The sequence below is a fragment of the Acartia tonsa genome, chromosome 4, assembly GCF_053477335.1.
Source record: "Acartia tonsa isolate MP-2025a chromosome 4, ASM5347733v1, whole genome shotgun sequence".
NCBI lineage: Eukaryota > Metazoa > Arthropoda > Copepoda > Calanoida > Acartiidae > Acartia > Acartia tonsa.
This window is the reverse complement of record NC_137263.1, coordinates 13513643-14508581: the sequence shown is the minus strand read 5'-3', so window position 1 is coordinate 14508581 and position 994939 is coordinate 13513643. Positions and strand designations below refer to the sequence as shown.

Here is a 994939-nt window from a genome sequence, read left to right as displayed (position 1 = left end):
GTGAAAATCTAGGAATAAATTCAGCCCCCCAACCAATAAGCAAATCTCAATGAAATTTAGTGGAAGTATTAAGAATGAAAACTAATACAATCCCTGAAAATTACAACCGTCTATCAGGAATATGAGTTGTGAAAATCACAAAAACCTATACATCTAGGAATCGATCTAGCACTGCAACAAATAGACAAACCTTAAAGAAACTTTTTGAAAATATGTAGAATGTGAATTTATTTATTCCCTGAAAATTTCAGCCGTCTATCTTGAATAGAAGTCGAGAAAACCATGAAAAAAAGAAAATCTAGGAATAGATCTAGCACCCAACTAAAAGGCAAATCTCAATGAAAATATGTAGAATGTGAACTTATTCAATCAAAAAACAGGAGCCGAGAAAATCACGTTTCTCCGATAGCATAACGGACTGACAAAGTGATTATAGAGTAGCTTCGCTAATAATTTTTTTAGTGAGGGAAGGGGGAGTAGACCACCCCCATTTCTGATTTCAATTTTAAAAAGAAAGAAAAAATAGGGGAAGGGTTGTGATTTTTTTCTAAGAGTAGTTTCTCTTGGGAGGGTGGTTGTACCCTCTCCTAGGACCTATGAGAAGCTACCCTGTAAAAGAGAACCATATCGGATTAGCGGTTAGCGAGAAACTTCGGTACAAATAAACTGACAGAGAGACATACATCCTGTTATTACGTACTAAGTATATTCTATTACATAAAGTAGTAAGTTTTTTGTCTGATGCTTAAGATTTTCATAACTACTTCACACAGTTACCGAGATGGTTTTAGGCTATTTTTCTACCATTTTGAATACAGGTTCTTGAAGGGATATGGAAGGACAGAGAAAATAGCCTACAACCTCACAAAGATCATGTCGGTTCAGCAGTTAGCGAGATTCTTTGTTACAGAAAAAAAAGGATTTATAGGATAAACATATAATAGAATATAGGGTTATTTTGTCTATTGCTAAAGATCTCAGAAAATACTAGTCTTTAATACAAAGTAAATCAATGCCTGTCTGTCTAAAGCTTAAGATCTTGGTAACCGCTGAACAGATTGGGTTCTAAATTCTAATCTTCAGGGAATATATCTACTAGTCCTGTGGTAGTTTTAGGCTATTTTCTTAGAGTGTGGGAACCCCCCCCCAAAAAAAAAAAAATCAACCACCCCTCAATTTATTTTTTGTAAACTAATGCAAATCAGCGGGGTGGGGGAACCCCCACCGCACCCTGGGGCGAAGCCTAAATGAAAAAAATAATCACAATCTTTTTTTATATTTTTTTTGACAAATTTCCAACAAACGATTCTATTAAAGAGGGATACGAAGCCTCTAATCCTAGTAGAAAGTAAAAAGCTTTAAGTGTCCCTCCCCCAAAGAAAATAGCAAAAACCATCACAGGACTATTAGGTATATTCCATGAAGAGTAGAGCACAATAGGTTCAGTGGTTACTGAGATATTAAGCTTCTGATATACAGACGGACAAGCAGACGGACAGACATCATTCTACTTTGCATTATAGATAATATACTATTTTTGTAATACTTTTTGTACAAATACAAATAAATATACAAATACTTTTATACTTATATTTGATTCTTATTCTTTAAAAACTGAAGATACCAAAAAAATAAGACTTCTTAATCCTACACTGTGCACCATATGATATCTCGGAAAATTTACCCAAGTATATAAAGAATTTAAAAAAAATTATCGTAAAATCTATTAAAGGGGTAGTAGCATGAAATGCATTTAAACTTGAATATAGTCAACTGCATATCTCTTTCTGTTCAATAGTTTAAACTATATCTATAGGACATATATTTCAAATCCATAAATTTAAACTGTAAGTTCTAATAACATATAAATTTACATACATATTTTTGTTCTATGAAAATTGAAGATATTATTGAATTTATTTAAATAATACACCTATTGTTTTTGCAAAAATTTCCGTACAAAACATACAAATTACTTTTCTGCTAATATTTGATTCTTATTATTTTTTAAAAAAACGTAAAACGTACAAAAATAAAAATTTCAAAATACGTTACGTACACATATCAAAATAACGTTCAGAACGTACACAGATTCGATGCGTAACGTACAAAACGTACAAAACGTACACTCTGGCCAGTCTGTCATTGTTAATTCATTTTGAATACTAATTCATATTTTTTTATGGTTTAGAACTAAACAATGAATTATTGAAATTCTCTCCTGTGATACCTGTCTGGGTCATAATAACTGGTGACAACAACACGGTTGGCAAACTTTCTGCCAGTGAGTGCGTGCTGTGCCCGCTGACACTCGAGGCTGCTGCCAAATTCAATGAAGACCTTGCCAAGCCCCGGGACCTCAACACCAGGTACAGGACGTGGAATTTCAATGCTTCTGACCTCACCGAACCTCGTACACTCCTCACGGATGTCCTCAAGAATATCTTCGTATTCCTCTTCGTCTGTGAGCTCCTCGGCCACCACCATGTTGAGAAGACAGAGTACTTCGGTTGGTTGTCCGGTGCCTATGCCACCAGTAATACCCGGTACCTGTAGCTGAGCAGGGCCACCAGTAGCAGCAATCATTGTTTTGGCTCCCTTGCTAGCACGCTGAATGACCAATCTCTTTTCGCCAAGCTGCATACCATTTAAACCAGCAATAGCCTAAAAATTTTATCAATCAGAATAGAAGTGTACATTGAAATAGGTTCTTAGTTATGATTTCATGATAATATTTATACCTAGTAAAAATACAAACAACGAAAATGGCTTTAACTAAATACAAAGTAAACATATTGATCTATTTAATAAAGATTAAGGGGTATATAATATATCATAAATCCTAGTTGAATTTCTTTCACCCAACTTAATTTCTTTATCTATATCCTAGTAAATATAAAAGATATTTCCTTATTTTGAAACTCTATCCCCTCCTTCCCACCATTCCACCCGGGGTGGAGAAAATTTCGGAGAATAATAAACACCACTGTAAAGATTTAAAAAATTGTAAACTTCAGGTAAATTGTCATTACCTGATCTGTGACTGCAACATCTTGATATTCCGCAAACGCGTATCCTTTGGAGAGTCCAGTGTTATAATCTTTCACCAAATTAAACGACTTCAACTGACCGAACGAGGTGAGCAGCTCTTGTACTTGCTCCTCGTTCAGATAATTTGGCAGACATCCGATAAAAAGTTTATCATCTGATTCTGCTACAACTGTACTGATAACATTGGGCAGGGTGCCTGGCACCACACCGCCCAGTGTTTCCAAACCGCTGTTGCTTGGCAACGGCTGATAGTCGCGAGGGCGACGTAGTTTTAATGACTGTCCCTTAAAGTTAATACCATCAAAGGCCATACACGTCGTGGTCTCGTCAATAGATCTGCATTCCAGGAACGCAAAGTTTTTGTCTCTGTTGATGTGACACGCGAGGATTGGATTTCCTTCAGCCTGGGCCAGACCGTTCAAATGCATTTGTTGATTGAAGAAGTCAATCATTTCCTGCTCATTGAAACCAAATGGAAGATTTCCAACGTAGATTCTTCTAGCTTGACGTGTAATAGAGCTTCCCACGACTGCTACGGCAGCCTAAAATAAAACAAACATTTGATGATATAGATGCCTAATCTTTGAGAAATTGACTAAGCATATTAGAGTATATATCTTAGGTATATTTTTTAAGTATAGGGATAAAATCAAATTTAAGATCGATGCTTAAACAATTAAAATGCATTTAATAATTGAAATGGCAGGGAGTTCTATACTTGATGAATTTAGCTAAATTAGATTTGCAAACTAGAAATTGTTCCTGAAATTTAGATATACTTCAGTTCTTAGTGAAATATTAAGCAGTTAAGAAAACAATTATAACATTATTTTTATTTTAATTAAATTGCCTGCAAGAAACAAAACTTTAAGAAGTTTTTGCAACTTCTGCAGTTTGTTTAACGGGGAAAATTAAAACAATCAAATTTGATCTTTTACATTAAAATACATCCTAGGAAAACTCAAGATCAAAATTATTTTGATCATATTATATAATAATATTGTTTTGGACCTCACCTGGGGTGTTTCAGGATTAATTGTGGCTGGTACTTGTCCATTACTCTGCATGCTCTTGTACTGCATGGGGGTGATGTGCTCGAACCCGGGTGGGGGCACATCCCAGTACAGGGAAGGCTTTCTGCGTCTGGTTGTCCTTTTGCGGTCGCGGGATCGTGAGCGGCGCCGATCACGCGGAGATCTGTCGCGAGATTTTGATCGTCTTGTCATGCTGAGTTAAGATTCTGAAATCAAAATCAAATTTATATGTTATGTTTACGTTACATTTTTGTTAACATTCATTTCCTATTTTTGTTATTTGAACTCAAACTTTATTTTTAGAATTAAACGCACCATGTGGGGGGTAAATTTTTAAATATAATGTAAAAATTCAAGATTCTCACTGTAAAAACCTTATTGAAAAAGTGATTTTTGCATAAAAACTAAAAGAAATAATTAAACTACCTCATGACATAAAGACATTTAAGGTTTAAATTGAGCTGAACCAAATAAACACGCAAATACAAACAACCAAAACAAATTTTCCAGGCCTGTGCGCAAATATTGAAGAGATGCCGCGTTCAATGTTTTATTAGTGAATAAGGTTTTGGGGGCCTCAATATTATAAAAGATTAATTAAATTTGATAAAGTTTGTATTATCAAATCGCGCTAAAACTGTATAAAATGGTTTGCTTCATAATTATAATTTTGTTTTTCTAACCGTAACCATATGTTGAAATCCGTGTAGAAAAGTAATGCGTCATCTGTCTGTGTAGCGATCTCGCTAACCGCTAAACCGATATAGTTCTTAATTAAAGTGAAGCCTCTTATAGGATCAAGTAAGATTAATAACTATTTTATGTATACTATCAAAATCTTACCTAGATTTTATCTCACCAAAACACCAAGATCCAATCTTGTCACTACCAGAAATTTGTCTCAAAACAACAACCAGAAATAAACAACCGAATTTAACCAGCGAACAGAGTAGGCTCCGTTCTAGCTTGCCTCCTTCCAATCTTGTCACTACCAGAAATTTGTCTGTCCCTATAGAAGCTTCTAAAAAATACTGATTACTTCCTAAACAAAATAATTTGAAACAAACAATCAAAACTAAATTTTCTCAAATAAGCCTTCAACAAAAATCAAATTATTTTAAAAAACAATAAATTAAAACGTATTTACCCGGAACCAGAAGGCAAACTGAGAAAGAATTAAACATTACAACCCCTTTATATACTTTTGCTAGCCACACAAAATCTAAATTTCGTTTGCGCGGCTGCGCCGCGAACGAAATACCAATTTTATGTATACTATCAAAATCTTACCTAGATTTTATCTCACCAAAACACCAAGATCCAATCTTGTCACTACCAGAAATTTGTCTCAAAACAACAACCAGAAATAAACAACCGAATTTAACCAGCGAGGTTCTAAGAAACAGAAGTGGCCATTCTAAACCATTTAACCTGTAAAAGTCCAAAATATTAAAACATTCAAGTCAAAAATTATAAAAACAACATATTACAAAGAATTTAATAAATGAGAAACATTTCTTTTCTGTTGCATTGAACGCTTAATGTACAACCTCGGAGTTTTATCAGATTTCATCCTAGCATGAATCTGAATCACTGATTCTGACACACCAGCATTCGCAGCATCAGAAATACCACCACACCTATCGCTATGTTCTCCAAAATTTTTCCAATTAGGAATACCCAAATCCTTTAAAGTTAATCTTAATTGATCTAAAAAATAGCGATAGGATGCTGGCTCATCTAAATAAACTAAACCATTTTTAACTTGAGGCATAAACAAATGATCTTCTTTAACACCAAAACGAAGAAAATACTTAAATAAAATATTTACAGGACAATAAGGAGAATCTTTAATACAAGCAATAATGTTTTCATTTGCATCATGAATTTGATTTGTCTTACCTTTTAAAAATAATACTTTACAATCTCCATTATCTAAAAATTCAAAACTAGATTTTTTTTAAATCAACAGCTTCTTCAAATCTTGCCATACAATTAAATTTTAAAACAGTTTTAGCTACAATCTGCCATTTGTCAATACTAATTAAAAAATTACTGTCCCTCAACTGATCACCCTGTAAAACTTTGTCAATCATAGTATTCAAAACTTCCTTACTCATAGGAGCACTTTTCTTGACAGGTTTTGAAAACCTTTTCTCAATACTCTTGACACAACTAACAACATCAGGATGATCAGTTGGGGAAGGTAAGTCAGCTCTAAATAATTTATTTACATGATTAATCGCAGCCCTAGCCATCAAAACCGTACTCAAACTATTTTTCTCTTCCGAAATTTTAATAAAATAAGTCATAATAACTTCTGGATGCGATGGCAAAGCTACTAAATTATTATCAACACAAAATTTTTCAAATCTAGAAAAAGCTGACAAATATTGTTCCCTAGAACCATGAGCTAATTTTGTAGAAATACAAACATCAATTTTCTTGTGATACATTTTAAATTCCTCAGAAACACCAATTAAATTTAAAGAACTCGTTCTTACAGATTTCACCAAATTCAACATCTCATTGTCAATTCTTAGTTTTTTAGCCTCCATTATCTGTAAAATATAAAAGATTAAAACATTCCAATAAAATCCATAAAAATAAAATATTTAAAATCAACAAAAATCTTTACATTTAACACATCCTCCCAAAATACAAAATTTTGAATGTACTTGACTAGAAAAAGCATTACTAATATTAAAATTAAATTTCAAAGCTAAAGTATCAAACTTTTTAACCCCTTTAAACATTGAATTTAAAACAAATTCTCCAGAAACAAATTTAGGGCTAAAAACTAAAACAGATTTAATAAATCTATTAAAATGACAACCATCATCACAAATAAAAGTCCAAAAATATGACGAAATCCATTTTGGTACAATTAAAACACCATAACTATTACATTTTTGCAAATGATACAAAGCTGGTATTATTAAATGTATAGGAGGAAAAACAAATAAATTACAATTGGGAACTTTCTGCGCAAAAAAATTCATTCCTAAAGAATCAATATCTTGAAATTTAGAATAATAATTTACACATTTCTTATTTGCCTTTGACGCAAAACAATCAATTTCAAATTCTCCAAATAAAGAAGAAACTAAATAAAAATTATCATAATCTAAAGAAAAATCATGTAAATCAAACGTTCTTGACTCATAATCAGCAAATTCAATTATTGGATCATTTCTAGAAATATAAACTACATTTACAGTCAAATTCAATTCTTTCCATCTTATAAAAATATCTAAAATCATCTGCTGCAAAACAACATTTCTAGAACCATTAGTAAGAATAATTTCACAATTTTTATTATCAGTATAATGTAAAATGCTCAAATTTTTAAATTTTAAAACTTTGTCACTCATATAAAAATCATAAAAAGCTGTTAATTCTCTATAAGTTGAAGATTTCCTTGCTTCACAATCATTAAACAATCTTTTAAATAAAAGCTCTCTGTTATCATCCACATTATATACACAAAAACCAATATCACTGGCATCACTTCCAACAGTGATATCTAATCTAGTTTGAGAAAGACTTGGTCTTAACGGCTGACCATTCAAATTTCTAAAATTATCAGCCAAAAATGAAAGTTCTTTAATTGCTCCATCAGATAACAAAATCATACTATTCCAAGATTTAGCCTTAGAAATTAAATGATAAGAAGATATCTACACAAAAGCCTCACACAAGGACCCATTGCTTTTTGACAAAATTGAATTTTGCCTAAAATTCTAGCCAACTTTTTTATGTGAACTTTCTTTCTTTTTGAATTAATTAAAGTTTTAATAGAATCACAAATATCATTAATTTTCTCATCAGGTACAAAATATTTCATACTAACCGAATCACTTATTAAACCCAAAAAGTTTAGAGACTGCTTTGGGTCACCTGAAGACTTCTTCTCATTTACTGTCCATCCAGCTCTCTCCAAAGTCTCTCTAGCAAACTTCGTGTCTTTAACACATTGATCATAAGAAACAGAAAAAATTCTCTGGTCATCTATAAAAATATGAAGTCTAACACCCTTAGACCTCAAATAAGTTTTATGAGGAATCAGCAACTTTGTGAATATAAATACAGCATCCTTCAGCCCCAAAAACAACACATTCCAATGCCAGTATATAACTTCTCCAGAATCTAAAACAAAATGACAGCCAACATATTTTTTGTGCTCTTCATGCATCTTTAAGTGCCAGTATCCTGAATCCAAATCATCACTTGTCTGATAGTCACCCTGCTTCATCATTTTCTCCCCAACCTCTAAATCCTCCAACTTCACCTTCCTATCCTCAATAAAAGGATTTAAATGTCTAGAAGCATCCACTACCAACCTCTGCTTCTTACTAAAAACAACAGATAGAGGAAGAACAATATATGGCCTCTCCTTCACTCTAGAAATACAGCCTAAACTTTCCAAACGTAATAGCTCTTGATAGGCAAAATCTTTCTCCTTCAACATACTTTTATTATTATCACAAAAACTAGGAGGAGGAATACTTTTAAACGGAATTTTATAACCATTTTTTATAACATCTAAAATATAATCACTAGCTTTCAGCTCATCCTTCCAAAAACTAAAAAATTCAGGATTATTTATTCTTCCTGGCACTCTCGAGTCAGTGCTTAACTTTTTTCCAACATAATTAGAATTGTTGACCAACATTTTTGCAACATCCTCCTCCAAATCCTCAAACACAAAAGGTCTGAAATCTATATTTTCACAATCCATCTTTTCTAAAATTAAATAAAATTATCCATAAAAATAAAATTCTAAAATTAGCATAAAAAATCTATAATAAAACTTCACAGGTACCTAGTTTAAAAATATATAAATATATCTATATATAAATAAAATAAAATATTTTACAAAATCCATAAAAAACTTATTATAAATAAAATAATCTTCAATAAACAAATAAAATAAAAAAATCTTTCTTGAATTAGAAACTTGCATTTTAGTTTTTTAATTTTGGACAATCTTTTTTATGATGCCCTAACATATTACAATTAAAACATACATTATTAGCAATTCTATCAGCAGAAAATTTATTAAAATTATTAAATTGTCTACCACTATACACTAGTCGCCGGAAGGAAAAAGCAGTTTTTTGAAACAGGCTCTCTGAGATTATTACAGATTCTGATATATACATATATAGACAAATGAAAAATGCAAAAAACGAAATCAAAAGCGTTCCTTCTTGGGAGAAAATCCGGGGAAAAGATTTTAGCTATTTTTAACCCAAAAATTCACATTGGCAAGCCTGCAAAAAATATACAGACATTTTAAACATGTCATTGCTCAGCATCTAGAAGTGGTAGAAAAATGCTACGCATACCATTGGAAAGCTTATAACCTCTAGTTTTCAAATTGGTATATAACGTTTTTGTACTATTATTAGTTTTTGAGCTATCCTCTAAAGTATACACAAGTTTTAAAAATGCAGTTTTTTCTTAACATTTAAGTTTGATACTTGTTACACATACCTTTTTCAAATTATATTACTTAGCATCTAGGAGTTATAATTATTATTAGTTATATAATTATTTTATACAGGTAAAATTGTATATTTTGGGTACTTTCAATTTTAGCTTAATTAAAAATTGTCTTTGAAATGTGTATAGTTTGTAGTAAGAACCAAGGAAGTTTTTAATCTCTTATATGAATAAATCTACCAGTAAAACTTTAAAAATTGAATTTTGGCACTTTTCTTCTAGGGGCAAGTGGGTTTAAACAGCCCCCAAAACACTAAAATCTAAGGTCTGAGCTTATTTTTAGAGATAACAAGCTGATTTTTAATGTAAACTTTTTCACATAATAGCATAAGTAGCAACTAAGATTTTTATTTTTAACACTTTTTTTCTAGGGGATAGTGGGGTGAAACACCACCCCAAGGTGAGAAGGAGTGTTTATACACTTATAGGCAATGAAATTCAGTATAAGATTTTGCTCTGGATGTTTGGGCTTGATGTTATAGTTATAAACCTGATCATTGTAAAATCTCTTATATGATTAAATCTACCAGTAAAACATAAGTTTGGCACTTTCCTTCTATGGACTAGTGGGGTAAAACTGCCCCCAAAACTACTAAAACTTTAAGTTCTGGGCTTATTTTTAAAAATATTGGGCTGATTTTGTTAATGAATATTTTTTTTCCAAATCACTATAGATTTCAATTAGGCACTCTCTTTCAAGGACTAAAGTATTTTTTTTATTATGTGAAATAAGTTTTAATTAAAATTCAACATGATATCTTTGAAAATAAGCTCAGAACTCATAATATTTGTATTTTAGGGGGTGTTTTACCCCACTAGACTCTAGAAGGAAAGTGCCAGAATGAAATTAGTTCAATTATGTGAAAAATATTTACATTAAAAAATTAGCTTGATATCTTTAAAAATAATCTCATTACTTACAATTTTAATTTTTTTAGGGGCTTTTTTACCCCAAAAGCCCCTAAAGAAAAGTGCCAAAATTCAATTTTTAAAGCTTAAAAGGTAGATCCAATCATATAAGAAAATATTTAAAAAGAATCATTTGAACACTATAACAACAAGTCCAAACAGCCAGGGCAAAATATGATACTGAGATATAATTTTAAATTTTAAGGGGTTGTTTTACCCCACTAGCCCAAGAAGGAAAGTGCCAAAATGAAATCTTTAGTTGCTACTTATCTCAATTATGAGAATAAATTTTAAATTAAAAAAATCATATTGATATTTCTAAAAATACGCTCAAGACTTAAATTTTAGTTTTTTAGGGGGTGTTATATCCCACTAACCCCAAGAAGGAAAGTGACAAAATGAAATCTTTAGTGACTACTTAGCCTAATTATGTAAAAAAAGGCTTTAAGAAGGAAAGTGCCAAAATGAAATCTTTAGTTGCTACTTATCTCAATTATGAGAATAAATTTTAAATTGAAAAAATCATCTTGATATCTCAAAAAATAAGTTCAGACCTTAGATTTTAGTTTTTTGGGGACTGTTTTAACCCACTAGCCCCTAGAAGAAAAGTGCCAAAATTCAATTTTTTAAGTTTTACTGGTAGATTTATTCATATAAGAGATTTTACAAAAAGGTTAATAACTATAACAACAAGCTTAAAAACATCCAGGGCAAAACTTTATACCGAATTTCATTTCCTATAAGTGTATAAACTCCCCCTCCCTCCTTGGTTCTTACTACAAACTATACACATTTCAAAGACAATTTTTAATTAAGCTAAAATTGAAAGTACCCAAAATATACAATTTTACCTATATAAAATAATTATATAACTAATAATAATTATAACTAGGTGCTAAGTAATATAATTTGAAAAAGGTTTGTGTAACAAGTATCAAACTTAAAATTCTCAAGAAAAAACTGCATTTTTAAAACTTGTGTATACTTCAGAGGATAGCTCAAAAACTAATAATAGTACAAAAACGTTATATACCAATATGAAAACTAGAGGTTATGAGCTTTCCAATGGTATGTGTAGCATTTTTCTACCACTTCTAGGTGCTGAGCAATGACATGTTTAAAATGTGTGTATATTTTTTTACAGGCTTGCCAATGTGAATTTTAGGTTAAAAATAGCTAAAATCTTTTCCCCGGATTTTCTCCCAAGAAGGAACGCTTTTGATTTCGTTTTTTGCATTTTTTATTAGTCTATATATGTATATATCAGAATCTGTAATAATCTCAGAGAGCCTGTTTCAAAAAACTGCTTTTCCCTTCCGGCGACCAGTGTATATCCAGCACCACTATCCCCCTCATTTCCCCCACGGCCCCTACCATTCTGTCCACTACCCCCTGCACCACCAAAACCACCCCTCTTATTTCCATGATTTTCTCTCCTTTTATTTAAAATAAAAAGAGCTGACCTCTCCGCTGCCCTAAACTTCTTAGTTTTGCTCTCCGCATCCTCATCTTCCTCAAATAAAGTCTCCTCTTCATACATCTGCACAGTCTTCCACCCTGCCTTACTCCTACTAGCCATTTGATTCATCAAAATCTCATAATCTACCGACTGCATACTACATTCAATCTTCTCCACAACAATACCCAATTTATCAACTACATCATTACTTTCCACACTATTAGCAATCTTGCCAATACCTTCTTTAACATCCTCTAAATCATGTTTTAAATTCATAAGAACACCAATAGATCGTTTAATTTGTGGCGATCTATGCCTCGCTTTTTCCGCCAACACTTTAGATTTTCTATTTTCATTTTTTAACTCCTGCATTTTTATTTTAACATTATTAAACTCTAACAAATCTTGTTTACTCAAAATTTGGAAAGTCACTGAAGGACCTGCCGCCGGCAACGTTCCCGACGCATCCGATCCAGCTGGCAAATTTGCCGGAACTTCACTATCATTATTTACTACACGACTCATTTTCAAATTTTTCTATAAAAAAAAAATAAAAATATAAAAACCTAACGAAAATTTATAAAACACACCTTCCTAACCAAATTTAAAAAACCTTAAAATAAAACAAATAAATAAATTATAAAATATTAACACTATAAATATAAATATTCACTTGAATCAACATCCATCACGTCCGTTCGCGGAAATAATTCTAAAATAAAGTAAAAAACCAAACGCGGCAAAATGCGCTTTACCAAAACAGGGATTCCAACTTTTTCTCACTGCATCAACAAAACTGAAAAAATTACTAAACAAAGGGCATTAACCATCCTTTATAAATGAAGATGTTCCTCTCCCCTCATTTCGTCAGGGATTTATTTTATAAAATAAATGAGGTTTCTTCTTTAGCGAGGACTTTATAAAACAATAAATTAAAACGTATTTACCCGGAACCAGAAGGCAAACTGAGAAAGAATTAAACATTACAACCCCTTTATATACTTTTGCTAGCCACACAAAATCTAAATTTCGTTTGCGCGGCTGCGCCGCGAACGAAATACCAATTTTGGATGGAGAAGGGTACCACCTCCCTCCCAAGAGGACCCCCCCCCCACCCCCTTTCAATTAGGTGCCCCTAGAGGCCTTTATATGGACGTAGAAACTAGTACCATTCATTTACTGAAATGTTCAAATGATCTTAGAAGTTTTATCTATTTTGTTATTGTTAAAGCTACTCATTTATTACATTGAACATATTGAGAATGGCAGATGTTTAAATTTACAAGAAAAGGAAGGAATAAGGAGCATGAATAAGTTTCATAGGTTAGGTCCTATTTTTCTACAAATTTTGTTTTCAACGTAGGTTGCGTGATCTTTCACCTTTTGAAACTTGGAATGGTTATTTATCGCATCGTATGAAAAATTTTAAGATTAAAACATGTTTTGTGATTTTTTTCGAAGCCATACTGGAAAATTCTATGAGGGAGAAAGATACAAAGTCTGATTTATTGCGGGTACGGACTATTATTTGTTTTAATTAAGATGGTTTAAAAAAGAATAGGTAATTGAGAATCAAATTAAAATAATTTTAAAAATTTTATTAGGGTGGAATGAATAATAATATGTATATTTTACATAATAAAAATGATAACTTATTAATAATATGTAAAAAAAAAACACGAATTATTACATCATAAATGCTTGTAATAATACTCATCACAGATTTTGGCAGGTATTTATAATATATCAAAAGCGTATAAGTTACTTTAATGCATGTTTTTAATTAAAAGTTATTTGAGTTATCTCCTTAGAGGCTTCTTTAGCTTCAATACAAAACTTTTCAAATTCCTCTAAATGTTCTTTATTAATAAATACTTTGAACCCAGTAAGCAGATAAGGCCTGGCCTCCATGTACTTCAACAAAACAATCTCGAGTGTATTTGTCACGTTCTTCAACTTGTTGTCCACCTTGTACTGCTTGATAGCGCCTTTTTAAATGGATATATCATTACTTGGATGTTACACTAGATATTTTTCTCTTCTCTTATAAAGTGAAACTTGCAACGGGTTAAAATAACAATACCCCCATCTCCTACCCTCCTACAGGATGATCAAACTGACCAATAAATGACTTCCATTTCAGCAACTTAAATTGGCGACAAAATTCCCCCTATCATAATATCCACGTATATCATATATCCATTGCCTTTAAAGAGGATATATTCTGCCGAGGTGATGGTTTTCTTTAGTAGACACACATAGTCCCTTACACGGTCAGCGGTCAGCGCCTCTCCGTCCGCAAGATCTACAGGTTTGTCAGGTGGTTGGTCCACAGGTCTTGGCACTAGTTGACGTGGTTTCTTCTTTTTAGATACTGCCAGAAAAGGGTTATGCGAGTCTGGAGGCAATGCTGCTGAAGGTTGAGGTTTTGCACAGACACCTTAAATGTTAAATTCAATGGATAACTAATTTATTTAAAATATCTACATATCAATTTTGCCAAAAAAATTTCTTTAGCACAAATTTTGTAAAATCTTTTCAGCATACTTCTTTCATTGATTTTAAAATGCCTAATCTTTTTATAATTTGTTCTCCGATATTAGAATATTTACCTGATGACCCAGGCTTTGAGTTAGAAACAGATTGGAGTACTTTAGCGCCAGTATTAGGCAACCCCTTTACAATCTTCAACTTCTTTTTCGGTAATCCTTTGGGATCTCTTTTCGCCGGAGGTGGGAGGGGCTTTCTAAACTCCCACTCCTGACCTGAGGAGGTTGAAATAGTTTGGCTGAAGGTAATTCCACTTGTGCTCTCATCATAAATACTTTTGGGGGCTTTGTTCTCAATTCCTTCGCCCTTGTACATTTCTGCAACATTTTGAAGACTCGTATCTGCCGATCCTCCGGCCCCTTCGTGTTCAAACTTGACATCCACTCTTTTCCTTTTCTTATTGGCGTTGTTTTTGTGAATGAGTGCAGTCTGAGCTGCCACAACTTCCTCCCTTTGTCTGCCAATCAGGCTGTCCGTCTTGAAGAAGCTTGCCAGCCCCTTGATTGCTGTACCCATTTGTGTGTGCTTCTGTAAAAACGGCTTTAGCCAACTGGACAGGTTATTTCTGGCTTGATCTTCACAAAATCTGTTGTCAAGGAAAACGATTGCTCCATGGTCCCTAAAAATACATTTAAAAATAATAAGTTCAGGATATTTTTATTGTTAGGCTAGTTTAAAAACAAAGACAATTATGCTCATAACAAGCGCCTATTATCTAAATATATTATTGATAGAAAATCAAATAATGTACTATGAAAAGTTTCAATGTTTTAAAATTCGTAAAAAATTAAGATTGATATAATTAAACTTTCCTAGCGTTCTTTTATTTTTCAAGTTACATACTAATTTCAATTGAAAGAAAAAAAACAATAAAATTGTACCTGGAGTGCCGAATAACTCTACCAATAGCCTGATTTGTTGCCCTGAAAGCCTCCAAACCATACCATTTAGTTCCGGTCATACTGTTTGTACCAGAGCCCTTGTTTTTCTTCAATTCATCATCCAAAAATTGACGCTTAAGTTCCACCCTAAAAAAAAATATTTTCTATACTGATATTTACACAGAGAGAAAGGGAACAATGGCCTGTTTATTACACTACTCCCCAAAGTTTTATAATTACGTTTTCTTATTCGTTGGCTTAACAACTTTGGGGACTTTAGGGAATTTTGATTGTTTGGTTTATTATGTTAAGTGTTCAGACGTTTCAACCACTAATTTTAGGCTACAGAAGGGGTAATTTTGTCTATCATTCATCATTGGTGATGTACATAAATTTATCGTCTATGTATTGTCTTATCCCTCTTAATCCCTGCATTTCACACACGTTTCAAGATGTATATTTAACAAAGTATCATGAGTAAGTGCATCTATAGAACACAATTAGCGTGTTATAAACATACCTGGCATCCTTAAGTGGAGGATATGGTAAGCCAGTGATAATACAGGCTCTGCCATTGTCATCAGCAAAATCCAACCCCTCGGCAACTTTACCACGACACACGGCAAGGAAACAAGCACCTTTCTTGTCTTTAGCAGCGGCGTAATACTCTAAAATATTTTTGGTTTAAGTATGTAGTTTACCACAAAACCGAACTTCAAAATCCAATAAGTGATTTAATGTATGATTTATATTACCTAATGTTTGTTTAAGAATCTTTTAGTGATATTTTCATATGAATGATTCAACATCTCTACCTAAAAAACCCTTCATAGCTTTGTTATTAAGGAAATGAATTTTATGCATAGTTACCTCTCATAACTGTCGGCAGAGCATCCTTTCTTTGTGGCTCCAGAAATATAGGTTTAATCCCTTCCATCTTGACCCAGAGTCCACACCCTTGCCAGAACTCTCTTGTAGAATTCATGAGGCTGTAGGATGGAAAGAATATCAATACACCATGCGGCACTACGCGGATAATGTTGATGATCGATTGACCCAGAGAGCTTAAATATCTTTGGTCAGATCTGCATTTGAATGATGAATTGAGCTGGACTCCATCTGGACCATTGGTTACAACTCCACACCATACCTGGAGTTAAATAGTTAAATATTCATTGGGAGCAGGGATAAGGAGTCTCATAAAAATACCTAGTTTGCCTTGGACTTTCTGATAATAAAATAATTTCCATTATTGTATGTACAAAGTACCTAATTAAGAGAGAACCAAAGAACCCAATGAATTGTCCCCTCCATCAATGGCTATAACTGGAAATTGAATTAATCATCTTCTCTTTTAATGGATGTAGAATATTTATACGTGAATATTATGCCATAGAAAAATTATCGTCAATTTAGCTTGCTATTTAACCTCTCAATTTCTTGGTCGGACCCCTCCTACTGGAACGAATTGGCTAATAAATGAGGTCCATATTAGCCAGCTAAATTGACAAAAAAAATTTCCCTGTCAACATCTCCACGTATATCCTATATTCATTGATTTAATACACTCACCTGACTAGATGAGATGATGTGTTTGTTTTCTAGCTGAACTGGAAATGGAATTCCAATTTCTTCCTGAAAGGCTGGCAAAGGAGACAGAGTTCCACTTGTCAAAATAATTGACCTAAAAGGACAAATATGTTCATATGCAGTGATAAGGATCAAAATGTACATCCGCAATGATACACAAAATTACCCCTTTTGTAGATCAAAATTAGTGGTTGAAACGTATGGACACTAATCTTAATGAACCAACCAATCAAATTTAAATATAATTACCTATAGTTGTCTGGACAACAAATAAGAAAACGTTATCATAAAACTTTGGGGACTAGTGTAATAAACAACCCAATGTCCCCTCCCTCCTTGGGATTAAATAGTTACCTGGCACCCAACTTGGAAAGATTTCTCATGCTAAATCCAGGACTAAAGCACCAGAGGTTGAAGACAATAGTTTCACTTTTAGATTTCAAGAATCCTTTTCCTGTCTCACTCTTTTCTTCTTTAATAATGAAAACCTGAAATAGTTTTTTTTATCGTATTATGGACAGCTCTCCGCAGATATTAAAATGATAAGATTTAAACCAGTTTTGTTAGCAATAAAATAAAATTAAAGGGTGGCCGGGTGGGGGGTAGTTTTTCGTTTGTTTGTTTATTGATATAGATCAGGTTGGATATATTATATTGGGGTTTATGAAGCCCAATGCAGGTATAGGCCCCGCAAGATTGGGCATGTTAACCCTCCTCCCCTCATTCAATTAAATAAAAAAATTAGGGGGGGGGGGGGTTATCAATGATCAACAGGCACTTTGTGTTAAAGTACCGTAACACCTGTATATAAAACTTTATTACAGTGTATAATAAAAAGTTAATTTTCATATTTCCCATTAAAAATATTTGTAATAACCTTGTAAAGTTTCTCCAGGTCTTCTTCGGTTACATTGGCATTAAAAGCGGTTGTGAGAAGGTCCCAAATTTTAGAGAGACCCCGCCCTTTGTTGGAGATACCTCCTTCGTTCTTGCTGGTAGCGTAATTCATCATTAAATCTAGAAAGAAAAAAAACTAAAGTGTGCTCATACAAACTATTTTTATTTGCGCGAAAGTTTTAAAAATACTTACTGACAACATCATAACTTTCAATAGAAAACTAGCGGATGCACCCTTACCACCTAAGGGAGGGTGGGGTAGGTCAGATAAATAGCCTAAAACCACCCATAAGACAATTATAATGCTTCCCTAAAAAGTACTTCTAATTCGGAGCAGTATAGTTTTGATCCTTAGCTTAAGCCAAAAAAAAACTTTCTGCTTAATATTTTAGTAGTCATTAAAATTTACCTACCATTTAAAGCTTTTTTATTTTAACATGATTACTTGCAATACTCACCCATCGTGTGCTGAACATTTCCATATTTGAACTGTGAGAATAGTTGTGATATAAATGTTCCTGTGTAGGTTATCTGTTTCTTATCTGCCATCAAACTTGTCAATTGAGTTTCTATGTCCAGTAAGAAACCTGTAAAACAATAAATACTATTGTTTAGATTTTAGCATATTTATCAGGTTACCTAAGTATAACGTACAAGGAGATTTAAATAGTGTCTGTTAAAATCAAGAATAGATTTATCGGAGAAAAAACACGAAACCTTTCTCATTTATTTTTATATTTTTAATATCTATGTTTCGAAGCATGACTGACCGACCGACGAACAAAGTAAATTACATATCTTAAATAGCAGCTGTGAAAATCATATTTCCCCCATTGCGTTACAGACAGACTGACAGACAAAGCTAATTATAGAGTAGCTTTACTACTATTAAACTCTTTAACGTTTTTTATTTAATTTGTTTATAGTATATGAGATGATTGGACACTACGAGTTAATGGTCATCTTTAAAATTAATAATTCATAATTTTAACTCAAGCTTACCTTTAATAGCAAGCATTTCTGATTCACTGATATCTTTAAGTCCCCCAGCTGCTAAATCAGCTCGATCTTCAAATCCTTGCATCGTAGGCTGCTCTTTTACACCTTCACTAGGAAAATACAGTGATCTTAAGGGACAAGAAATACATCAATGATGATAAAAACATGAGTGAGGGGGAAGTTAAACCTCCCCCCCTCCCAATTATCAATCGAAGTTTCTATTTCACTTGGGAAATGGTGAAACCCTTCCAAAATAGTATTTATAAAACTTCCCAGGACCAAAAGTTACATTGTAAAGGTGAATCATTATGGTTAAGCGGTTAACGAACAAACACACATATCATACTACTTTTTTGCAAGGATAGTTTTATCACGTCTAGCCCAATTGACAAAATAAAAAATTAATAGATTCTGAATTGGTCTTTATTAAGCCGATTCACTATGAAACGAGTACATTAATATATCCGCTAAAATTAAAAATATACATAGAAGTAAATTTTGTTAACACAAATTCCTACCTTATCCAATCAATATCCTGTATGGCAAGAGCAATATCAGAGAGGTTGATTGACACAGAGGCAGCTTCCTCACAAAGCTTCTGGATGTTGTGAGCCTCGTCAAATATAATTACGCTCTCGTTCAGGTCCAGGTCAAGTGTTTTACGGGTTCTGGCATCTAAATTTCATGTATTGTATGCAAAAAAACAATGAAGTAAAAACCAGATCTATAGTATAGTTGTATATACAGACAACCACCTCCCCCTTTTCTAATGACGTTTTTCGTCTGCTAGCAAAATGTTTTCTACAACTTGGCTGTGTTAACATTCCCGACACAGTTAGTTGGTTTTCAGACCCAGTTGAGAGTCGTCACAAGGTCATTGGGATTGGGACATACAGTGTTTTACTATAATATAATATTTTTATATATAATATATTTTCTACACCCTTTTCTAATTCCTCCTTATACTTGAAGACCCTTTTTAGTAGAATGCCCTAAGGAATTAACATCCCAACTATTGTTTGTCCTAACAGTCCATGGAAATGAGTTATGCCTGTTTTGGACCTGGGCATTCCCCTAATCTTAATTTTGATGTCGCGCATCTGACTTAACAGCAATAGGTATAACTCTTTATCCATTCTAACCAATCACAGCAGATGCGCTACGTGTTACGCCGCGCTACGGTGACGGCTTTAGAGTTAGACCCTTCTTTATTAAATTGTTACCTAATCTAATAAAAGTCTTCCCAATGTAAAAATAAAATATTAACTATTACCTACCTAGCAAATAATTATAAGGAAGAAAAATGACGTCGGCAGTCTGATAAAGTTCTTTCGACATATAATATGGACAGAAGCTGTGCTTCTTTCCTAGCTTATGCAGGTCTTCAATATCCATTATTTTACCATCACGAAACTCCTGTCTTAATAAAAAAAATTAATACATTTAGATATATCTTCCTAGGAACAAAACTTTTAGTCAACACAACTTGTTATTTTTATATTATTTTGCTTCTATAATTGCCAAGCTATTTTGTAACAAAACATTTGCACTGTAAAAAATACCATGTATTTGTTATTTTAATTTGTAATAAAAAACAAACCTTTCTTTATTTTTTTCAACATTTTGATGGTATGTACACGTTTTGGCTTTAACCCTAGCCTAAAATTATAAAAAAAATTATTAAATATCATTTTCTATACCTATCTACAATATGTGTCCTTTATTGAAAATCTATCACAAAAGATTAAAATTTCAACATGTTGGCTGTTCACGGGTTAGGGACCCTTTGTCGACTTTCCAATGGGTCTTTAAATATCAGCCAATAGCGACGGAAATATGAACACAGCCAAGTCGATACAAAAGGGCAAAAAGGAATTAATTTACAGACAAAACGGTACCCACCACTTGAACTAGGTAGTTGTCTGGGCTATAAATATATGCTTTATTGCTTTTACATTTATTTACCTGGCACATATTAATTTTGTCCCTTCCAGATGGTGCCTCCATGACAGCCTGGTTTACACACAACTGGTCTCTGGAACCAAGAATGGAAACTTTCATGTAGCGGTAGGTCGTACCTGCAAAAAATACCATACATATAATCCAGTAAAATATCAGGACTTAGTTCGACCCAGCTCTAACCAACAACTGAATTATTTTGGAAAAAAATATTTTGTAATTTTTGGGAAAGTCTCTTTTCCTTTCAATTTTTGAAAGTGATGTATCCTCCAATTTTGTCCTTTTTTATTTTTGTGACTTTCTTATATAGTTCTTTTTCCCATGTATGAAAAAACTTGGCAAATGTTGAAAAGAATTGTATTGTACAATAGCCTCGGATAGCCTTGAGGACGAAATCATACTTTAGTGAATCACTGAAACAAAACTTGCTTAATGAAATGGTAATAAGGTCGTACGTCCGGTCCTTCGAAAAAACAACCCTTTGATTGCACGACCTTTGATAAGAAGTCCTATCTGTGCATGGTATTGAGTTGCGCCTGTTTTGAGGCCAAGGCATCCCTCTACTCAAATTACCTAAGTTGCAAACCTGACATTGCAGCAATAGGAACCATTTTAACATCACAGTTTTGACGCGGTATCGGATCGAGATACAAACCTATTAACTTCCCGACAACGAGCGGATGCGCTATGTGTTAAGCCACAGTCGTGGGTCTAGTATTGTACAATACCTGCAAGCTCTGACATAGCCTGACTCAACTGAGAATGTGTTCTACTCGAGTAAATAATCTTATTCCTAACTGTTAAAACTCCATTCACATCTAAAATTAAATTATTAGTTTGAGTTCAATCTTAATTTTGAACCCTACACTAGTCCAATTTAACTGTTTTAGAATTTAAAAATCTTAGTTTATATGAATTTCAAAACATGATTACAAAAACCATACAAGGCAGTAAAAAGGTTAAGTTTATGAAATCAATGTTTCCACAGTATGAATGTTGCTATAAAAAAGTGATACCAATATTTTTAAAAGCGAAGCTTTTCTATAATTATTAAAAGCGAAGCTTTTCTATAATTAGGGTCGGTCCGTCCGTCCGTCTGAGATAGATAGCTTTTATTCGTTAATTTAGGCATGTTAGAATTGTCCTATCGATTTCAAACTTTGCATGATGATTCCTCTAGTAGTTAGGTACGATTTAGAAAGCGTAGCAACTATATAATCATTACCAGAATGTCCGTACGTCCCTTATAAACATGTTGATTTTTCTACTTTTTTAACAAAACAATTTTATGTGATCTAATTATCCGATTGATCTGATTTTTAGTATACTGATTCCTGGGACAATAAAGTACAATATTAAAAGCGAAGTCCTAAAAATGTAACTATGTCCATAAACTTGAAAATCGTCTTTTTAAATTGCATTTATATCACAAAAAGACAATTTTCAAGTCTTAATATTTTAAAAACTTCGTGGTAAAAAGTTGAATTTATTTCAAATATATGCTATATAAATGTAGTTTAACCCATTAACTAGGAAAAATATGCGGTTCACTAAATTAAGTTCAAATGCATTTCGTGAAACTAGCCCTTTACTTACAATTTTGCATCGACTCTTATACATTTATATTCTGATTATTCAGTCCTGACACTAAACAAGTGTTATGTCTGTTTGTCCTACTGTTTCAGCGCTTCGCTTTTATGGATGTTGTCATCCTTGTTTATTACTCATTGACAATAACTTCCTTTTAATTTCAATACCTTTAAAATGTGTACTAAATCAGCATGACCAATGTCAGATATTTATTGCAATAAGAATTAATGCTAACTATATCTCTCTAAAATAGTAACTTTACAAAATGAATTATCCCTTCAATACGAGAAATATCTTGTATCCTTATATAAAAGTACCAGGATCTCTGTGTGTACCAAATGATCTCGCTGACCGCTGTACCAATATGGTTCTCATCCTATTATATATTGTACGAGATTTTTTTGTCTGAAGCTTAAGATCTCAAAAACTACTTAACCGATTAAGTTTTTTAGGTAAGCTACACAAGGCTCCTGTGCTGATTTTGGACTATTCTATTTTCAGATTTAAGTCTTTGGATGTTTTTAGGCTATAATATCTAGCCCTTCTCTGCCTTTTCTAGTACAGAGGCCCTAGGGGCGTATACGCTAGTTTAAGTAAAACCTGCCGTTTGTTACAACCCTAATTTACCTGAAGCCTGATCAAGCGTCTGTGCAGCCGTGATTCTGGCCAGCTGTCTCTTGGCCTTGGCCTCCTCCAGCCACGCCAAGGACGAGCACAGTAGGGATAACGTTTTACCAGTTCCAGTTGGAGATTCTAACAAACCATTTTTACCATCGCGAACACACTCCAACACCTTAATTTTTGTATTACATTTAGTTTTTGGTTTAGATCTTAAGAGAATCAAATGGAATTAAAATGTGTAACTCTATTCGAAAATATACCTATGTATTTGCTTCCCATTTTAAAGTTTGCTTTCATGAAAAAGGATAAATCTCAGGGAAGAAAGGGACATTAGAATGTAAATAATACTGGTACCTAAAGTTCTATAAAAAATATATTTCTCACTCACTGGCTCAAAAACTTTGTATCGTTTAATTGAATTTTGATTAGTTAGTTTTAACTAGCAGCAGTGTTAAACTTTTCAACCTACAATTATAATCTACATAGTATGTGATATTTTTTATCATAATTGGGCATGAACATCAATGTATCGTCCATTATCCCTTGAGGTTAACTGGAAAGAATAGCATTAAAATAAAGAATAGAGAGGGGACATGGGTTAAACAACTGTACGTTCACTGTCTGGGGACCCTGAGCCGACTTCCTATTGGGTCTTTGAACATTAGCCAATAAGATCGCAAATATTAACACAGCCAAGTCGATATAAAAGAGCAGAAAACTATTTGCTAGCAGACGAAAGAGGTCCCCACCACTGGAACCAGGTAGTTGACTGGGTTATACATCTATACTTATATAATACATTTATAAAAATTGTAATAGTTAGTTCTGTATTTTTTATGTAGGTATACCTTTTCCATGTATGCCACCTGGAGATCATATGGCTCAAACGGAAAATTAACTTTCGTCCCTTTCACATCCACTGTGTGATATTCAATTGTCTTCTCGTTCGAAGCCATTTTTACTATTTTTCTGTCTTTTTATTGGATCATTTCTTTATCTGAAAGTTATGCTTATAAAAAGTCACATCTTATTATAAACAGCTTTCTGCGGATGTTAAAATGAAAATTATAAGATTGAATCTAGATTTTGTTGGACCCGAGGGGCCTAAAGCACAGGCTAACAAAACTGGTAACAATTTCATGACTTCTATTTAAATATTCGTGGAAAATTGTCTGTTATACAATGCTGTTAATGATTTTTCAGTATGGCTGAGAACCGGTTCTAATCCACTGGATATTAATCGATTTCGAAGCCATACTGGAAAAGAAAATTAATATTTAATAAAATGATAAGAAAAGAAGAACTTAGTACAGGATAGTTTATTTTTGGTTGAAGCATGGTATGTGCCACCATTCTAGATTTGTTTCATATAAACAATACATACAAATAATAGGTAATAAATTACAACTAATTAGTAAATGCGGTACAAAGTATAAAATCACAATGTTGTTAGCTTTACAAGCCCTATAATATACCTTAATTTATCTTTAACACCTATTTATGAAGGAAATATTTGCTATTCTTAATTTTTAAATCAATTTATCTATAATTTCTTTGTTATTTTGTTGGAATGTTATTACAATATAGAACTAAAGAAGTTTTTTAGTTATTCCTTTTTTCGAATTATGTAAATAAAAAGATTCTTAATTTTATATGAACAAATAAAAATAAAGAACAAATTGGAAGATAAATTTCAAAACTAGATTGTTTATTGGTTCAATCTTGATTAAAAATGCTAAAAAAGTATAAAAATAATGAATATAAAGAAATAAAATATTAACACAAGGATTTGATCTCTGTCATGCTTTCAAGTTGTATCACATTAATATCATGAAATAACTGCGAGTGATGAAAATAAAAAATTATCTGATTTATAGTAGTTCACGGTGAAATATTCCTGGTAACGATTATCTTTAAAAATCGTTACCAGAAATATTTCACCATGAACTGCACTAGATCCAAATTATCATATTATTGGTAAATACAAAAATGTTTTGGTTTAATAGCTCACAAAGTAGTTTTGGATATTTTTATGATTTTATTCAATAAACAAAATATAAAGGAAACAATTGGATTGCTGAATTCATGAAAAATGCACAATTAAAATAATAAGCCAGCTAGGTGTCCACGATCTTTATCCAGCAAAAAAAAGCTGAATAAATCCAAACAGAGCACTTTGATAAAGATATTAAAAAGTTTTCCTATGGATGGCCCTCAGACCCTCCTCATCATACTCCTTCTTCGACACCCACATCTTCTTGAAGGTGTCCAGGGAGGCCAGGATGGAGCCGCCTATCCAGGTAGAGTATAACCGCTCCTGTGGGGCACTGATCCTAATCTTAATATCTTTGGGGGCTAGCTTCTTTACCTCTGATAACAAACGATCTCCGAAACCTAGTTTAACGATTTGCTAACATTAGTTACTATAGCTTTCTTTGTTATCAAAAATGTTTTATTATATTCTAAAGCCAATAAATATAGTAATATTACCAATTTATTTCCCAAATGAAATTTTTTTAGAGTAAAAATATTAAAGACAATATTTATGCAGGTAGTTAAAATAGAAGTAATGGAAAAGAAAAAGAAATTACATCTATTTTTACTAGGGTTGGGCCGGATATCGGATAGGGAAACTATTCAGATACCGGATATCCGGCTGATATCCGGTAATCTGTCGGATATCGAACGTTGGCCAGATATCCGGACCAACTAATTTCTACTACAAACAGTCAAAATTTATTATTTGTCAAATACTACAATATCTAACATGAAATGTTCAATTTGGCTGGCGAAAAAGGTAAATTATCATTGACATAACGAGAATTTTTCTTTTAATAAAATAAATGTTAGCTAAATTCCTTTGAAAAGAGTGGATCCACCAGAAAGAACAATATTCTGGAAGAGAACCTTCCTGAGATCCATGTCAGATTTCTGTATAGAAAGAACAAGAACCTCGTGAAGCCCCTCATACTCCTCGCCAATAAGGTCTGGCCGGAACAAAACTTCTGGAGCACGGAACCTTAAAATAGAAATTTTGAATGAAAATAATTTTAAGATAAAAGTGTTTTATTTTTTAGTAAATAAAAAATAAATGCTTATTAGACCCAACAGAGAGATTTTAATAATCAAGGTTTCTTTTTTTATTATGTTAGGGAGTTTTAAAATACGCAGTTCAATAAACAAAATCCTCGTGTTTTTACCTCTTTCGCTCAGAAAGTCAGTGTAATTCCAAATACCAAAAAAATGAATTGAATTAGAAGAAAAATTCAAATTATTAACAACATAAAAAAGGGTAGGTAAGAATATGTAAAGTAAAACAAAATAAATTCTACTATCAACGATAGGGTATGTCAATCTTATTGTGCTTAATGAATAATATCATGAAAAACTCTTGGTACCTTTACAAAAAGGAAAGATTATGACAAATATTTAAGTTGCATATAAATATACAAATGTACTGTTTTAATTTACCTGGCCGGACCAATATCCAGACTGGAGCCATCAGGTAGAGTGTATGTTACTCTTTCTGTTTCTAAACTTTCCTCTTTAGCAGGGTTACTCGCCAGATAACAAGCTCTTTCCTAAATTTAATTTTTTTTTATTAAGTAAGAATTTTAACTACCGGGGTAAATAGACAATAATCTCAAGTAACAGATGGTATATCTGTCAATACGCAGAGATCTCGTAAATGCACGGACGCATCATTCCACAATTTTATTGAAGTTTCCCATTGGTAAAGGGAATGTTATTGGAGGGAATTTTTCATCCTAGGATTAAATTCAATAATGAAATTCATTTAAGTCAATTCATAACGCATACTTAAAAGTTATGAGAAGCTTTAAATATTACATAAAATAGTCATAGATAAGATGTCAGCGATTAAAAAAAAATCAAGTACCTACCTTGATTGTCCTCACAATTTCAAACTCTGCTGTAGTCCTAAAGTTAGCTCCCTCCTTTCTCAGCAACAGCTTAAGGTATCTTGTTATGTCCCTACCGGCCACGTCAACCCGCATGATGCTGTGCGGCATAGCAAATCCCTCGTATATTGGCACAGCATGCGTGACTCCGTCCCCAGCGTCCAGTACAACACCCGTTGTCCGGCCAGTAGCGTACAGGCTGAGCACGGCCTGCAGGGATACAAACAAGGCGGGCACGTTGAAGGTATCAAAGAAAATCTCGGCAGCTTTTTCTCTGTTTCTGCGAGGGTTGAGTGGAGCCTCTGTGAGCAAGACTGGATGTTCTTCAGAGAATGTTTGTAGCTGGTCTTTACTGTAGATGTACTGCCATATTCTCTCCATGTCATTCCAATCCTAAACAACAAGTTTTATTGTAAAATAGTTGGAAATAAATAAAATGGGCAAAGCTAACAATAATGAGTAACACTAAATAATATATCCAATAAAAGTATTAAAAACTTAAAATTTTTTAATTTGAATGCAAAATTAATTTCGCAGATACTTAACCTTATAACGCAGAAAAAATATGTTTCAATTTTTTTTTACATTTTAAATGAAGAATTCAATTTTGTGATTTTAGGGTGTATTAAGAACTTATGATTGTTCACCAGGTTCCAATGCCAGCATAAATGTAATCCCAGCCTACCAATTCAATATGTTCCATTTAAAAACAACTTATTTTAATTTTTAGGTAAGTTGTTTTATTGTCCTATATTTTACAAATTTTGCCTTTGGAAATATAGGTATATTATAATTATTTAAACTAGGAAATTAATAAGTCAAGTTCAGTTTGATTTAAACTGTTAAAACATATTTGAACAGGATATGGAATAGTTGTTTATCGCATTTTATATCAAGACAGCTTTCCGCGGATATTAAAAAGAAAAATTACTAGATTAAAACCGTTTTTGTAAACTCCGAGTGGCCAAAAGCCCGGACTAACAAAACTGGTATTATTTTTAGTATTTTTATTTAATATTTGTAGAAAATTGTCTGTAACACAATGCTATCCATGATTTTTCAGTATAGCTGAGAACCGGTATTAATCCTGCGGATATTAATCGGCTTTAAAGCGGCTAGATATCATATGTATCAACTTATCTACAATTCACTGACCTGGAAAATGACTTAAATTCATGGTTTACTAGTAGCAATATTATATATAAGTTTCAGAAGGAGAAATAGACAAACATGGTACTACTTTATTTAATAGGCTTTAGAGTATCCTGATACTCACATTGACAATACCATGCTCCATGGGATATTTAATACTAAGCAGTCCTCTGTGCTCCTGTGCCTTTGGACCAACAAAAAGTTCTCCCTCCAAGGCTCCTGCCATCACTCTGGTATGTTTCGGCCTTCCAATATAATTTGGAAAGTGGCATTTTGGTATTTGGTCACCAGCAAAACCTGCTTTGATGACACCTGATCCATTGTCTATTACAACCGGTTGATTTACAATTACATCATAGGTCTCCATTTTGAGGATTTTTTTTATTTATATCTGAAACAATACATAGCGAGCTAAATATTTTTATTAGAGCCTAGCCAATATTATTTCTTGATGCAAATGATGTGTATGTGTCTGTGTATTTTTTGTTATGAGGCGAACATATTTTATTTTTTTTATATATAATTTTGATATGGTGCTACGGTGTAGACTAAGAAACCAAGATAATTATTGCAACTTTATTTGCATAGGTACTGATATTCAGACTTAACAAATTTATATATAAAGGGTTTAACCCGTTTTTAAATGTTTAACTAAAACATTTCTATCACACTAGTGGAATAATAATTTTTCCCCTTAATTTGCCATTTTTGGGCATGAGTAAATTAAAAGAATATTTTCCATTTCTTTAAATATTCGCCTTACAAATTTCGTTCTTTTAGGGAATAATTTTCAATGCTTTTTTTCCTTCTTATTTTTTGTGTATAGGAAAAACATTTTTATTATAAAGAAAATAAACTTCAGTCTACTCGTACCTGGAAAATTTAACATGGAAAAAAGAAATAAAAATAGGCGAAGCAATTAACATTCAGACTATGATTGACTAAAAATAATTTTGTAATCATAAATAATGTAAAGCAAACACCGTTCAGCAAATTCCATACATATTTATTTTTATGTTGATATTTTTTTCTGAATGAATTAATTGCATATATTTACTCTCTTTTTTTTCAAAAACAATAATTTGCAGATCTAATAACTATATAACAATACAATTTGGAAAGACATAATCTTATTTCCTCTTCGTTTCAATTGCTTTCTTGAGTAGTTGATCAAATCCGAGCTGTCCTGCCACAGGCGTGTCCTCAACATCGTCCAGATCACAATAATCCTCGCGGCAGAAGTTTCTCCTGCCCCCGAAACACAGGTCGTATTGTGGCAGACTTATGTCCTTGTTGCCGTGCTCGATGGCCTTCTTGGCGTCGTCCGTGTTTTTAAAGGTGAGAAATCCATAGTTTTCTCCTCTCTCTCTGAAGTGCATGCTGATGTCAAGAATGGGACCGAAGACTTCAAATCTACTTCTGAGATCAGACTTGAGTGTCCCCTCCTCAATCTTGCCGACATACACAATCCGCCGCTCCTCGGACAGAGACTTGGGGTCCAGCAACTGCTGCTGCTGTTGCTGTGGTTGTAATTGTTGTTTTTGAAGCTGGCTGTGGATTTTTTTGTCGTTTTGATAATATCTGTGTCTTCTAGAAGATCTCTCCTTATCTTTATTGCTCCAGTCTGATCTGCTACTGCTGAAACAAAATAGGAATTAATTTGATTTATTTGAAGAAGGAAAAATGAATATAAAGCATTTGATCCCTCATAAGTAAACTAGTTGCCTAGCCCCTAGATTCTAAGGGAGGGCGAATGTGGAAGAAAATAGTCTAAAGCCACCCAAAGACATTTATAAATCTTGCCTGAAAATACAATCAATTCGTACTGCCAATTTCTGAGGTCTTTAGCTTCAAACAAAAAACTTTACTACTTTATACTATAGAATTTATAGTTATAACACAATGGTAGATAAAATAATGATTCTCGAAATTCAGCGTTTGCAAGATTAACAATAATGGAGGAAAAATTGGAGAAAACTATTTTATTATACTTAGTCCACATCTCCATGTAAAAAAATGTTTTTAAAGGAAAACATGAGAATTCTGTGAATTATTCAATACAATTCAATCCAACAAATCCAAAAGCAAGGGTGTATATTCTGCACAAAATTCATTTTTTTACCCAGCTGCAAAATTTTTTATTTTTTTTTCCCTCCTAGTTTTTTCCAGGAAGGAAGGGGACAAAATGGAAAAATACTTTTAAAACTCTTTTATTTTATTTATATTATCCTCCTTCCCACATATTCTTTTAGTATTTTTTTTCACCAAAGAGGGGAGAAAAATGGGAAAAAATGCTTTCGGTTCTATTAATTTTTACATTTTTAAAAAACATCTTGACCACACTTAGCAAGGTCTTCAAAGCTTCATAATATGGTATTGGGGTGGGGGTCTGAAAAACACATGACATCCTGGTGTATGAAATGTCAAAATATGTGGGGGGGAAGTTTTGACACATTTGCGTAAACAGTGAGTATAGGCATTATCTTTGGGCTGAAAGGATAGGTTATTAAAGATAAAATCATTCTTATATAATGAATTTTCCCAAGTTTTAAGAATTTTTGAATAGGCCTCCAGGTTCAGGAGCTGCAGGCCTCCAGTTAGTCTCTGGACAGGTAAAAATAAAAAATAAATTTTTTTAGAGATAGAGGTCAACTTCATAAACAAAATATGCATCTTTTTTGTTCAAATATGTAAATAATATTTAAAAATATGCATATTTTGTTATATAAAATGACCTCTAACTTTTCAAAAAAAAAATTTTATTTCGGTTTTTACCTGTCCAGAGACCACATGAGGCCTTCAGCTCCTGAACCTGGAGGCCTATCCAAAAAATCTTAAAACTTGGGAAAATTCATCATATAAGAATGATTTTATCTCTAACAACCTATCCTCTCAGTTTAAAGATAAAGCCTATTCTCACTGTTTACGCAAATGTGTCAAAACTTCCCCCCCCCCCCCCCCCCTCTTGTTTAGAATGCATACCTAGGTTAGTTATTAATATGAGGGAAGAGGTAAATCTTATGTTATAGATTTTTTTTTAATTTTAGGGAAAGGAGGAGATTTTAACCCCAATAACTCCTCACCTCCCCACCTCTTTGGACATTACAACCTTACCACTGAGTTAATATTTTCAGAATTTGTAAAAAGAAAATACTTTATCCATGTGTACATTAATAGTTGCTAAGTATACAATTTTCAAATTTTTGAGAAAGCGAACATTATGTAAGCTAAACCTATTCCTTTACTTAAAATATTTTCGAGACAGAGAAAACAATACAAAAATATTTTTAATTTTTTAGTTCTTAAAATTAAAAAGTTTAGGCAATAATTTTACCTTCTCTACCACAAACTAATGAAATACTAAATGCACTTAAACAGTAAACACACAAGATCAGACACTAGACAAAAATTTTCTTTTTACGCATAACTAACCCACCTACTAAAATGCATTTCTAAAGAGAAAAAAAAACTCGAGGCTGAGTTGACTTTAGTTTTAAGATGTTTAGCTTATCACATGATGTCTCAAGAATGTACTATACTTTAAGCTTTAGGTATACATATGTATATGTTTTAACATATATGCATATGTACAAAGAAATTGTATAAAAAACAAGTCTTGTTTTCTTGAAAACTTCAGTTTTTTTTGAAATAATACCTAGGTACCTAATAATTATAAGTACCAGCTGAAAATTGAATCTCCGAACATAAGGTCAAAGGAACGTCTATTTCAATACTCACATACATCCAACTACTTAAGAAGGTTTTAAATCTAAACACTTTTTTCAAAAGCAAAATAAACTAGTTTTGTAGACCCTGTGTTGATTATTAATTGAATAGCGAAAAAATTGCCCTAAAATGTAAAAGATAGGTACCTTCTTTCTGTAGATGAACTACGGCTACGAGACCTTCCTCTGTATCTTCTCCTTCTCTCGCGTGACGATGTTCTGATCCTACCATCACGAGTGAAAAGTAACCGCTTCCTTTTCACTGATCTTCTGTAAGATGAGTCAGTCTCATCGGAGCTGCTGTCAATACTTCCCCTGCGCCGCTTAATGCCGTGGCCCGGCAGTTGTCGGGGCGGTGATAACCTCTCTGAAGACAGTTTTGTTAACGTGGACGTTGAGGAGGTTGTAGTGGTGGACGTGCTGGATGTGTCCGCCAGTCCAGAGTTGCCCAGGGATACCCGTGAGATGACATTGTTCTCGTTATCAATATGAACATCTGTGGTAATCTTGGCGTCAACCTGGATAGCAGTACTCACAGCGGTTGGTGATTCAGCTAGGCTAATGACTGGCTGCTTTTCATCAAGCTTTAAATCTGTACTGCTAGCATTGACAGGCGACACAACTATGTTATGTTTTTCTACAACACTTTTGCAGACATTACTTTTTAACAAGGACTGCTGGGGTTTAAACAAATATGCGGGCAGGCGGTTATATCCGCCTTGGTCGTCTGGAACAGCCGCCACTACTGTCGGAGGCCGGCTGTCTGTCTGCACAGATGCATTAGTCAGGTACCTGGGCAAGCGATCATAAGTTCCATCTTCACTGGCATCACTCATTTCACATGACTCCAATCCCGAGTCTTTTTTAGTCTCTCCCTCATCCACAACATTCTGAGGACTAGTTACACGAACATTATTACTAACAGTAACTACTCCAGTATTTGCTGTAAGTTTATTTTTCATCTCTTCCATTTGACGCATGACTTTCGTCTGTGCATTTAAATATTTTCTGCTGAACCTGCTGAAACCAGTAGGACTGCAATAATCATGGTCAGACACATTGTTACACAAACTATGCTGTATGGCACTTGTTGACGTTTTCCAGCTGTTTAAGTTATGCACAGCCGCCTGTCTTGCCTGCTGTTGTTGCTGATGTTGTTGCTTTTGTCTTTGAATCATTTCATTGCTCACTTGAGCCGGATCTTTTCTATTAATTGGCTCAATTATAGCGATTGTTTTCCTACCCTGACTAGCTGCTCGTATTTTATCAATCAGTTCTTTAGGCAATGAATCACGTATGCTGCTGTTAGATGAGAAAATTTTGGTGCACGACGTGCCATCACTACGGGGTGATACAGCTGCAATTATTTTCACCGGTGAAGAACTCCTGGAGGACGAGGAGTTGTGTTGTTGGTAACTGCTGCTGCTTATGCAGTTACCTACACTATATCTGTTGGTTGTTGTCTGAGTGTCATGATTTGAAGCACCATAAATAGAATTACGGGAATTATGAACACTGCTTATTAATCTGTTGTAATTAGAACTTGTTGACCTCATCACCTCGGCTGTGGGACGTGTTGAGGCAATAAAAAAGTCTGGAGCGTTAGAGCCTGAGGTGGTGCCGGAACTTTTTATTGGACTTAGAGGAGTAAAAAATAGGGGCGGTGCCAGGTTACCTTCATCTTGTCTCACTGTTGACGCAGATGATATTGAAAATTGGTTGGAAATGGTTACTTTAGGATTGCTGCTGACAATACCAGTGCTCTGTACTGCACGTGACATACCGAGACCACCAGTTCTTGTTGTGTAACAGAACCCTCTGGTCACAACCGGTGTCCTCAGGGTTGTACTCAGTGGCAACTGTTTGGTCTGACTCAGCATCCCGTTGCCACAATTATTACGTGTGGCCAGGCCAAAGTTAGCCGGCCGTTTTAATGTCACCGTTTGGGGAGAAACCTGTTGCTGAATTTCCTTTGGCTGTTCAATAACAGATTCTTGTTTCACTGTTGCAATTGAGCACATGGCATTTGTTGAAGCTATAACTTTTTTCACAATATCAGGTTCTGTTGATGGTGACACGCTTGGTGTCACAGATTCATCTATGCTTGTTGGTGAATAAGCAAATGACGAGTCAACACTATTACTGTTGCTGCAGCTCACTGGGAGTAGATCATCAACCTCATCTGTGTTCAGTGGCTCTCCCAGCTGGCTCCAATCATTCAACATCTGGTTAAACTCATCCTCCAGGCTAAAGTTTTCCTCAGGTTTAAGATTCAAGTCTAGATCCTCGTTAACACTACTATTGGAATTAACAGACGCGTCCGGCGTATTCCAGATATCCAGGGGAAGGTCAACATTGCCCAGCTCAAGACTGTTGCAAAAGTCAAAATCAACGCCGAGGCCGGGAAATTCCTGGTCGAGGATTCTGTCAAGCCCGGCCTCGTCATCCAGCTGGTCGCACATGCTGTTGTAGCAAATGTTGTTGCTGTTGTCAACGGTGGCGGAAAGTTCCTCGCCTAGCGAAGGGAACTCTGTCACCAGGCTTGCTGCCATTTGTTCATTTAGTTTATCTGAAATATTTTAAATTTAATCGCCTGACAACACAGTGAACGCCTTCTAATATTCATTGTTAGTATTTAAATTAAAAGGCTAAATAAGTAGCAACATGGAAACAGAGCTGTAACTGTCATGCAATAGAGAGGGTTAGGTAACTGACACAAAGTCACTAGTCAAGACTTTCCCTCGTAACTCTGTCAGCCCCGTTGTTTGTCCCCTAATTTCCCCCCTGAACAATATACTGCTCGGCAACTCATAAAAAAGACAGGCCAGCGCGCTATCAACCTCTTAAAAGTCTTTCATCCAGGGACAAGATTAACCTATTCACGTGGGAATTTTAGTACAAGTGCCAAGTCTAGGGAAAGCATGAAAGTCAGCTGACACACACACACACACTCTTCACTTTACACAAAAATTCACCTCAAAAATTTTGCTGAATTGTGTGTTTTTTTTTATCCAACTATACACGATCACAACTCACTCGAGAAAAAAACTCTCTCAGCGAAAGAAACTTTTTGATTAATTAAATATCTCGAACGTTATTTTGTATCACTGCGCAAGTTTAAAAAATAAAAACTAGAAATTCAGGACGCCAATTGGAGGGAAGAATCTAATAGAATAGACACAACTAAGCTAAACTAAGAGTACAAACTCCTCTGTAAATTCTCCCTTTTCCCGTCCCTACTCCCATTAATCCCACTCCCCCCTCCACTTGTTTACCTCTTTGTCCCACTACCCTTCCGTTTCCCTGTTTAGACTAAAGTAAGTTTTACACAAGTTCTCTGGTTCATATAAACAGGGCACACAACACAATCACTCCTTACTCATGCAAATTCAACAAACTTAGTTTTTAAAAAGAAATATTACTTATATTTTAATTGGCAATTAATTTACTAACATTAATAGTCTTCATATATATATATATATATATGTATACACCTTAACTGTTATCAGTATAACTTAAGAAATTTGTGGCTTTGTATTACTAAAATGATAAATATAATTCGATTAAATTGCGTCCTCTTAACAAAACATGTTTCATAACATTTTAAAGAGATCAAAGTACATGGTGCATAATATTCTAAATATTTAAACAAAAATTTTCTCGTGCTTTATAGTTAAAAAATACTTTTACTTCGAAAAAAAAACGCCTCTGTCACTTTAATTTTCAAGCCTAGGAAACTAACTTTGTCTATCCGATATTGATGAATCATTTTTTATCAGGGATCTAAAGGGATAGGACAATTGATACACATCCCCAATGAAGATACACAAAATTATCCATTCGGTAGATTACAATCAGGGGTTGAAACGTTTGGACACTTAACTTTATGAACCAACTAATCAAAATTCAATAATAGTCCCCAAAGTTCTTAAGCCAACGAACATGAAAACATTATTATAAAACTATGGAGGACTAGTGTAATAAACAGCCCAATGTCCCCTTCCTCCCTGCATTTTTTATGAACAAGAGCAGGAAGGGAGGAGCGGGGGGGGGATATTGTCAGGGAATATAATTGTGAAAAAGGGGGGGAAAGGAATCTATATTTGAACATAAACCCGGAAAGAAAAGAGCCCCCTCGCTCAAATTACGATGCACCGGAGTGAGAAAGGATTCAAATGAAAACAAGACTTAATGGAATTTTCCTCAAGGAAGGGAGGGTACATTGGGCTTTTTATTTCACTAGTCTCAAAATTTTAAAAATAACGTTTACTTCTTCGTTAGCTCAACAACTTTGGGGAAGATTATTAAATTTCGCTTGGTTGGTTCTTTCTTTAAGTTGAGTGTCCAACCGTTACAACCACTTATTGCAATACAGAGGATAATTTTGTTCACCATTATTGGGGATGTACATCAATTGATCGGCCATTGAGTTATCTTTAAAATCTCTAAATTTTCCTGGTTCTAATAATAAAAATATTCGTTCATTGATACACATAACTCAAGAACAACGGTTAAGTCTAAAAAAAATTGCAGAAAATATCTTTTAAATCTTAAGTAAATTTTTAATCTAATTTTTCGCAATTTAAAAGAAAATTACAGTATATGTAACAATTACAATTCAGGGTTATCTGTTTATTCGCCTAAAGCATATTCTATAGTGTCATCATATACATTTGAGTTAGTTTTCTAAAAAAATTTAAGACATCTATCTTTTATAGCGTCAAGATTAAATAATTTCTTACAGAATCCCCAATCATTAACTTACATTGCATTTATTTTACGGACATAGCTAAATTTTTGGTTGTGGAAATCATAGAAAACATTTCAGGCAGATATCTTTAAAAGTAGCTTATAAATTTCGACATAGTCAATGGACACAACAGACATCTGTAATTATAGAGTAACCTTTTTTTACAAGTTGAAAATCTAATTATGGATCATTTAGATTCTCAATCCTTTTAGTAATAGGATGAATTTCTTTAGTATGTCTGCTTAGATCACGTAAACAGTTGGACTGTAAGTTCCAACATTTTCAAGAAAGCTTTTAATGGTCAATGGCAGGTTTATAGGTTTTTGTCACCCTAATTTAAGACCCTAAAAAAAAATATCTCCCACCCCACCAAGACAAAAACAGTGGGGATTTACAACCACCCCTTATCTTCTCTTTGGGTCTTTGTATATATATAAAAGACTTATATAACCTACTGATACTTTGTCAGACTAATGACTTACCAAGAATTCATGCGGCTGCAGTGTAATAATAGTGACGTTCATTATACAGAGTATAACCTTGCGGTCATATTTAAAGCAGGGCTGGTCAGCCGCGCCTCGCCCTCAAATTTAATCCCGATTGTGTAGAAAAAAAGTAAAATTCTGAAAAGATGGATTATCTATAGCGGAAAAATTTTAGACATCCAGATAGATTTTAAAGATATAATAATATGACAATTATAATAAACACGCGGCTGAAGCGCGACTGCCGGGCTCTGATTTCAAGTTATCCAGCTCAGAAATTTATTTTTTATGAATCCAGATATGTTGTATGTGATGTTTGAAATGAGTGTGCTTCAGAGCGCAGGGACTGGTATTCAGTAAATTTCAATCAACTTTCTGGCTAATTTACCTAGAGGCGGGATTTGACGCAAACAGAATGTGCAACTTAATTTTTTGATTAAAGGGGATTATTAAATAATAACAATATATAAATACGGCATGAAAAGATTATTAGGATAAAAAGTGGCGAAAAAAACGAAAAGCATTTTCATAAGTTAAAAATCTGCCTTAATAGTTTGTGTATTATAAGGGATGAAAAATTTGAATATTTGGTATAATTTGTCTTTGTGCTCTCACCATCTCTCTAAATCCTTATAATAAAGTAACAGAAGTTTGCCTATCTGTACCGAAGGATCTCGCTGACCGCTAGAAGCCTCTAGAGACGTATCAACTAGTAGTAAATTAAGAAAGCATGAAGTATGAAATAACAGAAATAGCTAAAAAGAAACGTATCTAAATTTATGAAATTATGTTCCTATCCGTGGCGTAAAAGTATTAAGACTCCGCGCTATGTTAAGTTCTGGGGACATTTTGACACAGTTCAACACAGAATTGTTAAGATTTTGGCAACATATGAACATACAGTGTAAAATTGTTAAAAAATATAACCCTAGAACCCAGAAAGAGTTGTGCTGTGCTGGTCACATTTCATGTCATTTTACTTCTCTGCTTACGTAACTCGAATGAAAAAGAGAGTTTATATGTTTTAAAGTTTTAAGATCTGTAGATATTCTCGTGCATTTACAATACACATTTGTATGTAGTTTCAGAAAATTTATACAATATTATATTAAGTACTTTTCGCAGTAAAGCTACAATATGTTTCAAGTACGTCTGTATATTAGAAAAGGTATGCGAAAAAGAGCACTTAGAGCTACAATTAGCGACATTCGACGATTTTTTCTTGATTAAGGAGGTGGAATATACAGGTCAGTGGAAAAAATCAAATGTAACCGCTTAATTTAAAAGAAAATTAAAACTATCATATCATAATAATAACTCATTTTCTAGGAAGGCTTCGAAACCGATTGATAGCCGCTGGACCAGATTCGGTTCTCAGCCATATTAAAAAATCATGTAAAGCTCGGGGCTAACAAAAGGGGATTAAATCTTATAATTTTTAATTTTAATATCTGCGGAAAGTTATCTATAATACGATGCGATAAATAACTATTATCTGGTCAAATAGAAAACTGTTTTATTAATAGGAATTAAAGGGTAGATGATTGACGTGGTTTATTATCTAAGGTTCTATCCCCCAGGATCAATTTATTTTATTTTTTTTTGGGGGGGGGGGGATTTTTTCTAGGAGTAATTTATTCTATAAATTATAACCCTCACATACAAAAATTATAATCCTTCACTGAAGCTTTAAGATGATTTACTGTAAAGGGTAACCAAATAGGTCCACCGGTAAGACATATCTTAAGCTACACACAGACAGAAAAACAGACATCCTGTTTCTTTTATATGAGGATAAAATCAAATAAAACAAAATTAAGACAGTCTTTTGAACCTAAGCACGTCATTATTACTAGCCCTTTATATTCTGTCCAATAGCCTGACCCGAAATAAGAATAACTAGATATTTCCAACTTTGAAATAAGTAATATTTGTTAATTTCGTAGCAAGAAATTAAAACTATAAAAAATATTTACGGCAGTAATATTGATCCTTCTGTTGGTGTGTAATGATCTTCTACAAACGCCCTCAATAATCAGATTCGATAAAATCTGAGTGGATAGCTTTGTATTTTTCTATCTTCTAATAAAGAAACTATACATAAGGATATTGCAAATTTTTTTGCGGGGGGGGGGGGGTTATGTGGTAAAAAAATCCAATGAAAAGGGTAATTCAAATAAAATTTCAGAGAATAAACTTTTATGTCAGTCTACTACTGTGTCCACTAGAATTTAGAAATTCATTGATACAAAGTCATATGTTTTAATTTTACACATCAATTTGTACTCTTGTTCATCAATGACCTACAAACTTACGAATGCTAAAAAATGCTGCATGGTAACAAGACTATTTTTTTCGTATTTACAATTTTTTTCTAAAATGGCTTCGCTACTTTTGAAAAAATTAATATCGTTTTTCTTTTAAGAAAATAAAAAAATCTTGGATAGAAAATTTTAATAATAAATATAAACAAAAGCAGAGTCGTGCAGAAGATGGATGTATCTAATCCCCTGGCAAAATTTTTAAGAGGTGGGTACACACACCCTTGATATGAGTCTGCACCCCTCAGATAACACCCCCCTAAAATGCCCCTAAAGCCAAATGGGGTAAACAGATGAAGAAATAAATTGCGGGCTAAGCGCGTCATTTTAGCAATTCATGGAAGCTTGTTTAACTTTTCTGTGGATGGGTCGACACCTAACACTTAAAACACAACCCTAATCTTGTGTGTAATACACCCTCTTGATTCTGATATAAGGGGGGTTGCAAAATTTTCGTAGCACCCCCCTGGTAAAACCCTGTGGACGCCAACGAACAGAAGAAACAATAATAGGAAAATCTACTTTCTTGCATTGTTCTACAGATAGTTTCCGCGGAATTGAAAATACAAAAAGTAAACTTTAGGGAGTAGTCTCATATAATCTGACATAGTCATACTTTGTATATGGAATTTATTTATAAGATCCACACATCGTCGATAAACTTAATATTAAAATAAATAGTCTTGAATGAAAGAGGACTATCCACGAACAAGAGCAAGTGATTCTAAGCATCTTCCAGCATTGACCCATAGTATTTTTTTAGTAAATATACTAGGTTTATGTTTAATATTTGCTTTATCGACTAAAAAGTTAGGTTTCACCACGGTTTTATATAAAAAAAACTTTAAAATGTTAAGAATTGTTTGGTGCAATATCATCAAATGTTTTGATGAGTTCAAACTGTTGTTTAAAAGCTTTGACAAAAAATAAATTATTGTGATTAAAAATGTATATTTAGAAAAGGGGTTGGTAACTTGTAAACAGTTTGATTAATGTACTTTTGCAATTTACAACATTTGATGCTTTTCTGCAGTGTTATTTTTTTGTCCTTTGAACTCAACAAAGCATTTGATGATATTGCTTTAAAAATTGCTTTACATTTCAAAGTTTTTTTTTCAAAAAAAACATGGTGAAACCTAACTTTTGTCGATAAAGCAAATATTAAACATAAACCTAGTATATTCACTTAAAAATACTATGGGTCAATGGAAGATGCTTAGAATCACTTGCTCTTGTTCGTGGATAGTCCCCATTTATTACTGGAACTTAATCAATTTATTGAAAGCCATTTTCATCTGGACATAATCGTCCTTACTATATTCTATATTTAAATTGAACAATGTGGTGTGCAATCATTTACGCCAAATATATCAACAGATTGTGGTAACAACAATGGTCATATAGGATATACGTGGATGTATTGACAGGCGAAAATTTGGGGGTTGATGGGGATTTCGTTTCTTTAGCAGAAACAGGTATTACTTTATCTGAGTACATGGAAACCTCGTACATCATCCAGGTAATAATTTATAAATCAATTGTAACCGAACAGATAATATATATTTTCTATTGCTTTACTTTCACCATCCAAAACTATGAAACTGTGTCAATTTGGCGGATAAAAACTCCTAACATGTATAACAACAATATGTGGAATTGATGAAACATCTCACAGTGTACATCCGTTCCGAGTAGGATTAATACTACCTTGTGTAGGTTAAACTATTGATAGGGGGATAATGGATATATTATAACTTGGATCTTACACCAGATTATCACGTATTCTAATAAAGTAACACTTGTAGCTGGCTAAAATAACGATCCCCCCATACCCTCCACTCCTACTGAATAAACAAACAGACAAATAAGTGATGTCCATGTTAGCAACCTAAATTGGAGACAATTTTTCCCCTGTCATAATATCCACGTATATTCTATATCCATTATAGGGGAATACAATAATAATATGTACAGATAAATGGAATGCTGGAATATTATAAAGTGAGGTTAAACTTTTACCAACAAATGTCACGTACGTCGTTCATATACAAGAAAATTTTAAATTTCCCTAAAAGAAACCGTCTGAAGAAAATTTTAGTAATAAAGTAGAAATTTTAATACTTGAATTATTTAATAATATATTTAAGTCTAATAGTTCTATAAAAGAATTGTTATTTATGACATAGTATTATTGACAGCTTTCCGGGCTAACAAAACAAATGGTTTTAATTTTATGATTTTATCTTAATATTCGTGGAAAATTGTCTGCAGTACAATGCTTTAAATGTTGTTTTTTTCAGTATGGCTGATCCAGCGGGTATCAATCGGTTTCGAAGCCATACTGGAAATTTCATTATTACGACTTCTACTTATAAAATAAGTCTTAACAAATTCTTTATCTTACTGATAAATTATAAATAAGATAATAGTTATTATCTACTTAGTATTTGCACTGTGTTCTACATATCTTTGTGATCATGCACGAAATTGGTGCTCCAAATATAAATATAATGAAACGAAACAATTAAGGGAAAATAATTTGAACTATGTAGGTAGAAACTGCAAAGTTGTACTCTAAGAATGCACATTGAAATATTTGTTTATCAGCTCTCTAGACCTGTGACTGCTGCAGCGCATTGACTTGCAGGCGGTATTGAGACTGTATTTAGGTAAAGGAAATGGATGTAGAATATACGTGGGTATTATGACTGGGAAAAAATTATAGTCAATTCAGGTTGCTGACATGCATCATTTATTGGTCAGTTCGTTCATCCAGTAGGGAGGCAGGGAATGGGGTAAAGGGGGTGGATGGAGGATATCGTTATTTTAGCCAGCTACGATTTTTTACTTTATTTGAGTGTAAGATCCAAGTAATAACAAATCCATTGTTAAGGAATATTATCGCTCATGGTCATCAGGAATAAAAAATCTCGTAATGAGTTCTGTAGATTGCAATTAGTGGTTGAAACTTTTGGACACTCAACTTAATAAACATCAATCAATCAAAATTCAATTTAGGTCCCCAAAGTGGCTAAGCCAACAAATAATTAAACTTTGGGGACTAGTGTATTAAGCAGCCCAATGTCCCCTCCCTCACTGATATCATTAATAACACATGATACCTTTCTCTCACTTCCTGGCACAAAATAATTTGATACTCATTACCTCAAAAACAGCAAAAAATTCACAATAAAAGTTCTCTAATGCACTAAAAAACTGTGTAAAAATAAGTCAGATATAATCAGTTTCACCTCTGTTACTGAGCTGTGGCGTAATATTATAAGATGAGTTGAGTATTTGCAGGGACCTAAAGGTATAAGACAATGGCCGATAAATTGATGTACATCCCTAAAGCTGATACAAAAAATTACCCATTTGTAGATACAATTAGAATAATTGAAAAGTTTGAACACTCAAATGAATAAACCAACCAATCCAAATTCAATAAGTCTCCAGGGCTATTAAGCCAACGAGTAAGAAAACTTTATAAGTGTTATGAAAGTTTGGGGACTTGTAATAAACAGCCTAATGTCCCCTTCCTCCCTTAAGTATATGTATTATTTAGATATAACTGGAATAAAAACTTGAAATTTGTAATTTCAGATACAAGAAAGCGTAATCTTCTTACTATTTGTACTACCAAAATACTAATAATAAAATGACAGGAGGTCTATGTGTCTGTCTTTCTGTACCGAAGGATCTCACTAACCGCTGAACCGATATGGTTCTCATAGGTTCTGGAAAGAATTATAACTATTTCGGAAGAGGGTACCACCACCCTCCGAAGAGATATCGCTCGTAGAAAAAAATAACCCCCCCCCCCCCCCCCCCAAGTACATGTAGACTGTAGAGGCATAGCCGCTTTCAATTAATTAACAAACCAACGTTTTTTCATGCATAGAGTTGTACATAGGGAAGACGAGGTTTTACAGCCCCTTATGTTTTAGTCAAAAAATTGTTAACACTACGACCACTGCAACCCCCCCCCCCCCATAGACGCCCCTATTAGTAAATAATTCATTCAATAAATCATATAAATGTGATCAAAATTATTTATGAATATTAGAGGTCAAGGGTGGGATAAATATGACAAATTAAGATTAAGCATGCCACGTGAAGTACATTTATAATTCATAAATATTATCAATGACTAAAAAATTCAATTATACTCTTTAATATACTAATTTCTATGACAGTTAGTAAAAAAACATAGACAGATTTTTAAAAATTAATACATATAAATTGCTTCAAAATAAGCATTGTATTTAAAGCCAATCATAGTCTTTGATAAATAAAACAAAAAAACTTAGGGCATACAAAAAAGCCCAAGAAAATCTTTAGTTTAAAATAAATAACTAAAACTTGAACACACCTCATTTAAAAGATTATCAATGTACATTATGTACTGGAAATACTTGTACACGAGAAGTAAAATAGAAAGTTAGACAATTGAAGCATATAAAGGAAAGGGAATAGAAACTGCTTTTGTTAAGAAAATTAAGGAATTTCGGGAGAAGGAAATAGAAGCCTAGTGATAAGCCAATCGGTAGTACAAGAACGATTTTGTACATTTTAGGATAGGGCTAAGGCAAAAAAACGTGATAAATATGATACAAATACTAAAACAAAAAATGTAAATTTCTGCAAAAAATGTTTGAATTTTTCCTTTCAACGTTGTTCTGTCCTGTTGACTTCTAAACAGCGTGTCGGAGCCGTTTAATTTTGATGTGGCTCCGGCTTTTAGAACTATTTTTAGGGAGAGTAAGAGTACCTTTCCAAGAGAAATTTGGCCCCAAAAAAATGACCCAAACCCCACAATTTTTTTTTTAATTTTTAATTTTAAAACTAAAAATGAATGGTGGACCCCCCTCCCCCTCTCTAATGCCCATGGAGGACTCTAGAGGCGTAGCTGCTAGTATATTAATTAGAAATATAATAAGGAAAACATTAAAACTTAACGTTGTGAGTGGGGGGGGGGGGGGAAGTGCCTAAACGAAAATTCTTTTTCAAACATGCACAAATTTTGTCAGCTCTCTAGCTTTAATAGGAGCTGGGTATATGGGAGCGTTGAACGCCCCCCCCCCCATTCATGCGAACTATTAAGGTGCGGAAAAGGGGTCCGACTTTTAAGGGTTGACCCAATGGGAAAATTCTTAACTTTTTAAATTCACTAAAAGTTTTAATTCAAGTTAAATGAAAATTATCTGTATAAAAAACTAGCACAATATAAACACGAAGTCAATGATATTTGATAAGAGCATGCTCTAAAACTGCTAACACAAATAATATATTACTGCTGCAACAATGGATTTATTATTAATTGGATCTTACACCAGATTATCATGTACTCTAATAAGAGGAAACTTGTAACTGCCTAAATTAACGATCTTCCCCATCCACCCAGTTTAACCTATCCCCCCTTACTGGATGAACAAAAATAAAATTGTCCATGTTAGCAACCTAAATTGACGCGACAATTTTTCCCATGTCATAATATCCACATATATTCTACATACATTGTTGCAACTAAAACAAGTTATTATATTGATATTTATCATTAAAAATATCAGTGCGGAATGATTATGTTTAAGAAAATATCCTTCGCCAAAAGATGTATATTTTTTTTTGGCTAGAGAACTTTATCTTTTTATTATTTTCTGAAACTGTTGATTAAAATAAAGAGTTTTTTAAGTTTTAATATAATCTACTTTAATTTGATTTTGGAAACAAATAAAAAGGAAACAGTTATGGTGGAATTTAATAATAAGTATTGTAATTAATACATAATTAAAAATTTACACACATTTTGTTTTTCTAAAAAAAATTCAAAATTGATACTTAAATCAATTGCAGATATTAAAATAATCCTAAGTAACATACAAACGAAGCAATACTTTGACAACTTAGCATACAAACGAACCACTTGTTTACTGTTTCAATTAGTGTCACGTTAATGGATTTAGTATATACGTGGATATATTGACACGGAAAATTTGCCGTCAATTTAGGTTGCTAACATGTAACTCACTTATTGGTTAGTTCGTTCATCCGGTAGGGGCGGAGAAGAGGGGATAAAGGAGTTATCATTATTTAACCAGCTGCGATTAAAACTTTATTTGAGTAGGTAAATGAAAAAATATATGCATATATTTTCCAAGTAACAATATTTCAATTGTTACGTTATTAAGCTGGTTGATCCTACTTCAATATTTTGACACCCTTCTCACGGATAACTACAAAAATGCATCAACAAAAGGGAAAATAGATATAGAATACGTGGATATTGTGACATATTCATGTTTACCTTGATGAATTGTTTCTTCTAGCTGGCTAATAATTCGATTCGATACCTCTCCATTCACCTTTTTAATCTAACCTTTCCCTCCTACTGGATGAACGTACTGCCCTCTTAATGAGGACTATAGAAGAAACCTAAATTGACGACGAATTTCCCTTGTCATAGCATCCATGTATTTTATATCAGTAATGGGTATCATTGTTTAATGCCCTCAAAGTCAAGATCTCATGCATTTTTGTCAAGTTTTTAAAGGAAGCGTGAAATTTGTTTGCCTCAAATGAAGTTGATTGAGTATGGTAATGGTTCAAAGTATTTTGATAAATAATTTTTCATTCCTTATCAAACAAAGTTAAGTTAAACTGAGGATGACAACATTCATAATTGGAAAGCTCAGATTATTTTAATTCCAATAAATAATCTTAGTCTTATAGTCGGAAGGACGGACGGACAGACAGATGAACAAATTGTGTTGTAGAGCAAATACTAACATATAACATACGAGTAAATCATATTTTCAATATCGCGTTGCGATTTTACATTATGCGTTAAAGATTAGCTTCGCTTCTTATCTAAAGATAAATTTTAGACAGCAAAGTTGAATTTCTATATGCAAATATTTTGAATGTCAAAGCAACGGTTGTTTAAAAATGTATTTAAATTAAAATAAAGACCATAAAAACGTCCTAATTATAACCCCACTCCCCCTTAATTCAGTGCACAGGAAAATGTGCAAGTTTTCCATGTCCACCCAGAAGTGGCGCAAGACAAGCAACACCACTGTTGTAACTTTATCGCGACGTAAAGGAAGTAATTTGAGGAAATCAAATGTCGTCTTCAATTTATGTTTTTTTGGACACGTCGTCTTCTATTAAAAAATAATTCAAATATTTTAAAAAAAGGACACTCCTCTTTATATTTTTATTTCAACAAGGATAACAACATCCATAGAAGCAAAGCTCTACAATCAGAAGGAAGGACAAACAAACAATAACTCTTATAGTGTGACAGAATGAAATATGTACTTAATTCTTTTTGCAAAATTAATTCAAATAGCAATCAATAAAAGGATAGCAATCAATCAATAACGAATTATTCACATTATATGTATATATGAATGATATATATTAAGGATTAAAAACTAATAGGGAAATTTTGCGGGCATGGAGGGGATAATTACTTTAGTCACCAAAGTTTTATAATAAGGTTTTTCTTAAAAATTTGCATTAATATATCAAATTGATATAATAAAGTATCTTATTTATTGGCTTAAATGTCCTATTCTACTAAGCAGGTTTTTTTTGTATATTAAGATCTCAAAACTACTTAACTGTGTTTTCTCTTTTAGGTAAGCTTATAAACTTCGTTTTAAGCGATTTTTCTAGCCCCTTGATTATACAGAGCTCCATTATGCTTGGGGTATAACCGCTAGTATAAAATACAGCATGATTAAATTTGCATTAATGTTGTGGGAATGTCATTAGGATTACGACATAGTTGAATACTTAATAAAAAATAAGGTAAAACTAAATGTTCATTTATGTTCTAACTTAATTATCAGCAGCCTCTATAACCTATCAAACTAAATAAAAACATAGCTTTAGCATTTTTCCTCTTTCATTTTGAATGCCACGCAATATTACTTACTTATAAATAATATTGCGCAAATTATTTAACAGAAATTGAAAGAAATTGTACTCTATCCCTTTCAATATGAATTTTTATTGAAATTGTATGATTTAAAACATATTAAGAATTTAAATTCTGGGTATGTATTAAGTAATAAAAACTAATTTATGATAAGAAACTAAGAGTAGTAAATATTTGGAGTGTCCTTTCAATCTCCTTTCTTTTAGGAATTTTTATGTCTGTTTTTATGATTATTAACCAAAACAAAACTAAAAAAAAGACAATAATGTCGTCTTCAACTTGGGAATTGAAGACGACATTTGATTTCCTCAAATTACTTCCTTTACGTCGCGATAAAGTTACAACACCACCACCACAACAGTGTTAAATAGGTGCCATGGTAAGCCCAGGGATCTAAGGGGATAAGAATATTGACAATAAACTGATGTACATCCCAATGATGTTAAACGAAATTATCCAATCTATATATTACATGTAGTGGTTGAAAAGTTTGGACACTAAACTTAAAGAACCAACTAATCAAAATGCATTAAAAGCTCCCAAAGTTGTTAAGCCAACAAATAGAAAAACTTTATCATAAAACTTTGGGGACTAGACAGGGGCGTCCAAGCTTTTTATTTTGGGGGGGGTAAAATTTTTTTAAGGGGGGGGTAATTCGGTTTTTGGGGGGGTAAAATGAAAAAAATTTTGGGGGTGCCTACGGCACCCCCAAATTCGTTTGGGGGGGTAATCGCCCCATTACCCCCCCCCCCCCTTGGACGCCTATGGGACTAGAGTGTAATAAACAGCCCAATGTCCCCTATCTCCCTGGACAAGACAGCTTTTATTATCACGTGACCATTTTCCTTCTCTTTATTAAAAAAATGTGCAACTTCTGTCACCCCCTCCCCCCTTTTCGTAACACCACTGTTGCCTACCTTTTTACCCCTCCGCAAACTCGAAACAGTTTGTTTAATGAGTTGATCGTTATATACTTTAATGGCTATTATGATCTGCTCTAGTCGACGGGGACTTTTTAGATATACTAGCTAATGTGCCCATAGCATTTAGGAGCTCTGTATATGAAGGGCAATGAAGAGCAGAAAAAAAAAGACTAAAACCATATTAAAACTTCTATAAATAAGAGCCTTAATCCACCCCTGGACATATTTATGTGAACCCCAAAATGATGAACTCAATCAATTAACAATTTAGAAGTAATAGAAATTTTAAGGTACAGAGAAAATAACCTTAATACTTTACATAACAGGGTATGAATAAAAAATAATCAAATTAAGATTTCAATTTAATGGTTATGAAAAAAATAAGTTTTATTTTTATAGAAATTTTACTATAAGAAGTTCCATATGCTTAGCATTTTTATATTATTTGCTCGCTATCCTATTAACACACGCACGTTTAACAGGTATAAAATGTGTTTGCGACTAAATTAATTCAAGTAAAAGAAATTAATTAATATTCATATATTTGGCTCTGATATCTGTCAAAACTTAGTGTTTATATAAGAAAGAGCTATCTAATATACTCTTAATTTTACCGCTTAAGAAAACAATAATAAATTCATATCCACCCCACTGTTAAAAAGACCAACTAAGAACTCAAGATATATGCATGATAGGCCTGGTTTTTAAGAATGGGGGAGGGGGATGGGGGGAGGTAAGGCACTCATATTGACATTGGGTTGCTTTGTGTAGCGCGACTCATAAAATTACTAGCTCTCTGTACTGTAGCTAGCGCAGCAGCTAGGCACAACAACCAAACAGAGAGAACTCAGTTGTTGAGCATGCCATAGCGGGGCACACCTGTTAGCACTCATACATCATCATGTAGTTCATTCAACCAGAAACACAAAGTTTTAATAAATATTATAAGGTGATATTTTTAGTTAGGTTGTAAATAAAGAGGATGTGATGTATTTTTAGTGAAAATACGGCAATTCTTCGTGTAAATGGTTGATTTGTAGCAGTGAAAAAATATAAATTTGGTCATGACGTCACAAAAAGCTGATCTAATAACAAAAGCGTAACAAATGGACATATGTTAAATAAAAGATAAATACATTTATTCTCGAGTAACAATCATTTTTAGAATATTGAACATTTTTTATGTCTTTTTGCAGTTTTTAATCTAATTGTAAAATCAAATAAAAATAATCCCTACATCGAATGATAATCTTGATTTTATCATTAAAATTAAAAGAATAAGTTTTAGTGAGAAAATAGAATTGATAAAGATGACAACATCTATAAAAACGAAAATTTAACAAAAGAATAAGAGAATAGTTGAAATGTTTCATTTTGATTCCAATTCAATTAATTCATACTAGTTGCTTAACCCCTGGCCTCTAGAAGAGATCGGGGGAGGCTAGGAAAAAAGGCTAAAACCATCTAAACATTTATATAGCTTTCCGGAAAAGTACAACCAATTCCGACCACAAATTTCAGATTTTTATATTCAGACCAATAACTGATTACTTTATATTACAATAACAGACATTTTTTTAGTAAAATAGATGCTAACTTGTAAGATTATAATAATCCAATATCAAGATACAAGTCAAATGTTTACATAAAATCTTATTTAGAAAACCAGAATTGTTCACCGATTAATCCAGTGAGTGTACTGAATTGTCTGTGTGAGTAATGGCTCGGCCCAGCCGGCCAGCCAGACGGACAGAGTCCATGCGTGGGCTCAACAACACTGGCTACTCTGCACACTACGCAGAGTCTCCTGTGATTCCCGACACGGGTGGCGGCGACGACGATGGTCCGGCTCCGCCGCGGGCATCCCGACGGTCAATTCATTCCCGCAGCTCGACGTTACCAAGAGGAGGGGATGTGGTGAGATCTCCGTCAAGACACAGTAGACCTGGCACTCAGGTGAGTAGTTCATATTTATTATTTTTATAAAAATAGTTAGGAATATAGTAGCATCTAAAAATACAGAAATACACTAATGCCTAAACAATTTTACTTTGAAATGATACTATGCAAGAAATTATAACAAATCAGTAAGACAATTGCGAAAGGGCATAAATAAAGGCACTGACACCCCTTTTAATTTTCAAAATTTAATGCAAATAAGGGAGGAGTAAGTTTTTTCCCTTTGCCTCCCCACCGAGCTACCAAGGGGGGGGGAAGTTTTGCCACTTTCGCTTACTCCGTGATTATTGGGCTAGGTATTAAAGTTAGACTATAGGTTATTTGGGATAAAAGTTTACTTTTGGGTAGTAGCTCACGTATTTTTAATCATTTTTTGGATAACCCCACCCCCTAGCCCCCCGGGGCTCAAAAACCCCCTAAAAATGAACCTAACCTTAATTTTCTCAGGAACAATTTGACCAATAGAGATGATTTTTTAAACTTAAGCTATTTTGCTTATAAACTAACTTCTAGTTTAGAAGTCACCCCCCTGCCGCCAACCCCTAGCCCTCCGGGGCTCCAAAAACCCTAAAAATGAACCTAACCCTAATTTTCTCAGGAACCATTTGACCAATAGAGACGATTTTTTAAACTTAAGCTTTTATGCTTATAAACTAACTTCTATTTTAGAAGTCACCCCCCTGCTGCCAACCCCTAGCCCTCCGGGGCTCCAAAAAAACCTAAAAATGAACCTAACCTTAATTTTCTCAGGAACCATTTGACCAATAGACATGATTTTTTAAACTTAAGCTTTTATGCTTATAAACTAACTTCTAGTTAAGAAGTCACCCCCCTGCCGCCAACCCTTAGTCCTCCAGGGCTCCAAAAAACCTAAATATGAACCTAACCTTAATTTTCTCAGGAACCATTTGACCAATAGAGATGATTTTTAAAACTTAAGCTTTTATGCTTATAAACTAACTTCTAGTTTAGAAGTCATCCCCCTGCCGCCAACCCCTAGCCCTCCGGGGCTCAAAAAAACCCTAAAAATGAACCTAACCTTATTTTTTTCAGGAACCACTTGACTAATAGAGATGATTTCTTAAACTTAAGCTTTTATGGTTATAAACTAACTTTAAGTTTAGAAGTCGCCGCCAACCTCTAGCCCCCCAGGGCTCAAAAAAAACCCTAAAAATGAACCTAACCTTAATTAAAATTTCTTATTTGAAGAGTTAGAGGTACATTTATTAAACCGAATATGCTTATTTTTGGATGTCATTGACATATTTGCTGAAAAAATTAGAATCGGCCTCCAGGTTCAGGGGCTGCAGGCCTCCAGGTCCACTCTGGAGACAGGTAAAATTAAAACTTTTTATTTGAAGAGTTAGAGGTACACTTATTAAACAAAATATGCATCTTTTTGGATGTTATTGACATATCTGCTGAAAAAATTAGAATCGGCCTCTAGGTTCAGATGCTGCAGGCCTCCAGGTCCACTCTGGAGACAGGTAAAATTAAAATTTCTTATTTGAAGAGTTAGAGGTACACTTATTAAACCAAATATGCATCTTTTTGGATTTTATTGACATATCTGATGTAAAAATTAGAATTGGCCTCCAGGTTCAGGTGCTGAAGGCCTCCAGGTCCACTCTCGACAGGTGAAAATTAAAATTTCTTATTTGAAGAGTTAGAGGTACACTTATTTAACCAAATATGCTTCTTTTTGGATGTTATTGACATATCTGCTTAAAAAAATTTAAATCGGCCTCCAGGTTTGGGTCCTACAGGCCTCCAGGTAGACACTGGATAGGTATAAATAAAATTTCTTATTTAGAGAGTTAGAGGTTAACTTATAAAACAAACTATGCATTGTTTTTGATGTTAATAACATACTTGAAGATAAAATTTAAATTGGCCTCCAAGTTCAGGTGCTGCAGGCCTCCAGGTCCACTCCTGAGACAGGTAAAAATTAAAATTTCTTATTTGAAGAGTTAGAGGGCAACTTATAAAACAGAATATGGATCTTTTGGCTGTTATTACTATTTCTGGAGAAAAATATTAATTTGGCTCCAAGTTCAGATATTCACCTGGCCAGCTGCAACCAGCAAGACACAGGTAAAAGTGTCCATATCAAAAAGTATCAATGAATATGATACCTAACATGTCTTAAAAAACTGAGAAAAAAACAGCAAAATATCTGAAAATACCCCCAAAAAGCCATCTGGAAGCCTGCAGTACCTTGAGGCCAATTTTATTTTTTTCTTTAAATATGGTAATATTATCCAACAAGATGCTTATTTTCTTGTGAATTGACCTCTAACTCTTAAATTAAGAATTTAAATTTTTTCATGTCTATTGTTGAACTGGAGGCCTGCAGCACCTGAACTTGGAGGCCGATTTAAATTTTATCTTCAAGTATGTTATTAACATCAAAAACAATGCATAGTTTGTTTTATAAGTTAACCTCTAACTCTCCAAATAAGAAAATTTATTTTTACCTATCCAGTGTCCACCTGGAGGCCTGTAGGACCCGAACCTGGAGGCCGATTTAAATTGTTTCAGCAGATATGTCAATAACATCCAAAAAGAAGCATATTTGGTTAAATAAGTATACCTCTAACTCTTCAAATAAGAAATTTTAATTTTCACCTGTCGAGAGTGGACCTGGAGGCCTGCAGCACCTGAACCTGGAGGCCGATTCTAATTTTTTCATCAGATATGTCAATAAAATCCAAAAAGATGCATATTTGGTTTAATAAGTGTACCTCTAACTCTTCAAATAAGAAATTTTAATTTTTACCTGTCTCTGGAGTGGACCTGGAGGCCTGCAGCACCTGAACCTGGCGGCCGATTCTTATTTTTTCAGCAGATATGTCAATAACATCCAACAAGATGCATATTTTGTTTAATAAGTGTACCTCTAACTCTTCAAATAAGAAATTTTAATTAAGGTTAGGTTCATTTTTAGGTTTTTTGGTATTATCCTCTTAGAAATTTTTTTTTCAATATTGAAAATTTGAGTACCCCCCCCCCCCCCCCCCCCCCCCCCGACAGCGAACTATGAACTCTGGCCGCAGCGCTCGGCTCCCTAGCCTGCCTAGCCGCAGCGCTCGGCCCCCTTGCCTGCCTAGCCGCAGCGCTCGGCCCCCTTGCCTGCCTAGCCGCAGCGCTCGGCTTCCTAGCCTAAAACCTAACCTAACCTAAAATAGTTGTTCGTCGGTAGTCGGGGGGGGGGGGGGGGGGGGGGGGGTACAAAATTGAAAAAAATTGAAAAAAAAATAACGCCGGCTAGAGGTTCGCGGCAGGGGGCGTCTTCTAAACTTAAAGTTAGTTTATAATCATAAAAGCTTAAGTTCAAGAAATCATCTCTATTAGTCAAGTGGTTCCTGAGAAAATTAAGGTTAGGTTCATTTTTAGGGTTTTTTGGAGCCCCGGAGGGCTACGGGTTGGCGGCAGGGGGATGACTTCTAAACTAGAAGTTAGTTTATAAGCATAAAAGCTTAAGTTTTAAAAATCATCTCTATTGGTCAAATGGTTCCTGAGGAAATTAAGGTTAGGTTCATATTTAGGTTTTTTGGAGCCCCGGAGGACTTAGGGTTGGCGGCAGGGGGGTGACTTCTTAACTGGAAGTTAGTTTATAAGCATAAAAGCTTAAGTTTAAAAAATCATGTCTATTGGTCAAATGGTTCCTGAGAAAATTAAGGTTAGGTTCATTTTTAGGGTTTTTTGGAGCCCCGGAGGGCTAGGGGTTGGCAGCAGGGGGTTACTTCTAAACTAGAAGTTAGTTTATAAGCATAAAAGCTTAAGTTTAAAAAATCGTCTCTATTGGTCAAATGGTTCCTGAGAAAATTAGGGTTAGGTTTATTTTTAGGGTTTTTTGGAGCCCCGGAGGGCTAGGGGTTGGCGGCAGGGGGGTGACTTCTAAACTAGAAGTTAGTTTATAAGCATAATAGCTTAAGTTTAAAAAATCATCTCTATTGGTCAAATTGTTCCTGAGAAAATTAAGGTTAGGTTCATTTTTAGGGGGTTTTTGAGCCCCGGGGGGCTAGGGGGTGGTGTTATCCAAAAAATGATTAAAAATACGTGAGCTACTACCCAAAAGTAAACTTTTATCCCAAATAACCTATAGTCTAACTTTAATACCCAGCCCAATAATCACGGAGTAAGCGAAAGTGGCAAAACTTCCCCCCCCCCTTACCCAATATAACCTGACCTAAAGTAATAAACAAACTAAAATCTTTCCCCTTTCTAATTTTAAAGGAACTACCTAAAACGCTTTAAAATGTTGTATTTATATAGAAAAGGGACATTCCACGTTTTATGACTAACAAGCGAACATTATGATTAAGTTTAAGCTTAAAGGAGCAATATGTGACTATGTTAAAATAATAATAAAACTATTCCTAGATGAGCAAGGTTGTAAGATCAAGATCTTGGGGTGCCAGACCACCAGGAGTTGTTGTCTATAACAGACACGGAGAACCCATAGGTCTGGATGGCCAGATGCAGGCACCATCTAAGCCAGCATCCACTATTGGGGTTGGCTACAGGCCCAACACTGCCCTCAGGTATCATTCATACATTTTTTATTAGTTTTATCTGCAATTATCATAAAAATAAGAAAAAAATTTGTCACATTTTACAACAAAAAGATAAATACATATTATCTTAGATTAACTAAACATGTGAGAACAGCGAATACTCTAGTTTAATATGTCTAGTGGAATTATGAGTATAGAATGAGAACAGTTAATACTCTAGTTTTATTTGTCTTGTGGAAAGAGTATAGAGATTACTGGAAGTAACAGGACAGAAGTGAGAACAGCTATTGCTCTAGTTTTAAATTTCTAGTCGTAAGCGTATGAAAAGTACTGGAACTATGAGGACAGAAGTGAGAACAACTTTACTCTAGTTTTATTTGTCTAGTGGTAAGAGTATGAAAAGTACTGGAACTATGAGGACAGGAGAGAGAACAGCTAATACTGTAGTTTTATTTGTCTAGTGGTAAGATTATGGAGATTACTGGGATTATGAGGACTGGAGTGGGAACAGCTAGTACTCTATTTTGATTTGTCTTATGGTAATAGTATGAAGAGTACTGGAACTATAACTTAAGGGCATAAGTTAGAACAGCTAATACTCTAGTTTTATTTGTCTAGTGGTAAGAGTATGAAGAGTACTGGAACTATGAGGACAGGAGTGAGTGGAGCAAGTACATCCAAATCCAAGAATACAATGAAAGCTGGCCTGGCTGTTGAAACTATGTCAGCTCCCAATCCCTTTTGTCCAAATACAAAGGTAGGACCTTTGTAATTATTTTAAGCATGTATGTCTTATCCGACTAGCGTCATTGTATTTTCTTTGGTTATAGTATCTTTTTAAAAACACCTTCCTGTAATGCAATATATAAATATTCCATTTCTATTAATAAAAAAAACCTGAATTTTAAGAAACTTTGATCTTCTTTAACTTATATTAAGAAAGTCTACTTATTAAAATTAATAATTTTGCTGAAAAACAATAAATTCAGGGTGTGTGCTGTCTGATGGTGCTGACTAATCTGGCTCTAATTCTTATTTGCATTGGTTTCATAATAGTCCTGCAACTTACAGAACCCTCAGAAATTTGGTGAGATTTTTTAATAAAATGCTTAAAACTATTCCTTCATGAAAAGATTGGTATATTATTTTCATGGGGGGTGATTGAGACTTGAGTCCGTTTAAAAATAATCTAGAAAATAAATAATGTGAACCACCATGCCATCCCAAATCTTCCAGATCAAAATAATTTAAATTATAAATATAAAATATGTGCATACCTTTATTGAATATTCCAAGCTTTTAAACTTCAGTTTTAATGTGTTCAATATTTCCTATTAATCATTAAGAAAGATAATTTTATTTCTTATTTTTAGGAACATTGGTATTGTAATTCTAGTTGCTGGGTTTCTGACCCTGTTTGTAACATTAATTTACTGTATGTGTATCTGTCAAGAAACAAATATCAGAAGACCCGGTTATCCACCCACGGTTAGTTCAATTTAATAGCCATCTTTATTCATTATTAAAGAAGACAAAAATATCAAAGCTGATTGGCAAAAATTAAATGGGAAATGACAGGGAAATATCAATGGCAAATTATAATTATGAACGAAGATTCCAAAAACAAAGAAATTTTACTTTAGAATTCTTTCATCATATCTTTAATCATATAATTTTTCATTTCAATATCCACGGAATGCTGTCTATAATACGATGCGAAAATAACTATTAAAATTTTCAGGGTGAATTATACTGGACCCATCACTGGCAGAAGAATTTTACTATCCCTGAGCTTGGAGCCAGCAAGTCTGTGGAGAAATGGCAGGACCAGGACAAATTTCCAGAGGATGTCAGCGATACCTCCAGCAGGTAAAAATCTTGGAAGAACTGTCTAGAGACTTGAGAAAAACTTTCTACCTATTTAAACGATAAATAGAAATAAAAAATTTACCAAAATCTTTCTATTTCGAAGAAAGTATAATAAGTATTTATCAGAGGTTGCGCGATTTTTATCAGAAATTGAAAAAGATATTTTCACTGGACGTACAGTTAAAAGTAATCAAAATTCGTATCAGAAGCCGTGTCTGTATATTCATATCTTTTTATTTAATGGATATATTATTGATTGGATGTCACACCATATTTCAATGTTTTTTAATAAAATGATACTCACAGCTGGCTAAAATGCCGATACCTCTATTCCAACTCCTTTACCCACATCCCCTCCTACTGGATGAACGAATTGGCTAATAACTGATGTCCATATTCGCAACCTAATTAAAACAATTTTTCCCCTGCCACTATATCCACGTACATTCTATATCCATTATATTTAGGGACTATCCCCGCCTGTACCTGGATTCTGATTATGGTCAAAGAACTGACAGAGAAAATGACCTGGATACAGATCTAGAGAGAGCGGAAAAGTCACAGAAAAAGTAGGTTTCATTTCTTAAATAGTAAAAAGATTAAATCAAAACAAAGACTTGGTAACCGCAAATAAGCAGTTTTTCAACTTTTTAATAAACATCCCTATCAAATATGAGTTTTTTGAGGGATAAAAAAAGTTGAATTAATTGTATTTTTGGCTTGTAGTTGAAATCCTCTTCTAAAATACTAAAATATAAGTTTTTTGGACTTTTTAATAAGTTTGGCGAGACTTTGATAATAATAGCTGTCATAACATGTCTATTCCTATGTATCAATATATTTCTGTTCGTTTCAGGTATAGGGAAAGAGACGAGTCACCAGTCCAACGCTATTGATTGATTGATTAGCGAATTAGCGAATCAATCAATCAACGCTCTACATATTGTTTATACTAGTTAAACAAATTAATATATCTTAAATTATTAACAAACATTGCTATTATTAACTCATCCTTGTGATACAACTAAATTTTTCATCTATTTATTAACAAATAAACTTCATAATCATATTTTGTGTCACAGTTTATAATTAATAAGTGTGGTGTCTAGAGTTAATATAATAGATAATATCACCTCAAAAATGTAGACATGTAAAATAAAAAACTTTGTGTGATAATACCATAGCAATCAACTATAGATACCACCCTGAATAAAGCGTATTCAAAAGGTTTATTACAAAAGCCAAATAATAAATTTCGCAAAGATTTGGCAACAATGGAATTAATAATCTTTGATAAATCATGCAGAAAATGTAAAGGAAAACAAATAAGAGGCTAATGTAAAATAATATGGTAAACAAGTAAGACAGAGAATTAATATGCAGTTTCCCAAATTCTATTACATTTAGAAAGCAAAAATTTTTAACCTTTCTTCCTATTTTAAGATGAAACAATTTTATTTAATACAATGCAATAGGAATTAATTTCAAAATGAGATCTTAAATGTGGTTAATTTTGGTCAAGACAAATGCAAGAATTAATAAGAACATTGAAAACCTAGCAAATATAGATAGTTGATAGTATATCCAATGGCTTTAAATGAGTACATTCTCAATAATATTACATAATTTATTCATCTTTCAAAATCAACTATATGCTTGCATTTGCCCTCATAATTCAAAGGCAGTATCTTCAAAAATATAATGATCATGCACAGAATCTGATTTAGAACGAGTTTGTAAACAATTCAGGTTGCGTGTAGAGGTCCAGTTTAGAGTCGCTAATTCCGTAGGGTGAATATGAGAGTGGACAGTATTGCAGCCTGCCAGAGGACCATCCTATTGTAAGTACACTTCCGCCGCTGCTTTTGTTGTCCGCCTAAAATAAAATATTAAGTTTAATAAACTTTAGGTAAAGGAATATGGAATTTGTATATAAAAGAGAATTTATCCGTCTATGTAAAAGTCGGTTCAACACCTTCCTCTTTTAATATCAAGAGTGACAACTCTCATAAATAAAATAGCAAGACTCTCAAAATATGTATTGGTCTTTTATAGCCTGAACGACTGACCAATAGACCACGTAATTCATATATCTTATAGTTATAAGAATTATCACCAAAAAAATCAGCCGTCTATCTTAAATAGCAGCCGAGAAATTCATATTTTTCCTTCTATTACGTACATTTCAAATTATAGAGTAGCTGCAATACTTAAAACTGAGATATAAGTAAAGCACGTAAATAAAATGAGCTTAGATAATCACCTGAAATTCCATGCAAGAAGGAAATTCATCTTTAGCACCCCTAATCCATCCACAAGGTGTAATAGCCAGCGTGCTACCAGTTCGCGTTGAAAATATAGAAATAAGTGACGTGTGGCGATAAGATATGGCCAGCCGTAGACCCTCAGCGTCCCAGACAATATTCTGAACAAGTCCTCCACCCAGGACCTGGTGTTCCTCGTCGACAATGACTTCACAGAGGTCAACTACAGGCACAGCACTGTCAGAGTTGGATACAAAGGAGACAGCGTATAACAAGGGTTCATTCTCTGTGGCAAATACAAGAAATCTGTTGTCAGGAGACCATGCTGCACATATCACTGTGTCCTACAATTTAAAAAAATAATAATACTTAGAAAAAAAAGGTGGATAAAAAATTCACATTATATTCTAGAAGAAAAAAACTTGATATTTTTCAAAGAATAAAATAAAAATATAGTTGCCTTATATTACTTAGGGATGGTCAAACTTTCACTTTTTGAGACACATATCAATATCTTATGAAAATTACCTTGGCTCCAGGTACACTCCATCTCTCTGGCATCCAACACTTTGTATCCCAGACACGGAAAGTTCGTCCAGGGGTGGCAGCAAACAATTTGCCTCCATCTGCTGACCACCTGAGTAGGCTGACACCACCCCCACTCACCCTCTTTACGGGCAAGCACTGTTCACTGGCAACACTCCAAATAAGCATGTTTGAGTCTGATGGAGAAGCGGAGGCCAACAAACGGCCAGAACTGTGCCAGGCTAGTGAGGTGACCGGGGAGTGGCCGGGTTGGCTCAAGGCTCGGACACAGCTGGTACTTGGACGCGATACAACACTGGCAGGATCAAGGGTCCACAGCATGATGCCCATTTTACACCCAACTGCAAGTTCAGCTGTGCCACAAGGTCTCCAGGTTAGACATGATATTCCTCTTTGTCCTACAAAAAAAAACCTTAAAACAAATCTGTCTTGGTCAACATTAAAAAAAGTTTTTTTTTTAAATTGAGTAGTAAGCATCTTTTTCTGAAGGGTTAATTTAAATTTGATTAAATATTTAGTATTAAATACCCACTCCTAAATGGTTGGGGGTGCCTACGTCACCCCCAGGGTAGGGGTAAATTTTAAATGAGGGGGGGGGGGTAATCCCCACTTTACCCCCTCCCCCCCCTTGGACGTCTATGGCATATTAATATGCTTATTCTAACCATGTCAACTAAAAATTTTACCTGTGTGTCTAAGGATAGGTTTGGTTGCAGCTCCATTTCCAGAAATTCTAACACAATCATCTCTTGACACAACAGCCAGTTTTCTAAGACAAGAATTTGATCTACATATGAACACAAAAACGTATTGATTCAGGATTAATTTTAGTATCGTTCGGACTGAAGAAAACCTAAAATATTTTTTGCCCTCTTTTTAAAAGTTCTAAATAAATGTCAAATGTTTTAAATAGGATAAATTTATAAGTTAGGTACCAATCCAAAGAAAAGCGGATATATTTTCAATGAATCTAAGCGTTCCATCACAAGGTTGGGGTTATTTATAATATATATATTTATTTTTGTTTGAGTGGAGGATTCTGGGGAAGGCGCATCCGTCTCCATATTGCATGAAAGGCTAAAACCTGCCCTAGAGCGACACTAAACTTCCTTGAAAATTGAAATCGATCGGTCCTGACTATTTCAAGACACACAACTTAACTCTACATTTTTTTGTATAAAACTTCGGCCCTTATTCTCAATCAGGGTTACTGAATATAACAGCCATGTTTTTATCCACATGTAATAATTATTTATCGCATCGCTTTCTGTGGATATGAATCCACGGGATAACAGAACAGGTTTTAATCATATGATTGTCCAATGTACATTTCTATATTTGTAAAAAAAACTGGATATGATACGATGCCACACATGATATTTTAGTATGGCTGAGAACCGGTTCTAATCCACCGGATATTAATCTAATTTCCTACCTAGTGTGTGGATGCCAGGCAATACATTTTAAAGGGGCATCAGACCAATCTCTCGTCGTTGTATATTTCTCAAGCATCTCCTGAAAAAAATATTTTTAAAATTATGTTCTGTTGACGATAAAGCTTATTTCATTGTGAAAAGACCCATCAAGAGTTGTCAGCATCCCAAAAAGTAACCTTAAGAAATAATATTTTATAATAACAAACAAATAAAAAAATACTGAAATTTAAAAAATAACGAAGAATTACAAGCTATAATGAACAGTTTAAAAATCAAATTATCAAGCTAATCACCAGAAAAGAATCCAAACAAGAGAAATTTTGCCAGTCTTAAACCAACCACGATCGAGTGAAGGTGAGATAGTGATTTTTATAATCAGTTTAAATATTACTATATGCATGAATTTTGGCAATTTACATATATGTTTTAGAGAATTTGTTGTAAAACTCTAAATAAATTCATTTTTTCTCTAAAGTCAAGCTTGATTAAAATAGGCACAAATCTACAGATTTTTTTCTCCCATTCGTTAATATAAAGAAACAGGACCATTGAAATTAAGTGCAGTATGCTTAAAAATCCATGTATTGTGATTTATTGACAATTCTGTCTAATTAGTGAATTTAATTTAGTTTGGACTCGCTGTAAGAGACCTAAGAATATTGAAACAAGAGGTAAAAATCTTATTTATATCTATTTACACTTATAAAGTAGCTACGCTCCTTAATTCACTCATAGAGTAGCTACCCCTTAATTCACTAATACAGTACCTACGGTCTTAATTCACTTATAGAGTAGCTACGGTATTAAACAAGCTGTAGAGTAGCTGTGCTATAAACCCCTTATAGAGTTACTTCGCTCCTTAAACGTCTAACAATAGGCTGCGCCCCTAAGGAAGCCTTGAAATAACCATATATTAATTATTTTCTAATCTAGATTTGTTTGTAGAAGGCCGTTCCTTATTTAAACTATTTATAGAGTGGCTGCGCCCCCAAAGAAGGCCTAAAATAACTGAATATTAATTCTATTCTAATCTAGATTTATTTGTAGAAGGCCGTTCCTTATTTAAACTATTTATAGAGTGGCTGCGCCCCCAAAGAAGGCCTAAAATAACTGTATATTAATCTATTCTAATCTAGATTTGTTTGTAGAAGGCCGGGCCTCATTTAAACTATTTATAGAGTGGCTGCGCCCCCCCAAAGAAGGCTTAAAATAACTATATTATTTTTTTAAAATCTAGAATTGTCTGTAGAGAGCCGGACCTTGTTTTATTGAGTAGCTGCGCCCTAAGGAAAGACTTAAGAGGCCAAGCATTAATCTTCTTTTTTTCATTAAGATATATCTGTATGAGAGGCGGACTAAATATCTGTTGAGTAGCTGCGCTCTCAAATACAGGCCTATAAAGAAAAGTATCTAATGAAATTAATAGTTTTTTTTATGTATCTAGAAATTCGTTGATGATGCACTGTTGTATGGCTTAGGCGGACCTGTTCATCAGACTTCTGGGACAAGACAAGAAGCCTCATATTGGTCCACCCCAACAGAGCTGTCCCTGCAGTGTGCACTGTTTTACTCTACTTATTCTTAGGTAAGAAAAGGTAGCTATAGATACTGATAGAGTAAAGGGGAGCTTCCATGAATAGGGTTTCATCAGTTTAGTAATCTAAATAAACCCGAAGCTGTACCTATACCTAAGACAGCCAGTACCTAATTACCCCTACAGGGATGTAATGAATAGATAACCCTAATCTAAATAAGAGGTTCCTAGACGGGTTTGTGTTAAAAAAAATCATCCTAACTTACCTATACATTAAACTCTATAATTCGTTGATAACAACTACAGCTTATGTTACATTAGAGTAATCATTTAAAAGAGTAAACCTTACCCTAAAGGGTCAAGCCAATGAAAGGTATTTAAAGGATTAAACCAGCTTATTTAATTGTACCAATAAGCCTTCCAGATTTGTCCGGCTATTGGTTTCTCTGACTTATAATAGTTTATTGTTTCAGTATTCAACACAGTTGATGCAACCGTAGAGAGACACTGCTTACATGTAAATTAATTCATATCCAGAGTCCTACAAACAATTAATACCTATAATTTTAACCACCATTTTATCTACATGTCTTATTTATTTGTTACCTATAAAATTGTGTGCTATTATAAATAAATTGTCGTTTTTAATTTATTGTTAATTTCTGGTGGAGAATATAAGATCCATACGTAGCTATGTAGCATTGAATACTAAGAATAAAATTAACGATGAATAGACGACAAAATCAAAATCCCATTGATTACAATGAGGATCGTGCTCAGCAAAGATTATTGAAGGGTTACCCCCCTTTCTTAGCTGTAACACCCGCGTCCCCCGAGTGGGATAATATAGGAACAGAGTTCTACAGGACTAATGATGAAAATGGAGCGGGACCTAGATCCAGAACCCCAGGAATGGGGGTAAACATGATAGGCACTAGAAGGACCCCTATTGGGGACAATACTGAAACTCACGCTGAGTGTCAGACCACCAGACGGACTAAGCTAAACAGACGTACACCATTGTTAAATAGAATAACTAGTAGGGATGGGAATCCGTCGAATTTTTGGGCCGGATTCGGATTCCGGATTCTGAAGGAATCCGTCAAAAAAAGTGACGGATTCTTGCGGATTCCGGATTCTTATTTTTGGCGGATTCCGGATTCGGATTCCGGATTCTAGCAGTATTTTAAAAGGCCGTCCGTCACAGAGGGATAGCTTTTTCGTTAATTTATCACTATGTTACTTGGTTGAAGCCTTGATTTGTTTAAAGTGTTGACTTCCAGCATAACTAAAACATTTACATCACATAAGTAAATTTAAAAATTTAAGTGCTACGTATGTCCTAAAAATGTGCTTGGTATTTTCTAACCTATTTAAATTAAATTTAGCCTACCAATTTAGAATCCGGAATCCGCTATAAAAAACGGATTCCGGATCCGGATTCGGATTCCAAAATTGGCCGAAAATTGGGCGGATTCCGGATTCGGATTCCGGATCCGGATTCCCATCACTAATAACTAGTGCAAACAATGGTACAGTACCTAACCTAGCAGGTAACATCCATGATATTCCTTAAGGGATCCAATCATTGGAAATAGGTACGAAAGAAAAAACGCACTCAGATAGACATAGACAAATAGACTTAGTTGAAACAGAGTCTGATAGTGCAGATGATATTGATGATATCAATGGTGTATTAAGGCAAGAACAGCCTGATAACCAACAGGTACAACCTGCACATGTAGATTACGACTTAGTAAGTCAACTTTTACAGACTAACTTTCATACAGCTGAACGTCTGTTAGCCAACCGTTATGCCATAAACGCATGTATTCCGGTCGCGGAATCGGTTGAAGCTATAATAAGCGACATTAAAGAACTTGAAGATTCCTCTAACTTAATGTCAATAAAAACAACATATAATGAGAGTCTAAGAAATTTATCGATATTAGTCGAAGTGATTCACAAGAAAAGCGCTAGTCAACCTGAATTGAATCAAATAAAGACTAGATTGAATGTAACGAGAGATAAGTTAGATATCGAAATACGAAATATAAATGAAAAGATGATGGCTGAAGAACGAGTTAGAGAACAAGGTCTTTCTAGAATAAAGGCAATAATGATGAAAATTATAAGACCTAAAGATGTCCCTTCATGTCCAAGCACCCTTTCAAAAGAGATTAGGGAAAAAGTAAGGATTAAGAACCTGGGCCATAATGTAGATTATGGTACGAGCGAAATACGAGAACCTGAGAGAATGGTAAATAGCAGTTCAGGGTTCCCAAACCAAATTCCTAAGAGGAGCAGTTGTGAAAACAGAAACAGGAACAGTAACTTGAGTTATAACACATTAGGAAAACAATATGCTAATATCCAACCAGTAAACCCTAACAATATCTCGATGCAAAATGAATCTTTTACCCCATTCAACTCCTTTGAAACCAATAATTATTGGCAGGAGACTGAGTACAATGGTACTGACCCTGATGCACATGCAGCAGTACAAGCTATTCAACAAATCGCTGATATTACTATGGTAGAAGTAGATGAGAATGAAGACAAGGTAACATTACAGGCACTCGATCGACGTGATACACCTCGACTTGACAAACTGAAGAGCATAATAGTTGATTCTCTGAGGAAAATATCTGACAATGAACCTTTTAAAGAACATATTAAAATAGCAGGGTATGCAGCTATGAATAGCGCAACCAAACATACTAGAAAACTAGATAGACTCATAAGATCACAGGGCATACATATTACGTCAGATAATAGAACCACGCTTCCATTGAAATTGGATCCCTTTTCAGGATTTGAATCGGAATCCAATATTTACGACTTCTTTCAGCTGTTTCATTCAGTTTGTCGTGGAATAAAACCAGCACTATTAGGTGAATATCTATACCTGAATTACCTAACTGCAGATGTGAAATCTGATTGTACTCACCTGAAAAATGATTTCAATGCTATGAAGAAATTGTTGATTGGTAAATATGGAAATATTTCTCGCATTCTCAGAGAAAAACGACGTTTGATTAAAGCATTAGCTCAACCAACATTCAAAACTCAAAGAAAAGCAAAGCTCTTGTATATTAGAAAGGTATTAGAGATAGTATTACAAATATCATCTATTGCTAAGATAAGTGAGACCGCTAACCGTGAAGTTAACAACTCAAACAACGTGTTTGACATTGTGGGGATGTTGCCAGAGTACTACAGAACTCAATTTAACACATATTACGTGACATCTCTACAGATGAAGAACATTGGTGATGATATGACAGGGGAAGAAACATTCCAATGCCTGTTAAATTTCCTACATGCTCAGATAAAAGCAATAGAAATGATGTATATGAGCGAAACACCTGTTGACAGCACACAACCTGCCCCAGCTCCCAAGAAGAATCCAAAACAGAGCTGTCAATACAGCTACCAAAGTTGTTAAGAATGACACAAAAAAGGAACAACCTGACAGGTGGGGTTGGGCGACATGCTTCATGCATGAAGAATTTAAGAAAAGAGTGAAAGATTGCAATACAGGTACATGCCCTTTATTCCTGAATGCAGAACCTAGTGAAAGACTGAAACTTGCACAAAAGTTTAAAAGGTGCAATTTATGTTTGTTAAGAAGATGCTATAACAAAGATAATAACAAGTGTTCATACAGAACACAGGTACCCAGAGGAGTTGCTTGCCAACCATACATGCAGTAGTTGGGTTCTTGGAACCCAACTGGAACCCAACTTTTTTCCTCCTTATGAAGGGCCACCCTAGTAAAAGGAGGAGCCATCCTCCTCACAAGGAGGGGCTAACCCCAAAAAAGGAGGGGCCACTCCTCTAAAAAGGAGGGGCCACCCCCCTAAAAAGGAGGGGCCACCCCCTAAAATGAGGGGCCAACCTCTGAAAAAGAGGAGCAACCTCTATAATTTTAGTTCTTTAACCTATGATTCTTTATAAATAATCAAAATTATTTTCTCTTTAATGGTGATACTACCCTAAAAAGGAGGGGCCAACCTCTTATTTTAGTTCTTTATCCTATGATTCTTTATGAAACAATCAAAATTATGTTCTCTTTTATTGTGTTACTTTCCTAAAAAGGAGGGGCCACCCCCTAAAAGTAAAGGGCCAACCTCTAAAAAAGAGGAGCAACCTCTTTAATTTTAGTTCTTTACACTATGATTCTTAATTACATGATCAAAATTATGTTCTATTTTGTGTTACCCTCCTATAAAGGAGGGGCCAACATCTAAAAAAGAGGAGCAACCTCTTTTATTTTAGTTCTTTGTACTATGAATGATTCTTTATTTACTTTTCAGCTCTTCAGTACCGTTAGGTGGCCCCTCTCCTCCTTATGGTCATATATCCTCTTGAATTTAATCAATTATGAAGAGCAAAAAAAATTTCGCGCTTCGCGCACAAATCTAATGCTGTAAATCATTTTTGGTGCCAACAGAAATTATTTCAAATTCTATAAACTGATATTTTGCAAACAAAACCAGCATAACATTTACAAAACTAGGGTGACAATCCTGAATCTCACCTAATTTTTGGACAACTTTTGAATGCAGAATCCAAATCCGCAATCCGTTATTTTAAAAGCGGTTTCGGAATGTTAATTGTAAGGCTAAAATTAGCGTCTTTATTTTTTTTTATCTAAATATATATTTTAATTTTTAACAAAGTTAGGTTAGGTTGAGTAAGGGTTAGAAAATGGCCGTTGTAGGGTCTAGAAATAGGAGAAAGGCTAATTGAAAATTAATAAAAACCCGATAAAATTTAATCCCTTAATTTATTTTTAAAAATCTGAAATACGAAAATCCGGAATTAGACGGATTGCCAACCCTAGACATAACATTCAAATTTTTAAACTTTTTGCAATGTAATTTTAAGGAAAACTAGTACTACAGATGGTAATTTATAACGTAAGTCCTGTGTGGGAAAAAAATAAGGGCACTTCATACATACATTTGAACACACGAAATCTGAAGTTTGTAATCAGAATATGAGTATTTTTTTTATATGTTATATCTCCCCCTACGCTTTTGATTTGAGAGACTTAATAAATACAATCTTTCTAGAAAGAACAGTTGTTCCTAAATTTGCACCTTGAGTAATATTTTTTCAATGTTTTTAAGTAACGATTAGCTCTTTTAGGCATGTGAAAATCTTCCTATAGATTTCAAACTTTGTATGATGATTCTTACAACAGTCAGGTACAATTTAGAAAGCGTAGAAATTGTTACCAGAAAGTCCATACGTCCATTTAAAAAGAGGGAGGGGCGTAATGACATTTATTCGTAATCCGTGAGCAAAATGGTCTAAATACTTAGCAAGACCCTTCAAACGTGGTATATAATCCTAGTCCTATAAGTATTACATCTAAATGGCAAAAAAATCCAAATTTTTTTATTTTAAGGTTAGGCTAGGTAAGAAAAACCCTGCGGAAATGGGGTTTTTAGGCTTTTTTGGTCTATTTTGATGTGGAAACTTACCTTAAATTGTTTTTTCTTAGGGTTTTAACTTAAATACACTGTATCTATTCATATGGACATTATTTAAGATGATTCAGCAAGTCAGGGACCTACCAAAGGGGGCTAGGTGGGTTGCCCGCAGGGGTTAAGTGCATTTTTCCCAATACATCTAATTATAGGTTTTTTAGGTCAAAGAACTCCAATTCAGAGTTAATATAAGCATTAGACTAATCTGAAGCTAGCCCCATTGGGCTAGGATGGTGGCCCGCAGGGTTTAAGTTCATTTTTTCCAATATATATCTTGTTATATATCAAAATATAGGTTTTTTAGGTCAAGAAACAAAAATTCTGAGCGAAAATAACATTAGACTAACCTGAAGCTAACCCCCACGGGCTAGGTTGGTTTTCTGCAGGGCTTAAGAGCATTTACCTAACCTAACCTAGAAACTTACTTATATTTTTACATGTTTTTTCTTGAATAAACTTTGTCTATTAATGAGAACTTTATTTAAGATAATCCAGCAAGTCAGAGCTAGAATTAGCATAAGACTAATCTGAAGCTAGCCCCAGCGGGCTAGGTCGGTGGCCCGCAGGGGTTAAATAAATGCATTATTTTCCAATATAAATCTTGTTATTTATCAAAATATAGGTTTTTAAGGTCAAGAAACTCAAATTCAGAGCTAAAAAAAAGATTCTAGGTTAGGTTTGGTAAAATGCATTTAAGCCTTGCAGGCAACCCACCTAGCCCGTAGGGGCTAGCTTCAGATTAGTCAATTCTATTATTAGCTCTAAATTTGAATTTCTGGACCTAAAAAACCTATAATTTTATGTATGACAGCACATACTTTTTAAAAATGCACTTAACCCCTGTGGGCCACCCACCTAGCCTGCTGGGGTCGGTCCCCGACTTGCTTGATCATCTTAAATAATATTCTCATAAATAGACAGTTTAATCCAGAAAAAAACCTAAAAAAACAAGTAAGGTTCCAGGTTAGGTTAGGTAAAATGCACTTAAGACTTGCAGGCAACCCACCTAGCCCGCTGGGGCTAACTTCAGATTAGTCTGATACTTTTATTAGTTGTAAATTTGAGTTTCTTGACCTAAAAAACCTATAATTTGATGTATGATAACAAATACTTTTTCTAAAAAATGCATTTAACCCCTGCGGGCCACCTACCTAGCCCGCTGGGGTCGGTCTTCGACTTGCTGGATCATCTGAAATAAGATCATTATGAATGGGCAGTTTATTTGAGAAACAAAACCCCCAAAAAAATTTTAAATGTAAGTTTCTAGGTTAGGTTAGGTAAAATGCACTTAAGCCCTGTTGGCAACCCACCTAGCTCGCTGGGGTTAGCTTCAGATTATTCTAATGCTTATTTCAGCTCTGAATTTGAGTTCTTGGACCTTAAAAAAAACTATAATTGGATGTATCACAACATATATATTGGGAAAATGCACTTAACCCCTGCAGGCCACCCTTCTAGCCCGTTGGGGTCGGTCTTTGACTTGCTGGATCATCTGAAATAAGGTCCTCATGAATGGACAGTTTATTCGAGAAAAAAAACCTAAAAAAAAATATTGAATGTAAGTTTCTAGGTTAGGTTAGGTTAGGTAAAATGCACTTAAGCCCTGTGGGCAACCCAACTAGCCCGCTGGGGTTAGCTTTAGATTATTCTAATGCTTATTTTAGCTCTGAATTTGAGTTCTTGACCTTAAAAACCTATATTTTGATATATCACAAGATGTATTTTGGAAAATAATGCACCCCTGCAGGCCACCAACCTAGCCCGCTGGGGCTAGCTTCAGATTAGTCGGTCCCCGACTTGCTGGATCATTTTAAATAAAGTCCTCATTAATAGACACAGTTTATTCAAGAAAAAAATCTGTAAAAATACAAGTAAGTTTCTAGGTTAGGTTAGGTAAATGCTCTTAAGCCCTGCAGAAAACCAACCTATCCTAGGGGGGGGGGGGGGTGTAGCTTCAGGTTAGTCTAATGCTAATTTTTGCTCAGAATTTGAGTTTCTTGACCTAAAAAACCTAAATTTTGATATATAACAAGTTATATATTGGAAAAAATGCACTTAACCCCTATGGGCCAAAAACCTAGCCCGCTGGGGCTAGCTTCAGATTAGTCTAATGCTTCTTTTAGCTCTTATCTTGCTGGATCATTTAAAATAAAGTCCTCATTAATAGAAAAAGTTTATTAAAAAAAAACATATAAAAATATAAGTAAGTTTCTAGGTTAGGTTAGGTAAATGCTCTTAAGCCCTGCAGAAAACCAACCTAGCCCGTGGGGGGGGGGGGGTTAGCTTCAGGTTAGTCTAATACTAATTTTCGCTCAGAATTTGAATTTCTTAACCTAAAAAACCTATATTTTGATATATAACAAGATATATATTGGAAAAAATGCACTTAACCCTTGCGGGCCACCAACCTAGCCCGCTGGGGCTAGCTTCAGATTAGTCTAATGCTTATTTTAGCTCTAAATTTGAGTTCTTTGACCTAAAAAAACCTATAATTAGATGTATCACAACATATGTATTGGGAAAAAGGCACTTAACCCCTGCGGGCCACCCACCTAGCCCCCTAGGGTCAGTCCCCGACTTGCTGAATTATATCAAATAATGTCCATATGAATAGATACAATGTATTTAAGTTAAAACCCTAAGAAAAAACAATTTAAGGTAAGTTTCCACATCACAATAGACCAAAAAAGCCTAAAAACCCCATTTCCGCAGGGTTTTTCTTACCTAACCTAACCTTTAAATAAAAATTTTTAGATTTTTTTGCCATTTAGATGTAATACCTATAGGACTAGGTTTATATACCAAGTTTGAAGGGCCTAGCTAAATTTTTAGACCATTTTGCTCACGGATTACGAATAAATGTCATTACCCCCCCCCCCTTTTTTTAAAATATATTTTACCTTTTTAACAACATGTTTTGTATAATATAATTATCAAAATAGACATGTTAGAATTTTCATATCGATTTTAAACTTTGCATGATAATTCCTATAACAAGTTGGGCACAATTTTGAAAGCATAGGAACTATATAATCGTTACCAGAAAGTCCGTACGTTCATTTAAAACATACTGATTTTTTATCATTTTGACAACTTTTTTGTATGATTAGATTAGGTATCCTATTCATATGATTTTTGGAACAATGATTCTTAGGACAACAGGTTTAAGTAGTATAGGCCAGGCAACTCTATAATCAAATCCTAAATATGAAAGTATGTTCTTTTAATGTATCCTATATTTGCAACAAATTTATTTACAATTTTGTTTAGACATAAACTTAGAGTTCTTTAACTCTACAAGACTTATTGTTCGTTTGTCCTTTCTTCTGATTTGAGAGCTTCGCTTTTATGAATTGTTGTCATCCTTGTTTTATTGTGTTATTCTATAATTGTAATAACTCTCTTTGAAATAGCATTAATAGCATAAAATTTGAATTAGTGCAAATTTTTTATGCCATGATAAAAACTAGGGGAGGTCGGGAGTTTGTACAGTACACTTATAGGAAATGAAATTAAGTATCAAATTTTGCCCTGGATGGTTTGGCTTGTTTTTATTGTTATCAACCTAAATATTTCTTATATGATTGATCTACCTGTAAAACTTTAAAAATTGAATTTTGGTACTTTCCTTCTAGGGGCTAGTGGGGCAAAAGACCCACTAAAGCACTAAAATTACAAGTTCTGAGCTTATTTTTAACGATATCAAGCTGATTTTTTTTAATGAAAACTTTTTTCAGATAACTGAACTAAGTAAACATTACATATTTCATTTTGGGACTTTCCTTCTAGGGGCTAGTGAGGCAAAAGACCCCCCCCCCCAAAAAAAATATTAGATCTGAGCTTTTTTAAAAATTATTAAGCTGATTTTTATAATGAAAACATGTTTCACATCAGGGAAAAGGGAATGTGATTATGACAAACAATTCTAAGTAAAACTTTCCCCCTAACCCCCTTCCCTTTTTTTGTCTCCCTTCTTACCCACTTCCCTTTATATCGACAGAAAGAAAAAATCATGACATCAAAGTTGTTCGTTATTAAATTGCCTACAAAATAGTAAATAATGACAATTTTGTGAGATGAATTTTTAGGGTACTTATTGGGTCTCAAAGTCGGACGAATTTTTTTTTCCTTCTTGATTTTAAGGTCAGAGAAAGATTGGGTTTTACTAAAACTGGTAAGAGCTAGAGCTTAGACGTCTTTAGGGGACTTAGTAGGTATCCATTTCCGTTGAAAACTTTAAAAATGCTTGTATAGTTTTTTTCAGAAATTGATCTCTTCTGAAGCGGGGGGGGAAGTCAGTTTTTCAATTTTATACAATTCTATACAAAAAAGTAAAATTTCTCATACTTTGGAAAAATTTATTTTTTTGGAGAAAAAATTGACCGATCTTTATAAAAATTTTGTGCATGTTCTTTATTACATTTAGCCATTTAGCAACTTTAACCTTTTGGGCATGCTGTAATTAAATCAATATGTCATAGCTTTTTAGAAGCTTGAAAATCGACCACAAATTTTGCCAAACTTTCCTTTTTCAACTTGAATTTTTCCGGTAATTTTTATAATAAAATTAATTTTTTTTGGCCAAAAAAGTCAAATTTCTAGTAGTTAGGAAAAATAAATTACATTTACATTAGGTACTTTAACCTTTTGGGCATGCTGTAATAAAATCAATGTCATAGGTTTTTTGAAGCTTGAAAATGGACCACAGACTTCGCCTCGAGGCGGGGCAAAGTCGGTCCGTTTTTTTAGTCCAATTTTGACAAACTTTCCAAAAACCTAGAATAACGTCCTTTGAGGATCTGTTAGACTTTATTGAGACTTAACCCCTCCTTACCCTAATCATTACAGATTTCGATTTGGCACTTTCCATCTAGGGGCCAGTGGGGTTTAACACACCCCTAAAACTAAAAATATGAGTTCTTATAACATTTTTAAAGATATCAGGCTGCTTTTTATGCTAAATCTTTTTTACATAACTGAACTGAATAACCATTTTGAATTGGCACTTTCCTCCTGGAGGGGTCAGTAAGGTAATCCCCCCCCCCCAAAAAAAACCCCCAAAAAATATGAGTTCTGAGCTAATTTTTAACAATAAAACACCAGGAGAATGTTTTATTGTTCCTAGATATTAGGTGCCCAAATTAGTTTTCTAAGTTATACATGAAGAGTCTATCACACAAGAGATTTTACAAAGGCCCCTAGAAGGAAAGTGCCCAATTGAAATTTGTAATGATTATTTAGTTCAGTTATGTAAAAAAGTTTACATTACAAAAATCAGCTTTTTATCTTAAAAAATAGGCTTAGAGCTCCTATTTTTAGTTTTTTTGGGGGGGTAGGGTTGTTTTACCCCACAAGCCCCAAGAAGGAAAGTGCCATAATGAAATCTGTCCCAAAAAGAAAACCGTAATCATTAGGGTAAGGCAGAGCGAACTCTGTCGAGGCGAAGTCGGTAATTTTCGACACACTTTAATTAAATGACATTTTTCTCCATGTTCTAATCGACTGACAGAAAAAAAACATAAAATCAAAGTTGTTCCCAAATTGCCTACAAAAAAAGTATTAAATGAAAATTTTGTGAGATGAATTTTTAGGGTACTTATTTGGTCTCAAAGTCGTACGAAAAAAAAATGAGGCGGGGCGAAGTCTGTGTCGTTTTGAGATCAATTTTGACAAACTTCCCAAAGTCCTAGGATAACGTCCTTTTTGGACCTGTAAAACTTTTCCGAGATCTTTCTAATGGTCTTGGTCCAATTTAAAAATGATATTTTTTCCCATCATTTTTTCCAAAAAACCGAAAAAACACCTGAGTTCAGTTATGTGAAAAAAGTTTTTATTAAAAAGTCCCTAGAAGGAAAATCCCAAAATTCATTTTTTATGTAGATCTAATTATATAAGAGATTTTATACTGAATTTCTTTTGAAGTATACAAACTCCCCCCCCCCCCCCTCCTTAATTTTAATGAAATATCGAGATTTCAATTCTTTATCGAGTATCTAATTCCAGTTTTTCACTAGAGTCTTCTTAAAAAATCCGCCATATATCTTAAAGTTCAATCACATTTCCCCTGTAAAGATAACATGACTTTAATTACACTACCGGTGACACACGGACAAAACATATGTAGAACAAATGTACATACAAATATAAATTTCAGCTTTGTAGCTTGAATAAAAGCCAAGATTATAAAGTTTCCCCCGAAAACAATAATTGAATCTAAAAGCGCTACTGACAGACCAACGGACAAAAATTATTGCTTTTCTATCTTAATAATTGTCAAGAAATTCAAGTTTCATCTTTTGGGTACAGACAGACAGATGGACGGACAGACATAAATGTGAGTTATAGAGTATCTTTGCTAATAAAACAAAAACAAAACTTGAATATTTTTTATGAAAACTGATGCCTTTTTGACTGAAATAATAAGGTTTTCGCTTTTAAAGCATTACCGATAGGCCAAAAATGTATAGAACAGATGGGCATAAATTATAGGAATATTTACTAAAAATTTCAGGTGCCTATCTAAAAAATCTGATGAGAAAATCACATTACCACATCACTAAAGTTTTTGTCTTTAAAGTATGGCCGACTGACAGATGGACAAAATAATGTATAGAGTAGATGGACATATATGATAGGAATCTTCACTAAAAATTTAAATATAAAAATGTAAGCTCTTTTATATGATTGGATCTACCTGTAAAACTTTAAAAATTGAATTTTGGGACTTTCCTTCTAGTAATTTTGACATAAGTTAAATAAGTAGTAACTACAGATTTTATTTATGCACTATCCTTCTAGGGGCTTTTGGGATAAAACATCCCCCCAGACACAAAGTTTTGAGCTTACAAGCCCCTAGAAGTAAAGTGCAAAAATGAAATATGGGTTGGCTAATCAACTCATTTATGTAATAAAAGGTTCCATTTAAAAAATCAGCTCGATATCTTAAAAAATAACCTCATAACTTAAAATTTTAGTGTTTGGGGGGGGGGGTCATTTGCCCCACTAGCCCCTAGAAGGAAAGTCCCCAAATTCAATTTTCAAAGTTTTACAGGTAGATCCAACCATATAAGAGAGTTTACAAATAGAAATAGGTTGATAACTATAAAAACAAGCACAAAAATCCAGGGCCAAATTTGATATTGAATTTATTATGCGCGAAGCGGAAAAAATTGGAGAGAGGTTAATTTGGCGCGGAGCGCCAAAAAAATATTTAGTCGTTTTTTGGCGCATAGCGCCAAAAAATTTTTTGCAACACCTAAATGCAGACCTATAAGAGAATATATGCCTATAAGGAGGAGAGGGGCCACCTAGTGGAACTGAGGAGCTGAAAAGTACTGCATGTATGTTGCCAACAATGTGCAAACAACATGATAGATAGGAATGTCTTATTGTGTCCAGATCACAAATGTGACAAAGAACAGATCAAAGAAGGTCTCACAAAATTCCTACCGAAATATGAAACTGATGTTGACATCAAACTGATGATGATTGAAATTTTGAAAATAAAGAATGAACCATTGAAGAAAAGAGACTTGCAAGTTGGCGAAGCCTTCAATGTTGAAAAGGGAACAGTTTTCCCTAGTTCTGAAATAGCCCACAAGATACAACCTGAGCAAGAATTGGATCCTATATACCCAATGCAACTGCTAAAGGTTGGAGATGAATCCATCCTCACGATGTACGATACCGGAGCTACAAACCCGGTCATTAAGGTAGACATAGCAAAGAAACTCAACCTGAAAGTCATTGATGATAGACCCCAATATATCCAAGTAGCGTCTGGCTCTGTGATATCAACAGGGGGAGGAGTCTACTCGATTATCCTTGGTCCAGATATTTCAGGACAATATCACGAACTTCGTTTAACTTCAATGTCGCAGATAACTGGACAAGTACCCAATTATGACCTTAGGAAAGCTTGTAAAGAATTTCAAGCAAACCAATCTTCAACTCCATTGTCTAAGGAATGCCTTCCCACAGATATTGGGGAATAGGACATTGGATTACTATTAGGTATAAAACACTCGAGACTTGTACCGACATTACTATTAGTGCTGCCATCTGGTCTTCAAGTATGGAAAAGTAGATTGCCAGACATAAACAACTCCTATTTAATGTTTGCTGGAACACACCAATCATTTGACAAACAAGATATGGAAGCTGGTAGATCGAATCTTAACATGAGAATATTATTCACATCACTGTATAAATCATACCTTAACTCACCCTTCCAGGATCAGTTAATCTCACCTAAATATGAGAATGAGTGTATGTGTATTGAACCCCAAATAACAATCAACAATGACACACCTGTTGCAATCAACAAAGTTGTGTTATGAACAGATGAACAAGAACTGCTTGAGCAAGAAGATGCAGGATTTCGCATCGATTTCAGGTGTGATTGTTGCACAGGGTGCACAGTGAGCCCAGGAATCCAACTTTGTGGAAAAAATTATTTATGCCCAAAATCGAACTTTAGAAAATCAATTATTTTAAAAGTCCATGTTAAAATTCATCATATTAGAGGAGGTTTGCCATTTTAAATTATTGAAAAATTTAAAAAATTAAAGTTTTTATGGCCTTCTGAAGTTGTTACCCTGGAATTCACGAAATTTAGATACAAAAATCTCCCCAAAAAAATATTTTTAAATTTTTTTTTGTTTTACTTGCCATTTAATCAAATATTAACTTAGGACGTAATGTAATACCATTTTAGAAATGTTGTGCAATTATCTAATGCTGGATAACAAGAAACTAAATAGTTTTGTATAAAAAAAACCTCTTGAATCCATATTAAAGAAAGTTGGTGAAAATGCAAAAAAAAGCACGTTGAATATTTTTTTAAGCTCTGATTCAAATACCTTGATCTTTTTAGCAACGAGGTGAAAATTTTTAGGATGAAGTTCTAGCATTAATTAGGCAATATATAAGAGGATCCCATTGGTCTTATCAACTTTCACCTAGTTGCTTAACCTCTATAGATATTTTTGTAAAGGTCGTTTTAAGCTATTTTTAGTGTATAATCCTTATATAATTTGTTGCCGGATTTCATTATAGAGAAAAATCCTTTTACAGGGTAAAAATCTGGCAAAATGCCTTTCCGAAAAATCATGGCATAAAATTTTCCCACCAGTGGTGGAAAAGTTAGAGCACCTCAAAATAAAATTTTACTATGCCCTTGTGTATTGGACCCTGAGGGCCCCCTGGAGGGGCTACCAGAAATCTAAAGGTATCTTTAGAACCACAATGGCCGGCTCTAACTGCAATCAGAAGAAGTCAGAGATAATTGCCAGCCGCCTTCCGTCCTTTAATTGGCGGCAAAGTAAGCACACCAAAAAAATTACAAATTTTTGTCGTGTTTTTTGCACACAGGGCGGCGTGTGTTTGTGGCACAGCCACGTGTATTACCACTTTTTTGTAGGTCATTCCAAGCCGGATTGGCAGGTGTGCGGCCGGAGGTGGTCTGACCGGCCGTTTGGCCGACAGCCGCAGTTAAAGGTTGCAAAAATTGTCAAAAATTGAAGTTTTTGAGGATTTTTGGCATGCCAGTGCGGCCAGACTGCTTGGCTGACAGGCCTGGGACACATGTCACCTGACACACTGGGCTATTGCCCATCTTTGCTATTTTGCACAATTTTTTTCCCATCACTTCCCTGGCCGTGATGGCCATTCAAAGTGGCCTGGGTCAAAATCGACCAAGAACCAATTTTTGGGGGTGATATTTTGACCCCCTAATCATCTAGAGAGGGAGGAAGGGGTAATCTTGTTAATTCTGTAAAAGGTACTATAAAAACCTTTTAATTAAAAAAAAAATTGTTTGATTTGGTTGAAAAATAAGGAAGTTATTAATTTTTTCCACAAAATTGGATTCCTGGGCTCACTGTGGGGTGTGAAAATTGTAAACAATCTATTCAGACAAGGAGCATTTCACTGAAAGACCAGTATGAACAAGGAATCATAAACAAATCCTTCAAACTGGATACAAAAAGACAAACCACTACCTGTGAATTTCCCTTCATTCGTAACCCTGTTGAGTTTTTATCAGCAAGATGGCATCGGAATGATAACTTCAAGATGGCGTACAAAGTGCTACAGACACAATTAAAAAAGCCACAAGATGAAAGAAATTCAGTTGTGAAATTTCACGACGAAATGCTTGCAAAAGGATTTGCATGTAAACTAAGTAGTTTACCATTAGCAATTCAGCAAGAGATTGAAAATGCCCCAATTAGGCATTTTTTTGTATGGAGATCAGTATTTAAACCTGGATCAACATCAACACCATCAAGAATGGTAGTTGATCCAGCAAGTACTGGCCTCAATGACTGCCTTCCTAAAGGGCAAAATTGCTTGAACTCATTATTTCAAGTAACCATCAAATGGCGAAGTCACAAGTTTACCGCGACTTGTGACCTCTCCAAAATGTATAACAGTATTAGGATGGAATCATCCCAACTTAACTACTGTTTATACCTATTTACCCCAGATCTGAATCCTATGGCACACGTATGTATTTATGTCATGCTCACGTTATTCTATGGACTACGCTTTGCAGGAAACGTAGCCACACAAGCATTGCGCCAGCTTGTCCTTGAGCACAAGGAAGATTACCCACTTGCATATGCCACCATTTGCGAGTCTACCTACATGGACGACTCCAATATGGGTGGGGAAACTCAAGATGACCTAGAGAAAGTGATAACTGAGTTTATTACTGTTGTACCCAAAGGAGGATTCAGGATTAAGACAATTAACAGATGTTTTGAAAAACCATCAGAAGAATCCTCAAATGATGGAGAATCCACTGCATATAGTGGATATAAGTGGTACCAAGAAAGGGATGAAATGGGGCTAGGGCTTGAAGAAATAAACTTTAATACCAAACGGAGAGGAGCAAAGAAACCTAACCCCTTCGAAGTCAAGACAGAAGAAGACCTGTTAAGACTTCTAGATGGCCAGAAGTTTACTTGAGCTAACATCTTAGGAAAGTGTCTTGAGGTCTTTGACCTCCTAGGGTCATTTGAACCCCTGAAAAGTAGACTGAAGCTGGACCTTAAAAATCTCCAGAACCTTGAATTTGACCAGGAAATACCTGAATATTTTAGAGCCACATGGATCAATAATCTGGTATTGATAAGGAATGCGATGCAGATTAGAATACCAAGATCAGTTGTCCCCTTAGATGCAATAACTCCATCAAAGTTGACACTGATTGTAGCCTGTGATGCAGCAAAACTTATGTGTGGAATTGGTGTTTATGCACGCACTAAACTTTCAGATGGGAGTTATTCATGTCAGCTACTGGCAGGGCGCTCAAAGTCTGTTTGTGATACAATACCCCGCAATGAATTAAGCGCGGTGGTATTGGGTGCACACACATTTCACATTATTAGCAAAGCACTTGGTGAGAAGATTGAGGATTATTTCTTTGTCACCGATTCTGAGATAGTTGTTGCATGGTTAGGCAACAATGACCTTAAACTCAAACCATTCGTTTATAACCGTGTTCGTGCTATAAAACGATTAATAAACACGGATAATGTGTACCATATTGCCTCTGAAGAAAATTGTGCAGACATTATCACAAGAGGAAAAGCTGAGATAAGGGATTTTGATAGTAAGAGCCATTGGCAAATGGGTAAGCCATGGATGAAGAAAGAATTCAAGGATATGCCTATTAGAGACTATACCAAGGTGTGTAAAGATATGTCAAAGAATCAGCTCGATTCTATTGTAGCAGAGTCATATAGCAAAGGACAGAAACAGCATCCTGACATAACAAACGATCCGGCTGAACATGCCCGAAACCTGGCTGAACATGCCGCTAATCTGGCTGAAGATGCCTCAAATCTGGCTGAAGATGCCTCAAATCTGGCTGAAGATGCCCCAAATCTGGCTGAAGATGCCCCAAATCTGGCTGAAGATGCCCCAAATCTGGCTGAAGATGCCCCAAATCTGGCTGAAGATGCCCCAAATCTGGCTGAAGATGTCCCAAATCTGGCTGAAGATGCCCCAAATCTGGCTGAAGATGCCCCAAATCTGGCTGAAGATGCCCCAAATCTGGCTGAAGATGCCCCAAATCTGGCTGAAGATGCCCCAAATCTGGCTGAAGATGCCCCAAATCTGGCTGAAGATGCCCCAAATCTGGCTGAAGATGCCCCAAATCTGGCTGAAGATGCCCCAAATCTGGCTGAAGATGCCCCAAATCTGGCTGAAGATGCCGCCATCACGGCTGAAGATGCCGCCATCACGGCTGAAGATGCCGCCATCATGGCTTAAGATGCCGCCATCACGGCTGAAGATGCCGCCATCACGGCTGAAGATGCCGCCATCACGGCTGAAGATGCCACCATCACGGCTGAAGATGCCGCCATCACGGCTGAAGATGCCGCCATCATGGCTGAAAATGCCACCATCACGGCTGAAGATGCCGCCATCACAGCTGAAGTTGCTGCCATCACGGCTGAAGATGCTAATGCTCTGGCTGAACAGGCCACCTTTATGGCTGAACATGCTGCTACTATGTCTAGTCATGAAATACAAGAATTTCAGGAATGTATTGAAAACACAAACATGATAATGCATGTACAAAAACAACCTAGTTGTCCCCTTGTAAATTTTGCCTACCGGGGATTTAAAAGCTCATTATTAGTTATTGCAAATCTATTCAGATTTGTGTTGAGAATAAAACACAGTTTGCACATGAAAGGTGTGCACATAAATTGTCCTGATTGCAAACCAGAAATATACAAAATAGACCGATCATATATCACTAGATTTGAAGTTCTCTGTGGGAAAGCAAATTCCTCACCATCCCTCGGCCCCTCTTCATTTGAAATGTGGATGGCGTGGAGATACCTGTGCATTCAAATGAGCTTAGACGTCAAACTAAGGTCTACAAAATCAAAGCAGGAGACCTATATAGAAGACCAATCAGGAATTTTGAAATGTGGAGGGAGACTTACCTACCCAACCACGGAAATTGATGATACAGATTACTCAAGCTATGAGTATTCTAGTTTTGTAGCCCCAGTGGGACTAGTAGATAATGATATTGTAATTGCATTAGCAATTTATCTGCATTGGGAAATACTACCCCACTCTGGTGTTGAACAACTTCTTAACTATATGCTGAGATTAGTCCATGTTGAAAGACTAAGAACACTGATTAAGAATATCAGAAACTCATGTATACGATGTAGAATATTACTGAAGAAACCAGTGTTCTGGAGCCGGAGCCGGGAGCAGCAACATTTTTGGTGGAGCCGGAGCCGGATCCGGAGCCGTATTTTTCGTTAAAAACGGCTCCGGCTCCGGACTAGCTAAAAATGATTTTTTAAAGTAATATTATAATTTGGCAACGGTCTATTTCCATATAATAAACTGAAAAACTATTGTTACTTAACAAATAGACACACATCCTTCTACTTTTATATAGCTTTAATCAAATAAAAGCAAAATATTTTATATTATTTATTTTATTTCATCAAATTCAATAATGAAAAAAAATTGATATATTAATTTTAAGGTAGGAGCCGGAGCCGGAGCTGGAGCCGTATTTCCAAATACGGCTCCGCGGAGCCGGAGCCGCATCAAAATTATACGGCTCTGGCACACTGGAAGAAACGATACTTGGGTACAACAGGCAATCAATCTAAGACTTGCCTTGTAAGGGCACCACCGTATTACTCCATTCAAATGGATATTTGCGGTCCCTTTCCTGCACATGACTCTATCAAAAAGAGAGTAAAAGGTAAGGCATATATGTTATGCCTAGTATGTATGCTAACAAGTGCAATAAACATTGTATGCTTAGAAGGTTTAAGCACAGATATGATTATTACATCACTTGTTAGACATATGGGTAGACACGGATATTCTAAGATTATATTTTGTGATAGTCAATCTTCATTTCTTACTTTGAAATCAGCTGAGATAACAGCTTTAGATCTCCAGAGCCAACTTTGGAGTAAGGAGAGAATAGTCTTGGAAGTCAGTACACCCCACTCACATCAAGAAAGGGGTAAGATAGAAAACAGAATAGGAGCAGTAAGAAATATGCTTGAAAAATCCAGAGAATTATCCACTAAAAAGAGTTATTTAGAATGGGAATCTGTAGGTGTTTGCATTGCTAACACACTAAATAACCTTCCCATTGCTAGAAATGGAGATGATGAAACAGAATCATCACTATCATTTATATCCCCTAATCATTTGTTATTAGGACGAAACAATAAGCGATCTATGGAACTTCCAGTTGTAATTGAAGGATCAACACTCTCACGATTAGAAGATGTCCAAAACACAGTTGATAATATGCTTGACTATATTGTCAATGACATACACAAATTTGTTCCAGGGAAGAGACTTGTTCAAGGTGAGATTCCCCAACCTGGTGAAATTGTGTTGTTCATTTCTGAGGAGAATCCCAGGAAAAGGTATGAGAAGTTTAAGTATGGGAAGATCAAAGAAAACTTTGTTCAAGGAAGGTCCAACAAAGTTAGAATTATCTACAAGAACTCAGGAGAGAGTGTTATCCGTGAAACTACTAGAAATGTAAGAGACATTGTGATAATAATGAAGATTGAAGATCTGGATTTTAATTCAGCAGAACAACAGTTAATCAACAGGATTAATAGTCAATACCTACTTGTAAAACATGTAAAATGTTGAATAATAAATGTATGTCAAAAAGAAAAATGTTTTTTTCAATCAGATAGTAGATAGTGATATGCTAAATGAACTTACTAGAATTTGCTAAGTATTACATAATTATTACATACTTATTTTTTTTAGGTATGATGGATCCCTCACATCCTTCTTAATCACCCAGCAGAATTAAGGATATTGTCATGTGACTTAATGAAACATTTCTGCCCAGATAACTTGGATTGCTATGGAGACACCAAAGAATGTTGGAACTACTTCTATGAAAAGTCAAGTGCAGACAAAGTTTACTGCCAAGATTTTTATATGTCCCAAGATCCCAGGTTCCCAGACCCATATATTGATACAGCAATAAGTAAACTTAAGTCATTAGGTGAAGCTGGTTGGTATCCTGAACTGAGACAAATAGCTGATACATTAACAAAAAATAGAAACCCAAACCATCAGCTCTTAGATGAAATTCGGAGATTTGGTAAAATCAAGTTTGGGATAATAAACATTGGAACAACCTGTGATGACAATGTTTATGCAGTAACAATGCTATTAGAAAACGAACTGCTAAAGGCCCATAAAGATGGTCATATTATCCCTGCCCTTGCCCTTAGAGTGTTTGGTTTATCAGAGTCTAATGGCTGGTTTCATAGCCAGAAAATCCCTCATAAGATTGTTATTTCTGATGGATGTAGCATCTACATAGAAATAAATCTTCCAACCCGTGAAACTGAAGGAGGAACCATATTACACAAGGCAGACTTCCCTAAAAGGTTAAATGAACTATTTGAACTCTTAAAACCTGAAAAAGGATTGGCAATTCTTTTAACCCATGAGCAAACAGCTGATATTGAAGCAGCTATTGCTGCACTAAGATCTCTGACTAATGGAGATCAGCTGGAGTTCCCTGGATACCTAGATGTTACTTCATTGTGGATTTACCTAGGAAAATATACTGTTAATACAGACCTATCATACATGTTTCGTCTTATTGTTGGTGGAACACTTATAATGCATCATAAGATGGAGGAACCAAATACATTTATGTTCAAGTTTGATGACATGCATCAATGGGCCAAGATTCATCTACTAGCAATACCAAGAGCAATAGTCCAATTATTTTTCGCCTTTGTTTTGATCAATTTTGATAGGATACTACCTGATCCAGGTTTTGTTCAAAGAAATCTCTCTTTTGGACAGGTAGGGGCAGTAGTTAACAGCTTTATAGGAATCATTGCAGAAAGCATGGCGTATGTACAATTTGATGCAGAGAACTACTACAAGGAAGACCCAAATGTAAGGTATAGGTGCATTCAACCTGCACAATCAATCAATCAGGATGAAATTTCAATTGCTTGGTTAGAGTATTGCAACGTACACACATCTAAAATCTTTTACTGTCTCGAACAATACTGGCCATGGAACAGACCATTGATTGTAAGTGATTCTTGGCAACCTAACACACATATGGATACAAGATGGTTGCGGATTATACTGGATAAGGATCTGTGGTACTCTAGTCAAGTACTGTTGACATCTGATTGTACAGAGGACAGTGATCACATGGATGAAAGTTATCAATTACAGACTGTGGATGAAAATAGTTTTACTGACAGTGAAATTATTGATGATGACATGATAACTAGACTGATAATACAAAGCAGACATCTTCAGACTGTCCTCAAAACTTTATCTGCAGATAACAACACAGCTTGGTTTCGGTTTGAGAGGTACCTAAGAGATAATGTATCTATGTTCAGGGAGATAAGGAAAAGGAAAGACAATGGAACATTGCTGTTGAACACAAGAAAGAACTACAAAAGATTAACAAGACTGTGCTGGGACATTTGTAGGAAAAGATTTTAAGTAGGGATCTGCCAATTCCCTGCTCTGGAGTGTGAAAAGACCCATCAAGAGTTGTCAGCATCCCAAAAATTAACCTTAAGAAATAATATTTTATAATAACAAACAAATAAAAAAATACTGAAATTTAAAAAATAACGAAGAATTACAAGCTATAATGAACAGTTTAAAAATCAAATTATCAAGCTAATCACCAGAAAAGAATCCAAACAAGAGAAATTTTGCCAGTCTTAAACCAACCACGATCGAGTGAAGGTGAGATAGTGATTTTTATAATCAGTTTAAATATTACTATATGCATGAATTTTGGCAATTTACATATATGTTTTAGAGAATTTGTTGTAAAACTCTAAATTAATTCATTTTTTCTCTAAAGTCAAGCTTGATTAAAATAGGCACAAATCTACAGATTTTTTTCTCCCATTCGTTAATATAAAGAAACAGGACCATTGAAATTAAGTGCAGTATGCTTAAAAATCCATGTATTGTGATTTATTGACAATTCTGTCTAATTAGTGAATTTAATTTAGTTTGGACTCGCTGTAAGAGACCTAAGAATATTGAAACAAGAGGTAAAAATCTTATTTATATCTATTTACACTTATAAAGTAGCTACGCTCCTTAATTCACTCATAGAGTAGCTACCCCTTAATTCACTAATACAGTACCTACGGTCTTAATTCACTTATAGAGTAGCTACGGTATTAAACAAGCTGTAGAGTAGCTGTGCTATAAACCCCTTATAGAGTTACTTCGCTCCTTAAACGTCTAACAATAGGCTGCGCCCCTAAGGAAGCCTTGAAATAACCATATATTAATTATTTTCTAATCTAGATTTGTTTGTAGAAGGCCGTTCCTTATTTAAACTATTTATAGAGTGGCTGCGCCCCCAAAGAAGGCCTAAAATAACTGAATATTAATTCTATTCTAATCTAGATTTATTTGTAGAAGGCCGTTCCTTATTTAAACTATTTATAGAGTGGCTGCGCCCCCAAAGAAGGCCTAAAATAACTGTATATTAATCTATTCTAATCTAGATTTGTTTGTAGAAGGCCGGGCCTCATTTAAACTATTTATAGAGTGGCTGCGCCCCCCCAAAGAAGGCTTAAAATAACTATATTATTTTTTTAAAATCTAGAATTGTCTGTAGAGAGCCGGACCTTGTTTTATTGAGTAGCTGCGCCCTAAGGAAAGACTTAAGAGGCCAAGCATTAATCTTCTTTTTTTCATTAAGATATATCTGTATGAGAGGCGGACTAAATATCTGTTGAGTAGCTGCGCTCTCAAATACAGGCCTATAAAGAAAAGTATCTAATGAAATTAATAGTTTTTTTTATGTATCTAGAAATTCGTTGATGATGCACTGTTGTATGGCTTAGGCGGACCTGTTCATCAGACTTCTGGGACAAGACAAGAAGCCTCATATTGGTCCACCCCAACAGAGCTGTCCCTGCAGTGTGCACTGTTTTACTCTACTTATTCTTAGGTAAGAAAAGGTAGCTATAGATACTGATAGAGTAAAGGGGAGCTTCCATGAATAGGGTTTCATCAGTTTAGTAATCTAAATAAACCCGAAGCTGTACCTATACCTAAGACAGCCAGTACCTAATTACCCCTACAGGGATGTAATGAATAGATAACCCTAATCTAAATAAGAGGTTCCTAGACGGGTTTGTGTTAAAAAAAATCATCCTAACTTACCTATACATTAAACTCTATAATTCGTTGATAACAACTACAGCTTATGTTACATTAGAGTAATCATTTAAAAGAGTAAACCTTACCCTAAAGGGTCAAGCCAATGAAAGGTATTTAAAGGATTAAACCAGCTTATTTAATTGTACCAATAAGCCTTCCAGATTTGTCCGGCTATTGGTTTCTCTGACTTATAATAGTTTATTGTTTCAGTATTCAACACAGTTGATGCAAAATTGTCAAGCTAACGAATAAGAAATAATTATAAAAAAAAACTTTGGGGACTAGTGTAATAAATTGTCCCCTCCCTCCCTGTATAAAAACCTGACCTGGTGAGAGAGTCTGAGGTGAGGATAGAAGAAAGTATTAATTGTGGATGGAAACCTCCAGAGTGACAGCAGGATGCCAGATAACTTAGCTATAGAAGCAGGCGTGTTTTCTTGTAATCTGGTAACATATAATAATGAATATATAGAATATATGTGGATATGACTGGGGAAAAATTGTCGTCAAAATAGCTTGCTAACATGGACCTCTTAATTGGGAAGTTCGTTCATCCAGTAGGAGGGGTTGGGATGGGGCAAAGGGGGTGATATCGTTATTTTAGCCAGCTTTGAAATTCACTTAATCAGAGTACATGAAAATCTGGTGCAACATCTAAGTAATAATATATCCATTTAAATAAAAATGTAAGAGAATAGAACATAAAATTGCCTATTTCAAGTAATATGAGTTTGTTTAATATATTTATTATTCAATTCAAACTTAGTTGATATACTTAGTATAGCAATATTTCTTTTAAATTTCAATTCCCACGTGTGACCCATTTTAGATGGTGGATACTTGCAGTAGAGGAGTTTGGGGGAAAGGGAAGGGAAACGAGTTACCAAACCTAGAACTTTACTGAATAAGATTTAAATAAATATTGATATTCGTAATATTTGGTTCTCCTTATGTATTACAAAAGAAAAGTTTTACTGCCTAATTCAATTTCACATATTAAAAATAACATCATATTATTATTCATTGATTTTTGTATTATTATATGCCTGGTTAGTACTCCTGTAACTCCACTTTCTCTCCATGTGGATACAAGTGCCAGACCCAGGCTGTCATGCACTGGAAGGAAGGCTGATTTGATTGTGTCTCTGAAAGTAAATAAAATAAGTCAGTCAGGGTAATGATTCAATACTAAAGTCACGAGTAAATTAGATATAAGTAAAATCTGGCATTTTGAATTTGCCAATGCATGTTTTAATATTATCATTTAAATTCCTTCTGATATCTGATTGAGTCTCGATAGGGACGGTTTATAACAACGTAGGGTCAGACTTTATAGTAGGTCCCATGTCACAATAACATCAGCAGACAACATTTAATTGAACGGCCTTTGTCAGGAAGTCCTAGCTGTGTATGGTAATAAATTGTTCCTATTCTGGGCCTAGACATTCCTTATAATCTTACAATTAATTTCGCGCTTCTGACATAGCAGCAGGAAGTCCAACATTTTACGTCTTTGTTAATTCATTTTGATGTACCTAACTATAATATCAAAACAAAAGTTTAGGTGGTTAAGTTCCAGTTATGAATTGAAAAGAAAGATAATTCAAACTTGTAATGTAGAGGTTATAGTATATTACCTACCTACTATAGTTGTAGAATAAAATACATAAAAAGAGGTAATATTTTTTACCTGCTATATGAAGGTCTTATAGAATCTGGTTGAATATTGAGGTCAGGATACTGCTCAAGGAGACTTTCCAAGGCTCGAGGAAGTATATCACTAAAAAATTTAATTTATACCTATTTTCATTCAATAACAAAAAGATAATATAAGAAACATGGTAATTTAACTGTTCCACTTAAGGGTGATAGCTTTACAATGCAGAAAGGTCATAGTAGTTGCAAAAGAGCACAGCCTATACCATGTATAGTTTTTAGTATATATATTTATTAGTACTACGAAAAAAGATCTAATATATTAGAGAACTATTTTGATAGCTAGAGAAATACCCTTTATGGAAATATATAATGAAATTTGTCTATCTACTGAATTAAAACTCTTTACCTGAATTTGGCATCAAGTTCACACAGAGTTGGTTCCCGGGTGGCCGGGTGCATATTCTGTAAACTTGGATATTCCGTCATTTTTAGGCTGCAAAATTATTACAAATAAATAAGAATTATTCAACGTATCAAATCATTACCGGGTTCAGATGTACGTGTAAAAAATAATAAAAAGAATACAATTGGAAATATTATTATTTTTTTGCTAGCTTAGCCGCTGCCTTGGCCTGGCTCAACTGCACAGTTTTATCCTTGGCCTTTTCATACACCGAGTGCAATTGTCCTCGCTGGGCTAACAGCTTCAACATCTCCATTATGATGGGCAGATAGTTGTGACGTCTTCGGATATTTTCAATCCTCCATCTGTTCCTACGAGATTCCTCGTCGACCAGCTGCATCTTAATCTGACTGGACTCGTCCTGGCTGATGTCAGGTTTGCTCAACAGCTTCGTGAACTTCTGTATCTTGTCCTCAACAACAGCCATCAGGTTGAAGTGTATCTCGCCCTCTTTGTAGCGCTGCATGCGCTCCTCAATGATAGGGCGCACTGTTTCTGTCCAGTTAGCGCCAGCGGCACCGTGGTCGATGGGACCTTCCTTCAGGCCATCCAGCTCATAGATACGACCATTGATTGGAATGTAACTGACAAAATGAAAAACATCATCGTCTTTATCCGCCTTCTTTGAATCAAACTCAAACAAAGTCTGGTGGGAGAATGAATTGTGAACTGTACGAATTGATTCAGAATTTGAAAGTGCCAGACCCTTCATGACAGCATCAAAGGAGGAGCAGAAATCTTTGAAGTCCTTGAGAGTTGCTCCAAGCTTGACGTCTGGGCTGGCAATATTCATGAGTACCGAGAGAATGGCCTGAGTGGCACACGCATTGTTTATCACTTGCTTGGCAAAGAATATTTCATCCAACCTAAATAAATATTTCAAAATTAACATAAAGTTCTCTAAAAATATATATTAGGGAACACGATTTTTAAATTTTTTTCAATAAACTTTCTTAGTGATAATCCTCAATAAATCAGATGATTTGCTGCTGCCAATATCGTACCTGGAATCAATAACAAGAGATCCAGAGGTGTCATCCTCTCCTGTCCACTTGAAAAGGAAAATCAAACCATAAACAGGATTTACTGCCTCAAACTGATCCTGGTCCAGTGACCAGAGCTCTTCAACCTGTCAGAAAAAAATATTTTAATAGTAATAAATATTTGACTTGCTTAATTTTTTTAACTAGATACCTGCTTATTTTTTTTTTAAAGACCGATTTATTTTAGGGGACTACGTCCAGTGGTTGGTTGGGAATATCTTAAGGAAATGAGAAGGACGTGTGTACTCTTACCTGAACACCTGACACGCCAAATTTCTGGACCAGCTCTGTGAAGACTCCAGGATCAGATTCAATGAGACACCAGTTTCCTGCCTCAGACATCTTTTACTGTGTCTGAAATATTTTAGTATCACACCATTGCGTTTGATCAATCATATTATCTCGATAATATTTAAAATGCATTAAAACATGAACAAAATTTAAATTAAACAATGATTAAAATATGTATGTTTAAAACAAAAATTCATTAAAAAATTTTAGATGGAGGGGGAAGAAATGACCGAAACTCCCAAAACCTAAACTAAAAATTTTTTTGGATGTTAGTATTTTTGAAGTAGTACAATATAAAAATGTTAACATGAATTTTTTTCCCTGAAAAAAATTTGTAAAGGGGGGGGGGGAAAATGTGGTGACTCGTCACACGACATACCAGCAATTTTATTTTGGATGCTACTCCCTTAGTTTTAGAGATAATTGGATGAAATCTTTTGGGCTGGGTCACTAATTACCCCAACTAGTGGTATCTTTAAAAAAAAACGGCGGCGGGACCGCCGCTCCCGCCGTCCGCCGCCGTTTTCCGCCGCCACCAAAAAAAAATTTTTTATTGCATTTCTCGCCGAATTAGGCAATTTGGAATCATTTGAGACCATGTTATTTTTTTCAAAAATTTTCCCCTTACAAGCATTTTTTTTCAAATTCTCGTTTATGAAGGTATATCTTAAATACAGTATGCTATTCCTTTAGTTTTAGAGATAATTGGATGAAATCTTTTTGATTGTGTCACTAATTACCCCAAGTTTTGGTATCTTTCAAAAAAAAACAGCGGCGGGACCGCCGCTCCCGCCGGCCGCCGCCGTTTTCCGCCGCCACCATAAAAAAAATTTTTATTGCATTTCTCGCCGAATTAGGCAATTTGGAATCATTTGAGACCATGTTATTTTTTTCAAAAATTTTTCCCCTTACAAGCAACCCTGACTTAGTCATTTTTTTTCAAATTCTCGTTTATGAAGGTATATCTTAAATACAGTATGCTATTCCTTTAGTTTTAGAGATAATTGGATGAAATCTTTTTGATTGTGTCACTAATTACCCCAAGTTTTGGTATCTTTAAAAAAAAACGGCAGCAGCACCGCCGCTCCCGCCGTCCGCCGCCGTTTTCCGCCGCCACGAAATTTTTTTTTTTATTGCATTTCTCGCTGAATTAGGCAATTTTGAATCATATGAGACCATGTTATTTTTTCAAATTTTTTGGGGGCGGTGGCGGAAAACGACGGCGGCGGATGGCGGGAGCAAGGTTGCTTGTAAGGGGAAATTTTTGAAAAAAATAACTTGGTCTCATATAATTCCAAATTGCCTAATTCGGCGAGAAATGCAATAAAATTTTTTTTTGGTGGCGGCGGAAAACGGCGGCGGACGGCGGGAGCGGCGGTCCCGCCGCCATTTTTTATTTAAATATTTACAAAAAAATTTTTTACTGACCTACCTAAAAAGATTTTGTTTCAATATCTTTAAAAGCACAGGAGTAGCACTGAATTTAAGATGTACCTTGATAAACGAGAATTTGAAAAAAGTCCCCCCGCAGGGGTGCTTGTAAGGGAAAATTTTTTTGAAAAAAATAACATGGTCTCAAATGATTCCAAATTGCCTAATTCGGCGAGAAATGCAATAAAAAATTTTTTATGGTTGCGGCGGAAAACGGCGGCGGCCGGCGGGAGCGGCGGTCCCGCCGCCGTTTTTTTTAAAAGATACCAATAGTTGGGGTAATTAGTGACCCAGCCCAAAAGATTTCATCCAATTATCTCTAAAACTAAGGGAGTAGCATACTGTATATAAGATATACCTTCATAAACGAGAATTTGAAAAAAATGACTAAGTCCCCCCGCAGGGTTGCTTGTAAGGGGAAAAATTTTTGAAAAAAATAACATGGTCTCAAATGATTCCAAATTGCCTAATTCGGCGAGAAATGCAATAAAAAAATTTTTTTTGGTGGCGGCGGAAAATGGCGGCGGACGGCGGGAGCGGCGGTCCCGCCGCCGTTTTTTTTAAAGATACCACTAGTTGGGGTAATTAGTGACCCAGCCCAAAAGATTTCATCCAATTATCTCTAAAACTAAGGGAGTAGCATCCAAAATAAAATTGCTGGTATGTCGTGTGACGAGTCACCACATTTCCCCCCCCCCCTTTTTGCACTTAACAATCATATTGTTGTATCCCTTTTATTGGGCAGTTTTTTTGAATTTTATTTTATGATTCAGATTATAAAAATGTCACATCCACCTCATCTCTAGTTTATAATATAATACAACTATGTTTCAGAAATGAATAATGTGTGAAGTGCCATGAGAACACAAGAAACAGAAACCCAAGGGCTCAACCTCTCTCCTATCCGAGCCAGCTTCCAGAAAGTTCCCAAGGGTCCAGTTTTTTGCCTAAGAAAATTAAAAATACATTACACTAGAATTAACTTTAATCAGTTGAAATAGATTTGTAGGAAGTTGGACTTCTATTAACCATTCATTTAACTTAATAAATCAAGTATGCCCTGGTACATCTCTTCATTCATGAGAATGCCATATCATGGTGACTAAATGTGAAACATCATCCAAAACTCTAGGCCAGGGCGATTTGATTATCGAGTAGCTGCCAATAATGTTAGGGGTCAGCATGAAATGTATCATAAAACTCAGGCGTGCGCGAAGCTAACCAATCTAAGATTGGCCAAAAGATTCTCCCATTTCTTAAAAATTCAAATAAAATACGGGCAATTTTGCCCATAACACAACAAACTAATAAAAAAAGAAACTCGACAAAAAAATCTATCAAAATATATAAAACAAATCTTCAGATATATTAAGTAAATGTCATGATTTACCTGTCCAAAATACTCGGCCAGAAAGATCTGATGTAGGCACATGTGCAAATTAATAACAAGATTACTGTTAACAAGCTTTGAAAGTTGAATAGGGCTGACATTTTGATATCTGGAAAAAAACTTTAATTACAAACAAATATATCTTTTCAATAAATGTATATTGGGAACTATATGAGAAGCTAGGTTAGGAAAGACTTTTTTTTCCCCTTCCATGCTGGAAAAAACTAGGAGTAAAACATAATTTGCAGCAGGGGAAAAATGAATCGTGTGCAGAATATACAACCCTGTAAATAACACATTAGAAGTTACTTTAATGAAGAACACGAACACGGGGTTGATTAAGAGGCGGTGGGGATCTACTTAGAGATTCAATAAACAAGGTTTTTTGATACGTAAACCTTAACATTACATTGCAAAGGGGAACCATATGAAATGAATCTTTTGCTATTGACATTCTGTTATTTTTATATAAGGATTTAACTGATTGTTCATCAATTAAATATAAAAAATAATAAAAATCTATAAATACTTTGGCATACATACTAAATCGAGATTATTAAATGTTTACAAGAAAAATATAGATTAGGAGGTAGTTTAAAAAAATTTTCTTAACAGATATGTGTATAACCAACATGCGAAAAAATTGAAAATTTCAGCTCAGATACATGGTACAAGCAATTGGTAATTATCATAAACTGGCTATTTTTCTTAAATTTCCGCACAATTTAAAATAAAAACTTGACAACTATTTTTACCCCTTTAAACAATTCTACCCACAAATAATTTCGCTTATTGGCTACAACTGCTTTAATGAAATTATATTTTGCATTGATAAATAATATCATACATTTTAATAATATGAATATGAATAAGATAAAATGATGAAAGATGAACTTTGAATAGGTATTCATTAATAAATATCCTAAAAACACAAATATAACTTTTAGACTTTTACTCTAAAAGACAAAGAAAAGAATTAGATAGATACATAAAATATGAGAAGATTATAATTGAGAGAAAATAATATAAACTACAAATTAATATCTAATACTAACATTATTTATAACTAATAGGAACAGATTATCTATACAATATATAATAATACATAAATAACATAATTTTTATCAGGTACATTTGCTAATGACTTTTGTAAGCGTAATTAAAAAATATAATATTTTTTATTCTATTTTATCTTTAAAAACTAAAACCTCTTACTATGAAATTGAGAATATCTTATGATTGATCAAAATAGTTGTTAGTATAAAAAAAACATGCCATTTTAAATATAAATATAAAACTTGAAAAATCATTGACTACAAGTCCCATTCTGTTATTTTCTTAAGAAAATATACTTTAACCATTAATTGTCATACAAATAGAACGTTCAATTTATATCACAAAACTGTTTTAAAAAATTCCGACCGTTATTTTTAAAATATTAGAAATAAAAGTTACCCAGCCATCAATGTGTAAAGTTAATGCAGAAGGGGGGTTAGAACTAGATACTTAACTACCCCTTAATAATTTCCTTTTTTATACATATCTACATCCCTAAGGAAATTATTTGTGCAAGCCCTAGAGAAAGAAACATTAAATACCTAGGCAAATGAAAAAGGTGTATTATTTAGTCCTAATGTGTTGTATCTCGACAAAAGATTTTCAGTGTGTTTTAATAATGAAGAGATGTATACACCCTACAAGGAGTCCAAAAGAGTGATGTCAAAACTTTTGGGAGCTCTAGTCAAACCCTCTGCTCGCCACTGTTTAAGAAAATACTGATATTACAGCAAAATCCAAATTTTTAAATTCTTTTTAATAACCTAACTAATCAAGCGCAATTTTAAGATCCACCGGTCTTATCTGTCTCTCTCCTTCCTGTAGAAAAATCTTGAAAGCCCTGTACAGCAGGAAAGTACCAAGTTTCAGCTGATCTTCTTTATCCCATTCTTTAGCAGGTCCATAATAGTCTCCTGGCTTTACATTTGTCAGATTCTTAAGACCTAAATAAGTCAACAAGATTAGTTATGATGAAATCTTACGGCTTTTAAATTTAAACATAAATAAGCCTTTATGTAACGACTGTTAAAACTTTGATAGAAAACGACTAATTTGAAAGTAAGAAAGCCAGACAAAGAGGCATCCTATTACTTCTTGCTAAAACTTTAAGCCAAGAAATATTTTAAATTCTAATTTAACAGCACAATCTGTTCTTATGTATAGGGATGAGAGAAAACGCTAAGTTAAAGGTGAGAAATCTTATAAGCTCCATGTTGTCATCTATTAATAGACACTAAAAAAAACTTTTATAGAAATAAAATTAATTTTTCCTTAGTACCTAGTGTTAAAATAGAACACAATTTAAGAAGTATTTAGAAAAATTTAAGAAAGATAAAGTTTACCTAATGCATCAATCATAGCCGCCTCTCTGGTAAATCCTTCAACAGCAATACTATTATTGAATAACTGCAGAGATACCACGCCGTGGCCAGTTTTCCAGATGTCAAGAATCCGCGCAACTTTTTTGGCATGCTTCTTTGTAACTTTCTTCTTGCTAGCCGCATCATATAAATGCTGAAAGGGGCGAGAGCGGGTTCCTTTCCCGATATAGAAAATGGAATCTATAAAAGTTTTCCAAAGATCTTGGTCACCCCAGCTAAATATTTTAAACGGCAAGTTTTGACTTTTTCTTGGGTCTAGGAGGAGGTAGTTGAACGAGGACTTGCACACACTTTCACGCGTTAAATAATTTATACTGGCGGCTAGCTTTGCATCAACATGGTTAAATTTCTCTAACATCTGTTCTTCTAACTTCCATAACGTTTCCCAATTCTTTGTAATACTAGAAATATTTCTAATAGACTCAGCCAGCGGCGCAGGAAATCTATGATTAAGCTGGTTGGCGGGCACAACAAGTCCAAGCTTGAGTTTACGCAGACGTATCAGATATGCTCGTCTTGTTTCAGTGGTCACCGGACCTTTCGGGGGTTCTCCAAATTTTTCAAGTTCTGTGTGAATTCGTCCATAGGAATAATCAGATAAAGAGCCTTTATAAGAGTTTATTTCAATCCTTTATTTAACAAATCAAAATGATGAAAAATGTTATTTGTGAATTATACAAAACTTATCAAGAAGACAAATAGTTCCTACTGTTAAGTAGCAAAGCTACTCAATAAATCATTCGTTTGTTAGTTAGAATAAATGGTATTAATAATCATCTACTCTTATAAGTAAAATTGTCCGTTTTAAGGGAAATAGGATTCAATTAAAATAACATTATGTTTAATATTTGTTTTAATTTCTATACTAATGTTAATGTCGTTTGGGTGAGTTGCACCTGGACTGAACAGTCAACTTGTCAACTCAAGGCCAGACTCTTGATCCTTCACCTCATACCCGTAGTACAGTACATTACAGACAACCAACTCTCTGTGATGCACGACCTTTGTCTGAGAAGTCCTAACTGTGCATGGTAACGAGTTGCGCCTGTTTTGGGCCAAGGCATTCCCCTCACTCTAACTATTTACGTCGCGCATTTGACATAGTAGCAGTGGGAACCATTTTTAACGTCTTTAGCTATGACGCGGTGTCGGACCGAGATTCGAACCTATCACCTTCCCGACGACGAGCGAATGCGCTACGTGTTGAGCCACGGTCGCGGGTTAATTTCTATACTATAAAGTACAAATAAATATTAAATATTTGGTATATTTAAGAAGCATGTATTTTTTATTATTTTGCCAGGATTAGATGTAAACTTTCCTAGTGTAAAATTTGAGGTATCAAGTGGCGCAACTTCCCCATCTTCCTCAAGTTTTCTCAGCAATTCTTCGTCCTAAATTAATTTATTATGTAAAAATTTGCAGAATTATTATCTAAGTTAATTTTTGTATTAGACAATTTACTTAAAAGTCGTACTTATAGACAAAACATATATAAAGAATTTTTTTTACCTGTCTTGCGAGGCTATGAAGTGATGGAATTCTTTTTTCTATCAGCTCAATACCACAATAGTCGTCTTTTATTATATATTCTTCAGAGTAAGTCATACAGTTACTACTAGCTAAGCTTATAGCAAGGGATATTCCTGTTTCATTTGTCTTTTGAGAAGTGTATGTCCCGTACCTATATAAAAATAGATAAATATTAAAGAAGACAAAGTTTAAAAGAGTTCAATTAAAATATTTTTACAAAAAAACAAAATAGCAAATAGAGAAAACTTACTTAGTTTGGATTAAATCATTTGATTCCACTGTTTCTTTATTTCTTTTACTTGGTGTTAAATCATATTTTTGCTCTCTCACTTTTCTCTTCTCACCAAAGAGTGTTTTGGGAATCTTCTTTTTAGCAGAGCTCGATACTGTTGGTCTTAGATAAGACTTTTCTGGCACTCTAGGAGTTGTGAATACACTAGTTATATTCTGGGATGTATCAGTTTCTTTATCATTGTTATTTTTAGTGCTATTTGTTGAAATATCTCCAAAACTACTAATATTCTCTATGGACTGTAAATATTTGTCAACTTTCTCCTGGTAACCTGCATTTGGTTGGTTGGGCAATGGAGAGCTGAATTCTGTCAAGTTTTTTGTCGATAGAACACTAATAGGTTTCTTAGAATAGGATCTTGGCGTTCTAAAACCTACACCTTGCAGCAGATCAGCAACTTCATCAAGGTCACGCTTAACAGGACTAACATCTTGTCTGGAGAGTGTAGCCCCGGACGGGGTGCCAATAATATCACTTCCAAATATTTTTTCGACCTCGAGAAGAAAATCAGTTGGGGCCTTGGCTTTAATTGGTGTAGCAGCTTCTTCGATTTGAACAATTTCATTGTTTTCTTTTTCAATTTCTTTGTTATTCTGATTTTCCATGTCCTCAAAGACGTATCCGTTAAAGGTTATGCTAACTTTGGTTTCCTGTCCGAGTAGAAGAGAGATTATGTCTTCAAAGTTACCTTCCTGCGCATAGTACAAAGCATCTTTTCCCTAAAATTTTAGCCGTTATTATGTTGATAATGTGTTCTATTATATAAATATCAATTACACTAATAATATTAATACATATTTACAAAAATTACCTTATTATCTCGAGCTGATGATTTGACTCCAGCCTCCAACAGAAGTCTGACGATTTCCAACCTGTCAAGCCTAACAGCCTCCAGCAGGGGTAACCGGCCATCAACATTGAGATCTGGGTCCGCTCCATGAAGCAATAATATTTGGGCTATTGAATGGGCTAATTTAGGGCTTGATTTTAAACATATTGCTTGAATAAGTGGTGTTGTTAATATTTCATTGTCACCATCGTCTGAAAATGCTACAGGAACATTCAAGCACGCCCCTGAAACAAGAAAAAAATTAACTTAAAAATAAAATATTTTAAAGTGTAAGAGTCAAATTTGAAACGGTTGATAGCTTGTTTATAAGTAATATGTGAATAAATTTTAAAAATGCAGATGTGTTCAATTTTTTTTAAATTCTCCCAACCCAGCCCGAGGTAGGGGGGGGGGGGGGGGTGCGGGAATTTAAATAGTGTTCGAATAGAATTTAATAGAATTCGAATTACGATCTGAAATTTTACATGAATAATCCTTGGTAGATCTATTTTCCCTAAATCGAACAAAAAATTGGAAAAGTAACGGCTAATGGCTGGCGGCTCAGCCGTTTTGCCATTTTTTGGCTATCTTAAGAGCAAATCTCCACCAAATCAAACGGTTCTAGCCGGTAGCTGTTGGTACAAGAAATTTTAAAAATGGTTATTGCTATCATTTAACATGAATCAAACCAAAAATATGTTTTAAAAAGTTGATTCCTACGTAATTAATGATGAATTTGCCCTGAAAATAGACAAAAAAAAACGACTGAGCTGCCAACCGTTACCTTTCCAACCTTTTGTTCGATTTAGGGAAAATAGAACTACCAAGGATTACTCATAAAAAAATTCAGATCGAAATTCGAATTCCAAGTGCTATTTAATCGTTGATTACTAGATGGTTGAATTACCCCCCCCCCCCCCCTACAAACAATAAAATTCCATCTTACCCCTATAAATTGTATCAAATACTTTTTGAACATTGCCTTCATTTACAAACTCCACAAGTTCGGTATCCAAATCCATTCTACAAAAATTAAATATCATATTTGCACAAAACTAAATAAGTTAATGATACTTAGTTCTGTAATAGTTCCATCATAAGAAAACAAATCGTTTACAACGTGGATTTGGCGACATCCACCCCCCCCCCAAAAAAAAAAAAATAAAAAAGAAATTGTTACAAGCCTTAAAATTTTAAAACCTATGATGTACCTAGAGATATGCAATTGTTCAAAATAAACCTTGTTAATGCAGTTCTGATCTTTAAACTGGGTGAAATATCTGAATCAACAAATTTAGGTTCGATTACATTTCGTATATGCTTTTATCTCTTTCAAGATTTAGTAATATATACAAATTTAAGGTAATTTTCCATTGGTAATTTGTAAACGGACCCGGCTTTTTAAATCTGTAAATATCATACCGCAACCTATTGTAAATATAAAAAATATGAAACTATGCAGATAAAGTACTTCTAATATAAATTTTACCTGTATCAAAGTTATAAAATTAGCTGCTTCTTCTATCTATTTAAGCGTTACATTGTTAAACATTTTAATCAAAATATCTAAACTAAAAAAATATAATCAGATACAACTAAAAGAGGAATTAAGAAGGAAAATATTTGAATTATATAAATAAATTTTCGATAACATTATTTATTTTAAAACATAATTAGACATAATTACTGTAATTAATTGAAGAAATTTACAAAATAACAAAATTTGAATTTTCATAAAGTGTGGAGCGCGGAATTGTTGTTAAAGCGCAAATGCCGCAATTTTTTGATAATATAAAATTGGTCGAAAACTATTTAACAATATTTTCCCAAATTTAACGGACAAAAACAATAGTGATCCAACAATTGGCGAGATCTTTCGGTACAACAAATAGTACAGAGAGATATCCTGCAGTCTCTTTAAAATAAGAATATTAATATAAAAGATATATAAATTGCAGAAAAAAAGGGAATCATATTTATTGTGCCAGAAAACTAAATGTTAAGAGAACTATTGGTAAATACTTTAAATCTTTTACTATAATGTTTTTAAAAAGTGCATAAATAAAGCAACAATTATATAGCAAACTATTTACTTTAAAAATTGACAATTTTTACACACAAAAAAACACATCACAGAACTCACATTTATATAACAATAATAGGGCCTAAAACCATCCCGGAACCTACATGAAGCTCCCCTAAATCGAAGATTATTTTCTTCTCGTATAATTCCTAATTCATCTTATTGTACGAGATTTGATTTTCGGATCTAAAATAGTATATAAACCTTCTCTGGATCATCTATGACAAGCTATATTTTAGAGAACCATATCGGTTCAGCGGTCAGCAAAATCCTTCAGTAGACAGACACATACACAGATAGACATCATGTTGTTTTTTTGGGTTACTTTTATATAAGGACTAGCGGTAAGGCCCGTAGATAGACATACATCCTGTTTTTTACGTAAGGATTACACTATATATAATTACCGTGAAGGCTTGAAGGGAAGCCATAATATTATAAATATTGTGTGGGATCAAACCAATTAACCCTGCAGGTGGTATCTCATTTTACCATGTACATGTGTGTATATGGAAGGACAGAGATATGGCATCTGGAAAAACAACTAAGTCTTTTCCCCTTCTTTAATTGTCATAAATAAAATAATAACAGATTATTTATTTGAAATCACAAAACTTTTTGTAACTTCCTCAAAATTAATCATAATGATATTGTATATAAGTATTTTTTTTATTTCTCCAAAGAAGTTAAAATTGACCTGGACAAGTATAATATACATGTTGAATTTTATGCAATTTACCACAAGCCACAAACAAACTTTCTGACAAGTAAGGTTAAAGAATAAGTGTTTCGCGAGCCCCACAGAGTTAGGACTTGACAAAAAAATTCTCATGAATTAAAAATTTGGTTGCTATTTGTGATACAGACCAAATTAACAAAATGCATTTTAATTCCAATGTTTTCTTGAGAATGAAGCAGCAAAGTTATAAAACTTCTTTCTAAAGATAATCATATTTCACATAAAATTTTTAGAAGTGCCTATCTCAATAAGTTTACATTTCCCTCACAGATTAAATCACTTTATTAAAATTCTCTTTAAAATATATGTATGTATCTATACATTTTGTTCAAAACTAAACAACATTGAAAGATTGCCTTTTTTCTGACACACAATATATTGACAGGCCTCCCACAGTTATTTGAAAGAATGTTTAACCCAGGATACACTTGGCTTTAGCTGCAGCCATAAAGTTATGAATCTCATATTCTGATACATTCTCAAATAGAAACTTTGAAGAGAAATTAGGATATGCATACATGTAAATCCAACAAACATCCTTATCTTCACAAAATTCAAAATTTATTCAATCCACTTTCGTTTCATTTATGACAGATTTACAGGCAGTCCCTTTTTATTTCCTTACACACGTCAATTCCTTTAAAAAAATGGATTTAGGATATACGTGGATATATTGAAAAGGGAAAATTTTCTTCAATTTATCTTGCTATCTACCTTAATTATTGGTCAGTTCGTTCATCCCGTAGGAGGGGAGGGAATGTATTAAAGTAGGGGTATGGGTGAGGGTATTGTTTTTTTAGCTAGCTTCGAGCATAAATTTATCAGAGTACATGAAAATCTGGTGCAACATCCAAATAATAATACATCGATTTTTTTAGATGATCCAGCATCAAAGCACTCAGCCGCTGAAACTGAAGTCACCCACCCAATTCTTAGGCAATGCACTTTTGCTGTCAGAAACATTGTCTTGTCATATCTGTCTCGCAGACGTAAACCAGCCGCTCTGAAGACAGATCCCCCAAGAAAATGGTCACTGGCGGCTCGTGCAAGATGGATACGAAAAATGCTGCCGAAGACCTGGGCTAACAAAACTGTTAATGGCTTAGCCCTAGTTCTAATCCAGCGGATATTAATCGGTTTCAGAGAATAATGGAAAAATATTAAGATAAAGTCTTAGGTTGGTGTTTTGAACGAACACTAGTTCAATTCATATGCTTTTCAGATATTCCCAGAGGTAAAAACATAAACTAGATTCAAATAACTCACAAAGTTAGAAATAGAAAATGAGAGAGAGAGAGAGAAAGATAAGGACAAAGAAAAGAAATAGGAAGAAAAAGAGAAAATATTAAGAAAGAAAGGCTTGAGGCAAATTACAATAAGGAAGAGATTTTTTTACGGAAGAAAAACTATTTTGGCCATAATTATTGCATTATTGAAAATGATAATTATAATTAAAATGTATTGATTTTTACATGTAAGTTACAGATCATAATATGATTATGAAAACTAAGAAAAGTTTTTCTTTAGATAAAATATCCTCTGCCCCGCGACTATGTAATACAAATGTTTAAAGTAAACGGTTATGCTCGAGTTAAAACTAATTATAAATATAATTTTGTAATTTGATAAGGTTAACCAGGGGTAGGCAAAATATAACAAGAACAATACGGTTTGAACATAGCGCAGCTAGGAATACGAACATACATTCAAAATATAGCAAGAACAATACGGTTTTAATAAAGCGCAGCTAGTAGTACGAAGATACATTCAAAATATAACAAGAACAATACGGTTTGAACATAGCGCAGCTAGTAGTACGAACATACATTCAAAATATAACAAGAACAATACGGTTTGAACATAGCGCAGCTAGTAGTGCGAACATATATTTAATTACATGATCATTATCCTATTACGTAAAGTTGTAGGTTTTTTGTCTGATTGAGTTCTTTATTTTAGGAAAATATATAAGTCCCAGGATTGATTTAGGCCATTTTATAATTTAAATTTAGGAATTGAGATGGTTTCAGACTATTTTACTGCCATTCGTTCCCTAGGTGCTTTGGGCGCAGCTGCTAGTTATAACTAAAGCAGTTTTAAATTCTTATATTTTATTCATGCATAAATATACCTCAGATTTTTAATAATCTTCTACATAACTTATCCCCTATAGGATAGGGGCGCATCCACTAGTAGAGATATATTAGAGAAGTAGCTGCGCTCACTAAGTCTAATCTAATATAGAGGTGATTTGAATTTGATATTCTGTGAGTATCAGTAAAATTGATTGATGGCTTATTCAATTCAAAAAACTTTATCAGCTTATTTAACAATTTGTTTTTTAAGAATCTAATTTGAAATATAAGAACATCTAAAGTTTCAGTTACAGAGCTACTATATAATCACTAAACATTTTGTCCGTCTGTGAACTGCTTTCAGACTACTGACTGCTTCGCCTCTAGCCTCTAGGGAAGGATGTCGGAGGTCACGAAAATAGTTTAAAACCACTTCAAGATATTTTTAAATCTTACCTAAAAAATATAGTGAATTCGGAACAGGAATTTCTGAATTTCTGTAGCTTCAGACAAATAAATATTTTGAGATAAATTACTTGTTTGTGGATGGTTTTTATATTATTAATCAAGTCACAAATGAATTGTACTTTACCCACAAAAAAAATTTCTTCAAATTTTTATTTAAATATAATGGTGGAAAAAATTGAGTTCAACTAGTTTTCTTCCTTAATGCAGCATCTCTTTCCCTGTCAAATTGGCTGCAATTTGTTTTCTATATATCTTTTTCTTCAACTTATGTTATTGTTAAAAGCGAAGCTTTTTTATAACTAAAGTCGGTCCTTCCATGACAGCTCTTTTCTTTAGCTCTAGTTATAGATTTCAAACTTTGCATGATTATTTCACTGCTAGGTACAATTTAGGAATCATTACTAGAAAGTCTGTACGTCCATTTAAAACATGTTGTTTTTTTAACTTTTTTACAACAAATTTGCACGCGATATAATTATGCTATTCATCTGATTTTTGGAATACTGATTCCTCGTACAACAATGTATAATGTTATAAGCGAAGCTTCTTTATAATCAAGTCCTAAAAATGTAAGTATGTCCTGAAATAGTAGGCTGTATTTAAGCAGTGTGGTAACAAATTTACTTATAATTTTGTTTAGTTTTATACATTTATTATTCTGCTTTTTCAGTTCTGATACTCAACAAGTGTTAATGTTCGCTTGTCCTACCGTATCAGAGCTTCGCTTTTGTGGATGTTGTCATCCTTGTTTTCTATATATCTTTTTCTTCAGCCTATGTTGTTGAGTGAACCTAAGTGGAAAATACAGAAACAAAATTGTTCTTCGTAAAATGTATTGGCCATGAACCCAATATAAAATTCTCCCCATAGTATATTTCAATAAAAATATACCCAATAATTGATCTAAGAATCAATTCTCTATTTTACAGTATAACGTAGGGTAGAAAATATTGTGTGTGTTTATTATGTGCAGAGTGACTTCGTAAAAGACATCCAAGGGGGATGGTGGAAGATTAAAATTGAATTATCATACCTTCCCCCCCCCCTCCACTCCCCAAAAAAAAAGAATAAAAAGCTTGGAAGTCCTTGCTTAGACCGATCCATATTTCTAAAAACTTTCTCCATAAAGGGACACCTCCCCCAACCATCAAAGTAGGAAAAAATGTGTTTATTTCTTGAAAGTTATTTATCCATTTTGAAAAGGTTGTAGGGCAGAATGAATTGTATGATTAATGGTATCCAGATACAGGATTTCAATATTTCTGTACCATCTGATACAAACTCCAGCAGAATCCCTTTTTTCGCCTGTTGACCTGTCCCCCCCCCCCCCTCCCTCCATCAAGCCCAGGTTAGATTGCATGATGTTCGAAAAAGTATTGGTGGCTAGTTCAAAAGATATGTATAAAAAATGGTTTATTTAGCGCTATCGCTCCATTTGGAAGAATTTCTTTTTAAAAAGCAGACATGGGGGAATGGATGTAGAATATATGTGGACATTATTACAGGGGAAATTTTTTGTCAATTTAGATTGCTATTTCTTCTGTCATTTATTGGTTTGTACTTTAATCTAATAGGAGGGGAGGGGATGGGGTTAAAGGAGACTGGGAATGATAATTATTTTAGCCAGCTACAAAATTCACTTTATTGGAGTATATGATAATCTGGTGAATGATTCAAGTAATAATAAATCCATTTGTAAGAGGGTTATGGATGGTCTACAAGTAAATTAAGTGATTCTACCTAAAACTCTGATACAACTTACAAAAACATACATAACATACTAGAGCACAACATTATAAAGTAGCGTATCTATCTACTCTACTAGAACAGTCTGTAGGTTATGCATTGTATCTTCAGGTATGAAATTCATTAAATAGTAAGTATCTTTATTATTTTAAATAGCATACAAGACTGATTCTGTAATGTGATTAAACTGTTTTAACCTATTTTAAAACGTATATAAAAAATATACTATGACACCAGTAGAATCAGACTGCAGAGCCTAAAATTGAATTAAGTCCCCAATAAACTTTTTTGGGGGGATTTAAATATTGATTTTTACTGTTGCCGTGGTCATTTTGACCAGAGCAAAAGGTCTTTTTTTATTTGGGTAAAATTCGTAGCTTTTAGAGTGTTTTGCTTCATAAATATTGTATTCTGGTATAGAGTAAAATTAGGCCTTATGATTTTACTATAAAAATTCACTAAAAAGTTAAATCTTTACAATATACCAATGAATTAACATTAACATGTTTGTGTTCTTTCACCTATTTTAAACACATAAAAATTGGCTGTAAAGGGTTAAATTTGATGTCAACAAATGTTTATGCAATATAATAAAATTATTTTTGACACATATACAAATATGATATAAAATAAGATTATTCAAACTTATTTTTAAAAAATATTTTTAAAAAGTATGTATCTTTTACGTGTATAGTTTTCATTCTTTTCATTTTAATTAAATAAAATTATTTAACTACATTGTAAATAAGTCACTTTGTGAAAACACTCTTTCGGAAATTATAAATAATTGAAATGAAACAAGAAATCTTATTGGTTTGACTTTAGCATTATGTGTTTTATTGTATTATGTTAAATTTTTCACTGAAATTAATTGTTTTAGAAAAAAAATTATTTCCATCGAACAGAGTAGAGTTTTTTTTATTATTGTATTGATATAAACTTAATCATATCAAATTGTTCTGTAAGAAACAATTTAACCCCAAACTAAAAGTTGCTTTTGATCCCGTCAAAATGATCACAGCAACATATAAAATTAATTTTTAAATCCCCCCAAAAAAGTTTATTGGGGACTTGATTCAAATTTGGGCTCTGCAGTCTGATTCTACTGGTGTCATAGTATATTTTTGATATATGATTAAAAAATAGGTTAAAAACAGTTTAAAAGAATTAATTAAACAAAAAATGAAGCTATAAAAACTGTAACTTAAACGTTAGTATCTGTAAATCCACGGTTATGTCATAAAAAGACATTTACAAGCAATACACAACCAGAGAAGGACATTTTATCTGAAGAAAATAAATTTTGCCTCCGGCAGTCAAAAGTATCACACTGTAATATCACACATTAATGAACAAAAAAACCATTAAACAAAATAATAATTTTAGAATATTTATTTATCGCAGCGTATTATAGACAGTTTTCTGCTGATATCAAAATAAAAAAAAATATAATATTAAAACCATCTTTTTAGCCATTAAGGCTTAGGGGACAATGTCCAGGCCTAACAAAACTGGTCGCCTTACTAGAAAAAGTTTACCACTAGCCATATCTTGATGATATTGCGAATGTAACGTACTTAAACAGTTTGACCTATTGTTTCTCTGAAAAGATGGTTACTAGTCTAGGGTAAGTTTTAGGCTATTTGATAGGGGTTTTATGACCCCCTCCCCTCCCTAAAAAAAAGGATTTAGGGTAAATTTCTCACTTCCTTTCAAAGCAAGACCTTTTAGAGGCTAGGAGCGCAGCCACTTGTGTAAAGTAACTGATTTCCAGTAAAACCTCATTTGAAAAATAATAAATCCTTGATTTTCAGAGAAACCTAATATTAGTCATTGATAGATTTATGGCTGCTCTGTGGGGCTGTATGATGAAGATTAATTTTAATGCTTAGAATAAATTATCTTCAGATGATTTATCCCTCCCTGATAAATATGATGTAACACGTGTGTGTTTATTATCAGGGAGTAAGGGAGGGGACAATGGATCGAATTTCAATTTTTAGGAGTCTCAGACTTTGGGTACTGGCTTAAAGGGAATGTGCAAGAATTTAGCAGTTTCTGACTGAGTTTGGGTACTTGCGCATGAAATGCCGCTACTCGTTGTGTATGTTTTGAATATTGCAGACGGGGAGAAGGGATAAGGGAAGTGGGGGCAAGGGAAATAACTACTCGTTGTGTTAGTTTGGAATGTAGCAGACGGGGAGAATGGAGAAGGGAGGTGGGGTCAAGGGGCAAGGGAAATAAACAGAATAAAAAGGGGCAGTCATATTCTTGCTAGCAGCTGGCCGGGTCCAATAATCTTGTAATATAAAAATCACACCATAAAACCTCAATATATTTCATCAAAAACAAGTTGTGATATCACTTTACATGACGCTATGGAAATCTATTATTCAATTAACAATCCCTTTATAATTTCCTACAAATTTATTGGATTAAACTGGATTCCATGCTCTTTCTTTGATAACTCTTATATTGAATTAATTGCCCATTGTCCCCTCCCTTACTCCCTGGTTTATTATAGCAGGGAGGGAAAAGACAATAATTGATATAAATTTCCCCCAAAATATTCAACCTCTAATAGCTCAAAGGTCACAAAAATTTCCTATTTCTTTCCATTTCAAAATTAAACAATATGGGGAAGATTAATTGACCGTCCATTGTCAAATCCCTACATCCCTGGTACTATAAAGTTGTACATCCATAATACATGTTGTAGATTATCTAATAACATGTTTCCTTAAGAAATATAGTTGAGAGGTGTCATTTACATTCTCTTTACTTAATAGATATATTATCACATGGATGTAGAAGCACAATTTGAAGCACTCTGATAATGTTATGCTCGCAGCTGGCTAAAATAACGATACACCCCATCCCCTCATCTCCTACAAGTTGAACAAAATGAACAATAAATAAGGTCCACATTAGCAAGCTAAATTGACGACAAATTTTGCCCTGTCAACATATCCACGTATATCCTATATCCATTCTTTCCCTCTTCTACCAAGAGTAGCAACTACAAAGCAACCAACCATAGAAATATTTAATAGCTAATATTTCCTGCGTTAATTCTTGTCTCGTACTTTTATCTAGAGATCTAGAGATAAGACAATGGGCAATAATATTATGTACAATCCCAATTATGATAAGCAATATTAGCCCCTGTTAGTAGATCAAAATGATTTAGAAAATTTTGGACACTGCTAAAGTCCAACCAAGATTTAATTAGAACCCCAAAGGTTTTTACCCAGCAAATGGGAGGTTATTAATTATGACCTGAAACCAGTAAAATTCACATTTAAATGTTTAAGATTCTTATTTTTTTAGTGGACTGTGTCGCATCCTCCATAAAGTATCATGAACCACCACAGGACCACTAGGCATATCCTATTTTAGAAAGTAGTAAAGTTTTTTTTCAAGATTAAGATCTCAATATTTACTGAACCTATTGGGTTCTCCTTTTGTGGTAAGCTTCATATTGGTCCTGTGAAAGTTCCAGGCTATTTATTTTCAGTTTTAAGACAGAAAGATAGTTTACCACTATTTAACTTCAGAAGAGAAACGTTGTGGCCTAAATCCTGCAAAAGACAATTACAATGCTTCTAAAAAACCAGTCCAGCTCTTTTAGGGATCTTTAAAACATGCCATCAAACATCAAATACGGCAGACTCTTCAATTTAATTCCAATCCTCTAAAAAGCTGCACTAAAAAGGACTGATTTGTACAAAAATAAAATTCATCTTAAAGTATTTGAATTTTAAAATACATTCATGATTTACTCAAAGGAACCAGTGCACAGTATGACACAATATATTAATGTATCTTATGTTGTTATGCTTACATATTGTAATACATTAAGCTGAGAATAAATAAGGAAAAGGTTAAATTGTTCTCGCCCTCTGTTTCCGGAATAAATTGCCCTTCTTCCCTTCTAATCGATTTATCATTACTTGGATGTTACACCAGATTATCATGTTCTTTAATAAAGTTATACTCGCAGTTGGTAAAAAAACGATACCCCCCATCCACCCACTTTACCCCATCCTATCCTCTAATACTGGATGAACGAACTGCCCAACAAATATTGTCAATATTAGCAACCTAAAGTGACGACAAATTTTTCCTGTCATAATATCCACGTATGTTATATATCCATTTTCCCTCCTCTTTCATCTTTTACAGATTTTCTCAGGAGATCTATTCTTGTAGTTCTTTAGAAATTTGCTTATCCATTCATGTTACATTAAGTTATTGGGAAAAAGTTGCACAGCTAACAGATAAGGAGAAAGTCATCATTAAAAATCGAGGTATATTTGAGAATCTGCCCCCTGTTTACACTCAGCAATACAGCCAATACAATATCTTAGCTGTAATATTATATTTGAGAATCATCCCCCTGATGGTCTGTTTACACTCAGGAATACAGCCAATACAATATCTTGGCTGTAATATTATATTTGAGAATCATCCCCCTGATGGTCTGTTTACACTCAGCAATACAGCCAATACAATATCTTGGCTGTAATATTATATTTGAGAATCATCCCCCTGATGGTCTGTTTACACTCAGCAATACAGCCAATACAATATCTTGGCTGTAATATTATATTTGAGAATCATCCCCCTGATGGTCTGTTTACACTCAACAATACAGCCAATACAATATCTTAGCTATAATATTATATTTGAGAATCATCCCCCTGATGGTCTGTTTACACTCAGCAATACAGCCAATACAATATCTTGGCTGTAATATCATATTTGAGAATCATCCCCCTGATGGTCTGTTTACACTCAGCAATACAGCCAATACAATATCTTGGCTGTAATATTATATTTGAGAATCATCCCCCTGATGGTCTGTTTACACTCAACAATACAGCCAATACAATATCTTAGCTATAATATTATATTTGAGAATCATCCCCCTGATGGTCTGTTTACACTCAGCAATACAGCCAATACAATATCTTAGCTGTAATATTATATTTGAGAATCATCCCCCTGATGGTCTGTTAACACTAAGCAATACACCCAATACAATATCTTAGCTGTAATATTATATTTGAGAATCATCCCCCTGATGGTCTGTTTACACTCAGCAATACAGCCAATACAATATCTTGGCTGTAATATTATATTTGAGAATCATCCCTCTGATGGTCTGTTTACACTCAGCAATACAGCCAATACAATATCTTGGCTGTAATATTATATTTGAGAATCATCCCCCTGATGGTCTGTTTACACTCAGCAATACAGCCAATACAATATCTTGGCTGTAATATTATATTTGAGAATCATCCCCCTGATGGTCTGTTTACACTCAGCAATACAGCCAATACAATATCTTGGCTGTAATATTATATTTGAGAATCATCCCCCTGATGGTCTGTTTACACTCAACAATACAGCCAATACAATATCTTAGCTATAATATTATATTTGAGAATCATCCCCCTGATGGTCTGTTTACACTCAGCAATACAGCCAATACAATATCTTAGCTGTAATATTATATTTGAGAATCATCCCCCTGATGGTCTGTTAACACTAAGCAATACACCCAATACAATATCTTAGCTGTAATATTATATTTGAGAATCATCCCCCTGATGGTCTGTTTACACTCAGCAACACAGCCAATACAATATCTTGGCTGTAATATTATATTTGAGAATCATCCCCCTGATGGTCTGTTTACACTCAACAATACAGCCAATACAATATCTTAGCTATAATATTATATTTGAGAATCATCCCCCTGATGGTCTGTTTACACTCAGCAATACAGCCAATACAATATCTTAGCTGTAATATTATATTTGAGAATCATCCCCCTGATGGTCTGTTAACACTAAGCAATACACCCAATACAATATCTTAGCTGTAATATTATATTTGAGAATCATCCCCCTGATGGTCTGTTTACACTCAGCAATACAGCCAATACAATATCTTGGCTGTAATATTATATTTGAGAATCATCCCCCTGATGGTCTGTTTACACTCAGCAATACAGCCAATACAATATCTTAGCTGTAATATTATATTTGAGAATCATCCCCCTGATGGTCTGTTAACACTAAGCAATACACCCAATACAATATCTTAGCTGTAATATTATATTTGAGAATCATCCCCCTGATGGTCTGTTTACACTCAGCAATACAGCCAATACAATATCTTGGCTGTAATATTATATTTGAGAATCATCCCCCTGATGGTCTGTTTACACTCAGCAATACAGCCAATACAATATCTTGGCTGTAATATTATATTTGAGAATCATCCCCCTGATGGTCTGTTTACACTCAGCAATACAGCCAATACAATATCTTGGCTGAAATATTATATTTGAGAATCATCCCCCTGATGGTCTGTTTACACTCAACAATACAGCCAATACAATATCTTAGCTATAATATTATATTTGAGAATCATCCCCCTGATGGTCTGTTTACACTCAGCAATACAGCCAATACAATATCTTAGCTGTAATATTATATTTGAGAATCATCCCCCTGATGGTCTGTTTACACTCAGCAATACAGCCAATACAATATCTTGGCTGTAATATTATATTTGAGAATCATCCCCCTGATGGTCTGTTTACACTCAACAATACAGCCAATACAATATCTTAGCTGTAATATTATATTTGAGAATCATCCCCCTGATGGTCTGTTAACACTAAGCAATACACCCAATACAATATCTTAGCTGTAATATTATATTTGAGAATCATCCCCCTGATGGTCTGTTTACACTCAGCAATACAGCCAATACAATATCTTGGCTGTAATATTATATTTGAGAATCATCCCCCTGATGGTCTGTTTACACTCAGCAATACAGCCAATACAATATCTTAGCTGTAATATTATATTTGAGAATCATCCCCCTGATGGTCTGTTAACACTAAGCAATACACCCAATACAATATCTTAGCTGTAATATTATATTTGAGAATCATCCCCCTGATGGTCTGTTTACACTCAGCAATACAGCCAATACAATATCTTGGCTGTAATATTATATTTGAGAATCATCCCCCTGATGGTCTGTTTACACTCAGGAATACAGCCAATACAATATCTTGGCTGTAATATTATATTTGAGAATCATCCCCCTGATGGTCTGTTTACACTCAGCAATACAGCCAATACAATATCTTGGCTGTAATATTATATTTGAGAATCATCCCCCTGATGGTCTGTTTACACTCAGCAATACAGCCAATACAATATCTTGGCTGTAATATTATATTTGAGAATCATCCCCCTGATGGTCTGTTTACACTCAACAATACAGCCAATACAATATCTTAGCTATAATATTATATTTGAGAATCATCCCCCTGATGGTCTGTTTACACTCAGCAATACAGCCAATACAATATCTTGGCTGTAATATCATATTTGAGAATCATCCCCCTGATGGTCTGTTTACACTCAGCAATACAGCCAATACAATATCTTGGCTGTAATATTATATTTGAGAATCATCCCCCTGATGGTCTGTTTACACTCAGCAATACAGCCAATACAATATCTTGGCTGTAATATTATATTTGAGAATCATCCCCCTGATGGTCTGTTTACACTCAACAATACAGCCAATACAATATCTTAGCTATAATATTATATTTGAGAATCATCCCCCTGATGGTCTGTTTACACTCAGCAATACAGCCAATACAATATCTTAGCTGTAATATTATATTTGAGAATCATCCCCCTGATGGTCTGTTAACACTAAGCAATACACCCAATACAATATCTTAGCTGTAATATTATATTTGAGAATCATCCCCCTGATGGTCTGTTTACACTCAGCAACACAGCCAATACAATATCTTGGCTGTAATATTATATTTGAGAATCATCCCCCTGATGGTCTGTTTACACTCAACAATACAGCCAATACAATATCTTAGCTATAATATTATATTTGAGAATCATCCCCCTGATGGTCTGTTTACACTCAGCAATACAGCCAATACAATATCTTAGCTGTAATATTATATTTGAGAATCATCCCCCTGATGGTCTGTTAACACTAAGCAATACACCCAATACAATATCTTAGCTGTAATATTATATTTGAGAATCATCCCCCTGATGGTCTGTTTACACTCAGCAATACAGCCAATACAATATCTTGGCTGTAATATTATATTTGAGAATCATCCCCCTGATGGTCTGTTTACACTCAGCAATACAGCCAATACAATATCTTAGCTGTAATATTATATTTGAGAATCATCCCCCTGATGGTCTGTTAACACTAAGCAATACACCCAATACAATATCTTAGCTGTAATATTATATTTGAGAATCATCCCCCTGATGGTCTGTTTACACTCAGCAATACAGCCAATACAATATCTTGGCTGTAATATTATATTTGAGAATCATCCCCCTGATGGTCTGTTTACACTCAGCAATACAGCCAATACAATATCTTGGCTGTAATATTATATTTGAGAATCATCCCCCTGATGGTCTGTTTACACTCAGCAATACAGCCAATACAATATCTTGGCTGAAATATTATATTTGAGAATCATCCCCCTGATGGTCTGTTTACACTCAACAATACAGCCAATACAATATCTTAGCTATAATATTATATTTGAGAATCATCCCCCTGATGGTCTGTTTACACTCAGCAATACAGCCAATACAATATCTTAGCTGTAATATTATATTTGAGAATCATCCCCCTGATGGTCTGTTTACACTCAGCAATACAGCCAATACAATATCTTGGCTGTAATATTATATTTGAGAATCATCCCCCTGATGGTCTGTTTACACTCAGCAATACAGCCAATACAATATCTTAGCTGTAATATTATATTTGAGAATCATCCCCCTGATGGTCTGTTAACACTAAGCAATACACCCAATACAATATCTTAGCTGTAATATTATATTTGAGAATCATCCCCCTGATGGTCTGTTTACACTCAGCAATACAGCCAATACAATATCTTAGCTGTAATATTATATTTAAGAATCATCCCCCTGATGGTCTGTTTACACTCAGCAATACAGCCAATACAATATCTTAGCTGTAATATTATATTTAAGAATCATCCCCCTTATGGTATGTTTACACCCAACAATACAGCCAATATAATATCTTAGCTGTAATATTATATTTGAGAATCATCCCCCTGATGGTCTGTTTACACTCAGCAATACAGCCAATACAATATCTTAGCTTTAATATTATATTTGAGAATCATCCCCCTGATGGTCTGTTTACACTCAGCAATACAGCTAATACAATATCTTAGCTGTAATATTATATTTAAGAATCATACCCCTGATGGTCTGTTTACACTCAGCAATACAGCCAATACAATATCTTAGCTGTAGTTTTATATTTGAGAATCATCCCCCTGATGGTCTGTTTACACTCAGCAATACAGCCAATACAATATCTTAGCTGTAATATTATATTTGAGAATCATCCCCCTGATGGTCTGTTTACACTCAGCAATACAGCCAATACAATATCTTAGCTGTAATATTATATTTGAGAATCATCCCCCTGATGGTCTGTTTACACTCAGCAATACAGCCAATACAATATCTTAGCTGTAATATTATATTTGAGAATCATCCCCCTGATGGTCTGTTTACACTCAGCAATACAGCCAATACAATATCTTAGCTGTAATATTATATTTGAGAATCATCCCCTTGATGGTCTGTTTACACTCAGCAATACAGCCAATACAATATCTTAGCTGCAATATTACATACACACACAGGGAATAATCTTTACAGGGATCAACAGCCGCAAATTTTGAGGACGATTGGGCGGCAGCTGAATGTTGTTAGAAAATGCGATGATCTATAGAAGCATATGAAGATTGTTGCGGCTAGGTAAAACTCATGAAAAACATGGATGACACAATCCATAAAAGCAAAGCTCTGAAATAAAATTAAAGGGCATGCTTACATTTTTAGGTCATCATTATGCTTTACTTATGATATTGTACCTTGTTGTTCGAGGAATCACAATTAAAAAATCAAATAAAGAGGATAATTATTACATAAAAATAATTTTGTTTAAAGAGTTAAAAATCAGCATTTTTTCAATGGACGTACAGACTATCTGGTAACGATTATAGAGTTGCTACGCCATTCTGACAGCTTCAGGTTATACATAAATATTACAGCTGTCTTGCGGCTGATTTTATTGGTGAAGTGTATAGCTGCGATATTATTTTAAATTTAACAATAGGCTGCTGATGTAGCTTGCTAAAAAAAGCGGCTTAATATAGATGCGGCTGAAGGACTGAACAATCTTTACATGAACTAACAATTTTCTTATATTATCAGAGATTATAGTCATAAACAGAGAATCATTTAGTTCACCTAATTACACAACTATAATTCAATAGATACAACATTCTTAATTATATCATACAAATTGATTTTGCAGCTTAGGTAAATATATCTTTATTAATGTAAAATTTTCTAAAAATATGTAAAGGTATAAAAATGCCCATATTTGCAATGGATCGATGATAATTAAGAGGGAGTTGAGTAGCATACCATACCCCCCCCCTGCCTCCCTCCTGAGAAAAATATTTGAACGCGTGGGACATAAAATGGGACATCAAATAGCCTAAAACCTGAAAGCTATCGAACATATGCCGGTATAACCGTAAAGGAGACTCTATTAAACTTGGTCAATGAAAACAGAAATACATTCTATTGCTTTATGAAATAGGAAATAATGAAATTATCAATTAGGCATTTTAGTTTCAGAACTAAAACTAATTTGAGAAAAGACGAAAAAATCACAAGGAGGGGGGGGGGGGGTTCGGCTTATTTTTTTTTTAAGTAAGAAAAATATTTAAATAATTTTTGAGATTTTACACTTTCATATAAATTTGTGATAATGAAACCAAAATTTCTATCAAAATTATTAGTCTATTTTCTGTTGATAATTTAAATTTTGTGAAAACAAAATCACCAAACCTCTCCATGTGTCTTTCACGTCAACCAGTATTTCTACATTAAAAAATCAGCAAATTTAAAATAAAGACAGTAGATCCAATTTTTTTCTGAATTCATACAAATGGATTAATTGTGACATAGAATTCACTAGATTATTTTAGATTAATTCTGATGAATTTTCATTATTATCATTTTTTTCCTTTTTTCGTGATTTAGTCTAATTTACACTTTTTTATTTTACATAAACTAAAACTTTTCATAAATTTGATTCGACAATTTAAAACATTTTTTTATATAATTTTAGACAACTTAGCATGATTTGTCAGATTTGTACTTTATTTTTTACAATCATTTTAAAGAGTAAAACAAAAAACAAGTTTTTATGCTAATTGTTTGAAGGTAAAAAACTGAAACTTTGTAATATTAATAGACTTCGGTCCTCTCTTTGTAATGTGATAACACAATAATGATTAAACATTTAATAAACAAATTAAGTTTATGATAAACAGGGATGGCACCATCCATAAAAGCGAAGATAAAAAAATACACAGAAACATTAACATTTGTAGAGTAAAAATTCATTTCACAAAAATAAACTTCATTATTTAGAAGTCTCAACGAAAAAAAGTCGTTAAATTTACCCTAAAATTTCTCAAATACAATATGCTTAATTAGGACGTACTTATATTTTCAGGCTCCGTTCTAGAGATGCTTTGCAAAATTCTAACTTATTGTCATAGGCCGAAATCCACATTTTTAAAATGGACATACGGTTTTTCTGGTAATGATTATATGATTAAAGAGTTTCTATGCTATCCTATTTGTACCTTACTGTTACAGGAATCATCATAATAAATTTAAAACAGAAAGGACAACTTTTACATGCCTGAATTACATTTAGGGACGGACGACATACCTTAAATATAGAAAGCTTCGTTTTTAACAAAGATTTTTGATATGTAGCATATAGAATTCAAATTTGTTTCAAATTGCTCCAATCTGTCAAAAAAAGTGACAAACAATTTTTTGTTATACATACAGATGGACAGACCGACCCACGTTACATGGTAGCTACACTATCAAAAATTAAAACAACACTTTTTATGACTGTTGAAACTTTGTATTTCAAAGAAAAACTTTATTGATTGATTGATAATATTGATATTAACAATAATATGCCGAAGATAATACAATTTAAGAATTGTCTACAACTTTAATCTAACTCAAAAACAATTCATATCTTTTTTATAATGATTTTTAACACTTATTTTAATATTAGACAATAAATATAAACAAAAAATATTAACATACGAATGAAAAATCGATGTGTATAAAGTATATTTGCACATAAGAGTTTTTTTTAAAGGCGCAATAGGCGCTTATTAATTATCACTAAAAATTATCCAATTATAATTATTAATTAGAAGAAATTACATATAAAAGTTTTACATAATGTTTATTTATTTTCATATAATTGCATTGATCTATTTTTGAAATAATTAAAATTAATTGCTTCATTTTCTTAAATATTCCAAATGTTCAGAAAGTGTGGTCATGACCGCGGGAGTTTTTAAAAATTTATTTAGGATTGTTGTTGTGAGCTGACAGATCTTATTCCCTGAGATGTTGAGGAATAATATCCTCCTCATCTTCCTCGTCCTCATCCTCCTCCACATCAATATCCTCCGTGTCTGATGCCTCAATAGAACTATTCTTGTCCACCACCTTGCCCATGAAGCTGCGGATCTCATCAAAGTATCCGAGGTCGTCTTCCATGCGGACACTCTCCGGACTGTCCACAATCTCGGATGGATCTGAGCAGGTCTCGTGCTTCTTGATGTGCCTCTCCAGGTTGGTCTGCTGGCCGAAGCAGCGCTCGCACAGCGGACATTTGAATGGCTTCTCCTTGTTGTGGATGTTTCTCACATGACGCTGCAGGTTTGAGGAGATGGAAAATGATCGTTCACAATACTTGCATTTGTATGGTTGCTCGCCTGTGTGGGTGCGCAAATGCCGGGTTAGATTTGCAGATCTTGGGAAGATTTTACCACAAAATTTGCAAGAATACCGGTCTTTTGTCTTGGATTGTGAACCGTTCAAGACATCCTGGTAGCAGCTAAGTCTCCCTAGCAAAGGAAACGCACTAGGGTTTGGAAGAAAAGCCGGGTTGTGAAGACCCGACATGAATGGCGAAGAAAACGGAAGCGGCGGCCGCGGTGCTATATGCGGCAAAGCCCCGGCGGGTGATAGCGATGGTGGGAACGGCGAGTAGGGCGGCTGTTGCATTCTGTACATTGCACCTAGCAGAAAGGGATTAACAGGCTTAGGAAAAGGAAGGTTTGAGTCAGAGCCCATACCTGGAGCACCTAGGCCCTGAAGCTTTGAAAAGGTACTTGTTGGTGTAGATACTGGTGGTGGATTGGGCTCCTCACTGCTGTGCCGGGGACTAGGAAACGGTGAACTCTGTGACAAAGGTTTGAAAGATTTATTGCTTGGAAAGACTGGTTTAAACCCTCGAGGCTCCTCTTCCTTCCCCTCCCTGTCCCTTGGGAACTCCACCTTTTCAGAATATTCTATTGTTGAAATATTTCCCTGGTCGGGTTGAACTTTACTGCATTGTATGGAATCCATTTCTGTATCAGATTGAGAACCATTGTCCAGGCATTCATCTCTTCTTGAATTGCTAAGATCCAGCGGTCTCTCCTTTCCCTTTTTGTTTTTGTTCACCTCTTCTCCCCCCGCTAATTGTCCCCCCTCCTTGTTCAGGCCTGATGAGGGGGTATCGCTGTCAGACTTATTCCTATTAACGTCAAATCCCTGGTTTATTTCTTGCTGGGGTTGGGTATTATTGTCCTCAACTTCTTGCTTTATTTCAACTTTTTGCTGGCTGTTTTGTGCATCATTGTTAACAACTTGCCTCTCATTTATTTCTGTGTTTCTATTAAGAGAACCATTTATTAGTCGTTGGCGAAATTCTTCAATACTTTTAAAATCAGAAATATTAGTTTTTACATTGTCTAATTTTGCTGCAGTAAGAAACGAGTTTTCTGGAGATGGGGTTGGTCTCATGGATGGTTTAATATCCTCTTTGAGTAATCTGTCAGGACTGCTGGCGGGCGGCAAAGGGGGCAGCAAGGACTTGCCATTCAGCTGGTTTAACGCCATCCTGGTCAACATGCTCGGGAACATCATATTTGGGTTCTGTAGGAAGGGGAAGCCCGGGGCTCCTGGACCGTTGGGACCAAGTAGACTGTGGAGATGACTAGAGAAGGGTGATGGAAAATATGGCGGTCCCGGCAGAAATTTGTTGTTTAAGTTTAGGGGTGGCGAAGGAAAGTGGCCGTTGCTAGGGCCCATTGATTCCGACCCAACAGGATGATCCATGTGTGACAGCTTGTGATGGCCGAGGTGAAAGGGCACTGGACTAGAATCACAGAACCTGCGGTGCTTAGACAGGGAGGTGACGGTGCTGAAGGCCTGGCCGCACTTATGGCACTTGATCTGCATCCTGCAGTTGGCGTGCATGCGCTTGTGCCGACACAGGTTGGAAAATTGGGTGTAACTTTTGAAGCAAACCTCGCAGCGAAACGGCTTGACTGAGCTGTGTATGTGAGTGTGCTGTTTCAATCCGCTGGAGGTTGCGAATGTCTTGCCGCACTCTGGACACGCATGACACCTGGCACCCACGTGTGAGGTGCGGATGTGGCGCTGCAGGTTGCTGGGATCTGTAAACACTTTATCACAGTTCTCACACGGAAATCTGCGGAATTCTCCGTGTATCATTTTGTGTCGCAGCAAGTTGGGTCTCCATGCAAATCCTTTGTTGCAGTGCTCACAAATATATTTATCTGGCTCGTATCTGTGTGTCTCGATCATGTGTTTGTCCAATCTGAAATTATGGAAAATGTTAATTAAATTATAGAATTTTAAATTAAAAAATCAAACAATAAAGTATAATAAAGTAAAATTATTGGGTTATTGTGGGAACTGACAATTAATCGGTAACTTATCATCATCATAAGATTTAAAGCAGTAAACAATTTTACATTTTCAGATGTTTTGCTAATAGTGTCATTAGACAAGAACATGTCTTAATGAAAAAGTATCTGCGCTGATAAATATGGATTAGTGTTTTTTTTTAATTAAATGAAACTTACATATATACATCCGGATATAGTTTGTCACACACCAAGCACTTGACTCCATTATCCTCAATATCAACACTTTCCTCTTCATCAATCCTGTCATCATCTTTTCCCGCCAGCTTATTCTCATCTCCGGCGGCCAACCCGCCGGATCCTTGTCCGCCATCCCCGCCATCCAGCTGGATAGGATCCCGACCGCCCAGGCAGAGCTCCTCGTCGGGTTGAATTGTGCGCAGTGACTCGTAGAAAATTTGTCCTGCAAGCAGGATATGCTTCAGGTTCTGCTTGGATTTGTCCCGCCGGATAAACTTGAGCCAGGTGCCAAATTCTGATGCGTCCAGGAAGCCACGCATACCTGCGCTGGGTACTAGAACCTGAAATAAGACAATTCTTAATCATAGGAAAAAAGCATTTAAGCGAACTAGTAAGTCGCAAACTAGAAGTAATTTAGAATTGTAAAAAAATTATTCGTTTTAAAAATAGAGAGGGAAGCTGAGCTTTATAAAACACACTTTCCGTGATAAAAAAATTATAATTGAGTTATCTGACTTTTTGTGTGGTTTCAATGTATTCAGGGATGCAGCAAAGATGATTTTGTGTGTGTGTGTGTATGTGTGTTTCAGTGTATGTGTGGGTGTGTGTGTGACTGGATAATGTGAGTAATTGTTTCCAACCAATTTGGCGTATATATATGTGTGTGGGCGTGGTAAGGGGGCGGATACACACACACACAGAACTATAGCTACAGCTCTGGATATATATGAAGCTGTAATGGATACAAAAATAGATTACTTTATAGGACGAGGTTAGGGGGGGGGGGGTTAACTGATGGTTCCTTAACACAATGTGCCGCATCTGCTAACTGAATTATATTATGCTATCACTAGATTTTTTTATTTTCACGGTGTTAATATTTTTTACTTACATATTTATTATGTAATAATGTTTCCATTAAGATATATAGAATTTCTGTAAAATGTTAAATATCAAATTCTTAATGAAAATAAATAAATAAAATAAAAATCATATTCAAATGACACAGAACCTTTTATCCATAGTGTAGCTATAGCCTTAAACAACTTAATTACATATATCATAAACTATTTTTAAAGGCGAAGCTATTCTATAGCTAGGGTAGGTCTGTCAGCCCGTAACGAATAGCTCTTATCATTAATTTATACATGTTAAAATTATCCTATCGATTTCAAACTAAGCATGATGATTCATGTAACAATTTTGAAAGTCAAAAAAACTTTATATATAATCATATTGATAAGATATATTTTTGTTTGGAGTTTTGAATTAATAATAGCAACCATATTAGATAGATTTGTATTTGTATAAAATCATGTTGATTGTACATGAAGGAACATAAAAAGACCAATTAAGTTCATATGTTGACTTCTTATTCATTTACTAGAGAGAATATAGATCACCTAATTTTAGACTAATTGGTCAGTCAGGGAGAGGACTATAGCAGATAAATTAACCTTCAACCAAATATTTTTACAAGCAGCTAAAGGCAAAATATGACAAATATGACAACTTTTATCTATTGTCTTATCCCTGAATAATTTGTCATATGACCACGCAGGGCCAAGTGTAATAGATTACAAAATATAGAAATATTATAGACAGCTTTCCGCGGATATTAAAATGAAAATTTATGAGATTAAAACCAGCAAAATGGTTAAAAACCTTCCCAGGATCTAAATAAAAATTTCCTAAAATAAATATGAAAAAGGTACAGCGCTTATCGAGATCTTAACAGACAGACATAAAAACTAACTTTGTATTAAAGAGATATATCAATATTGTAGACATGTCAGACATAATACATATATGAGAATTATCCAAAATAAAAATTCCATTTGTCCCCCCCTGAAATCAATTCATCATTTGTCTCGGCCGCCAAATTGTATTGTCCATGTGAATCCATTTGAAAAAGAAAAAAACTACTCATTGCTTTCAGATCGATCTGATTGACACTAGGGATATGCTCTCTCCAGTGATATTAAGGGATAAGGCAATGAAAGATAAATTAAGGTATATTCCCGTTGTCTACCCCATCTGTAGATTTAAATCATTTGTGGAAAATCTTTAAAACTGTTAGTTCAAACCAACCTATGAAGATTATATAAAAGTGACCAACATTTTTAAGTCAAAGAATTATATATTGTATTTATGGATATTTTAGGTACCAATTTAATTTACAGTCCCAAATCCTATCCCTCCCTGGTTTTCTCAAACAAATGGATGGGTTCCAGAGTCGCTTAGTCACTATTATTCATTTGCCTAAACTAATCTATAATTTTTACAGTGTCCTAATGTGACAGAACAACCTAAGAAGCCAACTAAACATTTCTTTATCATTACCCCCCAAGATTACTTTATTTTGAAAAAATGAATCATGATTTAAAATAAATACTAAGCTTAATGACATGAAACATGTATGTATGTATATACACACTGAGCCTCTAGTGCAAAGATTTATATACTTTTATTTAGTGTGCTAAATAGAGTTGTCTGGTTAAAAAAGGAATATATATATATATTTACTATTCAACGATGCCCTCGCATATTTCAGCACAATAGTTCACAACCCCCCCCCCCCCCCTCCCCCTTCCACACATTTTCATACTCCTCTTATTATTATGATAAACCCTCCCAAATGCATTAACTAAATAGCTCGAAAAATCATTACCCCCGCCCGCCCCCGACCGCTACTGACAATAAATTGGACCCAATTTCATTGAGCAACCATCTACACCCACCCCATCCCCCCAAATCCTCCTCTCAAATGATTTTAGTGTCCATATTACCACAATTGATTCTTAGTTTGTATGGTTGTGTCACGAATATTCGCTTACATACTAAAAACCCACAAAAATTATCTTTTTTAGACGATTATAAAATTGTAACTAAAAGTAAAACCATAAAACCTTAAAATAATTTTTAACATATAAATATCCTAATCATCTAATTGTTATAATAATGATTTCTAGGACAATTAGGCACTATGTCATGAACAAAGCATCCTCATAATCAAGTCTTAAAGTGATAGGCGTATTAAGCATCTTTTTATTCATATGATTTATAGAATAGATTTATTTAGAATTTTTATCTACACTTCTAGGAAATGTTGAATTAGTGGATAGTTACTTTTTATATATTCGTTTATCTATCTTTTTTGTGCTTCACTTTTATGTATGTATATTATCTTCCTTGCTTAGGTTTTATTTCTGGGATGGTTGTGGCGCTACTTAAATATTATCATCCTTGCTATAGTTAAAATTTCTAGGATGGTTGTGGCTCTACTTAAATATTATCATCCTTGTCATGGTTATAATTTCTGGGATGGTTGTGGCGCTACTTAAATGCTACTTAGCGCTAAAATATTATAACTCACACCCCCTTCATTAACCATTATTTTTTCCTTACCCCCTTTTTAACATTTAAACCTAATTCCCCTTTCTAACTAACCCATCTAACTATTTGAGTAGCATTGTATTCTTTTTGCTAGTAGCGTAGCTACTCGTAAACTAGTATACGTCCATATTTCCTCCCCTGTGTCACAAGAAAGTATTTTCCACAGTATGGTTTGGAAACCGATTACTATCCGCTGGATTAGAACTGATTCTCAGCCATACTGAAAAATCATGTATAGCATCGAATTAGAGACAATTTCCACATATATAAAAATAAAAATAAAAACTGGATTTAATCTTATAATTTTTCATTTTAATATTTGTGAAAAGCTATGTTTAATACGAAGCGATAATAGTTATTTAATACGATGCTAGACATTCGTTTTAGTTTTTTTCGTATGGATGAGAACCAGTTCCTATCCACAGGATTCGAATAAATACGAGAAATAACTATTATATGCATCCACGTCTTTTTCATGCTTACTTTTTTCTTTATATTTTTTCTTAAACTCATAACGCTACTCATGTCCAAAACTGTCCTTGTTGGAAAAAGTTTGAAACCATTTTAACACAATATTTGAGGCAAAATCTTTTTTTAAGCTCATAATAAAGAATACTCGAAAGGTATTTAACCGCGAAATCATATTTGTTAAAAAGATTCATAAAGTGGCAAAAAACATGTCCGGTGATTTCACGCTCATGAATAAAAAAAAAACAGACGCAGTTTTTAAATTTTGAGGAACAATACGGGGATGGGATACAAGAACAATCATCTATAATACAAAGTAGAACGATGTCTGTCTGTTTGTCTGTCTGTCTGTCTGTTTGTTTGTCTGTCTGTTTGTAGCGAAGGATCTCGCTAACCGCTGAACCGATCAGGTTCTCCTTTATAGGGTAGCTTCTCATAGGTCTCGGAAAGGTTTATAACTATTTTCTGTGGGGGTGGGACACCTCTAACCCCCCCCCCCTCCAAAAAATAAAAAATACCCCCCCCCCCTCAAAAAATAAATTTTCTAAAAAATTTCAAAAAATATAAAACACGAAATTTTAGTTTAATAAAACCTCTTGGGGCAAAGCCCCTAGAGGCTAGGGGCGAAGCCGCTAGTATTATATAAAGAAGTAAGGTTTTTTTTGTCTGATAAGATCTCGTTAACCAATGGACCGATTATTTTTTATATCCTTGGATGGCTTTAGGCTATATTACAGCACTCTCTGTGCTACATGGTACGGGCGGAGCAACTAATTATGAATATAAAACATAAATATAATTCCAAAAGTATAGATAAGTAATTTTTGCAATGGTCGCCCATACAAAAAGGTCCTATTTATGAGAAGCTTCGCTTAAAGAAAATGCGCCTCTATATAAAATCTGCGTGCCGCAAAATGGTATGAAAATCAATATTTCCAACACTTGAATTAAAAAGTAGAATATTTATATTCGTGGAAGAGAGGATTGACAAGGAGGGGGCAAAATTGAGTTTACGTCGAGTTTAATCCGATTTAGTCTCGTTAAATCATTTCAGTTTTTTTTGCAAGGGTTTATCCCATAGCGAAATAATAAACAAACATTTCTTAAAATTGCAGTCAATTTAAAAATAATGGAACATGTCTCATGTTCGACATTAAAGGAGGCAAAGATTAAAACCAAACACTGTTTAGGCTTTGAATATGAAAAATATCAATTAAGCTTAAGCCTAGATAACGTTAACAATGCATACTAACTACCAGTTAAATACACGAATAGATTACTGTGTACTGGAAGAGACATTGTACTGATAAATGTTCTAGTCCTAATTTTGTTAATTTATAATAGAAGTTTCGTTGTTTACTAGCATGTTATAGGAATGGATGTATCGATTTTTTTTTAAAAAGTATGTTTATTTTTTACACCAATAAAAAGTTTTTTTTTTTATGAAAAAAGTCTTATTTTATCAGTTGGTGAAAATTTACAAAACCAAGATCTTAAAAATTTTTTTATCATTAGCTCTTCTTTTGCACACTGATCCATTCAAATATCTAGCTGATATAACGCCTTTGCTGTCAGTAGCACCACATATCTCTATTCAAAAATAAATTTGGTGCCCAAAATTTCCCTTAAAATTGTGGGGTCATATATTGACAAAAAAGGACAAGGAAGACTGAAAATTGCAAGGTTCAAATATTTCGGGTTACTACCAAATATTTCAATTTATTAAACAATTTGACACTTTGGTTTTAGACTATTAATAAAATAAGTTTTGTTTATAATAGGGACACAAGAATGCTGATATCCACTATAAACATAGCACATGGCATAGACCTTCAGAAAAAAATTAATCTGGTATAAATATACAAAAGTGTAAGACCTTTTATATATATAAAACTACATTAACAGAAGCTTTTTATTTCATTTTCTAGATCCATATTATTATATATTTAAAAAGTTTTATGAAGCTTAATCTTTATCTGATACATATGCAATTTAAAAACCTTGAGACCTATAAATCCAAAAGGATACATCCGATACAATCTTTTCAAAACTGATTTCTTTTCTATACCATTATATTCTATTCTAGGCTAGACTTTTGCTTCGTTTGCATTTTGGTTTCACATACAATTAGACAACTTCCCCCTTCACCTCACCCCCAATTTTAGTAGCGCAGCTACTCTATAATTAACAGTAAATAAAATTTACTATCATTATTTTGGAAAAAAGTGTGAAGAAAATCTTTCAAATTAAATTATCAAATGTCTTATTTATTTACAAAGTCTGCCAAAGTTTGTAAAAAAAAAGATATTCATTTACTATCTGACTATACTTATAATTATTGGCGGCTACCTCCCTCCCCTTTTCAATGACCTTATTCGTCTGCTAGCAAATTGTTTTCTGCTACCTGGCTGTGTTAATACACACCACACGATTGGTTGATTTTCAAAGACCCAATTGAGGGTCGGCACAAGTAATACACACCAAACCATTGGTTGATTTTCAAAGACCCAATTGAGAGTCGGCACACGGATATTGCGATGGGGAGATACAGTTATTTAACCCTTTCCTTTTTACTCTAATATGCCATTCATGAACAGGTTCGTCCTTGTTATTCTATATTTTCAAGACGCTATGCTGGTATTATATCTCTAACAAGACTTGACATCCCAATTCGGACAATTTCTTTCCACTTTACATTTAAATTGAAAGGATTTCCTGTTCCTTTTCATTGAGATGTTAAATAACCAAGTTTCTCACAACCAAATATCACAAAATACGTTGAGAAAAAGAAAATGGTTTGGAAAAATTGAGCATTGCAACCATTTGATACAAAATTTTATTTTCCATGAGAAGTGCAACAATAAAATTTTATGTAAAAAAGGATAAAAAAGAACAGTAAACTCTTACAAAGTAATTACAAAATCGCGAGGCATTTCAGAAAATTTTATTTTTACTGTTTGTTCACGTTAAGAACAATATTTTATAAGGCATGATACAAACATAAGTTAAAGAAAACCTACGCTGTCACTTAAAATAAAATTTGTATATTGTAAAATATTTGTAGTTTATTCGGACAAAGTTTTTGGAGAACAACGTTTTTAAAGTCCCAAGGGTCATACTAAAAGACGAGAAAATATTTTTCTAAAAATTCACTTGGCGTAGGAAGTAAAACTATATGCTTTGTTTAATAAATTAAAAAAAGAAGAAAAAAAGAAAACAAATTTCTATAATTTCATTTGAATCAAATAATTAGTCTTACAGTACCAATTATTAATGGCGTGCACATGGTCTTGCCAGGGGGAGAGTTTGAACCTTGTTGGGGTAAAAAAGATGAAGACAAACTCCAAATACCAATTAGACGACCCCTACAACACGCCTCTGGATATAATCGTTCTTGTTTCACAAAAGCTTAAATTTTGTTTGTGTATCGGTTTCACTTTTTGGGGCTGGCAAGAATTGGTTGCTAATAGATTAATACACGTATACAGGGATAGCATAATCAACAAGAATTTATTCTTCCCTCAAAAATCTAAATAGTTAAATTTGTTGGGTAGGTATTAATATATCGGGGTAGAAATTGATGTAAATTTATTGTCATTGTCCTTTACTTCCCTAAGATTAATGTAAGCTTGTGATATATAGATATCATAGTATTCAATTCCATCTCTCTCTCTCTCTCTCTCTCTCTCTCTCTCTCTCTCTCTCTCTCTCTCTCTCTCTCTCTCTCTCTCTCACTCTCACACACACACACACCTTCTCTTTCTCGCCCTCTCTCTCTCTAAGAAAGGAGGAGAGAGAAAGGTGTAAAGCTACTGTGAAAAGTTGATAAGCAGAATCATTTAAAACAAGGACAACAATACCTTAAGTATGGCACATGAAATACAAGTGGCTAAAACCAGCTCGACTGTAATATTGAAAATGGATTACTTTTCCTTAAAAAAGAAAATCTACATGAAGAAAGAAGCCTATTTCCTTTAGCAAAAAAAAAAAATTAATCATTAACAGTGTTACACTTATAAACTGGCATGCTCATAATTTTATAGTAGCTGCGCTACTTGTAAGAGAAAAATTTTGAGAGAGGTGAGAAGGGGAGGGAGGGGGGAAAGAGTGGACAAAAAGTGACAACAAGAAGCAGAATAGGTATTCACACTGAATAAAGTGGGGATCCGACAAGAGAGAAAGAGAGAGGTTAGGTAAATAATAGAAAAATAGAGGGGGGGGGGGAGATGTAGCCTAAGGGTTGGTTGAGGTGTTATAGAGCAAACAAAGAGATCAGTGGCTATTGTGTTTAGGCAGTTCCACCACCCTGTCATACATTTCTCAACTCTACATGCCTCACGGGTACAGGGATAGGACAATGGACTAGAAATTTATCTTCTAAGTATGCTTTCCTAGCAATTTTATCTTTCGAAATATTTAATATTAAATATAGATGTCTTCTATCCTGTAAATAACCTACATCAACTTTCCACCATTTTATATTACATTTAATCTATTTTATCTATGTCTCTCATGTCATTTATTTCACACCCTCTATCTCTCTCTCTCTCTATTCTCTTTCACAAGCCTACTCCCTCTTTATTTTCCACAAAGTTTGAACCAAATACTTTAAAAGGACAACTTTTAATTTTTTTGCTCGTTTTAAGCTACGATATATTTAAAGAATCAAAAGTATGTTGAACAGGAACTCGAACTCACATAAGATCTCAACTCATTAGGTTAGGTTAAGTTGGCTTTTAAAATTGCAATGCTCGTTTAAGGTTAAGGCTTATCCTTGGGGTAAGGAGAGCTTTTGCAGTTAGCAGGCTAGATCTTGCCAACCCACAAATCAGTGGGAAACATGTTTGAAAAAAAACCTAAAACCAGACAGTCCTTTTAACCTTCGTAAATGATCTTTTGAAATGATTCCATCCAGGTCCACCTTCCCCTCCCCCCCCCCCCTACTCTGCTCCTAATTCTGTTGACAGATCCTATTTTGAAAACCAATAAAGATGTCACTTTTTGGCTTCTAGCCATAGTTTAAGTAACCATTGAAGGAATACATACATATTATACAAACTCTAATGTTTTTTGTTTTTGTTTGAAAACAATGTAGTTTGTTAGATTTGCTTGTGTCTTTAAATTAAGGTGTTTGTGTCAATTCATTATGTAATGTTATCAAGATAATTTCAGGGATAAGACAATGGACAATAATTAATGTACATCCCTGAAAAGTTTAAACACTAGAAAATTAAGGCGATACTCTAGCTTTAACAAAAACAATTATATCCACATAGAGCGCAGCAAAACCACCAAAGATATTTTGAACACATTTTCCATTTCTTGCAGGTTTTTTCAATAAGATTTTTAAATTTATTCATAAACAAGGATGAAAATGGTTCATTACTTTAGAATTTTTCGATTACTGACCGTAGGCCGTAGGATGACCTTAGCTATAGAGTGGCTGCTTTACTTAAATCTACTACTTTTTAAAAATATATAAAACCTTATATAAATGAGTACAAAGGATTTAAATAAAACATTTACAAATTTAAGATCTAGCGGATTAAGAAAATTATTTATAGTCAAATATATTTGTAGAAGAATTTAGCAAATTTGACAAAGTTAAGCATTGGTTAGGTTGAGAATACATAAGTTAGTGAAAAACATAAATCAAGACATAGTCGCACCTCGGGCTTTAGCTTCCCACACTCACGCAATCTTATTATACACAACTTAGAGACATTTGTTATAAACGATTAGCTTCATATTGAGTATCAAGATCCTTAGTCCAACAATTAAGGTAGGGAATAAAGAAAAAAATCGTAGATCGGCTGCCGCGCGGCTGCGGCCGCACCTGACTGTGATTGAATATGTCTGCGGCTGAAGGTAGCCTAGGTTAATTGGGCGTTTTAGAGATAACAAGAAACAACACACATACACATTTAAAAACTTTTTCATCATATTTTAAAAATAATCCTTTTAGTTATGTATTTGCTTTAATATTTAAAAAATAAAAATCAATTAATATCTATTCCTCATTCCTAGTTTCCTCCAGGGATCTTAGGGGATAAGACAATGGACGAAAAATTTATAGTCGTCCCCAATGATGTTTAACAAAATTAACCTGTAATCTGAAGATTAAAATTATTGGTTGAAAAGATTCGACACTGCTAGTTTGGAACCAAAAAATATAATTCAATAAAAGTTACCAAAGTTTTTAAGCCAAAGAATAAGATAACGTGGTTATAAAACTTTGGGTACCAATGTAATAACTAGGGTTGGGCCGGATACTTTTTTGGCCGGATACCGGATATCCGGCTGATTTCTTATGCCGGATATCCGGTTTCAGCCGGAAATCTGGCCAACGTTCGATATCCGGCCGGATTACCGGATATCCGGCGTCAAAAATCAGCCGGATATCATGTAACCGGATGATAACCGGCCAAACCGGATATCCGGCCCAACCCTATAATAAACAGCCCAATGTTCCATCCATCCCTGGGGTTTCTCAGCTCATATTGTCCCATCTATCATTCCATTTCTTTGTACTCTTGCCTATTCAATGCTTTAAGTATGGAAAAACTGACATGATGAAAGGGACATTATGAATTTATCAAAACATTTCAACAATTAGGTTATACAGCAGGAGAATATCATCAAAATTATAAAATAAAACTTTAAGTTATGTTGTTAAAATTTTCAGAAATCTTTTAAGAAATAAAATTTTTGAAAGTAATTAATATTTTTAGACATTTCTCAATTTTGTAAAATTGAGAAATAAATTTAAAACTGTCTTGATAATAATTAATTTTTAAAAGATAATTTCTAATTGTTTAAAGTAGTGTCCCTTGAAGCATCCTTTTTTATATATAAAAAAGTTGACACTAATGTAGTCTTTATTCATCATAATTATCAATATTTTAAACTCCGCTAAAAAGTCCAAAAAAATTTTAATAATAAAAATTTCTAATTTCTAAAATATGTAATACACAGTGATTGGGATATGGTATCTAAAAAACTATTACAATCTATTCTTGTAAAAAAAGAGATCGAGTTGGGGGAGGGGGGGGGGGGAGGTTGTGGAATAAATTTATTCTCAAGTATTATATTTTTGACCAGCAGAAAAGTTTAAGGAAGTTTTTCTTCAGATGCCACAACTCTGCCCCTTGCAGGGAGGGAGGGGACATTGGGATGTTTGTTATACAAGTTTTATAATAACTTTTCCTTATTCGCTGGCTTAACAACTTTTGAGATTTTTTATTGAATTTTGATTGGATGGTTCATTTAGTTGAGTGTCCAAACCTTTCAACCCGTTATTGTAATCTACAGAAGGGTTAATTTTGTGTATCATCATTGAGGATGTACATTATTTATTGGCCATTGTCTTATCCCCCTACTTCCCTTGGTGATAAGTATGCGTATTTATATTTTTTCTATGGAATGAGGAGTACTTCAGGATTGAGCGTAATTTTCAAGTGTCCGCTCAACAACAATGTGTCCTTATTTTTATATTTATATAAATTCCAGGGATTGGCAGCAGCACAATTTTGGCTCTGCTGCAGTTTTGTTGTAAAATAAGGCGAATCGAACGCTAATTTTAAATTTACTATCTGCTGCAGATTTTAAACGCACTGTTATTGCGGTTGCAAAACAAAAAAAATAAAAAAAGTGCAGATGAGGCTGCGGCTGCCGAGCCCATATGAATTGAATGTATAAAGAAATTGCCACTTCAAATATATTTTTCCGTATAAATAAATATTTCACAGCTAAGCATTGTCTATAAAATTTTTAATTCTTTTTAAAATTGAGTTTTGTTAAATAATTTTTTAAAAAGCACATCAGGCAAAAACAAAAATGTCTTACTGACCTCCCAGGCATAGTCCTCGTTTCTAGGTTCAGGCACCCATTTTCCAAGGAAGGGGCCGAACCTGGTGCCCGCTGGAACAATTGCCCGCGCCCACACTCCTCCTTTTCTCAATTCCAGCTGTGGTGGCGGTGTGATGAAATGGGCGGATAGACCGCCGTCTTCTAGGTTCCGCCAAACATTAAGGTTATCCTGCTCGCCGCTGGATTCAGAGCCGGACCTGCTGTCCTCGCCTAAAATTAGATTACGTGTTTAAAATTTCTCTTGTTCATTTATTTTTGAAGTACCTTAAAATAACAACATCTGTAATAATTATTTATCGCATCGAATTGTTATTAATTTTATGATTTTTATTTTAATATTCGTGAAAAAATGTCTGTAATACAATTTTAGGCTATAAATACTTTTTTAAAACAAGAAATACTTTTTCATTTAACTATTTTAAAAATAAATGTGAGGAATGAAGTATTTTTTTTCAGGTTCAATATCTCAATTCCCTAAAAATATGCAAATCAAAACAATCCAAATTTAATTTACAGACATGTATCTAAACAAAATTAAAAGGTCAGATTTCTTTTGATTGAGTTGCAATCTTGGCGTGAAAACATAAAAGAAACTGAGAATAGAATACTATTGAGAATGGGGGGGAGGGTGTGTGTGGGGGGGGGGGGAGTAAGTCAAAATATATATTTTGCACAAATCTTTATCAATCATTTGTTTGACATCCATCTAATAGCAGAAGCCAATTATTTACCACCCTCAAGGGAGCAGAGAAGGCAGTGAGAAATTGGAAGTAGGAGGGGGTTGGGGGGTTAATTTTGAGGGCCAAATGTGAGAAAAAAATTGGTAATTTAACACTTAATGTCGGATTGTGTTATGATTTAAGAAAACTGTTAACGCTGAGCACAGCGGCGTAGCAGGAGTAGGAGGAGAGGTATTTATATGTTACATGAAACCAACACTTACAATCCTATTAACCTTCAATAATTAAAAATTCATTGTTTGTCAAAATCCGTTAATATTCAATAAATTGGAAATACTGAAAAAACCTTGTTTCAATAAAATAGAAATTTAATAATCTTTGATTGTTTAGAAACCTTTACTATTTTTTCACAATTATTATATTAGGGAGAAGACATTGGGCTGTTTATTACAGTAGCCCCCAAAGTTTTATAATAACTTTTTCTTATTTGTTTGCTTTAAATAAACTATGATTTGTTGGTTCATTAAGTTTATAGTTCAAACGTTTTGACCACTAATTGTAATCTACAGAAGCTCTAATTGCATGTATCATCTATGGGGATGAACATCAATTTATTGTCTAATCACTTTAGATCCCTGGTTGCATTCTCTTTCTATTGCTGTGCTACTCATGGATATAATAATCATTGTCTTTGTTTTTTAAACGAAACTTTTCTGCAATTCCAAAGCAATATTTTGTTTCTTTTATAATAACTAGCGGCTTCGCCCCTAGCCTCTAGGGGCTTCGCCCTATATAGTTTTGGGAAGTCAACCCTCCTTAATAGAAATATTCAAAAAAATATTCTTTGTTTAATTACTCTGTGGTAAAATTAAACCCAGGTTGAACGCTTTATGCAAAAAAATTTTAATTTGTACAAATTAAACCCAGGTTGTTTGCCGTATACACAAAAATTTCAATTCGTAAAAATTAGACCTAGGTTGTTCGCATACACAGAAATTAAAATTAAAAAAAAATATTTTAATTTTTTTTTTCGGGGGGGGGGGGGGGGGTATTCATGGGGGCTTCGCCCCATGTTGCAGTGGGGTTCCCCCACCCCAATTACTGGTTTTTGTTTAAAAAAAAAAAAAATTTTGGAAGTGGGGATTTTTTTATTTTTGGGGGGGTTTGGGTGTCCCACCCCCCAAGAAAATAGCTTAAAACCACCAGAGGACCAGTAGGTATATTCCCAGAAGGGTAGAGCCCAATTTGATCAGCAGTTACTGAGATTTTACAAAAAATGTAAAAAAAAAATTTGGGGGGTGGGATTTTTTAAATTTTTGGGGGGTTGGGGGTGTCCCACCCCCCAAGAAAATAGCCTAAAACCACCACAGGACCAGTAGGTATATTCCCTGAAGAGTAGAATCCGATCGGTTCAGTGGTTACCGAGATCTTAAGGGACAGACAGACAGACGGACAGACAGACGGACAGACGGTCAGACGGACAGACATCAAGCTACTTTGTATTATAGATAGGAAAGTTACTCAATATGTTCTGCTTATCTTTTATGGATGATGTCATCCTTGTTTCCCCTAAAAATTGCATTATTTTTGTACAAAAAAAAACTTGCAAAGAGCAAAATGCTCATCAAATAAGATATTAAAGTGTTTAATCGATTGTAATGTTTATACCGTGACAAATGTAATCAGAAAAATCTTGGATCAAGTCCATTTCATGACCAAATTGCTTAAACTAAAGAAATTGTAACAAATGGAGGGTTTGTCATTGTAAACATCTCGTAATCAATGTGTGAAGTAATAAAGGTAATATTTTATTATAGCTTAAAAAAAATAGCACTAATATTCTTGAATGACAAAAACGCCATTCGCCTTTAATTTACATTACAATAAAACACTTTATATACCCATCACTTTAATATTAAATGTATGGCCTCAAAAAATAACAAATTCTTATTAAATCTTGTTCTTTACTAATGTACTTGAGACTTCGATCCCAGAAAAAAACGCCTGAAATCAACCCAAAACTGGAATTTAAAAGTATAATAGTATAAAAACCATCCTGGGACCTATGTAAAGCCTCCTTCAAATGAAGAACGTAATTGCTTTAGTGGATTGCAGGATCTTGAAGCTTATTTAAAAGAACTTACTACTTTATATTGTAGATTTCGTTGAATTTTCAATAAATCCAGGAAAATGAACATGAGCTAGACTTGAATTATTATCTGATTCCCCTGTAACCACATTGTGACCACATGCTTAACTTCCTTATATGTAACTAAACCATACTTCAAAACTAACTTGGAAAAGTTTTAATTCGTTTATTATGTCTTATGCCATTACTTATATTTAAGGTTATGATATTTTTAAAAGAATCTTTTTAAAATGCTTTAGTTTGTTAAGTACCTAAATTTAATCCAGTTTACCTCACACTTTTAATTTTTTATTTTAAAAACTTTCCTTTTTTTCCTAGCAAATAATCTTTTAAATGGATGTGCAGTGCAAATTTGATTTGGAAGCCAGATTTCTACAGGTCCTTAGTTTAAAGCTCGAATATTGTATGAATAAGACTACCATTTAATAAGTATTTTCTATATCCTTTTCTATATAGCAAAAAATATGATTTCTGTAATATTGTCATGGTAAAAATGTAAACTGTTTTATTGCATGCGATGTTAACCTAATTGTTTTCAGCAATATTTTTATTCTCCTCAGAGTATTTAAAGATAATTTGAAGGTTGTAATATACAGGGAATAAAAACCAGGTTTAATCAATAATACAAAAAACTGCATTATTTTTTTTTGCATTTTGCAGACTGATTATCTTTTTAGTGAAAATGAAAAAATCGTACATTTTAAGCTAAAAAGTTACAATGTAAGAAAAATTCCCTTTTTTGTAGTATTGACTGTTGTAATATTGTCCTATGTTATCATTATAACATTGTCAATCATCAAAAATTATAGGGTGATCAGGTGAGGGCAGAGGGAGGGTGGGGAGGGGGGATACTTGATAACAATTATGGTTGTGGTGATAGGGGGGGGGGGGATATCTAACCTCCTATATGCAGGAATATCAGGTATCTAAAGGGATAAGACAATGGATTATGAATTGATAATTATCCTATTGCCCTATCTGTAGATTAAAATTATTGGTGGAAAAGTTTTAACATTGCTAGTTTGAAACAACCAATGAGAGGACATACTTTAAAAACTTTTGGCACCAGAGCTTGACCTTTAAATCATTTCAATGGTGCGCCAAATCGGGGTTCACCGAATTTCAGCCAACCACAGCGCGGCATTTCGTAGAATGCTGTGCTCTCATTGGTGGAAAGTTGGCTCACCCCTATTTAGCGCATCATTGAAATGATTTAAAGATCCAGCTCAGAGGTGGATTATTAAAAAAAATTTGCCCCACTAATCGCTTAGTGGGGCAAAATTGTTTTCGTGAAAAATCCACCAAAATCACATTAAAAATCTACAAAAATTAAACAAAATCATATGTTAATAACCCTTCTATGATTTTGTTTAATTTTTGTAGATTTTTAATATGATTTTGGTGGATTTTTGACGAAAACAATTTTGCCTCACTAAGCGATTAGTTGGGCAAATTTCTTTTAAGAATCCACCTCAGTATGATTAACAGTCCAATGTCCTCTCCCTCCCTGAGATTAGGGAATATCAATGATAATAAATCGGTAAATAAAATGACTTTTCGATACTAGAATATAAGGCTTCATAAAAAAAACTATACACTTCAAAATAAAATATTTTCATAAATTGCTTTAAATTTTTCGAGGGTTTAACATAAAAAGGCATTTATTTAGTATTAAGTAAAGCAAGACAAAAGACAAACCACGTTTTATCACAAAAAAATATGTTAAAGTAGATTTAAAATACTGTGTTAGATACTGGTTATTTTTAAAGACAGTCAAACGAAATGATATAGTTATAGAAAAGCTTAGCTTAATATTAAGCATAAATCTTTTATTGTCTATATATAGTGTAAACCAAATCATTCTTTCATATATAATTATGTACTATTACTGTATACATATAATATAGAATTAAATATATTGTGTGAAATGTCTCCCTATGAAAGGTAATTATTCCCATGAAAGACTGTAGAGTCCAATATAAAATGATTGTTTGCATAACATTGGCATAATCATTGTCTCACCCCCCCCCCCCCCCCCATCATCCTAATTATTGTCCTATACACCTTTACCTTCCATTAATAACTGTCTCTGGGAGAGTCCCCCCCCCCCCCCTCCACCTCCTGCAGTCAATACACCCATGAGACTTTCTCTCATAGGGTGTAAATAAGAGTCAGCCATATTTCAAATAAAAAAGTACATTGCTCATGAAAAAAAAGATATAGAAACCCTGATTTGATTGAGTTTTTTCGTTTTTTCTGTGCTTTTAATAGAATATTTTTAGATCGTTGGTTAATATTTTGATAATCTAAGGTCAGGAAAAGCCTAAAAAAAAGAAGTTCAATTTTCTTTTGTTATATTCTTTTAATATATTATGAAAACTTTGCATAAAATGCAAATTACGAAGGACTTTTTTCGCAAAACAAAGCAGTTTTTATCGCACACCAATAATGTAAGCAACAATCAAAGGTATTCTTTCAAATTTCCCTTCTTAATTGTGCTTCCCTTTCTCCCCTTTTTACCAATACTTCATTTAGTCTTATTCCTATATTCGAACAGTGGACCGGACATACCCCTCTCTGTTTACAACATATTTTGAAAACTATTTTTCTGAACCATGCTCAAAGATTTTACCCTTCAGTTAATCTTAGAAGGCAATATCCTTGCAGGGCTCTCATAAACCTCAATGTAACCTAACCTAACAAATTACAAAGCAAATTTTCATACAAAATATTTAGCGGGAATGGATGGTCCATTGACAATTCTAGGGATATTACCCTATATTTTGATTACATTAACCATTATTCTTGTCTCTATAGGAATTTATATAAAACAATTGATCCTGCTATACACACACACACACATACAAACATTGGAAATCATATTAAATATTAATTTTGGGAACAAATTCGATATTTCTACTACTCCCCTTTTTGGTAGTACTGCCACTCTACAACAATACAAATAAAAACTGCTTTAATCAAAATAATAAGTTTATTATTTGTTGCAATACTCCACAGATTTTTGCCTTTTTTTAAACAGAATAATTTTGATATTAAAATTTTGAAAGTGACATTGCTTAAGGCAAACCTTTTAAAGCATACAATATAGGCATTTGCATGTAAATAGTATAAGCATAAAAAAATCAAAAACATTTTGTTAAAAAGTCCGAAAATATAATTTAACAAAAATATGAGAAAAAGAATAGCTACAAGAAAATTATAAAGATAAAATATTTTGCCTACAGCTTATTTTAGAATAATATTTAATATGATAAATGCAGCTGGGTAAAATTTATAATATTTGAAAAACTGATTAATTTCCAACAAGGCTGGTAGAGTTGTAGCTTAACAAATGTAAGGTCAATAGTCTAATGTTGCAATGGATATAGAATGTATGGATATATTGACAGGAAATTATTTGTCGTCAATTTAGGTTGTTAACATAAACCTCATTTATTTGTCAGAACGTTAATCCATTATGAGAGGAGGGGATATGGTTAAGGGGCTTGATTAGGGGTATTGTTAATTAAGTCAGCTATGAGCATTACTTTAACAGAGTTCATGCAAATGTGGTGCAACATCCAAAAAATAAAAGATCCATTGTAGTGGCATGGAGTGGCGTGAAGTAGGAAGGTTCACGGGTTAAATACTGTTCAGCATGCCACAACAGGACCTACAACTTTTTTACATATTAAAGATGCTTGAAAACTTTATAAATTATGCTAGTATTCATTAGAAACAAATTGGAATTAAGTAAAAATAAGATAGGCCTACAAATTAAGATATTTATACCTAAATTGTAGAAATAAACACCTATAGATATGGTATCAATATACCCAAATCTTCATGAATGCCAAGCACCAATAAGAGGCTTTCCTAAACATATCAACTCGCTGCAACATTATACACACATACAATTCAAGAGAACAAAAAATTTTGTTATTTTAAAAATCCAAGTTGTTAAAAAGTTAAAAAGAACATAATCTCCCTGTTTTTTTGTTTTTCTTTTTAATTTCCATTATGCTCCCCGAAGTATTCTGTTTGATGGTTGGAAAAGTTAAATTAGCGCCCCCTCTCTGAAAAACAAGACAAAATATTAATTTAGGATGAAACACAAGAGCGGAAACCAATTATTAATGAAACTCTGACAACTTTACACAAAGTTTGACAAGGAAGGGAATATTTTATGCATTTCTAATTTTTGAGAAACAGAAAAAAGTTTGTTGTTTTCAAGAGTTAATTCCCAGAGTTTTATTTTTATTTAGATGGATTTATTTCGTAACGCAGCTCATGGAGGGAGGAGACATTGGGCTGTTTATCACACTAGTCCACAAAGTTTTATAATAACGTTTTTATATTCCTTGGCTTAACAGCTTTGGGGACTTCTATAGAATTTTATTTGGTTGGTTCATAAAGTTTAATGTCAAAACGTTTCAACCACTAATTGTAATCTACAGAAGGGGTGTCATCATTGGGAATATACACTAATTTATCGGCCATTGTCTTATCCCTATAGATCTCTGATAGGATTCTATCATTGAAAAAATGTGACCAGAAAGAACAAAATAAAAATAACCTTTCTCATAATTAACTTTAAAGTTTCCAACTTTTTTATTTAAAAACTAAATTATGGAAATTTCAAAATATAATTTTGTACCCTTTTACATTAAAATTTTAGATGTTGTTTTTTACTTTAAGTGCAAGTGTTAGTTTTTATAACTTATATTAGATTGTTTAAAGTCAAGTGATTCACTTTTAAGTAAATATCCAAACATAGAATTTTTTTCAAAATTGTATAGGATTAAGTAAAACACAAAAAATAATAAAGAAACAAAAAATTATTAACATTTTTAAGAAAAAGTAATTTTTAAAATGTGTTTTAATTAGAAATGATTCAAATTATTAAACTTCCATACTAATAAAAATACTAAAAACAAAGCTTGCAATTTGTCTTGGGTGAACAAACAAACTTTTAAAAGTTTACTAGGCTAAACAAATTAACTTGTAATACTATGTAGGTAATATGTTTAGCTTTTAGTTTTGATTATTAAAAGTGAGTTTTAATTTTAGGGATATTACACCTAATAGTTAAATATAAATAGAAATAATTTTTAATTAGAAAATCGTCGAAATAATAGATTTTGCAAGAATTATTTTTTTTGGTTTATAGAACAGATATTATCGTTAATACAAGGCAACTATGTGTATAAGAAATAGACATTGAACAAAAATGACAAAAAGTATAGTATTGTGTAATATACATAGTTAAAAACTTAAGTAAACAAAAACCTTGTTTTACTATAATTGAACATGACAAATTTTTGTAATTGTTTTGCTACAATGAAATTCAGGCATGGAGCTAGCTTGACACCATTACTCCAGATATTAAACCTAGGCATGGAGCTAGCAGTACAGCCTTGACATGACTCCATTGCTCCAGATATTGAGTCAGAGAATGATTTTATGATTGTGTGAAATATCTAGTCTATCAGAGAAACACCGTAGACAAATAGTTTCCTTCCTGTCATGCAAACGTGAAAAAAATCAATGTTTTTATAACAAGGATGGCAAAATTCATTGGTTGGAAGTCAATTTCAGTAACTTTAATAAGAACACGAGAAAAAAATTTTTTTACAGAAATTTTCGATATCTAGACTAAAAAGTCTTGTGTCCTCTAAACTATCTCTTATAGACGGACATATGTTTAAATGAAATTATTGAGTAGATTCTTTATTATTGTATTTTATTTTCAATACATTTATAGAGTAGCTTCGCTTTAGACAATGTCCTTCTATGTCTATAATTTTGAACAAATTAATTATTTATATTTTAGATAATTTTGATGTAATCATAATTTAATTATGAAATATTTTTTCAACTATCATTGCTAATTCTAATTGCCAAAGATCGCTCATTAAAAATTAGTAAAGATGAATGTTTATCAAGATGGACCATTTTAAACTGTTTCTCTCAATCATTGTTTGTTGTAAAATCTGCTTTATCAATTTTAAATAATATGGGTATAAATTCTGATTGATTTTCTTGAGTTTCTATTAAAACAAAAAAATAATATCTCATACTTCAAATGTACATGATTTATATTCCGTAATTCGTAATTTATCTATTATAAACATTTAAAAATACATAAATTCATAGTTTGTTTCATGTTTAACTCGAAATAAATTATATAAAAACAACAATTATGATCATATTGATGAATTTGTCGGTTAAAAACAAAAAAAATCAACGAACATTTGTTTTCGATTTTAATAAAACAAGGATGACAAATGTCCATTCCCCCCCCCCCTTTCAAATGAGGAATAATGTAATGTTGCCTTTCCATTAAAATCTCTGCAACCACTGGATCGGTTATATTCTCCTTTGGCAGGAAGCAAAAATCTTCCAAACTTTTAATAGTCCCCCCCCCAAAAAAAAAAAAATTAAGGTGGTGGGGGTGACTACTTTAAGCAATGCCCCAAAGGGCTAGGAGCGAGGCCACTCAGCATATCATAAACTAATAAAAGTTTGTATGTGTGTGATGTTATCAAATATGTAAATAATAATTCAGTTCTATTGTAAAATGAAACATGCAACATTGTAAAAAAAGGTTTTTTTTCTGATTCATCGTTCTATCAAAGTTTATCTATAGAAAGTTTAATTAAGGTTCAATTTTTAAACTATTGACACTAGATTTAAAAGTGGAACAACCTGATTTACAGAGTTATCATTTTTATGGGAGCTTCGTATTGGCCTTATTAAATGGGATAAAGCGTTTCTACGAGGATTGTTTCATATACAAGAAAAAAAATTATACCAAGATTTAAATACTTTGATTACTCAAAAACTACTGATAATAAAACAAAACATTGATCTTTCACATTTTTTGGCCGTTGATGTTCATTTATCGACCTTATTTTTTTAAAACGAGAATTACAATATCCACAAATGCAAAGCTAAACCTATCGGACAGACAAACGAAATATTGACGAAATCCATCACTTTTGATATCAAAGAAACAAATTAATTCAAATAGAAATGAACTGACGGGCGGACGGACGAACGCAATAGTGTATTTGAGTCAAAATTTTAAAAATAATTTTAGGGGCGTGCAGGAAGTTTAAAAACCCCAAAATTGCCTTTTTTATCATTTTGAATGCACGTGACAGTATAATTTACTGACACCAGCCATAGTAAAAGTTTTAAATTTAAATTTTATACGTTATAGTTTCTTTTATAGAAATTTGAATATATTGATTGTGAAGAATGAAGATATAACTGCTCACATCAGGAGGGGATTAAAAGTTTAGCTTCGAGTAGTTTATTTAATACATACATACCATCAATTCGATATAGAACAGAAACAAAGACAAATATGTTCGTAGGAAGCGCAGCAATAAAAAGCTAACAAAACTTTGATGGAAAATAGTAAATATTAAGCTTTTAACAGTAGATATTAAATTTTGCATTTCCTCCCTCACCTACTGAGATTTTTCACCCCCCCCCCCCCTCCCCCTAAAAACCTTGGACGTTCTTCGAACATCAAAATTAAAATAAATAATTCTCTTTGGTGTGTGTGAGTGTGTGTATGTGTTTAATTTTTTTTTGAAAATTTTAAAGATTAATTATTTCATGAACCAAAGATAAAAATAAACAATTAAGACATTTTACTAGATAATAAGAAAACATTGCCAAAATTGAAAAGAAACCTAAATGGCTTTTGTATATAAAGAACACTCTAAATTTCCTCTGATTTTCACATATTGAAAATATTGTCCAAAATCTCATAAAGGTTCCTAAAGCTGTCCATTAACTTAAAAATACAGAAGAGTCCAGCTGATTTGTGAATAAAATATTACTGCTATATCAAGTAATGATATGTTTGTAGAACCAAGCCCTAGTCTCATATGTGTATGTAAAGCTATTCATCTCATGGTTTGACCTGAGGGAGCTCAACTTTTTCAATAGATCATAGTCATACACTATTCTTTTTATCTTTTCATATTTGGACTAGTTTTATTCTATTCAAATTCATTTTTTAACATTCTTTTTTCATACACTTTATCTCAATTAATTACTAAAGTAATTCACAGTTTGTTTAACTGTGAAAATGTGTTTCCTAAGATCCTAAAAACTATTGAAATGTCAGAAATAAATTTTCTACGGATACATAAATTTATTCTGGACGGGTTTTATGCTACTTTACGCCCCTAAAGAAAAGAAAAGTTACCATACTTTAAATCGAAAAAAATAAGAGGGTTTTTAAAGAAGTTACCTATGATTCTAGGGGCGCAGCATCTATTCAATTGTAGCTTTTGTTAATATACATTCTAGCATTGTATTCTTTGATGACGATATCATGACAACGGTCACCCTTAATCCAGATTTAACTTTCTATTTTTATACAATACACTTAGATAAATAAGGCCTTTTCAAGCTTAAAAATCAAAAGCTTTTCGTATTAAAATATCAAATCAAGGTGTTTCGGTAAGTTTTTCTTGTATTCCCTGGCAAGTTCGAACCCATTAATCCCTGTTTCCTTACACCAAATTTCCTAGAGAATGAGTGTGTTACGCGGCATTCCTAACTATCTCCGCGCGGCGCGTGGCTTGTAAACGGACAAAAGAAACGCGCACTTTTCCTTTGATTAGTCCCACGTGAGGAGCTAAGTGAATAAAAATAATGTATTGCTTTAATATACATGTGCTCTGATGTGTGGAATATCTCAAATAAGCCTTCCTGCTTAGTTTGACATCATATGTGGTAAGAATTTATCTTTAATTCTTGAAATTAAGTGTAAAATGGTATGATTTTATGAAGAAATTTTAAAACATTAATTTTTCAATAAATAGACCATTTAACTGCTAAGTTTTGACATACGAATATTCTCCTTTATATTATTGATCATTTTATTCTAAAATTATCAATTTCTGATGCTATTTAATATGATTCGTGCCAATTTAAAGTTTTTTATAAATTTCATATTTTTCATTAAATTGAAATCACGCAACCTCGATGTTACAAAAATAATAACCATTAATTTTATGATATTAATTCTTATATTTTTGTTTTAGACTCACTGTTTTCATGGTAATAAATACACATTTGTAAACTTCACATGTTGGTCATTCGGAGGGCTTGAGATTAAGATTTCGAGAACGGCTAGGATTGCGTTCCGAAACAATGAAAACAAGACAGAACAGATGCGGCTAAGAATAATCTGTGAAGTTTTGTGAATGTGTTGGTTGTGATACCTTACCACACATTATTATTATAGTCATAATCAGTACAGTTAACTTTAGTGACAATTATGGGTCCTAAAAAGAATAAAGGTGAACAATTGAGTAAGCGGCTGCGTCCAGCCGTTGATGCCCTAACCAGTGAGCTAAATAGAGTGATGAAGTTGGTCAGTGATACTTCAGAACTTAATGTTAGACATCTCACTAAGGAGTCAATCCTTGTCCACGACAAGTTCGAAACGTTCGACAGCATCATGGGCGGTTTTAGCAAGCTTGGTTTGAGAATCCAAGAACTTGATGAGTTTAGTGACATTTATTCTGATATAGTTACTGTACAAAAAGACTATAGTGCCTTGAAAGATGCTCTTGATGCTATAGAAGAGCTTAGTGACATTCAAAGTGTTGTTGATGTTGTTGGTGATAATTTGCCTAACCATCAGGCTGAACTTTATGATCGATGTTTGAAGATTGTGAAAGTTATTAAAGGGCCATATTTTCCCTTACCTGATGCAATTATAAACACTTTGTCTGCATTGATGAAAAAATTGGCTGAGGTTAAGCTTGAACCTGTGAAGCCACCCACAACGACGGCGGGTGCCTCGACAGCATCGCCATTTGTGTCACCGTTTGGCACATCACAGTTCGCCGCCGGTTCTATGTTCACGCCAGGATATATGAATCGTGTCGACGAACGTCTTCTTCCATCTTTCGACGGCCTGGAAGCATCCTACGTAAGTTTTAAAGACACTTTTAAAAAGCTTACTGTAGGACAAGACCCGTCGTATTTACAGTTATTGTTGAGCAGTGAAAAGGTCTGTAAAAATAAAGAGTTGAGACTTCAGTTAATTCAGATTCAATCACATGAATCTCAATGGGCTTACCTTGATGCGCGTTTTAAGTCCAAAACACGTCAGATGCTCTGCCTTTTCAACCAATGGGAGAAGAAGTCTAAACCGTCGGACTCCAACCAGATTGTGACAGTCTTAGCAGAGTTTGGTGGTGCAGTTAGCCAGCTGGAGCAGTTGACTAAAGATGATGAAGATGATGAGGTCACCACCAGCCAGTGGTTGACCGTGATACTTCTTGTGATGTTATCCAAGAAGTTGCCACGTGATTTTCAAGATAAGCTCAATTTATCATTGGGCTCGATGGATGTCCCAAACGTCCCAAAGCTGTTAAAGATTATTGAAGAACAGCGTGGCGCCATTTTAATGAGGTGTTCGACTGATATGGACACCCCCTCTAAGAAGAAAGGTAACCCTGCGACAGCCGCTACCGCCGTAGGTAAACCTGGTAAATCTAAGATGAAGCAGTCATGTTTTGTAAATGGCTGTAATGATATGCACTTTCTTTACAAGTGCCCAAAATTTCATGACCTGTCAGTGTCAGACAGGAAGAGTATTGTGGAGAGTGCTGGATGCTGTTGGACTTGTTTGCAAAAAGGGCATAAATCTGTGGATTGCCCGAAGGCAGATGTAATAGGCGGCTGCAAAGTGGACAATTGTGGTCAGGCCCATAACAACCTTTTGCATGAGAGTGTTGATATGGCTGCCGCCGTCTATGAAGTACATACTTCCCCTGAGGCGAATCTAATGTTAATGTTACAACAGTTAGACGTCGTTGACATTAATCGCCAGAAGGTCCCAGTGAACGCCATGTGGGACACTGGTTTAACTACTTCAATGGTAACCCAGTCACTTGTTAATAAACTTCAGTTACCTTTTACTGGACGTTCAGCAAGAATTTCTCTAGCTGACGGTGAAGTTAAATGTTTCCCGACGGTCAAGCTATGTTTAATTGATCGACACAAGAATTATCACATGTTAGAACCTGTGGTAGTGCCTCTCATTGGTCCTGAGGAGGCGATCTGCTCCATAAATCCTGTGGAGGCAGCTGTTTTATTTGATATGAAACCTGAAGATTTTACTTTGGTTAATGGGCAGGTTGATTTGCTCGTAGGGCACCTGCACCCATCGATGTTTCCCTACTCTGAACGTTCAGTAGGAGAAACCATGCTTTACTCCAGCCTGTTTGGATCTGGATATTTTGCTGTTAGTGCTAATGGTTTAGCAAAGAGTAGGTATGTTGTCTGCTCAGATTTCGAGTTGGAAAGTGAAGCTATAGGGTTTTTAAAACCAGAAAGCTCAGATGTTCAGCCGCAGCCGACTGTTGGTACTGCTTGTGATGCTATTATTGCACCTTTTGGTTCTGCTAGTGCTGCAGCCGTTGACAACCTGGCTACGGCGGGTGTTGCCGTGGTTATTACTGATAATGATGTTAGTTGTGCTGCAGTTATTCCTGATGATATTGGTGACGATACTGTCGCCGTTGATGACATTGTTACGGCGGGTGTTGAGCCGCTGAATGATTCGGTTCCAGCTGGACAAGAGCCGACGGGAGTTTCGGTTCCGGCTGGACAAGAGCCGATCAGAGTTTCAGTTCCAGCTGGACAAGAGCCGACGGGAGTTTCGGTTCCAGCTGGGCAAGAGCCGATAAGATATTCGGTCTCGGCCGGACAAGAGCCGACGGGAGTTTCGGTTCCGGCCGGACAAAAGCCAGTAGATGATTCTAAGTCTTATGACAGCCACACTTTTATTACGTGCCCTGGTGGTGTTATGAATCAAGAATCGACTTGGTTGCTGCCAAGCTGGCCGCCCGACGCAGGGTAAGAGGCCTGCCAATGGCGGTTGGAAATATGGCGGGTGTTGCCGCCAGAAAGTCATTGAAAATATTCAAACCACACATATCTAATCTACAACATAAACTATTATGTGAAAATGATCTTTAAAGAAAAAATATTACAAGTTATATATTAGGCTTGCGAAGGGAACCAAAATGGGTTCTGTAAAGAATAAGTATTCATTATTCAACTAGTTTTATTGTTCATACCTAAGCACAAAAATTCTACAAAACTGTTTAGACTTTTAAAGCAGATTTTAAAAGATTTTGTTTCTTTAAGTATGATTTTGAAAAGCAAAAGTTCGTATGTATTAACTACCAAATGATTTTTGCAGAATTAAAATACCTCGAAAAATGTATTTTTTATGGTTCACGTTTACTTAAAAAATGTTATTTCTCAGATTCTCATATGAAATAATGCATTAAAGTAAAGAACACAACATGTAATATTATTATGATAATGTTTAAGATATTCCTCGTTATTATTTTAAAAGATTATCGCAAAAAATCAAGATATTTGTTTAAATTTGTAAGCAAATCAAAGATTTTCTTTCATTCCGGAGGCAGAGATTCTTAACAATTCATGTACAAAAGTTTTTTTTTGGTCACTCCGGGAGCTGGGATTCCTATTAATCCACGCGTAAAGATTTTTTTCATTCCGAGAGCAGAGATTCGTAGTAATATACGTACCTAGCGATTTCGGACAATTTTAAACCTTGAGAAAATACTTTTAGCAATTATTTTCCTAGGTATATGTATTTTCGTTCATGTTTAAGCATTTATAATAATGAACACGATGTATAATATTATTAAAATATTGATTAATATTTTATCTGAATGCCACAGAATTAATTTAAGATAAACTATGCATATTTTAAATTAACTCTACCTTCATTTTTATCGCATATATTAAAATACTGCTTCAATAGTATTTTTGTAAAAAGAAATTAACCATTTCTTAAGATTTGTAAGTAACGCAAATTTCGATACATTTTCGTTTAAACTTTCAAATCGACGCAAGATTTTTTCATTTGAAATGCAAACTTAAGTTTTTCATACGTTTTCGCAAGTTTTTTCAATGATTTAAGTCTTTCCGGGACCAGGGATTTTTTCGCGGAAATTTTCCTAGGTGCCTACGCAAATACAAACATTTTATCCTTGTTTGATTGAAATTCGATATGATAAAAAATTAACACAATAGATTTTTTTTACATCATACAAATATTTCTTTAAGATTTATTACAATCACATAAATAATTTAATATTACATGCATATTAAAATTATTACTATTTACCTTTTAACCGATGTACCTAAAGAAAAAATGCAGATTTTTTTTCGCCTTGAATTAAGTAGATTCTTTGAGTTTCGAAGATTTAAGCTTAATAAGACCGCTCTACGGTGTATCTTAGCTCTGTTTCCTCGGCCAGACATACCGCAGAACGGCAAAACTAAAGCATAAGATAATTTATTTAATTTCGATTGCTTTGATTGATGATTTTAAAAGTTTCTTTGAATTATTCATGATTCTTTTATTTTTGATTTGATTCAAACATCACTAATTATGTTTGTTCAGTTGATGTAGCCCTGCGCCAGAAATCCTGTTAGAAATTATGCAGTATCAAAAGTTGTGATGGAAAGTCATAACGTCCGACAGGATAGCTGGAACATGGCATTATTTAATATTGATGGATTTGTTAGTTTGTATCTTGAGGGGTTCATTCTAACTGAGGCCCCAAATTGCCTTAATTATGACTGTTTGAATATGTATAAGTTGCTTTCTTCTTAAAACAGAGAGAAATTGCAAATTCAGCATTTAGAGAAGTTCTTTTCTTATATTGAGCTTTTGTTTTATTTGGTAATTTTAATTTGCATATTAATTGCATTTTTAATTTTACGCAAATTTGATTCACGAAGATTTAAAATTATGAAATTTTAATTTTCCGAAGTTTGATGATTTTTTACAGTCATATTTTATTTAGATTTAAGTATCTATTTTATAAAACATGTTTAGATTTAAGGATCTTACCTATCTTATCTGAGAAATGTTTAGATGTAAGCACGAGTATTTTTCCGCCGGAGAAAAATGCTAAATATTGAGAAGTTTTTTATGAAATTTTACTTTTCTTTTCTAGCAAAAAGATTTAGTAGAAAAAAATGTCATTATTTAATCTTTCTTTCTTTTGATGAAAAAAGTTTGAGTTGATTATTTAATTATTGATGCGATTTTTAATATAAAAATCATTTGCCTATTATTATGTAGATACCTAATCAAAGTTTAGGTACTATTGATTATTAATTCATGTATTCGCAATTACATGGTCTGTAATTCTAATTTTAATTGAGATTATGAGGCCATGATATAATGAGATGTGTGAGTGGTAAATGTGCAATTCATGAATGTTGAATGCTTTTCCCATTCCTTATTCCTATCCTTATGTGGTAGTGGACTCGGTTTGAGTTATTGTGGTATTCGCGAGTTACCATAATTAATTTTAGGCCTTATGGCCATAACATTTTAAACTCTTGTGGTTTATGTGTTGTGAGATTGTGATTTCGTGGACACTGTCTGCACGCATATTGCAAAGATGAGGTATTGTGTTCGATTCCCAGTGAATAGACGGGTGTGTTTCGGTATGTTTTTCTTGTATTCCCTGGCAAGTTCGAACCCATTAATCCCTGTTTCCTTACACCAAATTTTCTAGAGAATGAGTGTGTTACGCGGCATTCCTAACTATCTCCGCGCGGCGCGTGGCTTGTAAACGGACAAAAGAAACGCGCACTTTTCCTTTGATTAGTCCCACGTGAGGAGCTAAGTGAATAAAAATAATGTATTGCTTTAATATACATGTGCTCTGATGTGTGGAATATCTCAAATAAGCCTTCCTGCTTAGTTTGACATCATATGTGGTAAGAATTTATCTTTAATTCTTGAAATTAAGTGTAAAATGGTATGATTTTATGAAGAAATTTTAAAACATTAATTTTTCAATAAATAGACCATTTAACTGCTAAGTTTTGACATACGAATATTCTCCTTTATATTATTGATCATTTTATTCTAAAATTATCAATTTCTGATGCTATTTAATATGATTCGTGCCAATTTAAAGTTTTTTATAAATTTCATATTTTTCATTAAATTGAAATCACGCAACCTCGATGTTACAAAAATAATAACCATTAATTTTATGATATTAATTCTTATATTTTTGTTTTAGACTCACTGTTTTCATGGTAATAAATACACATTTGTAAACTTCACATGTTGGTCATTCGGAGGGCTTGAGATTAAGATTTCGAGAACGGCTAGGATTGCGTTCCGAAACACAAGGAAAAAAAATCATAGGGGACAGTTTTTATATCAAGTCTATTTATATTCTTGTATTGTGCTTATTGTTATTGTTAATACACATCAAAAGGTTTCAAAGGGACGGACTGACCAATTAATGATAATTAAAGAATTGCTACGTTTCCAGGGTTATACCTTATCACCTTATCATTACACAAATCTTCATTCTACAATATACAATCAGAACAATAACCCTAATTGAAGAAAATCTTCGCTTTTAACAAATATTCGTTAGATAATAAAATTGGTATAAACAAGGATGACAACATCCATAAAAGCGAAGCACTGAAACGGTAGGACAAACGGACATTAACACTTGTATAGTGTTAGAACTTAATTATCATAATATAAATTTATAAGAGTCAAAGCAAAATTGTAAGTAAATTTGTTGTAAAACTGCTTGATACAGGATAATTTTTATGGACATACTTACATTTTTAGGGCTTGATTATAGAGTTGCTTCGCTTATTACATTATACTTTGTTGTCCTAGGAATCAATATACCAAAAATCAGATCAATCCGATGATTTGATCACATAAAAATTTGTTGGTAAAAAGTAAAAAAATCAACATGTTTAAAATGGACGTACGGACATTTTGGTAATGATTATAGAGTTGCTACGCTTTCTAAATCGTACCTAACTACTAAAGGAATCACCATGCAAAATTTGAAATCGATAGGACAATTCTAACATGCCTAAATTAACGGAAAAAGCTATCCGTTACGGACGGACGGACGGACGTACGGACGTACGGACGGACCGACCCTAATTATAGAAAAGCTTCGCTTTTAACAAAGTAAGTAAGTAAGTATGTACATAAAATGATAAGTTGCTAAAGTTGATGTATATAAACTTATCTATTTGGTCGGTGAAGGTAATAAAATTGTTATCTATGCTACAAGTTATGGAGCTGCTAATCCATAATAATTAATCACAATGGATTAATACAAATATTTTTGTGCATTTTTTCATTCCAACAATTTAACATTTAATTTTTTCTGCATTTTTAACTTACGGCGTACATAATTAAATCTTAAGATGGTGAAAAAATATGAAGGGGAGTAGTAAGTTCGATACCCCCCTTCCGCACAACCATAAGTATATAACTAATAGATAAACATATATCTCATACATACAAATTTTATTATTACTCTATGTAAATAAACACTTATATGGAGGATTTTAATAAACATTAAATATAACATTAATAGTAAAGAAATTTTGATTAAAGTAAACTTTTTAAATGTTGAAGGTCTGAGCTACTTTCTTATTTTACCCCCCATCCCACCTCCCACTTCCAACATTCCCTCAATTCTTTTATCTGTGAATGGTGAGTAAAAATGTCATCCTAGGATTATCGGATTCTGTGTGACTAGCTTACATTTTTATTTCATTTTTATCATGGATTATAACGATCCTTTGAGACTCATGGCGTAACAAGAAAAGTTCTTTGTGAATCATTTTCTTATTGTTAATAAAGTATTATATATATAAATGGATATAGAATATACGTGGATATTATGACAGGGGAAAAAATGTCGTCAGTTTAGGTTGCTAACAAAAAACTCATTAATTGGTCAGTTCGTCCATATATTAGGAGGGGAGTGGATGGGTTAAAGGAGGGGCTGTCGTTATATTAGCCAGCTTCGAGCATCACTTTATCAGATTACAAGAAAATCTGTTGCAATATCCAAGTAATAATATATCCATTTATATAGCTTCTGGACGAGACACATTCATCATTTTATAAGAACAGAATATACTCATTCTCTAAATATTATGACTTCATTCTGATTTGTTTTAATACAGGCTAAAAATGATATTTTATGTTTCTGAATGCTTATTAACATACAAATAACTAGCGGTTGCGCCCTAGCATATAGGGGATATGTAGTGAGGAAGAGAAAGGGGCAGAAAAATAGCCCAAAACCATCCCAAAACCTATGGAAAGCTTTGTTTAAATGAAGAACTCAATCGGTTCAGTAGTTATTAAAATATTAAATTACAGACAAACAAGTTTACTACTTTCTATAATAGGATGGCTTTAACATTAGGGATTTCATTTTCAAGGAGGCTTTGTATAGTTTCTAATCTTGTCTTGGGCTAATTACAATGGGAAGAAAGAGGACGTTCTGAAATCAATTTTAAAGTGATTTTAACTACATATATTAAATTTTTTTGTTAATTATTGAGTATCTATGATTATATCTTCTGAGAATAAATTTGTAATATAGCTAAATGTAACCAGGGAGTGAGGGGACATTGGGTTTTTATAGTCCTCAAAGTTTTATAATTCTTATTCGTTGGCTCAACAACATTTGGGACTATTATCAAATTTTGATGGTTGGTGCATCAAGTTGAGTGTCCAAACGTTTCAACCAATAATCTAATTGTAATTTACGAAAGTATAATTTTATGTATCATCATTGGGAATGTACATCCATTTATCACCATTGTCCTATCCCTCTTAATCCCTGAAATATAACTATATAAGATAATACAGCACTAATCTGCTGACAATATTAAGCCAACAATCCTTAAAAGAAATTCTGTGGCCAGCAGAAATTGTTATAATCTTATCTAAATGCTCAATTACAGTTCTATTTTTGTATATAGTTTATTGATGTAAGATAATATTATTTATAACTTTATGAAGATAAAAATTTGATCATAAATTGTTTGGATTTTAACGATTTTATTAGTAAAAGGTTCATTAAGAAAATAAATTTAAATTTAAGAAATTAATTAACGAGCATTCAAAATTATTTTTTCTTTTCAATAAAAATATGAAACGAACAAGGATGATTTTAATGGCTTCGAAATTAATTAATATCCGCTGGAATAGAACCAGTTTTCAGCCATACTGAAAAATAATGCATCGTATTACAGACAATTTTCCACAAATATCAAAATAAAAATCATAAAACTGGTTTTAATATCATATCTTTAATTCATTTCCGCGAAAAGCTGTTTATAATACGATGCGAATATAACTAAAAACTTACAAACGGACATACAGCCATACCTTAGTTATATTGTAGCTGCGCTACCGCAAAAATAGGACGTAAAGCCATACCTAAGTTATAGAGTAGCTGCGCTGTCGCCAAAGATGAGATAAGATTTTATTGTTTATTAACCAATTTTAAATTGTTATCTCACTTATCCCAACAAATTTAATAATAATCATAAAACTATCCAAAAAAATATTTACTTTTTTATCCAATTTTACAATTAAATTAGAATGATTCCAAAGGTTAGCAAGCTTAAGACAGGATAATATCAGGGAGGAGGGGGGGGGGGGGGGTAATTGAGCTGTTTACTTCCTAGTCCCCAAAGTTCTATAATTTTTAAATTAAATTTTGATTTGTTGGTTCATTAAGTTGAGTGTCCAAACTTTTTAACCGCTAGTTGTTCTACATATATCTACAGAATAGGTATATTTGAGTATCATTATTGGTGATGTACGTTAATTTATGAGCCATTTTCTTATCCCTTTAGATCCCTGGGATGATGTAGATAACAGGGAAGTTTATATCCAGAAGCTGTGCAGCTTGTACAAAATTAAACATGATCGATTGCGTTGTGTGATCAAGTGAGTAAAAGTGATATTTAAAGGGGTGTTGATGCCATCCTTCAGCACGCTTATGGATTAGATTGGAGAGGAGTATACTTACTTTAAGCGATCAGAATGACGTAAGGACATGTCCTAGTTATAGAGTAGCTTCGCTTCTTGCAAAGAGAACGGTGGATGGAGGGATCGGGGGAGGAGGCTTTGTAATGGAATGAAAAGACACACAGATAGAGAGAGTCATAAAAATTATTAAAGTCCGTTTATCAGTGATTTATTACAACTAATGCTTTTCAGATTAGAATGATGTTTGTCACCTTTTATTGCGCAAATTAATTAGGCCCGTCTTGTGACGTTAACACATTCCCAGGATATCTTCACAATTTTTATTTACTTTTTTAAGTATTGGACCTTTAATCCAGAAAAACACAAAAAGCAAAAAATGATGTGTCTTAGAATTAGAAAAATATTTGGATCTTACAAATATAAGAAAATGTCTTTTTTGAAGAAAATTTTAAAAAAAGAAGAGACGAACAGACAGACGTTACAAAGGACAAAAATATCTTTTTTATTATAATTTTAGATTAAATATTACAAAAAATACACAAAGAAAATAACTTATATAAATATATAGATACAAGCTGATAATGTTAATATTTAATTATCGAGGCCAGAGCAATAAAATATTTAATTTGAAAATTTTGAAATATAAAATTATTACTTTTACATGATAACAGACCTTGATACATTTATCTTTTAATTTACAATTTATTTAAATAAATTGTTTTACTAATTAAATACCTAAATTTAGCAAAATGTCAGTAATTTGACAACAAAATAGACATAAAAGAACTAACGATTTAATGTTCCTATATAAAAGAATAACATATCTAAAGAAAAAATAGTTAAAAACCTGTCCTAGCATTATTTACCCTGATATGAATAACTCAATCAGTCATTCGCGAGATTTTAACAGACATACATAGAATGACTATTTATATTTTTCCATAAATAATTTTTTCCTTAAGTAGAAATCACACGAAATTTTAAAAGAATTCCAACTAAAAGATATTTCCCTCCATAAAAAGAGTTTCATGACAAATTTGGCAGCAGAGGCACAAGTTTGAAACCAGTAATTAATCCATTATGAGGAGTACTCGCAACTAGCGGTGTGCAAAAGTTTTCGCAAAAATCATAATTGCCAATGTGTCATGAACGCACAAAATAAATTAAAAAGTAAAGAAAAGGGGTTTAATAGAGAAAATTAGGCAACCAAAACGGGACAGTCTGTACTTTAGCGTTAATTGGCAAAACTGTTGATAACTTTTGATGAAAAACAAGACTTTTGCTGAAATGATAGGACACCGCAGAGTAACACAGATATGATAATGCAAATCCAAACTTTTGCAAACTTTATTATTTTTGCAATTTTTAATGGAGCTGGCATTACTACCTCGCCCGGTCAGGGTTTATTTCTAGAAATATTTTAGTTCAAGAAAGTTTAATAAGGTTCATTTTTAACTTATAAATATAAATTATAGATAAATGTAATAAAAATCTGCATACTTTAATTGTATACCTTATAATTAAATTATTTTGTGTCACATTTTTATTTTTATTTTGTAATTTAATAAATTACAGTATTTACTTGAATAAAAAATATGCTTTAAATCTTATGTCAGATTATCACTTAATCATGAAAATTTTTTTTATAAAAGCAAAAGAACTTAAACCTATTAATATTTCATTATTAAAATTTAAAATACCACTGAATAAAGACCAAAAAGTTTCCTATTAAATCTCAATTCGTATGTCATAGTACGTTTTCATATAAACATCACCCCTATTTTTTACATTTCTTATAATGTTTTTTATTCACTGATTGTTTAATTGTTTTTAATAGCACGATATCATAGACAGCTTTCTGCGGATAATAAAATAAAAATATAAAATTCTAATCCAGCGGATATCAATCGGTTTTAAAGCCATACTGGAACAAAATTAACCTACCTTCAAATTGTCTAACCGTCAGCATAATCACTTTTTAAATATTTTCTTTAAAACATAAACAATTTTGTTCAATGTCTATAGCTGTATCATATAAAGTTTTTATTTTTTATATTGATATATGTTCATAAGTGTGTCATACTCGTAGTTAACTTTGTATGTTAGTCCATGATGATATGACAGTAGTGTGTAAATGACTGCACAAGACAAGCATTTGCCAGGGAGGTGGAGAGAGGATGGTATACAGAGCGGAGGAGACTATACTCACACATACACACACACACACACACACACACCACCTGCTTTGTAGCATGGGATAGGATGAGCCCGGAGTGTAAGGGAGGATGAGCAGGCCGCAGGCCGCAGCCATGATAACCATCATCATCTTCTACCCACTCCCTTTCAATACAATGCAACCTTCCCCTATTTACGCGTTACACCGGCCCAACTTCCCCTTCCTAATCTGTTATACGGCGCTGGCGAGCCAATCACGGGCCGATGATGAGTGGACAGCGACCAATGGGAGACGGCGGATGGGGTCGGTTGGGCAGTTTAGCGGTAGAATCTTGTTCCATCCTAGCTGTCTCTTATACATGTCCTTAATCCCCCCTTTTTTTTATCTGTCCCCCCTTCTTCCCCCCATGTTTTGTGTGTAGTTATATCTTTTCTATGTCACTCTGACTCTAACTCTCTTTCTCTCTCTCATTATTTTGCCTCTCTCTCTTTTAACATAACCTTTATGCTTCTTGCAACCACACAAACACACATACACACACAAGCATAGACAGACACACACACACAAACCTACACAGATTCCTTCCATATTCTGTTGTTTACACAATTACAAGAGATACACACAGTATGTGTATATAATATATATGTGTATGGGGGGGGGGGGGGAGTTGGTTGCGCTGAGCTAACATTTTAGCGGCAGTATTAATGCCCTTTCTACACTAAGAGAATGTACGTTTGTTCGTTTTGTCATTGCCAGAAGGTCCTTACTTCAATTATTATCATATAGATTTTTTAGATTTTGGATAATAATTTTTATAGTATAACAGTATAATAATATGATTTACCCGATTTATAAAAAACGAACTAATCAAATAATAAATATTAAGTTTCTTCAAATTAAAACAATTTTATAAAATGTTGAGCCTTTTCAAGTATCTAGTAGGTTTTTTTAACAGCTAGAAAAAATTAATCAGAAATTTCAGAAAGCTTTGTATAATTTTTGGTGGCTTTGAAACCTTCTCAAAAAAAGATATAGCACCAAACAATATCTTAAGGCCCTCTTTCCCTAAAATAAAGCCAAAAATTCGTTCCAAGAATTAAGTATGAAAATAATATAGCTTAGAACCTTCCCAGGACCTTTGTAAAGCTTCTTTAAACTGAAAACTAGGCAAGATCTAAACGGACAAACAGAAATAACCTACTACTTTATATAATAAGAAAACTATAACAATAATCTTTTTAATAGTACTGGAGAGGAAACGTATTACATAAAGCTTTTTTTTTATTATATCTATATTTCTAAACATTGCATTGTAAACCTTTGTTTTACTAAACTAGAAAACGCATAAAAAATAAGTTAGGAAAAGGTAAAGTCTTCAATTTCATTTTATTTAATAAGCTTCTTCTTTTATTCTTGATTCAGCCAAAAAATTGAATTTAAAAAGATTCCCTAAAACTCATTATAACTTACTAGCGGATGCACCCTTAGCATCTAGGAGCTTTAGGAATCCAACAGAGACAGAAAAAGCCTAAAACCATTCCAAGAATTAAATTTGTAATTAAAAATCCAACAAACAAAGAACCTTACTACTTTTATATTAGGATTGCGAAACTGTAAAGGCGTCCCTTTAAATAAGAATGATATTGCTCAAGTTTACATCTACAGAATTTGAGAATTAAACAATCAACAAGAGAGAGAGAGAGAGAGAGGTTGAGAGAGAGAGAGAGAGAGAGAGAGAGAGAGAGAGAGAGAGAGAGAGAGAGAGAGAGAGAGAGAGAAATACAGAGATATAAAAAAGAAAAGGTAAATAGAGATAGAGAGATAAAAATAGAAAAATAAAGAGAAAAGAGAGACCAATAGAAAAAAGAGAGAAATCTCAGGTTTCATAAAAGTGTTTGGAAAACAATTTTCATCTAAAATGTTTACGAGGTCTTTACATTTTGCAGAGAATAAAAACAACTTTTACATCATCTCTCTCTCTCACCCGCTCTCTCTCTTTCTCTTTCTCTCTCTCGTATTATTTACGAAGCTACTTTTAGAATTCACTTCGTCTGTAAGTCGGTCCGTGTGTCCATCTGTACGACAGTCAATCCGTCCGTTTGTCCGACTGCTTTTAAGTTAGACTGAGCACCCAGAATGTAACTCATTTGGTCCGTCGGTCTGTCGGTCATGCTAGAAAATATAAATTATGTTTTATCAAGGTTTCGTGGTTTTTTAATGTTGTATTATATGCTACTTTCTTTTCTCTCTCCCTTTCTTGTGACTTGTGACTTGTAACATCTGGTCTAAAAATTACCTTATCCTCATGTCTATTAATGATGTTTGTGCTTCGCTACTTATAGATGTTGTCATCCTTGTTCTCATTTGCTTAGATATCAGTGGTCCATGAAAACATTTAATTTAAGTTGCAAAGCTAATTTTGACTCACTTTTTCTACCCATGATTAAAATATTTATGGTAAATTTTAATTAAAAACATAATAATGGATTAAATATTACTTGGATCTTACACCGGATTATCATGTACTTTAATATAGGTAAACTTTTAGCTTGTTAAAATAACGATCCCCCTCATCCACCTCCTTAAATGCACCCCCCCCCCCCTCCCCTCCTTCTGGAACTGACGAACTGACCGATAAGTGACCAATTTTTCCCCTGTCAAAATATCTACGTATAATATACATATATTTATTAATTAACATAAAACTGTTGCTAGTGGGGCTTATATCTCCTTCCCCCCTAAAAAAAAAAGACGAATTACCTTATGAAATCCTATGCGACTTTTTACTCCCCCGACCAAAAAAAGGTAGAACGTTTTTGAAAGAATTAAAATTTTTCATTTTTTACCTCAATTGTTTTCGCTTTTATGGATATGAAAATTAGTGGGGAATATAGAGTGAGACCTTTTCCTGCATTTTTATTCAATTTTTTACAATTAAATTGTAAACAAACTCATAAAAGTTCAATATTAAAATTTTGTTTATTACATATGATATTTGTTTCACAAATTATATCAATTAAAATAAGGTTGACTAATACATGATATTTAAAAGAGCATTTGAAACAGTTTTAATTTTAAAAATAAAAAAAAAGAAATCTAAAGATTTTCAAAACAAGGATGACAACATCTAAAAGCGAAGCGAAGCTCTAAAATCAGGCGTTGGGACAAACGAATATCAGTTGGGATTGCTTATAGAGTGGCTGCGATACTAGAATAGTTACATATTGCATTGTATTAAAGACAGCTTTCCGCAGACAGTAAAATAAAAAAAATTATAAGATCAATCCCAGTTTTGCTAGACCATGCCTTCGGTATCAATATTATGATTTTTATTAAATTATTCGCGGAAAATTGTCTACAATACAAAACGATACATGATTTTTCCATCGGATATTATTCGGTTTGAAGACCATACTGAAAAAGTTATTCTATCATTTGTTAGTAATGTTCTACTTTTTCTGCGCACGTACTCCGATTATATTAAATAGCACAGCTACTTCATAAATAGCTTTCTTTCTTTCAACAGAATTAAAACTTGTAAATTTCTAATATAACCCTGGGAGGAAGGGGACATTGGACTGTTTATTACACTAGTCCCCAAAGTTTTATTATAACGTTTTCTTATTCGTTACTTAACAACTTTGGCAACTTTTAATGAATTTTGATTGGTTGGCTCATTAAGTTGAGTGTCCAAACGTTTTAACCACTTATTGTAAATTACAGAAGGGGTAATATTGTGTATCATAAAGGTGATGTACATCAATTAATCAGCCATTGTTTTTTCCCATTAGATCCTTGATTTAATCAGCAATCTTAAGACAATGTAATACTTAGTGAAAATAAAATGACCTTATTGTTTTTATCTTTAATTTTTTTATTTGCGGCGCTATTCATTATCTTGATTATCCTTGTTATGATATGTGTAAATGTTGTAATATTCTGCTAATTACAGACTGTAAAACATTTTTCTGTCATCTAAACAGTTTTCCCAGTCACTAGGGATCAGACACACCTAAAAAGTCATAAGGTTTTTTGTCTTAATATTAAAAGCTTAAAATATTAATAACTACTGAATCAATTGGGTTCTCTATTTTAGGTAAGCTTCACATAGGTTCTGATTTTAGACTATTTTATTTTTAGATTTAAGTTTTTAGATGGTTTTAAGCTATTTTTCTAGCCCCTCGAATGTAGTGCTCATAGAGTCTGAGGCAAAACCATTCCATTGAGCAAAAGAAATAATTTTATCTCAATGATTTAATATTTTTGTGTTAGAAAGATATTTTTATTATGAAGGATTATCCCTTGTTCTTAAGTTTTACATAATGTTATTAATTTATTAGGTGTCAAGTCTATTTCTCGCTCACTATCCTAAAGCTAAGAGTTCGGCTGGTTCATCCAGCCACCTGGCTTCCTCAGCTACGGCCTTTGTAACGCAGCTATGTGGCATCAATCCCAACCGTAAGCAACACTCAGACACAACCACCATCAGCAGCAGCTGTGCAGCTAAAGACACGACTGGCAACCCTTGATAAATGTTCTGATGTATTTGCAAATAGTATTAGACTTTTGTTAATTTTTGATTAAAACAGAATTAAATTTCAAAAAATAATAAAGCAAGAAATTGAACTAAAGAAAAATAGTACAAAACCACCCTAATATATTTTTAAATCTCAAAAGAAAAGTACAACTAATTCGGACCACCAATTTATTAATTTGAGTTTACCAGCTTCAGACAAACACCCTACTAGTATTATATGATTGTATGTAAATATCTATAATACAAAGTAGAACGATGTCTGTCTGTCTGTTTGTTTGTAGCGAAGGATCTCGCTAACCGCTGAACCGATCGGGTTCTCTTTTACAGGGTAGCTTCTCATAGGTCCCGGAAAGGTTTATAACTATTTTCTTGGGGGGTGGGACACCCCCAACCCCTCCAAAAAAACTGAAAAATACCCCCCCCCCAAAAGAAAAATAATTTTTTTTCTTTTTAAAACTAAAATTAAAATAGTGGGTTCGACTACCCCCCCCCCCCCAAAATTTTTTTAAAAATTTTTCTTTTAAATCTAAAATACGAAAAAATTGGTTTGATTAAACCTCTTGGGGCAAAGCCCCTAGAGGCTAGGGGCGAAGCCGCTAGTAATTTATAAGCTTTTATAGAATGATGATTAAATTATAAGGTTTATAACCCTAATAATATTGAAGAGCAATAAAGTTTTTTTTTTAATGTAGCTCAGCTGCTCTGCAAGTCATATCTGCTTGTTTGCTGTTACTCAAGAAGATTATGACTTATATAACTTTCTGTATTTTCATTCTTTTTCATGCCTTAAAAGTTACTATAGTAGCCTTGGAATAAATGTGAACTCAGTGATTGTCGGGCACAGAAACCCCTCCCCCTACTTTTCACAAAAAAAAATATACGAGACTGGGGGTGGTAATTTTTAAAATTATTCCTAACACACTGTGGGGATGGGTCTAATCCTGCGGCTGGACTACCAAGTACCAAATAAAACCTTACCTAACCTGACTTAAAATACTAAAGACGAAATAACGGAAAACTACTACAACTCCTCCCCTAATTTGATTTTATTTAAAAAACAATGGGGTGTATTAATAGATGATTATTACATCGTATTATAGACAGCTTTCTGCAGATATAAAAATGAAAAAGAAATTGATTATAAAAACCAGTTTTTTAGCACCGAGGGGCCGAAGGCCCTGGGGAAACAAACTGGTTTAAATTTTATGATTTTTATTTTTTGTTTTCGTGGAAAGTTGTGTATAATACGATGCTATACTTGAATTTTTTAGTATGGCTGAGAGCCAGTTCTAATCTAGCAGAAATTGTTCATACTGGAAAACCTTTCCTTTGGTTCAACTACAGTTTAACATCCCTAGTTATTAAATCTAGAAATGCTCTTGAATTTGTATACTATGAAAACAATGATATGTGTTGGTATATGTTTCCCGCGATCAAAAAGAAAAGTTGTCCTCGTTTTAATATTTTGATGATAACAATAATGTAATAAAATAATTGAACTAAAACACATAAATGTTTTAACAGGTTTAATGATTTTTTTTGTCAGTTAAGATCTTGTTAATCACTGAACTGATTGAGTTCTCCATTTTAGGCTAATTTTAAATACATACAGGTATGTTTCATGCCATTTTACTGCCTTCCTGCTACTCTTTTAAAGAAACGTTTAAGGTATGAAGCTATATGGTGAGCAAACAATAGAAATGTTCCAGATGCACTTATCCTAAATAATAAAAAGCTTCACTTTTATAAATAAGAAAGGTATAAAAAATCAGTTAAACACATATTTTATTAATTTGATTTTTGGTGCATAGTTTTTTAATAATTGAATGTAAAAAAAAACAATAATTACTTTGAAGAAGCGAACTAAAAATATGTCAAATATAGATTAAACAAGGATGACAACATCCATAAAAGCGAAGCACTGAAACTTTAGGACAAACGGACATTAACACTTATATAGTGTCAGAACTGAATAATCAGAATAGAAATGTATAAGAGATGAAGCAAAATTGTAAGTGTAAATTTGTTGAAAAACTGCTTGATACAGGATAATGTTTATGGACATACTTATATTTTTAGGACTTGATTATAGAGTTGCTTTGCTTGAAACATTATACTTTGTTGTCCCAGGAATCAACATATCAAAAATCAGATCAATCACATAAAAATTAGTTGTTAAAAAAGTAAAAAAATCAGCATGTTTATAATGGACGTACGGACATTCTTGTAATGATTATAGAGTTGCTACGCTTTCTAAATTGTACCTAACTACTACAGGAATCATCATGCAAAGTTTGGAACCGATAGGACAATTCTAACCTGTTTAAATTAACGAAAAAAGCTATCTGTTTGTGACGGACGGACGGACGGACCGACCCTAATTATAGAAAAGCTTCGCTTTTAAAAAACAATAGAATAAAATCAATTATCTAAAATTGTTATCTATTCAGTAAATATTATGTTTAGCTAATAATGAGTCAATCCTAATGAACCATTTATAGATTATCTAAAAAGTTCTGGGTGTTTTTTTGTTTGTTTGTTCCAATGAATTGGGTGAGAAGCTGCGTAGAGCCTTTGCACTTTATTTGGCGCAACCTGGATCTTGTCTCTATGGGCATTATAAAATCTGGTGTAACAGACGTACGGATATAGCCTTTCTACAAAAAAAAGCTGCGCTGATAAAAATTATTTCGTGAACATATTTGATAGCGAAGCTTTTCTATAAATAGGATCTGTCCGTCAGTCCGTCAATTATGTGATATTATTATCCTATTCATCTTATTTTTGGAATACTGATTCCTAGGACAACAGAATACAACTTATTAAGCGAAGCATCTCTATAAACATCTCAAATCCTAAATGTGTACGTGTTCCTTAAACTGTAGCTTGTATTTTACAGGTTTGCAACACATATACTTACACTTTTGTTTAGACTTATACATTTATATTCATTCTGCTTATTTAGTTCTGACACACTCTACAAGTGTTAATGTTTGTTCTACCATTCCAGAGCTCCGCTTTTATGGATGTGGTTATCCTTGTTTTAATGAAATGCCTGAATATTTTGATTAAAACAAACAACTGAAATATTGATTGTTTAATATTACTCATGCACGTTGTTGTAATGAATTATTACCAATAACATGATCAATTAATTGTACACATGAATATCTATTTACTAAGTATATTTGCAATAACTTTTAATTAATGAAATCTTCCAATTTTTAACATGTACAAAACGGCCTGCTTAATTGCTTCAAGATCCATGTCAGATCTATATAGGAATTAAATGTCTATAAACGAGCTTAAGTTTTCCAAGGAATATTTGTTTAATACTCATAGTGCTCCAATAATCCATAATAAACTCTCATTGCCCAGAACGATAAGACCCATTATTTTACTTTATTAAAAATAAATTCCTTTGTTTAATTTCATGTTGCTATTTACCTTATATCAATGTATTTAATTTCTAATCACAAAAAAGAAAATTTAGATTTATAATATAATAAATTTAAGAAAACTCTGTTTTAAAAGAATTCGATAGTGGCCTTTGTGTGTTCAAATATTAAACTAAAATTGTAATCATCATCATTAACCCTTTGGTGATGGTAATGTAAAGAAAAAAATATAATTTAAAAAATCTCTTTAAAATCATTTAGATTATTAAATATTTACTTTCTTTTAGATAGTAATGCCGGGTGAGGAAAATAGATTTATTGAGAAATAGATATGCATATAGAAAACTAGCCAATAGGGAGATAATTATATCGAGCCAAATCTAGTATATAATAGTAGCGACTACGCCCCTAGATGCCTCTAGATCCCTCACTTGAGGTGGGGGGGGGGGTGGAGATGTTGAGTTCGACCCTCCCATTTTTTATTTTATTTTCAAACCTTATCTTGATCTATAAGAAGCTAAATTGTAAAAGAAATTTATATCGGTTACAAACAGACAGACAACATTTTACTTTTATATAAGGATTACACCAAGGACGTCCAAGGGGGGGGGGGTAAAGTGGTGATTACCCCCCCCCCCAAATAAAAAAGCTTGGACGCCCCTAGATTACACTATTTAGTAAGATGTGTGAATTTTTGTGTTTATGTCTGATAAGATCTCTCAAACGGCTAGAGCGCCCCTCTGCACCCCAAAGAAAAACGATAATAGAAATAATTATACATTCAAAACATTTTATTATTTAGTCTAGAAAAATTAAAAATAAAATTTGAAAGTCTTGGAAAATTTAGTAAAGAAATTGATTAGTGGTTACACGAAACTTTGCAATTACACATAAATTTCAACAACTTCAAACTTGAGGTATAATTTGTGGAAAATAAACAAGGGTGACAACATCCATTAAAGCATTAAATTCATAAGTAAAGGTGTATAACAAAGACAACTACCTGGTTCCAGTGGTGGGGATCTTTTTAGTCTGCTAACAAATCGATTTCTGCTCTTTTGTAGGGACTTGGCTGTGTTAATATTTCCTACGCTATTGAATGATATTCAAAGACTTAATTGAAAGGGTCCCCACCTCGTGAACATACAGTTATTGCACCCCCAGCCCTGTTTATTCTTTTACTTTTATATCAAAGCTAACCTTAACAATTCAGACTGTCGAACATATTTTTTATATTATATATAAATCTGATGGAAAAAATCGAAGATAATCTGTTGTAAAGTGGCTCCCAAAATCAACTTATTTCAATTGTACGTACGGACTTTCTAGTATTGATTAGAGGATTACTCCACATTCAAAAACATTCCTAATAGTTACAGAAATCTTTAAGCAAAATTTCAAATCGACACGAGAAGATGGACAGACACGCTCTAACTGTAGAAACGCTTCGCTTATAATCGTTGGTGTAATTTAATTTTAGAGCCTCAATATGCCTTCTACATAAATATTTGATATTGTAATAAAAGGTGATTATGGTTACATTGTATAATATATTACATACTGATTATGCATTAATTGGACCTGAATAAAAATCATTAATCAGTTCAAAATTACTTGAAATAAAAAAAATTAGACTAATATATTACAAAATGGCAAATTTCCTATATACATACTTACTAATACCTTTATTTACTTACTATATTGGAATGTTTAATCATTTATAATTGTTTGTTTTATAGTTTTGATATAAATTTTTGTAAAATGATATTTGTTCAACCAAGTAATCTTCACCTTTTAGACTTTTCCAGTTGCAAATTTAGGTTATTTTTATTATTTATTCATCGCATCGTATTATTGACAGCTCTCCGCGGATATAAAATGAAAAATTATAAGATTTAAAACAGTTTTGTTAGGCCCCGGGGGCCACAGCTCTACACTAACAAAGCTAGTATTAATTTTATGATTTTTATTTTTATATTCGTGGAAAACTGGCTTTAATACAATACTAAACATGATTTTTGAGTATGAGTATGAGAACCGGTTCTTAACCAGCGGATATTAATCGATTTCGAAGCCATACTGTAAATGTATTTATGCTTTTTAGTTCTAAAATGATCAGTTCAGCCGTTTATGAGATCTTGAAGAACATACACAGCTCACTACTTACTACCATAGTATAGGATAAACATGAAAAATCTTTGTTTCTTATTTGTGTTTTACTGCTTATGTGCAATGTTATCCTTGTTGTTGGCTATAGCTCTAGCATTGGATATAGAATATATATGGATATATTGACAGGGGAATGTTTATCGTCAATTTAGCTTGCTAATATGAACCTCCTTTATAGGTCAGTTCGTTCATACAGTCAGAGGGAAGGGGATAAGATAAAGCGAGTTTAGCCATCTACCTGCAACCCTTTATCAGAGTCACGAAAATCTAGTGCAACATCCATGTAATAATATATCGATTGACATATCAAACCACAAGACTTGTGCCTAAATATCCTCTTGTATGACGTATCACCATCTACATATATATAATAACATTATAAATATAATAATTCTGGTTATCTATCATCCTGATAACCACCAGGATAACATGATAATTAGGGGGTAGAAATTAATAATAACTGCACATGGCACATGTGTGCAGATCACGAAATGGCAGATTTTCACGGTTTGATATAAGGGGTTAGCAAAAGCGGAACTATTCTACATTTAGAGTCAATAAGGGGTTAACAAAACCGGGACTTTTTAGTAGCGAAGCTACTCTATAATTCACTTTGTCCGTCCGTCCGTCAGTCAGTCCGTAACGCTATGGGGGAAATGGGATTTACTCAGCTCCTATAAAAGATAGAATGCTGAAATTTTTTGACAACATTCCCATCATTAAGGAGCACAATTGACTATAAAACATCATTGGCGTTCGGACCGACTTTTAGCAGGTTTTAGGCTATTTTTATATTTTTCACATTTTTCTCCATATCTTCAGTGTTTATGGTCCGATTTTCAAAATTTTTTCAGTTACAGATATCAAAATTAAATTTCCCGTCGTTTAAAGGAACACCAACGAAGGTCAGACTGCCTTTTTAGCAGGTTTTAGGCTATTTTTATATTTTTCACATTTTTCTTCATATCTTCAGTGTTTATGGTCCGATTTTCAAAATTTTTTCAGTTATAGATATCAAAATTAAATTTTCCGTCTTTTAAAGAAAACAACCATGACGGCCAGACTGCCTTTTTAGCAGGTTTAAGGCTGTTTTTTTTATATATTTAACATTTTTCTCCATATCTTCAGTGTTTATAGTCTGATTTTCAAAATTTTTCAGTTATAGATATCAAAATTAAATTTCCCGCCTTTTAAACAAAATAACCATGACGGCCAGACTGCCTTTTTAGCAGGTTTTAGGCTATTTTTATATATTTAACACTTTTTTCCATATCGTCAGTGTATATGGTCCGATTTTCCAATTTTTTTAAGTTAAGGATTTAAAAATTAAATTTTTTGTCGTTTTAATAAAACAACCATGACGGCCAGACTGCCTTTTATCAGGTTTTTGGCTATTTTTATAAGTTTTACATATTTCCCCATATCTTTGTATATTTTGATGCAATTTTCAAACTTTTATGGGATATCTGTATCGAAATAATTTTTCCCATTGTTATGAGCATCTTTAATATAATTTACTTTGACCATCGTCATCATACAAAATAAAACAAGGTTTCATGTTTATTTTATCCAATAAATCTATTCTTGATTTTAGTAAAAACCTTTTAAATCTACGTATTCCAATCAACAATTTTTTGTGCTTCGCTACTTATGGATGTTGTCATCCTTGTTTACATTTAGGGTGGATAAGTACTTTACGGATAGCTCTTTTATTGTGTGTTTAATATGTTCTATTTGATTTCTGTTACGATTAGATAGAATCGTAAATGCGGAGCCTGTCTATTATAGATCTTTTATTTATATATCTATAATACAAAGTAGCTTGATGTCTGTCCGTCCGTCTGTCTGTCTGTCCGTCTGTCCGTCCGTCCGTCCCTTAAGATCTCGGTAACCACTGAAATGATTGGATTCTACTCTTCAGGGAATATACCTACTAGTCCTGTGGTGGTTTTAGGCTATTTCTTGGTGGGTGGGACATCCCCAACCCCCCCAAAAAAACAAAAAAAAATCCCCTTAATTTTTTTAGGCAGTTAATTTAAATGTGGTGGTTGCAGCACCAGAGGTACTTATTCTTTTTTAATTACCTCTTGTGGCACAGCCCCTAGAGGCTTTGGTTTTTTTCTACTTAAATGTTAACTCGAGAAGTAAAATATGAATAGGCTTAAAAATAATTACTCCTAATTAATTGATAATTGATTGCTCTTTATTATTGATTTACTATTATTATATTTTTAAAACTTTTCTATTTAACAAAGGGTTAAACTGTTAGAGAATCTATGGCTGCCAAGCCCTTCTCGAAACAAAACTAAAATGAATATACTTTTTAATGTTTCAATAACGTATTTTTTTCAACTCTCCTATAGTATAAAGTAGCAAGGTTTTTTTTCTGAAGCTTCAGATCTCATTAACTGCTGAACATATTAAGTTTTCTATTTAAGGTAACTTCACATAAGTCCTGTGATGGTTTTAGGCGTTTTTTATTTTCAGATTTAAGTTTTTTTTCTTGCACTTCTCTGGCCCTTTGTATACAGAGTCCCTAAATGCTAGGGACAGAGCCGCTAGGTATCTATAAACAAGTAAGGTTTCTTCTAAAGGAAGCAGAGCTTTTCAAAGACAGGTGAAAGTAAAAGGGATGGAAGAGAAGCAATGCAGGCAGGCAAAACAGCTGTTAGGGAAGTGAATCGTACAAACACATTTATTCGTTGGTGAACTTTTTTGATTGGTTGGTTCAAACTAGCTGTGTCCAAACTTATCAACCAAAAATATTAATAAACAAAAGGATAATTTTGTTTATCATTTAATTTAGGGTGTATATCAATAAATCGTCCATTGTCTTATCCCTTTAAATCCCTGGACCATAAAACATTTTTGAACAGAATTACATGGATTACTTGAAGAAAAGATTGGCTGGAAGAAACAAATGAATGCGTATGTAATTATTATATCCAAAGAAACAAATAAATGTGTATGTAATTATTATATCCAAAGTTTCCCTTAATTTGTATCAAAGTTTTCGTGTCATAAATGCTTCATTTTACATAAAATGTGTTGGATTATCCTTTTTGATGCTGATTTATTAACATGCTTACCTAACCAATGCATGACCAATCACGGGAACTTATTCAATGGGGTATTCCTGTCCAGTTTTTTGTTTAGGAATGAATATTTCTTACCCGAGGGAATAAATGATGGACCGATAGGTCATCATTTAATCACGAGGGTAAGAAATATTCATTCCTAAACAAAAAACTGGACAGGAATATCATTCTCATTTAAACATAAAACTCATTTTTTTATGCTAAAATGTGGTTTAATTTTGGTTTTCTGTTCAAAAAAATATTATAAATATGAAAAAAGGAGATTATTTTCTTTCTTTTAGTAATTAATAAAAATTATAAAATCTTCCAAAAAAATTAAAAATCTTCTAAAATCATACCAGGGATATAAATGAGATACCAGGGAAATAAATGAATATTTACATCCACTATTTAAGGGGTTGTTTATATGGGAATGTACTTTTATTTTCATATTCAAATTATGATCTATGATTATACGATGACTGATAAATTGATGTACATCCCCAATGATGACACACAAAATTAACCTTTCTGTAGATTACAATTGGTAGTTTGGTGGTTGAAACGCTTGGATACTCAATTTGATAAACCAACGAATTATACAAAATTTGGGACTAGTGTAATAAACGGCCCAATGTCCCCTACATTACTGGATTTTTTAGATTGTACAAATAGTCTTTTGTTGAAGGATGGTAGGATTTTTGCACAAAAACAAGGACAATTATGGCCAGAAAAGCGATTGCAGAAACAGACATTATTAAATTGACGAACATGCCATTTTTGTAAGCACATTTGATTAAAACATTTTCTATTTTAAATTTCATAACATCCTTTAAAAACTAAAGAAGGAGTAGCAATTTTCTGTAACAGATGGTAATTGTCAGAATAACAGTTTGAAATTAAGTACGCACATACATAAAAAGCCTAGTTATAGAGTATCTATGCTACTAAGAAGTTCAAATAATTAATACTAGTGTAGATCACCAAGGAAAGGGACTATCATAAGTAGATCGTAAGGGTAATAATAAATTGTTCGGGAAGTGTGGTAGCGGTAAGGGGTTAGTAAGATTGCATGACAGTAGCCATGTGTGGCACGGGGATCCTCAATTAGATGGGGAGGGGGGGGGGGGTGGGTTCTCCCCACTATTGCTCCTCATTCATGACCATAATAATAGCATAGCAAGCAACCAAACCAACAACCATTAACTACTACTCAGGGATCTTAAGGGATACGGCAAAAATAATGTAAAGAATTGAGGTGGATTCTTAAAAAAAATTGCCCCACTAATCGCTTAGTGGGGCAAAATTGTTTTCGTGAAAAATCCACCAAAATAACATTAAAAATCTACAAAAATTAAACAAAATCATATATTAATAACCCTTCTATGATTTTCTTTAATTTTTGTAGATTTTTAGTGTTATTTTGGTGGATTTTTCACAAAACAATTTTGCCCCACTAAGCGATTAGTGGGGCAAATTTTTTTAAAAAGAATCCACCTCTGATAAACGAAATACCTCCCATTATTGGTGGAAAAGATTTGACATGGTACTACCAATACTCAATTTAGATTTAAGAAAAGACCGAAATTTGTAAAGCAATAAAACGAGAGAACGTGTTCCTAAAACTTTGGAGACCTTTATAATGCAAAGTCTAATGTCCCCACCCTACCTGCAACCACTATACTCGTAAACATTATCATAAACATGAAATCTTTATCAAAATAAACATCATAAAATTCCATACAGTATTCATATTGTATTTTTATCCAGGGAGAGAGGGAACATTGGGCTGTTACAATAGTCCCCAAAGTTCTATAATAACGTTTTCTTATTTGTTGGCTTTACAACTTTGATTTTGTTAATTTTGATTGGATGGTTTATTAAGTTGAGTTCAACAACTAATTGTAATCTAGAGAAGGAGTAATTTTGTGTATCATTATTGGAGAAGTATATAAATTTGTATGCCATTGTCCTATCCCTTTAGACCATTGATTTTTATCATTTATAACAGTGCAGCTACTCTAAAACTAGGGTCTATTCTCTTCACTTTAATATTATCTTTAATATTACATTTTACATTATGGACATGACTGTCCCTGTTCCATTTGTTTTGGTGATAATTTTAATTTTAAATTATTTCAAACCTAATATTTTCTTTAATAGAATTAATATTAATGAATTATAATTATAAAATATTTGAATAAAGCGCCTGCAAGATATTTACTTTGTTCAAATATATTGTACATTTTCAAAAAGTTTTTTTTCTCACCGCTAAATAAGCAAGCAATTATTCACAATATCGGTCATATATATTTGTCCATAGGGACATCACTAATCTGTGACCTGTTCTAAATAATAGACATACAAGTTTAGTCCCTATTATTTTAGTGGTGCATCTAGGATATACGGAAAGAGTTGTGTGTGACGTCATAAAAATAGGTCTAAAAAGAAGGATGAGAGAAGTGGGAAAGGAAACCCCTTAAAAAGAAATGGATTTTTATGACGTCACACTCGACACTTTCGGCATATCCTTGCATCTACTCTAAAACATAGTAGTATAAAAGCATACTGATACTTTTAAACTAGGTATAGAGACACTAATAATCTGTAACATGTTCATACAAAAATTGCTAAAAGATTACACTTTTACTTGACACTTATGCTACACCCCACCCCCTAGCCCCCAACATTATATTTCCTTCAATTTTTGAAGATAAAAACACATTTAGAGCTCCTGAGTGGGACTCTATTACTGCTGGGCCCTTTAACCCTCATATAAAGGTAAATAATAAGGGTTTTTCTTTTAAAAAGTTTGTTAGTGGTTTATATGCAATATTATGCACACCGCCAAATTTTCGCACCATTTTTGAAAGTCTGAAGAAATGAAAATTTAGAATAATTTAAGACAATTTGTTGTTGTCATATGTCTATTGTGAACCCATATTCTCTAAACATTGACTCCGACATAGTTGAGTTAATAGAAATAGAAGAATAGAAGCATATTCTGAACCCTTTTTTCGTCAAATGTAAGAAGGAACATTTCTAGCAGACAAACGTATTGTTTACTTTCGACTCAAGCTGATGTGGATTCTTAAGAAATTATAGACTCGCTACTCGATAGTGAGGCAAAATTATTTTTGTGAAAAATCATCCAAAAGCACATTAATAATCTACAAAAATTAAACAAAATCATATGTTAATAACCCTTTTAAGATTTTATTTAGTTTTTGTAAATTTTTTTATTCGATTTTGGAGGATTTTTCACAAAATAAATTTTGCCTCACCAGCGAGTAGCCAGCCTAACTTTTTTTTTAAGAATCCACCTCGTTACTAAGCTTTCAAATTTAAACGAAATTTTTGGGCAATTAATTCTGATTCCGCAAAGCTTTCTACTATGAAAATATATCTTCACACGGTTGGACCCTCAGATGTCAAAACTTTATTTTAGTGTTTGGCCAAAATGACTTTGCAATTGTATCTGTAAGTACGTCTAATAACACCCTTTGCTATTTTTAAAATCCTAGAAAATTTTTTTTGCAAGAAAATTGCATAAATTCGCAACCTTTTTTAGAACCACTACATAACTCGAGTTTTAAAACTTTTTATATAAAATCCTTTTTACAAAAAATATCAATAATTACTTAAAATTAAACCTGAAAGAAAAAAAATCTCATTACACGTGTTAATTTGCATGTTTTAGGTCTTTTTTTGAGGAAAGTATAACTTCCACATTTTTGACAATAATTATATTTTTTTAACATTTCAAAGTAAAATATAATAAAACTTAAACAATTTTTCTTGAACTATCAGTTGAAAATTTCATCAAACATGCAATTTAAGTGATGAAAATTTAATAAAATCATTTTTTGAATGTTTAGAATTACCAATTTTCTACATTTAAAACAAAATGTTAACAAAATTTAAAAACATTTTAACATATAACTTCAAAAATCAATAACATTTTATAAAAAGATGTTTCAAAAAATAAATCATTAGAAGGTATTAAAATGCATTTCAAATTACTTAAAATTAAAATGAGAACATCTTTTTACAATGTATTCTGTGTAATAGAGTTTAAATGACATGATTAGTGAATGAAATATTTCCTAAACTCATTAAGCCTTTTTGTGACTATATTAAAAATAATTTATTTTGTTTTATAGTGTTTTTTTATTCAAATATTTGACAAAATTTTCCCTACGTCAATAAAATAAAGTCAGTTTTTTACTGTTTCCAGGTTTTTCTTTATAATTATAACAATTAAATATAATATAAATCTTCATTATCTTTTATTTGAATTATCATACACATTAAAATGTAAAGTATAAGCTAGAATAGCACTTTTTTTAACGAATATTTTAATGACATTATATCAAAATAATTCCTCTTAAATATCACACAACATATGATTGGGAAGTATAGCCATTTCTTGGAGGTATAATATTTACAAAAATACCATTAATTCTGTTTTTATCAGAAGTTAAAAAAATTGAACAATTCTAAAACAATGGTTGGCTGTCTAGATATTGAGTACACTAAGACTACGGCTCTGTTCTATTGAAATAACGTTGCAAAAAGAGGGGTTCTGAAAGTAATCTACCTAATTATTTTTAAAGAACCAACAAGTACTGTCAGTATCTTTTTTCTTGTAATCTAGCAGACAATCAAATCATAACACAATTTTCATGATAAAATATTCAGGTTTCTACTTCACATTTTAAAAAATATACTGATCAATAAAATGTTCAAAATTTTACTTTGTACTAATTGAAAAAATATGTTGTAATTCTTATTTTAAAGTTACATTTTTATCCCTGACAAAATCATAGACGACTTTTAAAGGCATCTTATCTAAACTTTTTGAAGAAAAACTTAAAAACGTTAATTAAGTATTAAAACTATTTTCTTCGATTTTTCTGAAGTTATTATCGCATTCTATGGGTTTTTTATTATCATTTACTTATATCGAAAGTGCCAAACATTGTACCCTAACTTATTCATTTAATAAAAAACCAAGCGTGTTCAGTCTAACGTTATATACTGTTTACAGCTGACTTTTATCTAAGTGTGAAATGAAAAAAAACATGCATTTGTAACAAGATGTGTACAAAATTTCAACCAATGAAATTAAATGTATGTACCGATGCGATTCTCCTATTGGCTCAATCAGACATTCCCTCTCTTTCTTAGTACCTTTATTGTTGAGTTAAACTAATATAATGGATGTAGAATATTTGTGGATATGTTGTCAGGGGAAATTTGTCGTTAAATTAGCTTGCAAATATGCACCTTATGTATTGGTCAGTTCATTCATCTAGTAGGAGAGGAGTTAATGGAATAAAGGTGATGGATGAGGGGGGTATCGTTATCATAGCAATCTGCGAGCCTTACTTCATGAAGTAAGCGAGTACATGAAAATCTGGTGCAACATCCAAGCAATAATATATTGGTTTCTGTGACATAGTTAAGTTAAACTAATATTGCAGCATTCAAGCCAAACACCTCAATTTGAAAAACTACCCTGAGAAAATAGCCGTTCTTCTATGCACAAGGATCACACATCCAAAGTAACAAAGAACAGTTTGTGTAAAACGATTTTTTGCCTAAATTTTGCAGAAAAATTAATCTTTTAATTGTGAAAATCAAACAGGGAGTAATATAACAAACTTAAGGAAAAACTATTTTGTCTACAACCTTTCCGCCAGTCAAAATATAATCACAAAATGTTGGTTTTCTGCATGTTTTGCTAAAGTTGTTATACAAAAAAAACATTATGAGATGGTTATGAAAAATTCTATAAATTTTAACTGACAGAAAACTTAGAAACATTATACTTTTTATCAAAAACATTTATAGAAAAGCATATTGGATTTAACAGAATAGTTTTTCACTAGATAAATGTAATACTTTTAAAACTTACTGACGGACGTGCCAAGCTTTTCTGCAAGACTCGTCCCTATGTGTGTATTTCTTGTCTGACCAAGCTTTTGTAAACTTGAACATAATTCACTTGTGACATATGTATCCTTAGGATACGCAGATTTGTCTCTTTGTAGGAGCAAAGCTTTTTATACTTAGGATCTGTCCGTCCATCCGTAGCGGATAGCTATGATTGTTAAATTAGGCATGTTAGAAGCTTTTTATAGTGCCTGAAATGACGTCATACAATACAAATGACCAATGATAGGCCAGTATGACGTCAGTTTTTATAGGCACTGTAAATAGCTTCAGCATGTTAAAATTGTTCTAATTATTTGAAAGATAAAAACAGGTGATATTTGGATGTAAATTACCATGGTTACGGTACCTAAAGTATTATAATCATGTTCTCTTATTCGCAAGATCTCTGTAATCTTTTTTATGATACACGTTGTCTATTCTTAAGTTTTATCATTTTTCTAGTTGTATAGTGCTTCGCTTCTAACTTTTGTTGTCATCCTTGTTTTTTCATCCCTTTTCCCTACATTATTTCCTAAAACATTTACATATGTAGTTACATATTTGTAAAATGTAATTTTTTAGAAATATTGATAAAAAACAATAATTTTAAGTATTTTTCATTTACATAAATAAAAAGAAGATCCTAATCAGTCCAACCGTTTCTGGGATATTTTGCTCCTCGAGAGGAGTTTATTATATGATTTTTGTTTTTCATTTAAAATATTAGAGATACCTTGCTTAAAATATTGTACATTGATGTCTTAGGAATCATTATACCAAAAATCAGATAAATAGGATTATTATATCATACATATTTTGTTCTCAATAAGTTAAAAATCAACATGTCTTTAAATGAACCTATGGACTTTCTGGTAACGATTACAGAAAGGTTTCGATTGCGACAGTGAATTGCGATAAATATCTATAATAGACAATTTTATTGTATGTTATAAAAATTGCTTGAGTAAAATTAAAGTCTTTTGAACATATATCTTATTATGCTTTTTAAACACACAAAACATAAACATAAACATAAACGCTAAACGTACGGAATGCTCTAGTTTCAGAGTAGCTGCCATTAAACAAAATTCTCACATTCTACAAGTATGTCCCCTATAGACAGAAAATAATAAAAACATGATTTTATTAATGATGCGACAATCTGACTCGCTAATCCCCTAACCATGATAAATGATGACTAGTGTAAAGCCTACCTTGCCTAGCCGGGGAAATTAAAATGATTAGATGGAATGATTAGCAATCTTCAAGGTAACCAGACACATACACACACACTCACACACACACACAAACACACACAAACACATACATACACCTATTTACATTGTTGACACATGTAGCTTGCACAAAAATCTTTAACACAAACACAATCCAAAAATTTAACTCAAATTAAAATTACAAGAATAATTTTTTTACAGCAATGTCTTTAAATTTAAGTGAAAGTTTCCTTTAAAACTACAATAAGCATCCTACCTACACTACTTTTTTTGCAGTAAAAATACATGAAATATAAATGAAATTAAACTGAAAGCATATCTAAATTATCTATATATTGTAATAGATATATTACCAAAAGGAAAAGACTATTAGTGAGATGTTAAATTGTGTAAATTGTATAAGAAGAACTATTAATCAAAGTATTTGAAAGGATTTATCTGAGTTTTCTGAGACCAATCCTTAAAAAAAGATTTGGTTGTACAAGCGAGGGTTTAAGTATTTTTTAAAAAATAATCATAAAATTTGAAGAAAAATTGTAATAAGGTTGTCAATGTATTTAAAACTTTTACAATTTTTGGTGATTTTATTAAGAACATTAAGATTATTTACAAAATATGACCATTCGCCAAAATTCAGAACTTTTTAAAGGATTGGGCTGAGAGCCGTAATACTGACAGCTCAAGTATTACAATTAGCCACCAGCTAAATCTCACAAAATTTCTGTTCTCAACTTTTTGGTGGCGCAGCTTCTCTATAACTAGGACAAGTCAGTACAACAATTAACCTGCTTATCCCTACCCCCTCGAAGACCCCTACATGTAATGAAAACTTCAAAACAATGACGACAACATCCATAAAAGCGAAGCTCTGAAACGGTATGACAAACGAACATTAACTCTTGTAGAGTGTTAAAACTGAATAATCAAATTACAAATATATAAAAGTCGAAACAAAAATGTGAGCAAATTTGTTGAAAACTGCTTAAATACAGCACTTTTGGACTTGATTTTAGAGATGATTCGCTTATGACATTGTACTTTGTTGTCCTAGGAATCAGTATTCCAAAAATCAGACCAATCGGATGATTTAGTCACAAAAAAATGTTAAATGTTTAAATTGGACGTACGGACATTCTGGTAACGATTATGGAGTTTCTGCGCTTTCTAAATCGTACCTAACTATTACAGGAATCACCATGCAAGTTTGAAATCTATTCTAACATGCCTAAATTTATGCAAAAAGCTATCCGTTCCAGACGAACGGAGGGACGGTCTGTCGGACGGACGGACCTGTCCTAATAATAGAAAAGGTTCCTTTTTAAAAATGTGCAATTATTTGATCACAAAACTTTACAGTTACTGAACTAAATATTCTTCTTTAAATTATATTTACTTAATGTAACGATTTTCTATATTATCGCTTTTTAAAAATCAAATGTTGTTATTATTTCGCTTCTTTTGAACACTTAAGTACTTGTTCAAAATTATTTTATGTTCTTGGGTCAACATAGGATAAGCTTCTGAATTATTATTTCTAATTTCAATTTTAAGTTATGATGAAAATTGTGACACTTTAAAGAACAAGGGCAACGTTCCTTTCAAAAGTAGCACAGCTTAGATAAGTTCTTTTTGCATAGAAATATAACATTATCTATAATACAAAGTTTCTTTCCGTCTGTCCCTTAAGATCTCGGTAACCACTGAACTGATTGGATTCTACTCTTCAGGGAATGTACCTAAGGTCCTGTGGTAGTTTTAGGCTATTTTCTTGGGGAATGGGACATGTTAAATAGTAAAAGTATAGTAAATTAGGTGTGTTACTTATGACAGAGAATAGAGAAAATATACAGACAAGAGCTAAGGAAATAGATAGAGTAATAGGGAGCTGAAATGTGTGTGAACGAGCATACCCTAGTCAAAGAGTAGCTGCGCTACTTAAAAGAAAAAAGCCGACTTTGTTCAGTGTTGGGAATTATTTTTAATGATCTAAAATTTTAAACTTAAGTATTTTAAATTTTTTAAAAAGCTTTTTTATAATAAAGGTCCTTTCGTCAATTTAAACATGTTAAAATTTTACTGTCGATATCAAACTTTGCATGATGATTCCTATAGCATTTGCTACATTTACATTCTGCTGGTTCAGTTGTAAAGTGTTAATGTTCGCTTGTCCTAACGTTTCAGAGCTTCGCTTTTATGGATGATGATGGACGTAGAACTACTTTTTAAAAAAAAGCTTTTCTACATTTAGGGTCGATTGTCCAGTATATTTCTTTGCTTGATGTTTCCTGTTCTGTAAGGTACAATCATAACCACAAAGTAACATGCTGAGTTTTTGACAACATTTTTTATAATATGATTATCATATATACTCATCTGGTTTTTGGAATAAGGATTCTTAGGTCAACAAGGTAAGATATTCTAAGCGAGTAAACTTTATAAACAAATCCTAAAAATGAGAGTATGTATTTTTACTGTATCCTATATTTATCCAACTTTCGCAAATTTATGTACATTTTCGTTTCGACTGAGAAATTAGTGATCTGCTTATTATTTTCTGACACTCTACAAGAGTTATTGTTCGTTTGTCCTTCCTTCTGATTTTGGAGCTACGCTTTTATGGATGTTGTCATCCTTGTTTTTTTAACAAATTGATTTTAAAAGAAAAACTATAAAATTAAAAGAATTTTAGCATTTTAAACAAAAATTAGCTTTATTTTAATACATATTGGCATGCTGTAACATTTCTGATTTGATAAACAGTTGAAATATGCAAATTTTTTCAAATTTTAAAACAATTTTTGCAAAGTTGTAAACCAGATTTTTGGCATATCTTTCAAATATTCTGGTTATGCTTCATTTAAATCTGTGTGTAAAGGAAATAGGAATCATTGTAAAATTATTAGTTGCGTAGATGCTCTTAAGTTTAGGGCTCGGCAGCCACAGCCACCCTCAGCTGCGAGGTTTGCAGATGCCTTACAATATACTGCATTGATAACTAAGTCCCCCAATAAGCATCAGCCGCAGTCACCAAGTCTCAAATAAGCCACCCAAAAATCGCAGCTTGCTAAGCTACCAAGTAAGCCTTACTGTCAGCCATCCGGCTTACTAATTCCCCCTATAATTTGCAACCAGCCGCAGAAACTCTTAATCACGCGGCTGGCTTTGTCCACCTTTTTTTAGGCTATTCTACTTCGTAACTTATGGATTTTGTCATCCTTGTTCAATAAATGAAATTTAGAAATAATGCAAAAGACCACCTTGCTTTAAATGTTGTTTATGTCGAGCATGAATTAACAAGAATGATAAAAAATCATGGAAGCGTTGCTTAACAAAACAGAAAAAAACCAGAAATATTCAATTAACTATGATGGAAAAGTCTTTTAATATTGAGGCTAATGAAAAACTAAAATTTTTTGTATATTTGCAAAAATATGCTGTTAAATGAAATTTAAAATTGGCAAAAAGTATGTTGCTTTTGAATTAAATATACATACATACATACTTACTAGTAAAAACTAGTAGAAAATAAAATTAATATAATACCCTACAGTACCTTATTATATCAGGAATCTTCATGCAAGTATTGAAATCGATGGAGCGTTTTATGATAATCCGTTATGGACGTACGGACGGATAAAATGTAGGACAGCTTCGATTTTTAAAAAGCCCGAGTTAAAAGTTAAAAGCTTGTTAAAGCCCGCCACTTTGTCAATAATGATAAGTTTATCAGATGAAGATTAGAAGGGAATAACTCCAACCATTACACAGAAACTCACTTCCAACAAGAGTATCATTTCAAAGAATGGACAATTGTATAACAGCTTTATTCTAGACTTGGTACTTCGCCCCTAGAGGCACCTGATGGAAAGGGAAGGTGGGGCGTCCAAAATTTAGGAGGTTATGTTATTTTTCAAGGGTCTATTTCTTTTGGGGTGGCGTACCCTCCCCCAAAATAGTCATAAACCTTCCCAAGAGGAGAACCATATCAGTACATCGGTTAGTGAGATCCTTTGGTACATCAGACAGACTGACATTCAGTAACTTTTATGTAATTATATGCGAATCTTAATTATTAAATTTTTAGTGTAGATCTGGGAGATAAAACTTTTGTGGAAGAAGGTCCATTTGATTGCTCAACTTCTTTGCCAAACTTTCAACAAACTACTGGTGTACTGTCCAGCCGCAGCCGCGAAACAGTCGACTTTAGCCAGCACCAACTGCCATAAAAAGAATGTGTTTAATCGCTACCAAAATTGCACTGTCTTATCTTTTTCTAAAATTTCAGCTTCCAGTGATCAACAATCTGTAGCTGAGTCTAACTTTAAACAAATACATCCATGTTATTGTAAATATGATTTTATTCGTGACTTTTCTTATAAGAATTAATCTGTAATATAGTTGATTATAGCTGCAGAGAATGTATAAAAATATAAATATATCATATAGTAGTTGTGACTCTGTAACTCAGGGATCTTAAGGGATAAGACAATAGACGATAAATTTATATACTTTCCCAATCGCGATAAGAATTATTTCTTCTGTGGAATGAAATTATTGGTTAAAAAGTTTGGTCACTACTAGTTTTGAATTAGCCTTTAAAAAATCAATGTTAACATAAAAAAAAAGAAAACTTGGGTACCAGTGTAAATTACAGTCCAATGTCCCCTCCCTCCCTGCTAAAACCACAGCCTCGCACATGCCAACTCTGCAGGCATGCTCGCACACACACACACCCAGACACACACACACACGCACACACATACAGATAGAGAGTAAGATTATCTTGATGTATAATCAGAACTAACCATACAAAGTCTAAATAATCAATATTTACATCAGTTATTATGACTAACAAAGCATTTTTTACATTTCCTGCTAGCAATAAGTAACCCTTTATTAAATTTTTCGTAGAAAATCTAAGATTAGGAACAGACCGATGGACCAAGTGAGTTGTAGACAGGATGCTTAGTAGCCATAGGAATCTTCACAAAAAAATTCATCCTTTTTTCTTAAATAACAGCCGAGAAATTAAAATGTCTTAAAATATCAGTAAATTTGAATTTGATGATTTTTTTTATAACTAATTACATAAGAAAGAATATTTTTGGATATGCTTTAATGCAATCATAGCTTAGATAAAAACGTTCTTATAAATTTCCAATTAGCAAAATTTTGCATTTTAATAATGTTTACATTAAAGAATAGTTAAGTATTTATCGCACCGTATTATAGACAGCTTTCCGTGGATATCAAAATGAAAAATTATAACATTTAAGCAATTTTGATAGCACGGGCATTCGGTATTAATTTCTTTAAAAATTCACTGTAATACGATGCTATACATGATTTCTCATTATGGCTAAGAACTGGTTCTAATCCATCAGATATTAATCGGTTTAGAAGCTAAACTGGAACACACTTTTATTATTTCTTTTTTATTTCTTTCAACTAACCTTACTTCCTACAAATTTATGGAAAATATTATATTAAAGTATTAAAAAAACCTTGTTAGACTTCATTGCTGTTATTATATCAACCTAAATATTATCTTAATAAATTGTTAATATGTAGATTATGATTTCCAGTAACCGATCAATATCCGCTGAATTAGATCCGGTTCTCTACCATACTGAAAAATCATGTATAGCATTGTATTACAAACAATTTTCATCAAATATAAAAATCATGGAATTAATTAAATTAATACTATAATTTTTCATTTTAATATCCGCGGGAAGTTGTCTGTAATACGATGTAATATATATTCTAATACTTATACTATAGGGCTGGGAAGTCTCAGCTGCATTTAGTTGTATTGCTAACAGCAGCCGCCAATTAAGCCCTTGACTCAGCTGCAACCAGCATAAGCCACATACAAATTGTCAACGGAAACATAAATAAAATCATACGTATAGTTGATTTTTTCCAACTAAAAATAAAATTTAAACTAGAATATGAAATTTTATGTAAAAGTGCTCGGCAGCCGCAGAAAAGTACATAAAAACTTTTGCGAGAAGCCAATAACGGCCCTTCTATCTTTATTATCAGGCGAAAAAAAATTACATACGCCAAACCCCCTTATTTGTTAATCAGCCGCCATATACGTAGACAACCGCGCTTTTTTACAAGAAACCGGTGGCGAACCCTGTATTTGTTTGAAGTTATTGTTTGTATGAGGTGGAAATATGAGTTATAGTGTGGCAAATTTCTGTTTCCTTTACTAACTTCTTCAGAATAGATTATTCACCTCATAGTTGTATACTCCCAATTTTCTTTCTTTTTCTCTTTCTCACACACACGCACATACACACTCTCTCTCTCTCTCTCTCTCTCTCTCTGTCTCTCTCTCTCTGTCTCTCTCTCTCTCTGTCTCACTCTCTCTTACTCTCCCTCTCTCTCTCTCTCTCTCTGTCTCTCTCTATTTATCTATATCTTTCTCTCTCTCTTCCTCGCTCTCTTTCTCATTCTCTTTTTATCTCTCTCTCCCCCTCGCTCTATATATACATATCTCTATGACTATCTCTCTCTCTCTCTCTCTCTCTCTCTCTCTCTATCTCTCTATCTCTCTCATCCTCTCCCTCTCTCTCTCTCTCTCTCTATCTCTCACTCTCTCTCTCTTCCATAATATGTATCTATCTATCTCCCTCTCCCAAGTTAGAGAACCTTCACTAAATTAATGATTTTCTTTGCTCTGAAGGAGTTTCCGTTCTCCACCCATTTTACATTCAACAGTTAACTTTTCTTTTTAGTAGCGAAGCTTTTCTATAGTTAGGGTTGGTCCGTCCGTCCATAATTTTACATTTAACAGTTAACTTTTCTTATTAGTGGCGGGGCATTTCTATGTATAGTTAGGGTAAGTCCGTCCGTTCGTGATTTTACATTCAACAGTTAACTTTTCTTTTTAGTAGCGAAGCTTTTCTATAGTTAGGGTCAGTCCGTCCGTTCGTGATTTTACATTCAACAGTTAATTTTTCTCATTAGTAGCGGGGCATTTCTATAGTTAGGGTCAGTCCGTCCGTTCGTGATTTTACATTCAACAGTTAACTTTTCTTTTTAGTAGCGAAGCTTTTTCTATAGTTAGGCTCGTCCGTCCGTCCGTAACGAAAAGCTCTTTTCGCTAGTTTATGTATCTTAGAATTTTCCTATCTTTTTCAAACTTTGCATGGTGATTTCTCTCCTAGTTTGGTAAAATTTAGAAATCGTAGCAACTCTATGATCTTTACAAGAAAGTCCATTTTTGCATCATAATTTTTGCTTTTTTAAATACAATATTTTATATGATATAATAATTCTATTCATTAAATTTTTGAAATATTGTTTCCTATGACAATTTGGTATAATATCAAATGTAAAGCATACACATATAATCGAGTCTGTGTTTGTTTTGTAAATGAACTTCTTGATCCAACCAAAAAATTAATAAAAGTACCCAACGTTTTTAAGTAGCGGAATGAGAGAATACGTTTACAAAATTTTGGGTAACAGTACAATTTTCAGTCCATGTCCCCAACCTCGCTGATTTGACATTTTGTTCAGGCCTTTCTAAAAAAAATGTGCTTCCGACCAACTTTCAGTAACTTTTAGTGTATACATTGAAAATTACATTTTTCTTCATTATTTCCCATGTTTTTCAAGCTTATATTAACGTTTTATTACGAATAATAGGTTTTGCCTTTTTTTCTTTATAGTACCCCTGCCCCTCTTTAAAAAGATCCCCCCTTCAGATATCCTTTATCATGTTTCCCCCACCCATCCCCCATTTGGCCCAAAGTTCCCAAGATTCATTGTCTTCTATTCTTCATTGGATAACCCGAGTCCCATCCCTCTTCTCCTATTGGCTGACTGTGGCTCATCACTTGTCTCTGATTGGCGGAAGAAAGCTCATCCCTGTGTTCTCATTGGTCGGAGCTTGTCTCTATTATCATTGGACAGATCTCATACACATAAAACATACTCACAAAGAATATATAAAGAATATCATATTTTAGACGTTTTCTTCATAATTATGCTATTTAATCTATGTCTTTTTATAGTTCATAGCATTAAAATATATCAAAAATCTTGTTTTTGAATGTAATAATCAAAATTAACATCATTTATATTGAAAAACAAAGCTGTTTAAAGCTGCTTTAGTTTCAAATATATATTCTTTTTTATTGTATCATATGAACTACTTAAAATCATTGATTTTAAAGCAAGATATTTATTTCCAGTATGGCTGCAAAACTGATTAATATCCGCTAAATTAGAATTTGTTCTCAGCCATACTAAAATAACATATATAGCATCGTATTACAGACAATTTTCCACGAATATCAAAATAAAAATGGTATTATTTATAAATTTTTATTTATTTTAATATCCGGGGAAAGCTGTCTATACTACTATGCGACAAATAACTATGTTATTCAAACTTAATCCTAAGACTTATCAATCTCTAAGTATGAGATACTCATCGAAAATCTTACAAATAATGACCTTACTATACTAACTTTGATTCTACTATTTGCGTCGTCCTTAGCGGGATGGTTCTATGCCATTTTTCTTACCACAAATATCTATTTTAGGAGTAAACAAAATTGTGATATTGAAAGATTGTATTTGGTTAGTATGACGTCTGACTGATTTGAAAATATAGAATCTGACAGATTGTCTACAGTCAGTTTTTTTTTCTTGTAGGACAGAATTCCGTCGTGTAAAATCCCACCCTCCGCCCCCCGCCAAAAAAATGAAATATTTTTGTTAAGCAATAAGGAAAGTGTTAAAATGACTTTTCAGTAAAATCAAAAAATATTTTTCATATATATATGTATATATTAAATATTGTAGTGACCATGATGACATTAGAAGTCCAACAGTCAGTTTTTTTTTATCAATGCCTATCGTTTCAAATACACACACACACATACACAAATACACACACACACACACACACACACACACACACTTGGACTGTCAGTTTTGAATGAATCCTGATTACTGTGAGAACTGTCAACTGCCCCCCCCTCCACCCCCTTCCCTCACTTGTATTCTTTTTCTATCTTTTTTTTTCACTGCCTTTCCTCTTCTATTCATCCTTTTCTAACCCCTCTCCCCCATTTTAATGAAGCTACTATATAATTCAATATGACTGGAAAAATGGGAACCTAGTAATAGTGTCTAACTTTTTATCTTTGTGACGTAACAAAAATCCATCTCTTTTTTAGGGGTTTCCTTTCCCACCTCCCCTCTCATCCTTCGATTTTTGTTACGTCACAAAGATAAAAAGTTAGACACTATTACTAGGTTCGAAAAATGGAAAAGTGTTTTTTTAGGACTCTATTTTGTTGAATACTCCAATGACCAATAAACATATACTCTTTTGTCTGTAATTTAATTTTCATACTAAAATCATTTTTCTTTTTATTGAGGTTGTTTTTTTGTTGTTCATGACAAATATTATTCGCATTTTATTTAGTCAACTGTTATATTTATTAGCTTCGTTACTTATGGATGTTGTCATCATTGGTTTTGGTAGGTTTTCTTTAAATTGACACCTTCCACCTTTTATATTTGTTATCACTACTCCCCCCCCCCCCCTCTAACTGTCATTATACTTCTTTTTTTGCCTGGACAGATTGAAAGTAACATATCAACTATTTAACAATAAAAGTTTTGGCTGTCACCAGGGGGCGAGGGAGGAGGAGGGAGTGGAAGTGGAGGAGTGGGGGGGGGGGATACATTACAATAGATAAAAACCATCTTTCACGCATTGCAATTCAATGACTCTAGTTTATATTATCGCTGGTCACAACTTTTTTTTTAGAACCTTTGGTTACTTATTTCTTTTTTTTTCAGATTAACAAAGATTGACAGCTGAATTTTTTCTGAGGATTCCTTTTATCAATGAGCATCTTATACTTTCCTTGATTTGACGGTCAATTACTAATGCTATATGATTCATGCAATTTCTCAGCTGCATAAAATGTACGAAACTCCAATTTTTTTTGTTTATATATGATTCGCTACTTAAGGATGATGTCATTCTTGTTTTAGTTGTAAAAAAAACTTTTCCAGTATGGCTTCAAAACCGATTAATATCCGGTAGATTAAAATCAGTTTCAGTCATACTGAAAATTCATGTACAGCATCGAATTGCAGACAACTTTCCACGAATATTAAAATAGAAATCATAAAATAAATACCAGTTTTGTTAGATCGGTCCCTTAGCCACTCTTTCTTGCAAAACTACTTTTAATCTTATATTTTTTTTTTAATATCTATATAAAGCTGTCTATAATACGATGCGATAAATAAATAACTTTTATATAAATAATATGAAATCCCTTGAAATGATAAAATTGTTTCTTGTCACAAACAGATATTATCAAATAAATCAAAAATATTTTGATGAAACAAATTTATTTTTCTCTCCTCCCTTAACACGAACCTATTGATTTTTTTTACAAGTCTTGTAGAAATAAATCTATCTTCTAAAGTGGGGAAGCTACTCTATGAATCGGAAAGTCCGTACGTCCGTAAGCAACGCTAAATGGTAAACGTGATTTTCTCAGCAGCTATTTAAGATTGAAGATATTTTTTTGTGTGAAGATTACATGTAATGCGCATTCAGAAACTAATTCACTTGGTCAGCTGATCTATCTGTAATGCTAAATTTGATTTACCCAGCTCCTATTTGAGATAGACGGCTGAAATTTTAATGAATCTTTTGTAAAAATAGATAATAGTCAAAAACCTTAGTATGACCATTGTGAAGCTTTACAGAAATTTGAAGACCTCATTGTTGTTTGGCTCAGCCATTTTATAGATCTTTAGTAGAATATTTTGATCTTCATAAAACATAGACATTTCATTACTCCTTAAAGATACATTTTAAGTAGCAAATCTTCTCAAAAATAGGAACTTTATACATCCGAAAATATCTAAATATTGTAGAGTCAAGTATTTGCTTGCAGTCCAAGTTTTATTAGTTATTATCATTATGGAAATATAATTTTGTTTTTCCTAAGACTTTTATGGGTTCCAGGAAAAACATCGGAGTGGAAAACGCAGGAGTGTTAAAATATTAGTTTAATTAGATATTTCTATATGTAATTGTACAAATAAGCCCCCCGCAGTGGCTAGGCATTTAAAAAACCTACAAGATGGTATAAAATAAGTGTCCACTCCTGCGTTTGTCCACTTCGACATTTGGGACTCCTGCGTTTGTCCTATAGCACCTTTTTATGTTGTTATTGGTTTTGCTTCTGCGCTGTTTATGGGCGGTATGGTTCTTGTTTGTATATTTGTATTCAGTTAGTTACATACAGAGAGAGCTTATAGGTTAGATATTCACAAAAAGGTCGAGCTTGTAGTTTGGAATTTAGATCAAGTTTTGGCAGAATAACTTATTTTCTAAAAGGACTACCACCCCCCCCCCTCACCTCTCCTATCCTCCGTATTTTTGACAAACCTTGCCTAATTCTACTTATTAAATGGATATAGAATATATGTGGATTTTATGACAGGGGAAAATTTGTCGTCAATTTCGCTTGCTAATTTTGACCTCATATATTGGTCATTTCGTTCAAGCGGGTAAATGGGGGATATCGTTAATTTAGCCAGCTGCGAGTATCACTTTATAAAATTTAAAATCTGTTTCAACATCCAAGTAATAATATATCGATTGAAATAATGATCCATTATCTTAAATCCCTTGCGGGGCTCGAATCATCATTTCTTGACCAAACCTAACTATACATCCAAATATTAAAATGCTTTTAAACGGACAGAGAAGGGGGGTATAAGAATGACCGACGGACAAAATAAGAGATTTTGAAATATTTTGAATAGAAAACCGTTGTAAGAATCTATTAACAGCTTCTCAACCTTGAAATTAGAAAGAAAGTGTCAATTCTTAAATCAGCTCAGCTAAAAATATACACTAATAAAGATTTTTACATTTTTGGTATCTAGAAAGTAGGGTTTTTTTTTGTAACTGAAAACCCAGCGTGGGAGGGAATATTGAGCTGTTTATTACACTAGTCCCTAAAATTTTATAATAACGTTTTCTTATTCGCTGGCTTAACAACTTTGTTGACTTTTATTGGCATTTGATTGGTTGGGTAATTAAGTACAGTGTCCAAACGTTTCAACCACTACAGTTGGGGTAATTTTGTGTTATCAATTAGGATGTACATCAATTTATCGCAAATTGTCTTATCCCTGTAGACCCCTACTAACAACTATTTGAATTAGACCATTAAGAAATAGATTCAAATTATATTACGTCATTTTGAAAATTAAAAATCCATATATATGTAATCAGCATTTTAAAAAGATTATTTTGCCTGACATTTACGTCGTTATGACAACTTTACTGCAAGAAAACTCCATTTTTCAATTGAAATTTAATCAATTTAACTTTTATTAGATACAAAGAATCACAAAGATACACAACCAAGTACTTGGCATTTTTAAATATTTTTCTATAAAAACTTTGACAATCCTAACTAGGGCAAACACAAACTTTTTACACAAATCTTTTTTATACAATAATATCAGAAAAATCTTCAGGATTTTTTTAAAGGTGAGCATTTAAACATTTTGGCTGGGGTCAGTAAGGTTTTTATAATTGGTAGAATTGAAATTAATCTATGCATATATCTAGCCAATAATATAAACATTTTAATATATAATTGATATAGATTATAAGTGGATATTATGACAGTGGAATAATTGTCGTCAATTTAGCTTGCTAACATGGACATCAATTATTGGTAAGTTTGTTCATCCAGTAGGAGGGGAGTGGATGGGGTAAAGAGGGTTGATGGGGTATCGTTATTTTAGTCATCTACAAGTTTCACTACATATGATTACATGATAATCTGGTGTAAGATCTAAGTAATAATAAATCCATTATACTAAAGAAATAGAATTTGTGTCTATTTGTCAAGTAATATCCCATAAACGGCTTGTCTTATTGTTATTTTCAGGGAGGTTTTACATTGGTTTCGAGGCTGGTTTTAAGTCTATTTGTCTTGAACGCTTGGCCTAGAGGGACAGAACTAATTTTACATAAAAAAGTAAAATGTTTAATTAGAACTAAAATTTTAATTGCTTTTATAAGAATCTTAAATCTTATTTTTAAAAAGATGTTTAAAAACAAAAAATTAGTAATCCCTTATTTGTTAAAATAATTGATTTAAAAATGTTTTCTAAAACTAACTAAAGGATAACTATAAAGATCCTGCAAACTTGATAGAAGAAAAGAAAATCATACAACTGAAAGGGAAGCCATTTATTTTTCATTGACAAATCCATAGATATTTGAAAAGAATTGAACAAAAATCAAATTGAAAATCGATAGAGCAAACAAAGGCACAAGAACCATCAATTTTGTTGCTGAGAATCAGGGCTCGGCAGTAGCGCATCAGCCGCGACTAAGCCTCAAATTTAAACCCGTTTGGATACTTTAAAGATTTCTTTTGAAAGAGGGAGTGCTATAATTTGCTGAGGTTTAGACTTCCAGCTGAGTTTTAAAGTTGTAAAAGGTTGATTTCTGTGAGGCTTACTGTCGGCTGCAGAGCGGCTGACGCACGGCTGCCGAGACCTGCTGAGAATCAGAGTTCCTTCAGCTTTCCTTAATTTATATTTCATTTATATTTAATCATAAATGTGTATGTATGTAACTTCTAGTTCACATAACTCTACATTTAATGATAATAATTTTCATCAAATTTTCTGGTGTCAATTAAAAATGAACGTAGAATATACGTGGATATTATGACAGGGGAAAAATTGTCGCCAATTTAGGTTGCTAACATGAACATATTTATTGGTCAGCTAGTTAATCCAATGGGAGATAAGGGTATGGGGAGATCGTTATTTTAGCCAGGTACAAGTTTCACTTTATTGTAGTATAAATGATGATCTGGTGTAACATCAAAGTAATGATAAATCAATTTTATTAAAACAATTAATATATAGCAAACTTCTATTAATGTTAAGATGTGTTTTAAATTAAGATAGACCATTTCATTATACTACTCTTTTCTAGATTCAAGCTATAATTATTGATGGTACCTCATTTGAGCTGAAGCATTTTCCTAGCAAGAATGTGATTAGCATAATACAGTCTTAGCGCTGAATTAAACCCCACAAATCCTCGACTACAAGCGGAATGTGGCGACTTAACACGTAGCGCATCTGCTTGGTGTCAGGTAGGTGATGAGTTCGAATCTCGGTTCAACATCTAGTCATAACTAAAGACGTTAACAATGGTTCCTACTGCATCAATGTCAGAGTTGCGACTTTAATACTGAAAGTAGAGAGAAAGCCTTGGCTTAAAACAGGCGCAACTCATGACTATGCACAGTTAGGACTTCCAGACAAAGGTCGTGCAAAGATTTGGTTGTCTGATGGGTGTTACTGACTGTGGCGGCTGTAGATATTGTAAAACAAATAAAAATACAAAAATAAATACTTGAGCTGCCCCAAACAATGTAATGGTTTACTGTATTCTAAATCTGTGAATTCTGCCATTAATTTTCATGTTTTCACGCGCTGTGGGATATTTCATTGTAAGCTGTAAACAGTGAGAGAGCTGGATGTTAAGTCCTTGTCCCCACCTATATATTAGAACTACAGAATCCGAAGCAATTATTCAACAATGACGATAACGTACAAAAGCCGGAGTCCGACGTAGGATATACAAATTTTTGTTTTGATTGATTTCATTGTAGTCAATTGACACTTTAAAAACTTTCATTCTTCTGACGACAAAAAGGAAAAGGACATCTAATATTCTAAAAACGGATTTTGATGATTAATAACAAAAGATAAAATAGACTGAAAAAAATAATACTAGAATGTAAACTTAAAATTAATGTATTTTGAATAATACAGGACGATTTTCAAGAAAATTTAGGAGTCTATCAATAAAGTTTTTAAAAACTATGAAAAGTTTAATTAAATACTCAGTTCAATTTGTTTCTTTTTGGTTCGTTTATAAGCCATTATGATTCAAATATTTATTTGTTAGACATTAATAGATAACTTTTGCATGAGAATTGAGAAATTTTAAATGATTAACATAACATTAAAAATATGTATTAGTTAACTAGTGGCTGCGACACTAGCATCCAGAGGCTTTGTATTTGCCTAAAATAGCCTAAAAACATCCCAAAACTTACACCCAAAAAAAGTAACCTAAAACCACCCCAAGTCCTGTGTGAAGCTTACCTAAATTGGAGAACTCAATCGGTTTAGTAGTTATGGAAATTTCAAGCTACAGACAGAAAAAAACCATTCTACTTCATATTAGGGGATTAATTGCTTGGATATTGGACCCTGTCGTGGTTGTGCCATACCTAGAATATAAAACATGGAGAGGTGATGTAAGAGAGAAAAATCTTAGTGTTATGTGCATTTGTGCATTTGTCACGGGTAGTGGGGGGTCTTGCCCCCTCATTCTTATAACCTAAAGCTTGCGGGGGGTCATAGCTTCCTTCCAAACACCCCCCTTAAAAACCAATTCAGTTCCACCTTTTATTTTCTTGTTATAACTCCTTAGCATATGATGCAAGGACAGATATAGGTTTTAGGTAATTTCAATGAATTTTAACTATATAATGTTTGTGATGAATCTATACATGGTTTCGGTTATAAATTATCTTTATATAAAAGTAACAAAATGTCTGAGAGTATGTCTGTTTGTCTGTGTGTATAAAGGATCACGACAACGATCAGAAACGATATGGTTCTCCTTTACAATGTATCTTCTTATGCCCCCCCCCCTTTAACCTCAAGTATCCCTAGAGGCCTCTAGGATCGTAGCCGATAGTAATTAACTAAAGTATTACATGTTATAAATAAATTAAATCGCTGTTTGCCTATCCCTGTCCATTTGGAGAAGAGTTAAGAATATGAATTCAAGAATTCTTAATATTCATTCTTCCTATGATTCATTCTATTTGGTTTGTAAGTGGAGCATTATATATCCTATGAAAAAATTCTGTTTTACCCTGCGGGGCTCTCATATGACTAAAAAAAACGATCCTTACCCAAACAAAACGAAATAATTAAATTAATGAAAATAGGCAAGTTTTAAAAAGTTGGTGTTACAATAACGACTTTTTAATATCTTAGTGACTTCGCCCTTAGCCCTTTATTATTAATCTGCATATATACATTATACATACATAATATATATAATATATATATCTATGAGGGATAACACACACACACATAATTCCAGCTACATTTGTACGAAAATAAACTATTAAAACAATCTTCATATTTTTGTAAAAAAGAAAAAAACCGTAAGTACGTTCATGGATAAAAATTATGTGTAAATAAATTTAACATCTAATGTATTATCCTTTATTAGACACAAACACCTACACATTAACAACCACCCACACACACCCATACATTAATCAGCACACACACACAGAGGGTCTAAAGTGGTTTAGTTCCTGGACCGGAAACCGTGGAAATCGGAGAATGTGTGAGAGGAGTGAATAATGTTGACGGCAAGAAAGAAGATGAACTGCGCGCCCCAACCAAATACCACAGATGATGAAACAACAAAAAGCAATGATTTTATATGATTAGGGTCTTTACGTCCGTCCGTACATAACGGTTGGTTATCTTCGTTAATTTAGGCATATTAAAGTTTTTCAATCGATTTCAAACTTTATGTGATGATTCCTGTAACAATTAGGAAAGATTTACAAAGCACAGCAACTTTATAATATTAATCGTTACCAGTAAGTCCTTCCGTTCATTTAAAACATGCTGTTTTTTCACATTATTCATCTGATTTTTAAAAGAAAATAATGAAAAACTAGGAATAAGAAAATTATCATCGTTTTAGAGTTAATATTGATAAGATTAAAAAACGTCAAATTTAAGAAATGTAGAAATATTTGTGATGTTTTGTTGGGGATTTTTAAAAGTATCCCTTTGATTCCTTTAGCTCACACAGGATGTTCAGGATATAATGTGTATGGATGGTTCTAGGATAAATCCCAAAAAGAAAATTTACATCATATACTCCTTATTTTAAAACATTTTAATGCATAATATCTGTATCAAGCTTTCTGCAGGTATTTAAATGAAAAATTATTAGATTAAAACCAATTTTGTTAGCCCTGAGTGGCCTAAGACCAAGGCCAACAAACTGATATTGATTTTATGATTTTCATCTTAAAATTCTTGGAAAATTGTCTGTAATGCAATGCTATACATTATTTTTCAGTATAGCTAAGAACCTAATCTAGTCAACTGGAAATTAAGCGATTTCGCAACTACACTGAAAATGCTTTCCATTATGGCTTTGGGTCCTATAAATAGTTTGAGTAAGTAGACAGACAACAAAATCTAATTTACCATATGAAAAATACTTTGAGAAATATTTGAGTAGTAGATGTTGAAAAGAATTCTATTTACCATAGGATAATACTTTGAGGAATTCTTGTCCTATATCTGAAATTATGATAGTCCACAAAATAAATTTTTTGTAAGTATAATATTTAAGGAATATTGCCATACAAAGTAAACAGAATATGAACTCTGCTGGAATTTTACATAAAGGAATATAGTTTCAATAATAAACTATGAGTTTAATAAATATTCAACATAAAAAGGTTGGGTAAAAAGAATGTCAACAAAATCTTATTTTCAGTAGGGATAGTCTGGGGAACATTTGTCCTATACAAATTTTGAGTTTAACATAATATAAATTATTCTGTAGAAAAATACTGTAAGGAACAATTGTTCTATTGTTCTATTTTCTGTAGGATAATACTTTGTGGAATTCTTGTCCTATATCAGTTTAATAAATATATTTAACATAATTTTCCTCACAGGAGGAAAAATACTTAGAGTTATATTTGTCCTATAAAAAGGTTGAGTAAGTAAATGTTCAACAGATGCTACCAACAATAGATTATTAGCTTCATCAAATCATACTCATGTACATTAATAATAAACAATTTTTGTAGCACTGCTTCTATACTAATAATCTTTGTCAGTCGGTCTGTCATAGGATTGTAACCAATGTATATAGGATAATAGGAGAAATATGGATAAATTACAGGGTATAATTGGTCTTCAATTTGGCTTACTAATTTGGAACTCACTTATTAGTCAATTCGTTCATCAAGTGCAAGCATCACTTTATCTGAGTACATGCAACATCCAAGAAATAATATACCGATTCTGTAACCTATTTATTTCATTTTCTTCTCCTTGCATTATCTTTATATGATTATACTTAATTGAACTTTTTTCTTAAAAAGCTTCCCTGCAAATGGACAAAATTGTAATTGCCACACACACATACATACTCATACACACACAACATCTCGGAGTAAGTGATCAATTTTGATAAGGGATTAATTCTCTACAGTTCAAAGTCATTTACAAGGATTAATCTTGCAATATATAGCGGAATACTTGTAAAAAATATTGAATATATGTTATTAGTATATTAAAAGATGTTAGTGAGTCAGTGATTTTTTTAAGTACCAGAAGATCTCTCTAACTAAAAAATTCTCCCTTTAAAAAACAGTAACCTTTATAGGAAAGTCTTTAATTCTTATTTTTAAGTATTGATTATAAGTTTTTGCATTGTTAATGAAAAAATAACTTAAACATTTTAGGGTTGAATCGAAAAATTTAACAGTCAAAATTATAGGAGCAATGCAATGAATATGAAATTGTTTAAATTTGAATAATTTGTCCAGGTAATTTTGAGTGATAAGCAAAAAAGGATTATTTAAAGAGAGTGGCCAAAACATATTGTTAAAAACCCATAATAGTTATATATTGCATCGTATGATAAACAGCTGTCTGCGTATTGTAAAATTAAAAATTGAAAAATTTAATCCAGTTGTGTTAGCCCCGAGTGGCCCAAGTCCCGAGCTAACAAAATTATAATTAATTTTTTGAAATTTATTTTTATTTTGTATGTAATACTATACTATACATGATTTTTTAATATGGCTGACAACTTGTTTTAATCCAGTGGATATAAATCGGTTTTGAAGCTATACAGAAAAAAAATTTAAATCCTATCCCTGTAATCAACCAAAAATATTTATTTTCTAAGCATTTAACAAAGACAAGATTATTTTGTTGATTTTGTATAAAAATGTAACATATGCATAACTAGGAATAAACAAACTAAAACCTGTGTTATCACTGATGATAAAAAGAATACAACAATAGCAAATATTACTCTTAATAGACCGTCTAAACTCCAGATGGACGAGAATATATGAGTTAGATACTTGAAAAGATTATTGTGTATTGGTAAAATTCTGGTTTTTATACATTAGTTGGATTGTCTTAATAATTAATATGACCCTAAATCTAAATAATACTAAATTAAAACTAAATAAGCTATATTATAGTGTATACGAATTATCTTAGTTACCCTCTATAAATATATCTTATTTTAATGAAATTTTACTGGGAGGGAGAGGAAATTAGACTGAAAATTACAGTGGTCCCCAAAGTCCCCAAACACGTTATCCTATTCTTTTGCCTATAAACTTTGGGTACTTTAATTGAATTTGATATGTCAGTTCAAGACTAGTAGAGTCTAATGTTTTCCACCGATAATTTTATTCTACAGAATACTTGATTTAGTTGATCATCATTGGGGATAAATACCAATTTATCGTCCATTGTCTTATCCCTTAAGATTCTGCGTACTGTACTAAGATTTAGTATATTATCTCTTCTAATACACTGCCACCCGTTCGTGTATCTTACTAACTAAGAGATAAAAATTCCTATCATTATGCACAATTCTTTATATAGATTTCATCAACAATAAAGGAGTTTGCACAGGGAGGGAAGGGAACATTGGACTGTAAATTACACTACTACCATGTTTGGCCATAAAACTTTGGGTTCTTTGGTTGGTTATTTCCAAACTCTTAGTGCCCAAACTTTTCAGTCAATAATTTAAATCTACAGAAGGAGTAATTTTGTTTATTATCATGGTGGATGTACATAATTTTATCGTCCTTTATCTTATCCCTTTATATCCCTGAGTGAGGTGCTACCATATTTTTGTCTATTTACCACTACTATCATACAAGAGTTTAAGTTATGTTGCCACATCATATTTTTTGTAGTGAAACTTTAACAAAAGGGTCTTTTCGTTGGTCGGTCCGTTTTTTCATCTTATACGCAAACTGAACCTTCCTTTGTTTATCAGCTCATGCATACTATATTCTAATCGGATCCGAACGCACTCGCACATCTTAACAGACGGGTACACAAACATACACAAACTTTTATTAACTTATATGTCAGATATTACTTTTTCATTTCAGTCTATTGCCTGTGTTATGATTAAGTTGTATTTCTCTTTTCATTTTTACTCAAATAAATGTTGCTGCGCTACTTATGGAGATAACTGTCCTAGTTTATTATTGTGTTGATTATTGATTTATAATGTGCAAATGGACCAAACATATTTTAGCATAAAGAAGGTCAAACTATATCAAATATTTCTAAAATTCTTTATACTCAGTGTTACAATTAACAAGGATGACAACACCCATAAAAGCGAAGATCAACAAAAGATTAAAAACAAAAATACTAACTTTAATGTTGGCATTCAATTAATGTAAAAAAGTCTAATTATAATTTCAATATATATCTGTCTTAAAAATGGATTCATAAAAACTCACCAAGGCAGAATTTCACATTTATACTTATAGGAGAATATTTTACCGTTCAATGCCCAATCAATTTAGATATTTATAAAACATTCTATTTCTTTTGTGGTTAGGCAGGGACGTTGGACTGTAAATTTTCCTGGTAACCAAAGATTTATAGCAACGTTATCTTATTCGTAGGCTAAAAATCTTTGGGTATCTTTATCAAATTTCGATTTGTTAGTTTAACATTAATTCACCAAAATATATGTATAAGAATTAAAATTGATAACTGTGATATTTATTAAAACAATTTAGTTCATTATCAGCGTTGCAATTATATTATTATTTAGAGTATATATGTCACAGTGGGATCTTTTGACAAATATCGGGACATTAAGAGTAGGCAAAAGTAAACTTCAATAAATAAGCTTGTATTTGAAGAAATTATGTAATTTCTTTTGCTTTAACTCAGAAATAACTTAAATTTTGCTCCTGTTAACTTCTAATGTGCATTTGGTAAGTACGTCTTGCTGTTTTGGAGGAGCGAAGCTACCCTATTTTTAAAAAATCTATAAACCTTCATAACTTTAGCTAGGATAGGAATATTTTAACAAAATCAACGTCTATGTAAATATTTTTTCAATGCAAACAATGTTTGTGAACATGAATATAGCGTCAGGTGCACCCAGTTCGAGTCCCGGCTTTTTTAGGTAGGCCCAGAATAAGTAAAATAGGACACTTATAAGGCATATTTTAAAATATTTTTTTTACAGATATAAACAACAATAACATAATTTTCAAAACACTTTTGATTTTGTGTTAATAGCTTTACTCTGAGTCGAGCTATCTTCATTTAAAGTTTGTATAAGAATATAAACATAATTACTTATAATATTTTCTCTCTCAAACGTATAGTTTTCTCTCTCTCTGATGCGTATATAATGTTTTTGCAATATTATAATTAATCTCCAAATTTGAATTTCTGCTGGGCCAAAACCAGTTAGAACTACAAATTTTTTCAGAACACATGAAATTTAGCAAATTCAATTGCTAAAATAAAAGTATTTATAAGTCATCTTTATTTAACGACTCCTTTATCCCTTAAATGTCCATTAAAACCGCGAGAACGGCAAAAATTGTTAAAAATCACGCCAACGGCGGCAAATAACGGCGTAACGGTTGGCCGGAGGCAAATGATACATAAGTCAAGAATGATCCGCCTTAAAAAGTTTGAAAATATTGCAGAGATGACTTTGGGCTCTAAAATGACTCCTTCCCCCTCTAACAGGGGAAAATTTGAAATTAACAAGAACGAAATTGTTTAAACCATGCAATGTAAAATGCTCAATTACTCAAAAACGGACAAGAGGCCCCAGGTTGTGAAAACTGTTTTATACACAATACATGTTGTATATTGATATTATTATTGCAAAACCCGGGGCCTCCTGTCCGTTTTTGGGTAAAATGGAGAAAACTGATTTTTTGGGGTTAAAAATCTTAATATTTTTGGTGAAATTTTCTCACAAAATGTCAATTTACACCACCAAAAAACTATTTTTTTAAATTTTTTCTTTAATTAGACATTGGTACAGGTATCTGAAAAGTACCTCAATAAATTTTTTTTTTCATAAGATGAACATAAATGTATTTTTTGTTGCTTTGAAAAAATTGTGTAAAAAAATCTGGAAAATCATCAAAACTGAAAAGAAATTTTTCACTACCTTTTTTAAAAATAGCATAAATCCGCCAAAAATTTATATTTTTTAAAAATTTCTTTTCTAGCTGTCTACTTACAGCCATTATTAATTCCTAGGATAGATAAAAGTCTATTTTAGATTTTTTGGATGTCCCGATTTTTTTCAAAAGATCCCACTGTGTATGTATATCAATTAATCTTCTATTGTCTTATACTTAAGATCACTGTTGATACTGAAAATTCAATCTAAATTTGTAAAGTGTAAGTATACTGTCTCTGAAAATCGATATGTAACTACTTGGATGTTGCACCAGATTTTCATGTTCTTATAAGGAATACTCACAGCTGGCTAAAATAACGATAACCTCAATTCACCCTCTTTACCCGAAGCTCTATATAGTGCTTATAAAAAAGGGGGATAAATTGAATAACTTTTGGCCGAAGTATCCTAAATGATGTCATATTCCTTAGTCCATTATTTATCCCCTTTTTTAAAAGTACTATAAAGAGGGTCTCTTTACCCAATCCCCTCCCCTTATACTGGATGAAAGATCTTTCCAATAAATGAGTTCCAAATTAGCAACCTAATTTGACGACATACTTTCCCCTGTCAATATATCCACGTATACTATATCCATTATCTGAAGAACGTGACCAACAGTGGAGAGATAAGTATCAAGTCAAGTTCTGATTGAGACATAAATACAAGGATATTCTTACCAAATATTCAGTGAACAATCCTAGGCACTAATATTTCAATTTTGTATCACACAAAGATTAACATGAAGAATATGTTTTTTTGGCCAATATAGAAATTTTTTTTTTGCATTACTGCCAAAAATTTGTGACATAAAAATTTAAATAATACCTCTGTTTGATAAGATAGCATTTTCCAATATTTTTTTAGCTAAAAGTATTAAAAAACATTTAATTATTTTGTTCCCAATGTTGGTCATCAAGATTTTACTCAAATCAATTTATTTTTCTCACTGATATATTTTAGTTATTTAATCTAAAGGTATAAAGAATCAATTATTAATTTGAAATTTATCTAATTGGAAAGATTAATTTAAATTTATTTTTTTAACTTAAACTTTTTAAAATTAAAATTTAGATAATTTTCAGAAGGTATATTTATCATTTTAAAATAAAATTGTCAAAAAATTTGGTTTTTAAATCTTATTTACTTTGGAGGATAAAGACCTTTTAAGCTATGACAAAATGTTGTCATAAATTACTTTAACCAAATTGGGGGATTTTTAAATGCAATGTTACTCTATAATTCACTTGGTATGTCTATCCGTCAGTCCGTAACTCTATGGGGGAAATTTGATTTTCTCGACTGCTATTGAAGGTAAACTGCTGAAATATTTAGTAAAGATTTCTATGACATTTGTGCATCTAATCTATACAGAGTTTTGTCTGTCTGTCTGCCGGTCATGCTTCAAAGTATGTGAACATTATTTCTTAATGTTTCGTGATTTTCTTTGAGATTTTCCATATTTTCTCTTCATTTTTATGAGAACTGAACATCTGCTCTATATCTCACTTTGTCTGTTTGTTTATTTCACGATTTTTTGGTGCTTTGCTACTTATGGATGTTATTATTCTTTTTTTTCCACGATTTTTTGGTGCTTTGCTACTTATGAATCTTATTATTCTTGTTTTTCCACGATTTTTTGTGCTTTGCTACTTATGGATGATTTTATTCTTGTTTTCCATTATATTTCAGTAATGTAGTTTTCTAAAATAAAATGTATAGTCTTTTTTCATCAAATTTGTAGTTTAGGTATATTTTTAAAACAATTATATGCTCCTGTAAGAACAATTAGAAGCACAGAAATTTATCATTTTAATGTTTGATTTAATAATTAATTTTAACTGTAGAAATATAGGCTAAAACAGTGGATTTATTATTACTTGGATGTTATACCAGATTTTTATGTTCTCTAATAAAATGAAACGCGCTTCGCGCTAAAATATCGATAGCCCCAATCCACAACCTTTACCCCATCCCCTTCTCTCTCACTGGATGAACGAGCTGGCCAAAAATGAGTTTTGCAACATAAATTGACATAAATATTCTATATCCATTGCTAAAATATATTTTCTTCTGGTTTTATACCCTTGTCTCTGATTGCTATCCTTTGTGTTTCATATTACAGATATCTTAAATAGCACAGATACTCTATAGACTAGGGTTTTCAGTACGTCCGTAAACGCAACTCTCTTTCAAGGATGTACATAGAGTTATTATCACCCTCCTCCCCCATAGTTTTCCAATAAAAAGCTTAGATGTCCTTAGTACACACACACTCACAGACAAATACACTTGCAGATGAGATAATTTGTTATTTGTGTAAACTTAAAAATTTATGGACAAAACCTAAGCAATGGACATAGAAAAATATATATAGATATTATGATACTGGAAAAGCATTATTTATTGGTCAGTTCGTTCATCTATTAGGAGGGTAGGGGATGGGGGGGAATTATTATTTTATTGCCAGCTATAAGTTTCACTGTATTAGAGTACATGAAAATCTGGTGTAAGATCCAAATAGTAATAAATAAATTTCCTGAGCATAAAGTTGCTGCGCGACTGACGGAAAAAACTATCCTAGTTTTTGTAGTTAATGAAGTAAATGTAAGAACCATCTGCAAGTGTACTATCTGTACCATTTATCAGAATTGAAAACTCTTGGAATCCCATGGTGTTTAATGTTTATACTGTTGTGCTCTGATTGTCAGGGTTGCACCAGAAATTTAAAATAAATAATTTAGAAAATTAGAAGTATATCGCATCGCATTATAGACAGCTTTTCGTGCATATCAAATGAAAAATTATAGGATTAAAACCAGTTTTTTAAGCCCCAAAGGGCCGAAGTTTCGGTCTAACACACCTGGTATTAATTCTATGATTTTTAATTCAATATTCCTGTCTGTAATATGATGCTTTACATGATTTTTCAGTATGGCTGAGAACCTGTTAAAAGTAGCCGAGGAAGTTCCCTCAAGCCGCTATGTCTACTTTAAATTTTCGCAGCTATATGTTTATCTTTAATGCACATAAAATTTTATTGAGAAATCTTTTTAAAATCATCCTTACACAATATAAAAAGATTTATTATACATATATTCGTGTATCAAATTGATAATTAAAGTCTTTTAAGTACTTTTGTGAACTATAGTTAAAAGATTACAAAATATTAGGATAAAATCCGCTTCAACCCTAAACCTAAAGTAGTAAAGAGAAAAATGTGTGAATACTGAATAGTTAACAAGACAGTTTTCACGTATTTGTCAATGTTCAACAAATTTGTACCATCGGAATTTTTTAGCGTATTAGAATCAAATCATTGGCATTTTGGGCTTTCCCTCATGCGAGCCCAGAACCCAATACCCCCCCCCCTCCCCCCCACCAATGATAAATTGAAATCAAGGGGGGAGGGGGGTAATCCTAACCACTTCGGTGGGCCCGAACCCTGCAGTGCCCTAACCATGTAAGGCTACCAATCATAAATAGTGATACTTCGAGCTAAACAAAATTCTTATTAAAATTTCCAAAGTAGAATATGGGCATTTTCCCTCAAAGTTCCTTCTGAGCACTGCAACCCTCCCGCCCTTATTTTAAAAATGAATTAAAATTAAGTGTGGGGAGTTGGGTAGTTTGCAGGGTGAGGGCATCGCAAATATAGGACTACTAGAGGTGAAACTTTTCATAAAGTCCATCCATACGTATGTCTGTTTTAATCTTTTATTACTTGATGCTATTCTAATGGATGTAGAATATACGTGGATATTATGACAGGGGAAAATTGTCGTCAATTTAGGTTGCTAATAGTAACATAATTTATTGGTCAGTATGTTCATCCAGTAGGAGGGGAGGGGATGGGGGAAATCATTATTTTAGCCAGCTACAAGTTCCACTTCATCAGAGTACATGATAATCTGGTGTCAGATCCAAGTAATAATAAATCCATTGCTATTCTTATTGGTCTAAATTTCTTACTATTAAAAAAGTTTTACTATTCAAAATAGTAAAATTATTTCTTTCTGATCGATATTTTTTAGATGAAACTAAATTTTTATAAAGTTATCATTGAAATATGCATTATACATTATAGTTGCATAGATAAAGTGATCACTCTCCACACAAATAACAATGATAACAATGCGGAAAAAAATAAATAAATCAGAGCTTGGGAAAATATCGATAACATTTTGAAAATGTTGAACCATTTCAAAGTTTGACGTGTAAATGAAAGGGTGTTCTTTAAACTACGCAAGTGATTTAAAACAGCAAATTATTATTCTGCTAATATAAAAAAAGTTAGTTGCCCGAAAAACAAGAATTATTTCCATACCGAAGCTCATATCCACTTACTAAAGTAACAGGATGTCTGTGTGTCTGTGTATCTGTGTGTCTGTGTGTTTGTACCGAAGGATCTCGCTAACCGCTGAACCGATTGGGTTCTCCTTAACAGGGTAGATTGTCATATGTCCTGGGAAGGTTTTTAACTATTTTGGGGGAGGGTACCACCACCCTCCCAAGAGAAATCACAATAAAATCGAAAAAAGTTGAAATATTTCCGCCGCATAGTGTCGCTAGCATAGTCTCGCTAGCTTAGTCGCGCTGCGTAGAGTCATGAATTTAACAATTGATAACATAGACAAGTTATTTCTCAAATTAGATATTTAAAATAAAAAAAAACATTTAAAGGCCACTGGAGGCCTCTAGGGGCGTAGCCGCTAGTATAATTAATAGAGCTTATTAGCAAAGAAAAATTTACAAGATTTTTTAGAAATCTTTCTGTCTTACGTTTCCTTCTTAAGTCATGTTCAGATGTTCATTTATTTAGGGAATCTTCACAAGCAATGTCACAAATAACTCAACAACAGCTGAGTAAACCACGATTTTCACCCAAACATTTCTAACATACGGACGAACGTTTATTTGGAATTGTCAAGTGTTTTTTTAATCATAGAAAAGTATAAGAATTTGGCAATCTATTTTAAACAGCTGTTTCTTGTTTTGCTATTGTGATAACCATTTTTTAGTTGAGCTACTGGAACACCGCATAATAGAATTGTGTCGGGTCAGAACAAAGATATTTCTCTTTTTCATAAACAACATTATTTTCAATGGTTGCAACTTGGGGAAATATGGATAGAACCTTGGACAAAAATTATAATTTTTTCTCAATTTCCATGTTTAAAATTCAGCTTTTAATAGCTATATAATAATAGGTGGGGGAAGGGTGGATGGGCTGTAAATTAATCAATCACATTGTCCTCTCCCTAATGTTTGTTTTCAAGGTATTCTATTAAATTGAACTAAATTAAATTAATAATAAAGAGTTCTGCAGATATTACAATGAAAAAATATAAGATTTAAACAAGGTTTGTTAGCCCCGAGGGGCCGCATGCCAAGGTAAAAAGAAGCAATTTTTTAAATTTAGACAAGCTGCGCGCTTCAAAAGTACCAGATACATATATTCCATGTCTACGGTAGTTAAATTAAAATCAAAGAATGTTTATTATAATAAAAAAAAATTTTATTTAAGAAAGATTAGATGTTATTTATAAAGTAAATTTTTACAAGCTATACATTAAATAAAATTAATTAATGTAATAAACATTGAATATTAAAACAATGTTTCATGTTCACATAATAGAATTCTGATAACTTAGTCATACAAACATATGTTTTGTTCATATTTAATTTTTATTTAATTTAGTACATAATTTGTGATTAAAAGTAAATAAAAAACCAATCAGTGCATGCATGACATACAAACATATCATGGTATTGACTATTTATTAATTTCGTGTAAATTATTTTCACAACTTATGGACTGTCTGTATGTCTGTCTGTCACTAACGATATGGTAAAATTGAACAAAATTTAGAGGTCTTGCTCTAATAGCAGCCGAGTAATTTTTCCATACCGTAAATCGCTGAGAGATAGACGAGATGATCGGATGGACAAAGAGTTGTATAGAGTAGATTTTTTTTGGAAATCTACACAAGAAAATTCTAAAGCCTATCTCATGTAGAATCCATTTAAATCAAATTTCCCCAAATGTCATTCAGTCAAACAAGGAATTAACAATCTTGTGATAGACTTTGCAGCCGGGCTCCATGGGTAAACATCGCTTTAATGGAATTTGTCCCAATCAACAAAATTATTGTAAGGATAACATATAAATAATCTATAATACAAAGTAGAACGATGTCTGTCCGTCTGTCTGTCCGTCTGAAGCTTAAGATCTCAGTAACCACTGAACCGATTGGGCTCTACTCTTCAGGGAATATACCTACTGGTCCTGTGATGGTTTTAAGCTATTTTCTTGGGGGGTGGGACACCCCCAACCCCCCCAAAAAAATGAAAATACCCCCCCCCCCCCAAAAAAAAAAAAATTTTTTTTTTTTACTTTTTCTTTTTAAATCTAAAATACGAAAAATTAAGTTGATCAAACCTCTTGGGGCAAAGCCCCTAGAGGCTAGGGGCGAAGCCGCTAGTTAATAATAAAGGACAAAAATACTAAAATGTATGTATACATTTTATTTGGATGTTACACCAGATTTTCATGTTCTCTGATAAAGTGAAACTCGTAGCGGGCTAAGATAACGATAACCATAATCCATCCCGTTACCCCATCCCCTCCCCTTCTACTGGATGATCGAACTGACCAATAAATGAGGATCATATTAGGGCTAAATTGCTAAAAAATTTTCCCCTGTCATAATATCCACATATATTCTATATCCATTTAAACAATGTAGTTTTGAACCCAATTAATAAATATGGGAAAAACTTTGATAAAAGTATGCTCAACATTCGAGAAACACAAAATGAAATTCATTTTTCTCTAGTCATGAAACTATGTGTCATGCAATGTTTACAGCTAATTTTCAACAAACTTTCCAAGTTTGTCATTGACTCACCTTTAAAGGGATAGGACAATGGGCGACGAACAAAATATTCTTCCATTGGTAGCTTTACAAGAAACTCAGCTGTAACCAACAACTATATTGATTTTGAAAAAATATAATGTATCTTTAAGGTTTATTGAATTTAGTTTTTTGGGGGGGTCTAGCACCATTACACCAGATTTTCATATTCTCTAATAAAGTGAAACTCGCAGCGTGCTAAATAACGATAGAACATAACAACATTACGGATATCTCTCTCCATCTCTATCTCTTTGCTCTCTCTCTCTCTCTCTCTCTCTCTCTCTCTCTCTCTCTCTCTCTCTCTCTCTCTCTCTCTCTCTCTCTCTCTCTCTCTCTCTCTCTCTCTCTACCTCTCTCTCTACCTCTCTACCTCTCTATCTCTCTCTCTCTCTCTCTCTCTCTCTCTCTCTCTCTCTCTCTCTCTCTCTCTCTCTCTACCTCTCTATCTCATTGCTCTCTCTTTCTCAAATGCTTGATCAAATAAATAAGTTTTGAGTCATGTTAAAGGCTTCGTTGTTTAAACTAATTTTAGAAGCGTAGCTACTTTGTAAAAGGACTAGCGGCTGCGCCCCTAGCATCTAGGGGCTATATATTCGAAGGAATTTGGAAGGGTAGAAAAATAGAATTAAACCACACCTACCTAGACTTTTTGTAAAAATAGAATAGCCTAAAACCATCCCGAGACCTATAGGTAGCTCCGCTGTAAATGAGGACCATATCAATTTAGCGGTTAGCGAGATTCTTCGCTACAGACAAAAAGCTTACTACTTTATATATTAGGATATGACCAACCTACTGACCAACTGTCTGGCGGGAATAATAGAAATGTAAAATGATTCTAACTACCTTGTTTAATGACGGATTTAAAAATTAATATAAATCGACCATAAGAAAATGAGCTATTTATTGAAACTATTATATTCATTAATTTATTGAAAATAAGTGGGTAAGCCCCTAGCGTTAGGGGCTTTGTATTCAGAGGGGAAGAGAAGGGGGAGAAAAATAGACTTGGAATATCCAAGGATTAAAAATGAAATAGCTTAAAACCTTCCAAGGACCATATGAAGCTTCCCTAAAATGGAGAACCCAATCGGATCGGTAGTGATCCAATTCTTAAGCTACAAACAAAATAAACGTTACTACTTTATATTATAGAATACGTGTGTAGAACTGATTTGGTTGTGTATTTTTGTGAGAAGAAAATTTGTTAGCTGGTTTTTGTTGTGCTACTAGTACTTATGGATAGTATTGTCTTTGTTGGTTATACGAATTACAACAAAGTAAAACACACACATATTCACACACACACACACCTCCAAACACACACACGAACAAAACAAATAAACACTACAGTCAAAAGATAAATGGATTGTCTTTTTATTTGTTCAATCGATTTTCAATTTAGATTTTATACCATTACCAACTAATTTATAGCTATATGGTTGTTTGACCTATAATTAAAAAAATTTATGTTTGTATTTCTTGAAGAACTTGCAGTTAAAACTAAACAAAATATAAGGTAAAAATTGAAATATGTAAAGCGCGAAGCGAACACAAATTATTATTTTATACTATGACATATAGAAAACGCTTTGAGTGATAACAAAACTACTTTCTACTTTTTTCACAACTTCAAATTGAAAAATAACGGAATATTTAGTAATTTAAAAAAATTATCTATAAAGAAGGGGGATGTATACACCACTTTATAAGGCATACACCTCCCTAAAGCAGTCAAGAGGAATTTCAAGGTAAAAATTTAAGGATGTTTTGAAAAAAGATTAGGCGCTTCGTGCGTCAATTTACCAGTTAAAGGTAGCTTTTTTATATTTAAGTTTGTTAATTTTTTAGTTGGGTTGGCACCCATTGGGATGTATACCCCGACTAACCCTAACTAACCCCCTCTTGTCTGTTCTAAAGCTCACACCCCATCGATTTAAGTTTAATGGGGGTTTCGAAATTTTAAGGTATGCTTCGTGTGTACGCCATCATATCAATGTCTGTGTATCCTAGACATTTTGAAGGATTTCTTCTTTCAAGGGATTACTATTAAGTCTGTGTATTTGTGTGTGTATGTGTTTTTGTTTGTATGTGTGTTTATGTATCCTTGATCCCATGAGAATATGAAAAGATTGAATTTTCAGAATACCGAGAAATTATAAAAATTATGAAATTTGACTCGTTTTCTGCTGAGCTTTTCAATTTAACAATTTTTAGTAATTTTGACTGTTTTTAACAGGGCTCGACAGCCGCGTTGAAGCCTCAAATTGAAACCCTTTAGGGTGTTTTGAAAATGTTTTGATAAGAGGGATTGCCATATTTGGGTCAGGTTTAGCTGAGTTTTAACATTGTAAAAGGTTGATTTCCTTGAGGCTTACAGGCGCCTGACGCGCGGCTGCCGAGCCTTGATTTTTAAAGCAAATATATTCTTCAACGAGGATGGCAACTTCCATAAGTAGCGAAGCTCAAAAATGATATAAGTAAGAAGGTCATCCAATCAGATGCATGGAAAAGGTGAGCAACAAACAGGCAGACAGTCATCATTAGTTGAAGAGTAGATGGTCATGTGAATAACCAAAATTGTAATACACAATTCTTTGAGAATTTTTTTTTATGTATTCAAAAGCTATAAAGATAGACTTGTTTTAAAAATCAAAATCTATCATTAATAGCAGAAAAGAAAAATACTTTTCACTTGATCATTAATTAGGATAGTTTCACAAAGAATTAAGCCGTCTATCTATAATAGCAGCTAAGTAAATTCAACAATTCTTTCAGAAACTTTTCGTTTAAAATATGACAAATGTTCAGAGGTTTGCAAGATCCTTCAGTACAGACAGACAAACATCCTGTTACATTATTATAAGGATTACTTAAAAAAAAGAATATTTAGTTCATGATAGAATAATTTATGAAAATATAGAGGAACACTACCTACTGTTACCATTTTTTTGGTAAAAAAAAATTTTCTCACGATTTCCTGTATTTTTTGTCATTATTTGTTACATGCATAATTAATGAGTTTTGTCTTTCTAAAACATTCTTATATTTACATAAGAGTATTAAATATCAGGGATCTAAAGGGATAAGATAATGGCCAATAAATTAATGTAAATCTCCTATGATGATACACAAATTACCGGTACTGTTAATTAGCGGTTGAAACGTTTGGACACTTATCTAAATTAATCAACCATTTAAAATTCCCAAAGTTATTAAGCCAAGGAATAAGAAAATGTTATTATAAAACTTTGGGGACTAGTGTAATAAACAGCCCAATTTCTTCTCCCTCCTTGGTTGAATATATTCTTTATGTGAAAATAAAGTTTTGAAATGTGACAAAAAAAAACTGAGAAAAGAAACTAAAATTGCAGTTTGAAGAAAATTTGTTGTCAAGTGTCAACTTTTGTTTATCCCCAGAGAGATACAAACTTGAATTTTTAAAAGCGAAGCTTTTCTATAATTAGGGTCGGTCCGTACGTCCGGAACTGTTAGCTTTTTTCGTTAATTTATGCATGTTAGAATGGTCCTATCGGTTAACTTTGCTAGATGATTCCTATAACAGTTAGGTATCATTTATCATTTATAATCGTTACCAGAAAGTCCGTACGCCCATTTAAAAAGTGCTGATTTTTAAATTTATTTAACATTACTTTTTACATGATATAATTATCCAATTCATCTATTTCCTTGAACCAAAATGGTCCAATATAAAGAATCTCAATAATTAAATCCTAAAAATGGAAGTATGTCCATATATAGTTTTCATATTATACTGTATTTACGCAATTTTACAACAAATTTAGTTGGGACAAATTAATGTTCTGCTTTATAAGTTCTGGCAAGTCTGAACACTATATAAGATTTATTATTCGTTTGCCCTTCCTTGTTATTTTAGAGCTTCGCTTTTATGGATATTGTCATAATTGTTTTTTTTTTAACATTTTCGTGTCCTACTTTACAAAACAGTTTTAAACAATATTATTATAACTTGTATTGCTATTGTATCATCAACCCCCCCCCCCCCCACCTTTTTTTCTTATTTATATTGTTTCTGGACCATGGGGGTTTTTTAATCAAAATTAAATTAACCTAACCTAAAAAAACTAAAAGGACTGGAGGAAGTTTTGGGGTCCACTTTTGTTATGGGGGATTTTATTCATATTTAAATAGTGTGGTATCTATAAAAGTTTTTTTTTATTCTACAAAGTATCTTTGCGTCTCCATTTTTGTTAAAATTCAAAAAGTTTCATCCTATTACAAAGAGTAGCAAGATTTTTTTGTCTGTAGCTAAGGATCTCGTTAACCGCTGAACATATATGGTTCTCCGTAACAGAAAAGCTACTTTTTTTTGGCGAGGGTACCTTCACCATTTAAAGAGAAATCGCCCCTAGAAAAAAATAGCCAACCGAGTTTAAAAAAAAAAATTCTTTTTAAAATTGATAATTTGGGGTAGGGTCTTCTTCACCCCCCCCCCCCTTAAATGCCATTAGAGGCATCTAGAGGCGTAGCTGCTAGTTATAAATAAATTGTTTACTAGACCAACTTATCTAGCCTTTTTTTAAATGTCCAACTTGCGACGGTATGTTTTTTTCTTTCTTTAGATAATCGTTTTAATAGAATCTGGTTTGTTTGGAATACTAAATAAGGTTAAAACAAGGGCGTGCAGTAGAGAGGGATAAAATTTAAATTTGGAGGGCCAGCCTTACCTAAATTTCACCCTTTTAAAGTTTACACTCTCCTAGCAAAACCTTGTACACGCCCCTAGTTAAAAATTAGACTTGTAGATTGCAGAACTCTCTGTTTCCAGGTTTGTGAAGCTAGGGGCGAAGCCACAAGGATTTGTGTCAGCATGTGGTTCACCATTAGTGACAAAAGATAATCGATATATTATTACTTGGATATTGCACCAGATTTTCAGGTACTCTGATAAAGTAATACTCTCAGCTGGCTAAAATAAAAGAACATACCATCCACCCCCTTTACCTACTTTCCTCCCCTCCTACTGGATTAACGAACTGACCAATTAATGAGGTTCATATTAACAAGCTAATTGACCACAATTTTTCCCCTTTCATTATATCCACGTATATTCTATATCCATTGAAAAGATACATTATGACAACAGTGAATAGAAATAGGAAATTGATAGTATACCACTCACTTACACTTCTCTCTTTCTCTCTATTTCTCTTTCCCTCTCTTCCCGTCTCTCTCTCTTTCTTCATCTATTTTTCTCTTTTTTTTTGTCTCTCTATCTTTCTTATCCTCTCTCACATTTTATTTTGACAATTGACCTATGATATAAAAATTTTGTTGTAATTTACAACGGATCCCTCACTCTGAGTGAATTTCTGCCATGTGGGTATATTTGTCTTAAAGGGAGTAAAATTCCATATATTTTTGAATTTTTTTTTGGATGTCTCATAACTATTGCTCTCCAACACCCAAATTTTTTGGGAGGACAAAATTTCACCTTTCTTACCCTTCCCCCCTTGATTGCATAAATTAGGACTGATTAAATGTTTTTTGACTTTTGCACAGCTTTCGATAAATATTATTATAACCTGTTGGTCTAAAGTATAAGTCTTATGATATTAAGATTGCAATATATTTTCTCTTCACTTATCACTCCCCCCCCCCTCCCCCCCATCTCTTCACGAAATCTCTTTCAGCCTCTAATTGCTTTCTTCCATTTGGCAAACACCATTTTCCATTTATAGTGGTAAAGATATTTATGAGATAGAACTCCAGCACATTTATCATTAATAGGTTCTGCAAAAATAGATGGATTATATTATTATACTTACATTAAAAAAAAAAAATATTAGTTATTTAACGTATCGTATTATATACAGCTTTCCGAGAATATTAAAATGAAAAATTAAAAGATTAAAACCAGTTTTATTACCCCGAAGGATCTCAGGCCCTTGCTAACAAAACTGGTGCTAATTTTATAGTTTTATTTTAATTTTTGTGGAAAGCTGTCTGTAATGCGATGCTATACATGTTTTTAGTATGTCTGAGAACCGGTTCTAATCCAGTGTATATCAATATGTTTTGATGCCATACTGGAAAAAAAAAATATATTCTGCAGTGTTTTAGGACTGGAAAGCCACTAGATCTAAACATTTAAAATCTGTTTAAAAGGCATTCCTAAAAATTATCCATATTTTTACTCATTTGATTATGTAACCAAGGGTAAGATCATTTTTAATAGGAAATGTATGATTCTAGTTTTAGTTTTCCTCAGTCAGTATGTCTGGCTGTATGTTAACGCATTTTATATTGAAATATATTTGTTATTCCTTGATGAAAATGTGATATTTATGAAACCTAGCTACATAAGCAAAATTGTGTTTCATACTGATAAAGACCTAAAAACTTATAAGATCTTTAAATTATTTGTAAAGAATTGCTTTGTTCTTACTTTTGTATTACATCTTTGCATGTAAGCCGTTTTCGGTCTTGTTAAATATCTAAATAGTAAAGAATTTTAAAAAATAATGGGAAACTTAATCAAATAGTTTTTTTACCTTAATGTAAAAACCCTCATATATATAGATTTTTTCCATTTATTTTTATAAATTAGGTGAACACTTTAATGTAAAGCATTCTTTATTATTAATAAAATATTTATGAACATCATTTATATTTTGTTGTGATAATGCAAGACATAGGTGCTAAAATATTACTGTGAATATTCCCACACTTTAGCTAATGATATGTCCATAGATATTTACATAATGGGACGTTTTTACCTAAACTTTTAAGGTTCTGGTACCAAATTGTCATTTTTAAAACCTATTCTATGTAAAACATGTTAGAACCAGAAAAATGCTTTTTCAACAAGCAGCACTGAATCTGTTCAGCCATTGCCGAGATCTTTAACTCATAGCAACAAACATCCTATTACTAATTACAGCTGTAACCCTAGCCTCCGGGTGCTCTGTATTGGAAGGAAGAGGGGAGAGGATAATAGCCTAAAATCATTACAAGACAAATTTAAAAATTAAAAATCCTAAAACAAAATCACCACAGGACATGTATTTCCTAAAATTGATAACTTAATAATTTTAGGGGTTAGCGAGATCATAACGGACAAACAAACAAAAAAACCTTACCATTTGCCACTTAATGTAATATACATTTTACACTTTAAAAAAATTGGTTATATCAGAAAATAATTGTCTTATTTATATACAAATTCCAATCAGTCAAGCAATTACTGAGATCTTTTAGTCTTCGGAATAAACTAGTACCAAAATTTTATTATTTCAAGAAATACATTTCTCACTTCTAGACTAAGTAAGATTTAGAGGGCTTTACTTATGATGTAAAACTAGAGACTAGGGGATCAAGACCTGTATTAGTTCAATATTAGTTCTCATCTCCCAGAAACAATTAGTGCTGAAATTCCCTGAAGTGAATGTAAACATTACAGCAAATTAGAATTATACCGGGGGATTTTTCTTCATGTTCTGTGTTTACATACCATACCATTTAATGATAGCACTTAATGTTTGTGTAGGGGCGGCGTCTCCAAAAAATCTTTTAAAACCCCTCAAAATTTGTTTTTTAAAGCTCCCTGATAACTTAAAAAATAAAAATAATTGTGGTGGGCAGGTATTTTTTGGCGAGCATTTAACCCATCCCCCCCCCCAAAAAAAAAACTTCCACAAAAATACTTGTATTAACCGTCTCTTAACAAAAAAAAACTTTGACGTCCTTGTGTGTGTGTGAGAGCATTATATCTTAAAAATTACCTTAATTTTTCTCATCTTAAACAAGGATGACAACAATCATGTGGTGGAGCTGGACATTTAGCATCAATGAGAAGCAGCGCTTTAAAAATAAAATCTTAATGTAAAAGCTTCAATATTCAATAAAAACAAGAATAAAAACAACATGAATAAGTAGCGAAGCACAAAAAAATCATGTATAAGAATATGGATATATAGATCTAAAAAGCATTTGTTAAAGAAGAATAGATTTATTGGAGAAAAAGATCACGAAACTTTTAACCCGTAGTTATTTATATTTTGAATGATGGCTTGAGGACAGTCAAAGTAAATTACATACTGGATGCTCAGAACAACGGGCAATTTCATTTTGATACTTTGTATCCATTTTTAAAAATAACAATTATTTTTTCTTCAACTCAGTTTTGTTAATTTTTAGTTTTCTATTTATTTTAAATGAAAATTTGAAAGTCTAATTATTAGATTGTTCTAAATTATTTAATTTTGTGTGGGAAGTTCCTATAATACTCGTCTTTCGAGTTAGCTAGTATAATCCCTAATACAGAAAAATGGACCACAAAACCCCCACCCTCCCTTATTTATTTCTTCTTAAAGTATTCCAATTTGCTTTTAGTACCGAAGCTACTTTATTGATGTCTGTCTGTCCTTCTGTCTGTCTTTCTGTCGTTAAGGAGAAAATTGTTCAATTTGTATTTCTAATACTTAAACCCAAATATGACATTTTTAAAATTTCTTCTTTCTCTAAATCTCTCAATGATTGTCCGTATATTTTGCTTGTTATTTCAAACTGTTATTCAATTCGTTCATTTAGTAGGAGAGGAGGGATATGGTAAAGGGGGTGGATTTTAGGGGGTCCATTTAAAATTATACATATATTACCAGTAAACTTTATATTCTCTTTGACAAGATTAAAGTAAAAGGTAAAACAATGGCGAGGATATCAAGACTCTACAACGTAGAATGGAAGGGATAATACATCTGTAGAAAACTATTTCTCTTTGGAATAAATGTACCCATACAACTACCTGGTTCCAGTGGTGGGACCTTTTTCGTTTGCTAGCAAATTGCTTTCTGCTCTATTGTAGCGACTGGCTGTGTTAATATTTCTGACGCTATTGGCTGATATTCAAAGACCCAATTGATAGTTGGCACAGAGTCCCCACTCTGTGAACATACAGTTATTTAACCCATGCCCCCTCTATTCTTTTACAATTTTACAATAAACGAGGAAAAACACTCTTGCTATTTTAAATTAAAAAATAGCCTTAAACTGGACCAATAAACGTTGCCCTTAAAAGTCAATATATGCAGCGGTTGATCAAATCTAATCAACATATATCGTAGTCATTTCTAATGCGAAACAAGGATGACAACATCCATAAAAGCGAAGACCTGAAACGGTAGGACAAACGGACATTAACACCTATTTAGTGTCAGAACTGAATAATCAGAATATAAAAGTATAAGAGTCGAAGCAAAATTGTAAGTAAATTTGTTAAAAAACTGCTTTATACAGAATAATGTTTATGGACATACTTACATTTTTATGACTTGATTATAGAACTGCTTCGCTTAAAACATTATACTTTGTTGTTCCAGATATCACTATACCAAAAATCAGATAAATCGGATGATTAGATCACATAAAAATTTGTTGTTAAAAAAGTAAAAAAATCAACATGTTTAAAATGGACGTACGGACATTTTGAGTAATGATTATAAAGTTGCTACGCTTTCTACATCGTAACTAACTACTAAAGGAATCAATTATAACATGCCTAAATTAACGAAAAAAGCTATCCGTGACGGACGGACGTACAGACGGACCGACCCTAATTATAGAAAAGCTTCGCTTTTAAAAAGATAGGAACAATATTTTTTCCTGATAACATATCCCTTCTTTAACCAGAAGCTTAGAGAACATTCTATTGTTCTTCTCCCTAAATATTAGAAAAGTTACAGGGAGGGAGGGGGACATTGGGCTGATTATTACACTAGTCCCCAAAGTTTTATAATGATGTTTTCTTATGCTTTGGCTTATCAACTGTGAGGATATTTATTGAATTTGGATTGGTTGGCTCATTAAGATAAATGTCCAAACGTTTTAACTACTATATGTAATCTACAGAAGGGGTAATTTTGTGTATTATCTTTGGAGATGTATATAAATTTATCGGCCATTGTCTTATCCCTGTAAATCCCTGGAAAAGTTGACCAAACTTTACCTGGAACTTTATTCTCCTGATTAAAAGTTGAAAATAAATTTGTATCTATTCAAAACGATATTAAAAAATTAATGTTGGCTTTACATTATCTATGTTACAACTAAAACATACTATCACTAGCGGCTACGCCCCTTTAGGAGGGGGGGGGGGAGGGTCTACCCCACCACTTTCAAATGTATTTTTTAAAGAAAAATTAATTTTTTTCTAGAGGCGATTATAAACATTCACATGACATATCAGAAGCTTTTAAGGAGAACCATATAGGTTCAGTGTTTAATCCATAATAATTTGTAAAATGCTTTAAATGCCCTTAATGCATGTAACTCTATGTCCAATCGTCCCAGGACTCTCATCAAAATTTTAATTAATGAGACAATTTATTATGTAAAATTTAGTGTAAAAATTGCTTTAAAATCATCCAAAAATGGACGAAAATTTTGAAATTAAGATTATTTTGTAAAGCTTAAAATCGATGGGACAATTCTAAAATTGTTATTAACATACATTACACCCTTTTTCATATACAACTACAGGCTGCGTCTCTAACATCTAAGGGATCTGTATTCCAATGGGAAAGGATTGAACAGAAAAATAGCCTAAAACTATTTTGAGACTCTTATCCAAAACAAAATAGTATAAGCAATCATAGGATAGGACCTATAAAAAGCTTCCCTAACATGAAGATCTCAATTGGTTCAGTAGTTAGCGAACAAATAAATACTTGCTACTTTACAAAATAGAATTGAAATGATCAATAAATATAATTGTAGGAATTATAAAAAGGTCTTATCCTTGATTTACTCATTCATACATGTCATAGTGTCACCAGCCATGGTGTCTCATCACTGCACCAAATGACATGTCTAAAACAACCGCCAAAATTCATATAACAAATGATAATAAAACCACAAAAAGATAATTATCCAATTTTCCTTAAGCAATAATATATTATTAGCCAGTTTGATAATAGACTTAAATGATAATTAATAAATATGGTTTATTAGAATAAAATATCATAGTTTAAAATTTAAAAATTATACAATTTTAACATTGTTTTAGATATTTTGCTTTATATAGTTGTTTAATCATTGATGCTATAAAAAACTGGTTTAGACAACATTTTATTTTTATTATTTGTCTGTAATAAAAATTTGCACTGATGGACATGGTTATTTGGTGGAACTGATGGCACACCACCATCATCCCCATCTTTCAAATAATGCTTGAAATCAATCATGCAAACACACTCTCACACATTCACACACACGCACACATACACACACATTCACACACACAAGCACACACACACATACACAATGTGTCAGTCGACCTTTATGCAGGAATCATCGTTGACAGCCGATTGATGTCATTGTTAACATCAAATAAAAAAAATATATATTTTTGATTTTTTGGCTTTAAAGTTTTATTCATATGCTAAAAGGTGAATTGATATAATGTATCCTGTTTGATTACATCTATAGATGGTTTGTCCTTGTTCTTAAGACTAGTGGTGAAGACTAGGGCGTCCAAGCTTCTTTTTTTTTGGGGGGGGGGGGGGTGGTGGTGGTAAAAAATAGAAAATGAAAAACTTTGGGGGGGGGGGGGGAGGGTAATCTTTATATCATAGAGGCAAGGACGTCCAAGCTTTTTTTTTATTTAGGGGGGGGAGGGTAAAAAAGAAATAGCATGACGATCAGCAATGAACATTTTTTAAAGCTATGTAAGTCAATATAAATGAAATTGCATATCAAAAGAAAATCTCAAGTTCTGACAGGGAAAATTTAGCCTATAATATGCCGTAGGCTAATAATAGGCTTCCCTGAAACTATTAACTGCAAGTAAAAGGTAAACAAATTTTAAATTCTTTCAAAATCTAAAGTAACATTTTAGAATAGGAGATTTCGTGATTATACATGTCTTTATTATATATTTCGATTAATTTAAGAAAAGAAGGAGGTAGGATCATTATGGATTATGAATTAAAATGTTGGTGGTCAAAATTTTAATATACAATAGGCGTGCAGGAGGGAAGATTCATCACTTGCTAAGAAAAAAATTACTGATATGACAAAAAATGCAAAAAAAAACCTGACTTAATCAACCTTATGAAACCCCTTATGTTTTTTAAAAATATTTTTCATAGCAAATATTGTGTCAAGTCAAATTGAATTGAATACAATAATCTCTATGTTCTTATTGGCCGCGTAATACCAAAGACGTTTAATTAGGTATACCTATACTCTGTTCACCACACAACCTTAAAACTAAATCTACATGTGGGGAATGCCTCAAAGGCATAAATAGGCTGAGTGCATTGCCAGGCATAGTTAAAATGTCGTACAATCAAAATTCAAAGGGTTGGTTATCTATCAAGTACTTTTAAATAATCAATCATGAGATAATGTTGACAAGTTGGCTGTTACATAAAGTAGGCTATTTTTAGATTTAAGTCATTGGATGGTTTTTGGCCCCTTCCATACCCCTTCGAATACAGAGTCCCTAGATATTAGGGGCGCAGCCGCTAGTAAATATATATATCACTTAAGAGGTTTAGTGAAGATTTACTTAAAAAATTAAACTTTTAACTTTTAGGATATATTTGGAGATTTTATATGGCTTAGGATACTATCAGCAAAGATGAAAATACCAAAAGAAGCCCAACAAATCAGAAGAACAGTACTTAATTCAGAGAAGCAACCTGGTCTTGGCAGCCGCCCAGCTAACGCGACAAAGCCTAAAAGTTAAATTCGTTTAGATGCTTTACATTTTTTTTTTTTTTTGAAAAGAGGGATTGTCATATTTTGGCCAGATTTAGACTTCCAGTTAGTTTTTAAAATTGTATTAGGTTGATTTCCCTGAGGCTTACAGGTGGTCAACTTGAGGCTAACGAACCCTGGAAGCAACGCTTTTATAAAAAAAAACAATAATAAAATGTCTTTAAAATATTCGCCATGGATTTGTTTAAATTAAAAAAATGAGATAGAATAGGTAAGCGAGAGAAAGAAAATAGAAAGGACAATGCAACAAGAAGAAACAAGGATGCAAACATAAATAAGTAGCGTAGCACAAAAAATAAACAATCAAGGAAATTATCAAGGACTGACAAAATTAGTTAAACAGAAAGCTGCTTATTAATCAAAGAAATTTCAGAAAACCTATTTCAGAATCGAATTTCATTGCAAAGCCAAGACAAATTAGATTTCCTAACAGCTCCGCAGCATTATGACAGACAGACCAAAAAAGTGAGTTATAGAAAAGTTACAATAAATATCGTTTCAAGTAAAACTCATTTTCTCTACCAAAATTGACTCTTATAGCATTACCGACAGACCATTAAAGTTAAAAAAAAGAGAAGGCATGAACTATATGCAACTTTCCCCTCAGGGCAGGGACCCGATTGTATATTGGGTCTCAGCTAATAGAGTAGGAAATAAGAACAAAAAGCAATTTGCTAGCAAGGGTCTCTGCATGTTGGGCCAGGTAGTTGTCTGGATTATCCATCTATGCCTATACTTTTATTTGACAGACCGACCAATAAAACAATGTAGAGACGAGAAAATCACGTTTTCTTTAAGCCATACAGATAGTCGGACAATTTGTGTTTTAGAGAAATTTCGCTACTAAAACTAAGAGATAGAGAGAAATGTGAAAACAGAAAGATTTTAATCTTTTCAGCAAATAATCCGAGAAACCATTTATCACTTGTTGGATAAAGATTTAAGAATAGTTTACGCAACATTTACCAATAATATCTATTGGATTTGGACATAACATACATCAGATGTTTAGAATATAGGTGGATATTATGACAGGGGAAAATTGCATTAATTTATGTTGCTAACATGAAACTCATTTATTGGGCAACAATTTAGAGGGGAGGGCGATGGGATGAATTGGTAAATGGGGTTCATAGATATTTTAGCCCGCTGCGAGTAACACTTTATCAGAGAACATTAAAATCTGATGTAACATCCAAGTAATAATATATCCATTCAACAAACACACAAGCCTACACGAACTAATACACAGCATACACAGAAAAATACACACACACATACACAAATTCGTACACAGAATTACAAACACAATTAAGTTATCAGAATGTTGATGGATCTAGTTGCAATTCACGGTAAATTGTTTCTTGTAATGATTAATTCCAAAAGTCTATGAACATTAAAGGCTTCCAGCTGCCAAACGACTAAACGTACATGTCGTGACCGCTTACCGTGTTAAGTGGCATAAGAAGGCCTTTAATAATATGCAATAGCAAATTAAGCACAGGGAAAGCCTCTTTGAAGAAAAAGCGCGTTAAAATTTTTTTTTGCGCATTTATGTTTACTGCGAAATTACTGTGCATAATTCAAAATACTCCAGATTATTTTTAGGCCTTCTTTTCCGGTTGTTACAATTTTGTAAGAGCATAATCTATACTTTCCAACAACGTACGTTTGCAGCAGCCTTTATAAAGATCATATAAGCTTCAACTGGACAGATAGACTGCCAGACATGATGATAAAAAGCCTGCCCCTTAAATAAAGATCTTATAAAAAAAAAGCGAAGCTCTAAAACAAAAAGGAAGGACAAGCAAACAATAATTCTTGTAGATTGTCAGAACAAAGCAGAACATTAATACGTAAGTCCAAAAAAATGGACATAAATTTGTTGCAAAAATGTGTAAATACAAGATGCAATAAAATTGGACTTTGGAGTAATAATTTACCTTGTTGTCCTAAGAATCATTATTCCAAAAATTAGATGAATAGGATAATTTTTCATACAAATAAATGTTGTCAAAATGTTAAAAAATAAACATATTTTAAATGAACGTACGGACTTTCTGTTAACCCTTACAAATCGGGGGGGGGGGGGGGGGGTCAAAGAGCCCCCCCCCTCTAGTTTTTTCAATGTATTTTTTTTTGTAGGTAAGATAGAGAGTTGTGACTTCATGACTTTTTAAAGTTTAGTAACTATACGTAAGCAAAAGTTGATCTTATAAGGATATCTGGTCTGTGTCGGTCGTGGCGTCCGGTCAAAGTCGGTTTGGTGGCACCTTTAGAAAAAATTCTAAATAAATCTTTATTTCTACATTTTGACCTATGTGTATAAGGTAGAAACCTAAATTTTATTTGGTGAATACTTAGATATCAATGACCTTCTGAGAAAAGTGGTGTTATGACCGTTTGACCGCTCCCTGACCGACTTTATGATCGATTTTACTACAGACATATATCATGAATATCGTGGCTTCTATTACAGCTAGAGACCTATACATTTTTTTGGTAAATCCTTGAGCAACAATAAACAGATAAAAATATTAATTAGCGCCGCCATCCGCCGTTTTACCGCCGTAACCGCCGAAAATGGGGGTTTCCGTTATTTGCCGTTTTTCGGCGATGAACAGAAAAAGTAATTTTTTTGTTATGAAAAATAAAAGTTCGTCCTAAAACTTGGTCATCCTAGCTGCAAAATTGGCCGCTCTACAGCTGTCTTAATATTTAGCGGCTGGCCGCTAAAAAGCGGCTAAGGAGCGGTCTGACCGCTATGACTAGAAAAAGTAATTTTCTCTAAAAATACACATGAACCACCAGAAAAAATTTTATGTCTCTAACTGTAACAGGAGCCGAGAGAGAGAGGGGGGGGTCAATATGACCCCCCCCCCCCCCCCCCCGATCTATTAAGGTGGGAATTGGGGCCCGATCTTTAAGGGTTAACGATTTAGAGTTGCTTTGCTTCTAAATCGTACCCATAACTGTTATCATCATGCAATTAAAGTTTAAAATCTAGGAAAATTCTAACATGTCTAAATCAACGAAAAGAGCTGACCGTTATATATACAGACGTCAGGGCCCTCATTATGGAAAAGCTTCACCTTTAAAAAATACCTATTACTTTATAGTATAAGTTTTGTAGATAAATTAAGTTTAGCTCTAATCCTGAGAAAAGAATGGAACTTTTAAATTTTCTTTTAGTGAAGACGTCATTTTAAAGCGCAGACTTGAGAATCAATTATGTGAACAGATGGTATGGTCCGACATGCTCTGTTGTGACGTGAGTATCGTACGATACTTTTCCCCGAACCGTTCCGTCTGTTTTGCCACTTTCCTTTTTCTCTTTTTCCCCAGTGTCCCTTTGGATTTTTGATATAAAATGCGCGGAAGTACAGCAACTGTTTTTTTAGAATTTTTTAGAACTTTCTGTTTTTTTTTTATTTTCCTCATTGCTTAAATGTTATTTTGATCAATGCTTCCCTGGCACCTTCCAGTTCTAAATTGATCTATAATACAAAGTAGCTTGATGTCTCTGTCCGTCCGTCTCTTAAGATCTCGGTAACCACTGAACCGATCGGATTCTACTCTTCAGGGTATATACTTATTGATCCTGTGGTGGTTTTAAGCTATTTTCTTGGTGGGTGGGAAAATTCCCCCCGCCTTAAAAAATATTGTTATCTGGGGGAAAGTACTTCAAAATAAATGATAGTGTGGTAGCGGCCGCAGTTTATCAGCTGCTTCCCGAGTCCGGGTATTACAGCAGTGTGAACAGACGTGGACAAGTGTAATTATAAAGAAGCTGTGCTTCTCTATATATCACCAAATAACAAACAGAATATAAATTGGATGTTACTTTATTCAGAGCTCACAAGATACTAATTTATAATACAACAAAAGGGTCAATGCATAAATGGGAATAATTGTTGCATAATCTATATGATTATTCCAAAAGCTTATGTGTTGTTTAAAAAAACGAACATTTTTTTTATTCTTATTTTATACTTTAATCTTTATACTTTAATTTCATTTTTTAATAAAAGCCGTAGAAAAATGCAAAGAGTATTATTTGATAATATTGCAAAAAGTTTAATTCTTAATTAATTCTATTTTTAGTAGAAAGATGCAAAGAGAAACAGGTAATTTTATTGCAAAGAGCCTATTTTTTATTTTATTTAATTTTACTTTTTATTTCACTTATAGATGGTTTAAAATTCAAACGATTTTTTAGAAGTTTTAAACATATATTTTTACATATTTTAAGCCTGTTTTATGAATTTTTAAGTCATTTTTTATGTTAATTAAAACAGCTGATATAACTGGAAAAAGGTAAACAATAGCCAGTATAAATACAGTGTACAGCAGTAATAGTTTATCATTCTCATTTATTGTCATTATTTTAGATCATTTTTAACTTTATCTTGATTAGTATTAATTGAATAGACATAAAAGTTATTTTTATATGTAAATATTGGTTTTAACAATTTAATTTCCTAGAAAAATAGTACCCATTTTTGGTGTCAATTTTCTAGCTAAGTTATTTGGTTTGAAACTTTTTATTTATATTTTATCTGTGACTTTTTACTCTATTCATATTGTAATTTTATGCTTTTTATCTTGTTTAGTGATACTGTAAAAAAAGATTCCAGATAGTGAGATAAAGGAGATTGATCAGTGATTTTTTATCTTGAGAAATTTCAGTTAAAGGTAGGAATTATCAAGTTATTTGTTTAGTTATGTTCTAAGTCTGTCTTTAATGCTTTTCTAAGCAAATTACTATTTATTTGTCTATGGTAAAATTAACTTGATGTTTACTTTGGTTTGAGAATAATAAGTCAATCTTAATCCATATTTTAAAGTAATTTTATCTGAATTGATTAATAGTTATTGACAAAAGTCTTAGTACATAGTTTTATAGTATATTATTGAATTTTTATCTATTTTATTGATTTAACCAATTTATTGATCTATAACTATAAATAGATTCTTGTTATTAAGAATCATGGTTGGTACACTGTTTTTTGCTGTACAATTTTAGTTGTAGATGTTTCAAATCTTTTTGTTGGATCAATTATTGAAATGTTTTAGTTATTAGTGCAATTTTATTTATACTGAATATTTTTTCAGTTTCAACATGAGTTAGAAGCCTGAGTTTCTAGTTTTTTAATTTTAATTATGTTTGATTATAGTATTTGACTATATGTGTGTGATATCTATGTTTTTTTTTAACTTAATGAATAAATGTATTAATTTTTAATGGTTATTCTTTAGTAAATAGTCAACAATTTATTTTTTTTGTCACCTAGCAGTGTGATACTGCAACATTGAAACTTTAACTGAAATTTCTCAAGATAAAAAATCACTGATCAATCTCCTTTATCTCACTATCTGGAATCTTTTTTTACAGTATCACTAAACAAGATAAAAAGCATAAAATTACAATATGAATAGAGTAAAAAGTCACAGATAAAATATAAATAAAAAGTTTCAAACCAAATAACTTAGCTAGAAAATTGACACCAAAAATGGGTACTATTTTTCTAGGAAATTAAATTGTTAAAACCAATATTTACATATAAAAATAACTTTTATGTCTATTATGTCATTGAAACTTTAAATCGAAATGTAGATTTGAATCTAATTGTTGACTATTAAATTAAAGAATACATTTCAGATATGGATGACCTTTTAGGATTAAAACTTGACCAAAATAAATCTCTTGACAGAGAAGGTCAACAAACTCCTAATTTAAGTCATGATGATTTAAATATGAGTTACATGTCTGCTATTCTAGATGAGGAAAAATTGACTTCCCATCTTGAGAAAATCTATAGACATGATCCTAAAAAGTTGATAGAATTTATGAAAAAGTCTATTAGAAGATATACAGCTAAAGCATCTCTGTTTGATCATAGTAAAATAAAATCTGCATCTGAAGCATTTGTTCTGGAGAAGAAAGTCAATCTTGAATCTTATAAACAGAGGCTATCTAGTTACTATGAGTTCATGTGGAACATTGATACTTATGAGAGCTGGCAAGATTTGAGTGTAAGTGAAGAAGTTGGCGACATAATTCATCAGCTTGAAACACTCAAAGAACAATATGCTGAATTTGTGGATCTTCTTCAAGTGCAAATCAATGGGTGTTCTCCAATTGCTACATCAGAGAGATTAGAAGATGGAAACAACAAACTTGGTGGATCTAGTGCTGATAATATTACACTCAGGAAGCGTCTACCACAACTTATTGATGATGAAGAAGAACTGGGACAGGTAGCAGTTGCTGAAAGGACCAAACAGAAGAATGTTGTATCAATGAGTAGCTCAACCTCTAATCAATACAATATTGAAGAGGTTATAAATGATGATCAAGATGAATCAAATAAGGTAAGTCAATTTCAGGTTAGGTATTCTTCCATACCAGAAGTAAGAAGAAAATCAATTCCTATTGCTGGAAATCTTTCAAACAACATCGATCCATCAAGATCAAACTTTTCAAGAATGACAAACTCATTACACTCTAATCAGAAATCAGTCATCACCAATTTACATAATACAACTCAACCATCTTTCATTACAAGCAGTGGCTTTGATAAGAATGTAAGATTTACTGGTCTTGATGAAAGTGAACCGCACAATGAAGAGTCCTGGAGAACATTCAATCTCGAATCTCGCAATATATCTGAGCTGGCATTGGCAAAGATCATCAAGTCAATTGCAAAAATAACTCAAATCAGGATTAGTAACAAACTTTGTGATGTTGATATTATGGCCCTCAATAAGAGTAGGAAACCTGAACTGAAAGATCTAAATGAAAAATTAGAGAAGAAAGTACAGAATGTTTCTGATAATTGTGTGGAATTGAAGAATTATGCTGTGGATGCTTTCTCCGAATCTAATTCTTGGCTTGATAGGCTTGAAGATTTGATGCATGAAAAAAACCTTCATATGACTTCAGACAGAAAATATTCAGAACCTCTCAAACTTGCTAAGTTCACTGGTTACAAGGATGTAAAGAGTAATGTCTATGAATTCTTCAAGATGTTTACAATAATCTCTAGAGGATTTACTACTGAAGAAAAATAACATTATCTCTTTAGTAACTATCTTGATGACGAAGTTAAAAGAGCTGTCAGACATATCAATGATGACTTCGCAAAGATGAAGATATGTCTTGTAACTAAATATGGTGATGTTAATAGACTATTAGCCATAAAAAAGTCACAAGTAAGATCTCTTCCCAACATTAATTTCAAGTCTAGTCCACAACAAAAGCTAGAGTTTATCAGAGGTTATGTGGAAGTTCTAGAGCAAGTACAATCTCTTGTTGATTTAAATGTAGAAGACTACCCTAGTATGGAAAATGAAATATTTTCCCATTCCAATGTTATGGACTTGTCTGCCTTGCTTCCCAGATTCCTACAGGAAGAGTTTGCCGAAAAATATGTTCAGGACAGAGATACTAATGGCTTGGAAACTGTGTCAGGTAAAAGAGCATTTCAACTTCTTCTGAATATTATGAAGATTAATCTGAGTTCACTTGAATTTTCAATTGAAAATTATCAAGAGAGAAAGGATCCTTTCCATAACAAAAAGGATACTGATCGAAAAGAAAAGGAGAAGAATGAAACTACTAATTCAGTCATGATAGTTGCTAATGATCAGCCTAAGGAGCAAGCAGTTAAATCTACTAAGTCAATAATGATGACCAAACCCCTTAAGAAGGAAAAGTTTATAAAGACAGTCTGTTTTGTACATGAAGATATGAAGAAAAAGGTATCGGAGTGTGAAACTGGAAAGTGTCCTATATTCTTAAACATGAAACCTGAGGATAGGTTAAAGTTTGCTGATCAAAGAGGTTTGTGCAATCTTTGTTTCTTGTATGTGTGTAAGAAAAAGTCCCCAGGTCAGTGCAAGTACAAAGGGGAAATACCTACCTTACTTTCTTGTAGCTTTTGTGCATCTCAAGGAATTGAGCGGAATGTCCTCTTGTGTGGAGAACACAAGAACACAAATCCCAAGATCCTTGAATCTTTAAAGAACTTCTTGGCTGGTTATGAGTGTGGAACAGCTGTCACTATGATGTTTATCTCTACAAACAATGAGTCAGCTGAACGCTTAACAGTAATTAATAAGTCTTCAACAGTTGAAACTAGAGACAATACTAATGTTTTTGATATAACAAATGGATGCCTGATCCCCAAGAGTGATGTTGCCTTCAAGATAAACAAGGATTCAAAGGATGCCGCGATCTACCCAATGCAACTACTTAATATTTGTGGTAAACAAACCTTGGTTATGTTTGACAGTGGTGCAAGTGGAGAAGCTGTAAATGCTGAACTTGCTGAACAAGTAGAAATGAGTATAATAGATACAAGACCACAAAGTTTCAGGGTTGCTGGTGGTGGAATAGTATCAACCAACAATCCATTGTATGAATGTACACTTGGTCCTGACATCAAAGGTAATTATCATACATTTTCCTTACTTGGAATGGAAAATATATCTGAGAAATTGCCTACTGTGGATCTACATGAAATGGGTAAAGAGTTCAAACATCATCAGAATTCATCCCCATTATCTAAGGAATCACTACCTGTTTCAATTGGTGGCTCCGACATTAAATTAATAATTGGGATACGGCAAAGCTTAATATTTCCTACACTGGTGATGGTGCTTGATTCAGGATTACAAGTGTGGCGATCTCAATTTCAAGATATTTTTGGATCAAGCATAATATTTGCTGGTCCTCATTGGAGTATCAAGAATGCCTACAATAGTCTAAATCTATCTAAGATTGAGGAGCCATTCTCCTCTTTCTTCCATACTAGTTACGATGTCTATAGGGACATGAAGATGTTTGTGAATCCTGTTACTAACAAGACTCTTCCAAAAAGAGAATGTTTTAAACAGAAATTAAGTAGTCTTCAATGTAATACCATTACCCCAATAGATAAATTCAACATACCTGCTTCAAATGATATTGATAATATAACTGAGGCTGCAATGCAAGTTGGAGAATTAGAGCCTGAGTTTATTCATGATACTCCTAAATCAAATATTTTCAATCATGCTCCTAGTCCAATTAAGGAAGGTAGTGACGAGTTTGATACATGCTTCAATGTTCTAATGTCAACACTAGAGTCAGATACTGCTTCATCAAATATCAAATCCTCTATAGAAACATCAGTAGAAGAAAACTTCTCATTTTATAAAACTTCAATAGGATTGGAAAAGGCTTATTTAGAGGATGAGATGACTGGCTGCACTGTGGATTTCAGATGTGGAGATTGTTTTGACTGTTTGAAATGTCTTCAAAGTGAAAAACTCAGAGCAGTATCTGTTAAGGATGCAGCTGAGGACTTGTTAATTGCTAAGAGTGTTGATATTAATATCACCAAGAAAGAATCTGTTTGTGTATACCCATTTATCAGTAATCCAGATGATTACCTGTGTAAAAAATGGAACAATCAGACTGATAATTTTAAAATGGCAGAAAATGTATACAAAGCTCAAACCAAGAAGTCTCAAGATGTCAAGGACAGTGTTATCAGATTCAACAAAGAACTGCATGAGAAAGGTTATGTCATTCCTCTCAAAGATCTACCAACTGATATACAAAATCAAATATTAGGTGCAAACTTCCGCCACTATTTCTGTTGGCGTTCTGTCTTCAAAGCGGGGTCCTTATCCACCCCTGCACGCCTGGTGGTTGACCCCACCGTCTCTTCCTTCAATGATGTCTTGGCTAAAGGATCTTGCTGCTTGACCAATCTTTATCAAATCATGATAAACTGGAGAAGTCACTCACATGTTTTTGTGAGTGATATCTCAAAAATGTTTAACAGTCTTAAGTTAAAACCTGAAATGTATAGATATTCCTTATATCTTTTCAGTGAAGCATTAAACAAGAATGATCCTGTAGAGGTGTGGGTAATACTGACTCTGATGTATGGACTCAGAAGCGCTGCCAATCAGTGTACTTATGCACTAAAAGAGATAGCAAGTAGGTTGAAAGATAAATATCCATTAGCCTACAAAATCTTGACCTCCTATACCTACATGGATGACTCAAGTAATGGATCAAATGACTTGCATGAACGTGATAGGATGATCGATGAGTTAAGAGAATTGTTACCTTTGGGTGGTTTTGTTCTTAAGGTTGTAGTCAAGTCAGGAGAATCACCTTCTGAAAAAGCATCCGCTGATGGTGTATATACTACTTTCTGTGGTTACAAATGGAACTCTCTTGATGATTATCTGATGCTTAACAGTGGTGACATGAACTTCAATCCAAAGAGACGTGGAATCAAGAAACCTAATGAATTCAATATTGAGACAGAAGAAGATGTTGAAAGGCTTATTGATGGTAAGATATTAACCAGGAAGATCTTGCTCGGAAAGACCTTGGAGATGTACGACCTTATTGGTCTATTGGAGCCACTGAAAGCAAGATTAAAGCTTGACCTCCAACTACTTAAGGATCTTGATTATGATGCTGCAATTCCAACAGAGCATAGAGAAAGATGGTTAAGTAACCTTAAGATGATTCACAATGCAAGATATGTCAAATGTGCTCGTGCATTCATTCCAGTTAATGCAGTAGATCCAAATGACATGGAGCTGATTGCTTGTAGTGATGCTGCAGAGAGAATGTCAGGATGTTGTATATACGCAAGGTTCAAGCTAACTGATGGTTCATATAGTTGTCAGCTAATCACTGGAAGATCCAGGACAACGAACTTCTCGATACCGAGGAATGAACTTGAAGGTATTGCCTTATCAGCACAAACTGCTTTTACATTATCCAAAGTTCTAGGTTCAAGAATTTCAAGAATCCTCTTTGTAAGTGATTCCACTATCTCCATATGTTGGATTTGTAATCCAAATAACAAACTTAAGCAATTTGTTTATGCTAGAGTTAGGCTCATTCACAGGTTATTTGGAGCAGACTGCTTTTATCATGTTTCTGGTACAAACAATCCTAGTGATCTTCTAACCCGTGGTAATGTCACATGTGATGAAGTTGGGATTGGAACAAGATGGCATGATGGTGATCCTTGGATGAGACTTGAAGTAGATGAAATGCCTATCAAAACATACAAGGAAATATGTGAGAGTCTCTCAAAGGATGAACAAACAATCATAGACAAAGAATCTCATCCAATAGCACCTGCTGAAGCAGACCTTTTTTTTACAGATGCTTCTGGTGGGGTGGAAGGGTATTCTGCCGAATCAGAATTGTTTCATTCATACTTCTTTGATGATATTGATGAACAGGCGATGCCATGCAAAGATTCTAATGATTGTGAGTGCAAAAAGCTTCTAGAAGATGATGATATGAATACTCCTGCAATCTACAAAATTGCTCCCAAGGTAAAAAGGAAATACCAAAACTCAAGATTGAATGTAGTGAGAAGAAAGAATGAAAGTCCATACCCTATTGACCTTGTATACTTTGGTTTCAAGAAATCCTTTCTCATCATTGCTATAATTTTCAGATTCATCATTAGAGTAAAACATAAAGTCCATGTGAGTAAGGGTCAATCCAGTATAAACTGCAAATTATGCTCTGTCATTAACTCATTCAAAACTACTGGATTAAACAAAATACAGCCTTATGACAGCACCAAAGGTTTTCACCTAAACTCCAGAGTTGTCTGCTCTCCTTTAGACTTTTATCTTGCCTGGCATCATATGTGCAAATTAGGCACTTTAGAAGTAAAGACTCAATTCAATGAAAGACAGCTTGATGATTACATTGAGAAAGATGGTGTATTGTTTGGTGGTGGCAGATTATCACACCCAGAAATCAAAATAAACAATCCGGTACAGAATCCCTTAATTGATGGTTTAGATTTTGTGCAACCAGTATTTCTGAATACAAGTTCTTTGACATATGCATTATGTATGTATGTTCACTGGGAGTTGGCACCCCATTCTGGTACTGAAAGAACTATGTCAAATATTCTTAGAATCATAAGTGTAGAAAAATTGAGAAAGCTGGTGAAATACATCCGAGAAAGCTGTCCCAGATGTAGATATCTTCTGAAAAAGCACTTTGTTCCTGTTACAGGTAATCAAGCTACCTATTCATTGATGAGAGCCCCACCATTCTTTTGTACGACTATTGATATCGCAGGTAACTTTCAAGCTTTTGATACTGTCAAGAAGAGATCAGTTCTGAAATGTTACTTTCTTATACAGTGTTGTCTTATCACTGGAGGTGTTGCAGTAGGAGTTCTTGAAGACTTGTCAGTGACTTCCATAGTGCAAGCCTTGACAAGATCTGCATCAAGATATGGCTGGTTCAAGTATCTGGTATTAGATAATCAATCTGCCTTTCACAAGCTTAAAGACCTTAGAATATCATTTAGAGATTTACAAAATCAGTTGTGGCATAATCAGAAAGTGATACTTGATTTCAATACACCATTAGCCCATCAAGAACATGGCCGTATTGAGTCAAAATGTAAAGCTCTGAAGGAGCTATTAGAGAAAGCAGGTGAGACTGGAAGAAAACACAGCTTTATTGCATGGGAGACAATTGGAATGAATATTGCAGCTACAATTAACGGTCTGCCTATATGTGTAAATCAGGACGATAGAACAAGCTCAGGTGAGTATAGTTTGATATCCCCAAACAACTTCTTGATAGGTAGAAATAATTCCAGAAGTCCAGACTCCTTTGTGCATTTTGAGGGAGATCCTGTTAAAGCTCTGGATGATCTTGCTGAAACAGATAAGAAACTTCAAGATCTACTTGCTGAATTTGTGCATCGCTTCATCCCTGGAGTTAGATACACAAAGGAGAACTCTCCAACTGTAGAAGATGTTGTGTTATTTGTCAGTAAAGAAGCAGATCGTGCAAGAAATATAAAATATCATTATGGAAGAGTAGTAGAGACCAGTGTTGAAGGTCGGACCAATAAAGTCAGAATTCTTTATCGTAATGCTACTGAAGCTGTCAACAGGATCATTGACAGAAATGTCAAAGATATTGTATTGATCAAAGGCATAGATGAAATTGATTTCAACACTGAATCTCATTATTTGGCTGCTTCTGATCAAAGAAAGTTTTTGTAAATATTTTTTGTAAATAGTAATATAAATGTAAGCGCTAAAAGATTTTTTTATTTTATTTTTAAAATCAAATCAACCTTCATGTTTTGTAATTTAATATTTTTATTTATTTTGGTATGTACAGCAAAAAACAGTTACTCCATGTAACATTTAATAGGGTTTTACAACTGTGGATTGATAATTTCTGGTTATCTATCAATTGAAAGATTTAACTTTATTCAATAACTATTATTTTTATGACCTTCTTTACCAGCACTTTCTTGCGTGATTTTTAAACATCAATTTCATCACCGTTATTGTGTGATAATTGTCACTTTTTTTTGTGACTAAAATTGATTCGTAATAAGCTATCATTGTTTTTTATGATAGATAAGTCAATGTTTTTTTTGACTTTATTGAAGTTCAGGTATCTTAAAGGTCAGGTTAGAGAATAAGTGTTTTTTTCATTGGAATGGTTAACAGAATTATCTATCTTCAGGTGAGTCAGAGTGGTACCAGAATAAATAAAAATGTTTGCAAGTAACAATTTTCCATCCTATCTATCTTCTGGTGAGCCAGAGAAGTACCAGAATGAAAAAATATTTGAAAGTACCAATCCCATCAACTTTCCATCTAATGATGATTTATCAATTGACTATCTAACTATGGAGAAAATAAGTACTGTTTTGAATAAGAAAAATGTATTAGAGAAAGTCTGTAAGAAATCAGGAATAGAGCTTCAAGTCAGAGATCTCTTAACACTAAAACCCATGGAGAAATTGAATGGGGAAATAATAGAATGTTTTTTAAAGGAAAAAGCTTCAACTGTAGAAGTAGAGGTTGATATATTTTCAACGTTTTTTAGTACTGTTATTATGAGAGAGGATGGTGTGGCAGCAGCAAAAAAGACCTTTAGGAAACAGCTGTCCAAGTTAGAAAGCAAGAAGATTATTCTCTTTCCAATTCATTATGCAAAGAAAGATCATTGGACCTTGGCAGTAAAATATTCTAGTAGTGATATACTGTTTTATTATGATAGTCTGTTTATGGAGGAGCCAAAGGAAATGTTAGATAAAATTATAGAGGTTCTCCAAAGTTCCAAGATCGATGTATCCAGCACTAGGTATGTTGAAGATGCTCCAAAGCAACTTAATGGGGTAGACTGTGGGATGTTTGTGTGTTGTACTGGTTATCATCTGCTGAAAGAAGAGAATCTTACTTATCACCAGGGAATGATTTTAGAATATAGAAAATTTGTTCTAGCAAGACTTCTTGATGATAGAGCAGATATGCAGATACCAAATGTCAATAGATTCAGGGAACCATTCTTATTCGCAGAGTTATTTGAAATTGATGATGATGATGATGTAGTTGATGCTGAAGAGATAGGTGATGATGTTATAGTTGATGATGCTGATCATGAAACAAGTAAAGATCCAGGTGTTTGTACAGTGAGGAATAAGATGGAGTCTCTGAATATGGTTGATGAATGTTCCAATAATAATAACATCACTACAAAGATTCCAATGAAATCAATTCCAGTAGTGAATGAGGTAGTTATAGGCTGTGTACAGAATGGTTTCTCTAACCTATGTTTGAAAGATCCTGTAATGAAGAGAATGAAAGTTACTGAAATTGAGTTAATGAAGCTTCGTGAAGGTCAAGAGCCATTTGTTGATGTTGATGTTGATGGTAATGAATTCACTCAAAACTTATTCAATGATTGGAGAAGGTCTTTAAAATTGAGGGAAATTCTGACTATATTAGGTGGTAATGCTTGGGATATAATTGAAAATGAAGCCAAGTCAAATCCAAACCTGATACTTGGTTGGATAAACAAAGTCAGTGTCATTCCCAAGGATAGGTCTCCAAGACATTTCTCATTTGGATCCAAGATAAACTATCAAAAAATCAAGGCCATCATGGAGAAGATATACTACCCAATGAAAATTCAGGATCCACATCTAACCTTCCATCATGCTCATCAAAAAAGGAGAAGACAGAGAAAACAACCTTACTAGGTAGGTATTTCTATTAATTTTATTCATTTTTTTTAATTTTTACCAGGTAGGTATGTTTATTCTTATAAATTTTTACCAGGTAGGTATGTTTATTCTTATAAATTTTTACCAGGTAGGTATGTTTATTTTTCTAAATTTTTACCAGGTAGGTATATTTATTATTATAAATTTTTATCAAGTAGGTAAGTTATTTTATAAATTTTTACTAGGTAGGTATTTTTTACCTTTATTTATTTTTATCGATTTTCTTTCATCTAAATATTTTTTTTTCTTTGTTTGGCGGCCAGTGTTGCATAATCTATATGATTATTCCAAAAGCTTATGTGTTGTTTAAAAAAACGAACATTTTTTTATTCTTATTTTATACTTTAATCTTTATACTTTAATTTCATTTTTTAATAAAAGCCGTAGAAAAATGCAAAGAGTATTATTTGATAATATTGCAAAAAGTTTAATTCTTAATTAATTCTATTTTTAGTAGAAAGATGCAAAGAGAAACAGGTAATTTTATTGCAAAGAGCCTATTTTTTATTTTATTTAATTTTACTTTTTATTTCACTTATAGATGGTTTAAAATTCAAATGATTTTTTAGAAGTTTTAAACATATATTTTTACATATTTTAAGCCTGTTTTATGAATTTTTAAGTCATTTTTTATGTTAATTAAAACAGCTGATATAACTGGAAAAAGGTAAACAATAGCCAGTATAAATACAGTGTACAGCAGTAATAGTTTATCATTCTCATTTATTGTCATTATTTTAGATCATTTTTAACTTTATCTTGATTAGTATTAATTGAATAGACATAAAAGTTATTTTTATATGTAAATATTGGTTTTAACAATTTAATTTCCTAGAAAAATAGTACCCATTTTTGGTGTCAATTTTCTAGCTAAGTTATTTGGTTTGAAACTTTTTATTTATATTTTATCTGTGACTTTTTACTCTATTCATATTGTAATTTTATGCTTTTTATCTTGTTTAGTGATACTGTAAAAAAAGATTCCAGATAGTGAGATAAAGGAGATTGATCAGTGATTTTTTATCTTGAGAAATTTCAGTTAAAGGTAGGAATTATCAAGTTATTTGTTTAGTTATGTTCTAAGTCTGTCTTTAATGCTTTTCTAAACAAATTACTATTTATTTGTCTATGGTAAAATTAACTTGATGTTTACTTTGGTTTGAGAATAATAAGTCAATCTTAATCCATATTTTAAAGTAATTTTATCTGAATTGATTAATAGTTATTGACAAAAGTCTTAGTACATAGTTTTATAGTATATTATTGAATTTTTATCTATTTTATTGATTTAACCAATTTATTGATCTATAACTATAAATAGATTCTTGTTATTAAGAATCATGGTTGGTACACTGTTTTTTGCTGTACAATTTTAGTTGTAGATGTTTCAAATCTTTTTGTTGGATCAATTATTGAAATGTTTTAGTTATTAGTGCAATTTTATTTATACTGAATATTTTTTCAGTTTCAACATGAGTTAGAAGCCTGAGTTTCTAGTTTTTTAATTTTAATTATGTTTGATTATAGTATTTGACTATATGTGTGTGATATCTATGTTTTTTTTTAACTTAATGAATAAATGTATTAATTTTTAATGGTTATTCTTTAGTAAATAGTCAACAATTTATTTTTTTTGTCACCTAGCAGTGTGATACTGCAACAATAATTAATACTAAAATCAGAGGTTAAAGATATATACATACAATAAACATAATAGGCAACATTTATCCCCCATCCCTGAAAGGGGTGGGTAAAAGCAAGATAATCAGATTAAACATAATAGGGTTGTCAAACTATAAATACTTTAATACATGGGGGGGGGGGCGGTTCAAATGGCCCCACCTCCTACTCAGGGGAGGTCCCTCGGACCGCCCACAAGTTGGGAGCAAGGTTGCCATAAAATCAGGGCCGAGGGGTGCCGAATACCACAATAGCACCCGAAATACTTAATTTTTTAAAAATTACCTCTTGAGGTTAAGCCCCTAAAGACTAGGGGCGAATCTGCTATTTTGTAATACAAATTAGCTTAATATGTCCGTCTGTCTGTCTGTCCGTCTTTCCCTTAAGAACTTGGTAACCACTGAGCCAATTGGATTCTACTCTTCAGGGAATATACCTACTGGTCCTGTGGTGGTTTTAGGCTATTTTCTTTGGGGGTAGGATGGGACATCCCCAACCCCCCCAAAAAATTAAAAAATACCTCCCCAACCTCAAAAAAATTTCTTTTTTAACTAAAATTAAAATAGTGGGATCAACTGACCCCCCCCCCCCCCCCAAAAAAAAAAAATATTTTTAAAAAATTCTCTCAAATCTGAAATACAAAAAATTAGGTTGATTAAGCCTCTTGAGGCAAAGCCCCTAGAGACTAGGGGCAAATCTGCTAGTTAATTAAATGCTGATGGATGCACAACCTTTGTCTGAAAGTCCTAAACTGGCCATGGTAATTAGTTATAGTCTGATATTCCCCCTAATCATAAACTTTTGTTGTTGTATATGGTACAGCTGTAGTTGGTTGAGACACGATTTGAACTGAGCTGGATCTTTAAATCATTTTAGTGGTGAACTGGATCGGGGTGCACTAGAGGTGGGCTGGAGATGGCTACAGCCACTGCTAAAAAACATTGATTTTTAAAAGATTTTTGGTTGGGTCTGATCCGCGCCAGTACAACTTTATAACTTTAGCTGTGTCAGTACAATATCTTATATAAAAAATCGTACTCACATGGCTAAAGTTATATATTGTTTTATAATAAAACAATATATAATTTATTTTTAAAAAAATTATAGAAATGTTTTTACAATTGTTTTGCAATAAAATATTAAACTAATTGAAAAAAAGATTTATTTATTAAATACGGTTCACCCCGATCTGGCATGGTGGTTACACTAAGCGAGTGTAACTGCCGCGCAAGAGGCCCGCCACTGCACTGGGTGCGCTGGTTCGCCTATGTCATTAAGATTTAAAAATTGATATAAGGTGCGCCGATCTGGCGCTTCACTAGATGATTTAAAGATCCAGCTCTGAGCTTTGAACCCGTCAAATCCCCAACAAAAATGGTTTTGACCTAGGTTTAATAATCACTTCGTTTAACTGCTAAAATTTTCAAAAATTGCAATAACTTTGTCTTTAAAAATTTAAAACAGTGGTTTTATATTCATTTTATATATCTTTGATCTTGCAAAATACGGAATAATTTGACTTTGTCAAAAAAGTGTCGGTTTTAAAATGAGTGTTGTTAATTTGCTGTCTACCCCCCTTTTGACCTTCTCCCATGACTCTATCCCCTCCTACCCGCCCAACTTGCCTTCCCTTTTTATACTCTATACAAAATGATTCCCCCCCCAAAGTGCAGCTTCATATAACGTCTGGGATTTTTTAAAATTTCACTTAATTATTAACAATTTATAACCATTATATGGTTTTAGACAAAAGGCAATAACTTAAAATTATCAGAATAGTGTCATTAAATTGTCTGTAATGCACATTTTAAGTAAACTTATTATAATTGGTTTTAGTTGAAGAATCCTTATATGATGAAATGTGAGGGTGCTACGTCACCAAAAGCCGGTTATTTTCAAATTTAACAGCAGACGCATTCTTTTCAAATAAATGGTGTTGGAAGCAACCAAAGAAAAACTACTATATTAAGTTATAAAAAATACTAAATGATATGGTATATATGATTATATTTTGTGATAAATAATTATTTTTGTATTTTCATAGACAAAATCTACTATGGTACGATGAGAAATAAATAAGAGTTGTATATTTGCTTGTAAGCAGAATATAATACACACGGAGGCTCTGAGAGGGGACAAGACACACACGCACAAACACACATCATTTTTACACAGACACACAGCGTGAGGTGATGTGACAATACTTTTAGTTTAAATCAAGACACAGCAAGAGAAAGTGACATTATAATTAAACTAAAAAAAAATAATAAAATTACAGTTTGATTATTACAAAGTGAAATTAACAACTTATAATAATATATAAGTAAAGTTTTAAGACTTGAAGACAAAGTTTGTGAAAGAAATGCGGTTGTCAATATTTTGGAAGGACTTGCTGCTACTAGCAACTTTATTCTGTTATTCATTGGCTGAAAATGGTAAGAATTTACATTTTTCTAGTTTTTTAAAATGATAATTTGACATGTTTGTTAAAAATTGAGTTTGTAAAATATTATGGTAGAGAGATGTCTGTCCGTCCGTTTCTTTACCCCTTAAATTTGCCCCTAACCACTGAACCGATACGATTGTTCTCTTCGGGGAATGTAACTAGTGGTTGGAGATGGTTTTAAGCTATTTTCCAGGGTTATGGGGTAGTGACTTTCGAAAGTTTTTTTTAAGGAGTATTAATTGTATGAGGGGAGGGGAGGGGGTTTGCCAGCCACTACAATCCATTGAGGGACAAAGCCCCCTTGAGGCACGGAGCGTAGCCTTTAGCAGTAAGTGACATGGCCCTAGTTGTCTAAACACAATCGGATAAATTACAGTGTATGAAAATTAAAATTAGGTATGTATTTTAGAATACAAACATATTCTTTATCAGATAGAATAATAATTTAATTTTTTTAGGGGGGAAGGGGGTATTTTGCCACACCAACCATAATTTTAGTTTTAAAAAGACTAATGGAACTTTTTTGGGGGTCGATTTTTTCTAGGGTTTATTTTTCTTTGGAGGGTGTAGGTAACCTCACTCTAAAATATCACTGAAAAGGAGAGCCTTATCGGTCTAGCGGTTAGACTAAAAATAACATGTTAGCATAAATAAATAGATTAGTCATGTTAGTTTGGTTAGTTTTCATAATGATTTAACAATTTCTTTTGCTTTTTCAAGCTTCCATTTTGGATTATCTTTTAGGTAAGCTTTTAAATTTGTTTTTATTCATATTCTAATTAAACAAATTTGTTATTTACCCCTGAAGGAAGAGGACACTAGTCCCCAAAGTATTTTAATAACGTTTTCTTATTCGTTGGCTTAACAACCTTGGATATTGATATTCGGTTTTTAAAAGGGGTAGTTTCACGAAATGCATTTAAACTTCATTTAGTGAACCGCACATTTTTTGCTAGTTAATGGGTTAAACTATATTTATATGGCATATATTTGAAAGAATTTCAATTTTCTACTACGTAGTTTTGAAAATATCAAGACTTGAAAATCGTCTTTTTGTGATATATGCAATTTAAAAAGACGATTTTCAGTCTTGATATTTTAAAAACTACGTGGTAGAAAATTGAAATTCTTTCAAATATATGCCATATATATGTAGTTTAACCAATTAACCAGGAAAAAATATGCGGTTCACTAAATTAAGTTCAAATGCATTTCGTGAAACTACCCCTTTAATTTAAAGCTTATAAAAAATATTTATTTTTATTTTTATATTGTTAGCATTTTATTTTTCATTAATTTTCTATTTTGATGATAACATATTTCTTAATTTAAACAAAACAAAGTAAGTAAACATCCATAAAAGCAAAGATAAACAGTTTATGATTTATATAATGCTAAAAGCTATAGGTTATTAACCAAGTTCTTTCTCCCTTTATATTAATTCTGAAGACCTACTATTGAGCCATTGAGAAAGAGTTTATTTGCTATTAAGAACATTGTTGTCAAAGTCATATCATTTTTTTGGATACAACGAGAAACTAGCGGACACGCTTACTTATAGAAAATTATAAGTTCAAATCCTTAGGAACACATTACAAGTTTTTAGATAAATTGATAAGATGCTTGATAACATTTTTTGTTAAAATTTTTGCATGTTTAAGCATGACAATTTATCATACCTATACAAAGCAAAGCTTATCTAATTTTGAAATATTACCATATTTTCATGACGGATAACTTTTATCGCTGATTTACGAACGTTAGATTTGTCTAAGCGATTTCATCTTTTGCATGGAGATTCCTTTAACAATCTGATATTTTATGGTACACGTAGAAACTATTCATTGTTTTAAGTCCAATTTAAAAATGTTTTGTAGCTTTTTATTCAATAAATAACATATTTGGGGACTTCTATTGAATTTTGATTAGTTGATTCATTGAGTTGAATGTCCAAACGTTTCAACTTCTAATTGTAATCTACAGAAGGGGTTATTTAGTGTAACATCATTGGGGATGTACACCAATTTATCGGCCATTGTCTTATCCTTTTAGATCCCTGGTTATAATGATATTAAGAGATAATTTTATGTTGTTACATTATTATTAATCATGAAAATAATATGTTTCACTTCTATATATATATCTATTTAATATATTTTTATCAAAAAATATTATTCCTGTTAAACCTTGAAAAATACTAATTCGTAAAAATTATTACACCTCTTAAATTGAGCTAATAATTAGCTGCTTTTGACGTTAATAGTAGGCTAAAACGCATTTTCTTGACTTTTTGACGAAAAATACTCAACAATTCATGCCCTACTTAAAAAAAGTTGTTCGTCAAGAAAATAAGTCATGCAACTAGCTTTGCGGTCATGCGGTAAGTTGAGCGGTTATTTGAGCAGGTGATGTTAACATTAACTTCACACATATGATTTAAGTATGGATTACTATGAATTGTGTATTCATTTTACTGACGTTCAATTTATTAAGACAAAGAATTTATACAGAAGTAAAACTTTTGCAATTATATGTCTAGATTTAACTTAATAGAAAGTAAAATTTCATATGACAACAAGGATGACATAACATTATAATTAAAATAACAATAATCAGTATTACAAAAATGATTACAGAGTTGCTACGCTTCCTAAATCGAACCTTACTGTTAAAGCCAAAGGAGTCATCGATAAGACAATTCTAGTAGGTTTATACTAACGAAAAAAGCTTACCGCATAGCTTAAGATGTTTATACTGGTTTAAATCACATGTCATAACTTTACCTGAAAATATCCTTCATTTTCCAAGGAATTTCTAATTTCATCATCATTGTTTTTTTGTTGATTTAATAAATAGTCATATTTAATAATAAACAATAAAAAAACGTTTGTTTTTATTGTCAAATTCCTTCAGCTGCATCTTTTAACTAGAATATTGAAATGTATTTGGAAAAACAATTACTTGTAAACGGGTGTGCGGATGTGTTGACACCCTCCAAGAGAAATGTATTTGGGAAGACTGCCACCATTTTTTTATTTCTTGCATCAAGACCCAAACACCCTTGGTAAAATCTGTGCATAGTACATACAGTGTGTTTTTTTTATGAGAACTTTTTTGAAAGCAATTTTACCCCACTTATAGTTATCAGAATTTAATGATTAATGGCTTATTTTCTTCGTTTTTAAGGCAATTAATAGAACAACAAAAAAATATTTCAGTTTTTATTTAAAAAGTACAGTAAAATCTAAAATTCAAAACTTAGGTGTCAACATCTAAAAATGGTTTTAGCGCATTTTTCTTATGCTCAAATAATCAACCATTTGCAAGAATGGCTGCTAAACACTTCAAAGTTGAGATATAGAGCTAAAAATGTATACAGATACTATTAGGGACATGTACTAGAACATATCAAAGTTTGAAGGTCATATCTCAACCAGGGAGGGAGTACTGGCCCCCCAAAGTCGACTACAGAAAATCCATTTTTTTAAGAAAAATGCGCTAAAACCATTTTTATATGTTGACACCTAAGTTTTGAAATTTAGATTTTACTGTACTTTTTAAATAAAAACTGAAATATTTTTTGTTGTTGTTCTATTAATTGCCTTAAAAAACGAAGAAAATAAGCCATTAATCATTAAATTCTGATAACTATAAGTGGGGTAAAATTGCTTTCAAAAAAGTTCTCATAAAAAAAACACACTGTATAATAGTAATGAACAAAAAGAATCTAGAAACGTTTTTTTTTGATTATTAAGAATACCTTTATACAAAATATATGCAAGCAGCTGCGTCATAAGCCTCTAGGGGCATCTCTGAGTCATATGCCCTATTTTAAGAAAAAAAGGTTGTGGGTTCGGGTTTACATTATCTTTCAGGGGGTTAACCTGGGCCCTAAAAAAATAGATGAAACTGGCAGCTTTTCTAAACTAAAGAACCTCCTTTGATCCAGAGGTTAGCGAAGAGATCTAAGCGGCCTGACAGAAAGACATGCATACATCCTACTTCTTTCTATGAGAATTTACATATAACAGAAATATTTGCCTTCCATGTTCATTTTTGTCTTTACTAGAAAGGTTTCTATTACGCAATGAATGCACATACATAGATCTAACTTAGAATATTCCATTCCAGCCTCTTACATTATTTATTTCCAAAGAATTGGTTTCTGTTGGAAAATGCCAGTAGTAATAGTATATAGAAAAAATATATGTATTAGTATTTTATGGTTCGATTTTGTTAATATCCCTTAAATTGTCATGTAGACCATATTACACACTTGACTCCCCATTTATTTTAGTAGAATAGTCTTGAAAGTCCCATAGGGCTCTCCTGAATTTTATTTAACCCAACCTAATTCAAAGAAGTCCCTGAAATTATTCAACATATTGTGTGAGACGGGAAGGGGGGGGGGGAGGTTGTGATTCAGAGTCGAGATGAAGGATATTACCCGAGTTTTGTAATGAAAGTAAAAACTTTCTTGTCTGACATTGAGCTGGCTTTCTCAGCTTTCTGTGTTGATCTCTCTGAATGGGGTGCTCCCACTACTCCCGGGAGCTAACAACTTTTGGTGGGAGAGGGGGAATGTATTGAATAGGGAAAGGTTAATTGAGTGTTGGAGTGATGGTGTCTTTACTCAGCTAGTGCACACACACACACTTCAAACTTCTGTGTATTTGTTCTACATTTTGTAATTACTAAAATTCAAGTGTTATCAAAACATTTATCATAGTTAATTATATAAAACAGTGCTGTATGAAGTTTTACCATGTATCCTTTGCTTTTATACATGCTTATAGCTCTTGTTAGAGCTGTGGACTATGACGATACGGTAGAACAAGTGAATAAAGAATCAAATGCTGTGGAAGTCACTTCAATCCCTCACCAACATCACCATCAAGCCCACGGTGACGTACGCTGCAAGTGCGTGTGTCCCAACCCATCAATAGTAAATGCTAGCCACACTGAACGCAAGCTGTACATAAAAAATGTGCCACCAACTATGTGTGACTGTCCCAATGTGGTGATCACCAGCCTGTACGAGACTTTGTCGCTGGACCCGGCCCATAAGGTCCAGCTGCCACAAGCATTTTGTCCCAGGTGTGTCTGCAAGTATGAACAGCGGAATACTGCGGTTATTAAGTTTGTCGTGATGATGGTCATGTCCATCATCGGCTTGTTGGGTCTCTACCTTCTGTTCCTGGTGCTGGAGCCGAAGGTGCGCCGCAGGCTGCGGCTCAACTACTCAATCCAAGAGGAAGAGGAACAGATGTCGTTGCGCCAATATGATGATTCCTGTTGCATCGGCCCGGAAGATGATCATCATTTGCCTGATGTTGCAGTCACGTCACGGACCTCACGGGAGTGGAGCAGCGGCGGTGGCCCAGGCGGAGTCGGCGGCGGCGGCTCTGGATCTAACATTCGTCCTGGCACATTGTTGAACCAGGTGACCAGCAAGCAGGACAGGTGGAAGCATCAGGTGGCTGTTCAACGAAGGAACATCTATGAAGACAGATCTATATTGAATTAAACTATTTTACAAAGTGGCCAAGAGTTAATACTATTTGTTCAGACTATACATATTAGTTTTATTGTGATTTTCTATAGTTGTTACTTATTAATATTTCATATTTTATCTTTATATGATTGTGTGTCATAATGTAAAATCCATAATTAATTTTAAACATAATGCTCATAATAGAATATTATCATATTTATTCATCGACTTTTTATCATCTTCCCTTTTACTTAAAACCTATTTGGACTTCATTAATCATGGTAAAACTTTATTTTAAAATTTTTTTGTAGACTAAAAACGAAATCTTGTATTTAATCCTCTTTCAAAACTTGTGATATTCTTCATTTTTGTCATCTAGTTATAACAAATAAATCATTAATATCATAATTTGTTGGTTTTTAACTATTTTATTTTACTTAGCATGCAATTGATCTAGGTTCTTTTTACATGAAATTTAAATTTCTTTTCTTTTTAAATTAGTTCAGCATGATGTTGAGTTTTACCATTTCACTACATTTAGTTGGAATCAGAATAAACACAAGTTTTTTTTAACAAGGATGATATGGTCCAATGGTAGCGAATTTCTTGTTAAAGTTTTGTCATTACTTGATGTTTTTGAGTTATGATATGTTGAAATAGGGGTAATTTTGTTTTAAGAAAAGGTAAAAAAGAGAAGAAAACGAAAAAGAAACTTGAAAATAAATCCCTTTAATATTTACAATAGTTCATGCCCATGGTTAATAACAAGAAGTATTAGGAAGATTTGAAATAAATGAATAATAAAGTTCTAGGACATATTATATTGAAAAGATTGACTTGAAGAGTAGATTTGCTATTAAGATTTTAGTGTACATAAGTACACTTACATTTGGGTTTTTATAGTTTTGGTGGTGACTTCCATGATGGGTGTTGTGTCCCATAGATATTTAACTGGAAGGACACAGGTATTATGTAAATTATGCTTAGTAAAATGTAGATGATATAGGTTGAAATTTAATAGCTGTAAAGTAAAGGTCTACTGATGGATTTTGGTTTGGGTGGATTTTCATGACTTTATTAGAATAAGGTGTGTAGAAAAAAGCAACATGATTTACATTTTATGCAATTTAACATTTAATTACTTTGAATTAAAGCTTTTAAATTGCACTTTAAATATAAAGGTGGTGTTCAAGTAAAGGATTTTGTAATCTGAGCTGGAGTATTATTTTGTATGTATTCTTTATATGCTGAATCAGTTTAGTCTGGTTGTAGCATTTATGCAGTACTGATCCACAATAGTTTATTAAGATAAATGGTTTTAATTTGCAAGTTATATAGAAATGTAAATACAACATTAAAGTTTTTCATTAACTTTGCTTTAAACTCACCGTTGACATTGAAGTTTTTATTTATATATCCTGTTAATAATTAAAAGGATCTCAGTCTGTCTTTCTGTGTATGTGTACTGAGGATCTCCTTTAAAGTGTAGCTTTTCATAGGTCCTAGTAAGGTTTATAGCTATTTTTGAGGAGGTTTCCGCCACCCTCCAAAGAGAAATCACAAAAAATATAACAATCCCATTTAGGGGCCGAAAAAATATTTGAAAACAGCTGATCTTAACATAGATTAAAAAAAAAACATTTTACATGCCCCTAAAGGCCTATAGTGACATAACCGCTAGTATATTTTATTTTAGCAAAACTACTTTACAAATCACAAATTCTGTTTGTCGTTCTACAATGCTGTTGAGTATCTCATCCTAATTGTGTATTAAGTGCTTTCCTCATTTTCTGACCCTTTCGACTCCTTTTTAACTTTCACTTTTTGTGACATATTCTTCAAAATCTTTGCTACTATCAAACTTTTTCGTTCTTGTTCCTGTGATATTTTTAGTATTGAGAAGCTACTCTATAATTCACTTTGTTCGTCTGTCATTCAGTCCGTATTGCTATGGGGGAAGTGTGATTGTCTAGGCTGCTATCAAAGATAAACAGCTTAAACTTTTAGTGAAGATTTCTATGAAATGCGCATCCAATCCATAAATGTTATGTCAGTCTGTCTGTGATGCTTTAAAGATGTAAACAATATTTTTTAAGGCTTCATTAATTTTTTAAGGTTTTTTCCATTCTCTCTCTTCAGTCTTCATCATTGTTATGAGAACCGAAATCTGCTCTATAATTCACATTGTCTGTTTGTCCACTCCATTTTTTAGCTACTTATGGATGTTGTCATCCTAATTGTTTTGCTACGCATTTTCCTTAAAACATGAAAATTATTATTAACATGTGTATGAGCAAGTACAAATATTATTTTGTGTTGTTCACGTGCAATTTTCAAGTGCAAAAATACTTTGCACGAGTATATTAAACTTTTAAAAAATTGTTGAAAATATTTTACAATATTTAGTAAGTATCTTGATAAGAAAACTTTTTCATTTTACCTAATTTTTCGATAAATATCAAAGTTAAAAACAAAAAAATTATTGTTCTCTGGGAAGCTTTTTATGCTAATATTTTTAATTTTTAAAAGAATGCATCAAATAGGAATAGCAAATCCATCAGTTGCAAGCTCAGAGCGAGACAAATTTTTGTACCTAAGTTAATGAATATTATCAAACAAAATATATTATTGTTTTTCAAGAAATAACAGTAAATGTAACATATTAAAACAGAGACGATGTGATTAGATGTGTTATAGAATTGCTATTCCATAAAAAAGTTTCACCATCAAAGTGCATTTTGGTCATATTATTGATTTTACTAGAAAGAATGTTGACCCTACCAAAATTATATCAAGTAGCCAATATTCTTGATCATTTATATCAAATCTATAAACTACCTGGTGAGAATGAAATGTTATCAGGGATCTAAAGGTATAAGCAAATGGCCGATAAATCGATGTATATCCCCAACGATGATACAGCAAATTACCCCTTCTGTAGATTACAATTGGTGGTTGAAACAACTCAACCTAATGAACAAACCAATCAAAATTCAATAAAAGTACTCAAAGCTGTCAAGCCAACGAATAAGGAAACGTTATAATAAAACTTTGGAGACTAGTGTAATTAACAGCCCAATGTCCCTTCCCTCCTTGAAATGTTATGCATTAAAACATGCCAGTAAACACATACCAGCATTACCTCTAAAACAATTGTACCTCTACTATGCTAAAGGTGGTGATAGCACAACCTTTGTTAAAACCCGTTAATGTCAATGAGTTGCCCCTGTTTATCGGTCTAGGCATTCCCTCCTCTTTTAGCACTAATGTCAGGTTCTTATCAGAGCCGCATTAAATATCGTGTTAACGTCTCTATAGCATTTCACTGGACAAGGCTCGAACCGTATACTTCATTGACAACAAGCGAGTGAGTTAACATTTTTTCAAGTGCTTCGTATTTAAAGGATTATGATAACTTGATTGAGACAGAAATGAATTTAAGCTTGTGTAAGTGTAATTGTTTGATTATAGATTTGACATGTGAATATTTGCGTTGTCTTTTTTAAAAGCGAAGCTTTTCTATAATTAGGGTCCGTCCGTCCGTAACGATTAGCTATTTTAATTAATTAAAACAAATTTATGTTCTGCCTATTAAGTTCTGACCATATGTAAGAGTTAATATTCGTTTGTCCTTCCTTCATATTTTAGAGCTTCGCTACTTATTGATGTTGTCATTCTTATTTTTTTCTATCTTATACAAGTGTTTGTTTATCGCCGCGTAATTCAGAAATATTTTCTACATAGGCATTTACTGCATTATTATTTTTCTAGGAGAAAAGGAGGTGTGTGCTACTACAGAATTTCAGTGCTACGAATCAAGTAAGTCTTTTGATTTTAATGATATTGATTAAAGTTTAGAAAAAATATATGGTGTTAAAATTCAAACAAGGATGATTACCTTCAGTCGAGGAATCTTTCAAAAACAACCAATTGGCGAAGCTCAAAAATACTACGTTGCAAAATTGCTTAAATGTAAGATTTCACCGTTCATTAGGTCATTGAATATCAGCCAATAGCGTCGGAAATATTAACACAGCAAAGTCGCTACTAAAGAGCAGAATGCAATTTGCTAGCAGACGAAAAAGGTCCCCACCACTTGGGCCAGGTAGTTGTCTGGGTTATACATCTAAACTTATACTTTAATTATTGCAGAAATAGCCCAGTGTATTCCTAAAAAGTGGAGATGTGATGGCAAGTCTGACTGTCAATTTGATGAAGATGAGAAACACTGTGAAAATAATGAAGGTAAATTGATATAGGGATACAAGGATACCACAATCGTTGAAAAATTAATATTCCCCATTCTGCAATATAATAATTTTGCATCTATCATCTAGGAGATTTGAATTGAAAGTGACTAGAGAGGGGCTACATATTTCTATTAAATTTTCCCAAGACTTAAATCTGAAAATATAATAGCCTAAAACCATCACAGGACCTATGTGAAGCTTGCCATGGATTTAAAGGAATAATACAATGGACGACAAATTGTTGTACATACCCGATGATAAACAAAATTACCCCGACTGTAGATTAAAACTTTTGGCTGAACCGTTTGGACGCTAACCAACCAATAAAAATTTTATAAAAGTTTTTAAGTTTGAAGCCAACAAATCAGAAAACATTATTAAAAGAATATAAGTACTTGTGTTATTTACAGTCAGATGCCCCCTTCCTTCCTGCTAACAAAATTTGCCACATAAAAATGCAAGAACGTATAATGACCTTATTTTATAATGGCTTTTAGTCCAAATTGGTGAATGAAACCAATTTGTCTGTCTGTCCCATTCTCCAAACTCTCTCACAATGTCCTCCGAGAGTAATTTATTTCATGACCTTGGCCTCTGCCAACTTGAAATAATCCTTATATAAAAGTAACAGGATCTCTGTGTGTGTGTCTGTCTGTTTGCACCGAAGGATCTTGCTAACTGCTGAACCGTTATGGTTCTCCTTAACAATATAGGTTTTCTTAGGTCCTGGGAAGGGGTATAACTATTTTTTTTGGAGGGTACTACCAACCTCCCAAGAGAAATCACCCATAGAAAAAATTACCCCTCTCAAAAAAAATTGGTATGAAGGACGACTTCCTTATTTAATCAATTTAAACTTCAGAGCCAATTTTGAATAATTTCATTGTGGGAGCATAACTGTCTACTCCTAAGCTAGTAGACATGCACAAGAGAGAGTAGGACCAAAACTTTTAATAACCAATTGCTTTTTAAGGGGGGGGGGGTTTTAATGCAACCATCTCGTAATCAATGATGAAATGGCACTTAGAATTGAATTTCTATCTGAAATTGTGCATGAATAATCCTTGGTATGTCTATTTTCCCTAAATCGAACAAAAAGTTGGAAAAGTAACGGCTGGCGGCTCAGCCGTTTAGCCGCTTTTTGCCTATTTTCAGGGCAAATTCATCATTAATTACGTAGAAATCAACTTTTTAAAACATATTTTTGGTTTAATTCATGTTAAATGATAGCAATAACAGTTTTCAAAATTTCTAGTACCAGCAGCTACCGGCTAGAACCGTTTGATAAGGTTTTTGAGCGAGATAAAGTATTATGTGGAGATAGGTTTCGTGACTAATGTGCTCTTAAGATAGCAAAAAAATGGGTAAACGGCTAAGCCGCCAGCCGTTAGCCGTTACTTTTCCAACTTTTTGTTTGATTTAGGGAAAATAGACCTACCAAGGATTACTTATGCACAATTTCAGATCGAAATTCGAATTCTAAGTGCCATTTAATCATTGATTACGAGATGGTTGCATTTAAAACCCCCCCCCCTTATATACTACATTTTCTTTAGGCTTAATTATTTATTGATGTATAAAAAGTAACAATATAAAACGTCATTATTTTATAAGTCATCTATTAGAATATACATTAATTTAAGTAGAATATTACGCAAACAAATTAGGTACCATTTTTTAACAAACATTTTTCACAATTTTTTTAGAAACTTGAAAGTTTTCAACTGACATTTGACGCATAGTACTAATGTAAATATTAGTCTAGTCTTTTGTCCTTCAATAAACTATTCAAGGGCATGTGTAATTTCTATTCAAGATATATTGCCCATTTCATAATTCAATTGAACATTAAACTGGGATCATACAATGCGGGGTAATTTCGGACAGGGTTAAACTGTTTTTAACCTATTTTTAAAACATATATCAAAAATATACTATGACACCAGTAGAATTAAACTGCAGAGCCTAAATTTGAATTAAGTCCCCAATAAACTTTTTTGAGGGGATTTAAAAATTAATTTTACTGTTGCTGTGGTCTTTTTTAATCAGAGCAAAAGGTCTTTTTTTATTTGGGTAAAATTCGTAGCTTTTAGAGTGTTTTGCTTCATATATATAGTATTCTGGTATAGAGTAAAATTAGGCCTTTTGATCTCATCTAAATTAATTCATTAAAAACTTAATTCTTTACAATATATCAATGAATTAACTTTATCGTGCTTGTTTTCCATCACTTATTTAAAACAAAAAAAAATTGGCTGTAAAGGGTTAAATAGTGAAAGATGACAACAAACGTTTACGCAATACAACAAATTTTTTTTTGTCACATATACAAATATGATAAAATATAAGATTATTCAAACTTATTTTTTTAAATATTTTTAAAAAGCATGTATCTTTTATCTGTATAGTTTTCATTCTTTTCATTTTAATTAAATAAAAATTATTTAACTACATTGGAAATAAGTCACTTTGTGAAAACACTCTTCTTTGAATTGTAAAAAACTGAAATGAAACAAGGCTTCTAATTGGTTCAGACTTCAGAAAAATATGTTTTATTTTAATGTTAAATTTCTTCTATATAAATTATTGTTTTAGAAAAAAATTATTTGCATCGAACAGAGTAGAGTTTTTATTATTGTATTGATATAATCTGAATCACATCAAATTGTTCTGTAAGAAACAATTTAACCCCAAACTAAAAAATGCTTTTGCTTCCATCAAAATGATCACAGCAACATATAAAATTGATTTTTAAATCCCCCCAAAAAAGTTTATTGGGGACTTAATTCAAATTTGGGCTCTGCAGTCTGATTCTACTGGTGTCATAGTATATTTTTGATATATGATAAAAAAATAGGTTAAAAACAGTTTAAGCCTATTTCCCGAAGCCATAGATTTTGTCGGTGTCCTAACATGTTCTAATTGGATTTTTAAGAAGTTTAAGCAAAGATTTTTACTTGATTGCTCGAATTAAGGAGGGAGGAGACATTGGACTGAAAATTACACTCGTACCCAATTCTCTCATATGCTATCATAAAAACATTAAGTACTATTTATCAAATCTTAGAGGTCCAAATTTTAAACCAAAGATTTTATTCTACAGTAGTGGATTTTTTTTCTCATAATATTGAAAGTACATTTTATAATCCATTGTCTTATCCCTTTTATCTTTTATCCATGACGAGAGGCCTTTAGAAAAAAGAAGGATAACTAACAAATTGGGAATAGAAAAAAAAAATATTTGTTTTTTTTAGTACGAACCTGTAGCCCTGAGGATGTAAGATGCGAGAGTTCAGGTAATGGATTTTTTATTTTTGGATCTTGCACCAGATCATTATATACCAGGGGTGTATATTTTCAAATTTGACCCTGCTGAGGGGGGGGGGGGGAATAAAAAATATGTGGTTGGCATGGGGGGAAAATAATGCAAAAATTAAGAGAACTGAAAGCATTTTTTTCCATTTTTCTCACCTTTTTGGTGAAAAAAAACTAAAAGAATATGTGGGAGGGGGGATAATATAAATAAAATAAAGAGTTTTGAAAATATTTTTCCATTTTATTTCCTTCCTTGCTGGAAAAAACTAGGAGGGGGTAAAAATAAAAATTTTGCAGCAGGGGAAAAAAATGAATCTTTATATACTCTAATGAAATAAAACTTGTATTTGGCTAAAATAACGACCCATCCCCCCATATACCTCATCCCATCCCTGCTTGAACGAACTGACCAATAGATGCTAGCAACCTAAATTGAGGACAATTTTTCTTCTGTCATAATATCCAGGAATATTGTATTATTGTATATTATCCTTTGTTCAGGCGAGTGTATCCTGAAGTTATGGCTGTGTGATGGTCAGGTAGATTGTGTGGATGGCAGTGATGAAGGACCTCTGCATTGTCAACAAAAAGTGTAAGTTGGCCATTTTTTATTCTTGCTGAAGTCTTAAAATTTTTATTTTGTAAGGATATCTAAAACGGTCCTATGAAAGGAATTTCAGCAAATAAGAATTGTATTCTATTTTTGCGATAGTTAAGTTTATAAAAGAAAAAAGTTCTTGACTAGTTTGGTCTTAAATTAAATGTGTCTGATGAAGTATTAAACCAGTAATAGAAGTACAGCATTAAAGATTGGTTTTCTTTTTTTTCAGGGAGGGTGGGGACGTTAGGCTGTTTATTCACTGATTCTCAAAGTTTTATAATAACGTTTTCACTTTTGTTGGCTTAACAACTTTAGGGACTAATGAATCTTGCTTGGTTGGATCATAAAGTTGAGTGTCGAAACGTTTCAACAGCTGATTGTAAACTACAGATGGGGTAATTTTGTGTATCATCATCGGGGATGTACACCAATTTATCCTTTTAGATCCCTGAATAGAAGTACAGCTTAAAAATTTCTTTCTGAGCTTTTCTTTTGTTCATAATTGACAAACAATAAATAAAATATGATTTTTAATATTTTTAAGGTGTACGGCCAATGAGTTCCAATGTCATGACCACGGAAATTGTATCAGTGAGAAATTAAGATGTGATGGCAGTAATGATTGTCTGGATGGGTCGGACGAGTTCAGTTGCAGTAAGTTACATTTTTAACAATGGTTATATTATCACTTGGATGTTGCACCAGATTTTCATTTACAAGGTGTAGCTCGCATCTGGCTAAAATTACGATACCCCCCCCCCCCCCATCTACCCCCTTAACCCCATCCCCTTCCCTCTTGCAGCATAAACGAACTGACCAATAAATAAACTTCATATTAGCAAGCTAAATTGAAAACAAATTTTTCCCTGTCAATATATCCACATAAATCCACAGTTAATTTACCGTACCACTACTATATAATTAGCAACGTCTCCGTCTATAATTCAACATTTAGATCTATGAAATAAAGAAGTATGTTTTTTTCTGAAGTTAAAGATATTAGAAATGGCTGGTCTGAATGAGTTGTACTTTTCAGGGAAGCTTTAACACTATTTTGAGGTGATATTAGGCCATTTCCCTGACCTTTACACCCTTTCCTAGAGGCTATGGGTGAAGCAACTAGTTATGCTAGAGGAAAAATAAAATATTCTATTAATTTTTTAGGTTGGTTTATCTTTCTATTTTAAGAAATATACCTAACTCAATTTAAAATCTAAAATGAAACTTTCTAGAACTTGATATTATACAAGCATTAACAAAATGTACAAAAAAATAAAGAAGAAAAGAACTAGTTTCTTTGTTTTGACTTTCTGGTGCTAAGTTTTGATGCAAAAAAATGAAGCAATGGTTAAATCATTTACTTTGAATTTACATAAATACGGTGCGTCAAAAAGTCTAAAGGATTTTTAGGCAATTTTGTCAGTGAGATGCGGTCAAATCTGATGAAAAAAATCTAATGAACATGTTCGGCGTGTGTTAGTCTGTGCAGTCTTTCTTTGTTACGCAAGTTGTATATGTAGTAGAGCGTCATTCATTTTCAGCTTTTTGTTAATGCTGCTACTCTTAAAGTAGGACATGACCGTCTAAGCAAACACCAAAACTTTGCTGCACTGAAATTGAGTCAAGCCGGGCTCACATTTAATACTCAACCTCCATCTTTAACACCCAGACATTGTCATACCCTAAGCGTGTGTAAAAAGTGATTTTGATATACATACAGACAGATAAACAGTTCAAATTCTTGATCCAAGATTTTTACATATATTATTACAATCAATATTTTATTACTTGGATGTTGTACTAGATTTTCATGTACTCTGATAAAGTAATGCTCGAAGCAGGCTAAAATAACGTTATCTCCATCCTCCTCCTTTACCCTATCCCCCCCCCTCCCCTCCTACTTGATGCACGAAGTAACCAATAAATTAGGTCATATTAGAAAGATATATTAACAAAAAATTTTACCTGTCAATATTTTAACGTATGTATATCCTATATCCATTATTATTATACTGTAAAACAATGTATCTTCATATTTATCTAAACTTATATTCTTGAGAAATTGCTGCGCTTTTTAATGACATTATAATCCTTGTTTTTCTTTAAGTTCTAATAAATGCGTATTATTTAATGTGTGTTTACTAACTACATACACACATTCATGGAGGGAGGGTACATTGGGCTGTCATTAAACTAGTACCCAAAGTTTTCTAATAATGTTTTCTTATTCGTTGACTTAACAACTTTGGGGACTTTAATTGTGTTTTGATTGGTTGGTTCAGTGTCCACATGTTTTAACCACTAATTTCTATCTACAGGGGGGGAAGGGGGGGTAATAGCATCATAAGGGATGTACATCAATTTATCGGCCATCGTCTTATCCCTTTAGATCCCTGAACTACATATGTCTTTTATTAATATACTTTTTGTACTTGACAATCAGTAAAATAAAGATTTATTAAATGTCAAAATATTTTTCCTTAAGATTTTATTATCTTTTGTAAGAGTATGACCAATAAATATTTAAGTAAGTATTATGAATATCTTTAAAATTACTGTACGATACTTGCTTAATATTTTAATGTGCAAATAAACGTATGATATCTGTTTTAGAAGTAAACATTATCCACAACGTGACTGCAAAAATTCTTCGAATCTAGTAATTAGCAGACGATCGTTTTAATTGGCAAAAAAAAGAATTAATCAAGAGATGTTTTTGCTACTTTTAGCTGCTTTAACTATTTTAAGGGGTTGACAATTCATTCCAATAATTTTAATATCTTATAGGTCAGAAGGACGATTCAGTAAAACGATTTCTGATTTTATTATGTCTTTCTTGTCAATTTTAATTTAATCAAACTGTTTAGGCAATTCAACCTGCGAGATCGGAGAAATGCAGTGCGCTGACGGGGAGTGTATCTCCAACATCTGGTGGTGCAACGGGGAGCAGGACTGCAAGGACAACAGCGACGAGATGAGCTGCGAGGAGAAGCAGTGCCCGGAGTCCGAGTTCAAGTGCGCCAACAACGAGTGTGTGCCCATGAGCTGGCGATGTGATGGGTATCAGGACTGCAGAGACGATACAGATGAAGCGGTTAGTATTTTTAGGTTCCTGCCAGTCTGCAGCGCAATCTGGTTTTACCCTTTATTTTTCCTCCCCCCCCCCCCCGTACTTTCTTTGTTAATCCCTTAACAATTAATTCATTACATGACTATTTGATTATTTTTTGACTAGATTAGTCAAGCTGTATTATTTCCTAAGTAAACCATACCGGTATGCCTTCCCCTACACTGTCTTTACCGTAAAGAAAAATACTGCTTTCTGCACACCTATATGAATCTTCATTGTACTTTTATATATGCTTTTATATAGGATTGTAAAAGCACCCTGGAACACGGGGACACCGACTGTGGCAAGGACAAGATCAAGTGCAAGACCACGAACGACTGCATCCACTTTGACTGGCAGTGTGACGGGGATGCTGACTGCAGGGATGGGTCGGATGAATCTGAAGAAATTTGCGGAATTAGAAACCATTGCAGGTGCAGTTATTTGACTTCTAGTAGTGAAGCTACTCTATAATCAATAATGTCCATCTGTCTGCCTGTCTCGCTGTGCTCAACAATGCACTTTGGAAGGAAAACGTCAAAAATTGCAGATGGGTAAAATAGACGTACTCAATTATTTGTACTTGCTAGCTTACAATATTAAATATTTTAGATTTTCGTCAAAACAATCCAGAAAAAAATCCTGGAATTAGATAATTAAAGGGGGGAGGCGAAAGTGACACTTTTTAAAACCAAAACTAAAAGTAAACAAAGGAACTCAACTAAAAAAAGAGTTACAGGTCTGAGATTTTGCATGGCAGTTGCTTTATAGGGGTAAAATATGGAACTGCGATGAAACGGCGGCGCAACCGCCAAAAACCGCCGTTTCCCGCCGAATTTTTTTTTGCCTTTTCTCGGCGGTTTTCGGCGGTTGCGACGCCGTTTCTTTACAGTTCCATATTGTACCCCTAAAAAGCAACTGCCATGCAAAATGTCAGACCTGTAACTCTTTTTTTAGTTGAGTTCCTTTAACTTTTACTTTTGGTTTCAAAAAGTGTCACTTTCGCCCCCTCCCTTAAAATATTTTGCGAAAAAGTCTATTTACTTCAAAGATTGTTATCCAATATCTAATTTTTAAATCATTTTTAAAAGAATAGGTACGTCAATATTTCTCAGAGTTTTATGTAAAGGAATTTTTATCCAGCACATTATATAGTTTACCTCCTAGAGAGTTATAAAAATACATTTATTCTTGGAATCAAGTGTAGTTAAACCTTTTAAATGCAGAATTTATAATCTAGGATTAGGATAGACTTTGTTTTGTAACTAAATACTTATTATTTCTTATATTTGATACCTAGCATATTATTATAATAATATTTGTACTTTAATATTTGTATGTGTGTGCATCTTGTTGTTTCTTAAGAATTTATAAAGTTTGTTAAACAAACTGGTACAACGAATATTCAAATAAATAATTTCACAAGAAATATGTTTTGAAAATAAATTCATTATTTTTGTTTCAGATATCAATATATTATTACTTAGATGTTTCACTAGATTTTCATGTACTCTTAAAAGTGATACTCGCACCTGGCTAAAGTAATGATACCCCCCCCCATCCACCCCCTTTACCTCTCCTCTCCTAATTGATGAACGAACTGACTAAAAATGAGGTCCTAAATTGACAACAAATTTTCTTCTGTCAATATATCCACGTATATTCTATATCCATTGTTGTTTAGGGATGAGGAGTTTCGTTGTGATGATGGTGAGTGTATACCTGGCAGATTCAACTGCAGCGGTCATCCTGAATGCATGGACGGGTCAGATGAACGGAATTGCGGTAGGCATCTTTCCAGTATGACTTCTAAACCGATTATTATCCACTGGATTTAAACCGGTTCACAGCCATACTAAAAAAATCATGTAAAGCATTGTATTACAGACAATTTTCCATGAATAAAAAATGATCGGAGATTTTTCCCCTCGGGGCTAAAAAACTGTTTTTAATATTATAATTTTCACTTTAATATCTGCGGAAATCTGTTTATAATACGAAGCGATAAATAACTATTAATACAACAATTTGAATCAATATTTTATTCGAATTAAAATATTACCTATAGATTTTATAAAAGTATATATATCAATATGGCATCCTTACAAAATCTTACTTTATATTGAAGGATATTTTTCCTCCTTCATATTTCTGTCCTAAGGTATCATACCTAGTAATTTTAAGAAACAAGGTCATGCTACTAAAATGAATCTAGCTTGTCTGTTTGCATTCACGTGATTCTCGCGTTTCACATTAAGTTTGTGTGAGTGTGTGTGTGTGTGTGTGCAGGTACAAGTATTATTAAAAAAAAATAATATAGCAGGACAGAATAAAAATTTTGAAAAAGAATTTTAAAAAATACACAATTACAAACAGTTATATGTTTTCATAGATGTACAATTCTGTAATTAGGGTAAAAAAGGGGATCTTTTACAGAATGCTTACCTCCCCTTAGTTCTCCTAGTGCACGCTCGTATGTTTTACAAACATTTTTCTTAATTCTTTGTTTCAAATTATTTTTATGATTGCACTTTATATGTAGAGCATTTTAGGCCTGGACTGACGTCTCGTCTTTTTTTCATGCTCTGCTTTCCTTGAATAGGGTTGACATTTTTGCTCGATTCTGCGATAAGGAATGTGTACACTTTTTTTTATCTGTCTATCGTGACGTTCCTAGTTGAATGAATAATAATATAGATATACTTTTTAAATGCACTATGTAAGTACTTTTGATTTTATAATAACTTTTGTTCAGGTATTGCCAAATGTGATCCTGAAACAGAATTTGACTGTGGCCCCAAGAAACAATGTATCCCGATAGAATTTGTATGTGACACCAAAAACGACTGCGGAGATTTTGAGGATGAGCCGAGGGAGAGGTGTGGTAGAGAGGGCAAGTGCGGTGTTAACAACGGTGGCTGTGATCAGAAGTGTGTGGATACCCCACAGGGACATGTCTGCTCCTGCTACTCGGGCTTTATCATGGGTCCAAATAATACATGCCACGGTAAGTTCTGTGGCTACGTTCCTTGAGGCCATTAGCTAAACTTAAAATGTTTATCTAAAAATCTAAGTTGAGAAATAAGTGGAGAAATAATTTGTCTATGTTAAGATCAGCTGATTTTTATTCATGTTTCTTCGACACTGGCTCTGTCAAGCGGCCTTTTAGAAATACCTACTTTTGTTATTTTTTTTCCGATTTCGCTTGGGAGTCGGGGGTACCCTCCCCCAAAATAGTTATATATCTTCCCAGAACCTATGATAAGCGACATCGTAAAACAGAACCAAATCGGTTCAGTCTTTAGCAAGATTTCTCGGTAAACACACACAGAAATCCTGTTACTATATTATAGGGATTCAGAAATCAACTATTTTATTAATGGACAATATTTTTTTTAGATATTGATGAGTGCGCCGAGGGAGGTCACTGTTCCCAGGTGTGCCACAACACCCCAGGCAGCTACTCGTGCTCCTGTGTCCCAGGCTACCTCCAGCATCCAGACCACCCAGAGCGCTGCCTGGCCGCTACCAGCGAGGTCGCAAGCATTGTCTTCACGCACAAAACTGACATCCGCTTGACAATACTCGAGGGCAGGGAGAGGACAACGGCCTTGGTGAACGGAACAAGGTCCGCCATTGGGGTGGATTATCATCAGGAGGGTGATTTGCTTTTCTGGTCAGAATCATATGACAAGAGAATTTACAGAACTAAATTAAGCGATAATCTGCGCACCCATAAGATCATAGTCGACGGCGAATCTGAGGAGGGCCTGGCGGTCGATTGGATATCCGACAACCTATACTATGTGCGCAGACATTCCCACCCACGGGGATACAAGACTATTGCAGTTACAGACTTCAACGGCAAGTATCATGTTGATATCATTACCTCAGATCTGGAGGAGCCTCGGTCTCTTTGTGTGAAACCCGGCAAGGGCTGGCTCTTCTGGTCAGATTGGGGCAAACAGCCCAGGATTGAAATGTCCAACATGGATGGATCAAACAGAAATATTCTCGTCAGTGAAAACATCCTGTGGCCCAATGGCATTTCTCTGGACCCTGTTCACGACACTTTGTACTGGGTGGACGCCAAGCTTCACACAATATCAATGGTTAACATACTGACTAAGGAGGTGAAAAAGATCATGTACTCACCAGTCAACCTGTACCATCCCTACAGCATTGCAATTTTTGAGGATCAAATGTACTGGACAGACAGAAGGGCGAATTCTACCAAGATATTGAAAGCCAACAAGTTCAATGGAGAGGAGTTATTACAACACAAGAAAAGTTATTCGGTAAGAATTTTCATATTTCTTTTTCTTTAAAGTGCTTAATTTAAAAAGAAAGTTTTTGTGTAAAAAAATATTTAAAAAACAATATGAAAAATTTTTCAATATGTTTTATTTTAATTTTAGGTTGTGACACCAATGTCCTTGAAAGTCCGACACAGCCTGGTTCAGCCTCGCAGCACCAGCTTCTGCAGGCTACGGTCCACTGCCTGCAGTCATCTCTGTGTTCCATCTCCCCATCTTTCCACCAGGAAGCCCCGGAACCTGGGAGATGCGGATGACATGATGTCCGTCTGTCTGTGCCCACAAGGATTTAATTTGGATTCTGATGGATCTACTTGCATTCCAGGTATTCACTTATTCTTGATATATTTTAAGTGTACATTGATTTCTTTAATAATAAAATTTAAGCAAGATAAATTTTCATAGATATAAAAAAACGCTAATCTGTTCTGATTTTATTTTTTGATTCTGACTATTAAGATGGAAGTATACCAACAACAGTTGCTCCGACCCCACGCCCCCAGCAGCCCAACAGTGCACCCATCATTGTGATAGAGGAGGAGGAGGCCCTGTTTGCCAGCAACCAGACCCTCTTCATCGCTCTCATTGTGGCAGTCACAGCCTTTATTAGTGTTGCCTGTACAGCGGTAGGTCATAACTTTTATACTTGGTAAAAGTAGTTGGGTGAAATGTGTCATATTCCTATTATTTACTAGGATGATAATAAAAAAACAGGGAAATATACTGGTTCCTAATGTCTAAAGTAAATGTTTTCTCATTCATTCGTTAAGAGGGACTTTTTGATTTGCCAGTACAATTTATCAGTTTCCAATCTTTAAAAAAATTTCTTAAGGGGTAACTTTTTATTATAACTTAGGGTGTTGGTCAATTTATCTTCTATTATCTCATCACAAAAATTTAAAAATAGCTACAATCCTTACTTATCCGCTAAAAAAGCCGTTTTTGTTGCGAAAAGAAAAAGATTAAGACTCTTTATTGTATTGCTTGCCAGCATGGAGCTGTGGCTTAGAATCATCTATTAAGCCTTTAGTAGTTCTACAAAAACAAGGATGACAACATCCATAAAAGCGAAGCACTGAAACGGTAGGACAAACGGAGTTGCTTCCCCTATAATATTGTACTTTGTTGTCCTAGGAATCAATATACCAAAAATCAGATCAAACGGATGATTAGATCCCATAAAAAATTTTTGTTAAAAAAGTAGAAAAATCAACATGTTTAAAATGAACGTACGGACATTCTGGTAATGATTATAGAGTTGCTACGTTTTCTAAATCGTACCTAACTACTACAGGAATCACCATGCAAAGTTTGAAATCGATAGGCCAATTCTAACATGCCTAAATTAACGAATAAAAGCTATATGTCTCGGACGGACGGACGGACGGACGGACCGACCCTAATTATAGAAAAGCTTCGCTTTTAAAAAGCTATTAGAATTATACACAAATCCGCTTATAACAGCCATACGCCACCTTTGTTTAGGAAAATTAATGTTTTGCCTATTAAGGAGCTATCTATTTATACAAAACTACTATTTTTTTATGATTTTATTCGCTGGAGGCTACCAAATTCTTTTGATGGTGTATGGATTAGAAATAATCTAAGAAATCAGAGACAACTAAGAAATTCTAGTGAGTTTTACATTCCAATAGCCAAATTTAAAAAAATTGAAAGGTTTCCATTATTTTCATTTCAAAGACTATGGAATAATTTTTGTCATGAAAAAGATCTTTTAAATGAGAATATTCCTAAAAAAACATTTGCATTAAATCTTAAAGATGAACTTTTTAAATCTATATGTAATATTGAAGAATGTAATGAATGTACTTAAAATATATTGATTTGCCTGGATTTATTAAAAACCTTACTTTATTAATTACAGAAATGGTTTTAAAATTTAAGAAAAACTAGCCTTAAAATTTATTGTAACCCTTCTTTCCTTCTCTTTTTCCCCTGTCCATTTAATTTTACCTACATTTATTTTGACATTATTACTTCTTATTTTTCTTATTAACTTAATGCCAACCTAAAAAAGGCAATGCAAACATCTCGGATACGCATATTCCTACTTTTAGGGAAGCCTAATCAGTGCCACACATAACATCTAGTGTTAGTCATGCAATTTAAATTTATAAATATTATGAAAAATTGTAAAGTACACCTGGTACTAAGCAGTAGCTTGGTGTACTATTGTATGTACTGCTTCGTAAGACGGGGCGTAATCTGTCACTGAATAAATGTTTTTTATGTTTATGTTTACATCAACAATCTAAATTATAATTCCAACTAAATTTTTCTCCAAAATTTTAAATTAACATAAAATTTTGTATGTATATTTTAGATCACTTTCTACCTATGCAAACGGTACAAGCCCGTGGGAGGTGAGAGCGGACACATGTCCAAGGTTATGGTGAAGACTAGAGAAGGTTATCAACCACCTATTAGAGCAACTATGGCTAAGTTTCATGAATCTGAGGTGAACATCATTTACATTTACATTTTGATTAATTAATTTTTTACATGGTTAAGAAAAAGTTTGATACTTTATAGCGAATCTACTCTATAATTCACTATGTCTGTCCGTAACGTTATGAGGAAAATGAGATTTACTCAGCTGCTATTAAAGCTATACCTCTGATTTTTCTTGACAACTTTCCCTGCATATACCATTTAAGCCGCTTTAGCCTTTTTAATGATTTAATCATATCTTGTTTTGTGTGAAATAGTTTCAAAATTATTTTTTTATTATTAAATGTAATGTTTCAGTCAATGGTACCTTTACAACGTGGATCACCGGATGCGGACGGCGACCCGCCTGTCTAAGCTGAGTGACCCACCAACACCAAGTCGTGTGATTTAAGCTGTGTGTGTGACCTACCTACACGTCTCAAGCTGTGTGACCCAACCAACACTCCTTGAGCCGTGTGACCCCAGCATACTCTCCTTGAGGTGTATGGCCTACCCACACTCCTTAACCTGTGTGACCCCAGCATATTCTCTTTGAGGTGTATGACCTACCCACACTCCTTAACCTGTGTGACCCCAGCATACTCTCCTTGAGGTGTATGACCTACCCACACTCCTTAACCTGTGTGACCCCAGCATACTCTCCTTGAGGTGTATGGCCTACCCACACTCCTTAACCTGTGTGACCCCATCATACTCTCCTTGAGGTGTATGACCTACCCACACTCCTTAACCTGTGTGACCCCAGCATACTCTCCTTGAGGTGTATGGCCTACCCACACTCCTTAACCTGTGTGACCCAAGCCACACTCCTTAGCTGATACTTTCTAAAACCAAAGATAGGAAAGAAATTGCTCCAGCTGTGACAAGTATTGACTCAAATTTGTAAACACTGTGACTTGAGAAAAATACCTTTTCATCCATCAGATAATTCTGAAGGAATTAAGGTATTATTTCTTGTGTCACTATAATATTACCATTTTCTACAAACTTATTATCATTATTGCTACAAAATCATGTATATTTGGTCCCAGGACAAACGCAGGAGTGACAAACGTCAGTGTCAAAATATTAAGTTTATTACGTATTACAGGTTAAGTTAGGTTAAGATTTGAATGTACAAATAAGCTCCCCGTATGGGGTGGGCATTTGGAAAAACCTATAAGAAGGTTTGAAATAGGTTAGGTTAAGAGTCCAATCCGACGTTTGTCACTCCTGCGTTTGTCCTAGGACTTTATCAATTTCAATAGTCATAATAATAATTAATTCACCTAACCTCATATCTACTATCAATCAATATTAATTTCCTACACATTCATGATTATATGAAATATTATTACTAGTTAATCAATTATTAGATAAAGTATATTTGTTAATATTGGCTGTTATATAAAAAAAAAAACTCATCCAGATATTACTTGCACGCGAGCTAATACATTCAGAATATTGTAATTTTTGCTATCTATCTATTATTAATCTTTGTTGCAGATATAAAATCTTAGTTTTTTCCAATTGTTTAGACCTTATGTTCTCCAAATGGCCAAAAATCAGACCTTGCTTGCTTTTGAAATTGGAAACAAAATTTAAAAGTCATCTAAAATTAGAATTTCTTTTATGGGACTAATTAACTGTCATTAATTTACATACCGGTTCAGCATCTTATAGCAGAGAATCAAAACTTAACAATATTAAACAAATGGTTCTGAGAAAAAAAATTGTTTGACATTGCTTGTACCTTTAAATTTAATAAAAAATATTCGCTGTTATAATTAGCTAAACCGTTCACCTCTCGTTTATGAGTAGTTCTCTTTTACGATTCATTTATGTTTTCATTATTATAATTAGCATTTAGCATTAAAAAAACTCGTTAAAAAATAAATTCAAGCTGGTCTGATTCCAAAGGGGCTGTGATAAAATTGTTTGTGATGCCTATTTATTTAATATGTATGTATGTAGATGTATTAGAGATCTCCAAATTATGTTTCAATAAAATTAAAACATATTAAACAGATTTTTATTCCTTATTTGTCAGCAGAATCGATATATTATTACTTGGATGTTGCTCCAGATATCTACCTCTCATAAAGGTAAACATGCAGCTGGCTAAAATAACGATACCTCCCATCCTGAACTAACGACATATTTTCCCTGTCAATAGGTATATAACACGAATTCTATCCATATGTCATCTATTAGCAGAACAGTTAATTTATAACAAGCCTTTCATGAATCACATGAAACTAATTTGAAAAATTGAAACCCTTGTTGGTATCCGCGGACCCCGCAGGGTCAGATAATTTTTATTTTGCTGCTGATTAAAAGTTTTAAAGCAAAGCTTCTATGAAGAGGGTCAGACGTATTGATGTCAGTTTGTTATGCCGTCTTATTTTAAAATTTCGCTGACGAAATATCTAATAATAATATTCATTAAACAAGGATTGACAATATCCAAAAAAGCGAAGCAAAGGACAAACGAACATTTCGCTTATGATATAGAACTTTGTCCTTGAAATAATCATTAAAACAAGAATGACAACATCCATAAAAGCAAAGCAAAGGACAAACGAACATTAAAAGTTATAGTGTCAGAACTGAATAATCAGAATATAAATGTATAAAATCGAAACAAATTGTAAGTAAATTTGTTGAAAAACTTTTTGATACAGGATAATGTTTATGGACATACTTATATTTTTAGGACTCGATTATAGAGATGCTTCGCTCATAATATTGTACTTTGTTGTCCCAGGAATCAGTATACCAAAAATCAGATAATTAGATCACATAAAAATTTGTTTTTAAAAGTTGAAAAAATCAACTTGTTAAAAATGGACGTACGGACATTTTAGTAACGATTATAGAGTTGCTACGCTTACTACATTGTACCTAACTACTACATGGATCACCATGTTTGAAATCGATAGGACAATTCTAGCATGCCTAAATTAATGAAAAAAGCTATCAGCATGTTTTAAACAGAGTTTCTGGTAACTATACTGGTTGATACGCTTTCTAAATCGTACTTAACTGTAATTTGAATTATCATGCAAAGTTTGAAATCGATAGGGCAGTTCCTACATACATAAATTAACAAAGAGCTATCCGATACTAGCAAGCCCTGATTAAAGAAAGGCTTCGCTTAAAAAAAGATTACGGGACAGCCGCAGTATTCATTCAAGATACATAATTTGAGTAGACACGGAAAACATTTTACCTAAGGTTTTGTTCCTGTAGGAAAAACAATATTAATACATAAAAATTTTTGATGTAATCATAGATATTTTTTTGTAGGTAGGTATAGACAAAACATATTAATAAAACAACTCCATCAGACGAACAAATTGCTTTATAGAGCAGCTAGGTACATTTCTTGAAAAAAATATTCAAACGGCAGAATTTATTAAATTAAGCAGATTAATCCAAGCAAAAGTTAACAAAAAGGTATTAATATATTACAACTATCTTCACCAATATCATAAAATTTAGAAAAATCACAAAAGATGAATTATAATATTATTATTTGTTTTTCTTGTTGAAAGTGTCAATCTGTGGAAATTTGTCAGGTTTATAGTCTGTATCTCTTTCAACACGATCCTAAATAAGTATAATTATATTGTTGTCTGAAATTACAAGAGTGTCTATAAAAATTATCTGTTATACAAATCGTTATATATTACTTGGATGTTGTACCAGATTTTAATGTAATCCTAAAAAATTAACGACCTCTGTTTGGCGTCTTATAATTGCGGTGTAAAGCGTCCATTAGCCCGAAAGACAACCAACCCTTTGATTGCACGACCTTTGTCTAAAAGTCATAACTATGTATGGTAATGCGTTGCACCTGTTTTAGGCCAAGGCATTCCCCCTACTCTAACTGTCGCGCACCTGACATAGTAGCAGTAGGAACCATTTTAACGTCTTTAGTTATGACGCGGTGTTAAGCCGATATTCGAACCTATCACCTCCCCGACGACGAGCGAGTTCGCTACGTGTTGAGCCACAGTCGCGGTTTTTAAGAGACTGACTGTAACTTTTATAAGAAAAATTATTTTGGGATTAATTTGTCAATAGAGGAATAAATAAGCTTGTGATTTCACCTGAATATGAGATGTAGTTAATTCTTGTAAAGCTGTGTTGACAGACTGACTGGAAGCCGCGGCAGACAATAATGAATCCAGTCCCCCAACCGGGGCTAGTCCTGTACTCTCTACTGCTTCCTGAAACAATAAAATTGATGCAAGTTTACATTCAAAATAAAAACATATTATCTTTTATTCTTAATTTTAAAATTAAATTTTGATTTCGCGCTATACCATGAAACAGAAAAACAAATATTATAATTATACCCGTGCCGATGCTTTATAAGAATACTTGTCATGAAAAAAGTCTAACATTTTAACTAAAAGCAATGTTATAGTATATAACCTAATTCTTATCAACATACCTTCAGTGAATCTGTAATTAAATCTCTGGTGCCACCGTGCGGTTTCTGTTCATCATTTAAACGGCGACGTTTAGGAGGCTGGCCACTATTGTAGGCATCACTGAAAGGTCCATTTTCACCAGTTTGTTGTTGTGTGACAGAATCACGTGATATTATGGGCACCCATTGGGAGGGTACAGCTCCCTGCCAACCCTCAGCCTCAACCTCCGAGTCAGAGCCGCCTAGCGGCAGAGCCAACAACGCAGAGGGAAATCTTGGGTTTGGCGCTGATTCAGGTATGACTGGAACAGCGGGCAGAACGATGGGAACCATGGGCACGTCGTCCGTGTTTGACTCTGACCTGCTGATAGGGGAGGCCATGTCAACCTCCATCTCCCCGCCACTGCTCGACGATGAACACGGATCGGCCATTTCAACAGATCGCGGTGTTTGATTATCTCCGCGGCTACTTTTCCTGGCAGCCATTCTGGCTGTTCTGGCCGCAGCATACTGTTCAACCTCTGGCTGGCGCACAATGTATCGACGTAGGTCATCCATTTCAACGTGTATTTCACTCACATATTCTCGGATTTGTAGGAAGGAAGTTCCAATGTGTGTTGAACTAAAATTAGGAAATAAACGAATTAGTTATTAAAGGGAGGAGGCGGAATTTACACTTTTTGAAACCAAAACATATGTCAAGTGAAAACATAAGGGAAATTTTATAAAAAAAAAAGTTTATCTCAGATGATTGAAAATTGTCTAATTTGGCGAGAAAAGGCAAAAAAATTCGGCGGGAGCGGCGGTTCCGCCACCGTTTTCCATATGGTACTTCTTAAAAGCAGAGTTTCGGATCCGGATCCTTGGACTCAAAAAAATGCGGAAAAAATGGAAAAATCTACCTAAATTTATATAAAATTTCAGACATTTTCTTGATGAGAGCCAATCTTTAAGGTTTAGGTTCAGACTTGAAAATTATAAGTATTTTTGACTTCGAATTAAAGAATAAATATTTTTGAAAAATTTTGTGATTTTATTTTTATTGTCAAGGATCCGGATCCGCACTGACCAAATTTGGAGGATCCGGATCCGCAAAAAATCAATGTGGATCCGAAACACTTCTTAAAAGCAACTGCTATGCCAAATATCAGAGAGTAACTCTTTCTTTTAGTTGAGTTCCTTTGACTTTTAGTTTTGGTTTCATAAAGTGTCACTTCCGCCCCCTCCCTTTGACATAAAACATTAATGATTTCCATTCAAACACCTTTAATATATATAAAATGAAAATTTAATTTTAACATTATTACCTAGGTAATAAAAAAAATAACTAAAAGACTAACAAAATACAAAAATTATAATAGGCATTATGATTGTTGATGAAAGCAGCACCAACCTGTTTTGAAATAGCCTTTCCAGTCCCTGCTGTCCATCAGCAATGCAGTGAATTACCAAAGCTGTTCCCTCAGCCATGATGAGACGCACAACTGGTAGAACTCTGGTGGCAAAGTTAGCATTTTCCTCTGTCATGATTAATACCAGAAGTTCGTCCATCCTCTCACATAGGAACCTAAGCAATGGATTTATTATTACTTGAATGTTACACGATATTTCTCTAATAAAGTGAACCTCAAAGAAGGCTAAACTAACGATACCCACAATCCACCCCCTCTCCTCCTACTGAATAATCGAAATGACCAATAAATTAGTTCCATGTTAGCAACCTAAAATAACGAAACTTTTCCCATGTCATAACATTCATACCTATGCATTCTATATCCATTACCTGTGCAGTGTTTCAGCAAAGTTGATGTCATCTCTAGGTCTGACTGTAGAAACTGCTTGCTCCTGAAAACGGATATATTGTTACTTGGATCTTACACCAGATACTCATGATCTCTAATAAAGTAAAAAAAACGCAGCGGGCTAAAATAACGATTCTTCCCTTTAACCCATCCCCACCCTCCTAATTGATGAAAGAATTAGCAATAAATAAGTTCCACTGTAGCAAACTAAATTGTCGACAATTTTTCCCGTCGTAATATCAACTTATATTCTACAGCATTTGTTAATATTTTTTGAAAGTCTAGCTTTGCTTCTCAAAGCATTACAAAGATGTAAAGAATTAAATTCTTCCTAGGCCTTACTACTAGATTCATTAGGGACACCTGTCATAGTTAGGATATAATGAGTACTCAATGGTTAAGATGGTGAGTCTGACATCAGATTTTGAAGGACAAATATATTTCCTTCACGACGTATACCTAGTTGTTTCTTATCATTTTACATGAGAAGGTTGTAGTCGTCATAACAAAACTTACTATTGTTTAAAAATATCTAACCGTTCTTAGGGGACGCCAAGCCAAGAACAAAGCTATAAATACCACTAAATACTAAATAAGAACTAGTGATGAGAATCCGGATCCGGAATCCGCCCAATTTTCGGCCAATTTTGGAATCCGTATCCGTATCCGGAATCCGTTTTTTATAGCGGATTCCGGATTCTAAATTGGTAGGCTAAAATTACCGTCTTGAGTTTTTTCTTACAACTCCCTCTTTTTGAAGGCAAAGATCACCCCCCCCCCCCCAACACACTACCCCCCCCCCCCATTTCTTCCCACATAAACCACGAAGTTGATATACCAGCTGATAACACAGAGCTCTCATTGTCAGGCCAGCGATCACGTGATGAGCTATTCAATTTCTACATAACAAATTTTAATAATTACTAATGTGATGTAAATGTTTTAGTTATGCTGGAAGTCAACACTTTAAACAAATCAAGGCTTCAACCAAGTAACATAGTGATAAAATATGGAAAAAAGCTATCCCTCTGTGACGGACGGCCTTTTAAAATACTGCTAGAATCCGGAATCCGAATCCGGAATCCGCCAAAAATAAGAATCCGGAATCCGCAAGAATCCGTCACTTTTTTTGACGGATTCCTTCAGAATCCGGAATCCGAATCCGGCCCAAAAATTCGACGGATTCCCATCCCTAATAAGAACACTTAAATATAGCCTACAAGAAACAGGCAAAATTAAAATTACTAGGATTAAGCCCAGTACTACACTTTCTAGAAATTCTAAAAATGAACTCCTAGCTTTCATTGTCAAAGTTTCTTCATACCATGAATACGATATATCTAAAACACAATATATAATATCAATGAATGACAACTTACCAATTCTTGAAAGCTATCATCGACAGCATTTGTGAGTCCTGTGCTCAAGTTGGGTCGTGTAGGTTCGAGTCCCTGCAACATCACTTCTTCTATATATTGTTGCAGAGGCTGTTGCATTAGTGCAATACTACTATCACTGCCACGAATTATTCCAACCATATCCTGAAATTAAAAGATACTGATAGGTAAAGGAAGCATCCTCAAAATTTGTACCTATTCTTTAGTCATCAGCCAAAAATATTAGGTTTGTTTACGTCTAGGTTTGTGAACCTAAAGGAAAAAATTCCAAGTGCGGGGAGGGGGGAGTCGACCCCCGCCAAACGATTTTTAATTTTATTAAATATCTTAAAGTAAACTATTTTTTAACGGGGGTGTTTCATTTTTTCTTATAGGCGATTTATCTTGGAAAGGTTGTTGTCACCCAAAATAGCGATAAATCTTTCCAGGACACTTGAGAAGCTACACTGTAATTGATATCGGTTCAGCGGTTACAAAGGTCCTTCAGGACAGACACAGATCCTGTTTCTATTATATACGGATTATAAACTCTGCAAAAACACATTTAATTGCTGATAGAATCGATACTTACTGAAAATGTCAATCTTCTCGCCAATGCCATCATTAAATCAGACCAGAGATTATCTCCTTGCACATAATTATAATCTGGCAGAGAATTAAGAAAATCTGCTATGGTTTGATTGGAAGTTTCGCCGTGTAGTGAGCCAATAACTTGTCCTAAAACTCCAGTGGCCATGTTCAACAGGCCTCTAACTTGATCATCATTTGTAGAATCTGTGGCACCATTCCCCAAAAACTGGCTCATCATTCTACTTAATGTCATGAATTCTGAACCTCCATGGCCATGAGAACCTAGTGGATCAATTAAGCCCAGGTTAACGCTTCCAAGTGACGGAGCTTGCCCTGAAGATGCACTGCTAGAGGTTCTGCCTTGAGTGGAGGCGGCACGTGTACGAAGAAAACTTGATCCTCTTCTGTCCAAGCTGGAATTTCTAGAATTAACACCACTATTTGGCTCTGACCGGGCGGATCGCTGGTTGCGGACAATTAAGCGGCCGCGATTTTGACTCCTACTATTCTGAGATATGTGGTGAGAGCTGCAAGTTAGGAATGGATCAAATGAATTCAGGTTGCCCAATAACGGAGATCCAATCTGTGGTGACATTGGAATGCCGCCAATGGGTGGAAGCCCAGCGCTAATTCCTGCACTGCTACTTGAAGATGACGTTCCAGTTGGTTGAGAAGTTCTTTCTTGTGCGCCTGACTCGCTTGTTGATACAGAAATTGAAGGTCCTGTACCATTCTCACTATTTTCACCACCATTACGAAAAGCTTGGTTCAAAGCATTTAGTACTATGGATTGTATGTTATCCTGAGCGGCAGGCATTTGCGAATTACCAGTGGCGGTAGGACCAGCTCTTACAGGAAAGATGCCAGGTGGCAGCATCAGTGGTACCCCAGTTCTTCTTGTATTTGTTCCTGTAGATGTTGTACCAAAACTGGTTGAAGTTGTCAGCCTTGGTCCACTTCCAGAGGTGCTAGTTGTAAATGTTCCAGATGGAACAGTAATTCCAATGCGAGATTGGGCTGGCTGACTTGTAGCTGTTGAAGACGTTGCCCTAGATGGAGATCCTACTTGCATAGTATAATCTATAGGCACAGCTTGAACTCTGGCAGTTTGAACAATGGATGGAATAATAAAAAGACGAGCTCTTAGCTGCCTTGGTGGTGCTCTTGATAAGTTTAACAAAATATCTGACATCGCGTGTTGAGCATGAGATAAATAATGCGTAATTCTGGACACCCTATTGAATAATTGCTGATCTCTGTCTCGTTCAGCGTCACTGCTATAAGTCACGTCGTTTCGCAACACCGGGATCAGATTATTTTGTTGTTGAACCAGCCTTCGGTTCACACGCTGATATTCCTCCATCACATCAGCCAACATTTGGGGTGGAGGGTGGTTAACTCCTCCATTAGCCTGACTTGGAGCAGGGTCACTTGGTGAGCTTTCACTTGAACTTGCATTTGTTGGTCGTGGAGTTGAAGAAGTGCTTGAAGCCCGAGGAGAGCTAGAACTTTCTCCTGGTCCTAAAATTAGATTCGTTAACATTTTCTATGCAAAATGCAAATTACATGCCTAAAATAAAGTAAAAGTATCTCGTTGTGTCTGTCTGTACTGAAGGATCTAGGCTAACCGCAGAACCGATATGGTTCTCCTTTACATGATAGCTTCTCATAGGTCCTGGGAAGGTTTATAACTATTTTGGGGTAGGGTATCACTATTCTCCTAAGGGATATATTTTTTGGTAAACAGTTGATCTTGACATAAATTGAAAAAAAACATTTTACGTGCTCTTTGGTGCCTTGGGGGGGGGGGGGGGGGGGGTGGTAGCCGTAAGTATATAATTAAGAGAAAGTAAAATATTTTACCTGCAGAACTACGAGTGTTTTCATTGCTACTGCTCGAAGAAGAGGGCACAATACGGCCATTCTCAAATCTAAATGACATGCTTCTAGAGGCACCACCACTCGGCATTGGACCTCCATTTATTCCGCTAAACACGGCATTCAATGCTTCTGCCAGACCCGCCGGAGGTCCAACTTGATCTCCACCTATTCCTCCGTCATCTGGAATAGGAATGCTCATCATCTCTATATGGATTGGATTTGGACCAAAGCCATGCTCATGGTGGGCATGTTCTTCAGTTGAGCCTACTGGCTCAGTGGGACCTGGGTCCTCTGGTTGTGCAGGACTTGTATCTGGTTGGCTCCCTGGGTTCTCCATTTGATCCAATATTCTATTCGCATTTCTTATCATGTCACGGGCAACGTTCAGCCGCACCATTGGACTTGACTGGGGTATGGCAAAGTGGGCTGGCATATGAATATCTTGAGAATGCACATGGATGTGCTCGATTCTAGCCCTTGGTCCTGGGGAGGGACCGCGACTGGCGGCTCTCGCCTCACTCTCTGCAACTCTATCCGGACCCTGGCCAGGCGGGGGACGCTGAACAAGATGGACAACACGGCCATTAATATCATATTCTTTCAGCAATTTATTATCTTGGAGAACTCTGCCACAAAATATGAGCCGCTGTCGGTCTGCGTCGACACCAACTTTTGAAGCAATGTGAGCTTTGAAATCAGCAACTGATTTTTCAGGGTCGGCATCTTCAAATTTGTGGTTTTGTGAATCTAAGGTCTTAACTGTCACAGACCACATTTTTACAAACTCTGAAAGTAAAGTTGAATCAATGATAAATCATTATGTACGTTTTACTAGTTATATATGCTGCGTTTGATATTTTTTTTTCAAAACCACCTCTGTATGTTCTTTTTTTGAATATGATTACTAAAATAATATATCAGGCGATATATATATAAAGGACTCATAAATACGCACGACATAATTACTTACTATAAAATAAATAATTTTATTCTTATAATAAAGTAACAGGAAGTGTGTTTGTCTGTGTTTCTGTCTGTACCAAAGGATCTCGCTAACCGCCGAACCGACCGGGTTCCCCTTAACTGGGTAGCTTCTCAAAGGTCCCAGGAAGGTTTATAGCTATTTTCGGGGTAGGTACCACCACCCTCTCCTAATAAATCGCCAAAAATAATAAAATTAAAAAATCACCACCCTGCGGATATTTTTGGAACTTAGCTAAAAACATAAATAGCACAATCTAGCGACGAAATTAATATTTCTAGTATATAGATGAGTTTTAAAAGAATTTTACGTGTCCCTAGAGCCTCTAGGAGCATAGCGCCGCTAGTGATTTAATGTAAGATCGACAATAATCGGCCTTTTGATTTTGTTGTAGCATAGGTAAAAAAAAAAACATTTATGCGTTCGATATAACAAAAGTACTCAAGTTAAGCTGATGCAATTATTATTTTTCACATTCGCAAATAGTGTTGTTGTACTTAGATTTTTTTCATGTATAGGTATTTTTCATAATAGCATGCAGCGTAAAACAAATGTAAATAAAGAAACTTAAGCAACAGATATTAAGATTTGGTTATTAAAATAATTTAAAAAAACAGAATATAAGGATATATCATCATAATAAGTTTGGATTCTTAAAAATAAATGGAAAATTATTAGCTTTTGAAGCCTACCGCACCACAACAAGCTGAACAAGGCAGCCAAACCAAAATACATTTACCACTTTTATTTCCAGACATTTTCCCCCACAAAAATAAATTTTTAATAATTACTTTATTACATCCTTTATTCGTTTCTTCAATTCTGTAATTAAAACATAATTAAAATAAACTTAATATAAGTTAGGAAGCACTAAAAATTCAAGGAAAATTTAAAAAAAAAATAATGGAAATCTTGTGAAGAGAAATTTTGATAATGACTCAAGTGATACGTCAGCTGATCATACATAAATACAGGTTATCAACTTATGCCTAAAAAATATTTTATTTTTTCTTCTTCTAGAACCTAACATATTAAATCTTTAAAACACGTAAAACGAATGAAAATCTGTATAATTATAAATTCTTATTCCGTAATATTTTTAAAAAGTTTGGGAACCCTGTTTTCAAAGCACAAGATGCCGCTGATTTTTTCAATGATTTGTTTTTTATTCGTCGACGTATAATATTTTTTACAAATATGAAATATTCTTTATTTTATTTGTATATTGTCATGTCACTTGTATTTATTTTGATTTATGAAGGCATGCAGAATAGACTTGCAAATCTAAGAAGTTTTTCAATTGAAGTATGTAAATTTAATGTTTTTCTTAATATAATTGTCAAATACTATTATTTACCCTAGAGTTTTATTAGCATATTATTAGGTATGTTTAAGATATGCAGGCTTTTATTCTGACAAAAGAACACTAATTTCACTCGTTATGTACTATAAATCAACATTATTTTTTTTATGTTAAGACTTGCCTGCAATTGTCACTTTATCATTTGATTAAGTTAAAAAAGGGTATCTTGTATATCAAGCAGAAAACTCCTAATATGTAATATTTTATGATTCTTTATATTTTGTCACTTATTTGGCGCGCAATAAAGGTAATTTATCTGACAATTATTAGCTTGAATGCTCTTCCTAAACATATAATTTTACTTTTATTCTTTTCAGTCCTAAACTCAATAGCTCGGAAAAACTTTATCTTTGCTGCTCAGCTCTGTACCTCTAAAACCTCTATGCTTTATTTTTAGTTATCACTTTTAGTCTAAAAATTGCAGCATTTAGTCTAAAATTAAAATTTTCGTTTAAAAAAAATATGTACGATTATTGTAACTGTTTTGGCTAATGTACAATTTTTGTGCTATAGTATACACAATTAATGAATGAGATATGTTTCAGACCATTATCTATACTGACTGAGCGTAACCAGGAAAGAAAAATCTACTTTATCCAAAGTGCCGGTAAGAAAAATATTTGATCCCTTTTAAAAGTTTGTAAAAAACATTTTTAAAGAGGGAATGATAAAAATATGGAAACGCAAAGAGACGATACCCGGCCAGTCATTGAAGAACAGAATGTTCACGATTTGGAAGTTGAAGACGAAATAGAAAATGGCAGCAATGACGAGGCTCCACGAGAATATAATCAGGGTGAATACCATGCCATTGAAACCTCCAGAACAGATGACCTAAGATCAACTGTTGTACCTGCTAACAATGAGTTAAGAAGTCAAATTATACCTGATAAAATTTTTGGACTTGGAGATCTCATTTGGTGTCGGTCAGGTAACCATTGCTACTATCCTGCCGTTGTTGTCAACGATGTTAGTCTTAAGTTTTGTACGAAGATATTGATGTCGACTAATGGTGGTGGAGAGGGGGGTGCCACACGACAATACAATGTCCAGATGATTGAAGATAACAGACTGTCTTGGGTGGATGAAAACCACTGTCTTCCCTATTCAGGATTGGCTGACTATGAGCAGGTAGCAGTAGGAGATGCGGGAAATATGAAATTCTACAAGCCCAAGCCAGATAGGCTCTCCTCGTGGAAACGTTGTGTTATTAAAGCAGATGAACTTTTCACTCTAACCAAATCGGAGCGTGTAAAGATAATGGATATAGAGAGACACCCTGAAAAGGGTGGATTTATGGGAAGCCCATTAAAAAATAATTCAGAAATGAAAACCCTTTTCCCGTTGCCTGACCAAGGAGATAAAAATGAGAGAAAACAAAATATTGAGCAAACTAATTTATCTCCTATAAACACAACTTGTTCTGAAGCTGAAGAACAAATCGAAAATGAAAACCTACCTAACAATAAACAAACAGTACAAATAAAAGAAACAAGGAAAGAAGTGCCATATGATACTGAAGTGAAAACAAAATCATTAAAGCCTAGTTCAAATAGTCCCAAACCCAAAGACAAACCTGATACTCCTAAAAAACTTGACTTTGTTCCAGTATTTCACTCTAATGTAAAGTTTGACCGATCTTTCAAGATTAAAAAAGATGCAAAGAAAAAAGAAGAAGTACAAAATATAACAACTCCTAATGATGCAAACAATGACGATATTGATATGACGAAAATTAGTGAGGGGGATATATCAACTCAGGATACTTTGGTAGAAATTGCCAAAACTAAACAATCTGAATCAAGTGAATTGTCTTTGAACGATTCTAATGTTTCCCCCGTGAGAAAGGATAAAACAGAATCATATAGTCCTTGCGAAGGTGCCTTAGTTTGGGCTAAAATGAGGGGTTATCCTTACTGGCCGGGCATCGTCTCTCGCGATCCCAAAGACGGAGAATTTTTAAAAATTACTGAAACCCTAACTAAAACATCAAGGCGATACCATGTTTTATTTTTAGAGTACGGTAACGAGCGGGCCTGGATTGGAGCATCTTCACTCAAGGAATACAAAGGTATCAATACTTTTCTGGCAGATAAGGACAAAGCTACTAAGAAAGCCAAAGCAGATTATCAAGTAAATAAACGATTTCAAGCCAACTTTGACAAAGCAGTTGACTATGCCCAAGATCTGATTAATTTCAATGACGATGATCGCTTGGAAAGAGTTCTATTAAATTATGGCTGGGGTATGGTAGAAGAGAAAGACAATACAAAAAGTAATATGTCTGATTCAGTGGCTCAGGAGTTAGATTCATCTTTGGATTCTTCAAGCGACATGGTGGAATTGTCAGAAAGTGTTCCCAACGCAGAAGAAAATGAAAGCTTGGAGGCTAATAGTGATACTGTGCCAGCCAAAGGAAACAAACGTGATTTTACCAAGGTTGAAAAAAATGATTCCGACACTGTTACACCTACTGTGAATAAAAAAAGAAAGCAAAACAGTGATTTGAGTAAAGTATCTCAACAACAGACACAAGACAAAGAATCAGCAGCAATAAAGTCGCCTACTGATGATATCACCCCAGTAAAAGCTGATGACGCAGGAGATACACAAGACTTTCCATTAGTTGGTGATCTAGTTTGGGGCAGAATGCCGGGATTTCCTTTCTGGCCTGGATTTATCACAAGAAATCCAGAAAATGTTTTTAAACGTGAAAAGAATGGCAAGGTCTACTCCTACCATGTTCAATTTTTTGGCTGGAATGATGAGAGCGGATGGGTTTCAACTGTTTTGCCATTCAATGGACTAGAGGCATTTAAAGCTTTAGGAGGTAACATTTTATTTTCAGTAGTGCATCTATAATATAATATATTGTTGGGTATGTCCGCAAGTCTGAACATGATAAAAAAGAGCGATACTCGGCTGTTATTTTGTCTAAATTTTCATAAACCTAGCTAGGGGATATTTATAGTCGGTCAGAGTGCGTTTTTAGTATTTACTGTAACCTTTCATAGGTGTTGTATATTCTGCACAAGATTAATTTTTTCCCGGCTGCAAATATATTAATCACCCCCCCCCCCCCCCCCCCTATAATGTTCATCAAGGTTACTTTATACTGTTACTGTAAAAGCTAGCTCCCTCAGCAGCGTGTTTAGTCATATTGTGCTTGATTGAGTTGGCCCCAGTTGCTAAAAAAAAGTGGCTATTCTCCCATGGTAGCAGCTTAGTTGTGTTATATTTGCTTGTTTGATAATTGATCTTGGTAATTTGGGATTTGAAATTCTTATTTTGATATAAAACTATTTTAAGTCTTATCATTTATATAAAATATTATACTAGGTATTTTTTTTCATTTGAGTTTGATATTTTTTTGTATTGTAGCCAAGAAAAAATCAGACAAATCATACAAGCCTGCAAAATCTATGCAAAAGAAATGGGGTAATGCAGTGAACGAGGCAGAGGAGACAATGTCATTGACAAGACAGGAGAGAGTTGACAGCTACTTTGTCAGCTACGCCCACAAGTTAAATGCAACTACTGCGAAGAGCCCAGCTGTGTCTAAGAGCTCTCCTGCGCCAAAGAGTAAAACACCTGCTAAAAGTCCTGCTGTAGCAAAAACACCAACGGCAAAAAATACGCCTCAGAGCAAATCTAAACCGAAGACTCCGATATCTGCGAAAGGAATTAAAAGTGTGAGCAAAACTGCGAAAGAAACTAAAACTGTTACCCCAACGAAGCCTCCGCTTCCTGTGAAGAACTACCATGGTTCCAACAAAAGGATGGCTGTCCCTTCAGGTTGGATGTCAAGGTTGGTGACGCGAGATGGTAAAGAACAAGTTGTGTATATTTCCCCAGAAAATGTTGAATTTCCGGTGAGTTTATAACTTTTTTCACTTTCTTAGTCAATTACACTGGTCCCTAAAATTTTATAATAACGTTTTTTTATTCGTTGGCTTGAACTCTTTGGGACTTTCAATGAATTTTGATTGGTTGGTTTATTAAGTTGAGTTTCCAAACGTTTTAACCACTAATTGTAATCTTCTGAAGGGTCGATTTTATGCAATATTATTAGGGATGTATATCAATTTATCGGCAATTGTCTTATTCCACTAGATACCTGGGTGTAAAGTGCTGTCAATGCAATTGGATAAAAGTAGTAATATAACTAGTAAAATTCACATAAAATTTGGAATCATAAATTAGAAAATTAGGATTTATTGCAAATCACGGTAAAATGTTCCTAGTGGCTATATAAAAGTGTTTCGTCCTTCTCCATGACTACTTATGTCCGTACACTAAGAACAATGGCTACACACGCAAAAACATTATCTCTAAAAATCTATGAACCTCAAAGGCTGCTAGCGGTCAAAAGTGTACAGTTTTCTCGCAGCGCACATAATTGCTCGAAAAAGACTTTTTATTTAGGTTTTTTGTTTAGATAAGTAAGCCGTTTGGCAGCTAGCAGTTGAAAGTTTAAAGATTTTTTTGAAATAATCATTAACAAGAACATTTTACCATAAACTGCACTAGATCCGAATATTCTGAAGTAGCGTGTTGATATTGGCGTTTTCTGAGTAAAATTAATCGAACTCTAACTAAAATCTAGTTCTCTCACTAATGACTGAGGATATTTTAAATCATGCTAAATTGTATGACTAGATCAACAAGACAAAGTTCTTTTAATTTTAAACAAAAATGCTTTTATTCTTAAATTTGTTTAGAGTAAAGCTGCCATGTACCGCGAGATCTCATTGAAAAAAGACAAACTTGACGGAGTTATGTACCTGACAGACTCTAGTCTGCCTCCGGGTTGGAGGTGCCAGCAAATTAATTCTTCAGTTTACTTTTTCTCTCCTCTTGGTGAAAGGTATGTTTTTTTTGCATTTAATAATGTAACCGGGAAGGGGTTGGGGTGGGGGTAGGGGCTGAATTCATATTAAAAAGCAAAGGAACTCTGTTAAAAAATATTAAGGCACTTACATTACTGCAACGTTTGGTTTCTTCTACTTGGATTCATAACGTGTTACACTCTCCTCACCCAACATATAGAAAATATGTACGTACCTACCTTCCAAAGCTTTGATTATTATAAAATCGCATTTATTTACATTAAAGATACTCATTAAACCAACATTCTAATTAAGTTTAAAAATGATTAAAGTCATCAAATATGTATATAATCAGCTGGCGCTCTTTTTCCCTGCAAGCAATAGAACAATCAGATCAGATTCAAATTTAATTAGGTATCTATTTAATTTTTAGGCAATTATTTTGTTTGTAGGTTTGAAAACAGATTGGGAGTTGCCGAGAGGATGAAAACTGATCCCAAATATACTGCAAAGGACATACAGCGGGTTCTGGATGCTGAAAAAAGGTTTGAGTCATGTTTGATTTAGGGTGATAGACGACTTACTAGTTTAAAGGGGGGGGGGGGGGGGTTGCTTTGGAAACAATAGAGCTTGGTGGGTGATATTTCCAAAAGATTTTAGTAGCTTATCGCTTAGCACCCCCCACTCTTTATTTTCAAACTACTGTGTGCAGTGCATACCTAACTTTACAAACTTAAGTATGTTGAAATCCTATTTACTTCACTGCTAATCTGAAAAAGAAAATCTTAAGACCTGAACAACGGTTCTACAATTTTTCTCAACTTTGTCTTGAACTTTTTATAATTGTGGATTTCATCTGACTCGAGAAAACGTACAGTGTAGTACACATTTCATTCTTTAAACAAATTTTGAAGATTGGGATTACCCCACACAATGGATATATGATATACGTGGATATATTGACAGGGGAAACATTTTCGTCAATTTAGCATGCTTATATGGACCTCTTTTATTGGTCATTTCGTTCGTCCAGTAAGAGGGGAGGATATGGGGTAAAGGGTGTGTGGATGGCATGGGGGATATCGTTTTTTCAGCCATCTACGATAATAACTTTGTCAGAGTACATAAAAATTTGGTGCAACATCCAAGTAATAAAATATCGATTCCCTACAACCTCTCTCTCATCGAAAAATCTCAAATATCCCAAATTAATAAAACTTTTTTTCAGCCGTAAGCCAGCTCCCAAGAGTGTTTTGATAGCGCGTGGACAGTATCAACTGAAACAACAGGATGAATTTGATGATAACTGTATCTATCTCCCTGGTGGTCTCACTTACAGGTACAGGTATTCCCTTGTTTAATATAAATCGATATAGGATATACTTGGACACATTTGCAAGGGAAATGTTGTCGTCAATTTAACTTTCTAATATGGACCTCATTTAATGGTCAGTTTGTTCATCCAGTAGACGTTGAGGGGGTGGGGTAAAGGGGGTGGATGTATGGTATCGGTATTTTAGCCTACTACAAGTATCACTTTGAAAGTATATGAAAATGTGGTGTATCATACAGTATTAATATCTAATAACAGAGTTTGCTTATTAGGTATCACCTCAGTATGACAGGTGTTCTTCTTATTCTTTATCAAATCTTTATATGTGATTATCTATCTATCTAACTGATGATGATTTTCAAATTAATCCACAACCTTTTCTTAATTTAAAATTTATAATTTTCCATTGGCAGTAACAAATGAACATTATACCTAACAAATGAAACAATTATAGCTACCTAATTTTTTTAAGAAGTATTTTTTCAATATTTTAACATTTTAAGATTCGACAATAAATGTAGAGTATAGATGTATAAACAGATAGCTACAAACATTCCTTAAGCAAAGACCTAAAGCTCTGCAGAAGGTTGTTTATCGATAGAAATTTTGCTTTCTCACTTAGCTGCTAGAAAGCTCATATGCTGTCATTGGAATAAGGTTTGAAGAAATAATCAAAATCACCAACTTGTTGGTATAAGGATTTGGGGGACCTTTATTATAAATTAAAGTCATCTGCCCAATTGTACAAGAGTTAAACCAATTAAATCAAAAGATTTTAGTGTAAAACTATTTGTAAATAAGAGTATAAGAATAAGATATTGTTATCAACGACTAAAAAAATGTTTTGCCTAGTTTTTGTAGAAAATTTTGAGCATATTTATCATTTAAAATCAATGCTATCTTTTCAAAAGTGTTTCCATTAATTTGCTTGTGTTTTGTAAGCAAACCCTGTTTTATTATTATTTGTACTGTGTTATTTTATTTGAATATATATTTCAAAGATAGCTATTTTTTTAAAAAAATAAACTGAGATGAATGTCGGAATTTTCTTATTAAACATAATAATGTATATATAATTAGAATAGTAAGACCTTGAAAATAAGCGATAAATTATTAGATGATAATTATCAGTAAATTTAACAGAATTTAAACGTAATTATTACAAAGCTAGCTAAAAAAGTGTTGACAAAAAATAATAATCCTTTTATTTAAATACTATAGAACATTATAACAAGGATGATAAAATCAGGTGTAACAGCATTTAAAAAAATATGTCTTTCTAAAATTAATTGATTTAATGAAAAAATATAGCAATGTACAGATTTTTATGATTTTTAGAAATTGAAAATAATTACATTCATTTGGTTGCTGATGTAAAAAGAAGAGAAGGGCATGTATAGAGTCATAAAAGAGCTGCAATGATTTACATATATTTAATAGGATGTAAAATCATTTTATCAAAGTCAAATACAGATTAATTTTTATTTGCAAATTCATTGGAAAAAAATCCGGACTTACTGATAGACAAAGTGAATTATAGAGTAGCTTCTCTACTAAATAACATTTAAATAGACATGCGCAGAAGCTACGTAGGAGCTACGGACAGTTCTAATATTTCGGAAAGGGGAAAGGAAGAAAGTTATCTATCTATTACTGGGAAAAACATTTAAAAGCCCCCTCAAACGGAAAATATTTAAAAAACCAATTAAACCTATATTGATTTTAATTTGAACCTTAATATTGCTATTTTTAAAAATTGGCATTGATATCTACTTTCCGAAATGATTGTATTGTTAGCAGCTTGAAGTGAAAATATTTTACTGAAAGTCAAAATTTTTACAGTTTTTATAATTTTTTGACAATGCTAAAATTGATTTGTTTCCTTCATTAATTTTAAGATATATCCATTATTTATTAAGGAAAAACACAAATATATGTTAAATTTTATAGTTAGGGCATTGTTTCTAATAATGAAAAATCCTGTATAAAACTCGGCCGTTTTAGGGTCCAAGCTGTCAAATTTCTTGACCAATATGAATATGTTAGTAGGTCTTTGCCATAGTTCTATGTAGCCATATACCATCGACCCCTCTATACTCTAACTTTATTGATTCGACAAGCAACATTATCATAGCTAAACCTGTTGAGCTAAACCCCTTAATGAAAATCCCTTTTTTAACCTACCTATTTATTTTTAGGATTGGCGGTCCATTTGATGAATATCTTGATTGTGATAAGATATTTGGATCCTCCAACGACAGATTGATTGAGATAGCACAGCTGCCACAAATTTTCCTAGAACATCCAACAGTCAGAGTTGAGGTTGGTATTTAAAGTTGGGGTTTTACCAGAGGAATTACACTAGTACCCGAAGTTTTTTTTAACCACATTATCTTATTCTTTAGATCTATAACTTTGGGTAGGTACTTATATTGTATTTTAATTGGTTGGTTCCAAACTGGATTAGAACTGGTTTTTAGCCATACTAAAATAATCATGTATAGAATCGTATTACCTTGGGGCTAATCAGGGTTGTTGAATTGGGCACTTTTTTTGATATTGGGCGGCCCAATTGCCCAAAAGGGTTTTAGGCGGGTTTTGGGCGCCCAAAAGTGGTTTTGGGCACCCTTTTTGGGCAAATGTCGTAAAAAGCATTTAAAAAGGATATAAAATAGCCTAAAACCATACCTAGACTTATTATTAGAAATAAAATAGCCTAAAACCATCTCAGGACCTATAAAGGCTCCACTGGAAAGGAGAACCATATCGGTTCAGCGAAATCCTTCTCTAGATACAAAAAAGCTTACTTATTTATATAGTTAACTAGCGGCTACGGCCCTAGAGGCCTCTAGGGGCACTTGAGGAGGGGAGAGTCAAATTTGATAATTCAATTTTATTATTATATTAGATTTAAAAAAAAGTAAAAAAAAATTGGGGGGGGGGAGGAATATTTTTTTTTTTTGGGGGGGGGGTGCGTTTCCTCCCCCCCATTTTTATTTTTAGTTTAAAAATTTGTTTTAAAAAGTTTTTGGGGGAGTGCAATTTTTTTCTCTTAGGAGGGTGGTGGTACCCTCCCCCAAAATAGTTATAAACCTTCCCAGAACCTATGAGAAGCTACCTTGTTAAGGAGAACCCGATCGGTTCAGCGGTTAGCGAGATCCTTCGGTACAAACACACAGACACACAAACAAAAAGACACACATCCTGTTACTTTAGTATAAGGATATCACCCAAAAAATAGGCCCGTCCCCCCTCTTTTTTAACCCCCTCCCCTTTTTCTCTCCCCCTAAAAGGGGGGTGCCTAAAACTGCCAAAAAGTACCTTATATTGGGCGGCCCAAAAGCGCCCGCCCAAAACTGCCCGCCCAAAAGCGCCCGCCCAAAATGACAACCCTGGGGCTAATAAAACCTTTTAAAATCTTATAATTATTTAATTATCCACCGAATGCTGACTATAATACGATGCAATATATAACTGTTAAATTTTTTTCAGGATATGGGCAATGAGATGATAATATCAGACATGGTCACTGGAGAATTCATTGCAAAGAAGATTATTTACGATTAGAAATTATCTTTTTATCAAGCAATTATTTAAAGACACAAAATGCTTTGTTAAAATATGTTGAAAGTGTCATTTTGTAAAGTCAAAAATTTTACTTAATGTCTGATTAATTTTTTTTGTGCTAAAAGTAATTTTTAAGTGTGATATTCAATATTTTTTATTACGTAAACCTAATCAAGTGATGTAAGTTTTTTTGGTAGTATATGGATAAAAGAATATTTTGTCCATCATAAAAATTTTATTTGTTGAAATGAGCTTTTTCTTTGATCAATGGTTTTAATATCTGTAATACGATATTATACATAAACTTTTAGGTATGACTGAGAACCGGTTCTAATCCAGCCGATATTAATCGGTTTCTAAGCCAAACTGGAAAAGAATATCTAAATTCTGCACTAAATATAGTTAGAGGTGACGAAACGTATGATACCACTATACCTTTTCTAGTTATTGAAATTTCCACGGCTCGACAGCCGCGCCTCAGCCGCGTTTAAGCTTCAAATTTAAACCCTTTTAAATGCTATTGATTTTTTAAAAAGGTGGATTGCCAAGACTTCCAGCTGATTTTAAAATTTGCGTAGGTAAGGTTGATTTCCCTGAGGCTTACTGGCGGCTTACGCGCGGCTGCCGGCTGTCCAGGAAATTTAAGTCAATAATAGACGATCTATTTAAATATGAGAAGAAATGGTAATTGTGTTATAATTAGCTGTTAGGTATTTGCTTTTAAATTTTTAATTGCCATTTTCTATGTGTCTTTCCTTGTAAATGGAAGGTTGCACACACCCTACCTTAACCAAAAAAAGGATTAACAAAAAATTATCATGAAAACGATAACGCAGCGTTCAAATAGGACAAGTAAAATACATTGAAAATCTGTTAACTTTTTTTATTAACACAAGACAACTGTTGTGTAAGAATTACTTTGCATTTGCTTAATTTATAAAGTGTCTTTTTTATGATAAAATATTAAAAATCTTAACGGCATATCATTATCAATAATTTGCTACATTTATCAGTCAAATTTTTTTTATGTATTTTAGTTTGAAATAATTTCTTAATTGGTTGGTTTGGGTAAGTTTGGTCATTAGAGGGAACACCAACTAAAAATATTATTTTTGTAATTAAAATCTTCCAACGTTATGACAAAAATCTTCTTAAATAATCCTTCTTTTACGTTTTTTAATATTTTTTAAGGACTACTAAATTTGATTTTTGAGGTGCGGCTTTTTCATAGCCGATTTTCTGTTTTTTTTTGTTATGAACTTACGTGAAATCTTTTATCTTCGACCAAACTTACTTTGACTTACCTTAATTTTTCATAGTTATTGATGATATATCTTTTAATAAATTTTTGTGAGTTCTCCGTTTGATATTTGAAAATAAAGGAATAAAGAGTGTCAATAATATTTGGAATTACAATTCTTTTAGCCTTTTCGAAATGTTTTAGTCAAAAAAAAATTTTTATGTCTTCTCGACATTTGTATTGCCCTTAGGGCATGATGGTCACGAAAAAGTTTTACTGTGCGTTCGTTCGTTCGTTACACCCAGGGATGTAAAGGGATAAGACAGAGGCCAATAGATTGAGGTACATCTCCAATGATGACACAAAAAATTACCCCCTCTATAGATTAAAATTGGCAGTTAAACGTTGGAACACTCAACTTAATCAACCAATCAAAATTTACTGAATTTCCCTAAGTTGTTAAGCCAACAAATTAGGAAACGTTATTTCAAAACTTTGGAGACTAGTGTAATAAACAATCAATTGTCCCCTCTCTCTCTTTGGTTACACCCAAGAATATATACATGGTGTCCTGCGTTCGTTACACTCTAGAATACATAAACCCAGAACCACTTCATTATGCAATCTACATTTTCCTGGATATTTTGTCTACGGTAGTCCATAAGTGTACAGCTTTACAGTACATTGTTTCTATTTGCTAAAGCAAAACATATGATAAAAGAAAAAAATTCTTTTGAAAGTAAAATGCTTATATTTTAATCAAAATCTACATTTATGTATTTTTTACCGATCCACTTCATTATGCAAATCAAAAGAAAATCAATGGGAAAACGTTTGTTTTGCACTTTTCTCCACTTTTAAAAAATGATTCTGATAAAATAACAATTTTTTAAGGGATTTATGCATTAATTATAATGAAAAACAGTTTAAGGTAGATTTTAATGATTTTTCTAAATAAGAAATAATTGAAAAAAAGAAATTCAATCCCTATCACTTTAGAGGTCAGCTGCTGACCCCCAGTCTTATGGATGAAGCTAAATACATGTTAAAGATAAAAATTACCCTGAAAAGTATACAAAAATGTTTTTTGATGTGTTAAAAAAAATCCATTTTAAAATCTTGATTTTGAGGTTGATGGCCTTTAAGATGCTGTTACTGGTGGTGATGGTGAGCTAAATGTTATCTAAGTACATGACCATTATAACAACTTGTCTATTAACCTATGTACCATTTTTTGTAGTCATAGCAGCCTCCAGTAGAGCCTTTCGACATGAAATATAACCATTATCTAAAAACTACATTATTTACTTTATGAATTTTAGTAATTAAAATTGCAATTTTTTTCGTTTTTAATATTGCTTGGCTGGAGGCTGCTATGACTACAAAAATTGGACCATAGTTCAATATATAAGTTTTCATCATAGGCATGCAATTTGATAACATTTAGCTCACCATCACCACCAGTAACAGCATCTTAAAGGCCATCATCCTTAAAATCAAGATTTTAAAATGGAGTTTTTAAACACATCCAAAATCATTTTTATATACTTTTCAGGCTAATTTTTATTTTTAACATGTATTTAGCTTCATCCATAAGACTGGGGGTCGGCAGCTGTCCTTTATAGTGATAGGGATAGAATTTCTTTTTTGAAATTATTTCTTATTTAAAAAAATCATTAAAATCTACCTTAAACTGTTTTTTATTATAATTAATGCATAAATCCCTTAAAAAATTGTTATTTTATCAGAATTAATTTATAAAAGTGGAGAAAAGGGCAAAACAAACGTTTTCCCATTGATTTTCTTTTGATTTGCATAATGAAGTGGATCGGTAAAAAATACAAAAATACAGATTTTGATTGAAATATAAGCATTTTACTCTAAACAGAATTTTTTTCTTTTATCATACGTGTTGCTTTAACAAATAGAAACAATGTACTGCAAAGCTGTACACTTATGGACTACCGCGTAGACAAAATATCCAGGAAAATGTAGATTGCATAATGAAGTGGTTCTGGGTTTAGTTTGACAAAAAAAATATTTTTCTTTCATTTTGAGTTATGGCAGATTAAACTATAAGTCTGGCAAAGTAACATCGCTGAATCTTAATTTTTTTGAGGTCGAAATCTGTTGGTTTAGGAAAGTTTTACATACAAATGATAATTTTTCCTGGTTTTAAAATACTTTATTTTTCTAAACTACACATTCGTACATAATGTACAACAAAAAGCTCAATCTTATTCATCTTCTGAATAAGTGGTTCTGTTGCTTTGTAAATTTTTATGCTTCGGACAAGATCTTCGGCTCTGGCTCATCTAGAAATAAAAAAAAGATTTGTAATTTGGAACTAAACCTAGTATTTATCTTGTCTGTAGATTAAACAAAATCTTCATGGGGGTTAGGAAAAGATTTATTCAGATAGACATACAGAATAAAAATCTGTATAAATATCAGAGCTTAATTAAAATGGACTATTCATTTTTTTCTCACATCCCCTCCCCTTAATTTGGCTTTTTAAAATTAGAGCTTTATAAAATGGAGAAATTGTGTTTCCATGGGGCTTCCAAACATATTAATATCATCTGGATTAAAACCGGTTCTGGAAAATCAAGGTTAAAACCAGTTTAGTTAGCCCGGGCCTTCGGCCTGCCGTGGCTTTCAAAACGGGTTTAAAAATTAAATCTCATAAATTTTCTATTTAATATCCGCGGAAAGCTGACAACAATACGATGCGATAAATAACTGCTATAAAATGGAGAAATTGTGTTTCTTTACTAATCCAGGTAATTTTAATTTATATGTTACCTGTAATTTTGAGGCTTTTAAATTTAGTTCTTTGTGAGATCCATAATCACTCGAGGTTTCAGATGAACTGTACCTGTCATTAAAAGATTTATTATAGTTTATACACAGTCGAGAAAATCATGTAAACTTAAAAATCTACGAATCGATCTAGCACCTTAATTAATTGGCAAATCTTAATGAAGCTTGGTGGAAATATGAAGAATGTGAACTTATTTCATCTCTAAAATTTTCAGGCATCTATTTCAAACGGACAGACATACATTTCAAATTATACCTTCGCTAAATATTATGTTTAATTACCTGTTAAATAATAATAAAGTCTCTAGATCCTCAACTTTTAACTTTGTTTCCTAAAAACAAAATTTTTATTCATGTTAAATTTTTAACATATTTGCTTACATTTTTATTATTTTTTTTTCTATTATCGTTCTGGTTAGACTAGGAGTTGTACAATTCAAGTACAAATTGATAGATTATCCTTACATAAAACTAGCAGGAGGTCTGTGTGTGTCTTATCTGTCTGTACCGAAGGGTCTCGCCAACTGCTGAACCTATATCATTCTCCTTAACAATGTAGCTTCTCATTACTACCAAGATAAATCGCCCCTAGAAATATATGAGATCCCCACCTTGAAAAATTACCTTTTCTGTTTAAAACTGATATTGAAAATGGATAGAGGGTTGTGAAATTTCTCCGCCCCCCCCCCCAAAAAAAAAAAATTTTAGGGTCGTAGCCTCTAGTTTACTGATTAATAAACACCTCCCCCAATTTATAATTTTAGATAATTAAAATAGTAAAGCTTAAAAGGGATAGTTGCGTAAGTGTATTTAAAGATTTAAGGTACTTAGAGAAGTGAACTTTTATATGTCTTATAGAATAATATGTATATGTATAAGGCATTGGATAGATATGATTATGTGTTCTGTAAGGGTTAAAGAATTTTTAACATTGACCTGACCAAACTTTTTTTATTTGACAATAACTAAATAAGTTAAAGTGATTTGTCACATAAATTACATGAGAATGGTCTATTTTTTTCCTAATGTGTATACCCAAAACACCAGTATTAGAGAATAATTTGCCGCATATTGCACAAGAGTTATAAAAAATTTGAACAGGGGTTCCCCTTATGGCAAGTTACTTAAAACATAAAAAATAACGTCCGGTCTTTCATAGGACAGGTTTTCTATAGATACTTATTAAAAAATAAAGAAAACCCTCACATTATCTCAGTGGAAATACCAACTAACCATACAAAATACAACTCTTGTGAAATATGCAGCAAATCTAATACTGGTGTTTTAGGTATACATATTAGGAAAAAAATAGACTATTCTCGTGTAATTTATGTGGCAAATCACTTTAACTTTTTTAGATATTGTCAAATAAAAAAAGTTCAGTCAGGTCAATGTTAAAATTCTTTAACACATAATCTTATCTATCCAATGCCTAATATATTCAACTAAGACATATAAAAGTTCACTACTCTAAGTACTATACTATATATATCCATTGGTCCATTTATTGGTCATTCTTTGTTATGTGTATTTTGTTGTATTAAAAGTTTGAAGTTCTTTTAACTAGTAAATGCTATCTAAAGTTGTATTTTTGACAAAAAAGTTTTCGCCATATATAACATGTAATGAAGTTGAAAAAAAAAAATTGAAAAACTCATTTTTGGAGGAAAATCCCTGGTCAAATCTTAATTTTAATCAATAACTTTATATTATGCATTACTATGTTATTTAAAATAGAAAAAACTTACAGATCACTATTTTTTAAAATGCACTTCGTGCAACTATCCCTTTATCAAACTTCTATTTGCATAAACTTGTTATCGTTTTGTGTTTTGTGACTAAATCACTTTCAAGGGTTTAATTGCCCTTTATCAAAATAGCCTTTAAACTACCCAGAAATAATACTACAATCAGTATAGCCAATGCAATGGCCATAAACAATATCTTGGTAGACATACACACATACATTGCTTATGTATAAACATTAAGTACAAATAAAAACATTTTATCTTCAACTCGCCGTCCCTGTCAGGAATAAGGTGTAACCAACAAGCGAAATAAATCTAAAATAATATTTGGGGGGCAAATGGAGAGGTCGTTGCCCCCCAACGACAGCTGAAAAACACGTAGAGGTTTCGTGATTTTTCAAATTAATTTCGTTATTGGATAAACCTGTGTCCCTGTTATTTGTCTAATATTACACAGGCATTTAAAGGGATAAGACAATAGCCGATAAATCCCCAATGATAATACCTAAAATTACTCCCGTAGATAAGTATTAGAAGTTAAAACGTTTGAACATTCAACTTAATGAATCAACCAATTTTAATTCAATAGCCCAATGTCCCCTCCCTCCCAGAATATTACCAAACATAAATGATTACTCAGCTGTAATGAGAGCTAATATCTCGGGGGACTAGATTATATATACAAATTAAATAGAATCAGACGAATGTATCATCCAATACATGTAATACATATTATATAGTACAAAAATATGTTACGCATATTACTTCATCTAAAGGAATGGATAAATAAAAAAGTATTTAGATATTAAGAAAATATGGATATATTTTTGCTTTAGTCCTTTTGATTTCTGTTTGGAGAATAACCTTTCTGCACCTTTGAGAAGCTTCACTGTAAAAAAGAACCCTATCAGACTAGAGGTTATTGAGTTCTTAAGCTGTAGATAGACAGACCGACAATTCATTGCTTTTAAATAAGGATTTTGTCACCTTGAATTTAATAAATACCTTTGTATATGGATGTGGGGGAGGAACAAAAGGGGGAGGAGGGCCTCTGAAATCACCTCCCTGACCCCTGAAATCACTCCCCTGACCACACCCCCCACCAGAACTTTTCATCGGATGATAATTATCTTTGCAGGATCCACGGGCTAATGAGATCGGAGACTCGACAGCTGACTGGTTGCAATCTGTTAAACCGTTGTTGCAGGGATTCGAACTTTGGCCAGGATTAAATCTTCTGTTGTGATGTCGGTGGGTTGGAGGCATAGCCGACAGTGTATCTACATAATTGGGATATATTAAACGTTTAATACAGTAGATAGACAATCTATTTCATATACTTAAGATATCCATTGTCCATGTTTAAAGACTTATTAGGAGCGAAGCTTCTCCACAATTCACTTTGTCAGTCCCTCATTAACGCTATAGGGGAATTGCCATCTTATCTATTGTCCATGTATATCAACTTTTTAGTAACGAAGCTTCTTTGAGATTTACCCATTTAGATTTTAAAGTTTTTGTTTATCGTTGACCAGACTAGTGCAACATCCAAGTAATACAAGATCGAATAATAGTCTTTACCTGTGGAGAAAGAGCTGGAGGATGGAGAAAGTATTCTGGAGCCTGGGTGAGAACCAACACATTGATACGGGTGTTCTTTACAGGTGACAAACTCAACAGAATCAATGGATTGCTGCCTATAGAAAAACAATTGATATATGATATACGTGGTGGATATATTGACAGTGGAAAATTTGTCGTAAATTTAGCTTGATAATATGGACCTCATTTATTGGTCAGTTCGATAATCCAGTAGGAGAAGATGGAGGGTGTCGTTATTTTAGCCAGCTGCGAGTATTATTAGAGTACATCAAAATCAGGGGCAACATTCAAGTAATAATATAACGATTAGAAGTTTAATTCTACATTAATACATTTTATCAAGTCACAAGACTTGTTATTACACTTCTCCCAAAAGTTTTATCATAACGTTTTCTTATTCGTTGGGTCTAAAACATTGGGGACTTTTGTTGTATTTTGATTGGTTGCTTCATTAAGTTTTTACGTTTTTACTGTTAATTGTAATCTACAGAAAGGGTAATTTTAGTATCATCATTGAGGATGTACAATGTACATCAATTAATCGCTTGTCTTATCCCTTTAAATCCCTGGCTTCTCCCTAAGATTTCAAGATAATTGAGCAAAACCTTTTTTGATGAGTCATCAATAACTTAAATTACAGATTCTTCTAGAAGAAATGCCGAATCTGGCATTTTAAAATTATTTCGGACCATTGCTGTAGCACTTTTTTTTCGTGAAAATTCTCCTTTGAGTTTATTTACAAAACCATTTTTGCCTCTGACAGAAATGAATAAAAAGTAAAGCCCAACATCGTTTTAATTTGCAGAGCTCGAAAGCTGCGCGTCAGACGCGACTAAGCCTAAAATTTAAACCAGTTTGGATGGTTTGATCTTTGTAAGAAAGAGAAATTGCCATATTTGGGTCAGGTTTTAGACTTCCAGCTGATTTTAAAAGTTGTAATAGGTTGAATTCCCTGATGCTACAGGCGGCTGCCGAGCCCTGCTAATTTGTATGAACAAACCTGCTAATAGAAGGAGCATGACACTTTCGAGGAGGGGAGTTAGCCTCCGAACATTTTGATACAGGAATAGATGCCACTGAAGCGGATCCACATTTACCTCCAGAACAACCATCTAAATATTAGTTAAGTAGTAAGGTAGACGAATGAATCATTCTGTGTTATAGGAGAGGTATGTGTTTTATAATGCTTTTTGAAAAAAGGCATCTAGTTTTTACTTTTTCCACAATATCAAACAAATTTTCAATGCTTTCTCGTTATTTCTATGGCTTTGGGGACTTCCGAAATGATGGTATCCAAAATTTTTGAGTCGAAAAGTCATGTTTATACAGTGTGTTTTTTTTATGAGCACTTTTTTGAAAGCAATTTTACCCCACTTAAAGTTATCAGAATTTAATGATTAATGGCTTATTTTCTTCGTTTTTTAAGGGAAATTATGAAACAACAAAAAAAATTACAGTTTTTGTTGAAAAAGTACAGTAAAGTTGAAAATTAAAAACTTAGGTGTCAACATATAAAAATGGTTTTAGCGCATTTTTCTTTAAAAAATGGATTTTCTGTAGTCGACTTTGGGGGGCCATTACTCCCTCCCTGGTTGAGATATGACCTTCAAACTTTGATATGTTCTAGTACATGTCCCTAATAGTATCTGTATACATTTTTAGCTCTATATCTCAACTTTGAAGTGTTTAGCAGCCATTCTTGCAAAAGGTTGATTATTTGAGCATAAGAAAAATGCGCTAAAACCATTTTTAGATGTTGACACCTAAGTTTTTAATTTTCAACTTTACTGTACTTTTTCAACAAAAACTGTAATTTTTTTTGTTGTTTCATAATTTCCCTTAAAAAACGAAGAAAATAAGCCATTAATCATTAAATTCTGATAACTATAAGTGGGGTAAAATTGCTTTCAAAAAAGTGCTCATAAAAAAAAACACACTGTAGTAGCAAGGCTACTCTGCAATCATAAATGTCCTCCCGTCTGTCCTTTATCTACAGTCATTTTACAAATATTTCCACCTGCAATTTGTTCTTGTTGAATTTGATGTTGTGCAGGATATGATGTATGTTCAGAAAGGCTGGGTAATCTTAATAAATGGCGAGTACTCGGGCTCTCAGGAGGTGTTGGCATGTCTCCATCATTTTCCTAATAAAAAAAGGATGACAACATCCATAAAAACGAAGCTATGAAACAGTAGGACAAACAAACATCAACATTTTTAGAGAAATGAATATGCAGAAAATACATAATAATGTAAGTATAATCAAAATTGATAGTAAATTTGTTGCAAAACAGCTTAATTACAGGGTAATGTATTTAAAAAGGACATACTAATATTTTTAGGAGTTGTTTACAGAGATGCTTTGCTTATTCATTGTACTTTGCTGTTCTGGGGAATCAGTGTACTAATAATCATATTAAAAAGGATAATTTTATCACATAAAAATTGTTGTCAAAAAAGTTGAAATTGGCATTTTTTAAAATGGACTACGAACTTTCTAGTAACAACCACCAGACCAATTGGGTTCCGCTTTTCATGGAATCTTTTTACTTTGTCTCACATTTTTTTTTCAGCAAATGTTTAAATAAAATCACCTTGCTTATGCTGTCAGTAAGTTCGCTGACCCTTCGACTATGAGCTCTACGGTTGCTACTGTGAAGGGCTGTGGCTCGTCGGGACATGTTGCGCCGAAGTCTAAAGCTGCCGTCAGTTTCCAACTAAACACATACAAGTTACCTGAAATCTCATAACAAATATTCATATCACATTCTTATGTTGATTTACATCTTATGCATGAAACTATTTATACTCTAGGATTTGTCATATTTTGTAAGTGGGCATATTGACAGGAGAAAATCTATCGTCTATTTAGCTTACTAATATGAACCTCATTTAGTGGTCAGTTCGTTCATACATTAAGAGGGGGGCGGGTGGATCGGGGAATTGCTAGTTTAGCCAGCTACAAGTATCACATTATTAGAGTACATGATAATCTGGTGTAACATTCAAGTAATAATATATCCATTGAAATACCTCTATTTGATCAATTTCCTCGTCCAGATGATACTTGTTTCTGAAGGCATGATAGCAGATGGAACACAGAATGGGAAACAATATAACAACCTACAAAATTATCAGTAATAAAGTATAGCCAACAAGCGAATTAAATCTAAAATAGTATTTTGGGCCCAGTAAAAAGGTCATCAATTGCCCTAAACGACAGTCGAAAATAATTTATAGGTTTCGTGAATTTTTACAAAATAATTTCGTTGTTGGTATAAGCTACAAAATTATCAATTAAGCTTAAATATTTGGGACATGCACATGGTTGGGGGATTATGGAAGCTCTTTAAAGTGCCTGTAAAAAGTGTCGTCATATTACAAATGACCAATGACAGGCCAATACACAAACTAAATTACCAATGGCAGGCAAGTAAACATTTTTAATGACCAATGATAGGCCTGTATGGTGTTATTTTTTATAGGCACTATAAAAAAACGTCGGGATTAAGAATCAGGGGTTTAGCAGCCATGTGGCTTATTTTTGCAGCAGCTCAAAGCAAGCCAAATTTGCTTGGGCTTTGAGAATTTCTATGTAAAAGGTAACTATGCACGAAAGAAAGCAAGTGAATCTAAGCACCTTCCAGCAGTGAACCTGGGTATTTTATTGTTGAATATACTAGGTTTGTGCAGCGTAACATAGTTATATCGACTATAAAAAGTAGGTTTCACCATGGTTTTATATGAAAACATATTTGAAATGATCAGCATTTTTAAATTAAATATCATCAAATGTTTTGTTGAGTTCAAACTGTTGTTTCGACAAAAGTATATTGTATCGATAAAAATTGTATATTTTTTTTTCTTTGAACTCGACAAAACATTCGATTATATTGCACCAAAAATGCATATAATTTCAAAGTTTTTTATATAAAACTATGGTAAAAATTATTTTTATTAGTTGACATATATAAAACATATATGACTATATTAAACATAAATCTAGTATATTAACAAAATAAATACTCAGGTTCGCTGCTGGAAGGTGCTTAGATTCACTTGCTCTTGATCGTGCATAGTTCATTTGAGATATAGCCGGGCTAATTAATTTTTCAGCCGCAACCTTACAGCTGTGTAGCTCTAGTAAGAATCAGTTATGGAAATACTTTGAATTGTATTTCCAATTTATGCTATGATCATCAGATTAATTAATTTCTATTAAAGACGAATTTCAAAGTTTTACAATGAAAGGGACAAAGAAGCTTCTTAAAGTGCCTATAAAAAATTAGAATAATAGCCTATATCACGTCATTCGGGATACCTTGGCAAAAGTTTTAAAATTAATTCTCTTTTTTATAGGCGCTATAAAGAGATTTATAAAGAATTTAAATGAAAATCATTTTACTTAAGGGTTTTTTACAAGAGGACTTACTGTAGCAAGAAATCCAAAGACAAGCTTGAGTTCTGGGGGCATGTGCCATTCATACTAAAATAAAAACATTTAATCCTATTATACAAAGTAGTAAGGTTTTTTTGTCTGAAACTACTGAACCGATTGAGTTCTTTCATTTATGGAATCTTCTTATAGGTCCTTGGATAGTTTTCGGTTATTCAATCTTTATATCCAAGTTTAGTTTTAGGTTATTTACTTCTTTCGCTACTCCTTTGAATACAGATATCCTAGATGCTAGGAGCGAAGCTGATAGGTATATATTAAAGGACTAGGGTTTGACCAAACTGAATAGTTTGTGGAGCGCAGCTTATTTCAAGCATTCATCAGTGAATGATAGATATAACAAAGATGACAACATCCATAGAATTGAAGCTCTAAAATCACAAGGAAGGACAAACGATTAAAATATATCGTAGAGTGTCAGATCTTAACAAGCAAAACAATAAATTAAAAGTCTACACAAAATTATACATGAATTTGTTGCAAAATTGCAAAAATACAGGATACAGCACATTCTTTTATTTTTAGAATTTGATTATAGAGATGCCTCGTTTATACTATTGTACCTTGTTGTTCTAGGAATAATTATTACAAAAATGAGATAAATAAGATTATAATATCATTTAAAGTTTTTTTTGTCAAAAGTTAAAAACCCGCACGTTTTAAATAGACGTACGGTCTGTTTGGTAATGATTATTGAGTTCCTACGCTTCCTAAATCTTACCTAACTGTTATAGAAATCATCATGCAAAGATGGGAAATTAAATTGTGTTATTTTCCTAAAAAAAGTTTCATAGGAAGAAACAAAAAGATAAGAATGAAGGAAAAGTTTTTTACTAAGAAAAATAAATTTTCTTCTATAAAATTAAAATCTAAAATATTTAATTTACATAATTGATGAAAGTTATCAGACTTTGTTTCAAAGTAGAAATTATTTAAAGAATAAGGTACTTGATGACATATGATAATGGATATAGAATATACGTGGATATTTTGACAGGGTAAAAATTGTCGTCAATTTAGGTCGCTAATATGGAACTTATTTATTGGGCAGTTCGTTCATCCAGTAGTAGAGTAGGGGATATTGTAAAGGTGGATTGAGGGTATCGTTATTTCTGCCCGCTGCGAGTTTTACTATATTAGAGAACATAAATATCTGGTAAAATATCCAAGTAATAAAATATCCATTCATATGATAATATGACTTCGTCCGTAATGAGCAATGGAATGTATTTTAAAAATTTTCTAATAAAAGTTTTTGTTTAAAGTAAACGCAACAAATGAAGATGCTTGCAAAACTAAATATTAGATTTTATCTAGAACATTTTTTTGGGGAATGAGGGACAACAACCATCATAAACATTTGTAGGGGAGATTCAACATTATGGCAGAAAACAAAATTAACGTTTTCTTAAGTTATATAGCTTTTTATCTAATAAAAAACATTTGTCAATAAAATCAGAAATAAAATCCAGAAGTTAATTAATGAATACAATGCTTTCGGCACCTCGGGGCTTAAAAACTGGTTTTTAATCTTATAATTGTACATTCTATATCCGCGGAAAGCTGTTTATAATACGATGCGAGAAATAACTATTAATCTTATTAATTTTTATAAAGAACTATACATAGCGTATCTTCTCCTCAATTGATTAGTCTGTCTGTTTGGTCGTAAACAACGGTTTAAAAGAATAACTTTGACTATACACACATCAATACGCATAGTCAACTTTTTTAACCACCATTTCTTTATAAAAGCTTAGGTATCTTTATATTTATTACAAGCTATTACGCTTCTTATTCCAAGAAGCATGGAGGGGTTAGAAAAACAGCTTAAAACCATGCCAAGACTTAAATCTGAAAATAGAATGGCATAAATCTAACACTAACTCTATGTGAAGAAAACTCTATTGGTATTAAAATCTTAAGCTTTAGACACAAAAATCCTTATTACATCCTACATAGAAGTAAATAGACAAACTTATTCTTGTATTTTTATTTATTTTCTTTTATTAAACCTCTCTTCTTAACTTGTTTAATTGAAGATAATTGATTTGTTTTTGACGCGGGACTGCAAACCCAAGCTAGCTAAATATTATAGAACAAAATCTAAATTATATAAGTTAATATCTACCTAATTAAGCAATGATTATTAATAAGTAATGTTAATTGATAAAATATATAACACTAGCGGCTTCGCCCCTAGCCTCTATGGGCTTCGCCTTATGAAGTATTGGGAAGTCAACCCTCCTAATAGCAATATTCGAAAAAGTTATTCTTTGTTTAATTACTCTGTGGTAAAATTAAACCCAGGTTGTGCGCTGTATGCACAAAAATTTCAATTCGTAAAAATTAAACCCAGGTTGTTTGCCGTATACACAAAAATTTCAATTCATAAAAATTAAACCCAGGTTGTTCGCATACACAAAAGTTAAAATTTGTAAAAAAAAAATATTATTTTTTTTTTTGGGGGGGGGGGAGATCCATGGTGCAGTGGGGTTCCCCTACCCCAATTACTGGTTTTATAAAAATAAATATAAAAAATTTGGAAGTGGGGATTTTTTTATTTTTGGAGGGGTTGAGGTGTCCCACTCCCAAGAAAATAGCTTAAAACCACCAAAGGACCAGTATGTATGTTCCCAGAAGGGTAGAGCCCAATTTGTTTAGCAGCTACTCAGATTTTACAAAAAATGTAATTAAATTTTTTGGGGGGGTTGTGGGTGTCCCACCCCCCAAGAAAATAGCTTAAAACCACCACAGGACCAATAGGTATACTGAAGAGTAGAATCCGATCGGTTCAGTGGTTACCGAGATCTTTAGGGACGGACAGACAGATGCTGTGAGTATTGGTGCAAAAAATATGACGTAACAAAAAAAATTAGCCAATGAGAGTCCACTATAAATTTTACCATTGGTCAATAACGGCCTCTCATTGGCTAATTTTTTTTGTTACGTCATATTTTTTGCACCAATACTCACAGCATCGGACAGACAGACAGATGGACAGATGGACAGACGGACAGACATCAAGCTACTTTGTATTATAGATATTAGGATTTATTTAATTTTTTTTAAAAGTGAAACTTTGTTATAATAAGGGTCGGTCCGTCAGTACGTCCGTCCGGGACAGTTTTTAATGTGATATAATTATTCTATTCATCTGATTTTTTAAATCAACAAATTTACTTACAATTTTGTTTAGACTTGTGCATTAATATTTTGCTTATTCAGCTTTTGCACACCACAAGTGTTGATATTAGTTTGTCCTAGATTTTCAGGGCTTCGCTATTAAGGATGTTGTCATTCTTGTTTCCTAATTTAGATTCAAGAAAGAAATGGAGTGGGTGGGGGGCAGAAATTCGACTTGGTTGAAAAAAACCTTACCTTATAACTTGGCACCTCCGCCTTGGGTTCTGTTCCCATTCTTTACTAAATCTGTAATCTAAAATTAAAACCATGATAAGCATTTAAGGGGGGGGGGGGGGGCTAGACACTTAGCTACTCCAAACTTTGGGTCTTCCAAGAACTTCTTTTCGCTTTGTTTTTGTATCTATTTGAATTTCCAGTGAGGGGTCGAATCCTTTTAATATCCGGTGCATTAGAACCTGCTCTCAGCCATACTGAAAAATCATGTATAGCCTCGTATTACAGATAATTTTCCACGAATATTAAAATAAAAATCATAAAACTGGTATTGATCTTATATTTTTTAAGTTCTATTACCCGCGGAAAGCTGTCTATAATACGATGCGATAATTAACTTCTTCATCAATCAAGCAATTTAACAAAAGAAAAAATATTTTAATGCGGAGAAATTTTCTTTAAAAATAAATTATCATCAATTAAGCCGTGTTTGATTTTATTGTAAGCCAATATTCATGAAATCTTTACAGAATTACACAAAAAGTTGAATAGATAACTACATGGTAGAAATGAATAATTATTTAGTATTTGTTTATGTGTAGTCTGAATGGGACTAAATGATGATGATGTACCAATACCAATTTACAATTAGTCTCTCTCTCTCTCTCTATATATTTTTTTCTCTTCTCCTAACAGAATACCGCACACTCATATATAACAAAATACATAAATACATATTAAGGTTTTTACGAGTAAATATACCTTTAACTGATACAGGGGGGGGGGGGGGGCATTGGGGTATTCATTCCTTAAGTCCCCAAAGTTTTATAATAATGTTTTAACATTCTTTGGCTTAACAACTTTGTAGACTTATATTGAATTTTAACTGGTTTCTTTATTATATTGAACGTCCAACCGTTTCAGTGAATAATTTTTATCTACAGAAGGGGTAATTTTGTGTGTCATTGGGAATGTACATAAATTTTCAGCCATTGTCTCATCTCTTTAGATTCCTGCTTTTAATAGCTTGACAAATTAAATAAAGCTAAGAGGAAAGATTTTGAGAGCCTTTTGATGAGTTTAATTCTAGATTTTTTCATGAGAATTATAATAAATAATAACTAGTGGCTACGCCTCTGATGCCTCTAGATACACTTATTTAGGTTATGGAGGATTCGCCCCCTCCCACCTATTTCCTATGCCAACAACAAAAATATATCCCCTACTCCCCTACACACCTTAATTTCAATTTATCTAAAAATAAGGGGGAATAAATCATTACTTGGATGTAAAAAAACGATAACAAACATCCCAACATAACCCAATCCTCTCCCATCCTACTGGATGAGCGAACTGACCAATGAAAGAGGCCTATAATTGCAAGCTAAATTGACGACAAAATTTCCCCTGTCAATATATCCACGTATATCATATATCCATTTTTGACACATTCTTTCCTGGTCCCGCATTTATAATAGAATTTTATGCTTCACTAATTCCATTCTTAAAATGTTTATGTTCTTGTAGAATTGACCAAGAATCTAAAGGGATAAGACAATAGCAAATAAATTGATGTACATCCTAAATTATGATGCACAAAATTAACTCTTCAGTAGATTAAAATTAGTGGTCGAAACGTTTGTACACTCAACTTAGTGATCCAACCAAACAAAATTCACTAGAGTCCCCAAAGTTGTTTATCCAACGAATAAGAAAACGTTATCATCAAACTTTGGGGACCAGTTTAATAAACTGCCCATTGTCACCTCTCTATCTGAGAATTAACACAGCATAATAGCATATAAAAACTTTTTTTTGGAACACTGTTTGCACTTATGGGAGGGCGATAAAAGTTTAGAAAATAGTCTAAAAATAACCCCAAGACGTTTATACAATATACAGCCTCCCTGAAATGTAAAACCAATTATAACTTACAAATTTACATCAGAAGAAAAATCATATTTTGCGTTAAGCTACATGTGAAAATAGTATGTTATTATAAAAAAATTAAATGTAGTTATAAAGCCTTATTTTCGATGTAATTATTTTCTTTTCAATTTAAAAAAACAGCATTTTTATTTTTATGTGAGATACGAAAATTCTTTGCTCTGTCTTTCTGTGAAATCAATTGAGGTTGTTTTCTTGGCTACTAATTAAAGAAGAAAGTTAATTTTAACACGCACAGCGTGTTCTATTCAGCTAACTCTCCCTTACTTCCTGTAACTATGTAATTAATTTCTTGGCTGATAAATAAGTCTGTTAGGATTTGATTGGTGTAGATAAAAAATTAGATTAATTCGAATATAAATCACTAAACCTTTACGTGATTTTCAGCTGTCGTTTGGGGGGGGGGCGGGTTAGGGGGGGAACACTTTGTAAAATTAACGACCTTTTTCCTGCCCCCCCCCCCCAAATCTTATTTTAGATTTATTTCGCTTGTTGGCTATACCTTATTACTGAAGTCAGCAACAAATTTGGTCATCACAAAACTTTTGTACCTCGACGTTTAAGGTTCTAGATTATAAAAAAATAAAAAGAACACAAGTTTATTTGTTTTAAATTAATAAAGGACAAAGTTGTTTTCACAAGTATAAAAATTGTGTGTATATATCTAATGTAAATGTTTTTTTTTATAAATACTGTCAATAACATTCATATTTTCTCCAGAAAAAAATGTTCTACCAAACAATATTAATTCCTTTAAAACTTTCGTTAGAATCCTTCTGTGTTTGGATGAAACTTCTCACTATGACCGCTAGACCGTTTCCATGGATATATCCCCATTGGTCGTATAATGGTTTTAGGCTATTTTTCTTTGGTTTGAGAGGAACACCCCTCTCATTTTCTTGATAAATATGACGATCTTGATGATGATGGTTTTTGCTTTACAAATACTAATTGTGGGGTTATTCCACGCCCTTATATGACGAAGCCCCTAGAGTCCAGGGGCGAAACCACTATTTGTATATAGAGTAAAACCATTCTTGATATAATTTTAATAGTAATATGAATATCAATTCTTTTTCTAAAAAAAATACCTTTCTTTATTTTTATGTCATTTTTTTTATAATTTTCTAAATATTTTTGTTCACGAAAAGTGTGAGATTCAGAGCATTTAGAATCTGCTGAGACAATATCCAATATTCTTATTGCGAGGCAATAATCCTACAAATCAACCCATGAAATTATTAATAGTTATCTATCTATTATTATAGTAACATTTAAAACTTATAGATTATTTCAATCTGTGTTGGCCACGAAAGGCCGAATGCCCGGGCTAGCACACTGGGATTAATATTAGGATTTTTATTTTATTATTCGTAGATTATTGCCGTTGATACGATGCGATACATGATTTTTCAGAATTGCTGAGAAACGGAATATCAATTGTTTTGGAAGCCATACTAGAAAAAAACTTTTTTAGGTTAGGTTGATTTAGGAAGTCCAATAGGGGTTACTCTGCTAATGATAACTTACTTATATTGCTAATCAGTGGCGTGCACAGTGGTTTGCAAGAGTAAAACAAAACTTTAAAAGACAAATAAAGGGGAAGGCAGGCCTTAACAATTTATTTTTTTTTGAAGGGGGTGTTGACACAAAAATCCCCCCTCCCTCCTCCACATCTATTAACTGTTCATAATTTTGTATTTCAATGATACAGGGTTAGTCATTAGGGCCGGGGGGTGGGGGATAATAGTGTGAGGGGAAATTTATTTGTTCTTCAATTTCAGAATATAGGATTGTAAATCCCTGTCAATTTTTGTGTGTGTCGATATCTCATCATCATGTTTTTTGTATGTATGTAAGATCTTCCAAAATGCTGAATCGATAATTGCTCAATATTCTGGAGAGAAATACTTCCCCCAAACCAAAAAAAAATAAGAAAATCTTTTTGTCTAATTCAAAAAATAAAGGTTTGGGTAGGGTAATAAGGGGTGGTCAACCCTAGATGCTATCCTATGATATAAAGAAATGGTTATTTGCCTGAAGCTATTCTAATTTATTATCTAATATAATCTATTTTATTACTAGATTTTAGGGGTCAGGAATTTCTTACTTACTTCAGACAATTTTTCTGTTTTTCCCTAACCTTTCAAGTACAGCCTTTAGATGCTAGGGGTGCAAAGTAAACTTTTATGTCATCACATTGTATTTAACAGGGTATACGAGATTCTAATGATTAATTTGTGCCCTCCTCGGATTGTATTCCGGCAAGAGATGTGTTGTATTAGTGCTGAAGTTTCACTAACTAATTTCCTTTCATTTGTCTATACACTTCCTCTCTAATTAGAATAGATTTATTATTGTAACATGGATGTTGCACCAGATTTCCATGTACTCATTTAAAGTAATACTTTTATTATGATAAAGTAATGTTAAGATGTTAAGACTCGAGGGGGCTTGGTGTCGCTTCGGGTACTAGGTAACTAGACCTCTCTCCACGCCCCTTGAAACATACTCCGCTTATGATTGCGGTGTAAAGCGTCCATTCACCTATCAGACAACCAACTCTCTGTGATGCACGACCTTTGTCTGAGAAGTCCAAACTGAGCATGGTAACGAGTTGCGCCTGTTTTTGGACCAAGGCATTCCCCCCACTCTGAATATTTACGTCGCGCATCTGACGTAGTAGCAGTGTGAACCATGACGCGGTGTCGGGCCGAGATTCGAACCTATCACCTTCCCAACGACGAGCGGATGCGCTACCTGTTGAGCCACGGTCGCGGGTCATGATAAAGTAATACTGTAATTATTTCAATTTCAATTCTAGATGGGTAAAATAACGATACCCACCATCTACCCCGTTTACCCCATCCCCTCCTCCCCTTCTACTGGATGAACGAACTGACCAATAAATGTAGTCACTATTAGCAAGGTAAATTGACTACAAATTTTCCTGGGAAAAGGGAATGATATTCTGACAAACAATTCTAAAGGAAAATTTCCCCACAACCCCCTTCCCCTTTTCCTCCACTTCTTACCCCCCTTCTTCAATTATATGAAAAAACAAAATATACTTCCACCATACTTTAAAAGGTTTCGTGATTTTTTTTGTAGAATTGATTGTTAGAATAGCTACCCCTACAAATTTTCCCATGTCAATATTTCCATGTTTATATATCCTATATCCATTCTAATTATATACAGTTCCATTGTAGGCAAAACATCTACACTACAAACAGGGTATGACCGTATGTCCGTGCATATAAATATGTTTATGATAATGTGATTAACTAAAATATTATCTGTGGTGATTGGTATCCTAATTTCTTTATATAAATTTCTCTATTAATTGATCATATTAAAGCATTTAACAACATTGACGGTCAAATTACTTTTGAGCTTTTTTTATCATATGTTGAACTAGCTGCTTCACCCCTAGCCTCTGGGGGATGGTTGCGAGAGGTTAGGACAAAATCTGTAGACCACTCTAAGATACTCACAAATCTTTTCTGAAAAGTAAAACCCATTCGTTCCAGCCATTTCGGTAGAAAAATAGCTTAAAACAATTCCTATACTTAAATCTAAAAATAAATTAACCTAAAAATATCATAGAACCCATGAAAAGCTTAGCTGAAATAGAGTCCCCAATCGGTTCAGTAGTTATTGAGATCTTAAGCTTCAGACTAAAACCCTTTCTACTCTTATTATACTAGCGGATACGCCTCTAGGGGCACTTGAGGAGGGGGGAATCGAATTAGATAACACAATTTCTTAATTTAGATTTTTAAACGAAAAAGTAAAAAAATAAGTTTGGGGGGAGAAAATTCTTTTCTAGGGGCGATTTATCTTGGGTGGATGTTGGTACCCGCCCCCAAAATAGTTATAAACCTTCCTGGGACCTATGAGAAGCTACCCTGAAAAGGAGAACCCGATCGGTTTAGCGGTTAGCGAGATCCTTCGTTACAAACTGACAGAAATCATTCTACTTTGTATTTATAGACTAGCGGCTTCGCCCCTAGCCTCTAGGGGCTTTGCCCCAAGAGGTTTGATCAAAGAAAAAAAATTTTTATTTTTTTTTGGGGGGGGGGATTTTTTTTTGGGGGGGGGGGGTAGTCGACCCCACTATTTTAATTTTAATTTTAAAAAGAAAAAGGAAATTTTTTTTGGGGGGGGTATTTTTCATTTTTGGGGGGGTTATGGGTGTCCCACCCCCCAAGAAAATAGTTATAAACCTTCCCGGGAACTATGAGAAGCTACCCTGTAAAGGAGAACCCGATCGGTTCAGCGGTTAGCGAGATCCTTCGCTACAAACAGACAAACACACAAACAGACAGACATCGTTCTACTTTGTATTATAGATAGATATTTTTATTAATTGGTAGGGAGGCATCGACTTCAATTGATTGGCCAAGATGCGAATCTCCAAATTAGACGGCCAGACAAACAAACATTTGCATAGAGTACGTATTTTGATATTCAATATTCAATTTTATATAATAGTTATTAATCGTATCTTACTATAGACAGCTTTCTGCAGATATTAAAATGAAAAGTTATAAGAGTAAAACCATGATCATGGCCATTTTTATCAGTTGCTTTGCTAAGGTCGCTGAAATTCAGTCTTAATTAAATCATATATAGAGAGGTTTTATGAAAGACTTCATAAAAGCAAAGTTGTTTAAAATTTTAAATAAATAATCTTTGCTTTTATTGTCATGATTATGCTGTAACTCCTAGGGGGTGAAATTGAACTTGAATTTTTTAAATCTAATTTTCTTAAAAACGGCTGTATTTTAGATTTTATTGAGAAGAGAAATACAGTTAGAATAAAAAAAAATCCTTCATATTAGTTGCATTTTATTTATAGATTACCAAAAAGATTCCTTTTTACAATGATTGCTTTTTACTACTTTGGATTTCTTTATTTGCAGAATTCTATAATAGCTATTTATCGCAACGTATTATAGACATGTTTCCGCGGACATTATAACGAAAAATTGAAAGATTAGAACCAGTTTTGTGCGTTCCGAGGAGCCGAAGGCCCGGGCTAACAAAACTGTTATTTATTTTATGATTTTTATTTTAATATTCATGGAAAATTTCTGTAAAACGTTGCTATACATGATTTTTCAATATAGCTTAGAACCGGTTCAAAACCAGCGGATATCAATCGGTTTTGAAGACATAGGTACTGGAATACAAATTAAAAATTTCATGGACAGGGATATGACACAGGGAAAACATAATATAAACAAGATAACAAGGATGACAACATCCATAAAAGCGAAGCTCTGAAACGTTAGGACAAACGGACATTAACACTTGTATAATGTCAGAACTGAATAATCAGAATGCGAATGTATAAGAGTCAAAGCAAAATTGTAAGTAAATTTGTTAAAAAACTGCTTGATACAGGATAATGATTATGGACATACTTACATTTTTAGGACTTGATTATAGAGTTGCTTCGCTTATAATATTGTACCTTGTTGTCCCAGGAATCAGTATACCAAAAATCAGACCAATCGGATAATTAGGTCACAAATTTGTTGTTAAAAATGTAAAAAAAAATCAACATGTTTAAAATGGACGTACGGACATTCTGGTAATGATTATAGAGTTGCTACGCTTTCTAACTCGTACCTAACTATTACAGGAATCGCCATGCAAAATTTGAAAATCGATAGGACAATTCTAACATGTCTAAATTAACGAAAAAAGCTATTTAAAAAAAGTAAAAAAATCAACATGTTTAGAATGGACGTACGGACATTTTGGTAATGATTATAGAGTTGCTACGCTTTCGAAATCGTACCTAACTACTAAAGGAATCACTATGCAAAATTTGAAATCGATAGGTCAATTCTAACATGTCTAAATTAACGAAAAAAGCTATCCGTGACGGACGTACGGACGGACCGACCCTAATTATAGAAAAGCTTCGCTTTTAAAAATATCATAAGGGAAAAGCAGAAAACATTCTAAAAAACTGTCTAAATAATCATCAATTATAGCGCATTTGTTTCTTAGTAAGGGTCATATCTCAGTTTATACCAACAACGAAATTAATTAGAAAAAATCAAGAAACCTAAACGTGATTTTTAGCTTTTGTTGTAGGGGGGAAGGGGTAACAACATATCTTCCCCCCAAATATAATTTTAGATTTATTTCGCTTTTTGGCTATACCTTATTCCTGGTAATATTTGAAATATGTATTATATCGCACAAAATTATTATATTGTTTTCGACATTGACATATTTCGCTGCAACGAAGTCACACCAAATTACATTTAACTTTTAAATTGTAGTTCAGGTTGGTTTTCCTTATATAAAAATAAGAGGATGTTTATCTGTGTCTGTATGTACGGAAGGATCTTGCTAACTGCTGAACCAATTTGGCTCTCCTTTACAATGTAACTCATTAATGTCTATTTTGTGGGAGGTTACTACCAGCCGTAAAAGAAAAATCGTCGTCCCAAGAAAACCCACCTTCTAAAATTTTTTTACTTAATCTTTTTAAAAGCGAAGCTTTTCTATAATTAGGGTCGGTCCGTCCGTATTAAAAAAAATTGGGGGAGGCTTACCCACCCCTTTCCTCAAGTGTGCTAGTGTCCAATATAAAGACTTTTTGCAGAAATATTTGAACATTTTTTTGAATCTTATTCCTTATCCCTGGTAAATAAATATACATAGCTGCTGCAGCTTGAATTTTCAATTTATTTGGTGCTCTGGAATAAGGGGAAAATATCCCCCTCCCCTCCCTTCTTCTTAAAAAAGGTTTACGTCATCTTTTTTTTAGGTGGGAGGGATCCCTTACATAATATCATTAATTCAGTTGTACAGAAACTCTCAAACAATTAGGTACACCATATATCAAAGTAAAAAAGATTTAGTTTTGTTTTAAAAATATTCCTTTTTTCCTAATAATTTTAACCTGTTTTTTTGTTAAACATATATTAATTCTAACTAGTATGAAGCTTGTTGTTTTTTAAAGAATTTTTGCAAATATAGTTATTATTTGATAGAATTGAGAAGGCTTGAATAAAGCGAAATATATTTTCTGTGTTCTTATTGTTTAGTACAGCTCTAGCTGTGCGTTTTTTGAGACATAACATCATTCAAATACATTTTTTAAGATCTAATATTCTGCCCTATAAATGTTTTTTAAAAAGCTGTAATGAACGACAACAATTTAATATTGAGATAAATTGTATGGCGAAGTATTTAGGTTAAGAAAGGTTTTCATCAAATAATATTTCCCTTAATGATTACAAATTGGTAATTATCTTTTATTATAAACTAGTATCAATTCTGACTGCATATCCTCTGAGATCTCATAAACCATCGAACCAATAATTCCCCAATTTAGTTCAGTATAAGCCTAGAGCAGGGACCCAATCTGTCCCGATTTTGTATCACTTTTGAAAAGTGCGATTCTTGTGACGTCATATAAAAAAGGAAGGGGTGAAGGAAATCTCTTCCCTTTTCTCCCATCTCTTTTGAAGGTTTTATACAATTTTAGGGGGGGTTTTGACACTCCACTTGCAAAAGTAAATTTCCATCGAGTTAAGAAAAAAAAGCACATTTATTTGCTTAGGTAGTTTGTTGCGGACCCGTGGGAGGGGATTACCAGGCGTACAGCCAATTATTGCTCCCACACACCACCATACCCATACTAACCAACCAACCAACAAACATATTCTCTTATTTAGGGAACATGGGGGGTAATACATCGTCTTTTGACGGAGCAAATATATCCAAGGGAGGGGGGGGGGGTATATCCAAAACTCATCACCATCATGTCTCCCTCCCCCCTCAGCCTTGCCATTAACCCTTGCTAATTTGAAGAATAAATCTTTATGGCAAGATTAAAATTTTCAACGTTGTCGCATTAATTACAAGCGCCCATCCAAATTTAGAAACATATTTTGCACAGTTTAGTTAACTTGGATAGGGACACACAAATGGATATTTTATTACTTGGATCTTACACCACCAGATTTTCTCTAATAGTGTGAAACATGCAGCGGGCTAAAATAACGATTCTCCCCTTTCACCACCTATACATTTCTTCTCCGAACTGACAAATAAGTGAGTTACATTATAGCAAATCAAATTGGGAACAAATTTTCCCCTGTCATAATATTCACGTATATTCTACATCCGTTGCTAAACAATTCTAAACAAATTTATATTTTATTACTATAATATAATTAACCTTTTCTCATAATTTGACATTTTGCCATTGTTAAAGCGAAGCTGTTATATTTATAATTAGAGTCGGACATTTTTGACAAAAATTTTTTATGTGATATAATTATCCTAATGATCCGATTTTGGAAAACTAATTTCGGATCAAGTCAAGATGAGTGTGCCAATGGCAACAAGTAAAACAGAGCGTGCCAATATTCCCCCTAGTCAAGTAGAGTATGCCAATATTCCCCCAAGTAAAACATAGTATGCCAATATTTCATCAAGTAAAGCATAGTATGCCAATAGTTTATCAAACAAAGCAGCATGACAAAAAAATAAAAAAAGATGAATTTAACTTTTTTTCCGATTTATATTATAATAATTCAACCTACAAATTTACTACTTTATTTACGTAAAATATATAAACTAGCAGTTGCGTCCCTAGCATCTTGGAGCTCTCTATTTCAAGTAGTAGAAAAGTTACAAAAATTAGCCTAAAACCATTAAAATTTCAAAATAAAAAATCTCACTAATCGATGGACTGTTATGGTTCTTCCTTAATGGAGCTTCTTATTGGTCCTTTAAAATACCATGATTTTGTTACAATAGTTTTTCTTTTAAAAACTTAAATGTAAAGGAAATTTTCAGCTCTCTCCTTCCCTCAAATGCCCCTAGAGACATCAAGGGGGGGGGGGGGTGGAGCCGCTAGTATATACACATAAATCATTTCAAAATTTTAGAAAAAGCATATCTTGACAAGTAAAGCAGAGTATGCCAATATTACGCCAAGTAAAGCAGAGTGTGCCAATATTACCCCTAGTCAAGTAGAGTATGCCAATATTCCCCCAAGTCAAGTAGCGTGTGCCAAAACAGGCTATTGGCATACTCAGCTTGACTTGATCCCTAATTTCTATTACAACAAGGTACAATGTTAAAAGCAAAGCATCTCTATAGTCAAATCCTAAAATGTATGTCAAATTTACTTACTATCTTGTTAACACTTATACATTTAAATTTTGCTTATTCAGTATAATGTTAGTTAGTCCTAACGTTCCAGAGCTTCGCTTCTATGGATGTTGTCATCCTTGTTTGTATAAAAATAAACAAATAAAAGCCTTATATCTTTTTTCAACCATTGTTCTTTTCAAACCTGTATAACCTACAAAAATATAGTCAGACTTACAGACGTATAGAGTAGACAAATTTTGTAATAATATAAGTATTTGTAGTAAGAAGTGTTGTCCATCTTTTGTCAACCTTTTTGTGCGAAGGTGTTATGACAATGGATATAGGATATACGTGGATATATTGACAGGGGAAAATTTGTTGTCACTTGAGCTTGCTTATATGAACCTCAGTTATTGGTCAGTAGGATGGAGTTAAGAGGGTAATTTAGTGGTATCGTTATTTTAGCCAGCTGTTAGCATCACTTTATTAGAGTATATAAAAATGTGGTGCAACATCCAAGTAATAATATATCGATTGTTTTGACACTTAGATATTTAGTAGATAAGGTGTCTACAAATAATGACAGAACCACCCAAGACATTTGCAATGTTTAAGTCAACTTAGAAATAACATTTGAACAGTGGGGACCTTCAGCAGATTACTGTGTACAAAAGCAGTATATAAATGGATATAGAATATACGTAGATATTATGACGGGGGGGGGGGGGGGGAGTGGCGTCAATTTAGTTTGCTAACATCATTAATTGGTCCATCCATTAGGAGGGGAGAGTATTGGGTAAGGGGGGTAGTTAGGGGGTATCGTATTTGTAGCAAGCTACAAGTTTTACTGTATCAGATAACATGAAAATCTGGTGTAAGATCCAAGTAATAATATATCCATTATTACATCACATTACTAAAAAACAAAATTTTATTGTTAATAATGTTTATTTTGCTAATCTTATTTACAACCGTGATTTTATATCTTTTTATACATATCATATATATGCTTGGAATTAGTATTGTGTAAAGTTATATGGCACTACATTGCAGTTAATATTTCAGTATTTCACTTTACAAATATTTAGAAAGATTTTAAAAATAAAGAAATATATATCATTACTATTTACTATATTCCTTCTAAATAAATTAAAGTTCGAGATCTAGTGCAGTTTACGGTAAAATGTTCCTGGTAATGATTATCTCCAAAAACTATGAGTTTTAAAGACTGCTAACGGCCAATTGGTGAAACACATGGATGCTAGCACAAAATTTTAATAGACAAAAAGAAAGTCTTTAAAGAATCTGGAACAGTCATTTCTCATTACTTCAGCAGTTTGGCAGCTAGTAGCCTTTAAAATTGATAGATTTTTGGATATAATCGTTACCAGGAACATTATACCGTAAACAGCACTAGATCCTTAATGTTTAACTAGTCTGCCATATCTAAACATCTATCTGGCACTAACTAAATTATAAAAAAAATTAGATTTAAAACAACAACAAAAGTAGAAATTTAAATAGCTAGGTAATCATTTTGGAAAATTGTACTTGATTAATTTTTCAAGCAGTGCAGTGGCAAGTAAAAAAGAATAAAATTTTGAAATAAAATTCAGATTGGCCATTACGACGATGCAAAAGATAAGATGTTAATTTATATATATGAAAAAGCATGGAGTTGGTAAAGAGCTCATGGCAACATATCTACACTTATAAACAGGTATAATACAAGCACACCTCATACATGTGTATTGTACAACATACATAATGTACAAATTTTTACTTTGAACAAAGCTTGCTTTCAACTTTTGTCATTCCATCTTACACACAATTTGGTGTTGTATCCATCATTTTAAACAAACACCTCAAAAACTTGTCGAAGACGACCTCAACACTCTGCAAATGGCAGCACATATATATTTTAGTCTTTAGTATTACATATGTAATCTCGAATATACAAAATCCATAAGTTTTCACCTTGAAATAATGTTTTATCTAATTATGGTCTGGTCGTGTCTCTTTCCATAATTTACAGACACAATGGCAGAGCCATTGTTTACATGACCTTGGTTGTCACGGACTCCCTTCTCATGAAAGAGCTTGAGCTGGAGGCGAAGCCGTCCTGCTGGTTCATGCTCGAGTCCTTGAACATTTTGGAGGACAGGCCGAGTATTCCCATACCGTCCCATTCTGTAATCACGGGGGTTCTAAAATAAAAATTTATTAATTAGATTTTTAAAGTGTCTAAGAATATGATGGACTGCTAATTATGGGGTTTAACCACCTAATTTAGAGAAAAAGTTTAATGGGGACCAATTTATTGTTTTAATGGTTAAGAAAATCAGATAGTCGGATAAAAAATTCTTTTTATTACATTGTTTAAAAAATCACTACACAAAGTTTGAAATTGATTGAACGAATCTAACATGCCCAAATTAACGATCAGAGCTACGTTACTGACGGATAAACTTTAAATGTAAAAAAGTCTCGCTTTTAAACTATCAAATTTATACTATTTTGTACGAAATTTAATAAATTTAGTAGGCTGACTGATTCACTACTGAGATAATGATTTTCTTTTTCAATTAATGTGCATATATTATATACAAAACTTTACAGGGCTCGGCAGCCGCCTCTTGTAGTGTAAGGCAGCTAATGCAGTATGCTTAATTTGAGTAAAAAAGAGACCAATGAATTAAATGACTGTATCTCAAACAGCTTCTTTTTTTAAAGTCTGCCGCTGAAAATGGTTAAAAAATAGTTCTTTTCAGCTACAGCTTTTAATGTTGACATTCTGTAAAATGATAATCATTACAAAAACAGCAGCGGCTGTGGCATAAGAAAACAAACTGCGGCCGCAGCTGTGGAACTCTGTTATCTTATTCTTGGTTTCTTTTTCGATAACTCCTACCTACACCATATACCTTAAGAAGTTTGTTTGTGTCTGTCATCCTAGTTAATTAAACAATTCAAATTACAATCTAAATTAGGAAAAAGATATTTCGGCGCTTTCACACAAAGTACTATGTTGAGCAATGACCCCCCCCCCCACCCCTTATTTTTGAAAAAATAATATAAGGAATGAAGGGGGTATTTTTCCTTTGTTTTTTATTACTTTTGGTTGAGTTAGGTTATTTTGGGTGCTGAGAAGCCAGAAGGGTTAGGGCCCCACGCATGGGTTATGCAAATAATAAAATATATTCAAAATAAGGGGACAGGGGGAAGTTATCAGTTCTTAACCTGTTGGAAACCAAGGATAAGTTTTAAAAGCTCAGTATGTCGCTCGTTAATCTGTGAAAAAGATTCATCCTTGCAAAAATTTGTTTATAATATTTGAGCTTTGCTTGCTAGGAATGTTGTCATCCTTGTTTCATTAAAATTATGGTTTTGTATAAGATCAGTTCATTGGATACCAATTTTGAAAATGGGATTGACAAAACGAAAAACTGACTTGCTTCTGTTATAAATAGGGTTTAAATGTTTTTACTATCACAGATTAATGCAGGGATCTAAAGGGATAAGACAATGGCCGATAAATTGATGTACATCCCTAATGATGATACACAAAACTAAACCTTTTGTAGAATAAAATTAGTGGTTAAAACGTTTAAACACTTAACTTAATGAAACAACCAATTAAAATTCACTAAAGTCCCCAAAGTTGTTATTCCAGGAAAATGAAATAAAAACACATCTTTTAAGTGACAGAAATTTGGTAGCAAAATAAAAGACTACTGAAATATTTGCACAAAATAAGTTTATAATAATAATATAATGAATGTGGTTGAACGAATTAATTTTCTAAAACTTGTCCTCCTACTATTGTATAATTGTAAATAGACCCGCCCTGTATCACTCTGTAATCCTTATAATAAAGTAACAGGATGTTCGTCTGTCTGTCTGTCTGTACCGAAGGATCTCGCTAACCGCTGAACCGTTGTGGTTCTCTTAAACAAGCTAGCTTCTCATAGGTCCTGGGAAGGTTTATAACTATTTTGAAGGAGGGTATCCCCACCCTCCCAAGAAAAATCTTCCCTAGCAAAAAAATTACCCACCCCCCACAAAAAAATTTGATTGGTTTTTAAAACTAAAGTTAAAATTGGAGTTTGGTCGGCCTCAACTCCAATAAAATATAAAAAAAATTTAAAAAAATATTTGGGTATAGTCCCTTTCGTAACATCGCGCCTTATGTGGCGATTCGTCGTATTTTTTCACAGTAGCTTTTCTCCTATTTCTAGCCCCTGCTAACCTAACCCTGTGGGGCAATCACCTAACCCAATATAACCTAACCTAACCTAACCTATACATAGCCATTTTAAAAATACGACGAATCGCCCCTTATGGGGCGTTGTTACGAAAGGGACTATTCCCAAATACTTTATATGTCATTAGCCTTGATCTAAAACTTCCTTGCTTTGTTAAATATTCTAAAGTGAGCCTACGATTAGTTTAGGACAATTGTATTCTAAACACCAATTTTATGCATAGCAAATTTTAAATTTTAACATTTAACATTTTGGGAGTTCAAGCACTGCAAAAATGCTTTACGTCACAAAAAAAGCCTGATTTTTGGAATACCGATTCCTATTTCAACAAGGTACAATGTTATAAACGAGGCATCTCTATTATCAAGTCCTAATTGTAAGTTTGTCATTAAAAATTTTCCTATATTTAGGCACTTTTGCAACAGATTTAAATTCAATTTTGTTTAGAAGTATACATTTATATTCTACTTTTTGAGTTCTGACACTATACAAGTGTTAATGTTCGCTTGTCCTACCCTTTCAGAGCTCCATTTTTTGGATGTTACTTGCTTTCTGGCACTTTAAAATAAGTAAAACAATTCTTAACGTCTTTCGGATAAATGGTACCTTAAAAATCTAAAAGATACCATAATTTATAAGTCGCACTAGAAAATTTTGTTCGGTAAAATTAGATAAGGAACTAGTTGTACATAACCTGTGTACTAGACACAAGAGTCTTTACAAAAAAGGTTCAGCTTTCTTAGGGAAAGCGAAGCTACTCTACATATAGGCTTTGTCAGTCCGTTTGTCTGCAAAATTATTTTCATGTTTATTTCTTTTTCTGTTTGATGTTGCCATCCTTGTTTTTACAAAATGTACCAGGCTAATGAAGAGAATAAGACATTGATTATTAATTTCTAACAGTGGTAAGTGGGTTAAATTATGTAATCCTTTTGTTTCTATAAAAACACCGTGTAACGGTTTAAGATCTTAACTATGCTTAAATGTTATCAGCCTTGTTATTATTTTGGACAGAACTTTCGTATTTGTGTATCAGATTTAAGATCTAAAGAGTTTATCAACCCACACAACCTCAACTTAATAATAAAGATTAAACTTTTTTGCTTTAAACTGAACATCAAAGATGAACTAATAGGTGTTTCTTAACTTCCGCAAATAAATATCGGGAACACAGTAATAGTGTCTGACAGATTATGACGTAACAAAAAAAAATTAGCCAGAACTCCTACCGCCTTAAGTTTTCTGTTTAATTTTGTGGTTGTATAACGACCCTTTAAAAAGTGATTAGATATAAGTAGGAAGTGGATTTTTTTCATTATCAGCATCTACCCGTTAATGGACGTCAGAAAACTTCACTTGGTCATTTTTTAGCCCTCTCTTCATCTCCAATATAACAAGTCCTCACTTTTGGCTAACAAGTTTATTTTCTTCCAGGAAAAAAAAAGTTTATTTAAATAAAAAACCAAGAAGGAAAACATAGGAAAGACGGTAAATGTTGCAGGATTAATAAAAATGGATATAGGATATATTAACATGAAAGAGTTTGTCGCCTATTTAGCTTGTTTATATGGACCTCATTAGTTCATTAGTAGGGGGATGGGGTAAAGGGATGAATGTGGGGTATTGTTAATTTAGCCAGCTGCCAGCATCATTATATCAGAGTACATGAAAATCTTGAGCAACATCCAATTAATAATATATCGATTATTGGTAATTAGATTGAAAAGTAATCGAATTTAAGTATACAGTATGCATTTTAAGTTTGACAAATACGTTGGGCGGGGGGAAAAAACTGAATATATGCTACCATGACAACATTTTTGGTCAACACGTCAATCTAATATGTGTGTGTGTGTGTGTGTGTGTGTGTGTGTGTATGTAATATATTTGTATTGTGTCTAGATATGGCTTTATTTAGCCTGAAGCCTCATGTAGGCGTCAAAAAATATTTTAATACTATTTAGAATCTATTTGGTTAAAATAAGGACAGAGAAATGTGTCCTTAATAAAAAAAACAAGGATGATCAATTTCAAAATAAACGGGATATTCATGTTATTTATAATTTTAAAATGATAGGGGTTTGTATGGCCTTGTTGAACATAAAAAAAACTCTACCCCCCCCCCCCCCGCCCCCTTACTTTTAAATTAGATTGAAAATAATGAAAGGGGATTGGGTGGGGGGAGGGGGGCGGGGTTAGTTTGTTTGTTTATTTATTATTTTGTGACGTTAAGATAGGTTATATTGGGTATTATATCAGGATAAGACATCACAGGTATAGGCTCCGCACGCATTGATAGGACTAACCCCAGTAAGTTGGCAAAAAAAGTTAAAATTTAGATTCTTAAACTTATGTATTTGAAATATAATTTATACTAAGTATTTATCAGGGCTATTAGCTGCGCGTTAACCGCGACTAAGCCTAAAAAAACCGTTTGGATGCTTTGAATTATTTTTAAAAGAGGGATTGTCACATTAGGGTTAGGTTAAGACTGCCAGCTGATTTTTAAAATTATAAGAGGTTGATTTTCCCTAAGGCCCACAGGCGGCTGACGCGCGGCTGCCGCGCCCTGGTTTTTATCTAATACACATTAAATTGTTGTAGGATATTACTCTGACAAATATGGTTTATTACTAAGGCGTGACAAATTTTAATGTCTTTGACAAAAATATATTTTTCTTTCCAAATATGGCCAGTTTTTCCATGAAAGGTCATACATACTACATAGCCTTTTAAACTCTTGAATACATTGATCATATATCTTTTAGAATATTTTTAGGAACAAGATTATTTTTGCCTTTAAACTGGATATAAATCTGTCCTTGTATTTATAACTAACGGTTACGCCTCTAGCATCTATTGACTTTGAAGGACAGAGAGGGGCTAGAAAAATTATCCCAAGACAAAAATATGAAAATGAAAAAGCCTACAATCACCCCAGGATCTTTGAAAAGATTCCCTAAAATGGAAAACCCAATCGGATCTTAAGCTATAGATAAAAAAAAACCTTACTACTTTATATAATAGGATTTGCGTAAAAAAGTAATTTGAATTTAAAAAAAAATAATGAAAATGATTGAGAAAAGCACAAAGTAATGCAGAGATATATTAGGTTCTAAAGGGATAAGATAATGGCGGATAACTTAATACATCCCCAATGATGATACAGAAAATTGCCCTTTCTGTAGATTACAATTAGGGGTGAAAACATTTGGACACTCAACTTAGTTAACAACAAAATTCAATAAAGTCCCCAAGTTGTTAAGATAAAGAATAAGAAAACGTTGGGGACTAGTGTAATAAACCTTCCCTGTATGATAAGTAAAGTAGGGTTAAAATAAAATGATAAAATGTTTATCCAGCTGGCTAATCAAACAAACATGGAGGAACATATTGACCAGTATCTAAGGACTATTTTAGCAACCAGGATTACATTGTCACAATTTCCACGTATTCTGTATCCATTGTTTATGATATACAAACCAAGTATTAAAAGTCGTCATCTAAGAACTAAAAACTTACTTAAGAGTGCTGAGCCCAATCTTGCTTGCTGTGGACTTGCTGTAGGTACCGGAGCTAAAACTACTTGTAGCGCTGCTGCGCTCCATCATGCTGCTGGAGAAGTCTCCGCTTCTGCGGGAAGATTTGTTGTATGCCCCGGCCGCTGCCGAGTAGTCCCTCTCGGAGCTGTTGTAATCCCTTACTTGAGCAGCTGAGTAATCTCTGTTGTAATTGTTTGTGTTGTTGTAGTCTCTGGTTGTTGTTGTATTGCTGTTGTTGTAGTTGGAGAAGCTTTGTCTGCCCATGGAGCTTCTGTCTGTCATGCTTGACGATTTGCGCGAGGGCTGGCTGAAATAATAAAAAAATATTAAATGTTTTCCAATTAGAGTTAATTTTGTGTTTTTATTGATATTCATTTAAAAAAACAGGTAATTGCGGTAACCCCCCCCCCCCCCCACCCCTTGACTTAAAATAAAATGAAAACAAGAGAATGGGGAAGTTTTCGTTTGTTTGTTTAAATCTAACAAGATAAACATTTGTACAGTGTAACCCAGCCCGCTAACACTTTTAACTGAAAAAAATGTTTTTTTTAGCTTTAACCCATCAAGTCTCAATATAATCTTATCTTGTCTAAAATAAACATCACAAATACTTTTTCAACATTTTTAAGCTTTTAATATTGGGGGTCCAATACTGTTTGAAGGTATGTTATAATCAGTGCAAATTTAATTATTTTGGCAAACCTAAATATGCAAACATCACGACTATTTTTCAAGAGAGAGGACATTGGGTTGTTTATAACACTAGTCTCCAAAGTTTTATACATATTTTTTGTGCTTCGCTACTTATGGATGTTGTCATCCTTGTTTTATTATGATAACAACTCTTTAGTAAAACAAATTCTGCGCTTTGCAGAAAATCAACCTTGACTTTTTACGTCATTTCAATATGCCTTTTAAAAACGATTAAACACAGCTAAAATTGACTCCCCCCCCCTCCTACTCTCTTGTATACACCCACCTTGAAATTTTACAACCCCCCCCCCCCCCCCCACCATCCCCGTCCATAAAGGAACCCATAAATGCACTTGTATGTATGTATATTTCAAATTCAATTATTATACATATGACAACGTTTATGTAAGTTTATAGAAGAAAAAACAATTACAATTAATCATAATGCAAAATAGAACATAAAGTCAGTCATAAGTAAATAATTGCGACTTGACACCTCATTTATGACCATTAGTCAAGTTAGAGGATTTACCCAAGCCGCTGTTTGTGTTATCTGATAAGGGAGTAAAAATAACCCCTTAGAGATATGATTGCAGTTATTAACACTGCATTAAATTAAATGTGACTTAACTGGTGTTTATTATGTGTTTCTATTGGAATTTGTTTGTATATATAGAAATGTAGTTATAAATGTAGTTACCTTGTAGTTATATATGTAGTTATTATGAATTTTTGTAAGTAAAACAATTGTAGAAATAATGAATGTCATGAGTTCTAAAATGTAAAAAATATGCTGATTTGTGTGTTTAGAAGAAAATTATGCTGATCGTATCATAAATAAAAAATTTTTATTGTGATATTTAGAAGGAAGCTACTCTATATTTAGATGTCTAAATTGTTTGAAGCTGTGGTTTATTAGAATGGAATGTGGTGGCCGTTTAGGATACGGTAGTTTGGTTTGGAGAAGTTTACATTGCTGACATTTTTGTTAAATCATATTGACATTCCTGAAAGTTTAGGTTAGTATATGTAGTCATAAATAGATAAATGCCCTTGCCCATCATTCATAAGCATAATCTAAAGACTTTTTTTGGTAGACCTTTATAATTGAAAATGCTAACCCCACTACTTAGCTAGCAAAATTCTGATACTAGGCCATTGTTGTCACATTGTTACAGAAATGATTAATGTAAGTATAATTTATAACTAATGTCTAGCAGATTAAGAATTGAACGTGGTGGCCGATTAGGATACATTATTTTAGGTTTACAGTTGATATTGGTGACATTTGCTGTTAAATCTACTTAATAAAAAAACACCTCTGAAGTTTAAATTATTATATTTAGTCAATATAGATTCATGCCCCATCTCATTAAGCGTAAATCTAAGGACTAATTTTTTGGAGACCTACATAAAACCTAGAAAAATGCTAACCCCTCCCTTAGCTAGCAGAATTCTGATGCTAGGCCAATTTTATTATGAATATTACAGAAGTGAGTGATGTAAGTATAATTTTACAACTAATGTCTGGCAGATTAAGTTATATTAGAAGATTTGATGGAATATTATTTTTTGAAGGCTAAGTTGACTATGAAATATTGCTTATTTTCTTGGGAATAAGTGGCCGATTTAGGTAAAATATTTTAAATTTGAAGAATTTTATTTTGATAAATGAAGGCAGAGATGACATAGTAGCGATTTTAATTTATGAGGATTATGAAATTTTGAAGTTAAAGTGTTGATATTGTCTAGGAAATGTGGTTGACATTGAATTGGGTTTGTAGATGTTATCACTTAGATCCATTTTGAGTTGTAGATTCTAGAAGATATGTTTTGGAATAAATATTTTTATAACTAAAGTTGATATTTAAATTTTTTTTGTGTGAAGTTACTCACTTAAGTCACAAGTGAGTTTACTGCAGCTTTCACATTGTGCATGCGACTGTATGATCTGAGAGCCTACACTAAACACTTGGCAAATACAAATATTGCATTACAATCAATTTAAAATCATGAAATCATCTTCATCAATTCTTTTTATCTTACAGGGACGTGCGCGAGAGGAGTGGAGAGTGGTGTAGGTGCCCTCCCCTCAAAACTACGAGGAAGTTACAGAAAATTATTCTTGTTTAATAATTACCTATATATTCATTAAAAAAATACTATCCAGTATACACTCAAATTCACATCAAATTTTTTTCCTGGCAACACACCGCATATAAACATAATTGTTCTTGTTTTCTATACAATTTTAATTTTTGAAACCAATATCTAAAAGATAATCACAAAATTTTTGAAAGAAATTAAAGCTATAAATCAATATATTATTACTTGGTTGTTGCACCAGATTTTCATACTCTCATAAAGTGTTACCCGCAGCTGGCTAAATTAACGTTACCCCCAATCCACCTCCTTTACCCCATCCTATTCCCTTCTTCTGACAAATAAAAAGGTCCCTATTAGCAAGCTAAATTGAAGACAAATTTTCCCAAATGTCAATATATCCACTATATATTATATCCACTTCCGTAATTTTTTTTTTCGGGGGGGTGGGGGGCACCCCCCGCTCATTTATAATTTTAGTTAAAAAAATTTCTAATTAGAAATTTTGTTTGGGGGGGTATTTTTCATTTTTTAGGGAGTTGGTGGTGTCCCACCCCTCAAGAAAATAGTTATAAACCTTCCCGGGACCAATGAAAAGCTACCCTGTAAAGGAGAACCCGATCGGTTCAGCGGTTAGCGAGATCCTTCGCTACAAACAAACAGACAAACAAACAAACAGACAGACAGACATCGTTCTACTTTGTATCATAGATAATCAGATCATGTCCCTTCCCACTTTCCCTTCCTTTGTTACAAAACATCCCCGGATTTATTTGCTATGTGAATATGAAACCTTTGCTACTATGCTGTCATGTGGAAGTGATAGTACAGAATCATATTGATAAAAACGGATTTAGGATATACATGATATATATTGGCAGGGGAAAATTTGTCTTTAATTTAGCTAGCATAGACCTCATTTATTGGTCAGTTTGTACATCCAGCAACAGTTAAGGGGGTGGGGTAAAAGGAGGGGAGAATCGTTTTTTCTCAGCCAGTTGCAAGCATCACTTTATCAGAGTACATGAAAATCTGGTGCATCATCCAAGTAATCATATATCGATGTTGATAGTGCATTTATTGCAACAATGTTTTAAAGAATATATTTACGGATAAAATTCTTTGTACTTCCTTGCAGGACAAAATTAGTATAGATGAGCGTAACACTTTCTATTGTATAAAATAGTGAGCTTTTTTTCTGTAGCGAAGGATCTCGCTAATCTACATGATTCTCTTTTACAGTGAAGCTTCTTATAGGTCCTAGGCTATTTTTCTATTCTTCCATATACCTCCGAATATAGAGCCCCTAGATGCTAGGGGCCTGGCCGTTAGTGTCTATAAATCTATTTAGCTTAGTTGTTAGCTTTAACTTCAGTCAGTCAATTCCATTGAGACCAATTAAAAACAGTACTTATTTTCTGGGGTTGGATATTTTTCGGCCTCTTTCAACTTGTTATTTGAGGAAATATGCAAATAAAAATATTTCTGAAAAAAAAAATAAAAATTTTCTTATTGGACCTGACATCATTTTGGCACAAATTTAACTGTATTGCATCACAATGTAAGGTGTATGTATATAGTTTTTTAAATTAGGCTGCCAAAAGTCAATATATCACCAATTTTTTTAAAAACTTTTTAGCCAGAATATGTCAGATCTTTGGCATAAACTTGAAGCAGCTTGACTGACCTTCCCTTTTATCCGGGTTGTGTCAGATAATTTTTCATGGGCGCGTGTATATGCAACAATTAATTATAAAAATATAAATAAATTTTCGCCCACATTAAGCATGCCGATGAAAAAATCCACCCAATTTTTAACTACGTAGAATCTAATAAAATACATCAATCGATATATTATTACTTGGATGTTGCGCAAGATTTTTATGTACTCTGTTAAAATGATACTCTGAGCTGGCTAAAATAACGACCCTCTTTATCCAATCTTCTCCTCTCCTAATGGATGAACGAACAAACCAATTAATGAGGTAATTTTTAGCGAATTAAATAAACGACAAACTTTCCCCTGTCAATATATCCACGTATATATTATATCCATTAAAACAACCTTCAAAGAGAAGCATAAAAAGTGCATTATAAAAAAATTCAAACGATTATATTTAGCCTTATAGTGCATTAATTGTATTTTATTGGTATAAGGTGATATTTTATTTAAGAATTGTAAATGATTTATTAGCAAAAATAGCTTCTTTTTTTTTTGGGGGGGGGGGGGCGGGAAAGAGATATGAGTATTTTGGGGGTAAACTAATAAAAAATGACTTTGCTGGGTGGTAAAATTTGAATGATATAGTCTCAGCAAATCTTTATCTTATGACATTTAACTATTAGTTGAATAAACTAGCAGCTGTATTATAGAGGACCAAATCTTTCATTTAAGAATAAATTGAAAACGTTCCCGGGATTTATCAATATAAAGTTAACTAGCGGCTACACCCCTAGAGGCCTCTAGGGAAATGTATAAATTTTATTTACAATCTATGTTAAGTTCAGCTGTTTACCAAAAAGTATTTTTTGCCGCTATTTTGGGTTAGTGATGTTTTTATACTATTTCTCTTAGGGGGGCGGTGGTTCAGCAGATAGCGAGATCCTTTAGTACAGAAAGACAAACATCATGTTACTTTTTTATAAGGATATGAAAAATAATGGCCCATACTAATAATGTGGTCGGATTATTCCTACACTGTGTTCTCATTGGACCACATAAGGTTTTAACCATCACGGCCATATATCTATTTATTGTCTATAAACACAGCACAACCCCATGGATCTTAAGGGATAAGACAATGGACAATAAATTGATGTACATTCCAAAATTACTTCTTCTGTAGTTAACAATTAGTAATAAACAAACCAATCAAAATTCAATAAAAGTCCTTAAAGTTGTTGAGCCAACGAAGTAGAAAACGTTCTTGTAAAACCTTGGAAACTAGTGTAATAAACTGCCCAATGTCCCCTCCCTCCCTCCCTGGCACAAGCCTATGTTTGAACACATCTCTGGTTTTGGTATTCAACATTTCATTAACCAAAGCTGTAATAGCCTCACATAGAGAAGGGATTACAGATAAGATTCAGCTAAAAATACATTTTGTGTGGGCTGTATGTACACAGGGGCGCTTTTGATGGTTCTAATAATGGATATAGATATACGTGGATATTATGACGAGGGAAAAATTGTCATCAATTTATGCTACTAACATGGACATTATTTATAAGTCAGTTTGTTCGTCTAGTAGAAGGGGAGGAAATGGGGGTATTCTTATTTTAGCCAGCTACGAGTTTTACTTTATAAGAGCACATGATAATCTGTTGTAACATCCAATTGATAATAAAACCATCTCTCTAACAAACATAAGGCACTCCAACAATTCAAAAAATAAAAGGAAGGTTATACGACAAGAAATTTGATATTGAGAGGCAATTTTATATTAAAAGGCACATTCATAGATCATTTTCCAAATAAGTTCTTTATATTTATTTGTGATTTAAAGGAAAATGTTTGTTTTTAAAATCTGTAATTGAGCCTATTTTCTTATCTTTATAAGTCTGCAAAATCACATACACACTGACAGACAGACACAGAACAGGGATATAGTATCAAAAGATACATTTTTTCGTAACCAAAAGTATTATTTTAAATACATATTGAGTAATTTTCTTATTGGGTTCAATCAAAATTTGTACAATTTGAGACACTGGGGGTGGTTTCTACATATCGCGGATGGACCATAAACGATATTTTTACAGAAAAAATTATTTCTTATGGTTATTTTAGGCTAGGTAAAGGTTACAAAGCCCCGTAGGGTTAGATTCCCCAGCAAAATACAGAAATATGTTTCCAATGAAAAGTTAAATTTAGTTTGAAGGGATGTAATAACAATAAGATTTAAGTGAAAACTCGAATTTTTGATCATTTTTTATTGACTGATCTTTAGGTGAAAATAGGCGTGTATATTAACCCCTACATCCCTGTGACATAGACTTTCCAAAAGCAGACCACAAAAAGATTACTAAGCAAGCACGAAATATATTATTTTTAGGCTTTGCCTTTTCAATTCTATACATATATTCAATCACGGAGGGAAAGGATAATGACACCAAAATTAATCTGCAACCCTTTTCTTACCCCTTAGATTTAGAGGATTTTACAAAAAAGGATTGTGAAAATATCTAATTAACATCTATTGTCTTATCCCTGACAGAAATAGAATTACAAAAGATGTCTTTGCTTTATATTCTATCTTTCAAGTGTGTCTATCTATTTAGTTTCTGTTATTATTTAGATTATTCGGTAATACCTTTACAAGTGGCCGAATGTGCATTGATATCCCCCCTTCTGTTATTTATAAAATAAATTTAAATTCAGAAGGGGGGGGGGAGGGGAGGCCCACCTCTTTGGGTGGCCCTAACCCTTAGGGCCTAACAACTAACTAAAGAAGTAAACTAAAAACTACCCCCCCCTTTTTAAAAAAAATACCAGTTCTCGCTAGTCGCTTTGTGAGAAAGCAATAAAATACCTTCTTTACATAATGGAGAACTTAATTGATAGCATAATCACGTCAACTTACATTTGGATTAAACAGATAAATACAGAACCATTGTCTGCTTATTTGGGATCTTCAAAATTTATGGAGCAGATCCATTCAAAATTCAGGGATCTTAAGGGATATGACAATGGACGATAAATTGATATATATCCCCAATGATGATATACCAAAGAACCCATTATGTAGATTAAAATTATTGGTTGAAAAGATTTAACACTGATTGTTTGAAACCAACAAATCAAAATTAAATCACCCAAAGTTTTTTAGTCAACCAATGAGATAATGTGGCTGACTGTTCAACATGGAAAAGGCTCCCTTCAAAGCAGGGTTTTTAGATAATAATATGCCGTCCGTCAGTTACTCGGGTTATGAAGCTTTAAAATTTCATTTACCGCATTGATGTCTAAAAATCCATCTATATGTGTCGATATCAGTGAAAAAGAGGGGACAATGGGCTGTTTATTATGTTTATAAATCCCAAAGGTTTATGATAGCGCTCTCTTATTCGTTGGCTTGAATTCTGATTGTTTGGATCATTAAGTTAAGTGTCCAAACGTTTCAATCATTAATCGAAATATACAGAAGGGGTAATTTGATGTATCAATTTGGGGATGTACATCAATTTATCGGTCATTGTCTTATCCCTTTATATCCCTGTGTCGACATACTAACTAAATAATGACAGGGATATATTTACCTGACTTCTGAAGATTTTCTGTTAGCTGTGAATGTAGAGAAGTCTGTGTACCCCCAGTCAGTAGGTCCTCCTCCCCGACCTCCTCCAGACATCATATTTGGGGATGTTGACTAAAATTTAAAAAAAAATACTGTTTTACTTAGTGACCAATAATAGTTATTTATCGCATCGTACAGCATGACAGCTTTCCTTGGATATTGAAATGAAAAAAAACCCAGTTTTGTTAGCTCCAAAGGACTGAAGACTTGAGATAACAAAAATAGTATTAATTTTATGATTTTATTTTAATATTTGTGGAAAAATATTTATAATACGGTGCTATACATGATTTTATCATTATTCTAGCCAGCTACGATTTCCACTTTATAAGAGCACATGAAAATCTGGTGTAAGATCCAAGTAATAATAAATCCATTTCTACCTATATTGATATAATCACAGCACACAAGATTGACAGAGAGATTTATATTGAATCTGTTTGTTTAAAGAAAACATTTGTATCGAGAACAAGGATGACAACATTAATAGCGAAGCACAAATAGCGAAGCACAAAAAATCATGGATGGTAATACGAACAAGAAGATTTGAAGTATATTTGTTTAAAATCAAGAATCACAAAACCTTTCTCGTGTATTTTTATATTTTTTGATATTTATTTTTTGGAGCATGACTAACAGACCGCATGGACAAAGTAAATTATATACTGGATGCTCATTGGTATAAAGAATCTTCACAAATAAAATCAGCTGTCTTTCTTGAAAAACAGCTGAGAAAATCACATTTCCCTTTATTGTTACGGGCTTACGGAAAGACAAGGTGGATTATTGAGTAGCTTCGCTACGAAAAATAGACTAAGGCGTGGTAAAGTTCAACATTTATTATTTTAGGAGTTTTCAATAGCGAAGCTTTTCTATATTTAAGGTCTATACGTCACCAAATTGGCTGATAATCCGATCTTTTGCAATTTTAGATATGATAGAATTATCTGATTATTATAAAACTTAGACTATTGTGACTTTCTACAATCAATGCAGCAAAACTACTCTTAGGTGTGACTTAATATGTTTATACGTTCTTCTACAATAACTGACTTATTTTTTCCATTTAAGTTAGATATTTATTTTCATAATTATTAGTTGTTTTTTTAGCGAAGCTGATCAACAACTGTTTCAGGAAGTATGAGAAGTAATTTTTTGAGCTTCGCTTTTATGCATGTTAGTTCATCCGTGTTCAGTTACAGCTGCTTTTATAAAATCATTCTAAAACTCCCACACGTTCATTCTGGCCCAAACTCTTTCTCAAATTTTATGGGGGATAAATTCAATTAAGTTTTATAATTAAAAGATATAAGACGAGACAATGGGGCTAAGTTTAATTTAAAAGTTAATTAAGAATTCTTATTAGGGATAAATTACTTGAATTAGGGTATTTAGAATACTTTTGGTTGAATCATAATAGTTAGGCATACCTAAAAAGTAGATACAAATGCTTGTGTTTAATTAGAAAACACTGCGTTACGGACTGACTCACGGACGGACAGACAAAGTGATTAATAGAGTAACTTCGCTACAATAAAAGTAAAAATAAACTTCCTGAAGGATGGGTTGTAAATAAGGTAAAGGAATGATTCTATCAATAAGATAGGATTCTGGAATTACGTGTAAATCTACCTAAGACTTTTTGTTAAAATAATTACTTAAATTACTTGGCTATAATATAACAACAAGTAAAAATTTTAATTTGTGATGCTATAATGGATTTATTATTACTTGGATCTCACACCAGATCATGTGCTTTAATAGAATGAAACTCGTAGCTGGCTAATATAAAAATGCCCTGCCCCTCCCCTTCTACTGGATAAACGAACTGACCAATATATTATGTCAATGTTAGCAACATAAATTGACGACAATTGTTCACCTATCATAATATCAAAATATATTTTACATTCAATGTAACAATACATGAAAAGATAGAATAATTTAAACTTATGATTTAGTGCGTGCCATCCATTGGATTTAGGATATACATGGATATATTGACAGGAGAATTAGTCATTAATTATGTTGCTAACATCGACCTCATTCATTGGTAAGTTCATTCAATCAGTAGGAGGGAAGGGGGTGGATGGAGTATCGTTATTTTAGCCAGCTGCGAGTATCACTTAAATAAAGTACATGAAAATCTGGTGCAACATCCATGTAATAATATATCTATTGCTATGCCCCAAATATGCTTATCTATACCACCACACAGTAGTACCATATACTACCACATTATACATATATTTAAATTAAACCATTCTATGCATAAATACAAAAATATATAAGATGCTTTAATTAAGTCCCTTGTAAGTAAATGGATATGAATATGAATTAGTTTTGCATTTATTTGTTCAAATTTTGGTATAAAACTCAGTTGGGGGCGTAGAACCAAGTCTTACAAATTCGTATTAAAGAAAATTTAGAATTGCACCCATTGAAAGCTCTCAATTTAGGGACATAGGTTTTTTAGTCTGTTTTGTTCGTAATTCAAACTTTACTTAATTTAATTTACTTTAAATTTTCATCTAAGAAACATATAGTGAAATCAATGGGCTGTTCATTACACTAGTCTCCAAAGTTTTACAATTACGTTTTCTTATTCGCTGGCTTAATTACTTAGGGGACTTTTACGGAATTTTGATTGGTTGGTTTATTAAGTTGAATGTTCAAACGTTTTAACCACTTATTTTAATCTACAGAAAGAGTGATTTTGTGTGTCATCATTAAAGATGCACCTCAATTTGTCACCCATTGTTAGCCCTTTGGATCCATTAGAGACACACCATCTTGGATAATGTAAAAGGTAAATAAACAACACCATAGGAAAGAATAATTATCAAATTATTGTATGTTTTAGAGTTTGGCAGGGGCTGTGATTCGATCAGACAATAAATTCAATTTCAAATTGCTGAAAATGAAAAAATTTGTTTAAGTAGAGTTGGTGTAGAACTTGTTTTTTATGTAACTGAAAGGAAGTGGGTAAGAAGGGAAGAAATAAGTGAAGAGGGTTGTGGGGGAATTTTCACTTGGAATTGTTAGTCCGAATAGCATTCCCCAGTCCCTGGGAGTTTAGAAAGGAAAAGTTTTTTTACATTTCCACACGTCTGTACGACCACACATCAATGCATATCGGAGAACTTTAATGTAATCATTCTTTTATTTCATAGCAATTATAATAATTAGACATAACATGTTATAGACTTCTTTGCCGTTCTTGCCACCTAAGAATGTAAAACATTTATTCTGTCTGTTCTACAAGTCTTCACTGATTTACCCCTCATATTAATTATAAATGTTTTTAGTCAATATTACAAACACACATCATGTTACTTTCCCCTCCAATTCCCTTCCTTACAATTCCACATTATAATCCCCATCATATATAATGCGTAAGTTCTTATTTTAAATAATTAAGCTTCATGTTATCTAATATATTTTTTTATCATTTTTTTCTTATCTGCAAAGGCTACTTAATATTACCTCGAGAGAGATTAATTAGTCCTTTGACACGAATTTTGAATGTGAATACTATTATCTTTATTATTAAACTATAAGTAATCATGATCAATTTTATTGTTTGTTTGTGATTATACCATGTAATGTATATATATTTTTTTGTATGTGTCATAAAATAAATATTTCATTTCATTTCATTTCATATTAATAATGTTCTTTGGAAATAGAATCGCGTTTCATGCCCCCAACCGGTATATTTGCTATATTTGGTAACGCCTACTACAAAATTTAAGGCCTTGTTCAAATTTTATTGACCAATGCAGATTAAAGAATCATAAACTTCAATGTAAAATTTGAATAAGCTGTTTAAAATTCAAATTTATCCATTACTAAATTATTTATGAGTGTATCTAAAATCTTTTAAATTCTTATGTAATATTTTAGCTCCTCCCCCAATTTCAATTTTATTTTTCAAAGAAAAGGTAAAAAAAAATTGTGGGTAACAATTATTTTTCCTAGGTGCATTTTTTCTTGGGAGGATTGTGGTACCATCCCTTAAAATGGTAAAACACCTTACCACGACCTATGCAAACCTGTATAGTTAAAGGAGAACCATATCAATTAGCGAGATCCTTCATTACTGACAAAAAAACCTTACTACTTCTTTAATAGGGTTTGTATGATCTGATAGAATCATGAATCACGTTAGACCTCTCTATGATTACTTACGCGGAGTAGAGTGACCCTAACTTTAACCCTCCGCCATCTAGCGGACAAATTATTATTTAAAATGTACCTGTCTGCGTCTGCTGGGTGAAGATGAAGTAGTGCGACCTCGTCGCGGTGATTCTGAATCCTTACGCTTAGGCTTTCTGGTCATAGTGGAGGATGGCCTCCTAAGAATTATAAGATACAAATTAGAAATCTAGATTATGTAATATCCGACGAGCAAATTATTTTTTTTTCGTTTACTCCAAACTCCTCGAACAGGGAATTTCAACCCGATGTTCTATTTAATCCACGTACTTTTTTTTTCAAATTTAATGACTTGTTAGGTTTATTTTATTAATTGTTATTGGAATAGAGTTTTTTGGTATTCTATTAAATAAAGGATAAATGCTGCTTTCAGTACAAAGTTAATAAATATGACCAATTCATTTATAACGAAGGTTTAGACTTTTCAATATTGACGTTAATATGTGTGGTTGAAACAAAAATACCTTGGTTGTCTGACTGGCGGAGGAGAAGCAGAATCTCTGCTCAAACCTCTCAGAGAATCCTTCCAGCTCTGGGGCTTTGTGGAGTACCCAGAGTCCCGCGCCAAGCTGCTCTGCCACTTGTTAGGTCTCTCTTCGCTTGACCGTGACATCGATTCGCGTCGGGCCACAGACTGCTGCTGCCGTGGCGGCGGGGCTGAGCTGCGGCGGGAAATTGAATTTTGGCGGGAAAGTCCGTTGCTGGGCTGTTGTGGCGCCTGTTGGCGGGGCACTGATTCGCGCCGCAGTGGTCCGGAATCTTTTCTGGATGGCGGTGTTCGTCCCCGGGTAGCTTGGCCTCGCTCGTTCACGTCAAGTTTGTGAGAGTGCATAGAACATTCACTGAAATAGTAATAATATCAGCACACAAAAAATTGTAGGGCCAAAGAAAAAAAAATTTTTCCCTAAATCTTATATGTATAAAAATTCAAGATTCCACAAGAACAGTGTACTAAAACAATATCGAGTTCTAATTTGATAATGAATAAATGTAGAAAATATGGTGGGTTGCATTTTACTCTATTTCTTTTATTTCTAATTTTCAGTTTATTTAATTATGGTCGTCTAGGGGCGATTTCTCGTGAAAGGTTAGTTGTATCCTCACTCCAAATTAGTTATAAACCTTTCCTGGACCTATGAGAAATTACAAAGTAAAGGCTAACCATATCGGTTCAGTGGTTAATACTTTAACCACTTAACCAAATTTCATGTTTTGTCACTTAATCTGTTCATATACTTTTACAAGTGTTTTGTCACTTAATGTGTACATATACTTTTTGTTTTGATAGCATATGTTCTTGTTAATAAATAGATTACTAAACAAAGCGGAAGTTAAAACCTACAGATGAGCTTTTCAAAATACCATGGTACAATCCTATTATATAAAGTAGAAAGCGTTTTTTGTCTGTACCGAAGGATCTCGCTAACCGCTGAACCGATCGGGTTCTCCATTACAATAAAGCTTCTTATAGGTCCTGGGAAGGTTTTCAACTATTTTGGTGTGGGTGTCTTCATCCCCCTATACCCCCAAAAATATTTTTTTACTCTTTTAAAACTCAAATTTAAAATAAGATGAGGTTGACTTTTCCCCCCTACCTTAATTGCCCCTAGAGGCTTCTAAGTGCGTATCTGCTAGTTTATTTATAAGGAAAACATTGATGAGATTGAGTATATTTTAGTGTGGGTGGCGCGACACCAAGCTTTCCGCGTGGGACTATAATCCACCAGCATTAAAGAATTAGTCCAATCCTTAAAATTCATAGTAACTGGACATAGTGTCTCAAAATTCAGCCATGGGGCGTCAAAAAAACACCTAAAAAGAGATGGATAATCACTCATTTTTATGTGATTTTTGAGCTTTGTCCAGTTACTACTTCTTTATTTGGGAATATCAATGTAAACTTTAAATTAATTTAACCAATAGAATTAATATTGAACAAGCATCAGGGCAATCAATAATTATAAACAAACTTATTTACAGCTTGATTTTTTTTCTTCAGTATTATTACACTAATTTAACCTTTTTGAATTTGCTTGCGTTAAGCTCACTTTTTCAGATTGAACGAAATACCAGTACAAATGAACAAACTAGCTTACAAAAATTTAATAACGTCATTGATATATTTTTTTTGTAAACAAAGTGATGATTTTGTCAATTTTAAAGTATCGAACTTCAGACCATGATATTTACTTGAGACAGATAAAGTAACTGTTAACATATTTGGGTTACATACTTAAACTAGCTAGGTAGTGTAATGCATATATAGAATACGTAGATATATTGATAGTGGAAAATTTGTCGTCAATTTATGCTGCTACCATGGAGCTCATTTATTGGTCAGTTCGTTCATCCAGTTGGATGGGAGGGGATGGGGTAAATGGGGTGGAAGGGGGTATCATTATTTTGTCCAGCTGCGAACATCCCTTTATATAAGATTACATGAAAATCTGGTGCAACATCCAAGTGATAATATATCTATTGATAGTATAGACGTAGGCTTTAAAATCCATGCATGTAATCTATCAATTCAAACATAAATCCTTCTATGTTACACCTACAGCAGATTTAATGTAATGATTCTAAATAATGGAAACTTAACATTGTTGTTTATTATACGTGGCTTGGTGCGCAATCCTGTTATATAAAGATTTGTTGTCTGTAGCTCAAAATTTCTTTAACTACTGAAATGAGTGAGTTTCATATAGGTTCCGTGAAGGTTTTGGGTTATATGTTAAGGATGGTTTTAGGCTATTTTTCTTCACTTCCTACCCCTGCGAATACATAGCCCCCAAATGCTATGGGCCCATCCGTTAGTTTCATATATTATAGTATATAAAAGGTGTTCAATTGTAATTAAAAGAAGTTAAGTTATGAAACCTTGTCAAAAATAAGTAAAAATCTTTGTTAATTATAATTGAGGGAAAGATTATAATTTCTCTTTTGTCTCGTCACTTTGATAAGTATTTTTCAGAATAGACCAATTAGCGTAATGCTTTCCCGAATTCGCGGCCATTTAGCGATTTATTACATCTAAATGATAGCTGCCGAAGTTCATACCCAAAGAAATTGTACCATCGTGTATTTTATTTTTCCCCATAAAAGCTTCGAAACTGTTGAAAATAATCGTTCCTGTATGGCTTCGTAACCGATAAATATCCGATGGATTAGAACCGGTTCTCTGACATACTGAAAAATCATATACAGCATCGCATTACAGACAATATTCCGCGAATATTAAAATATAAATCACAAAATTAAGTTTTGTAAGCCCAGGCCTTCGGCCCCCTATATGGCAAAAAAACAGGCTTTAATGTTACAATTTTTCATTTAAATATCCGCGAAAAGCTGTCTATTATAACTATTCTGATATTCATCTTGCAAATGCAAAATTATTCCTCATAGTTTGCACATCAAATTCCAGTTGTTTTGACATTTATGGATCATAATCTAAACACTTTTTTCTCCTTAATTTTTAAAAATGCAATTATGCATCTTCCTATCCTATTACATTAAGAAAAGAGAAAAAAAGTATGCAAAATTGTTTTATGTATTACCTAATGTAGATGTACAAGCGGTTGCGCCACTAGCATTTAGCGTTCGGTATTTGAAATTTTAGCGAAAGACAGTAAAATAGCATAAAACAGTCCTTTGACTTAATTACAAAACTCAATTAGCCATCCCAGAACTTATAAGAAACTTCCCCTAAATGGAGAACTCAATCGGTTCAATAGGTATCGAAATCCTATGCTACAAACAAAAAACCCTTGCTACTTTATATAGGACTAGCAGCTGTGCTATATAGGGGCTTTGTTATGGAATCAAGTAGATAAATAGCCTAAAACCATCCCGGGTCCCAAAACGAAGAGCAATATCGGTTAAATAGTTAAGCTATATATAAAAAGATAAATTTATCCCAACTTATCATAGGTATGCCCCAAATAAACCAATTTAAGTACACTTTTTTGATAAATATTAAATGAAGGTAAACAAGAATGACAAAGATTGTAAGTAGCGAAGCATAAAAATAGTTACTATTGGATAAACGGACAAAGTAAGTTACAGAGAGAGGAAGAAAAGAGAAAGAAGGATGAAGAATAGAAGATAGAAAAATGATGAAACTAAGTTGTAAACTGGGTATACCTTTGAATGAGTTATCTTAATTAGTAGTCGAGAAAATCCATTTAACAATAGTAAATTGGGTATCTTAATTAAAGAATTCTCAAATTAAATTACCCCTGAAGGGAGAGGACATTGGACTATAAATTACCCAAGGGTGTATGACTGCGTTATATTATTGGTTGGCTGAAAACTTTGCGTAGTTTTATGAATTTTAAATATTTGGTTTAAAAATAGAAGAGTTCTAACTTTTCAACCATTATCATTTGAGATGTATGTAAATTTTTTTCATAATATTTTAAGGTTTAGGCTGGTGTAAAAATTGTACATATGATATTGTAAAGAAATGTATGTTGGTGTATAACACTAAGGTGCACCACACACATCTGTCTACGTTTTTTTTTTGTAGCGCAGCTTCTCTACAAACAGTAGTGTTAATATTAATATCAGCAGGTTCTCAGCAATACTAAAAAATCGTGTATAATATGGTTTTAATCTTATAATTTTTCTTTTTATATTCTTGGAAAGCTGTCGCTGGAAATCGCGATAAATAACAATTTTTGTATGTTTTCCTAAAGTTTTAAATTTAAATACTAAACTGCTATTTTTATATTGTCATCCAAAGCACAGGGCGTGTAGTGCAGTGTCAACGCCCACCTAAATATTGAAAATAGGTACGACTGCCTTAACCCTTTCACCCCTTCCCCAATGTCAAAACTCTGTGCACGCCACTGTGGTGTCATTTACTAATATGTTGATATTTTATCTAATCTTTCTACTTCCAATGGATGTTGTGATGCTTGATACATGAATCGGTATATTATTACATGGATGTTGCTCCAGATTTCCATGTACTCTTATTATATAAGTAATACTTGCAGCTGGCTAAAATAACGATACCTCCAATCCACCTCCTTTACCCAATAGCCTCCCCCCTCCTGTATGAACGAAATGGCCAATAAATGAGGTCCATATTAGCAAGCTAAATTGACGACAAATTTTCCCTGTCAATATATCCACGTAATTCATATATCCATTGTTACATGATACTGCATAACCACAAAGTTTTTTACCCCTCCCCCACATTTAAAACCCACCTTGTCTAAAAGTGACAAAATTATGCTCTTGTAATTTTAACAAAAAAGTGCTTTGCAAATATTGCTAAACAAGCTAAACATAACTATAATTTTTGCATTAAATTTGACAGTTCATTTTTTTAAAGCTGTCATTTAATTTTAAAGCTTACAATATCATTAAAATTTAAGAAATGTTCCCATTATTTTGATTTTAACGAGGCATACATTAACTAAAAGCATTTATTATGAAAACACACTGAATGTCATCTTTACATTATAGACAATTTGGGTTTTAGATTTTTAAAAATCCGTCAATAAATCAGTAAAAGTCATTATTCTATCTGAACCACGGATGCAAGGTTGAAAAAAAAGCAAATTGTATGCTAGCATCGCTTTTAATATATCAGACAAATTTTTACTTTTGAAATCCAGATGTTTTGAGGCAAAAGTAAATTGATCTTGCATGTTTGTTTTTCAACTCACATGCAAATTTCTTACTTTTAAGGAAACAATTGGATTGGGGATGGGTAGCCAGGGGGAGCGGGGGGGGGGGCAATTATATGTGGGTACGACCAAGAGAAATGTGATTAGAAAAGTATCTTTCACACACCCGTAGAGAAAAAAACAACATTTTTACATTTCTTGTAAAACACAAATTGTTCTGTATGTTTGTTAAAAATATATTAGGCCTATATATCATTTGGTACAGAAGAAATGTCTTAAAAATATTATATCATATGTTTTAAAAGAATATAACTTCTATAATGCTTTTTTGGGATATCCTTTCATTTTAGGGGTGCAATGGGGTGTCCTACCCACAAGAAAATATCTTAAAACCACAGCAGGACCAGGAACTATAACTCCTGATGAGTTGGGCCCAGGCGGTTGAGTAGTTACCGAGATCTTATGCTTTAGACAGACAGATGGACAGACATCTTTCTACTTTGTATTATAGATGATTTTTAAAGGAGGCCCTAATACTTGTTAATGCCTAGTAGATAGGTTGCACCTGTGTTCTTAGATATTATTATTTATAGACAAGATGAAAACAGGAGTGTTAACATCCATCGACGCAAAATATGCATTTTGTTAAAACCCACGGCATTAGCGTAAATGGTAGTGTGGACCAAACTTCGTCATAACATATATGTTAAAAAGTTTACTGTACATACTGCTGCTATGTCCGGCACGTGTCACTGATAGTTACACAGGGGGGTAATGTCACTCGTGGCCCGTAAACAAGCACAACTCATTATCTTGCATATTCAGTACTTATATACAGAAATTATTAATGCTGTTATTTTTAATAACAAATGAAGCAGCTTACTTAATTAATAATTGGAGGCATTATTATTTTTTTTTCTTATGCAATATTCTTTCAAGAAATGTATTGCCATTCGCTCTTTTCTGTTTATATGTAGGAAACGTAGCTCGTCTAAAAACAGACTGACATACACACATATGATACTTATAGAGTAGATTAATTAATAAACATATATTTATTACATTGCAAAACATTCTCATAAATTTATTAAAATTTGCACTACTCGCAATGTTGAAAAAAAATCATGCATCTCGCAAATAAGATAATTTGCAATGAAAGATTCTGTTTTTACAAACTATACTAGTTTCTAATTGTAAAAGATGCATTTTTTCTACTTTTATAAATCTATGTCTGTCTTTATGTCTGTAACGGGTTATCTCCAGTATAGTAAACGGTACGCCCCTAGGGTATCTGAATTTGAAGTAACAGAGATTGGCTAAAAAATAGCTTAAACCCATCTCAAGACTTAAATCTATAAATAAAGTAGACTAAAACCATCACAGGAACTATGTAAAGCTGACCTAATATAAAGAACAATATCGGTATAGAAGTTATTAAGATCTTAAGCAACAGACAACAATACTTTACTATTTTATATAATTGGTTAACCCTATAGAATTCGTTCTATAGCTATTAAACTGTGTCTAAGGATTCCTGTAACAATACTAAATTTTCTGATAAGTGTAAGAAACCTTTAATCATTGGAAGGTCAGTACGTTCATTTAAACAAGGATGACAACATCCATAAAAGCGAAGCACTGAAACGGTAGGACAAACGGACATGAACACTTGTATGGTATCTGAACTGAATAATCAGAATTTAAAAGTATTAGAGTCGAAGCAAAATTGTAAGTAAATTTGTTGAAAAAACTGCTTGAAGCAGGATAATGTTTATGGACATACTTACATTTTTAGACTTGATTATAGAGTTGCTTCGCTTATAATATTGTTCGTTGTTGTCCCAGGAATCAATATACCAAAAATCAGATCAAACGGATAATTAGAACACTTGAAAATTTGTTGTTAAAAAAGTAGAAAAATCAACATTTTTAAAATGGACGTACGGACATTCTGGTAATGATTATAGAGTTGCTACGCTTTCTAAATCGTGCCCAACTACTACAGGAATCATTTTGCAAAGTTTGAAATCGATAGGACAATTCTAACATGCCTAAATTAACGAATAAAAGCTATCTATCTCGGACGGACGTACGGACGGACGGACGGACGGACGGACGGACGTACGGACGGACGTACGGACGGACCGACCCTAATTATAGAAAAGCTTCGCTTTTAAAAATGTTATTGGAGTTTTAAATATTGATATTTAGGACAATTTTATAATCAAAGAATGTTATACTTTTTTTAAAAATACAACCTTTGAATAATAAAAACGCTACTACTTTATAATAATATCTCCAGCCAAATTTGTTAAGCTTCTCTTTCGTGGATATTATCATCTTTGTAAAATTAGGTTATTTGGTTGTTATTTCATTTAGCTTGCTTCATTTTTAACCTTTGAAAAGTACGCTTCTTGAATTTTAATATTTTCACAAATTTGAAATTATGCCTAAAATGGAGGGAGACATTTCATCCAAAGAAAAAGTATTTTGCCTTGAACCTTTCTACATTTAGGTTTAACAACCAAAACCAAGTTTACACATATTATTCAACTTTTCCAAAAGTTCAAATTAGATTACATTGCAAAAGTAAAGGGTAAAAAAAAACCTTTTTGTTTTCAGGCTTTTTTCCTAGCCCTCCCCTAAACATGGCGCCAGAGGCGAAGGGTAAAGCAATTATTAACCCTATATTATAATCATTTTGCTAGAAGTTAAACATAACATTTTTTTTGGATGAAATATTACTCTCAATATTCAAAATTCAAAAAGCTTGAATTTGCAAATCCAAATATTTATTGCCAAAAAAATTATCGACAGTCAAATTTTCCATTTAATGTCGGAATGTTGTTTGCGTGTTCTAATCTAAAAGAGTCCAATTCTTTAAAAAAGAATGAGATTTAAGATTCTCAAGAACCCTTTTTTTTAAATATGAGAAAGTTTAAAAAAAAATATTATAAACTTGATAAAATAAGACATTTTTGAAGGAATATTTAAAATACGAGGATATTACTAATATACAGGGGAATAACTGTCGTCAATTTAGGTTGCAAACAAGGAACTCATTTCTTTGTCTATTCGTTCATCCAGTTTCATTTAATTATAAAACATGAAATTCTGGTTTAAGATCCAAGTAATGATACATCCATTGATTTTTTGTTATTAAAAAGTAAATTTATCTGTAACTAAGGAGATTCTCCAATTTTTAAGAATTAGCCTCCCTCTGGTCTGGGTTCCTTAATTATGGCTCTCCATGATGGGATAAAATTTTCTTGGCTTTTACCAAATTATACATTTTGCAAGAAACGGAATATGCGCCGCTGTGTCCATTAACACCCGCGGGTGTCCATTAACACCCGCGGAAATGTAAAACTACAATAAATTGAGTATTGGAAACCACTGAACCAAATGGTCTACTATTTTCAGAAGGAATCTTGGTATGGTTCAAGAGAAAACAAAGACTTTCAGTTAGGGGGTACGGAAACACCCCTAAGAGGTATAGACCCTTGAGATCACTTTGATTTAAACTCTTCGAGTTAAAAGCCTCTAGAGGCGAATCAATTTTCTTTTGAAAAATGCATGAAGCTCAAAAGCAAGAAAAAATTAAACGTTATGATCTGTGAGTAAAGAGGCAGCTGTAATAATTAAGACAACTCGATTCAACTTTTAATTCATTTTTGATTTCTTTTTATAAATGAGTCCTTTTGCGACAGTGATGGTGTACCATGTAAAAAAAACTTGGTTTTATCATAATTTTGGAGGCTTTCTAATTTTTAATGCAAATATTATGAAACGCTTTTCTTTAAATTAAGTCATTTTTGGTTCAACATTATAAACATCACTAACTTTAAAGTTAATTTAAAACCGTATAAAATAATTTTCTGATTTTGTTTTTAAACATAAAAATTATTATGGAATTAATTACTCAGTTCGTTTATATTAAGCTGTAAACAAACTTTAAAGATTTCTCACAAAAGACTTCAACATTAAACGCAAGATTGGTTTCACTTTGCGAATTAGAAACAAGATTGTTTTTAATGAAAACGTATGCCTTTTTGAAATACAAAAGATTGCTGACATTTCGTCAAACCCAATCAAACGTTTAGAAAAACGAAAATTCGAAGAATGTTTTTTGTTAATTAGTGGAAAAGGTAAAAACTATATGCCTTATTTTAAGAAAGAGAAAAAGCTTACTTGCTGACAGCATAGCTAGCATACACTTTGGGTTTCCTTTCTCTCTTCTCATAGCCTGGCAACGGCGGCCGTGGCTTTGGTTTCTCCCGCGGAGGTGCACCATACGCACCCTCCTCCGACAGAGGGTAGAGCGGACCGCTGCTCTTCCTGCGGCCCCGGGCCTCCTCATAGTCTCCCATCTCCTCCGAGGGAATGTACATGGTTGTGATTGCTCTGTGTCTGCTCAAATATCTGCTCTATAACACCAATCAATCAATCAAGTTCACTAAAGAAGACTATAAAATTTTCAAATTTACAGCAATCTAAGGCTATCAACAATCAAACGGTGAAAATGCTCAAAGTAAAGAGATACTATAGGAAATAGACTGAAAATAACACGAAGTTAATAAGAAGAATGCATAACATAATCACTTTTTTTTAGGCAGAATAGTCTCTAAATGTAAAAAAGCTTTCCATGTATTTAGTATCAACACATCAAAATTCAACAAAAGTCCCCAAAGTTGTGAAGCCAACGAATAAGAAAATTGTATAAAAAACTTTGGGGACTAGTGTAATAAACAGCTCATTGTCCCCTTCCTGCCTGATTTAGTAACCTTTACATTAATATTAACTTATACATGAAAACAAAACTAGTGGTAAAAACCATGAATTTGAATTAAATTATTACTGCTTGGAAATAAAACAAACACTTTATGAAATGCAGGGCTCGGCAGCAGAGCGTCAGCCGCCTGTAAGCCTCAGTGAAATCGTTTTATTAGAACTTAAAAATTCAACTGGATGTCTAAACCTGTTTTATTTGCGCACAAACGGCGCTAAATTTGAGGCTTATGCGCAGCTGTGGCGAGAAGCTGCCGAGCCCTCTAACTCATAACTGCTCGTAAATAAAAGAAACACTTGATGAAATGACTTGATTAATTGAATCCTACTTCTTCTTACGTCAACGAACTCCCGGTTCTCCTGAAAATAAAATTAACAAAATTAGTTATTTATCTAACAAAACTGGTATTAATATTATGATTTCTATTTTGATAGTCGTAAAACTGGCTATAGTACGATACGATGCATGATTTTTCAGTAAGATTTGGAACCGATTCTAATCCAGGGTTAATTCATCTTTAATTTATGTGGAGAAATATTAAGAAATTGAGAGCGAAAATTTTCTTTAAAATGCAATATTCTTCGTCCCTGTCTGTGAATATATTCAAAATGGACTTACTAACATTCTGGAATGCTTATATAGTTGCTACTCTTTCATAATTGTATCTAAATGTTACAGAAATCATGATGCCCAATTTTGAAAATGATAGGTAAATTTTAACATGCCTAAATTAAAGATAAGATATATCCAATACGAACGGACAGACCTAGCTTAATGTACAAAAACTTTGCTTTTAAAACGTTTTTTAACGTTTTTTTTGCTAAAAGGTTCCTCAAAACTAAAAGCCCTAATGTCAGTTCAGGGTCGTGCATATAAATACCCGCCTATCATATGATATTGCTAATTTTCTGGAGTTTTAAGATGTGGACGATAAATTAGTGTCCCATCTCCTTATATAATAAACAAAATGTTTCCCTTTTGGTATACAAGTTTGGTTATTTTTATTATGTACAACCAAATCATTTAATGATATGTACAGTTATACATGTTATATTAGCTTTTCTTTTTCCTTTTATTCTTTAACTATATTCCATTGATCTACATGTGCACTCTTACTTTTTTCTGTTTATCAGTAGGAAGCAATTGTCCTTGATTTTTGAGGGTTATTTGTTTAAGGGGCGATTTCTGGTGGGGGGGGGGGGGGACTGGTTACACACCTTCAAAATAGTTATAAACCTTCCAAAGATCTTTTAGAAGCTACACGGTATAGCAGAACCATATCAGTTCAGTAGTTTTCGAAATCCTTCGGTACAGACAGACAAACAGAAATCCTGATACTTTATCATAAGGATTTAATAAATAATGTTTTAGATCAAAAGAATATTTAAGTTTTGAAAGAATATCTTTTGCACTCGTGCGTAGGTTTTTACACCATTTCTAGAGCATATTTTAACAAGGGAATCTAATATCAAGGATGAATTATTTCAAAAAAAAGCAAATTTGCTTGGAATAAACTTGAGGCTAATAGATTAGCCTTGCTCTCCAAAATTATTTAAAAAATGATTATATTTTTCAAAGTCAAACTTTTTCCAGTATGGCACCGAAACCGATTAATAAACGCTGGATTAGCCATGCTGAAAAATTATGTATAACATTATATGACAGACAATATTACACGAATATTAATATGAAAAGAGTCATAAACTTAATACCAGTTTTGTTAGCCTCGGCCGTCGGTCCCTTTGAGCTAACAAACTGTTTTTAATCTCATAATTTTTAATTTTAATATCTGTGGAAAGCTGTATATAATACGACGCAATAAATAACAATTATTTTATTGAAATTGTAGTATTTTTGTGTGATAAATAATATCATTCATGAATAGTGATGAAATCATTTCTCTACCCTCATCAACCCCCCCCCCCCATCCTCCTTCTTACAACATTTTTCGTTTGGTATAATTCATCATTTTAAAGTGGAACACTTTACATCCCCGCCTCATAATTGGATTATTTGGTTATCAAAAAACATCTTTAACAATCAATTTAAAACGTGTTTAAAATTAAAGTTTGGGAAGATTTGGATGTGCATGGGTTTAAATAATATTTTTAAAAATGGTTATCAATTAAGGACAATTTAATCCACAAGAAGCGAAGTAAATCTGAAACATTTTTATTAAAAAGAATAGTTAAGTGTTGGTCGAATAGATCACAAATGTTATCAAAAAGCACTCATAGACTAGATCAAACTTTAAGCAGGTATTGTAATTGTTTAACTGTTGTCTTACAATAGCGCAACCAGTAGCCAGTTAACTTAATTGACCATGACGGACGTACTTGCCCTAGTTATGGAGTAATATTACTAATTACAAAGTAGGAGGTGGGTTGTGCTCCATTTTCAAAAAATACAATTTTATCAACATTTTCACAAATAGTCAGGGATCTAAAGAGATAAGACATTGGCTGAAAAATTGATATACATGATACACAAAATTCCCCTATCTGTAGATTACAATAAGTGGTTGAAATGTTTTGACACTAAACTTAATTAACAAACCAATCAAATTTCAATAAAATTCCTCATGTCATTAAGGCAACGAATAAGAAAATGTTATCATAGCCCAATGTTCCATTCCTCCCTGCAAATAGTTTTATTTTTTTCTATCCGAAGAAATGCAAACACTTTACAATTTCTCAAGGAGTGGAAGAGTAAAGATGAATATGAATAAATTTTGCTACAGTATGATTCTATTTGAGATTTAATGGTATTTATATAATCCTTCCCTAAATTTAGTTTATAAGCTTATATTGTGTATATCTAAAAAAAAATCTGCTCCCAAACGCCAAAATGTCAAGCAATATGGACCAAAAAATCTGTATTTGACTGCCACTGTCGGATTCTAAACGGATTTTTATAAACTGGATTAAATCCGGTTCTCAGTCATACGAAAAAAATAATGCATAGCATCGCATTACAGACATTTTTCCATGAATATTAAAAAAAGTCATAAAACTAAAACCAGTTTTTGTAAGCTTGGGCCTTCCTGTTAAATCTGTGTAAATATTTGAATATACCAGACATGCCAAAATTATGCCCTTAAGAAATTTTCATTGATTTGATTCAGATTATTTTCTTGTTTTCCCTTCAGATTTAGATTAACAAATAACATGAAATAATTTTCTCCCTTTTCTAAATGCATTTTTGGAGAAATTTTTTAAACAAAATAATTCGTTTTTAAATGAATTTAGTTTAAGTTTGGCAAGGATAATTATAACACATAAGAGCGCAGCATTATCAATAATAGTTGATATCATGAAAGCATCTCAGTCATTTTTATTGAATATAAATCCAGAGAGAGGGGACAATGAGCTATTTATTACACTAGTACCCAAAGTTTTATAATAACGTTTCCTTATTCGTTGGCTTAATAACTGTGGAGACTTTAGTGAATTTTGATTGGTTGGATCATTGAGTTGAGAGTTTAAACGTTTAAAACACTAATTTTAATGTACTGAAGGGGTTATTTTGTGTATCATCATTGGGGATGTACATCAATCTATCGACCATTGTCGAAAACAGTAACTTTCTTCCTATGACCGACAGACGCATGATCATACCTTTGCTTAATTAAAGAGGCTATGCTACTAAAAATATACATCAATATATTTGATGTTACCAAATCGAAAATTTGTCATGTTAAAACAATATTAATGAAAAATATTATGATCAAAAATTAACAATATCTTCATATTTTTTTTAACTCAACCAATTTTAACTTTAAAAAATCACTAGAATTACGATCATTTTTGAGATATTTGAAAGTAAAACAAACAAATGCAGCCACCTGTTGAAATGTGAAACAATGGAAAAGTGTGTGTGTGTGTGTATTTTTGTTTGTGTGTATAATAGTTTTCCAAGCCTCGATACCAACTGAGCTATATACAAGCCCATCTTTACGCCCACACATATTCACACACACACACACACACACACATACACACACACACACACAGAAACGGACAAACACACAAACATCATAAAAAAACACGCACCTAATCTATAAAGGAACGATTGTGTGTTGAAGTTATAAAAAAATGTGTACCCCGTGCTTCGGTTGTTTTAGCCGAAAACGCGTCGCGACATCCAGTCTTTTGGTGGAATTTGGGGGCTATGGAAAATGTTTGGGACTTGCCACAGCTCAGGCTATAAGAGTTTCAGTGATTTTACATAAAATAAACTTTTTTTTGTTACGGTAAAAAATAAAGTGTCGGAAGTTTTTGTAACTCAACTACAAATAAGTATTGAAAGTATATTCTTTGTTTTTTTTGACCAATCTTAAAATTTGAAAACTTATAATTCTTCAGATTTAGTTTAATTTCTAACAAACAAATAATTTAAAAAAGATTAACATCAGTTTAACAGTACTCTATTCATTTAGAATATTGTTTGCTTTTAATTCTAAGAAAACTAAATTGTCATGATCTGAAAGCTTCTCTTATGGTTTAGCTGCTGAATTACACCCAGGGAAGGAAAGAGGGAGGGGACATTGGATTTTATATTTTACTGGTACCCAAAGTTGAACTAAGATGTTCTCTTAATCGTTAGCTTAAAAACTTTCAGTACTTTTATCAAATCCTTTTTTATCTTTACGGGGGTAATATTGCTTATCATAAAGTAGTTTACATTAAATTATCGTCTATTGTCTTGATATACCTCCTATCAATGGAGCAATAGGCAACTTAAATCCTATTTTATGAGCAACTTAATTATGTAATTTGATCAAAATAAGACAAATTAACTTATCTACATTATCAATGCAAAATAACAAGCATGACAAATTTTATAAAGCAAAACTCTTTAAAACGTACAAATAAACATAAGAAAAATTAGAGCAGCCTAGCTTGTAACGTAATTGAAAATATGATATTTCTAAAAGGCATGTATCGTTACTTTAATCAATATTTAAAAATTTAACCCAAAACAATTATTCACTAATATGTATACTTAAAACAAGGCTGACAACATCCATTAAAGCAAAGCCTTAAAAATTATAAGGAAGGATAAACGAGCAGCAACACTTGTAGAGTGTCAACATTTTATAAATTAAAAGTTATGTTATGATTGATATTTCATAGTTGTTATACAACATTTAAGAGACCTCATCGCTAAAGGAATCTTCTTACAAGTATCCGTTATGAACTTGGGGCGAGCATAGAGAAGCACTGTATGTAAAGTTTCGCTCTTAAACATGCGCAATAGATGTAGATTATACGTGGATATTATGACAGGGGAAAAATTGTGGTCATTTTAATTGCTATTATGGACATCACTTATTGGTAAATTCGTTCATCAAATAGGACGGGAGGGGTTGGGGTAAAGGGGGTGGATTATTATTTTAGCCAGCCACAAGTTTCTTTTTTTAGAGTACATGATAATCTGATGTAAGATCCAATTAATAATAAACCCATTACATGCTTGAAGTGCATCACCAACAAACAGGCATCATTGATTTGCAAAGACAGTTAAAATAAATATCTTTGGTTAAATCCCAGATAAGTTTGGAAGATAGCCTTGTCTTACCCAATATAACAAGGTTGGGTACATGCTTTGTTTTTATATGCTTAATCGGCTATTCTTATGGATATAGAATATACGAGGAAATATTGACAGGGGAAAATGTGTCGTCTATTTAGCTTGCTAATATGGACCTCATTTATTGGTACGTCTTAGGGAAAAGGGAATGTGATTCTGACAAACAATTCGAAAGAAAAACTTCCCCACAAACCCCTTCTCTTTTTTCTCCCCCCCCCCTTCTTACCCACTCCCCTTCAGTTACATACAAAAGTTTTACTCAAACTTTACTCCTACAAAATATTAAATTTTGCGGTATTTTTAATTGTAATTACTTGGCTGAATAGCAGCCCCTTTGTACGTCTAGTATGAGGGGAGGGGATGGGGTATAGAGGGGTGGATAAGGTATTCGTTATTTTTAACCAGCTTCGAGTATTACTTTATCAGAGAACATGCAAATCTGGTGCAACTTCCAAGTAATGATATATCTATTGTTTGAGATAATTTGAGAAAAAGTCACTTAATTAAACTTTTATCCATTGGAGTGCCTGACTGTAACAGTTGGCAAGCAGAAGATGAATCCCACCTCACTATCCCACACTATTTACAAGAGATTTTGGGTATCCGGAACTTTTTTAGTAGTGCATATAGACTATAATTAGGATAAGTCCGTACGTCCGTCACTACGTAATCGAATGCATTTTAGATGCAAAATTTAAAAACTTTTCCAGTATGGCATCGAAACTGATAAATATCACACTGAAAAATGATGCATAGAATCGAATTACAAACAATTTTTTCACGAATATTGAAATAAAGATAATAAAATTAATACCAGTTTTGTTAGACCCGAGGGATTTTTATCATAATACGATGCGATACTAACTCTATTACCTAAATATTTTCCTCTTTCATACGCTTTAAACATCTGAACTGGAGATTTTCTTACTATGATGTTATTTTGTTTTCACTGTATTACTATGCACATGATTGTTCTTGAATTTGACATCATTCAAAAATATAGTTATTAGTCAAGTTTGAGATTCAGAGCAACTCTATAGGTTATAGTGAATTTTGTGTATGTCCTTTTTACACCTATCTATAATACAAAGTAGAACGATGTCTGTCTGTCCGTCCGTCCTAGATGTTAGGGGCGAAACCGCTGTATAGTATATCCATAAAGCTTTAAATTTTTAATTTTACTCATTGTTATTTATAATTTGATTATAAAGGTATCATACATATAGCATAACAACTCCAATAATTTTATTATAGTTAGTTATCGCATCGCATTATAGACAGCTTTCCGCGGATATTAAAATGAAAGCTTTAAACCAGATTTGTTAGCCGAGAGTGACCGGGCCCGGACTAGAAAAAATGGTTTTAATTTTAGGATTTTTACTTTAATATTCGTGAAAATTGTCTGTAAGACGATGTTATAAATGTTTTTTTAGGACGGGCTGAGAACCGGTTCTAATTCAGCGGATATCAATCGGTTTAAAGTCATGCTGGGAAATTGATTATTTAACAATTTTCTTCTAGTTAGAGGAAAACTGAAGGAAATTGTTTTAATATCTATTTTGAACATATAAGCCCCTTGGCAACTAAAAATTGATTTGAGGCCAAATTTTATCTTATTTGATATCTACTAGTGTCGATTATCTTGAGATTAAATTTTATAAAGTTATTGATTTCTCTATCTCAACTAAAATTGGGTCCTCTAAGACACACTCCACAAAAGCCTGCCAAACAAGAGCAACTACATCCAAAGAAAGCTTAGCATACAGAGAAAAAAATGATGTACAAATTAAAATCGAATCTTTATTACTTGTTATTGCAAAAGATTTTCACGTACTTTTCATTAAAGTGATACTCGCAGCTGGCTAATACAATGATACCCCACCCCCTTTTCTCTATCACCTCCCCTCCCACTGGATGAATGAACTGACCAATAAAAAAGTCGTAAATCGTACCTAACTTTTACTGAAATCATCAAGCCAAGTTCGAAATCTATAGGACAATACTAAAAAGAATGTGAAGAAAAATCCGTTTGTGTGTACGGACTGACCTTAATTATAGAGAAACTTCGTTTTAAAAATGATATAATAGTTTTTTATCGCACGTATTATAGACAGCTTTCCGCGGATATAAAGATGGAAATTATAAGATCAAAATCAGTTTTGTTAACCCCGACCTGCCACCGGCCCGGGTTAACATAACTGGTATTCTTTTTATGATTTTTATTTCCATATTCGTGGAAAATTGTTTGTAATACAATTCTATACATGATTTTTCATTATTACTGAGAACCGGTTCTAATCCAACGAATATTGATCGGTTTCGATGCCAGGCGTTTTCCACTGGTACTGGGGGGGGGGGGGGGGGGGGTACTCAAATTTTCAAAATTGTAAATAAATTTCTAAGAGGATAATACCCGATGCCATAATGGAAAACGCTTCAATAACATATTTTTCTTATTTTTCTCAATTTCCCGTATCCATTATATTTGTGGTTGTGTCTATTTTCTGCTCTAAAAAGTTTGAATAAAATTAAATAAAGAGATGAGTTTAAGATAAAACATTAAGCGTAAACATTGTCAAGAAGACACCCTAAACAATTACTATTTTCTTTTATATGACATGTACAAATTTTAAAAGAGAAAATCATTTCCAGTATCGCTTCGAAACCGAATAATATCCGGAGAATGAGAACCGGTTCTCAGCCATACTGAAAAAATGTGTAAAGCATCGTATTATAGACAATTTTCTACGAATATTAAAGTAAAAATAATACAATTAAAACCCATTTTGATCACTCCGAGATGCCGAAGGTTTGAATTTTAAAATTTTTCATATTATATTCACAGAAAGCTGTCTATAATTAACTATTAGAATTTTTAAATAGTTTTCAGAAGTCAATTTTGAACATCACTTTTGTATTTTATCCTTTGTATCAATGTATATTTGAAGATTTATCGTACAAAAGCAGAAAATAATTTTTTTAGGTTTCAAAATAATATGTTGCCCTTGAAAAAATATAAATATAAAGTTTATAAATAGTAGACCTGTATCAATTGCTCATTTTTTTTATAGCAAGAAAACACAAAGCTAAGCTACATATTCATCTTAAGCGGGTGTTCATCTGACAGAAAAATTCTAAAATGCTTTTTAAACATTTTCAGTGTGGCTTCAAAACCGATCAATATCTGCTGGATTAGAACCGTTTCTAAGCCATACTGAAAATCATGTATCGTATCGTATTATATCCAGTTTTCTACAAATATAAACATGTAATTGTACAATCATAATATTAAAACCAGTTTTATTAGTCCCGAGATAATAATAATAGATAAATAGCGTCTATGGCAAATATCGTCTTATTCGATCATTGAAGTAAAACTTTAGTAAGAAATTAATTTAAATCTGTTTTTAAAGCAATATATATTAAAATTTTATTTTGATCCAGGCTAATAAAGCATAAAATGTTTGTGAAAGTTAAGTTTGGCAATTTAGGAAACTCCCTTTTTTGGCTTGTTTTAAATTTCACATATTTGGAAAATTATAAATGTTAGATTATTTTTGCAAAAGAATAAATATAATTCTTATATTTGTTCAAATATATCATAATGTTTAAATTCGGGCTCGGCAGCTGCTCGTCGGCCGCCTGTAAGTCTCAGGGAAATCTACTTTAACACTTTTAAAAATCAGCTGAAAGTCTAAACCTGAACAAAATATGGCTATCCCTATTTTCAATTAAATTTTCAAAGCCTCCAAATTCCAAATGTATTAAATTTGCGGCTGGAACGCGGCTGCCGAGCCCTAGATTTAATTATCCCGTATTACGAAGATTTAAGGTGTAAAGTTGATAATAACAGCTTAGCCTTAATAAATTGACCTAGAACCACAAGACTATGCATTTTTTAGAACCATTGTGCCATTTAAAGAAAAGCTATTATTATTATTATTACGTAATTTATTGGTTTTTAATTAGTTAAGTAACATAAGATCACAAATACAAATTGTTGAAAATATAAAATTAGAAAATTATTTACAAATACTACATAAAATTTATTTTTAGTATATTTCACGTGATTTGTCTTCTTTGACTACTCGGAATATTTAAGCTTTTGTTTTATGTGAGTGAGGGCAATGGCGTTTTTTTTTTATAAACTCGTGGATCTTATTCAATTTCTTTCTTCGACTGGATTGGCTGCTCTCGAATTTAGGATGGAGTTACCTAGCAGAAGTATTTTTCTACCAAAATACCTAGCAATAAATAAAGATTTGTGAACAAGTCTAGCTGATGGAACTCGTCCAAAGGTATTTGTGACGTAATTTTACTTGAGGTTGGATATAACACGTTCCACAAACTGTGCAGCACTGTGTTTGGTCGGTCCTAGTTGCCAGTTGCCTCTGAAAACCTGTCACAAATTCCATACTACAATTACAAAGAGAACCCGCCTCATTTACCATAATACGCAGGGCGGGTATAGCCACTACACCCGCACTAAATATCTGAGACGCAGATAAAAAGCTTTCCATAGGCAGAACTTTAAGATTGCCTGAGCCTGACCTGTCGCCTACATCTCAGCTTGTATATCAACAAAAAGCTGTGTGAATAAGATTAAGCAAGATGTGCTATAGCCCACTCGGAGGGGGACAATCGCTGGCAACACAGTTAAGTTCAGGCTTTTTAGTGCCCAGGAAAAAAAAAAATAAGTATTCATACCAGTATATACTTTGTGACAGGTGTGACAGGAGGCATACAATGGCAGAAGCTACCAGGTTTAATTTTAAAACGCGGCTGCGCTGGTAATCCAGCAGGAATTATAGTTGTTCAAAACTGCCTGACTCAACTCTGAGGGTTGGAAGGCAGCTACATGACTACCTAGAACCGAAGGTATTTGTTCATCAGCTAAGATAAGCATTTCTGGTGATGGCAAGGATGGGGTGGTCAGGTATGATGAATTTTGGGGTTGTTGGAAAGCGGTAACTTGTACTGCTGCTGTACCTAGCAGGGGACTTTATCTTGGTGCCCGGAACATCCTCTGGTGTCTGTTGATCTCATTAGCCACTACTCCTGAAATAAAAAAAAATATTAGCTGAAACAAATAATTTTACGTTTTTGAGTGGAAAATTGTCAATGCTAAAATTAATTTTAAATGGAAATGGAGTATATATTGACAAACGTTAAGGCTATCAGAAGCTCTGACAGACAGAAAGACAGACATTTTTAGCTTTGCCACAAAAAAAAAGAGAAGATTAATTGGCAGATTGGAGTTTGTTTAAGAAAAGCTACTCTATCCATGTAGCTTTTCCGCACGTCTTCCCGTCTACCAATTAAACACGTTGTCATCCTGATGCGCTTCTTGTGGACATTATTGTCTTTGTTGTAATGGATATAGAATATACGTGGATATCATGACAGGGGAATAATTTAGGTTTATTGGTCAATTCGTTCATCCAGAAGGAGGGGATGGGATAAAGGGGATGGAAGGAATGAATCGTTGTTTTAGCCCGCTGCAAGTTTATTAGAGAATGAAAATCAGTTGTAACATCCAAGGAATAACAATTCGATTGTTGTTGTTTTTAAAGTTTATAAATAGGTTGAAAAACATACTAACTTTAAAATATAAAGTTCCAAAATTGTTAATTAGCAATTCATCATAATTTGGCTTTTATCCAAACAAATTAAAATCAGGTAAATTAAAAATCAAATGTATAACTCAACACTTTTATTTTTTACTAAAAATAGTTGAATACAAATTTTTTTTTCCATTGTTAGAAAAATTATATTTTTGATGTTCACTCTAGCTAAGATAGGTTTGAATAGTGTAAAAAAGGCCCGCAGAGCTCGTGCCCTATGTGGTAATAGCTATCACAGGGGCTAGAAGCATAATTTTAAAAATTGTAAATAAGGTGAGAGGGACCAATGGGTGGTTTATGGTATCTCTGTTTCTAATAATCAGTTTTGGCTATGGACAATTTATAACCTTTAATTACATATTCATAGCATGCAAGTATAGAAATACAGACAATTCCGCAGGGATGTTAAAATATAAAATTGATACCAGTTTCGTTAGTACGGGCCTTTGTTTTTTTTTATTTTAATATCCGCGTAAATCTGTCAATAATACGATGCGATAAAGAACTACTACATATAATATTTCTAAATTCAACATACTTACTTTCAGTTATAGAGTATCTCCGCCACCAATATCATAATGATGAATGTATAAAATGTTATGCAGTATGGCTTCGAAACCGAAGGATATCCGCTGGATTATAACCGCTTCTCTCAGCCATACTGAAAAATAATGTGTGGCATCGTATTAAAGACAATTAAGTGCGGATATTAAAATAAAACTCATAAAATTAATACCGGTTTAGTAAGACAAGGCCTTTGTTTTTTTATTTTAATCTGTCTATAAAACTATGCGATAAATAACTATTGTAATATTTCAAAATTCAACATACTTACTTTCAGTTATAGAGTATCTGCGCAACCAATATTATAATTGGAGAATGTATAAAATGTTATCTTAAACAAACACAAGAAAAAAGCCAAATTAAATTTTAAGAGTTGAGGTGGGCGTTTTAAGATGATGTGCCCAAAATATCTGAATTCTTAAAAAGGTTGAAAAACCTATCACGTTGAAAAAAAGTGTAAGCATTAAATTGTTTATGGGTTTTTATAGTTAATTAGTTTGTAACTAAAAACTTAAGAATCTTTTTTTTTTATCAAAATGGATATCATAGCGAATATACAGAGGCAGAAAGATAGTCACCCTGTTACTTTAGTACATAGTACTCGTGAGATGGTAGTATTTATAAATCATGTATCGAAAGAAAGGGATGGGGTGACGTAATAGCTAAAAACCTACCTTCAATGAACATTGTGGAACAGATGTTCCAGCCGTTTACTATACCTTTCTGGACAAAAATAAAATCAGGCGGACATACGTCCTATAACTTTAATACATAGGATTAATGGCTTTTTCTTTGGGATATTTTTTAAAATTTGAGTTAACTCCTTCCCTTTTAGAAAAGCTTCCGTGAAAAGCATAATCCAATTGACACAATGGTTTTATAAATCTTAAAAATCATAGAATATCCTATCATAACAAGGATGACAACATCCATAAAGCGAAGCACTGAAACGGTGGGACAAACGGACATTAATACTTGTATAGTGTCAGAACTGAATAATCAGAATATAAATGTATAAGAGTCAAAGTAAAATTCTAAGTAAATTTGTTAAAAAACTGCTTGATACAGGACAATGTTTATGGACATACTTACATTTTTAGGACTTGATTATAGAGTTGCTTCGCTTATAACATTATACTTTGTTGTCCCAGGAATCAATATACCAAAATTCAGATCAATCGGATGATTAGATCACATAAAAATTTGTTGTTAAAAAAGTAAAAAATCAACATGTTTAAAATGGACGTACGGACATTCTTGTTATGATTATAGAGTTTCTACGCTTTCTAAATCGTACCTAACTACTAAAGGAATCACCATGCAAAGTTTGAAATCGATAGGACAATTCTAACATGCCTAAATTAACGAAAAAAGCTATCCGTGACGGACGGACGGACGTACGGACGGACCGACCCTAATTATGGAAAGCTTCGCTTTTAAAAAGTAAAGTTTTTTGTCTGTAGGATAAGATTGCGACAACTATCGAACCATTTTCCTTTTTAGGGAAGCGTAACATTAGCCTCTAGGTGGTTTTAGGCTATTTAATTTTTACTTATGTCTGCAAATTTGTAATACAGACACTGTGGGCTACAATTGAATCAAGACAAAAATAAGTGCCGAGCCCTGGGACCTATGTATGGTGAAAATAGACATAAAACCATGATGATTCCAGGTAAAACCAAAATATTTCAGCGGAAGCTTTTGGAGAAGATTAGATTTAAAAATTTCAAGTTCAATTTTCACCCCCTAGAAGTTGCCGCAAAATAATGACAAGAAAAGCAAATATTATCTATTTTAAATAATGAACAACTTTGTTTTTATGAAGTCCTTTTTAAAACCTCTATATATATGATTTATTTTAGGCTGAATTTTCGTGACCTTTGCAAAGCAAGTGATAAAAATGGCCATTTATTAACTCCCTTCAGGAGTGGTTTTATGAAGAACTTTATAAAAGCAAAGTTGTTCAAAATTTAAAATAAATAATATTTCCTTTTCTTGTCATGATTATGCGGCAACTCCTAGGTGGTGAAAATTGAACTTGAAATTTTCAAATCTAATTTTCTCAAAAAGCCCCCGCTGAAATATTTTGGTTTTTCCTGGAATCATCATGGTTTTATGTCTAATTTCACCATACATAGGTCCTAGGGCTCGGCACTTACTTTTGTCTTGATTCAATTCTAGCCCACAGTGCAGAGTCTCTAGATGCGCATCCACTAGTTACTTATATTTTAATACAATTTAATTTTCAAATTTTTCGTTAGAAAATATTTCCGGACCACAGAAAAATGTCAAACGTTAAAGCAATATCAAGAATTCAAATAATGAATTCTTGATTTCCCTAACTGTTATTAATTAGCCCGTAGCTATGGATATAAACAAGGATAAGAATAGACAAAAAAAATCTGACAAAAGAACATTAACTATGACGAGCATATTCTTTTGGGATTTAGGTGAAATTCAAAATATTAAGCTTTTCTTCCTCAGACGTAATTATAGCGATGGTACGGTATTAATATTGCTTCATTCACTTCTTTCAAGAGACAAATTCAATTAAAAATGATTGCTAAAATCCAAATATATCATAATGTCTTAGAATAGTGTATTTTTATTTAAAAAGTCTGAAACACATACTTACTTTAAAACAATCTTACTGAGAATTTACATGTCAAAAATCAAATAAATAGGATAATTCTAACTTCCAAAAATTAGGTAGTATAATAACTCATTTGTTCAAAATTTTTTATACAACTTAAGAGTTAAATATAGATCTTCATTCAAAATTTCTAAAGTAGCGTAATGGACATATAAACTATGTTTAGAAAGATTTCGCTTTAAAAGATGAAGACTATCAGTTGTACAACAATGGATAAAGGATATATGTGGATATAATGTCAAGGAAAAAATTGTCGTTAATTTAGCTGGTTAATATGGGCATCACTTATTGGTCAGTTAGTTCATCCAGTAAAATGGTATGGGAAGGTATAAAAGGGTTTGGGTGAGTATCACTTAGTACATCAAAATCTGGTGAAACATCCAAGTAATAATATATCCAATGTACTAACTTTTAGCATATGGTTTGACAACACCAATTAACTGGGCGCAAGCAAGTAGAGTAGACCAATTTAAAACCAATTATTCAAAAGAATTTAAAAAGGATTTATCATTACAACTTGCCAAAAATGGCGAAGATTGGATATCTACAGATCTAAACTTCTTTCAATAAATCATCTTTCTTCATTCATTTTGTCTATATTGAGTTTACTAATTCAGAAATTAAGTAATTATTTATTGAAGGAAGCTGTTAATAGTGCCTATAAAAAAATGACGGAGTTTTTGTTGTTGAGAATTTAAGAAGTCTATTTCATACAACAGCAGATTCTCATACATAAAACATCTATCTTTTTTAACAGCCAAGTAAATTATGGTAAGAGTTATATCCTTCTCCCTTGGGATGTCCATGTTTCTAATAATTTCTAATAGGCATCAAAATTAAAATGAAAAGAAAAATTATATTTAATAAATCTATTATCAATGCTATAAGCAATGTTTTTGTAGCAAGCGCCTTACGGGGGCAGATTAATTTGTCATTGAATTACCAAAATCTGTTGTGTATTTCAGAATAAATTAAACAAATATTTTTCCATCAAGTTATGGTCATATCTTTTAGAATTTATGGATTTTTTTGTCATTTGGATAGAGTTAACATCTTTCAAACTTCCATCTATGTGTAGTTTTTGACATTCATCTTTTTTTACCACGCAAAGCTCCTCTAGAAGCTCAAAGAGTTACATTTCACGCTTAATGAATTGGGTTTTGACAGAGGGGTCTCGAAGCGCAACCGACAAATTTTAGTACCGGCCTCCTTAGTACAAAATTGAGGGGAGAGTGTTAGAGAAAAAAACAAGAGGTGTAACTTTATGGCCAGGGGGAGGGGCGGGGAGTATTATGGTGTTTCTTTGAAAAATAAATTTACATAGTTTTCCTTAGTTTTAAATACTTTTATTGACTATTTCTATGATATCAATGCATCTAGTAGGTCAAATTAAACCAACAACCTTACTTTTATAGATTTTGTCTTTGTTCAAATACATGATCTTTATTTAATAAAAATAATACTATTCTAATAATAAGAATATATATTTTCTTATATCTTAATAATCTTCCATTTTACAGATATCACATATTTCATTCACCTTCACTTAGTCACAAATAATAAGGGCTCGGCAGCCGTGCCTAAACCACCTCTAAGCCACAGAAAAATATTTTTTTTTACAATCAGCTGGAAGTCTAAACCTTACCCAAATAAATATGATAATCCCTCTTGACAAAAAAAGTTTCAAAACACCAAAACGTGTTTTAATTTGAGGCTTAGTCACGGCTGACGCTTGGCTGTCAAGCCCTGCAAATAATTAATAATAATTTAACAATAATTCATAATTAAAGTTTTTAAAATATTTTCAAATATATTTCTGTCTATTGTTTACAGGATTTCTAGAATGAAGACTAGCTTTTTTCATTTATATTTTTTGGTATTTTATTTCCAATATTATAATTTTCAAGTTTTGCAACAATACCTAATATTTTTCTATATAAAATAATAAGATAAATATAATAAACTAAATAAAAAACTAAAAATAATAACAAGAACAAAAATGATATAATATTGCATTGCTTTTTTTTAAACTTAAAATACATAGTTTATTTAATAAATAAACAATAAAATAAAGAAAATAGTTGGATAAACTTAATATAAATTCCAAAATTATTTTACTGCTAACTAAGAAACTGTTGAAGGTTTAAACTTATTCTTCCATCCCCCAATGCTAGCAGGTTGGAGGGCTCCAAAATCTAAATAAAATATTCATTATTTAGTTGTCCTATATCAGAGGTGGATTCTTTAAAAAAAATTTGCCCCACTAATCGCTTAGTGGGTAAAATTGTTTTCGTGAAAAATCCTCCAAAATCACATAAAAAAATTTACAGAAATCAAATAAAATCTTATGTTAATAACCCTTCTATGATTTTGTTTAATTTTTGTAGATTTTTAATGTGATTTTGGTGGATTTTTTACGAAAACAATTTTGCCCCACAAAGCGATTAGTGGGGCAAATTTTTTTAGAGAATCCACCTCAGATTATCTTACTTAACAAGGAAGTGAATGGTCACAAGGGTAACATCCTGCAGACAACTAACCACAGCGGTAAAATTAACCATCTTCAACGTCTTTAGTTTTAGAGACTTGGAGGGATAAACTTCTCAACTACGAGCCTTGAGGTTCTGACTTTAAATTTAGATGATTATTTCAATTTAACCCTCTTCTTTAATATTGATCTTTAATTTAAAATAAAATCTTTGTTAACCTACCATATTCTGATCTAAATTAATCTTGCATTAAAAAAATATGATTGTTTTTCAGGAAATTTCTTTATTATGCCTTAGAAAAAAAATTTCGTCAATTTAGGTTGCTAACATGGACATCATTTATTAGTCAGTTTATTAGTCGTTTATAAAGTAGGAAGAGAGGAGTTGGGGTAAGAGAGGTTGATAAGGAATTCGTTATTTAACCCAGCTAAAAGTTTCACTTTATTAGAGTACATGATAATCTGGTGTAAGATCCAAACAATAATAAATCCATTTACCGACACCGGCAAACATACCGAATATTTTTAAAAATAGGTTACAATTCACCTGTGAAATAGTATTTGTAGGCAAGCTAACAGATCTAGTCAGGGTTCCCTCCAACATTTCTAGGTTGGTAACCATGTTGAATATGGCAACTTGTAGTAGGCTCCATAGTTCACCAGCTAAACCTAGTTAAGATAGTCTCTATTATTTCTAGTTTGGTAACCATGTTGAATATGGCAACTTTATATGCTCCATAGTTTAACAGCTAAACAAGACAGTCTCCCTCTAATATTTCTAGGTTGGTAACCATGTTTAATATGGCAACTTGTAATAGGCTCCATAGTTCACCAGCTAAACCTAAATAATACAGTCTCAAATATTTCTAGGTTGGTAACCATGTTTAATATAGCTAATCTAAATAAGATGCCATAAAAAAGTTGGAATCTGTGTTAAATTTGGCAACCTTTAAAAGGCCTCAAGGGAGGTCGTTACATCAAACAAGACTTTTTAAACAGTTTTGCTTTTTTTAAATATGATGATTTTTTGGTTTGTGACAGAATGCTTTATTTAGCACTAGCGGCTGCACCCCTATCATCTAGGGGCTCTGTATTTGAAAAGTAGGAAAAGTAAGAAAATAGTTTAAAACTTAAATTTTATAATAAAATAGCCTTATTCCATACGGAACCTATGTAAGGCTTCCCTAAAACAAAGAACTCAATCTGTTAAATAGTTATTAAAATCATTGATTCATATTTACCTGTCCTGTGAGTATTATGTTGGATCCTGCAGATGGCCTCCGGAAGGTCAGCAGGCTCTACCAGCAAACTTTCAGGTCGGCTCTTCTTCACACAATTCAATATCTTCAAATAATCCAAGATTTGATTACCACGAATCTAAAAAATATTTTTTTATAATTATATATGTAGATAAATGGAGGAAGTATTGAAAATATCTAAGCCAAAACAAAAAATAATTTAGGCTAATTTTCAAAAGAACAAAATAAACTTAACCAAATTTAAAATTATTAAAGAAGGTGTATCAACTTTTTTTTTTATAGCTAGCCGGTTCTTTTAGTAAGTAGTAGATGTAAAATATTTCATAGAATTCAGATATGCAATCGGTTTTTTTGTAGACCTCTTATTTTTTAAGTAATTTAAGTTTTTTAAAAAAATAATTAAGTCGGTTTTAAGGTACTAAAACGCAACAAAATAAAAGAAGAAAATGGCCAGTAAGAACAAAAATAGTAAGATCTTTAATTTGACACCTTACTTTTAAAATTCTGTTGCATATCTGAATTCTATGAAAAATTTTACATCTACTACTTACTAAAAGAACCGGCTAGCTATAAAAAAAAAGTTGATACACCTTCTTTTTGAAAAATGTATTTTCATCATTATGCCAAATAAGGTAGAGGAATGCCCCTGTGATTTAAAACAGCCTTGTAGAGGTTAGAGCTCCTAAACAAGTTTATTTCTAAAGACAATAGGTATTCTTTTACCCCTGAAAAAGTAACATTATTTCAAAAAAAGGAACCAAGCTTCAAAAAAGTAATTTAACTTTTAACAAAGTAACTTAACTTTAAACATAATAACCTAACTACAAGAAAAGTAAGCTAACTTCAAAAAAGTATCCTAATTTTTTTAAAAAGATCCCCTAACCTGATCTCTGACCAACTTCTGGTTGAGCCTGCGTCCAGGTGATTTCTTGAAGAGCTCACAGAGTCCTGCCAGGTTGTGTGGCAGCAGGCAGAATACAAAGTTCAGCTCTGTGCTACTCAATAGAGACACTATGGCCTCTACTTGGACTAATACCTACAAAAAGATGAATTCATGAAAATCTAATTGGCTGTCCAAAAGATCTCGCTAACCGCAGGTTTCATTGTTCTTTCCATTGCATTGAAGGGAAGCATAATATAGGTTCCGAGTCCGGTTTTAATGTTCATTTGTACTAAGTTTCGAAGAAATGTTATAAATCACAATTTAAAACAAGCAATGGTAAGTTAGTTAAGCAATACTTTTGTTCAATAAAATCTATAAATATCAAACCTGCAGACAAGACATTGTCGCCTTCACTTGATCCAGAGTTATTGGGCCCTGGCCGTGTGATATTCCCAGGCCAGGGTAAAACTGAATTGGACCCTGGATTTTTAGCTCCCCCCTAAAATAAAAAAAATCTCCAAATTACACATAGCAAAATTTATTAAATTAAAACAGCAATAACGCCATTCTCCTCCTTTTAGACTCCCTCTTGCAAAATACGTTTAGTGTAATTTTGAAGTTTGATAAATGGCAAAAAAATTTAAAATTTTGAACTCATGCATTAAATCAAAACGGAACCAAATGGTAGGGGGTGAAATTTGAACAAATTATCGAAGGTCGGTGTTAAATTTAGAAAATTTCACTAAAAAGATTAGTGTGTAGTTTGTAAATTGAATTTTCTTCAAACCAATTAATTAATTAATGAAATATAAGATTGCTTACCGGTTGGATTTTTGGAGCACCTCCAAGGCCAGGTTAGTTCTACCCATAGCATAGGAGATATTCCTCCAACCCTTGACACTGTATCTCACAGGGTTTGTCCCGATACTGTGCCGCAACACAAACTCATCCTCCCCAACTCTCTCCATCAGCGCCGCGGATCCAGCCAATCCCGGTGAGGTTTTAGCACTGCCGCCGCCGGCGTTGGCCGACCAGTGGGCCGTCAGGCGTTGCAGAAATACCTGGTCGTCGGACCAGGGACAGTTGCCGGCACGATGTAGAAGTGTGAATAGTCCCGGGGCTGTGTTCTGGAACCGGACTTTCTTGCTGCTATGACTACGCCGGTCAAGAGTTTTTGTGCCAAAACTAAGAATTTTTTGAAGTTTGTAAAAGTGTCTTTAAAAAAGAGAAAAATATTACAACGGTTGGCAAATCTTTTCCGATTGACGTCATATTTCGGCCAACTTTTTATAATTTGTCCCCTTTTTTGGGAGATACTTTTTCCAGCGTCGATAATTTTAAATACAGGTTTTCTCAATGTATATAAACAACAAAAGTAAATTTATATTTGTAGGATATCAAAAATTTTATACTTTTTGTGCTAATTATAGAAATCAAGCTTTTTATAGTGCCTATAAAAATGACGACGTACTGGCCTACCATTCTTCATTTAAAAGGTATGTCTGACCTGCTAATTTAATCTGTTCTTATATTGGTATATCATTGGTCATTTGTATTGTATGGTGTAATTTTTTATAGGCACTATAAAGAGCTTCTATAGAAATACTTGTTTCGTGCATTTTTATCTTATTTATTAAATACCTCAATTATTTATGTTTTAAATGAATAGGATGATTCCATGATGCTATATTACCTCCTCTCAGCTCTGCTGCCCTGTTTCTCCAAAAGATTTAGAATTGGTTTCGTGCTTCCACGCCTCTCAAATATCATCTAAAATTATTTTTGTTATTTTCAGGGAACTTAAGGGATAAGACAGTGGACAAAAAATGATATACATCCCCATTTATAACAAAAATTCCTTCTTTTGTAAATTCAAAGTTAATAGTTTGGAACCAACCAAACAAAATACAATTAAAAAAATCAAAGTTTTTGAGCCATCACTTAAGATGTGGTTATGAAACATAACATAGTGTAATTTAAAATACAATTTCTACTCCCTCCGACCGATCAAGATATTTTTAGATAGAATCTAATCTATTCAACAGAAATCAGTCATGCTTCTTTAATAGAAGCGGAGAAAAACGACCTTTCCTTTTATATCATTCTGTAAGCAATAAACTTTGAATATACTTGGATATTATGCACGCCAGGCTACAATTGAATCAAGACAAAATTAAGTGCCGAGCTCTATAACCTATGTATGGTGAAATTAGACATAAAACCATGATGATTCCAGGTAAATCCAAAATATTTCAGCGGGATCTTTTTGAGAAAATTAGATTTGAAAATTTCAAATTCAATTTTCACCTCTTTCATAAAACCTCTCTATATATGATTTATTTAAGGCTGAATTTCCGTGACCTTAGCAAAGCAACTGATATGAATGGCAATTAATTATTAACTCCCTTCAGGAGTGGTTTTATGAAAAACTTTATAAAAGCAAAGTTGTTCAAAATTTTAAATAAATAATCTTTGCTTTTCTTGTCATGATTATGCGGCAACTCCTAGGGGGTGATAATTAAACTTGAAATTTTTAAATCTAATTTTCTCAAAAAGATCCCGTTGAAATATTTTGGTTTTATCTGGAATCTTCATAGTTTTATGCCTAATTTCACCATACATAGGTCCCAGAGCTCGGCACTTACTTTTGTCTTGATTCAATTGTAGCTTGGCGTGTATGACAATTTATGTTGCTAACTCACTTATTGGTCAGTTCTTTTATCCAGTATGAGTGTAGAAGATTAAATAAGTGGACGGTGGGAATTGCTATTTTAGCCAGCTGCAAGTATTAATTTATCAGAGTACAAAGAATCTGGTGCAACGTCCAAGTAATAATATATTGATTATCCTACCTTCCTGGCAGCTTTTCCTTTACAAATGGTGTCCACCTTCTGTGCTGTAAACATATCTTGCAGCTTTTCTTGAAGATAATTATAACACAGATCTACAAAGCCAGCTGCTGGTTTGGAACCTAAATATTTGGATATTTTACAAAAAAAATTTTAGTGTTCTTCTTATAGTATTTAATGGATGAGCAGAGCCGCTTTTTTTGAGTGGTGTGGTAAATTTGAGAGGAATGTGGCCCAAACTTACATATGTCGCTCTACTTATGTTTTTAGATGTAAGCAGGGGCTGCTATTCAGCCAATTAATTCCATTTGAAACTACCGAAAATTAAATATTTTGTTGGAGTAAAACTTGTTTTTTGGGGTAACTAAAAGGGAAGTTGGTAAGAAGGGGGAGAAAAAAGGGAAAGGGTTTGAGGGGAAATTTTCACTTAGAATTATTTGTCAGAATCACATTCCCTTTTCCCTGGATATATGCAGTTTATCCCATTTTATTAAGGTCTGGGAATAAAACTAAAAAAAATTATAACCAATACCAATTATTTAAACAAAAACCCCTGTTATCTTTTTTCTTCTCTAATTTAAAAATATCACATATAAATGGATGAGATTTCAAATAAAAAAAATAATCTTACCAATTGAGCTGGGATTTTGGAAGCCAGGTGAGTCAAAAATAAACATGTTACAGGGTTGTTTAGCAGGTGGACGGATACTTCTATTGATAAGCTTCACCAGTCTGGATAGCAGTTCTGTATACAGGTTGACCGCGAGGCGGCGAGCATTGTCCGCCATGGTTGGATTGGGCTGCTGGCTGCTGATATCACTGTGCAGGGAGGAGGACAGGTTCATAGATCCACGGAGTGTACCTAAACAATGCAATGGATATAAAATATACGTGGATATTATGACAAGGGAAAATTTGTAGTCAATTTAGGTTTCTAATTCATAAACATCATTTATTGGTCAGTTCGTTCATCCAGAAGGAAGGAACGGATAAAAGGGATTGTTATTTTAGCCAGCTACAAGTTTCATTTTATTAGAGAACATGGAATTCTGGTTACTTAAATATAATAATTTCAAAATAGGTACACAAAAGAGATAATTATGCCCATTTGTAGACAACAAGATTAATTCAAAAGAAAGACAATTTCTCTCAAAGTGCCTTTTCAAGCAGAACCCTTCACTCACTCTTTATTTTTAAGTAAATTGAAATTAAGGGGGGGGGTAGCTTTTCCATTTTTGATTATTACTATAGGTCAGGCTAGGTTAGGTTTGGTACTATGTTGACCAGCAAGGGGGCCGGGAACCGCAGAAGGCCAACCCCAGTGGTAAAGCATAAAAAAACTATTTCAATTTACTAAAAATAATAAGGGGAGATCAATGCTCAATTGGCACTATGAAGAAAAGCACCAAATTGGTTTACCTAAAGGTGTGGCTGGACCTGGAGAAGCTGTCCTGGAGGATGAAGCACTGGTTGCTATGGAGGAGGATGGTGTCAGGGTGCGAGGAGTGTTGGGTCTAGCAAATACCATCTTCAGATCATGTGTCTGTACCCCCAGCAGCTTCGCTATCTTTTCAATGCTCAAGTTGTCCAAGGATTCACCATTTTCTGGGAAAAATATAAGTACGTATTGTTAAAAAAATATTAATCGCCAATGAATCAAAGCTAAAGATCTCAGGGATGGAGGGGATATTGGGTTGTTTTTTACACTAGTCCTCAATGTTTTATAATTACTTTTTCCTTTTCGTTAGCTGAATAACTTTGGAGACTTTTATTGAGTATTGATTGGTTGGTTTATTAATCCCTGTAAAACATTTTACCATAAAAATCCACAACCATTGTTAACAATTTATAATGGTTATCAACCGAATCGTATTATATGCAGCTTTTCGCGTATATTAATATTTTTATCTTAACATTTGTGGAAAATTGTGTGTGATATTTTTTTAGTATGGCCGACAACCGGTTATAATCTATACTGAAAAGATTAATGTAATACCTAAACTTTGTGTCACATATCCCAGGTTTGTGATGACCGCCAGAATAATCCAGAATGCATCCTGTTCCTCCTCCCCAAAGTCCAGGAGCTCCATGGCCCCGCACACACGCCCCCAGTCCTCCAGGGCGGTAGATACTTCAATATCCTCCTAGAAAATTTCAACTTAATTATTCATAATTATTTATGTATATTAATAGATATTCAATGATTTATCATAAAAAAATCCGCTGGATTAAACCCAGTTCTCAAATCATGTGTAGCATCGAATCACAGACAATTTTCACGAATATTAGAATAAAAAACATAAAATTAAAAGCAGATTTGGTTAACAAAACTGGTTTTAAACTTCTAATTCGCATTTTGATTTCCGCAGAAAGCTGTATATAATACGATACATTAAATATCTAAAAAAAAAAAACATGGATTATGAGATATCTATTCCCCCCTCTGAATTAAAATCGATGTAGTAATCGATGGGTGTCGCACCAGATTTTTATGTTATCTAAAAAAGTGATGCTTGTAGCTGGCTAAAATAATGATTCCCCTAACCGGTTCCATTGGAATTCAGCCCACACGGGATTCAACCCACAGAATTCAGCCCAGCGGGATTCAACCCAACAGTATTCAGCCCACACGGGATTCAACCCACGGTATTCAGCCCACACGGGATTCAACCCACGGTATTCAGTCCATACGGGACTCAACCCATGGAATTCAGTCCATACGGGACTCAACCCACGGAATTCAGTCCATACGGGACTCAACCCACGGAATTCAGTCCATATGGGACTCAACCCACGGAATTCAGTCCACACGGGATTCAACCCATTATATATGTAAAATTACCAGTTTGAAAAAAAATATTTTTTTTAAATTTGAGAACAAAATTATTAGAAATTTTTTTAAAAATGTTTATGTAAATTTTTTTTATTTTTAGAAATTATTTTATAAAATATGCTTTATAAAAAAATTTGAGAAAAAAGAATTATTTTCTAAAAATTTGTTTCTCAAATTTGAAAAAAAAAATTATTTGTTTTTAAAACTGAGAATTTCATATATATATTGGGTTGAATTTCGTGTGTACTGAATTCTCAGTTTTAAAAACAAATAATTTTTTTTTTCAAATTTAAGAAACAAATTTTTAGAAAATAATTTTTTTTTTCTCAAATTTTTTTATAAAGCATATTTTATAAAATAATTTCTACAGTAAAAAAAAATTACATAAACTTAAAACTTTTTTTTTTAATTTTCTAAAAATTTTGTTCTCAAATTTAAAAAAAAATATTTTTGCAAACTGGTAATTTTAGATATATAATGGGTTGAATCCCGTGTGGACTGAATTCCGTGGGTTGAGTCCCGTATGGACTGAATTCCGTGGGTTGAGTCCCGTATGGACTGAATTCCGTGGGTTGAGTCCCGTATGGACTGAATTCCGTGGGTTGAGTCCCATGTGGGCTGAATTCCGGGTGGGCTGAATCCCGTGGGTTGAATCCCGTGTGGGCTGAATACCGTTGGGTTGAATCCCGCTGGGCTGAATTCCGTGGGTTGAATCCCGTGTGGACTGAATTCCAATGGAACCCCCCTAACCACCAACTTTACCCCATCCCTCCTCCTAGATTAACGAACTGACCAATCAATGAGGTCCATATTAGGAAGCTAAATTCGATATAAATTTTCCCTTGTCAATATATCCACGTATATCCTATATCCATTTATGTAATACATTTTTCAAATTTTTTAGAACGTTACCAACAACTTACCTATATAAATTTAGATAAAAAATATAATTTTTAATATTTACCTTTAATGGAGTAAAAAATGCATTGTTATTAAGAAGTCTGGGAGGGAAGAAAAGATTTGATTTTCCCAGGGCTGCCTGAACCTGATATAGGATGGGAAATGTGGGCTCTCCAACAAATCTTCCTGATAATACAACTTTTATTAGTAATCTGATTAGAACTAGTTGCTATGGCTCTAAAGGCCTCTAGGGGCACTTTAATGAAGAGGAGGGGGTCGACCATCTACTTTTAATTTTAGTTTTAATAAAAAAATCTTTGGGATGGGGTCCTTTTTTCTAGGAAGGATTTATCTTCAGAGGATGGTGTTACCCTCCCCCCAAATAGTTATAAACCTTCTATGGGCCTAAAAGAAGTTATACTGTAAAGGGGGGCCATGTCGGCTCAGTGGTTATCGAGATCCTATGCTACAAAACACATACATATATGTACACATAGACAGACAAACATGCTGTTACTTTAATAAAGGGATATAACAACTTACATACACAGCTGTTAAGGATTTGAATGACTGCAAGAAAACATAAAAATGTAATTGCTGCTTCTATGACAAGTGCATGAATTTATCTATAGGCGTAGAGCAATACTTTTGGCATAAACACAGGCGCAACTCATTTGTTACTCATTTCATTATAGACATTGGGAAAAGTCGTAAAACTTAACTTTACAAATGTGGAACCTCAGCATTCTCTCACTGGCTCAAAAGAATAGCTGAGTGAATAAATTAAAGTCATGTATGTAATATTAAAAGTTCCATCATTCCCAGAGAGAGAGAGAGAGGGGACAATAGGCTATTAGTTAAACTAGTCTCAAAAGTTTTATAATAACGTCTTCTTATTTGTTAGCTTCACAACTTTGGGGACTTTAGTGGATTTTGATTGGTTAGTTCATAAAAATGATTGTTCAAACGTTTTAACCACTAATTTTGATTTACGGAAGGGGTAATTTTGTGAACATGATTTGGGATACACATCAATTTATTGGCAATTGTCTTATCCCTTTTGATTCCTGCATCATACCTGTCCTGTTAAGCCTGTGTGTGTCTGGAAGTGCTAATTCAACAGTCCCGCCAGCTAGAACCCCACTCTCAGTAAACTGTAACTCTATCAGCTCTACAATCCTGCACAGAAAATTTGGGTATAGTCCTTTCCATGACATCGCTCCATATGGGGCGATGATTTTAATTGATCGCCTCTTATGACATGGGGCGATGTAATGGCTCCTTGAAAGGAGCGATTTAATAGCCCCTTATAACAAGAGGCGATGTTATGACTCCTTGAAAGGAGCGATTTAATAGCCCCTTGCCCTAAGAGGCGATTAAATGATCCTTTATCGCTCCTTTATCGCCCCTTCTAAAGAGGAGATGATATGTCCTGTTATCCCAAGGGGCTATTTAATTAAATATCGCCTCTTCATGGCCCCTTCACTATTATATATATCTTAGTCCCTTGATGGCCCCTACATCGCTCCTACATCGCCCCTTCATCGCTCCTCCATCGCTCCTTCTCCAAATTTATATTACATTGTACTTTGATGGCCCCTACATCGCCCCTCCATCGCTCCTACATCACCCCTTCATCGCTCCTTCTTCAAATTTATATTACATTGTACTTTGATGGCCCCTACATCGCCCCTCCATCGCTCCTACATCGCCCCTTCATCGCTCCTTCTTCAAATTTATATTACATTGTACTGTGATGGCCCCTACATCGCTCCTACATCGCTCCTTCATCGCTCCTACATCGCCCCTTCTCCAAATTTATATTACATTGCAACTTGATGGCCCCTACATCGCTCCTACATCGCTCCTCCATCGCCCCTTCATCGCTCCTTCTCCAAATTTATATAACATTGCAACTTGATGGCCCCTACATCGCTGCTACATCGCTCCTCCATCGCTCCTCCATCGCTCCTACATCGCCCCTTCATCGCTCCTTCCACAAATTTATATTACATTGTACTTTGATGGCCCCTACATCTCTCCTCCATCGCTCCTCAATCGCCCCATCGCCCCTTAATAGCCCCTTACCTTAATTTATATAAAAAAGCCCCTACATAGCCTCTCCATCGCCCCTTAATAGCTCCTTACCTTAATTTTTATAACATAGCCCCTACATAGCCTCTCCATCGCCCCTTAATAGCCCCTTATCTTAATTTATATAACAAAGCCCCTACATAGCCTCTCCATCGCCCCTAATAGCCCCTTACCTTTATTTATATAACAAAGCTCCTACATAGCCTCTCCATTGCCCCTTAATAGTCCCTTACCTTAATTTATATAACATAGCTCCTACATAGCCTCTCCATCGCCCCTTAAAAGCCCATTACCTTAATTTATATAACATAGCCCCTACATAGCCTCTCCATCGCCCCTTACCTTAATTTATATAACATAGCCCCTACATAGCCTCTCCATCGCCCCTTACCTTAATTTATATAACATAGCCCCTACATCGCCCCTCCATCGCTCCTACATCGCCCCTTCATCGCTCCTTCTTCAAATTTATATTAAATTGTACTGTGATGGCCCCTACATCGCTCCTACATCGCTCCTTCATTGCTCCTACATCGCCCCTTCATCGCTCCTTCTCCAAATTTATATTACATTGCAACTTGATGGCCCCTACATCGCTCCTACATAGCTCCTCCATCGCTCCTCCATCGCTCCTTCATCGCTCCTACATCGCCCCTTCATCGCTCCTTCTCCAAATTTATATTACATTGCAACTTGATGGCCCCTACATCGCTCCTCCATCGCCCCTTAATAGCCCCTTACCTTAATTTATATAACAAAGCTCCTATATGGCCTCTCTATCGCCCCTTAATAGCCACTTAATTTAATTATATAACATTGCCCCTACATAGCCTCTCCATCGCCCCTTAATAGCCCCTTACCTAAATTTATATAACAAAGCTCCTATATAGCCTCTCCATCGCCCCTTAATAGCCCCTTACCTTAATTATGTAACATAGCCCCTACATAGCCTCTCAATCGCCCCTTAATAGCCTCTTACCTTAATTTATATAACAGAGCCCCTATATAGCCTCTCCATCGCCCCTTAATAGCCCCTTACCCTAATCTATATAACATAGCCCCTACAAAGCCTCTCCATCGCCCCTTAATAGCCCCTTACCTTAATCTATATAACAAAGCTCCTACATAGCCTCTCCATCGCCCCATAATAGCCTCTTACCTTAATTATGTAACATAGCCCCTACATAGCCTCTCCATCGCCCCTAAATAGCCCCTTACCCTAATTTATATAACATAGCCCCTACATAGCCTCTCCATCGCCCCTTAATAGCTCCTTACCTTAATTTATATAACATAGCCCCTACATAGCCTCTCCATCGCCCCTTAATAGCCCCTTACCTTAATTTATATAACATAGCCCTACATAGCCTCTCCATCGCCCCTTAATAGCCCCTTACCTTAATTTATATAGCATAGCCCCTACATAGCCTCTCCATCGCCCCTTAATAGCCTCTTACCTTAATTTATATAATCCTTACCTTAATATATATAACATAGCCCCTACATAGCCTCTCCATCGCCCCTGAATAGCCCCTTACCCTAATTTATATAACATAGCCCCTACATAGCCTCTCCATCGCCCCTTACCTTAATTTATATAACATAGCCCCTACATCGCCCCTCCATCGCTCCTACATCGCCCCTTCATCGCTCCTTCTTCAAATTTATATTAAATTGTACTGTGATGGCCCCTACATCGCTCCTACATCGCTCCTTCATTGCTCCTACATCGCCCCTTCATCGCTCCTTCTCCAAATTTATATTACATTGCAACTTGATGGCCCCTACATCGCTCCTACATAGCTCCTCCATCGCTCCTCCATCGCTCCTTCATCGCTCCTACATCGCCCCTTCATCGCTCCTTCTCCAAATTTATATTACATTGCAACTTGATGGCCCCTACATCGCTCCTCCATCGCCCCTTAATAGCCCCTTACCTTAATTTATATAACAAAGCTCCTATATGGCCTCTCTATCGCCCCTTAATAGCCACTTAATTTAATTATATAACATTGCCCCTACATAGCCTCTCCATCGCCCCTTAATAGCCCCTTACCTAAATTTATATAACAAAGCTCCTATATAGCCTCTCCATCGCCCCTTAATAGCCCCTTACCTTAATTATGTAACATAGCCCCTACATAGCCTCTCAATCGCCCCTTAATAGCCTCTTACCTTAATTTATATAACATAGCCCCTATATAGCCTCTCCATCGCCCCTTAATAGCCCCTTACCCTAATCTATATAACATAGCCCCTACAAAGCCTCTCCATCGCCCCTTAATAGCCCCTTACCTTAATCTATATAACAAAGCTCCTACATAGCCTCTCCATCGCCCCATAATAGCCTCTTACCTTAATTATGTAACATAGCCCCTACATAGCCTCTCCATCGCCCCTAAATAGCCCCTTACCCTAATTTATATAACATAGCCCCTACATAGCCTCTCCATCGCCCCTTAATAGCTCCTTACCTTAATTTATATAACATAGCCCCTACATAGCCTCTCCATCGCCCCTTAATAGCCCCTTACCTTAATTTATATAACATAGCCCTACATAGCCTCTCCATCGCCCCTTAATAGCCCCTTACCTTAATTTATATAGCATAGCCCCTACATAGCCTCTCCATCGCCCCTTAATAGCCTCTTACCTTAATTTATATAATCCTTACCTTAATATATATAACATAGCCCCTACATAGCCTCTCCATCGCCCCTAAATAGCCCCTTACCCTAATTTATATAACATAGCCCCTACATAGCCTCTCCATCGCCCCTTAATAGCCCCTTACCTTAATTTATATAACATAGCCTCTACATAGCCTCTCCATCGCCCCTTAATAGCCCCTTACCTTAATTTATATAACATAGCCCTACATAGCCTCTCCATCGCCCCTTAATAGCCCCTTACCTTAATTTATATAGCATAGCCCCTACATAGCCTCTCCATCGCCCCTTAATAGCCTCTTACCTTAATTTATATAATCCTTACCTTAATATATATAACATAGCCCCTACATAGCCTCTCCATCGCCCCTGAATAGCCCCTTACCCTAATTTATATAACATAGCCCCTACATAGCCTCTCCATCGCCCCTTAATAGCTCCTTACCTTAATTTATATAACATAGCCCCTACATAGCCTCTCCATCGCCCCTTAATAGCCCCTTACCTTAATTTATATAACATAGCCTCTACATAGCCTCTCCATCGCCCCTTAATAGCCCCTTACCTTAATTATGTAACATAGCCCCTACATAGCCTCTCAATCGCCCCTTAATAGCCCCTTACCTTAATTTATATAGCATAGCCCCTACATAGCCTCTCCATCGCCCCTTAATAGCCTCTTACCTTAATTTATATAATCCTTACCTTAATATATATAACATAGCCCCTACATAGCCTCTCCATCGCCCCTAAATAGCCCCTTACCCTAATTTATATAACATAGCCCCTACATAGCCTCTCCATCGCCCCTTAATAGCCTCTTACCTTAATTTATATAACATAGGCCCTACAAAGCATCTCCATCGCCCCTTAATAGCCCCTTACCTTAATTATATAACATAGCCCCTACATAGCCTCTCCATCGCCCCTTAATAGCCTCTTACCTTAATTTATATAACATAGCCCCTTCATAGCCTCTTCATCGCCCCTTACCTTAATTTATATAACATAGGCCCTTTATGGCTCCTGTACAGCCTCTGTAATTGTATTGCCCCTTCATTATAGAAGGTAGGGCATTAAGGTAAGGAAGGAATGTGACCCTCTACAGTTTTAAATTTAAGTTTTAAAAGGATGACAAGGATGACAACATTTATAAAAGCAAAGCTCTGAAACGATAGAAAAAAGTTTAAAGGAAGCCTGCAAGAAATACCACGCTTTAACTGCTGAAAGACTGCCACAAGTAGACCAAATACCCCAAATTTGAAGCCTTCAGCTTCTATAACAAAAAAGTTCTAGGCATTTTAAAATGACATTTTATGTACAATGGAAATTTTGAAAGAATTGCAATGCTCATGTTGAAAACTTTAAAATTAAACTACGTGGCCTAGAAACAAAATTATAAGCTTATTTTTGTCATAAATTTAGGTTTCCAGTAACTAATTATATTTTTACAATAAAAATACCCATTTTTATAGTCAAAATCATTAAAAAAAAATAAGTTTTACTTGCGTTGTACCGAATGTACTGTAGCCAATCAGAAGGCTGAATCAGCTTAACAACCAATCACAGCTAAGCTTGTATTAGTTTACCCCTTTGTTTCCGCTATGATTTTCGTTTAAAAATGCAATTTAAATCGATTTTTTTTCATAGATTTTGACTATGAAATGTGGTGTTTTTATTGTAAAAATGTAATCAGTTACAGGCAATCTAAGTTTCTGACAAAGATAAGGTTATAATTTTATGTCTAGGCAACGTAATTTAATATTGTTTTTTCTTTTATGAGCATTGGAAATCTTTCAAAAATTCCATTGTACATAAAATGCTATTTTGAAATGCCTAGAACTTTTTTGTTATTGAAGCTGAAGGCTTATAATTTGGGGTATTGGGTCTTCTTGTGGCAGTCTTTTAGCAGTTAAAGCGTGTTATTTCTTGCAGGCGTCCTTTAATGAACATTAATAATGTAGAGTGTCAGAACTGAATAGTCAGAACATAAATTTAAAATTCGAAACAAAATTGTAAGTAAATTTATTGAGAAATTGCTAACATGCAGGAAAATGCTTAAGGACGTACTCACATTTTTTGGACTTGATTATAGATATGATTCGCTTATAACATTCTATTTTGTTGTCCTAGGAATCAGTATCCCAGAAATCAGATTAATCGGATAATTTTGATACATAAAAATTTGTTGTAAGTTAATAATTAGTATGCTTAAAATGGACGTATGGATATTCTGATAATGATTATAGACTTTCTAAATCGTACCTTTCTACTACAGGAATCACATGCCTAAATTAACGAAAATAGCTAACCGTTACGGACGTACGGACTGATCCTTAATATAGAAAAGCTTTGCTTTTAAAAAGTTAAAAAGATTTTTTGAGGGGATGGGGTAATATTTTTCTTGGGGTGAATTTTCTGGGAGGGTGGAGATACCCTCCCTCGAAATAATTATAAACCCTCTATGAACTTAAAAGAAGCTTCACTGTAAAGGAGAACCATATAGGTTCAGCGGTTAGCTTTTCTACAGACAAAAAAAAGATTACTACTTTATATAATAGGTTATGAAAAAGGAAAAAAAAGCAAGATAACAAGGATAACAACATTCACAAAAGCAAAGCTCTAAAATCAGGAGGTCAAACATAAATTTTGTTAAAATTAGCGTAAATCTATAATACAAAGTAGAATGATGTCTGTCCATCCGTCTGTCTGTCTGTCCGTCTGTCTGTCCGTCTGTCTGTCCGTCTGTCTGTCCGTCTGTCAGTCCCTTAAGATCTCGGTAACCACTGGACCGATTATATTCTACTATTCAGGGAATATACCTACTGGTCCTGTGGTGGTTTTAGGCTATTTTCTTGGGGGGTGGGATACCCCCAACCCCCCCAAAAACAAAAAAATCCCCCCCCATTTTTTTTTTGCTGAAGATTTTCTTGGTCCTATTACGAATTTCGCCAAAAAAAAATTTTATCACCTCTTGGGGCAAAGCCCCTGAGGCTAGGGGCGAATCTGCTAGTATAGAATATAGTAAAAGGGCATAATTTTATTTTTAGTATTTGATTATAATACTAAACCTTGTTGTCCTAAGAAACATTACTCCAAAACCCAGATGAATGGGACAATGATATTATACAAAAAAATGGACGTACATACTTTCTAGTAATGAATATAGTATTGTACCCAACTGTTATAGAAATCATTCTGCAAAGTTTGAAATCGATAGGATATTTATAACATGTCTAAATTAAAGAAAATGTCGTCTAACCGTTTGGACGTACGGACAAACCAATCCTTACTATAGAAAAGTTTCGCATTTAAAAAGGAAAATTATAATGAAAATATAATGAATTAATAAAATAAATATAAATAATATAATAACATAATGAAATAAAGAAAAAAAATAAACTAAGAGAATGAAATTTTTTAGTTAAATAGAATATTGAATAAGGATCATATAATGGACAAACAGACAAAGTAAGTTATAGAGCAGACTTTAAGAGAATATGCTATTACTCAAAGATTATCACGAAACCTAAGTCTTTTGAAGCATAATTGAGAGACAGACAAAATAATTTATAGACTGGATATACATATGTCATGGGAATATTCACTAAAAATCTCAACAGTCCATCTTTAACAATAGCAGAGAAAACCACATGCTTAACTTAATGAGAAGAGCAATGACGAAAGGACTAGCCCTAATTGTAGAAAAGTCTCTCTTTTAACAAAAAAAGTATTTTTTTTGGTCTGAAGCTTAAAAATTTCATAAACTGACTAAATTCTCCATTTAAGGGAAGCTTCACATAGGTCATGGGATGGTTTTTTGCTTTTTCATTTTCAGATTTAAGCCCCTAATTGGTTTAGGCTATTTTTCTGCCTCCTTACATTAAAAAGAGCGCAGCTGCAAGTGAATAAGAAAAGAGAAATATAAAAGAAGAATACATATTATCCTATTATATAAAGTAGTAAAACATAAACAAACGTTGGAGTGGACAAACCTAGGAATGGGACAATCGTCGGAGTGGACATTGCTTATGTAAAACGCAGGAGTGTCTTTTATTTTATTTATAAGATAAAAATCTTTCAAAACAAAAAAAAATCTTGAATATCTTTTCTCACAGACTGAAATTTTAAAATCAGTCTAACAGTTTTCCAAAGTAGGTAAGTTCTATCGAAAGGCAAAGGTTTGAAACAGATAGAACATTTCATTAAACTAAAACATATTTTTTTCTCACATTGTTTACAACTGTCAAATAGGTTTTTTTATATGCCTAACCCCTGCAGGGGGCTTATTTGTATATTTATATCTTAACCTAACCTAACCTGTGTAGAAATAACTAAACAAATGTTGTTGAAACCTAATTTTTAAGATATTATAGACACTTCTGCGTTTTACTTATATAATGTCCACTCCGACATTTGTCCGAAATATCCTGTGTTTGTCCACGTTAGTAAGGCTTTCTGTTCTGAAACTTAAGATCTCAATAACTACTAAACAGATTGGGCTTTCTATTTCAGGTAAGCTTAATATTTGTCTTGTAATGGCTTTAGGCTATTTTATTTTAAGTCGAGGGATGGTTTTAGGCTATTCTATTTTAAGTCCTGGGAAGGCTTTAGGCTTTTATTCATTCCCCTTTGAATACAGAGCCAATAGATGCTGGGGGCGTAGCCGCTAGTCGATATACAAAGTTTTTTTTTGTCTGTAGCAAAGGATCTCGTTTGCTGCTAAACCGATATGATGTATGTCTGTCTGTCTATACCGTAGGATCTTGCTAACCGCTGAGTACTGAGATGATTTTAAGATAGTTTATTTTTTTTCCTTATAATAAAATAACAGGATATTTGTCCATAAAAAGCGAAGCAATATCTTAATTTTTGTTGTTGGAACTGTTATTCAGTTGATTATACCAAGGATCTAAAGGAATAAGACAATGGCCGATAAATTTTTATCCATCCCTAATAACGATACACAAAATTGCAACACTACAACCAAAATATGACAAAAGTCCCCAAAGTTTTGAGCCAACGAATAAGAAAACTTCATTATAAAACTTTGGAGACTATTGTAAAAATTGCCTAATGTTTCCTTTATCCCTGAGATTATACAGACTATCCTTAAACTAATATTTACATTAAAGTAACAGGATGTTTATCAGTATCAACTGAACCGATATGCTTCTCCTTTACATTGAAGCTTATTTTACTCGCAGGAAAAGTTTTCATTTTGGGGAGGGGACTAACACTTTCAGCCCCCGGAAGGTATCACTTCCCTTAAATTCTTAACCTTCCCCCTCCCCCCCCTCTCCACCACATCTATTCATTAAAGTACTCCTAGGGTCATCTATGGGATTAGCCGTTAGTGACTTAAAAATAATTCAAGTGCAATGATATATTTACCAAATTAATACGATAATTTTGTATACATTTTTTATGAAAAAAAATTATTTTGCCAAAGGCAGCCAAAAAATAAGCAGCAAATATTTCAAAAATGCTCTGATAATCAGAGATCTACAGGGATAAGACGATTGTCGATAAAATGATATATATACATATATACAGTGTGTTTTTTTATGAGAACTTTTTTGAAAGCAATTTTACCTTACTTATAGTTATTAGAATTTAATGATTAATGGCTTATTCTCTTCTTTTTTATAACCTTTAATAGAAAAGCAAAAAATATTTCAGTTTTTATTCAAAAAGTACAGTAAATTAAAAAATTTAAAACTTAGGTGTCAACATCTAAAAATGGTTTTAGTGCATTTTTCTTATAATCTACCTTTGCAAGAATGGCTGCAAAACGCTTCAAAGTTGAGATATTGAGCTAAAAATTTATATAGATACTACTTGTGACATGTACTAGAACATTTTGAAATTTGAAGGCCATATCTCAACCAGGGAGGGAATACTGGCCCCCCAATGTACTCCCTCCATTCTTGGAAAGGGTAGAAGATTTGAGCATAAGAAAAATGCGCTAAAACCATTTCTCGTATTCATTTGAATCCGGTGGATAGGAACCGGTTCTCATCCATACGAAAAAACTATGTCTAGCATCGTATTATATCCAGCTTTCTACGAATATAGATATGTACAATCATAAGATTAAACCCAGTTTTTTTAGCCGGTGCCTTCTGCACCTCGGGGCTAAAAAAACTAGTTTTAATCTCATAATTGTACTTTCTATATCCGCGGAAAGCCGTTTATAATACGATGCGAGAAATAACTATTTTAGATGTTGACACCCATGTTTTGAAATTTTGAATTTACTGTACTTTTTAAATAAAAACTGAAATATTTTTTTGCTTTTCTGTTAATGGTTATAAAAAACGAAGAGAATAAGCCATTAATCATTAAATTCTGATAACTATAAGTAGGGTAAAATTGCTTTCAAAAATGCTCTCATAAAAAAAAACACTGTATATATATGTATGTTTATATATTAATTATTCCCATTGATGATTCACAAAATTACCCCTTCTTTAGTTTAGAATTAGTGGTTGAAACATTTAGACACTCAACTTAATGAACTAAACAATCACAAAACAATAAAAAGTCCCCAAGGTTGTTAATCTAACGAATAAGAAAACGGTATTATAAAACTTTGGAGACTAGACAGCACTCTTGGATAAGCCAACTTATAACACTTTGGGAACTATCCTAATCCTCCCTGGCGAAATGACAATGAGATTTTTTGGTAAATTTGTGGCAAACTTTATTCTTAATAAATTAGCACTTGGCAAAATTATACTGGAGAGATATTTCATTGAAGAATAAATTTTTTTTTTGCCCAAACTTTTCGTCAGCCAATAATAACAGATAAGTTAAACATTGTAAAAATAATATAGTAACTTAACTCGAGTTGTCAACGGCAGAAATTAGGTCCTGAGATGGTTTTAGGCCTGGAAAGGTTTATAACAATTTTATCTGTATTTCTTAAAATAAATTAACAGAATCTTTGTCTGTATGTATGAATGTCTGTCTGTACCGAAGGATCTTGCTAACCGATGAACCAATATGGTTCTCCTTTACAGTGAAGATTCCTATAGGTCCTGAGATCGTTCTCCTTAATAGGGTAGCTTCTCATAGGTCCTGGGGAGGTTAATAACTATTTTATTTTAATCCTTATAATAAAGTAACAGGATCTTTGTCTGTATGTATGTCTGTCTGTACCTTGCTAACCACTAAACCGACATGGTTCTCCTTTACAGTGAAGCTTCCTATGGGTAATGAGATGGCTTTAGGCCATTTTATTTTTAATCCTTATAAAAAGTAACAGGATCATTGTCTGTATGTATCAAAGAAGATCGCTAACTGCAGAACCAATATGGTTCTCCTTTATAGGGTAGCTTCCAATAGATCCTGGGAAGGTGTATAACTGTTTTGAAGGAGGATATAAGGGGCTATTAAGGGGCGATGGAGAGGCTATGTAGAGGCTATGTTATATAAATTAAGGTAAGGGGCTTTTAAGTGGCGATGGAGGGCTATTAAGGGGCGATGGAGAGGCTATGTTATATAAATTAAGGTAAGGAGCTATTAAGGGGCGATGGAGAGGCTATGTAGCGGCTATGTTATATAAATTGGCTATTAAGGGGCGATAGAGAGGCTATATAGGGGCTATTTTATATAAATTAAGGTAAAGGACTATTAAGGGGCGATGGAGAGGCAATGTAGGGGCTATGTTATATAAATTAAGGTAAGGGGCTATTAAGGGGCGATGAAGAGGCTATTTAGGGGCTATGTTATATAAAATCGGGTAAGGGGCTATTAAGGGGCGATGGGGAGGCTATGTAGGAGCTATGTTATATAATTAAGGTAAGGGGATATTAAGGGGCGATGGAGAGGCTATGTAGGGGCTATGTTACATAATTAAGGTAAGGGGCTATTAAGGGGCGATGGAGAGGCTATGTAGAGGCTATGTTATATAAATTAAGGTAAGGGGCTATTAAGGGGCGATGGAGAGGCTATGTAGGGGCTATGTTATATAAATTAAGGTAAGGAGCTATTAAGGGGCGATGGAGAGGCTATGTAGGGGCTATGTTACATAATTAAGGTAAGGGGCTATTAAGGGGCGATGGAGAGGCTATGTAGAGGCTATGTTATATAAATTAAGGTAAGGGGCTATTAAGGGGCGATGGAGAGGCTATGTAGGGGCTATGTTATATAAATTAAGGTAAGGAGCTATTAAGGGGCGATGGAGAGGCTATGTAGGGGCTATGTTATATAAATTAGGGTAAGGGGCTATTCAGGGGCGATGGAGAGGCTATGTAGGGGCTATGTTATATATATTAAGGTAAGGATTATATAAATTAAGGTAAGAGGCTATTAAGGGGCGATGGAGAGGCTATGTAGGGGCTATGCTATATAAATTAAGGTAAGGGGCTATTAAGGGGCGATGGAGAGGCTATGTAGGGCTATGTTATATAAATTAAGGTAAGGGGCTATTAAGGGGCGATGGAGAGGCTATGTAGAGGCTATGTTATATAAATTAAGGTAAGGGGCTATTAAGGGGCGATGGAGAGGCTATGTAGGGGCTATGTTATATAAATTAGGGTAAGGGGCTATTTAGGGGCGATGGAGAGGCTATGTAGGGGCTATGTTATATATATTAAGGTAAGGATTATATAAATTAAGGTAAGAGGCTATTAAGGGGCGATGGAGAGGCTATGTAGGGGCTATGCTATATAAATTAAGGTAAGGGGCTATTAAGGGGCGATGGAGAGGCTATGTAGGGCTATGTTATATAAATTAAGGTAAGGGGCTATTAAGGGGCGATGGAGAGGCTATGTAGGGGCTATGTTATATAAATTAAGGTAAGGAGCTATTAAGGGGCGATGGAGAGGCTATGTAGGGGCTATGTTATATAAATTAGGGTAAGGGGCTATTTAGGGGCGATGGAGAGGCTATGTAGGGGCTATGTTACATAATTAAGGTAAGAGGCTATTATGGGGCGATGGAGAGGCTATGTAGGAGCTTTGTTATATAGATTAAGGTAAGGGGCTATTAAGGGGCGATGGAGAGGCTTTGTAGGGGCTATGTTATATAGATTAGGGTAAGGGGCTATTTAGGGGCGATGGAGAGGCTATGTAGGGGCTATGTTATATATATTAAGGTAAGGATTATATAAATTAAGGTAAGAGGCTATTAAGGGGCGATGGAGAGGCTATGTAGGGGCTATGCTATATAAATTAAGGTAAGGGGCTATTAAGGGGCGATGGAGAGGCTATGTAGGGCTATGTTATATAAATTAAGGTAAGGGGCTATTAAGGGGCGATGGAGAGGCTATGTAGGGGCTATGTTATATAAATTAAGGTAAGGAGCTATTAAGGGGCGATGGAGAGGCTATGTAGGGGCTATGTTATATAAATTAGGGTAAGGGGCTATTTAGGGGCGATGGAGAGGCTATGTAGGGGCTATGTTACATAATTAAGGTAAGAGGCTATTATGGGGCGATGGAGAGGCTATGTAGGAGCTTTGTTATATAGATTAAGGTAAGGGGCTATTAAGGGGCGATGGAGAGGCTTTGTAGGGGCTATGTTATATAGATTAGGGTAAGGGGCTATTAAGGGGCGATGGAGAGGCTATATAGGGGCTATGTTATATAAATTAAGGTAAGAGGCTATTAAGGGGCGATTGAGAGGCTATGTAGGGGCTATGTTACATAATTAAGGTAAGGGGCTATTAAGGGGCGATGGAGAGGCTATATAGGAGCTTTGTTATATAAATTTAGGTAAGGGGCTATTAAGGGGCGATGGAGAGGCTATGTAGGGGCAATGTTATATAATTAAATTAAGTGGCTATTAAGGGGCGATAGAGAGGCCATATAGGAGCTTTGTTATATAAATTAAGGTAAGGGGCTATTAAGGGGCGATGGAGGAGCGATGTAGGGGCCATCAAGTTGCAATGTAATATAAATTTGGAGAAGGAGCGATGAAGGGGCGATGTAGGAGCGATGAAGGAGCGATGGAGGAGCGATGGAGGAGCTATGTAGGAGCGATGTAGGGGCCATCAAGTTGCAATGTAATATAAATTTGGAGAAGGAGCGATGAAGGGGCGATGTAGGAGCAATGAAGGAGCGATGTAGGGGCCATCACAGTACAATTTAATATAAATTTGAAGAAGGAGCGATGAAGGGGCGATGTAGGAGCGATGGAGGGGCGATGTAGGGGCTATGTTATATAAATTAAGGTAAGGGGCGATGGAGAGGCTATGTAGGGGCTATGTTATATAAATTAGGGTAAGGGGCTATTCAGGGGCGATGGAGAGGCTATGTAGGGGCTATGTTATATATATTAAGGTAAGGATTATATAAATTAAGGTAAGAGGCTATTAAGGGGCGATGGAGAGGCTATGTAGGGGCTATGCTATATAAATTAAGGTAAGGGGCTATTAAGGGGCGATGGAGAGGCTATGTAGGGCTATGTTATATAAATTAAGGTAAGGGGCTATTAAGGGGCGATGGAGAGGCTATGTAGGGGCTATGTTATATAAATTAAGGTAAGGAGCTATTAAGGGGCGATGGAGAGGCTATGTAGGGGCTATGTTATATAAATTAGGGTAAGGGGCTATTTAGGGGCGATGGAGAGGCTATGTAGGGGCTATGTTACATAATTAAGGTAAGAGGCTATTATGGGGCGATGGAGAGGCTATGTAGGAGCTTTGTTATATAGATTAAGGTAAGGGGCTATTAAGGGGCGATGGAGAGGCTTTGTAGGGGCTATGTTATATAGATTAGGGTAAGGGGCTATTAAGGGGCGATGGAGAGGCTATATAGGGGCTATGTTATATAAATTAAGGTAAGAGGCTATTAAGGGGCGATTGAGAGGCTATGTAGGGGCTATGTTACATAATTAAGGTAAGGGGCTATTAAGGGGCGATGGAGAGGCTATATAGGAGCTTTGTTATATAAATTTAGGTAAGGGGCTATTAAGGGGCGATGGAGAGGCTATGTAGGGGCAATGTTATATAATTAAATTAAGTGGCTATTAAGGGGCGATAGAGAGGCCATATAGGAGCTTTGTTATATAAATTAAGGTAAGGGGCTATTAAGGGGCGATGGAGGAGCGATGTAGGGGCCATCAAGTTGCAATGTAATATAAATTTGGAGAAGGAGCGATGAAGGGGCGATGTAGGAGCGATGAAGGAGCGATGGAGGAGCGATGGAGGAGCTATGTAGGAGCGATGTAGGGGCCATCAAGTTGCAATGTAATATAAATTTGGAGAAGGAGCGATGAAGGGGCGATGTAGGAGCAATGAAGGAGCGATGTAGGAGCGATGTAGGGGCCATCACAGTACAATTTAATATAAATTTGGAGAAGGAGCGATGTAGGAGCGATGGAGGGGCGATGTAGGAGCGATGGAGGGGCGATGTAGGAGCCATCAAAGTACAATGTAATATAAATTTGGAGAAGGAGCGATGAAGGAGCAATGGAGGGGCGATGTAGGAGCGATGGAGGGGCAATGGAGGGGCGATGTAGGGGCCATCAAAGTACAATGTAATATAAATTTGGAGAAGGAGCGATGAAGGGGCGATGTAGGAGCGATGAAGGAGCGATGTAGGAGCGATGTAGGGGCCATCACAGTACAATTTAATATAAATTTGGAGAAGGAGCGATGTAGGAGCGATGGAGGGGCGATGTAGGAGCGATGAAGGAGCGATGTAGCAGCGATGTAGGGGCCATCAAGTTGCAATGTAATATAAATTTGGAGAAGGAGCGATGAAGGGGCGATGTAGGAGCGATGAAGGAGCGATGTAGGAGCGATGTAGGGGCCATCACAGTACAATTTAATATAAATTTGGAGAAGGAGCGATGTAGGAGCGATGTAGGGGCCATCACAGTACAATTTAATATAAATTTGGAGAAGGAGCGATGAAGGAGCGATGTAGGAGCGATGTAGGGGCGATGTAGGAGCGATGTAGGGGCCATCAAAGTACAATGTAATATAAATTTGGAGAAGGGGCGATGGAGGAGCGATGTAGGGGCCATCAAGTGGGTTGTTATATAAATTAAGGTAAGGGACTACGGAGGGGCGATGGAGAGGCTATGAAGGAGCCATCATGGGGCTATAGCATAGCCTCTTATCATAAGAGGCGATATTAACGCCCCTTCAAAGGAGCTATTAAGAGGCCATGAAGGAGCTATAGCATAGCCTCTTATCATAAGAGGCGATATGAACGCTCCTTAAAAGGGGCTATCACATCGCTCCATATGATAAGAGGCTATGCTATAGCTCCTTGAAGGAGCTATAGAAAATCATCGCCCCATATGGAGCGATGTCATGGAAAGGACTATACCCGAAAATTTTTCATTGAAAGCTTCATTAAATCACTCTTTTAGCTTTGAAACTATCTTTGCTGCATTAATTTTAAAAGCTATTGATCCATCTCAACCCAAGACTACTTTATCAAACTAACATCTTTGTACAGGCCATATATATATTTCAATAACTAAGGTTATCATTCTCAATCGTCCTATATCACAGTTGTTGAGGCAGAGATTCACCAAATTTGTAAAATTGGCTTCTATATTCAATTTGTAGGCATTATGAAAGTCTAGCTTGATCAGCTGCGTGGCATGCTTTAGTAATAAACATTTTCTTATGTCTTCTACCTGGTGCAGGCCGTTACTTGAATCCCAGTAATCCTGGACTTTTGAATTTATCTGCTCGAGATTCGGGAACTTTAAGTCAGGTTCCAATAAATATGTCTCTTCTCCCAAGACAGGCAACTCCAAGCCTGCTATATCATCTTTCCATTGAGTCAACACACTCTGGGTAAACTCCTTAGCCTTTGCAGACCTTGTCATGGAGGGATGGAAAACAAGATTTAATTTGTATCTTAAATTGCCTTGTTTAGAGTTCACAACCCTTCTCAATATTTCTCCAATACATTTGTAGTTCTCTGAGAAGATTACTATTTTCCATCTTCTTAGTGTTGGAGATAAGGAACATATTTTAAAAGAGAACCATGAAGACACAAGTCTTAGATTTTTCTTATCCTTGATGTTCAAATGTTTTAGGACAATTCTAGTTGCTTCATCTGGCAGGGCCGCCAGCGGGAACATTTTTTGAGAGCTTTATATCTATTTCATTTTCTCTTGTAGAAGTGAATCAAGCAATATTAGCTTGGTCGTTTTAGTTCATACTTGTACTTATATTCATATTCAATATTGTTCACCTTGTTGCATGTGTGTTTATACTTGTAAACCCTTTTTCATGTTTATTCATACCTGTTCTTGTATTCATACTTGTCCTTGTATTCATACTTGTTTACCTTGTTGCATGTATGTTAATACTTGTCCTTGTATTCATATTTGTTTTCCTTGTTGCATGTATGTTAATACTTGTCTTTGTATTCATATTTGTTTACCTTGTTGCATGTGAGTTCATACTTGTCCTTGTATTCATACCTGTTTTCCTTGTTGCATATATTTTCATACTTGTCCCCGTATTTATACGTGTTTACCTTGTTGCATGTTTGATCATACTTGTCCTTGTATTCATACTTGTTTACCTTGTAGCATGTGTGTTCACTTGTCCTTGTATTCATACTTGTTTACCTTGTAGCATGTGTGTTCATACTTGTCCTTGTATTTATACTTGTTTACCTTGTTGCATGTGTGTTCATACTTGTTTACCTTGTTGCATGTGTGTTCATACTTGTTTACCTTTTTGCATATGTGTTTACACTTGTCCTTGTAATCATACTTGTTTACCTTATTGTATGTGTATTCATACTTGTCCTTGTTTTCATACTTGTTTACTTTTTTGCTTGTGTATTCATACTTGTCCTTGTATTCATACTTGTTTACCTTGTTGCATGTGTATTCATACTTGTCCGTGTGCTGCAAAAGCTCTCTAGAAGACAGTCCATAGCGTGCATTTTTTCAACTGAAGTTAGAAATGATGGTTATTATTATTTTTTTTAATACAAATAGAATATATAAACTGTAAACAGGTAAGACTTTGGTGTTGTTGTTATCATTTAATAATAATGTAAAATGGTTTGAACAATGTCGACGCAACTATTATTTTTATTGGTAGTAGATAATATGTCACCTAATTAAGGTCATTTTTATAAAAGCACAAAAATTTAATTATTATATTAATACTTTAAGTGATAGCACGGGCACTTACTTGTTAATTTAGATGTGTCAAGATCTTGTGAAGTTTCAATGAGATATGCCAGAGATTTCTTAAGATTGCAAGATTTTCCCGCTCCAGACCTACCCATCATGACCAGAGACTGCGTGGTGCATGTGGTCACAGCTCTTCTATACACTGATTCAACCTTAAAAAAATAATATAAAAATGATAAAAAAAAAATTTTTATGTTTCTTTTTGTTTTGATTTGATAGAGGAGAGGGGGGCCGGGGGGGGGGGTATAGGGGGTGTCAAAACCGTCATTAAAATATGAAATTCGAAAGGTCTGCCTTCCTCTCAACTAATGGTTACACACCATGTTGAATGTCTGTGCACGCCACTGACTTATTCTAAATTGTATTAAAATATATCCAGTATGGCTGAGAACCGGAGGTATTAATCGGTTTCCATGCATCGTATTACAGACAATTTTCATGAATATTCAAATAAAAATAAAAATTAATATCAGTTTTGTTAACCCCTCGGGGCTCCACAAAAAGGTGTTAATCTTAAAATTTTTTTATTTAAAATCCGGGGAAAGATTTCTATAATACGATGCAAAAAACAACTATTATAAACCTGATCAATAAGCATGTCATAAGAGTTAGCCTCGCCCCCACCATCAGCAGCAGCATAACCACTCCGCCGTTTTTGCCGTTTGCTGCCGCCGCAGATAGATTCTACTTGCTGCATTGGGTTAACTGTTACTGAAATACACACTTATTAAGCAAATATATCTATACTTTTTATGGAACTGGAGATAAAATATCTCTCAAAAATTTTGTATAGCACCTTGAATCTATAACTATATAATCTATATTGAATACATTTTTTCTCTTAAATAAACAGTAAAAACCACTATACAGCTCCCGTCGGAAGCTTTTATACTCTCCAGAAGACATTCAGGATTATTACTCATAATAATATAATCATTTTTACAGTACGGATTCGAAACCGATTAATATCTGCTTGATTAGAACCAGTTAACAGCCTTGCTTAAATTCATGATAATATCGCATTACAGATAATCTTCTACGAATGTCATAAAAAAGTCATGAATATAATACCAGCCTTAGGGCTGATTGTCCTTTTGATTTCTATAACCGTATAAAGCTGTCCATAATACGATGCGATATAAAAATATTCTAAAAATTTTTAAAATTAAATTACCGACAGATAAACAAACTCTCCAGCTCTTTATAAAGGAAAAATTGACAAAGCCCAAATTGTGTCAAAATTCATCCATGTGACGTCATAAAAATAAGGGATTATCCATCTCTTTGATAGGGGTTTTCTTTCCCACTTCTCCTCTCATCTCTCTCATTTTTAAACGTCACATGATCATTTTTGACACAATTTATGCTTTGTCGAAAAATTTAATTTTAAGGAAATATAATTTGCCAGCTTACCTAAAGAGGTTCCAAGTTTAGTTTGATAAATTCCATCACTGTAGCGTTTTGACAAAGTTGACAGGATTTCACTCTCATTCAGTATCTGTAATTAATTTAACTAAAATTAAATTTTGGCTTAACTCCAATGCATTTTGCATTTTGAACGTTAAATAATGATTTAAAATTGATGTAGTTTTAAATGAAATAACAGAAATCAATTCAAAATTAAGGTCTTTATAATGCCTATAAAAAAACGTCATACAATACAAATGACCAATGATAGGCCAAAACACAGAATAAATTACCAATTGCAGGCCAGTATACATTTTAATTGTCCAATAGAAGGCCAGTATGACGTCATTTTTTTTATAGGCAATATAAGAAGCTTTATACAAAACAGATTTTTTTTCGTATTTAACACTACTTTGAAGTCAAAAGGTGTATAATTAAATCTGGGATCTACTGCAGTTCACGGTAAAATATTGCTGGTAAGCAATATTTCCAAAAATCTATGAACTTTAAAGGCTGCCAGCTGTTAAACGGCTGAACGTACAGATCATCATAAGTATGGGTTAAAAGTAATAAATATTAAGACGGTTTACACACGTGTTAAGCATAGGGGAATTAATTAGCATGGCCGATGTGTTACTATGGAATCCATATGGATTACAAGCAGGAAACTAGAATTATATAGTTTTCAAAATTTGTTCACCTCTAAATCCGTAAGGTCGGAAACTTCTTGATCTTTGGGTCTAGCCTAAAACAAATAAGAATTAATATACATATATCTTATGAAATCAAAGAATAAAAGAAGGGAGTTTTGAATAGGAACCAATTTCATGCCTATTTTAGAACATTAAGATAAACCATACATTTTTCGTGCCTTTATGTATCTAAATACACTTAAGATAGGTCAGGTATTAAGTAAAAATAACAAAGTTAAAGGGAGATTAGGAGAAATTGTTCTAAAATACCTAGACTTTGTTTTTTTTTAACTGTTTGGTGTCTATACTACGGTTCTAACTTATGAGTAACTAGTAACAGGCGGACAAACAATGATAATGAAGTAGCGCTCATTTTTATAACAGCTAAAAGATAAAAGGTAGGACATTCTCCATATGGATAGTAGAATTCCCCTTTTATTTTCTACTATTTAATATTTAAATAATGTTTAGTGAGGTTGGGGGTGTCCCACCCCCAAATAAAATAGATTAAAACCACCACAGGACCAGTAGATATATTCCCTGAAGAGTAGATTGACGGACAGACATCAAGCTTCTTTGTATTATAGCTATATTTTTTTGAAAACTCAATATTGAATGAAACCCAGGCCAATCGATAAAAATACGCAATCACTGTCGCAAAAAGTAATCACTTCAGCAAACTATTACTATAGCACAAATTCTACTTTTAGTTTTATGTTGTTTCTTTTGGCTAATGATTGTTGTTATGGCACTTTTGAGGAATTTCTGGCACACCATCAATAAATGATTTTGAATAATAATAATCGATGTATTACTACTTGCACCAGATTTTCATATATTCTGATAAAATAATACTCGAAGCTGGCTAAAATATTTATAGCCCCCATCCCCTCTTCTAATGGATGAACGAACTGACCAATAAATTCGCAAGGTAAGTGCACGAAAAATTTTCCCCTGCCAATATATCCACGTATATCCTATATCCATTGGTTTTGAATATCCTATCCAAGTTAGACCTGGATTTGTTTAATCAATAGAACATAGTTGCCAAACTATATACATATTTTTATGCAAACTATTTCTTCTGTATTTTATTTTACTACAAATATTTTATAATTTCAAAATATATCGTATTGTAAGATTTTTAAAAATGCAAATATAAATTTTTATGAAAAATGATTATATTTTTTGGCAGCCATGAAATCAAAGTTAGTTGGAGCCTTTGAAAAGGTAAATAAAGTTTGCTTTGAAGTATTTATAAAATGTTTATATACAGACAAGTTTGTGATTAAAATAGGTACTAACACAATATTAATACATGAAGCTTTTTATAGTTCCTATAAAAAATGTCGACATACTGGCCTATTATTGGTAATTTAATCTGTGTATTGGCCTCTTATTGGCCATTTGTATTGTATGGCGTCATTTTTTTACATGCACCCTAAAGAGCTTCTTAATACATTTAAACTTTAAACACTTAAACTATAATTTCAATACAATCGCAAAACTTAAAACCAAAAATGTTAAATAACAGTCAATGTTTTTTTTTAGAATAATAGATTATTAGTTTTTTTTAAAGTGAGAATAAAATTACATTAGATGATATCACTTGTGTATTAAGACTACAAAGGTTTTTTGACAGACAAACTATTTTGTAGATATTTTTTGGGGGGATTTCTAGGCTTTATTTGATGTGAATTTTCTAGACTGTTTAAGTGACAAAAAACTATCAAAGTACAATAATAATTTTCTATTCTTTTTTAGATAATACAGATATTTAAATTCAGGTGTAAGTAAAAAGTAAATTATACTTGAGCCATGCCAACCACCATCAAGGCAGCCCTCAAGAAGTGGGAGGAGGCAAGTGGGAAAAAATCTTCAGAAGCAAAGGTATCAAAAGTTTTTTTTCAAAATTGATATTGTGTTTTGTGCTCTGATTATTTAATCAACATATTTTATACTAGCGGCTACATCAATAGAAGCCTCTAGGGGCACCCAAGGTGGGGGGAGTCCCCCTCAGTAATAACTAAATTTTAAAAAGATAATGTAATTTTTTTATTTGGGTGGGGGGGGGGGGGAAGAAGAGTTCATTTTTTATTTGGAGGGTGTAGATTCTCTCCCTTAAAAATACCTTTTCTATACCTATAAAAAGCTTCATTGTAAAGGAGAACCAGAGAACCATATCGGTTCAGCGGTTAGCAAGATTCTTACCTACAAAAAAAAGCTTACTACTTTATAGAATAGAAACATCAGTCCGTCACAAAAAGTAACTTAAAGGTAATTTTAAAAGTTTAAAGTGACATGATTTATATTTTAAATCAAACTGTGTTATTATTCTACATTTTTATATGCATACAGCTGCGCTACTTATAGTCATTTTATCCTTTTATTTTCTATTAATTACTAAATTTTATATCCTAGGAAATAAAATTGATAGGAGTATACCCGCCAATAGAGAAAATGGAGGGACCTCTTCATATTCTTGTCAACTGCGAAAAATTATCCCTATCAACAAACCTCATAACACAAATTCAAAACCTCCAGGTTTTGAAAAACCTCAGGGTTTTGTCACTAGGAAGAAATTTGATCAAAAGCTTGCAGGTAATATTACGTTTAGATATTCAAACAGGCAAAAGTGTTCATCAAAGCATATTGCCTTTAATATGTAGATATGTTTGTCGAGACTGTAGTTCTTTTCTGCTTTTCTCATTTGCTTAAATGTATGTTTTAGCCAGACTGTTCATAATACAGCAATTTCTTATGTTTATGGTTCATAATTTCTTTTATATACGTACTACTTATAACAATTGAGTTAAATATTTCTAAAAATCTTTTTATAATGTACAATATGAAATACTCTTTACTACTATTTTGTATCAATTAAACAGTGTGATTAAGTTTTGTTGAAAATAAAGAAACAAATTAAAATAATCAAGACAAAATTTTTTTAGGGTATAGAGGGGGCAGCCGAAACATTGGAACAGTTGTGGATTTCCTACAATCAGATTGATAAACTGAAGCCAATCAGAAACTTAGTCAAGCTACACACACTTTATATGGCTCACAACACGGTAAATAAGTTTTAAAAAACAGGGCTTGGCAGCCGCACCTCAGCCGCGCATAAGCCTCAAATTTAAACCCGCTAGTGTGACAACAAGTTTTTGAAAAAATCCCCAATAAAGCTATTTGTCCTTTCGTCGAAAGTCTTAAGAAACAAAAAGAACTCTTTGAACGACGATAAATGTATTTAATATATATGACAATATGCATATTAATATATATTCATATTCCTATTAACTCGGAGCCCTGTACTGAGGTGGATTCTTAAATAAAATTAGGGTCTTAAAAATCTACAAAAATTAAATAAAATTAGAGAAGGGTTATCAACATGAGATTTTATTTATTTTTGTAGATCTTTTATGTGATTTTAGAGGATTTTTCACAAAAACAATTTTGGTGAGGAGGCGACGATGCGACCTCAATTTTTTAAGAATTCACCTCTGGAGTAATATATTCAGGTTCGAGAGTGGAGAGAATTTGAACATTTAGCTGAGTTACCGTCCCTTGAGGATTTAGGTAAACAATACACATATAGAATTTATAATATATCAAATACAATGGATATATGATATACGTGGATATATTGACAGATAAAAATTTGTCGTCAATTTAACTTGCTCATATGTAGTTCATTTATAGGTCATTTCGTTTATTCAGTAGAAGGGGAGGGGTTATCGGGGGTGGATTGAGGATATCATTATTTTAGCCAGCTAAATGCGAGTATTACATCATCAAGGAAATCTGGTGCAACACCCAAGTAAAAATATATCTATTTATATTAAATAATACAAATATAGAATTCATGATATATTGAATACATAGTGTCCAAGTTAGAGATAAGCATACAAAATTAATATTTAACAAAAAATTAATCCCTACTTTGTGGGGGACAGGAAGATAGTTTTTTTGTTGAATTGATCTAATCTCTCCAAAATTTTGATATGACTTGGTTCATTTAGATGGTAAAATCATAAGGTTATTTTCTCCAGGGTATATAGGATATTACCAGGAAAATTGCATGAAACAAAAAGGGTGACATCTTTATTCAAAAGTAGAACCCTTAAAATTAAATAGATATAAATAAATACAATGGATCTAGAATATACGTGGATATATAGACAGGGAAAAATTTGTCGTCAAGTTAGCTTGCTAATATGGATCTAATTTGTTGATCAGTTCGTTCATCCAGAAGGATGGGAAGTGATGGGATAAAAGGGGTGATGGGGGTATCGTTATTTTAGACAGCTGCGAGAATTAAAATTTGGTGCAGCATCCAAATAATGATTTATTGATTGGAAATATTTTGTTTAGTATTCATTGGAAATCCTCTGGAAGAAGAAGCGACAATGAATGGAAATTATAATCAGCAGGTTAACATTGATTTTTTTTTACAAAATAAACGGGCTTCTGTGGTTTAGCATCATTGGGTATAGACTTAGACTTGAAGGATGTTATAATGCAACTTTTAATACACACTGTCTGAGAGAAAAACTAGGAAATTTGTAGCTGGATCAAGAACAGATTTAAAAATAAGGCTTCAAGCAGAAACATCCAAGCTTTTTAATTTGAGGAGGTTAAAATGAAAAGTTTCAAAGGTTTGAGATGGGCAATCGAATTATTTTTTTTTAAATTAAGGGGGATTAAATTAAGTGTTTCAAAGTTTGTATTTAATGCCTTTATTGTAAACAAAAAATATATAAATTGGAGAAGCTCTTAGCCCTTTGTGCCCCTATCACTCTGCAGGGCTATTTTTAACCTTTACTAAACCTAACCCAACTAAAAATTACATTTGCTTAGCTCAAAGGTCCAAAGTGTGTTAAAGTAATAAAAGCAATCTTAAAAAAATGATAACAATAATTGTAGGTAGCAAAGCGACTGTTGTTGTTAAAGAAGCTGGACGGGTATCCTATCATCAGAGAGGATGAGGATCAGGATGCTGAGGACCAAGGGGCAGCTATCTCTGATGATGAATCAGATGGGGAGGATCAACACACACAAGACTTGCTCAAGTCTATTCCCAGTGTTAATATTTAAGTAGCTATTCAAATAATCAACTAATGGAACAAATAAAAATTTAATTTAATTTATTCTACTTCAATTACATTTGCGACCCATTCTTCCTTTTATATAAAGTAGAAAGGTTTGTTGTTTGTCTGTTATGATCTCGCTAACTATACAACTGATTGTAGCATAGATCTTGGGTTGGTTCTATGCTATTATTCTGCCCAAAAGCTAAATTTTACATGTTAGGTTATAATTTTATGATTTTTAGCATGAAATATTTTCAAACAAATTTATAGACAGACAGATAGACCAATTTAAATACAAATATTACAGATTCTCAGATTAAATATCTTCTTCTTGCAATTACAAATAAGTACAATTATAAATGTGCAAAAGTTGAAATTTAAACAGGGGTATGTAAATAAGTAGATAGATAAACTTTCCCCAATCTTCCCAGGTCGCAAATAAAATTAGGATTAACAATCAAGAAGAATAAAAAATATACTTAAAACTTTCTTAACCCTGAAAGAAAAAAAAAACATTGTTTGAGCTGAGCCATTAAAGAAAAGCTTAGAACTTCTATAGCAACAAGGATGTAGATATTAATAGATATTTTTTGCATCGTATTATAGACAGATTTCCGCGTACATTCAAATGAAAAAAATTTGAGGTTAAAACCAGTTTCCGAGGTGACAAAGGCCCGGTCTAATAAAACTGGTATCAATTTCATGATTTTTTATTTTAATAATCGTTGAAAATTGTCTGCAATATGATGCTATACGTGATTTTTCGGAATGGCTGAGAACCGGTTCTTATCCACAGTATATAATCGGTTTCGATGCCATACTAGTAAACAATTTAATTACAACACACCAGAGAGGTGAAATGATTTTGTCTTCCCTAGTAGAGCATAATAAAAAGTGAACCTGTACTTTATAAAAAGAGCGAGAGAAACAAGATAGTAATCAATCTACAGAAACGAGTAATTTGTGAATCTGCTACACTTCCAAAAAAGCTTGCTGTTATTTTGATTTTTGTGCATTGCTCACATTTAGCAACAGTGTGCGCCGATTTTAATCCAGGAATTTAAATGAAATTTATAAGTCAAAATCTATCTATATATGTCATTTAATTTTTAAAAAGATATAATTAAGATTACCCCCTCAAACCTTTGAAACCCCCTAAGTTTACCCCCCCCCCAAAAAAAAAAAAAATTTAAATGTTTTCAAACGTACTTACAACCTTTTTTGTTGGGGATTATGTAATTGCTATGCAAACTAACCGTTTTAGAGTTCTGATGATCAGATATTCCCATTACGGAGGAACAGACACAAGGGCTGATTTTAATTGTAGAGAAGCGTGGCCTACAAAAATTGGCCCTTCCTATTTAGGAATAAAGCACAGTGCATTTAGAAATGTACAGACAAAAAACAAATATTTGCGGACAATGTATTTTCTTTCCATAGCATTTCTTTCCTTACATTTTCTGAATAAAAGGTATTAGAATAGTATTAAGACTTTTTAAAAGCGAAGAATTTCTATTTTTAGGTTAGGTCCATCCGTCGATTTCAAAATATATGATATAGATATCCTTATTTGGAATATAGATTACTATTACGATTGGGTATAATATTATAAGTAATGCTTCTCTATGATTCAGTTTTAAAATGTAAGTATGTCTTTATCAGGCATCATGCAATTAAGTAATTTTGGGATGGATTTATACGAAGGAAGAAAAAAAATCTTTTATCCCAGAAAATATTAAAATACTATGCGAGAAAAAGATATTACATTAAACTATTATACAAAGAGGAAGTAAAAATATTGCAATCAAATTCCTTTAAACTGTAGGGAATATTTTAAATTTCTAGACATAAGATTAGATAAGTAAAAATGTGCGTAGGATATGGGCATTATGGAAAAAATCTATTTTACATAATTGTACTACATATTATATATATGTGCTTATTTGTAAGGAGGCTTTCTGTCTATCTGTCTGTTTTTTTAGATATGCAAAAATTTCACTACCTTAAATAAATGAGAAACATTAATCTCGCTAACATTTTATAGACAAATTATGTTAAGAATCAAAGAAAAGATTTGCAAATATTAAAAAGAGAGTCAAAGTATCAAGGTAAAATAATAGAGGGGGCACGAGCTATATGTAACTCTACCCAAGGGTTGGCGAGCCTGTGATGACTTATAATTTGAATATCAGCCCATAGCGTCGAAAATATAAACACAGCTAAGTCGCTCCAAAAGAGTAGAAAGCAATTTGCTAGCAGACGAAAAAGGTCCCCACTACTTGGGTAAAAGTTGTCTGGGTTAAACATCTATACTTATACATTTATTGTCAAAGACAAAGTGCATGTTTAACCTGGCACAAATATTTATAAATATTGTTCTCAATTTCCAGTTCAGAATTATGACAGACTGACAGTTCAGTTTACCGATAAAAATATTTGTGTAGATGGTTAAACAAGGACGATTGCTTCATTAGCATAATCGATATAAGTGGATATATTGATATCAAAATATTGGTTGTCTGTTGGTTTTTACTTTGCCTGATATGCCAGATTTTTGGACAAAAAAAGGAGACGTTTCACTCCTTAGTCACCCCTGGTTGCTGGATATGAAGTTAAAGTTTGATAGATAAATGCCACTTTGTACAATGTAAAAAATTATCAGTTTTGTTAAATTTTTGCCCGTCTAATTATAGGGCTATATGCGATCTGTTGGTAGCTTAAGAAGCCAAAAGGACTCAAATAACCAATATGAATAAGACCTGTGCTAACCTGTTCTAGAAATCTGGTCTCCACCCTGACAAGCTCCCCTGTGTCCTCCAGTTCAACTTCAACCATCCCATCATCCGCAACTCTGTCAGTGGTTACCCTATCATCAGCTCTGTCCTTCTCCGGGTTGTTCTTGCAGATATTATTATTCTCCTCCTGTTCCTGAAATGTTTAGTTTTCTGTATTTTTTACGACAATCCTATTAAATAAAGTAGTAAGGTTTTTTTTTGTCTGAAGCTTAAAATTTCAAAAACTACTGAACTGATTGAATTCTCCTATTTAGGAAAGCTTCACATAGGTCCTAGGATAGTTTTATGCTATTTTATTTTTAGATTTAAGCCCATAGATGATTTAGGAATTTTTCTGCCTACTTCTTACACTAAATAGTACATAGATGATAGGGGGCGCTGCCGCTAGTACTGATATAAAGTAACAGGATGTATGAATGTATGTAATAAAAAATTATGACTTCTGAACATATTTGGGTCTCAAATTACTGTGATCCTTCATATAGGTCCATTTAAGCTTTATATTTAACCACTTTTTTGTGTACAATTATAACAAACAAAACTATCCCTTCTGTAGATTACAATTAGTGGTTTAAACGTTTGGACACTCAACCAATCATTTAAAACTATTTTTACCTGTGTCGTGGGTGACAAGTTGAGATGAAGCTTGGATCTGTCCTGGACATTTCCACTGGCAGACAGACGGCCACAGGTATTCAATTCAGCGATGGAATCAATAAAACTGTTGTCAGGTTCTTCCTAGAAAAATTACTAGGTTATTGTTATAGTTCAACCTATGCACAACAAAAATAGTAAGAGTAGGAGAAATTCCTAAGGCCAAAATAGGAGCAACTCATGACCATGCACAGATAAGGACTTCCAGACAAGGTTTGTAAAATCAAAGGGTTTGTTGTCTGCAATAAATAGGATGTTATTGTTAATGTCTAAGACTTCTAGAAAGGTTAGGCCCTACGTTGTAGATGTGTATTTGTATGTGTGTTGGTCTATTATATGCTTAGCCAAAGATATACATATATAATATACGTGGATATTACGACAAATTTTCCACTCACAATAAATCCACGTATATACTATATCCATTATTATACCTTAGTTGTTAGTCTGACTGCAAGAATGCCAGATTTACAGACCAGCCAGCGTCTCTCTCTGATATCCACTCTGTCTGGTGATCTGGATTCTGGTGGAACGGGACCTAAACAGGGAATTATGGATGAGTCAAAAAAAATATAGAGAGGGTCATTTTTACCGCGCATTTTCCATAGAAATGTGTGTTACCGTTTAGTCAAATGCGCTTATTAAGTCAAACTGTTCTTATTTATGACCAAATGTATATATATGAAACGGTCATAATAAAGAACAGTTTGACTTATAAAGCGCATTTGACTAAACGGTTACACACAAATTTACGCAAAATACGCGAAAAATATGACCCCTTTATCTTACTCTTTTGAAAATAAGGTGCACTCTAAATCAAATGAACTGTAAAAATTGTCTCGTATTCATTCGAATCCGGTGGATAGGAACCGGTTCTCAACCATACGAATAACTATGTCTAGCATCGTATTATATCCAGCTTTCTACGATTATAAAAATGTACAATCATAAGATTAAAACCAGATTTTTTAGCCGGTGCCTTCGGCATCTCGGGGCTAAAAAACTGGTTTTAATAATATAATTGTACAATACATTCTATATCCGCGGAAAGCTGTCTATAATACAATTTGAGAAATAACTATTATTTATTCATTCTATCCAATTTGAAAACCAAAAAAATAATCAAAACAGTATTGAAAATGAATATTATTATTATTATGAAATTTTCAAATCTCGAATACCTCGTCCTCAGCACGTCATTTGATATACAAAATGAACAAAAACACAAAAATAAGATTTTATCAATCAAAACGAAATTCTGATTATATTTTTTAAAATGCAACGAGAAAGCTTAAAGCTCTCTCAATGTAGTTTGTATATAGAAAACGTACTTTACAATGTTAAAATTCAAGTGCATGTGATGTAAAGCAATAGATTGAAAGCGTGAAGAAAATCACTTTTCACAAAAAAAAACATTATCATTGTACTGTACAAATGGACATAGAATATACGTGGATATTATGACATAGGGAAAATTTTAGTCAATTTAGGTTGCTAACATGGACATCATTTATTGGTCAGTTCGTTCCTCCAGTAAAAGGGGAGTGGCTGGGGTAAAGGAGTTGAATCGATTATATCCAGCTTCAAGTTTCACTTTATTAGAGTACATGATAATCTGGTGTAAGATCAAAGTAAAAAGAAATCCATTACTGTACAAAATACTTAAAATAACCATACTGACAAATCAAAATTTAAACAAAAATATTTTTACTAGATTAAAATATCGATTTTTACAAATACCAGAGGTTGCCCCCTTAGTATCTAGGGGATTTGAACTTTAATGGTAGGGTGGGATGGAAAAAAAAAATAAAACCATACCAAGACTTTAATTAAAAAATTAAATAGTGTAAAACCATCCTTGTGCCTGTGCAGAGCTTCCTTAAATGGAGAACTTGATCGGTTCAGTAGTTTTAGAAAACTTGTGTTGGTTGTGCGAATGGGGCGCTTGTCCAAAATCTGCGGTATGGAGATCGCTCTTCTATGAGTACTACTTAAATCCTACTTTTACGGCAATACACATAGACATTCTCAAAGTCGGCTTGTCAGTGAAGAATGCTTTTCCTTTTATTCCCACAAGTATAATACGAATTTGGTTGAACCCGTGGCTGTTCAACAAATACCCACGCATGGTATTATATTGCTTTAAATTAAGAATAAATGGCTGGTTATGATGTTCGATCTATATCATATAAGTATATCAAGTACATAAGAAGGAAGATGGTTTTATAAAGTGTATTTATATTACAAGTGAATCAGTTAAGTATGAAAGATACAGGATAGCTGATAATAAACATAAGTAGTGTAGGACAGGAGAGTGCCTTAAGTCCAAAGCATCTAGAGTTCAAGAGTCAATGAATAACTGACTGATTTTAAGAGGTGCAAGTTATAAAGACAACTATTTACCAGGATCTAGTCCTTGTCTGTTTAATAAGGTGTTTGTATGTTAAACTTGTGACGTAAATGTAGCTATGGCTGTAGGTATACTAAGTTTTACATAATGGTTACATGATTACTTTAACAATAGATATAATGTTTTATATAAGCATATAACAATATTCAATCACATATAGATTACCATGGATAGGCTAGTATTACCCATATATATTGTTATATTGGTAATAATAGGCCTGAAAATGCATAAAAATACATTAAAACTGCCTGAGGGCTGACCATATTATCTGTGTCTTATGCCCTGTAGTGCGCGAGATAATTGCTATAAACTGTCAATCAATATTTAGACTAAAGTCTTATATTGTGTTAATTTTATAGAGGGTATAAATAAAGTGAACTAGATGCGAAGCATTTCTATAAGAATCTTGTCTGTACATTCAAAGAATTTTGAAATTTGGATGTCGCATCTCCAATGTTACAGACAGAAAAAATCTTGCTACTGTATAGGATACTAGCGGCTTCGCCCAAAGAGGTAATGGGAATTTCACCTCCTATATAGAATCATTCTTAAAGCTACAGGGGTATTGTCAAAAAATTATCTCACAAAAATTTTAATCTCAAAATTATCTTTTGCGAATTACAAAATCCCCCCCCCCACCCCTTATATGTTTTCGTTTAAAAAAATAAAGATATTTTTTTCAGGGGGGGGGGGGGGGTCTAAATAGCTTAGAACCAACATTGCCAGTGGCTATATTTCCTGCATAATAGAGCTCAATCAGTTCAGCGGTTACCGAGAAATGAAGCTTCAGACGGACTTCGTATTACAGTTATAATTTTTTTGCAATATGGAAAAGTTTCATACTTGGAGATTTGGAGGTATGATGTGAAGAGTATCCACTTCCAGCCCTTGAGGGAGCTCCACTTCCAGCCCTGGATGGAGCTACACTGGTCACCTTGGAGGCATACCCACTGTCACCAGATACATATTTTCTAAAAAAAAATATCTTCAAATTTTTCTTTTAAAACTAAAATCAAAAATATGGGGGTGGTCGACTCCCCCCCCCCCCACATAAAAATTTCCTACCCCCCAAAAAAGGTAGATTTACAGGACTATGAACTACATTGCTACCCAAAGTTTTATAACAAGAATTTCAAAAACTTAGTATTTCAATCGAATTATGATTATGTCTTGACCATATAGCAGTTTAGGTCAAGTATGAATTCCAAAAAGCAAAAGAAGTTTTAGAGATCTTAAGTTGGAGACAGCTACCCAGAGAAAGACGACATTTTCTTTTGGAATAATGATTTTGAAGCAGAAATTAATTTGCGCTTGATAAACACAAAGCTTCCTCTAAAAGGGGGTTATGACAGATTAGTGTGTTTTAAATAAGCCGTGTCACATTTTTTCAGCAAATTATTTACATTTTCAGAAGGGGTAATATTGTTCAGTTTAATGTCCTATGTCTTATCCCCTAAGATCCCTGAGTTATACTAAAGATCAAAGAATATCAAAATTATATTTTTCTCAACTGAAAAGCAATACAAACGTTTGACATGCTAACAATTGGTTTCGATATTGACCACGAAGAGAGGGGACATTGAATAGTAAATTATATTTATTATGGCCATACACTGCACTGTAAAAAATTATTTCTTTATTTAGTATCAATTGATACGCTGGGGTTGTATTAGACCTGGACCCGTAAGTGTGCTGTATTAACAAAATGAATATATAACACCATGTAGTACTATATACCGTAATAACTATTACTATACTGAGATATTACGTTTTTAGTATTAATTCTTACCCTACAGAGTAACAAAAATTACAAACTAGAGTATTAAAAACTTCCTTCTAGCGTATTGAATTTTATTCCATAGAGAGTATTAGATAATACTATAAAATGCACATTCTTTATTAAGTAATACATATTACTCCATAGAACACTAAGTAATACTCAATACAGTATTGGAATCTTCCTTATATCGTAATGAGTTTTTTTGCTAGAACGTATGGGATGATGCTATACAGTAATGAAATGAATATATAGTATTATCTAATGCTAATTTTTTTTTAACAGTGTAGATTGTCGCCTTTTGGCGGCTGGTAAGCCTTCCAGATATTTATACAGAAATAGAGTACAATAGGACACAGAAGAATATCAGACGAATTGGTTGTCAGCCAAATCCTTCATAATACTAATTGAATATACAAGGTGTCCTTGTGTCTTTAGATGTATAAAAACACCAGAATAATTATTTATCTCATCGTACTATAGACAGCATTCCAGGGATATTAAAATGAAAATTTATAGGGTCAATTTTTATTTTGATAGTCTTGTAAAATTGTCTGTAATACGATGATATACATGATTTTAGAGCATGCCTGAGAACTGGTTCTAATCCAGCGGATAATTTCGATTTCGAAGCCATACTGGAATATGTCTTATTTATCTGTGGTTAATGGTTATATAAATGAATACCAACTGTTCATTATGGTTGCTTTCAAATCTATGGAAAACGCAATTTTTGTGGGACGCCCTCTGCACACAATATACATCATGGATATAAAGGGATAAGAAAATGGACGATAAATTGATGTACAATGTACATCCCAAATGATAACACACAAAATTACCACTAATGTAGATTACAATTAGTGGTTAAACGTTTGGACACTCAACTTAATGAATCAACTTATAATAATTCAATAAAGTCCCCAAAGCTCCTAAGCCAACAAATACGAAAACGTTATTATAAAACTTTTGGGACTATTATAATAAATAGCCCAATGCACCCCCCCGCTTCCCTGATATATATACACAATGAAAATATATATGCAGTGAAAGATACATTTTATGTTTGAATTGTGTGTTTACATTGAATTAATCTCACGGTAAGAAGGTTCTAAACAGAGTTTTTTTTTCAACTATGCATATGAAGTTATACATAGCCCTATTAAATACATAGAGTACAAAGTTTTGTTTTTGTTTGTAGCTTAAGATTTCGATAACTACAGGACCTATTGTCTTCTCCATTTTATTAGGTTATTTAGTTCTTATATCTAAGTTTTGTCTTAGGCTATTTTCCTCCTTGGAATACAGAGCTCCTAGATGCTAGGAGGGCATCCGCTAGTTATTTATTTTGTTGTAAACATTAGAAGAACTAGAGTTGGGCTCGATATAATTATCTCGCTATTGGCTAGGTTTATTCAATGTTTTATTTACTTTCTTTTGGTTATCTGAATTCTGACTATTAACCCTATTCTTCCATTATCTTCTCCCTGACGATTTTTTTCTTTAAACTATTTTAGGATCTTAATATTTTTTATTTCAAATTATCGTCCTGAAAGGGTTAAAATTTTTAGTTAACTGTTAAATTTTAGTTCAATATCTGACCACATTATGCATGTATTGCTAGTATCAAATTATTTTAAAACTAAGTTTTCTTTTATTTACTATATTATTAATTTAAATTTTCTGTTTTATGGATAGAAATTTAATACAATATAATTCAAATAGCAACATGAAATAAAAAAAATGAATTTATTCTTCATACAGTAAAATAATGGGTCTTATCGTTCTGGTCAACGAGAGTTTATTACGGATTATTGGAGCACTAAGAGTTTTAAACATATACCGTTTGGAAAACTTGAGCTCATATATAGACATTTATTTCCTATATAGATCTGCCATGGATCTTGATGCAATAAAGCAGTCTGTTTTGTAAATGTTCAAAATTGGAAGATTTCATTAAGCAAAAGTTCCCGCAAATATAAGTATTAAATGAGTAAAAAAAAACAAAAAGGGCCATACACCAAACTGGGGGGGGGGGGGTAAAGGGGGTTTACCCTCATAAAACGTTAAAACACCTTCACTTACCCATCAAAATAAAATAAAAAATATATTGGATTACTCCTTCCAAACCTTTGAAACCCCTTCTTTTACCCCCTTAGAAATAAAAAAGCTTGGACGTCCCTGAGAAGTACATATGATTTCAACAGTATTCTATCAAAGTTAAAAGAAAATTAACCTGAAAGTTTTTTCTTTCTGTGTTTTGCTTCTTTCTGCTAGATACTTCTCTCTTCTTTCCAAAAATACTTTTATCAAATTCTCACTTTCAGCCTTAAAACAAAGCAAGTTTAAACTTGAAAAAAGAACTTTTGTTTCTTTTAGCATTTCTACTCGGCTATTGTATAGATTAATAGTTATTTATTGCATCGTTTTATAGGTTTCCACAGATATTAAAATTTAAAAAATGTAACCAGTTTTGTCTGTAATACGATACTATACATAATTTTTCAGTATGTCCAAAAACCGGTTCTTATCCATCTATTAATCGGTTTCGAAGCCATAGAGAAAAGATATTGTCAAATGGCTTACAGAAATAATAAACAGAAAAAGATACCTTGTCTGACTTCTGTTTTGCCTCCTGAGTACTGGACTGTTCCCCACCTCGGTCTAAAACAATTAATAATAAAACAAGGGCGATAACATCCATAGAAGCTCTAAAATCAGAAGGAAGAACAAACAAACAATAACTTTTGAATATTGTCAGAACTTGGTAAATCAAAACAAAATTCTACGTAACTTTTCTACAAAATTTCGTAAACACAGGATACAGTAAAGAACATACTTTAATTTTTAGGTTTTATTATAGAGATGCATCGCTAATAATATTGTACCTTGTTTCATTAGAAATCATTATTATTGTAGTATGTCAAATAATAAAAAAATTTATTCTCGTTTTTCTTCAAAGTTCTGGAGAGGTAGGTGACTTTGGACTGTAAATTATACTGGTACCCAAAGTTTTATAGACATGATTTCTCCTTTGTTGGCTTAAAATTTTTTAACTATTTTATAAAACCTTAATTAATTAGTTCAAACAAAAAGTGTCAAACTTTTCAACCAATAATTTTAATCTACAGAAGAGTTAACTTTGTATATCATCATTGAGGTTTTACATCAATTTACCGTCCTTTGTCTTATCCCTGAATCCCCTTCAAATTGTGTGAATCTTCTAATACCTTTATTCCAGAACATATTGATATTAATATAACATTTTCTGCAATAATTTGATGAAATTCGATATTTGTACATTTTATATACATACTGCACTGGCGGCTACGCCCTAAGAGGTTAGGGGTAAGTAAACCCTCAACTTTCAATTCTAGCGTTAAAAAAGAAAAAAAAACATTTTTTAGGGGAAATTTCTCTTATGAACCATCTCTAGACCTCTGAGAAGCTTCACTGTATAGGAGAACCAAATCGGTCCTATTCGGTTACTTTTATATAAGAATTTAGTTAATGGTATAACAATAATTCCTTTGAAATCACAATGTGAACTGAACAAATTTAAGGAAACTTCTGAACTGTTTTCAAAAGTGATTATTATGAAATTTGACAAGACGCCCCAAAATTATTTACGTAACGTATAACAAGTATAAAAACTATGGCTAGGCAGCCGCAGCCACAATCAGCTGTAAAGTATTCATAAGCCTAAAAATCTGCCGTGCGGTTTGCACAGCTACCCTCTAATCCTAAGCCACGCAGGCGAATAAAAAAACGAGATGCCTCAGTCACCCGAAGCCTCATCCATCCGCAGTCGCTTGACCAAGCGGCTTTTTAGCAGCTGTACCCCCGATAAAAAATACTCAATAAAACCGAACGGATTCAAGAAAGAATTAGCCACAATCAACTGCAGTCAGCCATAATCAGCCTAAACCGCATTCTTACAAAGTCACAATCAGCCTCAGATACCGTCAGCCGCAGCCAAACTCTTAAATTCAGCCACTGCACTGCGATGCTTAGACGCAGCCGCGCGGCTACCGACCCCTGATAAGTTGCAAAGCTTTTAAGATCTCAAAAAAAAATCTTTAAAATTTATATAAAAACGTCAAAATTTTTATTTTAGACTCTTGAGCTATAAAGTCATCTATACTTATTGAATTTTTCATGATTTAATTTTTGTAAATTATTCAATATTTCCTGAAAAAAACTTTGGTTGATTTGTTACTTGTTTTACATTGTTTATGATGAGCGTACTTTTATAAAAATAAAAATATAAACAAAATCTTTTTCTTCCGTCAGTAATTTTAATGCATTTTACAAAGTTTCTATAAATGGGGTTATATTTTAATAAAAAGTTTGATAAAACTTCATTAAAAAAATCAATTTTAAAACAAATTTTGGTCATTGAATATTTGAAACATTTCTCTACATGTTTTTTTTATAATTTAAAAAACTTATCCGAAAATAATTTAATAGAACCCTACAAGAACAATCTTATCTAAAAATAGCAATAGATTAACTCTAGCTTGTTAAATTTAAGGAATTTAAAAATTTTGTATGGTTAAAGATTTCCTACAAAGGACAGTTTTTTTTAACTGAAAAAAGTTCAAACGCTTCGCTGTTATTAGACCCAATCAACTTTGTTTTTCTTCTCTCCAAAAAAATATTAATATTGATATGAATCCATTGAGAAAAGAATCAATATTCTAGTCTAGACATAAATATACCTCAGATCTTCTTGTGTTAAAAAGCTGTTAGAAAATTATAAAAGGTGCAAAAAATATTAGGTAAAAAATCCAGGTAAAATATACTTAGTGGAAAAACTGTAATGTGAGCAGCTTTTTAAAGAATAAGAGATATGAATACTAGGGATACTAAACGCATTCTGTGATAACATTAGGTTAAGTAACATCCAAAAAACATCAAACCCTTTGCTTAAAGTACTAATTGTATGTGGCAATGAGTTTAATCTATTTGAAGACCAAGATGATATTGCCCTTACGCTCATCAATAGTGTCATGTTCAGACATAGTAGAAGTAGGTAACATTTTACATTAACACCTCTAGGATGACGCACTGTGGTCCGGACTGAGACTCGAAACTAACAACTCCACGACAGCAAGCAGGTTACGCTATCATTTACACTAATGACACGGGATATAACCTTTGATATTTTACGTGCTTTAAGAAACTTAAGAAAGTTAAGAAACTTCCAAGCAAATTAAAATAAATTGATTAGTACATGTAGATTTCTTTTAAATAAAGAGATTAAATAAAATAGATTTCATAAGGTGAGTATTTAGATTCTTCGAATTCTTTGAAGTGCTCAATTTTCCACAGTTTAGTAGCTGTGTATAATGTCTAACAATATCACAAATTTCCATAACTACGGAAACTTTGCAAGGTTTATAATTTTTTTACAGCTATAGAAAGTTATGTTTCAATATTTTGAGTTGTTTATTAAACTTTACTTTTTAATATGAAAGGATGAATCAATTAAGGCTAGAAACGCAGCCATTATGTGTACTCTCTATCTCTATACTCTCTATAAATCTGGAATGAAAAGACAAAATATTTTACATTGTAAATTATGAAAAAAATAGTAATTGCTGTGGAAGCTAATCCATACAGTACAAGTTTTGAGCGCGATAATTAGCAAAAACTGAGAATCTACTTTCTCATTATTAATAATGTTCAAATTGTGCAACAATTTTCAGCAAAATTAGTTTGTATATTTTTTTTACACATTTCTGCAACGGCCTGCAATGAAGTCTTTACTTAAGGAAATAAACAATTGACTGTAAGTTTGACAGAAAACCCAAAGTTTAATAACTACGTTCTCTCATTTTTGATGTACTTCATTTTTCATTCATTGTCTTATCCCTTAAGATCCCTAATTTATACTTTGTAAAAGTATAAAGTTGTATATTTTTTCTCGTATCTACACAATACCCTTACCCAATAAATTGACTGTATATTACCAATTTACTTTATTTTATTAGGGTTACTACTCAGTCAATAGAGAATTTTATTTGGAATGTATACGTACATATAAAATAATGGATATAGGATATACGTAGATATATTGACAGGGGAAAATTTGTCGTCAATTTAACTTGCTAAAAAGGACCTCATTTATTGGTCAGTTCTTTCATACAGTAGAAGGGGAGGGGATGAGGTAAAGGGAGTGAATTGGTGGTAACGTTATTTTAGCCAGCTGCGAGCATCACTTCATTAGAGTTTATGAACTGATGCAAAATCCAAGTTATAATATATCTATTTATACACTATAAAAATTGTTAATGACTAGAAAAATGGAAAAGTAAAAGTAAAAGAAGAAAATCATTTTTTATCCTGCTGCGTGTTTCACTTTTTTGAAAACATGAAAATCTGTGTAAAATCCAAGTATTAATATATCAATATGTGCCTTATAAAGGAGATTGAGTAATAACGAACGCTTATGAACAATAAATGCAAAGTTTCATATTTTTTATAATTTCTTAAAATATTCAACTGTCCCAAAAAGATAATATTTTAAGATTTCTTTTATCTTTGGTCAATAAGAATCTACACTGACTACATTGCACTGAAGGTCCTAAATTTACTTTTACTCTTTCTTATTATCTGATTTTATAATATACTTTTATGTTTCTATGTTTCGTTTGCTATGGGCTTTGCCATCCTTTTTTCATTGCTCCTATATTTTGTTAACGTTAATTGTGCAAAACGATATATTAATTCTTGGATGTTTTAATATTTTCATCGGGCCAAAATAAAGATACACCAAATTTACACCCTCACCTTTTCTCCTACTGGATGAAAAAACTGACCAATAAATTAGGTCTATATTAGCAAGCTGAATTAACGACAAATTTTTCCCTGTCATTTTATCCACGTATTTCCTATATCCATTATTGTTCAGGACTATTTGTTACAATGACTTATGGATCATGCAATTAAACTTATTTACAACTCTTCTTTCTGTCATCTAACATTAATTAAAGAAATAGTTTTTTTTTTCTATAACGCAAATCGTGTTCTTTATGGCTTACCCTTCCTGATTACGTCATCGTATATCTGTTGTTTAATGACTGAACATTAGAATTATCAAATGTTAGTTACCACCTAAAGTCAGCTACAAATTTATTTATCATAAAAATGTTGTACCCTTAAGTGAAAGGAATTATCAAATATCTTTGGACTCTTATTATGTTTTGATTTGTAGTTTATGTTAGGGTTGGGCCGGATATCCGGTAATATAATCTTTTATATTATTCAACAAAACTCCCTACTTTTTATATTTTAAATGGCTGTAATTTTCGTATTTTTGAAGCTAGATGAAATTTTTGCCAAGAAAATATTTATTTATATAAAAATTTTATATTACAAATATCAAAATATGATTTTTGGCAGCGGCAGTATCCGGCCCAACCTTAGTTTATGTCAATACAATCGATATATTATTACTAGAATGTTGCACCAAATTTCCATGTCCTGGCTAAAAAAATGATACACCCCATCCACCCCCGCCCTTTACCTCATCCTCTCCTCGCCTACTGGATGAACGAACTGGCCAATAAATGAGTAGTGGATTAATCTGACGTCATTCCAGATACTCTGGCCAAAAGTTTTTTAATCTATCTCCTTTTTTTATAGGGATGCTTTATAAATACATTGGTGGTGATGGGGTGTGGGAGCTATATGTTATTATCCTCCTCCCTTTCCTAGAGGACGCACGGACTCACCCTATTTATAGAAAAGTTTCGAAGTAATATAAAATTGAATTTTCACCCTAATTTTCCTTTATTTTGCGATGACAACCAAGTAAATGTTCAGGAGAATGCATATTTTAGAAATAGTAATAGTTATTTATTGCATCGTATTATAAACAACTTTCTGCGGATATTAAAATTAAAAATTATAGGATGTAAAATGGGCGAACGAAGGATCGGGTTAACAAAACTGGAATAAGTTTTATGATATTTGTACATTTTAGTATTCGTGGAAAATTGTCTGTAACACAATGCTAAACATTATTTTTATTGTGGCTTAGGACCGGTTCTAATCCAGCGGATATCAATCGGTTTCGAAGCCATGCTTGAAAAATTTTTATTGGTAGGATGTTTACAAATTGTAGGAAAGTATAATTGTCTCCATGGTACCGCGGGGGGATAAACTATTCTATGATCAAAACATTGATTTCTACAAAATGTCAACCATCAAAACTAACCTAAATATTTTTCTCCGATGCTGTGAAATATTCCCTCCAAAAGTTCCAGCTCCATTCTTTCTGTTATTACTCCATTTTATTGCAAATAAAAACTACACTATGAATACACACATACACACATAAACAGTGCCCCGAGGAGATGAATAGTTTCAGAGGACAGTCAATCCATTACTGTTAGGAAAATTCGAGGCTGCTTTCGGTCGCTGGGGAGGTTGCGTGACTTTGTGTTTTGTCTCTGTGCGAAAAAATGAAAATAAACTATTTAGTCAGACATACACATATATCTTTTCCTAATAACATTTATATATAAAAGAACATATTATTTTTGAAATCTATTTTTTTACTTTCATTTTAATCTTTCACCTTTTTATGACACTGCACCACAATAACCGCAAAAGTACGGCGCGCTGTTCTAAATAATCGATATAGGATATATGTGGATACATTGACAGGTTAAAATTTGAAGTTAATTTAATTTACTAATATGGATCTCATTTATTGGTCAGTTCCAGTCGGATGAGAGGGGATTGGATAGAGGATATGGATAGGGGTTATCGTCATTTTAGCCAGCTGCGAGCATAACTTTATTAGAGTACATGAAAATCTGTTGCAACATCCAAGTAGTAATATATCAATTATCTGAATCTAGAGGAACGTGAAAAATATCAAGTTTGTTCGTGGCGGTCGACTTTAAGAACCTGCACAATCTCATGAAGCAAAGCTGTTCTAGGTCAGGGTCTGTATGTCATGAGGTCACAATATACCAACACCATAAAATATTGAAGTATAATTGGCTTTTAATCTTTAAATATATCATAAAATATCGCATTTATATAATTTGGATGTTTTTATTCTTGTTTCGTTGAGAATTGTGTGCGATAGCAGTCTCCGAGCAAATGTTTTTTTGCATGTGATTTTATGCAGGGAGGGAGGGAAAATTGGGCCATTTATTACACTAGTTCCCAAAGTTTTATAATAACGGTTTCGTTGGCTTAAGAACTTATTAATTTTTGATTGGTTGAACCATTAATTTGAGTGTCCAAACGTTTCAACTACTCATTGTAATTTACAGAAGGGGTAGTTTTATGTATCATCATTGGGGATGTACATTTATTTATCTGCCATTGTGCAATATATCCGTTATGTCGTCATTCTATCTATAAAGTTCGGTCTGCATTCAAAGCAGCAAAATAAATCAGAGATTTTTAGGAGTACAACAAAAGAAGTACAACAACAAAAATAATTTCAATAAATAAATAATATAAACAATTGAACTACTTCAATACTCCTTTTTTTCTATTTATCTATCGAAAACAATCTGTACTCTATTTATTTATTGTTTTTGTAATAGTTATTTATTGCATCGTATTATAGAAAGCTATTCGCAGATATTAAAATGGAAAATCTAAGATTTAAACTAGTTTTGTTAGCCTTGAGGGGACGAAACCCCAGGCTAATAAAACAGGTATTAATTCTATGATTTTTTATTTCTTTACTCATGGAAAATTGTTAGTAATACTATGCTATACATGATTTTTCAGTATGAAATTTATAAGTTTCAAGAACATACTTTATGTTGAAAATGGTGCTAATGTATTTTTCCACTAATACTACTTAATAATTGCTGTTCTGAAAATTGTTTAGGTTTGATTGATTTAGCATTCTAAAGTTCACATACTATGCATTTTTGCTCATAAGAAAAATAAACTATTATTTTTTACATAAAATTTTATTATAATTAACTTGAAATATTTAAAAATATATATGACAGAAATTTTATAAGTATATTACAATAGAATTTTTTTTCAAGAATATCATTGTAATTAGATTCCGTGTAAAAAGTCTTTTTAAAAATAAAACTGAACATACATACATATATTTTACAATTTATATCATAGAATTTTTTAATAAATGTAAAAAAAGTTTAATTATTGCCAATGATCAAAAATCAATATTCATTTTGAAAGGGAGGGGTTGACCACCTTCCCCATGATCAAGGGGATCATATTATGAGAATCCCGCAATATAAACAAGAATGGTCTGTTCACAATCACCATCTTGGGAGAGGTGATGGAGAATGGGACGAGGTCAATGAAGGTGGAGGCGGCTGCCTCGGTCCCGTTCTCGTCCACAGTCACGGCGGCCTTGTGCAGGATTCTGCTCACGCGCAGCTTCTCAGATTGGGTCATCTCACCCAGTTGACTCTCCTCTGAAATGTTGTAATTTATCGCATACTATTATAGAGAGATTATTTCCGCAGATAATGAAAGGAAAAATTTTAGGTTAAAACAAGTTTTTTTTACTCCTGAAGGGCCAAAGGCCCGAGCTAACAAAATTGTAAAAGTGAAATATAATATACTATAGGTGGAGATTATGACAGGGTAATAATTGGTAATAATCTAGTATTAGGGGAGGAGATGTGGTAAAGGGGGTTAATGGGTGGGGGAGGGGTTGGGGTACTGTTATTTAAGCTCACTGCGAATTACACTAAACTCTGGTGTAACATCCAATTAATAATATATGCAATACCTGTAAACACGGATTCCAGGCCAAGATCTTTAAAAACTTCGGTGGCCTTGATTTCTGTACTCAAATCAAACTTTGGCATTCTCAGATACAGCTCAACATCCAGGTCCAGGTATTGCACTTTCTAAAAAAAATATTAGCGGTTTCCCTCAAAGTACCTAGTCTAGCACATAAACACTCTCACCCTTTTGTTAGTTGCAATTGAAATTAAAAAGAGGTTAGTTTTTCTTATAACTTTAGGACGGTTTAGATCTTGGATACTTGGAAGCCCAGCAGTGTTAGGGCACTGCAGTTATATGTCCCGTTGGGTTAGGGCCCCCTGCAAGGGATAGGCATAGGAAAAAACTATATCCCTCTTATTTCCAATTTATTTTAAAAATAAGGGGGAAGAGGTGGTTAGTTCTCCACATGGATTTTGAGGGAAAGCACAATTATAAGTCTGTTTAAGTTAGTAATTGGATTAAACAATTTTGAGGGGGGTAAACAACCATTTTACCCCACAATTTGATGTCTAAGCCCTAGCAATTTAATTTTTTTGGGTCTAATTTTTGGAGGAAATAATTTATCCATCAATGATGAAAAAAGGTAACGATTTGGTCAAGGTGTAGAACAACAAGGATGACAACATAAATAAATAGCAAAGCAAAAAAATCATGGAATGGATAAACAGACAGAGTGAGTTATGGAGCAGATGTTCAGTACTCATAACAAAGAAAGAAAGAGAGAGAGTGAGAGAGAGAATATGCAAAAACAAGAAAATCGCAAAACCTTAAAAGAATAATGTCCTAAGTAAGTCCTATATGTATATGAATTATATTCTCGTAAATAATAGCATTACTGAGAGAGTGAATGAACCGGCAATTTTTAAAGTGATACGCATTTACAAATAAATTTACCTGTAAAAGCCCGGTAAAACTTCCATTTCCTAAAATAGTTTCTTTATTATTGATATAATTATTATATCAATTTATTTGTATAAAGTAGTAAGGTTTTTCCGCCTCATCCCTAAGATCTCGGAAAATACTAGCCTGAGTTTATTGCACTTTTCGGGGAAGCTTTATAAATGTTCTGGGGGTAGTTTTGGACAGGGATAAGGGATGGGAAACGTAGGAAAATATTATTACAGGCCTATTTCAAGCCTAGGCCTAGTAAACCAGTTTTGGGATGGCGCAGTGGTTCGTCCTAAACGCTAATGAAAAAACTGTGTGTGTGTGTGTAGATAAAGTATAGAATCAAATTCAGGTAGCTAGTTTAAAGTAAAAAACATAACTTTTTATAAACCTATATATTAATGGCTTTTGTTAAAATGAAGTTTTTTCTCTCCCAAAATTTTTTATCTTTTACTTTGGTAATTTGAACTGTCAGAAAGCTATCGTTTGGTTTCCCTCAGACAGATTTTAGTTTGTATTATTTGCATTTTTATTAATGAGTAAAAATTTTATTTGAAAATTTCATTGCTAATTAAAATTCAAAATAAATAAATAAATATGCACTTGGGTAACATTCTATTAAGTTCTTTGGTAATGATATATCTGTACTGTGTTGTATTGTACAAATATCAGGGTTAAGGTGTTGTATCAATTCCGTATTAAATTTTTAAAATTCAAAATACAACATCTTATTTATAAACTACCAAATGAAAATTCGTAGCTACCTTCTTTCCAAAAAAATAATCCCGTTATTTTTGTTTTTTTCTATATGGCCCTTTTTTAATGTTTAACTCTAAGCAGATTTAATAATTAAACTAATGTGATCTAACACCATTTATATCTATTTTTCGTAGCAGACAAATCATTATTTTTCTAGAATTGTCTGCTTCTAAAATTTCCGCCAATTGGTGATTGGTTGATACAAAACAGGCAGATTCTTATTGGTTTAGAGCGATAGCTACTTGGGAGCGTCCGCCAGTTTGATAGGAATTTGTAATAGTTGCAATATCCCTTTAGAATCTAGGCCGGGACCTAATTAATGGCCAGGTTTCCTATCCCTTATCCCTGAGTTTTAGAATATTTTCCACGTCCCCTAGGCTAGGGGCGAACTAATTAATCAATAATCTATTTTCTATTTCACTCATAAAAATTATACTCTGTAATTTCAATTATTCATCGTTCGCCAATAATATTTTTATGATGATTCCTTTAATGAATATGTACACGTTAACACTTAACAGTTCCTTAAAAATACCAAGTGGTATGATTGCTCAAGGGACTATTCCTCTTTAAAAAAGGAAAAACTTCAAGAAAATGCCAATTAGTAGTTACTCTAAATAAGGTTCAGTGGTTAAGGATATTAGTTGATGTTGTCTGGAAAAAGTATTGTATACAGTCACGTAGTCGCGTGCACAGGGATTTTGAAGTGGTGGAAGTTGAATTCAACCCAACCCCCTTTTTTATTTTAGTTTTAAAAAGAAAAAAAATTTGCCCCTCTCGAAAAAATTTCGGGGAGAGTACCCTCACCCGAAATAGTTATAAACCTTCCCAAGACTTATGAGAAGCTACATTGTAAGGGTGAACTGTATCGGTTGATCGGGAAGCGAAATTCTTCAATACACAGAGACAAAGATCCTGTTACTTTTATTTGAGGATAAATGTATCATTTCTCACCCATTTGATTTTCTATGTCTTGTAGGCTGTATTTGTTTGGCAGAACCATTAACATCTCAAAATTAGAATCTTCGTAGGGAAGGCGGATCACATCAAAATTTTTCCTACAAATCAATACATAAATAATCTTTAAAGACAGCTAGTACATTGCAATCATTTAGACATCTATCGTAGCTGGGGATCGATAATATATCAGCAATGACAAATTTTCAGCCACTTAATCGTTACAAATAATAGGTCAACTTAGTGATTGAAAAATGGTTATGTTATGTCGGCAAAATATTAGATACATATATTTAGTCGACGTAAATCATTGAAATTGGTGCAAGTTTTGACATTCGTATAGGTGTCGGGTTCGAGTCTGAACAATAGAAAAATCCGTAAAGATGGTACCTACTCAGCTTATACCAATAATTAATTCGGGAAAAAAACACGAAACCTACACTTAATTTTCAGTTGTCGTTGGGGGCAACATTTATTAGAATTTATGACCTTTTAATCTGCCCCCCAACCCAAATATTATTTTAGATTTATTTCACTCGTTGGCTATACATTATTCCTGGTACCCACTGCTGCCATGTCAAGCCTAAACACAAGACATGCAATTTAAACAGATGTTTGTCTAAATTCCTTTCAGGGGACAAAGCAAACTAAGAATGGACCTCAACCTTGTAGGTATTAACCGGGGATTTAAAGGGATAAGACATTGTTCGATAAATTGATGTACATCTAAAATAAAGATACACAAAATTACCCGTTCTGCATATTTAAATTAGTGGTTAAAACATTTGGACGCTTAAACTTAATGAATCAACCAATCAATTTTAATAAAAGTCACCAAAAAGTTGTTAAGCAAACAAAAAAGAAAACTTTGTTAGAAAACTGTGGAGACTTGTGTAATAATCAGTCCAATGTGCCCGCCATTCCTGGGTATCAACGAGAAAAAATATAAATGAAAAATTACTTACTCATAAGTACCAAATCTGATATCATAACCCTGTCTGTGCATCATGGAGACATTGACGGTCAGCCTGTCGGACACATGGAATTCATCAGGCTGCTCTAAACTTGTAAAAGGCAGAGTCCAGTTATCCTGATCACGACATTTATTTGTCTTTGTTTTCTTACTAGCAGCTATAGGTCTTCTTGAGTTGGGAAGTGGGGTGGGGAAAGTCGAATTTCCACTTTCGATTTTATTTTTTAAGAAGTAATTTTTCTTTAATTGTGGGGGGGGGGGGGGAGTTTTTTACATTTACGATTTCTCTTGGAAGGGTGGAGGTGACCTAAATATTTATTTATAACAAACTTCAAAGACAATCACAGTAATCAAATGGCACTTTAAAGATTCTGTGAAAAAAAACAACAGTTTTCATAGATCTAAATAGACATACCAGACATCACATTAATTATTAATTAATATCGGTAGCTCCCCTAGCATATAAGTGCTTTGTATTCGAATGGGTATTCTTAAATCTTAAGCTTCAGAAAAGAGTAAACCTTATTATTTAATATTAAAGGATACTGTTGTATATAAATAAATGTTGATATTTTCCTTGAAATAAAGAGCGTTGACAATGACACATTTAGTGTTCTGGTCCAACTGGTTTACAATTCTTGGAATCTTACCACTAAAATTTTATGTCAAATTATTTAGCGAGGGGCAACGTGCCTCAAATTTAATCACGTTTGGATGCTTAAAATTTTTTTAAAATTACCATATTTGATTCAGGTATAGAACTTCTAGCTGAAATTTATAATTGTAAAAGGTTGATATCCCTATGCCAGGGCTCGTGTGGCTGCCGAGCCCTAAAAACTTGTTTGCCCATTATATTCAGATATTTAAAACGACTATTGTTGAGACAAATATTTTTCTCTTTGTGCCTCGTTGTCATTGACATGAATGGATACTAGAATAAAATATTATCAAAATTTAACGAAACCTCCATAAAAAATATTCATTTCTCTTTTGCATAACTGACGGACAGACAGACAAAGTTAATTCCATTCTGAACCTTTTTGAATAGAATATCTTCAAACACAAAAAACAGTAATCTATCTTAAATAGCAGCCTAGAAAATTCCATTTCCCCCATAACAGTACAGACTGACGGATAGACATTTTATTGTATAGATTATAGAGAAGCCATGCTACCAAAAATGTAGTAATGAAACAAAAATCACTTTGTAATATTATTAACCCAAGAGTTAATGTCATAAACAGCTGAGGGTGCTGTAAAGTCAATATGGTCCACATCCACATATGCTCCTTGGATAATGGATATATTATTACTTGGATATTTCACCACATTATCATTTATTCTAATAAAGTGAATCTTGTAGCTAACTAAAATAAAGTTCCTCCCATCCAACCTTTTACCCTATCCAGTCCCTTCATAATGGATAAACGAACTGGCCATTAAATGAGGTCCATGTTAGCAATTTGAGTTAATTGACATAATATCTACGTATCTTCTATATCCATTCCTTTGATAGACTCTGTATAGTTGGGCTTTAATTCTATCTCCTTCCCCAGCCAGATATGATTGCCAAAGCTTAAGGAAGGACTTCTCTGGTATTCTTGGAACAGCGTTCTAATAAAATATAAATTATTAAGTTTTAAATTCATTATCGTATTATGAAATATGACTAAAAAGACATAAGGCATAAAAAATCAATAAAGCCTAATAATGAGAGAGAGACAATCCTAGTAAAAGTGTCTGACTCTGAATATGACGTAAAAAAATTAGCCAATGAGAGGCCAGCATACACTGTAATTGACCAATGGTAAAATTTATAGTGGACTCTTATTGGCTAATTTTTTTTACGTCATATTCAGAGTCAGGTTCGAAAATGCAGGGGAAACCAGGAAAAATAGTCTATAACCATCCAAAGACAATGATAAAGCTTTCCTAAAAAGAACATCAATCTTTTGATAGCAGCATTTTCCGAGATCATTAAAAAAACACACATACTACTGTATTCAGAGACGTACAAGCTTTTTATTTTGAGGTTGGTAAATTGGTGGGATTTAAAGTTAGGGGGCGGGGGAATTGTAATCTAATTCATTGTTTAAAATTTTTAGTGGAGTAAGATGAGAGGTTTAAATGTTTAAGGGAGATTAACAGGAAACACCCGCCTTGAAGACATAAGGCATAATATAGAATTTGAGAAAGGCAACATACAAAGATCAAAGTAATGTTTGAAATTAATTTAAGATGGAAATACAATAAAAATCTATAAAAAAAACAGCAAAATGGTTGGACAGGTGTCCAAATATAGATAATTGTTTCGCAGCTAAAACTCTATACCTGTATTGGTGAAGGATATCTGTATTGTTCGCCCCCAAGAGGTTTCCCCCATTACTTAGAACATTCTGGAACTCTATCCAAGTTTGGGAACCTATCGTAGCGCCACGTGCTAAAATGCTGAGGGCTGTGTGCAAACTGAGACAATTTTGAATTATTATTTATATATTTATAAATACAATTGTCCTAAACATGTATGAATTAAAATAGTTGTCTATGTATGTGCTTTAACCAACCAACTATTACTAAAGCAAAAACTTATATTATATACACCCGTGACCGTGGCTTAACAAGTAGAGCATTCGGTTGTTGTTGAGGAGGTGACACAGCGTCATAACTAAAGATGTTAAAAATGGTTCCAACTGTTGCTATGTCAGGTGCGCAACTTTAATTGTTAAGAGGAGATGGATTGCCCAAAACAGGTGCAACTCACTACCATGCACAGTAGGAACTCCAGACAAAGGTCGTGCAATCAAGAGTTGGTTGTCTTTTGTACGTAGCACAGGAATCATTTTTAAATTTCCAAAAACTTGAGTTCATAGCAGTTCTAACGATATGCATAATTTTTTCTATTATTAACATAAGACGCGCAATCTAAATTTTAAAAAGGTCCTTATTTCTTTTTGCACACCCTAAATGTTAACAAAGTTACAATATGCCTAATGAGCATTTCCGTTTAATAAAAATAATTGAAATTCCTAAGTGGGGAAAAAGCTAGATTTTCTTCTTGTGTTCTACTCACCAAATTTTTGTAAACATCTTCACTGAAAAATAAAAGATATTTTTATACAACTAACTGCTATGCATCTAGCATCTAGGGGCTTTGTATTCGTAGGAGAGACATCCCAAGACTTAAATTTGAAAACAAAATAGCCTAAAACCAACACAAAGTAAAGCTTACCTAAAATAGTTAACCTAATCGGTTCAGTAGTTAATGAGATCTTAAGCTTCAGGCAAAAAAAACTTACTTTTTGATATAATAGGATATGTAATATTATTATATATTTATTTAACATTTTCTCCATAAAAATAATTAGTATGAAATGTATATTTGGCACATAACTGGTTAATATTAAGACAGCGACATTTTAACAATAGCCATAGAGTTGCTAACCCCTCATCCCCTCTATTGCAAATTCACACCAGTTCTACAATAGACAGAAATTAGACTTTTCTTCTACCGTTGTGTTTTTAGGCAAGAACTTTATTTAAAATCATATAGCAAGCGACTACGCCCCTTGTCACTTGTGAGAGTTGAGGAAATGGGTGGGGGATTTCTTCTGGGAATGTGGAAGTATCCTCTAACAAAAGAATTATAATCCTTCCCTGGACCTATAAAGCTTCACTGTAAAGAGAACAAGTAGATCCTTTGCTACACACAGACAGACAGCCTGTCACTTTTATACAAGTATTATACAGCCCAATAATCAAATTGATTATTAATTTCAGGCTATAATTTTCCATGTCGTCCTGTTTCTAAAATACTGCTGGGATGGAATATGAACAATTTGAAGCAATGGATATAGAATATACGCGGATATTATGACAGGGGAAAAATTGTCGTCAATTTAGGTTGCTAAAATGGAACTCATTATTGGTCAGTTTGTTCATCCAGTAGAAGGAGAGGGGATGGGGTAAAGGGGATGGATTGGGAGTATCGGCATTTTAGCCCGCTGCGAGTTTCACTTACTAGAGAACATGAAAGTCTGGTGTAACATCCAAGTAATAATACATCCATTTTTCCAAGGTAAAAATATCACCTGAAACGTTGCAACACATATGACAATGTGTTCAATTCAAGTTTATCGTGTGGGCCCTCATGACAATAAGCTAATTTTATCAAATAACAAAATGATATTAAGCATACTGCTTTTCTCATTTTATATAATCTAAAAAAAAACAAGGATAACAACATCAATAAGAAGCGAAGCATACGAATTTACACTCCCAAAAAAATTTTTAATCGGACCACAAAATCAAAGATATGTGTAACAAATAAATGCAGTCAAAAGCTAATTAAAAGAACTGAAGCAGTCCGACCGCCATTGCTGTTTTATACTTTCTTAATTATGCGGCATAATAATGGGAATGTTGACAAGAAGTTTCAGCTACGTATCATTATTAGGAGCCGAGAAAATAATAAGCAAATTTTTAATTCATAAATCTAAACAAAATTTTAATTCTAGTTTCTAAAATAAATTACAAAATAGTAAGGTAATTTATTCTAGGGACTATTTCTCTTGGGAGGGTGGAGAAAACCTCCCCAAAAATAGGTAAAAGCTTTCCTTAAACCAAAGAAGAGTTTTACAGTAAAGGAGAACCATATCAGTTCAGCAGTTCGCGAGATCTTTCGATACAGACAAAAAAGCTTATTACTTTAAATAATTTTTAAAATTATAACGCTTCCTTTGAGATTTAAATTAAAATAAAAACACAATAAATCTAAGTCAACAATGTATATAAATTATGAAAATATAACTATAGCTAAAAAAAAATAAAATTGAGAATGATAACTTTTATAACTGAAGATGTTAAAGACCAAGAAGTGAATATCTGCCTAGTTGAGTAGAAGCTGGTTTATAAATACTTGCAAAGTTGATTATATATATGTTTTACTAGAACCACATATATAAAAGAGGGAGTGTGAAAGAAAGAGAGAGGGAAATGGAGAAAGTATGAGAAAGAAAGAAGAGTGAGAGAGAGTAGAGCTGATAGACCTGTTCTTTATAATAAAGGGAAACTACAATAATTTCTAGAGTTCTACGCGACAACAATGGATCTATTATTACTTGGATGTTACACTAGATTATCATTTACTCTAATAAAGTGAAACTTGTAGTTGCCTAAAACAACGATAAACCCCAATCCATCCCCCTTTAACCAATCCCCTCCAATCCTACTGGATGAAAGAACTGACCAATAAAAGATCTTCATGTTAGTAACATAAATTGACGAAAATTTTCCCCATGTCATAATATCCACGTAAATTGTAAATCCATTGCGACAACCATTTTCTTTTGCATCGTATGTCTGTCTGCATGTACATATATTTATGCCAGTGACGTCAATGCTTGGGTTACTTGTTATTTAGATAATTAATTTGATTTTCAAAAATTCTCACACCAACTTATAAATTGCTTCCGGCAATTGAAGGGTTTATAATAAAAAAGTGTACAATTTTCATCTGATTAGGGAATGTTTTTTACATGGAAATAGTTTTCATCCTGTATTTTTTATTCACACTAAAAACCAGGATGATATCATCTATAAGTAGCGAAGCGCAAGATGTAATGCAAAAAAAGTAAATCTAAGGAATCGCCTAAAATAATTTCAAAAGTAAATTTCATATTGCAAAAATGTTGCCAGCCCTTTAATCACAAGAAAACAACCCTTAGAGAATCTGTCCATCGTCTGTCCCTAAATTCTCGTAGAACAATGGAGACTTTAATTTTAATACTATTTAGAAGAAAATAATTTAATTGGTATGTAAAGAAAACATAAATAGGAAAAAAATCTAATTACTTTTATTTGTAGTCACAAAAATCCCTTAGAGCGACAGGAAATTATTTTTGATACTATTATTAAGAATTTTTTTTAAAAGCTTTCAAGAAGTCCAACCGTCTTGGATGTTTCATACTTAGATATGCTACATAATAAAGGGAATGGGGAATGTTGACAAAAAGTTTTACTATCTTGGATAGTAGCCGAAAAAATCACGTTTTTCGAATTTAAGAGTAGATTTGCTACTAAAACCTCGTATAGTTACCATTTCAACATGAAGTCCTTTTATAATTTTCAGATTCCTGGTCAAATTTAAGTATAAGTCTTTTTGAATTATTACTACAGTGAATCTTCTCTTTAACTTACTTTAATTTGTTAGGTGTATAGTATGACCCAACATTATTAAATCTTTAACTATTTTATAGTGGCTTCGTTTTGTCTACAGCATATAAGGCTTTACCGCTAAAGGCTACCTAATAAAATACTACCATCCTTCAAAACATTTATTCTTTATTTAACTCGATTTAAATAAAAACTCTTTAGTAGAAAATTTATAATAGAACATTTTTATAAAAAACAACAAAAAGATAATTTACAAAAATGTAAGAATTAAAATTTTAAAATCACAGTTTGCATTTATGAACACTTATCATAATATTATACTATTTTATACAAAATTTAAACAATAAAATATTTATTTAAAAAGTAATGCCTCATTTCTAGAATATCTTTGATAAAGTTCAATAATTTTTAGTAGCAAAGCTATTCTACAGTTTTGAAGTCAGTCTTTACGTCACAACGTCGAATAAAGTAAAGTAAAATTAAAACTACATTTTAGTTCACTGTTTAATTTTATTCTTCTTTCTACTCTAAATGTGTAAGTTATAGATGCTGCGCTACTTATGGACATATTTTTTAAAAGCGAAGCTTTTCTATAATTAGGGTCGGTCCGTCCATCCGTACGTCTGGAACGGATAGCTATTTTTCGTTAATTTAGGCATGTTATGATTGTCCTATCGATTTGAAACTTTGCATGGTGATTCCTGAGTAGTAAGGTACGATTTAGAAAGCGCAACAACTCTATAATGGTTACCGAAATGTCCGTACGTCCATTTTAAACATGTTGATTTTTAACTTTTTTAACAATAAATTTGTATGTGATAAAATTATCCGATTGATCTGATTTTTGGAATACTGATTCCTAGGACAATAAAGTACAATGGTTTAAACGAAGCATCTCTATAATTAAGTTCTAAAAACGTAAGTATGTCCTTTAACATTATCCTGCATTTAAACATTTTTTTAACTAATTTACTTGCAATTTTGATTCGTCCTTTATATGTTTATGTTCTGATTTTTCAGTTCTGACACTCTACAAATATTGATGTTAGTTTGTCCTACCGTTCCAAAGCTTTGCTTTTATGGATGTCGTCATCCTTTTTCTTGATGAGATGGGTAAGGAAGCTAGTTTTAAATCTTCCAAAATTTTAAATGGCGTAATTGTTTTATCACACAAGAATTTATTTATTTCATCGTATTAAAGACAGCTTTGCGGATATTGAAACTAAACTGGAATTGATATTTTTATCTTATTTTTCGTAGGAAACTGGCTATATTGCGATACGATATATGATTTTTCAATGTGGCTTAGAACCAGTTTTATTCAAGAAAATATTAATAGGTTTCGAAGCCATGCTGGAAATTATATTCTGCTATTTTTATTGATTATATGATGCATTATTTGAGTTATGATTTTTTATATTTGTTAAAACTCATAAAAATTAATAACACGAAATTAAAAGTTTAATTACAAAATTTAACAATTTTTTATTTTTAATTTAACCATTAACAATACGCACATTGTCAATAAGTAGAGCAGCAATAAAAAAAATAAAATTTGGCTTAAAATAGAAAAGCAAAACTACTGCAATTTAAAAATTTAGAAAAGAAACTTTCAAGTGTTTTATGTTTCCAACTACTTAAAGTCAGGCTATGCAATAACTCTTCATTACAACCATTAACAACTAATCCACTTTAAGTAAAGTACGTACGGACAAGCCCTAATTATTGAGTAGCTTCGCTACTAACAAATGTTCATGATTCAATCTTGTTTAATCTTTGTAATCTCTCAAGATAAGCATCTTCATCAAATTCTGAGTCCATGTCTTCTAGTAAGGTGGAATAGAAAACCTAAAATTAAATTAAATTCATGTTTTCTATTGTTTCTAGTATTATTATAGTTATTTATTGCATAGTAATGTAAACAATTTTCCACGGATAAGATTAAAAACAGTTCGGTTAGCACCGAGATACCGAAAACTGGGTTTAATCTTATGATTGTACATTTTCATATTCGTAGAAAACTGAATATAATACGATGCTATACAAAATTTTTCAGTATGGCTGAGAACCAGTTGTAATCCACCGGTTATAAATCGGTTTCAAAGCCGTGCTAAAGATTAATTTCTAGCTTTTCTGGCACAAAATCCATACAAAAGATAAATATATTTATAGATATATTCAAATGCATGCTTATGTCTGTTTGTTTATAAAACTTTACTTTACAGTTTTAAGCTTCTGGACAGCTGAGCAATTGCAGCTCAATGGAGTTCGCAAAAAAAATATCTAACCTCGTCTTCTTTGGTAGAAAGTGTCTCACACGGCCTAATATTTGCTGTAGAAATAATCTTTTCCGCAGATTCTGAACTGAAATCAACATCTTCTCCATAGAATGTGATGTTGTATACACAGCCCTGGAAGCCTGCGTCCCAGCGGCCTCCGGTCAGAGTGGTAAGGTCTGGCGCACCCCCCAGGTATATGTTATACTCTGTATTCAGCATTCCCAACACTCCCTGATAATTAGAAATTCAAATCAAATTTATTTACTCTAATAACGATATTTAATATTTTTGTTGAAAGGAATCAGTCAGTGAGGGTAAAGGACACTTATTTGCTGTGTATAAAATAAGCCGATACAACTTTTTCGCTTGCAATCGTTTATATTTTAGATTACAATGGCCTACTTCATTACTAACACAGAAAAACTTAAGTCAAACGTTCATATAAATTTTAGGTATATATAAAATGCTGTATAACTTATAAATTATACATCACAGTAAACAGCAACTGATATTCATAGACTGTTAGAAACTTATTAATTAGAACTAGAAAATAGATGTTCTGCAACAAAAATCAGTATCATATGTACCCTTACTTGAATGGAAATTTAGGTAGATGAATCTGTGTATTGGCATAATATTGACATTTTTATCTATGACGTCGCCTTTTTTACAGGCACTATAAACAGCTTCGTAAATGATGTACCTGGCTTGTACCAGTGACCTTCTCTTCATTATCAAGCACAAGTTCTCCGGTTCTTCCTGTTCGTCTGGCCTCAATGACATGTGGCTGACCATCATCGACCCTGGCGGCCTCCAGCAACAGCTTGGCAGGTCCTCCGCCCAGCTCGAACTGGAAACAGGGATGGCCCTTCTCCACACTGATGGACAAAAAGTCGCCTCCATTCAAATCCTTATTATAAATAAAATTAAGAAACTCTCTTTAAATTTTGGCAAAATATATTCATGGCATAATACTATATTCTTATTGTCTATGTTTAGTTAGTAGTTTGTTTGGTTTTATTTAATCTATGTGCTTTACAACACAGTACATCGATCTTACACCGCTGTATATAGATTGCTTTATTAAATTTACAAATTATAATTTTTCTATTTCTAAAATTCTGTTACACAGGCACTCTTAGTATAATCTTAATTGAACAAGGATGACAACATCCATAAGAAGTGAGGCTCAAAAATCATGAATAAATATCGGGAAAAAATTTACTATAGAGTAGTTTAATACAATAAAAATTTTACTTGATAAAGTAGGGAAATCACGAAACCATTAAAAATCACGCAAACTTTAAAATCACGAAAACTTAAAAATCTAGAAATCGATCTAGCACCTTAGTTAATAGACAAATTTTAATGAAACTTGATGGAAATATGTAGAATATGAGTATATTCCATCCCTCAAAATTTCAGCCGTAAATCCTGAATAGGAATTGAGAAAATCACGAAAATCTAGGAATCGATCTAGCACCCCAATTAATAGACAAATCTTAAAAAATTTGGTGAAAAATTGTATAATGTAAAAATAATTAATCCTTGAAAATTTCAGCCCTCTATCTTGAAAAGGAGTTGAGAAAATCACAAAACTTTTGAATCGATCTAGCACCCCAAATAACAGACAGATGGACATAAATTAGATGGGCATATGTCATACGAATCTTCACTAAAAAATTCAGCTGTCTATCTTGAATATGAGCCGAGAAAATCACGTTTCTCCCATATCGTTTCGGACTGACTGACAGACAATCAAAGCGAATTATAGAGTAACTTCGCTACTAAAAATAGGATGAAATGAAAGCCACTGACCTTGCCCTGCCAGAGTAGTATTCCATCTGGTTGGAGGGTGGAGAAGTGTACAGCTATAACCTGTTGAGTCTCCAGGTCATAATGATGTAGTAAGCTCCTGTTGAGTTCAATAAAACTATTCTTGTGGAAGCCCAACTCTTCTCCGATGCTCACCTCTGATTTAAAAATAAAGGTTGAGTGGCTTTTTAATTTAGACAGTTCCTTAAATTCAAACTTCTCTCTAAAACTCTTAGAAGAGGGAAGAAGGGGGGTCGTAATGGCTGATATTAAAACTGACATTTAAGATTTTGTGAATATACATGTCAATCAATATTTGTACATAAACGATTTAATTTTTTGGATGAAAAATAATTTCTTAGCTGCTGTATAAAATTCTGAAGACGATTCCCATCAATTAATAAATTTCGTTTTGCAGCCTTTCTTGATATTTAATCATAATTATTTATCGCATTGTATTATAAACAGCTTTCCGCGGATATAAAAATGTACAATTATAAGATCAAAACCAGTTATGTTGTCCACGATAGGCCGAAGGCCCGGTCTAACAACACTGGCCTTAGCATTATAATTTTTATTTTAATATTTGTTGAAAATTGTCTTTAATACGATGCTATACATGGTTTTTCAGTATGGCCAAGAACCGGTTCTGATCCAGAGCATATTAGTCAGTTTCGAAATAGATTTATATTATATGCTTCGCTAGGTTTAATAGTTATTTCTTTCATCGTATTATAAACGGCTTTCCGCGGATATAAGAAAAAAAATGGTTTTAATCTTATGATTGTACATTTTTATTTTCGTAGAAAGCTGGATATAATACGATGCTAGACATAGTTTTTTCGTATGGATGAGAACCTGTTCCTATCCACCAGATTCGAATGAATACGAGAAAAGTAAATACCTGTTTTGCAATCTGGCCCCACAAATCCCCAGTTACAGAGGCAGGTATAATCAGTTGCATTGCCATGGCATCTTCCATGCGGCCCACACAAAGATTTGGTTGTCTGCTGGCATATGCTCACTTCCTCCCCGCAGTCTTCGCCCACCCAACCATCAACACAGCTGCAGCTGAACCTGGTCAAATTTACATGTTTTCATCAAAATTACAGCAGATTGTACTTTTTTATGATTTTTATTTTAGTTTTACTCATATTTTAAAAACATTTTTACTTAAATACTTTAATGCTCAGAGCTATGATTTAAAGTAAGTTTTGATTTATAAGCCAAATTAATATTTTAGTTTCTTTTCAATCTTAAAATGTTCATGAATCAATCCAAGTGCAGTTTTTAAATGGCATTCACGTATTTCGAGCTGCTAAAACAATTGAGAAAGTGTATTAAATTTAGTAAAAAATGTAACTAAATGACAAAATCCCCCCCGTCGCCCCCCCACCCTCCAAAAAAATATAAATTATATTTACTACTGAAACCCCTCCCTACCTTGTCGTATCAATTTCCGTGCAAGTTCCCCCATTCTTGCATGGTCCAGACTCACAGGGAGACATCGACATACAGTCTGTCACGTGACCCGAGTCAACGGCATCATCAACCATGTCAAGATGTTTACCCCCAACCTCTAGGCCAGCTATGCAACCAGTAAATCCTGTTGTTACCTGAATTGTATAAATCGACTTATTATTACTTGGATGCTGCACCAGATTTTCACGTACTCTGATATGCTCGCAGCTGGCTAAAATAATGCAATCTACCCCAATTACCCTATCCTCTAACCTCCTACTGTATGAACGATTTGGTCAATAAATGAGATCATATTAGAAAGCTAAATTGACGACAAATTATCCCTGTCAATATCCACGTATATCCTATATTCCTTATTGTATAAAATTATTATAATTTGTTTGTAACAATTTAATTCGCTCTTTATATTATTTTCCCAGCCCAGTTTGAGGTCAAAATTCAGTTTTTTGTACCAATATTAATATACAAACCTCTAAATTAGAATCTATTGCCAGCTTATCTGTGTTGACCCCACCCACGTAGAAATCCGTACGGATATTGAGACCTCTGGTGGTGCCAGGTGACTTGCCAATAACCGGAGGCTGTGAGTCCAGGTAGAGCATACCCTCCCGGAGCTTCCGTCTGATCTTGACAGAGTGCCAGTGGTTCAGCTTGAGCTGGACAGTGCTGCGTAGCACAGCTGTTCCTGATCCCGTATCAAACCTGAAATATAACATTGTTAAAATAAGCTGCTTTTTTAAGGTCTGTTTGTCGGACGTGCTATAAAAATCAATTTACATTTATTAATTATGGAACACAACCTCCGTCCCCTTCCTCCCTTCCCTCTAACCAGGAATCTAAAGTGATAAGTCAATTGCCGATAAATTGATTTTCATCCCATTCGATGATACACAAAAATAGCGCTTCTGTAGAATACAATTGATGGCTAAATTTTGGACACACAACTTAATGCACCAATCAATCAAAATTAATCTATTTTTTTAATTTCTATATCCGCGAAGAGCTGTCTCTAATACGATGCGATCAATAACTTTTAAATATTGACCTGAACTCCAAGTATCCATCCTTTATTGAGAGGGAGGCAAAATCACCTTTGCCAAGTTCACTCTGGGAGCAGTAGAACAGGATCGAATCTCTCAAATCTTTGGCTTTAAACTTCAGGGCAATGTTTAGTCTTCTCAATATATGCTTAGGTCTTAATATAAACAAATATAAATTATTTACTAAGTATATTTGCGATAACTTTTATTTAATAGATTCTTCCAATTTTTAACATTTTCAAAACGGCCTGCATTATTGCTTCAAGATCCATGTCAGATCTATATAGGAAATAAATGTCTATATATGAGCTCAAGTCTTCCAAGAAATAAATGTGTAAAACTCATAGTGCTCCAATAATCCATAATAAACTCTCATTGCCCAGAACAATACGACCCAATATTTTACTTTATTAAGAATAAATTCATCTTTTTTATTTCATGTTGCTATTTACATTATGTTGAAGTATTTAATTACTATTCTTAAAACAGAAAATTTAAATTCATAATATAGTAAATTTACGAAAACTTAGTTTTAAAATAAATTGATTCTAGCGCCACTTTTAATGTGTTCAGATTTACAAACAAAAATTAAAAACATTTTAGCCCTTTCGTGACGGTTATATAAAAAAATATATATTGGAAAATAAATTCCATAATTCAAATTGCATTTTTGAAAGAATGATAAAACATTATTGTAAATACGTATCTGAAGATCAAATAAAAAAAATGGAAGAAAAAGCAAGTGTGAGGGAGAGGTTTTAAAAAAAAAAAAAACGCTAAGGCAGAATGTTTTTACGTTCATAGTATCAAAGGCTTTTATTGTAAAATAAATAACTAAAATCCGCCGGACAGAAATTTTAACGTAAGTAGTTGAACTTGAAGTAATCTTTATGTGCAAGTTGATATATCTATATTTATTTTCTAATATTTCCCCTGTGAATATACAGTGAACCACCCGCCCCCCCCCCCCAAAAAAAAAAGGGCATAGGAAATGTCAGGGAAATTTTAACAAAATCCATATTTCTAATTCTGAATAAAAAAATGCATACCTAGCGGATGCGTACCTAGCATCCAGGGGCTCTGTACTTAAAGGGGCAGAAACAGGCTAGAAAAAATAGCTTAAAACCATCTAAAAATGAAATAGCCTAATGCCCTCATGGGACCTATTTAAAGCTTACCTAAAATTGAGAACCCAATCGCTTTAGTAGTTATTGAGATTTTAACCTTCAGACAAAAAAACTTTATATATTATTAGCGTTTGCCCCTTTATTATCTACGGAATAGAGAAAAAGCTTATACCCATCCCAAGACTTAAATCTAAAAATTTAATAGCCTAAAACCATCACGGGACCGATGTTAAGTTTATATAAATTAGAGAACGAAATCAGTTAAGTAGATTAGAAATTAAGAATGAGACATTGAAATCAAATTGACAATATATTTACAAATAAAAATATTTTTATTAGTTATTTATTGTTGTATGTTGTAAATCATACAAAACTTGAATAGAAGATAAGATAATAAAGTCTTCCCTGGAAATACTAAAAGCTATACTGACAGACCGACGGCATATAAAGGGGAAAAATACATTTTTAATTTAAAATTAAAGCCGTCTATCTTTGATAGCAGATGAAGAATTATGTTTTACCCTCAGACGGACATTTCTAATTATAGAGGTGCTTCGCGTAAAAAATATATTTAATAATAATTAAGCAAGTGAGGTTTAGGGTGCTTTCCCATATCGAGTACATATCAAGCATTGAAAATACACTCCAATATTTTATAAACTAGCGGCTTCGCCCCAAGAGGTTTAATCAAACCAATTTTTCGTAATTTAGATTTTAAAAAAAATTCTTTTTTTTTAATTTTGGGGGGGAATTTTTTTTTTTTTTTGAGGGGGGTAGTTGACCCCACTATTTTAATTTTAGTTTTAAAAAGAAAAGAAACAAATTTTGGGGGGGAGGTATTTTACATTTTTTGGGGAGTTGGGGGTGTCCCACTCCCCAAGAAAATAGATATAAACCTTCCCGGGACCTATGAGAAGCTACCCTGTAAAGGAGAACCCGATCGGTTCAGCGGTTAGCGAGATCCTTCGCTACAAACAGACATACATCGTTCTACTTTGTATTATAGATAAATTGTAAATTAGAAGGGATAGGTTTTTCCCATAAGCCTAATTCTTGCAAGGGGTCCTAACCCACCGAGGTTTACACTTTATGTGCCTCTACTCTTGATAGGATCAATTAAAAGAATTTCTAAGAAATTTTAAAGCTTAACATTGTGATGACATTATTTATAAGTTCTTAGTAAAGCTAAAAAACATCTTTGATAGTAGATGCATATCAAAGCTTTCCAACAGACGGACGGACAAAGTACGTTATATACTGGATGTTCATCAGTATGGGGATGTTTTTTAAATTCCAGCCATTTATCTTTAATAACTAAAGAGAAATTCACGTTTACTCCTTTACGGTTTCTTACTGACAGACAGACATTTCAATTAGAGTACAAAGAAACATATGATAACATCCATAAACTTTGTGAAGTTAATAAAAATCTAATAAGATAGACAATGTGGTTAAAACATTAGATTTCAATAGAAATATATACAGTAAACTTTAAACATACATCTATAAACCATAAAATCTAATTACTAAAACTTTAGCATAATGGACGGACGGACTGACAAAGATAATTGAATATATGATGCTTTTTAGTCAGCGAAATCCTCACAGACAAATGTGCTTTCTATTTTTATTTTAAAGTAAATCATGATTCTAATTGTGTACCAGACAGACATATAAAGTTCATGTGAGATTTTCTGCTAAAATATTTTTTAGTAGAGAAGCTACTCTATAATTTGAAATGTCCTTCTGTTTTTTTCTAATAACTCGGACCCTAAGGCGGCCTGAGGCCGCTTTCGTCACTAGTTATTAGATATGAAATATGTTTTAAAAAATTAGTATGAATTATTAGAATGAAGAGAAATTTGTTTTTGAGGTTCCACTAGAGGACCTAAAAACACTTTTGGCTCTTGCTAAGTCCAAGATTATGTAGCAAAAGATCATATAGACAATTAACCATTTGATTGCACTATCTTTGTCTGGACGTCCCATTTGTGCATGGTATTGAATTGCGCCTGTCTTGGGCAAAGTCATTACCCTTTCTCTAAAGTGACATAGTTGCAATGGTAACCATTTTGGCGTTTTTTTTAAAAGCGAAGCTTTTCTATAATTAGGGTCGGTCCGTCCGTCCGTCCGTCCGTCCGTACGTCCGTCCGTCCGTCCGAGATAGTTAGCTTTTATTCGTTAATTTAAGCATGTTAGAATTGTCCTATCGATTTCAAACTTTGCATGGTGATTTCTGTAGTAGTTAGGTACGATTTAGAAAGCGTAGCAACTCTATAATCATTACCCAAATGTCCGTACGTCCATTTTAAACATGTTGAATTTTTTACTTTTTTAAATAGCTTTTATTCGTTAATTTAAGCATGTTAGAATTGTCCTATCGATTTCAAACTTTGCATGGCAATTCCTGTAATAGTTAGGTACAATTTAGAAAGCGTAGCAACTCTATAATCATTACCAGAATGTCCGTACGTCCATTTTAAACATGTTGATTTTTCTACTTTTTTAACAACGAATTTTTATATGATCTAATTATCCGTTTGATCTGATATTTGGTATATTGATTCCTGGGACAACAAAGTACAATATCATAAGCAAAGCAACTCTATAATCAAGCCCTAAAGATGTAAGTATGTCCATAAACATTATCCTGTATCAAGCAGTTTTTTAACAAATTTACTTACAATTTTGCTTCGAATCTTATACTTTTATATTCTGATTATTCAGTTCAGACACTATACAAGTATTAATGTCCGTTTGTCCTACCGTTTAAGTGCTTCGCTTTTATGGATGTTGTCATCCTTGTTTTATCTATGATTCGGTATTTGGACAAGAATATTGAACCTGTAACCTTTCCAACACCGAGCGGATAAGTTACGTGTTATGTCACATTTTATTCTGATTTATTTACTCGCAGACTGAGATAAAGCTGGGTAAAATTAGAATAATGAAAATAAAATAATTACCTTTGGAAGGCTAAATAGGATTTTTCATTGAAGGCAGGTTTTGTTATTTTTACTATATTTCTACATCTTGGACCTGTAGTTCCTTAAAAAAAATATTTTTTGTCATAAACATTTACCAAAATTTACAACACAATAAACCCTTTTTTGCATTTCTATAAGAAATGTCACTTGGTTTTTCATTATCTGTTGTTCCAAGATATTGTTAATTTAAACTTTGATTATAATAAGCATGAATTATTTAAAAACTAACTCCAAGTAAAAACCAAATTATTTTTAAAATCTAAACTAAAATAAATCAAACAGTTAAACTATTTTTACCAGTTGTGGTGTTGATACAATATCCCCGGACCTACCTATATTACAGAGGCATGAGATACTAGTTGGGGTGTTGATACAATTACCCTGACCTACCTACATACAGTTGGGGTGTTGATACAACATCCCTGACCTACCTACATACAGTTGGGGTGTTTACAATATCCCTGAACCTACCTACATTACAGTTGGGGTGTTGATACAATATCCCTGACCTACCTACATTACAGTTGGGGTGTTGATACAATATCCCTGAACCTACCTACATTACAGTTGGGGTGTTGATACAATATCCCTGAACCTACCTACATTACAGTTGGGGTGTTGATTAGGGTGGGTCGATTTTGGAATTTCACATTAGTAGACATTGGCAAGGGTTACTGGGCCAGTATAAAAACCTGTGAAACTTGAAAGAGGTTTTTAATCCAAAAACAACAGGCGCGCGGGGGGTATAAAATGTGCCCGCCCCCCTATAAAACCAAAAATTAAAATTCCTTCAAACACAGGCATGTTGCATATCAAAATGACCGTATTGAAATGCTGATTACAGATCTGAAAATCGTTTTGAAAAATATTGATTCATTCAGAAATGATTTTCAAATAACCTTCAAAAATGAACAATTTTGACCAAATCAGCTGTTTTTAGGTACTTAATGAGATCTTATTGGAACTAGGAGCAATATTTTTCAAAACGGTTTTTAGATGCGTAATCAGCATTTCAATGCGGTCATTTTAATATGCAACATGCCTGTATTTGATGGAATTTAAATTTTTGGTTTTATAAGGGGGTGGGCACTTTTTATACCCCCCGCGCGCCGGCAGCCATAAGAGCAAAGTCACTTTTGAAACTTGAATGGGGCTTATCATACATATATATGACTTCCACAACTTATGATAACAGTAAAATCTAAAAAAAGGGGGAAATGGGCCCACCCTAGTGTTGATACAATATCCCTGACCTACCTACATTACAGTTGGGGTGTTGATACAATATCCCTGAACCCACCAACATTACAGTGGGGGTGTTGATACAATATCCCTGACCTACCTATATTAAAGAGGTATGAGATACTAGTTGGGGTGTTGATACAATATCCCTGAACCTACCTACATTACAGTTGGGGTGTTGATACAATATCCCTGACCTACCTACATTACAATTGGGGTGTTGATACAATATCCCTGACCTACCTACATTATAGTTGGGGTGTTGATCAGGGGCTTCCAACCTATTTTTTGGGGTTGGGGGGGTTTAAAATTTTTTTAAGGGGAGAGATAATTCGTTTTTTGGGGTGTAAAATGGCGCGCGAAAATGGGGTGTTGATACAATATCCCTGACCTACCTACATTACAGTTAGGGTGTTGATACAATATCCCTGACCTACCTACATTACAGTTGGGGTGTTGATACAATATCCCTGACCTACCTACATTACAGAGACATGAGATACCAGTTGGGGTGTTGATACAATATCCCTGACCTACCTACATTACAGAGGCATGAGATACTAGTTGTGGTGTTGATACAATATCCCTGGACATACCTACATTACAGAGACATGAGATACTAGTTGTGGTGTTGATACAATATCCCTGACCTACCTACATTACAGAGACATGAGATACCAGTTGGGGTGTTGATACAATTTCCCTGGCCACAGACACCAGGATAACAGGATTCTCCAACTTTTGTGCAGTTTCTTCCAGAATATCCCTGAAATGTTACAAATAATTCTGTTATGAAGATTATTTGCTTTTTTCTATTCAGATCTCTCTAACCACAGAACTGAACTAAAATCAAATAACAAAACGAAAGAGCTTTAATATTTCAAAAACAGATTTTTTTATCGCAAATGTATAAATAAAGTTATTTAACATATAAGAATTTAATGCAAGCATCTGTACATGAAACATGATCTGTAATGCAAAATACTTGTGAGTTGGTAATTAAATGATAAAAATATATACAATAAATTCAAATAACTATACGGACTTTCTGGATTTGATAACATATTGACTTTTACTAACGAAAGAACACACCCTTAGAGTAGAAAAGTTTGTTCAACATGGTACCTAATTGTAGCCTGGAAAAGATCGCTTTTAATAAGAATCAGGAATAAGGTATCTAAAATAATCTTTAGAGGGCAGATAAAAAGGTCGTCAATTATACTGTGTAATGCCCCCCCCCCCCCCCAAACGATAGCTGAAAATCACGTGATTTTTGTTGGTAAAAGCTGATTTATTTTACCTGTGGACAAATGCAGGTATAACCATTGTGTGAGTTTGATTCCTGGCAGATACCTCCATTGTTGCATGGATCCTGGGCACATGTCTCACATCCAGTCACCCCAATAGTGTTCACAGAGGTTTTGGTTATATCCCTACAATATATTTTTACATATTTTATCATATTATATTATACTAGCGGTTAAGCCCTTGAGGGAGAGAAGGGGTTTGGGGGGGGGGGGGGAAGTCGACCCACTACTTTAAATTGTAGTTTAAAAAAGAAATTTTAAAAAAATTGTTAGGGTAATTTTTTTATAAGGACGATTTTTCTTAAGAGAATGGTGACACCATGCCCCAAAATAGTATTAAAGCTTCCAAGGACCTATGACAATCTACCCTATACAGGAAAATGATGACAGTTAAATGGTTAGCAATATCATGTTTTATATCAAAATTACAGAAATTCTACTCTTCCCAAATCGTACTTAATTGTCATTTTTCCCAAATTATCCCTAATGTATGAAAGCTGACAAATAAGGAAACTTTGTTATATAATTTGGGGACTAGTGTAATAAACATCTTAATGTCGCCTGATACTGACCTGTGTCTGGGACCAAGAGCAATCCTGCTGATACAGCCGACAAAGCCGCGAGTAAATCCAACATCCTCATTAATATTCTCATATGACGGGAGGCCTCCAACAAACAGACTCTCCACAAGATCCAGACCCTGGAAGATACCCTTAGCGCTGCCGTACACCGGAGGATTGTCGTCCAGCACCATGGACGCGTTCTTCCTGTTTCTCCAGAGCGTGACTGTGTGCCATCTACCTGGCTGCACAGGTATGTCACTCTGCACCTTCGCCACGCCACCGCCAAGCTTGAAACGGAATTCGGGGTGGCCGAATTTGAGACCGAATGAGACAAAATCGCTGTTTCCCTGGTTGTCTTGGCCGTTGAACAATATTAATCCATCTTTCTCTGGACGGAATGATATCTAAAAAATATATATTTTATGATAAGACAATGACAAATAAATTAATGTACATCCCCAATGATGATGCACAAAATAACCTCTTTTGTAGATTACAATTAGTGATTGTAACGTGTGTAACACTCATGAACTGAACCAACCACTCAAAATTAAATAAGAGTCCTTAAAGTTGTTAAGCCAACAAATAACAAAAAAAGTCATTATAAAACTTTGAGGAATAGTGTCCAATGTCCCCTTCCTCCCTGTTATCATACCTGAATATGAGATTCTATATAGGCATCTGCCAGAGTAGGATATTCTACATAGGATATTGGAGATTGGTTATAGATAGAGTAGCTACTCTACTTCAAGTGAGATAATTATACCTGAATATGAGATTCTATATAGGCATCTGCCAGGGTTGGATATTCTACATAAGATATTGGAGCTTGGTTATAGATAGAGTAGCTACTCTACTACAAGTGAGATAATTATACCTGAATATGAGATTCTATATAGGCATCTGCCAGGGTTGGATATTCTACATAAGTTATTGGAGCTTGGTTATAGATAGAGTAGCTACTCTACTACAAGTGAGATAATTATACCTGAATATGAGATTCTATATAGGCATCTGCTAGGGTAGGATATTCTACATAAGATATTGGAGCTTGGTTGAAGTATGGAACTATTCCTGTCACTGTTAGAATAAACTTCTCCTCCTCTGAGTCACCTAGAATTCATGGATATATTGACAGAGGAAACTTTGTTTATATGGACCTTATTTATTGGTCAGTTCTTTCATATAGTAGGAAGGGAGGGGGTAAAGGATTTGGGTAAAGACTATCGTTATTTTAGCTTATTTGACTGTTAATAATTGATTTATTATAACTTGGATGTTGCACCAGATTTTCATGTATTCTAATAAAGTGAAACTTGTAGCTGGCTGAAATAACAATCCCCTCCATTCACCCACTTCATCCCTTCCCCTCTCTTCCTACTGAATGAAAGAATTGGCCAAGAAGAAGTGATGTCCATGTTAGCAACCTAAATTTACGAAAAATTTTCCCCTGTCATAATATTCACGTATATTCTATCCATTAAAATGACTCTCAAGTCTCTTGCGCAAAATGAAATAGCAGGAATGGAATGGACAATCAACTGTTAATAGTACTGACCTTTAAATTTTTTTTAGCACCATCTATTTAATAAACATAGTGCTTAATATCATGAAAATTGAACAACAAAAATTAACATGTAGACATTTTTGTAAGACTATACAGTTGCTACGCTATTTAAACTGTTTTAAGAATCAGCGTAGCAAGTTTGAACTGAATAGCACAATTTTATCCGGACTAAATTAATAAATAAGTTGCGGACGGACCGACTCTAATCATAGAATAGCTTCGTTTATAAAACTAGTGTTTTCTACTTGATTACCTTTACAAACATAAACTCCTGCGTCACTTTCTTCAACAGAAAAAATTGTCAGGGTTCCCTGAAAAGCACACAGATAATTAATGTTAAAGAACTTACGCAAAGTTGAGTAAACCAATCTTCTGTGGTTAGTTAGCCTATAGAGTAGATAGGCAATATTTTATTTTTAGATTTGAATCTTGGAATGGTTTTCCATCCTTCCCTACCCCAACCATACAGTTCCCTTAGATTCTAGGGGCGCAGCCACTAGTAGGTAAATAATGGGCTATTAAAGAGGGAAGGAAAGTAATAGACAAAGGAAGTTAGGTGAAGTGAAGCGATTGAGAAGTAAAATGATTGCTATTATTAATTTTATGATATTATTTCAATATTCGTGGAAAATTGTCTGTAAACGATGCAATACATGATTTTTCAGTATAGCTGTGAACCGGTTCTAATCCGATGGATGTTAATCCGTTTCGAAGTCATACTGGAAAATAGATTAGCTGCTGTTTCTAACAATTGCAACACAAACACATATTGATTCATAGAGCAGCTTCGAATATAAAAGTAACCTTACCTTGTCTACAACGGAATCTCTCTTTATAATTCCCTGCTGTTTGGTCCAGGTAACAGGTTCTGCTGACTCGAGTGTACACGCCAGGTTCACAGGCATGCCAGCTCCAATATCCAGGCGCAGCGGTTCTGCTGGCCGTTTCCGAGATTTTACCTCAGCAACAGCCGGCTCCTTGTTCAGTTCTAAAACAAAATATTGCATTTTAATCCATTAATGTAAATTTGTAAAAGTAACAGGATGTTTGTCTATGTTTGTAACTGTATGTCTTTGTGCAGCTTAAAATATCGCCAAACGCCAGACCGATATGGTTATACTTTACTATTAAGATTTTTAAGAGTCAAGGAAAGGTTTATATTCATATGGGGGAGATTACTATCACCCTTACAAGAGAAATCGCCCCCAGAAAAAATAAACTTAGTAGGTTATTAAAGTATGCAGTAATAATTACGGCGTGGGCTCGCAATCATGAACGGTCAAAGGCAGATTTTAAGCTATTTACCGAGGGATTTCAAATATATGTAAATTAGAATATCTCATTCCCATTATTTATTTTTTAATTTCTCTTTAAACCTGTAACAACTGAATAAAAATATTAGAGGTGGAAAAAATGAAGAATAACGAAACATTTTATAATCACAAAACCTTTCTCACATATTTTATATTTTTGATATGTATATTTTTTTAAATATATAATGAAAAACCAACGTACTACATAATGGATGCTCATTGATAAAGAGAATCTTCACAAAAAATATCAGCCGCCTATTTTGAATAACAACTGAGAAAATATCATTTTCTCCATAGCATCACGGACGGACATAAAAAGTTAATTATAAAGTAGCTTCGCTACTAAAAATAACTTACCTTGATTAATGTTAACCATCACCATTACCATAACCACTGTCTCATAGTGTATAAACATGTCGTGTGACTGTGCATTAATATCTACAGTGAGTTTATACACATTTGTAGTTACATAGTGCTTTTTTCATTAAAAAGACCTTTGTAGAGTCTATACTTGCAGTGCCCTAACCCTGCGGGGCTACCCAGTATCCAATTAAATCTAACCTTACCTGACTCTAGGTTTTAAGCAACCTCCGCCCCTCAGTTTCAATTTATTTCAAAAAGTTACCACAACCCTCATGAGATATTTCCCTGGGGTGCTGCCACTTTTACCACTAGCAAAAGTACAACCACTGTGTTTTTGACAAAAATTGGGTGTGTTTTTGTCAATTTCGTTTTTAGCTGTGTTTTTGGCAATTTTTTTTATCCACTGTCAAAATTACCCCTTTCCGCTGTCATAAACACAGTTTTACTGTCAAGTTCACACCCATGAAATTCAAGTATGCTGTCAAATTCACAGTTTTGATGCCAAAAATACACCTACTTTTAAATTAATATTAATTATAAATATTTTGACCAAGTTGTTCTTAAATTCGAAAAATTTGTTTCATCAAACCTCTTAGGGCTAGAGCCGCTAGAGATAATGTAAAATCATAAAAGTTATTAATAAATTTTATTTTCAAAATACATTTTAATTTCGTAAAGATCTTGACATTGATCGAGTAACCATTCTACAAATAGGCTGACCAAAGTCATCAACAAGTTGGGAGCTCATGTCCCCACTTCCATAAAGATTATGTTGGCGAGGTGGACCATAAAGCTCCCAAACTTGGTGACAACTAGGGACAGCTTGTTGGATATTTCCAAATCAGTGTTAATAGCTAAACCTTTATCAAAGGAGAAGAAAACATTTCTTCCCTCTTCTATGACATCATCTAGTGGTTTAGACGTCGGAATTGAACTATGTCCAGGTTCAGGTACAGTTTCAGGTACAGGCACAGGTACAGGCACAGGTACAGGCACTGGTTTACAGATTGTAATATGCCGTGGTAAATAGGAACTGGAATATTCCTTATTACAAGAAGGACATTGAGACTTCAGCTAAAGCAGCATATTATAAATTTTTTATGACTATCAATTTTGCTAGATAGTGAACCCATACTTCTCAAGTATTTTCTAAGGTCAATATATCCTGAATCAAGTTTTTCCCTTAGACTCGATCTAACTTTCATTACAGATTTAGCTTTGGCTCTATTATAACTATTATAACTTATTTGTAAATACATGCACAATATATAAACAATATTTTACCGCTCAGATGTTTATTAGTGAGTAACTACTTTTAATCTGATATGAGAAGGGGAGAAAGAGGGGAGTAAATCAAGGGGTATGTATAATGCTACAACATTTATACATATATTTTTCTATATGTAATAGATGTATTAAATATTATGGATAAATAAGTATAAATTTAATAGGTGTATATTTATCAATATGTAGGTGTATAATTGACAAATTATAAATTTAACAGATGTATTTTTGTCAATATGTAGGTGTATAATTGACAGCAAAACTGTGAATATGCCAGTGCAATAATTGTATTTTTGTCATACCCCCTAAAAACGCGGGTGTGAATTTGACAGTAAAACTGTGTTTATGACAGCAAATCACTGTGTTTATGACAGTAATATCACTGTATTTTTGCTAGTGGTAAATCTGCCATGTACCCATTTCCCTTAGAAAAAATTACTACTCCCCCCCCCAAAAAAATATTTTTATTTTTTAAACTTTATTTTTCTGGAAATAAAAAAAAATAGATTGTCCAATTTCAGGGGAGTAGCCGCTAGTAAACAAATAAATATACTAATTATCCATCACCAGTCATGCTACCTGTATAACAACAATTATTGAAATAAATCAATCATCCTTGCAAAAAGTTAATTAAAACCATCGCCATCCTTTAATATGCATACCATTTCGAAAATCGGCTTAATCTTAGTGAAATATTAAGGAAAAGCAATTTTTTTATACTACCCTTTATTTCAATTAAAATTTTATAAAAAAAAAGGGAAATATTTAGGGTGGAAGAAAGATGTTTTTTTTATAGTGCCTATAAAATTGATGACATACTGGCCTACCATTGGTCAATTAAAATGTATATTGTCCTGTAATTTATAATATAGTCTATGTGTTGGCCTATATATACCTTTGTTTTAAAATGATAAATCTATTATTGCATCGTGCAATCCTATTTTACATGCTTTTACATTTTCAAAAAATATTAAAAGTTAGGTATACCTATGTCCTTAAATAAAATGTAGTGATATTTAGTTAAATATTTGTGAAAGATAGGTATATCACAGGGATCTAAAGAGATAAGATAATGACCGATAAATTGATGCAAATCACCAATGATGATATACAAACTTAACCCTTATGCAGATTACAAGTAATGATTGTATCGTTTGGACACTCAACAAAAAAAATAAAATATAATAAAAGTTTTCAAAGTTATAAAGCCAACTATTAAAAAAAACTAGTGTAATAAACAGCCCAAATGCCCCCTCCCTCCCCCTCGGTATATCATTAAGCTTCTGTAGGATTTCAGATTTTTAAAATATTCGACCTTCTTTCTTAAAAATTATAAATAGATATTAGTTGGGCAGTTTTATTATCAACAATATACAAATAAAAAAATTTAAAAAGCAGAATTTTTTCAATTCGAGCTTAATTTGAAAGAGAAATGATAAAACATAGTAAAATAAAGCATATACATATTTTTATGAGTAAGTTATTAATATTTTTGCTGCAAATAAAATAATTTGTTATTTTATTTTACATTATTGTGAAATACATAAAATTATAAATTTGCTGACTAAAATATTTTCTAAAATTAAAAAAAAATATTAATTTTATGTTTTAATAAAAATTACAGTGTTAACAGTGCATAAACGAAAAGTGCTTTTTGAACAAAGATTGCCGTGATTTTTAGGTTTTTACATTAGATTTGATATTTTTAAAATATGACTTTTTACATGATACATGCGAAACATACATATATGTTATTAATACACACTCTGTTAGAATACAAAAGAAGTTGAAAATCACACTGACAATGATTAAAGTGTAATTTCATAGATATATTTTAAACTGTCCCTTCTTAAATTTTTCACATTGATTAATAAATACCAATAAAAATTCTCAATTTACATACATACTTTGGAGTTTGGACTTTTTGATCATGTGATTTTCTTTTTTATGCTAACCTCTTTTGTATACTAGCGCAGTGTGGACAAGAGCTGAGTAAATAAAAGAGTATCTATAATTTGTACAATATAGTAGGCATGCTCTTCATGTTAATAAGTTGCAATAAGGTCCAATATTACAAATTAAAAAGTGCTAATTTAAAAAAAAAATATTTCTTTGGAAATATGTTGTTTTTCGGTTTTTAGGTTAATGCTAATGCACCAAAAGAAAAGAATTTTTAATTAAGAAATTCTACTTAATATAATGGATATAGAACTCGTGGATATTATGACAGAGGAAATTATGTCGTCAATTTAGATTGCAACTAGAGCCTCCATTTAGGGGTCAGTTCGTGCTTCCAATAAGGGGAGAAAAGATGGGGTAAATGCGGTAGATTTAGGTGGAAGTAGCATATCATTGGAGTATGCGAGAATTTCTCACACATATCCACGTATTACCATATCCATTCCTAATATAGTGATCCAAAAGATGTTTGAATAGACTGAACAAATGCAGATAATGAGTAATATTGGACTACATATAATTTAACATACAATGTGCTAATTATTTTTCCCGTATCGCTCGAAACCGATTAATATCCGGTGGGGATTAGAACCGGTTCCAAGCCATACTTAAAAATTATGATTAGTATCGTATTATATCCAGTTTTCTACGAATATAAAAATGTAAAATCATAAGTTTAAAACCATTTTTTTTAGCCTATGCATTCGGTATCTCGGGGCTAAAAAACTGGTTTTAATCTTGTTCATATTATATCCGCGGAAAGCTGTTTGTAATACGATGCGATATATAAGACTAGTTGTTGCTGTTAGTTTGTTGTTGTCTACCTGAGAGAGCGGCACCTTCATAATAATCCGCCACAGATAATGGCACAATGGTCAGGTTGAAGTCTGCGTAGAATGTTCCAAATCTAGTCTGCACTGTACACCTGAACAGATATGAATAATTTAAATTATTATTCCAAAATAAATTTTTTTTAATTGTGAATCATTCTTGTAAATAAAGTGTTTTAAATTAAATTATATGGAGTTAAGAAGTGCTTTTCCCTCCTTCAGGATTAAAATTTCCATGGCAAATCACTGCATAGAATCTAATAAGCTTTAGATTTATTAATAGTATTTGTAAACCTTTATGTTCGAGAAGCAATTTATATAAATTCGCTTTAGAAGATATACCTGTAAACGCCGTCATTCTGTGAATCAACATCATTGAATCTAAACAATCAAATTATCGTTACAGTAATTCAACAGTAAATTTATATTAAAATAAATTTTTGACAAATCTTGGTGGATAAAGTTAACTTGTAAATAGTAAATAGTAAATAGTAGCAAGTAATCCTACCTTAAAACATTATCTAGAGCAGCAGTGTTATCAGGCAGACTGACAGCTCCAAGTTTGCTCCAGGTGAAGGCCAAATTTCCTCGGGTGGAACCATTTACCTCACAGGTCAAGTATTCTAGGCAACAAAATATTTTTAGCTTTTTTTTACTTAATTTGAAAGAGGTAGGTTGTCTGTCTAATTGTTTGTACCAAAAGATCTCGCTAACCACTGACCGAATCTGTTCTTTGCTTGTAAGGTAAGCTACATGAAGTCCCAAGCAAGGAATCTCTTTATAGTGCCCATAAAAATGACAATATAATACAAATGACCAATGATAGGCCAAGATACAGACTAAATTACCAATGGCAGGCCAGTATACATTTTAACTGGCCAATGGTAGGCCAACATGGCTTAATTTTTATGGGCACTTCCTAGCAAGGTCTAATCTATTACTTTACCGTTTTAAAAAAGAAAAAAGACCTAAAAATTATATTCTTCTCTTGAAATACTGAGGCCCTAGATGCTAGAGGCGCGCCCGCTAGTCTGTAAATATTAACATTAACAACATAAACAGTAAAATACTTTTACCTCCAGATCTGATGAGAGTAGAAGAAGGAACTATTGTAATATCCGGCTTTCCTCCTTAATAAAAGAAATGAATAAAATTATCATTATTTTTTACATTTTAGAAGTACATGCATTTTTGTTAAATAATTGGTTCCAGGACAAACGCAGGAGTCCCAAACGCAGGAGTGTTATAATATTAATTTAATTACGTATTTCTATACAGATTAGGTTAAATTAAGATATGAATGTACAAATAAGCCCTACGCAGGGGTTAGGCATTAAAAAAACCTAAAAGAAGGTCTAAAATAGGTTAGGATAGGTTATGTGTCCACTCCTGCGTTTGGTACTCCTGCGTTTGTTATAAGACCAAATAATTTGTATTTTCCAGTAAGGCTTAGAAACCGATTAATATTCACTGCAATTGGACAGTTAACATTTCTTAACCATATTGAAAAATCATGTGTAGCATAGTATTACAGACAATTTTCCACGAATATTAAAAGAAAAATCATATAACTAATACAATTTATCATTTTAATATCCAAGGAAAGCTGTCTATAGTACGATGCAATAAATAACTACATATTATCTCATGCTTGAAATCTGAAAAGGACAGGACAATTTCAAATGATGCTCTAAAAATATTCTCTTAAAAATTTAAATTAGAAAAATGTAACATGCATTTTTATGTTACAAAAACACATGTAATGTTTGTTCATTTATTTATCTTTCACGCATGTTTAAAAAAATATCAGAGAAAAATATGGAAAAATAAATTTTCTTTATGAAAAATGGTAGCACACAGTAAAATCACGAAGCAGCTAATAAATAATGACGTCATACAATACAAATGACCAACAATAGGCCAAAATACATTGTAATTGACCAATGGTGAAATGCATACTGGCCTATCATTGGTCATTGTATAGTATCGCGTCATTTCTATTAGACACTATAAGCTGCTTCTAAAATCACACATAGGACAATGTAGAGATATCATGCGCCCAAACCTAGGGGAAGTAGAACAAGGCGCGGTGACCGTTTTCTACGGAACATTCCGCAGTCCATCTCGTCCGTTCCGTCCGTGCAGTCGATTTCGCCGTCGCAGACCTGGAACCTGGGCACACAACCTGGCCGCTGCCGACAGGTAAACTCCAGGGGTTTGCACTCCAGTGAATCAGCTGCATATAATGGGACAATATCTCAACTGTTTTCAAATTCAGGTAAAATTTTTATATTATAATAGTGACACCCTTGATTTCAAGAAAGAAAATAGGATTTTTGTCTGTCTGGATGTAATGTATGATCTTGTAAACGGCTAGACCAATCGTTCCAGAGCACATTTAGGCCTTTTCCCCCCTTGAGATAAATAGCTCAAAGAACTCCCCCGTCCCTCAACAATAATTTATTTTTTATCAAAAACAAATGTGGAATGGGTGATACACCAATGTTTTCTATATTCTGTATTCTTTGGACCATTTATTAATTGGATAATGAGTTGTAAACAGCCTGGACAAATGGCTGGCAGTTCTCTCACATACTACTCAATAAATGAGAGTGGAATGAAGGGTGCCTTATATTATTGTATTCCAAATTTATCATCAACGCACCAAAATACCACTGGAAATTTTCCTAAAATCAAAAACTTAATCTATCTAGCATGTGATTTTCATTTTCGTACAGACCGACCAACCGAACGACAGACAGACATCCAACTAGTTTGTCTAAGGGTGGAAAAAAATGGCTTACGTTGAACAGTGAGGTCAATGTAATGGATGGCCCCATTGCTGCCAGAACAGATGTATCTGCCCCCATCTGATACCTGCACTCTGCCCAGTACCAGATTGAAGCCACGCTGAAATATATATATTATCATATTCATGGGAGTCTAGTGCAGTTCACGGTAACATGTTCCTGGTTACGATTATTTTGAGTGGAGACTTGAATATTAGTTTGATCAATCTTTGTTTGTTTTTCTTAATTGTATTTCTCGTCACATTTAGCATTAAAAGAACACAAAATTTTTAAATAATGGCATGGTATAAGATCCAGGTAACAATAAATTCATTAGTTTACCTGTTGTGCTGTTGGGGGTAGGGGTGCTCCATCCTTTCTCCAGGATACCTGCCCCTCCAGCGGACACTGCAAACTAACCATACCATCCAGTTCCCCACTCATCCGCACTGGCTCCCGAGATCCCACACTGTCTTCATAGTAATCTAAATAAAAATTGTCTATTTTTTCTTTCATTTTCTTAAGATTAAAATACATTCTATATCTATATAGTATTTTTTTTAAAACATGAAATAACGTTAAAATTTAAAGTTTTAAGTTTGGCAGAATCACTTATATCGCAAGGGACCACCCATACTATCGTACTTCTGAAATTCAAAAGTATATAATCTTAAGCTTAAGGAAAGGGGAGTCGTAAATGTTCCATTTGTGAAATAAGTGATTTTATTAAAGGTCTTTATAGTGCCTATAAAAAAGACCGAAGCATCTAAAATGACATCATATTAGAATAGTCCATTATTCTAATGTGATGTCATTTAGATTTTCAACCAAAAGCTTTACTGACCATGAGTTTAACATGATTAAATTTCCATGCGTCAGGTGCATTTTGAGATAGGCAGATAGGAAAGGGTAAGAAAAAAGAAGATAGATAGATAGTAGAAAGATTGAAGTATTAAATATCAGTTTTTTAGCAGCATCTCAATCTGAAATATCCATGCAGTTATAAAAAAAATATATTATTATTTTTACAGACACAGCAGTAAGTATTTTAGGAGAAATGTTCACACACAGTCTTGTACCATGATTTGTAGCTGGAGCCTCCTGACCATCTGGACCATAATCATCCTCGCTGGCCGGCAGGCGGCTGTACTCATAATAGTCCATATCATCACCAGTTCCATAGTCAGGCTGTAGGTAGTTGGCCGCCGGTGCATTAGCTCCATATCCGCTAGTCTCCCACGGATTTGCATTAGAGACTGGCGGCGGAGGCTGCGGATAGTCTGAGTTGGATGACTGTAAAAACGGCTGGACTGGCGGATAATCCTCGGAATTATAGAAGTCCTGCGGACTTTGGTAGTTGAAATTTGTGTAGGGATCCGGCGTTGTTGCCTGATAACCTCCAGGTACGGGATACCCTTGTGGTCCTGCTGGCACAGGATACCCTTGTGGTCCTGCTGGCACCGGATACCCTTTCTGTTCTGGAGGCTGTTGACGCGGTAAAGGATAACCTTTATCGTCCCGCCGCTGTTGTGGCAGTGGGTAACCTTTATCTTGAGATTGTCTGCGTGGCAATGGATAGCCCTTGTCTCCGTCACGTTGGCCATTGTTTTCAAATGTAAATGAATGGGCCGGCGGACCGGAACTCGCCTCCTCTAAGGGTACAACAAGATCGATTATAATTATTTTATCGCATCGTATTATAGACAGCTTTCCGCGGATATTAAAAAAAATTAATATAAGATTAAAATCAGTTTTGCTAACCCCAAGGAACTAAAGACCCATGGAAAATTGTCTGTAATACGATCCTAGATATAATTTTTCAGTATGGCTAAAACCGGTTCTAATCTAGCGGTCATTAATCGGTTACGAAGTCATACAGGAAAAATAAAGAATATAATCAATTAGTTTCTCTTAAATCATTCATCTTTTTTATTTTAATAATTTTCAATTCTTGAAAATTTAATTAAACAACAACAAATTTATATTCAAATAAGCAATAAAGTTTTTTTTGTAACTTACTAAAATTGAAATCAATTACCGATTTTGACTGAGAGGGTAGATTGGAATGGGGGTAGTAAATACACCCACCCACCCCTCTGTCTTGATTTTTTAACCCAAAGCAAAAACAAATTTATTATACGTGTATTATAAACATAATTTTTTCATTTGCATTAATATTTCATTAAAATATGGTGTTCTTTTTATATTCCAATCTTATTATTGCTGCGCTTCTTGAACAAAATAACCATGACTTTGCAGCTGCGCAAAAGTCGCATGTAAGGCTCAGTAAAATCACCATAACCTTAGCTGGAGGTCTAAACATTTTATCAAACAGACAACCAATATTCTCAGAATTTTATTTTTTGCACACAAACTGGTTTCAATTCGAGGATTATACGCGGGTAAGGCGCGGCTGCCCTGAAAATAATTGTGTCTTGTTTATAAAAAAAAGTAATATTTATTATAAAAATAAGAACCTGTAACAATAACTTCAGATCTTGCTTCAGCTGTACCATCCGAGTTACTGGCAGTACACAAATATCTTCCCTCGTCACCAACAGATATACTACGGAACTAAAAAAATGGATATAAGATATACGTGGATATATTGACAGGGGAAAATTTGTCGTCAATTTAGCTTGCTAATATGGGCCGCATCTATTGGTGAGTTCTTTTATCCAGAGGCGTTACAGACGTTTTGACGGACAGGCTGACATTTCATATTAAAAGTAGTGCTTTTAAAAATACAAAGCTCTTTATAGTATCTATAAAAAAAATGACGTCATACAATACAAATGACCAATTATAGGACTAAAACTAGGACTACACTGACTAAATTACCAATGGCAGGCCAGTATACAGTTTAATTGACAAATGTGGAAGGTTCATAATACGTCATTATTTAAAGACAATAAAAAAAGGTTTAAAATACCTGCAAAACTCCATTGTTTTGTGATATTCTGGAAGGCAGAGGGTCTCCAGATTCTTTGCTCCAATAAATTTGAATTGGCTGAGCTCCTGTGGCCAGACACGTTACTGTCGGGTTAGAACCTTAATTTCATTATTAGATACACCTTGTAATGGATATATTGACAGAGGAAAATTTGTTGTCAAATTAGATTGCTTACATGTAACTCTTGTGCAACATCTAAATAATTATGTATCAATTTACTTTTTAGATTAATCATGGAAAACACTTGTTTGATTTGTTACAAGACTTATTGCTCATTAATTAAAAGGAATTATGAAGTTTTTTTTACGGGATTATTCACAAAGGCAAGGAAAGTATATGAATAACAACATGTTTGTAAATGAGATAAAGACTAAAATTGGATACAAATAATCATGATACAAAAACATATATTTATAAACATCTACGAATATTAAGCATTAAAAAATTTTAAAATTAATGCCAGTTTTGTTAACCAGGGCCTGAAAGGGAATAATAAGAAGAATAAGGGTGAGACAAAGCTCTTCAAATGATTTTTAATTTAATATTTTTTATTTTGATATCTGCGGACAGCTGTTTATAATACGAAGGGATAAATAAGAATTATTTACCTGGCCTAACAGTTTGTCTCTCTGGCTCCAGCCTGATATGCGGAGGATTTAGAATTATTTACATGGCCTTACAGTTTGTCTCTCTGGCTCCAGTCTGATGTGCGGAGGATTCAGAATTATTTACCTGGTCTAACAGTTTGTCTCTCTGGCTCCAGCCTGATGTTTGGATGATTTAGAATTATTTACCTGGCCTAACAGTTTGTCTCTCTGGCTCCAGCCTGATGTGCGGAGGATTTTGAACTATTTACCTGGCCTTACAGTTTGTCTCTCTGGCTCCAGCCTGATGTTCTGAGATTCAGAATTATTTACCTGGCCTAACAGTTTGTCTCTCTGGCTCCAGCCTGATGTTTGGATGATTTAGAATTATTTACCTGGCCTAACAGTTTGTCTTTCTGGCTCCAGCCTGATGTGCGGAGGATTCAGAATTATTTACCTGGTATAACAGTTTGTCTCTCTGGCTCCAGCCTGATGTTCGGAGGATTCATAATTATTTACCTGGCCTTACAGTTTGTCTCTCTGGCTCCAGCCTGATGTTTGGAGGATTTAGAATCTTCAGCTCCGTTTGACGCTCATAAACAATGTTTCCTGCGATCCCACAAAATTTTCAATAATTTTTTTTCTCATTTGTTGAAGTTTTTACAATGTTTCTATAAAAGTCAAAGATTTAATTGGAAGAAATCTTAAAATTATTGTTTTGAGTAAATTGTTCACCTACTCTCCAGCTATCAAAGTAGGTTGAATAAAACCTGGAATCAAATGTAGCAAAACGGTAAATAAAAATGTTCGTTTGACCGTCAGCTACGCTTTTACAGATGTTGTGAACATTGTTGTAAATGTTGTATTGATAAATTTCCTGTTTGATCTCTGACAACACAGACATAAGTGGTTTCATCATCTTCATCAACCTAATTCAACACAACACTATCAATCAGGGATCTAAAGGGATAAGACAATAGCCGATATATTGATGTACATCCCCAATGATGATAACAAACTATAATCGTTGGTTGAAACGTTTGGATAATCAACTTCATTAAACAACCAATTAAATTTAATGGAAGTCCCCAAAGTTGTTAGGCCAACGAATAAGAAAACATGAGGATTAAACTTTGGAGACTAGTGTAATAAACTGCCCAATGTCTATTTCCTCCCTGAGTATTAATGGATATGTGTATATTTTGACAGGGTAAAAATTATCTACCATTAGCCTGCTAAGATGAAATTATTCATTGTTCAGTTTGTTCATTCCGAAGGGAGGGAGGGGATGAGGTAATTATAAACTTTCCCAGGACTTATAAGAAGCTATCCTGTAAAGGAGAACCACATCGATTTAGCGGTTAGCAAGATCCTATAGACAATCAGTCAGACAGACAGATTTCATGTTATTTTTAAATAATGATTACAATTACCTGAACTAAATGTAGAATACCATCAGCTTGGTAATGACGAGTTGGAAATCTTCGACTGAAAATTAAATCAAATATGTAGTTTATAGGAGATATAGTATTCAAAATATTAAATAAAAAAAGAATTCTAAAAGCATTACATCACAATAAAAGGTATTCACTAGTTACATCAATGTTGTTCATTTAACTTTTATTTTCAAATTGAAGATTGAGATACTTAAACTTAAAATAGTTATTTTTGCATCGTAATATAGACAGCTTTCCGTGGATAATAGAATAACAATTTTATGATTTTTATTTTATTCTTCGTGGAATATTGTTTTTAATTCTATGCTATACATGTTTTTTTTTCAGTATGGCTGAGAACCGAATCTAATCCATCGAATATTAATCGGTTTCGAAGCTTTACTGAAATAAAATTCTTACTTGTCCTGTCGTCTCCAGGTAGCGGTCATCTGTCCAACATTAGAGAAGGTCAAACATTCCAGAGTTATTGTAGAACCAGACGTGGGGGTCACACGTTCACCGGCTAGCTGTCCGCCTCCAAGGTTGCTTGGGTAATCAGATCTGTCTGGAGACCTGTTGCCAGCTGTGTACGGGTCTGGATTGCGGCCTTGAGAAGTATCCGGATACCTGCCAGAATTTCTATCTGGATATCTACCAGTGTTACTGTCTGGATATCGACTATAGTCCGGATATCTGCCTGAATTGGCATCTGGATACCTACCAGGACCTGTCTCTGGATATCTGTCGGCAGGTGCACTTTCTGGATAAAGATTTGGATAACTCGCGTATTCGTCTTTATCAAGAACTATGATTTGAACTCTTTCCTCGGTTTCTCCCGCGGCATTTCTCGCCACACACGCGTAGGTTCCCTCGTCATCCTAGACAATTTATTAATGCATTAGATAGTTAATCCTACAACGCAAAATATAGGTATACAAATCTATATGATCTTGATAGAAACCTACTCTTATTTTACAATTAAATTATAATAAAGGGGAAGGGAGTATTTTTGTCTTACCTAACCTCTGTTAGGGCCCTAACCCTTAGAGCCGCGAAAATAATGTGCGGACCAGGAGCGGCAGTCGAGTAAAAACTTACCTTTGACAAGCTAGCCACTGTGTAAGCCGGGGCAGTTAAGGATATTGGTTCAGATCCACTAAACAAAATATCATGAAATCAAAATTATACTATAACTTAAATCACAGGATATAAAGCAATTAATAGTAATTAGATAATTCTATATTAAAACACTTACGTGGATTTAATTCTTTTCCATGAAATAGTGGGCGTTGGATCTCCATAGACATTACACTCTATAGTTAGCCTCACTCCGACCTGCATTGTCACAGAACCTTTAGGCTCCAGCTCAATTCTGGGGATTTCTTGGACGATCAGGTTGGCAATGGCCTCAGTGGAGCCTGCTTCATTCTGAGCCCTGCACTTGTATTCCCCAGCCTCGCTGCCCTGCACACGGTTCATTCGCATCACACCACCGCGCAAGATCTCAATGTGAGGGTCCAGAGGCCGGCCGTCCATTCGGGTCCAGGTAACAACTGGCGAGGGTATGCCAGCCAACGTTCGACACTGAAACAGGACGCTTCCAGATTTGGTGACCGTTTGAGTTGTGTCAGGGTACACCTCGATCCGAGGCGGCTCAAGCCGTTCAACCTCAACAATGGATGTTGCTCTGGCTGACCCGCCACTATCCTCACCTGTACACATATACATGCCACGGTCCGTTACCGCCGCGTTTCTAATGCTAAGAATTTTATTACCCTGTGACAGGACAAGATTGGGTGAGGTCATGTCCTCTCCAACTTTGCTCCAGGAAATGGTGGGCTGATCCCCTTCGACAATGCAACGCAGCTCTGTGCTACCACCTTCAAATAAGATATCTATAATACAAAGTAGAACGATGTCTGTCTGTTTGTGTGTTTGTTTGTCTGTTTGTTTGTAGCGAAGGATCTCGCTAACCGCTGAACCGATCGGGTTCTCCTTTACAGGGTAGCTATTTATAGTTCCTGGGAAGGTTTATAACTATTTTCTTGGGGGGTGGGACACCCCTAACCCCCCCAAAAAATGAAAAATACCCCCTCCAAAAAAAAAAAATTTCTTTTTAAAACTAAAATTAAAATAGTGGGGTCGACTTTCCCCCCCAACCTCTTAGGGCAAAGCCCCTAGAGGCTGGGAGCGAAGCCGCTAGTAAACAAATAAAACAATTTAATCTTTTAATAGAAAAAAAATATTTTAAAAAAATATTAAAAGTATTATTTTGTGTGAAATGAAAAATGAGAGGGAAGTGGGTTATGATTCTAGGCACATTGAAGCTGAGATGAAATAGGTGAAGGGGGGGGGGGGCATATAGTAGAGAAAATTAGTCTATAAAGAATGACTGACCAACTGTACGCTTAACAAAGGTGACGCGACTTGTAAAGTTGCTTCTTTGCTATAAATTTTAAACAACGTTTACCTTGTCCAACAATCTGCTCGTTTGGTTCTATCCTCACTGAAGGAGGGCCTCTTGAAGATGTTACAGTCAGGTAAACCTGGGACTCAAGCTGTTGTCCTCCTGGTCCTCTGGCTGTACACTTGTACAGGCCTGACTGTTCAGGGCGAACATTTCTCAATAAGAGCTGGCCTCCGTTGGACGGTTCAGATAAATATCCATCAACCCTATTCAATTATATCATTGGATCTATAATTACTTGGATCTTACACCAGATTGTCATGTACTCTAATAAAAGCATGCTCGCAGCAGGCTTAAATAACGATACTCCTCATCCAAAATTGCGAATGCATGTCAATTTTATAATTCGACAAAACCAGTTTTAAGGGGGAAAAATTCACTGCGGCTTTACACAAAATGAAATCAATTTAAATTTGCTTACCTACTCCAAGTGATGAGGAACCCCTCATCTCCGTTGGGGCTAAGTATTTCACAAAGGAATGATGCTTGATCTCCTACACCTACAGTCATGTCCTGCGGAGATATCTCTATCCTGGCGGCATCCTGCTGCCCACCTCTACCTGGCACTACACCAGAATTTCCCTGAACATTTTTTTAGATATACAACTTTTAACAAAATAAACTATTACATATTGGAAATGTCAAGAAATATCTGGTTCAAAATCATTATTAAGAACACATTAAAGTTAAGAACAAACAAATGCTGAAATATTTTTTCAAATTTTTAAAGAAAGAAATTCATATGAATTGTTTTTACTCAATGTAAAAATGCATAACTACACATAAATGAACAAAATATTTTTTTTTTTAAATCTATGTATGACTAAATCTCAAAATAGAATGTTTTTTATGTGTTAAAATTCATTAATATGTTGGTTTTGTAAATTACATGTAAATTAAAATTGCATGGGAAGTCAATTAATTGACTTTATTTTTTTTTATGAAACTTCCATGAAAATTAAAAGCAATTTCAGAGATCTTTAGGTTCAACCAAAAAAAAACCCTTACTATATTTTTTTTACAGGATAAGCTATGAAACACTAAATACTAAAGAGATTCACCTGATTCACATAAACTCTGGCCCGAGAGGAGGTTGACCCCTGAGTATTAGAGGCTGTACACACATACTCTCCAGCATCCTCCAGGCTAACTCCAGGTAGAAACAGGTCACCTCCACGAACCTGTGCCTGAGAAAATACATTGGTAAAACTACTTTCCAGTATGGCTAAGAAACCATTTAATATCCGGCAAATTAGAACTGGTTCTAAGCCATGCTAATAAATCATATCTAGTATCGTATTACAGACAATTTACCACAAATATTAACATAAAAATCGTATATTTGATACCAGTTTTGTTGGACCGGGCCTTCGGACCCTCTGGGCTCACAAAACTGGTTTTAATCTTATAATTTTACATTTTAATAACCGCGGAAAGCTGTCTACATTACGATGCGATAAATAACTAATAGCATTCATATCTCTTAAATATAAACAAAATTAAATATGCTATAAATCCTCTTACAATGCAATTGATTTATACTTTTTAGTATATGGTCTTTTAACAAATATGATTTTTGCTGAAGTCTTTTTTTTATGTATAGATCCTACACCTTTTAGGTTATTTTGAAACTTACTCTACGACTGAGAGGATATCCCCTGGTCCATGAGATGGAGGGTTGTGGAGACCCTACAGCTTCACAGGACAGCTGGAGATTTTCTCCAGCCTGGAGCTCCAGGTATTGTGGATGGATTGTAGCTACTGGCGAGGAGGGACGGTCATCACCTTAAAATATGTGATCTTATTGTCAGGGATCTAAAGGGACAATGGCCGATAAATTTATGTACATCCCCAATGATGATACACAAAATTACCCCTTCTGTAGATTAAAATTTTTGGTTGAAACGTTTGAACACTCAAGATAATGAACAAACCAAACATAATTCATCAAAGTACCAAACGCTGTTAATCCAACAAATAACAAAATGTTATAAAATTATAAAACTTTAGGGACTAGTGTAATAAACAGCCTATTGTCTCCTCTCTCTCTCTGTCTTATATTGTACATAAACAAATAATAAATTTAATCTCCTATCTAAAAGTGCAAAATTTTGTCTATTGGACCTTAAACATTTTGTTGAGATGTAAATGTACCATGATATAGTGAACAATCCGTAATAATTTAATTATCAGCATGGCTTAGAAACCGATTATTATCCACTGGATTAGAACCGGTTCTCAGCCATACTGAAAAATCATGTATAGAATCGTATTACAACCATTTTTTCACGAATATTAAAAAAAATTAGTACCAGTTGTATTAGCCCGGCATTCGGCCCATATCATCGTTGCAAACCAAACTGGTTTTAATCTTATAACTTGATTTTAATATCCGCGGAAAGCTGTCCATAATATGATGCGTTAAATAACAATTATAATTGTGATAAATTTCAGTTTTATAGAAACAAATAAACTACCTCCCACATTGAGGACAGCAGTTGATGTTTTAACAAATCTTCCCGAGGTTGCTGTACAGATATATGTTCCTGAATCTTCATATCTCACAGAGGATATTATCAGAAGACCTTGTCCGTCATCTACAGCTCTGCCTGGGGGTAGCAGTCCGTTCTCCTTCGCCCAAGTAATAACCATTGGATCCTAAATATGATTGGGGTAGATTCATAACAATGTAGGGTCCAGACCTTTATAGGCAGTCCCATCCCAACTATTGCAGGCAACCATCCCTTTGAATGCACGACATTTGTCTGGTTTGTCCTAACTGTGCATGGAAATGAGTTGCGCCTGTTTTCAGCTAAGGCATTCCCCTTAATCTTAATCTTAAAGGGATAAGACAATGGGCGATAAATTGATGTGCATTCCCAATGATGATAAAAAAAATTACCCCTTCTGTAGATTAAAATTAGTGGTTGAAACGTGTGAACACTCAACTTAATTAAACAATCAATCAAAATTCCTAAAGTTGTTAAGCCAACAAATAAGTACACGTTTTTTTTAAACTTTGGGGATAAGTGTAATAAACAGTTCATTGTCCCCTCTCTGTGGTCAACTATACCTGACTGCTGAATTGTGGCAGGGCATTGCAGTTGAACCTGGCCGTCCTGCCAATCTCCACTATCTGGATCCTAGGCTCGTTGATGGTAATTGTTATGGGTATGGAGCCGGGAATTATATCTGTTGCACCATCTCTTGATCCACTGCTGTTGGATTCCCCATCTAGTGAAAATTAAGTAATGTACAAACAATGAAGTAGTAATGATAGAAAAAAAACTATATTTACAAGTTTTATTCATCCATAAGTAGCAAAGCACAAAAAAATGGACAAAAAGTGAGTTATATAGTGTTGTTCGTTGGTCATAAAAAAGAGCAGGATGAAAAGAGCAAAATCACGAAATCTTCACAAACAACAGCAGTCTTTCTTGAATAGCAGCCGAGAAAATTTACATTCTTACATAAAGTTAAAGCTGGACATACAGACAAAGTCGATTAAAGAGTAGTTTAACTGCCAAAAACGGAGAAGTATGAAAATTGTGAGCTTGAATATACTCCACTATGACAAGAATAAAAGGGCTTCCCAGAAAATCAAAAGTTGAAGTGAAAGATAGACAGATAGACATCTTACTTCTTGTTGATATAAGATAAACAATAAGCTTAATTTACAAAGCATAAAAAAACTATCTACAGTTGAAACAAGCACGCATACATCCAATATACACATTGTTTGGTACAACAAAAGAAAATGACGTCATACAATACAAATGACCAATGATAGGCCAATACACAGACTAAATTACCAATGGCAGGCCAGTATACATTTTAATTGTCCAATGGTAGGCCAGAATGACGTCATTTTATATAGGTACTATAACAGGCTGAAAGTGGATGTCATAGTATAAACAATTAATGAAAAGAAAAAGTGATGGTTAATAATAGAAACAAATTATCTAAAAAGCATTACAGGCCCAATAACACTTGAAACTTGTAGAGAAGCTTCTTTTCTGAAAAAAAGCAGAAAGTAAATGTTTAACACACAACACTTCACAATCCCATCAAGCATATAAATGTCAAACAGTTACTAACAGAAAAGGGGACAGAGGCTCACACATTTTTTTATGAATTAATATCATGCATAAAAGGGCTGTACCTAATCCCCTGGTAAAATTAAGGTGGCTGGATACACCCTATAAATGTCCAACCCCTATACACCCCCCCCCCCTCCCTTGAAATGGGTCTACAACCCCCTAAACAGCCAATGGAAGTGTCAAGTTTAAAATGTTACACCCCCCAAATTAAACACAATTTTATGCATTTGAATATTTTTTTATATTATTATCATGTTAAACTTTTAAATCTAAATTCTTATTTCACACAAATATTGCATAGTTCAAATATTTAGATCTGCGTCCCCTGTCCCAGCGAAAAGATGCAAATTTCTAGGTCTAGCTGTTAGTGTAAGCTCTATATAGGTAAACAAATATTTTACAGTTGGGACGATTAATTGATACTATAGATACTAGAGCGAATAATCTTTTTTTTCTAGTTTATTGATCTTAAGTTTCTAAGATCTCAAAAATAATTTATCAATGTTTTTTTTTATAGTTTTAAGTTTGTATTTGAAATAGATTATTTGAGTTTGAATTTGTATCAATTAATCGTCCAGACTATTTTTAATCACACAAAAAAAGTGTTGATTAATTGTTAAGTATTTTGTTAAATGTGATATTAAATGTAGAATATATGATTATGGAGAAAAATATATTATATATATCAAACTTATGATTATATATAGACATATGTATATGTATTTTTTAGATATTTAAAAAGATTGTTTCTAACTTAAAAATTAATGTTCTTGTTATATTATAAATGTATTTACAAGGTGTTTCTGTTAATACTTTTTATGTATAGTACAAAGCGAATCCCTTAGCGGTAAGTTTTTTACTGTCAACATACAATTGATGATTTTTCCCCCCTTTAAAAAAATTAAGAGCGGTGATGATTATCCCACCAAACCAAACGAGGAGATATTTTAGCCCAACTCTATGAAAAAAGTGAACGTCCTTACTTGTTTGTACGCTAGTAAAGCTGGCAAAAAAAAAGAATTATTAGAATTTTAAATTCTGTACAATTAATAGATATTTTATATCAATATTTACATACAAAAGTTGACCTGCATGAATAACAGCCGTGAGCTGACCCACAATAAATCCTTGAGAATTCCTAAGGTTACAGTTGACCAGCCCATGCTCGGGCTGTATGACTAGGGTGAGGTGCCTGGTGTCGCCCCAGACGTATCTGTGCATAATGTCCTCTAGAACCTCTCTCCTGCTCATCATGCGCCTCTTCTCATTCATCCTCACCATGCTCAGCGCCTCGAACTCGATGTGAAGGCGCTCGTTGCTCTTGTAGCTGCACTTGAATGTGACACAGGTGCCCGCGGGCTCGTGGACACTCAGTGGTGACAGCTCCATCATTATGCCACCTAGAATTCCATATCAAGCAAAGCATGCAAAAATAAAAATATAAAGCAACGACACAAAAATTTTAAATTAAAAAAATTAAATATAAATCAGATTAAGATTTTCATGATTATATATGTCAAATTTTTTATGAAAGATATGTATAGATTAAATGTATTAAAAATGTTAAAAACCATGAAATCAATGTCTGAATTTATGGAAAAACTAAAATTAAAGCACAATAACTTTAAAAGCCTTTTAAGTATTTTTAGAATTATCATATAAAATTGAGTTTATAACATCTAGGAAAATTTAAATTAAATGCAGCTTTAAGCATACCATGCTGAACAAGCAGTACAAAAAGTAATGCATCTTGATTTCAAAAGTTAAGTTTTATTATTTGCTTTCACCTTACATGCTTTTGAAAATTAAATAAATTTTATGTTTAATTTGTTCTGTTTATATTTTCAAAAATAATTGTTTAAAATTGCTAACTAAATATGGTTTCCCATGCAAACGAATAAATCTGGCAGCCAAGACAAGAAAGAAAATTTCCCAAACACACAAATCCCAACTAGATATGTTACTATACCTGTGTACTGGCACATACTACCAGAGTATCCAGGTTTACAGTTGCATTGGACCTGAGTGGATGGCAAGAGGCTGCACGAGTTCTCATTCTGATTACAGGGACACCTGACACATCTGCCTCCGGGACCTTGACTCCTGGATATATTTATACATATAATCGATGTATTATTACTTGGATGTTGCACCAGATTTCCATGTCATCTGATAATGTGATGCTCGCAGCTGGCTAAAATAACGATATTCTCCATCCACCTCCTTTACCCCCTTCTCTCCCCTCCTAGAGTTTCCGTCAGGATAAAAGAATTTGTAGAAAAAAAAAAATAGTAAATTGAAATAAAATGGTATGAAAAAAAAACTTACACGTCATTCCAATCCCTGAAGTATCCAAGGGCACAAGCCTCGCATGACAGACCAGCATACCCAGGAGGACACCTGCACTCCTCAGCACCGGACACCAGAGGACCTCCTGTCATCTGTGGTACAGCAATATCCAGCATGGCCTTACGGATGGCCGTCTCCATGGTGCCCTCGGCCATTGTCGCTTTCACGTATATTCCCTAATATTAAATCTTTAAATGAAATAGATTAAAAATGTTTAATGGATCATCCAAAGAAAACGAAGTAGCGGGTATTTTCACAGTATTTTTTCTCCTACTACTAGCCCCTATAATCCTGCGGGGCCTATTTTCTACAATGCAAGGCAATCATTAACATCTACCTAACCTAAATAACCTATAATAAGCTAGTGTGAAAATAGTACGAAACCCACTGCTTTGTTCTCTTTCAGTAATCCAAAATGCTTAACAAATTTATTACTGATGGATGTCTGTAAGTTCCATGGACCTTCTGTTGAGATTACTGTGACCTATTTACTAATTTCCTCTTTTACAAATATATGTTTAAAATTAAACCTCTACATCCGCCAGAACAGAAAGAATATCCTCCCGCGTGGCTGGGGTTTCTCTGCCTCTTTGTTGCACCATCCAAGTTCCAGGTAGAAATGTAAACTTATTCCTAATCTCCACTCTTGACTGTCTGACCAGGCCCGACATCTCTGGATAGATCAGAGTCTTTCCACCAGTGCTTCTGATGATCAGAGCTGGATCACTTCTTGAGCTCGGCCTCGTGGTGCCTCCTTCAGAAGTATATCTCTGTATAATTGTGAGATTACCACCAAAGGCGCCGATACGGTTACCGCTCACTTCAACCGGCAGTTTCCAGTACAATACAGAGCCTCTGTCCTCGCTGGTCAACCTGTACACGTCCTCCTGGGTCACCTCGTCAAAGGTGACCTGGTTCCGCCTGATCTCCTCGCCCTGGTTGTCTGCCAGGGAGTACTCCCTGTTGTGTGCGTTCAGGCGCATGGTGGACCAATACAGGCGCGCGTCTGAACACTCGTTGGTCACTCCAGAACAATAACATCGGGAACATCCTTTAGATATTATTTATTAATAAACAAAAATAAGCTTCTAAAAGTATCTAATAGGGGTAAGTAATTATTTTTTCTTCGGGGGGGGGGGTAAAAGGGGTTGTTTTTAGGGGCGATTTTTCTTGGAAAAGTGGAGGGAGTTACCCTCCCCTAAAATAGTTATAAACCTTCCCTTTACACATAGAAGTATTATTGTAAAGGAGACAGACATCCTGTAACTTTTGTTATAAGATTAATTAGTTTCATTCGAACACAGTAATAGTGTCTGACTGATTATGATGTAACAAAAAAAATTAGCCAATGAGAGGCCGTTATTGACCAATGGTAAAATTTATAGTGGCCTCTCATTGGCTAATTTTTTTTGTTACGTCATAATTAGTCAGACACTATTACTGTGTTCGTTTCATTCATGTACATGTGTGCATAAAATAAATAAAAAAAAAATACCTTGTTGACTATCTTGACTAAGGCCAAAGGTGGCGGGTTTACACCTATCACAGTTTGTTCCCTCTACATTTTCCTTACACCTAACAGGTAAACATATATTCAAAACAAGCATTTTGTCCCGGCTACATAAATAAAAATATGAAACCAAAATTAAAATATCTTCATGTGTATAACAGTGGATGTGTAGAGTACTATAAACTATACATTAAAGAATGATTCTCTTTTTATAGCACGTCCAAGCTTTTTTCGTCAAAAACTCGAAAGATGGTGGGGGCGGGGGTAATTAAAGTTTTTTGGGGGTGCTCTTGAACATCTCTGCAAAGATATATTTAGAAATAAAGTTTTTTTTCGGGTGGAATTAACCACATTTCAGATAACCCCAATTGGTTCAGTGGTTAACAAGGGACAGACAGACAGAAATTGATGACCTGCAATACTGATCATTGACACAGTTTAGATCCAGGCTTCCTCTGGGATCACAGGAACAAGGTCCAACAGATTCTGGTAGGCAACCTCCGCTCACACGGTCCTAAGATCGATAAATTATTAATTGAATGATGCACCAGATTTAATGCACTCTAAAAAGAGAAGCTCGCAGCTAGCTAAATTAACGATAACCCCTTTACCTATCCCATCTCCTCCTACTGTATGAGACCAATATATGTAGGGATAAGGGATAGGAAACCTAGCCATTAATTAGGTCCCGGTCTAGATTCTAAAGGGATATTGCAACTTTTACCAATTCCTAATTAAATCTTGTCAATGGCGGACGCTCCCAAGTAGCTATTGCTCTAAACCAATAAGGATTGGCCTGTTTTGTACCAACCAATAACCAATTGGCGGATGAGAATATAATAAATGCGGCAATGAAAAATTTTTTTATCTTGTCTGCTTCTAAATAAAAATAGGAATTAATAAGAAAAGGTGTTTGATCATATCAACTTAATTATCAAATCTGCCCAGAGTTTTACATAAAAAAATACCATATATAAAAAAATAGAGTGATTATTTTTTGGAAAGTAGGTAGCTACGAATTATTCATTTGGTAGTTTATAAATAAAATGTTGTATTTTAAATTTTAATACTTTATACGGAATTGATTAAAATACCTCAGTAGTATTATATGTTAAAAAGTAAAAAAAATATTATTCATGGAACAAGAAAAATTGATAGAATGTTACCCAAGCGCTAATTTACTCGTTAAGAATTTTAATATGCAATGATAAAATAATATTTTCAAATAAAATTTTTACTCTTTAATAAAAATACAAACAAAATCTGTCTTAGGCATACCCAGTGATAGCTTTCGGAAAAATTCAAATTACTAGAGTAAAAGATAAAAAAAATTTTGGGAGACAAAAAAAAACATCATAACGTGAAAAAGTAAAAAAATATTATTCATGGAACAAGAAAAATTGATAGAATGTTACCCAAGCGCTAATTTACTTGTTTAGAATTTTAATAAGCAATGATAAAACAATATTTTCAAATAAAATTTTTACTCTTTAATAAAAATACAAACAAAATCTGTCTGAGGCATACCCAGTGATAGCTTTCGGAAAAATTCAAATTACCAGAGTAAAAGATAAAAAAAAATTTGGGAGACAAAAAAAAACATCATACCGTGATTTTAAAAATCCATTAATATATTAATTTTACTTTAGACTAGCTACCTGAATTTTATTCTATTCTTTATCTACACACACACACGCAGCTATTTCATTAGCGTTGATAACAAACTAATGCACCTTCCCATAACTAGTTTTTTAGGCCTAGGCTTGAAATAGGCCTGAAATAATATTTTCCTATGTTTCCCATCCCTTAACCCTGAATAGATGAGGTCCATAGCAAGCTTAATCGACAAAAAAAATTTCCTCTTATTAAATCTAATACTATCGGCTTCGCACCTAGAGGCATCAAGGGGCACTTGAAGGAGGGGAGGTTTATTTAGGCAATTTTATTAATTTTTGGTATTTTAGATTTTTTAAAAAGAAGACAGACCGACAGACATCTTTCTACTCTGTACATTATAGATATTCAATTAGATTAGATTTTATTATGTGAGTCTCTTTTTTCGTAAAAAAAACCTATAAACCTATATCTTTATTTCTTCCCATTCACTAACCCTTTATGGAGGTCGAAACTTTAGTAAGTCTAAACCCAGAATGTCATTCTTACCTTTCTATATCCAGGTTCACATTCTTACCTTTCTATATCCAGGTTCACATTGGTCACAGTTAAAGCCTGATGTATGGTCGCGGCATTCCTACCAATTAAAGTAAGCATATTAATCGTTATAGAGGAAAAAAAGAAAACAAGAATTAGTTCCCTAATTTTTGTTTCTTTGGGTTAGAAAATTGTCAACAAAATCATCAATACGATGGATGTTTTTTTCAAAGCTCTTTATAGTGCAATATAATGGACTATTCTAATATAAGTCATTCGGAATTCTTCGGCCAAACGTTTTTAATGTAACCTTTTTTTATAGACACTATAAAGAGCTTCATTTTTAGACATTTCTAAAACAGATTTAAAGAAATGATTAATATCCGCTGGATTAGAACCGGTTCTAAGCTATACTAAAATTTTATGTATAGAATCATATTACAAACAATTTTCCACGAATATTAAAATAAAAATCATAAAAAGTTTAATTCTTATAACTTTTCATTTTCATACCTGCGGACAGCTATCTATTATACGATGCTGTAAATAATTATTAAAATTCTAATGTAATTATTGAATTAAATCTTTATAGAACACCCTTAGCATGACAAAAATATTACCAGACATTCTCCAGTTTCTGGATGGCAGGTGAGGCTCTTGCCATTACACTGGCAGGGTGTACAGGTGCCCAGGTAGGCTCCATATCCTGATCTGGTATACCCAGGTGCACACTCCTCACATGATAAACCCTAAACATAGTAATTACACTGGCAGGGTGTACAGGTGCCCAGGTAGGCTCCATATCCTGATCTGGTATACCCAGGTGCACACTCCTCACATGATAAACCCTAAACATAGTAATTACACTGGCAGGGTGTACAGGTGCCCAGGTAGGCTCCATATCCTGATCTAGTATACCCAGGTGCACACTCCTCACATGATAAACCCTAAACAAAGCAATCTATTAATTGATAGAGAACTTAAAAATGGGAATTTTAAAGAACACCTCCCAAAGCAAGGAGGGAGTGGGCATTGAACTGTAAACTAAACATACTTATTGGTTGGTTTTTAACTTTGGGTAATTTCATGAAATCTTGATTGATTATAAAAATCTTCCAAACTTTTCCACCAATTATTAAAATCTTTAGAAGGGGTTTATGTTTATCGTTATTGGGGGAGTACGTAAATTTATACTCAATTGTCTTGTCCCTGTAGACCCCTTGACTTCGACTTCTTCATTTTAAAAACCATTAAAAGCATAAATACCTTGAATTAAGAAAATTATTTCGACTCCAACATTTCATAATTTTTTCTATAGAGTGAAAAATTAGGTATGAGGTATAAACAACAAGCGAATTAAATCTAAAATAGTATTTGGGGGGCAGATGTAGAGGTCGTCAATTTAAAATGTGTTGACTCCCAACGACAGCTGAAATTATAGGTTTAGTGATTTTTTTCCGAATTAATTTCGTTGTTGGTATAAGCTGGTGAAATCTATTTAGAGTGCATTATGGAGCAATATAGCTTTTCTTTATATGTTTGATCCCTCTCTCTCTCTGTAATGATATTATTTAAAGAGAATCTATCCCATAAAACAATTGTAGCAAGATCGTAAATCTAAATAAATTTAGTAGCTGTAACATTTATTTGTTTCCATTACTGTTGAAAAATATTAAATTATGTGATCTATATCCGGATCTATACACAAAGTATACTGTTTTACTCAACAAGAAAGTATCATAACCAAAGGCATTAAACCTGCAAATGTGGCGTAATTAACTTAGCGCATCCGCTCGTTGTCGCAACGGAGATAGGTTCGAATCTCTACCAAACATCGCGTCATAACCAAAACGTCAAAAGTAGTTTCTACTACTGCTGTGTCAGGTACACGACATAAATTGTTTGAATAAGAGTGGATGCCTGGGCCTTAAAAAAAAGGCGCAATTCATTAACATGCAAAGTTAGGACTTCCAGACAAAGGTCGTGCAATCAAATGATTGGTTGTCGAAAGAGCATGTGACCATATAATCATGCACAGCATTTAAGCAATATTTGTTTCTGAGATGCACCAAAGATCTTGTTGTGTATGCCGTCTTCATAGGCTATCCTCAGGCTATCTGACCAAAGGTAAAAAAAATGGATAACTTATTAAGCTAGGATAGTTAAGGTGTAAAAAAGCTTTTCAAGATAATTGCAAAGAAATGGATTGGAAATAATCTTTTCAAACTAAAATTTCAAACTTCTGAAAAAGTAAATTTCGGTAGCTTTTCTTAAAATTTAAAATTACTCGAAAACAAATTTTTTTTATATATCTGAAGGTAAACAAAACAAGCCGTTAAATTAACAATTAACGGAATGACAAACTGACAAAGTATCTATGTAGAGAGGTTTTCATACAAATGCATGTTTTGTTATTTCTAGCCTAGATTGCAAAACTAAATATGCCAAAGTCTACATGTGACTAGGACTTTTATTTTATTCAATTAGATTTTGTTCACAAAGTTTCTCTACAATAATTTGTATAGGTTGGTTTGTCTGTTGGCAACCTACCTTAAATGTATCCCTAATTAGTTTTTATAATGCTAATAACCAAAAAATTGGGCGGGGATTAAACTACCTTCTGAAAAGAAGAGAGTGGCGTGTACAGATTATTGCCAGGGGGTATAAACTTTGATAGGGTGATAAAAGGGGAAGGTAAAGGGGGGGGGGATCAAGAGTTTAAATAGTTTAAAGAACGATTTTAAAATGCTTGAACCCTGTCTTTAGGATGCAGGTAGAATGAAAGTGAGAGTTGTAGAGTGTCAGAACTTAATAAGCTGAATATAAATGCATAAAGTCTAAACAAAATTGTAAGTAAATTAGCTGCAAAACTGCACAAATACATGATACAGTTTAAGGACATACTAACAGTTTTAAGACTTGATTAAAGAGGTGCTTCGCTCATAACATTGTAACTTGTTGTAATAGGAACAGTATTCAAAAAATCAAGATAAATAGGATTATTATAACATAATTATAACATTGATGTCAAAAAAGTAAAAAATCAGCATGTTTTAAATGGACGTACGGACTTTATGGTAAATCGTACCTAATTGGTATAGGAACCATCATGCAAAGTTTGAAATTCTACCTGTTTAAATTAACAAAAAGAGCTAACTGTCCCGGACGAACGGACGGGCTGATCCTAATTATAGAAAAGCATTGCTTTTTAAAAAGTTTAAACTATTTACCTTGTAACCTTGCGGGCAGACACAGCCCTCAACAGCTGTGGCGAGTGGTGCTCCTGTGGTGCGGTTGACAGCACAGTCCAGGCTCAGACCAGATATACTAGATACAACAGCAGTTACCAGTACAATACAATAATAACTAGCTCTCATCATTCCCTAGATTGTCTCGAGATTTACCAGTTTCTTTATAGTAGTTTCATTTAAATTTTGTGTGCATAAAAAAATTTCCAAAAAATATTGATTATCTGTTTAGAAACAGGTTTAGACATCCAGCTAAATTTTTAAGTTATGATATGATGATTTCACATAGGCTTACACGCGGCTATTGTACGCCTTTCAAGCCCTGGTGGCCTATCTACTATTATTTTCTTTTAGAACTTAGTATTTTGAAAATAACATACAAAGCTACCTTTCAGAGAGTAATATTAAAAAAAAATTCTTTCAGAAAAGATAGTCAGAAAAAGATTTCATATAAAACAATGAAACTGTTTGTTTTTATATAAGTATGTAAATAAGTAGTAAATTATATGAATCGGTAAATGATAAAATTCGCGCCGTTTTAGATTTAAAGTGGGAAAATTATATAAGTCGCTCTAGAACACCATAGTATTATCAATATCCTCACTGGGTATTACAAAAAAAGACAAAAATTGTTTATAAATATAAAAATAATCAATAAAATTGCATTTATCCCTATCATAGTACTTTGAAATGTCGAGACACCTCAGAAATATTTGCACCGGGTCACATGTCTTAACTAAGCGCCTCACTATCAATATAGTATGCAGTGGTTAGCTCAAGCTCGACTGAAAGCTCTCAAATCTTTTCTATTTTTTTCACTGCATATTTATGAAAATCATTTTTTCCCGGTTGTAAATTGGCAAAATTTAAATAAAAGAACTGTCTTATGTTATTAAAATTTTAAAAATTTTACTTTAATTGTAAAATATTTTTTAGATAGTAAAATATAGAGAAATAGACATCCCTGTGTTTTGAGCTTTAATTGTTTTTAATTGATTGCACGAACATGGGCACTTTATATATTTTGGCAGAAACACAAGCACAAGGAGTAGGAACAATCATTATTGATTTAAAACACATCATTATGTTGCCATTTTTTCCTCGCAAAATTGGAGCAAAATTGCGCTGCGATATTTGCAATTTTAATTTACTAAGAATTCATCATGTTTTCATTATTTCAATGTTAAACATAGTATTTGTACTTTGCAGTTGTAATAGTTACATTTTATAGAAAAAATGTATTACGGACCTTTTTTTATTTTAAAAAGTTGAACCGAACAGTCTTTGTTGCAAGTTTTTTGTGTGTATAATACCAAATATGTCTGAATTAAGATAGTAGGCTTCAATTTTGGAGATGCGACGCCGCAAATCAAATATTTCTCTAATAGGGTTGTCATGGTTTTATTTTTATTCAATTCAGAATAGTTATTTCTCGCATTGTATTATAAACAGGTTTTCGAGGATATAAGAAGTTTTAATCTTATAATTGAGTAATAATGGAGAGGGACAAAGCTCTTAAATGATTAAGCAGTGTTATAGACAGAAATACGCGAGTTATGTAAAGATTAGTTTCGTTAAAAACCGAAAAATTTAAATTGAAAAATTGTCACAACCCTACAGCAAAGTTAGAACTATAAATATGCCAAGACTAAAGTAATAAACATTTGGTTACTAGGCACTTAAAACCATTCTAATGGCTTGTAAGATTTTTACTGGAAATTAAATGAATGATAATATAACAAGGATAATTATGTTAATTCGATGCACATCAAGAACAGGATTTGCCAACAAAAAAAGTTAATATTGGCAGTTATCCTATTATTTAAAGCAGAGTGGGCATTTTGTCTGAAACTTAAGATCTCAATAACTACTGAACTGATTGGGATCTTTAATGTAATATTCATTTATGTCACTTGGTTGTTTTATGCTATTTCATTTTCAGATTTAAGTCTTGGGCAGTTATTAAGCTATTTTCAGCCCTTATCTGACCTTTGAAAGAATAAGAGTGCTCCAGATGAAAATTTTCATATAAAGGAATGCTTATGCCTTTGGTAGAGTGTCGATAAGAGAAGCTGCACAACTTAAAGGGAAGAACTTGCAGCGTTTAGCTAAATCTTTGTATTGAAATCATGAACAATAACATGAGCGTTTTAAAATATATTTTAGTCAATAATTTATTAATATACTTATCATAAAAGATGTACTTTAAGGTTGATGTACTTTTAAAAAGATTCTAGGTGCTAGTTCTTTACTAAAGTAGTCGCTCAACCAGCACATTTTGTTAAAGCACCTTCTTGTGTATATGTTTTACTTTAGCTCAGGTTAGTTTAGGTTAGGTTAGGTTATCCGCAGGGTTAGGCAACCCGATGTATAGACGTAGAGTTAGGGCCCCTCACAGGGGTTAGACATAGAGAACAAAAAAACTATCCCTCTCCACTCCCTTTTTTAATTAAAAAAAATAAAGGGGGGAGTAGGTATTTGTTTGTTTGACACTATGAGGGAAGATACAATTTTCATTGACTTTGACTTACCCAGCCTCCATGATGGTGGGACCAGGTGTAGCTCTGATGAGGATGGAGTCCAGGTTGGCCAGGACCATCAGCAGGTCACCACGTTTCACTGCAGGCTTACCATACGGAGGATCAAAGGTCCATTCTGATTCATGCATTTTTACCTAAACATTTGATAATCTTCAAAATAACATTTTCTATTATAAAATATTATTTTTTGCCGGGAGGTACTCTGTATTTTTTTGCTGATGTGGTCTTTTTTTGCATAAACACCTCCATTATGAATATACAACCAACCCTTTGATTGCATTATATTTATCTGGAGTTTTAATTAATTGCATTATTCATTAGAAAATTGAATGTCCAAATAAACTAAACTGACTAAGCTATATTTGCTTGATTCACTTCACTAAAAGAATTATAGCATAATGGTGAAACCAGTTTTTAATGCTGGAGACTTGGTCTTTGCCAGAGTTAAGGGATACCCAGCAGCATGGCCGGCCAAAATCACTGAAATCCCCGCCAAAGACAAATATCACGTGTACTTTTATGGGACCTATGAAACTGCCATTTTAAAGCACAATGATCTTTTCTGATATCCAAGGACAACCAGGCAAAATTTATTGACAAAAATGCAAAGAGAATATTCTACACGAAAGGCATTATTGAGTTAATAAACACGCCTGACATAGCAACCGGCCCTAAGGCCAATCCACTTTCGGATCCGCCAGACATTAACAGCCTAAAATCCGCAAAAGTCCCACTATTTCCTCTAAACCTGCCAAATAATACGATAAAATAAAAGAATAAAAACCTTAAACTTTCTGATATTAGCCTCGATACTGACAGGATCGGAACTGTGAGCAAGCTTCAAATTATTTCCCTAAAAAGAATAATGAAAAAATTTAGTATTAAAAGTTGATATGAAAGGCCTTTAATGAGATTACATTAATATTCTTTTTTTTTATTATTTGTAGAAAATTTTTATGATACGATAAATGATTGTTCGGCATGGCTCAGTACCGGTTCAAACGGGTATTAATCGGTTTGAAAGCCATACTGAATTTACTTACCTTGATCTCAATCAGTGGCAGGCCAAGAGATTTGTATTCTCCAGAATCTTTATCTGGAACATATCTACACAAACAAGAATTATCAAGTAAAAGAGTCTGTTTGTTTGTCTGTCAGTCCGTCTATCAACCGTTACGCTATAGTAGAAATAAAAATTTCTCTGCTCCTATTAAAGCTAGACCTCTGATTTTTCTTGTCAACATCATCATTATAGCGAATTTTTAAGTATATATCATGACTAGAAGCCCAGCTGCTCTAAAGCAGTCCTTTAGCTGCTTTTATTTTTTTTTACTGATTTCCACATGTCTTTGGTGTTCTTGGTCCGATTTTCAACATTTCTGTGGTTAAAAGTATCAATATAATTCCCGTCGTTTTCAAGGATTTTTGTAATAAAAAATGAAAGGACAAGTAGCTTTATTTTTTTATTTTCTCTGCTGCTATTGAAAATTACTTTTTCCGTTCGTCAATCCATTTATCCAATCCATCAAATTAAAGTTGTAATTTTTCTTCTTTAAGATATTAAAATGAATGCTCAGATAAAACATTTTTTTTATTTTTGTAATTTTAATAATTTGCTTTTTACCTTAATGAAAACTCTAGATATCCTCCATAGCATGTTATCTAAAATCATTATTTAAAATTAGATTGTAAAATTAAATTTTCAGTATGGCTTCGAAACCGGTTAATATCCAGTGGAGTAGAACTGGATCTCAGCCTTACTGAAAAAGCATGTAATGCATCGTATTAAACACAATTTTTCACGAATATTAAAATAAAAAACAATACCATTGAACTAACAAAACTGGTTTTATCTTAAAATATTTTATTTTAATATCCGCAGAAAGCTGTCTATAATACGAAGAAGGCTAATGGCACAAGATTGTTGAGTGTTGATTTATAAAAGTACAAACAATCTTAGCTTGGTCCCATTAACCAATATATAAATTTGTTTGTTTAATCTGAGTTAATTGTATGTAATGCTACATTAGTATGGGCCGTGAATATCACATATAGAGTCATATAATAGGCGTTAAAAATGGTAACAACTGCTGCTATTTCTGGTATGTTACACAAATAACCCGCGACTGTCGTTCAATCAAAGAGTTGGTTGTCTAATGGGTCTCACCTTACTTAATACCCTTATTAAGGATTGAGGATTGAGCGCGTTACACTATAATTCAAAACGCAGAGTATTTTCAAGGTGGCGTGGAAAGGACTTGTACCCTAAGCGTCACCCTGCCCCCAAAAGTTCATCATTATGTTACACAAATAGTAAGAGTCAATGGTATGTAAAGAAGGTTACCTTACTGCCAGTAAATTGATAAGGTAGTTGCCAGTAGTACATCATCTCCACCTGATCCAGGAACTTGGCGTAGCTGATCTCCTGCTTGTCCAGGTCAACAGCCAGCTCGGTGCTGGCAATTGGATTCTTTTGTTTTCTGTCTGTTAGGGTGATTCCTATGCTTTCTTCTTTCATATCTAGTTCTTCCTAAAATTCATATTAGATATATTACAATCGTAGCAAATTTCAATAAATGTTTGGGCTCTGCACATTTAATGCTTTCCAAAAGAAATAGGTGATTCGCTCATATCCTATAAAGGCTTCGAGTTTTTAAGAACTTTAATCTTAATTTGGGTGTCTTTCCCCCTCCTTTGGTCAAAACTAAACTTTCCTGAAAATTATGGAATGATTGGTCCAGCCATTTATGAAATCTTAGCGGATATACACACTTACACATACATCTTATTACTTTATAGTATAGCAAAAAAATCTATTTTTGTTAGTGATAATGAACAAGTGGCTGTCCCCTTACTAGAGGGGTATATTAGAAATTTTAAGCCCTAAAGGCCTCAAGGGGCACTTAAGGTGATAGGTGCTAAAATTTTACCCCCCTATTTTTATTTTAGTTATAAAATGAAAAAAGTAAAAAAAAGGAGAGGGGAATTTTTTTGGTTGTTGGTGGTACCCTCCCTCAAAATAGCTAAAAACCTTCCAAGGACCTTTGAGAAGCTAAACTGTAAAAGAGAACCGTATCGTTTCGGCGGTTAGCGAGATTCTTCGCTACAGACTAAAAACACACCTTTTACTTAATATTATAGGATTAAATGATAGATACCTTATATCTATGTAGACCGCTGGACTGACAGTGCGCCCTGTTACCAGCTCTGTCCACAACTCCCATACAGAAACATTCCAGACAACCTGGCACAGACTCCTCAGCGGATTTGAACCTGTATTCTCCACAGGCTGTGGTTCTAACCTCACATCTGGGGCCGGTGTACCCTTCGCGACAACTAAATATTTGTATTTCTCACATTTGCCAATAGATGTTGAAACCTACAGATCTACAATGTACGGGAAAGCTTTATATAGGTTTTGATCATGTTTAAGTTTATTGATAGTGAGACTTTTACAGTGCCTAAAAAATGACGTCATATTAGCCTACTATTGGTCAATCAAAAAGCAACTTGCCTATAATTAGTCAATTAAAATATATACTGGGCTACCATTGGTCAATTAAAATGTATACTGGTCTATCATTGATAAATTAGTCTGTGTATTTGCCCATCATTGGTCATTTGTTTTGTATGGTGTCATTTTTTATAGGCACTATAAAGAGCTTTTTGATAGTCACAAAGACATCTAAGGGAGGGGGGATTTAAAGGGTGTTTATATTAAAGAATAGTTGGTTTTGATTATCGGAAGCTTTTTCGCATATTAAATAAGTCTCTAATATATTTTTAAAAATGCTTAATCATGACTTTTACCTACAGGTTCCAGTATAAGGATCTGGATTTCTGTCGTAGCTACCATCAGCCTCACACAGGGTGCCTAAACAATTTATTTAAAACAATACAAAAACGTTGGACTTACCCCACACAGCACTAAACAAGAATAATCTTCAGTAAGATTATGGTTAAGTAAGATTAATATTGTTGCGCTCTTAAATGGATTCCTGAAGCGTTTAGGCTGTCGTAAGGTATATTAGAGTCCCGCAGGGGCTAGTGGCGTGTCTTGGATCCTGCATTAAAACAATTTGAAGAAAAAAATAATTTTCAAAGAGATAGTTTTCAAAGAAATTTATTTTAGTTTAGGATAAGATTACACAAAACAAATATTGAAATAAAAATTGTTGTCTTGCATTTTAGTGACATTTTAAACTTGTTTGCTTGCGAAAACATTTCATGAAAATTTTTATACATTGACAGAATCATATTTTTCTGTCATCCTGGACTATTTTTGTTGACTTGTTTTTATGGAATTTTATTGTAAGTTGGAACATTAGCCTGGGTCACAATTTACAGCTTAATTTAGTTCAAAAACTCCATTAATTTCGTGTTACGTGGACGACCAAGCTTTTTGTGGGGGGGGGGGGGAGATGGTAAGAGGATGATACCTTCCCAAACCCATTAGATGTCCTTGTCGTGTTATCTTATTATATTCTTGGCTGTTATAAACCTTAATGATTGTTATTGACTATTAAAAGTCAGTTTCTTTGCTAAAGTCACTTTTTGATGCTATAAAATTCGGACCGAGTGTAGTTCATGGTAAAATGTTCTTGGCATGGTAACGACTGTCTTCAAAAATCTTTGTGCTAGCATTAGCTAAATGTTCCACCTTTTGGCAGTTAGCAGCTTAAACAGTTTATAGTTTTTTTAGGATAATCGTTACCAGGAACATTTAACTGCACTGGAACCCAAAATTCTAGTGATAGAAATATTTAAAACTAAAATTTAGATGAGTAAAACTTTTAATATGAGGACTTCTAACAAAAAGTATGTGTCAAACTGTATTAAAACCTTAAAAATTGGCAAAAACAAAGAACTAAAAGTTTGGGGTAAAAAGGTTCGTTTCTAAGGTGAGTTTTTAACTTGATTTGTAACATGTGAATGTGTTTGTGTACAATGTACATATTGACATTTAAGTTTTAACGGTGACTACATTTACATTTTACTTTTGTGTACTGATAGGTTTTCCTTTTGTTAACAATTAGGCATGTACAAATATTTGTCAAGGGGTTATAAACATTGAGGGGATGACCTACAGGATAAAGATGGCCTCCCCCAGTGTCAATTTGTTTTAGCGGTGACACCCTTCTAAACTCTACTTATGCAAGCCCTTGATTAGGATATAAGTATTATAACGATAATTCTATAAAATAGTGAATGTCTAAATTCCTGTTAATTATTTGATGAATATACTTCATAACTAAAAATGACTTTTTTGTGAAACCTATATTTTTTTCTTTAAGTTTTTGATACTCTAAAATTTATAAAAATAGTAGGTTTTTAAAACAATATATGAAACAAAATATCTTATATATCTCCCTCTCGTTATGATACAAAGTGCCTACAAATAGTAGAATGCAATTGTCATATCATTTTTCAAGGTAAAGGTTAACATTTGCTTGAAAAAACACCACGTAAACGTCTTATTTCAATATACAAAGGTTATGTATTATGTACTGAGATACATACCTTTTAAAATATATTTTATTTCCCCTTAACCTCCTTTTTTTCTTTCTTCATGCCTAACCCCTGCGTTGCTACTTTGTACCAATATAACCTAACCTAATCTAAGGTAAAACATTAACACTCGAAAAACTACGCCCCCTCCCCCCCCCCCCCCCTCCCTTTGTTTTTATTTAACATTGGGAGATAATATGTAGTCGCTTTACACTTTTGAGGGAAATCGTGGCGTAATCTCCCTCACAAAAAGAATGTACTCGAACCTACATATTTCTCATTAAAAACGGAGTGGGGACAAAACACCTAATTTAAAAATACCTAATTTAAAAATGCCTAATTTTATAAATGTCTAATGTGACAAAACACCTAATTTATAAATACCTAATTTAAAAATGTCTAATTTAAAAATACCTAATTTTCAAAATGCCTAATGTGACAAAACACCTAACTTTAAAAATGCCTAATTTTATAAACCCCTTACTATAAATACCTAAGTTTAAAAATACCTAATTTTAAAATACCTAATCTAAAAAAACCTAATTTAAAGTATATCTTAAAACTGTTGTTAAATATATTAAACCGGCTGCTACTCCCCCTAGAGACCTCTAGGGGCGATTGCAGTGCGGAGGGGAATTCAATAAAGTCTTTGGGGGGAGGGGGGGGGGATTGAGGGTTCATGACCCCCCCCCCTCCAGAATTTCAAAGGTTAAAGGACAAGGAAACAAATTAATTTAAATTTTTTTTGGTTTCTTCCCTAACCTAAGTAGCCGTAGCATCCCTTTTTTTCTTGGGGGGTGATAGTTAATCATCCCCCATTTTTGTTCTAGTTTGATAAAGAAAGATTGAAGAAATATTAAAAAAACGGAGGGGGGGGGGGATTTTTTCAAAGGGTGATTTCTCATTGGAAGGTGTTGGTAACCTCCCCAAAACCTTCCCATGACATACGGGAAGCTTCATTGTAAAAATGCAGGGGCGTCCAAGCTTTTTTTTTTTGGGGGGGGGGGTAAAATTGCGCGCAAAGCATGCCACAATTTTTTTTACCCCCCCCAAAAAAAAAAAATTTTACCCAGGGGGGAAAATTAGCTTGGGGGGGGGGGTAATTACCTCCCCTGAAATCTGTTGGCAGGGGTAAATTTTGTTTACCCCCCTCCAAAATTGACCCCCGGGGTAATATTTCTGGGGGGGGGGTAATTTAAGTTTTATTGAATATTTAGTATTAAAAATGCGCGCGAAGCACACAAACTTTTTTTTTGTTAGAGATTTATTTATTTTTTTGGGGGGGGGGTATTTACCCCCCAAAAATTGATTGTGTGGGGTAAATACCCCCTCCTAAATGGTTGGGGTAAATTTTAAATAGGGGGGGGGGGGTAAAATGAAAAAAAAATTGGGGGTGCCTACGACATCCCCAAATTCGTTTGGGGGGGGGGATAATCCCCACTTCCCCCCCCTTTGGACGTCTATGTAAAAATGAACCATATTGGTTCATCGACTAGCAAGATCCTTTAGCAATAACAATCAGCCAATTGGATTAATGTTATCAAAATTTTAGGTATTTTAGTGAAAATATTTGATATTTTAGAATTAGGCATTTCTAAATTAGGCGTTTAGATAGTTTAAAATTAGGTGTTTTTAAATTAGGCATTTTTAAAATTAGACATTTTTAAAATTAGGTATTTTTAGTTAGGCATTTTTAGTTAGGCGTTTTTAAATTAGGCATTTATAAATTAGGTGTTTTTAAATTAGGTGTTTTTAACGTAGGTGTTTTTAACATTAGGTATTTTTAAACTTAGGTGTTTTTCGTTAGGCATTTTTAGTTAGGCATTTTTAAATTAGGTGTTTTGTCCCCACTCCTTAAAAACGATTGAGGAAAAAATTGTTATCTTTTTAGGTTTTACTTATCTTTGATAATTTGAATTAATAGACAAATTGAAAATTTGATCGTTAATGACGACTTATAAAATCGACAGTTTACCAAAACATTGTAGATATTTTATTAACCTGTTGATTTTTAAAAAATAATATACTACAAAAGTGAGGCTGCTCTATATCTATGAAATAACTATGTGGGTGTGTTTTCAATGTATGTTTGTCTGTCTGTATGCTGTGTTACTCATGCAAATTATTTTTCTTGTTAGACAGTTCTTTTATACTTTCTCGTTTTATACACAACAATTTTTAAACTATCTCATCCACCTAATCGATATATTATTACTTGGATGTTGCTCCAAATTTTTATATACTCTGATAAAGTGATGTTCACAGCTGGCCAAAAAAACGATCCTCCTCTTTCCACCCGCTTTACACCATCCCCTCCCTTCTTACTAGATGATCAGTAAATGAGGTCCATAAAAGCAAGCTAAATTGAGGACAAATTCCCCCCCCCCCTCTGTCAATATATCCACGTATATCCTATATCAATTCATTCCTCTTAATTGTAGTGATTGGAAGTAGAAGTGGGATTAAACATCTACATTATATTTTACTAGATTAGGGGTTTTTAGAATGGATATTATCAATAAATCGTAAGTTTATTTAAATTGAATGAAAATCAAAGTTTGCATATATAAAAATTTCTATACAGTTTCATTTAAACAATATTTAAATTTTCAAGTATTTTTCATTATCTCATCTTTTTGACTTTTTAACAGTTAAAAAATGAAGCTTAATGAAAATTTTCGTTGGTCCTGTTTTAAGGTTGTATAATCAAGAAGGAAGGACGAAAAGACAGACATACTGAGTACTGACGTATGATATCTATAAAATATAGCTGCGCATTTAATATATTTAAAATCAACACATTTGTATAACCTAAAATCAATCATAACTAAATAATCAAAGAAAAACTACACAATTATTTTTTTTTCAATGTACAACAATAAATCCTAAAGTGATGGTAATCTCATACAATTATATTCATCTTGACCATCGGAACAGTTTTGGATACCATCACAGACCCGAGACATGCTCATACATCTTCCTAAAAGTTTAAAATATTAGGTAGACTTAACCTATAGTTAATAATAAGACTAGTTTTCATAAAAAAAACTTATCTATACCAATTGGAATAGATAACGGTTACTGTCCTTTCATGTAAAGTCAGCGATCATTTTTGAGACCATTGTTTTCGAGGTCTGACTGAATTATCAATGGCAGGCAAGTATACATTTTAATTGACCAATGGCAGGCCAGTATAAATTTTCATTGACCAATGGCAGGCCAGTGAACATTTTAATTGACCAATGGCAGGACAGTGTATATTTTAATTAAACAATGGAAGGCCAGTGTACATTTTAATTCATTTTAATTGACCAATGGTAGGCCAGTATGACCTCATTTTGTAATGCCGTAATGCTAATCCCCTACCGTCGCATCTGAACTCTTGTGGTGAGCATTGGGTAGGACATGATATTTCATCTGATAGGTCTCTGCACTGCATCATACCATCACATCTCATACTCAGGGGTATACACCTCCCATCCCAGCACCTCCATTCTCCAGCATTGCAACCTAAATATCAAGCCATGTAGTCATTATTAACAACAACTTTTTTGAGCTTTTTATAGTGCCTATAAAAATGGCGTCATACTAGCCTACCATTTAGTCTGTGTACTGGCCTTTCATTGGTTATTTGTATTGTATGACGTCATTTTTTTAAAGGCACTATAAAAAGATTCCAATTTTTGTATAAATATAATTCTCCTAATTATCAGATTTTTTGAATAATGATTCCTAGAACAACAACAAAAAATACAACATTATAAGCTCTATAATCAAATTTTACTGTATCCTGTATTTGTACAATTTCGCAAAAAAAAATTATGTACAATTTTGTTTAGCCTTACAAATTAATGTTATGAATGACGAACTTAGAGACAAAGTAAATCTTAGAGTAGCTTCGCTCCTAAAAAAGTATGACCAACCTGTGCAGCCATCTTCATCTGATGAATCAGAGCAATCACAGTTTCCATCACATCTTAATTAGAATAATTATTTATTGCATCATATTATGGACTACGGATATTAAAATGAAAACTTTAAGATTAAAACCAGTTATGTAAGCCCTGAGGGACCACAGGCATTGTCTAACAAAATGGTATTAAAATTTTTATTTCTATTTTAATATTCGTGTAAAATTTTCTATAATACGATTTTTTAGTATGGCTGAGAACCGGTTCTAATCCACAGGATATTAATCGGTTTCGAAGCCATACTGAAAAAATCGTTTTGCAGGTGTAAACAATTTTATCCGACTGTCTATACGTGTATTTGTTGCGAAGGTTCTTGCTAACTGCCCTACAGTGAATTTTCTTACAGGTCCAGGGAAGGTTTATGACTGTTCTTGGGGAGGGTACCTCCACAATTCAAATAGAAATCACCCCTAGAAAAAAAATCCCCTTCCCAATCAAAAAAAACAACTAAAATTGAAAGTTATGGGTCGGCTTTTTCGTCTCCTCTTCCTCAATTGCCCCTAGAACCTCTGTTGGTGTAGCCGCTAGTTATTATTAAGCCAATACAGAAAGTTTTCTTGTACAATTATAATTTCAAATTAGCTTCGGTTTTTTGGACAAAAACGTATTTCTCAAAAATTTGTATAAAAAATACCTTTTATTATTATGAATACACTCTCCATCTCTTCGGCATCTGAAGCTGTCTTGATAACATCTTCTATTTGTCATTACATTTCCATCATAACCAACTCTGTTTTGGCTGTAGACTTCCTTGTTAACATTATTTCTTTCATTATTTTCATTATTCATACTCTTGTAGCCATTATTATTATTGCTTGTATAAATGTTGCCGTTAACGTTACTGAAGCTATTATAACTATTGGAATTAGTGTAGATGACACTACTACTGACATAGCTGTTGCTGCTACCAGAACTGATGTCCTTGCTGTTGCTACCCGAACTGCTGACCTTGCTGTTCCTCCCCTGGCCATAACTCTTGCCTTCTTTGCAGCTTTGTCCTGATAAATTTTCACATCCACAAAGTTCATCCGAGTTGTCCGGACATTCCGCCACTCCATTGCATTTGAAAGCCTCAGGTATACACTTGGAACCATCCCAACACTGGAATTCCGTCTCTCTACATGATTGGCCTGAAAACGATTTTTTTATAATGATACAAAAAAAGAAATGCTATATAAATATATTTATATAAACAAGGTTTTCTTTAAAACTAGAATTAAAATCAAATTTCTTTAAACCTAATTTAAATATTACATGTAGCTTAGGAATTCTATAATCATTACCATATTTTTAAAAAATATTTGACAATCAATGATTAACACGACATAACGACTTATCAACATTAAACTTCAGACTTCAAAATCAGGGATCTAAAGGTGATGCAACACAATATTACCCATTATGTAAATTATAAATAGTGGTTGAAACGTTTAGACACTCAACTTAATGTACCAACCAATAAAAATTCAATAAAAGTAACCAAAAGTGTTAAGCTAAAGAATATGTGAACGTTATTCTAAAACTTTGGGGACTTGTGTAATAAACAGTGAAAAAAATGTCTCCTCCCTCCCTGCTTCAAAATAGCATTGTTTTTCTTCAGTACTAAAAATAATTTTTCTCTCATTTGTCCCCTTGTCTGTTTTGTAGAATTCGCTTTAAAGGATTCCTTGATTTAATGTTAAGAATAATTGTGCATATGATTATGAAAATAAATACCTGTAACTTTATTTCCTTTTTTGCACTCTTTACGTTCACCGTATGTTCCACAGAAATCATTAGAACACCTGCAATTCAATATAAATATGAAATCTTTTTTATGATGTTAATATCATTTTTAGTTATTGTAACAAATTTTCTGTAATACTACTATTGGCTATGCCCTGATAGGCCTGTTAGAACAATTCTAAAGAGAGAGTGAAAAAAGGGGAAGGCAGGCATTTCCAATTAAAATTTTAAATGGGGTGTGTACATCCCTCTACTCCCCCCCCTTACTGCACGCCACCGGTTATAATTGATTTTGAGTATAAATTTTAATTGGTCAATACTAGGCCAGTATGACGTCATTTTTTATAGGCATTACAAAAAGCTTGTGATAATTACCTGTATGATTCTCTTTCACAATGTTTACAGTTACAGAGTTCATCTGATAATTACCTGTATGATTCTCTGTGATAATGTTGACAGTTACAGAGTTCATCTCATAATTACCTGTATGATTCTCTGTCACAATGTTTACAGTTACAGAGTTCATCTGATAATTACCTGTAGGATTCTCTGTGATAATGTTTACAGTTACAGAGTTCATCTCATAATTACCTGTAGGATTCTCTGTGATAATGTTTACAGTTACAGAGTTCATCTGATAATTAACTGTAGGATTCTCTGTGATAATGTTTACAGTTACAGAGTTCATCTCATAATTACCTGTAGGATTCTCTGTGATAATGTTTACAGTTACAGAGTTCATCTGATAATTAACTGTAGGATTCTCTGTGATAATGTTTACAGTTACAGAGTTCATCTCATAATTACCTGTAGGATTCTCTGTGATAATGTTTACAGTTACAGAGTTCATCTCATAATTACCTGTATGATTCTCTGTCACAATGTTTACAGTTACAGAATTCATCTGATAATTATTTGTATGATATCTGTGATAATGTTTACAGTTACAGAGTTCATCTGATAATTACCTGTATGATTCTCTGTCATAATGTTTACAGTTAAAGAATTCATCTGATAATTACCTGTATGATTCTCTGTGATAATGTTTACAGTTACAGAGTTCATCTCATAATTACCTGTATGATTCTCTGTCATAGTGTTTACAGTTACAGAGTTCATCTGATAATTATTTGTATGATTCTCTGTGATAATGTTTACAGTTACAGAATTCATCTGATAATTACCTGTATGATTCTCTGTCATAATGTTTACAGTTACAGAATTCATCTGATAATTACCTGTATGATTCTCTGTCATAATGTTTACAGTTACAGAGTTCATCTGATAATTACCTGTATGATTCTCTGTCATAGTGTTTACAGTTACAGAGTTCATCTAATAATTACCTGTATGATTCTCTGTCATAGTGTTTACAGTTACAGAGTTCATCTAATAATTACCTGTATGATTCTCTGTCATAGTGTTTACAGTTACAGAGTTCATCTGAGTTATCCTGGCAGTGGCCAATACCATCGCAGCGTTGACATCCAGGTATGCAAACACCATCGCCACACTGGAATTCATCATCTTTACATCCTTAAATTCAAAATGGATATATTATTACTTGGATGTTATGCAAGATTTTCAGGTTCTCTAAAGTTAAACACGCAGCAGGCTAGAATAAAGATTTCCCCTATTCCTCTATTCCCCATCTCCTCCCCTAAAAATGGATTAACGAACTGACCAGTAATAAATTTCCCTGATAGCAACCTAAATTGACGACAATTATTCCCCTGTATCCACGTATATCCTATATCCATTGTTTCAAGTAAAAAGGTAAGTCATTATCATCGAAAGGGTATCGTAACTGCCCTTTTCTAAGAAATCTCTATAAAGGATATTAGATGGTTTCTCAGCTATAAATAGTAAATTTTCTAAATGAAATATGTCGTTCAAATATTTCGTCGCTTGTATTTTAAGAATAAATCATATACGACTAAATATAAACATTGTTAGCCCAGACCTTTGGCCCCTCGCGGCTAACAAAACTGGTTTTAATCTTATAGCTTTCATCTTAATATCTGCGGAAAGCTGTCTATAATAAATATTGCGATAAATAACTACAATACCTTGAGCCCTGGAGGTATTACAGTAGAATTCATCAGATCCATCTGGGCATTGTCGGTATCCATCACATTTATATCTTAGGGGAATCTTCTCAAAACAGCAACATTGGAAACAGTTCAACTCGTCGGTGCTAAACAAAAATATTTCATTACTTTTTTATCTCATCGTATTACAGACAGCTTTCTAATGATAAGATCAAAGCCAGTTTGTTACGCCCGAGGGGCCGAAGGCCAGATCTAACAATCTGGTATTAATCTCATATTTTTTTTATTGTTCGTGGAAAAATGTCTATAATACGATGCTATTATTTTTTCAATATGGCTGAGAGCCGGTTCTAATACTGCGGATAATAAACAGTTACGAAGCCATACTGGGAAGAGAGGAGGACTCATAAGAAGACTTTATAATTATAAGTGTCGAAACTTTTCAATCAATTATTCAAATCTACCGAAGGGGTATTTATTGAAAGTTTTATGTACAATGTACATTAATGAATCCTCCATTGTCTTATCCCTTAAGATCCCTGAGCTTCGAAGCAGCTTATAGTGCCTATTAAGAAATAACGTAAAATAATACAAATGACCAATGATAGTCCATGCAGTATACATTGTAATTGACCAATGGTAAAATGTATACTGGCCTATCATTGGCCATTTATATTGTATGACGTCATGTTTTATTAGGCACTATAAGCTGCTTCCTGAGCTGCTTACAATAACACTGAAAAGCTTACTCGCAATCCATGACCCCATCACACTCTTGTTCAGCAGAGATACAAGTTCCATCCCCACACAAGAATCCACCACAAACGCCACCTTATAGAAAATTAAAAATGAGCATTAAAAATTATGTCAAAAAAACATTGGGTCTTTTGAATTTTACGGTAAAATGTTCCTGGTAACGATTATCTCAAAAAATCTATGAACTTTAAAAGCTAAAGGACTATTAATAATTTGGAGTAGCCAAGATCCAATGATACACAGGGAAATCTTTGCGTAAAATAAGTCTTTTTCGCGCATTTATGTTCACTACGAGATAACATTGCATTATTGAGTAAAGACTATTTCATGGGAAGTTGTCCCTTGTCAGTTTAAAAAATGAAAGGAAAAGTATGAGAGGAGGGGGATTACTCTTAGGAGGTTGGTGGTACCCTCCCAAAAAATAGTTATAAACCTTCCTTGGACCTAAGAAATACTTGACGGTATCTTTTTAGCGAGATTCTTCGCTATACACACACAGATAGATACTCATCCTGTCACTTTTTATGACAGAATATGGTAATACATATTTTACCTGGTTTTTTATCGGTTTCAACTTCTGGATCTTCTATTTCAGTACATCCTACAAACATTTTTTTTATGTTACACTCTTACACATTGTCTAAGCAAGAAATTTTGTAGACCTTTATGTAAATCTAGTAAATTGAGACAAACTGTCATAGGAATCTTTATGCAAAGTTTGAAATCGATAGGATGAACCAAAAACAAAAAAAAATAGAATTTCTACGGGTTTTTTGAGAGATTTTGACTATGAAAAGGTGTGTTTTTTTATTTTTTTAAATCTTGAAAATCTTGAGTCATATAAAAGCCTGATAATTTATGGTCAAATAAAAAATTCAGGTTCGTCCACCGCCATAATAAGGCATGCGGTGTTAAAATAGTAAGGAATATTGTCGAAAAAAAAGTCATCAAAAGTGAAGTTACTCTATAACTGACGGAGAGACATTGCTACTCAAAGAGTTATCAACCAGCGCGGCAACGGCAGAAAAACTTCACAAGTTGAGAATGTAAATTCAAGTTGAAAATAATATATAATAATAACACGAATACTGCTACACAGAATTTTGCCTACTTTAAGAAGATGGTAATTCCAGTTGGCTAATATACACCCCCACTTTCTACAGATTAGGTTAGGTTAAGATAAGAATTTAAAAATAAGCCCCCCGCAGGGGTTAGGCATTGAAGAAACCTATAAGATGGTTTAGAATAGGCTAGGTTATGTTAAGTATCCACTCCTGCATTTCTCCATTCCGACTTTTGGGACTCCTGCGTTTGTCCTAGGACCAAATTTGCGACACAATTTCCCCAGTTATTATATCCACGTATTATATATCCATTGATTCTGAATATTTGTAAATTCAACGTAGTATAGCAGATAAGATATGAAAACATAAGATTTACAAGGTTTATAAAATGGATAGTTTATGTTAAAGTTCAAGGCGGATCAAATATGCAACGTAGCTGCTCTCAAATTATGCTACACGTAATTGGTAGAAATTAAGTTTGCTTGTTTTATAGGTTTAAATTTTAATGTATCCGTAATGTATTTAAATATAGAAAATTTTAGCAGAGTTACCCATACAAAACTTCTAACTTGTGTTTAAGATTTAAGAATTTTTATGATATAACTTCTTTAATAATGAAACTATATATTCGATCTTGTTGGTTTATTATCTGATTTGTTGAGCTTCGCTTTTATGAATGTTGTCATCCTTTTTTCGTGAGAGCTTGTATTTGAGTGTGTGTGTGTGTGTGAATGTGAGTGTGTGTGTGTGCGTGTGTGCAGTGCATTCTTTTCAAAACTCTACGTCTTAACATTTCTTAATGATTTGTTATGAAAAGGCCTTCTTGAATCTAGTCAAATTTAAAAAGATAAGCATTAAATTTCCAATAGAGCTGCTAAATATTTCCGAGGATGAAAACCGGTTCTGGTTATATGGAAATAATCCAGAAAAAATAACAAACCGTATGATTTTTAATATTTCTTCCAAGTGCAACTGTCTAAATAGCATATAAATATTAATCATTATATGATTTAATTTTACAAATAAACCAATCACAGCAAAAAGAGGTTAAACTTTAAAAATTAAGAAAAAATCATTATTTTGCAGTATTGTCAAATATGATATCTTAACTTTAATCTCCTTTAGTAATTTATTTTTCTCAAAATTTATTAAATCTGCCACTCAGCAAGGAAGGTCCAATAACCAAGGACGTCCAAGCTTTTTTCTTGGACTATACGCATAATTTTCTATGACATGAAGACGTATTGACCACAGTTCACTCGAAGCGACAGAAAGAGAAAAAAATTTCCCAGGCATAAAACTAGTTGCTCTTAAAACATCCCAATGAATGTATAAATTTAGTGGTAAAACGAAAATCTGGAAATGAGGGCTTTTCGAGAAAAAGCCAAAAACACATTCTTGTGATATATGTGAAAAAAAACAGTCAATCATTAATACTAAAGTTATGCTATTACTCATTTCATTTTCATTTATTGATACTAAAATTAAGTCAGAAATAAAAATTTATAGTGCAATTTGAATTTCTATAGGTATTTTTTTATGTTTGAGGGTATGTGACAATCATGCTTAAACATAGTTGGTTAATAGTGGACTTATTTTCCTTTTAAGGATCATAATGTTTTAGACTTTCCTAGAGTTATATGTTATGACCAGAGAACAATAGGACAATGGGCCGTTTATTACATTAGTCCCCAAAGTTTTAGAATATTGCTTTCTTCTTTGTTGACTTAACAACTTCAGGGACTTTTTGATTGGTAATTACAATAAGTTGAGTGTTCAAACGTTTCAACACTAATTTTAATCTACAGAATGGGTAATTTTGTGTAATATCATTGGAGATGTACATCAATTTATCGGCCATTGTCTTATCCCTTAAGGTCCCTGTCTTATGACACACTTAATTAGTTTGTTTTCATTAAGTTTTCCAGTGATCTTTTATAGCATCCCTGTCATTGTCTACTTCATCTAAGTTTAAGCATACCTTTAAAAAGTCTCCTTCCTTATTAATACCAACTTCTGATCTCAATGTATAATCAGATGAATAACTCTTTGTTTCTTCTATATGTTCTATTATACCATTCGCATCATGGCAATAAGTAATACTTCTTTTAACAATTGTTTTCTTATGATTTAAAGTTTTAGGTTCATTGTATTTTCTTCCTTACTAAGTTCTTATAATAAAGCTTTGCTTTTTTACTTCATTTAAGTAGATATATTCCCTGACTGGTATAGTTTATCACTATACAAAGCTTTTACTCTGCTTGTTGGTTTTGTACTGATAAAGTTAGTGACTTAGTAGGACATTGTGTTGCTAACCTAATGTTTTTCTACCTTGCAGTTTTAACATTATCTCTAACTTTTTCTTCTGCTTTTAAACAACAAGGTTGTAGATGGTTTCAACCATAAAACATCTTTGGCAATACTTGACTGGCTTAAGAACAGGTAGACTTGGTATATCAGTTTTAGGTTTATCTGCCTTGTAATGACTCTTCCTTTTATAAGTTGTTCCTACTGAAGTTTTTGCTATCCAACAAATTTACATCAGTTACAATGAACTAGTTGTTTGTAATTAGAAGGGTCAAAATCATCTAAAACAAACTCTCTAACCCTATTGATATTTCAAGAAATAAACTGAATTTTTTTAATAATGACACTTAAACGTGCTGAAATAACTGATATAGATTGGATATAATAACTGATTTAAAGTTTAGTAGTAAGCAATTTAAAAACATTTAAATTGAAAATGAAAACTTGGGCAGTTTTTATATCATAAAATTATTTTTATGATTTAGAAGTCTTTTTCCAATGAAATTCATATCAGGATTGCTAGATTGTTATATGTTTAAAATAAACAGCATAAAAGAAGTTGCAAAATCGTTGTCTGTAACTCAATTTAACTAAATCAAACCTAGATTGAAACATCTAATGGCAGAATTTTGAACTACAACTATATATTTAATTCTAACTTAATTGAAAACTGTTGCAGTTTCAGAAATATGAAACTATAGCGACTAATAGCATAAAATTAGTATGAATGAAAGACTGTTTTTATCCTTTTAATAAAGTAACAGGATGTGTGTCTGTGTGTGTGTTTGTATGTTTGTGTGTTTGTTTGTACCGAAGGATCTCGCTAACCGCTGAACCGATCGGGTTCTCCTTAACAGGGTAGCTTCTCATAGGTCCCAGGAAGGTTTATAACTATTTTCTTGGGGGTGGGACACCCCCAACCCCCTCCAAAAATGATCCCCCCAAAATTTTTTTTTTAATTTTTTAACTAAAATTAAAAATAAGGGGAGGGGGGACCCAAAAAAATTTGGCTCCCCCACAAATTTTTTTTTTTGTTACTTTTTCTCTTAAAATCTAAAATAAGAAATTGGGTTATCAAATTCGACTCTCCCCTCCTCAAGTGCCCCCTAGAGGCCTCTAGGGGCATAGCCGCTAGTTTCACATATATCACAAGAATGTGTTTTTAGGTTTTTCTCGAAAAGCCCTCATTTCCAGATTTTCGTTTTTCACTAAATTTATACATTCATTGGGATGTTTTAGAATCAGTTAGTCTTCTGCCTGGGAAATTTTTTTCTCTTACTGTCGCTTCGAGTGAACTGTGTGACGTGCTATAGAAGAAGCTCTTTATAGTGCCTATAAAAAATGACGTCATACAATACAAATTACCAATGATAAGCAAATACATAGACTAAATTACCAATGGCAGGCCAGTATACATTTTAATTGACCAATGTTGGGACAGTTTGTCGTCATTTTTAAAAGCTTCCGAAAATATTTCACTGTATTTTTATTTCGAAACTGAATTCTCGTACTGTTGTGCATAAAAAGGCACTAAAAGCCATAACAAAACTCATTTATCAAAACAAAAATTAACTTTCTTTATAATATCTAATTTTAGAATCGATACGATGCAGTTTATAATATTTTGCTCAGTCCAATATTTTGAATGTGAAATGTCCATTCATCTCTCTCCCACTAGTTTTAATTTTAAAGTTGGCAATGTCATTATAAGGTATTTTGTTAAAGTTTAATTCATATAAAAGAGGGGGGGGGGATATCTATTTGTTTTTTATTTAGGTAAGGAATAAGGAAAAAATTACTACCAGCCCCCCCCCCCCCGTCCTAGTTTCAATTTATTTGAAAAATAAATGTTAATGCAGACCCTAATACATTATAAATCATTTAAGCTCTGCTTCAATGTGGTATTTGGTATTTCAATGTAAAATAAGGACTCCTACCAAAAATTAGTGTAAAAGTGGGAAAATTGTTCCAGGAAAATGCATTAAATTAAGTTTTGACTTTAAACAGGGCGTACACACGGGGGGGGGGGGTTGAAGCGGAGCCCTTTAAGAAATTACGAACGCTGTTATGTTTTTACATCCCCCTTATAACAATCATACCACACCCTACTAATTAAATCATCTATAATACAAAGTAGAACGATGTCTATCAGTCTGTCTTTCCATCTGAACATTTAGATCTCAGTAACCGCTGAACCAATTGGACTCTATTCTTCAGGGAATTTACCTTCTGGTCCTTTGGTGGTTTTAAGCTTTTTTTTTAGGAGAAGGGTGGAACATTTCCAGCCCCCCACCCCCTCACTTTACTTAGCTTGAGTACTCCCCTTAGTAGAGTTTATAATTATTTGCACAGAGGGCTGTTTTTGCATATTCTTACAAAATTAGAAATGATTCTCATAATCGTATTTTATCCATTTTCCTTTTGAAGTTTTTTAACGATTAAAGGAGAATTAAATTTTCTTTGGGAACGTCCTTTTGTATGTTTTTAACTAAAAGCTTGGTACAAATGAACTATAATTTCTAATTAGCAATGGAGCATTAAAAGGTTATACGGAGGTTTTAATATTATGAATGTACATTTTTATATTCGAATAAAACTGGATATAATACGATACCATACATGATTTTTCAGTATAGCTTAGAAACGGTTCTAACCCAGCAATATTAATCGGTTCCAAAGAAATACTAAAATAAAAAAATTATAGTAATTTAAAAGTTACTTTCACCTAATGGGTCAATTAGTTAGCGAGATCTTAAGGTACAAAAAGACACAGTATTACTATTATAATAGGATAAAAAATACTTACCCATTTCATCTTCGCCCTGTGAGCAGTGTTTGTATCCATCACAACGTGACTCAGCACACACATAGCTACCATCATAACACATCATGTATCCATTCATGCATGGTCGCTCATCTAAATATCAACATTGCTGTAATTAGCTAGAGGCATTAGTTTAGGTATAAGTAGGCTGTTTTAGCCTCGGATAGCCTTCGAGAAAGGGAGGCACCATGAGGTCTTATTTTAGTGTACCTCTGAACCAATGTGCATGGTTATATGGTCAAACGTTCTTCAGACAACCAACCCTTTGATTGGACATGACCTTTGTCTGGAAGTCACAAAAACATTATTAACAAAAAGACATTTAGGTGGTTTTTAACCTCATAGGAAAATATATCTTCGTTTTTTTATTTTATTATTTAGCTTTAAAGACAAAGCCCAATCTGTCCCACTTTTGAGCAAGACGATTCCCTTTTCTCCCATCTCTTTTGATAAGATTTTCTTCCCCCCATTCCCTTTTTCTTTTCCCTTTATATGACGTCATATAGGAATCGTCTTGCTCAAAAATGGGACAGATTGGGCTTCGTCAGCTTTAAATACATTTTGTCTTCCATGATCATATAATGTTAAACACTTTTCTAAAGTCAAGGTGACAATTTTTGATAAAATATGCAATTAGTCATTTAGACTATTTCAAACTTTAAAATAATAATCCATACAAAAATTTTAGATTAATATATCAAATGTGTTTAAATAAAAATTGCCAAAAAGAACAAATAATAAAAAATCATTGCAAATTGTAGAGGACTTGTAGAGTATCATCGCTTTTTAAAATCAAAATACAAAACGTATAAAAACTCCAATTTAAACAACTTACCCTTTGAAAATAGATTAATTGAAGGACAAATGTTGAAATTTGAGGACTATGAACATTATCCCCACGCACACTTGTTCCCTGGCAGGCACGTGAAACACAAACATGTCCAGCTGCTGGAGATGCTGTACCTCTAACTACACTTCACATTCCCAGCAATTATTGTTGTACTTTTTATAAAATTAATATAACAATCTAACAATGATTTTAAATCTAATATAAAAGGACAAATAAATATAATTATTAAAATTAAATGAATAAAGCGAAGCAGCCTAAGTGCCTTTAAAAAATTGATCAATCAAAATGTATACTGGCCTATTATTGGTCAATTGTTTTGTATGGCATCATTTTTTTATAGGCATTATAAGCTTCATCGAATAAAACAATAGATAAACATCAATAAATCATTTAAAAACATACCCGTATATGAAATGTTAAATAGTTTACCTTCTGCTCTTTTAACTAAAACTAGCGGCTACGTTCCTACAGGCCTCATTGGATAAAGACTGGTGGGGGGGGGGGGGGGGGGGTACCTTTTCAGTTTTAGTTTTATACAAAGTCATTTATTTCTAGGTGCGATTGCTCTTGGGAGGGTGGTGATACCCTCCAACAATAGTTGAAATCTGGACCTATGAGAAGCTATACTATAAAAAAGAACCATATCAGTTCAGCGGTTAATGAGATATTTCCTGTTCCTTTCATATAGGGATAAGACTATACAAAATATTTAAAACTTAAACATTACTAAATTAAGTAATTTAATTTAAAGCAATTGAAAGTTGAGTATACGAAGCTTTTTTAGTGCCTATAAAAATGGCCAACCATTGGTCAATTAAAATGTATACTGCCATGCCATTGGTAATTTAGTTTGTGAACTGGCCTATCATTGGTCATTTGTATTGTATGACATTATTTTTTTATAGGCACTTAAAAGAGCTTCTGGGTTTACCTATCTCGTTCTTTACAGAGAACTACATATTTTTATAAGATAAACTTAGGTATATTGTATACATACCTTATTTTTAAGAAATTCCTAAAAATTAGTCTAAATGTTAAAAAGATGTAATTTAATTCTAATTAATGAATACACAAAGTTTAATTATATAATAAATAATTTCCCAGAAAATCAAAAATAATAGATAAACACGGACAAACAAATATCAAATGTAAAGAGCAAATTGCGTGGAAAATATTCCGTATTGTCTGTGACCGCCAATACGGCTTCACAACTCCGGCCCAACAAACAGCACAGATTAACCGTAGTTTTACACTAAATGTCTCAGAGCAAACAGCCTACTAAGCTACTCAAATGAAACGAAAAGCTTTCTTAATATTCTAACAAATAAATCAAGAAATTTAGTTATCCTATGATAAAAGTGATATGGTTTAAATTAATGATAATATTTCTACAATAAAAAGTTTTCTTAATGGACATTAAAATGTCGATGTCAGATTTACAGCGTATGGAGTTTAAACAGGCGTTTGAAGAGTTTGACAAGGCAACATTTTATATCTTGATTTTTAATATTTTTTTCCAGTTTGGCTGCGAAACCGATTAATATCCGTCGGATTAAAACTGGTTCTTAGCCATACTGAACAATCATGTATAGCATGTATTACAGACAAATTTCCACAAATAGCAAGTAAAAATATGAAATGGTTAGCCCGTGCTTTCGGCCTCTCTGGGCTAACAAAACGTGTATTAATCTTATATTTTTTCTGTTTTATATCAGTGCAAAGATGTCTATAGTACGATGTGATAAATAACTATCATTTATATTTCATCTGTATATTGGCAAAAAAAACATTACCAAAATGGCAATGAAATCTACAAACGTATTTTTATATGTATGTAATTTGAAGCGCATCTACTCTAGTTTTATGAACTGTCCATTTGTCTGTGTGTCTTTCATATTCTGCAGCAAAATGACAATAGGGTCTTTTGAAATTTTTTTATCAAAATTAAATCTTACATGGGATTTTTACTTGATTTATGAAGAATAACTGTTATGTCAATGAAATATTATAGTTCTTGTGGCTTCGCTCCTAGCATCCAGGGGCTCTGTATTTAAAAGTATTAGAAAAGTAGCCTAATTCATCCAAAGACGTTAATCTTTAAATGAATTATCCTAGAAACCCCCTCAGGGGCAATTTAAAACTTCTTTAAAATAGATAACACAAATTGTTTAATAGCGAGATCTAAATGCTCATACCAAAAAAATACATATTGGGATAACATAAAATATTTAAATAACTGTCTTTATGCATAGTTAAATACTCACTTTCCGATACGGGTTTTCGAATATTTTTGTTTAAAAAAAGCTTAAAGAATTTGAAAGCATGTTAAAAATGACAAACACGATACTTTAGATAAAGTCTTTGTGACTATTATGAGTTAACAAAATTAAAAGATACGAAAAAAGTACATATTATAAGTTTGTTAATATAGAACAATTAATATTAATGCTTATTCCCCATTACTTTTGAACATAAACCCATCTCGTATATATAATTTTTGCTTATATAATATTTGTTATATTCTTTGTCTTTAATCTCTCTAATACCAGGAATCTAAAGGGATAAGACAGTAGCCGATATATTGATGTACATCCCAAATAATGATACACAAAATTTCCCCTTTTGTAGATTACACCCAGTGGTTGAAACGTCCGGACACTTAACTCAATAGACCAATCAATCAAATTCTATATTGTCCCCAAAGTTTTTAGGCCAACGAATAAAAAAAAGTTATTATAAAACTTTGGGGACTAGTATAATAAACAGCCCAATGTCTCCTCCCTGCCAGGAAGTTTACACTGTGTTATAATATTATGTAGCTCTGATGATTTAATGTTAGACAGGTGAGTAAGTTAATGCCCCCATACTAAGAGATATAAGTTTTCCGGAATTGTAACGTAGGGAGTAGATTTGAAATCTGCATCAAATTTTAAGGATTTTTTATAAAATTCGTTTTTTGTATAATTCTTTATCTAAAAGCGGAAATACAAATTAAGTTAATTAATTTTGGCATCTGTGATTGGTGGATTTAAAAAATCTGCGCTCTGATTGGATGTCGTACATCATTCAACCAATTAGAGCGCAGGTAGTTTAAAATCCACCTATCCTATTGGTCAAAATTAATTAACTTAAAATGTATTTTCGCTTTTAGATAAAGAATTTTACAAAAAACGAATTTTATAAAAAATCCTTAAAATTTGATGCAGATTTCAAATCTACTCCCTACATTAAAATTCCGGAAAACTTATATCTCTTACCCCATACCCCCTAAATATCATAAATGTATTAATATAGACATACACTAAATACAATATTTGTTGAAACGAAATTTAACAGAATATTGTTTTGCATATTTTTCTTGTTAAAAATGAAACAAACAAAATAAGATATTTTCACTTCGATGTTTGTTTGAAATATGAAAAACTAGCCAAAAAAAATCCTACGAATGGATTTCTTATTACTTGGATCTTACACCAGAATATCATGTATTCTAATAAATTGAACCTTACAGCTGGCTAAAATAACGATCCCCCCATATCCACCTTCCCTTCTACTGGATGAACAAACTGACCAATAAGTGATAAATGATAAATGTTAAATTGAAGATAATTTTTCTCCTGTCATAATATCAACGTATATTCTATATCCATTTATTCTACCCCTATTGAAATTTCTGTGTACGCACCTGCTTCAACTTATTAAAGATACCACCTAGCTTTAAATTTAAAATTGTAAAATTTTCTTACTTTCTGCACAAAAATAGAACTTGCACTAAAAATAAAATAATTTGACCTTTAGCGAGACGTTAAAGAGAAACAATATGCTTGAAATCATGGATCTAAAGGGATGACAATAGCCGATAAATTGATGTACATCGCCAATGATGTTAAATAATACTGTCCCTTTTGTAGATTACAATTAGTGGTTGAAACTTTTGTACATTTAACCAATATCAAAATTAGATAAAAGTCCCCAAAGTTCAAGCTAACGAATAAGAATTGTTATTTTAAAACTTTGGGGACTAGTGTAATAAACAGCTTAATGTCCCCTCCCTGCCTTAAAATATCTTTTTAAAAACTTGAGTCTGTGTGATTTTGTACTTTAATATTTTAATGTTTTTCAGAATTTAATGATTAATGGCTTATTTTCTTCGTTTTTAAGGGAAATTATGAAACAACCAAAAAAATTACAGTTTTTGTTGAAAAAGTACAGTAAAGTTGAAAATTAAAAACTGAGGTGACAACATCTAAAAATGGTTTTAGCGCATTTTTCTTATGCTCAAAATTGGATTTTCAGTAGTCGACTTTGGGGGGCCAGTACTTTCTCCCTGATTGAGATATGGCCTTCAAACTTTGACCTATTCTAGTACATGTCCCCAATAGTATCTGTATAAATTTATAGCTCTATATCTCAACTTTGAAGCGTTTTGCAGCCATTCTTGCAAAAGGTAGAATATTTGAACATAAGAAAAATGCGCTAAAACCATTTTTAGATGTTGACACCTAAGTTTTTAATTTTCAACTTTACTGTACTTTTTCAACAAAAACTGTAATTTTTTTTGGTTGTTTCATAATTTCCCTGAAAACAACGAAGAAAATAAGCCATTAATCATTGTTATTATAAATATGTGTTATTTTTTTAATAACAAGGATGACAACATCCATAAAAGCGAAGCACTGAGACGGTAGAACAAACGGACACTAACACTTGTATAGTGTCAGAACTGAATAATCAGAATATAAATGTATAAATGTCGAAGCGAAATTGTAAGTAAAATTGTTGAAAAACTCAGATCAATCAGATTATTAGATAACATAAAAACTTTGTTGTTAAAAAAGTTAAAAAATCAACATGTTTAAAATGGACGTACGAACATTCTGGTAATGATAATAGAGTTGCTACGCTTTCTAAATCGTACCTAACTACTACAGGAATCACCATGCAAAGTTTTAAATCAATAGGATAATTCTAACATGCCCAAATTAGCGAAAAAAGCTATCCGTTACGGACGGACGGACGTACGGACGGACCGACCATAATTATAGAAAAGCTTCGCTTTTAAAAAATATGACCGTAATGTCACTCCTTCTTATTGGTCTAACTTACTAATATTGGATCTAGATATACTATATTTATTTACTATAGGATGGAAGTGGGACAATATCTACGAAGGAGCTGCTACCTGTCATGAGGTCTATGGGGCAAAATCCAACAGGTTTGCCATATCTTTAGTTCATCCTTTAGTAAAAGTAACAGGATATCTGCCTTCCTAAATGTCTGTTTTTATGTAGCTTAGGATATAACTAACCACTGGACCGACTTGGTTCTTCTTGAAAGTTTAGCTTTTTTAAAGTCAGGGAAGGCTTATAACTATTTTGGAAGAAAAATCACTTCTTACGCCCAATTCTCTCATGTGCCCCTGAACTAGGGTTGTAACCGCTAGTTTTTAAATACACAGCTTCTCTATATATCCTTAAGATTTCAGGTTTCTGAAAAAGTAAGATAGCTGAAAACCCTGTAAATGTAACGGTGATGAATTTAAAAATCGGACACAAAATAGTTTTAATTCTGATAAAGTATGCTTAAAAAACAATAAAGTGTATAATACTTAAAACCATTTTTTAAAGCTGGCATTAGCTTGTAGTTACTGCGGTATTATTTTACAAAATTTTCCTTGTTACAATTAAAGTTTATACGTCATTACGTTACAAAATTTGTCGCTTCTTTTTAAATGAAAAAAAAGTATTATTTCAAAAGTATAGACAAAGGTTAAGTTTAGGGAATTTAGTTTAGGCTTATATTAACCTTTAAAGGGAAAATTTTTCTTGAAAACAATGCTTCAACACTTGCAAAAAGATTTAAATATAATGTGACGTCATTTCAAAAAAGATTTAAATGTTTTTCTCGTATTCATTCGAATCCGGTGGATAGGAACCGGTTCTCATCAATACGAAAAAACTATGTCTAGCATCGTATTATATCCAGTTTTCTACGAATATAGAAATGTACAATCATAAGATTAAAACTAGTTTTTTTAGCCGGTGCCTTCGGCACCACGGGGCTAAAAAAACTAGTTTTAATCTTATAATTGTACATTCTATATCCGCGGAAAGCCGTTTATAATACGATACGAGAAATAACCATTATTGTATAATATAAAACTAGCGGCTACTCCCTTAGAGGCCTCTAAGGGTACCTGAGGAGTAGAGATTTGAATTTACCCCCAATTTCTAATTTTTGTGGAGAGAGGGGGGGTTGGATTGCTTAATTTTTCAAGGGGCGATTTTTCTTAGGTGGGTTGTAGTATCCTCCCTCAAAAATGTCATAAACCTTTCTAGATCCATGAAAAGCTACCCTGTAGAGGACAACCATATTAGTTCAACGGTTAGCGAGATCCTTCGATGCTTACAGACAGACAAACATTCTGTTACTTTATGATAAGGATAATAATGGAAATAAGCATTGCTTTATAAAGCCTTAACAAATTTATCTAACACCCTTAATGATACACTACTGGCATATTATGATACTAACAGTTTCGCCCCTATCCTCAAGAGCTTTTCCCTACAGGTTCAATACAATACATTTGGTTATAAATTAAGAACTCTTTGACTTAATAAGAGCATTTGACTACAACCCAACACCCAACTTTACGGAATTACACAAGAATGTACTCTCATTTTTAAATCTTACCTATAACATTATTTAGTTTTTTTTGTAATTTTCAATACGTAGTTTACCAGCTTTTTTTATATTAGAGGATGAGGTGCTAAACCTGGTGATAGAGTATGATGTTAATGGTGATGGAACTATTGATTTTGATGAGTTCTTAGAAATGATGAAGAAGCAAGCAGAACATCAGGTAATGCGCCCCCGAGAGGACTCTAGTGGCACTTTAAATGTTTTTTTGCTTTAAATTTATAAATTTGATAAAACATGTTAAGATCAGCTTTTTTTCATGTTTCTACGATACTGGCACCGACCTGCGGGAAAATTTCTATATTTTTGGTATTTTTCGGTGATTTCTCTTAAGGGGGTGGTGGTTCAGCGGTTAGCGAGATCCTTCGGTTCAGACAGACGACAATCTGTTGTTTTATTATAACAAACACATCCAATATTTATAAATAAAAAAAACATGTAAGCAAAAGTATTAAAGTGATAAATTTTAGAAAAAGTAAAAAAAAGTTTAGGTATTAAATTACTTCATTGTTGTACCTTATTTGTAATTTATCTTAAAAACGTCTTTTGTGGTAAAAATCCAGTATTTTGCAAATAGAGCAAAATACCCTCCCCGCCCTCTAACTTTTCTATTATAATTATCACCCCTTTGGGTAGCATTAAACCTCCTTACCCTTAAAAAAAAAGGCTTAACTTGCTTTTGATAAGCAACATGATACTTATTTAGCATGGAGTTGCATCGTAATCATAAAATTGAAAACCAATTGATAACCTTTAAAATGACCTAAAACCCAGGAAGGGGGGAAAAGACATTGGGCTGTTTATTATTCTTGTCCCCACAGTTTTAAAATAACGTTTTTATTCATTGGCTTAAAAACTTTGGGGACTTTTATCGAACTATGATTGGTTGATTGTAATCTAAAGAAGTGGTAATTTTGTGTATCATGGATTCGGGATGTATATCAATTCATAGGCCACTGTCTTATCCCTTTAGATCCCTGCTTAAACCCCTAACCCCGTGGTATGATTAAAAAATAATTGAAGGGTGGAGGGGGGGGGATTATGTCTACTTTAGTTGCAAAATAATGGAGTACATGTCGTCTTTTGTTCCATTTTTGCAAAGTAATGTGACAGATGTAAATGGGTAAACCTTGAACTACAAAATTTGACACATTTTCTCCCTTATCACGCTTTATGACACAAACAGAAATAATATTTTTTAACGCGAAGCTTTTCTATAAATAGGGTCGGTACGTGCGTACGTAACGGTTAGCTCTTTTAGATAATTTAGACATATTAGAATTGTCCTATCGATTTTAAACTTTGCATGAGTGATTCCTACAGGGTCATTCAAGAGAAATGATTTTTTTTAAAACTTAATTATGCATAGAAAATAAAACAATTATGTAAAATGCTTTTTATATTTGGAAAACCTATTATGAGACATTTATGTTACAAATATAAAAAAATATTATTTCAACAAATTATGCCCAAAAAACCGGTTTTTCCAAAGACCTTTTTTTCGAAGATTTATGGATTTAAAGGTTGTGCAAAAATACACACATTTTTAATTTTCAAATTGCGTGACTTATGTTGATAGTAGAAAAATGTTGCGCATACCGCTGGAATCGTCATAAGCTCTAGTTTTTGAAAATATAAGACCCGTTTGTGTGCTATTTGTAGTTTAGGAGCTAAATTGAAAAATGTGAGCAAAAGGTTGAAAAGTTTTAAGTAATTGGAACATTTTATCTCGAAGCTCCTATACTATACGTAGCACAGGAATGTTTTTTATATATTAAAAAAACAGAGCTTATGACGATTCTAACGATATGCATAACATTTTTCTACTATTAATACAAGCTGCGCAATTTAAATTTCAAAAAGGTGCGCATTTTTTTTACAACCTTTAAATCAATAAATCTTCGAAAAAAGGGCCTTTGGAAAAACCGGTTTTTAGGGCATAATTTGTTGAAATAATCATTTTCAAATATTTGAAACATAAATGTCTCATAATAGGTTTTCAAAATATCCAAAGGATTTTACATAATTGTTTTATTTTCTATGCATAATTAAGTTTTTTTTTAAATCATTTCTCTTGAATGACCCTGTATAATAGTTATGTACGATTTAAAAGTGTAGCAACTCTATAATCGTTTCAAGATTGTCCGTACGTCTTTTAAAGCATATTATTTTTTACCTTTTTGATACCATTTTTTTATGAATTATAATTATCCTATTCATCTGATTTTTGGAATACTGATCACTGTGGGCTACAATTGAATCAAGACAAAAGTAAGTGCCGAGCCCTGGGACCTATGTAGGGTGAAAATAGACATAAATCCTAGATGATTCCAGGTGGAGACAAAATATTTTAGCGGGGTCTTTTGGTTTTTTTTCAATTTAAAGTTCTGAAAAAAAATTGAAAAAAATATGAAAATCTTTAATAAAAAACAAACAAAAAATAATTTTTAATATTTTTTTTTATTTAAAGATACAAACAACTTATATAAATACTATAAGCTTTAAAAAAATCACAATTTTCAAATTTAGACTTTCAATATAAAGATTTGTAGAAAAAACCTAACAACAAATTCTAACATATTTCTGATCAACATAGCAATAAAACGTCTTTTGCAAAATCTTTATCATCAAAAATAAATAGCACTTACTAAAGACTTTTTTTCATTTAAACTTATACTTTTCACATTAATTAACTTTAAAGATTGATTTTTTTTTAAAAAAAAGGTTGCGTGATTTTTTTATTCATAATTAATTGCCTAATTTTGAGATTCAGATAAAAAACCTTACTGCTTTATATCATTGGATACTCTACTAGCAGCGGCTACGCCTCTAGAGGCATATAGGGACCCTTAGGTTGGGGGGGAAGACGAACCTCCCCTTACAATTACAGTTTTTTTTAATGAAAAAGTTAAAAACATTTATTTTGGAGAGTTGATTCTCTTGGGATGGTGATGGTACCCATCCCCAAAATAGTAATAAACCTTACCAGGACATATAAGAAGCTACCATGTAAAGGAGAACCATATTGGTTCAGTGGTTAGTGAGATCCCTAGGTGCACAAAGACTTACATAGAACGTGTTACTTTATTATAAAGATACATATATACACAGAAACTCTACAATCAGAGTATGTCTGTTTGTTCATCTGTCTGTATAAAAACATTACAGAATATATTTATTTGGTACTAGCGGCTACGCTCCTAGAGGCCTTTAGGGGCACTTGAGAGGGGAAGAAGTGGTTGAATTCTACAACTAGATTTTTATTTTAGACTTAAAAAGAAAAAGTTTTTTTTTTGTGTGTGAAATGGGGTCCTTTTTTAGGGGTTGATTTCTCCTAGGATGGTGGAGGTACCCTCCCAAAATAAGTTATAAACCTTTCAAGAACCAATGAGAAGCTACATAGAAAAAAAAGAACCATTGATCATTGTTAATTACTATTCAGGGATCTAAAGGGATAAGACAATGACCGCTAAATTGATTTACATTCCCAAATATGATACATGGATAACCCTTCTGTATGTTTCAGTTAATGGTTGAAATGTTGGGCACTTAATTTAATAATCCAACCAATCAAAAATCGCAACAGGTCCCCTAAGTAGTTAAGCCAACAAATAACAAATTCCTATATTAAACTATGGGGACTAGTCTAATAAATAGCCCATTGTCCCATCTCGCTCTGATTAATATATTTTTGTATCTGTATGTTACACTTGCTATTTTCTTTATTTGCATTCTTTTAAACTTCACTAATTATGGATGTTGTCTTTTTCCCTTGTTAAATCCAATTACCTAATTCTTGATATTCTTTGAGGTTAATAATTACAATTATATTTTATTAAATGGAAAAAGAACAATTTAATCATAATTTAAGATAAAAATTATTTTATCACTAGTGGTTTTACCCCTAGAGGCATCTAGGGGCCCTTGATAAGTGGGGGGAAGTTGACCCATCCCCTACTTTCAGTTTTAGTATGTAAAAGAAAAATTTTTTTTTAAAATGTTGGGTAGGAACTAATTTTTTCTAAACTCAAAACTTCTCAGGACAATGAAAAACTTGAACCAAGAAGAACTATATCAGTTAAGCGGTTACAAAGAATCTTCGGTACCGACAGACACCCTCACACACACACACACACAAACAGACAGACACAGAAACTGTTACTTTTATATAAGGATTAATAGACACTAAACTACTCCTTAATATGTTGATCCTATTATCAGTCTAAAAGATAGGTCAATAAAGAAGAACCAAATTGGTCCAGCGGTTAGCAAGAACTTTAGGCACAGACAGAAAAAACACACGGACATCCTATCTTTTTTATACAGGGATATAACTTTTAAACGATAGGAAATTTTTTTTTCCAGATGATATTTCTCCCTTGCTTTAAAGCACTATTTATGATACAAAATAGATTGATGTCTGTTTGTCCATCTTTCTGATGCTTAAAAACTGATATGGTTCTTTTTTTACTTTACTATGTAGCTTCTCATAGGTCCTTGGATCGAAGGTTTATAACTTTTTTTGAGAAAGAGAAGAGAAATCGCCCCTTAAAAAAGGACCACAACACACAAAAAAACCTTTTTCTTTTTAAGTCTAAAATAAAAATCTAGTTGTAGAATTCAACCACTTCTTCCCCTCTCAAGTGTCCCTAAAGGCCTCTAGGAGCGTAGCCGCTAGTACCAAATAAATATATTCTGTAATGTTTTTATACAGACAGATGAACAAACAGACATACTTTGATTGTAGAGTTTTTTGTGTATATATGTATCTTTATAATAAAGTAACACGTTCTATGTAAGTCTTTGTGCACCAAGGGATCTCACTAACCACTGAACCAATATGGTTCTCCTTTACATGGTAGCTTCTTATATGTCCTGGTAAGGTTTATTACTATTTTGGGGATGGGTACCATCACTATCCCAAGAGAATCAACTCTCCAAAATAAATGTTTTTAACTTTTTCATTAAAAAAACTGTAATTGTAAGGGGGGGTTCGTCTTCCCCCCCAACCTAAGGGTCCCTATATGCCTCTAGAGGCGTAGCCGCTGCTAGTAGAGTATCCAATGATATAAAGCAGTAAGGTTTTTTATCTGAATCTCAAAATTAGGCAATCAATTATGAATAAAAAAATCACGCAACCTTTCTTTTTAAAAAAATCAATCTTTAAAGTTAATTAATGTGAAAAGTATAAGTTTAAATGAAAAAAAGTCTTTAGTAAGTGCTATTTATTTTTGATGATAAAGATTTTGCAAAAGACGTTTTATTGCTATGTTGATCAGAAATATGTTAGAATTTGTTGTTAGGTTTTTTCTACAAATCTTTATATTGAAAGTCTAAATTTGAAAATTGTGATTTTTTTAAAGCTTATAGTATTTATATAAGTTGTTTGTATCTTTAAATAAAAAAAAATATTACAAATAATTTTTTGTTTTTTTTTTATTCAAGATTTTCATATTTTTTTCAATTTTTTTTCAGAACTTTAAATTGAAAAAAAACCAAAAGACCCCGCTAAAATATTTTGTCTCCACCTGGAATCATCAAGGATTTATGTCTATTTTCACCCTACATAGGTCCCAGGGCTCGGCACTTACTTTTGTCTTGATTCAATTGTAGCCCACAGTGTGATTCCTATTACAACAAAGTACAATATTGGAGAAGAAGCATCTTTATATCATGTCCTAAAATGTAAGTAAGTCCTTAAACAGTATCCTGTATTTAAGCAGTTTAACATTTATATTCTGCTCATTCTGTTCTGACACTCTACAAGTGATAATGTTCGTTTGTCATACCCTTTCAGGGCTTAGCTTTTATGGATGTTGTCATCTTTGTATTTCTAGCAAGTCTGTTTCATAATACGAGAGTAATATGGCTGTCAGCCTGTGTATGTATTATAAATGAATTTCCCTTTGAGTGCCTTATCGAGCATTGAAACCACATTGTAATTTTGGAATAAATTGATAAAAGGGGGGAAAGGAATTACTTTTTAGTTTGATTGTTTTTTATTTAAGTTCCGGAAAGGAAAGGGTACTGGGAAGCCCATTATGGGCCTCGCTGGGTTTAGACTTATGGGAAGAAACTACCCCCTCCCCATTATTTTCAATTTATATTTTCAAAGCATTTGAATTAAAAAAGAATTTATAACTTTTATTATTTTCTTTAATCTTAATCATTAAAATCTAGGCTTTAGTTTTTTAAACCTTGTATTAGTGTTTATAAGTTTTAATAACTGATATCTTTCACGAGGTTTAAAAACCAAAAAGTAAAATAGCATTTATAAAAAGGAAATTTGTTGTTTTGAAAAACCCGTAATTTGCTTTCAAAATAGGGGAGTTTAAACTTTATATTCTCCCTCTATTTCCCCCTTATTTATTGTCCTTGAAATTCAAAGTATTTAAGAAATGCTGTGATGTCTAATGGAACACTGATATTTCAGTGTAGCCCATGAAACTCACGTAACAGAATACACCCCCCCCCAAAAAAAAAAAAAAATTTGGATTTTCAATTTTTACCCCCCCCCCCAAAAAAAATGCCTCTATAAATAAAGATTACCCCCCCCCAAAAAAAAAAAATGAGCTTGGGGGTAGGCATCCCCAAAATTTTTATTTTCAAAATTTTACCCCCCCCTTCCCCCCCAAATAAAAAAGCTTGGACGCCCCTGATTTCTGATATTTTTTTAAAGATTATAAAATATTTTTTTAACATTATAATAGGTAGAACAAGAAAAATCTCCACCCTCCCCCCCCCCCCCCCCAAGAAAAAGGTAATATATAATCAACAACCTCTCTTGGACGAAGTCATTAGTAAAGAAACTACCTTCTCTCTGTACTTCACAACAAGTTTTCTATACCTAACTAGATTTAGGAGACAAAACGTAGAAACAATTTTTTTTGCACACCCAGATAATGATGGAATGTCAGATAAACTATTTAATCGTAGGGTGTCTTTCATTTGATTATATTTACATATTCAATTTGTTCAGCTTATATATTAAACAAGGTAACAACTTCCATAAAATCACAGACATTTTTCAGAAGTCTATCTCATAAGCAGCCCAAAATATTAAAAACTCTACAGAACAATACCAACAAATGAACAAAAAACACTAATATTAGAGTAACCAACCTATTAGAATAATCACTAAGCAGATTCGCTTCAGAGGGGTTGAAAGATAGCACGGGGGTGAGTAAAGTTAATATTACGTGAATTGATTCTTTGGAGGCTAATAACTCTAAGCGTAATTTGTAAATTGAGCGTTAAGTGATCCCAATTTTAACGTTTAACCACCCGACCTTAATTTAATAAAGAGATACTTACATTTGAAACACCTTAAGACGTCTTTATTTGAGGGTGCAAAATTGCGAGTAATGGGTAGATAAATTGCAAGTGCAAATATGACAAGTATTTTACTTACAGATGGATGTAAAATATACGTGGATATTATGACAAGGGAAAATTGTCCTTAATATAGGTTGCTAACAAGATCGTTAATCCAGTAGGAGAGGAGGGGATGGGATAAGGGAGGGTGGATGGGGGGTTATCGTTACTGCCCGCTGCGAGTTTCACTTTATTAGAGAACATGAAAATATAGTGTAACATCCAAGTAATAATATATCCATTACAGGACAATTCTGCAGAGCTGAAGGAGGCATTCAAAATATTCGACAGAGACGGCAATGGATATATTGACGCTGCAGAACTAAAAAAGGTTACAAATTTTCCTAGGAGGCAGGGATAGAACTACCATTATAATAAAGTAACAGGATCTCTGTCTGTCTGTATCAAAGAATCTCACTAAACGCTGAACCGATATGGTTCTTCTTAATAGGGTAGATTCTCATTGGTCCCGGGAAGGTTTATAACCACAACCCCTCCCAAGAGAAATCTTCCCTAGAAAAAAAACCACCTTTGAAAAAAAAATTAAATTGTTATTTTTTAAAACCAAAATTAAAATGGGGGGGAGGGGTCGTCGAACCCTTCACCCTTCCTAAAGTGCCCCTAAAGGCTTCAAATGTTCTAAAAATTGATTCAACAATTTATGTCTCTCCTGTATTTAATCTTGCAAATCTTAAAAGTTAAAAGAAAGTTGCTTGTGAAAAAAAGGACTTTCATTTAATTTATTTCCTATACAACTATTTAACTTAAAATTTATGATCTTAAGACATATTTTTAGTCAACTTTTATATTTTAAAGTATAGATATAGTTTCAATTTAGACGACAAAACGTTTGTTAATAGAGACAAAAAAAAAGTTTAAAAATATTTTCAAATCTATTTTTAAAAATAACAAGAGTTTTTATGATAGAAGGTAACCCAGCAATAACAAGTAAAAGATTCTATTTAAAACAATGAACTATAATACAGTATTCTATTGTTGGATAAAGTATTTTTAAGCTGAAACACATTTTTATTGTATATGCGCGTATTTATGAAAGACGTGCAGACAAAACCTGTGTATAAAGTAGCTGCGCTGCTGAAAAGAATTTTAGATGAGGAAGAGATAGTTGAGCTAAGATTCGGAAAAAAAACATGGCTCGGCAGCTGCGCGTCAGCCGACTATAAGCTTATCATCAATCTTTTACAATTTTAAAAATTAGCTGGAAGTTTAAACCTTACCCAAATATTGAAATCCCCATTTTCAAATAATTTTAAAACGGCCCGTTCAAATTTGATGCTTGGTAGCAGCCGTCGCGCGGCTGCCGAGCCCTAAGAAAAAAGAATATTCAAAGAAAAGAAATATAATTCAACCTTGACAATATCACAAATGATGTCATAACACAATTTTAAGTTTTTTTGATCCACAAAAGTTTTCTTAAATATGGCTTTTTTGGCTATTTTTTTGCGGGGGGGGGGGGAGAGCGGAAAAAAAGTTCTAGAAACACACTTTACAATCAGGTGAATCTTAGATCCTAAAAAAAATTATGGGGTTTATCGCCTCATCCCCCCCCCCCCCACTCCCTTGCAAAATTATTTCTATAAAATTTAAACAACGTAGGACCAACTTACTTGGGTATTAATAAAGTATGATAGGGTAAAATATGCATTCTTTTTTGCAGAGAGGTAATTAAAATATTTTTTTCAAATGGATACTGAATCTTGTTTGTTTTTGTACGTGTTTAATTTTTATTTTCAACAATTTTTGGGAAAAAAGAATTCCTTTGTTTTTTTTTGTTTAATTTTTGTTGATGTCAGACTGACGTCTAGTGATGGTTATCTTACAATTAAACAACTGCAACAATCGATATATTATTACTTAGATGTTGCACCAGATTTTTATATACTCTGATAAAGTGATGCTCGCAGCTGGCTAAAAAAACGATCCTCCTCCATCCACCCCCTTTGCACCATCCCCTCCCCTCTTACTAGATGATCAGTAAATGAGGTCCATAAAAGCAAGCTAAATTGAGGACAAATTTTCCCCTGTCAATATATCCACATATATCAAATATCCATTACTGGAACAAACAAATACACAAAAATACTTTTAGGTGCGCAGCTACTCTACTCTATCTGCCTGTACGTCCGTGCGTCCGAGACTATCCCCACAAAGCTAACCAAATTTATTGTAACTTTCTTTATTTATTTGGAGGTTTTTGAAGGGTTATTGCATGATTTCTTAAAAATATGTTTGAAAACTGAAATATTAAAATCATGTTAATTTGTAATTGGTGTGCTACTCAGAGCAAAGCAGTCCTTGTTCTTTTATAACCTAAAAAGTTAAGAAACTTAAAGCTTTTTCGTTTCTAGGTGAAATATTTCTTATTTATTTTTGTTTCAATGTTTTGATTTTAATGTTTCAAATTACGCTTTAGAAAATCTTTTCGTAGTAAATTGCTATATTATATGTACATTATTTGCTCATGCGCGGCTAAGGCGCGGCTGCCGAGCCCTAATTATCAACAAACATAAAAAAAATAAATATAAAAAAGATACTGGATTGTTTTACTGGCAAAAAAAGCGAATAAAATATGCTTCCTAATATTATTTCGAAAATAAACAGACAGACAAAAACACAACCTGACACTTAACAAATTAATTGACATGATTTATGTACAGGTTGTGACCCAATACGGTGCTCGGTTGTCCATGGAGGAGGCGGAGGAGTTGCTCCGCGAGGCAGACCTGGACGGAGATGGCAAGCTCGACTACAACGAGTTTGTTGCCATGATGCTTTGGGACCTTGAGGATTAGTTTTTAAAGTTTTTCAGCAGGGCTCGGCAGCAACACGTCAGCTAATAAGCCTAAAATTTATACCCGTTTGGAAGATTTGATTGAGACTGGACAAATTGGCGGAAAAAAATGAACCGTGTGACGTCATAAAAGGGAGAGATGAGATGAGAATGAGAAAGGAAACCACTTAAAAAGATATTATCTATTGACGTCTCACAGCTTATTTTTAGGACACGTTGTCGAGCCTCGATTTGATTTTTAAAAAAGAGGGATTGCAATATTAGGGTCAGGTTTAGACTTCCAGCTGATTTTTAGAATTGTAAAAGGTCGATTTTCCTGATGCTTATAGGCGGCTGACGCGCGGCTGCCAACACTGTTATAAGTACAATACAGGGTACGTGCATGAGTCTTTTGGCCAATAATCTAGCAGTTAGAAAGAGAGGGGCTTGGGTAAAGGGGATGGATTGGGGGATCGTTCTTAAAGCCACCTACAAGTTTAAATTTATTAAAGTAATGATATTCTGGTGTAAGATTCAAGTAATATCTATTTGCATCTTAGACTATATAGAATGGAATAAATTTATAATTTTGCGCTCACGCCCTGTAACTATACGTTTAAGCTTAATAAAATGTATTTAACCATATAAGATTCAAATTTACTAAATGTACGTTTTCTTAAAAAATGCTGACAGCAGTTATTTAGCCGCTGCTTGAAGTTGCTTCCGGCGATTGCGGTTAAGTAGCGGCTTTATGGAAGCTGTCAAGCCTTTTATTAACTATAATTTTAAACTAGGATCAAAGGTTACTACATTAGTAATTACTTCTTAGTTTTAAATTATATATATCTTATTTTCTTAATTCAAATCAAATTAACCTTAATATTAAAAAAATCACAAAAGAATAAATTTTAAGAATCAATATTGAAATTATTTTTGTATCGTTAAGTTTATCATAATTTAAAAATGTAACTTAAATAAAATGTAAAATTGCATTTTCGTGTAAACACATGTAAATCATAAATAAATATGTTGATAAAGTTTATTTTATTACTTAAGTTCAGTTTCTTTAGTTGCCATTTTAATTTCAAATGCTTTGCTCATATCATTCTTATATAAAAGTAACAGGATCTTTGTCTATCTATCTATCGTTACCAAAGGATCTTGCTAACCGCTAAACCGATATGGTTATGTTCTCCTTTGATGTTATGTGGCTTTTCATAGGTCCTGGGCAAATTTTTAACTATTTTTTGTCGTCAATTCATCTTGCTAATATGAACCTCGTTTATTGGACAGTTCGTTCATCCAGTAGGAGGAGAGGGAATGTGGTAAAGGGTGTGATGGGGGTATCGTTAGTTTAGCCAGCTGGGAACATCACTATCCAAGTAATAATATAACGATTTTTTAAAACCTTAAAATTTCTTTATGTATGTAGAAACTTTAATTATATGTAAAAAGATATTGTTTTATTGGATAATTTAATACTTCATACTGTGTTTGACCTGTTTATGTTGAAATTATATAATTAATGTAATTAATCCCAGGAAACTTGATAACGATGTTCAGGGTCGAAACAGAAAATTGCAACTTTAATTAAATTAGTGAGAAGGTATTTTTTTATCTGATAAGAAACATTGCGATTTTAGGGATAGCATATTTTTTTTACCTAAGACAATTTGTTAGTAGAATGTGAAGCATACAAACCCCACTCATTTTGCCCTACACTTTTTTCCCAGTTGGGGGTTTCGTTAAAGTGGCGGGAACAGGGTTTTCCCAGGGGGTGTGTATCCGCTCCCCTTAATTTTGCCAAGTAGGTGGATATAACGCACTTCAGCACTCCTCTGGTTCGTTTGAATGTCTGATTTATTGAATATTTTTTTAGTTAATTTACATACATTTTAAAAAGGCCTAATAAAGTAAAGTTTTAATATGAAGAATTAGGTTAGGTTTTGACGCATTAAAATTATCTTTTTTAATCCCAATTTCAAGTTCAAACTGTGTTGTTCTGAGTGGTCTACTTTGAAGTTAAAGGATATTGCTCCTATTTTTAAGAGATTAAATTTCTTATTTAATTCCCTGAGTATGTAGTTCGTCCGCTGTAAAAAAAAAACAGTCATCATATTAGAAACTTTTGTACAACCTTTTAATTTGAAATTTAAATATTCATTATAAACTTTAATAGTTATTCATCGTATCGTTTTATATACAGCTTTCCGCGGATATTAAGATGAAAAATTATTTGATTCAAACTAATTTAATATCCCCGAGGGACCGAAGGCCCAGGCTAACAAAACTGGTATTGATTTATCATTTTTATTTTAATGTTCGTGGACTGGAAATGTTATTATATATACTTATATTTAACTTTTAATTAATATACAGAGAAAAATTAAATTTAAAACACCAGAAGCTGTAATAAAATCTTAAAACATATAAAACAATTTTTTAGTGTGTAGAATCTTAGTCTAGAATTTTGTGTTACAAAACAACACATGGACATAAACGTCAGGGAGGAAGGGGACATTGGCCTGTTTATTACACTAGTACCCAAAGTTTTATAATAACGTTTTCTTATTAGTTAGCTTAACAACTTTGAGGACTTTAATTGAATTGGTTGTTCATTATGTTGTTTGCCTAATCGTTTCACTAATCTACAGAAGGGATAATTCTGTGTATCATCATTGGGGACTTACATGAATTTATCGACCATTGTCCTATCCCTTTAGATCCCTGCATAAACACACATTGCAATGCTCAGAGGTTTTAAAGTCTCATATTTCAAAATAACCCCTAATGTGCAATGTACAGCTTTTAAACCCTTTCTATAGGTTTTTAAGGTAATAATTAGAAAAGCTTGCATAATAGGGGTGAGAGGGTTAGATTGTCAAATTATTTCAACTAGCAATGCTCTCTCATTATAATTTTGCCTTTAATTAAATTGAAGTTCAAAATTTACTTTTTTCTGTCCCATAACTTCTTGTTTATTAAAAAGGCGGAGATATTTAAATGGTTTGATTGATAATAATACATCTAATAAAACGCCACTACAAGTGTTAATTATTTTACCAACTGTTTATAATACGATGTAATTTAATAAGTACCTCTGTTTATCTGAACCTGCTGAAAGTAATATGAAATAAAATTTAAAACAAAAAATATCAATAACAGAATATCCAAATTTCGTTTAACCCTAAAACGGACAATTAGACGTGCCTTAAAATTTATCAAGAACTGATGTCATTTATCAAATTCAAAAGTTATCCATTTCCTTTTTTTGAAATAAAGTTTAAGGCACGTAACATCTAACATAAAATTATCCCCAAAATATAAACTATAGTTCTTAATATATATATATAGATTAATTTTACCTGGATTACAGGATCCTCCAGGTACAGCTGGATTTCCATAATAACCTGGAGCACAATCTCCACATCTCCTACCTTCATATCCTGGGCTGCAGTCACAAGTTATCTACAAAACAAATTATTTGTTTACCAGCTGATACGCCCCTAGGGGCATAAGACTGTAGAGTGGGAGTGCAAGTGGACCCAACACGTTTAATCATTTTTAAAAAAAGCAAGGATTGATTTTTCCAATAGTAATATATCTATGGTTAAAACCTTTCCTGAAACTGTAAGACACCTGTCTATAAAGAAAAATCATATCAGTCCTTCATATTAACGAGTTAACAAGTTCCTTCGTTGCACGCGAATTCAGACAAGCATCCTGTTACTTTTCTATAGGCATAATGGGAGGCACCACTCGTAATCTAATTATCTAGTAGTAGCAAATTTTAAAACATTATAGAAAGCCAATAATCCATATATGATTATCTTTTTAGAAAAAGGTTTTAGTCCAAATTACAATTAATATCAATTTATTCTTGATATTTAAATATCTTTTACCGGTATTTGATAAAAAATTCTATCTATTTTTTCAAATTTTCGCTCATTTCTATTGCAGTTGCCTAGAACTTTATTGGTATTTTCAGATTTTGCAACGACCAACCCAAGTTAAGAAAGTACCAGACCATGCAAAAAATTATGCAAAATTGGGTAATAATAATTTTTGTATGCTAATGTTGAAACACACATATATCTATCTATCTATCTACCTGTCCATCTGTATCAATGGAGCATGTGCGACCAAACTGGTTTGAGGGGGTGGTCAGTGGACAGGGGCATACATCACATTCACCTGAATGATTAGATAGATTCATCAAGGAGGGAGGGGACATTGGGCTGTTTATTACACTAGTCCCTAAAGTTATAATATAACGTTTTCATATACGTTGGATTAACAACTTTAGAGCTTTTATTGAATTTTGATTGGTTGGTTCATTAAGTTGAGTGTCCACATGTTTCAGCCACTCATTGAAATCTACGGAAGGAATAATTTTGTGTATCATCATTGGGTATGTACGGTAATTTATCGGCCATTTTCTTACCCCATTATATCCATGTAGATTTGTACAAGCATCTATGTAATTCCTTGTATATTTTCATTAATTAACTTTTTAATCAGTTGTAAACGAAGCTCATAAAAAAACATACGTACGTCATACAATGCAATTGACCAATGATAGGCCAATACACAGACTAAATTACTAAATACATTTTAATTGACCAATGGTGGGCGAGTTTGACGTCATTTTTAATAGGCACTATAAAAAGTTTGCAATGGATCTTACCTGAAACTGGGTTCAGGTATTGTCCAGCTTGACATTGTTGTTGGCGGAAACACCTGCCATCCTCCGTCCTGGTGAAACCTGGAGCACATGACTCACAGCTGAGACCTGTATATCCTGGTGGACAGATACACTGCTCAACATCAAAGTTCAGACCCTGGCCAGTGTTGCTGAAAAAATAAGTTGATGAAAGTTTACGAAATAAGTTTGTACTAAAATTTTTTTTGATAATGGCTTCAAAATCGATTGATATCCGTAGGATTAGAACCAGGTTAATCAGCCAAACCAGTTTATAGCATAATATAACACAAAAATATTAAAACAAAAATCAGTAAATGAAAACCAGTTTTGTTAGCTCGGGCCTTCGCCCCCTCTAGGCTAACATGAGTATGCCTATGAAGAAATTGTAATTGGGGGACATACCCCATATTTGGAGTGAAAAAACTACAAATAACAATTTATCAATTTGAAGATAGAAGACACAACAGACAGACTGACAGCCTAGATCTTCCTTAGTTTTCTCTCCAAAAGAAATACTATACCTGACATCTAATGTATCCATTTGTATATTAGAAACAGTTGTATCTATTAGGTTATCATCAAACTGTTGCGCTCTCAATAATATCTGCTCTACATCAGATAAAACACTAGAAAGTAAAAATAAATATTAAAGTTTCCGTAAAACATAGGTCTTTCTTTCAGAGCCTGAACGATTGACAACCCTTCCAAGAAATTTGTGTGATACATAGGATAGTTATTTTAATAACAATTTGTAGCCCCTACGAGGTGTTTGTAGTCCCAAGTTTTATAATAACGATTTATCATTCGTTGGCTTAACAACTTTTGGGACCTTTATTTATCTGTTGGTTCAGTAAGTGTCTCAACCACTAATCGTAATCTACTGAAGGAGTTATTGTGTGTATCTTCATTAGAAATTTTCCTATCCCTTTAGATCCGTCGGTCCATTTTCGGTAAAAGAAAGTGAAATAGCCAGAAAATATTTACCTGAGAATTTGGTTCCTGGTGGCCAGATTTTTCTTCTGGAAGTCAGTGAACCATTGTCCTTGCCAGAGCCGTATCTCTATTTTGTTTTCTGTTCGTGGCCGCGGTGAAGTTTTTGGATAATGAACTAACAAAATACCATTGCCCTAAAAAATGTAATTGTCTCATTTTGATAGTTTTCTGCAAGTCGCATCGTATTATAGGCAGATTTCCACGGCTATTAAATGAAAAATTATATGATTAAAACCTGTTTTGCTAGTCCTACAGGGACGAATGCCAAGGCTAATAAAACATGTATTAATATTGTGATTTTCATTGTACTATTCGTGGATTTTTTATCATGGCTGAGTACCGGTTCTTATCCTGCGGATATTAATCGGTTTCGAAGCCAGTCTGGAAAATTAGTTCTTTTGATTTAAAATGCAATCTTTATACCTGTAGAACAACTTGAGGAGCATCTATTAGAGAACCTTCTCCAGAAAATGACAAGGAATATCTAATGAAACCTCCATAGCTTTTTATAATGTTTCCAGAGTAGGGTGATGGCAAAGCAAAGTATGGGACACCCCTCTCTGTCACAGCCACGGAGGATGAATACAACCTCTGGCTTGTCTCCGACTCACGGGACACAGAGAAGTCGCGGGTTTTGTATTGTGACACCGTGGATGTTCTTGTGTTGACACTGACCAGCTGGAATATTGCTGCTGGCGGCGGCAGCACAGCACGGGACATGTCAGCACTGGTGCACTGGTCTGTCAGTCCGGAGCACCAGCACTGCAGGCATTCATCTGGAGTTATGGCGCCACGGTTGAAGGTGCCCCGGGGGCAAACGGCCTCCCCGGAGACAACAACAATTGCGTCCTGTCCGGGTTGACCGCATCCAGCTGAGCCAGCAAAACAGGAGCCCATGCTGTTAATAGCCTCACATGAGTATGCACCTAGCAAAATAAAAATTTACTTTAACATTCTCATATTAATTTTTACATTATAATTTTTTATTCTAAAGAATCCACATATAAAAATAACAGGATGTTTATCTGTGTGGTTGTCTGTACTTCTGAATCTCACCAACCACTGAACCGATATGGTTCTCCTTTACAATGTTGCTCTCATAGGTCCCATGGGGAAGGGTACCACTTCTCTCCCAAAAGAAATCGCTACTAAAAGAAAATGACCCTCCAAGAATTTTTTTTTGTATAATTGAAATTTGGGGATAACCGCTAGTTATAGATAATTTAATACCTGAATCTTCTTTCATTGCATTTGGACACGTCAAGACACCGAAAGCTCTATTCCCAGCCTGCTCTGTGCTTGTCATACTGCACTTGTCCGGGGTGTGGCCCCAGTTCAATCTCCAGACAATCTCTGGGGTGGGGATGCCCGTGGCGGTACAATTGATCACAAAGGTGTAGGTATAGTTGACCGGAACGGCGGGTGGTGGTGATATTATGATCACAGGGGACACTAAATACAAAAATGTGAAAAATGTGGGGGGAAAAACAAAAATATATGATTGTTTAGAAAATCTTTTTTAAAATTTATGTAATTTATTTTCATGAACCTTGATGCCGGCCGTTTCAAGTCTGATTAGGCGTTTGACAAAAAGGGAATTAATCTACATTTTCTATTATACTAGTTTGCAGTTCAATTGCTAGTAAAATAATACATAAACCTATTATATAAAGTAGTAAAGGTTTTTTGTTTGTTTGATAACATCTTGTTGACCACTGAACTGACTGAATTATAATTTTTACGAATCTCCAAGTAGGTCCAGGGATGATCTATCCTATTTTTCTGACTCATCCCTTTCCCTTACAATGCCCACAGTATTAAAAAATTGTACTTACTGCATCCAATTTCATCAGACTGGTCCTGGCAGTCATTTTCACCATCACAATGGAAAGATTTTGGAATGCACTGGTTGCGAGACGCACACTCCCACTCATAATACCTTAACAAAAATATACAAAAAAAAAACTATGATTGATACCAGGGATCGGAAGCCGCGCGTAAGCCGCGTGTAAGCCTCAGTGAAATCGTCATTTTATCACTATAAAATTTAGCTGGATGTATAAAACCGTCTCTTTAGTAGACAATCCTTTTTTCAAAAATTTCTTTTTCTGCTCACAAGCAGGTTTAAAACTGAGGCTTATGCGCGGCTGAGGCGCGGCTTCCGAACCCTGATTGATACGAAGCAAACCTTTTGCATATGACATTTCTATATATATTAACATTTTTATAAGGAGTTGTCAGCCGCAGCTGCATCCCTTTCTTAGCAATCCTTAGCAGTGACAGCAACCGCAAATCTAAAAATTTAGTGAGGCCAGAAAGATAACAGCCTGCTGCCAATTTAACACTTATTAGAAATCTGTAGCCGAAGACGCGGCCTGATGAATATATAACTGACCTGCACGTTTCCTCTGGAGTATTCTCCTGGCAGCCAGTCTCATCAGATCCGTCCCCGCAGTCATCATCGCCGTCACACAGCCACGTCTTCAGCACACACTTCTTGTTAGTGCACTGGTACTCGTTCGGCTCACAGCGGTTCTCCGGCCCTTAACAAAATTATGGTATTAATATTTAGAATAGTGGCCTGTATGAAAACAATGTGCAAATACACATAACTGCATATTTCTAACTACTAGAAAAATTCATTTTTCAAAACAACTACCGATGTAAAATTAGGGGTATGTGCGTAAGACCAACAACAAACGAACAATTACTTTATTTCTTTATTTTAGTATCCGTGCAAACTGTGAAAAATTTCGAGTTGTTAAAATTTCCTGATTTTTAGGAGGTTTTAAAATACGATTATACTTCAAAAGAGTTAGATTACTTCAATCCAAAGAGTAGATTTTATGTTTATAATCTCTGATTAGTTAACATCTAAACTTTTTTCTCGAGTTATTCTGATTGTTTTTAATAATTATAACTCCTTAACATAATTATGATGTTCAAGTTTAATAAAGAAAATATATTGACAAAAATATAACTTACTACATCCAGATTCATCTGACCCATCTGAACAATCTGGTCGGCCATCACAAACCTAAATTGTATATTTTATTTTTAGTCGTTAGTCACAAAACGAAAACTTCAGTTTTTTTTAGCTTGAGGCCTTCAGCAGGGGTCCGAGGATAAATTGGGAGGGGGGGGGGGGGAGTGAAGTCGACCATTTTCATTTTGTTTTAAAAACAAAAACAAAAACAATTATGGGGGAGTCAATTTTTCTCGAGGCTATTTCTCTTCGGAGGGTGGTGGTACCCTCTCTCAAATTAGTTATGAACCTTCCCAGGAACTTTGATAAGCTACATTGTAAAGGAGAACCATATCGGTACAGAAAGATATCCTGTTACTTTTATATAAGGAAATTGTACTAAAGAGAGTTTATCAGACGGAGAGACAAAGAGAAGTATCGCATCAGTTCTGAAAATTATATCATTATATGTGATTTTTACCTGTGATCTTTCAATACATTGTCCATTGTTACATGTGGCTTCGTAGCTCTGACATATTACAGGAGGGGAGTATGTTGGAATTATAACTATAAAATATAATATAGTTTATAATTATTATATGAAGCCTAATAGCTCTGACATATTACAGGAGGGGAGTATGTTGGAATTATAACTATAAAATATTATATAGTTTATAATTATTATATGAAGCCTAATAGCTCTGACATATTACAGGAGGGGAGTATGTTGGAATTAATTAATTAATTTTGGAAAAGGTAAAGTTTTCTAGATTTCTCCTGGTAGGGTGATGGTACCCTCCCCAAAAATAGTTATAAATCTTTCCAGGACCTGTAAGAAGCTACCCTGTAAAGGAGAACCATATCGGTTCAGCGGTTAGCGAGATTCTTCGATACAAAAAGACAGACAGACATCCTGTTACTTTATTATAAGGATTACATGTAGCTTCATAGCTCTGACATTACACTGAAGTGGGTTAAGCATATAACGAATTATTATGATCAAGTTCTAGTAAAAAAATGCCCTATCATCTATTGGTGGACCAAATAGAAAACTTTTTAAATCCTTATTTTAGGTTAAATAAGGGTAAGAAATGCCCCGCAAGGCTGTTGGTGGCCCACATTCGCTTCTCACTAGTGCTTTAAATAGTTTATTTTGATTTTGGAAGAATGAAAGTGTCGGAGTCTTCCTACAAACTGCCTATCGAGCACTTAATCCCTCAGCTTGTTTTTTAAATAATTTGAAAGTAAGGTTTGGAGACAGTTTTTTCTAAATCTTTTATCTAATCCCAAGTGGGGGTGGGGGCTAACCCGGCGGTACCAACCTGCTCTATCCCAACCTTGAAGGACCACCCAGTCCCAAATATAACCTAATCTAACCTGACTTAAAGTTAAAAAAAATCGTAAAACTAGCCCCTCACGAATTTTAATATTTATTTCAAAAAAAGTTATAGAAGGTCTATGCTCAACAAGGCACCTTGAGGAAAAAATCCACGAAGTCCATAGGTTGGGCAAATTAAATATTTAACCTTGTGCAAATATATAATTGGTACATAGAACCACAAGCAGACCAATATCTGCCCATCCCATAATAATCACTATTTAAATCACCAAGACAGAATCACTAATCACAGAAGTTAAAAATAAACATATGAGTTATTTTCCTTGTTTTTGTATTTATTGCAAAGTAAGAAGTTAAACTGTAATGTATCTATGTATAAAAATAAAATAAAAATGTAAACAGGCTTACAGACAGTTGAAACTAAAATCACATTTCTTCTTCTAATACACTGGGCGTGCATGCAGGGAGGGAGGGGACATTGGACTGTTTATTACACTAGTCCCCAATGTTTTATGATAACGTTTTCTTAATTGTTGGCTTAACAACTTTTGGGACTTTCATTGAGTTTTGGTTGGTTTATTCAGTTGAATATCCAAACGTTTTAACCACTTATTGTAATCTACAGAAGGGGTAATTTTGTGTATCATCATTGGGTATGAACATCAATTTTTCGGCTATTGTCTTATCCCTTTAGATCCCTGAAGTATTAAGAGTATGAACAAGAATAATAACTTACAAGAGAAGCGAATAGCAATATAAATTAATAAAACTAATATATAGAGGACACCTAAAATTATCAAAAAATTACAATAAAAAAACATAAAAGAACGATAAGGTCCAATGAATTACGAACAAACAGATACACCTATTTATAAGTTTACTTTGCTACTAACAAAACGTATAATTCATACTATTTATGAATCAACAATTTTATAAAAATGTACATAAAAATTAATTTTTATAGTTAAACAATCATTCATTAAGAAATTAAAATACCTTATATCAAATTTTATAAAAATTTAAAGATTGAAAATTTATATCCCAAAATTTCGGACATTTTGATTTTATTGAAAAAGAAACATCTATACTATACTTAAACTTTTAATATCTCAAATAGCACAATTGCACACCAGCGAGGAAGATCAAATAATATAAATCTTAAATTCATATTTTATTATCTTTATGACTAAATTTACAGCTCGGCAGCTATGCAACAGAAGTATTCATCTGCCCTTTTATAGTATTTTCCAGTTTGGCTTTGAAACCAACTACTATACGTTGGATTCAAAGCCATACTGAAAAAACGTGTGCAGCATCGTGTTATAGACAATTTTCCAAGAATATTAAAATGTAAAATCAGAATATCAATACCAATTTTGTTACCACGGGCCTTCGGCCCCTGGGGGCTTACAAAACTGGGTTTAATCTCATAACTTTTCATTTTAATATCCGCGGAAAGCTGTCTGTAATACATTGCAATAAATCTATTTTTTGATAGCGGTGTATTTATCTGCACTACACAGCAGTTTTTTAAGAGACAGCTACCCTAGTCACAACAAATGGCGGCTAATCATATCTTTAGCAATTTAGCCAAAACTGCTTAGTTTTTAAACATGGCGGTTACACACCCCCATGCATTGGGAAAACCTAGTATCTTATAATTGATAAAGATAAGAAAATGTAAGCATATTATAGTTGCTCCAGGCACATGGGCTTGACTATGTAATATGTGCATTTTTTAAAAGCAAATCTTTTCTATATTAATATTGGTCTGTTAAGTTAATCAAGTTTGGCAATATAACTATCTTTTTAAGCGCCACAAAACTAAAAGTAAAATTGTAAAGATATTAATAGTATGGTTTCGATTATCCACTGGATTAGAACCAGTTCTCTGCAGCCATACTGAAAAATCATAAAAAGTATCGTATTACAGACAATTTTTCACGAATATTCAAAAGTAATAAAATAAAAACAGGCCTTTATCTTTTAATTTTTAATTTTATTATCCTTGGAAAGCTGTCTATAATACGATGCAAGACATAACTATTAAGTGCAGCTATCAAATACACAGCTCTAAAATGTTGCTATCCTTTATTTGCAGAAAGGAAAACCCATTTAATTTAGTTATAATCATTTCTAGTTTCACATAAAGCGATAATTCTTGGAATTTTATTACATTTCTGCATTTTCATTCAATTATTCAATCTACAAAGATCTATTATTATATGAACTTTTATAAATTAGATTGAAGAATTTATTTTTTTTATTCGAAATTTTTCTTTTAGAATTAAGTCATTTACGACATTTATATCATTTGAGGGAATTGGGGAAAAGGGTTAAATAGTGTCTGTAAAAAGTAGCATACTGCCGAGCCCTGAATAATAGCCTAAACCATGAGCATGATATTAATCTATATAACTTCTATGGAGAGAATACACATTAAAGTCTTATTTTGTTGTATCTATAAACCAAATCTTTCTTATTAAATGCATGTTTTTGCTGACAACGTACTGTAGACAACAACGAACCCTATGATTGTACGACCTTTGTCAGGAAGTCCTAACTGTACATGTTTATGTTTATTTGGTCAAGGCATTCCCCCTCAAATATCTATAAATGTCGAGACCCTGACATTGCAAAGGTAGGAATTATTTTTATCATCTTTAGTTATAACGCAGTGTTAGGCCTAGATTCTAAAGACATAAATTGTACTACTTTTTATATAACTAAAAGGTACGCCCCCTAGAAGCATCTAGGGACACTTAAAGTGAGAAGGGAAAATCGGCCACACCCCATTTTCAATTTGAATTTTAAAAAGAAACATTTAAAAAAAGATACTTAATTTTTTATTGGGAAAAGTGGAGATACCCTCCCCCCAAATACTTTTAAAAATCTTCCCTGGGCCTAAAAAGAGCTTTACTGTATAGGAGAATCATATCGATTCAACGGTTAGCGATGGCCTTCGCTACAGAAAAAAAGCTTACTACTTTACATAATTAGATTACCTTCTTCTACTCTGAGGTATACAGATATTTCAGCTTTGTAATCCAGAGCATAGCAAACATATGTTCCACTGTCCATCAACTAAAAGAATTTTTTCACTTTGGGATATATTAAATTTTAACATTCTTCCCAATTACACAGTAAAAATGCATTTTTTGTCATAGAGCACTAGAAAGATTAGCTTTAAAATTATTTGATGTTTTCATTTGATGATATTTATTCTCATTATCTTTCAGTTCAAAGATATTTTCTCTCAATGTATTTTTAAATATATTAAAACATAATCTTAATGGAATGTTTATTTTGTTTTCTGCAATATTTCCTGGTATCCTGTGGCCGCCGAGCACTAATACACTTACCTGAATGTTCGGCATTTCCAACCTTCCCTCCAGATTTCTAGAACCTTGTGGCAGCTGGAGGCCATTGCCTCGCTTCCATCCAACTCTGGCCCGAAGGGTTCCCTCGTCCCTACATTGGAAAACAACCTCTCGGCCTTAAAATAATAATCATTATCAAACAGTACTTTTCATGCATTTTCTTAAATACTCATTTTCAAGACTTACAAAATTCTATCTATTTTTTTTATTTTAACTTTCATTATTATTTCTTTCTCTCTATCTCTCATAGATTGAATCTAGTTACTAGTATTACTTATTTTTATCTTCTCTGCTGTAATGAAAAATTTGCTTATCGAACAACATATCAATAACTTTTGGGCAAAATTATCAAATTAGCCATAAGTAAAATTTGTCTTTCAATAATAAAAAAAATTAACTGTATAATTAGGTTCAGCGCAATGTTTTAATTTGAATATTTTATTTGCTGTACCATCGCATTGTATTAAAAATAGCTTTCCGCGGGTATAAAAATGTACAATCATAAAACAAAACCAGTTTCGCAGCCACGAGATGGCGAAGGGACAAGCTAACAAAACTGGTTTTAATTTTATGATAATGATTGTACATTTTTACTTTCGTAGAAAACTGGATATAATACGAAGCGATACATGATTTTTAAGTATGGCTTAGAACCGGCTCTAATCCAGCATATATTAATCGGTTCGAAGCAATACTGGAAATATCATTCACCTTGAACTATAGTCTGTTCCACAGGATATACTCTGAGATTAATATCTCCAGGTTGAACAATACTACAGTTCTGTTCATCTGACCCATCTGAACAGTCTTGTCTGCCATCACACCTCTGTCTCTCTAGCACACACTCACCAACTGTTACACACTAGAAGGGATATAGAGATACGGAAAGTGTCATGTGTGACGTAATAAAAATACATCTAAATCCATCTCTTTTTTAGAGGTTTCCTTTCCCACTTCTCCTCTCACCCTTCCTTTTAAGTGGTATTTTTTTGATGTCACACCTGACAATTTCCGTATCTCCAAGGGAGATAGTTAGGGCTTTTATTGGAACCTTTTTTTTAACTTTCTATTTCGATAAAATATTTATTTGGATCCCATAAGCAGCCTTACCATTACGGGACACAATTCTTTCAGGGCTTTTCAAAGCTTCAGAAAAATTATTTTAATATAGCCTTTCAAACACAGATAAAAGAATGAGACAAAAAATGACGGGAAAGGTTTTTTTTAACTGAATTAGTTTTCTCAAAGGTTTAAATATATTTTTAAAAATTGACATTTCTTGAATACCTTAAACTCTGTCATCCTGCAGGATCCACACTCTGCCAGGGCTTCGTCCTCGCCATTAGGGCAGTCAGGTACCCCGTTACATTGTTTCCAGCTCTCTATACACTTACCACTCTGGGCACACGTAAAGTATCCAGATCTGCACCCTAAAAAATCAAATATATAAATTTAAAGTGCCTATAAAAAATGACGTCATACAATACAAATGACCAATGATAGGCCAATACATAGACTAAATTTCAAATGGCAGACCAGTATACATTTTAATTGACAAATGGTAGGCTATTATGACATGAGTTTTTCTAGGCACTATAAAAAGCTTCAAAAATCAATACTTAAAAATCCAAATAACTGAAAACTACCAGGACTAAAGCTTTCAATAGCGCCTAGAAAAAATGATGTCAATTGGTCAATTATAATGTATACTGGCCTGCCAGTATACATTATAACCAGGGGTCTATAGGGATAAGACAATGGCCGATATATTGATGTACGCTCATAATAAACCGTTGAAATGTTTAGATACTCAACTTAATCAATCAACCAATCAAAATTGAATAAAAGTCCTCAAATTTGTCAATAAGTAAGCGTTATCATAAAACTTTGGGGACCAGTGTAATAAACAGCTCAATATCCCCTGCCTCCCTGAGACTTACCACAGTTGAATTCATCAGATTGATCCTGGCAGTCAGCATACCCGTCACAGAGTTTCTCCAGACCCACACAGTGAGGCATTCCAGACAAACAGGTGTACTCAGTCGCAGAACAAACTATCACAAATATAAAAGTAATAGGATGTCTATCTGTGTCTCGCTAACAGCTAAAACTGAAAAGTTTCTCCTTTAAAGTTAAATTTCTCATTGTATTGGTTTAAAACTAAACCAAGAAAAAATGACCATCAACTCCCCTTATAAAAAAAACATTTCTTTTACCTTTTCTTTTTAGAGTCGATTTGAAACTGAAAGCGAGGGCCAATGCACAAACGGCTAACGTACGAACATAGTCAGTTATAGAGTAAAAGCAAAATTAATCATCAAAAAATTATCATCTATCTTCAATAACTTCCGAGAAAATAACATATCGTTGTGAACGAAGCTCTATTTAGTGTCTATACAAATGACCAATGATAGGCTGATACACAGACTAAATTACCAATGGCAAGCCAGTATACATTGAAATAGTAGGCCAGTATAAGGTCATTTTTTACAGGCAATATAAAAAGCTTCGTTGTCATCTAACTGATTGTTATAGAGTAGCTACGCTGCTCAAAAATGGACTTACAGCAGTCAAGTTCATCAGAGCCGTCCTGGCAGTCCAGCCTGTTGTCACACTTGCGACCAGCATCAATACAAACAGGAGAACCCGAGCCACATTTGAACTCGGAATCTTTGCAACCTACACAAATGGATGTAGAATATGCATGGTTATTATAAAAGGGGGGAAAATGTCACCAATTTAGATTTCTAACATGGACATCACGTATTGGTCAGTTCGTCTACAAATTTCACTTTAATGAATGAAAATCGGATTCAACATCCAAGTACTAATATTTGGATTCAACCTACACAAGTTAAAGTTTAGAAATCGATTAAATCCAGTCCAGGTATAAGGTATAGCCAACTAGCGATAAATGTAAAATAATATTTGAGGGGCAGATAAAAAACTATTTTTATGAATTAATTCATATTTTGGTTCAAGCTCAGTTCAGTCGACTTTTCTTTATTTATTAATTATGTTTTCCAAAAAACTTAACCGAGAATTTGGACACCCTCTTTAAACTAATATTGAGGTGGGTGTATTATAAACAAACAGCGTTATCTTGGAGTTGGGGAGTAGTTACACCCCTCTGGGTGTCTGTCTACCCTGTACATAATCAAATAAAAGTAAATTGACGCGCAAAGTGTGCAAATCTATTTTCACGCCCCCTCAAATTTAAGTGAATTGTAACTTTTACCTTGTAGCCCCCTTGGCTATTTTGAGGGGGGTGGACCTCCCTTAATTCTGGAAAAATACAACTTATGAGGATTTATTACAACTACAAAAATCAATTTCCAATATTGTCTTGTCTTTTTGTCTAAAAAGCCTTGTATTTGCACTAAATATTTAAACCTTACCTTACCTCGTAAGGTCGGGACCCCTTCGATTTCTAAGCGATCATCTAGATAATATTTGAACCTTACCGCAATCTCTTTCATCAGATCCATCTTGGCAATGATTGACTCCATCACAAGTATCTTCTAGATCAACACATCTGGGCAGACCAGCTGAACAACTAAACTCTCTCTCACTGCAAGCTAAAATATTTTCAACATTAACATTTGTTAAAAGCGAAACTTTTATATAATTAGGATCGGTCCGTTCGCCAGTCCGTATCGGATAGCTCTTATCGTTAATTCGGGCATCTTAAAATAAACCTATTGATTCAAACTTGGCGATTTAATCCTAAAATGCTGCATTCCCTTTCAGCCTAAAACTGTCTATAATACGATGCAATACTTATTACAACTTCACTAAATATTCTTTAAATAAAATCTTGACCTGGACAGTCCAGTTCATCAGTTCCATCCGGACAGTCCTTTTGATTGTCACACCTCTTACTGATAGGTATACAGACACCAGCCTCGCACTGCCATTCGTCAGCTTTGCACAAATCTATTCAGAGTATAAAAGTAACAGGATGTCTATGTGTGTTTGTGTGCGTCTGTCTGTCTGTAGCTAAGGATCTCGCCAACTATTGAACCAATATGGTCCTCCTTTAGAGCGTTCGACAAGGCACTTTGAGTATAAATATGAAATTAATGGGTCCATCACCCCATGTTGACGTCATTACATCAGTTAGAATCTGATTTGACAATAGTTCAACTCAAGTAAGTCCAAGCCCTTTATATTTTAGCGGGTGGGGGGAATTGGGGGGGGGGGGGGGGGGGGTGGTAAAAATGACGCGCGAAGCACGCCTAAATTTTTTCCCTCTCTAATAAAAATGTGTACCCTCGTCATAGACGTCCAAGCTTTTTTTTTTTTGGGGGGGGGGTAAAAAATTTAGTTTACCCCCTCTTAAATGGTTGGGGGTGCCTACGGCACCCCCAGGGTAGGGGTAAATTTTAAAGGGGGGGGGGGGGTAAAATGAAAAAAATTGTTTGGGGGGGGGGGGGGTAATCACCCCATTGCCCCCCCCCCCTTGGACGTCTATGACCCTCGTAGTAAAATTTATATTTTTTTTTGGAAAACATCCATTAACAACCTTTTAATACACAAAAACTTAAACAGAGACAAAACAAGAATATAAAAACACACAATTTTTAAAAGCATAGCTATTCTACAAATATAAATCAGTACTCTGCAGCCACGCGTCAGTCGCCTGTAAGCCTTAAGGAAATTAACCTTCTACAATTTTTTAAAAATCAGCTGGAAGTATAAAACTGACCCAAAATACGGCAATCCTTTTTTTCAAAAACTTTATAAAAGCTTCCAAATAGGTTAAAATTTAAGGCTTAGTCGCGGCTGCCGAGCCCTGATATAAATACTTACTACAATCCCTTTCGTCCGCAGCGTCTATACAGTCATAGTGACCATTACAGATAAGACTGGCGGATATACACCTGCCATCTCCACAGATGAATTGACCAGTCTCGCAATTTTGTCCTGAGTGTTACGTGACTGTCAGTTTAGTATATCCAGGGAAGAGCTGGAAAATGTCATATGTGACGTCATATAAATACGTCAAGAAAAGGAGGGATGAGAGGGGGAGTGGGAAAGGACACTCCAAAAAAGAAGTGGATTTAGACTTATATTTATGACGTAACACATGACACTTTCCAGTACTTTATGGGTTAGTAACACAAAATACAAATTCAGAAATATCAAGTCATCCACACAAAGTTTCTCTTTTTGGGGCTAATGTAACCAATATTCAGGTGTAAAAATTCATTTTGAAATTAATTAAAAATAAGGTGGTATGGGTTAGTTTTTTTAACAAGCATATAACCTATGGGCGCCTATACCTAGGGAAGGGCTTTGGGGGAAATCGCAAAATTTTAAATTAATAAAGAGATATAAACATGTTTTTGTTTTGTAGCAAATATAAAATTATAGTTAGTTATAATGTAAAATGAACAAAAATACAAACAAACATAAAATAAATGTTAAATACATACTTGGACAATTAAGTTCATCTTCTCTGTCTAAACAATCATATTCCCCATCACAGATATTACTCGAGGGTATGCATCTGCCATCCATACACTTCAGGTTAGGATACACACACAGCCCTGCGGGGATAAATATTAACATAATAATACATCTGCCATCCTTACATTTCAGGTTAGGATACACACACAGCCCTGCGGGGATAAATATTAACATAACAATACATCTGCCATCCATACACTTTAGGTTAGGATACACACACAACCCTGCGGGGATAAATATTAACATAATAATACATCTGCCATCTATACACTTCAGGTTAGGATACACACACAGCCCTGCGGGGATAAATATTAACATAATAATACATCTGCCATCTATACACTTCAGGTTAGGATACACACACAGCCCTGCGGGGATAAATATTAACATAATAATACATCTGCCATCCATACACTTCAGGTTAAGATACACACACAGCCCTGCAGGGATAAATATTAACATAATAATACATCTGCCATCCATACACTTCAGGTGAGGATACACACACAGCCCTGCGGGGATAAATATTAACATAATAATACATCTGCCATCCATACACTTCAGGTGAGGATACACACACAGCCTTGCGGGGATAAATATTAACATAATAATACATCTGCCATCCATACACTTCAGGTTAAGATACACACAAAGCCCTGCGGGGATAAACATTAACATAATAAAAAGCAGGGCTCGGAGGCCGCGCGTCAGCATCATATAAGCCTCAGGAAAATCAACCTTATACAATTTCAAAAATTAGCTGGAAGTCTATACCTGACTCAAATTTGGAAATCCCTTCTTCCAAAAAAAATTTCGAAGCATTTTAACGGGTTTAATATTTGAGGCTTAGTCGCATCTGACACGCGGCTGCCGAGCCCTGATAAAAAGGACAATATACACACCCATCTAGACAAATTAATTAACAATAATATATTCTTGTGTATGAATAGGCTTTCTTAGTCCACTAAGCTTTAAAATTAAAGGAGCAATATTTAAAGCTAAAGTAAACAGATTCATGTTTGCTGGGTTAAAGCCAGTTCTGAGCCATACTGAAAAATCATGTATTCTATCGTATTTTACATTTCCAATTACGCGAAAAATTGAAAAAAATGGTACCAATCTTACAATTTTTCATTTTACTATCTGCGAAAAACTGTCTCTAATACGATGCGATAAATTATTATTAAAGAATTCAAGCCATAACTGAACAATAACATAAATATACCAACAAGTCAAATTATATTATAGTTAAAAATTTTAGACCATATTAATATAAAGGACAAATAACATAAACCAAATTGACAAAAAATACAAAGTTAATCTATTTAAGTCTTTCATTTTCTTACCTGGTATAGGACAATTAATCTCGTCTTCACCCTACAAAATATGAAAATTATTATTTTGATTTTGATATTTGAACTAGTAAAAGGTTTCGTGACTTTCAAAAAGATAGTTTTGATTCGGTAAGAGGATTTTTACCCTAGATGGTCAATCATACACAATAATCCGTTGACTTAACAAAAATTTCTAGCTTAATAAACTTAACATTTTTGTTTATTCGTGGTCACTAACGACTAAATATATTAATGAAAGGCAAATTTGTTTCTCTTTTGTACCAAATGTGTACATTTTCTAACCAATTATGTGGTCAGATTTTTCCTATACTTCCAAAGGCATGGGCTATCAAAACTGGTTTTCATCTTATGATTGTAAATTTTATACTCGGAGAAAACCGGATATAATACGATACGATACATGATTTTGTAGTATGGCTAAGAATCGGTTCTAATCCAGCGGATATTAATCGGTTTCGAATCCATACTGGAAAGGTGTTACCAGCGGACAGTCAGAGACTCCATTACAAATATCCTCTCCAGAAATACAGGAGCCATCACTACACTTCACATCTCCTTCAACACATGTGCGACAATCCTAAGTATAAAATTTTACTTTTAAAAGCGAAGCTTTTGTGTAATTGGGGTTGCTTCGTCCGTCCATAACGGTTAGCTCTTTCCGTTAATTTTATTTCAAACTTTGCTTGATGAATATGATTCCTATAACAGTATAGATAGATAGATAGATAGATAGATAGATAGAAAGAGAGAGAGAGAGAGAGAGAGAGAGAGAGAGAGAGAGAGAGAGAGAAAATGACAAAGAGACACGTGAGAAAGAAAATGCAAGTGATATCGAGAAAAATAAACCAGTTGAAGGAGGTATAATTTATCAACCGACCGACACAGTTATATTTGTATCTAGTATCTTCGTTCCTAAGAATTTGTTGTCTGCATGATTTACTTTTAACTTATTCTACAAGTTTAAAGATAACGGGAACAAAAGTACAAGGTATGTCCTACTAAGGTAAAAATGTGGCTTTAATTTTATTTTATAATTAATCTTGAAAAAAAAACATTTATTGCAAACTATAAATGCGCAAAAAAAGTGTAACCTGTTCATCCTCTCCTTCTGGACAATCCAGGCTTCCATCACACTTCTGTTCAGGCTGGATACACGTGGTTCCGTCGGTACATAATACTCCTGGGTTCAAGCAACAGTTTACCTAGAATTATAAATGTTACACATTACTCCTGGATTCAAGCAATAGTTTCCCTAGAATCATAAATGTTACACAATACTCCTGGATTTAAGCAATAGTTTTCCTAGAATCATACATGTTACACAATACTCAAGGATTCAAGCAACAATTCCCCTAGAATCATAAATGTTACACAATACTCCTGGATTCAAGCAACAGTTTCCTACAATCATAAATGTTACACAATTCTCCTGGATTCAAGCATTAGTTTTCCTAGAATCATACATGTTACACAATACTCCCGGATTCAAGCAATAGTTTCCCTAGAATCATAAATGTTACACAATACTTCCAGATTCAAGCAACTGTTCTCATAATAATTATTATAGCCCTGATCTTTTTGATTCATATCATAGCGGAATTAATGGTGATATTCCCTGGCTTACCCACAGTTCAATCCTAAAATATAAAGGAGGTAATGTGTATGTAAGAACTGACCTCATCGTCTCCCTGAGGACAGTCTAGGACACCATTGCACTTTTGTACAGGAGATAGGCATGTGCGACCATCTCCGCATAAAAAGTTTGGAACCTCACAACAGTTGGCCTCGTCGCTACCGTCAGGACACTAAAATAAACAGAGATGACAATATCCATAATACCGGAGTTCAATAAACCAGACAAATTAATGCACGAAAATAGATATATGTAAATTTGGTGCTTTAGAAGAAGAAAAAATGCTTAAATTCAATGTGCTTAGGAACGTGCTTATATTTAAAATCTAGAGATGTTATGCTTATAACATAGGGCCTAATTGTCAAAGAAATTTAAACAGTGTTGTCTAATTTCCACCCAACATGAACAATAAATGCAACATGTACAATATTTGTAATTTGTAATTAGCTGCAATTCTAAATCTGACCCAAATATAGAAATCCCTATTAAACATTTAAGCATCCTAACGGGTTTTAATTTGAGGCTTAATCGTGACTGCCGAACCCTGATATTTCTCCTTTCCAATACCTGAACATCTCCATCACATCTATACTCTTTGTCAACACAGGTACCATCCTGACAGGTCCAGTGGATCAACTCCTGGCATGCGCAGTTCTTCTCATCACTACCATCCTGGCAGTCCTGCACCTGGTTGCACACCTGGCTCAGGTCAATACATTGTTTCACTGTCTCACATGTAAACTCCATCTCAGAGCATCCTAGAAAAAAATGTAATTAACATTTTAACCTAGTAATGGAATCATTATTACTTGGATCTTACACCAGATTAGTATGTACTCTAATAAAGTTAACCTTGTAGCGGGCTAAAATAAGGACGCATTCCCCAATTTATCCCAATTTTTCCATTATTACATCTTTTTTTAAGTCTAAAAACCCAAATCGCAAAAACTCTAGATCCACGGGAGGGTTTTAGCCCCTATTTGGTCTACATAAGAGGTTAGGTTATCAATCAATGGTCATAAAAAAAACCAGAAAGGTTGTTTAATTTCAAAGATTTTAGGGGGAGGGGCCTTGATTAACCTACAACGGCCTGGGTGAGAGTTAGTGAACGACAAATCAAAATTCCTTACTAAGATCTCCCAACGTAGTTATACACCTCCCCAATCATGTGCACGCTATTACTAAAATTATGCTGACCTATATTACATTCAGGTAGCATTTCATCCTCTCCTCCGGGACAATCCAGGTTTCCATCACACAACCTGTCAGCGGCCACACAGTTTCCAGAGCTGCACAACAAACTTGGAGGCTGGCAGACTGGAGGTGTAGTTGTTGGTGGCAGTGTTGTGGGTGCGGTGGTGGTCGGTAATTCTGTTGTTGTTGTTGGTGGGGCATCTGTTGTGAGATAGTCGGCGTCTGGTATACAGTTCTCACTCTCATCCCAGCTGATGGTTTCATTAGGCAACTAAAATCGATATAATAATACTTTGATGTTACACCAGATTTTCATGTACTCTAATAAAGTGATACGATAACGATACCCCCGCCCCTCTCCCCCAACAACCCCCTTTACCCCATCCCCTCCCCTCCTAAAGAATGAACGAAATTACCAATTAGTGAGGTCTATATTAGCAAGCTAAATTGACGACAAATTTTACCCTGACAATATATCCACGTATATCCTAAATTGATTACAAATAAATATTGGGAAATTAAATTTAGGATTGAGATTTTTTAGGTTAGGTTAAGCTAATCAAAGATTTGGAGGTTGATACAAAACAATATTTTTTTTTGTATTTTATTTTTATTTGTTTAAAAGTTGAAAAGAAACGACGAAAATAAAATGACGAATTGTGAAGTGAAAGTTAGGGAGAATATTTAACAATTATAGCTTAGAAACCGACTAATATCCTCTAGTTTGCAACCGGTTCTGAGTCTTAATGAAAAATTATGTATCGCATCAAATTACAGACAATTTTCTCAAATAATAAAATAAAAATGATAAAATAAATTGCCTGGGACTTCGGCCCCTTTTGAGACAACAAAACTGGATAAAAATCTAACTTAATATTATAATTTTTTATTTTACTATCCGTGGAAAGCTGTCTATAATACGATACAATATATAACTACTAGCGGCTACGCCCCTAGAGGCCTCTAGGGATACTTGAGGAGGGGAGAGTCGAATTTAATAACCCAATCTTATTATATTAGAATTTTTAAAAGTAAAAAAAAAATTGGGGGGAGGGAAGTTAACTTTATTTTTAGGGGTGATTTCTCTTGGGAGGGTGGTGGTACCCTCCCCCAAAATAGTTATATTTAAACCTTCCCGAGACCTATGAGAAGCTACCCTGTTAAGTTAAACCCGATCGGTTCAGCGGTTAGCGAGATCCTTCGGTACAGACAGACAGACAAACAGACAGACAGACAGACAAACAGACATCCTGTTACTTTATTATAAGGATATTAACTTAATATAAAAATTACCTTTGGACAGTCCATGATTCCATCACACTTTTGTACTTCGCATATTCTAAATTAATTTTGCTACAGTAAAAAACACAAACAAAGTAGGTATTTCAAGAGGGTGATAATAGTTATTTCTCGCATCGTATTATAAATAGCTTTCCGCGGATATAGAAAGTACAATTATGAGATTAAAACCAGTTTTTTAGCCCCGAGGTGCCGAAGGCACCGGTTAAAAAAACTGTTTTTTAACTTATGATTGTACATTTTTATATTCGTAGAAAACTGGATATAATTCGATGCTAGACATAGTTTTTTCGTATGGATGAGAACCGGTTCCTATCCACCGGATTCGAATGAATACGAGAAAAATAATTCTAGCTGTTTGAGGATCTTAATGAACACATATGTCATATATATATGTTTAGTTAAAAAGACGCAAAGAACTTTATTGTTTAAAAGAGATATCTCAGCTTAAAATAATATTTAAAAATATTTTGGAGTAAAAAAAAATATTTTCACATCTAAACATAACCTAAATAAAGTATAAACTCGTGTAAATTTAATCAAGAAATCCTAGTTGAAAAAGATTTAGATTAAGATGAACAATTTCAGAGGTTATCAATTCAAATCTTGTAAGACTCAAATTTGCAGGGTTATAAAAAAACTACAACTCACACTAACAAGGACAACAACGAAAGTAGTAATGCAGAGAGAGAAAAAACAATTTATAAAAAGAATATCATAAGAAACAAAAAAAGACAGACATCGTAATTTATAAGAACTAGCTGCTACACACCTATTGGCCTCTAGGGGCATTTAAAATGTTTTCTTTTCGATCTATGTAAATATCAGCTGTTTAAAATATTTTTTCGCCGCTAGATGGAATTAGTTTTTGCGATTTCTATTGGGAGATCAGTGGTACCATCCCAGGACCCATGAGTAGCTATACTCTAAAGGAGAGGCATATCGGTTTGGGGGTTATTTGTTTGTTAGCTCTACAACCCAGGTTACAAGTGATTAGTTCCTGGACATGCTATTTGTGTGTCAGCTCTACAACCCAGGTTACCTGTGATTAGTTCCTGGACATGATATTTATGTGTCAGCTATACAACCCAGGTTACCTTTGATTAGTTCCTGGTCATGCTATTTGTGTGTCAGCTCTACAACTCAGGTTACCTGTGATTAGTTCCTGGGTATGATATTTGTGTGTCAGCTCTACAACCCAGGTTACCTGTAATTAGTTCCTGGACATGCTACTTGTGTGTCAGCTCTAGAACCCAGGTTACCTGCGATTAGTTCCCGGACATGCTATTTGTGTGTCAGCTTTACAACCCAGGTTACCAGTGATTAGTTCCTGGACATGCTATTTGTGTGTCAGCTATACAACCCAGGTTACCTGTGATTAGTTCCTGGACATGCTATTTGTGTGCCAGCTCTACAACCCAGGTTACCTGTGATTAGCTCCTGGACATGCTATTTGTGTGTCAGCTCTACAACCCAGGTTACCTGTGATTAGTTTCTGGACATGCTATTTGTGTGTCAGCTATACAACCCAGGTTTCCTGTGATTAGTTCCTGGGTATGATATTTGTGTGTCAGGTGTACAACCCAGGTTACCAGTGATTAGTTTCTGGATATGCTGTTTTGTGTCAGGTGTACAACCCAGGTTACATGTGACTAGTTCCTGGACATGCTATCTGTGTGTCAGCTCTACAACCCAGGTTACCTGTGATTAGTTCCTGGACATGATATTTGTGTGTCAGCTCTACAACCCAGGTTACCTGTGATTAGTTCCTGGACATGCTATCTGTGTGTCAGCTCTACAACCCAAGGGTTGAGGCAGTGCATCTGGCAGTAGTAATCCCTCTTTTACCTAAAATATTTCGAATTTTTAGTAGTCCTTTTTTATAAATGTTGTAAGATGATATATATGTACATACATGGGGGGAAAAGAATGGCTCTGAAGGCTAGGAAGACCTGATCAAGAGAGTTTCTTATTTGACAAAAATTTTAACAATTTTAAGTAAATGATTAATAAAATCTAATCTATAAAAGACATCAAAAATTTCATGCATAATGTTGGAAAACTTCTTTTTTATTGAAAAAAAAAATCATGGAAAAGCAAATATAATTGTACAAACCTCTCTCCACCAATCACTATCCAGAATGGGGCTGAACATATCGAGGTCCCTATCTACCAAGGCTCTCTTCATGTGGGTGATGAGCTCCTTGATGTTCTTGTTTCCCTGGGACATCAGGTCAACTGTGGCCTCTTGCAGGTTGGGCGTCGTTCCACGTCTATTTTTTTTTTAATTTTTACATTTTATTATAAATCATTAGTAGTAAAATTTGAAAAGGTGTAATTTTGACAGTGCAGTGGATAAAAAAAATATTGACAAAAATACAACAAATAAAGAAATTTACAAATACACAAACACTTTTTGTCAAAAACACAATGGTTGTATTTTTGCTAGTGGTAAAATTTGATAGTAAATTTCGATTTGCAGAATATATTTAGATATTTTCATAGAAAATACTCTATTTCAAGGTAAGGGTCAGTGGTAAAATAGTCTTGATCAATTAGATAAAATAAATGCTTTTGAATAAAAAAGGCGTTTAAAAAATATTTTTTGTAGTAATTGTGATTTTAAAATCAGTCCAGCGGTTAACGAGATCCTTTGGTACACACAAACAGAAAGACATCCTATTACTTTTGTAAAAGGATGATGATGATGATAATAAAATAAGAGCTTACTTTATGGCAGCTAGGGTGGCATATTGCGAGCCTGGTAACTTCCTACAAAAATAACAGCAGTTTACCTCAAAGTGCCTGGTGAATCACACAGAAACCTCTTCACCACTTATTATTTCGAAATCAATTAAAAATAGGGTATAGGTTAATGTTTCATTTGTTTATTTAATATTTTAGTTCAGGTTAGGTTAGGTTATTTATGGTTGTCCCTCAGAGTTCAGGTACTGCACGGTTAGATCCCCCTCTTATTTTTGTTTTTATGGGAGTATTAATGCACGCTGGACAATTTGAAGAAAAGCACCAATATAATCAAAATTAGTATATAAATTGAAAAATATAAAATGGCATGTTTTGCTTTAGATAAACCCAACATTTATACTCCAGCATTGGGAAGACAATTTAAAGTACAGTCGGTGCAGCAATTCAAAGGAATTATCAAGCAAAGTTTAAAATCGATAGGACAATTAAAACATGTCTAACTTAACCAAAAGAGGTCACCGTTACGGGCTGACCGACCTATACAAATCATAGAAAAGCTTCGCTTTAAAAAAATACAAATAGTTTACCTATACAGTCTCTCGATTTCTTTTGAAGCATTGCTGGCAAGCCCCCTGTAAAGAAAAAATATATCAAGTTAGGCACCTAATCAATTATAACATTTGCTTAAATTTTTATATAGCATCTAATTAATACATAAAGTTTTTAAATTTAAATTGAATGTATATTCCAAATTTTAAGCTTAAGAATTATGTACAAAAACGTACAATATTGAACCAATAAAGATAAAACTTACTAAGGTATATACAAGTAATTTGGCAGATGTATGATTCCATAACTGCATAAGATCATGGAAAGAAAACGAAGTAGCGGGTTCCGTCGTTTTTTCACAGTAGATTTTCTCCTATGTCTAGCCCCTGCGGGGGGCTCTAACCCTGTTGGGCAATCATTAACATTTATCTAACCTATCAAAAGCTACTGTGAAAATGCAACGAAATTCGCTACTTATTTTTCTTTCCATGATCCACTGGATGTTTACCTGAATTCCCAGGAAGCCATGTCAGCCAGAGAAGAGTCCCATTCTCTGTTCAGGTACAGGTAAAACCTTTACAAAAATAACACACAGATGAATCAGATAATTTGTGAGTGAATGAGGGCTCGGCAGCATTCAATCGCAAGGCCTACAGGAGCATCTCGAGTGCTGCTTACTGTAGCCAAGCAATAAGCCTTAGTCCCAGCTGCCTAACATAAAGAAGACTCTAGCCAGCCTCAGACCCCTTCAGCCTAAAGCACTCTCAGCTGCAGCCACCACTTTCTAATTAAAAAACCCTCAGCCTAATTAGTTATTAGCCGGTCAAAAACTCAACACTGATATCCTATAATATAAAGTAGTAAAGCTTTTTTTTCTAAAGGTAATGATCTCGAAAACTGGACGTTCGAAGTTGTAGGACTTTTCAAGAAAGCTTTATTAATGTCATAGATTGGTTTTAGTCCATTTTTCTAACCCATTTGCCCTCCCCTGGAACTTTGGAGCGTGGCAACTACTATACCTGATTATAATACTATCTTTACTATCCAGAACAACATCAGCTGGAGATGAATTTTGATCAACTCCGCTTCCTTCTTCAACTCCTGCAAGCTCTTCATCTCCAACCTTGATAGTATCATTAATAAATATCATTATACAACCCACGACCATGGCTAAGCACATAGTGCATCCGCTCGTCGTCGAGAAGGTGATAGGTTTGAATCTCGGTACCGCGTCATAACTAAAGACTTTTAAATGGTTCCTACTGCTGCTATGTGTGGTACGCGAATTGAATTAATCCAGTTTTCTTAGAAGAAGTCATAGGCCCAGTGGTGCCAACAAAACTGGTTTCAATCTTACATTTTTTTATTTTAATATCCACGATAAGCTGTCTATGATACGATGCTATAAATAGCTATTTTTTTTATAAAAATTGTAAATAAGAAAAATATTAATGCACGGTCATGCTTCTACTTTAAACAAGAAACTTAATATACAAAGATTTAAGATTGACAAAAGATCATATTGAGAAACTGTACGTCGCGTCGTATTAAAGATAGTTTTCCACGAATACTAAAATAAAAATCATAATATTATAAACAGTTTTGTTAGCACAGGCCTTCGGCACAATGCGATAAATAACTATTCCCATTTATAAATTTATAATTTACTACCGGACAGACTAAGTAAGTTATAGAGTTGAATCTTATGGTTCAGGAAAAACTTTATTGCTAAATAGATAAATAAAATTTCCAGTACAGCAATTGTGGACGGACAGACCGACAGACAGGCTGACATATTAAAGGACTGATAGAAAGACGTACAGCCAATCTAATTATAGAACAGCATGCTTGTTTAAAATGCTACCTCTAAATCTGTATATACTTCATCATAATCATAATAAAAAAATTCACTTCCACTTCCATCTCCCTGAAACAAATTGTCACGATTAAATTCTGCACTTGATAGCCTGAACAAGCGATACTTCTTTTACATTATTGGAAATTGAAGACTTTTCTTCTTATCAAAAGCTACAAATCTTAAATCAATATCTTAAATTTTTTTCGCTTAATTTTAGGAAGGGGATTGGATAACAGTTCTTCAAATCGTTACCAGAATATCCTTACGTTCATTTAAAACATGTTGATTCTACTTTTTTGACATCAATGTAATACAATTGTCCTAAATATCTGATATAAAAAATATTGATTCCTAGGAAAACAAAGTACAATATTATAAGCGAAGCACCTATACAATTAAGTCCTTAAAATGTGAGTATGTCCTTTAAACAGTATCTTGTATTTAACAGTTTTGAAACAAATTTACTAAACTTATACATTTATATTCTGCTTATTGGATCAGTTCTGACACTCTACAAGAGTTAATGTTCTTTTGTCCTCCCGTTGCAGAGATTCGCCTTAATAGATATTGTCATTCTTGTTCTGTTTTTTTAATTATGGTCATTGATATTCCCCTCACCTGGGGTGAAGCCACAATTTATTTATAAAATTCCTTGTTTACTTTCTTATTGTGTTTAATGTTTAAAGTTTGTCAATGACCAGCTTATTGTCTTTATAAGATTGTGTAATATTACAATAGATTTATTAGGACTTGGATCATAAACCAGATTATCATGTACTCTAATGAAGTGAATCTTGTAGCTGGCAAAAATAACGACCCCCTCCCCCCCCCCCCCCAATCCACCCACTTTACCTCATTCCCTCCCCTCTTACTGGATAAAAAAAACTGACCATTTATTAGCAACCTAGATTGGATTTAAATTTTTCCAATGTCATAACATCCAAGTGTATTCTATATCCATTAATGTAACCAAATTTGTACAGTTCCACTCACAATTAAACTTAAAATTGCCCATTTCTATCTTTTTTACCACTTCAACATGGGAAAAGTCTTGAAAGAAAAACAACCAATAAGCAGCACGACTTTAACAAGGAAGATGACGCCAAAAGATTCTGGGCTTTTTTACATAAAAACCTGTAGAGTACTAAACCCCCTACCCCCTATTTTTTTTTTAAATTTCAAAAAATTGAAAATAAGAGAAGCTACCCAGTTCATGAAAACCAGAAAAAAGGATTAATTATGGAAAAATAGACAGTAAACAATATTTCATTAATCAGCTGCTAAATACAAATAGACCAAAAAGAGTTAGTTTAGAATATATTCAGCTTATATCAAAAACGAAATTAATTCGGAAAAAAATCACAAATCCTATACTTAATTTCTGCTGTCGTTGTGGGGTAAAACATCGTAGAATTGACGACCTCTACATTTGCACCCTAAGTATTATCTTAGATTTATTTCGCTTATTAGTTATACCTTATTCCTGGAATATATTAGCCAATAGGAGATATTTCAAAGAGTTTTTCTTAGTTGATCAACCTATGAGAGACAAGATTTTTTCGTGGCGACAGGAGAATTTATTTACATGAATAACTTTAGAATAGCCTGCCTTCTAAAATAACAAAAAAATATAATTTTGAAAATCTTTCTGATATGTATGATGCAAGTGTCAAAAAGCGTATAAAATGTATTTTTCCTTACTTCATTGTGTCTGCTTACATATTTGTCCTTGTTTAGTGTATGTCCAGTATTTACTTAATAATTAAGTGAATCTATTTACTTATCTATGCAAATTTGATGTGAAGAGGTTCTTTTAAAGGCCAAATTAAGAAATATACAACAGTGAAAAGTAGCTTTAAATCTGCCCTTGAAAAATACCAAACCCCGCAGAAAATTCCTGAATTTAAAGTATTTCACTTTTTTGAAGAAATCATGACCGAATTAAAAGTCGTTTTGTGGGAGGGGACATTAAGTTGTTTTTATAATAATGTTTCCTTCTTCGTTGGCTCAACAACTTTGGGGACTTTTAGGGAATGTTGATAAGTTGGTTCATTAAGTTGAGTGTCCAAACGTTTTGATAACTAATTGTAATATACGGAAGGGATAATTATTTTATCGGCCATTGGCCTATCCATATAGATCACTGAATTTTATTGCAATACTTACTTAGTTACTTTTGTCCATAATGTTTGGTGTGCGAGTGATTATCCTATTATATAAAGTAGCAAGCTTTTTTGTAGAAGGATCTCGCAAACAACTGAACCGATATGGTTCTCCTTTACAGTGAAGCTTCTTATAGGACCTGGGAAGGTTTTAAACTATTTTTGGGGAGGGTGTCTTCAATCCCCCTCTTAAAAAAATATTTTTTTTTACTCTTTTTAAACTCAAATTTAAAATGGGATGAGGTCAACTATTCCCTCTCCTATCTTAGGTGCCCCTAGAGGCTTCTAGGGGGCGTAGCCGCTAGTAACTTATAATGAACCAAGAAACATAATTATTCTAAAATCTTTCTGCTGCGCTTCTATGGATATTATCATTCGAAACTAAATCATTGTTATCATTATTTTTAAGCGAACTTTTTTACTTTTACGATAGGTCAGTTCATACATCTGTAACAAAAGCTCATATCGTTAATTTAAGTTTGTTATAATTGTTTGATGATTCCTGTAGCAGTTAAGTTTAGTTAAAACATTCTGATTTTTAAAATATTTTACAATAACTTTTTGAATGATAATTATGTAATATCCTATTTTATGTTTGTTTAAATAACAATTCCTGGGACAACAAGGTACAATAACAAAAGCGAAGGTTAAATAAATAATAAATGTATGAGTATAGATGTATAACCAAGACCAACCTTTTTCGTCTGCTAGCAAATTGCTTTCTGCTCAATTGAAAGTCGGCCAGGGGCCCCACCATTTGAACATACAATTATTTAACCTCTGCCAACTCCATTGTTTTATTCTAATTCTATTATCCAGTGAATTACAAACAAATTTGTTTAGACTTATGAAACAATATTTTGCTTATTTAGTTTCACTTTTATGGAAACTGTCATTCTTGTATTTTTAAAAATTCTTTATGTTTGCTCTTTTATATCTGTCAATATTAATGTTTTAAGGTATTTAATTAGTTTTATTATCTTAGGTAAACAATTTAAATTATTTGAAAAACCTTTTTTAAACAATAAGTATTGTTTGAAACGTGAAGCACATGTCTTTTTAATTGTGTTTATGAGTTATCCTATGATAATAACCTATACACCTAGCTTTACAAATTATTGTAATACAATACCTTGATTCTATATACCTCAATAATAATACATGATAAGGCATATTTCAGGGATGTATATATTTTTACAATATTAATATCAAATTTAATATCAAAATAAATTTCAAAGTAATTATAAAAATAGAAATAAATGACAAAATAAAAATTTTAAAATGGTATAAAATTGCCCTGTTAACCTATAAAATGTTGGCAGTTTGTCCAAAATATGCAAAATTAATTATAATGTATACAGCAAAAGAATAGAATAATATGTATCATAAAAAGTTTAAATAAATAGTTTTTGTTTTTAATACGAATAAATGTAATTTTAAGTTTTATATTGTTTTAAGATTTCTTTTTTGATTTAACACATTTTTGTTAAAAATCAATAATTTCTAGAAGTAAAAGTCGTTGACAGAATTGTAGTTTTTCTTCATTTGATATTTCCCTGATGTAAGTAAAAGTACAAAATCTTAAAAATTGGGATTAGGAATGTAAAGTTATTGTCAAAAAAATCAAAGCGCAGATTCTCTAAATTTATTGTATGTCAGTGAGTCGGTCAGTACAACCAACCCTAGTCATTGGTCTATTAAAATTTTAAATTGCATGAAATAGATTTTTTGGATCTACTGCAGTTCACAGTAAAATATTGCTGGTAACGAATATTGCTAAAAATCTATGAATTTAAAAGGCTGCTAGCTGCCAAACGGCTGAACGTACAAATCATGCCCGACCACTATTTTAAGCGGCATAAGAAGGCCTACAAATAATCTGGAATAGCCATAGATCAACAAAGCATAATTATCTCGCAGTGCAGAGAAATGCGCGAAAAGGGCCTATTTTACGCGCTTTTTCTTCAGTGAAGCTTTCCCTGTGCATCATTGGATCTTGGCTATTCCAGATTATTTGTAGGCCTTCTTATACCGCTTAAAATGGTGTGCGGGTATGATCTGTACGTTCAGCCGTTTGGCAGCTAGCAGCCTTTAAAATTCATAGATTTTCAGCAATATTCGTTACCAGCAATATTTTACCATGAACTGCAGTAGATCCGATTTTTTTAATGAATGTCATAAAAAATTATTTATCTGTGATTCATTTATATAATTTACTTTTTAAAAATTAATTAGCTAATTTTAAATCTTAAACATTTTGTTTGCTTTTTATTTCCGCGCTACCTCTTAACATATTTTATTGTTATTTACTTGTTTTATGTGTTAAGAAATAAAAATTCTAGAAAACCTTTTGTGATAAGAATTGACCTGATTTCAAACAAGCAACAATATTAATATTGTGTATTTTTTTCATGGATCTATTGGGATAAGACAATGGCTGATAAATTGATTTACATCCCCAATGTAATAAGACACAAAATTACCCCTTCTATAGATTACAATTATTAGTTGATACGTTTGGAAACTAAAGTTAATGAACCAACCAATAAAAATTAATAAAAGTCCCCAAAGTTGTTAAGCCGAATAAGAAAACGTTTTCATGAAACCTTGGGTACTAGTGTAACACTCAAACAGTTCAATGTTCCTTTTCACCCTGGTATTCCTAGTAGGGTAGCTCCTCTTGGAGTTAAAAAATAAGGTGAAGAATACATAATGAATGAATTATTGATAAAGGGTGGTTTTAACCCTCTTTATTTTTGAGAAAAAAATTATTTAATAAGACAGAAAGAGGGGTGTAGTTTTGTCCTATAAGTAGGTACTGGGTAGCCCTAAAAATCGAGCGACAAAGTGAGTTATAGAGTTACATGAAGATTTGCAAGAAGTAAGCAAAATATTTTTTTAAAGAATTTTATACGATTGTATCTTTTTCAAACATTTTTAACTAATTAAAAGTTTTTTTTGACAAATTTGACAAGAATATTTACGAAACTGAGTTATGATGTTAGCAAACAAAACTAAAAACTATAAAAACAAGAATTACAACATTCTTAGTCGCAAAGCACAAAAAATATAATTGAACAAACGGACAAAGTCAGTTATAGAGCAGACGTTCAGTGTAGATGTGAGGCTTAGTCGCGGATGCCAAACCCTGTTTTCAATAGTGGAAGTGAATATTTAAAAAGGAAACACATGTCCTGATCAGGACAAACAGACCGATATGTTTGATTTGTAAAGTACCTTTGCATGCTAAAATAATTGATATAGAATATAAGTGGGTATTATGACAGGGGAAATATTGTCGTGAATATAGGTTGCTAATATGGGCCTCATTTATTGGTAAGTTTTTTTTCATAGTAAGTGGGGAGTTGATGGGATAAAAGTGGTGGATGGGAGTATCGTTATTTTAGCCCGCTATGAGCTTTACTTTATTTGAGAATATGAACTACTGGTGTAACATCCAAGTAATAATACATCCATTGCTACAATATCCTTTTCTGGGTTTTATTTGTGCATATTTAAAGAAAAAACTGGAATTACAAACCAATCTAAATATTTTACAATGAAAGTTATGCAAAACCAGAGAGGGAGGGAGAGGGGACATTGGACTTAAAACTATAATGGTCCAAAACGGTTTACAAACTTTTCAACAAAAAAAAATTATTTTCTCAAAGCATAATTTTGTTTATCTTGATTTGGGGTAGCGGGTCACAACAATTTAATGTCCATTGACTTATCCCTTAATATACCAAAGAAAACATATACTATGATTTTTTCAATAGCAAAGTTATACTAAGCTAGGATATGTTCTTTTGTATGTTAATGAGAGCTTATATGTCTTAATAGTTATTATATTTAGTTATTATATTTGACAAACATAAAGACAGAACTAAAACTAAGCTTACTTTTTTATCATAATAGTTATTTAACACATCGTATCATAGACAGCTTTCCGTGGATGTTAAAATTAAAAATTGATAAGATTAAATTAGTTTTGTTTAGCCCTAAGTGGCCGAAGATCTGGGCTAACAAAATTAGTATTAATTTCTTTTTTTTTTATTTTCATATTCGTAGAAAATTTCTGTAATTCGATGCTATACATGATTTTTCAGTATGGCTGTGAACCGTTTCTTATCCGCCGGTTTCGAAGCCGTACTGGAAATATAATTAGACATGTGCTTTTTTTGCTAGTTTGATATCCTCAAAATCAGTGGCGTGCAAGGAAATTTAGTATAGCGTACTTTTCTTTACTAAAAATGTGAACCGCCCCTGTCAAAGTGTATATCAATGAGTAAGAGGAAATTATACATTTTTTATCCTCAACACCCTAATAACAATTTATTATGTTTATTTAGCATAAAGAAAACAAATAAATAATTCTTAGTTATAATGTATAATAAAAAGATAACGATATTAAAAAAGAATAAACATTGGTTTTGAATATTATTTACAGGATGGCTTCCTAACCGATTAATATCCGCAGGATTAGATCTAGTTTTCAGCCTTACAAAAAAGAATTATGACATCGTAATACAGCCAAATTTTCACGAGTATTAAAATGAAAATCATAGGATTAATGACAGTTTTGTGTACCTGGGTCTTTGGCCCCTCGGGGCTAACAAAACTGGTTTTTATCTTATATTTCAATTTTAATATCCGCGGAAAGCTGTTCATAGCACGATGCGATAAATAACTATTACACAATATTTGGTTAGTTATTGGTATTATAGAAATCCTATATAATAAAAAAAATATTCATAAGATACTAGAAGGTTTCAAATAACGCTTCATAAGCGTTATGCGATGGATGGTTTTAGGCTATTTTTCTTAAACACAACTCTGCCAGTGCGAAGCTAAGGGTAGTCACTGTTATCAAATAAGTTGAAAAATAAGGTGCTTATCCTAAAAGTTCACAGTGGGGAGAACCCCCCCCCCCCCCCAAACACTCCATTATTTTCTAAAAACAAAAAGAAAAAGAAAAATACCTTGTACCCAATATAACCTAACCTGACCTAAAATAAAACATAAAAAACTGCCCCCCCCCCCACTCCTTATTTTCAATTTAAATCAAAATAAGGGGGAGGGTTGTCTCTGTGCTCGACTAGGGATTTTAAGGAAAACCGCCTACAGACCTATAAAATAATGTAGATAAGTACTATAAAAACATATGTATAAAATTATCCAAATTTTACAATCAGTATAAATAAAGAAAAACTGAAAGTTTTGATTTGGAACTGTCACGACAACTAGGGGTAATGTGTAAAGTTTAGTTATGGATATAATATATGTGGATATATTGACAAAGGAAAATTTTTCTCCAATTCAGGTTGCTAATATGGAACTCATTTATATGATGGTCATTACGGTAATCCAGTTGGAGGGTAGGGGATTGGCTAAAGGAGGCGGATATCGTTATTTTAGCAAGCTTCTAGTATCACTTTATTAGAGTAAATGAAAATCTTGTGTAACATCCAAGTAATTATATATCGAATAGTTTTAGTCAAAATCTCAATTAGTGTTGGATGAAATTTTCAGGGACTTAGAGGTAGGTAACTCGCTATTTTAATGTAATCAAGAATTTTTTTAGCTAACTTTAAAAAAATTGTTATTAGGTCAACAAAATATGTTTTGATAATGTTATAAGACTATCGATATTATGGCTGCCATGACCACTTATTAAATCAAAGTGTAAAAGTGTTCTTCACAGTCCACCCTACCCTCTCTGGATTAAAATGAAAAGAAAAGGATGTTAAGTAAATAATACCTAAGAATTAAATATAAAAAGCAGGCTGCACTAATCTAAACTTAATTTAATTAAACCCAATCTCTCAGTGTTGTGTGTGTGTGTGGATGTATGTGTGTATATATGTGTGTGTGTATGAGTATGACCTTGCAAAAAGAAATCCATACTTTGCTAATTTGATAAGACAAGTTGCAATACTTTGCAAAAATGTTACTCAAACCAAATGTACATTTCTAGACAAATAAGCCTTAGCCAGGACAGGTGAATTAGTATGAAATTAGTATGACGTTATTGTCAGGGATCTAAAGGGATAAGACAATGGCCGATAAATTGATGTACATCCCCAATAATTATACACAAAATTACCCCTTCTGTAGATTAAAATTAGTTGTTGAGACGATTGCACACTCAAATTAATGAATCAACCATTCAAAATTCACTAAAGTCCCCAAAGTTGTTGATCTAACGAATAAGAAAACGTTATCATAAAACTTTGGAGACTAGAGTAATAAACATAAATAGAGTAATAAAATATCATAGAAAAACAACAGATTTAATAAAATGAATAATATGTTTAATTTTTAAAATTGAAGCTTTTTTATAATTAGGGTCGGTGTGTCCATAAACAGTATCATGTATTTACGCAGTTTTGCAACAAATTTACTTACAATTCTGTTTAGATTTATGCATTAGTTTTCTGCTTATTAAGTGTTGACACTCTACAAGTGTTAATGATCGTTTGTCCTTCATTTTTAGAGCTTCGCTTTTATGGATATTGTCATCCTTGTTAAAACACATTCCATATAAAACTGTTATCTTTTCATTCAAATAAAGTTTCTTAACCCCGAATTTAAAAATGACAACATCCATATACAATATCCATAAAGCTTATTAATCAAGACAAACGAACATCACTTCTTAAAGATTATCGGCACTTTAAAAAAGCAAGTTTTTTATCTAGAAATCTAAACAAAATTTTATGTAGATATCATGCAAAATTGCTTACATAACTTTTAATGGACAAACTTACACTACACCTTAAGGACTTAGGTACAAAGAGGTTTCGCTTATAACATTGTACCTTATCGTCATATGAATCAAAATCTAAAACAGCACAATATTAGATAAAACATATACTGTAAACAGTTCTGTATTGTACCTTATTGCAACAATAATCAGCATGCAAAGTTTAAAATCAGCTATCCGTCAAGGATGTACGGACTGACTAATCCTTTTATAAACTAAGCAGGATCTCCTTTGAACCGATACGGTTCTCCTTTATATTGTATCATCTCATAGATCCTTAGAATGTTTATTGCTTTTTTGGATAAAGGTAACAACCCCCCCGCCCACCCCCCCCCCCCAAAAAAAAAATATAAATTGGCGGCGGGGTCGAATTCCCCCCCCCCCCACCATCACCTCATCTAGGGGCGTAGCCGATAGTATCTAAATAAGACAAAAGAAGACAATGAAGTTCATCTTTTAGAACAAGATTTGCATAATGCAAGTTTTAAAAAATAAAACAATGGCGATTTTTTGGTCTGTGAGAAATCACGTAATGCATTGTAATTCATTTTTAATCTATGATGACTGTTTGTCTAGCCATCTCTTTTTAATCATTATTTACAAGAGATGTATAATTACATGGATGTTGCATATGTTTCCATGTACTCTAATAAAGTAATACTCGCCGCTGGCTAAACTAACGATACGCCCAATCCACACGCTCTGCCCCCTCCCCTCCTGATGTATAAAGAAACTGACCAACAAATAAGGTCTATATTGGCAAGCTAAATTGACGACAAATTTTCCCTGTCTATATATCCACATTTATTCTATATACATTACATTAACTTATCTTAAATGCTGATAATAATTTCAATTCATCAATTTTTTCTAATGTGCATCTTTAATGAATGGTCTTATGACATTATAGTGTAATTATCGATCGTCTTTTTTTACACAATAACAATCATTCTAAATCCTTAAAAGTACAACCTTTTAAATTTTTATTTCTAGGACAATATAATCAAGTCTAAAAATGTAATTATCATATTAAGAATCCTGTATTTAGATAATTTTAGGATATACATATTTTTAGGTATTTTCCTTTCAGACTTTCTGTTGAAATAAAAATGCTAAGTAAGGTTCGAATATATGCCCATCTGATTGTGTACGCTTCACTTTTATGGAAATTGTCATCCTTGTTTATCTAAAATTTTGCCAACAAACAACAAATATGTCCTTTTGTTATTGATCACTTTTTCAAAGAAAAACAAAGAGAAAGTGATAGTTTTATAAATATTCTAATAAAGGGAAATTCAATGAAAACAAGGATAAAAACATCTATGAAAGCGAAGATTAACAAATTATAAGTTCAGACACACGAACATAAACTATTGTAAAGTAACAAAACATTCGAAATTTAACATTAATTTATTACACATTTAATGGGCAAAAGTAGCACATTTAATTTTTAAAATCTTATATAATGCAACGATGTCGAAATAACTTTTTTCCGCCACAGGACCAGTAGGTATATTCCCTGAAGAGTAGAGCCCATTCGGTTCAGCGGTTACCGAGATCTTAAGCTTCAGACGGACAGACAGACTTCGCCCCTAGCCTCTAGGGGCTTTGCCAGATGAAACCACTTATTTCGAACATATTAAAAAAACATATTTTGGTGCTGCAAACCATAATTTTATGGATTATCCATAATGCTTTCTTTTCAATCTTTTAATAATTCTTTTTTTTTTTGGGGGGGGGGGGTTGAGGTGTTTCATCCCCCAAGAAAATAGCTTAAAACCACCACAGGACCAGTAGGTATATTCCTACTTTGTATTATGATTATAGACTTGGAACCCCTAGGTACAATTTGAGTTGTAGAGAAGGTACTCTAGAAATAATATAGGTATCCCCTCACACGTTGTAGGAATTGATATAGAATACATGGATATTGTCAGAGATTCTCGCATACCCTGATAAAATAATTGTCCTAGCTGGTTAAAATATCGTTACCCCCAATTATTTCTTTTTAACCTTACCCGGTAACCTTCCCTGGCCATGGAGCAAGGCATTAACCAATATCTGAGAACTATCTTAGCAACATGAATTACAATTCACCTGTCACAATATCCACGTATTGTAAATCCATTGTTGTAGGTGTTGCTGGAAAAATTGACATTCTACATTATCAATGAGGTGAGAAATAAAATAGCCAAGGTCGTGTTAACAAATATTATTTAAAATGAAATTTTATACTTTAAAAACAAGAAATAGTTATTATTAAAATTTAAGTTTTAACTTTAAGTTTAATATTGTTGTAAACATTCTCAAAAATTAATTTTCAAAATTTTGTCTTCAAATTTGTCATTAATAATTACATTCATTATATATTTACAGAATCTTTTTTTATAGAAATACGTCCCTAGAAGCCTCTAGGGACACTTTTAACGTGGGAGGTGGAAAATATGATCCTCCCCCCCTCCCCAATTTTAAATTTGAGATTTAAAAATGAATTTTAATTTTTTTGGGGGTTGTCATTTTTTGGGAGGTTGGAGATACCCTCCCCAAAATTATTTTAAAAACCGTCCCTGCACATATAAAAAGCTTTACAATAAAGAAGAACCATATCAACTCAGCGGTTAGCGAGATCCTTCGCTACAGACAAAAAAAGCTTATTTAATATGATAGGAAGATATAGATTTTGTAGTTTTAAATGTAAAAGCTCATTTAACTTGCTTAAAGTTATTAGATTTTAAAAATAAAACTTTATAACATTAATTTTTGTGGTTACGTTTATCTAAATTTTTATCAAAAATGGGTTTTTAATTTTCATTGTGTCTAAAATCTACATTTTTTAAAAATTTCATTTATTGTCTTATTTCCGAGAGTGAACGGACATTCGAATGTAAATTATACTGGTACCCAAAGTTTCAAAACACGTTCTTTCAATTTGTTAATTTTAAAATTTTGGGTGTTTTCATTAAATCTTGCTTGTTTTTTTAAAAACTCAGGGATCTAAAGGGATAAGACATTTGCCAATAAATTGATGTACATCTTTAATGATTAAACACAAAATTATCCATTCTGTAGATTACAATTAGTAGCTGAAACGTTTGTACACTCAACTTAATGAACCAATCAATCGGAATTCAATAAAAGTCCACAAAGTTGCTGAGCCAATAGTAAAAAACTATATCATAAAACTTTGATAAATATCCCCTACCTTCCTGTAAAAAAACTAATAATGTCTAATTTCTTTCACCAATTGATTTAATCTGTAGAAGGATAATTTGTGGTTATCATAATTGGGGGTGTATATCGTTTATTGCCTTTTCCGTTCATACGTGTTATACTTTGCTTATAATATTCTACATTGTTGTCTAAGGAATCCCTATTCCAAAAAAAACAAACAAATGAATAGGATAATTTTTTTTTCAAAAAAACGCGCGGCTAGAGCTAACTACACATGGAAGAACACACTTCTTTGTAGAAAATATATTTCGCTTTATTCAAGCCTTCTCAATTCTATAAAATAATAACCATATTTGCAAAAATTCTTAAGAAAACAACAAGCTTCATACTAGTTAAAATTAATATAAGTTTAACAAAAAACAAGTTAAAAATATTAAGTACTTTGAAAAAAAGAATTCTTAAAAACAAAATAAAATCCAAATCTTTTTACTTTGAAATATGGTGTACCTAATTGTTTGAAAGTTTATGTACAACTGAATTATTTATTGTAATGGAAGGGGGGGGGGGGGGAAGGGTTAGCAGATGAAAATTGGCGGTCAAACTTTTCAACAGTGCACATACGGGCAACCAGGGGATTTTATTCACCACCCCCAAATCAAGTTTTAATCATTCTATGAGCATTATTATATCCATATTACATCAGATTTCAAAGGAATCGTAAAATTACGCTTTTTAAGTAAGCTTTCTAATGCCTGGAAGTTAAGAAATGCAAAAAATTTCTTACAGAAAAAGGCATATTTTGTGTGTTTCACCAACAATTTTAAAAGTATTATAAAATCTCTTAGAATTAACGTAATTAGACAAAATAACTTTTGTTGAGTCATGCATTACATGTATATTGACAATATAAAAGAAAAAAGCACAAATTGAAGATATTAGTCCTACATAATTCTAGTTGAAGTCAAGATTTTAGTTTATTTTTGTTTGTTTTAAAATCAACATTTAAGTAGACAGTATCAGGAAACATGTTTTCACCGGGTGCCACCGGCTAAAAAAGCGATATTTGATTACCAAAAGACATATTTTTTGCCTGTTTTCTGAAGGTGGGTGCACAAAAACTTTGTAAGAAAATGCTTTTAAAGGCGCTTTTAAAGTCAAAATTTAATAACATAGTTGTTTTATTTCATTAAATCCCTGCTTTATTTTACCTCTAAAATATATGGGTTTTTTCAAGTTTGATATTGCTGCGCAAATTTATTAGATAATTCTTCCTGTCAATATTGTAACAACCCGAAATTAGAATCTTAATAAGGGATATATAATTACTTGCATGTTGCACCATATTTTCTCCAACTAAAATGAAATGGTCTTTCCAGCATGCAAATATAACGATATCCCCTCCCCTCATACTGGATGTAAGAACTGACCAATAAATGAGGACTAAATTAGCAACCTAAATTGACAACAAAATTTACCCAGTTATAATATCCACGTATATTATGTCTATTATTTTAGAGTGTTTAGATGTATTGGAAACACTATAAAAGCTATTCAGTATGTAATTTACTATTAAATTTAAGCATTTGCTCTTTAATTGACCATATTCGCAATTTATCACAGTAGATTTTTTGTGCTTCGTTACTTATGAATTGTATCATCCTTATTGTTTTCCTTAGAGGTTGAGATAGATAGATAGTTTGATGATGGATAGATGGATAGATAGATAGATGGATTGATAGATGGATAGATAGATGGATATATAAATGAATAGATAGATGGATAGATAGATTGATAGATAGATGGATTTTGCAATTTACCACACTAGATAGATGGATAGATGATAGATGATAGATATTGCACTAAATGTTGGGGAGGGGCTCTTTATGTTCGAAGTTTTAATGTAACTAAATAATTGTTTTTAAGGATTATTACCATTATCAATGATCTAAAGGGATAAGACAAAGGTCAATATAATTGATGTACATTCCCAATTATAAAACACAAAATTACCTCTTGTATAGATAAAAATTAGTATTCAAAACATTTTAACACACAACTGTAAATCTTTGGCGACTAGTGTTATAAAAAGCCAAATGTCCCAAAGGTTAAGTTAATATCCAAATAACGTGGTGTTCTTATAATTAATTGAAATTGGAATTAGCAAGTAGTGTTATGTGTCTGTCTATTGGTAATGCTTTGTTTTTAAATTATGTAATTACTTGTTCTTCATTTTAAAATCTACAGTTTTATTTAGGAAGGGAGGGGACATTGGGCTGTTTATTACACTAGTCCCCAAAGTTTTAAAATAAAATTTTTATATTTTTTGGCCTAAAAACTTTAGGAAGTTTTATTTGTTTTTTATTGCTTGGTTCATTAAGTAGAGTGTTGAAATATTTTAATCACTAATTGTCATCTACAGTAATTAATTTTGTAATATAATTTGATGTATCAATATTATGTAGTAGGTATATACAATATACAATGATACATATATTAATTGTTTGTTAATTAACCCTTTTAACCGCCGTTTCCCGCCGAATTTTTTTTTGCCTTTTCTCGGCGGTTTTCGGCGGTTGCGCCGCCGTTTTTTCACAGTTCCATATTGTACCCCTATAAAGCAACTGCCATGCAAAATGTCAGACCTGTAACTGTTTTTTTAGTTGAGTTCCTTTGACTTTTAGTTTTGGTTTCAAAAAGTGTCACTTCCCCCCCCCCCCCTTTGAATTCTCTAAGTCAAAAATTGCGGTCACAGGAGGCTTTTAAAGATTTCTAGAGACCTGGAGGATCAGGACCTTCAAGATCATACCTGGAACCTAAAATTGACTTGAATAACTATATTTTACATAAGGGTTTACTACTAGATGATATTTTAGTAAGATAAAAGGCTTTGTTTAAGTCAGAAAAAATGTTTTGCTTTTTATCTGGATGAACCTGTCAGGTTTGCTGGCATGCAGTGCCCGCCAGGCTGGAAATATTCAAAAAATTCCAACTCTCAGTTATGTGGCATAGCCATAGTTAAGAAGTCACTCATTTATAGCCCTCTATCTTTCACACACAGAAAATATGATAGAAAAAAACGGAGGGGAGGAGGAGGGGGGGGGGAAACGACCCCCTCCCCCTTACCGTTAAGGGTTAATATACAGATAAACAGTAAACAAGAATCATAATTTCATTATAAATATAGATATTAGTTTATAAAAATTGATGCCAATCATGCCTACATTTATAATGGATTTATTATCACTGAACAAACTTGTAGCTGACTAAAATAAGGATTTCCCATCCACCCCCTTTACACCATCCCCTCCCCTTCTACCGAAATGAATTCCCAGGCCCCAACAACCCCTAATTTGACACTTTGAACACTAAAATCGGACTACAATTGACATAGATACACTTTAAAGGGCCAAAAAAGCTAGTGATAGAGTAGCTGCGCTACTGAAAAAATTTTATACTACTCTGATAAGTTAAGAAATGCATTCCCTGACCTCAAACATTCTAATTTGACATTTTGAACACGAAATTCGGGCTCTAAATAATTAAATCCCCTTTTTGGCTGATATGCCCCAATGTGCAGTGGTAAGAATTTATACAACAACAAGGAAGAAAATATTCAAAATTTTGGTTGGGTTAGCATTTTTTAACAATTTTAAAAAAATTTTTTTATAAAAAAAGATGCTGTCAAATAGTTTGAAAACAGCAAGTTATGAATGGACTTTCTGGTTACGATTAAGGAGTTGCTACGTACCTAACTGTTATAGTAATCATCATACAAAGTTTGAAATCGATAGGACAATTTGAACATGTCTAAATGAATTTAAAAGGCTATCCGATAATGGCGCACGGACTGACCAACTCTAATTATAGTTAAGCCTTGCTTTTACCAAGGTTTTTTGACAATACCTGTGAAGTGGAGGTTTTGACTAGAATAAAGAGGTAGATTATTAAGAACAAGAATGAGCTCCTAGCAGAGGAGGAGCCGTACAACAACTTCATCACTTCAACTTTGTGTCCACATATGTATATTAACTACAATTATATCTAATATTTCATCACAATATTATATACAGGGAATTTCTTTTAAAGTCAAAGCTCATTTTTTTATGTTTTAGAAATATTAAAAAAACTTTTATAAAATGTCTAGCAAGGCCTAATTTTCTGAGCTGCCTTCCGCTAGATCATCGGTGGACTAGTACTACTCAATTTTACACAGCGACAACAGAATCGCTTACAATTGTTATCGCACAATTTTTACTTTGCCACCCCTCTCCCCAGCCCTCTCTCAGATATGACACCTGCTCCGACCCCCCCCCCCCCCCTCCCTCCTGTACTTTCCTCCTGTGAAGTATGCAGGAAAAGTTTGCGTGTAAGTTTGAATGACCAACAGTAGTAGTAGTACGCTACACACACGTAATATTTCTCGTCTAATTATTTTTTCTGACTGCTGTCATAATGGATTTAATTAATCTTATAACATCACTCTCTTTAAATTCCTTATTGGTGCTTGGTAACTTAACACAGGGAGGGAGGGGACAGTGGGCTGTTAATTACGCTTGTCCCTAAAGTTTATAAAAAACGTTTTCTTATTCGTTGTATTTTTGTGGAATTTTGATTGGTTGGTTCATTAAGTTAGATTTCCAAACGTGTAGACCACTAATTGTAAACAACAGTTATATTTGTGTATCATACAGTGTATCATAATTGGGGATATACATCAATGGCCATTGTTTAACCTTTAAGAACCCTGAATTGAACAGCTTTTCTATTACTAATTTTGTCCGTTTATCTAAAAAACAAGGTCTGTTAAGTTAATAGAAATGTTAGAAACGTAAAGTAAATTAAAGTCTAAATTTTCAGGGCTAGATAACCGCGACTCAGCCTCAAATTTAAGCTCTTGATTCAAATTTGAATTGGATGTTTTTTTTTGCAAAGAGGGATTGTCATCTTTGGGTCAGATTTAGACTTCCTGCTGATTTTTTAAAAAAGTACGATGTTGCATTCCCTGAGGGCTACAGGCGGCTGGCGCGCGCCTGCCGAGCCCGGATGATTTTAACAGATTTTTGTTTTAAAACATAATTTTATTTAAAAGCAATTCCAAGCAGCAATGCACAAAAAGGACTTAAATATCATAAAAACGGGGGGAATGCTATTTGGAAAGACACATACAATATGAAAGTTAAAAGAAGCGGATAATTATAAAGATTCTATGCATCTAAGAACTAAAGTTATCAAGAAGACTAAATATATAGTTGTTAAGAAGAAGGTGATTTGCATTTCATAAATAAATAACTTTCTTATTTCTCATTGTTTGCGCCCATACAATGGATGTATTATTAATTGGACGTTCCACCAGATTTTCATATACTCTAATTCTTTCAGCTGGTTAAAATAACGACCCCCCCCCCCTCTACACCCTTTAACTCATTCCCCCCACTCCTACGAAAAAAACAATAAATAAGGTCCATTTTAGCACGTGTAAATTTTACCCTGGCACTATATCCACGTATTATATATCCATTGCCCTTTCAGATTCATGTTTTCTAACAATTACTCATTTGTGCACCGCATTTTTTCTTATTCATAATTTTAGTTTGATAACATTAGTGTGCTTCGGCTACACTACCCTCTAGGGGCGTCGCCTCAGAAATTGTAAAAGCATATCTTATAATATTTTATAAAAATTTGGGATTGATCAGTTCTAAGAAGATTTTATTGACATTGTAAATTCCATTTTATATAAATCTAAGCTCCTATTTATAAAAAAAAATGTCTGTTTATAAATTTGAATTAAGCAGCCTTGCCGCGGCTTTGCAATCATTTTTTTCTCACAGAAAATGTCAATAGAAAATATTTACTATTTCTATATTATAGTTTTATATGCCTTTTTACTGTATCAGTAAAGTAAGTTACTTTTTTTCTAAAAAAATCATTATTCTAGTTATGACTACAATCATCCTTGTTGTTTTTTTAGTAGCGATTTTAGGTTAATTGTTCTTTAGTCCGTCTATAGCGCCAGGAGAAAATACAATTTCTCGGCTGTTATTTTTAATAGACAGCTGCTTTTCTTGCGAAAATTACCTGTATTAGTATCTATCAGTCTGTCGTTCAGGCATTAACAGACAATAATACATATTATTTCTTAAATGTTTATTAAATTCTGGTTTATTTCCTTTTTCTTTTTGATAATCCGTCCACTCATCCTTTTTTTGTGCTTTGCTTATTATGGATGTTGTCGTCCTTGTTAAATTAGTGTCACCTTGTAAGAGTATTTCTTGTTTAAATACCTTCAATGATTAATATATTATGATTAATTGTAGATAATATTTTGTTATCTAAAATATTCAAATTATCAATAAAAAAATTCTTATCTTAGTCATAAAGTTATTTTATTTTTGCAACTTTACAATCTTTATATATGTTTTTTGATTTTTTTACCTACAAAGCTTTTTATAATTTATTTATCCTAAATATTTTCACGTGGTTTTAAGAAGTTAAACGTAATGAACCAACCAATCAAAATTTTATTAAATTTTCCAAAATTGTTATGCTAACGAATAAAAAGGATTCTTATAAAAATTTGTAGTAGTAAACATCCCAATGTCCTTTCCCTCCCAGAAAAATATTGCCATTCCAAGTAATTTGTCCAGAAGCTACTTTGTCCTGAAGCTATTTTGTCCTGAAGCTACTTTGTCCGAAGCTACTTTGTCCAAGATCCATACAATCCTGTTACATAAAGTATTAAGATTTCAATATCCTCTGAACCGGTCCTTTTTTAAGGAAAGCTTCATAAAGGTATCAGGATGGTTTTAGGATATTTTTTGTCCACTTCTCACCCTTAAATATAGAGCACTTAGATGCTAGGTGCGCAGTATATACAAAGAAGATGCGCTTTCTATAAGTATGTTTGTCTAATGGATGAAGAATATAAGTGGATATTATGACATGGCAAAAATTGTCGTAAATTTAGATTGCTAACAATGACATCACATATTGGTCAGTTCGTTTATCCAGTAGTAGGAAAGGGGAAAGGGTAGAACTAAAGGGTGCATGAGTGGTATCGTTATATTAGATAGCTATAAGTTTCACTTTAGAGTACATAATAATCTGGTGTAAGTTCCAAGTAATAATAAATCCATTGTTTGTCTGCTTATAATGTGTAAAAAAATAAGATGAGAAAAGAGGAGATTTGACAAGATTTAATAATATGTAATTGATGCAAAAATATTTGGAGTGGAAAAAATGCAAGTAGGGGGAGAATGGGTTGTAGCGGGGGCAATAGCAGGGTTGTGGGATGGGCATGGGTTGTAGCGGGGGCAATAGCAGGGTTGTGGGATGGGCATGGGTTGTAGCGGGGGCAATAGCAGGGTTGTGGGATGGGCATGGGTTGTAGCGGGGGCAATAGCAGGGTTGTGGGATGGGCAGGGGTTGGGGCAGTATCACAACAACAAAATTTGCAATTTAATACGTGTTGCCCCTATATCAGAGATAGGGGAGTTATAATACAAAATTTTAGTAGTAAACATTATTTAGATAGACTTATATTTAAAGAAATAGGACGGGCTTTCAAACTCTACTATCAAGTATTGTCATGACATACAATCTCAACAGTTTATTGAACAATATGGTATAAGATAGTACATAGTCCTGACTAACATCAGTGGCAATGATTTGCGCCTGTTTAGGCCAAGGCATTTCCCCCACAAATTAGGCGCCTTTCTTAGTTTTGACGAGGTGTTAGGATGGGATTCGAACCTATCACCTCCCAAACTATGAGTGGATGCGCTATGTGTTAAGCCATTGTCAAAGGTGTATTTTCTTAAGAAAAATACTGCAATGTAAAATAATTTAAGCTTACCTCTCCCTTATCCCTGTTGAATTAAAAAGGGGGTAGCATCCTAAATAATAATATTCATGTAATTTACTAAATAAGTTTGATAATAATTCAAATTCAGAAATAATAATAAAAAAGTACATTTAATTTTTTTCTTCATACTAATCTTTAATACAGCTATATAATATTACATGATAATTTATTAACTGATTTTAATAATCAATAAGTATAAATTGCACTATTTTAATTTTATTATCTAACTATGCTTTGTTTTATATACAACACTTGTCATATATTTAATTTTCTTTCCAAAAACTCATTTTGCGCCTTACTATTGTACATAATTGTCCTTGTTTAAAAAAATGTTTGTATTTTTATTACTTTTTAAAGCTGTTGATTTTTTCAGTAAAATGTTACTCATTTTCTAATTTAGTTTAGTAATTAAAAGCATACTTCTTAAATTATAAAATTTTACTAGGACATTACATAATCTTAAGTTTTAATTTTTTACCATTAATTGATTTTTTTATCACGACTTACAAAACTGGTATTGATTTTATGTCTTTTATTTAAATATTTTTGGAAAATTGTCTTCAATTCGATGCTATATATGATTTTTCAGTATGGCTCAGAACCGGTTCTAATCTACTGGATATTTATTAGTTTCGAAACCATACTGAAAAAATAGTTTGTTTGAGCCTTCTATTTCTATTCCAACTTTGTCTAATATCTTGGCCAATATTTATTCAAATCAGAAGTACTTGCTCTTCAATGTCAGGGACCAGGGATAATGCATCTGAATAAAATTCAAGGCCCTTTTTCCCCAGTACGAATTTGGTTGGAACTAATGAAAGCTTAACAGATTACATTTAGTCTTAAGAATTTATATTTTTTCTCTCCACATTGTTAAATCTTACAGAAGGGAGCTCTAACCCTGCGGGGCAATCACCTTACCATCAAATGAAAATACGACGAAACGCCCCTTAAAAGGCTATGTCTCGAATGGGACTATACCCAAAAATTTTAATATCATAAGCCTTGTAAGATATGAAAACTTGCTACAATGTTAGGACACTGTTAGCTGTAGTAAGTGATTGTAGTATTTGCTACAATATTAGGACACCAGGAGTGAATGATCATAGTATTTGCTACAATGCTAGGACACTAGGAGTGAGTGATTGTAGTATTTGCTACAATGCTAGGACATTAGGAGTGAGTGATAGTAGTATTTGCTACAATATTAGGACACTAGGAGTGAGTGATTGAAGTATTTGCTACTATACTAGGACACTAGGAGTGAGTGATTGTAGTATTTGCTACAATGCTAGGACATTAGGAGTGAGTGATAGTAGTATTTGCTACAATATTAGGACACTAGGAGTGAGTGATTGAAGTATTTGCTACTATACTAGGACACTAGGAGTGAGTGATTGTAGTATTTGCTACAATGCTAGGACACTAGGAGTGAATGATCATAGTATTTGCTACAATGCTAAGACACTAGGAGTAAGTGATTGTAGTATTTGCTACAATGCTAGGACACTAGGAGTGAGTTATTGTAGTATTTGCTACAATACTAGGACACTAGGAGTGAGTGATTGTAGTATTTGCTACAATGCTAGGACACTAGGAGTGAATGATCATAGTATTTGCTACAATGCTAAGACACAAGGAGTAAGTGATTGTAGTATTTGCTACAATGCTAGGACACTAGGAGTGAGTTATTGTAGTATTTGCTACAATACTAGGACACTAGGAGTGAGTGATTGTAGTATTTGTGACAATGATAGGACACTAGGAGTGAGTGATTGTAGTATTTGTGACAATGTTAGGATACTAAGAGTGAATGATCATAGTATTTGCTACAATACTAGGACACTAGGAGTGAGTGATTGTAGTATTTGTGACAATGATAGGACACTAGGAGTGAGTGATTGTAGTATTTGTGACAATGTTAGGATACTAAGAGTGAATGATCATAGTATTTGCTACAATGCTAGGACACTAGGAGTGAGTGATTGTAGTATTTGCTACAATGCTAGGACACTGTTAGCTAGTGAGTGATTGTAGTATTTGCTACAATGCTAGGACACTAGGAGTAAGTGATTGTAGTACTTGCTACAATGCTAGGACACTAGGAGTGAGTTATTGTAGTATTTGCTACAATACTAGGACACTAGGAGTGAGTGATTGTAGTATTTGTGACAATGATAGGACACTAGGAGTGAGTGATTGTAGTATTTGTGACAATGTTAGGACACTAGGAGTGAATGATCATAGTATTTGCTACAATGCAAGGACACTGTTAGCTAGTGAGTGATTGTAGTATTTGCCTTTTCTTTTATTGTGTTTTCATTTGTTTACATTACACAGTGTATAGTTATTCATGTTATCATTCAACCTACACACACACACACACACATACACACTCATGTATACACACAGTACACACATACATACTACACATCATACGTACACACACAAACATTTCTATACCTAACTTTACAGCTTATAGGCATGGGCCAGGAACAAGAGATAGGTTATAGGAAGAAAAAACTTTTTTCCACTGAAAACAATTTTTTCTACTAACTCATATGTTTTTAAAATTGACCCAACCACAAATCCCCCATCCCCTCCTTCACTAATTAGTCTAAAACCTGCCTATGAATTGTAGAATTGTTTAAGAGATCTTACTGGACAGACACAACTACCTACATTCAGCTACTTCATATTACAGGATAAGTTTGATTTAGATGTTGTAAATATATGTATGAGAGGGTGGGGGAGTTTATTCTAAACATTAGTCAACACAATGGATATATTATTACTTGGATCTTAGACCAGATTTTCATGTTTTCTAATAAAGCAAAACTTGCAGCGGGCTAAGATAACACTTCTTCCTTTACCCCCCCCCCCCCACCCACACATACCCTTGTATAAGATGAACGAACTGACCAATAAACGAGTAATATGTTAGCAAGGTAAACTAAAGACAATTTTTCCCCTGGAATAATATCCAGGTATATTGTACATCCATTGTCAACACTATACTAGGTTTCAACACTGGCAAATTTAAATTTTATCAGGAAAGGAGGGGACATTGAGCTGTGTATTACACGAGTCCCCAAAGTTTTGTATTAGGGTTTGGCTTAAGAACTTTGCAGACTTTCATTAAATTTTGATTGGTTGGTTCATAAAGTTGAGTGTCCACACGATTCAACCACTAATTTTTATCTACAAATGGGGAAATTTTGTGTATCCTCATTGGGGATGAACATCAATTTATCGGCCATAGTCTTATCCCGTTAGATTCCCGAATTTTTATTCTGTCAGGGTGAGTCATATTTGTCTATTGTCAGTTCGACATGGATATATCAATGATATATTATAACCTCTATAGAGAAGTAATGTTTTTCTGTTAATCCATTTAGATCTCACCAACCAATGAATCGTTTCAGTTCTCCATTTCAGGGAAACTTTATATAGGTCGAAATTGTTTTTTTCCTATCTTGTTTTTGAATTTTGCGATTGTTTTAGGCTATTTTCTGCCAAATCCATCCCCGCCGTCAAACATAGAACATTATCAGGAACGTATCCGCTAGCAGTATATAAATAAAGATTCAAAATACATGCGGAATTTTTTTAGGGTATTATTTTTTTCAAAGCTAAAATAATTAGTAATTACTTGACAATAGATGACTTAAATGTTCGAAAATCACACTAGTAATTAAAACTAATTTTCCATTATAATAATTAAGAATTTCATGTGTAAATATCCTATGTAAATGAAATGTTGCCACATCATGCAAAAAAAGAAATTTAATTTGTCATTTCATATATAAATGTTGAAAGATGACTGGTTGTTGGTTACCATATATGGGCATGCCTTCCCCAATAGATGTGCTAACATAGAGGCATATTTATATCCTTTTGATTATAGCATAAGTAGCATGAACTAAATGTTCAGTGGTCTTAAAAGAAGGAAGTCAGAAGGACATTAGAATAAAACTTATTAGGTATGATAAAAATAACGAAACCTTTATCAAATATATCTATATATCTTTTGTTGCATGAGCCATGGACTGGCAGACAAAGTAAGTTTTATACTTGATGCTACTTGTAAAATGAAACCTTCATCAACAAAAAATCAGTATCATATCTTTGATAGCAGCAGAGAAAAATAATATGTGAAAATCGAAAATAAAGCTACTTGTACACATGAAAACAAAAATCCCTTAGAACGTGGGAAATTTAATTTTTATTTTGTTAAATACCAAAGGAAGTCAGTAAAAACAAGGATGACAACATCCATAAAAGTAAAGCACTGAAACGGTAGGACAAATGGACATTAACACTTGTATAGTGTCTGAACTGAATAATAAGAATATAAAAGTATAAGAATCGAAGCAAAATTGTAAGTATATTTGTTGAAAAACTGCTTGATACAGGATAATTTTTATGGACATACTTACATTTTTAGGGCTTGATTATAGAGTTGCTTACCTTATAATATTGTTCTTTGTTGTCCCAGGAATCAATATACCAAAAATCAGATCAAACAGATAATTAGATCACATAAAAATTTGTTGTTTAAAAAGTAGAAAAATCAACATGTTTAAAATGGACGTACGGACATTCTGGTCCCAGCAAAACGTTTTTAAAAAAGTAGCATGCTACGTTGTTCAATATCTCAAATGGTAGCTTATGAATTACCACTTAATTTTTTGGCGATAAAAGTTGGAAAATTGGACTTTCAAGCAAAAGGTAGCATGCGAGTTTGCCATCGATATTGTAGCAGAGTAGCATAATGCTGCTCTCTATTCGGTTCTTTCTAAAGTATAAAAGCCTCTCAGCTCTTCTTTCTCACTTCTTCTATTTTTATCCTCTCTCTCACTCTCTCTTTAAATTTATGCTACTATTGTGCGACTTTGCTTCATACTCTGCTTCGATATCAATGGCGAACTCGCATGCTACCTTTTGCTTGAGAGGCCGATTTACCAACATTTATCGCCAAAAAATTTGGTGTTAATTCATGGCGAATGGGTTTCGAGGTAACATAGGACTCGGTACATATATATTACACATATATATTACACATATATATTACACAAGCTCGAAAACGACTCTATGGCGAAATATCTTGCTGGGGTAATGATTATAGAGTTGCTACGCTTTCTAAATCTTACCTAACTGCTACAGGAATCATCATGCAAAGTTTGAAATCGAAAGGACAATTCTAACATGCCTAAATTAACGAATAAAAGCTATCGTACGGACGGACCGACCCTAATTATAGAAAAGCTTCACTTTTAAAAAACTGCATTAATCTATTATCATAAATCTATTGCTTTGGGTGTATTTTAAACTTTGGGTTCCGACAAAAAGAATTATATTTAGTAATAACTCTTTAGCAAGTGAATTTATGAGCTTAGCATTTTTTAAAATAAGCAAAGTTTTTCTATAATACTGTCTGTCAATCAAGTAGAAGTTAAATTGTAATTGATTCTCCAGTATGGCTTCGAAATCGATTTAAATCCGCTGGTTAGAACCGGTTCTTAGCCATACTGAAAAATCATTTATCGCATCGTACATATTACAGACAAATTTCTACAATTTTTAAAAGATAATTTAGGTTTTGTTAGCCCTGGCCTTTGATCCCTCACCGCTAACAAAACTGGTTTTGAAATAATAATTTAACGCAAACAAATTCCTAATTAACTCATATCCTAACCATCTCTAAATCTAGGCCAATGCAACTTTAAGATTGGATATAGAATATACGTGGATATTATAAGATTGCTAACATGAACATCGCTTATTGGTCAGTTCGTTCTTCCAGTAGGAGGGTAGGGGATGGAGTAAAGGGGGTGAATCTTTGTACTAGTCAGGTACAAGTTTCACATTATTAGAGTACATGATAAAATGTTGTGAGATCCAAGTAAAAATAAATCCATTACCATAAGCCTAACTCAACCACAAGTTCACCCTTGCAGCGCCAACCAGCGGCTTCGATAAAGTTGAAACAGCAACAAGCTGTGCGTATTTGATGAAGCTGAGCAGCTTTCAGTAAGTATCAGCCGCAGCATTTCTTAGCAACACTCGCGACCGTGGCTTAACAAGTAGCCTGTCGTCTGGGAGGTGGTGGGATCGAGTCTCGGCTCAACACTGCGTCAAAACTAAAGACGTTAAAACTAGTTCCTATTGCTGCTATGTCAGATTCGCGACATTAATATTTAGAGAACGGGGAATACCTTGGCCCAAAACAGGCGCTACACATTCCAATACACAATTAGGACTTCCAGACAAAGGTCGTGCAATCAAGTATTATTTTATTGAAGAGAGCGGATAAAGGGCAAAAGTATCTATAATACTTTTACGTACAGACACACTATTTGCTTGTTACTAATTTTCCCACTAAAAATCACGAAACTTCTTTAAGGTTGTATTATGATTAAGCACTTTGGCAACATTAAAGTTTTTTTCTAGAATTTTTTTTGCCTGTAAGCAAAGTCAAGGCAGACCGTTCAAAGGCAGTTTTTATACCCTTTCTTTATCTAGAAATCATTCCGAATTTTATCATTATGTTTAAACATTACAATATTATTTTAATAACGTTTATTTTTAATAAACTTAAAAGTTGAATAACACAGGGCAAAAATGCAAACAGTAAAAAATTCAATCATCTCTTTTTTTATCCAGAGAAATTCTTGAGGCCGCCATTTGCAATAGTTTCCAGGAAGTTGAGAGCAATCTTGGAGTCGGTGGGCTTCTTGTCTCTGACGCGTACGACACGTACATCAACCTTCACACTCTCACCACCCTTCACACGTCTAGACAAAAATGATTATATTAATATATCCTACTAAATGTACATGTAAAACAAAAACACAATTCTTCTCTTTTTGCCAATCTAAAAAAAATATTTGCTATTTTTTTCAAAATTTAAAATTGATGTCCATGGCCGCAGCAATAGGCCCTCGGCCTTCCGAGCTGCAACGCTCAGCCCTCTAGCCCGCCTAGCCAAGGGTGCTCGGTCCCCTAGCCATATAACCTAACCTAATTGTAAAAAAATATCGTTCTCCTACGAGGATAACGCCAAAAGACATATTTCACGCGTTTTTTCTTTAGTCAAGCTCTCCCTGTGCACCATTATATCTTCATATCATTTATACGCTTTCTTATGCTGCTTGTAACGATGTGTGTGCGGACGGTCAGCCCTGTGACAGCAAGAAGTCAATTAAGTTCATACAGTTTTCTTTAGGTAATCGATCCTACGAAAAGTAACTGCAACATATCCGAATAGATGGATATTAAAATAAAACTATTTACCCATCAGATTTTCCAGAGCTGCCATAGGCCAGATCAGGTCCCAGGAACAGAGTTCTCTCCTCATCCGGACAGGCTCCAGTCAGGCTGGACTCCAGACCTCGCACGAATCTGATGGCGTTGGGCTTACCAAACCTGTAAATTTTAATTTCATTTTGATTTGTTTTTTGGTGCCTTCACACACAGAGCCTGTTAAAAACTGATAAAAATATTTATTAAACATATTGTTTGATAAATATTCAAGTGGTCATCTAGAGAATCCAGATCATTATCTGCTTGTAATACGATGCGATACCATAACACCGAAGGATATTGGGTTAATAACATCCAACGACATTCAACTCTTTAATGCACGACCTTTGTCTGAATAGTTCTAACTGTGCATGGTAATGAGTTACGCCAGTTTATTGGCCAAGGCATTCCCCCTACTAAAACTATTTAAGCCAAGCACCTGACATAGCAGCAGTTGGAACCATTATTAAGGTCTTTAGTAGGGTTGGGCCGGATAGTTTTTTGGCCGGATACCGGATATCCGGCCGATTTCAAAGGCCGGATATCCGGTATCCGGCCAACGCTGGATATCCGGCAAACTACCGGATATCCGGCCAAATTGCCGGATATCCGGCCGGATAACCGGCCAAATTACTGGCGTCTTATTATATAAAACTGGCGGCTACGCCCTTAGAGGCCTCTAGGGGCACTTGAGGGCGGAGGGGAGTTGAATTTTGGGGGGGCTGACTTATTTTTATATTTAGTTGAAAAATTAAATAAAAATATTTTTTTTTTTTTGAGGGGGGGGTATTTTTTCTAGGGGCAATTTCTCTTGGGAGAGTGGTGGTACCCTCACCCAAAATAGTTATAAACCTTCCCAGGGCCTATGAGAAGTTACCCTGTAAAGGAGAACCCGATCGGTTCAGCGGTTAGCGAGATCTTTCAGTACAGACAGAAAGACAAACTTATAGACATCCTGTTACTTTATTATAAGGATTCAGGTTAAAACTTAAAATTTATGTAACTATTAAATGATTTTTCTTCTAAGCAATTAATCTAATAAACTATTACTACCCTCAATCTGTAATATTAACCCCTGTTGGAGGATGGGCGGGGAGGTGTCATTGAACGCATGCCCCCCCCCCCCCCCCCCCCGTGTGCATTTTCTCTGTATAAAAGGTAGAGGGCTATAACTAAATGACTTTCGAAATATGGGTATGACACATAACTGAGGGTTGGAATTTTTTGAATACCTCCTTCCTGGCGGGCACAGGATGCCAGCAAACCTGGCAAGGTCATTCAGGTAAAAAGTAAAAACATTTTTTTTTTACTTAAACAAAGCATTTCATGTTATCAAATACTTAAATATTCTAAAGTCGTACATCCTTACAAGAATTAAAGGTGTTCAAGTCGATTTCAGGTTCCAGGTATAGTCCTGCAAGTCCTGAACCTACAGGTCTCCAGAAATCTTTAAACGGTTCCTGTGACAGCAATTTTTGACTTAGACACTTCAAATTTTAAATTTAGGCTTTTTATATGTCTTCATGACATATTACAATTTCATGAAATCCGTTGCTGTTTACCTGCCGACCGCCAGTTTGACGCTGGCAGCTGCTAAGAACTGCTGCCCCCGCCAAAATTTATGTTTTGAGATTTCTAATATAAAATTTACATAAAGATAAACATATTCAAAAAATTGTTCTTATAGCTTCAATAATAAGAAAATTACAGCCATTTATAAGAAAAAAAAGCAGAAATATTTGTTGTAAAATATAAAATATTATATTGCCGGATATCCGGCCGGATAGTTTTAATATCCGGTATCCGGCCAGATATTGAAAATGGCCGGATATCCGGCCTCACCGGATATCCGGCCCAACCCTAGTCTTTAGTTACAACGCTGTGACGGGCCGAGATTCGAACCAATCACCTCCCCGACGACGAGCGAATATGCTACATTTTACGCCACGGTCGCCTTTTGGAAGGAGATGCTTCTAGAACAATTTTGTATACCTTATTTCTAATGATGGTTTGTCAAGGAAAATTTGTCCATCTCCATTGGGAGTTATAACGCGACCCTAAAACAGAAATTCTTTGATTTTTTTCAAGAAAGAAGGTGTCTTTTCTTTTTTCATTTTTATTTAAAATAGCTAGTCGGTGTCTTTAGTACGTAGTAGATGTAAAATTTTCGATAGAATTTAGATATGCAATCGTTTTTTTTGTCTACTACTTACTAAAAACGCCGACTAGCTATTTTAAATAAAAATAAAAAAAGTCAATACACCTTATTTAATAAAAAGTATTTTTTAATATTTTGTCTGTCTGTATATCTATCTTATATAGTCTCTAGTAATTTGTTGGAATTGATAATTGATATGGAAATAAAATAATAGCAACTTAGATAATTCTTCTGATAGATTTGGAAAAGAGAAAACAAAACTGCCTCTTACATACGATTAAAGTAGCTTATATGTATACTGAGTATTTTAGAGTTTTGAAGTTTGTTCACCTCAATGTCCAATGTAACATCAATATCTGGTCTAGCTTTGGTAGCCTCGTTACAATCACCACCTTAATAAACATAATTAAACAAGGATGACAACATCCAGTAAAAGAAAGCACTGAAACGGTAGGACAAACGAACATAAACACTTGTAAAATGTCAGAACTGAATAAGCAGAATATTATATATTATTACTAGCGGCTTCGCCCCTAGCCTCTAGGGGCTTTGCCCCAAGAGGTTTAATCAAACCAATTTTTCGTATTTTAGATTTAAAAGAAAAATTTTTTTAAAAAATTTTGGGGGGGGGGAAATTTTTTTTTTTGTGGGGGGGGTAGTCGACCCCACTATTTTAATTTTAGTTTTAAAAAGAAAAAAAAAATTTCTGGGGGGGAGATTTTTCACTTTTTGGGGGTGTTGGGGGTGTCCCACCCCCCAAGAAAATAGCTTAAAACCATCACAGGACCAGTAGGTATAATCCCTGAAAAGTAGAGCCCAATCGGTTCAGCGGTTACTGAGATCTTACGCTTCAGACGGACAGACAGACGGACAGACGGACAGACAGACAGACAGACATCGTTCTACTTTGTATTATAGATTATATATTGCAAAACTTTTTAATTACGGGATTCTGTTAAGGACATACCCACATTTTTAGCGATCATAGAGAAGTCTCGCTGTTAACATTGTACCTTGCTGTAATAGGTTTAAAATCTTATATCGAAAAATCCATAAATGAGTAAAGTGTTTTTTCAAACATAGATCCTTTAATTTTTTACAATTATGATTTATTTTTACAGAAATTTGTAAGGCAAAGCAATAAATTATTTTTTACCTTTTGGTTCCTTAGTTGTTCTAATAATAGCATGGAGTCTGCTGATGAAGTACAAAGTTGACCCAGCGGGAATCTAGAAAAAAATGTTACATCTTTAATACTTGCTTCGCTCAAAAGAAATACATTTAAAAATTTATCATTTTTCTCGTATTCATTCGAATCCGGTGGATAGGAACCGATTCTCATCCATACGAAAAAACTATGTCTAGTATCGTATTATATCCAGCTTTCTACGAATATAAAAATGTACAATCATCAGATTAAAATCAGTCTTTTTTAATATTAAAATAACTATTAAACTACTTTTGTTTTTCGGCCTTTTTCTCTTTTTATCATCCAATTTTTTTCTTCACGTGACAAAATAACATTAGAAAACATATTTAAACTCCAAATCTAAAGAAATGCATGAATAGTTGAGATTTTCATAGTGCCTAGTAGTAAAAGTGTCTGACTCTGGTTATGATGTAAAAAAAATTAGCCAATGAGAGGCCACTATAAATTTTACCATTGGTCAATTACAGTGTATACTGGCCTCTCATTGGCTAATTTTGTTTTACGTCAAAATCAGAGTCAGACACTTTTACTAGGTTTGTACTGACCTATCATTGGTCATTTGTATTGTATGTTATCATCTTTTTATAGGCACTATAAAGAGGTTTTGAAATGGTAACCTTATCAGCTGATTTGTCTCCATATCCATATTCTGGAGGTACAACCATGACAATCTTCTCACCGGCACACTGGCCCTCCATACCCTTCTCCAGCCCAGATATCACTTTACTTTCACCTGTACAATATGGATATAAGTATTATTACTTGGATAATACACCAAATTTTCATGTTCTTTAATAAAATGAAAATCGAATCGGGCTAAAGTAATGATATCCCAAAAACGCGCTCAATCGCCCAGGGTTTTAAGTAACTTAACACCTAATAGACAACCAACTCTTTGATTGCACGAAACTTGTCTAGAAGTCATAACTGTGCATGGTTATGAGTTGCGTCTGATTTTTGGCCAAGGCATTCCCCTTACTCTAACTACCAATGTCGCGCATCTGACATATCAGCAGTAGGAACCATTTTCAACGTCTTTAGTTTTGACGCGCTGTTGAGCTGAAACTCCATCCCATCACCTCCCCGACGACGAGCGCGAATGCGCTACGTGTTAAGCCTCGGTCGCGGGTAAAAAAATATTTCTTACCCAAAACAAATTCTGACTTGCCACTATCAAACTGTGTCTGATCTGCCAGGAATCCAACATACTCCATTATCACCTTGTCACCCTTCCTGGCCCTGTAAGAGTCTGAACAGTTGAGCGGGGGATCAGCTTCCTTCTGGAATCCTCCAGCGGCGGCGGCAGCACCCGAGTCCTGGCATCCTACTCCTGCCAGCAAAACTGATAGTAAACTTGCTGACAACAGCATTGATAGACCTGAAAGAAATAATTTTGAGTTTCAATCCATGTTTTACAATACTTGATTACTAGCGGATACGCCCCTAGAGGCCTCTTTGGGCACCTAATGTTTTTTTTTTTTTGGGGGGGGGGGGTAGTGGAACCTTTATTATTTATAAAGAATATATGGGAGCATTTTTCTCTGGGGGCGATACCCAAAAATATTTATATCACATAAAAATTGTTGTCAAAAAAGTTAAATACAACATGAACGTACGGACACATTGGTTTCGATTGTGGAGTTTCTACGTTTTCTAAATCGTACTTATTTGATATTAGGAATCATTATGCAAAGTTTGAAATCGATAGGACAATTTTGACATGTCTAAATCAGCGAAAAGTGCTAACCGTTATTGACGGATAGACCGACCCTAATTGTAGAAAAGCTTCGCATAGAAAAATTAAATGGCCGTGTTTTTTTATTCACTTAATTGTCACTTAATAAATTGTTATAATTTAATAATAATAAATTACTCCGCAACAAACAAACAAAAAAAACAGATTTAACTTGCGAGAAAAAATCTTTAACAGTTTTTATTTTCAATAAAGAATATACAGTTGAACGTTTTAATTTGACAAAGGGTAAATCCTGATTAAGAGTTCTTGTTTTGCAATAAAAAGGTTTCAGTGCATTTAAAAGGACTCTCCACAGAAAAATCAACTTTGGATTTTTGAAAATCTAACCTGAAATTATTATTCTCTGTTCAATTTTAGGCATTTTTTGTTTTTGTGGCATCGCGATCGAAGCCCTTTGAAAATTTTGTCCGCCGCCTATTTGTACTGCCGCTATAACAATATATACTTCACTTTCCTCCACTCAATATATGTTCGCCGCTAAAGAACATTTGCTCCATTGCAACCAGCCGCTCTACGATTTATTCTCTTCCTTGACTGGATAATCCTGCCGCCTCCATTTTGTGTTCACCTCCGCCAAATATAACCATCTTTTGCCGCCGTTGCCGCATTCATCGCCCTTCTCCGCCGCTACTCCGCTATACATTGCGTACGTAGCTATACACAACACCCCTAGCCTCCATTTAATTTCTGAACAAGGGAGAGGGGAGCATGTATTAAAAAGCGACGTACAGCGGAGTAGCGGCGGAGAAGGGCGATGAATGCGGCAACGGCGGCAAAAATAGAAGCTAAAAATCACTAAAGCAGCACAAATTAAATGGCGGGAGGATTCACTTAAAGGAGGTAAAAAATTTCAAAGGGCTTCGATCGCGATGCCACAAAAACAAAAAATGCCTAAAATTGAACAGAGAATAATAATTTCAGGTTAGATTTTCAAAAATCCAAAGTTGATTTTTCTGTGGAGAGTCCTTTTAATTGGTTGTTTTTTTTTGAGGAGAAATCTGGTATGGCAAAAAGAGGCAAGTTCTGTAAGGGAAGTTTAGGGGAATCGATACATTATTACTTGGATGTTGCATCAGATTTTTATGTACTCTAATAAAGTGATACTTGCAGCTGACTAAAAAAGGATACTTCCTATCCACCCCCTTTACCCCATCCCCTCCTACTGTATGAACCAACTGCCAATAAATGAGGTCTATGGAAGCAACCTATCCTGTTAAAAAAGATTTCCGCTTATGTGCATTATCCATTTTCAAGGATTTAGTCATTTTCTAAGAGAGAAAGCTTGAAAAACATGATGTTACTAAGGGACATTTCTAGAACAAACGGTAAATTCCTTTCATAAAACAATTATCGGCACCTACCCAAATACAATTTTTTTTTTGTTGGGGGGGGGGGATCAAAAATTATATTTTACTTAAACCTACTTTATTGACGTATTTTAGTTTCAAAAAGTAAAAAGAATGGATCACTAGATTTTCATGTTCTCTAATAAATCATGGTTTAAAAGAACAGCACTCTCCAAACCACCCACTTTACCCCATTCACTCGTACTGGATGAACCAACTGACCTATGAATGACGACAATTTTTACCCTGTCTTAATATTCCTTATTATTTGGAAACAGATGGGGTGGGGGTGCGTGCCCCGCTAGCTATAAAAGTAATATAGACGGGTTCAAGATTTTAATTAGGTCACATTCTTTATTATGCTGTCATCATGTAAATTAATTTCCAGTATGACTTCGAAAGCGAATTATATCCGCTGGATAGAACCGGTTATCACCCATAAAGAAAAATCACTTATAGCATTGAATAAAAGATAATTTTCCACGATTATTAAAAAATCATATAATTAATACAATAGTCAGCAAAGGTCCCTCGGGGCTAACAAAACTTGTTTTAATCTAATAATTCTTTATTTTAATATCCGCGGTAAGCTTTTTATAATACGATGCGATAAATAACTATTACTTCTTGTTATCTATAATTTAAATATTTAATGTAGCAGTATATGACTATACGCTAGGATCTCTGTAACGGCTTTAAAGATTAGGTACTTCATAAAGTTTATTCTGGGTTTAAATGGTTTTGTTTGGATTAAAACATGAACGATCTGTTCAAAAAGAAAGAAAAAGAAATAAAATTATTTGGAAAATAATCAAATGGCCTTTAGTCATAAAAATTTAAAGCAATTTGTTTTTAACTTTTTTGATACAAAAAAACTCGTCAATCTTAAACAAAGAAGGAAAATTAAGAGATCTTACACGATCAAATTACTATGATTTATAGGTATGTTTATTTAAGAATCTAATAAAAAAGGATATTTTTTACATGCTTCTCTTGAAATAATTTTAGAGTTAAAAGTTGGCAATAGGAATTAACATTTCACACACAAAAAATTCGTTTTCACACTCCCATTTTCCAAAGAAATATATATCTTAATTTAACATAATGTTTTAGTTCATTAATGCTTTTATAAAAAAAAAATATGTAAAATCAACAGTCATATCTGGAAAAAATTAAATAATAGAAAAACTTAATTACCTTGTGAAGACATTTGGTTCTCTGTGTTGTTATGCAGCACAGCAACCACTCTGTCCCAGGGCTGGACTCAAACTAATGCCAACAACAGCAACAACAACAATTGAAAGTGTTGTGGTGGGCTGCGCCACTTCACCCGTAAACACAAAGTGCCTCGGGTCAAACCATGTTTTACCAGGGAGGTAAGGGGACAATAGGCTGTATGTATATTACAATAGTCCCCACAGTTTTTTAATTACAAATTCTTTTTAGTTGGCTAGACAACATTGAGGGTTTTTATTGAATTTTGGTTGGTTAGTTTATAAAGGTAAGTGTCCTAACGTTTTAACCACTAATTGTAATCTAGAGAAAGGATAATTATGTGTATCACTATTGGGGACATACACTAATTTATCGGACATTGTCTTATCCCTTTAGATTCCTGATGTTTTACAATTATCATCTCTTCTTTCAAAACAATGTTTTTTTAGGCTAGGCTTAGCAGCCGTTGTTTTTTGATTTGGTTAATCATAATCAATTGTGACTTCACAGAAAATTTTATAATCAAGAGCGCTTAGTTAATTAGTACATTTGTATAAATAAATGTATTAACATCATGGTTTTTGTGAGGCTTTGTAAGATTTGTTCCATCTATCTACGAGCGAAGATACATACATATATACAAACAGATACACATACTGTTATTTAATTAGAACTCATTCTTCAATGTGTTAATTCTTATCCCTTCTAAAAATAGATTAAAACCTTGTTTTGACCATTAGGGATGTTCCCTAAAAAAAACATAAATCAATCGGTCCAGAGGAATAATATTATTTTACTTTGTTTTATGCATATAAGCTGTGGCTTTTGATTACTCAACTTTACGCAGTTTATTTCAACTACGGCTGTCGAGCCTAGATATTTTATTAGTTTTCAAGAATAATGGATATAGAATTTACGTGGATATGACAGGAGAAATTTTTTTTATCAATTTAGGTCGCTAACATGGACCTCCTCATGGTTGGTTTGCTCATTCAGTTGGAGGGGAAGGGATGGGGTGAAGAGGCTGGAAAAAGAGGAACCGTTAATTTGGCCAGCTGCGAGTATTACTTTATTATAGTACACAAAAATCTGGTGTAACATCCAAGTAATTTTACATCAATGTTAAGAATGAACGAATGGTCAAGTTTGGTAATATATAAACTAAACATAGATTTTATTAACACTGCGTTAATATTAAAATCTGTCGGACTGTTAAGTTTACAATCTTATGAAACTCTTTCCAGCATGGCTGGATTAGAACCGGTTCTAAGCCATACTGAAAAATCATGTATCGAATCGTATTATATGCAGTTTTCTACGAATATCAAAATAAAAATCATATGTATAATAACCAGTTTTGTTCATTCTTTATTTTCCTAATTTTCAACTGTATGTCCTTTTAAATATTCAATGTTGATGGGTTATATCCAGTTTTTATAAAAAGGAGGTATGACGAAGCAATTGAAAAATATGACTTGGATTTTAGTCAGGTGCAAGTTGGAAACCCCGGGCTATTATCTTTAAGTATCTGGATGTGTCTTACGACTTTCTTAATATTAATTTGGGGCATGTTTTAGGCTGTTTATATGACCACCCTGCTATGATATATGGCATAAGAAAAGCGAAACAAAGGTGGGAAGCATTTTTAAATTCCACTTTAAGAACAAGATTTTTTGTTTAAAGTTTCAAATATTAAAGGTAGTCTTTTTATTAAGCACCTATCGGCCAATTTATATATAGAATAGCTTCGCTCTTATATTGCAAGTGTTATTTGTGTTTGAGAATACATAAAGACACAAATAAAAGGCTTGGTCAAATCTTATCACAGCGACATGGAAATAACTTCTCAAGATGAAATGATGCAAGATTATTTTAGATTTTATGTGGGTAGGACATTAGAACAAAAATTCATATTTCTGGTTATTCCAGACTTTGGATACTAGAACCTGTGCAACTTTTCTTATTTTGGATATTTTCTAAGACTTTGGGGACTAGCACAAATAAAGTAAAATATCACTTATGCTAATGATTGACTATAGACTTTCTGAAATAGATTTTCTGAATGGACATAAGTATAGAAAAAACGAATAGACTGCGTGGGGGCAGGGGAATATTCAAAATCCAAAAAAAGTGGGGCTATTTGATATGATCACTTATTAACTAAAAAAATTATAAAATGATATCAAGAAGTTCAGATCTAAGCTAAATAGATAAAAAAAATGGCAAAGTTTCCTTTTTTTGGTATTCTCTTCAAATTTAGGATATTTTTTTTTATCGAATATACTCTCTCCTTTAAGTGCCAAAAGGGTAAAACCTTTGAAAAATACCTTACAATAAAATTTCTTGTCAATGTTTTTTGAGATATTAAAAATTTTGAAGATTCAATTTGGTTGTATTCTGGAAGTAAACCAATCCTGATTTTTAAAAAAAGGTGGTCTCTTATCCCCTTCTACGCCCCATGTAAACACCCTTCCTAATCGACAATAGTGAACGGAAGTAATATGATATTACATGGTGTTTATACAATTTCAATTCTTTTTGATTGGCAAATGATAATAAATATAATTGTGTAAAAAAGAGACAAAATTATCTTACAATACTCAATAATTAGAAAAGATTGCTTCTAATCTTTTAGTCAAAATATTGAAGCGTCTCCAATGAATTTAGGGAATACCAAAATGAAAAGTTATTATTTTCAATGTTTTGTTTCTTATATAAAGTATAAAAGACTTTAAAAAATTTAGTCAACTCTAAGTCTATATTATCCAGTAACGTTTTTCTTGACTGTTTCGAATTCACACTAAATGTCCAATAATAGTAGTAATTTGATATGGGTTTCATACACAGCGACAAATAAACACTACAGCAAATATTCATGTATTATTGTTTTACAAAATTAGTAATTTCTTACCGATATGTTACAGGTCTTATTGCTGAATTTTAATGCATTTACATAATCATTTTGTGCTGTCTTTCTTTCTTTTTTAATTTTTCTATAACTGCTAGGCACAAGTTCTCATAGAACTAAACCCAGAACCACTTCATTATGCAATCTACATTTTCCTGGATATTTTGTCTACGGTAGTCCATAAGTGTACAGCTTTACAGTACATTGTTTCTATTTGTTAAAGCAACACGTATGATAAAAGAAAAAGATTCTTTTTAAAGTAAAATGCTTATATTTCAATCAAAATCTAAATTTTTGTATTTTTTACCGATCCACTTCATTATGCAATTCAAAAGAAAATCAATGAGAAAACGTTTGTTTTGCACTTTTCTCCATTTTTAAAAAATGATTCTGATAAAATAACAATTTTTCAAGGGATTTATGCATTAATTATAATGAAAAACAGTTTAAGGTAGATTTTAATGATTTTTCTAAATAAGAAATAATTGAAAAAAATAAATGTTATCCCTATCACTTTAGAGGACAGCTGCTGACCCCCAGTCTTATGGATGAAGCTAAATACATGTTAAAGATAAAAATTAGCCTGAAAAGTATACAAAAATGTTTTTGGATGTGTTAAAAAAATCCATTTTAAAATCTTGATTTTGAGGATGATGGCCTTTAAGATGCTCTTACTGGTGGTGAAGGTGAGCAAAATGTTATCTAAGTACATGACCATTACAACAACTTGTCTATTAACCTATGTACCATTTTTTGTTGTCATAGCAGCCTCCAGTGGAGCCTCTCGACATGAAATGTAACCATTATCTAAAAACTACATTATTTACTCTATGAATTTTAGTAATTAAAATTGCAATTTTTTTCGTTTTTAATATTGCTTGGCTGGAGTCTGCTATGACTACAAAAATTGGACCATAGTTCAATATATAAGTTTTCATCATGGGCATACACATTGATGACATTTAGCTCACCATCACCACCAGTAAGAGCATCTTAAAGGCCATCATCCTCAAAATCAAGATTTTAAAATTAATTTTTTTTAATACATCAAAAAACATTTTTGTATACTTTTCAGGCTAATTTTTATTTTTAACATGTATTTAGCTTCATCCATAAGACTGGGGGTCGGCAGCTGTCCTCTAAAGTGATAGGGATAACATTTATTTTTTTTCAATTATTTCTTATTTAGAAAAATCATTAAAATCTACCTGAAACTGTTTTTCATTATAATTAATGCATAAATCCCTTAAAAAATTGTTATTTTATAAGAATTAATTTTTAAAAGTGGAGAAAAGGGCAAAACAAACGGTTTCCCATTGATTTTCTTTTGATTTGCATAATGAAGTGGATCGGTAAAAAATACAAAAATATAGATTTTGATTGAAATATAAGCATTTTACTTTAAACAGAATATTTTTCTTTTATCATACGTGTTGCTTTAACAAATAGAAACAATGTACTGCAAAGCTGTACACTTATGGACTACCGTAGACAAAATATCCAGGAAAATGTAGATTGCATAATGAAGTGGTTCTGGGTTTATATACTTTGTTTCTTTTAATTCAAAGAACATTTATTTTGTTTTAAGAATAAAACACCATAATAAAACACTATAAGAAACATTTCTCACCTGTCTGAGAAAGCTCAGGGATTTAAAGGAACAAGGATGACAACATCCATAAAAGCGAAGCTCTGAAACGGTAGGACAAACGGACATTAACACTTGTATAATGTCAGAACTGAATAATTAGAATGCGAATGTATAAGAGTCAAAGCAAAATTGTAGGTAAATTTGTTGAAAAACTGCTTGATACAGGATAATGTTTATGGACATACTTACATTTTTAGGACTTGATTATAGAGTTGCTTCGCTTATAATATTGTACTTTGTTGTCCCAGGAATCAGTATACCAAAAATCAGACAAATCGGATAATTAGGTTACATATAAATTTGTTGTTAAAAATGTAAAAAAAAATCAACATGTTTAAAATGGACGTACGGACATTCTGGTAATGATTATAGAGTTGCTACGCTTTTTAACTCGTACCTAACTATTATAGGAATCACCATGCAAAATTTGAAATCGATAGGACAATTCTAACATGCCTAAATTAACGAAAAAAGCAATTTAAAAAAGTAAAAAAATCAACATGTTTAAAATGGACGTACGGACATTTTGGTAATGATTATAGAGTTGCTACGCTTTCTAAATCGTACCTAACTACTAAAGGAATCACCATGCAAAATTTGAAATCGATAGGACAATTCTAACATGTCTAAATTAACGAAAAAAGCTATCCGTTACGGACGGACGGACGGACGGACGGACGGACGGACCGACCCTAATTATAGAAAAGCTTCGCTTTTAATAAGACAATGGCCAATAAATTAGTGTACATCCCCAACATAAATACCCAAAATTAACCCTCTTTTAGGTTATAATTAGTGGTTGAAACGTTTGAACACTCAACTTAACAAAGTTATAAAAAGATCCCAAAGATGTTAAGCCAACGAATAAGAAAACATTATTATAAAACTTTTGGTTTTTTGACTAGTGTAATAAATAGCCCATTGCCCCCCCCCCCCACTCTCTCTCTCTTTGAGTGAAGCTACTCAATAATTTGATTGTCGATCATTCCGTCTGTAAATAGGAAAGGTTTTTCTCTGCTAGAACATAGTAATTTTCAATTTAACTCACGACCGTTGCTCAAAACAAAGCGCATCCGCTCGTTAAAAAAGTAAAAAATTCAATATGTTTAAAATGGACGTACGGACGTTCTTGTAATGATTATAGAGTTGCTACGCTTTCTAAATCGTACCTAACTACTACAGGAATCACCATGCAAAGTTTGAAATCGATAGGAAAATTCTAACATGCCTAAATTAACGTAAAAAAGCTATCCGTTACGGACGGACCGACCCTAATTATAGAAAAGATTCGCTTTTTAAAAAGTACGTCAAAATAAAACGCCCTTTAATTAATCAATTTTTGTCCGGACTTCTATAAATTATTAATATTTAATGTTTTTATATATGAATCCGTCTGATTTATTTGGCCAATTTTATATGGATGTTGTTATCCTTGTTATTAAATTAGAAACTTTAATCATTACGTAATACGTAACCACTATAAATATTTGAATATACTTGTTATGAATGGATTTAAACAAAGATTTCTTTTATTTGAGTAAGTCGTTCCTTCACTCTACCAGTCAATAACGGATAGCTTTTATAGTCTATGCGTCACCTTACAGCATGCTGTTTTTTTTTTAACTTTTTGTTACGTATAATATGATAATCCAAGTTTTTTTTTTTTAAATTAGGTTTGGTTGGTAAGTCTTCTATCCGTAACTCTTATTGTTTATTTAGGCATATTATAATTTTCTTATTGATTTCCAACTTTCTATGCTGATTTCTTTAACATTTGGGTATGTTTCAGAAAACGTAGGACCTCTTTATTTAGACGAAAAGGATAATAATATCTCATGAAAAATTGTTGTAAAAAATCATCATGTTTTAAATGGACGTACGGACATTATGAAAACGATTATTTCCTTTCTAAATCGTACCCAACTAATACGGGAATCACCACACAATGTTTGAAATTGATAGGACAACTCTAACATGCCTAAACTAACGATAAGAGTTACCTGTTACGGACGGACGGACCGGCCGACCCTAATTATCTTTCTAGCAACATTTCTTTTTATGATATAACAATTCTATGATTTTTTTTGGCATGTTAGAAGTGTCCTATTTATTTCAAAATTTCATGAAGATTCATAAATATCTTTAATCTGAAATGTTGAGTACTTTCATTAATTCTTAATTTAGAGTCAGTCTGACCGTCCGTTTGTCTGGGACAGTTAGCTCTTTTCGTTAATATAAACAGGTGTAAATTGTCCAATCAATTTCAAACTTTTCATGATGATTCCTATATTAAATTATCATGACACTCTACTTGTTTTAATGTTCGTTTGTCGTACCATTTTAGAGCTTCGCTTTAATGGATGTTGTCATCCTTGTTTAATCATCATCTGGAATGTACGTCAATCTATCGTCCATATTTGCATAGGATAAAATTTATTTATAAGGGTATTAATACATATCATTGATTACTGTAATTTAAAATCTTATTTCTAAAGTAGCTTCGCCCCAAAATATATAATCTGTATGGGTTGTTTTGTCCCGCCATTTATAATGTAACTCCTACTTTGTTGTCAGGGATCTAAAGGGATAAGACAATGAAATATAAATTTTTATAAAAATGCAATAATTAAACACAAAATTACCCCTTCTGTAGATCACAATTAGTGGTTGAAACATTCGGACATTTAATTTAATGCACCAACCAATCAAATTCAATAGAAGTCTCCAAAACTGAATAAAACATTATTATATTGGAGACTAATTTAAAAACAGCACAATGTCCCCTCCCGTCGTTTTTAGTAGCGAAGCTACTCTATAATTCACTTTGTCCGTCAGTCAGTCCGTCAGTCAGTCAGTCCGTAACGCTATGGGGGAAATGGGATTTACTCAGCTCCTATAAAAGATAGAATGCTGAAATTTTTTGACAACATTCCCATTATTAAGGAGCACAATTGACTATAAAACATCATTTGCGGTCGGACCGATTTTTAGCAGGTTTTAGGCTATTTTTATATTTTTCACATTTTTCTCCATATCTTCAGTGTTTATGGTCCGATTTTCAAAATTTTTTCAGTTACAGATATCAAAATTAAATTTCCTGTCGTTTAAAGAAACAATCATGAAGGCCAGACTGCCTTTTTAGCAGGTTTTAGGCTATTTTTATATTTTTCACATTTTTCTCCATATCTTCAGTGTATGGTCCGATTTTCAAAATTTTTTCAGATATAGATATCAAAATTAAATTTCCCGTCTTTTAAAGAAGACAACCATGACGGCCAGACTGCCTTTTCAGCAGGTTTTAGGCTGTTTTTTTTATATTTTTAACATTTTTCTCCATATCTTCAGTGTTTATAGTCCGATTTTCAAATTTTTTTCAGTTGTAGATATCAAAATTAAATTTCCCGCCTTTAAAGGAAATAACCATGACAGCCAAACTGCCTTTTTGGCAGGTTTTAGGCTATTTATAAATATATTTAACCCTTTTTCCATATCTTCAGTGTATATGGTCCGATTTTCCAAATTTTTAAAGTTTTTTAAGGATTTAAAAATTAAATTTTTTGTCGTTTTAAGAAAACAACCATGGCCGCCAGACTGCCTTTTATCAGGTTTTTGGCTATTTTTATATGTTTTACATATTTCCCAAGATCTTTGTTTATTTTGATCCAATTTTCAAACTTTTATGGGATATCAGTACAGTTGCACATGTGCTCCCAAGAAAGGCACATCTTATTTTGAAGTGTGTAATTAGATCTATGTCAAAGTATATAATGATCTAATAGCTCCTAACATAGTATATTTTCAATATTGCATAACCCTCATCTAACTAAGTGATACAAATAAAAATAGTGCAACCAAGCATTTGACCATCAATGCATAGATAAAAGACAATTTTCTATATTTTTTCATCATATTTTATAATATTATTAAAAATTATCCTCAGCAAGAATGTTTAATAAGATCACAAGAAATATTCTTGAAAAAAATAATATGTCTAATGATGTTGACATAGAGTCACTAACTACAGAGTCTAAAGATACCAAAACTGCCCCTAAAAATGACTCTGTTAAATCAGTAAGAGCAAGTCTCCAAGAAGCTCTGAAGGTAATATCTTTACTCCAAGACAGAATTACTGCCCTAGAAAAGGTCAACAACAACACATCTACAGATAAGTGTTCTACTTGTCACTCAGACATAAAAAGAATAAAAGATATCCTAGGTATCAACGACGCCCCCAAACCCAACTGCACACTCAACTCTCACAATTCTGAACCAGAACTTGCTAAGATCCACAAAGCCAGACACATTGTGAACATAGGTGACCTCATTCATGTCGACAAAATCACGTGGAAATATGGAGGAAGCCACAGTGAACAGATTATGGCATTGTTTGGTAATAGCCAGGCTATAGTGAAAATATATCAATTAAAGCCTAAAGTTGTGAATGGGAAATCCCTTTATCCAGTGAATATATACTTCAGTTCTGAAGTTGCAAGTGATAAAGCTATCTCAATACTGAAATCTGTTTGTGACAAGGCTGGTAAGAGAATGCCAACTGTTCAATACGCCCTAACAGGCTTCCCAACACTACAGAAACGTGTCAGAGATGTTTCTTCTATTCTCAGCTTGGCAAAACAGAACAAAGAAATTACTGCCTATTCTATTATGAATTTCTCTATGGCAAAAGACAAATCCATAATCCCACTATATTCTGTTAAAGTTACTGAGAATGGACCATGGAGCAAGTATATAGAGAGTCGAACTATCAACCCAGACAGCGCAAGCAACGGACATATATTTCAGGAAAGCACTAACACAGAGGAAGCGCAGATCCACATTCAAACATTGACTGGAAAGATTATGGAACACATTCAGTCATTAGACCGCACAAACACTTCTATCAACCCTAAAAGGAACATCCAACAGAAAACTAACAAACACAACACTCCCTCAGATTCTGTGGACGGCATCAACAATTATCAAAACTCTAACCCTTTTATCAACAGTACTCATCAAAGTAAACGCGGACGCTCTTCCTCTTCTAGCCCATTTCTCCATGCCACAAAAAAACAGTTTTACAATATTCCCTCCAACGATCATCACAATACCTCCCCCTTTCTATACTCTCCACCACAGCAAACCCACATCTCCACATCCCCCCCTCCCCTCCAACAATTATATCCTATCACAAGCGTTCCTACAGTAACACAGCACCCCAGTCTAGCACCAGTCCACCTACACACTGGCATAGCCCCGCAGGGATACAACCACAGCAACTTCCAGACACACCAACAAACCTACAACCAACAGCAAAATCCAGGCCTAACTTATAATAGCTACAATGTGTAATATGATGATTTAAAATGTAGAATATGTTTTTACATAAGTTGCATTTTTAGGAGAATCTTTCATTGATTTGCCTTTAAATTTTGGCTGTTGTCCAAAGCCAATTCTCATATTTAAATTTGGACTAAGAATTTCAAAAGTTTGGCTTTTGATTCCCTTTTTTATAGGAACACTCATTGTTTGTTTCTTCCCCCCCCCCCCCTTCTTCTTATTATTATATAGTTATATTATTAGTTTTAAGTTAAGATTAGAATGCAATTTGACTCCTCTTTTAACATAAGATTTGTTAACTGTCGTGGTCTAGGGCTCCTCTCAAGTAACAGCAAAAGGCATAGACTAAATAGGATTTCACACAAAATCAAAGAACTGGAATACTCCAATAATGGCATACCTTCCTTATATGCTCTCTTAGAAACAAAATTAAAACCTAGCAAAAATACCCCAAATCTCCCAAATAATTGTAGTTACATCGGGGAAACGTCAGGAGGAAAAGGAGGGATACTATTATATTCTCATAATAGCTTGGAAACTGAAAATTTTAAAGTAATTTCATCAAAACATGCATGTTACATTAGACTGAAGATAAAAGAAAAATATATTGAGAACATTATAGTGTATCTCCCATGCGACATATTGGAGTGTTTTACTGTTCTTTCTGAAATCGAAAAATTCATTGTAAACAATAATATAAGCAATTTTTGCATATATGGTGATTTCAATATATCATTTGATTCACCTCACCATTCTTGTAAAGCTAAGCGGTTACAAAAATTTCTAAGCAAATTTAACTTGTTTGATCTAGCAGACAAATTAGGCAGTAATCATGCATATACTTGGTCCACTATTCGAAATAAAAAATTACATACTAGCAATATAGATCATTTTTTTGTCAATTTCGATGGTTTTACTTCCATAAGATTTGAGCACAATAGCTTTAGTGACCACATGCATGCGACAGTTAGCTTTAAAAAACCATACGTATATACATCTCCTTGTTGTTGTTGTTGTTGAAATGATTTATTCTTACAGAAAAAAATCATACATGATAAAATAAGTAAAATACGAACTAAAAAAATTAATAAATTAGATATGTGTTAGTAGGTTAAGGGTTAGCTGTTATACATATAAAATATTAATAACTAGCATAATAAACTAAATACACAATTAAATTGATAATGTTTAAATTGGTTTGGTGTTTGAGTTTAGTTTGTTAGAGTTGGTTGGTTTGATTGATAGCAAGAATTTTGGGCAGGAGTAGATTATGGAGGTGGAGGGTCCCAGTTTAAGTTTACTGGGCTCTTTTGGGGACTTACAAAATTGAGGAAAAGTCAAAATTGTAAGGTAGTCTTATAATAAAAAGACTACAAGAGTTCTTGCCAGGATTTGAAAGTATCACTGTAATAAGCGAACCCGCCCCTAGGCTTTTGCGGGTGAAAATACCCCATAAAATATGGGGGAATCTGCACAAGAATAAAGGAAAAATATTTTCCCTTTCACACACACTAAAATAGATAATAAAAGCACACAAAGGATTTCTAGCGGGTTTATAGATGTTCTAGGCACGTAGGTGTAGTTGAAGTTATGAGGAGGGGTTGTTGACAGAAGTTTGGAGGGGAGAGAGGTGGTGAGACTGTTGGTGAGGAGGAGGGGGGAAGGGAGGTAGGTCATCTGGCGGGCGTCTAAGTTAAGCATCATGGGGTTAAGTTACCAAACAATGTTTCCAAGAAAGGAAACAAAGGAAATCTAAAGATTTGAATTAAAGCTTGAGATGATGTAGCAGGAAAAAAAGCAGGCAGTCAGAAAACTGTTTCTTCTTTTGGTGGCAGAAATCATCTGTGTCCGATTACCAACACTATCTTCAAAGCACCTATCAGGAATCCACGAAGATTTTGTTATCACACAAATAACAAATAATATTGACACAAATAATGTGTGCAGCGGTCAGAGAAGCACACATGTTGTGTGTTACTCCCACCGCGTCCCAGAGCAGACTGGTATATACATCTCCTAAATGGAAAAATTATTTATTTCGAAATAAGGACTTTACCTCTATGCTAGAAAAAAAAGCTACTGAATTTTTGTTCGATTACGCAGATCCCGGCATTTTATTAAAGTCTAAAGAATTTTATGTTGAAAACCCAACTTGCTTAGATAATGAAATGTCATTTAATAGCCTCGAGTATAAAGATACAACTGCTTTTTTTAAACTTCTGAAGCATCTTAAAAATGAACATGATCGTTTTTTCTCTAAATATAAACTGAAAAATTTTCATAAAACACAAGAATTTAACAAGCAAGTTAACATGTTGTATGAAAATTTAAGTAGATATAATTCCAGAGATACATTAAATCAAATCCAAAATCTAGTAAAAACCCAACAAGATTATTTCAAAGGTCTAGTTTTTACACAAGCGGAATTTAAATATATGCAAAGATTAAAAGTTGATGGGGCAAACAATAGCTATACATTTAAACATATACCAAATCTTAAGAAGCAGAATTACAAATTAAAAATTGATGGTAATACAGTAACATGTCCCCATAAACTAGCAAATATATTTGCAGAAAATCATGCCAAAATTGTGTCCCCTGAAAACATCCCCCCCTCTGAATTAAAGGGTTTACTAGAGGACTATGATTTGACATTAGATGAAATATTTCCGCAAATTAAAAGTCTTACTTCTCCTTATTCTACATCTATTGAGTTTAAGAATATAATTAAGTCTATGAAAAACTGTTCTGCCCCAGGAATTACTTCAGAAACAAAAATTCTATTTGAGTTCTTAATTAATATTTTTCCAAATTTTATAACAAGAGCTTTGAATAACTTATACAATATCGACATTGATCAAAGCCCCTTTAAATTCATAAAAGATAGAAATATAATTTTCATTGCCAAGAAAAATAGTGACCTTTTGTCACCTGACGACTATCGTGGCATAGCGTTATTGGAAACTGTGTATAAAATTCTGTCTAAGGCACTGAATAAAAAACTTAATGTCCATCTTCATAAAATTATTCATAGTCAACAATTTGGCTTTGTTCCTAACAGAACAATGTCCAATGCATCAATTAACATTACAGCCGCCATAAACCACATTGTTAAAAAGAAGGACAATGCTCAAATCATTGCACTTGATTGGTCACGTGCCTTTGACACAATTTTACCCTCAGTTATTGACTCAATCTTATTGCATATATTTCCCAATGGTAGTTTTGCAAAAACGTTTAATCAACTTACAAATAACGGTAGATTTAGAGTAGCTATAAAAGGAACATTCTCCAAATTCTACAAGTTAAAAAGGGGGTCAGCTCAAGGTGACCCACCCAGTGGAAGTAAATTTATAATTACAAACCATATATTTATAAGATGCTTAATCAGCGAAAAATTAAAGCATATTTTCTATAAGATTGGAAAGAAACATACCAAACCTAAAAGTTTTGCTGATGATTCTATTTTAATTTCTCAATTGAAGACAAATAAGGATGTTAATGATTTAAAACAGTTATTGCACAAACTTGAGAAAGGTATCGGGCTTCATATAAACTTTAATAAGACAAAAATTTTAACCCATGGCACCTTCCCCCCCGATCTTGCTTCTATAGGGAAAATTGTCGACAAACTTAAACATCTTGGAATTTACCTCTCCTTTAATCAAAATTTAGCAAGAATTCATACTTATGATGAATTATGTAGTAAACTTGAAAAAAAAGCAAAGTCAATTCCTCTAAAAAGCAGTTATAATTTGATTAAAAGACGCAATCTTTGTAGCCATTTATTATCAGCCTGTGCTTACCATGTATACAGAATTTATCCCCCTGACGAGAAATATTGTAAATCAATTTGGAAAATTATTTCAAAGTTTTTATGGTCTAGTAGAAATCCTGATGGAAAAATATCATACAGATATAAAATTTCACAAAATCGTATAGAACAAGATTTCACTCAGGGTGGTTTGAACTTTCTAAAACCTGACACCCAAGCATTTTCAATATGGTTAAATAGTTTTATGAATTGTCTAAGATTTTCTTCCCAACATAATGATACTACCATTAGCTTAATTTTAGAACATAAACATCTAAACATTCAAGCAATGTTACCTACATTTAGTTATAAAACAATAATTGAGCATCAAAATTTCTTTAAGAGTCTTTATCCATGTGCAGGTGGTAATTATTTTCATAAGCTAAGTGAGTTTTTTTATGATTTAGAACATGAACCATCCACGTTTTTCCAATCCCCCATTATTTCATCCAATTTTGCTAATATTTCAACACCTTTTAATAAACACGATGAAAATATATTACTTAAAACTAAGAAGCTAACCATCGCTTCCATATTTGAAACAAGAAAAATTGATGAAAAAGTATTGTTTTTGCCATGCATAAAATCTGATCTATCGAATATAATTAGAGATGTTTCTTTAATAAATAAATTGAGTAAACTAGTAGAGTCAACAAAAACAGCTTTTCCTAGAGATTGTGTGTTTAGCATGAAGAGAGCAAAGCAACTTTTGATTCCAATTGGAACAGTTTTTTTAAAGAACAAATCTGTATTTTCTCTCCATTTTAAACTAATTCATAGAAATAAAAACTCATGTGAGCTACCTGCACTAAAAACTAGAGTGAGTGATAAGTTATATATTCCAGACAAAGAAATGCTTTCTATGTCGTTAAAAAAAATATTTAGCATGCCAATTATTTTATATTATAAAAATTTTATCCTTGAACAAATGAACAGAACATTAAATAGTAAAAATAAACTATATAAATTTAAATTAACTGATTCAAATTTATGTTCAAAATGTAATATAATAAGTTCAACAGAACATGCCCTCTATTTCTGTGTGTTTCCTACCTATTTTATACATAAACTTGCATTATTTCTAGATTATGTTCTAAATGATAGTAAGCCAGAATTCATCTTTTTAAAAGAAAACTTTTACTTATACAATATGTTTTATGAAGGCTTTTCAAACGATTTCTATCTACAATTATCCCATTTAATTTTAGTTGCAAAAGATAGATCTTTAAAAATAAGCATAGAGGACGATTTCATTAAGTGGGATGACAACAATTTCTATGCACACTCTATTCTTTTATCTCAATTTACTTGTAAACTCCTTCATAATGCTGGCTTGAATAACAATATAATATATGATTTTATTAATTTCATATCAAACTAAGCCTAACATACACATTGTTTCTTTTATTCGTTCTATGTGGATCGATTTATGTCTTAATTTTATCTTTTTATTATTATTATGTTTTAATTATGTTTGTATATTATTTCGTATTGGAATAAATATTTAAATGTAAATGTAATGGGATATCAGTATCAAAATAATTTTTCCCATTGTTATGAGCATCTTTAATATAATTTACTTTGACCATCGTCATCATACAAAATAAAACAAGGTTTCATATTTATTTTATCCAATAAATCTATTCTTGATTTTAGTGAAAACCTTTTAAATCTACCTGTACGTATTCCCATCTATGAGTTTTTGTGCTTCGCTACTTATGGATGTTGTCATCCTTGTTTTAATGTTCTAAGCGAAGCATATTTACAAGCAAGTCTTAAAAGATTGGTATATCCATAATAATTACCCTTTAATTAATTAATTTTTTGTCCGAACTTGACATTTAATGTCCTATTACTCTACATGTGTTTATGTGAGTGTATTTGATTTATTGAGCTATGCTTTTATGAATGTTGTTATCCTTGTTTAATTAGAAACTCAACTTGTTTAGTTATCTCAAGTTTATATTCTAACAAGGATTACAACATCCATAAAAGTGAAGCTCTGAAACAATAGGACAAACAAACATTAACACTTGTAGAGTATCAAAACTAAATAAATTCAATATAAATGTATATGTCTAAATAAAATTGTAAGTATATTTTTGGCAAAAATGCTTAAATACAGGATAATGTGTAAGGCCATGTTTACATTCTTAGGACTTGATTATAGAGATGAATTGCTTATATCATTGTACCTTGTTGTAATAGGTAAAAATCAGGATAATTATATCATATAGTAAAATTTGCTGTCAAAATTTAAAAAAATAGCATGTTAAAATGGACGTACTGACTTTCTGTTAACGATTATAGAAATGCTACGTTTCCTAAATTATACCTAATTGTTATAGAAATAATCATACAAGGTTTGATATCTGTTAAAAAAATTATAACATGTTTAAATTAACAAAAAAGCTATCCGTTAAGGACGGACCGACCCTAATTATAGAAAAGCTTTGCTTTTAAAAATGTCAATAGACGTGCAGAGTAAAATGAGACAAATTAACAAGGACATTCCTGATTCATGAACGTAGATAATAATTTGTGTGATGAGATGTTAAATCACATAAATAATACACAATTTTTAAGATAATTTATGTACTAAAATATGGCTCAAGAGGCAGAGATCTTTTTTTTTGTTGTAAAAGTTTTAAAATCAAAATTTCTCCTATTTTACTTTTAAATGTTATGTTGTTTGAAGATCATTTTTATAATGTAGCTGCGCTGCCAACTTAACATAACATCTTGTATTGGTATTCTCCTCATTATTAATTACATTACTCCTCCCCCTCGTAAAGTTAAGGATCTGAACATAAATTTTATTTTAATTTGTCGTAAAAATGTGGAAAATACGCGATATCAGTGGCATGTGTTAGTATTGTGTAGAAGGGTGTCAACGCCCCCCTTAAAACTAATATTGGGAAGGCCTGTCTTTCACTTTTTTCAATCGCTAACGGTTGCACCAACTCCTGGTGAATCACTGTGCACGCCACTGCTTTTTTTTTAGATATTTTCATAGAAAAGTCGATCCGTAGATTTAGAAAATCTTAGCTAAAACTTGAATTGAATTATAATTCGATATGATTTTCATAAAATAATAATTTTTTAAAAAGGTATAAGAAAAAAATTATCTTTAGCTTGTTTATGCTAATATGCTAGTATGGTAATATATATGTTTATTTGAAATTCATCTGCTTTTCCTAATTACATTAACTCCCCAACTCTAATTTTCATACAGGAAGTGTTTTATTGTCCAAAATTTTTCTGTCAAGGATAACTAACAAACAAGTTTTAAAAGTTAATAGCATTAAATGTGAACACAAAATAACGCATAGGGTCCTGCAGGGTAAATGCCCTATTGAAGTACCAGAAACATTTTTGGTCCATGTGAGGGAAAATATCCCAAATTGTTTTTATTTTTTAATCCTTTTTTTAAACCTAATTAAAAAACACTCTACTAAAAAACTAATTCTAAAGCACTACAATTAAAAGTGCTGAGTTTGCATGAAAGGTATGACTTTAATTTTTAACCTAATGGTATAAATTATTGAAAACTGCAGTCTGCACCTGTTTCTTCTTGTAATTTCATCCTTACTCAGGGATACAGGGATAAGTAAATAAAAAATAAATTGTTTCCACTAAAATTATTTAAATCTTTACAAACAAAGATTTCTTGTAATGTAAAGGTTGATTATGTTATCATTTAATGACCTATAATTGTTTATAGTACTCCAAGATACTATCACGTTTAAAAAAAAATAAAAAAAAAATATTTGCAAAAATTAAATTTAAAAAAAAATTTAAATTATTTTTAAAATATCTGTTTTTACCTTTAAAAATACATTTACTCTTAAAATGAGAAAAAGTTGTATTTAATACAATAAAATTTCTTTAAAATTATGATCGGTTTGCATAGCATATTATTAGAACTGTTATGAATAGATTATGATTAGACCTTTTCAGAAATACTACTATTCAGAAAATCTACACAAATGCAAAATCTACGCATGACCATGCTAATTTGTTGGAATAATTTTAGATAAATCTGGTTCGGAAGATTTTGAGCTAAAACTCTAAAATTGAATTAACTGCTCATTGTCCTATCCCTGATATATTACCATGCAGGGCTATAAACTTGGATAGTTAGTGGGCTTACGCCTTTTAGAATTTGATTTGATTGTTTTGCAGATTACTTTAAGGAGATTTTTTTCATTTCATGAATTCTAACCACAATTACGTCTGACCATCAACGCAGTTAATTAAATTTATTCTGTGATTTCGCAAAATTCATCAGTTATCCGGACAAAGCTAGCAGTAAAATGCAGAGAGGGAGGGGACAATGGGCTGTTTATTATACTAGTCCCAGGTATAGGGTATAACCAACAAGTGAAATAAATTTTAAATAATATTTGGGGGGCTAATAGAGAATTTGTCAATTTTACTATATAATATGTTGCTCACCAAGACAGCTGATCTTTTTCGAGTTCAAATTTTGTGCGACCGTAATTTATACGTTCCACCGTTAGAAGCCGTTCATAGATTTTTGGAGATAATCGTTACCAGGACCATTTTACCATTAAGTGCACATGGCCCAACTATTTTTTCCTTCTATGACAGACAGACCGACATGTATCCTAGTACTTTAAATATTAGGGATGGCAATCCGTATCCGGATCCGGAATCCGCCCAATTTTTGGCCAATTTTGGAATGCGAATCCGGAATCCGTTTTTATTTGGTAGGCTAAAATTAGCGTCTTGAGTATTTTCTTTCAACTCCTCCTCTTTGAAGGCAAAGATTTTCATCATTATGTATAATATTTTTTAAAATCTGGTTCGATTCTAGGAAGTGAATTATAGAGAACACCAAGAACATTGATTTATAGGACATATGTAGCACTTAATTTTTAAATTTTAAAAAAAATCCTTTTAAAGTATTGCTAGAATCCGGAATCCGCCAAAAATAAGAATCCGGAATCCGCAAGAATCCGCCACTTTTTTTTCTTTAAGAATCCGGAATCCGAATCCGGCCCAAAACTTCGACGGATTGCCATCACTATTAAATATACAAATAATTTCAACAACAACAAAAATTATTCATACATATAATTTATTTGGCACACTGGAGGTCAATTAATAATTTTAAAAACATTTTATTTGGTATATTAGTTATTAACAGTTCTTACAAAAATAAACTCGTCCACAATAACTGAGATTTTCAAGTCACTCTTTAAAAAACAAGGTACAAACTCATTATACTACATTTGTCAAGTTAATATCAAAGCGCTAAAAATAATATTTAAAACTGGTTAGAATTTAATCCCAAGCTGTTTTTCAAGCTTTGAATACTGTTGCTGATATTCACGAATATCTGCGACCAAATCTTCATCCAGACCTGGTAATGGCCCACTATCCATCTCGTCTTCCTGTTCCTGATCCTGCTGCTGCTGGAACCAGGAGTCTAGGATCCTGCGTGGGGCAGAGTTACCGCGAGGCAGTAGTAATCTTCCCCTGCTATCCATGTCGCGTGTCGGGGGTGTTCTGCCTGTTACCATTGGCGGCCTAAACAGCGCTGATGAAGCTGTGCTCGACATGGAGCCAGGGCTGTCAACACTGCGCGCCATGCTTGGCCGCTCTCGCATGCTGGAGGCACGGCGGAGACCGTGTGAACGAGGCTGGTGCAAAATAGGACTAGATATAAGCGACTGCGTTTCCATGGAGAGGCTGAGTGTATCCGGACGTTTCTTTGACATGGACGACATGGATCTGGTTTCTAATGACCCGTACTGAAGGCTCATTGTTCTGTCGCGGCCATGTTTGCCAGGGGGTGCTCTCTTACCAGATCGCCACCGCTTTACCATAAACTTCATTCTATGTACGGAAATAACCATTTGTACAACGGATCTAAACCTGGCCACTCCGTGCAAATTCGGTGGATTAATTCTCATAACAGGCTCGGAAACAAAATATCCGCTGGACATCTGGGCCAACAAATATTTTTTCTGCCATACCAATGCCTTTCTGTAGGACTCGGACCGCAGGAACTTGCTGTAGTAATCAGTTGATGCTGGGACAGCACACTCCAGTGGCTGCAGCTGGGCCTGGTATAATTTATTTTTCAACTCATGTCTTTCATTTTGAAGTCTGGATATTGTTGCCAACATTTCTCCATTTTCTTTAAGGTTGTGCTCCAAGAAGGAATTTACTTGTTTCATTCTCTCCAACTGCTCACACGATAGTCCTAAAAAAAATCCATGAAAATATTTTTTATTGTTGAATTTTTTCAATTAAACCAAAAATGTATGAATTATTGACAGATTTTTAACACATAAAAACCACATAATTACATGGAGTAAAATTTATTTGTGAATTAAATTTAAAGTCAGATCTGAACTATTGAAACAAATATTTAAAATAATGGATTTATTGACAGACAGTTAACAATAAAAAAACGACATGACAGAATAAAATTTAAATTAATACCTTAATTTTTATGATATTCATTAGTGGGGACGCTTATCGATTTAAACAGTATCTTTTCAAGACAAACAAAATAGGTATTTCTTTTATATACGTGTTAATAACGATTTCAAACGTATATGTATAGACATTTTTTATAACAGTATATCTGCTTTGCAAAGATAAATGTAGCAATTGATTCTCTAATACTTAAATGGACAAAACTTAGCCTGGTGCGTACAGATCCTTATTATGAAAAAGGTTTGCTTGTCAAACAATAATATTTCCAGTATGACTTTGAAACCGGTTAATATCTGGAGGATTAGAACTGATTCACAGCAATACTAAAAATAATGTATAGTATCGAAATTCAGACAGACAGTTTTCCTCGAATATTTAAATAAAAATCGTAAAATTAATACCAGTTTTGTTGACCCTTTATACAGTATTTCATTTTAAAATCCACGGAAAGCTGTCTATAGTACAATGCGATTAAAAAATTTACCTGAGCTTTCTTTTTCCCTTTCCTCCTGTAGTTGTATCTGCAGGTTGGCAATAGTTTCGCTACTCTTACTGTTGGCTGTCTCCAATATCTCAACCTTGAGCTCCAGATCAGCCACTAACCTTTCCAGCTCCAGCTCTCTGGTGCGCCACACACGGTTCCAGGACTCATCAAAGTTATCCACACTGCCCACCTCGGAGCTCTGCTGCGACTCTGTGTTCTGATATCTGAGATCATGGTACAGATTTGTGTATTTCTTCTTCTCCTGATTTAGCCTGGTGGTCAGATCTCGAACCTTTCTGTGCTCCGTGTCCAGCTCGGCATGCAGTCGGCTGATGATCAACTTGGCAACCTCTCCCGACTTGCCACTGCCCAGGTTGGTCTCCAACTGTTCCCTATACTGTCTCTCTGTCCTCAGCTGATTTCTAAGCTCTGATATATCATCTTCATCGCGTCTCTCTTGAGCAACATCCCTCAGGCTGTTGCGTTTACGTTCTACAGCAAGCACATTCTGAAGTTGGTTAAAGTTTTCCCGCTCCATTTTTAAACTCTCCTCCAGACTTTCAATTTGTTCCTTTTGTGTGTCAATTGTGATCAAGTATTCAGCATTATCAGAATCTGCGGCATAGCTGGTGTCTCTTAGTTTGTTTTCAAGGGATCTAATCTGTCGCTGCAGTGAATTTAGTTCATCCTCTAGATTACTTCTTCTCTTGCGCTCTTCGCTTAATTTAGACAACAATTCTAAACTATTTTGTTTCTCTGAATCAAGAGCACTTTGAAGGTCCTTATTGATCATTTTCTCTTGTTCAATGTCAAATCTCATGAGTTCCAGTCTGCGAGTAGCATCATGAAGACTTTTATTCTCCAAAGATTTTCTCATATTTTCATCATGGACTTGATTTGTTAGGAATAATCTCTCAGACAATGAAAGAACTCTGACTCCCTCTTCTTGAATTTTATGCAGAAGTCTTTGAATTTCTGTTGGTTCGTCTGTAGAGTTGAGACTAGTGTTAGCGGATATAAGTTGGTTTAGTAGGCTTTGATCAAGCTCGCCACTCATCTCAAGCTCTCTGTTGAACAGTCTATTGAAAGCGTCTCCGGATTCATTAAAGCTTAGATGGCCAGTTTCAGGTTTTGGCGCATTTTGTTTCAAATGTAAAGTTTCTTGCATAGCTGTGTAATCTTCTTTTAGTTTATAATAATCAATCTCAAGTTTAGAGTATTTACTCTCTAAATCAATCTCAATTTCTTGATATTTCCTAAGTTTATCATGAAGAGTTTGTACTTCCAAGATCCTACTTTGTGATTCCTGTTTAAATTGTGACGTCATTTCCTTGACGACTGCGTCTACTGCCGACATTTCGCGTCTTACACGTGTCAGTTCTGCTTCAGTCTTCTCTTTTTCTTTTGAATTATTACTTAGTTCATCTTTGAGCTTGTTTATAGCACCATTCAGTTCAGTAACATTACTTATCAGTTTATCATTTTCATTCTGTAACTTCAATAAAGCTTCCTGGGATTCAGAATATTTTGTTTTTAATGCGGATTCACTATTTTTGGCTGCTTCCAACTCGGCTTCAGTCATTTCCATAACAGTATGAAGATTCTCCATTCCTCTTATTCTATCATCTAGCTCATCACGAAGCTGTCGAACTTCATCTGCAAGGTTGGGCTCTGCTCCTTCTAGAGTTTTAGACTCCAGAGCATCTATTCTTTCCTGTTTGGCAGTTAGTTGAGTGTTTAGTTTTGATAGTGAAGACTCTTTAGCCTCCAGTGATTGCTTAGTATCTATGATTTCATTCTCCTTGTTAAACAATATTTCCTCTGTATGAATTAACTGGTTCTTTAAATTTTCAACAAGTTTAGCTGAATCTTCATATTTAGTCATTAAAATGTTATATTTTTCTTTCGCCTCTGAAATTTCTTTCTCTACTTTGCCCAAAGCATTTTCAGAATTTTCTTTTGTCTCTGTCAACATTTTGATAAGGCCATCCTTTTCTACAATTGATTCTTTAAATTGTTCAATTTCACGTGTTTTCTGTTCTAACAATTGTTTGTCACTGTTTTCATTCTCTATTTTGCTATCAGGTTTATCCTCGCCATTTTCTTGTGTCAGGTCCAGCTTTGGTTGAGAAATACCAAATTTAATTGTCTGAGTTCCAGACAAAACTGAGGCTGTCCCACTCTTTGAACCTGTGCTCTTTGCTGGAGACGAGAATGCTGAAAATATTGGCATTCCCCTGTTGTTGTCACGAGGACTTCTTTTAGGTGATCTTAAATTCAACGTATTTTCAGCTACTTCCTCAAAATGTTCAGTTAAAGGAGATGGTAACTTGTTGGACATGTAATCTGCTCTGTGGTGTAGAGAAAGCTCTGGGATTAATGGAAGACTTCTATTATGAGCTTCACGCAGCTGTTCAACAGATCGTGAATTCACAGAGGAGGCCCAACTAACTGGAGTTGTTTCTATGGTTCTTGAAACTTGTTTGCTCATCTCATTCAGTTGCTGTTTTAGGCCATCGATTTCAGCATTCTTTTCGCGAATTAGATCATCCGCAATTTTTGATATTTTAACCTTCTGTGCGGCCAGCACTGAGGCTCTTGCCTGACCCAGTTCTTTCAATAACTTGGCATTTATTTCCTCCAACTCATTCTTGTCTCTTACCAGTCTCTCTACAGATTTGTCAGTATCTGCTCTACCTCCAGTGGTTACACCTCCATGTTTCTGCTTGTAAACATTGTCAAGATCTGATTCCAGCTCCCCAATTCGTGTCACTAAATTGTTGCATCTCTCCTGGAGGCAGTCTCGCTCCAGCTCCAGGCTGCGCATGCTGTCCTTAGTCTTCTCCAGGATCTCATTGAGCTCTGCTCGCTCCTTGATAATGAACTCCATCTCGCTTGACTGGGAAGGCTTTCTGTGTTTGCTGGCTTGTTTCTCAGCCTGAAAACGAATGAATTATGAAAAAAATCAGTTACATAGATGACTTTTTGCTGATACTTCATAGAAGTATTTTTTATGACATTTTTTTTGAAAGTGGGTAATGTATATTTAACCTATTTATTATTGATAGAAAATGAAGGATTTATTTTTTCTTCATTTATTTCGAGCAAAAAATATTTCACGATTTTCCATAAATTATGCCTAAAAATACAATTTTGTTTACCTATCAATTTTGCTTTTTCATGATTCAATGAAAAAATCATGATATCATTTTTATGGTATTGTTGTAAAAAAGTTACTTATTTATTACTGGAGAATGAAATAATGAAAAAAATACGTTTATCCGTGATAATACTTATTCTAATTTGTACCTGGAGAGTTGAAACTTGGAATTGGAGACTAAGGACTCGGTCTTGGAGGACAGCGTTCTCAGCCTAATAAATCATTTGGGTGAGTTTTTTACTAACAAAATGGAGATACATTGATTTAACAAAATTGCACCTTCTGTAGATTACTGGTAGAAAAATTTTAACAGGGCTGGTTTGAACTAACCAACCATGATTTAATAACACTAAACTTGAAAAAAAAATTCATGAATGTCTGTCAATTAAAACTCTGTTGCTACTTTAAAAAAACTATAAGTAGAAACCCAAAAACTTCGAAAACTCACCTGTAAATCTTCCAGATTAAACCCTTTCATGGAGATAAGTTCAGTCTCAAGCTTGGCATTTAGTTTCCTCTCCTCGCTGTAATCTGTCTCCAGCTGTTTAAACTTAGATTTACCAGTTTCAATTTCTTTGGAAAGTTTGTCATGGTCTGTTTTTAATTTCAATGCTTCTGCTTTGAGAATATTTAACTCTGCCTCTAATGCTTGTATTTTCTTGACAGCCGAAGCTTCAACCTTCTCTTTCTGCACAAGTTTCTTTTCAAGCCTGGCCACTTCCTCAATTTCTACGGTGCCAACATCTTCAAAGCTAATGCCTGACTTTAGCAAAGGACTCGAGCTTCTACTTGAAGAAGGACTTGTCTGGCCTATGACAGATGTCTCTAGTTCTCTTGTAGATTGTTCTACGCGCTCTTGAAGGCCTCGGATATGAGCTTTGACATCGGACAAATGTTGGTGGGCTGCTTTGTGGGCGACTAGTTCCTGACTTTTGGTGCTCAACTGCTCTTTTAGGCCTTCAATAAGATCAATCATATCCTTATCCGTGCTGCTGTTTCTTAAAACTTCCAATTCTTTTTGAACAGCCTCCTGTTTCATGAGGGAATCCATTAGTGCACAACGCAGTTCATCAACTTCACTTGATTTCCTGTCAATTGTCTTAGATTTATCCTCTGCCTCTGTTTCCAGACCTCTGATAATTTCTCTCAGCTGGAAAACCTTCTCCACAAGAGCGTCATAGTCGGCTTTGTCCTCATCTTGTTTCTCCTCAGAGTCACTCACATCTTGTTTCACAACTTCTTGAGAGCTGTAAACATCACTATACCTAAACAATATCAAAATTAATATTCAACGCAAAGAATATTTTCAAATAAAAATATACAATAAACCTAAACTTTCCAATCAAAGCTTTGTTATTATTAAATTGTTTAGGTTATTGATTAATAAAAAATTAAATTAAATTAAAGCTGCTAGGTTTAATAATTTATATGTATTAGGCTTGGACTAGAAAAAAATTATGTCCAAGCAAACAGTAGGTATTTTGGTCGTTATTGCATACAAAAAAAATATTTAAGTAAAATCTTTATTTCATAATACTAACCTCAGCTTCGGTTCCTGAGAATTTTTTGCCTGATCCAGTTTTTTCTCCCACTCCTCTCTTTCCAGTTCTCTTTCTGCTGCCTGCTCTTCTAGAAATAGTCTGGTGGAGCGCAGCTGTTTGTCTGCAACATCTAGCTGCTGGGTCAGGTCTTCAACTTGGATTTTGGCCTGATTATTCATCTGAAAAATATAATTTTTATAATTTAAAAAGGTTCTAATGCAATTGCTCAAAATATTTCCAATTGAAATGGGAATCTGCACCAAAAAATATAAGAATGATTTAATACGTAGCAAATAAGTATAAAATAAAAATAAAATACTAGTGTAGGTATTCCGACATTTTTGAAGTAGATGCAGTAGGAAATAAAAATGAAATAATCGGTCTTCATTTCCAGAAAGTCTCTATGACCTACAACAATATAAATACCCTAAAATGCGGTAAACAATGGTAGTTGTACCTGATCACTGCAGAGAAGAAGCTGACTCAACAACTCAACAGCATCTCCGCTAGAGTTGGCCACAGTAAGGTTGGAACTATCCAGGTTCTGGCTCAGAAATTTGGCGGCCCGCTCTCGAATTTCACGGAAAGACTCGACATCTGACAATCTTGATTGACTTTCATCAGCTAAAAATACACTATGTAAATATCTTAGTTATTTCAGCTTACATTTCGCTTTAGTTCATTTTTCATTTTGTTCTAACTATAACCCCAGCCTATTTTTCATTAAATCATAGAATAGATAAAAATATTCGTATAACTTGACACTTTTCAATCATTATACCCTTTTTTTATTCAAGTACTGAATTACATTAAAACAAAAACCTGAGCTTTCTCCACCAACTCCGCTCATGACCTCATCTCTAGAGAAAGAATTCCTCCCAGCCGCTGCAGAGCTTCCAACAATCTCCAATTCCTGCAGCTTCTGCTTGGCAGCTGCCAACTCTAGCTCCAACCGCACCTTCTCAACTTCAAGTCTGCCCAATTGGCTGCCCCCGCTGTCAGGACCGCTGCTTGGGCCTGTATCTGGTGCGGATTCTGGCGGTGTTAGAAGGCCAGACAATTTGCTCAGCAGAGATCCAGGTTCTAATGTGCGCAACTTTTCGTTGGATTGACGGACTTGCCGTTGCAGTTCCTTTAATACCTCTTCAGAATTTTCAAGTTCTGACAGAAACGTGCCGTTCCTAATCAAATCTGACATTTCTTCCATGCTTAAAATCGATTGGTTTGGTGTATTAACTGCTGTTGAACCAGGAATATCTCTAAGAGTTGAAAAGACATCTGAAGTATTGCCTATATTATTTTGAAATTTGCCTGGGAAGAATTTCCAAGGAGTTTGTAAGGGATTTAATGATTCATCCTGAAGACTTGATGTTCTTCCTTCCATAAATGAGTCAAGAAGTGATGTGTTGTTCAAAAACTGAACCTGCTTTTCACTTAGACTATAATGCAGGGCAAGATCAGAAATCAGATCTTTCATCAAAGACTGCATTCCCTTTAGATTTGCTTTTTCTTCCTCCATAACTTTTAGATCACTTTCAAGATTTTTGATAATTGAATAGTCATTGTTGTCGACAGGATTGTTAAAATTGTAGCCATTTTTTCTTGCCTCAGCAAGCTCCAGCTGATGTGCTTGGTGAAGACTGGCAAGTTCTTGTGCGTGCTCGGTTTTCAACTTCTTCAGGTCTTCTGTGCATTCAGCTTTCATTTTCTGAAGCTCTGTCTTATGAGACTCGAGGAATTCTTTCACTTGTGTTTCATGCTCATTGTTTACTCGTTCTATTTCTACAAATAACCAAAGGTTAGATTTTGTCTAAATTTTTTTTGTCTGAAGCTTAGTTTTCAATAACTAATTTTCGATTCCGGTTTTAGACTACTTTTTATATATTTAAGTATTAAGTAGTTATAAAAAATGGTGATACCTTCTCTATGCTGGGCTTCTAGATTATCCACAATATCTTGGTACTTTCTGTTGTCATCCTCAAATATAACAGCCTCCAGCTTGCTCACCTCTCCTTCCAGCAGACCAACCTTGTCCTTCAGGATAGCGATCTCGTTGTCCCGGTGGCTTAAATCTTCCAACAATCTAATCAAATATTCACCCATTATAATACGTCAAAAACATTTGAATTCAACTATAGTATTTGACAAGCTCACACCTTTATTAATGATTGTTATCTTATCTCAACATGTTAAGTAAAAGATATTGTTCCATGCAAAGTATAAGGTTTAATAACATAAATAACTTAAACCCTTTAGTTTCCTATAGTTTCAGCTATCTAATTAGAATGTTAGAATTAATAAATATACTAATGGATGCGTCCAATGAATCTAGAGCTCATTAATGGCATAAAACCATGCAGACTTTTATGGAACAAATGAAATAGTCATAAACCCTTCTGGGGCCTCTATGTAGCTTCCCTTAAATGTAGAACTTGATCGATTCAGTAGTTAGTGAGATCTTTACGAAGAGAAAATAAAGGCTTTCTACTTTTATAAAATACAGCAAAGTGTAAAAAATTACCGCAATAATAATTCTGCTACAATATTTTTATAAATTGTGTTATGTAAATGTAGTATGAAACCTTTTGCAGAACGCTTACTTATTTTGAAATACTTCCTTCTTATCTTTAATCATCATACGCATTGCATAATATTAATCAATCAAATTAACAAATCTATCACAAATTGCGTCTTAATTTATTGCTATATGAAAAGTATGTCATATAAATTTCTGATTATAGTAGATGATAAATACCGATGAAAGAAAATTTTTAGTTCAATTCAATTGCTACTGTCTTCTCCCTTCCGATGTAATTTATAAATTGTAACTAATAAAGAGAAATTCTTAAAAATGGAGTAGGTACACCGTTTTTTACTCAATAGGTACTGCATAAAGTTTTGAAATAAAAATAAGCTTTTCACCTCTTATGCATAGTTTTCTTTATTTTTTTGAATAATGTTTTGATAAATATACATAAATGCATAAGTATATATATGTGCATACATAGATGCACATTATAATACTGTTTATCTAAATGTTCTATATTTCATGCTAACCCATAAACACAGATTGCTTGCTTTAAATGAAAAATAAAAACATTTGAACAAGGATAAATATGTCCGTAGAAAATGCAGCTATAACAATCTAATATAGTTATTGTGAAAATAATTTTTGAAAAGCTTATTTACTTTAATGCAAATAGATATAAATATAAAGTATCTTAAATACAGAAAAACCCTAAAAATAAAGTACAATTGCTTCTAAAAACAAGGGGTAATTTAAAGTTTAAATAAATAACAAAGTTAAATGGAAAATAAAATATTAACTTTTTACTGATTGATGAATAATATAGATTATGCTGAGCATAACTGTAATTTTAATCACAAATATTAATACTGAAAAATATTAACTTAAATTTCCTTACAACTTGTTGCATTGCATTACATACCCTTTTTGCTTAAATCAATTAAGTATGCGAGCAGGGATAAATATATAATACACAATTTTGTATTTTAATTTAGTATAAAATGAGCATTTTTATTTCACAATATGACTGAACATTAACAATGTCATCTTTAATTAAAGAAATTATCTTTAATATTTCATATTGATAAGAAAGAAATCATGCAATGAAAAAAATCGGATCTAATGCAGTTCACGGTAAAATATTGCTGGTAACGAATATTGCTAAAAAATTATGAATTTTAAAGGCTGCTAGCTGCCAAACGGCTGGACGTACAGATTATGCCCGCACATAGTTTTAAGCGGCATAAAAAGGCCTACAAATAATCTGGAATAGCCATAAATCAGTAATGCATATTTATCTTTCAGTGCAGAGAAATGCGCGAAAAAGACCTATTTTACGCGGTTTTTCTTCAGTGAAGCTTTCCCTGTGCATCATTGGATCTTGGCTATTCCAGATTATTTGTAGGTCTCCTTATGCCGCTTAAAATGGTGTGCGGGTATGATCTGTACGTTCAGCCGTTTGGCAGCTAGCAGCCTTTAAAATTCATAAATTTTTAGCAATATTCGTTACCAGCAATATTTTACCGTGAACTGCAGTAGATCCAAAAAATCATATCAATTCTGGAAACTTCCTTGTGCCGAAAATAATATTCGTATTGATAACATTCTAATACGTATCAAGAATATATGGTCAAAAAAATCCGAACAAAACATTCTCGGCCTTATAATAAGTTTAAAAAAAAATATAAGATTCTTTTATGAATATGCTTTTATATCCAAATGTCATACGTGAATGTAGAGTTACAATTTTACAAATAGCGCATTCGCTAAGAGGTGATGGGTACATACCGATTTATAAAAAAAAGACGTTAAAGTTTTACCTACTGCTGCTTCGTCAGTTCCGCAATATTCATAGTATGATTAAGGGCAATTCCGTGGCCCAAAACAGGCGCAACTTATTGGCACTTTCGCATAAGGAAAAAGGATAAGAGGATGAATACTCACCCCTTTTTCATGGTAAAATACTACTTCCCCATCCCTAAATTTAGAAGCAGACGAAAATCAAAAACCGCCCAGGGCTTTTTGTAAGTCAATCATAAATAATAATGTGAATAAAAAGAAAAGCGATATTTAGCAAACAGCCGTGGGTGGTCAGAATCAGCTGAATGTTCATTATGAAAAAAAATTCCCCCTTTTTAGAAATAGAAGATTAATCTTTCATGAACAAATTTTTTTAAATAAAAAAAAAATTCTATGTAATTTCTAATTAAAACATTAAAACGAAAATATCTAATCTAATATTCTTGCCCTAAATATGGAAATAGTAAAAAGTAAAAAAATATTTTTAAAAATAATTTTTAATCCTCCCATTTGAAAAGTAGTGGAATAGCAATAAATTTTAGCGCGGCAACAGCGCTGAGTAGGCCTCTAGGCCCACTGCCTATTTTCGTCTTCTAGTTGCTTCGATTCCTCTCTTTTATATTTTTCTCTATGCACTTTCGGGTCTTCAAGACAAAGATTGTGCAAACAAATGTTCGGTTGTTTGCAATAGCATATAGATTGGTATCTACAGTCCCTAGAGGTGATAATCCATGTGTTAGTGTTTTTAAAAAAAGTTTACCTTGCGTTTTCCACACTGAGCCTTGATATTTCAGCCGTCAAACTCGGATGCGTCCTAGTCTCTCCACATTTTTTCTTCTCTTCATCCGAAGAAGAATTATCCCTGCTTTGCTCCGTCATGCTGGTGCTCCGTGGGGAGACATCCAGCTGTCTTTGGTGGTTGGGTCTGGCAGATAATAGCGAAGCATTTAGGCTCCTGTTGGCAGGCTTGTCTTGGGGTTTTCTTGGACTAGATTCGTTGCTTTGGCCGTTTGTCTTTGGGTAATAGGTTCCGCCGTCACTTTCTTGGCCACTCAATTGGCCTTGGTAACCTGAAAAAAAGTATACCTCATAGCAAATATTTTACTCCACTTGTCTAAATCTTTGTCCAATCTATATTGAAGTTACCTTTTATATGTAATATATTCAAAGTTGAAAAGTATTAATAGTTCAGAAAAGGAGAAAATATATTACTGTCATGGCTCAGCAGTAGCTATAATACTCTATATTTCAGATCATTAAAGGCTGAAAATGTTCACTTTTGGAAAACTCAGTCAGGATTACTAATATCTATGTTAATGTTATTGAAAAAATACCTAATATTAATTAAAATACCTAGTTTAAATAATTTTTGGAAGGAAAAATTTTTAGGGTAACAATATTACCTAGAGAATTCAACTGTGAAGAATCTAAAGATCTGGGAGAAATAGATTCAAGCTCCGAGAGATCAAGTTTTCCCTGAGATATATCCAGGCAGAGAGGGGGTAGTATGAGAGGTGCCCCACCCTCCTTGCTGGCAAACTGACTAAGGTGTTCCTCGAACTCGTTGCGGTAACGCACTTCCAACTCGCGACAATAGTTCTCAAAATATCTGCGCAACTCGCTCATTTCTCTCATGTGCTGCTCCTGAAATTAATAGGTGTATTAAATATTGAAGTTTCTTTACCATTATGACGTAAAAAATAAAAATACAGGATAAAAAAAGCGACTACAGAATAATATACACGTAAAATGATAAATGCCACTAATAGTAAGAATAGTTTAATCTTATGGCCCATTAACACAGGGTGGGCATACAAAAAAAAACACCCAAAAAACCCACCCAGTGTTTTTCAATAAAACCCCCAAAAAAACCCTTAAAACCCTGGGTTTTTAAGGGTTTTTGGGTCGAGTTTTTAAGGGTTTTTGGGTTGGGTTGGGCTGGGCTTTTTGAAAAAACCCTGGGTTTTTCCCCACCCTGCATTAACATGTAAAGTTAGTCGTGCAATCAAAGGATTGGTTGCCTGTTGAGTATAAGCTTTACCTAATACCCCAGGTATTTGGACATAAAGGTTGTTGTTGTACCCGACGTTACAGTATAATGAGAAGTTTGATAAAATATTTTTTATGCATACCTTGATATTTTTTACAATTTCTGATTCTTCTGAGTTTTCTTGGTCAGTCGGAATGGATTTTGGGCTTACACCTGAAAATATTTTAAGAACTCAACATCTATTTTATATAGGACCTAAAGGACAGCTTTACGAAAACAGAAAATGACTACTTTGTCGTAGGTACGATTTTTAATAAAACATTCTTCAATGCAATAAATGTTCTCCTTACCTTCTTTGGGTGAAGGCATGTCGTCTAACTCAGACTGGGTAACATTTGGCGGAGTGACAACGTCACGATTCTTGTTGAAACTTTGTGACAGTCGCAGTGAACTTTCCAGAGATTCTCTCACTTTCAGGGGAATAAAGTTGTATTGTGTCTCATCCAGAAAGGACGACATCTCCTGTAGGTTGGTCTCCAGGGAAATACGCGCATTTTTCTCAGCTTTGTATAGTTTGTCCAATTCCGATACTTTGCTCACTTAATAAATATACAAATTATCAAAATTAGAGTAAAAGGAGGTGGGTTGTTGCAACAAAATCTCAGGAATGGCAATAACAATAAAGACTAAATCATCTGTAATCTGTAAATTAGTGCATTTGAAATTAATGAAGACAACATTCTTAAATATTGAACACAAAAAAACATATCTCGCAATACCTAGAATAATTCGTTCTTTTTGTGCTTCCTCAAGTAACTTCTTCTGTTTTTCTTCAACCTGTTTAAACTCATTCAATTCGGGTGTTCCATTTTCATATTTACAGAGTTTGTCAGCAAGAAGATTCTTTTCTTCTCTGAGAGTAAGAAGTTCAGCATCAAGCATATTCATCTCAATAACTCTTTGCTCTTCTATCATATCAAGCTCGTTTTTATATTTTTCCTCAAGCGCTTCTAACTCTTGTTTGTGCTTTGTTTCTAAAAAAAAATTAATTCAAAACTGATTTATGAAAAAACTCTTTGAGGTGTAAATCACTTTTCACCTAGGGTAGCTCCGTCGCGTCAGATGCATGTTAAAGAATTATAAATAATAATTTAGATTTAATTCGTTGTTGTTGAGATCACTATATTGTTATTCTGTTTGTTAGACTGTCTGTCTGTTTATTATAATTCTAGCTCTGAATTTGAATTTATTGACCTAAAAACCTATATTTGGATTGGATAGGTATGTAACCATTACCTTCAAACAATAAACAACTCACCTAGCGCTATGAGGTCGGTAGACTTACTTTCAATGGAAATTTCATCAACCCTGTCTTTTATTTGAAGCTCTTTGATTAGTGCATCTTTTTGGTTTAATTGTACATTGGAAGATTCTAATTTGGCGAGTAATTCATCCTTCTCTGCCATGAGTCGAGAGTTTCTTTCTTTCAGGCATCTGTTAGCAATATTCTTCTCTTTGGCAAGCTTTACCTGCTCTCGTAAACATTTCATCTGATCCTCTGAATTACGTTGATCAATATCATAAATCAAATTCATAAAACTTACATAAGGTACTTATCATTTTTTTTTATTTTGATTATAAAAAATTCTTCTATAAGGGGTGGGGGATTAAAGTGGCGACAAAATTCCAGAAATTCAATATATAAAGCACAATAATACATGAAACGCTCGTCATACTAATTTAGTGAATAAGAATTATTTACAAGTTGCATGTATTTTTTTCCGAATATTTTTAATATGAATATTTTAGATTTTTTCAATACATACATTATCTTTGAATAGGAAATAATAGTTTTAACAAGTTTAAATGAAGATGGGTCCTAATTTGAAAATGTTTAAACTGTGAATGACTTATGATAGTTCAATGGAAATATAAATTTTTAAAAACTACCTAGTTTTGCTGTTAACTTTGCATCTTCAACTCTTTCTGTATACACTTGCTGTAGGCTTGTTGATAACCTAAAATAAAAAAAAATAAAAAATAGTTAAGTATCTACCTATTACCTATTTGTTTTTGACTCTAAGAAAGATAACCTAACATTATAAATAAACATACAAAATCTTTTAATTTACAAACATTGTTTAAAACTGGAAAAAAAGTAACATTTAGAGCAAAACCCACTAAGTATGTTTAGCATTTGCTAAGATTTTTCGTACCACAAGAGCGAATGGATAGACACAATTTTACTTAAAATATATGAATTTTCTGTACCTTTTTATGAGAGAATCTCTGTTGTGTAGTGCAGTTTTCAGATCATCAATTTGTTTAGGGGAAGGAGAAGAGAGTTGGTCATCATCATCTTGAGTTTCATCAATTTCAACTGATAACTCATCAGAACAGTTCTTATCACCAGACGACGAGCCGAAACTAAATGTTTTCCTTTTCCTAAAAATCAAAAAAATTTATTAGTAACAGAAATTACCAGTGGTTGAGTGCTTATTCCATACAATAAGTAATACCTTTTGTTAGAGAGCACCATATAAAATAGCTCTCTATGGTGTTGCTTAATACCATTGCCCCCCCCCCCCCTCCACCATAGACGTCCAAGGGGGGGGGGGGGGGGGTAAATGGGTGATTATCCCCCCAAAAAAAATTTTGGATTTTCAATTTTTACCCCCCCCCCCCAAATAAAAAAAATGCCTATAGAAAATAAAGATTACCCCCCCCCCCAAAAAAAAATGAGCTTGGGGGTGCCTACGGCACCCCCAAAATTTTTATTTGGACGCCCCTGCCCCCCCTTACCCTCTTACTTCCAATTCGTGAGTTAGTTTATTTAAACCCTAGCAGATACGTCCCTAGAGGCCTCAGCCCTCCAGGGGCCCTTGAGGCTAGGGTGAAGTCTACCCTCCCAAAATAGTTTTATACTTAACTTATGAGAAGCTACCCTGTAAATGGGAACCATATCGGTTCAGTGGTTAGCGAGATCCTGCGGTACACACAAACAGACAGAGACACAGATACACAGACAGAGATCCTTTTACTTTATTATAAGGATTATTTATATTTGTAACTTATGGTTAAAGATTATTGTTTGTATGTTGCAATATCCTTGAAAATAAAATTTAACTTACTTGGTCGGACTTTCCGCGGGAAGAAAATGTGTGGACACGTCCACCTCCTCCAGATCATTATTCTGCAGCCTACTTTCATCCAGTGCTAGAGAACCATGTTCTATACCAAACACAGAATGTCCACCTTCCTCGACATGAGAGGCGGAATCAATACTGTCATTAGAGAGTTGGCCCTGCTCTATGTCCTCCTCCCCTCCACCCAGAGGTGAGCACGCTCCCTCGTTTATTGACATTGTGCGAGTGTTTGTTTACATTATTTTTGTCTGCAAATTAAATTAATCAAATTGGCAAAACATTTTCCTTTAACAAAATAACAAATGCGAATCAATTCACTTTAACATTCTACTACACTAGTAGTTCTAAACCAATTTTAATAATATTAATGGGTAGGTAAGTTTTTAAGAGTATCATATCTTTCGAAACCCCACAGATGAGCGACGAAAATCGTTTAAAGAATGTCTGTTTTAAGATATTTTGCTACGTAAGGTAAGGCAAACGTTTAAATACTTTGTACATTACTACAGGGAATGTAAAGTGTTTTTTATAATGCCCGTTCTAATAAAATGCTTGACAATTTTTTCACAACTGCTTTGACAAGTCTCGCTGAAAGCTCTGTCCGTCTGCTAACGTTGCCTGAAATAAAAAAAAATTTAAATATCAAAATAGATATTTTTAAGTGATTACATTTGGCTGCAAATAAGAATTGTAAGAATCTGATGTTGCGTTCATTTTTTTCCGGTCGACTTAAGTAAATTGTAAAAGAACAGTCTGTCCGCTATCAAATTACAATAATTTTTTTTTATTACTTTAGTTACAAAGTATACAATTATAAATCTATCGTGTATAGAAAATTGATTTTTTTAAAGTAGACACAAGTGTTAAATACATCAGGAACTACCTCAAACTGATCTTATCTATCACAAATACTTAGAAGCGGCCAATAAGTCAACAAGTAACATATGGAAACCAAAGGCAAATCGATATTTATATAAGTATTACAATATATAAAGGGGTAGTTACTTTAAGGATTGAATAAATAAATAGTATCTAGTTTTGAGTAACCTAAAAAGAGTTGGACATTGCATAAAGAATAATTATGATTGAGAATTAAGGGAGTGACGGGACATTGAACAGAAAATGAACAGTGTACAAACTTTTTAGTTTTTACCAATAATTTCAGTATACTGAGATTGAGTAGGGTTAATTTTGTTGATCTTAAATAAAGAGAGAGGGGAAATTCACATCAGATTATTTGTTTATTTACTTTATTATTACTTTGTTGCTTATTGTTAATTTGAAAGTTCACTAAAACACAAACCTGCTTGTTAATTGCTTGTTGTCGTTCCCTGGAAACACATTCTTCAAGAATTTCACCAGATCCTTTGACAAGTCTTACACGTCCCGTGTCTTCGTCATAAACCCTTTTAAATAAGAGAAATATAATTGAAACATAGAAAAATTTGTAAAGCATAGATATGTAATCTTAAAAATAGATTCTTTGTGGTCATACTTTGCCGTGTCAGTTTTACTACAAATAGATTTGTTTTATGCTGAATGGTAGTTTCTTACATATGAGATTCATTGAAATATCCTAACAAAGTTTTTACAAATAATATCTATCTCTCATAATTAGATCCAATATAGATCCGAATTTAGGTAATACGTACCATCAATAAAGGAAAAAAACAGAATACCCACCTTCTGACAACAGACTGTTGTTTCTCCCATTCCTCCTTTGTCATGGGCACCATACGTTTTCTGTCACTTATTTCTTCCTCACTTAACTTAGACTTTTCTGCATTCTTCTTCTTTTTCTTTTCCTTGCTCTTCTTTTCTTTCTTCTTTTTATCTTTCTTTTTCTTATCTTTCTTCACTTTACTGTGTTTGCTCTTTTTTGATTTTCTTTCACTGTCAGAGGAATCATCGTCTCTGTCTCTTTTTCGTTTCATTTTAGTAATTTAACATAAATAATTTTAATCCCCATTTAGATCTAGAAAAAATGAATTTTGGTTAATTTTATATCACAATGGCATCATTTAAATTAGTTTCCAGAGGGATAGTGCCATGGAGAGTATATTTAACCTGTAAAATTCAGTAGAACAGCAGATTTGTTAGCATTACTTAAAAATTAACATAATTATAGTTTAAAATCTAAATATAAATTGAACAATAAATTTTTCACCTTCACACACACATGAAAAAAATCTCGCCTTGGGGCGTGTAGCGCAGCAGTAAATAATAATATATGTTAAATATCACAATATAATAATTCAAACAGCCTTCACATTACAAGTTTATAAATAGAAGAAAACCCTCGTAAAGCCGTCTTAGACTAGAACTTCCCCCCTTTTAGTACTAATACATATACACACTAATTTAGTACGTAAATAGGGTGCCACTGCCCGGGGATATAAATTTCTCATGTTTTCAAGGGGAATATATTTTACAGTAGTCATTATATATATGTGTGTGTGTATGAGTGTTCAAAAACAACAGGGTTAATCATTTCTGTGTGTATGTGTAGATGAAATAAGTGTGTATAGATGAGAGTGCGTAATTGTTTACATTTTTATTCATATGTTTGGCCGTTTGATGTTTGTTCGTGTGTGTGTAACATATGTATAAATAAAAAGGCCGGTTCTAAGAATACAATTTTTTTGGTGTTAACATTTTATCAGATAAAATATAAGAATTTAAATTAAAAATAAGAAATATGGCAAAGTTTTTGTTGGCACCATCCCAGTTGAGGAGTGAGATTCTACCCCATCTGAAAAAATAAACCCCCCCCCCCCCGCCATCTGTCAAAATAAACCCCCCCCCCCCGGCATCATGTGATTTGTACCCCATCTTAAATTTTGGTCCCTGTAATTTTCAATGTATAAAACAAAGCTTGGTGGTAATAAACTATGAGTTATAGGGATAAAATATTACATATGGGGTAAGTATATAAAATATGGGGAACAAAAATCACACATGGAGGTCCAAAAATTAATATGGGGTCATTTTTTCATGATGGGGTAGCTTCAAGTGCTTATATCTGGAGAACCGTAAGAGATAGAGGCCTAGTTGCTTGACTGTGGTAACTCAGATTTACACAAGGAAGCCATTTATGCACATGGGGTGTCAAAATTTGATATGGGGTATTTTTTTCATGATGGGGTGTAAAAATTTCATATGGGGTATTTTTTTTTCATGATGGGGTAGTTTCAAGTGCTTATATCTGGAGAACCATAAGAGATAGAGGCCTAGTTGCTTGACTGTGGTAACTCAGATTTACATAAGGAAGCCATTTATGCACATGGGGGACCAAAATTTGATATGGGGTATTTTTTTCATGATGGGGGTAGTTTTAAGTGCTTATATCTGGAGAACCGTAAGAGATAGAGGCCTAGTTGCTTGACTGTGGTAACTCAGATTTACATAAGGAAGCCATTTATGCACATGGGGGACCAAAATTTGCTATGGGGTATTTTTTTCATGATGGGGGTAGTTTCAAGTGCTTATATCTTGAGAACCGTAAGAGATAGAGGCCTAGTTGCTTGACTGTGGTAACTCAGATTTACACAAGGAAGCCATTTATGCACATGGGGGACCAAAATTTGATATGGGGTATTTTTTTCATGATGGGGGTAGTTTCAAGTGCTTATATCTTGAGAACCGTAAGAGATAGAGGCCTAGTTGCTTGACTGTGGTAACTCAGATTTACACAAGGAAGCCATTTATGCACATGGGGGACCAAAATTTGATATGGGGTATTTTTTTCATGATGGGGGTAGTTTCAAGTGCTTATATCTTGAGAACCGTAAGAGATAGAGGCCTAGTTGCTTGACTGTGGTAACTCAGATTTACACAAGGAAGCCATTTATGCACATGGGGGACCAAAATTCGATATGGGGTATTTTTTTCATGATGGGGGTAGTTTCAAGTGCTTATATCTGGAGAACCGTAAGAGATAGAGGCCTAGTTGCTTGACTGTGGTAACTCAGATTTACATATGGAAGCCATTTATGCACATGGGGGACCAAAATTTGATATGGGGTATTTTTTTCATGATGGGGGTAGTTTCAAGTGCTTATATCTTGAGAACCGTAAGAGATAGAGGCCTAGTTGCTTGACTGTGGTAACACAGATTTACACAAGGAGGCCATTTATGCACATGGGGGACCAAAATTCGATATGGGGTATTTTTTTCATGATGGGGGTAGTTTCAAGTGCTTATATCTTGAGAACCGTAAGAGATAGAGGCCTAGTTGCTTGACTGTGGTAACTCAGATTTACACAAGGAAGCCATTTATGCACATGGGGGACCAAAATTTGATATGGGGTATTTTTTTCATGATGGGGGTAGTTTCAAGTGCTTATATCTGAAGAACCGTAAGAGATAGAGGCCTAGTTGCTTGACTGTGGTAACTCAGATTTACATAAGGAAGCCATTTATGCACATGAGGGACCAAAATTTGATATGGGGTATTTTTTTCATGATGGGGGTAGTTTCAAGTGCTTATATCTTGAGAACTATAAGAGATAGAGGCCTAGTTGCTTGACTGTGGTAACTCAGATTTACATAAGGAAGCCATTTATGCACATGGGGGATCAAAATTTGATATGGGGTATTTTTTTCATGATGGGGGTAGTTTCAAGTGCTTTTATCTGGAGAACCGTAAGAGATAGAGGCCTAGTTGCTTGGCTGTGGTAACTCAGATTAAATTAAGGAAGCCATTTATGCACATGGGGATACATAAATTAATATGGGGTCATTTTTCTCTGATGGTGGGTAAAAATTGAATATAGGGGCCAATTTTTTATGATGCAGTTGGGGGGTGAAATCAGGTTAGGTTAGGTCAGATCAGGTCATGTTAGGTAAAGTAATATTAAGGGAAAGGGAAAGGCCCCCTTGCAGGGGTTGGGTTAGGTTGAAATGGGTCAGGTTAGGTTAAGTTAGGTTAGGTTAGGTTAAAATGGGTTAGGTTAGGTTAAGATGGGTTAGGTTAGGTTAAGATGGGTTAGGTTAGGTTAAGATGGGTTAGGTTAGGTTAAGTTAGGTTAGGTTAGGTTAAAATGGGTTAGGTTAGGTTTAGTTCGTTTAGGTTAGTTTAAAATTGGTTAGGTTAGGTTTGGTTGGGTTAGGTTAGGTTAAGTTAGGTTAGTTTAAGATTGAGTAGCCCTGCAGGGCTACTCAATATTACCTAACCTAACCTAATTACCTAGGTTGGGTTTGGTTCGGTTAGGTTAGGTTAGATCAAGTTAGGTTAGTTTAAGATTGAGTAGCCCTATTAAATTTCAATACCCCATGTGCATAAATGGCTTCCTTATGTAAATCTGAGTTACCACAGTCAAGCAACTAGGCCTCTATCTCTCACGGTTCTCCAGATATAAGCACTTGAAACTACCCCCACCATGAAAAAAATACCCCATATCAAATTTTGGTCCCCCATGTGCATAAATGGCCTCCTTGTGTAAATCTGTGTTACCACAGTCAAGCAACTAGGCCTCTATCTCTTACGGTTCTCAAGATATAAGCACTTGAAACTACCCCCATCATGAAAAAAATACCCCATATCAAATTTTGGTCCCCCATGTGCATAAATGGCTTCCATATGTAAATCTGAGTTACCACAGTCAAGCAACTAGGCCTCTATCTCTTACGGTTCTCCAGATATAAGCACTTGAAACTACCCCCATCATGAAAAAAATACCCCAATCAAATTTTGGTCCCCCATGTGCATAAATGGCCTCCTTATGTAAATCTGAGTTACCACAGTCATGCAACTAGGCCTCTATCTCTTACGGTTCTCCAGATATAAGCACTTGAAACTACCCCCATCATGAAAAAAATACCCCATATCAAATTTTGGTCCCCCATGTGCATAAATGGCTTCCTTGTGTAAATCTGATTTACCACAGTCAAGCAACTAGGCCTCTATCTCTTACGGTTCTCCAGATATAAGCACTTGAAACTACCCCCATCATGAAAAAAATACCCCATATCGAATTTTGGTCCCCCATGTGCATAAATGGCTTCCTTGTGTAAATCTGAGTTACCACAGTCAAGCAACTAGGCCTCTATCTCTTACGGTTCTCCAGATATAAGCACTTGAAACTACCCCCATCATGAAAAAAATACCCCATATCAAATTTTGGTCCCCCATGTGCATAAATGGCTTCCATTTGTAAATCTGTGTTACCACAGTCAAGCAACTAGGCCTCTATCTCTTACGGTTCTCAAGATATAAGCACTTGAAACTACCCCCATCATGAAAAAAATACCCCATAGCAAATTTTGGTCCCCCATGTGCATAAATGGCTTCCTTATGTAAATCTGAGTTACCACAGTCAAGCAACTAGGCCTCTATCTCTTACGGTTCTCCAGATATAAGCACTTAAAACTACCCCCATCATGAAAAAAATACCCCATATCAAATTTTGGTCCCCCATGTGCATAAATGGCTTCCTTATGTAAATCTGAGTTACCACAGTCAAGCAACTAGGCCTCTATCTCTTACGGTTCTCCAGATATAAGCACTTGAAACTACCCCATCATGAAAAAAAATACCCCATATGAAATTTTGACACCCCATCATGAAAAAAATACCCCATATCAAATTTTGACACCCCATGTGCATAAATGGCTTCCTTGTGTAAATCTGAGTTACCACAGTCAAGCAACTAGGCCTCTATCTCTTAGGGTTCTCCAGATATAAGCACTTGAAGCTACCCCATCATGAAAAAATGACCCCATATTAATTTTTTGACCTCCATGTGTGAGTTTTAACCCCTTGCTTCAATGTTAATATCATAGCATTGTTTGCTACCCCATCTGTGTTTCTCAACCACTAATTATGTTTGATGACATCCAGAAAAATGTATTTTATGTAGTTCAATAATCTGCCACTAGATGTTCCTATTTCAAACAAACTATTGTTTTTTTTTCTTCAATGGAGCCAAATTTTTATCTTAAAATATTAGGTAAAGTAAAGTATTAGAATATGTTGGTGATTTAGTATAAAAAAAGTCTTAAAAGAGAAATAAAAAAAATAAATAGAGGCATTTTTAAATTTTATTCAAAATATAGGAAAATATAGAAGAGTGAAAGGCATAGCTTCACTACAGTGGAGCATGGTAGCTTTTGCTACCCTAATATAAATTCTTTCGCGCGAGGCTCACCTCGCAAACCCCTCTAGACTCTCCCCCCCCCCCACCCAGATTTTATTTCCCCTTCTGCCAAACATGCCCCCATCTATCAAATCAGACCCCACCTTCCAATTCTGGCCTCATCTTCAAATTTAGACCCCATCCTTCATTTTTGTCCCCTGTTCAATAATTTATCCCTTCTCTAACATTATTTTGTTTCTCTTGGAGAGGAACAAAATATGAAGATGGGGATCAAATTACATGATGGGGACAAAATCACACGATGGGGTATAAATTTCATGATGCCGGGGGGGGGGGGTTTATTTTGATAGATGGCGGGGGGGGGGGGTTTATTTTTTCAGATGGGGTAGAATCTCACTCCTCAACTGGGAAATTGCCGTTTTTGTTTAAACTTTAAAATTTTAAAATAGTATTTCAAAAAAACATTTTTTTGCTGTGACTTTTAAGTTGATGATAATTTTAGGTCCATAAAACCAGACAAACTGTAGAATCAATGACGCAACTTTTAATAAATATAAAATATTTTGCCTCAAAATAATAAAATTACTTTTTTTAAGGCAGATAGATTTTTTTCTTTCGTTAAGATCTTGCTAACCACTTTACCGATAACGTTCTCCAATTTAGGGAAGCTTCATATAGATCCTCGAAAGAGCTAAGAAAAAAGTGTATACATCTACGGCACTATGTTCCAGCGAGTGACAAATAATCGTTTTTTACAATTTGTAAAATACACTTTTAAACAATTGTTTAGTAATATACACAAGTTTTTGGAAATAAAGCCGAAAGAATTAGCTCTTTACTATGAAAAATAAGATTTTTATGTGTTATTATACCAGAGGTACGGAATTAAGTTCCTTTTCATCATTGTTAACAACTATTTTTAAGGTCAACTAAACTACATTTCAAACCAGTGTGGACCCTTTAATTTTAAAGCTATTTTTAAGTATTATATATTTTTGGAATCAGTATGTAATAATTTATACGTTTAGCCTTTAAAAGAAGTCAAATATCGATTTTTTGTTGTAATTGTAGATGGTTTTTTTAGCATACCCGATTTCTGTAAAATAGACTATTTTCTTCTAATGAAAATTTTACGTTTTTTTTAAGCAAATCCTCTTACTTGGTGATATTAGATGTATGTTATGTATAATATCAGAGAACTTTGCCCTGTGTATGCAAAAGTATGCGAAGTTTTATTTTTTTAAGCCCTGAAGATACTGGGTCTATCAAAAAATAACAATTTTTTAAGATATGAAAGTAATTTATTTTCTACTTATTTTAAACACATATTCATTTAAACTAAAAGTAAAGAAAAGTTTTAAATAAAGATTATCCCTAAATGTCTAGGCTCTTATCTGAACCATTTTACCTTTTTATTGAGGGGGGGGGGGGAGGGTGAATGCCCCACTTATATCCACATCGGAACCCATTAAAGCTAGAAGTTTAAAAAAAATTTCTGTCATTTCCTAGTTCAAATATATATTCTTATTTAATTCATTAGCATTATTTACTCCCTTCACCGTTTTATTAAGTAACCTTTTTCCAAAGGTGCTTTCATACTTATTAAAAAAGACAAGTAGAATTTGTATTGTTTTATATAGAAAATGCTTCCTTTCAAGTAAATTGAAAATAAAATGAAAGTCTTACATATCAGAGATTTATAGGGATTAGACAATGGCCGAGAAATTAATGTACATTTCCAATGCTAATACACAAAATTGCCCCTTCTATTTGGTGAATTTGGGGACTATTATAATAAACAGCCCATTGTCCCCTCCCTCCCTACATATACACACAAAAAAATAGATAAGAAATAGGCTCATCTGTATGTCAACTTTAGATTAGAAATCTCAAAATATAAATTTCGGCGGCAGCGGTCGGTGGGAAAATGGGGGCAGATTTTTATATGATTTCAGTAGGTCATACATACTTGTTAGAAAATCTTATGTTTAAAATTTGAAGTCTATAGGTCAAAAATTGCGGTCTCAAGCGCTATTTAAAGATTTCTGAGGGATCAGGACCTGCAGGATCATACCTAGACTCTGATATTGACTTAAACACTTAAATGTGATATTGGTATGTACTGGTGTAGGATATTTTAGTATTTGGTAACTTAAAATGCTTAGTTTAAGACAAACAAAATATTTTTGCTCTTTACCTGTATGACCGTGCCAGGTTTGCTGGCATCCTGTGCCATCCAGGATGGAGATATTTAAAATTTCGCCATTATATTGAAAGATATATGGATACTTATTGCTATTTAAATAAAATTTCATCAAAATTTTAAAATATACACTCTCTATGATTTTTTGTCATTTTTTGGCTTTTCTGGAACACAGTGTACGGGGTCCTAATACTATATAGAGGCTAAACCCTGAGTGTTAAATTCGAAAAAATGTCGAAATAAATGGATGTTAATGTGTGCAAGTAGGCCGTTTTGAGGGGAAATCGCCAAATTATCATCTTATTTATATTTATCATTATACTTTTTTTACATCTTATATACTAAAAGTTGCATCTGCTTGTATGCCGCGAGATTTTCATTGTGTTACGCGGCATTGTTGTGATGTTTGCGCTACTGACGGGATTTTCGTAATTTTGTTTAATTTGGCATAATTTTCATTATAAATGATGATTTTACCAAAAGAGTGTATTATTTTGCAAGCATTTGATGTTTTTACGTTGTTTTTTTTCGGGTTTCTTTGTTGATTATAGTCTATAAATCAGGTCGACAATCTATTATTAAGCCAAAATTAATAAATATATATTTTAAAGAAAGAGGTAGGTATTACGAGATAATAATAATAAGATATATTAAGTTTTTTATTTTAATGTCTTCCCGTTCCGCATTAAATTAGGCTTCCATTTCTGGCTTTTAATTGTCATTTAGAATGTATGTATGATCAATTCGTTTTATCTAACTACTGAGGTTTATCAAATATAAGTTTTCCCCTCTATTTTTGATAATTTACATTTCTTTCAGACATTTTAGTCCTCTTATCATGCCTCTTAATAGAGGCGCTAAGAACGATTCAGGGATTTGGCTGCAGTTTACTAACAGGTAAGGTCACGGTTAATTTGCAAACTTAAAAAATGGGATAATATATAAATCAGGAAAAGACCTAAAAATAATAACAAAACTACATTTATTTTAAAATATTTGAATTTCTTAAGATCTTGCTATTACTTATGATGATTTTACAGGAATAGTCTATCGGAGGAACGAATACGATCGCTATTTGAAAAATACGGAGGCATCAAAGAGTGTGACGGAGCTGTCAACGGTCCCTCCGATGGATGGGTTATGATATCAATGGAGACCATGGACAAAGCAACTTCAGCAATGAAGGGGATGAGGGAAAGTGGAAATCCTATAGGTAAAACTTTTAATTTAAACACGTAGATTACACGATGAGTATTGTGCATGAAAACTTATAATCTGTACATTTAGTATGCGAGTAACCAATCCTAAATAGAGGTTAACTTGCAATTCATAATTAAACCATCCGCAGTACTTTGATACGTTCATTGTCTAACATCTGCAATCGTTACTAATAAAAAATATAAACTAATGAACTTTATATTGTGTTATTTTCAATGACTTTTTATCTTTTAGGTGAAACTCTTTCTCTAATGAACCGTGGAAGTATGGAAAACGGAATGGGAGGCAGCGAGTCTGAGGCAAATCTTGCTGAAAATGTCAAAATTGTTACCAAGCGATCATCCCAACCCAGAGACCATGATAAATTTGAAAATCCTAATTCGTTTGTAGGCAGTAATGATCTTCTTTCTTCCAGTGATATTGGTGACGTCGGTGGAATGAAAAACTTGACCGCAATGTATAGTAAAATACTTGAACTCACATCTCACAATAATAATCTCTTGCTAACTGGTATGAGAGAGACAGTTGAGGATTGTAACCGTCAGTTAAAGGAAAAAGATGACCAAATCAGGTATCGATATAATTTATATATACCTATTCTTATTTATACTGTAGTAAGTTCTTTTTGTCTGAATTTTAAGATGTCGCTAACCACTGAACTCGTTGAGTTGTCCATTTAAGGGAAGCCTTTTATAGCTTAAAAGATTGTTTTAGTCTATAACTAGGATGAAGTCACTGAACTAGATATTTGTTAGGTATTGTATTTGATCAACTAGCAATATTTTGAACGCCTATATTTTTAGACGTCTTCAAAACATTCTAACTAACCATGAAGAAAATATCAGAAAACTAACAAACAAGTTGAGTTCAAATCAAGATTTGGAAGCCAAAGTGAAAATTTTCTTCGGAGAGAACGAAGAATTCTACAAGAAAAAGGCACAAGAGCTAACCAAACAGAATCAGGACCTGTCCAAGAAATTGGCCGAGAGTGAAAAGTCCAGATTTGAAAGGGTTCTAGAAGAATCCGACACTTCAAGAGTAAAGGCCGAGGTAGAAAAGTTAACTGGTTTGTCCGACAATATACTCAGTAAAACAGAACAGGTGTTCGCAGTCGTGCAGGGTTTGGATATGGGAAGTATTGTCAGAAGCGATGGTAAAGGTAAGAGTTCATTATTAGTAGATATTCAAACAACTTTTTGTAAAGATTTGTACATTTTAGAAGAAATCGTTACTAAACTTTTTTTTAGGAGAATTGAAAATGGACTCAATGAGTGGTAACACTGCCCTTCTACACAACAAAATTGATAAGTCTATCAGAATTCTAGCAGAAACATCTGAAAACCAGAAGAAGATGAATAAAGTTTTACAGGACCTTATTAAATATACAGGTCTCATGAGACAAGATTCAGGTGAGGTAGCGTTAAATTGACAATTAGAAACACGTTCTTACTACATATATCATAAGGATCAGGATTAATTCAATAATTTTTAGATACCATTGAAGTTGAAGACAAAAAGAAGAAAAAGAAAGATAAGGAACGAGACCGTAGCCGTGGACGGAAGAGGTCAAGATCGAGAAGTACAGAAAAACGCCGGCGTTCTCGTTCAGGCAGTGGGGAGCGCTTAAAGATGCAGCAGGTCATGCCACCTGCATCTATAGATCATGAGTTTGAGGAGATGAAATGGGGCCTCAACATGACCCTTATTGGTGATGGTCACTGGAAATCTTTGGTGACTGTTGATGATATCAAGAATATCGTCGACAGAATGGGAAAGAAAGTAAATTTTAGGGTAAGTCATATTTTAATCAATCCCCAACATTATCAATTTTACATACACCCAAAGACCAATTTTAAGTTTATTGACTCAATTATAGCATACTTATTGTAAAATATCTTTCATATTTAAAAGGTTATGTATTGTAATTTTAATATTTGCAGGTTATGTGTAATGAAAACGAAACTTTGGCAAGCATGTATGAAGAAGAACGTGATAGCCTCATGGTTGCTCTACCTAAAACTTGTTATAAAGTTGGTGAGTAAAGATTTCAATGCTTTTTATTGCATAATATTTAGGTATAACACTATGAGTTTAAAATTAAAAATAAAATAATTAGATTAGATTAGAGACAAAAATGAACCAATGTATTTTAGGCATTTCAATTGGTTCAAACGAGTTGAATGATCCCAGTTTGATAACCTTGAAAGACGCCCCTATGGATGAGGTCAGACGTAGAAATGAACCAAAGCTGAACAAGAAAGCACGCATTTTAAAAGAGCTTGTGCTTAACCTGATCCGCCAAAACAAGATGGTGAGATTTTTATGTTTTATACCAAAATAAAAGTAACAAGTCAGTGATATTCATAAAGCTGATGAATTCCAAAGTGTTGAACCTGTTTTCTGGTTCTTAGGGGGTAATGAACTCAAAGGCATTTAAAATTTATTTAATTTATTATTATGTAAAAAAAATGAGCTTTTTTATTCAATATTTAATTTTAGGTTATTGTGATGATACCTCCTTATGCTGAGACAAGAATGGAGGTCCATGGACAGTGGGAGGAGATACTTCTCAACAAACTTGGGGACATCAGGTTCCCGAGTATAAAGATCCTTAACATGGCTAAGGTAATGCTAAAATTGATAGGCCCTTAGCATCTAGAGGCTCTGTGTTCAAAGAGGCAGGGATGGGCTAAAAAATAGCTTAAACCATACTAAGACTTAAATTTGAATTTAAAAATGCCTAAAACCCTCATAGGATCTATGTGAAGCTTACCTCTAAAGAGAATCCAATTGGTTCAGTAGTTATTGAGATCTTAAGCTTGAGACAAAAAATCCTTACTACTTTATATTAAAAGATTTTGGTCAGAGATAAGAAAGGAAGAGGATATTTAATATGTATGTATATGTTATGTAGTGCTTGTTAAAGTTCACTAATTGATATTAGATTATGAAATGTCAGAAATCTTCTACCATTTAATATTTATCTACTTAATATTTATTTTAGATCATGAGAGGAACAATGAGCGAGTATAGTAATAATGCAGAGTACCTTGATATGTGGCTGAGGCCACTTCCTAAACCTAGGTAATTGTTTTTATTACTGATTACTCTCATGTTATTCAATGTTATCATTGTTCTATTAATAAAATTGCAGTAAATACTTGTTTTCAGTAAGTAAATAAATCCAACAAGAGAAATAAAATTTTTATCACTGAACATTTAATTGCTTTTCATATAAGATTTATTTGAATTAGATACTTAGGTAATCATCTTAAGACTATATTCTACATTTGATCCCCGGCTCAGGGGGGGGGGGGGGATAAAAAATAAGTGGTTGGAGGGGGAAAAAATGTAAAAATTAAGAAAACTGAAAACATTTTTTCTATTTTCCCCCCTCCTTGGTGTAAAAAACTAAAAAAAATGTGTGGTAGGAGGGATAAAATAAATAAAATATGGAGTTCTTTAAATAGTTTTCCATTTTCCCCCTACTTGGTGAGAAAAAACTAGGGGGGGGGGGGAAATAAAAAAAATTTAGCCGGGGAAAAAAAAATAAATCTTGTGCAGAATATACACCCCTGACAACTTCTTTTACTTTTAATATAATGATGTGCTTTTCAAAGCACATTTTGGTAACTTGCAAGAGTTTTTATCTTAAATAAAAACAGCATCTTTTTATGTCGGAAAACAATCCGACAAAATTTGCATGTAATATTTAATATTTCAGACGCACCTTGTCACCGTATGGAACGAGGCGAATGTTTCATGCCTTGCGCCAGACAGTTACATCCAAAACTCCTCAACAAGCAGGTATTGTCTTTGACCTGGGTTTCAAGCTTTAGCTTTGTCCCAGTGGTTAGAGAGGTCAAATATCAATGAATTACTTACAAGAAACCCGTAATTGTGCTTGATAATAGTAAGCTGGGGATATCTTTCTTCATAATAGGCCCTTGCCTAACTCTCCTGTTTGGTGTTGGAGATAATGGTCGTTTAATCAAAGGATTTTGCTGTCTGTGATCTGTTGAGTTGCGCATTTTAATTGTAGTTACCAAATGACAAAATAATAAGAATGTTGAAAAAACTTTATGTTACTAAATAATGGGTATCAGAATTCTTTAAATCTGATGAGAATACTTTTCTACAGGTATGGATAATTGGCCGACGCCACAGAGCCATCCTCCCCCAACTCAGACACAGACCCAGCCAGCTGTGCCACTGCAGCAGCAGCTGCAGACACCTCCGCCAATTCATGCTCAGGCCCCAATTCAATCCAGAATGAGCAGCAATGTTGCCGCCATTGCTCAACCAAGACAAGAAGATTTTCCTTGCCCAAGGTAAAAAATACTTTGTTATGAAATAAATAAAATAATGTTCTTAAGCAAAGTGGTAAAATACATCCATATCTATACAAGTATAGTTTTGACATTTGCAGTAATAAAATGTAAATTCATTGATGATTCAGGCTAAATTCATAACTAGTGCGTTTTCATTTGCATATATCACTAGTTTACAGTTTTACAAGTGTCAAATATCCATTTCCTGTAAAGCCTACTAGGATTAATTTTAAATGAAACGCTAGTCTAGAACTATCTACCACTGCACTGAAACTATAAGCAATAAATGTATAAATCAGACAACTACCTGGCCCATGTAGTGTGGGCCTTTTTCGTCTGCTAGCAAATTTCTGTCTGCCATTTTGAAGCAACTTGGTTGTGTTATCATATCCGATGCTATTGGCTGATATTCAAAGACCCAATTGAAAGTACAGGGTCCACGGGGCGGGGACATACTGTTATTTAACCCCTCTCCTCTATTCTTTCACTTTAATCTATAAGCTAACCACTAAATCACTGAACCCCAAGGAAAATTAACACAGTTGTTTGTGTTTAGATGTACCAGAACTGGACACACACAGGACAAGTGCAAGAGCAGAGACAAAGTATGCAGGAAGTGTAACTTAGTTGGACACTTTGTAGAGGTAGCTTTCACCTTTTTTTCAGGGGTGTATATTCTGCATGGTTGACCCTGCTAAAGGGGGGGGGGGGGAATAAAAAATATGTGGTTGGGGTAAAAAAATGTAAAAATTAAGAGAACTGAAAACATTTTTTTCCATTTTTGGGGGTGCTTGTTGAAAAAAATAAAAGTATATGGGAGGGGGGATTATATGAATAAATTAAAGAGTTCTGAAAATATTTTTTCATTTTTTCCCTTCCTTGCTGGAAAAAACTAGGAGGGAAAAAAATTTAAAATGTGCAGAATATACCCCCCTGCCTTTTTTGGTTTGTAAAATAAGTAATAAATTTTTTTTAAATAGAAAGAACAGGTTCTTTAAAAGCAACAAGGACCTAAGAAAGTTTCTTTTATTATTGTTTAAAGTTTTATTTCACGCTTTGACTGCCCACCCATTTTCGAGAAATGTAAAAATTATGAAAAAATATTTAGGTTCATGAAATCACTGATGAGAGGTTCCGTCAAGTAATCACCACTGCGCTGGGATATGATCTGTGGGAGTCAAGGGGGTATGGTGGAGGTAACAGCCTTTACATATTTTGCAAAGCGTCTGCTAGCATTCGAAATGGCGAGGAAGTTGAGTTATGTTATGGAAGTTTTAAAGGTTCATTTTACCTCTTAACCAGGATGAAAAAAATTTAAAATCGTTCTTCTACTGTTTTAATCCTTAGAACTCAAACCTTTACGGAATTTTAGCACATCCTATCTTCCCCTTTTAGATTCCCTACTATTGGACCTGGTTTCATTGAACCTAATCGGTTCAGTGGTAAGCGAAATCATAAGAAACAAACAAAGAAACTTTTACTTCTTATCTTTATATGATAGGATGGTTCATATTCTATTTGAAATATCTAGAAATATTATCTACTTTTTTGATGTTATACATCATTTTCTACTCATGGACATGATAATATGCAGGGTATCATAGTTATTTCTCGCATCGTATTATAAACGGCTTTCCGCGGATATAGAATGTTCCGGCAACGGCTAAAAAAACTGGTTTTAATCTTTTGATTGTACATTTTTATATTCGTAGAAAGCTGGATATAATACGAAGCTAGACATAGTTTTTTCGTATGGATGAGAACCGGTTCCTATCCACTGGATTCGAATAAAAACGAGAAAATATTTTATAATATTTAGGATACGAAGATTCCAGCCGAGTTGATAATCAAGATTACAAGAGAAGCAGACCAGACAATAGTGGTCAATACTATGGGGGCAGAGGGGATTACTATTAGTTATTTCTACACCATACCTACATATTATATACAGTCATTTTTTATATTCATTCATTGTTAAGTAATAGTGTGATAATGCAACAATTAAGTGTAAATGTTTTTTAAAACTTTTTTTACAGGAAAACATTAAACAATACATAAATGAATTATCAATTATCCGAAGAATTTTTATTCTACTCTAAAATTATTAATAGGCGAGTTAAGAAACTCATTTGCTACTTATCTCAACTTAAGTATTTAAAAGTTGTTTTTAGACAGTCCATTTATTGTTGACTTAAAAAATATTTGTATGAGTCGTTGCTTTCTCAACGCAGCTTCCTATTAAGTTTATTATCTATCTATCAAAGAAGCAACAAAATTTTAATTTAAATTGAATTTCTAAGAAAAGAGTGAACCTGTATCATGCCGGCATTTTTTAATAAATTCATACCATTACTAGTATACAGTGTATATGTTACTGTAAACCTTTATAAACATTTCATTATGTTTTTTTCTTTAGAAATCATTATCAAAAATGGCGTCGTGTGTGGCTGTAATTGGAAAAGAAAATAGTCCTCTTTATATTGCCTGCTCCAATCCTGAACAAGTAAGTAATACATAGGCTAGGAAGTATGATTATGTCCTTATCTAGCGTGGTAATAACAACAGGTTGAAAAATAGATACTTAAATGCTGGACATGGAAAGAATCCGAGAATAAGCTATTAAAAAAAAACTTGGTACACGTTGTAAAGACTCTTGTCATATATTTTTTTTAGAACAGGATTTAAATACAAGATTTCATGTCTTTTTCAGACAAAATTTTATCATTTAATTTTCTGTTTTTAGGAGCTTGGATTTCATTACAGTTTACACACAAGTTTAGATTTTATTGAAGAAAAACTTTCTACAACAAATAAAGGAAATGAACACAGGTACGTATGTAATAATGTTTACATAGGTAAGTATAAAGGTTTATTTCATTTCATAACTTTAATAAGAAAATAAAACATTTTTTTAATCTTTGAATTGTTATTTTTAATTACAAAAAATTAATCATAATCTGAAGTTAGCAAGGATGCCTAACAATTAAGACAAAAATATCGAGTGACTTTGCTTTTGTTAATCAATATTATTTAGAACTTAAATCAAAATATTCTATATAAAGGGGGGAGGCGGATGTGTCACTTTTTGAAACCAAAAGTAAAACGTGCATGATCTCAGCCCACTTGACACTTGTAAGATTTTACAATTGCAATTTTTTTTAATATTGACATATTTGAAAGTGTCACGTTAAAATATAAGGGAAATTTCTATGAGAAAAAAGTTTATCTCAGATGATTGAGAACTATCTAATTTGGCGAAAAAAAGGAAAAACAATTCGGCGGTTCCGCCGCCGTTTCTTCGCAGTTCCATATTGTTCTCCACAAAAGCAACTGCTGTGCAGAATTTTAGAGTTATAACTCTTTTATGGGCTGAGATCATGCACGTTTTACTTTTGGTTTAAAAAAACTGCACATCCGCCTCCCCCCTTAAAAATTACTAATGAATATACTTTTTATTTTCAGATTTTATTACCTATTGAGTTGGTTCGCTTAGTTTTTTTATCGTCTAAAGAATCGATATTTTAAAAATTATATTCTAGGGATAACTTACGAGGAATTGTTGATTACGGACGGGCCGACCGTTATTATAAAAATGCTTAGCTTTAAAAAAAATCTTTAAACAAACATGCATAATGCAAAGAAATATACATAAACTAATATTGTTTTTCAGAGATTTATATCTTGGTTTATTATACTCTACAGAACACCAGAGAATATTTGGCTACGTAACCAACACTAAAATAAAATTTGTCATTATTGTCAACGTGGATGCAACAAATGCCAACCTTAGGTAAGCATAAAGAAAGGGATATTTTATCTGAAGAAAAATAATTATCTTTCCAATTTTTCTGCCGTTTAGATAATCAAAATTGAGACCACTGATAAAGTTGCTTTCTGAATTTTTTAACTTAACTCATGCTTGATATATGTATCTGGCGATTCTAAAAACCTCGTATTGGCTAAAATAACGGTTGACTAAATAATCAAAAGCATACCTATTTTTGTTGCCAATGAAATAGACTAACCCAAAGACTTTGAATTTAAATAGCCCAAAACCATGCCAGAATATCTGTGAAGCTTCCCTAAAATGGAGAAAGCAATTGGTTCAGTGGTTTTAGCGAGTTCTATATTAAACTTCATAAAACTTTGTTTTATATTCAGGGATAATGAGACACGTCAAATGTTCCGTAAGCTGCACGTAGCCTACACAAATGTTATGTCAAATCCATTCTACACTCCTTCCACGAGAATTAATTCAAATAAGTTTGCTGCTGTGGCTGGGAGCATATTGGCAAAACAATAGAACACAGCTAGCTTAAGCCAGGTACAGGTTTACCTGAGCACGCCAAAGAAACTAACTAGCAGGGGTGTTCTAGGAAGGTATTGTGAGTTCATAACCACTCTTACTTAAATCGTAGCTGTAGCTTCCCTACTATGATTTTTTTCAAAATACATTTTCTTGGCTGCTGGGTTTCAATTTTTCTTTCTACTATAATTATGAAATGAATTGTTTGTTTCAGCGAGCTGGTTTACATGTTTTAAAGAGCAAATCTAACTGTTAACTGGGTATTTCAATCATATAATCCAATCCATCAATGAAAAGTAATAAAAAATTCATATTCTTTTAGAGCTATACTACGCAACATGAACAAACTTCTTAGTAGAAATTATATTTTGCTTTATTCAAGCCTTCTCAATTTTAATCATTTGAGAGTTTCTGACAGGTAATATCAGTGCATGTTAAACAATATGATCAGATAATTGACTCAAATTATATTGATGATTGATACCAGATCTATTTCTTGTTTGTTGAACAAATTATTAAAAAAAGGTCTTTTCTTTTTTTAAGGTGTTTTTATTATTTAGAATCTGATATACTAATTCAGATGATCTATACAGACCTGTATTTTTTTCAATCTTTGGGATCTTGCAGTCAAACAAATATTACAAATGCATTTCTGTTCTGTTTTATCATCTGAGCAGGTATTTCTTTGCAGAATAAGATCTTCATAATTAAGCATAGCAAGTAATTTTGTTAAATTACCAGTTTGGCACTACTTAAGATATTTCAACATGTACTGCATGTGCCAGTTGGAAACACAGGATTGTTAATGTTATAGTTCACATTCATTAAATATACAGAAACTCTCAAATGATTAAAATTGAGAAGGCTTGAATAAAGTGAAATATATTTTCTACTAAGAAGTTTGTTCTTGTTGTGTAGTATAGCTCTAACAGCGTATTTTTTGAGAATTAGTTATACTATGTAAACTATTTTAGTATCATCTAGTCTCCTTGTCTTTTTTGTCACAATGGACACAGTCCTTGCCATATTTACCTGTTAGTGTAAGGATTATTTCAGTTTATTTGTTTTAGACATATCCTAGTTTAGATGATTAAGTTTAAAATAATCTTATTTATCTGTGACTTCAAAGATATAATTTGCAGTAGAGAAATGAAAAATAGACTTGGTGTTTCAGAATTGTCTCAAAAATATTCTGGGACAATCTGATACAGATTCACCAGGCTTTTATCATTGCTTTCATCAATTAAATTAAAGATAAGGATGGTTTATTAGCCTAAATGTAGATTATATAACTTTAAAAGTATACTGTTTAAAATTTTATAATTAGTAAAAGATTATGAATTTTTTATTATTTTTCATTGATGGATTAGATTATATGATTGAAATATCCAGTTAACAGTTAGATTTGCTCTTAAAACTTTGTAAACCAGCTCGCTGAAATGAACAATTCTTTTTATTTTATAGTAGAAATAAAAATTGAAACCCAGCAGCCAAGAAAATGTATTTTGAAAAAAATCATAGTAGGGAAGCTACAGCTACGATTTAAGTAAGAGTGGTTATGAACTCACAATACCTTCCTAGAACACCCCTGCTAGTTAGTTTCTTTGGCGTGCTCAGGTAAACCTGTACCTGGCTTAAGCTAGCTGTGAGAAAAAAATATTATTCATATATTTTGTGATTAATCTGTGATTTCATTTAAGTTATTTTTGTTAAAATTGCATTTCGTTTTTAGGAACTAAGATACTTAATGTTAGGGCTGATTAAAAGATTTTTTTTCTTCATTTTGTGACCAGTAATAAGGACCAAGATTTTAAAATTAAATTGATTTTGAAATTGGGGAAAAATTCTTTTATCTTTTAGATAAAATATTTATATTACTTAGGTAATATGATATTACATCCTTTGTTATGTGATCTGATAATTTTAAATTTTAATTGTATTAATATAGGTAATATGATATTACATCCTTTGTTATGTGATCTGATAATTTTGAATTTTAATTGTATTAATATTTCAGAAATGAATGTTTATAGGGGAAGCAGAGTCTTATTATCCCAATGGCGCAACAATGTTCTAGCCCTTCCCTCCGTTAGAAATTACAGAGAAAGTGAAAATTTTGTATTCGACTGGGACAAGGTGCCAGAAACTCTGGAGAAAGAAAAGGAAAAGTTTGAAGAGTATGTGGAGGTTGCAGGGGAGGCAAGATTTACAGACCATAAACTTAATATTGAGAATATCGAGTACACAGCATCTCAGAATCCAAATGAGTGGGCCCATGTTCAATATTTGGTGGACCTTAGCAAACCTAAATTAATCCCAGGTAGAGTTTTTAGATATGCATCTAGTTTTACACGCCTCTAATGTCCTTGAGGTGGAGGGGGGAGTCCACCCCTCTCTTCTTTCTCTCCAGGGTTTCGGATCCGGATCCGCAAGGATCCGCATATTTTGAGTCCAAGGATCCGGATCCGCAAAAAAAATGCGGATCCGGATCCGGATCCTTAGACTCCAAAAAATGCGGAAAAAATGGAAAAATCTACCTAAATTTATATAAAATCTCAGACATTCTCTTGATGAGAGCCAATCTTTAAGGTTTAGGTTCAGACTTGAAAATTAAAAGTATTTTTGACTTCGAATTGAAGAATAAATTTTTTTGAAAAATTTGGTGATTTTATTTTTATTGTCAAAGATCCGGATCTGGATCCGGATCCGCACTGACCAAATTTTGAGGATCCGGATCCGGATCCGGATCCGCATAAAATCAATGCGGATCCGAAACCCTGTTTCTCTCAATTGTAGTTGAGTGGTTCACGAGTTTCTTCGGACCACGCACACAGATCCTATTATTATTTTCAAAATTACAAAACTTAACTACAATATTCGTGGCTATGCCTCTAGTAAATATTTAATTTGTATTTTTGAAAAAAAATGTTTACAAAAAAGCATCAAGGATGTCAATTAGAAATCCTTGAAAATTTTGATTTTAATCTGGGATTAATCAGCAATATATTTTTGTTTTAAGAATATCTACTAATCGAATGCATCGAGTTATAGACAGCTTTACGCGGATATTAAAATGAAAAAATTGTAAGATTAAAACCAGTCTTGTTAGCCTGACGCCTAACAAAAATGTAGTAATCATATGATTTTTATATTAATATTCATGGAAAATTGTCTGTTATACAATGCTATACATGATTTTTTGGTATGGGCGAGAACTGGTTCTAATCCAGCGGATATTAATCGGTTTCAAAGTCATATTGGAAAACTCTCATAAACTTAGAGAACTATTTTAGAATCTCTTGGTCAGTATATTAAAATGATATTATTTATTTTTTAATGATTTTTAGTACCTGAAGGAGAAGGTGTAATGCCAAGTGGATTCTTTCTGCCTAGAGCTAAACCTGGAGATTATCCTTACTTTGTTAACAGATTACCTAGTTGGCTATATCCAGGTAAGGACAACATTTTTATATTTAATTTATCATTTATTTTATGTTTCTAGAAGTATTATATTTTTAAGGGATGCTTTTATTTTATCCGTCAGTAATTGACAGCTGATAACGTTAACTTATACATAATTGTCCTATCGATTTCAAAATTGGCATGATGATTCCTGTATTAGTTAGGTACGATTTAGAAAGCGTAGCAACTATACAATCGTAACCCGAAAGTCCGTTCGTCAATTTAAAAGAATTTAATTTTTAACTTTTTTTTACAACAATTTAAGATTAGGTAATTCCTATTATGTTGCCCCTGAACGAAACTGGTTTATTTTATTATTCGTTCAAAACTATCTAAATTGCGATACGATATGTAATTTTTCAGCATGGCTAGGTAACAGTTCTAATCCAGCGGATACTTATCGGTTTTGAAAAAGACATTAAGAATATTAGATATTATATTTTTGCACAAACAACCATCATTTTTTCAGTTCATACTCGAGATTATCAAAACACATTTAAAGATCATAAATATGTGGTCACGGTGGTAAGAAAGATTGATGGAGACATTTTCAAATTAAGAAAAGATATAGATGATTTTCTTTTCAAGAGGTAGTATTTTATGCCAGTTTAATCAGTGGTAATTTTTTTGTCTATAGCTTAAGATTTTAAAAAATTACGGAACCGATTGGGCTTTACATCTTGGGGAAGCAAATTTTTATGTGATCTAATTATCCGTTTGATCTGATTTTTATTATATTGATTCCTGGGACAACAAAGAACAATATTTTAGGCGAAGTAACTCTATAATCAAATCCTAAAAATGTAAGTATGTCCATAAACTCAATAAACATTATCCTGTATCAAGAAGTTTTTCAACAAATTTACTTACAATTTTGCTTCGACTCTTATACTTTTATATTCTGATAATTCAGTTTAGACACTATACAAGTGTTAATGTCCGTTTGTCCTAACGTTTCAGTGCTTCGCTTTTATGGATGTTGTCATCCTTGTTTAAAATAAATATTGTTAAAAATTATGTAAAAAAAAGATATAAAAAAATAATATTTATTACGATTGCTAAATGCGACAACAGTCACCCAATGAGGTGTGGAATCGATAGGATGGGTTCAACATACAGGGTGCGCCACATATAACCGGACTTTTTTAAACGGCCATAGCGTCAAAACTACTTGACCAATCAGGATGTTTGACCCCACTATAAAAAGACACTAGAAAAGACTAGAGCTCTTTATCTAAAATGGCTTGGCTGTAGTACTCCGGCAAAGTGAAACGTGGCAGATTTAGAGATGTCAAAAACGTCAAAAATCGTGTAAAATCGTGAAAATTTCTCGGTTCTCGACGTTAGAGACCCATATGGAACTTAAAAACTCATTTTAGACCAAAGATTGCGCTGACAACCCTAGCTGAATATGCGTTTTCCAAAAAGGTATAACACGTCATTATAGCTCAACTTTGGTCCAAATAAGAGCCATCGTGTCAAATGGTAGCTTGAAAGTTGGGTGAATTTGGATCCTGCTGTTACTCACGTTCCTAAGGAAATGGGGCCTCCCAGCAGCCCGATCTTAATTCAATGGACTTTTTGGCCTGGGGCTACTTTGAAGCATGCATCAATAGACGTGCCCATACCAAAAAGACCTCCCTCATTGCCACAATCAAGGAGAACTTCGCCAGCTTGGACAGGTACATTCTGACCTGGGCCTGCTGGCGGTTGAGGAGGCGGTGATTGATGCTGGCGGCGATTTTATTCAATGATCTACTAGTCATATACCTAGTTTGCTTTCCAAATTGTAAAATTTAATAAAACCTTTAGAATTGACGATTTTATGTTCATTTGTTTACAATTTAGAAGAAGTCCGGTGGCGCACCCTGTATATTAATTTACGTTTTAGACGTACGGACCGATCTTAAATGCAGAAACTTTTCTCTTAACAACACAAGAAAAGGTTTTTTTTTATTAAAAAAAACTCAAAATATGTTTTTTTCAGATATGAACGAGAATTCATCTGCAAAGTTATGGAAATAGCTCAGAAATTAATTTACAGAGGAAACGTTGAAAAAGACCTCAAAGATTTCCTGAAAGAAAAGGGCTTTTAATTTTTATTATTAATAAATGATTCTTAATTAATTTGATATTTTTTTATTTTTTCAAAGATTATCTACAAGTGTTGCATAATTTGTTGAGAAACTTAATAAAGAATGATAATAAGGAACAATTTGACTTCTTTTATACGTTTCCGAAAGAGCTGATAACTTACGGATAAGGAGGTATTAGGGTTGGCAGTACGAAATCCGCAATTCGTCCAATTTTTGGACAATATATGAACCCAGAATCCGAATCTTTTATGACTTTTGTAGCATTTAAATTTTTTTTATTGATAATGTGGCAGATAAAAACCAAAAAGTATTTTATAGCATCCTAAGTTTTTTGTTTATTATTTTTACAGTAGCTTTTCATGTTTAGGTTAGGTAGTAAGGGTTAGAAAATGTCCGCTGTAGGGGCTAGAAAACAAGATTCCGCAATCCATGGATTAATCCGCTTTATTCTTTGGCAGATTTTTGCAAGAATTCGAATCCGAAAATTAGGCGGATTGCCAACCCTACAACTCAGTTTTAAACCAACTTTCTTTCGACGATTAACCATGATTTTCTAGTCCTTATTACTTATGTTTTGTGACGTGCATCAATTTTTTTTTTGAAAATCAAATTATTCTAAGAAGCAGATTGGGGTTTACAAGTTTTAGTACAGAATTTGCGCATTATCCAGGGAGGAGATATTGGGCTGTTAATTGTAATTTCTCGTATTCATTCGAATCTGGGGGATAAGAACCGGTTCTCATTCATACGAAAAACTGCTAGAACAGTTAGTTGTTCATATAATTTATTCTCTATAAAAAAATCATTACAATCCTTATAATTTATTAAAAATATAAAAAAATAACACAAATCACACATGTAATAGTCTAGCAAGTCTGTTTGTAATGAATATAACATGTTCCATACTTCTGTTGATCATACTTGGTCCAACTTTGGATTTGTTTTTCTCTGAAATATCCAATGACATACGTTAATAATACCTATAATACAATGATGACAAAAAACAAACAAAGTTTACACTTTTAAATCAACATAAACTTCTTATTTTATAGTTTTCTAAATTTGATTAATACACCCTTTACAATTTTCTTCAAATTTTCTGGATAAATATGGATTTCACTTTTAAATTGAATCAATTGCCCATTGTCCCCTCCCATCTCCCTTACTACAATCTCTATTATTAGGTAATCTGAGTTTTGTTTTGTTTTGTTTATTTCTATTTTACCATCTGTGGCCAGTTGAGAATATTTATGTGTTTTTGTGCAAGAAGCTTGCATTATTCTATTTTCCCCACTGCATATTTCAGAAAGGTGGGCTACACAGTTATTGTAGACAACTATGGCATACATCAAAGGTAAAGTTCTTACCGATAGATTTTTTGTTGAGATTCTTCCATAGGCCAGTTACAATCATTCTAACAAATTAAAGCATTAAACTTCTTTGCAAACTTTTCCACCAATAGTGTTAAGAAATATTTACGTTATTCATTTTTGTGGTTATAAAATGTACATAAAGGGGTAGGTAGGTTGTCCTAAAAATCCGTAAAGGTGTGAGTTTTAAGGCTTAAAAACAGTAGTAGGACGATAATATTCTCTAAATATTTGTATTCCTTATTGGAAAGAACCATAGACAAAAAAATTATCTATTTATATTTAGTGAATATAATTATCGTTCTACTACTGTTTTTAAGCCTTAAAACTCACACTTTTACGGAATTTTAGCACAGCCTATCTCCCCCTTTATCGAACATTGTCTAATCCCTTAAATTTCCTGCTGTATTAAGAAAGAAAAAATCCTACCTTGCATAATCCATCCATACTTTGTCAAAGGAGTTCCTTAGGTCATCTGTATTTATGCTAATGTTCTTCTTGTCAAGTTCAAACTAAATTTGAATTGCAATAAAATGAAGAATATACATATGAAACAAATGAACAGTGTTAGGAAACCAGCAAGAACACTTACACTTTATTAATATCTATCCCATATTTATAAAAAAAAAAAGTTAAAGGATGTTTTGTGTGTATATGCATTTGTACCAAAGGAACTCGCTATTTCTAATTTGAAAATTGTTGTGTAAAGAAGCAAGTAATTGCTTAGTGAATTAATAAAAGGCAAAGCCTATGAATATATAAAGGTTGTACAATCAAAATGTTTATAATCTGTAGGATTCATATTATCTCATAGCTTCTCAAACTTTGCGGGGTCCTGTCTAAGACAATTGTACCTTTAGATTTTCAACATATGTGTTGAGATGTTTCTCCATTCTGTTAAGACCATCTCCGCTTAGTGTAGTTGTCAGAGAATATGCTACATCCTGTAAGAATCAAAACATCTCAGCAGTTACCGCTTTTCGGGAAAAAAATCAGAGTTATTTAATTTTTTACGTGTAAAAATACAATAATAGTACTTTTCTCTACAATAATGAGTGTTAGTTTCTGATAGAACATTACTCAAATAAAAAATTTGAAAGTAATACAAATTATACTAGCTGCTGCGACCCTAGCATTTATTCAAAGGTGGAGGTAGGTAATAAATAATAGCCAGAAACCATTACAGAACAAGTGTAGCTTCCCTAAAAGGATAACTCAATTGGTTCAGTTGTTAGTGAGATCTCAACGGGTAAATAAGAAACCTTACTAATCTACAAAGAATTTGCTATATAACTTATCAAACTATAGAAATAAAGTTTTAGACAAGAGTTGATATAACTTACCTGCAAAGGATGACCCTTTCCTGTCCATTGCATGTCAATTAATAGAACATCAGAACCTTCCTTACTGAAAAACATATTCCAGCCTGGAAAAGATTATAAACATAGAACGAAATAAAGAATTAAAGAACAAGATCAATTAAGTTCATAAAAAAGCTAAACACATGGACATGAATAGTTTTTGTAAGAGAGTAAAAGAAATCACGATAAAAGACCACGATTACTTGTAGAATAGCTTCTAAAGTTTAATTAATGAAATAATACGAGTAAATCATGTATTTTTACCGAAGAGAGAGCAGCTCTACTGACAGAAGGAAAAAACAATTTTTACTCGCATTGATATGTGTTTAACCTTTGGCGTCTCCATGAATTCTAGTGCAGGCTCCAGCACTTACAAACTCATCCAACTCTCGAGAACGTTCCTGTAAGAAAAGTTAATCCTAAATCTGACATTAGGCCGGAAGTTATGTATTGGTTGCAGCTTTAGAGTGTATAAAAACGCACCACCAGTTGTTTTCGGTCATTGGTTCGTATCTTAGCCCACAACGCGCATAAACTAGGCAAGCAAGACATTATTTATCCATGTATAATTCAGGCCTAATGACTTGTTTGTCTAACATTAAAATTTTTAGTTAAGGTTTTTACTTACTATTTTACATTATCCCATGAAATATTAGTTAACAGGTTAGATATGCCAGGTTTGGATGGGTTTACTTGTTAACTCAGAATTCATGTCTCCAGAATGGAGGTTAGTTGGTAAAATTCCATGGAACCCCTAAAAAAGTACCTTAATCTGTCTTCCAATATTCTTTATTTCTGGGTCCAGATTATTCACTTCAGGAAATCTTTCCAAAAACTTACTCCAGGTTTCCTCCGCGTTCTCAATTTCTTGATGGACAAAAACAGCTTATGCTAACACTGAAATTAATTTTTTTGGGGGGGGGAGGGGGGTCACGAAACCTTTACGTGAATTGTCAACCTTCTGCTCATTAAATACTATTTTAGATTTATTTCGCTATACCTTATTCCTGGCTGCTTTATATGTAATATCTGCGGTTTCTGCAATGTGCTAAAATTATTGGGGCAAATTCTCTTATCCTACAAGTGTATTATATAATAACATCCTCCCTCTAACTTATATATAAAGCAAAGACGATTATGTACAATAGAAAGATGGTTAGGTTTTGTAATAAGTAAAAATTTGATTGTTTAAGAATAAGGTAAAGAGGATCATCTGTTTAACTAAATAACATTATATATTACTTTACTTTGTTACACTTAGATATACAGAAAGAACATAATGTAATGGATACTACTTATTATTGCTTATTATTGCGAGACTTACCATTGCGTTTTAGTCTCCTTTCAAGGACCCAAAAGCCACCTCTCTCCATACAAGGATCAATATTCCAATAGTGTGCATGCAGCTTAGCTAAACATTTCATTACACTCTCGGCCTAGGTAAGATTCAATGAATTTCTCAGCTGCTGATCAAGATAGACGGTGGTAATCTCCTATGAAGAACCCCAATACCAACAATCAACTAGTATATAATTTTCTGGGTCCGTAGTCAGTCATGCAACAAAAGACTAATATTTATTTTATACAGTACGGTTTTGTGATTTTTTGTCTTTTTGGTAAATTTATATTTCTTATGACACTGAATATAACGCAATTTTTTCGCTGGTCCAACCAAAAAGTTTGTGCTTTGCTACTTATGGATGCTTTCATCCTTTTTTACATGTTTTTCAAATAGATTTTTAACCTGTAAATCATTCATGAAAGGGCTCTGATAATAATTTTCGCACAGATCTTCCATCACAATTATAAAAGATGTTTCTAAAACAATGTTAAATAGATACAGAAATAAAGTTATGACTTTTGTACAACTTTGTTATTTTATTAATAAATGTTCATAAAAAAACTGCCCTGTTTTTTGAGACAATCAATGTAGGAATAGTTATAACAAAAGCATATGTCGTTAAATTATTCCTGCAAATACAATTATCTTTTTTCAATCACTTGGCGAATTTTAAAAAGTTACCCACAAGAAAATAAAAAAAAAATATAACTATTACTTAACCCCTATGCCTGAGGATAATGTTACAATTTAGTGGTGGAAAACTCAAAGAACGAGAAATTTTCAGTATTCCTAATGGTCTGAAAAAACGCAGATATTTTTTAGATCACTCGTACAAAAATAGTACCTTGAGGGCTGGAGTCCAATTGTTTTGGGGTCCCGTCTGAGTAATAAACTTTAGGAAACAAACATCTAGAAAAACGCTTTACTTTCATAATTTTTAGAGAAATGGTATTTTCTTATAAGAAAACTTTCCATCTTACAGTTGGATTGTAGGTCAGTTAGTCTGTATTGCACACAATGTTTCGTTTGCCCTTTCCTCTCTATCTTGTTTTCTATTATTTTATTGTTGACTTAACATCACTTCTCTTTTTGTCAGCTCTTTCCCTTATCCTTTACATAATCCTTGCATAAAGTAACAGGAAGTGTTTGTCTGTAGCCTAAGATCTCGCTAATTACTAGACCGAAATTATTCTCCTTTTAACTACATTTCTTATAGGCCATGTAACTATTTTATGGAAGGATACTTCCTATGAGAAACCAATTCTGGACAAATGTATAACCACAGACCCCCCATTTTTAATAGCGAAGCTACTCTATAATTTGAAATGTACGTCTGTCTTAGTTTGGGGGAAACGTGGTTTTCTCGGCTCCTATAAAAGATAAAATGCTGAAATATTTTGACAACATTCCCATTATTAAGGAGCACAATTAATTATAAAACATCAATGACGGTTGGACCGCTTTTTAGAAGGTTTTTGGCTATGTTTGTATTTTTCCCATTTTTCTCCATCAATCAGTATCAAAATAATTTTTCCCATTGTTATGAGCATCTTTTATGTAATTTTCTTTGGCCTTCATCATTATACAAAATATGTGGTTTATTTATTTTCTCCAATAAATCTATTCTTGATTTTAATAAATACACTTTAAATCTACTTGTGCATATTCCCATCCATTATTTTTTGTGCTTCGCTACTTATGGATGTTGTCATCCTTGTTATAACTTTAACTAAAAGTGAAGGGTCGACTTACCCCCCCCCCCTCTTTCCTCAAGTGCCCCTGAAAGCCACCAGTAGAATAATACTAATACCTAATATTTTGATGTTCTGGTTTCACAACATCACTGTAGAAATCTATTTCTTTCCTCACACTTTGCACAAATTCTTTCCAGATTTCCTGGGTTTGAATTAAAGAGTTGAAAATGGCTATAGAATACGTGGATATATTTACAGGGACAATTTTGTTTGCTAATATGGATCTCATTTATTGGTCAATTCGTTCATCCAGTATTAAGGGATGGAGTAAAGGGGTTAGATGGAGGTCATAGTTATTTTAGCCAGCTGGGAGTATTACTCTAATAGAGTACATGAAAATCTGGTGCAACATTGAAGCAATCATGAATCGCTTAAAAATTGCTTGCCTGCCTTGTGTTAGTAAAAGGTTAGGAGCGAAGCCACTTATTATTTTAATAATTTAGAACTTTTATTGATTTTAACACTATATCTTATTTTTAAAACTTTTTCTCTACCTCTGATGCTTTTTCTGGCAATTCCCTAGGGACTATTCTCTTGGCCATATAGCTTGTTGTCTCATTCTTGTCATCCAATACTTTTATTGTGAACATATTCGCTTGCATACCTCTTATAATAGACTCTCGGGGTATACTCCAATCTTTAGCCTGAAAAAAAATAAATTGTTATTAATTGTGGTAAAACTAAGATTTTACTCGTACAATTATGGCCTCATAATTATTTTATAACAAATAATGTAAAGTTTCCTGTTTGCTATGTATTTATTTGGCTTCTTTCAATACTTTGGCTTTAGTCTTACAATAGAATTGATAAAATTAAGGCCAGTAGTATTATGTAATATCAAATTTAATGTATAATATAATATATCTATAATACAAAGTAGAACGATGTCTGTCTGTCCGTCTGTCTGTCTGTCCCTTAAGATCTCGGTAACCACTGAACCGATCGGATTCTACTCTTCAGGGTATATACCTATTGGTCCTGTGGTGGTTTTAAGCTATTTTCTTGGGGGGTGGGACACCCCCAACCCCCCCAAAACAAAAAAATCCCCCCCCCCATTTTTTTTTTTTTTTTTGCTTAAGATTTCCTTGGTCCTTTAAGGAATTTCGCCTTAATTTTTTTTATCACCTCTTGGGGCAAAGCCCCTAGAGGCTAGGGGCGAAGCCGCTAGTACATTTATAAGGGAAAGCATAATTTCTATTATGTTAAAATCATTTGTGGAAATGGTAATTTAGCAGCTGCTATTAAAGATAAAAGTCTTATTTTTTTGTGAATTCTTCCATAAACAATGAGCATCTACTCAATAATTTTCTTTGTCTGTCAATCCAGTATTTTTTTCTAAGGGACAATTTCTCTTTAGAGGGTGGTATTAACCTCCCCAAAAATTAGGGATGACAATCCGTCAAATTTTTGGTCCGGATTCGGATTCTTACAAGAATTCGTCCAAAAAATGGCGGATTCTTGCAGATTCCGGATTCTTATTTTTGGCGGATTCCAGATTCTAGCAATATCTTAAAAGGCTTTTTTTTAAATTTAAGTGCTACATATGTCCTAAAAATTAATGTTCTTGGTGTTCTCTATAATTCACTTCCAAAAATCAAACCAGATTTTTATAGTTATTTCTCGCATTGTATTATAAACGGCTTTCCGTGGATATAGAATGTACAATTATGAGATTTACACTATTTTTTTAGCCACGAGGTGCCGAAGGCACCTGCTAAAGAAACTGGTTTTAAACTTATGTTTGTACATTTTTATATTCGTAGAAAGCTGGATATAATACGATGCTAGACATAGTTTTTTTTTGGATGAGAATTGGTTCATATCCACCGGATTCAAATGAGTACGAGAAAAGATATTATATTTAATGATGAAAATCTTTGCCTTCAAAAAGGGGGAATTGAAAGAAAAAAACTCAAGACGCTAATTTTAGCCTACCAATTAAGAATCTAAATCTGCTATTAAAAAACGGATTCCGGATTCGGATTCCAAAATTGGCCAAATATTGGGCAGATTGCAGATTCTGATTGCCAATCCTACCAAAAATAGTTATAAACCTTCACTGTACCTATGAGAAGCTTTCGTAAAAAAAACTCAATCAGTTCAGTGGTTTTGAGATCTTAGGCTTGAACCAAAAACCTTAATATTTTATGTAATAGGGTTTATAAGCTTCGCTACTTAAAATGGTTGTCATACTTGTTTTAATAAATAGGAAATCCTTACTTGTGGATTTATATGCTTCTGTATAAAGTGAATATCTAAAGTAATATTGTTTGGTAAAAATGTTAAATTGTTGTATAATTTTTCATCAAACTTTTTTGGGTCAGGATATCTTTCTTTTGGCAGTGACATTTTTATGGTTATATCTGTAATCATTGGTAGGTACATAACTTTAATTTACCTTTTTAATTAACTAGCGGCTACGCCCCTAGAGGCCTCTTAAGGGAAGTTTACCCCCTCCTCCTTCAATTGAAGTTTGAAAGAGAAAGTTTACATTTTTTGGGGGGTGTCATTTTATTTCTAGGGTCAATTTCTCTTGCTTGTGAGGGTGTGGTGTTACCCTTCCCAATAATAGTTAAAAACCTTCCAAGGACCTATTACCGGTTCAGTAGTTAGTAAGATCCTTCGGAACACACACAGACGTAGAGATCCTTTTACTTAATAAGGATTATTCATGGTTTTCAGTATTGTGGTAAAAAGCAGTTCTAGGGATTCAGTAGTTAAATCCTCTGCTACTAGAATTCCAATAAAATGGTTGTAAATCCTTCTCTTTTCCCATAACAAGGATAACATACATTTTTAAAAAGAAAATTCCTTATATAGAGAAAGAAAATAAAGTCTGAAATGGATAAATGTATGTCAATAAATTGCAAAATTCTGTATATTTACATATTAGTTAGATGATCACAAGTAAAACCCAGGTATTCCCCCTTCGAATTTAAAAGTACACAAATATTATAACCGAAACCTGTCTGCTAGTAATTATCTACAAATATATTCAGGTCATTTGATAAAAATATTCTTCTCAAAAACGTACAATTTTTAATTAGAATCATGATTAAAGTTATCTCTTTATTTTGATAGGCCATCTTAAAATGAACGGGTACAGGGTAGGCCCACAAAGTTAGGGCCCCCATCAGAGGCTAGGTTAGGTTATTAATCAGTTTATAGTTCATTATATTTAGAGTGTATTTATCCCTGTATAATAATCAGCTGTTTTTCGTCTGCTATTTTACGACACATATTTACATAACAAAAACATTCTTGTAATATAAAATTGTACTATTTATGACTTAGAATATAGTAAATCTTAAAGTTTAACGAAATATAATGAATAATGTATGCTTAAAACCAAGTTATTTAAATAAGCTCGGAGTTTGTTATTATTCTAACGCAAGAAAAGTTCCCCCTCCCCCACAAAATGAAAAACAGAAGAAAATGAGAGAAGAATTTTGGAAGAGAGAACAAATTTTAGAATCAAAGGTTTTTATATTTTTATCTCTCTATAGGTTACTCCATAACTAAAGTCTTAAGACCGTCAGCCTGTCTTATTTCAAAAGTGCTATGTGCAAGATTGACATATTTACAGTGTATATTCCCTTAACATGAGTGATTTACAGGCAGCTTTTTATTAATCTGAACATTCCCCACCCAAGAAAGAGGGTTGGGTGGATTTTACTTTGACCGTGACAATCGGCTACGCGCCTAAAGGCCTCTAAAAAGGCATGTAACAGTTTTCTTTTAATCTATGATAAGATCTTCTGTTAACCAAAAATTATTATTTTGCCGCTAGCTGCATGGGTTAGTTATTTTTTGCGATTTCTCTTGGAAGGGAGGTGGTGCTCTCCCCCAGAATAGCTAAAAACTTTCTCAGGATCTATGAAAAGCTACATTGTAAAGAAGAACCATATCGGTTCAGCGGTTAGCGACATCCTTCGCTACAGACAAAAAAACCTTTAGGATTAGGATCAATACAAAGTAACCACACTTAGAAGACTTTTTAAAATATATTTCTCAGAGATTTTGTATTAAGGTTGACTACACCCAATTAACAGAAATAGACAAACTGATCCATGAAGCTCACAAAACAGCTGTCAGTGATTACCATTTCACATATGATGATCCTGAAACTGGTCTTAAGGAATATTTAATATAAGAAACTGATATATAATTTGCTTGTTTTTATTGGTTGAATTAATGTTTGGTCAATAATTAAACTGTTTTTAACCTATTTTTTAATCATATATCAAAAATATACTATGACACCAGTAGAAACAGACTGCAGAGCCCAAATTTGAATTAAGTCCTCAATAAACTTTTTTGGGGGGATTTTAAAATTAATTTTATATGTTGCTGTGATCATTTTGACGGAAGCAAAAGGAACTTTTAGTTTGGGGTTAAATTGTTTCTTACAGAACAATTTTATATGATTCAGTTTATATCAATACAATAATAATAAAACTCTACTCTGTTCGATGGAAATAATTTTCTTTCTAAAACAATCAATTTCAGTAAAAAAATTAACATAATACAATAAAACACATTTGCTAAAGTTAAACCAATAAGATTTCTTGTTTCATTTTAATTTTTTATGATTTCCGAAAGAGTGTTTTCACAAAGTGACTTATTTACAATGTAGTTAAATAATTTTTATTTAATTAAAATGAAAAGAATGAAAACTATACACGCAAAAGATACATAATTTTTAAAAATATTTAAAAAAAAATAAGTTTGAATAATCTTATTTTATATCATATTTGTATATGTGTCAAAAATAATTTTGTTGTATTGCATAAACATTTGTTGACATCTTGTCATGTTGACATCAAATTTAACCCTTTACAGCCAATTTTTATGTGTTTAAAATAGGTGAACGAACACAAACATGTTAATGTTAATTCATTGGTATATTGTAAAGATTTAACTTTTTAGTGAATTTTTATAGTAAAATCATAAGGCCTAATTTTACTCTATACCAGAATACAATATTTATGAAGCAAAACACTCTAAAAGCTACGAATTTTACCCAAATAAAAAAAAGATCTATTGCTTTGATCAAAATGACTACGGCAACAGTAAAAATTAATATTTAAATCCCCCCAAAAAAGTTTATTGGGGACTTAATTCAAATTTAGGCTCTGCAGTCTGATTTTACTGGTGTCATAGTATATTTTTTATATACGTTTTAAAAATAGGTTAAAAACAGTTTAACTGAATTGAGAATAATAAATTTAGAAAGTCCAGATCCCCAATCCCTGAATTCGTCCTTTTGGAACACAGTGTAATATATCTAATTTAATAATTGAAATACTTTTTTATTTAGTTTTGATGATTTCTTTCACAGACCTTAAATAAATAATGATGGATGATCTCTATTGAATAAAAAATAATTTTTACTTGTTTAAAACGTGTTTTTTTTGCTTTACGTAGTAGAAAAATATTTTTTGCTTAGTAGGTATATCCCTAGATAACATAAAAATGCAATAAACATATTAAACAATATCCTACATACCTATTATGAAGTATTAATTCTAAATAAAACAAATTTGGAAAGGTGATAACCAGACTACGGCATTTTCTTAAAGGTTCTTGTTGCGGGAATGCTTGCAGGAAAAACTTGGCTCTTTCACAGTTGCTGCTTTTTTAAGTGCATAGATATTTACTTCTCCAGTAAAATGATTTTTACATTAATCCACAATATAGATGTTGGGACACCTTTATGTCTTGTAATGTTTCATTGCTTTGCTGCTTATGAGTGTTGTCATACTTGTTTTTATATTTTAAAGTTTAAAATTCGGTTGAACCAAGATTTTTACCAGGCATTGTGTTTATGACCATGAGAATGTAGATAAAGAGAGAAGGGAAAAACGAATATTCAACTCAGCTTTCTGGGTTGACAAACATCAAGTAGATGAGGAAGATGAAGGTTGGAATTGACCTAAAAAAATATCTAGCTTAAATAATAGATTTATTATATTTTCAGAATATATTAGGATTATAAATAAAGAATTTTTAAAAATCTCTGAAACCTTCTGAAAGTCAGACAGAAAAATGTCCGGTGAATACAATGTGAGTGCTGCTGACCTAGACCGGTTTATGGAAGCAATTCTGGCCCTGGTACAGGAAACTGGACTAATCATTGCCAACGCTATTGGTACCCAGGGGAATGTTGAAATTGATGAGAAGGAGGAGAATATTGGAGATGGAAATGCTAGCGCAATTCTAACAGAAACTGATCTCAAGGTTATTATTTTGTCAAGTAACAAATGTAAACTTTAACATATGTTTAAAAAAAACAAATTTGGGTGTTACCTTTTATATGCACAGATAACATAAAATTAACAGAAAAAATACTTATTTATACTTTTCTCTAATTTATGTTGAATTAACTATTCCTAAAGGGATTTATCCATTAAAATCATTATTTATACATTTTAGTCATTCATGAATGTATGTCTGTAACAATGAAAGGTTTCAAAAAGATAAACCTTATTCCTTCCTAATTAATTCTGCTTTGTGATATAACTCTTATTCGTATTGTAAATTAGATTAGAATAATTAAATACACAAAATGTTTTTAAAAAGGTTTATGTAAATGAAAGGCTTTAATTTATTTGTTTTGTTTCATTGCCTTAATATTAGACGTAAATACCCTTGTTCATCAAGCAATTATTGATACCATCAAAACATTGAATATATTTTAAATATATTTTAGGTTGAGAAACACTTGATTAATGGCCTAAAATCTAAGTTTCCTGAACACCAATTCATCGGGGAAGAATCCGGGGTAGGTTTTATCAAATGGTTATTTGCAAAACAATAAGAAGGATGACAACATTCATAAAAACGAAGCTTAAAGGTTCCTAAGTTAAGGATTAGGCAATAGACGTTAAATTAATCTACATCCCTAATGATGATAAACGAAATTAATCCTTCTGTAGATTTAAAATATTAGTTGATAACCTTGAACCATTCAAGATTTAGTAGCCTAAGTTGCTAAGGCAGCAAATAAGAAAAAGTATTTATAAAACTTTGGGTACCAGTATAGTTTTCAGTCCAATGATAATATTATAATTATTCCAGGGAAGTGGTGCAGAACTTGGAAATGCCCCAACCTGGATAATTGATCCTATTGATGGAACTATGAATTTTGTCCATGCTAATCCTCTTGTGTGTACATCAGTTGGTAAGACTTATTTTTTTAAATGTTTTTTGTTTTCATTCAATTAAGAAATAAAAGCTTTAACTTTTCTGTATATGTGGATATTATGACTGGGGAAAAATTATCGTCAATTTAGGTTGCTATCGTGGACACCATTTATAGGTCAGTTTGTTCATCCAGTAGGAAGGTAGTAGATGGAATAAAGGGGATGAAAGGGATTGTCATTTTAACAAGCTTTCACTTTATTAGAGAAAATGAAATTCTGATGTAACATCCAAGTAATATTATATCGATAATTTTATATCCGTACCACCATGCCTGTTATAATTAAAATGAAGTCTTAATAGTGATTGGTTTTTTTATGTTTGTAATGATTATAGGTTTAACAGTAAACAAAAAGCTAGTTTTGGGAGTTGTACACTGTCCTTTGATTGACAAAACCTACACCGCCATTAAAGGCAAAGGAGCATTTTGTAATGGAAAAAGAATTAAAACAAGGTATAACAAATATATCTTCATACATAACATAATGAAAAGGATTAATGCAATTTTGCAAATAGGACATCACATATAGCTTTATATGCATGCTAGGTTTAAAGAAAAATAATAGATGGGGCAAAAGTTACATATGATATAACTTTTACCTACCAAATAGCAATTTTTGAAAAATATTTGTGATCGATCTCATAAAACTGATAGTAACCCCAATAGGACATAGGTAATTTTCTACCGCTTTAACCCTTCAGTACAAAAATTACCTAAAACATTAAAAATACACACAAACGTTTTTAACATATTATTTAATAAGTAAAGTATAATGAAATTCATTTTCGTCTGCTAGCTTAAGGGTCCTTGCTTTTTGGGGAAGTGGTTGTCTGGACATACATTAATTAATTTCAGTATTAGTACAAGATTCTTGTCAACAGTTTTACCGATTTCTTATCCTTTTATGTTCTCTTTCTTTTAGTAAAGTGAAGGAGATGGGTAAAGCTATGATGATAATGGAGCTGCCTGTTGGGGCTAACCAGGACAAGAAAGACATCGCCGTTGCTAACCTCAAGTATATCATGGACAATGCACATTCTGTCAGATGCCCAGGTTAATAAGTCAGGGAGGAAGTGGATAATGAACTGTTTTTATACTAGTCCCCAAAGTTTTCTTAGCTTTTTCTTATTCGTTAGTTTGACAACTTTGGGGACTTTTATTGTATTTAAGGGGGGGGGAAGTTTTGCCACTTTCGCTTACTCCGTGATTATTGGGCTAGGTGTTAAAGTTAGACTATAGGTTATTTGGGATAAAAGTTTACTTTTGGGTAGTAGCTCACGTATTTTTAATCATTTTTTGGATAACCCCACCCCCTGGCACCCCGGGGCTCAAAAACCCCCTAAAAATGAACCTAACCTTAATTTTCTCAGGAACAATTTGACCAATAGAGATGATTTTTTAAACTTAAGCTTTTATGCGTGTAAACTAACTTCTAGTTTAGAAGTCATCCCCCTGCCGCCAACCCCTAGCCCTCCGGGGCTCCAAAAAACCCTAAAAATGAACCTAACCTTAATTTTCTCAGGAACCATTTGACCAATAGACATGATTTTTTAAACTTAAGCTTTTATGCGTGTAAACTAACTTCTAGTTTAGAAGTCATCCCCCTGCCGCCAACCCCTAGCCCTCCGGGGCTCCAAAAAACCCTAAAAATGAACCTAACCTTAATTTTCTCAGGAACCATTTGATCAATAGACATGATTTTTTAAACTTAAGCTTTTATGGTTATAAACTAACTTCTAGTTTAGAAGTCACCCCCCTGCCGCAAACCCCTAGCCCTCCGGGGCTCCAAAAAACCCTAAATATGAACCTAACCTTAATTTTCTCAGGAACCATTTGACCAATAGAGATGATTTCTTAAACTTAAGCTTTTATGGTTATAAACTAACTTTAAGTTTAGAAGTCAACCCCCCTTGTGCCAACCCCTAGCCCCCCGGGGCTAAAAAAAACCCTAAAAAAGAACCTAACCTTAATTAAAATTTCTCATTTGAAGAGTTAGATTTACATTTATTAAACCAAATATGCTTCTTTTTGGATGTTATTGACATATTTGCTGAAAAAAATAGAATCTGCCTCCAGGTTCAGGTGCTGCAGGCCTCCAGGTCCACTCTGGAGACAGAAAAAATTAAAAATTTTTATTTGAAGAGTTAGAGGTTCACTTATTAAACAAAATATGCTTCTTTTTGGATGTTATTGACATATCTGCTGAAAAAATGAGAATCGGCCTCCAGGTTCAGGTGCAGCAGGCCTCCAGGTCCACTCTGGAGACAGGTAAAAAATATAATTTTTTATTTGAAGAGTTAGAGGTACACTTATTAAACCAAATATGCTTCTTTTTGAATGTTATTGACATATTTGCAGAAAAAAAAAAAATCAGCCTCCAGGTTCAGGTGCTGCAGGCCTCCAGGTCTACTCTGGAGACAGGTAAAAATTAAAATTTCTTATTTGAAGAGTTAGAGGTACACTTATAAAAACCAAATATGCATCCTTTTGGATGTTATTGACATATCTGCTAAAAAAATGAGAATCGGCCTCCAGGTTCAGGTACTGCAGGCCTCCAGGTCCACTCTGGAGACAGGTAAAAATTAAAATTTCTTATTTGAAGAGTTAGAGGTCAACTTATGAAACAAAATATGCCTCTTTTAGGTTACTATCAACAAACCTAAAGAAGATAATAAAATCGGCCTTCAGGTCCACTCTGGACAGGTAAAAATTGAAATTTCTTATTTGAAGAGTTAGAGGTCAACTTATAAAACAGAATATGGATCTTTTGGCTGTTATTACTATTTCTGGAGAAAAATATTAAATTGGCTCCAAGTTCAGATATTCACCTGGCCAGCTGCAACCAGCGGTCACCAAGACGCAGGTAAAAGTGTCCATATCAAAAAGTATCAATGAATATGATACCTAACATGTCTAAAAAAATAGCGAAAATATCTGAAAATACCCCCAAAAAGCCATCTGGAAGCCTGCAGTACCTGGAGGCCGATTTTATTTTTTTCTTTAAATATGGTAATATTAACAAGATGCTTATTTTCTTGTGAATTGACCTCTAACTCTTAAATTAGGAATTTAAATTTTTTCATGTCTAGAGTTGAACTGGAGGCCTGCAGCACCTGAACTTGGAGGCCGATTTAAATTTTATCTTCAAGTATGTTATTAACATCAAAAACAATGCATAGATTGTTTTATAAGTTAACCTTTAACTCTCCAAATAAGAAATTTTATTTTTACCTATCCAGTGTCCACCTGGAGGCCTGTAGGACCCGAACCTGAAAGCCGATTTCAATTTTTCAGCAGATATGTCAATAACATCCAAAAAGAAGCATATTTGGTAAAATAAGTGTACCTCTAACTCTTCAAATAAGAAATTTTAATTTTCACCTGTCGAGAGTGGACCTTGAGGCCTGCAGCACCTGAATCTGGAGGCCGATTCTAATTTTTTCATCAGATATGTCAATAAAATCCAAAAAGTAGCATATTTGTTTTAATAAGTGAACCTCTAACTCTTCAAGTAAGAAATTTTAATTTTTACCTGTCTCCAGAGTGGACCTGGAGGCCTGCAGCATCTGAACCTGGAGGCCGATTCTAATTTTTCAGCAGATATGTCTATAACATCCAAAAAGATGCATATTTGGTTTAATAAGTGTACCTCTAACTCTTCAAATAAGAAGTTTTAATTTTTACCTGTCTCCAGAGTGGACCTGGAAGACTGCAGCACCTGAACCTATAGGCCAATTCTTATTTTTTCAGCAGATATGTCAATAACATCCAAAAAGATGCATATTTTGTTTAATAAGTGTACCTCTAACTCTTCAAATAAGAAATTTTAATTTTACCTGTCTCCAGAGTGGACCTGGAGGCCTGCAGCACCTGAACCTGGAGGCCGATTCTAATTTTTTCAGCAAATATGTCAATAACATCCAAAAATAAGCATATTTGGTTTAATAAGTGTACATCTAACTCTTCAAATAAGAAATTTTAATTAAGGTTAGGTTCATTTTTAGGGTTTTTTTTAGCCCCGGGGGGCTAGAGGTTGGCGGCAGGGGGGACTTCTAAACTTAAAGTTAGTTTATAACCATAAAAGCCTAAGTTTAAGAAATCATCTCTATTAGTCAAGTGGTTCCTGAGAAAATTAAGGTTAGGTTCATTTTTAGGGTTTTTTGGAGCCCCGAAGGGCTAGGGATTGGCGGCAGGGGGGTGACTTCTAAACTAAAAGTTAGTTTATAAGCATAAAAGCTTAAGTTTTAAAAATCATGTCTATTGGTCAAATGGTTCCTGAGAAAATTAAGGTTAGGTTCATTTTTAGGGTTTTTTGAGCCCCGGAGGGCTAGGGGTTGGCGGCAGGGGGGTGACTTCTAAACTAGAAGTTAGTTTATAACCATAAAAGCTTAAGTTTTAAAAATCATGTCTATTGGTCAAATGGTTCCTGAGAAAATTAAGGTTAGGTTCATTTTTAGGGTTTTTTTGAGCCCCGGAGGGCTAGGGGTTGGCGGCAGGGGGGTGACTTCTAAACTAAAAGTTAGTTTATAAGCATAAAAGCTTAAGTTTAAAAAATCATCTCTATTGGTCAAATGTTTCCTGAGAAAATTAAGGTTAGGTTCATTTTTAGGGTTTTTTTGGAGCCCCGGAGGGCTAGGGGTTGGCGGCAGGGGGGTGACTTCTAAACTAAAAGTTAGTTTATATGCATAAAAGCTTAAGTTTAAAAAATCATCTCTATTGGTCAAATTGTTCCTGAGAAAATTAAGGTTAGGTTCATTTTAGGGGGTTTTTGAGCCCCGGGGGGCTAGGGGGTGGGGTTATCCAAAAAATGATTAAAAATACGTGAGCTACTACCCAAAAGTAAACTTTTATCCCAAATAACCTATAGTCTAACTCAAATACCTAGCCCAATAATCACGGAGTAAGCGAAAGTGGCAAAACTTCCCCCCCCCCCCCCCCCATTGGTTGATTCATCAAGTTGAGTGTCCAAACGTTTCAACTACTCATCTACAGAAGGGGCAATTTCGTGTATCATCATTGGTGATGTACATCAATTTATTGGCCATTGTCTTATCCCTATAGATCCCTGTTACTAAGTAGTATTTTTAAATCTGAAAGTATCTCGAAGTGTTTGATGTAATATATCTAAAACAGCTGCATCAGGCGTCTTCAAGGAAGCTTTCTAGTGGAACTTTGAAGTTGGTTCCTAAAAAAATCTTTAAGCTATAGGTGCGTGGGGATGAAAAATCCATTCATTTTTGTGATACTATGAATAAGTCCCAAAAGTTGTTAAGCCAACGAATAAGGAAACGTTATTATAAACCTTGGAATACTAGTGAAATATACAGACCAATGTCTCCTCCCTCTCTGAATATGAATTCCAAATCCTTCATGGATTAATCTGCCAATTTCTTTCACTAAACTAAATAACACTATACCTACTTATTAAAATTTGAAGGAATTCTTGAATTTACCAAATACTTTCAGGTCCAGCAGCTATGGATATAGCCTGGGTGGCAGCGGGTTCTGCTGATGGTTATTTTCACCAGGGAATCCATTCGTGGGATATGGCAGGAAAATAAAGCTATTAATTTACATCTTTATATAGTATTTGTATATAAGAATATTTCATGCGAAGAAAACTATCTTTGATTCATTTTATTTGCTTCATGACAATATATTGCATTTTAGCTTTTTATGTTTAACGATTACAGCATGCTGTTTTAAAATTAGATTTGTAACAATATACATGAATCTATTAAAAACATGCATTTTTACGAACAGAATTGAAAGTAGTTGAAAAATCCCTAAAATGTGTCATACTGTAAAACACTGACTATTTTATTAGTCAAACTTTTTCAAAAACTTATACACAAACAAATGTTTTGACTCTATGTTTGTATGACAAGAAGCTTTATTGTTAGGAGGCACTATAATTGTGAAGGAGGCTGGTGGTGCTGTTATTGACACCAGTGGAGGTATACTTGTCTTACTTAATTACCTAAACAACCTAGAGGACGGGATGAAACAATGCATAATAATGAAGTGCATGATTATACTATCATACGCCCTTCAGACAACTAACACTTTGATTGCTCGACCTTTTTTGGTAATCCAAACCGTGTATGGTAAATAAACGTGCCTGGTGAAGGCATTTCCCCATACAGAATAATTTTTAACGATTGATATCTAACGTTTACTTAGTGTAGTTTTTCTAATTACATGCTTTTGAAAATCAGATGATTCATGTAATTATCAATCTTTCCCAATTTTAATATGTAATTTTCTGTCGTCGGTGTAGTCTTTTAAACATTTCGACATGTATCATTTTATACATATAACTCTTTTTTTTTCGTCAACTTAACGAACTTAGACTTTGTTTTCTTTTAAATAAGATCTTTCTTTTTTCCAGGAGACTTTGACTTGATGTCACGCGGAGTTATAGTTGCCGCTAGCCAGGAGTTGGCTCTACAAATATCAAAATTCATTCAAGTTTATCCTTCGCCTAGAGATCAACCTACCCATGTTAACCCTTTCTAAAAACTTTAATGTATTGTTATTTGTGTCCGGGCTCGGCGGCCGCTAATAGGCGCATATTTTAACATGTTGAATGGGAACTGGTTTATGCATCCAGCTAACTTATAATGTTATAAAATGGAGATTTCCCTGTGGCCTACATGCGGCTGCCGAGCCCTGATTTATGTCTCTTGTCTAGTCTTGTATGTTTGGTACCTTGTATCGAAAGGCGAAACCAAAATGATTTACAGTGTAGGACCTTCTGGGGCTTGTACTTTAAAGCCACTATCATGAGAAACTGTTTTTCAAAACTTTTTAAATTAGTACTTACGGGCGCAGCTGTCAATGATTTAGTTGTTTCTTCTATGTGTTCTGTTTGAAATACTTCATGTGCTGTTTGCACGTTTCTTTTTAATACCTAGTTATTTCTCGCATCGTATTATAAACGGCTTTCCGCGGATATAGAATGTACAATGAGATTAAAACTAGTTTTTTTTTAGCTCCGAGGTGCCGAAGGCACCGGCTAAAAAAACTGGTTTTAATCTTATGATTGTACATTTTTATATTCGTAGAAAGCTGGATATAATACGATGCTAGACATAGTTTTTTCGTATGGATGAAAACTGGTTCCTATCCACCGGATTCGAATGAATACGAGAAAATAGTTTACCCCATTCTATGATTTATTGTGTTTATTTGCTGAAATAAAAATAGGAGAGTTATGTTAAAAAAAACATTCACTGAAATGCAAAATATCTGTATGAAAACAGGGCCTTTTCTTGACATTATTGCACATATAATTCATGTTATAGAGTAGCTTCGCTAGGTACAAAAGAACTAATTCAGTCGATAAATATTTATTTTACTGTGAGAGTAATTGTGATAATTACAGTGAGGTTAAATATTCTTTTTATTAATATTTAGACTTGCTAGATAAAATTCTAAATATTTTAAAGCAAACATATTTTTATACCTACAATGTTACATGTACGTTACTGGGGTTAAATTTTGATACAAAGAAAAAGATTTTTTTTGCCACCCAAAATTTTTTTTTAATCTTCTGTATTGTATTTTATTATCTCCTTTTGTAAAGGAACTTTATTGTTTATTGCATAGATAAAATCATTTATCAAAGGGAACTTTTAAAAGTAATGTGAAGTTATGTTTTATATGTCAAGTTTATATCATTTATATAAACAAAAATAAGTAAACTTTATTAATTTTTATCTTAAAATTTTCCCTTTTGTAATTTTGAAAATTAGATTATAATACTTAATATGTACTTGTTACATTTAATGCTTATATAAATACAGTCATTTTTAAATTTAAAGTTTTGTATTCATTTATTGTAACTAAAAATTATTTAAATTAAAATAAAAAAAAATTATCAAGTTTTCACTATTTTAGTCTCTTGAGAAAACAAGAATATAATATATCCAAACCAAAAGCTTGATTGAATATCGCAAAATATTTAACAATGCAATACAATTCATTTATCAATAACAAAGTAAAGAGTAAATAGAAAAATAATTCTTTTATATTACATTAATTCTAACTTTTTCTATACATATTTCAGGGAACATTTACAGTTTACATTAAAATTAGCTCATACTACTTACACCCTTTTACTATACTGAAAGATTTTTGTAAAACAGCTACTCATTCTATAATTAAAATATGGCCGTATTTAAGATTAAGAAACAAATTGATTTGTAAGCCTTTCTTTTTTACTTGATCATTATTAAGACAAAATGTGTATAGATGGAAGAATCATTCAAATAATTTTAGTATAAAAGTAACAGGATGACTTATTATCTTGAACAAAGTCATAGAAAGTTTTTTTTTGAGAATACGACTACCCACCCAACCAAAAAATTTGTCTTATTTTGAAACTAAATTAACGTGTTTAAAGCTCAAGTCTTCTTGGGATGCAACCGCTTTTATGTTCTAAAAGTAAAGGGTGTAAGAAATATGAGATATAATAATAAATATACAATAGTAAGTTATATATGCTGTTTTCACATGCATGGGAATGAATACCAGGCTTAAATACAAGGTTTACTCAGGTACACACAATACACTGCCAAGCAATATTCACAATAAATCATTTTAAACCCTCGCCTCCAACCCTCCCCTCCGACCCTCCCAAAGCCAACAATTCTCAAACAAAGCAAACAAAAAAGTAGGATAAAATATGATTCATCGTAAAATATTACATTTAATTTCACCAAAATCAGTTCATTTTAACAATACACATTTTTACGAGTTTATATATTTTTAAGAAAATAATTTTTTGCATAAATATTATTATAAAAATATCTACCAAGGCATATTCATAATAACAAAAATAATTTTACACTAGGTATTCAGAAAGATAAATATGTGTATTTTAAGTACAATAAAGGGTTTGAAATAAGGTAGTTCAATTCAAATGGAGTTTTTCTTCGTATTTGAAGGTTTTTTGTGTGAGATTCAGACATTTTTGGTTTCATACATTCATATGCATTTAAAAGCCATGATAATTAGGTTTTCTTTTGTAACATTAAGGTTCATAAACTATATCAATTTTTAGCTGCGAAAAAAATATCTTTACAGTATGGAAATTATCATAGTTCAGTTCTGTTAAATTTGTGGAAGGAGTATCTTAAAAATAAACAAGGATCATAAATAAATATTATTGGAAAGTAAAAAAAAGGGCAGATCGGTATAGCAAATAATTTGAACAATAATTTCGACAAATAATACTTATTTAATATGTACAAGTTGAACGTTTTTCACCAAAAGTTTGATCTTACCCAAACTTAATAACAAAACAAAGTAAAATATTTAACAAAACTTTTCAATATGTAGTTAACAGCATACAAAATTTTTAACTTAATTGATGATTAAAATATTGAAACAAAATATATTGCATGATAATATAATATAACATAAAAAAAATAAAACATCAGGAGTATAATTACCACATTTTTTTCAGGAAGCATCCTTTTTTTGGTTTTGTATTTTGGTCATGTAAAAGAAATTTACCAAATATTAGCGTACAAATGCAAATTTTTTAGTTAAGAATAAATTACGCAATCAAAAATAAGTTTCACGACCAAGAAATAAAGTACTTTTTTGGTTAAATATAATTATTAGTAAACCCGAAAGTGAAGAGAGGCACTAAAAGTGTGTAATTAATATCTCAGGATTGTTGCATAATAAAAGAAAAATATTTGTTGTAATTCCCATATTTCAAAGAGACACTATTTTAATGAAAATTATTGGAAGAAAGAGGCAACTTGTAATTTAATGAAAATTTTGGAAGAACAATTTCAAATTCAAGAAATAGGAATATTGAGAAATATTATCAGTCAATTAGGTTTGACTTTTATGGAGTATTTGAGAGTCAATAATTTACTTTACAGTCGTGTCATTAACTTGGTACTTTTAAAACCAGATTCGTATCATATTTGCCCTTTTGTATCAAAGAGAACATTAGTCGTCTTATTAGGAATTCATTGGTTGAAAATAATTTTGGCTGTCATCATCGGTTAAAAATTGTTGAGATTCGTCACCAAACAGAGAGAAGGGATCGTGGACAGAATATCGCATTTGCTTTGGCTCTGGCACAATCAAGTTACTCTCCGTGTAGACACTTGGTAGCACTGGATTTTTTGTTCTTGTTATCGTATCCTGACTCTGGGTTCGCACAAAAGATTGTTTGACGATGTATTTCTGATTGGGAAGGCTTGAGCTGAACCTTTCCTGATTCTGTTGATCTTGTTGTAAACCGTTTAGATTCTGAAAGTTTTGTGTAGTTTGGACTGCTGTCTGAATATGAGGGATGGTGTTGCTGGGTGTGTTCGGACGGGATTTTGGTTCATCCTTAATAATTGGGAAAAATTCACTGTTGATAGTTTTAAAATAAGAAACCATGTCCATCTTGTCTTTTTCCTCCATAAACTCTTTCATTGCAGATTCAGCTGTTAAAAACTCTTGCTTTACGTCATTTATATCCACCGCATTTCCTTCAAAATAGTTGTCCATAGTTTCTTGTTTTGGGGTGCAGGTGAAATATTCTTCATGCTGATTTATTGTCTGAAGCGCTGAGTGGTGGAAAACTTGATTTCTTTGTGGAGGAACTATCACAGATACAGAAGCAGGTTGGGACAGGGTATTAGATGGATATGGAATGGATTCATGAGTTTCCTTCAGATAATCATCCTGCTTGAATGTCATGTCATTGTCATATATCACTCTTCCATTTACAGTGGAAGTTGAATGCACGGAAGACAGAGATTGTTGTTGGTTGTTAATGTTTGAGTCAGCTGTAGCAAGCCGCTGAAATTGCGGCAGCATTCCAGATGGACTGACCAAGGGCCTGTGCAGAGCTGCAGACGTGGAGGGGCTCGGACATGTTATTGCTGCTGACTGCACCGGCCCGGGATCAGATATAGACCTTTCCTTTCTTGAGTTTTTGGCTGCCTCGATTTTAGTTGAGTTGGAACCAGAGGCTAATACGGGCGTAGGAGTGGAGGCCAGCCTCCGGTCAACACCCTCGGGAAAAAATTCCGGGTGGGTTTTCTTGGCATGTCTTGTCATATGATCCTTTCTACCAAATCTGGCCGAACAATGCTGACAGGCAAACTCTCTTTGTCCTGTGTGCACAACACTAGAAACAAAATGTTTTAAAAATAAAGTAAACAACAACAAAAAAAGATATCTATTGTAAAATCCGAGTGAAACTTTATCACATAAGTAATTTTGACACACTATGTAAAAAATGTCCAGCCCCGTACCCTCTCTCTTACTTACATAGAAAAAAAAACAATAGAACATTACCTGTGTCTCTTTAAATCTTTCTTTGTTGGAAATTTTTTGATGCACTGTGGACATTCAAATTTCTTGTCCTGTGTTCCTTTGGGAACTCGGGAAGTTGAGTGGATTTTTAAATGATTCATTACTTCTTCCTGAAACATTATCCAAAATTAGAAAACTATCAAACATTTTGATAGGAAAATTTTTTGATACTGTATCCATTGGAAGTACTAAGAATGTGCTAAAAAGCAGTCTAGTCTATTTTTTTATTATTGTACAAGGCTGCAGAGATAGATTAATTCAAGATAAATTCATTTGACACAAAGTACAATATTCTATCCTGATTCATCTCAAGTACTGTAGATTAAAATTATTCATAAGGAAAAAGGATAAGAGGATGAATACTCACCCCTTTTTCATGGTAAAATACTACTTCCCCATCCCTAAATTTAGAAGCAGACGAAAATCAAAAACCGCCCAGGGCTTTTTGTAAGTCAATCATAAATAATAATGTGAATAAAAAGAAGCGATATTTAGCAAACAGCCGTGGGCGGTCAGAATCAGCTGAATGTTCATCATGAAAAAAATTTCCCCCTTTTTAGAAATAGAAGGATTCATCTTTCATGAACAAATTTTTTTAAATAAAAATAAAATTCTATGTAATTTTTAATTAAAACATTAAAACGAAAATATCTAATCTAATTTTCTTGCCCTAAATATGGAAATAGTAAAAAGTAAAAAAATATTTTTTTTAATAATTTTTAATCCTCCCATTTGAAAAGAAGTGGAATAGCAATAAATTTTAGCGCGGCAACAGCGCTGAGTAGGCCTCTAGGCCCACTGCCTATTTTCGTCTTCTAGTTGCTTCGATTCCTCTCTTTTATTTTTTTCTCTATGAAATTATTGGTTGAAAAGTTTAGACACTGCTTATTTTCAGAATTTTAAATTTAATAGTGCATATTTTTATGGCTTAGATGAAATTAATTTAGGTCGTACCTGATTTGGGAGAATTGTTTTGCAAATTTTACAGTCAAGTTGACCCTCTTCTGCAGAGTGCATAGCCTGGTGCTTCTTGAAACTAGACAACGAGTTGTAGGTACGGCTACAGTTATCATAACTACACACATAAACAGTTTTCGAGGGGTCGTGCACTTTCTCGTGGTTCTTCAGGTGATCTTTGCGACGAAATGCTCTATTGCAAGTATCACAAGTAAATGTTTTGGTCTGGGAGTGGATGAGAAGATGTCGCTTGAGTTTGAACTTTGAAGAAAAGCTTTTCACACAACCTAAATAAAATTTAGTGTTAAAGGAGGAAAATGTAGCAGAAGTGGTGCACCCTCCCAAGAGAAATCGTCTTGGAAAATCCTCCCCTTTTCCAAGTGTTTAGATTCACAATTTGGTAAAATTTTTTATCAAAAAAAGTTAAAACTGATATTATCATAAACCAACCTGAAACATGACACTGGAAAGGTGACTCCCCAGTGTGCGTCTGTTCATGTAGTTTCAAATGATACAATTGATCGAAAGATTCGACACATTCCTCACAAGAATAATTTCCATTTCCGACAGGGGACTCTGTTTGAAGGTCATGATAATAGTCAGGTGAGTCCAGGTAGGTCACACTTCCCTCCTCTTCTAGTTCTTGACAATCACTGGGACTCTCAACGGGTGTCAATCGCTGGAAACATTACAAATTTACATAATTAACATAAATAATTAACTCAAACTTTATAAATAACATTAAAAGACAAGTGCGAGCAAACTTCATTCCACCTTTTTAGCTTGAAATTGGCAATTTAAGATTTTATAGCATTCAATTTATTCAGACTTTGTTAAATTAAAAGAAATAACACAGAAAAAGTCGCAATAATAGCTTGTTAAACGTTAAGTGCTTATGAATATGATTATCATATTATATAAACTATAAAAGTACCTACATAAGATTAATAACTTTGCTAAAATTGAAGTAATATTATGAAAATAAAATTGAAGCTTTAACAGCCGACTAATACTTCAAACAATTTTCTTACCGACAGAGGACGGTCACTTTCATAAACCGAGGCTTCCTCCCAGGACAAACTATTCCTGTGTGACCTGTAGGCTGAAAGACTGGGAGGCAACCCTGACAGCTGTTCAGCACCGAGCTGCAGTCCAGTTGGCAGCGAACCAACTTGTAGATTAGCCGAATAATTTGATCCAAACTGAAGATTCGACGGCAGTGATCCGATTTGAGGGGCTACTTCATGGATAAGTGAAGTGTTAGATCTGAGTATTTGGACACTGACATCGAAATCTGAAGTGTCTTGCTTGGTTTCCAGTGTAGACATTACCTTAATTCAGCATCGCTCCAAGGATACTAATATCTGCCGTGATTTTCAATATTCTAACAAAAACGAATTTCACAATTGTATTATATGTGTTTTACATCAATATAGACAATTTTATTTGTGCTTTTTCAACAATTTAACAAAATATTTGGGTAATGATTAATGGTTTATATAATTAAGCATAACATGTAGTTTTATTTTTTATACTTGTCACATGTTGTCACTCTAAAGTTTCTCTGATTTGCTGCGTAAAAGTTTGATAAACAATTCCGCCGAATGTTTTTAAATCTGCGTGGCCGCCATTTGTAAACGCTGCGTAGTAAACCTTGATACGGTTGCCAACTCTGTAAATTTTAAAAAATAAATTGACCCTAAAAGTAGCATATCAAGAAAAGAAAAAAATTATTATATTTTTGCCATAAAAAGACGATAAATGTATTTTTATTACATTTTGGAGATGATTCATCTACATGTTAAGTTCCAGCTTTTAAGTTTTTAATAAAGAATTTTGAATTCGTTGTTCGGCAACCTTATATTTGGAAAAACCGTAATTTTTACCTGTTTATGTAAAATATATTTGATAACACAATAACAATTAGAAAAATCATTTAATGTTTTTTTTTAAATATAAAAACGCATCAGATGGAAATTAAAGCATTTTTGTATTCACCAAATATAAATATAATAGTCTAGACCAAGTTTGTTTATGTTATGATTTTTGGTTGACAAAACGGCCGCTAGGGTCGCATTGCGTCTTTTATTGTTTACTTTATTTTTAGGCAAAGATAAGAAAAAATATAAAGATAATATATCATGTATTTTTACATAACATAATTTAGAGTTTTTTGACATACTATCAGAGTATATCAATTAATGATAAAACATATTTTTTTATTCTAAAAGAAATATTTTAAAGTTTAGTGTAGCGCTGACAAAGACTATCACGTTAATCTCCATGTGCAATAAGGATTAAAATTCTAAATTTAACAATTAATCCATAATTGATTTACATTTAATCGCAGACCCTTTATCTTTTAATCCTTATTATTTTTTTTTATTTCAATCAATTTTAATTTTTAAAAATCTTTAATTGAAAAGAAAAAAATAATATTGCAGATTTGACATATTGGCTCAATCTAAAGCACGATTTTATGCAAGAAATTTTCTTCGTTTTATATAAATACAGCTGCTATTAGTAAATGTTTAAATAAAATAATAAATTGATTTATCTAAAAAGTATATGGCTACTCTGTTAGTATTTTAAAAAGTTGACAACTCTGTTTTGTATTCATTGTGTAGACGCTAGCCTAAACTTTTGCTGTGTTTGTGTATATGTGGGCTGAGCTCAGCTGCTACAAACAAAAAACCAACTGAATTCAGAATTACTCATTGGATGGTTAAACTTTAAATCCCCCCGTTTTTTCATGATTCTTTTGTTCGTGAACAATTGTTTAAGTAAAAATGTTTATGTTTGACTGGTGAAAAATGTTTGAAAATGATTAACGAAAAATAATTTTAGGTAATTTTTAAAATTACAGCTCAGAAAAATTAAATTTACTCTTAAAAAGTACGTGTTTAAGACATTAATAAATAATAATAATATTTTGAAATTTGTTAACCCTTATTGAATCTTAAAAGATAGATTAAATTAATAAATTAGACAATATATTTTAATAAACTTAAAACTAATAAAATTCGTTTTAGAAAGTTTAATCGATAATTTAAAATTTATTGATTTTTTAAGTGGATATTAATATTTAATAAGTTCATGTTTCTAAGCTTTACTTTTTCTGGGTTTTGGACAGAATAACTGTAATATATTATTTGGTTCTATTATTGATTGGAAGCTTTTGTTTTAATTGGATCTGTAGGGTGTGGAAAATTCTTATCTTCCTAATTGGGGCTAGTCAAGAGTATATATTTTTATTATATTATTAAATTCACTCGTGACCCGTTAAGGGAGATAATCAATAATCTAGTATATTTAGAAATATGTCAAGGAGGTTAAAACCCTCCGATAAACTATTGTTTTTGTGTAAATTTTAAATATGTGAAAAACACGTGTAAAAAATTTGCAGTAATTCTTCACCTAAATCTGAGAATTATCTATCTAGCTGTTTATAGGAAGCTAAAATTAATTTTATTGCATTCAATTTAAAATGAAAATTTATTACGAGATCTCCACATCTATCCTGCCTATTTTTCATTGCTTATATTAAAATAAGATTTTTGCATTAACCTATTATTAATTGCCTATTTATTATCGAGAATGTATATATTAGGGTGGGTCGATTTTGGACATTTTTTTTCTGAGGCCAAAGCGGGGATCTGCAAATGATTTGTATGAGTATAATACACCTCTGGATGATTTAAAATTTATCCTAAGTCTTAAAACCGCTGACGACTAGACATTCAATTGAATAGCTATTTGTAAATGGGAGTAAAAAATTTATTGAATCAGAACTATGGCTTCATGGTGCTCCCAGGAAAGGCATTGAGGAGTAGAATCAGGAACTTTTGACCGTTTCTAAAAATCTCGTTCCTAGCCTGAGAAAATCAAAAAAACCTTACAAATTGGACAATTCTCAATAAAATGTGGCTTTTTAGTGATTTCTAAGACTAGGAACGAGATATTTTGAAACGGACAAAAGTTCCTGATTCAGCTCCTCAAGGCCTTTCCAGGGAGCACCATGAAGCCATAGTTCTGATTCAAAAATTTCTTTGAATATCGTCTTTGCATATTAATAAGTAATCAAATATATTTTTTAGTGGTCGCGTTCTAAAACTCAATTTTTAAAAATTCTTTTTCGGTCAGAAATGTTTTAAAGGTTAATTTTATCTGTTGCATATCCCCTCTTTGTCTAATTCCGATATGAACCCGCCCTAATGTATATAAGTGTACACAGTGCGTTCAAAGGTGCTTTGACTTTTGTGTTAGAACCTAAATTAGGACATAGTGCATATCATTACCCTAGGTTAGGCAACTTCAAAGATAAAATCTAAAATTAGATTTGAAAATGTCAAGTTCAATTTTCATTCCCTAGGAGTTGCCGCATTAGGTATCATGACAAGAAAAGCAAAGATTATTTTTTTAAAATTTTGAACAAGTTTGCTTTTATGAAGTCTTTAATAAAACCTCTCTATATATGATTATATTAAAGGCTGAATTTCCGTGACCTTAGCAAAGCAACTGATAAAAATGGCCATTAATTGACTCACTTCAGGAGTGGTTTTATGAAGAACTCTATAAAAGCAAACTTGTTCAAAATTTCAAATAAATAATCTTTGCTTTTCTTGTCATGATTATGCGGTAACTCCTAGGGTATGAAAATTGAACTTGAAATTTTCAAATTTATTTTTCTCAAAAACGGCTGCATTTTAGATTTTATTAAAAAGAGAAATTAAGTTACCTAACTTAGGGTAATGAAATGCACTATGTCCCAATTTAGGTTCTGACACAAAGTCAAAGCACCTTCTTACGTACTGTGTGTAAGGGCTTAGTCGCTAGTTCAATTTTCATTATTTTTTTTAGTTATATTTTTCATGTTTTAGAATGGAGAGAGGAGATCCAAAGATGTCTAAAAAGCACAGGCTCATCCTAAACGAAGAGGTTTTAGAAAAACTTCCAGAACCTCGACGATCCATTTTCATCTATGAATGGCTTCAAAATCTGATAAAGGTATATTTTATAAACAAATCTATAAACCTAGTATTCTTAGTTGTCATAGGAATAGTTCAATGGAAAAATAAATTTAAAATTGCCATTATTAACATCAAAAATCTATTATTCAGTTTTTGAACTTTTTATTAAATATTCAATTTTCCTAGAAACAAAAAATTCAAGGGGGGAAGTTCTGATACATTTGCGTAAACCTGGTTTATAGGCTTTATCTTTGGACTGAGAGGCCTATCCAAAAAATTTTAAAACTTGGGAAATTCATCATATAAGAATGATTTTATCTTTTATAACCTATCCTCTCAGTCCAAAGATAAAGCCTATATACCAGTTTTACGCAAATTTGTCAGAACTTCCCCACCCCCCCTTAATAAACATCTAATTTACTTAACGATTTCACTCTTCTGTTATTTTTAAAATTTCCACAAAATTGTAAAATTGACATTTATTTTAGGTGCTGCCACAATGTCCGAAGGAGGATATCAAAACCAACCAAAAACGAATTGTGGAACAAATCCTGAATCTAGTTCAACATGGTTGTCCTGGGCCTCCCGTCAGAAAATCATTAGCTGATGCCATGACCACGTTATTTAGTGTTGGGGACACTTTCCTACTCTTTGACACAATCAACAAGTGCAATGACATGTTAAAGAGCAAAGAAGATGCGTCTAGCAATCTTAATAACAGGCTAGCCGCGGTGGTAATGGCTGGTACTATGTATGAAAGGCTTGGGCGTATGATGGGAAGATCCTACGAGGAAACTGTTCAAGCGCTGGCTAAAGGCATGAAAAGTGCTGAATCGCAAGCAAGATCAGAGACCATGGTCACACTGGGCAAAGTTTGCAAGGGCCTTGGCAATGCAGCTGGAAATGTACACAGAGAAATTTACAAATGTTGCAAAACTTGTCTTACAGACCGTGTTATGCAAGTTAGAATTTCAGCTGCTAATTGTCTCATTGAAATGTTGGAGCATGCCTCATTTCTTTATACTTCAGAATTTGAAAATTTGTGTTCACTTTGTATCAGAGCTTTCGAAGGTGCCAACTTTCAAGCCAGACAGGCTGTTGCCAAGTTGTTAGGCATACTTGTTGGTCATTCACTTGGTGGTGTTAACAAACGAGTCGGAATGTTACACAGCCTGTCAGCCCCGCCATCCAACAAGTCTTCCAAGTCAGTGGACGAAGCTCTTGGCGTTTTAGTTCAAGGATTTCTTCGTGGCGGAGTAGGAAGCTTCCTTAAAGGATCAACACCAAGTCCAGAGATAAGAGTTGGAATATCTTTTTCTTTTGTTTACTGCTTTAAATATCTTGGCCAACAATGGATTGAAAAACATTTGCCCGTTGTGATAGCGCATGTTTCTGAGATGGTTACGTGTCTGAAGGCTGGCACTTCCCCAGCTGAAATTATTTCTGCAAGAAAATCTGTTTACTTCATCCTGTCCTCAGTTATTGGAAGGTTGCTGAGAGAAAATGTTCAGCTAAATGCTTGTAAGGAATTAATATTGTCCTTGCAGAAAAGTAAACACAACGCTGATTTGGGAACACCTGATAATTCTACTGAAACGAACGAGCAGTGGCAAATCTGTGCTCTTCAGCAGATTGGATACATTTCAAAGCGGTTGAGCACAATCATTAAAAACTTACTATCCGACACATCTTTGAAGTTTCAAGAGACAGTGTTCAGTTTTTTGATCTCATCAAGTTTACCCGTCCAATTAGCTTCGGCCAAGTGCCTGAAAGATATTTGCATAGCTTCCCCATCAAACCTAACCCCATTGATTGACAAATGTATGGAAGCAATTGACAAATATAAAACCGTTCCAGAAGCAATCAATGGGTACAGCTATGGCCTTGCCTCTCTGCTCAGCAGTGCTAACATGACACCTAATGGAATGCCTCACACCAGGGCCAAAATAGTATTCAACGTTGGAGAAGAGTTGCTTCGCTCAGCTTCTCAAAACAGTCGTATTAGCAAGGATAGAACTAGAGCTGGGTGGATATTAATAGCATCAATTATGAGCCTTGGTTCGTCATGTGTAAAAGGTTTACTGCCAAGATGCATGCTTCTGTGGAGGAATGCTTTTCCTAAATCTGCTAAGGATCTTGAAAGTGAGAAAGCCCGAGGTGACGCGTTTACTTGGCTCATAAGCCTCGAGGCTAGAGCAGGAGCCTTGGCGTCTATTTACAGTTTCATCGTTAGCTGTCCCCAATTACTAGCTGAGGATATATTAAGAAGATTATCCGTGCCCATTGAAGCTGCACTTACCCTGTTAACTTTCTTTGCCGGTCAGGATTCACCATTAAAAGCCTATGGCGGACAAATAAGAGTTCCTGTTGCACTTGTCAAGCTAAGATTTCTGGAGGTTCTAAGTGTGTTGCCTAAAACAATACTGGAAAATTCTTATGCTCCGTTGCTAAGGATTTTGGTGTCTGAGATCACTTTGTCAGATCCTATCAATGGTCACAACTCTACCTCTTTACTTGATAACTTCCTGACGCCCACGGAACGAATGCTCCTTGGTTCAGAAGCTCTAGATGAACTCAACAATACAATAGAGAAACAATTGCATCCTAACAATGCTTTAGGTTCTAGTTCACTAGAACATGATGCTACCTATCTGTTTAGAATTCCAAAAAGTGAATCTGAAAATCAACCTTTTCCGCTGAGCATTGCTTTAGTGGATGCGAGCATAACTGTATTTGGAAAGATTTATCCAAGAGTTGCCACAAAACATAAATTTCAAATGATAAAACATTTCAAAGATTGCATAAGAACAGCCAAAGCCAATAAGCTTGAACCATTAGAGCTGAACATTTATGGCTCATTGCTTGCCGGACTAAAAGGTATTGTCGAGGAAAAGTTCAGTCTGTCTGAAATGGATCTTATTACATCAGCACGTGAAATGGTAGACTCGGCGTTAACCTCACAAAATTCGCTGCTCCGTTGCGTAGCAGCCGAATGCTTGGGTCGACTGGCGCAAGTAATTGGCAACGACCAGATTACAGCAGATATGGCACAGAAATCGATTGACAATCCCAAGTCTGCCACCGATGTTGCCAGCAGAACAGGGCATTCACTAGCCCTTGGATGTCTTCATAAATATATTGGTGGACTTGCGTCTTCACAACATTTACAGCCTAGCATTTCGATTCTACTCCCATTGTCGCAGGATTCTGCCAGTCCAGCTGTTCAGGCTTGGGCCTTGCATGCACTGGCGCTTTTGGCTGAATCTGGTGGCCCTATGTTCAGAAGTTTTGTTGAACCAACCTTAACTTCAATTCTTAAGCTTTTGCTTACAACACAATCTTCAAATGCTGATGTATTATATTGTTTGAGTAAGTTATTACAAGCTATCATCACAACACTTGGCCCTGAATTATCTGTTGAAGATGCGGGTGTCAGCACTGCACGAAGCAATGTTCTCATAGCTATTGATCTTATGCAGAATGGACAGCAAGGAGTTCAGGCTGAGTCCATATTAAGCCTACAGCAACTACACATGTTTGCTCCATGCGAAATAGATCTTAATGACCTAGTGCCAAAGTTAGTTAAATTTTTGCAAAGTACAGATCTAAAACTGCGCAGAGCCGCTGCTTCTTGTCTCCGTCAACTATCTCATAAAGAATCCAAACAAATATCCGACATTGTTTCTTGTGAAACAAATGTTGGAGTGAAGGATACTCATCATGTAGAAAATATTATGGCTTATTCAGAATCTGGACTGCCTGGGATCATATTTTCTGCTTTAGATCAGGAAGAAGATAAATATGTTGTCAAGGATTGTCAAGAAACTTTGTTGTGTCTGTTGGGGTCTATTGATTCTAAAAATCTTTCCTCGTGGATAGTTCTCTGTAAAGAAATTCTTACAACTTCTTCCAGTGTCAATGATGACAATAAAGAAGAACGGGAGGAAACTGATGATGATGATGCTGTATTTACCAAAAGTGAAGATTCCAGCAACCAGGCAATGTTAAAACCAAGATGGAACACTCAAGTATTTGCCACACAGTGTTTGAATAAGATAATATCCCAATGTTGCCAGGGGCACAGAGCCCATTTTGATCTTGCCTTGGCAAAAGAAGTGGCCTTGAATGGTGGCAATTCAGGGCTGCTCGTCCTGCATTTAGCGGAGTTGATGAGGATGGCTTTCATGGCGGCAACATCTGTATCTGATCCAGTGAAAATCCAAGGCTTAGAAACACTGAGAGTTATTATTGAAAAGTTTGCTGAAACTGCAGAGCCGGAATTTCCAGGTACTAATTTTATTTAATTTAGTCTAACTAAAGTATTTTAGAAAACAAAGTTCACCTAATTGTCCAATTTCTTTCATGTCTAAAAGTTTTTGTTTTATAGCTTTGAAAAACTCATTTATTTCTACCCCCCATGCGTTGAACTTCAGGGTTTTTCCTCATACTCATATAACCTAATATTTGTTTTTTTTATTCACTTTCAGTTGGTGGTAAATTGCCGGATTTTACACATTTTTTATTTAACTTTTTATTCAAATGGACCAATAAAAAATATTGACTATAGAATACCTAAATGAATAATAAAAGATAAAAAATCTTATAAAAACTTGGAGTTTTCAAATTTGCGTTTGTCCTATAAAGCTTAGATTCTCTCACTATATGCCTTCTCAAATCACGTATTTTTTCATAAATATTCATATTACCTGGGTATGTATTAACCGAATATTAAATATTGGAATATTAAAACCACTTATTTTAGGTCACGTGATATTGGAACAATACCAGGCCCAAGTTGGAGCTGCTCTGCGTCCAGCTTTCTCCTCCGACACACCCAGTCACATCACTGCCAAGGCCTGCGCTGTCTGCAGCACCTGGCTCAACTCTGGAGTCGTTAGGGACCTTACTGATCTAAAGCGTGTCTACCAACTGTTGGTGTCCTGTTTAAGTAAACTTAAAAAGGGGACAAGCTCTAGTTGCTACAATGAAAGTGCTTCTACTCTAGAAAAGTTGTCTATTCTACAAGCCTGGGCTGAAGTATATATTGTATCAATGCGGACTAAACCAGTTGACGAAGATTTTAGTTTTGACGATGAGGATAAAGACTTTGGCGACTTTGCATCAAGTGACAAGAAAGAAAGTACAAGTTTATCAAGTTTAGTAACTTCAGAACTCCCCAGTCTGTCCAAGTATTGGCTTGGAGCCATGAAAGATTACGCCTTGCTAAGCCTACCTAAAGAGTTTAAATCCCAGCTGCCATATGAAGGAGGAGCTTTTTACACGAATGACACCATAGAAATGTCTCGGCCCCATTATAAAAATACATGGGCACCTATTCTTCATGCCTCCTGTGTTTGGATTACTGAAGCTGATGCATTTAAACGGGCAAGCATTTTTATCTAGAATCAATATTTAATTTAAGATTTTTTAGTTTTCTTAAAGTTAAAAATATTTTTCCTAAAATAAAAAAATCTAATACTTGATTTACGTTATTTTTGGCTATGTTTCGAGATGAATAAGGGGGGGGGGAAGTTCTGACACATTTGCGTAAACGGTGAGTATAGGCTTTATCTTTGGACTGAGAGGATAGGTTATTAGGGATAAAATCATTCTTATATGATGAATTTCCCCCAGATTTAAGATTTTTTTGTATAGGCCTCAGGTTCCGGAGCTCCAGGCCTCCAGGTGGTCTCTGTACAGGTAAAAATGAAAAAAAAAAAAAAATTTTTTTAAGTTAAAAATCAACTTATAAAACAAAATATGCATATTTTTTCTTCAAATATGTGAATAATATTAAAAAAAATGCATATTTTGTTTTATAAGTTGACCTGTAACTTTAAAAAAAAAAAATTTTTTTTTCATTTTTAACTGTACAGAGACCACCTGGAGGCATGGAGCTCCGGAACCTGGAGGCCTATCCAAAAAATCTTAAATCTGGGGGAAATTCATCATATAAGAATGATTTTATCCCTAATAACCTATCCTCTCAGTCCAAAGATAAAGCCTATACTCACCGTTTACGCAAATGTGTCAGAAATTCCCCCCCCCCCCTTATTTCTGTTTGTCTGTCTTTTGTCTGTTATTTACGATCCAGGTGCCTTTCAAGATAAATTAATTTGGGTTTTTGTCTATTTTTCCCATGGGGTGGTGTATTGATTTGCTTTTCATAAAAGGTCACAATAAAAGTTTAATTTTGTTGTATTTTTAGGCCAATGGAGAAAGTGAAGAGAACAGTGAAGTGAGTAATCCAGCAGGGACAGAGACTAACCAAGAAAATAACATCAAGTCACAATTTCACCTTCTTGCTGGTATTTGTCTGGAATCCTTGTGTAACCCCAGAAGCACAGAGCTAACCAGATCTCAAGTCCTAAGTTGTCTCTGCGGATTAGAGGCTTTGTTAAAAGGAAAAAAGACGAGAATTTTGATGGCAAGTGAACCGGGTATTTTAGTAGAACTGTGCAATGTGTTGCATCGACAAGCTTTGACCCAAGAAAGTACAGCAGCTCAGGTCAAGATTATGTCCGTTATCTCAATGGTTTCCCAGGCCGCAGCCCAACAGCTGGCTACTTCCAAACAGGCCAAGCTTAAAGAAACAGAGGATTTATCGGAAGCAGAGAGATTAATCGCAGTTGCCAATATAGGAGAGGGACGCGATAATGGAAAGATTGCCAAGGAGAAATCTGTTTCATTCTCAATTCTCGAGGTATGCCTGTGCATTCTAGTTCAATATTTTCCAGAAATATCCCCACGGGCCACCCAGTCAAGCTCTGTTATAGCCATGCAGGCCAGGAGTAGGGCCAAGTTAAGTCACAGGAACAAGTTGACTGAAGAACAGATGGAGCTAATATCTACCTGTGTGCGAAGCCTGGGTTCCATCATGTACCTGTGCAGTCCTGCAGGAGCTGTGGCTCTGGCACCATCGGTTTTCTACTTGATTACATCAGTTCTGCAGGTAAGTTCTTCCGTTTCATTTTTATGATATTTTCATATTGCTCTGTATTCAAAGAGAAAGCAAAAAAATCGGAGAAAACCATACTAAGACTTAAAATTAAAATAAGACATTAAATGAAGAACTCAATTAGTTGTGTGGTGTCTTTTTTTTCCCTCCATGAATTGAATAATGATATTATATTATAGTGTAGGTAAAATCCATTTTGATTTATAATGTTTATTTAAGTTAACTACCTTAAAGAATTTACTAATATTATGTGTAAATGGATTTAGAATATACTAGATATTATGACAGGGAAAAAATTGATCAGTTTGTTCATCCAGTAGGGGAAAAGGTCAAGGGGGGTGGGTCGTTATTTTAACTCACGACAAGTTTCACTTTATTAAAGTACATGATAATCTGGTGTAAGATCCCAGTAATGATAAATCCACTTATGTGTACTTAAATAAATTTTGTTAAGGCTACCGCTTGCGAGGATCTAGTTGGAGAACAGAAACTAGGGCCAGGTGTCCAAGGACAAGTTTCCGGCCAGGTTTCTGCACAACAAACTATCCAGGCAATTTTAGAGGCCTTACAAACTCTGGTATCAATCAGGTAAGAGCAGGGAGGGAATGGACAATGATTGATAAATTAATTTACAACCCTTTTAACTCATGTCACATGTATTACAAACTATCAAGGTGCAATTTCCTTTGATATAACTTCAATATGAAAAAAGATGTTATTCTCTAAAAACAAAACTATTTTATGATTTTATATTACCAGTATCGAATTTTGTATTCTTTAATTAATATGAGTAGTCTAGATAATCAACTCTTTGATGAACAAAACGACATTTTTATTGATTAAAAAGTGTGCACTGCACTTTGATATTAGTTTGTAATTTAAGTTTCATTTTATTTTTATAAGTCAACTATTTTTAATAAATCTTTTAATATACCTACATAAAAAAAGTTGTATAAGACAGGTTAAAGGATTTGTATATTTAGGTTTCCCGGATTTCTTGAAGCAGAAGAGAAATATAACAAAATTGTTCAAAGTGGCCTACTTCGTATACTTGACTCTGCAAACAGTACCAGACAAGGACAGGCTAAAATGGACGAGGTTACTGTTCTTCTGTCCATTAAGGTTTACCTCCTCTTCGCACCTACTGAAACTGTGACAGCTTCCATTGTTAAATATCCAATTTTGAACACGTTTTCAATGGTGCTTCAAAACTCTGATGTTCTTGTAAAGAGGCAGTGTATCAAAATATTGCATCAGATCTATCGTGTGGATAGAAGTGAAGTTTGTGTTCCTTTCATCCAAGCCACAGCACCTATAATCATTAGGTTTCTTTTGAATCCTGAGGTTAAGAAGGTTGATTCTTTAGATAAATTAGGCCTGCACTCAGACGCACTTGAAACCCTAGAAATCCTAATTGTCAAATCACACCCGGACAAAAAGATGCTCGATATTTACATTCCAATCTTGGTCAACCTTCTGCTGGATGATCCAGCGGTCAACGGGTCCAGCTGCACCCAAAAGCAGCACGACATGGCGTTAGCCCGGCTCACTAGGATCGGCAACCAGCTGCCGTTGGACCTGAAGCGTATATTATCGGACAACCCGGAGCTGAAGAAGAGAGTGGAGCAGGCCGTGTTGAAGAACCAGGAGCAGGAGAGGATGCGCAGGTTGGCCAAACAACAACAACAGCAAGTTGTGAACCAGCCCTCTATTAAGCTGAAAACTGACTTTAGTAACTTTACATAATACAATTATTACTTTTTGGATAATATTATATACTAAAACTAATAAGGGTAAGAAAAAGTACCGGATTGTGCTAGTTTTATAAATGTTAAATAACAAGTTTTTCTTAGAGGATTATAAAAGATTAATACTTAAAATTGTCTAGTCACAAAAGCATAGTAATATTCAGGAATTCCAATCTCAGGTCACAAAATCCGATTGATTTTCCATATAAAAAAAGGCGAATTCGAGCGGAACGGAATCTTATTCTGGATAAATCCAAGCGATCAGATTTAATTTACACGGATTTCGGATTCGGTCGGATGCGTATTTGGATTGCGATTCCTGATAATTTATTCTATTAAATTTACACTTTTTTTGTTTTCTTTAGTATTATTTTTGCACTACCTATAGTATGATTTATGTAAAAAAAAATAAGAAATCTAGCACTATCCAATGAAAGTGATAATCTAGCCATAAATATATCATTTTGTGAATTAATAATTATTCTGTGATTAATATTTAACCTTTATACTGGTGGATAATCAACTTTTTATGCCAGTAGTAGTTTGAAAGTATTTTACGTTGTTTTTATTTATTAATTAACTACCTACTGACATTTAGATTTAATGTATTATTTATTTAATAACTTTTTTAGCAGCCATTTTTTAAAGATAAAATTTTATTTTTTGCATTTGAAAATGAGTTACAATAAAAAATAGTAGATATTAAGGTATATTAGTTCTTATCTTGGCTCAACATTTCTTATTAACTTCAGTTTCACTTTAAATTAAAGCTTGTTTTTAAGATAATCCACATTAACATAAACTGTGATTTGTTTAAATTGTTTTAATTTTATTTATTACTTCGACATGTGTCATTTTTGTTACAAAAATATTTTAGATTTATGTAGTTATCTAAAAGTTCTGAGAAAAATGATTTTATGATTTCAGAAAAATGGGGAGGGTTAGTCTAGATGAGTTGCCTGTCGAATTATTGTTGAAAATTTTTGAAAATCTCGACGTGAAATTTATAACTGATGTGCTGGCTCAAGTTTGCTGTCTTTTCAGGTATATAATTTATGTCAAATTAGACTTACTCGTAAAACATGGATAAAAGCGCTTCAAATTGTTTAATATAAAAATTATCCTAGAGCAATTTAGTGGCGTTTTCCCTCAAAATGCCTTGTTAAGCACAGAAAACATCTCCCTCCTACCCTTTATCTTGAAACCAAATTGAATATAATGAGAGGAAGGATTCAATTGTTACTTACTTTATATCTGGTTAGGTTATATTGAGTAATAAGTAGGTACTGGGAAAGCGTCCTCGTATGGAAAAAACCTTTATTTTCGAAAGATTTATGAAACCAGGGTGTATTCATAATCATGTGAAAATATTCATGATAATTTCCCTCTTTTCAGGGACCTAGCTGAAGACTCAAGTAATTGGAAGATTAGAATAAAACAGAAATGGCCAGGACAATATCCTGCTTTACCTCCAGACTATCCTGTTGACTGGACAAAAGCTTGTATAGGTAAGTTTTTTTTTAGAGGAACTTTAGCATAAGTTTTAAGAAAGGCTATTTTAGAGGTAAAAATAATAGAATTGTTTATGGGTTCAATTATTTTATATTATTCATTATTTCACTAATAAATTAAAAAAACTTTTTCAAGATTTCCAGTAGTGTTTAGACATATTTAATTAGCAACACTATATTAAATTGTTCTTTAGAAAGAAAACACACTTTTATTAATATTTTAGAACGCGAAGAAGAGACACGGCTGTGGAAATGTAATGATAATGGTATGCAAATAAGGAGCAATTCTACCTCTCACTACGCCAGTGTAGATGTTATCCATATCATCAAATCTCTTGTGGTTTCAGGTTTCAATTATTGAGATAATTTAAGCTTTAAGACTGAACAAAATAACATATAAATAACTTTATAAAAAAAAGTTTAATAACGTTAAAATATTATGAAAACATATAAAATATTATATATTGAGATTTTTGAAGGTAAACTACCTATTTGTGGTTTTCAGGTAATTCTTTGCCTACAACAGTTCCTACATTCTAGTCATAGAATTAAGATAAGAAAACTACGTCTATGCATGTATTTTTGCTAATTATAAGAATGCAATGTAAACAAGATCACATTTAATCATCATATTAAAATACCTATAAAATATCAAAAATTTTATTTTAGGATCACGAGACCACTCAATAAATCTGTGGAACGGTGAAGCTGACAGTGATGAGAACCTGGAACCAATATGCAAGTACCCAGACTCGCATGCTGGCTGGGTATGGTCGATGGCCAGCCAGGAGGACACGCTGATGACAGGAGCCTGGGATAGTTGTGTTAAGTTCTGGCAGGTGGCGCCAACTGGCCTCCTCCAGACTAGAGAGAAAATTCAGTTGAAGACTGCTGTCTTGTCCATGGATATTATGGGAAATAGGTAGGATTGTTTTTATGTTATTAGTTGATAAAACATGAGCAAGAGCATGAACATAATATTTTGATAAAAAACATTTTTTTTACCTCTACCTGGATAATGATATATTGAATACTATTGCAGTGGCAATTCCTTTTAAAAAGGAGCCTTTGTGTGCATGCATTGTGTTTTGTTAGATAATTATTGTTGCAAATGCTGTAAGATATAAAATAAACTTTCTATGAAAAATATTTATTTGAAACGTTGGAATTAAATGATACCTTTCCAACTTAATTATAAGTTTATTTTTTCAGAGCTGTTGCAGGAACATTCGACAACAAGGTTGTTCAGTTTGACACAAGAGAGAGCTTTAAAAAAATGTCCTTTTACAAAAGTCACTCCAGACCAGTCCTAAAAGTTAAAATGACCCCAACCAGAATCTACAGCATATCCGAGGACACGAACCTGGTGATTCATGACCGGGTGGCAGGAAAGCTGTTCAAGAAGCTAAAAATTCCGCAGGTCATCGACCAGCAGGAAGGACAGCGGAGGTATCCGTTGAGCATGGACGCTGTAGGTAATTGTCTGTATGTGGGAGATAGTTCTGGAAATTTGAACTTGTTTGATACAACTGCGGATACTGCCTTCCAGTTTGTGCAGTCTTACAAAACAGGTGAAATAAATTTCATATTAACCATTTATAAATAGCCTAAGACTGCAATATTCACCTTATAAATTCTATTTTTTGATGTAGGTCATAAAGGAAGAATAAGTGGAGTTGTTAGTGGTCATGGAAGTATCATCACATCTGGTACGGATGGAATTATTAATATGTTTCATCCTTCCAGGGAGCTACACCCACTGGCAACCATACAGGTTTGTAACAAAAGATCATTAATTTTCACAGGAATATATAAATTTGAGTTATGTTGGTTCTTAATTCGAGAAATTCTGCTTAAATTTTTTATTCGGTAAGTTATCTTTCGCATGAGCCGATTTTTTTTAGGCATATCTTCCCCTACTCAAATGAAGAAGGCCAATGATATTTTTTTTTAGTTGGATGGAGGCAATGTGGTGACTGGAATAAGCTACAAGAACCAAATCCTGGCAGCTTCAACCTGCAACAACTCTGTATACATCTGGACACCTAACATGTAATACCAACACCGGCCCCTCCCCCTTCCCTAAGGATTTTAATTAAATTGTATCGAGCAATTTTAACTTTAAAGACATGAACTTACGAGCTTACAATAAATGCTGATTTTTACGAAAAAAAAATCTAAAAGATTCCAGTTTACCCTAGACCAAACTGGGATCGCATAACAAAATATTGTTTAGGCTTAAAGATCGGTAGGTAGTGTGTTTTGATAATATATTCAATGTAGGATAGATAGGTTTTTTTTAATTAATAAGTGATATTATTTTAAACCAAAGAAATTAAATTGACAGCTTATATTTTGTATAAGAATTATTATATTTTTAAAGATGTACTTTTGGGTATTTTTGTAATTTGTTTTGAACAAGAAAATGTAATTTTGTGCTTTTGTATTTGTGATGACCAAATCTCTGAAAGAAGTACAATTGATATATTTACCTTTGCACAATTTTTTTATTGGGTTGTCTCTAGTCAATATCTTGTCAAAAAATTATTTGCAATAATCTAACTTTTTATGGTTATTTTTTTTAGCTCTTACCTAATCAATAATTTAAAAATATTACCCACAAAAAAATACCTTCTTTCCAACCTAGTCTTTTTGTTTGTTTTACATACCTATATTTTATTGAAACATTTTTTTTATGTATATTGATCTCATTCTTATTATTCAAAAAAGATCTATTTATGAACAAGGGGCAATTATTTTTTATTCTTTACTAACAAGACAATAACTTTTAAGTTGAAATTGTTTTTTTCTTCTACAAAGTTTTGGAATTTGAAACATCTTAATTATGATAATTAAGTTCAGTTTTAATGCTCCTGGTAGCCTAAGCACTTTACCTCTTGTTCATAAATAATCCACTTAACTAATCTCAGTCTAGTGCTATCGATAATTAATATACTCATTGTCATACACTAAAAATTTGCACCATTTTCTTGCCAATTTAAATTTTTAGTCGTTAAAAAAAAGTTCTAATCTTTTATTTTATAAAATGATATTTGAAACAGTTAACATTCTTCTGGCCTATACTTGTAATTCACTCTGAAATTTGTAACTTGTTTTTGTTAAGTTTTATGTACCTCTAAGTTTTTGTAAAAATCACCGCAACTGCAAGTGTGTGTTTTCTATTTCAGATGCATAATGGAGGCAGGCACCACGAATTTTCAGCAGGTCTTCCAACTTAGGCTTGAGCTGCTAAAAGCTGTAGATGAAATATCACGGCTGACCAGCCAGCCCCAGCTGGAGCTGCCTGGGGTCGGCCTCACCGCGCACAACATTGAGAGCCTGGTTGAGCTTATGACTCAGACCCTAAAGGCCGCCAGGATCACTATTCACTTTATTACAATTCTAGTTGATGATAAAACAATCAAAGTCTCTCCTGAAGTTAATCAGGAGACGAGAACCACATACGACCTTGCCGGTAACATTGTCCATCTGGAAGGTGAGGAAGAGGCGGGGAGCACCATGAGACCAGATAATATTTCAGAGCCTGGCTCTACCAGATCACCAAACCGATGGTGTAAAAGCGCGTTCAGCGCATTTGAAAACGTGCCAACCACGCGGAAGAGGGACCGCAGATCTCTTGATGCTAGTCTACAACAAGATGATGAAAATTGTAACACTAGCTGCTCAAGGCTCGATAATTCCTGCTCGAGAAGGAGAAATTATGAAGACGATGATGACGTCATTACTAATTTTCTAGAGCCTTGTATTCCCTGTAACAAGTGCGAGTCTCGAGCTGGCAGCTTCCTGGACACAAGTGTGGCCAGCATTGATACTAGTAATGTCAATGTTAGAAAAAAGAAAAGAAAAAAATTCGGAGCAGGTTAGCCTTTGTTACATTTCAAAAACTTTATTTTAAGAAATACAATGAGAAGTAGGTTGACATTAACACTTGATTTGTCATAATCTATCATAGGGGAAGAGGTAAAAACTAAGCTATTGTAAAACTATGAGAATTTTGGGCATTCATTTGGGAGACTTATGTTATGCATGAAATTAGAGTTTGTATTATTATCTCATTTTGATTTTATTTCTAGGTCTGTCCGCTGAAACGTCTCTAGATGATTTCAACCCAAACTCTCTGTCATTGATTGACCCAGCAGATCTCAGCCTATCCCGTCTCTCCGGCTACGACTCCAGCAGACTCTCCACATCTGGCCTCCCTGTTCAGGACACAGATAGCTTGGCTTCCGCCGGCAACTCTGTTCCCGTGTGTCATTTGTCCAGTGTGTCCGCCTCAGGACAGTTGACACCTCCTGTGAGTGAAAATGGACAGGCCTCACCCAAATCTGTCGACTCGGATCGAGCCGAGACAGATCCGACTGAGATTAAACATATTCCAGCTGGGTTGTTATCAGCCAGTTCTGACCTTCCCCTTCCATCCTCCTCCAGTGCACAAAAAAGTGATAAATTGTTATACCACCCGTATCTAACTGCAGCTGCCCTCTCCACGACTGATATTGAAAGTGATGCAAAGAACAGTGATGTGGTCAACTATTTTGATTATAGTGACTCTAGTCATAATGACCAGGTATTAAGCTACCAGACTGGCGAGTTTGTCAGCCGTAGCCACAGGTCCACCAGAACCAGTGGCTCATCAAGATATTCATCGTCAACCCCCATCGCGTCACCAAGTGTACCTTTCAATAGCAGAAACAGTATGGGCTCAGCGGGAACTGTTACCAAGCAGAAAGCCACTCCTGCTGCTGTCAATACTGTTGAAGTGATCTCATTACTGGATTCCAGCTCGGAAGACAGTTGTCCCGGAGCGCAGCAGGAACCTGCCACACTTACAAAGCCGTTGCAAGATCCAGATTATTATAAGACTTCTCAAGCTTTGAAAGAATCATTCGAGAAGATTGACATTTTAAACAAGGTAGATTAGTTTTAGTTATACCATTCGATAAAATAAGGGTATAGCTTTTTATTGCTGGAGGTTTTTAAGGGACATATTATTATTTTGTGTGTAGTAGAAGTATTTATTCTTGTGGTGGTTAATTTTTCTCCTTAGCTACATATACTAAATATACAAATACAAAGTTAGTATATGGCCTGCATTCGTATAGTATTATAATTTTGGTCTTGAAATTGGCGGATAAATCCTAGAAAGATTGACAATTCAGATAAATTCTAAAACATAACTTTTTACGGATTTCATTATTAAATTCTAATATTTAGTAACCAAAAATAATAGGAGTTTTACGAAACAGAATGAGATGGCAATATTATTTAATTAAAAAATTAACATTACTTTTTTTTTAGAAATATCTGGACTTCAGTGATGTATGCAAGATCAACGTCTCAAGCTACGACACTCCCGAGCTATTACGTGGTGCTGAAAGCTGGTGTGACTGGAGGTTTACTCCTGTTGAGACAACCAGGACACTCAACACTCCTCTGGAGTGTTCAACACCTGTGACCGCCCGACCAGCAGACGACGTGAATGAGAACTGCCAGGCAGAGGAGGAAAAAGACAAATGTACAACCCCAGGCTTTACATATTTAAAGCCTGATATAATCCGCAGATCTTACCTACGGCTAACGCCGGCTAGGCTCAAATATTCGCGAAGCATGAAAGAAATTCACCAAGATAAGGGTCGTAAATTGGTCATCCTTAATGACACAAGATTGCCTGAGGCTACCAATGTAAATAAAACAGAAAAGCCGAAAACTGAGAAAACCTTGAAAAAGCCTGCCTACAAACCTTTGGTTACCTTCCAGTCTGAATCTGTGCTGCCAAATCTTGGGTTAAGCGGCAGCACTCCAGCCAGAAAAAAGACGCTGTCGCGAAGTAAAGCAAGTGTATCACTTGCGAAAACTGACGATTCACCTCCCTCTACTCCGAGGAGGATGGGTAAATCCAGACAGGCCAGCAGAGCAACAATCCTGGAGTCACTCAACGAGGAAGCTTCTACTCAAAACAAAATAACATACAATGTACCTGACATAGAATTAATTAAAAGTCCTGCAAAGGCGATAGCAGCCTCTGAGGTCAATATAGTAGAATCTCTAACCAAAGAAGTTGATCATTCCCCTATTGTAAAGGAAGCAGTAATTGTTAAACCTGGGTGTAGTGAACCAGATTCGGTGTCGCACCTTGAAATGACTAAAACTGAAATCCCCGACAATATTTTGAAACCACTGGAACAATCTGAGCTGGTGGATGACAATCCAAGGCGTAAAATTAACTTCGGAAAACTGAATACTTTCTATTTTTCGCGTGTACAAGGCTGGGTGGGAGTACCCAAGGAGGGTGGCAACACACTTGGTATGAATTACAATCACTTCGATCAGGATGAAAGAGAACTAGGACCCGAGGAAGAAGAGGAGAAAATAAAAACTAATTATAACCTGGAATATGCACAAGAGCTGGAGCGGACTCCCACAAAAACGCCAAGGATTGAGTATGAAAATTGTGGTGTGGGTTTGATTGGAGGGGGAGCGTATTCTATGAAGCTGTCGGGATCGGGTTTCTATGCTGGCGATAACCTGGAATCTGTACATAGCGTAACTGGCACACAACTAACTGATAACATTTCTACCTCGGTAATTGTTTTACATAAATAATTTTTATATGACATTTATGAACTGAATTACTACGGTTAATTACTTAATTTTGTTTCTAGTAGGACTTTTTTCAATATCAAGATTTTTGAAATTTTGATTAAGAAAGGTCTTCTAATATGCATGGTGTTGGTTGTTCAGAAATATCAAATAGGCCTTTTTTATAGAAATTTTTTGTTTTAGATAACTGCACGAAAAATGCGTGCAAGTGCACGTAGCGACAGTACACCATGCTTGCTTGATATGGGACGGTCAACTGGACCTGGACTGGGACTGGGTGCTGCTGCATCATCCATGCTTGATTTGCGCGCAGCCATTGGAGCCAGGAAGAAGGGAGAGAGTGGAACAAGAGGACTTTACAAGATCTCTTCTAAATCTAGGTGAGACATTAGAACAACATCATTTGTCCAGAACAACAGTTTTTGTAGCGCAGCTTCTCTGTTATTAGTTCAGGCCACCAAGTGTTTCAGTTTAGACCAAAATACAGAACTATAATACTATTTGTACTATTGTACCATAAAATTGATAGAAGAAACTTCTACCGTTGCACTATCAGGCCCCTAGATTATATTCAGATTTATTTCACTTTTTGGTTATACTTTATACTTTTCTGCAGCTAATAAATAAAAGTATTTCAGGTAAATGATAATATTCATTATTTCAGGAAAGGAATTCTGAAAAACAGCGGAATAAAGGACCTAGACCCCATGGAGGCACTGGAGATCAAGGTACTGCGCCAGAGTCGCATGGAATGTGGCTGCTCCTGCACTGGTGAGTGTAAGCCAGGAGTCTGCGAGTGTGTGGATGCCGGCATTCAGTGTCATGAGGAGAAGTCTGGTTTCCCGTGCTCCTGTTCCTTTAGGTGCACAAATCCGCAGGGTATCCGCAGGTTTGATCCTCTCACCGTCAAGATGCATCATATTCAGACTATGCTCACCGTTCAGGGAGCTCTTGATATTAAGTAATCATTTTTTCCGTGGGGGGGGGGGGGGGATTTGAGGATCTTATTCAGACATTTTAAAAAATATTCAACATTTCACGCAATCAATGTTACCTAAAGTCTTTTAAAAATATGGCATTCATCAAATTAGTACTTTTAGTAAATTCAATAAAAACATTCGACTTTTTTTAATTGTAAAAACTTTGATTTATACTTTTTATCCTGGGAGTACAACACTTTTTCGCAAATGTTTGAAGTAATATGAAAAACAAATTCATATCCTTATAATAAAGTAACAGGATGTTTGTGTGTCTGTGTGTTTGTGTGTTTGTACCGAAGGATCTCGCTAACCGCTGAACTGATCGGGTTCTCCTTAACAGGGTATATTCCCATATGTCCCGGGAAGGTTTATAACTATTTTGGGGGAGGGTACCACCACCCTCCCTAGAGAAATTAATTTTTTTTCAAATTTATCGATTTTAGCAAGAGAGTTCAACGAAAAATAAACGTCAAACGTTAAATAGCTAAATTTTGAATATAAATAAAAACAATTAAAGTGCCACTAGAGGCCTCTAGGGGCGTAGCCGCTAGTTAAGTATTTAAGATAATATTGATGATTACTTAATGTCAAAAGTTCAGAACTTTGTTAACTTAATAATTTGATGATTATGTAATTAGAATAGTATTAAAAAGAGTTTATATGTATTTCATTAAGTTTCCAATTTAAATATTTTTTAAGACTCGAAACAAATATTTTCTGCTAAGAATTCCTTTAAAGATACAACTTCTTTTATTATTAAGTCCATTTTTTTAGTTGGCAGATAATCTTGTTTTGAGTCAATATTTATTCGTATTAATTTGCTGAATTTTGTCAGCATCCTAGAAGAATTTGATTTAGACAAATACAGAAATGATGAAGAGCTGCATACTGCCAGGCTAGTTTATTAGTCCAGTATTTTTAAAATGCCCATCACAGTTTAATATTTTTCTTTCTTTAGTTTTTGCTGATTTTTTCTACTACTTTCCCGTATTTTTTTGATGGCGTATTGTGTTTTGTTTTGTGTAAAAACATTCACAAAACAATTTATTTAGTTAATTTTGTTTTGTTAAATGTTATTCATTCTTTAATTTATCATTGAATTATCAAAAATTATTGCAAATTTGAAAGAAATAAATGGCTATTTTTATAAGTATATGTCCAAATTATTTTGATATATAAATTTTCGTTTCTTATTTGTTTTTTGGCGATTTCGTTTGGGCTAAAGTTCATGTTAGTGGAACTTAAATTCTATTATTAGACTGAATAATTCAACAGAAAATATGTAATGTAAATACTTTTTATATATGCTAAATTCCTAAGGATTTAAGTTGTATTTGCAAAAACGTTTAAATTTTTGCTTAAAATGAAAATATTTAATTTTTATACGCACATATTCTTTCATTTTCTTATTTCTAGGTTTTAGTTAATTCTTAACGAATTCTAGTTGATTTAGTTACCTTAAATGATCAAGAAAATAAGTTTTTATTTATATACCTATTTAAAGCATGTAAGTCATTGTAAGAAAAAATATTTTGTCTGAAATACTTTTAAAAGCAAAAAAAATAATTAAAGTTTCTGAATACATTGAGAGATTATTTTGACAATTGGAAATCTTGAGGATGATTCATTGATTATCTTCAGAAGTCATAACCTTTAAAATCCTGCAATTATTAACTTTTTCTTGGAATAGTAAATTATAAATTAGAGATGTTGGATTTGTTTGCCCTATGGGTAAGTGATTTGGATCTTTATGGCATTCTTTCAAGATTTGATTTTTTGCAGTATTTTTTTCTAGTAGCTAGTATAAAGAAATAACCTAGAAAATTCTATTTAAGGATTATTTATAAGTTTCTTAATAATAATTCTATTAATATAAGATGTATAGTAGTTGTTATTTTTGTAATTATCATCAAAGAACTGACCTTGAATATTTACTAATTGTGATTTTTTTTCTGCGTTCATTCACTAGAGAAAAAAGTAAATACACTGTTTCAATTTCAACACCTTGTTAGTTATGTACCCTAGCTATCTTATAACTTAATTTGTTCGTTTGTCTGTATAGCTGTTTCAAATTTATAAAGAAATTAACCTTCAAGCTCTAACCATCAAGCGAACTGGTAACTTTTGGGGTAATATATTATTAGGGCCTGAAATAAGATTGTTGTTGTTAAAATTATTTATTCATCTTATCATACATAATCACACATAATGTAATAATAAGAATACAAACAATTAACTAGCAAAATGTAGATATAGATGCAAATAATGATTACAGTTCGTATTTAATAGTAACCCATATAATATTACTCAAAAGTATCATACGAATGTACCAAATTTTAGAACTGAAGATTTAGACCATTTGCTCATGGTTTACTCCCAAGCGTCATTGTGCCCGCGCCCCCCCTCCCCCCCCCCCCTCTTTAATTTAATCCTTAAGGATTCTTGAGTTGTGACAGCTCTATAAAATTGCTCATAAATATTTTTGTTAGAATAAAAGAAGTGTCCCCATCTTTGTTATGGTATTTATCTAACGCATATATTTACATTAGTTTTAGTACATTAGTATTATATGATTGTGGTAGATTGTCTGTGTGTCTGTTAACTGTGGGACAAATTAGGTTAGACTTTACAAGTAATCTTCATATAGGTCCTGGGCATTTTTAGCGAAGTTATTCTGTTATTCATGATTTTTAAGATAGATGACTGACCCCTCAACCCAATCTCAAAATTAAAAAAAAATTGAGTTACCCCTTTCAACCCTTAGAAATACTTCTTTCAACCTCCTCAAAATAAAAAGCTTGGACATCCCTATACAGAAAGGCATAGAATTTCTGTGTAATACATTCTATTACCGCGGCTAATATTAAAGAAAGGACGCTGAAATAATATAATAAAAATGAGCATCTACTCTATACTCCCATTGTCTGTCAGTCGGCAATTTTCTCCAGAGATCTTAAGGATAGACAATGGCTAGAAAGTTTATATATTCCTCAATGATGTTACACAAAAATGCCCCTTCTATCGATAATAGTTGGCTGATTAAACGTTAGGACACCAATCAAAATTTAATAAAAGTCTCTAAAGTTGTAAAGCCAACCAGTAAGAAAATGTTAAAATAAAACTTTATGGACTAGTGAAATAAACAGCCCAAATGTCTCCTCCCTTCCTGGCTTTTCTCATATCTTTTCGCAAATTCTTCACAAAAAGATGTTTTAATTGCACACCCTTTATAAGGGGACAAAGGGTGCCAAGTTGAGCAGTTTCTAACAAAAGAAAAGGAAATGAATATAATCTTCTCAACTTATAAAATTAAGATAAGTTCATGCTAGATAATACGAAAATGTTTTTCATTACAAATTAACGTTTGTGTAATTATAATGTGAAATTTTTAGTAGCAAAGCTACTCTAAGTAATCGTGTCTGTATGTCTGTCGGTAATGGAAGGGTGACCAGATTCTTATTTAAAAATCTGTCAATTTCCCTTCATTCTTACCCTTTTCCCTCTCCATTTCTTTAGTAGTCAAATATAATTAGGTTATCTTAATATACAATACAATCTTGCAGCGAATACATAAAAACTACAAGGTATACCATGAGCAGCGGTTTTTGTAAGTCGCTGTCGTCATGATTAAACGTTGCAAAGTGGCAAATGAAAAAGGGTGGCTTGGCTGGGGATTGTCTATAACTGGGCTGACGGCAACGTCTTGCAGCTATTCATTGCTGACTACTTTTATGGTTAAAAGTTGAATAATACTCAATAAAAGAGTTCGACCTATAAAGCCTAGCTCCTCCCGAATTTTTTCAAATTTAAGCTGAGATAGTATATTTTTAATACTTTGTTTCAAGGGGAAATGTTAAGCCTATTAATTTTCAGTTGCGGATGGTCCTGACCTTGTTTAAATTGTTTAATCCTGATACTTTTTAATTAATATTTTGCTTTCACTCAGGCACAATCAGGGAGGAAGGGACAATTGACCAAAATCAAAACTGGTATTCAAAGTTTTATGAAAACAGTCTCACATTAGTTTTCCTAAATCTTTTGGGACTTGGTACAAGCTACCAGCTTCTTAACTTTTCCAACAATAATTTTAATCGGCAATAGTTGTTTATCATAATTAAGGGTGTACATAAATTTATCTTCCATTGTCTTATCCCTTATGATCCCGGGTCATAAAAATGATTTGTCTACTAATATTAATCTACATAATGTAATTATCAGGGATAAAGTAATTATAAAGATATCCTTATTATAAATTACTAGGATGTGTGTTTGTCTTGTGTGTCTGTCTGTACCGAAGGGTCTCGCTAACCGTTGAACCGATCGGGTTCTCCTTAACAGGGTAGCTTTTCATAGGTCCCGGGAAGGTCTATAACTATTTTGGGGGAAGGTACCACCACCCTCCCAAGAGAAATCACAAATAATCGGGGGGAAAATTATTATTCGTAGACTTATACGCAACATAGGTATAGTAGAAACTTGAGCGCTACAGAGATAGGTATTGTAGAAACTTAAACAAAAAACACAAACATTTAAAGTTTTACTAGAGGCCTCTATGGGCGTGGCCGCTAGTACGATATATTATATCAAGTATCATGTTTTTCTACGTCTGTAACATATGATTTCAATAACTACTGAACCGATTGAGTTCTTAATTCTATGGAAGCTTCATATGTAGAGATCCCAGGAGGGTTTTATGCTATTTATTTTTAGATTTCTTTCCTGCTTTACCTCATCTTTGAATACAGAGCTCCTAGATGTTAGAGGCACAACCGCTAGTATTATATATAAAATTTCGTTTTGGAATCATAATTTAATGTTTACCTTATTCCTGGTTTAAAATATATTATAAAACACGGGTTATTATTATGTTATAATGTTACATTATAACTTAAGGCCTTCGCTAAGACGTTTCTTTTATGTGATACGATGTAATAAAATGATTTTAGAACCAGCATTTAATGTCTGATTTCCAGCTACGTAATAGTATCGTTTACATTTAGAGCTGGTTCCAAAAGATCTTTTAGTATCTGTCTTAGTAAATTTATACTTTGTCTATCTTGATATTAACCTCACAGCTCTTTCTACGAAACTAAATGTCAAAGAACAACACAATATAATTCAGCCTTTTATATTTGTTTGGTCTACGACGCTCATTAATTTTACATACGAACGGACATACCCTTAAATTATAGAGAAGCCATTCAAAATTAGATTTGTAGGACTTTGAACTGGAAACGTTTGATTCTGTAATTTTGTTAAACAATCGCGTTTAGGTGTTAAAAACGTCTGTAGAACCTGACTGCACTTGTATTGTAGACTTTATCCATCTTAAACTTTCAATGGGTTTAACTATTTTACTGCTTTACAAAAAAAATAGTAAAAGTGCCTTTTAAATATGACTCTAATATGACTTTAAAGGAAGCTTTCCTAGGATGCGTAAAAAAAACTATTGTACATAGGTTAGGACCCCTATGGCCAACAGAAGATGAATTAAGCTTACACTTTATATTCACGTTTCCTTGGACAACATACTTAAAAACTTTAAATGTTTTTTTTCTTTTGAGCATACTTCTCTCTAATACTAGCAACAGGCTTGAGGTTAAGGGGGGTAATACATATTACATAATCCCCCCGCCCCACTAAGAAACTTATATTTTTTTAGGAATAAGGGTTGTATAAGCCTAAAAATAGTTAGACACTGATAGGTTGTAGAATATACGTGGATATTTTGACAGGAGAAAAATTGTCGTTAATTTAGATTGCAATTTCCCCTCGCATTTATTGGTCGGGCCGTTTATCCTGTAGGAAGAGAGGAGATGGGATGGATCGTTATTTGAGCCCGCTACAAAGTTCACTTTATCATGGAACATGAAAATCTGGTGTAAGATCCAAGTAATAATATTTCCATTTCTATACTAGATTCAATACTATGAACATCGTCTGGCCGCTCTAATATAACTCTATTAGTGTAACAGCCTTGAATTTCTCATGTTTTCATTATCACAGTTGATGCACTTTAAAAGAAGCCGCTGGCATACACAATAGAGTTAAATTAAGATTGTTAACCCCTAAAGCTTTCTACTTCCACCAACGATTCTGGTTTTTGATAGGTACCGAAAATGGGTAAAGTGCTTTATAAGTGACTTCTGAAATTTTGTAAAACATGTTCTGCCATTCGTTGGATTATAAATTAATATCTTGTCGCATACATTAGGATATCTGGTCAAGTAATGGGAGTAAAGTGAACTTTGGATCCTAAACAAACACAACTATTTTCATTCGTTGTCAGGACTTCCATACAAAATTCGTGTAATTGAAGGGTTTTAGATACTACAAAGTACAAAAACAAATGATTATGGTTATTTTTAAATAAAAATATATGCTTAGGCTGATTCGATAAGAACATTCACTTCTAATTAAAAATACGCAAATAATATGATTTATTTTTTCACATAAGCGTAGTCTATGGCTATTTTGTGTAATGGAGACAGCCAATTCTTAATATGAAAATAAAATCATTGATACTGGGAATGTGTGGGCGTACCACACACACTCTAAACACATTTTTGGTAGAAAATCATTTCTTCATAAAAAAAAACTGTTTTAGATATGTATATTTTTACAGCTTAAAATTTAAAATAATATTAATACATCATACATTAGGTAGTATTGTACATAATCTTTAAACATCAGGGTAAAATTTTGTCTCAGCTATCTCAATAGAAATGTGATTTTGAGATTAATTCCGATAATAAGTGTTTTAAAGATATTTAGAGATTCTAATATAAGGTATTTTTTGTCAGATATGACCGTTTTGACGAGATGATCATACTCTATGTTGATTTTGACGGCGGTAATGGCATTAAGGTTGAAGTCATGGCACACTATATTTAATTCCAGGATGACAGGCTAATTTTGGGTCAAATTTTGTACAGTATACAATATTTTTTCTCTAGTTTTAGATATTTGGGAAAGGTTTATTTACTCAAATTTTTAAACAAAGATATTTTTAACAATATTTTAATTAAACTTTTAAAAACAGTTTTAGGTGGTTATACTTTTGAAACTTAGATACATTTCCGGTGTACTCGATCTCTGTAATCCATATTCCAGAAGTCTGATTAAACTCAGGGATGTTAAGGGATAAGACAATGAATTGATGTACATACCCATTGATGATAAACAAAATTATCCTTTTGCAGAAAAAAATATTGGTTGAAAAGTTTGGACACTGCAAGTTAATTAAACTTAACGTAAGAACTCAAAGTTTATATGTCAACGAATAAAAAAAACGTGATTATAAAACTTCGGGTACTATTGTGAGTAATAGTCTAATGTCCCCTCCCTCCCTGGATTAATGTTATCCTTGATAATTGGTGTTTGGTGGAGGCGTACATACATCAAACTTAACATTTACAACTTTCTTACGTCATACTAAAGATGTTAAAATGATTTGGAGAAGGGTTACATTTATCTTGGGGTGAATAAATTTATGTACATCTCCATTAATGATGCACAAAATTAACATTTCTGTAGATTACAATTAGTGGTTTGGACACTTTACAAAATGAACCAACTGATCAAAAACAATTAAAAGTCCCCAAATTTGTTAAGCCAACGAATAAGAAAACGTTATCATAAAACTTTTGGGACGAGTGTAATAACAGCCCAATATAATGATTGTGTATAGTTAGAATATCGACATAAGTATATTGTAGCCTAATGTCATTAGAATGTTATTATGTCGATAATATGTCAGCCATGGCCACTTTTAATTAGTCGAGATAAACCAATGAATTTTCATAGTTTTCTCGTCTAATTCTAATGTATGTTATTGTACAAACAGCTGTTATTAATTGTCCCTTAAAAGTTACATCAATGCATAATGCATATATCAGATTGTTTTCTCCATAGTTATATTTTTCTGTTCTTTTTAATATTATTAGCATATTTTAGTAGCGCCACTAATGGATAAAATGATCCTTTTTCCACAAATAAAGTCCATCTGTTCTACATATTAAAGTAATGATATTTTCTAACTGTTATAATGTTATTAATCGCATAATAGATCATAGTAAAAACATGGATGACATCATTCATAGGTAGCAAACCACAAGCAAATCAAACATAACTAAAAATAACGCACAAAATAAGTCATAGTTGGTCTTGAAACTTTACAAGAAATTTCTAGCTCTAGAAGTGTGCTTAGAATTCCTATCTCCGCTAAAGTGTAATGTAAATGGACAGACAAACATACAATGTTAGATATACAGAAGATGTTCATCGGCTACAAAAATTTTCCAAATTTATTCTATAGCCCAAGAGAAAATTTTGCTGTACCATTTACACGACAAAGATTAAGGATGGACGATACATTGACTTTTTATGATAATACTAGAGCAGCTTCGCTACTAACAGGCTTGACCATTAATTGAAATAAAAAGCACTTAAATTGATAATTCTTTGTACTGTTTTCAAGTATATTAAACTACATTACATTTAGAAATTGTTATTAATTTATTTTTGTATTTTTAATTTTACTCAATGTCTTCTTGATGGAACTACCCACTTTTAAGAAAGTTTTGTTGCGGCTTTACATGTTCAGCACTATCCGTTTTTGCTTAAATTTTTATTTAAAATTAACTGTCTTTAGTTAAGATATCACTGCTGAACCGATATACTTCTTTACAGTGAAGCTTCTTAATCATGGGCCCAGGAAAGTTTAATAACTATTTTGGGGGGAATGTACCTACACCCTCCTCAGAGAAATTATCCTTTTAAAATAATCCTCCCTCCATAGTTATCTTTTCCTTCTAAAAATAAAAGTGAGGGTCGACTAACCCCTCACCCCTTCCATAAGTGCCTCTGGTTATGAAAAATTGCCACTGTCATTCTCTATTTAATTGGGTGTCTTAATTTAGTGAATTTTTTATTATACCTTACTTTTAAAAATGTATTAATAAAGTTCAATAATGAACTTTGATAATTTGTTAAAAATAAGTTAATATTATTTAATGATTTGTCAAAAAAACTAATCTAAAATTGTTGTTTGCATGTTATAATGTATTATGAATAATTATTATATTCATGTGGTTTCAAAGAATAGAAGGTCCTTTCTTGCCTGAAGATATGTTTGTTGAGAACTTAGTTTTCCTTCTTCAATTGTGGAGCATTTGTGTTTACTGTTGTTTACTTGAGAGTATATTATATGTTATCAGAAGTGTATCTACTCTATAAAAGAGCCGGCATCTAAATGGATAAGACAATGGCCGATAAATTTATGTACATCCCCAATGATTATACACAAAATTACCTCTTCTGTAGATTACAATTAGTGGTTTAAACTATTATACACTGAACTAAATGAACCAACCAAACAAAGTTCAATAAAAGTCCCCAAGGCTGTTAAGCCAACAAGTAAGAGGACAAGTGTAATAAACAGCCCAATGTACCCTTTCTCCCTGGTAAAAGCCAATACCTGTCTGTTGGTAATGCTAGTTTATCCTTTATTCTCTCCTTTTCTTTTTCACTTCTCCTTTTGTTTTCATTATTATTCTTTATTTAAATTTAGTGTATTTTTACTCATTTTCTTATTAAGACTTTTAACTTTAATGAATGCAATATCATTTAATTTTTATTGTATTTTAAAACTTATTTGAGATTGACGTTCAGACAGAGTTTAATCGTAAGCTGAGCTTTGAAAATAGAAGTCCACACAAGTAAACATATTTAAATTCAATTTCCATACTGCTGAATGTATATTAACACATAATTTGATTCATGAGTATGTTATTAACTAATCATTTTTGTTTTAAAATTGTACATTATGTGTATTATACAGCATGACCCTCAAAAAAGTATTTTTAAGCATCTGCAGCCCATATTTCTTAATGAATTATTAAAAAATGCATATGTCCTTGTTCTCCATAGTATTCCACGTAAGTAGATATAAAAATATTTTTTTTACCTCCATTAACACCGGAGATTTTTAGTGCTAAAGTTTTGAAAAAGTGACTGAGGAAAAAGTAACTTTTAACATGAAACGACTTTTTTAGCAAAATTAAGCTAGAAATCCTTTTATTTTTGTTACTAGCAGAAACTTTATACAAAAATGAAATAGAAAATTTAGTTTTTGAGTAAAAAGCATTTTTTTACACATATTTTTTGAGTCTTTTTAGTTTAATCATATTTTGAAAAACTTACTTATTAGGCAAAATTGTTTAAGATTAAACAACCAAATAAATCTCTATGAATATAGCAGGAAAATTGTTTTTGTTTCACAATCCTAACTTTAATAACAAAAAAGTTATAAAGAAAATAAAAATAAAACATAATGATTTTTTAGTCTAAAAAGCTTAATTTACCCACTATTAAATAATTGAGATGTCAGAAAAGTAGGCGGAGCAACTGTCATAATTAATCCTTTTCTATAAATAAGGGTTAATAAATAACCTAAAATTTGCAAATAATCAATTCATTCAGTAGTATTTTTTGCCATTAAAAATTTATATTTTTTGGTGGAATAAAAAAGAAATAATTAGTTAACTTGTTTTTCTTTGTGTCTCATTATTCAGTTGCCAGAAAAACATAATATAACCATCCAAAAAATAAGAGAAACAAAAAAAATTCTTTTTCTCAGTCACTTTTTCAAAACTTTAGCTCTAAAAATCTCCGGTGTTAATGTAGCTAAAAAAAATATTTTTATATCTACTTACGTGGAATACTATGGAGAACAAGGACATATGCATTTTTTAATAATTCATTGAGAAATATGGGCTGCAGATGCTTAAAAATACTTTTTTGAGGGTCATGCTGTATGTTTGAGAAATATATTTCTTCTTATTTTCTTAATTATCAAAAGGAGTTTGAATAAATACATTATATAAGTTGTAAAATCATACAGGGATGTTAAAGAAAAGGCAATGGAGATAAATTGGTGTAGTGATCCACCCAATTATGATAAACAAAATTATTATTTTTCCAAACTCCATAAATTTTAAGCCAAGGAATAAGAGAACGTTTTTTATAAAACTTTGGAGACCAGCAGATAAACAGATTATTATTTAGATACCGAAAATAATGTTATTGCCATAACATCATGATTGGAAGAAGGCTCTTTTTAAACTATTAGATTTATTAGTGGCCATAATGTCGACGTGAGAAGGATTTTATTTATCACCCATGTAAAAAATATTGTCATGGCTTTAATAAAAAGTGTTCATTTATTTCATTATATCGACACGTCAGTTTGGTGACATTAAAATTCATGTTGACATAATAATGACATAATATTTTACAGGGGTCAGAAATAGGTCATTTGATGTCATCTTGTAGATCAAAAGGAAGAATTTTTGTCAATGCTACGAATCAAAGAGTTAAACAATGTAAAAACCAACAAAAAATGTATTAATTCCTAAGGCTTTTTTCAAACCTTTTTTTTTTAATTGATAGACATTTAAAAGCTACGGGCTGTGTATCTCTGATTGAAAATTAATTAAAATCTCTCTCTAGCTTTCAGGGTAGGTTAAAATGGACAAATAAATATAATATAAAAAATCAACACAGGCGAGTTTTCAGAAATTTTGATTTTCACATCCCCTTCATTAAAAATATAATAGAAGTATGGGAGTAGTGGTCCTAAGTTCTGTTTCTGCATATCTAACAACGCACTTATTTTGTAGGGGGGTATCTACCATCCCTCTGCATGCTCCTGGTCAGAACATGAAACTAGCAAATTACAACTTTCTTACAAAACATTGACAATTCAAGGGATACTTTTGCAGGCTCTTAATGTATAAGTAATAATCATAAACTATTTTGATAAAAACAAACTATTCTATGAGCTGTGGAGATATAGTTTACGTAGTTTCATAATTAATTCGTAAAATTTTCTTAGATTTTTGGGTATAATTTTTTAAATAAAGGTCATATTAAATTTTAAACGGTTTGACCATGGTATTTTTTGTTCATCTAATTGCCATAGTGAATAAAAAATTTGTATCTAAACCGTAAAGACACGCGTTTTTATTGCTTTAATATAAATATCAGTTTTTAATGTCATTATTATTACGATCTGTAGTTCATAGATTTTTTTGGCTCAATAAAAATTTAATCAGCATCAATTCATTTTGCTTGTGACTTAGTTGATACAAAATTAATTCAAAAATGAAATATTGAAATAAATATAATGTAAACAACTATTATTTTTTATTACATGAGTACAAAACTCAGAAGGACAATAATGCCCTACTATTTCGATACATAGACAAGTAGACATCCTTCTACTTTTAAGAACGACAACACACACTTTTTTTCCGCAGAGATTCGAACCCATCATCTTTCAGTCAACGTATGGTTGGATAATGGATTTACTATTACTTGGATCCTACACCAGATTATAATGTACTCTAATAAAGAAAAACTTGTAGCGAGCTAAAATAACGACCACCCCCCCCCTCCACCCACTAACCTTATCCCCTCCATCCTACTGTATGAACAAACTGACCAATACATAACAGGGTAAATTGCAACAAAAATTGAAGAAAATTTGTCTCCTGTCCTAACATCCACGTGTATTCTACATCCATTGGTTGGATACATTTACACTTTGAGCTAACTTTGCGGGTTTTCCCTGTACATATAGTGAATATGCAACATGGTACATTAGTTACACATAAACGCAAAAAAATAGTTCATCTATGAAAAGTGTAGAAAGTAAATTTCAGCTTAAAAAAATAAAGCTGCATATTGAAAGAATACATGTAATAAAATAATTATTTTGTCTCTAAAATTTTTGCTATATTATATTATTACCATTATTAAGCTATCAAATAAAAGTATGTTGAAGTTATTATTGAATTGAAATACTAAGGTTTGTCTTAATATGGTTTTCTTTTATATTTTGTGTTCGATGAATTATTTTTTTACACAGATTTAGCTACCTGGCCCATTATGTATTTTTGTCTATGGGATTTCCCCGTAAAAGAATGTTAAAACAATACAGTTTATATTGCAGTTTTATTTTTTCATAAATCCAGTAAGTTATTGATAGTTTCTCATTTGAAACAGGTATGAGGGAGTGGAAATTAGATTTTATATGATTAGGGTACCCAAAGTTTTACGAACTTGTTTTCTTATTTATTTGATTTAGAGGTACTTATGAAATATTGATGGGTTGGAATAAACTAACTTTTCAGATTACAATTTGCAATCTACAGATGGGGTATTTATTTATCAGCAATGGAAATGTACATTGTACATTGATTTATTGTCTATTGTCTTATTCATTAAGATCTCTGGAAATCTTTATATTGGAAATAAAAAAAGTATAAGCAAAGATATTATGTGTTTCTAAACTGTAATTCTTTATTTGCTGTCCTGGTGGCTTCCCTGTAACCTTGTGAGCACACCAGGTTATGAGAAAATTCTTTAACTTCATTTGATACAGTCAATACAAGGGCAGCAACTAAACTTTTTGGGCGCTATGAAAAAAGAGTGTTATTTTTCTGGTTAAAAGTTGCTAAAATGCGTGCCTTTCTTTTAATAAAGCATTTTATCTGAAATATTTATTGAAAAGATAAGTTAATTCAAACAATTTCTGGTTTAAAAATTTTTGAACTGAAAAAAACTATGACGTGGTAATGGACGCGCGGTAGGTCATACTCTAGTTTTAAAATAGCTTATTTTTCAATCTATAGGTTTAATCTTATTTTTTGGTCTGTAGTAAAGTTTCTGAAGAAAAGAGAGTCAATTGATATTACAAATGTTACAAATCAAATCAATGTATTATTTTTGTTAAATTGGTATTGCATTTATTTATACACATTCATTTGACTAATATTACAAAATATGATGTAAGATTGTTTTTTTTTATTCACTTAATTCGCTAGAGTACAAAAAGTAAACGTTTCTTTAAGAAAAGGTTATGTTTTTTATTTTCTTATTGATTAATCCAATAAAAGTTAAATTCTTTCTTTTCAGGAGTGTTAAAATGGTATGATTTGCGAGATTAGATTTTTTTCGTATTCATTCGAATCCGGTGGATAAGAACCGGTTCTCATCCATACGAAAAAACTATGTCTATCATCATATTATATCCAGTTTTCTACGAATATAAAAATGTACAATCATAAGATTAAAGCCAGTTTTTTAGCCCGTGCCTTCGGCATCTCGGGTCAAAAAACTGGTTTTAATCTTATAATTGTACATTCTATATCCGCGGAAAGCCGTTTATAATACGATGCGAGAAATAACTATTCCTTATTTCGTTTATTTTTTTTAACTGAATGGAAGTTAACGCTCCGCATCCCTGCCTATACCCATTCTTGTCAAATCCAAGTGTGTAATAATTAGTCCCCAAAGTAGGGCTCTTAAATCTGTGACGCCAATTTAATTGGCTGCGAAGATTTTCAAAAGAAGAAAAATTATGCCACTTCCTGCAAAGGATGGGGAGGGGGGGGGGGGGTATTGTTGATGGATAAATGAGTTTTTGCAAATAAGTATGTATGTGATTGTGCAAGTTAATATTTTTTTGTTACGGTAAAGGTATTTAAATCATTCTGTTTTAACATTAAAATTTTCTTTGTATTTTTGTTAGAAAATACAATCTAAAAAATCCACTAAAAAGTATAGAACTTTTACAATTTGAAATATCTAGGCTATGTAGGCTAAAGGAATGGCTTATAGAGAACCTACGCATTTTAATTGTGTTTTGAAAAGAATTAGGGCGTCTTCAATTAATCAGCAATCATCCTCTTTTCAGTGCTAAATGAGAAACAATATTTTAGGCATCTTCAATTAGACTATAACATCAGAGAGAGAGAGAGGGGACAATGGACTGTTTATTACACTAGTCCCCAAAGTTTTATAATAACATTTTCTTAATCGTTAGCTTAACAACTTGGGGACTTCAGTGAATTTTGATAGGTTGATTCATTATGTGGAGTGTTCAAACGTTTTAACTACTAATTTTAATCTACAAAGGGGTAATTTTGTGTATCATCATTAAACAATAAATGTAAAACTTGAAGAATATAGATCCCCAATCTCGTCATTAGACCAATAGGAAAACAGGACAGGATCATTCCGACCACATTATTCAATAGAAACTTATTTTAGAACGAACGGGCAGTTATTTCATCAATTCATAATAAGTCAGCTTTAAAGCTTTGTTTGGGGAAATTTTACAGCTAAATATTTCATCGTTCGTATTATTTGAATGAATCACATATAACATTAACTAAATATGAGCAAAAATTGTGTAAGCTAGAATTCCTTCTTAAGTTACATAAATTGTTGTATCTGATTGAAGATATATTGAATCTTTTCTTTAAACAAACCTATATAAGATATTTACATAAATATTTTGTAAGCCTATTGGTTTTAGTGAAGCTTTGTATAGTTCCTGGGTGGACTTTATGTAAGATATTACTAAAGGCTAGGGAAGCAGCTACTAGTTTGTCAAAAAGAAATGTGATTTCATGGCGGCATAAAAACCTTTGACAATCTTGGTAAAAAATCTGTGTTTTTATGAAATTATAGTGTACAGAGAAGATATGTTTGTGCTTTATTTTAAGAATAAAGAATATTATAAAAGAAGGTTTTCTTTTTTAGTATCCTTTTTAATAAGTCTCTGGGCCAATACATTACCCTTTTTAAAAAATAAAGACTACATTAATTATTGATTTTTTTTCATTTTTATTTCTTATATGTAATAGCTCAATGTAAAAAGCCTTTTTAACTATGTTTCTCTGGGCGGAGAGGAACCGAAACGCCAACCTATAAAACATATTTAGTTTTGAAATGGGGAAGGGAGAGTTTTTTTAATGGGCCACTTGAAATTTGATGTAAATTGTGTAAACTAATGTCGCGTTTCCCTCTTTTTACAATTGATAAATGCAACATCATGTGAGGAAATTATAGTTGTAATCTTAGAAGAAAAAAATATTGAATTTTTTTTCTAAATTTATAGTCGGCCGGATAACTCTAAAAGTTTATTTGGGGATGTAAGTGTCGTCCATTTAATTTCAAATTACAAAACGTTGCATCTCTTTAAACATTAAATTTCTTTTTTTTCAGCTATTTCTTAAACGCTTTCTAAAACTTATCATTTCTTTCTGTAACTAAATTTTTGAATGTCCGACAAATTTGTTTCTTGTTTAGCCTATGGATGTTATCATACTTGTTTACTAAAATGTCCCAATATTCAGAGAAAAATACAGAAACTTTGTTTTTCTTCATTATAATTAAAATATTAAAAAATGTTTTGTTCGGGTGCCCATTCTTAATTAGTGTCTTAAATAATTTGATGTATTTTTTTTCATCTTCTTACTTACCCCCCCCCCTTTCCCCCCCCCTACACCCCCCCCGAAAAAAATATATGTAAAACAATAAAAAAGGTAGATCAGTTAAAACTTTTTCTTCTTCTGTTATTATCTTTTGATTTTTGGGACAGTCTAGCGAAAAACTTTGCATTGTAAGTAATTGCTTTTATTTAACACAAATGTGAAAGTTGTTTTGGTTTTTTAACAAAAATAACAAAAATAACAATATCCGAAGATAGTGAAGTATAGGGACGATTTTGATAATCAAATATAAATGGTAATTTTAGAATTGAAGCAGTATTTTAGTATTTTAACATTAACAGTATCAAATATGTTATATTTCCAGTTTTTACCGGTAGTTTTTTCCCGTCTGTTCGTCTGAAATAGCAAGAGAGAAACATGAAATCCACATAAATATGTTTACCTACCATTTCGAGAGCTTCGCTACAATAAAGGTACTAAGAAAGAGAGGGAATGTCTGATTGAGCCAATAGGAGAATCGCATCGGTACATACATTTAATTTCATTGGTTGAAATTTTGTACACATCTTGTTACGAATGCATGTTTTTTTTCATTTCATACATAGATAAAAGTCAGCTGTAAACAGTATATTTTCTTAGTAGAAAGCTTTGCGGAATCAGAATTAATTGCCCAAAAATTTCGTTTAAATTTGAAAGCTTCGAAACGAGGTGGATTCTTTAAAAAAAAGTTAGGCTGGCTACTCGCTGGTGAGGCAAAATTATTTTTGTGAAAAATCCTCCAAAATCGAATAAAAAAATTTACAAAAATTAAATAAAATCTTAAAAGGGTTATTAACATATGATTTTGTTTAATTTTTGTAGATTTTTAATGTGCTTTTGGATGAATTTTCACAAAAATAATTTTGCCTCACTATCGAGTAGCGAGTCTATCATTTTTTAAGAATCCACATCAGCTTGAGTCGAAAGTAAACAATACTTTTGTCTGCTAGAAATGTTCCTTCTTAGATTTGACAAAAAAAGGGGTTCAGAATATGCTTCTATTCTTATATTTCTATTTTCGCTACTTACGGATAATAACTATAAATTGAGAATTTTATTTAATAACAACACCTATAAAATCCTCACCAAACCTTTTAAATAACCTTTAAACTATTTACTAATCTAACCTACTAAACTGTGAAAACATAAAGTAATACAATCTCGCATTTAAATGGCACAAAAGATACATTAACTCAATTAAATTCTGAACCTAATTGCAATATAAAGATGTAATGAAGTGCCTGTTTGTGTGTGTGTGTGTGTGTGTGTGTGTGTGTGTGTGTGTGTGTAACCTTGATTATATTTAGAAGATGATTAGTTTATTGTTTGCTCACTAGGACCAATCATAGATGAGTGCAGGGATCAAGGAAAAGAAGTAATCATAGATGAGTGCAGGGATCAAGGAAAAGAAGTAATCATAGATGAGTGCAGGGATCAAGGAAAAGAAGTAATCATAGATGAGTGCAGGGATCAAGGAAAATGACCACTCATAGATGAGTGCAGGGATCAAGGAAAAGGATCAATCATAGATAAGTGCAGGGATCAAGGAAAAGCACCAATCATAGATGAGTGCAGGGATCAAGGAAAAGGACCAATAATAGATCATTGAAGGGATCAAAGAAAAATAATGACTAAAATTATCAGAAATGTACTTGAATTTTAACTAGTATCTTACAACTAACGGTTTCTGTCAGACAGAAGGACAGACAAACAAGCAGATAAACAGACAGGCGGACAGACAGATAGATAGACGGACGGATATTTCGAATAGTTGATTATCTTCGCGCCTAAAAACTGAACATGTTGAAAATACTGTTTAGTAAAGTAATTATAAAAGAGTTTCTGAATTGTAATTTAAAATTAATGGGACGATTTTAACATCACCAAATTTCATTTTGCTTGAGATGTATAGGCTATTTTGAGCGGACTGACGTAAGAATGAATATAGAATACGTGGATATTGTAAGAGATTATCGCATAACCTGATAAAATGTTTTCCCCAGCTGGCTAATATACCGTTACCCTCCATTACCCCATTACCTCCTTTTACAATGAATCTGGAACGTTTTGACCAATATCTGAGGTCTATAAAAGCAACCTACACTTAAAAAAATAATTATCAATGTTCTTTGTCCTTTGGATGAAATCATTCTTGTCAAGTGAATGATTCATAAAAATCAATTTAAACTGCAGGAAAACACTGAATAGAACAACAACAAAATTTTGACAAAGAAATTGAAAATTATTTGTTATCCTTGAGTTTAATGTGAGGGTATTTGTACAAGAATGTAAAGTATATCATTACACTCTGTGCTTGCAAATAAAATAAGTTTGAGTTAAGACTTCTGGCAAAAGAAAATGCTCTTTAATTACATATTTGGGTGTAATCTAATATTTAATGAAATCCAAGCAGAGGCGTGTACAGGGTTTTGAGGGGGAAAAAGGTGATGGTAGGCATGGTCTACAACACCTTGCTTCCCCCTTTCGAAAGCGCATTATCCAACGTGTCTCTTTTTGGGAGAAGAGTATAATATTAAAATAGTTACCGCTGAAACTATGACTTTCAAGTTCTGACATAAATATGCTTTGCTACTTCCATGAAATTTTTTTCACAGAGCATGTTTACGGTAATAATAAAAGGCTGTAGTTAGAAAAAATATCATAATGTTAATCTACACCTATATAACACTTTTTTGGAGTAACCCTTACCCTAAACTTATTATGTTCTGAAGCACAAAGTGAATTCAAGCCACTCAGTAATTTTACTTTGATGGCTTGATTAATGTATTTTAGACCAGAAACCTTTTTTTTGTCAAACATTTTTTGATTAATTGTGAGAAAATGCTTAAATTTGTTTTGTTGTGCACTAAAATTGTCAAAAAGTAATCATTGAAAGAGCGAACAAATTAGGCTTTTCATATAAAGAGGAAGAGGACAAAGCCAAATCAATCAACTTATACCCCAAAATTTATAAGCTTTCTAAGATTTTACTCAATGACTTTGAGAAACGCACGGGATTAATTTCAATTTCTTGTGTTTTGTTATTACTACAATAATTTTGTTGATGTATACTCTAAATAAAGCAAAAACTAAGTATGTAAGGAAAAACTTATAGTTTCATTTCCTGTTGGCTTTAAAAGATTTTCAATCACATTGTTTTCTCAGTGAGGGAGTGAACATTAGATTGTGAACTATATTTTTATTCGTTGGCTTAGGAACTTTTTAAAAGAAATTTTGATTAGGTTGTACAAACTAAGAGTGTCCAATCTTTTCCACCAACGATTTTATTCTCTTTTAGTCTTTTCGGCAATACATATTTTAGACAACCTGTATTGCAAATCTTTGTTTCTTTTCTTACATAAAATGGACAAATGCGTCCTTGTTTACTGTTTATCATTTTGCAGAAAAAAGAACATATAGTATTTACTTATTATATCGTATTATAGACAGGTTCGCGGATATAAAAATAAAAATTACAGAAAAAAGCCCGGGCTAACAAAACTAGCTTAAATTTCATTCATTTTATTTTAATGTTCTTGGTAAACTGTCTGTAATACGATGCTATACATAATTTTTTCATTATGGCTGAGAACCGGTTCTAATCCAGAGGATATTAATCGGTTTCGAAGCCATACTGTAAAATATATTATGCATCAATTAAGCAGTAATCTATCATTTTTTGTTTATGATATTTATACAATTCCTCATATAAAGACATTATAAATCAATATAATTACTAGCACAACTTATTTACTAAGTATATTTGCGATAACTTTTATTTAATGAAATCTTCCAATTTTTAACATGTACAAAACGGCCTGCTTAATTGCTTCAAGATCCAAGTCAGATCTATATAGGAAATAAATGTCTATAAACGAGCTCAAGTTTTCCAAGGAATATTTGTTAAAAACTCATAGTGCTCCAATAATCCATAATAAACTCTCATTGCCCAGAACGATAAGACCCATTATTTTACTTTATTAAAAATAAATTCTTTTTTTTTAATTTCATGTTGCTATTTACCTTATATTGATGTATTTAATTTCTAATAATAAAAAAGAAAATTTAAATTTATAATATAATAAATTTAAGAAAACTCTGTTTTAAAAGAATTCGATTGTGGCGACACTTTGTGTGTTCAAATATTAAACTAAAATTGTAATCATCATCATTAACCCTTTGGTGATGGTAATGTAAAGAAAAAATATAATTTATAAAATCTTTTTAAAATCACTTAAATTATTAAATATTTACTTTCTTTTAGATAGTGATGCCGGGTGAGGAAAATAGATTTATTGAGAAATAGATATGCATATAGAAAACTAGCCAATAGGGAGATAATTATATCGAGCCAACTCTAGTATATTATATATATTCAACTTTTCAGTAAGGTTTGGTAAAAGAAAATATTTATTGAGTGATAAATCATTTAGTATCAATAAATAGCATATGGTTTAATAAATAGACAAAAATATGTTTATTAATCATTAAAATAAAGTAACAGGATCTCTGTCTCTCTGTTTGTCTGTCTGTCTGTACCGAAGGATATCGCTAACCGCTGAACCGATATGGATCTCCTCTACAAGGTAGCTTCTAATCACCCTCCCTAGAGAAATCCCCCAAGAAAAAAATCGCACCCTCAATTTTTTTTTCTTTATTAATAATAGTATTAATTTATAATAGTGTGTTAATTTAGATAATCCCTGCATGCCTATAAATACCCCATCCGTACTGTTACAGACATATTTACCTACATTCTATAACTATTGAGTAGCTGCACTTCCAATATAATATTACATAGCATCTTTGTATGACTCCAAAGTCCACGAAAGACAACAGAAAATAAATGTCATTTAAAAAATCATTGAAGATTTCCCTTTGTATGACAGGAAGGTTAGATAGCAATGACAAACTATAGAGGTTTATTTCACGTATAGCGTTTAAAATTTAGGCTGTTTTTACATTTTGTCTGATATCCAGTAATCTTAAGGAATAAGACAATATAGTTGTGCATCCCAAATAATGATAAATTAAATTACCTAAAGTTTTTAATACAACTAATCAATAAGATATCTTACTGATATTTCTTTCTACCTAATAAAAGGACTACGAAAGTTTAAAATTGATCCCTTTTATATTACTAGCGGCTACGCCCCTAGAAGCCTCTAGTGGCACTTAAGGTAGGAGGGGGAAAAGTCGACCTCATCTCATTTTAAATTTAAGTAAAAAAAAGATTATTTTTTTTGTGGGGGGGGGGTGAAGACACCCTCCCCAAAAATAGTTTAAAACCTTTCCAGGACCTTTAAGAAGCTTCACTGTAAAGGAGAACAATATCGGTTCAGTGGTTAGCGAGATTTTTCGGGACAGACAAAAAACGCTTACTACTTAATAATGTTTTAATGTTTGATTATATACTTCAAACTAAGTTTTAGTTTTATATTCAAACTGATAGTTGTCTGTATCTGAAAATCTTTAGATAACAAATCTGACCGAATTGTGCTTTCCATGAATGCGTAGTATTAGTCCTGGCAATGTTAACGCTGTACTGTGTTAAAATTTTATTGAACCTATGTGTGGGAGTGGCCGACAAACTCCACCCAATAACTCCACACACCCCCTAAATTTAAAAACAGTGTTTGTACAACATTGCATAAGGATTTTCAGAGAGGCTTTGCCTATGTTCAATTGATATGTCATAAGAAATGGGGAAATTTGAAAAATCTTTAAGTTTTTAAAAAAGAATAAAAAATTCAATTTAAGAAAGTAAACTTATTGATATTTAGTGTAACAAACAAAAGACAAAAAACAGCAAATTGCAATACAGTAATATATATGCAAACTTAAGGAGCATGGAAATAGCCTAAAACCATCCTAAGGCTTAAAAATCTAAAAATAAAATTGCCTAAAACCATCCACAGACCTATGTGAAGCTTTTCTTAAAAAGGAAACTCAATCGATTCAGTAGTTATCCAAATCTTAAGCTACAGACAAAAAAACCTTAAAACTTTATATAATAGAATAAAGATATTACATGTTGTAAAAACATAAAGTTTAATAATCTCAATTATAATTAAAGATCTGCGGTGTGAAATCCGATATTCTGGTAAGCTAGTTGTTGCATGTCATACTTGGGATAATCAAATATTTATAAACTAGTGGCTGCGCCCCTTAACTTTAGGGGGAGAGACTCATGAGGTGGTGGGATGTTCACTTATTATATGGGGTGGGGGGGGGGCATAAAATCTTCAATGGAACAATAAAATGCTAGTGTTTATATAAAATTACGTCATACTGGCCTAACATTGGTTAATTAAAACGTATACTGGCCTGCCATTGGTATTAGCCCCTCACTGCACATTATTTGTATTGTATGGCGTCATTTTATAGGCACTAAGAAGAGCTTCAACTATACTAAAATTGGTTTAATTACGGTCCAGCAGTTCACGAGATATTATTGGTTTAAGGTATAGGAATTAAAATGAAAAGATTATAATTTATTTTTGAAATACTAGAAGATGGAGTCCAATATGATACTTTCCTGATAAAAGCTATTCAAGATTATTTAACAAAAGTCCCCGCCTTTTCCTTTAGGGGAAGAAATTAAAGCTAAAAAATCCTAAAATCATCCTAATGCGCTTGTAAAGCTTCCCTAAAAATATCATAATCAAGGGGATTGTCAACAAATTATATCTTTTTAAATTCATATGCAATCTTGCACACGGGCGTATTAAATTAGTGATAAGCTTCACTCTTTTGACATAACAATAAAAGAATTTCTCAACAATTTTTCCAGAAATAATGTTAATTTTTCATGGTGACCATATATGATACTTTTCTTGAAATATATTCAATAAATCTTTCTAGTAACACAACTACTCTATAAACAGGAAATGTCTGTTTGTCCCTCCATCACGACGTCGCTATGTCAAATGTAGTTAACATGGAATCTTCCGGAATCTTTCGGATTATAAAAAAATGGGTGAATATCCATGACTGATTTAAAATTATACGGTTAGTTTGTTGCTTTGCTTCGCTTCTTATATACATGATTATTCTTGGTAATATACAATGATACATACATATTTGTATAATCAGGAATCTTATGGGATAAAATAGCCGATAGATTGATGTATGTCCACAATGATGATACACAAAATTACCCCTACTATAGATTACAATTAGTAGGCTGAAACGTTTTAACACTCAACTTAATGATCCAACCAATCAAAAACACCCTTGGTTCCTAAAGTTATTGAGCCAACGAATAAGAAAACGTGGTTATAAAACCTTGAGGACCAGTGTAATAAACAGTCCAATGTTCCTTTCCTCCCTGATGTATAATTCTTTATGCATTCCAAATTTAGAGCATACGTAAAAACAAGGACGATTACTTCCAAGACAGGCAATAATTATAAAACAATTTTAGGTGTTAAATAATCAAATTTTCAAGGAGAACAAACTCTTATGTCTATAGGGTTTAAGAGAGTTCCTACTCTTTTGGAACATTATGGAAACACAGAATGCAAATTGATGACTTATATAAAAATAGTTGCTCTTAAAAATTTATAAGACCTGACAGACTGCCATTGTTTGTTTATAGAGAAGTTGCAATAAAAATAATTACTAAGTTTTAAGTTATTAAATACAAAATTTTGATAATTCTTTCAACATGATCTAAATTATCCGTTTTGTTGAAACTGTTTTGACGCCGAGACAAGAGAAAACCAAATTAAAAACTTTTTTTATTTATTATTTTTATTTTTATATAGTGTTTTTTGTTTGTTTATCCGCTAAGATCTCGCTAGATTTTGCCATTTTTCTGTCCACTTTCACTTCACCATCGAATACATATCCCCTAAATGGTGGGTGCGAAGCCACTGGTCAGATATATATTATGTGTGAGGGCAACATGTCAAAAATTATCAATAAAGATGTTTTCTAAAGGTGAAGATTATCCGGAACAAATCTTTGGAATGGTCAACATTTTTCAAGGATAAATTCCAAGGAATCTAAAGGGATAAGACAATGGATGATAAATTGATGCACGCACATCCCCAATTTACAATTATAATACACAAAATTACCCCTTCTGTAGATTACAATTATTGGTTGAAACGTTTGGACATTCAACTCAGTGAACTAACCAATCAAAATTCAAAATAGTCCGCAAAGTTGTTGAGCTAACGAATTAGAAAACCTTATTATAAAACTTTGAGGACTAGTGTAATAAACAGCCCCTTTTCCCCTATCTCTCAGATAAATCCCAGGGAACGCCAGCCGCGAAACAGTAAAATCGCTGTAAAGGCTGAAATTAAGATGCGAAGCTAACTAGTAAGTCGAAATGGCCACTTGTCTGTATGCTATGCTTAAAGGGAAAGTTATATATCGGCAGTTATTTATTATGATAGACGGCTGTATTTTGTTTTGAGGATTCCCTATATCAATGTACATCCAATATAGTACTCATTTGCTCTCATTGGTTGTTCTTTATGAGACACAAGCGGCTTCGCCCCTAGCCTCTAGGGACTTTGCCTCAAGAGGTGATAAAATTTCTTTTTTGGCGAAATACGTAAAAGGACGTAAATAAATCTACAAAAAAGGACCAAGGAAATACCCTACAAAAAAAAATGGGGAAAGATTTTTTGTTTTTGGGGAGTTGGGGTAATAGCATAAAACCACCACAGGACCAGTAGGTATATTCCCTGAAGAGTAGAATCCGATCGGTTCAGTGGTTACCGAGATCTTAAGGGACGGACGGACAGACAGACAGACAGACGGACAGACAGACAGACAAACGGACAGACAGTCAGACATCGTTCTACTTTGTATTAAAGATAACATTTATGTATGGGATATTTAATTTCCTCATCTGGTATTGAAGATAGATTTCGAGGTTTCTTTCGAGCATCTACTATATAAATTTATTGTCTGTTGGACCCACGCGTCGACAATTTAATGGAAAACATTTGATTTCAGTTGTTTAATATAATTTGATATGTTTTCATTTTCAAGGATGATAAAATTAAAGAACCAATTTAAATCTCCCACATACGTGCACACACAAACACACACACACAGGCACACAGACACACACACACACGAACTTCCGCACAAAAATTGTTTGATAAAAATAATCAATTATAAGATTATGAAATGAAATTAAAGCTTAGAGAAAGTTTTTATTTCATGGTTTAAACTATTTCATTGTGTTCTTTTCTATTTCATTCTTTGTACAGTTTAAGTAATTTTACTAAACAGTTGAAAACTAATTTTCAGAGATGAGTAGATGTATAAAAATTGGCGATCAATCTCATCAGTATTCAGTATGGCCTCAAAACCGATTAATATACGCTGGATTAGGACCTTCGGCATCTCGGGGCTAAAAAAAACTGGTTTTAATCTCATAATTGTACATTTTATATCCGCGGAAGGCTGTTTATTATTCGATGCTATTTTTTAATTAAATCGTTATGAAAATTAGATCTGAACGACGAATAGAAAAATATCTGAAAAGTTCCTACAACAACAAAAATTAGCAAATTAATTTAATAGGAAAAGGCTGTGGGTTATCATGATGACACTAAAACAAAATACAAAAAAAACATTTTGATTGTTTATTTACGGTTTGGATTATATTTAGCGGAGGCGATGGCAGGTACACTGTTAAACTAGTGTAAGTATAAAACAGATATCTTTTGCATATATTTCGTTGTACGGTTTATTTTGCATCCAATATGCAAAATAACCTGACAGTCTGTATTCAAGACCAAGTGCAGAAAGATTCAATTAGTCCCAATCTCCGGGTGGGAGCCCTTCATTTTTTAGGGAAGGGGGGAGCAGAAGAATTAGCACGATATTATTCCATTGAAAAATGCTCAATGAAACTATCTCAATTATAAAGTGTACAATTTGAGAATTTGGGTTGTTTCATACAATTAGCCTACATCCTCTATAATACAAAGTAGAACGATGTCTGTCTGTCTGTCTGTCCGTCTGAAGCTTAAGATCTCAGTAACCACTGAACCGATTGGGCTCTACTCTTCAGAGAATATACCAACTGGTCCTGAGATGGTTTTAAGCTATATTTTTGGGGGGTTGGACACCCCCCTCCTCCAAGGAAAAATCAGGTTGATCAAACATCTTGGGACAAATCCCCTAGAGGATAGGGACGAAGCCGCTAGTATTATATAAAGTAGTAAGGTTTTTATTGTCTGAAGCTTAAGATTTTAATAACTATTGAACTTACTAAATTCTCCTTTTTAGGGAAGCTTTACATAAGTTACTGGATGGTTTTAGGCTATTCTATTTATAGATACAACCAATGGGATGATTTAAAGCTATTTTCATTACACCTTCTTACTTACCCTTTGAATGCAGAGCCCTTAGATGCTAGGGGCGCACCCTATAGTAGATATATAAAATTCCAAGACTTTTCCCCTAATTATTCCTTCCTTCACCTAGAAATTAGTAAAACAAAACTAGGATCTTCCTTGGAATTACAAGAAGCTTCGCTGTAAAGGAGAACCATATCAGTTCAGTGGTTAGCGAGAGATCCCTTGCTACACACAGACAACGCAGACATCGTGTTACTTTATATACTCATTAGCGGCTTCGCCCCTAGCCTCTAGATAAAAAAAATTAAGGCGAAATTCGTAAAAAACAAAACAATGTATAAAAAAGGACTAAGGAAATGTTCTGCAAAAAAAAGGACCAAGGAAATCTTCAGCAAAAAAAAAATGGGGGGGGGGAATATTTTGTTTTGGGGGGGTTGGGGGTGTCCCAACCCCCAAGAAAATAGCCTAAAACCACCACAGGACCAGTTGGTAAATTCCCTGAAGAGTAGAAACCGATCGGTTAAGTGGTTACCGAGATCTTAAGCTTCAGACGGACGGAAGGACGGAATGACAGACATCAAGCTACTTTGTATTATAGATATTGTTCATGTTATTTTGCAGAAGATACTTATTGTAGGAGCGTGTAAAATTAGCTAAGATAATGATTGTAACATGTAAAAATGATTTGTAGCCACCATATTTGAACATACGCCAAAATTGTTTTTATACCCCAGTCCAACTATAGTCTCTAGTTCAGTAAGGGTGCTAGAAAAAATGGTTTCTAAAACTAGTCTATTGTTTTGAGTTATTAAATTAGTGCATTTTGTCGCAAAAACGTTTTTTTTTTGTAGAAATACTAGATTAACAAGGGTTAAGTAGCAAATCACAAAAAAATCATGGAATGGACAAACAAACAAATTATACAGCAGATGCTCAGTTGCCATAAAAAAAAGAAAGAGAGAGGAAGAATATGCAAAAACTCAAAGAAATCACGAAATATGATTTATGTTTTTTGAAGCATGTTCGATATACAAATTGACAAAACAATGTATAGACTATATATGAATATGCCAAAAGAATCTTCACTAAACATTTCAGCTCCCTATATTCTATTACAGCTAAGAAAATTACATTTCCCCCATAGTGTTTTTGACTGACTGACCAACAGACAATGTGAACTATAGAGTAGCTTCGCTACTGAAAGAACTAGATTGTAGATTTGTAAAAGTCTGAAAAAAACTTGGAAGCGCTGGAAAGTGTCATGTGTGACGTCATAAAAGTACGTCTAAATCCATCCTTTTTTTAAAGGGTTTTCTTTCCCATTTCTCCTCTGACGTCATACCTGACACTTTTCAGCGCTTCAAGAAAGTGTATAACTTTTGGGACAAGCGTAATTTACAGTCTAATGTCCCTTTCCTCCCAGAAATTTAAATTCAATTATTTATTGTTTTCAATTGTATTTTTTGCCTTATGTGTATTTCTCTAATTCATTTTTTTTGAGTTCACCCTCCAGAAATATATTTCATGATAGGTAGGACCAATATAGGTCTATACTAGGCCTGCCTTTTTTCAACCTCATTCAATTTTCACCTCATTTTTCATCGCCGGTTATATTGCCAACAATTTTAGAAAGCAGTTTGTCTAACAAAATACGGGTATAGTCCCTTTCGTGACAACGCCTCTTAAGGGATGTTTCGTCGTATTTTCACAGTAGATTTTGATTATTTAGGTATTTTAGGTTAGGTGATTGCCCCGCAGGGGCTAGAAATAGGAGGAATTTTACTCTGAAAATACGACGAAACGCCCCTTAAGAGGTGTTGTCACGAAAGGGACTATACCCCAAAATACAATACCTCAAGTTTAGCTTTGTAGCAGTAACAGATTTATTAGTTTTAGAGTGATTGTAATTAGATTTATAGATCAATTAGACCAATTAAGTTTGTAGGTCCGCTGGAGTAGAACATGTTTTAAGCCATAATGAAAAATCATGTATAGCATCGTATTACAGACAATATTCCACAAATATTAAAATAATATTTTACTTTTATTTCAAGAAATCTTAAAAATTAGTGCTGATGAGTGTGGTGGGAGGGGTGTGGTTTCAATGGTTTAATAATATGTTTCTGGAGTTATACCGAAAGTTGTCATCAAATTAATGAAGTTATGTTGACAATTTTCCAATTTTTTTTGAAGAAATATTTAGCATGAAATTTAAAGTGAACCTTTCTTTCTTTCACATGACATGACATACATTAATCTCAACAATAACTTCATAATTACTCCACAAGATCAAGTAAAAGGTTTTTACAAACGAATCTACTCTACAATTAGCTGGTGTGTCTTTCTATCGACATATTTCGATAATCATTGTATAATATGGAAGTTTTAGAAGCGAAGCTTCTCTGCAAAGCATTCTATCCCTCTATGGTATGTTCAACGTTTGCAAAAATTCTTCTTTTAATTGTGTTTTACTTCATCTTTATAATTTTCTCTTAGTTTATTGTTTATTGGCATATTTTGAAGATTTAAAACATGGATTTTAAAAACTTTCAGCTATTTTGCATTTGATTAAATGTCGATGTTATGTTGAATTTTGCTGCGCTACTTAAATGGTCAATGTTTGTTCCTGTTATTATTTAGTTTGATTTTGTGTAAAGTCGCAAGTAATCAATTATTGAATATAATAGAATCTCCTTGATGCTCGTCATTATTTCAATGAGCAATGTTTTCTACAGTTAAGGTATGTCCACGGATAGCTCTTATTCAGTTAATTTAGCATTTCAAAATCGTCATTACCTTTAAAAGTTTGTATGATGCTTAATATTACAAATAGGTACAAATCTTACCCAGCTTATCTTATTTAACAAAGTAAAGCTAAGCCTATAATGTAATTTTTAAAATAAGTGCAATCAATCCCTTTAAATGGATTTTGTATTTTATGTTCACTAATACCAATTGGTTATATATTTATTTCTGTGTGTGTAGTTGTGTGTATGTGTGTGTGTGTGTGTGTGTGTGTGTATGTTTGTGTGTCCCTTGTGAAATTTTGGTGTATATCTGATGTTGATACGTTTGAATTTGAACATCCTCTCAATCATTGTTCAACTTATCTTTGTCACATTTACTTTCAGAAAACCAAAATCATACAAAATTTTAAAGTATATCTTGAAATTTCTATTTTAAACCTTTCAAAAAGAAAGCCTATCATGCAAAGTAGAACAATGTTTGTCTGTCGGTCTGTAATTGTCCGTTGATATGAAATTCTCGCTAACCGCTCAGCTGATAGGATTCGGGTTAACATGAAATATTCCTATTGACCATCACCAAAGTTTAAAGTATTTTCAGTGGATGGGGGTGGACACCCCATTCCTGAAATATTTTTTCCACATCAAAATTAAATTTAAAAGCAACGACTCCTCTAGGCTAAAGTCCCTAGTATACAATAAGTTATAAGGTACTTTTGATTGAAAAATATCTCAGAAATGTCTCGTCTGATTCAGTTATCATTTTTGGCAAGCCACTTATCTATAGTGGAAAATAGCCAGCAACTTCTCTAAAGGCTTTTGACGCAACCGTTTAAAAAAAAAAAATAGGTTTTTCTACCTTAATCTATGTAATTTAAGATCTATTTATTTAATAATAGCAATTGCCTGTATTACTTACAAGATTTAAACTAATGTAATTTAAATCAAGTTAAGAATATAAACTAGTATATGTCTGTTTTAACTTATTAATTTAAAATATGCAGTAAAAATCAGTTTACTAATCCGAGAATTTTTAAATACGAACGAAATAGTAAATCAATACCTATCTTATTTTAACTGAGAGGTAATATTGGTGAAAATGAGGCTTTAGACCAGTCTTTGGCTTGTCCTAGACACCCAGGGTGGAGTTATCTACCAGGGATCCAGGGGATAAAAAAATACACAAAACAGGAAAACAAAATATGAAATAAATATTTTAAAAGTCAGACTTTAAGTAAAGTATTATGATTTCCTAATTAACTGCACTTGCATTTTTGTAGCTATTGATTGCAGATGCAACAAAAAATACAGTAAATCAAAACCAGTGGCGTGCACATTGATTCACTTTTCCTAACCTAAAATAATATCTGACAGAAGAATGGTCTAAAATTTAAGGAAATTTTTGTTCAGTTACTTTATTCTTGTATCCCTGGTCGCTCCTTATCTTTGTCTGTTTCTATAGACATTCCACACAAGAAAATTACACTACAATATTAGGATAATTATAATAGAAATTGTACAGTGATTCCATGCATTAGATTGACTATGATAACCACTTTTACTCATCTCATATTCAACTCATCCTACAACCGTTTCTGAAAAACCAGAATTATTCACAAGTAGTGTATAATTTGTAATAAACAATGTATTTGTAACTTAGCTTGAGAGAGAGGGGACAATAGGTTGTTTATTTCATTTGTCCCCTTAAGTTCCTTATTTGTTGACTTAGCAACTTTGGGGGCTTTTAGTGAATTTTGATTGGTTGATTCAATACGGTGAGTGTTCAAACGTTTTAACGAATAATTTTAATCTACAGAAGGGGCAATTTTGTTTATCATCATTGAATCAATTTAGAGTCCTGAATTCAGCTTTCTCAAGGCATTCTTTTAGTAATGATATACATAATACATTGTATGCAGGGGCTCCTATTTTTATCCAATTAATTCCATTTGAAATTGCCGAGAATAAAATATTTTGTTGGCGTTGAGTTGGCGTAAAACTTGTTTTTTGATGTAACTCAAGCGAAGTTGGTAAGCCATTTGTAAATAGTACGTTGTAAAGTAGTACAAATTTAGGCGTTTAGACATATGCAGCCTCATTTTTACATCTTTGTTTATTCTTTAACCTTTAAACTAATTTTTAGTTTACCGACAAAATATTCTAAGCAAATTGATTGGTACATTTATCCTGCTACTCTATGTATGCTTTGGTTCTTGCAGTAGGCGGATGTGTTAAATAAAACATCTTGTATGGGTGTGTGTGTATATGTGTGAGTGTGTGGTGGAATGGTGGTTAGAATTATAGTCTATAACAAGGATTGTCTTGTCTTGTAGCAGCAAAATCCTTGAACAATCAAATAAGCTGTAATATCATTATTTTGTAGGACCTCTCCAAAGAAACAGTAAGCTATGCTATCATCATTTTGTGGAACCTCTGTAATAAACAGTAAGCTATACTATTATTATTTTGTAGTACCTCTGTACAGGAACAGTAAGCCATACTATTATTATTTTGTAGAACCTAGTAAAGAAACAGTAAGCTATACTATTATTATTTTGTAGAACATCTGTAAAGAAACAGTAAGCTATCCTATTATTATTTTGTATAACCTCTGTATAGAAACAGTAAGCTATACAATTATCATTTTGTAGAACATCTGTAAAGAAACAGTAAGCTATACAATTATTATTTTGTAGAACCTCTGTAAAGAAAGAAGTAAGCTATACTATTATTATTTTGTAGAACCTCTGTAAAGAAACAGTAAGCTGTACCATTATCATTTTGTAGTACATCTGTAAAGAAACAGTAAGCTATATTATTATTATTTTGTAGAACCTCTGTAAAGAAACAGTAAGCTATACAATTATTATTTTGTAGAACATCTGTAAAGAAACAGTAAGCTATACAATTATTATTTTGTAGAACATCTGTAAAGAAACAGTAAGCTATACAATTATTATTTTGTAGAACATCTGTATAGAAACAGTAAGCTATCCTATTATTATTTTGTATAACCTCTGTATATAAACAGTAAGCTATACATATAATATTATTTCGTAGAACTTCTGTAAAGAAACAGTAAGCTATACAATTATTATTTATGTAGTACCTCTGTAAAGAAACAGTAAGCTATACTATTATTATTTAATTTATTTATGTAGTACCTCTGTAAAGAAACAGTTAGCAATAATATTATTATTTTGTAGTACATATGTAAAGAAACAGTAAGCTAAACTATTATTATTTTGTAGAACCTCTGTAAAGAAAGAAGTAAGCTATCCTATTATTATTTTGTAGAACCTCTGTAAAGAAAGAAGTAAGCTATCCTATTATTATTTTGTAGAACCTCTATAAAGAAAGAAGTAAGCTATACTATTATTATTTTGTAGTACATCAGTAAAGAAACAGTAAGCTATACCATTATTATTTTGTAGAACCTCTGTAAAGAAACAGTAAGCTATACCATTATTATTTTGTAGAACCTCTGTAAAGAAACAGTAAGCTATATTATTATTATTTTGTAGTACCTCTGTAAAGAAAATTTATAATTTTGTAGTACCTCTGTAAAGAAACAGTAAGCTATAACATGCATAAACTAAAGAACATCCCCTTAAATTATACAAATACGTGTTCTCCAAATAATGCTAAAAACTTACTGACATTTTCACTTCGTTTCTATTTAAAAGTTTGAGTTGAATGTGATTATGAGGGATAAAACAAATATTACGTTTAATCAATTTTCTCGTATTCATTCGAAACCGATTAATATCCGGTGGATTAGAACCGGTTTTCAGCCATACTGAAAAATATGTCCAGCCCGTGATTTCGGCACCTTGGGACCAAAAAAAAATGGTTTTAATCTTATAATTGAACATTTTATATCCGCGGAAAGCTGTTTATATTAAGATGCGAGAAATGACTATTCCCCCATTTCTTATTTGTGAAATTATGCCTTTGTTAGTAGTTGAAAATTTGAAGAAAGAAAGAAGTGAAGAATAATTTTACTGATTTTGTCCCCTCCTCCCTGAAAATGCTAATGTTTTATCTTTCTTTTTCTTTAATGTTGTATCCTTATACTAAAGTAACAGGATGTTTGTTTATCTGTGTATCTGTGTGTCTGTACCGAAGGATCTCGCTAACCGCTGAACCGATCGGGTTCTCCTTAACAGGGTAGCTTCTCATAGGCCCCGGGAAGGTTTATAACTATTTTCTAGGGGGATGGGACACCCCCAACCCCCCAAAAATGAAAAATACCCCCCCCCCCAAAAAAAAAATTCCACCCCACAAAATATTTTTTTTACTTTTTCTTTTAAAATCTAAAATAAGAAATTGGGTTATCAAATTCGACTCACCCCACCTCAAGTGCCCCTAGAGGCCTCTAGGGGGCGTAGCCGCTAGTATGAAAATATAGAACCAAAACTATGGCAGTTTTGTTAAAGCACTGTTTTAAGCTCCCTAAAACATCCTTTTTTAGTTATAGCAGGGATAAGGCAGGTTATAAGGGCTCGGCAAATGCCCATATTGGACACAAATCGTTGAATAATCTACTCATTTTCAAATAAATTTAATATAGGGAGAGGGGATTAGTTAGCCTGGGACTACGTTCCATGTCACCTAACTTGATTAGTTAGCCTGGGACTACGGTGCCTGGATCCTAGAGGGCTACCTAGCACTCCATGTCACCTAAAGTAATAAACAAACAAATGAAAAACTACCCATCTTTTTTTTCAATTTATTCTAAAAGTAATGGTAGGTGGGAGGGGATCAGTGTTCAACTTTAAAAAATACGGGATAAGCTTCAATTCAAAATGATTACAGCTATAACTTACAGTTGTTTGAGTAACTGGCGGCTACGACAGCTGCTGTGACTGGATAATTAAGTTTGATTAAAAGCGACTAAGAATGCTGGTGTCGAGCAATATCCTTAACCCCGTGTTTTAGTTTGTGGGTGGAGAATTTGTTTATAAGTTGCACCACAATAGTAAAAATTATTATTTTTATAGTTATTTTTATCTTTATTACACTTTGTTACCAATTTTTTATTGGCATGATCTATTTCTTTCAGTTGTTTGGGAAATTAAAAATACGAATTTAAAAGTAATAATTTTCATGAATCTTTAAAATTGAAACAAAGTGAATAAAAAGGCAGGCATATGCAGCTGCGTTTAACTTTTTCTTAGGAAATCGAAGTTGCAACTGCAACAGTAAACCGCAGCAACCGTTTTTAAGGTCTTATCAACTGCCGCGCACTATTTTGAAACCACAGTAGCCAAGGACGTCTAAACTTTTTGAAGGTGGTAAATTTGGGATTTCAAAGATTGATAAACAACCCTTTACCCCCTACCCCAATTGGACGTTTGTGATAGTAGCCATTAAAATTTGCACCAGAAAGCCAAAAATCTGAAGCTGTTTCCAATCCACTTGTTTTCTCAAAAAAATAAAAAATCTGCAGCCGATCCACTTTTAAAAGAGTTAAACAAAAAATAAAAATTCACATGGTCGTATTCTTTTACATATTTTAAACCTTTTGAGTTAAATTTGCAAAAAAAGGTATGTTTTGTGTTACAGAATTGATGATTGATAATAATGTTTTTCATAAAGTTCCCACGTAGATGAATGGCCTGGTTAACGTTCATGTTTTGCCTTTATTTTCAGTTCTTTCAGGAGAAATGCTACTCTACAATTATATAGTATACTGTATTTTATTTCAAAGTAATTGGAGGTGTGTCTATGTATTCAGCTTGACTGCTTTGTTTTGGTCCCTTGTGAGGGTTAGGCTTATTTGTAGGAAAGCGTGTAAACTGCATCTTTTTTACTTCCCCATATATAATAGCCTAAAACCTTCTTTTAGAATGTTCACGTATTTTTTTGTAGGGCCCATTTCTCTTAGTACTTTAGAGGTTCCTTCCCGGCCCCCAATAGATTTATTATTACTTGGATATTACACCAGATTATCATGTTTTTGATAAAGTGCAACACGAAGCGGACTAAAATAACGATCCCCTCCCTTCACACCATCCTTTCGCCTCCTAGTGGATGAACGAACTAACCAATAAATGAGAGGGGAAATAGCAACAATTTTCCCCAATAATAATATCCACATAAATTCTACATCTAAATCTAAATTCTTTCCCCAATGTAAATGATAAACATGCTAGATCCTAAGCTACAGAGACGAAACAGACAAACATCCTATTACTTTTATATGAGGATGATCATTTGAGTTTTATAACATGTAATTGATAATATTTGCGTTTTCCTGTATAAAACAATGTCATCCCTGTTTTAAATTCATTGAATAAATAAAATAAAATAATTGCAAATATATAAAATTATGAACAGGGAAAGCCAAATGAAATAGTAAATGACCAGTTACAAAATTATATTTTATCTGCATATAAAAGTAAGAGGATGTTTGTCTGTAGCCGATAGGATTATTACAAATTAGTATTAATGTAGTCATTGTAATACTTTATTGTATATTTGATAATTACTTAACACATGCACGTATAAATAAATATATCAATACAAATAATGGGACGAATTTTGCCTAATAATAAGATAAATTTTATTTTATATAGCAATAAGAAAATATTAGCGTTTTAGGCAAAACAGTTTTACTGGGATAGGTCATTTAAGATATAAGTGTCTTAACAAACATTTACTTTTATTGTTAACATCTAAAATGGAAAGGAATCAATGAGAGATAAGACAATTCAATTAATCTACAATCCTTTTTTCCATCAATATTATATACCAGCATCTAAGATAAAAAATTTTCAAATTAGAATAGGAGAGGAAGGAAGAGATGTGCTTTTCCATTGTTTTATCCCTCTGCATCTTTGAGTGAAGTGCAGTGGGTGGGCGAAAATTGGAGCACACGCCGCGCCGTTACAACACTATTTTTTTGTTGTTGTCCAAACTTAGATTTACAAACAAGGACAAGGATGATTACCGACCACAGTTAATACTTCTAGACAAAGGTCGTTAGGTCAAAGAGTTAGTTGTCTAATTGGTATTACCTTACCTGATACTCTAGGCGATTGAGCGCATTACACTGCAATTCAAAACTCAGAGTATGTTCTAGGTGGTGTGGAGAGAACTTGTACCCGAAGTGTCACCGAGCCCCCAAAAGTTCATTATCACTAACCATTACATTTATTTAGAAGCTATATAAAATAGCATTAATTTTCAGCTTATTTTGTTCTTAGAAATTTTCCATGGGCGATTTATCATTAAAAAGTAGATTAAAACCTTCATAAGACACATAAAAAACCAGGACTCGGCAGCCGCGCATAATATAACTTTAAATAATAAATAATATAACTTTAAAATTTAGTTATAAACTATAAACTAGTATATAAACCTGTTCCTAAACAGACAATCTATCTTTTTAGATTTATTTTTGCACACAAGCAGGTTTAAATGGTACTGAGGTGCGGCTACCGAGCCCTAAAAAGGAGCATCATGTTAGGGAGGAATAAATCCTTCGAGTGATTGGTCAGTTCTTTTGGAACAAAAACGCACTAAAAGACACCCTAAATCTTTTTTTTTTATATTGTCCAGGCTATTATTTGTCTCTATTTTTCTTTTTATCGAAAACTTATTTGTTGCCGGTAGAATCGAAGATTTATTTAAGCTACTAAATTAGGTGCGTGACAATTATGATAAAAAAAGAGGAAATGCGTTTGCTTTGCCCATAAAAATGCGCAACTTATTACCATGCACAGTTAGTAAATACAGACACTAAACGCGCATTTAAAAGATTCCCTGTTACAAATGTGTTTGTCGTTGAATCACCAACAACACACTTTTGTCATATTTATATCTAAAAGCGTCGTGATGTCTATCTGCCTTTCTTTGAGTCTAATATGATCTCTTTAACCGCAGGACCGATATGGTTGTCCTTTACAGCAAAGCTTCACATAGGTCCCGGGAAGGTTTATAACTATGTGGGAAGGTACCTTCACCAACCCAAATTGAAGATTAGGGGTCGACAGTTATATAGACAGATGTCCGCGGATATGTAAATGTAAAAATACACGTCACTCGAGTGCAAAATATTGTTTGCTTTAAGAATTTAAATTTGCGGAAACTGTGTTATAAAGAAAAGTTAACTTTTCGCAGAGCTTAAAAGAATCCCGTATACACACATTTAGTCTTGCATTTTATTTTAGCAGTGTGCAAATTTGATACATTCACAATTGCAAGAACAAGGGGATGCATCTTCGTAAATAGCACAGCAATTCCAAGTGAATAACATTTTTATGATAGTAAATACTGATCAAATAATTAATTAACATTTTTTTGTTGGCATCGTTAATAAATCACTCACTATGACAATATTAGGTAGCTTATTTAAATGGATGTAGAATGTGGATATTATGACTGGAAAAAATTACGTCAATTTAGGTTGCTAACATGGACATTACTTATTGGTTAGTTCGTAATCCAGTATAAGGGGAGGGAATATGGTGGATCATTATTTTAGCCAGCTACAAGTTTTACTTTATTAGAGTACATGGTAATCTAGGTAAGATCCAAGTAATAATAAATCTATTCTTATTTAATTTATGTTTTGTATTTTAAAAAATCATTCAACAAACCTACGGACATGTCATGCCCTTGCAGAGTAGCTTCGCTACTAAAGATTTAGAAATGGTGCATGGTTTGTATTGTTAGTGTATACTAATGACATAAACATTAGACGTGTTCAGATTTTAGTTTATTAAATCAAAATAATTAAAATCATCATGTTTTAAATAGACTTACGGACTTTGTGGTAATGATTATAGAGTTGCTTTGCTTTCTTAATAGTACCTAACTGTTATAGGAACTATAGTTAAAAGTTTGAAATCAATAGGACAATTATAACATGTCTAAATTAACTTAAAGAGCTAACCTTTTACGGACAGATTTTTATAAAAAAGCTTCACTTTTATTAAGGAAAACCAATAAGAAATAGCTCTTTTCCTAAGAAAGATGGACTAGTTAAATGATTAGACTTAAAGTTTATAAAAAACCTTGAGCAAATATTGAACTGGTCTATTTTATACAAAGAAAAATTGCAAATTTTATTATGCCTAAAAGTATTTACATTATGTATTGTAAATAGGACAATTATCAATTCATACAAAAATTAATTAAGATATGCATTATACTTAAGTATTATGTAGGCTAATTTTACTTTATTTAAACTGACAACTGAAACTGAAAGAAATGTTAATTTTATATATCTTATACAAAATTTGATGATCATTAGTTGTAAAATTGCTTAGAATGCAGGATGCTTAGTATGATTGTATACTTAATTTAAAAATGTAACTATTATATATTATAATATATGTAACTATAGACGTCTATGCTTTACTAATTTCTAATCGTCACTGAAGTCACCATGTTATCGATTGTATTATGTCAAAATTTAGCAAAAATTAAACATGAAATGCCTAATCGATACAGGAATCTTATAAGCACTGCCCCCTCCTCGAAAGTTTTTTTTTTCTGCAAGTGGAATTTTTGATAGTTTGATATTTTAGATTAATTTTTTTCATCCCTCTGGAGGTTGGGGTATTACCCCCTTAGAAGTTGAAGATTAAAACCAGAATTTAAACACTCTTCTATATATTATTCTTTCAGTTACAATATTATGACCTTTAACAGTAAATACCGAATTATAAAATCTTACTAAATGTAAAGAATGTACATATCGTATATTTGCCTAACAAGGTTTAATATGATTACAGAGAATGGATGTGCGGCCTTAGGTCTCTTTTATTTTCAGCTGAAGACATACAGACGGCCAAACAGAATTATAATGAAGTATGTTTGCAAAGATTAATATTACATAAAAAAAGATGAGCTATAGTTCCTTTCGTGTTAACGTCTCTTAAGAGGCGTTTCATATTTTCACAGTCGATTATCTTCTGTTTCTACCCCCTGTGGGGAGCTCTAACTTTGTGGGGCAATCACCTAACCTAACCTTAAATAACCTCTCAAAAGCTACTATGAAATTACGACGAAACGCACCTTAAGATGCATTTTTCACGAAAGGGACTATACCCAAAAGATATTTTAAAATCAAAATTAAAGCTTAATATGAAAAGTCTTTTTAAGTAAAAATCTAAATTTGCACATACCTGAAATTGTGATTGTTTCAGAACTAAACCCTGCTCAAAAGTTGAAGCTCAATAAATTTTGATAGCCAAGGCGAAAACATTATCTTTAATTTAGTATTTCGGACCACATAGGTTATTATTCTTCTTTCAGACTAAAAGATACACTCTGCTACTTTGATATTCTATTTAAGTAATCAATGAGTAATTTTATTCAGGGAGGGAGGGGACATTGTGCCGTTCATTACTCTTGTCCCCAAAGTCTTAAAATAACGTTTTCTTACTTGTTTGCTTAACTACCTTGGGGACTTTAGTTGAATTTTGTTTGGTTGGTTCATTTAGTTGAGTCTCCAAACTTTCAACCACTTCTTGTAATCTACAGAAGGGGTAATTTTGTGAATCATTATTGGCGATTTACATCAATTTAATGGTCGTTGTCTTATCCCTTTAGCTAACGGAATTTTATTGTTTATACTTTTTACTATGGATTTTGAATGATAGGTGGCCTATTCTAGGGTTCTAACTATCCAATCTTATTTTAGCTGCAAAAGACAAATCACTCAAATTAAGCAAAGAAGACTGTATTTCAAATTGGAATAAAAAAAAACCTGCATGCCCATACAATTCTCCTAACCCAATTTTCCTTCAAACTGTTACAAAATACAGGACAAGAAACTAATTTTATCTCTGATTTTCTTGATTTTTCAATAACACAGTGATTGCTTTTTTTCTGATTAATTTCTAGCTACCAAGCTATGTTGATGTAAATAAAAGTCTCGTACTATAATAATGTAATTCTGTATGTACATATATGTCTTTTCTTTATGAAATACATATCTTCAGACAAACAAACAGATACGAGTAAGTTACAAAACACATTCTATCAAATCTTTACTAAAATCTTTTGCTTTAAACAGACATAAAGACATCTCATTACTTTTTCAGAAAAATATCGATTATACTACCTCTAACTAAAAAGATATGACCATAGACGTCCAAGCTTTTTATTTTGGGGGGGGGGGGTAACATTTTTTTAAGGGGGGGTAATTCCCTTTTTTTGGGGGGGGGGGTAAAATGGCGCGCGAAGCGCAACGCAAATTTTTTTACCCCCCCCAAAATTTTTACCCCGGGGGTAAAATTTGCTTGGGGGGGGGGGGGGGTAATTACCCCCCCTGAAATCAGTTGGCAAGGGAAAATTTAGTTTACCCCCCCAAAAATTTACCCTTTGTAGTAAAATTTATGGGGGGGGTAATTTAAATTTTATTAAATATTTAGTATTAAAAATGCGAAGCGCGCAAAAAATTTTTTATCAGAGATTTTTTATTTTGGGAGGGGGTAAATACCCCCTCCTGAATGGTTGAGGGTGCCTACGGCACCCCCAGGGTAGGGGTAAATTTTAGATGGGGAGGATAAAATAAAAAAAAAAAAATTTTGGGGGGGGGGTAATCGCCCCATTACCCCCCCATTGGACGTCTATGGATATGACTCTACTTTTAAAAATAAAATCATCATTTAATCCTTTTTATAACGGCTTTCAAAAGATAATTGGTAAAATAACTTTTTACGCCAAAGATGACCCATAACTCCCAATCCTAAATGCATTGCTTGAGTTAGGTTTATTTAAAAGGTTCTTAAAAAGCCTCGCCAGGGTTATTGTTCCCTGTTAACAAGAATTAAATTTTTAGAAGTTGTTTAGTGCCTTAAAAAATGACGTCATACAATACAAATTACCAATGATAGGCTAGTTTACATTTTAATTGACTAATGATAGGCCAGTAGGACGTAATTTTCATAGGCACTGTAAAAAAAGCTTCGAAATTTTAGGTTCTACAAAAATAAAAAATAAAAGGTAGAAATATATTTTATTTATAAGACATACATACATTTTATAATACATATAATAATAATAATGACTAGAAACACACAAACACTTATCATAATAATAATACCCTTTTAAACTTAACAATTAATACATAATTTTTATATATTTACAATCAAATGAATTTTGTAAAGACCTCAAAATACGGTTTTAAAAAACGTAATTTTAATTATTATTTTTAACTTTAAAATCATGAATCATACAACAAATAAGGATAATTATGCTCAAAAGTAGCGCAGCAATAAAACCAAATAACATTATTAATGAAATAGCAAAGCCTAATATTTTTGGGTGTAGTCGAACTCAAAAATTGTGTTTAATTTTGTCACTTTAGTAGGTACATACAGACTGAAAATTGAGAATAATAACATCCCTATATTAAAGAGTAGCTGCGCTACTAAAATATTAATTTAATTACAGAAATACTGTTTCTTTGGCTAAAATGATACATTTCCATAGTAAAATTATAACACGATTATAATCAGGTAGAAATAAATGTTAAAACATTTCAATAAACAATAATTTATAAATATCAATTTATTTCATGGAAATAAAAATAATCTCTTTTTATAAATATAATTTTTCATATAGACAATTCGATTTGAAACACAAGAAGGGATATTTTAATGAAGAAAATCAGTTTTAAAAAAATTCTGCTCAGTATGGAATTATCACCAAACTTATTTGGCCAAAAAATTTAAGGCGGCGAAATAGCTTTCATTCAGATGAAAAATTCCTCTTTTTAAAGAAAATAGAATTATTTAGTGACAACAACTGCTTTGTAAACCAGCTGGCCATTCTGTTCTCTGAGACCTGGCCAGATGTATGTGGAGACTCTGTTCCCCTCCCTCCTGCCATAGTCAGTCTCGTCCATGTCGCTGCCCCCGCGCATCCTCCGGTCCTTCTCCCCCACTCTTACCATCAGCTCCGGGTTGAAGTTCCTCTCCTCGTACTCGATGGTGTAGGCTGGTTTCTGAAAAAAAAAATGGTTTTAGAAAGTTTTTTTGTATTCGTGGCTACGTCCCTAGCAACTAGACGCTCCATTTCGAAATAAAATAGCATAAAACCATCCATAGAACTGTGTTAAGCTTCCCTTCGGTTCAGATGTTGAAATCTTAAGCTTTAAACAAAAAATATACTACTTTATGTAATAGGATATGATTGAAAAAAACTTAAAGCAAATTTTTCTATAATATACTGAAAAAAAACATGTAATAAGGACAGACAGACGGAAATCAGATAGACGGATAGACAGACACACAGACGGACAGACAAATAAGAGTTTTATGACATGACAAATCAAATAGACAGACAATCAAATAGACACACAGACAGACATCCAAGTACTTTATCTTGCTAATCTAACTATGTCAAAGAAAATTTGGGCGAAACTAGTTGGCAATTTGACAGAGAAAACTTTTTATATTAAGAAACAAAAGCTTTCATTTTGTGAATAATTTTACCAGGTTTACACCCACCTCTAAAGTCACCAATAATAGTATCAGGAATAAGTGGATTGGATTTCAAATTCAAAGATTTTTAGATCAAGTAGAGTATGGGGTGTTTTTTTTTCTAAAATTTGTTTATGCTGCTAGCGACCAAATGGTTGACAGCAAGAAGCAGCTGAACAAGACAATAGACATGTAAGTAATCTGTCACAGCCAAATCTAAATAATCAAAATAGAACAAAAAGAATGAAAAATCTAAAAAATAGACTTAAAATTATCTTCCGACGTGATTTCAGAATAAAAGAACCCCATGAGCTGCTATATGAAGCTTTCTTATAATAGAATACTTAATCTGTTCAGAGTGTAAAATAGATATTTTGTTTTTAAAAATTATGAAATATACTAGTTAATGCTGCATCTTTTATATTTCTGAGTAATATGTGTTATTTTAAACAATTCTTTTGAGGTAGTTTGGGGCTTCAAAAAGTTACAGGGGGGGGGGGGGTGTAAGTGTAAGCCCCTGGGGGTATAATAAAGTGAACTGTATGGGAAGTCACACCCATAAATTTTATATCAAAATTTTCCACCTCAGGCTCAATTCAAAGTTTGTATATCAAAGTTTTAGATAAAAATATTTAAGTATGTACCAGTGTTTACGTTCGGATTGCAATATATATTTAAATGGAAGGGGTTTGATTGCAGATCCAAGGGGGGGGGGATTGAAGATGTGTTTACCACCCTAATTTTTTTACCTCCTCATTTACCACCTCTAAAGGCTTGGACGTCCTTGACGTCCAAATAAACCCATTCTCTAAATATTAATAAGTCGAGAATGAAATTAATCTTCAAAAATAATTTTGTACATAAAAAGTATTAAACTATTTAAAAAAAACATATAATATTATAATATTTACTTTTCGTCATTTTTTGTTTTATAATCATTTTGAGAACATGTGTAATAACTTTGTATCCCGTCTGTTGAGGTGATTAATCAATGAATATACAGAATAGTGGTAAAATAACTTCACACATTTTTATACAGGGATCTAAAGGGATAAGACAATGGCCGATAAATTTTATGTACATCCCAAATGATGATGCACAAAATTACCCATTCGGTAGATTACAATAAGTAATTTAAACGTTATCTTTGAACACTCAACTAAATGAACCAACCAATCAAACTTCAAGTCCCCAGGGTTGTTCATCCAACGAATAAGGAAACGTTATTATAAGACATTGGGGATCAGTGTAATAAACAGTCCAATGTCCTTTCTTCCCTGCATTTGAATACGTTTTTTTCTCTATTCCTTTTTTAACATCTTTTTATTTTTTAATCACTATTGGAAAGCTTTTTTTTAAACGATGACAATGCACTAAAAAATGAAAAGGTTTTTTTTTTCATTTCAATTCAGAATTTTTGGTGTTTCTTTTCTATTTATTTCTAAGTTATAATTTAGCGGTTAGCGAAATTCTTCGGTACAATCAAACAAACAGACAGACAAACACACATTCTGTTACTTTTTATAAGGATTAATCACTATATTTTGTCTTAGACATACATTTAATTTAAAAATATACAGGGAGGGAGGAAACATTGGAATATAAATTGGAATGTTTATAAAAGGGATAATTTGTTTATCATCATTGGGATTAATATCAGTTTATCGTTAATTGTCCTATCCCTTCAGCTCCCTAAATATAAACCATTTGTAAAAATCTTTTTCTCTTTTTATATAGACTGCATAAATACTAAATAGTCTATTCTTTAAATGCTTTATCACAATGAATAAAATATTCTTGGTTAACCAAGACGGAATAAATTAACTTTGTTTTTATTGTCTATAAATTCAAATTTCCATTTCAGATTTCTTTGTTAAAAAGCTAACTTAAACTTCAAAGTAAATGATAAAGTAGACAATATATAAATCTAATATTGAATATTTTTGCAAAATTTTTTATTATAAACTTTATTATAAAATTTTATTCATAAGGATCGTTTAAAGTCAAAAAGGTTTCAGATATTCATCGAACTTTTGTTGAACGATTGTTGACGGTCGGATTGTTTGTTGAACATATAATAGTTCAATGAGTAGTTGCGCTACAAAATTTGAACCTAAATAAATTTGACTTTTGAGTAGAGATGCTTTCCCTGAAGGTGTCTATTGTGCAATTATTGATAATAAGGGTGGTGGCATAGTTTTTTTCCTTTGCCTAACCTAATACCCAATATAACCTAACCTAACCTGAACTAAAGTAATTAACAATCAAACGGAAAACTACCCCCTTATTTCAAATTATTTAATATATAGGGGGTGGTGGTATGGGTCCGATTAGGCAAAGCATCCTATACATTTGATTGTGCGTTTTTTTCATGCATGATATCTAAAACTTTCTGTTGAACTATACTTTTCAAAGAATCATTTCAATTTTCTTAGGCAGCTTTAAAGCGGGCGAAGAGGGTTACCCCAAAGATAATCAACCCACAGAAAAAAAACACGTTTGTACTTTTCTCATAACAAAGATTTTTATTTAAAATACTCATTAGCAAAACTGTTCTTATATTAATCTGTATGTACCATGTTAAACATATTATTTTCTTTGTTAGATAATTAAAACATAGTTTCATATTAATTGGTGCTAATGGTTAAGCTCTATAAGATATTTTCTTCGTGGAATGGGACTGATAGAGCTAAAATTAAAATATTTTTTGAAAATCTAGAAATCTAACTCGAATTAATTTTCAATTCTTTGAAAAAAGCATAGCATACGTTTTACCTGCTATTACAAATCAGTAAGACTTGATTTTGTAAAAAAATTATTTCTACTATTTTTTATGGCAGAAGTAGCATTTTTTTCTGGCATTTTTTTGGCAAAAATGCAAATATGGAACTATTAACTTTATAAAAAGGAAAACTGTGATAAAAAAGAACAGAAACAGAAAATGTAAAAAAATGTATAAGAAATGCGGATAGATACAGGGATCTAAAGGGATAAGACAATAGCCGATTAACTGATGTACATCTCCAATGATCATATACAAAATTACTTTTTCTGTAGCTTACAATTAGTGGTTAAAACCTTTAGAAACTCTACTTAATAAACCAACCAATCAAAACTCACTAAAAGTCCCAAAAGTTGTCAAGCCAACAAAAAAGAAAACGTTATTAAAAAACTTTGGGGTCTAGTGTGATAAAAAGCCCAATGTCCCCTTCTTTCCTGGGAGAGATATAATGATGTGAAGCATACACTATTATTACAACCAGATAATTCAACTTAATCTTTATATTCATTTAAACAAACATCACAATGACATAGCAAATGTTGGCCAATATGTTTATCCCTATTGAACCCATAGCTTTGCCTTTTTGAAAAACTTCTCTGACTCTAAACTAATTATGGAAACTTTCTTAACCTTAACCTAGGGCATAATTACACATGCATGTACTAATTGGAGGAATGTTTAATTAATTTTCCTATGTCTTTTATATGATTTTAAAGATTGTAATAGTTACGGAGTAAAGTTCAATGTGCTATAAAAGATTTTGCTTCCCAATAGAGGACTTATTTATTTGATAGTTGACAATTTTTGTTTAAAATTTAAATTTAGCTGAATCGAAGGAGCATTCCCATAATCTCTCATCATCCCATCCTTCTCCGCTTTCCATATCTCACCATTAGCCCATCCCTCCCACCCACCCTCTCTTCCAACCACCACCCGTTTCATTTTATCATTTTCTAACTGTTAATAGGAAGATCTTTAACCTCTGCTTCACTGAGAAAGAGAAAGATATGGGAAAGAGAGAGAGAGAAAGGAGAGAGATATGAAAGGATGTGAGAAAGAGAGAAAGAGAGAGAGGGCAAAGGAGGTGGCCCAAAATTCAACTTAATTTTCGTGCATATTAAAGAAATGACATCTTTTTTTTGCGCTGCTTAACAAAATAACAATTATTATGGATAAAGAAGAACAATGGTAGTATGACAACAAAATTATTTTACTGCAAAATTTATAACAAAGGAACGTTTGGGCCAATGAATATGTTTAAAATTATGGGTTGCATGGCAAATATTGAAGATGTGAAATAGCAGGCTGATTCTAAAACAAAAAATTATCGCCTTATTTCAGGCGTAAGGGAGGAAAACTAAGAAATATTACATGTTACTAAAAGGTTTGGTATTATATCTTTAAAAATATGTTCAGGTACTCTATAAGTAGTCATAGTGTGTACTGTCTGTCTGTCCAATAATATTTAAAATATTGATTAATATTGTTGTGCTATTCTGTAATGGTTATGGCTTAGACAAATATAATGTGAAAATTTTAAAATGCCTTTTTTATTGTATTTAAAAAAGTCTATAACATAACAAATTTTTTTTTCATTCACATTGCCCCTCCTTTATCCCTGCCTCGGAGTTTAAATTACGGATACCCAGCCTTTTTCAGGGATAAATAAAGATATCTAATTTTATTTCAGTTAAAATTTGTAAAATTTATAAAAATTTCGAGGATATCTAAAATATTTTGTTGGAAAAAAACAGAGGAAAAATTATGTTAAAGATAAGATAAAGTAAAGATAAAGCCTGTATTATGATTATAAGTCCACAATTAAGAACTATTTCGAGTGTGTTACAACTCTTTAAACTAACTTTACGATGACATCTTGACAACTATAAAGTATAATTAAATATTGTTATAATCAAATTTTATACAGGGGTATATGAGTTGACTAATTAATTAAAGGGACTAATTCTCACAACTTTAAATTTATTAATTCGCCGCCAATATGTGCCATAATGTGCCTTTTTTTAAACTACCAGCGTATTATTGGATGTCTTGCGAATAGTTCATTGTAATGACAAATTACTTGATTAGAAAGTTAAATTTAATTAGGTAAAATTTCTACGTTGAAGAGCTAGAGTACAAAAGCTAGCCGCATGATATATTTGTAATAATATCATTACAATCATTAATATTAAAGCCCTTTTTAAACTTGTTTTAATTTAGGTTATTTATTATCACAACAACCACCTATAAAGAATAAAAGTGGATTGGCCCCTTAGGAACATGAAAATCCACCCAAATTCCTTACTCTACATATTATTATAATCGTGATTTTGTTTGTTTGTTTGTTATTGATATAAACTTGTAGGTTATGATTAGACAAATTTGATTAGAAATACGGTCTTGTTTAATTATTACTATTGGAACAAATATAATTATCTCCTTTATAAACAAAAATAATAGGTATAATACTATTAGAAAAAGTCTAGTCGATATGTCAGCTATAAACACTTTTATTTGATGTTGTAAAGTTGACGTAAATAATATCAATATTTTCAATATAAGCTAGCTCCTAACGTTTTTAAGGGAGAAGGGAGGGGTTGGGGGTTAGGCAAAAAGCTCACAATTGGGTGCTGATTTGTAAAAAACTAGGAACTTTGAACTATAGACAAAGTTTGACTTTTTTGATTTCAGAGGTTCAAAGAGAATGCAAATCCACCCCCCATAAAAAAAATCGGTGGTAAATTTGTTAGGAAAATTTTATTACCAATTCAATAAAGAGAATATTTTCTAGAAAATTATATTTATTTGAAAGATTTATGTTCTGTCTGGAACATATAACTGTAAAACAAACCTTTAAAATAAAATTAACTAACAAAGCATAAAAGAATGATAGCCAAAAACTTGAGGTATTTAAACATTCCTTTTATTAATTAATCAAGAACAAGGCAGCCAAATATAAAATATATAAAATGATAATAAAGATTTAAAACTAAATATTACTCGTCATTCTGAGTTAACTTTAACAATAACCCAGCTTCCAAAAATCACCAAATTGTATACAGATGACTCCGCAAAACTTAATGGGGGGCGATCAAAGCCCACCTTAATGACTATCAAATGGTTATGCTGCCGCCAGAATTAAAATTTTACATTTTGCTTTTAAGAATTAAAAAGAGAGTTAGATAGTTTTATTGAGGATCTGGCAGCCGCAGTCCTAGGGACATTCCGCAACACTTCATATTTTTAGCCGTAACTGTTTCAAGTTGTCACAGCAGTAAAAAAGTCTGCTAACTGTGTGGCTAGTGATCCCTGCTAACTGTGTGGCTAGTGATCCCTGCTAACTGTGTGGCTAGTGATCCCTGCTAACTGTGTGGCTAGTGATCCCTGCTAATTGTGTGGCTAGTAATCCCTGCTAACTGTGTGGCTAGTGATCCCTGCTAACTGTGTAGCTAGTGATCCCTGCTAACTGTGTGGCTAGAGATCCCTGCTAACTGTGTAGCTAGTGATCCCTGCTAACTGTGTGGCTAGAGATCCCTGCTAACTGTGTGGCTAGAGATCACTGCTAACTGTGTAGCTAGTGATCCCTGCTAACTGTGTGGCAAGAGATCACTGCTAACTGTGTGGCTAGTGATCCCTGCTAACTACTCCCCATTAATGAAGTCGTGTTGAATGGTATAAAAAGGATACCACCAAAACGGTGATACATCGCACCCGCATAAAGCCTTGTCTAATACATTCGCTAAAACTAGAATAGTTTGGCAAAACAAAATTTGAACAATTTTATAATTAGCTTTTTAAAATTATGACAATGTCAATTTCTGTTAACTATATTTAGGTGGTAGCAGGAATCTTAAGGGATAAGACGGTTGATGTTAAATTAATACACATTCACTCTAATGATAAACAAATGACTCTTTCTGTAGGTTAAAGTTATTGGTTGAAAAGTTTGAATACTTTTAGTTAGAAACTAACAAATCATATTCAACAAAAGATTTTAATCCAACAATTAAGATAACATGGTTATAAAACTTTGGGTTCTAATACAATTTAAAAAACAATGTCCCCTCTCCCCCAGCCCTAGGTGGTAGTGATAGGACATCCCACTAGAACATGATGCACGTTCAAATAACCCAAGATAGATGTTATTAAGGTTATCTGTGTAGCTGTCTGCTTGTGGTTGGTAACCACTAAATGTTGTGGCTAATGTAGTTCCACACTTTATTAATGTATATCAACCTGTTCATCTTTGTTGCTCATATTATATCAACACAATAATTATTGTTCAATACAAGGACGTCAATTATTATTTTTTTTTTTTGGGGGGGGGGGGCTGCCAATTGCATCTCTAACTTTGGTTAAATTTGTTATGGGGGGCCTTTGATTTAAGCATAATAAAGAAGGAAATTTCATCTTTTGTAAAATGCAATATAAACAATTGACTCAGACCATTAAAACTCTTGATTAACAAGAGAAGAAGACATTTAACTAAAATTATACAGGTACCCAAAAATTTATAAAGACGTTTTCTCATTCTATGGCTTAAAAACTTTGGTAACTTTTCTTATACCTTGATTGGGTTTTGCAAACTTGTAGATTCCAAACATTTTCAGCAAAAAATGTAATCTACAGAAAGGGTAATTTAATCCTTTCTTGAGATTCATGGGATTAAAAAAAGCTTCCCTGTTTATCTGGGCATTTCTTTCCGTGATTTCTACAGATAAAAATAAAGCATAACTGCTTTACTTAACAAGGGTCACCACTTATCTTCTAGTTGTAAAAAATAATCACAACAGACTCTAATGGACAAAAATATAATCAATGTTACATTCTAAAACACAATGATAGAAAACAAAATTACCCTTTATGTAGATTAAATTATTGGTGTAAAAATTTGGACACACTAGTTCGTACCAACCAATTTAGTCCCTAAAGTTATTCAACAAATGAGAGAAATTGTCTACAATACTTTGGGGAACAGTATAATTTACACTCCAATGTTTCCTCCCTCCCTTGTAAATGCTATTTTTCATAGGAATTTATAAAAAAACTCTCTAATGGATATTAAAATTTAAAAAAAAATATTTTAAAATTTTGTATCAGATAAAATAAATTGCTAAAGCCTAGACTACAGTGAATAGACAGAACTAATTAGCAAAAACATTTAAATATGCACAGAACAGCACAAAGGTTAACATCTTCTTTAAATTGGTGTCCCTTTATTCCCGCATATTTTCGCAACACTGTAAGTATTTTATGATATGCTAGTGGCTTCACCCTTATCCTCTAGGGTCCTAACCCAAAGAAATGGTGGGAGCATTTCTCAAAATAGACTAAAACCTTTCCATGAAATTTATTTTCCCAAAAAATCAAAATCGACCAACTAAGCCGTTGATGAGATCTTTCAGCACATACACACGCATTCACGCGGTTCTGCTGATTTGAAAAAGTCATGTATTGGTGTACCTAAAGACACACTCTTTAAATGAGGACTAAAACTTTTCTAACAAAGCTGCAAAAATGAGAATCAAATAGCTAATAGATTTTACTTTTTCAAACAATATAATTTGTTTAACTATTTTAATTGTAATTAATTAGTCTAGAGGTTTTAAAAACACCTAATCATTTTAGTATGTATATATGGTAGACATAATATGTTTTTTTTATAAATATTAGATTTATTGCATAAACATATAGATTTTAAGATACATAAATGAACATTAAATATGAGCAAGAATTCTTAGTTAAGTTTTTACAACATTATTTGCAGTATCTTTTATCATAGCTAGATTATTATACTTTAGTCTACATTTTTAAAGTAATATAGGAATAAGTTTATGGTTATTTTACTAAATAATTTTTAGACCTTTTTTATTTAAGGAATTGAAGATCTAGTTTTATAGTGAAGATTATTATTAGTCTGAGACAAGTTTTAGACTATTTTCTGGAGGGTTTTGAGCAGGTTTTGAGTTGTTAAGATTATCTATACCCTCGAAGTGAAAAAAAGTTTTATTCTTTCCCCTCTTAAAAATGTTTCAGGTTAGCACCACAACTCCTTAAAGTATTGTAACCCCAAAAGGCTTGGGTAACAGTTTAATATAAGACTAGGGTCGCAGTTTAATATAAAATTAGTCGAAAGAAGCGATTAAAAAAATATTATATAAATAATTCTAAACCCTTTACCCCTGAAAAAAATGTTTATGACTATTATACTGTTAACTCTCTTTTTCACAATGTCATTAAATCTTGATTACAATAAAGACCAAGCGGGTTAAAGTGTAATCTTGATACTTTTTATTATTGGAGCATAGCTACTCTACAAGTTTTTCGTCACATGATATATCATTGTTTACCCTTCAACTTTATATCTAGATTTTTTTTCCCTTAAAATAATTTGTTTTCTCTTTTTTTATACTAGATCACTTTTAGGTTATTGTATGAATCATCAAATGGTATAAACTTCCTGTTATGTAGTTCCATGACTCAGCACACACATAAAGACAACAGACAAAGAAATATTTAATTTAAAAACAATTTACTAAAAGAAATCTTAGTATTATCTTAGTGTGTTCCTGATTCAAGTTTAAATGCCATAATTTTGAATTTTTGGTTTTGATAACAATTTTCAAAATTTTACAATTTTTTTTATATATTTAGCTAATTAAAGGCATTTAGGAGTCACAAGTGCATCATTTACTGTAAAAAAGAAAGCAATGATATGAATAGAGTAGAATTACTTAGTTAAAATTATAGTGAAGTGGCAAATTCCCTAAATTAACCAAAGGAACAAAGGCATTTCCTTCAAATATTTTATTTACTTTTATTTAGATTTTAAAAAAGTAAGTTTTAGAAAAGCCCTTCAAGTGCAGATGTATGGCCCCATGGGGTTAAAGCGCCTTGTAGTACCTAAATATTTCTTTTAAATTAAGGGGGTGGGAATTTTGGAGAGTCCACTGGTTAAATCCAGGATTCTAGCAGTGAAATTCACAAGTGTAAAAAAAGTTTAAGAGGGATCAAAGCAATGATTCGCAATTTGTAACTAGGCTTGATAACAACTTTTTAAAAACATAAATCTACTTTAAAAACAAGACAAAAGAAGACCAATATCAATATGTTTATTAAATAGAAAACTTGTCAATTGTCATCGCCAATATGATAAATCGTTAAACCCCATAAGATAAGGGTCTAACAAACCAACAGACTTTAAGACCTTAATAAGACGATAGGCTTTCATAGGTAATGGAAAAAATTGGAACTATTTTTGGGAGGGGGGGGGGTGGGTAATACAACCTACCCAAGATAAATCCTCCCTAGAAAATACCTCCCCCCCCCAATTTTTTAATTTTTTTTCGCTTTTTCTTTTTAAAATAAAAAACTAAAAAGTGGTGGTGGGGGGGGGGGGAGTCTACTTAACCCCCCTCCCAACTCAAGTGCCCCTAGAGGCGTAAACGCTAGTTATAGAATATGTGTCCCAAGCCTAATTGTGAATCTACTAACAAGATGAGTGCTTAGCCTATTCACAAACTTATTTCAAAGTCAGCAAATGACTTGCATCAACCTTCCTCTATCTTTCAAACCCTTTTTCAGGGATAAGGGATATGACACCAAAAGAATAGTAGTTTTTAACATTTTAGTTTTACATTTTTAACAACAAATTTGTATGTGACCTAATTATCCGATTGGTCTGATTTTTGGTATACTGTTTCCTGGGACAACAAAGTACAATATTATAAGCGAAGCAACTCTATAATCAAGTCCTAAAAATGTAAGTATGTCCATAATCATTATCCTGTATCAAGCAGTTTTTCAACAAATTTACTTACAATTTTGCTTATACATTCGCATTCTGATTATTCAGTTCTGACATTAAACAAGTGTTTATGTCCGTTTGTCCTACCGTTTCAGAGCTTCGCTTTTATGGATGTTGTCATTCTTGTTAAGTTGTAGCTACTTGCTAGTCTTATCTTTTTTCATGATTAAATTAGGACAATCAAAAAATTGTTTGGAATGAAAAATACTTGTGTTGTAAAAAAATGAGATATGCAAGAGAAGTACAAATTATTATAAAAGATCTCCTATAGAGCTAATTGTTATCTTATTATTAGATTTTTTTAAAAACATAACTAAAGTTCCAATTTATCTAGGAAAATACTGACTCGTAGGAGCGAGACTGCTGTACACCCATGTCAGGTCAAACAGCCAAGGATGGTTGGCAAAACAGTATATCCTTTTCTGTCAAAACATAGAGGATGTTAGTTTAAGTACCATCCAACAGAAAACCAACTCTTTGATTGCACGTCCTTTATATTAAAGCCACAGTTTTTAATAATGCCAGACTCGAAACCAAAACATTGCCAACAGCAAGCCAAAACGTTTCCATGTTATTAAATCTTTTACATATAAGCATACTTAATTTTGTAATATATTTATGAAGTAACATAATAAATTGATTAATATGCATGTTATGCAATATTAAAAAGTTAAAAGAATTATTTATAAAATTTAATTTTTAAAACCATCTTTTTACTAGTGTAGCTACTCTACAACTCATACCAGGATGTCACTGACTTACTCTTTACATTAAGTTTTTAAAATTAAATATATCTTCCATGTTATTTGAAGGATTTTAAGAATTTATAAACAAAAATGAACAAGTATTTATTTAGCTGTTTTAAAAACAAGCTATACTTAGTGATCTTTTGTGCAATAACTGCCAAAAATTTAAAATGTACTTTACTGTTCTTTTTATATTGTTCTTGTTCAACTAATAAATCATGGCAATGGCAAAAGAAAAAGCCACATATTTGTCTGGGGTCAAAATAATCAATTTAATGTAAATAATGATTATTTTTTGAATATTTTGTAATGAAATATAAAAAAATCTATGGTTTTTAAACCATGAATTCAATAAAGTTTTGAACGATTTAAAAAACAAATAAATTCTTGAAATTTTTGAAAATAATACTTCCTCATAATTGACATATATTTACAATAGATATAGAAAGTCTAGATATCCAACCCATTAATTGGACCAATAAGAACGGGCAGTTTTTTTCATTCATATAAAAGGTCAACTTTGAATATTTGAATAGGATAAAGCTTCTGTTTGAAAATTTATACCATCTAAAAATTATGTTGCTAGTACAATAAGGAATATGAATAAACAAAAATCTTCGTCTGCTAAATTTTCCTTTTTAAGTTTTAAAAATTATTCTCCCTGCTTAATCATCTAGAGAAATAAATCTATTGCGAAATTTTGACCTTTTTACCCAACAAAATGTCATCCTATCAAAGTGTGTATAATCTCAGTTAAAGCTTGGTATGGGCAAAGGGCAAGTTTTAAGCTACACTAGAAATCTAATAAAATTGGTTCATGAGGATAGCGGAACCAACCCACTATCTTATGCAGCCATGAACCAAGCCACAGATATTCTCAAAATACAGAAAAATTTTAAAAATGTATTAACGCCTTCAATGTTAATTTTTATTTGTTGTTGAAATATTTTTTTTATATATAGAACAGTTATTCAACTTTATCGGCTAGACATACAAACATATCTATCCATATCTAAAATTTAACAAAAACCTAATTTTTTTCTTGAAAACTAATCATCAAACCTTTTATGTTTTTATAGACAGGAATTTTAGATTTTTATCAATTTTAATTGTTAATAGGAAAAATAAGAATATCATTCAAATACCTGGGTTTTTCAGTGTTGTAATTAAGAGCTTAGTTTTTAATACCAAATCTTCTCCTTAACTTACTTTGTCCGTCCTGTTGCTGCTATTTAGGTAGAAGGTAAATTATCATTTTCTTAATGTACTTTGGGCGTGAGACTTGGCATTTCTAAAGGCAAATGTCATTTTCTTGGCTGCTATTAGAGAAAAACATTCTATATCTCATTTTGTCCGTATTACTTAAAAATTTGTTTTTATTCCAGTGCAGTGCTTCGCTACTTATGGAAATTGTAATCCCTTTTGTAATGAAATATAAAAATAAAGAAAATTACGTTTAAATCAATTCTATTACCTTACTCCGTACAGACATATATTTATAGAGTAGATGCGCAACAAAAAAGAAAATGCCCGTCCATGTAAAAGAAATTTTAAAGACCCATGAATGGTTGATAAACGTGCAAAATTGACTTAAATTAGATTACAAAGTAGAACAAAAACAATCCATTTCAAAGTAACGAAATTGATAATTTTAAAATGTTGACATACTTGACAATCAAGATAATAAGCATATCAAACTTTAAAGTTTTAACATTCAAACTTAGGTTTTTCTAACATTATAATATCAAAAGCAAAGCAGGGATAAATAGTTCCATTGGCTTTAATTCATACCGTACTTTTCAATATAGACATTGCATCATTCAAAACCGATTACTAAATCATCTCAAATTAAAGAAGAAAAGTTTATATCATGAAGAAACTATTACTTCATGATATTTTTTTAATGCACCATTTTTTTGGTATAAATTAAATGAGTAGGCCTGACCGTACAGAACAAGTTTATGCAAAGGTTACAAAAAAGGAATAGTTTAAAAACGCATTAACCATCTTAATTTTTTTTCTTTCACTGCATAGGTTTGTATTGAAGTTCTTTGAATTTAGTAGGTTTTAGTGATAAGATAAAAAAATTGCCTTAATCACATCAAATTTAGATAAAAAAGTAAATCCTCCCAGTCATATATAAAACTTCCAAAAAATAGAGAACTCAATCGGTTAGCTAGATCTAAATGGGCAAACTAAAAAAACTTTCAATTATTGGATAAAAATGTTATTTTTAATATGAAATTATACTTACATATGTAGCTAACTGCCAGGACACAGTGACTGTTTCTTGAATATATTTAGCCAGCTGGGAACATTGACGTATCTGGGGGTAATCAAACAACGTGCTGGATATCTGATTCAATACATCCTAAACAAAATATTTTGTAATTTGTTTGTCATTACTGTAAAACGCAGAAAAGTAGTATTGCATTGTTGCTACAGATGTATTTTATATAATTTAATGTTTCCGCGCGCTAGTCTACTCCGAAAAATTAAAAACTGCCTAAGTAATATATGAATCTTCCCTCTAAAATATTATAATATTTTCTATATTGATGCCATTTTAAGCAAGCTATAAATATATATTAATTATCGTCAAAACAAGTGTAAAAGAAGGTATGTTCTGTGAAAATTTTTCCGGAACTAATTTAGCTAAAAAGAAGTTACAATAGGGTAGCTACGCTCTTAATAACAAATACTTACGTCACATATGGACTGCAGAGCCTGATTTGAATATCCTTTATGTAGGTATCTGTCCACACAGGTGTGAAGATCTTTCACTGCAAGGTCTAGTTCTCTGTCAGCGGTCAACTGAAAAAAAATGTTAATTCAATTATTTATTTACTAGCGGCTGCACCTCTAGCATCTAGGGGCTTTATATTTTAAGAGCTAGGAAAGGTCCAAAAATGGCCTAACACCATCCCAAGACATAAATCTGGAAATAAAAAAACCTAAATCAATCCTGGGACATATGTGAAGTTTTCCTTAAAATGAGAACTCAATCGGTACAGCTACAGACCAAAAAACCTAACCACTTTATATCATACTAGCGGCTTCGCCCCTAGCCTGTGGGGGCTTCGTCCTATGTAATAAGGGGAAGTCAACCCTTCTATATAGAATTGGTTTTAAAAAATAGGCACTGCTACAGGCTGATGCCTAGCTCGCCTCCCTAAAAAAAGGGATTGGAAGATTTTTTGTTTTTCGGGGGTTGGGGGTGTCCCAATTCCCAAGAAAATAGCTTAAAACCACCACAGGACCAATAGGTATATACCCTTAAGAGTAGAATCCAATCGGTTCAGTGGTTACCGAGATCTTAAGCTTTAGACGGACCGACATCAAGCTACTTTGTATTATAGATGATGATAGAACATGGATCACAACATCAATTAAAGCAGTCAGACTTTTTTTGCGAACATGAAACATCTTGCATTAACAACCATATGCAGAAATCAAAAAAACCTAAAAATACTCTTGAAAAGGGAAGCATATCAAAAACATATCAGTAGTAAACGTTTTACTATGATAAAGTACATTACTCAGTAGTCTTAAAATATTTTAACAATTTAAAGTCAAGTGTATGTATACGGAATGATTTTATCAGTAACTTTATGTCCGTCTGGGTAAAGGTTGAATTTGTATGAACTATTGATAGGAATTCTTAGTAGCGTAGCTACTTCTTAAACAGGGTATGTCCGTCAGTCAATCTGATCTGGTCTTCCGGCTGTCCATCTGTAAGACAATGATCAAAGATTTTAAACTCCAGACTTCTTCATTTAACTTTTAAAACATAATTTGGCCGGAAGGAAAAAGAGGACCTGCATGAAACTTCCCTAAAACGTAAAACAAAACCTGTTGAAAAATTACGAAATCAATTAGCTTAATCAGATAAACACACTTTCTATGTTAAAACACACAAAAATTGATTAACTGACCTAAAAAAATAGTCATTGTTTCGCGACTTAACATACAGTATACACTTAATATTTCTTTAAAAAACTCACAAATGCATCATATTATTATCATTTCCTGAATCAATATTTTTTAAAAAGTTAAATACTTTGCGCTTAACAATTTTAATTGCTACAAAATTTATATTTCTCATGGTTTAGCACAAAGAGCAGAAAATTTAAAATAAATTGCAGCGTGCAGCCATTGTTTTTCTAAATAAATACCTCTGCATTTTCTCGCAAAAACATATACACAAACATTGTTCAGAAAAAAATAAATAGAAAAAAATGCGGGAATTGTTTGATTGAAAATTTCTTAGTGAAATGAACGTGATGTATAATTATGCATTATGTGTGTGAATGCATTTTGTTAGCGCAGCTTCTCTACGTTAATCAGTTTGTCCGTTTGTAGAAGACGGTTTGGTGCAGCTGCGACCCTTAATATAAGAATATATTTAGGGTCTTTGACAAATTGGCCAAAACGTAGCTTACATAGATAGACGTCAAACAAAACAAACTTTAATTATGTTTGTATTTGGTCTGAAAAATCTCATCCTTGTTTCATTTGTTTCAATGTGAAAAAAACATTGAACGCTTAAAAAATGATTTTGTGAATGAATACATTTTTTCTCTTAAAACAAGGTTTCAGCAATATGTTCTTTTTTAAATTCGAAGGTTTTCTTCAGTTAGGGTCAGTCAGTTTTTCCCGTAACGGATAGCTCTATTAGCTAATTAAGGCATCTAATGATCGTCCTTTATAACGATTTGTATTATGATTTTACAACAATGAGTACAATTTAGAAAGCGTAGCAACTCTATAAAATGTCCTTTGAAGATAAATTTAATAAGCGAAGTATTTATATGATTAAAATGAAATTTGAGATTTTTTGTTCTGATTTCTAAATAAAATTCTGTCTATGTGTTAATGTTCGTTTGTCAGACTGTCTAATTTTTCACTTCGTTTTTATAGATGTTCTCTTTCTTATTGCATAGACTTTTTTTTTCACAATATATCCAGGGAAAAGGGAATGGTATTATGACAAACAATTCTAAAGGAAAATTTCCCCACAACCCCCTTCCCCTTTTCCTTCCCTTCTTTTCCACCCCTCTTCAGTTACATGAAAAAAAAACAAAATATACTCCCACATACTTTACAAGGTTTCGTGATTTTTTTGTAGAATTGATTGTTAGAACAGCTACCCCTAAATATACATATATATACTTTTGACATAAATTTGAGAAAAAAATTATTATAAATGTTATATGTATTTCTAAAAAAGACCATACATGTTAAACAATTTGACATGAAAATAAAAGTTATGTCCTGATTAAAATCATTCAATTGACATTTTACTGTCGGTCGTATTTTGTTGAAACTTAAAAATTTGACCATTGAAAAAAGTAAAAAATGTGGAAGCTTTGAAATTTATGATGATATGTTTCACATATTTTACTCAATCAAAAGGAAGATTATTTCTTTTAACAAGGGGGTAATACTCAAAGGTAGCGTAGCACGGAGAAAGATCAAATGATCTAAAATAACTATTTATATTAGTAAAGATATTCTAATTTTTTTTGTGTCTGTCTGTCTTTAAAACACATTTTTTCTCTGATCTATATCTATACACTTTCTCTTTTGGATCTAACCTTCCACAAATAACCATTTTCCACTTGTTTAACAAAGTACATTTTGGTAGATTTTTTATTATACTGTTGTATTACAACCTCCCATTTTTAGATTTTAATTTGACTTATATATCTAAAATGCTCCATTAGAATTGAACTTAATTGTCCTTGTCTAAGTTAAAGCAAAGCTGTGCAACTGTTAACACGAAGTTATTGAAAAAGTTTGACTGGCTGACAAGCTACCCAAACAAAAAGTGGCATTGACAATGAAATTTTGTTTGCTGTGTTATTTTATTCGATACATGAACATTGATTTCACTTTAACAAACCATAGAATAAAATAGCATTAAAACAGGTGGTTATGTCTACTTTTTATAGATAGGACATCGATTTAGCCGTTTTAAGTAAAAAAAATTATTTATTTAAATAGAATTAATCAAACAACGTTTGCATTTATTTCTTATTCTTCAAAATCTAGGAAGAAAGTGTCCTAACTTTTCTACCCGTCATTTTACCCTCAGAGAGAAAATTTTGTTTAAAATAATTGAGTGTACCAATTATTTATTCTCTTTTATTGTTACTAAGTCTTGTATTCAAAATCAATTTGTTTTATATTCGATAAATATAAGCCTACGACATACAGATGCAAATAATCTTATGATAGAAAAGCTTTGCTTTTGTAAACACATGCAATATACTTCTTTTCCCCTTCCCAATACCAAATCTAATAATTTCTAATTATTTGCATTTCCGACTTTCTTATTTTACTAATTTCAATTTTCAAAAGTCATTTTCATGTTTCTTATTTTCAAGGTCTGCTGGTAATATACAAGGAGGGATAGGGCATCCCTATCCTGTGTCTAATGTTTAACACTTTCTCAGGGAAGGAGGAACAATGTTGTGTAATTTATAAGAAAATTGTAAAAAAGCTTTGATTTAAAAAAAATCAAAATAATAAAACAGAAGCACCTTTTTTTCAAGGAAAACCTTGCAATATTGTTAGGTGGTTGAAACAAAACCCACTTTCTTAAGATGTTAGATCTCTAATTTTTCTTTTTGAAAACTAAAATCTTAATAAAGAATAATTTTCAGCCGATTTAAAAATAATTTAGAGAATTTTTTCTATTTCTATTTTAAAGTATAATTTTTTGTCTTTTTCACGAATTAAAATTTGTTCAATTTCTATTATTTAAGGTTAAACCTAAAAACTCTATCGAAACCCATCAAAGAAAACATATACCATAATTTTAAATTGAATCTTCAATAAGAGAAATTTATTTTAATTCCCAACTACAAAAGAGCACACAAACCAATTACCCCTGGCTGAACAATACCACGAGCAAAATAAAATTGTCTACACCAATTTTGAATCGGAACAAGTCCTTTAAAATTTGAATCAGAAACCTATTTAAATATCTTCCATACAAAAAATTCTCCACAAATACAGGAAATTGAGTTTAAATGTGGTGGTACGCAGGGGTTATAGACAACCAGGGCGTGCATGCCATTTGGGCTGAAGGGCATTGAGATTCATAAATAATGTATAACAAATAAGTAAAATAAATTGAATAAAAATGGGAAAAGGGGGGAAAAGCAGATAAAAGGTCTAACACTTTCTATTAAGTACACCTAAACACTTCATTTAAAATAGATAACCTACATTGTGCACGCCCTTGGTTACAAAATTCCAAATATGTATTGTATATTCTATTTGAAGTAGCAAGGATACTCTACAATTAACCTTTGTTGTGTGGTTAGTCTGTGTAATATGAGTATACTTCAAAAGATTGCATAAGCATGAAACTCTAAGTCAAAGATAAATATACAGATTAAAAGTGATAACAAGGATGACAACATCCATAAAAGCGAAGCTCTAAAATAATGAGAGATAACAAAAGAACAATAACTCTTGTAGAGTGTCAGATTTTAATAAGCAGAACATAAATTAGTAATTCCAAACAAAACTGTACATAAATTTGTTTTAAAGTTGCATAAATACAATAGACAGTAAAAGGACTTACTTTAATTTTTAGGATTTGATTATAGAGATGCTTCGTAATTATATTATATTACGCATTTAATTCCAAGTAGGTAGCGAGTTTAGTCTTTAAATTTCACACAAGTAAATTAGGATATAAAGCATTTATAATGTTACGTAGATTGGTTGAAACCCTGACGATTAAGTGTATTAAAAAGCGTTCAAAAGGAATGTTTTCGGGCAGGGTCGTCCAAGCTTTTTTTTGAGGGGGGGGGGGGGGTAAAAATGTTGTTTATCCTCCAAAAAAGTTTTACCCCGAGGATAATTTTTATTTTGGGGGGTAGTATTTACCCCCCAAACAAGTTTGGGGGGTGTAAATACCCCCTCCTAAATGGTTGGGGGTGCCTACGGCACTCCCAGGGCAGGGGTAAATTTTAAATTGGGGGGGGGGGTAATCCCCACCTTACCCCCCCCTTGGACGTCTATGTTTTTGGGGTTGTATCTTCTTCCCTTCACCCCCCTTGATATTATATAGGATTGTGGACACCTAAAGGGGTTTTTCCACCCCTCTGCAAATTGATCCCCGTTCACCCCCTTATTTTTTTTTAAGGGTGGTGTCAAGAATCGTTTTGGAGTGTCAAAATATTTGGGTGTACTTTGCGAAGTCGTTGTTAAAAAGATATACAAATGTTAAAAAAATGTAATTAAAAATTTTGTCTAAATTAGATCATCTCCAGCATAACATAGAAGATGTTGTTAATAACTTATTTTTAATTTCCATATGCCCCAAAGAAGATTTGGGTAACGGTACACTACATACAAATGTATTTAAAACATCTTATGAAGTAATAGAATTTCTAACTGTCAGTCTATCTGTCTACTAGACGGCTGAAGTAATTAAGAATTTGATTCAAGATCTATGGTGAAAACATAGGTTTTAAAAAAGGGGTATAGTCCCTTTCTTAACATCGCACCTTATGGGGCGATTCTTCGTATTTTTCACAGTAGCTTTTCTCCTATTTCTAGCCCCTGTGGGGCCAATTACCTAACCCTGTGGGGCAATCACCTAACCCAATATATCCTAACCTAACCTAAAATAACCTATAAAAAGCCATTTTAAAAATATGACGAATCGCTCCTTATGGGGCGATGTTAAGAAAGGGACTATTCCCAAAAGTATAGCCAAACAGTCCCGAAATGGTCAAAATATCACATCTTCATATTTTCTCCTAAAACTATGTATCATCGTATTTTACCTTTAAAACAGATACATCTAATCGAAATATTCTTACTTTCAGAGAGGGGATTTAACAAAAAGCGCAATATAAAACCCGCCCCTTTGCCCGCCCATGTTCAAAAAAATCTTAACTGACCTTAAGAACATTTCTAATCTGTGTCTTGATATTATCCAGGGTCTGCTTAACTGACCGGAAGGCGAGCACCACCACCGAGAACAGGAGCTTGTTCTTCAGTTCCCCGACACAGGTGAGCTCAGGTATGGAGTCGAGGCTCTCCAGAGTACACACACGGGTCCGGCTGTACAGGTCTCCGTACCGCTCAACAAGTTTTGTACCCTGGATATAGCAAAATGGTCAATTGTTCGGTGCGAGGTTTATGGTGGAGATAAAACAAAAATTTTTGATTTACATGTGAATGAGTGAACAATTTGAAATTCATTAATAAGATTTCCCAATTAGAAAGACGTTTTGATGTTTTTAATTGATAGAGTTATGCGCTTGTGTCTGTATACCTAAAAGTACTAGGCAATGAAATAATAAAAAAATAGTTTAAAAATAGACATCAAATTATTTTTGTTTAAAAAAAGGTCAAGGTTACTACCATTATTTTTATTACAAATTTTGAATATGTATAAATAAATTATACAAACACCAGTTTAGACGAAACGTACAGATACATTTTTATTACGGAAAAGTCTTGCTTTAAACATATTTTACTTTACCTGAGTTTTGCTGGCAAGGTAGATGGAGGTTGTTCCACTGGAAGTCTGACTGATACTGATATAATCATCTCCTAGTCTCATATCCATTAACCTTTGAATAAATAGAACATATTAGATGTATTACTAAATATAAACATACAATATTTTGATATCTAATTTAGTACACATATAGAAGATTTAGTTTATTTTCATTGTAACAATTTACTAAAATCAGCTGTTTTGGAGTTTGTATTTTAAAAACCCAAGGATCTATAAGGATAAGATAATGGCCTATAATTTGATGTATAATCATCCCCAATGTTGATACACAAATTACCCCTTCTGTAGATTACAATTTGTGGTTGAAACGTTTGGACACACATTTTTAACAAAACAGCCAAACAGAACCCATTAACCCCAAAGTTATTATGCCAACGAATAGAAAATGTAATTAAAAATTTTTGCCCCCTCTTTAAGCAACCAAAAAGATAAAATAATTTTTTTTTCTTCATTTTTTTGCTTGTTGGTCATTTTTTGGCTTAAACTTTACATTTCATCCTGTCCTAAAAAGCTACTGGGATAAAAATATACAAATCCTCTATCCCTTCAAAAAGCAACTGTGTTGGCATTAATTGAAATGGCAACACCGTAATTCAGATAATTTATTTTATTTTAAATTGCTGAAAATTTGAATATTATTGTGGGTACATCTTGTTTTGTGCTGTAACTAAAGCGAAATGGGTAAGAAGGGGGGGGGGAGGGGGGGGGTGAAGGAAGTTGGTTGTGGGGAAATTTTCAGAATTGTTTGTCAGAATCCTTTGGATTATCAGAATATTTTTGATAGTAAATTTTGTTTTGTGCTGTAACTAAAGCGAAATGGGTAAGAAGGGGGGGGGGGGGGGTGAAGGAAGTTGGTCGTGGGAAAATTTTCAGAATTGTTTGTCAGAATCCTGGTCTCTTGTCCCTGGGCAACACCAATGATAAGAATATAAAGTGCGGAGACGTGATTGTCCTTCATTCAAGATTATACAAGTATTTATATAAATGTTATTACTGCGAATTTGAATATAAATGCTAAAAAAAAGGTCTCAAACGATGGTATGTATATTTCAAGTATAGCTACGCAACAGATTAACTGCTAGATTAGAACCAGTACGGAGCCATTCTGAAAAATCATGTATCGTATCGAAATATTTACAATTTCCTAAGAATATTAAAATAAATTTCATAAGGTAGATCCCTGTTTTGTCAAACGGGGACAACAAACCTGGATTTAATGTTAAATCATTGATTTTACTCTCCGCGGAAAACTGTTTATAATATATTTTTTTAATTCAGTGGTTCTATCATCTATTTGTGGGGGGAAATATTTATATGATTATATGAAATCTAAGAAGTCAAAACAAAAATCAGCTACTCTATGATTAAGATCTAATATTATTGACGTCCGCCTATTATTGAAATATTCATACTGTATGAAAATTTGCAACAAAATGTTTTTAATTTTTAATGTTATATCGGTAATTTTTATGAAGTTTTAATTATCAAAGTGTTTCGGTGCGTTTGTGTATTTTTTTATTTTTGTGTGTGTGTGTTTGTGCGAGTGTGTGTGTGTACGTGTGTGTGTGTGTGTTTGTGTATGAATAAAACATCCCACACATAGAAATTTGATTTTTAAAAGCGAAGCTTTTCTATAATTAGGGTCGGTCCGTCCGTCCGTCCGTCCGTAACGGATAGCTTTTTTCGTTAATTTAGGCATGTTAGAATTGTCCTATCGATTTCAAATTTTGCATGGTTAATAGTTAGGTACGATTTAGAAAGCGTAGCAACTCTATAATCATCACCAAAATGTCCGTACGTCCATTTTAAACATGTTGATTTTTTTACTTTTTAACAACAAATTTATATCTGATCTAATCATCCGATTGATCTGATTTTTGGTATATTGATTCCTGGGACAACAAAGTATAATGTAATAAGCGAAGCAACTCTATAACCAAGTCCTAAAAATGTAAGTATGTCCATAAACATTATCCTGAATCAAGCAGTTTTTCAACAAATTTACTTACAATTTTGCTTTGACTCTTATACATATATATTATGATTATTCAGTTCTGACACTATACAAGTGTTAATGTTCTTTTGTCCTACTATTTCAGTGCTTCGCTTTTATGGATGTTGTCATCCTTGTTTTCTTTCAGATACAACCTTCAGGATAAATTAAAAAATAATCAAGAACAAATTTGGGAGCCACTAAAATATTTTTGGTGTTCATACCATTATTTACCCAAATAATATTTTTTGGGGGGGACAAAGCATGAAAAATGAAGCTTCCCTTAAAGTTTTAAACTCTTCGTAGAATCATTTTGGAGATTTAAACGAATACATAGGCAAACAGCCAACTTGTTTTGTATAAATATAATGAATAACATTTTAAATCTATTAAGTTTATCAGTCGTACACCAAAGTAGCTGATTTCTTTTTCTCGTACCAAAACAAAACAAAATGATGTAGGGGTTGAAGTATATACCTCCTCTCACCCCTGCCATTGTCCTCTATGAAAAAGCAATTTTAGGAAAAGAAATATAAATGAAGAAAATCTTTGCTCCTAACAAGTGCGTTGTAAAAGAAGTATTTAAGTTTATGTGGAGCGTTTGCATATCTTAGCTTTACTCTTTCAGGGATAAATGAATTATGAAATAGTTGTATAAATAATTTTAACTTCATGGTTTGTTGATAAATTTTAAATTTTAAAAAATTAGAAATTCCTTGAAATTAGTAGTTATTTATTGACCAGCATTCGCTGTAAAAAATGGATAGTTATTATCTAAACAAATCATATTAGATTTTATGTCGTTATCATATCAGCCAGAGTCACTTTTTATAAAATTCATATAGTGGTCGGAAATATTGACAAAAAATATTTAGACATCTTCATTGATTTTTTTATCAATTGTATTTTTAATCTTTTAAATTTATGGTTAAAAAATAGCTGATATACCTTTTCTATTTTGTATGTATGTAATAACTTGGAATAAATACTATTCATACATAATCAAGAGTTCATACAGCTATACATTCCCTTTAAAAGGACACTGGCTTGTATAACTTTTTTCAATATTGACACCTTTTTAAAGGAAGGGAGGGGAAATTGGGCTGTTTATTACACTATTACACTAATCCCCAAAGTTTTATGACAAAATTATCTTATTCGTTGGCTTAACTACTTTGGAGGACTTTCAATGAATTTTGATTGTTTGGTTCATTAAGTTGAGTGCGCAAACGGTTCAACCACTACCCATATTCTAAAGATGGGTTAGATGGCAGATCCCTGCTTTTTTTGGTTTTAAAGGAATATAAATTTCAGACTTGTGATATTTGTTATCTACAGAAAAGTTATTTTTGCACAACCTCTTCCACCAATCAAAACAAGAGGGCGAGAAAAAAACTATTTTTTTTATCTATACAAATTAATTTTTCTTCTTCATTTTCTGATTTTTAAACTTATGCTGCTATCCTTTTGTTCGTTACACATTTGAAGAAAAATATTGAACCCAAAATAAGCTGCAAATCTAAAAGCCAAAAGGTTGCTTCTAATTAAACAATTTCATAATATTTTTTTAAAAACTAAAAGTTACTATTCTCCAACAGAAGGTTAAGTGATTTAGCTGTGCACAAAAAGAAAACAGCAACGGTCCATAGTTTCATTTGTAAGACCATGTCAATAATATTCATTTTTAGAAACTTCTTACAATGGTAAAAAAAACATTAAATACTTTGATAGCCTGATAACTGCCAAATTAATATGAAACTGATTAATAACTAGCTTTAATTGAAGCTTTCACACAAAGTGCTGTTCAAGCACTAACCCCCCCCCCCTGTTCTTAAAATAAATTTAAAATAAGAAGGGAGGGAGATTTTTTTTCTTAATATTCTTAATCCCTGTGGGGCCCCTAATCCTACGGAGTCTATACCTGTGGCGCCCTAACCTGACCGGAGGGGAGTTAAATGCTTAACAAGGTACTTTAAGTGAAAGTGTAATTTAAATTAAACCAAAAAACTAACCTTTGTTTGATTCCTTCTTCTCTTTCATGCATTTTGAGAATAGTTTCCCTGGCGGCTATGAGCTCAGCCTTCAGCTGGTCCACCTGGCCCCGCAGATTATCCGCATCTTCACCGTCAACCTTCTTCTTACTCTTCAGCTCAACCTTCTTCCCTTTGCTGTTTTCCTAGAAAATAAGAAATATTAAAATTTTGAAGCTTCTCTGTAACTAGGTACTTCCCTACACAGAATTTAAGGATTCCACTCCATAAAACAAGCAAAAAATTTGTAAGAAAGCATAAAAATATAGTAATAAAATGTTACACATTTTACTAATTTTGACTGTTTTGTGTATTTTTTAAATTAAGAATAAATTTCCTATAAAATCTTGTCCTATTAACACTACTATAAGAATATTTACAAAATAGTTTTTTTTTATATGTTAAGTAAAGGTTAGATAAGCCCTTTAGGGGTAATACCCCATAGAGATAGTACCCGATAAGGGAAGATATATTTTCTAAATTCAAAAATAAAAAGGGAGAGGCTTCGGTGGTCCAAATATAGAAATAAGTGTAAGAAACATTTTACTTTTTTTTTGTACGAGGAAGTTAAGAAAAATGTACACAATTTTTAAACTAAGCAACAAACGGAATAATTTGATGATAATTTTTTAGGGGAAAGGGCTATTCATTAGAAAAATTGGGTATAGTCCTTTCCATGACATCGCTCCATATGGGGCGATGATTTTAATTGATCGCCTCTTATGACATGGGGCGATGTAATGGCTCCTTGAAAGGAGCGATTTAATAGCCCCTTATAACAAGAGGCGATGTTATGACTCCTTGAAAGGAGCGATTTAATAGCCCCTTGCCCTAAGAGGCGATTAAATGATCCTTTATCGCTCCTTTATCGCCCCTTCTAAAGAGGAGATGATATGTCCTCTTATCCCAAGGGGCTATTTAATTAAATATCGCCTCTTCATGGCCCCTTCACTATTATATATATCTTAGTCCCTTGATGGCCCCTACATCGCTCCTACATCGCCCCTTCATCGCTCCTCCATCGCTCCTTCTCCAAATTTATATTACATTGTACTTTGATGGCCCCTACATCGCCCCTCCATCGCTCCTACATCACCCCTTCATCGCTCCTTCTTCAAATTTATATTACATTGTACTTTGATGGCCCCTACATCGCCCCTCCATCGCTCCTACATCGCCCCTTCATCGCTCCTTCTTCAAATTTATATTACATTGTACTGTGATGGCCCCTACATCGCTCCTACATCGCTCCTTCATCGCTCCTACATCGCCCCTTCTCCAAATTTATATTACATTGCAACTTGATGGCCCCTACATCGCTCCTACATCGCTCCTCCATCGCCCCTTCATCGCTCCTTCTCCAAATTTATATAACATTGCAACTTGATGGCCCCTACATCGCTGCTACATCGCTCCTCCATCGCTCCTCCATCGCTCCTACATCGCCCCTTCATCGCTCCTTCCACAAATTTATATTACATTGTACTTTGATGGCCCCTACATCTCTCCTCCATCGCTCCTCCATCGCCCCATCGCCCCTTAATAGCCCCTTACCTTAATTTATATAAAAAAGCCCCTACATAGCCTCTCCATCGCCCCTTAATAGCTCCTTACCTTAATTTTTATAACATAGCCCCTACATAGCCTCTCCATCGCCCCTTAATAGCCCCTTATCTTAATTTATATAACAAAGCCCCTACATAGCCTCTCCATCGCCCCTAATAGCCCCTTACCTTTATTTATATAACAAAGCTCCTACATAGCCTCTCCATTGCCCCTTAATAGTCCCTTACCTTAATTTATATAACATAGCTCCTACATAGCCTCTCCATCGCCCCTTAAAAGCCCATTACCTTAATTTATATAACATAGCCCCTACATAGCCTCTCCATCGCCCCTTACCTTAATTAATATAACATAGCCCCTACATAGCCTCTCCATCGCCCCTTACCTTAATTTATATAACATAGCCCCTACATCGCCCCTCCATCGCTCCTACATCGCCCCTTCATCGCTCCTTCTTCAAATTTATATTAAATTGTACTGTGATGGCCCCTACATCGCTCCTACATCGCTCCTTCATTGCTCCTACATCGCCCCTTCATCGCTCCTTCTCCAAATTTATATTACATTGCAACTTGATGGCCCCTACATCGCTCCTACATAGCTCCTCCATCGCTCCTCCATCGCTCCTTCATCGCTCCTACATCGCCCCTTCATCGCTCCTTCTCCAAATTTATATTACATTGTAACTTGATGGCCCCTACATCGCTCCTCCATCGCCCCTTAATAGCCCCTTACCTTAATTTATATAACAAAGCTCCTATATGGCCTCTCTATCGCCCCTTAATAGCCACTTAATTTAATTATATAACATTGCCCCTACATAGCCTCTCCATCGCCCCTTAATAGCCCATTACCTAAATTTATATAACAAAGCTCCTATATAGCCTCTCCATCGCCCCTTAATAGCCCCTTACCTTAATTATGTAACATAGCCCCTACATAGCCTCTCAATCGCCCCTTAATAGCCTCTTACCTTAATTTATATAACATAGCCCCTATATAGCCTCTCCATCGCCCCTTAATAGCCCCTTACCCTAATCTATATAACATAGCCCCTACAAAGCCTCTCCATCGCCCCTTAATAGCCCCTTACCTTAATCTATATAACAAAGCTCCTACATAGCCTCTCCATCGCCCCATAATAGCCTCTTACCTTAATTATGTAACATAGCCCCTACATAGCCTCTCCATCGCCCCTAAATAGCCCCTTACCCTAATTTATATAACATAGCCCCTACATAGCCTCTCCATCGCCCCTTAATAGCTCCTTACCTTAATTTATATAACATAGCCCCTACATAGCCTCTCCATCGCCCCTTAATAGCCCCTTACCTTAATTTATATAACATAGCCCTACATAGCCTCTCCATCGCCCCTTAATAGCCCCTTACCTTAATTTATATAGCATAGCCCCTACATAGCCTCTCCATCGCCCCTTAATAGCCTCTTACCTTAATTTATATAATCCTTACCTTAATATATATAACATAGCCCCTACATAGCCTCTCCATCGCCCCTAAATAGCCCCTTACCCTAATTTATATAACATAGCCCCTACATAGCCTCTCCATCGCCCCTTAATAGCCCCTTACCTTAATTTATATAACATAGCCTCTACATAGCCTCTCCATCGCCCCTTAATAGCCCCTTACCTTAATTTATATAACATAGCCCTACATAGCCTCTCCATCGCCCCTTAATAGCCCCTTACCTTAATTTATATAGCATAGCCCCTACATAGCCTCTCCATCGCCCCTTAATAGCCTCTTACCTTAATTTATATAATCCTTACCTTAATATATATAACATAGCCCCTACATAGCCTCTCCATCGCCCCTGAATAGCCCCTTACCCTAACTTATATAACATAGCCCCTACATAGCCTCTCCATCGCCCCTTACCTTAATTTATATAACATAGCCCCTACATCGCCCCTCCATCGCTCCTACATCGCCCCTTCATCGCTCCTTCTTCAAATTTATATTAAATTGTACTGTGATGGCCCCTACATCGCTCCTACATCGCTCCTTCATTGCTCCTACATCGCCCCTTCATCGCTCCTTCTCCAAATTTATATTACATTGCAACTTGATGGCCCCTACATCGCTCCTACATAGCTCCTCCATCGCTCCTCCATCGCTCCTTCATCGCTCCTACATCGCCCCTTCATCGCTCCTTCTCCAAATTTATATTACATTGCAACTTGATGGCCCCTACATCGCTCCTCCATCGCCCCTTAATAGCCCCTTACCTTAATTTATATAACAAAGCTCCTATATGGCCTCTCTATCGCCCCTTAATAGCCACTTAATTTAATTATATAACATTGCCCCTACATAGCCTCTCCATCGCCCCTTAATAGCCCCTTACCTAAATTTATATAACAAAGCTCCTATATAGCCTCTCCATCGCCCCTTAATAGCCCCTTACCTTAATTATGTAACATAGCCCCTACATAGCCTCTCAATCGCCCCTTAATAGCCTCTTACCTTAATTTATATAACATAGCCCCTATATAGCCTCTCCATCGCCCCTTAATAGCCCCTTACCCTAATCTATATAACATAGCCCCTACAAAGCCTCTCCATCGCCCCTTAATAGCCCCTTACCTTAATCTATATAACAAAGCTCCTACATAGCCTCTCCATCGCCCCATAATAGCCTCTTACCTTAATTATGTAACATAGCCCCTACATAGCCTCTCCATCGCCCCTAAATAGCCCCTTACCCTAATTTATATAACATAGCCCCTACATAGCCTCTCCATCGCCCCTTAATAGCCCCTTACCTTAATTTATATAACATAGCCCCTACATAGCCTCTCCATCGCCCCTTAATAGCCCCTTACCTTAATTTATATAACATAGCCCTACATAGCCTCTCCATCGCCCCTTAATAGCCCCTTACCTTAATTTATATAGCATAGCCCCTACATAGCCTCTCCATCGCCCCTTAATAGCCTCTTACCTTAATTTATATAATCCTTACCTTAATATATATAACATAGCCCCTACATAGCCTCTCCATCGCCCCTAAATAGCCCCTTACCCTAATTTATATAACATAGCCCCTACATAGCCTCTCCATCGCCCCTTAATAGCCCCTTACCTTAATTTATATAACATAGCCTCTACATAGCCTCTCCATCGCCCCTTAATAGCCCCTTACCTTAATTTATATAACATAGCCCTACATAGCCTCTCCATCGCCCCTTAATAGCCCCTTACCTTAATTTATATAGCATAGCCCCTACATAGCCTCTCCATCGCCCCTTAATAGCCTCTTACCTTAATTTATATAATCCTTACCTTAATATATATAACATAGCCCCTACATAGCCTCTCCATCGCCCCTGAATAGCCCCTTACCCTAATTTATATAACATAGCCCCTACATAGCCTCTCCATCGCCCCTTAATAGCTCCTTACCTTAATTTATATAACATAGCCCCTACATAGCCTCTCCATCGCCCCTTAATAGCCCCTTACCTTAATTTATATAACATAGCCTCTACATAGCCTCTCCATTGCCCCTTAATAGCCCCTTACCTTAATTATGTAACATAGCCCCTACATAGCCTCTCAATCGCCCCTTAATAGCCCCTTACCTTAATTTATATAGCATAGCCCCTACATAGCCTCTCCATCGCCCCTTAATAGCCTCTTACCTTAATTTATATAATCCTTACCTTAATATATATAACATAGCCCCTACATAGCCTCTCCATCGCCCCTAAATAGCCCCTTACCCTAATTTATATAACATAGCCCCTACATAGCCTCTCCATCGCCCCTTAATAGCCTCTTACCTTAATTTATATAACATAGGCCCTACAAAGCATCTCCATCGCCCCTTAATAGCCCCTTACCTTAATTATATAACATAGCCCCTACATAGCCTCTCCATCGCCCCTTAATAGCCTCTTACCTTAATTTATATAACATAGCCCCTTCATAGCCTCTTCATCGCCCCTTACCTTAATTTATATAACATAGGCCCTTTATGGCTCCTGTACAGCCTCTGTAATTGTATTGCCCCTTCATTATAGAAGGTAGGGCATTAAGGTAAGGAAGGAATGTGACCCTCTACAGTTTTAAATTTAAGTTTTAAAAGGATGACAAGGATGACAACATTTATAAAAGCAAAGCTCTGAAACGGTAGAAAAAAGTTTAAAGGAAGCCTGCAAGAAATACCACGCTTTAACTGCTGAAAGACTGCCACAAGTAGACCAAATACCCCAAATTTGAAGCCTTCAGCTTCTATAACAAAAAAGTTCTAGGCATTTTAAAATGACATTTTATGTACAATGGAAATTTTGAAAGAATTGCAATGCTCATGTTGAAAACTTTAAAATTAAACTACGTGGCCTAGAAACAAAATTATAAGCTTATTTTTGTCATAAATTTAGGTTTCCAGTAACTAATTATATTTTTACAATAAAAATACCCATTTTTATAGTCAAAATCATTAAAAAAAAATAAGTTTTACTTGCGTTGTACCGAATGTACTGTAGCCAATCAGAAGGCTGAATCAGCTTAACAACCAATCACAGCTAAGCTTGTATTAGTTTACCCCTTTGTTTCCGCTATGATTTTCGTTTAAAAATGCAATTTAAATCGATTTTTTTTCATAGATTTTGACTATGAAATGTGGTGTTTTTATTGTAAAAATGTAATCAGTTACAGGCAATCTAAGTTTCTGACAAAGATAAGGTTATAATTTTATGTCTAGGCAACGTAATTTAATATTGTTTTTTCTTTTATGAGCATTGGAAATCTTTCAAAAATTCCATTGTACATAAAATGCTATTTTGAAATGCCTAGAACTTTTTTGTTATTGAAGCTGAAGGCTTATAATTTGGGGTATTGGGTCTTCTTGTGGCAGTCTTTTAGCAGTTAAAGCGTGTTATTTCTTGCAGGCGTCCTTTAATGAACATTAATAATGTAGAGTGTCAGAACTGAATAGTCAGAACATAAATTTAAAATTCGAAACAAAATTGTAAGTAAATTTATTGAGAAATTGCTAACATGCAGGAAAATGCTTAAGGACGTACTCACATTTTTTGGACTTGATTATAGATATGATTCGCTTATAACATTCTATTTTGTTGTCCTAGGAATCAGTATCCCAGAAATCAGATTAATCGGATAATTTTGATACATAAAAATTTGTTGTAAGTTAATAATTAGTATGCTTAAAATGGACGTATGGATATTCTGATAATGATTATAGACTTTCTAAATCGTACCTTTCTACTACAGGAATCACATGCCTAAATTAACGAAAATAGCTAACCGTTACGGACGTACGGACTGATCCTTAATATAGAAAAGCTTTGCTTTTAAAAAGTTAAAAAGATTTTTTGAGGGGATGGGGTAATATTTTTCTTGGGGTGAATTTTCTGGGAGGGTGGAGATACCCTCCCTCGAAATAATTATAAACCCTCTATGAACTTAAAAGAAGCTTCACTGTAAAGGAGAACCATATAGGTTCAGCGGTTAGCTTTTCTACAGACAAAAAAAAGATTACTACTTTATATAATAGGTTATGAAAAAGGAAAAAAAAGCAAGATAACAAGGATAACAACATTCACAAAAGCAAAGCTCTAAAATCAGGAGGTCAAACATAAATTTTGTTAAAATTAGCGTAAATCTATAATACAAAGTAGAATGATGTCTGTCCATCCGTCTGTCTGTCTGTCCGTCTGTCTGTCCGTCTGTCTGTCCGTCTGTCTGTCCGTCTGTCAGTCCCTTAAGATCTCGGTAACCACTGGACCGATTATATTCTACTATTCAGGGAATATACCTACTGGTCCTGTGGTGGTTTTAGGCTATTTTCTTGGGGGGTGGGATACCCCCAACCCCCCCAAAAACAAAAAAATCCCCCCCCATTTTTTTTTTTGCTGAAGATTTTCTTGGTCCTATTACGAATTTCGCCAAAAAAAAATTTTATCACCTCTTGGGGCAAAGCCCCTGAGGCTAGGGGCGAATCTGCTAGTATAGAATATAGTAAAAGGGCATAATTTTATTTTTAGTATTTGATTATAATACTAAACCTTGTTGTCCTAAGAAACATTACTCCAAAACCCAGATGAATGGGACAATGATATTATACAAAAAAATGGACGTACATACTTTCTAGTAATGAATATAGTATTGTACCCAACTGTTATAGAAATCATTCTGCAAAGTTTGAAATCGATAGGATATTTATAACATGTCTAAATTAAAGAAAATGTCGTCTAACCGTTTGGACGTACGGACAAACCAATCCTTACTATAGAAAAGTTTCGCATTTAAAAAGGAAAATTATAATGAAAATATAATGAATTAATAAAATAAATATAAATAATATAATAACATAATGAAATAAAGAAAAAAAATAAACTAAGAGAATGAAATTTTTTAGTTAAATAGAATATTGAATAAGGATCATATAATGGACAAACAGACAAAGTAAGTTATAGAGCAGACTTTAAGAGAATATGCTATTACTCAAAGATTATCACGAAACCTAAGTCTTTTGAAGCATAATTGAGAGACAGACAAAATAATTTATAGACTGGATATACATATGTCATGGGAATATTCACTAAAAATCTCAACAGTCTATCTTTAACAATAGCAGAGAAAACCACATGCTTAACTTAATGAGAAGAGCAATGACGAAAGGACTAGCCCTAATTGTAGAAAAGTCTCTCTTTTAACAAAAAAAGTATTTTTTTTGGTCTGAAGCTTAAAAATTTCATAAACTGACTAAATTCTCCATTTAAGGGAAGCTTCACATAGGTCATGGGATGGTTTTTTGCTTTTTCATTTTCAGATTTAAGCCCCTAATTGGTTTAGGCTATTTTTCTGCCTCTTTACATTAAAAAGAGCGCAGCTGCAAGTGAATAAGAAAAGAGAAATATAAAAGAAGAATACATATTATCCTATTATATAAAGTAGTAAAACATAAACAAACGTTGGAGTGGACAAACCTAGGAATGGGACAATCGTCGGAGTGGACATTGCTTATGTAAAACGCAGGAGTGTCTTTTATTTTATTTATAAGATAAAAATCTTTCAAAACAAAAAAAAATCTTGAATATCTTTTCTCACAGACTGAAATTTTAAAATCAGTCTAACAGTTTTCCAAAGTAGGTAAGTTCTATCGAAAGGCAAAGGTTTGAAACAGATAGAACATTTCATTAAACTAAAACATATTTTTTTCTCACATTGTTTACAACTGTCAAATAGGTTTTTTTATATGCCTAACCCCTGCAGGGGGCTTATTTGTATATTTATATCTTAACCTAACCTAACCTGTGTAGAAATAACTAAACAAATGTTGTTGAAACCTAATTTTTAAGATATTATAGACACTTCTGCGTTTTACTTATATAATGTCCACTCCGACATTTGTCCGAAATATCCTGTGTTTGTCCACGTTAGTAAGGCTTTCTGTTCTGAAACTTAAGATCTCAATAACTACTAAACAGATTGGGCTTTCTATTTCAGGTAAGCTTAATATTTGTCTTGTAATGGCTTTAGGCTATTTTATTTTAAGTCGAGGGATGGTTTTAGGCTATTCTATTTTAAGTCCTGGGAAGGCTTTAGGCTTTTATTCATTCCCCTTTGAATACAGAGCCAATAGATGCTGGGGGCGTAGCCGCTAGTCGATATACAAAGTTTTTTTTTGTCTGTAGCAAAGGATCTCGTTTGCTGCTAAACCGATATGATGTATGTCTGTCTGTCTATACCGTAGGATCTTGCTAACCGCTGAGTACTGAGATGATTTTAAGATAGTTTATTTTTTTTCCTTATAATAAAATAACAGGATATTTGTCCATAAAAAGCGAAGCAATATCTTAATTTTTGTTGTTGGAACTGTTATTCAGTTGATTATACCAAGGATCTAAAGGAATAAGACAATGGCCGATAAATTTTTATCCATCCCTAATAACGATACACAAAATTGCAACACTACAACCAAAATATGACAAAAGTCCCCAAAGTTTTGAGCCAACGAATAAGAAAACTTCATTATAAAACTTTGGAGACTATTGTAAAAATTGCCTAATGTTTCCTTTATCCCTGAGATTATACAGACTATCCTTAAACTAATATTTACATTAAAGTAACAGGATGTTTATCAGTATCAACTGAACCGATATGCTTCTCCTTTACATTGAAGCTTATTTTACTCGCAGGAAAAGTTTTCATTTTGGGGAGGGGACTAACACTTTCAGCCCCCGGAAGGTATCACTTCCCTTAAATTCTTAACCTTCCCCCTCCCCCCCCTCTCCACCACATCTATTCATTAAAGTACTCCTAGGGTCATCTATGGGATTAGCCGTTAGTGACTTAAAAATAATTCAAGTGCAATGATATATTTACCAAATTAATACGATAATTTTGTATACATTTTTTATGAAAAAAAATTATTTTGCCAAAGGCAGCCAAAAAATAAGCAGCAAATATTTCAAAAATGCTCTGATAATCAGAGATCTACAGGGATAAGACGATTGTCGATAAAATGATATATATACATATATACAGTGTGTTTTTTTATGAGAACTTTTTTGAAAGCAATTTTACCTTACTTATAGTTATTAGAATTTAATGATTAATGGCTTATTCTCTTCTTTTTTATAACCTTTAATAGAAAAGCAAAAAATATTTCAGTTTTTATTCAAAAAGTACAGTAAATTAAAAAATTTAAAACTTAGGTGTCAACATCTAAAAATGGTTTTAGTGCATTTTTCTTATAATCTACCTTTGCAAGAATGGCTGCAAAACGCTTCAAAGTTGAGATATTGAGCTAAAAATTTATATAGATACTACTTGTGACATGTACTAGAACATTTTGAAATTTGAAGGCCATATCTCAACCAGGGAGGGAATACTGGCCCCCCAATGTACTCCCTCCATTCTTGGAAAGGGTAGAAGATTTGAGCATAAGAAAAATGCGCTAAAACCATTTCTCGTATTCATTTGAATCCGGTGGATAGGAACCGGTTCTCATCCATACGAAAAAACTATGTCTAGCATCGTATTATATCCAGCTTTCTACGAATATAGATATGTACAATCATAAGATTAAACCCAGTTTTTTTAGCCGGTGCCTTCTGCACCTCGGGGCTAAAAAAACTAGTTTTAATCTCATAATTGTACTTTCTATATCCGCGGAAAGCCGTTTATAATACGATGCGAGAAATAACTATTTTAGATGTTGACACCCATGTTTTGAAATTTTGAATTTACTGTACTTTTTAAATAAAAACTGAAATATTTTTTTGCTTTTCTGTTAATGGTTATAAAAAACGAAGAGAATAAGCCATTAATCATTAAATTCTGATAACTATAAGTAGGGTAAAATTGCTTTCAAAAATGCTCTCATAAAAAAAAACACTGTATATATATGTATGTTTATATATTAATTATTCCCATTGATGATTCACAAAATTACCCCTTCTTTAGTTTAGAATTAGTGGTTGAAACATTTAGACACTCAACTTAATGAACTAAACAATCACAAAACAATAAAAAGTCCCCAAGGTTGTTAATCTAACGAATAAGAAAACGGTATTATAAAACTTTGGAGACTAGACAGCACTCTTGGATAAGCCAACTTATAACACTTTGGGAACTATCCTAATCCTCCCTGGCGAAATGACAATGAGATTTTTTGGTAAATTTGTGGCAAACTTTATTCTTAATAAATTAGCACTTGGCAAAATTATACTGGAGAGATATTTCATTGAAGAATAAATTTTTTTTTTGCCCAAACTTTTCGTCAGCCAATAATAACAGATAAGTTAAACATTGTAAAAATAATATAGTAACTTAACTCGAGTTGTCAACGGCAGAAATTAGGTCCTGAGATGGTTTTAGGCCTGGAAAGGTTTATAACAATTTTATCTGTATTTCTTAAAATAAATTAACAGAATCTTTGTCTGTATGTATGAATGTCTGTCTGTACCGAAGGATCTTGCTAACCGATGAACCAATATGGTTCTCCTTTACAGTGAAGATTCCTATAGGTCCTGAGATCGTTCTCCTTAATAGGGTAGCTTCTCATAGGTCCTGGGGAGGTTAATAACTATTTTATTTTAATCCTTATAATAAAGTAACAGGATCATTGTCTGTATGTATGTCTGTCTGTACCTTGCTAACCACTAAACCGACATGGTTCTCCTTTACAGTGAAGCTTCCTATGGGTAATGAGATGGCTTTAGGCCATTTTATTTTTAATCCTTATAAAAAGTAACAGGATCATTGTCTGTATGTATCAAAGAAGATCGCTAACTGCAGAACCAATATGGTTCTCCTTTATAGGGTAGCTTCCAATAGATCCTGGGAAGGTGTATAACTGTTTTGAAGGAGGATATAAGGGGCTATTAAGGGGCGATGGAGAGGCTATGTAGAGGCTATGTTATATAAATTAAGGTAAGGGGCTTTTAAGTGGCGATGGAGGGCTATTAAGGGGCGATGGAGAGGCTATGTTATATAAATTAAGGTAAGGAGCTATTAAGGGGCGATGGAGAGGCTATGTAGCGGCTATGTTATATAAATTGGCTATTAAGGGGCGATAGAGAGGCTATATAGGGGCTATTTTATATAAATTAAGGTAAAGGACTATTAAGGGGCGATGGAGAGGCTATGTAGGGGCTATGTTATATAAATTAAGGTAAGGGGCTATTAAGGGGCGATGAAGAGGCTATTTAGGGGCTATGTTATATAAAATCGGGTAAGGGGCTATTAAGGGGCGATGGGGAGGCTATGTAGGAGCTATGTTATATAATTAAGGTAAGGGGATATTAAGGGGCGATGGAGAGGCTATGTAGGGGCTATGTTACATAATTAAGGTAAGGGGCTATTAAGGGGCGATGGAGAGGCTATGTAGAGGCTATGTTATATAAATTAAGGTAAGGGGCTATTAAGGGGCGATGGAGAGGCTATGTAGGGGCTATGTTATATAAATTAAGGTAAGGAGCTATTAAGGGGCGATGGAGAGGCTATGTAGGGGCTATGTTATATAAATTAGGGTAAGGGGCTATTCAGGGGCGATGGAGAGGCTATGTAGGGGCTATGTTATATATATTAAGGTAAGGATTATATAAATTAAGGTAAGAGGCTATTAAGGGGCGATGGAGAGGCTATGTAGGGGCTATGCTATATAAATTAAGGTAAGGGGCTATTAAGGGGCGATGGAGAGGCTATGTAGGGCTATGTTATATAAATTAAGGTAAGGGGCTATTAAGGGGCGATGGAGAGGCTATGTAGAGGCTATGTTATATAAATTAAGGTAAGGGGCTATTAAGGGGCGATGGAGAGGCTATGTAGGGGCTATGTTATATAAATTAGGGTAAGGGGCTATTTAGGGGCGATGGAGAGGCTATGTAGGGGCTATGTTATATATATTAAGGTAAGGATTATATAAATTAAGGTAAGAGGCTATTAAGGGGCGATGGAGAGGCTATGTAGGGGCTATGCTATATAAATTAAGGTAAGGGGCTATTAAGGGGCGATGGAGAGGCTATGTAGGGCTATGTTATATAAATTAAGGTAAGGGGCTATTAAGGGGCGATGGAGAGGCTATGTAGGGGCTATGTTATATAAATTAAGGTAAGGAGCTATTAAGGGGCGATGGAGAGGCTATGTAGGGGCTATGTTATATAAATTAGGGTAAGGGGCTATTTAGGGGCGATGGAGAGGCTATGTAGGGGCTATGTTACATAATTAAGGTAAGAGGCTATTATGGGGCGATGGAGAGGCTATGTAGGAGCTTTGTTATATAGATTAAGGTAAGGGGCTATTAAGGGGCGATGGAGAGGCTTTGTAGGGGCTATGTTATATAGATTAGGGTAAGGGGCTATTAAGGGGCGATGGAGAGGCTATATAGGGGCTATGTTATATAAATTAAGGTAAGAGGCTATTAAGGGGCGATTGAGAGGCTATGTAGGGGCTATGTTACATAATTAAGGTAAGGGGCTATTAAGGGGCGATGGAGAGGCTATATAGGAGCTTTGTTATATAAATTTAGGTAAGGGGCTATTAAGGGGCGATGGAGAGGCTATGTAGGGGCAATGTTATATAATTAAATTAAGTGGCTATTAAGGGGCGATAGAGAGGCCATATAGGAGCTTTGTTATATAAATTAAGGTAAGGGGCTATTAAGGGGCGATGGAGGAGCGATGTAGGGGCCATCAAGTTGCAATGTAATATAAATTTGGAGAAGGAGCGATGAAGGGGCGATGTAGGAGCGATGAAGGAGCGATGGAGGAGCGATGGAGGAGCTATGTAGGAGCGATGTAGGGGCCATCAAGTTGCAATGTAATATAAATTTGGAGAAGGAGCGATGAAGGGGCGATGTAGGAGCAATGAAGGAGCGATGTAGGAGCGATGTAGGGGCCATCACAGTACAATTTAATATAAATTTGAAGAAGGAGCGATGAAGGGGCGATGTAGGAGCGATGGAGGGGCGATGTAGGGGCTATGTTATATAAATTAAGGTAAGGGGCGATGGAGAGGCTATGTAGGGGCTATGTTATATAAATTAGGGTAAGGGGCTATTCAGGGGCGATGGAGAGGCTATGTAGGGGCTATGTTATATATATTAAGGTAAGGATTATATAAATTAAGGTAAGAGGCTATTAAGGGGCGATGGAGAGGCTATGTAGGGGCTATGCTATATAAATTAAGGTAAGGGGCTATTAAGGGGCGATGGAGAGGCTATGTAGGGCTATGTTATATAAATTAAGGTAAGGGGCTATTAAGGGGCGATGGAGAGGCTATGTAGGGGCTATGTTATATAAATTAAGGTAAGGAGCTATTAAGGGGCGATGGAGAGGCTATGTAGGGGCTATGTTATATAAATTAGGGTAAGGGGCTATTTAGGGGCGATGGAGAGGCTATGTAGGGGCTATGTTACATAATTAAGGTAAGAGGCTATTATGGGGCGATGGAGAGGCTATGTAGGAGCTTTGTTATATAGATTAAGGTAAGGGGCTATTAAGGGGCGATGGAGAGGCTTTGTAGGGGCTATGTTATATAGATTAGGGTAAGGGGCTATTAAGGGGCGATGGAGAGGCTATATAGGGGCTATGTTATATAAATTAAGGTAAGAGGCTATTAAGGGGCGATTGAGAGGCTATGTAGGGGCTATGTTACATAATTAAGGTAAGGGGCTATTAAGGGGCGATGGAGAGGCTATATAGGAGCTTTGTTATATAAATTTAGGTAAGGGGCTATTAAGGGGCGATGGAGAGGCTATGTAGGGGCAATGTTATATAATTAAATTAAGTGGCTATTAAGGGGCGATAGAGAGGCCATATAGGAGCTTTGTTATATAAATTAAGGTAAGGGGCTATTAAGGGGCGATGGAGGAGCGATGTAGGGGCCATCAAGTTGCAATGTAATATAAATTTGGAGAAGGAGCGATGAAGGGGCGATGTAGGAGCGATGAAGGAGCGATGGAGGAGCGATGGAGGAGCTATGTAGGAGCGATGTAGGGGCCATCAAGTTGCAATGTAATATAAATTTGGAGAAGGAGCGATGAAGGGGCGATGTAGGAGCAATGAAGGAGCGATGTAGGAGCGATGTAGGGGCCATCACAGTACAATTTAATATAAATTTGGAGAAGGAGCGATGTAGGAGCGATGGAGGGGCGATGTAGGAGCGATGGAGGGGCGATGTAGGAGCCATCAAAGTACAATGTAATATAAATTTGGAGAAGGAGCGATGAAGGAGCAATGGAGGGGCGATGTAGGAGCGATGGAGGGGCAATGGAGGGGCGATGTAGGGGCCATCAAAGTACAATGTAATATAAATTTGGAGAAGGAGCGATGAAGGGGCGATGTAGGAGCGATGAAGGAGCGATGTAGGAGCGATGTAGGGGCCATCACAGTACAATTTAATATAAATTTGGAGAAGGAGCGATGTAGGAGCGATGGAGGGGCGATGTAGGAGCGATGAAGGAGCGATGTAGCAGCGATGTAGGGGCCATCAAGTTGCAATGTAATATAAATTTGGAGAAGGAGCGATGAAGGGGCGATGTAGGAGCGATGAAGGAGCGATGTAGGAGCGATGTAGGGGCCATCACAGTACAATTTAATATAAATTTGGAGAAGGAGCGATGTAGGAGCGATGTAGGGGCCATCACAGTACAATTTAATATAAATTTGGAGAAGGAGCGATGAAGGAGCGATGTAGGAGCGATGTAGGGGCGATGTAGGAGCGATGTAGGGGCCATCAAAGTACAATGTAATATAAATTTGGAGAAGGGGCGATGGAGGAGCGATGTAGGGGCCATCAAGTGGGTTGTTATATAAATTAAGGTAAGGGACTACGGAGGGGCGATGGAGAGGCTATGAAGGAGCCATCATGGGGCTATAGCATAGCCTCTTATCATAAGAGGCGATATTAACGCCCCTTCAAAGGAGCTATTAAGAGGCCATGAAGGAGCTATAGCATAGCCTCTTATCATAAGAGGCGATATGAACGCTCCTTAAAAGGGGCTATCACATCGCTCCATATGATAAGAGGCTATGCTATAGCTCCTTGAAGGAGCTATAGAAAATCATCGCCCCATATGGAGCGATGTCATGGAAAGGACTATACCCGAAAAATTAAATCTAATTAAATCATATGAATAGTTCCTATGATTTTATTATTTTTTTTTTTTTATATCATTTTCTATAAAACCATTCCAAACATGTTTTTCGGTTCAAAAAGAAGGTTACTTCAAAATGTGTTTACAACGCAGAATCAGGGATCTAAAGGGATGAGACAATGGCCACAAAATTGAAATACACGCCCAATGATGATATACAAAATTACCTCTTTTGTAAATTAAAATTAGTGGTTGAAACGTTTGAACACTCAACTTAATAAACCAACCAATAAAAATCCAATAAAATTCTTAAAGTAACTAAGCCTACGAATAAGAAAACGTTATTATAAAACTTTGAGGACTTGTGTCTCTGTCTGTCGCAGAGTGTATGTCACTGTCTTTGGTAGTATTTTGTGGCTAATTTTGATATGAAATGATAATATTATCTTAATTTGTTACAATAATAATGATATATGTAGTCACTTTGGGTAAGATTATAACAGTACGGGTAAGTAGTTACTATTAGTAGCGAAGCTACTCTAGAAGTTCATGTCTGTCTGTCAAACTGTAACTGTCAATTACCAGTGGTATCGCCCCCAGTATCCAATCCAGGGGCGCTGTATTTGAGGGTTATTATGGAAGAGAAGAGAAATAGTCTATCATCAACCCAAGAAAAAAAATTGCCTGACACCACCCCAAGACCTATGTAAAGCTCCCATAAAATGAAGAAGTTTGACTGTTCAGTAGTTATTCTATAACTCTAAGCTTTCCCCTAATGTAAGTTCAGTAAAAAAAACACACAGAAAAATGTAATTTTGAATATAAATACTATCTATCTTTGTACCAAACTGTTCTTGTATTATAATGAAGACGTTGATGATATACGTTGTCACCAGGGTTCAAACGGAACAAGACAATGGCCGATAAATTGATGTACATCCCCAACAATGATACACAAAATTACAAATTCTGTAAATTACAATTAGTGGTTGAAACGTTTTGACACCCAACTTAATAAAGTAATCAATTAAAACTCAATAAATTATAGATGTTAAGCTATTGTATAAGAAAACGTTATTACAAAACTTTGGAGACTAGTCTAATACACAACCTATTGTCCCCTCCCTCCCTGAGCTGTGACGGCGTATAATTAGTTGTGTGTTTACTCATTATTACACACCACATCCTCATTTCAAGTAGTTAGGCATTAAACAACAAAATTATCCACCCATCCCCCACAACCCCCCCTCTTTCTTATAAACTAATCAGATAGTGTTAATATCAAAGTTTTAGGGTTGCTGCAATTAACCGTAAAAACATCATTACAAATAAAAAAAAACACTAGCGGCTTCACCATAGCCTTTTGAAAGATATCACAGCCAAACGATTATGAAATTTCCAAAATGATTAAACTTGGCGCATTTATTAAAAAAATCTAAGTTTTTCTATAATTAGTGTCAATCTCTCAGCTCGTCCGTAACGGATAGCTCTGATCGTAAATTTAGTCAATTCTTAAAATGTAAGTACATATGTCTGTATTAAGCATTCTAGTCAAATAATTTGGGGATAGATTTATACAAAATCAATCTTTAGGGGTTCTGTATGCGAAGGGTTTAAAAAATAGTTGAAAGCCATTCCAAGACTTAAATCTAAAAATAGAATAGCCCAAATCCACGACAGGACCTACGTAAAGCTTACTTAAAATAGAGAATCCAACAATTCAGCAGTTAGTGATTTCTTATGCTTCAGACAACAAAAACTTACTACTTTACATAAAAAGATGTTCGCTTTTCCGTTTGATTAGTATAGCTTCGCTTTTATTAATGTTGCCATCCTTGTTACGTATAAGTGTTGTGAACCCTTTCTTAGCTAGAGCCTGCCTGATTATTTAAACAAAACCTAGAGATTATCCTATCTTGGTGATTATGATGCATTCAAAGTCATATAAAAATGCATTATGACCTGCATACATATACTTACATGCAGGCTGTCACACAAAAAATTATGTTTTGTCATTTCAAAAACAATGGCATAGGCATTTTTCTAAGGGTAAACAGTAGACACCATTATAAATTATTCTATGTCAATTTTATTAAAACCTATCCTAAGAAAGATTTCATATTTATTTCATTTACATTTATTTTATTTTGACAAAAAACAGTTTTTAATATATCAAACGTATTTCATCTTAACTAATTTAATTCTTTTTGAGGCACCTTTAAACACATACACACATAAACAAGCCAACAAAAAAGAAAATCACCTACATTGCCCCTATATATGTGTGTATTAGGGGATCCATAGATTTTGCAATTTAACAATACATGAACCATACCACTTTAAAGTTTTAAAATACTCTATGGCGTCTTTAACAATCAAAAAAAGAACTGAATTTAGAGTTATTTTCTCAAGCTTAGAAGCCTTCATAAGAAAACAGAAAACAACTAAATCTAAAAGGTTTATTGCAGTTTCTGAAAGTAATAAATTAAATTTCAGGTTAAACACGGAACACAGTAAAAGTGTCGGACTGATTATGACGTAAAAAAAATTTGCCAATGGGAGGCCACTATAAATTTTACCATTGGTCAATAATGGCCTCTCATTGGCTAATTTTTTTTGTTACGTCATAATCAGTCAGACACTTTTACTGTGTTCTAAACACGACTTTTGAGATCAAGATAAATGCTCTGTTTTAAATATTTTATCCTCTACGAATGATTAAGTTGCCAGTTTTGTTCATTATCATGTATATTTATAATAATTTGAAGTAACATAAATTTTAGGTAAATTTTTTACTCAATATCCACGATTTCCGCAGCAGTGGTTGAGTCATTAAGCCAAATTTAATTTATGAGCTGGTTTCGAATGTTCAACATGGCAAAATCAAAGGTTCCTCTATTGTGTATATATGTGCATCTTTTTTTTGCATGACTTTAAATGTCGAGGTGTTGAAAAATGAGCCCTTTTTAAATTTCTCTTTCATCTGATTGATTTTAACCTTCACTTGACATAGTCACAGCTTTTCAGTGCTATTTTACCTCCTACGCACGCACACGAGTACACACGTGCACGCACACGCACCTGCAAAAATGGTCCATTCAAAAGACCAGACAAAAAACTTACATACACACTTAACATATCAAGGGGGGAGGGTAGGGATAAAGTTTCAGTGATTATTATCAGTCAGTGTAAAATTAGATAAAACATATATGTTACCGTCGGCTCCGAACCTAAAAGCCTCTAGAGGCAAGAGGTAATTCTTATTTGTGGTGTATGTATCTTTTAGTTGTAATTTATATGAAGAGGGTGGAGGTACCCTCTCACAAAATATTTATAAATCATTCCTGGACTTATAAGAGGCTTGGCTGATAACTATATCGCTAAATACACACGAATAGACACCCAGACATCCTGTAACTTTTAAGTAAATCCATAGAAAAATATTGATTAGGTAGAAAAAAATTAAATAAAAAGGCATGAATAAAATCACTGAAAATTAATCCATGTTTCGTTATTGCATAGAAAATTGTATAAAACATATTCAAGTACATGTTAAACACACGAAAACATAGAATAATTATAATGGAATTATTTTCAGGTATACACAAATCATTATTTAAAAGTAACAGGTAGTCTGTGTGTGTGTCTGTCTGTTTGTAACGAGGGATATCGCTAACTGCTGAACAGATTTGGTTCTCCTTGTAGCTTTTTATAGTTTACGGGAATGTTTACAACTATTTTTGGGGAGCTTACCACCACCCTCATAAGAGAAATCGCGACTAGGACAAAATTACCCCTCAAAAAATATTTTTTAAAATAATAAAACAAAACTAAAATTGAAAATGGGGGGATTCCACCAAAAAGTAATTTTTTTGTCTATCCGTTAAGATCGCACCAACGACTGAATCTATTGAGTGCTTCATTTCAGAGAAGCTTTTTATAGGTCATGATAAGGTTTTAAGCTATTATAAAAGTAGGTAGATGAGAAATAAGTCCCCAGAAAAACGCCTGCAACATGGCCTAATAATCTTTAAAAATTTTTTTTTGAATGTATGAAGGGGGGGGGGGTACGCTCCCCATGACCCACCCATTCATAAATGAGGAAAAGCTCTCTACCTTCTTTGTATATTTTGTCAGGGAGTAAGGGAGGGGACAATGGATCGAATATTCAATTTTTAGGAGTCTCAGACTTTGGGGACTGGCTTAAAGGGAACATGCAAGAATTTAGCAGTTTCTAACCAATCTTGGGGACCAATTATGAATGACGTCACGCAAAATCATGCATAATCTCGCGGCAAACTAGCGCGTCAACAAAAAGATAAACAATAACAAGCAGACAGAATATTTTGATCTTGAAAATTGTTTTGTAAATTGAATCATTACATTTTTTATAACTAATTCTTGTTTAATGTTAATTCATTCCGATTAGTGCGTTGTAGAAAGAAATTATTTTAAGATTATTAGTTATTATGAGCAAAGCCTTCCTATAATTAGGTCCCGCACATTTGTACGTCCGTAACGGTTAGCTCTTTTCGTTACTTTAGACATGTTAGATGTTTCTTATTGATTTAATGTAAAGGCAAACGTTTTTTGTCTTTAGCTTAATATTTCTGTAATTAATGATCCGATTAATTTCAAAATTTTAGGGAAAATTCACGAAGTCCTGAGTTGTTCAAGGTTTGTTTATCATTAAAATCTCAAGATGGTGTTATTTTATTTTTCTGTCCTGGATGCTAGGAGCGCAGCTACCAGTTATCCTAAGATATGTTACTTAAACCTTAAGACCTTTAAAATTAAGATGTACTTATGTTCTCAACTATTTTATTTATGTAGTATGAAATTTTGACGCAAGGTATCTCATTTTTATTTCGTTAAATGAAATAACTTGAGTTAAAAGTTCTGTAGGAAGGTAATTGTTTTAGTAAGTTTTGTAATATAATTATTTAAAGGCTTTTTCATGTCTAAGCTTTTTAATAAATACAATAAAAAAATTTGGGTAAAAGATGTTGTAAAAGTAAAATGGTATGTTTCCTTAATTTTCCGAAGTTAAAATAATAACAATTATGGAAATGAATTGTAAACAAGGGTTTTGATCTCTAGAATCAAAGGCTTGTAGTAAAGCATCAGTTTAAGGATGGTGCATTTCGAATTAAAAACAATTCAAAAAGTCAAAAACTTCCACTATAGGTTGCTATATTGCAAATACTTGTTTTATCTGGAAATATCTGGGTTTTCAACCTTAAAGGGTCACAACTATAAAATTGAATTAACTGCCCATTGTCCCCTCCCTTACTCCCTGATATTTTGTACATTTTGTTATACCAACCTATTATTAAACAAAATTAGGAACTATATTAGAGGAAGTAATTACCAAAATATAAAAATATTTAGACCAATCTAATTCCAAGTAACTTTAATAAACATTTTTATGTACAAAGAATCAAGGATGATTTTATTTTAGCTCAAAATAACAAATGAATTTTAATAATCTCTAAAGATTAAAATGTATTTATAGAGAGGATTTTTTGAAGTCTTATCCTAAACCTGTTATTTAGAGGAGCAACTACTGCTGTCAAGTTGGAAGCGTGACTTAGAATAGTTATTTATCGCATCGTATTGTAAATACCTTTCCGCTATTATAAAAAATGTACAATTACAAGATTAAAGCTAGTTTTGTTAGCCCCGAGATGACGAAGGCTTAGACTAACAAAACTGGTTTTTATAATATGAATGTACATTTTTATATTCGTAGAAAACTGGATATAATACGATACGATACATGATTTTTCAGTATAGCTTATATAGAACCGGTTCTAATCCAGCAGATATTAATCGGTTTTGAAGCTATACTGGAAATGTCTTTTCCCTTTAATTATTAATTGCAACTGTCATTAAAACAACGCTATGTTAATAATATGTCAGCCTTGACCACTTTAATGTCATACAGTCAACAAAAACAAATAATACAGAATTTTTTTTTCTCGACGTTAAAATATTCAACAGTCATATGGCAAAAAAAAGTCCCGTCTAGTATGAGACATTTTTATCCTTAGCGACACAAACCAACCTACGCTCATGCTTGTAGACTATAATCTCAACAAAAAAAAACATAAAATACGAGGCCTGTAAGGGAGAGGACATCAGGATGTTTATTACACAAGTCCCCAAAGTTTTATATTTACGTTTTCTCATTTGTTTGCTTAACAACTTTGGAGACTTTTATCTAATTTTTATTTTTTGGTTTATTATGCCAAGTGTCTGAACGTTTAAACCACTAATTTTGATCTTCTAAAGGTATATTTTTTATCATAATTGGGGATGTACATCAATTTATCAGCTATTGTCTTATCCCTGATGATATGAAGCCCAACAGTTAATAGGAACTTTGGTGTATATGAATTGGTGATTATCACGTGCTAACGCCTTTTTTATCTTACTCATTACAACCACTATCTTTATTATTTCTTATAATTACAAATTAATTTTATTGATTATATCCTTAATAACCATTAAATATGCCTTATTATTTCTTACATATTGATATTTAGATATATTCTAAAAATTAAAAACCGTTTTATCAAATTTACTCTGTCTGTTTGTGTATGAAATCAAGTAACTCTTTCTTTTTTTTTGTAGATTTTTTAAGTGTCCCGGGTAAATTTAACTAAAAAAATTATAATAATGAAGCCTAAAAATCTTTGATGAAACAACCCGAGGCTAGGGGATGATATAAGAGATGAAACGATGATAGGTGTGAAAAAATATCCATTATCAAGCTAAAAATTACTAAAAAATGCTAAAATATAGAAAAAGAACATAATATTAAGCATAAAAAGCAAACAAAAAGGCGTAAACGGTCTCTCCAACATCATTATTAAAAGATAATTTATGAATATTATACATGTACTATAGTCCTTAACAGCATATAATCACAGTTTATTTTCTATTTCTTGATGCTAAAGATATTGTGTTTTCTTGTATACATGACTATTGTTATCCTGGCCTCGTGTCACACCTAATTAAACGTCCACAAAGATCAGCTAAGAATTCTAGTAGCGATTAAAATTTAGACTAACAATAATGATTTTGTCCATCCATAATGAGTGAAAGAAAGAAAAAGGGTAAGGGATATAGAATTTACGTGGATATTATGGTAGGGGAAAATAATGTTGCTGACATGGAAATCACTTATTAGTCAATTTGTTCATCCTATAGGAGGGGGAGATGGAGTAAAGGAGATGGATGGGGAACACAGTAATAGTGTCTGACTGATTATGACGTAACAAAAAAATTAGCCAATGAGAGGCCGTTATTGACCAATGGTAAAATTTATAGGGGCCTCTCATTGGCTAATTTTTTTTGTTACGTCATAATCAGTCAGACACTATTACTGTGTTCATAGATGGGGGATCGTTTTTTTTAGCCAGCTTAAAGTTTCACTTTATTAAAGTACATGATAATCTGGTGTAGGATCCAAGTAATATTTAATATAATAAGTCTTTTGTTATTTTATAATGCAATAATTTTTCCTATTATTAAATAAAAATATTTGTAAAAACTCAAATATTTGTTACTGTTGTTGATTGTGATACCAGCTGGTGCTGTCGTTTGTTGTGTTGAAGAAACACCTATGGCTGTTGTTGGTGTTGATTGTGATATGAGTAAATTGGGTAGTGTTGCAACAACAGAGCTTTGTAATCTAAATGCTAAATTTCAATAAAATCCTCATCTCAATTAAATTTTAGAATATTTCATCCTTTATAAGTTGGTTTTCTTCTAAATGTAACTTTTTATTCTACGTTTTATATTCAAGTAACAACCATCAGATGACCAACCCCTTTCTAAAACCTTGTAGTGTAGTTGTAACTATACAGAAGATTCATTTTTATGTGCTGAGACATTCCCTACACTTTAATACTAATACTTTACGCCTAATAGAATAAATATCAGACACAAATCTAAATGTTGAACGTGGGTTTTTCAACATTTCTTGCATCTTTTTAATCCCTCTATGCATATTGAATCTATTGTGGATAGTGTTGATACTGTTGTAGAAGATGATGGCAGATTTGTTGAACTCATCATTTACTGAATTGTACGGCATGTACTCAGAAAGTATGCTATATATAAATTTTCATACATTCCTTTAATTGTTTTTGGCCAAACGTTTTAGGAGTAGATTTTTTCCCTCATAATTTTAATAATTGTTCTGTGACTGTTTTGCAATGTGTAATCTGTCCGTTTGTGGCCAGGGAATGTTAATAATATGTCTACAGTGTAATACTAAAGACTTTGACAAATAGTCCACTTATACTATGCTAAACGAATAAGTACTGGTAAAGTCGTTGAATAGTATTGTAATGTCAACATAAGAATAGCTAGTTATTACAATACGACATTTTAGAATGTGTCAAAAGATCTGAAATATAAGGAATGCCTTGGCCATAAACATGTGTAACATTACCACAGACAGAAACTTTAGAACATTTTCAAACATAATTAAATCAGTAAAAAGTGCGTTTAATAATCTCATGGGATATTGTTTTATCCAACCAGAGTTCTCGTTCAATGGTTTATATAAACATGGAGATTTATAGGCGAAATCGATCGTTTTAACTCATATTATATCTGGACTACAAAAAAAATTTTAAAAAGGTATATTGGTCTACTTTAGGTTAGGTTAAGATAAGTAAAGGTTAGAAGGGCCCTGCAGTGGTAGTTACCAGTAGTGATAGGGCTCAGCACGATCTAGAAATAATTATTTTCTTCCAAAGAAGGTGTATCAACTTTTTAACTTTTTATTTAAGATAGCTAGCCGGTTCTTTTAGTAAGTAGTAGATGTAAAATTTTTCATAGAATTCAGATATGCAATCGGTTTTTTTGATTATTAAATCCAATTAATTAAAGTTGGTGACTGCGGAGGTGATTATTATGTATAATGATCCAGGGATTTTAAAAGATAAGAAAATGGAAGAATATAATATATATTATCAAAGGTGATAAACAAAATCACTCCTTATGTAGATTAAAATTTAATGCTGAAAAGTTTGGACACTGTTAGTTTTAAAACACTTAATCATAATTTTCTAAAAAGATTTTTGAGTCTACGAATAAGAAAACGTAATTGTAAACCTTGGATACCAGTGTAATTTACAGTCCAGTATCCCCTCCCTCCCTGATAATGATGAGACTTGACTCCTTTCATTATCTCCTAATTCTTCTTTGTAATAACGTAGCAACAAGGATAAACAGATAGGTAATAAGTATAAGCATTTCTGTTTAAACTTCTTTAGTCAAAACTCTAATGATACAAAATGGGGGTTTAACTTAATTTTTTTTCACACTAATCCTGATTTAAAAAAACAAACATAATTCTGGCTCCTGTAGGGAACTCCAACCATGCAGAACAAACAGTCAACCTCTTATTTACTTACTACTAACTGTTTATGTTAATGCGCACGATTCTGGACTAGGGCATTCTAACTATAAATATCGTAATAGTTTTAACGTTAGTACGTTTAATGTTTGTGCAAAGAATCAACAACTTTCCAAACAACAACACGCGACGCGTGACACACTGCGCTGTTGTTGTCAGTAGGTCCAATATTTTTCCTTACATTTCTGGGAACATAAGTCTGGGATATAATCACCTTACAAACACTCATCTTTTACCTAAATCTTTCTCATGCTCGATCATAACAGCAAAATTTATATAAAATTATTACTATTTTTTGTGGGGGGTTGGGTGGGGTTTGGCAACACCCAATATCTTGTTCTAATATAAAACTTCCCTAAAAGTTTTGGAATATTGGATAATGTTTTTTTTTAAAATCTTTGCATAAAGTTTTGTACAACTTTAAAATATAAATTTCCTATTGAAGAGAACAGAACCAAAATTTAATACATACAGGATATGTACCTAGTGATTAGTAATTAAACCCCTGAGCAAATAAATAAATTATATTAAAATGTTATAATCCAAGAATATGTCAATAGATTCAAATAAGGATAAACATGATTTTGGGAGAGGGGCTATTATAATATCCGATTTTGTACAGTACTCATGGTTTTATTTTGGGTTTAAATATTTTTTCTAAGGGTCTAATTACTGAAATGCACAAAAAAGTGGTTAAAAACAAACAAATTAAACTATTTAGTAGTGATTATTCCCCATGTACTTTTTAAAATTTGCATACATTTTCGGTGTACTGAGTGTCTATCCTCGAGTTTAGTAAGCTCAACGTGTAGAGTACAGGCATCGTAAATTGATAAAATCCCTCAATTCTAAAAGTTAACCACATGGCCATTTAGACCTTCTATTTTTTAAAACTTACAAAAATTGTTTCTAGCATATGTGTTAAGTTTTAAACATATAAGGATCCTCAGTCTCTTACCTAACATATTTAATATTTAAAATTTTCAAATTGTCTATTTTGGTTTGTGGTGAAATTGTCCGTAAATCATTTTATGAAGAATTTTTATGAATGTTTGGATAAGAAATTTAATGCTGCGCAAAATGGTACAAAAAATGACGTCATACTATAAAGTTATCCAATGAGAGGCCAGTATACATTGTAATTGACCAATGGTAAAATATATACTCGCCTCTCATTGGTTATTTTATCATATGACGTCATTTTTTTTGTACCATTTTGCGCAGCATCAGAAATTTTTGTATCTGTAAACATAATATTTTATTCTAATTTTTATGTTGTTATGGCCATTTTTGTAGCACAACATTAAATTCTGTTGTCCTACTTTCTTTTGATATTAAATTCTAATATTTATATCTTATTTAGTGTTATATTGAGAAAATAATAGTATAGTATAACAATCTTACCTTTGTATGCTCCGCCCCTTCACTGCTGTCACTATCCTGTAGGGAGGAGTTGGATGACGGAGGTGTGAGTGACGGAGAGGACAGGGACCCTGCTGACGGAGGTAGGGAGGAGAAACCACTGGAGGAGGAGATATAGCCAGGCTCATCCTTCTTCTCCACAGGTTTGCTGGATATTCGCTCCATCCGGACTAAAATAAGTAACACAATAGTATGTTTGTTAAAAATGGATGTAGAGTATACGTGGATAATTGAAAATTGTTGTCAATTTAGATTGCTAACATGGAACTCGTTTATTGGTTAGTTCATTCATCCAATAAGAGGGGAGGAGATTAGGCAAAGGGTGGCAATCGTAATTTTAGCCCACTGCAAGCTTCACTTTATTAGGGAACATAAAAATCTGGTGTAAGATCTAAGTAATAATATACCCATTTTGTTAAAATTATCAATATACAAAGAAGATAACGTCTAATAGTGCCAAAACTGTTTAAAATCATAGTGAGAGTGATAAAAAACGAGGAAAGAGAATATAAAGAGTTAAAAATGAAGAGTAATTAATAAAGCAAAATAAAAGAAAAAAATAACGATCATACCTATACATGTAACACGTCAAACAGACCTAGTTCCGTGGAAAGACTTTATAAAAGGTCTTTTGAGAATTCTTATAAACCTACTAACAAACGAGACTTTTAACAAAGTTTCGCCGCAAAAAAGAAAAAAAACGACGAACAGACCTGATCTTTGAAGATACGTAGATCTTTGTTTGAATGGAGTATTATCAGCATGATTATTTTCATCAGAAGTATCACTGCCCTCACCCATGTAGTCACAATTATCCTCAAGGATCTCTCGCATCAACTCCAAAACCTGAACAAAAATCATATGCTATAAACTCAAGTAGTTGGATGAGTGTCTGGTTGGTTTATAGTGTCCAGAATAACTTTTAAACAATTAAAGATCTTGAAAATTGCTGGTACTAAAGGGTTGTATTTTATTGGGAAGCTTTATAATTGTATACTGGTGGTTTTAGGCTATTTACTTACCTCTCTTGACTCTGAGAGTCAAAAAGATAATGTTCTAGAGAGTGAGAAAAAAAGCTTTTTTTATAGAAATATTTCGTTTCTAAAAATGTTATAATGAGATGGAATAAGACAATAAAAAAGAGTATTGGAGTAATAGAAGAAATCCTGTGGTATAAAGTAATAAGATTTTTTGTCTGAAGCTAAAGATTTCGGAAAATAATAAAACATATTTAGTTCGGCATTTTAGAGAAGCTCATGTTTAAGTCGTAGGATCTTTTTTTTAACCATCTACCCCTTCGAATACAAAGCCCCTAGATTCTAAGTGCACAGTCGCTAGTCTCTTTAAAAGACTGAATTTACAAAGGTTTAGTATTCTATATTGACAAATATAATAGTAATTTACAGAATAAGATGAATTAGAAAACTAGCATAAAATAAAGAAACAGAATGTTTTAAAGAGTTGGGGAAAAGCGCAATTTTAGAGATGCACCGAATATAAAAATGTGTCAATTATGAACGCAACAGAATTGTGAATTGACAAATGTCATGGGAATTTAGACATCTTTTACAAAAATATTTATGAAAACAACCAAATATTTGTGCAAAAAATAGCAAAATTAAATACAAAAGGGCAGCTTATACCAATAAAAAAATCAATTCGGAAAAAATCACGAAACCTATACGTAGTTTTCAGCTGTCGTTGGGAGGCAACACTCGTAAAATTGACGACCTCTACATTTGCCCCCCAAATATTATTTTGGATTTATTGCACTTGTTGGTTATACCTTATACCTGACAAAAAGGGCAGTTTTTTATGCTTTGATGTTGGGCTAGAAGAGCTCAGCATGAATAAAACTCCGTTGAATAAGAAATATGTTTAAATATAAGCCCCCCAAAAACGTTAAACGTTTATTTTAAATGCTACCAGGAAAAGTAAATGTAGCAGAAATGCCTTGGCCTATCAAAGGTTCATCTAATAGTATATTTAAGGACTTTAAGAAAAGTTTATATATTTTTTTCCTGTTTAATATGAAGCCCTATTGAAAATGTTTTCAAACGACGCACATCTGATTGACGAATTTTTGGTATTAAACGCGGACAAATCATATGTCACTTTCAGATTTTACACAATAAAACTTAATTTACGCAAATATACGCAAATTTTGGTTTGTCTCAAAAAGCATAGTCAAAGGCATAATTCCCCCACCCTTTTTTGTTGTTGAAATAGTGGCAATAAGGGGGGAAGGGTAGTTCTTCGTGTGTTTCTGTTTAACTTTTGGTATGGTTAGGTTACATTTAGTACAGAATAGTAGGATTGCAGCAACAACGGATATGTTCTGCAGGTTAGGCATAACATTAAAATCTTATTTTCAAATTATTTTAAAACTAAGGGAAAAACTTCGAGGAAGATACCTGAATTTTAATAAACTTAAGACTTTAAGCTGTAAGATTTAAAGCAAAGATGTTCATACTAAAGAATTTGAAAACATTTCCAACTACTACTTTATTTGGCGAGTGACAAAGGATATATTATTGGTACAATCCAAAATGAAGATACTTCATTCACAGAACTATTTGGAATATTAAGTGTGTGTGTTTGTGTGTGTGTGTGTGTGTGTGTATGTATGTGTGTGTAGCTTATTGGTTGTACACAGGGAAGGATGGGACAACGGTCTGTATATTATTGCACTAGTCCCCAAAGTTTTGAAATGAAGTTTTCTTCTTTGTTTGCTTAACAACTTTTGGGACTTTTATTAAATTTTTATTGGTAGGTTCAATTAGTTAAGTGTCCAAACGTTTCAACCACTAATTGTAATTTCTGTGTGTCAACATTGAAGATATTTTTGTACATCAATTTATCGACCAATGACCTATCTCTTTAGAACCCTGGGTTGTGCATATGCAAGCTCAATAGTTGAAGATTAGACTGTCAATCAATTATGTGCACACCCTGGCTTTTAGGGTTAGTATTAATATATTAGTAGCGCAGCTATTCTATAAGTATGATATGGTTGTTCTCCCGTCTTCAAACAAGATTTAATGAAATATAATTACAGTTTATTTAATTAAACTAATATGTAATAAATGTAAGAAATAATGTAAGAAATGCACGGAATTAAAGAAATAGGATTTTACAAATAGTTTACAAGCTTTTAAAATAAACTTAATAATGAAAGTATATTTATTTGTTCTAAAATAACCTAACCTAATACCCATAATAATTGACTTAAATATCAAATATTTATATCTGTATCACATGTGTGCGCGTGTGTTTCAGTGTGTGTGATGATGAATGCGACAAAAATGCATAAATGTAAGAAATGCAAGGAATGGTTATTGCCAGAAATAAAAGAATAGGAAATGTATCAAAAAAATTTCGCTTGCAAATATTGCAAAATTATTAAAAAATTTCTGTTTTCATTCGAATTTACCCCTTCGAGATTCCTCGCCATTAACTGTGGCCAAACAACGGTTTGGGTAACAAGTCTAACAACTGATTGAGACAAGTCGAAATATAATAATAATCTTGCATGTACCTCTCCCTGTATCCCTGGTTGATTGCATACAAGAATTTAGTTCCACTTACTAAGTTGCCAGTTTTGTCACTTGTGACATGTCACTGAATCAAGCATGACTAAATTCAAAGTAGTGCAACTAATGATGTTCACTAATTTGTTCAAATTTAAAATTTGTTTACCTTGACAAAGAAGCAGCTTATAGCGTCAATAAAAAATGACACCATACATTACAAAGGATTAATGAGATGACCATATGATTTTAATTGACCAATGGTAGGTCAGTACGATGTCATTTTTGTAGGCACTATAAGCTGCTTCCTTGAAAAATATTACCTAATTTGGCGGTTTCCCTCAAAGTACCAAGTGTACTACCCCCCAAGTTCCAACTTACCCATTATTTTGACATAAATTTTAAGTAAGGGGAGGGGGATAGTTTTGCTTGTTGGTGTTTTTTTGGGTAAGATTTAGGTTATGTATAGGGTATCCATGCAGGATAAAAATGACGACATACTGGCCTACCATTGGTCAATTAAAATGTATTCTGGCCTGTCAGTGTTAATTGGCCTATAATTTGTCATTTGTATTGTATGACGTTACTTTTCTTAAAGGAATAAAGAAAAATCACCACCTTGTCAAGTAGACATATAGACACAATATAAAATTATCTACTCGTTTTTCTATAATTAGGGGTGGTCCCTCCGTCCTTTAAGTTATGACACTCTACTAGTGATAATGATCGTCTGTCATACCATTTCATAGCTTCGCTTTTATGGATGTTGTCATCCTTGTTTTATAGTGATTTGGCCGTAGGACTGTCGCGAACTAACCTGATGACAGCCTCTCTGGAACTTCATGAGGACCGGAGCCACTGCCGGATCTGAATCTATCTCCGACACAAGGTTGGTCTCCCTCTTGATGCTGGTGTACTGGAACATCACCTCCTTGTCCAGCTGCACGCGAGACTCAAGAATGTTGATCAACTTCTGAAATATTATAACATTATATTTCTAACATTGAAGTCATTTATTCTTCTAAAATTGTAACTTATTCCATATTTTAATTTTAGACATAAATACTTTTACAGTATTTGATAGCTATTTGTATTCAATTGTTATCCCTTCTGAAAAATATTGATTCTTAGGACGATCTGGCACAAGCTTATGAGCGCATCATCTCTGAAATTTTGTTGTTAAAGAACGTCCGAAGTATACTGGATTTAAAAAAATAAGATATTAACATAGAGTCTTTTTCAGACATTTAAAAAGTAAGTATTTATAAAAAGCACTTCTAATTTTTAATTTTTAACATTCGTTCCTTTTGTCATCTAAAAATGTTGCCCTTCTGAATAAAAAAAGAATAAACAATCCATTTTTCTAAGTATGTTTACTGCATAAAAGCAAATGAAAGGTTGGCAAAGTATTGAAATTGCATGAACCTTCTTTATTATTTTCTCTTTGTAATATATGCAAATTGTGCATTTAGAAAAGTAGCTACGCTTTAACTCTTTTTGTCCGTAAGTCCTGTATATAAAACTAAAAGCAATGTGAGTGAAATTGATTTATTACTGAAATGTCCCGCATATTAGCTGAAATAACAAAAAAAAACATGTTTGTATCCTATTTTTAGTGTTGGTATGCATACCACTTAGATTGACATATTTAAGTGGCTGCACTCCTAGCATCTAAGTGCTCTTTATTCAAATGGTAGGAAGGGACTACAAAAATAGCCTAAAACCATCGAAGGGTTAAATAGAAAAATAGACAAAGACTAGCCAGCAAGCTTTAGCAAGAAGAACTCATCGGTTCAGACAAAAAACCTTACAATAGGATTTAACAAAGTTTCGCGCATTAGAAAACATGTTTTCCTTGTTTTGTTCATGATACATTTGCCTTAATTTTTGCACTTTTTATAACTTTCTTGTCACTTTAAAGAATGTTTTCTTAAAACAGCAAAAAAATATCTAGAATACAAGTTTTATTTTTATAAGGCCTTACTTATAAACCTTGCTGTATGTTTGAAGCAGCTTATAGTGCCTATAAAAAATTACGTGATACAAATTACCAATGATAGGCCAGTATACATTTTAATTGACCAATGATTAAATATATACTGGCCTATCATTGGTCATTTGTATTGTATGACGTCATTTTTTAGGAACTATAAGCTGCTTCGTTTGTTTAAGCGTAATATGATATTGATGTTCTGACAGACGGACGTACGAACATACTCTTATTATAGAGTATCTGAATTACATGGGAAAATGCGTTAGCTGGCTAAACCTCCATTTAAAGTTGACATCGCAAAAGCTGAGCACTGCTTTGACACCTCTACCTTTGTTTGTGAGATGAGCCAAACTATTCAGGTGGAATATCACTTCTACTTAAAACCCATTTCATTGACTAGCATAATAGCCTTATTATCAAATTATCCCAAATCACAATGGCAAAATTTTTGTAGCTTAAAATGGAACATATTGGACAAATATCATTTTCAATATTGATACTGTTGCGTTTTTAGCATTTTGACAACAATTGCCATCGATTTTATTATAGCACACTTAGTATTGAATGTAATATAGTAAAGCCAAGAGTATGCGCATATGATGATAAATGATATGCAGAAGTTATTGCACAGCTAGTATTGAATGTAATATAGTAAAGCCAAGAGTATGCACATGGGATGATAAATTATATGCAGAAGTCATTGCACACTTAGTATTGAATGTAATACAGTAAAGCCAAGAGTATGCGCATAAGATGATAAATTATATGCAGAAGTTATTGCACACCTAATATTAAAAGTAATATAGTAAAGCCAAGACTATGCGCATAAGATGATAAATTATATGCAGAAGTTATTGCACACCTAATATTGAATGTAATACAAGAGTATGCGCATAAGATGTTAAAGTATATGCAGAAGTTATTGCACACCTAATATTAAAAGTAATACAGTAAAGCCAAGAGTATGCGCATAAGATGATAAATTGCATATACCATCACTTTAGAATTGCAGCTGCATTTTTATATTAGCAAATTTACTTTATAATCAGGGTTTGTACGTAAGTCCATCACTTCGTATATTAAATGCAGATTGATACAGTGTGTGTAAACACAAAGATGTATGTATGATTTATCTTTTTAAATGAATTATAGTTTATTGTTTTCTGTCAATTGATGCTCGTCTACTTATGAAAAACTTTATTCTTGTTGAAATTGAAATGGTGCAAAGTTGACGTTATCAAATTTCTTTATACAGCCTGAAACTGTTTTAAAATTTAAAATGGACTTTTTGAATATGACTTGTGACGCGACTTCAGTTGTTTATTACTTGCAACCAATCCAATGATCTCAGGATCATTGTTCCAACAGTTCCTAGTCTGCCTGCATTTGGGCCAAGGCATTTCCTAAATTATTATTATTAGGGCCATGTCTAGCATATAGTTATACTTTTGGTTAAAGAATGGTACATGACATGACGGAGCTAGGAAAGTTTTTATGGTGCTTATTAAAAATGACGCCATACTGGCCTAACACTGGTGAATTAAAATGTATACTGGCTTGCCATTGTTAATTTAGTCTGTGTATTGGCCTATCATTTGTCATTTGTGATGTATTTAATGATTTTTTTATGGGCACTATAAACAGCTTTCGGTACGAACTATAGAAAAGTCTTGTATTGAATATTCTCGTAAAATGACCAGAGTTGAGTTTTATTATCTCAGATTTGTGGCAGATAGTATGCAAAATTTACTGCCAATTTTTTGAAACAAAAAAGTGGGAAATAAATTGACAATGTTTAAAAAAGCGTCGTAATCTTAATACTCATTTAAAATGGATAAAATGAAAACCAGTATTTCAAGGTTTTTAAAAAATGCGCTTTTTCTAAATCATTATAAAGATAAAGACACATTGAAATTTATTTCTAGGTATTATTCTATGAAAGTTAAAAAGCATAAAAAGTTTTTATGTCGAAATACATTAAAATTCTTCTTCATTGTAATTAGAATTCTCATTCAAGGTTTGAATTTAATTGGGCATTCTAACATGACAAAATTTACGATAAAAGCTATCCGTTACGGTGGCAGATAGACATAACACATTTGTAGGGTAGTTACGTTGCTTATAGGCAAATAGATAGCATACTGTATTGTCTAGTTTTCATGAAGAAGAGATATTTTCTGTGGGGAAGTTATGCGGATAAGAGTCTAGTTAAGATGCTTAATATAAGGAAGAAAAGGAAAACTGATATCTCCCAAAGTTTTTAATTACGTTTTCTTATTTGTTAGTTTACCAACTTTGGGGGCTTTTAAGGAATTATGTTTGGTTGATTCATTAAGTTGAGTGTCAACCAGTAATTGTAATCTACATAAGAGGGAAATTTGTGAATCATCATTGGTGATGTACACCAATGTATCGGCTATTGTCTATTTTCTGTCGTAAATCATATATAGATTCACATGTAAATAGTTTGGTACTGTGCTTTCTACTGCATATCTAAGCGATTAAATACAAATGGCCTATTTTTATGGTATCAAAATCAGTGGCGTGCAGAGGGTTTTGCCACCCCTCTAAACCAAAATTGAGGGGAGGTGTATTACAGACAACAAGAGGGGTGTATTCTTAATGTCATGGGGGTTGATACACCTTCCCAGGTGTTCAAACCCCTACATAATCAACATTCTCACGCTATACTCTGTAAAGGAGGGCTTTTAGTTGTTGATCTCCAGCTCATACCAATAACGAAATTAATGCGGAAGAAAATCACGAAACCTATACGTGTTTTTCAGCTGTCGTTTGGGGGCAACACATCGTAAAATTGACGACCTCTCCATTTGCCCCCCAAATATTATTTTAGATTTATTTTGCTTGTTGGTTATACCTTATTCCTGGTTGATCTCTTGTGGAATTAATCATTATCGAGTACACAGTAGTATAATTAAAATCCTCACTAAATAAGTTCTCTATAAATGGAAGCTGAAATGACAAATTCATTTCCTTTATCTTTGACTTATCTCAGGACTAATCTTACTTAAACATGTTATGCATATTAACCAGGAAAGCAAGGGATGGTTTTTTTACACGAAATAAATGTTCTGTAAAGCAAAAGCTTTTCTCAATGCCTGACAATATTAGGCGCTAGAAGTATAATTTAGTTAAAACATTTTTAAAATTAGAGTTAGATTTACGAATAATTTTGATTAATAAAACAACCTATATTTTCTCTTCTATTAGTTACTAGAGCTAAGTTGCGTCTCTATCACATTCAGGCTGTCTTCAAAGTGGTAAGCTGTGAACAGAAAATAGCCTAAAACCATCCAAATACTTAAATCTCAATATGTATCTTCCCTAAAAGAGATAACTCAATCAGTTATCAGTAATCATCGAAATCTTCAGCTTCAGACAAATTAACCTTACTTTACTTTAAAATTACAATAAAATGTTCTATTGATTAAACACCGTGAATGGTGATTCCTAGGACAATCTAAAATTCTTTCGAATAGTCACTCGGTACATCTTTTTTTCCCTTCGATTTTAGAAGATTAATTTTTTTTTCAAAGGCCACATTAGAAGTTGAAAACTATATTGTTTTTTTATTCTATTGAACTCAATTAAATTTCAACCCATTTCAATAGCTATGTTAGTATATTTGTATCCTTAAACTATATCCTTTATTTCCTGAGTATAATCTAACACATTATCTTGCTGATTAAGCCTACAGCTAAAATTACTAATCGCTCATACCAAACACAAATACAATAATACCATAAATAATACAAACATGCATTACAATCAATGTACATAAAATCAGTATTCTAATACAGTATTGATTCAAAATTTAAATTCTTTTTCTAAAGTGTTTGTCTAAGTTGTATAACAGTATGTTATCATGCTTGTTATAATGGATATTCTTATGTGATTTTATGATTTTAAACACTAAAAGAGCAGCCTATAATTTGAATGATGGCAGATGTACATAAGATGCAGATATTTTACAAATATTCTGACCTTTTCAGCAAAATCTATTTTTATGCGAATGAACCTCCCTTAATACCCACCCACTTTTATGTCATTATTTTATAGACGTTTACATACAGATCCAGCCTTCTTCAAATCTTTAAGACCCTGTATATCACAAGCCCTAAGAGGCTTGCATGACCCTTCAAAGTTCTTTCAACCCTTCAGGATCCTCTAAAGATGGCTTAAATTAACCTAACCAAACAGAATGATAGCAAATACTTTTTTTTCTACGGGGTTATTTTTGGTCTAAATTGACAATATGGGATTGCACAACTTATTTTTCTAGATAGAGATACCAAAAGTACATACGTACATTTTTTATCGTCCCATACGTTTTTAGAACTTCAACCTTCCTCGCTGACAATAATTTTGATGTGGTAAAATATGTGTCATGTAGTTTTTTTGCGAGGACAACATCATGCATTTTTTTTGGAGCAAAGCTTTTTATGAACAGTTTGTTCTCCATCATCTTATTACTTCCCAAAACTTTAAATCAAATGTATATACGTTAAATTGTCGATGAGGTGACAAGTTTTAGTCTCGGTATTATCTTAACCATAAAATTATGAATGTTTATCACTAGGGTTTGGCACCCGCGCGTAAGTCTCTTTGAAGCCTTACATTTAAATCCGTTTGGATTTTTTTGAAAAGAGGAATTGCAATATTTATCTCAGGTTTAGACTTTCAGATTTAAAAAAAAATATAAAGATTGAATTCTCTGAGGTTTACAGGCGACTGATGCGCGGCTGCCGAGCCCTGGTCATTACTGCATCTGTTGGATACGTCGCAAAAATAGTGAAGTTAAACTAATGTTAGAACTTCAAGACAAAGGTCTCATAATGAAAGGGTCAATGTTATAGTGGATGTGTAAGTTATTCAATAATTTACCATTTCAGTCGTAATTATAGCGCGTCTTAAAGTTCAAATCAGAAAAGTATAAACAATACTTACAAATTATGATAAAATTTGTCTTTGGAACTTATCATGCTTGTTTTAATTATAGTTTCACTCTTGAATATAAATTAAATTTAAAGTCATTCAATGTTTAACAAGGACAATAATGTTCACAAGCAAAAACAAACATCATTTAAGATAAAAATAACAATAAATTATATTACAGCAATTATATAGAAGTTAGACTGATTAGAATGATGATACACAAAATTCCCTCTTCTGTACAATTATTGGTTAAAACGTTTGGACACTAAACTTAAAAAATCAACCAATCAAATTCAGTAAAAGTCCCCAAAGTTGTTAAACCGACGAATAAGAAAACGTTATTAAAAACTTTGGGGACTAGTGTAAGTAACAGTCCATTGTTCCCTTCCTTCCTGCAATAATACAAAGTTGCTAAAATGAAATATGGGTGAAGCATCTTTTTAAAAAATCTTTTAAAAATATTTGACGAAAAAAACTGACATTTCTACATTAGACCAGCCTTATTTGTCCGTTATGAATATTGTTATATGTGTCTATATTGTTTTCCTGTATATTTTATATTTTTTTCAGCGCTGCTTTACTTGTTGTTCTGTCTGTCAGTTTATCCGTAAGGAAGAAATGGTAAATGGTATTTATCGTATCGTGTTATAGACAGCTTTCCAAGGAAATAAAAATGGCTAGAAATATGTTTTTTTCTCTCAAAATTTAAGAATATGAAAGGAAAGGAACTTCGACTGAGTTACAATATGACGATTTCACTGAGGATTACACGCAGCTGACGTTATACAATTTGATTTTGAATATATTTGTCCTTGTGATTTTATTAGAAATATGTTTATTAAATAGATTCCTATTTGTAGAGCACCACTGTTCTATATAATTATCTGCCATATCTTTATAAATTAAAAAAATTGGGTATTTTTAACTAAGATGTCAAACTTTAAAATAAAGGTACAATATAACTTTCAGGGATAAGGGATGGGAAACGTAGGAAAATATTATTTCAGGCCTATTTCAAGCCTAGGCCTATTTCTAGCCTAATAAACCAGTTTTGGGATGACGCAGTGGTTCGTATAAAATGCTAAGGAAAAAGCTGTGTGTGTGTGTGTAGATAAAGTATAGAATCAAATTCAGGTAGCTAGTTTAAAGTAAAAAACATAACTTTTTATAAACCTATATATTAATGGCCTTTGTTAAAATGAAGTTTTTTCTCTCCCAAAATTTTTTTATCTTTTACTTTGGTAATTTGAACTGTCAGAAAGCTATTGTTGGGTTTCCCTTAGACAGATTTTAGTTTGTATTATTTGCATTTTTATTAATGAGTAAAAATTTTATTTGAAAATTTCATTGCTAATTAAAATTCAAAATAAATAAATTAATATGCACTTGGGTAACATTCTATCAAGTTCTTTGGATACTATTATGTAGTGATATATTTGTACTGTGTTGTATTGTACATATATTAGGGTTAAGGTGTTGTATCAATTCCATATTAAATTTTTAAAACTCAAAATACAACATCTAATTTATAAACTCTTTATGAAAATTTGTAGCTACCTTCTTTCCAAAAAATAATCCCGTTATTTTTGTTTTTTCTATATGGCCCTTTTTTAATGTTTAACTCTAAGCAGATTTAATAATTAAGCTAATGTGATCTAACACCATTTATATTTATTTTTTAGTAGCAGACCAAATCATTATTTTTTCTAGAATTGTCTGCTTCTAAAATTACCGCCAATTGGTGATTGGTTGTTAAAAACAGGCCGATTCTTATTGGTTTAGAGCGATAGCTACTTTGGAGCGTCCGCCAGTTTGATAGGAATTTGTAATAGTTGCATTATCCCTAGAATCTAGGCCGGGACCTAATTAATGGCCAGGTTTCCTATCCCTTATCCCTGATAACTTTTAGCGACACTCTTTTCTCTGTGTATTGTTGTTCTTGTTTATATAGCCAACTTGATTGGTATTGTGTGTATGTATTATCTAGTTTATATTTTGATTGAATATCTTCTACATTGGTTGTGTGTGTGTGTGTGTGTGTGAGTGACCCATGACCCCATAGTCAAGCCCTAATAATATTTTTGGGCCTGGGGATTTGCAATAAAAAAAAAATTTGAAAATAGTTTGAATGCGAGCAACTTCTAGTACTTAAATAAAGACCTTTAATGCCCAACTTTTTGAAAATTAAAACGGCAAAAAGTCTAAGTAAGACAACTTAAACGATTTAAAACATATAACAGTTTGAGAAAAAACAAACTTTAGACATTAAAGGTATTTTTTTTATAAAAAGACTGAATTTTCGTTCAAAAGAAAACCATTTCATTATGGTAGAACTAGTTCTTTTAATTATTTATATTTGTTGTCTGGTTTTTAAACTCAAACATTACAATTCTGTGGGACTCCTGACTGGTACACATATTATGCATCATAAAAATATAAGATTATCTACCATAGGTCTCCTATTTTCATGTGATCAGCTTGGTGGCAGAAAATTATTGGAGCATTTTACATTTGTAAACTAAACATACTTATAAAGATATTTGCTTTTTGTATTTTGAATTTAATTTTAACAGTGATCTTGAGGGATAAGACCATGAATAATTTGGCAGTAAAGTTTGGACACTCATGGATTGTACCAACCAATCCAGATTAAATAAAAGTAGCCTAAGTTTTCTAGCAATTTTAAAATTGGGTACCATTTTAATCTACAGTCCAATGTACCCTCCCCCCCGTTAAATTTATTAATAATTTGTATCATAAAGATTTCAATGTTTTGAATTTAAAAACGTCATGCTATAATTTTGCTTAGCCGTATAAAACAAAGAGGGGTTGGTCTAGAGTATATCATCATTTTATCATAATGTCTGATTGTAAAAAAACCCAAGGATGATAGCTTCCATAGATTTAAACTTGCTCAGAAAAATCTGTTTAAAATTTTGCCTATATATTTTTGCAATGTAAAAAAATAGTTCTTAAAAACACATAATTTTATCTGCAATGTTTTTAGGTAGGCCTAATGTCGACATATGTATACATATCCATATAAAAGTTATGCCTGTATATAATTTTAAGTATTCAGAATATTTTCCTAACTTTCTATCATTCAAACTGCTATGCATTAGCTTTATGGTTTGCTAAGCTAAAAGAGGCTTCTAGTGGTATGTGAGAGAAGATACAATTTATTTTTTAAAAAAATTCAAATTTTATTTTGGGGGTTCTTTTTTTATTGTTATCAGTTCAGCTGCAAGATCTATACTAAACACGATCTTTCAGATGGCTACAATATTACTTTATTATAAGAATAAGTAAAAAGTAAATTATGAAAAATCTGCGCATCCAATAATAATTAGATTTAAAAGCATAGAGAAAAAAATAAAAGAGAGGAATCGAAGCAACTAGAAGACGAAAATAGGCAGTGGGCCTAGCGGCCTACTCAGCACTGTTGCCGCGCTAAAATTTATTGCTATTCCACTACTTTTCAAATGGGAGGATTAAAAATTATTTTAAAAAATATTTTTTTACTTTTTACTATTTCCATATTTAGGGCAAGAATATTAGATTAGATATTTTCGTTTTAATGTTTTAATTAAAAATTACATAGAATTTTATTTTTATTTTAAAAAAATTTGTTTATGAAAGATGAATCCTTCTATTTCTAAAAAGGGGGAAATTTTTTTCATAATGAACATTCAGCTGATTCTGACCGCCCACGGCTGTTTGCTAAATATCGCTTTTCTTTTTATTCACATTATTATTTATGATTGACTTACAAAAAGCCCTGGGCGGTTTTTGATTTTCGTCTGCTTCTAAATTTAGGGATGGGGAAGTAGTATTTTACCATGAAAAAGGGGTGAGTATTCATCCTCTTATCCTTTTTCCTTATGTTTAAAAGAGAGTTTGATTTGGTTTAAATATGAGAACAATCCTCTTAATGTGAAGTTTAAATACAGACAATACAATTCTCAATATGTCAGAATAATCATACACAGTTCAGGCAGCTCAGGCGTAGCTATTCTACATTTAAGGTGTGTCTGTACGTTCCTTTCTAATTAATAGCTCCATTAGTAAAGTAAGGCCTGTTAAAATCGTTCTTTTGATATCAATTAGGAATTAAAATATGAAAAAAAACAATCATTATAATCTTTTAAAAAATAATTTTTGAAAGCTAGATTGGACATGAATTTGCTATTTAAATATACTGATAAAAATCTTCTTTTTTTCCTTGTTTATACTGTACATACAGCTAAGTAAAGTTTTGCTGTGTTTATCTTTGTTTTTCTATTGAAAATTTAGCATAATCATTCATGTTTGACCTATTAGCTGACTTCTGCATAAAACATAAAGATACCAAGTAAAGGGTAGATAAATAATTACTGTGTTTAAAACATAAACTTAAACACATAAATATATACACATTTGCTTTGTGTATGTTTTACTTTATTAGCATTAGAATATTTTTTTCTTCAAAACACCACTAAAAAACAATTTAAAACTAATAAATCAATTTACCTGGAGGCTAGGGGAGGTGACAGCAGGATCAACAGTTGTCAATAATGTTTTGTTCTTTATTAATCTTTCTTGGATCTAGAAATAATAAAAGCTAGAAGATAAGGGTGGCTCTGGATTCGTTTTATTTCCTCGTACTAAAAACCAAAATTGACTACGAAAAAAAATATTATAAATACCATGGTGTTTTCCTGGGCCAACAAACCATAATCGTTCATATATATCCAAGAATACGTTGCTTTTACAAAAAGTGTCTGTTGAGCACTGATACCCCCAACCCCATTATTTGAAATAAATTTAAAATAAGGGGGAGTTATTTTTTCCCCAATTTCCAAATTCATTTAAAAATAGCGGGGGTTTCTGACGTGTTCGACTAGGTACCTTGAGAGAAACTGCGAAATACATATTTAGTATGCCCTGATCTTTACATCTCGGGGCCAACAAACAAGGATCGCTTTAATATGTCTATAAAATACGAAACCTACCTGTGAGAGATGCATTGAAAGTTGTCTCTGATGACTGGATAGAATGGCTGCTTTATTTGAGGGACCTGCAAACAAAAAATGAATTATAACTTTTTTTCAATAGTAGAGATAATCTCGTATTGTATTATATTAAATCACAGTTATCCTTTAGAATTGATATGCACTGTTCATATTATTTTAGACATACAGACGGCCGGACACAAAGGGTTATATTCCTATGAATTAAAAAATATCAATCTCCAAAATGTAGCCATAATGAAATCTTGTGCTCTTATAGCATTACCAACGGAACGACAAACAAATTGAGTTAAGTAGATTTTTACCCTATTTAAAAGGAATCGTTACAAAAAATCTTCAAAGCAGCCAAGAAAATACAAAAAGTAATAGTTGATAGAGTAGTTGCGCTACTGAAAATTGTTATCTTATTACCAATCACAACTGTCCTTGTCAATGCATTTATAATTTTCAAGTCGTATACTAACCAAAGAAAGGGATAAGTAGACTAAAGTTAACAAATTTTTCCTAAATGTTTTAGTCTTTCTTATGTTACAAGAAATATTTTCTACCCAGGTATGTACTAAATGCATGCTTAAGTGTTTTAATATTGACAATTATGGAGTTTTATAAGGAAACTGTGTATTTTAAAAGTTTTTAAAAACTTGGAGTATTTTTTTTTCTTTGGTTGTCATATCCCTAGGTATCTGTATGCAAAAAGTCAATTTTACTATGACATTCACTTCAATACAACAAGGACAACTAGAAGCAAAGAAAAACAATAGAAAAAGATTAACTATTAGACAGTAATCATACAGGAAATGGAGGTTAAAAATTTGATTCAATGAGATTGAATTTTTGTAAGAACAGTAGACTTAAAGTTTCTATTAATTAATCATTGATTATTGTTTACACTTACTTTAACGGACAGACACACGAAATTTTTTTATGTATGTATAGAGTAGCTACGCTTCTAAAAAATATGTTTTCTGTCAAGATAATTAATCACAAACAAAAGTTGAAATTGCCAATTAAAAAGAAGAGAAAATTTTGAACATAAATAATATTTTCGCGTGCATTTTGGCCAGACTTTGGAACAATATATCTCCAAGACATGTAAAACTGTGGATGAAGGATTTCCACTTTTTAACAGCGCTTCATAGATCCCCCCCCCCCCACCCCCATTGTTGCTTCTTATGGCAGAGAGGACAATATTTTGTTTTGGGTTGCACAGCTATTCTACAAGTTATATGTTTGTTTGCTGGTTAATGGCATGGGTAATGCGCATAAATAAAACTTGAAGCCATAAAAAAAGTCCTTTAGTTCTAAGAGAAATAAAAACAAGATCAATTTTGAAAAGTGAACGGTTACAAAAATCAGAATTTTACTTTAAATTGATTATTTTTATGTAGTATTAAGAATTTTTTTTGTATAGAAAAATTCCTTTAAAATGGGGTTACACCCGTTAAATGAAAGAATTGTAGGAAAAAGCCAAAGATTTTTGACTAAAATACCAAAGGAAATGCTTCAGGCTGATTGTTTGACATTATAAATCAGAAAATAGAAAAAAAGTATTCTTAAGAAGATACAGATTTTAATATAAAGAACCGATACAAATTGAAATTTGACAGTTTAAAAGGCAGGTAGGAAGAGGACATTGGACTGTAAATCATATTGAAAACAGACTCGTTCTCTCATTCGTGAGCTTAACATGTACGTTTGGCTGCTTTTGATATTGATTGGTTGGCTGAAAGTAGCTGTGACAAAATTCTATCAAAATATAATTTTAATGTACAGAAAGGGTAATTTTCTTTATGATTGGGATTATACATCAATCATGAACCTTTTTTCAATTTACATACCAACAAAGAAACTTAAAAATTGGATTGATGTATTTCACCATTCTACTTCTGTTAATAAGTAACATTTTACAAAACTGCCAAACGGCAGTAATTTGACGGCTTATTTGCTGTTGCTGAGCTACTCCTGGATTGTGTAGTATGCAATATGCAAATATTTTATTCTTATTTTATACAAATTATCCAATTAATCAAGTCATTGTAATATTCCGCAATTTTTCACCAAGATTTACACAAATTACCAAGGGCATTTATGTTCAAAGAAACCGTAATATGAAACCTGGCGAAAATCTCCTTATCATTCTTAATTGAATGTTTGGTGCTTTCCCTCAAGTGCTTTTTGAGCACTTAAAGTTATTTTAAAATAAATTGATATTAAGGAGAGTTGGTTTCCTTATATCTTACCTCTCCTGCGGGGCTATCCAATACCCAATTTAAATTAATCTAACCTGACTTAAAGTAATAAACAGGCAATCTAAAAACTAACAACCCCCCTTTATTTTCAGTTTTATTTCTAAAGAGGGGAGAGGGGCCTTTTTATGTTCAACAGTGGCATTTGAGGGAATACGCCTACTGTTTGAATATTTGTTTTATTAGAATCCTAGTTGTTATCAATACAGAAAATTTGGAGGCAATCTCTTTGTGCCTGCGAATACAGAAACATGCCGATGAATTTAGCCTAGGTATAGAATAGCTACTTATGTGGCTCTTTTGGACTTTCGAAAAAGACTTATCTACAGAGTGGCACCGCTACCAATAATGAGAGAAATTCCATATTCTATGCGCACATGCTGTGTGATTGGAAATGAATGTTTCCATAAACAAAAATGCAAATTTTTCTGCTATTTTGCCAACTTTTAAGTGTTTGCGTAGTACAGCTCATATTTTAGAACAGCATGAAAAAAAAACAATTTACTAAAGTATAACAATTACAAAAAAAACAGGTTTATTCCCTATAATTTTTTTTATGAATTTAAGATATACGAAAGCAAAATAAGGAAATGTTAAGTTAATTTTTGGGGTATTTTTAATGAACTCTCCAAATTTCTTTTTGGCAAGCACGGGGGAAGGATATTAATAAAGAAAATTTTTACAAACATAGGGTAAGGGGGCGGTGGGGTTAAAATAGAGATGGGTTAACATATATTGAAAAAAACCATAAAAATAAGGAGAGAAAAAAGTGTTAAGAAAAGGGGGAGGGGTGGGGGATGGTCGAAAGATGTTTTGGGGGAATGATTAATAAATAGTTGTGGGAAGTTGGCGAAATTGAAAAGGAAGAAGGCGTGGGGAGTACGCCCCCATTTCATTAATAATATTCTTCAGCCAACCAAAATATACAACGTGCTTATAAACACTGGTCTGTCTGGCACCAAATATTCATTTGTCATTTTTACTTTTAGTTTTCTTTCCAATACAGGGATAGGTACATAGAAGGTAAATAAATTTTCTCACCCCCGAGCTTACAGAATGCATAATTCAACGTTTTGAAAGAAAAGGTGGACATTTAGGTAGCTGTCAAATAATAGAAAAGGCCGGATTTAAGAAAAAAGAAGTCAAGTAGTGGTTTAGCTGCTAATGTTATGATAGCCTTAAACATGCATTATAGTTAAAGGAATGTACGAAAAATGCAGTCAAGAAAATCTCATATTTGTTATGTAGCACTGAAACCAAAAAACTTTAGGTACTTTCTGTTCATTTTGATTGGTTACTTTCTATCATTTTAATCTACAGAAGGGTTAGTTTTGTTGGAGTTTAACATTAATAATTTGTCCATTGTCCTAACCCTTAAGATCCCTGGTTAAATCGCGGAGGTTTAAAAATGTTTATGCAAAGAAGAAAATGGTAACAGCATCAGATGGGAAGGGAGTTTAGAAATTGTTGAAGGGAGCCAGATCGTGGGTGTTTACAAGTATCTTGACGTCATATTTAAAATGATGGATTTTATACTTGGAAACACAATAGATTTATAATAGAGTAGTAGTACTCCTTTGAAAAGAATGGTTAGTATCAATGACCATCACATCTCAGTCATAGATTCTTAGATGACAAGAGTAGGTAGGGACTTGGATACTTTCCCTCAAAGCACATGTCGATCACTGAAACCCCCTCTCCTTATTTTTAAAATTAACTTAAGAAGTTTTTTTCCTATGCTTAACCCTTGGGGCCGAACCTAGTAATAGTGTCTAACTTTTTATCTTTGTGACGTAACAAAAATCGAAGGATGAGAGGGGAGGTGGGAAAGGAAACCCCTAAAAAAGAGATGGATTTTTGTTACGTCACAAAGATAAAAAGTTAGACACTATTACTAGGTTCCTTGGGGCCCTAACCCTAATTTCCAATATAAACTATCCTTATCTGACCTGAAGTAACTAACAATTGAAAACTACTTTCTCCCTCCCCCCCATTATTTTTAATTAAAATAAAATAATGGGGGCTTTTGTGCCTTTTGCCTCCTGTGCACTTTAAGGGAAAACGTCAGACCTTTTTACAAAAGTGGTAGTCTAATCTATTCATCAATTTTCTTTCTATCGGATTAACTTGAAGTCCTTTGACATGATTTTATATTTACACTCTATTCAATCATTTTATTTGAGGTTACACAAAATTTCACTTTAGTTTCAAAAATTATATATAGAAACTATTTATTATAGAAACTATTTTAGTAAAGAATAAATTATTAAATACGTTCATAACACGTGAAGAATCAATAAAGCAAAAAAGGGTTATTATTATCCATGTGGGACAAAGCACATAACCAAAAAACAATTAAAATATTTAGATTGGCATATATAATAACAAAATAAATTCGTATAAATCAGAACAATCTAATGCTTGTCGGATGCACGTAAAGAATAAATTTGAATAATATATCATTATCAAAAAAAGCTTCGCTAATTTTAGACATGATCATCATTTTTTCTTTGTAAATTGAAATTTATCTTTCACTGAAGGCGTCAACAACTTAGTGTTGACATTAAGTAGCTAAATCCTTATTTTCAAGATAGATATGATTGGAGAAATTTTCTAATATTATTTCTGACAATATTGCTATTTATAAAAGCGTAACAACACTATAGGTGAAACTCTTTCTCCCTCACTCACTAAGCAAGTTTAACCAGCTCATCTTATGAAACTATACCTGAGTTAGTGACATCCATCTTGTGTAATGAAACTATACCTGGGTTAGTGACAGGATCCTTTCCAGCCAGAGCAAGTACATCCAGCTTGTGTAATGAAACTATACCTGAGTTAGTGACAGGATCCTTTCCAGCCAGAGCAAGTACATCCAGCTTGTGTAAAGAAACTATACCTGAGTTAGTGACAGGATCCTTTCCAGCCAGAGCAAGTTCATCCAGTTTATGCAATGCCAGAGAGTACTGATCTTTCACCTGAAAAAGTTAATTTTCTTTAATGTTGCCTATTTAAGGGGTTGGTTGAATTTTAAAAAATAGGGATATGCGGAAAGTGTCATATGTGACGTCATAGAATTAATATCCATCTCTTTTTAGGAGTTTCCTTTCCCACTTCTCCTCTCATCCTTCCTCTTTGAACGTATTTTTATGACGTCACACATGACACTTTCCGCATATCCAAAAATTTTTACATGAATATTTGTAAAGACACGCATTAAAGCCATCTACATTTTTATAAATAATTTTTATTAAAAGCACCTAAGAACATACAAAATCGAATACATAGTAATAACATACCTTTTGTAGTTCCAATCTAAGACCATCATGTAAGTTTATCAAAGGTTTTTCAGTTGTACCAACCATTCCATGCTGGCCCAGACCCTCTATTGTTTTTGTCAACACCTAGAAACAATGGATCAATAAATATACATATCTAACATAGAAAATATTTTTTTTACAAACGCCGCTTCTCTAAGAACAGGCTCTATACTTACTTCTACATCAGATTACTCTCTGTTAATCTAAATAACTTTAGGAACACATCAAAAAATATGAATACAATTATGACGCATCTCTGATATACAAAGCAGTGTCTGTAAGTAGGGGGACAAAGTGACTCAAAAAAAGCCATGTGACGTCATAAAATGAGGGATTATCCATCTCTTTTTTAGGGGTTTTCCTTCCCACGTTTCCCCTTATCTCCCTCATTTTTGAGACGTCACATGGCTGATTTTTGAGTCACTTTGTCCCCCTACTTCTTTAACCATTTAATAGTAAAAGAGTTACAAAACCCTGTATTGTAATTGCTTCCACATAATATAAATTAAAAAAACAGTGGACTGTAGTTAATATCGGTTCCCAAAGTTTATAAACATTTTCTGTCATTCGTTGGTTTAACAACATTGGGTACTTTTGCTAAATCTTGTTTGGTTGTTTAAAAGTGTCCGTTCTTTTCCATTAATAATTTTATCCTTTGGGAGTGATGATTTTGTTTATCATTATTGTGGATGTTCATCAATTTTTCGTCAATTGTCTTATTCCTTAAATTATTTCTTAACTTATTTTAAATTGTATTTTTGTTGCATGTAGTTTTTAATACCTTTAAATAAAACTTGATTTTCATAAAATATAATTTTTCATGCTTCTATTTATTTTACATACCACGGTTGGACCCTCAGATGTCAAAACTTTATTTTAGTGTTTTGCCAAAATGACTTTGCAATTGTATCTGTAAGTACGTCTAATAACACCCTTTGCTATTTTTAAAATCCTAGAAAATTTTTTTTGCAAGAAAATTGCATAAATTCGCAACCTTTTTTAGAACCACTACATAACTCGAGTTTTAAAACTTTTTATATAAAATCCTTTTTACAAAAAATATCAATAATTACTTTAAATTAAACCTGAAAGAAAAAAAATCTCATTACACGTGTTAATTTGCATGTTTTAGGTCTTTTTTTGAGGAAAGTATAACTTCCACATTTTTGACAATAATTATATTTTTTTAACATTTCAAAGTAAAATATAATAAAACTTAAACGATTTTTCTTGAATTATCAGTTGAAAATTTCATCAAACATGCAATTTAAGTGATGAAAATTTAATACAATCATTTTTTGAATGTTTAGAATTACCAATTTTCTACATTTAAAACAAAATGTTAACAAAATTTAAAAACATTTTAACATATAACTTCAAAAATCAATAACATTTTATAAAAAGATGTTTCAAAAAATAAATCATTAAAAGGTATTAAAATGCATTTCAAATTACTTAAAATTAAAACGAGAACATCTTTTTACAATGTATTCTGTGTAATAGAGTTTAAATGACATGATTAGTGAATGAAATATTTCCTAAACTCATTAAGCCTTTTTGTGACTATATTAAAAATAATTTATTTTGTTTTATAGTGTTTTTTTATTCAAATATTTGACAAAATTTTCCCTACGTCAATAAAATAAAGTCAGTTTTTTACTGTTTCCAGGTTTTTCTTTATAATTATAACAATTAAATATAATATAAATCTTCATTATCTTTTATTTGAATTACCATACACATTAAAATGTAAAGTATAAGCTAGAATAGCACTTTTTTTAACGAATATTTTAATGACATTATATCAAAATAATTCCTCTTAAATATCACACAACATATGATTGGGAAGTATAGCCATTTCTTGGAGGTATAATATTTACAAAAATACCATTAATTCTGTTTTTATCAGAAGTTAAAAAAATTGAACAATTCTAAAACAATGGTTGGCTGTCTAGATATTTAGTACACTAAGACTACGGCTCTGTTCTATTGAAATAATGTTGCAAAAAGAGGGGTTCTGAAAGTAATCTACCTAATTATTTTTAAAGAACCAACAAGTACTGTCAGTATCTTTTTTCTTGTAATCTAGCAGACAATCAAATCATAACACAATTTTCATGATAAAATATTCAGGTTTCTACTTCACATTTTAAAAAATATTCAGATCAATAAAATGTTCAAAATTTTACTTTGTACTAATTGGAAAAATATGTTGTAATTCTTATTTTAAAGTTACATTTTTATCCCTGACAAAATCATAGACGACTTTTAAAGGCATCTTATCTAAACTTTTTGAAGAAAAACTTAAAAACGTTAATTAAGTATTAAAACTATTTTCTTCGATTTTTCTGAAGTTATTATCGCATTCTATGGGTTTTTTATTATCATTTACTTATATCGAAAGTGCCAAACATTGTACCCTAACTTATTCATTTAATAAAAAACCAAGCGTGATACATTATATGTGAGAATAAACACTTTCTATTTTAACTCCTTAAATCATGCAAAAAAAGGAAAAATTTGAAAACAAAGTAATTTTTGTTTTGTCCTTGATACTGCATTTAGTTCAATTATAATCAGGCAGGGAAGGATAATGAGCTGTAAATTAAATTGGTACCCAAAGTTTTAACTTATTCGTTGGCTCAAAAACTTTAGATACGTTTTTTTTGAATTTTGATTGTTTCCAATTGTGTCCAAACGTTTCAACAAATAATTCTATAGAATCTACAGATCTATATGAAAGGTAATACTGTTTATCATGATTGGGAATGTATATTAATTTATCTCCATTGTCTTATCCCTTAATGTCCCTGGTTGTACCACCAGGGCAGCAGCAGCAGCAACCTTTTTTAGAGCTACAATTTCTCTAGGTCAAAGCGTTTTAAGTAGAGCAGCCATATTATAATTTGGATTGTCCTTACGTTGAACTGACCAAACATTCCTAATAAATGTTAGAACATATGTAATTAATAAATATTGTCGTCGAAACCGATTAATATCCGCTAGATGAGAACCTGTTCTCAACCATACTGAAAAATCATGACAATTTTTCCGCGAATAATAAAATCAAAACCATAAGATTAATACCAGTTTCGGTCTTTTGCGGATAACAAAACTGGTTTTAAAATTATATATTTTCTTTTTTTATATCCGCGGAAAGCTGTCTATAATAAATGCAAGAAATAACTATTCCTCATTACTTTATGCTTATGCTCGATCCTAAAAGTTCAAACAAACGCAGTAAAAGAAACTTTTTTAGAAATCCAGCTGAATTTTTATCCACTGAATAAAAGCTTATTACACATTAAAATTCAAAATAATATAGACACGTTTTGCTGCGCTACCAGTGGATAAATGTACATAATTGTCCTTGTAATTTTACAATTTTGATTCCAAGAAAATAAGGTCCAATTTTGATAATTATGCTTTCTTACACACAGTAGAAAAAGAAATAAAGGAGAAACAAGGAAATAACAAAATTATTTATATTGCACATATAAAGAACGAGTATGACAACAGTCCATTATAGCGAATATTACAACTTTTTTTCTGTTATTCCTTTATTACATAAAAAAAATAACTACATTCTTTCTACCTGCACCTATTCTATGGATTGCCGGACTAAATTCAAAAAAAAGATAAAAAGCTTGTATGGAAGTCTTTGGAACAGTATATAGTCCTTTTTTCTATCACTATTATATGAAGTTCTTTTAAAAAAACCTAAAAACTCACCTTCTTTCTATCTGCTACTATTCTATAGATGGCTGGACTATTAGGAAGAAGAACAGTACAATGATCCTTTTTTTCTATCACTTATCTATGATTTAAAAAAACTACCCTACCTTTTTTCTATCTGCCACTATTCTATGGATGGCCGGACTAGCAGTGAGTAGAACAGAAATAAGTCTCTTGCATGTGTTCATCAGTGGTCCACAAAATTCCCACCTAAAATAAAAGAAATAAAATTTTTATAAAAAGTCACCATTAACAGTTTTCTCTTAAGGAGCGTTTCATTGTAGTTTCACAGTAGCTTTTGATAGGTTATATTAGGTTAAGTTAGGTTAGGCAATTAGCCCCGAAGGGTTAAAACCCCTCGCAGGGGCTAGTAGTAGAAGAAAAAAACACTGTGAAAATACGACAAAACGCCCCTTAAGAGGCGTTGTCACGAAATGGGACTATACCCAAATTTTCTTTCTTGAAAATCAAAGCTCAATTGTAATAACCCGCCGTTAAATGTAAAAGTAAAATGTAGCTTCATTTTTTAACCACACTTTTATTATACCTAATATGTAAGATTTAAAAAGGTTTGTGGCTAAGTAAAGATGACGGAGGCACAAAATATTCATCTTATTAAGTGCCAAAACAAATAAACACTTAAGAAATAATCTACAACGAAAAATGATTATGTATGCACAAAAAAAGATACAATTATCAGCCAAAAAGAAGTTATACTAAATACATTAAATAAACAAATGAAAGATAACAGGTTAATGGAATTGAAAAAAAGTCGATCAAAAATATGATTCGATGATTGATATTTTGATAAATGGTACTGATATTCATCGGAAATTTTATGAATTGAGGGTAACGATAAAAAAGAGGAAGATAACGCTTATAGAGATGATACAAATTGGATAAAATATTAAACTCTGAAGTTGACATACCGTATTCTTAAAATTTTGCAGAATCATCTACTTAAAATGATGTTCATCAAATTCATAAATACACTATATTATAACTGGCCATTACTTATCTAAATTAATTTTTTTGTCTCTCTCATATGTTGTCCTCTGATATGAAAAACCATATAATTAGTTGATTAATTCTTTTTGTTATCAAAAACCTGACACCCAAGCATTTTCAATATGGTTAAATAGTTTTATGAATTGTCTAAGATTTTCTTCCCAACATAATGATACTACCATTAGCTTAATTTTAGAACATAAACATCTAAACATTCAAGCAATGTTACCTACATTTAGTTATAAAACAATAATTGAGCATCAAAATTTCTTTAAGAGTCTTTATCCATGTGCAGGTGGTAATTATTTTCATAAGCTAAGTGAGTTTTTTTATGATTTAGAAAATGAACCATCCACGTTTTTCCAATCCCCCATTATTTCATCCAATTTTGCTAATATTTCAACACCTTTTAATAAACACGATGAAAATATATTACTTAAAACTAAGAAGCTAACCATCGCTTCCATATTTGAAACAAGAAAAATTGATGAAAAAGTATTGTTTTTGCCATGCATAAAATCTGATCTATCGAATATAATTAGAGATGTTTCTTTAATAAATAAATTGAGTAAACTAGTAGAGTCAACAAAAACAGCTTTTCCTAGAGATTGTGTGTTTAGCATGAAGAGAGCAAAGCAACTTTTGATTCCAATTGGAACAGTTTTTTTAAAGAACAAATCTGTATTTTCTCTCCATTTTAAACTAATTCATAGAAATAAAAACTCATGTGAGCTACCTGCACTAAAAACTAGAGTGAGTGATAAGTTATATATTCCAGACAAAGAAATGCTTTCTATGTCGTTAAAAAAAATATTTAGCATGCCAATTATTTTATATTATAAAAATTTTATCCTTGAACAAATGAACAGAACATTAAATAGTAAAAATAAACTATATAAATTTAAATTAACTGATTCAAATTTATGTTCAAAATGTAATATAATAAGTTCAACAGAACATGCCCTCTATTTCTGTGTGTTTCCTACCTATTTTATACATAAACTTGCATTATTTCTAGATTATGTTCTAAATGATAGTAAGCCAGAATTCATCTTTTTAAAAGAAAACTTTTACTTATACAATATGTTTTATGAAGGCTTTTCAAACGATTTCTATCTACAATTATCCCATTTAATTTTAGTTGCAAAAGATAGATCTTTAAAAATAAGCATAGAGGACGATTTCATTAAGTGGGATGACAACAATTTCTATGCACACTCTATTCTTTTATCTCAATTTACTTGTAAACTCCTTCATAATGCTGGCTTGAATAACAATATAATATATGATTTTATTAATTTCATATCAAACTAAGCCTAACATACACATTGTTTCTTTTATTCGTTCTATGTGGATCGATTTATGTCTTAATTTTATCTTTTTATTATTATTATGTTTTAACTATGTTTGTATATTATTTCGTATTGGAATAAATATTTAAATGTTAATCAAATCAAACTGAAAGGCACGGAAAAAAATAGATTTTCTTCACGATTTTCATTTTTTAGAAATAAAATTTTATACCTGCCCAAAGGATATAGAATATACGTGGATATTATGACATGGAAAAAATTGTCGTCAATTAAAGTTGCTAACATGGACAGGACATCGCTTATTAGTCAGTTCGTTCATCCAGTAGGTGGAGAGGATATGAGGTAAATGTGGTTAATCGTTATTTTAGCCAACCACAAGCTAAGATCCAAGTACTAATATATCCATTACCTGCCCTCTCTGGGTAGAAGTGTCTGATCCTCTTGACTGGCAAAAAATTTGACTAACTGCCATATAACATTCTCTGGTGACATCTCACAATTGCCAATCTGTTTACCTAAAATATAATTCAACAATTAATTTCTAGATGCCTAGCATATCTGTAAGAAGTATCATCAACACTTATTGACTGACTGACTCATTCTTAGAGAAGTGTTGTATACCGGATTAGGTTATATGCTATTAAAATGACATTAGAGCCAAAGCTATTTGAGTTATTAGTGTATATGTTTAATAAGACTCTTATTTTTTTATTGACCATGTTTTCAATATTCTTTATTTTCTTTGGATGGTGACAAAACATTATTACTTTTTATTACACTAGTTGCTGCTACCCTAGCATCTAGGGGCTCTGTATTCAAACAAAGAAAAGAATGGGGCAAAAAATTAGCCTAAAACCCTAAAATTGCTTAAATCAATAAACAAAATATCTTGAAACTTTCCCAGGACCTTTGTTTACCTTCCATACAGAGTAGAAATCTTAAGCTTCAGACAAAAAATTGTTGTATATTTTTAAAAATTTGAAAGTTCTTAGAGGAATGAATGTTTAAGAAAAAAAATCTAACACTATCATTTACATTTCACACCCTAAAAAGGAATAACAAATGTTTGGTCCAACTTTTGCCCAATATACTCTGCAGACCCCACAATTTTAAAAGGTAACCAACTATACACCCGCCAGGTCCCTTTCTTCTAAATGGAAAACCTTTCTTTCGTGCATGATTCAGATTCAGAGTAAAGTTTACATTTTGTTTGCTTAAATTGTATTCTATTCCCTTAAATCAACTGTTTACATCCTTCCATTAACACGATTTGTAATTTATTTCATGCCAGCTAATGATAATAAAGGGAGTTGGGTAAGGTGTTAAAGTTCTAGGCACACTACGTGCAACAAACTCTAAAATGACTGTGCAGGGGGTTAATTTGAGATAAGGAGAGCCAAGGTGGGTAACTTGTTAGATGATCCTCTAAAAGGTGGGAATAAGGGAGGGGGAATATAGGTTTACCATTAACAAAATAAGAGGTTCTACCCTCCTTGTTACCTCCCCCCCCCCCCCAATATACTACACTAAAATGGTGCAAAAATTCCCTTTCTTTGTTTTTTTTCTGAGGTGGAAAATTGTTGTATATAAATGGTGTTAAGAATTGGCAGGCAACTCTGCTCACCCGTCAAATCTGCTTCTTATACAGTTAATTCAAATTTTCAGCTAATTCATATTGTGTACTCAAACAGTTGGACGTAGTAAACTTATTTTGTGTTTTAGTTGTTCTCCAAAAGATTATATATATTTACCTAAAATGACTTATAATTTGGTGATATTAATTATTATTTATCTCCAGTTACCTGAGTTACAAGAAGGAAAAAAATTAATGATGGAAGATTATTTGGTAATAAAAAGGAAATAGAATTTACGTGGATATTATTTATCGGCCAGTTCGTTCATTCAGTAGGAGGATAGGGGATAAGGTAAAGTGGGTGAATGTGGGGTATCGTTATTTTAGCCAGCTACGAGTTTCACTTTATTAGAGTGCATTATAATCCGGTCAAATTTACAGACCAACTGAAGAACATTGTTAAAGAAAGAGGGTGTACATTCACATCAGAATACATTTATGTATCTCATTAATAAATCTATAAATATAGATGTATAACCAGACAAATATCAAGGTCTCCTGTTGGGGACCTTTTTCGTCTGCTAGCAAATTGTTTTTTTTTGTAGCAATTTGGCTGTGTTGATTTTCAACGCTATTGGTTCATTTTTAAAGACCCAATTGAAAGTCGGCACAGGGTCCCTAGAGGGTGGGGACACACAGTTATTGAACACCTTCCCCTCTATTGTTTCACTCTAATATCACATTATCAAATATTCATAACCGCTTGTCATAACAACATCATAATCTTCTATCATAAAATAAAAGCCCCTTATATTTATTTCCTATTGTGACTTTTTACCAGGGATCTAAAGGGATAAGACAATGGCCGATAAATTTATGTACATCCACAATGATGATACACAAAATTACTCCTTCTGTAGATTAAAATTAGTGTTGAAACGTTTGAACACTCAACTCATTGAAGCAACCAATCAAAATTAACTAAAGTTCTCAAAGTTTAACCAACAAATAAGAAAACGTTGTTATAAAACTTTAGAGACTAGTGTAATAAACAGCCCATTGATCTCTACCTATCTGGCTCGATATGCACGATATGTAAGAAGTCCATTCTGCAGAATAGTAAGTGGATGCACACCAAGAAGGAGTAGGTGTCTTGGTGAAATATGCACCAGAAAATTTTAGAGAAAAAATCCTATTTAAATTTTGAGATGGCAAAAAACTAAAATTTTAGTTTAAATAAAAAAATATTTCTGATTAGTTTTAGCTCATTAATTTTTTTTCTTTTTATAGAAGAAAATACAGAAAACTATTAAACGCAACTATATGAAATAACAAACACTAGTTGTCAAGCTTTTTAAAAAAAAAAGACTTATTAAGACAAGGATCTAACTAAAATGAAAGAAAAAAAGCATAATACATATTAAATACAAGTTCTAGTTCATTGAAAATAAAAGATGGATAAAAATGTTAACTTTAAAAAAAACTACAACATACCGAAACTAGAGTCCTGTAGCGTAGCTTTGCAACTATAAATTATCGTCTTTACGTTTATTTGTTGCCAGGATTTAACCAATGAGAATTTAATTAACATGGTTGGCAAGAAACCAAGCCAAAAATACCGTCCATCCATTTCTTGACCTTAAAAGCCATACACCAACAAAAAATAAATATTATGTGTTGGTATTTTTGTTGTTGTAGAGGTGCTTCTCTATAATTAACTTTATTTGGTTGGACGTTTAAATAATTATGTTTGTTTAATATTATTAAAGATGTAATTCTAATGTATAAATTACACAGTGGGATCTTTTGCCAAAAAACGGGACATTAAGGGTAGACAAAAGTAAACATCAATAAAAAAGCTTGTATTTGACGAAATGATGTAATTTCTTTTGCTTTAACTTAAAAATAACATAAATTTTGCTCCTGTTAACTTCTAATGTGCATTTGGTAAGTACGTCTGGCGGTTTTGGAGGAGCGAAGCTACCCTATTTTAAAAAAATCTATAAACCTTCATAACTTTAGTTGGATAGGAATATTTTAACAAAATAAACGTCTATGTAAATATTTTTTCAATGCAAACAATGTTTGTGAACATGAATATAGCGTCAGGTGCACCCAGTTCAAGTCCCGGCATTTTTAGGTAGGTCCAGTATAAGTAAAATAGGACACTAATAAGGCATGTTTTCTAAAGTTTTTTTACAGATATAAACAACAATAACATAATTTTCAAAACACTTTTGATTTTGTGTTAATACCTTTATTCTAAGTCTAGCTATCTTCATTTAAAGTTTGTATAAGAATATAAACAAATTTGCTTATATTATATTCTCTCTCAAACGTATATTTCTCTCTCTCTCTCAGACGCATATTTAATGTTTTTGCAATATTATAATTAATCCCCGAATTTGAATTTCTGCTGAACCAAAACCAGTTAGAAATACAATTTTTTTCAGAACACATGAAATTTAGCAAATTTAATTGCTAAAATAAAAGTATTTATAAGTCATCTTTTTTCAAGGACTCCTTGTTCCCTTAAATGTCCATTAAAACCGCGAGAACGGCAAAAATCGTTAAAAATCACACCTACGGCGGCAAATAACGGCGAAACGGTTGGCAGGAGGCAAATAATGCATAAGTAAAGAAAGTTCCGCCTCAAAAAGTTAGAAAACATTGCAGAGATGACTTTGGGCTCTAAAATGACTCCTTCCCCCTCTAACAAGGGAAAATTTGAAATTAACAAGAACGAAATTGTTCAAACCATGCAATGTAAAATGCTCAATTACTCAAAAACGGCCGGGAGGCCCCAGGTTATGAAAACTGTTTTAAACACAATACATGTTGCATATTAATATTATTATTGTAAAACCCGGGGCATCCTGGCCGTTTTTGGGTAAAATGGAGAAAACTGATTTTTTGGGGTTAAAAATCTTAATATTTTTGGTGAAATTTTCTCACAAAATGTCAATTTACACCACCAAAAAAATATTTTTTTTAAATTTTTCTCTTAATTAGACATTGGTACAGGTATCTGAAAAGTACCTCAATCAAAAATTATTTTCATAAGATGAACATAAATGTATTTTTTGTTGCTTTGAAAAAATTGTGTAAAAAAATCTGGAAAATCATCAAAACTGAAAAGAAATTTTTCACTACCTTTTTTAAAAATGGCATAAATCCGCCAAAAATGAATATTTTTTAAAAATTTCTTTTCTAGCTGTCTACTTACAGCCATTATTAATTCCTAGGATAGATAAAAGTCAATTTTAAATTTTTTGGATGTCCCACTGGATCCCACTGTGAATTATTGGCTTAATAGTCAAGAATCTTTTTAAAACAAGAACAGTCTGTCCGTAATTAGCACAGCAACAACAGCAAAAAGAATAATAAATTTATCAAAAGTAAAAAAATCCAGTCAAATTAATTTGTTGAACGCTTTCTTTATCTAACTCATCCTAATTCCTCACTTTATACCCATTTTTCCTTGCTTTTAACTCAAGTCATACATGTTTTCCTCAAAATTAAATAGATAAAATTCTTTTACTATTTTTCTGAGAAAATGTTAATACATCTATACAATATTAAAAAAGAAGACTGTGGTAGAGTTAGTAAAGAAACTATAGTGTTGAATTACGTAGACTGAAATTACGAACATACTATTATCATAAAGTAGATGCGCTTCTAAAAACAAAATACTATCATCTTATTCTTAAATTTAAAACATATATGATGTTGATGTCAAATTTTTTAGATTGAAAATACATCAAGATTTTCTGTCAATATAAAAAAAGTCCAGATTAAAGTTAAAACAAGAACAATACCGTCCAAAAAGAGTAAATTTGCAGAAAATTTGAAATAAAAAAAACTAATATTATAATCCTCAAAAAAGAAGACCAATTTTTCATTATAGCTTTATCGTTTGCTTTTTGGAATCACTTAAAATATTATTATTTTGTCTATTTTAAGAGCCTTTCCTCATTTTTTTTATCATAAGTGATTACCCGGCATATCTGTTTTTAGTAAAAGACTATGGCCAATCAAATATAGAACCCATAGAGAATTTAAATGTTAGTCTTGAAACAATTCTAGTGATTGATTCCATTTGAGAATTTGAGAATGTCCCGTTGAAAGATTTGGCCTCTGTAACCCTCTTTTCTTCATTATCATCCAACATTTTACTATATTATTGTGTGTGTGCGTGTGTGTGTGTGTGGGTGAGTGTGTGTATGTGTATGTATGTGGCAGAAGGGGATATATAAATCATCCAAAAAATGTCCATCCTATCTCTATTGTTTTTATGGATAAGAAAATGTTTAGAATTTACGGGTATAGTCCCTTTCGTAACATCGCACCTTATGGGGCGATTCTTCGTATTTTTTAAAGTAGCTTTTCTCCTATTTCTAGCCCCTGCGGGGGGCTCTAAACCTGCGGGGCCAATTACCTGACCCTGTGGGGCAATCACCTAACCCAATGTAACATAACCTAACCTAAAATAACCTATAAAAAGCCATTTTAAAAATACGACGAATCGCCCCTTATGGGGCGATGTTACGAAAGGGACTATTTCCGAATTTACCTATAGCATACAATTCTTCGTCTCTGAAACGGATCTTTTAGTTGTTCTTTTTAGGATGACTTTATAAGGGTCTTTGCAAAGTTTAAGGCTATCTTCTAAAAGGAGTAGAGGTCCCAGTTAGATATAAAGTGTGTAAATATATAAACTACCTCATATTGCTTAGTCGAGCACATGAAAAAATTTAAGATAAGGAACTTGGAAGGGTAGTTTTTGAGTGTACATGTTTTATTTTAGGTAAGGTTAAGTTAGGTTTTGTTAGGTACAGAGTAGCCCCGCCAGGGTAAGGGCCCTACGCTTAAGTTAGGCATTAAAAAATAAGGGGGGAGGATTCTGTGTCCTATAAGCACTTTGTGGGAAGGCACCTATTGATAATAGGCTTTTTTTTTGCATATCCATTAATCCCATATTTTAAAAAGGTATTCTGCTAACAAAATAGTTCATTGAAGTGAACACGATCTTTGCCATTGTATTTGCTAAATGTGCGGAAATTTTGCTGTTGCCTTTTTAGTAGCGAAGCGACTCTACAAGTTTGACATGTCAGTTGGTTGAGTCATTGCGTTAAAAATTAAAATAAAAATGACAGCATAAAGAGAAAATTAAGTTGGATTTTCATAAATTGCGGTTGGAATTTCGGAGTGAGTTGTAGATAGTTGTTCGGAATGCTCTAATTATAAAGACTGTGTTTATTAAACCATTTTGGGAGGCTCCTTAAAATCTGTATAATTAAGGAGTGGTGGCTTATTTTTTCCCCTATTATCTTGGAAACTATTAAAGATATCAAGACACACAAAAAGCTAAGTTGTTCAGAATTAAAATTTGTGAGGATTCCTATCCATTATTTACCGTCAAACATATCAGTATTTGTAGAAAACGCTAATGGGGTTAAATACAAGAACGGACGAGACATCTTTATTACAATAGCCCCCAAATTTTTATAATAATGTATTCTTATTCGTTGACTTCACAACTTTGGGAACTTTTATTTTTCAACTAATAATTGTAATCTATAGAAGCGTTAATTAATTTTATGCCTTATCATTGGGGATGTACATCAATTTATCGGCAATTTTATTTTTTCAAAAAGCTTTTCTACAGTTGAAAATTGATACCCTTGTTGAACAACAATACTTGGAGACACATCTAGATATCTTTATTTATAAAAAGATAAAAAATTAAACTTTTTGTTACTTAGAAATATACAATTTTCATTTTGAAATTAAATATGTTGCTTTATGGAAAAATATGATTTTTGTAATAGGTGAATATTAAGTCAATGATTATTATTTTAAGGAGGGTAAACTTAAAGAAGGTAGATACACCTTCCACAACCCTGTGCACGGCACTGGTCAGGAATCTTAAATACTTTACACAACGTTAGGGCAATAATATTAAAAAACTTAACAGAAATGAGAAAGAGTAATTGTTCAGGTTCCTATCTTACAGCTTTCCTTAGAACTTAGAGTAATTGTAGGGGTAATAAAATAGAATAGTTATTTCTCGCATCGTATTATAAACGGATTTCCGCGGATATAGAAAGTACAATTATGAGATTAAAACTAGTTTTTTTTAGCCCGGAGGTGCCGAAGGCATCGGCCAAAAAAACTGGTTTTAATCTTATGATTGTACATTTCTATTGTGGTAATACGACACCCAGACGGACAGGCCGTTTACAGAGTTGCTTCGCTGTGACTTATGATAACAAACCCCCTGCACTAATCTTATTATATCACCATCTATCTCATGACCGCTGTTGACCCCGCACCCAGCGGTCAAACTAGCCTGCCTAAATGTGGGGAGGGGACTCAAACATGCAACTATCACGAGTCCCTCACGCGCTTATATAACTGGGAGGCGTTGCCTCCCCTTTTACCACCGCTGCCCCCACAGTCTGTCTGCCGTCGGGAGCTAAGCCCTAGCGCCCCACACCCCCTTCAAACCTAACCATTGTTATAATCTGTTGTATATATATAGTAAACATAACTTGTAAATATTATTCAGTTTAAATATATAATTTCTGTATGATTGAATCCTGCTTGTTTGTTTGGTAGAATACTTAAAGGCTAGGGCTCGTTGAATCCGAACTCGTTACCCCGTGGGCCGAGAACGCTCGGCTTACCAGAACTTGGTGTCAGCGTGTTTCAATCGAGCCTTACAGAAACTAGCCTATTCTACCTCTGATTGGACCCTTTGGCAAGTAAGGGGACAATCAGCCGCCAACTGACCCGTGAGACGGCCTTTTTAGGTCGAATTTCCATCATTTTGAACGCAATATGTGGGCCTCTGGCCTACGGCAAGCAGATTTAGCCTGCTAAAAGCGCCAGTTAAGACGCTTTTCCGTGTCGTGTAGGAGTGGCGCTAGGTGCGCAGCCACGGCAATCGGATAATTTAGCTCAGACGGCTACAGAACTGAGTCCAAATTGGCAAGTGTAGCTGGGACAAGCCCCAGGACACCCAGGCCAAACCTACGAGACAGACAGCTGTGTGCTGGTCTCCCTAAGAAGGCAATGTGTGGCTGCGAAGCTTCAGCACACAAGTAAGCCCTACCACTGCGACGGATAGCAGATTTTGAGCCACAGGCACGGCAGGACGGGACATTCCCTGCCGCTGCCTCCCAGGATTCGAACCCGAGGCGCTGCAGGACGGGCCATTCCCTGCCGCCATTTTCGGGATTCGAACCAGCGGCGCTGTAGGACGGGTCATTCCCTACCGCCGTCACCCCTTTAAACCTTGCAGGACAGACATTCCCTGCTGCCAGTGCTTCCAGAATCACACCTAGAGCTCCTAGTGATAACAACACATAAGTGTGTATAAATGTCAACCAAGTGATAAAAATAAATATAAAATTGTTGACCAAGTGATAATTAATAAGCTCTAGTGATTCGAAGCTACAGTCTAAGCCACCATGGTAAGCGATACCACCATAGCTGCGGTGCGGCCACCACCAAAGTTTCTGCCAACCCCAGCCGAACGAGAGGCCCCCTTGTCTCAAGGGCAGGACCTCCACTTCCCCTGCCATGTCAGGGTAAGGTTTCCTACCCCTGACCCTGCCCAGCATGTACAGGTTGATGCCATGATTGATTCTGGCAACCGTGTACCAGGGTCTGCTGTAATTTCTGAGCACCTCATGCACGCGATGGGCGTGCAACGCATGTTGATTCCGGACAACACCCAGATCCTGACTGCTAATGAGGAAGGCCAGCCCCTCCAGGTAATTGGAAAGTTAAAAGAGTTATATATGGCAGTCTCACACACTCTTATACTCCATCTATACCACGTGACTGTGGTCCGGAACCTCTCACACTCTCTGAACCTAGGAGGGTATTTTCTCAAGGAGTTCGGAACTAGGCTCTGTTTCGACATGCAACCACCTTGCTTGTGGGTGCGTGGGGAGTTTATCCCACTCCGTGGCGTCCCCATTGACCGGGAGACAGCCGAGAGAGAGCTAAGCTATGAGGGGCCCCTGCCAGGCCCCCTGCCTGAGCAGCCGCGTGTGGTTGAGAAAGGCACACACTGGGTGGACGCTGAGCTCAACGCACACAAGGGAGCTAACCTGCTAGCCATGGGGTTGCCCCCAGTGCCCAAGGTGCCAAGGGAGAGCCTGCCAACAACGTTTCCTGAGATTGCCAGCCCTCCAGAACCAATCTTCTCCGCCGACACCTTTATCAACGGCCAGCCGTGTCCACCTGGCCCCCTCTACCTGGGACCTCCAGCCAGTCCACCAGCCAAGCCCGAGCCCAGACCCGTCAAGTCGCGGTCTGATGTACCCGGAGCCACATTCAACTCTCAGGCCCCAGCCTCTCCCGGCGCCGTGCCCGTCAAGTCGCGGCTGGACGTCCACGGAGCCAAAGCTGGACCCAGCACTTTGGCCTCTCCCAGCGCCGAGCCCGTCAAATCGTGGCCGGACGCCCTCGGAGCCACACCTGGCTCCGGCACGTCAGCCCCTCCAGAAGCCGAGCCCGTCAAGTCGCGGCCGGTGGGTCCCGGAGCCAAAGCTGACCCCGCACCAGCCACGTATAGGCTAAGCGCTGTCACTCCAACTGATGGCCAGCCACCCCAGCTCCGCACAGCCAAGCGGGTGGTCCTGCCTGGCCGCGGGGTTATGGCGGTCCCTGTTGAGCTAGTAGGCCATCGCACCAAGGATGCCATTCAACTAGCTGCCCCAGAACAGAGGTTTGGGGAGGATCTTGTTATTCCAGAGGGCCTGTATGCCCACAGGCCTGGCTCTGCCACTGTGTTTAGAGTACTAGTGGTCAATGAGGGGGAGGTGCCCCTCTTGCTGGATGCTGGCCTCCCAGTGGCAGGGGAGCTGGTCAAACCTGACATTCTAGAGGTCTCTGATACGCCTCCCCCGCGTCTCCACTCTTTCCAAGAACCTGCTGAGCCTATAGACATGCAGGAGTTGTGGGAGGCCCTGGAGATGGAGGACAATGAGTTCCTACGCAAGGACCCCTTGCTCAAGAAGGAGGTCTGGACTATGTTGTCAGAATACAGGGACGTTTTCTCCAATTCTACCCCCGGCTGCACAGATGTGGTTGAGTTGCAGCTGCGCCTCAAGCCAGGGACCCAGCCGATCCGCCAGAGATTTAGGGATCTGAACCCGCGGCAAGAGGCTGAACTGGAGAAACAACTGGACACCTGGCTACAGGAGGGAGTTATAGAGCCGTCAGACTCCGCCTGGAGCAGCCCCCTGGTGCCCATCAAGAAGAAGGACGGGAGCACCCGCTGGGCCGTCGACTACAGAGCCCTCAACAAGTGTCTGGAGCTGGACAGCTACCCCCTGCCTAGGATCCAGCAGTTGGTGGAACGAGCTGGCGGGCACCGTGTCTACAGTGCTTTAGACGCGGTGGCCGCATACTACACCATCCGTGTGTCCGAGGACAGCCGGCCCTGCACCGCCTTCACCACCCCCAGGGGCTTGTATCAATGGAAAAGGATGCCCTTTGGCCTGGCTACGGCACCGTCTGTCTATTCCAGGTTTATTGCAGGGGTCCTAAACCCGCTAGGCACAGCCAACCTCCAGTCATACCTTGACGACGTCCTGACCTTCCACCAGGATACCTGGGCCCACCTGGCCAGGCTCAGAGAGGTTTTGGAAGCCCACCGCAGGGGAGGGATCCGCCTCAAGCCAGCCAAGACCAAGCTGTTCCGATCTAAGGTGGATTATCTGGGCCACACCCTCAGCCGTGAGGGGATAGCCATGCAAGAGGACTATATTGACCGTATCTTGGACTGGCCAGCCCCTAGCACCCCCAAGGACTTGCTGGCATTGCTGGGGTTCTTTGGATACTACCGCCTGTTCATCCCAGAGTATGCAGACCTCACCTACGAGATGAACCGCCAGAAGACGGCCAAGGCCCTAACCTGGACGCCTGAGATGGAAGCCCAGCTGCTGCAACTCAAGGACAAGTTCCGCAAGGCCCCCATCCGAGCGCCGCCCAGGTTTGATTTGCCAGCGGTGTTCCAGCTCACCACAGACTTCAGCAGCCGCGCCATCTCTGCCATACTGAGTCAATGTCAGGAGGGCAAGGAGAGGCTGATTGCCGCCGTGGGGCGCAAGACAACCGACCCTGAGACGCGCTACCCGTCCTGGAAGGGAGAGATGGCCGCCATTATGTATGGGATCCGAAAATTCCACGGCATCTTGTCCTACCGCAGCTTCCAGATCAACACTGATTCCTCTGCCTTGCTACAGATGAAATCACTGAACACATCCACAGGGATGGTGGCCCGCTGGCAGGAGGAGCTAGCGGCCTTAGACTTTACCGTCTGCCACAGGCCTGGCACCCAGAATACCAACGCCGACGCCCTCAGCCGCCGGGAAGATGCCAACATGCCAACGGCTAGCGCCGAAGAATTAGCAGAGCAGGCTGAGTATATCCACAACCTTTGCCAGCTAGGGGAGTCCGCAGCTAGCCGGCCTCCTGCCGCCCGCCTGGATCCAGCTAGAGTATTGGAGGCCCAGACACAGGACCCCCTCCTGCTCCGTGTCCGCCAATGGGTGGCTGATGGCAAAGCCCCAACCAAGGCTGAGCTGCGTGGCAAGGAACGAGACGAGCAGCAGTACGCCAGCCGCTTCCCAGCCCTGGGGCTTGACGAGCACGGCTGCCTCACCACCACTGACCAGACTCTGACAGGAGAGAGGACAAGATACCTGCTGCCTTCGGCCCTCCAGCAGGACGCGTTCTTTCTAGCCCATGGGACCCCCATGGCTGGGCACTTTGGGATGGACGCAACTATCGCCCGCGTTGCCATGCACTTCTGGTGGCCCAACCTGGCCCGTGACGTCCGCTGATGGTACAAACCTGCCCTGAGTGTGTCCAGAAAGTTACCAAGGAGAGGCTGAAGCAGGGGATCCATGTGCCCTCCCGCCAGGGGTATCCACAGCAAGTCCTATTCATCGACCTGGTGGGGCCACTGCCAGAGACCTCAGCTGGGAACCGCTACATCCTCACCTGCCAAGATGGATTCAGCCGGTTTGTCAGCCTCTACGCCATCCCCAACAAGCGCACCCTCACGGTGGCCGAAGCCCTGTTGCACCGCCACCTGGCCACGTTCGGATGCCCCCTGAAGATCCATTCCGACAATGGAATGGAATTTACCGGCCAGGTATTCCAGGAACTGGCCTCCAGACTTGAGATTGGCCTGACACATCCACCACCCTACAACCCGCAGTCCAACCGAGTGGAGAGGTTTCATAGGACGCTCAACACAGGCATGCGCCTGTTCCTGGATAGAGACGATAACAACTGGGAGCCACACCTGCCTGCCATCGCCTTCGCCTACAACACCAAGGCCTGCAGATCCACTGGCGTGACCCCGTTCCTGGCCTTCTTTGGGAGAGAGGCCAAACTTCCGGTGGACATGGTACTACGGCTGCCAGAGACCGAATATGCTTCAGTTCCAGCCAACGTCCAAGCTCTCTTGCAGCGCTACTATGCAGTGTATGATGCCATCCAGCAGAAGGAGGAGGGAGCCATCAGGAGGAGCGCGGCAGCTTACGAAGGCACGGCCAAGTATGAGGTTGGAGACTTGGTCTGGTACCTGGCCCCCCGCCTGGTGCCAGGGAAGGCAGCCAAGATTACCAAGAGATGGACTGGCCCCTGGAAAGTAGTGCGGAAAGCTACAGAAGTCCATTATGTCATTAAACCTGCCTCTCCAGTAGCCAGGATTTCAGAAGTTACCGCGCATGTAGGCCGACTGCGCAAATACACTGGAGATGTGACTGCCCACCAGATCCCAGCAGACATCCAAGTTGACATGGACGGCGACGAGGACGCCACTGAGCTGCCCGTTGGAGCGGCGGCGCCCGCAGCTAGCAACCCAGGGGAGCTCCCAGTGCACCAGCCAGCCGCAGCCGCCCCACAGCTTAGCGGCCAAGATCGTGACCCAGTGGAGGAGAACCTGCAGGAGCAGCCCAACGAACCACCGCCGCCGCCGCCCGCTCCAGAGCCACTCAGAGATGCCATCTGGAACCCTGACGCGGACATGGAGAACCTGCCAGCCAGCAGCGAGCCTGTAGGAGAAGAGCCAGCCACTGCGATGGAAGAAGCCGCCCCAGAAGAAGAAGAAGAAGCCATGTGCCCCCTGCTGATGACAGCCATCCCCATCCGGGTAGGAGCTAGGAGACCAAGCAACCTGAATCAAGCAGGCGCCCCCATGGAGTTCTATGCACCATTTGCCATCGCCATTCCACCCTTAGGAACCATCAGAGTCTGCCTAGGCCTCCGTGTCCAGCTACCAGCCGAGACAGAACTAATCCTGCAGACGAGGCAAAATTTCCAGCGGCGGGGCTTGGCCGTCGCCAACCCACGCCTAGAAGCCAACCAGGAGCTGACAATGCTGATCACCAACCACAGTCAGACGGAGCAACGAGTGTCCCAGGGAGCCTGTGTAGCCCGAGCTGTCCTCCATCGAGCTGTGCCCCAAGAACTGCCTGTCCGGCGCAGGCATAGACTGTCGTATCCCCAGGTTCTAGGCCTGGTGGCTCAGGAGCCACGCAACCCTTGAAGGGGAGGTTGTGGTAATACGACACCCAGACGGACAGGCCGTTTACAGAGTTGCTTCGCTGTGACTTATGATAACAAACCCCCTGCACTAATCTTATTATATCACCATCTATCTCATGACCGCTGTTGACCCCGCACCCAGCGGTCAAACTAGCCTGCCTAAATGTGGGGAGGGGACTCAAACATGCAACTATCACGAGTCCCTCACGCGCTTATATAACTGGGAGGCGTTGCCTCCCCTTTTACCACCGCTGCCCCCACAGTCTGTCTGCCGTCGGGAGCTAAGCCCTAGCGCCCCACACCCCCTTCAAACCTAACCATTGTTATAATCTGTTGTATATATATAGTAAACATAACTTGTAAATATTATTCAGTTTAAATATATAATTTCTGTATGATTGAATCCTGCTTGTTTGTTTGGTAGAATACTTAAAGGCTAGGGCTCGTTGAATCCGAACTCGTTACCCCGTGGGCCGAGAACGCTCGGCTTACCAGACTATATTCGTAGAAAGCTGGATATAATACGATGCTAGACATAGTTTTTTCGTATGGATGAGAACTGGTTCCTATCCACCAGATTCGAATGAATACGAGAATATAAATTAACGGTCCCAAATCAATATAGTACCAATTTTATTATATCTGCCTTTTACTTTATCTCTGAGTGTATTAATTGATATGTAACATACCTGTAGAAAAAAGTTTTGAGTAGAAAGCCTCCAGAATAGGTAGGGACTGTGGCAGGTTGTCCAGGAATTGTTGGGTGGGCAGTGAGGAATAAATCTGCTTAAATGTTGTCGGAGATAATCGTCTGAAATTAAAATTTTCAATAATTAAATGTGTCTTTAAAGTTACAAGTCTACAAAATTTTGTGTTTCAATATAGTAAATAAAAAAGTATTGCTTTTTGAGACACAGTAGGGGGAGGATAAAATAACAACTTTGAAATGGCCTAAAACTTGCAAAAGAATCTGAATTCTTATCTAAAGAAAATTTTGGACTATCTTTGTCAAAAAGTTGAAACGCAAAGGGCGAACAAAGCCTAATCATCAGTGTCTTTCTTGATAAATGTTTACCTATCCTATTTCATAAAGTAGAAAGGTTTTTTTTGTCTGAGGCTTAAGATTCCAGTAACTACTGAACTGATTGAGGAGTTTTCCTCTTTAGGGAAGCTTCACATAAGTCACGAGCTGGTAAAAGCTATTTTATTTTTTAAATTAAGAGTAAATATGGTTTTGGGTTATTTTCTACCACCTTTTTATCTAATTGGACATAGAGCCCCTAGTTATAATTATAAACTGCTATCTAAACAGTTTTTATGCTGATTTTTAATGTTCATTTGTTATTATTCGCATATAATAGACTCATTTAATATAATAAAGTTATATAGTATTATATTTCTGACAATTAAACTACTAATTTTAATATCTTTTTTGTTCAAGGTGCCTAAAAATAACAAAAAAATACCCCTTCCCCATCGCTTAAAAAACTGTATCAAAAGAAGAAAAAATAGCCAAACCAATCAGTTAAAGTATGATAAGTTAATTTTTGCTTTTTTTCAACAAGTGCAATACAACCTTTTCCAGTCTGGCTTCAAAACCGATTAATATCAGCTGGGTTACAACCGGTTATCAGCCACACTGAAAAATCTTTTTTCCGCTATTTCTTTTTTGTAGCACCACGCTATCAATTACAAGGAAGACAGAAATTGGCAACAAAGAGTCATAAAATTTAAATTGTAATGTTAAATTACTCATTAGAACTTTGAAGACAATGGGAGACAATGTATATAGCTCTAATGTGGCGGGGTGAGGAGTTTCTAACTGTTATTAAGGGCATATCATTATCAGGTTATGTGTGTTAATGTGTGTTTTGCATGAAAGGGAAGTTAACTTGAATATAAAGAACCAATACTTAGTAATACACACGTTAAAACGGTTTATTCATTTTCTTTTATTAGCAAAGGAAAGCGTGTTCTATAAAGCTTAAGAGCAATTGCTATGTCTATATTAATGTTTCTCTGAACGTAACTAACCTAACGTATATATGTACATTTTGCTTCAAATTAATTAATCAGTTAGACTTTGCACCTTGACGTTAACGATTTGATACCTCGCACTGTTTATTTGCATTTTCCCAAATATTGCATATAGACTGCAAGAATTGGGACTAGAAAAAAAAAGGGGGGGGGGGGTAAGTGTTCCAATTTTTAGTATTGTGATTGTGTTTGTCTTTTTTGTGTTAATGAACCAGATTTTAATGAGCTTAAAATGTAAAATGTTGTACATTTTGCAGTAAGCTGATTACAAAATAAGTTTACCTGATGAATGCGGCCGCCTCCCTGTACTGTAGCCTGTGCCATAGAGTGACTATCCGCTGGTGTGCCAGCTTAGGGGACATGTCAGCTATACTCAGGCTGGCCAGCCTACCCAACCTTTCTCCTTCGCCATTCCCGTCCTGGTTACGATTTTATATTTAAACAATCAAATTTGACTACAAATGATTCCTATTATTCAGGAAGCAACAAGCGAAATAAATCTAAAATAATATTTGGGGGGCAGATGAAAAGGTCATAAATTATACTTTATATTGCCCCCCCCCCCCCCAACGACAGCTGAAAATTACATATAGGTTTCGTGATTTTTTTCCGAATTAATTTCGTTGTTGGTATAAGCTGATTTCAAATGTATTGGTGGCATGAGTAACAACCCATTACATTGAACAATTAGGTCTTTCAGATAAACATAGTACAATTAAATAGTTGGTTTTGTGTATAAATGTTACTTTAATCAATACCTAGGAGATGGGGGGGGGGGGGTGGTTTAAAGATTGCAATAAGGAAGAAAAATAAGAAATTTCATTATATTAAATTTTAAAACAAATATTTGAAGAAATTTAAGATATATTTTTAAAAAGTCACTTTACTACCATTTACATACATAAACATTTTAGTAAAGGGGTTAATTGCAAAAAATTCATGTTGGCCAAACTTTTTTTTCTGGAAGGGATATTGCAATTAAAGAAAAGTAAAGTGATAGATTTTTTGGGTGAAAATAAATTTAAACTTTCAAAATCTAAAATATACTTGAATAAAAATACCCAATTATTTTCATTAAAAATCAATTTCGTTTTAATCTACATTATAGTGATTAAAGTGTTTTGTAAAAACTTGGGTAAAGCAATTTGCAATAAATTACATAGTTATGAAAACATTATAATAGAGAGGTAATGACTTTAGAGACTCTTGAGAGACTCGCTAAAAATAATTAGTAGGTATTGAATAAGATTGTCTAAAAATGAAGTTTGTTTATTTTTTTATGAAGGGGGGCCGGGGATGTAAAAAGAAATATACTATACACCCTTTAACTTGTTTTCATAATATATTGTTGAGCTACTTAAGACATCACTCTCCTTGTTTATCAAGAAATAATAATATAATCATAAACATAAGGTTTTAGTAATTCATTTTAATAGAGAATGCAAGGTCAAACTTTTAAAAATTAAGCTAATTTTCATTAATAAACGAGGTTAATTTTTAATAATATATTGTTAACAAGGACGACAACGTACTGAGGTAGCAACGCTCATAAATAAATGGATATAAAATACATGGATATTGTGAGAGATGCCTGTTTATCCCAGCTGGATAATATAACAAGATTATCCCCTCTCCTGACAATGGAGGAAAGTATTGACCAATATCCTTATATTAGCATCCTAAATTGACAACAACAACGCCCCTGTCATAATATCCACATATTCTATATCCATATACAAAAATTAAAAGTAAAACTGCTAAATGGACAAAGTGACTTATGAATTAGGAACTCTAAACATTAACTTTCATATGAAGTACCAGTTTGCGCATTTAAGATATAAACGAACAAACTTAAATATTTGTAAATTATATACACATTAGCAATTATAATTTTGGAAAAAATTTGAACATGTATCTTTAATATAATTTAAGAGAATCACGTTTTGATGGACAGGCAACCGGAAATTATGGAGGACCTTCGCCACTGACAAGGACAATCAGGTCAAAAGTATTGGTGTTTTAAAACGATTAGATAACCCAAACATTAAATACTTTAATTTATCATAAAGCATAAATGCCCTAAAAACTTATCTAGACGGAAATTAGCCGAAAAAGTCCTTACCATAAATCGTCATTAAGCAACATTTTTGTTGGTTGGTTTTAATAGAACGGACAAAATTGGGACAAGCCTTTTGAAAAGAGTTAACATGATGAATTATGCATGATAAACACTTTGAATTCATTAGAATTAGAATTAATGTTTAGGTAGAGATTTTTAGAAAGTTTAAGATATGACTTTGGAAAGTAACTCTCCTATTATTAAAAAAATTGTTTAATACTATGGAAAACGTTTAATTTATATATTTATTTCTTTTGGTTACACATCCCTGGCCTCGATAAAGACTTGTGGTTACCCCTAGAGGCAAACTGAGCACAATTTTCCCGAACTAATCAATGTGTCCAAAAATATTATGGTTCCGCCCCTAAGCCAATTAGTTGGCAACTTAAGCAATTTCCCACTAATTTCAAGTGTAGCACATTTAACCCCCTCCCTTACTTTGATATTTGCTCTACTTCTTTTAGGTTAAAGGAGGGTTTAGAAAGACCTAATGGTATAAGTTTCACATAATTAAAGTCCAATGGGGTTTAAGGTCCCGGTAGGGCCTAAAAACAACTTTTCTAAAATTTTATTATTAGGGGGTGGGGGTATATTTAGTTCAAAGGCAACTTTATGGATTCTACTGCATTTATTTTTTCTCAAGCCTGATGGAAATTAAAAATTATGAGCTGGAGCATGTAATTTCATTTACTTTTTTAGTTCAGGGATGCAGATCTTTAACTTTTTTCGGTCCGCCTTCGATTTTTCATGTTTTTTTTAAAGCCGCAAACTAAAGTCGAGATACTTTTTAGGAATCTTAGCTAGGGATGTGTCTTTTCAACTTTTTAGACAAAATATAGTGTTTCCTTCTGATTCAGAGTGCCAATATTATGCATGAATTTTTTTTCACGAAAGAAAATATGAAAATTTTTTACATCTAAAAGTTTATATTAAAAAAATTCTTTTGAAATGATTTTTAATTCAACTATTTTTGTTAAATGTTAAATTTAAAAAAAAATCAGACAATCGCAAAACCCATTAACATTCAAATAGAAAAACATAAAGTTTTGTCAAAAAGTTGATATAAATAGTATCATAAAAAGGTTTCATTGTTTAAAAAAGTGTGTGTAGGGGGTTGGAGGGAGGGAGGGAGGGGTGGTTGGATGTAGATAGATCAATCATAAAGCAACAAGGTTGACAGGGCAGACAAAACAACAATTTAAACAATAGTAAAGTACAACACAGAAAGAATAGTATTATTAACTATTTATAATTTTTACCATAAACAATAACATTTAGTTCAAATAGAAAATAATATTGTTCATTTTAACTTAATGCATTCCGGCTATTTGGACTTTGTTATCTTTGAAAGAAATTAAGTACTTAAAACCCTCTCAAAATTAAGGGTTTCAATGTCTTGTGTTAACATTTTACAGAGGAGCCTTATCCTTTGCAATAAAAAATGATATATTGATTTAATAAAATAGATAAAAATCTAAATATTTTTGAAATTTGAGACGGCTAAAACAAATTGTTTGTAATTTCTCATCATTAGTTTATAAGATAAGGGAATAAGTAAATTGATTGGATGGTAATTATTGCTACCACTTAAGGTTAGGTAGACTATCTAAAGATGTTTGGCTAAGGCCTAAGTTAGGCGCTCGACAATGATCCAGAGCTTCATTGTAATTAATGGTTGATAACCTGAACCAAATAGAATAATTCGAACCTCCACTTTTCCAAAAAGTAAATTCACAAAAAACACACACAATATTACTATTTTGACTAATAGACATGAGCGTGGCGCATTTTGCAACAACAAATGTAGAAATCCGAATTTTTGCATGGCATATTTACCATTCCTATTTTAAATTTGAACTTGCCAGACAAAAATAGAAAGAAACTAGACTTTTTGTTGTCAGTTTCTCAGTGGAAAAAAAGTTAAATGCTTAAGGCAAATTGCTTTATATTTATGGCTGTATTTTTCCATGATTAATTTTCAATGAATCATCTTATTCTGTAGTTAGAGTTTTATTTATAATTTTAGGAAAATAGAAAATGAATGAAAAAAGTTAGATTTAATTTTTTTTACTTTACACTGCAGAATCTATATAAGACCAAGATTTTAATATAAATGACTTAGTTTTAATGCATAAAAGTAGGAGTCAACAGCCGCAACTTTAGCTGCCGCTGTGTTGGCTTTTAGTATGGTTGGCTTCAACTAAAAGTTTCTGCAGCTAAGAGTGGCTAAGTGGCGCTTAGACAAGGTGTCGTGAAAGGTCGCTGAAGTTTAGAGTGGCTGATTATTTCTAAAAGCCGACGCTAAGCTTTCTCGGATCTGCACTGTTTGTTTCTAATTAGAATATAGCTTTGCAGCTCCAGCTTCTAAAATGCAACGATATTCAGGGTTGCTGAGGACGCTGATTTTATAAGGCTTCTATGAGCTGCCCAGCTAATGGTGGCTGTTGCTGCCGAGCTCTGCTAAAATCACAAATGCATGATTGTTTAAATATATTCCTGTTGGTATTTGTATTTATTCCTCAACAAAGTTCTATCAAAATTCTTGTGGTCAGAAAAATGAACTCTCTGAAAAAGAAGCAAAAATATTAAAAATTGTATTTTTTGTCAATTCATTACAAAATAGGAGAAAAAAAACACTTAAAAAACAGTATACATGTCAAATTAGACATAAAATGCAGGTAAAGTATATAGTAAGAAATAGCGAGATCAATCCATAATTAAGAAAGGAATTAAATTTTAAATTTAAGAAGTATAATTTAAGTTTAAGTTTATAATTTTTCTGGAATTCCGAACTTAAATTGACAAACCAGAGAAAAGGGAATGTGATTCTGACAAACAATTCCAAGTAAAAATTTCCCCTCCACCCCCTTCCCTTTTTTCCTCCCTTCAGTTACGCCAAAAAATAAGTTATACGCCAACTCTACCCCAACAAAATATCAAATTTTCGGCAATGTCAAATGTAATTAATTGGCTGAATAGCAGCCCCTGTTGACAAACAAATAAAGTAAAAAAAATCCTACCTGAGGCGAATCTTCTTGTATAGTTGTATACCACGGGGCAACCTTCCCCTCATCTCTCCTTCTCCGTCTGACAGCCCCAACATCCTGTTGTTTGTACACATCAGAGCTCCAGATATGTCGTCTTCCATCCCCACATTTACCCTGACTTAACCTAAACAAAATTATTCATTATGATTGGTGTAACATTGAGAGCCTTTAAAATGCATGGAAGCACGAATTAAGTTTCAAAAGGGTTTCAAGTAAAAAGACTCATTAACTTTAACCACCCTAATGCCCACAAGATGCCAACAAACCTATCTATTTATCTGTATCAAATTAAGATGCAAAGTAAAGTCATAAAAGATGTAGTTTTGAACGTTCTTTTAGTTGAATTGGTAATTTCCTTTAAAGTGCTTATCGAGCATTGAACCCCCTCCCCTTGTATTTTGAAAATAAATTGAAAATATGATGGGAGGGCTATTTTTCCCTGTGAGTGTCTATCCCTGCTGGGCTAACTAGTACCCAATATAACCTAACCTTAAAGACATTTAGTTATGAAGAAAAAACTACCCCTCCTCACCCCTTTTTTTCCCATTTATTTCAAAATGAGAGGGAATGAGGGGCGGGGGGGGGGGTATCTGCTTTACTAGGTATTTTGAGGGGATTTGCTGTTAAATTCTTTTGGTTTCTCTGACAACAAGATATTTCTGAACAATAAGGAACAATTTTTTCAAGGTAAGTGGATATAGCACGAACAATTTTCTTAACATTTCTATAGTGAGCATAAGAAAAGTGTTTATAAATAACAATGCAACCAATTTCCAGTGAATGTTTGCATAGATCTAAAGGGATAAACCAATGTCTGATAAATCAATGTACATACCCCCCCCCCCCCCTATGATGTTACACAGTAGATGTAGTAGATTACACTTAGTGGTTGAAACGTTTGGACACTAAACTTAATGAAGCAATGAATCAAAATTCGATAAAAGTCCCCAAAGTTGTTCAGCCAGCGAAAGAGAAAACGTTATTACAAAACTTTGGGGACTTGTGTAAAAAAACAGCCCAATGTCACTCCCTTCCTGGAATGTTTGTATTGATGTACATTCTACATATATCTAGCTATCTACTTATCAACAAGAACAAGTATATTCATTAGATATTAAATCTTTAGAAGAGGTCTTTAATATATCTATATCGAATAGCATTCCTCAATTGCATTGTCTGTATGTAGATAACGCATTGTTTCTATTCTAAATATCTTGTATATTTATAAAGCTGTAGAATTTTTGGAATATATTTGAAAAACAGACGTACAGACGAAAAAACTGATCAATGTTTTATATAGTAGCTTCGCTCCTAAAGAGAACCACCATGAAATATATATATTGAAGGACAAGGAGGAGGTATGGACTAAGTTAAATTTCTCAATACACACATAAAAAGAATGAAATGAAAAGAACTATTTAGAATTCTTTATCAACAACAAAAGGCGTGATAATCGATTTGTGAAAAAACTACTATTCTAAAAACACACTAAACAATAATAGAAATAGGATATATGTACACAAGAATAATTATATTGATAAGTAGCGCAGCAAGGTTTCTGCACATTTATTCAATTTGTGTCCATGGGGAATATAATTTAAGTAGTAATTTCCCTCAAATTTGCTGTTGAGCCCAAACCTAAAAACAGCCCCCCCTCCCGATTATCTCAAAATAAATGGGGAGATACAGTGTTCAACTGGCACTATTAGGGTAACCGCCAAGTCAGCTTGCCCTTCCTGAATAAGAAGAGTGGAAGGCTGAAGCTTTTGATACTGCACTGAACAATCAGGGATCTCAAGGGATAAGACAATGGCCTGTAAATTAATGTACTTCCCTAATGATGATATACAAAATTACCCCTTTTGTAGATTGAAATGAGTGGTTGAAACGTTTAAACTCTCAACTTAATAAACAACCAATCAAAATTCACTAAAGTCCCCAAAGTTGTTAAGCCAGCAAATAAGAAAACGTTATTATAAAACTTTGGGAACTAGTGTAATAAACAACCCATTTGCTCCTCTCTCTCTGCAGAACAATTACTTTGATTGTCGTTTGGCATATGGACATTGACATACGTTCACTACATTTTAGAGCAGCTTTGCTTTAAAAATGTATTAAGGACAACTGATATAATGAACAATAGTTTTTATTTTGATACAACAATAAACCAACACTTACAATTATAAGTGCATGTCTTTTCTTACAAATACAGGGGTCTGTTTTTATAATTCACTGTAATAATGGTCAACATTAGATATCTGTGTCTTTGTTGTTAATTAAATCAACATAAAACTACAGTCGTATTTAAAAGTATTACTGTGCAATCTAACGTCTTAATTTGTCTTGTTACAGCTTAAATCTAAAGTTATGGGATAATATCAGGCGCGTCTCAAGCACGTGCACATGGTTTTGATTGAGAGGGAGAGGGGATCTAAAACATCACAACTTAAAATTCCACTTACCCTGAAGGTTTTATCTCCCTCCCTGTGGACTTTGTTATGAAGCAAGGGGGGTATTCTGTGTTACTCCCCTGCCTTGAAATTGGTACCTTCCCAAATTTCCTAGGGGATCTTTAGCCTTGAATACATAAAAAAGGTATTTTTTTCTCCAAAATTCTTATTTATGCTGATGTTGTCAACCTCCAACACACCTCTGGTAAAAATACTGTTAACTTGCAAAAATGAGAAGGTGACAAATTATTAATGAATAGAGTTTTAATTTCCATATAAAAATGATTAAAGCCAAGGAGTGGTCGCATGTGTATGTTTGCATGCATGTGTGTGTGTGTGTGTTCGTACAATGGATGTAGAATATACGAGGATATTATGACAGCTGAAAAATTGTGTCAATTTAGGTTGCTAACATGTAACTCATTTATTGGTCAGTTCGTTCATCCAGTAAGAGGGGAGGGGGTAAAGGGGGTGGTTGTGGTGTATCGTTATTTTAGCCCGCTGTGAGTTTCACTATATTAGAGAACATGAAAATCTGGTGTATGATCCAAGTAATAATATATCCATTGTTATTGTAGCTGGGACATTAAAATAGTTACAAAACATACAGAGCGGCTTTTCTGGTTAGGTTAAGTTGGGATATGATACAAAGAAAATGGAGAGATAGTATGCGTAATCCAATACGCGAGTTAAGATATTAAATCATAGTATTTTATAAATTATGAATTTAGATTATTGTGATTAGAGGGGGAGGGGTACATTTTGTATCGTTGTTTCATTGTTGTCATATACCTTAAAATCGCGGTAGATCAGCCACTCAAATGAACCCATAACCATTTCAAGGTCTCCACTATATTTGTTAACGGGAGTCTCGTTTAATAAATTTTTCAAAACATTTGTATGACATCCAGGGAAACAGGGATAGAACAAAAAAGGCATAAATAACTTCCTCCCTATCCTTACGGCTAAATTTTCCTTTAACTAGCTTGCAAATATTTGGGAGAGAAAGTGTTGTAGATTGCTATTGTCGCATCCCTTCCCTGTGTGACAGTTGACAATAATATCAAAGTATGGGTATACCCTAAAAAGGATGTCTTCAACCAATTATTCAATTTGTATTGATACAGTCAATAGCAGGGATCATAAGGGATAAGACAATGGACGACAGATTAATGTACATCCCGATTTATGATAAACAAAGTTACCCCTTTTGTAGATTTTTGTAAAGTTTTGGTTAATATAATGATTTGATAATAGAAACAAAAGAAGTAAACGAATGAAAAAATTTGTTTATATAACCTAGGGTACAAGTATGATACATTCCAATGTCCCTTACCTCCCTGGTCAACATGGAAAAATGTTCTTAACATTCTATATATACTATCTAAAGTAACTTCTAGATTTCGTCTTTGTGTGAAGGAGGAAAGTACGTACTGAACTGATTGGTCTTCAATTTTCAAATACTTTCAAATTTAACAAGGTCAGGGTTTTAACCTATTTATCGTTAAATTTGAATCTTTCAAGTTTAAATCTATTATATTAAGCCTATTGTAATTTTATTGGCTAGGAACATGTTTGTCTAACAAATTATACTATTTGTTCATTTCTTAGTATTCATTGTTTATCTATTATATTACGTCTATTGTAATCATATTGGCTTGGACCATATTGTCTATCTAATTATTCTATTTGTTAATACTTTAGCATGCACTGTACATCTATTATATTAAGTCTATTGTAATTATATTGGCTGGGACCATATTTGTCTATCTAATTATTCTGTTTGTTCATACTTTAGTATATAACTGTATTAATTATATTTGGATGTACTACTTCGAGGATTAAATAAAAGTACAAGTCATAATTTGATTTACAAGGATGACTATATTCACTAACAGACTTACGAACGTTTCCAAATATAGAGTGACTACATTCTTAATTTTAAACCGCCTGTTTGGTTCCGATTATTTTTTCGTTGCGATTTCTAAATTGTATCCCGAATTACCTTGCAAAAAAGCTTCCATTGTAAAAAAAATATTGTGCAATTTTGTACTAAAAATTTGGCTTGAATTATTATCAATTGTCAACTAATGTGATAATAAGCTGTTAACTACTTGAGGTAATATTTAGGGCTAGGCAGCCGCACCTCAGCGGCGCATAGGCCCCCAAATTTAAACCCGCTATTGTGCAAAAAAGATAAATTGCGAAAAGATAGATTGTCTGTTTAGTAAAAGCTATAGTCATCCAGGTGAATTTAAGTTATAAACTGAACTCTTTACTGAGGCTTAAAAGCGGCTTACGCGCAACTGCCGAACCCTGGTTAGATTAACTTACCTTGGTTCTTGGGAATGGCTTTCTCTGGCCCATGGGTCAACTCGTGGAATTCTCTGTTTGCCTTCCCAAACATTCCCACCGCCATTAACAGAACCCCCACTACCGTTCCCTCCGCAGTTGTTTGTGATTGAGGTGGATCCGTTTTGTTTGAAAGTCACTACAGAACTGAAATCGCCGCGGGAACCTAAAAATAAAAAAAATCTTAAAGTGTCTGGTGTACATAAAGGTTATTTAAGACAACCGGCTGCGTTCTCCAATATTTTTTATATATTTTTTTAGTGGTGCAGCTACTCTATAATTCACTTTGTCTATCCATCAGTCAGTCCGTAACGCTGTGGGGGAAATGGAATTTTCTCGACTGCTATCAAAGAAAGACATATAAAATTTTCAGTGGAAATTCCTATGACATGCGCTCATATAGCCTATATATTGTTTTTTTTCGTCTGTCTGGCGGCCATTCTTACAAATAAATCAACATTAGTTTTTATATGTTTCGTGATTTTGCATTTGTTTCCTTTTTCTTATGACAACTGAATATCTGTTCTAGAACTTACTTTGTCCGCTTGTCCATTCCAGGATTTTTTGTACTTAACAACTTATAAATGTTGTAATACTTTTTTTTGTAGATATGTAAATAATACGTGAACATTATTTTCAATTTTATAAAATTTTGAATGTACAGTTAAATTGAAACAGAAAACCAGAACAATTTCTAAAATTAATTTAATTCAATCTAAATCATGAAGGATGTCAAAAATATTTGGTTTGTTGTTCATTGATTTGGGAAATTGTTGTCAAAACTGAAACAGGTGCTTGATGCTGCAATAGAACTGGCCATTATATTCATTCTTTTTAATTCTCAGCTTTTTAGAGCTAAAAACTAATATAACTTTGTAAGTTATATATTTGTAAAAAAAAGATGAAAACTATAAAAGCTAAACTTAACAGACACGGCAGGCAAACAAACATTAACAAATATTAGTTAGAACTCATTTACTATTCAATATTATTTAGAAGTTTAATTTTTAAAATGGACATACAAACTTTCTGGTAATGATCATAGAGTTGTTAAGCTTTCTAAATTCTATCTGATACTTAAGAATCATAGATATAGTTGGAAATCGATATAACAATTCTAACATGCCTATTTTAACGATAAGATCTATCCATTACGGACAAACCCTAATTAAAAGCTAAGAAAAGCATCGCTTTTAAAAGGATTTGTTGTAGACAATTGCATTTGTAGAGTTAGACAAAACTATTTCTTTCCAGTTAAGAACTGTTATTGACATTTTTTCACAGTAAAATCGGTACAGAAAATGAAAACTCGAAATTTTGTACAGGTCTATTTGTAATACTGCATACATTTGACAGTCATTCAAACATAATAATTTGCTTGTTTTAAATAATCATCTTGCATATTTCAAAAAAAACAGGGATGATTAAATCCTATTATGATATTGTTAGCTTTTAAAATTAGATTTTGCATTATAAAGTAATAAACCGGCCTCATTTGATGTTTATGTTTGTAATACAGCTTAAATGTGGTATGTTTAACACGAATTCATTCAATTTTAATGACAAAATTTTACTTTTAAAAAAAAATCGAGATATTATAGGCATTAATAATTATGTATCCAAAAAGGTGAAAAAATAACATGTTTAAATGAAGGAAGACAATTAATGGTTTTAACTTTTATTGTTACACAGGAGTTTCAAGTCAAGTTTGAAATTGATAGGAAGATTCTAACAAAACCAAGATACCGAATATAGAAAAGCTTCGCTTTTGATAACCCTATAAACATTGTTTATGTTCATTGTTTAATGTTTAACACAAAATGTTTAAGCACCTGGCCTGTTAAATTACCCCATTTTTATGACCCCCGCCCCCACTGCACTCAGAGGGTGAATTATAATGTCACCCGGTGGGAATATTTGCAAATTATTCCATTGTCTTATAAGCACACAATATTTAATATTCTTAATTAATGTTGGGAGATATTAAATCAAGTAGAACTGAGGTTTTATTGTCTTGCGAGTGGATTAAAAGTCACATACAAAATAAGTTTAAACAATATTTTCTGGACAGTTTTTGAGTAAACCACATTTTAGTTTATACATCTGTCAGGAAAGGTTTTTTTTAATTGACAAAGGTGGCATAAAGTTCACCAACACTTTCAGTCATGCAAAGAACTTTACATTATATTGTTTTAAAATGATAATTTAATTGCAAGATATTAAAAATGAGCTTTTTGATTTTAGGTATTTTACGCTATAAGAAAATTTGGATCATTGAAAGAAAACGAAGTATCGGGTTTCGTCGTATTTTCACAGTAACTTTTGATATATTATTTTAGTTTAGGTTAGGTAAATTTTAATGATTGCCCCTCAGGGTGAAAGCCTCCCGCAGGGGCTATAAATAGGAGACATCCTACTGCGAAATTACGACGAAACCTGCTACTTCGTTTTCTTTCCATGATCCGAAAATTTTTACACTATAAAGAAAATATGAATAATTTTTTGCTGGCCCTGCGTTTTGTTTTTCATTTATATATCTGCAACAGTAATAAAACCATACTTTAGGATTAGGTCTACCAAGATATTAAAAATCTGATAGCTTAAAAAGTATAGACAAAAGGAAGTATTATTAGTTTCAGTAAAGGATACACCCCGACATTTCAGATTTGAATTATGACCTAGCAATACAACTCATTTTAATTTTACTTGTACATTATGTTTGTGAGTTTCAACCAGTTGTCCAAAGGGATAAGACAAAGCCTTAAAAAGTAATGTACATCCCTAATAATGATACACAAAATTACCCTTCTTTATATTACAATTAATGTATGAAACGTTTTGGCACCCTACTTAATAAACCAATCAAAAACAAATGAAAGTCCCCAATTATGTTAAACTAACAAATAAGAAAACCTTTTAATGAAACTTTGGGTACTAGTGTAATAAACAGCCCAACGTCCCCTCCCTCTCCAACTGTGTGGCTGGATTGTTATCTTATTACCTAAGATCACGCTCAAATCCTATCAATCATTACACCAGACATAATATCTTCAAGTAACAATAACTTTCAATTCTAATCAAACATTTCTAAAATTTACTGCAAAATAGTATTTATTTCGTGTGATAATTATTTTTCCAATTTTAAGATCAAATATAAAATTCAAATTCTATTTCTATACTTAAAAATCATTAACATGCATTTATCCAACAGTTTAAAACTGTTTTGAATAGGAGCCTCTTGTTCCGTTTTTCTGTCGGTCAAGCTAAAAAAGACATATGATAAAAGATTAAAGGTTTCGTGATTTTTTTTATTTCTATTTAGTTATTTTTAAGTGCAACTGAACTTTGTCCGTCTGTTTCAATGATGTTTAGTGCTTCGGTAGTTATGGATGTTGTTTGTATGTTTATGTATATACGTGCTAATAGAAATTTATTGAAGCAACCATAGAAAATACTGTGGCATCCTTCTTACAAAGTTTTCATCAATTATCCTATAAAAGCTTAGTTCCTTAGGGCTAGGGGTCGGGAATTAAGGTCAGTGTCAAGTGTAAAAACAGGGATAACAATATTCACAAAACATAGCACGTGTTCACAAAACTAGATAAAGAACAACTAAAGAGTGATATTTCTTATAAAAGAGCTTTAAGATAGCTTTGAGATATAATTTAATAATTAAAATATAATTACAGATATGTAAATCCTATACAAATATGCCTATTCGGTCAAGTAATCACTATTTCAAAGTAGAAAAAAGAGATAATTAAAATAAAAAAAGATCCCCAAGTTTTTGAATAATTCAAGGCTTAAGAATTAGAACTGTTTACAATTAATGTGTTTATCAGTTATTGAATAAAACTCTCAAAAGATCAGCCCCACAGCCCAAGAAACGGCTACGCCCTTAGAGGCCTAGAAGGGCACTTTAGGGAAGGTAGAGGAGAATTCGACCCACCAAATTCAATTACTCGTGATAGGGTGTAGGTATCCTCCTCAAAGATAACAATGAACTCTCCCTCACTGGGCCTATGAGAAGCATCACTGTAAAGGAGTTTTATATACGTTCAGTGGTTAGCAAGATTCTTTGCTATTATTACACATAAAGACATCCTATTACTTCAATATAATAATACAATAATTCATGTAAAAAATTTGTAAATATTTTGAAAATAAAACAATATGAAATGTATAGTAGGTAAATATGAAATATGAGTACCTAAATTATAATCTTGGCTTCCTCTAAAAAATATAATTTTCAATCTAAAACTAATTTTGTCTGTTTTTTTGACATTATACAGACGTAATTGTTTAGTACTGCGGTTCTTAACCTTTTATAAATATGAGCAAAACTCAATTTTTCTTTTTTACAGTTGAAAAACTATTTTTATTAGGTTACTTAAAATAAAATATGTATAAGATTAAGCAGTTATTGATAAAGTTATTTTTCGTTTAGAAGAGAGGTTTGTAGTTTAATTTAACTGCCATTGTCCCAACCCTCCATGGGTAATAATATAAAGTAAAGAATCTAATGTGGAGTAAAGGTTACTTTGTTAATGATCACCAAATTCTCAAATGATATCACACGCTGTGCTCATCTGAACAACAAAATTGAAGGTATCTCCAACTCAATAATGCAGAATAAAAATACTGGTAGATTGTAATGTAGGTACAATGTTGGGAGGGAGGTGACATTGGACTGTACATTTCACTAGTACCCAAAGTTTTCTTATTCGTTGGCTCCTAACTTTGGGTACTTTAATTGAATCATTATCCGCGGATATTAAAATTAAAACTGGTATAATCTTGTTATTTTTATTTTAATATTTCTAAAAAAATGTCTGTAATGTGATGCTTAATATGTTTTTTTTAGTATGGATAAGAGTTGGTCTAATCCAGCTGATATCAATCTGGTTTTAAGCCATTCTGGAAAAGCTTTAAACTTTATATCCAAGAACTGAGTGTGATTCCCAACAAGACCAACCTTAATTAGCAACATATAGCTAGACTATCTTATAAGAAAGGAAAAAGATCATTTAAGCAAATGTTGAAATTAAACCAAATGTCAGACTTGCTAACGAAGAAAATACTAACATTAAAATTGATACTTTTAATAATGATAATATGATAGTATTGAAACATATGGGAAAATTGTTGTAATACATTTTGATATATACAAAAACAATAACATATCCAAATCCTTACCCACGTCAATAATAAGTAAGATGTTAATTGGCTACTGCTATTTATACTACAGTTGATTTACATTTATAAATCCACCTCCTGGACATCCTAGTCTATAAAGCAGTTAGGTTTTTTGTCTGAAGCTCAAGATCTCAATAACTAATGAACCGATTGAGTTATCTTTATAGGTCCAATGATGGTTATAAGCTAATTTATTTTCATATAAGTCTTTAGATTTTCAAAGCTTTTTTCTTAAACAGATCCCCTAGATACTAGGGACGTAACCGCTAGAACATTTACATTTTGTGTTGAGGTAAAGCCAAAAACTAGTCCTCAGCCAATAAACAGTTCCATGAAAATTGCGAATCGTTTGATCTAGCTGTTGACGAGATCACAATAAACAATCTAAATAAATTTCTTAACGAAATAGACATCACAAAATAGACAGCCCGTAGCTCCTGAGATATTTATGGACAAACTTTAGAGTAAGCAGTGCAGTTCCGTCTTGTATAAAAAACACTGTTGGCTTGTAATATTCTAATCACTTTAATCTACAAGTGTCGAGTTATAAAATGTCACTCTTTAGCCTTGTAATGTCATTTTATTTTAGCCCCAGGGGTGGTGAGAAAAAATACTCCACTCCACTGTTTTGTTGATACTTAAATACCATTTTAATCAACAACAGTACATTTAGTTTATTTTAAAACATATTTTTTTTGAAACGTAGAATTTACCAAAAAATGCAGGGATCTTAAGGGATGGGACAATGGACGATAAATAAATATATCCCCTCCTTATGATAAACAAAATTACCCCTTATTGTGATTGAAATTATTATCATTAACCCTCTTAAAGTTGTAAGCTAACAAAGTGCAGTACAAGCATTATAAATTTGAGGGGCATTATGATTTAAAGACCATTGCCCCGCCCTTCCCTGCAAATAGGCGGATGCGTCTTAGCAACTAGGGACTCTTCCGTCGAGGGATAGGGTGCCTAAATTCATACCAAGACTTTAATCTTAAAAATTAAATTGGTCTTATACCATAACTGAACCTAAGTGTAGTTTCCCTAAAATGGAGAACTCTATCGGTTCCGTAGTAAAATGCCACTGTTTAAAATAATACTATAATGTAGAACTTAAAATGTTTTTTATATGGTAATAAAATATTCATCGTTTGTTGATATCCTTGTATTGTAAGACTTGAAAAGCTACTCAATAATTCACAAGGACAGTCCTTTATTACTGCTATAGTGCAAGTTTATTACAATAAGATATGGAAAAGCAATGGAAGTTGAATGGAAAGACTAAAACTATTCTTTTTATTTGTTTACTATTATGTTTCTTTAGAACACAATCATCCTTGTTAAGTTATCACCGGAACAAAACAAATCTTTAAGATAAAGATTCACCATATACAAACAAATAAAGCCTTTTTATAATCCAACAAATATTTTTTTCAATATTGACTAGCAAATATAATAGTAAAATGTCAAACAGATAGAGTCTAGTCTGACGATTAATATCTAATATTTTCTTGCAAACTTTTGGATTTATAAAAAATTATAAAATTATTCTTTCAAAATTAATTTTATAATAAATTGGTGCAAACAATAATTTTAGTTGTTTTGATATATATGTAAAGTTTTTACAGTGGCTCCTCACTGGGGAATGATTTATTATGACAAGTAGCCTATACATTTGATTATTTTTATACAAATAAAATTTCATCAAAATTGATTTTTATTAGTTTTGGCGGGGTGTAGTAGTCAAGAGAATCGGTGTTAGGAAATGGGTAATATGCTACCCCCCAATTCATGATAAAAAAATAAGTTTAAGGGGTATCGTTTCTTCACTAAAAAAATTAAAAATACATAACTCGTTGAAAAGAGAAAAAAAGTCTGTTTCCCTCATATTGCATCTGGACCACAAACGAACTTTTAAAGAATTGAATTCTCGATGAGTGTTTTAGCTTAGGTTAGGTTAAGTTAAGGTTAGAAGAGATCTACAGGGATGGTATACCTTAGGGATAGAGCTTTGAAAGGTTAGAGCCACCTGCAATTTTTTTCTTAAATATTAAAAAACTGTGGTTTGGGTGGGGGGGTGGTCAAGAAATAAGTTTGAGTGAAAGTACCAAAACAATTATAAAAACCCATTAAATAAAACCTAAATACGCCTCTGTCAGATAACAAGACACAGAAAGATCCCCAATATTGTAAGTGATCAAGTGATCATGTATAATGTATATTTGAGTTTTGAATTTTACACAGATGATCAAATAAACTTTTAAAAATGCTTTATGTTGAGCGTTGAAAACAGGAAAATTTTTTTACTACTAAATGTATGAATCAAACAGTAAGTTTTTGAATTAAAATCTCTTTAAAAGATTATGTGGTAATAAGAAAAAAATTATAATATTCATTAAACCAGAGACTAGAGCAGTTAACTCCCCCCTTTTTCAAATATTTGCGCGAAATGTGAAAAATTCTTACCTGATCCTAGATAGGGCAATGACTGAGGTCCAGAGCTGATGCTATAGTTTGTTGGAGTGCCAGGTCCTGGTGAGCTAGTCACCAGAATTCCTTTTCTGGGCAACTGACCGCTGACTGGCGAGTGGTGGGACACTCCGCTGTGATACTGAGATAGGCGACTCATCACGTAAAATCCTATTCATCCAATTTTAACTTCATTTTAATTCACTAACATTTCTATTTTTATCCACTGTCTTTTTTTCTTCACTTCACTGCATTTTAAGTTATAGAAAAATCTCACTTGTTGCAAAATTTTGCAAGTTTTTTTTCTTACTTTTTTATAAACTAATTTAGTTTAATCTGAAATGATGTAATAGTTAATGAATGTAAGCTGGCAAGGATATTTACGAATAGATTAATAAATCATGATTATTAACCGTTTTTTTTTATTCTACTTGCTACATCCCTTCATAAACCCCCACCTCCCTGTAGCTTTTAACCAAAATAGTAAATTATGTAGACATAGTTTCAACAATTTTGATTACATGATTGAACCTCAATCCGGGATTATGAATTACTTTTATCTTATAATCAATTCTAAATACAGATTTTTATTTTCCTGCTACTGCAAGAATACAACTGATATATAATTTTGCGAAAGCAAGCGAAACCAAAAAAGCGGCTGAATATCCGTCATGGGCTGGCCTAGCTACAAATGTTTGTTAATGAGCAAAAATGATCCATTGTTAGGCAAATCTACTCTAGAAAATGAAAACTCTTTCTTTCATAGCCTCTAGGAAAATCTTACTCAGAGGGAGGGACGAACTGACCCTAGCAATAGACTTAAATAAACAAGACATATAGAATAGCTACTCAACGGACAACTTACTTCTGATAAGCAGTAAAGGATTTTCAGACCACTGCACACTCACACACACACACACACATACACAAAAGATACTGATTTCATGAAGTTGCTCATAAAACGACAGATTTAAAGCTTAACTATAAAGATAAAGCCAGACGGAAGTTGGTTGCTTTATCTCTTTCCTTCAGATAAACATTTTAAAACGCCAAGCTTTCGTATAATTATTGTAAGTACATAAGTCTTCTATTATTTTTGGATCGTTGAAATATTCTAAGGCTTGTATTTACGAATGTTTTATTCCTTCTATTCTATAGCCATATAAGAATGGTTCTTATCAAACCTTTAAAGATTCTTGTAACATTATGGTATTATTTAGAAATAGGAGTAACACCATTGCCCATTTTAAACATGTTTTTTTTTGTGCTTAAAATAGACTTTTGACAAGTTACCTGTCTTTGATTTTTAGGATGATTAGACATGATATCATAAGAATATCAACTCATTTGCAATTTTTAACAAATCCAAACTAGCATCATGTTTCATCAAAGTCTTTTTTTTATATATTTTTCAAATATAGAAAAAGATTAAAATCATCCTCTCTCTTTAAATACAGTGAACTAGAATCAGTTGGTTAAATAACATTTAGAATCCACTGGAGGGAACAAATATCCAGGAAGTGTTTGACCTTTCTGAAATTTTATTCATTTCAAATGTCACCTTTTCCCAGGACATTTTGTTAAACAAATTAAATGGATTTATTTGAGATAATTATAGTTTTAATTTGATTACGTAGCTAGCATACATTACAAACATAATTTGATGAATGTATAAAAAATTATCAATGACTGTAAGTCGATGATAGTCCAAACCTACAAATATAAAAATATTCATTTTTAACTTTTTTATAAGTATCTATATTATAAAGGTCTTTTAAAGTTTTTTAGTCATAAAAAATATTAATAATACATTTTAGAGATTTTAAGTAACATGCAGATGTATAAACTACATCTTTTTATGGTATCACAAAAGTATGTAAGTATAATTGAATGAAATACATGTGGAGTATATGCATGTGTGCACAGGGTAGGGGGGATATTACCTCCCCAACCTAGAAAGAAATACAAGGGGGGAGGAATATTTTATAGGTGCTTCGCGATGTGATACTTTTTTAACCCCCCTTGACATTTTTTTTTCTTCAGGGATCACAAAATTTTTGCCTTCACGCCATTAACAAAAATCATGTGCACGCCCTTGTTGTGAAGTAGAATTCATTTCTATTGTTCCCAAGCAGCACGAAATCAGATTTTGAATACAACAAAATTTGCTGGCCATAATTTACCTGTCCAGAATTTGTTTAGAATAGTTTCACTACCAACAAATGCATATTTGTAACTTTGAAAAATAACAGAAAGTTCTTTAAATCATGAATATAAACTTATAATTACGTATACTTTTTAAATTTTTATTTGTAATGCATTTGATATTATTATGGACTAGGGTCTCTCTTGTCTTTCTCTCTTTAAAAACCATATTTTCGGACGCCATTCAAATATTTCAGAATTTTAATCAAAATTTAATTTTTGCTGATATCCAATATAAAATTTTTTTTTTTTCACATTTAAGGAAAATAACTTTTAAATACCTAGATATCTAAAGATTTAAACTGTAAGAGTTTGTCAATGATTTATGAGTTTATTCAAATATTTTCAAGTCATTCACCATAAATTAATGCAAGAACTTATTTTAATCTTTTACCAAAGCCCTTCAAATATGTTTAATTTACACATTAAGATATATAAGTTTTCCGGAATTTTAATGTTAGGGGGAGATTTGAAATCTGCATCAAATTTTAAGGATTTTTTATAAAATTCGTTTTTTGTATAATTCTTTATCTAAAAGCGGAAATGCATTTTAAGTTAATTCATTTTCACCAATAGGATAGGTGGATTTTAAACTACCTGCGCTCTAATTGGTTGAATGATGTACGCCATCCAATCAGAGCGCAGATTTTTTAAATCCACCAATCACAGATTCCAAAATTAAATAACTTAAATTGCATTTTTATGAATTTTATGAAAAATCCTCGAAATTTGATGCAGATTTCAAATCTCCCCCTAACTTTAAAATTCCGGAAAACTTATATATCTTAATACACATTGATTGAAACTTTAAAGTTTGAGCTTGAGGAAAACGCAGCATATATTTAGATATTGCATGTAATTAGCTTTTTAATTTATATAGACACTAGTTGCTTCGTCCCTAATCTCAAGGGGAGGGCGATGGATGTCAACTTATGGCCTTCAACCACTAAAGATGAATATAAAGCTTCCCTGCAAAGTGCAACCACTAATTTTCTAGATCTGTAGCTTCAGACAAATAAAAACCATAATACTTTATATAATAGGATGACTCATTAAATTGTTTCTATTTTTAGTATATTGCCTCATTTTACATTCGTAGTAACTTTTACATATACTTTTCTTATGAGATTCTACCTTTTGGAGGCTATCATCCTTGTTTTCTATCAGATAAGATGAAAGATTAAGCCAAAACCTAAGATGCCTTTACCCTTCTCTTTCAAACTGGAGGTATTATGTTGATATACAATTTTTATGTCGACAATATGAATGAATGTAGAATATGCGTGGATATTATGACGGGGGAAAAATTGTCGTCAAAGTAGCTTCCTCATTTATTGGTCAATTCGTTCAATCAGTAGAAGGGAGGGGGGGGGGGGATAACTTTTGACTGCAAAACAGAACCAAACCTTGACAGGGTGTATAATAACAGAGAGGAAGAGGACATTGGACTGTTTATTACACTGGTCCCCAAAGTTTATAGTAACGGACATTTTCTGATTCGTTGGCTTAAAAACTTTGGGGACTTTTAATGTATTTTAATTAGATGTTTCATTAAGACGAGTGTCCAATCGTTTCAAACATTAATAGTAATCTACAGGAGGGGTAATTTTGTCATCATTATTAGGTATTTGGATCAATATATTAGCCACTGTCTTATCCCTTTAGATCCCTAGTGTAATAGCCTAAAGTTTCAGATTTGTGATCTTAACTTTTATATTCAGGGACAATGATAAAAACTTGCACAAAAGAAAAAGAAGGCCCTTAATTTGACCCAACATAAAATTATAAAATTTTCTCTTTTCAAAAGTCCCTATAATTTTGTATATGTGTATATGAAAAGAAAGTAAAAATTAGGCATTCCTATCTTGTTAATTCAATGGCAAATGTGCGTTTATGTAATTACAGTTAAAGGGACAGTTCAAAGTTTGTTTTCATATTATTATTTTAATCACACATCCAATAAAATTTTGCAAATTATTTTCCCCCCTTCCAATTGAAGCTAATTTTATTAGAGTCTGCCATTTTGGAAGAAACGTGAATTTATCGGATGCTATTCTACTACACTCTGTCTTCTACATCTGATTATGTCCGTTTATCTTCTGTGGTTCGCTACTTTTGGTTGTTGTCATCTTTGCTTTCATTATTTATTGTGTCCCCAATACAAATTTAAAAACATTACAGTTTTTTAGTTTTTATTTGTTATTAATTCCATTTTTCATAAAATGACTCAATGTGTGAAAATAATAAAACTTTACTTATAACGAGAAGGCTAAAACTGTATTACTTTTTAAATGAGCAACCAACCATTTATGTAATACAAATGCTTAGCTTTTAAATATATTAACAAATATTAATAATTTAATATGACGTTAAGCATGAATTTTAAATATCTAATTGAACATTGAAGTGTCCCTTTTGGGCTGACACACACGAAATTTTAGAGAAAAAGACCTTAGCTTTTGTACTGTGAGATCTTTAAGATTAAAATGATAGTAACAATAATTTGTCCTTTTTTAAATGACAAACATATTTATATAAAAAAGAAAAGGAGGTTTAAATCTCTCTATTCTAAATTTAAAAGTCAAGCCCAAGGCATGAAAATTAAATCTTTATGGATTTGAAGAATCTACCCAATCTCATGTATACAATTTAAATGATTGGACAATCCCTTATAATTTGAAACGAGCTCCTTAAAATCCCGCTCTAATAATTTTTTTAGATAAATAAATATTCATGATGCCTATTTTAGGTTAGGTTAGGTCGAGGAAGGTTAAAGATAGACCCGCAAGGTAATGGCTCTACGCATTGGCTACATAGTAAGGCGTAAAAGCTGTAACATAAGGTATAAATCCCAAAAACTACTTAAAGAAGCAGACCAGTTGGTTAATTTCTAGATATTTTTAAGATAATACAGACATCAGCTGAGCCCCTAGCATTTAATGGTTCTAAAAGTGAAGGCATAGGTATGGGGCAGATAAATGGCCTAAAACCATTTCTTATTTATTTTACAAATAATTAACCCCAATCCTGAGAAGTATGTGAAGATTCCCTAAAAAGGATCTCTATCGGTAGCGAGATCTTATTGGACAAACAAAAATAACTATATAATAGGATATGGTTGGGTGTTTTTTGGTCCAATGTGCTTTGTGAGGGCTCCTACCAATAATTCCCAAGTCACAATAACATGAAAATCGATTTCTTTGTCTTCTGTTTACATACAAAATTGAATTGTAAATTTAGTTAGAAAACAAGAATGACAATATCTGTAAATATGTGAAGCTCAACAAATCATACTATTGGATATTGGAGTTCTGAATTTATACAGCGGTGTCAATAGAAATAGAAATACTTGTACGAATTTTCTAATGATGATTTTGGAATTTTTAAACGAATCTGCATGCAAGACTAGAAATCGATATATCATTCTAAATATTATTTCATAGCTATACATCAGATGGATGCACTTTTGCTGATCTATAAAAGCTTCGCTTTTGATAAAATTACATGCCTTGTCGATTTCTAGAAGCTTTACAGAATAATTTATTCAGCGAAACTGTATTTATAAGAGATTTATAACAGAGAAAAAAAGTTCTTTCAAATCAAAGTAAGATTATAAAAAATAATCAACATTTGTTTAAAACTTTATATAAATAACGTATATAACTTTTCTTTGCTTTTGATAATTTTATTTTATTCTTTAATAATCAAATTTAAAATTTCCATCTTGCTGTAATGTAGTTGATCTTCTATTTCTAGAAACTAAAATTCCCTACCACCAATGTTTACATAAAAACAAGGACGGGTATGTCCATAACATTGGCATCAAATTTATTTTCACATTTTAAGAATGAGGATTTAAAGAAAAAAGATGTACATCCTCTAAAATAAAGTCTTAAACAACGGGAGTGGTTATTGATGTAAACCTTAAAATAAAGAAACATGATCTTTGTGTGTGTGTCTGTACCGAAGGTTCTCGCTTACCGCTGAATCGATATGGTTCTCCTTTACAGGGTGGCTTCTCATAGGTCCTGGGAAGGTTTATAGTCATTTTGGGGAAGGGTACCACTACCCTCCCAGGAGAAATCAGCCCTAGAACCCCCCCCCCCAAAAAAAAAAATAACTTAAAATTCAAGTTATCGAATTCAACTTCCCCCTCTTCAAGTGCCCCCTAAAGGCCTCTTCGGGCGTAGTCTCTAATTGATGATGACTCTATGGCACTGATTATAATATGGACATGGCCACAGATAGTAGTTATAGAATAGCACCGCTACTTATAATACATGTTATCTGAATCCGATGGTATCAATCAACCGGTGGCATCAAATAACAAACTAAGCCAAGATTTAGAATTAACAATTCAAAAATTCCAACATTTCTAACTTCACAACAAAAAAGAATAATAATGTGAATGTTTTTTAAAAATCTTTTTTTATTAAACTAATGAGTTTGCTTCACAGAATGGCTATGTATTGGTCTTTTGCTAAGTTGAATATTTCAACTTATGCCTGATAAAACCAAAGCTACCCTATACCAAGTCAAATACGTACATTCGTCTATCACAACGTCAAAGTAATTTAAATGAATCATTTTGAATTTTGTAAATTAAAAAAAAATTTCTAAATCGCTTAAATGTAATTTCATTATTTTATATAATCACTTGCTGTGCTATTTAAAGAAATATTGGTCGGTTCAATGATAGATAATTTAACTCGGATTGTATTTCAAACTAAAAATGGACATTGCATGTGTAGAGTATCTTTGCTCTTCTATAAACAAGGTTCTTTATACCGCTCTGGGAGACGGAATCTTTTGTTAGATTTCTCTGATTGTCTCAAATTCCTGGCCAGTTTCGCATTAATGAGAAATTAATCACTTTGTTTAAATCCATTTTTCAAGGTAGAAAATAATATGATACCATGATTCAATTTAATTAAAGACAAAAGCAAAAAATACACAGTTTTTTTTTACTAAAATGAGTAAAAGAAATATCTTTTTAAGTCGATTTGTGAAATTATAGAAAGCTTGAAATTATTGTTATAAAAATTTCTCCCACATAAGTTTTGTTTAAAAGATAATCAATACATTGTATTGTTGTATTTCTTTAGGGCTTTATATGAAATAGATCAGGGATCGTCAGCCACAGCCGAAGCCATAGTCAACCGTGCTCTTTTTTACATAAAAAGATTGAAGCCAGTGACATTTTTTTAACAAGGCGCAACTTAAGTTATCTTCAAGAAAACTAAATGCGCAAATGGCAGTATGTCAAACTTTCGGGCCAGTCTGCAACTTTTAGCTATTGCCAAAATTCATAGAGGGGTAGCCAGTTTTTATAAGATGAATTGATGGCAAAAAAATCCGTTTAGCTGCAGCTGTTTTTTTAAGTCAACAGAAATGCATACAAAGTAACAATCCTCAGCTTAAGTCGGCCGCTCACCTCCATCTGCTACAAGCAGCCGTCTTAATTCAATAAGCCACAGCCATAGTCATCCCCTTTAGTCATTAGACGGCCGCCGATCCCTGAAATAAATGCTGATGGGATAATTTTATCAATTATAACAGTGTGTGATCTACTTTCATATAATGTAATATTTTCTACTATATAGTGGATTCACATCCAGCCTCTAGGGGCTTCAATTAAGTTTTTGATTTTAAAATTAGGGAAGTTAGTATAATGAGCCATATCCCTACCTAAAATTGAACTTCCCTTATTCAAACTCCCGTAAAACAGCCTGAAACCTGCCCTTGTCGTGCTTCCTTGAAAATCAGGTTGGACAGTTAGGAGATCCGATACACATGAAAATCTTGAAGAAATAGTACATAGGGGAGAAATCATAATTTTTTCAACAAGAGAATTTTGTGCAATTAAGTAATCAAATGTATTTAGCACATAAACAATTGTAACGTGAAAACTATTAAAAACCAATCATTGTCGGAATATTACAAATAGATTATCATAAACTGGATCAAAAAATAATTTTCAAACAATTTTGGACTAGAAAAAAACTTTCTACTAATTAAGTTAAATCTGTTATAATTTAATATTTTTTTATCCAATTATCTAGAAAGTTTTGGATAAGTTTTAAGAGTGTACTAATTATAAATATTAACTCTATGGATAAATGGAGTTTGATTTTTAGGATGATGAAATAAAGTAAATGTAGAAAATAATCCAATGAAATCATAAAAAAAGTGACATTTTCAACCCATAATTCAGTTTGTATGTTTGCTCTTCCGAGACGTTTTATGGGAAGGGTAAAGAGCTTGGCTATTTACTGCGCGCGTATGTGTATTTTTGATTAAATTGCTAATGTTTTTTTTGCATTTCTTTGTAACTTTTTAGATTAACACTTATACACATACATGAAAATGGGGTAGAAGGGAGAACTTTTTTAGTTGCAAAGCTACTCTATAGTTTACCTTGTTTGTCCGTCCGTCAGTCACTCATTCAGTCCGTAACGCAACTAGACATCTGGTATATAACTTACATCGTCTGTTTGTCAATTCATGTTTTTTAGTGCTTCGCACGTTATGGATGTTGTCATCCTTGTTATTTATACATCAAAGTTATGGTTTGTATTCGCTTTCAAATTTCAATTTAAAACTTGCATAAATGCTTTCCAAAGGGTATCGTAGATATTCCCAGATTTGTGTTTAAAATGAAACTAACTGAATTAATATTTGCACCCATATACCCTAGGTAAAATTGCATAAATATAATAAACATTTCACAAATACACACACACTCACATACACACACACACACACACACACACAACACACACACATATATGCATGTCATACAAGTTGAAGAAAAAAAATAGTCCATTGTTGAAATTCAGAGGGCAGCAAAACGTCACAATTATAGAAAAAGTGGCTGACATTTGACAATGAATTTTTATGTGTGTGTGATTTTGTGTGTAAATTGTGGAGCATATACACAAATTACACACACATATGTACATTCATGTATTTTTCGGTCAGTGTCCTTCATCAAGGATTTTATAACTTCATATAATTTCATTCTTGTTACAATCAATGAAGCTTCATTTTGGTCAAACAAAATTAGATAAAATATAACGGGCAATAAAACAAAATATTTTTGGACTAAGTTAAAACCATTTAAAAGATTTCTATACTAAATATTTTGAGAGATTAATTATTTGATTTAAAGAAAAATTGAGAGGTCTGGTCTGTCGTCGGGATTTTCTTCAAAACTTAAAATTAAAACTCACATACACAAACATACACAGTACTGCCCGTAACCTTAAGAAAGTTAGGTTGGGTCTAGAAAGATAGCAGTAAGTATTAAACATTGTACGAAAGTTAATTTTATTTAATTGTCATTTCATTTTTATAAATAATGGATGTAGAATATATACAAAATGGTCAATTTATGTTGCTATTTCTCCTATCATTCATTGGTCAGTAGGAGGGAAGGGAATGGGTAGAGGAGGGGGAGATCATTATGTTAGCCCGCTGCAAAGTTCACCTTATGATAATTTGTTATAAGATCCTAGTAATAATTAATAATTTTTTTAATTTCTTGATACAGATATTAAGATAAAAAGCTTAAATTGTACAACTAACAAATTTGTTCTTGTTTCTAATTTAAAACTACATATTTCATCCTAAAACTGAAGATGGTATGTGTAAAATGAAAATTATAATTTAAAATTGAATGGCTGAAAAAGGTTTAAGAAAGACACCACCCTTTCAAACTTTCTTCTCAATACAACAAGAACAATTTTGACTGTAAGTAGGACAGCAAAGGCATAAAAAATTCTAAATAGAACCACTGAATTATAGAACAAGAAACTTTCGGTTCTGTAGTTATAGAAATCTTAATCTACAGACAAAATAAACCTTACTACTTAGGATATACGGATATTTATCAAATGGTGCATATTAAAGTGGATATGTGAAAGGAAAAAATAATACGTATAAAAGTAGGTATTTGGTGCTTTCATGGGTCATAATAGAGTAGAAACAATCAGGACGTACATTCCGACACATCCTATCTATAAACTTATAAAGTGGTTGCGATATTTGAAATAAGAAGATTTAGGTAAAAATGTATGATCTGCCCATATTTAAATGTTTTATTAGAGGTGCTAAAACATGTCTTCAGTTCAGACAAATATTTTATTATTTTATTGTTTTTTTTCGATCAATAAATCTTTTTAATATATTCTTGTTTGTTTTCTTTTACCTATATGTTATTAATTTTTTTGTAAAAGGTATAAAAACACACGTACAATTTAACATTTTTTATGATATTTTTGTAAATTTCAAGTGATATAAATACATAACAAAATAAGGCTTAAACTTAGAAAGCACAATAATTTAATATATTGAGGGAGGAAGATTTAAAAAATAAAAGCTGTATATGTTGAAAAAAATATGAATATAATAATTAATAATCTCTCTTTAGGAAACTTACTGACCAACAGATCGATAAGCAAACAAACATTTTACAAAGATTATTTTTACAAAATATAAAAACTACAACGTTCAACTGGTTTCAAAAGAATCAAAAGTTTTATTTACTCCAAAATACATTTTGCTTCATATAACGCCTTCTGTCCCTTTGCTTTTTTGGTTCTTTAGCTTTTTTATATCATGAATTAGTTTAATACAATAACAATTAACATTTTTGTTAAAATTAAACAATTGAAATCAGATAAAACTGTAAGAAAATCGTTCTCAAATAAATTTTACTCACCTTTTTCGTAGAATATAAATTAAAAATAACTATGTATTTATTAAACATTTAATAAATCAATGAGATACTAAACCAATAATAACTCAATAAGAAAGCACTTTTTGATTAAATAAAAATCACACAAACAATGTATTCTTTATCACCATATATCACGAGTATAAAACCACAACTGTGTCCGTAATATTTACGATGCCTCGCTAAGGCCCGTTCAAGTCGCCCACAAATGTGCGTCCACAACTCGGTTGTAAAATACGCGGTTTCGCGCATTTCCCGGGCTGCGTATACGTCGTAGTGTCAAGTAGTAGCATGTTTCGTAAGAAGAAGATGTATATATGTATGAAAATACGCGAGTATGGGACGCTAGCGACGCACGAGAGCGAAAATGTTGCACGGCACACAGACAGACTAGGTTTTTATTCTAATAAGCTTAAAATGCCCTTGTTTATCGTCTTGTTTCTTTTGTGTATGTTTAAAAAGTATGATTCTTTCAACCTGAAGATTTTCTAATTTTCAGAAAAAATATTCAACTGGGTTATGATTTACGACCTAAAAGAATGAAGCGACAAGGATTATTATATTTTTTTAATCAGGGAAGCCCAAAGTAGAGTAAATATTGATCATAGATACTGTCTTCAAACTTTGTATAAGCATTCAGAACAATGAGCAGACCAATTATAATGCTTCAATATAGTAACCTTATCGTCAAAAATAACAATTAACGAAAAAACAGATGTAAAAATGAAGACAAAAAGAAACTGCTTACATTTTTTAGAACATTAAAAAGAAATATCATTACAAGCAATTATTTTTTTTTCAAAATATTTTTATTCAGTGTTAGAAAGAATCAGTGACAATTAATTATTTTAAAGTAGGAAAGTTCTTTTTCTTGTAATTACATTTGAAATATTAAAGTAAAAGAATAGAGGGAGCTATATTTAACTCCACAAGGTGGGAAAAGCCTGTCCCGATTTTGTATTGGGTCTTTGAAATTAGCTAATAGTGTCAGAAATTAAATTCACACGGCCTAGTCACTACAAAATAACAGAGAGCAATTTGCAAGTAGACGAAAAGGGTCTCCACCATTTGGGCCAAGTAGTTTTTTTTATATACATCTATACTTATACAGAATTTATGTGGGGTATGCAACAGACAACCTAACATTCCCTGTAGGATAATCCCCTCGAAGCAGGGGGCTTGGCTGCTTTGTTACATAGGGGGTGTTTTTTTAATGGAACAAAAGTATTGCTTAGTTTCACCCAAATACTCTTGACAAAAATCAATCCTTGGTATCTTATTTTTTTCTTGGCTTAGGGTATTTCTTTGTCAGGAAAAAATATTTCATGCTTTCTAAAATGAACTATTCCTTAAAACTTAATTTGACAATATAGGTGAACTTTGAAACATTCATGGTTCGAGACCAAACTCTGTTGATAAAATAACTATGACAGAAGCGAGCTGCCAATCGTCTGGAAGTGCTTTTTTTGCCACTTATCAATAGAACCTTCAAAACTTAATTTTAGTATTATATCAGGGAATGTCTTTTAATCGTTTTTAAGTTTAATTTGAAACACTTCTAGGATTATGACATCCTTGTTTTAAACAATGAAAATTTAAATATTTTATTTAATAAGACAGAGAACTATTTTTCTTTTTTTTGCATGCAAGATGCTTTAATGTTTTCAGTGTGTTTGTGTGTGTCTGTGTGTATGGGTCATGTCCTGTGTGTGTGAGTGTCTTAAAAGCTTCATGATGAATGTTAGTAGTAAGTTTGTCATCTTTTGCTACTTCTAAAGATTCACAAAAAAGTTCTCCTTTGATACAGCCAAAAAAAAACAATTTTAATAATAGTAATGTTCAACAGTAAAAAATACCCTATTGGCATGCTTTATGCAACGAGATAAGACAATGGACGATAAATTGATGTATCTCCTGATTAGGAAAAAAAATACTCTTTTTGTACATTTAATGATGATGGATAAGTTTGGACACTGCTAGTGGGCACCATTTAATCTAGATTTCAAGCCAACGAATGAGAAAACGTGTTTATGAAACTTTTCTCCCCTCCCTCGTTGTTTACATAGTAGTTAAAAAGATTGTTAGTTTGTGTTTCAATATCTTGCAACGATTGGTCTAATATTTACAAAGAAGCTACGAATAAGTTTTGGGTAGGATAGAACCAACCAACTATGTTAGAGATACAAATAATTCCAAATATAAAGAGATCAGTACAAAGCCTAAAGCCTGCGACACTATAACGTAACACGTGGCACAACCAGTCGTTATCGGCCCAATCCACGTCAAAACTACATACGTTAAATTTTTTACTACTGCTGCTATGTCAGATTCCCGATTTAGTAGTAAGAGTATGGGTGTGCATTGGCTCTACTTTTTGTAATCGGTCCCCAGAGATATTAATAAGGTAAAACATGCTGTGATTAATCTTACTTTAGTCAAACAAGATATTTTTTGCAGTTTTACAAGAATTCTTATTCAAAGAAAGATGAGCTCGGAGTATGTGTGTTTGTGTGTTTGTGTGTGTGTGTGTGTTGTTTGAGTTTTTGTGTGTTTTTGAGTGGAAGAGATGAGTGTTGGGCCAAAGAATAAGGTTTTCCCAACCGCATCTTCAAAAGTAAAAATTTCACCTTAAAAACTAAAGAAGAAGAATTCTTTTTAAAATTACTTTTTTTGCAGGATATAGAATCTTTAATTAGGCAAGCTTATAGTAATAACCATGATAACAGCAACAAATATTCACCTTTTGCTGTGGAGAAGGGAACATTGGACTGAAAATAAATACTATTACTAATTTGGGGGAGGGGGATAATCTAATAATTTTTTTTTAATTTGAGGGGGGTAAAATACGTGGTTAAAAAGTTTTAGGGTGGTAAATACCACTTTAACCCCCCCACCCTCCCTCTTTAATGTCTATGGATGTATAATAATTTATCGTCCATTGTCTTGTTTCTGAAGATATTTTGATTCCTTTTGCTTACTAAAAATCCGCATACCGACCTTTGTAAAAGTCAGTGGCTGCAAAACCTTTAACAAATGTTGCTACCAACAAACCACTACAGCAGAGAGAGACAGTAAGAAAAGAAAGAGAGAGGGAGAGAGAGAGAGAGAGACAGAGAGAGAAAGAGACAGAGAGAGAGAGAGGCAGAGAGAGAGAGACAGAGAGAGAGACAAAGAGAGACAGAGAGAGCAAAGAGAATGAGAGAGTAAAGGAAATTGTGAACTGCATAATTTGGTTCACAGTTATCATTATGTAATTCCTGCATAATTGCTCTAACAATCACGCATCCCCACTCAACACACAAACACACCCATAAATACACACATACACCCACAAAAACTCAAAAGCACCCACCCACAAACTTTTACACTAAATGTTTCTATAGTTTCCCCCCAAGAAAATTGCTTAGATTAAAAAATTGATGTTTTCATTTTAAAGTATTGATATGCCACCGGACATTTTACGAATATTGAACAAATCAAAAGTTTACCTATTCTAGTGGGAAAAACATACAAACATACTTTTTTTCTTTGCCAGATTTTTTATTTTTTATGTTTTCGTAACACAACCTGGCGGAAATAATCTGTTTTTTTTTTGTTTTGAAATAACTAAACCTGGTTGAAAACCATGATCCGTCTCTTTATCGTGTTTTTGTAATACCTATACCTGTTTGATTCCTCTAATTTATAAATTGTTAAAGATAAACCTGGTTTAAAACCTTGATGACTATGTACTGTGAGTAGCAACATACCCCTTGTGTAGAAACAAGGAATTTTACGTCCAATGCAACGGAATTTCGTACTTAGAATGACGTCAATAAATTTGATTATTTAAACCAGAATATGAACCAAACTGTGTCATATTAGAGATGTTGGAAATAATACCACTGATGCTATGTTTAACACAGAGTAACAATAATAAGAGTAGAGAGAATGCTTTGTCTGTCTTTTAAACTCATTATAAAATCGTCCGCACAAATATCGGTGACTCAAATGGTTGGTTGTCTCTTTTGAGTTAGATTATCTAATGCATAGTTGGTAGATTGCTGAGTTAATATATTTACGCCATTGAGAAATAATAAAAATTACAGAAAAAAACCTACACGGTTGACTTTTAAAGAAGCTTCGCTTCTAAAAAAAATTGCCAGATGCCCTGTTGCTGTTAGTTACTTGGCCCCTCCTTCGTGTGTTGCAAAATCTTTATTAACTTTTTTATGATATTAAGCTGAAATATGTCACCAATATTTATGCCTCACAATTCTTACAGCGCATCTGCTCGTTCATGTGTCTAAAACGTCGTTTTTTATTTCAATTTTATCTGCGAAAGACTATTTATGCAAAATTAAAACCATATTCCAATCAGGGATATAAAGGGATAAGACAAAGCCTATAAATTGATGTACATCCCTAATGATGATATACAAAATTACCCCTTCTGTAGATTACAATAAGTAGTTGAAACATTTTGACACAGAACTTCATGGGACAACAAATCAAAATTCAATATTAGTCCCCAAAGTTGGTGACTGGTGTAATAAACAGCCCAATACTCTTTGATTCTAAAAGATAAATAAAATTTCAGACAAATGGGATAGCTGGACAGGAGGTAGAGGCCAATGAAAGACAAATCAATTGTCTTTCTATCTGGTAATTTGTAAAAATATCTTGAGTATTGATTTCATAAGGCAAAAACAATCTTATTTTTATTTTAACTAAGTATCAACCTATAGGTAATTTATAACTAGCGGCTTGCCCCTAGAGGCCTCTAGGGGCCCTTTATGCTAGGTGGAAGTCGACCCCCCCCCCTTTAAATTGTAGTTTTTAAAAACAATCTTTGGGGGGTCATTTTTTAGGAGCGATTTTTCTTGGGTGGGTGAAGGTACCCTCTCCTGAAATAGTTATAAACCTTCCTAGGACATACGAGAAGCCTACCTTTAAAGGAGAATCATATCGGTTCATTGATTCGCGAGACCCTTCAGTACACGCTCACAGATCCTGTTACATTATTATTAAGACAATTTAATAAAATTATAAAACTTTTGGATTTTGTTCTTTTTGTGTGTCATGGATGTGTTTGTTCTTGTACTGATTGTCACTGACTTTTTATTGTTTTGCAAATATGTGCAAATCATAAATATTACGGACCCATGAACCTTTTTATTTCCAAATTAATAATTAATAGTTACCTTTTTATCTTTATCATAAGATTTTTTAGTTTGTCGTTTGTAACTGTTTCTAACTAACTTTTATTATTCAGGGATTTGAAGAGATAATACAATGACCGATAATGACATCCCCAATGAAAATACACAAATTACAGTTTCTGTAAATTATGATTAGTAGCTAGAACGCTAGAACAATCAATTTAATGAACCAACTAATCAAAATACTATAAAAGTTCTCAAAGTTATTTAACCAACGAATAAGAAAACGTTATTTTAAAAATTTGGGGACCAGAGTAAAAAACGGACCTATGTCCCCGACAGCTAAGGTATAGATAACAAGTGACTTATTGACTACTTTTTTAGATATTTCTTTTACTAAGTTGTTTTATGTAAATTGTAAAGGTTTATGATTTTACCAAGAAGAAAAGCTTATTATGTTAAACAGTTCGCTAATAAAATAATATAAATACATTCCTCTAAAGAAGCTTGACATAAAAGGACAGACAAAGAAAGTCTATCTTCAATTTCAAAGCATGAAGGACTGACTGACAGATCAAGTAAGTAACATTCTTATTCATATAGCTAAGGGAATCTTGACAATAAAATAAAAATTTATATCTTAGATAGCAGCTGAGTAAAGAGCGTTACGTAGTTGAATGTTGACAGATGGACAGACAAATAACAAAAATTGTACTTTACATTCATATATTTTTCTTTGATAAAACGACCATTTAAGAAACGCTTCTCCTTTATTTGTCTTAATTAAAGCAGTAGAATGATTTTAATTAAAATAATTCTAGAACTATTTAATAAATATGCAGATTAAAACTGCAGTAAAATAATAAGTATGATTGTGAACAAAGCTTTAGGGACAATTAAAATTATGAAGAGTGCTTTCATAATGGATGTAGAATATACGTGGATATTATGACAGGGATAAAAATTTCGTCAATTTAAGGTGCCTATATCGACATAATTCATTGGTCAGTTCACTCATTCAGTTTGAGGTGGGGATGGGTTGAATAGGGGTATCGTTTTTAATCTGTGTAAGATCCGAGTAATAATAAATCCATTGCTTTCTTTGGATTATTTAGACATTATTATGAGGGCCATGTAGCCGCGCGTCAGTCGCCTGTATGCCGTGGAATAATCAATGCTTTTATAACTTAAGAAATAAGCTTGCTGCTCTAACCTATTTTTGATATGGCAAGCCGTTCATTTAGTCAAATTTTCAAGTAACATGTTTAGATTATGCTCGACGATCTTTCTGTATGATGCCATCCCAGTCAAATAAGGTTAGGATCAAGACTAAATGAAATATCTTTTTGTAATTTTATTATTGATTACCACCTTGACTCTTGTTTTGGATGAGAAAATTCCTCTGATGAATAATTATATCTACTCTTGTTCTAACTTTATCCGTCAGCCTGTCTGTCCTGCAGAAAATAACCAAGATGTGGTGATAAAATGTATAAGTACAAACACAGAATCCAAATAACTACCTGGATCCGGTGTTGGGGGCCTTTTTCGTCTACTAGCAATTTTCTGCTCTTTTGTAGCGACTTGGCTGTGTTAATATTTCAGACGCTTTTGGCTGATATCAAAGACCTAATTAAGACGAGGTTGGGATGTACACTTATCTAACTCTTTCCCCCTCTATGGTTTTAATTTATTGTCTTTTCGAATTTTTTAAGATATAATTTTTTGTACTTCACTACTTTTGGAATTTGATGATGGCATCCTTGTTTTGATTCTTACTGTTATTACTTTCTAAACAAAGCAACATTAAATAAATAAACAAATGCATAAATGATAAATAGGTGGAGTACAAACACGGGAAAGAGGTGATTACTTACAATTATTTGGATTGAGTGATAGAGTCGGAGTTTTGGTCCAATACTATTTGTAACTGTCACACTTATTATTATTAGGTTATAGTTATAGATGCGTTGCATCTCTATTATTGCCAAAGAAGTTAAAATACCTCACTCATTATGTTCTACATGTTAAAATGTATTTTTTTTGTAAAGGTTGCGTGATTTTTCCAAATTTGAACTAAATTCTGTTTTATATACTAGCGGCTTCGCCCCTAGCCTCTAAGGGCTTTGCCCCAAGAGGTAATTAAAAAAAATTGGAGCTGCCCAAGTATCAATTTCAAAATTTAAAAAAAAAATGGGGGGGGATTTTTTTTTTTGAGGGGGGGGGGGTTAGGGGTGTCCCACCCCACAAAAAAATAGCTTAAAACCACCACAGGACCAATAGGTATGTACCCTGAAGAGTAGAATCCGATCGGTTCAGCGGTTACCGAGATCTTAGTGGACAGACGGACAGACATCAAGCTATCTATTATCAGGAGGACGCCAGGACGTGAGAAATTTAATAGTATAAGGTTGATATAAAGATTTGAAGTGTCCTATGCATATCCCAAGTACACGCCGTATCGCATATATTGTTTTTCTTTTGCAACTATGAATGTTTTTGTGCTTGTTTTATTTTAAGTACATAACTCATTTTGTTTGTCTGATTAGTCGTGTCTAAGACATAGATTATTGCAGCAAAGAAACAGTTTTGTAGATGATTCTGTTTTTTACAATTATAACTTTACTTCAAAGAACATATTTCAAAATCTGTGTAAAATACTACTATATTTAAACTATAGGTAAACAGTTCCATATAACAAGGAGAACCTGGCTTTATAAAGCGAAAGGGTCGGCACTCGCAGCAGTATTCAGGCACCCCTTCTGCAAGTTTAACTATTCTGACTTTTTGTTATTGTTGATGGGAAAAAAATCAGTTGCCACAAAGATGTCTTTTTATCAGTAACACAAGGCAGAGCAGAAATTAAAAAAGATTATTTTGACTGTTTCCTAAAGCAGTCGGACTCTACAGCTACAGTTGCAATAATTTTCTAAAGGGGCGTTTCAGATGTTTTAGGGATGTAACAACACCTCCCGGAAAGGGAAGTGGGGGGGGGGGGGGTGCTTACTACCTGCATGCTCCTTAATTTTGAGTTAGCATGTGTACCAGTCTTACTGCACCCTTTCTATTATTGTTTTTTTAAAAATAATGTCTATGGGTTACTTCCCTCCCTCAAAGTGATAAACCATACCATAGAGACGAAGTCTCTAGAAGCAAGGGATAAAGTTTATAGTATATCCCAGAGACGTCCAAAGGGCTTTGAAAGTTTTATCCCAAAGTTGAGTGTGTTGGGTAATATCACCACCTATTAGATCACGAATGTCCCCAATGTGGGAAGGTAAGGGGTATTTACCCTTCTCAAAATTTGGGAAACCATTGGTTGCTATGGGCGCATCCTCTAGTATATATATATATAAACTGCAGTGATAAACTGTAGAGGAAGTATTTGATGGTGTAAGGAAACTCTAATTGGTTTACAACTACTAGATACATTACTGTAATAACCCAGCTCACAAATCATATAAAAAAACCTAGGTATGCTTACCAATAAAGAAGGTGTACCTTAGACATTGAATAATGTTTTCTTACATTTATAATTACCTTAAACAGAAAAAAATCTTTTCTAAAAAATGGATAAATAGATTCATGGGGTGAAACCTAACCTTCACTTTACAAAAATCTAATGTTTTTGTTTTGTGACTTGAGCTATTCTATACAAAGCTAAATTCATATTTCTTTGTTTTTTGAAGCAAATATTTTCTGTAAGCCTAATGTGTTGGTCGGCTGAATATTTGTTACGACTAAATTTGATTTTTATATGTTGAACAAAGGAAAAATAGAATAAAAGAGCGGATTCTTGAGAAAAAAATAGGAAAGATAGATAACCTATAAAAAACCATGAAACAATTTTATTTTAGATAAAAAATCTGTTAAATATTTACAGTATTTACATTATTCAAAATACTTTGGATGTAATCGACCTTGTTTGAGCATATGTGGTAGCGTCGGTTTAAGCGTGCATTTCTGTATGGTTGTGGGTGCGATTTGTTGGTGTAAAGCTAAGAATAGAGGGTGTTTGCTTATGGTTATTTTGAGAATTAATATTTGGTGGCTGTACCGATGGAAGGCAGCCTTGTTGATAAAGATGGGTTTTGATATCAATCGGTCATTGGAATTTTGAAAATTTGGCTCATATGCTTATATCATTATGCATGTGAGTAATTTTTATTATTTTTATAGAAACCTTAATTGTAGATTGAAGGACAAACAAATTAAATTTGATAGAAGTTGCTCATTTGTAAATGAAGTCTGTATCGACAGGGAACCTGTTTATTGTGTCTTTTTTGTCGTGCGCTATTGTGAAAGTCCCATATCCTTTAATTCCTTATTCCGGGGGTAGTGACGACGACCTCTCTTCTTTTTTGTTTCTGGAGAACGCATGCAATGAGATGTATGTTTTTTGCTTAGAAAAGATTCGCGTTTCATGTTGAATTTCACCTGTAAAACTGTCCTGCTTGCACAGATAATTGACCAGGTAAAGTGTTTTCATGCGTCCCTACTGCTATTACAGAGTTCATTCTTCCAAATAAGTCATAAGGACAAAGTTCGTTATAAAGTAGCTTTGCTACTTGAAATCGCAATCAAAGAAATAAAAAGATAAAAATTTGATTTAATACTGGACATATGTTTTGAACAACAGGAAAAAATATTGACAAGAGGCTAGGTGGTGGTGGTGAGTGTGCTAACATTTAAGCAAATATTTTATACCATATTGTCGCCCCCAGACTCTAGGGACGGCGCCCAAATCTGAGGATAGTCCTGTCCCCCAGATTTTAGGTCAAGGTCTTTATTTGACTAGTATTATATTTATTTTCTCTGAAAATCAGAGCCCTATCGATGCTGCAGTTAACGAGATCTTACGCTTTGGGCAGATGTACAGGCAGACGGAACAAACAGACATCGTTAAACTTGGTTTTATTGGGTGAATGTTTTTTTGAGAGAAAGTAATTCAGTCTTTTTGTTCTTTTTTCATATATCGCTATATATGGTCAGTATTGTCTTAGTTTTACAATTTTTAAAAATTGTATTTTTGAATCAATATCAAATCTTTTTTTTCTAATTAAATTTTGCTAAAACAAACCTTTTTTGCGGATTAGTTTTGACAAGAAGCTGTCCCATAAAAACTACAGGGATTGCAGGATTTGAAAATTTACTGAAAATTTTAATTTTCAAATGATATCGATTTCAATTACAATACAAGGCAGACACAAGGACCCCATATGATTTTTTTAACAAGAAAAAATTTTTATGATTACCTTTGGCTATTTAATTTAGTTTAGGGATAGCATTTCGTAGGGGTTGAGCTATGAAGGATTAAAGCCTTCCGAGTTGGTTATAAACGCAACTTCTCTGTTAGTTACTACTGCTTGTTGGTTCGAAATAACATTATGAGATCTTGATAATAATAGTACGTACGGAATCTCCTTTTGTCTAAACTTGTCTATAATAAGTTCAGATAATTTGATTAAAATAAAAGTATTTACTTTTGAATCCATAGCAGAAATATTTCTCAAGGGAGCTTTTAAAGCAAGTTTGACACGTGACCAAAGAATAGGTATGTGGAAAGCTTTAAAAAATCCGCCAAAGTGAAACAACTTTTGCATATAATTAATTCATAAAGGCTAAATATTTTTGTAATTGAACTATCACTTTATCCCTGATAAAAATTGGTCCATTCAATGTTATTTAGCACGGGTAAGAATATTCAGCATGAAATATATTCCTGGAAATAATTTTACTAAATCATCTACATATACTTATGCACTTATAATCTGGACATGAAATTTTAAAATATGCTATCACACAGACAAAATAGTACAAGGTTGACAACATCTATAAAGCGTAGCTTAACAAATTAAACAGTCAGACAAAAAAAACAATAACAGCACTTTTCATATTATTATTTATAATTGAGATAACTTATGTATTCTAATCTTTAAAAGACGAACGGACATAGTATAAAATACAAAAGTTTATTCAATTATAAAACTTTCAATAAGAGTAGATTTAAAAACTTGAATTAATGAATAGATTTTTCATATAAAATATTCAAAACAAACTATTGTATATTGTCAAGAAGGTAATAGTTGCAACCGATGGCCAATCTTGTTTAAATGTAACTTTTGAAATTTTGTTCCCTCTTTTTTTCTGATTTCACCAGAGAATTTAGCTAATTCTTTTTGCATGCACAAATACAGGGATGTGGATCTTGAATCACACAATTAATGGAACCCTCCCCCCCCCCCCCAGGGGCGTCCAAACTTTTTTATTTGGAGAGGGGGGGTTAAAATTTTTTTTTGGGGGGGTAATCTTTATTTCATAGAGGCATTTTTTTATTTGGGGGGGGGTGGTAAAAATTGAAAATCCAAATTCATTTGGGGGGGGGGGAATCACCCTATTACCCCCCCCCCCTTTGACGTCTATGCCCCTCCCCCATCTCCTGTTAGGAAGTAAAATAAGGGGCAAAGAAGGAAAAAGGAACAAGTAAAGAAGGAACATGCCCAGGGGCGTCCAAGCTTTTTTATTTGGGGGGGGGGGGGTAATCTTTATTTCATAGAGTCATTTTTTTATTTGGGGGGGGGGGTAATCATCCCTTTACCCCCCTCCCCCCTTGGACGTCTATGAACATGCCTCGGTCAATTTTAAAAATTGTGTTAAAAGCAAGAGTTCTTGGAAGGGATATTTCATCTCAGAAAAAAATATATTACCCACAGTCAAACAGATTCCTTTTAAATACTGTATAATTTCATTAGGTGAAAAACTTACTAGCTATGCTAAACTTTGTTTATTAGTTTAAAGAAATAAAATAGCTTTTTATCATATCATTTAATTTTGCAATGGAAAAAAAAGTTGGAGGTAAAAGTGTTTTTCTATGCCATTCCACTAATGCGACAAATTTAAAATCGTGTGCACGCCTCTGGTTTGGCTCCACGCTACTGAACAGTAGAATAATGCAAATTGAGAATTTGGTAGGCTATGGTCTAAAGAAAAAATTTAATTCTAGATTTTACATTAATTTAAAACAGATTAAATTTTTAATTTTCTATTTACGTCAATCCTAGTTCATAAAGTATTAAGGTTTTTTGTTGTTGTTTGTAAGTTATGATCTCGTTAACCACTGTAACAATTAAGCTTCGCATAGGTTCCTGGATAGTTTTAGGCTATTTTACGCCCTTTTTCCTCAATTTCTCTACAATTTGAAAATTGTACAAGACATTTTTCCCAAGGAAAATGAGTACTGTCCAGTTTCAGAGCTACTTTAGAAACATACATACAAGCATACATCCTTTCTCATTAATTTCAGTGTTTAAATAATAAGTTAAACTAAATCTTGAATCATATTTAATGAGTTATATTTTTAAATATATTAATTAATTCAAAATTACCAATTAAATCCTAAAAAATCCAGAAAACCGTTTTGTGTTGGCTATTCTAAGCTTTAATTGAGAGTGGATGACAAAACAAGAAATACAAACCAAGTTTAACTTTTAATTTAAGTTTCAACCGTTTCCGTAAATTATTCCTTTTAATTTGCACACCTCTCATTAACAAAAACTAAAACAAAATAATCATGAAAAATGTAAAATTGTCTATTTTTTATTATATACATTTTTTTTCTTATTTAATGTTTCAATAATGGATTATATAACCAAAAGAACAGAAAAAAGTATTTATATTTTTTTTAAAAAATACTGTTTAACAGTTTAGAACACAATTTGACAAGAAATGGCAACTAAAAGACGTGATTTTTAGGTTTTGTGTCATTTCTTAATATAATGTTTAGCTGTAATTTGATGCATTTTGACTAATTTTGTTAGGAGAGGTGTGTTTGGCAAATACCATATCGGTGGGAGTATGTTGTTAATAGTAAAATACTAAGGAGGTCTGCAGTTAAAATCATCTGTAACTGTAATAACATGCTTTTACTTTCAGATATATAGACTTGAAAAAAAAACCAGACTGTTAGACTGTTACATTGTATATAGTTCTTCTAATTAGACCACTGAGCCTCTATTCTACAACTTACCATGTCTGTCTGATTGTCTTTTATGCTGGATATTCTGATGAGTAAATATTATTGTTCTTAGTTGCTGCAATTTAAAAAGGATCTTTCAAAGATTTCCATAAACAATGATCATCTAGTCTTTACTAGTTTTTAATCAATCTGCTTGACTGTCCTCCTCAGCTGTAACCAACAACGGAATTGATAAGAATATTTTGTAATTTCATCAGATTTTTTCGTGATTCTTAGGGTAACGCTTCGTAGTAAAGACCCCCCAAATAGCATTTTAGATTTATTGTTTGCTTTACCTTATTCCTAGACTGTTCTTAATTTTACACCTGAGCTTCGCTACTTGTGGCTGTTATCATCCTTGTTCGTTGCCAATACGAATTTGAAAACGATCATTACGACTTCAAGATTTGCACAGTATACACTAAACCTGTGTACAAACCTCTGAAATAAACAATGATGACCAAAAAATGCCTTGCCTCTCTTCATATTGTTTGTAAATACATAATTGTATCTGACCATAAAGTTAAGTACATTTTAGTGCTATAACTTAAATGGTGGAATGGAAATGGCTACACTTATTCATACTGTACAAATTTCTATCTTGTGAAAAACAACACTATACTGCATAATCTTTATATTCTAATAAACAATTTGGAAAAAGGTGATAAGTTCGATCACAGGCCAAGCCAATGAGATATTCTTAGACTTTCAATGAAACTTTTTAGAAAAAGTCATACAATCAAAGGATTTTTTATATAGAATTGACAGAATACCCAATAATAAAGTTTTTTATCTGAAGCTTATGATCTCCATAACTACTGAAACGATTGGGTTCTCTATTTTAGGCAAGTTTCACATAGGTCCTGTGTTTTTAGTTATTTTTTCTAGCCCCACTTGCATTGAACAAAGAGCCCATAGATGCTAGGGGGGCATAGCCGCTAGTTTTTTCTTTATATGAGAAATAACCCTTAGTCGGGGTTATCTATAAATATCATATCATCAATATAACATGAAATTTTGAAAATTTGGATATTATGTAGGTATAAGAGGAAGAAATAAAAAAATGGGTTGAATGAAATCCTTTAAATTCGATTTCTGGTCCCTTGTCCCTGCCAAATATAAAACAAATATGGCTTTCATGTTAAAAATAAATTAAGCGAATAGCATTAACTGTTGACCAACTGAATTACTGTCTATTCATTGAAATTAAAGAAACAGTAGTCAATAAATTGTTACGGAACCTGATAGTATTGAAATATTTTTACAACCAGTAGGAGTGGGGGGGGAGGGGAGCAGGGTGTGACCAGTATAAACAATCAGCTATTAACTTATATGTTCATCCAGGGATAAACGGATTAAAGTTTAATATATGAGGGCTAATTGTGTTTTCTGCAGGCCTTTCGAGCAATGATGTACAAGCTTTTTTTGCGAGGGGGTAGAGGGCACAAAATCAAATTCAAACATAAATTTGGTAATAAAATCCATATTGCCAAAAATCTACCTGATTTATAAAAAAAAACAGGGGAGAGGAAAATCGCCCTATGGATGTCTAGCATTATGAAAGTTGTTGAATGATAACTATTATGATTCTGGTGTAAGAAAATAATCTTTATGTTCAAGAACATATTCCATATACCTGATGATTCAAATATTTTTGGTCAGTTAGAAAAACTGAAGAGAGGGATATGATTTTATATTTAAAAATTTCAATGAGTTCTTTTATTGTTTTTTTTTTGTGTTTATAAAAGTATCATCTATTCATTTTAAAAACTAGGAATTAATGTTAACACAAAAATTTCTTTATATCATATGCTTATTTTTCTCTGTCAAAAGATTTAAATTTCGATATAATTTTTCTCTCTTCATTTTAACTGAAGCAAAAAGAGCCATATTAGAAGCTGGTAAAAATGTCTCATGAAATAAGGGGACAAATCAAAAAACTTTTAACATCATCCCATATTATACTTCCAGAGCTTATCTTAAAATTTAAAACTAGGATTTTGGTATACTGCATCCATGGTTATTATATGATGTAAATGTAAACAGTTTCGTTTGAATATAAAGAAGAATTGTTTGTTTTCCTGGGCTATTTCGTGATTAACTTTGCATGCCTCTAATCACATTATAGTCTATTATTCCCTGTTAAAAATTTTAAACTTTTTGGGCTATATGTTTTTATATTGAGAAAAAATCTTTAATTCTATCTAATACATAATTGTAAGGTTATCTTTTTAAAGCTCTCCTTAAACATGCCTCTTTACATCTAAACAAAAACAATTATCCATATCTCAAAAATCATCTTATATTTTAAGAACTCGATCAGACAGACTTACGGATAGACACATATTTAACGTAGATGTTGTTTTCTTGTTCTTTTCATTTCATAAAAGTTATTAGGGTGAAAAGTATTGTAAAAATTAGTCTAATTTTAAGCAAGGGGCAAAGCTACTCTGACCGAGTAATTTGTAAATTATGACAACAAAATAATTTATTTCGGTGTGTATTTTTAAGATGTATAAAATATTAAACTGGTAAATTTTCTTCTAAAAGAATAAAATACTGTAAGCGTGCAGAATTGGGGTGTTAAAAACCCCCTTTAAATAGAAATTAGGAAGGCCTGTATTTTCTTCTTCCAACCTCCAATAAGAGATACGTCCCAATGGCAAAACCCTGTGCGCGCCACTGTTGAAACCTACTTTATAATAGTTTAAATTATGAACTGTGTTAAAATCTTTATTGCTCTATATTTCCGGGCGATGCAAAAAATATAATTGTCCTTGTTAATCAACAATTACTAATTCTTTACCATGCAAGTATTAATTGTTTAAATACATTTAGTAGATATTTTTCTTATTGTTAAAAAAAGAATTTTAATTGATAAAACATGAAATCCATTCAAATAAGAGTACTCTAAACTTCCTATTCTACATAGCAGTAAGTTGTATAGATAGTAAGGGCTTTTTGTCTATGTATAGAATAAGATTTCGATAACTACTTAACCGTTTTACCTTTCAATTTTAGTTAAGCTTCTTATAAGTCTCTGGTTGGTTTTTGGTTATTTAATTTTTATATCTAAGTTTGGTTTTAGGCTACTTTCATACTTTACTTACTCCTTCGAATAGAGAGCTCCTAGATTCTAGGAGTGCACTCGCTAGTATAATATAAGTTGCAAGGTTTTTTGTTTGCAGCAACGGATCTCAGAATTAGTAAGAACTTTTAGGTGTCTTTTCTGAAGAAAAAAATTATCTGGAAAGATTTCTATAAATACTGTTTTTTACAATTTTTCGAACAACTTCATAACTTTTAAAAGAAAAGTTTTAAGTGTACAACAGTGTTAGATAATGAATGTGTGATGTTATGCAAGCGGCATTTTAGAGTAAGACTAAGCTACACTTATAGAGATAACCCGCATTTAAAAAATAGTAAAAAAGAGTGTTTGTTGACAAGTAAAGTACATATTGTATAAGCCAACAAATATTGTGTGTGTGATACCCCCAACCATTGTTTATAGAGTGTCCATGCATTTCACCAAGATAGTTTTTTAGCATACAATGCATTAAAAATCAGCCCATAAATAAGTTCAATCTGCATCCTTATATAAGTGTTGCCTAGGATCTCAGTAACCGCTAAACCAATATGATTCACATAATAGTGAAGCTTCTTATAGGCCTAGGAAAGGATTATATCTTGATAGAAATTCGCCAAGCCATGTACATCCTAAATATTTTTTTTTGCATTTAGATAATAAAAGATACACTACTCTGTAATTGTTAATGTTCGTTTGTCTAATATTTTCATCTGTAAACTATATAATTTAAATATTCTGCTGAAATACTGGGATACCGTTTTTAGTTCACACAATGCACTATTCTTAAATTAGACCAAATTATCGCTGCCGTCTTATTCAAATATCAGGAATAAACACAGCAGTAAAAACAACAATAAAACCTGATACTAGTGCTGACTCCAAAAATGTATGTATAGTACTGATAGTATTTTGGAAGTAAATTCAAAATAGGGAGGGGGTTAGATTATTTCCTATGCCTAAACCCATCGGGGACCTAACCTGCCGGATACCTAGTGTCCTATCCAGTAACCTAACCTGAAGACGAAAAGTAATAAGCACACAAACGAAAAACCACCCCACCCCCATATTTTAATTTATTCATATCTATGACCGTTTTCGGTCTGATTTTGATTCTATTTTTAAATTAAAAATTATTTTCTTATCTATTTAGACTTTAAGAAAGTAGCTTAATACCAGCTTAGAAAATAGCGGCTGGAATTATACTTATAGTTATTTATTGCATAGTATTATAGACAGCTTTCGCGGACATTAGAATGAAAAATTATAAGATTAAAACCAGTTTTATTAGCCCAGATGGGCCGAAGGCCCGAGTTAACAAAACTGGTGTAACTTTAATTTTAATATTCGTGGAAAATTGTCTGTAATACGACGCTACAATGGTGAGAACCGGTTCTAATCCTGCGGATTTTAATCGGTTTCGAAGCTATAATGGAAACACATTTACCCATTCCTGTATGCTTTATATAATTGTGAGTGCATTCAATGGTCACAAGGTGAAAAAATATCTTGTTTAGATTAAGTGTTTATACATTACAACAAATCTATCTTGTTTTAAAACATAAATCTATGTAGGTTAGTTTAATTGCTGGAAGGTCATCAAATTATGGTTTAATTTACTAGTATGGCTTCGAAACCGATTGATATCCGCTGGATTAGAATAATGTATAGCTTTGTTTTACAGACAATTTTCCACAAATATTAAAATAAGATAAATAAATCAATAATAGTTTTGTTATCTCAGGCCTTTAATCCCTCGGGGCTAACAAAACTGGTTTTAATCTTAAAATTTGTTATTTGAATTTCCGCGAAAAGCTGTCTATAATACGATGCGATAAATGGTTTTTGATGTAGAAAATAAAAAGAAAATGTATAAAAAAGTTAATCTTCGGAAAAATTCGAGGATGTCAACTGGTTCGATGCAGAGAATAAAATCCATGTATTTTTTATTTTTCATAGGTTGTCTATATAAATATTCTGTAATAGAATGTTATTTTTCTTAGTTACAATAGAAAAACATTGTCATTTATGACTGGTAGGTTATAATATATATTATGTATACTTCTGTTGTGTTCCGTCATTACAATATTCAAATTATCCTTTATATATATCCGGCAAAAGTTAGATTTTTACTTTTCTGAAATATATTTATTTTAAATAATTAGAACACAATATCATCCATAAAAGCAAAGTTTAACAAGCAAGAAAATAAAAAAGAGAAAAAACTAGCATATAGTGGTAGCAAAAATAAACTTTAAAAAAATATTTTACTAACAAATTTAAGTTAATCTGTCATAAATGGGTTTAAAATGAGGGAATAAATAATTGACTTTCATTAAAGTGTGTCATCTTTCAGATGCTTTATTAATCGTTGTAATTAATCGTCATAGGAGTCAAATTCAAGCTTGTGGACTTTCATTTTAAAACTCTTTCATAATATTACAGGAATGTGGTTTAAAATCGATATGACAGCTCTTATCTGCTTAAAATGACAGAGGAAATGATCTTATATAGAAAGAATCCGTTGAAACATTTTGAAAACTTTATGTGATGCCTTTAAAAATAAATGTCTTTTGGTATGAATTAATGAAAAAAATATTAAAAAGTTTGATTTAAAAATATGATCCTAAAAACCTTGAATATTGTACAGAACTCAGAACTCACACACACACACACTATAATAGTATTCATTATTACACCTTTAGAATGGTCTTGCTAATGCCCCGGGGCTGCGCACAGCCCTGCGGGTCCTAATAATTACATACAAATTACGTCATGATTAAATTCTGACACATATCATTTCACCCCGTTCCATGCTGCACCGGACAGGGATAGAGCAACTGTGTAAAAAAAAATATTAAGACTCTTACATATCAAGCAGTCATAAAGCTATTAGAATAGTGTTATTTCATTGATTTTTCATTAAATGCACAAATATGGCATAAACTTTGTCATTTTAATAACGACATGGCAAAAAAATATAAGTATGTCAGGTCAGCTATTACTAAATGTATGTGTATGGATTCATAATCCAGACAACTACCTGGCCCAAGTGGTGGGAAATTTTTTGTCTACTAGCAAACTGATTTTTGTTCTTTTACCTTGATAATGTTACTGTAATCTATTATTTAGAAACCTAAAAACCCAATAACAGCCAAAAGGGTGAACGTAATTGTTATGTTTCCATATCATTGTAAGCAGAACAGAGAATATTCTTTAGATGTATTATTCTCTGTTTCCATTTAAATTTCTTGAATTATCCTTTTTATATCATTTGGACCGTCATACTTTACCTACATATCAAACAGCAAAGTTTATTTAGTTATAGTCTGCAATTTATTTAGTATCAATTTTTAACCATTAGTTTCTTTCTTAAATCCAAGTTTTTTGACAAATCTTACGCACAATTCATTCATAAAGATAATCTTTCTATACTATGTTGATTTAGTAAATAAGAAGTTTAATTCATTTCAACTTTAAATTCTTCAAATTGATACGATTCGCTTCGTTTAAAATTTAATGAATTTATTCAAGGGGTCCAAATTCAAGAATTAAAACCTATTTATGACAAAGAAACTTAAAGTTTTATGTTTAACACCTTGCCTAGCATGAGAAAATAATGTATTATTATTATATTCTTTAGAGACATTATTCTTTCACATTGTTTCAACAATAGCGGGCTCGGCAACTGCTTATCTTAAAGGTGGCTGGGCCGCGGCTGATTAAAGCAAATAGGATGATTTATACACGGCTTGAAATTTTCAGCTATGATTGAACCTTAGGCTATCAGTCACGTTTAGTAGCCGCTACAACTGCACAAATTCTCTAAATAGTGCTACACGACAATTCATTGTTGACCTTCTTTTAGGATTCGGTTGCTAATTCCCAAAAATATAAAGTCTCAACCCAGCTGAGTCTCCAAAATGCGGCTACTGAGCCTTACATAAAAATATCAACTTTTTCATTGAAAGTAAAATCTTCACATAAATAGATCGTATTAATAAAATAATTACGCTTTAGAAAAAAGTTAATTATGACAGATTTAGGATTCATTCAATTGGTTATTAGTCCATCCCCTTTTCTATCCCCTCTCTTTCCTTTTTTTCTATCCCGAAGGTCAAAGTTACGACCAGTTTTCCCTCTTTTTAGTAGCGAAGCTACTCTATAATTCGAAATGTCCGTCCGTCTGTCCGTCCGTCTGTCCGTCTGAGACAAAGTGGGGGAATCGTGATTTTCTCGGCTCCTAGAAAAGATAGACAGCTGAAATCTTTAGTGAAGATTCTTATAACATATGCCCATCTAATCTATACATTATTTTGTCTATCTGTCTGTTGTTTGGGGTGCTAGATTGATTCCTAGATTTTCATGTTTTTGTAATTTTCTCAACTCCTTTTTAAGATAATGGGCTGAAATTTTCAGGGATTGTTTAAATTTACATTCTACATATTTTCTTTAAGTTTTATTACGGTTTTTCTATTAGTTGGGGTGCTAGATCGATTCCTAGATTTTTAGGTTTTCTATGGTTTTCTCGATTCCTATTCATAATTTGTGGCTGAAATTATCAGGTATTGCATATGCTTATATTCTACATATTTTTATCAAGTTTCATTAAGATTTGTCTATAAATTGCGATGCTAGATCGATTCCTAAATTTTAAAATTTTCGTGGTTTTTAAGGTTGCGTGATTTTTAAGGTTTCCTTATTTCCCTATTTTATCAACAGTAATGTTTATTGTATGAAACTGCTTTATAGCATTTTTTTGACATCCATTCATAATTTTTTAGCTTTGCTACTTATGGATGTTGTCATCCTTGTTGAAATTACCTTTACCCTTATAGTTTAAAGCTTTTGTACTTTACAATTGATATCAAAATATATTTCTAGTTTTTTGGGGGGCTCTAACTATGAAAAAAATTATCTCTTTTATGCTCTCCTAACCTCTACTTTCTCATAAAATAGGCAATGAAAATAAACTTTAAAAAATTTGTTTACTTTATCAGATTTTCCACAAAAGCTTGTCTCCTATTCAATCGAACGTAATCGTTCTTGATGACTTTTATGCTAAAAGAAAGAATAAGTATTTACATTATATTTGCAGTTCAATTTAGATAGTTTGTTCAGATAAATTTTTAGTTAAATTATGTTTAATTTTAATGTAATTTATGATTGTTGTAAGTATCTATTGTTACTCTCTTTAGTTTCTTATACAACAATTTTTAAAAATCGAAGCTTTGCTATAAAAAAGGTCGGACCGTCCGACCGTCCATCCGAAACAGTTTGCTCTTTTCGTTAATCTAGATCGGTTATAATTGTTCTATCAATTTTAAACTCTGCATGCTGATAACAATATTTTGTTTGTTATAATTATCCTATACATAAGATTTTTGGAATACTGATTGAGATTCCTATTTCAACTAGGTACAATGTTTTAATCGAACCAAGTCCTAAAAATTATGTATGTACTTATAGACTGTATTTAAGAAGTTTTGCAGCAAATTTACTTACAATTTGTGTAGACTTATGCATTAACATTCTGCTTATTCAATTCTGACACTCCACAAGTGTTTGTCCTACTGTTTCAGAGCCTCGCTTTTATGGATGTTGTCTTCCTTGTTATTATTAAAGCAGCTGCTCTATAACTAGGATATTTCTATCGGACAATCAGAACATTTTGTCTTACAGAACAAAACAACTTCCAAAATGACTAATCAATTAAGGGCCATCTGCCCATAATCGTCTTATTTAGTTGGTTGGTTAATGTATCTGTCAATCTAAAATAATCTAAATTTTGATAATTGTCTTTGAGTTTGATTCTAACAGATTAAAATACTCTTTTTCAAAACAAGGATGACAAATCTCAACAACGGAATTGACCAAAATGTAGGATGATTATTGTGGACAAACTTATACTTTTAAGACACAATTATAGATATGCTACGTCAATATAAATAGAATTCAATAAAACTAGCTCAAAGTATACAGTATTAATTTATAAGAAAACAGATGATCAAAGAATTTATGGGTGGATACAGTGTTAATATTCCTTTTACAGAGATGATTACCAGTTTATTATATGTTCTGGCCCAACACAGGGAGGATGGGGATATTGGACTTTAATTTGTACTGCTCCCCACATGTTTATAAACAAGTTCTCTCATTTGTTTACTTAAAACTTTGAGGACCATAAAGTCTTAATTGGGTTGTCTCCACCGATTACTATAAAAGGTGATTTTGTTTATCATCAATTGGTGTTTTAAATCCATTTAAAGTTTATTGTCTTATCCTTTGAAATGCCTGTGTCCAACATAAGCAGGGATTTAAGAGACAAGACAATCCCTTATCCCTGTGGAAAATAAATTAATCGTAATGAAAAAATACTCATTAAGTTAAGATAATTTGTTGAAAAGTTTGGACACCATTAGATTAAAACAAAATAATCAAAATTTGGGTATCAATGTAATAATTTACGAACAAATATCCCCTCCCTCCCTGATACTAAGCAAACTCACTGATGTACTGTATTTTAGTTTCCGAAAGTGTACCTGGCTTCCGCGTTCTATCTCAATATTTACTACTAGCTAAAAAAGCTTCAAACTTCCCCCCCCCCAAAAAAAATTAAAATTTGAAAAATTTAAATTTTGAATGTATTATGTATAAATCGTTCATACATCATATCGCTTTTCCCCTTGACCGGAGTAGCTGAAAATAGAATTTGCTATAAATTGGTTATCTGCTGTACAACTTTGGAAATTAGGGAAGAAATAGGCAATCCAATTTAAGCACATCAACTCACTTACGTGGAATCCCATCACGTGAACCTAGTAAAAGTGTCTGATTCTGATTATGACGTAAAACAAATTAGCCAATGAGAGGCCAGTATACACTGTAATTGACCAATGCTAAAATTTATAGTGGACTCTCATTGGCTATTTTTTTTAGTCATAGTCAGAGTCAGACACTTTTACTAGGTTCCATCACGTTCGTTATGAGTATATTTAGGACATAATAAAATCATCATCAGAAAAAGCACACAAACTGTTTCTCATACTTTGCATTATTCTCATTATAAAAATCACTACCTTTTTCTTTGATTTATTTTGTGTCTTTTTGCGAGAATGGAAGACTTTGTAGATGTGGTAATAGGGGAAGTGATGGCGCACTCTCTTGCCTTGGCTACTCAAACATAACAGAGTTACATAATTAGATAGATTTCTATACCTTTCACTTTAGCTCTCTATGTCCTTTTTTTCCGAAATTATCTTTGTAAATATTCAGGTTACTTAAGTTTATGCTTATGATTAAATACATTTTTTTCTAACTTTTTACCAAAATGAAATACTCTACAGATTCACCTGAAGTCGCCCAGTTTGGATTTTTGGGACAATCAAAATTAACAACCACAGTCGCATCCTAAACCACACAATCTGCAGCCATAATTTCAACGAAAGCAACCTAGATATTGTTTGAAATGGCCGTTTAGTAACTATTCGCCCTATTATTTTCTTGATAATGAACATAAGTAAGTGAGCCACCAAAAAAAAATATGGGCTGTCTACCCAATTTAAAAGTTATCCTTTTTGTTTTATACGTCTATTGTATCCAATAATTACATGATTTATATGGATTTCTTTCAATTTAATCACAGGGCCTCATGAATAGATAAACTGCAGACAAATATCACTGTTTAAAAGGTTATAAAAATCTTTTCTCGTATTCATTCGAATCCGGTGGATAGGAACCGGTTCTCATCCATACGAAAAAACTATGTCTAGCATCGTATTATATCCAGCTTTCTACGAATATAAAAATGTACAATCATAAGATTAAAACCAGTTTTTTTAGCCCGTGCCTTCGGCACCTCGGGGCTAAAAAAACTGGTTTTAATATTATAATTGTACATTCTATATCAGCGGAAAGCCGTTTATAATACGACGAAAGAAATAACTATTATTTAAATAATAATAATGTCAAATTGTTTACCAACAAACCACATTACCTACCACGCTTTTTATTATTAATAAGTAGCTACCTGTTTACAGAAATGGCATTCCCTCCACTCTAAATGTTCCACGATAGAAGAAAGATAATTTTTTTAACGTCTTAAGTTGTGATGCAGCTTGACAGAGTTTACACTTAAACTAGACCAAGACGGAGCTATATCAAATCAGATGGCATATGAATTATCTTTAATTTTCCTATTCCTGTAGCCCTGACTATTTCAACAGGTCTCGGCTCCGTAAAAGGCAACTAATCAAAAATTGGTGGATCATTCGTAAAATAATTGCTAGCTCATTCGATTATTTAATATGTGGATTGTGGATAAAGACAATATTCTTTAAAACGTTATTTTTGATACCAAGATTTTAAGAGTTTAAAGAATAAGCAAAGCATAGACGTATAACCCATACAACTACCTGGCTAAAGTTGTGGGGACCTTTTTTGTCTGCTAGCAAATTACTTTCTGCTCTTTTAAAGCGACTTAATAATAGCGGTGTTAATATTTCCTACAATATTGGCTGATATTTAAAGGCCTAATTTAAAGTCGACACAGGGTCCCCACCCTTGGATAGAGTTACACATAGCTTGTGTCCCCTTTATCTTTTACTTTAATTCCCCTACAAAATGGCTTAGCATAGAAAGAACCCGCTAGAATGTAATGGTTGTAACAGTTTAAATTAAAAAGTTTATGTTTTATTTGGTCTAAAAACATTAAATTAAAACCAGTGGTGTTCTCAGGGTTTTCAAGGGTGTGTAAATCCTAAGGAGTGAAGAAGAGCTATTAGATTTAAGTTCTAAGGAAAGTGACGACACACCCCACCAGCACGCCCATTGTAAAAAACAACTTTTAATTTATTTCTGCTTAATTTGATATCAAAAGGTTTCGTGATTTATTTTATTATTTTATGCTGAAAGGTTCTGCGATTATTTGAAGGATTTTAATTTTATTTAATTACAAAATATAAATGCCATACCTATAATTAAAAATAAAATGTGTAGTAATTTTAAAACAATTTTATGCATTATATAAATCACTTTTTATCAAAATATAAATTTTTGTGAGATAATTAAAGTCAAAATTGTCAAAATGATAAGTTCATGGTCCAATGCCGTGGGTTCCTGCTTATCTTCTTTTCTATCATTTCCTTGTATATTATACAAGTATATTATTATATTTATGCTATCTTTTTAAAAATCTATCAGGATATAGTATTTATGTATAATTTTCTATGAAGGTTTTTATTTACATTAAATATGATCATAACAAATTTTGACAGGGAATTGACTAAATAGTATTAAGACAAAGATACATTTATGTTTTGGGAATTCCTTGGCAATTAGTCAGTCATAGAATTTAAGTTTGTCTAATATGTGTATCTCTTGAAGGTCGCTTAACTATGATGACAACGGTTAGGAATGATATGGCTTATGATAGAATAAATAACGCCAGATTAAAAAAATATATCATTTAGTACCAGGGATCTTAATGGATGAGAAAATGGCTGATAAATTGGTGTAAAACTGTACATCCCCAATAATGATACATAAAATCACCCCTTCTGTAGATTATAGTTAGTAGGTGAGTCGTTTGGACACTCAATTTAATGAACTAACTAATCAAAATTCAATGAAAGTCTCCAAAGTTGTTAAGCCAACGCACAAGGAAACGTTATTATAAAACTTTGGGGAAGAGAGTAATAAACAGTCCAAAGTCCCCTCCCTCCCTGATTTAGAATAGTATTTTGAGTCTCATTATTGACGAAACAAGCATGACAACATCCATATATGTAAAGCTGACAAATTAACTGACAAATCTGGCAAAAATTACAGAGTAGGAACTCTTTTGGTCCCCCATGTGCATAAATGGCTTCCTTACTTTAATCTGAGTTACCACAGTCAAGCAACTAGGCCTCTATCTCTTACGGTTCTCCAGATATAAGCACTTGTAAGTACCCCCATCATGAAAAAAATACCCCATATCATATTTTGGTCACCCATGTGCATAAATGGCTTCCTTATGTAAATCTGAGTTACCACAGTCAAGCAACTAGGCCTCTATCTCTTACGGTTCTCCAGATATAAGCACTTGAAACTACCCCCCTCATGAAAAAAATACCCCATATCATATTTTGGTCCCCCATGTTCATAAATGGCTTCCTTATGTAAATCTGAGTTACCACAGTCAAGCAACTAGGCCTCTATCTCTTACAGTTCTCCAGATATAAGCACTTGAAACTACCCCCATCATGAAAAAAATACCCCATATCATATTTTGGTCCCCCATGTGCATAAATGGCTTCCTTATGTAAATCTGAGTTACCACAGTCAAGCAACTAGGCCTCTATCTCTTACGGTTCTCCAGATATAAGCACTTGAAACTACCCCCATCATGAAAAAAATACCCCATATCATGTTTTGGTCCCCCATGTGCACAAATGGCTTCCTTATGTAAATCTGAGTTACCACAGTCAAGCAACTAGGCCTCTATCTCTTACGGTTCTCCAGATATAAGCACTTGAAACTACCCCCATCATGAAAAAAATACCCCATATCATATTTTGGTCCCCCATGTGCATATATGGCTTCCTTATTTAAATCTGAGTTACCACAGTCAAGCAACTAGGCCTCTATCTCTTACGGTTCACCAGATATAAGCACTCAAACCTACCCCATCATGAAAAAAATACCCCATATGAAATTTTGACACCCCATCATGAAAAAAATACCCCATATCAAATTTTGACACCCCATGTGCATAAATGGCTTCCTTGTGTAAATCTGAGTTACCACAGTCAAGCAACTAGGCCTCTATCTCTTACGGTTCTCCAGATATAAGCACTTGAAGCTACCCCATCATGAAAAAATGACCCCATATTAATTTTTGGACCTCCATGTGTGATTTTTGTTCCCCATATTTTATATACTTACCCCATATGTAATATTTTACCCCTATAACTCATAGTTTATTACCACCAAGCTTTGTTTTATACATTGAAAATTACAGGGACCAAAATTTAAGATGGGGTACAAATCACATGATGCCGGGGGGGGGGGTTTATTTTGACAGATGGCGGGGGGGGGGGGTTATTTTTTCACATGGGGTAGAATCTCACTCCTCAACTGGGATGGTGCCCTATTTCCGTTAGTTAATGTAAGATTTCATTATTTAATCGATTTTTATCTTTAATAAATATTTATCATTGTTTGTATATATTTTCGATTAAAATACTAAAATGTAGAATTCTTATCTAAGACTTTGTGTGAGGTTTCGTGATTTTTAATAAAATTTAAAGTTTCGTGATTTTATACTTCCTTAATTTTTAGTAAACATATATTTGCCTCTTTTAATTTTTTTTTTAGAGATTTGATGATTTTGTGGGACAGAGTCCCTTGTATTTTATTTACGTTTTCGGTAACTATTTTTATTTAACAAAGAAATTGCACGAAAGAGACTAAAGTATTAAATAAATAGATTCTGCTTCACTAGCATCTACAATAGCCTTAAACCATCCAAAGACTTTAAATAAACCACTCTGAGATTTATTGGAAACATTCGAGAACTAATTAGGTATAATGGTTTGCAGGTACATACCTTTGTTGGATAAAATGTAAGATGTACGACATTAAAAAGTTAAATTAGAGGAAAGCATTGGCAATAAATAGGCCTAACTCTATTACACGCACAATTAGGACTTCCAGGATCTAGCAATCAAAGAGTTGGTTGTCAGTGGAGGTTATGTAACCATATACCCCGGGCCAAGGTGTTTGGAAATATTAAGGAGAGATTGGCACTCCATTCTTGGTTGTTGGGCCATGTACGTACATATAGCCTCGCCCGTACGAGCTATTTAACGGGGAAAGGATATTTAAAGCTTTCAGATTCTTGTTAAATGTTTATGATGCTGCATTGCATATGAATTATATTGTCTGTGTTTTATAAATAAGATATATATTGTTACTGTGTCACCTTTAAATATTATTAAAAGTGAATCTTTTCTTAAAATTAGGGTCGGTGCATCCGTCGTTATATCTTCATCCAATATTTTACAAACTTTGCATGATGAATTGATGATTCCTAAAACAGAACAGTCCAAAAAACGTAGCAGCTCTATAATATTTGCCAAAATGTCCGGCCGATTGTCCATTTTATAGATCTTTACATTAATTTTTATGTGATATAGTTGTCCAGTTACCAAGATTTAAGAAAAATTAATTAGACAATTAGGCATCATATAGACTTCTAGCAATATGCAAAGCATCTCTATAATTAGGCCTTAAAATGTTAATATGTCGAAATTAGATACCCTGCATTTAATCTATTTGATAACTTATTTCTTATTTAATTAATATTTTTATTTAATATATTAATCTATTTCGCCAATATTTGTTTGTCTCACTAATTAGTTTTTAAGCCTTGCTTTTATAAAAATAGTCACCCTTGTTGTTCTAGTGTAGATAAGAGTAGAATAGAAATGTTTAACACTATAGTCAAAGGCATGTAAAATTTTGACAGTTTCTCTCAAAGTGTATAGTCGAGTACAGACTCTCCCCCCCCCCTCTAATCCTTTTTTGAAATAAATTATAATAATAGAAAAGGGGATAGTTTCTCCTTGTTTGTTAATTATTTTAGGCCCGGATAGATTAGGTCATTTACCACAGGTACAAGCCATGCAGGGTTATGTTCCTCCAGGGTTCACACTGGGTTAGGAAGGTCTAAAACAATTTATTTTTCAACTCAGTAAAAAAGGACAGGGAGGGGGGGGGGAGGTCAGTGCTTTATTGACACTTTTTGGGAAAGCACCAAAATTTTCCACATGAGCTGAAACAAGGACTTTGCGGTCAATTTAGAGGTTACTAACCATACAGTACGTACAATAGTACATTTTTATAGATAGATAGATAGATAGAAAGGCAGACAAGTAAAGAAATTTATAGATAGATCAATAAAAAAATGCATAACAATCTTAAGAAAGACCATCGTCATAATCATATAATTGTATTTTACCATAATCATGACTTTTAAATGTATTTGAACTGATAGATAGATAGACAATTAAGGCAGAATTATTAGAAATATTAGAAAATTAGAAAGTACATTTTTATGTAACACTTTGGGGTTAAAAAACTCGGCAAACCTAACTTTCACATGCTCAAAAGTTTACGTTTGTGTATATGTACAGTTTTTGTGCACTTAGAAACTAATTTTCTAAAGTTTCTTTAATACAACCGAATTATTGAAAATACCAAAAATTATTTGAAAAAAATATATTCTACTTACTTAACACATAACTGACGATGCAGAGGATTACTCAAGAAAACAAAGTTCTATTAAAAAAAAAGAAGGATTATCTCATTATTTTAAAACATATTACATTTACTGATTATGTATTTTTTCAAGTTATTTTTACTGAATTCTAGTTTTCTACTTTTTTAACAGATTACTGAAGCTGTGTTTCTGATGGATATAATTATTGTTATTAATTTAAGATTTAGCTTTTGCGGATTTTTTCTTGCATTTGCTGTGCCATGTAAACTCCGGGTTTGGGTTGGGTCGGTGTGATAAGGCAGAAAAGTGCTATGGGTCCCCACTCCACTCCTGAGCTGGGAGAGTAAAAGGCGGGTGGGGGTAATATGTACGGGAGGGTCAAACACCTACAACGAAAGATTCGAGGCTGAGATTGAACAATTATGAAAATTTTCCGTCAATATTTGTTATCAAACGAAATATATGCATAATGTATAACTATAATATATATCCTTTTCTTTGTAAAACATTAATTAATAGGATTGAAAAAAAAATAATATTCCTAACAAGAGTTCTAAATAGTATGAGGTGCATGGGATATGCTATGACACATAAACAGGCAGAATTTTTTTCCCCTACATTTTTTAAAAGCGTGGCTTTTCTGTAATTAGAGTCGGTCTGTCCGTGCCAGTAAGCTTTTTAAACAGATTAGAATGTCCTATCGATTTCACACTTTGCATGATGAGTTCTAGGAAGGAATGGCAAATTAGGAAGCGTAGCAACTCTGTAAGCGTTACCATGGAAAGCACATTTAAAACATGCAGATTAAAAAAATTTTCAACAAATTTTTGTATGTTATAATTATCCTATTCATCTTTTGAAATACTGTTTCAACAAGGTATAATGTTTTAAGCGAAGCGTCTCTATAATCAAGTCCATAAAAATGTAAGAATGTTCGTAAACAGTATCCTGTACTTAAGAAGTTTTAATATACTTTCAATTTTGTTCAGAAGTATGTATTAATATTCTGCTTTTTCAGTTCTGACACTCTACAAGGATTAATGTTCGTTTATTCTGCCGTTTCAGAGCTTCGATTTTATGGATTTTGTCCTAAGAAAAGGGTCATGCAATTGTAGGGTTGGTTGCTTTTCAAAGAAACTGTAATTGTAGGGTAGACTGATTTATTCTTAGTTCCTTAAAATTACGACCCTTATTTGAATTCCAGAATTATTTGCCTTTGTACCATATAAACAATAGTACATTCTCGGTCTACTGGGTCTATGTAACCTATTCTTTGCATTTTGTTAAATTTATGAATGAAAAACTAAAAGTAACAAAAATATTATATAGAAGAGTTAATACTCAATAACTGTTCCCATAGCACGTTTGTTCCGCTGGTTAATTTGTTCAGCTTCAACTTATTTGGATTATTGTCATTCTTTGTATATTTTTATGCGGACTTTATTTTTTCCAATTTTGTCAATTTCATTTTTGTCTTTCTTTGATTTAGCTTTATTATGCCTAAAAAAGTATAATTCCCCCCCTCTGATTTGTGCTATTTTACTAAAATTGCAACTAAACTCTACCAACCTCAGTTTTTCCAATTTAGTATAAAAGCCGGCTGCAATGTACAATACCAGTTTATACCAAATATTAGCAAGCCTTCCGCTCACACTTTTCTCCTTTTATTTGAAAATAATTGTTGTGCCTACCTCTGGGTATTATAAGGCCAAGCCTGTTGTATCTATCTATCAACTATCTGTCTATCTATCTATCTGTCTATCCCTCCAAAATTCCAAATTATTGACTCACATGACAGTTCTCCGAAAGTACAAGCTAGTATACCAAATTCTATTATTTTCATTTTCAAGATGCTTTTCTTTTTTTAGTGCTTCCAATCTAAAGATAAGTAGTAAACCACAAAATATTACCTTTTGTTTCAAAAATATAGTTGGTTCATTACTCCTCTTCTGATATTGATAGTACAAAAAATGGTTAGAGAATTTAAATAATATATGCCTTTTCAAACTGTCTTTTTTCTACCTCCTTCCTTATTTACCATGGCAACGCGCTGTTTTGTTTTCATTCAGTGTTGTTTTAAGTTTGTTGTAGATAGTGAAAAAGTTTAATTTAGAGGGAAATTCACGAGGAAAGGAGGGAGAGGAGAAGAGAAAGGGGGGTAGAAAGCGAGAGAGTAAAGAAGAAGAGAGAGAGAGAGAGAGAGAGAGATAGGGAGTTAAAAGAGTGCCGCATATCTGAGTGGGGTAAATTCGGAGGATATTTGTGGTGCCCCACTCTTACTACACACCATAGTGCCGCAACCGCCGTGCTGAGAGAAAATATTTTTGGTGGTGGGCCGTTTCAGCTTCGGCTGTCAGAGAGAGAGAGAGTGTGTGTGTGTGTGTAAAAGATATGTACTGCACGGGTACTATGAAAATGCAGAAGTTTTTAAGTTTTAGTTTGTAAGATACATTGCATTATAACAGTGATAACAACATGACAGCAATATTAATAAATATAAATTAAAACAGTGCTCTTTGTTTATACAATGTTTATAAGGGGCAAACTAATAAAATATTCATTTTAGAAATTATCCAAAAACTGTGATAAAAGTAAGCTTGAAAACATGTGTATGCATAAAGATGCATATGAAAGATCTATATCCACTGTACTTTCTTGGTTGTATGTAAACAGCCCATAATTCCTTAACATATACTACTGGTTTTATATCTGAGTACAGTGACCTAGCATTCACACAGAGAGATGACAATGGGGCTTAAATTACACCTTATCACTCAATAAGTATAATATACTAAGCCAAGAATGTCAACCATGAGAATTGGGGGAAAAGATTAATTTATTAACCAATGTAATCTCCCTGTCTGTCTATATAATAAACTTAAATATTAATCCTACTATATTTTTTTTGTCTGTAGCAAAGGATCTCGCTAACTGTTGAACCGATATGGTTCTCCTTTACAGTGAAGCTTCTTATAGGCCTCCGATGGTTGTAGGCTTTCTTATTTGAATATAGAGCCCCTAGATGCAAGGGGAACAGCCGGTATCTAGTATAATAATGTGGTGAAAGATAATAAACTATAGGTAGTAAACTTAGTTTTTAGTTATAATTCTTATATTGAACAAATAGGTAGTTGTTGTAAGTTATTATCATGCAAAAGTATAATTATTAAAGCAAAAAGAATAAAAATTTGATTAGAAAAGTAATCATGATTTTTCTCTTTTCTATTTAATAGAACTCAGCTATTTTAGACTTACACTTTAAGATATGAAAAGAAAAATAAAACAACGTACATGAAGCTTTACTGAAATGAATACATCAATAAGACAAAACATAATGTGCTTCAGACAAACAATACTTACTTTTATATATCAGGGAAATGAAATTAAATATATTAACTAATAGAAACTAGAAATAGAAACTATGACATGACCATTGCGTTTATTAACAGAAAGTGAGAACCTATAGTTAGCGACAGACAGACGAACAGACTGACATTGTTTTAAATTACGGTATAGATATTCCTGAAAAATTTGATTTTTTCTTTAAAGATGACAAACATAGAAAACCCGAATGACAGTTATTCTTTTTTGGTGCTTATGGCTTGTTTTGATAAAAAAAACATCTTATCAAAAAGAAGAAAAAACGATTGATTATATTCGTCTTGACTTGGCATATGCCAAAAGTCATTAAACAAAGTTTCCCCTTTTTTTTGGTTTGCCTGAAACTTTCTAACTTAAGACCAAAATTGCCATGCTGGCTTATGGAAAATTACAAATATATCAGTAAAATAATCGTTTTAGGTTAAACTATTTTTAGCCTAAAGCATTTTTCTCTCTCTAATTCCCCGAATCTCTCTTACTACCTTACTCTTTATTTTACCTTTCTTCTCTCTAACATTACATAATGAGTTTGTACTATAGTAAGACAGTAATTTAAATTTACAATCTTATTCTAAGACAGTCAGATAGACAGATAGACCGACTGACAGAAAGATAGATAGACAGTCACGAAGGGAAATTTTTTTGTACATCACATTTTGAATTTTAAAAAAAATTGCCCATCGAACTTTGCTAAATAAGCTTTATATTGAAAAGCAAAGCTTTTCTATAATTAGGATCGGTCCTTTTCTCCGTAACGTTTAGCTCTTTTCGTTAATTTAGACATGCTAGAATTGTCCTTTTGATTTCAAACTTTGCATGACGATTTCTGTAACAGATAGGTACGATCTAGAAAGAGTAGCATTTATATCATATACCATAAATTCCTTATGTTTCGTCAATTTAAAACATGGTGATTTTTAACTTTTTTGACAATATTTTTTATATGATATAAGTATCCTATTCATTTTATTTTTTGTATGATTGTTCTTATGACAACAACAACATTAAAAGCGAGCCATCTCTATAATCAAATCCTAAAAATGAATGTATGTTCTTTACTGTATCCTGTATTTACGCAATTATGCAACAAATTTATATACAATATTGTTTAGAAATAGAAATCAATGTACTGTTTATTAAGCACTGAAACCTTACAATAGTTATTGTTCGTTTGTCCATCCATCAGATCTTAGAGCTTTCTTTTGTGGATTTCGTTTAATCTTGTTTTATGATATTCAAAGAAATGTCTATAATTGATACAAAAATGGTACAAACTTTTGTATCTTGTGTTGTTTGTAATAAATGAAATCCAAGTTTAGTTCTAATGTCAGAAAGAAAGGCATTGCAAATATTGTCAATCTTCTTTTATTATTTCAACATGCATATATTATTATCGAAATAGTCCATCAATGAAATGGGTGTCAGTCATAAGAACCTGGTTTATTCTTTTTAGTTTTAAAAAATGCTAGAAAATATTATTTTAATCCAAAACAAGTATAAAAATTAACCAAAAATGCTCATTTTACAAATAAATCAATTCATTCCTCTTTTATTTTACTTGATTATTTTGTCACCTTTTTAAAATTTGAGTTTCAATTAAACGTATGAAATATTTCTGAAATTATTTTTTTTCTTAAGTAGAAATGACATTTCAAGTAACTACGTGACGTTACTGCCGATCAATTAAGAAAGACACACCAACATTACAAACTTGTTACTTGTAGAAAAGCTTTGTTCTATGAATGACAGACCTTTAGAAATGAAGAAAAAATTGAGCAACACATGTTTTTATTTAAATTCATTTGTAGAAAAGAAAGCAATTTTGTTTTAAAGGCTTAATGCTAAAATAATAGTACATTTTTTCATATCAAAACATATCATTATGGAAACTCTGACAATTATGTACAGAAAGGTAGCAATATCAAACTGACATTTTTAAAAAAGAAAAATAACATATAATACAGAAATATTATTTTTGCACATTGAAGAACGAAAGAAGGATTTAATTAAAAAACAAAAACACTGAAGCAAGCATGTGGTAAGCGTATAAGTCTTAACGGATGCAGAGAGAGAGTGGACAATGTTTATTGCACTAGTCCCCAAAGTTTTATAATAACCCTTTCTTATTCTTTAGTTTAACAACTTTGGGGACTTTAGTTTGTGAATTTTGGTTATAGTTTCATTAAGTTAAGTCTATAATTGATTCAAACACTAATTTTGTGTATCATCAATGGGGATATACATCAATTTATCGGCCATTGTCTTACCCTATAAGATCTCTAATACGGATGTGTTAGGAAATAAGCCTGTTAATAGAACGATGGGAAAGAGAAAGGAAATTTGTAAAGGAATATGTACTTTGCTTACAAAGTTATTTTCTATTATATATTCTAAGTTACTAGGTCAGACAGACAGGTGGACAGACTTTTATTATGTTATAGTTGCGTTATAAATAAATATTTATAAAAATTAGCTTGAAAACTTATAAAGAATAAAAAATTTACACATAATAAAATGACACAATAAACATATGACTCACATGACAAGTTCTGAAGTCAGAGATATGAGGAACATTGGCACTTAAAATTAATCTACAATCCTTGTATCCCCTCAAATAATTTTAACATAATAAAACTAAAAGGCAAATTTTAAAACTTAATATTTTGAGGAGATTAATTTATTTTACATTATCTTAGCCCTGATACCCCTGATTAAAGTAGATTATTGATTTTTATTCATAAATAGATAATTTTATTCTGATGAAATGTGTTTTGACAAATATTTCTCTCTTAGTTCTATTAAAGATTAAATGTATTATATTATTTAGAACAGTCGCGTGCACGGGATTTTTCCACCGGGTTCCATAAAGGAAATGTTGACACCCTACTTACATTTAGATTTTTTTATGGGTGGGGGGGGGGGGGAGATAGCAGAATTTAACGTGATGATTAAGAAAGTTGCACATACCCTCTGGAATTAAGAATAAAAGAGGGGGAGACTTTTACACATCCCTTATTTTCTTTAAGGGGTTCTCGAGACTTAACTGGAGCATGCTGCATATTCCTGATTTAAATGGATATAGGATAAACATGGATATATTGACAGGGGAAAATTTGTGTCAATTTAGCTTGCTAATACGGACCTCCTTTATTGATCAGTTCGTTCATTCTGTAGAAGGGGTAAAGGGGGTGTATGGGTGATATTGTAATTTTTGCCAGCTGCAAGTACTTCTTTATCAGAGTACAAGAAAAGCTGGTGCAACATCCAAGTAATAAATATCGATTCTGATTTATCAACATAGATGAAACAAACTAACACGATTAATGAATAAAGATATGCCTAAGAAAACGGAATTTTAAAGGAATGAGATAATTAATTTTTTTTTTTATTTAAGCAACTTAATAAAATTTCAGATGAATTGTTCTAAAAAAGAATAATGGCGGGCACAGCATTAGAAACAACCGCCAATAAGTTCCTTGTGGACCCAGCTTATCAAAAGGTAAATGTAGCCCGGTTCAAAAAATATTTTTGTGTAAATATGTATTAAAATAAATTGCAGATGAAAGTGAAAATAAACTTACTATGGGGACAATTCTAGAAGAAACTGCGCACAATTTTCTTATTGACCCAGCCTACCAAAAGGTATTTATAACTATAAATACTTATATTATAATTACAATAATTATTTAAATATTGCAGATTAATAACTAAATTATATAATGGAAGCTATAGAGAATACGGCGCACCAATTTATGATAGACCCGGCCTATCAGAGGGTAAATAAATTGGTTGCTTATAATTAGTAACATAATGATTTTGGCAGAATTCCTTATTCTACGAGTGAGGCTAAAATTACCCCTCTCCCAAACCTTGCTAACAAACTAAAAGGCAACAAACACTCTATAAAAGTGAAACTTTTCTATGATAAGGGTCGGTCCGTCCGTCCGTACGACTGGAATGAAAATTGTTAGAATTGTCCTATTGATCTAAAAAATTGTATTGGGATTTCTGTAGTAGTTAGGTAATTATCAACACTCTAATCGTTACCTGAATGTCCGTACGTCCATTTTAAACATGTTGATTTATTACTTTTTTGACAACAAATTATTAAGGGTTCAGATTATCCGATTGATCTGAGTTTTGGAATACTGATTCCTAGGACAACAAAGTAAAATGTTATAAGCAAAGCATTTCTATAATCAAGTCCCAAAAATTAAGTGTATCCTTTAACATTATCATGTATTTTTCATCAAATTTACTTTTAATTTTGTTTTGACTTTTATACATTTATATTCTGATTAGTCAGTTTTGACACTCTGTCAGTGTTAATGTGCGTGTTTACTACCATTTTAGAGCTTCGCATTTATGGATGTTGTCATCCTTGTTTTCATATAATTAGGGAGCATGGGCTAAGGGTGATTAGTTTGCTTTCTAAAATAAGGAATTATGTCAAATTTTTATGTTTTTATCCTTTTCAAGTACTAACTCATTAGACAAATTTTCTCTTCTAAAATATTTTAAGCAGTGTTTTCTTTACCTAACCATTCTAATTAAATTGATAAATAATAAATTAATAATGCTTAATTTTTAACAAAGCTTATTTTTATTACAATATATGAAAGAGAATTTGTTAATGCTTGTATTTTCTTCCCCTTTAAACGTGTGTAGATTTAGACCTCTCCCACTAACCATTTCATTTGATTTTTAGTGACTGAAGACCTTATTATTTTATTTTTACTAACGTGTTTGCTTTTATAGATAGTAGAACTTTGGTGATGGTTCTTCTAAAACTAAACCTGCATTTAGCTAAACCTAAGACAAGCTTTATTATGATACTGTATCATTCATTTTATGTTATTGTATATTTTTCAGAAATATATCATTAAAAAAAAACAATCTTAAGTTTACATTTTATTTGCTTTATGATGACTTATTATTAACGTAAGCCTTTCATTTGCTACCTAAATACTTTAATTTTAAAACTTACAAAATAGTTCAAAGAGTTTAATGCAGCTTTATAGCTATGAATATGTTATTCTTGTAAAAAAAAATAAAGAGTTTGTCGTTTGGTTACATTTGTTTCGTAATAAAATGTTTCATTAGTTTAGGTCTAGGAATTTTATAAGCATGTACTTGTTTAAAATACTCTGTTCATAGGGGAAAAAAGCAAGGCGTCCAAGCTTTTTCATTTAAGGGGGGGGGGAATTCAAAATCCAAAATTTTTAGGGGGGGGGGGGTAATCTTTATATCATACAAGCAAGGACGTCCAAGCTTTTAAATTTTATTTGGGGGGGGATTCAAACTTCAAAAATTTTGGGTTGGTAATCACCCTTTTACCCCCCCCCCCCCCAATTGGACGTCCTTTGGAAAAAGGATAAGAATTTTATCTAGTTCCAAATAATGAAGAAGTGGGACGTTTGTCTGTCGTTTTTGCTTTTTAAGAAAATTTTTCAATGATCTTGGGAAGGCACAGAGACTAAGCCACTTGTTGTTAATTTAAATTTTTGTACAAAGTATAGTATTAATTTATTAGTAAATGCTACAATTAATAAAAGCATTCAGTTTGCCTTTTAATAATTGTTGTATTGCTTGTTGAAATTAAATACGTCATTGATAATGGCAGCATAACTATTAGAAAATTTTATTTCCGCGTTTTTTTTTTTAATGACAAAATCAATATGGTAGCGTCCTTAGTCATACAGGCGTGAAATCAAGGGCGTGGATAGAAATTTCATTGCGAGTGCTTAGTAATCTAATGAAGTGGAATAGGCATATTTGGACAGAAATTGTTTAGCTTTTTATCAATATTTGATTTTTTTCTTTTAAATAAAAAATATAATGTGAGGATAGTAGAGTAACCCTCCCCCAAAATAGCTAAAAACCTACCAAGGGCATACAAAGCTTTTCTGTAAAGGAGAAACAAAGCGGATCGTTGGATATCAGTTTTAAGTTGATCAACTATTAGAAAGTTTCATTATCAAAGTTTTATCTAAAAATTAAAGTGTCGAAAATTTGGCCTGAACCCCCTTTGTGCAAAAAAAGGTTCATACATCACTGCATTTCATATATATGATGTATATAGTTTAAAGTGTAAAAAGAAAATTTCACAATTATAAATTTGTATGAGTAAGTTGAATTGAGAAACTGGTATTTTCCAGAATATTATATATTTCAACTTTAGCATTTGCTACATTTTATCCGTCTGTGAAATTAGGTTCTACCAAAGTTTATTTTTAACACCTTCCGGTTGAACCCTTTCATGCATAATTGTTATATTTTATTATGTTTAGTTACATTGGTTGAGGATGTATTTGTTATTAGTAGCGAAGCTACTTTTCAAGTTTTATGTTCATGGTAGTTTGATCCAACATGTTTTGTGATTTATGCATTTCTTTCTATATGTTATCCTCGTATAGGCTTAGATCCATGTTTGGTAAAATTTAAATTTCATACTAACATTGTATTAATATTTCAAAGTGTGATCTTATTTTTTTATAATTAATAAAAACCATCCTCTTTGAAAAAGACTGAAAAGGAAAAAATAATATAGTCTAAATTGACACATAAAATTTATTTTTTTTTGCAGGTTTTTAAACATACGTTTGATGTGTTTGAAGATTATGTTTGTGGGTTCCTGGTTGCCATTGGTGCCATTGCACTGTCTGTCAGGTATTTTACAATTATTACCTCATCTGGTTCAAAGATATGTTATTAGAAGATAAATTGATTTAGCCTACAAGTGTAGTTTAAAGAAAATGTTTTTGGGTGACAATTAAATAATCTTCCATTAAATTCTTTGATTATAAAGCAAAAAATATCCTTATATTTATACAGTTAACAATTAAACCAAGCCTTTAAACCGTAAGATTACTATTTTCAATTTATGTAATAGATATGAACAGGAAGGTCTTTTTGAAAGATGGGTCTATATAACCTCATATGGTTTTGTCTGAGTTGATAGTGATTAAAAATAACAATTACTACTTTGAAAAGTATGAAATAGTAACCATATTTAAATATGAATACTTTGATATTTAATTTTCTATAAAGATATCAGAAACTTTTGCAGCAATAAATGTGTTTTATAATTAAATTTATATAATGTATCTCAATTTCCATAGAAACTAATTATGAATATGTTATTTAAATTAATTATGCATTACATTTTTATTAAAATCATTTTCTATAATAAAAACGTTTTAATTTTTTTAAAATGGAAATCAAATACATATTTGTAAGGTTTTATATATGTAGATACTACTTAGCTTAGGTTAGAATATTTTTTTCTACTACGGTTCTAGACACAATAGTCTGGGGATACGGAAATAAAATATTATAAGAATCAATATATAATTACTTGAATGTTGCACCAGATTTTCATGTACTCTGATAACGCAATTCTTGCAGCTGGCTAATATAACAATACCCCTCTTTCATTTCTTTACCCCATCCACTTCCCTCGTACTGGATGAACGTACGGACCAATTAATGAGACCCATATTAGCAAGCTGAATTGAATACAGATTTTCCCCTGTTAATATATCCATGTATATCCTATGTTCATTACTATGTGATTGATTCCTTGTTTGTTAGATCAGAAAATTAAAGGTTTTGGTATGTTCTTTAATAATTACTCAGAGTTATTACAATATTTCTAATGTGATTGCCCTTATTTATAAATTATTAATACTTTGCTTAGTACATTTGTAAATGCATAAAACACATTTGATTTTCTATATACAGTTAGGGCATCGACATTTCTTTTTTCTGTTGAAATGATTAAAATGTTAACCTAGAGTAGGGGGGGGGGGGGGAGGGTTATACTGATAAGAAATTTTAAATACACCTTCAGAAACAGTTGTCTTAATTATTTTATTTGCTAAACAAATAGTTTTTCTACCTCTAATATCTATATGAGAGGTTAAATACCAATACTAAAAAAATATCCTAAAGGGAATATGAAACCGTGTAAAGTTAGAGGAAAGTATTCACCTCTTTAAAAGGTTTAGAAAGACGAAATATTTATCATAGAATATATTTACTTCTGAAAGTTGTTTAAAGATCTTAACTGCAATATATGACAAACTATGAAACATAAGCAAAGTACAAATAGATATATCGATTTGATAACAAAGAATATTCATACATTGGTAAGGATAACATGATTCATAGCAGGGGAGCTAAATAAAAAAATATTTCTTTTATTTCTTTGACATTTCATAGAAATGTGTAGCTGATATAAAAAATGATTTTTCTTTATTATTTAGATTAAACTAACAATTCATTTGGTTAAGAGTTCCTGTTTATGGCATGAAATTTTTAATTCTGCGAATGATTTCCAATCAAAAAATTTCTCTGTAAAACAAGTTGACGTAATAAAGAAGTATTATAACTTATACCTAATAAACCTTTTTGTTTTCAGATTTTTGACATCTCTGGGTACCGGTGACGCTGTATGTCTTATTGTCGGTAATTATCTCATTTCATTTTAGTAGCATAGCTGCTATATAATTAGGTTATGTCTGTACGTCTAAGGTTGTCATATATGTAGTTATAAGTGTATTTGTATAGCAAAGCCAACTATTGTAGCTGTCTATAATGCTATAGCAAAAAAGGGATATATGTCACTACTTTTGACGAAACCTATTCTATTGACGTCATAAAATACCCTATACCCCATCTCTAGGGGGTTTCTTCCCGCCTTCCCTTTTTCTCTCTCTCCTAATATGACGTCAATAGAACACGTAAGCCAAATGCGTTGACATCTATACCCATTTTGCCAGGGCACTATAGACAAATATTCTTTATGTTTTTGCTGCACTGTTCATGGATTCATTTATCCTTGTTTACTTGAGAGAAAGGAAGTGATTGCATTTATTATAAGAACAAAGTTATTGTTCCCGAATTTTTGATTAAATGGGCTAATCTTAATGATACAAGGATAATTATGTCCATAAGTAGTGCAGCAATCACAAGCTAACAGTAATTGATAGAATTAATAAAAATTAATAAATGAAATTTTAGTATATTCCTTATAACTCATTTATTGTTTTAAATTTAAAAATTGAATCAATTTCCTTTACTATGTTAAAAATTCATATGTGATTAATTATTAAGGTGTGGAGCATGTGAATGGTTCGTTACTAGCACATAGTGACATATCTCCTATACCCTCTGGAGGTACCCTGGGTCTAATCAGCTATGCCAACTATCACCATACCTGTGTAGAATCATGCCTTACCAAGTTCCTGCAGTATGCCCCATTCATTCTTATCATAGAGGTAAAGTAAAGCTTAGTTGATCTCAAAAACTATAGACCGATTGGGTTCTTTTAGGTAAGCTTCACATAGGTCTATAATGGTTTTAGGTTGTTTTATTTAAAGACTTCAGTCTTGGGAAGGTGTTAAGCTATTTTCTGACACCTCTTTGCCCCTTAGAATACAGAGCTCTTAGATGCTATGGGCATAGCCGCTTGTCCTCATATAAAAGTAACAGGATGTCTATATGTCTGTACCAAAGTATCTGTCTAACTACTGAACCGATATGTTTCTCCTTTACCATGTAACTTCCCATAGGCCCAGGGAAGGTTTTAATTATTTTGGGGAGGCTACCACCACGAAAAAAATGACCCTTCTCATATTTTTTTTTGTACTTTTTAAACGAAAATTGAAAATGGACAGGTGTCGACTTCAAAAAAAAAAGTTAGGTAGCTACGTTTCTGCAAGTGGAAAATTAGATAATGACTTAGACCTAATATCTGTTAAGGCTATGCTGATTATTATGACAGAAAAATTGTTCCTACGACTTCCAAGAGTAGCTGGAAAAATTGAAAGATTTTATACCAATATTGTAGAAGGTTAGTCATTTTTATAATTCATTGATTTTACCCATACGTGAAAATCCTTCTTTAAAAATTGTTCTTATTATTAAAAAACCCATACAGATATATACATATTCGAAAAAAATAGTAACATTATAAAATAATGAAATCGATTTTTTTGTGTAAGCTATTTTAAACTCTCAGACATACAAATAAAAAGTTGGTTAGATTTTGCAAGTTAGATCAAGATGACGGTGTAACACAACTAGTACACTTTTGTAAAAAACATAGACAAGGATGACATATTCGTAAAAGCCAAGCTCAAAATTATGTAGTATTCAAGGAATGCTAATTATAGACCTTTCAACCTATTATTTAGTAATTATGAGTTGCAATGTTTATTTGATTGTATGAATTATTCTAAAAACCCCTCCCCCCCCCAAAAAAAGTCTATTTCTATTATTTTTAATTTTTATTAAGAGGAAAAAATTCAATACTTTTAAAATTTGCTGTATAAAATTTTATATAATTGTATGTAAAAAGAGTTTTATTTGAAGGTTAATATGATATCAATTCATGTTCTATCTGTTACAGATGGACGGACATAACTAAAAAAATAGAAAAAGGTTCGCCTTCACAATCATTAACAGAAATTTCTATACGCTTTATTGATTTTTGTAAACTACATTTAAACATGCATGGATACACAGATTGGACAATAGAAAAAGATCCATAATTATTACGTACTAAATTTTTTCTTTGGTAGCGGGCAATACTTGAGAATTAACATTCATCGTCTTTTCATGAATGAAGATATAATTTTAACTACAAGTTATTTGCACAATAAATTAAATGTAAAAAATGATCTTATCTTTTAAAAGCTGATTGTTTATTTATTTTATGATTAATAAACTATACAGCTTGTATATAGATTTATAAAATGTATAAAAATCAGGCATTGTTCAGCATAATTAGGATCTAAGTTTTTTAAAGAAACAAGGATGACAACATCCATAAAAGCGAAGCTCTGAAACGGTAGGACAAAAAGATATTAACAATTGTATAATGTCAGAACTGAATAATCAGAATGCGAATGTATAAGAGTCAAAGCAAAATTGTAAGTAAATTTGTTGAAAAACTGCTTGATACAGGATAATGATTATGGACATACTTACATTTTTAGGACTTGATTATAGAGTTGCTTCGCTTATAATATTGTACTTTGTTGTCCCAGGAATCAGTATACCAAAAATCAGACCAATCGGATAATTAGATCACATACAAATTTGTTGTTAAAAATGTAAAAAAAATCAACATGTTTAAAATGGACGTACGGACATTCTGGTAATGATTATAGAGTTGATACGCTTTCTAACTCGTACCTAACTATTACAAGAATCACCATGCAAAATTTAAAATTGATAGGACAATTCTAACATGTCTAAATTAACGAAAAAAGCTATCCGTGACGGACGGACGTACGGACGGACCGACCTTAATTATAGAAAAGCTTCGCTTTTAATAAAACAGATGAATATATTATTACATCAAACAAAGTGGAAAAAATAATACGAATTCCAACACGCATAGTGTGTCTTAAATATAAAGCTTTGAATCCCTCACACTGACTGTATGTATGTAGGTCTGTCTGTAATGCATAACACATGTAACGCTTGTTTAGTCAAACAAAAAAAATTACGGTTTTAAAGTTGGATCAAAGATATCCTAGAGTTGGGGGAGTAGGGGGGAGCATATAACCCTTAGTATTTAAGCAATTAAAATATTTTGGAAGGCCAGAATTTAAAAAAATAGGTTTCGAAAATTACTTTCACGATATCAACTTTTAATAAATAGAAAATAATTCCAATTAACTTTAGAAAAGCGAAACTTTTATAATTAGGGTAGTCGGTCCGTCTGTCCGTAATCAAATACAAAAAATGAAAGAATGTCCTTTTACTGTATCCTGAAATTATGCAATTTTGTCTAGAGTTCTTTTCATTTTTTCGTTTGTCCTCCCTTCTGATTTTAGAGCATCGCTTTTATGTATGTTGTCATCCTTGTTACTGATATATATTCTACGCGTAGTAACAATACCGAGTAATTTTATGTTTTACGTATCAGAAAAAAAATAGCAAGCGTGACCAAAAAATAAATTTCCGGCATTAGAAAATAAGAAGTCTCAAAAATGCTCGGTATTTACAGAAAAAAGTACTATTATGTAAAAATATCAATATTTTAATTTTTTTAGTATTTTTTTATGTTAAGAAGTAAATAATGCTATCAAAACAAGAAGTAGCATATTCTAAGCAGTAAGCAGTGAGAGCATAAATAAATAAAATATTTATTTATGTGTTTGTCTCATAGAGAACTATTGAGAAAATATAATAAAGACAAGTAAATTAATCAGCGAAGGATATGTCAAGTTTTTAATGCTTTGATATTATATCTCAACCACTAACTGTGAAACCAATTTTTTTTTGTGGGGAGGGGGGGTGGGTGGGTTACGACCCTTTACCCCAACCCCCAACCCCCTCTCACTGGGTGTCCCTTGACCCTGACTCCTTTATTCAAGCAGCTAAATCTCTTGTACTCCTTTTATTAATTATCATTTAACAACATAATAAAAAAAATTACTTTTTTCTGGATAAATAAGTATCTTTAAAACTGCAGGGCTTCTATTTATATTTTAACAAATTTTAACCCACACAAAAATATGTTTTTAAGATTTTAAATGTTTTAAAGGAGGGGCTCTATATCTTTTTATAAAACTGCAAAATAAGGAATTTTGCTAATTATTTAACCAATTCTTGTTTTAGAATCGCTGTTTGGAAAAGACCCCGACGTTGCTGAGGATGTTTGCGACGATAAGGTAAGCAAAAATATAAACAGTGACAACTATATCCATAAGTTGTGCAGCAATAGATGTTCTTTAAATTGGATAATTAATATTAAATAAATTCCTAATAAAAACTAACAAAAAAGCTCGAATATATCACATATAAATCATTAGAACTGCTAGTTGCTAGGACATGTATGCTCCAGCTGTAGAGCAGCTTGGCTAATAAATTAGAAACTACTATAACTAATCTAGAGATTAAGTTATTTCATCTTTTTCGTTTGATTAATCAAGTATAGATGCATATATTTAGATTTTTTATTAAAATTAAATAGTTGTGATGCTGAATATCTCTCCTCTCGTAAAGTTTCAGCCAATATTTCTACTTTTATCGTGGCTTTTATAAACAAAGATAGAATTTTGGAAACAGAATGTATACAGACTGGTGGCTGCGCTTTCTAAAATTAGGAAAGAGGGGGGTGGTTGCAGTAAATTAGCCTAAAACTATCCCTGGACCTTCGTGAAGTTTTCCATAAATGGAGATTTAAATCGGTTCAAGGGATATCGAGAACTGGCAAACATATAAAACCTTTCTACTATAAAAATAAAGATTAATCCTTTGGTTTTTAACCAGCTTACATAGAATTACAATAAAAAAATGCAGTTATGAAATTAAGAAAAGATTAATGTTTTCAACTTCTAAACTATTTGCCAACGCAATAGATTAAATCATGCATAATGTTTATTTCTAAATTAATGTTGCCAGTTCGAAACCAGTCATAATAATGAAAATAATGCAGCTCAGATCGGGCTGCACATCCCTTACTTTTTTGCGACCACTGTGGACTGACGACCTTATTTGGCAGCGGATTATTAAAATTGCGCGGTTGGCTGTAGTTATTGGCAATACTTGTTGTTTGAAATCTTCTATACCATCCATCAATTTTAATTGATAATTCCAGACTAATTTCCTATGATAAATGGCATTACAAAATTAGAATAGTTATTTATTGCATCGTATCAGAGACAGCTTTCCGTGAATAAGAAAACGATAAACTATAGAATTAATTCCGGTTTTGTAAGTCCCGAGGAGCCGAGGCCCGGGCTAACAAAACTGGTATTGATATTATCATTTTTCATTTTACTATTTGTAAAAACTTGTCTATAATACGATACGATTATACGATACATGTTTCAGTAAGGCTGAGAACCTGTTCTAATCCAGCGGATATAAATCGGTTTCGAAACCATATTAGAAACATATTTATACATATTTCATAGTATATCCAATACCAATAGTACATCAGAGATATGCTAAGTTAACATAGAAAAACTTTAAAATTTACTCAATACTGCCAGTGTTTAAATAAAACCACAAAAAAATCTGATTCCCTAATATTAATAGATAGATCACAGAATACAAATGACTAAAAGCCATTGGACTGAAAACATTATAATCTTGAATAAAAAATACCTAATTCACAATACAATATCATGGATTCTCTTTATCAAGATGAATTACCCCCCCCCCCCCTTAACTTTTAAAACGCTACCTTTGTCTGATAGATAGTGCTTTTCTGGCATATAAATTTAATTTTGTTCAAAAAAGATTCTGATGCATTTTTATAATATGGCAATCATCTTGTTTTTTTTCTATTGTGATATTTTCAGAAGCATCTAAATAATGTAAACACCAGTTAATCTGAGTGTGCCTAGGGCCCAACTAAATAATGATGCATGTATAACCCAAAGGTGCCAATACCAGTAATTTTTCTCTTCACATGCACAATTAAAGTTCACTACATGGATTGGAAAAGGAAAGATTTAGCCTTAACCTTTATTTTTTTATTATTTCTATTAACCATTTTATCCTTAACTTTAAAACTATGCTGAAATAATGTAACATAAGAAACATTTTTTTCGGGGGGGGGGGGGGGTGGTAATTCAATTTAGATATACAAATGAACATTGAAGATTTAAATTCCCTCTCCACGGCAAGGCAATTAGAGTTTAAACCAATTATAGCCCTCACAATTCCATATATTTACTAATACTCAACATTGCATGCAGGAAGAAAAAGAGTACATTGCACTTTAAATTATACTGTTCTCAAATTATTATAAACACGTTCTCTCATTTGTTGGCATAAAAACTTCTATTAAATTTTGATTTGGTATTGCAAATTAACAGTGTCCTAACTTTTCCATTGATAATTTTGAAACATAAAAAGGGTAATTTTGTTTATTATAAATGGGGATGTACACTCTTATCCCTAATGATCCCTGCAAAATATGAAAAATATGAAGATTCATTTTGAAATTTTAAGATTGATTCCTTAGAACATCTTACGTCAATGGAACTTCTTTACTTGAGACAATTATGTAATTGAAATCAAATATTAAGAATTAAATAGCTGTATTTAAATTTGATTGTTTTTGTATGGATGTCATTTCTTGTAATAATGGATTTATCATTACTTGGTTCTTACACCAGATTATCATGTACTCTATTAAAGTTAAACTTGAAGCAGGCTAAAATAACGATCTTTTCAATCCCACCTCTCCTACTGGATGAACGAATTGGCCAATAAAAGACATGGGAAGTAACAACCTTAATTGACGACAATTTTCCCCTGTCATAATATCAACGTATTTTTTACATCGATACTTGTAATTTTTTTAATTTATATTTTTAAATGAACAGAATATTAGGAAAACATAATTTAGACAAGCGCAAAAGAAGAGAACTATTATATTATTATTAAAACTCTAATAATATACAAAACTACAATTATATTTATCATAGGCGAATACCGAGGCCATTGCTAGAAGAAGAAGAAGAAATGAGGTAAGGAATTAAAAGCGAAGCTATCTACGATCAGAGTAGCTTGTACGTCCGTCACGTTTATCGTTAGTTTATACATGTTAGAATTGTTCTATTTATTCCAAACTTTGTAAGATGATATCTTTATCAGTTATGCATAATTTAGAAAACAAATTTACAGGCATTACCAAGAAGTATAAGTATATAATGACCCTGTGTCAATATTTTAACCTCATTAATAATTGTTGCTTCAGATTTATCATTCATTTGGATTATTTTCATGATAATATATCTAATCTTTTGAGAGATCATTTTAATATGTGATTTTAACCTTTACACGAATTTTAAGAAACTACTTTTTATACCCATTTTTTAGGTGTGCATGTCATTGAAAAGATCAAGTATTATTCACCAAGTGTACATCTTCAAGAATATTCTTGAGATCATCATTCTTCTCATATTCATCCCCCTCAACATCTACTGGGCTATCGATGTAAGTATTGTATTCATTAACTATTTTATTATTCCTTTAGTCTAATGTCTGTCTTATTCAGGGATAAGGGATGGGAAACGTAGGAAAATATTATTTCAGGCCTACTTCACAAATGACCGGACTCTATTAGTTTAGAGCGATAGCCAATAGGAGCTAGCCACAAATTTTTAATTTGATTAGGAAAAGGTAAAAGTTGCACAATCCCTTTTGAAACTAGGCCGGGACCTAAATTAGGCCAGGTTTCCTATCCCTTATCCCTGATTATAATATTGATTTTCTCTAAATTCCTCATCCTTTACAGGGACAAGGGTTGGATCATTTGTGATTGTGAAAGAACTATTTGACCCTAACTTAACGCCACTTTAAAATTACAGTTCCTCTTGATTGATATTTATTTTCTTAATTAGTGAATCCGTAAATCAGTTCCTATGTCAATGTCATTTTATGATTTAAAATGTCTGTTAGTTGAGAAAATCTAAAAATAAAAAAGTAGACATGCAAAGTTGAAAAAATGGAGAAACGCCTTTTCTTTAAAATTTTTGGATGGACAAATCCCAGTTATAGCGTAGCAGTGCTGATAAAAGTGACATACTGACAGATAATGTAACCTTTCTATTTACCAGGGAGAAAAGAACAAGGCTCCAGGCCACTGTAAAGTTAGTTTAATGGAGATGCCAGAACTGGGATATGGAAATGGTACTGTTCACTTCCAGTGCGAGGGAAAGAAAGTTCATTTCTTCCTTATTTTGGTCTATATTTCCACAGTTTTCCAGGTACAACGTTTGGTGCACTAGCTAAACTTTGATTCACATTGCTTACCTTTATCCAAATTCACTAGAAACGAGGGTTTTCTAGATGATAGATCAACACACTTTTATGAAAAAAGTTATGTGACTAAATGAAACAAATTTTAGTATGAATGAAAAAAGATTTGAAACTTTTTTATATTGTTTTTATAATTTACATCCAAGCGATCCTACCTCAAAATTGCTAATTCATGAAGTTAAAAATTGATTAAGTTTAAAATGTAATTTTAATGGCTTTCTAAAATCATGTGATTACAAAAATAATTTTGTAAAAGCAAAAACTTATTTAGAAAAATAAACATGCTAAGTTAACGAATTACCGAACGAGTTTAAAACTTTTGGTGTCGTCATAACTTACAGTTCAATGTCCCCTCCCTCCGGCCCTGTATATTATACGTTTATACCCATGACTATAAGAGTATGAAGTTATTCCCACTATTCGGTGTGTACGTATAACACTGTTATGTATGTTCTATAGTCAGTACACATAATGGAACCTACTGATTTTGTCATGTTGTAGTTGGGAAACTAGACCATTTGGATAGCATGAGTTAGGATAAAATGATATGAAAACCAAAACTTTGTTTACTAAAACTGTCAATTTCAGATTCATGATAAAAAAAATTTTTAGACTTCAAAATTTTATTGTATTTTTCAATATGTTTTATGCCATGTGTTATGGTTTCTGTACTAAAACATGATAAAAATCTGTGGATCCCCTGACAAAAATTTTGATAAATACAGAACTTTAATGTTCATTGACTCGATGTAATTAGAGGTGAAGCAAAATATTCCACTAAAGCAACTGAAAATACAACTTTCTCTATTAATTAACACCCCAATCTGTAAAACATTCCGGCTTCTAAGAGAAAGATGCACAGAATTTAACAAATTTGTTTAAACATGCTTTGATTTAGTTTTTTTTGTTGAAAGTAAAAAATGTGAAATTGTTTGTAGTATAATCTTGATTTAATCTTAAGAAAATGCAAATTGTTTTTACTTAATGCTCTCCTAATTCAATTACTCAGCAATTTAAATGATAAATATTTTAAGGTAAAATTTTGTGGATAATAGTTATTTCTCGCATCATCGTATTATAAACAGCTTTCCGCGGCACCTCGGGCCTAAAAAACTAGTTTTAATCTTATTATTGTACATTTTTATATTCGTAGAAAGCTGGATATAATACGATGCTAGACATAGTTTTTTTCGCATGGATGAGAACCGGTTCCTATCCACCGGATTCGAATGAATACGAGAAAAAGTTTTTAAATGTTTTGAATGAGTATAAAAAACAATTAAAGAAAAAAGAGATAGACAGACAAGAAATATGAGACAGAAAGACAGACAAAGAAAGATACAGACAGGCAGATAAGTAAAGACAGACAGATATATAGACATAGAAAGATAGAAAAAAAGACATAGTCTCAAAGTAAGAGGAATAAAAAGATAGAAACATATGTTAGAATCAGGCAGCTAAAACATGAAAAGTAATTTGAAAATTAAATCTATGCGACAGAAGATTTATGCAATAAAAAGAAAATATTTTACTCTTAAATATTTTGAAACCATTTCAATCTGTTTTTTAGCTGTTAGATAAATGTATAGTTATTGAGATTTAATGACATCCAACAGGTCATTGACTCATTATTATCAACTGTAACCCCTTCTGCAGCCAAATTACTATAAATTGAGAAGCAACTAGATTTAATTTTAGATTTGCTGTGTGATCTGCAGCGGTGGATCTCTTATTTGGTGCTTTTTCTTCCGTTCTATTTCCCGACTGCTGCGCAGCTTGAGCAAGGACGACGACCTTGTTGGTACTCTGCTGGAAATTGACGAAGAAGTCGGAGAAGATTTTCTCTTCCTCTTTGATCTTCTTTCCCATACATCAGGTAAAAATTATTACAGTATGGCTTCGAAACCGATTAATCTCCGGTGGATAAGATCGGTTCTCAGTAACACTGAACAATCATGTATCGTATCGAGTATTATAACCAGTTTTTTGCGAATATCATAATATTAAAACCAGTTTTGTTACCCGTGCCTTCGGCATCTCGGCGCTAACAAAACTTGTCCTTACGTTTCAAATCTGCAGAAATGGTAATTTTGTGTAGCATCATTGGGGAAATTATTGATGATGATGATATCTTAAAGTAACCCATTTATGCCCTTCCATTACTGATTACTGCCCTCCCAAGAGTTAAAGACTCCTATTTATAAGACGTATATATAAAAAAGAGAATTAAAATCCGTCCGTAATTTTTTTAGAATAATTGTTTTTTTGTTTAGGTATTGAATCAACAATGCGTGTGCTTACTCATTCAGATGATACCTTTAGAAGAATTTGTTTACCAAAGTAAGTTTTAATTATAAATCGATCAACGTTTTTACTGGTGCTTTCCATTAAAGTACCTTTGAAGCACTGAACTCCCCCCTTTTATTTATGAAATAAATTGAAATTAAGGGGTAGGTGTTGTAATTACCCACTCTGGGAACTAATCCTGCAGGGCTACACGGTACCCAATATAGTCATCTTAATCTGTATAAAGTTATAAACAAACAACGTAAAATTTTTCGCCATTCCTTATTTTCACTTTATTTCAAAATGAGTGGGGGTTGGGGGGTTTGTGCGAGACAAGGAACTTTCAGGGAAACGGATACCGCCTCTCTATTGTTTTATTGAGAATTATTTGAATTGTCTGGGTATGGTAAAATAAGTACATTTATTTTAGAAATAAAATCAATAAAAAAAAATATTATTCCCAAAATGTCAACTTTTTAATCTGAAGAAAATTACATTGTCAAAAACAAAGAATCATATTTGTATAGTTTTAGGTAGAATCCTTTATTATTTTGCAAGAATTTAACCAAAAACCCTCCAACTACTTATTACTAACTTTTTGTATCCCCTTCAAGATGTTCCTATTATTAGTGGTCCTAACCATATGAACATGAAAATTGGCTACAATTGCACTTTTTTTACTTTTACTTTTACCGAAACACGCTGTCCCTTACCGCCTTATTGTAAATTTTTGAGAAAGAAAAATATACCTATTTCTAGCTCCTGTGGACCCTTTTTTATTTTTATATGGTCTAACCTTTGATAAACACAACAAACAAAAAATGCATAAAAAAATATTTTTCTTTAAAAATGATCCATATGATTTTTGAAAAAAAACTGAAATTATGAAATTTTCAAGGATCAAAAATGACGGGGAACACATCAAAGTAGAAGAGGACAAGCTGAAGGTGATCTGGAACGCGGCCCTCGTGGAGAAATGGTTGGTCAGCAACGAGCACAGAGAGATCAAGGTGAACAGCTACGACGTGACTATATTCCCAGCAGAGTCCAGCAAGAACAGTGTCACCAAGAAGGCGAAACTGACAACCAACTCCATGGACAAGGACGCGGATAAATACTCTGCCTGGTTCTTCGATCTGGCAGGTAAAATATTAACTTCATCAATACAAAATTTTATTTTCAAATTTTCTAAATAATGTTGTTCTATGTAATAACGGACTAAATAATACCACCAGTAATAGATAATATACTAAAATTATGGTTTTGTGTCACTATGAGTCGACATCCGCGCAGCTGGAGTTCATGATTTTCTAAGCCTTGCGGCTGGCTTCTTTATGCCGCACGACCCATGGTGTCTTTGGCTGCAAAGCCCTAATTAAGTGTCATCATTCACAATAATTATTGGTTTATACTTTTCAATAGTGTATTTATTTTCTGTGCGCCATCGTTGTTTCTTCTTACACAAAAGTAACAGGATATCTATCAGTATGGCTGCCTGTACTGAAGGATCTCGCTAACTACTGAACCTTAGAACCAATTCAACCTAATTCTTACATTCAAAACGTTTACCTTATAAATAGATTTTTTTGTATTGTATTAATATCTATGTAAAGGTAATCTAGGAAATTTATTATTAATGATAGTTTCAAATTACCAGGAAATGTTGTACTTTCTATATATATCAAATGCATCAAAATTTTGCAAACGTAAGATTATATATTATTAATGTGCTTACTGTGTATATTTATGGCCGTGAAAATATTGTTCAAACAAGGATAAAAATATTCAAAAATAGTCCTTTTTTTAACAGAAAGCCTTTCACTACACTGTGACTGTTAAATAGTAGATTTAAACTTATACAGACTGATATTGCTTCAGACAATTAAACATAACGTTTCAGACAGACCAACAGAGCTATAGAATAGAAAAGCTGCCGTCTATCTACTAAAAGTGAATTTGCATTCATGTATATTTCAAGCACTTCTATATATTTATTTGAATTTCTTTTTGCTGACATTAAATCGGTTTTTCTGTAAATAACAGGGTAACATTATTTAATAACAAATGCGTTAGTTATTTGTTTCGGCCTGGTTAATCAAAACATTTGGTAAAAACAAACATGAAAATAAGGAAATTAATTTTTTTTTATAATTTCAGGTGGTAAAACTGAGTACATAGTTACCATAGCCTGTGTGATTGGCAAGTCCAGAATGAAGGGAGCTAGAGTTGTCACAAATCTTCTGCCCTATGGAGCTGAAAAACCTAGGCAAGTTAATCTAAAACAATTCAATTTATATCAAGCTGCTGGTCCATAGTTTTTTTTTATGTTTAAATATATAAGTAAATTTTTTCTATTTCTCATCACTTAGAGGTGGTTTGGGCCCTTCAAATAATTACGTTTTTTAGGGGGAGGTGTTACATAGGTCAACACCCCTATTCTCAGATTATGATGAATTCTGTTGCTAAAGTTTACCTGCTAAAAAATGATAAAATTCTAATTCAGAGGTGGTATTCTGAAAACTGCTGGAACCAAGGAGGTAGAGATAGCCTGGGAGCCTCCCAAGGGTGACTTCACCAAGTATGTTCTGACCGTGGATGCCAACATTGGTAAACCCAAGCACCTGGCGCCCCCTGTAGGTGGCCACGTCATGCCCCCTCTCCCACATATTCCAATGTATATCAGCCAAGCATCAAACAAGTAAGTAAAGTGAAACGTTTTCCTATCTTTTTTGCAGTGTGCAGGTTGTCTCACTCACATAGCTTAGGAAAGCTAATTCTTTTTTATCGATAATATTTTTTAAAAAGCTAAGATTTCTTTAATTAAGGTAGGTTTGTATGTTCTTACTTAAAGGATTATCTCTTAACGTTAATTTGGCATGTTAGAATTGTCCTATCTTTATGAAACTTAGCATAATGATTCCTGTATCTGTTAGATGCGATTTAGAAAAAGTAAAACTCTATAATCGTTACCAGAAAGTACGTTAGTCTATTTAAAACATGCTGATTTTTTAAACAATTTTTGTATGATATAATTATCCTATTCATCTGATTTTTGGAATGACAATTACTAGGACTACAATGTATAATATCATTAGCGAAGCATCTCTACTTCTCTAGAATCAAATCCTAAATATGTAAGTATGTCCTGAAACAGTAAACTGTATGTAAGCAATTTTACAACAAATTAATACAGAGTTTTGTTTATACTTATAAATTAAAATTCTGCTTATTGAGTTCTTACAATCTAAAAGTGTTTGTCCTACCATTTGATGTTAGAGTTTTTTTTATGGATGTATTAATTCTTGTATAGATAAAATTTACTACTTTCATTACTTTTTTCTACATTTGAATAAAAAACTATATCTACTAATATTATTTTTAATTTTAGCGGCTCAGCCACAAATATTGGATCTTTTGGAGACCTTTCTGAACGCGAGGTATTTTTAAAAAAAGATATTGAATTTTGATATTTTATTTATATCTAAGAGAATTCTATATTTGATATTTATTACAGATTAGCCTACTTTAGATAATATTATAAATAAAGATTATTCTTTTTTTATTTTTTAAATAGATCAAGTCTCACGAAACAATATTAGATTGTTATGAAACATAGTCAAGATTAATATTATCTATAATACAAAGTAGAACGATGTCTGTCTGTCTGTCTGTCCGTCTGTCCGTCTGTCTGTCCGTCTGAAGCTTAAGATCTCAGTAACCACCGAACCGATTTGGCTCTACTCTTCAGGGAATATACCTACTGGTCCTGTGATGGTTTTAAGCTATTTTCTTGGAGGGTGGGACACCCCCAACCCCCCCAAAAAAATGAAAAAAACCCCCCCCAAAAAATTTTTTTTTTTAACTTTTTCTTTTTTCATCTAAAATACAAAAAATAGGTTGATCAAACCTCTTGGGGCAAAGCCCCTAGAGGCTAGGGGCGAAGCCGCTAGTTATTTATATTGAGCCAAATAAAAGAAAGGGCCTTAATTGACAAGAGTCGAATATTCACTCTAAACAGTTAGAACCTATAGACAAAGAACATAGAATGGTGCAACTAATAATACTTTTTGTAGGGTATGACACGCAGAGACATCAGTAGTAAAGTGACCAACTTTATGATTCACGGACTTGGACCTGGAGAAATCTATTCTGTTCAACTGCTTACAAAGGTATACATTTCAAAGTTATGTGTACCTATCTACCTCTTTTATTATAGAGAGGGTTAACCTTAAGGGTTAAAAGATTGGTTTATTAATAGACAGAGAAGGTTCAGCAATTAAATTCGATGCTGTGAGTATTGGTGCAAAAAATATGACGTAACAAAAAAAAATTGGCCAATGAGAGGCCGTTATTGACCAATGGTAAAATTTATAGTGGCCTCTCATTGGCTAATTTTTTTTGTTACGTCATATTTTTTGCACCAATACTCACAGCATCATTAAATTCTATTTAAAATTGGTATGACATCATTTTGCTTTGTATCAGAAATGGGTAAAATGTTAAAAATGAATGCAAGTAATTAAACCTAAATATTTAAATTATCAAAACATAATCTAATACTGCCTATATATTTAGACTGGTGACAAAGAAACGCGTCAACCTATAAAGGAGGTGGTCCTCACTAAAGCTGAAAAAGTATCTTCACTTAATGTTACAGAAATTGGAACAGGTGATTTTTAAAAGTTTTCCTAGAATCGTTTTGCGGATCTCAAAGTTTGCTTGATAATTCCTGTAGCAATTAGGTACAATTTAGAAAACATGTTGATCTTTTGAGAGTTTTGTCAGCAATTATTACATGATGTAGTTCATTTATTACCGAAAACACTTTTTAGATTGTGCACTTGTGAAATGGTTGGCACCCGAGGGACACTCAAGACTCAAGGCTTTCAATATTACCTGGACTACAAAGGTAAGCGGCCGCTGGTTGTTTAAAAAATCACTAGTTGCTTCATTCCTAGCCGTTAGGAGATGTAAGGAAAATAGCCTAAAACCATCTTGAGTCATTTTAATACGTTTAACTTCATACAAAAAAAACCTTACCACTCTATGATAGATTATTGTTCAGTTTGATATATAGTCAGGGTCGAACTAAGAATGATTTAAAGACGTTGAGTCAGTTCTTACTACTGGTATGTCAGGCGAATAACGTTAAGAGTAAATCCAACTCAACACAAACCTACACACATTTTTCTTTGTCCTCCCGTTCGTGCTATAATGGATATGCGTTTTTTTATCTGCTACCTAAGATAGAAAACTTACTTTTTGTGAAGATTCCCTTTTTAGTAGCGAAGCTACTCTATAATTCACAATGTCCGTCCGTCCGTCTGTCCGTCCGTAATTAATGAATTGGGGGAAACGTGATTTTCTCAGCTCCTATAAAAGATACAGAGCTGAAATTTTTTGACAACATTCCCATCATTAAGGAGCACAATTAACTATAAAACATCAATGGTGGTCGGACTGCTTTTTAGCAGGTTTTAGGCTATTTTTTATATTTTTCAAATTTTCCTCATATCTTTGGTGTTTATGGTCCGATTTTCGAAATTTTTCAGTTAAAGATATCAAAATTAAATTTCCCGTCATTTGAAGAAAACAAAATGACGGTCAGACTGCCTTTTTGCAGGTTTTTGGCTATTATTATATTTTTCACATTTTCCCCCATATCTTTGGTGTTTATGGTCCGATTTTCGAAATTTTTTCAGTTAAAGATATCAAAATTAAATTTCCCGTCATTTGAAGAAAACAAAATGACGGTCAGACTGCCTTTTTGCAGGGTTTTGGCTATTTTTATATTTTTCACATTTTCCCCCATATCTTTGGTGTTTATGGTCCGATTTTCGAAATTTTTTCAGTTAAAGATATCAAAATTAAATTTCCTGTCGTTTGAAGAAAACAACAATGACAGTCAGACTGCCTTTTTGCAGGTTTTAGGCTACTTTTTATATTTTCCAAATTTTCCTCATATCTTTGGTGTTTATGGTCCGATTTTCAAAATTTTTTCAGTTAAAGTTATCAAAACAAATTTCCCGTCATTTGAAGAAAACAACAATGACGGTCAGACTGCCTTTTTGCAGGTTTTTGGCTATTTTTATATTTTTCACATTTTTACCCATATCTTTGGTGTTTATAGTCCAATTTTCATAAATTTTTCAGTTAAAGATATTAAAATTAAATTTCTGGCGTTTTAAGAAAAGAAACAATGGCGGCAGGTTTTTGGCTATTTTTATATGTTGATATATTTCCCCATATCTTTGGCATTTTTGGTCCATTACAAAACTTTTTTGCATTAACAGTTTCAAAATATTTTTTCCCATTGTTATGTGCATCTAGTATGTAATTTACTTTAACCATCTTCATCATACAAAATAAAACAAGGTTTCATGTTTATTTTCTCCAATAAATCTATTATTGATTTTAATAAATAAACTTTAAATTTACTTCTACGTATTCCCATCTACAATTTTTGTGCTTCGCTACTTATGGATGTTGTCATCCTTGTTAAAAGTACATCCAGTATACAACTCACTTGGTCTGTCAGTGTGTCGGTCATGATGCAAAGATGTAATGTACTTTTTACAAAGGTTTTGTGATTTTCTTCTATGTGTTATATCCTTCTTTCTCACTTTCGTTTAAGGTCGTATAAACTCTAAACTCCAAATTTAGGATGGTAAAGAATATCAAGAGTTTGCTGTGAAGAACAACTCCGAGTCTCTCGTTAACACATTCCGCATGGAGAACATCCCCTCCGCCACCGAGTTCACCATCTCCATCACAACTGTCTGTGTGTTTGAGAAGATGAAAACGTTGTCCGACTCCGAGTCTGTTGAGTTTGTTACTCTACCAGTTCCTCCCAGAAATCTTGAAATGGAAAGCAGGTACAATATAAGATAACCAGCAGCAGCTTGGTGGTTAATGAAATTTTAAAGGGCAAAAAAACCTTAATATTTTTTACAATAGGGTGTAAGCTTTCGGCTCTATGGAATTATGTACGTACTATTTTATTTAAAAATGGCTTTGAGTTGAAAAAAAAAAGTTTTCCTAGATTAAAAGTACTCCTTGCCCCACAAAAATACATTAAAGAACCTGTATGTATGTAAATAGTATCATGATCTTAAAGATAAAACAATAGATAATATATTGATGCTACGATAATCAGAATTACACCTTGGGAAGAATAATACCATAAATTTATTGGTGGAAAAGGTTAGACAATGAAGGTTTTTACAACCTAATCAAGATTAAATAAAAGAGATCACTGTATATAATTTACAAACCTATGTTCCGTACCTCCCTGGTCAATATAAAATTCTAATAACCTTTCAATATTTTCAGATTAACGAACAGTTTCCAAGTGAAATGGGACTGCAGTAGTGACACAGCCGTCACCTCGCACAAGTACAGGCTGGCTATAAACTGCGACGCCATCAACTATTCCAACACGTACGAAATCAACGGCGACAGACGCACATTCAACTTCTCTAAGCTTCCTGATATTACAGGAACAGGTAATTGTTTGGTTTAGCTCCTTCGAAAGGTTCTAAGAGTTTTCAGGTTTTCAAAATAGTTTCTAACATAGAAATGAAAACAGTAACTTCTATATCAAACGACAAAGTTGGACCATAAAAGGATGTGGTTTTATTGACAGGGGTATATACACCCTCGTAGATAGTCAACATATTTAAAAGTCAAACAAGCATCCTTTAATTGGTAAATTAACATTCCCCTTAATAAAGGGGAGTGTGACTTTTTTGACTAGACACAATCCCTTGGCTGTTTTGGAGGTTGTAGGGGGAAGGGGGGGTATCAACCCCCATTTATTTTTTCAGGGGGGTGGTTACACCTCAGATCTGGACCATGGCCTATTAAACCGACCAAGCATTAATTAAAAGCTTCTTTAAAAAAACGGTTCATTTCTCTGAAACTTCATTTGATTACAGTTACACATACAATTCTACGATTTTCATTAATTTAATTTATACCCTCTAGGTGTATTGTACACAGTCCGTATAATCTACGTGGTGCAGCCCATCGGCTCCGACAAAGAGGTAGAATCAGAGGCCCTGACCGGAAACTTCCTCACCAGACCTCTCCCTCCCTCCAACTTCAGTATAGGAGAGGAAGAGAACCAGATATCCTTCCATAAATCTCCCACACCTAGTATTAAGTAAGTGTACATTTTTCAATTTGTAGAAGAGTAACTCACCCAAGCTATGGGCTGTTCGTTTGTACTGTGCGTCAGTGTTATATCGAGTCACTTAAACCATAAGATTTATCCAGAGTTCATCATTAAGTGTCGACTTTTTTATTCCACATTTTGAATAATTTCTAGTCGTTCTGTGCAGTAATTAGATGTCTACCTTTTTTTTCGTTTCAAAGGGCCTAAGTTTTCATAACAATTAATATTGTTTTAAATGAAGCAAAAATAAATAGGATGTCCAAGGTTTTTATTGTTCTGTGGAGAAGGGTTAAGAAATCTTAATTTGGGGGTAATTAACCTTTTTTTGGGGGGGGGGGGGAGAGATAACAAAAGAATTCGACGTCTCTGGAGATCTTTTTGAAAGGTTAGGATACTAATTAAATTCATATTATTAGTTACTACAAGCTGAGGTATAAGAGTAGTGAGGAGGGAAGTAAACCTGAAGAGTACCTGATCAACAATAATGAAAACAAAGAAGAAGAAAATATTAACTTTACCTTCCCTCAGGTATATTATTTATATTTTACAAGCAGAGGTGTGCAGAAGGGGCTTTTGGATACACCATCTAGGTGTCAACCCCTTACAACACCCTTACCAAGGGTATAAAGCACCCCCAGATTCACTACCATAATATAGCCAATGGGGTTGTAAATGTAAAAAAAACCAAACCCTCCTAACCTAAAGTTTCGACCAAGCCTTTTTTGGACAGTTCACCAATTGAAAATTTTTAATGTAGAAAAAGCAAGAGACGTTTTTCTCAACATTATTATGCCCCAGCCAGCCCACCTAAAAATTAGTCTGCTTCCAAACCCTGCAATAGGACTTAAAAAGGCTGTTAAAAAATCGATCACTATTTATGTTTGCCAGGTCTTTCTTTTTTATGCCAAATTGGCTAGGATTGCTTTAGCAACCTGATTAAGGTGTATAAAGAAAGGTCTTTGCATGCGCCATGAAAAACTCTAAACATTAAGGGTCTATCTACAGTTCTTTTTATAAACAGACAAACTTTTCTTGGTTTATTATAAAATATGCACTTTCGGCATAGGGCAAGGACTAGGTCTTAAGCAAGCGCTCTGGAGAGGTGAGAAGATTCAAAATTCAATATTGCTTTCTTATTGTCTTAACTGCAGTTTATTTTAATTTTATTTGAAAAAAGTGAAGCGATTGGTTTTTTTTCAACAACCTTTATCTGAAAGCTAATCATTGTATGTTTAGAAGTTGATGAGCGGTATCCAGTATCGTGTAAATATTTATGCTGTGGTGGATAGGTCCAGCGAGGACCTCGAGATTCTTGAGAGCAAGGAATTGCACGAGAAAATTATCCAGGTAATATTTTATCCTTACTCAAAAAACTGTATTTGATATAACTTATTTTTTCTTGGAACTTTCATACAAAACAAGCAAAGAGATTAAACTACTAGAACAGCGCTTTTTGCGTAATTGATATTCATTTCATATCTTTCGCACATATACTGATATTTCAAAACTTTTAAATCAGCTGGAATGAAGTCTAAGCCTGTTCTTAAAATAGCAATTTGTCCGTTCAGGTCTTAATTTTGCGGTTTAAACATAACTTAGATGTATAGAACATAGCATAAAGTTAGAGTTTCCTTAGCCTTCAATAGATAGAAAAGACTATGTAAGGCTAAGGAAATCCTCACTTATAGGCTAACAAGAGAAATTTTACATGATTTGGCCTATAGACTTTTTATTTTACAAAATAACAGCGATCAAAAGAGATAAGTCAGTGTATACCCCTAATGATGATACATAAAATTACCCCTTCTGTAAATGAAAATTAGTGGTTGAAACGTTTGAACACTCAACTTAATTAACCAACCAATCAAGATTCTCTGAAGTCCCCAAAGTTGTTAAGCCAACAAATAATAAAACGTTATTATAAAACTTTGGGGACTATTGTAATAAACAATCGTCCCATGGTCTCCTCTATCTGAGAAAATATAGTTGTTGATAAATTTAATATTTCAGACAAGCACCGGACTCCAGATCTACATAGAGGAACCAGAAGCAAATGAGTGATTTTTAGAAAGCCTTATTAACCAACAAAACATTGATAATATGGACGAGGATATAAATGATTAATTTCAAACAAATATTACAAATGAAAAAAGCTTACATTCTAAGTTATCTTGTTGAGAAAATGGAAAACTTGAAAAATTATTAAACTTCTAACTGGAAAATGAAAGGAAATGCTATTTTCAAAAAAACTTAAATTATTGTTACTCTAGTTAAATCTAAATTTTATCTAAGTTTGCAGTTTGTATCTTTCGATATAGATTATTAATTTTATTTTTAAATGCCAAAAAGGGATAAATATATTTTTCAAATGTTATGGATAAAAATACCACAATAATTGATTTTTGACATTTAATTCATCATTAGCTTTGTCGGAAATAAGGCTTTTGTGTTTTTAATGTCGTAACTTTATAGTTTTTTTTTGTAATATTAACTAAATATAGCTTCAAAGATTTTCAGTTAACCATTTCAAAGTGGCCAAAATAAAGTTTTCTATATGGTAAAGTGTTAAGATATCTAAAGTGTAAATGATAGAAATATATAATTAAAAGTATTTAATATCTGTACATCTTTCAATTTGTATATATTTTTACTTTGACAGCTTCAAATACAATAACATTAACCAACTTCAAAAATATAAAAATAAAAAAAATTACAAAGGCTTATTTTTACTTAGATATTAAATGTTGTAATAAACGTAAAAATTTACTGCACTCTGTAAACGTAAAAAATAAAAATCACAATTTTAATAGAAAATTTTTGATATTAATAGTTCAATGAAATCCGGTGTAATTTTTGCAATACTTTTGTATATGACAGAAAGGGTGCTATATAAAAAAAATTATATAAATGGAGTTTTGTAATACTTATTTATCGCATCGTTTTATAAACAGCTTTCTGCGGATATAAAAATGTACAATTATAAGATTAAAACCAGTTTTGTTAGCCTCGATATGCCGAATTCATGCGCTAACAAAACTGGCTTTAATATTTTGATTGTATATTTTTATACTCGTAGAAAACTGGATATAATACGATATGAAACATGATTTTTTAGTATGGCTGAGAACCGGTTCTAATCCAGTGGATATTAATCAGTTTCAAAGCTATATTTAAAACCTTTCATGCAGTTCATACAAAATACTTTAACATTCTCATAAAATATTTATATTAACTTAAATTTAATATTTTCAATAGCTTTATATTCTTATTTAAATTAAATTAATTATAAAATATAAAAAAACAATTACTATGCCTATGTGATGATTTAACCTGCCAACTCTTAGGGTTAGTATAATGCTTTTCTAATTAAGGCTTTTCTAATTTCTAAAAGTATTATTTTAATATGAAAATTCGTTTAGAATGCTTTTTGTAAAGACTTTTATACTACAGCTGTGAATAATTTTATAATTACTTTTTCATCAAAACAACTTTCTTTATTTTGACCAACTAGATTTAAATATTTAAAACATCATTTATGTTAAAATGTATTTCATGATAATAAAAGACAGCAAAATGAAATTAATATTTAGTTTCGCATATATAATGTTTAATTGTATAATAACTTGACATTTTAAAAATTATAATAAAGTTTTTTTAATGTTTTCTTTTTGAATGACTAGAATAGAATAAAAGCAAAGACGTGCATTAGAAAGTGTATGGGGCATATCCACCCCATTATTAAAGTTAGGGGATTGGGTGGATAACCCCTCTAGGTGTCCACACCCTCTTAACCCCCGTTTATAAGGGCGTACATCCCATAATACATCTATGGTGGTGTCAAGGCAAAAAGTTTAATTTTAAGGGGGTTTTAGTTAAAATTTGTGTGCTTGTTAAAAGATAAGCTTTTCTATAATTATTAAAAGCGAAGCTTTTCTATAATTAGGGTCGGTCCGTCCGTCCGAGATAGATAGCTTTTATTTGTTAATTTAGGCATGTAAGAATTGTCCTATCGATTTCAAACATTGCATGATGATTGCTGTAGTAGTTAGGTACGATTTAGAAAGCGTAGCAACTCTATAATCATTACCAGAATGTCCGTACGTCCATTTTAAACATGTTGATTTTTCTACTTTTTTAGCAACAAATTTTTATGTGATCTAATTATTCGTTTGTTCTGATTTTTGGTATATTGATTCCTGGGACAACAAAGAACAATATTATAAGCAAAGCAACTCCAATAATAATCAAGTCCTAAAAATGTAAGTATGTCCATAAACATTATCCTGTATCAAGCATTTTTTTAACAAATTTACTTACTATTTTGATTCGACTCTTATACTTTTTTATTCTGATTATTCAGTTCAGACACTATACAAGTGTTAAAGTCCATTTGTCCTACCGTTTCAGTGCTTCGCTTTTATGGATGTTGTTATCCTTGTTTAACTTTAGAATGAGTAGGTTGACACGTCGGAGGTTCTATCTATTTCCCTGACTCAAAAATACACCTCTCTTGTTGTCCACACCCAATATAATCCCTCCAATATTTTTAAAAGCGAAGCTTTTCTATAATTAGGGTCGGTCCGTCCGTACGTCCTCCGTACGTCCGTTCGAGATAGATAGCTTTTATTCGTTAATTTAGGCATGTTAGAATTGTCCTATCGATTTCAAACTTTGCATGATGATTCCTGTAGTAGTTAGGTACGATTTAGAAAGCGTAGCAACTCTATAATCATTACCAGAATGTCCGTATGTCCATTTTAAATATGTTGATTTTTCTACTTTTTTAACAACAAATTTATATGTGATCTAATTATCCGTTTGATCTGATTTTTGGTATATTGATTCCTGGGACAACAAAGAACAATAGAATAGCAAAGCAACTCTATAATCAAGTCCTAAAAATGTAAGTATGTCCAAAACATTATCCTGTATCAAGCAGTTTTTCAACAAATTTACTTACAATTTTGATTCGACTCTTTCGATACTTTTATATTCTGATTATTCAGTTCAGACACTAGACAAGTGTTAATGTCCGTTTGTCCTACCGTTTCAGTGCTTTGCTTTTATGGATGTTGTCATCCTTGTTAGGTATATAAAATATGTGGTGCTTCTTAAAGGTGCTCTTAGAGGCGTTTAGGGGTGCAGCGATGATAAAATTATGTAAAATAATGTTTAACTGACTTTAAATTGCTTATTGAACTATATCTCATCGCTTTACGATTATCACCATCAAAGCAGCTTGACGTTTGTCTGTCCGTCTGTCCCTTAAGATCTTGGTAACCACTGAACCGATAGAATTCTACTCTTTAGGGTATATACCAATTGGTCCTGTGGTGGTTTTGAGCTATTTTCTTGGGAAGAGGGGGGGGGGGGGTGGGACACCCCCAACCACCCAAAAAAATGAAAATCCTCTCCACCCAAAAAAAAATTTCTGGAAAAATACTTCAAAATAAATGGCAGCACCAGAAATACTTTTTTTAAAAATTACCTCTAGGGTCAAAGTCCCTAGAGGCTAGGGCCGATGACGCTAGTATTCTATAAAATAGTAAGGTTTTTTTGTCTGTAGCTTAAGATTTCTATAACTACTAAACGGATTTATTTCTTCATTTTATGGAAGCCTCTTATCTGTCCCTGAATGGTTTTAGACTATTCAATTTTCATTTCTAAGTTTGTTTTTTCCTACTTTTCTACTCCTTTGAATACAGAACTCAGTGCACTGCAGCCGCTAGTGTTTTAAAATGTATAAAATATGTTAAGGGGCGTTAAAATGTCCCCTGTGTAGACTCAAGTTTTCGAGTTTAAGGGGGTGGTGGTCTGTTAGCCATACTTACAAGCAGCGCAGCTACTCTACATCACGTCTTTATACCGAAGAAATTTCTGTGCAAAAATGTGTTATTTAATTTGCTTCTACATAATGTTTCTTTCATTATTTTAATTACGGTAAAAATTAAAAGTCCTCTTCACAAAATATATATTATAAATATATATGTAATGTATATTAGATATATAAAATGCCCACTTTTATATTTCTGAAAGTGTATGAGGAGGGCAAGCTTCAAATAAATGCCCCAAGCTTTTGTATATGTATAGATCTACCCTGGGGGACGCTAGTATAAACTCCCCCTGATACCCCCCACCTTAACCCGCATTTCTCCCCCCCCCCGCACCCACTTCTATATGGACATCTCCCCCCCTTTACGCCAACTATACCCCCCACTTGTTGTAGTAGTAGTACTTACTTACTAAACTAGAACTTAAGAAATATTTTAGTTAGTTTAGTTATATAGTTTAGTTTTTGTTAAATTTATGTGATGGTCGGTGGTCAACACTACCCATGGTCCAACATTATTTGTTACATAATATATGTTAAAATGCAAGTTTAATTCATATTAAATTATTAATGATTATATTTTATTATTATTATTTTATTATTTTTATTTTATATTGTCCGTCGATTTTTTGTGTGTGTAACAAATATGTGAATAATTTTACAATTGAGTGATTTAAAGAGATATCAGAAAAGTGTTAATATTTTTACATATTTTATTTATTAAATTAGTCTTTGAGATCTTTTATTTATTTACATATTCTGTCCTAGTCTCTATTGGCGAAATCTAAGATGGGGTTGAACAGGGTAGACCTCCTTGTCAGGAGTAATCTCAACCTTAAAAAAGAACCCTAAAACCAGTGGCGTGCACAGAGATTCATCAGGAGGGTATGAGACCATAAGGAGGTGCTAAAGGGAAAGACAGGCCTCCCAAATTTCAATTTAAGGGGGGTGTGGATGGACTGCCTAAAAAAAAGTATGATCAGATTAAGAATATTTTTCATAATTTTGTATCTATAAGAATTTACTGATGGTTATAAAATTCAATTCAAACACCTTAGTGTAATTTGTTTATGGGCCAATTATTGATCATCAGATTTTAAAGAGTTCCAAATGGAACATGTGCCGGATAATAATTACAAAGTATAAAATGAAAATGCAATTGAGATGAATCGACGTACCTCCTCCAAGATTATGAACAATTTACCCCTTCTCTAGATTAAAATCATTGGTTGAAAAGTTTGGACACTTCATGTTTAAATGAACCAAATAAAATTTAGTAAAAGAACTCAAAGCAAACAAATGTCGAATATCCCCTCCCTCCTCCTTAAGATATAAGAGAGTAGCTAGGTACTCGATAATTGTTGCTAAAAATCATAAAGTTATCATGGATTTCTATGGATGGTCTCTCGGATATCCAAGCAAACGAATTTTTTAAGTGTCCAACATCCCCTTTCTTTTTATGGTTTGAAAGATTGAGAGTAGCTACTTAATAATTATTGTCCAACAATCTTAAAGTTGTCATGGATTTTTATGAATTTCTTTGGATGTCCTCATAAATACAGCTATTTAAAAAATATATTTTATCATTTGATATGACAAATACAAAGAGAGGGGTAGGTTTCTGGTAAAATCCGTAAAAGTTATGTGTTATAAGTAAAAAACAGTGGTAGAACGATAAAAAATTATGTTAACTTTTAAAAAAAAAAATTTGTCTATAGTTCTTTTCAATAAGAAATACACATATTTAGTGAATATTATGGTTCTACTACTATTTTTAAGCCTTAAAACACACACCTTTACGGATTCTACCAGAAACCTACCCCTAACTTTTTCGTTTGAAACAGAGCATTTCTTGCTAAAATCAATTTTCTGCAATGCAAATTAACTTAAAAAATCTGCAATTAAAGGCAACCCAAAATTTTTATTTCAGCTTCTTTAGCACTTAGGGTTGATTGATTATTGCATTAAAAATGCAATTTAAAGATTTTTAATTACATATCTGTCTTGTAAATGATGTCCATCTTTAGTTGGGACGTAAACTTGTTTCTAAAAATTCCTTAAATATAACCCCCAGTAATACCCAATGGTATAACTTAGAAGACCTAACAAGCCCTTAGGCACAATTTTTAAACTCACCATCAGCTATTTTTCTTACACATCATTTTAGAAGCTAGCTTTTATTGATAATTGCATAACGGTGTGTCTATGCTTAAGAAGTTAAGTGGCAGGTTTTTATTTTTATGATTTAAAAATCTCTCAAATGCCTTAATAAATTAAGGTGTTCAACAAATAAACTATTTAATTATACGAGATTTTCAAGGTTTTAATTGTTTAAATCAGCTAATTTAACGGCTGGCTCTTAAAATATATTGATCGAAGACGTTCTTCTTTACAAGCAGCTAGCCGCTGCATTTTTGCACAATTTTCCGCATAAAATTCCAATGGCTTTTTAAGCAAGAAATGTTTCTTATTCTTAATAGATATAAATGCTATTAAAGTTAGCTTCTATTCTTAATATGCCAAATTAAATCTTAATAAGTTTTCTCCGTTTATCAAATGAGTTAAAGTGGTAAAAGATGAAAGGGGGGTGGGGGGAGATTTTATTAAAATAATGGGTACAGGTTTTAGGGGCTTAGTTTATTTAATGGTAAGGGTAGATTGGGGGGGGGGGGGTGAAAAAGTGGGCACTTTTCAGAAAGGGTACGGGGGCTGTTATGAAGAATACCCCTGGGCTAGTTTGTGTGCCCGGGGGCGCTTATACACCCAGGCCAACTTTTATAGCCTAAGGGGGGCAAGAAACGCACACACACCCTCACACACACAATATTTCTTACTTCACCACATTGCTTGTATGTATAATAGTGGGACAAAGATGGACTGGTCATATTTTTGGAGCAAAGCTACTCTTAATCTCATCTATCTGTTTGTGATTTTTAAAATTCAGTGGTATAAAAAAGTAAACAGCAATTTTTTATTGTTTGTGAAAAAAATGTTCGTCTTTTAAGGATTATTTCAAATATAGATTACTAAAAAAATAACAAGAAAAAATCTGTAGATATTCTTTAATTTCTATAAATGTGTGAAGTGAAAACAAATCATGACAAATGCAAAAATGTACAATTTTTTAAAATTCATTTCTACTCATTTAGAATGGGCTACAAACACACTTCATGGGTGTAATTCATCATTTTTATGGAGGGGGAGGGTGGTTCATTTGTAACTCATTTACCAACCCACTACTCTGTGATTTCTTACTTTCCCCACGAAGACTTAGTTTAAGGGGGATGAATACTTCCTCCCACCTTTTAGTTTTTCTGTGGAGGGGTGTAAATCTAATCTACCTTCCCCTCAACCTTTTCACAAAAATAAAGAAACGCCCTTAGCCGCTTTTATTGAACTTCAATAAATTTATTTCATAAATGTTTTTTTTTGTTAAACAAGGATGACAACATATGTAATGAACGAAGCATGATTAATTATCCTATAATTTTAAGTATTTATGTATTTTTGTCTGAAGATTTAAATTATTACTGAATTGATTGAGTTATCCTTTTCAGGGAGGCTTCACATAGGTCTCAGAATGGTGTAGGCTATTTTTTTGAGTTTAGTCTGTAGATGGTTTTAGGATATTTTTCTGCACTTTCTTTCCCCTTGGAATGCAGAAACCCTAAATACCAGGGGCACAGTCGCTAGTTTAGAATAACTAACAGTTGGGTGGACAATACATATAGAAAGTTATAAACTCTTATCAATAAAATTTTCCTTAAAACATTATGAACGTTATAGCGTGTAAATGCTCTTTGGTTAAGAGAATCTTCACAAAAAAATCAAAGTCTATCTTTAAAAGCTGCCGAGATCATGGCGTTCCATTATTCTTTCTAACGTTTACGAACTTAGGGAGATTTATAATTATATAATTTAGAATTACTTTGTTTCAGATTTTAAAAACCTGATGTAAAACATTCAAACAAGAATGTTACGTGTCCATTCAGCAGATCTACACGAACACGTAGCGGCTGAGATAGGAGAGTGTCTCAGCTCTGGAATTTTCACAGATTTACAAATTAATTGTAAGGTAAATTAGATTTTAATATTTTCTTACATCAAGGATGTTAATAACCATAAATGCAATTTTTGGTGTAAAAAACAAGTATTATACTCATTAAAAATCGAATCGTAGTCGAACTTTTAAAAAAACTTGTTTTTAAATGCACTTTTATGTTAGGTCAAGTTTAGATTTGATAAGAGCCCTGAAAGGATAGTATCTCCTAGGGGTTAGAGCTTCCCACTTCAGACTTCATTCAATTCAATTTCGCTCGCAATAATCTTTATCTATAGTGTAAAGTAGTATTTTTTGGCTGAAGCTAAAGATATACAAATTTGCTAATTTGGAAATATTTTTTTTAAAAACATTTCAAAGTGATCATCATGACTGACATAAATGATATCGACTTACTTATATGAATTGACATAATAACAACACTACGTTTAACAGGGTTGTCATAGGGATAAAAGAATAAATTAAACTTTTCATTTTCTTCAATATGTAATTTTTGTTTTTGTAAGGATGGAGAGATATTATATGCCCATCGTGTTGTGTTATCAGCGGTCAGTCCATTCCTACGGACCCTCATTAAAGACTCTTCCATGCATGGTGAAGACATCTGTGTTGACCTGTCCCACCATACCAAGACAGACCTGGAGAACCTGTTGTCCCTCATCTACTCTGGCAGCATCGATGCCACGGTAGAGGAGATAAAGCGGGTGATTTTGTTGTCCCAGAGCCTGTATATACCTGTACCTGTGTCGGATCAGCTGATTTCTATTCTTGGCATTGAGGTTGCCAAGACAAGTCAACCGCCCCTTCTGCTTGGGTCAGGTAAGGATTCTGTTTCTCATATCTAACATTATTTATGGTGTTTATCAGTCTGTCCTACAAAAATTATTAAGATCAATTAATAATTAGCACATTATGCCAAAAAATATTTCAGATTTGTGGATATCAGTTTTATATTATATCATTTATCCAACCTTTAAGGCCATTTGCATAATTTTGCTTTTTTTAGCTTACTAAAAATTTCTTTATCCAATCTAAAACAATTTTTTTTCTCTAAGAAAACATGATATCTCTTAAAATACACCGACAGACATACAGACTGAAGTGAGGTGCTTGATCTTTATAGATAGAACTTGAGGGGCATTTTTAAAATAATATTAATTCGGTCGGCAATTGAAGGCCTTTTAATGACTACAGACATTCTATTAGTCAAGAAATTTATTTTATTGTTTAAGAATTAATAAATATATATAGGCCAAAAGGCTGCCATAAATCCTGGAACCTTATCAATGTTGCAACAACAAATAATGGACCAGTACGCCATAATCAACAACCTGGTAGCCACATCCAAGCTCACAGACACCCCCACCCAGGACTTGAAGGCGAAGCAGAATGAGTTCCTATACGCAGAAGCCACGCGTAATAATGGTTCTGTGGTCAACAGTGGCTCCATGCATCCAGCTTTCGCTCAACAGGTATTTTTATCTTTGTCTTAAAATATTTTTTTTATATAATTTCTCATCCTTTATTTGTTACAAAGTTTTTTTATAACTCTCGTTCCTTCTTAAAGTATTTATTTTTTAGGATGATGTGAAAGCCTCAACTGCAAGTCGTCTTAATGAAATTATAAATTCTTCATACAGTAAGTTTAACTTTTTTACCTTAATGCATTCAACAAAAATATTGTAAGTTTATTTCACCTTGTTCAAAATCTAAAATATTTATTATTAGCGGCTACGCCTTTAGAGGCCTTATGGGGCACTTGAAGTGGGAAGGGATGGAAATCGACCCCTCCAAAATTCCAATTTTAGTTTAAAAAGAAAAAGCAAACAAATTTTTGGGGGGTCATTTTTTCATCATTCTTTTTGGAGGTTGGTTGTACCCTCCGCCAAATAGTTTTATACCATTCCCTGGACTTAAAAGCTACATTGTAAAGGAAAACCACATTGGTTCAGTGGTTATTAAGATCCTCCCCTACATACACACACACGTCACGTTACTTCAATATAAGGGTAATAACTGATTCCTAGTAACTAATGGTTCTATTAATTATTAGATAAATCTAGCAACCTGTATCAATGTACAATCTGCAACAGTACCTACAATCATCCGGGCAATTTTAAACAGCACATGCTGAAGCATGAGAGGGAGGCTAGAAACCGACTAGAGAGAGGCTCAGAGGCCAACCATTTAAATTCTGTTCTTCAGTCTGCCTTCGGTATGTTTCGCTTATTATATTGTTTAAAATAAGTACAACATAACAGTACGTTGGCACATAAATTATTTTTCATAATTTTAATTATTATTTCAATAAGTGAAAAGTCAATTTCAAAATATTTTTTCATCTTGCCCGTCTACTGGAAAAACATTATTTTCAACTTTAGAAATTTTTCTTAATCAACTATGTTTGTATCAGGGCTCGGCAACCCGATTGTAGAAAAAAAATTCAAAAAGATGGATTGTTTGTTAAGGAACAGTTTTATACATCCAGCTGAATTTTAGAGTAATATGACGATTTCACTGAGGCTTGCACGCGGCAGCCGATGTCTTACTAGTATACCTAATCTATGTATTTATTTTCTTGCAGCTGATCGGGTTGACAACGGAGATCCAAGCAAAGTGTACGTGTGCCATGAATGTAATAGAACATTCAAACATCCTGGAAACTACAAGCAACACATGGCCAGTCACAGCAGACCTGTACTATCCTCCCTACCTCCATATAAGCTGCCACAATTGCAAGTAAACAAACCTGAAATGATACTCAAACAAAGGGCTCTGGTTATTAATGAAGTAACGAAGATTAAACGTGAATTGCCTGGCTTAGTTAAAGTTGAGCCTGGTGCCGATGTCAATGAAGCTATTAGGAAAAGTATTGACTCCGACAATTCGCCACTAAACTGCCCAGAATGCAATACCAGTTTCAAAACTGATACACTGCTAAAAGAACATATGAAGAATGAACATGATATAGAGATGATCATTCCTGCGGCAGCAACCAATAATCAAAACGATGAGCTTAACAAGAATATGGAGGATAATCTTGATGATGATGAGATTAGTGGAGGCCTGGAGATAATGGAGACAGAGGAATCTCTTGAGGAGGAAAATAGTCAGGATCCTACTAAAGCCCTTATTAGCTGTGATGTTCCGGTAAATAACTTTAAAATATTTTTAGTACCGAAGCTACTCTATAATTCACTTTGTCGGTCCATCCATCCGCTTATAACGATAAGAAGAAATGGGGTTTATGTTGTCTGATATTTAAGATAGACTGATAATTTTTTGTTACCCCTTATCATAGAGTATCCAGTATATATTTAACTTCGTTCGGCAGTTACAAATTCAAAGTCATTACTTTAACTCACTTTGTTTATCTATGATTTATATTTGCTTCGCTGGTTATGGATGTATTCATCCTTGTTTTTCTTTAATAGACGTCAATAATATTGATAATTATCGCATATTACCAAATACGAAAACTAATCCCAATCCTTCCCCTCTGCCTCCTTTTTTAAAGTCCTAAAAGTACCAGATTTCAAACGATGCATCCCATAATTCAATGTCTCGGATATTCTTATGATCTTAATCAACAGAAAAGGTAAAAATAACTTTTTTTCTCAGGGATGTTATCAATCCTTCACAACAACTGGTTGGTTGGCCCGTCACAAGGCGAAGATGCATCCAACTCTTGTTGACGAACTTGGACCAAGCATTTTCTCCTGTACACAAGTAAGTAAAATAGTTACCATAAGCATAGTATTATAGACAGCTTTCCTCGGAAAGTAATAGTAAAATTATAAGATTAGCAAAACTGGTACCTTCTAAGAATTAAATTGAACATTCGTGGAAAATTTTTTATACTGTAAAATTCATGATTATTTCCATATGGCTCTAGCCATTTCTAATCCAGCGGCGGATATTAATCGGTTTTGAAGCCATATTAGAGTAGAGCATCCAATAGGAATACAATCCTATAATATAAAGTAATTAAATAAGCTTTTTTTGTCTGTAGCGAAGGATCTCGCTAACCGCTAAACCGATATGGTTCTACTTTACAGTGAAGCCTCTTAAAGGCTCTGAGAAGGTTTTAGGCTATTTAATCTTTTTCAAATAAGTCTGGGTATGGTTTTAAGCTATTTTTGTGCCCTCCGAATATAAGCCTCTAGATGCTAGGGGCACAGCCGCTAGTGTATTTATAAGGTAATAATTTTGATATATGTTCATTAGAATAATAATATAAAGATTATATTTCTATTTTAGTGTGGAAAAGAATTCAACAAGATGAGTAAACTGTCCCAACACGTGAAGACCCACAGTCCAGATTCCCACTACAGATATCCATGTGACATATGCGGCAAAAAATTCACACGGCCACAGCACGTCAACAGGCACAAGCTCTTGCACACCGGGGAGAAGCCCTTCGCCTGTACTACCTGTGGCAAGGCTTTCACGCGGGAGGACAAGCTAAAGCATCATACCAAGGTTGGGTGTGTGGGAATGGAGATTTTGGGTCATAATATTGAATCTGATGACATGAGGGAAAATATTCTTATTACAGATTCTAATGATAGAGAATAGACAAACCAAACTATTTTATAATCAAATTATTTGAATCAAAACTTGTACCTTAACATTTTATTATATTGTGTGTTATAAAATTTTATTAACAAATTAAAATAAAGAGTGCCTTATGTATCTTTATGTGTTTTTTTTGACGTTCGAAAGTGCTCCTTAAAATAAAATAATTTATGCCATTTTTTGGAAAATGTATCTTATTAAAACTTAGTAAATGGTAACGTGTTTGCTTGCTAACAGGGGGTGTTGGGTTCGAGTCTGAACTTTACTGCGACAACCAACGAAGTTTAGATTTGTTTAAGCAGTTTTATTGTTTAATTATTTCATGAGTTACTGATGGTTTCTGAAGACCCTCTGCTGATTTTTGTTAAAAATAACAACCATGCATATACTAAAATTAAAAATCACAAATGCGGTGAAAATTAATGAGGACAAATATGTTCACAACCAGCGCAGCAATAAAAGCTAGCAATATACAAATTAAAAACATTTTTGGATGGGTATTATCTCAATCATTTCCTCCACCCCAAAAACTCTGAAACGCTATGGTTAAAAATGCTTAGTTCTTTCAAATCAGCCAACGACTTTGACATTGGCTTCACTTTAAAGGAGAGCCTTATCAGTCCAGAGAGATCTCTTGGTACACAGACACTCACGTATCCGGTCTTATGTATTCAAAATAACGTTTTTTGTAGGTTATTAAATTAGTGGAAGTTGTTATCAATTCATTAGTAAAACAATAATGACAACATCCAAAAAAGCGAAGCTTAGCTGATCATAGATAAACATTAAAAAATCACTGTTGGGAGGCCAGATGAAAAAAGTTAATTTTAGTGTTAGGCAAAAATGACTTTGCAATTGTATCAGTAAGTAGGTCTAATAATACCCTTTGCTAATTTTAAAATCCAACTAAATCTAATTTTTGACAAAATTGAGATTTTAAAATTTTAAGTTCAATTTTCATTCCCTTGGAGTTACCGAACAATCATGACAAGAGCAAAGATTATCAAATTAAAATTTTGAAAAAGTTTGGTTTTATAAAGTTCTTCATAAATCCACTCCTGAAGGGAGTTAATCAATGGCCATTTTATCAGCTTCTTTGCTGAGGTCACGGAAATTCAGCCTTAAATAAATCATATATAGAGTGGTTTTATAAAAGACTTCATGAAATTTAAACTTGAAATTTTCAAACTAAATTTTTTCAAAAATTAGATTATGTTGGATTTTAAAATTAGCAAAGGGTATTATTAGACCTACTTACTGATACAACTTTTTTCATCTGGCCTCCTAACAGTGAAATATAGAGTATCGCCTCTATCACTAGGCAAACAACCCTTTTTAGAAGCCTATTTTTAGCATACTGAACTACAGTATGCTAAAAATGGACGTAGAAAAAATCACAGGCTTTATTATAGAGATGCTTTGCTTAAAATTTTGTGTCTAATTTTCTTCTTAATAGACAAGCAATCTTTTTAGAAGTGATTGTAGAATTGCTTTCTTAGTTGCATCTGACTTACGGATTTTATTATCCGAAGTTTGGGGGGTGCATAATGACATATGAACTTAAATAGTGAGCAAAATGGTCTAAATATTGAGCTAGATTCTCGAAAATTAAAACATAAGTCTGGTCCTTTTCATTCAGATGTAGTACCGATAGGACTAGGCTTGGTTTATGTACCAATTTTCAAGAATCTAGCTCAATATTTAGTCCATTTTGCTCACTGTTTAGGTTCAGAAGTCATTACGCACCCCCCCCCCCCTTAACGACCATATCTATTCATAACGGACGTGCTTACGAATTAACCATAAATGTAGAAAAGACTCGATTTTAAGAACCAAAACCAGCAAATTAAGGTTTATTGGATTAAATCGAAGAATATTTTAAGTAAAGGTAATAAAAACATAAAATATGTATCAAATACTCTAATATTTTTTCTGATACATCGATATCCCACAATCCCTCCAAGAAATTTCCATGAGAAGCAGAAGTTAGAACACATAAATATAAATTGTGTAGATTTTTGTTTACTTTAGACACACACACAGACATCATTCTACTTTATTTCTTAAGATTGTTGTGCATCAATTCTTCAAACACAATTAACACAATTAAACTTGAACTTGTATTTCAAAATTTTAGTTTACACGAATATTCTAAAAAGATGTGATGTCATCTAACAATTGTTATTACTAGGTTTTAATTACAATAAAGGGGTTTTAATAAACACATACATAATATTAGGCACCTATTTATCTACACAATATTAACTGTTAAAGCCTAGGTAGGTGATGTAAATATACACAAAAGAAACTCTCTTTATTTCAAGAATTTATATGTAGAACAAGTTCACTTGAAGATTTGATTGATAAAATCATTACTTAACAATAAATAAAAAAAATATGAAGGTAGAAATAAGAATAATATTGATTTAACACAAAATGATAAAAATATTGTTTTACTTTGTTGAGCCCCTTAGAAAATATTAGAGATAAAAAGAGAGATCAAAATGACTAAAACTAAAATGTTGTCCTATTATCACATAAAATAAGGTCTTGACATTGCAAGCTGACCGGGTACGCCTGGCCTCATATTGACACCCATGGGATTGCCACGCATCATTGATTGTGATGTCGGCCTCATATTCATAGCGCCCATACCTCCCATCATGTAACTGCTCATTCCGTTGGGATTTAAAACATCCCCGCCCATGCCCATGGAATGACCAGGAAGGCCTGGAACTCCAGGCCGACCACCCATAGAGTTCATTAAGGATACAGAGGTTGGTGTCTGTTGCTGGTGTTGAACTTGCTGGACCTGGTGGGTGGCCGGCTTCTGGTCCTGACTTTCCTCCTCATTGTTAGTTTGTGCACAAGTGGTCATGTGCGAAGGCCAATGGGACTGTTGACAAGGATAGTCACAATAGGATGTGTTCCAGCAACAATAAAAAATAGCTTCCTTGCCACATTGTGCACACCATTGCTTCTTTTTGGTTTCAAGGATTGCTTTCTGCCTTTCAATTTCTGCCTGCTTTTTGTATTCCTCTATTGTGCGCTGTGACTCGGTTGTCATTTTTAGCTTTAGATCCTTGATCATGTTATCAATATTAGCTTTCACTTCAGACAACTCTTGTTGGTGCCGCCACTTTATTCTTTCCATTTCCAGCTGGAGGCCTTTGATGGTGGCTTCAGCACTTCCTTGGGCCGATAATTCCCTGAGTATTTCTTCAATGCCATGCCGCATATATTCAGCAATGCCGCCAGCGACAAGGTTCAGTTGTTCACTGACAGGTCCGGCGTTGGCCAAGCTTTGGTTGCTGGACCCTGCTGAGGAAGCCCGCAGAAATGGACGCGGGTGCAAACCTAAAATAATAGGCCAGTTAGTTACTATCTGATTTTATCATTTCAGATGCAACAAACTTTATTTATTTCCAAAAATAAAACCTAGATATGATCTAAATTAAATACGAACCTAAATTAAGACGAAAGAAGATTAGGTAACTTTGAATGTATTCCAAATCTAGATCCGAAAAAAAACATGGCATATGAGACAAAAGTGGATATTTTTAAATGAAAGGTTGAGGTTATATAATTTCCTATGTGATTGCGTTAATAATAAAATATACCTGGCATACCATTCGGTGTGGCGCCACTTCGAATCAAAGATCCAGGTGAGGGTAGAGAAGACTGTTTTGATGTGATGATGGCCTTGGCAGCATTGTTGCTGCCAGCCACAGCTGCCGCGGGTGAAGAGGGTAGGTAAGGGCGATTAATCTTGGATACTGATATAGAATCTGACACTGAGCTAGCTCCACCTGAGCTTACAATATTAGGATTATTACTGGTGTCACTCTTCTTTGGATCTATTAATTCACTCTGGCTTTTAAGGCTGAGGGTAAATTTGGCGCTCCCACTTGAGGAAGAAGAAGTAGTCGAGCTGTCAGTAGCTGGTGGTGTAGCTGCAGGGGTTGACGATTTATTGATCATTGTGACACTAATATTTGGACCCACGTCTAAAGGACTTGTCCCGTTTTCTGATTCATCCGTAGTCGTAGTTTTTGGTTTGTCTGTTTCATCTGGCTCTGTTGATGATTCACCTTGTTCTCCACCTTTCTTCTTTATTAAAGAGATGCTGATTCCACTTGCCAGGAGTTTGGATGCCGTGTCTTCCATAGGTTCGTCACCGTCCTTGCCTTCTTTTTCAGATTCTTTTTCTGAGGTTTCAGTTTTCTCATTCTGGATATATAAGTACATTAATTAACAATAATTAAAAAGATATGTCATTCTCTGAAAATCTTTTCCAAGAAATATCTATACGTTTTGCTAAATAGCACAGAGGGATAGGGCTATAAACGATCCTGTCCTCAAAGTACATAAACCCGTTCTACTATAAATTAGGTTAAAACCTTTTGTGGGAAAAACTTAAAGTAACAGTGTCCGAAATTTTCTTACCACCAGATAAGCGAGGGGGCGGAAGTGACACTTTTTGAAACCAAAACTAAAAGTAAAAAAAACTCAACTAATAAAGAGTTACAGCACAGATTTGGAATAGCAGTTGCTTTAAAGATCTACAATATGGAATTATGAAGAAACGGCGGTGGAATCGCCACTCCCGCCGAAAACCGCCATTTCCCGCCGAATTTTTTGCCTTTTCTCGCCATATTACCTAGACAATTTTCAATCATCTGAAATAAACTTTTTTTTCATAAAAATTTCTTTTATATTTTCACTTGAAACTTTTACACTTGTAATTTGTTTTAATACTGACCTGTTTGAAATATTACAAGTGTCATATGAAAATATAAGAGAAATTTTTATGAGCAAAAAAGTTTATCTCTGATGATTGAAAATTGTCTAATATGGAGAGAAAAGGCAAAAAAAAATCGGCGGTTTTCGGCGGAAGCGGCGGTTCCACCGCCGTTTCTTCACCATTCCATATTGTACTTCGTTAAAGCAACTGCCATGCCAAATCTCAGAGCTGTAACTCTTTATTTAGTTGAGTTACTTAGACTTTTAGTTTTGGTTTCAAAAAGTATCACTTCCGCCCCCTTCCTTTACAAATGAATGTGATTCTTTTTTACAAAATCTATAAAATAAATAGCTAGGTAAGTATGAATGTTAATTAGGGTTGGGCCGGATACTTTTTTGGCCGGATACCGGATATCCGGCTGATTTCAAACGCCGGATATCCGGTAACCGGCCGGATATCTGGCAAATTACCGGATATCCGGCAAATTACCGGATATCCGGCCAAATTACCAGATACTAAAGTAGCAAAAAAAAATTTCTTCAAAAATCTTATATTAATTTACATAAAAGTTAAACTTGTTCAGAAAAAATGTTCTTCTAGCTTCAATAATAAGAAAATTATAACCATTTAAAATTTTAAAAAGCAGAGATTTTTGGTGTAAAGTATAAAAAATTATAGAGCCGGATATCCGGCCGGATAGTTTCAATATCCGGTAACCGGCCGGAGATTGAAAATGGCCGGATATCCGGCCCAACCCTAATGTTAATAGTTTTTAAAAGAATGTACTCATCCCTCATCATTGGATTTTTCCTTATTTTGAGCATTATCAACAGTTTTGGCTTCATCAGCGACCTTTCCAACAACATTTTCCCCAGCGATATCCTCGCTTTCTTTTGATTTGGAAGAAGAAGTAACTTCACAATTAGAGGAAGCATCATCACTTTTTTCACAGGGTTCACTGGTTTTAATCTTTTTACTAGCACTCTCTTCAATTTCATCGACACAGGATGCATTTCTTTTTTCTGCTGCTGGCTTAGCACTGTCATCTTCATTATTGTGTGTCTCGCTAATCACCGTGTCAGTCTCCATTGTGGATTTCCCTTCACTTGTTTCAAGATTTTCAGTTATTGTATCCGTTGCAACGGGTGCTGGTAGTTCTTCATTGCCTGTGATATTTGCAGCAAGAGCGGGTTCCGCAACCTTTTCAATCACTGCTTGCTTTTCAGCACTAGGTTCAATAGAGGCAGTCAAACTTTCTATAGAAAAATGATTGATAACTCCATTTGTAGTCGGCTTTTCTATAACTGGTACTTCTGCATTAGAATTGCTGTTGTCTGCCTGCGAAGTTTCTGCATTAGCACTTTCGATAAGAGGTGCTTCTTTTTGTTCTGATGGATTATCATGGGGTATAAGGTTGGAATTTATTTGCTCAACATTTTCTGCCGTGGTTTCTGTTGTTATTTCATTAGTTGCAACTGTAGCATCATTCTCTACAGGAGGTGTAACACTAATATCTGTCTCTTCAGACATGGTGCGGATCTAAAGGACTATTTTCTCCTTATATCCACAATTCTGAAAAACGAAATTTAATGAAAACAAAATTAACTATGTTATTTGAAAGGCCGGGTTTCAGGCAATACTGAAAAGTTAAAACAATTTTAATGTACTTGACTAGAAATCAATATTGTATTCTTAAATATTTTTTACATTAAGGTATAATTGACATTAATTCAAATAAGAAAACACTTTTAATTATATATAAATAAACAGGTATTTAACTTCAAAACTTATATTGAGTAAAAAGATGTATCGATAAAATCAATGTAAAAAGGAAATCTTACTATCAATATCAATGCTTACATTTTAACAATTAGGTTTAATTATACCTATCTTTAAAATAAATAGTTTTTGAACTTATTTATAATTTTTAATAGGAAAATTAGAGCTATCAATAAAAATTAGCTAAATCGATTCTAAAACCATCTTTATAAGTAGAAAGATATTGCAAACCAACAAACACAGACATGGACGAACGCACAGGATGGATATTTCACAAACAAACAAACAGACAGACAATTTTCCCCTATTACATTTCAAGGGTGTACAAGATATTTTTTATTTGATTTTTTAAAAATTTATTTCAATGTTAAGTGCTTATAAATGAGTAAGGAAAACACTGCATTTTTGTTAATAATATATATTTTTTAAATATGATGTAAGGCAACATTTTGTTTGCTTTACATATTCAATAATTAAACATTACGAATTTAAAGTTGTTTACTTTGTGAATTTCAACGCATGCGCTGTACGAATATTTATTTATTTCAGACTTTGCCTTCTCTTTTTTCGATATATTGCTTTGCAACCCATTCTATACTTACCCCCCAAAATAGAATTTCCCTATTTTAGAATTATTTCCCCTTTTCAGCCTTTTATGCAATGGTCTCTTTTTCCTCTCCCCAATATACTTTGCCCTACTTCCCTGGGTCACCCCTTTCACCCAAGTATTTTGCCCATCTACCCCCACACTTCTACAAATGATACTTGTCTGTCTGTCTGTCTGCTTGTGAGTTAAATTATCCATCCACCACGGTCTCCGCTGATTTTAGCAACTTCTCAGTAAAAAAAACTGATAAAAAACCCAAACAAAAACGTATAGAACCGTGAAAATGGTGTAATACATAGATAAAAATCTACCAAAAAAGCACAATTTTATTAAAACTAGATAAAAAAGTATTGCTTTGTGTTTGATAAAATGGAAGATCAATCCCGTCTCATGCATTATCCACATCAAGGCTATGGAGGTTTGGGTCTTGGAGGTAAACAAATTTATCAGAAATTCTTGAAAAATACTTAAGTACCTAACGAATTTATCATTAGATTATGATTTTTATAAATGAAGCTTTTTACGTTAGGTAATTTATAAAATAATAGAATTGAATAATACTTTGACATTGTCTTTCATAGTACCTAGTGTGTGTTTTACCGGGTTGATATTTAGTTTCTTCATTTTATACATTTTTTATCCAATGTTAGAAGAAAATCATATATTAAAACGACCTTGGTTTAATCACCTTACTAATTTTTGACAAAATTTCAAAGAAAGATTCGTTTCAAATCATTTTTCAAGACGTAAGTGTACCTAGTATCTTCAATTTTTCGGTTTAGTTATTCACTCGTTTCATAATGATATATGCAGCAGATACTTTGAATAATATTTCGTTTCCTCTCATACCTAATTGGAATGTTTTATACAACCGGCCAAATAAACATTTTTCAATGCAAATTAAAATATTTAGCAACATGTTTTATAAGGTTCAGCAATTTCCTATAACTCAAATCTCTTAATTTCTTACTTTTTTAGGAAGTTTTTGTCGCCATACCTAGTTTAAAATTCACACACATATTCAAATCAAATTATGTAGCTTAGCTGAATTGGTGCGCGTCCTTTTTATGAATATACAGCTGAATTGCCGTGAGATGAACGCTAAAAAGTTTTGTATTGATTTAGATGTTCATGGTGACCAGCAGTCTCCTGGACCTGGAAGCCACGATGACCATGGCCAGGACTCGCTACGAGGACATGCTGACATCAACACAATCCTGGACCAAATCATGAACATCACTGATCAGTCTTTAGATGAGGCACAGGTCTTTTTCATTAATACAGGACGACTTTTTTTATTTGGTTAAGCATTTTTATTGTTTGCGAACTAACAATTTTTGGGTGATATTTAGTTCTAGTTGTTGTTAACTTATTTTTTTCCATGTGCACTAAATACTGACTTTTTTACTAATAAATATTACAAAGGGGATTACTTAAACAATTATGGACTGTGTATATTGTTTGATTCTATTAGAATTTAAATGTATGTTAAAGACATAGGTAAAAAATAAATATTCTTTGTCGTAGACTTGTACGTTAATATCATTTGAAAAAAAACCAGAAGAATTGGTTACACTGCATAAAGTTGCTAAACTTTTTTGGTTTTAATCGTGAATTGCCCCCTTTCATAAATAAAGTTACTTAAAAACCTTAAACCCAATCCTTAAATTTTTCCCTCTATTTCAGGCACGCAAGCATACATTAAACTGTCACAGAATGAAGCCAGCCTTGTTCTCTGTGTTGTGTGAGATCAAGGAGAAGACAGTGTTGAGCCTGAGGAATGTGACAGACGAGGACCCGCCAGACCCCCAGCTCATGAGGCTGGATAACATGCTCATAGCTGAAGGGGTGGCAGGTAGTGAGTCTTTAAAACCTTTTTATTCTGTTGTGCAACTTGCTTGTTATTTACATTTTAATAACATATGTATTTCTTTTTTATTTTATTTGTAAGCTTATCAGTCGTATTTGTCTGGAATGCCCAGATTTCAAAATATTGCTTTCTAAGGAAAAGGCAGGTATTCTACTATTGCCTTTGATTGAATGACTTTCATAAGATCTTTCCTCTTTTAGGAACGGAAAATAAATACCTAGCTTATTTTGACATTACCCAAAACATTGAATCTTAAATTGATAGGTAAAAAAGTTTTTTATACCCAGGTACCTAGTCCTTTTTTATCATCAAAATAAATTTTTTTTAAATGTCAAAACTAACCCCTAAATGTATTTTAGGACATGACAAAGCTGGTGGTTCAAGCTCTTCAGTGGCAGGCTCCTCTCCAACCTCCAGTGAGGCAACCATCGAACATTCAGACTACAGAGCCAAGCTCGGACAAATCAGAACAATCTACAACCAGGAGCTGGAGAAGTACGACCAGGCTTGTAATGAGTTCACAACCCATGTTATGAACTTGTTAAGAGAACAGTCACGGACAAGACCGATAACCCCAAAGGAAATTGAAAGAATGGTCCAGATTATTCACAAAAAGTTTAGCTCCATACAGGTAAGATTTAAATATTTTATAGCTAAAAGATTGGGTGCTATCTAGTTATGTAAATTGGCAATTAATTGATAAATTTTCTAATTATATACTTGTATTTACCAAAGGTCCAACGTACCTTTCATGTGATTAAAGACCTCTAAACTGTTGGTTTCCTGAAAATATGCACTTCTTGTATTATTCTTTAGGTACAATTAAAACAAAGCACATGCGAGGCTGTTATGATTCTGAGATCCAGGTTCTTGGATGCTAGGAGGAAAAGACGAAACTTTAGGTACCTTAATATTTTATTAGCCAATGAAATTTCGATTACAAAAACTTCAAGTTGAGAACCCGGCAAGACATTGTACCAGAGTTTCGGATCCGCATTTATTTGAGTCCAAGGATCCGGATCCGGATCCGGATCCTTGGACTCAAAAAAATGCGGAAAAAATGGAAAAATCTACCTAAATTTATATAAAATCTCAGACATTCTCTTGATGAGAGCCAATCTTTAAGGTTTAGGTTCAGACTTCGAAGTACCTATTATTTCGAATTAAAGAATAAATATTTTTTGAAAAATTTGGTCATTTTATTTTTATTGTCAAGGATCCGGATCCGCATACAATCAATGCGGATCCGAAACACTGCATTGTACAAAATGAATTTCTTTTTAATGGATGAGTTTTTCGCTCAAGTAATTTTTACCTTAATTACAAAATACATCAAGGGCAGTACCAATACTTGAACTCGGCCTAGACATTAAATGGACTGAAAGAAAGACACCCAACATAAATGTATGACGATCAAAGAAAACTTTGAATACTAACCTTTTATTTCAGCAAACAAGCTTCTGAGATTCTGAATGAATATTTTTATTCCCATCTTGCCAATCCGTATCCGAGTGAGGAGGCTAAAGAGGAGCTCGCCAGGAAGTGTGGAATCACAGTTTCACAGGTTTACACGTTTTCTTTATCACTTTACGCTAAGTTAGAACGTAGTAAGATCGGTTGTAGACAAATACTTTAATTATAATATGGAGACCTTTCAATATACATTAGATTCTATCACTACCGCAAATCTTTAAAATTTTGTAGTTGTTCTTAATAATACCTACGATTTTATAAACATCTGTTTTAAGAATACCTATGGTTTGATCATAACACAGTACAAAATGAACTTTTTTGTAGTTATTTCCTGAAGCCTTTTAAATTAAAGATTCTTTGAGAGATTTGAAGTAACAAACAAAGTACGCATATCTTTCGTATAAAAAGAATATATAAGGGGGGGGGGGTTTAATGCAACCATCTCGTAATCAGTGATTAAATTGTACTTAGAATTCGAATTTCGATCTGAAATTTTGCATGAGTAATCCTTGGTAGGTCTATTTTCCCTAAATCGAACAAAAAGTTGGAAAAGTAGCGGCTGGCAGCACAGCCGTTTAGCCGTTTTTTGACTATTTTCAGGGCAAATTCATCATTAATTACGTAGGAATCAACTTTTAAAAACTTATTTTTGGTTTTATTCATGGTAAATGATAGCAATAACCATTTTTTAAATTTCTAGTACCAGCTGCTAAACGGCTAGAACCGGCTGAAAACGGCTGGGAGCTGCAAAGAGTATGAAGGGTAGATATGGCTTGTGACGTGTCTAGGGGTAGGTTTTTATGGCTGCTGAGCTCAAAAATACTTCCAAAAATAATGACAGCCCATCCATATGGCAGCTGGGTAACAGCTGCAGCTCAGCTGGGAGCGGACAAGAGTAGAATGAGTACATAGGGCTTGTGACGTGTCTAGGGGTAGGTTTTTATGGGTGCTGAGCTCAAAAATACTACCAAAAATAGTGGCGGCTCATCCATATGGCAGCTGGGTAACAGCTGCAGCTCAGCTGGGAGTGGCCAAGAGTAGAATGAGTACAAAGGGCTTGTGACATGTCTAGGGTTAGGTTATTATGGGTGCTGAGCTCAAAAATGCTACCTAAAATAGTGGCAGCCCATCCATATGGCAGCTGGGTAACAGCTGTAGCTCAGCTGGGAGTAGCCAAGAGTAGAATGAGAAGATAGGGCTTGTGATGTGTCTAGGGGTAGGTTTTTATGAATGCTGAGCTCAAAATTACTACCAAAAATAGTGGTGGTCCATCCATATGGTTGCTGGGTAACAGGGGTAGGTCTGAGCTCAAAAATACTACCAAAAATAGTGGCGGCCCATCCATATTGCAGCTTGGTAACAGCTGCAGCTCAGCTGGGAGCAGCCAAGAGTAAAATGAGTACATAGGGCTTGTGACGTGTGAAGAATATCACAAAATTTATTATTTCAGTAGAATTAAACTTCTCCCAATTAACATTATAACTTCATTTCATGGACATATTACTAGTAACAGTTTCTTAATTTCTAGATTTCATTGAAAACTACCAATAACGTCTGAAAACAGTTATCAACAGCCAAAAGTATATGTTGTAGATATAGCATGTAACATTTCTAGGGGTAGGGGTTTTTAACTTTTTATGGGGGTGTTGAGCTCAAAAACACTACCAATAATAGTTGGGGCCAATCCATATGGCCGCTGGGTAACAGCTACAGCTGAGCAGCAGCCTTTACCTTGATGCCATATGGATGGGCCTTTCTATTTTTGGGGAGTATTAATAAGCTTGGCACCTATAAAAATTTACCCCACACATCACAAGCTTTGTCTTAAACTTTTACCTTTTTCTGTTGGTAACTGTTCTCAGCCAATTTCAGCTGTTTAACAACTAAATCAATACTGAAATATTCAATATTTGGTTATCCTTCAATAGTCCTAAAAGTGCCTATAGCTTAAACAACAGCTTACTGCACAGCTGCAGCTGTTACCCAGCAACCATATGGATGGGCATCCACTATTTTTGGTGGTTTTTTTGAGCTTAGCACCTATTCAAACCTACCCCTTGACACGTCACAAGCCCTATGTACCCATTTTACCCTTGGCTGCTTCCAGAAGAGCTGCAGCTATTACAAAGCTGCAATATGGATGGGCCGCCACTATTTTTGGTAGTATTTTTGAGCTCAGACCTACCCCTGTTACCCAGCAACCATATGGATGGACCACCACTATTTTTAGTAGTAAATTTGAGCTCAGCATTCATAAAAACCTACCCCTAGACACATCACAAGCCCTATCTTCTCATTCTACCCTTGGCCACTCCCAGCTGAGCTGCAGCTGTTACCCGGCTGCCATATGGATGGGCCGCCTCTATTTTTGGTAGTTTTTTTTGAGCTTAGCACCCATAAAAACCTACCCCTAGACACATCACAATCCCTATCTACTCATTCTACTCTTGGCCGCTCCCAGCTGAGCTGCAGCTGTTACCCAGCTGCCTTATGAAAGGCCATTACTAATTTTGGTAGCATTTTTGAGCTCAGCACCCATAAAAACCTACCCCTAGACACGTCACAAGCCCAATCTACTCATTCTACTCTTGGCCGCTCCCAGCTGAGCTGCAGCTGTTACCCAGCTGCCATATGGATGGGCGGCCACTATTTTTGGTAGTATTTTTGAGCTTAGAACCCATAAAAACCTACCCCTAGACTCGTCACAAGCTCAATCTACTCATTCTACTCTTGGCCGCTCCCAGCTGAGCTGCAGCTGTTACCCAGCTGCCATATGGATGGGCCGCCACTATTTTTGGTAGTATTTTTGAGCTCAGCACCCATAAAAACCTAACCCTAGACACGTCACAAGCCCTATCTACTCATTCTACTCTTGGCCGCTCCCAGCTGAGCTGCAGCTGTTACCCAGCTGCCATATGGATGGGCGGCCACTATTTTTGGTAGTATTTTTGAGCTCAGCAGCCATAAAAACCTACCCCTAGATACGTCACAAGCCATATCTATCCTTCATACTCTTGGCAGCTCCCAGCCGTTTTCAGCCGATTCTAGCCGTTTAGCAGCTGGTACTAAAAATTTAAAAAATGGTTATAGCTATCATTTACCATGAATTAAACCCAAAATATGTTTTTAAAAGTTGATTCCTACGTAATTAATGATGAATTTGCCCTGAAAATAGGCAAAAAACGGCTTAACGGCTGAGCTGCCAGCCGTTACTTTTCCAACTTTTTGTTCGATTTAGGGAAAATAGACCTACCAAGGATTACTCATGAAAAATTTCAGATCGAAATTCGAATTCTAAGTGCCATTTAATCACTGATTACGAGATGGTTGCATTAAAAACCCCCCCCCTTAGTTTGATGATTTTTTATTTTTTTTATTTTATAAATAGGTGAACAACTGGTTCGGCAACAAACGAATTAGATACAAGAAAAACATTACCAAGGCCCAGGAGGAGGCGAATATGTACGCGGCCAGAGCTGCCGCAGCTTCTGGCGGCGATTCGCCCATCTTATCGCCGGCCAGCGAGTGGGGCGGCGGGGCAATCAACTTTCCTGGCTCCCCTGGATTCCCAGGATATTGAATGTAAAATAAATATTTATTAGGTAAAGGTATCCTTTCTTATTATCTCGAAATAATTTTTTTAAAGAAAACAATTCGAAATTGGTGGTTCAAACAAATAAACTATCTTTCACCTTATTTGAATCAGGATTTGTCCTATTTGTATCATTGTCAATACAGTATCAGAAATTCAGCTATATATAAGACAACGTACATCCTGAATCAGTGTTTATTTTTAACTCAACTGTTAATGGACTATTATTTCTAAGCTACTTATAGTCAAAGTCAGATTGTCCTTGTTTAAGTTATTTTTTTCTAAAATTAAACTTTACCAATCTTATTTTTATTTTTAGGTTCATCCTGATAAGAAACGAAAAAGAAAGACAATATTGCAAGTTTAACCAAATAAAGCTTTCGAAGGTTGCCAAATTCATAGAATTTTGTGCAATCTTCTAAAAAAATTGTTGGCAACTATGATGTACAATATTGATAAAAGTTATATGTATGCATAACAAGTTGATGCAGTGAGAATCGCTAAGTTGATGCTTTTAAAAATATGAAAAATCAAAATTTGCATGAGGGAAGTATTTATGGACGAGAGGTGTAGATTTTCACACATCAACGAAGTCATTCCATTTTTTTTTTGTTTCAAACAACTCTAAACTTTACTCTAATTCTTTTTAAAGTATTCGAAGTACAAAATTGACTACCTAGTTAAATAAACAGTATTTTCTAAAACTAGTTGACAAAACTAAGATTTTTTTTTACTGTCTTGGTAATGTCACATTTTCTTATAGTGCGTCATTGAGCAGATTTTTAATAACTTAAGTTATACTTTCGGTTCATGGATACTTCCCTTAGTAACTCTTGACCCCCTGGTTGAGGTGTAATATACATTATCATTGACACATTATCTAGTCCTCGTACAACCAGAGTCGTTAAATCTATCTGAGGAAACGTAGAGCTGAACTGTAGGAGATATCTATTCGGCCTGCAAGCTGGATAGGTATTAGATATTAACAATGTTTTTTTTTTATAAATGTAATAATATCTTTGTTGGTGTTATTACGACCAAAATGTTTTAACAATGCAAGATAAAATGTGATTAATACTAACTTTTCATACATTTTTTTTGCTTCAACTACAAGATAGCTCTGAATTGGAAGGGATATTGAATCTGAAGAAAAGTATTTTGCTTAAGAGTTAAATGTCTGGCCCTTATCAAAATTAGACATTTGCCCTATAAACCTTTAAAACTGGCACTTTCTTAACTTTATGAGAAAGCACAAATTTTATTAGAAAATTTTTCGGCAAATTGAGGGGGCATTGAAAAATAAAGCAGTTAATTGTCGGGTAGACACATCTACAGATTTTAATTTTGAATACAATTTTTCGACTATTAGAATAGACAAATGCAGAATAAGATGTATTTTCTGCATGTCGTAGTACAAAATCATTCTTTGATTTACAGCTCACTAGTAGAAAAAAGTTAACTTTATTTAAACAGTTACCTACTCTTTATTAGCAAAAAAATTGAGTTCTTCAGATGAAATAATTCTTAGCTGAAAAGGTTTAAATTTTTATTTTTCATAAAATATTGTCATTCACTTTCTAATATTCATAATTAAAACATCTAATACTTTTAATTTAGTATATTACTATAAAAATCTTTTAATCTGTAACGTATAAGTTGTTAAAATGTATACCTAACTAGTATTCAAAATTAGGGTCATAGGACAAAGGCAGGGGTCCCAAACGTCGGAGTGGAAACTCAACCTTACTTAACCTATTTTAAAATATCTTACATGTTTTTAAATGCCTAACCCCTGCGGGGGGCTTATTTAAAATTCATATCTTAACCTAATCTAACCAGTATAGAAAAACGTATTTAAATTAATATTTTAACACTCCTGCGTTTGTCCACCACGACGTTTAGGACTCCGACGTTTGTCCTGGAACCAAAATTAGATCAATTATGTTCATTAGTACCTACCTATTTATGGCCCATTTTTATAATAACATAATTTTTCATAATTTCATTTTTAACTAAGGTAAAATAAGATTGCATAATTAAAAACTATGATTTACATGTCAGAAATAAGTTCCTAATATAACCATAGCATAATTAACGTACCTACAAAGAAAAGGCATTCTAATTTTTATAGTTTGATTTTGATAAGAAATGTTTTATTTATAAAGAAACCTAATCAAATTGATCCTGGTGTTTTATTATAAATTTTCATTCTCTAAAGATATGGCTGGTCTTCTAATTTAATCTTATCTAGTCCAAGATAAAGAAAGAAAAGAAATATTTTTTATGTTTTTTTTTATATTTTTAAAAAGTATTAATTATAAGCATAAATGGATAAAGAAATTCTGCCGCTTTAAAATGATTCAGGTGGAATATTTCGGCCATCTGATTAGCTGTTTGGTTATGAGAACCTTCAGTTCAATTTTGTTATTATTTTGATTGAATAAGATGCTTTCTTTATAGTATTAGACTTTAATATACCTATATTTTTTTTTAAATCTTCATAATATTGATGCAATATTTTTAATGAGATTCTTAATAAATCAGCTAATGGATTGTCGGTGTAAAAGTTCTGAATTTACGTTATTTGTACTCCCGCAAACTAATACCATCTGGTAAATTTGTACTCTTGTGTACAAATAAAACAAATTTTTATAGTTTACACCAACAATCCTACAAGATATTGATGTGGCAACTCTATGTGCAAATGCAGTTAAATAATATTAATCTTAGTATAATACAATGTAAATTTTGCTTTTATATGTTTGTATGTACAGTACGTATTGTACAGTTTGTACAATGTACGGCTTTCTGTAATTAAATACCAGTGACGCTAAATTAGTATTTATAATGTAAGATTTTAAATATTTAAAAGCTAAGAATTATATTTTAGTTTAAACTATACGAAGAAAACTTTACACAAAATTTATTAATATTAAAAACTTTCTTATAATATAATAGCTCAGTGTAAAATCAATTTTTAAAGATAAATTTCAATATAAAAGTAATATTATAATAGATTGATTGGTATTTGTGTGATAGTAATGTTTTGTAATTCCATTCATTTAGAACATGAATAGTTTTTTTTTTCTCATCAGAATTGTGTTTTCTTTTAAAATATACTCGAATCACTGAAATAGCTTTTTTACATAAATATTATAAATTCTTGTATGCATGTATGTAGCCCTGATTCTCTAACGTTAGGATTCAGATGCACAAGGAGATTGGAAGTGATTCATATATTCTTTGGTAAATCTGAGCTTCAAGCACAGCTCAGTGTATTCTATGTTACATTGAAGCAGAACCGCAATTATCGTGGAAGCTACTCGATTTTTTCATCATCCTGTCCTAGAGTTTTGGCAGGTGTTCCATATTAAGTCAACCAAATAAATGGCACTCTAATGTGAATGAGGTGCATGGACGAGGGAAAAGCATGATTATAGTTGCTTAATAGGTAGGTAGAATCATCCTACAAATTTCCCTCCTTGCGTGATCAAAATCTGACGAATTGAAACAGCATTTGTAACGAATTTGCGAAGCATCCTTTATGTTCGAACTCTGTTTTTTCCTTACAGAGTGTAGTGCGCTAAATACTTCACGATGGGACCAGCAATGGACTAATAGGCACCTTTAGCGATTTCGCACGGCCCAATTGCCCAAAAGTGTTTTTAGCACTCTTTTGGGCAAATGTCATAAAAAGCATATTCTTACTGGCAGAAAAACACTTGATATGTCAATTTATATAGTAAGAAAGTTCTGACACATTTGCGTAAACCTGGAGCAGGGTGTCGGAGCGATATAATTTTGAGGCGGCTCCGGCTCCTACCTGAAAATTAATATATCATTTTTTGTTTATTATTGAACTTGATAAAATAAAATAAATATAAAATATTTTGCTTTTATTTGATTAAAGCTATATAAAAGTAGAAGGATGTGTGTCTATTTGTTAAGTAACAATAGTTTTTCAGTTTATTATATGGAAATAGACCGTTGCCAAATTATAATATTACTTTAAAAAAAATCATTTTTAGCTAATCTGGAGCCGGAGCCGTTTTTAACGAAAAATACGGCTCCGGCTCTACTAAAAATGTTGCTGCTCCGGCTCCGAAACACTGACCTGGAGTATAGGCTTTATCTTTGGACTGAGAGGATAGGTTATTAGGGATAAAATCATTCATATATGATGAATTTCCCCCAGATTTAAGATTTTTTGGATAGGCCTCCAGGTTCCGGAGCTCCAGGTGGTCTCTGGACAGGTAAAAAATTAAAAAATTCTTATTTGAACAGTTAGAGGTAAGTTTATAAAACAACATAAGCTTCTTTTTATATAGTTTTCATATATTTGAAGAAAAAAATACAATCGGCCTCCAGGTTCAGGTGCTGCAGGCCTCCAGGTGGCCATTGGACAGGTAAAAAATCCAAATTTCTTATTTAAACAGTTAGAGGTAAGTTTATAAAACAACATTAGCTTCTTCAAATATGTAAATACTATTTTAATAGAGTCATCTGGAGGCCTGCAGTAGACTATAAAAGTTTTAAGGATTTTTAATCAATATAATAGATTTGAAATCTGCATAAAATTTTAAGGATTTTTTATAAAATTCGTTTTTTATATAATTCTTTATTTAAAGGCGCAAATACGATTTAAGTTAATAAATTTTGACCAATAGGATAGCTGGATTGGAAACTACCTACGCTCTAATTGGTTGAATGATGTACGTCACTTAAGCTTCTACAATCAGAGCGCAGATAGTTTTCAATCCACCAATAACAGATCTCAAAATTATTTAACTTAATTTGTATTTGCGCCTTTAAATAAAGAATTATATAAAAAACTAATTTTATAAAAAATCCTTAAAATTTTATGCAGATTTCAAATCTATTATATTGATTAAAAATCTTTCCAACTTTTATAGTCTAGCCTGCAGCACCTGAACCTGGAGGCCGATTGTAATTTTTTCTTCAAATATGTAAATAATATATTAAAAGAAGCTTATGTTGTTTTATAAACTTACCTCTAACTGTTTAAATAAGAAATTTGTAATTTTTACCTGTCAAGAGGCCACCTGGAGGCCTGCAGCACCTGAACCTGGAGGCCGATCGTAATTTTTTCTTCAAATATATGAATAGTATATAAAAAGAAGCTTATGTTTTTTTTTATAAACTTACCTCTAACTGTTCAAATAAGAAATTTTTTATTTTTTTACCTGTCCAGAGACCCAGGGAGTAAGGGAGGGGACAATGGGCAGTTAATTCAATTTTATAGTTGTGACCCTTTAAGGTTGAAAACCCAGATATTTCCAGATAAAACAAGTATTTGCAATATAGCAACCTTTAGTGGAAATTTATGACTTTTTGAATTGTTTTTAATTCGAAATGCACCATCCTTAAACTGATGCTTTACTACAAGCCTTTGATTCTAGAGATCAAAAACCTTGTTTACAATTCATTTCCATAAATGTTATTATTTAAACTCCGGAAAATTAAGGAACCAGACCATTTTACTTTTACAACTTCTTTTACCCAAATTTTTTTTATTGTATTTATTAAAAAGCTTAGACATGAAAAAGCCTTTAAATAATTTTATTACAAAACTTACTAAAACAATTACCTTCCTACAGAACTTTTAACTTAAGTTATTTAATTTAACGAAATAAAAATGAGATACCTTGCGTCAAAATTTCATACTACATAAATAAAATAGTTGAGAACATAAGAACATCTTAACTTTAAAGATCTTAAGGTTTAAGTAACATATCTTAGGATAACTGGTAGCTGCGCTCCTAGCATCCAGGACAGAAAAATAAAATAACACCATCTTGAGATTTTAATGATAAACAAACCTTGAACAACTCAGGACTTCGTGAATTTTCCCTAAAATTTTGAAATTAATCGGATCATTAATTACAGAAATATTAAGCTAAAGACAAAAATCTTTTGCCTTTACATTAAATCAATAAGAAATATCTAACATGTCTAAAGTAACGAAAAGAGCTAACCGTTACGGACGTACAAATGTGCGGGACCTAATTATAGGAAGGCTTTGCTCATAATAACTAATAATCTTAATATAATTTCTTTCTACAACGCACTAATCGGAATGAATTAACATTAAACAAGAATTAGATATAAAAAATGTAATGATTCAATTTACAAAATAATTTTCAAAATCAAAATATTCTGTCTGCTTGTTATTGTTTATCTTTTTGTTGACGCGCTAGTTTGCCGCGAGATTATGCATGATTTTGCGTGACGTCATTCATAATTGGTCCCCAAGATTGGTTAGAAACTGCTAAATTCTTGCATGTTCCCTTTAAGCCAGTCCCCAAAGTCTAAGACTCCTAAAAATTGAATATTCGATCCATTGTCCCCTCCCTTACTCCCTGCCAGAGACCACCTGGAGCTCCGGAACCTGGAGGTCTATCCAAAAAATCTTAATCTGGGGGAAATTCATCATATAAGAATGATTTTATCCCTAATAACCTATCCTCTCAGTCCAAAGATAAAGCCTATACTCCAGGTTTACGCAAATGTGTCAGAACTCCCCCCCCCCCCTCCCTTTATCAATGTATAACAATTCCTTGTGTATGGACCTTTGGATTTGCAAAAGTGTCTCGGTCCTACTCCCTGACTACTTGGGTCCAAACACTAAGGAACAATGGCTACATAGTACACATGCACATGAAAATCAGGAAGAAAGGTCGATTTTAAATACAATCTGAAAAAAATCTGGCAAAAACAAAATAGGTATTAAAATCTGACCTATTGGTCTTGATTTTACTTTCCAAATACATAAACACTAATTGCAGCTTGTTCATTATTTAAGTTTTTATGGATGTCATAATTCTTCTTTAAAAAAAAAATAGGATAATGATTATCTTTATTACAATCAAAGTCTACATTTATTTTTAATAACTTATAAAACAATGGGTTGAGGGTAACATTGTAAAGTGGATAGATCATACACAAATTTTATTGGTCTGAACAAAGGGAGGAGTAGGTTGCGCTAAAAATCCGTAAAGGTGTGAGTTTTAAGGCTTAAAAATAGTAGTAGAACGGTAATATTCACTAAAGTTTATTTCTTATTGAAAAGAACTATACCTACTTAGACAAAAAAATATTTTTCAAAAGTTAACTTAAATTTTTATCGTTCTACTACTGTTTTTAACCTAAAACTCACAACCTTTACGGATTTTTAGCGCAACCTAATCCTCCCTTTATTTTAAATTAGTAATTTTTGAAAGTATTAAAAGATGAAAATTTTATTTTTAGGTAGGCAAGTATTTCGCTAATTAAAAATTGAAAAAATAGATAACTGCTAAATTTAAGCAATAATTTTTATTATATTTTTATAGGTATCGAATGTTTAGGTAGGTATTAAATTTCAAGTCCTTATACTTTTATCTACATGGGTTTACAGTATTTCTAACTATACAATAATATTAAATTAAAACTTAATTTGTAAATAAAAATCTTTGAAATAATATTTGATGAAAAAAGTATTTTTCCAGTATGGCTTAGAAACCGATTAATATCCGCTGGGTTAGAACTGGTTCTCAGCCATACGTTAAAATCATGTTTAACATCGTATTACAAACAATTTTCTACGAATATAAATGGAAAATTATAGAATTAATACCAGTTTTGTTAGCCTAGGCCTGTGACCACTCAGGGTTTACAAAAACTGATATTGATATCGGCGGAAAGCTGTCGATTATACGATACGATAAATAACTTAATGTTTTCATTTTTAGACACAAATTAAGTAAAATCATGATATGTTTTTTTATTAAAGGGATTCACAGAGAAAATACATTTAAAATTCTTCCAATTATTTAATTAGAAAATCATTTCAGATCAAAGGATAATTTTCTTTAATTAATATTTAACAATGTCTTTTATATTGAATTATAAAAAAAGAAAATATTTCTAAAATAGTTCAGATTTTATTTGTTACTTTAGAAACACCTTGGACTCTAAAATATATTAATGATATTATTTTTAAATCTTTGTATTCACTTAAATTGACAATAACAAAAGTTTGTGGGAGAATGTATTTAGATTATGTGAGCACATGCTGTTTTCTGTGCACGCCCCTCGTTTATTCTGCCTCACTTTCGTCCTCGTCTGCGAAGGGGTTCTTGCCCTTGGTCGGCTTGGGAGATGTTGCTCCTCCGGATGGTCCCCCCTGTACAGATCCTGGGGATCCGGTCTGACCGCCCCTGGCTGAACGAGATCCTGAAACGCAGGGGTTTATGTCAAATGCACTGTCAAAGTCAAAATAACACAAATGTATTAGTTTTACATATATATCTGAAAAGAAACATGTACATATGTGTTAAAATATAATATTATATTACTCCAAGCACCCCGAGACTTCCACATTAATTCAAACAAGGTTGTTGTATTAATTAAAAGGTCTCTGAAGTGGCTCCTCCGATTGGGCTGTGAATCTAAGTGTGCTTATAAGGCAATTTTTTTATATGCTTAGGGCGATTCAAATCACCAGACAAATCACCTTCAAACTTTTTATTGTAAGATTAAAGACTGTCAATGTTTGTTACCAAGACTATTACCAATTTCTTACATTCATTTTTTATCCATGATTTGACATGCCTGTGTTAGATTCAACATGTGACTGTTCATCATCCTCGGAGATGTCCTCAGGTTCAGCTCTGGGTCTCAGCTCCTTGCCAGCATAGGGATCCGTCAGGTTGGAGTGCAGTGAGTTGGTGTGGTGGGACCCGATGCTGGGGGACACCACGGAGACGGGAGTCTTGGGCGCCATTCCGTAACCAGAGTCCTCAAGAAAAAAGTATATTATTTAATTGTTTTATGGGATTTTTGGAATTTTTTATTGTCGCTAACAATCCAAAGAGCTAAATTTTAAGAAATAGAAACTAATTGTAATTTAATTGTTATCGGACCACAACCAATTTATATCAGCTAGCTAATTCTTAAATATTTAAGATCTCTTTATTTTGTAATTTGAAAAAAAATCTCTCAAAATGGGTTTATTTGTAGAAAAATGTTACAGATGAATTAAATTTATAAATCTTACCAGTCCATTTCTTAATTTATAAGTAGATTCAGCCTTCTTTCTTATGTAGGGTGGTGACTCAGGTTCTAGGCTCAGGTGGGAGGAATGAGAACCTGTCTCACTGGCAACTTCAACCTTAATAATAGAACATTAATAATGTTATATCATTCATTATTTTTTATTTTGCGCCAAACTTTTCACTTTAATCAATTTGATTAGTTTAAAGTAACTTTTTACCTTACCTCGTAAGGGCGGGATTCTCCTTCGATAAAGTGATCATCTAAAGAATCCAGAGCATCATCCGCTTGAAATGGGATGCGATACTCAAACACCAAAGGATATTAGGTTAATTGACAACCAACCATTTGAATGCACGACCTTTGTCGGAGAAGTCCTAACTGTGCATGGAAATGAGTTGCGTCTGTTTTGGGCCCAGGCATTCCCCCTACTCTAACTGTTTAACGCTCACCTGACATATCAGCAGTCGGAACCATTTTTAACGTCTTTAGTTATAAAGCAGTGTTGGGCCGAGATTCAAACCTATCACCTCCCCGAGAACGAGCGGATGCGCTACGTGTTGAGCCACGGTCGCAGGTAAAAGGCACCTTTTGATGGATAATGAATTGTAATCAACTTAGCGGCTACCTTTTCAAACAGCCACACTGACCGAGAACGACAGCTGTTAAAAGAGACTGTGTTATATCAAGGAATGTTAATTTAAGCTGCGGTTTTCTTTGAAAAGCTGAAAAGTAATCGTTATAATTACCTCTTTAGTGTTGCCATGACATTTTAGTATAAATTTGAGCTCCTTAGACATCTCTTCAACCCATGGTCTACCAATATCCTGACAAAAAATAATGGGTATAGTCCTTTTTGTAAAATAATTTATTTATTACTATTAAGATAGAAATTTTGAATACAGTGATAGGTCAATGAAGTATATAATAATCTTTCCCTTAATTGAAACATAATTATTTGAAAAGAAAAGTTTTTCAATAATAACGGTCGGCCATTCAGTACGTACGTAACGGATAGCTCTCATTATTAATTCAGGCAAATTGTGTGTGTTTGTTTTAGAGATTCTTATACATTATGTACACTAAAAAATAAAAATATTTCTTGAAACTTAGTTATGTTAATCAGAAAATCAAATGAGTGTGTGTGTGTATTTTTTGCTTTCTAATCAGACACAAGGAGAGCCAGTAGGACCTTCTATATTTGCAGGAACAAAAAAGGGTTAAAACAAAATACGACTCTAAAACATCGATAATGTTAATAATAATAATGATTTACCTTGGCTGATTGTCTGGTGCCTACAAGGAACTCAATGATGGCAAATACCGAAGCAATAGCGCATCCAAGGATAGTCACTACGAACACACCAGCTACGTTGTCCAGACCAAGGGGCGATACACCACCTCCGCCTCCCTAGAATTATGGAAAAAAATATAGATGAGGTTTAGATTTGCAGCTGATTCTTAAAATTGTAAAAGGCTTATTTTCCTATGGCCTATAGGCGGCTGACGCACGGTTGATGAGCCCATTTTTTCAATAAAGTAACAATTCATTAAACCTTAGCTTCACAGGCTCCGCCTCCACGCTTCTGTTTCCACCACTTGACCCTGAGCTTGTGCAGAACACCTCCCTCCATCAACTTGAGGATGGCATTGTCCAACAGGTCTTTGTACGGGGTTCCTGGTCGCGTCACAATACCATAGCCTTTGTTGTCCAACAAGCCTCCGACCTGCAACAGTTTGTTATTAGAGGCAATTTATGAGAATAAGGAACCAAAAAAGATCTTCTACTTAAAAAGATTTACCTACTTAAGTAAAGTTATCAAATTTTTACATTTATTCTTTGTTCTATTTGCACCAAAAATTTACAATTGAACGTAATTAACATTGTTGTCAACTTCACCTGAGCAAGCTTACAGCGTCTCTCAATGAGGTAAGTGATGATAGAAGACTCCATGAAGAAGGCATACTTGCCATCACTCTCCTCAACCTTGTCAACACCCTCTGGGTTGCCATTCATCATCACTTCAGCTTTGTGTACACCTACAATTATTAGTCTTTTAGTCCTTTTCTGTAGGGTAAGATATCAAGAACATATTTTCCAGTATGGCTTTGAGTCCGATTAATTTCCGTTGGAATAACAACGATTCTGTCTTGTACAGAAAGTGAGTATCGTATTATAGACAGTTATTAACAAAAAAAAAATTAGAAATCATAAGATTTATTCTTGTTTTGATGGTCCAGGCCTTCAATACCTTGGGGCCAACAAAACAGGAATTTTACTCAATCAAAAAATTACCTGACATGAACTCATGAATTCTTGCATAGGTATCCACATTGGAGTTGGCAAAGAAGCCAGCAGTTGAGCCGCCCTTTACAGCACCATACTTGATCTCATTCTGGTTGGCCAGGTCCTCCGCAGACTCGATGGGCCTCTGGAGGGTCTCGACGGTCAAGAAAGCGGCCAAGTTGGCCGTGTAGGAGGAGATCATAATTAGGGCGAAAAAGAACCACATACCAGCAGCAAATCTTAATAATATATAACAGTAACAAATAAACAAATTATTTCCAACTTGGAACTAATTGATGTGACAAACAAACTATCCTAAATTTAGATTAAAATTATTTGTGAAAAAGTTTGGAAACTATTACTTTGTATAACCCAATCAAGATTGTAGCAGCATCATTACTAGTCCAGTGTCCTCTCCATTCGAAGGAAGTTAAAAAGTTTGAAAAACAAGAGTATGGTTATCGCAGCAAATTTCAGACAATTCCATCAATAACTTTTGGTGTAGTTAATAATAGAAAGATAAGAGGCTCTTTTGTGAATGGAGTGAGTCAACCTTCCAATTTTTATTATAGTTTTTAAAAAGTTCTAGGGGGTATTTTTTTCAGTGGCAATTTCTCATCAGAAGTTGAGGTACCCTTGCTAAAATTTATTATAAACCTTTCCTGGACCGAACAGAAGCTTTTCTGTTAAGGAGAACAATATCGGTCCAGTGGTTTAAGATATCTTAAGCTACAGACAGACAACATATCCGGTTACTTTTATATAAGAACATATGTTTTACCTGACACAAAGGGCAATGGGAGCAACATCTGAACCCTGCTGCATAAGCGCACCCATCACAAACCAGAAGGAGTTGAGCAGGGTGTACTGGTTCTCATACTCCTCGGGCTCCTTAATACAACAACATTTATCTGTATGTCCTTAATTTTCCTAAAGAAAATCAACTCCAGCCGTCTGCACTGGTCTTACATGGACAATCATGTATGTTCCACTTCCATTGAGTAAAATCCTTAAATCTAGATTCTATTTAAGCACTAGGATGTACAACAATCTTGATTTAACACTTAACAGTTATTTATCGCATCGTACTATAGACAGCATTCCACGGATATGTAATATCTTTTTTTGGGGTGGGGGTGGGGGGGATAACATATACCCAGTTAGCAAATTAAAAGATTATGCCGTCAAGTATTCAAACAATACATAAATAAATATTTGCAATTTGACCTGAAGATGAATTGTTTGAAAAGAATAGATCTATTCTACAAAGAGATATTTACAATATCCATCCCAGCAAAGAATGAACCACTTCCCTTCCCCCTGAGCCTATATTTAAAAAGCTTAAATTGTGTTGGGATCTGTGTAGTCCTTAGGTGAATGGCTAGGTAAAAAGAAGACGCTGTATTATCGATCGAATGAAAATATTGCCCCATCCCCTATTTTTTCACCAAAATGTTAGTCATTGGGAGGGGGGGGGGGTTGTCTACTAACGAATGCAAGGTCTGTACTATTGTAGAATATTTGTTAAAATAGAACAAATGTGAAACACGCTTCAAAAATTTAGGAATTTATCTATTATGTTCTTTTACCAGGTACAGGACAGCTAATGTGTGTTGCAATTTTTTGCCTGAAACTTGCGTCCTAGAATAATTGACATTTATTTTTTTTGTTGAAAAAAATAAGAAAAAGATTTCCGTGGGGGGTATTTTTTTCTCAGGAGGCTATTACGTGTATTCAGCCCAAGGGCATAAATGTCTTAGTGGTGGCATTTTTTTCATGGGAGTGTGTTACCACCGCGCCGCAAAAGTATAGGCTACATAGCTTTTAAATAGCAATAACATAATAGATAAAATATCCTAATGAAATGTACACTACATAAGTCCGTCTGTAAGAACATTCATCCATTACTGTTGTTTGCTGCGCTTCTTGTAGAGAGAATTGTCTTTATTTCCTTCATCATTTTAAAACTAAAATAATGTTTAAGTGTGAAAGCCTAAATATGCATATTTAACTAATACACATTTCTAAATATTTACCCGGGATAGGGTAGCCGCATTTTAAACTTTTACGCATTTTTAAAGCAGTAATAAGCCACCCCAAAAAATAATAAAAACAAGGATGACAACATCCATAAAAGCGAAGCACTGAAACGGTAGGAAAAACGGACATTAACACTTGTATAGTTTCCGAACTGAATAAACAGGATATAAATGTATAAGAGTCGAAGCAAAGCAAAATTATAAGTAAATTTATTTAAAAACTGCTTGATACAGCATAATGTTTATGGACATACTTACATTTTTAGGACTTGATTATAGAGTTGCTTCGCTTATACCATTATACTTTGTTGTCCCAGGAATCAATATACCAAAAATTAGATCAATCAGATAATTAGAACACATAAAAATTTGGGATCTACTGCAGTTCACGGTAAAATATTAATGGTAACGAATATTGCTGACAATCTATGAATTTTAAAGGCTGCTAGCTGCCAAACGGCTGAACGTACAAATCATACCCGCACACCATTTTAAGCGGCATAAGAAGGCCAACAAATAATCTGGAATAGCCGAGATTCAATTATGCACAGGGAAAGCTTCACTAAAGACAAAAACGCTTACAATTGGCCTTTTTCGCGCATTTCTCTGCACTGCGAGATAATTATGCATTATTGATTTATGGCTATTCCAGATTATTTGTAGGCCTTCTTGTGCCGCTTAAAACAGTGTGCGGGCATGATCTGTACGTTCATCGGTTTGGCAGCTAGCAGCCTTTTAAATTCATAGATTTTTAGCAATATTCGTTACCAGCAATATTTTACCGTGAATTGCAGTAGATCCAAAATTTGTTGTTAAAAAAGTAAAAAAAATCAACATGCTTAAAATGGACGTAAGGACATTCTGGTAATGATTATAGAGTTGCTATGCTTTCTAAATCGTACCTAACTACTAAAGGAATCACCATGCAAAGTTTGAAATCGATAGGACAATTCTAACATGCCTAAATTAACGGAAAAAAGTTATCTGTCTCGGACGGACCTACCTTAATTATAGAAAAGCTTCGCTTTTAAAAATAGTTCAAAATTGAAAACTGCATTGATTTTAAGGGAATTGTGATTAAACTTTAACTGCTATTTTTACCATATAGCTGCCTTATCTAAGTAACATATCTTTTTAACAAAAAGCAGCCAGCCACAGCTAACTGACGTAACAAAGGATCGGCTGCCGAACCCTGTATTTAGCCCCTAAATGAAACCTTAATGAAAGAAAGGAAAGCTGGAAAGTTGAAATATTGAGAAGAAAAAAAGAACTTACTTTGCAACAAAAGAAAATACGATAATGTTTCTTTTCCAAATTAATGCAAAGTTTAGAAAATGATAAAATGTTCAGCGATTAACTTATATTAAGATTTGTTCAGAATTTTCTATAATTAGGGTCGGTTTGTCTGTCTGTACATATTCGTCCGTAACAGTTAGCTCTTTTCAATAATTTATACATATTAGAAGTGTCCTATCGATTTCAAACTTTACATGATGATTCCTATAACAGTGAGGTATGAATGAGAAAGTGTAGCAACTCTACAATCGTTACCAGAAAGTCCCTACGTTCATTTGATTTTTAACTTTTTTGACAATATTTTTTTTATGTGATATAATTATCCTATATATCTGATTATTGGAACACTGATTTTATGGATGTTATGGATCTTGTTTTTTTTTACATGAAGAAGTTGGATAAGCTATATTTTACAATGTCAAAAATAAATACAGTGAAGAATAAGTAAATAATAACAACATAATATAGTTGTGGTGTTAAAACGATCACAGTTTTTTTTTACAGATCGTAAGATTAAATAAAAAATACTTTTTATTTCGAGTGTTTATTTTTATCACTGGCGTTTACAGGGTTTTGTGACCTCTCTTGAACCAAAATCTTTAATGTTCGTCAGGGGGGGGGGGGGGAGTAGATTTTTTCACAAAAAATGCTGTTTAATTTAATAATTAGTCGAGCGGGGAGGATACAACACCATCTTGCATGCTTCTAGTTTTTAAGATTTCATACAATAAAATAAGATTTTTTCTATATATGTAAATTATGCGAATAATTATTAACAAAATAAAAATTGTAGAGTAGCCGGTCTATAAAATCTTATTTTATTCATTACCCCGACTGCAATATATTTATAGATCAAAGATAATGTGTATTTTATGCACTTGTGGGAGAAAAATGAACATCCTCGTTATCTAAGCTTTATAGCCAAATAATATATTTGTCTTTGTGTTAGACAGTACATCATTAATGGTTTTTATGGAAGTGTTCTTTTATCAAGCAATATAAAATTATGCTTAAAATTACATGATTTAAGAAAATGCAAGCTTTCTAGAATCTTGAAAATCTTTATATAAAAGTTATAGGATGTTTGTGTGTAAGTTCTTCCGTCAGCTACTCAGTCCGTCATTCAGTCAGTATCCTTATAGGGGAAATGTGATTTTCCTGGCTGAAATTTAGGATAGACTTCTGATATTTTGTGCAGATGCCCTGTGCCAATGAGCATCCACTATATAATTTACTTTGTTAGTTTGTCTATCGGCCATGCTACAAAAATAAATATATCAAATGACATACGTGATAAAAAAAAATGTTCTTGATTTAAGATCACTGAAGATCTGAGCTTTAAATTACTTTATCCGTCCATCCATGATTTTGGTTCCATGACAAACGCAGGAGTCCCAAACGTCGGAGTGGACAAACGCAGGAGTGCTAAAATATTAATTTAATAACTTTTTTCTTTACAGGTTAGGTTAGGTTAAGATATGAATATACAAATAAGCCCCCCACAGGGGTTAGGAATTTTAAAAAAACCCATAAAAAATGGTTTAAAATAGGTTAGGTTAGGTTAAGTTTCCACTCCTGCGTTTATCCACTCCGACGTTTGGGTCTTGGGACTCCTGCGTTTGTCCTAGGACCATGATTTTGTGTGCTTCGCTTAATACGGATGTTGTCATCCTTGTTGATTTATAGCTTTAAATACATACTCATTAAAAAATAATTAATAATGCGATTAATAATAGTTATTTATCGCATCATAGACAACTTACCGCGGATAGCAAAAAGAAAAATTATATGAGATTAATTCCAGTTTGGTTGGCATTGGCCTTCGGTAATAGGGTATTAATTTTATGCATTTGTGTTATTATTCGTTAAAATTTTCTATAATACGATACGACTCATGATTTTCAGGTTGGCTAAAAGACGGTTCTAATCCAGCGGTTTCGAAGCCATGCTGGAAAAAGCGCTTACCCTGATGCAGTTTGGTGGCTCCTCCCACTGATTTGGAGAAAATCTGGCCAACACGTAGATTATCAAGGTTACAAACACAAACACCAAGATAGTGTAAACATATACCTAAAGAAAAAATTAAGTTAATGTAGGTAAGGAGGATGAAAGCCTCGCATGGATAGAGCTCCCCGCTGAGGCTGGAAACGGTGTTCTACTTGTCGGTTAGAGGGATTATACCCATTTTGCTTGTTAATTTAAGATAATATAATACATGTTAGATGTAACCCTTAATTAGCTAAAATGTACGACTTTATCGTTTAATTTTACCAGAAAAAAGCTATTCAGTTAGAAATCTTTCTCAACACAATTTAAAACGAAAATGTCTACTTCATCATTCCATCGCATCTCTTAGTGAAGCGAATCAAGCTAATTTAGCATGGTCAGTTTAGAAAAGATTTCTACCAGAACAGATTCATCATGCAAAGTTTAAAATCGTTAGGACAATTCTAACAAGCCTAAATGAGAGCAATCTCTTTATTATAGAAAAGCCTTGCTTATAAAAACTTACATCAGTAGTAAAAGGATCCAAGAAAGCCAACATAGATGGTGGAGCTGGGCGGGGCTGCACGTACAGAATGGAGATGCCCAGGTTCATCCAGGGCATAGTGAACCTGACCGCCGAGGCTCTCTTGCTGGTGATGGAAATATCGGCTATGGCGAAGTCGGCCCGGCCGTCAAGGACCTCACCGATCATACCGTTCCAGTTGCCAGGGCTCACCTCACTACCGTACTAAAAATAAATGTATAAATATAGTTGTATAACCCAAACAACTACATGAATCCCCTTGATGAGGATCCTTTTTCGTCTGCTAGCAACTTGCTTTCTGCTTGGCTGTGGTAATATTTCCGACTTTATTGGTTTATGTTTAAAGACCCAATTGAAGAAGGCATAGGGTCCACGGAGTTGGGACATACAGTTAACTAACCTAATCCCCCTCTGATGTTTTACTCTAATGTACTAAACATAACACTTTTAAAATTAGGATAATATTTCAATTATGTCCATTCATGGTTTTCTTTTCTCTAACAACTTTACTAAAATTTACCACCCTTATATAAAACTAACAGAATATCTGTATGTGCTTCATTCTATAACTTAATATCTAGCTAGCCACTGCACTGGTCCAATGTTGTTCTCCTTTACAGCGACGCTTTTTATATGTCCATTGAAGGTTAATAACTATTTTGTGGCGGGTACATCCACCCTCTCAATAAAAAATAATTTCTTACTTGAAAAAATATCTAATTAAAAGTAGATGGTCGAATTACCTCTCCCCCTTTCTCAGTTACCCCTAGATAACTCTAGGGGCCCAGCCGCTAGTGCATAACAATTTTATTACGGTAATGTTGTGCTGTGCTCGCTATTTGGCATTTGATACTATTCACTGAAAGAACAAGACAAACTTATAGGACAGCTTTGCTTCGAAACCTCAAACTGAATAATAATGGTCGTATGTCTGAACTAATAAAATTGAATGAAAATCAGAAAAGTTATAACAGCAGAGTCTACGTACTATAGAAACTTGCGTCTTTTCCCTAAAATTGCTAGTCGAGCACAAAAAAACCTCCCCCACATATTTTTAAAAAATTGATATAAGGTGGAGGGTAGTTTTTTTCATTTCAAGATAGGTAAGATTAGGTTAAATTGGGTACTAGGTAACCCAGCAGGGGTAGGACACCGCCTTGCAGGGTTAGAAAAATATGCCATGTTATTGTCAAAATATTTAGAAATTAGGGGGATGGATGTCAGTGCTCGATAGGCACTTTGAGGGAAAGAACACGAAACTTGTCAAATAAATTATCAAACTTTTTTTCTTTATCTTGACCTCCTTTTACATCAAGTACATATTGCAATCTTATATAAGTTAATTCAGTTGTTTTGTAGTAATTTGGCTGCAATTAGGCAACATAATCTGATAGTTTAGGATGGCCTTTCACAGTGATTAGGCTCCCGCAAGAGCTAGGTCCCGATCTCCAGATATCATAATGCAGTTAGTTGGTGGTATATCATGTGACTGTAATTTTGAAATGAATAGAAAATTATGGTGGGGGGGGGGGGGGGGGTTGAGTAAGTGTTTTACTTTAGGTTATAATAGATGCAGGGTAGTCTTGCAGAGTGAGGTCACCGCAGGGTTAAGGCTTCCGTTAGAAAAAACTATCAATCCCACACCAATTTCCAATTTATTTTAAAAATAAGGTGAGTAAGTTATGTGCTCTTTAGAGAAAGGAACCTAACCTGTTTTTAAATCTACAAAAGAAAAAAACTATCTAACCTAGAGTGATCTGATATAAACTTGCATAAATTAATACTTACGTTTCCGTCGTCCACTAGCTTGAATGTGAAGTTGAAATGTAGTAACTTGGATAGCTCGGTGGCGAGGTCGACTGTAAACCCCTCGAACCTCGCGTTCCCCGACAGCTTCTCCTCAGACTCCACCAACATCGTGAACGGAGGATTCTACGATAAATACAATCATTCCAGTCCAGTAAGATCTCGTTATTTCTAATAATCATGACATTCAACATTTTTGACAGAGCTGAAAAAGTGATTTTGAAAATAGATATTATAATTCCCAAAATTTTTATCTATTTTTGAACTTCTCAATGTAATTCTTATTTTAAAAATGATGATTGAGTTTATACAAAATATATTTGATTTCAAAGAATTGTTTAAAAAGGAATACAAATTAAAATATTGCTTTTGAGTAAATTGAAAGGAAAACATCCTGCATTTACAAGAAAACATCCACTATTTCCCTAAAAAAATACTATGTACTTACTAATACAGCAGTGATGATGAATGTCTTGTTTGCCATAGGATGCACATCTCCCATATTACCATCATCCTTTACCTCTCTACCCATCACCAACCTGTCCAGTGTGTTCCAGGTTCCAATCTTGGCCTAAAAAGATTTATTTGGTCATTTCTAACGATTTTATGCCAATGGCTTTTGTTCCTCCTAATTTTTAGTTAGCAAAGATAAAGTTTTGTCATGGGTGAAACCTCTCTAATTGAATTTAAAATATTAAAAAATATAAATATTCGAGTGCTAAAATTTTTCAAAGTTTTTACCAATTCTTGAATCTGTAGTTCTTGTAGAGTCATGGCGAATTCAGTTCTCATACCATTCTGATCCAGCTTAATTGGGCCGCTTAGACCCACAAACTCAACCATCTTCATGTAATTAATCAGAGAATTGCCATGGGGCCATGAGTTCGTGCCCGAGCAGTCCAATGGCCTGGGTACAACTTGTTGCACAGCGCTTAACTCGTTGAGCGCCATTGCAAACGCGTGCACGGAGTCAAATATTAGCGCAGTTGCTGTGTCAAGCTTGGCATCCTGCGGTATCTCATTCCTGCCGCTTTCCAACAGTGCGCTAGTCACAATATTGTATATTACATTCTGAATTTCAGGCTTGTTTATGTCAATCATTCTGAAGGCGGTGAAGTTAGTGCCGCCATGCTTGTAGTTGTCCAGGTCGACTGTGTGCGCGTCCAGGCTGGTCAGCAGGAAGTAATATCCCTGGCTGATGAGCCCAACCTGCTGGCATTGTTGCAGCACCTCCTCAAGAATATATTTCTCACAGTCGAGAATGATGAAATTGGATTCGGAGAGGAAAACCTCTTTGAGTACATCTCTGTAGCCATTATCATTGTAGATCAATTGTTTTACAACCAACCTGGTAATTAATTGGACAAATTACTTTTTATTTCTATTTATACGGTCAATCCTTTCAATATACCATTAACTTTACAGAACACATTAGGACCAAAGGATACGATTATATAAAAACATATATTTAGAAAAGCAAAGTTTTTCTTTGGACAGGGTATAAGCGTTGATTCGTCGGTACTGTAGCGGTAGCCGTTACATTTTACTGAACTAATATATTTTGATCTTTTATATAACCTTTTATTGATTGCAACTTAATTAAGGCACTGTTAACATTTTAAAATAAAATTAAGATATAAGCTAGCTTTGATGAATTTTTCTTCTCCTTGTTAAATGGAAAAGCTATATAATTAAAGTCTTATATAATTTATAATTAAATCCCAATTAATGTAATTGAACAGAAATAGACTTCTACATCAATTACGAGACTAAAAAGTACATAAATTGTAAATAAAATTTTATTCATAAGTAGCGCAGCCACAATTAGTGAACAGATTCGAAGCAAAAAGAGGTGTAATTCAATCCTTATATTAAAGTAAAGGGATCTCTTTAAGTCTTTCTGTCTGTCTGGGTGTTTGTACCGTGGGATCTCGCTAACCGCTGAACCGATATGATTCTAATTTACAGGGTAGCTTCTCATAGGTCCAAGGAAGATTTATAACTATTTTGGGGGGAGGTTACCATTTTTTTTTCTGTTTAAAACTAAAATTAATAATGGGGGGGGGGGGGAGGTGATTGACTTTCCCACCCTACAATATTTTTTTACTTTTTCTTTTTAAATCTAAAATGAAATTGCCTAGTCAAAATCAACCCCCCCCCTCCCTCCCCCTCATGTGCCCCTAAAGGCCTCTAGGGGGCGTAACCGCTAGTGTTATAATAATGTAAAGGATTTCTTCTTGTCTAGGTGTGTGTATTGTGGGATATTGATAACCACTGAACCGATATGATTCTCCTTTACAGGGTAGCTTCTCATAGATCCTGGGAAGGTTTATAACCTTTTTGGGGTAGTGTACCAACACCCTCCCAAAACAAATCGCCCAGAGAAAAAAATGACCACCACCTCCCCCCCCCCCAAAAAAAAAAAAGATGTCTCTGTGGGTGAAGCCGCTAATACTGATATACCATAATTATGCAGTTGCTACACTTCCGTAAAAATTGTTTACTAAATCGTGCAAATATCATTTGCATTTGTGATTTATAGCTGTACACAATAATTTTGGCAGCCGCCAAAATGTTTTTCGGAAAAAGTAAACTCAAGGATTATTTTCCTTATTTTCGAACCAGACAGTTTTTTAGTAGTGTAGCTACAGCTACTTATGTCCATCCAACCGCCCGTCCGTCTGTCAATTAGTAAATTTACAAGAATAATATTCTCTGAGCGGCTATCAAAGATGGACACCGATTTACATAACTTTTTTATGATTTTGTTTATGAATAAAGCCTTAAAAATGTACTTTTTATTTGTAAGTACAACATGGATGACAACATCCACAAGTAGCGAAGCCCAAAAAATTATGGAATGAACAAACAGACAAATGATGTATTGAAAACTTCACAGAAAATTTCAGCTGTGATTGAATAGTAGCCGAGAAATCTCATTTCCTTAACACAAAGATAATTACAGAGTAGCATCGCGACTAAAAAGAAATAGTGCTGCGATGTGTTCTTTGTTTGTAATTGAGGTGATAGGTCAATCCAGAGCACTATTTTGTACAGAACATTATCAATGGAAATATGAGTCTAACTCGAATTTCACAGAGATTTGATGATAAAAAATTATTTAGAGAATATGAAAAATATAGAAATTAATAAAAGAAAAAAAAATTAATGGTTATTTGTCTTTGTAATTTTTAAACTTAAATACATTCACGGTCTATTAGATGCCTGTAATCGTAATTGAAAGTTAGATAAAGAGAGTAAGATACTTCTGTATTCAGGGAGGGAGAGGATAATTGATGCAAAATTTATATTTTTCTTATTATTTTCAATCAATTTAGGGTACAATTTTATATATTATTATTCATTTATCAATTATTGCCCTATACATGTATCCCTGTTTATAATATATAGTTGATGTCATATATTTGGTTTTGCTTAAGCATCACTATGGCTCTTGTGTGTACAAAATATCATTATTTATAACAAATTAAAAACATAGAAATAGTGTTTGTCTTCGCTTATAGTGCCTGTTGACCCCCCCCCCCCCCTCCCACCCTTCCTATCTCTAATCCCTACAGCGGTCCTTACCCTGCGATTCTATTCCTGCGGTGCCCTAAATGGGCCTACCATCCCCCCCCTCCCCCCCGTAAACAATATAACCTAACCTGTAGTAATAAATAAAACCTAAAATCCCCCTCCCCCTGTTATTTTTTAAATTATTAAAAAAGTATGATGGACTTATGTTGATATTAACTAAAACAGCAGCAGTAAAAGAACTTGAAAAAATATTCACAGAATATTTTTTTTCTTTAATGTAATAGTAAAACATGAAAAAAGGAAATTAATAGAAGATGATAAAAACAAATTGTTTTTGTATATTTATTGATTTACGAGCAGAACAAATGAGAAGGAAATAATTGGCTCTTACATACTCGGTACAGATCCATACGGTTTAGATTTGTATTCAATCTAGGAAGCAAAATTTATATGTAGCGTTAAGATATGGCTTAGATATATAGTTGACAATAGTTTAAAGTAATAAATATAGAACAAATAGACACATTACAAACTGTCCCAATTTTGTATAACTTTTGCGGAACATGTTCTAGTTACGTCATATTTTTCTTTCCCGAAAAAGAGAAGGGGGGAAGAAAATCTCTTCAAAAGAGATGGGGAAAACCCCCTTTTCTCCCATCTCTTTTTTCTTCCCCCTTCCCTTTTTTTTCTTTCCCTCTTCCCTTTTTCGGGAAAGAAAAATATGACGTAAATGGAACTTGTTCCGCAAAAGTTATACAAAATTGGGACAGTTTGTAATGTGTCGCACAAATAGGAACAATTCGACCATATCAGTATTTGGTGGAAAGTGAACACATTTTGGTGCAAAAACTCTATTTTTTTTCTTTATTTCACCCATATACAATAAGTCAGCTATAAATAATCAAATTTTCTAGGATAAAGCTTTACGCGGGAAAATTATGTCATTCAAAAACTTCATTGTCGACCTCGTATCATGCAATCTAACCATATGCTCATAAATAGTAAAATATACTAAAATCTTTGTCTGATAGAAATTCCTTTTAAATTTGGAGGGATTATTTTGTCTGATTGTCCATCTAAAGGGTAATATATCTATCTAAAAAGTAATTGTTCCTGAATTCTTGTTCAGGTGCAACTGTGGCTGTGTGAGCAAATATCTCTTTTAGAGTCATCATAGAATCACCATCCTTAACAATAGAGGTAATATTTAAAAGTTAAAGCAATGCTATGCATATTTTGTAAAACAATAGACTACATTTTTTTTCACTATGACTTTGAAACCGGTTAATATTCACTAATTTATAACTGGTACTGAATAACACTAAAAATCATGTATCGTATCGTATTACAGACAATTTAATACCAGTTTTTGTTGGCCAGTTTTGTTGGCTCTTTGGCGCTAACAAAAAGATTTTAACCTTATACTTTTTCTTTTTACTCCTCGCGGAAAGTTGCATATAACACGATGCAATAAATAATTATTCCTTTACTAATTTAAGTCAAGGGCAAAGTTATTTTAATTCCATAAGAACTGTTTATTAAAGGAATCAAAATATAAATAAGTATAACCAAATATAAATTTCAAAAGCACTGCAAAGACACTTCATCAAAATGTAATTCATTGGAACGGATTTTTGGACATTTTTTGGATTATTATTTTATAAAAAGTATACTTTTAATTTTATTATTAAATAATAAAATTTAAGAATTGTAAAAAGTGGCATAAAACTTTTTTTTAGATACATCATCTGTGATATTAATTCATAATACCTGGTAAAGGATTGTGATTGTTTTCCAAGAGTATTCATTTAGAATATCCAGGTACGCAGAGCCCAGGGTGGTAATATCTGGATGCAGGTTGAAAGCATAATCCCCTCCGGATCCTACAAAATATATGAATTATAATTGAATTCTAATTAATACTTTTTATATGTTTTTTTTAATTTCTAAGTAAAAATGAATAAGACTTGACTGACAAATTAATCATTCTTAAAGTTCCAGTTTTTTATTCAAGACAAATCGTGTACAGGAAAGCTGTACATAGAAATGAAAAAAAGAGACCAATTGGTTATAGAATTAATTAAATTTTAAAAAGCGACGCGCAAATCATTGCAATTTTTAAAAAGTCGTAATCATTTTTTTTTATAGTTTTAATAATACAAAAAATATAGCCAAAAAAATGAGATATTATTGTAGTAATATTAATCCATGTAAAGCTTAATAATAAAATTATGTTAATATTAGATCAGACTGTCTAAACTAGATTCTCTTAAGAAATAGTAGGGCTCGGCAGTCGTGGTTGATTTTAGTATCACTTTTATTCAGCTAGCAACATTCATAGCTTTTAGTAGCAACCAATAGCCTTAAAAACCGCAGGTTTACATCACTATTTTAAGATAAATTTTAAATTATGTACCTACAAATACAGTCATTCGAATTAACATTTAGTTAATTTCTTCATCTAAAGACGAATGGACATATTCACAGTTGCAGTGGCTGAGTTAAAAAATATAATTAATAGCATCAGTCGAGCAGCATTTCTTTGAAGGATTCTCAACGATGTTACGCCTGCCGAGCCCAGAGAATTGTTCTACTTAACAAGGTCAAACTATCAATTTACTGTAGAATATAAATTTCAGGGTCTATAACGGGCCTTGGTAAGGTCCTATAAACAATAGAGTTTTCATGTGCTAAATATTTGAAAGTACATTTATGAGTTGGGATAGATTTAAGTATCATAGACAACAGTACGTACATATGATACCAGGATCTAGGCAAAATACCAACTATAAATGTATGAAGGGAATATAAAACAAGGATGACAACATCTATAAAATCGAAAATCTGAAATCAAACAGTAGACCTAACGAACACGAACGGAATCAAAGTGTGTCAAAAGTGGCGAAGCTTCTTTATAGGTTTTCATGTTTGTCCTTCTATAACACAATAATAAATCTGTGGGGTATTGTTATATTTAATGTGTAGTGTGCAACTACAATATTTTGAGACAGCGTAAAGTGGCACCAAAAACACATACGATGAAATAACCAATGAGAGGCAAGTATGAATTTTACCATTGGTCAATTACAGTGTATACTGGCCTCTCATTGGTCCAATTTATTGTATGACGTCATTTTTTGAACCTAGTAAAAGTGTATGACTTTGATTATGACGTAAAATATTAGCCAATGAGAGGCCAGTATAGACTGTAATTGACCAATGGTAAAATCTATAGTAGCCTCTCATTGGTTAATTTTTTTGACGTCATAATCAGAGTCAGACACTTTTACTAGGTTCCATTTTTTTGGTTACACTTTACGCGTCTCCAATATTTTTGTTATAAGGGGGTCGGGTGGGTATAACTTTAATAGAAGGAAGAGGATAATAAAATCTTTCATTGACCATCCCTTGTCCCTGATTAATGCGCAATTTTGTTAGGTGCCAATTCTAAGGTAAATCTTAAGTAGGGGAATATCCAAGCATTCCATTAGATTGATCTTTAATTCATGCTCATATATACCAGTACACAAAATATATAGCGCAACTTTATCTTATAATTTAAAGTTGTAAGAATTATTGGTCTAAAGCTAAAGTTCTCGATTAATGTTGGTCCGAATTGATAGTACTTTTAGAACTGTTTTAATATAATGGCTATGTGATTTTTTTAACCTCTAAATTTTACTTTAATTTTGGTCAATTTCATGCAATTAGCATTTAAAAAGAACCACAAATTGGTCCAGTATTTTTGTAATACACTGTAATATAATCCATGCAGCAGTGCTTTAAAATCTAAAATAAACTATCTCTTTATGATATCATTTGCCCCATAATAATGTAATGGGGTATGGGAATAGATGAGGGTGTGCACCTGTTTGATAACCTTGAAGTGAAGCATCACTATCAAGATTGTAAGAGTGAAGCTACACAGATAGATGAGGGTGTGCACCTGTTTAATAACCTTGAAGTGAAGCATCACTATCAAGATTGTAGGAGTGCAGCTACACAGATAGATGAGGGTGTGCATCTGTTTGACAACCTTGAAGTGAAGCATCACTATCAAGATTGTAAGAGTGCAGCTACACAGATAGATGAGGGTGTGCACCTGTTTAATAACCTTGAAGTGAAGCATCACTATCAAGATTGTAGGAGTGCAGCTACACAGATAGATGAGGGTGTGCACCTGTTTGATAACCTTGAAGTGAAGCATCACTATCAAGATTGTAGGAGTGCAGCTACACAGATAGATGAGGGTGTGCATCTGTTTGACAACCTTGAAGTGAAGCATCACTATCAAGATTGTAAGAGTGCAGCTACACAGATAGATGAGGGTGTGCACCTGTTTAATAACCTTGAAGTGAAGCATCACTATCAAGATTGTAGGAGTGCAGCTACACAGATAGATGAGGGTGTGCACCTGTTTAATAACCTTGAAGTGAAGCATCACTATCAAGATTGTAGGAGTGCAGCTACACAGATAGATGAGGGTGTGCACCTGTTTAATAACCTTGAAGTGAAGCATCACTATCAAGATTGTAGGAGTGCAGCTACACAGATAGATGAGGGTGTGCACCTGTTTAATAACCTTGAAGTGAAGCATCACTATCAAGATTGTAGGAGTGCAGCTACACAGATAGATGAGGGTGTGCACCTGTTTAATAACCTTGAAGTGAAGCATCACTATCAAGATTGTAGGAGTGCAGCTACACAGATAGATGAGGGTGTGCACCTGTTTAATAACCTTGAAGTGAAGCATCACTATCAAGATTGTAAGAGTGCAGCTACACAGATAGATGAGGGTGTGCACCTGTTTAATAACCTTGAAGTGAAGCATCACTATCAAGATTGTAGGAGTGCAGCTACACAGATAGATGAGGGTGTGCACCTGTTTAATAACCTTGAAGTGAAGCATCACTATCAAGATTGTAGGAGTGCAGCTACACAGATAGATGAGGGTGTGCACCTGTTTAATAACCTTGAAGTGAAGCATCACTATCAAGATTTTAAGAGTGCAGCTACACAGATAGATGAGGGTGTGCACCTGTTTAATAACCTTGAAGTGAAGCATCACTATCAAGATTGTAAGAGTGCAGCTACACAGATAAAAGCAACATGGTTTAACAATTTATATGAACAACCAAGGATGAGAATTACCATATTTACAAAATTAATATTGATTTAAGTAATTTAGAAGAAAAAATGTTTTTTCATCATTTACAGATAATTTATAAAAAGTTTCTCTCTGACTTTTCTTTTTAGCATTTCCCAAAAAAATCTTGTTTTTAGCAACTGCAGCGAGCATATACCCCGCGGAGTATTAAGCAAGCAAAACTGTAACTATTATTATTATAACATTACCTTTAATAGCAAGAAAAAAAAGTTTTTTTACTTTCTCTTTTGTCCTTATTGTTTTACTTCGTTCAGTCAATTATAAAACATTTCTATTTTTTTATGTTGTCTAAAAAACTCTTTAATTAGCTTGTTTAGCATAAAATTAAAATTAATTCCCTCCATTAAAATATGAAAATTTCATAAGGTGAATAAAATATACTTTATTTACCTAACACTGCATGCCAACACATTTCCTTCTATTCAATTTTGATAATTCATCAAATATGTCTCCTGAATATTTTTCTTATTTATGTTTAGCTTAATCTTTTAGTTTGTCCAATGTCCATGTAAAAGAAGATAAAATATGCACAAAAACAAGAATAATTTAAATAATTCGAGAAAATTTTAAGAATTAAAGTTATCTAATTAACAGATAAGAAAAATTAGTTGGGATTTAAAAATTACCCTCTAAATAAACTTTTTATTATTATTAAAAATTTATTGAAAAAAACCCTCAAAATATTAAAAACTAAAAAGATTGTTAAAACCTGATTAAAATTCAAGACTGTGTCTCTTATTCTTTTTACTCGAAAAAATTGAATTTGTTTGTAACTCTGGGTCATACTGACACAGAATTATATTTACATGGTTTGGCAGCGCAGCTACTTTATAGAAGAGTGTTCAGATGTGAGTGCAAATATTTATAGAAAGTACTCAAGGAGTTTTGTAGCCAAGCTACTCTTTAATTCACTTTGTCTGTCCGTTTGTGCAGTCGACTTGTCCGACAGTCCGTTACACTATGGGGTTTCTTGGCTGCTATTTAAGTTAGACTGTTTATTCATTCTTTGAGCAGACATCTCTTACTAAAGAGTATCCAGTATACAACTTGTACAACTTGTACCGTCGGTCGTGCTACAAAAGACTTATATGAATATATTTGGAAATGCTTAATAATTTTTCCGTTTTTTCATTCATAATTTTTTTTCAAGTTGAACAAGTCCTTGTATCACTTAGTTTTATGATGAGGCGCGACAGACATGCCATGGTTGCATATGTAGTAGCCTCGCTATAGTCACACACGTTGTTTTTTTCACCTATTTTTATAAACTTTGTTTTGGAAAATAACATTCTTGATATGACATATTTTTCTTTCCTTAAGATTTTGATAAAAGTATTCTTATATAAAACTCAAAACGGAGGGTTAACTCCAATGATATCTCAGATTCAAATTTAATATGAAATGTTTTATTGGTAGTCATTTTTCTAGAGCATTTTAGAACCAGTTTGATTTCGATGAAAAAAGAAATAAATCTAAACCGCCATAGCTCACTCATAAATTATAAATTAAACACTTTGCAAAGTTCAAACTTACAAAAAGACCAAAAAATGTTGATTAACGAAGAGATCTTTAAAACTACGTTTAAAAACTTTTTTTACGAACCGTTTTGACTAATTTAATTTTTTTTATGGATAGTTTTAATATTTCAATCTCATCCAAATGCTAAATCGCCTTCTATAACTTTTTATTCATTTCTTTGTTTGAGAAATGAAGAAAAACTAAAGAAATGTTTTTTACAACAGATTGAAATCAACCTTTTTTATAGTGCACGTATAAAAATATTTTTCAATGTAACACTATTTTATGCGTTTTTAGATTTTAGGAAGCATGGAATAAGGGGAAAATGTTTTATTTGGTGTGGAGGTGAAGGGTTTTGTTTTATGGCCGACAGCAAGTTAAATACTGGATACTCTTTGGAAAAAATATCTTAACAAAACGAAAGTGTAACTTAAATAGCAGTCTTTTGTAGCAAAACTGACAGATTAACGGACCAGAGCTGGATCTTTAAATCATTTCAATGGTGCGCTAAATCACCCCACGCAGAATTTCAGCGCACCATTGAAATGATTTAAAGATCCAGCTCAGGTGATTTGTATAACGGATGCTATTAGAAAATTAAATTTCAAAAAAATCAACTTACCCATAGAAGCCTGTGGTCTGTAATTCCATCTTGTTTCAATATAAGGAACCTCAACACTGTCTGTTATGGAGCGAATATGCTCAGAGTTAGCCTTAGATCTGGGGCCGAAAATTGCTACAGTGCTCTTTTCTAAAAATAGGATTATAATTAAGGACGATTGTGTCTTATAGCAGCGAAGCTGTTTGAAATTAAGAGCAAAATATACGGCGGCCAGTCACAGAACGAAAGTAACAGAACATACATTAATAAATGGTATTCGAACCAGTAGAGAAATTTCAAACGAGTAGAAATGATTCATTTTTTTCTATCTTTAAAATCAGACTGAAACATGATAGACTAAGCTAGAAAAATCACTTTTAAGCATGAAGCCATGAAGACAGACATACTAACAAAAGAACAGAAAAAACAATTATACAGTGGCTTAGCTACTAAAATGTGCTTACCTAGAAGCATGCATGTTTTTTGTTCTGCAGCAAAAGTATCATCTGGTCTGACCTTCTCTATCACTGGTTTCAGCTCTACGCCAGGCAATATGTCCCTAAACAATAACAAAATATAGTTTGTGAAATGTGCAATTTATTCATAAATTAAAAAATATATTTAATCAGCTCACTTAATTAAATAAAATTATTCCAAATTCAAATATAAAAAGGTGCCATGATTTCTCGTGTTTTTAGCAAATCGATAGATAAACAAGAGGTAGTATAAACCACTTAAGAGTAAATATTTTGAGGTTATAACTATTTAATTCAAATCAGTGAAATAAAAAATAAATGCTTTTCATTATTCTTGTTAGTCTGGAAAAATGAATTAAGTTTTATATTGATTTTAATCATATTTTATGGGTTTAAAATAAATTAAGATTTATATTGAGTTTAATCATATTTTATGGGTTTAACTTGAAGATAAATGACTGAACATGAAAGCAATTTGTTAAAATTTTTTGTAATAACAAGCAACAAAAATTAGCAGAATTTCAAAAAGCAATTATTTTGAAAGGCACTAATGTATAATACTAAACAGTGGCGTGCACTGGAGACGTAAATAAACCTTGATGGGATGGGAAAAATTGAAGTTTTAGGAGGGGGGGGGGGGGGTGTAGACAGCCTCCTACACCTCTCCCTTCTGCACGCCTATGGTCCTAACAATCATTAATACATTTGCTTTTTTGTATTAATAAGTGAATGTACTCATGATTTGTAACGTGATTATCAATAATCTTCTTTTTATTCACACATAATAGATAGATACAGTTAGGTTCACAAACAAATTGATATGCACTTATAATTAATGCAATATTTTTTTAAATTTTTTTTACATTTGAGGTATGTCCGTCGAATATCATGGTCTATGTGTCTGTTTAGGAAGAAGGAATGGCTCTGAATGCTAAAGCAGACGAGTCCAGCTTGGAAGTGTCTTTGAATTGGAACGCCTAATCAAGAAAGTATATAAACCAAAATATCTTGCTAACTTGCTAATTTCTTATTGGTCCCGGGCAGCTTCTCTTTATAAATATAATTTTTAGAAGGAAATTAAACACTTTTAAAGAAACGATCAATTAAAACTACATCGATATTTAAGTATATTCTGGTATAGAATATGATATTATGTTAGATTTGGTAGTAACAATATTAAGTTCGTGTACCTAGCTGATATACTTTCTTTATTATTTGTTTATCTTGCACAATACAAAGTATATGAATACTAATGTATGTGAATGCTTTTGTTTTACTTCATTTTTTTATTATGATAATCCATCAATCATTACAAAGCCCCACTTCTGGCGTCTGCCATAAGAAATAAAAAGCTTTATACAATATACATAGAAAGATATGGTACCCAAAAAAACTTTTTTTAATGGGTATTTCATATAAAAACACTTTTGTCAACAGCGTTTATAAACAAGTCAGATATATTAAATACCATTAAATTTGTTCTCAACTTCAAGAAAATATGAATAATGCAGAAAAAAAACCATACAAAATATTTATAGATTTATTTTTATAAACTTCTTACCCAAAACTATCCTATTGTATAAAGTAGTAAGGTTATTTGTCTGTAGCGAAGGATCTCACTAACCAATGAACAGTGAAGCTTCTGATAGGTCTTTAGATGGTTTTAGGCTATATTTTTTAGTAGATAATTCTGGGCATGGTTTTAGGCTATTTTTCTGCTCTTCCATATCCCTTTGAATATAGAGCCCCTAGATGAAAGTGGTGCAGCCGCTAATATATGTTAATTTTAACAAATTTTAAGGCTTCACTGGCTTATGAACCGAGGGCAAGGAAAGCAAGTGAATGAACAGAAAGTTATTAATGAAGGAGCTGCGCTGCTGAATAGTATCTATAATACAAAGTAGATTGATGTCTGTCTGTCTGTCTGCCCGTCCGTCCGTCCGTCTGAAGCTTAAGATCTCGGTAACTACTGAACAGATCAGATTCTACTCTTCAGGGAATATTCCTACTGGTCCTGTGGTGGTTTTAGGCTATTTTCTTGGGGGTGGGACACCCCCAACCCCCCAAAAAATCAAAAAATCCCCCCCCCAATTTTTTTTTTGTAGAAGATTTCCTTGGTCCTTTTTTTTGCAGAAGATTTCCTTGGTCCTTTTACAAACTTTGCCTAAATTTTTTTTGATCGCCTCTTGGGGCAAAGTCCCTAGAGGCTAGGGGCAAAGCCGCTAGTTAATATATACTGCAAAGTAAAAATAATAAATTTTCCAAGCACAAAAACTAGATAAGAAATTAATTTGTTGTTTGTGTTGATGGAACTTGTTTGCTGATTACTTTACAAGATCAACACAATAATAAAAATATAATGGAAACTTGTCATCAATCATACCCATGTACTAGCTACCAGGGATCTAAAGGGATAAGACAATGGCCGATAGATTGATGCACTTGCACATCCCTAATGATAACACACAAAATTACCCCCTCTGTAGTTAAAAATTAGTGCTTGAAACATTTGGACACTCCACTCAATAAACCAACCAATCAAAATTCAATAAAAGTCCACAAAGTTGTTAAGCCAACGAATAAGAAAATGTTATTGTAAAACTTTGAGGACTAGTGTAATAAACAGCCCTTGTCCCATCTCTCTCTGACTAGCTAAACTGTAAAAACGTAATCCCTCATATTAATAATCTAAAATAAAAAAATTCTTCCTGGTAAAACATTTTGGTTATAAAAAAAATATTCCAGAATATATATACGGGCATTCTTACTGAAATTTATGAAATATGTAAAAGTAATTTTACTGGTGACAACGCCAGACGATAAAACTTTAATAAATTTAATTTTCCAAATCATTGAATAGTTTAAATAGATATTCATAAATCTTTAATATTTACAATCTTTTAAATTTGTTGAAACAAAAGTAAACTGACGTCTAACACATTCTTTGTTTTAAAAATTAAAATAAAATTTAACAAACTTCTATAATAAGTCTGATACAAATCCAAATCCAAATTTTAAATCATAATTTTAAGTATTACCAAGATAAGTTTAGTTGGGCAAAACTGACCCTTTGATGCAAGAATTTTGTCTGGATATCATATCTGCTAAATAGCCAATTTATTACCCTTGTTCCTAATATTATACGGACATTAATTGAGTATTTTTAATGTTTTTTTTTGTATGGCATGGTGGCTTAATTTAAGACTTAAATTAACTCCATAGAAACCATCACATGGATATAAAAAATAAATTGCTTAATGCTTCTTAATACAGGATTCTGATTAACTGTACAACGATCAGGGCTCGGCAGTTGCAGCCACAACATCAGCTACATACAATAACAGAGGCAGGCATATAGTCCCAAACATTTTTTGAACTATAAATATTTTATATTTTTTACAGTCTGAGCTGCTAATGTGCAGACTGTTTTGCATAATTCGACTTCAATCACCTTGTTCCTTAATATCCCCCCTCGCCCCTACCGTAAATTAAGTAGTTTAGTCTTTTTTCTTAATATCGTTTGAGACTATTTCGCTACAATGAGCGTTTGCCGAGCCCTGATTACTATAATACATTATGTATTGTAAATTAAATATATATATAGAGCTCTGGCATAAAGCCAAACTAATCATATAATTACAAAGAAATTCCATTATTTTGGTTCAACAATTACATTTTCCGTATAGTACAAAATCTTTTTATAGCATAAAATCTAGGATATTTCATTAGAGAGATTAGAGGCAGGGATTTAATATATTATATACTATGGACATCGCCTATAGCACATATGGGCTCTACATTCGAAGGGATATAGAAGGGCAGAAATATAGCCTAAAACAATTTAAGAACCTATAAAAGCTTCATGGTAAAGGAGAACCATATCGGTTCAGTGTTTAGCAAGATCCTTCGCTACAGATAAAAAAGCTTACTACTTTCTAGAATAGGATATCTCAAATGATAATAAACAAAAATTACTCTTCTGTATATTAGATTATTTGGTCGAAAGGTTTGGACGCACTACTAGTCAAAATCAATAAATATACCCAAAGTTTTAATGCCAACGATTAAAATACGGTGCCACGGTGGTTATAAAACTTTGGGTTACAGTGTAATTTGCTGCCCATTGTCCCCACCCTCTTATCTATAGGCAGTTATATTTTCATGATATGCTCCCTGAAATCCAGACGACCGGACGTAGTAACGTACGAAAATATTTTAGTTGCAGAGCAGATTCTCCTACTAAAATTAAACTAGATACCTATCGGTCAAATAAATCTTCTTTATGCAACCCGTTTCAATATTGAATATACAGTTATTTACATTATGTTAATGATTATAAGGAAAATATTTTGTTATGATGATGAAAATTTCTGTTTATCACATACAGTATAAATAGTCTTTTTTTTTTTAGATATTATTCAGCATTGGTTTTGGCACTTGAAGACTTTTTCTTTTTTCTATCATTTTTTTGGTTATATAATATTCAGGTATTTTGTTGTTATAAAAATTTATTCTGAGCTGTTTTCCGACACTCCAAGTTGCGTCCAATGATCCTGCTTGGGTCTGAGCTCCTTCTTCAGCCAGAAAACATCTATGCAGCAGAAAACTAGAAGGCCAGTGATGCACACGCACACTCCCATCACCAGCAACCCGGCTCCGGATTCGAAGAAGGGAATCGAGTCTGACATGCTCCTGAATTTTTTTTCCTCTTACACAACTGTCTCGATTTATTTAATCACATTTTGATTTACTTTTTAATGTAAGATTTGGTAATCTTTTTTTCTCTCTGAAATTATAGTAAATATTTTGTCCATTGTACAATTTAATATATATTTATTGTATGGTTTTCAGACAATTGTCGTCTGAGGATTTGATATTTGATAAAGGTTTAATTTAGTTTTTAATCATGGCTTTAAATATTTGGTTTTAGATCAATTTATGTATCCGAGGTCATCTGTATAGAAAATGCAAACATATAGATTACATTATCCATATAAAAGAGATTAATTCTTTTTTTTTAAAGTAGTGAAGCTTCTCTATAATGGGATTATTTATTTTCTTTTCATAAAATAGATGTTGTTTTATTGTTTTTGCTTATAATAACTTTTCCAATTTAGGGATTAATGAAGAACCTAGGAACATGCAGAGATGTTTTGCATGTATATAATTGTAACGAAATTGACAAAAACACACCCACTTTTTGTCAAAAACACCGTGACTACCTTTTTGATAGTGGTAGAAGTGATAGTACCCTTCATAACTTCTTTTCCTTATATATGATGTTATACATTTCCATCATTTTTAACTACAATATGAATGTAAAAACAAGGATGACAACATCCATAAGTATTGAAGCACAAAATCTATTATGAAATAGACAAACGGACAAAGTGAGTTATAGAGATTATCTTTTATCGTAACAAAGAAAAGAAAGAGATAATTTCTTTCTTTCAATGTTGAGTTAAGAAAAGCTGCTTAAAAGCAGTCAGACTTTCATAGACTTTTTTATACCTAATAAAGGGAATATTGACAAGAAGTTTCATTTTTGTATCATATGTAGAAGCCGAGTAAATCTGTTGTAAAAAGTAAAAGCAGCTAAAAAGCTGCTTAAAAGCAGTCCGACCGCTATTTATGCTTTATATTGATGAGAATGTTGACAAGAAGTTTTAGCCTTCTATCTTTTAGAGGAGCCGAGGATATGAGCTGTGAAAAAATAAAGCGGCTAAAAAGCAGTCTGACCGCTATGGATGTTTTATACTTAATTATGCTCCATAATGATGAAAATGTTGACAAGCAGTTTCAGCCTTCTATCTTTTAGAGGAGCCGAGAAAATCAGTTGTGAAAAAATAAAGCAGCTATAAAGCTGATTAAAAGCAGTACGACCGCTATGGATGTTTTATGTTTAATTAAGCTCCACATTGATGGGAATGTTGACAAGAAGTGTCAGCCTTCTATCTAGGAGCTGAGAAAATCATGTTTTCCCCAAACCATTAATTGCGGACAGACGGACGGATATTTGGAATTATGGAGTAGATTCGCTACTAAAAAGTTATTAAAAGTTTGTTTATAGAAACTTATTTTTTAGTGCACTTACTGATAATAATGATTTATTATCAGTTTTATTATTGAATTGAAGCAAATGTACTGAAATGAAGTACATGAGGCCCTTGGGTAATATTTGATATGATATTTAAATGCGCTTGAAAATATACATTTCCCTTATGGCCCAGGCCATTAAAAAGGTGTAAGTAATATGTTTTTTTTACTTTCCTAGGGATCTTGAGGGAAAAGACAATAGACGTTAAATGGCTAAACATCCTTAATAATTAAAATAATACTAATAAATTATGAAGTTTTGACACTGTTAGCAAAAACAAACTAAGGAACTTGCGAATCGAAATACCCTTTAATTACTTTATAATTACGAAACAATTATATGCTTAGGGTATGTCCTACTGACAGTATAACACTGTTACGTAATTTAACACAAATACATTTACGCCGAGCAGACTATTACATAATTCAAACATTAAAGAAGCCTTTTTTTGCCATTTAACAAAAATAGCTTCTGCCTTAATATCTGCCTTTTTTTTTACACAAGACTTGAAATTACAACATAAATTACCCTTTTTACAATAATTTTTATATTGACAGTTTATGTATTCCCAATTTATCTAACATGCTTTTATCTGTTAAAATAAATTTTCTGCAAATATGCTTACATTTGGACATGATTGTCTTTGATATTCCTTATTTTTGTAGCTTATTATCCTACTATACCTTCTCAAATAGATATGGCTGCGGTACAATTCTATTCATACAAAAGTTTAATGTCTGAATACAACAACAAATATGTAAAGAAATTGTATAATATATATAATGCAAGAAGCATAAGTGATATTATACTTCTTATAAAATTCTCTTATATAATTGTATTTTGATCATCAGGGAGGAAAGGGACATTGCACTTTAAATTATATTGGTACCCATAGTTTTATAAACAATATTTTTGCTTAGTTGTCATAAATTTTAGATAATTTTACAAATCTTGATTGGTTGGTTCAAGCTTTAAGTATCCAACCAATAACTTAATTCTACAGAACCAGAAAAAGGGAATGGTATTCTGACAACCAATTCTAGAAGAATATTTCCCCACAACCTCCTTCCTCTTTTCCTACTATTCTTACCCACCCCTCTTCAGTTAAACGAAAAAGAAAAAAATATACCCCCGGATACTTTAAAAGTTTTCGTGATTTTTTGTAGAATTGGCTGTTAGAAAAGCTACCCCTGTAAAGCACCAATTTAACGTCCCTAAATCTTATCCCTTAAGATCCCTGAGGTTAATATATATCAAATGCATCTCAAAACAATAGATACACAAAGCCAACTGATAAAAATATAATAAAGAGAAATAATTTCATAAGGTTAGTATTTGATAACTCCTAATTAAACAAAGATGACAAAATCAATAAACATTCTAACATAAAAAAATAATAAGGGTTTTTATATGATCAAACAAAAAATCTTTGAAACAGCTTTACTAATTCTTTTTTTTCTATGAGATCTTTAATCAGGGTCAAGGATGGTGTTTTTTTATTGGAATTCAATTACTTTCCCTTTAGGTTTAAAGACCCAAGAGGCTAGGGGCAATACTGCAAGTATCAAAATAAGAGCAAACAATCGATTTCTGTATTTCTTTGCAAGGAGAAACTCAATAGTAAATTTGAAATTTTAAAATAATTAAAAAACAAAAAATTTTTAAGGTCAAAAACATTAAGAACCTCTTTGCCTATGTTATTTTATGAATAAAAAATAAGCAAAGCTTTTTGAAATGATAAGCTAAACATATCGATATATATTTAACTAGCGGTTTTGACCCGAGCATCTGGTGGAATAAGGACAAAAAAAGCCCAGAACCATCACAAGTTTATAAATAAAGTAAACCAAAGACATTATAAGATTTAACTGGATAACTCAGTCGGTCAAGTAGGGAATGAGATCTTAATGCACGAACATAAAAGTAAAAAGTAACAAAAGAAAACTAGCGTTACACACAAACAGACAGACACACTAACTTTCTGTAGCTGTGCTAGAAAATTTCAAAAATCTTAATATATTTTTATTCAAGTGAAGAAAAAGTAAACTTAGCAGTTCTAAACCCACGTTAAGTAAAGTAGAAATATATTTATTCGTCTATTAATATGTAAACTAAGGTTGGCCAAGGGATAATCTGGGCAGAGGTAATTGGTGCACAAATCTAATTATTCCCATGGATTAAAGGATCGATGCATTACGGATCATACGGATAGTCATTGTAACTAGATCTGATCTTTTTGATTTTAAAATATACATGAGGATTCTTGTAACAAATCGGTACAATCTGGAAAGCGTATAATCATTACAAGAAAGTCCGCATGAATATATTTAATCTAAATTTGAGATTTTGGGGAAAATTTTTTTGATATTAACTTGAGTTTTAAAATTAGGATTTCAAAGTCGATAAGGCTCAATTCTATAGACTTACCCTCTATATAAGAAGGTACTAAAAGGAAGTATGTCAATTTTAAGCATCCTGTTATTAAGAAATTTAATACAGATTTATATAAAATTTTAGTCCAGAATTTTTAACATCGGTCATTATTTACGTTTGTCATTTTTAGTTTGTCTGATTTGTAAGCTTAAATTTTAAGAATGTTGTCATCCTTGTTAAATCAAAACTAAATATGATTATAGAGCCCAAACTCAAATATCTTGAATGTTATTGTTATTTCATTCTACTGTTATTTTCCCCGTACTTTCTTTATTTTTCTCTGTGTGCGTGTGATATAATATAATATGTGTTTATTTGTATTATTATAGTTGGTTGGCTAGTAAGCAGGGAGGGAGGGGACATTGGGCTGTTTATTACACTAGTCCCCAAAGTCTTATAATCACGTTTTCTTATTCGTTGGCTAAACAACCTTGGGTACTTGTATTGAATTTTGACTAGTTGAGTGTCTAAACGTTTCAACCACTAATTGTAATCTAGGGAAGGTAGTATTTTGTGTATCATCATTGGGGATGTACATCAATTTATCGACTATTGTCTTATCCCTTTAGATACCTGGGTAGTACGTATTCAATATCCTTACAAATATCAAATTATATTGGGCCAAGTTCTTTGTATCTCAAAACAAAATTTTTTACATAAAAAAGATTTAATATTATTCCTCTCCGATTGGGGTGTAAATAGTTTTTTATTGGGGGGGGGGGGGGGAAGGGGGGTGCTTTCATACTGAAATAAATTATTACAAAACACTGCACTGCATAGATTGAAGGGGTGTAAAATTATTGGTTTAGGGGGGTGTGAACAGATCATGTAGGGGGAGAAAAGGAGAAAACTTGTTACAAAGTTGTTCCTGTTACACAACCCTGATATAAATTTGAAGAGGTGTAGCATGATTTAGGGGGTGTAAAGGAGTGGTACTTAGAGGAGGTTGCAACCCTCCTTACACAACCAAACATACTATAATATCTATTCTGTATAATAAGAATAAGGATTTAGATCCAAACTTTTAATAAATATCATCATTAAATTTGCATATATATCAATAGTCATTCTATTAATATTAGCAAAACTTGTATAATCTAGGTTTGTTCAAGAATTAGCTGGCGCAGAAGAGTAAAGCTACACTTTTTTCCCCCTTAGAGCCCCAGTCCCTGCAGAGATTTCATTTTAAATTTAGGCAATGGGTGGTTTTAGGCTATTTCTATGCCCTACTGGCCCTCTTTCTCCTTAGTGCCCCTAGATGCTAGGGGAACAGGACAGCCACTATTCCATTATATAAAGTATTAAGTTTTTTTTTAAGATTTCAGAAAATGTTGGTCCGCCTGGGTTGTACTTTATAGGCAAGATTAATAAATGTCTTAGGGTGGTTTTGGATTATTTGTTGACCCCTCCCTTAGAAACTAGAAATAATAGAAAGGAAAACTCTGAAAACTAAGAACCTCTGCATAAAAATATTAGGAAAAATAAAAAGAATTTTTAAAATTTAAATTTCTTCAGAATTTATATCTAATTCATCTACAACAAAGAATTTTTTTTTGATAATAGCTAAACTTTTTTTTTCTTATAAGATAAACAACTTTATGTGTAAATGAAATCGTAGAAGAATTTACAATGTAAATATGAAACTTTAGTTAAGTTATGATTTTATATTTAATTAATATACTCATACATAAAAATAATAGGTAGTCTGTTTGTGAGTGTGTGTAACGAAGCGTTTAGCTAACAGCTAAACCGATATGGTTCTTCTTTACAGTGATGCTTTTCATAGGACTAGGAAAGGTTTATAAATATATTGGGGTGTGGTACCATTACCCCCACCACCATAAGAGAAATCGCCCAAAAAAAACTTTAAAATATAAAATTTCAGAGAATCAAAATAGTTATAAATTCAAATCAAACTATAAAAATAATCACAAATAGAAAATCTATATGTTTTTTTTCGTAATTTTCTTTCTACTCTAAAACCTTTTTTTTTTGTAAAAAGTTTCTTATAACAAGGATGACAACATCCATAAAAGCGAAGCACTGAAACGGTAGGACAAACGGACATTAACACTTGTATAGTGTATGAACTGAATAATCAGAATATAAAGTATCGAAAGAGTTGAAGCCCGATAATGTTTATGGACATACTTACATTTTTAGAACTTGATTATAGAGTTGCTTCGCTTCTACTATTGTTCTTTGTTGTCCCAGGAATCAATATACCAAAAATCAGATTAAACGGATAATTAGATCACAAAAAAATTTGTTGTTAAAAAAGTAGAAAAATCAACATGTTTAAAATGGACGTACGGACATTCTGGTAATGATTATAGAGTTGCTACGCTTTCTATTTCGTACCTAACTACTACAGGAATCATCATGCAAAGTTTGAAATCGATAGGACAATTCTAACATGCCTAAATTAACGAATAAAAGCTATCTATCTCGGACGGACGTACGGACCGACCCTAATTATAGAAAAGCTTCGCTTTTAAAAAGTAAGAAATAAGATGACCCTGACCCAAGTTACCACCCACTCAAACATTTGTGGGGAATCATCACTTTCTTATATCTCAACTCCATCCGTCTTCAGGACAGATCTACAATAATTGAACTAATCAACTTTCCGTCCAAAATCATCCCCAATCTTCAAGTAATAGATCCTTTTCTCCATACCACTTTTCTAACAGAGAGATTATAACAAAATTTGGGGATGTGAAGATTTATACATGAGAAATGTGGAAGGAACTTATTTTTATGATTGTTTAGATAGGGGGGTGGGGGGAAGTAAGAGAAGACTTACGGAGAAAAGTTTAGTAGAAATATTGCGGAATACTCGGTGGGATACGGGTGGGCAGGCAGATACGAGGTAGGGGGGAATTCTGATTTATCTCTCAACAATTACATCCATCTATATTCTTGCCAAAAATATTGTCGACTTGGTGTTAGATTCTCATATATATATATATCATATGTAAATTAAATTAGGATAGGATTATACTTTGTCTCTTAAAAATAATTTTCTTTTCTAAAAAAGTATTAAAAAAAAATAGTATTCTGGAATATTCTATGATTTTTTTCCAATCTTAAATTTTTTTAAATAACATGTATTTAATTCTTTTAAATAGCCATTTCTTAACCTTGCTACTCTACAATTCATACATTTCGAATTACAAGAAGCAGGCAAATTGTAAAACAAAGATAACGGTATAGACGTTTCTATATCTTTAAACCATAGTATATGCCAAGGCTGCCCAAAAATTGATTACTCCTACGATTTCTGGACAATTGTCTCTAACAAGATACTTTAAAAGATTTTTCATTATTTCTCAGAACCGGTTTAATGCAGCTGAAATCAATTGGATTCAGGGACACACTGGAAAACTTAATCCATGCACAATAACAAAGTAAATTAAAAAATAAATGAATCGTAAAGTTAAAAAAACTGTTTATGAAAACGAAATATAAAGAGTATCTACGCTAGAAGTACATAATCTTGCTTGTTTTAACATAAAACAGAAAAATTTGTTGGCAAGAAATTTTGTGCTACACTTGTCTACAATTTAACAGTTGTTGTGCCAAAAACAAATGTTCTTTACGAGAACAAGTTGCAAAAATATACAATTCATTTTGTAACCATGTCTTTAAAACTTAAATATAAATATATTTTATCTTAATCATATTTTTTAGGTTTTGCAGCTTTTCTCAGCGTAATTTTGATAGTAACTTTGCGAGATAATTGGCAAACGCATTCCGCTTCTTTCATTTTATCACTAACCTAACACATTTTAATACTAAAAACCTTGTTAAATCAAACAACAACTTCTCAATTATATAAGAAAAGTGAAACTGCAGCCATTACATAAAATAATAGGATGTCTATCTGTCTCTGTGTTATCATTGTAGTTACGCAGGAATGATATGAGTCTCCTTTACAGTGACGTTTCAAGAAGGTCCAGGAAAGTTTTATAACTATTTTTGAAGAGGGAACCGTAACTCTTTCCCTAGAAAAATCCCCCCCCCCCAGTAAAAAATTGTTTTCTTTTATTCTTTTTAAAACCCAAATTGAAATTGGAGGGGCGTATCCCCTCCTTGTCCTGAAGCAGGAACAAAAAAATAGAATATTAATCAGAATGGATAAAAGTTAAAAATAAAGCTCTAGACTTAAAAACCTAAAACAATTTTTTAGGCTATTTTTACAATAACCAATGATATTTATTGAAAAAAACATTTCTACGATCAATAAAATATTCACACAAGGTGCATATTAATCTAGAGCTATGAATTCAATTGGTGCTTTTATTTGAATAATTAACATAAAATTCTAATTTAGCTTGTGAATTTAAGTCAATCTGACTTTACCAAAGCATTTGAAATATACTGATTTTATAATCGAATGAAAAAAAAATTATGATGCTGTGAGTATTGGTGCAAAAAATATGACGTAACAAAAAAAATTAGCCAATGAGAGGCCGTTATTGACCAATGGTAATATTTATAGTGGCCTCTCATTGGCTATTTTTTTTTGTTACGTCATATTTTTTGCACCAATACTCACAGCATCATTTTTATTTTACATTCAAAATCCTTATTCCATTATATGTGTTTATGTTTCTCCACTAAGATCTCGGGGAATTTAACAATTTTATAATAAGCTTTGTATTTTTCTGGGGCAAATATAAGGCTATTTGGCATTTAGGTATGTCAACACAAAAAATAAGTCTTGTATGTCCCCCAACCCTATGTGCACAAAATTTCTTTTAACTTTTCCGATTTTTTCTGGTTAGATAAATGTCCTTTATAAACATATTTACTTACCAGAGAAAGTAAATATATGAAGAGAATATAGTAAACAATTTGTTTACACCGTGTACTATCTATCTACATACATAATATATATCACACAGAAGAGAGTTAGATAATAGAGTAGCATGTGACTGAAAAACAACCCATAACTTCCAAGTTAAAAGCCTAATATATAAAGTATAAACATTTTTTGCCTCTAGCTCAAGATTTCGAAAACTACTGAACTTATTGATTTATGTTGTTTCAGCATAGTCAGATGTAAAACTTATGATGGTTTTTAGCTATTATTTGTCCTAAGAAATTTAACTCTTATAGCTGACTTATTATATTAATTTAATGAAAAAATGAACTTTCGTACAAAATGTGTACACTTTCAGCCAATAGTAAAGTCGGATTGTTCATACACTGTTCCTATTAGTTGAATAACAAATGGGGATCTGGAACTTATACATTTATTATGAATATGATAAATTATTTCATTCTAAAAAAACAACATGCCCTACATGTGAAAACGTTTATTGAAATAAATTTAAAGATTTTTTAATGTTATTCAAACCACAAATTTAAATAATTTGTTTAATCTTAAAAGACTATTTTTATAATTGAGTTATTCTATTGTAAAAATAAGTTGTATGTTTTATTTTCTACAAAAGTCACTTACACAATTTTTTATTGTTTATAATTCTTTTCAATCTATTATAAAAGCTTTAGAGCGAATGAGAAAGAGCACTTACGTCAAAAGTTATTAGACAGGCTTTTCAATTTATTATTATTTAAAAAGAACCTTTATTAAAACAATGATCACAACATCCATGAAAACGAAGCTTAAAAATCACGAAATACGAGAAAACAGAAATTTAAATGAAATCAGAAGGGAATTTTAATTAACAAAATATATACAAAGTACCATTTATGTACAAACAGCTAAAAATAGTTTGCTTATTTAATAATATTTTTCCCCCAATCCTTGTCTATTGTCAAGAATTCTATGAAAGCTTTACATCTTATATGTCTATTTACCTGTTTCTATTAACAGTATCAACAGCATGTTTGAACGCCAGCTCAAGAAACTTGTCACCGTCATCATCAAAAATGGCAGATATTGTCATGGTCCTGCCAGCTACCTGACCCTCACTGCCAGGAGGACCTAGGGCCAAGGCCCAGGCAACTAACGCCAATAATGCTATCTTATGGTCCATCCTAAAAAAACATAACCATATTAAATAAATGTTTTTTTTTATGAAACAAGCAAGACTGCACACAGTCATAACACATGAAGATGAATTAAGATGTGAAAAAGAACAGCCAATATCAAAATTTCTCTATGTATAAAACATATTGATCAATAACATTAACATGCATCTACAAATTAAACCAACTAAAGATTATTCAACAGTTATAATCAAAACGTTATCTAGTTAAAGACAGAGGAATAAAACGAAGCTTAATAGAACATGCTTTGAACAGCCTTTTCAAAAGTGACTTTCAGTGCGGTTTTTAATGAATATAAAGCCCACTTATAACTTTAGAAATCGACCCAAAATAACTCTAAATTTAATTCACTTCTCGTTTACAAACTCATATCTATAGTTCATGAGGATTGTAACTTCTTTCTAGGGTAAAGCAAATACACAATGCTAAATTATTTTTTGATTTTGGTTGACATAAAGCTAAAATTGAAATTCAAAATGCGCTCCTAGTATATAGTAGGACAATATTTGACGATAAAGGGAAGAGTCATAACTATGTGAAGCTTCCCTGAAAAGGAGAACTTCGTTAGTGTAGGGGTTAGCGAGATCTTAACGGACAAACAAAACCCTAAATAGTTTACATAATATGATTACAAAAAATCGTTTCAATTTTTTTTGTTGCAGCTAAACAAAAATTGTAACGCATAAAATACTCCAAATTTGAAATGAGGACAAAAACTATAAAACAAACTGTACTTTTTACCTGGATAATTGGATACCCCAGCAATGAATGCTGTTGGCCCAGCCTAGCCCCAACCTCTCACAAATAAGCTCCCCCACTCAACCAACACAATATCACTCAAATTTTTATCACATAAAACATAATTTAATGATGACTGTAAACACAAAACACACTGACTCCCAGTGGGAACTACATATTGATATTTGTATGTATATTATTTTGTTGTGTCCAGCTAAAAACAAGCTTGTGAGTCTACTAGGAAAGCTTATAGCTGTTCTTTACCCCCCACTTCTCCTACTCTTTAGATTTCAGGTATACATACACACATATACAGCTTTCTACAAAGCAATCATATACACTTATATGCAGGCGCGTGTACAGGATTTTGCTAGGTGGGGCGCGAAGCGTACACAAATTTTTATACCATGAAATGTAGACAAACGGGCTGTAGTTTTGTGTAATAAATAAACGTTTAGGATGGTGCATGCATTCGGATCTTACCGGAAGGGGGGGGGGGGGTTAGAAATAAAAAATAGAATGTTATTTAGAGAATATATGTACACATTTTTTGGTCCTTAGAATACGTTTGGAAGGAGGTGTCTACTACACCCTCCTACACCCTCCATCCATTTTCCACATCCCCCCTCTCGCACGCCCATGCTAATATGTTCTACACATGTAGAATATGTTAAATTAGGATTCATTAGATAATGACAGGTTTTTTAAAGTCAACATTTATAATTATTAATTGTCATGACTCATGATACAATAATCTGAAATATTCAAAATTATTTTCTTCATTTCTGAATTAGCCATGACATATATAGTATGTATGAAACCCTGCTTTGTAGATATACCTGTATAAGAAAATTTCGGATGTAAAGCTTAACAATTGTAAATAATGAGGAAGGACATGCTTTATGGATTTAATAATCAAGGATAAATGACTTAAGAAAGAAAAAAACAAGCTTATTTCTCTCACTATTATTAAATTTTGTATAAAAGTGGTTATTTCTACCTAGGATGTATAAGTTAATTTGAATGTATTATTTTAAACCCCCTTTTTGAAAGGAATGAGTGTATCTTACACCAGGGAAAGTTTTTTGAACGATAGCTCATCATTTAATACCCTTATTTGCAATGGAACGATATTTTTTAACCTCTAAATTTGCAGCTGTTGATATGTGGATGTTGATTCCATTGTTATTACATCAAATACTCAAATACTGCACACTGAAACACTCTTTGCACACATTTTTACTATGACACACTAGCACCCAAACAAGAATAAACATCTACCAAAGTCACGAAAAATGTATTTTTATGTAATTTAGCTATGCTGAAAAATCATGTATAGCATTGTATTGCATACAATTTTCTACAACTATTAAAGAATAAATCCCAAAATTAATACCAGTTTTATTAGCCCGAGCATCCAACCCCTAACATGACTAACAGAGCTGGTTTTAATCTTATAACTTTTCATTTTAATATCCGCAGAAAACTGTCTATAATACGATGCGATAAATAACTATTAAAGTATGCTGTATACACTTTTAGATATAAAACATTAAACACAAAACACAGAAAAATATAGTTATCTAGATGTTTAACTCATTTTTTGGTAACCCGCGCACGTGCATATTTTCCCAAGCAATGTAATAATTCACCAAGATCTAATTTTTCTAAATTAAAATAATATAACATTTAACATTTATTAACATTTGTTTTACAGAAAAGGATGTTTGTCAATTTTATGGCTAGCGAATTAAAAACTCCCCCCAAAACTAAATCTAATTTAACAGTCGTATGGACAAAATAAGTCATGAGTGAGCAGAATCTTTAAAAGTATCATATTCCTAAGCTTATGTTATAATAACAATTCAAATCATAAAAACTAAATCTTCTCCAATGTGTTATGGTCAGACCTTGCAGTCAAATGAATCTCTATTTAAATATTTCAATATATATTATATTTTAACCGAGAGATTTTATATTTTCCTTAAAGCCTATTAAAAAAAGACAACTTATGAAAAGTTTCGCTGCTAAAAATTATCAACATCTTTTCATTTTAGTCTTTCTCATGAATAGATGAAATGAAATCCATTAAAAATCTAATCTGTTGACTATTTCAGTTCCTTACAAAAAAATGTGAGGTCACATTCCATAAAAAAAAGATCATTTACTTGCAGATTAAATGTCAAAATATATAACAGGCATTAAAAAACAAGGTTGACAGCATTCATGACAGTGGAGCACTGAAATTTATGTCCTAAAAGCATCAAAGCGGTAACAAAGCAACGGATAGCATAATTTTAGAATAGCTTCTTATTAGATATTTGATAACTATGCATCTAATTTTTTTTTTATTTTCTGCAACAATGACATTTTAGGGGGAAAAATGTTTATGTCGTGTTTCATTTTCATCAGATCATTTGATCAAACCTTAAATAATTGAGTAGATTTAAAAGTTTTTGAAGTACATGCCCCCCGTATAGAAAATATGCTTTGCCTAAAGTATTATTTTAAATGACACGCTTAAGAATTAATAATAGAATAATGAAAGTGGAAATTCCTTATCCTGAGAAGTGGGCGGGCGGTCAGTCAGGGATAAAATGAATTTTAATAAACATCTGTTGTATTTACTTTCTACCTGAAACTATTAACAAGAATGACAACATCCAAAAAAAACGAAGCTTACAAGCCAATAAATAATTTTAGGTTTACTGTCTATTGGTTTACAACTAAAGAGTAATAATCATAACATATTTTATATGAAAAATGTAATCATGGACTGTAAAAAAATGAATTAATTGTATTTTTACTAAATAATAAAGTGTCAGAAATGAGAAACAAACAATTAGCTTGATTTTAATGACGATTAGACAACCCTTTCATACCTTAAAATGGACAACTAGCCCTGACGTTGTGACGTACAGACCCTAATTGTGGAAAAGCTTCGTTTTTAATTATCCTTCTCCTAGCTTTCCTTCTATTACACATAATACTCTGCCTGGGAAAATGTAAACATTAAAATCCAGGGTTGCGGTACTCTAGTATTTGAGGATTATTTTATTAAATTAAAAAATACCAGAAAAAAATAATAATTGAATGTTAAACTTATCACAAAAAAAGAAATAATACTGGGATCTATAAACATTGTGATGATTGAGCTCTTTTTTTATAAAAAGAAAGCATGTTTGGTATATGTACTTGTACACGAAATGTATTTCTTGTATATGGTTTATAATACTCAAAAAATGATTAACGTCTATTTTTTTTACAATTGTTTTATTTTTGATAAGCTATTTATAGTACTTTTGAAAACGGATGAATTTAAAAACTTTGATCAATCATATTAGACGTCATATTAGATTATTCTAATACTACGTCATTCGAGATACTTTGACCCAACGTCTTTAAAATTTTCCCTTTTTTATAGGCACTATAAAAAGCTTCCGTTTTAAGAAAGGGATCACCTTCCCTGACTTAAAAGTAGGTGAGGACACTAAAGTGTACACCTAAGAACATAACAACACTTACCTATAATATAATTTAGAGTGTAGAAAAAAATTTAAACTTTATAAACATACATGAAAAAGATCACAATTCTCTACTAACATTATTACTTTATTAAAAAACCTTTTATTATATAACTATTTAAGTTTGAAATATTCTAATTACCTGTATATGAATATCAATTATAATTTTCTTCAGAAAATGGTTGAATTATAGTCTTATTCTATAAATGCTTTTTTAGTGTTCTGTGGATCGATGCGAGCCAAAAATATTTCTCTAAATCAAGGGAAGATTAATAATTTTAAGTTATGAAAGATAGGTGGGTAGTTAAATAGGGAGTTGAACATTTCTATTAGCTCTGTTGTATGTGTATATGAGCAGACAGCCTATGTAGTATTTATCTCTTATCGACCTCGAGAAACAGAGCTCATTATTTAAACCTAAATATTAAAAGAATAAAATATTAGGAAAATGACAAAATATGTTGTGATAACATTGTTATTATCATGTTATAGTTGTGACATACTTGCTGGTGACTGCCATGATCCTGAGCTTGTCCTGCAAGGATATGTCCATCAGCTTGTCCATCTGTCCATTCATGTTCATGATCTGCAGCGTAGGTTTAATACCTCCACCGTTCCTGTGGATATCAATGATCATGATTATAGATTTAGGTAAAATTTTGAAGTATGTTTAGTGTTGCACATAGTTAAATCATGATATAATTTTCCTTAGATAATAAATCTTTAAATATAGATGTATAACCAGACAACTACCTGGATCTCTGTTGGGGACCTTTTTCGTCTGCTAGCAAATTTATTTCTCCTCTTTTGTAGCGACTTGTCTGAGTTAATATTCAAGACGCTATTGGTTGATTTTCAAAGACCCAATTGGTAGTCTGCAGAAGCTCCTCGGGGTGGGGGCACACAGTTATCTAACCCCTTCACTATTGACTTATGGTGTATTTAGGCATTTTGATCGTTTCTTTGCACATAATATACCTACTGGCTACAACAGTAAAGCATGCGAGGATTCCATAAGGATAAATTCCCTTATTTTGCAGTCAATGAAACCATTTTGAATTTTTTAACAGATCGTGTTGATGAAATTTGTTTTACTAAATATACATAGAAAATAATAAAAATTGTGGAAATTTTTTTTGTTGGACCTGATATTTTTCTCATCTTCTCACGAACAATTTTTATCTATTTCTTTTATCGTCCAGAACCAGTTCAGAATCGGCGAAAATTAATCAGATTGGAAGTAATAAATGAAATTGTATAACTTTTAAATATAAAATGAATAGTATTTCTCAACTTCTTCCCGGAAAATTACTTTCTTTGACCAAAAAACAAATTTTAATTTCCTTGTTTTTTAATTTTTTAAAGGAAATGGCAAGTTCATTCATATTACATTTCAATGAATGTAGATTGATATACGTGGATATTATGAAAGCTAGCTATCGTCATTTTAGCTTCCAGTAGGAAAGGAGAATATGGGGTTAAGAAGATGGATGGGTAATAGTTATTTTAGCCAACTGCAAGTTTCACTTTATTCGAAAGCATGAAAATAGGGTGTAAGATCCAAGTAATAATATATCCATTAAAATTTCAGACATCTCATGTAATAAATAGGAAATGAATAATTCAGGTATCGTAGCTACAATACATTTCAGTCTGTAGGTTGTGAAGACACCTTGCATATTAGTAGCAAAAATTATATATACTCCTTATGTAGATTACATTTAGTGGTTGAAATGTATGGACACTAAATGAACCAACCAATCAAAATTTAATAAAATCCCCAAGGTTGTTAAGCCAACAAACAAGAAACGCTATTATAAGACGATGGGGACTAGCGTAATAAACAGCCCAATGTCCCCTCCATCATTGAAGTATATGTATGTCCTTATGTTTATTTGATTTCTTTAAAGATCTTTGCTTCCAATTGACTTAAGTTATCCTTCTTGCATTAGATTTCATATAAATGTGATAGCAAAAGTTAAAAACGATAAGAAAACTGAATAGTTCAAGCTCACAGTCATTCAAATACTGGAGAATTGGTTGACATAATCAAAGGCATTGAAACAAAAGTATTAGATATGTAGATTTAATTAAGTACCACAGGTAAAGGTGAAATGTAGAAAGTATTCTTGCCATTCAATCCAAGATATTTTTTTTCACAGAAAAATAACTTTAATGGTGTTCTTGTGAAATAAAATGTTATGTAAAGCAAAAATATGCTGTATTAAAAGTAACAACATTTTTATTAACATTTTTTTGCAATAACAATTTATCTAAAAAAATTTTAACGTTTTGATTTTTTATCGTTATTTCTTTTCTAATAAAGTTGAAATGCATTTTTACAATTCTTAAGTTTTCTGATTTTGACATAAATGCTCTAGCTTCGATACCTATAGATATCATTTAACTAGTTTTGTAATATCCTTATAATAAAGTAAACGGATGTTTCTCTGTCTGTTTGTGTGTACCGAACAACTGCCGAACCGATATTGTTTTCCCTTAAAGGGAAGCTCCCATAGGTCCTGGGGAGGTTTATGACAATTTTTGGGGAGGTTACCACCACCCATCGAATAAAAATCGCCTTTTGAGAAAAATATTTACCTCCCCCCCCAAAAAAAATCTGAAAAATTGGGTTAGTGAATTCAACTAGGGGCGCAGCTACTAGTGGATAATAAGACACAGATCAAGAATGCAGTGCAACTTAAATATTTTTGGTAAAGATACTAAATTAACTAAAATGTGTTACTGTATACACAAGAATAGTTATTTATCTCATCATATTAAGAGATTGATTACAGTTTTGTATAAAACTTCCAGCTGCTTTTTAAAATTGTAAAACTTAATTTTCCTGGGGCTTACAGGCGGCTGACGTGCGGCAGCCGAGCCCTGGGCATTACCCACATATCAGGCAGACGGAAAAACGTAATTCTATATTCTAAGACAAAGTATACAATCCATCCGCCTATCTTTGCTATCAGCCAAGAAAATCGCATCTAAAAGAATATTTAGTATATAATGTTTTTTAAATGATTTTCAAAAATATTAAAGGCTTTGGAAAAGAATCTTATGGAAAAGATTAAAGATTTCTTATTTATTTAGGATAAATGAGGTTGGAGAAGCAAGTTCACCTGACTGGTTTCATCATGTATACAGCCCAACATACAGCCAGCTACAGCTCTATGCTGTACCTCAACAAGCTGGACTATATTGTCTCCAGGTATAATAATTATATCATGTGTACAGCCCCATATTCAGCCAGCTACAGCTCTATGCTGTACCTCAACAAGCTGGACTATATTGTCTCCAGGTATAATAATAACATCATGTGTACAGCCCCATATTCAGCCAGCTACATTTCTATGCTGTACCTCAACAAGCTGGACAATATTGTCTCCAGGTATAATAATTACATCATGTGTACAACCCCACATACAGCCAGCTACAGCTCTATGATGTACCTCAACAAGCTGGACTATATTGTCTCCAGGTATAACAATTACATCATGTGTACAGCCATATATACAGCCAGCTACAGCTCTAAGCTATGTATCTCTACAAGCAGGACTAAATTGTCTATCTCTGGAAACTTATCTATGCCCTCTTTATTTTTTTTTTATATATTTTTAATGTAATTTAAATTCTCATGTTTATAAATTTGTTATATGAGTTCTAAAGGAAGTTTTCATATTTTATAGGATGTTTTTGACTAATTCTTACTTAAAATTTCCCCCCACCACCCTTTTCTGCATTTCCTGTGTACGCCTGTAAAAAGATAAATTCAGAAAGTAGATTTACGGCTCTATTTATGCTTGTTTTATAAATTATACTTGCAAAACTAAACGGCCACACACATTTATGCAGTTTAATAAAAAAGATACAGGAGGTTTTTAAATTACTTTTATTTATATAACAAATTTAATGATATAATGATATTATAAAAGGAAAAATTAATCATGGGCGTGTTAGGGAGAAATGTGAAAAGTATACTTTCGCCTAGAGTTTTATCTTAAAAGAAGCTGAACCAATACTTTTATTACAATTGCCACCACCAAACATATAAGAAAAGAATGACGTCAAAAGAAATGAATAAAGTGAGTTTGACCCATTTTTGATTGGTTGGCTTTCCCCCCCTTGATAGTGCTGAACAGGTGGAGGGGAGGGGGGGGGTTAAGAAATCCTATGTGCAGTTTTGCAAACTAAATTAATCGTTTTCATTTCTTGTGTAGGTGCGTGCCCATTATTTGTATCGGGGTGCATGAACAGAAGATAAGGTATTTTTATGGGGATTTTCAACACCCCCTTTAAAATTTAAATTGACTGGCTGTCTCCTTTTTTCAACCCCAAATGTTTTTATAACCCCTTGTTGTATCGCCGCGCTGGCGTGAATGGAGTAAGGTAATAGAGAGAAGAAAATTAAAAGTTATTTCTCGCATCATAATATTAACAGCTTTCCGCGGATAAAGAATGTACAATTAAAAGATTAAAACCAGTTTTTTTCTAGCCCCTAGGTGCATTTTTATATTCTTAGAAAGCTGGATACAATTCGATGCTAGACTGAATTTACAGTATTTATCTATTTTTGCACGTCCTTGGTGTATATAAGTTGTATATAATATGTTATTGAACCCATATGGCTTGGTTATGCAAATATTGATAATAAAATTGTATCGAGAATTAAAACTATGGCTAGGTGTCTGGAATATAAATGGACTGAATTCTTTCACGCCCTCTTTGGCCCCCCCTCCTGAACTATAATGTATAAGATCGACACCCGCGTTATTATGTGCAAATACTAATTGTTAGAAAAATTTAATGGCAACAACTGACGTTTCTTTTACAGTCTTGATAAAATAATTGACTTCGCATATTTGATTGTTATTATAAGATTAGTTCTGATCAGTTGTTTAGGTTAGGTTAATGATAGTTTAGTTTTTGCCCTTTAATTATCTGCAAGGGTTTTGTATCCTTTGTATTTTTAATCTAATTATATTTAACTCAAAAAATTAATTTTTTTATGTTGATAAAAAAAAGTAAATTTCCATATTGGTATATACTAGCAGATGCGCCTCTAATATCTAGGGACTCTGTATTCAAAGATAAATTAGATAAATTGCTTAAAACAATCATAAGACTTAAATCTGAAAATGAAACGGCCTTAAACCATCACTGGACCTCTGTGACGTTAACTAGTAAAGAGAACCCAATCAGTTCAGTAGTTATTGAGATCTTAAGCCTCAGACAAAAAACCCTTACTAATAGGATAGCGATCGCGGCTGACAGTATTTGGCAGGTTGTCTTGTATGAGATTATGGTCTAAATGATAGATACCATCTTGTCATATGTATGCAATGTCTATTTATTACCAGCAGAGTGTGGCGTGGCGTAGGCTGGACACACGAACATACACGCAGCACATGCACACACACACACACAAACACTCACACATACACACTGACATATACACACACACAAGGAAAATAGGCAGAAAAGTAGCGCAGCAAAAAAAGAGAAAGTTTAAAAGTGCTAAATTGGCTAAATAATTGATATAATGGATAGTTTTTTAGTGCAAATAGTAGGTTAAAACTTTCCAATCCTTATAATAAAGTAACAGGATGTTTGTTTGTGTGTGTGTGTGTGTATTTTTAAATATACATTGATATTGGAAAGCATTTTGACATGATTTTGATCAAATGCTAAATGCTTAAATAAAGTTATTAAATAATTTGTCAGAAAAACATAGACGTAAATAAAGTATATCAATCTACCAATGGACATGTTACTTTTATAGAAAAGCTTTATCTAAAGCGTCAACTTAATATACAATGTATTGAATGTACATAGATTTAAAATATAATATTTATATAACAGGTACCGCCCATTAAGAAATTAAATACTTTACGATGGTTTATAGCTACTCTCTAATCTATAATACAAAGTAGCTTGATGTCTGTTCGTCTGTCCGTCTGTCCGTCTGTCTGTCCCTTAAGATCTCGGTAACCGCTGAACCGATTGGATTCTACTCTTCAGGGTATATACCTATTGGTCCTGTGGTGGTTTTAAGCTATTTTCTTCGGGGGTGGGACACCCCCAACCCCCCAAAAAACCAAAAAAAATACCTCCCATTTTTTTTTTTTTTTTTTTTTTTTTGTAGAGGAATTCTTTTGTAGAAATATTCTTTTGTAGAAGATTTCTTTTGTAGAAAATTTATTTTGTAGAAGATTTCTTTAGTTCTTCTAATTTTCTTTTTGAATTTTTTTGTTGTCATCTCTTGGGGCAAAGCCCCTAGAGGCTAGGGGCGAAGCCGCTAGTTTATAATAAAATTACAGTTTACTGAAATAGACTATTTAATTTAATTAACCCTTACAGATCGGGGGGGGGGTCATATTGACCCCCCCCCCTAAGTTTTTTCAATGTCATTTTTTTTTTGTAGGTAAGATGGAGAGCTGTGACTTCATGACTTTTTAAGTTTAGTAATTATGCGTCGGCAAGAGTTGATTTTATTAGGATATCTGGTCTGTGTCGGTCGTGGTGTCCGGTCAAAGTCGGTTGGGTAGCACCAAAATTAAAAAAAAATTCTAAATAAATCCTAATTTCAACATTATGACTTTTGTGTATAAGGTAGAAACCTAAAATTTTTTTGGTGAATACTGAGATATCAATGACCTTATGAGAAAAGTGGTGTTATGACCGTTTTACCGCACCCTGACCGACTTTATGACCGATTTTTGTCCGGCGTTTACTACAGACATATATCATGAATATCGTGGCTTCTATTACAGCTAGAGACCTATAATTTTTTTTGGTAAATTCTTGAGCAACAATAAACAGATAAAAATATTAATTGGCGCCGCCAACCGCCGTTTTACCACCGTTACCGCCGAAAACGGCGGTTTCCGTTATTTGCCGTTTTTCGGCGATGATCAGAAAAAGTATTTTTTTTGTTATGAAAAATAAAAGTTCGTCCTAAAATTTGGTCATCCAAGCTGCCGCTCTACAGCTGTTTTAAAATTTAGCGACTGGCCGCTAAAAAGCGGCTAAGGAGCGGCCTGACCGCTATGACTAATAAAAGTAATTTTCTCTAAAAATACACATGAACCACCAGAAAAAAATTTTACGTCTTTATCTGTAGCAGAACCTGAGATAGAGGGGGGGGTCAATATGACCCCCCCCCCCCCCCCCCGATCTATTAAAGTGGGAATAGGGGCCCGATCTGTAAGGGTTAAAGAAAAATTACTTACAGACGAACGAAGATTTGAATAATTTTATATCCACGGGTTCTAAAAAATGGGTCAATTTAGGTGTAATTTTATTAATAATCACGAAACCTTTATTATCTATTATTTATATTGGTCCTTTTATATGACATTCAGCCTTGGCTGATTATTTGATATCATATTTTTGAGTTTGAGGCAAAATTGTATGTAAATGAACAAACCATTTTTTGTGGAAATTTCAGGCTTTGAGGTTTTGTTCCTGTCAATAATATGCCAAAGAGAAATCAACAAATAACATAACATAACATTTTACTCAACTTTAGCTTGGTAAGATAGATATATCAAAAAAATATAATTATCAATTGTAACACAAAAGTAAGGAATCACAAAGTCAACCAGGACCGTACAAATCCCTATGCAGATTCACAATTAGTAGGATATATCCTTAAGATTTCACAATATGATTTTGTTGGTAGGTTACTGGTCTTGACAGAGTCAGTTATTCCCTGTCATCTCTGACAGTACAACTCCATGTACTTCACTCAGCACAAACAATGGATTTTGGGGTCAGAATTAAGGTAATAATTATATTTTTAGCGGACAGCAGCTAATTTTAGATTAGGGTATGTCTGTTTTCAGTGCTTTCCTCAATGTGCCTGCCAAGCACTGTAGTAATGTACCCCCCCCCCCTTTTTAAAAATGAAATTGAAAAGAAAGGGGTCCTAACACTGCGGGATACCAAATATCCAAATATAACCTGAACTAACCAGACCTGACCTAATTCATTTTATATTAAGGGGTTTTAAACAAGGCACTTTAGGAAAAAATATTCTTTTTTAATAATCTAACTGTTTTTTTAACATTATCAGATTTATTTTACGTACTTGATTCATTGAATTTGTTATTTTTATTTTTCTATTTTTTCAGATAGTTAACTTGGATTTGGAGGATATTTTATCAGATCAGAGGAGAATAGAAAACATTTTGGATGTTTTCAAGAAAAGGTATCATTTATCATTCATCATTTTACAACAATTTTTCCATGCAAGTTGTTTCATGTTTTTTTTTGTGGGAAAAAATGCGTCTATATTTTAAAGCATATTTATAAAAAGAAAAGATTATCTTTCTTGTTTGTTAAATAAGAATTTGTAGAATAAAACTAACACTTATAGAATTCATAACTACCTGTCAAACAGAGGATTAACAGAGTATTAGGTTCAAGTTCTGTGGCTATTTGAGTATTTGTTATTTAATTAAAGTGGTCATACATGACTGATATAACCATGTCGTTCCAATAGCTAATTTGTCTTCTAAAATAAAAAAATTACTACTTAAAATTTATATTAACCTCTTAGCGTTTTTTCTGTAACATTATTATCTTACATTCAAGGGCTAGATTTAATTTTTTTTTTATTCAAATAATATTTTTAGTATGTGGGTAGAATCTGCAGCCGACCTACGAATAATTTACCTAGACACAGCTGCCAACCATGGAGCCAGGCGGCCTGACACTCCAACAGGCAAACAGGGCGTCGTCATAGACCTAGCATCCACCAGTAATCATTCAGAAAATTTATTAAAGCTTGACTGGGAAACAGAACCATTGCGACGAAAGATGCAAACATGTCCGTTCAAGCGAACAACACAGCAACGAGAATTCCGGTCAGCTAATTTATTGGTGGATTGGTGTGGGTTTAGATTAATTAATCCATCCGTAGGTGTTACAATAAACCACCAACAAGACGCAAAAAATCATCAATTTCCTACGAAAAATCTTCTAAAAAGATATGACACAGAAATCTGGATTATTATACTTTTTGTATTAATTCCCCTGTTGCTTATAATAATATTCTTAATTACTATATATTCTTTGTTCTGGAAGGATGAAGCGCAGGATAAATCAATAGTATCATTATTTAACACAGCTACTCATGTTTACGGATGGACCAAAGGTGTCATTCTTATTTCTAAAAATGATGAAGATGAGTTGCTAAATCTAAAAAAAGATAGGCGACTCTCTATCACAGCCGGCGCTACAACAAGATCCTCGAGGGCTTCATCTGTGCAGAGGCAGGCAGACACACTGCGGGCGCTGGGGAACAGGCGGGAGGTTGGCAGCAAGCTTCATAGCAATCCAGATTTAACCTCATTGTACTCTGGAACCAGCAGGGCTACTTCACCTAATAGAGAGTCAGGTAAAAGTTAGTTTTTTGATATTTGATAAGTTTTGGGTTTGCTATTTGATATATGAAAATAGGAAATAGACTTATTTCTTAAACTTAAATCACAATAAATTTAAAAACTCACCTAAATTTTTAATTTTTTAATGTAAATGCTATTTAAAAATATAATTTTTTAGGGAGGAGGCAATGGGTGTTTAATTAATTTACACACTTTCATTCTTTCTGAAGTTTACCTGCTTACAACGGGAAAATTTTACACAAAAATGCCTTGGGAATGGGGGGATGATTATTCATCGTCCAGTGTCATAGCCCTTCATTATTTTAACTAAAACTTTAAACGTTAAGCCATGCGATGGTCTTTTATCATATTGATACCAATTAAAGATTTTAAATAGAAAATTCTTTATTTTAGACAAGGAAAGGCGACGAGTGTCTCGTTTGAGCTGTACATTGGATGAAGATGGAAAACCTTTACCACCTCCATTCCTGCCAAATTTGAAATAAATCAATTATAATATTATTACAATAAGTAATTTGTACATTTTCTATGATAACATTAGCTTTGAAAAAAATGAAATATCCTTTTATTGTATTTACTTTATTTGTCCTTAACTGTTGTTGATAGGGATGACATGCATAACTATATGTTGTTACATGGAAAACCCGCGGCATTTTGCGTGAGTGGAAACTAACGTAGCGGCTTGTAGTTGTGTTGGGAGAATGTCTTGGCCCTTGAACAAACGCAACTTAAAAGTATGTACAGTTGGGACTTTTAGACAAGAGTCGTACATTCAAAGGGTGTAATCGTACCCAGCTTGTTTGGACAGAAAATGAAACATTGCTCCACTTAACATCATCAGTGTTGGAAATTACGTTTTAGTGTCACGGATACCAGCTTCTATCGCCCCTAGAGATAATATCGTTAACGTAGTTATCAGCAAACCTTTCTAAAGACAAGTTTACCAATGCAAGTTACGAAATTTCTGTGGTTTCTTCTATAGCTAATAATTATAGATAAATTTTTCTACAGAGGCAAGACAACCCAAAATTGATGACAGATTCTTGCATTGAAATGGTTGGCTTACCTCGACCCTGAAAATTATAAACTCATATATTCAATGTTTTAATTGCTCAGAGAGATTAAAAGTGCAACCTATCTGCCAAGATTTTTGCCACGATATTTGCAAATTTTGAAAGTGACACCCAAACTAAATTGCTCACAATGATATCAGACACGTTGTAAAAACTTTTATTCTTTTAAAAGGGTGTGGGTAAAGAGTAGCTAAAAATTTAGAATCTTGATAAATTAATACCCATTATCAAAAAAAGATAGATTGTTCTCTTTAGACAGTTGGTTAGCTAAATGATTACTTTTATACCCTTCAGTAAATAAGCCCAAGACCCATGTAAGAGCTCCACTGAAAAGGAGAAACAAAATTATATTTATACTTAACCGTCACAAACATTTTTACACTCTGCAGGGAAGTTTTACAAATATTTTAGATAATTCTCTTACCCCTCCCCTCCTTTCCCTAGAGGCTTTGGGGTGAAATAAATTGTATCATGTAGAGTTTTTGTTTGTCCTTTAAGATCTCGATAAAAACTAAACAGTTCTCCACATGGGTACCAGGATAATCTATGACAATTATACTTTTAAATTTAAATCTTGGAATGGTTTTTGGTTTTTGGCTATTTTACTGACCTCCCTTACTTAGATCCTTAGGGACTAGCCACAAGTTAAGCGTATTATTGTGGTATCCGCCGAGGATAAATGGCAGACACCAGAGTTCAATTAGACTACGGCAGTGTGAACAGACGTGGACACCTTACTATAGAGAAGCTACGCTTCTCTAACAATCACTAAATAACAAACAACATCAATTTCAGTTGTCCCTTTATTGAAGGTCTAAGAAATACTAAAGCTATATACAACAAACAATAACTACACAGATAGGAATAAATAATCATAACATAAAAGCATTATAATACATATACAATGGTCAGTTTGGGCAATAATGATCCCCCATCCCTGGAAAGGGTGGGGGGAATTAACAATACAGCTTAACCATAATAAAGCTTGTCAGATTCAATCATTAATTTTAGACATAGGGAGGGGGTCGGCAGACCCCTTCCCCAGGACTCGGGGGAGGGCCGTTGGCCCTTCCCCGAACCCCGGTCAGGGGTGCCATAGGCATGGCTCACGGTTGCCGAATACCACAACTCTCCCCTCGGAAGGCTGGGAGAGGGTTTCCCTACCAGACTTCCGACAGTGGTTGAGGCCTTCGGCCCGCTCCTGAGGGCTAAGATATATACAAATGATAATGATTCAATGGAATCCTAGTGGTGAGTTTTTTTCAGGGCTGATGGGCTCCCAACGTGGGATAGAAGGCAGAGGCTGGCTTTGGTTGGACACGTAGCTCAGCGCCGGCAGGTGTCAGGTTGGCGTGTGGCACAGCTGTTGCTGGGACGGTCAGCAGCGGGGCATTCTGGTTGTTGTTGGCAGCGGCTGGGGCACTGGCTGCCAAGTTGACCGTCTGGGCGGCAGCCTGACCTCCCGAGGGGCCGCGGGGTCTTCCAGAGGGCGGTCCTGGCCTGCCTGGGCGGTCATGCCCGCTATCGGCTGATTGCATGGACACCATTTCCTCGGCTGCTTCCCGGCCGATGGGAATGGCATCCCAGTCTACTGAAAAGTCCCGGGACTTGGCATGGGTGAGCCGGGCTCTGGCCAAGGCCTTCCTGTACAAAGTTGGATGGTACAGGAACACTTGTGACATCGCATTCATGGCGGCCCGTACACCTCCTTGTGCGGCTGCCAGGGAAATGATGGTCAGATCCCCCAGCAGTTTGAGGATTAACAACAGCAAGCACAGTATGGCTGCGCCATCTCCCCACTCGTGAATAGCTTGTCTGAATCCAGCCCAGACATCCAGGGCGGCCTCTCCTTCCTCCGCCAGTCGGTCGATGTTGTAGGACACTATCCCATGGTCCCCGGTGGCCGAACAGCTACCTTGCTGAACGCATGAGCCATAGGACAGGCCGGTCAGCATGGCGCTTTTATACGCTGGGAACGCCAGCAGTTGCTGCCAGTCGTTCAACTCAGCCTGCGAATACAAGCCCCCTGAACTGAAGTCATCCAAGGGTTCTGTCAGCAGCTGCTTGGGCGTATCCAGCGGGGGTGGCCTCTTCTTAGGAGCGGGGGTTAACTCTATCCAGCCTTCCTCTGCGTGCACAGTCAGGGGGTATGTGGAGGAGCAGGGAATCTTGGTGGCGTGGCCGCTATACACTCGTGTCACGGCGTCTACAAATCCTGTGGGTTCCACTGGTACTTTGTCCCAACATTCCTTGCTTTCACGGACAACGTATTTGTTGCGTTGGCAGGTAAGCTGGAGCAGGACATCTCCCCTCAGCACCAAGAACGTGCTCCCCTGGACACGCACCGGGTGGGCCGGGTCTAGTTGCTGGAGCTTCCAGCAGTTGGCCGCTACTTCTTCTGCTGCTGTGCTTTTCATGCGTGTCTCCAGAGTAAATCCAATATAACCTGCATGTATCTGGGCCTGCAGGGGGACATCAACATCCCTGCCGCGGCTGGGTCAGCTGCCACGAACAATGCTGGGTGGTTGGTGGCATGGGCCTCAAAGTCGCAGTTCACTATTGAGGTGGGGTTGGTCATGTTGATGAAAAACTGGGCTTGATGGTCAACCAGGAACGCATCCATCACTAGGCTAGGCTGGAGGCTACGGATCAGCCTCAAGGGGCAATCTCTCCCCAGGTGGTCCCACACGTAGGTTGCTTCCCCAGTGATGCAAGACAGCTCAGAATGGGGACATTCTAAGGCCAGGTGGTCAGATTGGGACTCCACCCGTCCATCCTCTACTACGTAGGTCTCTTCCTTGACCAGCAGCCGTCGTTCCTGGAGCACTAATTCATTGCGGTACAGCTGGCCCTCGAAGTGGACGTCCTCCCCTTCACAACCCACCCCCTCGGGGCTGTTGACAAGGGCGCCCACCATATCGAGGGTGAAGAACAGGGGATGGTTCAGCTGGAACGTCAGTGGCTGGGTCTTGCCTGGCAGCGTGTAGACTCGGTTCCTGGCCAGGTCTCGGCACGTTTCTGGATCGATCTTGGTTGGCCTCATGAGGGTGGGGACCGAGGTCACCTTGAGGTGACCCCATACCCCACACCTGAATGTCCACTGGGACACAGTGAGCTGACAACTGTATCCTGTTGTTTCCCTAATCTTGACTTGCTGCAGGACGTGTACTTCATGGCCCAGGGGCACCTCCTGGTGTAGCGGTTCCGTGCTACACATCTTTTCTTTATTGT

The 994939-nt window shown here is 33.2% G+C and overlaps 40 protein-coding genes and 3 long non-coding RNA genes across 90 annotated transcripts; 20 read left to right on the top strand and 23 right to left on the bottom strand.

Moving 5' to 3' along the window:
* Positions 1–2112: 2112 nt before the first annotated feature.
* LOC145316202 (splicing factor U2AF 50 kDa subunit-like) lies at positions 2113–5043 on the bottom strand. Of its 2 annotated transcripts, none has more exons than XM_080156558.1 (4): positions 4929–5043; positions 4068–4291; positions 3033–3593; positions 2113–2664 (listed from the first exon to the last, which is right to left on the bottom strand). In XM_080156558.1, the coding sequence occupies exons 2-4, from the start codon at positions 4275–4277 to the stop codon at positions 2206–2208; spliced, it is 1230 nt and encodes a 409-aa protein (XP_080012684.1). In that variant the 5' UTR covers positions 4278–4291; positions 4929–5043; the 3' UTR covers positions 2113–2205. The 2 variants fall into 2 exon arrangements, with proteins under 2 accessions (XP_080012684.1, XP_080012683.1); XM_080156557.1 differs by lacking the exon at positions 4929–5043 and adding an exon at positions 4512–4629.
* Positions 5044–13544: 8501 nt separating this feature from the next.
* Positions 13545–24047, bottom strand: Rtel1 (Regulator of telomere elongation helicase 1). The gene is made up of 18 exons (XM_080156531.1): positions 23897–24047; positions 23055–23220; positions 21566–21655; positions 20844–20956; positions 20479–20537; positions 20156–20298; positions 19397–19553; positions 18882–18988; positions 18338–18466; positions 17860–17999; positions 17337–17470; positions 16965–17076; positions 16263–16542; positions 15913–16060; positions 15393–15539; positions 14574–15130; positions 14168–14401; positions 13545–13949 (listed from the first exon to the last, which is right to left on the bottom strand). Exons 1-18 carry the CDS (start codon positions 24002–24004, stop codon positions 13741–13743), a joined length of 3033 nt encoding a protein of 1010 aa, XP_080012657.1. The 5' UTR covers positions 24005–24047; the 3' UTR covers positions 13545–13740.
* A 305-nt stretch (positions 24048–24352) lies between these two features.
* Arp1 (Actin-related protein 1) lies at positions 24353–28512 on the bottom strand. The gene is made up of 5 exons (XM_080156545.1): positions 28245–28512; positions 26951–27361; positions 26520–26629; positions 25909–26067; positions 24353–25444 (listed from the first exon to the last, which is right to left on the bottom strand). Exons 1-5 carry the CDS (start codon positions 28485–28487, stop codon positions 25237–25239), a joined length of 1131 nt encoding a protein of 376 aa, XP_080012671.1. The 5' UTR covers positions 28488–28512; the 3' UTR covers positions 24353–25236.
* Positions 28513–28578: 66 nt separating this feature from the next.
* On the bottom strand, positions 28579–34524 carry srl (PGC-1 family member spargel). Of its 4 annotated transcripts, none has more exons than XR_013878333.1 (3): positions 31993–34505; positions 28994–29755; positions 28579–28668 (listed from the first exon to the last, which is right to left on the bottom strand). XR_013878333.1 is itself a non-coding variant. In XM_080156532.1 (2 exons), exons 1-2 carry the CDS (start codon positions 34395–34397, stop codon positions 29251–29253), a joined length of 2913 nt encoding a protein of 970 aa, XP_080012658.1. In that variant the 5' UTR covers positions 34398–34524; the 3' UTR covers positions 28683–29250. The 4 variants fall into 4 exon arrangements, 2 of the variants coding, with proteins under 2 accessions (XP_080012658.1, XP_080012659.1); XR_013878332.1 differs by having other exon boundaries at positions 28994–29758; positions 31993–34503; XM_080156532.1 differs by lacking the exon at positions 28579–28668 and having other exon boundaries at positions 28683–29758; positions 31993–34524.
* Positions 34525–49067: 14543 nt separating this feature from the next.
* Positions 49068–57686, top strand: LOC145316192 (uncharacterized). Of its 2 annotated transcripts, XM_080156546.1 has the most exons (9): positions 49068–49218; positions 49931–50225; positions 54615–54775; positions 55367–55505; positions 55738–55835; positions 56122–56236; positions 56490–56617; positions 57085–57186; positions 57474–57686. In XM_080156546.1, exons 2-9 carry the CDS (start codon positions 49989–49991, stop codon positions 57511–57513), a joined length of 1020 nt encoding a protein of 339 aa, XP_080012672.1. In that variant the 5' UTR covers positions 49068–49218; positions 49931–49988; the 3' UTR covers positions 57514–57686. The 2 variants fall into 2 exon arrangements, with proteins under 2 accessions (XP_080012672.1, XP_080012673.1); XM_080156547.1 differs by lacking the exon at positions 49068–49218 and having other exon boundaries at positions 49263–50225.
* LOC145316188 (aladin-like) lies at positions 57643–88269 on the bottom strand. The gene is made up of 9 exons (XM_080156542.1): positions 88183–88269; positions 87808–87897; positions 87164–87262; positions 86444–86561; positions 60863–60942; positions 60114–60196; positions 59410–59825; positions 58881–59225; positions 57643–58493 (listed from the first exon to the last, which is right to left on the bottom strand). The coding sequence occupies exons 1-9, from the start codon at positions 88260–88262 to the stop codon at positions 58341–58343; spliced, it is 1464 nt and encodes a 487-aa protein (XP_080012668.1). The 5' UTR covers positions 88263–88269; the 3' UTR covers positions 57643–58340.
* On the top strand, positions 61069–63045 carry LOC145316195 (uncharacterized). The gene is made up of 4 exons (XR_013878335.1): positions 61069–61217; positions 61493–61534; positions 62308–62448; positions 62871–63045. It is a non-coding gene; the product is annotated as an uncharacterized LOC145316195 (long non-coding RNA).
* On the top strand, positions 82717–85905 carry LOC145316187 (uncharacterized). Its single transcript, XM_080156541.1, has 3 exons — positions 82717–84674; positions 84950–84991; positions 85765–85905. Exon 1 carries the CDS (start codon positions 82761–82763, stop codon positions 84420–84422), a length of 1662 nt encoding a protein of 553 aa, XP_080012667.1. The 5' UTR covers positions 82717–82760; the 3' UTR covers positions 84423–84674; positions 84950–84991; positions 85765–85905.
* On the bottom strand, positions 88270–383155 carry Uch-L5 (ubiquitin carboxy-terminal hydrolase L5). Of its 3 annotated transcripts, XR_013878334.1 has the most exons (10): positions 383117–383148; positions 98976–99059; positions 98433–98509; positions 97469–97731; positions 96616–97376; positions 96345–96516; positions 96156–96226; positions 94794–95440; positions 94142–94394; positions 93673–93691 (listed from the first exon to the last, which is right to left on the bottom strand). XR_013878334.1 is itself a non-coding variant. In XM_080156539.1 (9 exons), the coding sequence occupies exons 3-9, from the start codon at positions 98506–98508 to the stop codon at positions 94219–94221; spliced, it is 2166 nt and encodes a 721-aa protein (XP_080012665.1). In that variant the 5' UTR covers position 98509; positions 98976–99059; positions 383117–383148; the 3' UTR covers positions 94081–94218. The 3 variants fall into 3 exon arrangements, 2 of the variants coding, with proteins under 2 accessions (XP_080012666.1, XP_080012665.1); XM_080156539.1 differs by lacking the exon at positions 93673–93691 and having other exon boundaries at positions 94081–94394; XM_080156540.1 differs by lacking the exons at positions 93673–93691; positions 94142–94394; positions 94794–95440; ... (4 more) ...; positions 98433–98509; positions 98976–99059 and adding exons at positions 88270–89105; positions 89244–89368; positions 89535–89638 and having other exon boundaries at positions 383117–383155.
* LOC145316184 (transcription factor hamlet-like) lies at positions 116684–155375 on the bottom strand. The gene is made up of 4 exons (XM_080156534.1): positions 155171–155375; positions 131477–131706; positions 119743–120104; positions 116684–119474 (listed from the first exon to the last, which is right to left on the bottom strand). Exons 1-4 carry the CDS (start codon positions 155193–155195, stop codon positions 117197–117199), a joined length of 2895 nt encoding a protein of 964 aa, XP_080012660.1. The 5' UTR covers positions 155196–155375; the 3' UTR covers positions 116684–117196.
* LOC145318236 (uncharacterized) lies at positions 231152–232978 on the top strand. Its single transcript, XM_080159566.1, has one exon. The coding sequence runs from the start codon at positions 231423–231425 to the stop codon at positions 232911–232913; it is 1491 nt and encodes a 496-aa protein (XP_080015692.1). The 5' UTR covers positions 231152–231422; the 3' UTR covers positions 232914–232978.
* Positions 236309–262624, top strand: LOC145316185 (uncharacterized). Of its 3 annotated transcripts, XM_080156537.1 has the most exons (17): positions 236354–237052; positions 237784–237807; positions 246329–246376; positions 246710–246802; positions 250062–250103; positions 250624–250714; positions 251268–251377; positions 253591–253817; positions 254097–254266; positions 255517–255617; positions 256588–256839; positions 257232–258130; positions 258251–258473; positions 258608–258774; positions 260493–260627; positions 260918–260985; positions 261027–261056. In XM_080156537.1, the coding sequence occupies exons 1-16, from the start codon at positions 236980–236982 to the stop codon at positions 260972–260974; spliced, it is 2712 nt and encodes a 903-aa protein (XP_080012663.1). In that variant the 5' UTR covers positions 236354–236979; the 3' UTR covers positions 260975–260985; positions 261027–261056. The 3 variants fall into 3 exon arrangements, with proteins under 3 accessions (XP_080012664.1, XP_080012663.1, XP_080012661.1); XM_080156535.1 differs by having other exon boundaries at positions 260918–262624; XM_080156538.1 differs by lacking the exon at positions 237784–237807 and having other exon boundaries at positions 236309–237052; positions 260918–262624.
* On the top strand, positions 241660–243934 carry LOC145316194 (proton-transporting V-type ATPase complex assembly regulator TMEM9). The gene has a single exon (XM_080156550.1). It carries the CDS (start codon positions 241829–241831, stop codon positions 242588–242590), a length of 762 nt encoding a protein of 253 aa, XP_080012676.1. The 5' UTR covers positions 241660–241828; the 3' UTR covers positions 242591–243934.
* LOC145316178 (large proline-rich protein BAG6) lies at positions 264000–271513 on the bottom strand. The gene is made up of 8 exons (XM_080156521.1): positions 270673–271513; positions 268811–270330; positions 268222–268383; positions 266824–266885; positions 266434–266607; positions 265062–265662; positions 264715–264834; positions 264000–264211 (listed from the first exon to the last, which is right to left on the bottom strand). The coding sequence occupies exons 1-8, from the start codon at positions 271463–271465 to the stop codon at positions 264134–264136; spliced, it is 3510 nt and encodes a 1169-aa protein (XP_080012647.1). The 5' UTR covers positions 271466–271513; the 3' UTR covers positions 264000–264133.
* Positions 272809–284167, top strand: LOC145316179 (uncharacterized). Of its 8 annotated transcripts, XM_080156527.1 has the most exons (9): positions 272809–273642; positions 275053–275106; positions 275329–275865; positions 276417–276907; positions 277757–277902; positions 278317–278409; positions 279093–279203; positions 281396–281519; positions 282690–284167. In XM_080156527.1, exons 1-9 carry the CDS (start codon positions 273561–273563, stop codon positions 282762–282764), a joined length of 1713 nt encoding a protein of 570 aa, XP_080012653.1. In that variant the 5' UTR covers positions 272809–273560; the 3' UTR covers positions 282765–284167. The 8 variants fall into 8 exon arrangements, 5 of the variants coding, with proteins under 5 accessions (XP_080012653.1, XP_080012652.1, XP_080012650.1 ...); XM_080156526.1 differs by having other exon boundaries at positions 275053–275865; XR_013878331.1 differs by having other exon boundaries at positions 272819–275865; positions 282690–282944; positions 284084–284167.
* On the bottom strand, positions 286168–287226 carry LOC145318235 (uncharacterized). Its single transcript, XR_013879263.1, has 3 exons — positions 287110–287226; positions 286810–286882; positions 286168–286319 (listed from the first exon to the last, which is right to left on the bottom strand). It is a non-coding gene; the product is annotated as an uncharacterized LOC145318235 (long non-coding RNA).
* Positions 289587–291277, bottom strand: LOC145318233 (uncharacterized). The gene is made up of 3 exons (XR_013879262.1): positions 291178–291277; positions 290157–290272; positions 289587–289855 (listed from the first exon to the last, which is right to left on the bottom strand). It is a non-coding gene; the product is annotated as an uncharacterized LOC145318233 (long non-coding RNA).
* On the bottom strand, positions 292123–294656 carry LOC145318232 (uncharacterized). Its single transcript, XM_080159565.1, has 4 exons — positions 294610–294656; positions 293211–293300; positions 292772–292894; positions 292123–292321 (listed from the first exon to the last, which is right to left on the bottom strand). Exons 1-4 carry the CDS (start codon positions 294649–294651, stop codon positions 292139–292141), a joined length of 438 nt encoding a protein of 145 aa, XP_080015691.1. The 5' UTR covers positions 294652–294656; the 3' UTR covers positions 292123–292138.
* On the bottom strand, positions 310008–343582 carry LOC145316189 (uncharacterized). 2 transcript variants are annotated; one of them, XM_080156543.1, is made up of 8 exons: positions 343466–343582; positions 339950–339980; positions 339024–339257; positions 329661–330038; positions 329237–329336; positions 324941–325050; positions 316866–317192; positions 310008–311285 (listed from the first exon to the last, which is right to left on the bottom strand). In XM_080156543.1, the coding sequence occupies exons 3-8, from the start codon at positions 339221–339223 to the stop codon at positions 311135–311137; spliced, it is 1266 nt and encodes a 421-aa protein (XP_080012669.1). In that variant the 5' UTR covers positions 339224–339257; positions 339950–339980; positions 343466–343582; the 3' UTR covers positions 310008–311134. The 2 variants fall into 2 exon arrangements, with proteins under 2 accessions (XP_080012669.1, XP_080012670.1); XM_080156544.1 differs by having other exon boundaries at positions 339024–339254; positions 343466–343570.
* Positions 355523–407385, bottom strand: LOC145316180 (unconventional myosin-XVIIIa-like). Of its 3 annotated transcripts, none has more exons than XM_080156528.1 (25): positions 407208–407385; positions 401595–401647; positions 401220–401311; positions 398050–398177; positions 395231–395334; positions 394758–394880; positions 394117–394275; positions 386266–386310; positions 385572–385656; positions 384742–384869; positions 384157–384310; positions 383832–383910; positions 366345–366445; positions 365331–365452; positions 363530–363677; positions 362953–363138; positions 362165–362395; positions 361537–361655; positions 360378–360454; positions 359507–359869; positions 359072–359183; positions 358685–358837; positions 357784–357919; positions 357090–357211; positions 355523–356249 (listed from the first exon to the last, which is right to left on the bottom strand). In XM_080156528.1, the coding sequence occupies exons 1-25, from the start codon at positions 407260–407262 to the stop codon at positions 356175–356177; spliced, it is 3150 nt and encodes a 1049-aa protein (XP_080012654.1). In that variant the 5' UTR covers positions 407263–407385; the 3' UTR covers positions 355523–356174. The 3 variants fall into 3 exon arrangements, with proteins under 3 accessions (XP_080012654.1, XP_080012655.1, XP_080012656.1); XM_080156529.1 differs by lacking the exon at positions 407208–407385 and adding an exon at positions 402214–402247; XM_080156530.1 differs by lacking the exons at positions 355523–356249; positions 357090–357211 and adding an exon at positions 357273–357383.
* LOC145318231 (dynein axonemal light chain 1-like) lies at positions 387469–391416 on the top strand. The gene is made up of 7 exons (XM_080159564.1): positions 387469–387554; positions 388045–388147; positions 388679–388858; positions 389209–389328; positions 389776–389833; positions 390629–390687; positions 391181–391416. The coding sequence occupies exons 2-7, from the start codon at positions 388076–388078 to the stop codon at positions 391349–391351; spliced, it is 660 nt and encodes a 219-aa protein (XP_080015690.1). The 5' UTR covers positions 387469–387554; positions 388045–388075; the 3' UTR covers positions 391352–391416.
* Positions 407386–408526: 1141 nt separating the features above from the next.
* On the bottom strand, positions 408527–417873 carry LOC145316177 (uncharacterized). Its single transcript, XM_080156520.1, has 11 exons — positions 417401–417873; positions 416341–416404; positions 415644–415780; positions 414823–414926; positions 414517–414604; positions 413891–413964; positions 413305–413431; positions 412337–412440; positions 410630–410658; positions 409737–409857; positions 408527–409416 (listed from the first exon to the last, which is right to left on the bottom strand). The coding sequence occupies exons 1-11, from the start codon at positions 417571–417573 to the stop codon at positions 409163–409165; spliced, it is 1275 nt and encodes a 424-aa protein (XP_080012646.1). The 5' UTR covers positions 417574–417873; the 3' UTR covers positions 408527–409162.
* Positions 417874–419630: 1757 nt separating this feature from the next.
* Positions 419631–550431, bottom strand: LOC145316173 (basement membrane-specific heparan sulfate proteoglycan core protein-like). 13 transcript variants are annotated; one of them, XM_080156506.1, is made up of 100 exons: positions 550139–550431; positions 534143–534205; positions 533298–533401; positions 532787–532852; positions 532317–532361; positions 531754–531795; positions 531140–531296; positions 530780–530871; positions 529018–529063; positions 527728–527995; positions 527098–527288; positions 526574–526702; positions 525989–526099; positions 525379–525474; positions 524889–524919; positions 523509–523622; positions 522883–522996; positions 521893–522006; positions 521535–521648; positions 520636–520749; positions 520011–520124; positions 519358–519500; positions 518782–518932; positions 518053–518186; positions 517696–517774; positions 513833–513918; positions 513372–513423; positions 512782–512929; positions 512222–512325; positions 511617–511838; positions 510810–511312; positions 510378–510520; positions 509915–510019; positions 509376–509542; positions 508800–508882; positions 508054–508156; positions 486957–487067; positions 481333–481380; positions 480773–480854; positions 480042–480169; positions 479373–479508; positions 477964–478031; positions 476882–477377; positions 476200–476252; positions 475643–475786; positions 475185–475256; positions 470579–470642; positions 469927–470104; positions 469113–469298; positions 468393–468430; positions 467812–467875; positions 467553–467621; positions 466760–466902; positions 464211–464307; positions 461601–461729; positions 461021–461080; positions 459243–459343; positions 458815–458894; positions 457850–458370; positions 457299–457495; positions 456940–457073; positions 456059–456370; positions 453944–454104; positions 453348–453528; positions 452507–452655; positions 451932–452057; positions 451292–451452; positions 450874–451076; positions 449659–450283; positions 449502–449559; positions 448824–449281; positions 448401–448455; positions 447848–447896; positions 447487–447579; positions 446363–446481; positions 445908–446004; positions 444510–445082; positions 443773–443915; positions 443446–443551; positions 442707–442877; positions 441718–441771; positions 441150–441264; positions 440984–441022; positions 440636–440736; positions 435702–435880; positions 435146–435203; positions 434314–434438; positions 433335–433729; positions 432756–432888; positions 432110–432221; positions 430193–430274; positions 426105–426254; positions 425530–425761; positions 425021–425193; positions 424482–424654; positions 423581–423735; positions 422466–422672; positions 421772–421993; positions 421230–421331; positions 419631–419869 (listed from the first exon to the last, which is right to left on the bottom strand). In XM_080156506.1, the coding sequence occupies exons 1-99, from the start codon at positions 550229–550231 to the stop codon at positions 421236–421238; spliced, it is 14481 nt and encodes a 4826-aa protein (XP_080012632.1). In that variant the 5' UTR covers positions 550232–550431; the 3' UTR covers positions 419631–419869; positions 421230–421235. The 13 variants fall into 13 exon arrangements, with proteins under 13 accessions (XP_080012632.1, XP_080012631.1, XP_080012634.1 ...); XM_080156505.1 differs by having other exon boundaries at positions 419631–421331; XM_080156508.1 differs by lacking the exon at positions 442707–442877 and having other exon boundaries at positions 419631–421331.
* LOC145316176 (neo-calmodulin-like) lies at positions 489034–505728 on the top strand. Its single transcript, XM_080156519.1, has 5 exons — positions 489034–489305; positions 492970–493039; positions 494583–494686; positions 502145–502228; positions 504576–505728. The coding sequence occupies exons 1-5, from the start codon at positions 489234–489236 to the stop codon at positions 504708–504710; spliced, it is 465 nt and encodes a 154-aa protein (XP_080012645.1). The 5' UTR covers positions 489034–489233; the 3' UTR covers positions 504711–505728.
* A 10235-nt stretch (positions 550432–560666) lies between the features above and the next one.
* On the bottom strand, positions 560667–569215 carry LOC145316170 (peptidyl-prolyl cis-trans isomerase FKBP10-like). The gene is made up of 8 exons (XM_080156502.1): positions 569072–569215; positions 565920–566150; positions 565390–565505; positions 564719–564791; positions 563893–563954; positions 563397–563461; positions 561396–561527; positions 560667–560896 (listed from the first exon to the last, which is right to left on the bottom strand). Exons 1-8 carry the CDS (start codon positions 569082–569084, stop codon positions 560758–560760), a joined length of 831 nt encoding a protein of 276 aa, XP_080012628.1. The 5' UTR covers positions 569085–569215; the 3' UTR covers positions 560667–560757.
* Positions 569216–587883: 18668 nt separating this feature from the next.
* Positions 587884–604163, bottom strand: LOC145316168 (uncharacterized). The gene is made up of 17 exons (XM_080156499.1): positions 603904–604163; positions 603044–603217; positions 602723–602790; positions 602091–602330; positions 601552–601806; positions 601123–601371; positions 600915–600985; positions 600186–600426; positions 599543–599852; positions 596375–596538; positions 595278–596237; positions 594913–595079; positions 594456–594634; positions 593363–594179; positions 593064–593126; positions 589755–592692; positions 587884–589031 (listed from the first exon to the last, which is right to left on the bottom strand). Exons 1-17 carry the CDS (start codon positions 604134–604136, stop codon positions 588100–588102), a joined length of 8061 nt encoding a protein of 2686 aa, XP_080012625.1. The 5' UTR covers positions 604137–604163; the 3' UTR covers positions 587884–588099.
* Positions 604160–606519, bottom strand: LOC145316169 (ADP-ribosylation factor-like protein 6-interacting protein 4). The gene is made up of 3 exons (XM_080156500.1): positions 605602–606519; positions 605222–605324; positions 604160–604536 (listed from the first exon to the last, which is right to left on the bottom strand). Exons 1-3 carry the CDS (start codon positions 605850–605852, stop codon positions 604483–604485), a joined length of 408 nt encoding a protein of 135 aa, XP_080012626.1. The 5' UTR covers positions 605853–606519; the 3' UTR covers positions 604160–604482.
* A 7508-nt stretch (positions 606520–614027) lies between these two features.
* LOC145316164 (uncharacterized) lies at positions 614028–621187 on the top strand. Its single transcript, XM_080156496.1, has 15 exons — positions 614028–614116; positions 614260–614432; positions 614672–615008; positions 615241–615596; positions 615685–615846; positions 615930–616228; positions 616378–616471; positions 616591–616748; positions 616937–617062; positions 617442–617521; positions 618162–618244; positions 618579–618768; positions 619325–619412; positions 619877–619964; positions 620588–621187. The coding sequence occupies exons 1-15, from the start codon at positions 614058–614060 to the stop codon at positions 620683–620685; spliced, it is 2391 nt and encodes a 796-aa protein (XP_080012622.1). The 5' UTR covers positions 614028–614057; the 3' UTR covers positions 620686–621187.
* On the top strand, positions 621139–623073 carry LOC145316167 (trafficking protein particle complex subunit 2-like protein). The gene is made up of 4 exons (XM_080156498.1): positions 621139–621271; positions 621512–621597; positions 622439–622558; positions 622930–623073. The coding sequence occupies exons 1-4, from the start codon at positions 621200–621202 to the stop codon at positions 623069–623071; spliced, it is 420 nt and encodes a 139-aa protein (XP_080012624.1). The 5' UTR covers positions 621139–621199; the 3' UTR covers positions 623072–623073.
* Positions 623074–625069: 1996 nt separating this feature from the next.
* Positions 625070–628751, top strand: mRpL49 (mitochondrial ribosomal protein L49). The gene is made up of 4 exons (XM_080156497.1): positions 625070–625394; positions 626422–626526; positions 627006–627126; positions 628524–628751. Exons 1-4 carry the CDS (start codon positions 625094–625096, stop codon positions 628630–628632), a joined length of 636 nt encoding a protein of 211 aa, XP_080012623.1. The 5' UTR covers positions 625070–625093; the 3' UTR covers positions 628633–628751.
* Positions 628752–629399: 648 nt separating this feature from the next.
* Positions 629400–637291, bottom strand: LOC145316163 (uncharacterized). Its single transcript, XM_080156495.1, has 13 exons — positions 636680–637291; positions 634954–635103; positions 634516–634601; positions 633550–633614; positions 633108–633181; positions 632688–632799; positions 632130–632230; positions 631695–631764; positions 631346–631428; positions 630857–630946; positions 630432–630514; positions 630000–630046; positions 629400–629580 (listed from the first exon to the last, which is right to left on the bottom strand). The coding sequence occupies exons 1-13, from the start codon at positions 636842–636844 to the stop codon at positions 629483–629485; spliced, it is 1224 nt and encodes a 407-aa protein (XP_080012621.1). The 5' UTR covers positions 636845–637291; the 3' UTR covers positions 629400–629482.
* Positions 637292–637694: 403 nt separating this feature from the next.
* Positions 637695–648861, top strand: LOC145316162 (inositol monophosphatase 1-like). Its single transcript, XM_080156494.1, has 12 exons — positions 637695–637939; positions 638490–638598; positions 640012–640067; positions 640277–640382; positions 640500–640699; positions 641172–641243; positions 641540–641642; positions 641999–642116; positions 642586–642716; positions 647130–647218; positions 647569–647620; positions 648055–648861. The coding sequence occupies exons 1-12, from the start codon at positions 637787–637789 to the stop codon at positions 648180–648182; spliced, it is 1317 nt and encodes a 438-aa protein (XP_080012620.1). The 5' UTR covers positions 637695–637786; the 3' UTR covers positions 648183–648861.
* A 138-nt stretch (positions 648862–648999) lies between these two features.
* Positions 649000–656011, bottom strand: LOC145316161 (uncharacterized). 2 transcript variants are annotated; one of them, XM_080156492.1, is made up of 6 exons: positions 655844–656011; positions 654989–655629; positions 654408–654636; positions 653955–654244; positions 652983–653110; positions 649000–652812 (listed from the first exon to the last, which is right to left on the bottom strand). In XM_080156492.1, exons 2-6 carry the CDS (start codon positions 655283–655285, stop codon positions 651648–651650), a joined length of 2109 nt encoding a protein of 702 aa, XP_080012618.1. In that variant the 5' UTR covers positions 655286–655629; positions 655844–656011; the 3' UTR covers positions 649000–651647. The 2 variants fall into 2 exon arrangements, with proteins under 2 accessions (XP_080012618.1, XP_080012619.1); XM_080156493.1 differs by having other exon boundaries at positions 654989–655610; positions 655844–655963.
* A 571-nt stretch (positions 656012–656582) lies between these two features.
* Positions 656583–668565, top strand: LOC145316157 (HEAT repeat-containing protein 5B). Of its 6 annotated transcripts, none has more exons than XM_080156484.1 (8): positions 656583–656804; positions 658838–658964; positions 659416–663214; positions 663690–664312; positions 665136–665879; positions 666340–666473; positions 666869–667678; positions 668082–668565. In XM_080156484.1, the coding sequence occupies exons 2-7, from the start codon at positions 658839–658841 to the stop codon at positions 667629–667631; spliced, it is 6189 nt and encodes a 2062-aa protein (XP_080012610.1). In that variant the 5' UTR covers positions 656583–656804; position 658838; the 3' UTR covers positions 667632–667678; positions 668082–668565. The 6 variants fall into 6 exon arrangements, 4 of the variants coding, with proteins under 4 accessions (XP_080012610.1, XP_080012611.1, XP_080012612.1 ...); XM_080156485.1 differs by having other exon boundaries at positions 656592–656804; positions 668071–668565; XM_080156486.1 differs by having other exon boundaries at positions 656600–656804; positions 668047–668565.
* On the top strand, positions 668518–672333 carry LOC145316160 (F-box/WD repeat-containing protein 9-like). Of its 2 annotated transcripts, XR_013878328.1 has the most exons (8): positions 668518–668677; positions 669029–669141; positions 669369–669491; positions 669814–670066; positions 670357–670715; positions 670797–670918; positions 671099–671539; positions 671792–672333. XR_013878328.1 is itself a non-coding variant. In XM_080156491.1 (7 exons), exons 1-7 carry the CDS (start codon positions 668565–668567, stop codon positions 671198–671200), a joined length of 1185 nt encoding a protein of 394 aa, XP_080012617.1. In that variant the 5' UTR covers positions 668518–668564; the 3' UTR covers positions 671201–672333. The 2 variants fall into 2 exon arrangements, 1 of the variants encoding a protein (XP_080012617.1); XM_080156491.1 differs by having other exon boundaries at positions 671099–672333.
* LOC145316159 (uncharacterized) lies at positions 672327–678746 on the top strand. Of its 3 annotated transcripts, none has more exons than XR_013878327.1 (7): positions 672327–673024; positions 673239–674077; positions 674464–675747; positions 675949–676145; positions 676430–676709; positions 677345–678161; positions 678581–678746. XR_013878327.1 is itself a non-coding variant. In XM_080156488.1 (7 exons), exons 1-6 carry the CDS (start codon positions 672340–672342, stop codon positions 677366–677368), a joined length of 3309 nt encoding a protein of 1102 aa, XP_080012614.1. In that variant the 5' UTR covers positions 672327–672339; the 3' UTR covers positions 677369–677407; positions 677543–678161. The 3 variants fall into 3 exon arrangements, 2 of the variants coding, with proteins under 2 accessions (XP_080012614.1, XP_080012615.1); XM_080156488.1 differs by lacking the exon at positions 678581–678746 and having other exon boundaries at positions 677345–677407; positions 677543–678161; XM_080156489.1 differs by lacking the exons at positions 677345–678161; positions 678581–678746 and having other exon boundaries at positions 676430–676829.
* A 39378-nt stretch (positions 678747–718124) lies between these two features.
* LOC145316172 (uncharacterized) lies at positions 718125–832808 on the bottom strand. The gene is made up of 21 exons (XM_080156504.1): positions 832474–832808; positions 824791–824974; positions 819980–820130; positions 819459–819524; positions 815123–815262; positions 813493–813614; positions 799061–799166; positions 796438–796540; positions 792575–792679; positions 792175–792253; positions 787012–787076; positions 786530–786604; positions 775889–776044; positions 772255–772387; positions 771524–771711; positions 744505–744668; positions 740461–740551; positions 739874–740074; positions 733653–733760; positions 733201–733317; positions 718125–719133 (listed from the first exon to the last, which is right to left on the bottom strand). Exons 1-21 carry the CDS (start codon positions 832634–832636, stop codon positions 718918–718920), a joined length of 2733 nt encoding a protein of 910 aa, XP_080012630.1. The 5' UTR covers positions 832637–832808; the 3' UTR covers positions 718125–718917.
* Positions 832809–879713: 46905 nt separating this feature from the next.
* Positions 879714–907225, top strand: LOC145316156 (uncharacterized). Of its 3 annotated transcripts, XM_080156482.1 has the most exons (25): positions 879715–879802; positions 879863–879945; positions 882890–882972; positions 884726–884772; positions 885421–885584; positions 886069–886159; positions 888940–888992; positions 891765–891806; positions 892159–892275; positions 892899–893048; positions 894799–894976; positions 895374–895440; positions 896285–896529; positions 897544–897652; positions 897890–898084; positions 898775–898823; positions 899460–899555; positions 899962–900055; positions 900219–900295; positions 902050–902261; positions 902719–902891; positions 903373–903550; positions 903979–904090; positions 904799–904909; positions 905573–907225. In XM_080156482.1, the coding sequence occupies exons 2-25, from the start codon at positions 879886–879888 to the stop codon at positions 905621–905623; spliced, it is 2754 nt and encodes a 917-aa protein (XP_080012608.1). In that variant the 5' UTR covers positions 879715–879802; positions 879863–879885; the 3' UTR covers positions 905624–907225. The 3 variants fall into 3 exon arrangements, with proteins under 3 accessions (XP_080012607.1, XP_080012608.1, XP_080012609.1); XM_080156481.1 differs by lacking the exon at positions 879863–879945 and having other exon boundaries at positions 879714–879802; XM_080156483.1 differs by lacking the exons at positions 879715–879802; positions 879863–879945 and adding an exon at positions 880001–880079.
* Positions 907226–913309: 6084 nt separating this feature from the next.
* LOC145316155 (uncharacterized) lies at positions 913310–918149 on the top strand. The gene is made up of 8 exons (XM_080156480.1): positions 913310–913467; positions 913959–914271; positions 914704–914924; positions 915034–915091; positions 915506–915667; positions 916037–916602; positions 917074–917181; positions 917713–918149. Exons 1-8 carry the CDS (start codon positions 913366–913368, stop codon positions 918028–918030), a joined length of 1848 nt encoding a protein of 615 aa, XP_080012606.1. The 5' UTR covers positions 913310–913365; the 3' UTR covers positions 918031–918149.
* A 1987-nt stretch (positions 918150–920136) lies between these two features.
* On the bottom strand, positions 920137–922451 carry LOC145316154 (uncharacterized). 2 transcript variants are annotated; one of them, XM_080156477.1, is made up of 2 exons: positions 921651–922451; positions 920137–921387 (listed from the first exon to the last, which is right to left on the bottom strand). In XM_080156477.1, the coding sequence occupies exons 1-2, from the start codon at positions 922276–922278 to the stop codon at positions 920564–920566; spliced, it is 1452 nt and encodes a 483-aa protein (XP_080012603.1). In that variant the 5' UTR covers positions 922279–922451; the 3' UTR covers positions 920137–920563. The 2 variants fall into 2 exon arrangements, with proteins under 2 accessions (XP_080012603.1, XP_080012605.1); XM_080156479.1 differs by having other exon boundaries at positions 921660–922293.
* Positions 922452–925065: 2614 nt separating this feature from the next.
* LOC145316152 (homeobox protein extradenticle-like) lies at positions 925066–935226 on the top strand. 4 transcript variants are annotated; one of them, XM_080156476.1, is made up of 8 exons: positions 925066–925593; positions 926286–926419; positions 926847–927015; positions 927390–927661; positions 927847–927932; positions 928480–928594; positions 931892–932105; positions 932415–935226. In XM_080156476.1, exons 1-7 carry the CDS (start codon positions 925530–925532, stop codon positions 932081–932083), a joined length of 1032 nt encoding a protein of 343 aa, XP_080012602.1. In that variant the 5' UTR covers positions 925066–925529; the 3' UTR covers positions 932084–932105; positions 932415–935226. The 4 variants fall into 4 exon arrangements, with proteins under 4 accessions (XP_080012602.1, XP_080012601.1, XP_080012600.1 ...); XM_080156475.1 differs by having other exon boundaries at positions 926847–927018; XM_080156474.1 differs by having other exon boundaries at positions 926286–926425.
* A 4100-nt stretch (positions 935227–939326) lies between these two features.
* On the bottom strand, positions 939327–977839 carry LOC145316151 (glutamate receptor ionotropic, kainate 2-like). Of its 2 annotated transcripts, none has more exons than XM_080156471.1 (20): positions 977699–977839; positions 976766–976945; positions 962395–962489; positions 961952–962080; positions 956415–956527; positions 955761–955831; positions 951849–952458; positions 951556–951678; positions 951090–951233; positions 949284–949505; positions 948737–948841; positions 944218–944327; positions 943446–943675; positions 943050–943189; positions 942706–942876; positions 942426–942560; positions 941899–941976; positions 941154–941267; positions 940709–940895; positions 939327–940330 (listed from the first exon to the last, which is right to left on the bottom strand). In XM_080156471.1, the coding sequence occupies exons 2-20, from the start codon at positions 976942–976944 to the stop codon at positions 940194–940196; spliced, it is 3093 nt and encodes a 1030-aa protein (XP_080012597.1). In that variant the 5' UTR covers position 976945; positions 977699–977839; the 3' UTR covers positions 939327–940193. The 2 variants fall into 2 exon arrangements, with proteins under 2 accessions (XP_080012597.1, XP_080012598.1); XM_080156472.1 differs by having other exon boundaries at positions 940193–940330; positions 940680–940895.
* A 3331-nt stretch (positions 977840–981170) lies between these two features.
* On the top strand, positions 981171–992355 carry Scgalpha (sarcoglycan alpha). The gene is made up of 6 exons (XM_080159562.1): positions 981171–981870; positions 984319–984436; positions 988910–989011; positions 989361–989437; positions 989865–990628; positions 991029–992355. Exons 1-6 carry the CDS (start codon positions 981668–981670, stop codon positions 991118–991120), a joined length of 1356 nt encoding a protein of 451 aa, XP_080015688.1. The 5' UTR covers positions 981171–981667; the 3' UTR covers positions 991121–992355.
* Positions 992356–994939: the final 2584 nt, after the last annotated feature.

What these genes read in the sequence shown, in the direction of transcription:
- LOC145316202 (XM_080156558.1), bottom strand. Translation starts at nt 4,277, where the DNA reads ATGACAAGACGATCAAAATCTCGCGACAGATCTCCGCGTGATCGGCGC. An exon ending in TTAATCCTGAAACACCCCAG is followed by an intron (nt 3,594 to 4,067) that starts GTGAGGTCCAAA and finishes GTTTTATTTTAG; the next exon opens with GCTGCCGTAGCAGTCGTGGG. An exon ending in ATGTTGCAGTCACAGATCAG is followed by an intron (nt 2,665 to 3,032) that starts GTAATGACAATT and finishes TAAAATTTTTAG; the next exon opens with GCTATTGCTGGTTTAAATGG.
- Rtel1 (XM_080156531.1), bottom strand. Translation starts at nt 24,004, where the DNA reads ATGGCTTCGAACGAGAAGACAATTGAATATCACACAGTGGATGTGAAA. An exon ending in AGGTGGCATACATGGAAAAG is followed by an intron (nt 23,221 to 23,896) that starts GTATACCTACAT and finishes ACAAAAATTAAG; the next exon opens with GTGTTGGAGTGTGTTCGCGA. An exon ending in GGCTATGTCAGAGCTTGCAG is followed by an intron (nt 20,957 to 21,565) that starts GTATTGTACAAT and finishes TATTTTTTGCAG; the next exon opens with GTACGACCTACCGCTACATG.
- Arp1 (XM_080156545.1), bottom strand. Translation starts at nt 28,487, where the DNA reads ATGGAGACCTATGATGTAATTGTAAATCAACCGGTTGTAATAGACAAT. An exon ending in AAATTGTGAGGACAATCAAG is followed by an intron (nt 26,630 to 26,950) that starts GTAGGTACTTGA and finishes AATTAAATTTAG; the next exon opens with GAAAGAGCTTGTTATCTGGC. An exon ending in CTGGATATTGGTCCGGCCAG is followed by an intron (nt 26,068 to 26,519) that starts GTAAATTAAAAC and finishes TTCTATTTTAAG; the next exon opens with GTTCCGTGCTCCAGAAGTTT.
- srl (XM_080156532.1), bottom strand. Translation starts at nt 34,397, where the DNA reads ATGGCAGCAAGCCTGGTGACAGAGTTCCCTTCGCTAGGCGAGGAACTT. An exon ending in AGTTCATCTACAGAAAGAAG is followed by an intron (nt 29,759 to 31,992) that starts GTACCTATCTTT and finishes ATTTTGTTTCAG; the next exon opens with CAGTAGCAGATCAGACTGGA.
- LOC145316192 (XM_080156546.1), top strand. Translation starts at nt 49,989, where the DNA reads ATGGCTCGGCCCAGCCGGCCAGCCAGACGGACAGAGTCCATGCGTGGG. An exon ending in ACAGTAGACCTGGCACTCAG is followed by an intron (nt 50,226 to 54,614) that starts GTGAGTAGTTCA and finishes AACTATTCCTAG; the next exon opens with ATGAGCAAGGTTGTAAGATC. An exon ending in GCGGAAAAGTCACAGAAAAA is followed by an intron (nt 57,187 to 57,473) that starts GTAGGTTTCATT and finishes TGTTCGTTTCAG; the next exon opens with GTATAGGGAAAGAGACGAGT.
- LOC145316187 (XM_080156541.1), top strand. Translation starts at nt 82,761, where the DNA reads ATGAAACATTTCTGCCCAGATAACTTGGATTGCTATGGAGACACCAAA.
- LOC145316188 (XM_080156542.1), bottom strand. Translation starts at nt 88,262, where the DNA reads ATGACGGAATATCCAAGTTTACAGAATATGCACCCGGCCACCCGGGAA. An exon ending in ATAAGACCTTCATATAGCAG is followed by an intron (nt 87,263 to 87,807) that starts GTAAAAAATATT and finishes ATTTACTTTCAG; the next exon opens with AGACACAATCAAATCAGCCT. An exon ending in GCCTGGCATCCACACACTAG is followed by an intron (nt 60,197 to 60,862) that starts GTAGGAAATTAG and finishes TTCTTGTCTTAG; the next exon opens with AAAACTGGCTGTTGTGTCAA.
- Uch-L5 (XM_080156539.1), bottom strand. Translation starts at nt 98,508, where the DNA reads ATGGATTTGGATACCGAACTTGTGGAGTTTGTAAATGAAGGCAATGTT. An exon ending in AATGATTTAATCCAAACTAA is followed by an intron (nt 96,517 to 96,615) that starts GTAAGTTTTCTC and finishes ATTTTTATATAG; the next exon opens with GTACGGGACATACACTTCTC. An exon ending in GGCTATGATTGATGCATTAG is followed by an intron (nt 94,395 to 94,793) that starts GTAAACTTTATC and finishes TGACTTATTTAG; the next exon opens with GTCTTAAGAATCTGACAAAT.
- LOC145316184 (XM_080156534.1), bottom strand. Translation starts at nt 155,195, where the DNA reads ATGCTGACGGTTAGACAATTTGAAG. An exon ending in GACGGTTAGACAATTTGAAG is followed by an intron (nt 131,707 to 155,170) that starts GTAGGTTAATTT and finishes ATCTAATTTTAG; the next exon opens with GCGAGGACAGCAGGTCCGGC. An exon ending in ACGAGGACTATGCCTGGGAG is followed by an intron (nt 120,105 to 131,476) that starts GTCAGTAAGACA and finishes GTCTTATTTCAG; the next exon opens with GTTCTAGTACCCAGCGCAGG.
- LOC145318236 (XM_080159566.1), top strand. Translation starts at nt 231,423, where the DNA reads ATGTTTGCAAGTAACAATTTTCCATCCTATCTATCTTCTGGTGAGCCA.
- LOC145316185 (XM_080156535.1), top strand. Translation starts at nt 236,980, where the DNA reads ATGCGGTTGTCAATATTTTGGAAGGACTTGCTGCTACTAGCAACTTTA. An exon ending in ACACTGTGAAAATAATGAAG is followed by an intron (nt 246,803 to 250,061) that starts GTAAATTGATAT and finishes TGTTTTTTTTAG; the next exon opens with TACGAACCTGTAGCCCTGAG. An exon ending in TTAGTGTTGCCTGTACAGCG is followed by an intron (nt 258,775 to 260,492) that starts GTAGGTCATAAC and finishes TGTATATTTTAG; the next exon opens with ATCACTTTCTACCTATGCAA.
- LOC145316194 (XM_080156550.1), top strand. Translation starts at nt 241,829, where the DNA reads ATGTATCCTTTGCTTTTATACATGCTTATAGCTCTTGTTAGAGCTGTG.
- LOC145316178 (XM_080156521.1), bottom strand. Translation starts at nt 271,465, where the DNA reads ATGTGGTCTGTGACAGTTAAGACCTTAGATTCACAAAACCACAAATTT. An exon ending in AAACACTCGTAGTTCTGCAG is followed by an intron (nt 270,331 to 270,672) that starts GTAAAATATTTT and finishes ATCTAATTTTAG; the next exon opens with GACCAGGAGAAAGTTCTAGC. An exon ending in ATGATAGCTTTCAAGAATTG is followed by an intron (nt 266,886 to 268,221) that starts GTAAGTTGTCAT and finishes ATCCGTTTTCAG; the next exon opens with GAGCAAGCAGTTTCTACAGT.
- LOC145316179 (XM_080156522.1), top strand. Translation starts at nt 273,711, where the DNA reads ATGGAAACGCAAAGAGACGATACCCGGCCAGTCATTGAAGAACAGAAT. An exon ending in TTCTCTCCTCTTGGTGAAAG is followed by an intron (nt 277,903 to 278,316) that starts GTATGTTTTTTT and finishes TTTTGTTTGTAG; the next exon opens with GTTTGAAAACAGATTGGGAG. An exon ending in ATCCAACAGTCAGAGTTGAG is followed by an intron (nt 281,520 to 282,689) that starts GTTGGTATTTAA and finishes AATTTTTTTCAG; the next exon opens with GATATGGGCAATGAGATGAT.
- LOC145318232 (XM_080159565.1), bottom strand. Translation starts at nt 294,651, where the DNA reads ATGCCCCCAGAACTCAAGCTTGTCTTTGGATTTCTTGCTACA. An exon ending in TCTTTGGATTTCTTGCTACA is followed by an intron (nt 293,301 to 294,609) that starts GTAAGTCCTCTT and finishes ATAATTTTGTAG; the next exon opens with GTTGTTATATTGTTTCCCAT. An exon ending in AGGAAATTGATCAAATAGAG is followed by an intron (nt 292,895 to 293,210) that starts GTATTTCAATGG and finishes GTATGTGTTTAG; the next exon opens with TTGGAAACTGACGGCAGCTT.
- LOC145316189 (XM_080156543.1), bottom strand. Translation starts at nt 339,223, where the DNA reads ATGTACATTCCCTCGGAGGAGATGGGAGACTATGAGGAGGCCCGGGGC. An exon ending in CCGCCAGTCAGACAACCAAG is followed by an intron (nt 329,337 to 329,660) that starts GTATTTTTGTTT and finishes TATAATTCTTAG; the next exon opens with GAGGCCATCCTCCACTATGA. An exon ending in ATTGGGCTCAGCACTCTTAA is followed by an intron (nt 311,286 to 316,865) that starts GTAAGTTTTTAG and finishes TTTTTATTTTAG; the next exon opens with AACCCCCGTGATTACAGAAT.
- LOC145318231 (XM_080159564.1), top strand. Translation starts at nt 388,076, where the DNA reads ATGCCAACCACCATCAAGGCAGCCCTCAAGAAGTGGGAGGAGGCAAGT. An exon ending in AAAAATCTTCAGAAGCAAAG is followed by an intron (nt 388,148 to 388,678) that starts GTATCAAAAGTT and finishes TTTATATCCTAG; the next exon opens with GAAATAAAATTGATAGGAGT. An exon ending in ACCGTCCCTTGAGGATTTAG is followed by an intron (nt 389,834 to 390,628) that starts GTAAACAATACA and finishes TATTTTGTTTAG; the next exon opens with TATTCATTGGAAATCCTCTG.
- LOC145316180 (XM_080156528.1), bottom strand. Translation starts at nt 407,262, where the DNA reads ATGGAGCTGGAACTTTTGGAGGGAATATTTCACAGCATCGGAGAAAAA. An exon ending in TCATACCTCCAAATCTCCAA is followed by an intron (nt 395,335 to 398,049) that starts GTATGAAACTTT and finishes TTCCCTGTTTAG; the next exon opens with GTCCCGTTCCACCAGAATCC. An exon ending in ATGAATACACATGCAACAAG is followed by an intron (nt 366,446 to 383,831) that starts GTAAACAAGTAT and finishes TTTTCTGTGCAG; the next exon opens with GATTGTAGAGCTGATAGAGT.
- LOC145316177 (XM_080156520.1), bottom strand. Translation starts at nt 417,573, where the DNA reads ATGCTTCGCTTCTTATTGATGTTGTTATCCTTGTTTTTTTTTAGATTA. An exon ending in TATGTGTTGCAACGTTTCAG is followed by an intron (nt 416,405 to 417,400) that starts GTGATATTTTTA and finishes TTTATTTTTCAG; the next exon opens with TGAAGATGTTTACAAAAATT. An exon ending in AGACATAGAAAATCAAATGG is followed by an intron (nt 410,659 to 412,336) that starts GTGAGAAATGAT and finishes AAACTATTTTAG; the next exon opens with GAAATGGAAGTTTTACCGGG.
- LOC145316176 (XM_080156519.1), top strand. Translation starts at nt 489,234, where the DNA reads ATGGACATTAAAATGTCGATGTCAGATTTACAGCGTATGGAGTTTAAA. An exon ending in CGTTTGAAGAGTTTGACAAG is followed by an intron (nt 489,306 to 492,969) that starts GCAACATTTTAT and finishes TATTTACTATAG; the next exon opens with GATGGAAGTGGGACAATATC. An exon ending in AGAAGCAAGCAGAACATCAG is followed by an intron (nt 494,687 to 502,144) that starts GTAATGCGCCCC and finishes TATCCATTACAG; the next exon opens with GACAATTCTGCAGAGCTGAA.
- LOC145316173 (XM_080156505.1), bottom strand. Translation starts at nt 550,231, where the DNA reads ATGAAGTTGTTGTACGGCTCCTCCTCTGCTAGGAGCTCATTCTTGTTC. An exon ending in TCTGCCCGCAAGGTTACAAG is followed by an intron (nt 461,730 to 464,210) that starts GTAAATAGTTTA and finishes TACTATGTTTAG; the next exon opens with GGTTTATCATGTGAGGAGTG. An exon ending in CCTTGTTCTACTTCCCCTAG is followed by an intron (nt 441,772 to 442,706) that starts GTTTGGGCGCAT and finishes TCTTTTATTAAG; the next exon opens with GAGGAAAGCCGGATATTACA.
- LOC145316170 (XM_080156502.1), bottom strand. An exon ending in CAAGTCAGAATTTGTTTTGG is followed by an intron (nt 565,506 to 565,919) that starts GTAAGAAATATT and finishes CATATTGTACAG; the next exon opens with GTGAAAGTAAAGTGATATCT. An exon ending in GAGACAAATCAGCTGATAAG is followed by an intron (nt 564,792 to 565,389) that starts GTTACCATTTCA and finishes ATTTTTTTCTAG; the next exon opens with ATTCCCGCTGGGTCAACTTT.
- LOC145316168 (XM_080156499.1), bottom strand. Translation starts at nt 604,136, where the DNA reads ATGTCAATAAACGAGGGAGCGTGCTCACCTCTGGGTGGAGGGGAGGAG. An exon ending in AGAGATTCTCTCATAAAAAG is followed by an intron (nt 602,791 to 603,043) that starts GTACAGAAAATT and finishes TTTTTATTTTAG; the next exon opens with GTTATCAACAAGCCTACAGC. An exon ending in AAAGTTAACAGCAAAACTAG is followed by an intron (nt 602,331 to 602,722) that starts GTAGTTTTTAAA and finishes AACGTAATTCAG; the next exon opens with AGGATCAGATGAAATGTTTA.
- LOC145316169 (XM_080156500.1), bottom strand. Translation starts at nt 605,852, where the DNA reads ATGAAACGAAAAAGAGACAGAGACGATGATTCCTCTGACAGTGAAAGA. An exon ending in CAACAGTCTGTTGTCAGAAG is followed by an intron (nt 605,325 to 605,601) that starts GTGGGTATTCTG and finishes CTTATTTAAAAG; the next exon opens with GGTTTATGACGAAGACACGG. An exon ending in AACAAGCAATTAACAAGCAG is followed by an intron (nt 604,537 to 605,221) that starts GTTTGTGTTTTA and finishes TTTTTATTTCAG; the next exon opens with GCAACGTTAGCAGACGGACA.
- LOC145316164 (XM_080156496.1), top strand. Translation starts at nt 614,058, where the DNA reads ATGCCTCTTAATAGAGGCGCTAAGAACGATTCAGGGATTTGGCTGCAG. An exon ending in GGAAAGTGGAAATCCTATAG is followed by an intron (nt 614,433 to 614,671) that starts GTAAAACTTTTA and finishes TTTATCTTTTAG; the next exon opens with GTGAAACTCTTTCTCTAATG. An exon ending in GTCAAGGGGGTATGGTGGAG is followed by an intron (nt 619,965 to 620,587) that starts GTAACAGCCTTT and finishes TATAATATTTAG; the next exon opens with GATACGAAGATTCCAGCCGA.
- LOC145316167 (XM_080156498.1), top strand. Translation starts at nt 621,200, where the DNA reads ATGGCGTCGTGTGTGGCTGTAATTGGAAAAGAAAATAGTCCTCTTTAT. An exon ending in AATAAAGGAAATGAACACAG is followed by an intron (nt 621,598 to 622,438) that starts GTACGTATGTAA and finishes ATTGTTTTTCAG; the next exon opens with AGATTTATATCTTGGTTTAT. An exon ending in GCAACAAATGCCAACCTTAG is followed by an intron (nt 622,559 to 622,929) that starts GTAAGCATAAAG and finishes TTTTATATTCAG; the next exon opens with GGATAATGAGACACGTCAAA.
- mRpL49 (XM_080156497.1), top strand. Translation starts at nt 625,094, where the DNA reads ATGAATGTTTATAGGGGAAGCAGAGTCTTATTATCCCAATGGCGCAAC. An exon ending in ACCTAGTTGGCTATATCCAG is followed by an intron (nt 626,527 to 627,005) that starts GTAAGGACAACA and finishes TCATTTTTTCAG; the next exon opens with TTCATACTCGAGATTATCAA. An exon ending in GATGATTTTCTTTTCAAGAG is followed by an intron (nt 627,127 to 628,523) that starts GTAGTATTTTAT and finishes TGTTTTTTTCAG; the next exon opens with ATATGAACGAGAATTCATCT.
- LOC145316163 (XM_080156495.1), bottom strand. Translation starts at nt 636,844, where the DNA reads ATGTACCTACCAATGATTACAGATATAACCATAAAAATGTCACTGCCA. An exon ending in CCAGAACATCAAAATATTAG is followed by an intron (nt 633,615 to 634,515) that starts GTATTAGTATTA and finishes GCGTTTTTCTAG; the next exon opens with ATGTTTGTTTCCTAAAGTTT. An exon ending in CATATGTTGAAAATCTAAAG is followed by an intron (nt 630,515 to 630,856) that starts GTACAATTGTCT and finishes ATTCAAATTTAG; the next exon opens with TTTGAACTTGACAAGAAGAA.
- LOC145316162 (XM_080156494.1), top strand. Translation starts at nt 637,787, where the DNA reads ATGAATAATGTATGCTTAAAACCAAGTTATTTAAATAAGCTCGGAGTT. An exon ending in AACAAATTTTAGAATCAAAG is followed by an intron (nt 637,940 to 638,489) that starts GTTTTTATATTT and finishes TTTTGTATTAAG; the next exon opens with GTTGACTACACCCAATTAAC. An exon ending in AGTAGATGAGGAAGATGAAG is followed by an intron (nt 640,383 to 640,499) that starts GTTGGAATTGAC and finishes TCTGAAAGTCAG; the next exon opens with ACAGAAAAATGTCCGGTGAA.
- LOC145316161 (XM_080156492.1), bottom strand. Translation starts at nt 655,285, where the DNA reads ATGTCTACACTGGAAACCAAGCAAGACACTTCAGATTTCGATGTCAGT. An exon ending in TTTCCAGTGTCATGTTTCAG is followed by an intron (nt 654,245 to 654,407) that starts GTTGGTTTATGA and finishes AATTTTATTTAG; the next exon opens with GTTGTGTGAAAAGCTTTTCT. An exon ending in AAACAATTCTCCCAAATCAG is followed by an intron (nt 653,111 to 653,954) that starts GTACGACCTAAA and finishes ATAATGTTTCAG; the next exon opens with GAAGAAGTAATGAATCATTT.
- LOC145316157 (XM_080156484.1), top strand. Translation starts at nt 658,839, where the DNA reads ATGGAGAGAGGAGATCCAAAGATGTCTAAAAAGCACAGGCTCATCCTA. An exon ending in AAGCTGATGCATTTAAACGG is followed by an intron (nt 664,313 to 665,135) that starts GCAAGCATTTTT and finishes TTGTATTTTTAG; the next exon opens with GCCAATGGAGAAAGTGAAGA. An exon ending in CAAACTCTGGTATCAATCAG is followed by an intron (nt 666,474 to 666,868) that starts GTAAGAGCAGGG and finishes TTGTATATTTAG; the next exon opens with GTTTCCCGGATTTCTTGAAG.
- LOC145316160 (XM_080156491.1), top strand. Translation starts at nt 668,565, where the DNA reads ATGGGGAGGGTTAGTCTAGATGAGTTGCCTGTCGAATTATTGTTGAAA. An exon ending in CAAGTTTGCTGTCTTTTCAG is followed by an intron (nt 668,678 to 669,028) that starts GTATATAATTTA and finishes CCCTCTTTTCAG; the next exon opens with GGACCTAGCTGAAGACTCAA. An exon ending in CTGGACAAAAGCTTGTATAG is followed by an intron (nt 669,142 to 669,368) that starts GTAAGTTTTTTT and finishes TTAATATTTTAG; the next exon opens with AACGCGAAGAAGAGACACGG.
- LOC145316159 (XM_080156488.1), top strand. Translation starts at nt 672,340, where the DNA reads ATGGAGGCAGGCACCACGAATTTTCAGCAGGTCTTCCAACTTAGGCTT. An exon ending in AGATTGACATTTTAAACAAG is followed by an intron (nt 674,078 to 674,463) that starts GTAGATTAGTTT and finishes CTTTTTTTTTAG; the next exon opens with AAATATCTGGACTTCAGTGA. An exon ending in AAGATCTCTTCTAAATCTAG is followed by an intron (nt 676,146 to 676,429) that starts GTGAGACATTAG and finishes TCATTATTTCAG; the next exon opens with GAAAGGAATTCTGAAAAACA.
- LOC145316172 (XM_080156504.1), bottom strand. Translation starts at nt 832,636, where the DNA reads ATGAGTCGCCTATCTCAGTATCACAGCGGAGTGTCCCACCACTCGCCA. An exon ending in TACAAGAAGATTCGCCTCAG is followed by an intron (nt 819,525 to 819,979) that starts GTAGGATTTTTT and finishes CTTCTTTTTCAG; the next exon opens with AGAGTTCATTTTTCTGACCA. An exon ending in GGAATAAATACAAATACCAA is followed by an intron (nt 815,263 to 819,458) that starts CAGGAATATATT and finishes TAAAATCGTAAC; the next exon opens with CAGGACGGGAATGGCGAAGG.
- LOC145316156 (XM_080156481.1), top strand. Translation starts at nt 879,740, where the DNA reads ATGGCGGGCACAGCATTAGAAACAACCGCCAATAAGTTCCTTGTGGAC. An exon ending in GCCATTGCACTGTCTGTCAG is followed by an intron (nt 882,973 to 884,725) that starts GTATTTTACAAT and finishes TTTTGTTTTCAG; the next exon opens with ATTTTTGACATCTCTGGGTA. An exon ending in TGCACGAGAAAATTATCCAG is followed by an intron (nt 904,910 to 905,572) that starts GTAATATTTTAT and finishes TTAATATTTCAG; the next exon opens with ACAAGCACCGGACTCCAGAT.
- LOC145316155 (XM_080156480.1), top strand. Translation starts at nt 913,366, where the DNA reads ATGTTACGTGTCCATTCAGCAGATCTACACGAACACGTAGCGGCTGAG. An exon ending in GCCCCTTCTGCTTGGGTCAG is followed by an intron (nt 914,272 to 914,703) that starts GTAAGGATTCTG and finishes AAATATATATAG; the next exon opens with GCCAAAAGGCTGCCATAAAT. An exon ending in TTATTAGCTGTGATGTTCCG is followed by an intron (nt 916,603 to 917,073) that starts GTAAATAACTTT and finishes TTTTTTTCTCAG; the next exon opens with GGATGTTATCAATCCTTCAC.
- LOC145316154 (XM_080156477.1), bottom strand. Translation starts at nt 922,278, where the DNA reads ATGTACTTATATATCCAGAATGAGAAAACTGAAACCTCAGAAAAAGAA. An exon ending in CACACCGAATGGTATGCCAG is followed by an intron (nt 921,388 to 921,650) that starts GTATATTTTATT and finishes CTATTATTTTAG; the next exon opens with GTTTGCACCCGCGTCCATTT.
- LOC145316152 (XM_080156473.1), top strand. Translation starts at nt 925,530, where the DNA reads ATGGAAGATCAATCCCGTCTCATGCATTATCCACATCAAGGCTATGGA. An exon ending in TGGAGGTTTGGGTCTTGGAG is followed by an intron (nt 925,594 to 926,285) that starts GTAAACAAATTT and finishes GTATTGATTTAG; the next exon opens with ATGTTCATGGTGACCAGCAG. An exon ending in AAAAGTTTAGCTCCATACAG is followed by an intron (nt 927,662 to 927,846) that starts GTAAGATTTAAA and finishes ATTATTCTTTAG; the next exon opens with GTACAATTAAAACAAAGCAC.
- LOC145316151 (XM_080156471.1), bottom strand. Translation starts at nt 976,944, where the DNA reads ATGGACCATAAGATAGCATTATTGGCGTTAGTTGCCTGGGCCTTGGCC. An exon ending in CAATCACAATCCTTTACCAG is followed by an intron (nt 955,832 to 956,414) that starts GTATTATGAATT and finishes TCTATTGTTAAG; the next exon opens with GATGGTGATTCTATGATGAC. An exon ending in AATTCATGAGTTCATGTCAG is followed by an intron (nt 943,190 to 943,445) that starts GTAATTTTTTGA and finishes TAATAATTGTAG; the next exon opens with GTGTACACAAAGCTGAAGTG.
- Scgalpha (XM_080159562.1), top strand. Translation starts at nt 981,668, where the DNA reads ATGACAAAATATGTTGTGATAACATTGTTATTATCATGTTATAGTTGT. An exon ending in CTGGACTATATTGTCTCCAG is followed by an intron (nt 984,437 to 988,909) that starts GTATAATAATTA and finishes TTTTGTTGGTAG; the next exon opens with GTTACTGGTCTTGACAGAGT. An exon ending in TTGGATGTTTTCAAGAAAAG is followed by an intron (nt 989,438 to 989,864) that starts GTATCATTTATC and finishes TAATATTTTTAG; the next exon opens with TATGTGGGTAGAATCTGCAG.